General features: G+C 41.8%; 1 protein-coding gene across 3 annotated transcripts; it reads left to right on the top strand.

Annotated features, from left to right (window-relative positions):
- The first annotated feature begins 192,980 nt into the window (after nucleotides 1-192,980).
- On the top strand, nucleotides 192,981-740,205 carry Grm7 (glutamate metabotropic receptor 7). 3 transcript variants are annotated; one of them, XM_048356200.1, is made up of 11 exons: nucleotides 192,981-193,755; nucleotides 387,628-387,844; nucleotides 482,457-482,598; nucleotides 488,417-488,571; nucleotides 546,566-546,706; nucleotides 573,587-573,787; nucleotides 579,478-579,617; nucleotides 643,707-644,642; nucleotides 726,441-726,687; nucleotides 736,919-737,040; nucleotides 740,110-740,205. In XM_048356200.1, exons 1-10 carry the CDS (start codon nucleotides 193,252-193,254, stop codon nucleotides 736,921-736,923), a joined length of 2,688 nt encoding a protein of 895 aa, XP_048212157.1. In that variant the 5' UTR covers nucleotides 192,981-193,251; the 3' UTR covers nucleotides 736,924-737,040; nucleotides 740,110-740,205. The 3 variants fall into 3 exon arrangements, with proteins under 3 accessions (XP_048212157.1, XP_048212156.1, XP_048212158.1); XM_048356199.1 differs by lacking the exons at nucleotides 736,919-737,040; nucleotides 740,110-740,205 and adding an exon at nucleotides 732,252-732,334; XM_048356201.1 differs by lacking the exons at nucleotides 736,919-737,040; nucleotides 740,110-740,205 and adding an exon at nucleotides 730,615-730,655.
- The last annotated feature ends 413,228 nt before the right edge of the window (nucleotides 740,206-1,153,433 follow it).

A 1,153,433-nucleotide genomic window follows, 5' to 3' on the forward strand; every position in this document is an offset into this window, starting at 1 on the left:
TGTAATTTACATAAATTTATATTTTGTGTAATATATGAGTATATTAATATGTTATATATAAGGACATATTATATATCATTGTATAAAAATGAATTTACATTTATAAATTTATATATAAATCTATAATATTGCCTATGTTTATATATATATGCATATATATATATGGCCTATGTTGTATATATTAGATATTTGTCTAAAATACAACATACAAATCTAGTTCAGTCTTAAAGAAATTTTGAATTCTTTTTTCTTTTTCCAGTCCTGGTGCTTAAACTCAGAGCCTGAGCACATTCTCTGGCTTCTTTTTGCTCAGGCTATCACTCTACCACTTGAGCCACAGCTCCACTTCTGGCCTTTTATATATATTATATATATATATATGGTGCTGAGGAATCGAACCGAGGGCTTCATGTATACGAGGCAAGCACTCTACCACTAGGCCATATTCCCAGCCCCATCATAAAGGAATTTTAATTCAACCCCCCAATGTCTGTTACCTTCTAGAAGGTGGAGCTACTAAATAAAAAGAAGTTGGCCCCAACTGGCTTTCCATCATATTCCCTTTACATGGCTTCTTCTTGTTATCCAACACCAAGGTTACTTGAGGGTAAATATCTTGGCCCACTTCTCCTCCATTTTCCCACTTTATGTTCCTGGCCTGGGTGGGCAGGGAGATTGTACCAAGCTGTGGGTGGACAGCCGATCTATGCATTCCTGCTTTGAAATTTGCTGAGATAATATTTTGTGCTGGACAGATTAGTACAATCAAGCCATGGCAATAATGAAAACACTTATAAAACGGGGGATAGGTAAATTTAGCCAGAGACTCAATTATATGTCATTCAGGATATAATTGGCCCTTGTGAAATCAGCCAAAGCTGACCACTTCACTATTTGATTAAATAGTTCTCATTGTGCATAGCTGATGAGTTAAGTCTCAGCTACATTTCAAAACACATTTAGAAAATCAAAGGAGATGCAAAGAATAGAAACCAAACAACTCTTTCCTATCTCTTACTGGCAGTGCTAATTGACCTTTTCTCTTGCTACTTTCAAGGTAACTAGAAAAGAGAATTGTGGCTTAAGAAATTCAGGGCAAGCCTGAGGGAAGATTAGCAGAACAGATGGGGCAAGAGATATATTTTGCCTTGAGAAAGTCTACTTCTATCATTTGTCAATAGGCTTCTATGACACCAGGAGTTGGGATGGGGGTGTAATTGTACAAATGCAGTAGCAATGCCAGAAGTATTTCATAGGTCTTAGAAAGTTCAGATTTCTCATTTTCTGTTGTCCTTTCTCCTAACATTTGGCAAGCAAACCTCCCTGGCTGCCATTTATTTCAGGGAAGTACAGTGATTTTTGACATGGAATATTTCTAAGGGTCAAATCGCACCATCTTCCATTCGGAAGGGGAAGTGATAGATGTGGCCTTTAGGTGCTCACATTTCTCTTGCATATCACAGCTAACTTGATGTTAGAACAGCACAAAGCTCGGCTTCAGAGTCCAGAAGGCTGAGGCATCAAGAAAACTGTGTCAAATCTTCCTTTGTGTCTTATCTTGAAAGAGGCAATCTGGTTTTCCTGGGTAGAAGAATTTTTTTCTCCCTCCGGCCTTCTCACATGGTAAACCATGCTGCAACGCTCTGAACCCATTATAAATGCCAATCAGATATATGACATGAAATATATGTATGTGTATATGCATATATATATATCATGTGTGAAAAATTTATAGATGTGTGTATGTATATATATGATGGAAAGTTTATCTCATATATCAATACTAAAATGTTACAAAGGAATATTTTAAATATAGATAGATAGATAATCACTACTCAGGAAGCTGAAATCTGAGATCATGGTTCAAAGTCAGCGCTCAGGCAAGAAAGTCTGTGAAACTCTTATCTTTCATTAAGCACCAGTGTAACTGTGGTTCACGTGGTAGAGTGCACTAGCCTTAGTAACAAAGCTCAGGGACAGCACCCACAGGCCCTGAGTTCAAGCCCCAGGGCTGGCACCTAAAAAATAAAAGTAATAAAATCAATTAGTAAAATAAAATTGCATTTTAGAAGTCGCTTCCCCCTATGTTTACTTATTATCTAGTATTTGCCAAGCACGGCGGCCTTCTGGGATTATAGAGGAAGGAAGCTATCTCTTACAGAGACACATCCTAGAAACACATACAGTAATATAGATTCCTCTCTCTATCTCTGTCTCCCCGCTCCCCGCCTCTCTCTGCTAAAGTATATTAATTGCACAGAGGGGTTTCATTGGATAGTTCCATATATGCATATAATGTACTTTGGTCAAATTCATCCCCTCTGTTTAGATTTCCATCTGCTTTGACCTTCTCAGGGAGCTCCTGATTTGGCAACGAATGGTCTTTGCACACATTTATTTCCTTTGCCTTCACAGCATCTCATCCCTTCTTTACCCCCATCAATTCTTCTTTGAATAGGTCAGCTCATTTCTCTCTACTGAACTCTTCATGCCCAAGTAGTGTATGGAGAATTGGCAAGAGCAATGAAAAATTTCTTCATACACTTAAAATATTAGCAGGTGCCCAACTAGTAATATTGATGAAATTAAATGTGTTTTAGGGGTAAAATAATTCTATTTCCAGATTTACAACAATGGTACATGGTAATGTTTGAAACAAAAAACTGAAAATTTGCCTTTGTATCTTAGTAACACGAAATGGATCATTTTTATGAGTGGTTTAAGAAACAAAGCCATTTAATAAACCAGTAATTAAAGAACTTTTGGAAATAGCTTGATGTCTTTGCATAATGCACATTTGTGAATGACCCTACATCCATTGTTATAAATGAATCGTTTTCATTACTATGTTTCATTAAAAATTTATTCCCCATCTAACTGAGATATCACCACTCTTAATCCTCACTGATTTCTTTTTTCTTCAAGATTCAAACACACCCAGAATCAGGAACTTCATTAAACGATTCTAGTTGCTGCTGTTCTTCACAATAGGGTTTTTGTATAGTTTTTGTTGTCTTTTCTTTTTGGTACTGAGGATCAAACTCAGGACTTGCACTTGCTGGGCAAGCACTTTCTTTGCCACTGAGCTATATCCCAGCCCTTGTATCACTTTTGACAGTTTTCCTTAGAAAACACTGCAGTGCTTATGTTACTAGTCATAGAATTATAAAGAAAAGTAACAAATGTTCCGTAGGGAAAATGTCCATAATTCATTTTGTAGTCCTGGCCACCACCAGCCCCCTCCAATAATCTAATATCTGTGACAACCTTTGCTAGGCTTGAATTCCACAGAGAACCATTATTTTCTTGAAATAAGACCGGAGGTATCTTTTTAACACTTCTTCAGATTTAGGGAAAGTACCTCTCTTGTTCTATTTGTAACTGCTGCAACAAAACACAGCAGACTGGGTGACTTATATACAACAGAAATTTCTCTCTCATGTTTCACGAGGCTGGGCACTTCAAGCTCAAGGTACCAACAGAGTTGCTGTCTGCTGTGGTCTTGTTTTTTTGTTCATAGATGGTGATTGTTTATCTCTGTCTGCACTAGAAAGAAGAGATGAAGGACTTCTCTCCACCTCCTTTATAAGGGCACTATCCTATTCATGTAGGCCCTGTCCCTATGATCTGCTCCCTTCCACAGGCCTCATCTCTTAATCTATAGACCTAGGATTTCAACCTATGAATACTGAGGAAATACACACATTCAGAATTTAAAGCTCAACCTCTGGTCTCCCCAATTGATGTCATTCTCACCTGCAAAATACATTCATTCTACCCCAGTAGCCTCTTGGGTTCTAACTTTTTATAGTGACAACTAAAAGAGTCCCAAGCGCATAGTCTTATCTAACTGTCATGCAAGTCAGACTGGGGAGAAACTCAAGGATAATTCATTCCAAGACAAATTGTTCTCTAGATATGACCCAGTGGTAGCAAAGAAATTGTGTTCTTCCAAAAATACAGTGGCAAGAATAAGATAGATATTTTCTCTGTTAAAAGAAAAGGTAAGAAATAGGAACTAGGAAAGGAAGAACAGAATCCAGACAAATCCTAATCTCAAAAGGACAAACAAACAATGTTTGCCATAAGAACATCTTCCCGTTGGCTTGGTGCTCTGCCTCCGATGTCTACCAAGGTTACAATGCTGCCTGTGGAAACTGTGCATTATGGACATATTTAGAATGAGGTCCTTATATAGCTTTGTCGGGCAAGGATTAAGCCCTCTGGCTTTGAGTGGCTCTCCAGGCCTATATTGATGCTAGGACGATACCTGGGCCCTATCTGCAAAGTGGTGTTCCCTGGTGACCTTAGCTATCGATGGCTCTGAACCTCCATCCAGCCTCAAAGTTCTCCCTGCCTGGATTCAAACACCAGCATGGGGTGGTACAAATAGCCCCAGCCCCGTGACTCTGTCTTAGGCATTGGCTTCTAGGAGCTATTTCTGGGAACTCTGTACCAACTGATACTCTTGTAGTTGGAGCTTGTGATGAGAAGGGCAAGGGATAGCCTTGATGATGTCTGAATTTGGCTTTAGGGTCCCTGTTCCTTGGACTTAGAAAAAGAAGTCCTAACTAGGCCTCGGTATCTCAGGCCTGTAATCCTAGCTACTTAGGAAGCTGAGATCTGAGGATCTTGCTGCAAAGCCAGCCCAGGCTTAGAAAAAGTCTTGGTGAGACTCTTACCTCCAAGAAATTACTCAACAAAACTGGAATTGGTACTGTGGCTCAAGTAGTAGGGCTCTAGCCTTGAGCACAAAGAGGCTTGGGGAAGGTGCCCAAGTCCTGAGTTCAAGCCCTAGGACCAGCAAAAAAAAAAAAAAAAAAAAAGAGAGGGACGGAAGGAAGGAAGGAGGGAGGAGGGAGGGGGAGGGGGGAAGAGAGAGAAGTGGGGGAGGAAGTCTTGATGTCTGTGAACTAATTTTATGAGGGGACCATTTGCTCACAACCCTTGGGGTTGCTTCTGACCTGACTTTCTAATTATATTTAACATGAGTAGTCTGAGAATGTTTCCATCCTTTACATTCTGCTTCCATTTACATGAGCAATTCCCCTCTCTGTTACTTCTTGTCTCCTCATATTTTCCAATAAAGAGGTCTAGAGAGGTCTGGAGAGGCCAAGCTATAATTTCTACACTTACTTATTCAACCAGCTACCCAATGTCATCTTTAGCCAGTTGTGTCTCCACGAAACACGAGAATAGGGAAATAATTCAGACAAATTCTTCTGTCATTTACTAACAAGGATGGTCTTTGTTAAGGATGCTAACCACTTAAGAATTCATCAAAACGGCCTGGTACTGCTTACCCACATTTCTACCAAATATTTAGCATTACTTAGAAAATGTCTAAAATGATGAAGACTTTCTATACAGCTCTCCTCCTCTTGTTCAGAGCCCTTGCCGGAATGCTCTGCTCTGAGTCTACCATGACCTGTTCATGTGTCCAGGCTTTCCCTATCATGCTCTCTATCACACACCCCTTGCCTGGTTTCAGAGTCATTAACTGATACAGCAGCACCTCTGGTTCTTGCTACTTGTATTCTGTCTTAGCTTTTCCAGGCAGCTTTAAACAAATTCTACAGCCTGGATGACTTATAAGCAACATAAATGGGTTTCTTACATCTCCGGAGGCCATTATGCCCCAGTTCAAGGCAATAGCAGATTCACTGTCTGGTTAGTGGAGAGAGGGCTGCCTTTTCATTGTTTCTGCCTGTAACAGAGTGATAAAGGAACTCTTAGTCTTGTTGTTATTGTTGGTCGTGGGGCTTGAACTCAGGGCCGGGGTGCTCTCCCTGACCTTTTTTTTTTTGCTCAAGACTAGTGCTCTACCACTTGAGTCAGCTCCATTCTTGGTTTCGTAGGTGGTTAATTGGAGATGAGTCTCATGACCTTTCCTACCCAGGCTGACTTTGAACCATGATCCTCTGATCTCAGCCTTCTGAGTAGCTAGGATTACAGGTGTGAGCCACCAGCTATAAAGGCTATAAAGGAACTCTCTTGACTTCTTGGAAGGATAGAGATCTTGTTTATGTGAGTACCTTCTCAAGAATTTATCCCTTTCTCATGGCCCTGTACCCTAGTACCAACACTTGGAGAACTAGAACCTCACTATGAATTTGAGAGGGACACATACACAAAGAGCATAGGAGCACTGTCATCTGTGGTCTGGCTCACTCCAGTCTTCAATGGTCAGAAGAATCCCTTGTTTCTATTTATGTGAATCTTTGGCTGAGAAAATGATCTAAGAGCTCAGGGACACCCTAGTGCCCTTCACTTCCTAGCCTTGAAAAATGATATCTAACGCCCTGGTGTGTGATAATAGCTAACTCGTGATATTGTTGGAAAGATTACATGACCTAACAGCCTCATCATGAACTCCTAATCATCTTTCTTGAAACACCTTATTACCATAGTAAAGAAGTACACGGATGACAAAATGAAATTTAGGGAAAGAAATCGATTTGACACAGGCAGAGATCCAGAATCCCTTTTACGCTTGTGGCTGAGGCTAGCACACGTCTAATAGAAAGAGAAAAATGTGTGTTGTCAATGTGGCCCAATTAATGTAGAACGCAGAGTGAGTCACGCGGCCTCTTTCAGTCATAGCTTCCTGTTGATCAGCTCGCAGCCAGCGCCTGGTGGGGTTACGATGACGAGTCGGGGCCTTCCGTGTGGTGAAGGCTGCACAGCATATGATGGAGTGTCCAGGCATTGTATTCTCTTATGATCACGGAGAACCTGTTTCCAATAGGATTCCTAGAGTCTTCCTCACTTCCACCAGACTGAGGGTCACGGAGGATGCCCAGACAGCTGGCTTTGCACTGAGACATTCAGGGGAGCTTTTAAAGGATGGACAAATTGAAGAAGCAGAATGACTCCAACAAGGAAGACCCCGGATGCATAGCGGATCCACATGTCTTACAAGGAGACAGAAAAGCTTGCGTGAAGAAACGGTCAAGCAATGCACGATTTTAGAAAAAGAGTCAAAGAATGATGAAAACTGAAGCAGAAACCTTAAATACATTGTGCACGGCACATCACCTTAATACACGTAATGTGAATAAATCAAACATGGGGATAGATTTCCCTTGCTGGCACAAGGGAGGAAAATCAGTATAAGAAAATGCATTGGCAAAAAAAAAAAAAAAAGAGAGATGTTTTGGGAAAAATAAAACAAAAACAAAGAAACAACTCCCTTTCATTGCTTTGGGTCATGAAAAACATTTGATAGAAAAAAATGATGGGGTATTCAGTGACCCTTAAATACAGTTAAATCTTAAATATATATATCAAAATTACCTCTAAAAGTGCATATAAAATATCACATCACTGTTCAGCAGTCACCATTGATCAAGTGGGAAGAAATAAGAAGCACACACATATAGAGAGAGTATATAAATACATATGTATGCATATATATACATGTACAGGTATATACATATATATTAATATTTCTAATGCTATGCTAGTTCTTTTCTAGGCACTTCACACAGGGTTAGTGAATAGTATTTTATTTTATTATTTGTGCATTGTAAAAAAATTATTGAGTGGAACCCCCAGAAAATGCAAGAATCAGAGGCCTATGCTAAGGTTTTGCTTAGAGATACAAGTTAAAGGGATGTAATTTCAAGGGATGAGACTTTCAACAGCAAACCTCCTGTAGGAGGGAGACCACAGGTGAGGAGCTTCCTGCACTTGCTCTTCTCCTCCGAGTTCTCTGTGCGTGTGCATCTTGTGGCTCTTATGATGTGCTAGCATCCATGTCTCCTCTGGTGGAAGCACCATGAAGACGAGCATACTGGCCTTATTGTAAGCATCATGTTCAACCAGCACCTTGGCAGTTTCCATGTTCAGGATGTATAGTTCATACAACAGGGGAGAGTGCTTAAAGTTGGCTTGTGTTTCCATAGGGCTACTGTCTTTCCAATCAAGACATACAGACAGACAGACAGATCATAGAGGGCACTAGATAGGAAAAATGTCCACCTCTTTTAACCAGCCATAGGTTGCTGTGTGCTCATTGTTACTAGACATTGCTGTAGGGTTATATGTTATCCATTCTATATTACCCATCATTAGCAGTTTCCTGGAATTCCAATTGTAATATTATCTTTGGAGGATAGCTTTGGAAGACCAATAGGGTTGGGATGGGTTATTATTTGATTATGTTGTAGATTAGATGCATTATGAAATATACTTCATGTTATTAGGGATCATTTTGAAGTAGGTACCACCATGGTATACACTGAGAATCTCCCAGTGGTTTGGAGGACTAATTGTCCTTCTCTCCAAGGGAAAGCTAACCTCATCTGGTTCAAACGGAACCTCCGCTTTCTTAACCACTGTCCCATAAATCTTGTCAGAATCTACCAAGTCAGATTCAAAGCTTGTCGCTTGTTAAAGACGTTGAACACTATGTTGCCATTTTCACTTAACCAAAGTATAGAAAAAGCCTCAGAATAATTTCAATTGAACAAGGAGGAAGAATTCACCAATATGTATTATTTAGAACTATGTCTTCAAATGAACCCCTTATAGGTCTCTCTGCTGCCTTATCCCAAGCCAGGCTTTGACTTTTGGTATACATTCTTTGAGTACTCCACCACCACATCTTTGCAATCCGAAAATGCTTTGTCCGAACTGAGTGCTTAATGATGCTTGTTAAGTTTATTAACTTCAATTTGTCCCCTCATTTAAATGAATATTGGGTTTACAATACATCCCTATTGGCAATTTAATAAATTGACTAATACAGCCCATAATTGTATGATAGTATTACTCATTCAGAAGGAATAAGGATCAGAGTAGAAGAACATGGACCAACACACAGAATCAATAAATAAGACAATCTCACAAATTTATGTCTTAGACAATACAGATTTAAGGGGAATCCATCAATGAACATATGCTTGAATGAGTTGTCTAAAACTGAGTAACGGTTACTTCGCATCAAAATAACCTTCTTAAGTCAAGGTCAAAAAACAGAGTCTACTGCCATACCACCCTGAACGCGCCCGATCTTGTCAAAACACAAACAGAAACCAGGCTTAGCTCAGTGTACATTCTTAAATTTATTATCTGGATTCTTAAATAGTTTTAGATGTTAAAACTAGCTACAAGAACAGCTTGGTAAGCAGTAAACTGGGTTATCCACATGTAGTTAAGAAATGCGGCTTCTTGGAGATGTGTAAAAATAGCATACTTATGAATTGCCTGGGCTAGTGCTAATCTGCCTGGAGGCTGGGAGGTAGGCTGGGTGACCTCAGAAATATTTCCCCACCCAAGGCTCCTTCTGCTTTCCCTGCTCAGCATTTAAAGCAAGTCTGACCTTAGGCTGGGAGCATCCGCTGGCCCAGCCAGCAGAGCCTTCCTAATAATAGTGCTCAATGTGAGATCCTGCCATGCTTGCCTATGAAAGAGGGAGCTACCGTGTTCATGCAGACAGGGGGATCTCACCAATAAGAGAAGGTCCTGTGTGCAGCCAGAGCAGTGCCCTGGTTAGGTGGGAAGAGAGGGGTTATTAAGAGCCTACCTCCAAACTACAGCTTTCATGGTGGTTTCTGACCGACAATAAATACTAAAGGCTTTGATACATGAGAATGAATTGTCTGCAGGAAAAGGTAACTAGGATTGTCTGAGACCAAATACATAAAGTCCTTTCAAGACGTTGAATGATTCATGTTGGTCAACTCTAAACAGAGAGATGTAGATGAAAGCCTCCAGTGTCCCGAGGAACACCAGAAAAGCCATCTTCCTTTACTTCTTACCTCTGAGGTAATGGTCCTGAGCCTTAAAAGTCCCCCCTCTCTCTGGATCTTTCTTGTCCTCCACTCCCCCAGTCTCTTGTGAGAGTGCTCTTGAAGGCACTCCCTAACAAAATTGTCTTAAAGTTTTTGTAAAAGTGTGGGGAGAAGACTTTAACTTTGAGCGGCTCCTGCGTTCTCCTTGGTTACACATCTGTACACTAAACATCTGCCATGTAGCTTAGGAGATGATGGAGAAAGAGAGGAACCAAGACCCTGTCACATGATTAACTTTTCAGGACAGCATGGTAAGTGTCAAGAAAGAAGAAAGAGACAGAAAGTAGGAAAGAACATTTGACTCAGTCTGGTTTAGAAGAGGCAGAAAACATAAACACTAAGCATCTCTTTCCTAGTTGCTTTTTCCCATCTTGCCTACTTTCAACTATATCTGCTTTAGCATCATCTCCTCTTTCTTTTCCATCTGCATCTTTAAAAATATTAACATAGCCAGGCTTACACCTGTAACGATAGCTACTCAGGAGGCTGAGATCTGAGGAATATGGTTTAAAGCCAGCCTGAACAGGAAAGTCCAGTAATAGTCTTATCTGCCATTAACCACCAAAATAAAAAGCTGGCAATGGGGGTGTGGGTCAAGTGGTAGAGCACCAGCCTTGAGCCCTGAGAAGGTAAAGGAACACATTAAGTCCCCAAGATCAAGCCCTAGTTCTGTGTGTGTCACACACAGGCACATACACGCAAACTAATGTCATTTCTAAAACTGCGGTATATCATTCTCCCAAAGACTTATTTGAAGTTGAGCAAAATTCTCTCCTATTATAGAAAATAATCATGTTTTCAGCCAGTCTTTGTCAGCTGCTAGTAGCAGGCCTCCAACATTTTGCATCCAAATGTTGGGGCAGGCCAAGCTAGGCTGCTGAGGCACACAGTCCATCTGTCAGCAACAGAAAGCAGCGGCAGAAGATTTGGTGGTCGCCAGGATTCAGAGTTTGATGAGCTCCATCTGCACCTGGGAAAAGAGCCTGCCACTGTCCAGGTTTAGGCAAAACAAAATGCAGCTGACACCACCGAAGTCTTTGCTAAAGTCCTCCCAGCTGGCTTGGAAACTTGTTATGGGCCATACGATTCCACCCATTGCCTTTGTCAAATGGTCTCTGTGTGATGTGGACCCTCAGGCTATAGAAAGAGAGTGAGGTAAGGAGGGAATGGAGAGGAAATGGAAGGAGTTTTGATCACCATCAGTACATTCCCCATTGCAGTCCAGAAGAAGGGGGGATGGAGGACAAAGTAAGTAAGTAAGTAAGTTCTTATGGCCTCTAATAGAGACTGAGACCCAACCCCCAGAGACAATCCCGATAGGGTCATGGGCATAAAGTGCTTTAAGTCTGAAATAAATCTTGCTTTGAGATGAGGTTAATTTTACCCATACCATTCACGACTACAACAGTCAATATGACAGACCTCTGAAAATCTGATTGTGCCTGGTCACCAGTGAGTCTAGCTGGTGAATCTGAGAAGGATGAATCTGAGAAGGATGGTTCATACCTGTAAGTCTAGCTATTCAGGAGGCAGAGATGGAGACGCTCATGTTTCAAGATCAGCTTAGACCAGAAGTTACTGGAACTGCAGCTCAACAAATAAGCTGGGGTAGTGGCAAGTACCTGACATCCTGACTATGGAGAGGCTGGAATAGGAGGATCTCCATCTAAGGCTGGCTTAGAGCAAAAAACTGAGATCTTAGCTGAAACATAACTAAAGAATAACAGCATGGGCGCGTAGCTCAAGTGATAGAGTGCCTACCTAGAATGCATGAGGCTCTGAGTTCAAATCCCAAAGGAGCAAAAAAACTCATGTAGTGCTAACTTGAAGTCCTCTGATTGAATACAGTCTCTTTTTCATGGGAATAAAAATTCTCATGATAACTGCACTTCACTCATGCCTTTAATCCTCGCTACTCAGGAGCCTGAAATCGAAGAATCATGGTTCAAAGCCAGCCATGGCAAAAAAGGCCAGGAGATTCATTAGTTTGCCAACAAAAAAATCCATAAGCAGAGGTGTGGCTCAAGTGCTAGAGTACCAGCCTTGTCTGAAACAATCAAGCAAGGATCCTGAGGTCAAACCTCATAACCAATGCACACTTACAAAATAATCCCATGGTAGATTTTTTCCCCCCAGTGTTCTGTCAGGCACACGCTGATTTGCCTCTGATTCCTCCCTACAGAATTGACACCTCAGCGGACAAGCGAAGGTTTGTCTATCTGCAGAGAGTCCATTTCGCTTCTATTTACTACTGAAACTCCATGATTCAAGTGGGGATCTGGCAGAATATTGTTTGTTTTTGTTTGTCAGGGAGTGCCTTTCCCGGTCCCTATGAGTTTATAGATGCTTCAATGTGTCTTTCCTTTTCTGTTAAATGCAATCAAGACCAGCTACATTTTTTAAAAAATGGGATCCAGTGTGAGATGAAAATGTGATGCCCTTTGTTCAAATATTATAAATAATTTTGAGATAGCAACATCAGAGCATGAAATTGAGCCCAGAACCCCTTTCAGGTTAGCACTTTGAGACATGGCCCTGAAGGCATGTCCACAAAACTTGCCCTAAATAGAAGCAATGAGATGTTCTTGCTCTTATAGAATTCAGAGGAGAAGATACCGAGAAGAAAATTAAATGAAAAAGAAATAATTCAGCAAGCTTTGCTCAATATCTTTCTTAACACTTGTAGTTGTTACAAGTTCTTTCCATGTTTCGGTGAGTACATTTTTCTTCTTCGGACTATTTTTTTTACCTCCTTCAACTATTTTGTGTTAAAATAAAAATTTAGAACATTACTTCTAAAATTCTGCCCTATTGGCAGATATCCAATAGGATATTTGTTATCTAACCATCCGTCAATAGAAGGGCTAATCAATGTCCAAGTGCTAGAGAGAAAAAAAATTATCCTCATGTGATTGTCTTATATACTCAAGAACCATAGAACTAAATGTTCATAACTTTTTGTTTGCCTTGACTATAACATTTACTGTAATATTTTCTAGTGGTTTATATTGAATTTAACTTTTAAAATAACATGTGATGATATTAAACGTCTCAGTACTTAGATTAGTAGTTCAAGTACTGTTTTATGGACATGAGCTAAAACTCTGGGAGTTACTGAACTACTGCTCACCTTGAAGCAGGTATAAAAGTGATCAGTTCCCAACCACCTCAGAACTCTACAAGTCACAGTGTGGTTAGTTACTGGCAAAGATCTGTGTTTGTCAGGAGATAATTGGTTTTTCCTCTTAATAACTATCACCAGACTTGCTGAAACACACAGTAACTGGGTCTAATTAGCTATTAAATTCAAATAAGCTAGCAATCTAGGCTTGTATTTTCTTTCCCACTGATTCTGATTGGTTTTGGTAATTATTATCCGACTTATAAAATTTTACTTTGTTACGGCTAGTAATTTGATGGCGTGCCTTTGGGATAATTCCCAATAAGACTCCTCTGAACTCAGAGATTTTACTACAGTGCAGAAAATGTGGGGAAAATCTTTAAAGCAAGTATTGGTCATAATGTGCATAGTCTTAATGGTTTGAAGCAATAAGATGACCTTTTTCTGCTTCTGAGGACCTCTGGATTTAAATCAATTTAGTACACTCATGTGGTTGAATTAATAACATTCCTTCATAAAATAAGATATTTTTGTGCATAACATGAATATGTTATCTATAGATAAAGACTAATATCACTATTATGACATTTGTGTTAACATATGAGAAAATTTCTTCATTGATAAAGATCCAAAAATAGACACAAAAATATTGAATACTTTATAAATTGAATAAATTGAATTGAATAAATTGAATAAATTATAACAAGTTGTTTTCTAGAACTCAAATGATATTAAAGATTAAACCAATTTCATTCTAAACACTTAGGGAACATATTTAGAATATTTTTTTAAAATAGTAATTTTAAAGTAGTGTTCAATGGGTTTCAACTCAAGATTTCAGTTTATGAGTACTGGACAACATCCTGTTTTCCACCTTCCTTCTCCATCTCTTCCATCCCCTCAAGTTACCTGCTTTGATGGACTATTTTAAATTTCTAAAAATGTGTGGCACATTAGCGGGGTATCAGTGAGACAAAAGAAATGACAATTGTCTTCTGAAAGTTTAGCAGATTGAATAAAGACTGTAAGAAACTATAAAAGACTGAAGAAAGTAACTTCTGAATAGAATTTTGAAGAAGCAGATAATTTCTAATTTATCAAGCAGAAGAAGAAAAGTAAAAATTTATATTACCTTACTGCATTCAAACTCATCTCTTTCCAGTTCATTTTTATATATATTCTTTCATGTTCATATATTATTCCCTGGATATATAACTAACATATTTTGTTTAATTATGTGCTTACCAGTTTAGCATTTCTTTGCATATTATATCATGATGTCATTCTTCGTGATGTAAACCTTATATGTAGTAAGAAAATTGTTGAATTTCTTTCCTATGAAGTCTATCTTAGATACTGGAGTTTTGGGTACATAACTCTATTCTTTCTTTTTGAAAATGATGATTATGGCATAAGTACTCTCAAAATAGCCTGTCGTTCACAACTAAGCTCCTACAGTCTTCTTTTTTTGTGACTGTTCTGACCTGCATAAAGAAAAGAATCAGAGATTACTCAGGGAATTTTCGAGTTTCCTTAATGTTTTTATTATTGTCTTTATTAATGTCTTCGGAGAACATTTTTGGCTGAAGTGCTGGCCAGGTTGGAGTAGATGGCGCGGAGCTGATTATGGAGCTGGGGGTCTGTAGCTTTGCTGTGTCCTGGGCCTATCAAAAAACCTGTGTGTGGACAATTAACTGCAGCCTGAGGGAGTACTGAGGGGTCCTGAAGAATGCACTCTGGAATTTTCTGCAGCAGGACTGGTTGATTGATTGTAGAGAGGTCAGGAAAATCATCACAAAGGAGCTGATTTCTAAAATGTGTTTGGAAAGAGTGGAATTCTAACCTACCAGAGATGAATGGCATTGCAGTCAGACTGAATCCTCTAAGCACAGGGAGGAAGAACTGAAACCACTATGAAATGGTTTTAAGGTTGAAGCTTTCCTTCACTGGTTATGTTATACCAGAATTCGATCATAAGCTACAGAGAAGCAACATTTTGCGAGGTTGTATCAGGAGTCTTTATTGGAGAGCTAGTGACTACAGGCAGACACATGCCCCTCAAGAACTTGCAGCTTAAATTATACTTAATACTGTTAGGAAACCAAACCACATTGGTAGGAGAGTAAAGAAAGAGCAGAAGAAAATCTCAAGAAACATGATCAAGTTGAATAGAGAGCTGAAAAGGGATGCCACGGTGAGGTGAGGAGAGTCAGGAGAGATGAGGCATGGCAAAAATGGTGGCTGAGCTAGTCAGGGCCTGAATAGGGTAAATAGGGTCATGGTCAGGGGCCAAGAGTTCATGGCACAGGACTGGTAGGTCCAGTAACCTATTGTCCAAGCCCCTTCCCTTGCCTCTAGGAATTCAGGCAGTCCCATCTCTTCTGAGTGGAGCTTCACCTTCTTCCACCAAGAAGACAAGATGGCACCAGCCAGACACAATTCCCTATTACGCACCACATTGCCAAGATAGAGCCAGTTAGACCTAGTATACTTATTTCAATGTGAACTTTTGTTCGTTCCTTTTCTTTTGCTTAGGGGAAAAGAATTTAAGAAAATGGTAAATAGTTGTGTCTTCTTTTCCCTCTACCTCCTTTTCTCCTCCCTTGCTGAAGGTATATGGTTATTTAAAATGAATTCGCAAACTGGACTACCTCTCTAGAGGGATAGAGACACATAACAAATAGGGTTACCTAACTGCTCACTCCCCAAAAGCGGACTTTGGAGCATAACAACATAAAAGAATTGAAAAAACAGGTAAAGTTCTGTGATAGTCCATTTTTTTTTGTCCTGCAGCAAAATACCTGAGATAAAGAACTTAAGAGTGTAACAGTTTACTTCAGCTCCTGCTACAAGAGGCTTTGGTGCAGGGTCACTTGGCTCTTATTGGCCTCTCATGAGGCAGAGAGGGCATAGTAGGGCAGAGCTACTTACCTCATGATGGACAGGAAGTGGAGAGAGAGAGAGAGAGAGAGAGAGAGAGAGAGAGTAAAAGGGCCTATGTCAAGATGAATACTCAAAAGGCACACTCCCCTGTGACCCACTTCCCTCTCACTAAGCCTAAATGTCCATCGTTTCTACCACCTGGCAGTAATCCATTTAATTATGAATCCATCTGCAGATCATTCAGAGACCTTTCAATCATGTCACAAGCCAGGAACCAAGCTTTTAACACATGTGTTTTATTGGTGGATACATTATCCCCAAACTGTAACAAGGCATCAAGCCAATGACCAGAAGGAAGCAGGGTTTACTTTCTAGAAGGCCTGGGAAGCTTGCTTGGCCTTTCCATAATAGTCCCACTTCTACCTTGGCTGGGATTAGCTAGAAAAGATTTCTGTTGTTTGTAATTCAGATATAGTCAGAATTGTCCCCCTCAAACAAGATAAAAAGAAAGTTGTGGATAAGTGGGAGGGAATGAAGAATATGACAATGTTGACTCGGTCATAAATTAGAAAAGGTTATCTATAGCTTTTGGTGCATTTAAACATAACTCTGAAATAATTTCAAACTGAAGTACATACAATAAATTAAAAGTGTAATTTCTGTCCAAATCCTGGCTGTTATTGGCTTTCATTCCGTTTCTACTCTTCTAGGCATACTAAATGAGTCTGGATTTGATTTTCATCATAGTTAATTTGCCTTAAATCAATTTTTGATTGAGTCATTAGTTATTAATGTCACTGCAATTTTCCCTTTCTTTTGAGGTTCCAATTTGGCAATAGAAAAACTATTTTATGTTTGTCTTAAATTGTTTGAGCCTTTGGTTTTTGAATAGATGCATGTATACAAGGCAGATGAACTTTTAAATAAGAGCACATAAAAGCCAAGCAAAGCTAGCTGTTTGGAAAGAACCTGCTAATTTGTATGTATTACATGGTTTAGAAAATAATTTACCTTAGCCTACACAAATGCTGCTCTTTTGTTGAACAAAATTCACTAATAAGGTAGCTGCAGAAAATGAATTCCCAGGGTAAAAGTGGTCTTTGTAAATGTAAATTCGTGATTATTTACTATTATTCCTTCGTTAACTAGTTGTTGTCTTTGTGCTTAGGCTGACCTATCTTGCAAGATAGATTGAAGTAGATTTATTGGGGGTGGAGTTATTGAATGGTAAAATATTTATTGAATTAGTGTTTTGAAATGTCTACCTGGTATAGAATATCTTTGCAGATATAAAGGTGAACAAGGCCCAATCTTTTCCTTGTGGAGTATATCTTATGGTAGGGGAGAAAACTTAACTCAATTTATAATATAGAATGATATCTCCTAAGGCACTTGGAGTACACAGGAATTCCTGTATAGCTGAAGGTCTAAAGTGCCTCTCAGAAATGGCTTCTTGAAATAAATTATATTTGAAATGGTATTTATAGATTTTTTTTAATTCCCCCACAAAGAGAGGACTAAGCAATCCAAGAAAGGAGGGAAATCTTACTTACAGGCTCTCTGGTGTCACTAGAGGGAGAAAGAATTAGGGGCATATAAAGAAAGCATTTCCAGTCATCTAACGTGGCTGCTTCTTGCTCTAGCATGTGCAAGGGGGCTGACATGCTGGTGATTAGCATGCTATCATAACCATTGTCATCATCATCATCTATCCACCACAACTCAAAGTTCATGCACATTCCATTTTGCAAATACCAATGAACAAATTGTTCCTATCCTTGCCACAAACCGATTACTAATAACCTGAAGTCAGAAAACAGTTGAGATTATAAGGGAAAGGGAAAATAAGTCACTAGAGTTGGAGCACACAGAGTATCGCTAAATAAGTAAATAAATAAACACAAGCTGGCTGGAATGATTTTACTTGTTGGACCCTGGCAGACCCTCTAATGCCAAGTGTATCTGAGGTGGCTCTGGAATTTGGGGGACAGATTCATGGGAAGTTTGTGATCCAGGAAGACTCACTTATTACCAAATCGTAGGTTGTATCAGAAAGGAACAATAATGGAGATGGTTAATATTTGATGCGGTTCCATTTAGAGAATTTCAAAATGTTGAGCCCTCAGTCTCAATAACACAGACTTAATTTGGTATTGCATGTTAAGAGTTTGTAAAGGATTTTTTCCATCTACCCATTTATTTCCTCCAGTGTTTTAAGGTAGTAGGTAGGAGAGGTGCGTTACCCCTCCTTTAAAACAACAGCACAAATGCTACTTGAAAATAAGGATTGAAATACAGTCACTCAGATTGTTAACCTGGAGGGCAAGTTAAATGGCACCAATAACTCTGCTCTTATCTCCTTGAATGGCATGCAAAGCTCAGCCTTTCTCATTATAGCCATAATAATTACTGCCTGTCCCCATGACTCCCTTTATTCTAAATAACAATGATTTCTACAGCTACAGAACAGGTAAGATGTGCCCATCACACATTATTTCAGATATGCAGGAACTTGTACAATGAATGAAAGTCTTCCCTTTCCCCTGTCCATTTGCCATAGAGTATGTTCCTCTATCCTGCTTCTGCACAGACAAGTTCGTATACATATGTCCTGTGCATTCCTCTAAGAAATATTCCGTATTTGTAGTCATACTTCTGTGTCTTTAAATATACTTTCATGCACACACACATATCCATAAAATATCTTGCTTCTTTTTAAAAAAAATTTAGCAACCCCTGGAGAAATTGCCATGATATTAAGGTCTTTCAAATGTTGGTATCACTCACCCTTGTCCAAATACATCAGGAGTTATATCACCAGTGCCTCATGATCACACTTGAGTATTTCCAGCTCTGCGCTGCCATCATCAATGATGAAAGAAACATTTATGCATGTCATTTTATACAGAAAACTACTATTGTCTGTAGATAAGAAGTGTTTTATTTTAATACACATTCCCTCAGTACCCTTTAATCAATGCTTGAACTAAGTAAGTGATTCATCTTTAAGGTTTTCTTTTGTTTTTAATAGACAACGAGTATATAGCTAGAAAGAAAGGATTAGCTCTAACTTACTGTCTTAGATTTCTGACCTTATGACACCAATAGCTCCTTGAGTTCAGCTTTCAGGCGAGGCTGATGCCGGCCATCATAGCAGTTATTGGTCAGCCTGGCTTTTTCCTTCCAAGGAATTGGAGGTGTACTATTTCATGCTTTCCAACTTCAATGTAGAGATCATCTGGGGATCTTGTTAAAATTCAGGTTCTCCATTTATAGATCTGGCATGGGGCTTATTTCTGATCCAGGGAGGAACAAGAAATAGCAAAGAGGCTCACGTGTTGGGATGATGAGGGGTAATGGGATATCGAATGTATCCCAAACACACAGAGAAAGAGTTCTGTTTAAATGTCCCTTTCCCATTCATTATTTCAGCTATGAGTTTCCCAATCAGCCACTGGTCTGCTTGTTTATCTGTGAAAGTGGTATCAAAAAAGGCTAGTTTGCCCTACTGACAACAGAGAGAGGAGTTCAAACTTCACTAAGAATACTTAAGCACTTCATTTGTGATGTGAAAGGTGCAGGGCACCAAGGGAATCATGCTTGTTGTCTAGGTTACTCCAGAGGCTGAGATCTGAGGATGGCAGTTTAAAGACAGGCTGGGTAGGAAAGCCTGTGAGACTCTCATTTCTAATTAACCACCAAAAAGGTAGAAGTGGAGCTGTGGTTCAAGGAGTAGAGCACTATCCTTGAGCACAAAAGCTCAGGGACACTATTCAGGCCCCGAGACTAAGCCCCAGGACTAGGGGAAAAAATGGAAAGAAAGTGTGGATGCAATACCTCTGATTTCATAGTTCCTTGTTTCTGGAAGGAAATTATCTAAGCAGCTAAAATCTTCTAAAACTTAACCTGCTTTAAGGTTAAGTGAGAGCCCATGGAAGTATGCACATGGAGAGAGTTCTCTTTATGAGGGCATAGAAGAAAACTGAAAGAAAGCCTCCTGTTAGTAGCTGTTTATGGGAGAACTGAATATTCTTATTTTTACTCTATCATAGTTTTCCAGTTTTATGTTTTTCTATAAAAGAATGTCTATCACTTATCAGGAAAACAAAATGAGGGATATATGGTTATCTTATTGTTATCTTGCATCTTCACTGCAGAAAGAGATGATGATGAGCTAAATAGTATGTAGTGAATAACTACTATATAACAAACATGGTGTTCCCTCCTTTACATATATGAATTCTTTCATGCAGCTCTGACTTACCATTGTAAGGGCATTTCCGTGAATCAGGGAGAATTTTTTGTTTGTTTGTTTTGTATAGGATTCAGATCTTCTCTCTCCCCTGTGTGAGATCCTCTTATAATCTCTGATTTCTTCATAGTCTACAAGTATACTGAATACCTTCCTCCACCTGCCTCCTGCATCCATCCTCCCACTTCCTGTCTTGCTGGCTCTTTGCCAGTGTCACTGGCTTGGTTTTCTCTTCTACAATTCTCCCAGCATCATTCCCAAGTAGGATTCTTTGTTTGAAGCGATTCTGTCTTCCCAGCATGCACCATTTTAATTCATGTCCAACATGGCTCCAAAAGCCTTCAAGGACGGTTGAGTATCCTGCAGTTATTGGTGTCTTTCTTTTTTCTTGTAGGAGTTTGAACTATCTTAAATGAAATCATGTCTTTGTTTCCTTGTTTAAGATCTCTGTTCTCCACTAGAATGTCCCTTCTAGAGGGTGGGGACTAGATCTGTCTTAGCTAAGGATCATTTACAGAGGAGGCGGTGGGCTTGTTGAATGCAGAGCTCATGCTTAACTTTCATTTGTCATGGATTCCAATTAAATTAGAAGTCATGATTATGTGTATGGACACACATGCGTTTGGAGTAGTCTTGGGAGAGCGCAAGTCTGGCAAGCTCCCATTCTGAGACTACCCTATAGGATCAGAGTGGGGGAGATGTACAAGGTGGAGCTTATTTTTATCATCCTCAGTGTTACATCCCATCTCCATTGGTGTGTAGAGAAAAGTAATGAAAAAAGAGTACACAGTGTGATGATGTTCAGTAGGAAACAAACTTAGCTTCACTGTATTCACGTAAGGGTCCTTATGTGGGTACTACAAATTAAGTTAAAATGCTTATGATTGATACTTGAAATAAGTTTAGTCCGAGTTAGTCAATTATTTGTCTGTCTTCAAATGTGGAATATTCTCTCACCGTTCCATATGTTCTAACTACAATAAAACTTACAAATGTATAGCTGCACATCAATTTCTATTTTGGCTTGGTGCGGAGTTGACAGGAACTTTGCTTAAGATAAGCTATGATAATTGTGATTCTTGGGTAAAAAAATAATATATGACTTATTGGCTTTCTGGTGCTTCTGGAATGCTTTGAATGGAAATAAATTCTTCTAAACTTTATAGTGTAAAGAGCCTGGACACTTCTGAAATTTTAATACCAAAAGAGCTTTGCAAATGACTTTTAGATGGTGATTCTATTATTTATAGGTCTTGAAGTGAGTTGACCAGGGGGAAGGAATAAGATATTGAGCAAAGAAACTTCAAGTAAAAAAAAAAAACAACAGTAGAGAAAAATTTATAGGTTCATAGGTTGGAAATAACACTGAAACTCCATTCATCAAACTCAGAACAAAAGGCTTTGAGCAACAGAAATTTCCTTTACATTCCTTTCAGCATCTCTTGCAGTGAGAATAAGTTTAAATTTCATTCAAACATGAGTTTCAATGGGCAATTTTTATCATGCTTATTTAATAGCATAAAAAGTTTAAGTGTGCTAACATATTTATTTAGCAAGGGAGATAGATCTGCTACCCAAAAAAATGCCAGAGTGAAGTCCACATCCCAGGACTGACCGGTAAATAGTTTTGAACTGTCTATCACATTATCAAACTTTTCTTTGGTCTATTAAATTGCATGAACAATCATGGGTTGCTATTATCATGATGCAGTGAGTCTTCCAGACATTTCTTAAAGTCTTTACAATTCATAGGCCACAATAAAAGCCTTATTTGTCTTCCTGAAAATATTCTCATGAATTCAACAAACCTTCCTCTGAGTAATAAGATCATGATGGTTGCAATAGCCATGAAGATAGTTTATATTCACCCATCTGAATTTGCTACAAACGCAGCACAGCCCAGTTTCTACTGAAGAGCATGCAAATTGCAATGCAAGAGAGCTGGCTTTCCATGTATTAGGTAAAATCAAAATCTGCAAACTTTGTTTTTTTTTTTTTGGCCAGTCCTGGGCCTTGGACTCAGGGCCTGAGCACTGTCCCTGGCTTCTTCCTGCTCAAGGCTAGCATTCTGCCACTTGAGCCACAGCGCCGCTTCTGGCCGTTTTCTGTATATGTGGTGCTGGGGAATCGAACCTAGGGCCTCGTGTATTTGAGGCAGGCACTCTTGCCACTAGGCTATATCCCCAGCCCAAAATCTGCAAACTTAATGAGACTTGTAGGTAGACTCAGTAATAGTGGCACCTTCTAAAAGAATTACATATGATCTAAGTGTCAAAAGTACTAATCTTGTCTGCTCCTTTTGTTTTGGTATCATAAATTAAAACAGAATATCGGTTAGGTTGTTCTTCAATGGTACAAAATGCAAAGCCAGCTGAGCTGTGACACTATCAATCACATGAGGCTTTTCTTATTGTGAGAAGGTTAATCACTGTGGGTGTCCAGTGCTGTCCTCCAGATGCTAGTGCTTTTTCTCTTTCCTCTACTTGCCTGGAGATTTTGGGCTTTTGACTTCACCTATGCAAGCAGGTTGCCATATTTCCTAACCTTGTGTCTGAGTTCCAGTCAGAAAGATTGGCAGAGTCAAGGATGGAATCGTAGGTACTGAGTCTCTCCTACGCAGAATCTTCGTTAGGGGATCCGCTCATTGATTTCTACTCACTTCTTCCTTATGAAGATACCCATGAGTTAGTCACTTCTCCCTACTAGAGTGCTTCTCAGGCTCTAACACACAAGCATGAAGGGAAGAAACCAGTCGTGTGGTTTATAGAAATCAGGCTAGCCAGGGATATGTGTCACACATCAGATGTACACATTTCTATAACGTCACTGTGTCATGGCATCCATCAGGGTCTTAATGAAGAACCTATGTTAAGAAATAGGCAATAGTGATTTAAAATCAGACAGTTGCATTATAAGGATATATAAGGTACCTTGAAAACTTATTAGGCCAAGTCATTTCCCCTGCCCCACTTGAAGCTTTTATGGGCTAACAATAAAATGTCACAACTGGCCCACAAGATGGATGGATCATGGAATTGCGATGCCTTCATTGTGTGGGGAGAGGGCGGAGGCCTCAGAAGTTAGGGTGTGGGCTGAGCAAGGGTTCTGTGTGTAAGCAGCTGGCTTCAAGGTCCCTGATATTACCCACTGCATTAAACTGTGACTTTCAACCTCATGGAATTGTGGTGGTACACATAGGAAGAGAGATGCTGCTCTAAAGATATTTATTTATTATTTTTTTAACCAATGGAGAGACTGGGGCCCGGAGAAAGAAAAGGGAGGGCCAAGGTCCCGTTGGTTATTTTTTGTTGTTTTTTGTTGGGTAGTCATGGGCTTGAACTTGGGGTCTGGGTGCTGGGCTCTTTGGCTCAAGACCAGTGTTCTACCTCTTTGAGCCACAGCACCACTTCCGGTTTTTGAGTGGTTAATTGGAAATAAGAATCTCACTTGACTTTCCTATTTGGGATGCCTTCAAATTGTGATCTTCAGATCTCAGCCTCCCGAGTAGCTAGGATTACAGGCGTGAGCCACCCGCACCCAGCTGTCCCTTGGTTTGTGAGTTTAAGAAAGCCTTGAATGGTAAAGTATGCCTTGTCAGATGTAGCACATCTTTTACCTGGCTACTAGTATGACACATTTAATTCAATCTGAGGTATGCTCTGAGTCGAAGTGGCTCCCCCATGATCATTGTTTCAAATGATACCAAGAATCTGCAGAAAGTATTTTTATGAAGTGGCTTTTTTGAGATTATATTGGCCAGTCCCTTCTTAGGACAACCCGTTGCTAGGAGAGGTTTGAATAGATTCAAATAAAACACGTTTGGCAAGAATGGTTTATAGGTCTACATTCTTTGTAGACCTATATCCAGAGGCTATAAAGTCCGTTGTCTGCTTTTGCAAATGGTGTGACTAGATATGGTAGAGCAGTGCTAGCATGTTATTCTACTCTGTGTGTGTGTGTGGGGGGGAGCTGGGGTACTAGGGTTTGAAATCAAGACCTTGAGCTTGCTATGCGGTCCTATAAGGTCCTATAAGGGCCTCAAGCTTGCTTAGGTGACTAGGCTGGTGCTCTACCACTAAATCCATGCCTATAGTCCATCTTTTGTGCTGGTGATTGTGGACATGGACTCTCCTGGACTTTTCTGTTTGGGCTGGCTTTGAACTGTGATAATTCAGACCTCAGGCTCCTAGATAGCTAGGATTGCAGACACTGTCACCTACCAAGAGAATATTCCTCTTAGAGTACATGTCTTCATGATTTGACCATTAAGGACCATCATATTTTCTGAACATGAAGAGCCGTGCTATCTAGCTGAAGTAAATGTGACAAAATGCTAAATGTTGAATTTGCCCCGTATTAGGTGGTAGTTATTTTATTAACTTTTCTGTATACTGCAGTTTACCAAAAGAAAAGACTTTGAGGAAAGGTAAATAGCAGTAGCTGCTGGGGCAAGGTGGAGTGATTTCTGAATCCTACTGTTTGGGGCTGAGCTTCCTGAAGCATTTTGCCTTGGAGAGTTGTTTCACTATTCAGGCTGAGAGAACGGGTCCCCTTTCCCTCATTTATATAGGAAAATACAATTGCAATCTGACTTATATTTGGAGAATAGGCTCATGATTTTGTGTGATGAGCACCTTCTGGTAACCACCACTGAAAATGTACCGATGAAAGAATGTGACTGTGTCGCAATATAGCTTTGTGTGAACAAACTGGAGGGCTTGATCTAGTGCGAACAAAATAACAGAGTCTGTGCTGACCCCTGTCAATCATATGAACAAAATGTTGGTGATGTCCTGGACCCCTCCCATCTCAGGAGCCATGTTTTATTAGCATGGAGATTTCTCAGCTCTCCACTTTGCTACTTGCTTAGGCCTTAGTTTTCATTTCTCCTCTTCTCAGAAAAGGTTTCTGGATTAGGACATTCCTCCAAGCATGACCTTGTCTGTTATAGCAATCATGCATTTAGCTGATTAGGGGTGTGTGTGTGTGTGTGTGTGTTTGTGTGTTTATGTGTGTGTATGTGTGTGTGTGCTGGTCCTAGGACTTGAACTCAGAGCCTGAACACTGTCCATGAGATTTTTTGTTCAAGACTAGTGCCCTACAAGTTGAGCAACAGCTTCACTTCTGGCTTTTTGATAGTTTGTTGGAGATCAGAGTCTCATGGGCTTTCCTGCCTGGGCTGCCTTCAAACCATGATTCTCAGAAATCAATCTTCTGAGTAGATAAGATTACAGCTGTGAGCTTCGTTTTCTTTTAAATGCCACTAAAATCAGAAAATAATGAATATGTCATAGAACTTACTAGTTCTGAATGTTCTTGGGAGTATCTTCTAATTTTTTACCATGCTTGACAAGAGTTTTACATTTTGAGCTATGACACAGAAAGATGTTCCTCAATGACTGATATGATGTGTATCATGGGAGTTTACTTTCTGAGAACTTTGATTTTGTTTTATGTTATGTAAGACAGAGTCTGAATTCTGGAAAGTGCCCCTTATTGCCCCTGATTTGTATTTACAGTGCCTGATTTTAATTATTTACCAATTCATTTCTACTTCATAAAACTTCTGCTCAGTCAAATTGGCTTATTTGGTTTTTGGTTCTTAAGTATGATATACCATGCCCCCCAATTCAGACACTTTCTATATTATGAACTTTTATTGACTTAATAATCTTATACTTTCCAAGTTAATTCTATTACTCATTTTGCTTATAACTATTTCTTACTGAAAAAGTGAAGTCATTCAAAAATATTCTATATTTTTTTACCACCTCTCATGCAATATGCTATAATGACAACATTTTGCTATTAGGATGTGCTGGGAGGGATATTAAATGATGAAAAGAATTTTCAATACTCTCCTCTGCCATTTATATGATTGATATGTCTTACATCCTACAAATATCTCATAATTTAGCCAGAATAAGCCCTTGTCATTCAGCTTACTTTATATAGGAACATAGTGCTGATTTTTTTTATAATTTTAAAATTAAATTTAACTGAGATTTATTGCCTGTAACGGAGGATATAAAACCTCTGTGATGATCACACCACTCAATACTTATCTGCTTGAGATTTGATATTTGTCTGAGGAGGCATGATTAGGATATTTCCTCAGAATAGTGGTGTTTGCCAACTTAGAACCAAGGACACAGGTAAAGAAATATAAAAGGTCAGCCTCATTAAATGAAGCTCAGTCCAAATGAGCTAAATTTAATTTTTCTACTTGCTCTTTTTTTATTAATAGCCAGATTCTTGTTGTATTTTAACCAAGCATGATCAAACAAAGTGAGAAGAGACTGGGAACCGTATATTTAATTAATAGATATTTATTTTATTTTTATTTACATATTTTTATATTGACTTATTTTTATAGTTATCAGTTGAGATATGGGGTGACGCATTTCTGCCTTCTGCCTTTTCTTTATTGTTTGGAGAAGAGAGAGAAGAGAGAGGTCCCTTTTTAAACTTTACTGAAGTCTTCCTTCAGAGGTCTACTTTATTTCTGTGACTTCAATGCAGCATCTCAGGAGAAAGGAAGGCAGTAATTGGAAATGATTTTCTGAATAATTCAAGCCCCTAAACTAGCTAGTGTGTGAACAGGCTCAGGGGAACTGACAACTCACTTATCCTTGTATTTGAAGATAAACTTTATGAGGAGGTCTGAGCATATACATGCATGTATCCACCACCATCAATTTATGTGCTGTTCTTTGTCTTTTATTCTTATTATATTTCTTTAAATTGATAAAAAATGACCTAATGGTGCAGCAGAGATAGACCCAGACTGGTCCAGGGTGGATGACATCATGAGACATGCTGATACAGGGGTGAAGAAATCTAGTTTGTATGGAGTTTTGAACTATTAAAGATGATTGGAGACACCACTAATGTTTTTTTAAAACTATAATCATTATTATAAAGGTGATATGCAGTGGGATTACAGTTATATAAGCCAGGTAATAAGTGCATTTTTTGGATAGTTACTCCTTCCCTTGCTCTCTCCCAGTTTTACCACTAATAATTATTAAAGGACAGTGGCATCATGGAATCTTTCTTTGGTCATGACTAATCTGGGAACTGATAGAAAGGTATTGGGGACACGGTTAGCAGATCTGTCAGAGACAATGCAGAGGAGTCACCATGCTAAGGAAGATTTAGGAAGGCTAGTGAAAAATAAGAATAAAGAACTTTGCAAATGGTTAAAGAGGCATTTTCTTCTTCTTCTTTTTGTTTTTGCTGTTTTATTTGTGCTAGACCTGGGGCTTGAACTCAGAGCCTGCTCGCTGTCCCTTTGCTCCCCTCAAGGCCGGCACTCTAGCAGTCCAGCTACACTTTTACTTCTGGATGTTTGGTGGTTAATTGGAGATAAGAGTCTCATAGACTTCCTGCCCAGGCTGGCTTCAAAGTGTGATTTTTAAATCTAAACCCTTGAGTAGCTAGGTTTATAGACTGGCTAGAACTGATTTTTTTTTTCTTTTTATAGCAGTGGTGACAAACTTCCAAGAAAACAACTACAACTTTTTCAGTCAATCAAAGTCAGAACACACCTCTAAGTCAATATGCTCTGTCTCTCCATCTTAAACTCTTTTCCCAACCATTACATAAGATCATTGCTTTACTCTGCCAATTGAGACAATTCCTCACCCCTACAGTTCAGCTTAGATTTGCAGTGACATCATTGTTTTAGCTTTCAGAATTTGAATGGTGTTTTTTGTTCCCCTTTAGGGATGTTTCCCATTTGATCACTTTTCTCAACCCTCTTCTATTCATCGACACTGTCTTATCTCTTCCCATTTGATTCTCAACTTGTAAAAGAATACTTTGTAGCTGCTGCTTTTGTTTATCAGTTGTCAACCTCCTGTTCTTGAGTGGAGGGAAGTACCTCACTGTTCGCCTTTCATTGTCTTAATTACTTGTACAAAGGGTTTTTATTTGAACAGTTTATACAGTGCATCTCATTCAAGGCCACCTTCAAATCATTTTCCCCAATCTCTCCCAACCCCACCCATCTCCTCAGGTTAACTCGTTCTGTGTTCACACATTGACATAATATTTGCCCATTATTCCTCTCTCCCTCTGCCTCTCCTCTCCTTTCCTTCCCCCTCCTCTACAAGTAACCAGTGTCAGCTTCCTGATGCTCAGATGGCGAAACTGTAGGTTCATTATTCTAAGGATTTACACTATTGGAATCCTCCCTGGTGTCTACCACACTTTAATCAACTTATTCATGTGGATATGCATGTGTATGTTTCCATATGTGTTTATAATTTAGACTTACCTTCTCCATATGATAGAAACTGTGTACCTTTTGTCTCTTGGATCTCGATTTACTTCACTTAACGTAATTTTCCCCTACGTTCGTTTCTCTGCAAATGACATATGGTGGATACAAACTCCTCCTGCTTCTTCCTAGGAGATGTTATCATGCCCACCATGGGATTAAATATAGGATTGGAACATCAAGGGATAAAATCACGCTCCCGAAGGAGGAAAATGTATCGACAGCTATTTTAAAAGCAGAATTTTATTTTCAATAGTGGACGATTTTCTCATCACTGAAGGGTTTGCTTTCTTTACCCTCACAGCATGCCTTGAACAATGATTTATGCTTCTCAGATCCACAAGCTTAACGAATATGGAAACAGGCCAGGATGTGACTGACAACAGAGAAGAAATCATACTTGGTTTCTGGGACAACAACTTAATGTTTTACAGTTTACAGAACAGTTATTTTGAAGAAAAATAAAAGGATGGTCTTACTTTTCTTCTTTTTAAAATGAATGTAGCCCTTCACATTCGTTGTGAATTTAGCAGTTTTCAGGAAGCTAAAGATGGCACCTTTTGTGCTAATGTAGACTTGATAGAAAGCTGAGGGCCAGCAGCCAATGGGAAGTAGGTATGGAGACAAGGATAAAGTACCATGGCTTCCTTTTAGATTTGTCAATTGAAGTGACTTTTAAAAAAAAATTCTCAAAGCCAATTTTTAGATGTCACTAAAATTTAAACTGCTACTGGATATAGATTTTTTAAAGTAAATGGCTTTTGGAAAACCAAAAATAGTACAGGCTAGGCTTAGTTGAACTCAAAATGGATTTTGAAAACATTGGCTGAAACACTGGCTTTCATCCCATGCTATTACGAACATATGTTACAGCATACATTGGGAAAACCATAGCTTATTATAAATTTTCTTGTGAAATGATATTATTACTGGTGTATTTGTCTCAGCCTCCTGAGTAGTTATATTACAGGCACAACCTTTTTCCTCGTTTAAAATAAGCTCTACACTTAAAATAAACTAATTGCCAGTGAATGCGTGTATGAACTCACTTTTTTCTAAATTTCCAAAGTCTTGCTCTTCCTCCTGCCTCATGTTTCTTTTTTTTTTAAATCAATTTTTCCAATTATTTGGGCATTTAACCCAGCTGTGTTAAAATGACTGATGACTTCCTAAAGCCCAACGGAGAGACTCCTATTTATTCACTTTTATTGACTTCATTTTCATATGTGAACCATCATCTCTATCTTCTTTTTTTTTTTTTTTTCCAGTCTTGGGGCTTGAACTCAGAGCCTGGGCACTGTCCCTGAGTTCTTTTGCTGAAGACTACTGCACTACCACTTGAGCCACAGTGCCACCTCTGGTTTTCTGGTGGTTTCTGGTGGTTTCTAATTGGAGATAAAAGTCACAGGGACTTTTCTGTCCAGACTGGCTTTGAACGGTGATCCTCAGATGTCAACCTCCTAAGTAGCTAGGAATTCAGGCATGAGCTACGGGTGCCTGGTTCAGGAGGTGTATTTCTAAATGTTTGTGTCCCAAGCCCTAGCATTTGTAATAATAGGATCAGAAAATATCAACCTTGAAAAAAGAGTAGTATTTCTCTATTCTATTCCCTTTCTCCGAGAAACCTTTTTTTTTTTGCTAGTAGAAAGTCAGAAACATCTTCTTATTCCCTTCTGAAACACTTCAGTTTATAGCCATCTATATTTCAAATCCAGTGTCTCATTCCCCTTCCTCACTTTCACCATACTCCCACACTGGTTCCCATGTATGCCCTGAGTTTCCATATGAGGTCTTTCTACCTTTAAATCTTTCCAATTTCTTTTTAAATCTGCTTCTTGACTCTATAGATATCATGATAATGTACTAAAATCTCACACTTGTGTCAGGTGCTGGTGGCTCATGTCTCTAATCCTAGCTACTGAGATTTGAAAATCACAGTTCAAAGCTAGCTGTGGCACTAAAGTTCATGAGACTTTTATTCCAGTCAACTACCCAAAAATCCAGAAGTGGAGCTGTGGCTCAAGTGATAGAGCAATAACCTTGAGCAAACTAGCTCAGGGATACCACCCAGCATCTGATGTCAATTATGAGGGGACACTCAAACACACAACACACACACACACACACACACACACACACACACACACACAAATACATACATCACACTTCTCCACAGAGTACTTTTTAATAACCAATGCAACAACATGAAATAGGAAAATTTTCTCTGCAAAAAAATTCTACTGTTCTGGAGTATGAATGGTTTATACCTACTATAATCCCAGTCACTTAGGAGGCTGAGAAACAGAAGTGTGTGGGTTCAAAGCTGGACAGGGCAGGAAAATCTGTGAAATTCTGTCTCCAATTAGCCAGCAGAAAGCTGGGCTTCAGCTTTATTCGTGTCAGCCATGAATAAACAAGCTGAGCAAAAAAGAGACTGAGTTTAAGGGGGGAAAGAAAAATCTGTAAGTAGTAAGCACAATTGGAACAAATTTAGCTCAGTGGTGTGTCCCTAATTGTTGCCTTAAAACTCTTAGATGTGTGAGGTTAAAATCAGGCTGCATCCCAGGCCTTAATTAAGCCTGACATACAAGTGAAAGATTTCCTCATCCCTATAATGAAGGATATCAAGACTACTCATGTTGTAGGAGCTAGCGATGCCTACTATTCTCTACCACATTAGGACATAATTCAATATGAAGATAGACGACTGTCCCTCATCCTTTTGCTTCTGTGTCTTCAGCTAACACAAATTTTAAATTTTTTTACTGACCTTTGAATTAATCACAGGACGTAAAGATAGTGAGCAACTTTGCCAAGAGTGAATCTGTTGAAGAATTTGTAATCACCTTGCTGTAATCACTTCTGAATGACATTTTTTAAAAAAAATTTGATCTATTGCCATCAATCAATGGAGGAGTCATCCCATTATAATTGACTATGCACTTCTCTTCCTTGAATCTTAGTATTTGCGATCCTTAGCACCTCTTCTGGTTACTGAGGAACTGGCATTTTAGAATAAGAATCTCCATGTTTCCCTACCCAGTTCATATAAGCCTCAGTGAAAGTCATTTATGTCAACCAGGAGAAAAAGTCAAGAGGTGATCTCTTGGGCCTTTGTTTCTAGATGAAGAAAGGCAAGTTCAAAGATAGTCCCATTGCCTGTCCCTCAAATACTCACAAGAGCCTACAACATCCTAACAATATTGGAACCATTGTTACACGAAAACTAGTTGTTTAGAATCCAAATAACCTAACAGTCTCATTTTCAGGCATTTTGGAAGTTAATTGCCTCAGCAGTTACTGAATATAGCATGGAATATCAACAAGAGAAGCACAAGATCATTGCAGAAATTAGAATATGCTCTAGCAATCACAAGAAAAGAAGAATTGTTCTTCAAAAGACACCGCAGTTGTCTCCCAAGTTTATTATTGCGGTGGATCACATTTATGAAAATAACAGTTATAATGCAAGTTAGACCGTTACTGTATAATGTAAAGAATTCTCTCCATATACCATTTGACAACTTTATTTCTGCTACAAACTGGCGTTATGGGGCACATAAGTTTTCCTGTGACAGAACACCACTGGTGGATTATGTTACCATATATTGTTATAAAAAATCACAATAATTTTGTAGGCTCTTCTTTATTGAAATAGCTCAATACAACCGGAAGACATGTGTTCTTCTAGTAGATCAGATGTCCAGACTCATCTTAACTATTACTCTTCATTATTAGGTTCCTGGGGAAATTATTCTGTAGCCAAGAGGCATTTAAGAACCGTAATTTGAAGAAATAAAACGTGAGGGCAGATGAGTACATTTAAATGCTGGAAACTCAGATCCATTCTCTTTATGTCACATGGTGAATTTTCCCATCCAACACAAACAATCCTTCTGGCCTTTGATGGTTACTTTGTTTCCAATCTTACTGGAAACTTTAGAAGCAACAACTTAAACTTCCTAAGGCAAATGTTACAAATACTACTTCTAGATGCTGCTGAAGAACAATGCTAAATTTTAGAGTTTTTGCTTATATCACATTCCATGTCTTTTTAATTAATTTTCATAACAACCAAACGTCTATTCACAGTCCTAATGAGTAGTATTTGATTCCAGTCTATATAAAGTCAACAATCTTTCATTGAGCCACCTCACTTCCTAGTACTCATTACAAATTATTGTTGGAGCACTTCTTAAGATGATTAGAAGCTGCTACGCATGACATCTCATTACTGCAGCCTCTGCCTCTCAAGAAAGAGTGAGAAAGAACTTAGTTTGATTGCTCACAGATGACAGGAAACAGAGTTCTTTATCAAATATAAATTACCAGTGGTATACCTAGCTACTTACAGTGAGTAGCCATATGCCATCAAGACTTATCCAAATAACAGCATTTCCTAGGAATGTGCCATAAGTGAATGGAGTTATGGAAGCCATATTGCTAAGGAGATATTTGTTGGTGGTAAAAACCAGTTAGATACAGAGATTTTTTTACTTACTGTTGATGTTCAACTGCCTCATCTTTGTAGGCAAGTTTTCTCTGGATGTCTATAAACACTTCCTCCGATCTGGACTGGACCTCCTTCATCTCATCTTCTTCTCCTGCTTCCTATTTTCTGCAGTAGTCCATGCCAGTTGCATAAAATAACATTGTCATATCATCAAAGATCTCTGATGATGTTAAACATCACTGTTCTGTGTATGTGTGACAGAAATCTTCAAAAGGCCCACAAGAAGTGCTTTGAGAAAAATGTACCATTTGTATTTTTAAACTATACATGCCATGTAGACGCTTACTGGTATTTTGGGTGGTTAGGGGGGAAAATAGCATACAGAATTGAGGACATACCAAAATAAAACTGAATCCAAAGAAGAGAAGAAATGCATACCATGTAAGAGAAATTCCAGTCCATTTTGATGAAATGTTTTCAAAGTCCATGGCAGCCTTTTCTTTCTTCTAGCCGGCGATGTTATATTTATATCTTATGCCTCTGAGGTAACCACGGAGATAAAGGAAAAAAGAAGAGAGAACATACAGATAGATATTCTTTTCTCCTTGAAGTCCATTTCTTGATACATAGAAATACTGCACAGTGGCCAAAGGAATCATCATATTGTTTTCAGGACAAGTGAATTGTAGAGGAAAAGATAAATAGCTACTTTCCCAAGATGTATTTTTGTCCCACCAATAGTAAAGTAAGTTTCTAAGAGGTACAATTTTAAAAAGGGGGGAATTATTCAAACATTGTATGCATACTTTCAAGAATGCCTACTTGGTGTTTTTATGCTTTAAAACAAATATGGAATTAGCTAATTAAAAGGACTACATTTCATATGGTAAGATGGTATTCATTTTGGTGCTTGGGGTTCTAAGCAAGTCAGATGGCACTTTAAGTCATGCCCACTTAATGTACCACAGCTTTGCTTGCTCTGTACATTTTAATCACCTCTCTGCTCAACAGCACCTCTTTGGTAAACCTTTCTGGATGTCCTAATGTTCAATTCAGTACTAGATTCATAACAGTGAGTAACAAATACAAACTTAGCAAGTTAAGAGAAAGTTTATGATCATAAGGTGTTTGGTTTGGCTGTGTTATCTTGACTTCATTTAGGTGCATAGCAGTGGTTTGGAAAGTTTAAAGTTTTTTTTTTTTTAATGTTGCTTAAACATCTGCTGCTGTGGAAGTGTTCCCCTCTCCTTCTCCAGATATAATACATATAAAATACCTCATCTGGGCAGAGAGCCAGGGAGGCCCCATGCCTAAGTAATAAGCCCAATTATCTTGCTAATAAACAGCAACTAGAAATTGAACTCCTGTTGGCAGATATACGGGATCCTTAAACATTAAGTAGGATTCATTAGACTCTAAAAGGAGTTACATTACAAACAAATATAATAATAAATCAGTACACATGCATTCAGTATAGCAATTATCCCATATCCGTCTCTTTTTAGCTAATGATGTTTATGGTTTCGAGCCACCCTGAGGAAAGGATTTCAAGAAAACTAGAGTGCTGCCCTCCATGCGTCATCTGAGATAACAAATGTCAGGTTCAGAACTGATTAAAGATGGATGGATGATACATAGTTCACTCCCAATGCCAAGAGAAATGACTGGCCTAGTATGGCGATTAGGCAAAGATTGATACCATACTGGTTCTTTCAGGGTTTGTGGAGCCATCTATAGTGGAGAGTGATCAATAGGATTCAGGTTAAACCCATAAGAAACTACTTGTGGTGGATACGATTTATTTATTCAGGAAAGGCTTATCGATTTTGTACAATTTATTATCTAATTCTTTTAAATGAGTCAACCAAATGGAAACTTGGCTATGAAAAAGTAAGGAATTTCTTATGAGCTATGACTCCTTATCTATTTATTTACTTATGGACCAGTTCTGGGGCTTGAACTCACAGCCTCATACACTCGGCTTTTTCACTCGGGCTGAAGCTGTAATGCTTGAACCACACCTACACTTCCAGGTTTTTGCTGGCTAATGGGGGTAATTGGATAATGGATTTGTCTTTCTGGGCTGGCTTTGAACTAGGATTCACTGATCTCAGCTTCCTGAGTGGCTAGGAGTATATGCATGAACCACCAGTGATTGCCTTAACATTTAACTTTGTTCCAGTATTTTCTAGGATTTTGAATGAGTATGAATTTCTAAGGGCAAGTAGTATACAGAATTCCTTCAATAACATGTAATGAAAGAGGAGAGAGAAAACAGTAAGCTTTCTCTCCCCACGAAAGCAAAACTGTACACAAACAAATAAACAAATCCATACCATAACAGAAACCAGAAAAATTACATATGGCCTTTATCCTACATTTCAGACATGTTAACAAGCAAATTTTAGGGTAATGATGTGCTGTATTTAGTCAAGACATTATATTGTACCTCTGCACTGATGAGCTGATAAAATTGTGAAAATTCTAATAGTTTTAAATCTCAAGATAGGAAAGCATTATTTCCATACTTTTTTTTTTATCGTGTAGAGTTTCATGAATTAGTGATGGCAAAAGAAATCTAAAAGTAGGAATGAAAAGGAAGATCTAAGCATCTTTGAGGCAAGTGAAAGTCATAGCTTTGGCATTGATGCTGGAGGGTAGGGCCAGGGGAATGGACAGAGTTGGCGAGGACAGAGCTACAGTCACTTAAAGAGATATGTCGTCAGAGATTCTGTAGAGAAGTAGAAAAGAGAAGAGAGATCTATTTGATCTACCGTCAAAGAATGCCCGAAGGTTTCAGGTGAGTTCTGAACTGCATTCAATGCTTTGCAGAAGAGTGAGCTGAGAGAGTAGCATTGGTTCATCAAATTATAACTCAGCGAAGATGAGTGCCGGATAAATTACACATGTAGTTAGCAAAAGTAATGTCAAAATATATAAGAACAGGTAGACAATCTGAATCCAAGCTACTCATGTGAAGTATAAGGAAGTAAAACATCACAAACAGCCCACATGACATGGAAGAGAGCTGGGGATGAGAATAGAACAGAAATGTTAGAGATCTGAAATTTTGGCACAGAATAAGATACACCCAAAGGACCCACGTAACATCCCCCCTTGAGGGTTTTTGTATGGTATAGAAAAGTCATGTTTTCAGTATTCCTACAGGAGATGACATATTAATAGCTAATATAGTAACTACTCAATTCCTCTTTTAAGCATCTTATTTTAGCCTTACAATCACCCAGTAAGTTCTGAGCCCATTTTCAGAAGAGATAACTTGAGTCACAAGGAGATTTAGCAGGAGACACAACAAGCATGTAACTAAAGGTGAAATTTTAAGTAAACTAGACCCAGAATCTGTGCTCTTAAATGCTGTGTGATATTGCCTAGTAACACAAAAGTAAACAAAAACTATACTCATGCAAAATGTATATGGCAGATGTCAGGAACCAAGAGACATGAGTATGTCTATGTCCCTATAGAATTTTAGGGCTACATTTCACATTTGAGAGAAAACTCTGTCCTTCTAAACCTGACTTACTCTGCATAACATGACTTGCATCCAGTTACCCTAAAGGGCCTTAATTTCATTCTTCTCCATGGCGGAATAATACACTGTTGTATTTGGACACCATATTTTCTTCACTCATTCATCAGTTAGCAAACAGCAAACTCATTGTAGAAGCCATTTTTCTATTATTTTCCCCTAGCAATACTGTTACATAAAGCTCAGAAAAACACCTATCAATTAAAAACCTTGTCATATCAAAAGGAAAGTAAGACACTTATACTGCAGTCCTTAAAAAACATTGTCACCTTCCTCAGCAAGTATTTTTTCCTTGGTAGTCTATTCATATTTACTCATGAACATTCAGTAGCTTCAACATAGTCTGAATGCTCATTAGTATTCCCTTACCATGCATTCTTCCTGCACTACATATCATACAGGTATGTATTAAAGTCAATACGACTTTCCATTGAAATTAGCTTCCCGCAGGGCTCATCCAGAAAGCTTTGGTTTTATAGATCAGCAATTTAAGAAGAAAAAGGGAAATCTCAGCCTGGATTCGTGAATGTCATGAATTTCCCAGGAAGAACTGGTCAAGTCCCTGTGCCAAGCCCTGCAGCGCCCAGGCCTCTGTGTCTTTATGGAACTCAAAGTACACCTGGAGCTCTGGCTGGGCAGCCTTGTAGCACAAAAGCTCTTTCTGGAGTGCAACAAAAGACACTGCTCAGAGGAAACGTGTTAAAAAATGGAGGAGCTCCAAGATCCCTAACAAACTCATGGAGTATAACAAGATAGTAGTAAAGTTCTCTGGATGGCAGTTTTTGTTGCTGTAGACTTTTTCCCTGTTTTTTTTTTTTTTCTTTTTATTGTGTATTGATCCTGACATCATAGCAAAGCGCCCTCTCTCTGGAAACTATGATCTCAACCCTGAGTCATGTGGCTTGTGTGTGGCTGACACTCCCGACCACGTCTTACTTTGGACTTCCTTTCTTGTTCCCAGCATGGTCAAGCCTGGCTAAACAGAGCCCCTGGAGATTACACAGGGTTCGTCAAAGCAAAACTGTTTAGAAGCTGAGGGGATGGTGATTAGCTTGTGGCTGGTATCGATGAACACGATGGATCTCTTTGTGGAGATACTGGCAGCAAAGGTCACTGAAATACAGGAGGCAGTGGGTACCATGTTCCTGGCTACAAGTATTACTTGGTAAAACGTGAAGGAGGAAAATGGATTCCAGAGACAGACACAGTGCTATGACAGGGCTAGGATCCCTGAAGCTAAAGTACCTGAACTCCACGGAACCCCCATTGCAGCTATTTAATTTGTACCTTTGCGTCTTCATTATAATCTGCCATTCAGTGAAGCTTCATTCAGAAATATTTTACTGCTTCACCTTGCAAGAGAATCACAACTAGAGTAATAGTTTATATTCAGATTAAATTATTTTCTATTTATTTTTAAATGAATTTCAAATATACAAAATGTACAATTGCTTGAAAGCATACCAAAGGCTTCATTAACATTTTAGTATATTTGCTTTAATATCTGACCTCCCTCTCTTGTGTAAAAGTTTGTCACATTTCTGTTTGGCTGTTACTAATATTAACTTTTTTAAAAAGTGGTTCTAGGGTTTGAACTCAGAACCTCAAATTTGTTGTCACTCTTCAAGCCTAATAATTTATTTTTCCCTTTGCTCAAGCTTTAGTGCTTTTACACTGATACTTCTGCCATTGGTTGCTGAAAATAATCTCTGATTAATTCTAACACCTCTATCGCTTTGGTGCCAGCATCTGCCAGGCGCCATTTTGTTTTTAGGTTCAGTTTGAGATACTTGTTTTTCCATGTGTCTGAGTGTTGTTTCTGCTCAGCTTGGATATTTCTGCATTGTTTTATGAGCCTCTGCATCTTATTTATACCTCCATCTTTAAGTAGCTCCCTTGACACTGACACCTAAGTAAAAAGTGCCAGGGTACTGAATCAGTAATCTCTCACTAAATTTTTGACATCAGAGAAAATTACTCCCTTTTATTGTTGGTCTGGAGATTAGCACTGGGTCCCCTCTGTTGTCTTTGTGCAGGAGATACTTCATTTGTTACCTGTAGAAAACTGAACCATCATCCTCCCTCCTTCTACCACTTCTCTGAAAGCTCTGCAGTGTTTAGTTAGCAGGTCCAGGACCACGAACACCATGCTTTCTCTTGCAACATCACGAGCAGAATGCTCTTTTAGTTGAGTGACAGCCTTTCTTGATTTTTGAATCCACTGCTGTAGGTATTGGAGCATTTCAAAAAAATACCTCTGGCGAGGTCCAATTATTATTACTCTGTGGAAAACTTGTTATGAAGCCTTTGGATTTTTTTTAATGTGTAGGAAATGAACTTTCCATCAAAGAGAAAATTGGTAGATGTCAGGAACAGTCTGTTCAAGGTGCAGTGCTATAGATGCTGTGTTCCAAAGAGCAGAGGAATTTTCTCTAGCGTTTTTACAATATTTGAATCTCCTAGCAGAGCTCCTGGCATCTGGTAGGAACTCAAGGGATAACTTGAAAGAGTAGGTTGTCTTGGAAATAACTGGATAGAAAAGTGATAGTTCCTAACTGATCTTTGACCTGGACCTTTGGCTATTATTATGGGCCTGTGCTAGCTCTCACACCACTGAAGGATTGCTAGTTTAAATTTTGTTAAATAGAAATGATGTTTAATGGGTAAATTTCTCAATAAACTTGATCATTCTCATCCCAAACTAGAAGACACAAAGGACTGCTAGGCTCATATCTGTTATCTCAGCTCCTTGTGAGGTTAGGAGGACTATCATTTTGAGTCCAAAAATGTATCAAAACCCCATCTCAACAAGCCCAAATTAGCAGCAGAAATCTTTAACTCCAGCTATGCAAGTGATACATATAAGAAGATGGAGGCTAGCAACAGGTAAGAAATACAAGCCCTAACAGAACAAATAATTAAATGTAAATGTTCTAGGCAGATGGCTCAAGTGATAGAACACATACCCACAGAACACAAGGCCTTCCATGTTCAAATCCTCAACACCACCAGAAACAGAACCAACCCAAAACAAAATCCAACCCCCCACCCCAAACCTATTTCTTTTGTTCGGAGACTATTGTAATAGTTGGTTCCCAAGACATGTAGAGAGATAGATCGTGCGGAATGTTCTACTGGACAGCTTAGCAAGTCATTTCTGGAAGGACCTTCGAGGTGTATCTCCCATCACGCCATTGGTGGTGCCTTCATACAAGCCAGAGCCCAGATGGGAAAGAGTAAATGTTGTGTTGAGATGTGCCCTGATGAATCTAGCTTCTACTCCTCAAGACATGCTTCGTACAGTAAGATTTGATGTAATTGAGGAATCATGAATAGTTTACCATGGGAAGTCCCGCTCAAAGCAGAGAAAAGCACTACCAAATAGCAGGGTGGTTCAAAGAAACACATGTGCCATTAGAAATCCTCCATGAAAAATAAATCCCACTGGTGGGTGGGCCTGGATATTCTATTTCTTATCATTCGACCTATGAACATCTATACTTGGGAGCTCATAAAAAGGATAAATGCGCTTTCTCTCTGTTTTATTAAAGCTATAAGTCATTGGATAAACGCACAAATTCACTTTCTGGGGGGGCGGGTGGCGGTTATATTCTGTTTGTCTGCAAGAGAGGGTGAACATAGTCCCCAAAGGTTTCCCATTTTGGTGGAAGGCATCCAATCTGCTGATCATTTCTAACAAACGCGGGTGGGTGCCGAAAGCTCAAGCAGTCCATTCCGCTCTCTCCTCACCATTTTCTCTCGGAAAAACCAGCATCAAGTCCTTTCTACCGACTTTTTTTTATTAGCCCATCATTCTAATATTCCTCTTCTCAGTGTTACAAAGTGTTTTGAGTGAGGGAGTCGAAGGAAAAGGAGCACTTTGCATTTTTAAATGGCATTTAATAATTTAGAAGCACACACAAGCTCCTTTCTGTTCTTAAACACTGCCATTGAATTCCCCCATCTGTAGATTTGATTACAGGAAGCTTGGAATGAAAGTTGCCTTGTTATATAGAAAAATGCTGAGGAAGACAAGGGAGGGCTGTGTAGTGCAGCTTTGATTTGCACATCCACGGAGGTGGCCAGTTTTTGATCAGGACCTGTGAATTATTGATAACCCTTAGATCGATGAAATGGCCTCTTCTCAGCTCCTCTTCATTTTTTTTTTTTCTGGAAGAATGCAAGTTTTATGGTAGGGGCTCCACAATCTGACCTCTCTGAAACCTAATGGTTCAAACTGGCCTGAAAAGAGTGTTCTATTGCTTTTTCATACTTCTGGTAAAGACAAAGCTAGTGGCTTGAAGGACAGACTTTCTCTCCATTGCAGCAACTATTTCCCAGTTATGTCAGAGTTTTGAAACTCCTGGTTCCTTTAGAGCATGTTTCACGGATAAACATTTGTATGAAAGGAAATTTTACCAATTGTTTTTTTAAAATATATTTCTACTTGCTGTATACAAAACATCCCAGAAACTTAGATTTCAATCAACAAGGGGGTTGGTGAAATGTAAAATGCTACATCAGTAAAGCCTTCTTGCAGGGCAAACAATGGTGGCTCATGCCTGTAATCCTAGCCAGGAGGCTGAGATCTGAGAGTCCAGGTCTGAAGCCAGCCTGGGAAAACAAATATGAGAGACACTTATCTCCAAGTAATTAGAAAAGAGTTGGCATTAGAGGCATGGTTCAAGTGGTTGAGAGCAAAAATTAAGCAAGAGCTTCAGAGGAAATGACAATAACAACAAAACATACAACAAATGAAGTCAGATCTACCTGAATTAAAAAAGAAAGATGAAAAGCTATCCACATCAGGCAAAAATGAACACTCAAGGCTCATCAAACTTTTGCCCCTGTTACCACTGGCCTCATTATCCATCGCTCACTTTGGGTGTGAATCCCACAAGGTGACCTTCAGGGTATACTGAGGCCTCCTTTTTGGTATTATTGTTGTTCTTGGGGGGTGGGGGATTTGAACTCAGGGCCTGGCTACCATCCCTGAGGTTTTTTCACTCAAGGCTAGCACTCTACCACTTTGAACCACAGGGCTACTTCCTGAGGCCCGATTTTTATGTTTTTCAGATATCCAGTGGTTCTGCCTCTCAGCATTGGCTGAGCCCAATTCATTTGCAACCTCTAACCTCTCACGATCTGTGTACATACTTATGCTTTTCCTTAATATTTTAATAGGCATAACTTTGTATAATTGAACCTGACAATGGATCAGATCAGTCTATTTTGGATTTACCAGGGTAGCTACTAGGAAAAATAAATTTAAATATCTTACAAGCTAAAATATTTTGTTTTTTAAAGCCTGAATAGTCTGAAATGATGATGGTAGGTACTCAGGTTGAAATGCTGGGGTTTAGCAAGGTGTGCAGAGTGAAGGTGATAGCATTTTGAAGGAAAGAAGGAACTGTTTGCAGGTAGACTTATACTTCCAGTCTTGGCACACATTCATATAAGCAAACAGCCTTCTGGAGGTCATCAGCCATGGCTAAAGCAAACTATAATAGGCAACCATTTCCATATACATGACACATATCACACATATATATATCTCCTATATATGGGAGTATCTACATATATACATATATATGTATATATAGGATATATATATATATATATATCCTATGAAACCGTTATCATTTCCCAGCAGCCCAATCAATTTCAAGATTGAGATTGGATACACTTTCATTAAATGAAATCATTGAGAATGTCTGCATACTCAATAAAACTCCCTCAGAGAGTTTACCAGTACCTTTGCTTCTTTGAAATGGAGACACGCACCTGTAAACAAGCCAGAGAGTTTAAGGTTTAATCATCTGAGCCCCATCACAACTGGCTGCTTGTTTGAGGAGATGGGAATGGCTTTTTTCCCCCAAACGTCGTTCAAGGATGAATCTTAAAACGTCTGGAAGCATCACCAGTATGAGCTCCACTGAGTATAATGCGGAACAAATCTACCAAGTAGTAAAGTAGAAGTCATCAGAAAGAGGGAATTGTGCTCGTTTGTTGTTGTTTTTTTTTTTAACAAAAATTTCCACACCCAGTGATGGATGGTAGAACAGCAAATGAAACATCTTGCAGCTGCCACCAGCTCCCTAATGGAGCATAAACCTGAGCTTTGTTGCAAGGACAGAAGAGAAAAATATTCTTTCTTAATGGAAGAAGCTGACCAGAGGAATTTAATCACCTGGTCCGAGTACAAAGTCACCAAGGGTAAAATCACCCCATTGCTATGAGTATCACTTGTACCAACTTAAAGTCACCCCAGACAAACAGATTCTTAGTCAATTTCTTTCATTGCCATGTGGGGCTCCCTAGCTCATCTGAGGACACCCAGGCGTCGTTTGCCAGCATCTTGGCCAACATCGACAGAAGAAAATGCAGCTACCATGGGACATGGCAGCGTTTTAACTAGTAACATTACCATTCCCTTACTAACATAGAAGAGGATGTCCATAGGTTCATGTAAATACGGCACCATTTTGTGTAAAAGCCTTGAGCATGAGATTTGGGGCATCCTCGGAAAGGTCTGGAGCCAGCTGATCTGGCATTGCCAGACTCTGAGGCTAGCGTCTGTTCCTGCATTTTTCTAGGACTGTAATATTTTTCTTCTCTACCTATCTAAAAAAGATTATTCAGCTGATTCTTCAGCATGAAGCATTAATGCCTATTTCATAGACTGAAATCATTTCATTAATTAAAGGGAATCACCATGAACAGGATGCGTCGCTCAGAACCTGGCATGGATTGGTAATAAATGTTCACTTTTCTTTTCTCCTAATGATGCATCCGTTGTGTAGGAAGTTTAAGGTAAGCTTAATTTAAAAACACCAAAATTAAATCACTTTTTATGTGCTTTTTAATGATATGATGGCTACATGGATCTCAATATAGAAAAACATAGTGATTGATATAATGGTAGGATCAGGGCAGTGAAAAATATGTAGAGTAAAGCGATTCAGGTTCAGCTTCAAAAATTACTTATCATTTGGCCTTGGGCAAAATTTTCTATGAAGTACTTGCTTCACCTGTGGTATATGGGCTGGCTTCTTTCTTTAAAATTCATAAACCCCTAGTGCAGCTTTATTGACTTCCAATTTTCAGGCATGATTTACAAACACCTGAAATGTTCACTTATTTTCCTGGTACGTTGTTGAAAGGCTATGATGACAAACCATGAATTTTCTTTGGGAAGACTTTGCTAGTACCATGAGAGAAAAGATCTCTAGAGGTAAGGTAGGTATGGTTGTATACTTGGTTTTCTTTATGTGGAGGTAGAAATCAAGTATCTGATTACTTTTGTTTGTTATAGTAGGGTTTACCATGGTGACAACTAATTCTTTTCCTAGGCCTATAAACCCAAGGCTGTTGGTTTCTATGCTACTTGTGTTTTCTACAGGTAGAAGCCCCAATGTGGTATTAAAATTTAGATAATTTTGACAAGGTGATGTGAGAGATTCCAAAGTATGTAAGATAGAATAGCATCTCTCCAAGACACAGGAAGTATATAAAATCTCTGGCAGCCAAAAAAGCAGATTTTTGTAGAAGTATAATAGAAACAGATAATTAGCTGAACTTATTTTTAAAAGTACACATAGCCAAAGAAGGCAAAAAAACATAAACAAAGGAAAATTTGGTATCTCTTGTTTTTATAGTAGTCTAAGGTCCAGGAGAAAGTGAGAAAGAGTATACTGCGCATGTGTGCACACACACACACGCGTGCATACACACGCATATGCACACATGTGTTTAGACATGACTTAAGATCCATGGGATCATCAAATCTGCCTTTTAGCTAATTTAAATTGAGCTTTTTTTTAAAAAAAAATGAGATGGGTTAAATTTGAGTTGACATTCTTGCCGAGTCATTTTTTTCTTTGAACACTAACAATGTAGCCGCGCTTGGGTTGGAATCTCACGCATTTGATTGGCAGGAGGAAGAACAGGTAGGATTATTCTCACACAACACTGGCAGCATGTTTGCTGTTGTTTCAGGCATGATCACTTGGGAAGCAGGAGGCTAGGTGAGGTGATCAGCATTGCTCTGCCTCTCAGAATCTTTCCCTTTCTGCATCGATTATCTAGCTGGTGATCCTCCAGGGAAATGGTCTCCAAAAAGGGAGGAGGCCTTTGCCTGCCCTCCAAATACCAAGTTTCTGATATGATCTCAGAAAAGAATTTGAGAACACAATAAAGGCCAAGAAAGTTTATTGGCAAAGCAAAGGGAAGTTAGAAAGTTACTACAACAACCCAAACAGGAGTGAAGGCACATCTGATAACAGATTCAATGGGCACCATGAGCTGAGGGATTTAGGATAAAAAATAGGCTGGAGTTTGGCACAAATTTATGGTAGGATAAGTGTTCACCTTTGTTCCCACATCTGCTACACCAAATCACTCTTGTGGTTCTACTTTTATTAGTTGGACTCAGGGACTTTCAGATGGACCAGCTCATCAAACTCGGGTTGTTGACATCCCTTCAGAGAAAGGGTGGGTTCTGCCACACGCCCTGCAGATAGGTGACCAACCTCCAAATAGATAACGTTGCACATGCTTTGTGCCAAGAAGAATCACTTTCCCAAGTGTTTGGCTTTTTCCAGGACAAGCGTGTTTCTTTACGCTATCTTTGTTCCATTTTCAGAGCTCACTAATAATTTCTGGACAAGCCAGCAAGGTCCGAGGGAGAAAGCCACTCTTTCAGTACAGCTTATAAGAGAGGGTTAGGCTGACAGCCAAGAAGATAGTGCTTCTGTGTTTCTAACAGAGCTACCTGATAGTAAAGGGGTTGACTCTGAATTCCTGGCTTCTGTTTCCAAAACATGCCTCATTTTCCCTGGTCTGCCCTGTCTGTACCACATCCATGCAGAGAATATACGCATTTTATAGGTTTGGTATATAACAGAGAGAAGCCAGTCCCTCTCCTAGAGATAGAACAAACAAATCACAGAAAAAATTGCACCAAGCCAAGGGATAAGTATTTTTTTTTGAAGCTGAACTTGGATCATTTTCCTCTTTCAGACAGTGAAGGGAGTTTTTGAAGTGGATCCTAGATCATCCTATTGTTCTAGACAAGACATTTCCTTCCTCCTATCTCTTCAGTATTCACCTTCTCCTGCTGTTGTTGTCATCTCCTTTGCGTGATTTTGTGTCCTTCTGCATTACGTGTTTTGTCTAGCTGGTATTTGCTTCTCTTCTACATGGGCAGAATTCCTTGCCTCCATGGTAAAAAAGCATCTTGCCCTTCTCAATCCTTCCCCTTTATTTGCACAATGTGACCAATGGACCTGAGGTGTTGAGTGAGACCAGGGTATTTGAGCCCCTATTGCACTCATGTTCTCGTTTCTTGTTTTCTTTCTCTCTTGGTTCCTTTGTGGTTTGAGTTGAGCATCAGAGAAAGGAAGTTCCGTATATAAATTGGGATTTTAATCAGAGTTTGAGCCACTAAGTTATCCCATTTGATTTTTTGTGTGTATAATCTATTGGTTTAAGTTCCACTGGGAGGTAATTACCAACTGGAGATAATTTCCACTCCAGGCCACAGGAACATTTTTTTAAAAACTTTTAAGCTTGTCAGAGGTGGGAGAGATGCTACTGGAATCCAGTGAATACGGTCAAGGGACATCACTAAACATCGCACAAGGTACGATGTGTGGAACACTAGATTTATGTGTATATTTGGAATTATCATCATTATTATTATTATTTTGCTTACTTTTTCTGAGACCCAGCCTTGCTGTGGAACTCAGGCTAGCTTCATACTTTTCTGGGTCTTCTTTCCTCAGCCTCCTCAGTGCTGACAATGACAAACATGCACCACCATCCCCGGGTTAGAGAATTATATAACCTGAAATGTTAATAGTACCAAAGCTGAAAAACATTGCTGTAAGTGAAAAGTTTGCAATTATTTTTCCTCTTCATTGTAAGGAAACAACGACCATTTCCAGTTGCCGCATCTCTCGTTTGTATCCTTCAAGTTCTCTAGGACATGGCTAATCAGTGAAGTCTCTTTTTGAGCCAATCTCCACAGAACTCCTGTTCTATTGCGAAAAACTCCTCCTTGCTTTTCGCTTTTAGAGAAAAGAATGATGTGATGATATAGATCATAACTAAATACTCAAACCTCCATGTTTTGGGCTGGGTTCCAAATGTAACTGTGCTCAGAGGTGAGAGGTGATTGGGTCACGAGGGCTCCAATGTCATGAACTGATGAATCCATTTGTGGATTCATAATTTAAGGTCTATTGGCAAGTAGTGGACTTGAGACTGTGGAGTCTAGTTGAAGGAACTTGGTCATTGAAGACTATAAGATGAGCATCATTAAAAAATTATTGTAAATGTGATGTAAGAGGGGTTACAGTTATATAAGTCAGGTAAAGAATACATTTCCCTCATTCTCTCCTAGTTTTCACCTTCCTGACTTCCCTACCCCCAAGTTTCATTGCTAGAGATTGCTAGTTCATTGCTAGAGATAAGCATCAATGTTATATTTCGAGCTTCTTACCTCAGTGTACTGCCTCGCCACAAACACAGAAACAACAGAACCAAGTGATCATAACCCTAGACCTGTGTATTCATGAACCAAAAACCATTCTTTCCTCCTCCTTTAAGTTGGTTTTGTCAGGTACTGTGTCACCGTGACAAATACTTGACAAAAAGAAGAGTTGACCAAGTGGTGCTTTTGTGACTGTCTTGTTTCTCAGATGTTTAGCGAGCCCATGCCTCTTACTTCAAGGAACTCTTCCTAGCTCTTTTCTCCAGAAACAAGTCTCAAGAGAGGGTACAGCAGTACAGCAGACATCTTCAATGCTGGTACTCCTTATAAGAGGATCAGGGGAGCTGTTCTCTAGGGAACAAGAAGGAGTTTCTCACACAGACCCTAGAATGATCTTAGCGGAACTAGTGCATGCTTCCCAGAGAACACAGTGATTATAAATGAACCATGAACTGGAATGAAAACCCTCTATCCTGCATTTTTTGTTAAGAAAAACTTGCTTATAGTAAGGAAGAGAACAGCCACATGTTTGAGGACAAGAGGACATAGTGACTTCCCCCAATAGAGCCCATAAAGTGTGTGGAAGGGCCATGGGCCTGGAGTTGGAGGGTATGACACTGAAGTCCTGCACATTCACTTAGACTTATAACTATCCAAACTGGGTGACTCCTCCAAGTATGTGGATAGGCCTGATGGGTTTATATTGAAGACAATACCTGCTTTTCAACATCCTGGTAAGATGTGTGACAGCTCCCTTCAATGCCTACTCATTTTGTGAATGATGCTAGGTAGTATATGGTAATCAAAGATACAACTCAAAAGCCAGAATAGGTCACCCCAGGTACTTCTCTCTGACCTAAGGATGACTTGGAGTGGCTAACTTGAGAAACTGAAGCCACGGAAGCTTCGACCACAAGGTCTGTGTGATCCTCCCTAAGGTGAATTTCTTTCTCTAAAAGCAATGTCTATTTGCAAGGCTGTGTCGTGCCTTGTAGGAGGAGGGGGTGGCTGAGTTCAGGGTACAGCAAACTGTACCCTTGCTTACTGTGCATTTCCTGGACATCTCCCCCAACCCTGGCTTCCCCACTCTGTTCTCTGCTTTAGTGAATACTGGTATTTATGCCAATAATAAAAAACAAGTGTTTGTTTATTCATTTAGTTGTTTGTCATGGAGCTTGAACTCTGGACCTGGGCACTGCTGTCCCTGAGTTCTTTTGCTCAAGGCTAGCTCTCTACCACTTTGAGCCACAGCACCACTTCCCATTTTCTGATTGTTAATTGGAGATGAGTCTCATGGACTCTGCTGCTCTGGCAGGCTTGGAACTGCAATCCTCAGGCCTCAGCTTCCTTTGTAGCTAGGATAACAGGTGTGAGTCACCAGCACTCAGCTACAAATCAAGTTTTTGGTAGTTTCCAATTGCTCTGGGAATTTCCTGCATACACAGATATGAGCAGATACACAGACATGCATGCACACACACGCTGTCCATGTTAGGCAACTTCTCTGTGTTGTTCTCTTGATAATTTGTCTTTTGTTATGTTAAGCTGCTACAACCAAGAATTGTGCGTGTTAAAGGGGGAAAGTATAGATTTTTTCTTTCCCTTCTAAATTCTTTAATGTGTAAATTGAGGAAGACTATCTGCCTCACAAGGGGTCTGCTTTTGTCACTGTTTTATGGTTTTCTGTTGTTGTTTTGCTTTGTTTTGAGAATTGAATTCAAGTTGGCGTAGCACTTACAAAGGTGCTCATCAAAATGTCCACTGTCATTACTGGTGCACGTTGAATGTTTGGCATGGTGCTTACCACTGGCAATCTTCCAGTCCATGACAACATTTTTTTTTTAATACAAAGTTGGGACTTACGACTAGAAACAAATAAAACCATGGAGGGTGGCAGAGGAGAATGTGATAAGTGACAGACGTTCATCATGGTGACAGATACCTAAACAAACATTTGGCTAGTGGTGATGGTTGGGTTGCGTAGGGTGTTGAAATCAGACGAGAAGGACATAAGGATGGGACAATCAAACAAAACCCTTCCCAGTCAACAAGTAAGTGATTTAGTAAATTGCAAGAAGTTTTAGCTAGAGATATAGCGTGACAATAATGAACACCCTCCATATACTCGTATTCATTTGTTACTCATCTCAACATTCCTTTACTCCATAGCAATTTCTGCTGTTTTAAATATTCCTTTGAACCAATTAGAACATCTATCCTTTTTCACACCTCATGTGAAAAAACACATGTTAATTTATAAAAATATAAATTGTATCTTAGAACCTATTGGTGTCTCATTCTTTTCTCTTGGGAAGCTAACTCTCTAGGCTTTTATATAAACAAAATAACCTGCCTTCAAATTCTGTCCCTTAAATCTTGTGCTTGTGCATGCTCACACAGAGGTACGTATGATGTGACTTTGACACCTAAATTTCATGTAATGCTCATTTTCCTGAAAAATTCTGTACTCTTGTATGAAGCTACCAGACTTAATTTTGTCAACACAATTACAAATTCTTAAGTCAACCGACTCAAATTCTACTTCAGTACAAAGAAACTTACATCTCCCTCCCAGATGGAGGGGAGAAATCTCAGCTGTTTTAGTCAACCAGTTTTCAGTTATTTTTCTGAAATTTCAGACACTGGTGTACAACAGACTTAGTTTGCCAATAATAAAAGATATGTATGAGTGTTTTCCAGAAAATTCCCACGTTGCTTCCATTCTCAGAAGTCAACACTTCAGTGACTAAATTTCTAAGAGACCGTAACTCATTATTTTTTAGAGAAAACCTACTTAACGCTGCATTCTAAAAGTATCTTCTCAACATGATTAGCTCCTGACTCAAATTGGAGAGGTTCGTTGTTTAATCTTGTTAAGAAAGAAGAAGACAAGCAATGCTGACAAGAAAAACAAACACCACAGCCTCGACAAATGAGTAATATAAATATTTAGAAAATTATGATCCATGATTTAAAAAAGAACACATAATGACCTAATATCATTTCCAGGCCATGCTCTGAGCATGCACCTTTTCTACTATAAGATTAATTGAGTGTAGAGCGTCATTTTATTGTATAAGTTGTTAAGGGTAATATCATGAATAGTAAATAACAATAATTAGTACTTTGTCAATTTTATTCCAAGCCTGGATACATTTTTTCTTTTGGTGGTACTGGACTTTGAATTTAGGTCCTCAATTTGCCAAGCAGGTGCTCTCTCTACCCTCCAGCCATCCTGCCTGCACCAGCCTGGGATCCTTAAACAGATGTTGTAATACCTTATACATTCAATTTTGAAATTATTGAATTATAGGTAAAAATTTGTATTGCCACCGAAGAGTCTGAGCAAAGAGTCATAGATTAAATAGTAATACAGCAAGAGAACGCCAATATCTGTTACAACATTTTCATAAATAGACATGTGAGATGGATTTATCAATCACGAGCTCATCTATGACACAAAACTTAACCAGGCACAAAACTCTTCTCTGGAGGGCTCAAAGCCCATTGCGTTGAGAAAGGAAGGGGTGTTGTTAGAGCCCCACTGTTTGAAATGCGTAATGTGGAAAGAAACTCTCATTAGGTTTCTTACAAAATAGACTACTTTTTCTTTTTCTTTTTGGTCACAGGGCTTGCATTTAGGACCTGGGACGCTGACCCTGAGTTCTTTTGGCTCAAGGCTAGCACTCTGCCACTTTGACCCACAGTACCGCTTCCAGTTTTGGAGTGGTTAATTGGATAAGAATCTCATGGTTGCCTTTGAACCATGATCCTCAAATCTCATCCTCCTGAGTAGCTAGGATTGCAGGGGTGAGCCATGTGCACCCAGACAAAATGAATATCTTGCTGCTGTGATCAGAAAGGAATTGATGTCTAACCCGTGAAATGGGTTATTTGTTTAAAATGTTCTGAGGCAATTTGGGAGAAAATTCTAAATCTTACCCTGCCTGCTTCCCCTAAAATGGCCATAGGTCACTAACTGCTCATCTAAATTACCATTTTAAAATAACAATCCTATTTTCCTACATATTATTTAGACTAGCACAAATGGTTACTTTGATAATTAGAACCAAAATAGACTTGATGATTTTTAAACCTAAAAATAAAACCTTGATTTTTTTACCATGTAGTCTAAATATAGAAAATACAACTATTTCCAATACTTATTTTAATATTCACAGCAAATAACATATAACAAGGCTAGCAATGAGAATGTTAGATTAAAAAATGTTGTCCCCAAGGAGAACTGCAAAATTTGGTGACCATCAGTTTTGTATGTTTCATTAGTTGGAATTGGTAGAGAGAGAGAGAGAGAGAGAGAGAGAGAGAGAGAGAGAGAGAGAGAGAGAGAAATCAAAGAGTAGCTATCAAAGTCTATGTATCTCATCTTTTCATGATAAATGGCCCTGAGTTAAATTATGTTGGACTTAATTTCCAAAATATGCACATACCGAAGAACTTGGAATACTCTTGTATTTCAGGCATTTTCTTATAGCTAACTCAAGAAAAGTATTGTGACTTGTGCTTTCAAAGTAGGAATCTCCACTTTTGTAACTTCATAGATTAGTCATTTAAAACAAAAACGAGAGTAGAGGACTCTTTGCCAAAAGTCAACTGAATGTCTTCAGTAGCTTCTCTTAAAAGTGATTCATGGAGAGGCCAGGGAAATTTTGAACAAACATGTCTTGAGCCTGTTCCCCCCAGCGCATCAAGCCCTTTATGTCCAACCTCATTTCTCCACAACAACCAGCTTCATTCATGGCATTTAGCTTCAAACAAACAAAAACAGTTTTCTGAGTCTTGAGTTCTTCCTCCCTGCCTGCCTCCCTCCCTCCCTCCCTCCCTCCCTCCCTTCCTCCATCCCGTCCTCCTTTCTTCCTTCTTTCTCTGATTCTTTTTCTCCTTCCTTGTTGCTCTGCTTCCATTCCTTCCTTCCTTCCCTTTCCCTTCCTTCCTTCCTTCCTTCCTTCCTTCCTTCCTTCCTTCCTTCCTTCCTTCCTTCCTTCCTTCCTTCCTTCCTTCCTTCCTTCCTTCCTTCCTTCCTCCCTCCCTTCCTTCCTCCCTCCCTCCCTCCCTCCCTCCCTCCCTCCCTTCCTTCCTTCCTTCCTTCCTTCCTTCCTTCCTTCTTTCCTTCCTTCCTTCCTTCCTTCCTTCCTTCCTTCCTTCCTTCCTTCCTTCCTTCCTTCCTTCCTTCCTTTCCTCTCCCTTCCTTCCTTCCTTCCTTCCTTCCTTCCTTCCTTCCTTCCTTCCTTCCTTCCTCCCGCCCTCCCGCTCTCCCTCCCTTGGTTATTTTGGAAATGGAGTATCTCAGACTTTTCTTCCTGTGTTGAACTTGAACCACAGTCTTCTGAATCTCAGCCTTCTGTGTAACAAAGATAATGGGCTTAAGCCACCAGAACCTTGCTGTTAAATTTCATTTCTAAAAGCTCCCAGGAGGCATCCAACTTTGTGTTATTAATATTAATATGTTATTAATATGTTATAAATGTGTTATTCTGACTTTTGTTACAGTGATGTCAGCCATAACCTGCATGATGGATGAGAAAAAGATAATTATATTTTCACTTGAACATACCAATCATACTCAACTTGTTTGACCAGAATTTGTTACTATAATTTGACAAATGGTTATCAATTATAACCATAACTTTCAACTCAGTTTTGGGGAAATTTATCTTCTTTACATTCAGTTGCTGTGATAGGAGTAATTAATACTTGGATACTCTTGTAACTATGTTGGCCTATTAGTGGGTCCTTAGTATAAGAGTACAATGAAGTTCAGATTGTACACATGAATGCTCAGATTACATCACATTATCATTAATAGGCCATTCACATTTGGTGAATTTGACTAGTAGTCACAAGTATATAAAAATGTTGGGTGCCAGTGGCTCCCATCTATAATTCCAGCTATTCGGGAGGTGGAGATCAGAGTATTTGCAGCTCGAAGCCAGCCCAGGCAGGAAACTGTGAGACTCATCTCCAAGTAACTACTCAAAAAATAAAGAAAAAGAAAAGAAGAAAGGAAAGCCAGAAATGGAAATGTGGATCAAGAGGTAGAGGTCTAGCCTTGAGCAAAAGAAGCTCAGTGACAGCACCCAGGCCCTGAGTTCAAGCCACAGGAACTGCACAAAAAAGAATTTCCAAAATCAAAACCCCCAAATCAAAAAGCCAGCAACAAATAAAACCCTTAATTTGAACAGTTAATGTATGTTAATGATATTAATAATTAATAGTAAGAACAAGAAATAGCATAGTAACTGTAAAGCAATCTCAAAGCAATTTTTGATCAGTAAGATTTCTCATTGTTATGATAGTTTGTGTTGAAATATGAGCATGTGTAAACATAGATAGATGATAACAATTTTCCTTTTAGCTTAATAATACTTTTTACAAATATTTTTAAAATTATTTTGACAGTTTATGGGTTTAAACTCAGACTTTAAACTTGTTAGGCAGGTGCTATACCACAGAAGCTTAGCCTGAGAGCCCTAACGATTTTCTTTTAAAATTATATATTTTAAGATAGTCTGTGCACAAAACAAATACCAGTTTTGTATTTTGTCACTATTTTTTAAAAAGTCTCTTCTGGTTTTCCTTTGTGTTGTCATTTTTCAGGAGGCAGAAACTGTGACAAATTATCTAATTCCGCCACACCAGAGCTAGTCTACCATTCTCTATTCAATCGAAGGCGCAATTCATCTATAAAGTGTTCTCATTGTGTGTTTCTTGTAGAGAGAGAAACTAATATGTCGTAAACACACTGCAGTTCTTTTCCATTTCTTCTTGTTTCTACAGCAATAAAAGGACGGAGAGAGTTAAACATTTATTTACTTGTCAAACTGGACAACATTCTTCAAGAAGAAAAATTATATGCTACCGTAACCACTTTAACAATTTTAGCTATCAGAAAGAGAAAAAAGAGAGATTGATTTCTGTTCACACACACACACACACACACACACACACACACACACATTTCTTTCTGCCCCTCCCCCAAGTGGGTAGCATTTTTATTTATTTAGTATTATTTTAGGTTAGATATTTTCCTCTCTCAAAATTAAGGGGTTATGTTAAGAACCTGGTACTTCTTGAAAAAGCAGTATTCTCTCAGAAATTATCTCTCCTGTGCTTGAAATACATACAGCTAGTGGCTAATTGTGTAGGTATAAAGATAAGATGTAATTCTAATTTAAATGATTCTTAGTGAATTGATGAGCTTCAGCCTTTAAGATGCAATGACAAAAGAATTTGTAAATGGATAATTCACTTCATAGTCTTGGAAGACAGAGACAATAGCTATTGGCATTTTGAATGTATGGTGTTGTATTAATTTTATACTACGTGGAGAATTGTGTGCTGTTTGTGGATAGAACAAGGAGCTTCCCTTTTAAAGAGTCTACTTCTCTGATTTGGATTTAAATATTTAAAAAATAACAGAAATTGGATAAGGAGTACAATGTTTTTTACATAGCCAGCAATAGCAATTAGATTTTTTTTAGTCCACTGAAATTTCTTGAACTCATAGGACAATAGGTTGTCTGCAGACATTTTGCATTTTTAAGGTATTTTTTAACAATCTGTGTGATGAAGCTCTGCATTATCAACTGTAGGCTTAATTATTTTGATCATTTCTTACAGGTTGTCTGAACCATCAACCCATACATCTATAACTGAATAGATTTCAATGAATATTCTCTTCTCTCTCCCTCTCCCTCTCCCCCCTTCTCTCTCCCCACTTTCTCTGTCTCCCTTTTCCCCCTCTTTTTCTCACTCCTGCTTACAAACACAGGGCCATTTTTGTGGGCATATCTGAATTCTGGGTCACTGTTATCCAAAATGGACATTAGTTTGAAACTCTGAACACAATTGACTATTACTTTCTTGCTAAGGTGGAAATATATATATATGTGTATATATATATATATGTGCACCATACACATGAAACCAGTTTTATTCTCAGAAGCGAAAAACAGATCTTTCTAGTTATCACTTTAATTACATTAATCTGCTGCCTCATGGATCATATTGCGATCTGCAAGCCAAACCATGGTATCAGATTAGTTTTCTATGTAACCATCAACCTAAAAATGTCCATATATATATAGACCAAATACACACACACACACACACACACACACACTACACACACATACGCACACACACATGCACACACCTATTCCCCCATCTTTGGTGATGGGCTTGAACTCTGGGCCTGGGCACTGTCCCTGAGCTTTTCAGCTCAAGGCTAGCGCTCTACCACCTTAAGCCACAGCACCACTTTCAGATTTCTGATGGTTAATTTGAGATAAGAGTCTCACAGACTTTTCTGCCCGGGCTGGCTTTGAACCGTGATCCTCAGAGATTAGCCTCTTGAGGAGCTAGGATTATAAGCATGAACCATTGACACCTGGCTGTTCTTTACATTTTTGCAGGATTGTTTAAGTTAAGAAAGAACATTTGAAAAAAAGAAGACTATTAAAGAAACCGTAGGAAGAAAGAATGATAGAAACATTTACTGAAGCATTTATTGTCCCAGTCCTTATGAATCCATTTTCAGATGTCACCTGTACACAAATATATTTATATAGAGAACTACACTGAAGGTTTATTTTTTGCTTTTATGACTCTCTAATTGTGAGCTCTTACATAGAAATGTAAACCTTGGGCCTTCATTGGTTACCCCTCTCCTGCTTTCTAGTTCTCTCTTTTGAGTTCACCAATATCATCTCTTTGTATAGAACAAATTAAGAGAGCTCTGAAGTGGTTTGCATTGTGGGCCCCCTGCAAAGAAGAGCATTTTTTGAATTTATGCATGGAACTAAGTGAAAGCCGCTAAGATGAATATCTCTGCTTTATTTTACGCTTCTTTGTGTTTGCTAATGCAGTTCTCTTTTTTTACTTTTATCAGAAAATATTAATAAGCCATTTATTTATACAGCAACTAAGATAAAGCTCATCTCCTTAGGTGTTTATATTTGGTGGAGAAGATGGAAAATCAAATCTGCTTCTTATGTTTTACCTGGTAAGGAGACTGAATCAAATAGTGCATGCTATGGAATTTCGGAGCCATCACGATTGTAATGGGAAAACTCTTGGAATCACCCAGATTAGGGAAGAACAGAAGAAGTAATTCTGTAAAGTGACAATAAAAAGGAATGGGCCCCTTCTAGAATGAAAGCTTAGAACCTGATTAGACACTGTCCTTCACGAGGAGAAATTGTGGCTTCATGAAGAAATAGAAATTCTGTGATTGTCTACGACACATTTTCCAGAAAGGTTAAGATAACTTTCTTGTGTCTTAAAGACAAAGGACGTGGACAAGATGATGGCCACCCATATATTTTCTTGGCAGCAAATCTTTGGAGGTTTAGAGAGGCTCCCTTAAGCAGAAAGCAATTGTTCTAGTTGAATGTCAGGCTGGCTAGAAGCATCATTTCCAACTTATCAACCCAGTCACTTTTCCTCTCTTAGGGAGAAAAGGTCAGCCTGAGGGACAGCCTGAAGACCCCAGAGACCAAAAAGTGTCTTTTTAATACATTTTTCCCCCAGGAGGTAGAATTTTATTAATGTGAATAGTAAAGCTAAATGTCTGGTTTCAGAGTGCTGACACAAGCAGGATGTGTTATCCAAATTTAGTCAGTACAAGCTACCCGATGACTATTAAATTTAAATGAAGTTAAATAATAATAAGTTCAAAGTTCAATGCCTTTATCACATTGGCCACATTTTAAATGCTGGAAGGCACATGTGGCTGCTGTCTGTCCTGTTGGACAATGCAGACACAGGGAACATCTGCGATCACGGAGAGTTTGATAGGGAAGTGCTGACTGGTTCACTGGTCACAGGAAATCCATATCTACTAAGTTCTCCAAATAGCACTAATTTGTGTTCTACCCAATCCAGACAACTTATTTTTTTTTTACTTCAAAACTAAATTTCAACTCTTTGAACTTGATCCTTTACCTTTCTTTATATAAATTCTTCCAAAGTTTTCCTTTCCAAGTGGGAAAGGCAAAGCAACGATGACCCTATTTTTTCCCCTCATTACCTAGTTTTCTGTGCTTTTTTATACAGTGAATACCAATACAAAAAAGTGTATGTGGCTCAGTCAATCATTTCATGATGCAATCAATCAAGTATCACATCCAAGGTAAATTTTCACTGAGTTAGATTATGAAGTAGGCCCGCCTTCATTATTATGATAACGTTTGTTGTTTTATGAGCGTATCAGTGACGCACATGAATGGAATTCACCGTAGTATCTTCACTCATGCATAATCATACACTGATCATAGCTATCTAGTCTTTATTATTACAAAAGAACTATGTGAGTTTAGTCATTTTAGGGAAAATTAACTCCAACTAATTTCCCTAACGATTACAGTTTTACCCTCTGTCCACAGAGAGTCTTTCTTTGAGGATTAACAGACACTTCGGATGGCTTTGAAATAGTTGCACTTCCTGTGATGGCAGGGGAGAAACTCAGTACACATTATACAGACATGCCCAACGCTCCATCAGCATAGGGGAAGTAAATGAATGAATGAGCTAAGAAAACAAAAACAATTTCATATCTTCTCATCAACTTGAAAGAATTTATTATAATTTCTAACTGTTTTCGGAGGGAAACATAATAAGACCAAATGAATATATAGATTTCATTGCTGCAATCGTGTCTTTCTTCTTCAACTTGCTTGGCAAACTTTTCCTGGTCAGAACATAACATGAATACGGTCCTGCTGGGCTAGTCCTATAGGTACTGGTGCTTGACCTGATTAGGAAAATCATCTCCTTTGTGAGAGACAGAAGGATTCAAATCAGGAGTATGCCCAAGAGGCTACACATCTTGCTCCACTCAGGCTGAACACTTCTCTAGACTATGAGCAAAGCTCTTGGGCAGCATTGACCCACACGTTCATGTCTTTAAACTAGTACGGTGAATCCATACAAAAGTATTCTCAACACTTTGGTATATTTCCTACCTAGCCTCTCCCAATATATTGTTGTTGTTTTTTTCCCCACTGTTTGAATAAATGAGAGAAAGGGTAAGAATAAAGCAATGGAAATTAAAACTACAAAGAATTACAAAGTACCAGACTATACTGTTTGTGTTGTTCTATTTCTACCTTGGAAGCATGCTGTTTTGTGACTACCTTAAATTATTTCAGAGATGTCTTATGCGATTTGACATTTTCTCATTGTGGGTGATGAGGAAGTTTCTCTCTCCACACAACCACGGACTGTGTGGCCTTTAGCACAAAGCACTGAGTATATTTGAAATCCGTTACTAAGTCTTGATTCTCAGGAGTAGAAGTTTCCCAGTTGGTATACCCAGCGCCATGTATCATCTCACAGGCCCACAGCAATACTGTCTATCCTCCAACACTGATGCTCTAATGGTGATTGCACTTTAGAATAACCTTATTTAAAGATACAAGAGACGATGCTACTGTCCAAGTTAGACCTTCTTCCTAAACTCCTGAGAGGTTTTTGTTTTTGTTTTTAATTTGACCATCTATTTATGGATGCAAGAATCCTTGCCTGAAAAAGATACTGACAACTGGGTGGCATTTCAGATACCTGAGAGGGAAGAACTGTATCTGAAATGGCACACTAGTGGCTGAGGAAGATGCATTTTGGAGATGACTCATGTCTGAGAATTTGAACTACGACAGTCGTACACAGTAGACACGTTTAGGTTTGGGTGTAAGCTGATATGCGATTCTCTTTATTTATTTTGACTATATTATACACCTGCTGCTGTCTGCAGGCTATGGAGGGCATGCTAAGGAATTTGTCAATCTTGACATTTCACTAGGTAGAATTCTCTTAAAATAGTGTACTACATCTCACCAGAGTGTGAATTACTTTCTTCTGGGAGAATTTCTCCTGTGAGTAAGCCTTTAACTCTTACAAGGTACTAGAGAACTAATTGGCCACTCAGCTATTCAATGAACTGAAGTTTAAACCCACAAAGGAAGAGCAAAGATCTGTATTTTATCTCCCTGTCTTTCTACAGTACTATCTCCCTAAGCAACGAGTAAGGCCACTGGTTTTGAACAAGGATTCCTGGCTTCAAATACTTGCTCCAGAAGATGTGAAACTCTTCTATTTCTTTCTCTGTGTCTCCATAGATAAACTTTAACTCATGGGATTGAGAACTTGATAGTTTTGGCGATATCTATAAGAACAAACATCTTGTGACTGAATCCATGAGGATTTTTATCTTGTACTTTTAAAGAGCAAATCCTGATTTCAGTTCCTCAGGTAAATGGGACATCAAGTCATGGTCAATTTTTATTTATAGTTGTCCTTGGAGGGGTAATCCATTGATGTACACTGCATATACTCACTGCCAGAGTATTACGCTAGTATAATAAAGTGAGTTAGTAACATCGGGGAATTGGCAGCTATGGCCAGTACTAAAATGGTTGTGCTTGCCCAGCAGTGTTTCAAAAGGGATCATCTACCCAATATTGCCACTGGTATTTGTTTTTAATTTTTATTAATTATCTTTAAGTAGTTGTACAATGGAGTTGCCATTTAACAAAGCAATTGATGAATACAGGTATCTTGATTGATGTCAGCTCTTTCAACTTTCTCACCCATCCTTCCCCAACCCAGCCCTTCCCTCACTCTTCTTAATTTTGTAGGATATATATTGGATTCCTGGCTGCATTCTTAGGCAAAGTAATTCTTAAAAACTTTCAAAACTCAGTTCTTAGTTCAGCCAGCTTCATTCATGTTCATTGTGTGTGCTCTACCATTCAAAAGATTGCACATTGCCTACTGTGACTGTATTTTGACACTGTCCTAGTTTGGATTATGATAACAGACTGCTGAATGGCATAAAGAGAAAAAACTTAATTTCTTATAGTTCTGGAATGGGAAGTTCAAGGCCAAGGTGTCCACATAATGAGGGTTTTTGATAATGGCATATTTCCTGACTTATAGACACCTCTCTTCTCATTGTATCTTCACTTGGCAGAGAGAATAAAAACAAGATCTCCTGCATTTTTTCTAATAAGAGGACCAACGTCCTTATGAGAGTCCCACACTTAAGAACGAATTGCCTTCCAAAACCTCTGTACCTTCAAGCACTAATTGATTGGAGGTGACAGTTTGGTCAAATGAATGGGGCAGGGAGGAAGCTGCAAATGCATTCTGTCCGAAGCATGTGCGCTCTGCTTCTCAAAATGAAGAGAGCACACAGGTCACGAATCCATTCGGGTGAGATGTCACTAAAGCACAATGCCTCTGCTTCCAAGCTTTGAGGGCCCCGTTAGGCCTGTCATTCATTACCTTGAGTCCGGAAAGTGACCGTTGCTCTGGCCCACCAAGGTTGAGATGCCACCCTCATCCTGTGACTCCGGCTTTGTTTCAGATCGTGAGTAAATACAGCTCCCCATGACACTGGTTCCATCCCCCGTGGATGGCACGTGTGACAGCGGTCCTGTGGGATTCCTCTTGCCCGGTGACATCACCACATGGCAGTGTGCTCTGTATTTATGGTAATGCCAGTGTAAGCACACACGACATGGTTCTAACGTTTTGAGAGCACTGCGTGTACAACTAGATACAATCTGCAGTGCTTGATATGATAAGCATTTTTATTTACTACACTCTACTTTTAAAAAAAATTATTATTTTAGAGTATACTGTAAAAATGAAAGTGTGGCCAAGCCCATAGTGGCTCATGTCTGTAACCCTAGCTACTCTGGAAGCTGAGAGCTGAGAATTGAGGTTCAGAGTCACCCCTGGCAGGAAGGTCTGTGAGACTCTTATCTCCAGTTAAGCAGCAGAAAAGCTGGAAGCGGAGCTGAGGCTCAGGTCATAGAGCACTAGCCTTGAGCACAGAAGCTCAGGGACAGTGCCCAGGAGTTGAGTTCAAGCCCCCATGTCTAGCCAAAAATAAATAAATATATACAAAGAAAAGGAAAGATTTCCATAAACATGGTGTGCTATGCTGTCCTGGGAGCAGCTACCCCCATCCGGTAGCTACGTGATAACCAATTTGCATGACTGGCCTGTCTCATCCATGCCTGTTGGTCTATCACTTAGAGTGTTCATTCAATAACAGGGCGGCCCCGCAGTGCACTTCTCAGACCCTGTCCTCACCAGGCATATTGCACCCGTGACCCAAGAACTGTCCTCTGTCTGCCCCTCATTCAAAAGAAACCAGTTTTCAATGATTCAGCGACACAGTGACCACAGCTGCATGTGACTCAGCAATTAGGGTTCAAAGTCAGCAATGAGGGATGACAACCACGCTGAGTAAAACTTGCCCCTAGAAACCCATTGAGCTGGACACTGAGTACACCGTAAATAAACCTGTGCATACAACTCCATCCGTAAGATTCGTACGTGGGCAATTTGTTACCATTGAACTAGGATGACACACGGCACACATCGCCACCTGCTTATGTGGTCAGCTGTTCTCAGATACTGAAGCCCTTAGGTAATTGGTCTACTCTGGTCGGGACTTTGATCTTTATATGTATCTCCTAATCATTGTTGTTTCCCTTCCTCTTTAGTCTCGCCCCCTAAAGTTACAATATTGTCAGAGAAGGTAGTATTCCTCTTCATTCTTCGAGGGAAAGGATGGAGAAATGTGTCAGGACTAGTCTGTGCAAGGAATCACCTTTACAAGACGACAACACTCGTTGAATACCACTTAACAAGATGAATACTTGTGCAGCACTGAAGGTTCGGTGTGCTTAGACGCTTGTGTGTTGAAGGACAAAGCTTGAATGTAATGGTGTTTAAAGAGGAGGACTTTAGGAAGTGCAGGCCATAGCAGTAGAGTCCATAGCATTGAGATCTGTGTCCTCACAGAGCTTTCTGCCTAACTCCAGGAGCTCACACCCAGAAAGGCATGCTGACACGTGGCTTCAGGGAGGGGTAGCCATTTCCAGCCAGGTGTGGGGCCTTTGCCAGATGTTGAATAAGCCAGGTCACTGACCTTGGACTTTACAGCCTCCAAGACCATGAGAAACACATGTCTGATGTTTGTGCCACCCTGTTGTTAGTATTTTGTGACAGCAGCCAGGGCTAAGGCTACATATTATCTGACTTAGCTGCTTGTTGTTAATTCATTTTTATTTTACTTACTTATTTTTAAGTACTCTTATTGTTAAGACTTGTGCAAAGAGGTTACAGTTACAGGTCAGCTTATGAATACAGTGCATGTGGATCCATGTCATCCCTTCTGTCCTTCTCCCCCTTGCTTCCCTACCCGCAGGTTATATAGTTCAGTTTTTATGTCATGTGCATTGGGTTTGAAAAAGAAAAAGCAGGAAAAGAATGTCTAACTTGAGAGCATGTAAATAGAAATGTGATTCAGAATACAGATGAAATTAGAAGTCAGTAAAAAAAAAAGAAATAGAGAGCCATTGGCTCACACCTATAATCCTAGCTACTCAGGAGGCTGAGATCTGAGGATCGAAGTTCAAAGCTAGCCTGGGAAGGAAAGTCTGTGAGATTCTTATCTCATTTAACCACTAGAAAAGTAGAATTGGTGCTGTGGCTCATAGTGTTAGAATGCTATCCTTGAGTGAGAAAGCTCAGGGGCAGTGTCCAGGCACTGAGTTCAAGCCCCAGGACACACACACACACACACACACACACACACACACACACACACACTACACTAGTAAATAATTTGTTACCTGCATAGAATAAAAGTATATTTATGCCTTTAAAACTGCATATAGGATAGAAATGTAAGATTAACATTAAGGTATTGAAATGAGATATAATTTAACTAAATTTAGAATAGAAAAAAATGTTTCTTAAATGAGATATAAAATGTTAACTCTGAAGTAAAAGAGTTGATATACTGGCCTGTATTGAAGTTCAGAATGTGACTTGTTTAAAAAGAACAACAGAACCCAAACAAAAAACTATAAACAAAAATAAGAGCAGATATTTACACCATATGCATCAAGTTAGGATTTAGTATTTCAAATTTGTATAAAAAAGTTGCATCAGTTAACTCACAAAAAGATAATAATAGATAAATAGGCAAAGGATTCAAGCAGGCAATTTCCAGGAGAAACCAAACTAGTACAGCCAATATATAACAATGTATAAATTGACAAAGCAGTCAGCTTCACTACAAATTGCTGACATGTATGTGAAAATAACAAGATAAATATCAGACTGATAAAAGATTTTTAAACCTTAAAATAACCAACATTAGTAAAGATACCTACAAAGAGAAATTCTTAGCTTTTATTGTTGTATGCAGAGCAAGTGTGTGACCAGTCAGCAAAACAGGTAGGTGTTCTGCCTTCTACTAGCTGTGACTTGGGAAGAGCTCTAGTACATAAAGAGGCTTAATTATGAAGCTTTTTGTATTAAGAACAATCAAGTACAGTACATGTTTTTACTAGGCCTTTCATTTACTTATAGTTTGATCTACAAGGCTCACACACTTAATCAACTTATGACTTCTAACATTATCTCCCATGCACAATAATAATAATAATAATAATAATAATAATAATAATAATAATAAACAAGTGAATACTGTGGAAATTCCAGGAAAACAAAATCACTTTACACCAACCCAATATTTGACTACAGAAACCACTAGACATCCAACAAAGGCTGGTTGTAGTAGGACATACTCAATTTGATGGTTAGATACCAAGAAGAACTGAAAAGAAGGAAAGAATATTGCATTCTATCATAGATGAGGGGCTTAAGTGGTTTTGTGACATTTTCATTTGATAGAAACCAATATTATGGCTAAAGTGAATGAGTTGCAATTACATGAATCTACATGAAATCTCAAATGCAATTTTAGGCAGGTGTAAAAATGGAAGACCTGCCTTACATTCCTCTTATTCATTTGTGTATGTATCTGTGTGTCTATGTATATTCCTGTTGTAAGCAAGGCCTGAGCACTGTCCTTGAGGTTTTCCCCAAGGACAGGACTCTACTACTCTCAGATCTGTCTCTTTCTTTGAACATTATGTCTGTCACTCTCCTTTAAAAAAAAAAAGTTCATCCTTCCTCCAGGACTCCCCCACACAGCAGTGCTATTAGGGATCCAGTCTTAGTACTTTGAGCAAAGAGATATGATGAATTCTGATGGAAAAATTTAATTTCATTGTATATTGAATCCTTATTAAGCATAAAATAAAAATACTAATATAAATATAAAATTGAATGATAAGGTAGATAACTCAAGTGATACCCATTAAATCCATGCCTTTCCCTTTTGTCCGTTAATTTTCTGCTAACCTTCTAAATTGATTGTTATTTGGATACAAATTCCTGATTCACCTTGAATCTTGTGTTGGGCTCTGCCTCTCCTGAGATGATTATCGTTTCTCTGGTTTGGGGCTATCTTGGCATAGACATTTTTCTGGATTGCCTTTCCCACTTGCTGCTGCTTTTCTCTGCTCTCCCACAAGTCTCAAACTCTGCACTTGAAAAATCCATTCACTCTGCTTAGTTTAAATTAAGGTAATTGTTTTTCTTTGGTTGTTGAAGCCCACTGTTTGATGAAATCTCCTCTCCTTCCCTGCTAACAGGGGCAGCCACAGTCTCGAATGAGCCAGATCTATAATCCCAGGAGAAAAATCCCAGCATCCTGACCTTAGAAAAAGGATTATGCAGCCAGCTCAAGTCCCACCATCCCTCTTTCAGGTTGGTTCTCAAAGTCCTGTTTTGACTGTGGGACACTAGGAGCATGCTATTTGCGCTGGAATTCTGGGAACAGCCTAAGGTTCATGACTTCTCCCATTCTGGGCAAAATTAGGCCCTTTGGCAACAGGAGATAGAATACAACCAGGGCTGCAATTAGAGAGAGGACGACAAAAGCAGCCAATCAAGGTAAACTCTATGTGCACCATTCCATCAAAGCTTTTAACAACCCATTCCCTGGTGAGACACATGTTTGACTTATGTTTAGTGGTTTAGAATCATTGAGCGTGCATTTACAAGAGCTCCATGCCAAGGCCCTGTGTTGAGATTTTGTTATAATAGCAAACACAAGAACACATTCATTTCCATGATCTATTTATGATATAAAAGGGAGGGAAGACCACCTCTTTAAATTATTAACTGTGGTAAAATATTCTCCAGTGGTTCTCTCTCTTAATTATTTATTGTGAGAGACAGCATGGAAATTTTATGACAGTCACTTCCTATTAGAGAATCAAAACAGCATTGCTAGAAAAAAAAGCAGTGTTATGTATTGTCTCAAGTCTACATGGCTATGATATTTTAGTATTTTTTGACAAAAATAGAGCAATTTTTTAAATCAACAAAATAGGTTCACATGGATAAACATTTTAATGACTTACAACAGTCAATTTTTAAAGATTCTGGAGTCTTACTTGAGTTGGTGAAATGTATGTAATGTTCCTATCAAAGATAATTAAGGATAAAAGATCTGCGTGCTAATTCAACTCCAGCAACAACTCGTTTTGGGTTTCTTGTTTTGATCCCAGTAAAAATTCTCCTTGTCAGTTTCTCCTTTGGAGAAATTCACAGTCCTAGGAGGAAGATTGTCCTTGATTGTGAGGGTAATGAACTAAGCTGGAGCACATCCTAGCTGGTTAGTGAATGCATTCCTTCTCCTCTGCCGCGGCTCCTTGCCGTGGGTTAGTGCTCTCTAGTGCTCACAAAGGTCTCCTGCGCTTCGGGGAGATTGAGTCAAAATCAGAGATGCCAAATAGAGGCAAATGATCTGAGTAGGAACGTCTCCAAAGAAGACCTAAAAATGGCCAATAAATGTATGGAAAACTCAATATTGTGAGCACTTAGAGTAGCACAAATCAAAACTCACTCCAGTTAGGCAAAAAAATATATATTAGAAAACAACAACACATGTGAAGGAAGAATATGGAGACAAAGGAACTTTTATGTATGAGAGAGAGAGAGAGAGAGAGAGAGAGAGAGAGATGTGTATGTGTGTGTGTTTGCACATTCACACGCGCATGCGTGTATGAATTTGTGTCAATAACCCTAGTGGAGAACTGGATCAAACTTCCTCCAAAAGCTAAAAGCAGAACTAGTATGGCCCAGTTTGCCCCGTCCTGGGTTTGTATCCAAAAGAAATGCATTCCAGCACTGTAAAGCTTGCTTGCCTGTGATTACTGGGGCACTGTTCCTATTTTCTAAGATATGGGATCAACCTAGGGGCCAATCAACCAATGTAAGGAGTAAGAATAAACACTGTATGTATTCAAGGGACTAGTTGTTATTAAGCCAAACTTTGAGAAATTTTAACTAAAAGAAAGAATTTAACATGCAAATTGTTTACGTTTGCCAGTACATTTGCAAAATGCCAGTGTAGCCAGAAGGAATTTGTCTCTACATGTCCAACCTAATGGATATGTTCAAGTAATGAATTTGGTTTTTGTGTTAAGCAACTTGGAAATTGTTTATTTTCTAGTTGTAGGATTCCAAGGTTTTGCCCACCTGTTTTAACACATACTTTATTATATCCCATGCAGAGAGAGAAATGAATCTTTTTAGTAGGAATTATTCACGATGCTCACCCAATTCATAATTCAAAATCCATTGAGAACAAAGCCTACAGCCGCAGGTATAATACAACTTTATCTTAAGGTCTTGAACAGAGCACATAATAAAGAGATATACTTGTTGAGATAATCCTTAGAATTCTTTTAAAGTGATAGTTATTGAATAAATTGTATCTTCCAGACATTGTGCTGGGTCTTTTACATAATTTAATCTTCCAATAATCTTCATTTTTGAAGTAAAAATTCTTTCTTAACCAGTTGTCCCAAGGTCAAACATGTGCATAAAAGAGGAGAAATGAAATCTAAATCTCAAGTTCCAAGCTTTCTTTAGCCCTTCTGTCAGTGCTTGCATCAATGGTCCTTGACAGTGAATCACCTTTAAGAGGGCAGTTGAATTATTAAACCATCAAACAAACAAACACCAAAGTAAGTCAAGTGAATAATATTGTGTGGAGCTTAAAATAGTCTCTTTCCTTGTTCTACAGATGCTCATTCATTGATTCATCCTAAGAAATTTATCTCTACATAGCCCTAATGACTGGGGAGCAAAGGTAAGCAAGTCTTGGTCCCCCAGTTCACTTATGTGATTTGTCTGACTTATGAGCCAATAACGAATCATATCATAGCAGTAAAAATAAGGGGATTCTACCACTTTGTTTTCAGTCACCTTTTTATTAACTTGGGGGCTTACTTTGAGGTTTCATTCATGATGAATAACTTTCTCATTCAACGATTACTATCCCTTCTGTCTTCATGTCTTTATTTTCAACAAGTCTAAACTCAGAAATCATTGTGAAATCATCCCATCTTTATTTATTTGATGACCTCTTCCTGTTTCTTTTTCCTCTCTGCATTTCCATTTGTCCATTCATGCATCTATCTGTCAATTAAATTTATAAGTATATTTATTGCATATTTGGATATTAGAAGTGGTGTATGCCAATGACAATACAAGTTTATAGGAGAGATTATATTAGAAGTTGGTAGCATGAATTAAAATGACAAATTAGAAAAATGTACAATATAATGCCCTAAAGATTCATCAGGTTAGTTTGATTTTATTTTGCCAATAATTTTGTAATATCTCTGTGTGAGATACTTTTAAACAAAATTATCTTCAATACAAATGAAATGAAAAGTAAACCAAGCTTAGTAGTTAAAATTATGAATACAGACATATTTTGTATGTATTCTTTTCTTGTGGTGAAAGAAAAACACTCAATGTGACTAATCATTTGCTAAATATTTTTGTAGTTCTGTTGGCAGGAAAGAACAAATAGAGGGAGGTTTGAAAGGTGGGAGGAAAGAAGGAAAGAAAGAAGGGAAAGAAACAAGGAGCAGAGAGAAAAAACAGATCTCTAGTTGGTTAGACAGACACTCATACATCCTTCTAAGCATGGTAATCACAATTACAGAATATTCTTTCAAACATAGGCTTGGTCTCTGTGAAGCTTAGAAGCTGATAGAGGTGAGGTTGCTGGGATTTTTGGTAATTTCTTGGCAGTATCTCAAAGCCACAATTTCTTTTGATATGTTGCAAATGCCCTTGTTCTAATATATGGGATTTTTAAGCTGTGTTATAATTTGGATCACCACCTCACTTTTTCATCTTTAAGACAAAAACACCTCAATAATTTGGGCCAAATGAACACTAACTTTGTTGATCTACATGGTACCGATTTAGACAGAGGTACAGATGTCATATGTAGATAATGTGTTTTCATAGGGACAAAATGCGGATCCCTGGCTCTACCTTCCCTTTGTGTCCTTGGCGATTGTGGCAGCTACTGAAGAGAGCTTGAGAAATGTAGCTGTCACTGTGGCTAGGGCCTGATTTCCTGTACCTTCACTCACAAAGGACGTCTCTGACATAATCTGTACATTCACCCATTCTCCATCTTCACATTCGCATGGAAGATTCCCTGCCTGTATCCCAGTGCCCTCCCACTAGGGCAGAGGACTTTGCCAATCGTGATTCCATTTGGGTACATTCCTTAGGCCATGTTGCATGACTGGTTGGATTTCTTTCCTTTATGAAATATAGTTTTGGCTTAGAAATAAAATACAAATCCTCATCTTCTTTTCCTTAATATCCACCCGTGTGACAGAAGGCCAGAACTTGCTCTTGATATAGAGGAGGGCAAGTTGTCACCAAGGATACAGGTTTTCAAATCTGATTAATGTCAGAGGAATTTTCAGAGAGGTTTTTTTATTCTTAAATGATCTTGGGAAGACTTTCAAATGAGTCAGTCAGCAGAGGAGTAGACGGTTTTACATTGGGGTGCGAGTCACCATTAAGACAGGTGTTTTGATGCTTGAGATAAAGGTAGGAAAAAACTTGGAGTGTCAGGGCTTATAGTTGTAGTCAAGTTGTGAAGCTGAAAGTCTTGAAGTAAGTTAGACAAATGAGTCATTTGCTCACCGGAACAATCTAAGGTCCTGAGAAGAGAACTCCTTGCCCGCAAGAGCAAACTGCTCAGATACATTTAATGTCGAGGAACAAAGCAATTTTGAAAATGTTACTGATGCCAACAGGGAAGGTATCTTTTGTTTCAGAGTTTTATCTTTTGGAGAGAGATTTTCCTAAACCCAGTGGCCAAGTCCTGTTGACAGAGGTGCCCAGTATTCTCAGCCCTGTCAGGACAGCTGTGTGGGTCCAAAGGACTCCGATTGTCACACCTGTAATTTGCTTTGTCGGGAGATGTCTCCTTTATCACAAGCTTCCCCAAACCTTCTCTTTTTGATGATGCTTTGCTACCGAAGTACAATTCTACTTTAGATTATATCTTATCCAATTGTATAGGAATAATGTTTTTTCTGTTTTGGTACCTAAAAAAAACAAAACTAATCAAACATATAAAAGGAACTTCAAGCCAAATGCCAATGGTTTATGGCTATAATCCTAGATAGTCAGGAGAGATTTGAGAATCCATCTTTGAAGCCAGCCTGGTAAGACAAACACAAAATTTTCTTTTGCATATGGACATTTTGCTTATTTTTCTTTCTGTGATTCTCTTTTGTTGTGGTTATCTGAGTATTCCTAATCTGGTCATCTTTTAATACAGCAAATGATTCTTGAACATCTTGTGACAAGAACTGTGTGAAATGAGATATTCTCAATAGTATTCCACTTGGAACAACCTGAGAGCTTTAAAAAATACTACAGAGCTCTACCCATACTGGTATTTAGGGACTGGATGTAAAGCTCTGTGATAGAGAAGGTGGCATGTTCAAGGCTAGCTAAATATCAATCATCAGGTCAGCATCTGGGGTCTCTGATTCAATAGATATAGTGGGAAGCCTGGTATTTCTCCTGTTTCCCAAACTATTCTAATTTTCATTCAAGTGTCAAGGGAAATTCTAAGTGTTGTCATAGCTCATAACACAGTTACCAAACCTTCGTGCTATAAAAGGTAGAAGAAGATGCTCTGGAAGGTGCTTCCTAGATTTGAGAACTAAAGGATGAAAAGAAAGTAAATAAGGATCAAGAAGAAGAGATCAATCATGTGCTGTGGGACTGGGTAGACATCCCCAGTTAAGAGTTGGAGGGAATACAAGTTTGTGTTGAGTTAGTAACTAAGAAGCTGAATGAAGTATACTAATCTTGGGTAAATAATTGAGGGCTAAATCATTCAGGAGTGTTAAGTCACTACATTTCCCCCATCGTGCTTTGCGTAATAAAATAGTGTGGGGGTAAAATCTGAGTCCATGCAAATTCATACCAGCAACTATTATAGAATAGGGAGGAAGCTAGGCCAGGAGGGTCTGGATCCGCCAGAGTCAGGCTGTGACAAGCAGATGGGAAATGATGGATTTGAACAGGTGGTAAGGATTTGCTGTTTCTTTGGAGATATAATGAATGGGACTTGCCAATGTACTGGATAAGGTTACTTGCTCATAATTGGACTCTTTGGGTCAACAGTCCTAATTCTATGAGCCCTCTAATTTTCGTTATAGTTTCTTCAGAAACTCTCGAGCCAGTAGAATAAGGGAAGTACATTAAATCTGGCATATGTTCATTTAAAGCTTCGGAGTGGACCCCAAATGTTTCACTAACTCTACTATTAAGTCAAGAAAAGAAATCTCTAGGAAGTAAAATGGTCAAAAATGATCTCCTAGGAATTGGTTTTTGCCTGTGTTCAAAGTAAGATGGCCAATGTCAATTAATTGCATTTAATTGATAATAAATAACTTTAGGGATTTCTAGAATTAATCATAATATTTTAGTGTATGCAAGTATTGTACAATACTCAAATCAGGTCAATTAAAATATCTGTTACCTTAAGGGTTATTCATTTATTTGTGATGAGCATATTTAATGTTCTTATAGGTAGTTTGAGAAGTGCACTAGTTAGCTTTGAGCATTATATTATGCAAATGTAAACGAGAACTTATTTCATATACCACTGTGATTTGGGGTCTTTATATCATTCTCTCTCTATTTTCCCCTGCTTCTTCTACCCAACCTTTGGCAACTTCCATTCCTTCTTAGAATTTGGAGTGTATTCAGAATAAGCTGACCAGTATGAGCTTGCTAGAATGCTCTGCCTAAGTGATAGAGCATATGTTTAGGTCAATGAAGGTCATTTTGGTACAAATGAACCTCTTTTCTTGAACAATTCCATCTCTTTGAGAAAAGAGCATAATGAAAAGGTCATCTTTTCATTTGTGGTAAATATAATGTTTGGTTTTGTCCCTTTGCTATACTAAATGTTCGTAGGTTTGTAATGAGCAAGATAGTATTTATGAAAACACAAATTAACATTTAGTAATGACAAAATTTAGACTTGTTCTGGACTCCTATGGAAATCATTACTTATATAATTAAATGTATTTACTTAATTTTAGAATATCCTATACATTTCTGGAGGTAATTTGAGTACAATATTTAGAAATCTAGCAGAAGTTGTTAGAGTTACAACGGTTGGCTTGTAGTGGTTGCTTGTACAAGATTTTTATTAATTCCTACTCAAACACTTCATTAGCTTCATGATGGCTCATGATTCTGATAGTGTGCCAATGTACTCTGTCTTCAAAGACAGTTAGATTTCCAATTACTAACTCAAAAACGATATTATAGTTGGGTATTTGTCATATGTTTTTCAAATATGCACCACCAAGAGCAAACTCAAGCTGGGTACCAGTGGCTCATGCCTGTAATCCAAGCTACTCAGGAGGCTGAGATCTGAGAATCAAGGTTTAAAGCCATCCTGCGCAAAAGAATCCACTAGATTGTTATTGTCAATTAACCAGCCAAAACCCAGAAATAAAGACGGGGCTCAAGTGGTAGAGTGGCTACTCGAATGAAAAAGCTGAGTGGAAAGGCAAGGCCCTTAGTTCAAGCCCCAGTTCTGGCACAAATAAAGGTGAGGGCAGTTCAACAATAGTAACCAAGGTACTGCTCAGGCTCAGGGCAGTGATAATGGAGAAGGCTGGGCACACAGGGACTAGGGAGTGTATGCACACAATCACCTCCTGCTTAGTGTTGCTGTTAGTATAATCTCTAAAAATAAAGTCTATTCAATGTAGGCACTTTGACAGTTCTTAGTGGTTTATCGCAAACTTTGTGAAGTGGAAGTCATGACTAGAACTCAAAAGCTAACTCTGGCCATCACCTTTGGGTTTCGAAATTCTAATACAACCATGTAGGAATGGTATCTCTAGCCATTCGACTGTGCTTATTTCTTTTTGTTCCAGCCCTTTTACAGGGTAGATTGCTTAAGAGAAATAATTATGTCCATTTAGGTCATGGGCATTTTGTGTTCCATTCAGCCACTTTTTATGTTGACACCCGGCCTGGCTACTTTCTGCTTTGCTTCTTCAAGATTAGTGAATTGTCTTTTGTCTATGAAATTGTGATCACACCACTTCCTTTCAGGCTTGGGGAAGGCTTCAGTCATAAAATGTCTGGTGTGGAGATTACAGATAGAGTGTCATCTACCGTGTGCCCCTTGTGGGACTTGAGGTGTCTAGCTTTGCCTCTGAAAAGGAGAGACTTACACCAATTTATAGTTTGTTCCCTGTTACCTGTAAAATGTCATAGATTCTTGTCACTGATAACTGGACCTCCAGGCAACTAATCTATTGAGCCATTGTCTCATGACTATCACTTAGGAGACCCCAGAAATAAATGTTCTAGTGGTAGGGAACAGAAAAAAACAGTTTGACAGGTGGGTTTTTATTCCCCCACTCACCCATCCACAAATCTGGCAAATGTTGTAATATAGGGAACCAGGAGATGACAATTTCCATTACATTTCCTGAGTTAACATGAGAGAAAGCTTATCCTACTCTTATCCAGATAATTGCAATCTAAAAACTATACATGGGTGCAGCATGAGGCTCACCAGACGAAACTCATTACATCTAGTTAAATTTAATTCCTTATACCTATTCAGCAAAGGACAAAGAAATTTCATATAAGTATTTTCCAATTATTGCATAGATCGTTTCCTAAAGAAATGTAATTTCCTTATTAATATTCAAATATCACTTGGAATCTTCTATATTTAATTCACTATATGACTGTTATTTTAAACTCGTTCCAGAAATTTAAAAAAATCATTCTTTAACTCAAATATAATTCTGTCCCACTCCGCATATTGTCATTGGTAGTAGCTTCATTGCTAAGATTGTTTTTTCCCCCCTGTTATATCAGAGAACGTTTTTGAATTGTGATTTCTATTGGTGAATGGAATCTGTAGTTGTCTCTCCATTGCTCTCCCTGGAAGCAAACTGTGCTTCTCCAAGGCGTGGCAGTTCATCTAGCTGGCAGACGCAAACAATGACGATGGCCAGGAACCTCAGTTCTCTAGCTTCAGTGAGAGCAAGTTCACTATGTGTACAGAGATTAGCCTCAATTCATCATTATTCCATGCTTAGCATCAAAGAGGTTAATGAGGTCAAAATGATCTTGGTTGGGTCAGGGAATGAAGTGGTGTTTGGATGAGAAGGAAATTGTTAAAAAGTGGCAGAGAACTAATGATAATGAGATGCTTAATGGTGTGATGGAGGCGAGAACTCTTAATGTTCTTAATGGAAGTTCAAATGATTTCTCTCCTGAACTTTTCCTTAACTCCCCTGCTTGTGCATTATGTATGATTTAGCACAACTAAACTACTGATCACAGTGGACAAACCTGGACTTTGAGATATGTCTTTACCCTTTAAGAACCAGCACCAAGGTGCTATGACTCATAAACTCTTGTTTCCTCCTGAAAATAGAGAGGTTGTGCTTATTCAGAAAGCATACAGCGCGATTATGTTAGTAGGAACTGATAAAGCCTAATTTGGGGAAAATTATTGGAGTCATTGGGAAAAAATTCATTCTCATAAGTTATTTTATTAGTGGGAGGAAATAATTGCAAAGCAATGTAATGTTTATTAGGATTTATGGAATTTGTCTTACTGTGTTGCTCTCTGCTCCACAAAATAGTAGAACTCTTCCCTCATCTCCATGTACTTAACATTCACATCTTTTTCCCCCCTGTGGAACTTTAGATTTTATTTATTGTTTAATTTAAATTTTATTATAAAGGTGATATATCGAAGAGTTAGAGTTACATAAGTCAGGTATTGAGTACGTTTCTTTTTGAAGTGTTACCCCTTCCTCATATTCTCCCACTTTCCCTCCTTTCAAACCCCTCTCCCCCAAATTGTAAAGTTCTTTTCTGACATATTGTCTAATGAGTACCACTGTTGAATCTGTTCACCATTTTTCCCACCGTTTCTGTGAGTCCCCTTTCCTTCCCAAATCAGATAAGTCATATACAAGACAAAGAGGACAGAAATTAAAAAAAAAAAAACCAGTGACAAAAGAGAATAAATCAGAGGATAAAAAGACTGCAAACAGTATAATGAAAAACCTCTTGTTTACAGTTTTTGGAGTTCATTTTGATAAGCATCATTTTATATAGGCATATGCACAAAGCTATTGAGCCATTGTGATCCTTTCTTAAGAATATCTTCCTTTGTTTTAACTGTGTGAATGCTTACAGTGCTGTTTAATTAATCATGTCTAAGTGTGATTGTTTGCATATTACTATCCATTAGATTAACTTGTAGATTTACTGACATAGTTATTACAAATGAGGGAAACCATGCAGCCTATGTTTCTTTGGGTCTGGGTTACTTTGCTTTACATAATATTTTCCAAATTGTTCCATTTCCTTATGAATGGGGAAACGTCATTCTTTCTGATGAAAGCATAGGATTAACTTGTGTATATATGACACATTTTCTTGATCCATTCATCCATTTATATCTTGACTTTATGTGTGTGTTTTGGAAACCATTTTGATGTCCAGGGAAGTTGACTCTAATTTCAGCCTTTCCAGAAGGAAATGTGAGCAAACCCAAGGCTCCTAAGCAGTGGCTGGGTTCAGTGTTGACCTAGGCAGTGATGTGCTGGCATCACAGGGTGAGTTCTGAGGCTGGCCATGGAATGACGCAGTCCAGGGGTCCTCTTTCTCCTCCCAATGCTGGGGCAAAGTACATGGAAGGCAGTTACCATCTTCTTCCACCCGTGACCAACATGAGAGTCATGCTGACACACTGAAGTGGCCAACTTGAATGCATGGCTAGACCTCTAATGACTTCTGGATTCAGCCACACACACCTAACACACACACACCACACACACACTTTGCAATCATCTGAGCCACTTCTCCCATTCCCCCTGATTCCCCTCCTCCCCACGTTGTAAATTCATTTCCAACATAGTGTCTAGTGAGTATTGCTGTCCCATTGCTTCACTCTTTGTCCCAACCATTCTGTGATTCTTTTTCCCTTCCCCAAATCACATAAACTTATATAAAAGTCATGAGTCTTATGGTTCATAGACCAAAGGTGACCCAGGGAACCTGTCATTAACTTTTCTATGAGTCCGTAGCAAAGTAAATTTTATATTTTGCTAGTATAGCATTGAAAACCACCCATGATTCAAGCCAGCAGGCTGAGTTCTCCACCAGGCAGTTTGACTGTGAGGATCCCATTTCCCATTGGAAGGTGCAGTAGGGTCTCATCTCAATCCATGGAGAGACTTCTCCCAGCTTTGAGCACCTTAGCTCTTTGTTCTTAATAATTTTTACTACTACAACCCTGGTCAGTGAGTACAGGAAATGATGATTGGCAGCCCAAGAGGCAGCTAATGGCATGCAGTTAGAGCTCCGCACAATGGAGGCATTGAGGGAATCTCCGAGGACTCTTGTGAAAATACACTCTGCTTTATTGTGCTCAGGTACAGCCTATTAATGCCTGCATTTCCTCTTCAGAGAAACCAATTCTGTTCATCCCCAGACCATACTTACTATGCTGGGATCACAGAGGGATTTGGGGCTTGGTATATGTTTCCAGCAGGGAAAACAAAACACAAAAAGAAAACAACTCCATCTAGAGCAGAGAGTGAGGAATAGGAGGGAGAGACGTGGGTCATTCTTGGTTAAAAATCATGTGTACAAATCAAGTAAAAGATGCCAATGTACATTTGGAAAAGTAGGAGAGGGTTATCCTGTCCTAAAGTCCACAGCATAGGATTGTAGTTCAGTGAACGAATGACACAGCAGTAGGTCGTGGCTTATGAGGAGAAGCTGGTTCTCCTTGATGGCAAAGATGCTCTGAGGAGTAGAAGGCAGGTGGTAACAGCTCCTTAGCCATGGCAGATGAAATCATGGGGGTGGGAGATGTCAGAGGACATGTCTTAAGTGACTAGGGTTTTGCTACTAGATGGGTGGGGATTTCCCCTGGGGTGACCCAGGTCTGGGCTGTGTCCCCTGGCTATGGGGATCCTCCTCCGCTCACTCGTTTGCTGCTGGATCCATAGCATGTTCTCCCAGGTGGTTTCTGTGTGTGTGTGTGTGTGTGTGTGTGTGTGTGTGTGTGTGTGTGTGTGTGTAAATAGAATCATGACATTTTGGCAAAGAAAAGCAAATCATTCCCTGTACATAATAACCACTGCCATCCAGAAGCTCTCCGTGGACGACTCCTTCATTTATCTTTCCATGATTTCAGTCTGAGAGAATCTGGACCACGTGAGAGACTCCAGCAGCGACTCCCTTCACCAGCCATCTTTCATTTCCTTTCCTCATTCCCCATTCACAGCTCAGCGAAGTGACAGCCCTGACTCTATGTATTCCTCCTAACATAGATCTCAGTAATAGTAGTAACTGGAGCTGAAGGTAAACACATGCCCTGGCATGAAGGCTCTCCCCTTTATCCTCAAGACTGGAGAAACATCCTCAGGTGCTCCGTTGCATTTTTATTCTGCACACCTCCTGTGTTCTCTGCAGTGCTTTATCGACCCCTGTCAGCTTGAAAAGAAGCAGAAGAGACAGGAAGCCAGCAGGAGCTAGGCAGCATGTGCTGTGTGGATGCTCCCTGGCCCCAGAACAACAGTGGGCCATGAGCCTGCGCCTTTGCCTCCTCTCCGGATAGCTGCGCAAGTAACACTGGGTTATGGACTGACACATACTAAAGTCTCAGCTACTCCTCTCAAATGAGGGAGGGCACAGGGAGATGATGACCACTGGCTGCTCTCAAATATCCCTGTTGCCAATGTTGATGTAGCCCAATTCCAGAGGATTAACCATAGGATAATTAAAACCCATTGTAAGCAGGGGTACGCTGGGGTGTATTTATTTCACTAGTAGGGCACATGCTTAGTGTAAGAAAGGCCTTGGGTTTGATACATTAGGTGGCTTAGGTATGGTCATCTTCCAGTGACAACCCAAACTACCAGCAATGCAGGAATCAGCCGTAGCTGATTTCACAGCATATTTCGTATGCAAGTTTATGAGCTTTTTATCTTTTGTCTGGATTTATTGCCTCCATCTTCAGGGAGGATAAAATGCATACAGAGTTACATAGCAACCGAGTTAAATTGATTGTCATAAAGAATTTCGAGTTTCCTTGTGGACAGCTGTGACATACGATGGAACTGAGTGGGGTGATGTTTACCGGCACCCAATTTACTCATGAAGTATTTTCAGACTGAACAAAGTCTTTTTGCTAAATATTTTATTGATTTTAAGTTAGGACAAGATAATTTAGAACCACCTTGTTCCTGCTTCTCTCCTAAACTTTAAAAAACAAAGTGCATTTCGGACACATCCCCTCCAACAATTGTTATTGTTAGTTTTCTTGATATATGACATTCTTACTGGGGTGAGATGGAATCTCAATGTTGTTTTGATTTGCATTTCTTTTATGGCCAGTGATGTAGAGCACTGTTTCATATGTCTCTGGACCATTCTCATTTCCTCATCAGAGAAGTCTCTTTTTAAGTCTTTAGCCCACTTGATGAGGGGGCTATTTGTTCTTTGCAGTTTTGTTTTGGAAGAAGGTAATTTTTTTAGTTCTGCATATATTTTAGATATGAGGCCTTTGTCCGTTGAATGGCCGGTAAAGATCTTCTCCCAGTCTGTGGGCTTTCTGTTCATCTTGCGAGCTATGTCCTTTGCCGTGCAGAAGCTCTGCAGTTTGATGCAGTCCCATTTGTCCAACCTTTCTTTGATTTGTAGCCTTTCAGGGTCTTTGTTAAGGAAGTTCCGTCCTGAGCCAAGGAGCCCAAGTGTTTCGCCTTCTCCTTCCTTTAGTGTTTTCAGGGTGTCTGTTTTGATTTCGAGGTCTTTAATGCATTTGGAATTGATTTTGGTGAAGGGTGATATATAAGGATCTAGTTTTAGTTTGTTGTATGTGTTGAGCCAGTTTTGCCAGCACCACTTGTTAAAGAGGCTATCTTTCTTCCATACTATTGTTTTACCTGCTTTATCAAAGATTAAGTAGGCATAGTTCTGTGGGTTCATTTCTGGGTCTTCAATTCTGTTCCATTGGTCTTCAGGCCTGTTCCGGTGCCAATACCAAGCTGTTTTTATTACTATAGCTTTATAATACAGCTTGAAGTTGGGTATTGTAATTCCTCCAGCACTTTTCTTTCTGCTTAGGATTGTTTTTGCTATTCTAGGTCTTTTATTGTTCCATATGAATTTCTGGATTGCTTCCTCTATTTCATTAAAAAATGGTGTTGGGATATTAATGGGTATTGCATTGAATTTGTAGATAGCCTTTGGCAATATTGCCATTTTGATTATATTAATCCTCCCAATCCAGGAGCATGGGAGGTTTTTCCATTTCCTTAGTTCTGACATAATTTCATTTTTCAAGCTTTTAAAGTTCTCCTCAAAGAGGTCTTTCACTTCTGTAGTTAAGGTTATTCCTAGGTATTTTATGTTTTGGGGGGCTATTGCAAAAGGAGTTGCTTTCCTTATTTCCGCCTCGGTCTTTGGGTCGTTAGCATAGAGAAAGGCCGTTGATTTTTGAGGGTTTATTTTATATCCTGCAACTTTGCCAAAGTTTTGGATCAGCTCTAGTAGCTTGGGGGTAGAGTCTATGGGATTTTTTAGGTATAGGAACATGTCATGTTGGTGGGAATGTAAACTGGTTCAGCCACTCTGGCAAGCAGTATGGAGATTCCTCAGAAGGCTAAATATAGAACTCCCCTATGACCCAGCAGCCCCACTTTTGGGTATCTATCCAAAAGACCACAAACAAAATCACAGTAATGCCACCAGCACAACAATGTTCATCACAGCACAATTTGTCATAGCGAGAATCTGGAACCAACCCAGATGCCCCTCAGTAGACGAATGGATCAGGAAAATGTGGTACATATACACAATGGAATTTTATGCCTCTATCAGAAATAATGACATTGCCCCATTTGTAAGGAAATGGAAGGACTTGGAAAAAATTATACCAAGTGAAGTGAGCCAGACCCAAAGAAACATGGACTCTATGGTCTCCCTTATTGGGAATAATTAGTACAGGTTTAGGCAAGTCATAGCAGAGCATCACAAGTGTCCAATAGCTATACCCTTATGATCACATAAGATGATGCTAAGTGAAATGAACTCCATGTTATGGAAACGGTTGTTATATCACAGTTGTAACTACTTTCAATGTCCCATCTGTTTCTGTAGCTTCTATTATTGATGATGTTCTTGTATCACCTTCCTGTGGTTGTACCTACACTATCTCTGTAATCTGAGTATATTGGAAACCATGTATACTGGTATTAGAAGTAGGAAATTGAAAGGGAATACCAAAATTGAGAGACACAGGGTAAAAAAAGACAAACAACTACAAAAGCAGTACTTGCAAAACTGTTTGGTGTAAATGAACTGAACACCTCGGGGGGGGGGAAGGGAAAGGGGTATGAGGGACAAGGTAACAAACAGTACAAGAAATGTATCCAATGCCTAACGTATGAAACTGTAACCTCTCTGTACATCAGATTGATAATAAAAATTTGAAAACAACAACAACAAAAAAAAGTGCAGATAAGACTAAGAAATAATCATTCAGCCTTGCCTGACTTCAAATCATGATCCTCCAGATCTTGGCCTATTTTTTTTTCTTTACAGTTTTTATTGTGTTACTTGATTTTTTTTTTGGAAAAAAAATCTTTAAGTAGCTGTACAAAAGAGGTAGTGTTTAACCAAGGAGTTTATGAATACAGTGCACCTTGAACATTCTCACCACCCTTCGACCCACCCCTTTTCTTACTCTTCTTAATTTTTTGGTATATGCATACAATTCCTGACTGCATTGTCCCGCCTCCCCCTTACTATCAAGTACCCATCTCCCCTTGGCCTTATTCTTCCACATTTCTTGCAAGCACCCATTTCTTGATACTTATTTTGTAGGGCTTTGACCTAGTCTTTCTAAAAGATTATATAACTTGAGCTCTCCACAGAGCCTTTCCTACTTCAGTTAATTTATCTGTAACTACTTGTGTATGGCCCACCCAATAGGTTTACTTCTAGATTTATAGCTGCAGTCTATCTACCACAAATGAGGGAAACCACGCAACCTTTGTTTCTCTGGGTCCAGATTACTTCCTTTAATATATTTTTCCAAGTCTTTCCATTTCTTTATGAATTGTGCAATATCATTCTTTCTAATGGATGAGTAAAACTCCACTGTGTATATATTCCACACTTTCCTAATCCATTCATCCATTGAGGAACCCCTGGGCTGATTCCATATCTAGGCTATGATGAATAGTGCAGCAATGAACATGGTTGTGATGATGGCTTTACTGTATCCTGGTTTGTAATCATTGGTGTAAATACTCAGGAGTAGATTTTCTGGGTCATAGGGAAGTTCTATGTTCAGTTTTTTGAGGAACCTCCATACTGTTTGACAAGTTACATGTGCAAGATATCAGCACTTGGTTGGCAACATTTGTTTTTCACAGTTATGGAAGGTAAGAAGTCCAAGGACAAGAGCCTGGCAGATTTTGTGTCTGGTGGATCCCATATCCAGTTGCATTAGACAGCTGCCTCCTGCTGGTGAGCTCACATGTCAGAAGGAGCAGAGAGCTGTCTGATGCCTCTTTTATGATAGCTCTAATTTCATTTGCGAGAAATCTGCCCCCCCCCAAAGACACCACTTGATAATTCCTTCACCTTAAAGATTAGCTGCACCATAGAAATTTTTGGAGGACATATTCGGACTGTAGAAGACAGCTAGAGAGATTTCTGAAAGACAATAATAGAGCTGAGCAGGGTTCCTAAGACTGAGAGGAAAACCCATCTGAAGAATATCTTATGGACTTCATTCAACACACAACCAACCTAAGGCAAAAATAAAGGCAGCTTAGATAGGCCTTTTCCTCCCTTTGGTAGAAACAAAGAGCATCCCAGGAAACATGGACTTGATTCAGCAGGCAAGGAAATGCATCCACAGTCCTGCAAACAAAATAAGCAATGAAAAACATGAAATGAGACATTATTCGTAGCTCTCAGAATGGCTCAAACACAAAACAGTGACAACCCAAAAGTGTGGCAAAAAACACAGAAATTGGCACCTTCCTGAATTGCTGGCATGGACATAAAATGGTGCAGCTATTCTACTGAATGGTTTATCAATTTGTTATAAGCAGAATATATAACTATATAATCTTACATTTGTGTTCTTGGCACTTATCCCAGAGAAATAACACAAAAACTTCCACACAAATATTCACAGCAGCATAACGTACAATAACTCCAAATTGAAAACCTACCAGATGTCCTTCAGCTACTGAGTGGTTAAGAAATCTATGATACCCACATTCCTGCTTATCATTAAGCAGTACTGAATTCTTCCATAGAAATAAAAAAGAAAAACTTGGACAACTCACCAGTCAGTTCTGCTGGGTAATCCCAAAGAATTACAAAGTTTATATACTACATTATTATACTTGTGTAGAATTGTTGGAATGGCAAATCTTTGGAACAAATATCCCAATAACAAATAAACCAAACCTAAGGAAGAAAGGAGAGGTCAGGCATCTTGGAGGGTGATGTGAGGGTAAATAGGATCAAGTTGGCCGTGGAATTGTAAGCCTGGGCTTTGGTGGTAGACCTGCACACATCTCTAAAGGAAGATAGGTTCCCGTATTTGCTTAGGGAGTAGAATGGGCATAGAGATTGGAGCAATGCAATTACTGGAGGCCACAAGACAAAGGATGTGGGCAGTTTCTAGCAGCCAGAAAAGGCAAGGGGACAGATTTCCCCTGCATCTTCCAGAAGGAATGCAATCATGATTTCACCTTGGTTTCAGCTCAGTGAAACTCATTTTGGACTTCTCACCTTCAGTATTTTCAGGTAATAAATTTCTGTTGCTTTAAGCCAAGAAGTATGTGACATTTATTACAGAAGGAGCAGGGAACAAATATAATCACACACACACACACACACACACACACACAATTTCCTGTAGCACCCTACTATATTATTTGCTACAACTTGACACAATTCTACAATGATCTGAGTAAAGTTTTTAGTTAAAATAGCATACTGCTTCTCATCCATGATTTGAGCAGTTCCCCGTGTTGTAAATCATGAAGTCAAGATGGAAAGGGAGCGAAAGATCTGTCAAGAAGAAGGTCTTCTCTTGCTAAGTGAGTCATAGTTGAAAGAATCCTAGAAGTGTTTCACTTCCTGCCTTCTTCCTAGGGTAGGGTGTGGTCGTGGGCTCTAAAGCTTCCATCCAGATTCCAGAATTACTTTGGAGGGCTGAGAAATATTAGACTCCAGGTTTGCACTGAAATTTAGAGAGAAAGGCATCTCCTTCAAGAGTAAACATAAACAATTATTTGTAGGAATGTGGTTCCGATAGGACTTCATATTTTCCTAGGATCTCCACCAGGTTTTGGAGGAGAAAAAAAGTCTTTCTCTTCTCTCTGCAGCAGAAAGGCTTGGGAATGGCCCCACCATTTCCTCTTCCTGATATTTACACCCCACACTAGAGCTCACTAGAGCATTGTAAACACCATGTCAGAAGTGACTGTATTTTACTTCCTGCACTGGATTACAAAATGACAATAAGAATAACTATCCAGTAATTTAGATCTTGGTGTGAGTTCTTACTGGTTCATTTCACCTGAGCGCTCTGTTGAATCAAGTTGTCAGGATCTGAGCCATCTCCAAGAAGGCAGGAACTGAGTGAGAGCAATCTCTCCAGTGGAGAGACAGCATCTTTAGACCTTAACCCACATGTCGGTGAGGAGCTCAGCCTTGTCACAACTCATGTGGCAGAGGTTGGCTGGATATCTTTTCCAATTGGATCTCGGAGACAAGATTGTAACCACATGACTTCAGCCTGAAGGGGAACCTGGGCCAAGTGACCCAGATGGACCGCCACACACTGGGAGATCATGGATGCTGTTCTAAGTCATGACATTGTGCAATATTGGTGCTTTGCTATGAACCAATTGGTAACTAGCAAAATATCTCTATATTATCCAAGAACACATTTAAAACTCAAAGCAAAACAAATCAGGCATTGTCTTTGAAGAATAGAAAGAAGAAAAGTCATCTGAACGGAACTCGTTTCTGCTTCTCTAGAAGTTGGAGTCTAAACAGGCATTTATAGTAAGTGGCATGGATATTTGAGTAAATACCTGATCAATTGATCAATCTCTCTTTGATGGAGCAGCATTCAGAGTAACAAAGCAAATGAAATATTTTAAACAAAGTTGAGATGGGAAGAGACAGAGGGGAGAGGAAGACAGCTATAAAATTAGCAAAGGAAACCTCTTTAAACAAATCATTTTCTCTACACTTGGTTTATCTAGGTTTTATTTTTACTTCTGAAACCACATATTCTTCAATAATATAAATAATTTCTCTTTGTATGGATGGACCTTGAGGCTCTAATCACCAGATTTCAAGGGACTGATATGTGTGTGTGTGTTTATTTGTGTGTTGGTTATTGCACATTGTATACTGGGTATCAGTGAAGGCGATTTCGGATGCAAGACAAAGCTTCCATATGTATAAAATGCATGGGGAAGCTATAAACAGTTGACTTTAACTATGACTTCCATATGAATTTCCTACCTGCAGGTTAAACCAAGTATAGCTTGAAATATTTTATCTGTCTGTGTGTGTGTTGTCTATCTGACTGTGGGGTTTGAACTCAGGGTGTCACACACATTTGTTGTGCTGATTCTGCTGGTACTCTACCACTCGAGCCGTGGTTTTGAGTCTTTCTAGGCTTATCTTTATTCCCAATTTGCTAACTGTTTTGTTCATACCATTTCTATGTATCTCCTTTAAATATACCGAGAAACAATCTGGTTCAGCTTAGACCTTATTTCCTCCACAAAAATCTCGTGATGACTTTCTATGCTTTGGGGTGACACATATGCATCATGTCAAATAGGAGTGATAGGAGAGGTACTTATCTGCACTGAATATACATGAGGAAAGAGGCCTGGCCAGTGTTTTTCTTTACAGGAATACAACACACACACACACACACACACACACACACACACACACACATTCCTTTGTGGGTAAAGATTGCCCATGAACGACTCAGACTAACAGAAATTTAAGTTTCTGAACATGTAACCATATTTTCAGCCCTAAATGGTGAAGGGAATCATACCTGTATCAAACATTAATAGGTATTTCCTAGGCAGATATTGTTAGAGCTAATTGTCTTATATGTGGAAGTGTTTTATTCTTCCCTTGGTGGAGGTGGGGACTTGATGTATACTGATTTTCTCATTGGCTGAACTAGAGCACAGGTGAAGGACAGGCTGGGTCTGGAGAACACAAGCTAGAGATGACCTTTTCTCTAGGTTTGATGGTTGGCTTTCCAGGAGTCTGAAATGTTTATATAATTCTGTCAAGCACTCACTGCCTGCTTGCAAGAATCATGGGAAGAGAAAATAAAGAAAATAGTTGGCAGTAACCAAAATGACATTCACAATGACCTACCAACGTTATACCTTGTCACAGATGAAAGTGATTCTCTCCAACTCTCAAGTCTAGTACCAGAGTTTCCGGGGTTGTCTCATTTGCCTTCAGTGCGTGGCTCCCACCCAGGAAGCTCTGAGGCTTTACTTAAACAGCATTCTGACAAGAGATGCTCCATCACACACACAAATCAAAACAGTCTATTAATGATGAATTGAATTTCCTTGCAACTTAGAGCCTATTAAACATGTGCAGGTATTTTGCCAATACAATTAAGCCAATGAAAATGAAACAACATACATTTTAAGTTAATTGAAAATTATTTTTTTCCAAAACAGCTTTAGTTTCCACTAATTTAGTATTACCATTTTCATCATATTTACCTTAATGCCATCATTATACATAAACTATTTGGAGACTGCAGGGAGCTCTAAGCAATGTTATTTATGAGACAGTAAAAGATATCCTTGCATTCAGACCAACGAACTAGTGAATCATATCCAACTTTATAGTCTCTGCAAAATATTTTATAAATTCACTTTTCTCACTCTATTACAATATTAACACTACAGCACCATATTAGTAAGTGGGAGAAGAAACTTTCTCCCATAATACCAATTTGTATCTTTATGTTTGAACAATCTTTCTCCCCTTCCTGTGTACCAGTGTGCAATGCAGATCCTTTTGAAATAACACCAAGTGAAACACTCATTCCAGATCATCCTGGCAAGAGAAAGAAGAGAAATCGTATCTTAGCTCTTTTCCAAATCTGAACAACAACCACCAAAACCTCACATATGTCTTTGGGCAAAAGAATGATATTAAAGTTTAGCCCAGCATTGGGGGCTCATGACTGTTAGCTTCGCCACTCAGGGAGCTGAGATTGGAGGATTGAAGTTTTTGAAGCCATCCCAGGAAGTAAGTCTATTAAACTCCTGTCTCTAATTAGCCACGAAAATGTTGGAAGTGAAGCTATAGCTCAAGTGATAGAGCTCTAGTTTTGAGTGAAATAGCCAGGGGATAGTTCCTAGTTCAAGTTCTAGTGCTAGTATTTAAAAGAAAAAAAATGTATACTAAAGCATGCCATTCTCAGACATATTTCTGTGTTTATAAAGATAAATATCTTTTCCCAATATATTTTCCTCCCACTCTTATCTGTGAATGTGAGACACCTCTCTTCTACAATTTCAAGTACGTTTAGTCTTCTAAGACTTAGTAGGTGGTGATAACATCTCTGTTTTTTGTTTGCACTTGTTCTTGGTTAAATTTAGTAAAATAATAATAATCATAATGCTGCATATCAATCTCCCCTTCCCCAAATAATGAGATTATTAACATAGTTCATTTTTGCTTGGATTAGCTTTCAACTGTCTAGACAGCACTCTCCTGACTGTAGATGTGCAGATGAGTTTCACTTCATGAGTCTTTTCTTCCCTGCCCTTCTGAGATTAGCGGGTGGCTTCACCTGTGTCACAAAAAGAAAACAGAGCTATAAAAGACACAAAAGTTCCATAAAACACATTCTCAGAACTATCCAGCTGCCGTTTCTGTCCATGTATCTTGATTCAGAGTTGACCACAGGCAAGTGTAAGATGCAGAGCCCAAAGATGCATAGCTTCAGGAAAGAACAAAGCCCCAGATTCAGAAAGACATAGTGGCCAGTGACACCATCTACAGCTTCCTTCTAAGCCATGTGATTTGCACTGCAGTGCTTCATGATAATTACCTGGATGCCTTCTTTTCTCTGCTATACTCATACCTGCTTGTATTGACTCTGTTATTTACAAACTGCCTTCCCTGTGGTAGACCTCACCACTAGAGAAATATGCAAATATACAGACGTTAATCCTTATATACATTGCTATATTGGTCATTATACAGAACAACATGGGGGGCTCCTTCTGTGAAGGCAACAATGAGCAAGCCTGAAGTCTGTATATAAGTTTAGGACCTGGCCCCATCACAAGAACCACAATTCAAAAGAACCGTAATTCTTCTCCCTCACTTCTCTGCAGGAGTGACTGCTCAGCCTCCAGCAGAAGAAGTAAAAAGCTACCACATGGGGCTGGGGATATGGCCTAGTGGTAAAAGTGCTCGCTTTGTATACATGAAGCCCTGGGTTCGATTCCTCAGCATCACATATACAGAAAAAGCTGGAAGTGGCGCTGTGGCTCAAGTGGTAGAGTGCTAGCCTTGAGCAAAAAGAAGCCAGGCACAGTGCTCAGGCCCTGAGTCCAAGCCCCAGGACTGGCAAAAAAAAAAAAGCTACCATATCCCATGTCCTTATTTATTATCTGAAGTAATAGGTTTCCAGCACTGGGTTTCTGACTTTATCTTCCTCCAAAATGTTTTTATTCAATTATGATTAATATCATATATAAGTAAAGATATTTGTACATATAAATGTATTTATATTATCTATAATGCAGACATTTGTATTTATTATATTATACAATATTTTGTTATTTAAGTTCTATATTACTATTATGTAATGTAATATATGACATTATATATTAATATATTTTATTAATTAACCATATAATTAATATAATATGAAATATAATAATTATTAATTATATAAGCATATGCAGTATATATTATATTTATACATTTATATTATCTGTAATACAGATAATATCAAACATATTACATACATATAATATAAATTTAAAGTGTATTTATATATTACAAGTATATATGTATTTGACTCAGTAAACCACATGAATTTGTTTGAGGGAGAGAGGCCAGACAAGGGCTGTCAGGCAACCCATTTGAAAGAAGAGGCTCATGACCAGATTAGATTTTATTCCCTTTGATGCTAAGCAGCCCAACTGTGAAGATGGAAATGGCTGTTCCACTTGCACACGTGTCACTCCTAACACTCTCCTCTCCTTATTTCCTTGTTGGTAATTGCATTTCCATATACTTCCTTGAGTGGATTAGAACAATAGCACCTGGGTGTAACTCACATAAATTTCTGTAGTCCTCCAGGTACACATTCAGCAAATGAGGAAAAATAAATACCTGTAGATAGTAAGTTCAGGTTGTTTTTTTTCTAAATATTTGCCCAAATAAATTTCATGTTGTATTTTACTTTTCTGATATCTTGTCTCTGGCACACTTGTAGATGTTCACAAATTTAGGTAGCTCTGCTAATATATTAGAGAGCTTTAAAATAAACAAGGAAGTATATAGAACATTAAATTTTAATGGGCAAATAGATAATTCCCTCTCTGTGCTAGATGACTTGAGGTAATTGTAGTAATTGTTGAAATTAATAGGATATTAAAATTTAACTTGTGTCAGTACAAAGTGTGTGCTCATTTAATGGGAAAGCAATGAAGATTTTATGTGGCTTCATAAAACATCAGCAGAGACTATCTCTACTTTTGAATTGTGGTGGTTGTTTTTCAACATTAGTGTCACAATGGCCTCACCTTATTGACTTGAGATAGACATCAATATCTGTTGAGACATTTTATGGGTTGCATAGTTGTTTACATGCTTTTCTTTCTCCTCAAACTCTATTTTTAGAATTCTACTGTTTCTCAATTTTCTTGTAAGATAATACCCAATCTTTTAAGTTACTATTCCTTCCTGTTTGTGGAACTGAAATAAACATTTTTTTTTTAAAAATGGGAGGCTACAGTGGCAAGGAACACATAAAAATTTTCCACCGGGTTTTACTTTTATCAAGGTCGAGTATTTCAAGGTCATATACTCTAGATACATTAAGACTTGAAGGATCAACACATAAAAGGTGGGCTTCATGAGAAGACAAGGTTCTCAAACATGCTTTTGTACTATCTTTGAATGACTTTACAACTTTGGAAATGTGTTGTGGTATAATACTGTCTTCATGGTTTTTCTCATTTGCTGGTATTGAAGGTTGAACTCAGAGCCCGGGACTGGCATGCCACCAGCCTTTTGTGCCTTTTTAGCAAGGATTTTTCTTTATGCCAGAGCTAATGTGGACCGTATTCCTCCTATAGGCACTTCTCTGAATAACTAGGATGATAGGTGCATCCACTAGGCCCAGTCATTGGTTGAGATAGCATAAGTTCATGCAGAAACTTCACCCTACCCATGCCACATAGGCTGTCTCTCCTAACTTAAGGAGCAACATGCTGAGGGCTTGAGCTCAGAAGTTTTTATTCATCTTTGGTCATTTTTTCCCCTCTCTTTTCCCATTCTCTAGGTAATGACACATTAAATCTTGATGGTTTGCCTTAACTGTTTTCTTCATCTCTGAAGAAAATGGTGGGTAATATGCAGAAACTGTTGTAGGGTTACAAGTTTCAGAAGGTATTGAACTGTACTCTTACAAACATTAGCTTATTTTGTGCTAATTAACTTTTTCCATATTCAGTATATTCCTTTGTATCACTATTATCATCTGTGGTTTACAAATAGAGAAAATGAAGCACAGACAAGAAAAATAACTTCTCTTTGGCCATATAGCTAGTAATGATAGAAGAACAGACCTCAGGATTAATTTTCCTTAGGCTCTGTCCTCCAGGCTCTTACATTCTATCTTCCCATGTTTTTAACTCTCAGGATTCTTGGTTATATCTCTGAAAACACAAAGGGGACAATTCATAACAAGAAAACAGTATTACTTGATTCAGAGACTATAAACTGGAAGCAAGCTGTCAACTAGCATTCTGTTTTTAAGAGAGACTGACTAAATAGGAGCTTTAAAAGATCCATGTCAAAAATGAAAAAAAGACATAGGCACCAGTGCCTCATGTATGTAATCTGAGCTAGTCAGGAGGCTGAGATCAGAGGATCAAGGTTCAAAACTACCCAAGGAAGAAAATTCCCTAACCATTTAACCAGCAAAAACCTGGAAGTAGAAGTGTAGCTCCAGTGGCAGAGTTCCTTCCAGATGAGTAAAAAAGCAAAGCAATCGCACAGATCTCTATGTTTAAGCTCAGTGCTAGCAAAAAAAAAAAAAAAAAAAAAAAAAAAAAAAAGAGAAGAAAAACTGAAATGAGAAATCACCATCATTAACACATACATTTGTCTGTGATAGTGTTTTGTGAATATTTGTGTTCTTATCAACACATAAACACTATCCCCAGGTACATGGTGCGATTCCATCAAACACGCAGTTTTTTAGGACTGTAGTATTTGAAATGTAAACATCACTGTGAAATTCACTCCTAGGGTGTTTTTAACTTCATTAAAAGCCCAGGGTGATTATAGGAGCTGTTGGAGTATCTTAATGTGATGCTACACTCTAGTTGGAAAATGTAATTTCCTTCCATGGAGAAGGCAGAACGGAATCCCTGTTGACTTTTAGAAAACTTTTGGAAGATCGGGCACTTTGACTTGCTCCATTCATGATAAGAGAGGTGGTAAGCTGACAGAAACTATTTCTTTTTATTTACTGGCCATTCCAGTTGTAAAATACTGCAGACATGAGCCTCACATAAATCAGTGCCCCTCAGATGAATGGGTCTGGAGAGAGGCGTTCTGCCAAGGTTTCCTCACCTCAGCTGTCTCTCTCCCATGTGCTCTTGCCCTGTCTTTGGCAGCCCTTCTGAATTTATTATGTGTTTAATTCTGAATAATCCTAAATCAGAAAACATAAATAGAGAGAGGCCCAGAGCTTTCAAGATGCAAGCCACTTTGGAGGTTATTTGAGTTCGGTCATCAGTATCTGTGTGCTTTCTGATATATGCAGCAGCCGCAACAATAAAATAGCACTAGTGGAACTCACTTTCAAGAGACGAATTAAAAGTCTTTGTAAATGAACAGTCCAAAGTCGACATCAAGCTTCAGGTGCGGCTTGATCTAGTGGTTCAAAAACATCCTTTAAAGAGCAGTATCACTTTCAATTACTGTACATTTCTTTTTTCTTTACGGTGTATCCTTCCTTCATTCTTGGCTTGTTTATGGCTGTCAGCATGAGATGTTACTCATTGATTTTCTTTATCACAGCCCACTCTGGCAGTACAACTGATGCTACCCAACTTCATGGCCTTTTTATAAATGAAAAATCCTAAGGATGAAAGAAAAAGGGAGAAGTCAAGGAAGAAGCCAAAAAGAAAAGGGGGGGGGGGGAAATGCCACAAATTTGTGTTGTCTACCTCATGATGGAACAGACAATAGTGTGTTGGAAGAGAATCAGCAAGATGGAAGAAGAGGATGTATTCCATGCCAAACTTTACATGGCTTTGTTAATTTTCTAAACTTGTGAGGAAAAGGGGGAGTTTGCTTATTTCAGTGTTTCCATCATGGCAGTCCATGAGTAGGTCCCAAACTCATGTTTTACCCAAGCAATCCCAGACCTGGCTCTCAGACAATCTGTGCTCTGACTCTTAAGCACTCGCTGATGTTTAGTTTCTATGGCTGCTTCCCTTCTGACTCTGCAAAATGGAGACACGAGAGAATGTATACAATGCCCAAGGAAGCGATTAGAATGATTAATTCACACACATGGACATTGAGTGACAGCCATATTTCTTCCTGGCTTCCGTACATCATTGCTATCTATCTTGCATGTCTATCTTGATGACTTTTTCGAACGGGCACCAGTACAGTGACGGGCCTTTGAGAGAGTGTGTTCCCATTGGAGGAGGTGATCCCATCTTGTTAGAACTGGTCAGCTCTTTTTGTGTAAGGTGCAGTTCACTGAGGGCCTGGAGTAGGTTAGATGATCCTCTGTGTGCTGATAATCATTGTGAACACAATGGACAGAAATTACTGTCCTTTTTGTGTCTATAATACCACGTAAAGACAATAAGTCACACGTGGTGCATTGTATGGTATGAAGGAAAAGTGGGAGTAAAGACAGAGGAGGAATCTGTTGGATTGGGGTTGTGTCTAAGAGGCTGGAGAAAGCTGGTAGCTGACTCCTTCCCTCCCTTTCTTAATCTGAATATGTAATACATATTTCTGTCGCTGGTGACACTCAAGTGTTCCTACTTTGGCTTTCTTTGGGCTATGGGGCCCAATAATGCTCAAGCACAATGGTAGGCAAACACTGAGAGCTGGAGCCATAGTCCTTATGCTCGGTTCCCTGAGCCAAGGTTTGGTTCTGGATGTATCTTCTAAATATGCAGCTCTGGAACCCAGTTCGCATATCAAACGTACGGGAAGTTCTCCCACTGCGAGTGGAGGGCCCACCTTGGCTTCTTAGGGAGAGAGTCTGGAGTAGAGATGGCGCATGTGTAGTTTTAGCACCTTAGGAAATACCTTTTATTTTGTTTCTCCATTTCATGATTGACTTTTAGCTCTTGAAAGTACTAATGAAGGCTTGTTTAAGGATGATCTCAGTAACCTGTGTTTCACTTTGCCATGCATTTTTTTAATGGAATTCTCATTAGAAACAACAAATCCATTTTAATAAATATAAATAAGTACAGCAAAGGGAACTTTTTCAGGTGAGTCATGGAGTTGAAGAAAGTGAGATGTATTGGGTTTTCTAAACCCTTCAAATAATATTTGACCAAAGATGACCTTCTGATTCCCGGGAGTTAGCTATTGATGCCTTTTCTCTTTTGAGGATTTATTTTTTTTTCTTTCTCAAATTTTTATTATCAAACTGACGTACAGAATGGTTACAGTATCATACGTTGGGCATTGGATACATTTTTGAGGATTTATTTTTCCTATAGATAAAATGAGAAGAATCTATAGGCCCCTTGTCTCAACAGGACATTTCTAACCTGTTACAACTTTTATCTAGGCAAACTACCTGGAAGGAAGTTTCAGCCCCCAATTTTTATCTTTGTTTTATTTCATTTTATTTATGTTTATCTATTTACTTTTTTTCTGCCCTTGCTACCTTCTCTGTGCCCTCCCTCCCTCCCTCCCTCCCTCCCTCCCTCCCTCCCTCCCTCCCTCCCTCCCTCCCTCTCTTCCTCTCCCTTTTCCCTCCCTTACTCCCTCATTCCCTTCCTTTTTCCAACTTCCTTTCTTCCCTCCTTCCTTTCCACCCTCTCTCTTCCTCACTCCCCTCCAGTCTTCCTCTTTTTCTCTCTCCTTTCCTCCCTCTCTCCCTCCCTTCATTCTGTCCTTCCATCCCTTTCTCCCTTCCCTTTCTCTCCCTTCTTCCATTTCTCTCTCCATCTTCTTTACTTTTTCTTTCCTTGTGTTTAACTCTGTTCCCAATTTTTAGATTCTAAGATAGATAATTATTCAGCTGTGGGGGGATGGAAGAGGAGTCATTCTACTCTTAGCTATAAATAGAAGGTAATAAATCATGGAGTTTCCTCTTTACATGGAAGAATGGGAGCAGATGCTAGACCCTGGCATTACGTTCCCAATGAACAAGTGCAAGAGTTTTAAAAGATGCTGGAAGATGAGGGACGTGATGAAGACATTAGGGAGGTTGAGCTATAATGTGATTCTACGGGAGAAATTTCCTGATTAACAGAAGAGTGTGCAAGACAAAAATCCAGCTAACATTTAGAAGGTAACGAAATGTCAGAGAGGCAAAGAAAAAAAAATCTAATCATCATCATTGTGTACAAAGGATTTAACACGGATAAAGAAACTCGATGCTTTGGCACATGGCACATGTGCAAGGAGATGACCCAGCTGGTGTTCCAATAATTCCACAGTGTGCTATGACTGGAGATGTTGGTACAGAGCTGCCATCTGGTTTTTTTGGTTGTTTTGTTTTTCTAACCAACACTTGGGATTCATTGTGACTTTCTAATTTATACCAAAACCATAGAAATTTTTCTCTTCCCAAGGCCCAAGCTAAGCTACGGCTGGGCTCACCACGAAGAGATGATGTATATGCATCCTACACGAGTGATGAAAGGCCTTAGCAATAACCACCCCCCGTCAGGCTGGAACCATAAGAGCATTGTCTGTGGAACATAGTAAAGTGTCTACGACTGAAACTGGAAGCAGGCATGGTCAAGCACCAGTGGTGCTTCGGATGATGTTTTTTAGCTACTGGAGTAAGTTTGCTCCAATAAAGGTAACTGGTTATGCATGGAAATATTTGAACCGACACCTTTGGAAGTGGGTGGGCGGAACATCTAGCAGGGATGCTAAAAACCACACAGATAGGAAAGCCCTCCACAACAAAATCTGGTCCAAAATCACAGTAGTGCCAGGTACCTTTGGCTCATGTCTGTAATCCTAGTTATTCAGGAGGCTGAGGTCTAAAGAATAGATAAAGCTTGAAGCCAGCATGGGCAAGCAAATCCATGAGACTCTTATCTTCAATTAACTACCACAATTAAAGCCAAAAATGGAAATGTGACTCCAGTGGTAGAGCCACCAGTACCGTGTGGAAAAAGCTAGGAGATCACGCACAAGCCCTGAGTTCAAGTCCCAGTACTGGCACCACCAAAAAACAGCATAAAACTAAAACAAAGACAAATAACAAAATGTCAAAAGTGTCCAGATTGTGAACTCTGGTTTAGAGAAATATTTTCATCTAACTTTTTTTCTACCATATGCTTTTTATGCAGGTAGTTTCTCATAGGAATGATGTAATGGTATATCTATAAGTGGCTGCAAAGTACCAAAGTTTGAACAAGAGTATTTGGTCAAACCAGAAAGTGACTCATTCATATATATATATATATATATATATATATATATATATATATATGTATATATATATATATATATAGAGAGAGAGAGAGAGAGAGAGAGAAAGAAACAGAAAGCTAGAAAGCTAGGGCTGGGGATATGGCCTAGTGGCAAGACTGCTTGCCTCGTATACATGAGGCCCTGGGTTCAATTCCCCAGCACCACATATACAGAAAATGGCCAGAAGTGGCGCTGTGGCTCAAGTGGCAGAGTGCTAGCCTTGAGCAAAAAGAAGCCAGGGACAGTGCTCAGGCCCTGAGTCCAAGCCCCGGGACTGGCAAAAAAAAAAAAAAGCTACAAAGCTAGCTAGATAGCTAGATAGAAGCATAGGTGTGAATGGAGTTTTGAACATGGGTTTGATCTGTAGATTTGAACAGGATTTTGAGCAGAAATATCTACTTCATGGTGCCAATGGTATTGAATGGCATGATTGAGAGGGAAAGAGGATTGTATTTGTGTTTTATATAAATATAATCCTTTCATATATTGTAGCACAGATTAGAGCACTTATGCAAAGTGTCTCTCTCTTCACCCCCACCATAATGTTTCTTGTAAGATGAGAATTCAGTTTTAATTTATAGCTCTGGAGGAAGCCATGTTGTCTCTAGCAGGCCAAAATAGATGTTGAGGAGAGGCTATTTCCTAAAAGCAGCTTGTCTATTTTTCAAAAATATCTCTTCATATCTAACATTAAAATAGGTTGTATGAATATAACAGGAAGCTTGCTGAAGAAGGAGGGGGAAAAGGAAAGAAAGAAGGAAGGCAGGGAGGGAGGAAGGAATGGAGGGAGGGAGGGAGGAAGGAATGGAGGGAGGGAGGGAGGAAGGCAGGAAAAGAAAAAAAAAATACATCTCTATATCACTTCCTGAAATAATCAGAAGCAAATGAAATTCTCTGTTAGTAACTATTGAGTCATAAACACATGTCACCAAAAGCAGGGAAAGCCCCAGCTGGAATAGGAAACAAATCATGACAAGAACAAGAGTCAGAAATTTGATCTGGAAGGCCCGAGGGAATCAGGCACTTAAAGTTGTCCTGGCCGCCACGATGATGCTGAGCTAGTTCAGTCGCACACTCCACCAAGAACCGGGTTTGGAAACACCGGGGAAATTACTCATCTTACTCATCGCAGTTTTCTTTAATAGCTGTGACTCATCGGCACATTCCGCCAGGCTGTTCTTTCTGTTCACATTCCGGAGGCTTCCTTGAACTCTTGAGTCAGACAAATGCAGAGAAGTTCAAGCAGAAGAATCCTGTTGCTCTCTTCAGTGGTTCTCAAACTGGGCTGCACATCTGTTGTGGACCCAATGTTTGTGTACCGCCCCCTCTGCACTACAAGTGTTCGAGACTAACCCCCAAGGTGAAAGTATTTGAAGGTATTGTGAGAGATCATCAGCCCATGAGAGAGATGCCTCTGAAATTGGGGTCAGTGGCCTCTTAACAGAAGGAGAAGACAAACTAGGAAAGGGAATATACCCAGATATCAGTTTTGATTGGATCTTAAATTTCTCAGCTTCTAGAGAAGTGAGAAAAAAAAAAGAATGTTACTGAAGCCACCAGTTTGTTATTATATATGACATAGCAGCCTAGATTGACTTAAGCATTATACTGGGGGCTAGTTAGATATGGCGGCTGAAGCTATTTCCTCTGCCTTTCCTCTACAATCATTCCCTTATTTAATGGCTCTATGAACAGCCTGGGGACTCTTAAGTGTTATACAACCCCAAATGTCTCTATGGGGAAGTAGCCTACTTAATGCCTAACCCAGGAATCACCAAAGTTACAAAGCAGAAGCAGGAGAAGTCTTTCTCTGGTTCTCCTTTTCTCACTCTCTCATCTCCCACTTTGTTGTGTTCTCTCTCTGTGAATCACAGGAAGAAGCCCACGGGGCCATGGAACATTGTCACATTTGCTAACACTTACCGATTACCTTCTCCTTTCCAACCCTTTTGTCTTCTCCAATCCATCCATTCACTCCATCCAACCATCAGAATCAAGTGTGTTGATGATTAAGTAATCATGGGGCATTTCCCAATTAACAGCTTCAAAAACTTGGCAAATTCATTCATTCTCTAAGCTCAGAAGAATTAAAATCAAATAAATTAGGACCTGATATTGACAGAAAAAAACCTAGTGACTTCTGATGCTAAAAAAAAAAAAAGTCCCACTAGACTGTCACAGTAATCTTTAAAAAAATTATCCATGCTCTTATTAAAAGAGTGTGATAGTATTTTCCTAGTCATGGTATTTTAGTGATTGTTAACTGATACTACACATTTGTCAAAGCCTACTTAAGGTTGCTGCTCAAATACTAATATTGAATCTTAATATGTGCTCGGAAAATAATCAGTGGATTCTAAAAATGGAGTGCATAATGGGACCCCAGGTTTACGTTCATTACAGATATATTCCTGACCTCAACCCAAGAAGATGGAGGGGAGAAATGCTGACTTAAGCAACACTGAGGGCTTCAAGTAATAGGAAGTGTATGCGAGCACTGACAGTGGTCTCTCCTCTGGGGGCATGGGCTCACAGCTGTGAAATCATTCTACATGTGTACTAGAGCTGAACAGTTACATAGATAGACGGCGGACAATAGATGGTGGGTGGTAGGAGCCAGGTTCTGCTGCTGGAGTGGGAAACCATAAACAAGAAAGAGAAATTCAACTATTCATGGGGTGATGGGATTTTAATATAAATTTGTACACATTCACTGATTGATAACCCATACACATGTAAATACCAGCTCTGTCCACTGAGAAGGCCTAGAAACAAAATATCACCCCAGAAGCAGAAAGCACGTCAAATGACCTGACAGCGATCTTCCTTCTTCCCTCCCTCCCTCCTTCCTTCCCTCTGGTAAGTGGTCTAATCCCCTTCCCCCCAGTCATAATGCTTCAAAAATGAAGCCTTGAAACAAAGAGAATTTACCTTTATTTTTTTCTTATTCAAGACATAGGCACCACAACTTGGTTTGGTTTGTGCAGAAGTTTGGCACTCATTTCACAGCAGATCCATGTAGCAGACGGCAATCAAAGGAACAGAATCATAAACCTTTGAGATTATCCAGTCTGGTGGTTCTTTTCTGTGTCATATATTTCTTGTGAGGCTTCCGTGCTATTAGCAGGAAGGCAGACAGAATAAGTTACCCAAATAGGCTCATGCTTCAATCAGAAGAGTCTCAGCTTGCCCCATGTGTATTCATGTGTGCTTCGGCAAACGATTATATCTAAACAAAGATTTTAAAGATTGAGTGTTCAAGCCATCAAACTAGCCTTTCCTCCTTCATTTTCAATTCAAGTGTCTGAGATCCCCAAACATCAAGATTGAGCTGTCATGGTGCCTAGTTCTGCATTCTGTGTTCTGTACTGTTTGAGTGGTGCTATCTTACATTGGTCTTCCTACAAGATTCAAAGTGGTAGCAAATCACAACCCTTCAAGGTTGTGTGTCCCTGTCTTGCTAGTAAATGAGCAAATTGGAGCCAGAAGAGATGAAAATAAACTCTGATGTGAACACTGGCTTTTGTGATGTTGTACGTCCCTCTCTCTTTCTCCTCCCATATCAGCGCATGAGCCTGGTAGTCCCTTTTCAAAGGCATGGGTTGTAAATGGGTGATTCAACTCACTGTGGAGGCCCTTGAGTGCAGACACACCTGCCTAAGGATCCAGTCCTTCCCCCATGGCTTGGGGACTTTCAGAGGGTTTCATTGAGTATAGATTCTATTCTTGACGAGAGAAAGTCTTTTTACCATTGCTCTTTTTTTATTTTTATTTTTTTAAAGATATCCAGACTGGGCCTAAGCAAATTGGCTTTGTCTTTGAGAGAGCAAAATGGTCAGAGTAGATTACAAGGGCACATTAAAAATAAGAAAGAAAGAGAGAGTGAGTGAGAGAGAGAGAGAGAGAGAGAGAGAGAGAGAGAGAGAGACTCTCTGCAATTCTATAAAGTTTGAAGCCAATCAGCTCCAATGAGATGAGTCAAGTCCTTAAGCTCTAGGGTGTGCTTGGCACACACATCACAACCATACGAACACACAGTGAGGTTCGGCCCGTGAGGTGGAGGGCTTTAGCGCTTCAGAAATCCTCAGCTGGGCAAACATAGCCACATTTCATCATGGCTGGCTGCTGAATGTGGCCGAGGAGAGAAAAACGCCCTTGCATTTTCTTTGAAAAGCCTATAACAAGATAGAACAAGCAGATAGGATGTGGCCCTGAGGTGACTTTAGCACATAACTCTTTAAAAAAAGTTCTCCAGGCGAAATTACCCTTACTCTTTGATTCAGCATTTTACAAGCTAATACCAGAACATCTACTTAGACTTTATTAAAAACCCCTGAGAGGACTGTAATCATGTTTCTGGAAATATTTCTTTCAAAGAATTTGAAGCGCCTGGAAAGAAAAATACCAGGTACTTTAAGTGCATTTTGTTGGAAATCGCATTTAATGTTACTCAACATGAGTGGAGTTTTAACTTAGGTATAGCCGTTAGGAGGAGAGTGGAGAGAAAAAGCAGCATTTCACTGATTAGGGAAATGAGAACACAAGTACATTTTCTAGATAATTGAAGCATGCACTACGCTTTGAACCCAAATAATTTTGTAGAGAGATGGACATAGTTTTCTATACAGATAGTAGTAACCACAATCACTGCTTTGATGTGAACACCAGTTTGTTGCTTGAGACTAGCCTTCCCTATCACAATGTTTGGTTCCATATTCTAGTCATAAGTCTGTAATTTTTAAGTCTTTAATCTTTCTGAGACCTTGAGTCCTTGTATATAGAATAGAAACAATTCCAGAATGTAGCTACCAAGTTACCAAGTTTTCTGGGAGAATGACAGTAAACTATAGTCAGGCAAATCATCTAATTCCTGCCACCTAGCATTAATAAAAAAGTATTAGAAATCATGATTAATGTGATTTTATGGTGATGATTAAACACACAGCCAAATCTTGTGTTTTCCTGGTTGTCAATAGTTTCTTATGGCTTTTCCTGCATTTTGTACCACTCTGCCTCATGGAGCCTCTTCAATTCCTTCTATTCCACACTTCTAATCTGCCATGACCAGAAAACCGGGGCCGGGGGTGGGGGTGGGGTGGGGATATTCATAGTGTCTAACCAAAACTGGAGAACTAGTTGGCTCTCAGAGAGGTGAGACTGTAAATTTTTTTTTAATTTTTATTATCAAACTGATGTACAGAGAGGTTACAGTTTCATACGTTAGGCATTGGATACATTTCTTGTACTGTTTGTTACCTCGTCCCTAATTTCCCCCTCCCCCTCCCTCTTTCCCTTTCCCCCCCATGAGTTGTTCAGTTCATTTACACCAAATAGTTTTGCAAGTACTGCTTTTGTAGTTGTTTGTCTTTGTTTTACCCTGTGTCTCTCGATTTTGGTATTCCCTTTCAATATCCTAGTTCTAATACCAGTATACACGGTTTCCAATATACTCAGATAAGATACAGAGATAGTGTAGGTACAACCACAGGAAGGGGATACAAGAAGATCATCAATAATAGAAGCTACAGTTACACATAGCACGTTGAAACTAGTTACAACAGTAACATAGGAATTTAGAGGCAATCTTTCTTTATTCTCTGAATTAAAAAAAATAACTTGGGGCTTCATTACTTGTGAGAATTTCTGGAAATTTCATTTGTTGTTCAATGTGAAATTAAACATGTTTCACTCAGTCCCACAGTCTTTGTCATGATACACAACCCCTACATTTATTTTGGAAGTTTAAAACCAAGTTCTTCTTCTTTTAATATGTTTTTTAGTATCATTTCAGCACAACAATATAATCATCCTGAGAATGGACAAAAGGAAGGATTGTAACTAATTTTATCATTCTCACACAGGATTTGGTAGTAGTGTGGTGCTTTCCACTGTAATTCTCATACGTAAGTACAAGAACTTATTAGGACATTTTCATTGATGAACACAGGATTTGCAAATGTTAAGAGCAGTATGATCCCCAAAAGCTTTAACATGGACATTCCAATGGGAAGGTAATATTGTCACCCATGAACTCAATACGTAGTCAACAAGAGGATAAGAGATATTGACTTTTTTTCCCAATAGATTTATTAGCCAGTTTCACAAAGAACAAAGGAAACAGAAACAACATGTGCTGCATTAATTTGCAGATGGTCATGATAACTATTTCAAGTATTTCTTAATATACATTTTAATCAGATGTTGACACCTATTATTCAATAACAAGCTGGAACATCATTTTTCCTTACAGGTTAGATGTGCCACATATGGCTTAATCAAACTGTGAAATAAATTGGGATTATGGAATGTGATAATTGTGAGTTAGCACATATACACACATAGATGATTTGGACACTAAAAGTTTAAAACCTGTTAAGGTTTCTTTCTTTTCTTTTAATGTTATCAGTTTTTTCTCATGGCCTGCTAGAGTTTGTTTTGGCCATTTTTACCAGTTTCATTTTAGCAACATTTATTTAAAATAATCGATATTTTTATTGAGTTGGCAAATAAGCTTAACTTGTGTAATTCTCTTCAGTAATATATTAAATACTGGTTGTTTAGACTAAAAAAATCTGGAGCTAAGAATTGGAATACAGCAAGAAGAAAATGATGAATATTAGTGTTAGAGGAATGCACTCCTAATAATAGACATAGAAAACTAATATCTCTTTAACTACTAAAGTTTTTTTTAAATAATTATGTATTTTTAAATGAATAAAATCACAATGAGAAAATGACTTAGGAGAACTCCTAGCAAAACAGTGTGTCATATAATCAGTCATACCTACACATTTTTTAAAAATTCTATCTTTTGTATTTGAGGTTTCCTTTGTTCTTGATTTAAATAATTAGTCAGCTTTTTTGAGTGGCTAATGCAAATTACCATCATGACCTGTAATTTACCATATTGCAAACATCTCTACCACTAAGGTCCAAGACTGACTTGAAGGGTTTGGAACTGAGAAGTGCTAGCTTTGTATCAGGGAATCTGAGAAGTACATATCTAAGGTTTTCTGTCTTTTCTTCCTAATTTCTGCCTCTGCTTCCCTCTTTCTTGATTTCATTCGGACTCCAAACCAGCTGTACCTTCCAGACCATTCTGACTCCTTACTAGGCCTTTACTTTGTAGTTTAATTGTTCTGATCTTGTGCCACTTTATCAGCTGGGGGTGGGGGCACGAGGTAGAGAATGGGGGAAGGTGAACGGAAGAGAGGGAAAGTGGGTAGAGGGGAAGAGAGAGAGAGAGAATCATCTTTCTCTCTAGAAAATTTCTTATTTGGATTGGCTGTGAATCTCTTTCCTTCATTGGATAATAAATGACCGAAAATCCACTTGTATCCCTGAAGCTTATTTCAGTTGATTTTCAAAGTCAAGCTGAAAATGACTCTCTGGTTCACCACGATAAATCCATTAAGCAGGCCTATTTGCGGGCGCAAGTTTCTGATAAAGTGAGTCCATGATGAAAATATAATTAGATGTGAATTGTTCAGACTCCCTGGTCATCCATAAATATGAAACAGCTGCTTTTCATAGCTCCCTGTCCTCTACCTTTCCATATTGTAATTGGCAATGCCTACACAACCTGCAAAGGAAATACTCACTATTTGACAACTTTTATTCTTTTGGGCTTTGAACATAAAATGATTTCGTTAAACCTCATCTTTGGCTTGCCACTCATGCTGGCAATTAGAGTCTTTCTCCCGGGCCACTCAGCATCAAAATTCATCTCCGTCTTTCCATGAGGCTTATCTTGAAGGACTCAAACCAAAACACTCTTCTTCTTCTCCTATTTTATTGGGATGATGGTGGTTGTCTCATGATTTATTTCCTCTTCCAGGGGCTTATTATTTTGTTGTCATTTTATTTAGTCATTGCTTGCATTTTCCGCCTCTTAAGTTCTCTGCCTCACATGTCACTGCTTCATTCATGACAAGACTAATTGACAAACATATATTCGGAGTATGATTTTATAAGTGACAGAGTAAACACTCATCCAATGAGAAGAGGGGCAGCTGAAGACATTAATTAAATTCAGAGAATAGATAAAATCATTGAGAAGGAATCTAAGAAGAAGGTACATAACTGAAATGCAGAGTAGATTTGAGTGAAAAACGTATTAGATGGAAAAAGGACAGCACAGTCTGGAAGAAGAGGCATGAAACAAAGCATGAAGTCTGGGTTTGGAGCATGGAGTTATATTTATGTTTAGCTAGAGTCCTGTGTCTTTTCAGGAGCTGGTCAATTTGGAACATTGTGTCAATATGGGATTTTAGACAGAAATCAAGTAAGTTGTAAGTAGAAGATTGATCACAAAAGCAGCTGCTGTGTTTCTGCTTCCCTGAACCCGTTGTGTCTTAACTGTGATTCCTCAATTCTCAAGTATTTACTCACTCTTCAGATTAGACTCTGTTGAGGCTTATCACTCACGCCGGTGAATAGAACATGGCTAACTGAAAGCAGATCTATTTCAGGCCTAAGCGACAAAGGATTTGAGGTCTTGCATGCTTCCTCCTGTGTCATGGAAGCCAAAGCCAGAAGCCACTCAGCAGGCCAAAGAGTCAGGTAAAGCAGTACCTCCTGAAGCCAGCTCATCAGTCCTCAGCTGCTCTTGCAGCTGAACCCTCTCCTTAGTAAGTCTCACCAAGATGAAAAGAATTGTCGATGGGCAGCATGGTATATGCTTTCATAGATGATACTTCTTTGGGGGCAGTAAATATGGGAAAAATTAATCAAACTTCAATGTGAACGACAATTGAGATGCTATGCTAGAGGGTGAGCCACTGATATCTCAATCTCCTCACCTGCAGCTATGAAAACAAATCATTACTAAGATTGTAGCCCAGGAGTCAACTCCTTTGTTTCCTAGGATATCAGACATCCTCAGAATTTAAGATGAGGTTATCAATTACAGCTCTATAGACTTCAGAATGCAGAACATACATAACTTCTTACGATACGAATCTCTTGAGAAAACCACATCAATTAAACTGTGTTCATATTATTATTAAACACCATGCACTAATGGAGAATGTTGGACCAAAGAAGTCAAATTTTAGAATTCTGTCCTTTTGAGATTCTAAGTATTAATTATTTGACTCAGCAAATAAACTTAAAAATGAAAGATATGAAATTCTGGTGAAGATTTGGAGAAAGTAGGACTTTACACACTGTTGATGTGGGTTCACTCTCCAGACACTAATAGAATTATTTGGAGTTAGCAATCCCAATCCTAGATACATATCAAAGATACTGAGATCAAGATCAAGAAGAGATAGATTCCCTCTTGCATTCACTGCTGCATTATTCACAGTAGCCAAAATATGGAAACAACCTAGCTTTCCATATGTACCAATGTGGTATAAACACACAATGGAATACAACTCTGCCTGATTAAAAAAATAAGGGAATCCTGCTATATGAGACAAAATTGGATAAATCTGGAGGAATGTTAGCCTGTGTGATAAGCCTGTGTGGCATAGAAAGAAAAAAAATAAAAGATTCCTTATATCTGACATATCAAAATAGTAAAACGGATAGAAACAGTGGAATGATATGTTGCTAGGTGTTAGATGGGGAGAGAAATGGAAAATTGCTCTTCAGTAGGTATAAGGTTTCAGCTCTGCGAGATAAGTAGTCTGAGGCACATTGTGCTTGTAGTTACCACTGCCTCATGGTAATTGTGAGATTTGTTAAGTGGTGGATTTCATGTTAGGTATTCTTACCACAATAGAAAAATTACAAAACACACTTAATACAAACACATAAGAGCTTCAGTTGATTTTCCCCTAATGTCACAGGTATGAGATTGAACAACTGGACTACTCAAACATAAAATTTCAGGAAGGGAATATAGAGATTATGAAGTGCAATTAGAGATTATTTGTCATAAATCTTGAAACACAGGTCTTAAACTTTAAAGGCTCTTTATTACTACCTACTAGTTGCACATGGGAGAATTTCATTACAACATTTTCATACATGCATGAAAATATCCCAATCATATACCCCTTCATCACTCTCCTTCATCAGCACCCCTCCTCCTTCTTGTGATAATGCCTTTTCCTTTCTCCCTCCTGGTATAATAATATAATGAGTTCTTTCAAAAGCAAAATTAGTAGTGACTACTTATCTTCAGGCCAAAATAATGTGGGTTTAATTTTGCAAAAATTACGTGCCTTAAGATCTCTTCCCATTTTTCTTCAGGCACTATTATTATTGCTCTTCCAGAAGCGTATTCCAGTTGCTAAGACGTTTTTCCTCTAAAATATTTTTATGAGGCTCTTGATCTATTTTCTGCTAATTGGTAAGAAAGCTACAACTTCAATTAATCATAGAAGAAATGTGGTTGAAATGTCATCACAATTTTTATTTTGCACCTACGAAAGGTTGATTATTAATTGATAGAACAGTTTTTATAACAAATCATGAGAAGAATTTCTACAGTGGCACTGGCTACCTGTTTTTTTCTCAATGTGTGTGCTCAGGCACAGTGTGAACTCATGCAAAGAAGAGTGAGACTTTGTCTATACACTGGCAATGTGTCGGTCAGTTACCTATCGAATTATGACCTAAGAACAAAAGAGCTAAAAGTGTCTGCTGTGTGAGCAACTCTATCAAGGGAAATTGTAAAATTATTCAAACAGTGTAATATGATTTCAGAAAACATGAGCTTACAAATTAGTGTCACTTGTAAAGTTCTTCTAGAAAGATGTGAGATTTGAACTTGAAGGATGTATAGGAATCTGACTAGGAAATGAAATCCAGAGTCCTTTCAAGCAGAAGTAGAGAAGACAAACAAAATTTGGCCTGTCACTGAAGAATTCAATGAAGATCTCACATGGTGACAGCAGAATATGTAGAAATTAGGTCAGAGCAATCATGGAAAAGAGTATGGAATTTTTTTTCCTATGCTATCAAGAAAAATTATATCAGTTCATGATCGAGTTTATCCTGACGAACTGGACTCTGTTGACCAAATTAACGCAATCGTTGCAAACCAATGGTGCTCTCCCACCTCTAACAGAGTTCTGCCTTCCATGTTCAGTGCTCAGTGACAATTCAGCCTTGAACTGTGGTCTCTTACCTTCATCAGCCCTAATTAGTTTGGGTCTAACAGTTTGGATCTGCACTCTCCCTTGAAGACCTTTGGGTTAAAGGTTTAGTACCTTTGGTTGAACACTTAGAAGGACAGGGTGCGAAGTAAGTTCTAACAGGATATTTTAGGTCATTGGGAACTCAGCATTGAAGGCTTTATATGAACCCAACTCAAGATCGGGCATATAGTTAGTATCCAATGAATACTAACCACTGCCATTTCTGTCTTTCATTCCTAAGTAGAAGTCAAGGCAAAGAGCCAGGTTTGAATCCTGCTGTTGCTGCTTTTGTCCTTTACGACCAACAACTTTTGCAAAGATTAAGCCAAAAGCCAGTGCAGAAGTGGTGGCCAGAGGTTGCTGAGTCTGCACAAGAAGGGCACAGGTGACACTAGGTAGCATGTTGCTGGGTGAAGCATTCAGCTGGGTCCCTGGTGTGCATTTGGTGGGTATTTCCATTCAGTGTCCACACAGGACGGATGCTGCTTGTATTCCACAGATTATGAAATCGTTTAAACATAATAGATTCTCAGTATTCAGATACTTTATGTTGCTATTGTTGATCTTGGGTCAGAAACAGAGACAATCAAGACGTAAGATGTTTCCAAGACTGAAAAGTGATTGCGAAGCTCACACACGGGGGACTTCAAACACTGGCCGCTTGAGCAACCTCCATTTCTTTACTTTTTATTTGTTTATTTATTTTAGAAGGCACGTGAATCCTTTATAGGGCCTTTTCATGTCTTCTCAATGCACTTCTGCCTTAGCACTCTTGCTCTGCATCTGTTCATTCTCTCTTTTGCTCTTTTCTAGATCCTTGTTGCTCTCTCCTTGCTATTAATCATCCAATTTTATGTTCCTTGGTTCCAATTCTTCAGATGTTGATCAGATCAGCCAAGTTGAATTTTGATCTATAGAGAGCTGGTCTTTGGCTAACTCTTCACTTCAGCTGTGTATCCAAGACCAGAGAATGACCATGCCACAAGGTAGAAAACATGTCTCCCTCTTCCGACCATGAGGAGGAAGGGCAGAGGGGTTTTTCTTACTTTCTTTCTAGGTCCACCAAGAAGGAAGACAGAAGATAAATGACAACATCCGAGGATTCGTCCAAGAATCATATCCAAGGATGACTCATGTTCTGTTTGTTGGATGTTTCAGTTGTTTACATATCGAATTAGTTCCATTAGAGAGGACTGCTGATTAGTGCTGAGCCTTGGATATTGGGGCCTAGAAAATTAAATTGAATTTGGCACTGAATAAATGGCCCAGTCAAAAGAAACATCTATTTTGGCTAGTTCATTTAGAATGCTGTTATATTTAATTAAAAGAAACCAGTAAAAGTAAACATTGATTTAAGAGTATGCCTTTAGTCACAGTGGTGCAACATCAGTACTGTACATGGGGCATTAAATAGAGTAAGCATTACACTAACTAAAAGATATTAGGATATGTAATCAGGTACCACGCTATTTTTAAAATTATATATATTTTTTCTTTGTCCATTATGAAGCTTGAATTGAGTGCCTGGGCGCTATCCCTGAGCTTCTTATAAGCTTCTTCTGGTAGTTTTCTGGTGCTTAATTAGAGATACGACTTTTATAGCCTTTCCTGCTGGGGCTGTCTTTGAACTACAATCCTCAGATCTTAGCCTCCCAAGTAGCTAGGACACCCAGCCTAAATTATATTTTTATTTTCTTCAAATAGTTGTACCCAGGGGTTTCCATTCAATTAATCAGTTTATGAATATAATATGTCTTCACTGATATCAACCCTTTCATCATTTTCCTCCATCCCTACCAAACAGCCACTCCCAGTTTTGTAATTTTGTAGGATAGGCACTGAACTTTATGACTGTGTTCTCCTTCCCTTCCTCTCTTCATTTGTCTACTCCAAACCCCCTGATCCTTCCCTCCCCTATATGCTATCCCGTCTCCCCCACCCCACGCCTACACACACTTTTCAAGAACCAGTTTCCTGATATTCATTTTGGGGGACAGGTGTTACCATTTTGACCTGCATGTATGTCTCTTTTCTGGTCCTCAATGAACATTTTCAATTGTTCAGAAACATATAGGTATAGTTTTGTAGCACATTTAGAAGATTTTTTTTTGCCATAAAAAAGGGAAGGTTGCTATAGTCCATTGCTAAAGCAGCATGAGGAAAATTAGTACTTTGCAATACTCATAATGGATGCTAACAAAAATTATTATTTAAGCCACAGAAGGGTTGAGAACCAATTATTCCATTTCTGTGTAGTTCCTGGGACAAGATTGACTAAATTGTTCATAATTTACCCCTTATTTTTCTTTGCCTTAAATAAACTCAAGTCACCAAAAGTGAGTTTTTGAGAATCATCACAATACTAAACTTCCATGCTTGACTTCCTGATCCATCAGTATACCCATAGAGCCTCATGCTGGGAAGTTAATAAATGAATAGCTCTGCATTTTTCAAATCTGTGAAGTTATCAACATGCAATTCGCCTACATGTCTGACGAATTGTAAGTAATGTTCACAAAGAAGACAGAAAAAAATGTTTTCCTTAACTGTGTCTGATTCTGTAGGACTTTGCTATTACTGCTCATATATGATGTGATGCTATTTTTATCTTCTTATACAATTTAATTTTCTATAAATCTAATCACATTACTTTGTGGCACTGGTACTTATGTTAAGATTCTTTGATGTCCACAGAGACATGATTCCAAGGAGCATGATTCTAAGGCTCCACAGAGAGTCTTAGAAATCATCACAGAAAACAGAATTGCTGCTCTATCAGGTCACAGGTGACTGTGGGAAGCTTCCATTTGCAGAATCAACCTTGGCTTCCATATATATAATGGGAAGAATTTTCATTCCCAATATTAATTTGGAGGAAGATTCAGACTGAAAAAGTATTTTCAATGAGTATTACTTCTATTATTTCTACATTTTTTTCTTTTTACCTTCCCTAAATAGCTTTCTTTATTGACTAGGTCCATGGCATTTTGTTTTGTTAGATCATCCTTTTTTTTAACCTCTACGGGACATCTGTGTTTGAATTGAACAGCTAGCTTGTGTCACGAGATGCACATGGGATGATGGTGTGGTGTGAGTGTCAGGCACTAGAGTGCATGGGATTATGGGGCTACAAAGGCTAAACGGAAGCATGAAGCACAGACCAGAATCTGTCTTCAGTCTCAATCTATTTGAGGTCTGAAATACAGCGAAGGCCTACATGTGATGAAGAAGTGAGAATGCTAAGCGTCTGGAGAAGATTCCCATCATTGCTTCATGGTTTCCATAGAAAGCCAAAAGATTGAGAAAGTCAGCAGGTATTGCCAAGATTCCAGCTTTGTTGAGTGTGTGTGTGTGTGTGTGTGTGTGTGTGTGTGTGTGTGTGTGTGTGTGTGTTGCAGACATAACACTGAAGGTAAATGCTGACCTATAGAAGTGCTTAGTTGTGCTCCGTCTAAAATCTGGCTCTAGGACAGAGGAGTAGGTCGTCATCTGAGTTTACCCTTCAAGTCAATGGGAGCAGGCACAGTGTGGCCACGGACTCAAAAAGAAATGAGTGACAGTGAGTCTTGGTGAGTCCCACTGTGTGCGCTTCCTTTCCTTACAGTGCGGGCAGAAGCAGTGTTTCACTTGATTTCTAGAATGTGACACGTGCTGTGTGGGATGTCACCACATCAGAATGTAGACATTCAGAACGGGTGGCTGTTTCATATCTGTACAGATGGCTGCTGTACACAGTAGGCCCTCAGGGTGTGCTTGAATTCTCCACTGAATTCTAGCAACTGTCCCAGCCACCGATACCAAACCCTAGGTACCACATGCTTTGTGAAGGGCACATATGTATCTCTGATAGTTTTATTCATAAACTAGACCCAATAATAGATTAACTCTATTACTTAACCAAAATAATTGCAAGTTAACTATCTACAGCTGCTCTTCACTTGGTAGCGTTTCCTTAAAACTATTCCTAACTCCAACTAAGGCTAACTCTTTGCTATATATAGTTTTTTTCCCCTCAATTAAAACTGTGATTACAATTAATAAATTTGCTACCCAGAGAAGTCTTAGATTTTATGGCTTTACAAATGAGCAGCAAACCCTTTTATAAATACTTTTTTCATAAAGAAGGAAAACAATGGAAAGGAAGGAAGAAAAAAAAAACAAAACAAGATGAAATCAGGATTGAAGCAGAAGTTTCTCTGCTCTATTTTTTATCCTCTCCATAAACCACTGCTAAGAGCTTGGAGTAGATCAGTGTAGATTTTATATGCACACATACACAAACACTCATAAATATGCATATATCTAATGCACCATCATACCCTCATTTTTAATGGAACTTCTTTTTACTGCATATATCTTCTTACACTACATTCCTTTAATCTAGGAACACACTACTGACTATTGTCCACTTGAGGTCAGAGATCAGTTTCAATTTTTGTATGTAATAGTGAATGCTGTTTATCATGCTAAACAATGTTATACTTAGTGTCTTTGTGCATCTTTGTGCGTGGATACAGGAATTTTCTCCATATACTGAAATCCTGGATTTAGACCTAACACCTAATGGCAGGTTTTTAGAGAATGTGATTCCTCACCAAGACAATACAAACTTATTCATTCCCCAATATCTCTGCTGCACTTAATATATCATCTTGGTATAATTGGTACGAAGTTGATGATGCATTCTTGATGTACCGTATTGATAGTTCCCGTCAGAAGTGGCCAATACTGATATAATTTATACTAATACGAATAGTTTATACTGCTGAGAATATGGGTATTTATAAGGAATTCTCTTTGATTATTTTATGTTGTTTATGATGTGGGAAGCCATGTAAGAGCTTTTTATCTCTTACTACACAATTGTAGCATTTCCTCCATCACTTTTGGTTTTTATTTTATGCCTGAAGAAGTACACATTCTCCAAATACTGGATCTTTTCACCCAATATTTTAAGTTTTACCTATTACCCCTGACCATGTGATTTTTGGAATTGATGTGTCATTACTACACTATGGTGTGTGAAGGAACATAAGTATGCATGATGGGGAATCGAACCATTTTCCCCACAAAATGATAATATATTGTAGATACCCAACAAAGGTCTACTGACTCCTGATTGTGTGTGCGTGTGTGTGTGTGTGTGTGTGTGTGTGTGTGTGTGTGTGTGTATGCTGGTCTTGGGCTGAACTCAGGGCCTGGGTACTGTTCCTTACAATTTTGGCTCTTATTGCTCTATCATCTGAGCCACAGCTCCACTTCAGGTTTCTTGGTAGTTAAATGGAGTTCAAGAATCTCATAGACTTTCCTGCTGGGGCTGACTTCGAACTATGATTCTCAGATTGCAGCCTCCTGAATAGCTAGGATTATAGGCATGAGCCACCAGAGCCTCGCTCCTAATTAACTCTGATTTGTTTCCTTCCCACATAGAGAATTCATAGATGGAAGGGGTGACATGGATTAAGATGCGCTGCATTCGTGAACTGTTTAGTCAAATGGCAACTTCTTTGTACAGCTACTTAAAAAACACTCACATAATTAAAAAAATATCCATAGATGAATATGGAAAACATATCCCAACCATTCCTGCTTCTTTTCTAAAGACGTGGGGGGTGGGAGGGTGAGGGGAGCGAGGGGCACATATTTCTATGTCCTCTTGTCATTCCACGCTTCCTGCAGTCCTCTTTGCCTATCATTTGTCCGTCTTGGTGGTTTGAGCCCTGTTGATATTCAGGGCTGTGGTCCACATCTGCAGAGTGGGGGAAGCCAGGAGCTGGGTGCTAGGATGTGGCTCCTTCAGTGTCACTTGAGCTCATGTTGCTATCATCCACCCCTGACTTGTCTGTCATTCCCCTGTGCTCTGTGGCCGCAAGAGCTAACTCTTCAAGGCCCGATCTGTCTTCTAGCATCCCAGCCAAATGTTCCATTGTTCTAAATACAAGAAGCCCACCCTCTGCACCCTGCAAGGCAGCTCTCTCCCAGGCGAATAAAGGATGGCAGCAAGGATCCTTCTGCTGGGTGATCAAATCTGCTTCCCACCGGACACTGGTGTGTGGTCCTTTCCTAGGCTCCTTTCCCTTTCCCTTCTTTCACCCCACTCTAGAGGACAGATACAATTATTTGTTTCCTTTTCCTCCTACCTGGTGTTCCTTCAACATTTTTCAGATTGTATTCCATTTGAATGGCTCTCCTGCAGAGGCACCATTGAAGATGGCTTTGATGGTGCCCCCCTGGAGTTGTGCAACTGGGAAACCTTGATCTCAACTGCACAATGGAGCCTTTTCACAAGGATTCTAACTAAGTCATGGCCAGGAAGAGAGAAAACAATTTAACAAATCTCGTGCCGGGACAATAGCTTGGTTTTCAAGGATGTGGGCTTGTGTGAATTTCCAGCATCAGGAGCTGAATGTCTTCCTTTATGATGTGTCTTCTATAGTAAATTCTAGTAGTATAGTAAAATGTGAACAAATACCTACAAAAGACTAAGGAGTCACATGAAGGCCTGTGTTGTAAGTGTTTTAAAGAAAGTAAGCTCTTTTTTTATCCTTCTGCCTCTTTTTTTTTTTTTTTAGCATTTGATATCATAAAATGCATTGTAATCACCAATAAAGACAGTACCTGAAGATCCAATGGTATGTCTGCTTCCACTAAAGGTTAAAAGAAATGGCAGGGAAAAAGGAAATAATGTGGTTCTTTTCTCTCTTTTTTTTTTTTTGACATTTACTGAATAGCTCATACTGTGCATGTAACTTTTCCATATGTGGGCTTGCTTAGTATTTATAACTAAACTCATCTGCGTTTCGGAGGCTCGAAGGAGTCTAGAGATTGCCCCAGTTCCTGAACTGGCAAAGCAGCACAGCCAGAGCTCACAGTCTGGGTAATGAAGTGCAAAGCTATTCCTCCTCTTGAGAAGTTTCGTAGAACCTAAATAAATAAATATACAAATAAACAAATGAATATGCATGGAGTTTGTCAAATGCTGGCTCACCTCTCTAATCCTGGCTACTCAGGATGCTGAGCTCTGAGGATCCTGTTTAGAAGTCAGTCTGGCTGGAAAGTCTGTGAAACACTTTACCTTCAATTAAGACCCTTAACTAACAAAACATGTCTCAAGTGGAGGTATGGCTCAAATGGTAGAGCTCTAACTTTGAGTGTAAACGCTGAGGGACAGAACCCAGGTCCTGTGTTCAAGCCCCAGTATATGCATACACGCGCACACGCGCGCACACACACACACACACGTAGATTTTAAAGGTGCCTCCTTGTTTGTGAAAGAGTGGTGTGAACAATCAGCAGAACATGGAGTATTGGGATGGGGAATAAGAATCATGGGGCTTTAGGGTTCAATGTCAGTAGGTTTCTGGCACTTTCCTTTTCTGTGTGCTTAGTCATACTAATGCCAAGTTTGGGTATAAGAATAAGTCACACGGTGCTTGACAAGAATGCATCTCTGTTGGTTGCTTAGCTACATTTCACTGCTACCCATAGCCAATACTGTATCTTTCCTTTGTTCTTGGTTCATCTATACACTATACTAATTTTGAGGCTTAATTCCTCTGTCACTACCCTGCACTCTGGGTGACTAGTAGTCAGTAGTTTGTTTTGCGTTTTATATGAAGCCTCCTGACCTTCCATGTATCACGCTTCCTGTCTTCATAACATCTTATCATGTCTGATCTTATCATAGGCCCTTCCATTTCTGTCATAGCTAAGATTTAATGTGCCCAATGTCATATTTTAATTTTGTATCATTTAAAAAAATGAACTCCATAATATATTTGTAGCTTAGTCTTACCTCCAATGGAAGTTTGTCATTAGTTTCTTTTTAAAGTGAGCCAGGCTCATTTAAAAAGTAAATAGCTGAGGGAACACTGAAGCAGAATATTGTTATAGATTTTTTTTTCCAGACCTGAGGACTGAACTTGCCAGGCAGGTGCTCTTCCACTGAGCTAAATCCCCAGCCCCTGAAGCAGAATATTTTATTGGTGTCCTAAAGGCAAAACCTTTGTTGACAAACAAATAAGACAGAATTTAGGTGCCAGTGGAGATACTGTGTTGATGTCAGCAGGAGTCGCCTTCCTCAGGGGCAATAAATACTTTTTATTTTAGTTAATTCTTACTAGTGTGTTGGGGATTATCTACTTCTTCCTCTTCAGTTTTCCTCTTCATCTCCTCTTCCATCCATCCATCCATCCATCCATCCATCCATCCATCCTCCTTCATTTCTTTTAGGACAAGGCATTTCTCTAGCCTCAGGATTGACCTGAACTAGAACTGAGGCTGCTCAGAAGCCTGGGAGGAACTGAAGTGGAATCATTTATACACGGAATAGGTGCATTTATGCAGCACATGCATATGAAAATATCCACACCAGGAAGAAGGTTCCTAATTCAAAACAAACGATATTGGAAAAGTTGACAGCATAGTATCACTGTCAGGATCAAAAGAGGGAGGAGAACTAGAAAGGTAAAAGGTAAACAAACTATTTGTCAGAAATCAGTTCCAGGAATGGATGGTTATTTTGATCAAACAATATCATGGATTGAAATAATGAAAAGAAATCCTAAATTTAAAAATATAAGATTTTACTGAAATGTGAGCTTAGATAAGAAATTAGGACAGTTTAAACACAATTAGAGGAAAGTTGTGTTGGCAGAGCTCCTGAAAAGGATGGAATAGAAAAACACCACCAGCACCTAAATAAAGAATACATGAGGAAGAGAAAATCACAGGATAAAAGTTAGAGACTGTTTTAAAAGAGAAATAAAAGCATGCAGATCAACACAGATGACTCGAAAGGCAAAAGACTAATAGTGAATTAAATAGGAGTAGAAAGCTGCGTCCCCGTGGCTCAAGCCTGTGGCAAGATTGTGGGTGCTTGTATATGGATTTAGTCCCCACTTAATGAAATGCATCATTTTCCACAGTACATTACGTCCAGCAGATCTCCTTGTGTTTGGGGTCATGCAGTGTCTTCAATGAATAATGACAGCAAGAACCTCTGATTTCCGATTTCTATGTATTTATACTACTCGCCATCCTTATTTTCCTTCTAGCATGTGTGAGAAGTACTCGAATACTCTCCTCGTTATATTTCCTAACTTGCATTATGTAGTATTGCCTTTAAAAATTTTTATGTACTGGTATTGGCTCTTGTAATTGGGGTTGCGTGCTCTCATTCTGCTTTTGTTTGTTTGTTTTTATATGGCTGGTGTTCTAACACTTGAGCCATGCCCCCAGCTCAGCATTTTGCTAGCTAATTAGAAATGGAATCTGCGGTTTTCTTCCCTGACTGCTTTCAAACCAGGATCCTACGTGTCTCAACTTCTTGAGACCTGATTTAAAATTACAAAAATTGAAAGAATATGCTCATTTTACCAATATTAGGGGCATCTCATCTAATTTTTGTCAGTCATTTCTAACTCCATTTGACATTGACATACATTTTCTTGTCCTCGGTGTTTTTATTTTATAGAATCAATTTGACAATGTCTATTGCATTGGCATGGGAAAATCTGGTTGATTTTCTTTGCAGGCATCGTTGCTGACATACTAAGTTGTCCCTTGCCACCCACTGGCTACCCAGTCATCTTTGTAGTTGTCTTCTCTATTCTTGGTCTTCCAGAGCCTCAGCTCAAGAAATGAGTGAGTGACTCTTGTGGCCGGTACCTCCTTCCGTATACTTTTTAATGTATTCACTGTGCTTTTTCTTTATGAACAAACATGAATCCATCCCTAATGAAGATAAATTTGCTGAATATTTCATGAATATGAATTAATATAAATCAAATCACAGCCTTAAAATATTCACTTGTATTAATTTTTCATCTAATATAAACACGAGATGAAATATTAATCGGAACTCTGTTTGCCCGTATGTATTTGAAGTTTCCAGGCTGCCATCACCATGCAACACAAACGTGGGTGATTTAGCACAAGAGAAATTCATTGTCTTTTTGTTCTTGGAGGGTAGAACAACAACACGAACCCATGGCCTATTCTCTCTGTGGAGACTGTAGGAATCTGCTACCCTTCCTCCCCCTGCTTCCTCCTATTGCTGGGCTTTCCAGCTGGCCTGGGTGGTCCTTAGCTTGTGACATCAACTCTTCAGCCTCTTCTCCTTCTCCACAAATATCTTTTCCAAATTTTTCCTCTCATGAGAACACAGTTTCTGCCCAGACAGGAGGGTTTGTATCTTGAATCGCAGCTTCTTGGGGGGAGGCAGAGATGGAGGGTGGGAGATCAAGGCCAGCCTCAGCAGAACATGACCTCCAGGTCCCATCTCAGTAGGTGAATGGCACTGGTGTGCATGCCTGTAATCATAGCTGTGCAGTAGGGACCATTAGGAGAATTGCTATCTGGATCCAGCCCCAGGCAAATAGTACGAGACCCTGTCTAAAACTAAATAAAAGCAAAATGGACTGGGGGATGGATCGGTGGTGGCATATCTGTGTAGCAAGCACAAGGCTAGTGTTCAGAACAGGAAAAGATGGAGAAGTAAGAGGAGGAAGAGGAAGAACAACAACAACCATAGCAAACATACTAGTCTTAGGTTACAGCCCTCTCCAGCCTACTATGCACTGCCATTTATGTCTGTAGGACCCTATTTCCAAATAAGATTATGTTCACAAGCCCTGTGAGTGTCACCTTGGGACACACAATTCAACCCAGAGCATTTTTGTCACCTCCTGATTTGTCTTTGTCTATGTCAGGAACAGAAACCATAATTTTTAATGTGTAGGCTCAGGATGCTGTCACAATCCTTTTATGTTTAATCTTTTGCTTTAGATTAGCACATAAAGGCAGAAAATTCTTGGCTTTTACTGAAATACTCTTTATTTCCATAACCTTGCAGAAGACTGCAAAGTATAAGTAGGCCTGCATACGAAGGTCTAGTAAATTGCATTCTGATGTAATGGAATTGGCGGTGAAACTTGGAGCTAAATAAATAAATTTAAAGAGTCAAATAAACAAGAAAAAGGCTGCTGAACTCTATACTATAGAATTATATGTATATAGTTTATGTGTGTGTATATCTTGGTATGTGTGTATGTACTATCTTAAAGTTAATATGATGTTTGGATTCAAAACTTTAGTTGCTTTTTCCTGTAACTTGCAATAGTTTCACTTAATCTTTAAAGACCAATATACATATTGAGTTGCTTAGCTCCGCACGAGCTTCCAAAATTCTTAAAGTCAGAAAGTCAACATGTCTTCTACTGTGAGCTAGGTGTGCTGTCAATGTTTAATAAGATACTGGATGAAGATGAGACTTTTCCAATTCCAGTCCTCCTGTAGGTTTACCTATTTGCCTCTGAAGCATAGCTGTGGGACTGTGTGCCTTGCTTAGGTCAATATATAAATACTCCAAATATTTAATTTGTGCCCATAATATATCTGAATTCAGAGGCTCTGCTCTATCTCAATTTCATTTACTAGTGTATTTCTGTATTTTAGAACAGTCTGAATATATTGTGATTTCCCTTGAAATTTCATCATAGACCTTTTTATTCACTCAACAAATATTGACTTAAATTCTGGTGTATGCAAGCCTGGGATATCTGTTTAGAAGGAGTGGAGAAGGGAATTGCCTGCGAATACCATGTTTTATAGTGCTTCATCAGAATCTGATATTTCTTTTGAATGCCAAATTTTTATTTACATTCATAGTCAACTCAGATTTATAGAATGATAGGTGCTGGCCTATAAAAGTAAGTGAGCCATGGTCACCCACAACCTAGTGGAAGAAAGAGAAAGAGAAAGAGAGACAGAGACAGAGACAGAGACAGAGATAGAGACCAGATTAATTATAATGCACTGTGACAAATTTATAGAAAGGCTTACATGATCAAAATGAAGGAACATGGAACCCAATGCAAAGAGTTAGAAAATGGGCTGCCGATGGTGAATTTGTGTCTAAAGAGAAGGATTGATCTGAACTTGGGGAAAATGTAGAGACCATTACACGCTAGAACACTAGTTTGAATCTCTGAATTCTGGAACTTACCAGTTATGTCATCCTGGTCAAGTTACTTAACCACTCTGTTCAAAACAATAACAATGCTGGCCATCTTTGTCAGAGTTGATGGAGGAGTGGATGAAATAATTAGAATGAGTCTTCAAGTTTAGTACAGATACAAGCTGTTACATTTTATTAATTGAGACAGGATGGGAAAGAGCCTTGGAGACAAGCAGGTGAAATGTTAGTAGGATCCAGAGACATGAGAAACAGCCTGTAGAGGAGATAGGAGAAAGGACATAATAAAAAGAGATAAAGCTTGAAAGATTGGCAGAGTCTGGATCCGGATGTCATGGGCACCATCTTTATGGCATTGGTAATGATCTTCACTTGGGATTGTTCTCCACAGTGGAATACAATGAGAAGACTTGGCTTCAGATCTCACATTCTGCCAGTCTCTGGTAGCAAAGACCGGAGTGTGCTGATCTAGACAAAGGCTCAAGGACTGACACTTCAGCCCAAAGGAGGCAGCAAGAAATTTAATAGGCAATATCATCAAGTCAGAGATAGCTGTTGACTGTATATGGTGGAGAGCTAAGGAGAAGTCAAAGGTAAGGTCAAAGGGATTCCTGCTTCGAATGGGAATGTTATATTTATCAGCAAGGGAGAAATATGCCTAAATGGTGCAATTTACAAGCCTTCTCCCAAGCTTCTGAGTGTCAGGCCCTCTCTTTAAATAAGGAAGCCTTTCAACATGCGAAAGTGTCATCTGGGCTGAACATTGCATAGAATAAGGATGCATCAGAATCTCTCTTGACAAATGGTACCTTTTCCCTGTCGGTATTAGTGCTCCATTAAATCACCCTTCAATTTCTTCTCTATTCTTCAGGAACTGCTTGGGAGCTGAAGCAGGCTGTAATAATTTAATTTCTTCATAAATTCATGAAATGGAAGTGACAGGACAAATACCCCTCCCCACCATACTTTCTAAATGTTCACATCTCATTTCTGTATGACTTTGAATCTTTATCCATTAAAGGAACATCAGAGTCTTAAAAATCTGGTCATTTTCTTCTTATTTGATTTGATATGGCATTTTTAAGAGATTTGGAACAGTTTCCATCTCTGCTTTTGACACATTTGTATTCCACAGAGATGCTCTTAGGGTCTTCGTTGCTGAATCTTCATTGTTGAGATGAAATCATGAGCCTTTTGATTTAATGGAAGAGCTTCATTATTCTCTGCTGTGTTGTTGGGTGCCTGCAACTTTCGCTGCCTCAAAAATGCCATCAGGATTGAGGAAAATAAACACAACTGTCTTAAATTGTTTTACTTTCTGCCTGAGAACAATAGGAAAAGCAGCTGGAAGGGTACAAAGAATTCTAGAGAAGCCACATAATCTAAGTGGGAGTAGAATGGGAGTAACGGAAGACATCTTTCCTCCCAAAGAGCTTTGGAATATTATTTTTTGTTGGTTGTGGGGCTTGAACTCGGGATCTGAGCACTATCCCTGCCACTCTTTGTGTTCAAGGCTAGTGCTCTACCACTTGAGCCAGAGCCCACTTCTGGTTCTTGAATGGTTAATTGGAGATAAGAGTCTCACAGGGACTTTTCTGCCCTGGCTGGCTTTGAACCATGTTCCTCAGATCTCAACCTCCTGAGTAGCTAGGATTACAGGAATGACCCACCATCTCCTGGCTCGCTTTGGCAATTCTTAAGCTCAGAAAACAAACCTCTCTCTACCCCTTTTGTGGAAGAAGCCTTGTGGTTCAAGATGTTGCTGTGATTTGCAGTTGGTTTCCTTTGTGATTTGCAAATGTAAAATGAGTGCTTGTTTATGCAATCTTTACATTCTCAGAGAAATTGGGCAATTATTATTTATAGGGTATATGATAGCGGGGTAATCAGGCTCTGAAACAGAACATTTTAGCCACCCTTAAAATATAATCTTAGATTAAAAAAATATATATATATAATTATTTTTAAGTAGTTGTACATTGGATTTCAATCAGCTCATGACTACAATGTATCCTTGATCCTTGACCAATGTCACCCTGTCTGTCACTTTCCCTCATCTCTCTCAACCCCACCATAGTCCTTTAACTACTAAAACTCCTCACTGTAAAAGTATATATAGAGAGAGGTACTTAGGGAGGCATGTCAGTCTATTTTCTGTGACTATAGTGAGCTATCCAGACTGCCTTCTTTATAAGGAGAATAAATTCACTTATGTTATAGTTATAGAGGTCAGAGTTCATGGGTCTGGTGGGACCTTAAGGTGAGTGACAGCCAGAGGAGAGGAAGGGGCTGTCTTGTTCTTCATATAACTATCCTCGTCGCTATTCTCTTCTGACAAGAGTTCTCTTCCGGCAGCGTGCCCCATTGTCCTAGCAACTTGCCATGAGATACTGCCTGGGAAAAGCTCTATCACATCTTCACAGAGCATCACACTGGGGACCACACCTCCAACTCATGAACCTGTGGTAGACAAATGACCACATCCTATCCATAGCAAGAGACCTAAGAGACAGATGCTTACGGAGTGTGTAATGCCGGCTACTGGTGAGAGACTAGTATGACTGAGCAGGATGTAAAGATGGAATTCAATAGTCAGGGAGAGTGGTAGAAGAGGTGAGATCAAGTGTGTCAGTTTAACAATGAAATCTCCTCCCCTATGTAACCAATCCGAACTAAAAAATAAAATATGGAATTCAATTCCATGGAAACAGTAAAAAATAGTTTCCCTTTGTTTATTTCTTGTCACTTCTTGTGGTTACCTAAAGGCCGGTATTTGGAGGCTGCCTCCTAAAGGCTCACAAGCACCAATGTTTGCATTTCCTCCTTCTCATAACTCAGCGCCGTCACCTTGCAGATTGAAATTGGACCCGGTAGGAATATTTGCCCCACAGAAATTGAAAGCTGCTACTTATCCTCCACTTAGGGAGCTGTTGACAAGTGACCTTGTATCACTGCTAAGCAGATTTTAGGAATCATCCAAGAATTAATTCACTAATGAGGTCAGTGCTCCCATGAAATATTTGGCTTGGGAAATACCATCCCAGAGAGACACACAGATGTTCTTTACTCATCTCCAAGGCATTTCTCAATTCCATCCAGTTGACCACGAGGATGAACCATCACATCTTATTTGATCCTTACTGCAAACTGTATTTCTAAGTTAAATAGACCTACGAGTCAAACCCACTTGGAATCTGACTGGGAATCTAGATTTGGCATGACCTGGCATATAATAGTAGCCAATCCTTTGCCCTCCTGTAAGATAAGATGCACGGATAGTTGGAAATGTTGCAAACCTATAGTGTAGAAGCAATAGCGTGGTCTGGGTGAAAGAGCCCACTGGTAGAATCCAGAGGAATTCAGGAAATATGTTCTCCTCCATGGAGAATGCAGAGCCAGGAGATGGGGGATGAGTTTAGCCAGAAGTAATGGAATTCCATCCCCTGCTTAGCTGAAGGTGGTTACTTGTCTCATCCTCCTGTTCTGCTCCTCATTCTTTCTTTTCCTGTTCCTCCATCATCTACAAACCTTCTCCATTCTAATCAGAAAGCTTCCGGTCCTTTAAAGTATGACCCAACTGCCATTTGCACGTGACTTCCAGTTGTTTTTGAATTAGGACTTCACTTAGGAATTAATCACTTTTTTTTCTCTCTCATAACTTCTTTTCCTTCCTATTTTAGGACTTGGTAGATTTGGTAATTTTTGTTTGTTCCACAAACAAAGGAGTTGCCACTCCACCAAGCAGTTTATGAATACAGTGCATCTTGATCAATGTCTCCCCTTTCAGCCTTCTCACCTGGTATTCTTTTCTTTTTCTTTCTTTCTTTTTTTTTTTTGCCAGTCCTGGGCCGTGAACTCAGGGCCTGAGCACTGTCCCTGGTTTCTTTTTGCTCAAGGCTAGCACTCTGCCACTTGAGCCACAGCGCCACTTCTGGCCATTTTCTATATATGTGGTGCTGAGGAATCGAACCCAGGGCCTCATGTATACGAGGCGAGCACTCTTGCCACTAGGCCATATTCCCAGCCCCTGGTATTCTTTTCTTTGAAACAGAAAATTCTTTGTATCTGGGGCTGTGTTGTTTATTATGGGAAACTTAGTCTTGTCTGTGGTCTCTGTGATCTGGCTGCAGTTCCATTTACCTCCCCTGCCCCAACAGTCAAAATGGCTCTCTAGACAATTTCAAAAACCCCCTCAAGCCAAATTTGCTTCCAAGGAAAAGGAATGCTTCTCTCTCTTATCTATCTATCTATCTATCTATCTATCTATCTATCTATCTATCTATCTGCCTACCTATCATCTATCTATGTATTGGTGCTGATGTGTAAATTTAGGGTCTTGTGCGTGAGCCCCAGGCTTAGCTCCTTTGGCTGTAATGCATTTTTCAGATAAGGTCTCATGCTTTTTACCCCGCTCTTCCTCCCTTTAACTGCCCCATATCTGGGATTTCAGGCAAGTGTTACCACATCTGTTCCGCTGCTCGTCTGTTAGCCATTTATCTCTCTGTAATCCCCATTTTCAAGGGGAGTTGTGCCTGATCAGATTGTCCTAGTCTTTACTTTGGAAAAATATATATATATATATTTTTTACTGCACCTCGAGAGTTGCCGAAGCTTCCGTGAGCAATGGGGATGTCCGGGGAACTTATTAAAACCCACACCACCAGCTCTCTCATCAGTCTTTGCCAGCTTTCTGCTTCCGATGGCCTGGGGTGGGACTCAAGTCTTTGCCTTTCTGACACGTTTCCTATCATTTCAAGTCGTGGTGAGGCTGCGGGTCTGGAGACCACAATTATGGACTCACTGTCTGTACCTGGAGAGCGATGCTGTGTCAGCACAGGTGATGGGACCCCTTCACCACAGGGCCACGCGTGGGTGTTGCTCCTGTCCCAGCCCTGTGCCTTGTACATCCTGTGTTCTCATTGAGGAGAGCATATAAATCAATGAGTGCTTTGCAAAGGTTAAAGAGCTCTGCAGAAGGAGAAAAGAAAAGAAAAAGGAAAAAACAAACAAACAACAACCCACCAATGGTAAAGCAGTGGGATTCGCAAGCTTGGGGGGCTAGGTGGAGACAGTTGTGTTGGCAGAAGCATTTCGACAGGAATGTTAAATGAAATGCCTCCCGGAGCCTCTGAATTCACTGGGATTCAAACAAAGGGTTGCTGTGAATTGTTCTGTTGTCAGGGCAGATCCAGGAAGTTGATGGATAAAAGGACGTGCTAATGAGTCTAAGCGACAACATGATGAAATCAAGGGTCTCTAAGCGACTTCTTTTGCTAGGAAAGCATCTGGGCTCATGTCTCATAATGGCTGATTATTGGGATCAGCAGTCACTTTCCAAAAGCTCCTCTTGTGGACCGGATCTATAGGGACGCAGGGAAGAGAATGGCAGGAGACCATTTGGGCCGAGTAAACTATGAAAGGAATTATCATTAGCTGAAAATTGTACTGTGGTTTTCCCTAGTCACATTCATCTTTGCTAAGGCCTTCTGTGCCTATTACCCTTTGCAATTATCATAAAACCTTCGGTGGCAAATAATAGGATGGCTTTGCTCAGGTTTTTCTTAGAAACCAAAAGAAACGAAGGCACAAAAGTTTCAGATAAAGCTACAAGTAAACTTTAAAATACAATGAGGCAATGTTAAAAAAGAGCTTTCATTCTTCACATGGGGATGCCTTCTAAAACAGTGTGTGACAACCAGACATTGGTGGCTCACGCCTGTAAAACCTAGCTACTCAGGAGGCTGAGATCTGAGAATCACAGTCCAAAGCCAGCCTGGGCAAGAAAGTCGATGGGACTTTTATCGCCAATTAGCCACCAAAAAGCTGGACGTAGAGCTGTGGTAGAGTAATGAACCGTTGAAAGAAAAGACAGCACTAATATCCAGCTGCACAAACTTGAAGAACTGTGTGTAAAATCTTTTTCATAACAATCTAGATGACCGGTATCCACTACTACCACCACTCCAAAAATAGCAGAACAATCTTTGAATATTTTGCTTCATTTCTTTAATGTCTCATTGCTGTCATGGGAAAATGTTTGATATCTCTAACTAAAACTAAAGCACCTTGGGGAAAAACAAAACACAGATAAACTTTGTAATGATCACCTAGGTTATAAAATGGAACACCATCTCATGTGAAATGTGTATCTTCCCATTAACCAGAACGTCACTTTTCTAACTTCAATTTTTGTACATCACATACCAGCCTTTGTTTAGGTGTTCCTCAACCCTGTTGGCATCCTAGAACTTGAGTTGCTTAATCTTGTTTATTTTCTCTTCCCATGGCAGCCAATAGCTGCTTGCTCATCGTCGGACCTTTCACAATTACTACCCCCAAAGCATATCGACATGACTGCATGGCCGTACTTTTCTCCCTCTTCTTTTATTCCCCTGCCAGATCTTGTTCTCCTTGCTGTGGGGCGAGGAAAGCCAAGACTCCTCCTTCAGGTGGTCCTCTCCCCTGCAAGAGGAGGCTGTCCATTCAATTGCATCAGTCCTTCCTCATCTTCCTAGTTCAGCTCCCAAGGGCCAGCTCCTCTTGCTCATTAGAAATACTGTTCTTGTTTTCTCTCCAAAAATTTGATCTTAGATTTAATAATTTAATTAATGTTGGTTGTTTATAAGAGACTTCTCCATTTCCACTCCTTGCCCACCCTCCTCTTTTTCTTTTATGACAGTCCTGGGGACTGAAGGCAAGGTCACCTGCTTGCTAGGGTGGCACTCTACCGTAGGAGACACACCTCTAGCTCTGCCCCTTTTATTGGCTAGTTATTTTCAAGATGGGTTCTTGCAAACTTTTGTGCCAGAGCTGGCCTTGAGCCATGAACCTTCTGCTTTCCGCTTCTGCAGTAGCAAAGATTACAGGTATAAGCCACCGCTGCTTAGTTCTTACTTATTATAAAGGTAAAATGTAGCAAGCACAAAAAAAAACAGCAACACCCTATCAACCCATTCCTTGATTATCTCTGAAATGTGAGATTTTAGGGAATCTTCTGTATTGATATGTTTTACTTTTATACCTTTTATTTGTCACAGTGTGCTCATTTTTATTATCAGTTGAAAACAACAGAGACTTGTTTTTCTATTGACCAAAAATGAAATGTCTATTTTATTGAAGGAAAGGAGATAAAGTCTGAGATATGTTATAGGATTGAATGGCTATAAACATTTAGCTGAGATTATATGTAAGGCATAAAAGTGAGAGAATAGAAAATATAATTGAAGATAGAATTCAATTGTTATGATGCTTGCTATTAATCTAGAAATATATTAAAATGATTCAACATGACATAAAACTATTTGTTTGATTTGAAAACATGAGAATCCTTCATACTCTGTGATAGGGATTCTTCTTGGCATAGAGATGTTCTCTGAGTCATAAAATCTGTGCCTATTCTGTTGCTTGCATTCTAAAGAGGAGGCAATCTGCCCATTCCCAGAATTAATAAGCATTTCAGAGGAGCACATGTAGAATGAAGAGAGATGGTCACAGAGCAGCAAAGTTTGAGGGCATAAAGGAGAGACTCCTTTGTGCACGTGATATGTGAATCAAGGGAACAACTATAAGGAACTCTCAGAGAACAGCTGAGGAAAAAGCCCAAGCTAAGTTCCCATGGCAGATCTGTCAGAAGGAGTTAAAGCAACCCCAAAACCAGGTAGCAGGGAGATAGATGAGAATCCAGAAGTGATGTCTGGGGAATGAGGAAAGAGAGAAGGTGGGAGGTGGGCGACAAGGCATGTTTATCCTAGTAGGCCAAGCAAAGGATGCTCGGTTCCATAACTATTCTAAGTCTGAGTAGGAGCCGGGCACTGGTGGGCTGCTCTTGTAATCCTACCTACTTGGGAGACTGAGACCAGAAGGATTATTGCTCAAGGCCACCAGGCCCCTTTTCAACAGAGAACCAGATGTGTTTACACAAGCCTGCTTTCCCCTAGAATGGGTAGGTTGCAACCTAGGCATGCGCTCAAAAATAATCTGTATAGAAAAGAGCTGGTGAGCTGAGCCCTGTTGCCTCACACCTGTAATCCCAGCTACTCAAGAGGCTGAGAGTTGAGGATTGCAGTTTGAAGCCAGCCAGGGCAGGAAAGTGGGTGTCTTATCTACAGTTTAGCACCAGACAAGCAGAAGTGGTAGAGCACTAACCTTGAGCCAAGAGAGCGTGGGGTCAGTGTCCAAGCCCTGAGTTCAAGTCCCATGACCAACAAAAAAGAAACGAAAAGATCTGGGGGTGGGCAGTACATAAAGTACCTGCTTGTCAAATGCAAGGCCCAGAATCCCAACCCCTAGTATTGGCATAAGAAAAATGAAATTTGAGTGAGATTGACAATTATGAATTTTAATGATATTCTAGAACAACTACCGATTGCACTCTATGGGCCAAGTCTACCTCACTGCCTGTTTCGTGATATCTGGGGTGTCTAAGGGTAATTTTTACATTTTTTTTCAACGGGTATGTAAATAGCAATGTCCTAGTACTCATCTTGCTGCTTGGTTGGCATGGCAGAAAGCATTCACCATCAAGCACTTAGGGCGGTACTTGCTCTCCTCTGGCTTAGGTGGCGATGTCAAGCAGTAGGCCAGTGTACATGAATAATGCCTTATTTCTCCATACACACTTTTACCCTGGGAAAGAGCGGGGAATGAAGACCAGTGGCTGAAAGGAAGAACTGGACCTGAGGAAGAGAGAAGGAGGTGGCTTCAGGATCTATTCTTCAAGACCAAGGGACAAGATTCGCTCATGGATCTGGTAGTGGCTGTGTGAGACAGGGTTTTAGTCTAGGGGTGGGAATGAGGAAGCCTTCCCGGAGCTGCTGAGGATGAGGGAGGAGAAGGTTGGGATAGAGAGAATGAAGAGAATGTTCTCCACTCATGCCTTTGGGGGATTCTCTCTACATAGTCACATGGAGGTGTCTCATGAGTGCTAAGAATGTGGTATTCACAGTATGTGATACTGAATTTTAGAAGAGGCCTGTAGGCATGGGGAACTGTGGCATGGTGAGGATAACATATGAATAATACATAGAAGAAGGAAATGGCGATAGTAATTAATAGTAACAATAGCTCCGTGCATATTAAGTGCTATATAACGAGTTCTGTGAGCCAGGACCGTGGGGCCTGCCTTCCTTCACCCTCCGCTGCACACAGAGTAACTATGAAAGGTCCTGGCACAGCCCGCTGCTTTGTGGCACCATTCCCCATGCCCTGTGGGCTCCTCCGTGGGTAGTAGGAGCCCTGTAGTGTTGCTAAGGCAGGTGGGACTCATTGGTAGCTGACACCCATCTGGGGTAGAGCTTCCTTAGAGCTCACAGTAGCTCAGGAATCTTTCCCATGCCCCCTCTTGGTTTCTCTTTCCTTGAAAGTCGGGTCCACTTCATGTTCTAGTGTCTCTAACATCTCATGGCGATCTTAGATGACTTCTCAGCTACTCACACAGGCATTTCCCCCTAATTAAATCTCATCCCATTTCCATGTTCATCTAGAGTACCCTGACCAAACATAGCAGCTCCAATGTCTAATCTCATGCCATCCCGTGGAGGCCATTTAAAGCACTCTCTAAACTAGGATATTATTGCAGTACCAAGAACTCGTGACTGAGGCCTCAGCTCTTATTTGACCAACAGTTAGTAAATGCCCAATGTTATCAAAATCAGTTGATAAGATTAAATACTTAAATTTATAGCTTTCTAACAGAGTACATGTGATAAATAATCCATTACCAGAGGGGATTTCAGCCTGAGGCAACTATCTCATGAAGAAAGTTATGTCCAGAGACAGTACTATTCTAACATCAGAGAGTGCAACTAGAATTTGATGGGTAAAGACCAGAGATTCAGATGACCCTTCTGCAATGGACAGCACAGCCCCAATACCAGTGGATTCGCCAGTATGAAGTACCTGAAATGCACAGGCTGCGGAAATTCCATACCCCGGAAAAGAGATTAACTGGGAATACATGTCTCACCGGCTTTTCTGCCTTTGAACTATGATTCTTAGTTCTCAGCCTGTCCAAGTAGCTAGGATTACAGGCACAGGTCACCAGTAGCCGGTCTAAGTTTGGACTAAGAATTTTAAGTGAATTGGCTTTAGTGGAGCAAATACTTACAGGTTTACTTACATCCTAGGATTTCATTGGTAGAATAGAAGCTAGAGACAGAATCTAGAGTTACAACTAGGGTCAATGATTTTCTTCTCTGGAATTAAAGGACTTGGTTAAGGCTTTCTGCACATTTTAAGAATCAAACAGACATGATCCTATTGCTTATTACTTCAGTTTCCTCTTATATGTACCATTTTGCTCTACTTTTGAAATGTATAGTCTGAAGTAGCTGTTACACCTGAATTTAGTTTTTTAAGGTATACAAACATCAGCAAAATAAACAAACAAAAACCTAGTGCTACTTTCCCTTGTTTTAGCCTGTGTGTATGGCATTATCTCAATCTCATGTGAATAATAACTTGCTATGATTTGAGACATGGTGTTAAAATGTGGGAAGAGTAACATTGTACTGATTCAATTTCCTTTGTTGTGACCTGAAGAAATTTTGTACCAGGAGAAGAATACTGATGAGCAATTATTCTCATTTCTATTTGCCATTTCCACTTGCTTAAGAACAAGTTCACATTTAATCTATTACTTTTATAGAGACACGCATTTTATTGACTAAATGTATGCTTTCGAGTTTCATGAAAACATTACTCCTCTGCAGAAAATTGTCTCCCTAGAGGATTTCAGAACCTATCCTTTAAAGAACAATAAATGATGCCTTTGTCGGTTCTTCTTCAAGTGTTTGCATAGGATTTCAGTGGTAGGGTCCTTCATAGCCAAAGACACAATTTATGCAGTGTGCCTTCACAGAATTCAGGAGCCATTGGATGAAAATCAATAGTAAGACATAAGGGAAGTATTCTCTTCTCCCTGGTGTATTGTCCTTCATTACATTAGGCATTTAATTCCTTTGAATGTTGTACAGTTTAACCCCTGTGCACATTTCTTGGAAAATAGCCTTTTCAAATCCATGTGGTATAATATTTTTTCAGACTATACTTTTCATTTTGGAGAGGGAAAAAAATAGCCAAAGAAAGTGAGCCTGGTAGAGCTTGCTGAGGAGTCAAAAATGGTCTCAAGGAAATTCCTGTGGACTCTTTTACTTATGGAGGTAGAGCTGGGACTTCTGGCACCACCGTGATGGCTAGGATTTGTGGAGTGCCCGTGCTATGCGCTGCATTATTTCTCAGGCCTTGAAGCACTCCTGTAAGAAGCTGGTAGTACAGGTCATGTGTTCACATGCGAGGAAACATAGACACAACACAAATGGATAACATGGTTACTAACCCAGGTGGGTCTAACTCCAGGTCTGAAGACATTAGATCAGAAACAACGGTGAAAGCACTGTAAGTGAAATTCTCTCTTGTCGGCTACATCTCCCTTTGAACCTCATGCAATGACTTGCATATATAACATAGCAAAATGGCACCTGCCATGCTACTTATGAGAATCAAGGCTTTCGCAAATAAAAGCGTCGTCCATTGGACTTGAAACTTTGGGGGACAGAAGGGTTAATCCATCTGAGCCTAAATGCCTTCAACTGTAAAACTGAATGGACTCGTTTATATAATCCCTAACACCCTTTCTTGCTAGCTCAAAATGTCACCATCATTAGCAGCAGCTGCAATAATAAAATATCCAATGGCAAATATGTTTAATGATTCTTCATGCTTCTAGTTTCCAGTACATTCTGGGCACACAGAGCTAGCATCCTTCTTGGAACAGGTGGAAAGTGGACTGTGTGCTTGTGAGAGGGGATCATCTTCTGTATTATCTGTGTAGGAACAGAAAGGTAAAATGAGATGTGTGCTCTAATTCTCTACCTGACAGGGTTAACAGGATGCCCACAGACCCATTAGCTAGGATTTAGTCAGAGTGAGGTGACTTAGAAGTCCTTATTCTAGATTACAATGACATTAGAGCCTTTCCTGTATGATGCAGTAACAGTGAATACATGCCATTATACATTTGTTCAAATGTACTATTGCTGTGAACCTAAAACTGCTCCATATAGTCTTGAAAGTGTGTCCCTGGCTTCATGATTAGCCTTGCTTTATTTGACTTCATCCTAGCTATTTCCCCCTTTTGTAAATCCACAACCAGTGGCCCATTTAACCACAACATTAGCCCACGACCCCACCTAGGTTTTTTCCTAATATGTATAGCATGGTATTTTTCCACCTAACAGTAAAAGTGTCAGTGCTTGTCCATGCAGAAAAAATGTTTGTGAACTCAGCTTAGGTGGGTAGGGAGTTTGTGCAGGGAGATATTAACAGCCGAAACTGAGTGCTTATCACTCTTTTGAGGTTTCTGTGAGTCCCTCATGTAGCTTGAAAACCTTTCTAGTAGAAGCCAATGGCTTCCTGGTGAAATCTGAACTGCAATACAGGTTCCTTTTTAGGCATACTAGTTGAAAGCGTGTACTCAAAAAAATCATGCAAACATGTCTTCAATACGAAAGAAATTCTGTTGGGAAAGTCTTTGCAATCCAGTCTCTCAGGAATTATTCTTTGAAGGATATGTAATGATCAAAACGTAGATGCTGCCAGGGACTAGAGAGCTGAGGATCACAATTGGAAGCCAACGTGGGCAGGAAATGCCATGATACAATTTCCAAGGCCAGAAGTGGAGGGGTGGCTCACAAGGTAGAGTGCCAGCCTTCAATGAAGAAGCCAAGCAGGATTCAATATAAGGACCTCAGTGAAAGCCCCAGTCCTGGCATGAAAAGAAAACCACAAAACAAAAATCATAAATGCTGCAGTAAAAGTACATCAGCCTCTTAAAATAACAAACTAAAAATTAAGCAGAGATTTATCTTACTATTTTTTCATTTTCAACATTACTGACAAAAAAAAACCCCAACTCAATTCAGAGTGTTTAGAAAAAATGCTTTCCATGTGCCTTATCACCAAAACACTTTGAGAAATTTTATTAATCCTTGTGCAAGCATTCTGAAGTTAGAAAAAAAAAAAGACATCCTTCTTATAATGTACTCTTCAAAGAACAGGAGAGCCAACAAAGTCCAAATTATTCAGTTCTGTTTCAAATCCTTCTTGGAACCTTTTCTGCGGCTGTGATTTGCAAGAAATAGCTAGGGAATTTTTATCTCCACCCCCTCAGGGAACACAAATCATCTGGCCCCCTCCTTAGGAATAGATGGGAGAGGGAAACTGTCCTGGTGATGTTTGCAGCGTGGGTGTGAGTGAGATCTGCTATTTCCATTGTTGGTTTTGGGGCTGGTGTCACGATTGCTTCCTACACAACAATATGGGGAACCACGTTGGCAGGAGGAATCCCAGCTGGCAGCATGGCTGACTGTACCTGATAAATACAGTTATTTGGGGAAGGAATCCTCAGGACACCTTGGAGAAGCCCTCTGTGGTTCCTTTAGAAGTAAGAAGTTCTGGAAATGGGGTGCTGTATTTTAACGTTGCTCAGAAGTCAAATGTAAGACCTGGCTTCAAAATCTCAAGAGCTAGCCAAAAACAGAAAAAGAGAAAAGAAAAAAAAATGCCACATCCATAAGTCATTATTTATTATGGCTCTACAGTAGTGTTTCAACACACACAGCAGTGTTTGCGGGAGAGCAAGCGCCTATGGAACAGCCATGGACTTGAATACAAAGAAGTTCCTTGTGTCACACATCTGAGAAGTCACCTAGAAGAAAGTTGGGGTTAGGAAAGGAGAACTTGAAGCTAGCGTTGAAGATGGCTGTCTGAGATGCAAGATGACTATGGCTGTGGTCTTGGCGGGCAGTAATCTTGGCATTCTGGCACCAAAATGTTGTTCTCACCTATGATCAGCCATTTCATGTTATCCACAATACAGGTGTTAGTGTGCATGACAGTAACTGTGATCGTGACTCCAGGGGGCTCTGCTCACCCATGCAATTTCCCCATAAACACCGCGGAGTCTAACTAGAAGCAGCAATTGGAAAAGTTTCTTGGGTGATTCTTCATAAAACTAGACCCTGCTGTGCAGCAAGGTATTGAAGTGAGCATAACTTGGTCCTTGTTCAAAAATGGATCTGTCAGGATCCCAAGTCCCCCCTGTACTTGAGGGTGCTGAATGTTTCTCCTGAGAAATTTGGTTGTACTGACCTAGATGATTTGTCTGTTATACCAATGAACTCCTACTAAATGCAATTTCCAAGTTATTACTTCTTTGTTCCGAGTCCTTCTCGACAGTTCTTTAGGAGGCTTTTCCTTGAGTACTGCCAACATTCCAAATACAGTGCCCTTCAGAGTTGATATTCCTTAATTGAAAGGCATGCTTGTGAAGAGGGCCAGTAAATACAATGAGAAAGAGCCTTTGGTTCCATTGATTCCCTGTTCTCTATCTACCTGTTGGCCCACACTTGTTCCAAAGTAGACCCTCTAAGTCTTTGCCATGCATTGGGTTAAACACAGTACTTAGAATAAACTCTTATTTTCTTGTCTTTAACTGAGTTAAGATTGATTATCAGTATCATTAAAAAGTGTTCCTTTCCCTGCTCTAAAAACAACTTATGATTGTCACTCCTATTTTAAAATTAGCACTATTAGGAGCAGACAAGCCAACTCAGTCTTAAGGGATTCCTTTAGAACTATATTTGAAAGCTTTGGAATTAGCCTGATTTCAAGCTCAGTGGACCTCCAGAAAGCTGAAAAGATCCACAGTCCCATCTGTCTTTCTTCTTGTCATTCATCTCAATGTATATAGCATTCATTTTATTTATGGATAAGCCTCCTTCCTATGGTAGCTTCCAGGAATTCTTTAATATCATTTAAAATATTTTATTTATTTGTTTTTTTGAACTGATACTGGGGCTTGAATGTAGGGGATTTCACTCTTGCCTGGCTTTCTTTGCTCAAGAATGGGGCTGTGCTACTTGAGCCACAACTCTACATCTAGCTTTATGCTGCAAAATCGTAGATAAAACTCTCTTTGGATTTATCTACTGAGCTGGCTTCTAAGATCCTCACATCCTAGCCTGATGAGTAGCTAGGATTACAGGCATGAGAAATTTAGTGCTAGAAGTTTAATGTAATTTTTTCCCAAAGTAATTCCACGTAATTTTGGAATTATGATTCATTTGATCATTTTAAATTAATTTTAGTGTAGTTTAAGTTTATATAGAAATAAAAAGAAAGGGGAGTTTTCAAATGTTATTTTCCTCTCTAGTTCCCCAAATTACTATTTTGCAAAAATGTGACACAGTTATTCCAATTGATGACCACTAGTGATATATATGTATACATACATACACACACACACACACACACACACACACACACACACATTGCTTAAGTCCATAATGTAACTTAGACTTCTCTCTTTGTGTGGAAATGTCGTGTGGGATTAAAGAATTATATAATGTCATATGTTCCTTATTAAATTGGGATCATTTTCATTGTCCTACAAATCTTGTACTTCATTTATCTTTTACTTCTTTCTGCAGTTCCTCTTGTACACATTCATAGTGCCATTGTATTGTATTTTCTAGAATATTATGTGGTTAGAAGCAAAGAGTTACCATGTAGCCTTTATTAATATGCTTCTTTCACCCAACAAAATATAGTTTGGTGGCTCCTCTTTTCTCTCACTATATAACCTGCTGTGTAGTTATACCATGGTCCATTCTCCTGTTTATCTGGTACAGTACACCTTGAGTATTTACAAATGTAGGCAATTATGAATAAAGTTGCAACGAACATCCTTTTGTGAAGGTTTGCATGGATAGAGGATTACAAACATTTCTGTGAGCCCTAATAATAACATAACCAAGCTTTGTCTCAAGGATCTATCATACTGTCTTCAAAACTAGCCTTGACACTTTCATCCCCAAACAAATTCCTGAGTTTCTGTTGCTCTCTTCCCTGGCCAGTGTTTGTTACTGTCCATATTTTGGATATTTGCTATTCTCATTAATATGCAGTGACATTTGATTGTTTTAATGTGCAATGTCAGAATGAGCCTTTCCTGGTTGGAACAGGCATCTATCCGTGGACCCATCTCTGTAGTGAAGGGGATAGAATATTTCAGTTACTGAGAGCCATGTCCTCGGTTTTCTCTCTAGCAGGGACTCCAAGAATAACCGGTTATTTGCCTATGCCAAATACACAAGTGAGAGTCACGCTCAGTTACATAAGAAAATAAATTAGATGCTGTAGTGACAAACACATCAGACATCCACAAAGATGTAAACAAGCCTACTGCTGTATTATAGTGATATGAGCAAGGATGCTCATGCTTCTCTCATTCCTAGGTGAAAAGCACCTGTGTTTCCAGGGTCAAGGAATGAAGTGGTGTACAAGTGTCGCAGCAGCTAGAATAACTAGCTGTGAGAATGTGTGGCTCAGTTTCTATAGTCTGAAGAAATGTAAAATGGGATACATTTCTCTTCAAGGTTCATGCTTTATTATCCATATTGATCCATAGTATTTTTCATTCCTTTCTGTGTGAAACATATCACACAGTGGAAATGAAATAAATAATCCACTAGAGGTCTTTTACAATTTAAATTAAGCTATTATTCAATGTAATTACTAGTCTGAATGTTTTAAAGTTTTCTCTCAATAAGAACTATGGAGGCTGTTTATTCTACAAGACGGTTCATTGCACAATTATGAATAATCAGTAGTGACTCCGTGAGTTGATGATCACAGCCTATGTTTTAGTTGAGGACGTATTTTTGGCAGTGAATGTACAATACCCATTAATTCAATCAAAGGGCTTTTTACATGCGTTGATTCAATAAATGTTCTTTGAAAATGAATACATTGGGCAAGTAATAGATTGCCAGTTAAAATGCAATTGATAGATTTGAATCTTACAGTACAAAAGAGTAAGTAGGGGTCTAATGCTTCTAACCACTGACACAAGCTAGTAGGGTGTCTTGGGGAAGGAAGAAGAAAGCTAACAAACATTTTATAGTATCAAAATGGAAAATGTCCAATGATTGGTTTAATATGATTAATCTTAAGCAAAATTTAAATCAGTGTGGAACAGCCATTATTATAAATGTACTTTATCCACAAGTTAAAGATTCAATGCTTGGTAAATTTCTTGATACAACTTTCCAAAGAGTTTATTCAGTGATAAACACAACATTGGGGATATAATAGAGGGAATGAACTTGTTCAAAGAACACTATAGAAATACATGGAATTATCACAGATAAACTACCTTACACAATTAATGTATACTAATTCAAAAAAACACCACATTGGAATAACTCTATATACACTGTAGAATAAAATATAAGATACATGGAGTATAAGTATGTTTATTTTATCCAAATATTTTTGCTAATATCAGTAGCTGATATTTTCTAGAAATGCACCAGAAAAGAAATATAGAAATTAAGACTGATTTACATAGAGGATATTGATTTTTATACTATGTAAAAAACTGAATATTCAAACAAATTGTATTGAGGTCTGATTTTTTTAATTCACGCAAAATGTCAGTTTTGTGAAGATCTGAGGTCTTCTCAGTAATTTTTAGAATATTTTTATAATCTTTAAGTAGTCATACAAAGGAGTAGCTGCTCACCAAATCAGTTTATAAACACAGTGCATCTTGATTAATAGCATTCAGGGTTCTCCCCCATCCCTCCCAACCCACCTCTTCCCTCATTTTCCTTACATTTTTAGGTTACATATGAAATTCTTGCCACCTATCAAAGCAGTTTGTGTATATAGAACATTTTGATATGTGTCACCCCTTCAACATCTTCCTCCCTCTTTGATCCATCCCTTCCCTTATATTTCTCAATTCTGTGGTATACACAATGAATTCTTGCCTATATTCTCCTCCCTTCCCCCCTTCACTGTTCTACTCCCCCACTGTCCTTCATTCTTCTACCCCTCCCCCTGGCCTTGCCTCCCCTCTTGCAAGTACCCATTTCCTGGTATTTATTTTGTTGGGCTTTGGCTTAATCTTCAAAGAATTATATCATCTGAGTTCTCCATAGAGTCCATTGCAAGTCAGTTAATTCATTTGTAACCACTTGCTTACCACCCATTGTGTTTACTTCTAGATTTATAGGCAAAGTCTAGCTGCCATGAATGAGGGAAACCATGCAACCTGTACTTCTCTGGGTCTGGGTTACTTCCCTTAATATAAAGAAGATCCAAACAGGAAAGGAAGAAGTAACCATCCCATTTTGCAGATGATATGATCTTGTATTTCAAAGACCCATGGACTCCTCCCCCAAGCTATTAGAGGTGATGCTTAATTTCTGCAAAGTGGCAGGGTATAATATCAACCCATAAAGTCCAGTAGCTTTCCTGTTTGCCAACAAGGAGAAGATTGAGACTGAAGTCAGGAAAGCAATCCCATTTACAATAGCCTTAAAAATACCTAAGAATTAACCAAAGATTTGAAGGACCTTTATTGTGAAAACTTTAAAATTTGGAAAAGGAAACTAAAGATTTAAGGAAAAGGAAAGTTCTTCTATACTCCTGGATTGGAAGACTCAACATTGTGAAAAGGGCAATATTGCCCAAAGACTGGACAAATTCAATGTAATACCCATCTAAATTCTCAGTAATTTTTTAAAAATTACATATTCCTCAAACTTGGGATGGAGCTCTGGGCTCAGCCAGTTCACGTTTGTGTCTGAGAGCAGGTGAGCTAATTTTGCTTTTGTAACAGCAAACCCAAGATAAAAGATCATCCATCTGATTATCATCTATCTGATTATTATCTGGTCATTCTCATTGAATTCATGCAGGTCACTTAGGAGATGATTTGAGTATCATTTAGTGATCATTTAACTATAAGCTTTTAATCATGTTATGAGTTATGTGCACTATAATTTTAATTGTTGTAGCTGTGTTGTCAGTGTCATCATGTTTCATATCCATGGTCAACGTAGGCAGGTATCACACTGCCCAAGGGAATCAAAGCAAATGTGGCACCAAATTTTTATCCAAAATCGTCTTGGGTTCTAAATTTAAAGGAAACTTAAAAGTAGAATCTGGAGCCAGGTGCCTGTAGTCTAGCTACTCAGGAGGTTGAGATTGAGGATCATGGTTCAAAGCCAGTCCGGAAAGGAAAGTTCTGTGAGACTCTTTTTTTTTTTTCCGAAATGCAAAAGCAAGGCTTTATTCAAGCGAGCTGCAGCCCAGACTTTGTCCTACACTCCGACGCAGCGGAGGTTAGGAGGAAGGCCACGAGCAGAGTTTTACATGGGTATTTAAAGGAAAAAACCACAAAGTTACAAAAAAAAACCAGAAGTGCAAGCAGTGTTGGGGTGCGAGGACAAATCTGATTGGCTCGGGGCTAGGGGTTCCCTAAAATTGGTCAGAGGACATTCCAGAGCAGTCAACATAACTGGAATGTTCCCAAACCGGTTTGGCCATCTGGGAAATGGCCAGTTGGTTTCGGCACAAACATCCGCACAAACAACTTCATTCCTGGAATCTGTACAATTTCTGGCTAGTTTCACCATAAACAAGCCATTTCCTGGGTTTTATGTATGTGCGGGTTATTCTTAGCTTATCACAAACAACAAGATGGTTGCAGTTTCAAGATGGAGTCGTCCTAGTCTTTCCTTCCCCCCTGGACTTATGGACATGAAGCACAATCCTGTTTTTCAGGCCGCAAACTAAATTCCAATAGCTCTCTATCTGGAAGAGGTATATACGTGCTTCGTTGTTCCAATAAAGTAGATATTAAGGTAGTGAGCCATGGGGAATGATTTCCTCTTCCTTTTCTACAGTGGGACCATGATCTCACGACTCCAGTAAGAGCAATAATAGTGGCCAGGGGAGTTACAGTAGCTGGGGCTGGAGGCTGGGGAAGATATATAAATTCTGGTGCCTACTATTCTATCATCCCCAAGCTGCTGGACCACCCATAGGTAGGGTTTATGGGAGTCTAAGCTCTCTCCCTAGCTACCAAAGCACCAACCATACATAGCAGGCCTAGCAAGGTAAAGTTAGCCAAGTCCATCTTTTGGAACATGGCCTCTGTTGTGGCTAATCCGCCACCGGGGTGGAATGTTCTCTCTCACTGCGAATGGGTCCACCGGCTCCAGTTGTTTTTATGGCGTGGGTAAAAAGAATCTAGGTCGCAGCTCTGTCCACCCTGCGTGCGGTGGGAGTTGTCAGCAGCAGGATGTAAGGTCCCTTCCAACGTGGTTCCAGGTTCCCTTGTCGATGGCGCTTTACTCAGTTGGTGGCGGGTGTGGCTCAGGAGGAGGTCCAGTCTCATAAAGGGCCTTTTAGCTTGGGCCAGATCTCTTGGTGGACCTGCTCTAGGGCTCTAGAACTTATTAAGGGCCAATGTTACATCTTGACAAACTTGTAGGGATCATCTGTCCTCTGTGGGCCTGCTCACTCGAAAGAGCTCGGCAGTTCTGCGATCTCCTATGGATCAGAATATCAGGTCCCTGGATCCGAACGCCAGTTGTTGGACCTGGGTAACTACAGCCATAGTCAGGACATGGGGGATGCAAGGCGAGTGAACCAATGCACACACCTCTGTGAGACTCTTATCTCCAGTGCCCAGAAGTGGCGCTATGGCTCAAAGTGATAGAGAACTAGCCTTGAACAAAAAAAGCACAGCAAGAGTGCCTAGGCCCTGAGTTCAAGCCCCATGATTGACATATATGTTAGAGTCTGGAATAAAAATGGATGCCTTTGAAGATGGAACTTGCCAATGCCTAAAACCACCAGAATAGCTCACTTGGATGACTGTGTTTTACTATAGGTAGATCATTTGGGTAAGGGTAAGAATGTATGGTTTGGTTTCATTTCCTCAAACTCACTTAAATATTCTGGCCTCTCTTTCCTCAGCTACAAAACTAGGTGCTCATAAGAAGAGGCTGAAGTCAATGTAGAGATGTAGCTTGTATCTCCACTGTCTTCCGGCACATCACTATCTTAATGGAATACTATTTTATTTATTCTGAAAATATTCATTTAGGATCCTAAGGGAGTTGTCAAATTTGAACCAAGACTCGACTCCTCCCCCAATCTGTGTGATTAATTGCTCCTGGCTTTTGAGTCTTTGTCCAAAATAAAATCAGAATTCCTCCTGGGGTGCTTTATTTCAGAAGATTCTAGTGGTAGCAAAGACAAAAATAAAAAGACAAAGCAGATCATCATCTCCTTCTGCTAAAAAAACCTGTCATAGTTTTTCTGGTGCAGACCAAGTTGGCATCGCCATTTGCCTCGATTCATTTACTCAGTTTTTCAGTGAGGAGGGAGGTTGTTATTTTTAAGTGCAAATATAGAACTCAATATTTCATTTATTCAGAAGGGGGCACACTTGTGCTTTTAATAGCAGATGTATTCAGATTCGATAGTGTATGAAATTTGTACAAGAACTTTTAGCAGATGACATTCCAAGATTCCTTAAAAATAAGCACATATGCCAACTTAATACTTCCTAAATACAGAGAAAGACAAAACTTAACATGTTAGTATCTTATTTTCGTTGTCATCTATACAACTGTATGGACATCATCTACTTAGATATAATATATATATATATATATATATATATATATATATATATAAAGGCAAAGAGGGATCTCTGATCTATGAAAGGCTTTTGACAAATGATGAATAAATAAAATGCTTTTGCAAATATGGAAACAAATAATAAATTACATGCCGGAAGAATGATTCTTTAGAAATCATCAGGAAGGACACTATGCAGAAGTAAATGATAGTTATTAAGCAGCTTACAATGAGATGTTAGGAAAATTGTCGCCATAAATTCAGTGCGTAGAGAAGGATAGAGGAAGACTTTACTGCAGTGTGCACAATCCATGTGAAAGGAGAACAAGCCCTCGACCTTTGTAAGGAACTGAGAATCGTGTCATCCCTAACTCTTCCTTCCCACAGTACAATGAGGACAGCCAGTCACCTTCCTTTCTCATCGTCTAAGTCTTCTGCCCTCCAAACGTTTGTGCCTCAGAGAATGATGATGTAGCCCTAGATTGGTATGAAAATTCTAGTACCACCTATGATGAGTTTCACATGTAGGCCTTGATAAGCCACTCAACATCTTTCTCAAAGATATAATCAGTCCAATGGAAAACTGTACAAAGCCATTTATCACCCTGGTGATTAGAAAAGGTAACCAAATTACTATGCAAACACACCTCACAAGAGACCCCAGGTTGCAGAGTTGAGCTCTTGAATTCACAGCACAAGGCAAAAGTGCTTTTTCAGGGTTTTTTTTTTTTTTTTTTGGCCAGTCCTGGGACCTGAGCTCAGGGCCTGAGCACTGTCCCTGGCTTCTTTTTTTGCTCAAGGCTAGCACTCTGCCACTTGAGCCACAGCGCCCCTTCTGGCCATTTTCTGTATATGTGGTGCTGGGGAATTGAACCCAGGGCCTCATGTATAGGAGGCAAGCACTCTTGCCACTAGGCCATATCCCCAGCCCACCTTTTTCAGGGTTTTAATCTTAATTTTTTTTTGACTGATCATCCTTTAACAAGATGTCACAAGGAGCTCAAGGAGGGCTCCTGATAGCTAAGAAAGGGAAATGAATGAAATCTTTAATAAGAAAGCTTAGTCGATCAGTAAAAATAGCCAGGAGAAATATAGAAAGGAAGAAGCCCACCGTAAAGTGTGACCCACTGGCTCCAATGGCAAGGCAGTGAACTGCTTGTGATGCTTACTGTGGCGTTCCGGCAGAGTGCATGGCTTCCTCAATGAATGTCCAAAGTTCTCAGTGCAAGGCCTGATTGTTTTCTAACTCAGAAAACTTTTCTACCTTGAAGGTAACAACTTTTATATATTTTGTCCAAAAAAAAAAAAACCCAACACTGCCCAAACTCACCCCCCTCCCCACACCCTTTTGTTCCCTTAATAAATTGGAAACAAGTTCACATGTTACTTGGGAGAATCCTATCCTGTTATTTGATATCACACCATGTTCTTGTCATCCGGAGCCCTTGAGAATAACCAGATCAGTGTATGATACCCGAAGATGTGCGAGCAAATTGACAAATAGCAAATGGTTTTATGGAATTCACATAACCAGCTATGTAAAAGACTCTCAACATCAGAGTAATGTCTTACACCCAAGGAAGGGTTTATTTCTAGATTTTTTTTTTTTTTTTTGCTAGTTCTGGGCCTTGAACTCAGGGCCTGGGCACTGCCCTTGAGCTTCTTTTTGCTCAAGGCTAGCACTCTACCTCTTGAGCCACAGCACCACTTCCAGCCTTTTCTGTTTTGAGGTGCTGAGGAATTGAACCCAGGGATTTATGCATGCTAGGCAACCACTCTACCACTATGCCACATCCCCAGCCCCTTATTTCTAGATTTTATACTTTCTTGTTCAAACACACACACACGTTGAGTTGCATGGTGTTCTAATTGGAAGAATAACTACACGTTTTATGGAATGAACTTCAGGAAAACCTCATGACCACAAATGCTTAAAGTTTTGTTGAGACAATCTTAACACCCCTTGCTGACACGGATCCACCAAATTTCCTATCTTGTTTGTCCCACTACCTTTGCCTACACTGAAACATTCCAACACACCCCAAGATACAAGGTCATCTTCCCAATAGTAGTATGGTTTTGAAAATGAAAAAGAGAAAGGGGTATTTTGCATTTTAGTTTTCCTAGAGTAGAATGCAACTTTAGAGCTATTAGCTCTAAATATATCCTGATTGTTTCCTTAGAAAAGAGAGGAAGTCTGAAATACACAGTCATTTTTCCCAAGGCCATTCATATCTAGAATCCATGTTCCCAGCCCTGTATCTCCTGTATGCTATACTTTTCCCACCGTATCTTACAATCTGAGTTTAGTATAATCTCTAACCATCCAACTCTTCATTACTAAGGCACAGTATGTGTGACCACCCATCTTCTTTCCTCATCTTCTGAGTCTTTTGCCCAGCATGGCCAGTTCACCAATGTAGTAGTACCACAATAAGCTTAGTACATTAATCTTAACATAGATGAAACACTTGCAGTATGAAGCCTGTGTGAAGAGCTTCAGTGATAATCCCACTTTATCCCCATAAGAACAACAAAGAAAAAATGGTGACAGTTACTACCCACCTTTGAAGGACAAAAACATTTGTTTTCATGAATACGTATTACTCAAGTTTCCATAGCCAGTAAATGAGGGTTTGGGGAAAAGGAATTACAACATCCATTCCTTGAAAACTTGAAATCTCTTGTTTGCGATCGTATCCCAACAACTCAGTAAAGAATTTCCTTTGTTTTAGAATTGTAAGTCAAGTCTCTGTATTTTGTGTATTCTCAGAATTTAAATTTTTATTAATTAATTTATTGTTAAAGCGATGTACAGAGAGGTTACAGTTTCATTTGTAAGGTAGTGTGTACATTTCTTTTATTAATTTTTTTTTGCCAGTCTAGGCCTTGAACTCAGGGTCTGAGCACTGTCCCTGGCTTCTTTTTGCTCAAGGCCAGCACTCTGCCACTTGAGGCACAGCGCCACTTCTGGCCGTTTTCTATATATGTGGTGTTGAGGAATCGAACCCAGGGCTTCACGGATATGAGGCAAGCACTCTTGCCACTAGGTCATATTCCCAGCCATTGTGTACATTTCTTATAAAACTTGTTACCTCCTCCCTCATTTTTCTCCCACCTTCCCCTCTCTCCAATCTGCGCCCCCCCCCCCGCCAGCTGTACAGTTGGTCTATAGCATATTGTCTTATAAATATTGCTGTTGCATTGGTTCGCATTTTACCCTTTGAAGTGATCCAGACTCAAAAAATCATAGACTGTATGGTTTTCCTCATTGGTAATAATTAGTACATGCCTCGGATAGTCCTAGCAGAAGATCACAATAGCTCAGTAGCTATGTACATATGAACACATAAGATGATGCTAAGCGAAATGAACTCCGTTATAGAAATAAGTAGTTTATCATTGTTGTTGTTATTTTCAGGGTACCATGTGAAAACACACCTTTTTCTTTTGTCTTTCTTCCCCGTGGTGTTACTCCTGATGTCACTGTAACTGATTTTTGGTACTCTGGGTATTGTATATATATTTATTGGAACTAGGGAAGGGATGCAGAACATCAAAATGGAGAAAATTTAACTTTTTTATGCAAGCACTAGACTCAAAAAGTAGCCTCTGCTCCCTACCTCTCCCATTCTTGGCAATGAAGCTATGCAATTGTTCCTGCGAAAGGGGGGCTTCTGTGGTGAGCTTTGCATCTGCAGTTGTCTTGTGACTTTCTACACCAGGACAAGGCTACAGAAGCAAGGCAGTACAGTTTCTATTGCAGGCTTTGCAGCCATCGCAGGTCCAGGGAGGAGGAGAAGCATGAGGTAGCCCAGTCACGCCCCACCTGACAGGCACTCAGGTCTAGAAGGTAAACCATGTGGCTAGCATGAGTCTGATTCCCCGTATTTAAGGATCCTAATCAAAATCAGGTCCATCTGGCTGGGCTCAGACCAAACTGTTGACCTAGAGAACCATAAGCGAAATAATCAGATGTGTAAGATTTGGGCGACAGTAAATAGAGAACTGATACAACCAATACCATTTTTATTTGAAGAGAGAGAAAATTGAGGCTCCAAGAAATGACTTTACTTGTTTTAATGAAGTCCATACAATTTGGAGGTAGGTGAACTTACCTTTCAGGCTGTTGGTTAAGGTGGTGAAAAATTACTTTGTTACTCTATCAGCAAATGAGTTTATTGGCATATTGTTACAAGGTGTAGCTTTGATTTTCCATGGCATTGCAAGACAACACTTTGCCCTGGGTCTTTCACTGGTTGTTGTGAATCCCACCCCCACCCCCCACTTGGGAAATGTTTCTCCTCTCCTTGCAGGACAGAGCTGAATTTGCTATCAAAATGTTCACTGAAGTAAGAGGGATGAGAGCAGGTAGCACGGCTTTGCATTTTTCACTGTATGCACATCCAGAGCAAGCTTCTAGCTGCAGAGTTGTAATGTAGATTCCAAGGAGAATTTTCTTGCCATACTCTAAATGCAAAAGTTCAAAGAGGCCTAGTTACATTTGGAAAGCTCACAGGAAAAAATGCACAAAGTCCCTTGAAATTGTAAGTGACGAGGTCACTCCATCTACAGAGTAAAAAGCACAGGCTTTAGAAGAGGCAAATGTGCTTTCAGAAAAGGAAGTCTTCATTATAGCATCTTAAATGCCATTTGTTCAACGAAGGTGAAGCAATAGCAATAAAAGACCTTGAACAAAATTCTTTTACTTGCCTACTTAATAAGAATTTTATTCAGTTTTGTAGAATTGCTAAAACAACATAAAATTTACAATGGAACTTCCTGTATCCAACTAAGTGAAAATGATTGCTTACATAATCTATTGTGGCCCATACTGGGTAGCTCTGAAAATGTTAACACTTTCTCTTCTAATCCTTTCCTCTAAAATATGGATACATTTTTACCTAATTAATCCTAAGCAGATAGTATGTTAAAAAATAATATGGGCTGGGGATATGGCCTAGTGGCAAGAGTGCCCTGGGTTCGATTCCCCAGCACCACATATACAGAAAACGGCCAGAAGTGGTGCTGTGGCTCAAGTGGCAGAGTGCTAGCCTTGAGCAAAAAGAAGCCAGGGACAGTGCTCAGGCCCTGAGTTCAAGGCCCAGGACTGGCCAAATAATAATAATAATAATAATAATAATAATAATAATGATAGTTTCATCCTCTTAATTCTAACTGAATGGAATGGAAGCTTCAAATACATATTGCAACAGATTTTGCAGCTTGTAGATTACAAGCAACAATCAGACCTCTTGAATAATTCAAGTATATACATTCATAGATGCGCAGTCCACTTCATGTTTTGTTGTTGTTGTTGTTGTTGTTCTGGACTCTCTTCAGCTTGTAGTCCTGCTAAAGGCAAGTTATGGACTTAGAGTCAGTGCCATCCAACGGTTAGTTAGCTCCACCCAGCCTGTTACAAATATATATTTTATTGATACAGAAGTTTCTGTTGCTCATTGTGGGTAGAGCCCACATGGGCCTTCTACCTCAGCAGGGGACAGAGACCACTGGGGTTGCATCCTTACAGCAGGAAGGCATTATAGCTCAGCAGCAGACAATGCCTGCCTGGGTTGCAGCTGCATTGCTGGTGCTGCTGAGCCTCCCTGTCAAGTCTCCCTGGGTTCTTGTCTCAGGAGTTTGATGAAGTTCCCCACAGTGGAGTAAGTGTATGAAGTACTTTGTCTAGAAGAGAAGAATCTAGCTCGAAGGCCACTGCCGCCACTGCTCTTTCTGCCCATCATACGTTTTCTCCATCAGCTCACTCTTCTCTCTTCTGCAAGTGGCTCTTTCTGTCTCTGTAGATGGGTCTTTCTCTGTCTTGGTGCCTCTGAGTCTGTGGATTCTTGTGCCCTGGGCTCTGCCCTGATTGCTCCTATGATAATTAGGTGTTTTGGAAGGTAACATTTTATTGGTCAAGTTCAACAACATCTGATTTCTTGTTAATTCATAATCAATTCCTTCTGCAAACCCTCTCCCCCAAGGTCATGGGAAGGTTATTGAAACTAGAAGTGGCTAGGGAGGAGCAAAGGACAATGTTCTTAAACAATGTTTCATTTGCATCTGGTTTCTGCCTACTAGGCCAAGATGCTGTCCAGGATCCTTGGGTCCTAACTAGTTTACTCTATCAGTAGGACCTTACGTGGTCTGGGGAGTTGGGACAGTCAGAGAAAGTTTCCAAGGAAAGTGGCAGGAAAAGGCATACCTGAAAGATTTGTAATTGTCAGCTAATCAAAGAGAAGGGGAAGAAAGAGAAAGGATAGAGATAAACAAAACGAAACAGGAGGAATTCCCTGTGATTAAAAGTTAGAATTCTTGGGCTGGGGATATGGCCTAGTGGCAAGAGTGCTTGCCTCTTATACATGAGGCCCTGGGTTCAATCCCCCAGCACCGCATATACAGAAAATGGCCAGAAGGGGCGCTGTGGCTCAAGTGGCAGAGTGCTAGCCTTGAGCAAAAAGAAGCCAGGGACAGTGCTCAGGCCCTGAGTCCAAGGCCCAGGAATGCCCCGCCCCCCCCCCCCAAAAAAAAGTTAGAATTCTTGAAAAGGTGAAACAGATATGTAAAATAGTAAAAAAGACTAGAGTCAGAATGGACATTGTCTCATGAAAGTGAGAGATGGTGAGGAATTCACTAAGTAAGAAGCTGGGTCAATTTTGCATTTTACAAAAAATATTTCAGTGTGAAGAGGGACAATGTATAGACAAGAACAAGCAATAGAGGCCAGGAGTAGGGTGGCTCACGCCTCTAATCCCAGCTCTTTGTGAGGCAGAGGCTCCGAGAACCATGGCAGCCTAAGGTAAAAAGTTAATGACATGTCATCTTTCCTAACATGGTGGGCATGGTGGTGTGTCTGTTATCTAACTTTGTAAGAGGCCACACGTGGGAAAATTGCACTTCAGACCAATTTGCTCGGGCAAAAGTATGAGACCCTGCCTGAAGAAAACAAGAGTAGCCAGGTGCCAGTGGCTTATCCCTGTAATCCTGTCTACTCAGAAAGCTGAAATCTCAGGATCACAGCTTAAAGCCAGCCCAGGCAGGAAAGTCTGCGAGACTCCAATTAACCACTAGAAAACCAGAAGCGGTGCTGTGGCTCAAAGTGCAAGAACTAGCCTTGAATGAATAAGTTCAAGGACAGCACCCAGGCCCTGAGTTCAAGCCTCACCACTGACAATAAAAAAAAGCATAAAAGGGAAGGGAATATGGCTCAAGTGGTAGAGTGTCTGCCTAACAGGTAAGAGGCTCTGACTTTGAGCCTTAATATTTTAAATAGAATTTGAGTGACTCATCTAGAGCTTGCCGGACATAGCTGTTGACCTCAGCTAGAATACTGCTAAGAAAGAATTAACTGAAGTCACATTTTTCACTTGACTAAATTGACTGGGTGGCAGACTTGTTTGGATGTGTTTGAGAGTGAGGCCAATGGGTCAGCAAATGAGATTTCTGACACGAGCAACAATGATGACTGCTCTACAGTCAGAGGTAGAAAACATATCCTGCAAGATCATGAAGAGCACAATACATTGTGTTCCTCTGGAGGACTCCAAGGGAGGTAGCCAGCAAAAGTTTGCGTCTCTAGATTTGGAAGCTCAGGAACAAGAGATGAGCTGGATGTAAATGTAAAAGTGCCCGCAGGTAGATGGGGAATAATTGCACATCTTGTAGATAACCTTGACCCGGAGAAGAAAGACATGGAGAGGAAAAATGCTGACACTTTAGGGACAGATCAATTAACTGGGAGCCTTGGTAAGACTCAGAAATCAAGTCAGGTGTACCAAATCTGTAGTGTCTCACTGAATAGATAGAAGCTATAGTTCACAACTCTTTATTTTTGGCAACAGTGATCTTGATGAAAATATCTTCTGGCTCCATTTTGGAGCAATATAAACAGAGAGAGAGAGAGAGAGAGAGAGAAAGACTCTTATAATATAAGCTGATTAGAACCTGAGCATAAGATACCATCCACAGGAAGTGGACAGATAAAGAGGAGTCCACAAAGAAGACAGTGAAGAAGAAAGAAATCAGAAACGTAACTGGAACGCCAACAGAATAAAATGTTACAGATGTTATGGAGAGGAAGTGGGCTGGAGAGGAGGATTACTCAAGAGTTCCAGTGTTGGGAGGCACAGTGATGAAGGCTGATGAACCACCCTGGATTTAACAAAGAAGGTAATAACAAAGTTGGCCGGAACACCTGAGCAGAGTGGAGGAGTGGGCTGGAGCCAGATTGCTGTAGGCTGAGTTTTGGAGATGAGGACTGAGACTCCAGAAACAGAGACAAAAAGAATACTTGTTTAAAGAAGTTGAATTTAGAATGGCTGCTCCAGCTAAAAGTGGAATGGACTATGAATACATTTTTTTTCGGGGGGGGGAGGGGGGAAAGGGAAACATTTGGATAAAAGTTCTACCTCATACCCAAAAGGCTCCATCCCCAATTTTATTTTGAAGATATTTTTATTTGTTTCCTCCTTTTCCTTTTTCTTATTTATACAGATTCATTGAACTTGTGTATTATAAAATTCAGCCATTAGCACTGAATACACAATTCAATAGATTTTCAGAGAATTATAAAGTTTTATGTAGCAATCACCAGAGTCCAGTATTAGAACATCTCTGTTGTGCCAAAGATATCTGTTATTCAACTTCAGTTGCTCCTAGTTCCACAATCAGTCTGAGCTGTACATACAACACATTTTCTGTGTCTGTAGATTTACCTTTTCCAGGCATTTTGTTTAAATCATGCTGCACGTAGCCTTTTTTATTTGACTTATTTCACTTAGCATGTTGATGAGATTCTTCTTTGTAGCAAGTGTCAATACTTCATTCCTTTATTTATTCCCAAATTGTATTCCATTCTATGGATACATCATACATTATATATTTATTCACCACTCAGTAGACATCTGGATCTTTATAAATTTGAGTAGCATTCATGAATGATGCTACAATGATATGAGCATTTACATGCAGCTCCTGATGTAAATCAATTTTCATTCATCTAAGCTAGTTATCTCAAGGTGGGATGGTTGTGTGATGTGCTAATTTCACACTGAAATTTTTGAGCAATTACCAAACTCCTTTTCCAAAGAGGTTACTACATTTCACATGCACATCCCCACCCCCATCCTAATAGAGAATATTCCATTTGTTTTGGCAATTGCATTTGTTTTACCAGCCTGGAAGGGAAAATAAATGTATATTCTCTTTTCATTGTGGGGCTCAAAGTAGAGTGCTGCCTTGTGGTTTTGTGTAAGGGTGTAGTAAAAAAAAATGATTAAATTAGGAATGAGCCTCACTCCTCATAGACAGCCTAGATCCAAGGAACCAAACTTTGAAGTCAACTTCTTGACTTTTTTTCATATACTGTGTCCCTCTACTTCCCTTCAGTCTTGCAGAAACTTAATGATAACTGCTTTGAGCATGTCTAAAACATCCAGAAGATCTCCAAGGAGGTGGCTAAGAAATGTCTTGTAGAGACTGATAACTACTTCCATATGAGAAATTACTTCCATCCATGGAAAGGATTGAACTTCTGTGAGCTCAGAGTCTGGTACAGTGACACTGATCTTCAGGTGGTAGGGTAAGGAGGAGATAAGCATTTAGATAAAAAGCCCTTAAACCATTTGACCTACAGCTGCCATCAAAAAAGAGTAGCTGTTCATATTTAATAGTGTAAAAGACAGTGGGAGCATAATCAAATATGAAAAGGAACATTTGCTGTTTTACCTGTTCCTTACCTTTGTTGATATCTATTTTAAATGGAAACATCCTTAAGTTTAAAAACAGGTTGTTTTATTTGATATTGAGAGGAATCACAAGGATTATAAAAACTTCCTCTTTAACTTTAGAGTAACAGTGTCCAGAAACTGGTGAAAATAATCTGTAAAGTTTAATGTTGAAAATGGTTACATGAGGTGGGAGAGAATAGTTTGCAGCTCTGCCTTTCTCACTCAACCTCATGTGCTCAATCTCCCCCCCCCCGTGTGTGTGTGTGTGTGTGTGTGTGTGTGTGTGTGTGTGTGTGTGTTGTCTTGACGCTTGAACTCAAGTCTTGGGCACTGTCCTTGAACTCTCTTGTTCAAGACTAGTGCTCTACCACTTGAGTAACAGCATTACTTCCAGCTGGTGGTTAATTGGAGAGAAGATCTCATGGATTTTCCTGCCTTGGCTGGCTTTGAACTGTAATCCTCAGGTCTCAGTCAGCCTCCTGAATGGCTAGGATTACAGGTGTCACCTGGCAAACCAACCTCAAGTTTTTGACTCACCATTGTGTTTTTGGTGCTAATGGAGGTGGCCTCAGTTGTAGCTGGTGGCACTGAGGAACACAGAGACTTCAACAGTGCGAGAAGGAGCTCATTACTCAGGCTTTCCTGAGGTTCTATCAAAGAGTAGCCACAGGATAAAAAATTACTAAATTCAGCTGTTATCAAATAGAATAATTACAATTCTCCCCTAATCACTTCCCTATTGTCACTATAGTAGATTTTTGTGCTGAAATAGGCAAGGATTACTTGAGACTTTCCTCTCTGTAGATTAAATGTGGACTCTGTGCTCTCTGTAGATTAAACTGCACTCTGTCTCTATCATCTCTATCATCTCTACCTCTATGCTTCTCAATGTCTCTATCAACCCCATCTCTATCTGTATCATCTCTATATCTCTGTCTCTATCTCGATCTCTGTCTCTCTCCTTCCTTCTTTTCTCTCTCTTCTCCTCTACCTCTTATACCTTTCTCAATAACGCAGCAAACTATATGCTACTTATTCTTCCATGGCAATTATTAAGTTATATATCTTTACTGGGGCATTTTTTAACTTCAGAAAGAAACTAACCACAGGTGTTGAGAAGAAGCAGCATTTCATAAAACACTTCAGACCATCTAGCATAGTGTTGGGATACAATTCTCACTGAGAAGTAAGAAAGGCTCAGAAGGAGCCCAGAAAAAAGCTCAATGTGATCTGCGCCCTCCACATTTCCATCTTACCTCCTGCAGGAGGCAGGAATTTACTTCAATATCCAATTATTTTACCCAAGGAGATGTGACAATTAAAGTAGCAGCAATCATGTTAATATGTATGTTAAGCCACAAAGTAGTTTGCACCCAGGCAAGAGTGTTGCCAGTTGCATTTTCAACTTGAGTTAAAATATTAGGGAAATATTCCTACATTTTCCTTCAATACTGTCATTTTAAGGCCTTTGCATCCATTAAATTTTTCTTCCATAAATATATCCTAGTCTGGGAAAAGAAAATCTCAGTAGTTTCTCATGCTAGGGGTTGAAACTAGTTTGATATGTCAGCAGAAACAGTCTTTCAGTTCACCTGCATATGAATACTTGATTATAGGTTGCAAACCCACCCATAATTCAACCTATAATTCTTAAACTAACAGAACACGGTGTACAGATGAGTTTTTCTGTTTCATCTGCTTTAAAAAAAATCTGTGAGCAAACATTTAGGTATCAGGAGAGTTCACACTAAAATCTTTATATGGGTTTAGCATGTATGAAGCCCCAAATTCAGTACCTAGTAATAAACACACACACACACACACACACACACACACACACACACACACACACACACCAAACACACCTTCAATCAGGTTATGTTGTGAAAAAACACTAATTTCTATTTAAATTCTTAATCTCATGTACAATGATAGAAAGAAAGATAACACACACTTATTCTCTACTGTTTGCCCACATTCTCTGGGACAATGTTGTTTTAGGGCTAACATCTCTGTGTAATGCAATGAGTTTGTATGTGCATTGTGCATGTGTGTGTGTGCGTGCACATGTGTGTGTTTGCATGCTTACGTGTGCCAATCCTGGAGCTTGAACTCAGGGTGGGAGTGTAGTCCTGGAAGCCTTTTTGCTGAAGTATTAGTTCAGTGGAGATAAGATTCTCATGGGCTCTAGTTACCTGAGCTGGCTTTGAACCACAATCCACAGATCTTAGACTCCTGAGTAATGAACATTAGAGACATGGGCCACCAGTACACAGCTTGTCCTAAAACATTTTAATCCAACTTAGTCTGTACTGTTGAGAATTGAACCTACATTTATAAGGGCCTCCCTGATTCAATTCAAACCCAAAAGTACAATTCACTTTAAGAGGAATTTTAGGAAACAAATGCTTAAAGGTATATAGGCAGTATGACACTGATTGAATTCCCTCCATTACCAAAGAAATGATAATAGCTAATAATTACTAAATATTCGGTGTCAAGAGATGTGACTTATGTAGCACATTATCCATAAAGTAGATACTAACTTGGTTCAAAAATAACACACACAAGGGAGGCGGGGGTGGGGAGGGAGAATGAGGGAGGAGGCAACAAGTAGGATAAGAAATGTACTCACTGCCTTACATATGAAACTGTAACCCCCCCATACTTTACTCTGACAATAAAGAAAAACACACACACACACAAAAAAAAAAATTGAACCTCTGAACCTTACAGAGGGTAAGAGCTTTGTCAAAGACCACAAAACTTGAAGTGAAAAAATCCTTTTTCTAAAATATAGATAACTATAGCATGAGCTATAGTCTTAACAGTACATCCTTTGAAACATGAAGCTTTGTAAAAACATGTGTTTATCTAAAGAAATACCAATAACACCCAGTGAAAGTGCCCTGGCTCCTCTCTGCTTCCTGCTATTTCTTTAGGTTATAAGGTCCTCTTTTTATGAATGACCCATCAAAGAGATCAGGGTTGGGTGGCATTCTACCCAAGTATTTTCCTTATTTTGCTATTGTGAATGAATTATGCATGTGCCCTGAAGTAATTAGCAAAGACGTTGTTGCTCAGCTGAATTTTAAACTAATTAATCTGACCTAATTCCTGTCAGAAATAATTAGGATGAAATATGTCCTCCCCGAGCGACGCTTTCAAGCCAAGATGCTAAAAGCACATTATCATCGGTGTATGCACTATTTTAAAATTGAGAGGTTCATTTGTTGAATAGTTTTAAGGGAAATGCTAAAAATCCTACCTCATGATTTGCCACCTGGGCAGCATCACCGCCTTAGTTTCTAATTCTGAACCAAGACGAGAAGCTGGAATAATAGCAGGGTTCGTGGTGAGTCAGACACCTTAACATCACATGTTAACACCTGAACACCAGTCTCAGTCCATCCTCTTCCAACAGGCTTTCAGATAAGGACCCAAGGCCTCACTTCTCAGTCCATTTTTTCTCTGTGTGTGTGTGTAACAAGGAATGTATGCCGATATTGGCGCTTGAACTCAGGAACTCACACTTTCCCTTAGCCTTTTCTACCCATGCCTCTCCCACGTTGAGCTACAGTGCTACTTCTGGCTTTGTGCTGTGAAGAGATGAGTGTTCTAGGGTTGTCTGCCTGGGCTGGTTTTGAACCAAGGATCCTCAGATCTCAGCCTCCTGGGTAACTAGGACTACAAGTGTAAATCACTGGTGAGTGATCCACTCATTCTTCCTACCGTGGAGCCAGTTAATCACCTGAGTCTCAGACCAACCCTCTACCTGCCTCAGATAGTCTTTCTAGAATATCCTTAGCTAGAATGGACTGGGGAAATGTATGGTGTCATACTCAAATCTTAAATTATTTGTTTCTAGAAAGATAGTTAGAGAGAAGAAAATCAGCAAGCTTTACTCAGGGATGCAGTTTGTCAGGAACGTGTGTGACATCTGGCAATTATTCTTCAGATTTGAATAGGAGGGTGGCAGCCTCCATTGACCTCCATAGCAGTTCACTGCCAGGTCATTCTGCAAACCCTGCTTGTGTGCTCCTTGACCTTGTTCTTTCTGGTATGTTAGGGAGTTCTTGGGATAGGAGAGCAAATGTGTGTGTGTGTGTGTGTATGTGTGTGTATGTGTTCATGTGCATGTTGTGTAATCACATCTGAGCAGTTCAGAGTTAATAGTTCCCTTATTAAACCTATGAACTAACCTTTCATATTTCTGAGTCCTTCCCCCCACCCTTTCCAAGTTAGTTTCTAGGCAACCAATAAGCACTGAATTACATTAAGCTCTTTATTTCAAGGCTGTGGTTTAGGATTTTGCTGCATATTTGTTGGTTCATTTATAGAGACTGCAGCACAAATTTCATTAATTCTGTCTGATCTCCAAGACTTGAGCGATTTGGTTCTAAGCCACATTACCTGTCCCCGTGTTTCATGTTGAAATTACTCTGGTGCGACGATGCTGTTTTACATGTAGATTAGGCCAAAAGGTTCTGTGAATTTGAATTTCTGAAGTCACAGAAACAGAATTTCTACAATTTCCAGCTCTTGGTAGTCATTGAGCACTTTGGGGTAGTGTATTAGATAAATTTTTTTCTGATCTCCTCTCTTGAATGGGTGATTTTGTCTTTTTTATTATGATTATTATTTGTGTAGCAGCCTGGGTCTTGAACTCAGATAGTTTAATGAAGATAATAGTCTCACAGACTTTCCTGCCTAAGCTGGCTTCGAACCATGATTCTCAGATCTCAGTTTCCTGAGTAAATAGGATCACAGGCATGAGCCACCAGCACTTGGCTATGGTTGATTTTTTAAGTGAGAAAATGCAAATACATGTAGTTCAGGAGTGAAGGTGCCATAAGCCTGTATTTTTGTTTCCTTTAGCATTTGAAGATTTTGATAGGCAAGAAAACCTCTTAGGAATATTTCATTGTTGGTGCCTATTGAGGAATCGAGTACGCAAGTTCATATTTTAACCAAGACTGGGAGAAGGGAGAATGAAAACTAAAATTCCTACAGAACTCTTCTCTGATCTGAATGCTTTAAAACAAAAACTCTTAGCAAATATTTCACTCTCTCTCTTTCTCCTTCTCCCCTTACCTGTCTTATGAGTGTGTGTGTGTGTGTGTGAGAGAGAGAGAGAGAGAGAAAAAGAGAAAGAGCGCGAGAGAGAGGTATGGGAGGACAGAAATTTTACTTAAAATTTTACAAAGAACTTTATTAAATCATCTCCAATGTCACACATATGTGGTTCCCCACAGCAGGGCAAAATCCTTACATATTTGTTTATATTCCAAGAAGTAAAACCATAACCTATATGAACCACACTTAAAGAGATGGCTTGGAAGAAGGTAAAAGCTTCCCCAAACTCAACTTTAATGTAATCCCTTTTCCTTCATTCTAGCTAGCTGGGAGGGAAAGGGGCAGAATACCAGGCAGTACGGATAAATAACTAAATTCAGAAGTTTCATGGAAGAGATAACCAGCTGTCTGCTGTTGTAGCATGACTGACAAATCCTCCAGAGGTTCCTCTTGCTAAGAAGGCGCTCCCTACGCCAGCGTCTGCCTCCCACCGCTCCCTGTGCATCTGTGAGCTGAGCTGTGCGCCACTGGATTTCTTTAGTACACTGTGGGCAGAGGTGATGCATGCCAGTCCCAGGCCTCACCTACACAATCTCCCTATGGGATGGCTGTCTCATCGGTGGCTTTGTTCCTCTGACAGTTGTATACAAGTCACCACTTTACCTGTGAACAGGGAAATGTGGTGGCAAAGCCATTACCATTGTTGAAGAGCCTTCTCCAGATTCCTGATAGCGAAGCCTGTCAGTTACTGAGAATATAGGTTCATCTGTTCCAGCCACTAACAGTATCTTAACTTAGCCAATTGCTGTGCAGGAGCTCTTATGATAAGTCCGATCAGCAGAACCTATGAGAACTTCAGTGGGCAGAATCACATTTACTTTTTAGCTTTTTTTCTTCTCTCTTTTTTTTGTGAAGATTCTGGGACTCGAACTCAGGGTCCGGGCACTGGCCCTTTCGCTTTTCTGCTCTACAACTTGAGCTATAGCTCCACTTCTTGATTTTTAGGTGCTAATTGGAGATGAGTCTCAAGAACTTTCCTGCAGCAGCTGGTTTTCAACTATGATCCTCAAATCTCAGCCACCTGAGCTGCTAGGTTTACAGGAAAGAGCCACCAGAGCCTGCTAATTCATTCATCCTTGATTACCTAGTACATGGCATGTCCTATGAATCCCAAGGATTCACTGATAAGAAAAGGAAGGTACTTGGTAAATAGTAGGAAAAGTAGACATAATTAAAGTTTTGAACACTACATTCACTAGATACCTGTAAAGGAATGAAAAATAGAGTTTTAGAAGTTGTGGAATATGTAATATATTATGATGTAAATTACTGTTAGATGCCAAAAGATATCTTACTTGTTAACTATTATTACTAGAAGTATTTGTGAATGTTTGTTTTTTGGTAAAAAAAAATCTGGATTTCCTTTTATTTTATAAACACAGGTAAAAGAAACTGGTATAGACTAACACATACAGGGTTTTAACTATTTCTTAAAATTATTGCCTTTTCCCTGAAACCAGTGGCCCATGCCTATAATCCTAGCTACTCAGGAGGCTGAGATCTGAATATTGTGATTTGAAGCGAGCACAAGCAGGTTAGACTGTGAGACCCTTATGTTCAATTACCATCCAAGTAGCCAGAATGGAAGCTCAAGTGATAGAGTGCTAGCCTTGAACACTAAAGCTCAGGGACACTGTTCAAGAACTGAGTTCAAGCCATAGGACCAACAGGAAACAACAACAAAAAAAAGTCCCCTTTTCCTCTATGAGGGCAGTTAGCAAAAGTCTTTTTTTCCAAACAAGTTGTGCAATCCATCTTCACAAACACAGTGTGTAGTGTGGGCCAGGACCTATGCTTAGGTGTCTTTCACACACTTTTTATTTGTGAAATTTAGCATCCATGTATGTGAATTCACCTTACAAGATATGGAAGTCAGGGACTTATCACACACATGCTCACAAGGAGAATGTTACTCAGGTCAAGAAATGAATGATTGCTTCTTTTTCAGAGTTAGCAAACCAGCTCAGCTAAATGCCCATGCTCTTCCTTCCTAATTTGCAACAACCATACTTCTTAGCATTATGGTTAGCTTGTTTTCCTGGTGGTTTTATGTCTTGGAACATATTCAAAGTTGCTGGATTTTTACGTTCAAATACATTTGAATCATAATGTATCTATCATTTTGTATTGATCACCTTTTATGTAACTCACATTTGTGGTATTAGTCTTGTTTAGAATATCTTGTCCATCTCTCTCATTCTATGACATAACTATAACACAATTTGGTCCATTATGATTATGATAGCCTCCTCACATCCCAAGTCTATATAAATGACATTGGGCATTAATCTATTCTTCATACTGTGGTTCTAAATAGTATGAATTCCATGTTCTGATGAATACACCCAGAAAGTGGGAATGTATTCTACCAGGAGTTGATAATTCTGTTGAATTGCTCAAATATAATTTATTATGAAAAAAATCCAGTAAACGGTATTCTGGCATATCATAATAGACCCCGACAATATAAAGCACTAGCTACCTGCTTTTAATGTGTTTGATTTTTAGTTTGATACTGGACACATTAAGATGATCCCATTCAATTCACTGAAACAGATGCCTAAAGAAAACAGATTATCTGTCCCCTCTTTATGATGCCATTATTTGTTTTTCATTTAACTGTTGACAACATGGGATTGCCAGAAGGCCACCTTCAAGTTGGATTTTCCCATGACTGTGGCAGTATTTCTCCCTTTTATTCAAGTGGAGATTTTTTTCCCATGGCAGGGCTTGTGCTGTTTTCATTGCCTAAAATGTTCTTTAAAGTTTTACCCAGTTGGCTCATTTCTTTTAATAATAAACGCAATGTGGAAGCCTCCCCTCGCCATCCTATCTTCCGTTACCTGACTCGTATAGGTGGCCAGAGAACTTATCACTCTCATTAGTTACCCCATGTTTTATTCTGTTTTTACATTTTTTTTGTCTGAGCCCTTTTTTCCCTGTCTTCCTGAAATGTAAGCAGCAGAAATTGCCCATTTTCTTTTGAGCAAGCTGTCATTAGAATCTGGTTCATAACAGACACTCAGTAAGTCTCTACTGAAAAAAAAAAAAAGAAGCCGGAAAGAAAGGCCCATAAAAAGAAGAAGGGAAGGGGAGTCAAGCCACTGTTTACATGGCAGAAAAGTATAATTGTGCATTGTGATCATAGATGAAAGGTTTGCATACTCAGACATTGTGAGGAGCCGGAAACCAATGCAAAAAAATAAATATACTAGTCCATTAAAGATTAGAAAAAGCAGGAAGTCCAACATTTCTGTGCAGCATGACAGTCTGAAAGCAAGAGGGAAACCAAAAGACCCAGGAGAGTGTGTGACTCTCATTGTAATTTTCTATCTCCGTGCCAAGCTGTCTATACATGGATTCCTAACTGTCTGACTAATGTGCATCTCATAGAAAAGAATCTGAGTCAAAAGCGACCCCAGGGTTATCCACCATGGAAACACAGAAGGGAGAGTGTGGTCATTAGATCCTGTTGTCAAAGAACAGAGGAGGGGCAGAGAGAGACAGGGAGAGAAAGAAAAAGGAGAAACCAAGCACATGACATCTCAGTCTTCTCTCACATTCATTTGGAGGAAGCTGGATGATATCCAAAGTTTAATGTGAGCAAGGCGATTGGGTAGCCCTGGGGGAATGTGTCCTTCTTGGTTAGATCTGCCAAACAGCTTGTGTCAGTTCCTACTGAATAACAAACACCGCGTCAATATGGAGAAGAGTCCACGAGGATACCGAATGAGGGAAACTCGGAATGATCTACCAGAAATCACAGGAAAGCAACAAAGGTCCTAATATGAGTATAAATTCCAGGAGTTGAGACAAGTATTAGCAATGTCGTGAATGTATATTTGACACATAGTAAGGAGACACACAAGAATCTGATCTTCAGGTCGATTCAGTGGGAATGCGCCATCAATGTTGAAATATCTGTAGTATTAAATCCACATGTTCCAGCCCTGTAATTACTAAGTTTCAGCTCATGAAGACGTGTCATCTCCCCTCCCCCACCCCCGCCCCAAAGAAGGTGACTTTGGCTTTATCCTGTTAGCCACAGAGATAAATGACTCACGTTGCAGATAACTCTCAGGAATATAGAGTAAGAGATGGAGGGCATGAGCTGTGTCCTGGAGATGCCATCTTCCTTGTCTGAAATCAGGGCTGAGGAAATAGTATAGCAGAACAAGCCAGGAAGTCCAAGGAAATTATATGGGAGGGTAGTCAGTGGGTTGCAAAGGGGAGAAATATGGGCATTTCTGAGTGCACACACCACACACACACACACACACACACACACACACACACACACACAGGTGCAGACACAGAAATGACTTTGATATGATGGCTATGACACCTAAATGCAGCAGAGAAACTGGGACAGGGCTGTCCCTCATTCTTGAGAGCTCCATGGCAGAGAGATGCACAGGAGTAATTTTGCTTGGCAATGAATGTAATACCTCCTTCCTCTTTTCCACATTTAAAAAAAATTGTAAAAATGAGATTAGGTAGCAGCTCGAGATCCTCTGCCCATAGAGCTGACTCAGCTTCCCACAGCATTTCGACATCACATTTCAACAGCTGGGATTTGGCCGGTGGCGTTTATTTTGCTACCTTGCAGATAGGAGTTGCAGCTTCTCATTTCTCTTCCCTTGGGATTCACGTGATGAGGAGGTCATGCATGGGTTATCTCTAAGGACCAAAGAGACCCAAAAGAGTAGCAATGGCATCCCAACCAGTATTTGTGCCTGTTTGAAATCCTGCCATACTGTGTTCAGAGGAGGCTCCATTTTCCCACTCACCTCAAGGAATACAAGTGTAGCTCAACAGAGTCCTCTGAAGGAGCCAGAGCATGCGATTCAAGTAGCACAGGAAATGCACCGCCCTGAGAAAAAGATGCCTAGTCCCAGCTATTAAAAATAAGGGCTACATTGAATGAAAATTTTCAGTACCTGGTTCACTTAAAGGAAGTTCGCATCTGAGAATCATAGAATTTCCCAGCCAAGGAATTATTGCAAAGCTGAGAGGTGATGACACCTGCCTGAAATCACAGATTCTTGGGAGGCAGACACTGGAGGATCTTAAGTTACAAGGCCAGCTTAGGCAAAAGCATGCGACTATCTCTCAAAAACCAAGTAAAGATTAAAGGGTATAGCTCAAGTCGCAGAGCATTTGCCAAATTCGGTTCTATTGTCAGCACTGTACAAATTTGCACACATACACACATATACACACACATACAGAGTATTCCAGACAATGTCCTATCATAGCCCAAGGGGAAGGGTGACATAGACAATTTATTCCTTCATGTAGTTATGTAGTGATCATCTATTAAATGCCAACTAGACAGGTGCCAGATACTTCCTTGAGCTCCCAGATAAAATAGTGACTATGGCTCAGTTTTTGCACTCAGGAATTAGGCATCCATTGGTCATTCAGGGTGACTAAGCTGAAGTCTGCACCAATGAACACTGGAGAAGCCCTAAAGAAGGCAGTGTGCCCAGTGGTTGCTAGGGCAGCCTGTGGTGAGTTCAAACACAGCACCAGGTCACCTGTTGTGTGTGGGAAGCTGAAGCCATTTTGCAATGCCACACAATTCTTTTCTATTAGCGTATATTTTGTAGGGCTGTCTAATAGTTAATGGAGAAAATACATAGAAATGCTTGTTGAAGTGTTTTGGTGTTCACAGCTAATCAATAGTGGTACTGTAGTAGGAGCATCATGTTGATAATATTACTGATTTTTGAAATCCGGATCTAGAAGTTTCAAGGGAAGATTCATTGCATCGGAATGAATATGGGGGTTCAGGTAATGTGTTTGGATTACTTGCTGTGGCTCTGGTTCCTGTTTCCTAGGCTCTGTGATTGTCTGAGACCTTGTGAAGATTTTACTTGGGTCATGAGTGCACTACATGGAGGTGCCGCATGCTCTTCAACGCCCTAACTTTGTAACCTATGTGTTCCAGTGATCCACCTTACAGTTCACGAGGAAGGAGTAGTTCTTCCAGGAAGGTTCATTCTCACCCCTTATCACAAGCCCAATGAGCTGTACAGAAACTGTGTGCATGTAACAGAAGTATGCCTCTGTTAGAGACCTCTATTCTCAACTACAGTCTAAGTGCTGTGGTGCTTGGGCTACAGACAATGGTTTGGTGGGTAACAAACTGCTCCAAAACTAGTGACTGAGCACTGAATCTACAGTTTTGCTTGCCTCGACTCCCTACAGCCTCAGCTGGGGCAGTCTGCAGAAGTCTCGTTGTCAAGACGACTCTCTACCATTGGTAGCAAGTTGGTCATGGCCATGAATGACACACTCAATCAAAGCTGTGGGGCCTCAGGTCCTGCCACTTGGCATATTGGGCTTCCTTACATCATGTCGGCTTCAGGGCAGTCAGACTCAGCTCAGGATTCCCTAGAGAGTGTCTTAGAACAACCAAGGGCGAACCGATAGCCTGTTATACCTTTAGCATCAGGAGTCAAAGAGCATTCGCTCTTCTAGTCTTGAACCTAGTATGATTCACAGGAAAAGAACAGAGATCACTATCTTTCAATAGGGTTAGTGGGGACAAAGTCACATTATGAGGAAAAACGTGTGGTTATGACCATCTTTGGAAAACACACCTTGCTAAAAACACCCCTTTTATCTTGCACACCTGTCCATCACAGGATATGATTCAATACTGCCACTTAATAAAGACTTGCTCCTTGACAGCCTAAATTCAGTACGTGAAAAAATGCATAAAGCAATATTTTATGGCCCTACTTCCTGCCTTTCCCAAATAGTACTGGCTTTTGGTATCATACGTTAGCTCCTGGCTTGAAATTGTACTCTTTAATCTGGGCATTTACTTTTTGTATGTCTATAGTGAATCCTGGAGTCTTCAACTCCTTTGGGAATGAAGGAAATGATTACAAAGGAAGATTGGTTGTGCCTTTGAGGGTCGTAATTTAAATAGATGAGGTAGAATTTGATTGTGAAAGACTTATCAAGTCATCAAAGGATATTATCAGAGAGGAAAGTAGTTCTGAAAGAGGAAAATAATTGATTATGAACTGGTATAGTTGGGATAAAGGCAGTAATAAGGTGACAAGCAATCCGGCAGCTTCTGGGGGCAATGATATTCCAAAAGAGGGCTCGGCAAAAGGATGTTTAATTAATGAACAGTAGCAGAAGAGGGTGCTCTAGGAAGATTAGAGATAGCAATTGAGGCTGCGCCTCCTGGGAGCTGTTGGATGACTGAAGTGTCACTGTGTGTGATGTGATTAAAATAATCAACGAGAATGCTGAACATTGAATTATGAATTTAAAAGATTTAGTGTCGCTCTGTAATGCTGTGGCATCCATCCAACTCTCAGTTCTGATTCTCCCTAGAGTATGTAGAAGACCCCTGCCCCCCGACCTGCCCCAATGTAATATGTGTTTTCAGAAGCCATAAGGAAAGACTCACCCTTGGCCCATTGCAACCTGATATACCATTGCCCACCAAGAATTTAGCTCTGCGCCCTCAGCACAGAGCAGCCTCAGAGACACAAACATGTAATTTGAACCGGGCTCACTGAGGATCTTGTAAAGATTGTGAATTGTTGCTCTACAGCATCTATCTCTATGTTTATTTTTAAGTGAGACAACAACAACAAAAAATAGTTTGTCCACTCTTGCTAGGAAGTGGGAACTTGTCCCTTGAACTTCGGAATGGAAAGAAAACACACCCCAGGTGGTTATGTCACTTGTGACTCTTGTTGTGGGAGAGTCAGGTGTTCGAGAGTGAGTTCACCACAAGGCTTCAGAGGTCCAGGAGTTCCCATGAGAGCAACATGATTCTCATGTCATCTGACTGAGCTCATCTGCCTCTATTGGAAATGAACAATTATTATCTCATTGGATTTTTTTTTTCTTTAGCTCACTGAACTACAGTAAATAGATGATGTAGATGATTGGATTTGAGGGGACTCTTGCTTAAAATGTGAGATGAAATTTTGCCCTTCTGAGATACATTAAAAAATGCCTACAATAGTTTCTATTTAGTGGTAAGTTCTCAATGCAAGATTTAAAATTAAAGATGCCCTTGTCAGGTGCTAGCTGTAAAGCACTGAAGAGGTTCCTCAGTCATCTTCCAGTGACATGTGATTGTCATCTGGGCAAAGGTCATAATGAAGAATATCATGCAAACCATCTCCTCTTTTGGTTGGCAGCCCGTTTCTCTGGGATACAGAAGAAATGTTTGCTCAAATCATGCTGCCAGACTAAAGAAGGAGAATTGCTCTTCTGTTCACCTTATGGTTCTCTTTAGAGGATTCAGACTAAGAGAAGACTACCTGTACTAATACTTACCTGTGAGATTCTACTTCCTGGGTATGTCCAAGAACATGGCCCAAGTAAAGCCCTCAACAAAGCCTGTTGACTGTGGTCACTCTTGGTTCTGTTTAATTGCTTGGAGGCCCAGGATTGGGAGCTGGAGAAAACTTGGATCCGAGAGTTACCATTTTTCCATTGCTAGCCTTTGTGGTTTAGACATGGTGGGTGTAGGCAATAGCCCTTCTGAGCTGTGTAATCTTTGGCAAGTGGTTGAACTATCTATAACTTAAGCTGGTTCACTTACAACAAAATAACATTGTTTGATTTGCTGCGATGATTGATAGAGTTCTTGGTATATCATTGATGTAAGATGTGCGCATAGGTACAAATCTTGCCAAAAATAATAGATGAAATATCAATTAACAAGTGGAAAATAGAACTTAGCCCTTCCTTAGAATCCCTTAAGCCCTTGCCAACTATCAATAGATGGCTAGGGTTACTATTGTTACTAACTATTGTTTATAAAAGAACAATAACATATTATTTGGAATAGAAGACTTACCAAGGTCCAAATCAGAGTGGAGTATTTCCCATGGAGTAGTCCCACTTAATCTAAACAGCATTGTAAGGAAAGATATTAGTATATTTGGTATGTCTCAGGGAAATATTTTAAGACCATTTTAAAAATATCTGGCTCCGCCCCTCCCCCAATATCCATAACAGGAAAGGTGAGACTGTCACAAGCCTAACAAGGGAAATAGATCAGAAAGGGTTTTTTTTGTTTTGTTTTTTTTGTTTCTAAATAAAGAACTTATTTTCATGGTGCCTGGTCTCTCTGACCTAAATTGCAGTAATTCAGAATGTGTGAAATTACCTTTTCTAGGACAAGAAGATCATAGCCAAAAGAAAAAAAAAGAAGAAAAAAATGGCGAGATAAAGGAAGAAAGAATATACAATATAGACAAGAGTTCAGGCTGCCTGACAAAGAGCTAAGACAAATAACAAACTAAATAGTTATGACAAAGTGAACTCAGAAATGAAAACTACAAATAAGAGGGACTGCTAATTATCCTCACTGGACATCCATGCTTAGGAGGGTCAATAGGTCTTTTAAGACTCAAATAAATGATGCAGAGAGCAAAGAATAGTATCTAATTGAGTTCTCTATTTCTGGGGCTTATGTTATTAAACTTTTTTTTATTACTTTCAAGTTTGTGATGTTGGCCTAGCAGATTTATTTCTGCAATTAAATGGATTGTTATTTACCAGCAGAAATAAAGATGGCATAAAAAGATACATGATCACCGGCATAGTTGAGACTTTATGAATTATTAGTAAGGGCTGATGAATGGGATCATTTTGTCTTTCCAGAACAGTTCAAAATTGTGGCTTGGGCCTGTATATGGACAGAAAAACATTTTGTTTCCAGAAATTTGTGGTTTTCTTTTTCTTTTTGTTTCAGGGTCAGTCATAAAAATATCACCAGGTACACTCTTGCCCGGGTGCTATGGTCAGCACTTGAACAATGTGAATTGCAGTCATAATATCATTGTTAGCAGGGGTCACATTGTGGCTTGGGCTTTGAAAAATGGTTATTTGATGTGCTAGAGCCTCCAGCATGGTGTAGGAGTTCTCTATGTGAGGGGGTACTACATGTGAGGATGGCTAGCTATGTTCTGGAAAAGTCCTGTCTTCAGTCCCTTTGTAGATACATTCAGACAGTTGACAATGTGTAACCATCTTAACTTGAACCTAGAATATATTCAAGCAGACTTGATTCACATTTGTTGCCATTATAACATTAGCGTTTATCTCTCAGCTCCTTCATGCATGCTTAAATGTAACATTCTGCAGGATTCATTACAATTATCTTTTCAGTATGTCTTAGTTTCCAAGTGTATAAACTGCTCATTCCTTTTTTCATTAAAAAAAAAAAACAAACACATTCAGACTCTAAATAAGGAAGCTTAAGTGTTGGGTTGACACACGTGTGCATGCACACACACACACACACACACACACACACACACACACAGAGATTAATGTGCTGTGCAAATGAAACCCCAGGACAATCTCCTTGACATTTCCTGACAGCTAACAAACTCGATTTGAAACTTCTGTTTTCCTCTGGTCAGCCTTGTCACTCTAGGGAGACGATGGTTTAATGTGGTAGGGTATTGAGATTTGTGGCGTCGGAGAGAGGAGGGTTGTTTGTTTGTTTGTTTGTTTGTTTATTTATTTATTTATTTATTTTTATTTCCTAGTTGAACAAAGCGAAACTGGCAAGGAGCCGATAGGAAGGATCCTGTGAGCTTGGATTGCATGGGTTGGCCTAGAGCAAACAACTCTTTGAGCATCTGTCATCCAACTGTGACTAACTTCTCCCTCAGGACCCCCAGAAAAGTAGAGTTCAGGGTTCTCCTGTTGGAGGCAAAGGAATGGTTTTACTAAGTCGTGAAGATCTGCCTACAACATTCGACCTTTGACAGCATGTGGCCAAGTTAGAAACAACATCTCCAGTCTCATTGTTGCCTCTTTGACTTCCAATCTGCACAGTCCCTTTAGGTTTCTTTTTTTCTTTTATAAACTTCACAGTGAGGAAAATTGATTTTAATTTCTTTTACTCACTTATCTCTTTTCTTATGCAAGACACACATGTGCAGTGCAGGGGTGCATGTGTGTACACACACACACACACACACACACACACACACTTCATTCTTATCTCTTGACAATTTCACGGAGGAATCTCATCCTGGCTACATTCAAAAAGATAAAAGCATGTCCTTGGATAGAGCAAGAGAGATTGTTTTTTCACAGACAAGAATTTTCTTTCACTGTCACATAGGAATTACTACATTGTTCTCAATCTTTGTCCCACGCTTGGACTAACATATTCATTAATTTAGTCAATAAATATTTATTGAGTGACTACAATGGGCTAGGGATTTTCCAAGAGATGAACTTAATATTCAATAATGGATTTCAAGCTTATGGTTTTTATTTTTTTACTGCAAACCTTTTATGTTATTTTCAGTAAACATTTACTGCATGGAGAAGGCCCCATGTATTATCACACAGAGTAGAACCATTTTTCTAGTGGACATTTATTGCTGGCCCGACTATCAAACATTATGGATTCAAGGTGGTCTGAACAGCAAAGCAAGGATTCAACTGCAGACAAAAGCCACTGAAGATTCTCATGGTGTGAGTGACACTGAAAAGTGGTATAGATTTGCCAATTTGTTGTTCCAATTTTCACAGTTTAGTAAGCTTGATAGCAAAGGAGGAAGGGGTTCTCTAATCACTTCAGTTTAGACTTTAAAAATAAGGGGTTTTGATGCATCATGTTTCTCTTTTACAGGATCATCTTTTATTTTTTGCTATTTTTAATTGACACTCTAACAGACTCAACAACCATCCTTGTATTCCTGATGGCTAAACCAATTAATTTAAATACCATTTCCTGCTGTGTCTGATTATGTAACCCTGGGTAGATTGGCTAGACTTCCTTTGTTCTGGTTTATTTCTCTATACAATGAAGATATTAGCACAGTTCTCACAGGGATATTGTAAGAATTAGGGAATGCAAGTGTAACTGTATAGCAAATGGCACTCAGGCCACATTACCTAAATACTTTGAGAATGGAAAGCATTAGCTACAACAATATCACTATAAACATAATTATAATCTGAAATACATTCATCTGTATCATAAAATAGTATACAATGTATATCACAAAATATGACATCAATTGAATATACAATATATATAACTAACAGAATTATAATCCAGATATATTCATCTGTACCATAAAGTATATTAAATTTATAATTGCAAATGTTTAATCATATATAACATTAATACAGATATATGACAAAATGGTGTCATATAAACAAATCCTAAATATGCAGTTCTTGACCTAACTATATAATATGAGGCATACATTATATGTTAATTCTATACAATGATTATTATACATAGCATAATTATAAATGTTCTGTTCAAAGTGCATTCATGAAAGAAACCTTCTCCTGTGAAATAAACTGTATAGTAAGCGATCTTCCCCAATTACTACTTCACCACGAGGCGCTACTTTTCTTTTAGAATGCAGCCTGTCATCCATTCACCATCAGAAACACTTGATACTTGCTTGTAAGCCCCTTTTGAGGCCCAACCAGACTTTCTGGGTTTGAATCCCTGGGCATGAGAATTATTAAGAGACTTGCATATTTCCCAAACAGCCCAGTGACTTTTATACATATGTGAGTTTGAAATCAAAAGATCTTTTTTTTGTCCTTGTTCTTGCTCTCTCCATTGCCTTGGGCAATTCATATAAGTTTTCTGTGTTTCAAACTTGACAAAGAAAATCTATAGTGGTAAAGTAAGAGACCTGCTAGCAGAGTATGGGAAGGGCGCATGGGAAAAGGTAGCCTGAACCACGTCATATGTAAAAGGGACATTTTACCACCTGCTCTGCCTCACACACAGGTGTTAGCAAGACACAATTAATTAATCAAAGGGAGGAAAATTTGTAAACACCATGGGCAGTAGAGAAAAGAGCATTTTTCTTTCCTGCAAAGCAGAAGATTAAAAAAAAAAATCACAGGTGTCATGAGGCAGAGGAGATTGTGTAGAAAGTGCTCTAATTTTATTTTGTACGGTTGTTTCCAAAGAGAAAAAAAAAAAAAAAACGGTAGACTCCTTTTAGGCTGTAATATGTTGCATCAGAAAAGGGCAATCATTAAGTCGCTCAGACGTTCCCAAATGAAGATTATCCTTCCAGATCTCTTTAACTCCTAAACAATTAAGTTCATAGCTCCTAAATACAGTGTGGGAACTAGGAAATACATATGTTGGGGTATTCATTTGCTAGGGGCAGCACACATTTTTAATACAGATGAAAATGAGGGGCAACCTAACGCTGTTGTAGTTGGCCCTGGTCTGCGTGCTGATGTCGTGATGAAGCTGGACACACACTATTTAACCCTTTCCTTCTGGAGCCTGACTCCAGCCTGTGGGCTTTTAGGCTCATTTATCAAAATGAAATCCAGCTCAGCAGCTTAATCTAATGTCCCCTAGAATTGAAAAAATTTACCCTTTTTTACTCTTCTGAACCTGGTGAGTTAAACCTTCTCTGAATGTGCCGTTTGTAACCAGGAACTTGACTCTTGATCCCCAAGAAGATTCTGAGGCTCAACGCTAATGTGTCTGCCACAGAATCCCAAAGATGTTTAAGAAAGTCTAGGAGGGCTGGGGATATAGCCTAGTGGCAAGAGTGCCTGCCTCGGATACACGAGGCCCTAGGTTCGATTCCCCAGCACCACATATACAGAAAACGGCCAGAAGCGGCGCTGTGGCTCAAGTGGCAGAGTGCTAGCCTTGAGCGGGAAGAAGCCAGGGACAGTGCTCAGGCCCTGAGTCCAAGGTGCAGGACTGGCCAAAAAAAAAAAAAAAAAGAAAGTCTAGGAGATATATATCGAGATGCTGGCTCCCCCCACTATCCAACAGGCCTGCAAACTCGTAGCTCCTTGGCACTGGTGTGTCATGTCAGGAGGCTGAGTTCTGAGGATTGCAGTGTGAAGTCAGTGTAGGCAGAAAAGTTTGTAAGGTGCTCATCTCCAAATGGCGGTGTGCCTCAAGTGGTTGAGTAACTGGCTTTGAGCAAAAACAAATTTAAGGTACTATGTTTAGGCCCTCTGAGTTCAAGCCCCTTCATCAAAAATATATTTTTTTTAAAATAATTTCTCTCTTAAGTACAAAGCTCAATAGTAACCCTACTGCTTTTTGCTCACATCCCATTCTTCTTCTCCATGTGCTATGTTCTCATCAGTAGCAGAACATTACTTCATGTGTTCTCCATATAAGCATGTATTCCTCTGGGAAAGTGACTTCAATCCATCTTTTGATATGTATCCATACCTACCTTACAAATCCTTTGCAGAAGAAAAGAATAATCAGGGTATTTAGCCAATGAAGGTGTATTAAAATTTGATCATAAAGGTAACTTTAGAAAAAAAAAACTGGCTGGGAATGTGGCTTAGTGGTAGAGTGCTTGCCTTGCATGCACAAAGCCCTGGATTTGATTCCTCAGCACCACATACACAGAAAGATCCAGAAGTGGTGCTGTAGCTCAAGTGGTAGAGCACCAGCCTTGAGCAAAAGAAGCTCAGGGACAATGCCTAGGCCCTGAGTTCAAGCTCCAGGACTGGCAAAAGAAGAAGAAGGAGGAGGAGGAGGAGGAAGAGTTGGAGGAGAAGGAGGAAGAGGAGGAGGAGGAAGAGGAGGAGGAGGAGGAGGAGGAGGAGGAGAAGAAGAATCTTCTAACGCCCTTTGCTTTCAAGAGGAGAAACATTTTTGAAATTATCTGTGTTTGTGAGGCCTGTAACTGAGACATTCATTAATGTGTGTGTTTCTATTCAATGCCATTTGCCTTTGGCTTACACCATGCAGACGTTCCAATGACACCAGCCAAGTTAATTTGTTCTTTAAAACATTTAGGATGGTTGATGATCCCCGGCAAATGCTAAGTTCTCTAGTCCCTAGTAAGAAATAACCCACAGAGATTTGGTTGTTCCCTTTCACAAATGAAAGAGAACACTCTATTTTCTTTGCTCATCCCAAGACAAACAACTTGGGTTCATGGGAACCAAAGATCAGAATTTTGCTTGATTCAGCCACCAAATGTCACTCTCTGCTCAGTGTCACGTAGCTGTGACATCTGGATGTCGGCCAATCCTCACTCCAGCCGGGCGATAATTGCTCAGACTCAAGCCTGGGCCTGCAGTACACATTGGCTTCCTGGGGAAAACTATACTCTGAGAGCAAATTAATCTTTGAGTTCTGATGTGTTTTTTTTTTTTTTAAGTTCTTCACTTGACACTGATGATTCCTCACTCTTTCAGATTTTTGCTATCCAAATCTATGACAAAATTTATGAGAGCTTATCTGTAGAGACACCTATAGATTCTGGGACAGACAAAACATGATGTAAGCAAAGGACAGACACATGGCTGTGGCTCAGTAGGAGGCTTGCTCCATTTGTTTTCAATGTATTGCCACCAGCAATGTAAAATCTGTGCCATTCACTGCATATCTGAAATGAAATGAGCTCGGCTGAACTCACCGTAAGTAAGATTTTGGAAAAGTTTGACTTCTTGTTGGAAAATAGATTCAACCAGAATGCTCAAGAAAAAAAAAAGAGAGAGAGAGAAGTCTAGTGTAGTGACAGATGCTGTTGGGATCTCTGGGACCCCTTTTCCCCCTATCTCCCAGGGAAAATGCCTGAACCCCAAATTATGAAAGAGCACTCGGCTTTGTCTCTCACCCTCAGAAGGCAAAACGTGCTCTAGTGGATCGCGTTTAGCCGAGAAGAGGGTTGCCGAAAACCTTTCTCCCTGTCCCCTCTCACGTGTCAGAGGTCGGCGCAGAAAGAAGGCTTCGGGGAGACAGTCTGAGGATTGAAGGAGTCTCGCCCACCCAGGGGGCGGGCAGAAGAATTTATTGCAGTGACAAAAGCGGAAGGGGAGGGACTTGGGGTGACTAGCTAATTGGCTGAACTGGGCTGCCCATCAGGTGATGTCATGAAACTTCCTCTGTGGGCGGGGACTACAGCCCCCAAGCGCTGGGTCTCTGTAGAAGTCCCGCCATGATGGCACGCACATGTTCGTCCCCCCAGGGGCAGGGACTTCTCTCCCTGTTGAAGCGGGAAGATGGGAGTGGCTAGCTTTTTACACTGCCCCAGGGCTGGGAGAAGGGCAGTGTGAATCCCCAACAGGATGCCTGTAATCTTAGCTTCTTGGCAGAAGGAGGTCAGAAGGATCATAGTTCCCAGCCAGCTTGGGCAAAAGGTTAATACACTGAATCTCAGAAGACAAAACCAAACAATACCAAGAGCTGAGGATGCGGGTATGTACTTGTCATTCCAGCTATACCGGAAGTGAACAATAGGAAGATCATAGTCCAGATAGGCTGGCATAAAGGTGACACCTGTTTGAAAAATGAAGTCAGGAAGTGATGATGTCATGGCGCAATCGGTAGAGCACCTGCCTATCCAGCTTGAGGCCCTGAGTTCAAACGCCAGTATTCCACCCAAACCAAGCCAAGCACAGGTGGCTCACATCTGTCATCCCTGAGACCCTGTATCCAAAATAAGCAGCAAAAAATAGTCTTAGAAGTATGGTGTCATTGGAGCAAGCAAGCGGAGGAAATGCAAGGCTGCAAGTTCAAATCCCCAAACTTCCAAATAACAGTAATAACCAAAGTGAATTCTCACAGAAAAACATACGAAATCTTGGAAATCCTCATTTTTTTTTTATCACTAAAAGTGTGAGTATCTTGCTTCTCATCTCATGTTCCTAATCTGGCCTTTCAAAATGAATTAAATAGCCTTGAGAGAGGTTACTGAGCTCCAGTGGTTATTAAATATAAAGTAAGTCAGTAAAGATAAAAGGCTTTCCAAGCACATTGTATTTTATCTTTGTAATGATCATCAAACAAGGGTGGAAATACTTCCTCAGTGCTTGAGCTTTTGTCACTCGTCAGAATTTTGTAGTGCTTTGAGTGACTGACTGTCCTGTGGCTTTCCTCATAAGTCGATTCAAAGTCTCTTAGTTCATTTCAGTGGATGCTGAATTCCACACAAGTGTCTATTACCTCTCCATGAAGATGGAATAGGGGCCTCTGGGATGAAATCCACTCACAACTCTCAGATTATCCACATGATTGCTTGTGATTATTCTTGGAAATAACCAACTGTGCCTTAGAAATGTGAGATTTGGAAAACTTTTTTTTAAAAAAAGGAACAACTTACGAATAGGCTATAAAATAAGTTACCTAGTTTACTCATGAGATGATAGGAAACTGGATTGAGACTTGAAGCTTATAAAAGAGGAAGAAAACAACAATGAACCAATCATTTACCTGGCAAGAACAAAACACAACCCTTAGGGCCCAGGGCCACTGGCTATTAGGGGATGTGGCGAGGAGAACGGTAGAGAAGCTCTGGGAGTCAGGCCAGGTATGGGTCCTGAATGACTGCTGAGCTGTATGTGGGGAAGATGGCAGTGGCCCATGGTAGCACCTGTTCCAAGGGCATGCTTTGGCATTAGGAAGCTGGTCGAGTATTGACAACAGAGCTCAGCACCCAGGGCAGATCTATGTGTCACAGGAAGGATTCCACAATCTCCGAAGGCCACTGTCATCATGCAGGTCTACAAACATAACAAGGTCATCATTTTTTTTTGCCCTATCAGACCATTGTTTTATGTTTCAAAAATGATCAGGTGTGCTGGGAATGTGGCTTAGTGGTAGAGTGCTTGCCTTGCATGCACGAAGCCCTGGGTTTGATTCCTCAGCACCGCATAAACAGAAAAAGCCCACAGTGGCAGTATGGCTCAAGTGGTAGAGTGCTAGCCTTGAGCAAAAAGAATCCAGGGACAGTGCTTAGACCCTGAATCCAAGCCCCAGGGCTGGAAAAAAAAAAAAGAAAGAAAGAACAAGTCTTAGAGTTTGGCATAATATCCAGGCTAGTGACCATGTTTATGGCGTTCTGCCTGGCTGGATATACTGGGATTGAAGGTCTTATTTTTAGTTTTTCTAGGGTCTAGCCTTTATTTCTACCTCCAGCCTGTATTTTTCCCTCAGTACTTTTCCTTTTCTTTTTTTCTTTTTGACTTTTCCTGTCTCTCTCTGCCTATTACATTTAGTCCTTCCACATTTCTAGCTCTCATTTGTCTTTCACTCAGATAAACCTTCCGTGCATACTTTGTCTAGAATTGGTTTCAATTTCTCAGGCTTGTTTCTATATCTTATTTTTCTCAACCTTGTAAAAATGAGTTCATAATTTTTTTTAAATTTATTATGTGCTTTTCATCTCTCTCCTTCACTAGATTGAAAAAACAGAGTAATTTCCAGTGGCTAATGATTGAGTTACGAATATATAATAGAAATGGAATATATGCTTTCTGGAATAAAAGAAATGATTGGGTTTAACATTATGGGAATTAAGTCTGTGTCAGCTGCTGTGTTTTTGTGCTAGTCCAGCTTCCTTGTGGGAACCATGGCTACCTATGAAATTTGCTACTGGTAAAAAATAAGAGTGAAGCTTTATTACCACAATAGATCAGGGAGTACTATTTCGGGGGGCGGGGGGGGGGTCAACAGTCGCATCAGCTGGTGTATACTGAATGTACTGTTGGCAGTAAAGGTTGTTCAGGATATAAAAGGATGGAAAAAAGATTCTGTTATCAAAGTTCATTTGAGGAAATTTTACTTCCTTTGGATTCTTCTGCACTTGATTTGTAATTCCTATCTCTTTCATATAGAACACAACTTTCAGTTTTGCATAGAATCTAGAAAATACCCAAGCATACATTTAAAATGAAGGCTTTGAAGAAGTGACCATAGCCAAGACAATTTTCAGAAAGAAAGGAAGAAACAAAGGAAGAAGGAAGGAAGGAAGGAAGGAAGGAAGGAAGGAAGGGGAAGAAAGGAAGAAAAAATAAAGAAAAAGAGTAGTGGAATATCTTCATTACTACCTTTCTGTAGCAGTATTATGTGGAAGACTTTTTTTAAGAAAAATAGTCACATGGTTCACCTGCAAGACCTGTTCATTTTCTCAATAACTGAACTCCTGGCTGGGTGTGATAGTTCACACCTACAATCCCAATTACTTAAGAAGAGGAGTAGGGAGGGTGCAGTATGAGACCAGGCTTGACAAAAGTACAGGACCCTATCTGTAAAACAAACTCAGAGCACAAGGGTTGCTGCTTGACTCAAGAGGTCAGGAGGCCAAGAGGTGGGGCTCTAAGTTCATTCCTTAGGACCACCAAAAAATAAGAAAAGACTTCCAGTTAGGTGCTGGTGGCTCAAGCCTGTGATCTTAGCTCCTCAGGAGAGTGATATCTAAGGATTGCAGTTTGAAGACAATCTTGGTAGGGAAGTCTGGTACACTTGTCTCCACTGAGCTACCAAACAACAACAACACAAAGCCTGAGGTAGAGCTGTGCCGCAAATGGTGGAACTCTTGCCTTGAGCAAAAGAAGCTCAGAAACAGCACTCAAGCCCTGAGTTCAAGCCCCAGGACCTACACCACAAACAAAACAAAACAACAACAACCAAACATGTTCAGCGAAAGCCCTCCCTACAGCATGCATCATTTCTCATTAAATGTATTAGTCTGATTCATCAACCATCAGCTTAAAAAATGAGAAAATGAGACCAAGATTAAGCTCATACAAAAAGTAATTCTCTACAGCTCTGGCAGTACCATATGTTTTTAGGCTATTGATATTTACATATACCAGAATAATTAATTCTGAGCCACGAATTCTTCTGTCTTAAAAACACTTTGAGGGTGTATGCTAAAGAGTTTCTATTTTTCAAAACTGCTCATGAATCAATTTACTAAGTAAAATAAAGACATGAAGCACACATTTTCATTTATTGCAATTTCCACAGAATCGATTGAACAAATTTCACTTTCTCTGAGAAGAGCTCAATATGGTTTTCCTCCCCAAAACATTTATTTACTGTTCTTAGGTTTGTGTGTGTATACACTTGAGTGTTTGTGTTTATGTGAGTGTAAAAATGATCTATGCTCTTGACTTAGATGTGGAAGGAAGAAAGTGTAGAATTATTTCTCTATAAGTGGCCTTCAAAAATTGTATATTTTTAAGTAAGAGTAACCCATTGAAGGGTGAATATTCAAAGCATAGCTCTTGTTTACTACCAAAGTTATTGGGTTTATCTTGAAAGGCATTCCTTCAATCCCTTTTCTAATATAGGTCTACTTACATCTACAGAAATACTTACCTGTCCTTATAAATTTGAAGAAAATACTCCTGGACTGAATGCCTTTCTCCTTCAGCCATCAAAAATAATTCTATAAGCCAGGAATCTGTGGCTCACACCTGTAATCCTAGCTACTCAGGAGGTTGACATCTGAGGATCACAGATTAAAGATACCCTGGGCAGAAAAGTCCATGAGACTCGTATCTCCAATAAGTTACTCAGGAAAAGCCAGAAGTAGTGCTGTAGAGCTCAGTGGTAGAGAGCTAGCCTTGAGCACAAAGAGGCTCAGGGAAAGTGCTCAGGCCATGAGTTCAAGCCCCAGGACCAGCAAATTAATAATAATAATAATAATCATCCCACAACTCATATCATCTAAGCCATTATTTTATATCTTGCTCTATTTGCTTCTAAGTCTTGAGGTTCATGGATGCTCAGATTACAGTGGCTCCTTTCCCAAAGCAATTTAACTTTACTGACACAACAGATCTTCCCATCTCAGAAATACTCACCATTCAGGCAATGGCACACACTCCACACTACGACCACTCTTGGCTCCCCATAATTTTACTCTGGTGGAACAGCTTTCCTGTCAGTCCGCAGCTGACACCTGTGGCTCATACCTATAATCCTAGCTACTCAAGAGGCTGAGATCTGAGGATCACATTTGGAGGCCAGATGGGGCAGGAAAGTCTGTGAGACTCCAATAAACTATTAAGAAAAAGCTGGAAGTAGCGCTGTGGCTCAAGTGGTAGAATGCTAGCCTTGAGCTAAAGAAGCTCAGGGACAGTGTCAAGGCCCTGAGGTCAAGCCCCAGGACCAGAAAACAAAATAAATAAAAGTTTTATCCCAGTGTTTGATCCATATTTGGAAAAGTAGTAAAACTCACAGGTGAGGCTTCTAACAATAAGTGGTTTTTAAAAGCATTATATTTCCTTTTTGAAAAAGGAGAGTAGAAAAACTTTAATACAAAGATAATAGTAATAGGGATTGTAGCAATTATCTAAAATTTTCAGATACAATCTACATCTGAAGGAAGTGATTTTTTTTTTTACTAATAGAAAATTAACCCAACTTCAGTATCTTAGACATAATACTAATCTATGTGATTTTTCTCAGCTCGAGGATTTAACTAGCCTGTATTAGGAGTTTGCCATGATGAAAGCATTATACTAAGAATGGTGTATTTAAAGGGAAATAAAATTTTCTACCTTACTGAGCTTTAAGAAAGAAATAACATTTTCTTACCAAGAGTTTATGGACTCTGAAGAAGTTCATGGGACCAGCTGAAATTTGATTCTCAAGCTCAGAGCTGGAGACTGGGCTGGGGCTATTGATTTGAAGGTCCTCAGCAATCATTAGATGTGGGCCTTGTGGTTAATGAGATCACATAAGGAAAGGAATGAAACAAAAGGAAGAAGAGAGTTGATGAGTAGAAGTTGACGGAAACTTGACTTGTGGAGGGCTTCGACTGTGGCAGGAATCTACCTGCCCGGATAGATCTGAAGCACTAAAATGCCCATACATTTATAGAAGAGGAAGAAAAGCCTTTTGCTTCTGTTCTTTGAGGTATCATGCCTTTTAAACACAAATTATCAAGCATATACGTTGATTTCCTACAAATCTTACCTGGCATGGGCATCTTCCTAAAGCAATGGTGACCCTGCAGGGCGCCCAGTGACTCCTGTTTGTGATGCTAGCTACTCAGTAAGCTGAGATCTGAGGGTCGTAGTTCAAAGCCAGCCTGGTCAGGAAACCACCTAAGTTAGGATTTTATAAAAAGTGAGCAACAGAGCAATTAAGGAGGAGAAGTTCCATGGAAGCATGAAAGAAACACATGTTCATTGTTGATACATAATGAGTCCAGAGTGATGGGAAACTGCTTTGTTCTCATAAGACCATATTGTTCTCATGGCTGTGACCAATTATTACCCTCCCACCAGGGGACCTTCTGAGAAATTCTCCAGTCCAGAATATTAATTCCCCCACCCCCATCATTCAGGCAACAGTGCCTCCAAGCAGGCCACACCTAGCCCAGCCCTTCACTTACACAGTAGGTTCCCAGAACCAGGCCATTTGAGACTGTTACCACAAACTTTCAGGCTTGTCCCAAAGTTCCTTGCAACTCTACAGCTACTTTTGACCCTACCCCCACCTATGACCCTACTTAGCCCCACACCCCATGATGCCTTGTGTTTCCTGACTCTCCTCTGGTCTCTGTGACATCCTTCTTCAACTTCCATTAAAGTGGATCTGGTTTGTGGAGGTCAGTATCTTTGTGTGTTTTCATTCTTTGGAATCCATCCTTGTCCCTCACACTGAGAGCCATCAGAAAAGATTCCTAGAGGTTGAACTGGAGATATCCTTAGGTGGTGCAGTGGAAATGGTAGTGACCATGTGGTGACTTCGCTCCTGTGTGCTGGCTTTGAAGGCTGGTGATGGCCCTGTTAGGAGTATTTCTTAGAGCAGAGCACACAAGTGCTTTCTTTGCAAGACTTCTTTAGATCATTTCATGGATCTGACAGGTGTTAGCTCTCAGCGCAGCCAAATCAGAAGGGTTAAAATGCTATTTTAGCAGACTCTGTAGCAAGCAGAAAGAACTAAGCAGACTCCAGTCCAAGCTTATACATGGATAACACAACTTCCAATTCAGTGAATAAAGAGAACAGGATCAAACAATCAACAGAGTATGCTATAGATTATCCCAGGAGCATAATGTTGTGTGTTTTTTTCCCTCTTAGAATCACAAGTTTCTATCAAAGACGAAACATGACTAATCTGTTTGTGAAGAAAGCCTCATCTAATTCTATTTGGTCTGGTTATTTGTGTATGTACAGCAAGAATAATTAAAAGAGAGGGAGGCAGGAGGATCTAGAGTTTAAGGTCAGTGTTGGCAAAGTTATTGAGTCCTTATCTCAACAACAAAACAACAAGTAAACAAACAAATCCAAAAGGACTAGTATGTAGTTTAACTGAGGCTCTGGGTTCAATCCCCAGTCTGGTAATAATAATAATAGTACTACTACTAATACTAGTCAAAAGGCAGTCTTGTCTCACAATGAATACTGCATTAAACATAGAAAAGTAAAAAAGAGCCCAAATTGGTTCTTACTTTAGTTTGCTTTACTGTTTTGCTGGAATGTTTCATACAAACCTCGGGTTTGACTCTTAAACTTTCAGGGCTAGGAAGACTAGCCAGGAATTTTCTGTTAACTGTTTCCTGTAGGCAAACTCTTCTCCTTCAGTTCTGCAATATATCCTAAAATTTGTGGCTTTCTGTTAAGAAGTGATCTTATTTGCCTACAAAAGCTCAGGAATAGGTAAACTAGGTAGCAAAACAACATTTTAAGGGGATTTCATAAGCACTGGGTTAATAAGTCAGTCTCAGTTGCTGTATAGTATCAGGTCATATCTGCTAATAGGCATATTCTCAAATACGATACTTCAATCAAAATCTTGGTGTAACAACCAATGTTCGCAATTATGTCCTGTTACAAGGAAAACAGATTCAATTGAATGGAAGCAAAATAATTATATTGTCAGGAAAATAAGAATACTTAATAGCAGTTTCTGAGACAGGGAGGTAAGATGTAGGGAAAAAAGATCAATGTTTCATTTCTACTTCTAATGGTATAATTTACAAAATACCTGCAAGATGTAAATAGCTTAAGAGAAAAGACCAAAAGGTTCTTCAAACTGGAAAACAAAACACTAAAGAAGTATCAGTATTTTAAATGAAAATGTCCCAATGGGTTTCTAATTAGAGTTCTAGAAATTTTTATAGCTGGTGATAAATAGATTCAGAGAAAAGACTAAGACGAGGCTTTAATTCTGATTCTGGTTAAAGATTTTATAATCGTTTGCAATATTTGGAACAATTGGGTAATGATGGCACATATCTGTAATCCTAGCTACTCAGGAACTGGAGTTATGAGGATAGGGATTCAAAGCCAGCCTGGGCAAGAAAGCTTTGTGAGCCTCTTATCCCCAATAAACAACTGAATGCCAGAATTGGAGCTGTGGCTCAAGTGCTAGAACACTAGCCTTCAGCTACAGAGCTCAAGTACAGGACTCAGAACTGGGATTAAAAAAACAAACAAACCCACAAGCTCGATCCTTGCATGGGTTGTATACCAAATAATTGTTCTTATTATCTTAGTAGTCCTATTTCATGTATAGATTGTAATTGTCAGCTATTAGTAACCTTCTTTGTACAGAAAAAGAATTCAATAATTGTAGGTTGTCACATATCAACCACACTAGAGAATTTTATGAGTAAATCATCTCATTTTTCACCCAGGAAGATGCTTCCATAGTTTAATTTCTCATGTTTATTAACATACTTAAATACATTTAGCTTTTCTGTGCTTTATGAGACATTATATAAACTTATGCTTAGTAATTAACGATTCAGTAGTTTATTTTAGAAATGACCCAAACATCGAATGGCTATTACTAAATTTAATTTAGCATAACCTTAAAAAGGCAAGTTCCTAACCAACAGATTTTGTAAACTATGTTTAGGAAGACATGCTGTAGACAAATAGAAGCTGGTCATCATCTCCAGTTCTTTCCATGTAATTATTTCTAACCCAAATACAATAAACCTCTTGTTTGATCTTATACTTAAGCTTCTTTTAACTCAGGACAGATAGCACTTTTTATGAAATGAGTGCTATTAGAGTGATTGTGCTTAGCAACGATGTACCCAATTCACATGCTTTTGATTCACATTCTGTAGTTCTGAGATTTCTTTTAAGGAATATTTTATTTGATAAGTGGTCATTTGCCTCAATACTGAGTAAAATGAAAATTCTTCAGGAGTTACTTTTTTTGTTGTCCCTGTCTTACGGACCCTTAAGATAGTTAGCAGCATCCCTGGCACTAGATATTGAGAAAGATTTGATCATCACGACAATGCCCACCTATCCATTGGAGAGAAATATCGTCTATCATAGACAACAACTGATTTAGATGAAGTGGAATCAAGATTAGATTTGAGAGGTATAACTCAGTGTATCATACCGTATGTGAGTTCTTGTGTATAGACATTTGTAGCTAGGTTTTAATAAGTAACACAATCACCTATTTTAGAAAGTTTTTAAAGAGAGGTTAAAGGGGTTTATGTTAATGACCTGAACCAGGCTTGTGCCAGAAAGAAGCTGGGATCCTGAGGAAGGGCATACCTAGAGTTTTATACAAGCTGGCTACACACACAAAATAGCTATTAATCAGATATATAAAAGGTCAGGTGGCTGAATCGATGCCTCTACTACCTAAATCCAAATGGATCTGAGAACTAGCTTTCCAAGGTTATATACAATAAAAGACAGGTGCTGGTTGGTTTCTTTAGTTAGGATCAGTTGTCTTCTACTGCGCAATGTGTAGGCACCTGCTGTTTCCCAGATGCGATTGTGCCTCCTTCACTGGCATAGTTCTACACATGATCACTCTCTGAAACAGAGCTTGATTCCATCCAATAATATTACTTTTGTTGTCTTTAAAATAGTCTCTTTTGGCACTGAGATTTTTGTTAAGTTTTATATTTTGCCCTTACAAGACTCCGTAAGCAGCTGCGACACTATTTGTTTATTGTGTTTCCAGTGCAAAGAGCTTGACTCCAACCAGAGGAAAAACCACCCCAGCAAAGCACAGTGTAAAGCACAGTGAGAGCTGGGCTCCCAAACTGAAAGGCTCCCATGACTTCTTTAGGCACCTGAATTCAACCCAAAGCTAAGTTTTGTTTATCTAGCAATGCGACTCAAGAAAAACCATTCCTTAGCTTATCCTGATTGACATTAACTTTCTGTCACGTATGGTTGGGGGGGTCCCACTGCTGATGATAGTGAATGTTCTCCCTGAGCAAGGGTAGATTTTACTTGTTGCAAAGTGACAGTACACTGACGGGTATGAAGATAAAACCAACAGTTCAAACAAGGAGCTTCAGTGCAGACACAATGAGCCATAAACAGAGATGTTGTGAGTCAGCTGGTGAGCTTGGTGTTCAAGGACAATAGCGGCACTGGAGAAAGGTGACCTCATAGCAGACAGAAATAGAGCTGAGAATGGAGGAGGAAAGTATCTCCAATCAAGCCACAGGCTGTCTTTCTCCTCACTTATACTTTGCCAGTTCTAATGATGGAAATCGAAGTGTTTAACCTTACTGTGTAAAAACTATATGATTTCCTTTTCAATCAACATTCTTTTTTTCCCATTTCTTTATTGTTAAAGGGATGTACAGAGGGGTTACAGTTTCATACATAAGGCAGTGTGTACATTTCTTATCCAACTTGTTACCTCCTCCCTCATTTTCCCCCACCTCCCTCTTCCCCATTTCCCTCTCCCCACCCTGAGTTGTACAGTTGGTTTACACCATACAGTTGTTTTTTTAAGGATTGCTGTTGCATTGGTTTGTCTTTTCATCCCTTGTCTCTTCCCTTCCCTAGTTCTAATCAATACACATCTATACAATATCCAGGGTACTAAAGTCAGTTACAGTGATTCTTAGAAATCATCAACCAAGAGTGACTGATTTTAATGTGATAAACACTAAGTGTGTGCACTTAAAATCATCTTCACTGGAGAGAAAAAAAGAAGCAATTTCAAGTCAACCATTTTTCTGTTTATTGTCTATATATGATAACAAACATAGTAATATCGGACTTTCTGTGTCTGACCTAGCATAGTTAACATGATGTCCTATGGTTCTATTCGCTTTGTGGCAATGTTTTCCTGATCTTGGGTTTAATTTTAATGACTTCATAATACCTTATATATATATATATATATATACATACATATACACCCATAAATATATATACACATATACATAATACTTCATATGTACATATTTATGTGTATATGTGTATCATATACATATATGATATATGTACACATATATGACATATATATGTGCATTAGCTATATATGTATATAATATACACATGTATATGATACATATATGCATATGCATGTATGTATATGTATAGATGCATATACATATGTAATATAGATGATTATATACATATCACATGTAAAAATATGTATACAATATATCCATATATACACTTCCTTTATATACATATATGTATATATGTATATGATATATATCACATTATCTGTTGATGTGCATTTAGGAAGAGTGCACATTAGCTGTTGTAAATGCTGCTATGATAAGCCTGGCTACACAGGTATCATTTTTGTATACTGATTTCATTTTAATTGGATATATATACTTAAAGCCAGACAGATGGATTGTATGAAAAATTCTAGTTTTGGTTATTTGAGCAACCTCCATATTGTCCCACATAGTAGCTGAACTAAGTTCTTCTTCTACTGACATTGTAGATGGATTCCTGTTTCTTCAATTCTTTGCCAGCATATACCATTAAAAAAATAATAATTGCCATTCTTACTAGAGTAAGCGGATCCATCACTGTAACTTTAATTTCCCTGGTAGCTAATGATATTGAAGATTTATTACTTCATGTACTATTGTCCACTTCTGTTTCTTCTTTTGAGAACTGTCAATTCAGATCATTTGTTTACTTTTGATTCCATTACTTGTTTTCTGTTTTTGTTTTTATTTAACTTAAAAAATATTTTGTGGGCACCATTCCTCTGTCAGATTTATCGCTCTGCTGTGTAGAAGCTTTTTGAAGTGTCATACAATCTCGTTTGTGCTTTTGTTTAAAATGCATTTGGCCAGAAAGTATTATTGCTTGTCACAATATCTTGAAGTTTTTCCCTTGTGTTTCACTCAGATCTTACATCAAAGCCTAAGATCCATTTTGAAGGTGGCTTACATGGTCATTTTCAGGGTTAATTTTCAGTCTCTTGTATGTTGATTACATTTTCTCCAGCACCATTTCTTCAACAAGATGTTTTCACAGATCTTTTGGGCTCCTTACTTGAGAATCAGTTGGTTGAAGATACATGGGCTGTTTTGTGGTCCTCCTATGTCCTTCCTTTGAGATCTACGCAGTTATTTTTATGCCAACAGCATGCTGTGTTTGTTCCTGCAGCACTGCAATGTGACTAGAGGTTTGATACTGTGATGCCTCCGCTGTGCTTTGGGGGTCAAGCTATCTTTGACTCTTCAAAATGTTTTTGCTTCTTTGTGAATTTTAGGGTTGTTTTTTCTTAGTACTTTAAAGAATGCTATTGGTGTTTTGAGGGAGATTGCATTGAATCTGTGGCTTGTTTGGGGCTATGCACATAGTTGAACAACATTAACTTTTCAGTCCATGAACATGGGAGATCTTTCCATCTTTCAGTGCCTTCAACTTCTTTCATGAATGTTGTGTAATTTTCATTGTAAAACTTTACTGCCCACCCCCCGGCCGCTTTGCCAACAGAACTTATGAAATTCAGCTTTACCCATCCATTGTTAAACCTTGTCATATACAAACAAATATGAAGATGCATACAAGGATAATGTACACTTAATAAAAAGAGCTTTATCCCCCCCTACACACACACCCAAATAAACCAATAAAATCTGACAAGCTGGTAGCTCCCTATTACAGCTGATTGTGTGAGAAGGTGAATAGCAGCCTCACTAGCTCACATGGAAAACTATTTTGGATAAAATCATGTGATATTGATTACCTCTTGAGCAGCCAAGACGAGAAGCAAGGGAATAACATGCTGTTCTTTTTTTATTGAAAGCTATTTGAAATTTCATCTATTTCCTCAGGCCCACTGAAGCAGGTGGAAGGCAGCCGGATTCTCAACCTCTCAGTGAAACAATACCTCCTATTTCAATATGTCAATGGAGAAAGAGAAGTTCCTGTAGCAGTTCTCATCCATGCTTTTTGGAATGTGCCAGAGAGCATATCAATGACTATTAGATTGATGGAGAAACGATGTGTTTTCCAAGAAGCAACACTAATCGAATCATAACATTTCATGTGGAGACATTGCGCAAATTTGTACTCGAAGAATTGTGGCGAGTAATTAGAACTGAAAAAAAAAATTCACAACTCAAGAAGAAATAAGTCACATCACTTCATCGATGAGACAAATGTATAAGTTGAAATTCTTCAGTATGTCAACATGTGCCAAGAGCAAGTGGTTTTGAAAAATTTTCCATCATGCATATTGATGCATAATTATCGGTAAACAAAACAGAACACAGGTTAAGTGAACAGGTTTATAAAACAACAATCACCATAGTTGAGAGAGGTGATAATTCCATCATGCTAGACAAATAGAATATGAATTATCACTTTATCTGCCCACTCCCACCTCCAGACCTCTGTTGATCAGCCATGCTATCACTAGGTATTAATGTAAACTTTTCTAAAATGGTGAATAAAAGTATTAAATAGGAATACTCTTTTTCCTATCTTCTTCAACCTGTTATACTGATTTGTCTGTGCTGTGTGTATTAGTAGTTTTTCCTCAATGAATATTATTCTAATTTTTCAGGATAGCTTGTTCCATTTATACAATGTGAAGTTGTTTGAGTTGTTTCTATTTTATGGGCATTTGAAATATCAATGCCATGAACATATTGGTGGAAATCTCTGTAGATGTTAATCTTTATTTTCCTTTAATAGAAGTGAAAACATTGAATTGCATACAAAATATATGTATAACTGTACAAGTAACTGATAAAAAGTTGTCTGAAGTGTTTATTCCATTTTACAGTATGACTAGTATTGTGACAGTGGACCAAATTTGTTGTTGGCAGTGGAGGTTTTTGTTTTTTGGCAGTGATGGGGATAGAACTCAAGACCTTGCCTTGCTAGGCTGGTGCTCTGCTTTTGAGCCATGACCCCAGCATTTGAGTCACACAACCTGGCACTTTTAGGCCATGCCTCCAGCACCAAAACTATCAGTTCTCACATACTCTCCATCTCTCTGTCAATGCTTGAAATCCTTAGCAGTTCTTACTTTAGCTACTCTTTATGAAGTGGTATCTCCTGGTTTTAGCTTGTCTCTAAACACAGGGATAACTAGTTTTTCATATGCCTTTTTCCATCTGTAGATACATCTTTTTGACATATATACACACACAGACATATACATATATGGATGTGCATGTGATTATTTGTTCTTAATGCATGTATGTATTATAACCTGATTTCTGTACAAGTTCTTTATCAGATTACATTTTATGAAATTTCCTCCATTCCCACTTTCCTCTCTTGTTTTCAGAAAGAGTCTGTGAAAGATTGATGCTTTTTCCTTAAATGTTTGATTAAATTCATCTGAACTTGGAATTTTCCTTTAGGGAATGATATTTTTAAATATATTATTTCATATATCTTATTTTAAACAGCTTTATCGGGATACATTTTACTTATGAAATCCATCCATTTCAAGTGGACAATTTAATAATTTTTTCCCTAACTTTACCAAGTTGTGCAACCATCACCATAAATCAGTTTTAGAACACTTTTGTACCTTTAATAAGATCTCTCATGCCCTCTTATGGCTAATTTCCCTTCTAGCCAACTGCCAGAGGCAATAGTGAGAAGGCTTATAATCCTAGACTAAATTAAAGACACATAAACCTTTGCAGCATTTTTTGTTTCATTTGTAGACAGTTTTGGTAAAATGGGACTCTCAATGAATTTATTTCCTGCCATTGTTCCATCTTTTGACATGAGATTATTCGTACCATTTCCTTATCTTTTTAAAAAAAATGAAACTTGGATCTAGATGGATGTTGTCTTTGTTCAAAGATTATTTTATTGGCAGACATTTGTTGTAAAAAGAGGTCTTATTGTGATGGGTTTAAATATGTGTACTACAGAGCTCGGCAACCTCACCGCCCTCCTGCATCTCTGTCCATTATTCCCTCTTCTGTTCTTAAAACAATTTTAGCATGATTTTATTTCCATACACACAAATACAGTCCTTTGAGCACATTCAACCACTCTATTCACTCTCCATTTCAACTGATACCCTCTCTGCAACAGAGCTGGTTTTAGAAGTGCAGTTCTTTCTGATGCACCTTGGTCATTTCTCTATCCTCTGTTTTCCTTCATCTGTTTAGCTAACTAGGCAGTGTTATTGAACAAGTCAAGATTTGTCTCTTGGTACTACTGATTCATCTCTATTTTTATTTTTGCTCCAATTCATTGTTATTCTGCTTTTGCTTTTCTTCCTATTGACTTGGAGTTCAGTTTGTTTTACAGTTCTGGGTTTTAATACATAGTATATATAGATCATTGATTTTTTTTTTCAAATTAAAGATTTGAGCTCCATCAGTGCCTACCTAAACCCTGAATTTCTTTTTTTCATTTTTTTATTGTCAGAATGATGTACAGAGGGGTTACAGTTTCATACGTAAGGCAGTGAGTATATTTCTTATCCAACTTGTTACCGTCTCCCTCATTTTTCTCCCATATTCCCCCCTCCCTATCCCTTCCCCTCCATGAGTTGTGTAGTTGGATTACAGCGTATAGTTTTGTAAGTATTGCTGTTGCCTTTGTTTAGACCCTGAAATGTTAACAGGCTGCCTTTGTATCACACTTCTGAAAACATCCTTTGTCAGCATCACTTTCATTGGAGTTATGGGTCACGTGAGATTGTGCTGTTTAAATTTTAACTGTGTAGGGATTTTCCATGTGTCAATGAAAATTTAATTCCATTAATACCAGAATGTGTCCACAGTTTAAACTGTATTAAGACTCACTTTAGGGAAACACATTGGGTTCATTGTAGTTGATGATCTGTGCATTCTCATGTTCATTGATTATTTCTTTGCAGTAGCTTCTGTTACTCATGAACATTGTATTTGAGATGTTGTGTTGTTTATGTTATACTTTCCAGTTCTACACATTCCATTTGGTTCCATTAAAGTTTTTACAGTTCTCCTTTTGATGCATTTTTTTTCAAATTATTTTGTATCTCTTACTGTTCGTAACAGTTTTCTATTGCTGTCACAAATTTCCACACTTGTGACAACACAAATCAGTTGTCTCTCAGTTTTATAGATCATAAATATGAGCAGGTTCTACTGGATTATCCACCAGGTTCTTATAAGACTGAAATTAAGGCATATACCCGCCTGTGGTCTTACCTGGAGACTATGTGGAAGACTTAACTTCCAGTCTTCTCCAGGTATTCACGGAAGCAGATGCAAAGGATGTTGCTGAGTGCCCTGCCTTCCTGCTGACCATCTCCCAGTTCCATAGAGCCACTCTCAGGACCTTCCGGAGGGCTTACTTCCTCTCAGCCAAATAGATTGTCCCTTAGGGCACATTTACTTTTCATATCTGGAATCTTTATCGTCATCTTCTGCAAAGAAAAATCTACATCTGTATTTGACGAACTCATTATCTAGTTAGGTTGAGCTAAACTACTAGATAAACTCTGTATTTTTATAGATCATCTGATTAGTTACCTTAATTGCATATGCACAAACCCCTTGCTGTGTAACATGTTAGATTTATGGCGATTTTAATATTCTGCCTACTCTGTCATTGTATTGAATGTATACAGTGGTCCCCAAATCTACCATTCCAAATTCAATTTTTATGGAATGATTTGCCCCAGTTTTATACATGGCCTTAAAATATTGATTGGATTCTGTATCATATAAACTGTAGTGAAGTGTGGGCATTTTATTGTCATTCTTTAACATCATTAAATTTTATCTTGCCAGGCATGAAGTTACTTGTGGATCGACTTAACCTTTCCCAGGCTTGTTTCTCATACTTTTCCTTAGGGTGAATTTCTTGAGCCCTACTACTGGAGTTTTCCCTCCTGGGAATCTGTTCTAAAGCTCTGACTTCTACAATGAAGTTCTTCCTCTCCGGAAGGCCAAATCTTAAATATCTTCAAGATTCTAATGTGGTTTTCCTGGTGTTTCACTCCGTCTTTCTTTCTTTCTTTTACATATTAATGTTCAACTCAAGTTCAAAAGAACCTCCTATTATTTTCTGGCTAAAAGTGTGTGTGTGTGTGTGTGTGTGTGTGTGTGTGTGTGTGTGTGACTTTTTTCTCTCTGCAATGATAGCTTCCTTACCCTTCTTGAACTGATTTCTCTCTCTCTTCCCATTTTTTTAAATTAACTATGCACAGCTTAAATTTGGATAGTGGCACCAGTCAGTACATTCCCCATCAGAGTTCCCCCTCGTTAGGGGTCACAGACTTGAGCTGCTGGTTACCATAGGTCATACAGAATGGTAGCTAGTGGGAGGGGACCTCTGGGGACAGTTCGCCTACCCTGGCTGGAAATAGAAGCCCTCAGGTAGAATGAGTAAGGAAAAAGGGTTCAGCAGAATACTGGGGCCCTCCTACCACAGCAAGGAGCCTATATTCTAGAGCTCATGGGTTACAGTAGGTTTTCTGAGGCCAGGACTGTGGAATGGAATCTATGTCTCTGGATTGTAGATGCTGTAGCAGGATGCGGCACAGAAGAGGGTTTTAACAAGGACAAAGAAGCTGATCTGAGTGTGGGTATGTGGTAGTTATAGTAGAAGTCCATCAAGAAACAGAAACTGCAGGGACTGACAGCAGAAAGAAATAGTCTTATCTTTTTTATTTTCACTTTTGGGATTTGAACTCAGCGCCTTATAGATGGTAGGCAAGCGCTCTACCATCAAGGGCCGTGCTTCTGGCCCTTTGTGCTTTAGTTGATTTTTTTCAGTTAGAGTTCCATATTTTTGGCCATACTGGCATTGTACTACTATTCTCCTAGTTCAACTTCTGGCATAGATGGGATGACAGATGTATGCTATTATGCTCAAACCCATATTCTACCTCGTATGTGGATTGTACCTGCAGCTGTGGGAAGGAGAAGGAGGTAGCATGTATATAACTGGGTGCTTATGATTCATTGGACTTACCTTGAACATGCTCCCCCATGGAGGAATAACCCTGGAAATATCTGCTGTTGTGGATCAGCACCTAGTCTAAGAAATACAGAAATAGAATGTGCTCATTAAAAGGATAGCTGCAGATAGATGTGATCGAGAGCTTACAAGTAACACAGCAGAATAATTGAAACATAGACCTTGGAGATAGGCCCTCTGGGTTCAGATCTGAGATCTGGGGCTGCCTAACTCTATTTTTAAACACCATTTGGGCTTAAATTCTTTATCACAAAATTTGAGAGGATGATCATAATACCTATTTCATATATAGGGGATTAAACAAATCTTTAATTAAATAAGTCTTTAATTTACCATAAAGATTAAATAAATCAACATGAATAAATCATTAGAACAGTACTTGAGTGGAAGTAAGTGCCTGATAAATGTTGGCTGTTAAAATATTCTTTGTGCAAAATTAGGATAATAATATTATCAACATAAAGACTTATTAAGTACTGAGATAAACTAAGTCTCTGCATATTTACTGTCCATTTCAGTATCCAATACATGGTAGATGCTCACTACTCACAATCAGTGTCACAAATTGCTCCTGGATGATTTGATAAGTACAGAAGGTTCTAATCATAGATCTAATTGACTCTTACCTACAAGTTAGCAGGTATCAAGAAGGTAGCATTCATATGGGGTGACTGATTTTCTTTACCTGACATTTTCCCTTCCTTTCTCTCCCCTTCTTCTCCCTTCTCCTCCCTTCCCCTTCCCTCCTTTTCCCTTCCCTCCCCTCCTTTTGGATGAACCTCTCCCTGTGCTGGTATCCTCTTCAGGTAGCTAGTGAAGGCTACAAAAGTCCTGGTGAATAGGGACAGGAGCCCAAGAAATGCTTTCGGAATTTCCCTGTGTGTCCTTGGCTTGCCTCTACAAGAACTGCCAGAAAGAGAGGGCCCAACCTCTAAATGCCCTTCACAGCCTTCACAGGCTCTGAGCTCCAATTATCTGTACAGCACTGGGGTTTCTTAATGGGGGAGCAGAAAATGGGTGAAGAGCTGTCTAAATTAATTGACATAAGATCTCAACACAAATAAATACTACATGAAAGTATCACAAAAAGTGGAATATTCTTTCTTTTAAGAGGAAAATTTGACACCGTCTCCTAGTGCAATGTAAATGTGAGATTCTTTTTTTTCTTTCTTTCTTTCGTTCTCTCCCTACATATACACATATTTATAAACTTTTCTATATATAATTTTCTATAAGTAGTTATACAAGGGAGTTTCCATTCAACAGAGCAGTTTATAAATATAGTGCCTCTTGATCAATGTCACCCCTTTTAACATTCTCACCCACCCCCTCCCACCCCACCCCAGACTTTGTCTTTCAAAGTAATGGCTAGTCCCTGCAAGAAGAATAGGAGAATAGAGTGCATTAACAGAATTAGCAGTCCTGGAGGACTGCATTATACATTACAAATTAGATTTAAATAAATACCAGGGGAAATCGAAACTTATATCCTGCAGAAGATAATGGGCAATGGAATAATAAAGGACATACATGATACTTAGATGACCTAAGAAAGCAAAAATCCTAAGGACCAGAGTAAGGACTGAGACCTTAACTTTTGTTAGACAGGTGTATGAAGCCCTGAGAAAGGATGGATCATAGATGACTCCTTAACTAGAACCAGGCTTGGAAGCATGATTTGCAATGTGTGATATTTGTGCCTGAAATCAGAGTCTCCATTCACACCTAACACCACACTGCCCAAGTAGTCCAATCTTACACAGAGGTTTTCAGTTCATATTTTCGAAAAGAAAAAGGAGAAGGAGGTGGAGGAGGAGGAACACAGTGCCATCTGTGAAGGGACTGGATAAATATATAAAGATGAATGTGATTCCATAAGTCCTGGATGTATGATGATTGTGTAAGCTCGGCATCACTTTCTAGTTACTCTGGTAACCAATTTTACTCTCTAAGTAGTTCATGGGGAGCTAGTTGCTGACTAGAGGAACGAGCCCTTGCCTCTGACATCCACGATGGCAGGGACCACAGTTACTGCCCCAGGAATGAGCTCTGGGCTCCACAAGGACCAACCAAAGCTTTCACAAAAGTTCATCACATATCTTGAGGTTGGACTATTCCAGGCTTGTAACTTTTGGGGAAGCCAAATATTTCAACCCACATTAATGATTCTTTAATTCCAGAAACTAGACCATAGCTAAAAGGCCAGTCATTGATCTGTAGCCTTCCTGCTCTGCATACTTTAGGTTTGGGTCACTATCAAGGAAAGCCAGTGCGGAATGACAGAACCAGCTCTGATTGCCTCCACACATGAGTGCTTCTTGGGTACATCACATCATTGGAAACATTGTCCTGGGTAAAAAGATAAATAATCCCCAGCCCTTGCCCTCAAGGATCTTACAACTTAGCAAGGGAAATGAGACAGGCACACAAATGGCTGCAATACAAGGAAGATAATGGTAGCTGCCAGATGTTAGGGGAGATTGAGCAGAGCAGACAGAACTCAGCAAATGGCAGCATTCAACTGCCAGCCAAGAAGCATGTAGTGAGCAATTGCCAGTATGAAATGAAAATGGAGAAGGAAAACGCAAACAGAGACCGCAACAGGTGAAAAATCATATGGCATTACTGGTTACTTCCCTGATTATTTTTTTGTCATAAATTTCCTAATAACCTGAAGTTTAAATATAAAATAAAAGAAGAATTAAAATAAAGTCTTTATTAAGGATATAGCTTGAGGTACTTGTGCATATCTGTGCAAGTGTGTGAGTGTGTGTGTAGGTGTGTGTGTATTGGTACAAGGACTTGAACTCAGGGCCTCGTGTTTTCTTCCTTGGCTTCCTTTTTTAAATAACTGGTATTCTACTACTTGAAACATACCTTCAGTTCCTACTTCTTAAGGATAATATTTTTTTAAAAATACATATTAGTTAAAACCTCAATAAATGAATACTTAGGTACATAAATGAATGAATGTAGGATATTAGGCTCTTGTCCCGAAGTATGTGTTTCTATTGCCTAGTTTATTTCCTTTTCCCCTTCCAAATTAGCAGAGGCTAGCTCAACAGGATATCTGCTTCTGAACATCTCCCTCTTTTGAGCAAGTATATTAAAATCACCAAGGTAAGAGGAGATGATATTAGATTCAAGCAGTAAAGAGAAAATATCATAGAACTGGAGGAGTCCCAAGTCAGCAGTCCTTCAAGCCGACTTCAATCCAGGAGTTCACATGCTTTAATGAAAGCCCAACCTGTCTGTCTGTCTGTCTGTCTGTCTGTCTGTGAGTCCATGTTTCTCTCCACCTATATTATTTTTCTTTCGATCTCTTACTTTGAGATTCACATATATCCCCATCAATATGGAGTCACAGGGTGATTCGGAGCTGGCAGGAAGGAGGGCCCGAGGTGGCATAAAGTTGTACAAGGTATACGTTTTTCCCTAGTTAGGACATCATAGCTAAGGATGATGGACATCCACAATGGGCTGAGTTGTGCATGGATTACAGCACGGTTCTGTGAAAGAGTACAGAAAATGCCTTGCTCCTGCAAACCCAGAGGAGCATAGCAGAGTTCCCAAAGAGAAACCTAGTCTGTTGAAGAAGGGGCCCCTTTTGTGTGGCTCATGGAGAGCCATGTCCTCATGGCTCTGAGGAAGAGCCTTCCATGGCTCTGCTTGTGTTCTGTTCCCTTGAACTCAGGCTTCTGTCCAAAAGGAGCAGTTGCTGGTACAGGAAGAGGGCTTCAGTGCCCAGACCATCAGCAATGAAATGTGGAAGGGGGTTATCCAAAAGGCAAAGTACTGGACTGTCTCCAGGAGATGGAGGAATGGATGTTAAAAGAAGGGGGTGGGGTGAGTATAAAGCCCTCTGTATCAAGAAGTGTTGGTGATCTTTGGATATCTTGTGGTGGTTGCCTACCTGGACTTAAAACCACCGACCAGAAAGCACACCGTGGAGAAAGGGCTGCGGGCTATTTTAACAGGACTTCAGCGGGAAAAGATGCCTTGGAGAGGATCCAATTCAATTTCATCATAGAGCAGAAATGCCAAGGGCACACAGGTAGTTGCTGGCAGAGACCTTAAACATTGCTGCGCATGGCCTACAACAACAGTTTCCCACCATCCATGGATTGACTTCTTCTTCCTGGCTTTGTCTCCGCCCTCCAAGGCCTGAAACCCTCACCAAGAGTTGCACTGGCTTCCTTGAGAACCATTAAATGTCCCTACATAGGAATTGGGGCCACCTGTTGCTGTAAGGAGCCCAGTCTGGGGCAGGGCTGGCCGAAAGGGGGCCCCCTCCATGAAGAGCATCCTCATAGCCAGGCCCTCCACGTTTGCATCCGGACTAGGCTCCAGAAAGTTCTCAGCAAAGGAAGAGAAAGGCATTTGGAAATCCATGGAGAGATTTCTGGGAGTTTTCCTTTCTTCTCCCTACCATCAACCATCATCTCTTCCCTGTTGCTTCCTCCTGGGTAGAGAGAGAGAGAGAGAGAGAGAGAGAGAGAGAGAGAGAGAGAGAGAGAGAGAGAGAGAGAGAGAGAGAGAGAGAGAGAGAGAGCCTGTCAGAAGCCCAGCAGCTCCTCTGGAAATAGAAGGGAGCCTTACACCTGTCAGTGCCACCGAAGAAAGTGCCAGCTGCAGAGTTCCCATCTTTGGTGACAAAAGAAAGCACCGGGGTGACTGGGAGATCTCTGCTACCGTCTTGGGGATCCCAGGCCAGTTTCGCTGGCTCTGGCTCTAGTTAGCCCTAAAGATCAAGGGTGCATTGCCTGCTCTTAGGCTTGCAGAAGGCTTTCCACAGGCTCCCCGCAAGACGCTGGGCAAAGGATGCTTTTAGAGTCAGGGACCCATTTCCTAATTTTCTTAATTAAAAACAAAACAGAAATGGGCACAGATGGATGTGCCAGGGGGGTCTTACAGTGGCCTCTCCACCTGCATCTACACCTTCCGATTGATTCCCTCCAGCTCCCCAGATCCACACACCCTCCCACCCCCAACCCGCCTGGATCCCCAGAACTGAGAGCCCTCTAAGGTCTGGGAGCAGCCTGCACCAAACACCCTCCCAGGTCTGCTGCTGCTGCTGCTGCTGCTGGTACCCAGAACGTGGGTGTGGGTGGAGGCTGAGCCGAGGCTTCCTCCTTTACTGGGGAGCAAGCGCGCAGCCCTGCTTGGCATCCCGAAATCCCGAGATTCCCTGGGGACCGAGAAACTCCTCCCCCCCCTCCTTTGCCAGGGGGGCCACCTGCCCCCCCTTCCCAGCCGCCCACCGGCCCTCCCTCCCCCCCCCCCACCTCAGCACGCAGCCCCTCCTTGCGTGATGATGCAAACCAGTAGGGAGGGCGGCGCTGGCAAGGGTGGGGAGAGCCAGAGCGGAGCTAGGGAGCTCAGAGGGAGGGAGGGAGGGCGGGAGGGCGGGAGGGAGTGGGAGGAGGAGGAGAGGGAGCCGAACGACCATTTAAAGCGATAGCAATCCCTGCCCTCTCCCTAGTGCTGGGCTGGTTGGAGAGCTCGAGCGAGCAGGCAAGCCAACGGAGCTGAGCGCGCGCGCGCTGTGCGCCGGCCTGGGGAACCGAACCAAGATCGCTCAGGCGCCCCAGGCTGGCAGGAGCGACGGGACCCCCACGCCCTCTGCAGCCGCCCCTCCTCGGGTGCCCTCACCCTGCGTGCACTGCAGAGGTCCCCCGGGCTTCCCCCAAGGAGCTCACCTCCAGGAGCCCGGACCTAAGCGAGCTCCACACGGTCCCCTCCGGAGCCTCCGCGGCGGCCGGGGCAGCATGGTCCAGCGCCGCGTCCTGACTTTGATGAACTTCCCCTGCTGCGTGCTGGAGGTGCTTCTGTGCGCGCTGGCGGCGGCGCGCGGCCAGGAGATGTACGCCCCGCACTCCATCCGGATTGAGGGGGACGTCACCCTCGGCGGGCTGTTCCCCGTGCACGCCAAGGGTCCCAGCGGAGTGCCCTGCGGGGACATCAAGAGGGAGAACGGGATCCACAGGCTGGAAGCGATGCTGTACGCTCTGGATCAGATCAACAGCGATCCCAACCTGCTGCCCAACGTGACGCTGGGCGCGCGGATCCTGGACACTTGTTCCAGGGACACTTATGCGCTCGAACAGTCGCTCACTTTCGTCCAGGCGCTCATCCAAAAGGACACCTCCGATGTGCGCTGCACCAACGGCGAACCTCCGGTTTTCGTCAAGCCAGAGAAAGTAGTTGGAGTGATTGGGGCTTCGGGGAGTTCCGTCTCCATCATGGTAGCCAACATCTTGAGGCTTTTCCAGGTAGGGGGGTCCTCTCCCTCCGGGGCGGAGCAGGCGGTGGCTCCCCAGGTGCGCCCTGGCAGGCTCGGACTCCAGGGGTACCCGAGTTCAGGTCGGCCAGCCTTCCTTTCCGCATTTCCACCCTGGAGATCCTGCTTGATTCCTCCCACCCCACCCAAGGCGCCCTTCTTCCCAGCTTCTAGTTGGTTCCTCTTCCATCTCTCCCCCTTCTGTCCACGCTCCACTCCTTTCGTCCTGACACCCGGGATTTATGGCCCCATTTACAAGAAGCAATCTGCGAAAAACAAGGCGATGATTTAAATAGGTTTGCATTAGAGTGAAATATGGTCTGCAAACAGGCTTATAAAATAAGTGCCTCTAGGCTTCTGGGAGAGCAGGCTGGGTGCATGGACTGTGGAAACAAGATGAAAAGATATTTGGAAACTGGGTATTTCCCAAAGCCCCCAGCTTCCCAGCCCAAAGGCACCTGGGAAACCTCGACTCCTTTGGAAAATTTCCAGAAGACCGTAAGCTCAGTCACTTCTTCCATGGAGGGCTTGCTTTTAACCTACATGTGGACATGAGTTTTGCCTCTTTCCTTCGGGTTGGGTTTCTGACCTGTGGCCAATTTCCATGAGATCCTGGGGCGGAAGAACTGGGGGGGGGGGAACCCTCCTCAGGTGAACAGCGGTGACATGACCCCCGCCTCCCCCCCCCCCCCAGGTGGTGGACGGCTCAAAATTGCCTTTGCAGCCCGGGCCACTGGCAGGAGCTGGGAGAGATCAGCTTTTCCGCCGCCCCAGCCCGCAGCCCAGAGATGAGCTCATGCGAACTGCAAAACCCAATTGCTTGCTCTGCCTCCTCCCTCCGCCGCCCCTAGCCCTGTTTCCCTCGTTCGACCCCTAATCCCAGTCGTGACTCTGGGCGAGAGGGTGATTCTGAGCCAGGGAGAAAGCGCCTGGGGCAGTGGGGGGGGGGGGGGGAGGGTGCACTGAGATGCGGTCTGGGGGTTATCATCATGCTCCTGTTTCTAGGAGGCGATTGCAAAAAATAGGAGGAAGGGGGATCGGGACTGAGGCGTGCCAGCCTTGGGTTCCACTGCAGGCTCTCTCCCGGGGTTTATGAGCCGGGGTGCTGCATTGAATAGAAATGGATGGCTTTGGGGTTCCGAAATTGAGTTTCAGGGTCAGGACGACAGTACTTCCCTTCTCCCAGTTTCTCCTTTTGGCTGCTTCTCTCCCTGTGTCTTTGGCCCTGTGTTTTTCTTTCTTTTCCCTTTGGTTAAACACACACACCCCTGCCCTTTCCCGGGGTTGTATCCGCCGCCGGCTGCTGCCTCCTTTCCTCCTTCTCTTCCCCCAAGTTCTGGATTCCTGGGCTCGGTCTGGAGAAGGCCCTTTAGGAAGGGGAGAGTGCTCCATGGCTGGGGTGGGGGAGGGAGCCCAAACCGTGTCACCCCCTCTGCAGATGTGTAATGTGATCCCAGCACAAGTCTGCTGCCCTCCCCTGGGGACCCCGCTCCCTGACCCTGCTTTCCCTAAAGGTGTGGGTTCAGGCTGTCACCCCATGGCCACCAAGAGTGCAAAGTTTGTGTTCAAGCAGGAGGGGAGCCCATCCAGGCTATAGCCTGGTGCTCCCCCACCGTCCCCCCCACCCCATCTCTACAGCCTTCCTGACTCCTGTTGTGGCAGTGTGCCTGGGGCTAGGTAGATGTTTGCAACCCAGGAACCCAGGAAGTGCTTTGGAGGTAGACTTTTCCCACTGGGTTGCTCTCCTTTCTGGAAAGAACTAAGGATTTTGTAATCCACACTAAGAAGCAATCGTTTCTTTTTTTGAGCTTAAAGCCTGACAACTTGAGGGGGCAATTCTGCAGAGAAGAGCTCAGACTCAGCACCTGAGAACCACTCTGTGTGTGTGTGTGTGTGTGTGTGTGTGTGTGTCACAGAGAGAGAGAGAGAGAGAGAGAGAGGAGAGCTAGAGCAAGAGAGAGAGAGAGAGAGAGAGAGGGAGAGAGAGAGAGCAAGAGCATGCATTCAGACAGGAGCTAGTAGTGTTTCCCTTTGAGCCCTGGGAGGCACATCTTGGGTTTAACACTTAAAAATTATTCAGCTGTCTATTTTTCTCTTCACTCAGAGCCTTGGCACTACTGCAGATAGATAGGCCTGCTTGTCTTAAAAAAAAATGTTGAACTCAAGAAAGCCATTGCAGATTAGGTTAGGAACTGTGCTTGCTGAATGTGATTTCACGGGAGGTAGATTCCTCTTCTCCTGTCTGAACCTCATTCAACTCACAAGGAAACAAATGGCTGATCTTCCACTGGGTTCCCTCCTTCCCTGAGCTGGAGAGGAAAGGAAAGGAAGAACAGAATGCCAACGGGAGTGAGCAGTGTGGATTTGGACGAAAACCATCCTGAGAAAACCACTGTCACTCTCCTCTAAGTTGCAAATTGCAGCTATTCCTGTGGGATTGAGCAGCAGCAGCGGAGGGGGAACTGAGGGCGCCCGGTTTTCTCCTGCATTTGGGGAGAAGAGGTTGGAAGTAGCACAAATGCACCAACTTGTGGCTTGTGCTGCAAGCTGGTTATAAATGATGTGCCATCCTGGTTAACCATTACTCATGTAGTTGTGTGTGTGTGTATGTGTGTGTGCGTGTGTGTGTGTGTGCATGTGTGCACGCTACAGTGGCTTCTTTTGCATGTGATTTTAGGAGCTCCAAGCCCCTAGTTTTCTAGCTTCTGTGAGTCCACAGGAGGGAATAACACTCTACCAACCCATTGTTAATAGGTGCATCCAATGGAATGGAGGGATGAGGGGAGGGAAAGAAGATAGCAGGTAAATCCCCTCTGGGATTCCAAGGTCCAGCTCAATTAAAATGGTCCTATATAAAACAAAGTCTGTCAGATGGTTGGGTTGTAGGCTTTTTGGTGATTTTTGTTTTCCTCTCGGGTTGTGGTTGGTGGCTGTGGGGGCCCATGCCAAACTGATCATGTGAGATATAAACTTATGGTTAAGATGAGCCTCTAGCAAGAAGGAGGGACTCCATGGGGGTTGCTGAGGACTGGAGGGGGCCAGAAGAAGTAATGAGAGAATAATAGATGTGACCATAACTGTGGCTGCGGCCAACAGAGCCCCAGAATGAAGTTCTTTCCTGAAGAGGAGGACTGGGTTAGGATAAGCACTCAGATGTGAATAGTATCTTTGACTTGAAATTCTCTTTTGCTGCACCAGGCCACAGACAGGAGCTGAGTAAGTCCTTCCTCCCTCTCACCTCTACATCCCCACTGAATAGGTTACTAAATGACAAGCCTGACAACAGGAATCCTATCCAGTGGGGTCTTTCAGATCCAGGAATTTGAGGCTAATGAAATTAGTGTGTGGCCAGGGCTCTGCCAACTGCAATTAAATCACTGCAACTGACCTGCAATGCATTTTCAGCCCCAAAGAAGCATCGGGGAGGAATTTCTGGAGATTTATTTCTGAGCCTGTACAAAAATAATACTCTCCTAATGCTAAGAAAGATTAAGCTAAATTAATATTGACTATGAGCAACATATTTTTTAAAAAAATAATTACTGAATGGGGATGGCTTAAAGTGAAGTGGTTATATAATACGGTGATTGAAGGCTAAATCTCCCTTGATCACTATTTTATGGGTATCAGTAAACTATATTAGAAGGGGAAAGGAAAGGGAAATGTTTTTCTTCAGGACTTTTCTGTTACTGAGGTGGGAATCAACACTCTGAGAGTATAAATTACTTTTGCTTCATCCTGATTCTGAATGAGCAATATTTCACAGGTAGTGACATTCTCTAGGCCATAGTTTGGGAACTGAATTGCATCTGTTGGAAGTCTTTCTTTTCTCCCACAAGTAACCAGATGGGAAAAACAAGTAGCCCCGTGGGTGAAACCCGATGCAGATCTAAGCTTGTGGACAAATGGAATACATTTGTAAATGTATCAGCGTCTTCCTCACAATCATGGAAACTATGAATATATAGCCTCAAACTTTTGGAATGGTATTTTATACATGAGTGCCTATATTTCTCTCCCTCCCTCCCTCTCTCTCTCTGTTTCTCTCATAATAGAATAGAACTTGGTTCCTAGGGAAATGTGATATTATTATAGTAGAGACTTTTTCCCCAAAGCAACTCTAACCTACTCTTTTTAAAATGGCATAAATATAGGTACCATCACCCTTTGGAATAATCTGTGTAACAGCCTCTGCCTCCACACTTACTGTGTTTTAGGAAATTTACCTAACAGATGGTGAGTGGGAAATTTTAAGGGGCATTTTTTTTAAAAAAATGAGCAGAGAGGGAAGAAGTGAAGACACACATGTACTATATTTGAAGATGCTCCGCGTGTATGTTATGTATGCACAGTCCACATAATTAGGACACTTTTCTCTTGAAGAACAATAGAAAGGTGGTTGTATTGACTTCAAACGACAGACACTCAAGTGTTCAGCAAAGTACAAGGATTCTCTTCTCTCCCTACAGGTTATAGCTTGCATCCCAAAAACCACTTGTGGGTTCTACAAGGTGCTCCAGGCTTAATCTCACCACTCACTAGTTAAAGTTATCCTAAATAAATAATTTAATTTTTTCTAGGCTTAAGTTTTCTCCTCTGACTTCTAAAAGTGTCCAAGCTTTTAGTAGCTTAACTCACAGAGAAATTGACAAAAATTGATATAGCCCCATGATTTTGCTGTTCCAGTTTCTCCTTTTAAACTTTCAAAGAGTTTGAGAGAGCTTGTCAGGGACAGTCTCACACAGCTATTTTGGTTAAAAGTAGCCTTCAGATTTTTTTCCCCTTATTTAAAAATAAAAACCAATTTACCCTCCATTGGGATAATGGTGGTAGGGACCCTGACCTTCATTCCAGATCAGTTTGCTGGATGGTCACAGAACACAGGGAAGGAGAGGGGAATGGTGCGGTGTAAGTGACTGCTTTCCGTTCTCTGAGGCCCTATTCTGTCTCATGTTATAATGCTGGACCCTTGGGAACGCTGGTAAATGACAGCCTGTTCATCTTGTCCCAGGGATGAGGCACTTGGACCTGCTCCAGCAAAGCAGGTGATTGGTTCGCCAGTGAGCATGTGGCTTTATGTACACCAATCAGAAACCTCCCCAAGATGCCTCTCTCAGAGAAGAATAGGGAAGGCGTTTCTTCTTTCTGGCATTTCTAAGCGGAGACACTCACAGTAGGAGGATGGTGGGAAGTCCCCAGCACAAGGAGATACCATCTGTGGGTCTGTGGTACCCAGCTATGCAGAGGAAAACAAGGCTACATAATGCCGAGACACAGCCAGAGCCTGGTGATCTAAAACTCTCCCATCCACTTAAGTCTATAATGGGATGTGTTCATGAGTTACTAGGACATGTCTTTAAGACATAAAAAAGGTGTTAGCTGGGGATGTGGCTTAGTGGTAGAGGGCTTGCCTCGCATGCATGAAGCCCTGGATTCCATTCCTCAGTACCACATAAGCAGAAAAGGCTGGAGATGGCGCTGTGACTCAACTGGTACAGCACTAGCCTTGAGCAAAAGAGGCTCAGGGGCAGGGCCCAGGTCCTGAGTTCAAGCCCCAGGACTGGAAAAAAAAAAAAAAAAACCACCAAAAAACAGTGATAGTACGTTGAGTTTAATTTTCACCATGTGCAATGCAATACAGCAGATTTCAGCCTTCATAAGTGAAAAGCAATAGATGATTTTTTGTTGTAAAACATGATCCCCTGCTGAGGTTTGGGATGCTTCAAAGTCTGTATTTGTCCTCAGTCTACCCAGCATGGACTGCAGCTACATGAAGCAGTTGGGATTGCATTCTTCCTGTCTTGATGTACTGGAGAGAGAGGGCCAATGATTTTCATGTACACTGAAGCCCACAGGCCTGCTCTCTGGAAGGTTTGGAACTGTAGTCAGTTCCTTTCATTAAAGCAAATCTTTTGTTGATATCCCCAGGGCACAGAAACATTTTCATGGCATAATGGAGTACAAAGTACATTAAACGCCAGGGTCCCCATACAGTAAGCAACAAGCCCGAATCCCCTTCTCATCCCACTTTCCTTTAAATAGGCAATTAGGAGCACTGGCAAAACCATTTTTCCCAGCAACTGAAATGCATATATGATTAGTATTTAAGAGGATATTAATGGAACATATAGTCAGACTAATTAATGGGCCATTGTGAGTTAGTACAGTCAATGTGATGCTATCTGCAGTAAAAAAAAAAAAAAACAAACAAAAAAAAAAAAAAAAAACAAGAAACAAAACATTTTATACAGGAAAATATTTATATGAGAAGGTGTCTGACCATACCTACTCCCCCTTATTTTGCGGTTTGAATTTAGGGAATCATGCTTGCTAGGCAGGTGCTCTACAGATGAGCTATACCTCTAGCACTTTGTGACACATTCATTATTTATTCAAGTTGTAGGGCCTGAATTCAGGGTCTGGGCCTTGTCCCTGAGCTCTTTTGCTCAAGGCTAGTGCTCTATCACTTTGAGCCACATCTCCACTTCCGGTTTTTGAGTGGCTAATTGGAGATAAGAATCTCATAGGGACTTTTCTGTCAGGATTGGCTTTGAGCTGTGGTCCTCAGATCTCAGCCTCCTGAGTTGCTAGGATTAGAGGTGTGAGCCACCGGCACCCAGCTGTGTCTGGTACTGATTATTGTTACAGTAGAGTGCTGCTTCCTGCCTGGTCCTGTGTCTGGATTTCAATCTACTTTAGACATCAAATTTTCCATTTATAGCTCGGGTGTCAGATGCACAGCATCTTTGGTGGAGATGGAACCCACAGACTTTCCCTCCAGACCAGCCAGGAAGTGTAATCCTCCCAGTCACACACTCTTTCAAATCTAGAATGATAGGGCTGTGTGACCATGTCCAGCTATGTTTTGAAAAAAGGGTCTCAAGAACCTTTCTGCCTGGATGTCTACTCCCAATCTTCCAAGTGTTAGGATTATAGGTGTGTGTCACTGGTGCATAGTTTACTACTCAATTTCTCTCTCTCTCTCTCTCTCTCTCTCTCTCTCTCTCTCTCTCTCTGGATAATATATATAATTTTAAGTACTTATACACAAGAGTTACTGTTGAGAAAATCAGTTTATGATTGTAACATCTTGGTTAATGTCACCACTTTCATCATTCTACCCCATCCCTCCCATGCCTACTCCCTCTGCTCAATTTTCTTAATTTTGTAGGCTATGCATTGGATTTTATGATGACATTCTCCTTCCTTTCTTCTTATTACTCATCCAAACCTCCTTGGCCCCATCCCTACATTTTGATGACCTGTTACCTGTTATTCACATATGTAATATAATTGTTAATGACATTCCTATGTCTCCCAGCTACTCCCTGTTCATCTACATTTACTATTGACTATTCCTTGAATCAAATTATTTGATTGTAAAGTCAAAATAGAGCATAGGACTTTACATTGATCTAGGGTACTTGTCACATTTTATCAGAAGTCCTGATTTCTTTGTCATAATAGTAGTAGTAGTAGTAGTAGTAGTAGTAGTAGTAATGATAAGAATTGAGTCTTCTTTGTGAGCCACTGTACCACATACTACTTGAGCACTCAGCCACTCCTTGGTGTCATGTAATTCTTTGATGTATCTCTCCATGCCCATTCCGTAGTTCAGCGTGGTGATTCTCATAGTCCCATTTCATACAGCTATGAGTGGCATTGCGTGGGTTCACCCTTCAGAGTTTTCTGGTAATATTAAAGTTATTGACCATTACACATAACTCAATTGTTGCAGAATGTTTAAAGTACTTACAGATTTTCCTACCCTGAACTCATAGTTATTTAAAGGCTTCAACGTTACCAATTGCTTAACCCTATCTATTTAGAGCCATACCATATTTCCATTGTTAACAAGATTAGTTCCAAAGGCCCCTGGGAAGTTGGACACACAAGCTCTCACTGCCAAATGAAAGATGCCTGTTTTCCATTATTCACGAAGTAGCCTGGCATAGGGGCATAAATATATAGTAGATTTTTCTTTCAAATAAATGAGAAAAGAGGTTTCTTCTTGTTCTGATTCAGTGCCCTTCGTTATGGATTATGATGGCTTTTCTTAAACCTTATTTCATTCACTCCGATCTTTCTACAAAGCTCAAGTGGGGAAATCCATCATTCAGATAGATGTGAAAAGTGAGAGGGCTGTATTAATACAATTGCTGAAAGTCAAGTTGCTTGAGCCCAGGAAGTGCCTGGCAATAAACTAAATGCAACACTAATGTTTGTGTGGGCTGCGGAGGGAAGGGTAGGAAAATTTTCAGTGTAATGGATTATTTTGCCTTTTGCCATGAAAGTACTGCAGCTTAATAGTTTTATAATTGGCCATTTACAGAATCCTCTCCATCTCTGGGTGGCGAGCCCTCTCCATTTCACAGTTGCTGCTTCTTGCTCTGGGTCTTGATGGAAGGTTGCGCGTGTCTGCCAGGAGCATCTTAGCATGTCTGCCATATTGTTTTAGCAGCCATATTTCTATTCGTTGAAGTAATTCTCCAGCTTGTTTATCATGTTTAAAGCTTGACTATCTTGTGTGAGATCAATTCAGACAGATATGACAGTGTGTGTATTGGGGGAGCAGGGTGCTTCTCAGGAGAAAGCACAGTCTATCAAAGGGACTCTAAAAAGACTTGTGTATGTAGGAGTTTACCGTTGAATTTAGGGGATAGATAGATTTAAATCTATACCGCCTTATTACCTGACTAACTTGATCAGTTTCTTTATGTTTGAAATGGCACGAATAAAAATGTACCTGTCCAATAAACTAATTGCTAAGATTGCATGCCATATGCATAGAAATATTTTGGTACTAGTTTAGGATATAGCAAGAGTTGAATAATTTTTAAATCGATTACTTTATTATTGTTGTATTATCATTAAATGGAACTGTTGCTTAAATAATGACTTTTGCTAAATTTGCTGTAAAACAGCTATAGTAATATAATGCACTCATCTTTCTTTTTTTGTGACAATTGTAGGACCTGAACTCAGGGCCTGGGCACTGTCCCTGACCTCTTTACCTTAAGGCTAGTGCTCTACACTTGAGCAACTGCTTCACTTCTGGTTTTCTGGTGGTTAGTTGGAGGAGAGGGTCTTATGAACTTCCCTGCCCAGGCTGTGGGCAGAATCCTCAGATCTCAGCCTCCTGAGTAGCTAAGATTACAGATATGAGGCTCTAACACCCAGCTTCTTTTTGTTTTTGGAATGGTATCTCTATGTGTGTAGGGGGCAGGGTGTGAGCAGACACGCGTGTCTGTCTGTCTGTCTCTTTTACTTGTCTGTCTCCTTCCTCTTCCTCTTCCTTTCCTCAGGTAGAGATACTTAGTTATGCTGTTCAGTGAGATGGAACATCTCATGCATTGGTGGAAATAAATTATGAATTCTGTGGATTGCGGATATTAGAAGTCATCCAGCTTCAAGTTTGAATTCTGCTGCTCTTTTTTATTTCTGAACTTTGGGAAACGTGACTTCTGTTTCCTCATCTGTATTTTTTCTGGAATTTCTTATGAAGTCCCTGCCCCTGTTCTAAGTGCTTGAACACACTTTTGCTCTCTGTCTCTTCCTCCTCTCTCCTCTCTCTCAGCTCCTACTGGCATGTGTGGAAGCAGATGGACGTTATAAATAAACCCCATGTCATGTTAAATGTTGGGCATTCTGGGATAAGGAAAAGGAGAAGAATGGAGGTTGGGAATGTCTCAGGGTAATCAATACGGGCTTGCATTTTCATCAGGATTCTCAGGATAGAATAGACGGGGCAGCGGGGGGGGGGGGGCGGTGGTGGGAGCATGTGAGTAACAACCTAAAGGTGAAGAACTTGCCAGCATGGAGTTAGGGCAGCACAGCTTCTCCAGGAGCAGGAAAGGCCCCTGCTGTCCTCAGGCACAAATGACTCTGGCATGTTAGAGGAATCTCAGAGCACTCATTGTAGGTAAGTTGAGGCAATGGAAAGGAAGAGCCAGAAGGAGGATTGGATATGAGATGGTGGAAGGTCGTAAAGATCATGATATAAATAGTTTGCTTTTTCCCTAAAAGCAGGCAGCTAGTGGCAGGATTGTAACAGAAATGTGTGATGGTCTGTACATAACCCTGTCTGGGATATTGCGAATACCAGCAAAGCTTGCAATGGAAAACAAAATCGTGTGTGTGTGTGTGTGTGTGTGTGTGTGTGTGTGTGTGTAATAGATGGGGGTTTGATTATTTTAGCCTGGACACTAGTTAGTAGCGGATGATCTAAGAAGCAGTTTGTTTGGAAAGTGGGGGGGGGGGTGTACCTTCCCAGGGTTTTGAGTGGAGGATGGGAATGGAAGATGGGCAGACCCAAGATTTGGACTTCAGACACCAAGAAAAGCAAGATTCTTGGTATTTCAGAGGGAGGAGGATGGGGTGGAGTAAGTCGAGGGGGGTTCTAAGATCACATTTGAAGGTAGAACATTTCCAGGTGGTTTCTTGACTTCTAAGTACAGTTGTTAAAAACACAGTTGGAGATGCGAATCTTCAGTTCTGAAGAAAGGTCTAGAGGGGATGCCAAAGCATAAAGTGGCAATTCTGAGAGCTGGGATGTAGCAGACAGGTGGAAAATTCTGGAATCCATCCATAGCACACACACACACACACACACACACACACACACACACACATACACACACACTCTGCATAAAATGTTACTTTAACGATCAAGGAAAATGTACTTAGCAATGTGGGCTCTAAAAACCCTTAGTTACTGTTGGCTAAAAATTATGATCTGAAATTTAAAAAAATGTTTTGGTTTCTTTGTTGTTTGTTTTCTTCATTCAAACTGAACACCGTGTTATTTTATTATTCTAATAGTGTTTTTTGACACAATTATCTTAGTCAAGTGCTCTGAGTCCTTTAAACATTGAAAAGAAATATTTCAAATTCCCAGTGTTCTGATTTCATAGCTCTAACTATATTTTATAATGTTTATGGTTGTTGTAATTGGGCACCTCCATAATTAGATGTAATTCTGAATTCTGTAGTTCAGGCACTGATATAGGTTGTTATTTTGTGCTTCAGGAAACTCAGTTGGAGAATTTGCCATCTGAGCCATACATGCTGAAATGGAGAGCCATTTGGTTTTCAAGAGAATAACAGCATGTTTGGGCTTAAATGATCTGTATTTCTACCTTCTTTAAACCGTTTCAGGAGACCTTTCCCATCTTCTATTAATTATTCAAACTTGAGTTCCGTGGATGACCGGAAGAGAGCTCGGGGTCTTGTGCCTTACAGGTGTGTACTCTACCGCCCAACCCTTCCCTCAGCCCCTCACTCGCTGCTTTTCGCTCACTTTGGATCCTTGCAGGTCCTCATAAAGCCCCCCCCCAACACCCCCTTGGTTCAGCTGAAATTCTGTTCATCGTTCATCCAGCCACCAGGCATTGGTCTGCGCGTGCATTATACTCAAAATGCATGACCATGTTGTCTCCACACATCCATAATTTCATTTTAACACTATCATTATGTAAGCTATATTTTAATTGTAATTATAACACATTTTATATCAACACACATCCATTTCTGGTGTGCAGGGAGAGAGCAGCGTGTAGTAAATTTTATCAAAATATAGCATCTGAAGCACAAAACAGAGGGTAATTGTGTCACTCTGTGTTCTCTATAATTAAGTTTGATGGAGTTGGCATAATAGAATTAAGATAAAAAAAAAAATCCCAACAGCACATGGAGGCACCGTGGTTCCATCACCCACCCTAGTCACATTGGAGAATAAAAACTGAGCATCTTCTGGTAAAGAAACAGGCCAGTGGATGAATGACAGGCAGGACGCCAGCAATGCTCTGGGAAGGAAATGACGCCTTCTGCTCCAGAGGTGGGAAGATCTGCCTGCTTGCTCGCACGCTCAGTGGGACCACAGTTTCCAGTACAGTTTGGCCAAATATCTTGCTCTCCCATTTTTACAAGCAGGAACAGGTCCCCTGGTCTTGATTTCCTACGTCTTGATAAGTAGATCATAATGATGGACATCCCCTTATCTGCCCCACCTCAAGCTTGTTCTCTCTCCCCCTCCTCTCTCTGTCTCTGTCTCTCTTTCTCTCCTTGTCTCTCTCTCCCTCCCTCCTGCACTTATTTATGTTTGGAGTGCCAACAGGATTTTTCTATCCTCACAAAGCAGCCGCAGATGCCTGTAATCCCACTACTCAGGACTCCAAAGCTAAAGGATTGTAAGTTGAAGGCCCGCCTTCCATGAGTCCAACCTTTGAAAGCACTGGGCACAGCAGTTGTCACACCCAAGAGTTACTAGCCACGAGTGTTTCCAGTGCTGATGTGATGACCAGGGAGTTGAACACATTGCACCTTTCCTCCCATTGCATGTTGTTGTTTGGAAAAGCAGCCTACATTGACCAAGTGTCACACAAAAAGCTTCAGGAAAGTAGAAGTTCTTCAAGTGCGTGCCCATGTTAGAGCCAGCTGTGGGAAAGAGCTAGTAAGAATTTTGTTTTCATTTCTCTTACAATCGAGAGGATTCCTGCCCCTTTGCTAATACTGTGGCTGGTCTGCCACTCTAGTACTTGAACCATACTTTCTCTAGAAAATTCACAAACTCCCAATTTTTCTGTCACCTCTCCCCAGAACCTGGAGATAGAGAAGGGGTGGGGATCCCTTTGGCCCTTGGCCTTCCCTCCCGCAGCTAACCTATATTTTATCTCTTTCTCTCTCCTCACACATTCATGTGTGGAGTGCTTAACCTTGACCTTTTAGTATTTTTACATTCCGATCATGACTCAACTGCTCTATTTAAAGTTAATCTAGCTGAGGTCAAGGATGGGGTCTTACTCATCCTGAAGTTCAATTAATGTCTAAAGCTTCTAATTCAATGCTTCTCATTGTGTAGGACTTTTGTAAATATATATCGGAGTTTTCTCGAATTGTGCTCACTGACGGTAGATTGACATTTACACAGAAAATGCTTCCTGGGAGGAGAAAAAATATATGTGTATATTCAATTACGTAGCTTTTAAAATGGAGATGTTCCAGAATTCATGTCTCTGTAGGCATTTTTCCTTATTTTTGTTTAATTTTCAGATCAAGGACATCTTACGCATTCTGGATCTGAAAATCTGAAATCTAAAACGTTCCATAATCTAAAACTTGTTGTCCATTGACATGATCTTCCAAATGGAAACTCCTAGTTAATCTCTCGTGACAACTCACAGTCAATACCCAAACTCACAGACAACACAGTGGAAAGTTGCCTTCGGGTAATATGCACGAGAGGTCCATGGATGTCAATGTACTTCAGGATTAGATTCGGGTTCCATTCCCAAAGGATATCACTATATGGAGGGAAATCTGGGAATAGACTATCTAAAATTCACAACAATGTGTGTTTGGCCAAAGCATTTTAGCTAAAGGATACGCGATCTTAACTTTGTATTCCCTTATTTCACTATATACTGATATTCCTGAGGCCCTTCTGTCAAATCTATTAACATTCTCCTACCTCTAACTTAGCTTGATACATGTCTTCTCTATTTACAATGACATTGATTGCTCATGGCTCAGGTATACTGGGGTGGGGATATATATCTTAGTTTCATAAATTAGTTTTCTATAGGAGTATTGGAAAGAATTAGAGTTCTTTCATGTGACTTCAGGGCTTAATGTTTTGGTGTTTTTTTTACTAGATAATATCACTATCGTTTTCACCCTCCATGAGAAGGTAGTAGACCGAATGGAAGAAAGTCATAGGCCTGAAGCAAGGGCATTTAGGTAGGAGAGCCAGTGCTGGGGGTTGGAAGGGAGTTGGAGGGGGGTTAATTTTTCATTTGTTTCTCCACTATTAATATCAGCTTGCGCCTCTGTGCTTGCTAACTGCAAGCAGTTTGCTGACTTCGGTAACTGGATCATGTCACTTGATCCCCTGACAGCCATGCAGGAAAAACCTGTGCCAGGCTCCTCTCCCAGTGTACTGCCTATGGACAAGAGCCCAGAGGAGGCTCCGCAGCTCCATTTAGCCGAGAGGTACACTTTGACCCCAGGACGATCTGACCAAAACTCAGAGGTGGGTTTGACCGCTGGATTAAAGTGGTGTGGCTCTACAAAGCTGGAGTCATAACTACAATTTCTTCAGTTCTTTTTATAATTACTTCTTTGTCAGATTGCAAACTATAGAAGATGAGAGAAATTCTGACTTTTGGGGGAATATTCTCAGCAGATATGGGCAAAGGCTGGTTTACCCCTCTCCTGTCTTCTACTCTCCTCTCCTCTCCTTCTTCTACCCTCCCTCCCTCCCTTCCATTCTCCCTCCCTCCCTCCCTGTCTCCCTGTCTCCCTCTCTCCTTTCTTTTCTTCCTTCCTTCTCAATTTTCCCTTCCTTCCTTCCTTCCCTTCCTCCCTCCCTCCCTGCCTTCCTTCCTGACATGTTGAATGTCTACTTTGACACCATGGTAGAGCATCACACTGGACCAGACTGTCTTTGTGGGGGATTCATGAAACAGTGGGCTTGTTTGAATGTGGGAAGTTAGTGTATGTTCACTCTTGATGGTCCTGAGTGCCTTGGACACCCTGTATCATCCGCTTGGGCCTACCTGCCATTCCTTCTATTGCTTTCAAGGACCCATTCGGGTACCTCTTGATTTTTGGTGTGGATAAGCATTTGACATTGGTGTGGGATCTAGCATCCCCTGGTAACTGTAGCCCTGCTCAAAGCAATGTATTTTCAAGTACAGTTTCTGAAAAACCAAGGAATACCAGCCAGCTGTTAAGAGTAGAAAGTAGAATTCCTTTACAGTTCCTGGGGGTGGGGGCAGGGTGGATAATAGGCCATTGGTTGATTTTCACAATCAAAGCTTACACACATCCAGCCTGGTGTGGGACTGGAGCCTGTAACCCTAGTTACTTGGGAGGCAGAAATCAGGGGTTTGCAGGTAGATGCCAACCCAGATAATATGGTGAGACTCCATCTAAAGTGGGAGCTGCAGATGGTGGGTTTGTTATCCCCGTTACTGGGGGAAGGCAAGGTCTGAGTATAGTAATATTCACTTGTCATCCAGCGACATGGGAAAGGACAAATAGGATTTTGGTCCAGGCTGATCTAGACATAAAGTTAAAACACCTCTTAGAAATATCCAATGCAGTACAGGCTGGTGGGATTTCTGAAGTTGTTAAGTGCCTGTCTAGCAAATGCTAGATCTTGAGTCCAAACTCCAGTACCACCAAAAAATAAAAAGAGAGACTATGCAGACATATATAAGCAATTTGAAATGAGTTAAATAATAATCACACACGTCTTCTGCTAGCAAGTAGCAAATGAAATAAGTAAAACCACACACACATACACAGGAAAATAGCTGGTTCGGTTTAATTCAGTAGCTTGCTTCTTTTACAGCTCTGTGGTTATAATTTTATGCCTAAAGAAAGCATTTCTTACACTTTCCACACTAAAAATTACATTCAAGACTAATATAGCCTATCTCAAATGTCTTAGTGTAGTTTCAGTCTTATTGTTTCTGAAGGACAGAGTTACATGTTACCCTCCAAAATCATTTGAAAGTTTAATCATTTAAATTTCCCTTATACTAATTAACACTTGTGAATTTTGAAAAGTAAATATTTAATTATACCTCTTTGTCTCTGTATGTCTTTGTCCCACTGATGGAAGATAGCAAACACTGTCTGCAAGACAAACGATTAAAATTAACTATGCATAATTCAGGATGATCAAAATTCAGTAAATGACAAAGAATTCAAATAACTTTCACAGGGTAGTTTATTTTTTATAATTTTCATGTGTAGTATTGTTTTTCTTCTATGAGACACCAGGAACCCCTATTTGAATGAGCAAATACTCTCCTGGACAGGGAAGAAAACAGGATAAACGATCCTGTAGAAATGACAGAATTTCTCAAGAGCCCATGTTGAAGAACCTCGTGGCAAGCATGCTGACCCAGTGGTTTCTTCTCCAATGGAACAGGAGAAAGGCCTAGGAAAATACACTTTGTTGAATATCCGCAGGACTTTTCCAGCCTGCTATCACAGCTCACGACTGTTCTCAAATTTTAGCCCGTGTCAAATCCCCTTCATTGTGGTGTTACAATACACTGAGCTCCACCTCTGGAATTTGGGGGCCAGTGTGTTTGAATTTCTCTCCAGCTCCTTGATATTACTGATGTTTCTGACTCACCGAAAACACTAAACAACCACTGCTTGACAGAAAGCATCTCCAGTCTTTGATTCTGTTTTGGGAGCTAAGGAGGGCTGTATACTAAACTGGTCAAAGGTAACCATACTCAGTTAAATATATTTATCCAAGCAAAGTAATAAGATGGTTTCCTACAGTAAACCACTTAATCATAGGTTTGTAGTCATTCCTTACAGCGCCTACTTCACGACAATTCCAGAGTTCGTTAGCTTTCCCGTTGGATTCAGCCCACAAAAAGCAGATTAAGAACTTTAAGAAGTCTGAATCCAGAGCCCAAATTCGTTTATTTCTCTAATTTTTAAAAAAACATTACTTATTTCTCATGTATTTAAGCCGTCATACAAAGGAGCTACCATTCACAGAGCAGTTTATGACTACAATGATCAGTGCCACCCCTTTCATCAATCTCCCCCATCCCTCCCAACCCCACGCCTTCCCTCAATTTTCTTCCTTTTATCAGATATGCTTTGAATTTTGTAGTCTCAATCTCATTCCAGTAGATGAATCACAATTTGATAGCATTTATAGACATAATGTGTTTCAGTATATGTATGCCATGTGGGATGATTACCTCAAATTAATATATCTATTGATATTTTACTGAGGATACAAGTGAAATTTGCTCTAGTACTTAAAACAGCACAGTTCCTCACACTCTTATACCTTCTTCCTTCTTTATTTTGCTTAGCCATTCATTTAATGTGCATAGCACACAGTAAGGTGCAATCCGTAGGTTTTCCTGAAGCAGTATGCCTATGAGTGTAGTTACAAGGGGAAGTGGAGCAGAAAATATTCGCATGTTAACTGGTTTTCTTTTCTGATGAAATCAGGTTTTACAGAAGAACAATCTACCTTTCGACCTCTCATAGCTACCCTAACAAGTCTGGTTCTGAAGAGTCTAGACTGGGAGTCTAGACTATATATATGTACACACACACACACACACACACACACATATAGTCTATATATGTATATATACACACATACACGTATATACACACATATATACACATATATAAATATATGCATACATATGGGATATTGGGATCCTGGGAAAATATTCTAGAAAACTAATATTAGAAATATGTGTGTGTGTGTGTGTGTGTGTGTGTGTGTGTAATGACTTTGATACACTAAAGGAAATCAAATATGAATGAGATAACGTTTCTCACACATTAAGACGTATGAAGATAGAGATAGTTCCCCTTGTGTTACACCAGCTGCCGGAGGGTGTCAACAGGAGATTAGAGTCCTCTTCCTTCTGTACGCCAACTTTTTGTGTATGTCACTGTGATCCCCATAATTGCAAGATGTGATTGTTGAGTTGCTACCTGCATCTCCCTTATTTCAGGGAGGAGGGGAGAAAAGAAGAAGGCAAATAAGGACCCTGTCTAGATCTTTAACCAACCCTGTCCTCAGACTTCCAACTTCTGCCATGTTGGCTTTGAGAAGGTTGAGGGCCATGTCTTCTCATGCAGTCTTCTGCAACGGATGAGCCACCTTCCTCCCCAGAAAATACCACCTTTACTCTGTTTTATCTGTGCATTTTACTCTGAATAATGGTAAGGAAATATTCCTTATCTGTAACCAGCCTCTTAGGGAAGAGGATCCTATAATTATACAAACCCCTAGGGAGCCTCTTTCTTCTGAAAACTCTTGGAAAATAAATGTTCAAGGTGAAGAACATTTTGATCTTAATTTAGCAACTTGCATTCCATAATCCAGGAACATTATTTTTGCTCTGCAGATGTTGCGCGAGGCCTTAGGAAGTTCTAGAAGAAGTGGACAGAGAACTTTCTGTTTTTATGGCTTACAATATAGACAGTAAGAATCTTCTGGAGGTACAATCCATTTAAGGACCAAAAGGTGCTTTCTGTTTTGTTTTTTCTTCTGTTTTTCTCTTCTCCACATTTGCACACATTGTCTTTTTTTAAATACCCTAGGACAAATCAGTGTGAAACTGCCCCTCCCTTCCTTTGTCTGACTTCTTTAGGAGAAACAATTCTTCAACCTTCCATCTCTCCTCTTGGTCAGAAGCACTTCTCTGGGTTTTTATTCCCTTTTCTCATATCCTATTTGCACTCATGTTTCAAGCTAAAGGGACTGTGCGTGTGGCTTTTGTGTACTGTTGTATACTGGCAAGCCAAATACAATAGAATAAGGAACTAGAATTGATTCCATCCAAACACAGCACTTTTCAGAAAAAGTGACCAAGGTATACAAACAAATACTCCTTAGGTAAGGAACAGTGTGAGCGAAACCTGGCATGTCAGCTGCATGACACATGGAAGCTAACTCCCCACTCACTCAGCAGATCAGTGTGGACCTTGGTGTTTTGGTGGTCAGTTTTCTATGAAGTGGATTTGAAGCCTGGCATCTTCATTATGTGACTTACCAATTTTTTAAATTACTTTGTTTTCTATTAGGGTTTCATGATTTTTTTTTTTTGCCATGTTGGCATTGGACTACCATTGTCCTACCTGTGTTTCTTGAATACCTGGGATTGTAGGCATGCATGACCATGCCTGGCCTGCCAAAATAATTTTTTTAATTTAATGTAATTGTCAAGGTAATATACAGAGGGGTATATTTCTTGTCAAACTTGTTACCTCCTTCCTCATTTTTCTCCCACTTCCCCTCTTTCCCAATCCCTTCCCACCCTGAGTTGTACAGTTAATTTCCAACATAATGTCTTGCATAACGGCTATTGCATTGGCTCACTTTTTATCTTTTGTCTCATCATTGTGATATTCTACTTCCCTTCCCTAATTCAGATAAATGTATATACAAAACCCATTCCTTCACTGGTAATAATTAGTATGTCTGGGATAGTCCTAGCAGAGGATCACAATAGCTCAATGACTACATACATATGACCACATAAGATGATGCTAAGTGAAATGTACAGACTCACTGTACAAACTCCCCAGGTTAAGAATATACACAGAAAGATGTAAGAATAAACAGCAACTCACTTCCATTAAATGACTTTTGCAATTTTGGGGACTTTAAAAAGAATAACCAGGACATTCAGTAACAGAATTCACATATGCATTGCCTTTAATTAGAGGATAAAACAATGAAACACTTTGGTAACTTTCTGTATATTTTAAATATTAGTCCATATTACTTAGTAAGGATCACCTCATAATATTCTAGAAGGGATATTTTTTCTTATTAACATACATTAGCTTTAAAGGGAGAATTTCCTTGAGACATTTTCATCCATCCATGTATTGTATCCTGATCAAACTCACACCTCTGTCTCCCTTACCCTTTTCCCCTTCTACAGCAATTCAATGGATTTATTGCTTTATTCTCAAACATGTAAAGAAGAGCCTTGACCATATTCACTCTCATTTACCCATCTCTTCTTACGACTTTAACTCATTTTGGTACTGATTTTCAACAAATTTATATACACTCATTTATTCATGCTTATATTGCTGCCAATGAAATTTGCTAGCATTCTGTCATATTATCAACAATATAGATTTATGTTTTTCTTGTATAAGGGGTTTAGTACTGTCCAGCCTGTTTGAAAACTCTTTAGTCAACACAGACATGGGGAAAACCATCTGTCATCCTATCATATTTACTAATCAATTTATTTCCCTTCTGAAAACTTGGAAATACTCCTTTATTTTAGATTACAGCTGAAATGATTTTTCCATCTAAAAAGCATTATATACTCGATGGCATAGTCAAAGGAGATTTTATGGTGTGGATATGGTATAATGTTGTTTGAAATGTGCACTGGGAATGTAGCTCAGTGGTACAATGTGTATTTAGTTTGAGTGAAGCTGGGTTTAACTTCTTTTAAAAAATTATTTTTATTGTCAAGGTGATGTACAGAGGGTTTACAGTTTCATAATAAGGTAATGAATGCATTTCTTGTCAAACATTGTTACCCCCTCCCTCATTTTTCTCCCACTTTCCCTCCCCCAGGCTCTTCCCCCGCAAGTTGTAAAGTCCATTTCCAACATATTGTCTTGTGTGTATTGCTGTTGCAATTGTTCACCCTTTGTCCTTTGTTGTTCCCCTTCCCTTCCCCAAATCAGATAAACATATATACAAAACACAGGGGACCAAAATAAAAAAAAAAATAGGGACAATAGGGAATAAAATAAAGAGAGAAAAAAGAAATTACTTCACACAGTACATTAAAAACAACAACAAAGAAAAACCTCTTGTTTCCATATCTTGGAGTTCATTTCAATTAGCATCATCTTTCATGGTCATATGTACACAGCTATTGGACTATTGTGAGCCTCTGCTAAGACTATCCTAGACATATACTAATTATTACAAGTGAGGGAAACCATAGAGCTTATGTTTCTTTGGGTCTGGTTTACTTCAGTTACACTCAAACACACACACACACACATACACACACACACACACACACACACACACACACACACACACACACCTATTTCTCCCCAAGAATATGCTTGCTTTATTTCCAGAGGTAGCATGTTAGGTTATATATTTGCTATCAGCAAGCACCATTAATATTTTCTATGTAGAACAAGTTTAATATTCACAAGAATATCCTAGAATAGGTATACCTTCATGCAGTGAAAGGCAGCAAGAGAGATACTTATGTCCCCTCCAAAATAATTAGGAAAATTAGCATGGAGCTTTTGCTTGAGGATTTTTGAGGAACTCGTATGTTTCCAGGTATGATGAAAAGAGTGATTGAGCTGAGTCCCATGTAAAGCACAGGCAGATGAGTCTATGGACTCTAGACTTCCATGAGCCCTATGACCTTTAAAGTCAGTGTGTGATAAAATGCCACTATCAATTGTCTCAGTGACAATGTCAGTAGTGGCATTTAGTCCTTTAAATGACCCAAGGAGTTTCCACAATGTGCCATCCATTGATAAATGGGCAAAGTCATTCGATAGGTCTATTTGGTTCAACGAATGAATCTGACACTCATATTTTGAACAAGTGAAATTGTATCCATTTGTCAAAGACAGTGGCTACTTGTTCCGTTTTATTACTCCAGGTATAACGAAGATGGCGCTGCAGGCTTCAGGATTTTACTTCATTTGACCTCTGGGCTGGTTCAGGTTTGATAGGGGCTGCCTCATAAGGTAGCTTGCTCCTTATTATCAAGAATATTAAAATAGATTTGCATGGTCCAAAAATTAAAGTGCCCATTTATCATTTCTGCAGTATTGGATGTGCTTAGGCACGTAGGTTCTATGACAAAAATCTTAACAATATATTAGGATTTTTTTTGTGTGCTTATACTGGACTTGAACTCATGGCCCAGGCACTGTCCCATCGCTTTTTCACTCAAGGCTAGCGCTCTACCCCTTGAGCGACAACTGGACTTTTGGCTTTTTGTTAGTTAATTGGACATAAGAGTTTCACAGACTTTTCTGGCTCATCTGGCTTTGAACTATGATTTTCAGATCTCAGCCTCCTGAGTATGAGCCCTCTGTATTTTGCTTGTTAGGATAATATTGAACTTTTTTCATTACCCACCATCTAGCTAAATCACCAATGTCTTGTTAACCATAAAACATGTCCCTATTCTTTGACATAGCCTAGCTAAGTGCTCTTAGCAAATCACTAGCCTGTCTCAGATGAAATTTTTATTTAGATGAAATAAAAACAATATGAATGTAATATGCCTTTAAGGATTGCAGAATGATGAATGCAGACGTTGCTGGGTTCCTCTAGCATTTCATGTGTAGCTAGATAAGAGATGAATCATAAGGGAAGCGAATGTGGACGAGCATCTAACTAAAAATATATTTCACTCCCAAAGAAACAAAGGAGATGTTTGAGTCCAGTGAGAATGTGGGAACTATTTTATTCTTACTTTGAAGTGATGGTATGAAGACCACCCAAACGTGCAAGTTTCTGGGTGGAAAAAAACAAAAACAAAAGAAACCTGCAAACTATGTGCAAGATCATTAAAGTTGTGTAGCCAGAAATGTTGCCTCCTATTCATGCAAGACGCAGTAAAGTACATTAAGGATGATTGAATGCTGGAGCTGAGAGGGATCTTTAAGAGCATCTGTGTTTCGTGGATGAGTCGTGTCCTTGACCACATTCCGGTGAGTAGGTGGAGGGTAAGAAGGATTCTAGAGCACAGAGGGTGAGGAAAAAGGAGGAAACCTTGACACCAGCTCTGCTTGTTGCTTTATCAGCACCTTCTTTCTCAGACCACAGGCTCAGTCCCATGCTCCCCTCCCCTACAACCAATCACCATAGGCAAGGCAAGTTCAGTGCTGGCAGCCCCAATGTCCCTGGAGGTGTTCCAAGGCACCCCAGGGCTGGGAAGACTTCACCCCATGGCCCAGTCACTTGACACTACATCACTGTTTTCATTTGGGGAACAGCTTTGTTTTATTAAAAAAAAAAAAAAGTGACAAGAATATGCTGAACCAGCATAAAAACAGGCACAAGTGAAAGACGAAAAGCCTAATGGCATATTTTCTTTTCTCATTTGACAGTGTGAGGACCTAATATGGAATGTGAATCCTTAAGGAGAAAGGCATTCATGGCCCTTTGAATGATGGCTTTCTAATGTACCAGTGACTGGTTCGGTTCCTGTGTCATGATTGTGAGGAGGAGGAGCGGGATGGTAATGGTGACGATGATAACATCAGTGACATTTGTGGATGCTTCCTAGATAAGAGATCTCATCTTTGTGACATTTGGTCCCGTTGGAAATGTTATAAAATGGGTCTTATTGTTCTAGTGTCCTTAAGTTTCCACAAATGAAGAAGAAATATTCCCTAAATCATAAAGGTGAACAGCCTTGCCTAGACCCACCTAGATTGGCATGAATTCTTTGGTGTGAGGTAGAGACAATGAAACAGTTACCAAATTTTGAAAAATTTGAATCAGAAGCTCTGGGGTTATTGAAAAACAAGTCGAACGTGGTTGTCCCTATAAACATTAGATATTTGAAAGGAATTTGTTTTCAAACGTATTGGCCAATGGCATTGCATCCATGCTCATGTCTAAGATGGAAACTAAAGGTAATGATGATAGCCCTCGGCAGCTTCTTGAAGCTGATCGGAAATCTAACACATCTTCTCATATAACATTTGCCCTGCGGCACTTTGCACCATTCTTTCCCATGGACATAAACTGGATCTCCAAAATATGCCCACTATGTTGTAAATATTCACTGACAGTTGTATGAGGACCGAGAAAGAATGAGAGAGAAAAATGACACACAAATGAAATATCATTATGTTGCCTGCATTTCTATCTTTCATTTTTTTAAAAGCACATTTAGAATTTACTAACACTACCAATGTATGGTTTTCAGGACACAAATTTCATTCACAAAGCATTTTAACATATGATTGTTCATATTATGGTCTTCTAACACCAATCCCAGTTATTAAATACAATTCAAAAATGCAGCAGACCATACTTATTCCTTCAAAACTTAGGTAAGAAATGAATTGGAAAATGGAACCCCAAAAATGTAGCCTTATTTCAGTTTCCTATTAGAGCTACCTTCTTTCCTTGGGACATACGGGTGACTTTCATGAAGGTCAAGGTCAATGGAACTCATACAGGCTGACCTTCAAGAAGAGGATGGAAAGCTTTCAAGCAATGATAAAACCAAATCCCTTTTTGTCTTGGCATTGGAAAAAGAAAGTTCTTAAAAAGTTCAACCCGGAGCTGGTGGGTTGTACCTGTAATCCTTGATACTCAAGATGCTGAGATCTGAAGATCAAGATTCACTGCCCAGCCTGACAGACAAATCCTCAGACACTCCTATCTCCAACTAACCAGCCAAAAGCTGAAAGTGAGGTTGTGACTCAAGTGGGTAGAGCACTAGACATGCGCAAACAAGCCAAGGGACCATGCTGTGGTCCGGAGTTCAAGTCCTAGCACTGGCACAACAGAACAAACAATGTTTTAATCACCATAAATTCCATGGTGAAAAGTCTTTGTCTGTACAGATGAAACTTACCCCTAAATTCGGGGACTGTGTTCAGTGGCGAGTACTGCTGAGTGCACTGGTTTCATTTCTCTCTCCTTTTGTTCCCTTTCTACACTGAGATTAAAATGTACTGTGGCATCACATATGAAGCAGTCTAGGAAGTGGATGTGACATTTGATCTGAATCTTGCAAGTAAATATTAGATGCAATGAAATTCAGGAAAGAAAAAAATCCTTCAATATTCTTATTTCATGACTATCCTGTAATCATGAAAGCAAATCTTATTTCTAGCTAATAAAACATAATTCCTTAGGTGATGTTATATTGTGGCAGCAAAAAAAATTTATATCCTCCTCTCTCTCTCTCTCTCTCTCTCTCTCTCTGTCTCCTAAAAATATTGGAGAGTGAGGACAAGTGCACTAAAATTTATTGCTTGGGGCTGAGGATGTGTAGTTTCTTTCTAGATATCTTTTTCTTTTCTTACTGAATTTCTAGAAGCAATTGTAATGCATCTGTCATTGCCACTAAACATGCCATTGTATATTTATAAGAAAGTGTTTGATATAAATTATTTAAAATGATATTGTATTTATGTATCTATCCATGTTTCCACCATAGTAGATCACTGTTTGGCATAAATAAATAAGAATATGTTATGCACTATGTCCTTTTATGGCTTAAAAACTTCTGGGGCAGGGGGAGCTATATGTTCAAACTCATTTAAATATTCATTAGATGTCCTAGTAAGTACCTGGTACTTTGCTAGGCAGTGAAGATATTGCACAGGAGATGAAAGGGCCAAAGTTGTGCATAAGTGCTACCCTAGCCTTAGAGAAAGGATAAAGTCCTTGCCTTAGTGATCTGGGAAATATGTAGGTGTGTGTGAGTGTGTGTGTGTGTGTGTTTAAGAGAGAGATAGGAGCAGGTGGCATCATATTTGCAGAAGGTCCCACATTTGTTTGATGATGAGCTCTAGTCTTCATAGATTGTCTCCTAGGAGCCACAATGTAGAGTGCACATGTTGAGAGAGGCTAGCATCCTGGTTATTAGATAGGTTTATGATTTCAGCTACTGAGTGGAAATGGCATCTCTTTTGTCTTTGGAGTTGATTATATATTGAATGAAATATATCTTTATTCCCAGACCAATGTAATATGAGGAGTGGGTGACATTAAGATACCATTATTCTATCACAACAGATTAATTTTCTCCCATCCAAGTACTAACCAGGCCTGACCCTGCTTAGCTTCCGAGATCAGACGAGATCAGGCGCGTTCAGGGTGGTATGGCCATAGACCAGATTAATTTTCTATTAAACTTGATATCCAACCTATGACATTATTCTAGAGCTTTAGCATGATGGAACAATGCCTGTGAGTGTTGATTAGAAGGGCACCTGTTTAGTGAGTAGATAATGCCTGTGTATGCAGATATACTTGCATAGATACTTGAATCAATGAAGTGGTTTTCGAAGTGGATGCTCAGAACGAGTTTTTCAGGGAGGCTGCTCTGTAGGCTTTTAGCAAGTATCCTCAGTTCTGACTTTAAGATAAAATGATGCATTTCACCTGGTCAGTCAGTCCAGGTGAACTTGAGGAAACAGCATTCTTTCTGGGGTAAGGGACAGTGCCGTTAATATGCAGTTGGGGGAAGTGTCTAGGTTGTCATATTCTAGCATCTGAAACCTTTAGTACCTTTAGGACGTGGAAAGGTATTTTAAAAGAGAGGTTCAATGTATTAGACAGGGCTTGGTGGTCTTTGCGCATTGCCTTCATTCTACTTGAGCCTACAGCCCCATAACACTATGGTTGTTGTTATCTGTAAGAGTTCTGTCTGTAATCAGAGCAGATCCCAACAGACCAGGCAGGTCTCTAGGGACTGCAGGGAGGGATGGTAAGACACAGCCTGGTGAAAAGTGAGTAGAGGCCCAAACTATGCTATTATCATTTATAACCAGTATGAATTTGGCATATCACACCGCGCACTCATTGGATCCCTTGCCAAGAATTTTCTTTTGCCAATGGATATCACCGTAGTACAGGTAAAGTTGAGTGGAAAGGGGAAGGGGAACACTGCCTTAAAATCCAAAATACTTGACCAAGGAACTCACAATAGATTTTATAAACCATATTTAGTGTTAACCACCATATGTATTGTGAATATTAGAACATCTGCTTTTTTTTTCTTCCCAGTGGTAAACACATGACCAGAATGAATGTTGTTCTTTAGCCTTACAAGCCAAGTTTTATTACTTCCATTTTACAAATTCAGAAAGCCCAGCTCAACAATGGTGAGTCACATAGAGCCAGTAAGAGATAAGACAGAATACCTGTTGTTGGGTTCTCAAAAACCACAATTTCAGTCTGGAGTAAGTTGTGATGGCAGACTGAGCTGGGATATCGGTGCATTAGGTTCCTCAGTGCGGGGAAATGCAGTACTAATTGTATAGTTAATAATACAAACCTGACTTATCCTAGTAATAATGGCTAGCAGATAGGCTCATGATTACAGCTACTGAGTGGAAATGACTTGTCTTTTGTGTTTGGAGTAGAGCATATATTGAATAAAGTATATATTTGTTCCCAGACCAGTATGAGGAGCAGGTAACATTCAGATGCCATCTGATAACTTTTCTATGTAGTTCATCATGTCAGCCCAGCCAATAATAATTTTAACATATTCTGAGCCTATAATATATCAAACCATAGATCATATTTCAAATCCATGTGAATAATATTTTTCTATGCTAAACTTAGAGTGAAATGACAAGATGCAGCATAATATGAAAGGGCCATTTTTTTCTCCAGCACTTTGTTACATGACTTGGTTTCAAAGCCATTCCAAAGGACATGAACTGGATCTGGGTTTTGCAGCTAAAAGGAAAAACAAAAAGAAAAGATAAAGATGTAAAGCAAATGGATGAGAATACTTTTATTCAAAGCAAAACTATTCTCACCCATATTCTTTTTCATTTAGCATCTATAGAAAGAAAAATTTATTCTAGAAAAAAAAACCCAAGACATGCTACCAGTTGGCTATTAATATTGTACACTAAGGAATTCTGTATCTTCTCAGAAAAACCTACCTTGTCATGGAAAAGATCTTTCAATACTTCACAAAATAGATACTGATCCTAAGTTAGGGGTTGGGCTTTAATACACTTATTTTGCTTCTAGGAATGTTTTGTTTGTGACTAAGATTAACTTAATGTATTTTCCATAATAGTATGGATATTAATCAGTATATTGGCTAATGTACATTATCCAAAAAACAAGAACCTAGGGGCATGTGCTAACCTCATCTTCAAGGTAGTTCTAAGGCTAAGCTGAGTGTCTGGCTTGAATATTCAGTGCCATTATATATCCCTGAGATTATTATAGTTAATACCTTCCCACAATTTGTAATTTACTTTTTTCTCTGCTGAGTTCCATTGGCTGGCCATCCAGCCGTCAGCCAGCCAACTACTTGCTTTATTATAACTGTGATAGCATTGCTATAATCTTCCTTAAATTCAATATGATCAAAATGAATTCTTGAGTGTGTCTTCTTTGGGATATACTGTATCTCATAAGAAAGTTACTCCAGTGCTTAATTGGTACTCTTAAGACTCTGACTGAATTGGATCACATTTAATTGACAGTTCGTACATAATACTATCTCTTTTAGTTGTACACCTTCCAACTATCCAGTAAGATGGAAATTAGTCCTCACATGTCAGGTACATAGTGCTAGGCATCAACTAGTCATACTATATAAGTACTGACATAAGTCCTCTCAGGATGGTACTCAGACCAGCCCAACATCATCATCTGGAAATTGATAGAAATTCAAAGTCTTCAGCTTTAGCTAGGTTTGGGGATGCTGAAAGGCCAGTGAAATCATTTGCCACACAGTGAGAAAGACATGTAAGCTTCAGGTGGGCTGCCCCAGAGATGCCTGTATTGGTTATTTAGTGTGATCCATGAATTATATAATAAATATCCAAATGGCCCTTGGCAGTGAAAAAGTTCCCCATGTGTAATAAAACCCAGCACCATGACCAGGCACAACTTGGGTGTTTTAACAAGCCCCTGGGTTATTTTGATACGTACTGAAGTTTAAGAATCCCAGACTTACAAATATTAAAGACTGAGGAAAGGACAAACTGATTCCTAAATTTCCCCCAGCCACTGTGATGACCTTGAGTACATTACATTTGGTCCCATTTTACCATCTCCCTGCTTTACTTAGATAGCAGTGGAAATTGCATTAGGTTAATGCCCTTCTTCCTGTCCTAGACCTGAAGTGATTACATTGATCTAACTTTTACTCATCCTAAAATGTGACTTCACCTCTTGTCCCCCTAACAACCAACTCCAATGATCACAGGCATTCATCCCATTCCCAGGAGGGCAAAACAAAATACATCCTCAACATTATGGTGCTTGTCATTATCACCATTCAGATCTTATTGACTCATCCCAAAGACTGGCTTCTCATAGATGCAATTGTGTGCTTTGTAAAATCAGCAGCTCAGAAGAAACACGTTAAAAATTCATCAAGCAGGGTCTCAGCAGGAAATCTGTGTCACAAAGAAAAGGATGATCTGAGCAGGGTGAAGGCAAACAAAAGTTGATAAAAGTTGGGTAAAAAGTTTGGCCTCTTTTATCACTCTAGGCTGAGAAAGGAAAGGAGAAAGGTGATGTAGCAGGAGAGAGGGAGCTTGTCACAGGAAGCTCTAACCTAGAGGTGAGAAAGAAGTGCAACCAGCCCACCACAAAACAGGAAGGAGGGAGACAGGAATAAACAACCTGATGTTCCTTGTTTTCTGCTTTCCCTCCATCTCCCATTGGTGCTCTCTACTGGTGGATGAGCCACCCTTGAATGTAGGCCATCCAACACACCTAGCTATAGACAAAGCAGAGGTGGGGGTAGAATGTGAAGAGGCAAAAAAGGATATTTTTATCCATCTGGGAAAAACAAATCACTTGCCATGCCATGAGCATGGTTATCATTCTAGAAATACTGAAGGACATGTGATTCATTCTGACTCAGTGGATCTGGGAGGATGTGAGGTAGAGTAGACTCTAAAGGAAGGTATGGATTTTGAATGGATTCTGTGGAGGACAGAGAATCGCACCCGAGAACCAAAGTAAGTGGAACACTCACCCCATTGCACCTGGGGAGAGAGCCATACTAGGAAGATGAGAGAAGGCAGAGCTTTTGGTAGGAACACACAGAAAGCAGGCTGCCTAGCTCAAGCAGAAATGGTGGAGCTACAAGCTGGAAATACAAACAAAATCAGCATTTGAGTAATGCCGGAATCCCTCCTTTCATTTCAATTTCCTGTTCCTTCTCTCTTCACTAAGATGGGGACGTGACAGTGTAAAGAAAGGAATAGCAAACTTACTGGTACCTGGCCATAATCAGGTAAATGATGGGCCTTTTATACCATTGCCAAACAGTTTATTAGTGGGACAAATGCGATCATAAGTCACCAGGTGAGTGTTCTCTCAAAAGTCAGTATTGGCTTGTCAAAAATAGCACAAAGTTACCTCCAGAAAAATGTAGGACAGAATAATTTGGGCAGTAAAAGATATTGAAATATCAGCTAAGCATCAAGAGATGGAGGTAAAGCCTAATGCAGTGATTTGATAAGAGAGTGAATAAATTCACCTAGAAGGCAGTGTGGTTAGAGATGGCAGTTTTCAAACATAGGTGTCCCCAAAATTATGTTTAAATTGCAAGATATTTGAGAGCCTGGAAAAAAAAGTGTATATTGAACAACAGCCGGACAATAAGTGTATGGTTGATGAATGGACGGCTAGCTGGGGGAAAAATAGTATTTCTGAAAAGCTGTATCTGCCTACACTGATGTTTCTGAATATTTGAGCTTGGAGTCATAGTTGTTCTAAAAGCACATGAATTAATTCAAAGTGTTGTTTTTGTATTGCTTTATTTATGCGTGTTCACACCATTCAAAACTAAAAATAAACCAAATCCATCAACCTAACACATACAATAGAAAGAACACCTTTGCCCTCAGTTGGCAAGATAAAGAAAAGTATGCAGCAATTTAGGGAAAGAGCATCTTAGAAAATTTATGCTAGTGATTACAGTTTTGAAATGTGAGGATAAACAGAAAAAAAAACACAAATTATTGATTTTTTTTTTATTTTTTAAAGGTAATGTGTTGGTTGGCTGAAAAAGAGGAGAACTTTGTAAAGTTTCCACGTGTTCTTTCATGGGTATATTTGAATGTCATCTCAAAAAATAAACACATTTCCCATAACAATGCTGTGAGGTTAATGGAATAATGCAAGTGGAAGCTTTTTGGCTCCAAGGATTTCCATCAAACCACAGTATTATTGTTTAACACCCTTCTTTGCAGACCTGCTAGTGCCAGCAGGGAGGCTATTTTTATACCCTGCTGGGCAATATTCAGGCCCCTGGTGATGAAACCTGGCTAGCAGCCTTGTGTTTGTGTCTCCTGATGTCTGCTCTGCTCAACCTAGATAACCCCTCATTACCTACTCTAGAAAAGTATCTTCATTCAGTAAAACTAAAATTCATTCTCCTTAATAAACTTCTCCAATGCTTAGAGCCATAACTGATGAAGTAGAAGACCTTCATGATTGCATTTACTTTGACTTTGACATTAGCTAAGGTTTAGGTAATTAAACATGAGTTCATGATAGGTGCCAAAACAATAAACACTCAACAAATATGTTTTGTTTTAAAGTATGTATTCCTTACCTAAAGACCCATCTGAGAAGCAGAGCTATGAAGCTGTATAAAAGTTTGAAGCAAACTTTTCTTCCTTTTACTTCAGTAATAAACAGATTTAGGAAGGACCGTTTGGAAAGAATAACTTTTTCTCTGTTTTGTTTCAATTTGTCAGATATGCGGACATTTTAATGAGAGTTTTTGGTAAATACATCAATATTCATGCTTTTATAAACTTTGGATTGAATAGTGTTTTTGTTGTTTTTAATTTTCTCTTCCAGCTTTAATCTTTACCGCCTCCATTTGTCTTCTCATTTGGAAATAATTTATTTTTCTCAGGATTGCAATCTCAATAAAGTCCTCTTGAATGCCTATTTGTTGGGCTTTCTCTTATATGACTTAATCCCTTTTGAACATTTTTAATTTTCTACTTGTCTTTCTGTGTCTGGCTTATTTTGCTTAGCGTTATCTCCTCCAGAGCCCCCCATTTTGCTGTACATAGAAACTGCCATTTTTCTTTACGCTGAATATAATAATTTCTATATCTATACTTTCCTTCATTCATCTGTCAATGAATCAGCACTTAGGCTGACCCCACTTCTTAGCTTATCCTCACAAAGACTGCAATGTGTGTGTATGCAGCATCTCTTGTGTTCGCTGATTTTGTTCCCTTTGGCTGTACAACCAGAAGAAGTCATGGGTCAGGTGATATTTCAACTTTTTGTTTTTAAGGAGCCGTCATATTGCTCTCCATACTAGTTTCCCTAACTGACATTCATACCAAAAGGGTTCTCTTTCCATTTCTTTGCCAGCCTCATTCACTCATCCATTCATTCATTCATTCATCCATTTGATGATAGCCATTCTAACCAAATAAGCTGGATTTCATTGTGATTTTTCTTTATATTTTCCTGATGTCTTAGAATATTGATGGTTCTGTTTTCTTTTGCTTGTATTTATTGGCCATTTCTATTTTTTCTTTTGAAAAGTGTCATTCGCATCATTTGCCTCTGCTATTTATATATTTATTTGTTTATTTATTTAGAATTTTGAAATTGGATTACTGTTTTTTTGTTGCTGAGGTTTTTTTTGAGTCATTTATATGTTATGAATATTAATCATCTGTCAGATGAATAGCTGGCAAGTATTTTTTCCTTCTCTGAAGGTTGTCTTTTCATTCTTCTATTTCCTTTGTTGTTCAGAGGAGTTTCAGTTTGACATAGTTGTATTTGTTACTTTTTGCTTTCATTGCCTGTGCTTCTAGAGTTGTATCCAGAAAGCCTTTGTCCTCTGCCAAGATCTTCAAATGTTTGCTGTATATTTTCCTCTAATAGGTTCAGAGTTCGGGGTCTTATAGTTTACTGACAGATTTTTGCATAAGCTACAGATGAGGATCATGTTTTACTCTTTTGTACATGGATATCCAGTTTTACTGTATCATTTTGTTGACAATTGTGTCCTTTCTTCAACGTATACACTTAGCACTATTTTTGGAGATTGGACTGGCTGTAGATAATAAGTGTATTTCTGAGTTCTCTTCTCTGTTATATTAATGTACAGCCTGCCATGCTTTGTCTTCGTATAGACATGGGTTCATTTGTAATGTATACCTCTGTTATCCCCTTCTTAGGAGTGATGTAGGAAGCCTGTGTATAGAGCAAGCCCACATTAATTGCAGATTTTCTACACATAGTTTTGATCAAGAATACTAAGATGGTAGGAATCAAATAATCAAAATAGAATTCAAACTTGAACATAATAAATTAGGTGCCCACATGCAGTTCAGTGAAGGAGGGGATGTTCTTAAGTCTGTCGTCACATCAACATCAATTCTGTCTACATCTTGGTGTGACATGCTGCCGGTTTCTCTGCCCTTCATTTTGTGAAAAGATTTTCCTTTAAAAAGTAAATCTAATCCCCCTTCCCCTTGCCAGAGCAAAAATTAGTATGTTTAGTCCAGTTGAAGGGTTCAGATTCATAGAACGGCAGCACGTCGACAGAGACATGTGGGTGGAGTTTTGGGAAAATAATGATCCAAGCCTGAGCAGGATCAAGACAGCAAGGGATGCCATCTGGGTTTGGGGTGAACTGAGTCAATGCAGGCAGCAGTCATTTTGCGACAGCAATGTGAATCGCCCCGTGTAGTTCTCAGTTGTGGAGGCTCCCACCGGCTGGTCATGCAGTGGAGGTGAATCTGACAAGTTCTACGTCACTGAACTCAATCTGTCCCGAACATGTTCGTGTTTCCCTCAGTGGTTCTGTCCTCACAACCATAGAACCATGGATACAAAGGTCTACTGTACTGAACGCAGGCTAAGCTATGCTTCAAAGTATAACACATATCCTCTTATCAGTGGACAATAACTACTCTGCCTCACAATTGGGACGTTCAGAAGAGTGGCAGGAATGGGATTCATTCTGTCTTTGGATAGACACAGGTGGGTAGCGGATTGCTACCAAGCCAGCAGCTCTTTCTGTAATGCGGGATGGCAGTGGAGACTGTGTTTCTAGAGAGCAAAACTGGGTTACATGGGTTCTTTGACAAGCCTGTCTTCAATTATGGAAATCAATCGTGAAGGTGATTCAGGTTATTATTAGCTCATATCTTCATTTCTTGATTATTTTATCGTCTTCGTGGTTGCTTACAGTTTTTAACTTGAGCATGAGGGAGAGGGAGGAGAGATTGTAGGTGTGTGTGCCCTCATTACACAGATGAGCACACCGAGGTTGAAAGAGGGGAAATGAGTCAGCCAAGGTCATCCTTTAAGATGATGGCAGGCCCAGGAATGGCAAGGCCCATCTGCTTTCCTGCACTCATGTGACTCTGCCCACTGCTCTTCCCCGATGATTAAATGCACTGTCACCATCCTCCCACAGATTCCCCAAATTGTCTTTTTATTCGGATACTAAGACAGTGACATGATTGACTGGGCACAAAGAATGCTGTCTTGTACAATAGGCTGCGTCTTCTATGATTATCTCACCGAACCTCACAGCCACCCTATGCGAGACACACGATACATCCATTAAGATCATGTTCCTATCAGATCTAGTTAGAACTAGATTTTGCAGACATTGAAGCCCTGGCTTGTGCTCAGATAAGTGCCTGGGAGCCAGAGACGCATTGCTGTTCAGGGAAGTAAAAAAAAAAAAAAAAATGCCCTTTGCCAATTATTTCTACCCCTCTTTCTTAGCAATTTAAATTTCAGGATCAACACTATATATTATAATTCAGTGTCATTTATCATCCTCCTTGCACATATTTGCAGGGAAAAAAGTTCATCAAGTCATTAAATCCTCCCAGGATAGAAGACTTACGACCTTTGGTAGTGACCCAGCAGGTACCTGGCTAGGTCTATTAAGTCATACTTACAATGAACATACAAGATGAACTCTGACTCACCAAACTATCTCCTTACAAAATAGAAATGGGACTAAGAGATTAGGGAAACTTTGGGAAATGTTTGACTCTTATCGTCAGTCCTCTACCTATTGACTCATTTCTAGTTGCCAATCCTGCTCCTTGATTAATGATAACTCAAAAAACAATGTGAACCGTAAGTCTGTCCCAAATTACAGAGGTCATTTTTTCCTCTGCTTTGTCTTCCCCAACTGTCTTTTGAACCAAACAACCCATTTTACTCTTTAATTATCTATGACAATTCCTACTTCAGGGTAATTTTGAGTCTTCCTCTGTGAAGTGGTTCATAACAGATCTGACAGCTCATTTTTCCCTTTCTTGTAGCAGATAGTGAATTCTGTTGCCCAGGTTAAGGATTTGGAAGTGTTGGCTAGATAAGCAGATAGATCGTCTGTGTCTTGTAGCACAAAGAAAGCTGATGCTGAAATCTGTACAATGTTTAACACGGAAATGACAGATCAGAGAAATAAATGCCTGGGACATATGTTGCCACTCTTCCTTCCTATGTATACTACAATAATAACTAATCCTTTGTGACATTCTTTCCCTCTGGATGCAGACATGACCGCAGGACTCTCCTGCACAGTATCAAAAGTCCATTACTGTTGATTAGGGTTGAGACAGAAGAAAAGTCCTATTTTTCTCCCATGGTGAGATATTAGGAGCACAAATAATTTTTATACAGAGATTTAGGTTTGTTGTTTTTTCCAATGCTAGTGACAAACCCCAAGTATTTGAGTATGCTATGCAAGTGTTCTACCAGCATTTGTTCTGCAACATTTGAATAATTCTATTTCTTCACATTTCTTGGCTTAGTTAACACTACAATTATATTCTTCTTTCTTTTGGTCAAAGTATACAGTCATATTTTTTTCATCCTCTTTCTTGAAAAGATAATTCATTCGTTTACTTTTTTTGGAAGGTCAGACAAGGTTACACATTCAAATGCCACACAATATACAAAGATAAACAGTGAAAGCTGCCCCTATGATTTCTCTTTCTTTACTCATCCAGTTTGAAGTGTCTTCAGACCTTTTGTGCCCATAGTTGTTATTAATTTCTTATGTGTCCATCAGAAATTTTCTATGGCTATATGCAAATGCACATATGTAGGTTTCAAAGGTTATTATATCAGGAAATTACAGATGGAGGAAACTGGAGCAAGTCATCTAAGCCAATGTTTGTACTTCTTGAGACAAGAGGAAATCACAGGAGAAAAATCAACTAATAGCACATCTTTGCTATTTATTTTCCAAGTCAGATTTAAGAAGGGATTTTTTTCCCCTGATTATTGCGAACCTCTTTTGCTTGAATTCTTGCTTATTTTCACTATTCTATTTTTTGAACTTTTGGTGTGATTCAGAAAAGTTGGTTTTAGTTTTGCTTGTACCAGGGCAAAACTTTCAAAGACAGAAAAAATGTCATCCATACAAGGGGCCATCTTTTAAAGCTTAGAGAAATGGATATGAAGTTAGTGTGGCAATCTTGTGCCACTTGAGATCTTCTTGAAGTGATTGTGTGATACCAACCCCATTAAGTCCATCACATGTCAGCAAAATATCTGAAAATTAACTTATAGATTCATAATATGGACTTATTATAAAAGATTTTCATTACCTTATGTTTTTGAAATTGTTGTTAAACTACATCTACAATACAGGGGAGGTAACATTGTGATAATTCCACAGATGTATATTATAGCACATACCTTGCATAAGTTCACCCCCTCTAGAGCCTTCATCTTTCGCTCCTTTCTACTTTCTCAAGCAAAGTTTGTTGAGTGTTAATTCAGACCCTGCTTCCAGACATGTTACACCAGGGCTACTTTTGTGGACATTTGTTTGCTTGTTTATTTCCTTTATCCCTACACGGTGATAAATATTTGAATATAGATTCCATGTTCCTATGAGCATGAATTGTTGTGAAATAAAAAGGAATAAAGGAAACTGAATCTGTGTACTGTTTGAGATATATATATCTCAAACATATATATGTATATGATTCTTGACTACTGGATTTTCTGGAGTGGAGAAAGAAACATGTCCTCTGAATTTTATTTTTAGTATGGCTTTACTATTCTTTACTGGTGGGATGTTTTCAAGGACCTTTGTTTTTAGTAAGTCAAGTAACACTGAGAAATATCGATCTACCCTCATTTATTGTGTTGACATCTAACCACTTTTATTAGGGCCAAAAGACATGCATGCCTTCACAATTCCCAATACAGCAGTCGATACTCTATCTGTACCGTATGTTCATGTCTGAATCAATGCTTTAATATCAGAATGTTTGATACCTTGCCCAACAGCCCATCAGCTGACTTTAGAGTTGGAATGTTCCTCTGTTTTAATTGTTAACCATATAAATTGCAAAACTTAAAGTTCTTCTGTATAATTGATTTACCTTTTATTTATATTATGTATATATGTATGCACATATATATGTGCATACACACACACACACACACACACACACACACACACACACACACACACACAAAACGTAGCCATGGTAAGAAATTGCCTTAGAACAAGGCAAACCACTTAGGAGAATTTATTCATTAGGCTATGGATAATGAACATTTGAGTGAAAATATATATTAATTAATCCCACTAATTTAATGTGGTCTAGTCTTTTTATTTTCTGGTACATAGTGATTGGGTCCTTGATTTTCCAGTCATGAAATTTAACTGGAAAATTAACTATGTTCAGGCTTCTCAATTTCTAGATTCAGGTTTGATGAACCTTTTGATTTATGAAGTGGTATTTCTAGTCCAACTAGAAATGCCATTCTATTAAACCTATTAAGGCTTATTATTTTAGTAGCTTTAGCTGAATGAGTAGATACACATTGGCCTCATTTATTTTCAGTCTCCCATTTAACCCAACTACTGGTCAACTTCATTCTCTGGAGAGATAGACAACCAGACTGAATAGTAAATGTCACAACTTGGACTAGCAATTGATTTCTCAACTATGCTCTCCTAGGTATCCATTATTTTTCTTTATCTGCTTAGCAGATAAATTCTCAAAAGCTGAACTTGCTATTAAAATACTGCAAACTCTCATTTTCCAAAATTTACTTCTAATCTTATTTTTGTTTCTTTCCTTCATATATTGAACATCCAGTTACCTGTATTGCCTGTGGCTAGCTGGAAAGCAAATGTCTTCCTTTTTTGTGTTCCAGGGTATCCCTGTTTTGTCTGCTGACAATGTCATTTCAATTTATAAGCCTACATTTGTGGGCTCTCTCTCTCGACTTCCCCTCGCTTGGGGGGGGAAGGGGCTTGTCCCCCCCTTCCTGGGTGGCCTTTTATCGCTCTCACTTGGGAGCGATGGCCACAGGTAGCCTCATCTCTCTCGACTTCCCCTCACTTGGGGGGGAAGGGGCTTGTCCGCCCCTTCCTGGGTGGTCCATTATCACTCATGCAGGAGCGATGGCCATGGGTAGCCTCGGTGGTGTGTGGTCGCAGGGTGCCCCAAAGCCGCCTAGAACGACACGGACGCATGGGTCCCTGGAGAAAACCTCTAGGGCTTCTGTTTATTCAAGTGAGGAGCCTACCAGATATACTCCAAAGGCGGGCACAAGAGAGGGGCCCCTGATTGGTCCCAAGGGGCTGTCCCTCAAGTGATGTCAGACTTCCTTCTCTTCCTGTTAAAGACAGGAAGGGGAGGGACAGGATGAGGTCAGCTGTGGCCCCTTAAAGGTGCAGCTGACCCCAACATCTGCTACTCTTTTTTTTTTTTAAATTAGTAGGGGGTGTTGCAAACATACATGTAGGCATAAGGCAAATGCTGACATAAGATATATATATGGGGCCTCTTCCACAGAGGGAAGGGGTAGGTAAGGTGGCCGTCCATCTGGCTTTGTCCAGAGAAGCTGGAATCCTCAGCTGGTTTCTGCCAAGTGCAGGAAGGTGCAGACATCAGCCCTCTTTTGGTGGTGAAGTAGAAGTAGGCTGGAGTTCTGGCATCCCTGGTAGTTCACAGTAGCTGATAATTTAAACATAAGTGATTAGTAAAACATTCTTTTTATATATAAACATTGAAGCGAAGGTGTTAAACCTTTGCGCTTACTTTTTAAAAACATTAAGGTTGGGTGTCAAACCCTCAGCTCCTATTTCCCCGTAATGGGACTCCCTTAAACCAAACAGTAGGGGGAGAGGAGTGGAAGAAACATGGTGCAAAATTTCTTTAATTTTTTGTACAAAACTGCAAGCGACACTGCCACAGCTAAATATTGCGCCTCAAGAAGTGCTTATTCTCTTTAGAAGAGCAGAAGAATTGCAGTATATTCCTTGTTTTCCTGAAGAGAACAAGAAGAGACATTTCTCCAGAGCAAGTGCTCTGGGTTTTTAATTTTCCAATCTGTAAAAGCATTTACAAGGCTCTTTCCCACTGTTTTGGGAAGATTTAAATTTTCTTAAGATATTTTCTTAAGATATATAATATAAGCATAGCTATCCTTACTAATCATGGGGTCTACTCTCCTCTCTCTCCCTCTCATTTTTTTTTCAATTTTTATTTTTATCTATTATTTTTTTCTTATGGCATGGCAGGGCACCAGGGTGGGTCCAGGGAAGAAACAGGGCCGACACTGGGTCCATCGCTGGTACAGGCAGGCTTTCCCATTTCTCCATGAAAAAATCCACTACAGTCTTTGTTATCCTGAAGAGAAAACAAGGGGAGACATTTCTCCAGAGCAAGTGCTCTGGGCTTAGTTTTCCAATCTCTAAAGGCATATACATGGCTCTGGGGATTTAGTTCAGCATGAGCACACGGTCCGGGGTTCGGTCCCCGGCTTGGGGGGGGGGGTGGGGAAACAACAACTATAGGTCAGAGAAGAAAAAAACCAAGGCAGTTTGGGAGCAGACTGTGGAGTCAGCTTCCTGTAGCCACAGACTGCCACAGTCCATGCAGCTAGCACAGGTCGACCTGCATCCTATAAAGCAAACTATTAATCCTGAGTCAGGAAAATTGAGGTTTGCGCAGTTGTTCCTGAAGTAGAGTGGGGGTTTGCTACAATGAAACAGGGTCCCCTCCCAAGGGAGGGGATTCCTGGTTCCCCCAAGAGTCCACCACACAGTCTCCAGCTACAAGGTGACAAAAAGACAGTTTTATTGGGGAAGTAAAAAGTGAACAAAAAGTGAACCGACCGGCCTTGGTCGCAGCCCAGACTCGGGAGCCGAAACTGCCGACCACGAGTGCAGGATCAGGGCGCAGACTTGGGAGCTGGGACCGCCCGCACGTGTGCAGCCCAGACTCGGGAGCTGGGACTGTGCACACCTGTGCAGCCCAGACTTGGGAGCTGGGACCGCATGTCCATGTGGCCTTCCAGCCTGGTTATAAGGCAAACATCACAGACAACCTTGTCACACGCAGGTGACCAATGAAGATACAACACTTACAGTGCATGCTAGGCCGCACGCAGGTGGCCAATAGAGTTACAGTCTGTCTCATAATATTTATTTGAACTAACCTATCATTCTAGTTAGAACTGACACATGGATTTGGCGGGGCTCACATGATGCAGGCGGATATGCCTACTCATAGCTGGTTCCCTTGAAGCTCCCAGGCCTCAGGTGGTTAATCTACATAACTTGTCATAATAAAGAGGAGGACACATGTTCTCTTGAAGCTCCCAGGCCTCAGGTAGTCAATCTACATAGTAAAGGGGAGCTTCTGAATAGGGTGGGGGAGGGCTAAGTGGAGATGGAGTTGGCTTCTGCTCTAATCTGAGCTGGAGTCAACCTGAAGTCCCTCCACAGCTATTGATGGCACTGGGCAGATCTGGCCTCCCTATTACAGTTCCAAAATGACTCTGGTCCCTTGATCTTAAAAGAGTTTATGAGAGCACAGGAGAAGAAGAATAACCTTTTTTTTTTTCTTTTGGCTTGGAGTTTGGTGATAAGAGTCACACCTGCCTCCAGGCTGTTTACTGTGACTCCACCCACAGGCTGCAAAGAACAGTTTAACATTAAGAATTAGAGTTAAATTAGTAGTCAAAAGGCAAGTAACTTTGAAACCATGTTTTACCAACACACACGGACAGACATACTGATACTTGTGCACAAGTTTTGAGGCATGCTTAGAATTTTTTGTTGTTGTTGTTTTAATTGGCCATGTAAGTTTTCTGGAATTCCAGTGGCAAATGGTATTATTTTGCCCATAATAGAACCACGTGGTTGATAAAAACAAAAGGAAACCTCTCCTCACTCAACAGAAACACTCACAGACTCACAGATGCATGTTGTATACTCACAATACCCGCTGCTGCCGCTTTCCGGGTCAGGTTGCCTCTCGCTGCCTTCGCCCCCACCCCCATAGCCCTGGCTCCGCGCCAGCGGTCCGGAGCGGCGCGCTCTATGCATGTCGCCGCTGGCGTGCAGCTCCACGCTGCCCGTGCTCTCCGAGACCCGAACATTGTCGGGCTGTAACCACCTGTGGCTCCCGTCGCCGCCTTGGGTCCCACGTCCCCGGAGGCCAGCGCCCAGTGTGCGTGGCTGCTCCCTAGTCAGGACTTTAAAAGTCCTGGGCGGGGGGCCCTGGGCTAGACTGCCGCTGCCGCCCCGCCTGGCGCCCGGAGGCGCGAAGCTGCGAGCCCATCTCCGCGGGCTGCAGAATTTCCTCGGCCCTTGGTCCGAGTACCAATGATCCGATCCGGCCTCTTGGGACGCGGATTGATCCTGCCCCATCGCCGTAGATGGAGGTACCACATGCTCCGGAGTACTCACTCCCATCCTTCCCGAAGGCTATGGACAGCTCCGATTGCTTTTCCCGTGGGCATCCTGCCCCACACCGGGCCGCTAATTTGTGGGCTCTCTCTCTCGACTTCCCCTCTCTTGGCAGGGGGGAAGGGGCTTGTCTGCCCCTTCCTGGGTGGCCCTTTATCGCTCTCACGGGAGCGATGGCCATGGGTAGCCTCGGTGGCGTGGGGTCGCAGGGTGCCCCAAAGCCGCCAAGAACGACACGGATGCGTGGGCCCCTGGAGAAAACCTCTAGGGCTTCTGTTTATTCAAATGAGGAGCCTCCCAGATATACCCCAAAGGCGGGCACAAGAGAGGGGCCCCTGATTGGTCCCAAGGGGCTGTCCCTCAAGTGATGTCAGACTTCCTTCTCTTCCTGTTAAAGACAGGAAGGGGAGGGACAGGCTGAGGTCAGCTGTGGCCCCTTAAAGGTGCAGCTGACCCCAACATCCATTCTATCTGGTTTTTCAAGATTTCAAAAACTGCTAGACTTTCCAGGACCAACAATTGAATTAAACAATAAACCATTCGTGGTTTCGTAACTTGCTTCCATGAAGTTTTTCCTCCACTCCAAATAAAAATTTAAGTTGTTACCAATGGTGGTTATATTGATTGCATAGTAATGAGTATTAGAAAACTTCTCTGACTTGGTGGTATCTAAACTGATAATAATGTAATCTTTACTATCTTATGTTTGTACATGTTCTGATCTGTGTCACAGTATCAGGTTTCTTGAAGACATACGGGATATCTTGTGTATTGTTTTAGTCTTCTGGAGTCTTGCTTTGTCTTTTTACATGGTAGATGACCAATGTCTCCAACTTTGACATTTTAGAAAACAGAAACTTTACCCAGTTTTTTGTTCAAGACCTGTAGGGAATCCTATATTTTTTTTTTCAAATTTTTATTATCAAACTGATGTACAGAGAGGTTACAGTTTCATACATTAGGCATTGGATACCTTACTTGTACTGTTTGTTACCTCATCCCTCATACCCCCCCCTCTCGAATCCTGTATTTTTAAAAATAAAATATTATTTGATTATAGCAGCTGGAAAGATATATTTGAAAGGAATTGAATAGTATAGAAAAAATTCTACCTGTGTATAGTTGTATACATTTCTCCACCAGCAATGTGAATGTACTCTGAAACATACACAATGAAGAGCTGCATTCTTATGACTTTTGTGGTGAGTCACGTGTAACATAGTCATCAGATAAAAATACTCTTGAAGTGTAGCTCTTTTGAAAGTCTTATTATTTATTCCTCTGAACACAATTATTTCTGCGATTAAGAGCAAGTAAAATATAATGGCTCAGTTTTATTGTAGTTGTTACTTTTGTGTTGTGATTGTTTTTATCTCAGAGTTTGCCCTGGAGATGCCAAAGTTATTTTCTTCTATGGTTATACAGATGTGTAATGCCTTTAGAATCTCATGTACAAATATCAATCTTTCCAATCACCTGGATAGCAAATAGGAACACATGGGATTCAATATAATGTCCCTGATTTCTTGGCTTTTAAAAACAGGAAGAAGTGTCTCTAGTCATCAAGCTTCCTACTTTAACAACGGTCACTTGATTAACTCTAGGCATGGTATGGAATCTGAGTGCTATGTTTTTGAGTTCTTACTAATTTATTCTCTGAAAATTTTGGAACAAGTTTCTTTTTGTGTGTCCATTGTTCGTTCACTGGTCTTTGAGGTGGCAGGTATGCTTTGATGATTTGGTCATAAAGGCATTCAAATCTGAGGAAAGGAATGTGGAGATGGGACAACAGAGCTGTGCCTCACAACGAATGGGCTTGCTATTCCCATTTTATTCCTCATACAAATTTAGCAAATGCAGATATTTTTTTACCCACGATTCAGCTCTGTACACAGTTCAGCATTCTTCATAATGCGTCCTTTCTTTCAACAAGGCCCATCAGCTTTCGTTTATACACATAAGTAGCCAAGTCAGTTACTTGATTGGTTTTTGTTTGTGCCAATGAGTGGAGCAGACAGGAAACTAGGATGCACTGTGAGGGCATTCTGGGAGTAGACTTGGTGCCTATTTTTATCTTGGCCCTGTTGTTTATATCGTAGTGAGATGTACAACATCTCAGATGTTTTTCCTTGAACTATTTACCTCTTGGCTTGCCCTATGCCTGGCACTGAAAACACAAAGATGAACAAAAGTAGATGCAGTACCTGTTTGTCCTAGATCTTTTGGTTTGTTTTCATTTGCTTCTGGTGATACTCGGGATTGAACCCAGAGCCTTGTGCATGTTATACAAATGCTGTGCCACTGGGCTCTTCTGTTCTCTCTGCAGTCATGGACTTTATATTTTGAAAAGTCTAGGGAATCTGAACTCAAGGTGCTAAGGATGTTGTGCCTAATGGAGGCCCCCTTACAGGCCATTCCCCCCCCCCCACCCCCCCACAGATCAACCTGTAAATATGATTGACTTGGGGATTTTAGCATATAAACCAGGAGAAAGTAAACTGTCATAGATCATCACAAGCATGGAGTTCTGTTAATTCATTTCTTTTTAGATTCTGAATGTACTTGTGAGTTGGTGCTCATCTCAATCCTGAAGTACAAAAGAAATGAGAACCTTTTTGTTTTTAAGCCCAGACTGAAGTGGTGGCTGGGTCGGATAAGAGATGTTGCAAGATGAGACCGATTCAAAACAATCCCTTTTAGGCTATTATCTTTAGGATGTTCCTCATTTCCTATGCATATGTTTCCTTTGGATGAGGAGAAGGGAGATACTGAATTAACTTCTAGTGATTGGTTCCAGAACATTCTCAAACACAGTAGTCACTAGTTGTGTGACTTTAGGCAAGCTACTTACCCTCTCTTTGATTCTGATTTTTCCTCTCTCAAGGATAATGATAGTAATAACAATATGTACTCTATAGGCTTTGGTGAGAACTTGCTAAAAGCCCAAGACTATGCCTAGCATTTAGTTTCCACATAAATGTTAAAAGCATTGTATTTACATGCTCTTTTGGCCCATAGGTACCTAAATTAAAAGTAGATTGAGAAAAGTAACTGTAATGAAATCACAGTGACTATTGAAAGCAGATTTATTCAAAGTAAATTGCAAGCAATAAGTAAAATGTGCACAAAGTGAAAATACGAAAAGGGATACCAAAAATGTTGGAAGAGGCAAAAATGATGACATGAACTGATTAAAAGATGACACCAAGGAGAACTGGAAATCAATGAAGTTTTGTTAATTACCACTATTGGAAGGGAAAAGATGGATGCTTGTAATAAACTTAAATGAAAGCTTTTTTTTTTTTTTCAAGAAATGATTCCCTCCTCAGAATACAGAGACACAAACAAATGCTCATAATTTTGTGGCTTGGGTTGAAGTATTTCTCCAATGTCCTTGAAAGTTTCCAAAGATGATTTTTTTCCTCGGGAAAATATTTCTCCTGTGAGTAAATAATGTTCTTGCCTAGAAATGAAATGCAGTAATACATTACATTGCAACTGAACTGATAGCAAGACTGACAGAAAAAAAAATTCTGAAAAAAATAATGTTACATTGCAATCTAGAGCTTGAGTCTCTCTATCTAAATTTCCATAACTTCTTAAAGGATTCTCTCTCTATAAAATCAAAATAATCCCCGCAGTCATTTTCGCTCCTCTCTACCTATCCACTGGAGGGATTTATTTGTAATCATTCTGGCCCCATGAATATCCTGCCTTAAATTTTGTCCAGTTTACCCACACAATTGATAAGTTATGGTTTTCTTTACCATAAAAAGCTCCCTCATACGGAGTCTCATAGCAAAGACATTTAAAATATCGACTCTTTTGTGAAGAGAGTATTGTACTTTCCAAAGAGCTTTATAGATGTGTCTCCTGGAGTCAATGAGGGCATGCTGAGTCAACAGTATTTTCCAGAAGAAGCCATAGAGGCTGTGTGGTCAATTTATTCTGTGGAAGAGACAAGCATTTGACCACAGACATGATTTGGAGTAGAGAAGCCATGATGGAACATTTGAGTCTTCAGTTCATGTTTTCACAAGAACATTTGCCCCCTCATTTTGCAGGCTATAATAGGTCGTTGTCCAATTATTATTAAGCAAGCAACTTTCCAGGAGCAAGATGGAAGGAAGTGGGGGTGGGGAGTGGAGGGGGGCTCCCCAGGTCTCTCCCAACTAGGTGAAGGTAGGGCCATGGCCATCCTAACACCTTCCCTTCCTGTGTTCTAAATGTGCAAAGGGAGAAGCAGCCATTAGTGGTGCCTGTGGGTCTATTACTATATTTCTGGGCATGCATTTAATGTACTCTGTCAAATTCATCCCTTCATTTCTCTCATACCCTTATCTCTGATCATGAAACATCTTCATGATCAGTTTTTCATGATCAGTTTTTTGCTCTATTTTGCTCAATTTTCACCCATGGTTATCAAGTACTTTGACCACATTCACTCCCTTTCAGCTCACTGTACATGAGTACTCACTCTCAAACTGGACTTGTTTCACCTTCTGGTTTCTTAAAGTGTTCAGAGAGGTTTCACTGCAGTATTTAACACATGCATACAATAAACTCTTGTCACTTTAACCCCACTGGATTCTTCCCTCTTTCCCCATTACCCTTACATCTGCTTACTCGACAGCTTTGTCATACCACCTTAACATGTGTTTTGTGCATTTCATCCTAAACATGGAAAAATGGTTAGAAATACACAACCATAGATAAGCTCAGTCTGTGTGAATGCTTTTATTCACTAAAGAGGTCACTCATGTTTTTTCAGTGTGGACTTCGGCCTTTCTAGTGGTCACGAGTAACCAATAATGTGTTTCACTTGATTAAAGTAGCCACGGATCATCTAATATTCTACAGGGCAATATTGTATTTCTTCAGGCCTCATATATGCTTTTAGAATTTAGATTGCAAAATTAGTTTTCTGCTTTTCATAAAAGAAAAGGATGCAATATTTTATTTTGTGCATTTATTGGCTTTTTCCCTTTGCTACAAGCAGTGACTATTGCTGGACATGGAAGATAGCCAACAATAGTTGAAGATGCACATGTTCAATGAATCACAGATTTTAAGAATATTAACATGCATGTATCACAGAGCTCTCTGAAGAGACTAGAATACTAAACTGTGAAAAGATACATTACAAAGAAACATGGAAATACAGCTTAACACATTACAATTCTTCTAGAAAGAAGCTCTGATTATGATCGTCAGTTCTTTAATGTTCTGGGCAAATGCAGTGAATGTAATTTTGTTGGAATATAGTATTTTCACTGTCACTGGAATGTTCTGATTTCAAACTTCACTGGATTAGGTTGTGCTTAACTGCAGAAAGAGTATAGAATAATTAAGTGAAGAAGAAATGGAAGGCTTGCATTGTGTCCTTGTCTCGGGCACGGATAGAGGTGATGTTGTCTTTTAGCTACTCCTTCACACACTTCCTGGACTTAGCTTTCTATCAAACAATAGAAGGACCATGGTTCCTTTTAAACCCTTGATATTCCTTCCTTCTATAAGTCTAGAAGCATCTGGGTCTGCTTTATTCATAAAGAAACAAATGGACTTTCATTTCTAAAATGGCCTTGAGATTTGATTAACATAGGAAATGAAACATTTTCAAGGATTGGTCAAAGCACCACCAATTTAGAATTCATCTCCACTCTTGGTTTTTTATTGTTTGCTTAACTTTTGCTAGATCTATTATAGTTTTATTTTTTTCCCCCTGCACCTGGACTGGCAGCGGAGAGGGTTGTAGAAATAGAGCAACACTTATTTTAGATACTTTTGTTACCAGAGCCAACTCTGTGATCTTTGCTCTGTCTATGAATTATTTATTTCATTTGATGTGTTGTTCCCTGGATTCATAAAATTTCCTTTTGTCAGGATACCCACCCTCCCATTTCTGGGACTATAAATACAGCTGACTGAACCTTGCTAATAGATGAACCCATTTTGTCTTTTGAATGAAGTATTCAGCTTCCTGTTCATAGGTCTACTGCATTTCCATTCATCTGCTTTTCCTTTGTTCCACAGTGACAGAGGCAGTGACATAAATTAAAGAATGTCACCTGGAACTTACATTTAAGATGGAATAAAACTCGAGTCTCCTAAATTTTTTTTAAAATGTCATCTTCAGAGTCATCTATGCTTCCTTCGTGTTCTCTGGATCTCAGTTTCTCTTCTAGAAAGTGGGGGAAACTATATATACTTTCAATCATTACAATAAGTAAAGTACATTTTAATATCTCTGTAGAAAATTTTAACTCAAAGTAGCAACAGAATTTTCATCCATCTACTACTCTGTTGGGGAATAAAGAGTGGAACTGACTTCCATTAAATTTGAAACATTTCATTGGTGTGTAAAAAACAACAACATTAAACACATAGTATGTATGATGTAAGGGTCCTCCATATATACCTCAAAGGTATGGACAGATATCAGCATTGAAGTCTAGGATAAAACGAGAAGCTTTCCAGCTTCTTACCAGAGGGCTAATCTGGTATGCCTGTGGTTGTGACCTTTGCATATACATTGGAATCTAGTGAGAAGCTTTTAAAAAATCTTAAATGGTGGATTGTGATTTATACCAATTAACTATGGTTTTCTGGGGGACGGGGCAGGGGTGGAGGGGACTGCACCAAGGCATTGGTATATTTTAATGCTTGCAAATAATTCCAAGGTATCATGAAGACTGAGACCTACTGTGCATGATAAAGTACTGAGGCTCAAGTGTTCCAAAAGGTAACAAGACATTTTGACCAGGACTCTCTGCTTTGTCCTTGGGAACTCTTTTACAATGGTGGCCAAATCCTATAGACTCAATAAAACAAAAACCCTTAGGAGGTTGTTAGACACTAAGAGGCTTTTGTTGTAGAAGAAATTTAAAATATACAATGTAGATTAAAAAATATAGATAGATACTTTGGAGAAAACAAATGCTACCTTTTCTAAGTTTAAGTGTCTCTACTTTTATTTGTATAAGTTCACATATGTAAAGGGTGAACTAATTCAGCAGTGATACTCATTAGATACCATGTTGGAAATGAATTATATAATTTGGGGGGAGAAGGGTCGGGAAGGAAAAAACTGGGAGAGAATGAGGGAGGGGTGACACTGTTCACAAAGAAATGTACTCATTACCTGACTTATGTAACTGTAACCCCTGTGTACGTCACCTTTACAATAAAAACAAATAAAAGATCACATACATAAATAAGCTTACACCTCATATTTTGTCTATTAAGTTAAAAACATTAAGATGTCCTATTTATATATACTCATATTAGATTGTCAGTCAATATTATCATATACCCATTACCCATGTGGTCTGATGTTCTTCATTTGTGTAATTCATAAGATGCTTCATATTCCACTGTAGGGGACCATTTTTTTATTGTTCATCTCTTATTGTTGGGGGTCTTAATTATTTCCAAGTGTTTTTCTTTTACGAATAATGGCCTGGTTAATATCATCTTAGATTTCTTTGCCTTCTTCTCATTAGGACAGATCTGTAAATGTATGACTACGACTAGTTCACCGCCCCAACATGCATGACCCCCAAGCCATCTGCAAGCCATCTCAATGGAGACCTTCATGTTCACCAGTCTTAACCTTCGATCCCATTTCTGTAGCCCTTTGTCTCACTCTGCGGAGATATGCAGTGACATCTCTCATGGATCTCCATCAATCTTGTAGCTTCCCATCCATTCCTCTTCTAAGAATCCATTACCATTGGGGCATTACTGGGCACCATGTTCTACCTTTGCCCCATGAGGGCTTACTGTCTAGATGGATTCAACGGACCATCACTTAACCAGTAATTTCATTGGTATTCCATACATACACCACAGTGTACATATTTAAAAAATCTGCAAAAGGATTTCAAATGTGAAAATAATTATGCAAACCATAAAGATTATTTGTTATTAAGAATAATTAATGGCTGCCAAGCAGACATTTTCTTGCCAGTCAAAGTGCCATATACCTTTCAAAATGAATGGTTATAATTAATAATGTTTAGATATAGGGAAAATAAATTTTTCTCGACTTTTTTCTTTTTACCATTGCCCAGCTATTGCTAAGCAAACAACTTGATAGAATCAATAGAAGCTTGGTTAAGCAGGTGATAATCTTCTCTTGCCCTCCAATTTGTCACTAAATGGCTTTTCACATGGATTGCAATCATTGAAAGGTTGTAATTGTAGCCTTCTACTGTATTTACTGGTAGAAAAATTTCCTTTTAAATGGGGCGTGCTGAGCTAATAAGTAGTGGGTTTGTGAGCACTTGCTTGTCACATGCAATGACTAGGACTGGCTCTCATATATGAAATGGCTCATAGCATGTTAGTTATGCTCTTTCTATTCACCTTTCTCGTTCAATGCATTGGGTAGGTACTCACTTAATACATTGCCCCCTTCTTGGTCTCTGCTAACAAAGTGACAAAGCTGTCCATGCCACCCTCAGAAAGCTCAGAAAGTAGGGGGGGAAAAAGTTGGAAAAGTCATATTTGTATGACTACGAATCTGTTCTGTAATTCTGGAATTACTGAAACATGTATTGATTCGTCAATTAAAATCAGAGAGAATGCAGAAATTCAGAGAAAAAGGGTGGGGGGAGAGCCCAAAGGGTCATTTCCATGTTTTGAGGGTAGTAACTTTGCTTGAAATGCACATTCACACTCAACCTTGAATAATGTGTGATGTCCTTTCCCCTCATTCTTCCTGTTTTTCAGGTCTTCAGACTTTCGAGCCTGCTCCTCCATCCTATTACCTGCTAGATTCAGGGCTTTTTCCAAAATGGATACGGGGAAAAGCTCTTGAGAGCACAGGCCACATCTCTGCAGAGATGAGTCTGTCTTGTAAAAGCTGAATGACATAAAATGACACTCAGGAAACTGATGCAAGGTAGATGACCTAAAATTCTGTAGTTACACACTAATCAGGAAGTCAGAAAGGCAAATGAATTTATGTCACCCGGTGGGAATATCTTCCCTCTTTTCTTTTCCTCTTTTTTTCCCCTTTGGCTCCCCAGGACAAAGGACAGATTCAACTTTATTTGTGCCCCCAAATTAAGAGAGCCTGTTGTGCATTCCTGGGAGAAAATTAATGGAGGAAGATGCCCATGAAATCTTTGTTAGTAACTGAGGAGGGCCATAGCTTGTCTGACAATGTTTATAGAAACTTCCTAAAATTAGCATCTGTCAGGAAATTTAAAATTGATTCACATCATAAATGACCTGAGTGCGCGCATGCGCATGCGCACGTGTGTATGTGTGTGTGTGTGTGTGTGTGTGTGTGTGTGTGTGTGTGTAATGGAAGGTGTGGGTCACACTCCCTGCTCAGATGTGTTGAAATGCTTTGGGACCTGTCCCACATCTCCTCACTATCCAGTGGGAATAATCCTCCCTTACACTCCATAGAAGATAGCCCCCCCCCCAATGGTAGCTGTAGCAATCATATGATATCCCTACATGTTGCTACAGGATGAAATACAGTTATTAGCATTCTGGAGAACAAAGAAAAAGGATATCGGTTCTAGATAAAGGCAAACTGTGCTACCAACCCCTGTCCTTCCATTGAAAGTTGGAAACTCAACAAGTTCTTCATATTGTCTATAAACTGTTTAGTAGAAACAGGATTAGACCTTGCTGGATTATTGCTAGCATTAGAAATATATGCCAAAGAAACAAAAATCCTCAGCCACAGAAAAAAGACACCCGAAGTGTAGCTGGTGTAACCTGTGCTATGGCGAGGTGGGAGGGGTTGACTGTTCAGGGCAGATCATTCTGTTGTGAAACACTATGTTTTAGAAACACGTAGAGTTATCAAAGTTCAACTGATTGTGTGACTACACCCTGTGGCTAGATCTCAATACATCAGCTTACATCCTGTGAGACCCTCAGTGTGGGGTATAGGCAGCACATTTCCAATCCACGTCATCGTAAGAACTGGAGCTTTGTAGTTCTTTGATTTCTTACTGTTTGACTTTTTTCAGTGTTAATAATGCATTAGAGTACTTTTGAGTTTAGCTCTTGCTAAATAATAAATGTCATCATTTTCTACCTAAGAAGCATGGTTTTCCCCATGCTGGTGGGGAAAAAAATGTTATAGAGATTTTGGATGGATTGACTCATTTACTGGGCTTTTGGTCTCAGTCCATAGAGTCACGGGCAGAGTTAGCAGAGTGGATGAGTTAGATATTTCTAAGCATGCTTATGAGCAGACCACGATGCTAATTTAAGTAGCTCTATACTATATGCCACTTCAGCAGGCCTTATCTTGAATGTAAGGACATGCTCCTTTCTATGTTGAACAGTATATGAACTACTGATGCATTGTATTCAGAACTGTGTCCTAGGGTTTGAGCTCACAACCTCACACTTGCTAGGCAAGGATTCCGTCATGCAGGCATGCCTCTGGCCCTTTACTATGCTGGTTATTTTGAGATGCGGTCTTGCTTTTTGCCCAGGACCATGCTTGAATTGTAGTCCTCCTATTTTACCCTTCTTAATGTAACTGGAAGAGTCACATGTATGTCACCATAAGCAGCCTTTTCTATTGAGATAAGAGTCTCATAGACTTTCTGCCTAGGCTGGCCTCGAACTTTGACATTCTTGCTCTCAAGCCTTCTAAGTAGCTAGGATTACAGGCATTAGCAGCCAATGCCTACCTTAGATGTGATTAGTTTAATGGTTGCTGAGGGGACTATGTACATAGTAGATGTTTAATCCATAGTAGATGTTTCCATCATCCATCCTTTATTATTAGAAGTATACACATTTTTATTTTCCATTATTAAAAATATGTATTATAAAATATATAATATATGCTACATAGTACATATTAAAATATATACTATACTTTAATACATATTAAAATATATACTACACTATACTATATATAATATATACTATTAAAATATACTATGTATAATATTATAGGCAGTACACTGGTAAATATCCTTGGGTATAAACCTTGACTTACATTTGTAATCATTTTCCTACAATGAACTCAGATTCATTTGGACATTTTAGTCAGAGGCAGATGATACACAGACCATATGAAATTTTTTTATAGTTCTAAGGTAATTTTGAATTACGGGTGGTAAATGAAAATGTCAGGGAAACATTTGGGAAGAATGGAAGCCATAATGTTTATTGTCTCCTGTGAAAGGTTCAGAATAATAATCTGAAAATTCCCCCATGTAACACAAGCCAAAGGAGCCTTGAGACTGAGCCATTCAATATCAATGATCATAAAGCACTTCTGGCTGCTTGTTTGATTAAACGTTCTCCTTGTGTTGTACATTTGGGGGCTCCACCTCCTCCAAACCATGGGAAATGGGGAAGGATTAAGTGATTTAACATAATAATAGTTATTCTTACAAGGAAGTACTTTGAGAAGAAAGGCAAATGGTTATACCCAGAATATCTAAAACAGACTGCATGAGGCTGCCTTCCCTATGGTTCCAGAAATGATCTCCTCTAATTCCCTCCCAGGTATTAAACAAGGTTGGATACTGAGCAAAAAAAACACATCTGAATTACCAAAGATCCTTCAGTATGTTTGGAACCAACCAGGGAGACGAATCACTTCCAAACTCTCACTTTTCCAGGCTTCAGAGATGGCCTGTGAAAGTGGTCATCTCCACTGGACATTTATGTGTCCAATTTGCTTACAGATGTTTGCCTGAATGAACCATGGAAATGTCAGCAGTTAGCAAGCCCAGTGTGCCAATGACAGAATAAGGAAAGGAACATGCAGGGTGTCTTGTCACTGCATAATCAGGCCAAGTGGTCGTTGGCACGTGTTACCACTGATGGATCAACACCATTATCAAGATCAGTAACACACTGTCACATGTGGAGTAGCTAGTGTAGAGGGAAGTTGCCTCTTTTGTGTGGACTGGTTGAGTTGATCCTTACAAGTCTCTCAAGAAATAAGTGCTTCTTCCTCAAGATGTAAACATCAGGAGGAGGGAGGGATTAACTTTGGTTTTGATCACAGTTACTTATTCTGTCCATCAGTGCAAACATCTGGCTAAATACTGTACTGCCTCCCATATGGCTAGGAACTAAAATAAATCTAATAATGGAAGTCAAAGAAAATCTTCCTCTACCTTGATTCGACCCTTTTAAGTTGCTTTCATTTACCAGATGTTTTTAGATCTGGCATAGTTTTTGCCAACCTCCTCCCAATCATCACCACATTTGACAAGTGAAGCAAAGTAACACACACAGTGTGTGAAACTTTTGCACATTTTCTTCCAAGCTAGTTGTAACTCCTGTCATGTATCCTCTAATGACTTTGACATCTTCAGTTAATGACACACAGTAAAGTTAAGAGAGAGGTGCTAGTTTGACAAGTATACCTTCTAAATGCTTAATACACAGAGGGAGGGCTGGATACTGAGGCTAATAGGGAATTTAAAAATACCGTAGACTAAAAAGAGACAACTGTGGGCCGAACTGACCATAGTAATTCAATCCTAAATCTTGGGGTGGAGAAAGGAAGATTGGGAAGAACAGGAAGGTGGGTGGCAGGGACTCATTCCCCTCTCTGTTCATGGAATTCTGTACTTCATAGGCCACCGTACCATGAGTATTTTGCTCAGTGTGAAAAAAATATGGCCTGACCAACATATGAAAAATGGAAGACACAGACTGATATAACACAAATCACATCGTAAAGCCATGTCTCCTAATCAGGACAGTGTCACACCTATCTCTTTCTCTTAAAATCTATTGCTATCTTGTCCTAGTATAGATGTTCTATTAGAGTCTTTGACATTCATTCATTAGAAAACAACGTGAGATGAAATCAATATAACTCAGTACATAAAGCAACTGCTCTTCATTCTTTATTTGAATATATAACCAGAATAATGATAACTGTTAGCATTGAAGGTACTCTACTCTAATAGTTTGCTTCTGCCTGTGATACTGATCACAAAACTCCAGGGTGGTTTAGAGGAGCCAGTAATAAGTTGATACAAACCTTTTTCTAGAGATGAGAAACTGCAGCTCATTTAAGAAAATCACTTTATCCATAGGAACCAGGTCAGAAAACTCCCAAGAAGTGGTAGGCGAGAGCACCCACTTGTACTACCCTCAAGTTTTGTTTATCCGTCTCCCCATAGATCAATGCATCTGATTCTTCAAAACTAGAAAACTTCCAAAAGAAGAAGAATGTAGGTGAAACTAAAAAGCAAATTTTCGTCAGATGATAGTTTACCTCTATCTAGCTATCTACTATCTAATCTTTATATCTATAGCTATTTCTTTCATGGTTTCTCACGTCCATGTCTCCATTTGTCTTTCTCTATTTCTATCTAAGTATATACTGCAGTGCCAGGATTTGAACTCCATAATTCATGCTCTACCATTGCAGCTACACTTCCATTCTATTTTTTTTTAAGCACAGATATTCACATTGTTATTTGGGACTCCGAGCAATAATCTGATGACACATTTAAATAAAAAGCCTACCTACTACACCATATTTATACATTATTAGATTCTGCATGAGATTAATTTCTACTCTGTCCAAAAGCACCAAGGTAAGCAATTACAGCATAAAACACCAGGTTTTGCTGCCCTCAGGGCGATGTTGCTAGATGAAATCACAGATCTCCAATCCATCATTATCCTGTTATTTACTTTTGTGTGATGACATCTTAAACTGACCATTTACCTCAGCAGCAGACTGAGCATGTCTCCTGGGTTTTGCACCTTCTAATCTAGAGCTGAGCATCTAGTTGAAAACATTAATTAATATATCACTCTCATACTACTCTGCTACTCCCCATGGTTTTCACTTCACTGCAGATTTGATACATATCTACTACTTATCAATTAAATACAAAATATCTGCCATCTCTTATATGTCATGTTTGGGTGAGCCAGAGACTTAAGTGAAAATTGTATTTATACGAACTTTAAATAACTGAAATAAAAACAAAATTGAAAGTATTTCCAGATACCAAATACCCTTTCATCTGACCTAACTGTCTAGAAGTTGACCAATATTATTTTGCAAAGGATCACTGTTTTTATGATGGATTTTTTTCTACATTGATATTTCATTGTTAAACTGCTATTTTCATGCTGCTTCTTTCATTCACTTTATTTTGTTTATTCTTAGCTGCTTATCTGTAATTTTCTATTCTTTAATCTCTTAGTATACAACCAAAGGTCACTAGGGTTCATTTAATTTTGCATTTTGTGCTACAAATGTTTCCCTCCCACAAATATCCCCTCTCTAAAGTAGTGACTGTAGTGGCAGTCAACAAACACAGAAATATTGCAATTAATTTAAAATAGTATTTGGGGTTTTCTTTGTCAGTTGTGGGGCTTGAATTTGAAGCCTGAGTGCCATCTTTGAGCTCTTTCACTCAAGGCTAGCTTTTACCACTTTGAACCACAGCACCACTTCTGGTTTTCTGGTCATTAATTGGAGATAACAATCTCATGGACTTTCCTGCCTGAGCTGGCTTTGAACCATAATCCTCAGATCTCAGCTTCCTGAGTAGCCAAGATTATATGAGTGAGCCACCAGTGCCTGGCTTAAAATAGTTTTGAGTTTGCCTCATGATTTCTTCTTTTCCTTATGGATGTTTTTGAAGTGTGTGGTTGAGTTTACAAATATCTGGAATCTCTTACTGAGATCTTTTTGTTATTAATATCTACTTAAGTTGTCTATTGTTCAAATATATTGGGTCTTATTGATGGTCTAGGACATGACATTTCTTTATAAATGTCCAACAAAGACACATGCAACAAAGAAACATTCCATATTTCTGGGTAGAGGGTTCTCTCAATATCATTAAGTCATGTTAGTTGGTCCTTTGGTAACTCTAGCCTATGCGTTGTGGTTTTTTCCATCTTCTAATTCTACTAGTTGTTCTATGCATTTTGCAGTACTGTTATATTTACATAGACATTTGGAATCATTAAGTGCCTCTGATAATTTGACCTCTTGTTCATTATAATGTCACCTTCTCCTGGTGAACACTGTATTCTAAATTCTACTTTGGCTGCTTCCAGTGTAAACATAGAGTTTTCTTTCTTGTTTTTTTTCTGGGGCTTTTTGATAATGTCTGTTTTGCTTCTTTTTTAAATATTTATTAGACATTTTCTATTCTACCTGCTTTTTTTTTCTTTCTGATGTCATTTAGTCTTAAGTTTTGTTCTGGGATGCAGTGATGTAACATGGAAGCAGAGCCATTGTTTTCTGCTGTTAAGAGTTGTGAGGGAGGAATGGAGCCACATTGGATCTAAGCATTATCATTCTCCCCAGCTGAGCTGACCCTTCCCTTCTGAGCCCTCTCCCCAATATCTAGTCAACCATGATTTCCAAAGCAGGGATTAAAAGTAGAGTCTCTTCCTGGGCCTGAGAGCATGTACATTTTCTGATACATCTTTTTCTGCTCTCTCTCTGATGGCCTCTTTTCATGGCTGAGCCCATCAGTACTCTGCTACGTGCTGGTGGAACCCTCCGTGTGCGTCCCTATGAAGTCTCACTCTCCTGGCCTCAAGCTGATGCTTCAACTCAAGGAATCTGCCAGTCCGTGCCTCATTACCCCTTTGTTCTCCTGACCTGAAAATTATCTGTGTTAAGTTGGGATCATCATGGTTTTTCACTTTGGTTTCTCATCTCTCAAAAATAGTGACCTTCACTGACTCAGTTTAAAAAATTGGTTTCACACTTTTTCTCCCCCCATTTCTGTTTCAGTGTTTCAGGAGGGTAAATCCAGCCCTCATTATTCCATCTTAGCTAGAGTAGGAACCGTGAGAGCATGCAGAATTAAATTAATGGTACCATATAACTCTCCCTTCCCTTATTACTTTGTTACCAACATCGTCATGGTTAAAATGAAGTTTCACATTTCCCTGTGGAATTCCCTAATGCAGTCATGATGCAGAATTCCAACAACAATGGATAATTGACTGCACAATACAACATCTGTTCTTAATGAAATAAAGAAGATTCACATTGCTGTGTTAGTGAGGTTAACCCAGCTGCTGAGACAATTCTCTACATTTGAGCGGCTTAACATGAGAAAGGTTCATTTCCTGTTCATATAACAGTGAAACACGGTGTGGCTGATTTGCTGAGGGCTTTTTCCTCTTCCTCAGAGACCCAAACTTCTTCCATTTCTTGACTCTGATATTTCCTGGTACATTAGTCTTTTTGCCCCCTTTTTGAATATGTAGCTACAAGATAGAGGAGTATAGAAATCACACTGTTCTTAATCGTCTTTACCTGGAAGGTGTGCTCATGCTCTCAGCTCACATTCCATTACCCAGAAGTAAATACAGGGCTTCTGCAAACTTCAGCCTGGGCAGGTCAACATCTAGCAAACAGCACTACATGAAGAAAGGCAAGATAGCTTCTCCCTGAATTTTTTTCTGTCCTTTGACAAACACAAAGAACTTTTCAATCTTTTGGAGCTTTCCAAAATGCATGCTTTATTTCTCCCTATCCCTCTCTGCATATGGGCAGAACTCAAAATGTGATTTTCATAATTTTTTTTTCACGTGTGCTTTCAAGATAGCACTTTTTTCTTTCCTTTCCTTTCCTTTTCTTTCTTTCTTTCTTTCTTTCTTTCTTTCTTTCTTTCTTTCTTTCTTTCTTTCTTTCTTTCTTTCTTTCTTTCTTATTGTGACTTTTTTTGTACAACAATCACAGGACAGTAGTCTTCTTATTATCACCGGTTCCCCAAATTTGGATCAAAACCATCTTTCTGATAGATTAATAATCTTAAAACTGTAGCCTCCATAAAAAAGAAGAGGTCATTATCTTTCAAGTCACTGATTGGGTAGAAACACTTACCTTCCTTTTAACCACATAGGAAAGAAAGGGTTGGAGATCTCTGAGATTTGTGCATTTCTCTCCAGTAGGCAAGCAGAAATCTTTACTTGGATAAAGTGAGTCCTGAGGAATAAATGAGATAATTTGTGTAAAGTGTCACCCCCAGGTTCCAGGCACATGTAGAAAGTAAGACATGACTGAGGTTTTTGTAACTATTAATGGTAGAATTGTAGGTAGGAACGGGAGTGCTTTTCTTGTGGAAGATAAGAACCTATGGGAAGTTTTGAACTGTGTTTCTCTTGTGTAGCTGTTGTCTGTGTGCCTTCACTGTGTGCTGGCTTTCTGGTTCCCCAAGGGAATGCTTTTTCTTCCTCACTTGTCCCATATGGATGACCCGGATGTGGTCTGAATATTTGTAACCACTTATCCCAAGGGTGTTATCACTCTGCACATGGCAGCAGAGCATCTAATAGAGAGCTGTGTTGCTCAGAGTTCAAATATTAGCTCTATCTCTTAACTCCCAGTATGTACGTGAGCAGTCTGAGCTTGCAAGCTGGGAAATTCAACAAGGGGTAAGTATGGGTTGGGACATTGTGTTGGGAATGCAATGACACATGAAAGCATTTAGTAGAGAAGATGGCGTATAGGGAGTTCTTACCATTAGAAGAAGAGGAGGTATATTGTGGCACACAGAGCATTGTAATTAGACACAGACTCAGTTAACTTTCTGTTCCTAGTTGGTTGCTTTACACTGGGATGAGCCTCAGTCTTTTCCTCCATGCAAGAATTAAGCAAGACCCTGCTCACAGGATTGATGTGGTGATTCTATTATAAGATATGTGAATGTTGATAGATGCCTTAGGTCGAACATTAAAGTGCCAAATGCAGGTTAAAGTTCTTTTCTTAGAGTATATGTGGGCTCTAAACAACTTGAATCTTCCCTTCAAAGGCCGATATCTTCTTTGCCTGCTACATTGAATATTAGAACAAAATGAAACAAAACTTGAAACAAAACTGTAAAGAACAGCCCTAGACATAACATCATGTAACACTAGGATGATAGGCTCTCCTTAAATGGGCTTGACCATTCATTAAAATAATAATAATTATTATTATTACTATTAATTTTTTGGTTGTGGGTCTTGAACTCAGGACTTTAGGTTCTATTCCTGAGCTCTTTTGCTCAAGGCTAGCACTCTACCATTTTGAGCCACAGCTCCACGTCCAATTTTCTACTTGTTAATTGGAGGTAAGAATCTCATGGAGTTTCCTGCCCAGGCCGGCTTTGAATTATGATCTTCAGATCTCAGCCTTCTGGGTAGCTAGGATTACAGGCATGAGCCACCAGTGCCAGGCTTATTCACTGAAATAATGGAGAAATACCATTGCTGAATTGGTATGATAACATTTCTGAAATGGATGTTATGTGGCATGAGTAATTAATCACAAAGAAGGGTAATATTCTATCCATGATAATTTGTGTGTGTGTGTGTGTGTGTGTGTGTGTGTGTGTGTGTGTGTGTGTATGTGTCAAGAATAGAGATTAAATTTAGGACCTTGTAGTCTCACTTGTTTTTTTCACTCACAGATGAAACTCTACCACTTGAGCCACACTTCCACTTCCAACTTTTTTTTAATTGACTGGAGATAAGTGTTTCTTAGATTTGTCCATCTGGAATGACTCTGAACCTCAGTCCTCAGAGCTCCACTTCCTGAATAGCTAGGGTTGTAGGTGAAAACCACTGGTATCCAGTAATGTTTATGATTTTCCAAGCTGTACTCCAACTTAGCTTTAAGAACATGAGTAAAGAAAAATTCCACTTGGAAATTTAGTGCCTACTAGTAGAGGCCTCCATACAAAAGTTTGAAAAATAGATAAAAAGAAATTCAGAAACAGATCAAAACTGGCTTGCCATACAATACCTTATTCTCAGGTAATGAGAAAGAAAATGACGCATTCACGCAGAGATGGCAAATAAATAGATTCTGTGTGATGTGGTAAATCTATGCATTGCACTGTATTAGGAAAGCCCCCAAGGCCAAGTCTGAGGCCAACAGTCCAAAAGGTTTTAATCCATAAATAATGTCTATAGCAAGATTCATGGGAAGAGACAAGGGAGTGTATTTATCCCACATCTAATCTGAAAGGGCCTCTCCCTCAGCCTGGGGACTGGCTCTCTGGACAGGGCCCCTGCTACACTCAGTTATCTACCTGTGGGACCTGGACAAACTCAGGGACCATACATTTGGATTCGATCAATTTGTTTTTGTACAAGGAAGAAACCTAGAGCTTTCTGTAGCATCTCTTTCTTACTCTTCCTTCTGTCTCCTATATAGATAATGTCCTATCTTCTCTCATTTCTCTAATCCTCAGCATCTCTCTTCTCCTCTCCTCTCCTTTCCTCTCCTCTCCTCTCCTCTCCTCTCCTCTCCTCTCCTCTCCTCTCCTCTCCTCTCATTATCTCTCCTCTCCCCTCCCCTCCTCTCCCCTCCCCTCCTCTCCCCTCCCCTCCTCTCCTCTCCTTCCCTTTTGCTCATTCCTTCGCTCCCCTTTCCTAATCTTCCTTTCTTTTCCTCTCCTCTCTTCTCCTATTCTCTCCTCTTCTTTCCTCTCTTCTCTTCTTCCCTTCTCCCTTCTCCTTTCCTCTTCTCTGGTTGCCTCTCCTCTCCTCTTTCCTCTTCTCCTTTCCCTCCCCTCTCTTCTCCTGTTCTGTGCATAGTTACCAACTCAGGCCTGCTCACATGAATCTACTTTCTCTGTTTTCACTGGAGAGAATATTCATCTCTCACTTAAGTATTGGATTGCAGAATGTCTTCTGAGTTTATTTTCATGTGTTTCTATATCTCAGTCCAGTAGCACAGAGCATCACGGATACAATTTGAAGGGAAAGAGTGATCCTTGAATGTAGGCTGTGATTATACCTTAAATATCAATATACAACCCCATCACAATCAACACCTAGTCTAAATAAGTATATTCAGTTCTAGTAACACAGCATGATGATGCTTTACAAAGATGCTTCTGGAAATGACATTGAGTTTAAATCAAACCGAATGCCCCTAAATCCCTAAATAAATGCAATCTTCCATGTCTATATGCAGATAGAGTGTGAGAACTTCACCATTTCAATTTTATTTTCCATGGTAGGTGCCATAAGACTCCTCAGGAGCAGGTTTTTAAGATAACGGTGAGACCCTGGAGTGACACTCAGGATTTCGAGATGTAGACCAAACATTTTCCATAAAAGTTTAGCCTTGCTTTTATTTCCAGAACCCTCTCCTTTTAGTTAAAATTAATCTCTCTCCTACAGCCATTTCTCCCAGTACCCAGAACGTCCCATTCTCTATGAAGGTGTCTAAACGGCCACCTTACTGTGGTCCATGAGTACAAAAGTTGGCTCAGGGGCTGCAGACGTCCCTGTTCGCAGAAGGGGCTGTGTTCCCCCAGGGCTGCACCTCAACTGCCCCGTGTTCCTCTGCATGGTTTCCAACACCGATGCAGAAATGGAGGCTGTGATCTCTAGGCCCTCTCAGGCAGCACATCTGCACACTACATTCTAAAACTGTAGAGCACTTCCATGTAGAGCTCTTCCTCCCTCCTGCCCTCCTTCCCATCCTTCCATTTTTTTCTTTATTCTGGTACTAGGATTTGAATTCAAGGTCTCGTATATGCTAAGCAAGTGCTATACTAATAAGCAACATCCCTAGTCCCTCGTATGTAAGTTCGTTTCTTTTAAGAAAATGCTTTTACATGTGTGCCCAGTTAGAATATCGCCCCAGACTTAGGTCAAGCCCACTCCCACTCACCCTCCCATTAGCATACAGAGGCATACAAAGAAGACACCTTTCTTAGTATCCACCACTGATTCCCCCATCTATCCCACTGTCCTGTCCTCAGAGGACCTGAATTAACAAGAAAGGAGGTTGCTTTCCAAATATTCACCAGCAGCAGTAAGACCTTCAGGTTTTCGTCTATTCATGCAGTGTGTCATGTGTTGAAGAAATAGGAAATAAAAGGAAAAACACCCTGTGCACTCAGACCTGATGGTCTACACTTCAAGGAAGACAAGTGAGCAAACAAGCTTGCCACCAACGACATCAAACACTGTCAAACGTAATTTAGGGAGTAAAGCACAGGCTGTTGTGGTGTGACAGAGAATAGAAGCAGATGATCAGGGACCACAGGATTTCTTATGTGTCTTTATCAAGGTAAACTCTGAATACATTATACACGTACGCTATTTGTTATTTGGGAGTTCTATATACACCTACAAAACAGTCACCAAAATGTGAACACCAAATATGGTATCTACCATGCTTGTTCCTGCTTCTGTATAATTCTACCTACTTACAGTCCCTTTATTTACTAAAAATTTCTAGAATTTTCCAAAATGAGAGTCTCATGCTGGTTTACACAAGAGGAGAAGTATGGGTTGTTTTATTCAGCATAAGAATTTTGAGATCTGTGCACCTGTAGCATGTAGCAGTAGTTTGTTTCTTTTATTTGTTGATTGACTGGTTAGCCATTGATGAATCATATTCCACTCTGAGGTTTATCCACAAGCCATGGATCTGTTCACCTCCTGGTAGCCAGTGGGGTTGTTTTTGATTGTCAATTGTAAACAAAGCCATGGCAAACATTTGCTCACACGTCTTTGTGTGGACATGTTACTTTCATTTCCCATGGGTAAATATTTTGAAGTGGGATAAAATTTCATTGGGGAAGATATTTTCCCATTGAGTAAGTATCAGGGACAGAGATCAGGGATTTCTACAACAGACTCCTGACACATATTTTAGTGGTAAGACCGAGTTCAACTGAATTTATGAAAGCTTTCCCAATAACCAGTATGGATGTCACCAATTTCATACTCTAAAATCCATGACCTTGCTCATACAAAGGTCCTCCAGCTCTCATTGAAAATCTATTTCATACTTAACTTTATGTAGTTCTAGTAAATCCAGGTGTCAAGTTTCTTATGCCAGAGCATATAAGCCACAGAAAATCCAGTGGTTGAAGAGAATCAATGCCAATATTTTAAACTACATACTGTTTTAAGAAAATAAAAGGAGGGCTGGGGATATGGCCTAGTGGCAAGAGTGCTTGCCTCATATACATGAGGCCCTGGGTTCAATTCCCCAGCACCACATATACAGAAAATGGCCAGAAGGGGTGCTGTGGCTCAAGTGGCAGAGTGCTAGCCTTGAGCAAAAAGAAGCCAGGGACAGTGCTCAGGCCCTGAGTCCAAGCCCCAGGACTGGCCAAAAAAAGAAAAAAAAGAAAATGGAAGGAAATAAAATACATGCCATGTTCATCCTATACCTTACCAGTTTGGAAGACATCATTTAATTAAATCCAAGGAAAACTTTGTTATCAATAATAATTATGGTAGTCTGATATGTCTTGTAATAATGGTAGCTACTGATCATCATGTACTATGCACTAGAATAAATAGTAACTCTCTCTTATGCATTGTCTCATTTAATTCACACATTTTTCAAAGGAAGAACAGAAAGGTTACAGTGTTACAATACCTTGGTTTTTCTTAACTAGCATTTGGCCATGACCCTAGCCTACCTAGTCTTAAGTAATCACAAAAATATTAATATATATTTTAATTTGTGTGAAGGAAAACACACAAGTGTGTGTATTTGTGTGTGTGTATGTGTGTGTGTGTGTGTATGTAGAAAGAATTCTATCAAAGCTACTTTTTTCTTCAAATTTTGGATTCTCTAGGAAGAATATATGACTTCAGATCTTCAGGTGTCACATAAAATAAGCTTTTCCCCAAATGTTTTCCAATGGTGATATTACCCTCTGCAATAATGTGAAAGATTATGAAGACCTAGCAAACCAGGGCTCCTACAAAGTGGTAAGAGCAGAATGCTAATAGGAGATAATCTATTACCCCATCCGGGCTCACTAACAGGCCTGGTTATCATTTATAATCACACAGAAAAAAATATATATATATATCCTTGACATAAGTCTTCTAAAATAGTAAGTACAAGTACTGGATGTGTAAATAGAATCTATTAGCTGATCTGTTTAGAATCCATTTGTCTTTCTAACTGTATGTATTATACATCAACGGCCCTGATCACAGACTCCATCTGTGCTCAGCTTTCCCTGTGCTAAGTTGAAAATATGGTGTCTCTGCTGGGAGGTAACTTTTCTTTATACACATGTAAGCTGTAGCCTACTATAATTCTAAACAGATCTTCCTTGAAGTTAATTCCAGTGTTACAGCGAGCAAACATCTACTCCCCAGTCTCTCTGTGAAGGAATACTTCAAGCTCCCAAGTGTACTCCAAACAATAATTCATGTGAGCCTTAGTCCTACCCCTGCTCTCTCAGAGTTCTTTATCTTGGTTGCCTCCCCAGATCCCTTCCTTTTTTGTATCTTTCACTATCCTGGAGTTGAGAATGGTACAACTAATTCTCTGCAGTCCCTGTAAGGATTTCTTCCTTGGCCGTGATATAGCTTATAATTTTAGAAGCCCACAGGGCAAAAGAGACACCCCCTCCAATCTCTCCAGGCATCTCTCTATTTCCCCTTCCCCCATGGATAATCCTTCATCATCCACCAAAAGGCCAAAGGTAGGGGATGTCATGATTATACACAACTTAATGCTAGGTTGAAACAGGAGGATCACAAGTTCCAGGCCAACATAAGAATAGTTTACATAGAAAGCACCTGCTAGAGAGGGGGAGAGAGGAGGGGAGAGAAAGAAGAGAAGGAAGGGAGTGAGAGAGGTAAGGAGGGAGGGAAGGGGAAAGAAGGAAGGGAAGGAGGAAAGGAGGAAGGAAGGAAGGGAGGAACGAATGAAGGAGTGAATGAAGGAAAGAAGGAAGGAAGGAAGAAAAATAAACAAAAGATTATTAGAGATGGGCATTGTGACATTTTGGCTCTTGCCTGTAATCCCAGCTATTTAGGAAGCCAAGGCAGAAGGATCTCAAGATTGAGGTCTGCCTGTATATCTTAGAGAGACCTTGTCAAAAAGTGAAGAAGTGCTGAGATTGGCCCAGAGGTGGAATTCTTGCCTAGCATGCATAGGTCTCTAGGTTCAATCCCCAACACAGAAACCAAAGGAAAAAGAAAACAATTCAAGATGAAATTTGTTGTCTCCCTGATGATCTGGCTTCCTCTTCTGTTTTTCAAAAGGAAGCCGCTTTTTCCACCTCTATCCTACCTATCAGAAGACCTAGAGATTAAAACATTGTTCCAGTTTTCCTCATTGCTATCTCTGAGCCATTGCTAGTTGAAAACCACAACAAAAACAAAACATTGCTTTAAAAAAATGCCAACAGACTGCCAAGCTTGAATACCAGAGTTGTTTATCAATTCTCATGGTTTTTTTTGTTTTGTTTTTTTTTGGTTGTAAGTCCTGGGGCTTGAATTCAGGGCCTGAGCACTATCCCTGGCTCCTTTTTTTTCTTTTTGCTCAAGGCTAGCACTCTGCCACTTGAGCCACAGCTCCACTTCTGGTCTTTTCTATATATGTGGTGCTGAGGAATCGAACCTAGGACTTCATGTATAAGGGCGAAGCGCTCTTGCCACTAGGCCATATTCCCAGCCCCAATTCTCATCTGTTTTGGGGATATTTTTGCTCACAGTCTTCTTTTTCCTCCCAGTCCCTCTCACTGCTGTTGGTGATTTCACGCCCTGCCTCCATTCGTGTGGCGTCCTTGGCTTCGGTGTATTCCCTAAACCCTGACCACACCTGCTCTCCACCAGTCATCTCCCTGTGAGAGCAGCTTTCCCACTCTGCTGTGGTGGCTCCTCCTGCTCGTATGGCCACCCCCTTTGTCTCCACCCCACCCCAATTATCTTCTTCTTACCGTCCTCTTTCCTGACTTCGACCTACCATTCAGCCCTTCCCCTCCTTTCTCCAGGCCCATCTCACCCACTCGCCTACCTGATTCCATCCTAACTGCCCTTAACAGATCTCTGAAGCCAGGTAGCATGGTTGATCTATGTTGAGCCAACTGCCTGTGAGCTGAGTGGTCGCACACTCGGTGTCTATGGGCCCTCAATCCAGACACAAATCCTACTTCGTGCCCTCTGTCAACCTTCCTTCTCTTCTCCACATCGGTCTGCATGCTCCACTTAAGTATTCCCCTTCTTCCTCTCCATGGCTTTACTTCTTCATATGTGAACATATGAACTTGGTAAGCAGCAGGGGTGGGTGGGGTTCAGGGTGGGGGGAGGGAAAGATGGAAGGGGTGAGATTAATCAAGATACATGGTAGTCACAAGCTGACATGTTGAAACTCCTTGGTACAACTATTTAAAAAATAAATAAAAAGGTAAATGTAATGTAAAAAAAAAAAACCCCACTAAAAATAGCCAATGCACATTCAGATAAAACGTGCTGTGTTCCTACTATCAAGTGCACTGTCCCAGATGCCTTCTACCATGGATGACTCCTCCTCCTTCTAACCTTGGGCCAAACCATCTATTGCTGTAATGCAGCACACATTCACTCGCTCAGTCCCACGTCGTCAGCCTGTGCTAATGTCTGCCGCTCTCCGTAACTCTGCGCTCAGCAGAGTCCCGTAGATTCCCGACTGGAAAACAAACAAACAAACAAACCTCCACATTTTCTATTGCCAGGATCTTCTCCTCTACCCTGTATAGTGAGATCCCTTGACAATTTTGTCTAAGTCCCTGTACGCCCCAGTCGCTCCGTGGTGCACTCCACTTAGGTCTTCGATTCCACATCTTCCATCTCACCAGATTCGAGGATTAATTCTCATTCATCACTTTGCACATCTTCTTAATACCTTCTGAATTAAATCTCCCTTGGCGCATATTTTGCTCTATTATAATTATTTGTCTACTCCTACTTAAACCTTCTGCGCATAAAGGCTGCAGTGTAACTGTCGGCATTTGCATAGCCTTGCACAATCCTGGGATATAATAGAAGCTGAGTAAAGCCTTTTTTGCTGGCTAAATTCATAAGAAAACAAGAGGAAGACTCTCTCAGATGATAGGTATCTATAAACCTTTCATCTGTTGGTAAGTGAGTCAAGAACCCGAGGGGTTAGAGAATGTAAAAAAATGATGTGAAGTCAGTGGGGTATTATGTGTTAGAATCCACCAAAAGCATGACAAAAATAGAATCCAAATAAGAAATAAAAGGGAAGACAGCTGGAATTACAAAGATGAAACCTGAGGAAGAGAAAAGCACTAAGATACTCTTCAACTAGTTGATGTGGACAAAGTGATATTAAAATGACTAATAATAATGTCATGATAATTCCCTTCCAGACACCCAATTAGTGCAGGTAACAGGGGAGTTAAATATGAAAAGCTTCGTGTTAGGACAAGTAATCGGACAGGCCACATGGTGGGTGGCATTTAAGTCCAGAACTGAAGAGCTATTTGTTCCTAAACACTGTGTGCTCTGAATTCACATTCCCATACAACAAATGGGAAGAGGACGCATGGTTCCGTGTTTATCAAGAAGACCAACAACCCAAGAAAAGAAAATATTAGTGAGAATTTCTCCCTTAAAAAATGTAAGCCTAGAAGAAGTACGGTCATCAATTTTTACTTCTCAAGTTGAGTAGCTTCCTTGTCTCTAGCTATTATCAATCAGATAGTGATTGTGATGAAGAGTACTTTAAGGTTCAGTGGAGGTGTGCGGAGCTGCTTTATGGTTTATTCCTCTTTAGTGCATCATTGCTGCTTTTATAAATAACATTTAAAAGAGCCCTGGTAGTCTACGGGAGCTCTTAATTTTGGGGAGGATGTTGTTCAGGTGGTTGGGGCTCTGCAAAGTGGGTCGAGCTGCTGCCTCAGCAGAAACAAGACTGTGTAAAGTCTTCTCAGGAAAGAAATACACCATTTCCCCAAATAGTCCAGGTAGAAAACTCAGAAGTTGAAATTTCTTAAGAAATTTCCTATTCTCTGGAGCTCAGCAACTTCACGTATCTACTGTGCCAATAAAAACAACATCTCCATCATGGGAGGGTTTCTGAAGTTGTTTCACGCACTGGGTTGCATAGGAACAGATTATCATGAAGAATATATCTTTGCTAATGATTTAAACCCACACATACTGGAGAAGACATGCTAGGAGCCCAATACGAAATTGTAACCATGCACACTTGTGAGTGAGGGTCATTGTCCGATATCATGAGGAATTGCTAGAGAGAGAGAGACAGAGACAGAGAGACAGAGAGAGACGGAGACAGACAGAGACAGAGACAGAGAGACAGAGACTACCACTGTGGGAAAAATTCAATAGAAACAATACATGCAAATAAGTCATCTAACACCCTTCCTTTGTCAGAGAATTGGACCTGAAGTTGTAAGGATGCATCCCTTCCTCCTGCCTTCATCATCTGCGGTTGCCACTTCCTTCTTAGTATTTCAGATGACAAATGTAATTACAGAAAATATCCTATATATACATGTCTACAGGAGCCCTGGAAGCTCTTCTCTGTTCATCTCAGCTACATGGGGGATTGAGAAGGAGAGGATTACAGTTGGAGGCCACCTCCAGGCAGAAAAGTTCCTGATACCCCTGTCAACCCATAGCTGGAAGAGGTAGTACCTGCTTGTCTTCCTAAACTCAGAGGATGGTGTTGCCTGGATAAGCTGACAAGTCCTTGAACCTTGGTCCCCATGGAGGGAGGCTGGGTGTGGTACAAGCACCTGCCAGTCCAGGAGGAGGAAAAGCAGGTTTCTGGTTGGATAGAGGAGGACATCAAAATGATGCCATCAGAAGTAAATGTGATTAGTATAGAAAATTCACTGTCTCTAGCTACACTGGTGGAGTCTCAGTAAATTCATTTTTTTAAATTTAATTTTGCTGTTAAGGTGATGTACAAAGGAGTTACAATTATATATGTAAGGTGCTGAGTACATTTCTTGTCATACTTGCTACTCTCTCTCTCTCTCTCTAATTCTCTCCCATCTTCTCCCCCTCCATGATCCCCCCACTCCCGATTTATACAATTAATTTCCGGCATACTGTCTTGTCAATATCAATGTTGGGTTGGTTCACTCTTTATCCTTTGTCTCACCATTTTGATGTTCCCCTTTGCTTCCCTAATTCAGACAAACATATATACAATACCCAGGGCACCAATATCAAATACAGTGACAACAGGGGCTAAGCCATAGGAAAGACTAATAAATGAAAAAAGGAATAATTTCATTAAAAACAACAACAAAACCTCTTGTTTCCATATCTTGGAAGTCATTTAGCTTAGCATCATCTTATGTGATCCTATGTAAATAGCTATTGAGCTATTGTGATCTTCTGCTAGGACTATCCTAGACATTAATTATTAGCAATGTGGAAACCATGGAATCTAAATTTCTTTGGGTCTGGCTTACTTCACATAGTATGATGTTTTTCAAGTCTTAGTGACAAAAATCAGAGGTGGAGGAGAACCTGTGGGGTGTTTAATATAGCCAGTGATAGGATTCTTATTTCCTCTAAGACAGGAGATGAAGGCACTGCGACAATCTCCCTTCACTTTAGACTCTTCTCTTTAGAATATTAAAATGGAATAATCTTAAATAGTAAGAGGAAGATAGGAGGATGCAAATGTCTCAGTAACTCTGAGACCTTCTAAGCTGGGGATTTTCTATGACTCCACCTAGTAAAAGATAGAAGTAATTACCATTTGGCTGTTTGCATTTCTTGCAATGAATTTATGTTCTTACACATCAGAGACAGGTTTTTATCCATCGATGGAGTTTCCAAGACTGACCCTTTGTTCCGATAAAAACATGAATGTTTGCACTCACTTTCTTGTCTTCCAATCCTCGCATCACTGATACTTTTAAAAGGGGAAATCTAAGTTCACTATAGATAATAAAGTCTTGAAAAGTTATTTTTGCCACAGTCCTAAGATTTGAACTTAGTGTCTTAGCCATGTACTGAGCTCAGGTTCTAGTTTATTTTATGTTTTCAGCATATTTAAAAAAATGATTATCTTTTAGTAGTTGTACACAGGTGTTGGATACAATACATCTTGATCCATGTTGCCCTTTTCAGCGTTCTCACTCATTCCTCCCCTTTGTCCCTCTTCCCCTACTCTTCTTAATTGTGTAGGATAAGCAGGGTATTCTTGCCTGCCTTCTCCCCCTCTTCTCCTCTTCATTCCTCAACCCCTTTCCCCTAACCACCACCTCACCCTTGTGTTTCCTTTGGCTGAACTTTGATGTTTGCTTTTTCTTACACTACCTGAGTTTTCCCTTCAGTCTGCAATATTTCAGTTAATACATTTCTATATATTTGCACACCTCGTAATGCATATGAAACCAAGTTTCTGGGACTTTTCTGATTAAGTTGGCTTTGAAACGGGATCATCCAGATCTCATCCTGCTAATGGAGATAGGGTTATAGGTGTGAGCCACTGGCTTCTGACTCTTGAAAAGCATTAAATTTTATAACGAGGGACTATGGGTCAAGCAGTGACTTAATGTCTGCTTCTTCAATTCAGCGGTGGAACTCTAGCAATGCTGATCAATAATTTGAGTGGGTTTCTATAATTGACAAGGAATGGAGCCCGGATGTCAAGGTGAGAGGGAGGGTTTTTTTTTTTGTAGTCACCAGAAGTGTACATTTTGGTCCTGTCACTTATGAAATATGTCACCATTAGCCAGGAGCCTTGGTTCTTTCAACTTCAGATATCTTGCCCATAAAATGGAATAACAGCAAGATGTTAGGAAACTGTTATGAATGTCAGAGTTGACTTGGTGATGTCAGGTTTTGTGAGTGTGATAGAATGCAATGACTTTCGTTGTTGTTTTGTCAGATTTTCTCCAATGCGAGTGAGCACTGCAAATACTGCTTGTGTTGCTAAAGTAGAAGTCTTTAATAATCCTTTTTTTAAAATATTGACTAAGTGACTGTAATGCTCCATGCAGCTGTTACTCCTTCACTGGTAAAAGTTGTAAGCATGTTATATAATTGCACCTTAGCAGTGAGCATACTTTTCTATTCTTCACAAAGATGATGTAGTAATTTAAGACTATTTACAGAATCGAAAAGGATGAATGATATATTTTTTTCCGATTCTGAGGCTTGATGTCAGGGCCTGGGTACTGTCCCTGAGCTTCTTTTTGCTCAGGGTGAGTGTTCTACCACTTGAGCCACAGTACCACTTCCAGCTTTTTCTGAATAGTTTATTAGAGACAAGAGTCTCATGGACTTTCCTGCCCGGGCTGGCTTTGAACCATCATCCTCAGTCAGATCTTAGTCTCCCGAGGAGCTAGGATGACAGGCATGAGCCACCAGCACACAGCTAGGATGGACAATTTTTATATATTGATTTAGAACAGATATAAATGGGAAATGCTCTGGCCAGCCAGTGGGAAATGTGAGATGATGGTGTATTATTTCAATGTAGGCCTGGGGGCAAGACAGGCATGAGTTTTAATCCTCTTTCTGTAACTTCCCAGGGTGCTTCTCAAATCTGGCTACACATCAGAAATCCTGTTCTCTAATTCCTTCTATTGTTTGTCACCATTGTTATTTAAAGAAGCAAGTGTTATTGCATGAAAATAATATGACCTTTTCTTCTTAGTTTAAATACATTTCAAGATAACTGGACTTCTGAAACACCTTTCTGTTGGTCTGATATCTACATTAGCAATATATATATATATTTTTTTACAATCTTCTGATTCAACAAAATAGAAAAGGTCTATTTTATCACAGAAAAAAAATAGTCCTGTGCAGGTCTTTTCCTGTGGAGAAAAATGCAATTCACATTTGGGGCGGCTTAGGGATGAGGCGGACAAAAGAAAGACAAAGGGGATCACAGCATTGACATTTGTTATAAAACAAACAAATAGAAACATATTCATTGTAATCAAGTTAATAATTCAATGGTTAAGTGAAATAGAAATATATATAATAAGTTATATATGCGTATGTATGTATATATTTAATCCTGCCCTTCAGTGATTTAGTGTCGTAAGGCTGTGGTAACAACGCAGTACAAAGTGGGCGGCTTGGAATAAAATGTATCTAGAGAATAAGAATAGAAATCAAGGTGCCTTCACCTTCAGTTGCCCCTAGGGAAAATTACCTATCCCTTGTCTCTCCTAGCTCTGATTGGCTCAGAAAGTCCTTCATTTCTGGAAAGGATATTTCATCCCCCTGTGTTTCTTCACACCGTCGTCTCTCTGTGGGGTCGCATTCCCTTTTTATGAAGACACAGTTATACTGAATCGAGTGAGATGTATTTTAAACAACTACTTTATTATGATTCTCTTGAAAAGACCTTATTGCTAAATAAGATCACATTTGAGATAGGAGTTCATACTTTAAATATCTTTTTGCCGCAGCATAAAATCAACCCAGAGCATTTATTTGGTATAGGCATCCAGCACGCAGAATCATCACCGTCCCTTTGGCCTTGTGTGGTGGAAGCAATGAAGTGAGGCCATTGCTTTAGAATGCTTTGTGGCAGTGCTTAGTGAGACATAGCAATTTCAGTATCAACTGTGTCTCAGGGGGTCATTAATTGTGATATATTGTTCTCATTATTATAATTTACTTGACTCTCTCCTGCTTTTTTGTTTTTCCCCTGTCCTCAATGAGAGAAATCCCAAGACTCTTATGTTCAGGTAGCTTAGGGAAGTTTTTATTAAAGTTTCTACTTCTGCAAAAGCTGACTCTAAGCAGGTCCCCTCTGTTTATCTTTGTTTGTTTGTTTGTGTTTTTGGCTTCATGATAATTATCCCAGGGAGGAAGCCTGGTGCTTGCTACACATCTGCCAAGAGACATTTGCACAGAACATGGGTTCTGAATTGTCACATGGTGTTCAGTTGTCTCATTATGCTTTATTTGTATACACGTTTGCTTTTCTGCACCCTTCAGTATTCCCTTTTTTTCCCTCCCTCCCTTTCATCCCCTCCCAGATAGACCCCTGTTTTACACTGCGCTCTCTTTACCATGACAAATATAGTCAGCTTCATTCTGTGTCCTCCACAAATAAACAAGAATATGATTTTTCAGTTGGCTCATCTCACTCAGCATGGTCATCTCTAGCTCTACAAATGATATTTTCCTACAAATGAAATCATTTCCTTTTACTTTATGGCTGAGTACAGATATACAATTGTCTTTACTCATCCATCAGTTCTTGGTCAGCTCTGCTGATTCTACTGTGCAGCTGTTGTAAAAAGAGCTACAAGTGAGCACATGGCTCACACCTATAACCCTAGCTACTCAGGAAGCTGAGATCTGAGTACCATGATTTGAAGCCAGCTGAGGTAGGAAAGTCCATGAGACTCCCATCTCCAATTTACCAGTGAAAATCTAGAAGTGCAGCTGTGGCTCAAGTGATACAACAGTAGACTTGAGAACAAAAGCTCAGGGACACTGACCAGGATTTGAGTTCAAGCCCCTGGACTAGCACATGCACATGCACATACACATACACACAGTCACACATACATACACACACACACACACAATCACACACACTCACAAGCAAAACATAGCCATGTGGATATCTGTCTTGTAGATGGGTTTATTTTCCTTTGGATAGATGGGTGCCAAGGTCATAAAAGTAGGTTAGTTTTTAGTTTTGAGGAGTCTCCATCCTGATTTCATTAGTTTAAATTCCTGCCGTCAATGCGCAAGTACTCCTTAGCCCTTGCCTCATAGCCAGCTTTTCCTGATAATTGCAATCCTTACTGAGTTGAGATCGAAAAGTTTGTATCTGCATTTCCTTGATGACTAAGGGTATCGGCGTATTCTTCATGGGTTCATTAGCCATTTGTGTTTCTTCTTATGGGAATTCTCTGTTTAGTTTGTTGACCCATTTATTCATTAGAATATATGTTCTTTGCTCTTTAATTTCCTGAGCGTCTTACATATGTTTATAGAGTAACTCGTTAAATAGTGGGCAAAAATTCCCTTCCACTCTCCAGATTGCCTCTTGATTGTGGTGGTTGTTTCTTTGATGTGTGAATGTATTGTAGTTTGATGCTGCCCCATTCATCCCCTTTTATTTGCTGAGTACTTGGTGGCTCATCTCCTGTGCCTGTATTTCTGCGGCTTTCCTCTGTGCTTTCCTGTGGTAATTTCAAAGTTTCAGGTCTGTCACTAAGTTATTTGAACCATTTAGAATTGATTTTTGTACAGTATGAGAGAGAGGAGCCTGAAGTGGCCTTTAGCATATAGGCAATTCTTTGCGAATGGCAAAACTGTAGTTGTGTGACTTTTGTTTCTGTTTTTCCCATTTGATTCCACTAGATTTCATATCTGTTTTTGCCAGTAGCAGGCTATTTTTGTTACTATAGCTTTGTAGTCTAATTTGAAGGCTAGCATTGTTCCAACATTACTCGTTTCCATCAGGAGTGTATTTGCTACTCGTGGTCCTTTATTATTCCATGTAAGATTTAGGATTGATCTTTTTTTAAAATTTCTGCAAAGATTGACATTGAGATTTAGATGGGCAATGCATTGGTGACTTGGAGTGGCATGATCATTTTCATGCTATTAATTACAAAAGCTCAATTTGTATGGGGAATCCATTTAAAAATAAGTGTTCAGATAATTCACTCTACTTCCTCTCCAGTTTCAGTGATAACATCATTCTAGAACACTTATACCATGTCATTGTTAGCACAATGTATAAATGTTTTGTTGTTGTTGTTTGGTTTGAGTTTGTTGGTTTTTCTCAGGTAGGACAAAAATTAAAAAATGGCCCTTTTTGGTTTTGCTTTATTTCCAAAAGTTCAAAGGGACAGGGTAGGTAAATCTTAATGGTGTTAGAGACAGTTCATACCTCTGCCTGAAAAAAAAAAAGTAGGTCATTATATATAAATAGGGTCCTTTGTTGTTCAGAGACGTATTTTTACCTTTATTATAAGATTTTTATCTTCAAACAGCAATGGGAGGTAGTTACCATTATCCCCGTTATGTAAATGAAGACATTATTCAGAGAGGTCAGTTAAACAAGTATTAGTGCCTAGTTTGTGAATTAGCGAATGTAGACCATAGATTTGAACTCAAGCCTTTTTTTTTTTAACCCTCTATTCACTAGAGCTGTGGCTCTGGTGGCTTACTTCATACTCAATATGGGCAAAAGAGCTCTGCGTGGTCAGATCTGTTTCCTGACAAGCCAAGGAATGACTGTGTAAAGACTAAGCCAGTTCAGTCCTTGAGCTCTAAAGAGAAATCGTGTTAACAGCTTCATTCCAGCGTGGATTTTCCCTGACGACACCTTGTCTTGAAAGTAGACAATTCCATCCAGGGGCCAAGCTGAGCTCTGTCCTGATCAGTAGGTCATGGTGGTTTGATTCCGGCACAGTGACTATCCAAGCTGAAAGAGACTTGACTTTTGATACTTTCCTAGAGCACCAGGAAGCTACAGCAAGAGCAGAGTACTGGCTGTGCCTGGAATCCTCACCTCCTGTTTTCCCACCACCACCTGCCGAACCTGTAAAGGAGAAATGCAGGTGTCCTTTCATAGGAGGAGAGACAATTTTCTCCTGCCTGAGGTGTGAAGGAGGGTGATAAGTATTTCAACCACATACACCCTTTCCCTGCCCTGGGCATCAAGTGAACTAGCTCAGAAGCTGTACCCTTCTGTTACAATGACATTTCTAGATACATCTTTCAGAAAAGAAATTTACTCAGCTCAACCTGATTGCTAGTCTGAGGTGGTTCAGGAAATCGTCCTATAAAGAAAGCCAGCCTCCCATCTGAGGGCTGCTATAAGACGTGCCCTTTTTGTCCATAGGTTGGCATTGCCGTCTAAACAGCTGGTATATGGTATGTAATTAGGGGCTGCTTACCCATCAAACCAGCCCTGCCTAGTGCTTCCAGTTAAATCACCCTGTGTTCAACCTTACTATTTAATCTTCAAAGCTAATTGCTGTGTTTAAAACAAACAAACATAAAAAATAACAATAGAACACTTTTATAATTGATCCTAATGGGATGAATATTTAAAAACCCGTTTATTTAAAAACCTGTATCCACACAAAGGAAAGTCAATAATTGGGTAGATTTTTCTCTCATTATTGTTTTTATTGTTATTGTTATTATTGTATTACTCTGAAATAATTTTCTATCATTCTGAAACATCACAAGTATCATCCTGAACCATGTAATGGTTGGGTAAGCTTTGAGACACCTGTAATCAATTCACTGATATACAAATAGCATACAATACTTGCATGAACTAATAGATGTTACATCATCTGATGGGACTGCCCCCCGCCCCAACACACACTTCATGGTACCTGCAGTACATTGTTGATCAAGCTGTCATGTGGGCACATGACTAGACTAGACTTTTGGTTTACCCTGAATCCTTTGAGAGTACATTGCTTACCTCATGACTAACACCTCCAACGTCACCCTCTCTTGGGTATTTTAGGGTGAAATTGCTACCTATGAAGACTGTCCAGGTCAGATGATTGACACTGTTAGACAATCATTTGCTCAACTCTCAGGCCCAGTTCAAGTTTCCCTTCACTGTTCCCAAGGGATCTTTTATAGTGAAAAAAAAATCCAGTTTAGGATCTAGTATTGCTAATTGGTGGACTTTGATACAGTATGTCCAGATAAGACCAAGCTGTAATTCATACTTCCCTATGTGTATATTGAGTCCTAACTCTGCTTTCTTTTACTCATACCTTTTAGTGTATCCTTGCTTCAATGAAATATTTTATTGTACCATTATTTTCTGATATAAAGATAATGTGGGTTAAGAGACCACCCCTCTCCCTGTAAGTAATGAAAAGGTAAAACTCACATTGAACAAAATAAATGAAAACATCACAATTGATTTTCCCTAAAGCTCAACCACTGGGATTTGGTTAACACTTAACAGTAAAACATAGAAATCTATGTGATTTCTAAAGACAGTTTGAATTCAGAGTAGCTTTCAGAGCAGAGAAGAGGAATGTTAAGGATGGCAAGTAATCTTCAGCCTTGTACTAAGCTCTTTGCGATGTGCCATCTCATTTAATTCTCACATCACCTAACAGGTAGACATCACCATTTTATACTTGAGAAATCTGAATGCCGATTGGCAATCATTTCCAAACAAATACATTAAAAAGCGGGGCTGGGGGAATCTATAGTGTTAGCACACACTTCTGAGGGAGATGGGCGTTGTATTAAGTGGTGTTTTCTCACTTTACTGATGCAGGGACATGCAATGCTACTACTTTCCACATGAGCCCAGCATCCCAAGGCAGGGAGACATCCAATTTCTATAAAAGGCTCCTGTGGCTTTTCTCTGAATTATATTTCAAGTGCACAGACAAGCCCTTCCCAAACCTCTGCGGCCCTGAGGTGTCTGTATTGAGAGAGTTCTGATTTTCCACACCTCCGACGTCTTCTTGTAGAGGAAGAAGTGGAAGGTGAGGAAATAAATAAATCCCTCTCACCTGGTTGGCCCAAAATATATGCAAAGGCAGAAGTGGGGTGGGCGTGGGGCTCACTTCCCTGGAGTTTTCATCTATTGTAGCCACCCCCCATCCTGGGCTCTCAACTGCTGATGAATTCACATTTTCTGGGAAGTGAAAGCTGAGCTACAAAGGAGTCATGGGAAAACCTTACTGGGAAGAGACCCGGACAAAGGAAAATGAGGTTATAGGATCAGAAAGGGTGCTGTCCGACGGGCTATGCATGACAGTGTTTCTGCCAGGACAATGGGGAGTTCTGAGGAAAAGGTGGCTCCGTGGAATGATCACGTGACATGTACAACCGGGTTCTCTTGTTCGTTCCCTCATTCCCCCAAATAGCTTGATCTCAGCTCCAAATCTGAGGGACCCCCTGCTCTGGCTGACAGCAGAGGCCATTATTTGCCAACCACCCTTGCAGCAGGGCAATGAACGAGTCATTTCCTCTACGGGGGCAATCTCGGTGGTATATTGGTGTTTCTGCTGAAGGGTAATATAGAAAGTTCCAGAAGGAAAGTGGAATTGGGATGAAAGTCAAACTTGAGCCTCACTTTCCTTCTCTGCCACACAGGGAGAATGTCTGACACTTAGGAGGACTGATGGAAATTCAACATAGGAAATTCATACACAGTTGCTGTCCAGAGATGTGCAAAAGCTTCGCTTGTATTGTGGTGGTTGTTGCTATTGCCAGTATTATGCCTAAACTGTGCTCTTCCTTTAGTTTTTCAGCAACTTCAAAAAGCTTTCCTGGAGGTAGAATCTGAATTTAGGGCCTTATACTGGTAGGCAGGAAACTCCTGCTGATACTGAGTTAGGGTCCCAGGCCTTTGTTTTAAATTTTTTTTTCCACTGATTATTTTCAGATCAGGTTTCACATTTTGCTTGCTGGGGCCTCTCTCTGGTCTCCGATCAATCTCGGATTGATATTGTAGCCAGAGAGAAAGTCAGAGAAAGCTGTTCATAATGTCTATTGGAGAGGAACTGTTGTGCAGAGCGAACAGCCATTGTAAGGAAATGGGTGTGTGCCTAGAATGCTCAAGAAGACTGAAGTTGTAAGTGTGTTTGGAGTGAGTGAACAAAAGGAGTGTGAGAAGGGTGAGTCGGAGAGACTGTGTTGGCACAAATCCCACACAGCCTTGGCAATGATGGTGACAGCGTGGGTTCTAAGTGACAAGAGGGGGTGTCACGGTGAGCATCTGAGCTTGTTTGCCTGTGAGCTGAAGGGCTGCTTTGTGAAGAACGGATTGCACATGGAGTGGAGATGAAGAGCACAGGCACACAGCCCTGTGGTCAACCTGGAAGACACCACAAGGGGAGCTCAGACCAGTGTGCCAACGTTCAATTAAATGGGAAACGAAGTGATGGGAGTCTGGACGTGTCTTTTATGTAACTACCATGGTAGTTACCAAAGAAGAGGATGTAAATCATAAAGTGAAGGAACCCAAAAGAGGACAGACTGCAGGATGTTTTCAGCCTGAATGATAAGAAGAAGAATAGTATGCAGAGACGGCATGAGACCTTTGGTAGAGGAGGATGGGGAAAGGTAACTATTTCAATTGGGGAGGGTAAAAGCAGGTATCTCTGTTCACTGCACTGGTGGTGATGTTGAATAAACCACTGAGTGAGAGAGCTCTGGAGAGTCGATGGAGGATGTCATTTTGACAACTGTCTGTCTACAGAAGGCATTTAGGTCTTGGAGAATCCAGATGTTGAGATTATTAAGGAAGTAAGTCTGGATTGAAAAAAAAAAAAAAGAACAATCAGTAAGGGCTGCGTGCAGGACAGAAGCTTTCAGTAATCTGTACCATGAAGTAGTATCAGCCTAGGCTACTGAAAAGGAGCCTCCAGGGAGACAGGAGAGAGAACAATGAAAAGGAATACCTTGGAATCGAGCCACAGACACATTTCAAGGAAAAGGAAGTACTCCTGTGTGTTAAGAGCTGTTCCCCTGCCAGGTAAGATAAGGACTGAGAAGAACCCATCAGTTAGATCACAGGAAGTTATTTTGAAACTACAATAAAGGCTATGTGGGAGAAGTAGGCCATAGAGGTAGGTACCCAATTGAGCTATCTGTCCCATCAAATAAGGAGAAGAAGAATCCATACTTTTATAGGGAATTTACTCGAGGACCTTTATTGGGAAAAGGAAGAAGGAATGAGGTGCAGGTGAAAAGGGAACTTAGGAAAAGCAGGTGGTAATGTGAGGGATATATTGGGGAAACTCTAAAGTGTACTTACTTCTTGCTGTGTTAGACAAGTTGAGAGAGAATGGTATTAATTTCAATAGGGGAGTTATGGGACACGCAAAGGGTAGAGATAAGAATCCACAAAGAAAGTTTGGCATTAGTGGCAGGGTAGACTATCTGCAGAGATGCCTTGCTTAAAGGAACAGCTATACGAGGTAAGGAGGTGTGATGAGGAACGATGCAAAATCTGCTCAGGAGAGGTTTATGGGCAGAGAATTAGGCGTGCAAAGGAGTTTGAGAGGAAAAGAAGGGAAAGAGAGAAGTGATTGGATTGACTGGAGAATTTTCCTGCCTGAACAATAAAAATCACCATGTTGTCTGTTGGACAAGTTTTCATAACTCTTATTAAAAAGACATCTTCAGATAATTCATGTATTACAAAGAGAGGTTTATTTTGGTTCGTGCTTTCCAGGGGTGCAATGTGGTTCTTGCTACTTTTGCACCTGTGGCAAAGCAGCCAGCTATGGCTCGGAGCATATGATTAAAAAAAAGTGTTGCATACTTTGCAATGGCCAGAAGAAATAGAGAGGAAGAAAGAGGGCCCGCCCTTTGGTGACCTAGGGCTTCCCACTAGGCCCCATCTCCCAGTGATTTTAACACCTGAGAAAACCAATCAGGACCAAGCCTTTGGACATGGCCCTTTGAGAGACGCTAGAACCAAACCAAAGCACAAAGCTACTGCTCTGATTTTTCTTTCTTTCCAAATGGAGGTTATGAGGAACATTTTTTTAAACAAGAGAGAAACCTGAATTTGAACTTCAGTTTTAATCCGCCCATTGTCTAGCGCTGTAAAGTTTTAGAAAATTACATCACCTCTCAAGGTGTTTAGTTTCCTAATTTTCGATGCTAGAAACTTGACATGGACTTTCATGTTTATTTGACTATCATTCTTCTTCTTATATTTTACATCACAATCCATTTTATAGATGCTGATATCCATTATATTTGTCAAACTGAAGTGTTCAAAATAGTACTGGCATTATTATAACCATGATGTATTTTGATACTTCCTATTCTGTGCTTTGAGCTAAGTTTGATTCGGTCAAACTTTTGTTGTGTTTGTCTGTTTCATTTATTTTTCTGAAGCTGGGCTGACCTAGTTGTGAAAGAAACATACAACCCACTAATGGGCCGTGATCCAGAGTTTAGAAAGCATTCACAGTGTGATAAGCCTCTCTTAAGAGCCTCTTAGTCTCTAATTATGAGGATCTCAGAACTTTTCTAGAGTACATGAAAGGTACAGTAGTCTAATTGCATCTGGCACAAAAGACCATGTGATCAGAAACTGAAATTGAACCACTGTATGATTTTTGCTTTAAAAAAATCCTTTATCAAGAATTTTAAATGGAATGATTTGGATTTCGATTGGCCATAGAAAAATCAGAGTCGCTCTATCTGGCCTGGTGTCCCTTTCCTTTCCTTGGCCTACCTTTGACCCACTTTGTTCCTTTTGGTCACCCACAGGGTAAATGGTCCTAGCCATAGCTTCAGTACAGCACCAATGGGGACATTCCTGCAAAGACATTTCAAAGGGAAAAAGTTCAGTGAACACTGGAAAAGAGCACCACATTTTACTAGGTGTGACAGAGGAAAGAGGGATTTTAAGTGAATTTTTGAGTTTAAATTTCGGTGAAATTTAAATATAAAGTAATTCAATAGGAGCATAGACTCTTCCTGGAATGAAGACATTAAAACAAGGAGTCTCGGGGCTGGGGATATGGCCCAGTGGCAAGAGTGCTTGACTCCTATACATGAAACCCTAGGTTCAATTCCCCAGCACCACATATAAAGAAAATGGCCAGAAGTGGCGCTGTGGTTCAAGTGGAAGAGTGCTAGCCTTGAGCAAGAAGAAGCCAGGGACAGTACTCAGGCCCTGAGTTCAAGGCCCAGGACTGACAAAAAAACAAAAAACAAGGAGTCTCACACTGAAAATTCAATGTCAGAATGTAATGTCTGAACAAACAACACAGGAATACATTTGACTCCGTGGAGTTCATCTCAGAGTACCTTTGTTTAAAGGACAACTACGAGTAGTAACCTCCCTTTGGGTCTTGCAAGTTTGGACCACACCCATTTTTTCCCATAAGTACAAACTTGTACTTTTTAAGTTGGTTTGTTCTCTCACTCTGGAGTCAGTGGCCACAATGTCCCTCTCTCTGTTGGGCAGTTGGCCAAGGGAAATTCTCCCATCATCACCATTAACTCACCATGTATGACCTAACATACAAAGATGTGGAGACCTCCTTGTCTTGTTTTATCAGCACTCCAGATGTCATAGCTCGCGGGCTCATTTTTTTCCTCTTACAAATGTGATGAAATACACAATCAGTACTCTGTGGCTCTTATTTGAGGGGCCTGATAATAAATATTAACAGCACTAAAATATGTGGACTCACAAAATGCTGTGCTTAATCACAACTTTAAATAAATGGCATGTTTTACACACTTAGAGAAGTGTCTTTTAAAGTAGTACTTCCTGATATTAATTTGAGCAATATAAAGTCATTCCGAGAATATGAGATATATGACTCTAGATATGAACTGAGAAACTAAATTCCAGTTCTTACCGTACATTACCAAACGTTTAGGGTTTGTGAGCAAATCGAGTGGGTTAAGTGATGGGTACTCACAAGAAATGTCTGTGTGCTAACTCTTAAAAGCTATGAAGATGTGGTCTTTAATTAAGGACCTTGGGTTGATGGTTGATCTGAGTAATTCTTGTTCTAATGATGAGTGTGTACAAGAGGGATAGCATGAGTGAGATTTGATATAGACAGAACTGGAGATATATAGAGAAATGAAAGCCAGGTGGAGCCCCCAGCAAGCCAGGAAATCCAGAAGGCACCAGGACCTAGGAGAGGCAAGAGCAATTTCCCTCACCATCTTCAGAGATGAAGCGTTGGCAACCCCTTGACTTAGGGCAGCTATCATACAGAACTGGAGGGTAATAAATTTCTGTTGTCCTAACCCCAAGATTTAAGATATGTTTGAATGGTTACTACAGAAAGCCCATTGGAAATGACTGTTTCAGGACTCCCCTCATGTTTGATAAAAAAAATAAATTGGACATTGATTGGGCACTAATATTTAGTCTCTTCTAGAATGATTTACTTTCAATAGTGTCCAGAATTCCATGTAAATATAAGCATTCTTATTTCTAGAATAAATGTGAAGTCTTTTGAAGTAAAAATAAAAGAGAATAGAAAATGAGAGCCTCAAATTATTACAGGTACCAATTAAAATTACAAATCATCTTCACTTTTGCCTTGGGAAATTTGATTTTTACTAATGGATTATCTTTGTTCTCAGAGTGGAAAAATTGAAGCACTGTCAAAGGAAGATGAGTTGAGAAAGTTAGGCAGAACCACAAATTATTAAAAATGTCCACACAACCAACTAAGATGATTTGGGATGAATACTTGCCAATTTAGTTACTGCGGGGAGTAACAAACCAAAAAGGAAGTAATGATGGTGGGTGGTAAATACTTGCACAGAGAAACAGCGAGGCATGTCATTTTCAGCCTGTGGTTGAACTAGGAGCTATCAAAAGCCCCAGAAGAACTTGAATATCTGTGTTGAAGAACCATTAATGGTGGGGAGAAGGGAGGATCACTCTCCTCAGTAGTTTTAGAAGGTAATTTTGTTAAGTGTCACAAAAGGAAACCTCTTTGACACTATGTGTTAGAAGTTTACTAAAGCTCTAGTTATTTCTCATCATAATTCTTACATGGAAAATGACCTCAAGGTTTATTACAAAACAATATAAACTTTTCTGTTTTTGCTAGAACACTACAATGTTGTAAAATATCTCGGTATGCTCCTATTTTCTGGCTTGGCATTGAACAGTACAGCTTATATATGAAGTAAACATCATTAAAGTTTCCCACTTCTACCAAAATTCTATTTGCAGACCTCAGTGAGTTAAATGGTTTCTATAATTCTATCCTTGGATGGCCTTTGAGTTTTTCTTTTTCTCTTTTTGTCTTCTGAGTAGCCATAAATTTGGTAGATTTCACTTAAGAATTTATCCCATTTACTCCATACAACAAAAACCAAATGCTTGTGCAGTTTGCTTCTTCTTTTGTGGAACTTACAGGTGATCACCTCTTTCACCTCTGAAGTACAAATATTCAAAACCTTTTTTTCTACTAACTGATCTCACTTGATATCTACAGATATTTAGGCATGCTGTGAATAAAGAGAATATCCCTTAGTCATTTCCAAAATGTACCTTAATTCATTGGTCTCACATCTTGGAGGTGATTATGTCTCATCATTAAGAAGCTGAAATATTCAGACCTCAGTGAATGTAGCATATGATTATTATCATCCTGGCTTTAGTAGTCCACATCAACTTCCTCACAAGAATTAGAGCTCAGAGAAAGAAATATTATTTCATCAGTACAGTAAGAGTATCTGTAAGGAATAATCCTGGTCTCTAATTAGCATCATCTCAGATTTTGGAAAGGTGCTGCTTTATGATGACCACACGTAGCAACTGACTAAGGAAGGTGAGTTGACTCTAGAGAGATTTCATTCCATCTGGGATTTGGGAGTAATTGATTGGTTGGACTATACCATGTCAATACCATGCCATACCTTTGCTGTAGAAATAATTTGTTTTTAATTCTGCTTCTTCCCCCTTGAACTTGTTGCCTAGAATGGGGTCATGTGGTGCACTTTGCTCCTTTCTGCTTGCTCATTAGGATGCCATGCTCCCAGCAGGTCTGCCTTGGCTTTCTCTATGACTGAACAGGTACTGCAGCCTTTACCTGTTTCCATTCTACCATCCATCAGCCTTTTGTCATTCACTTTTCTCTCCCTGGATGAGTCAGCTGCTTCCCTGATGTTGCTTTGCTTGTCAACGTCATACCTTCCATTCTCAGCAGAACACCTGGTGCTTAGTAAATACTCAGATGTTCAGTGAATGATACATTTTCCACTTGCGGATCCTAGGGTCTGTTACTCAGTTTTCATATTATTCCACAGTGGTTTTGTCCTAAAGGAGACACCAAGCCTCTTTCCTGCCCGAGCTGTGTCTGAGAGCCAGTCTGTCTTTAAGGGAAGCTACTACATACTTAGTTTTCTCAGTTCAACCATGATCACTCTTTTTAGGACTTAACTGCTGAAACTGTGGGGTCATCATTAAAACTTTCAGCAGCAACTATTAAATGGACTCATTTGTCTACACCCTCCATCGCTGAAGGCATTATCTGTTTTAAAGCTCTGTATTTATTTGGCTCCTGAGTCTCATAGTGACACAGTCTTAATGTTAACCTTATAATGATCAACTCTAAAAGATTAGAGACCCATGATTTCTCAACTGCAGCCTAGGGATGCCATGTGAGGCATGCCTCTGTGTTTATGGTGGAGATGTTCTCCCCTCCTATTAAAATGCCATGGTTCTTTGTGTCACCTTTTCCCATTTCACTTGTTAACAATATAGATTGAGTTCTTGAAATGTAATTTTCTTTTTAAAATTTTATTGTCAACTGATATACAGAGCGGTTACAGTTTCATAGTTAGGCATTGGATACATTTCTTGTACTGTTTGTTACCTTCTCCCTCATTCCCCCCTCCCCCTCCCCCTTCCGCCCCCCATGAGTTGTTCAGTAGATTTACACTAAACAATTTTACAAGTATTGCTTTTGTAATCGTTAGTCTTTTTTACCCTGTGTCTCTCGATTTTGGTATTCCCTTTCAGTTTCCTAGTTCTAATACCTTTATACACAGTTTCCAATGTACTCAGATAAGATACAGAGGTAGTGCAGGTACAACCACAGAAAGGGGATACAAGGGGATCATCAACAATAGAAGCTACAGTTTCACATGGCATGTTGAAAGTAATTACAACAGTGATAAAACAGTCGTTTCCATAACATGGAGTTCATTTCACTTAGCGTCATCTTTTGTGTTCATAAGGGTATAGCTATTGGGCTCCTGTGATCCTCTGCTGTGACTTGCCTAAACCCGTGCTAATTATTCCCTATGAGGGAGACCATAGAGTCCATGTTTCTTTGGGTCTGGCTCACTTCACTTAGTATAATTTTTTCCAAGTCCTTCCATTTCCTTACAAATGTGGCAATGTCATTCTTTCTGATAGAGACATAAAATTCCATTGTGTATATGTACCACATTTTCCTGATCCATTTGTCTACTGAGGGGCATATGGGTTGGTTCCAAATTCTAGCTATGACAGATTGTGCTGCGATGAACATTGTTGTGCTGGTGGCTTTAGTGTGTTCTTGTTTGTGGTCTTTTGGGTAGATAGCCAAAAGTGGGGCTGGTGGGTCATAGGGGAGTTCTATGTTTAGCCTTCTGAGGAATCTCTATACTGCTTTCCAGAGTGGCTGAACCAGTTTACATTCCCACCAACAATGAAGTAGGGTTCCCTTTTGGCAACATCCCCTCCAATATTTGTCATTGTTGGTTTTCTTGATATAGGACGTTCTTACTGGGGTGAGATGGAATCTCAATGTTGTTTTGATTTGCATTGCTTTTATGGCCAGTGATGTAGAGCACTGTTTCATATGTCTCTTGGCCATTCTCATTGCCTCATCAGAGAAGTCTCTTTGTAGGTCTTTAGCCCACTTTTTGAGGGGGCTATTGGTTCTTTGCAGTTTTGTTTTGGAAGAATGTAATTTTTTAGTTCTGCATTTATTTTAGATATGAAATGTAATTTTCTATTCTGAACTTTCCAGAGAACACCAATGGATACTTTGATAAAATTTTTATTCGAAGCGTAAGTTCTAAATCATTTATGTTTGATATCTTTGAATCATAAGCCATCATGAAAGCTATTTTTTCTTCCCATGTACCTGCAAAGTAGAGATACCAAGAACCATGAAAATAAATGTTCCTGATACAATTTGTCCTCCGTGTTCAAGATAATTCTTGAGAAATTAGTCATTACTGATGCAGAAACAAACACCCCTCTGACTTCTTGTTTTACCCATGATCAATTTTCTTTGCAATTGGATATCTAAAATCCTTTTGAATAAGAACATAGTATAGGCCTATTTAAGGAAGAGCAGTAGATAGAACATACCACATTGCTCAAATTTGAAAAGGAAGTCCTTTTCTATGCAGCATTGAGAAGTGGTATTCTGTCAAGAGAATTTTATTAGAAGGCACTTTTGTATTCCCAGAAAAAATCTAGAAAGTCATCTTTCAGTTCAAAAGAAATAATATGCTCTTTTCTTTCATGAACTTCCTGCTCTTCAATATTCCTGCTCATGTGGTAGAGCAAGAATAGAGAAACGCAGAATTGTAGTCTGAACATTTTCTGATAGCTCTGCTAAATTTACAAATAAGCAGATTCACAAACTCAGTTATTAAGTTTAGGTTCATTTTGTAAATGCATACAGCCTGTAAGAGAGACAATACTCTAGTTCTTATTGTCTGTTAACATCTGTGTTCCTGGTTGCAATAGTTGAGGTAAACCTGTTCCAAGCCCACATTTCTTTCTTTCCTTCCCTCACATACCCCTCCTTTTTTATTTATTTTTCTAATTTCTCACTTCTGACCATTCTTCTGTGAGCCACCTTGGCAACACATATATCACACAACTGAACTATTAGCCAAGAGTGTTGTAGAAGAAGTTGATCATATCTTGAAAGCCTTAACTAAATATGGGAAAGGCATTAAAAATTAAAAAAGAAAGCTCCCTCCCAACTTTGGGTTTGAAAAGTTAAAAGTTTCTGTCACCGTCAGTGTTATTGGTTAGAAGGATAAGTGCCTTCCTTAGTCCTTCACTGAACACACATCATCAGAAATTGTCTTTGTATTCATGAGAGAAATACAACATTGCAGAAAAGAAACAAGAGCAGACTTGCTCTCCTATGTGACTGCGAATCTCCTGGAACTTTGCCCCAATGTTCAGAAATGTGGACAGCAGTTCACCCCTCTATCTTTTTGTCTCCCCTTCCCTTTAGTTGATCTGATTTTGAGATTTCCAAGAAAAGAGCACACTAGCTGATTCTCCACATCCTCTCTTAATTACTTCTCCCTCCATTCTTGAAGGGCTCTGTCTAATGAGGCTGCCTCCCTGTGCCAGCTGGGGCTTCTTTGTACTGGATGGTACAGGCAGACAGCATTTCCTCTACCACTGCTATCTTGAAATTCCAAAAACCTGAGAGCAGGTAGTGGCCTTCCTTCTTTCCTTCCCTTCCTTCCTTCCTTCCTTCCTTCCTTCCTTCCTTCCTTCCTTCCTTCCTTCCTTCCTTCCTCCCTTTCTTTCTTCCATTCCTTCTGTTCATTATAGAGCTTGAATTCAGGTCGAGGCACTTTTTCTGAGCTCTTTTTGCTCAAGGCTAGCACTCTACCACATTGAGCCACAGCTCTACTTCCTGTTTTCTGATGGTTACTTGGAGGTAAGAGTTTCATGGTCTTTCCTTCCCAGTCTGGCTTTGAACTGTGATCCTCAGATTTTGGCCTCCAGCTAGTATTACAGGCTTGAGCCACAGGTGCCAGGCTGGTGGTAGAATTTTGAGTCTGATACAATGTCCCTACATCTCTGAAAGATGCTGGTCTTCTAGACACGTGCTTTAGTCCATTCCTCCCTTTATATTCGAACATGCATGGGGAAAACAATGAAGACTGTAAGACCATGAAAGCTAGCATGGGAATACTTCACAGACATGTTGAGGGAAGGTAGAATATGAGTATTTTGTTTTGACTTCCCAAAGCCCTTTAATAATTAGAAACTATATATGAAAAAACAAAAATAAATTTTTGTTCACTTTTTGCCTTATGAAATTTGAGACATCCAGGCATTTAAAGTAATTATAATCATTTCTATTTTAAAAGTCAATTGTAGTGAACATATTAATAAAAACTTGTTTTTTTTAAAATAACTTGTCCACTTCAAGAGAAATTGTAGAGACAATAGGGGAAATAAGGAACAATAAGGAAGTAAGGAAATAGACAATAAGGAAAGAGAGATGAAGATATTTAATGCTGGGAAGAAAGAAGTGGAAAGATGCGAGGGAGAGAATATAGAGGCTTAGGGATGTCCTAGATTAAAAGATGGGTCTTTGTCCAGAAAAAATATTTCTCATTCTTTTTCCTTTTCTCTGTCTGCTGTGCTCTTTGTTTTACCGCATGATTTAGTGCCATTCAGTACACTCAACTCCACAAGTGTTTATTGAGTCTCTACACAAGCCAGCCTGTACTTTGAATCTGGGGAGTCTTCAAAAATAAATATTTAACCTGAGATCACTTATGGTCAAGTAGTGGAGACAGTATGAATACACAGATGACTGAATGATTATGCAGGTTTGACATCAATCACAAATAGCAGGAAGAAATTGCCTCTGGGGGGAAAAGTTACCCATTTTTATCAGAAAACACATTCCAATTCAGATGGCTCCAGAAACCTAATGAAGGAAACGTTTATAGAAAGCAGAGGGTCTTAAGGGGGCATGCAAGGAATGCTGGGATTGCCGACTGTCTATCTGGGGCTGGATTGTGGTATGAGGTAACACATTTTGAGGGGACACAACTTTGTAGAGACAGCGGTGCCTTAGAGTAAATAGGGTTGTCAAGAATAGAAAATAATAATAACGGATTTATTAGTGGTGATTTGGCAAATCACATCTTAGTAATGTGATTATACAAAGGGATCGATACAAGATGTAAAAAAAAGGGGGATATTTTGAGGTAGGAGAAGAAAGGGAGAAAATACTAGGCCATTAAAGGCCAAGGAAAGAGGCATTTTCAAGGTAAAATATTTCTAAAGAACTAGGAGTGAGAAAGGATGTGGGAGTGGGTAATTACGCAAATTGCTCTTTCAGAGATTTTGATAGCAAAGGAGCTATGCAATTTCAGACCATGTACAAAAAGGTGCCGCAGGAAAAAGAGTTTTGTCTTTCTGACAGAAGAGAGCCAGCGTGCGAGGAGGGAAACAGGAGAGCGATCCTCTCATTCTCCTATTCTCAGCCTGGCTTTGTGTACCTGAACCATGGTGTTAGCCAAATTTAATAAAATGTCATGACTGTGTATCAGGAATCCACAGGAGGGAGACACGACTTTCTAAACATGACTTGATTAATTAATGCATCATACTATCTCTATGCTTAAAGCACAAAGCTTAGCTCCTTTCTTTTCGCCTTTTGTTTTCTTTACTGATAAAAATATTTGATGGCATGTTTAAAGAACATTGATGAGCATATCGCCAAGAAATGTTGATTCTCTCTTTAAAATATTACAGTTAAAAACAAACAAACAAACAAAAAACTCCAGAAACTTGGACTTACTGAGTTTGATTTTTACGTTTGTGGACCTTTACCAGACATAGAAGCATAAAATCTGTCCCATTTTCTTCTTTTTAGTAGTTATCTAAATCTTTTAATTTGGCAGGTGTTTTATCCATATTTTTGTGTGATTTTTTTCTTCCCTGAAGGCTTTCATGGAGAAGTTGTATGGGTAGAGAGTTATGTTAAGATAGGCTTTGCATTTTATGCTGAAAGGGGATTTTAGTAAGGATGAGTTGTTATTATTTCCTGTCATTCGCAGCCTATGCTTTCACACCATCCTGCAATTATTCAAAAATCACGTGAATTGTATCCATCATGCAATGGAACAGGGAAAGGTACATTTAAACATTGGTGTACATTTCTCCATACTTTCCTCGGACCCACTGGGAAATCTGTTTTGCTGTAATTCACAGTGTAAGAATCCTTGACTGACCAACCACAAGGAACACAGTCTCTACCAGCCAAACCATGTCATGGCACTTGAGTAATAGATACACATTGTGATAGAAGCACAGGCCACCAGACTTTGTGTAAAGGACACGATAATAAGTGGGGCTTTGCAGGTAGCATGATCTATCTTCCAGCTCGTCATCATTTCTGCCTTTGTGGCTATGTCACTACATACACAATCAGATTAAATAACTAAATGAGTGTGGCTGGAAGCAAAGGTGTGGCTCAAGTTGTAGAGTACCAGCTATGACTAGGAAAAGCCAACCGAGAGTGCAAGATTCTGAGTTCAGGCCCTAGTACCACATGGGTGAATGAATGAATGAATGGGTGAGTGAGTGATAAACAGATATGTGTTCCAATATAACTATGACACTGAAACTTCTCTGTCAGTGTATCCCAGAGCACTGGCCCCTTCTCTTAATTGCTGGGTGGTTGAGGTTGTTACAGCAGCATAGCCCAGATGCTACTGTCTGACAGAACTACTGTGCTTTACAAAGGCCATCGGTATCAGAACTGGAGCAACAGGAGGGCAATTTTGTATTTCTCTGTGAGAAAATTTATAAAAAGAAGAGCCTGTAAGATGGATTGATTTGGCTTCAGATCTTTAATCTGAGTCGTATTGGGAGTCAATAAAACTGGGTTATGAGATTTACTTGTGAGAATTGCTTAAGAAATGTGGATCATTTTGAAATTTATCTCAGTATTGAGCACACGGGGTGGGGGGAGTAAAAGAAATATTTTCTGAAAAGCTGCGTGGAGGCCAGAAAGTTGGTACTTGGGGGAAAATGTGTATGAAATCGAGGGGCCGTGGAAGACGCACCTTAATGATTTCTCTATCATGTAAATCTTAATGCTCATAGGAATTCATTCAAATGATGATTAGAGACCTTTAGAAGGAGGTTCAGGTATGCTTCAGAATGCTAATAATTTCTATTTCTTCAATTGGTACCACCAGGGGCATAGTTTACAAGAATGCTTATTGCTATAGATTGCATGTATAAGGTTCTATTTCAATGGAAATGTTTTTCAAGAAAGATTATCTAAAGAGTGAGAGTGAAGGGAATTATTGATTGAATATTGCACAATGACTATATCTATGCCATAGCATATAAATAATATAGATTATATACAATAATATATATTAGATAATAATAGATTATGTTAGATTATATACTATATGTAATCTATAGATAATATGGTATGCATAATATATAGTATGTGTATAATTATATACAGTATATAATCAAGAATATATTATGCACATGTAATCTATAGATTATATATATTCTGTATGTAATATATAGCATATAACCTATATATTGTCAATATAATCAATATAGCTATAATCTATATAATGTCGATTAATAACATAGTATATATTCTAGTCTATATTAGGTTATATATGATGTATATACAGTGTGTATTGTATATAATAAATATATCATAAATGGATTATATGCAATCTATAATCTCTATATATAATCTCTTTATATATCTCTCTATAATATGTATAAAGTATTCATTGAATATTATATAATTATAAATTGTTCATTGTACATATAATGAATATGTAATCTAGGCTTCATCCCTAGGAAGGGATTGGCTAGTCAGTAAATGTTACCTTTCTGTGACATGATCAATGGCTCTCTGTGCAATATTGTTATTAAGACTGCTCATAAACTCTGGGGTTTTTGTTGTTGTTGTTTTTGCCAGTCCTGGGCTTGGACTCAGGGCCTGAGCACTGTCCTTGGCTTCTTTTTGCTCAAGGCTAGCACTCTGCCCCTTGAGCCACAGCGCCACTTCTGGCCATTTTGTATATATGTGCTGTGCTGGGGAATCGAACCCAGGGCTTTATGTGTATGAGGCAAGCACTCTTGCCACTAGGCCATATTCCCGGCCACAAACTCTGGTATTTTTTAAAACTGTGCTGCACTGTGAGTAAAATATCTCAAAACATGTGGAAATCTCTTTGATGAGGAAAGGCCTTATTTTTTTTTCTCATCAGCAGTAAGTCCCAGTTAAGCAATATTTATTACATCCATCAGACTGTGTCACAAAAGCAAAGGGTATCTTCCTTCTGGGCGGGCTGTATCTCTTAGCTCCCTTCTGTCATTTTCTTTGCTGATTTGTTGCTTTTATGCAAATAAAAACCTAAGCCAAAGATTCCTTTGAGGGAGCTGAGAGGATCTTATTTACCAGTATCAAAATCCCTGGCAAACAAATCTTTGAAATTCTCTGAAAAGCCTAGGAACTGGCAAGCCCAACAGGTAGTTCTGGCAGGAAAATACCTACCCAATTCCCTGATTACCAAAAACACTGAATCCAGAGGATATAAGAATGGAAATTTATGAGGTACTTGATAGGAAGTTATAGTTAGCAAACAAAACAAAGATAGGGTAATCATTTTAGACTCTTGTGTTTAACTGTCATATTTTTCTTACTGGGGGGGGGAGAGTTAAAATTTAATGTGGATCTACTCAATTTGTTTTTCTAGAACTAGTTTGTCCTATTATTTCCTTGTTTTTTTTATTTCCATTTTTAAGCTGATTTTACATTGCTCCATTGTGCATCTTCTTGGTCAACTCTATTTTGTATTTTTTTTTAATTTAATTTTGTTGTGAAGGTGATATACAGAGGGGTTACAGTTACATAAGTCAGGAAATGAGCACAATTCTTGTGGAACATTGTTACTGTCTCCCTCATTTTCTCCTGCTTTCCCTCCCTCCTGACTGCCCTCCCCCCAGTTGTAAAGTTCATTTACAACATCGTGTCTTGTGGATCTGGCTGTTGCATTGGTTCCCAGTTTGTCCCTTTTCTCACCATTTCTAAGATTACCTTTCTAGAGGAATAATTTATTTTACCTCCCTTTAATAGAAATAGTTGCCTAACATTTTAACAGCTTAAGTGGGAATGTTTATTTTTTTAATAAAAGTTACATTAAGTTAAAGTTCAGAAAATGGTATGTACTTTCAGTAGTCAAGCATTTTTGATTTATTCTATAAGCACAGGATAGTAGCTTGCATGCATTTTTAAAAATTTGTTACTTCACCTAATAGTTTTTGTGAGACATATATATATATATATATATATATATATGCCAACAAATGGAACCATACAGTAATGAAATAGTGATTTGAATTTTAAAAGATTCTTCTGATGTTTCAAAGTATTTTAGGAAAAGCATTGGCTACAAGTACGGTCAATTGGAATATAATTTCTACTTGTTTGCTTGGTGACATGGGTAATTTAATTTTTTTTTTTTTCTCAAGGCTAACACTCTGCCACTTGAGCCGCAGCCGCAGCGCCCCTTCTGGCCATTTTCTGTATATGTGGTGCTGTATATGTGGAACCCATGGCCTCATGTATACGAGGCAAGCACTCTTGCCACTAGGCCATATCCCCAGCCCAGGGTAACTTAATTTTTATGAACCTCAGTTTCCTTGTCTGTTTTATCGCTACCTTACATAGCCAGTGTCTATATTAAAAAAGAAACCATAGGCAATCTCATACATGGTAATACATGGTAATCTTTCTTCTCTTTTAAATATATTATTTCATTTAAGTCTTAAGAAAGATGGCTGTCTAGATTAGGTGCTTTAAGAACATTCTAGTCTTAGGATCTTAGTGGCTTGCAATCACCTCCAGCTCTTTTTCTGACAGTTTCAAAGTCAACTCATGGTAATAATTCTATCCTTAGACATCCATCCAATATGATCCAAATGAAGGAAAGAGTGTGACTGTGAATATTTAAAACCATGCCAAGTATTTTTTTTTCTCAAATTTTTATTATCAAACTGACGTACAGAGAGGTTACAGTATCATACGTTGGGCATTGGATACATTTCTTGTACTGTTTGTTGCCTTGTCCCTCATGCCCCCCTCCCTCCCCCCCTTTCCCTCCCCCGCCCAGGTGTTCAGTTCACTTACACCAAACAGTTTTGCAAGTATTGCTTTTGTAGTTATTTCTCTTTTTTTACCCTGTATCTCTCGAATTTGGTATTCCCTTTGAATTTCCTACTTCCAATACCAGTAAACACGGTTTCCAATATACTCAGATAAGATTACAGAGATAGTGTAGGTACAAACATAGGAAGGTGATACAAAACATTATCAATAATAGAAACTACACATACAAATAGGACGTTGAAAGTAGTTACAACTGTGATATATCACTTGTTTCCATAACATGGAGTTCATTTCAATTAGCATCATCTTATGTGTTTCTAAGGGTATAGCTATTGGGCCTTGTGATGCTCTGCTATGGCTTGCCTAAACCTGTACTAATTATTCCCAATAAGGGAGGCCATAGAGTCCATGTTTCTTTGGGTCTGGCTCACTTCACTTAGTATAACTTTTTCCAAGTCCTTCCATTTCCTTACAAATGGAACAATGTCATTCTTTCTGATAGAGGCATAAAATTCCATTGTGTGAATGTACCACATTTTCCTGATCCATTCATCTATGGAGGGGCATCTGGGTTGGTTCCAGATTCTCGCTATGACAAATTGTGCTGTGATGAACATTGTTGTGCTGGTGGCATTACTGTGATTTTGTTTGTGGGCTTTTGGATAGATACCCAACAGTGGGGCTGCTGGGTCATAGGGGAGTTCTATATTGAGCCTTCTGAGGAATCTCCATACTGCTTGCCAGAGTGGCTGAACCAGTTTACATTCCCACCAACAATGAAGTAGGGTTCCCTTTTGGCCACATCCCCTCCAACAATTGTTATTATTAGTTTTCTTGATATATGACATTCTTGCTGGGGTGAGATGGAATCTCAATGTTGTTTTGATTTGCATTTCCTTTATGGCCAGTGATGTAGAGCATTTTTTCATATGACCATTCCGTGCCAAGTATTTTAAAGGCCGTATTTCTGTGCATAAAATGGGAGGAGAAGCACACAATTTAATGTTCATGTAAATTACTTATAGGCGAGCAATTAATTTATTGACTACCTGTAGGCCTGTAAACACCAAATGAAACCTACATTATTAGTAAACTGGCAAAGAGACCATTCCCACATATGAAGAACAACTTGTTTCAGTTGTTTTAAATATAATATGATTAACTTTTAAATTGAGTTGGAAAAAAAGTGAGTATGTTGCACATAAATTGAGTTACCAGAGTGGTTTCACTTTTGAAAAACTGAATTAAAGGCTTTGAAATTAATTTATTTTTGAGCAGAATGTATGCAGTATATGTACTGTTTATTAATTTTTTTGGACTAAGTCTTTTGAGCCAAAGCCAAAGAGCAATTTTAACAGTTTATTTTCCACATTTGCAACCAGCATCCCATTCTTCTCTGCCATAAACATGAATTATGAACCATTGAATAAATTCATCTACACTCACACCATCCATGAAAACAGCATATGTGTGCATGGACTCATATTCCAGTACGTGTTATACCATAAGCCAGTTACTTAGCTGATATATTTAATTCTTCTTTCTTCTTTACTTTCATATTTTTTGATTACGGGTGGAAAATACTCTTATTGCCTCAAATGCCATTTTAATTAGTAGGGAATATTATTCCACAGTTAAGAAGGCTACATATTTATTGTTTTGCTTTTTAAAAAGAATCAGAAGTAGAAAAAATATGACTAATTCTCATTGATGATGGAATCAGTAATACTTTTAAAGAGGGACTAGTATCTTAAAATACAGTGCTTAGGATTTTAAGGTCTGACTCAGAGACCTGCTTCATTTCTAAGCCTACTTCCTCACTTTACACAGATTTTATTAGATTCCAATTCCTCATCCGAGGAAATAAGGGGTTCATAGGGATGCTCTGATTATTAAATTAGGGCTGTGTACTTGCAAATAGTGTTACTCATGAATACATAGCTTTTATATTTTGCTCCATTAAGCAGGTCACATGATATCCAAAAATATGCATTATTGCTTGGTATGGGTGGTTCATGCCTTGAACCTTAGCTACTCAGGATGCTTAGATCTGAGGACCACAGTTCAAAGCCAGCTTGAGCAGGAAAGTCTGTGAGACTCTTATCTCCATTTAACCACCCAAGAGGCAGAAGTAGTGCTGTGGCTTAAGTGGTAGAGAGCTAGCCTTGAACACAAAAGCTCAAGGACAGAGCATTACTGGTAAGGGACCCTTAAGATACATATGTGAGATACTTAAAAGAGATTTCTAATATGTTGAATACTTGCTTTATCCTGAGCACTCTAGTAGACATGGGGGATACAGTGGTATGCAGAGACAGCAGAGAGGGAGGGGCGGGGTATTTCTTACTTCATAGTTGAGGGATTGCAAAGTGGAGTCCTTTCTGAAGGAGCATATAAAATCGGAATCTGCAGTGTCCTAATTTAAAATTGGGGAGTGATCCCCAAGGTTGCATCATACAAGACTCTGAGCTGTTGCTGATCTGCCACTAAGACGTCTTCTCACTTTAAGACTAAAAGGAAGGAAGGAATCACTGAGGGAATGAATGATGAGCTAAGCTCAATGGGAACCACACACTGCAATTCTTTTTCTCTAACTGTAGCTTCGTTCAGGGTGACTGCTACCATATTTATTATCAATGCTGTATGACATCATACGAGTGCATCTACCAATGGGGCGGTCATCCATTCCTAGATAACACGTTCTCCTTAAATATAACAGCCTAAAGCAATAGTAAGTCTTTATTGTTTTACATGGATTCTGTGAATCTGAGATGGAGTACCTTCACAGAGTCAGGGTATCTCGTAAGATTTTGATCAAACTATCAATTAGAGCTGAATTCATTTGAAGGGTCAATGAAATAGAAAATTCGGTTAAAAACCATGACCATTGTTATTTTCTGTTATGTAATTTTCCATGTGCTGGTAATGGAAGGCCTCATACCTTGGGCTTTTTTTTTTTCCTTTCTAGTGTAAGGCTGTAGTTGCATCGTTACTTCCATCTTTTTTTCCCATTCCTTGGACATACAAGTCCCCAAGCTGACTTCAAACTGCAATTCTCCTCAGATTTCAGCCACCTCAGTAGCTAGGATTGCCTGCATGAGCACTACTGTCTCAGCTATGTTATGTGACCTTTTGAAATTATGAAATGTAAGTACTTGGACAGAAATGCAATATTGACTTGAGTAAAAGTTTTAAATAGGGTCTTTTCAGCCTACTGTTAGGGAGTAATTGAAGTTTCCATTGAGAACCAAACTATTATTAAGAATTTGTTTTATGCCTAAAATCGTTATATGAAACTCCTGCAGGACTTTTAATGACTCTCTCTTCAAATTCTTGATAAACATCTTGAATAAAAAGAGACTGTCATTCCCAGAAGTAGATATTAAAATAATCAAAAACCATTTTACACTATTTAAATATTATATCAAATTATGTTTTAAAATTGTAACAGCTCTTGCTTTTCAATTTATTATGAAAATGTAAATGGATTTAAAAATCCAATCTGTTACTTTCTTAGCAAGGGTTTTGGAGTTACTGAATGAAGTGCTGTGTTTTAGTATGAGTGCTACCATGAGCTTAGATTGCTCTAAACTATTATATAAGACAAATGCTTCTATGAACTATGTCAGACAACAGGCTGGCAAAACAGTCTATGAGTAGAGATCACAGTGCTGGTTGTGTTCTACTTGCAAGGCGTCCCTGCCTAGCGCCTCCCTGTGCAGGTCTCTGTGCAGTCTGCACGTGGGCTCTGCCTCATCGTCTGAGTTGCTTCTCAGTGAGCCTTAGCCTCCGCAAGGCCCGTGTTCTGCAGCTGGCTCTTGAGGGAGAGGGCCAGACGGCCCAGATGGCAGATCAGGACGTTGACCATTTCCGTGCCTCAAGGTAGAGCCACAGCTGCTTTCCGTAGTTCTTCAGATTCATAGTCAAGACCATCAGCGCTCCTTTGGCGGAAGCGGGAAGTCTCCCTGCACGTGGAGTGGCCGTCAGGGACTCTGGCCAGCTAGGCTGTGATAGTCTGTTCCTGTGTACACACTGCAGCAAATCCTACTTCTCTTGCAAAACTATGACCTATCACATCCCTTATGATATTTCAAAGATGAACCAGGTATGGAGCCTAGCAGGGCCAAGATCTCATGACAGCACTGAAAACTTCTCATTGCGGAGTGACCTAACCATCGCACAACTCACCATCAGGTGTTTGTGGCAATAATACCACTGAGGCTAATAAATTACTGTTACTCTGTTGTGCATTCACTAGGCTATAATTGTACCCTTATTTTGGAGAGTTTTCCTTAGGTAAAATGTGTGCAAAAATGTTTAACGTAGAAGAATCTTACATCTTTAGTAGCTATGTTTCCCCAGAAGTGTCATATAACTTGTACCATAGGGTGTGATGGAATAAAGAGCTTTTCTGAATGTCTGGCTTCTACCATCTATGCGAATGTGTACGGTGATGAAATCCCCTCATGATACGTGGACCTGTCATGCTATGATGTGTGATTATATCTTACTGTACATCAGATCAAGAAATGACATCCTATGATCCTGGCATCACACCGGAGGCAATTCAGAGTTTTCAGTAATATTTTTTGGTATTTTATAAATGAATTTGTGTTTCATTGTGACTTTTGGAGCATCCGTAACTATAGGAAGACATATTTCCTGCAAGCATTTCATGCAGTAGAAACCTTCACTCGTTTAGAAAGGTTCATCTGGACGGATTTAAGATTTTGAGAGTCAGACATTCTTTTAGAGTTTTTGTTCTTATTTTAAGTGGTTGTATGAAGGGGTTTTAATTCAGCAAATCAGACGATGAGTATGATACGTCTTGACCCATAACACCCCTTCCCCCATCTTTCCCAACCCCACTCATACCTGAATCTACCTGATTCCATTTCCCATATTTCTTGAATATTACTGTACTCCCTCTACGCTTCTCTCCACTGGTTCACCCCCTCTCTCCTTGACCTTCCCTGACTCCTGATAAAACACGTTTCAACTTCCCCTTATTATTTATTGTTAAAATGTTTTGTGGGTTATTCAGTGGAATTACAATACTTGGCAAAGGTAATACACAATTAGAAAGCCACATTAATGTGTAATAGATTTATATACATAATGCTGTAATGACCCTGGAGAATAGTCATATGAATTAATGGGACTAATCTAAATACACACTTTGAATGGCACCTCACATATATGTCAATGTAACTATTACTACTAATAATAATCACAATGTGGGTTATTAATATTACTATTAGTAGTAATGTTATAATATTATAATCTTTAATACCTGAAACTCCAAGTTTAAAAGAGCTCCCACAGAGAAAAGAATCTTTATTTCCACTACTTTAATTGATATATCTGGTAGGCTTAATGTGAAGTTTTCTTTCTAAAGCATTTATTATGTTGATATTCTCATGTCCTGCAAATGCTTCAAGTCAAAAGTGAGAATTTTGTGCCTTTCATGGAATTTGACCACCAAGAGGCACTTTTTTTTGCCCTTTTAGTCTTTGTATGCATTTTTTAAAAACCAGGTTTAACATAAAGAATAGAGCCAAGCTAATTATCTCCCATTCATTTACATAGCTATTACTCAATGCCAGTGGTTTGAGCAGAGAAAAATCTGTTTTTATCTAAAATGGAATTCATTTAATCACACCAAGAACTTATTCCTATAATTGACTAACAATTGAAAGCAAACCTAGAAACAGAAAAAGACAGGTACCTGAGAACCAGGGGTATGGTAATGGATGTTTCTTTTATTTGGTCTTGAAGGATTAAAAAGAGATTTTAGAATGGTAAGTGAATTTGTAATAGAAACAGTGGGAAAGGTAGCATTTCATGTATTTGAGCTTCGACAGAGCTTAGGAGAGGGCAAATCAGCCAATTTGAGTATACTGACTCTGTTTAGTTCTACCCTTTGTCTTGTGCATGGAAGAACCTTCAAGAGATCTTTCCTCTCAAATAAAACTGTGGGATTAACCCCAGAAAAACAAGGCTGAGCCACTGAATCAGATTGTGCTTGTTTCTCACGCCTTCCTTCTGGGCCTCTAGAGTCTCTAAGAGAACTGTGGGTTTCTTGACCTCATTCACAGATCATGAGCATTCATTCAGTGCTCAGGAAAGTAAGGTACAAGCAGGCAGCCGGTGAAGGAAGAACCTGGGAAGTGGTGGGGACCTTGGCCCACTTGGAAAGCAGTTTTCTCATCAGGAAAGTCTCAGCTCTTAGTGAAAGTCCACAAAGTAGGTGCTGGGCAAACATGGCGGCTCAGCCAGGCCACGCTGAAGAGAATCATTTGCCAACTGAGGAAGCATCATCACCTCAGATACTCAGCATCTATGTCAAGGACACTGAATGGTACTCCAGTGGGTCATTAAGGTCCTATTCCCCATTTGGATGTTGATTAGAAAGGCTAGGATGTTCCACCTGCTGTGCACTGCAGTCATATTGGAAGCTTCTCAGTATTCCTTAATATTCAGCATTTCTTAGTAAGTACTAGATAATCCTTACTAAGTACTCTGGTGTTCTTAGTGTGAAGAACTTACTAAGTACTTCTTATCTAGCAAGGAGTACTTAGTACTTGGTCTTGTCCGAGCAGAAGGTGATATTTAACTTCACAGGATCTTCTTGGGAGTCTTATTCACTATGTTTTATTGACATGAGGACGAATGGGAGATATTTGATCTTTCTACAAGTTATATCACTTTACCCCTAACTTGGGTGGTCTAAGTCTGAGGACCAAGCAGAGCCCATCTAGTCCTTTGCACAAGCATCCAAGGAGCCTCCTAGCAGGCAGGGAGAGGGGACAATTTCAAGCTGAGAGCCAGGAGCTGTCTGTGAGCCTTGGTAAGCTGGTAGGAGAGGAGAGGAAGCAGCTGCTGCAACTGGGTTGGGGAGGAGGCTGCGCGAGGCTGAGTAGCACTGTTATACAGCAATGCCGCTTCTAGAGAATTGAATGGCATACTTAAAAGGGCTGTGTGAACTAAAACTTATGAAAAGGGGTTTATTTCCCCTGTTCTTTGATTTGTTTTCATATTGCTAAAGACTATATGTCTTTAGGGCAATCCTAGTTTTACAGTAATTGAGAGATCCCACCTATTTCCTGGTCCCTACTTATATACAATGTTCTCCATTACCCATAGCCTGTCCCAGAATGGTGCATTTATCATAGGAGATACACCCACAATAACCCACCATTATCACGAAAAGCCCATAGTTTACAAGAGGATTCACTCTTGGTGGTGTTCATCCCTTGGGGATGAACAAATATAGATGACAGATGATGCTCATAGGATGCTGGTGGCTCACATATGTAATCCTAGCCACTCAGGAAGGCTGAGATCTAAGGATTATGGTTCAAAGCCAGCCCAGACAGGAAAGTAAGACATGGTTCTCCACAGCAGAATTCTTTCTTGGAGAGTCGGAGTATCTAGAATGCACAGTAAGATGCCTGCTGACAGTGTAAGATGCAAGATAGAATATTGGAATTTCAATTCCAATTGGAGCAGTTGGAGCCAAATCCTATGTGTGAATGTATATAAAATACGTCTTAGAATAGCAACTCCATAGAGTCCATGTTTCTATGGGTCTGGCTCACTTCACTTAGTATAATTTTTTCCAAGTCCTTCCATTTCCTTATGAATAGGGCAATATCATTCTTTCTGATAGAGGCATAAAATTCCATTGTGCATTTGTACCACATTTTCCTGATCCATTTGTCTACTGAGGGGCATCTGGTTTGGTTCCATATTTTAGCTATGACAAGTTGTGCTGCGATGAACACAGTTGTGCTGGTGGCTTTGGTGTGTTCTTGTTTGTGGTCTTTTGGGTAGATGCCCACAAAAGTGGGGCTGGTGGGTCATAGGGGAGCTCTATTTTCTCCCTCATAGGGAAGAATTAGCACATGTTTAGGCTAGTCACAGCAGAGGATCACAAGAGCCCAATAGCTATGCCTTTATGAACGCATAAGATGATACTAAGTGAAATGAACTCCATGTTATGGAAATGACTGTTATATCACTATTGTAATTACTTTCAACATGCCATGTGAAATAGTAGCTCCGTTTGCTGACGATCCCCTTGTATCCCCTTCCTGTGGTTATGCCCGCACTATCACTGTATCTCTTCTGAGTACACTGGATACTGTATATACTGGTATTAGAACTAGGGAAGTGAAAGGGAATATTGAAATTGAGAGACAAAGGATAAAAAGACAAACTACTCCAAAAGCAATACTTGCAAAACCATTTGGTGTAAACCAACTGAACAACTCATGGGGGGGGGAAGGGAAAGGAGGAGGGGAGAATGAGGGAGGAAGTAACAAATGCTGCAGCACAAGCCCTGAGTTCAAGCCCCAGTACTCGCATCACTCCAGGGAGCAGACAAGGAACGTTCATGCAGACCCTCGAGTTTCTTTCAGGAGTATTCTGTCCTTAAGTCCTTTCATTGTATTTACAACAGACTTATTTAGTAAAGAGCCTGGATCTTTAGCAATGAATAAACAGCCCAGTTTTCTCTTATCTAGGTCAGGGAAAGTTTCATGCTTAAACCTTTCGCAGGACACCCCACTCAGGATCAAGAGAAAGGAAATGATATAAACCAAACCAAACCAAACCAACCCAACCTAACCTAACCCCATCTCTGTATTTTCCAAGTAAAGTGAACTGATTCTGTTGCCTGTCCTCATTCATCTGCACAAGGGAGGGGAAGATGAGCGATGGTGTGCACTGGAGGGATGGGTGTTGGATCAGGGTCCTCAGGACCAGAGATTTCCTGGCACAGAGCAGCAAGTACTGGGAAAGAGCATTGCACACAACAACTAAAACATGGATAGAGAAGCAGATGTTCACAAAGCAACAGTCCGCTTAGAGTATGGAACTAATTTGTGGAACAGCAAGACGAGAAGTAAGCAAGAAGCAGCTCTGGTGTCCTTACTATATTGCAAATCATTCCCTAGAATGACCTCTACCCCCAAGAAATTCACAGCATCATTGGACATTATCTATGTTACTACCATCACAAACCCCAATCCTAGTGGCTTAAAATGACATCCGTTTATCAGCTTACATGTCTAGTGGTTAGAAGTGGTAATGTGGGGGCCGTGGGCTAAATCAAGATGTGTGGTCAGGGCTCTGTAGGGAGGGCTGTAATCCTTTCTGGAAGCTTTCAGAGGGAAACAGTTTTCTTGTTGTTTTGGACATTGAGAGTCTGCTTCCACCCCTTGGCTTATGCCCCCCGGTCCTTGTTCATTTCAAGCCAGTCACGGTTGCTCCAGTCCCTCTCACAATCCACCGCTCTGACCTTCTCTCTTCTGCCTTCCTTTTTCACTTGTACAGATCCTCATGATTACATTGAGCCCACCTGAGCCCTCCCGGATAATGTCCACATCTCAAGGTGAGCTCATTGGCAGCATCAATTCTGCCTTTAACTTTAATCCCTCCTCACCAAGCCATAGGTCATACTCGCAAGTTCCAGGAACCCATGGAGAACCATTGTTCTGCTTACCACAAATAGTAAAATAAAGACCTGAGGCCAACAATATCTCTGCCATTAGAAGAAGTTCAGGAACAGTCCATTTCCAGGATTTCATAGGGCAATAATATGGATCCTGTTTGTATTGCGCTGGGATAGATCTGGAGAAAGAACCTACAAACAAGACATTCCATCTTTCCTCACTCATCTCCCCAACAAAGCCTGAGCCCTAAATCCCTGAGTAATACATGGTGATGCGTGCAGATATTTCCAGAATGGAGCCATCAGTGCACTCCCCTGCCATTCTCTTGTCTTCTCTAGTGTTTTATTGATGGTCTTCCTACATGCTTGTTGTGCTCTGCCTATATTTTACGTAACATGGTGGTCGCTTTAGAAACTTCATTACCCAAAGTTAGGGAGATTAGCCGGTGTCTTTGACTGAGAGAAATGGTATTTACTGCATCTCCATTTGAAATCAGTTTCTGCTGTGTTTATGGGTCTATCACTCAGTCACAAGTAGTAGGAGTCCCCCTATCAAAGTAGAATGCGCTGATGTATTTATTAATCTTTTCTGTCTCAAGACACCTGTCTTGCAAGGCCTTACATGGCTCAGAGAATGCAGTTAGGTGACTACCTGTGACTCGTTATCACCCCCTTCCACCCCCTGAGAATGACTAAATGTCAGAATTGATCAGCTACTTTACACCCTAAGTGAAAGGGGAGGGATGGTGTGAGAAGGCGTGGATCCTAGCAGCATCTTGTCAGTCCTATCAAAGAGCATGATGGGACTTGACACAACTCAGCAATTTGGGGTCCATGACTCATGCAGCCCCTCTGTTGATGACACACTGAGTAACACTGTAGGCAGCAACCGAAGGTGTTAATTACCATGCCACCTACAAGTCTCCTGTCACCCTATGGCCACTAAGGCTTAGTGTTCAATGTATCTGTGCTATAGAGAGGAAATTCCATTGTGTGAATAGCCTTTTTCTTTATATTCCAAGGAGTATAACTGAGATCTGAATTAAATGCTTCTTTTCTGGCCCTATCACTTATTTCTGCCTATAAATGCTTCTAGGACAAAAGAATTTATGGTATTTAAGATTCAAGAGCTTTCTGAGTCCTGGGAGACTTTGTAAAGGGGAACAAAATTTGCCTCCAATAAAGTACTTTGGAGTATTTGTCATCATGGCACCTCTATAAAAGTAAAAGAAAAAGGAAAAAGAAAGACACATCGCCCTGGCACTCATGAAAAAAAGGAGAAATTGCACGATTATGAAAATATATCCCTAGAAACTTTGCTCATGTAAGAGCAGTTCTTATCTGAGCGTAGTTGATGATGTTGTTCAGATTTTCTCTGATAATTCGCCTTGTGCCTTTTACTCAGATCGTGTGAATGTTTAGTAGAATGGATGGTAATATATTGTAAATGTCAAACCACAGCTCCATAACTGTATCATACTAGACAATATGGGCTTGACTGTAGTAATTCTGGGTTGAATTTCAAAGCAACTCAAGTGAAAATACCTGGCACCATGCTTACCTTTTCAACAGGATTTACTTTTACTCCATTGTTAAACCCCTGGTTCTGGTGCATCAACTCATCTTCTCCCAACATTTCTTAGGCTTTCGGAACTCATTGCCTTGGCCTACATCACCCTCTAACTTCCCAACCTGGAATATTCTGCTTCGGTGGATCATGTAGCCTTTGGGAATCAGCACAAATCCCACCTCTTCCCTAGAGACATTCCCCATTGCCATCTTCTTGTGAGGAGGTTTTCCTTTGTGAAAATCACAGCTCGGAATACTCAGTCTATCTTTTCCCATGTACCCAGGTCCGGCCTTCATGATTTCCTGCATCCTTAGCTGACTTCAAACAGACTTCAAACTGTTGGCCCTCAGAATTAGTCTATCCCATCAACATGTTGAGATATTTTAGAATTCTAGATCTCTAGATCTTTGGGAGATTGTAAGAAGTAGCAACCTTTTGTCTGTTGGCCAGTGTGGCAACCCTTGATTACATTAGTGAGACTGTGACTATACCTAAAAGTTTGAAGATGAAGGGAACTAACACTAAATTTTTAAATCCGTTCTGGAATCACTGTGCTCAATGTATTAGCAAGTTTCTACTAAACCTCTATAAAGTGTTCATTACTTTGGATTTTTAGCATTTTATTTTTTTAAATGTGCATAACCAAGTGTTCAGGTCACTGAAAAGAAAAAGCACAAATAGTTATTAAGTGACCTTACATACCAATGCTCAGCCAGATGCAAATAGTCCATAAGTTGATTTTATATAAGTTGAGTTTGTAATGGCTTCTCTGTAGTCTGTGGGCTCTGGGAAGATTGTGGTGAATGAACATTCTCATGAGTCCTGATATCATTGGACGAGATCAGGAAAATGGGGTCCCAACATTGACTTAAAAACAGTACATGCTCATTTAGCCTCTAGAAAAAAGCCATTTACCCTCTTGCCTGAAACCAATGTTTCTTAAAAAGACTAAAGATATAAAACAATGACTTTCCTGATACTGGATATCAGGCAGTTCAGGACAGAGAATCTTAAGGAATAGGAAATAATTAAGATAATATCCTTATGATTCTGTCAGTTTATTCATAAGTAAATGCACATAAAGATGCTGATCATAGCACCAAGGAAGTGTTAACCAAAATCACCATGGGAGATTGGCCACACCAAGTTACAAAGCAACAGGTAGTGCTTGTGGAAATAATTATAAATCCCTTTAGAAAACAGTCGGATGATTTATTACGTTAGACTCCGCAAGGAGATTGGAAGCCTTGCAAATTGCTGATGGGGACGCACTGCTGTTTAGTAACTAAGAAAAATGGCAGGATGGCTCCTTTTAAAACATGAATTTCCATGTCATATAGTAAATTCCACATATATTATCCCCAAAGTGGAAAGTAGGGATTCAAACATATTTGTATTCTGTATTAATAGTGGCATCATTCACTATTCATAGAGAAAGGTAGAAACACGTCAGTTATTTATTGATGAGTGATTGAAGACAATGCAGTAATGTTGTCAATGGGGGATGCTGGCCAGTGGGATATTATTCAGCCTTGTATAGGAATGAAATAAAAATATATACCATAACAAGAATGAACCTTGAAGTATTTTGCCAGGCCCTAAAGCACAAATATTTTAATGATTCCACACTGTGGAATATCCAGAGTTGTCCAATTCTGAGTGACAGAAAAGAGGATGGTAGCTGCTGGGTGGGTGCTGTGAATGGGGAAAGAGGAATGGGGTGGGGGGCATTTCAAATAAGTTCAGAGTTTAACTGTGGAAGGGTGAGGGAGTTCAGGGGGTGGAGGTGTTGGTAGATTCACAGCAATGTGTAATTATGTACATCATGCCACCGAACCCCACACTTAGAAGGGTTGCCAAGGGAAATCTCATGTTATGTGTCTGTCGCTTCAGTTTGAAAAGTTAGGCTCATCCACACTAAGATCCAGCCATTTCACTTCTTGGTTTTTATCCAAAAGACAGGGGAAAAGGTAGATCTACCTAAGGCCATGTACATAAAAGCTGATCGCAGTTTTCTTTTTACTAGCCAAATACTGTGTACACCAGCCAAAGGAATGTATTGACAAACCTTGACTAGTCGCACAATAAAGAGCACTCAGAAATGAAGAAGAGTGGACTATGGCAGTGCAATGCAACACTGAGGGCCTCGATGGTCAAGCTGAATGAGAAGGACAGAGGATGACAACACTCTACAATGTACGGCATAGGGAAGATACAGTAACCCACAGTGACCAGAAGCACGTGATCGGTGGCACGCAGATTCATATGTGTGTATCAGGAGATTGGAGGTGTTAGTGACGATGAGGTAGTGTGAAGTACAAGGAAGGAAGGCCCATTAAGAAACTTGTGAATAAGTTTTGAATAAGTTTTATTATCTCAACTCTGCCGATTTTCCCACAGACACAAATTTGCCTCAAAACTTATCTGATTGAGCACTACCTATTATTTGTGCATCTCAATAAAATGCATAATACTGACCCAACAGTGCCTGCATGTGTCAAGTGACTTTGGGACCCAAGGCTATTGTTGTTGGCGAAGAGCTTACTTGGGCCAAGACATGGCTCATATTTCCAGTGATGGGGACAGAGGCCTCCTGGAAATCGCTGGCTTTCAGAGATGAAACGTATCGAGTGTCCACAGATCATGATGAAAATTAATGATCATAATTTGGAATTTAATGGATTCTTTGCAGTCTCGTTGAAGTGTAATCGAAGATGATATAGTGTAATTTCCAATCCATTTAAATTATTCAGATGAATAATTAATATGTCTGTCACAAAGTTGTCTCACATCTATTATTTAGAAGCAAACAGTTCAGAGTCAGATTTACCCTGAGATCTGGCTCTCTGAAAGAAAGCCAATGCTCTTCTCTGATTGTTTTTGGACAATCTTTGGAATGGAAAAAAACAAGCAAACCAGACTTTATACCACCCTTGTTTGTAAGAAGAAATGTTTTATTTTTTCTAACACGTGTGTAAGGTGTATTCACAAACACTATCACATTATTTTCTGAGTGGAAGAAGTGTGAAGTAAATATCTCTGTCCTAGCTTCCATCAAAATGTCCCTTCACATCTAATAATCCTTCTAAATGTTCTCTGTACAGCCTAGGCTGCATTCATCTGGATGGTATGCTTATGTCTCCACAATAACCATTCTATATAAAAATAAGGACTCCAAATATTTCTTCTGTAATGTTCCATTAAATACATTGACAACATTCTCCCTTTATTTCAGCTCTTTATTTGCTAACATTTGGTGGTACTTGTGCTTGCATATATGAACAGTAATGCAGCATTTAAGTGACAGAGAAGTAAAGAAGTATGTGACATTAATTGTCTTAATTTCTCTCCCCATCATCCACCTATGCTCAGATTCTATTTTGTTTACTAATTTATCCATAACAAGGCACCAGGTATGGAACAAGTAGTAAATATAGTATGAAAATAAACACATCCATCAAACTAAGACTATGATGACTAACCCAAAGAACTCAACTTTAGAATAAAGTTAACACAGTCCTCAGATCTCTGCCCCATTCATTAGCTAACCTGACCCCTAGCATTGATCAGGAGTTAAGAGAAATGGCAATCAATGCTTCTGGGTGAAGGATTTATAGATGAATATTACATCTGAAGTGCCTGAACTCCTAAAATATGTAAAAGACATCTCACACAGCTGTCAGCAGTGGTGCGAGTTAATTTGATAAGCTAGCTTGTGGAACAATATGTTCTTACACACTAAATGATGATTTTGCTGTCCAAAAATCATGTAGACCCCCCTGTCAGAGAGGAAAACGCAATGTATACTTCATCCTCAGATGCAGGACCGATGAAGTAGCTGTAGGAAAATGCAGCTGGCTGCCCACACTGTCTTTCTGAGCTCTGGAATGTGCATTGTTTGCTTAGGGTTGAGGAAGATGCATAGGCAACTCTCTCATGTTTCCCTCAACTTCCTAAGGTTGTGTGAGGATTACAGAAGATAATAATAGATTAAAAGCACATAAGAGTTTAACCCAGTAAGTGATTTCAGGATAGCATCATGATCATTATTGCTTTCGTAAGAGCGAAGGGAAAAGTTCCTTTGTCCTCTGATGGAATCTCTGCAATACACTGACAAATATTAAACAGGAGCAAGGCCACACACTTATATCTTCTCTGCAAAAGAAGAAATATCCCAGCATAGGAGAAAAATCAACATGACTGAGAAACATATTCCCCTTTCATTGTAGTGGTGAAGGAGAGTGAGGGAAGAGACACTAGTTAATCGAATTCTAAATGGTTTTCAGAAGGATTTGGTGGGCCTGAAGAACCCACAACATCCACCGGGCCGACAGTACACACAATGGCTTGTGACATTCTCTTTGGAACTCCAGAAACAGAGATGTGTCTGCACAAGTATGTTGACAGACTACAGTCTATTGCACTGTGATAAGGCTTAGTTTATGAGCTCAGAGAAGGGACAGAGTTAATAATTGCATTTTTTTTTTTTTTTACAGTTTTAGACATTAAGCAGATAAGGGAAATTTTAAGAAGTCTCCTCTCCTGGGCCTGAGAAGGGGAGAGACAAGGAAAGCTCATAGGAACCCTGGTACTGAGCCTGCATGTAAGGCCTATTAACTTTATTTTGATCAAATTTCTCCAGTTGCCAAAATTCCGAGTTTGGCAAGCACCATTTTTAAACCCCAATTTTGGTGCTTACGATAAACTGAGCCAGAATTATTCTTAGGACACAACCTGTCTTCTCCATATTAACTTATATTTGAAACCATGTCTTAGATCCAATTCTCCAGTATGTTCTATTTTAGATAGAGATTAAGCTAGGCTCCAGGATCTCACCCCTACAATACTAGCCACTCAGGAGGCAGAGAGAATGAGGACCCAGTTTCCAGGCCAGCCAAAGCAGAGGGTCTCAGAGGAAAGTGACTGTCTGGGATGAAAGAGCTAAAGCTATTCATTTGCTCTTTTTATTATATTTCTAGAATCGCATCCTTCTGGGAGTTACCTTCCTTTACAGGTGCAATAGAACATTGATTGAAATGTTGATGTGCAGTTATTTTCAGCTAATGGTCATCACAAATCTGTTTACCCATGCTTTGTCCTTCTCGAGCTGGGAAACCATATAATGAAGTTGGTCAAGGAGAGGCAAAAGAAACTGGCCCTGCGAGTAAGAATACACCAGGTTCCTTGAATAATTTTCTTCTATCCTTGCTCCTTTGTTTCTAACTCGTTCTCATTATCCGAATCACTCAGGTTTGGTGAGGGAGAAGGATTTTCTGTCCACCCCCATCTCAAAAAGTTTAATAGGTGGGAATCAGAAATGTGTGTTGGTAGAAGGTGTTTCTGGTGATTTGGATAATCAACCAACATTGGGAAGAACAGTTTTAATATCATGAAATTGTTGGCCTACATTCAAGGTGTTCAAAAAGAAGGATGCCTGCCCCCCACACCTAAGCGTTGCTTGGGCATATACCTCCCATCCACAGAAATATTGGTACTCGGATTGTGTGTGTGTGTGTGTGTGTGTGTGAGAGAGAGAGAGAGAGAGAGAGAGAGAGAGAGAGAGAGAAGAGAGAGAGAAACTTAATCTTTTAATACGATGCCTTCTTCCAGATTTTAGTAGTCATGTAGTTTCAGAAATGTACATTATTCTTTCTTCTTTAAGAAGTATGCACTTGGGCTGGGGATATAGCCTAGTGGCAAGAGTGCCTGCCTCGGATACACGAGGCCCTAGGTTCGATTCCCCAGCACCACATATACAGAAAACGGCCAGAAGCGGCGCTGTGGCTCAAGTGGCAGAGTGCTAGCTTTGAGCGGGAAGAAGCCAGGGACAGTGCTCAGGCCCTGAGTCCAAGGCCCAGGACTGGCCAAAAAAAAAAAAAGAAGTATGCACTCAGCAACCTGAAACCAGATGTTTATGATGCAGGGCAATTCAGCGAAGGGGGGCACATCCAGATTCCCAAAGCGATTAAAGGGCCATTGAGTGAGTCCATATCAGGTGCATTCCATTTCAGGTATGCAAACTTCCAGTCTCTGATCCTTTCTGGGTCCCTTAGCTCAGGAGGGCTGGAATTCAGATAGAAATTCAGCACAGCCCTATGGAGGAGTCCTCTGGACCTTCAGAAATGACAAGGTCTTGGAGGAAAGAAAAGGATCCAGCAGATCAAAGCCTGGGAAGAAGGCCCAACCTCATGGGAGTGGAATCCGGTTATGTTCTGGGTGATGGTCTGGATAAAGGGCTGAGTGAGGAAGAGCCGAGGGACACGCATGTCCAGGACGGATCGTCTCTTTGCTTCTGAGAACATCCCCCGCTGAGGGACTCTGGGAGGATATGGAAGAATGGAAGACGCCTTTGAGTGACCAGAGGAAAATGGGTCGTGCCTTTGACTACAGAGGTCAAGTATCTGTGGTTTTTCTAGCATTTCTTGAGCATATATTGTTTCTTAGGCAAAAACTAAGCTTTGTGGCTAAATTTATGGACAAGTGTTATTTTGTTTATGCTCTATGTTGATAATTTTTATTATTTCTGTTTTGCATATGAGGAGACTCAGAGGAATGAGTAAACTTATCTGAGATCATGATGGTAAAAATACTTAAACACTATATTTTTCAGTGATTTTGGTCTTTTTTGAGGTTTTCTTTATGGCTTAACTGAATTCTCAGTGATTGTTGCTCTCACTTAGAGAAAAAGACATACATATCTAAGTTGTAAAAACCATGATAAAACCTCCTTTTGCCTTTAAATGTATGCTTGCTTTGTGTATGTGTGTCAGTGAGGGGGCTTGAACCCAGGTCCTTTTGCTCTTGCTTGGCTTTTTCTCTTAAAGGTAGTACTCTACCACTTGAGCCATACTTCCACATAGTTAATTGGAGATGAGTCTCTCAAACTTTCCTGCCTGGGCTCCAAACTCTGATGGTCAGATCTCAGTCTCCTGAGTAGCTGGGATTATAGGCATGAGCTATGGGCTGGTACCATGCCATTAAAATGTAGTAAAAGGGTCATGCCTCTTAAAATAGAAGAAACTTTTGGAAAGATGAGGATATGAGATAGCAAAGATTTAGTACCTGGCCTAGTCACTTAGGGGTAGTGGTTCTTTGAACAAATTAATCTGCTTGTTTCTCTTCATGTTAAGTAAGAGACAAGAGTAATAATGCTGCATTCATTCTGGGGCCCATTTAAGGATTTAAATGGATTAAATTAAAGGATTTAGAACAGTGCTTGGCACTTTGACATGTTCTGGAAGCATTGACTATTACTTTCTTCACTTTGATTTTCTACAGAGACTTAAAATACTTTTCCACACCTCTCCAAGAGCTGGAGAAAACTTTAGACATGCTATGTCTGATCACAAGAAGGAGCCAACAGGCTGTGATAGATTTCATATTATGCTAAATGCCTGTAGGAACAGGGAAAATATATCGGGTAGAAATATTTTTAATTTTCTCAAGCAATAGAAGCTGTTACTGCAGCAACAGTCCCCTAGCTGACTACATTGTGTTCACAAAATGCAAGGAGAGTAGATGGAGCAACCACAAATGGGAAATTACACTCGGAGCTGGAGCCGATTTCCAAGTCTCTAGTTGTTAAGTAATAAACTGAGACCTCATAAATATGAAAATATATTCTAGGCATAAAGAACTCAAGCTCTACTATAATAATTCAAGTAATGCCTAATTGTTTTCCCTATTAATGAGGTAGCCACTTTTCTTTTTGGTGCTAAGGAATTACAATGAGTAATATCCTTTCAATCTATTAAAAGGCAAAGTAATAAAAACTTTCTGGAGACCTAACCCTAACTAGAGACCAAATGCCTAGGACCTGGGTATTACTTTTAGGTAGATTTTGTTTTTTTAAAGTCTCCTCTATCAAATTTAGGAAAGATTTCTGTGCAGTCAGCTCTCATTCCGTGAGAAGCCAAGAGGCGGGCTCCAAGGTATTCATTAACTCCTAGCCTGCACAACAGGCTTCTGAAGAATTGGATTTCTACTTCTCTTCTCCAAATCCTTGATCTCCTATAAACCATGGACAGAATTTCCCCCAGTTCCCCTCTCTCTCTTTCCCTTGGCACTGATCTCAAACAGACTTTATCATCAGAGGGGAGACAGGGGAGGCAAAACTCATTTACTTAGCTTCTGCTTAAGATAATCCTCAGCTTCATGGATAAACCTACCCAAGAAAGGCCAGGGAGGAGCCAGGAGATTGAGGAGCTAGGAAATGACTTGCTTAATTATAAGACCAGCAAATCTCACTCTCAAAATGGTACCTGTTTATGTGATTCTCTTATTATACTTCCTATGAAAATGTATTCAGTGTTTATATAGTACACACACTTTAGGGGCTGGGAATATGGTCTAGTGGCAAGAGTGCTTGCCTCCTACACATGAAGCTCTTGGTTCGATTCCCCAGCACCACATATATGGAAAATGGCCAGAAGGGGTGCTGTGGCTCAGGCGGCAGAGTGCTAGCCTTGAGCGGGAAGAAGCCAGGGATGGTGCTCAGGCCTTGAGTCCAAGGCCCAGGACTGGCCAAAAAAAAAAAAAAAAATAGTACACACACTTTGCCATGAAATAAACTTATAAGCACACGTTTTAATTCTCCCAATACTATGGGAAGAATAAGAATTATTAGTTGGTTTGATCAAGAAAAAACAGCTCTAGAGAAATCGATTCATGACAATAACTCAGAAGGCAGTAAATGCTGAGTGGTGTTAGTCCATTTTTGAGGTGCTATCATCAAATACCTGAGATTGGTACTATGTAAGGAAACAGGCTGCTTTTGGCTTGTGTGTTTGCAGGCTGAAGCTCTTGACGGGGCGACCTCTGCTGCTTCACATCTGCAGAATAGCCAGGTGGATGGATGGCACGTGAAAGCAGCAAGCTGTTCATGCAGCAAAAACCAAACATTTAGAGTGGCCTAGTTTTTAGACCAACCTACTTTTTGTAAAAACCCAGTCCCCTTGGGAGCGATTCTACTCCTGAGATACAGGCATTCATCCTTCAAAGGTGATGCCCCCGTGGCCTAATTACTTTCTACAAGCTCTAGTGTGTCTCAAAGGCTCAAACACTTAGTACTGACCCTGTCCCCACCCCCTATCAAGCTTCCAGTATAGGAGCCTGAGAAGGACAAATAACATCCAATCTAATGAAAGTTCCAGTCCTTCCTTCTTTTTTTTTTTTATTATCCGTGTGGATTCTAACAGCTCTCTCCTTAATCTTTATACCAGTGGGGTTCTCAGAGGGCCTTCACCAGCAGTTAAGCTGAGTATCTCCTGGGAATTGGAAATGTAACTTCATAGTCCTAGACTGAGGCTGTAGTTCAATAGTGTGATGTTATCAAAGTGAAGTCCAGAGTTTGAATCTCAGCACTGCAAATAATCAAATGAAATGAAATTTTTTTTAAAAAAGTCATCAAGGCTATATCCCAGACCTGCTGACCAATTGAATTGGAAAGGATGGGCCAGAGAAGGTGTCAGTGACAATTTTCCAGATCATTCTGATGTGTGCTAGTGGTACCCTCCCTCATGGCTGACACAAGCCTTCTTCCCATGATCATGAGAACATAAGCATGCTGGGATTCTTATAAGCCTACAGTTGTAACTTTTGTGTAGTTCCTTTGAAGTTAGGAGGGCATCGAAGACTTCCCACATTCCTGCCACCTGTAATCATGAGATGGAAAGAAGATGACATGAAGAAAAGTGGCTTAGTTACCAATGAAAACATAGGCTCCGTTTTCCTCCTCATTGTTTTGTGACAGTTATTGTATAGATTAAGACATTTTCTGGATTTCTCTAATTAAGTGCACCAAAGTAAGAAGGAACCTTCCTTATCCTGAGCACTGGTGACAGCTTATTCCCTTTCAAAGGATTAGAGCAATCCATATGCTAATGACTTAGTAGTGGCTTCCTCATGTGAAGGTTCACCTCTGTGCAGCAGATAGATCCATGTTGCCTGTATAATAGTGGATATGTCACAATAAGAGAGAGCAAAAGACACATAATTCCCACTTAAGAAGTGTCAATCAAGGCTGAGCGGATGTGAACTTCAGAGGAAGTGTCATTGCTTCACCATCTGCATAGTAACTGCCTAAAAGCATCTTTGGAGCATTTCTCCGCAAGCAAGAATCTCTCTCCCCTGTATCTGGCTTTGATCTGTGTTTGCCAGTCTCTTCCTTTGTAGCTGCCTTGTTCTTATGAAGATATCCACAGGTTATTTCCTATTTTCTTGTATGTTGTGGAATGCATGTGGTCCATATACCTCTGGTCCCCTATGGAAAACTTAACACAGGGGGATGGATTTCTTCAGTGATGATTTTTGTTGCCATCAACCTTAGAGTTGCTGTTTCATCAACATCTGTTAATACATGGTGGAAGCTTCTGTCCCTAATTAAGTTATTCCCAGCCCACTGCCCTTTGATCATTCTAACTGGGCCAGCATACCCTTTCTAGGATTTTAAGCCTGCCAGTTTATAAAACATGTTACTTGAAGTTCAGGTTTAAGGAATCATCAGATTTGTTTCATGATTTCTTTCTCCTTTAATCAAATTGCCTAGTTGTATTGCCTAGGGTCCAAACACCAGGCCTGGTGTCCCTTGCTGATTGACCTGAACCAGACCAGCAACAGCGGTCTCACTGGGTAGACTGTTAGAAATGCATGTGCTCGAGACCACACTAAAAGTTTGATTCAGAGTTATTATTTTTTCCCAAAATGCCCTGCCCCTGTGATTGCATATTGAAAATATTTCCAATCCACCTGTTTGACTGCAGATAAAATCAAGTGCATAGATTTAAAGCAAAAATTTTAATATATGTTTATCATGGTACATGGCTTTGTGTATGACGTGCAGATATTTCTTTCCTTAAAGGCTTTTTTTTACCCCCAACTCTAGTGAGGGAGGGACAATTAGCAAATGTGAATTGCACATGTTTAAAGTACGCAGTTGTAAAATTTGATACACTACACATATACAGACTGTAAAATGATCCCAAAGTAATCTAATTACCATGTGAATCACCTCACATAGTGCCAATTTTCGTCTTTCTGTGTGTTGAGGTATGTGCTCAGAACATTTACATTCTAATCCATTGGAAATTTTCTTCTCTTTCTCTTTCCGTCCCTTTCTCCTCTCTCCTCCCTCCCCTTCTCCTTTGCTCTCTCTCCCTTCCTCTTTCCTTGTCTTTCTTTCTTCACTGGGGGCTGAACATAGGGCCTTGAGACAGCTAAACAATTTGATCAATATGTCTAGCAAATTTTAAGTAGACAATAAAATGTGGTTGATTGAAGTTTCCATGTTGTACATTAGTTCTCCCAAACCTGTCACCTTGCAAAATTGGAACTGTGTACCTTGGACCACATCTCCCCATTTCTAACCACTTCCAGCCTCAGACAATTGCCATTCTGATGTTTGCTTCTTTTGAGTTTGACCTTTAGATCTCACATATAAGGAAGATTATGCGGCATTTATTTTCTGGGTGCATCTGTTTTGTTTCACTTAGCTTAATGTTCCCAAGTTCATCCATGTCAAGGTCTTCATTTTTTTTAAGGTTATATAATGTCCCATTGTATAGATGTGCCATAAATTGCTTATTTGTTGGTGAAGCATTTGGATCTTCTTTGTATCTTGCCTATAGTCATATCCTTCTCAAAGTCCAGATTTTATTGTCTACAAATATATGCAGAGAAGTGAGATTTATGGATTACATAATAGTTCTTGAATTTTTAGCTTATTTTTGAGGAATTTCCATGCCATTTTCCACAGAGGCGCCTGCAGTAAGCGAGAGTCTCCATTTCTCCACGGCCCAGCTCACTCTTATCTTTTGTGGATAATAGCTCTTCTAGTGAGTAGAAAACACAAACTTAAGGTTTTGAATGACATACCTTTACATGTACCTGGTAGACATTTGTATGCTTTATTGGGGGGAAAAATGTCTACTTAAGGGTTTTTCCCACCTTAAAAAAAGAATCAGCTTATCTGTGGGCATTTTTGCCGTTTCATCGTGAGTTGCTTCTATTGTTCTATCGTCTGGTAGAGTCACAGTAAATAGTTGGCAGAGTGAAGGAGGATGGTGAGTTGGGAGCTAAACTGGTTCCAGATCCATCGAACCATTGCATTTCTTTAACGTAAGAAAACACATAAAGTTATTAGCCCTCTGCAGCTGGAATTCATTAGGTTGGACAATGGACTTTTTCAATATTTGCTCTTGACTTTTGATTTTGGCAGAATTGGAAAACAGTGTTGTATGTTCTGTTTTCAGAATTAGTTATTTTCTAGCTTTTACAGAAAACATGCTCCCCCCTTTAGGAGACGCAGATGGTTATGTGGTAACTAGTTGTCCTCTGCAAGTAACTAGCTGTCCCCTGTAGGTAACTAGCTGCTCGTGCTAAGGGGGTTATTCTGGAAGTTAAGTAAGTGATGGGGTAGTAGAAATAGTTCAGTGAAGAGAGAAATAATGGATGCCTTTCCCAAGGCCCAGAAACAGAAGTGTGTGTGTGTGTGTGTGTGTGTGTGTGTGCTGGTCCTGGGGCTTGAATTCAGGGCCTGGGCTCTGTCTCTGAGCTTTTTTGATCAAGGCTAGAGCTCTACCACATGAGTCACAGCTCCACTTCCAGATGCACAATCTTTTCTGAGGAATGAAACTTTAGTTCCTGGAAAAGAGAATCAGACATGAAAGTCTTTTGAGTAGTCCTTCTCAGGAAAGAGTACATTTTTTTGCCATGAACTCTGTTCTAAATAAATTCTGGGGAGTGGAGCTTCAGGATCAAAGCAGTGGCTCTTGTTCAGTATGAAGGCAGGCAGCGCATGAATCATGAATGCACAGAGAAGAGGGAAACAGATTCTGAAAGCAGTGAGTTTGTTGTTAAATATATTTGAGCTATTCAAGGAGAACTAGGAATAGACCTGAGTATGTTTCTTACCCAAAATCTTTGATCAGACTTACTATGGAAATACTAAGGACTTGCAAAATCCAGTGTAGAGGGTAAATCTTCGGGCCAACTCTTTTTTTTAAGCTAAAATTTATTGGGAAATGATTTATCTTTGTATTGTTGAGGGCAGATTTTGCTCTCCAGTGGCAGAAGAGGGTGGTTATGAAACTGTGTGGCCTGAAAAAATGATGAAGTTGCTTGTAGTATGGCCATTCAGACAACATGTCAGAAAAACATAGTTACCCAAATTTAATTTGAATGGTTAGAGGTATCATGCCTCTGGTGTATGTGATGAATTTTAAAAAATGAGCTCTACAGTTCATTAGTGTCATCTGGCACTATCCCTATCTCTCCCATCAAAAAATTAAAAACCCCAAATAACAAAAGAGGTAAATTGAGTTGTGCTGGGTCATAATGCAAGTCCCCAGGCTTCTAACCAGAACTATAGAAGTTGATATAGGACTGCGTCTTCTAAATCAACAAGTGATCCTTTTTTGTTGTAACATTTAGCATGAATCCCCCCCAGTATGGGTGTATACTTCATAGTGAAATGCTTATGTGCATATATTGTGGATTCTGTTCCCAAATATTTACTTCCTAGTAATTGCATCAAACCTTTGATATAATATGGCGTCCTTGTTCCATGAAAATCCTGAAGGAGATCTTTCAGTTAGAATTACCATAAAGCTGGAGTGACTGTACAAAGAATACCTTGATTCAGAAAGCTTTTATTCTTTTAAAAAATCTCACCTTTATTTGGAATACCGTGAAAGTTTAACGTGTGAATTCCACCAATGTCATCCAGACCTTCGGTGATAATTTATACTTTTGCTTAGCTGCACTTTCTTTATACCATGCAAAGATTTTTTGATGTTAAGTAAGTCCTGAGCATAATTAATGACCCTTATTCTGAGTTTAACATACCACTGAGATGGAACAGAGTTGAATCTGTGCATCACATTCTTGGAAAATATTAAAGTCCTCCATGAAAGTTTGATTTTCTATAGTTTTAATTATCTATATGGCACATTGTCAAGGATAAGAGGTAAGTAAGGGAACAGATTACATTGCAAGTTTTCCTCTCCTCTTGCTTTAAGTGTCACTAAATCATTGTCTTTTTATACGTGAGTACCATAACTCAGGCTTGAATTAGCATCTTGATATTGGAGAATTGGATGTGTAAGTTTTACCCTCTTGTTTGTTGTGATACTGTCTGTAAGGAGGCATATACACAAAGTCAATGCTTTACCAGTAAAATTCATGTACAAAGTCACATGAAATAATTATTAATTAAATGCACCATTGTGCATGTGTATCTTTTGCTTTGCTGGCCAAAGTAGATTCAATAGCTGTGTGTAAAGAGAAAATAGAAAGAGATCATAGGTATATTAACCTCACTCTACATAAATGAGAGTTACGGGTTTAGAAAGACAAGCTTCATTCTTCTTACTTCTTAAGAAAGTATTTTATTTTAAATTGACACAATTGTATACACTCTCATGTACAATATAATGAATAGAAGTGTACTTTAACAAGTGCTCTTAGGGAGTTCACTATGATAATAGGCTCTGCTCAAAATACATGCTGTACCAAATCACACATTATCATTCTTCCCTGGATTGGAAGGATTCTTGATTCTGATGTTCTGTGAACATTCTAATGTTCTAAGAAAGGATGCCTGAGACAGACTAATGCTTCAGGGTCAGTTCTTACGTTCAGAATATATTTAAGCGGAGAGTTCACAGATTCCTGCTAGTGAGTTAATTAAGAGTTATTGGAGAGGGACAAAGGTGGTATCCTCTACTCCTAGAGAACTAGAGTTAAATCCCAGTAAATTAATAAAGCATAGGAAGTCAAAAGTGGCTCTGTGTGACCCTGTGGTTGCCGGACTTCTGGTTTACTTTAAACCTTGCTTCATAGTGTCATTTTATAGATTACAAAGTACAAAAAGAATCACTTAGTATTTGGACTAAAAAATACATTTATGGAATGATGTTTGCCTTTGAGTTTGAGGGTCTTGATTTCTGATCTAAGTATCTATTCTTCCTGTTAAATGCCATTGCAGATCAGAACCATCTATCATTCCCAGTGTTCTGCTTCCTACTAATAATAAATAAAATTGTGTACAGTTATTTAATTGTTGGCCTCTATGAGAATCATCTAAATCTAAGCATTTAAGAACAATTAACCTTACCGCATTGATATTTTCTTCTGTTATACATTTTGGTTTAGTTAAGTCATAATTTATACATTAGAGTCACAAATGGAAGTGTATAATCCCATCTTCTGGGAAAAAAGTCTAAATCACCACCACAGTCAAGATATAGAGCATTCATATCATCTCTCAAACTTATTGGCATCATCCTCCATTTAATTTACCCTTTCCCTCTCATTAAACAAATAGGGGAAGAAAGATAAAGGGAATGAGGAGGGGGCTGCAAAGAGAGAAAGATCTAGCAACCACCTTTCAACTTTCTATTGGTGTAGTTTTGCTTTCTTGCCTTTGGGAAACTGAAGTCAAGAAATCAATAATCATTGTGTCTGGTATTTGAATTCAGTTGTGGCTTAGATAGGCACCTATGTTACTAAGTATCTCTGCACAGCTTGCTTCTTTGTAGTGCCATATATTTCTGTTTTGATTGAATACATCGCAGTTTGTGTATTCTCTGGTTGATGGACATTTGGGTTCTTTCCAGGTGGGAGATACTAAGAATAAAGCTGCTTACAAACACTTGCAAATAAGTCTTTCATTGGACATATGGCTTAAATACTCTTAGATAAATACCTAGTAGTGTTATTGCTGGGTTATAAGTGTATGTTTAAGAAATTACTACACTGCTTTCCAAACTGGTTATATCATTTGTCTTTCAACCAGCATTATTTAAATGTCCCAATTGGTCTAGCTCCCCAGTCACATATGGCATTTTGTCCTTGGAATTTTAGTGTCTCTATTTGGTGTGTAATGGAATTTCTTCCTAGCTTCTTTTTTTGTGGCTATTCTGGAAGAGAGTTGCTTGTTTTTTATTACTTTTAGTTCTGTGTTCTGGGTCTTCCTTCAGGGGGATCATTATACAAATAGGGTTAAATTCTTATTCTTACAGTTAGATAGTAGGATAGCAAAGTGTATTCCTTCTAAAAATAGCATCATATCTTGTCATATCATCAACTTGAATGTGAATACTGATGTGACACATTAGTATTGCAATTTAGTGCTTAGTTTTGCTGTTGGCCTAATGAAGACCCTTATTAGTGTTATGGCCCGAAAAATGCCATTTTCTAATTTAATTTTCTAAACCACTCTTCAGTATAATTAAACATAGTAATCTTGGCTTTGTAGGTAACATCTATATATGTAGTGAGAATTAATGGTAATACTAAAAGAAATTCAGTGAGGTTCATTTGGAGACCATTTGATATGGACAGTTCAGCGGAGGATGGACATTGAGATTCATCCCTGGGAAACTTGCTAGAATTAGTAGTTTGGAATAATTTTCAGTTAACATCTGGGTTGTTTCTATGCAAATAAGGGTCTCATAAGCACTTAAGGGAATGTTGGAAAAGTTCATTTAATTGCAGTATTTCTGAATATTACCTCTGAAATCAGGTTACCCCTGTACTGATACATATCTTCTGATTTATAGATGAACTTTCTATGTCTACTAATCTAATTTAGTAGAGTATAAAGTACGTCACTGGATATTTCCAGGTATTTGAAATAATGGGCACTGTAATTTTTAAAATGTATGTTATTCCACTGGTTCTGGTGTACTTAATATTCTTCTACCTAATCAGATAACATTCATCCATATTACAGATTAAAAATTACTAACAGATGCCTTGCCTACAACTCAAATGTTTTATTTTTCTTCGAAATCAAGTATAAATATATTTGTTTTGCAAAGAAATAGAATGGCACTACTTCTAGAGAATAGCTGGCCTATATATAGTTCTTCTACTTTAGAATTCCTTAAGGTTTGAGATAGATGAACAAAGTTCTAAAATATCTTCAAATTCAAGTTTCCCGGCTAGAGAACTTGAAGGATTTCAGGATTTGGGAGTGATGGTGTGGTTTAAGGTTTGTCTATGCTGAAATTTACCCTTTCCTTGTATATTGAGATATTCTAATTTTCTATGACATGTTCAATTACTTAAGTCCTTTTGTATCCCCAGAGAGAAGCGGTGCTTTCATTCACGTGTGTCCTTGTAAGCATCTAAAAATCATATTCCTATTCTAAAAGTAGGCATATGACCTACTCTCAGTTTTGTCCCACACGTTTCATTATCATCAATTAGTTGCACGAGAAGATTCATCTAGATATCTGTGAAGTGACACCCCCTGCTTGTGAAAGGAGTAAAGGAGGGAGGAAGAAGGGAGGGGGGGAGATAAAGAGCAGAAAGGGGGGGGAGGAGGAGGAACAGAAGGATGAAGGGAGAGATTGTGTTCAAATCAAGTACAAATCAAATGTTGCCAGAAAGTCAGTCCAGCTGTCTTCCTCTGTCCTTGCATCTGGGAGAGAAGAAGTCAGCCAGATGTAAGCATCACCAAAGCGTTAGGAAAGTATATTAGGAAAGAAAGATAGCAGAGAAGAGAGATTCTGTGCTAACACCGGCAGAATGCACTTCCCATCACCTTCAGACCTGAGGGTTAGGTCAAGTAGAGGAAGAATTAGGGGTGGAGGAACTCAAATGTGCATAGTTTGAGAGTCCCAGATATAGATGAGTCTTGGATGATCTCATCTCTGGTTTTCCTGGGTTCTGGAGATATTGTCACTGTCCTGCTTGAGATGGTAAGTGAGGCTCCCCCAAACCGGTTTCTCCAGCTGTACAGCCTGGTTATCACAAGAAACTATCCTCATTCGAGGGTGATTTGTCCTGTGAGGCTGTTCCTTAGGGTTTAGTTTTGTGGGGGTTTTGTCCTTTGTCATAAAGATGTGATTGAGCAGTTTCCTGGAAGCCAAAGTGATTGCAAAGTGACTGTGGAGGGAACAGCTCAGAAAGAGGAAAAACACAATGGAAGCAGAGCTACCAGGCTTTTCTCCCACCTTCACTTAATTCATGGCAGCCAAAGTGTTTTAAGTCTCTGTGACACATTCTCTTACGATAGGCTGAACATGGAATGTCTCTAGGATGACAACAATAATAGTCTTATTAGACTTTTGGAGCTTGAGTACTTACTGAGATTTAGACATTCCTACTCCAAGGTCCACTCTACAGTGCTGGTGTCAGATCAGACTCTGGAAATCTACATTTCAGTATTTTATCTTAGGTACCTTGGCATCTCCTTCCTCACTGTAGATTCTCTGCAAGCTGCTACCTTACCAAAACTGTATTCACTCCGGTCTGATTTTATGAGACATTTGGATTTTCTCCCAGACTGAGACCTTTTTATTTTTGATTCCATACACTAGCCTATAGAATAGCCATTTATGAACATACTCAAGTATTATGTATAGCACACCATTTTCGGTATATACCTTAATTAATCTATTCATTAGCACCACTTATGTACAAGAGGCCTTGATTTTGACATGTCCCTATGTTTATATAATGTACCTTGACCAGACTCATCCCCCCATCAAGTAGCTGGGATGTATAACATGCACCTCCATTTCTGACCCTTATGAAGATGTCTTCTATGAATCAGGAAATTAACCATCACCAGACACCATCTGCTGGTACCTTCATTTGAACTTCTGAGCCTATTGAATTAGGAATATCAGAAATAGATTTCTAATGTATATAAGATACCAGAAGATCCTGGCATGGTGTTATAGTAGCTTAGATGGATCTCGTCACCATCTCCGGAAGAGGGTAGAGTGTGCATATGCTCAGGACATCAGCAAATGGTGCGCTCCCCTCCTTGTGTAGTGTAATGACTACAGACTAAAGGTGGGAGGGGTTGGTTGTGAGACTATGGATCCATGCCTCCCTGGGATTTTTTTTTTCACCAGGACTTCCCTCTATCACTTTAGTAGTTATAAATAGTTCACAAGGCCCTTGACTTCATTTTGCCATTACCCCTCTTCAGTATATCTAGCTGCTACAAATGTCCGAGCAAGAATCTAGATATACCAAGCCTCGTGCTCATGTTACTGTGATTGAGGTAATAGGATTGCACATGGCTTCCTGGTAAAGGAATAAACATATTCTTTCATGCCATCCTCTCCTTAACTTAGGATAAAACCATATCACCGGTTTTCCCCAGCCTGATAGGAGCAGAATGGCTGAATCTTTCTAGGGCCGAGATGAAGAGAAAGGGAGGAGCCATTCTGTTCTCTTTCCTCCCTTTCTCTGTTGACTGCCATGGAGAGAAATCTATGGCTTTAAAAGTTAGTAGTCTGCATAGAGCAAGGAGTCCCTGAGCCCATGAATCAAAAGCACCCTTAAAAAACTCTTACAAGGAAGATCAATAAAATTCTGTTATGTTAAACCATTCCAGTTTTGGTGCTGATTTGATATACGTACTTCAATCACCTCTTGATTCATCATGTACAATAAAAAGAATATACTTATTCCTGTGACTGCTTAGCTAAGATTCCTTGTATCTCTGAAGAAATAGCCTTACTTAATGTTGAGAAAAGTAAGGACAAAATATAAAAGGGAGAGATAAAGGAGGTAATGCTGAAGCATATGGTGATGTTTATGTAATATATCATCCTTCACCCATATAGCAATTTTACCACCTTACAGGAGATGCATTGGCTCTTTGAAAGCACATTGGGTGACTGATTTATAGACCACACTGCCACTGGATCCACAAACTTCTTCCCAAGCCAGTTGTGTGAATGCAATTTAATGCTCTTTTAGCTTTATTTGGAATTCACTCTAGTGTTAGTACGGGCATCATGTGATGTGCTTTTATAAATACGTTCAGATTTATAAGTGGGCAGACTTCTGAAGTCAGAACACATCTCTCTTGTGAGGACTTTGAACGCATAAGGTAAATCTCAGAAAGGTGGTGTATGAAAATTGCACATAAGGTGAGGCCTTTCTTTTATTTTGGTTTTTACATAGTTATGGAATAAATGTCCATTGTAAACATGGCTAGGCTACTACTACTAGGAATTATTTGTAATTGCAAGTTTTTGTGAGATCTTATTATGCATCAATAATACCCATATAAACTTTATAGATGACAATATTTGTTCCATTCACAAAGAAGTAAATGACAGATGACTATTGTTAATTACTATGGATAGCAAGTTGGTGTTCAAAGCTGGAGTTGATCATTATTACCTAATATAATGTGGTAGCTCAGGACAAACTATCTCCTAGCCTTCCTTAATGGAAATAATGAGGCATACACATCCAAACATATGAACTAGCCCAATCCAAATAAAGAATGAAACAGAAATTTAGGAAGGGAAGTCCTTTGTGATGATTCCACTTACAATTTTCTCACTTTAGGGTGGTACAGGAAAAAAAATACTCATTCCAAAGAACCTGTACTTGAATTCTAAAGTGTGTGTATATGTGTGCACACGTGCCTGTGTGTGCATGCACACACATATGTGTATGTGTGGTGGATTGATTGGAGGAGACTTGGAAATGCTAGACAGTGCTTTACTACTGAGCTCCCCCAAACCCAAGTTTCCATCTTTTCTTTGGGACACCAACATCCTGTAAGACACAACGTGATCTTAGTGATATTCAGCACTGAACTTGGACTCCCTGGCAGTCACACAATCATAAGACTAAGTAACTAGTACTCTATAGTGTCTTGCAATGTGTGCATTGTTAGGGAATATTGACATTTTCGAAATATGGTAGACTATTGAGCATGTAATCATACACAGTGGAGGAAAATCTCTAGTGACGTTGGATCTGAAGAGTTAGGCAGAGACTGACAGAAGGAAAGAGGTGGGAGCTAAAGTAATGGACAGTCTCTATCTACAATTCATTTAACACCTTCGCATAACCACCAGAATGCTTGGGGAATGAGAAAGGAAAGGTGTGGTAGCCAGAAGACAAATAGTTTAATAGAAAGGATAAATATGATATAGAAATATATGTTGGAATATGCCAACAAGTGAACTTGAGACGTTTTCCAGTTCACACACAAGGGAACAAGAGACAATCAGAATTATTTAATTAACCAAGTAAGGCACTTACTGCATATTGCAAAGGCAAGCTAATACTGAACAATAAATAGAAGTAAATAGAAGTATAAGATGTGATCACCACCATGTCTTGCTTTCAATTGTACCAGTCCCATGAGTTCACCAATTTAAAATACAATGTAGCCCCAATAATGGGTCAACTCCAAGCATAACTTGATAGTGATAGTAAGAAATGAAACAGTCCAAATAAAACCTCTCTTTGTCTTCCCACATATAAATTTGAATAAGTTGTTACTTTGTACTAAATGCATACCTATTAGATGATTGAATTTAGCAAACTTAAAAAAAATCCTGGGTAATTGGGTCAAAAAATATGCATTAGCTGGAATTTCACACAGTGTTAAGTCATAGCTGTGCTTCTTCATAACAGAAGCGCTCAATAAGAGTATCCTAGGTGATGCTTCTAGCAAAAGTAGGCTAAATTTCCTAATTTAAGGAAATAACCATAGTTCAGTGGACCATCTGGTTCCATCTGATACTTGGGGGAGCCATCGCAGACAGTAGGCAGTCACACTTAGAAAAAAAGCCCTTATCATAAAAAGTGATTTACTTTATTGTTATTATAGAGGTGATATGCAGAGGGATTACAAATACATGAGTCAGGTAATGAGTCCATTTCCTTTCGTACAGTGTCTTCTGTTCCCTCATTCTCTCCCTTTCCCTCCCTCCTGTCTCCACCCATGAGTTGCATAGTTCTTTTTTCCTTAATGTCATGTGCTTCCCTGCTGCATTTTTCCAAACCCTTTGTCCCTCAAGTTCTGTGCCCTTTCCCCCATACTCCTGAATATATACATGTAAAGGCACCATACATAAAGAAAAAAGAATCGTCAAAAAAATTAAAAAGAGAGATCCCTTGTTTCCATAAGAAAAAGCCCTTGTTAGCATTCACTTCACAACTCCTGCTAGACATCCCATGTTCCTTCCTATTTTTCTTTACCACTGTATTAACTAGAGAGAAGTAATACAATGCTAAATATAAACATACACTTTCCCCCCAAGCAACACCTGCATTTTTAGAAATTAGAGTCCTATAGAATGTCCAATGGAAGCCTCTGTATTAGCTCACGTACTACACACTTCTATATGGGATACATGTGAAAATCTCTGTAGCCTAATACAACATAAACTTATTTCTAATTCGTAGCGTAAAACTCACTAGATGTGCAGAGAGGAAGGCTGCTCCGCACAGCCATGCAGGAACCTAAGCTGTCTGAGGACCTGACATTTGTAAAGCATGGGCTTTGAATTTTGGCAGTCAGCCAAGAAGAGGGAAGCAGAGACTGAAAAGAAGCCTCCATGAGTTCTGTCTGTTAAGGTCCTGAATCACTAGTGTCTAACACCTTCTTGCTAGATCTCCCTTGTCAGGTCAGGTGTGCCTGCTTCTTAGACTAGGAAATGGAGTCTAGTTTTGTGCCTAGTGGAAAACAAAGAGGTTTAGAGAAGAACTAGCCAGATTTTACTGCGGTATTTCTCAGTTTCTTCTACTGGATTACCTTAAAACATGTATCTACCTGTCTGTCTATCTGTCTAATATTGCACATACTTAAAACATGCGTACTTTATCTTCTAATGCAGTGGAAGAGAACAACTCAGCCTGGACTCTAGCAAACATTTCAGAGCACCAATTCTGAACCATTGTTATCCTCAGATGCATTTTTTCAAGAAGCAAGAGATCATTTCCATCCACTCATGGAATAGAAAGGCATTGTATCTATGATGCTAAAGCAGAAGTCTTTATGACAAATCATGCAGGATGGGGATTTTGCCTGAAAATAAAACTAAAAAAAAACCCAAAAAACAGATTCTGACAGGTTTGAAAAGTACTTAGAGATAATCACTAATAAAATAAATGTAGCATGTGCACTTTTCTAATTCCCAGTGGAACAATTGAGCAAAGGAAAAAAAATGACAGCTGTAGAACTACAGGCTATTTTTGTAGAAAGCATGCTTCTGCAGAGAATTAACTCCTGTGTCACTTGTAAATAGGGTAATGATGTCAGCATAATGTGAAAGTCACACTGATTTACACACTTTTTATCTCAGTCCACTAAGGGTCTATATCATCACATAGTCGTTAAACACAAAGTACACTTCACAGCTGATTATAGCAGATTCTTGTTCTACTGCCCACAGGACCCACGCAGACCAATCACCATCTTCTACAATAACCAGATTTCACCAGATTCTCTATCTTTGCCATGTGAAGTGTAATATTATTTACCTTAGATTATTTATATTGAAAAGTGTATCTTCTTTGTTCAACTTAGATAGTACTGTGTTGGTATTAAATTTTGCTATTGAGTGAGCTAGAGTTATATTTGTATAGATTTGGTAGGTATGCCCTCAATCCCCTTTTTTTTCTCATAAATCGTATTATTTTTATTGATATCGCTAAATTGAAAGTTCTCAGCACTGCATATATTTCATTACCAAGAGGCTGTGCATTTTTTTCTCAGTTGCAACTGTCACAAACAGAGTCCACACTACCCCTAAGAATGAAAATACATTAAATCATACACCTTGCATGCGTATGGGATTCATTGACTCTAGGCATAGCTGGAGCCATGATTGAAAAACAACATTTGAGGTAACTATCTTCTTGTTCATCACTTATCTCTGCTTTCCTCCACGGACTTTAGATGAAATGCATGGTTTCTCTCCAACGCACATAAATAGATATGATCAGGCTGAAATTTCTTCTCATGACTGTTACAGTATATACAGTCTGAAACTCCTTGTAGGGAAGAAATGGTGCAAGGTAAGGTGAAAAGAGTCTTTAGTGTTGAAGCGACTTGCCAGTTTTAGGTTGAGAGACAACTAGTGAGGAGGGATAAGAAGGCAGTCTGTGCTACCAAAGAGAAGACTCAGCATTCTCAGCTGAAGTAGTAAGTAGAAGGAATGGTAATCAGGATCATGGAAATGTCCTTTCAATGGTAGGAGAGGACCCATACCCAGGAGCTGTCCCCCTTATGAAAAAAGAAGTGGCCAGGGCCATACTGCTATCCATGGGAGAGAAGTGATCATCCACTCTCTCAGCTACTTTTTGCCCAACATTGTAACCTTCCACGGGCCAAACGTAACTGAATGTAAAGAAGAGCAGTCAGTGCCCTCCGTGGTTCACATTTCAAGAATACAGAACGAGATGGGAACAAAGTATGGAGGGGAACAAGGAGAATATCCAATATGCCCTTTTAACAATTTGAGCAAACAGTTGATATTCTACTTTCCCAATGGAAGCTCTATTTATTTTTATTGTAATTATGAAGACAATGTAAAGGGGTTACAGTTGCATTAGTCAGGTAATGCATACATTTTATTTTGGACGATGTTACCCATCCCTCCCTCTCTCCCAGTTTTTCCCTCCCGTCTTCATAGATGTTTTAAAGCTAGCTCTCATTGGCTGGATAGCCCAAATGGTTGGCAAGAAATCTTGTTTTTTTTTCCCTCCAAGGCAGAGAAGTAAGTATCATCAGAGTGAAAAACTTTGTCAATTAGGTAGGCTGATAGAGGAATTAGCAATCTGATCTAGAGTTTATGGTTTATAGGAGGAAGCTTTAACAAAACATTGATGGAGATGTGTGAAGTTGATCAAGCATGAGGATAGCATGAAGTCCTTTTAGTCCTTTTAGTCTGGTTTTAAGACACAAATTGTATGCCTCACTAGTGACTTAGCCCACCAGTTTCTAAGTACTTTATTCTCAAACCAATCACACAATTCACTTACTTTCTTCACTTTCTTTTTTGGTAATACTCAAGTACTGGGGTGGGGGCTGGTGACTAATCTCCTTATGGTACACACACACACACACACACACACACACACACACACACGATGCTAATAAATTTACTTAATGGGCATTGCTACAGAAAACTCTAGCATTCATTTGCCAGTACTCAAGATGAGTACATAATGCACTGATTTTCACCTAGGATGGGCTTATTTGGTTTGATGGAAATAGTCAATTTTATTTTGGTAAGGTCACTCTGGGGACAAAGTGAATGTCGTCAAAATCTTTTAAAAATGTTTTTATTAGCTTTATTCCATCAAAATTCTTATCCACCCCCACCTCCTTTGTTGTTGTTGTTTACAAGCATTTCTATCTGGAGTCAGTAGTTCTTTTGTTTCTGTCTGTGAGAATGCCAGTTGAAATGGGGGGATTGGGAGAATGGGAATTCCCAGACAGAGAGAATGTAAAATCTGCACATTAATGAAGATCTGAAGCTTAATGGCTTTATATTTACATTCAGCCTGATCAAAGAGTGCTACTCTGTTGGCTCATGAGTGGACATCTTGTACAACTTGACTAAAAAAAATAAAGATTCTTTTACCTTTAATTTTCTTTTTAAGATGTTTCCTGGGTCTTTCAAGAGTGCAGAGGGTTTTCTGTGTGAAATCTCCTGGTGAGACAGAAGTGTTCACTCTCCATGAGAGAAGAGTTACAATGTGTTCCTTGGGAAAGAAAGCTGGCCTGGTCAGCCCCATGGACTACAGCTAGTCAGGGAGGGCCATTTCCTCCTAGTTTGCTCTCTGCAGAAACTGATTGGACCATGTATTGGTTTGTGTGTGTGTGAGGTATGTTGCACTTGTGAATCTGTTTCAGTCCTACAAAGGGTTGGGAAAGCATTGATAAAAATGAAATAAATGGCATGTTCTGTGACTGTTCACTTTTGACCTCTCTTAAAAGGTTATCCAAGCCTGAAGGAACAATGAGTTTTATCTGAATGGAACTTCTGATTCTGTATCAGTTTTCGGGAGGAGAAACACTCCAGTTGTTCCCCATGGTTAGGCCATATGGATAGGTTAGGTCGGTCATATGCCAGAAAGCTGGAATCTAGTGGATCAAGAGTGAGAATAGTGGGACATGTAAAAGGTCAGGCCTACAGGGGACAGGATGAGTTCTGGTCTCCTCCCACCATAAGAAACATCATCCTATTGTAAGAGAGACCCTAGAGGCAGTCATTGGAGGCTAAGCAAATGGGGATGGTAAATACTGGATTTTCAGCCTCTACATTATTTTGCTGAATAAACTAACTTTCTTTGTTTTCTTTTTTAATGCACCCAGTCTCAAGTACTTTGTCATCACAACACCTAACAGACTAAGTCACCTTTCCACAGTGAATGGCACAGTCCCTTCCCTTTCCACACAGTTTCCTCCCATTTGCTTTATGTTTTCTCCTCTGCTGTTGGCCGGCTATGGGGAATGACTGTCTTTGCACGTAAATGAGCTCTATCTATGGAATGGATTAACAACTGCTATCCATCATGCTGGGGATAGAAAGAGGTGTCATAAAAAGAAACATAAAACAAGAAAGAATATTTTAGTGAGACTAAATCCTTTGTGGTAAGTATGTAAAATATTTATGGGTCCAGATTCACTCTCTTGACAATTATTGAATTATGTTTAGTGTCAATGTGTTTGAAAAGATGCTACATATAAACAAGTGTTGTTGTGCTGTGAACACAACTCCTATTTATCCAATTAGACCTAGAGTAGCATCACCACTGATGTATAATCATATTTAATATAGACTTGGTATTTCCTTTGTTGTTGTTCATGAGTCTGATTAATTTTGAGACAGGGTGTGTCTCAGGGTTTGAGAAAGTGTGTAGACCACACTTTCCTGGAATGTCTACAGAGCCTGGGCTATTCTCAAATTCTCCATCCTCTGCTCAAGTGTCGGGACTGCAGGTGTCTGTCACTATGCCCAGCTTGTTCTGTATTTCTTAATCTCTACCAAAAAGAAGAGGCTTGAGTAAAATGTTAAATTCAGTCCCACTGTTGCCATGACAACAGCAAAAGAAGGGAAGATGTCTTTCTTTTCATGGTTGGCTTCACGTTATATCTTAGGATTGCTCTCCCTGCTAGTCCTGGATCGCTTCAGATGATAGGAATTCGCTCAGTTGCATTGGGGAGACTTTGTGAGCAACCTGTAGCATCTCCTGTGGATAGCCATGGGGTAGGTGCAGAATCCCGCTCTTCCCATTCCACAAATAACATACACTATCATATCACAACGCTTGTACAGGTCTGGTTCAGTGAGCCTCTGTGACCTAAGCTTGATTAGTGAATTTTGTCTATTTAAGTAATTTGGCAGGTTATTAGCAGTATGCTTATTTATGTGCTGAAGATGCTTGTCCCCAATCCTTACTTCAAGTTATTCAAGTTGGGAAATGTCTTCGGACTGATGATGTCTGAGAAAGGCTATTGACAGGAAGCATTATTGAGGCTTGCGTTTAGGATTGACCTGTGTGTGCGAGGCTGTGGTTTTCTGGGACCATCCCATCTGGCTAACGTCTGAGTGAATTTAGATCCTGCCTGTGAATGCTCCTTAGAGCTATCCTTCCACTCTTACAGATTATCTGTAAGAGGTGTAAGTTAAAAGTGGAAACTGGTGGTTATTATTTGAAGTTACTCTAAAGGCAGTTAACCTAGGAAGAATGAAATGGCTTTATGGGATTCCAAGCAGTATTATAAATGGTCTCATTTAGTGTCTCATTCTTTTTTTTCTGTAGCAAGTAGTAAAGTAGTATTACTTTTATTTTAAGGGCAGTTATATAAAATGCAAGACCACTGTGGCAAGGATTATTCAGATAGCTACAGTGATAAAATAGTTAAATGTACCCAAGAAGACAGGAAGGAAACATTTTGAATACTTTGCCTCTTACATCTCAAAATAATTCCACTTTGTGTGGCACCTGTTGTCAAAATGGTGATGGTGATTAGCAAATGTGAATACAGTTTGAAAATAATGGCTCATATACTCTTATGAAATCCCTGAAGCCAAGAGAAACACACAGTATCTAATTAATTCCTTTGTTTCACAAAGGCAGCCTTGGGACTTATTATTTCAGACAGGTAGCCAGGTTTTCCTTCCTTCCTTCCTTCCTTCCTTCCTTCCTTCCTTCCTTCCTTCCTTCCTTCCTTCCTTCCTCCCTCCTTCCCTCCCTCCCTCTCTTTTCTTTCCTTTTTTCCTTCCTTCCTTTTTCCTTCCTTCCTTCCTTCCTTCCTTCCTTCCTTCCTTTCTTCTTTCTTTCTTTCTTTCTTTCTTTCTTTCTTTCTTTCTTTCTTTCTTTCTTTCTTTCTTTCTTTCTCTCTTTTTCAAAAGAAACAGTCATATTCTTCCCCTAATTGTCAAGGCAGAAGTGATAAACTAGATTCTCAAATGACTACTGAAGAAGAGTTCATGTGATCAGGAGAAGCAAGTTAATATTCATCTGACATAGACACTCTGGTTGCTGTGGCATTGGTCTGACATTGCAGATGGTGTACTAAGTGCTCTATGCTACAGATTCCAGGGGTGCCTTTTATTGGGAATTTACTTAAGTATTTGTTGAGCTCTGGCAATGCTCTTGGTACTTGTAAAGACATGATATATTCATGGTTTCCTTACTGTAGAAAAAAAGGTAATGTACACTAATTTAAGGTAGAGATATTCTAGATCAAAAGAAGAATAATCACTGGGTAGTATTGATAAGAAACCTACTACTGCAAGTTGATCATCAATATAGATTTACATGTACATATATTCATATTGCATTATATGTGTATAGATGACCATAAAGAGGACAAGAATGAAGATAGACTCATTGTTACACTTACTAACATGAACAACAAAGACCCATGTGTTTCTTGCCTTATTTTTATTGTTGTTGCCAATCTTGGAACTTGGGCTTCTTTTTGCTCAAGGCTACCCTTCTACCAGTTGAGCCACAGTGCCACTTCCGGCTTTTTCTGTTTATGTGGTGCTGAGGAGTCGAACCCAGGGTTTCATGCATGCTAGGCAAGCACTCTGTCATTAATTCACATGCCTGCCCCCCCCCATGTGTTTCTGATTCACCCACATTTGTACTAAGCCTTTCCCATGCATTGTCTCATTTGGTTCTTACAGTGATGCCGTGGAATAAATCCCCTCTGTATCGCAACTTTCTAGTCAAGGAAACTGAGGCTTAGACATGTGAGCATTGGTCTCCCATTGCACTAGTGGTGAGCTGCAAAGCTCATGTGCTGATCCAGCAAATCTCATAAACCTCAGCATATTTAGAGGCTACCAGTAAGAGCCTCCAGTGTGTGCATGGTCCGTGCACTTCCTCCAGTCTGTGAATCCTTTGTGTGACTCTTTTGCAGAAACATGCATGCAAAACTGAGGAGTCTGTAAGCAAAATGTTCATACTAATTTCATAAGAAAGTTTTGCCAGATGAAGCTAAGAACAGCAGAGTATTTTGTGTGATCTTTCTTTTGCTTTTCCTAGGGTTGTATTTTTTTTTATTGTGCTCTGCAGTGATCACGAACAAATAGGAAAATAGATACATTTCAAAAATCTGGTGTTGTCTAACATAATTTGAGAAATATTAATACAAAGACCATCCTGGCTCTGTTAAGTCTCTGTTACCTTTGTGATGAATTTAATATCTTCCCAATAGCCTGGTTTCTAAGTGTAAAAGCAGTAACATATTCACTACCATCTTATCCTGTGTTTAATGCATGGTAGATTTTTAAATCAAAGCTATTTTACTGTGTTACCGTAAGAACAAAAGCAAGAGATTTTCATCCTCTAAACACTTTAGTTGAAGGAAAAAAAAATAAAACCAAACACTAAAATCAAAACTTGAACCGGCTTTCTTCCCACATCCTACTTGAGTCGGGTTGCTTCTGTAATTCCAGTTGGGTTGCTTCTGTAATTCCATTTAATAATAAAGGAGCAAATTAGGTGAAAAAGTCTCACATCTCAGAATCTATGCATTCAAATTTGACAGAGAAGTTTCTGGAGTCTCTATGAACTGAGATCAGTTTCTTTAGCATCTTAAAATGGTAATGATTGCTGTCCTAAGAGGAAGGGAAAGTTCCGGGACTCAGTACCCAGAATACCTTGCCAAAGGCAGCCAGGCAATTCAGACTTAAAAGGCTCAAAGGCAAAACTGGCTGTTGCCTGCAGACATTTTAGCCTTCACGGGAGGTTTTGCAGGACTGATTTGAAGCTTGTATTTTTTCTCTACGACGTCTCTGCCTCCTAGGCCCTTCACTTTTCCTTCAGCTCTACTGCGACAAGTTCTTCTTGATCTCTTTTCACTCTATGAAATTTTGTTTTCCTCTAGAACATTCTAGAAGGTACCTTTTATAGACTATTCTGGTCTGAATGGGAAGCTTTCAGCCATGCTTTGTGTCACAGGTCTGGGTGACAGAATGTTCCCTGTCATACTTCCAAATGACTCTTCATTTTCTTCATTTCTTCATTTCCTCCATCCCACATTCTGAACACATAATAAAATTTTCTCTCCTCTCAGTAGTTACCTAAGAGTAAAGGAGTAAGGAATGAGTACCTGCTATGTGTGGGGTGCACTGCTGGGCCAGGGGCAAATATTAAATATTTACTTATTTGGTGTATGTTGAAGGTCTCTGCCCTGCATAGTAAGAATTGTCCTGGAGCATATACAAACATACCAGTTCAAATGGAATAAAAACTTAAATAGACGATCCATTGTTTTCTTCTTGTATGCCATTGGACTGTCTTAAATCTTCCTTTAGGCAAGAATACACCACCCAAAAGCTACTCTTAAAGGGTATCAGGTAAATGCAACATAAATTAAGGAATCATGTGGCATATAAGTTACAGGTAACATGACAGGAAGCCATGAAGGAGAGCTTATTCTAAGCAGTTGGTTCACAGCACTTTGTAGGTATATCTCTGGGGATTTAAATAATTTAAAAAAATCCTTATCTGGTAATATGGAATTATGATTGAGAGCACCAGCACAACCATGTTCATTGTGGCATAGCCAAGGTATGGAATCGGCCCAGATGACCATCAATTGGTGAACAGATCAAGATAATGTGATGTGATGTGTGTGTACATTATATATATATATATATATATATATACATACATACATATATAATGGAATTTTATTCATCCATTAGAAAGAATGATATTGTGCCACTTGTAAAAAAAAGACAAAGAAAAATAAAACAAAGAAAGACTTGGGAAACATTCTATTCAGTAAAGCAAATGAGGCCCAGAGAAACAAAGGATGCTTTTGCCCTCCTATGTGGAAGCCAGACTTAGCACAAACTTATAAATACATATGTTGAGTGGTATTCCAGTAAGTATGTGTATTATCTGAAATATGGTAGATTTCAAGGGAGGATTCAAACAGTGTAATTCCTTAGGAAGACAAAGTTAAAAATTCAACAAAAGCAAATGCTAGGAAGCAAGTACTTTAAAAAAGTGGGGGAAAGGGGGAAGGGATGGGCGAAGGAAGAAGGGAAGAGGTGGAGAATGCAGTTAAGAACTCAGTGTATCTCCTAGAAAATTAAGAAGAGTGAAAGAAGGGCTTCGTAGGGGAGGGATGGAGGAGAATATGGAAAGAATTGACACTGAGCAAGATGCACTAGTTTGTTAAGTAGCTATCTCTTTGTACAACTACTTCCAGATAATTTAAAAAAATAAAAGCATAGGACATCAAACTATTTTTCTGGAAAGGACCAGATCATTAATATTCTCGGTTTTACCGGCAATATTGGAGGAATAGGCCAGGCTGTGTTTCTGGTGGTGGGATACAGCTTGCCAAACCATTAGAACAACACTGGCTTTGGAGTTCAAAGCCAGTGTTGATGACTTGGTCTGGTGTCAGATTCTGTGCGTGTGCCAGTTATATGAACTTCCCAGCCTTGGTTTCCTTAATGTGAACCCATGTAGGCCAAGGATATGTGGTGGTTTGTCTATATTCATTATATTACACAGAAAACTTGTTAAACATACAGTAATCAGGCCCTAGCCAAAGGTGGTTGACTTCAGAGCCTGCAGTTAAATAATCTTCTCATGGTTGTACACATTACAGCATTGCAGATGGAAATGCTGCAAGCTAGAGTGATGGTGGTAGGCCAGTTGCATGTGGTGGTTGAATTCATGTAGTTAATTGAAATGGTGGCCTTTGTGCACTTACTATAATAGGACTGAAGAAGCCGCCACTGCCTTGTTTCAATTATTGTTGTTGGTTTTTCACATACTATGCTGATGTTAGGATTTCTCATTAAGCTCAGTCACTAATGAAAGCTCAGAAAGCATTGGAAGAAATTGATCTGGAGTGGTGGATAAAAACCTAGTTATGGACAAACGAAATGGGGCATAGAGTCATCATTGCAAATTTTTAATAGTAAGCCATTGTTATATGGTGTTTAAAGTAAGTGGGTTTTAAGAAATCAAATAGAAAGAGAAACAATTGACCTACTTTCTGGTGGAATTTTCTTCATCTTCAATGAGTTGTTTGATTATCGTAAGTAGAATTATGAGGTTATTAGATGTTATTTGAATGAACGTAGACACTATCTTTGAAGCAAAAGAGTTTAGAGATATAATTCATGCTGGAGAAAATTGGTTTTTAAAAGTCTTGTAGCAAAACAAAAAACCTTAATCAAGAATATATACACACACATATGTTCTCTTAGTATTTGTTAGGTAAGATGGAACAGACATAATAAAGTATGCTATCTTTGTTAACTTGACCTGGTTTATTGTGAAAGCAGTGTCTCAAACATTTAGATTTGGAAGCTAACCACAATTTGATCACCACCTTCTTTTTTTCTATAAAGAAGTTTGCAGTGTAAGGTCACTGCTAACAAGGATATAAAGGAACAGAGTCTAGCAGAGACACCTCACCTTCTGTGATGGTTTTGTCAGGTGGTAAATGAGAATAATGCCTGATCTTCAGCACACTCAGAGAGGACAGATGAAAAAGGTCACTATGCTTTTTGAAAGTGCACTTCCATATAAATCCAGCCATCTTAATGCAACCTCTGAAGCAGGTAGCAATGACTACTAAACACACACAGAGAGTTAAACAAATGACTTATGGATTTGAAACCTTTGACTTTTTCTTCCCCTTCAAAAGGGTAATCCAACTTACTTGATGCCTAAGTGTTTTCCCAACATAGCTAGCTGATTGACCACATACCCAGTGTGAAGACAGCGAGGAATGAATTTAACATCCAAGACAAAGCATGAATGAGCCAGGAAGTACTTAATCATTGTAGATGCAGATTCTTCAGCAAGGATGCTATTATCAGCTTTATAGCATTTCTATTTCTTCCCTTCTGCTCATGTCGCGTGCTGTACCCCACCAATCTCTTCCAAAAAAATGTGGTCACCATTTTAGTGTTTTTAAAGTCAGTGGACGCCTTTTTGTTGGTTTATTTGTGCAGTCCTCTTCGTGATATATGCAACACTTCGGATACACCTGTTTTCCTCAGTTTTCTTTGTTCTCTGTGGTTCCCCAGCTCTCTGCCCTCCCTGGCTCTTTCAGCTTCCTTTGCGTGCTAGATTTGGAAGATGTCATACATGGCTATGAAGCTATTGACAGACACTGAGATTTTCATTCTTGGCTTCAGACAAATAGGAAATGTGCCCTCCTTGGAAATATCTCCTTAGATATTTCATAGGCAGTGCATATGTATCTAGTCCACTACATACTAACTTCTTATGTCCTGTATTAGTGAGTGTCTTTTGTTACCTAATATATTCTCCTGGGACTTTCATATTCCTCCCTACTTTTGCTTCATCTGGTCCTGAGGCATATATATCATTCTAATGTAACACTGTTGTACAAAAGGTTCCATGTGTTTTTGTAGAGCAATTGTATTACCTTTCTTCTTTACCAATTTACAACTAGAGATGCCATTTTTATTAATTTTCCTTGTGTGTCCGATACTTAGATGGGACCTGAGTCAAAATTGACACTTAAAATATTTAGGAAAGAACCTTTCTAGTTTATTTCATTTGTTGCATAATTCAGTGAAACAAACTTAGTCTTAAATTATATACTCACCAAGACTTGACTCGGACTCCCAGGCATCAATATATGCCTGTATCATTTAAGATGGTTTTGTAACGTCTCCCAATCCCTTTCTTGTCATCTCAGTACCATGTATAAAACAGCAGTGCAGAATCCCTGTAAGGACACAAATATTATCCTACGTAGGTATCTAGCTTAGTTCTTGATACTAAAGTACAGTGAAGTGCTCAGGTGTTAATTTATCTCTCCTCAAGGACAAGGGCTATGTTTATTTGCTGTCTCCCCAGCTGGTGTCATCACTTTGAGTCAGTAACAGAGGTTGAGATTCTATTGTTCCCTTGCTGAGGATCCAATGGGGAGCCAAGTGGGCCATTTCTCAGTTCTGGTCATTATATTTTCATAGAGGGGGCAGACAGGAAGGAGACAAATACATTTAATATTTCAAATATGTTCTCTGGAAGTGCTAAGAGGCCAATAAAAGCTTTACTCAGGAGATGTCCCTTGAGGGTGTGGAGAGCAGAGGATGGATACATGTGCCAAAATGCAGATGGAGGATGTTGAGGGTAGAACCACTGGAAACCAAGCAGCCCTGAGGGAGCCACAAGGGGGCAGTGGCGATGGAGCCTGCTCCAGTATAGCTGGAGGAAACTTGGGCTTCTCAACAGCTGAGAAGTCAGTGCTCCAGGTCCTTCACAGCATTGTGGAGAAGGAGTGAGAAAGCCTTTTGCTGCCAAGGTTCCCTGTGGATATTTATAGCATCATCCGTGGTCTACTCAAAAGGGAAAACCATTGATAAGTCTACGTGTTTGTCCCTCTAAGGTGGCTTGTTTCTTGTTATTTTATTAAATTTTTTCTCTTAAGAAAAAGACAAGCTTAATTTAAAATGTGGGTGATTTGCCTTTGGGCACAGATGGTGCTTCCTTGGCAATCCCTTGTAATCTCTCTCTCTCTCTCTCTCTCTCTCTCTCTCTCTCTCTCTCTCTCTCTCTCTCTCCTTATGTGTAATGTGTGTTTTACAGCTCCTCTTTAAAAATATGTGTGTGGTCTTTGTGAGAACCAACAGAATACAGTATCCCTGGAAGTAATGTGTGTTCTTTCTAGCATTCATCTGAGCCATGAAGATGTTCATCTTTGCTGGGCAAAGTATTAATGGAATCTTTGATATTTAGCAGAAATAAGGTGGGTATCCTGGAGATGCAATATAATATTTTAGGGGGTGGTCTGAAAATCAATTTTTCACATAAGGAACAATGATATCTTGCATGCCTACTTAAACGTGGTTGGTATTATATGATTATGCAAATGTGAAAGGACTTATGCAAAATACTCTTATCAGTCTGCCAACATTGACTGTGGTGTGTAGGAGAACTTGGTTTACTTGCTAATACGATAAACACAGGATTTTGCAGCTAGTAAAGCCTGGGTCCTCCCCTACTTATAAAAGCAGTTAACATTTCCTATGTATAAAATGAAAATAACTTCCCCTAGGTGCAAGACACATAGGGAAGGTTACGATGCAGTATTTCCCAGTGAACCTGCAGAAGATTCATAGAATTATCTACATCAGCTTTTATTCCAGACTTCAGAGCTCTTATTCCACTGCTAAAATTTGAGGTTAGATGTCCCCTGAGGGGACTCAGGCTGGAAGAATACCTAAGCACTCCCTTTCTTCTGGGTTGCACATGCCAGAGAAACTCATGTAATTGAGGGCCAAGAAGGACAGCCAGTGTATGCCTTGAAGAACAAGTGTAGAGAATATTGAAATTATCCATTAGAAGGAATCCCAAATGCATTAATATCTTAAGCATTGGATACTTAGATAGAATTATTTTTGTCAGTCCTGGGGCGTGGGACTCAGGGCCTGAACACTGTCCCTTCCTTCTTGTTGTGGCTTGAGCCACATTGCCACATATGGCTTTTCTGTGTATGTGTCCAGGTTTCATGCATGCTAGGCAAGCACTCTACCACTAATCCACATTCCTATCCCCTAGATAGAATTTTTTTAATGACCAAAAACATGGAACCTGACTGTAAATTAGTGATTATCTACAAGTACACGCCTGTGTGCCACCTTTACAATCCCCTCACGTTCGTTGAGAGACGCTAACATTTGTTTAAATGTGAGTCTTTATAAAGCTCTTTGTTGTCTTATGGCTCCATGTTAAAAATAAAGGTGGAATGCTGAGGGAAACTTTTGTGCACTTTTCATACTTCTTAGAATCACCCAGAACACCATACCTTCACCTAGACAATCAGTGGAGCCAGGTGTAACTGCAGTGATTCACACCACCACACCACCTACCCCTCCATCCCGGCCTTTGGATCTAATAATTCAAACCCTAAGAACTGCTTCTTAGAGGAACAAGTTGAACCCAGAGTGTAGATTTGTGTGAAGCATTTAGCTGAAATGCTGATAGATGGTTTAGGCAACCTCCCGAGAGAGCAGATTCCCCTGAGACCCACTGACATGAAAGGCTCTTTTAGAAGCAGAGATGGCTCTTCTATTGCTGGTGCATTCTGACTAGAGAAAGCCAGCTTGCCGCAACCCAAAGCAAGTGTCAATTTCAAAACTTGTTTGTGTACTTTCTATTACTTTTCGTTTGCTCCTTGAGTTTCCTAATAGTTTTGGTAAAGTATACCTTTTGGGAAATTCCAATTTCATTTGGCAGAGTTATTTTATTTCAAACAGTACACAAGCAGCACCTTACAGAATTCAATTGTACCACAGGCAGCAGAAAATCTATAGGAGAGAAAATAGGATAAATAAATATGATAAATAAAACATCAAGTCATAAAATCAATGAGAAAGGTATAAAAGTATAGACTTATGATATTATGCAATTTTCCTGCATCGGCTTTAGGGTCTATGTAATAGTGTTTTGTATCTCCAGTTACTTTGAAAGCTGTTTGTGAATCTTATATTATTCTCTAAACATACTGTAAAGAGATATTCTTTCTCATCTCATTGCATTCATTCATGCAAAATGCTGATTATGAGCTTTGGGAAAGCCAGAAAGATTGTATGTATTACCTCCACTCTTCAAGCTGAGAGTTGGGTGGAACAGGAAAATTAAAACTGAAAGCAGTAAGTGACTGAAGACTGATAATTGCTAGAAACTATGAGTGATACAAACACCAAGGAAGGAGAGGATTTTAATGGATTGTCTTGAAAATGATGTCCAAGGGATGGAAAACTGAGCTCTATTTCAGCTGCCAGAGAATAAAGACACGTAAAAAGGATGAGATGGTAGTTGAGTGGAAATAGCTATATTTCAAAGGAAGTTGCAAGATCATGCAAAGCCACTGAGAAAGAATTGTTTGAAAAGATGGCATAGGGCAAACCACTGTGGAGACCGTCTCCACTGATAGGAAGCCGAAAGGGTGGATCTTGGATTGGATGAGGAGCATTGAAAATGGAGCAGATAAAGGAATGATCAAGACTTTTTATTTTATTTTATTTTACTTTGCCAGTCCTGGGGCTTGAGCTCTGAGGCCTCGGCACTGTCCCTGAGCTTCTTTTGCTCAGGGCCAGCGCTCTACCATTTGAGCCACAGCACCACTTCTGGCTTTTCTGAGTAGTTTATTAGAGCTAAGAGTCTCATGGAGTTTCCTGCCTGGGCTGGCTTTAAACTGCAATCCTCAGATCTAACCCTCTTGAGTAGCTAGCGTGAGCAATTGGTGACAGGCATGATTTTCAAGAACATGCTATTCCTTGATTCATTGAGAATATGAGTATTCCTTCCTTTTCTTTCATTACTGCACTATTTACCATAGCCAGACTGTAGAAACACATCAGATTCCCTTCAATTGATGATTGGATCAAGGAAATGTGCTACACACACATACATACACATGTTTATATATGTATATATGTGTGTATGTATACAGACATATGGAATTTTACTCATCCATCAAGAAGAGTATTATGTCCTTTGCAGGGAAATGGATAGACCTGGAAAATAATACGTTAAGTGAAGGAGGTCAGACTCAGAGAGACAGAGGCTACAGTGTCTTAGCTTTATCCTGGAGTTATTCCTTCTTAACTTGAATGGTCTTGAACAGGGGAAAATCATTCACTATTTCAGTATGTTTTTCTATAAAATGTTTTATCATAGCGTTTAAATATGATGGCCAAGGTTCCATGGTCCTAAGCTTAGGGTCAATTATTTATTCATTGCTGAAGTTTCAGTTGCAGTAATCCTCTTTGTCTGTGGGTGTTCAATAGGATCATAAGTCACTAGGATTCTGCAATAGGAAGACAACTCAAAGTCAATGTGCTCAAGTCACAATTGTTTATATTTGTGAGAAATGGGGAAAAACAGATTTGTGAGTCCAATTGGCATATTTGGGCTTGGTTAAAAAAATAGGTCCTCTGTCATTGCCTTCTGATATCGGAATAAAAAAATTCTTGCATCATTTAATCTTCTGTAGAAAGGATGCATAATACATTGTTGCTGATACTCTCATGCAGTCAGAGACCTGGGACAATTCAAACCCTTCAGATTTTCCAGTGGAGCTACTAAGGCTCACGTTAGTTAATTGACTTTGCAAAGTGGTATACACAAACAGTGATGGGAAAGGTAATTATTAATAGTTGGATAGCATGAGTTTGTGACTATGAGTGTATGTGTATGTGAGAGAGAGTTGGAAGAAAGAGGGCATTCTTAACATATTTAGCAAAAGTTATTCTTCTAAAGATAAAGTATCAGAATCAGAATGGCAAAATGTTATGTCAAGCGGCAAGTAACCTCAAAAATCATATTAGGAGCTACTATATATAATATTGTCTATGGTATACACTTAATATACTATGAGAGTTACTAGCTACCAGAATAGCAGAAAATCATGTATTTATAAAATAAAATCAGTATTGATCTCAGTATTCTCTCTCCCCTCTCTCTCTCTCTCTCTCTCTCTCTCTCTCTCTCTCTCTCTCTCTCTCCCTGTATGTGTGTGTGTCTGTTTATGTATCTATATTTTCTGGTTGTACAATAATTAGTTAACTGATTTTTCATTTTGTTATTAAATTCTTTAATAATTCTCTCCTCTTCCTTTCACCCTTCCTCTCTTTTTCTCTGCTCTTTTCTTCCCTCCCCACCTCGCCTTTCCTCTTCTCTTCTCGATTCTTCTCTTGGGCTAGTCCTGGGACTTAAACTAAAGCTCTGAGTGTTGTTTCTGAGTTTTCGTTACTCTAGCCTAGTACACTACCTCTTGAGTCAGAGCTCCACTTCTGGCTTTTTGGTGGTTAATTGGAGATAAGGGTCTCACAGACTTTCCTGCCCCAGTTGGCTTTGAATTGTGGTCCTCAGATCTCAGCCTTCTGAGTAGCTAAGATTACAGGTTTAAGCCACCAGCACTCGGCAAGAATCCTCTTTTAATCATCTGTTCATTCAAGCAGTATAGATTTAGCCTCCAAAGGGAACTTCCTAGGAAATAGGTTGAATATTTATTCATTTCTAGGAAATTGGGTTTTAATTGGGACTTGAGCAGGAAACAGAATAAATAAGTCATTTGCTGTCAGATCTGACACTGCTGTGAACGAGACAACCAGCATCAAGTACAGAACTGCCACCTAGTCTTGACGATCACTTTAGATCTAAGGGAAGTTGACTAAAAGCACATCAGACTTCTTTCACACAAAGAACTATGGTGGAAGAATATTCATTTGCATTCTATCTGCTAGAACTACATAATTAGCTTTAAAAGAATTTTTTATCTGCATGCTGGTGGATCATACTTGTATTTTTAGTTAATCAGGAGGCTGAGATCTGAGGATCATAGCTCAAAGTCAGTTCAGGAAGACAAATCTAAGATACTTTTATCTCCAATTAGCCAGTGAAAAGCCTGAAGTGGAGGTGTGATTTAAGTACAAAAGCACCAGCCTTGAGCAAGAAAGCTAAGCAAGAGCCCAAGGTTCTGAGTTCAAGTTCCAGTAACAGCACACACACACACACAGACATACACACATACATACACACACACACACAACACACACACGCACTCACATGCACACACAGTACAAATTTCCTCATACTGGAATTGTATAGCATTGATACCACAGAACCATTTCACATAGGAACTGAAGTTTGACGTTTATCTATTGAAGATTGACTCCCAGGAAAAGAAGCAAGCTATGGAAGTTTTAAGACAATTCTTCATAGTTTACAGAGAGAAAAATTAAGTTACCCTGATCAAAACCTGAATGGAAGCTGATGGCAGAGCTGGGGTAAAGATGTGACCCCCTTTCTTGATGGTGTGATAACGTTCCGTGTTCTATGTGGATTTGGGCTACAAGTTAGCCTAAAATGCTATTCGCAGAGACAGGTACATTTTGTAGCATCTGTGAACAGTGTAATGGTGACCACTGTCTTTTGAGTTGGGTTTTGTTTTTTTGGATGTCCTACCTCTTAGCTACATAAATTGGGTCAAAATAATTGAACTTGCTGAGCTTCTATTCCCTCATTTGCAAAGTGGAAATGATAAAATATAGCCAATGATTGTAATTTGGGAGGAAATGAATTAATGCATTTAGGTCACTTAGCACATAGCCTTTTATAAAATAAATGCTCAAAACATTATTAGATCTGTATTTAATCAAGAATGCTTCATTAACACATTACACCATTTAGTACATGGGAGACAACTATTAATATGTGAGGAATTAGATAAAAACGTGGTCTTTCCATTAGAGACCAAGAGACTTCTGTTTTTAATCTAAGAAGTCCAATTGCTTTAATTTCTTGTCCATTTACTGTTCGATGCTCTTGAATTGCTGTAGGGGAGTCGCTCGGTGTCTGGTGTTGATTTACAGTAATGTGTAACCTAGTAAAGGTGGGGAACAGACTAGCTGAAAGAGTCTAATTTTAACAGACTTTAGGAAGTTAACCATTCTTCCCTGGACCCCTCAGGACCCCTCTAAGGAAGGTAAATAGCTTTAACTATCTGACAGATGGAGAAAGGGAAGCAAGAGTCCCTAGACTCCACTTATTACCCAGATGACTAAGTGTCTGGACCTCATCTCTAAACTCATTAGTTGGATCGCTCCTGCTTGCTTTTCAAAGCATTTCTCTTTGTGAGGATGTAGTGAGCGGTTCTCATGCCCTTTCTTAGGGAATGATGGTTCCATAACTACTATCTTGCCTTTCCATCCATCCTCTGCTTGCACATTTTGTACAGTGAGGTTTCAGGTTACACATTCTGGGGCCTGTGACCTTGGGAGGTAAGAATAATGTTCCTTTCCATGAGATGCTTAAAAACGATGTGGGTGAACAAATGTAGTCATCCTATTCAATGTACATTATGTAAAACTTGAACTGTGCAACTTGAGGGTGGGAAGGGGAGGAGTAGGAGGGGGCACTGGGGGAGAGAGATGGAAGGCGTGACACCGATTAAGATGCATTGTGCTCATAACTTGACTTCTTGAATCAAAATCCCTTTATACAACTACTCACCGTGTGGGTGTTTGCTCTTTTCATCAGGTCTAGGCATTTTCATGTTTAACAGTTATTATTTGGGGGAGAAAATATTCAATGTTACTATAATAGAATGCAGATAGGAGGTGAATATATAAAAAAAAAAATCCCATATACAAGGTGTCGGTCACCTGGCCTCCTAAGCCATATTTTTTTTTCTTGGCTATTAGGTTTCTTCACTCACTCGAATTTGGTACTCTAAGGTGCTCAATGGTTTGAAAAAATCTAGTTGATTTATTAAAAAGCCAAATGACTGCTACAAAAGCCTTACCCAAAAATATATATACAGATATAGGCTCACAACTAAGGACCTTAAATATACCATATGAACTTTTACAGGTATGAGAATCACTTGTTTTTTATGTGTCACTTTACAATATTTTCTCTCTAAGCTTCTATCATGCCTATGAAAACATTCTTTTTGGTTGGGAATGTGGCTTAGCGGTAGAGTGCTCACCTAGCATGAATGAAGCCCTGGGTTCAATTCCTCAGTACCACCTACACAGAAAAAGCCAGAAGTGGTGCTGAGGCTCAAGAGATAGAGTATTTACTAGCCTTGAGCAAAAAGAAGCCAGGGACAGTGCTCAGGGCCTGATTTCAAGGCCCAGGACTGGCAAAAAAGAAAGAAAAGAAAAGAAACAGAAACATTCTCTACTCTCTTAAAGGCACCTCAGGCCTGCTGGCTCCTTCAGGCCCTAATTTCCACCCCCTGCACTGAGGTGATCCCATCCAGCTGTGTAACAATGCATTTCTGAAGTTTGCCAGCTAGAGTTAGAGCAACCCTCCCCCACCCCCTCCCGCCCCAAGTGAAGGACTAGATCTCCAAGTGACTGCCTTTATGTCACACACCAGCTGTGCTTTGACATTCCCCAGGCCCCCTGCCTTCTGATGTACTAACCATAGTTTTGGAGAGGTTTCTGTAACTTCACCTGGTTTTAATAGTTCTTGGATAATTGTCAGGACTCCAGAAAGTCCTGAAATGTAATGATAGTTTTCAGGTTCCCCTTAAGATCTGAGATTCTAAGTAGTATCTCACAGCTTCCCACGCCCCTTCTCCTGTATTGAGAGTGCAGCACCCTCTCGAGGTATGTCCACAGATTTGGGGAGGGGGGGGGCTCATTCCATAGCATGATGGGTGAAATCCCTGGCCACACTCTCCAGCTCTCTGTCTCCAGGTCCAGATGACTCAGATTCAGAAGCTTTTGGGGATCCTACCATGATAATAAATGTATATCTCTTGTTTAGACTATTCCCAAGGATTTGGGATGCATCATCTACATCTTCCTTATGTGCTACTGAAAAGTGATCCATTTGGCATTGTCCATCACACATAGGTGATTTTAATATTAATTAAAAGGTGAAAGCAAACGATTTTGTAAAGGGACATCTACATATCATCTTGTTGTTGAGAAAGGTATAAAAAAAATGAATGTGGATAATAAAGTTGCAGATCACGGGTTCCTTACTACTTCCTTCTGAAATTTTTACACTAGTGATAAACTTGAGACCCAAATGCAGAACCCAAGAGAAGGTACTTACACAGACATATGACAAACAATTGATTCTCTTAATTCATCTGGTGCCCAGTTTAGATGCATTGTCCTCACCGTCACACTCGCTGCTTAGGTTGAAAGAGAACCATGTGTGAGAAGACGTGACAACAGGAAATGGCGAATGCTGTATTATCAATTCAATCACTATCCACATAGGGGGAAAAATATAGACCAATGGATGTGATTCCTTTGACCAGATTCATTGCTTCAGCAGCAATGAATTGCAGCCTGAAAACTACAATATATTGAGAACCAAAAGCCATCTGAAATAGTTCCTTCCCTTGCAGAAGTGCTCCCGCCTACAAAACCAGGAAGACAACATCACTCATTCGCTAAGAGGTGCCCATTTAATGATACGAGAACAAAACAATCACGATTGCCAAAATGGGTACTGTAATACAGAATCTCCCATTCACTTAACAAACATTATACACGACTAGAACATTCTCCAATGTCTTCTTTCCTCAGATTTCCTCGCTCTTTGGGTTTCTATAGTAGTAAGCTTTTTGTTTATGTGTAATGTATCTGAGAGAAATAACTGAAGGAGGAATGATTGATTTAGGTGCATGGTTTCAGTATCTGGCTGCCTGGTGAAATTGTTCATAGGCCTGTGGTGAAGCAGAATGGCACATCATGGAAGCCAGGAAGCAGAAGGTGAAAGAAAGAGAGGGAAGGCTCTGTACATCACCTTTAAAATAACAATTTAAAAAATGAGAGACGGAGAGAGGGAATGAGGGAGGGAGAGAGGGAGAATCAGAGAGACCCCACAGAGAAAGAGATAGAGACAAAGAGACAGGCACTGACAGACAGGAAAATAGGGCAACAGGAATGAGCCAGGACAAGACAAAGCCCTGAAGGACATACCCTACTGATGTACTATCTTCTCCATAGACCTCACTTTGTGAAGTGTCCAGCAACTCTTCACATAGCCCCACCAGTCAAAGACCAAGCGTGTAGAGGGCATTTCATATTCACAACATTAGAGCTTTCATATTCCTGACATCACTGAAAAGCTGTCTGAGATGTCACTAGACCTTCTCTACATGGCAGTCACACATGATCAGACCCATGCTCTTCTTTTTGTTTTTCTTTCATCATTTATTTTACAGTTATTGACTTCTTTTTTTTAAATTTTTATTATCAAACTGATGTACAGAGAGGTTACAGTTTCATACGTTAGGCATTGGATACATTTCTTGTACTGTTTGTTACCTCATCCCTCATTCCCCCCTCCCCCCTCCCCCTTTCCCTCTCCCTCCCATGAGTTGTTCAGTTGGTTTACACCAAACAGTTTTGCAAGTATTGCTTTTGGAGTCGTTTGTCTTTTTACCCTGTGTCTCTCGATTTTGGTATTCCCTTTCAGTTTCCTAGTTCTAATACCAATATACACGGTTTCCAATGTACTCAGATAAGATACAGAGATATGATCTCCCTCATAGGGAATAATTAGCACAGGTTAAGGCTAGTCACAGCAGAGGATCACAAGAGCCCAATAGCTATACCCTTATGAACACATAAGACCCATGCTCTTCTGCTTCATGTTGGAAGGGTGACTACTCACCTGGCACTGTATTATTTTTCCCTTTCATTGCTTGAATTCAGCATTGTTAAATTGGTTATACATGTAGGAAGCAACAGGGAGCCACCGAGTCCTCTTGATGATATGGATTACTGGCAAGATCCAATTCCCCGTGTAATCTCGACTATTATATCCTGACAACAAACATGAAAATGCAAAGGAACAAAGAAGCAAATTAAAGCCAGAAGTATATGGATTTTTGTGTTTTCAAGCATCTGACAATTTCCAAGATGGAAATGGAGTACCCAGAATGAGTTGTAAATTTTTTTGCAGAATTCTAAAGTAACAGCTGTCTCTGTCTTTTAGTGATTTAACTTTTTATGTCTTGAATGTTGAAATGATATACTAGGGCATGAACTTCAAGCACAAGAAATAACTTTGTAAACAAAATAAAAATGTTAGTTCTTGGAGATAGCTATGGGTTGTACCCTTGCCTGTAAAATTCTTCTACTGGAACTGAACTCTAACATTTCGAAGTCAGGGTAGCTTTCAAAATATGATTAATTTACCTACAATGACTTAACCTACCTTCATGGATCAACTAGTAGTTTCTAAGGTTGTTTTGTCATCAGATAAATGGGGCTGGTGCTGCAAAGAACTGTTCACAAGTTCTGAAATTTTGAATTAGATCTGAGATTGTTATTTTCTTTTCTTTTTCCTCTCAGTGTGGACTCATTTCATATAGTACCTACTTTTGTAATGTACCAAACAGGGAAAATTATATCTAAAGGAGAACTTAGAGGTGAAAATATCGTGCACTTAATTTTTGGTTTTACTCTTCAGTAACACGATAACTTAGAGCTCTAGTAGAATAAGTGGTTAGTATTTTTAGGTGCCATTAACAAAGAAGACATCTAAGACATCTAATATGGCAATAACCATCTGAAGGATGCATCTTGTTTATAGTACAAGGAGAATATTGTAGTCTGTTAGAGCTCCTTAGTGTTCAGTTATGTATATGTCATACTCAAAGTACAGAAGACCTGAGAGTCGGTGTGCCTACATATTAGATAAAGAGAGCTTTATTTCTCTCTTGAAAATTACTATACATTCATTAGCATCCTTAAATAGCTGACATATATTTTCACCAATGCCTGTGGAAATTCTGGAATTCCAGCACAAAGTTTTAATACGTTATCTGCTGTTAGATATTTTGACAGCATCAGAATTTGCCTCTTGTTTGTGCTTGGAACGTGTTCAGCTCTAACGCTATATTATATTAGTAACTCCATGCTGTGTTTTGACTATAAACAGGCTCATGTGTTGCAACTTTGGACCTTAGCTGGTAGTACTGTTTTAAGAGGCACAGTAGAAGGAGAGGCCTGGTTGAAGAAAGTGGGTCCCTAAGAGTGTGCCTTTGAAGGGTGTATTGACATCGCTCCCAGCCTCTCTGCTTCCTGGCCACCATGAACTGAGCAGCTGTGCTCCTTCCACTAGGATGATTCATCTCACCATGGCCCAGAAACAATGGAGCAGAAGCCATGAGCCTAATGATTCTTCTCTCCCTTAAGTCTCTTATCTCAGGCATTTGTCACAGCAATAAAAGATATGACTAACCCTCTCAGTAACTATTACAACACAGCGAATGAACCAGTGCACAAAATATTGAGGAAAAACTGAGACTGGTATAAGTGAAGTCTCATTTCCATCCTTGTTACAGAGGCAATTCTTTACATATAACTCGATCTGTAGATTCTCTCTATATTTGCCATGTGTTCTATAGAGTATTTATATACATATGCATGTATAGAATTATACCTATATATGTTTATAATATATAATCACATACATGTATGAATGTGTGTGTATATTCATACATATGACATGTATTTATGTGTACGTATGCATACATAGATATATGTATACATATACATGCATATACAGATATTTTATATATACATGTGCATGTTTTAACACATATTTGCATATATATGCAAATATGTGCATGTATCTACATATGCATATACTCTATGTATGTTTACACATGAAATGCAAATTATAGCACTGAATTACAAGTATAAAATAGCATCAGGACTGAAAGATACACAGCATTTATATAAATGAATAATATGTATGCGCCCATATATATTTATGTATACATACATATGAATATTTTCTCTGGGAACCACAGATGTTCATAAGCATGTTTTTTATATCATCACTATAGGTCTAAAAGTGTGGTGGAAAAAAATGGGACAAAAACAAGATAAAAACTTCGATAGGCGCTGACTTCATCAAGTTTTGGAATTTTTTGTGCACAGCTTATTTCTTTTGGAGGACTGTTGAAATACTAGCTTAATGGGAGAGTTTGGTGTTCTGAGGACTGCGTTTGGGGTATTAGGGGACCATCTCTCTGGGATCTCTGTGTAGACATTTCCTGAAACTGTGCTAATTGGCACCCTTGCAGGTTTTAAAGGTCTGATGCAGTTCCCAAAGGGGCTCCCTTGCTTACTTCTCTTTTCTCCTCCCTTTCTCTCTTTGAAAATCATATTGTAGGAAAAGAAGATGTTGCTATTAGAAAAGCAAAAATAGGGTAGTTTTTCATAGTCAAGAATACCAAACTAAATTATAATAAAAAAAATTCCTGGCCACACTTTAATGCTAATGAATGCAGCCTGGAATAGTAAAGAAGCATAAGACCTGAAATTCAATGAGCTTTCAAATTCCCACCTCTAGCACTATTTAAATATGTGATTTTTTTTAATTAAAGAAAAACTTACACACTTAAATTTCTCAGGTCTTAGATCCATTAAGAATTTAAGTAAATGAATATCCTCATATCATTACTTTTGTCAGTATGAAGAAGATGCTCACCAACCTCTGGCCTTACCTCTGAGCAATCCTCCCTCATGCCAAGGCAAATCCTGCGCTGATTTTTATCATAGCAGATTGCCTTTCACGATCCTTACAATCTATAGAAAAGAAGCAACCATATGCTAATCCCTGGCGTGTGACTCATAGCAATTTTATTTGAGATTCACCTCTAGTACTGCTGACTTCGCTTCTGCGAAATATGCAACCTATCTTTATTTTTCCAGTTAATAGATCTTCCTGTGGCCTTCCGTTTTTATTTCACATAATAAAGGGATGGTAAATATATTCTGCCCAGATTTTGGGGGCACCTGTGCTTGTTTTTTCCCTTGAAAAATAGGAGCAAAATTTTTGCATCAGGCTTTATGTTTATGTACTTACTTACATGTTGCAGTCTACGAGAATTAAATTGTTTCATAGCTTCTCCAACTTTTGATGCTGTCAATATTTTTAATTTTCTCCTTTTTAGATTTTTCCCCTTTTGTTGAGTTTGTACCTTATATGTGGGTTTGCAGCTCATTTTGGTTTCAACTAGGAAGCTGGAAAACTTGTTTGGCAGATGAATGTACTACTCCCATATTTCTTATGCTTACATTTGCATGCTGCATCTATTTGTATCATCTCAACCTGTCTTCTTATCCTCGGTGCAGAGTATAAAGACAGCATATACTTGCATCTGTTTTACTTTCCTCAGTTCATTTGTGTATTTTTAACACATATATAATATAAATTATGGTTGTGCTCTTTTCTTACTAGTTTATTCTATGTGATTATGTTAAAGTTCTGTGTCCCTCTTAGGTCTTTTATCAGTTCATTAAAGATTTATCTGAGAGATTCCATGTCTTTTGGCTAAATTGTTTTTGGTTGCACATTTTTGTGTAATTCTTAGTAATATTTCTAGAAAGATACATGTGTATGATAATTTATTATGGTTCATTCAGAGAGAATAATGGGCTAGTGTGGGTGGGGGGCTTATGTATGGGTGGGCGGGGGTGGGGATTCAGGTCCTGGGACTTGAACCCAGGCTCTGGGCACTGTCTCTCAGCTTTTTGGCTGAAGGCTAGGGCTCTGGTGCCATAGTTCCATTTCCGGTTTCTTTTGATGGTTAATTGGAAATTAGATTGCCATAGGACTTTCTTGCCTGGGCTGGTTTCAAACTGTGATCCACTGTGATCCTCAGATCTCAAGCCTCCTAAGTAGCTAGAATTACAGGCGTGTCCCAACAAAGTTCAGGTGGAGCATTTTTTTTTAATGTAAGATATTTGTAAAGGTATTGTTTAAAAAATTCTGCCCTAAGTGATACTGTTGTCAACTCTTCTATATCTGCTTCATTGCATCACGTAGTGCCAACGTTTTTGCCTTCAACATTCTGTTATTTTTATTGTTTTATTTTGTGGTTATTGTTTATGTTGCATTGAGCCTAACTGAAAAGTATTTTTCGCATTTTACATGAACCTCTGAAATAAAACAATTGTGTTAGCTTCTATTCAGTAATATTTTATTTCGGTTGTGTATTTTCTTGGTTTGTGAACTCTCTCCCTCTCTTTTGTAAAAGTAGGCATTGTCCTAGTTCCAAGTATTAGTTCCAGATTTCTATGTACTTATTCTCATATAGTCTCCTTTGGTCTGCAGAAGTGTTCTTTCTGTTTTCTCAGTTGAATCTTTTCCCTTTAAGTCTTCAATTCTCACATACCCTAACGATTTTCCTTATTACCTTTAACAACAGAGTAATTTGAGCATTCTCTACAATTTTTTTTCTTAACTGTGGGACCATTTTCATGCTCATTTGCATCTGTTTTCTTTTTTCCTTTTTTTTTCTGATTTTACAGGCACCGTTAAGAATCCTATCGACAAGGTCTCTTGGATCCATTATTATTTGGGGAAAAAATATAGCATGTTGTTAAAAATCCTGCATCATTAACTTGAATATGAGGCTTTTGTATGTGCATTGTTTCCATTTTATCTTTTATTCTGAAAGTAAGCCTTTCACTTTGGTCCTGTTATGTGGTTCTGAAGTGCCTGCTATGCCTTTGTAATTTGAATGTATTCGAATTCTCAATTCTGTACAGATTACAACGAGCTAGAACTGAAGAATTTGCTCAGTTTATTTTTTTAAACTGTCATAGTTGCTTTTGCTGCAGTTGTGAATGGAGTCCCTCCTTCCCCTAGATTTATCTTAGAGATCAGCAAGTGTCTGAGTCTTCAAAATTAGGAGGGTTTGTGGGCAATGATCTCAGTACCCCTAGAAGCTGCTTCTCTATAACTTGATTGTAACACACTAGTAAGTTCCAACATTGATTCTTGTTTTTAAGTAACCTTTCCATAGTTTTTTTTTTAAGTCTGCATCTTAAAGCCAGCATATACTAACATTTAGTTATATGGCATCTTTACTAGATTTCCTTGTATCATCCTTCAGTCTTTCACCTTCTTATTTACTTCTTTATTTTCTGAGAGAATGCTATCATTGTAATTAGATCAGAGGACACATAACCCACCAAATAAGATGATGTGTGTTCATTTCACTTAGCATCATCTTATGTGTTCATAAGGGTATAGCTATTGGGCTCTTGTGATCCTCTGCTGTGACTTGCCTAAACCTGTGCTAACTATTCCCTGTGAGGGAGACCATAGAGTCCATGTTTCTTTGGGTCTGGCTCACTTCACTTAGTATAATTTTTTCCAAGTCCTTCCATTTCCTTACAAATGGGGCAATGTCATTCTTTCTGATGGAGGCATAAAATTCCATTGTGTATATGTACCACATTTTCCTGATCCATTCGTCTACTGAGGGGCATCTGGGTTGGTTCCAGATTCTAGCTATGACAAATTGTGCTGCGATGAACATTGTTGTGCTGGTGGCTTTAGTGTGGTTTTTTTTTTTTTTTTTTTTTTTTTTTTTTTTTGTGGTCTTTTGGATAGATACCCAAAGGTGGGGCTGCTGGGTCATAGGGGAGTTCTATGTTTAGCCTGGTGAGGAATCTCCATGCTGCTTGCCAGAGTGGATGAACCAGTTTACATTCCCACCAACAATGAAGTAGGGTTCCCTTTGGCCACATCCCTTCCAACAATTGTTATTGTTAGTTTTCTTGATATAGGACATTCTTACTGGGGTGAGATGGAATCTCAATGTTGTTTTGATTTGCATTTCTTTTATGGCCAGTGATGTAGAGCACTTTTTCATATGTCTCTTGACTATTCTCATTTCCCATGTTATGGAAACGATTGTCATATCACAGATGTAACTACTTTCAACGTGCCATGTGCAACTGTGGCTTCTATTATTGATGATCTTCTGGTATCACCTTCCTGTGGTTGTACCTACACTATCTCTGTATCTTATCTGAGTATATTGGAAACTGTGTATACTGGTATTAGAACTAGGAAATTGAAAGGGAATACCAAAATCAAGAGACATAGGGTAAAAAAAAGACAAACAACTACAAAAGCAATACTTGCAAAACTCTTTGGTATAAATGAACTGAACAACTCATGGGGGGGAGGGAAAGGGGGAGGGGGGAGGGGGAATGAGGGACGAGGTAACAAACAGTACAAGAAATGTATCCAATGCCTAATGTATGAAACTGTAACCTCTCTGTTTGATAATAAAAACTTAAAATAAAAAATTAAAAAAAGATGATGTGTGTGTTCAAATGGATTTAAGAACATCCTGTAATTACAATATTACAATATTTTTACTATACATTGGTTACTTCCCAGGTGGGATTTGACCATTGCCTAGCTTCTTAAGTTATCCTATCTCAATACCATGTACTATGTTGTGTTCCTCTTTGATGATCTGGATGTCAAAGTCCTATCTTGCAACAAAAAGGTATTTGATAATGGGACCTTTAAGAGACAGTTAGGTTTATATAAGGTCACCAGGGTAAGACCCTAAATAGGTGATTAAGGTGTTTGTAACATGAATCACCAGACTGTCTGTCTTTGTCTCTCTACATTTCTCTCTCTTTCCCCCTTCCTTTCCCCTCTCCTTCATCTCTTCTCTCCTTCCCTCCTTCCATTTCTTCCTTCACTTCCTCTCTTCCTTCCATCTCCAGTATATATGGACACACTGAGAACACAACCCTTTGCAGGCTAGGAAGAACAAGAGCTCTCCCTAGAACCTGACCATGCTGACAAGTGTCATCTTGGGCTTTAGCCTATAAAATATGAGGAAATAAATATCTGATGCAAAAACTATCAATTCTGTGATATTTTGTTATGGCAGGATAAGCTAACTAGTGTACTTTAATTCCAACATTCAGCTCTTTGATCTCTTTTTTTTCTGTTCATCAAATATTCTGTCAATTAGTTTCCATTATCAGCAGAAAAAAAACCAAGTAGAAAAACAATAGAAAAAAACAGTAGAAAAAAAAAAACAAGTCCTCATCATTTCATACCACATCACTCCTGGGAAGTAGGTCTTGTCCATCCAATGGGTGCAAATAAAGTGGAAAGTTTTCTAGAAAGGAAGACTAAAGGAATAAAATTTAATCAGTAGAGCTAAGTTGCAAAGCACTCAGAAAATGATACTGTTTCTTCTGATAATTTACTTTGTCGTGGTTCTTTGTAAATAAAGTACAATATAGTTATGGGATACACATATACACAAAAAATATTGAAACATTGACAGTGTTATTCTCAAACCAATATTACCTGAGTCATCACAGTGACTCATTTAACACTCATTTACACCTATTTGATTACTGTTAACTAAATATTCTGTGTTTTATACAAGTAAGGCAATAGCTAGAATTTGAGTTGTATTTGTCCTGCATACACCAAGCACCTGAATTGCTAACTTCTGAAATCATCACTGCCCGCATTAGTATTTGGCAAGTCTTATTCACAGCATTAATGGCAAAAGCCTTCTAGTAAGGTGGGTTATTGACAAGTGCTATTCTGGGTTATCAGAAATTGAAACCCCAGGCTCACAAAGGTAGTGACTTTGGAACATTAAATAGGTGAAAATGAATGTCTCTAAAATTTTAAACTAAAACCATCTGGTCCAAGGCCCACAAAGGCAAATCATATATTACTTAATTATATTGTATTATATCATTAAACTATATATAGTAAGTACAATGAGTTCAATAAATATAATTAATATGATATAATGTGATATAACACAATATTTAACATTGTTTTATAGACATCATTGTAAATGTTTAACACATTATATTTCCATTTATAAATTATGATATAATAATTTACTCCCTATTCTTGAAAATATCTTATTTTCTAACAGTTATAAGATATCCTCAGGAGAATATATAGTTTAATTCAAACCTAGCTTTCTGAAATATCCAGATTTCTAATTCTAATGTGTTATTTAATTTAGGTATCCCTGGTATTATTGATCATAATTTAATGAGCATTGAAAGAAAACATGCTGGGCACTGGTAGCTCATGTTTGTCATACTAAATACTCAGCAGACTAGTATCTGAGGATCACAGTTCAAAGCCAGCCTGTGCAGGAAAGTTAGTGAGATTCTTATCTCCAACTCACCACCAAAGAAACAACAAGGACAGAGTTCAAACTTTATGACCCAAAACAGCAACAACAAAAACAAACAAACATAAAACCTCACGGTTAGAAACTGTGTACATCTCCTAATTTGACTTCAGTTTAATGAGCGGTTGCTATAGAACCATTTGAAAAATTTGTTCTGAGAAAACTTCCAGCTACCCTATATCTGTCACTCTCTGTGAAGGGATCTAGTGGCAAATTTACAAGGCATTGTGGGGCCTTTACATTTGCTCAAGTCTGACTAGGGGGCCTGAAACCTCTCCCATGCGCACCAGCACTGAGATCAGAAGAAGCAATCGCGTGTGTCCCATGGTGCCTAACTCCCTCATCAGGCAAGTTTTGCTTTGAAGGTGTTACACAGGCCTCCTAAGACTAAGCTAATCAGGCATCAATGGTGATAGGGACCGGTAGCTTCTCTCTTAAATCACACAAAAGATTCATGTTCTATCAACTGTTCTCTAAGATTTAAGGGGGAAAGTTCTTGGAAACTTGAATGATTCTCACGCACATACCCACATCAACTCTCATACATCTACTTTACTTTCCCTGTCATTTTGTCGTAAATTCCTTCAAGTATTTTATAAGGTGGATATCATTCCAAAGGTAGAACGGACTTCGAATCAGGCTTAGGAATGTAGCTCAGCCGTAGAACTCCCACCTTGCAAATGAGAGGCCTCACATAGAAGATAAAATGAATCGAAACTAAACTAAAACCTAAGACAATTTGAATCCAGCCTGGGAATACACCTACATGATTTCCTATGTACATAGGATTTGATATTGCCAAAAGGAAAGAATTGGGCTACTAATGACCTTGTACAGCAATATGCAAAACCAGTATCATAAATATTTCAAAAATTAATATTGTTTTATTTAAATTATATTCATTTTACGTGCTACATAAAATGTTTATGTGGAACCGTATGATATTTTAGTACAAGTATGCATTGTGTACTGCCTATGATATTTGTTTACTAATTTTTATGTAATTTTAAATGGTATAACACATCTAGCTCTTCAAGGACATATTAATTCTTTTGGTGAGAGCTTCAGAAATCTCTTCCTTTAGCTTTTTGAAAATATACAAGTTATTTATATTATCTGTATGTAACCTACCATGCAATGCCATACCAAACCATTTCCTAACTTAAGGGGGCATTGACTATCCTCTCTCTCCTCTCTTGTCCCAATCTCCTTAGTACTTTACTAATCACTATTCCCCTCTGAATCTCTATGAGGTCAGTCTCCCATACATGGAACATTTTGTACATGGACTATTGGTGTGTTGTCTGTCTTCCTGTGTCTGGCTGATTTCACCTAACTTAATGATCTCCAGTTCTATACTTGCTGGCACAGATGACGGGATTTTATTCTTTTATTGTAGCTGAACAGTATTCTCTTGCAGGTACAGCATTTCCCTTAGGCATTCATCAGTTGTTCAATACTTAGGTTGTTTCCATTTCTTGACCACTGTGAGCTACTGTTACAGTCAACGTAAGGGTTTGGGGATCCCAATTTACATCTAAAGTAAAAATAGTAGGTATTTTCCTCGATACTGAAAATTCTGAGAAAATTAAATTAGAATAGGAATTGGAGGGCAGTCACAACTCCAACAGAGCACATTGAATTTTTTCTTCTTTTGCTTTTGATCCTTTGTAGGACTATTTCCCTTCCCAATTGATCCCACTTCATGGTTGAATTCTTATTTCATCCCATGTCTGAATTTTCAATCTTCTTAGATATTGGTATGTTAGGCTGTCACAAAAATAATGTGGATGCAAATTTCCAAGAAAACAAATCTGTGGATGAATGGATGGCCACTGCCTTCCTAAGAATGGGGCTGTAATCATCCCATGGTCAGGGGCAGCAGCTGAACTGGCACAAACCCAGTATGATCGCCCTGACAAAAAGACCACAATTGGATTCATTTGCCACCAGGTCCATTTGAGTTCTGGCATTTGGACTGTGCCTCATTTCTGCTAGTGAACTAGTTCTACCTTCATTTACCACTGATACTTTTCAGACACAACCTGCCAACGGCATGGGCTTGGGATACTTGTATGGACTAAACCAAAGGCATCTTGTGGTTTTCTTTCTTCACAATGGATTCAGGGAGATGGATTGTGTATTGTCTGACAGGTGAGCAAGTCCTACCCAGGTTTTGCATGCCCAGGGAAACTTATAAGAAGAAATTATGCCACTGACTAAGCAAATAAATGTAATCGAGTGCACGTTGAGTGTTGTGTCCTGCAGAATACTAGGGCTGTAATAATGACTGACAGAAATCGTTGGTAAGGTGTTGGGTTCAAGAACAGCTATATTTTTAAACTTACCTTTGGATAAATGGTACCATCAGTGAGACACAAAATACACTGGCTTGAACAGGCAGGAATGGACAGGCTGGGATCACAGATCGTCTCTCTTCTTTCCTTCAACAGACTATTACTAAGCACCCATTAGAATAGTGATGATCTCTCAGTTAATGAGCAAACAGTATGCTGAAGAACAAGCATGCACAGTTTTAATTCACTCTTCAGAGCCCATTTGTGTGGAAGGCCTGAGCAGGCAGTACCCTTAGGAGGAGGATGTCTATGGGAATCATTGAATGAAGGAGAGACTAAGATAGAACAGGAGGGAAAATGTACACTTCCTTCCCAAACCTGATTGTACTATTCTTTAGTCCTGTGTAAAATCTGAGTCATAACTCAGTAGGTATGGAAGTCAGTACTGTGGAAGTTATTAGCAACAGACTCTACAGAGGAAAACAAATACATGCTCCAAACATTCCAGAATGGAACAGAAGCCAAGGATTACTTTTGTTGTTGTTGTTTTCATGTGGTATAGTTGACATCGTTTTAATTTTGCTACAAAGAGCTATTTATATGCCTACTATCTGTTGATATTTATACCTATGGATCTTGCTACTAATATATGTTTATATTGCTTTGCCAGTAATAAATATTGGTATGCAACGATTGTCCCCCATATTTGTTTAAACTGTGTCTCATCGGGTTTTAGCTTGCTAGTTATTTTGTGTTGAGCCATGAAATAGTTATATTGGTCTACAGGACTCATGGGAGTGGTCGTGGTAGGACTGGCTTTACTGAGGAATTCTGTGGTTCAGCATGGAAGAGTGGGGCCATTTTTCTGTTTCATCTGCTTTGCATGTGCTAAATGCAAAAGATGACGTTAGGTGAACCAATCCACTTGCCAGTGAAAGGAGACTCCCACCTATACATTTCTTTTTGTTGTTGTTTCAAAATTGTATGCAGGTAATAGCAATTTAGAGCAAAGCAACCCCAGAGCAAGTAATTATTACAATTTCCTCTTCTTTCCACCGTTGTGAGGAGCGTGTCTGTGATTCCATTATAAATACAATCTTCTCATCGAGAATTGATTTTTCTCTTTTTTATGTTTTTTTATCTTGCACTTTGAAATTAAATCTGCTTAGTTTCCCTTAAATTAGATGAATAAAAATCAAAGCCAGACATTTTTGTCTGAAAAAAGTACTTCTGTGCTTTTCTAACTGTAAATGCCATTAAAAAATGTTATACATGATATAAGGTTTTCTACCCCAGACACTAAATCTTATTATTTATTTTTCAACACTGAAGCAATAAAACTTCAATTTATTGACTGTGAAAAATCATTTAATAGCCAAGTAATTTAACACACCACCTGAATCTCTGGGTTTTGATTCCTGTGAAAACTTTTCAAAGACTGTTATTGCCAGGTGTCCAACCAATTTATATTATATGAGTATTGATTATACATTATTCCTTATAGAAACCTGTAATGTAAAATACAATAGTGATTTATGGAAATTAATAGAAACCATGCCCACAATCTATGTATAAAATAAAGTTAATTACATTAGCTTACTTAGCCTCAGGTTAAACACTGCAAATGTGTGCTTGCTCCATTCCACGGAGCCATTTCAGGTTCATTTCCATTTGTAAACCATTAATAGATCACCTAGTAAGTGCAAGCTACTAGGTTAGATGTACCAGAACCAATGACACATACAAAAATGTTTGATAAATAGTCTTGAAAAGAAGATGTCAATAAGCAGCAAAACAGTATATCAGGATTTGTAGTGGAGGAGTAGACAAGGTGCATGTGGCCAAAGGAGAAGATATGTTTTGGACACAGCATCCCTGGTGAGATTCCTGGAGAGACTCTTCCAGAAGATGATGTCTAAGGCCAAAGGAGAGGTTCAAGGAAAGAAGAGGAAGGAAAGTCTGGAAGTAGCGAAGAAAGATCGGGGTGGGATTGTGAAGAACATCTCTTTCAAGTAAATGGAACACCGTGGACAGAAGCAGATGGAGAGGTGTGTGGCCAGCCACAGAGATCAGTTTACATTTAGGAGCTGGCTGCTATGGGGGCCATCTGCCTGCAGAGAGGGTGCTGGGTACCCAGATTCCAGTGCTGAGCTTGGCCTGAGGATGGGTTCTTTAAGGAATATCTGTGGCAGGATTGTCAGGTGACCTGGTAACACAGGATGACAGCATAGACTGCAAGGGGCCAAGACTGGAGGCCAGAGTTACTCTAAATGATGCTAAATTACTGATGTCCAGATAAGAGTTCTGTAAGGATGTCGTGTCAAGATGCTTTTAGGAAGTAAGATCAAGGATATTTGGTATTTAATCCAAGATAGCAAAGGAGGTAGAGGGGGGGAAAAATAAAATGTATAAGGAACTATTGCTAACACAAGTGGTTAACAAATGGCCTTGGCATAGAAATGGTGGGACAAAGGGTAAACCAATTCAGCAGTGATACTCACTAGACACTGTGTTGGAAATGAACTTTACCACTTGATGGAGAGGGGAGTTGGGAAAAACTGGGATAAAATGAGGGAGGGGATAATGTTGTTCAAAAGGAAATGTCCTCATTACCTGACTTATGTAACTGTAACCCCTCTGAATATCACCTTTACAATAAAATTTAAATTTAAAAATGGCCTTGATAGATTTGGAGGGACAGAGATTCCATTGGTAGAATTACTTTCACTGTAACTATTTATACATGGAAGAATTAGATACATCCATCATTGGACTATTCATTTTTACCTTTGTTTTCCTTCAAAATAATTCAGTACTCGGGCTTGAACTCAGGGCTTCATACTTTCTAGGCAGATGCTCATATCACTCAACAACTCCACTATCTTTAAGTTCTCACTTCCTGCATTGAGTATTTGGTCTGTGATCTACCCTTTTCAGCCTTTCCATCAAAGCTAGGATGAATAACATATGTCACCTGGCCAACTTCTAGGTTAACAGCGGATCTGTCAAACTCATTTTCTGCCCAGGTTGGCCTTGAACCATGACCCTCCAAATCTCAGCTTCTCAAGTAGTTTTGCTTTTATTATATTAATAGAGTTAATCTAATATGTAACTTGCAAAGAAATGGATAGACCTGGAATAATTATGTTAAGTGAATTAAGTCAAGCTCAGAGAGACAAAAGGCATGTATTATCTCTCATATGTGGAAGTTAGATGTAAATTACAAACATATGCAAACATGTACAGGGTTGTATGCATATATACACAAACAGTCTGAAGTATGCATAGGGTTGGTTTACCATGGCATTACCCCTCTGAGCAACTGCCTCCTAGTTTGAGAGAATGAATACCAGGAAGCAGAAACTTGTTTGGGGCAGGGGGGATGAGGTCATAGAGAGTGGGGACAGACAGGTAGTGAGAGGAAGCCTGGTCCATGTGCTCATAATATCCAGCTCCTGAATCTAGGAGTGGGATGTGTGACCAGCTGTTTTTCCCCACCCCCACGCAGCTAAATCCCCATTTCAGTACCTTTTAAAAGTGAAGATTGACTTTCTGTAAAAATTGTATTCCTCAAGCTGCCCGCAATTTTTGGCAAGGGGCAAAAATTGATGAAATTGAAATTTAAGTTGGCAGCGGTACAAAAGGCAAGGAGATTTATCGAAGCTGTTAATACAGCATGTGGCAAAGATCAGAGCTCCAAGAAAGCAAAGGTTATGCGGTGTCAGCCCATGAGTTGATGACCAAAGGAACCTGGCCAACCATTTTTATGGGCGAATGTAGGGTGTTTTCTGTTTGTTTGTTTCATCCTTGACCAATCAAGATTCTTTATTGTATCATTTAAATATTTCCCCCCCATGTTTATGTCAGACATTACAGTGAATCGTGGGATGGATGCTGGATCATAGGACCCCATCAGCCACTAGGTAGCAGCCTTTGTTCCGGTGTTTTTGCTCTCCAGGTGCTGGATGTGACCGTCATCATTTCAGTTATGAATAGGTGCAGTGGTCCGTGTGTTGGTGTCACCTACTAAGTGGTGCCATGCAGGGCAGCAGAGAACCTCATCTCTTAGAGGACATGAAAGCAGTTTCCAAGTCAGGAGCATTTCCTCCGGCAGACCCACAGCACTCGCAGGTTCCAACCCAACCAACAGGAAGACATCTTCCTGCTGACGTTGAAGAGAGACTTTTCACTCCGATATGCTCGTGATAGAGGAGTGAAGATGGAGGAAGACATAAAATAGACTTCATTCGAGTGTAGGGCGTAACTAGCATCCCAACTTGGCAACCCGTGCTTGGATGAAAACTGTGCCAAAAAGAATGAAGCATACATAGCCACGAATGGTTATGAGCCAGAAAAATGATGAAGAAGAATGGGATCCAGCAGGAGATGAAGTGGTAACAAATGTCCAACACATGGACACACATAAGGACTTGCCATGTCATTGAAGTGTGTCTTTCAGTAAATGGAAAAGAATCCTATAAATCAACCCAAGTCAGCCGTAAGATTCCATGGTGACTGGTAATGCCTTTAAAAACTGACGTGATTTATTAGAACTTTTTTTTTAACTTTCCAGTAATATTGGGCAGAAAATACACAAATTTCTCATACATACCTGTACGCCATCACGTAGCCACCTCCTTATTAACATCTCCCACCAGAGTAGTGTATTTGTCACTGTAGATGAGACAGTGTTGACATATTATTATCACCTTCAGTATGGAGTTAACATTAGGGTTCACTGTTGGTGTTGATTTGCAGTGAATTTTATTTGTGCTCTGATTTGTTGTCCTTGGTGGTATATTATAGTAACAGTTCATCTTATGTAAGATGGTCTCAGCTGTGATGGAATAATGCCTTTGGTTCCAACTAATGAGCTGTCATTCAAACTCCAGGCAAGCTTTCAAAGCTATGTTGGTCCATGACCAGGGCTAAAGGTAAATTGCAATTGACAGTTGAATGATTGTAATACATCTGGTATTTTGTAGGGGGAGGGGTATCAGAGCTTGATCTCAGGACCCGAGTATACTGTCCCTTTAGAGTGGCGCTAAACCTCTTTAGCTACAGCTCCACTTCTGGCTTTTTGTTGGTTAACTGGAGATAAGAGTTTCATAGACTTTCCTGCCTGGGCTGGCTTCAACCTGTGATCCTCAGATCTCAGCCTCCTGGGTAGCTAGGATTGCAGATATGAGCCACCTAGACTAGGATATTTTAGGCAGATAAACTTATTTTGTTTAGTTTTAAATACCTATCTGAAGGGGTTTCAATTCAACATATCAATTTATATGTATGATGAGTCTTGCTCAGCGTCATTCCATCCATCACTCTCCCTATCAACCCCAACCCTACCCATTCCACCCTCAAGTTCCTAGTTTGATTTTCACAATGTATACTGAGTATTCTGACTTTGTTCAACAAGTTCTGCATTTAAATGTATGGATTTCAGTAGGCAAATCTTCATTCACGATCTTGTCTGGTTTCTCAGTAGGCTTCAGTGTGCAATTTGCTCTTTAGAATCATCGCCATATATTTATTGATGATTTTATAACCAGCCATAACCAGACTTACTGAGGTTATATGAGGAAGGTGTAAAATGACGCATGCCCTGCAAATGAATCTGCACCTTAAAAACTGAGCTCATGCCCTACTCTGAATTATGTGTCGTTCCATTACGTGTGCCAGTCCTGGGGCTGGAACTCAGGGCCTGAGTGTGTCCTTTAGTTTTTTCACTCAAGGCTGGCTCTCTACCACTTGAATAACCCCTCCACTTCCAGCTTTTCAGTGGTTACTTGTAAATAAGTATCTCATTGACTTTCCTGTCTGGGCTGGTTTCACCTTGCAACCCTCACATCTCATTCTCCTGATGAGGTAGGATTTTTGGAATGGCGCCTGGGGTTCTATGTTTTCCTGAGTAGAAACTTAAAATCAAGATCTTTCTGCCCCTTGTGTCATCAGTGAAGTTACAGATGAATGCTAAAGAATATTTACAAGAGCCTTTTTTTTTTCATGTTAAGGTCTACCAGAGGTTAATGAGGGGCAACCTGTCTGTCTTCCAAGCAAAGAGGAGCTAATGTGTTACAAATGCCACTCTTTCCTGGAGACTGATATTTGAAGTCATACAGGACAATCACTGTCACCCAGATTAGTGAATCAGTGTCACCAATGAAATGTAATTAAATTATATCATGATGATTTATGGCTACTTAAGATCAATAAAATATCTATATGTCTAAAGATTGAAAGGAATCTCATTCTTCTGGATCATTCTATTCTTCACAACATAACTGTCTGAAAGGATCACTTCATTTGAGTACAAAAGATGATGAACTAAGACCTAATTTTGTTTAAACATGTTTTCCTCACTGTGATGCTAAATACGGGCATTCTTCTAGAAGAATTCTATCTAAAGGTTCTGGACAATAAAACTATAGGCCTTATTAGTAAAATGTTACATTATAAGAATTGTTCTCCTGAACTTGATGTCAAGATAGATATTCTTGCTTGCTGTGTATGATGAGGTTTTTCAAGACTCTCCCAATAAACTTGGGCAATAGGAGTCAAAGTGACACTTCCTGTGTAGACTCAGAAGTTGTTTCCTTGGTGATTATAGGAACATTTGGATAATTGGCTGCCCCTCTACATGAGCTGACAGGTTTTCCCTATGTTGATAATGGTGAGCACAAACAAGGTGTGATGTGAGTTACAAGCCAGACATTCAACGTGTCTTTCGTTATGGAACACGCACACTACTGGTCATCTTGCCTTTGTGCAGATGAGGAAACTGAGGCAGAATGTGAATCAGGCAGCTGAAAAGTGACATAGCCACATGATTGCATCCATTTCTAGATTCCTAGTCACTGTTTCATACCACCTATCCCCATTCGTGCCACTATTCTTAAAGTGTGCTGTCGTTGTATTTTAAAAGAAGTGATACAGGGCAACATCCTGGTGGCTCACACTAGCCTTGAGTACAAATCTCAGGGATAGAGGCCAGGCCCTGAGTTGAAACCTAAGGGCTGGCAAAAAAAAAGAAGTGGTACAGTTACATTGCTATTACTTACAAGGAAACAACAGGTTTTGGAGCGAGTGGTAAAGGAATGAATTGGAAAAAAGTTCTCCAAACAATGCTTGTATATTGCAGATGTTTGCCATTGGAACCAAATTCTAAACCTTTGTTTCAGATGATTCTATATTTTATTTATTTCTCTAAAAAGTGCCAAGGTGTTTTTAACTGTGAAATAAGTTCATTGATACCTCATAATGCCCATAGCTTTGGTAGCTTTTGAAAAAGGAATCAGGCACCAAATAAGTTCTTTTCTTGCTTGGTCTTCAAAGTGTTAATAGCTAAAGACACTCAGATGCATTTGACCGCTAAGTGTATAAAATTTGGACTTCGGCACAGTTTGTAGGACAAACCTTGAAGTCAGCCAATTTGGATTTTTGCTTGAAGATGGCACTGTAGGAAGGGCGACAGAGCACTGGGCTTGACCATCGCCTCCATCAACTGCAGGGAGCCTGACCTGTGCCAAGGAAACATAGAGAAATAAGCCCAGTCCTTAAAGAGCTGGAGAGGGAGGAGAACAATCCCAGACAGCCATTCAGGGAAAGAAACACCATTCAGTTTGATGCTGTTTGGGGTTTGGCTGTCAGCTATCTTGTGACTGATGGGTTGAAATAATAAGTCCAAGTCAAGATACTTGCCTGTTTTCTTTTCCCTTTCATTTCTAACAATGTCTACAAGGATGATATAGCAATCAGTACAGGTCTTTAGAAAAATCAAGACTTTACGCTACTGGCTATCCACTCATATCCTTAGAAACACTTGCTTATAGAACTTGCTTCACTTGGAAAGTGCCTTTGGTTCCTTCATTTTAATTTATATATCAACTCTGAGATCCACCCTAGCATTAGAAAAATTACAATTGAGTCAAACCTTCTCAGGAACACCTTGTCAGGTCTCCAATCATCTCCGAGTATAAAAGAGAAGTAAAGAAAAGCATGGAAGTCCAGATTGAAAGAAGAAGGGAAAGGAGGAGCAAGAAGAGGAGGATGGAGAGGAAGAGGAAGAAGAAAAAGGAGTACCATATTCCGCTGGTTGTGTGAAGTCAGAGACCTTAACATGAAAAAAAAAATGGCTCTTGTAAATATTCTTTAGTGTTCATCTGCTATTTTTCCAGGCATGTTAATGGTAATTACTAATGAGCCAACTAAAATCCTTCTATAAAGAGTAAAGCAAGTAGAAAGAAAATACCACCCCATGCATAGATTTAACTGAGTAATATGTATTCTGGGTAACAGGGATATACACCATTATTCTTCACTATTCAGACTGAGATTTGTAAAATCAAGGTTGCAGGCTAGCAAAATGGTAAAGTCAGAGAAACTCCATCTTTATAATAACCAGCAAAAAGTAAGTTTCAACCAATAAAGTGTTATCCTACCAAGTTCAAATTCTAGTATCAACTCCCCCCAAAAAAAATTACTCAGTAATATGTGTTCTTTCTTTTTCTCATTAAAATTAAAGCCACAGTTCTGCCCTCCCCCATGTAAATCATGAATGAAAATTAAAATTAATCTGTAGTGAATTCCTAGGGGGGGGCCCTAGTTTTTATAGTAGTAATTTATGAGTACAGGTACTTTTATAATAAGCGTGGATTATAAAAATAGGAAGAGAAGTTTATTAAAGGGAAAATATTTTTCTTAAACCTATTTATATAAATCCCTAAGGAACTTTGTCACAATATTACATTTTCCTGAGTTTATTGTACCTATTAGCCCTGGATTTCATCAAACAATTGTTGTATTTGATATAGCATAGCATGGTATTACATGTGATTTGGATGTTGTAACAACCAGCTCAATCCTTCTCATTTCTTTAACACACACACACACACACACACACACACACACACACAGAGAGCGAGAGAGAGAGAGACAGAGAGACAGAGACAGAGAAATAGAGACAGAGAAAGAGAATGAATATGAAAATAGAAACAAAAATGTAATTAACTAATTATTTGCTATCATAACTTTGCTTGCTTTAAAACAGTAATCCATACCCCCCCTTTCACTTTTAGTTAGCTAGGAACATTCCAGTTTGTTGGCTTAAAACCTAGCAACAAGTTTTCTATAGAATTCTCCCTTTTTGTAAGCAGAAATGTTTATTGTTATTTACATTCACTTTCAATCTCTGCTCTACACAAATTTAATTCTGATCTGTATGAAAAATATCTTTTGTAGATCTACTGCATACAGTAGAATTCTTACAGTGTTTCTATATCCTTCATTCCTCTTCATCTGTAATTAGAAAATTGTTGTATGTCATTGACTAATCACATCTCTCTATAATCTGTGTTTTCTTTAATAGAACATCCTCCCACTTTTTCTTTAAAATACTCCATTATTAGTTTCTTACGTGATATATTCACATTTTTATAGGATCGATTTCTGTCCATAATTTATTTCTCAACTCTTGAAGATATTCTGAACAGATCCCTTCCAACACATTTTACATGAGGGTCTTTCTGAATATGTTTTATTGAAATAGTGCATCTCGGGTGTATCTTTAAGCTGGTCTTGGCTGGTGACTGCAGTCTACAATTCTTGCTTGCCGTTCCATGTAGAGTGTCTGACCCCTTTATCTCGAAGAATGTGTTAATTTCTTTAAGTAATTGTAAAAAGGGGTTACCATTTGACAATGCAGTTTATGAATAAATGTGTCTTAACTAATGTCATCCTTTTCAGCCTTCTCACCCTCCAGACACCCCTTCCCTCACAGATCCATTTATCTTGAAGTCTTCATTACTTACACACCTAACGTTACAAGTATTCTTACTTTCACTCTTAGAGGAAGAAAAAAATGATTGAACTCAAGTGCAACTCAACAGATCCTGCTATCCGCAGATATTTGAGCTCGACAGTGCATATTTTGAATGGATTATTTGTGATGTGCCCCAAGGTCTGTAATCTGGATGGAGGATTGCCTTGTAATCACTGATGTTGTGCCAAATGCTGAATATTAAGGGATTAGCCTAATTGTTCCTGTGGACTTTTCCTGTGTTCTGCTTAGAATCGGGAATTAGATGTCTGTACACATTGCACTGTTTCATTATTTTGTAGATGAACTCACATTAGGTTTATTCAGAACCGAGCAAAATCAGGTCAGTATCTCTGAAGATGACTCGGGCTCACATTTCAAAATGACAGGCGCTTCTGATTTACATACCTCATTTCCTCCCATTGTGGGATGTGTTTGCTTGGCATTTGTCTCACAATGATTTAACACACTTTTTTCTTGTAAGGTTTCCTAGAGATGATCATTTTTCATTAAAGTAACAGACGAATGACTCTCCTCTCCCCATAACCCTACAGCTAAATCTCAGGAGATGGAGAAATAAAATGAACAAGCACACAAAGTCTTTGATAATATTTTCACAATGGAAGAATTTGAGATATTGGACTTCAGGAGGAAAATTAGAAAAACAGGTGCTTACAAGATGTTGATTTATTTACACAGTGACTGAAATATTCATGTGCAGGAGAATCTAAAGGAAAACCATGAGCCTAGGAAGTAAGTATGCAAAGATTAAAGTTAACATAGGGGACAAATAGGTAAACCAGAACTCGTGTCTAGTTCTGCATAGCTGGAATCTCAAGCTCTTGGATCGTCCATATGCACAATGCCGTCTGCTCTAATTTGCATAAAGCTTCACAGAGTGAGAGGCTACAAAGATGTGAGATACCCACTCAATCATAATCAGAGTTGGTTTTCCTTTTAATCTTGGTGGAATATTGATCAACATCCTCTAAACTTAGAAGTGACTAATATTCTTAGGTAGCAAAGATTTTTGGTCACATTTTTTACAAATTCTACACAATTATCTATAAGTCGTACAAGAATATAATGCATAATATAGTTGTATTATATTACAATTAATATATTAGTATAAATATCATTATTAACATAATATATACAGTAATATATGTGCACAAGATATATAGTCTATATTAAATATGCAATAAGATCCAAGAACTGTTTTCCACATCTCAAAATAAACTGAAATCATATATCTATAACCACTTATCAAAAGTGTATGACTTGTAACACTTGAAGAAACTCGGAGTCAGGCGATGGTCACTAATGTCGGTAATCCTAGTTACTCAGAAGGCTGCTGTCAAAGGTCTAAGCTTCAAATCCAGCCCAGGCAGACACATACAAAAGACTCTTATCTCTATTTAACCATCAGAATGCTATATTTGGAGATACTTGTATGGCACAACAGCCAAGCAAGCATGTGAAGCATTGAGTTTCAGTCATAGTATCCGCACCAAATAATTCTTATGTCTGGTGCTAGTTTTGCACATAGGCCATCATAGGTTATGTTTGTGATGCTCTAGGTCTTATTTGTTAGAACCATCATGCCTATAAAGCTCCAGGGGATGGAGATCTTGAATTGACTCCAGGCTCTTGCACAGTTTAGAAGCTCTCTGCCATGTCTCCATCACCATCCTACCTTTACCCAAATCACAACATATAACACACTTCATTGCTGTTCCATTATTTGTTCTTTTCTTTTCAAACTTAAAGATTTATCCCCTTACCCATTATAATGCCCTCAGTCCTGGCTGCATTCTTAATATGTACATGTCTTAATGAAAACCTAGAGCGGTAAATTATATGTGAAAAATTATTCTGGATGAGGTCTTTCTGTCACTGATAGTAACACTCATTGGTTGGTTCAAGAAGTCAGTGAGTTCTCCTACAACAGAGTACATTTATAGAAAGTGCCCAATTAACCATGAGTGCCATCTGTGTTTATAGAAAACAGGGCTCTTGGGCCCTTGCTGTAGTGTTAGATTCTCTGAATTTTTTGGTCGGTCATGGAGCTAGAACTCTGGGCCTAGGTGCTGTCCCTTAAGCTCAAGGCTAGTGCCCTACCACCACTCCACTTCTGGTTTTCTGGTGGTTAATTGGAGGTAAGAGTCTCACGGATTTTCCTGGCTGGGCTGGCTTTGAGCCATGATCCTCAGACCTTAACCTCCTGAGTAGAGATACAGGTATCAGCCACCGGTGCCTGGCTAGATTCTCTGCATTTTTATCCATCTATTTATCCATCCTGTCATCCATCTACCTTATCAACTATTCAGTCTCCATCTATCCATCCATCCATCCATCCATCCATTTCTCCTAAAGAATTGTGCTGGTGGTAGTTTTCCAGCCACAATGCATTTTGGGTGAATGTGTTAAGTCAAAACCAGCTTCCATTCCAATGTGCTTTACTCCCAAATTTATATTTGGATCAAGCTAGTCTGAGATCTTTACAATCAAGACTTTTAACATGATCACTGCTTCTTCCTAACTTTCTTTTTTTTTCCCCCATCGCTCATGTCTTACCTTGCTGAATGATAACTCATCAAAGTGTGATTAAACATACATTAGAAATCTAAGAGCCTAAAATCTTCCTAGAGTTATAGTAGAGCAAAGATCAATGGGGGAGCAAGGGGGGGATTTGGGGCAAAACTATAAATAATAGCAGAATGTGATAACCAAACTTAAGCTTGATGAGAACTATTATGGACACTTAACCTGGGAAGTTTATTACTATTCTAGCTGACTTCTCTGTAGTTATGATTCCATTCATTATATTTCACATATAACATACTTCTTTGCTATGACCCATGGAGGAGATACCCATAAAGAACATTAGAACATTTTATACTTTTAAAGACTAAAGATTTTAAAATGTGCTGAAATCTATATGTAAGCTATTCATCAATTATCAAAACAGATGTAAAACAAAGTTATCATTTGGAAAGGTCAAAGGACAATGACATAAACTAGCAACACTTTTCTACACACTGACTTATAAAAGGTTTAGCTGATTTGCTGTAAGTGGAAGCAAATCAAAATCCATCAGCAGTTGAATGGCCAAACAAATCACCTTATTATCTGTATAAGTTGCATATATCCATATAGTTACTGCTCAATCGGGTAAAGAAAGAAATAATGCAGAGATATTCAGAAATGTTTTACTGAGTGAAAGACCCAGACAGTATAAATTGTCATATTGCATTTACACTTACAGAAAGCAAATGTAGTCTAGACCATACCAGAAGAGTTTGGTAACATCATGGTGGTTAGGGGCAGGATAGAGAACTGAATGAGGAACATAAAGGAAATTTGTCACATGAAAGAAGTCTCTTGTATATTTACAATGGTAGTACACATAAAGTTCATTACTCAAGAGACATTCAGGTCTTGGTACTGCAGTTGCCTACAGTATATAAGGCTCTGGGTTCAAACACCAGTGCTGCAAAAATAGGTCATTAATCCATATGAATTTAAAAGTTTACATTTTATTGTTATAACTCATGCTTCAATAAAGTTACTTCTGAAATTCGATAAAAATCAGAATATTACCTGCTTTTTAATATAATTACATTTTCAAGCTGTGTAAACTGGTTTTGTAAAATTACATATTTTTCTAGGAGTATTTTTGTTTTATAAAACTATGGTGGTAAAAATGCTCTGAGGAACTTAGATTATTTATCTATACCATAATTATCAAACTTTCATCCTACTTGGAAAATTCTTGTTTGCAAGAGATATTTTGGTGCTGGTATTTTAAATTGTTGCAAACAGCAAGGGAAGATTTTCTGCACACCTAGCACATACTATCAGCAAACATCTGTTGGGGTTGATACCTGACATTAGCTACAAATTACTTCCCAAATATAATAGTTACCTTTTAAGTCCAAGATGAATCAAATGGGGCATGAAACTAATAATCTCCTAGCAAGCACTTTGTTGAAGGGGCAGGGGGCATATGTTTTACCTCGAATGTTAGTATAAAGGCAGCTTGGAAGCTATTTTTTTTAAAACAACTCTGTTTTTTTTAATAGTCTCCTTTTCCTATTAAAAAATGGAAATTATGCACCCTTGTTCACAGTGTAATTGGTAAATTAGAATCACTGTGATTGGAACCCTCTCTTCTTTGAACTTGTCAGTGGTAAATGCATGATGTGCAGGAATGCAAACATGATGGAGACCTCCTCTACTCCCTTTTTCTCTTCTCCCCTCTGGCATTCCTGCACATCATGGCCAGGAATGTATGGGCGAGTTCCCCCTCTTCTTTCTTTAAGCTTCTTGAGGGAAGATAATCAATGCCTTATAAGTGGGTTGGAGAGAAGTGTATCAATTCACTGTCTGATTGATTGGCTTCAAGAAGTAGGATTTCCCTGGAATATACTGAATTAGAGAGAATCTCCATGATGCTTTCCAGAGACAGAGTGACCACACCCTTAAACGCAGGATCACCTTTCCTCTTGCTTTTGTTTCTTTTCTTTCTCCACCTAGACTCATTGGGGAGGAAATGCCGCATCTGCCTCCTCTCTGCTCACTGAACCCAGGGGATCCTATGACCCCTGGGGCTCCATAGTTCCTAAATACGCTGTATATCTGGAAGAACAATATCCATTTTCTCATATTGAGACCTCCTGTGGCTCTGCTGATAGACATTTATTTATTATTGATTGATTGGTTGATTGCCGGTCATGAGACTTGCACTAGGAGCCTGTGTAGTTTCTTGCTAGTTAGTTGGTGAGAAAGTCTCATGGGCTTTTCCACCTAGGCTGACTTTGAACCGTGAGCCTCAGCTTCCCGAGTAGCTAGGGTTACAAACATGGGCCACCCCACTCCTGGCCCTATAACATACACTTAATCCATTCTGAGCAGAATTCTCATTGATGGCTGGGCTGTACACGCTGTGTGTTTGCTTATTTTCTGCCTCTTGAGCACATATATCCATTTGTCTCTGAATATCCTGTTGGGCTTCATTTGAAAAGCTAATCTGACTATTTTTAGTGAGCCTTAGAAGGGATATTCCGTACAAATAGCTGTTATACTTTGCTCCATACCTGCATTAGAGACTTGTTGGCCATGAAAATATTTACCGTGTTCACATTTTCTGCTGTTGTCATTTCTGTCATCTTCTCAGTGGCGCTCCTTCTCAGGGCACTGAACCATCTAATGATAGCATCTCCTCGCTGTTTGTTTCAGAGAGGGAAAGAGGCTTGTTGTTGGTAGAAATGGGGATGGAGCCATGAAAATGGACAAATGAGTTGTCACCTCCCCGCTCAGGTGCTCTCCTAATTATACTTTGTCTTGGGTAGTGTCAGCAAATAGGACACAAAAACAATGAGCTGTCCCTGTGCAATGGGGAACAGAATGAGAACGTTCTTTGAGCCAAGGAAAATCATACTGGGAATAGCTCAAAGGCGACAGTACATGGTAAGGATGTGTGATTTGGGGATGATTACTCAGGTGGCTCAAACTCCTTCTTGCCTTAAATGAACTAGACTAAGGATGGGCTTTGATCCAAAAATAGGCAGGTGCGCTGGTGCTTTGTGAAGCTTTGAAAGCGTCATGCTAAAAGTGTCCTCTACTACTGTGATGATACCTGTGAACATTCAATAGCGGTGATCAGAGCTGGTGCCTTGACTGTCTTGCTCAGAAGAGCAGAGCCTGGGAGGTACAGCAGGCACGCATGAGGAGACACAGCTAGGCCCACGGAAAACTTTAGTGATCGCTCTACTTTCCCAAGAGTTGGTCGGGAGGTTGAAGCCAAGAAACATTCAAGTATCCCTGATTGACAAAAAGTGAAACACTTCAAGGTAAATGGTGGTGTTGTTAGAAGACAACATTGTCTCTCCCTCTCTAGTCTCTCTTCCTTTCTGTGATTTCTTTTTATTTTTTCTTTCTCATCTTGAAATTGCCTCATTTTCTACTGTGTTACATTTCTACTTATCTCTTACCAGTACGATTCTCCTCCTTTTTATTCTTTTTCTTAATGGCTCAGATACTGCTGGGAAATGGATCATCTCTCTGAGCTGTTAGGACCATGATGCTTCTGGTTGCAGGATGTACCTCAGTTATCTAAATATTCTGCTTCAGAAAAGTGATGTAAAAGATAGGTCTTGTCAGACCATGAGACTGGATGACTCCCTGTGCACTTATTCCAAACTGCCCTGATGCTGATCTTAAAGTGAGGTAATCACTCACTACACTAAAGGCAATGGCATGGCCAGTGTCCGTGGTAAAGGTGTAACATCACATCAGTTTGACAGGCGAGATCAGAGTATCACAGATCAAGGCCAGCCCAGGGGGGAAAAAAAAGTTAACACGTCTCCATCTCAAATACTAAGCTATGTCTAGTAGTGCACACCTACTTGCTCAGCTATGTGGAAAACAAAGATGAAGTCTCATTCTAGGCCTGAACAGAGCATGAGACCCTATCTCCCAAATCACTGACGTACTTGAGGCATGGATCAAAGGGTAAAGTGCCTGCCTAGGAAGCCAGGGGTCCTGAGTTCAAACCTCAGTCCTGAGGAAACACTACCAGGTGGTGATGTGACTTGTGAAAGTAGACTTGGGAAAGTGACTTGGGAAAGTAGAAAGAGACACTTGGCGGAATGTTCTTTTTGTGGCTGCAGACGGCAGCCGACATTAACGATGTATTTTCAGAGCGTGTGGAGGGGGAGGTCAGGTTGTTTCTCCACAGTGCAGCTGCCATGAAGGATGCAGGGGACAGACAGCACGCAGGCAAGATCGGTCTGCTTCCTGTGGGTGGACTCAGCACCTGCCCAGTGAAAAGAATTGGCGTCATTGAGTCCTAATGCAAGGCTGGCTGTGTGCACGGGCTGGCCTTCGCACTGCTGGCGGCCTCATCAAACTGGAGATGGTATTGATCATCTCTGTTGAACTCCAGGCTACGGTTGGTGCCAGTGTTAGTATTCTTGGAACCAAATAAAATCTTTCAGGTAGAATACTCTTTAGGAAGTATAAAGGATTTTAGTTTATTTTTCTTTAAAGAAACTGAGAAGCTACGTGTGTGTGTGTATGTGTGTGAGAGAGAGAGAGAAAGAGAGACAGAGAGACAGAGACATAGGGACAGACAAAGATAGACACAGTGAGTACTGGACTTGTGCGCAGAGCCTTGCACTTTTACTTATTTATTTATTTATTTATTGGCTGGCACCCTTCCACTTAACACTTCCACTTTTGGATTTTTGTTGGTTATTGAATATAAGAGTCTTGAGGATTTTCCTTCCCTGGCTGGCTTTGGACCAAGATCCTCAAGATCTCAGCCCCTTGATTAGCTAGGATTATAGGGGCAAACCACCAACAGTCAGAAACAAGGTATCTTCTTTAAATGCCATATGTACCATTAGTGAAATGCACAGTGTAATAATAATTGTTTTTATAATGCAAAAACATACATGAACTATGTGAAAATATTATTACAAGTCTGAAAGACTTTGAGATCTTCTGATGCTTTCTTCACTTCTAATAACTGTTTGCCTAGGCAGAATGAATAATATTCCAATATGAGAACTTTTATGTGAATTCTCCATCAGACTATTAAAAATATGTGTAATCTTCTTACTATGCTCATTGATTTCACCCTGCTGATAAATTAAGATTGGAATGAAAAATGAACCCTTTGCTCAGACTCATACCTGTGCCGCCTTGGGAAGAAAGAATTCTTTCAAGTAGGAAGCACATACCATGTGAGTTAAGGAAGATAAATGCCAAAGATAACTTATAACTTAACTGTATGCATGGGGCACTTTGCTTTAGAAAAAATCTGGTAGTCACAAAATGAGAACTATTGGTGAAAAATTAGAAGCCATTCTTCACTGGCACAGCAGTTCTTCAAATTACTTTTTAAAGATAATGTTCTGATCTCCTAGGATCCATTTAAAATGTAATTGCTTTTCAGAGTGCCTCTATTCATTATTAGAAATGAAATACGCCATTATTATTTTACTTGCTATCTGCACTGAGAAATTTATCTTTCATTCTTTTGATTGTTTTGTTTTGTTTGGAAGTTCTGGGATTTGAACTCAAGTTCTTTCTTTTGCTAGCCTGGCACTGTCCTACTTGAGCCACACTCACAGGCCTATTCTCTTTTGGTTACTTTTCATATAAAATCTCTGGCTTTGTCTAAGGCAACTGTGACCTGTGAACCTTCTACCTGTGACCTCTGGTACAATGGGATTATAGACATCTAATCCCACACCCAACTTATTTGTTGAGATGAGACCTTGCCAACTTTTTGCCTGGATTAGCCTTGAACTGTGATCATCTTAGGCAGGTGCTCCATCACTGGAACCATGCCCCCTGCTCATTTTCCTTTGGTTACTATTGAGATGGTCTTACTTTTAAGGCCTTGCTTTCTGATTTGCATTCCTGGGTAGCTGGCATAGACAGTTATACCCAGATTTGTATTGGTTGAAATAGGGTCTTAATCACATTTTGCCTCGACTGGCCTCCAAAATAATTCTCCAGTTCTGCATATATACATGTATGTGTGTACATGCTTACATGCATGTGTAACTTATGTATGTATACAGCCTCCTGAATGCTGGGATAGCAAGCGTGCCACCAAGGGTGACCCTGTGGATGCATCCTAAACTTGTATATTCAGGAATTGTCTATGTAGGACAAAATTGAACACTCTCGATCAACATTCATGAGTGCTCGTCACAAAGAGCATAGAAATTATGAGGACTCTGCCACTAGAAGCACATCCGTGTCCCACTGGGGAGATTCGTGGAAGTAGGATACTGCTAGGAATGATTGCAAGATGACCCTAAGGGAGGCGTGACCGTCAACCTCATCCATGCCCCATGCAACTAACATCCTCCCAGGGTGTCACTGCCTGCTGACGTTGACATCTGTGCCACCCACACAATTACAAATTTATCTGATGGCCCCTCCATCACCCACTTCATCTCCTTGCAAGTTGCCCATCCTTGAATTGCACCTGCCTGCCTCTTACCCACCCTTCACAATGATGCTCGGGGATAGCCACACTTTTATCACTCCTCCTTCCTAAAGGAAAATCTCCCATTTGATATTGAATCATGGTGTGGGTGGTGAATGATTCGATTTTTCAAGTCTTTTCTTGCACATAGATGTGACCACAAGGCTATTTTCCACAATGGCGTGTGTTGTGTTGAGAGAGGAATGGTTTGCTGGACAGAACATGGTCCTCATGCTGAAAAGACACTCCTGTGTCTTTTCCTTATCCTTCTTCTCACAGCCTGGAGTGGACCCATAACAGCTGGTGCTTCAGGAGAAATCTGTGGCTGTCTGTGATATTGCAGACAGAATTAATTAGAATGTCAGGATGGTGGAGCAGAAATGCCGAGAGCATGCGTTCCTAGAGGCTGCACCACCATAACAGCTGTTTGCCTATTCATTTTATATGAGAAAGAAACATACCTTCAAGCAACTGTCATTTTGAATGTCCTGCTTGTGCAACCAAGCTAGATTGTTTATTTATATTTTTACGTTGGTGCTGGTCTTGGGGCTCGAACCCAGGGCCTTAGAATCTCCCTTTGCTTTTTAGGCAAGTCTGCCACTCGACCAGTTGAACCTCATGCCCACTTCCCACTTAAAGAAAGTTACTTGAAGATGAATTTCTTACATTTGTCTTCCTGGACTGGCTTTACACCTCCATCCTCAGATCACAGCATCCTGAGTGGCTGGGGTTATAGGTATGAGCCACTGGCACGGCCAAAGTACTTTATACGTGATACTGCTTAGTACACAAATGAAATCCTTTCTGAAATGTTGAAGTCTAGTACACTAACTTAGGGGCTCAATCCCTTGATAGAACAGTTTGGGTGTCTGGAAACTAGTACGAATAACATTTGAGAGATTGGATAGGCAGTGAGGCACCAGTGGCTTCCATCTGTAATCCTAGCGAGCTGGACATTGGAGATCGGAAGGTGGGAAGGATCGTGGTTTGAGGCTATCCTGGGAAAACAGTTTCTGAGACCTTCATGTGAACATAAGAACATGGATGTGGTGATGCCCACCTGTCATCTCGCCTAATGCAGAGAGTGTAAGTAGGAGGAGCATCAACGTCCAGGTTTGTTTGGGCCGGAAGTAAGAGCTGGCTCTCAGAAGCAACAAGATCACCCTGTGCTGGTGGCTCACACTTTCAATCCTAGATCCTCGGAGGCTAATCTCTGATGACTGCAGTTCAAAGCCTATCTGGGCAGGAAAGTCTGTAAAACTCTTATCTCCACTAAACTACCAAACAAACAAACAAACAAACAAAAAAGCGCCCGCCATGGAGCTGTGGCTCAAGTGGTAGAGTGCTAGCCTTGAGCACAAAAGGAGGTCAGGGATTTCCTAGGCCCTGAGTTCAAGCCCCCGAAATGGAACTATAAATAGATATATATATATATTAAGATCAAAAAGGGGAGATGTGGCTCAAGTGATCGAGTTCCAGCCTGGTCAGCACCAGGCCCTGAATTCAACAACGGATACTGCTAAAGAGAGATTGGAGAGGGGTAGGAGAGAGAAGGTGGGAGAGAAATGGAAGTTGGGAACTATGTCAATGATGTTTTGGTGACTTGCTTTTTCTCCTTGAGATAATGTCTTTTGCAAAATAGGGATCTCACCCCATCTCTCCCCATCTTCATTGAATTCCAGAAATACTTTGTTCAGATTCCAACACCCCCCCATAATCTCAGGTCCAAGGATAGGAGGAGAAAAAAGACAAAATGCAGAGCCCGGCCAAGACTTGTCTGTAATAACACCCCATGAATGGTGGAGGAGATTAACAGCTCTTTTTCAAAATCTTCCCCAAAGCAAACTTGTTAAAACCCAGCCAGCAATGCTGCCATGGGTGACATTCCCTCACTCCCTCCGTTTCCACGGGGAGCAGTCAACCTGAAATGCAATTACACGTAAAAAAGATGCAATCATGGTAATTGGAAGATGAGATGGTGGCAGGAGACAGGGTAGCTGTCTCTGAAAATGCTGGATTCAGGAAAGGGATATTGCAAATATTTAATTCCAGAACAAACAAACATTTCCAAAGGTACACAATGAAGACAACCCAGCCTACTCCAGCTTGAAGAATATCTTGGAAATTTCACATGCACACACATAGATAAACACACACACACACAGTACACTTGTTATCAGACTCTTAGTGCTGGATGGATGGCCCTGTATTGTTGACCTATGGCTATGTCTCTTTCCTTAATCTTTTATCTATCTATCTATCTATCTATCTATCTATCTATCTATCTATCTATCTATCTATCTATCTATTCTATCTATTATTGGTACTAGGGCTTGTGCTCAGGGTCAGTATACTCTCTCCCTTGGCTGTTTCCCTCACAGCTGGTGCTCTAGAACTTGAGTCAGACCTCCACTTCCAACTTTTTGCTCTTTGTTTGGAGATCCTAGTCTCACAGACTGTCTAACTGGGCTGGCTTTGAACCCCATTCCTTAGATCTCTTGAGTAGCTAGGATTACAGGTATGTGTCACCAGATCCCAGATCCTTGGTTAAGCCTTTTCTTTCCCATTTGTTTTTACGTTCTTTTTTTTGTCCTTTGTTTCTTTTTTATCTTTCCTTTTCTATTCTTACTTGTCCTTGAAGGAGCCAAAAGACTGATACTCAGTTTTGCATCTCCCACCAAGTACTCAAAATTGGCAGGCAGAAAGATCCTTATTACCAAAGTGATTGAGTTCCTTAATCTCTCTACAGCAAGGAATGGCCAACTTTACACATGAACCAGAGCAATGAAAAGCCTTCCTGGGAGAGATCTTGTTGAACAATCAATGGCACTTTCTCTAATTGAACCCTCCTCTAGTGCGGAGCAGCTGATGAAAGCCTTCTTAGGGCATTATTGCCCTGGAGGCATTTGGAATGTGTCTCTTATGTATTCCTTTCTACAGTACCACAGTGAGAGTTAGAAAGATATAGCTGATGTTATGAATCTGGAAGAGTTATGATTTTAGCATGAAAAGGAACAAATCCATGAAGAGAGGTTTCCATTTTGTTTATCACCTTGCTTCTTCTGCTTCTCAAGATGTAAAACAAGTAGAATTATTGACTCCAGTCAGACAGGTTTCTCAAATTTCTTCAAAGGAAACCCCAGTTGGTTCTTCAATTCAGAATGTGTTTGTTTTCTGCATTTTGTATCACTGGGAAGGAACTTCTCTTTGCTCCTTGGCTACCTCCTCTCTCATGATTAGCTTCAATAATATCCCTTAGTTAGATCTAAGTTGTCGAATTTCTAGTCTTTAATAATCTTTTAGTATCTTAGAGCAGTACTTGCTACCAAAGTGTTTTCTGACGGACAGTTATTCTATGAGATTGGAATAAATAGAGGAAGAAAGTTTATGGGTCAAATACCATTTCAATGGCTCCATATCCTATCATCTACTAGAATAAACTAGATACACTTATATAGCCTTTAATAACCCCTGGGTATGACTAAGCACCTATAAGCTGCTCACGTGTATCTGTAGTACATAGAATTTGTCGATTAAATAAAGCTACCTACCCTCCCTCCTCACCAACACACACTGATGCTATTTATCTGGATTAAGTAATAAGGAACTATTACCATAAAGAAACCTTTTATAATACAAAATGATTTTATTGTATGCCGTCCAGAGGTGACATTGTTATCACCTACAAAATACAAGGGAGCCTTTAAAGTTCAGTAAACTTGACTTCTATATGCAAGTGCCAGAAAAAAGAATTGAGGATCTTATCTAATGAAAATGAAAGAAGTTCAATAAAATCTTTACTTCACCTAGGTTCATCATATATGGCTACCTATGGGATTGATATTAAGTTAGAGGCCAGAGGCAGTCTCTGCCATTAGGAAATAACCATGTGGCCATAAACCTCATGTCCCTCCTTTCTTCACTTCTCTCTACTAGTGTAAAATCTGTACTTTAAGTATGAAATCTCCCACCTTCCAACACGTTGAAAAGAAAAGTGGTCTTGGAGCATGAACACAGGTCCTGGGCACTGTACCTATTGTTGTTTGTTGTTAGAGCACAAGGCTAGTGTTCTACTACTCGAGCCACAGCTCCACTTCTGGCTTGTTGGTGGTTAATTGGAGAAAAGAGTCTCATAGACTTTGCTTCCTGGGCTGGCTTTGAATTGTGTTCCTCAGATCTCAACCTCCTGAGTGCTAGGATTATGTGACTATAGGTGTGAGCCACCAGAGCCCAGGTGGCCTTCATTTAAACATGAACACAAATGATTTGTGTCCCTCCCACAAAAACACTTTAGATCTTAAGAAAATGATTCCCTAGCACCAAACAATATTGGAAGCAATCAGTGTTGGGAGATTAAATAAATTAAATAGAATAGGAAATGAAAGGCCATAGTTGACCATAATCACCACCATGAATGAAGTTGTATGAAAATACAGGTGAAAAACTAATTAAAAAGTTTTAGTCAACCTTCAGTACTTGGGAATAAATATGCCCCCAATCAGAATTTCCACCCAACCATCCTAGTCTGCACAGAGATGATATCTATAGAAGACATAATTATACATGGTAGGGATGCTTCAAAGAATAAGCCTAAAAGGGTTATTCAACCATTTTCCCTTTTGGGGGGGATTCATATCAATAAAGCTTAATAAGAACTAAGAGTGAAATTACTGCTAACTGTGAACTTAATAATGCCCTACTGGGAGTTCATTAATATCTCTACAGGTACACCGGAGCATTATCTTAATTGCACATGATACTTCTAAAAATTGCCTTTTACAACTTTTGTAGAAACTGCCCTCTGGAACAAGTGTGCATACATTTTGTACTGCCTTTCCTGGCTATGCAGATTCTCCTGAAAACAATGAGACTTTCACCTTTAACCTTTCCAAAAGTAAGATAATTTCCCAGATGACCGGCCCCACCATCATAGGCACTTGTTACAGCACAAAGAGGAACAGTATCCTATAAGGAGAAGGAAGCCAATGCACACGGAAGCCAATTCACATCTTCCTTCTTTTTTTGCGAGGAGGGGAAGAATAGAACTGTTCTTTCAGTCAGTAACTTAAATAGAATACAAATAGGAAGAACATGATACAAAGAACATTCTATAATGTGTTTTGATTAGAATTAGGTTTGTGTTGGACCCTTGGTACCAATTTTAATGGATTTCCCTATGTAGCTAGGGATATATCTGAACAAGGGTCTTCATCATTTTAACAGATGCTGACAAAGAGATGTTGCCTACAAGGGTTATGTGTTTCAGCCCAGGAAAGCCTTTTGCCTAGTAGCAACTGACTATGTGCTAACTATGGGATATGATTAAATTTGGAAGGGATTAATGTCTCAACACTTAGAACATGGAAACACATCACACACTGATGCAATGTGATTTTGTGTATGTTAGACATGACATAACTATCTCAAGTTTAAACTTTTCCTTCTTTTACTTGTTATATTCTAGTTTTACTTGAGGGTGGCAATGTTCACATAAAGTAATGAAATGAACGGGAATTGATGGCTCAGGACTGAAGCGTCTCTCTCTCTCTCTCTCTCTCTCTCTCTCTCTCTCTCTCTCTCTCTATCTCGCTCTCGACCCATGCCTGACAGCCTTACTAAGGAGATTTTAGGGCAGGACCAACATTACAGAATGACAAATCCCGAAAGAAAATAGCAAGGATGAAGTTGGATGGAATCTGAATTAATGTACATGCTGCTTGTAAGAGAAGAAACAAGGCGAGCAGCTTCCCCAATGGCTTCCTTGGTCCCTTGACTTATATACTTCAGTCCAAATGCCATCATTTCGCATCTGGATTCCAATGAAGGGAAAGAAAACCCAGGAGAAGCCTACCAAGGTGGGGAAGAGGTACAAACATATGCTTACCCGTGTGTACACTGTCCATCCCAGACCTGTACAGGATGCAGGAACTACCATGGGCTCTGGGTCTTGCTATCCACGGGAACATAAAGATGAGGGCCAACAAAGACCTCTTAGGATCTTCCCACTCATGCATTCACAGGTTTTCTCATTGACACAGCAAATGCTGATGCTTTTTCTCCAGTGATTCAATAATTACAAACAAAAGTCCTTGCCCTCCATGAGGTTAAGTCTTCTCCAGGAACACAGAGACTCTAAACTACATAACTATACAGATAATTATATTGTTACAGTTAGGAAGCTTGTGACCAAAGAAAACGTCAGCATTGCAGGAAATCCATCAGTGCTCCACAAACTCATTGAATCCTATGGCAAAGTTGGATACTTTAGGAGAGGGGCCTAGTGATTAAATTGTGCCAATTATTTGGTGTCAGTTGACTTTTCTTCATTCTTGCAGTCTCCCAAAATAATTTGAGCATCCTTGTCAGTTGTATTGATAGTGAGATACAAATTTGACTCCAAAGACTAGATACATAATGGTATATATGATGTGATTTGTTTATATCTCAACATTTCACCTTGAATCCTTTTTGGTACTTGGTTCTGACATACGATTGGTTCCCATGATTTGTTTTGATGGTCATGGGGTTTGAACTCAGGGTCTGGGCACTCTCTCTGAGCTCTTTTGCTCAAGGCTAGCTGACTACCATTTTGAACCACAGCACATCTTCTAGTTTTCTTGTGGTTAAATGGAGGTAAGAGTCTCAGGGACTTTCCTGGCCGGGCTGACTTCAAACCATAATCCTCAGATCTCAGCCTCCTGAATAACTAGGACTACAGGTGTGAATCATGGGTACCCAGCTCACATGTCATTTTGTTTAATTAAATTTTATTGACAAGGTGTTGTGCAAAGGGGGTACAGCTACACAATAAGGCAGCGAATACATTTCTTGTGATATCTTACACACTCAATTTTCTTTCCCTTCCCTAGATCAGGTAGGCATATATACAATATCCAGTGTACCAAAATCATATACAGTAACCACGTAGGGTATGCCACATGACATTTTTAACTGCTTAAATAATATAAAGTGCTACAGAGCATTCATTTGACAATCCAGCAGTAAGAAGGGCAAGTGCCCCAGAAATTAAAATATCTTCTCTCATTTGTTACTGCATTGCACACACACAGAGCACTAGGAAGCATTGTTGCTACAGTGGTATTAGAAAGAGACACAACCTCCAGGACAAAGCAACAAGACACAGCTTTCTCAGGTTGTAAATCACCCTCTCTGAAGAATCGATATAAAAATAACAAATTGATTTAATTAGTCCTTAAATTTATTTAGTGTTGTAGAAACAAATCTCAGCCTGTAATCTTCAAGACAGTACTGATTAAAAGCTATATCCCTAGAGGAAACCTTGATTTTTTTTTTCTGTGGAGGAGGAGAAAAGGAAGTGGAGGCCTGGATGTAGATAAAGATGTCATAGAAATGAAAGCATAAAGCATGCATAGATGTTTGTTCTGAATCTATAGATTTTTGCATATATAATGAACTCCTTGCAATGAATTGACCGTTTTGCTGCTCAAATTGGAATTCTAGACCCAGTGCACTCTCCTTGACATCAGTGAGGTTATAAAGATCCTTTCACAGATCAGACGTTAGCAGTGATTTAGAGATAAGAAGATTCTTGACAGTGGCCTTGGCAATGATGTTTTTGGATGCCACTTCAAACGTTCCAACTACAAAAAACAGAAATATATAAAGGTGGTGAGTGGAAACTTAAAAATGCTTCAGTAGGCAAAGGAGTCACTTTACAACATAAAAATACCAAAAAAAAACAAACCCAACCCTATGGACTAGGAGAAGATATTTACAAGCCACATATGTGATAGAAAGTTAATACTCTGGTAGGTATGAAGAATTCAGATGTCTATAACATCAAATCACATAATGATTAGAAACCAGGTGAGGATCTGCCTAGATATCTCTCCAAAGACATATAGAGACCAGAAGGTATAAAAAGGTGTTCAACATCACCAATTAGCAGAGAATGAAAATAGAAACCTCAACGCCCCCCCCCCAAAAAAAAAGTCTCATCTTACACTTTCTGAAATAGCTATTATCCAAAAGACAAAAGATAGCTAGTGAGGATGAGGTAGTCAGAAGGTCCTTCGTAATTGGTGAAAATAACTCTTAAAGTATTGATCTTTCTCATAAGAGAGGGTGGAAAGTTGTAAGACAAGAAGTGTGTAGGACACAACAAGGAACAAAAGGTGGTGAAGTATTCCAATTAAGGAAAGGAAGAAATGGTTCAGTGGTACATAGTGCAGAGACAAACATAACGAGGGAAAAGCCACTGTCAGCAGGCTGCTTTCTAGCCAACATGATGTTCTTATTAAAAGTTTTAGTCCAGGGATTAGGAATAAGGATTTAGATATAAATGGAAGGCAAATTACGCATCTGCCACCCACTTATAAAATCTGCAGTGTTTTTTTGAGGGGAGCAGGAGGGTTGAAGATTAAACACAGGAACATATACTGTTCATGCTAAGCAGGAACAGATTCTATCACTGAATCCAAGATTTCAACCCTTTACCTCCCCTCCCCTCCTCACCTCCCCTCCTCTCCTCTCCCTCTTTCTCAAGTGGCTGTATAAGGGCATTTCAATTTAGCATGACCATCCATGTGTGCATGGAGTCTTGATGCAAGTTCACTCCTACAAGCACTTGTTCCCACCTACCTATCACTTCCCCAACCTTCAATTATAGAAGACCATTTCTAAATCTAAAGGAATATACTGAGCTTTAGCTGTGAGTCTTTAGTCAACAAAATAAAATGGAAAATGATAAGCTTAGCTGTTTACGTGTTTTTCAAGGTAAGAGATTAAATTGGAGTTGGTTTTTAAAATGTGTAGAAATAAGAAATGGGAAGGGAATTTTCCTATTATAGCTGCAGTTTTTCTTGGAGTTCTAGATCATGTACTTAGTAAAGAAAGTAAAATACATCGTCATCATCTTCAGCATCATCATCATCATTATATGGTTTGGTTACCTGAAAAGCCCAAGAAAGTAAGTTGGCAGCTACTAGAAGTAATAACAGTTTCAACAAGAGTACAAGTGAAAAATAAATGTGCAAAAAAACAAAAATATCCCTACCTCCCAGCAAGATAGATTAACAAAATAATATTTTATTCTCTTGTATAAGAAAAATAATTATTATTTTGAAAGAAAATTAATAAGGAATGTAGAAAACCTACATGGAGACAATTATTAAAGTTTTACTAAGAAAAACATGAAAGAGAAAAGAAATTGAAATAATTATTTTCCCATGAAGAAGATACAGTGTTATGAGTATATCAATTTTACCAAACTGATGTGTAATGCAATCCTCATCAAAATTGTAATGAAACTTGTGAACCTGAAAGAAGTTTTTGTAAAGTTTATATGGACTCTAATTTAGTCTTTAACTACTCTAAGCTTATAATGGCTGAAATAGTCGAATGCTATCCTATGACTTGAAAGCCAGAAAAGTAGGAGAGTAGAAAGTATTCTGAAAGATGTTTAAGAATGTATCACAACACAAGAGATGGCCATGTCTGACAGTATAACATGATTGTTTTTTAATGGGTGGAGCTATGGCAAGTAAGCTAATCACAAAAGAGAAAAGCTACAACAACAACAACAAAAAAAAACAACCTGTTGTTATTTCACCCTACCTAACAACCTGAGGTGATTTCCATGTAGAGAAAGAGGTTATTGAAGACAACAAATATTTTTTGAATTTTGAGATGGGGAGTGATCTGAACAATTCTAAGAAAAGATTCATGGATTTTGAATTTGCTCTGAGGATTTTAACTTCTATGACACTTAAATTTTGAAGGGGACTTACTTATTTAAGAATGATAGGTTTAGTTGAAATGTCTATACTACAGAATATTATTCTCTAAGAGGGTGTGTAGAGGGGAGGGAGTGAAGTTAGGGAGGGGAAGAAGTGATGAGGGAGAAGAGAGGAGATTCAGAAGGAATGGAGCTAAGATTCATGTGTTATTTGTTAATAACATGTACATGAATTTCCAAATACAACCAGCTAGTAAAAAGGTATGAAAGAATGCTCACAGAAATCCTGGCATTAAATCAATATGCTTTCTTGCATTTGTACCTCAATCTTTTTATAAATAATATATATATTGTTAATTTTCTAAGACAAAGCCTGAAGTCATTCCAAAGAACAACGATGTGGATGTTTGAAATCCTTTTTGGCACTCGTCATCAACAAAATCACTCTGCGTGTTAGACAAATTGAAATGTAGTGAAACGAATAATAATAGAGACGATGATGTGGTCTTTGTATGAATAAAGATTGAAAAGTGTCTTGTGTTCTTTGCAGAGACAGAAGTCTTAGATGGAATACCTCTTTTATAGGAGATGAAACAGTTGCTTTTATGAAAAGATTAGTTGCTGACTTCCAATGAAGGTTGGCGTGAGGGGAAGGGTTTCAAACTGCAGACACAAAGTGTAGATGATCGTTAATGATGACGGGTAATCATTTGGGACCCAGGTGGGAGGAAAAGCCAAAGCGGCAACCCCACTGTGAGCCAGGCAACGAGAGAGGAGACTTGCAGCCCTAGCAGCTGGATAGGCACACAGTCCTCAGAAGCCTCAGATCCCATGACTCCTGCAAGGCAGGCCAACGTGGAGAAAGCCACTGTGCTGCCCTCCCCATCTCAAGAGGGCTACATCCAGGTGCCAACTTGAGAAGGGGCCTACTGTTTGTGAGTGAGCTACCACGAAGACCTGACATGCAGAGGGAGAGAGAGAGATGGTCAGAAAAGGACCTGCTGAGATTAGGCGGCAGGGAGCCGTGGCCAAGGAGGCCTGGTGCTTGGAGGTCTGACTCTGGTGAGGAATGAGCTCACTGCCTGTGGACAGAAGAGACTGAGGCGGTCCAGCCTGTGCCCAGTGCACTGTTTGGTTTCCAAAGCTTATTTGCTGCTGCTGTGTGAGTTCCTCATGGTCCCCCCTTCCTTCTCCCCACAAAGAGTATCAAAGGCCTGAGAAGAGCAGGAAGAGCATTGGGTTGCTGGGACCCGTTTCCTGAAGCTCAAACCTCAATGCTCAGGGCTTCTCTGAGCCTCTGTGGCTATCAGAGACAATCCCAAACTAGAGGACTTAAAAAGAATCTTTCCCCATTCCTCGTCCTTCATTTTAGTTGCTGTTTCTTTTGGTGGTTGTTACTTTTTCTGTTGTGTTTTTAAGAACTGCTATCACTTTATTTTAATTTCTTTATATTTTGAGTCTTTTCTTTCCTTATTTTATCTCATTCTGTGTTGATTTTTCCTTTTTTTTTTTTGTAATCAGGTGTTTTTGTCTCTTGCTCTCTGGTCTGCTTCCCCACATTTATTTTTTCATCTTTTATTTAATCTTGTCTTTCTTTTGTCCTTTTCCTGGGCACTCCTGTCTTTCATTCTTTTATTATTTTTTATTACCATTAATTTCTTTTCAAGTTATTCTGCTTAAAAACAATTATTATTAAGTAGTTGTAGAAAGAGGCTACAATTCCATAGGTCAGATCGTGAGTACGATGCGTCTTGACCAATGTCACCCCTTCCATCCTTCTCCCCCATTATATTACCATTAAATTTTAACTTCATAGTTTATTTTTTACCACTTCTAATGATGGCATGGTAAATGTCTTTAATTGGTTTTTATTGTATCTCTACACTTGGTATTCTTTGGCATTCTTGTTTAATTCAATTTTTATTGTCAAGGTGATGTACAAAGGGGTTGCAGTTATATAGGTAAGATAGTGAGTACATTTCTTGTCAAACTTGTTATTCCCTCCCTCATTTTTCTTCCACTTTCCCTCCTCCTCAATCCCCCCTCCAGTTGTACAGTTAGTTTACAACATATTGTCTTGTAAGTATTGCTGTTGCATTGGTTTACCCGTTATCCTTCATCTCACCTTTTTGATGTTCCCTCTTTCCTTCCCTAATTAAGATAAACATATATACACTACCCAGGATACCAAAAATCAAAGCAATACTAAAGATTGAGCTCTCAAGGGAAAACTGCTCACTAAAAATATCCTGACATGAAACTGGGAGAGACACACATCCCAAGAGATAAACAAATTACAATATAGAAACAGAAGAAATTTGGATAAAAAACAAGATAACATAGCTGATAATAATATTGTTGAAGTAGCAGACATAGAATTTGAAGGACCAGTATTAAAAATGACCAATGACCACCAAGGAACTAAAATAAGCATGTGACTAAAGTAAATGAGTCAACTCAAGATTGACTGAGACATTTAGCAAATAGATTCTGCAGGGGGGGAGGGGAGGGAGACCTAAATACAAATCATGAAGATTAAAAATTCAATAAATCAAATTTAAAAACCCAAACAGAAAGTATTTAATAGACTAAAGAAATTAGGAGATCGACAATAAAGAACCAAAGGCAAGTTAGAGGAAATCTTATACTTAGATAGCAGTTTACAAAAAAACAACAACAAAGGAATCATAATCACAATATCTAAGACCTCTTGGAAAGAAGTGATGAAATCTATGAATCTGTGGTATGGGATAAGTAACTAAGATACAGGCTAAAATCATATAACATCTATGTCTGGAAATTATATTGTAAAAGCTTCTACTCTAAGGAAAGATATAGATTGATTTAAGAGATAAGGCCTATACACACAATAGATTTTTTTCAGCCAAAAAAGGAACAAAAATTACCTTATTTTCACAAAACAATAATTGGAAAGAAAAATAATTCATGTTTTCTTTTCTTTTGACTCTAGACTGAACACAATGACATGAAAGTAGAAAGGGGCCTATTCAAGAGGAGATAGGGGAAGGAGACAAAAGATGGTGATTGGGGGTGAAAATGGTCGGCATACATTATAGACTGTATGAAAAATGTCAACTTGTACATACTACTGTACAGTATAAACAAGCACAAGATTGTGCAGTTCATTTATACCAGAAATGAAAATGTCTGTGACTATGTCTATGTAGAGAACAACAAGTAAGTAGGAAGCATTATAGTAAAATAAATATGCAACATCCTATTTCATAGGCTACATCAATTTCCCTAGTCCTTCATCTCCATTACTAGAAACGATATCCATATAAAACCCCTTATTTCCATGCCAGAGATGAAATCTATTTGCTTTTTCATTCTTCACGTTGTCATCATTATTTGTAAAATGGGGAAACAAATCGTACTGGATAGAGAACATACGTAAGTGTGATTGTAAGCCAGTAGATATTTCTTATTTAGCACGGAAGGAGTGGATCCCATGCAATCATTTTCCCTGGGATTGTGGTAAGGAGGAAGGACATCCATTTCACCAGGATATCTATTAGTGAAATTTGGAGCACCGTTAAGGAAACACATTTGTATTGGGACTCTCCACAACTGTGATGTTTTACAGCCACATCGTAAGTGGGAATTGAAGTGGAGGGCTGGTTGCATCTTTATTAAGGCTCTTTGTGAAGTGGAGAAGCATTTGTGCAGAGACAGCATCTGTGTGCCGGCATGAAGCTTTTACATTTCCACAAGTGGAAATTGATGGAAATATATCGACCTGTTTGAGTTCTTTCTGTTTTTATTTCTTGTAAGGAAAAGCCTCTTTGTCCCTCCTTCCCTCCCTCAGTTTTTCTTCCAAGAACCTCCATTCAGTTGATATTTTCTTGACCTCAAACTTATAACCTCCCAACGCTCAACAACACACAGGCAACTCATTCTGGCCATCTGTTTAGGTGAGTTTTGCTGAAGTGTTAAAACTCTGAATAGCAGCATAGGAAGAAGAAGCAAAATAACATCCCATGCTGTGCATCGACATTAGCATGGACTCCAAAACTCTACCTGCCTCTCTGTGCTATGCTTATGACTAGAACACTTTTGTAACCATTTAGCAAGCTGTTACAATTAAGAATGCAATTGCTTGCTCAAGATGCTTTCAGGTATTTTTTTTCTTTTTCCTTTTTAAAAAATTTATTGCAAAAGCGGTGTACTGAGAGGTTACAGGTACATGAGTCAAATCCTGAGTACATTTCTCTCTGAACTGTGTCATCCCTTATTTTCTCCAAGTTGCCCCCCCCCAACTCCTTCCCTCAAGTTGTATAATTCATTTCCAACATAGTATCTACTGAGTTTCACTGCTGAATTCGTTCACCCCTTATCCCACCATTTGGGTATTTTTATTTCACAGCTTCATGACTTGAGGCAAAAATCATATTCCCCTTGTCTAGTTCTTTTTAAACAAGCTAATAAAAAATATTAGCTGGCTGCTTGGACACTGATGAAAGTGGACTATGCAACTTGTAGGTGGATCTGGGATGGAGATGGAAGGGAGGGAATGGGAGAAAAGGAGGGAAGAGATGCCACTATGCTTACTACCTGCTATATGCAAAGCTAACCCCACTGTATATCACCTCTAAAACAACAATGAGGTAAATTGGAAGAAAAATATAGCCTAGTCTACTATAGTCTAATATAGAGTACTTGTTGGTGATTACATGAGGAACTGCATATAAAATGCTTAGAACAGGACTTGATAGTGAAGATTTCAATAAATAGTATACAATGTTTCCAAAGCAATATTATCTGGGATATATAAAACTGTTTTTTTTTATCTTGGACAAGGAGGAGAATATGAAAATAGACTGCAAGGGATTTTTCTTTTGTAGCTCTATCTATAATTGGACTTAGTTAAAATCAGTGGGTTGCAAACTGCTTGGGTAGCTGAATTTTGCACAATCTTGACAATAAGTACCACATAGCATGAAGGAAGCAATTGGACTCTTACCTAGTGTGCCTCTATGGGACCCTTACTTGAACCTCATAGACTCCCCCTAGCTGTGAGGGGTGTGTTTTGGTGGCCTCCATTCACGCGCTGGTAACTTGGCAGAAGGCACAGAAGCCCCTTGGCCTCCCCCTTCGCGTGGAGTTTTGGGTGACTTGCCTTCTTGTGTGTGTCCGAGTCTGCCCCATCCCAATGGGGTGTTCTCACGCGGTGCTTTCCTTGTCTTTGCAGATCCCCCAGATTAGTTATGCATCCACGGCCCCTGAGCTCAGCGATGACCGGCGCTATGACTTCTTCTCCCGTGTGGTCCCACCGGACTCCTTCCAGGCCCAGGCCATGGTAGACATCGTCAAGGCGCTGGGCTGGAACTATGTGTCCACCCTCGCATCCGAAGGAAGCTATGGAGAGAAAGGTGTGGAATCCTTCACGCAGATTTCCAAAGAGGCAGGTAGGACGATATCTGTGCCCCAATATCTGTGCCTTTTAGAGACTGTGAAGAAACACTCGGGGTACCCACCCTGACCCCACTCGTGCCTTCATTCTGAAATGCATGCTCTTGGAGGACAGAGTGTCCAAGGTGTGACCCTAATGTCAGTCACCAGCTCTTAGAAGGATTAAGGGAAAAAAAAGAAAATAATAAGCACTAAAATCAATACCTTACATATGCCTTCTAATTATCGGAGGGGCTTCCAGCATGCACGTGACACCCTGAGACCATTTGCCTGCTGGTGGCCTTGGATGGGTGCCACTCATCCTTGTCGCTCTACGAAATGGGACTGTTTGGCATTCTGTGAGTCAGATCCCCAACCACCATTCTGACTTCCAGAGGGGTTACACTCTTAATGCCTTGGGAGGCGTGGTGGAAACAGAATCCATCACCCAGGCAGTGGGGCACAGGTGGACAGATCGTCTTTCACATGTCAGATGATTTCGAGGACAGAGTTCTACTAGTGGCACTTCTGGAGGATTCTCTTATGTATATTTATTCAGCCTTAGCTGAAAGTTAATCGGTTCAAGTGTTTTTTGTGTGTTTGTTTTTTTTTCCAACTGTCTTCTATTGGGCAGATTTTGAAAAATGAGACAAAATTCTCAAGCTTGGGAAATCTTTAGAATAAACATTAAGGCTTTCCTTATATGTGATGTATGTGTTATATATTATGTTATCAATTTATATATATATATATTACATATAATAGGTAGTTGGAATTTCTTACCCGATTCTTAAAATAAGGCCTCAGTTTTATTGCTAAGGATTTTAGAATTTTACCCATCAATAGTGTTATTGTATTGACTGGTCCAATGGACTGATTGTAAAAACAGGAAAATAATCAGAGGAAGAGAAACCGAGGTGCATTTCATATGGAATGGTGTCATGAACGTTGAAGTGAAGGCTTTGAGCATCTGAGTCTCGAACTACAGTCATATGTGCAGATATTCCATGTGTCTGCAAATGGCTCACAGATCTGCACCTGCTTTCGGAAAGGTGGGCGTGAGGCTTGTTTGAAAACTCATGCTTGTAACTCAATATATTATTAACAGCTATGATTTTAAAAAAGTCAGGGATGAGTGGATCATTCCCATATTCCTCTCACTCTCTCTCTGTCTCTCTCTGTCTCTCTCTGTCTCTGTCTCTCTCTCTCTCTCTGTCTCTCATTGACTGAAGTGCTCTTATTCCTAGCCATATTGACTAGAGGGCTTCTATACATGTATCATTATAATCCCATACAAAATGTCTAGATTCAAACACCCACATTCACACTTCCTTCTTGTGTGGTGTTGGCTTGACTTGTGTTCCTAGAGTCCTCAATGACATCTCCATGTCATTTCTTTCCTATTTTTCTTCGTTCCTCACCCCCAGAACTGTAGGATAAGACCATGCCTATATTTTGTTCACTACAGTGCCTACAAATTCTATGTTCCTAAAGGGAAAGTGCCTAGTGTAATTTAGTTAGAAACTTTCTGATTACAGGAGGAAAAAAATCTTAACTCTGGCTTTGTGGCATGCTTTGATTTATTGGATTCATTAACAATTGACTTTATGAGTCCCCACAGAGATAGCTAATCATTTTGGATGGTGTTTTATTTCTTCCTTTTTTCTCTGAATCCTACTTTGATCAAAATAAGGCTGGAGGCTGACATAGAGAAATATCTAAAATATTAGGATGGAAAGAAGGCAAAAGATCTAGAGGGAAAAAATGAGTACCATACTGAGATAAAGCTCAGAAATAAAGCTCACATAACATCTTGCATTATGTAATTGCTGTAAGGGGATGGGAACATTAATACTGATTTTCCTATTGGATAAAGAAAGAACAGTGACTGTACTGGTACATAATTTCCAGTATCTGTAAGATTGAGACCATGTTGCTCATTCAGAGGGTAGCTTTCCTTTCCTCAGGATTAAGACAAATGTTTGCTATGGGTCTTTATGAAACTATGTTCTATGAACAGGTTAGAAGTGAGGATAATTAGGTTGCTTTTCCCTTCCTATTATTCGGTGGAAATGCAAGAAACAATATCAGAATTTGCCCCATAATGACTTTTCATAGAAGTTCAGACTTTATAAGATGGTTAAAACACCCTGGATCATTCATTCAACCCAATCATATATTTAAATGCCAAGATCAATATTGAAGATTGTGTCATTGACAGTTCGAATAAAATCTTCCAATTTGTGAATGCTTCTCTTTGGAGACAGAATAGATTAAAAGTCAGCTAGTGCTTCTTAAAGTGAGAAAACAGAGGTTTTAGGAAACATCTTGAAAATATTTTTTGACAAATTTTTGAAAACTAATTCTTTTCTAAGTATAATAGTACTCAGGGAATATATGTACAATCAAATATGTTCCAACTGCACCATAAATGTAAATGAATTCACATGTGTCTTTAATAGTGTCTCTTCTCCAATTTAAAAGAATGTGAGGCTTGGCCCCAGTGGCTTATGCCTATAATTCTAGCTACTCAGGAGGCTGAGATCTGAAGATCATAGTTCAAAGCCAGTCCGGGCAGGAAAGGCTGTGAAACTCATACCTCCAATTAACCACCAGAATACTAGAAGTGGAGCTGTGGCACAAAGTAGTAGATGGCAAGTCTTGAGCAAAAGAGCTCAGGGATGGTGCCCAGGCCCCGAATTCAAGGCCTATAACAGGGGAAAAAATGAGAAGGCTGGTAAGGGTGAGGGGCAAGAAAAGGAGAAGAGATTACAACTTAAGTGGTTTGGGGCAAGTCTCCCTGTGGGACTGAGCAAAATCAGGAAAACAAATCAGCTTTCTTTCTCATAACATGAGCCTCTTGCTATTCCAAAGGTGGTTTGAGTATTTAGATATACAGATTCATATCCTAGTGCCTCCAAACTCAATCCTTCTCCTTCCTGTGATGGCAAATCAATCATACAGTAACAGAACTGAGTTCTAGAAACAAGAAGAGAAAGTCTTTCTCTTTGGAGCTTCCAGGAACTGTGCATGGTTAGGGAAACTTCTAGGATCATAGCAAAGATTTACTGTCATTCTTATCTAACTAACACTAGAATCTGACTTTAAGAAGGCCACAAATTCGTGTGTGTGTGTGTGTGTGTGTGTGTGTGTGTGTGTGTGTGTGTGTAAGGTGATATGACAGAGAAATGAGTGAGCCTGCAGTTGTGATGTCAGAAAGACCTGGGTTTGAATAATGAACTCCATTACTTCCATACTGTAAACATCTTGACACATGATTTAACTTTTCATGCCTCAGTTTTCTCATAGAGAATGAGATTCATGAGACCTGTTTCATCATGTTAGTAAAATTAATGAGATGATTCATGGGGAAACAATTAATATTCAACAATACCTGATTGTTAGCACATCACATGGGTTCCCCACAAACAAGGCAAGTTATTGGTGGAGTTTGAAAAGTTCAGGAAACCTGAATGATGAATGATATTGGCCTTTGCTTGTAATTATAAGAAGTGACTTCTTTGTATTTGTCATCAACCTTCCTTAGTACAACTAGGGATGTGTCTCTGAGAATAGAAGAACTGAAGGTTTTGGCATGGAGGTTCAAGTTCCATGGGAAAAGGTATATAGCTCATCCTTAAAAGGTGAGACAGAGTCTCAGCTACAGAGAATTACTGGGTGGTAGAATTTCTTGGTCATTTCTGTAAAGAGAGAAAAGCTCTGTTGCTCATAATTATTATGGAAGTAATTATGCTTTTGTAATATTCTCACTCTTAACCAATAACTATTAGAGGGAGGTTTATTCTTTTCTCCTTACTGAGGCTGAATTCAGTCTTCCAAGTGAATCTTTTCAGTCTTTGCAAAAAAAAAAATAAATCATTGGATGAAGCGGATATGGATGGCTCACACCTATAATCCTAGAGACAGGAGGATGATATTTAAGGATTGAGGTTCTAAGCCAGCCCAGAAAAGTCCCTATGAGACTCTTATCTCTAATTAAGCACTGAAAACTGGAAGTGACATTGTTTGTGGCTCAAGTGGTAGAACACTAGCCTTGACACAAAGAGGCTTAGGGACAGTACCCAGACTCTGGGTTCAAGCCCCAGAACTGGAAAGAAAAAAGTTCACTGGCTGAAATTCCCAGTTCTGAATTTTATCATTGTTTTATAGATTTTTGCAAGCAAACGTTTCAGTGAGGAAAAATGCAGTGAAAGAACATCAATGATAACTTATCTGACTGGGAAGAGGCAAATAGAACAGGCAGTAAGGACTACCAGAATTTGGTGAGCTATACACCTTAGCGTAATAGAATTATTTAAATGTCTACTAATGTCTACTAACATGGAACTCCAGTGGCTCTTCACCTGTGCTCGGATTTCAGGATGTTATCAAGGAAAAGGAATTAGTTGAAACGGCATTAGTTTAATATTTGGGTTGTGAGAAAATGGGTCACTTTGATATTTTTTTAGCCTTTCCAAGGCTTTTCACAGAAGGAGGCATTATTTCCTAATGTAATTTCAGTGCTGTAAATGAAAGCCTGGTGTTTGTAGTGTACAACATCCTACTTTTCAAAAATTGTTTTCTCTCAAAATGTCCCATTGTCCCAGCCCACTGTACTTTATTCAATGTACAAGGATGTTTAAATTGTACCTTCACAGAAAAATCCATTGTTTATCTGTTTGTTTAAAAAAAGGTCACAAAATGGCCACTGGAAAGAGCCACAGCCTAAATATTTCCATCCAAAATTATTACATTAATAATTGGTTACTTGCAAAATATCTTTTTACTGATTTCAGTGCCTTTGTAAATAATTTTTGTATTTTCAAGAACTTGATGCATGCAAGCGGAGCCTCTTTCCGGTTTGCCCAAAGGGATCTGTTTTCCTTGAAGTTGTCAAATGGATCCCTGCTGTTTAATCTTTCAAGAGATGAGCAAGTTCTCCAAAGCTGGCCGCCAACTGCAGATGCACGCAGGAAGACTCAGGTCTGCACACTGTAACCATAGCCCTCCCAAATAGATACTGCATTAACTGACTTTGAAAGACATTGAATGGGTAGAACTTCCATGTTTTCTATTCTCCTTATTTTCATCACTTAAATACCAGTCACTCAATGCCAATAATCACTGAAATATGCAGCTCTGGGGAAGGATGGTGTGAATTCCTCAAGGGCAGGGAAGGGTAGAGCCAAGTACTGAAGTTCATTTCATTAGAAAGGAAAAGCAAAGGAAGCAAAACTCACATCAGGGAGGGGTCCTAAAAGAGTGTGTGTGTGTGTGTGTGTGTGTGTGTGTGTGTGTGTGTGTCTGTGCATTGTGTGTTATTTTGCTTTTGTCTGGGAGTCTTTAATGGAACTTTTGGGCCAATGGTCCTGATCCTGTAACAACTAGGGACTTCCTTTAAAGCCTTCCTCACCAGCCGGTGGACTGGTTAGGCGTTGTCCAGACCCTGACCCTCCTACTGACGGGCTGTGAACTCGTGTCACTGTGTGAACGACGCACTGCATTATGCCAGGGATTTCTACCTTAGTTATCTACTGCCATCTTTTGTCCTGACCCCACTTGATTGTCTTCTCCCATTGAAATAGTATATTTCAGAATTGTCCCTGATTATGGAACAAGCTCCTGTTTCGCGAGGCAGGTGTACGGAAGATACCATTACACAGGCTGCTCTATAGCGTCAGGGTGATACTTTTGAGAAAGTATCATATGGGTTATAGTATAGACATTGACATAGAAGGAGAAATATGAGGCGAAGTCCCCTACATAGTCATAAAGGTCTTCCTTCAGGATAAAACTAAAAGTACGTGTTAGAAAGGCTGAAAAATAAAAAAAGAGGATGGTTATTAAAATATGTTCATATAGTCAAAAGCTTATTTTTTCCATAAGGTGTCAGTGATCTTTCTGGATTTTAACTAAACTTTGAAAATCGGGATGGATGTGTGGCTCAGTGATCAAGCGCACTGCTTAACAGGTAGGAGTAACGGTGTCCCATCTCCAGCATCCACACAACCCCAACCCCAAACACAGCCACGTACCCACACATCAGGCCTCTTTCTTATCACAGATAATGATAAATTCTGTTTGGAAAGGTGCTGTCAGAATTAGGACAACAGAAATGATGATGCGTGGCCACTAATTACATGCAAGTATATGCTTTTCAAATCATTCATGCCGTTGAGTACAGAAATTCTTGATACTTCTGATCATTCAATTTTAAGCAAAAATACAACATTGATGTTTCCTTTCATGTCAGGATAACTAGTGTTAGAGTTAGTATATGCTCCACACCCCACACTTTGTAATGACTGAAGAACCTTATCCTCCATCTGTTTTCCTGGGTGCTTTTAGCCATGACTGTTTACACCAGGAATTAGAACTTGGAAGGGTTAACAGTAAACTCACAGACTGAATATTGCTTTGGAACTTGCCTCCATATATCAGGGTCCCACTGTACTTTTAAAAAATATAATATTAGACAACTTAACTAATCTAGATAACTAAATCTAACTTGGAAGAGAAAGAAATGGAGAAAGAACATTTGGTAATGAAGAAAAAATTAACCAAGTTACTGCTTAAGAGAGTTCGAGTGAATCAGATTCAGTATATTTCACATTTATTCTTTATGTTTTTTAATCATTATAAGGTACAGAATCAATGAATATATTCTATCTCAAATACTTCTTTTCTTTTACATTTTGTGCTGCTGGGGGATTGAACCATGGGCGTGACTCATGCAGACATGTGTTACACCATGGAATTACACCTTCAGCCTACTAATACGTAAAGTTTCTTGTTGAGAAGAGAGAAGATACTGGCGGGAACCCGCCTGAGTTGAAGTATTAAAAAAAATCACTAGAGCAAAATCAGGCCCTTACATTGGCACAAATGAATGCGCTATTAGGTAAAGTGTGATCAGGAAAGGAAAGTGCATAAATGTGCATAAAATGTTGGTAGTAAACTTACCTGCAAGTTTTCTTGTGCTGTGTTCTGAGGTGCTTCCTTAATGAAGACAGACAAAATGGTTTCCACTTCTTCTCATGGTATTGGCCTTATTCTCTCTTAAATAAATTCACTGTCATAGGTTACTGCATTTGGATTAGAGTAATGACTTGGGAATGCAACTAGATGGATAACAGAAGACATTTCCACTGATCTGTCTGATGCCCAGTTTGGCTAGCTCTTGACGATCATTGCTATTTGATACTTGGCTTGAATCCATCATCTTTACATAGAGAACTAATCCCAGTATCTACCGTGTGAAAATAGGAAAAAGTGTGTTGACAGTCCATTGTGTATATAGGAGCTACTTCTACCTCAAAGTCAAGAATACTTAGTTTATAGAATAACCTCATCTTAGGTCCCAGAGGGGAATAATACAGGCCATGTGTCATTAAGATGGCATATCTAGTTGTAAGGAAGTTTTTGGCTCTTTTTGTTACTGTTTTCAACATACATGGATTTGTTGCTTTTATGTGTGCGTGTTCAGTCTATAGAGTACATTAAATCACCTGCCCACAAACCTTTGGAGAATTACCAAACAAAAAACAAAAAAACACCCCAAAAGCCCCAAAACATAAGTACTAGCAACTAACTTTGGGAGTTTAAGCAAAGATCAAAAGGGAATTCTCTTGGAAAGTTTTGAGGCAACTCAATGAATTAGAGGGCAGGCGATAAAGGCTCAAGCTTGGAAGGTAGGAAAGGAAGCCAGTGTGAAGATCCAGACCGCAGAAGAAGAACAGCTGTGTCCTGGGGGCGCTTTGGCCAGGATGAGCCAGTTCCACCTGCAGCTAGCCCTTCCGTTGTCTGCTTCAGATTCTGGTGAGAAAATCCCAAGCCCACTTGGCGTCTGCCACCGATCATGTCATACGAACCCATAGAGATGTGAGACCACGGGTGGACGATTCCACGGGGTGTTTTGTTTTTAGTAATGGTTGTAGACATTCTAAGACAAGTATTTGGTGTGTGTGTGTGTGTGTGTGTGTGTGTGTGTGTGTGTGTGTGCGATGTAGACTGTTGTCTGAAATCAAGGCTGTGAATTGGCTGTTCCCTCTTGAGGCACACCCCCAGCCCTTTTTGCTTATTTTTCTGATAGACTATCTTTGTCTAGCCGTGGCTTTGACTGGTGACAATCATTTCTGTGTCTCTCTTGTAGTTGGAATTATAGGTGCCTGCCGCCAGGCTTGGCTTATTTTTTGAGATGGGATGGGGATCTTGGTTACTTTTTCGCCTTGACTGACTTCAAACTGTGATCTTCCTTATCTTTACTTTTCCAGAAGATGGGATTACAGGTGTGACCCATGGTGGATGGCAAATATTCATTTTAGATATTCAAAGGATAAGTGATCAGGGAGGAAATGATAAATAAGCAGGACAAAATGTGCTCAAAACTCGATTTTCTTCTCTGCCCCTCTAACTGCATGCTTGAAGAGGACAAGGAATGAAGAGCTACTTAATATGTTCTATATTAGGAATTGCTGTTGTATTTTTTAAAATAAAAGTTGCTTACTTCCCTCTTCACCCACCGTATTTTTTCCTGTAACCAGTGCTTGAAAAGAAACCATTGCAACTTAAATACTTAAGATGATTTCTCCAGCCACCAGCTTTCTAAGGAGTTCAGAAATCTAATTTCCCAGCTATACATCTGTGGCAGAGTTCATTAAGAGATTTCAATCATCAGGTGATTGAACTAGCTATACCCTACCCAGGACATGATGAGAGGGATGATTTTTCACCATTACTGGAAAGTTCCACAATGTCTGAATATTTATTCTGATGATAGCAAGTCAAGAATGGTTTTATTTTGTAAGAATGGCTGGGACATTTATGCAGGGGCAGAGAGGAGTGCGAACTCGAGATCTCCTACCTTTGTGGAACATTTGAGCTCTCAAGTGGCACTTTACCACTTGAGCCACACCTCTGCTTTTGCCTTTGGTTCCTTGGGAGTGAGCAGTTTGAAAAAAAGACATGCTATTTCTGTGTGTGTGTGTGTGTGTGTGTGTGTGTGTGTGTGTGTGTGTGTGTGTGTTTATAGTCCAGATGTCCTTGAAGAAACCTCAGTGACTCTGGGCTTTTGCTAATGGGATAAGCAAACTTTTTTATGAAATGTAGAAGTGGAAGAAGACAGGGTTGGTTACTGTGTCCTTTCCCTGCAGGGGCTTGGGTTTAATGAGATGGCTGAGCATTCTGTGTGGAAGCCCAGGAGAAAGGAGACGTGTTGAGAAAGAAAATGACCGAAGTGCCTCACATGCTAGGGTAGGGCTCAGGAGCCCCCGATTTAGTTAGTGATGCAGGCTAACACAATAATTTTTCAAAAGCAGTGTTGGGGATCGTAGCTGGAAAAAAGATGTTCCTAGGAAAACTAGCATTAGAGCACTGGCCAGTCATTGTTCATTGTTCAGTTACGGAAACACTAAGTATAGGAAAGGGAAGAATTTGGCACACAGACTTTTCCAAGATAAGAATGGTTTTTTGGGATTTAGTTACGATTTATTCTCAATATTTTCTTGAGAAAGAAAAATAATAGCCCTATTTTGATATCCATGGGATAGACACAATAGAATCTCTGCCTTTATTTTCATAATTAACGTATTCCTTATTTTCCAGTAGGTAGATAATTACAGTTCTCCCCTTTTTAGATGTTGCAAAACTCTCTTAGAATGTTGGTCAAAGGAAATAGCTAGGCATAAGACAGTTAAATTCCTATGCTGATGTTTCACTCATTGCTAGTTGATAAAGTAGAGAAAATGAAATTATCAGGGTTTGTTCATTAATTCAGGAAATAAACTTTTCCTGATATTGATACAATTAAAAAAAAAAAGAATGTTGGTATGACAGGATGAGGGCGCAGTTAGAAGCTGGGAAAATAGTTCTGTCTTTCTTGATGTGCGCAATTATCTTACCTTCTATACTAGTATGTAAAGTATGGAATTAAAATACAATTCCCTCCGAAAGAGTTAATATTATAAAACAAAGCCCCATAAATAAGCAGACACAAAGAAGACTGAAGCTCCTTATTCAGCTTTACTTTTTGTCTCCCTATTTTAGCTTTGTTTTAGACGTCTAGTCACTTGGGGGGGGGGGTGTTCTGTATTTATTGTGTGCAAGGCCACTGATATGCACCTCCCTGCCTGCCCAAGCTCAGGGGCTTGGAAAACACTTCCCTGAGTGAATTTCTCCCCATGTTTTCTTCTCTCCTGTCCCTCCAGGCAAGGTGCCAGCTATTGATATATATTATAATATATATTGCAATTCATTTAATCTTGTCACCATTACCACACCGAAGATGATGAACTCCTTTGGGGTAGCCACAGATTCTGAAAAATGGAGAAGGTGGACTAAATGTCATTAGGAATTTCTGAGATGCAGTTGCTGGCCAGAGCTTGTAGCCTCGTCCCATGGGAAGGGTAATGACTAAATAAATGTTCCCTCACATTATGTTTATTTATTTAGTGCTGATACTGGCTTGAAGTAGAGGGTTTTTCACTCCCACTTGGCTTCTTCCCCTCCCTCAAGGCTGGCCCTTTACATTTGGGCCACATCTCCATTCTCCCATTTTCGCTGGGGAATTGGAAATAAGTGTGTCAGATAGTTGAATTCGTGCTGCCTTCCAACCATCACCTTCAGAACTCTGCCTCCTGGGTAGCTAGGATGGCAGGTGTGAGCTACCAGTGCCTGGCTAATGTAGTAAAATGTTAGGATCCCCAAATCCGTGAATTTACTTAGCCTTTCCTTCAAATCCTTCTGTAGGTCTCATCTCTCCAGAGAGACTTTAGCCCAGCTTTTGGCATGCTGGGGACTATGGAAGACTATTAGAGAAATGTGCGTCGCTTAATTTCCCAAGATTATTTTAGTTGCAAGTTTATGACAGACAGGAAATTTATACAGTGTTAATACTAGATTAAAGATGGTGACATTAGTGATTTTCCTGTTGTCTGTGCTTGTTAAAGCAAAGCCTAATGTAATTATATTTTAAAATTGGATCTTAAACTAATTCTGTGAAAAGATTCATTTATATGCATTCAATACGCAAAGCAGATTGTCATAGATTTTTTTAAAGATGCATGTACAAGAAAGATGTGCATTAAGATAGACAAGTAATATATGGTTTGAACCAGATAATTAAGGAAAACCTGATTTGATTGAGATGAGAGATCAAAAGTGATTATTTTTCTCCTAATTATAAAGAGGTTTGTTGATATGAGAAACACTAGAGTCCCGAATTCTAGGTGAAATATATTCTCCATATAGAGCAAGAATACTATCAATTTTTCTATATTTAGCTTGTGCCACATTCAAGGACTGCGTGAGTTCATCAGGTAGAGAAATAAGGGGAGCTAGCAGTAATTCTTATTGTTCATTCTAGTTTACAGAGGCAGGCAGAGGTTGCCACAAGAAGATGGGCATGCATTTTTCACCTTTCACTTAGTCATCCCCTCTCTTCTCTCTTTTTCTTCCTTCCATTTGTATCTTCTTCCCAAACATCAGTAGAACTCCTGAATATTACTTTGTCCTAACAGTGAAGAGCACGACTTAAGGTCAAGTATAGCTAGGTACAAGCTCTAGCTCTATCGTGGTTAATAATATGAGTCACTTATCCTCTCAAAGCTTAAATTTCTTTGTTTGATCTGCTGTTTTCAATTTGCAATGTGGAGGTTATCAATGGCTTTGACAGTGTCAAGGTCAGTTGATTGCCAGACCCATTGATTTTCTGACATGGCCAGACTAAACCTATTGATTGTTAAAATCTAAATAATATAGGTCTAGGAAAAATATTGGAAGTGGGAAATTGGGCAAAGTGAGTAGTCCACATAATGAAAAAAATCTGATTATAAATGAGATACATGGAGCTACTAGAGCTCTAGGAAGGCATCTTTGAAATGTCTGATTTTTTGCACCTTTTTCTCTTTATATTAATGTCATGCTTCAAATTCTTCTTATCCTTTGTTTTTTAAATTTTTTTAAAACTTATCTTTAAGTAGTGGTACAAAGGAGATGTTATTTAACAAAGCAGTTTATGACTACAATACATCTTGATCCATATCACTCGCTTTAAACATTCTTGCCCACCTTCAACCCACCCCTATTCTGGTTCCTTTCATCTGTATTATTTTTCTTTCTCCTCACTTTCTTCTTTTTCTAAATTCTTGCTACCCCCAAACCACAGTGGAAATGGATGCAGATATCAAATAATCCAAGTCTGACTCTTAAGGAGCTGGATTGTCTAGAGCCAGACCATGTGGACGGGAAAAAACAACCGATTCTGTCTTAGGACAGGCTCCCAAAAGCTGCAGCAGAGGTAGCAGACATGTCCTCAAAATTGTAGCCAGGGCGTTTATCTCAATTAATTTTGAGAAACACTTGTTCCTAGACTAATTAAGTGGTAATGTAAAAGAATTCTTGCTCAGAAAACACACCAATAGCTCTGTCTTTCTCTAGAAGGGAATGTGCGCTCCGCTTAAAAGAAAAACAAAAAAAGATTTGTATTTATCTATTTACAAAGCATTTAGAGAATGCCAACTGCCTACGTTTCTCTGTTATAGGACTTCAGCAATTCAGTGGTGTATATTTTCTATCCTCATGGTGTTTATATTAATAGGCAAATACCCTAGACATAAATGTAAATGTATACAGCTCATAAACAGATCCAAGTGTATGTGCTATGCCATTTGTTTAAACAAGTTGGTTGGAAAAGCCTCACTAAGGAGAGATTATTTGAATAGAGAGATGAGTGAAATACAGGTTTGGGCCATGCAAACATTTGGGAGAACTATTCTAGGCAGAAGGAACAGCAGTGTTCAAAAAGAGCTTCAAATAAGAATGCTCTGGTCCCAAAACAGAAAGAATTTTAACATGGGATGATTTTGTCAAGGGCTTGCTTATCCTTTAAAGTGAATTTTTTGTTCATCCCCTTTCAAGATGTTTTTAGAAAACACAAGGCTAATTCCTGGTGTTACTCTGACTTTGCTTCTAGCAATAAAAATTGTCTTAAAAGGAATCTTCCCCATCAGAGAATTCCCTGATACATTCTATGGGAAGCATGTAAGTGGCTTCTATCGATCTTCCTGCTTCATTATTTCAGTGTTTGTCAACAATGAAAATCAGGCCTGTCATCTAGATGAGCCTGTGTTTAGCTCTGGACTTCTGAAGTTGTAAAGAAACAGCCAATATCAAAGCTTTTCAAGCTTGCATTTCTCCCCAGTGCTCACCCATCTCCCATGACAACTCTACTCAGTCATCGCTCGTGATCATCCTAAACTTTGGGTTCAATTTCCACTTATCCTTTTTGATGCCAGTCGGTTGTTAGTCCATTTCCTCTCCTCTTCTTTCCATACTTGTTGCCAAAAGAACCAGGCAAGAGGTTTTGCTTGCCAGCAAAGGAAACTAATTAAAAAAAATAAGAAATGTAGCTGGGTGCCCCGTAATCCTAGCTACTTGGGAGGTTGAGATCCAAGGATCATAGTTTGAAGCCAAGGTGGGCAGCAAAGTCCTTGTGACTCTTATCTCCAATTAACCACCCAAAAGCCAGAAGTGAAGCTGTGTAATAACAGCATTTCTATTATTTATTTGGTATTGCTAATTAAAGTTATAGCTTTATTACTTGTCTTGGTAGTATCAAAATACATTTTAATTGTAATATATTTTTAAATTCTCAAGCATTTGGAAATACATTCTTCCTTTAATGTCAGATAGGAAAAGTTGACATGTATCAATACAAATATCATCTTTTCTTTATCCTTTTATTATTTGTAATATGTTATATTGAAAAGTCATTGACTTGGGATTAGAGAAACAGTGACACATTGATTTACATAATTTCATAATTAATAGTCTCTTCTTCCTCAGAGAAAATTATGTGATCTGATATCTATATTATAAACTTTCTTTAAGAGCAGAAACTACTAAAAAAAAAAAAAGAGCTGAGTTATGGAGGATTACGGTTCAAGGTCAGCCTAGGCAGAGAAGTCTGAGACTTAATCTTCAAAAGAGCGGGCCAAAAGCTAGGTTGAAAGCATGGCTCTAGAGAGTCACCCGAGCAAGCATAAGGCCCTCTGTTTAAATCCCAGGAAAGGATGGAGCTATCCTTTTATTTAACTACATTCACATTTTTCAAAATTCATAATAGTGTTCCTATAACACCATCACATTTTTTTAGTATAGAAGAATTATCTGCTAAGTTTAGCCAGCAGCCTAAAGAAGCATATCACATAGTTGTCAATATATCTCCCTTATATCATGGAACTTGCTGCTCCCCCTGAAATTAGCTGATGAGTGACTAATGTAATAGGTAGCAGGTGACACCTTGGTGTGAACTTCGTGGGGTCCCTTTAGCCATTGCTATTACCCAAACTGGGAGATGGTTTTGGTGGGGGTTCTGCTCCAAGGTAGCCCAGAGAGTCATTGACAAGCCTGGGACTCTAGCCCAGAAATGTAGGCTCTCAGTGTGCTGTTCTAACCATCGGACCATGCACACCCCATCCCTGGTTCTTCTAAGCCAATTCCAGGGCCAGCTGCTTATTAATGAACAGATGCCACTCGATGGCACCAACATCCGTCAGAGAAAATGATGCTGCTCCCCTCAGTCCCTGGGCAGTGCAGAAGTCACTAGCATAGGCATTGTCCCAGGATTCCTGCTTATTGCTTTATTAATAATCAACGCTCTTGCTGTGCTGCCATTTATCTGGTGCTAGGATATGAATAAAATAACGTGGCCGTTGTGCTTAAATGAAATGCGTTGTCAATTGTGACAACCTTTGTATCTTATTATTTTTATGAGGTGAGCTCGCCACCCCCCCCCCCCACCCCGCTCCCAGAATGGGATGGAAGCTCATTTTACTTCAGAGGAAGTGATACGACATAGAAGAGAGTTTCAGGAACACTGTGACTCCTTACAGTTCAACATCCACTGCTCTGTTGGTTTTTAGATTGTTGAGAAGGTGAGTCTGTTTTTCTCCTAATCAAATGTTTTCTCATTTGTTATCTAATTACAATAAGGCCCCTCTAGTTTGTTTCTGTTCTAGTCCTGAGGCTTCAACTCTGGGACTGGGCACTCTAGCTTTGTGTTCTACCACCTGACCCACAGTTTCACTTTACAGTTTTGTGCTGGTTAATTGGAAATAAAATTCTCAAGGACTTCCCCGCCTGGGGTGGCTTTGAATCATGATCCTCAGATCTACAGCTGCTTGAGTAACACGGGTTATAAGCCAGAACCCCCAGGGCCTGGCAAGTTTTTACTGTTAGTAGAATAAGAAACACAAATCCTAATAAGTGGGATTTGCATAGACCACACATCCAAAGCATTTAATTTTGCTAGTTGTTTCTTCCTTTCAGCCTGTTGCACTCAGTGCCAGTCAGCCTGTTGGGTCTTGCTTTCCCCAGCCAGCCCTCTTCTGGAGGGTTTTCACACATCCTTAGGAGAGCACTGTTTGATGTTTAGTTAAGAGTCTCTTGGTTGCAAAAGTAAATATATCAATAAATGAACAATAGAAGTCAGTTCTTTCTCCCTTAAGGGACATGTTACATTTATTAAACAGTTCTTACCTTGTGTCGCAGTGTTAGAGGTAGACTATATTAAGCTTGCCTCTCAAAAGGCAAGCTCAAAACAAATGGTGACTTTAGTGGTCATCCGGGAATCTTCTGTCCTTCTACTCCATCCAGACTCCTAGAGTCAGTGTATTGTATTAAACAAAATCAAGTCAAGAAAACAAAAGTCCAAGTTCCAGAAAGGATCAGATCCAATCGCAGTCAGGCACTTGTGGATGGTGATCTTTAAAGGAAAGGGCATTTTTAAAGGGAAGCACGGTTATTTTTCTGGTAGTTGACCAACCAAAGGGCCATCCTCCTAGATTTTCCTCCTTTAGTATCTTTGCATGTACAAACACTGTCTTTTCATACAAAGCATATGGAAGACAGCACAGTGACTGATAGTTCACCAAGATGTTTCCACATACCAACTCTTCTTTGCAAATGGTTGTATGGCTTCCATTGTTGAGGTTGCACGTGTCTCCTCTAACCTAACTCTTGTTCTTCCCAGTTCACATGGAAGCCCTTCCCTGGCATGGTGATGGGAGGAGGGGCCCTTGGAAAATGATGAGGTTCAGAAGAAATTACTAGAGTAGATTGTTGATGTGAAGAATACTGCCCAATCAGGAGAAATTTACCCCCTTCACACACAATTCAACCCCTTGCCAGCAGATGTCATAGCACCCTGATTTCTACTGCAGAATGGATCCCAGCTCCATCCGTGCTGTTCTTTAGGCAACAGTGGGATAGTCTGTCTCCTTGAAAGACTCAGACCTTCCAAAGAAGGCAAGGTCAGCTGCTTAGAGATGCTCTTAGAGAGTGTGTATGAGAGACACAAAAGGTGTGAACCCAGTATTCAGCATGAAGGTGCTTGGGCCTTGCCAGATGGGCCAAGACACACACACAGAGCATGACTGGGTGAGAATTCTGATTTAGAAAGTGGGAATACCATCTCCTCCTCTGAAAACACCCAGCACCACAGACATGCCAAGTGCATGGCATATTGTGGGGCGAGGACTCTGAGCAGTCAGGCAAGCTTCACAGCTTAAAGCATTCTCTCCACAGCTTCCCCTAGGAAAATAATGCACCCACCATGAGATGAAAACAGCACGCTGTTTCCCAGTGCACTCATTCCAGGCTGCGGGAGTAGGTTTAGAAGAGATTCTTACCAGAAATATGTGTGTCTTTCGGCACTTATGTGGGGAAAGGACTTCCATGCCGCTGTTTGAAATTGTCAGCGCATTCCATTTCCACATACATTCTTTCAGCACTGGATTTCCAATATAATACAATGTCAATAAGACCTGAGTTGTTAAACACCCGGAGGATTTGAGTGTGAATGTGAGATACCCTCTGGGTATTCAATGGCAGATCTCTACTTCTTTTAAAAAGAACACATCTGAGAGCTAAATGGAGGGAGGATTAGCAGAAATCTTAAATAAAATAGCAGGATCTACATTTTTTCCTTTGCTGTAAAATGTTAGCTACAATCCTTTGAAAGACAATGGGCACACATATTTGATTTTTTTTCCTCTATGTTGCTATGATATCAAGGTCTTCTTTCAGACCATGGCAATTTCAGTCATCCTTAGCTTGTTTGAAAGAGCAGCACTCTTTCAAACCCTTCTCCATCTTCTGAATCTTACAAAACCCAAAGCATGTGTGACTGCCAGCAAATGGTCCTCTACACGCATGATATACATGACGTTACATATGCATGTAAAATGACATACGTGGGTGTTCCTTCAGTGGCTATAAACTTAATTTCTGATGTACTAGGAGAGAGATCACACTCTGGGTGTGCAGTAGTGGAATAATTGTGCTCAAAAACTAATACTTTCTTTGTAGGCTTATATACAGTGGTGCTATGAAACTCAGGTCTTTTGAACAAAGAAGAATAGATTCTTCACAGACATATTGCATCTCTAAGAGGTGTAGGTACTGTGCTTTTCAGAAGATAACTGTTTGCTAGAATAAGATACTATTATATTAATAGACTATAATGATAAGAATAACAAAACATATGATGTATTATGTATACTTACATATAGTGATATATATATGAGTATGCACACATTTGCACATGCAATTACCTATATGCACATATAATTGTACTTGTTATTAATATGTAGATGTGATATGTAACATATGCATATGTTCCTTATACATATTTACATTTGTGTATATGTAAATACAAATATGTAATATATATGCACCCATTCATACATTTATGTGCATATTATATACAAATATATTAAGCAGCATGATACACTGGCTACATACAAATACACATGTGTACATATAAACACACAAACTGCATACAAATATTGCATAGGTATATAATATATGTGTGTATATTCTATGTGCATAATCTGCACATATTATATACATGCATGGATATATTATATACCCTATATAATTATTCTCACAATAGTCTTATGAGCTTAGAAGTCCTTTTCCTGTTAATATTTCCATCTCCTGCATGAAGACACTGAGTTCAGGACCTTGTCCCAGGTCACTGAGCTAGGAAGTAGTAGAGATCGTATTTGAACACTAGAACTTGGTTTTGCTTTATATCTTCATCCCGTTCTTCCCATTCTTGTGGCTGTTCCCCTGGGGCAAATGAGTGCAGTGTCACCTGATGGAAGAACAGGGTGTCCACTTCTCCTCTTAAGCTCTACACACACCTGTCCTCTCCACATAGCCCTGTTTCCAATGTCCATTTTCTTCCCTAACCTGACCTATGCTTTTCTGTTTCTCAGGAGATGAAGACCAAACTCCACTTTTTTTTTTTTTTGGCCTAAATCACCTGGCCTTGCCTGGCTCAGTACTATTTCCTGATACCTCTCTCCATGGTATGACTTTGGGTCTCACTTATACTGTTCTTTGCTGTTTCTCCAATTTCCCTCCTTGCTCTAGACTTCAGGCTCACACCTACCTAGTATCTAATTGCTTCTGCCTAAGCTTCTCACTCTGGCGTTATCCAGCCCCATGGCTCATCATTTTCTCTAGTTAGTTCATCCCCTTCCTTCCCAGATTGGGTCACATCTCCTCTCCCTCCAAAGAGCCTCAGCCTTCTCCAGGTGAGACATTATTTTCCCCTGCAGTAGATTGTCTAGAACCTATGTTTTTCTGTGTGCTCTTTCACCTAATTGCCATAAAGCTGTTATGTGCTTTGCTTTGATTGTTTCTCTCTTCTAAACTGCAAGCACATTCGAATAGGATTTTCCTCCCCTCTCTGTGTTCCTTGCATCAAAGCTTGCATGGTTGGATTGCTGAGTATCTGTTGAGTAATCAGAGCAAGAGCAGTGCTTTCCCTGAGGCCAGTGGGAAAGCCGCATGGAGAACCTGGCATCGCATGGCTGTTCTACAGGAAGACTGAGGGGCACCAGTGTTGAATGCAGGGATGAAGCCTTTCTAGGAAATAGAAATCACAACGCAGTCTTAGAAATGCTCAATGCTCGTAGCTTGACAGGATGTAGATCGCTTTGAATAGTGTGGAAGAGAGGGAGATTCAGAATATAATTTTGAAACATGAGGATCAGGTAAAATTGGACCTAGAAGATGAGAGTCATACTTTTAGAGTTTACAAAAAGAAAAAAAAAGCTGCTAGAAATATCCGGGATGACTGTGCCACCACAGTGAGTTACCGAGCATCATCTGACAGGAATGTCCTTAAAGTGAACGTGTGTAGAAAAAGACAACGGTAACTTTCAATCCCAGCTCCCATCATGGCTTGCTGCTTGGTCTTGGAAATTTTAGTTAAGCCCTGAATCATGTAGGCCATTTAAACATTTTTTTTTTATAGCAAACCAATGTTGGAGTTTCAATGGCTGAGTAAAAAAAAACAGTTTATTTGTAGCTGCTGAGTAACAAAGGAGTCATTTGACAATAGTCCTTAATCTTCAGTTCTCTCTCTCTCTCTCTCTCTCTCTCTCTCTCTCTCTCTCTCTCTCTCTCTCTCACTCTCTGCGGATACTGGGGCTTTATCGGGACTTTCCTGCCAAGATTGGCTTCCCGTGGTGATCCGTAGTTCTCATCCTCCTGATCAGCTAGGATTATAGATGTCTCTGTCCTGTGACAGTATAGAGTTCTTCTTTTTCGTAATTCTGCAATCAATCTGGGGCCTGAGTCTGCTATGTTTAGTAAGTAGGGAAGGACTAGGGGATCTACCTGCTCAGAGCAACACAGGCCCTTACCTTCCATAGGTTAAACTATCATGGCCTGGCCTGGATTAAATGCGAATGTTGGCTCAGTAGCAGCCTCCTGTGACAGCTCCACCCTGTCAAAGGGGTTTGCATTCCTAGTAGGACCGCGGCTGGGGTTGTTGCATCCTCCCATGCCCCTCTTCAATGTGGGGACAAAGGAAGAGGATGATAACTGCTAACCGACAGACTTACGATGAAGAAGACAGTGAGAAGGAAGCATGCACAGTGTCTCAGTACAGCGGCAAGAACATCAAGTGAGCACGAATCCCTTTCAGTGGAGGACTGAGATCAACGTCCAAATTTCCGTGGGAGACAGTGGAAATGGGGGAAAACTAGGAAAAGCATGGGTTATAATTGGTTTTAACTTGATGGTTTTTTGTTCTTTCTCTCTTCCTTTCTCTCTTTCTTCTTTCTGTCTTTCCTTCTTTCTTTTCTTTCCCTCCCTCCCTCCATCCCTCCTTTTTTTCTCCCTCCCTCCTTCCCTCCCTCCCTCCCTCTCTCCCTCCCTCCCTCCCTTCCTTCCTTCCTTCCTTTCTCCAAGGATTGCATTCAGAGCTTTGCACCTGCCCGCCAGGGGCTTTCCCACTAGAGCCATACCTCCATTCTCTTTTTCATTAGTTATTTTTGAGGCATGGTTTCACATCATACCCAAAGCCAGCGTGGGTTGTGATCATCCCATTTATGCTTCCCCATGATTCTGGAAATGCCAGGTGCGCACACCGTTCGGCCCGGCCAGTGTGCTAAGGTAACAGGTGCTCATCATGCCCAGCCACTGATTGAATTGGAGTTTGGTGAACTTTGAGGTTAGAGTTGGACCAGAATTGTGATTTCCCCAATCTCATTATCCAAAGTAGGTAGGATTACTGCATAAGCTGTACCCTGCGGTGCTTTGAGTTTTGGTTTTGAATGTGTATTTAAACTCTTCAGCTTTAATAGCAATGAAAAGGGTTTCTTGACTTGGTTTGAGTCAACTCTGCAGTGCAGCCCGCAGCAGCCCCAGGCATCTCACTCTGCACATGGAACACAGTGGTCCAGAACCCCACGTCATCTTTGTGCAGTGACACTGTCAAAGACTGCCATGGTTTTATAATCTCATACCATCACACATGCTCAGTGCCTTCGTTGTTTTGTCAGGTTGGCTGACATTGTTGTAGCATGTCCACAGGGAAAACAATGGTAGAGTTTGCTGATAAGGCTAAAGACATGATCACATCACTTCTTATTTGGTGCTTCACAAGCAGTGCCCAGAACAAATAGGAAAAAAATTTAATAATGCAAAAGATCTTGCATCAACTTGAAATGGTACATTTTATCCAATCAGCTATTTTCAATAGTTTGCAAGTTTGTCTCCCTTTGGTATCTTTTGGACATTTGCAAATAAGATAGCTTCAATAGGAAATTTTTGGATAGGGGTTTTTTTTTTTTTCGTGGGGGGGGTTATTGTGTTTAGTTGTGTCTTTTAATACTGTTTGTTCTCCACTATCACAAAGGGGCAAGAAAAGCTTAGGAAAAAATAAAATTGCCAAACAATAAATGTAGTTTATGTTTGTACACTTAGGTATAAGGCTTAAATGTAAGGCTCAGAAATGGTATCACGGGCTGGAAATGTAGCTTGGTGGTAGAGTGCTTGCCTAGCATGTATGAAGCCCTGGATTTGATTCCTCAGCACCACATAACCAGAGAAAGCTGGAAGTGGCACTGTGGCTCAAATGGTACAGTGCTAGCCTTTAGCAAAACAAGCTCAGGGACAGTGCTCAGGCCCTGAGTTCAAGCCCCAGGACTAGAGGAAAGAAAGAAAGAGAAGAAAGAAAGAAAGAAAGAAAGAAAGAAAGAAAGAAAGAAAGAAAGAAAGAAAGAAAGAAAGAAAGAAAGAAAGAAAGAAGGAAGGAAGGAAGGAAGGAAGGAAGGAAGGAAGGAAGGAAGAAGGAAGAAGGAAGGAAGGGAAGGAAGGAACAAGGGAGGGAGGGAAGGAAGGAACGAGGGAGGGAGGGAAGGATGGAGGGAAGGAGGGAGGAAGGAAGGAAGGAAGGAACGAAGAAGGAAGAGAAGAAGGAAGGAAAAGAAAGACGGAAGAGAGAGACAGAGAGGGAGGGAGAGAGAGAGGGAAGGAGGGAAGGAGGAGAAGACAAAGAGGAAGAGAGAGAAAGAGAGAGGAAGGAGTGAAGGAGAAAGAGAGAAGGAAGGAAGGAAAGAGGAGAGAAAGAAAGAAGGAAGGAAGGAAGGAAGGAAGGAAGGAAGGAAGGAAGGAAGGAAGGAAGGAAGGAAGGAAGGAAGGAAGGAAGGAAGGGCAGCAAATCCTTTTAAATTTTTAAGGAGGAAAGATTCAGTCAATTATTACAGGGATTTCATTTGGAATTTCCCTAAACTTACCAATAGTAAAAAGTCAGGTATAGGGTTAAAAAATATCTCACAGGAATGTTTATGTTGATAATTCCTACCATTAGATACCCTCTCCCCAATGGCACCTCTGTGTTTTTAAGTTTCTTACAATAGATACTTTAATCCAATTTATGCATTGATTTTCAAAATGGACCTCTTATTGTGTTTCTAAATAAACACCAATATATTACAATGTTTTTAAATGTGTGCATATATATAAATAGATATGTAAAGCAGGGAAAGATACACATAGGAAGATAAAATATGTTAATTACTCCATTGCTCAATGGTAAATACTGTCAACAATGAGGCATATGGATATATTCAGACACAATTATTTTCTATTCTCTTTCTGCAGACATGCATCTATTGCTTTATTTTGTAAATGTTTTCCTCCTGAATATATCTTTGTGTCTTTCCATGTAAATATCTTAGAACTGCATCATGATTTTAACTGATCATATGGTATTCCACCACATGAACTTCAATATACTTAAGCAATGTGTTTGTAATGAATATTTATTTATTCAAATATTATTTGCTTGCATGGACCCTATTGGGGTTTATCCTTCTTGCATTATTCATTTGACATCCCAGTACTGCCTTGATGATCAATTTCCATCTGACTCTTGTGTTTCTAATCATAGTTGCTCTGTACTTTGCACAATGGACAGTAACAGGAATGTTAATCAGAGTAAGCACTCATGCTATGTAAGTCATATACTAAATAGTCTTACATAGTACAGTATATAAATTCATTCTCTGAAAAGTCATATGAATTGAGTGGCATGAATAGCATGGTACAGATAAAGAAATAGGCTAGGGATGACAAAAATGACATACCCAAGGCATTATATTTAGTAAGTACTGAGATTCAAATCCTGTTCTCCAGGAACATTAGCACCTTGGCCTTAATTACTAAATTTTTCCATAAGAGAACCAAGATAGTTCCTTGTTCTTTTGTACTGTAATCATCACCTCTCCTGAAATAGGCTCAACACCACCCTAAGGGAGCTGGAAAGAACTGGTTGAATGCTTGGGTTACACAACCAATGAGAGATCAGAAATGCAGAGCCTTTGTATTCTTGGGTAAATGTTGTATTTTTGGTGTCCAGAAACTCATCTGAATTAATCAGCTCACAGAAGAATGTAAGATAATCTGTACCCAAACCAAAATAATCACTCCTGTTGAAGCTCCCTCAATTTTCAGATGAATGCTATTATATAATTATGGCCACATTTTTATAAGAGCTCTAGGGCTGTTTTGTAACCAACAAGTGAGCCCATTAAAAAGCAGTATTTAATATGCAGTGTTCCTGTCTCAATCCTGAGGTTGTTCTGGAAAATGCTGTTCCCCAGAGCATTTGTATCTCCTGAGGTCCTGTGAGATATGCAAATTCTGGGTCCCCATATCACACCACTGACTCAGAAGCTCTGGGCAGGGGCCCAGGATCCTGTTTAGAAACTCCTAGGAGATGCTGGTGCCTGGAGCCTGACACAGCCAACTGGGAACCTGCCTTTCAGCCTTGCCAAATCATGGCCAGGCTTCAGTATCTGGAGCCACACAGAGACTAAGAATTTACTTGAAAATTGAGCAAACTGTAAGTGTGAGGCCACTTTTGGCTGTGTGCTTTCCAATCTGTCTTTAAGTGGGGAAGTTCCGCATGCAGCTCTTTAACTTTTCCTCAAAGGACAAAAATGTCAGCTTTGTGATGAGCAAGCCTGGTTGCTCTGTTAAAGATTAAAGTCCCAATCTCAGAGAGAAATCTTGGCATTCTCTACCATAGTACACGGAAAGCTTTCCCATCCAGCATTATGAGCTGCAGCGCATTTTCGATTTCATTCCTCAGATTTCAGGTTGTATTGTGGCTTTTGGTTTTGTTTGGTTTTGCTCTAACCTTGTATCAGAGTAAATCAGCAAATGGATGTGTGTGTGTGACATATGTACCTAGGCCTTTTTGTTTCTTTTAAATTTGTTCTTTAGAACATCCAAGAAGAGGCCACCCATTAAAGTTGTGGGTTTTTTGTAGAGTCGATTAAAAAAATGTTGCACATGAATATTTCATGTTTCCTTCTATAATAATCTAGGCAATACATTCTGTTTAATCTTTAGTGCCAGGAAAATTTTTGTTTGTCTCCATTACCGTGGTGTCAGTAAAGCCAAGATATAGTTATTTATTTAAAAAAATTAGTATCACCTTAGATGATTGAGTTTTGTTGGTTAGCTAATTCCTTTTTCTATTATCAAATAAGTGTATCCTTTCTGTATGTTTTTCAGTCTATAGTATATTTTAATATTAGCAACTACATAATTCAGTGATATTGAATTGTAATCATCTTTGGGCTGTCTGGTATCATACATTCTCTCTTGTACTTTACTGCTCTTCCATTTTTATTTTTATTTTAATGATCTTGGTAGCCATCACTTTCTATCGCTAACTTCTTCTGGAATTAAAGTAACTTTAAGTGAAGTTTATTGTCTTCTAATATGCCCAAGTATCTAAGATACTGCTGTTCTTTTACGGAGGTCAAAACTGGTAACGTTTTATCTAAATTCTGTATTTCTAGCAACTAAATAAATTTCTAATATCTGTATCACAATGAAAAAAGAGGACACATATATACTTTTACCTCTACCCCTACACCTACATTATTTTCTCTACTATCAAGGTGTGCATTTGGAACACAAAAATGTCAAGAGATGAAATATAATGGGGATATTGTACCTCAAATCAAAGATAATATTCAACCCTGCGTAAAGGCAATATCTTTCTATACGTATGTCCTATGAAAAATTCTACCATACAGATCAGGCATAGCAACAGTATGACAATAATTTTAGTATAACCATTTTCTAGGTCAAGGGTTGGCCAGCTAGAGCCTACAGGCCCAACATAGCTCATAGTTTGATTCTTGTTTTTCTCTAAAGCAAATACTTTGAAAATATTTAAAAGGCTCCTTTCAAAAAATGATATGTAATATACAACAGGGGCCTTTTGTGGGTCTCAAAGCCTAAAATATTTCCTATCTGGATACTTACAGGATGTTTCCTGCTCACTGCAGGTGAAAGCAGAAGAAAATGATGAGTAGAGAATGGAATAAAGGGTCCACCTGCATAGAGAAAAAGACAGGAAACCGTGCTGCTGAATAGACCTCAATTTCCATGGCTTATTACACGATTTACTCCTAATGCTCTTGAATACTTTCTCCTACCTGGTAATTTTGGAACTCTGTCTGCTTTAAACATGTGGTCTTTTCCTCCTGAAGTGCCTCCCTGTCATTGAATTCCATCAGTGACAAACCTGCCTCATAACAATATTGGCGGAGTGGCCTCTGCCAACGGCTCTGTGGACTGGCCACTGCCGCTGAGCCAGGCGTTTCTGATGCAGAACCAGGTGTCTGTGGGCAGCTAAGAGAGCTCAGAGCTAAATGCAGCCTATAAGCCAGAAGCCATTATAGCTTTATTTGATATGCATATTATATGTATTTGCATTCTGTATACGTAATCATGGGTAAATCATGAATATGGCTCAACATATCATGTAGATGAATATATATATTCATTATACATATGCCCATATATCTTTGCATACATATGGTGCATGCACACATGAAGCATGCTACCAGTGACTTTCATTGTAAACACACTATTCTTTGCTGTCCTGTTGTTGAGCGACAGGTAGGTCCATTTATCTGTACCATGTGCCCTATGTCAAAGCCGTGGTCATGAAGCTCTTTGCGCTCTAGTGAGAGTAATATGTCCACCAATGTTCCCATGCAGTGTTATTTCTATTTTGTTTCTTTGGTACTGCTAGGGTTTTGGACTTAGAGCCTTGTACTTGCTAGGCATTCTACTACCTCTTGAGTCATGTCCTCAGGCCTTTTTGCCCGTGGTTGTTTTGATAAAGTCTTTCAGAACCATGCTCTCCCTGCTAATACCTTCAATCATTATTGAGATGACAGGAGCACATCAACACATGCAGCTTTTTCTTTTGAGATAGGTCTTGGGATCTTTTTGTCTGGAATCTCAACCTCTAAAACAGCCTTCTCCATGAACCACTGGGACCCACTCTGCTATACTTTCTTAATGGTCTTGTTTGGTATGCTCAGATTTAGAAGTATGTTCAGCAGAGTAACACCAGCATTTGGCATTCATTTCACATTAGTAAGCCTGGTTATTCCTTGACAAGCTTAAGGATATTCATTAGTTATTTTCAGAATGCCATGTTTCTTCTGGCAGCATGCCCAAAAGGATGTTGTCTTAGTCAAAAAATAGACTCAGAAACAGATTTCCAAACAGATGTGGTTGTGTTTAGATACATTGGCTTCCTGAGTCCTTCTCCAGTGTTTAAAGCCAAGGGAGAATCTCACATGTCTCCTGATCCAGTTTAGAAGTTAGATCCAGAAAGTTCTTGGTGTCTTCTCTCTTCATTCCTGAGTTGTTTTACTTTTGTTCTGTTCCATTCGTGGGCAAGTCAACTTCTACTAGCAAGATGATATATGTATTTCTGATTCTGATTTCTGACTAGGAAGAAGACTCACTGTAGAGACCATTATTGTTAAGCTTGGTACATACTTATGGCTGTCCTTCTATTTTATTGCTGGTTTTCAGCCCACTAGGGGACCCCAAACAAGATAGGAACTTGTGCAGCTGGGTCCTCAAAGAAGACATGGTCTTGGGTTATTAGAGCTGGCGAAGAACAAAGAGATGACACTGGTCTCCCACAAAAGCTGAACCAGTGGTAAAAAAAAAAAAACCCTTAGTCCCATATTGGACTTTCTTTTCTTTTTTACTTCAGTAGTATTTAATATATGTCTGAATAAAATTTCTTTTTTTAAAGGACATCTGCAAGCAAAGCTAACAAATAAATTATTCCTTATTGTACTCAGACAGATGGCTCAAGAATGTTGAAAAAGAATATATATGCATTAAAAAATCAATGAATAATGATTTATGGTTATAAGGCTGGTTGTTAAATGAAGCAATGGTACCACAACATAAACCATTCAAATCTACATTATTATCATTCATATCATCTCTGAGTATCATCAGTACCAATTAATACTTGATCTCTGAGGTCACCACTACAAATAATTTTAGAACAGCTTTATTTTTAACTAGCATACATTAATAATATGGGAAGCATTTGTTGTGACCACTCAGGCATACAGATGATTTATTCTGTACTCCTCTCTTCTCTCCTCTCTTCTCCTCTCCTCTCTTTCTTTTTTCCTTAGGGGTAGACTATATTAGAGATTGAACACAGGCCTTGTACTCTTACTTGGCTTTTGTCTATTCTAAGCCAGTTTATTACCACTTGAACCACGTCTCTATGTTCGTTTTTTTTTGCTGGTTGTTTGGAGATAAAAGCCTCTCAAACATTTCTGCCAGGACTAGCTTTGAACCACTATCCTCAGACCTCAGCTTCCTTTTGGGTCAGGATTATAGGCATGTTTATTACGCAATCCAAGTTGATTTGAATCAGGCCTCATTTCCTACTGCACAAACTCTTCCCCTACCACACTTCCACCCTGTGCTGTAACATGAATACATATACATACATACTTCTTTCTCTGTTTCTTCTCCAAACATTTATCAGTTACCTACCATATACTAATCTGTGGATATAATTATGAGCAGAAAGTATTCATTCGCTACATTTCAATTGCACAGGTATTTGGAGTGCGTAGAGATCTATGGCATGCAGGTTCAATGGTTTTCAGGGTTCAGTGGCAACAAAAGCACTGTGTCATATGGAGAAGAATTTCATGATAGTGCACAAGAAAGATTCGCATGGTGAAACTAGTGTGATCGTGGCCCTTTGTCCTAAAACCCACTGAGTGCAGTTGGCATTTCTTCCGTGATCCCCTTCTAATAACCATCCTTGAATCCATCAAAAGAACTGTAAATACATCCTCATTCATTCCTTAGTTTGTTTTGTTCTGGTCCCAGGGCTTGAATTTAGGACCTAGGGACTCTTCCTGAGCTTTCTTGCTCAATGTTAGTGCTCTACCACTTGAGCCCCTACTCTACTTCTGGCTCTTTGTGGGTTAATTGGGGATAAGAATCTCATAGACTTTCCTGCCTCAGTTGGCTTCCAACCTCTATCCTCATATCTCAGCCTCCCATCTAACTAGGATTACGGGTATGAGTCATTGGTGCCTAACTAACCCATATATACTGTTTCCTATTAAAGTTCACTTTGCATCTAATTGAAATTTTCAGTAAGTATCTTATGATTAAGCACTGACATTTTCACTTCACACAGAGTGGATTTTCAGTACTCACTTATTAGTTAAGAAACTATCATTTCTAGATGTCTCGTTCCTGGCTGTTGATACTGAAGAAATAGAGGCTTACTTTCAAGTGAAAATCTGCACACAGATGATCATTATAGCATATTTTTTCCTAACAGTTAAAAACTAGGAGCAGCCAAAATGCCTGTCAATGGGGAAAATGGATAAACAAACTCAGAATACTACTCAAAAACATAGAGAAACAAAAGATTGATAAAAGCAGCAACTTGGAAGCCTCTCAAAGGCATTATGCTGACAGGGCAAGCCAGTCTCCAAAGCTTTATGCTGTCTGATTCTGTTTGTGCTACATTCCTGAAAGGGGGAGATGGAGAGTGAGAGAAAACAGCCCCGGTGTTGCCAGAAAGTAGCAGTCTGTGAGAAAATTGACTAAAACACAAAAGAAGGAGATTTCTGCATGATGGAATGACTATGTCAACTTTCCATTACTGTAACAAATGCCTAAGACACTTAACTTCTTCAGAGGGAAAGTGTGCTCTCGATTGGCCTCGTTGCTGTTTGGCTTAGTGCATCATGTTGGCTAGCAGAAGACAAAGCAACTTGCACAGCTCATAGTTAGGACAGAAAAAAGAGACACAGGAGGAGGCTGAGGTCTTAATGTCCTCTCCATAAGTATGCTCTGAAGGTGCTATAGGCCCTACTTCTCTTTAAAACCATTAAAATTATTTGTATAATATTTAAATAGATGTCCAAAGAGGTTTCACTTCAACAGCCTGGGCTCTGTCCCTGGGCTCCTTTCCCTCAAGGCTAGTACTTTATCACTTGAGTCACAGGGCCACTTCTGGCTTTTTCTATGATTAATTGGAGCTAAGACAGATTTTCCTAATCAGCGTGGCCTTTTTTTCCTACTTTGGAGAGAAAGAACTTCATCCTTTTGGTGTAAGCATATCTCTGAGAGTTGGTGGTGGGTATAGCTTCTGTAGATGCCCAACTGAAAGTCCAGCTAACTCAAGTAAGCAGAGGGAAAAAAAATAACAACAACAATAAATCCCAGGACTTCAGGCAGGAGCTAGTTTCTCTGATTCAAAACTCTAGCAATGCTAAATGAAAACACAGTGGGGATTAAGGAAGGTTAATCTTCATTAATCTTTCCCAAGATTAACCTACTTAGGTTTTTTTCACTGTTGAGTAACCTAAGATTTGAAAAGACAGACAGCAATCAGATCGTGGATTTTTAGCATTTCGATTTTGTTTGGGAGTCCATGAAGAGCCAAGATTGGTGATGAGCTTCAATCAGAGGAGCAATAGAATCCACTTTTAATGATTAGTGGGGGTTCAGAGTAAAGGATAAAGTGGAAGACATAGAAGACAGGCTTACCACTTAAGAGGAATAAAAAGAAAGTCATACTTGATACCCAAGAGCACAGACACATCTTCCAGTTTTGATGTTGAGTCAAAGACAGACATGCAAAGGAATAATAGTCTGTGATTTCATTTATGAAATCAGAAAACAGGAGAAAATTATTTTATGAGGATGTACAGCAGGAGGCTACGCTTGTAAGAGAGGGGAACGATGTGACACATTGATCAACTTTATATCCTGATCCAGGATGTAAAACTCACCTAGTTATGTTTACAGTAAGTGTGTGAACACTCCAAACATTTAATTCCCCCTCCAAAAAGGAAAGATGGAAAAATGTATTTCCATTTAGATCCTTCAAAAAGAAAGCCTCATGGCTTTACATTTAAAGTTCTAGGTGAATTACCTTTGGCATACGCTACGTGGTTACTGTATATGATTTTGGTACACCAGGTATTGTATATATGCCTACCTGATCGAAGGAAGGGAAAGAAAAACAAGGGTGTAAGATATCACAAGAAATGAACTCACTGCCTTATTATGTAACTGTACCCCTTTTGCACAACACCTTGTCAACAACATTTAATTAACAACAACAACAAAAAGAAAGTCTCGTGGGATGCATTCAAGAGAGCATGGTTGTTACCAGGGCACGATGAGCCGTGTATCTAAATGTCTTCTTGCGGTCAGTTGTATCCAAACATGGCTGCCATCAGGCTCTTCTGGGCTGGAAGAGGCCGCGGAGTTTCCTGGGTCCAGGAAAGCTTCAGGCTTCCATTAACCTTGTTGTAAGAAGCTTGGGTTGGCAAATCCTGAGCCCTCCTTTGGACAGGGAGAGTTGTGAATGGCCGTGTGTGAGCTGGTGAGGCCTTCGTGGGCCTTGGAGCTCACTGACCACTGAAAAGAAAACCGATGCATCATTCATTGGCTGATGCCACCAGGTCAGAAGAATCACATAGCCTACTGTCCTCTGAAACTTTGCACAGGAAAAAAAAACATTCGCAGGTGGTGGCTGTGTCTAGCTACTTCATTTTGGTCTCCAGTGTTACACAACAGTCAATAACGACAGCCACTGTCTTTTAGAACCGTGGCTTTCAACAGAGGTTCAGGAGATTTTGCTTCTCAGGGGACCTCAGCTGATATCTGCAGACATGTATACTTATTACAACTGGAGAGATTCCTGTGAACATCTAGTGGAGAGAGGCCCATGAGTTGGAAAACTATCCTACGCTGCACAGAATGGCCCTCCACCACAAAGAGAGAGAGAGAGAGAGAGACAGAGAGAGAGAGAGTTTTTACTCATTTTTCTGCTAGCACTCACCTCTAACTATGCTCTTCCTGTTGTTCGCCACCCAAGTCTTTGGGATAAGTTGTAAGTTACCAATTCAGAATTTTTTTTATAGTAAGGATTTTTTTCCTTGGATTACTCACTCAGACTTTTGTGAATTGGTATATTTGCTGCCAATTTAGAGACTGGACAATACTAGTCAATACTAGTCATGGTCTTGAGATTTTCCAGCGTATGTGGCATCATGTAAATCCTTTGCCCCGTAACTCCATATAATACACAAAACATATCTTTAGGGACAGAGATTGCTAACTACCTCCAGTGCATACATGGGAAAATTAGATATCCTAAATTTAAGGTACTTACCAAGATCTCATAGCTAATTAATACATAGCCTGATTTTTTTTTAACCTGGTTTGATTTGTAAGAGTTGGAATGTGGTCACTTGTATTTAAATAGGCTTTAAAACATATAGTTAAAGAAATAGTTTAAACTAGGCACCAGTGTTTCATGCCTGTAATTCAGGAGGCTGAAATCAAAGGATAGTGGTTCAAAGCCAGCCCAAGCCAGGAAAGTCCATGAGATTCATATCTTTAACCATCAAAATCTATGACATGGAGCTGTGGCTTAAGTGATAGATCCCTAGCCTTGGGCAAAAAAAAGCTCAGGGACAGCATACCAAGGCCCTGAGTTCAAGCCCCAGGACTGGCACAAAGAAAAAGAAAATTAATAGTTTAATTGGAATATCTTCTTAAGTGATGAATAAAGAAAATGTTTTTGTAAGATTTAAGAGGTTGTCTTGACAGGATATGGCTACAACAGACATTTTTGCTCTTTGTCTATTACTATTCAACTATCAGCTGGTTTTTAACCTTGTAGAACTTTGATATATTCATATTCTTTTAGGACTGGAGGTTCTTGGTGTAAGATAGTTTCTAATAGTGTTTTCTGGCTACCTAAGAATGTCTACAGTCATCTTGTCTCCAATCAAAGGTAATTTTCAGGGTTGTCTTGTTCTCTGTGTGATATATAGAAGATAAATGTTTTTCCCATCATGTGTTACCTTCGCTCACAAAACACAGCATCTAGGTACAATTTAAAGCAACATTTTCTTGTTGTCATTATTCAGTTTCCTATTTTGAAGTCAGAGCACATAATGTTTAAAAAGTAGAGCATATAAAGAAAGTTTCTTTTGCTGTTGATATAAAAATATCACTCCTTGTCCTTCACTCTGGATAGAAAATGTTGCTTTAAATTGTACCTAGATGCTGTGTTTCATGAGCGAAGGTAACACAGAGATCTAATTACCTATTGTAAACATGAATATACTTTCAGAGTCAAGATCTTCAGGGAAAAGGTTTAGGACAGTACCTTTCTACACTTTCACAAGCTGGACTTTGAGTGGCAATTGTTTACAAGTCTGCTGGCATCTTTACAACTGATTTGTTCACTGGACACCAGTGGCTCTGGCCTGTAACCCTAGCTACTCAGAAGGCTGAGATCTGAGGATTGCAGTTCAAAGCCAGCCCAGGCAAAAAGCCAAGGATTAGACATTCCCTGTTGTCTTCTCCTAGAGTGTCAAATTGATGATGGATTCTTGACAGAAATGGAAAAATACTGGGCAGAGAACGTATATGCATTGGTGATTTGTAAGGCCCAAAATAACTTTACAAGAGGAAGAAGATGTGAAATTTATGTTCTAGGTCAATGTGTGTGGAACTTTTCGTTTGTAAATAAGTAATTCAGTGAAAGCTCAAAAGGCTCCACTGCAGATAAGTAAATTATTAATAATCATCTTACTTTATAGATGGTTTTTTTAAAGTATTTTCTCTAAAAATAAGTATAGAAGAGGAATGTCATGGCAGAAGGGTGACTGCTATTAGCAACAAAAACGTGAATGCTAGTGTTTCTGAGAAGGGTTCTCTCTGTTCTTTTCTAACATAAAATAGCTGATCCTACATGTATATTAGCAATTACAAGTTAGTATCATTGTTCATATGAAATGGTGAAATTTCTAGGAACTCAGAAACTTGTTCCTCTTCTAAGGACAAATATTTGATGGCATATTGAATTTACTGTCTCATTTTTTTTTATGAACTTCATGACTTTGAATTAATCACTTGAAAAAAATCTTTAGATTGGACCATAAAATCATTTGCTTAAACCCCACAGTTCAGACGAGCAAGTAATACATAATTCTGATAGGCCCATATTTCTATATTAATATTTCTATATTAAATAGAAAGTCTGCCTTCAAGAGTATCCTTCGTTGAAAGGCCAAATAATTCACACAGAACCAGACCCATGCGGTTTCCCTTTAAGATTGCTCTCCAGTATGAAGAGTCATCAGCTTTAAAGTTTCTGGTGATGGCAGATCTTTGAGGAAGCACTCACCATTTAGTTTGTTTGTTTGTTTTTTTGGCCAGTCCTGGGCCTTGGACTCAGGGCCTGAGCACTGTCCCTGGCTTCTTCCCGCTCAAGGCTAGCACTCTGCCACTTGAGCCACAGCGCCCCTTCTGGCCGTTTTCTGTATATGTGGTGCTGGGGAATCGAACCTAGGGCCTCGTGTATCCGAGGCAGGCACTCTTGCCACTAGGCTATATCCCCAGCCCAGCACTCACCATTTAGAAATGTAGCGGGGGGGGGGGGGGTTCTGGTTAGTTATGTCTGGTTCAATATGAATATGGCTGCTCGTAATGGGAAAGAATGGAGTACAAAAACCAAGATATGAGTAAAGGGTCATAAAAGTATGCATGTCAGAGGAGCCAATCAGAAAGATTATTGCAAAACAGCAATGTCTCTTGATAGTCTGAAGACTCACTCCAAGGAATGTAGCCATATGTGTATTCATTGTGCTGACTAAATTAATACAAAGGTGTTGTGCTAATTCAAGTATAATTTTGAAGAACTCTCCAGAAGAAGCCTCTGTCAGGGTCATTCTTAGCCTGGCATGGCTATACACTCTGTTCTGTGTTCCTTCATCCCTTTGCTATTGCTTTCTCCTTCTTTTCTTCCATTCTTCCCCTTCCTGACCTCTTCCATTAAAAGCTAGGTAGTAATGAGACTTCAATTAGAAGTTGAGGTAATATATATATATATATATATATATATATATAATAGTAATAAAACTTAAATCTGTTAATTTTACAACCTGGTATCAGCTCCTTTAAACTTGTTTACAGGGAGCCGGAACAATCTCTATTAGGTGAAATGAAGCTGAGCAATAATCTATGTGATTCATTTATTAGTTACCACTTTATTAGTAATTGCTCATTACACAAACCGATTTGTTACCCACGAAATGATGTCAGATGTACCTTTTCACTTTTCCAGTGATTGAAACAACTTGCTGGAAAGAAAATCAAATATTATATATTTAGTAAACCTCACATTTAAGAAAGCATAGTCTGTAGCCTCATCAGACAACTTCCTTTGTTCTCATGTGACAGTACTAATAATGGCTACACTGAAGTCATCTTGGACCTGGAAAAATACAAACCCTGTTGTTCCCAAGGTGCAAGACGAGAGTGTCTATCTTTATACCTGTGAAACCTTTGCATGAGGAGCAGAAGTCGATGTGGCATCTGAGAAAATACAGAGGTGTTGGGAATCTCAGGGCCCACCTTGTGACAGGGAGCCTATAATTGGTTCAGAATGCAAAGTGATAGAAAGGAAATGAGAACTCCTCTCTGCCTTCTCCTCAGCATCTGCTGTGCGTTAATGGGCGCTTGCTCCTCAACAGCTGGCTTGCTGGAGGAGAACTGAAGAAGGCTTTTTAAAAAAAAAATGTAGTTTGATTGAAAAGAAGAACAGAAACTATGTTAGATATGAAACAAAAAGAGTGTGCACCAACAAGCATTGTCTGAGATCTCTGGATAAAACAAATAACAATGACCGAGACAGTGAGCATGAGAAATGGAAAATGAGATAAAATAAAACGAAAGAGGAAAACCATTGCTAGGGAGGCAAGGATGAAAGGATGTGTCCATATTGGCTGCACTCTCACAGGCTTCTATACTAGGGATGAGGATCTGTGGTGGTCAACCTTGCATGGGTCCTGGAATCCACGCTGGGGAATGTGGAGGGGAGTCTCCCGTGTGTGTGTGTGTGTGTGTGTGTGTGTGTGTGTGTGTATGTGTATGTGTGTGTGTCTCCAGCCGCTAGCTATTCTGCATGCACTAGAACAAGAGCGGATGTCTGTGTGCATTGGAGGAGGGACGCGGGCGATGCTGATGTTTATTCCATACCGCCAAGCTTCCCAAACTACCGTTCTGGAATATGAAGATTGTGTTGGACTTCCCTCCTCTCACCTGCGCCTTTATTTTCAATCAGAAGTCGTATTTGTCGTAGCTCACTTCTCACCCTGTACCTTCACATAGTCCCACCCACAACAGAAACCCGAACAAACGAATGAGCCTCATCACCCAACGTTAAGGGAGGGAAAGAATGATGGTCTCAGATCAAATTCCTCTTACCATACTCTTCAAAAATCAAGACTTGGGAATCAAGTGGAGGATTCTCTGAAATAGGGACGATTTCAGAGTTTCTGTACCTATTCAAAATGTGTTTAAGATGCTAGTAACATAAATTCCAGAGTATTTTGCTGTCTTTCCAAATCATGCTGGCTTTGTCCCCTCTGCCTGAAAACATAATGAAAAGGGCATATATCATCTCTCAGATGCTTCTGCAGTTAAACCATGGAAACAACATTTTTACTCAGACTTGTTTGTTTTTTTAAGAGAAATATCTGAAACACAAAGGGGGAAAGGTTACTAAGTAGGTCATTTCGATACTCTGGGCTTTCTATATTTAGCACAAATGTGACAGGTTGAAATAAGAAGGCACTTAGAGAAAGGGATTAAGGCTCTTGAACACAGCATTGTTACTCATTAATCTGGCTCAGAATCAAGGTAAACACCTCATCTCCCATTTGATGTCTCCCCAGAGATTTATTCATTCATTCACTCATTCATTCATTCATCTATGCAAACTAGTCATTTGACTGGAAGAGACTCAGAAACAGAGCCAACTTATTGCCTAGCCCTGGTGGGGTTTGGCAGTTTTCTTTTAATGGTTGAGAACAGGGAGACCATACCATGTGAGTGTAGTCCTAGATGCTTCAGGTTGGAAGCTATGGAGTTACTCTTCTCAGATTGCTGTCCCTGCTCTTCTGCTCGATTCTGCCTGGCCTCAGCCAAAGTCTTTAGCTTCGTTCAGCCTTGGTTTTGTAATCTATCAGAGGCAGATTTCCTTAATGGCTTATCTGTGGGCCAGGTGGTAGAATGAGATAGGGCGTCCCTTTCCACAGCTTTGCATGCTGTCACCATTTTGTTAATGTGGGACTGTACTGGAATCTGTTGGGGATTCAAAACAGCAAGTGTGTGACTGATAACTCTGATGATGTTAAATGAGTCAGTTGATCTAATAAAGCGGTTTTACTGTACTATATGGTTCTCTATCAGCCTTGAGGAATCTGAGTGCAGGAATGACTGTAGGGGGCATTTTACCTGGTCCTGGCTAGAGTGTCTCAGGGAGGATGTAGGAGATCTAAGGTCAAGTGATTTGAGAATTGGGCAGGAGTGGATGGAGGGTCATTCTTCCACATTCAGGATTCCTGGCCATAATAATTACTGTTCAATTCCCAGCTATGAGGAGAGTCTGGAAAACACCAGACGTGAGGCCGTATTTGAATGCAGGAGAGCACCAACTGAAGGATCTGAGAGGCAGAAATCCAAGACTTGGACAAGCTAGAGGTTAAACATCGCAGAGTGCTGTGTGTGGAAAGCTCATTGCTAGAGGGCCAGGCATTTGATTGGAAACTTTAAAAGAATGGCACAGTTCAGAAAAGCAAAAACCGGCTACAGATTGCACTGCAGCAGGTGTAGCTAATGCGGAAGGTACAGGAAAACTTATGCAACAAAGGAGCTGATAGTTGGCAAGGACCTTCAAAGGCATATAGAAGTCGTACGAAAGTGAGGGTTTAAGATTCAAGAAGAAACTGGGTACAAGTCCCAGATTCATAGGCATCGTAGGCAGGAAGATCGCGTTAGTCTGGGAGTTTGCCCACTCTGTGGGCAACATAGTAAAACCCACATTGCAAAACACCTAAAAAAAAAAAAAACTAAAGTGAGGACTAAGAAAAAAATACAAGGTGTTCAGTGAATATGGACTGACCTAGAAATAAGCTGAGAACTATGCCATCGAAGGCACAGGATATGAGGGTGGGCGAGGAATAATAAGGACTGACAGTTTTAACTTGGATGATGAGGAGGAGGAGGATGAAGAATAGCACGAGCATATAGGAGCAATGGTTTGGCCTCTGTAGGGCCACTCAGGCATAAGGAGATGAAAAAAGGAAGGGAAGGAAGGAAAAGCTTCAAATAGTGAACATGGAGAAGCAATGATAGGCACACAGTGGGTCCAGTCCTACCGCCATTTTTGCAGAGTGGATACTTTAGATAGATTGAGACACACTTGAAAAGATTTCCTTCGGGTCTATCCAAAAGCCTGACCTCCATTGAGTATTTACAGTCTAGTCACATAAAATATTTCTGCATTCCAGTATCGCCATCACCATGCTCTTTAAGGTAATTGGTAGAGACTTGGGTACGGAATCAAAGAATGCCAGTTAAGGAGCTTCACACTGCGCATTTGCTAAGGGAGCCAGGCGAAGTATTATCAGCTTAAACAAATGGGGGATTACTCGGTCCCATCTATTAGCTGTGGTGGCTCCTCAGCCATTAGCAATGCACCCTAAGCAGCTTTCTTACCACTATAATACTGTGGTGTGGCATTCAGCATACCAATGAGGCTCAAGGTATCTCTCTGGAAGATTTGCTATTCTTAACGTAGAGCCTTCATATTATCTTCACGAAAGGATGAACTCGAGAGAGCAGAGAGAGGTGGCAATATAAGGCCAGGTGTTAGGGAAGGACTGTGTTTTAAAGAATCCAGTCAAGAACAGAGCAGCCGGAAGTACCACAGATGGAAGCTTAATGGAAGTTTCCTTCGAGCTGAAGATCCTGCTTATCTCCAAAAAACTAAAGGCGATGCTTGAGAAATGAATCAAAGGGATTTTTTTTTTTACTATCATAGTATCAGAGCTGCACTGAAGGACAGTGGTCATCCTGAAAATTTTCTATGACGTCACCTTGCAGGCACCAGGCGTGCAGAGGGTTCGGTCACAGGGGTGTGTTGACTTTTTGAGGAATCACAGTGTTCTGTGTTTTGTGCTGCAAGGCACAATTCTAATATTATTTCCAATGCACTGAAAGTGATGGAGCGGTGGTAGAAGGCTAGCAGGATGAATAATTCATAACAGGGGTGCCACCCAATATTAGTGGCAGAAGTCTCTTATTAAATGAAGAAGCCTGTGGCATTGCACTATGGAATCTGGTCATATTTACCAGCTTTAGTCACAAGCAAAAAAGACAACTCCATGAAAACAGAAATAACAAGTCAACGAGGTATTTATTGCTGTGTTTATTCCTAGGGTATCTAGATCTTTGGACACTAGAATGTTCAGGATGAATACAAAGTTGAGACTTTTGCTTCTTCACGTTTGACCAGAATTACCTCAGTTTTGACTGGAATATCCATCTGTGATTTAACCGAGTCTCCTAAATGTCAAATGCAAAAGAGATGGAAGCTGCCGAGAACTCCAACCGAGTGTTGCAAAGCATCCGTTTGTGTGCATCTGAATGCTTGAGCTGCTTGTTAAATTTGTAGACCTTCTTATTGGACTTTCAAATTAGATTCCTTGGAGGAATGGCCCCAAAATGTGTACTTTTAATAAGCATATTCTATTCTGCAAGTGGGAAGAGAAGCAGACAATGAGGGGGAAAAATGGGCTTTGTTACTAATGTAACCTTGACCACAGTTGGTAACTCTTTGCTCTGGATATTACCAGACCGAATCAAACAAACCCATTACCTGTTGCGTATCAGCAGATAGGATCTATTTTGGGAATAGAGCATTATGTAAACCTATTTGAAAATAGCCAGAAAATTCCCCAGTATTCAAAAGTAGCTTTCTGGACTCCTAGAATAAGTCAGCCTGAAGGTGAATGTCTTCCTTGTGTCTGTCAACAAGGAACAGATCTAAATGGCAGGTACAAGCAGGATTTCATTTTGGAATGCAACTTCACACTGGATTTAACAGCACAGATTATTAATGAGGACAGTAAGCCAGCCAGGTCTTTTCCCTGACCCTTGTGCTACATTTGACACTGCTAAATAGTGGCTACCTTAATTAAAACCTGCTCACTTTAGACATCCCTGCCTGCCGCCTGCAGTCTTCCTCCATGATCATTTTTTGGCTTGTACCTTTTCTTTCCCAATTAACCAATGCAACCTCATTGGCCTCAGCACTGTTTAAAGGGTAGGATTCACTGTTGCAGGCCTGCATAGTTCAAGCATTATGCTCACAAGCAGAAAAGGGAAGGAAGAAACACCTTTTCTAAATGAGGCATTATTTTCCAGACATCTTAGATTTGGTCATTTGCTTGGATCTCCTTTATTTCCTTTCCTATGATTGAGATTTCCATTCCCTTCTTCTACTTTTCCATTTCTGCTGAATGGTAGGGAAACGGATGTATGTGCCTGCTGTCAGTAGTGTCCTCTTCTCTTCTCCTCTTCTGTTCTTCCCTTCTCCTCTCTCCTCTTCCCTTTCATTCTTCATTTCTCTTCTCTCCTCTCCCCACTCCTCTCCTCTCTCCTACTCTCTGGTCTCCTCTTCCTTTCTCTCTCCTCCTTTCTCTTCGCCTCTCTTCTCTTCTCCTTTCCCCTCCTCTCCTCTTTCATCCTGGCCCCTCTCCTCATCACCTCTCTTCCCTTCTTGCCTCTCCTCCCCTTTCCTCCCTTCCCCTTCTCTTCTCTCTCCCTCTTTCCTCACCCAATTTTTCCTATTTTTCTTTCATTTTGTTCTCTACTCATTTGTTCAGTATCTAGCCAGCCTTTCATGCATCCGTTCATCCATCCAACTATTACTGTCAGCTGTATATCAAGCATTGTACTAATTTCCAGCACTAAGAAGACCAAACAAAACAAAATGGAAAAAGCCACTCCTATATGGAAGTTTAAGGGGAGACATTGGTGAAACGGTCACAAAATACATGCACTTGCAAATTGAAGTGGGCACTGAAAAAGAAGTATTCTGTGGAATTCAATACTGTAAATGCTGATCTTATAGCAGTACAGGAAAGGATGAAGGAAAATTCTTCCAAGAGAGACAGTTTCTAACTGGAAGATAAAGAAAGCTTTAACTGTCCAATGCAAGAAAATAATATTGCAGAATTTCATTTATGTTTTCTTCCACTCATTTATTCATATACTAATCAACCCAAAAGCATTTGAGTAATTATTTCACGTTTGGCACTCCAGTTTGGAAAGATTGAGGGGTAAATAATACCTGCCACAAGTCAACAAATTTGTATCACGCGTCCCGCATCTTCCAGGCACACGAAAGTGCTGCCTACTCAGTCCCCATCGTTTAGGGCTCCTGGGCTCCTTGTGAAGTCACGCTCCTCTTCTTTCAAGAAGATCTCACAGTGGATTCGTTGCATATCCACCACTACATCTCTAAAAGAGACACCTTGGGCTGCCCTCATCATACCGTATTTAATTGCACAATTTAACTGTTTTTCTTGATACAATAACATGATGCGTGAATAGCTGTTGGGGTAGGAAATGTGTTGGGATCATTGTAGTCGCTCCAGTGGCTGCCTGATTGTTGCTGCGGTCTTATAAAACTTGGTCCAAACCTCACAACTGCTTGGAAGACATTCCAAATTTTTTCCATCCTGGTTTTATTCCATTTACATGTGATCCCCCCTCCCCCCCCCCCCCCCCCGTCCATGCTTTCATGGAGCTCCCAATAAAACCCTTACCAGCTAATTCTGCCAATCCCTGCTCTAGGCAATAGAGATTCCTTTGGGTAGAAAGAACCACAAGCAGTCAGGAACAAAATCCCTAGACATTTTTCTCCTCCAAGGTAAAGACAGAATGTGTTGTTATAATCTTGTTAGGAAAATTGGATTTGCATAGTATTATCAAAATATGCTGCTTTAAGATTGGTAATAATTCTGGTTTTCTTTCTTTCATACATGTAAGAAACCATTGGATAGTGAACCCATACCCAATTAGAGGGATGGAAAGCTCACTTGGTCATAGTGGTAGAAAAGTGCAATTTGGAAACACGGTGTCTAAAGTTGGGCTGTCCAGGAAGTGGGCTTTAAGGCTGAGGTACACATGTAGGAGACATTGTTGGGAGACAGTTTATGCAAATAGCTATGAAGGAAATGAGGTCAGAAGGCTGGAGGAAGAGCCTCAGTTTCTGTGTGTTGCAACAAGGACCTCAAATGAACCCCCTGGTGGATTCTGGGTAATACTTGTCCTTCAGAGTGGTGAAATCACTGGCAGTGGGCTGCATGAGTTTGAACAAAGACAACTCTCAGAAAACCACCAGATGTGGGTGCTGCCAGCTTCTGGGTGGATGAGGGGCTATCTTGGGTGCTCACAGTGAACCTGGGAAGCTCTTTTCAGCACCTGCCACGTTGATGGACATAGTTTTCCAGAACATTTCTCATAGTAAAGAGAGGCAAAGACTTTCTCTTTGACCACTTGCTGAGTCTCTTATAAGTGGATTTTGTCTCAATTCTCTTATTTAAAGTAAAGAGGATACGTTTAAGGTGAAAAGAAAATGCTTATATAAAAGACTCTTTCCTGGTTAGTTTTGCATACTCATGGGTTCCTCAGAACTGATCAGGAAAAAAGGATACATGTTGTCAAGTAGGTGTCTTCATTAAAGCACCCTACGCTGTGGCTCTGGAAAGTTACCTATGAAGAAATGTCGTGAATGTAAAGGACACAGATAAAAATAAGAAAGAATTACTTAAGTAATGGTCTGATGATTAGATTTAAAAGTGTGTTGTATAAGTATATAATTCTTCATCTTTATTAAACCCCTTAGTTATTGTTTGGGTGTTGGAGATTTACCAGTCAAGAAAACAAAAGCCTTTGCCCTTGAGAGCTGACCTCTGAGAGGTTGTTTTCTTGCTTATCTCCTGCATCTTTCTCTATACTGTGGATTTTCTGAGGGATGGTACTCCTCTCTATTCCCTCTATTTTTCTTTAAGTTGCTATGTCTCACTTCATGCCTGGCATTTAAATGTTTGTTGGGGGGAAAAAGAGCTGAGGTAACAGACTCTCCTACGTACATAGAAAAGTGCTTGAGCTTTGCTCATCACATCTCCAAATATTGAATCGTTGAAGAAATGTTTCATCTCCAGCCAGATTCCAGAGCTCTCATAAATCCTTCTGAGGGATACCACCAAAGCAAAGGGTACGCTGCCAGGTTTGAAAAAGTGCATACAAAAGGAAAGAATACCCAAGTCACTGGAAGACATAATCCTGGCTTTGATTTTTCTGTTCTCATTTTCTTGGCATAGTTACTTTCACACCTACAGATTTTTGCTAAGAAGGTGGCAGAGTTTGAAACTTTGATTTATTTATATATAGAGAGAGAGAGAAAGAGAGAGAGAGAGAGAGATCCATGATTTTCTTTTGAAAAATGACATGACCTTATTCAAACCTAAGCCTTACAAAACTATCTATCAACTACCACAAACAACAATGTATTTCTTTTTTTCTAATCATTTTATGTTGTTGTACAACTGAGTTCTCAGTTAACAAAACAGTTTATGACTACAGCATATGTCGATGAAGGTCATCCACTCCTTTTATCATCCTGACCCATCTCTCCCCTACACACCCCTTCCTTTATGCTTCTTAATTTTGTAGGATATACATTGGATTCTTGGCTACGTTCTCTTCATTTGTCCATTCTTTTCCACTTGGTTCCACCTTGCCCCCTTTGAGTGCCTGAAAAGAGTTCCTCTGAGAAGGGACTGAAGTATTATAGCATCCAGATTGGAAGGCACCATAGTATCATAAATGGCTGCTGGAAGGGCTGTTGAGACTACTCAGGCAAATTAATGCTTTTCTCCAAGAGGTAAATTTACCTAAGGTAGCCACCACTTGACCTGGTTCCCCCTCTGCTGGCACAGGACCAGAGTGGTTCTTGCCTCCCAATGGCTTCCTGGCTGTCCTTTCCAGTCTCCTAACCTAGAATTGATTTTCCATTCTGGTTCAGCTTCTCTTGACTGGAAATGACTGCATACACATGAAACCCACAGAAAAATAACATCACCAAGACCGGTAGACTTGAGAGCTCCTTCATTAAACATACATTTCAATAATCATAGAGAATATCATCGAAAAAGTAAGTTCCCATAATATTTAGTACATAGTTTAATGTGTTATCCCTTTTTCTCCTTTGTTTTCTTCTTTTTTTTTTTTTTTTTTTTTTTGGCCAGTCGTGGGCCTTGGACTCAGGGCCTGAGCACTGTCCCTGGCTTCTTCCCGCTCAAGGCTAGCACTCTGCCACTTGAGCCACAGTGCCGCTTCTGGCCGTTTTCTGTATATGTGGTGCTGGGGAATCGAACCTAGGGCCTCGTGTATCCGAGGCAGGCACTCTTGCCACTAGGCTATATCCCCAGCCCCCTTTGTTTTCTTCTTTTGAGTTGTACTTGGTTTGAATTCAGGACCTCATTTGGTGAGATAGGCACTCTGCCTCTTGAGCCATGTCTCCCTGAATTTTATGCTTTAGTTTATTCTTTAGAGAGGTTCTCCTGTTTTTCCTTGGTCTAGCCCTCAGATCACTGTCCTATTTCTTCCAGAAGTTGGCTTGATTTTTAAGATGGGGCCTCACTAATTTTCGTGCCCAGGCTGACCTCAAACTTTCCCTTTATACCTCCCAAATAGCTAGAGTTATTGGTGAATCCCTCTATACTCATCTGTGTTTCTTCTTTCCACACAAAGAAATACCTTATTGATAAAATTATTTTGTATATATTATGAAGTCTGTATTATTTTTCCTCTACTATGATAGGTTAAATATGGAAATATCACTGCCATTTTTATTTTCCTTCTTTTGAGTAAAGTTGAACAGCTGTTCAGTTATTTTTAGAATATTTGTATGCTTTTTCTGTTGATATTTTAGTCAGTATTGTTTGCTTATTTTTCCATTGAATTGTTTTCCTTTGATTTGTAACAACCACGAACCATGTGGCTTCCTACTTTCTATGCCTTTGATGTTGCAGTTTCTTTTATCAATCTAATATTTCTTTATGTTTAGTTGACTTAGTCAATATCTTTTGTGGATTCTGCATTTTATGTCATAAGAATTTGTCATTATGAAATCAGCTAAACATGCTATCACATTCTCAATTGATACTTCTATAGTTCCTTTTTCATACTTCTCCGTTGATTCCACTTATACAATCATAGGTTTTCGACTTTGTTTTTCATTCTATATGTTTCCCTTCCTCCTGTTTTCCTCGCCTTAACAACTTTTTCTATACGAGTTTTCTTTTCCTTCTGATCTGAGTGGCTTGGAAGAGATCCATCCTATTTCATTTCATAATAACTGCCCTTAAATGTTTACAAGAAACTTCCTTGGCCGCATACTTATGCCCCATCAATGAAACTGGTAGCATGTGTGACTGTCCCTTTACTGGGTATGATGTACAGCATTTTCAAGATGTCCTTCAAGTTTCCATCCTCAGGCAATTTAATTATCCATCTAGATGGTACTAGGAAGAGATTCTTACAGATGTTAACAGATGATATTAACAAAAATATCCCTGACCAGGTACAGTGACATACATCTGTAGTCAGTGTTACTGAGGAGCCTGAAGGAGGAGACATGTGATCCCAGGAGCCTCAGAGTAGCCGGCACAACATTACTGACAGCATGGCCCTAGAAATAGAATCTAAAATAAAATCATGAGATGAATCAGGATGGACTCCATGTATTTGCTTATATAGGTAAGACTGGACATAGATGACAGAGGAAAGTTGAGAAAAAGAAAGAAAGAAAAAAAAACGAGATGGGAGAGATTGTTAAGAGTAGGAAAGAAGGACCCTATCTGCCTTACCTGACTTCCAATAAGCCAGAGGATGTTCTAGATCTAGAAGGGGAGTGGTTTCCAGGCTGGAGCAAAGAAAGAGAACCTCAGCCCGACATTTGAATTCTACCAGTGTCTTGAACCAGCAGTTTGTCAGCCTGTATAGGGCTGTGGGACCCTGGTGTGTTGGCCTGAGACATTTGAGCAGCGAGCTGCCCAGCCTGCCTGCTGGCCTCTGGAGCCGAGAGCACAAGCTGGTATCACGGAGGCTTCTGAGCTTGCACGAGAATATTGCAGCTGTGGTAATAAGACAAGCACTGCAGGCAATGCAGTCTGCTTGGCCTCAGGTTTATCTACACCTCTCCCTCGGTCTTTTTTTTATTATCTTTAAGTAGTTGTACAGAAGGAGTTGCCATTGAACAAAGCCGTGTATGCATACAGCACATCTCAGTCGATGTCACCCTTTTCAACATTGTCACCCATCCCGCCCCTGCCCACCCCTTCCCCCCCACCTCTCCTTCCCTACATCTCCTGATTGGATCTTCCTCTCAAGATTTGCATTTCCGGGGCAAGCAATTAATATTAAATAATTTTACCTCAAAATTATTTCTTTATTCGCTGCCAGTATCTTCAGTAATGTTACCCAGTTTGTTTTCCGTAGCACTTGAGTATAGAAGACTATTTATCTCTTGCCGTAAATGGCATAAATGACAGCAGAGGTGGGTAATGAGTTCTGAAATCACACAGCCTTGTTCTCATAATTTGATTTGTGTTGCCGGATTGTGCTAGGGAATTACACAGCCGAAGTCAGTTTTTCCTATCCACAGCCTTGTTTTCCTCTTTGGAAAAAAAATTTTTTTGCAACATCTGTGTAGACAAAATTAAATCTAGGTGATTTTTATTTCTATTAACCTGCCAGTGAACTAGTAAGAAGGATGTGCCAGGACTCAACCAGTGACAGTACTCCTCAGCTAGTGCTGAGTGCTCCAGCACTCGGTCAGTAGCAGTACTCCTCAGCCAGTGCTGAGTGCTCCAGCACTCAGAAAGTATTCTTGAAGTCCTCTTTGGTTTTCCGTTCATTCTTGTCTTTGAGGATCTTTAATTATCTCCGTTTTTGTTTTGTCATCTTAGCCATGCTGAAATGTAATATATTTCATTTAATAAACCTTATTGATATTTATCTCCACCTCCCCTTAAGCGCCCAACCTGTCTCATCCCAGTATTGATTCTTCTTCATAGTTTATAGGGCAGCTTCCCGTTCTGCACACTGCACCAGGAGATTCCAACTGTGTTCTAGTTCTTCTCTCACTTCTTGTTTTACTATGATTTATATTTGATTTTGCTGAAATTGCCAGGCATAATCTCCTTGATATTGCTTTCCTACACCATCTTCTTTTACGTTGTTGTTGTTTTTTTTTGGTTTTGGGGTTGTTGCTTTTTGTGTTTTTTTTTTTTTTGCAAAAAGCAAGTTCCTCTTCCTGAGACATGCATTCCCTTCTTTTGTTTTTCTAGAAGCCTTTCATGTTTTATTTGGGCTATTTTCCATTTATTTATCTATGCATGAAAAAGTCTATTCTTGGTCTGAATTTGTCTGCAAACCTAACAGGAAGAGCTCCTGTGCCCACGTCATAGTTCTTAGCATGCTCTTGGAACAGGGCTGTCACACACGAAAACAAGCATAAAAATGAGGAATATGATATAACCTATGGGTCAAATGATACTTCTTCAAATTGGTTTTCCAAACAATCATTCCTTGCAAAATGCCTCAAAATTGGAGAGTAATATTTGTACATACTTTTGTTTTAAATACTTGTGGAGCAAAGATTTTTCTCCTTCCTTGTATCCATGGTGGGTCATGGAAAATTCAATGGGTGGATAGAGAGAGAGAGAGAGAGAGAGAGAGAGAGAGAGAGAGAGAGAGAGAGTGAGAGCGAGAGAGTATATGTATATGTATATTCATATATGCTGTGCTTATCTTTGTGTTCTGCATTTGGAATTTAATATTATATATGAAAACTTAGTAAGGTGTTTCTTTAGGTTTGATCATTACAGTTTTATAACCACTTACTATAGGAATTCAATTTGTTTGTTCTCAATAATCTGTGAAACTCTCTTCTTAGAACCTCACGTTTTGTTTATGCTCTTTGCTGTTCCACAAAATGTTGTAATGAATGCTTTAATCTTAATGCTTCTTTTGATTTCTTTTTTGTTCCTCTCGATTCCTAGAAGAAGTAATAAGGCTGCATGAGTGGGGACTTGTTCTACATTATTCTTCACTTTTCAAGTTGCTTTTCTCAAGATTCATTCCAGTTTGCAACACTTTCAGTAACAATAAGTGCCTATCCAATTCACACCTCAAACTTGGAGGCTCTTTTATATTTTAAGTGCATTAATTAGCAAGAGACACACATACCCACATTGCTGAGGTGCTTATTTTCATAGAGTAAGATGGATTCTTTGGAGGATAAAGCAGATGCAGAATGGCTAACGCATACATTTCTTTAGTCATTGTTAAGGTAGTAAAGTCTTATAAACAATTTAAGACGCTGAATGCTTGAACTCCCAACCCGCCTACACAGTGTTTGGATTATCTACATAACCAGATAATCCACAAGAAATCCCCTTTTGATCTGGCTCTCCAGAATCACCATTTTTATTTATTTAACTTACTTATTTTATTTATTTACGTATTTGATTAGTGCCATTTCTGGGGCTGGAACTCAGAGCCTGCTGTTATCCCTCAGCTTCTTTAACTCAAGGCTAGCACTGAACCACTTGAGGCAGTTGGGGTAGTTTACTGGAGATGAGAGTCTCAAGGACTCTTCTGCCCAGGCTAGCTTCAAACCATGATCCTCACATCTCAGCTTCCTGAGTAGCTAGAATGACAGGCCTAAGATACCAGCACCCAGCTCAGAACCATAACATTTATGGATAAATTTAGCAGGTTTATAGCACATCCTCTGTTTTTTTCTAGTTTATGGAAACCAAGAACACCAGTTTATCCCCTTGGTGTATCAAATTTTAGCTAACGTGAGTGACTCTCAGTTATTCAATTGATAAATATTTCTTGGGTACCTACTAGGTGGCAGGCCTCGAAACTCATGAAATATAGAGAATACAAGTTTCAGAGCAGAAGGCATAGCAGTTTTCTACTGCCATGTCACAAATAATTGCACACTGGTCACAGAAAACACTGTATGTTTATTCTCAAAGTTACCAGAGTATAAAAAACTAGGTAGAACTGTGATTTTTTTCCTTTCAGTCCAAGCTGAGGTCTCATCTGAGTCTCGACAGGAGATGATGCAAGTGTTTGTCCCCACCTTTCTCCTCCATGCTGCCCTCCTTCCAATTTTGGTTTCAAGGCCAGAAAGCAGTTGTCTTTCATTCTGTCTTCTCGAATAAGATCTTGCCTTAAAAATCCATTCTCGTAAACGTGATATCCCATGAATGCTGACATATTCTTCTGGTTAGAAATCACTCGCAAGGCCTGCCTCGAACCCTAAACAGAAGGAATTATATTACAGGGAGATTCACTGTGGCCTTCACACAGCATGTCTAGCATGAGGAAAGTCTACATTTCCTATTAAAAATTGTGCAAACTGGCTTTCTTCCCTATTTGTCTATATTCAGTAGCTTCCCTCATTTACCTTTTGCTTTTTCTTTAAGTGCTCATCCTGTATAATACTGTTCAGTCTGCCTCTGGGGGATTCGTATGATCATAAACTCCATTTTAAGTTTTTTAAATGATGTCATCACAAACATTTGTCTCGAGATCAAACTGTAAAAGCCTAAGAGAGGCATTATTCTAATTTGGTCTCATAAATAAACTTGACTTAAGGCATACTCAAAGGACGTTCTCTAGAGCATTGTGATTTAGCTTCAGACTTGGCGGATGTTGAGGAAATTACCTTAAATTACCTTAGCTATGAGAACAATAGAGTTCATCTGGAATATATGGTTATATAATGATTACAAACAGTTTGGATATTAATTACAGTATCTATTGGCATATTTAACTGTATACCTCTGACTTTGTGTCATATTAGTCATTTTTACCCTAAATGTAATGCCTTTGGGGTTGCACTTAGTCATATATAATTTCATCATTTATACAACTCCACAGAAAATTGTGAGGGCTTTATGGTGTGGGCATTTACAAAAATGAATGCCAATGCAATTATTCTCAAATGATTTGGCATCTCTGTATGGCATTGTTTTGAGAAATCTAGAAGATGATAAGCCATTGATGCCCCTGGTGTAGACCCTTGTGTTTTCATGACCCTTGATCCAAGAATTTCTGAGAATTTGCTCTGAAACTTGTGTCGTTTCAGTGAGAAATGAAATTCTTAGTGAAGAGTGGGTGATAAGCCTTGCTTGAATCATGTCTCCATCTTCTCTACAGGGGTGGGAAAACATGAGTGTCAGGCAGAAGCCCTACAAATATAGACACAAGTGGCTGACCAAAGGGAAAAAAATGAGGTGAAGTGGAAATGGATCGTGAAAGGCGAGAGTCATAGAGCTGTATACTACCATGTTTTCCTGTGATAGAACTTTTGTTGACCAAGAATCTTGAGATTTGAAATCAATTGTTCTGGATTTTATTCATGACTCTATGATTAGGTATGTGATGTTGTACATTATTTGATCCCTCCAATTATTTGCTTCCTCAGCATGGAAAAGATTATTATCCCTCACGTGCCCAGAATGGGAAAGGACAATAATTTTGATTATGTGATGCTGCGATTGACTAGTTGATTGGCTATAGAATTAATGATTTTATGGAATACAGTATGGACATAGGAGTGAATGTGAATTTTTACACAAAAGGAAGATCAAACAGGGTTTTCTTTCATGACTTTATAGCATCATGCAGCAGGAAGGATTATGGAATGAAAAAGTAGCCTTCGATGATTTTTCTTTTTGATGTCAAGTGTCCACTGTGATTGGCCGTATTACCACTTAGTAGAGGCCATTAATCTTCAGTTATGAAGTTGAGAGGTGGGTTGAGGATAATCAATGTGTAAAACTTCACTATTAATAGCCATGATAATCCATTAGAGACAGAGACAACATATTTACACTAATATTTTCATCATTAGATAACATTCGGGGCAGCATTAGGTGACAGACGTTGATTTAAGCACTTTCATGTATTTCCCCAGTTGACCTCCACAATGGCCCTACGAGGTACACCCCTTTTTTATCTCCTTATTATAGCTGAGGAAAGTGAGCCACAGAGTGTTAACACAGAGTATTAAGGAACCAGTCTGGTCCCTTGTCTAGAAGTGACAGAACTCCAATGCATACCCAGACACTGGTTCTTATATTTGACTGCTTTTCTTCATAGCCATGAACATTATCATGTTTGTTAGTCTCCATAGGAGGTTTGGGAATATCGATACCGTTTGACTGTTCTGCAAGCATAATTTCCAAACAGATGGATTTTAGTGAGAAATACTCTTGGGAGCAAAAAAAAAATATTAGTGGGTTAGGAAACAAATGAGCTTCGCTTCTTGTCCTGCCCTACTCACTCAACACTTGTTTTGTGTCTGTAGACAGATGTATAATGCTTCCTTGTATTTCTAGACTTTATGGGTCAGCAGTCTCTCCTATTCTACTTGAACTCTTTTTAAAGGCAAAAAAAAATGCTACCTACTCAAATTTATTAAATTGACTGTGAAGCAAATACACATATGCCCGTAGCATTTTTATCTCATCCACATTTGGAAGGGGCTAAAGAGTAAACTCAGATAGACTTCATGGAGATGCCTACTTATTTTGTCAGAAATATGTATTTCAAGAGCAAGAAAGTTCACGTGGTGCTGGGGTTTTGTGTCATTTGATGCATTAGTCAGCTTTTTGTCACTGTGATAGAATACCTGGGAGAATCACGTCAAAGATGGAAAGGATTATCTTGGCTACCATTCCAGAAATATCAGTTCATAGTTGGCTGACTCTGTTGCTTTTAAGCTGGGAATAAGGCAGAAACATTATTATAGTGGTGGTAAGGCATGGCAGAGGAAACCTGTTCACCTAATGGCAGCAAGGAAATGAGAGGTGGGGAGAGCGGAAACAGACAGACGAATACTCAAACATTTGTTACCTACTTCTCTCCAAGGCTCACCTCCTAATAGTCTATCCAGTAGTCGTGGATTCATCAATGGATTCAACCACTAACTAATCCGTTGATGAAGTGGTCACCTCCATGGTCCATTCACTGCACCGTAGATCATTTATGGGCGGGAAGTTCATTACAGCTAAATCATTAACATCAGTCATGAGGGCGAAAGTTCCTTTGATTCCAGACATCTCATTAAAAATACGCCAAGAACTCTTCCCTCGCTCAGCACTGGGTAAGGGTTCCTCTTGTACTGAGTGAGGCATGACTGTGGTTCTCCTCCTGGGAAAGTGCACGATTTCCTCTCAGGTCAATAAGAACCACATGGAACGTATGGAGAAACTTAGATTAGGAGCTGGATATGAGCCAATGGCTTACAGAAGCTTTCAAAGAGATTGTATTTTTTACAAGAATTTTTTTTCCCCTTCCTGAATCGCATTTGTGAATTGACAATGATCTGGAAAGACTTAAAAATCTGATGTGTTAAGACATTTTTGCAAACAGCATTAAGCATGCCTCGGGGAGGAAATAATGGAGTGAACCAGAGTTGCAAATGTAGGAGTAATTCTGGGAAGCAGCTATTTTAGTATGTTTATGAATCTGGGAGAGAGGAGACACTAGTGATATAGGCCATTACCACCTCAATTGGACCACAGGAAACAGCATTCGCAACCGCCCAGTCATTCCCTTATTCACCGGAACATAGAAAAATTCACCCATACAATCTGCTGAAGTGAGAACTATAATTGTGTGTTTAATGAGGAAATGGTAGGTCCTATGAAGACATCTATAGAAAGAGAAGAGAACTTGGAAAACAAAGAAAAGTTCAGGTACTTCCTGATTTTGACACTTCCTGGAGTGAGTGCTGGCTACTGAGGTAGGCACTTACTAAGTAAGATGGTAATTCTCCAACTCTAGTCAGTTTTGATATTGTCCATACAATTCATCAGAAGGACATGTGCTCTGCAAAGGTTATTTTGTTAAACTCAACATCCAATTAATGTCTTTGATAGTGAAGTGTGAGCATTTGCCTTAGTCTATTTTTCTTTTGCTGTAACGCAAAATCCAGGACTAGGTATTTTATAAAGAAAAGAGTTTCAGGCTTTTAGTGTAAGCCTAAATATCCAGTATTATGGAACTACAGAGAGTAAGGGCCTTGTACTAGAAGGGACAAGCAGGCTGTTCAGAGGAAACAACAACAAAAACAAAGGATCATTTCACTTTATAATAACCTTCATTTTTGGTAACCAATTCCTCAAGATGAGAACTTACTGCCAAAATGATTAACAGAATCCCACTAGAAAGGGATGAAACTATTGCAATAGCTGACATAACTCTTCACAAGCTCCTCCTCCCTTCACCATCATCAACAATGATAATCAAATCCCAACATGTTTGGGGGGAAGAATAAAAAAAAAAAACTCTTCAAACTCTAGTCTTATTCCTGAGAGACATAGGAAAAATTCTTACCATGTGATGAAATAATGTTGAACACATAAAGCTTTGCCATGATGTCAGTATAACTAACATTCTATCTAGATTTGGTTTAATAGATATACGTTTGCTGAAGATGAACTTTTAAATTGCTAAACATAGCCCTTTGAGCATCTTTTTTCGTGTTGGTAAATGTCCTTTATGAATCTTGAGATGATTGTAAAGTATGGAAATGTTGGGGGTACAGACAGCTTGTCTGAGACCAGGTGTCAGTTTATTTGTAGAGCTCTATGGGAAAATTGCATGAAAGTACTTCTTGATGTTGGATAAATTGAAAGCTATTACCAGTTTTGAGGCCTGGATTATTCTATCACAGAGTTGGTTTTTGCTTGGTTGCTTTTGCCCATACCCCACCCCCCCTACAAAAACTGATTATATGTTCTTGAAACAATCCGAAGAATATCCATGTTCTAGTTTAGAACTCTGGGAAACTTTGCAATTGGAATTATAGACTTACATTTAGAACAGAGAAAGCCCAATTTATTTAATCTGTTTAATGCAGCTTTCCGAGATAAGATTTGTCAGAAGGCGAAAAAGTCTCTTGATCAGTGGCAGGTTCTTCTGAATGGGCCTTTGGATTAATTATGATCCTTTTGCTGATTAGCCATTGGAAAATAATCCTCTCATACAGTAGGAAGAAACCATGGATGTAATCATTGAAAAATGCAGGGATAAAGATACAGGGACTTCTTTTAATCATGTAAAGTTAGAATAATTATGATATCAAATCGGACCCACTATGGTGATTGAGTTTTCTTCAAATCCTGTAGTGTATTCCCTCAGAACAGGAGAATAAAAATCTGAAACAGCAATTTCAAAAGACTATATGGTGTTTTGTAATTATATGGAATGTGATTAAAATAGCAAAGGACATTAATTGAATACCAATCTGGCTAAGAAACCAAGTTTGAAGGGAAAAAGGTTTCTAATGTCAAGGAAGGCACTAATATGTTTGTATACACGGTGTGATGTTTGAAGAGATAAAGATCTGCTTTTAAAAATGTAAAATGCGGTGAGAAAACCTAATTGCTGGACTGTATAGAATCTCTAGGCTAGGAGGAAGCCATGAAACCCAACTTCCCCCTCAACTGATTCCTTAAAGTCCTTCAATTGCTAGCATTCCTTCTGAGAGACTACCTTGTCTTTTTTCAAATATCTCCTGCACTGAGTTAACTGTGTCCTAAAACCCCTCGAACCATTTGGAAATTGTTTGGACCAAAGTTTTATTCTTGCAACTTCTTTTCCCTAAGTTATTGCCTTACACTTGAATGTGTTAAGTATACTTTCTATGTATTAACCCTTTATAGTAGGCAAAGAAAAGGCAAGATTTAAGAAGTCAGAATGGGATTTGAGAAAACAGAACGTACGTGTGTTCTGTATTTACCCAGAAACAATCCATGACTAGAAATCCTAATAAAAAAGGTGCCTTGGAGAAGTAAAGATGAATTTTCTATTGTGGGGGTCATCTCAAAGCATCTAGAAGCTATTCAGAATTAATGATCAAATTCTTTCACACAAAGGAACCTGATGTGGGTTGCAGCTACCTGGTTGGCATCTATTTTTGTCCATAGCTCACTAATAACTCCATTTTGATTCATTTTTCACCATGTCTGTTTCCTAACCAAAAGCAGTGGTACCTGCCTCATAGGATTGTAATGAGTTATAATTAAGAAAGTAATTAGCATGTGACTTAACTCACATGCAATCTTCCATAAAAGCTTCTTCCCACAAATATTTCACCATAACTTATATATCCAGAATCTCATCTAAAGAATAATTTCATAGGTCACACTGTGGAAGCAAACTACCTCAGAATAAAAGAAAGTTGCTTTTTAAAACTCATTTTTCTTCCTGGCAAGTCCCTAAGTATAGTTTTCCACATTTGGGGAGCGTGGTCATTAAGTTACAAATATTCTTAATTTGGAAAACTCTATCATTAAAGGACCATTTGTTAATAGAACAGCTAAGAAGATGAAAATATCTATATTTGTTTCCCTAACATATGTTTTATTAGAGATGATATTGTGCTTTTGTACTTAGTATTCTTCAAAAGAATACTAAACCATTGAAGTTTTTCTAACTTGATGAAATGCATTCTGAATTTTCCATATTGACTCGATTGCATCTTAAGTATCTTGGAAAAGATCAGTTTATCCCAATAACTTGGCCACCATATGCATGTATTGTACTGTGGTATTTATAGGTACTCAGTGTTTCCCCAAGTTGCTCAAATATTGACATTTTTTTCTCAAGCCCTCACAGAGCAATAATGATGGAACATGGTACACATCAAGCCATCCATCCAGTTTGACCTAAGGAATCAGGCAAATCTTACACAGATAGTCGATGTAACTCACAGACACAGTACCTACTCATTCGTGAATTTACAACTTACTTCTCAGTTTAACACATTGCAGGAGAGGTGCAAATGTATTCAACTCACAATGGAAGCATCCTATTTTTGAGCTAACTACACAGACAGCATTCATCATTTCCAAACTAGATGCAAAGAATATAACATGTACTTTAGTGGATTTTTACCCAGAACAAAGTCTATCTGGAATTTTTCTGTAAAACAAACAAGGAAAACCTATGAAGAAAATGTTAGATTTTTTTCTTTACTAAAATACCTTAGACTAGGTGATTTAGAAACAATAAAAAAAATGTACTTCTTACACTTTTATGTTTGGTTTTGGTTTTTTTGCCAGTCCTGGGGCTTGAACTCAGGGCCTGAGCACTGTCCCTGGCTTCTTTTTGCTCAAGGCTAGCACTCTCTCATTTGAGCCACAGCACCACTTCCAGCTTTTTCTATATATGTGGTGCTGAGGAATTGAACCCAGGGCTTCATGTATACGAGACGAACACTTTACCACTAGGCCATATTCCCAGCCCCTTCTTATACTTCTTGAAGATGGAAAGTCCAAAACCACTGGGCTACCAGATTCAATTTCTGATAAGGTTTAGTATCTATTTCCAACATGGTGCCTTCTTACTATGTCCTCACCTGGTGGAAGGGAAGAAGAGCAAAGCTGAATAGGTCCTCTCCAGCTCTTACATCCTTTTAAATTTTCTTTTATTTATTTGTGTGGGGGTGGAGGTATTCACTGATGAGTATGTGTGTTGTTGCTGTTGTGTGCTAGTTCACTTCATAGTATTTATCCCAGCCCAGAAGTCATCAGAAGTGAAAAGAATCAAGACACTGCAAGAGCTAGAAATGAAGCCTGGCTCATTTTCTTCCCTCATCTCATTCCAGAGGCCTGGTATAGCACAACGCCAGGTCACGTGCAGTAGTGGGAAGACTCCATCTCTTGGTGGGAGAGTTTGAAATGCGCATTGGATTAGGGGTACAGTTAATCTATTACCTGTTGCTTTTGAAACACGGGGGAAATATGTTTTTTTAAAAAAATTTAGATATGTGGTGACGGTACATCGGACAATACTTAAAGATACAGTAAATGTTAGTAGCTGTGCTTGTTTCAATGTGTCCCCTCAAAATTTCTGTGGAAACTCGGTCTCTAATGCAAGAGCTAAGTGATTGCTTCAAGATGTGATTAGTGTCCTTATAAAAGAGCTTGGAGCCAGTGGCTCATGCTCATTATCCAAGCTACTCAGGAGGCTCAGAATTGAGGATGACATTTTGAAGACAGCTTGGGCAGGGAAGTCCCTGAACCTTCTATCACCACTTAATTACCACACGGTTGGAAGTGGAGCTGTGGCTCAAGTGGTAGAGCACCAACCTTGTGACACATTGGCTTTCCAGTGTTAGCAGCCCTTTTCCTACTACCTAGTATTTGGATACTGTTAATGAAATGAAAAGAATTACTATGTGTGTCTCTTTGCAGTCTTTCATGTACCATTCTGTCCGCAACTGATTTCTTAAGCTCCCAGGAAGTGCTGCCTAATTTGCTTTGACATTACATGATGCTGTCCAAATCTAGGCACATGCTGAGTTCTTTCTTTCTTGCCATCTCTCATGTCCTCCTCCTTTTTCCATACTGAAGCCTGAGAAGCTCTTCTGGGGGATAGTTTTCCTTTTCTATTCCCTTTACCCTGGGGCCAGTCCTAGATGATAGAAAGAACACTAAACCCCGTGTCTTCCCTTCAAAATCAGAGACAAACACAGCGTTGAGGAATCAGTCACCCATCCTGGAGGATCGGATCCAACGAACACCAGGAACCACAGGGCCTGCCAATGATGACCAGCTTTTTTTTTCTTCAGTATCATTTCAAACTTAATTACATTTGCCTCAGACAATATTTATTTGCCTACGATGTCAATATGTAGAAACACATTGAATCTTATGGCTCGCCACAGCGTTCCTTTTATGATTTATCTGTTTTAACAGAAATTAATATACAGTCTGTAGCTGATGGTTATATTGCACATGCATTCCTGAAGTCCTACTTGATTATTTTAATAACTAGTAGGAGACTGATTTTATGATTTTTGAACTTTTTAATTCGATGTGGATTTACTTGTTTTCTTGAACTTGAATTTTGTCCTTATACACATATAATTGTATTGCGGGCATTTTGAAGCACTCTGTGTGTTTCCCTCTCTGTGTGTATGTATTGTGTGCGTGTGTGAGAGAGAGAGAGTGAGTGTGTGTGTGTGTGTGTGTGTGTGTGTCTTTCTGTCTTCGTGGATTGGCTTTTCTGAATATCCATTGTCATTGTGACTCTCTGGCCATGTTCTCATATCCGCTGTCCATCTCCTTGCCTTACTCCTTAAGCTGTGGCCATGCTGACTTTTGTGTTGTTTCTTAGTTTTTGCTTTAGATTCTTCACACTCACTCTTCTCTCCATGGGGAATTTTCTTCCTGCAGACCTTGGGGAATTGGTGCTTTCTGTCGACCAGTCTAAGTCTACCCCACCTTCTCAGAAGACCATTCCAAAGCCACTCCATTTCACAGCATTATATTCCTCATTGAATGAACACCATCTCATTCCATTCTTAGTTTCAATAAACTTCATTTCTCTATAGTTATTTTTTTTGTCTCCTGCAAACATTCACTCCATCATGCCAGAGACCTTTATTTCTTTTTTTCACTCTTTGTTCCAAATCCTCAGGACTCCTATACGCTGAAGTCCATGAACATGTGTGGGAGTGGGGGGAAGGAGCCTGAAGCATTTTAAATTATTCAGTGGCAAGGTGGGGTTTTGGCCTCGTGGTGCTCATACCTGCCTTCTCTCTGAGCTTTCGCAGCGCATGGCACTTCTTTAAAGCAGAAACACAATGTAGGTTGCAAACAAGACCCTGGCCCCAAAGGTCACCAAGAGGCTCTGGGGAAGTTTCTATCCTCGACACTGTCATTTGTTCGTTTATGTAATATGCTATGATGTTTCCTATTACGTAGGGTTATTTGAGTTTGATGGGCATGATGTGATGAGGGTACTATGTTCTTGCATTTAGTTTTGTGTCAATCTGTCTGGCCGTTGTAATCAGGCTAAAATCGTGTCTGGACAGTGTGTGAGGGCCATTGTCGCTGCAAATTGCACAAATTGCATTTGCAGAGAGTGTAACACAGATGCAGAGAAGATCTATATGTAAAAATATGGCTATGCCTTCCCTAATAAAGCTTGATTTACCTAAGGGATGCCAAGGACGCCATGGTTTACTGAATCTCTGCTCTGGGATCTGACTTTCTTCTTCGCCTCTTTCAGCCTGTCTGAATCCTGGCTCCTTTTTCTGCAGTGACTTGCATTTCAAATTTTGTTGATTCCAGACTGTGGCCGAGCCCCCCTCCTAGTGAGTCCCTCCCTTTCTTCATCTTGGGATTCCTACAAAGACCTTCCTTGCAGTCCCTGTGTTATTCCTGCCACTTCTGCACAACATCCCTTCAGGCCTAGGTTCTCTGTTCCTGAAGACTCTCCTGAAGGCTACTCCTTGAGTAGCTTGTTTTCTGCAAGCAGTGGTGTGAAGGGAAGGGACATAGAAGTTAAAGCTGTGTGCTCCTTCTTTCAGCAGGGGTTCTCTTGAAGCTTAAATGCACATGTTAGTTCTGCCCTTCTCCTGAAATCAGAAGATCTTACCCAGTACCAAGAGGTCTGGCTGTAACTTTTGATCATATTTTTCAATTTCTTATGGCTGTAAGCACTCCCCTGGACTTTAACAAGCATTGCAAGAATAAAGGCACTCTTCTTATTTTATAATTTAATTCTCCATGTCACGCTCGAAGTAATGCCCTAGGATAGTCCCTCTCCTGCTTGGCTTCCCATCCCACGCACATGTGTGTGAATGAGTAGCACCGGTCCCGTTGATGTGTATTTTTGGTGGTTTGATTTAATTCTGGTTGGGCAATATGTTGAAGCAAGAAGAAAATCTAGGCCATATGGGATTGAAATAGATCATCTGTTGGTAAGACAGCTTTAAGGAAAGACAATAAGGATAGGAAATTAAGTTCTGGGAGTTATGCAGGTCTGGGCCTATGTAGGGTTATCTTGGAATCTATGGGCTTAGGGTGGAAGTCCACCCAGTGTGGGCCTTGAAGGCCTTGAGGCCTTGAGGAAGGGGAGGGAGCCGAGTGTGTGCACATTCATGGTGGAGAGCACAGTGCAGCCTGTCCGTTTCTAGCCAATTGTGGTCACATAGGAAGGGGAACCAACACTGGAGCATCTTGTAATAACTTAAACCATTTAGACATATAGATGACCACCACCACCTCCCCCTCCTCTTTCCTCTCCTCCTCCTCTTAAATTCCCCCTCCTCCTCCTCCTCCTCCTCCTCCTCCTCCTCCTCCTCCTCCTCCTCCTCCTCCTCCTCCTTGTTTTTAATCTTAAAGCTCCAAATTTAAAAATACACCAAATAACTGTATGTTAGGAACCCATTCAATACACTGATATGTATTTCCTGACCTCCAAAATAGACGTTACGTTTGTAAAATATCCAGAATTGTTTAAGACACGAATGAAGGAATTTTACAACTGCTAAGATAGGGTGAAATATTGGTATACATAAATATCTAAGGTGCACCCCATAATCCCAACACTTAGAAAAAGACAGAAGAGGGTTGTGGGGTGCTTATCAAGACTCTGCCTCAAAATGATTGAAAACAAAACAAAACAAAATAAAATTTTTAAGGAAAAAATTGAACTTGCCAGAGCCATATGTCTCAATCAGCTGTCAAACCTGAAATGCCTATCAGCATGCAGAGCGACGTCTCCCACCGTTGTTGCTGACACGGGAGTGAAAGCCTGTTTCTTCTCCTCACTGCTTTCAAGGAAGATTTTTGCTGCTGTCCTGATTACTTATACCTTAATTCACTCACTCTCCTATGAAGGTAGCATGGCTGTTACACAATGTCGAGCTACAAATAAGGTATGGAATCAGATTGTTAATGATAGTTCTATATGAATTATAAAAATCTGAAGAGTAATAAAAACTGTGGCCATTATCTGTATCATCATCATCATCATCATCATCATCATAGTTAATATTTATCTGTTTCATGAGCTGTTTAATGGCTTTAACTCAAGGCGTCAGCTTTTCAGCTCATTGCTGTCACTCTACCACATGAGCTATGCCTCTACTTCTAACATGGTGCTGGTTAATTAAAGAAAGAATCTTAATAAATTTGTCTTCCTGAACCTCAATCCTCAAATCTCCTTTGTATCTAGGATTCTAGGCATGAGCCACATTTTATTTTATTTTATTTTACTTCATTTTTGGTACTAGAGATTAAAGTCAGGGCCTCAAGCTGGCTAAGCAAGAACTCTGTCATTAAACTATATCCTTTGGAGTGTTTTACACACATGAATTAAATATTTATCATGGATGTTGCTTTTTATCCATAGAGGAATCTATTTTTAGTCAAATTTTTAGCTTCACTTTAGTTTAAATTTTAAACTAAACATAGAATAATACAAATATGAAGTCAGGCTGTATAAAGAGGCACAAGAGCATTTATTTTCTATTAAATAAATTCAGTCAAGGTGTGTTGGCCACTCTGACAAATACTAGGCTACACACCAGATGGGGAAGCCAGTGAATCAAGATAGAGAGAAAACATTATGAACCCCCAAAACTGTTCCAATCTCCTATCCACATGAAAATCGCTGGCCATAGGAGGTGATGAGTAACTTTCAGAATGCTAACAAAGAAACATGGTTTTCCTCATCAGCTTTCTAGGCTATCACTTCAGGTCTGTACTTCTGCATAGGTAGATCTATTGGTAGAACATTTCAGAGATCTACCAGCTTTCATGTTCTAATGTCACAGACCAGGAGCAGGTTCCTTAACAAAACTTCAAGGACTATAATGATACCTGCTTTTCCTCTATTTTCTCCTGAAACAGTTCATTTTTAATTATGGGACTTTTTAATATTTTTAAAGGGAATAGGAAACCACTCAAAACAATTTCACACCATATATTTGAAATTATATATTGTATATTATATAATACTATATATATACACATATATATGTTGGAAATATATACATATGTGTTTACATACGTATCTATATGTATATATATGTTGTGTACATATACATATATATGTTGAGAAAAATATTCACGTGACTATTATCCTGATATTTTCATATAGTAGGAAAAAAAATAAACAAAATGTAAATAGAGAAATAGAGCTTGTTCTTTGTTTTAAAGGCTTAATATTATTATTGTTAATTTGAGTGAATCTTGTTTTAGTTAATTAGTTTGTTAGTTTGTTTGGGCCAGTACTTGCTCAGCTAGGATTCTACCACTTGGACCATGCCTCTAGCCAGGCTTTGTGTTTGATATTTTGGAGATGGACTTTCATGGGTTTTTCTGCCTAGGCTGGTTTCAAACCATAATCCTCAGGGTCTCAACCACACTAGGATTATAGTTATGAGCCAACAGCATCTGCCTTGAGTATATCTGGAACCATTCCTTTCTGTTTTTGCGTGAACAATAGACTTGGTTCTCAAGCAAGCTTGTGGTATCTAACTACAACAGGATTTCAAAATAAATCAAAATTATTCTATTTACATTATTGCTTATTTTAAGCTCTGTTACTATGGAAAAGTAAAAGTAAAAAAAATATCAGCTAAATAGTAATAGTAAGTGCAAGTCAAGATTTGTGTGTATGTGTGTGATTTAATCTGTCTGGCAAGTGCTATAAATGCCTGACAGGAAGCCTCACCTTTGATCTTTCCTTTGTAAGATGACCTCCGTACATTGACATCTATTGTATGGACCAAGAAACTGTGACTATGGAGCTTTTGTAAGAGACATTGATTCCACTGCAGACTAAGCTAATAATTCCTGGGTAGTTATTAAGTGTTGGAGCAGGAAGATCTTGCTGCCAAGTTCTTGTCTGATATAATCCTTCTGACATGGCCCTAGTTACTGTCTATTTGGGCCGTATGTGTCTATATGAGGTATGACTAGACCCAAGAAGGCTCCCTGGCAGATACTGTTATGCCAATTTTTCCCAAACTCATCTGTAGGTTTAATATAATCCTCAAAGTTCAACAGGATTTATGGGAGGGAGAGTAACTATTATAAAGCTGATACTTTGTGTGGAAATGCATATAACCTAGAATTGCCTCTAGACCAAACAGTCTTGGAAAGGAACATTGTCAAAGGATTACAATGCCAAATTTTTGAGAATTATTGTAAAGCTATAGTAATCAAGTGTGCATCGCATTGGCATAAGGATAGAAAAATAGATCAATGCAACAGAACAGAGTCCAGAAATGGATCCACAAATACACATTGATTTTCTGCAAGGCATCAAGGTAATTGAATCGTGTTAGAAGAGTCTTTTCCTACTTATATTGTTTGAACAACTGTATAGCTGGATTTTTTTTAACTTTGACTTGTACAAAGCCACATACATAAAAGGTTATCAGAATTATAAATGTAGGTATAATTGCTAAAATGATTATGCTTTTAGGGAAAATCCATATGAAATGCATATTGAAAACCTTGAGAAAAATGAGGGCACAAATAGAACTCTAGTCATTGCTGCATAATGTTGATGATAACTGCATGTATGAAAATAGCTGTATCAGATTAGTAGGTTGGTTTATATAGTTTTTGAAAGTTACTGTGAGATGGTCACATGATGATGAAATTGCCTACTGATATGTTTCTCTATTATTACAAAGCTTACCACTCTACTAGGATGTACAGTAATGTGGCTGAATCTTCACCACACATCAAAGGACATCAGACACAACAGAATATAGTGTACAGTTTCATCGTTATGACATTTTTCAACAAGCCAGCGCTAATGTGCGATGCTGAAAGCCTAACACTGTTAAGTGGGGTTGGGTTAAGCTAAAAACAAGACCTTGTTTGGTGATGGAAATGCTCCTGCCCTTACACTGGTGATTGCAAACTTGTCAAGGCTTATTGAAGCTTGTTCTTGAGAACCATTTAACTTATGACGTGTAAATTATGCCTTAATTTACATAACTTTGATTTACCTTAAAGAAAGTTATTGGGAAAGAAATTTGCATGCATGGGTTAACTTGATAAATTGTAGCATAGTGGTCATGAGTGTTATGTTAGCTTTAAAGCATGACTCTGACACTTTCCTCCAGGGCCTTTGTCCCATGGTAAAACTCTAATTTAGCTATGCCATGTATAAGTCAACTATAGATGAGAGATTTGTTTTGAAGATTAAATGACACAAAAATCACTTGGTACCTGAGGGCCAGTAGACCATCAATAGAGGGAGCCGCTGCTCTTAGAGCTTTTATTTTTTATCATTATTATTCATGCATACCACTCAGGTAAAGAAGCACCAACATAGTGAAAATCCAGCATGCAATCGATATAAATACATTGTCAGAGTTACAAAGATAGGTATTCATACCAATATCAAGTCTAACAATTATTGTGTTTTAAATCACACATCCCATCCACTATTGCTCCAGGGGAACGCAGGATCTCATAAACCAAACACTTTAATTTTCTGTCATCTTGGGCATCTACCAACTCCTTCATTCCATTCCAGTTCCTCCTCTTTTTTTTTTTTTTCATACCTGATGCTAAAATCCTTTCCTCTTCTATTCCCCCAGTTGTAGGTAAGTTAAATGCTTAGCAGCTCTAAGGAGAAAGATACGGCAATGACAGAGCTTGATAAACCAAGAAAAAAACATCTCATTCCCTTCCCCTACATCGGTCCCATGTCTATGTCATTTATTTTCACTCAGAAATCCATACACGAGCTATTAAAGTGACCTAATTCAAGTGTGTGTGTGCGTGTGTGTGTGTGTGTGTGTATACATATATGTGCACGGTTTGGGTTAAAGCCACCATAACTTTCTTGAGATTAAAAAAGGAGATGTTTGCAATCTACCTCAAAAGATTAGCTATGCATATTCCAAAAGTGTGTGTGTGTGTGTGTGTGTGTGTGTGTGTGTGTGTGTGTTTTGTTTTTTGCAGTCCTGGCTCTTGGACTTAGGGTCTGAGCACTGTCCCTGGCTTCTTTTTGCTCAAGGCTAGCACTGTACCACTTGAGCCACAGCACCTCTTCTGGCCATTTTCTATATATGTGGTGCTGAGGAATCAAACCCAGGGCTTCGTGAATAGGAGGCAAGCACTCTTGCCAGTAGGCCATATTCCCAGCCCCTGAAAATGTTTCACAGGATGAACTTCTATTCCAAGTAGTTAACCAGTTTTTAAAAATAAAATCAATAGAAATCTGTAAGTAAACCGTATGTAGGTCTCTTCACTTTTTTTGTATGTTTTATTTAGCTTTTACATATTATATCCACCATTTTTGTGGAGCAAAGGTGAATGAGAAGGGAAGATTATGTTTTGTTAATATTCTGGGCAGAACACTTAATGTGTGTTGTCTGCCACATACCCCAAAAAATTAGGATAGGTGGGGAGGAAATATTTTGAATGGTTTAATTCCAAACTATAGTGGTATATGATTTTTTTTTAATAAAACAAACCCAAGTAAATGTAAGTGAATAACAGAAACTGACTTCTACAAAGGACATGAAATTGGATGTAGAGGCTTAAAAATAAAAGAACACAAAGAAATGATTTAACCACCAAAGTGAAAACATGTTGACCTAGACAAATGACCACATTAGAAGAGTGTTATTCCTGAATGTATCACAAGGGGGGAAAAAGTCTATGGACACTGACAAAACATTAGCCATCTGTATGTGTAATCAGATAGATGGATGGATAGATAGAGAGATGATAGATAGATAGATAGATAGATAGATAGATAGATAGATAGATAGATAGATAGACTGATGATAGAGTTGCTCACCATCTCACCAATGGGTGAGGGCTCTGTTGCCTCCAGGCTCATTTCCTCTGCTCCGCCATCTTGAATGCATAGCTCTTACCCATACAAATCAAGACGGGGACCACCATGCTTGCCTTCTTACCCAAAGGAGAAATGGGAAGGGAAGAGGATACTTCCACTTTTTAAGGAGGTGGCTAGAGGATTATCGGCATCCTTATACTCACCTCTTCTGGTCAGAAGAAAGTCATGCAGTCCCCCAATGAGTCTGGGGAATGTGGGCTTTATTCTCTTTGATGGAAAGTTCAAATAACCTGTCAAAGAAAGTCATCTAGCATATCGGAAACAGGGCAGCTCAGAGGAGTAAAAACTATAAAGAGAGGAAATGAAAACATAAATGAAATGGAAATACATAGAGATATAGATATTATTTACATATACCAGAAAACACTCAGAGGATTTGGCTGATTTTCAAGGGAGTATAACATTTCTTATAATTGGTAATGACTCTTATTTGGAGCCACAGGTTACAGTATAATTATCCTTTTCCATTTTGACTGGATGTATTTAGATGTAAAGGGTATGAAATATTTAAAAATCTTATTGAACTGTATAAATAAATGACATTAATGAGCATCTGTGTATAAAATTAAACATCTACACATATATGTTGCCAATGACGGGCTACCAAGAATTTTTCTGGAAGAACTGGGGTGAAGAACTTTGAAAACCTTTGCATTGTAAGTAGAAGGGAAATTGAGGCAAAATTTAATTCATTTCTGAGTGCCTTACATGATGTAAAGCACATGGTGTATACATTTTGTATGCAATTAGAAAAACTTAAGAAAAGGAAAGATGGAAAGGTGTTCCACAGGGCTTAAATGTAAGTACAGAGAGACAAAGGAAAGACTGTAAGAATGGATGGTAGAAGACTTGCCTAGGAAATGCAAGTTTGTGAGTTCAAAGCCCAGCACCTCCAGAAAAAAGCAACTTAGAGAAAGAAGAAAAAGAAGGCAGATTATAGCAGTGGAAACCTAGATTTGTGTGAGACGGGGAGGGCCCCTCCATACACCGACAAAGCATCAGAATATTATTCTGTAGGTAATTGGGAAATAGAAAGGGAGCATTGTATTATTAGGCCATCCCTGGGATGTAACTAGGATGGGCATAATTCCAAGAGGGACTATTGAAAGAGTGAATAACCAGCAGGAATGTTAATGATTTCAGTGCAGAAAAAAGGGAGAGTTTCATTTACTGAGAAAAGTGTAATGGGCTGGGAGCCAACATAATAAATTAAGTTATTCTCCCAAATGCCTGACCTTAAATCATTAACTTTGTAGAGTTTCTGTAATGATATTATCTTTTTAAGTAGAGATAGCCCAGGAATATAACGAAAACAAACATAAAGATACAGAGAGAAAGATGCTTAAATGTCCTCCAGATTTCCTCCAGATGACTCATTCCAATCAGGGCTGTGAGGATATTACAATCAAGTCCATGGTAGGCAGTCAAATTGAAGTACTGTGTCCGACTCTGGTGGTTGTTGCATTTTTATGGTGATACTTGTCACGGAGCAGAGACACATTGTAGGCCACATGTCATTTAGCACTTCAGATGGCCACAGAACACAAGGATCCAAAGCCTATTCGGCCACTATTTAGTTTAGTGTCAAGTCACTGGGTCCACTCGAATAATATCTCTGTGACTAACAAATAGATAGCCTGGCTACTAGGATTTAAAGTCTTTTAAGTCTTCTGTATCTATTAAAAACCATTGGCACACACCTGTAAGCCTAGCTACTCAGAAATCTGAGGATCTCTGTCTAAGAGACAGAGTTATTGCCAATTAAGTACTAAAAATCTGAAAATGGCACTGTGGCTCATAATTGTAGAACACTATCCTTGAGCACAAAAGATTAGGGACAGTGTCCAGGCCCTGAGTTCAAGCTCCAGAACTGACACAAAAAAATAAAATAAGATAAAAATCATAAGCATAATCTGCTGTAGAGAACACGTTACCATCTAAAGTCATAATACCCTGAATACACCCAATCTAGGAAGCCCAGCCTGTCTGGAAAGGTTAGTACTGGAATGGAAACACAAGCACGAGCACAACACAAACACAAGCACAAGGTGGTTATTAGTATTTGGTGTTTATGGCTGAAAGTTAAGCTCAGAATGCAGTAGATGCATCAAACCCATCAGCCAGAGATCAAAGTGGGTTTTTCCCCCTTTTTTTAGTCTCCATCCCTACCAACAAAAAATTAAGATCCCCAAGAGACATTCACATGACATTAAAAGTCTTTCCTGAGGGATGTGTGTTTCCAAAAGGGACAAGAGAAGGTCCCAGGAGGAAAGTATGTGAGAACAGGGAGTGTGACAGAGAGGCAAGTTCTTTGCCTCTAAGCGTCCCAGCACTATGGTAGTTGGTGGACAAGCGGATGTTTGCAGGTCCAGTGGCTACCTTGAGAAGGTCCAGCACATTCCCTGCCTGCATTCCTGCTGCCCTTGGGATGTTCCTAATGCAGGGCCAAGGTTGCAAAAGAGAATGTTTTGCTCCTGGCTGGAGGTCGGCGGAAGATCTACCGATACTCTGCCATGGTAATCGGTGGCTCTTTCTTGGACATACACACATTTGAGAGTCTCAGTTGGAAAAAGCTTTCCAATGTTTGACTAGAGGATGACGTATTTCAATGAAGCTCAATTCATTGTCAAGACTGAGAACATGGGGCTGGGAATGTGGCTTAGTGGTAGAGTGCTTACCTAGCATGCATGAAGCTCTGGGTTCGATTCTTCAGTACCACATACACAGAAAAAGCCAGAAGTGGCGCTGTGGCTCAAGTGGTAGAGCGCTAGCCTTGAGCAAACAGAAGCCAGAGACAGTGCACAGACCCTGAGTCCAAGGCCCAGGACTGGCAAAATAAATAAATACAATTTTTAAAAAGACTGAAAACATGGAAGATTTCCTATACAAATGTATATTTATCTCTTTCCCCTGGGGAGTGAAGTCTCAGCAGTGAGGAAGAGGGCTGTGGGCACGGCCACCCCTGGCTCAGAGATACCTGAGTACACACACATTCCAACTCGACATCTTCCTTCTCTGCTTCCTATCGTACAATAAACCATTCCTCCCTGTCTCGGTAGTACTAGGATTTGAACTCAGGACCTTCCATTTGCTAGACAGGTGGTGCTCTCCCACTTGAAACATTCCTCTGGCCCTTTTTCAACATTCCTTATTTTTTTTCCACAACTATTTTTTTTTTAGTCTTTTCAATTTTATTTCTTGTGAACATTTGAATTCCTAAAATGTACATTTTATTCTTTTCTTTTTCGGCTCTTGGAATCATTTGTCTTTTAATCCTTTGTCTCTAGATTTTGTTATTCCCTTTGCCTTTTATTAATGTTTGTAGTGTCTTTAAGTAACTGTACAAAGGAGATGCCATTTTACAAAGCTGTATATGAACGCAATGCATCTTGCTCAATGTTACCCCTTTCGACATTCTCACCCATCCCTCCCAACACACACCTTCCCTTGCTTTTCTTAATTTTGTAGGCTATACACTGAAGTCATTATTATTTTTTATCATTTTGTTCCAGTCCTGGGGCTTGAAGTCAGGGCCTGAACTCTTTTTGCTCAATACTAGCGTTCTACCATGTTGTGACAGAGCTCTACTGCTGTCAGTCACTGTGCTCAGCAACACCATCACAGGCCAGTTAATAAATGATTATTCTTCCTTGACTGTTCCCCACAGGGAATTATGAAAATGATGATGGCCTTCCAACTTATAGGGCATGTAGCATGCCAGTCGTTGCGTGCGAAATCATTTCTCAGTGGTATCCTTGTGAGCTGGGTAGCATTTCTATTCCCAATTTACAGTTGGAGGAACAGACACAGGAAGTGAGATAGCTCAACAAATCCCACATTGCTAGTATGTGAAGATGAAAGAATCCCAAGCCAGGCTTTTTGTTTGCAGAGGTGGATGGAACTTTTTGGATGTGGTACTGGAATTTGAACTCAGGACCTCACCCTTGTGAGGCAGACGAGCCACAGCTCTAGGCAATGATTGGGGTTCATTCACATCTCCATGGTTTTGTCAACTATTTTAGAGTAAATTTATGAGTGACACTCTTCCCAGGGCCTTTTAAAAGTATCTTGGAGCTTAGATCCTAGGCTTCTCAGGAAATGGTTTTGAATTGCTCAGTTGAAGCCCATGATAAAACAGATCCTTATGGAAACTGAAAAATGAGATGTGTTGTTATTCTTTCCTATGCTGATTGTCTAAATCAGAATGTGAACACTGATATTGTCTAGTATTTAATCATCCAACAACTCTACAGAATGGTAATTATTATCAAATAAGATATACAGAGAACTCATATCTCCATATACAAGGATTTCTTTAATCCTTTGCTACATCTGTCTTGAAGAAAGAGCAGGTGTCTGCTTCACATCCCAAGTAAATGGCCTTTGTTGAGCTTTATAGTATATATGTATGTATGTGTATGTATGTATGCAAAGTTTCTGTGGCCAGGAAGTAATGAGGCTTCCTAGAAAAACCTTACTTCAGTGAAATTAGGCCACAGAAAGATTAAAGATCTAGGCTACTCCCTTTAGGAGAGCCTGCTGTTTCTAGACTTAGATTTCTCATCTGTAATCTGAAAGGACCACACTAGACTAAGGCTCAAGGCCCTTCCAGGGCTTGAGAGGCTGAGCAGGGAAAAGGCTGAGCCCCGCAACTTCAGAACTGCATTTGATGTTACATCTTGCCTCCCTAGATATCTAGCTTTGTGACGCTCTGTTGCCTCTCTGGACTACTGCTGAGTCTTTCTAGCTCCTAGAGGAAATGGTCTGAACACCTCCTTCTCTCTTGTCCATTGCTGTGTGGATAAAATTAAGAGCTCCACACGTTGCTTGGACAACACAAATGTTTAGAAATACCCTTAGACTTGATGGGATACTTAGGCAACACGTTTTGTTTGCTTCCAAGTTTCCAGCAAAGAAGGAAACCCCCAAATGGCCTAAAAGCAATCATTCTGGCTATTCCCACCATTTCTCAGTTTAGAGAATGGACAGCAGAGCAAAGTTGTACAGGAGTGAAATTTCTAGCACCAAGTGCATGCGTTCTTCCTTAAAGGCAATATTGATGAGCAATGTGTAATTTTCTCCTAATTAACATGGAAAAGCACACCGCGTCATCACTAAAGGCATCGCCCACCGGATTGCTGCAATGCCTCCTCCTGAGGGGTTGGGTGCATCCATGCTTGAGTATCTTCTGCCAATGACTTGCGCAGAGAGCTGCATGAGCCCTGTGGTTCCATAACATGGCATCTCCTTGTGCTGTTTCCCTGCTAGGAGCAGCAGATGACATGTTCCTACAGGAACATTTGGAGGAAACTGCACTGTTCACCAGACTAGTCCTGGGACGTAAGCCACCGGGCCGTGGAGTCTCATATCTGTGACCTCCCTCTCACCGTGGCCCGTCCTGGCCTGGCTGGCTCCTGTTACTGAAAGAGTGCCCACCCCAGGGCTTTGCACACTGTCACCTTCTTGATCCTCCGTACTGAGCTCCACTGTCACAGAAGACCCATTACTCCAGGGAATCCTCTATCTTCTTCATTATATACTTCCTGTTAGAAGGAATTAAGATGAAACAAGAGCTCATCTTCCCCAGCCCAGTACCCGACACACAGCCTAACGCAAGCTCAGTGTTCACCGACAAACTGTTGGGTGAATAAACAAAGGAAGGATTGAGTGTGACTTTTGTTAGTCGCTGGCAGACAGAAATCAATTCCAACCAGAGGCACTGCTTGCCTGCTCCCCATTTTGACCTTTAAATACCAGAGAAACATCTAGACACTGACCACAGCGTCTGTGTGGCTTTCTATGGTTCGGCCCTGATGAGAAGTTTGGGGAGGTTCTAATCATAAGGAAACAGCTTTGCGGTCATGTGAGAACCTGTTTGTCAAACTATAGCTACTTCAGTCACACCTTCACACACACATAAGTACAAATGTACACGTGACCACACATATACAAACACAATGAAATCCTTACAGAAACTAAAAGGAAGATTTTTGTGTGTATATATGCCTGTATTGGGGCTTGAACTCAGGGCCTCACTCTCTTAGCCTTTTGGCTCAAGACTCTACCACACCACTTCTGGCTTTTTTTGGTAATGATACAAGTCTCAGTCTTTTCTACCTAAGTTGGCTTTGGACCATAATCCTCAGCTCTTGGCCTCTGAGTAGCTAATATTACAGGCAGGAGCAATTGGTACTTGGGTGAAGGAAAGTTTTTTAGGATAGTATTTTTTAAAGAATTTAGTAGCTTTAAATTAGTTATGCTTTGTGGATATTTGCATTGTATATATATTGTTTTCTGATCAAGTTTACCACTTGCATTTACTCTGTTAACCCTTCTCCTGCATCCCCTTTCTCTTAGTAACAGTTTGTGGTGGTTTTTCTAACACTATTTTCATATACATAGCATGTCTGTAATATTCAGCCCAGTTACCCTCTTCCTTTCCCCTGCCCACATGCTAGCTCCCCTTAAACTGTCCCCAATTCTCATGAAATACTATTTTTTAAGCTTTCACATGAAGACGCTGTTGAACTGAGCACCTACCATAAACCCACGAGTTTCCTTGCTCCTGGGAATGCAAAGATGAAAATATCACAGCGACCTTGTCTTTGTACTGAAAGAATACATCATCCAGGAGGGATCTACTACAGGAACCTAACCATCTGATACAAATAATCCACTAATCGTTACGGCCTCATACATTTTTTTATTTTTTTTTCTTATTTATTGTCAAAGTGATGTACAGAGAGGTTACAGTTTCATAAGTCAGGCCTTGGGTACATTTCTTGTACATTTTTTTTCTTTCAATTTTTTATTATCAAACTGATGTACAGAGAGGTTACAGTTTCATACATTAGGCATTGGATACATTTCTTGTAGTGTTTGTTACCTTGTCCCTCATACCCCCCTCCCCCCTCCCCCTTACACTTTCCCCCCCTGAGGTGTTCAGTTCACATACACCAAACAGTTTTGCAAGTATTGCTTTTGTAGTTGTATGCTGGTGAGTAAACTTTCAAGTGACTACGTTCATGGAAGCTATTGGGAATTTGGCAGTAGCTAGGTCTCAGAAGATAGGTAGAATTGGAGAAGCAAAAGAGAAGCCAATTTGGACAGAAGGATCTATTTAAGCAAAGACTCAGAAGCAGCATTGCGTGGGCAGTTTGTTTTTTTTTTTAAAGAAAATTTCCTTTCCACATTTAAACCTTATTTTCTTTTCCAATTTTTCTTGTAACTGTCACTGCACTGTCTCTTAACTTGCTCCTTTTAACTCCATTTGCATGCTTTCTTCTGCAGCAATGGGTCATGTGCCCAGAACGTGCTTGCACAGAGAGTCTAAGTGACCACGTGTGGGTGAGCAACTCAAGAAAGTCAGCTGAATTCAGAAGCCATCCTGCCCTTCAGAGCTGATGGATGGAAGTCTGGGCTGTAAGGGAGTAGACTATTGCAACCCTAAGAATTAAGGATCAAAAGGCCAGGTAGATGGGTTGGGAGGGGGTGGGGGGGAAGGAAAGGTGGACAGAGGCAGAAGGAGCAGAAAGACTTGAGGGTGTGAAATGCAGGGCAGGGAGGGAAAGCCCTCAGTGCATTGTAAAAACTGCTTTGCCTGTGTGAAAAGCAATGGTTGAGCGCCAAAGCTGGTCCTGGTTGGGTGTACTGGCTGGAGTTGGTCCTCTTCTGGGAGAGGCCCATCTGGAGCAGGGACTGTGAGAATCCAAGCCGTAAACCATCTCTTTAGGATCACAGCCTCTTATATACTCATTTGGAATCCCTTTGCGATATAATTTTTTAAACACACACACACACACAGATGCGGGTTTTCTTTTTGATCGAGTATTTGGCCTACAAGCCATATAGTCATTTCTTGGCATTGGAAAGCCTGCGCTGGCTGCTTGATCAATTTTGCAAATTTTCAGGAATGTTATTTAGTTTGTCAGAGAGAGAGAGAGAGGCCTTGAAGACCCTGAAACCACATGGAGGAGCTGTAGGCCTCCTCTGATGGTAAAAAAATGAATTGCTTTCATTCGGTGGGCGGGCAGTAGAGCAGGGGCTCTTCTCACCCTGCCTTGCTCGGAGAGCTCTGGGTAGCCACCTGGATGTCTGCAGGGCAGAGGAGGTTAGCCCCCTCATAATCACACAGAGGACTGGAATCCCCCTAAGCTCGTTTTGGCAGAAGAAGCGCTGAGATGGACAAGGGCAGCTGATCTCGCAGGTAAAGAGAGTAAAAGTTCTGGGTTTCTGGGGTTCTGAATCTGTGGGCCCAACTATTTGCTGGCTAACCATGCCAGAAGCCCTAGCCTGGTGGAGACTGACATTCAAATTCTGGAGTTCCTCCTGAGGTGACCCTTTGGTGATAGAACATCTATCACATGTTGAAACCTTGATTCAATAAAAACACCAAACTAGAACAACAACAACGAAACCCAACAAGTAAAGCAATAGAAATGCTTGCTCTAGAGTTGATAATTGATGGATATATCATGATTTGCTTTTAATTGGTATATTTTTGCTGTTTGTTTCCCTTGCATCCAGATGCACCTTTCTCACTGGAGATCGTGCTTCGTGCTTGGTAGGAAGGCAAGTGTTCACATTTAAATTTCCAATCACTGGTAGAGACCTCTTAGCAAGCACATTTTCCGGGTGAGCGGTCAGCTAGATATTTGTGAATTTCCCCCCAAGGATTAGGGTCACTTTCAGATTCATCTTATGTTAGCAAGGTGTCAGAAAAGATACGCTTCAGCACGCTCCCGGCTCGAGTGGAACACCCTAGCTGTCTGTGGACATATTGTGAATGGAAAGCTTGTCAGCCCAGACTTTTAATCTGACTTGACTTCAGTGTAGAAATCTGCAGATAGTAGCTACCGATGCTGCTTCCTTATTTAAAAAACAAAACCTCTCATGGTTACTATAGTAACTGTTAGCTTTAATAATTACAACTCGTCATAGCCCTCCCAGACAAATTATATACACCGTATAACCATCCTACCAGTTAAATAGTATGATTGTGCACATCTTAACATCAGGTGCAATAAAAGAGCATATATACCTTTTCTTTTCCTGCCCTGGAGAAAAGAGAATCAATCTCATGACCTTCAAAGATAGGTATAAATACGTTTGCGATTTTTTAAAAAATTGTGTTTCTTTTTAACCTTTATTGTTATTATCAAGGTGATATAGAGAGGAGTTAGAGTTGCATATGCCAAGTAATGAGCTAATTTCTTTTTGAGCAGTGTCATGACTCCCCCCCTCCCAGGTTTTCCCTCCTGTCCCCAAACCACAAGTTGTACACTTAATTTCAACACAGTGTCCAGTGAGTATCACCGCTACATTGCTCACCCTTCATCCTTCCGTTTCTATGCTCCCCTTAGCCTCCCAAAGACAGATGAATGAACAGAGACAAAAGAAAAGAACACAAAAGCAACAACCAAGAAAAGAAACCCTCTTGCTTCCATTTCCTGGAGTTCATTGCGATGAATATTATGTCACAGGATCGGAGGCACATATGTGTTGCACTTTTGTGTTCCTGCACTCAGAGGATACTCCGGTGGCCGCACTGTGCGTAGAAGGCTACATCCCTATATCATGTTATCACGTCCCAGTAGATTTTAGATCTATGTTCCTCATATGAGAGAAAACATGATTTTTTCTTGGTCTGTCCATTTTAAGTGTGTGATTTTCGCCATCGAGAGACACCAGGTCCTGAGACAGAGTGATGATGGAGAAGGTGCAAGTTTTGTAATGGCATTATCCCCTTAATCCTCCTAAAGCTCCCCAACACCGCAGCATGGCGCCCTGGCAGGGGAGGAAGGCTGTAGCTGTCCAGTCCTGCTTTGCATGCAGTGAGCATTGAGAGGAGGGGGCATCTTAATCTGAACTCCTGGGGAACTTGGGGATTTGTGAAAGACAAGTGCACTGCCCCAAAAATGAAGTACAAAAGTAGTAAGTGTGTGTGTGTGTGTGTGTGTGTGTGTGTGTGTGTGTGTGTGTGTAGAGAGAGAGAGAGAGAGAGAGGAGAGAGGGACAGAAGCAATTCTTCTGAGTCATCCCCATTCTGAAACAGTTACCTGAAAGTATAATAAAAATAATAATGCTACAGTAAAACAGAGGGGGAAAAATACATTGTTGATGAAAAGGAACCCCCCAAAAAAGATTCAAGCCAGCACTCTTAAAACTCAATTTTTTTTTTCTGGCTAGATTTGGTACAGAAAAGTGTTACTTTTCCAAAAAAGTGTTGTATTTAAATATACCCTGCCTGACAATCACGTAAATTACTGCGCGGAGTTACAAGAGCCGGTCCCCAAAACTGAAAGCATGCCACAGAACCTGGATCTTCTTGGGGAAGGTAGAAGTTGCTGAAAATTGCTTTTGGCAAGGATGCCCAAGTGACATCAGAAAGAATTGTTTGCGCATAGCCAGAAATTACAGACAACAAACAAATCTCCCTAATTTAACAATGCCCCGGCATGGTAACTGTGAACACTTAAAGGCCTCACAGTGGAAAATCAAGCTGTTTACTTATTTTTGTTTAGCAACATGAACACAATGTTTTCTGTTTTATTTCTCGTTTTGCACTCAGCAAATCTATTCCATTCAGGATTTCAAATATATATTTAATATAACACTGAAAACCATCCTTAATTTACTGACAATTCAAAGAGAAATTGGGCATTGTATTACCTCTCAAGTTGCCAAATGTACTTGAACTGAAACTCAGAAAGTCACATTTGCTTTTCAAATTTAGATAATGCATTTCTTTTCAAGCAGGCTTCTGACTTTCTGAGGAGTGCTCTGTAATATCCCTTATTCTGAATGCAAATGTAGCTCTGATCCACTTTACACGTATTGCACTGCCCCTTACACTGGAGGCAGAGATGAAGGAAGAGCCCTTGCGTTTGAAGGGATCTTTTATTCAAATGTGTAATGGCAGCTGGAAGTTTTCCACACACAGCAGAAGTGTTTGCCAGGATTGCTGTCCCCTGCTTTATTGTTTCCAAGAAACTTACTAGAAGTATGTGTATTGGGACTTTGTAGATAACTGTGAGTGTGTGTGTGTGTGTATGTGTGTGTTATGTAACATATCATATGTATGATATATTAGCATACATAATATATCTACATATATATTTAATTTGAGTCAAAACAAAAACAAAACGAGGTGGTGAGTGTTTCTTCGTGGAAAGTTGAAATGCACCAATGGATGCTGATTTACAGGAACTCCAAAGGCCCCAGTTCAACGTCACCCGTGTGTCCACTTTGAAATTCCATGCTGCAGTTTAATCCAAAGGGTGAAGCCAAGAGAGGGGAAATAATCCAATATTAGAGGTAGAGCCTTGTACAGGAGCTTAGATTTCATAAGGTCATGAGAATGGAGCATCTGTGATTGAATCCTTGGCTTTCCAAGAAGAGGGAAAGGGGGTGAGTGATTCTCAGAGGTAGAGTGAGGGCCTAGCATGCAGAAAGCTCTGGGTTGTTTCCTAGTCACTGCCATGCAGAGAAGGGGGGTGGGGAGAAGGGAAGGCAGAAAGCAGGAAACACACATGTATGCTTGGTCCCTCACCCAACGATGCCCTGTATCACCTTGGGACATTGTCACCACAAAGGCCAACATCAATGCTGAGTGCTGGTGGCTCACACCTGTAATCTGAGCTATTCAGGAGACTGAGATCTGAGGATACCGGGAAGGAAAGTCTATGGGACTCTTATCTCCAACTAACCACCACATGGTAGAGCACTAGCCTTGAGCTAAAGAGCTCAGGGACAGTGCCCTAGCCCATAGTTCAAGACTAAATAACTAAGTAACTAACTAACTAACTAAATAATATGTCCCTCTTGACCTTGGACTTCCAGACCTCTGAGTCAAAATGAATTTTACCCCTTGCTTAGCATTGTGTTTTAGTTAGCAAGAGGGGAAAAAATGGGCATTTTAAGTCTACACATATTAATTCTGGCATTAAGTTCCCAGGCCCAACTCAGTTATCTTTGCTTGGCAGGAAGTGTAAATGTTAAAGAAATGTAGATCTCTCATAACAAAACAACAGAACAAAACAACTCCTGAAGGGAAAGTGTTCCCTCTCTGCTAATAAACCAGCCTGATATTGCCACAGGATGTGCTGGGAGCTGGGTATGGCTGTCTGGCAATGGGTTGACTTGGTATTTCAGAACAGGATTTGAGAAATAGGGGCTTAGAATTGTGCTTTCATGATAGCTTGATTTGGAGAACTAGAGAAGGGAATGGAGACAGTTCCCTGGTGCCTTTCAGAAGGCACAATGAAGAGATTGTGAGGCTTCTTTATCAATCAGAGGCTCTTAGTACTAATTTTGAGTCAAGGTTGGGTTGAAATAAAACATTTCAAGAAAGACAAAACCATGACACCGCTACAGATACAAAATTAAGACATTATATTTGTATTTAATTATGAATGAAGGAACTGGAAAGGTGTTACAATCTGTTCAGAGGAAAACCCAAACAGTATGTGTATTTAACAGATGAGGAACATTGAAATGAATGTTCAGCTGGCAGATAATTGGCTGTGGGGAGAGCTGGTAGTGCATGGGCCTGCCATGGGCTAGAATTTATTCACATGCCATTAGACAAGCATGATCTCTCCTCCCAGTCTGTTATCTGCAACTTAGAGTATTGTAAATTATCTCAGAGGTTAGGAAAGGTCAGTAGCTCTGTAGATTGGAAGGGAGTATCCTAAACAAGGTAGAAATTTCCAGCAAAGCACCTAGCAGTAGTAGTGGTAATGGTGGTAGTGGTGGTGGTGGTGGTGGTGTTAGTAGTAGTATGTGTGTGTATGTTCATCCTGGGGCTTGAACTCAGAGTCTAGGTCCTGTCCCTGAGCTTTTGCACTCAAGGCTAGCACTCTACCACTTGAGCCACAGTTCCACGTCCAGCCTTTTGGTGGTTACTTGGAGGTAAGACCACTACTGTTGGAATGTGGGCTCTATTAACTTGCCGTACCCTGGGAAAAAGAATATTTTGCTGAAACTTTCTTTTGTAAACAAATTTATCCAAGACCGTCAACATGGACACTATCAATACCCATTCCCTCTTCAATCATCCTGAGAAAAGTTCACAGAAGCCTGACTTTACAGTCTCTTACTTTAGAAATGAGGCTGTGTCTGAGCAACTCTTGCTACCCAGTTGAATTCTAGGATGCCTGACTCTCACCCTGGAGACTTGGTTTGATTGTTTGGGGTTTTCCTCATGCATTGTCGCTTTTTAGTGCTCCAAGGTGTCTCTGCCATGGCTAGAACTATGTGCTCTGAAGGGCTATGAACTGCTCCTCAACCTGACGGGCAGAGTTAGTTCAGGTTACAAAGCTAAAGGCCTTTGGGGTCAGCCTGGTGATGTAAATGTATGAAGATCCAGTTTCTTTGAGTTATGCAAATTCAAGCTGACTGTTTTGCTGGCTAAGGAGGACAAGTCTGCCAGCAGTTTCATTCTCTAGGTTGTTGTCTGAACGCTTATGGAGGAGTATTTTCTTCTTCAATATCAGTCTCACTCTCTGATTGTCAGGCCTGCAGCTTGGCCTAGAGTTGTGGCTCTTGTTTTCTGAGTGAGAAACACTTTTTAACCTCTCATTCTCTACCTTTCCTCCACAATGTTGCATACATCTTCCTACCTTTGTTGTAGACTCGTATTTCTCAAATTTCAAGCATCAGAATCACAAGGAAACTGGGTGAATATCCTTCTTTCCAGGCCTCAACTCCAGTTGCTGACTTGGTGAAGATAAGGTAAGAGGACAGAGTTGATGTTTCTAAGAGAATATTTCTACTTTATTATTGCTGCTGCCGCTCTGCCTTTAAGGTCGCTGTCCATGGTACCAGACTTTGAGAAGTGCAAATTTAGGTCTCAGCTTCTTATTACTTCTGCCACAGAGGCCTATAAGGATTTTTTCTACCACTAGGGCATTTTGCATTTTTCAGGAGAGACCTGTTTGAGGGCATTTGAGCTTTATGCACATTTTTTTCTGAAAAAGTCCATTTCTGTAAAGTTATTATCTTTTATTTTTGTCAGTTGTGGGGCTTGAACTCTGGGCCTGGACACTGTCCTTGAGCTCTTCAGCACAAGGCTAGTGTTATACTACTTGAGCCACAGCGTCGCTTCCAGTTTTCTGGTGGTTAATTGGAGATAAGAGTCTCATGGATATTCCTGCCTGGCTTTGAACCGCAATCCTCAAATCTCAGCCTCCTGAGTAACTAGAATTACAGGTGTGAGCTACCAGCCACCTGGGTGTAAAGTTATTTTTAACTTTCATCTTTGTCTTATTTCAAAGAATTTAAAGAAGACCACTTCCAGTTATCTCTAGATATGTTTGTCTTATCACATTCCAAGCAGCACTTTTGTCCTTTAGTAGCTGTAGCTTTCTGGCACGTGGAATTGTGATAAGGGCATATCATCTGTGTATAGGAGTGAGTTCCATAACTAAAGTTAGGTTTTTGAACTTAGTTTCAAGTCCTGGATCCCCTATTTATTAGCTATGTAACCACAAGAAACATATTCAATGGGTAGGGATGACAGGGACAAACTAGGAGTGAGTGAAGAAAGGGGAGACTTTGTCCCAGAAGCAAGGTACTCACTACCTGACTTATGAAACTGTAACCCCTTTGTATATCACCTTTATAATAACGATTAATAAATAAATAAGAAATATACACAGCATATGTGATCATGCTCTCCTTCAGATTGCATGTCTGCATCACAGAATTAACAGTACCTACTTCATAGGCCATGAGCAAACCTAAACACCACTAAACATAACAAAGTGCATGATACAAAGTCCAAGAAGTACATGCCTGGCATAGAGTACAAGTTTAATAAAAGTGTACTGTGAGAGTTCATGATTATGAAGTGATTTATAAATAGGGTAGCATTGCATTCACATGATCATGTTTCTTTTTTAATTTAGTTGTATTGTGAAGGTGATGTACAGACAGGTTACATTTACATAGGTCAGGTGATAAGTGCATTCCTGTTTGAACATGTGGCCTCTTCCCACATTTTCTCCCAGACGTTCCCCTCCCAATACCCCTCCACCACAACTTGTACAGTTCACTTTCAACATAGTGTCTAGTGAGCATCACTGCTCCATTTGTTCACCCTAAGCCTCTCCATTTCTGTGCCTCCCTTCCCTCTCACCAGAACAGAGACACTCACATACAAGACAAAAGGTACCGAAGTCAAAAACAGTGACAAAAAGAGAAGAGCAAAACAAAAACAAAAAAAAAACACAAAATGTAAAATCTAAAAACAAAAAACACTCGTTTCCATTTCTTGGAGTTCCATTCCCTAAACATCATTTCACATGATCATATGCACATAGTTATTGAGCCTCTGTTATTTTTTTCCTAAGAATATCCTCCTTTGGTCTTAAGGTATGAATGTTTTGAATCCTATTTGATTTACATGCGATCATGTTTTAAACCAAGGTTTCTTGAGGCACAGAATAATAGGTTTAAGTGAACCCTCAAAATGCCTAAAATTGATGACATCTTCATGATTTGGCCTGTATTTTTTATCTGGTGATATAAAGGCCAGGTAAGTAGGAATGGCTGGGAAGCATGCTTTCCTGGAGGACTGAGCAGGCATCTTATATTTTAAGGCTTTTATCACCATCTCCAGCCTCGCAGGTCAGGAGAAAGCATACATTCCTAGGGAATTTAATGTGGCACCTTTCACTGACACTGAATATACTTTGAAAAGAAAAGAAAAAGAAGCAAAAAGAACAAAAGGAATATATGCTTCTTTTTCTACCAGCAAAGTTATTCAAGAATGATTTGTATGGTTGGTTGCATTTGTTGTAACTAGAATGTGCCTATAACTCTACAAGTAAAAGACAAAAAATTACACTTGGGCATGATAAATTATATGGGATTCAACATTCCACAGTGAGACCCAAGAAGATATGCCTAGGAGAGGATCACAAAGCCTCAGTAGCTATGTGAATTTGATCATATAAAATGATGCTTATCTAAATGAACCCCAAGTAATGGAAACAAGAGGATTTGTGTTGTTTTGCTTTTTTTTCTCGCTATTGCCACTTTTTGGTTTCTGTATCCTTTGTCTTGTATGTAAGTTTGTCTGTTTGGGGGAAGGTAAGGGGAAGCACAGAAATGGTGGGAGAAAAGGTGAACCAATTCAGCAGTGATACTCACTGGATGCTGTGAGGGAAATGAGCTTTAAAACCTGTGAGGTAATGGGGGCCTAGAGAGAAAAACTGGAAGAAAACAAGGGAAGACGTCATACTGTTCAAAAAGAAATGTACATATTGCCTGAATTATGCAACTATAAACCCTCTGCACATCAACTTTACAATGTATTTTTTAAAAAAGAAAGAAGAATAGTTCTCTTTGGCACTTGTAAGCTTTTTAAGTTCTTTCCCCCTTCCTCGGGGAGACTAGAGGGAGGGTAGTTGATGAGACTTCCTGGTTCCAGGAGCCCCAAAGTCTCTAAAGATAGTGTGAAGCATTCAAAATAGTAACTGATCCAAAATACCACTTTAAAAAGAAAATGAGGCAGAAATCTCCAAATTATCGTTTTATATGTAAGCCAAGGTCTTTATGTAGAACTAAAAGAGGTTTGTTGATATTGTTTTTTTTTTAAATGGGACTTTTGATTAAACTGAAAGTATTTGAATGTTTGTCAGAGTACTAAGTGGATAAATATGTTTAAATGAGTAGAACAGAAAAAGGAGGAAAGGAAGGTGAAGGGAAGGGAGGGAAGGAGGGAGAAGAGTGAAAGAAGGAAGGAAGGAAGGAGGAGGGAGGGAGGGAGGAAGGAAGGAAGGAAGGAAGGAAGGAAGGAAGGAAGGAAGGAAGGAAGGAAGGAAGGAAGGAAGGAAAGAAGGAAGGAAAGAAGGGAAGGATAATGTTTCTAATACCTCTATTTTTTGCCTCATATGTCTCCTGTCTAAATAATGATGTGGATTATACCTATAATGTTGGAAATGGGAGCCTCCAAGTAGTTATGATGTTTCCTCTTATCTGCACATTATAAAAATGTCTGTCATAAATACTGATAGATGGGTAGTGCTTACTAATTTCTTTAAAAGGTCATCATGTAAAGCCAGTAATTTTCTTATGGTAAATTTCATAGGACTTTTCTTATACTAAAGCTGTCCTAAGAAAGCAAGGGCACCTTTTTAGGAGAAGAACAGATAGCGGCTTGCCCTAAAAGCATGTTAGAAACGGAGAGAAGAACGTCAGGCTCCTCCACAGATCCTTAGTGCATTAGTCTGCACTTTCCAAACCTCCAACACATTTGATGATGTGCATCACACATTCGGAAGTGCTAACCTATAACATCAGAGCTGTATAGTTTATCAAGTTCTCAAGACTGTGTCCCCTCAAGCCCAGATGAAGTACTGTGTAAGGGTTTCTAAAACTAAATTGAACATTGAGTGTTGCAAAGCAACACTCTTGGTGGCTCTTATAGACTGCCTAAAACTTTCTGTCTTTAAACAAAACATACCTATAATGTTAGCTAAGAGGGAGGCTGAGATCGAAGGCTCATGAGTAAAGCCAGCCTGGGCAGAAAAGTCTTTGAAGCTCTTTACTCCAAATAACCATCAAAAAGTCAGAAGTGGAGCTGTGGCTTAAAGTGGCAGAGGGCCAGCCTTAAGTGATAAAGCTTAGCAAGAGTGCAAGGCCCTAAGATCAAGCCCCCACTACTAGGGGAAAAAAGAGACTTACTGTTGAGTGCAAACCAAGGAAAAGTATTTGAATAACATGTAGTTGGGTAAAGAATTTATTTTAAAGGCTTTGGGGACCTTATTTGGCAGAAATACCTTTACCAAGGGTATTATTTCAAAAGAATATCTATAGGGCTGGGATGTAGCTCAGTGGCAAAGCGCTTGCCTAGCAAGTGCAACATCCTGGGTTCGAGCCCCAGTACCAAAAAAGAAAACACAAAAAAATACAGTTGTAAAAAAAAACCCAATCAAAAGAATATCTATAAAGATATAACCTGAGCCAAATTGCTGGAAGATTCTATAAGTTTCTATGCATGGATTTCTCTGCCAGAGGAAAAGTTCATAGAAGATTTGTTGACTCACATAAATACTTCTGCAGGATATTTTTTTTATTTTGAAGATTTTCTTGAAGGAGTTTCCTGATCTAATACTTTATTTTGAAATTCTAATAAATCTAATTTTACACGAAAGCTGATTTAAATGATATATTAATGCAATTCTGGAAATGAGGTCTTTTAATTAAAAGTGCTGTGTACACCTTTATAAATCCAACTAGAACAGCAGTGCCTATCTTTCTTGAAAGGGGGCACATAATCAACTCTTTGTCTCTGTGGCAGCCTAATAACACAATTAAGTTGCTATAGAAAAATGAATTTTGAAGGAAATTAAGAGAAACAGGCTAATTTCCATAGGTATAATTAGCTAAGTGGAATCACAATGTGCATAATTGCAGATACATGTAGTTATAGACTACTGATTATGAGAGTACCAGGGGATGACGTCTTAGGAACAGAGACTGCGGGAGGCGGGGAGTGTGAGTGGATGTGTTTGTATACCAGAGCTCTATCTTATATCTGAACATTATTGAGTGCCAATATTAATAGTCAGAATGGACTGACTAATTTTAAACTAGTACAACAGCACCTAAATAACAGAAGGCAATGCATCAACTTCTTTGAATGCAGAGGGCTATGTTGGCAGACAGCAGACTAAATGAACTTAGAAATTGTAGTTTCTTCTTTTCTTAAAAAAATTATAAGCTGTGTTCTATCAACTCTCTGTAGGACACTGGACAGGAAACTTAAGTTGAGATTTTCTTCCCTGGCTCTATTTTCCTTCTACAATATGGCTGCTGTCACATTCTGCTTCAATATGAGGAGGAAATTATTATTATTATTTTTTTGCTGTATACCTACCTCTGTTTTGGAAACAGCTTTAATTTACTTACTTATTGTTGTCTTGGGAAAAAGAACATTCTATCTTCCTATGCTCATTTCTAAAATAAAATTCTCATGCAACTCAGGGTTATCCTCTTTTACTCCAAGTAATTTAAAAAATTCCCTAATGTGTGTTATCAAATTATCCTCCATAATAATCATAAAGTTAAATGAGCAATAATGAACAGAAGCATAAGCAGGTGACAACAATCTTAATTCATTTTGTGTCCAAGATATGCAAGCTTATCTCTAAATAACCACCCAAAAGCAAGAAATAGAGATGTGGTCAAATGGTAGAACACTAGCCTCAGGAAAACAAGCTAAGGAATGGTACCTAGACCCTAAGTTCAAGCCCTAATACTGGTATACACACATACACATACACATACACACTCATGCACACACACACACACACACACACACACACACACAAAGGGGCTATCACATAGCTAAGGTAATAAGCCATTAACTCCTACTAGTTTCTTTATATAAAGTAAATGGGGTCAATATAGACATACACAAATAAGATGAAGTATGGGAAACACAGGGGACGAGTTCTGGTGGGTGCAGGGTATAACTTCTATGAATGTGAACTTATAATTTATCAAGATGAGTACCAGGAAGCTGTAATTGTATCACTTGGTGGGGGCAGGGCGGGGTGGATGTGAAGGGGAACAGACCAATGGGGAAAGGAAGCCTGGGCAAATACAGTTATGGCTTTCAATGTATGCATGTGAAAAGTGGAGTGGATGGGGTTGGGAGTGAAGGCGAATGATGGAAGGGCTGACACTGAGAAACATATAAACCAACACAATGGATTGAAACCTTTTTGTATAACTACTTAAAGATAATAACTTTTTAAAAATTCCCAGCTCTATGGTACTCTGTATAACCTAACCAGTCCTACTTACGCTATCACTGAATGTCTCTGAGGAAACATGTTGTGTTCATGTGTAGCCTGATTGAGTAACAGTTGTATGAAAGGATGAGGTAAGGTCTTGTGCAGAGCTCTAAATGCTCAGAGAAGGTGACCCCCAAATTACTAGTGTTGGAGAACAGTGAATTTGGGGTACAACACTGTCACGGTGTGTATCTACTGACGCCTGTGCCTCAAAAAACACCTAAACCACAGTGGCTAGACTATATGCATGCCAGGTAATGCTGAAATTTAGATGTCTCTACTTTCCAAAAAACTCCTTTGAGGTTTTATTTCTTTTCTTGTACAGATTCCTAGTATAGTTCAAATTCTTATACTTAGTTTCTGAGTATATATTGGGTTCTGGGTGAAACTATGTTTCTTCTAATTCTCCTGTTTGTTTATTATTGCCTTTAAATAGTTGTACATAGGATTTCAATTTATCCGTCAACATGTAGAGTGCATGTGTATCTGTACAATATATCTTGAACAATATCATCCCTTTCTGCTTAATTAATAATATTGTCAAGAGTGAAACAATGCAGATATAATCCTGGGTATGGATTCACTGTTACGAAGTAATGTGTTATATTCTTAACATATTATCTTAAAGGTCGAACTTCTGATTGAATTGCCAATGTGTTATTTGATCACATCTCAAAATGCAATTCAGGATAACTGTTAAACCTAAGATTCCTGTGATTTTTTCACTTACTCTCCACTGGGTAGAAGTTGTATAATATCTACAGATATCCCTTCTTTTACATCCTTTTCTTGTGGGTGTTGCTCTGATGCTAACCTGGAACTCTTTATCAGAAGCAATTGATTTGTGGACCCAGATACTTCAAAAGCATTGGATTCATTTATATGCATAAAACATAGCTTTTCTTTCTTTTGCTAAAGTCTCAATAACCCTTTGAATATGCAATGACAAAGGTGAGCATAATGCCTTATTGTCTGCCATTCTTCTAAATTTTTTTTTTTATAATTCCAAACATAAGGCCCTGAAAGCTGCTCATGTTTTATTTTAACTATTCAGGTCTCCTTCTAGGATCTGAGGTTCTCTGCATGACTGTCTCTTCCATTTTCTTTTCAAGACTATTGTAAGCTGACGATCACATACATATTGAGGTCACTAAGGGGGTAATTTCATTTATCTTTTGAATGTACTGTGTTTCATTTCTATTATAAAACATACTGACAATGAATTTGCCACAAATGACAAGTATATTTGCAAATGATTTTAAAGGGGAAAAGAAAAGGCCTTCTTGGTTTAGTATTAGCCATAGTACCTTTATTGAATGGACCTATGTTTTATCAGGTATAACATTAGGAAAGTTTTTTGAGAAATAGTTGAAGCTGAATCTGTTCCTGAGGCCTAGATACAGATTAATTGCCCCCTAGACAGGCAGGATTGATCATATTGGAAAGAGGTAAATAAAGCTGAATTTCTGATTACACTTATCCAGGAAGCCCACATCTGTTTTGAAAATCCAAGTCATAATTGCTTCATAATTTACTGCAAAAAATCTTTGAGTCTCCCATCCAAGTACTAACCAGGCCTGACCCTGCTTAGCTTCCAAGATCAGACAAGATAGGGCGCATTCAGGGTGGTATGGCTGTAGAGAAATCTTTTAGTCTCTAAATGTTGAATTTCTAAGCTTTCTGGATTCTTTCAGTGCGGGCAATTAGTGGGAAATCTCTAAGGAACTCATGGAGAAGGTGAACAGGACTCCTGAAAGGCGGATCATTATGGGAGAGATGGAAGAATCTTGTGTCAAATGTCTCATCCTATCCTATGCACTTAGAAAACTCAATGAACTCTGCACCTCCTACTATCAATCTCTTAGAACTTGGCAAGGCTTTTATGTACAACCAATCACTTTGATCCAGAGAGAGAGGAAGACTATGATGGTAACAAGAATGCCCCTCTGCTGTACTTACAGAACTATACACTGATATAAAGCCTTAAAGATTACACTCCTCAATGAGGAAGGAGATGAATCATTTGTGGGCCTTGTGGAAATGATGAAAAAGACACATTTGTAGTCATTAAAATGTGGATTCATTTGCTTCCTCTTCTTTCGTTTGAGACATATACACTGATAGATAGCAAGGTTTCCTTAAAAATGATAAATGCTCAAACTCCTTAAAGATGGTTTTTATTGATATTTGTAGTCCTTAGCACAGGTGTTAGTTTGCTGCAAGATTGATATGTCTTCACAAAGAAGCTAAGGGGAACAGAGCCGAGAGCTACAGGGGGAAAAACACTGAACAAATAGAATTTTTAAAGCTCAGTTTTTCCTTGGGAATGTAAAGGTCATGAATTCAATACAACTAATCCTATCTTTCTAATTTGGATATACATACAAGCTTTCATCTGGAATCATGATATAATTCCATGAATGTAATGCATTCTTTATGTTTATGTATAAAACTAAATTCTGGGTATTTAAAACAGTTCATCTACCAAACACAACAAGCATGAGTATGTAAGTATACATTATCCCCATTTCTTTCACAAGGATGAGGATCCAACCAGTTCCTTCTCTAAGGGTATCTTTGACTAGAGGTGTCGAGTTAAAATATCTGGCCTTGGTTCATTAAGCAGTAAGACTTCATTATAAAACAGTTAAGAAATATACCTATCATTCAGGGACTTCAAATGCCTAGAATTCACACAGGAGTTAAAAACATTGAATTAATTCTGTTTTATTGATCCGTGGGAGGAAAAGTGGTAGAGAAAGGAGTGAGGGCTAGAAGGTGACAGAAATTACATCACAGCTGGTAAGAACGTGTCTCTGGATGGCGGATCAAGAGTTCACACTTTCTTTTTCCTTAGTCCTGAATTTAAGCTATGTCAAATTGGACAAATGAACTTAACTTCCAGGGTCTAGTCCTCTCATCTAGAAGTGGACCCATACCCGCAGTTCTAACTTTTAGTTCTTGGTTATATTCAAATAAAATTGGAGTAGATACAATGTGGAACTTGTGCTTGGTAGGCTTATAGCCCTAGGTTCAATGACCACTACCAAATAACCACCAAATAACCTTACTATATAATTATAAGAAAATTAGGCAGTGCCATTAAAAAGCCTTTAGAAGCAAGAAAACCAGTTATCATGGAAAAAGGAAAGCGTTACTTCAATGAAATAAAGTACTTGTTAGGTCACTCTTGAATGAGAATGTAAATGTTTAGAAAATGTTTGAAGTATGGTACTGGAATAAATGTGCATGTGGATGATTAGACAAAATACATTCACAAATTCAGAGCTGGTCTTTAGAACCTCATATGTAGCCCCCACACAGACATGATTCTATTATCTCCTAATTTTCAAGATTTAAAAGGAATCCTAGGATACCTTGAACTAGTTCCCCTACACACATCCAAGCAAGAATGGATTGAAAGCAAAACAGTCATGTAGAAACACCAGCCATGTTTCAGATTTGGGGACCAACCTCCTTTTCATTATGTATGGGGACACCTTTCCACAGGAGCTACCTAGTGACAAATGACAATTGCTTTTGACTGGGGGAGGGGGGTGGGGGGAAAGGAGTGGAGCCACAGGAAATACAGTCACTGTGAAAAAATATAGAGATAAAGTAAAATAAAAACCAGCCAATTTCCTAGTTCTTGTTGAGGGAAAGGAACAGCTTGCCTACCAACAGCTTCCTGAGTCAGAGCACATTCTTGATTAACACACTCACAACCTGCTAAGATGCCAGCTGTTGGGAGGAACTTGATAGTCTCGACTGGGGATTTGGTTGTAAGTTAAGCTCAGAGCATGTGCAGAGAGCATCTTGGTCTTGAAAAAGATTTTGAAAGAGGAAAGTTACCCTACTGCGATGCATCCCTGGGCAAGCAAGAGGGATGTATGTCTTGCGTGGGTTTCTATATGCCAGTAATGCCAGAAGCTCTTGAAATATGGCAGCTGCTTAGCAAATATCTATTAAATGAATGAATGAGGAATTTGAGCATGAGCTTGGTGTTACATCATAAAGTAAAAGAATATCAGAGTGACAGTCATCACTGCTTAAAATCAGCCTGAACTCTGATGCACAATTGGTTTATTTCCTTTCTGGGTGGGTTTCTTTCTCTGTAGGATGGGAGGGTTGTGCTAAATATTTTTTTTTTAGTCCTTAGGATATAAGGTGAAATCTGTTAGAACACAGAGACCTTTGTCCAAGATTGCTTGAAGCTTCTATGTGTACTACAGCAGAATGCAAATGACTCTCAGGCCATACTATGGCACTGAAATGGATCAGCATGTTTAATGGAGACTTGCTAGCCAACGTTTCTTGGCTGCGAGATAGAATGAAGAAACTGCTTTTTAACATAGATAAATAGTGTCTCATTTCTGCTCTGAATGAGAGGTGTGACCTTTCAGGCAGTGCACAAGCAAGAAGCATTATTTTTTATTCCAAATTCTGTAGTTTATCTTTCAAAATTCCATGCAGTGTGACCCCAACTCATTTATCCATGCTCTTTAAAATGAATTCTTCCTATAATCTAGCTTCTGATCATTTTACAGGTCTTCCCTCTCTCCCTCCCTCCTTCCCTTCTTTCCTTCATTCCTTTTCTTCTTGAAATCCAAAGAAGATCTGGATATCTCAAAGATCATGAAGAATTGACAAGTAGTAAAGATCAAGGATCATGAACTGCTAACTCTCAGGTTTCCAGTAGGCACGCCTTTATGACCAAAATCTTTGCCTACCCCTCTGTTAACCCCAGATTCTGTTTGCCATTCTGTGTGACTACTTCCACCCTTCCACTTGTTGTCTTCCATCTACCCACAGATGTAGGCAGATACCAGCTGCTTTTCTGCCCTCTGTGTCTCCACTGTGGATAATTCCTCCCATCTCTTGATTTGTAATGTTTTTGACATAACCCCCACATTGAGGGATTTTTCTCTCCTTTGTCTACTACTGTAGGAATTCTTTGAAGGCAAAGTTGATTAAGGATTAAATATAGTTGTGTCTAAAAGAAAACTGGCTATAGGTAGTTTACACAGAAGGATTGTTCTTTGCTCTCAAATCTGGAAGTATCTAACTGGTGACACTGCTATCTCTGCTTGGTAAAGCCTGATTTCAAGGCTCATTCTGTACATATTTGTGACTTTTCAATTTCAGAGTCAGTTTTCACCCTTTTACTCATGGACTAGTGGTACCTAAAGGATGTTAATGGCTCCTGGTATCATACGGTGCACATTAATGGAGGAAAAACCATACCTATTTCTCTCTCTCTCTCCCTTTCCCTTTCTCTTTAAGAAAAGAAATACTAAAAATTTCCAGGACTGTTTACCGCACATTTCTGACCAACTTGCGGACCTCAGGACTATTCTTCCATGTAAAGAGTCTGAAATGCATAGAACTGGCCCCTGGGATGACCAGTAATAAACTGTTACTCCAGCTTACACACCTCCCCAGCTACGCAAAGCCAGGAATCTCACTGGCGGGGATGGGATGATGGCTGGGCAATCTCATTCCCAATGACCTTTCTTGTCCAAGTCCACCTTTCACATCCAAAGGATTCTTCCTTCACGGATGGGCAACATTCCATCTGAGATTGAATTCCTTCCATATAGCCTTGGATTATTCCTCAGAAAAGATGTTAGGTCTATCATGACCCCCCCACCACCACCACCACCACATGTACCCCTCCTATTATTAACTTTTGGAGTATCTGTGGAAAATAGCACTATTTTTGTCACTAAGTATTGGGAATCAAGACCTGAGTATTAATCTTACATTCACCTGGGGTGAATGACCATTTCATCCTGCCTCGTGGAATGGGGTGAATAGTTAAATATATTAGGAGATCAAATGTCTGGAAATGGCATCTGACATGTGGCCTACACTCAGTGCTACTACTTTTCCAACTATGGTAAATATCATTCTTCAGCCAAATGGACCCATGCTTCCTTGTTATCCTAAAGGTTCTACTGCTGACATATATTATTCTTTCAAACAAGCCTGCTGAATCGTGTACATCATAATCACAGTATTTTCTACATTGAATGAACATATCGAAATAACAGACGGCATCATCGGTAGCACAATACAGAGCAGAAGCTTTTACAGGATGGAGCTGCATACTGTAAATTACTTGGCTTTTACCTCTGCTTTCAAGATGGTAAGGAATCCATATTCACTTGAGAGCGAAAGGTATTTTATGAGAAGAAATCTGAGCACTGACTCCTAAGATTCCTTCTTGCTGTTTATGGATTGTCCCCTTTCCACAGGCAGACAGAAAACTGACCAGTTTTCAGTTCCAAATCAAAAGACAGATTGATTTCTTTCCCTTATCTCAGCTGCTTGTATCTCCTTAAACCACTGAAAGGGGGCTTTCTCAGTCAGAGCTGAGGTGCCTGAACGGAGCGGTCTTGTCCATGAGATGGTTCTTTGCTTGTGCCATCTCTGATGAGACCGTCTCCACATGTATGTGAATTAATTGGTGGCTTGCATGGCCAATTGATACAAACTCCAATTATATTATAGAGACAAAGGAAATGCCCCTTAAAAGTTGGGGTCTAGCCAGCATCATTGGCTCGTGCCTAAAATCCTAGCTACTCAAGAGTCTGAAATCTAAAGATTACAGTTCAAAGCTAGCCTAAGCAGCAAAGTCCATGAGGAACTTATCTCCAGTTAATCAGCAAAAGGCAAAAATGGAGTTGTGAACCAAATGGTAGAACACCCGCCTTGAGTCAAAAGGCTAAATTTAGGAGAGCACCTAGATTTTTGAATTCAGGTCCAAGTACCAGTAGACATACATACACACACACACACACACACACACACACACACACACACACACACACACGTTCACTTGTCTTCTGTTTCTCCAAGCTTTCTTTTTCTACCTTTTACCTTTCTGGACATGTTCCTTCCAATTACATGTTAATCATCTCTCTTCTGTTCATTTATTTGGTTTTGTTCACCTGTGGGCCATTTCCCAGAAAGGTCTGGACATCTCCTGGAGTCGTAAAACCCCATGCATCAGTTCCGCTGATCTGGGCCAGGTGAGCGCTCAATCTGTGAGTGTGTCCGCCCCTCTGCTAATCACATCGCCAAATGGAGTTTGCTCTCATTTGCTTAATCACTCAGCTGTAATTGAATCCTGATGGGAAGCTGGCCTGCCATCCAAAGTGATTCCGATTTTCCTGCTGAGAGGTGGTAACGTTGCTGTATTTTATTTTTCTCTCCAGCAGCCCCCAGGACAGTTTGCAGATGGTTTCATTCATCCCTCCCTGCTGCCTGAAGACTTCCAGATTGGGAGGAATTACAGCATCGAGTTAGTAGTAGCCATTGCCACCCTTATTCTGCATCACCATGATCACCATGTAGTTTTTATCACCAAGCCCAAGGATCTGTCCCCTTCCTCACTCACCATACTCATGGCTCCCCCAGAAGTGTGGTCAGACTCTTAGTGCACAAAGCCTGATCCTTCCAAGGTGGCTACAGCAGACATGCTGATGGCACCTAAGAACATTGATCAAAATCAAATCCCTGGCTACTGGCCGCATTCTCTTGTTGCATGGCTTTCAAAGACTGGTCCTCAGAGAAACAATGTGTATAGCATCTCGTGGAAATGTGTGTGTGTGTGTGTGTGTGTGTCTGTGTGTGTGTGTGTGTGTTTCCGTGCATACTAGAGCCTGAATTTAGGGCTTCAAGCTCTTGCTTTGCTTTTTCACTCAAAGCTTCCTCTTCTACCACTTGGGCCACAGCTCCACTGGTGGCTTTTTAGTAGTTCATTGGAAATAACAGTCTTACAGACTTTCCTGCCTGGGCTGGCTTCAAACTACAATCCTCATATGTTAGCTTTCTGAGTAACTAGGATTACAGGTGTTAGCTTTAGCACCTGGCTCACCTGGGAACATGTTTGCACACTCACATTGGGTGTCTGGCTCTAACCCATGATACTTCAACCTCCCCTCAAGAGCAGCTCCCCTCGAGGGCCTTGCAAAGAAAAGGTATCAAAATGGTGGGCATGTATTCAACCCATAGAGTGATGGATATGTATTTTGTGGGGATATACGTTGAGGTAATATAAATGTTCTGCTTCTAATCATTATTGCAATGGTTTAGTGATAGAATATGATTTCCCCTTATCGCCTCCAGACGGTTGTTTTGGAAACATCCTGCAAGGGAATGTCTAATCTCTTTTCTCATGCATTCACTTGTGCATTCTGACACTTTTTTTGCAGTGATAGGAGTTCATAGATTGCTGGATAGACTCTATTCTTTGGATAATAATTCATTGGTATCATTTTATTGTCCATAGTGATTTACTTCTTGTATACTTCTTGTATAACTAGGGTTTTCCTTTATTTTTTTCAGACACTTCTTTCTTCCTGACATTGAATGATGATCCAGGGTAAATCTTGTCTGTGCCTTGCTCTAGTCTCAGAATAAACCATGTTTCAAGGGAGACATTGTTTGTATTGCTGAATGATGGTATGGCAAAGTCAACAACCAGCCTAGCTCTTCTTATCGCCATGTGGTGTCACCAGATCTACTTCTTCTCTGAAGAAAATGATAACCGATAGGGACAAATATATGCAAGCACTTTCCTTCTCTACAAAACATGGAATCTTCTCTCATGGTGCGGATGGTTCTAGAAATGTCAACTGGGTCAAGTTGAGTGATGGAAGTGTTAGACATACATTTTATGGAAGCCTCAGAGAAGACTTCATGTACATTGGTAGTTGAATACCACTGGTGTCAGCAAACACTTGTGGAGACATAAGTGTCACAGAGCTTTCATTGGGAAGGGGACAGAGTTTATATTTTTCAGTTTGTGGAAGCCTAGCAATACCCACCCAGTTGTCTGTGCAGTAGGCATATGATTATTTACTACAGATATGTCCCAAGTGCATTACAGAGACAGAAAAGCATCCCTCTTGTTTCTGCCTCTAACTCAACTCTCCTTTGAATGATCAATACAATTTTTCCTACAAATACATTGTCTATTCTTTTTCCATATCAGCATTCTTTCCTTCCCTTCCTCCCACCTTCCCTCCCTCCCTGCTTCCCTTCTTTCTTTCCTTTTGGGTTTCCCTTCCTTCCCCTCTTCTTGCCTCCCCTACCAACTCTCCTCTTCCTTCCCTGTGTGTGTGTGTGTGTGTGTGTGTGTGTGTGTGTGTGTGTGTGTGTGTGCTGGTTCGTGTACTTCAATTCAGGGCCATGGCACTCTCCTTTAGTATTATTTATTTATTTAATTTTATTGATTTATTATCTCCCTTAGCTTTTATTCAAGGCTGGTACGCTACCACTGTATCCATAATTTGACTTCTAGGTTTTCTCTAGGTTTAATCAAGATAAGAGTCCCATGGACGTTTCTGCCTGGGCTGGCTTCAAACCATAATCCTCGGATCTCAGTCTTTTTGAGTGGCTAGGATTACAGACATGAGCCATATGTGCCTGGCTACATCAGTAGTTCTTAAAGCGTGTTGTGGAGATTCCTACATCCTGGAGCCACTACAAAGGAAAATGTAGACTATGACGAACCAGACCCATTGATTGGTGGAGTGCCACGTATTTCTCCAACTTGAAATTCATGTTACTAAGTACTAGAATGACTCTGAGAGGTGGAAAGTCCAAAGATTCGTTCACTCCTCCCTTTCCCTGACACAGCATGGGCGACAGTGAACAACAGTTGCCATTGTTTTCAAGAGGGTGAAATGAAATAACACGGGTACAACATTTAATGGTTTGGGTATGTACAGTGCGGTCGATAAAGTTTTGTTTTACAAAACAAATGATTTGTAAAAAACAACAACAACAACAAAAAAAAAACATACGTTCCAGCCCCAGCCCCTGAAGCTCACTGCCAACTGTGCAGAATTGGAATCTTCCTTCACTCCCCCAGCTACCTGGCCTGGTCTCTTTGATAACCGATGCAGGCACTTCATTGACTTTCTGCTTTTCTTTTCCTGAACAGGTGGGCTCTGCATTGCCCAGTCCGTGAGAATCCCCCAGGAGCGCAAAGACAGGACCATCGACTTTGACAGGATTATCAAACAGCTCCTGGACACCCCCAACTCCAGGGCCGTCGTGATTTTTGCCAACGATGAGGATATAAAGTAAGGATGACGGGGAACACTCCTTAGTGGGTGCATGTTGTAGCTCGGGGAACGTAGGAAGATCTAGATCCTGGCTGGTCAAGGGGAAGAGAGGACACCTGATCAAAGCTCTCCGTCACAACACAGGCTGATATAATCAACACGGAAGTAGCAGCGTGTTGCTGGTCCTAGACGCTTTTGTATCAGAAAATAGGTTTTGAAATATTGGCAAAATGAAGAACAATGGCTATGACAGGCTCAGGTGGCTCACACCTGTAGTCCTAGCTAATCAAGCAGGTGGGATCCAGATCTTTTAAATGTTAGCTTTATTAAAACCATACCCAACTATAGTATGATGGTATCTAAAGAATGCTTCATAAAAACACAGAAGAAAAAAGTCTTATAATTCTTGCTAATGTCTTAAACTTTTTTGTGCTGAAAACACTGCATCCTCCAGTCTACTCGTCCTTTACCTCTCCTTACTGTGATCTCCCTCAGACCCCAAAATCCACTTGTAATCTTGATTTTCCTTTCTCACTAGTTCTTGCATTGGTAGGCAATCCATATTGCACTAGCATTCAAGCACATTCTTCCTGTTCTCACTACCATCCAGGCTTACAATCTTTCTTCTTTCCTCCTCTTTCCCTTACTCTTTTTCTTTCCTTCTTTTAGGCAGTAAAAACATGTAAGCTCAGGATTTCACCTTTGCTAGGCATGTACTCCGCTACTTGATTCATACCTCCAGTTTTCATATCTTTGAGACAGCATCTCACTTTTGGCCCCAATAAAGCTCTAGATGATGATCCTACTGCCAGTGCTTCCTGCTGTTTCTGGGGTGGATGAGAGACGTGAGTTACCAAGCCCATATTTGTTCTGTTGAGATGGGATCTGGTGGAATCTTAGCCCGGGCTGCCCTGGGACTTTGATCTTCCCAATCACAGCCTTGTGGACAGATCACGGAGCCCACCTATTGTGTGAGACGGCCTCGCGTAGACTTTTTGCCCTGGCTGGACTTGAGTGAGGATCCAGCCAATCTCTCGACCTCCTGCATAGTTAGGATGAGAGGCACAAGCCACCAGTTCTCGGCTCAGGATCGTTCTCGCCTTTGAATTAGAGGTAATGGCGTATGCTTAAAAAGTTATCCGACACACCCGAGTAAGTGTCCAGGCTAAAGTGAATGCCATCCATCCTGTGAATGTCATCCATCTGTCTACTTGCCGATAAGTTTTCCCCTTCAGGTAAAATGCCCATTATCACTTTTCTGTGTGTGATTCCTGCCCCCCACCCCCACCCCCGGGGACATTCTGTATTTGCCTCTGCTTTCCTATCTTCAAGCATAATGAACCTTCTTCCACGTGTCTATTCTGTCCCTGTCTTGTCACCACTCAGTATTTTATCACAGCTGCCCCTGCATGTCAGTACAAGGACAAAGATGTGTGTGTCCTTAAAAATTATGAATGATTTCTCCCAGAGACATATGTCATGTATGCAGTTTGACCTTGACCAGTATGAAAGAGTTGTGGCTTCAGTCTTTGTCTGTCTTGAAGTTCAAAGCCATGTGTCACTGAATTTTAAGGTGAGCATTTTTTTTTCCAATCCTGGGGCTTGAACTCTGGGCCTGGGCACTGTCCCTGAGCTTCTTTTGCTCAAGGCAAACACTCTACCACTTGAGCCACAGTGCCACTTCCAGCTTTTTTTTTTGAGTAGTTTATTGGTGCTAAGAGTCTCACAGAGTTTCCTACCCAGTCTGGCTTCAAACCATGATCTTCAGATCTCAGCTTCCCGAGTAACTAGGATTACAGGCATGAGCTACCAGTGTCTTTCATTGAGTAAAATTGAAAGGCCTGGACCATTGTTCCTTCTTAGTCAGATTTTTCTTCTGTGGTTCTCACCAGCCTTGTACTTGTTTGTCTTTCTGTACTCCATGCATAACACACAACACACCTGAATCCACCCATCATCCCAGTCTGAAGCTCTGACAGCGGGAATGTAATGGGACATTTTGACATATTTAAATGTGACTGTATTTGGGGACTTAAGTCCTTGCACAAGTTCCTTCCAGAAGCTACCAACTCCTTTATGACTCAGTTCCCCTATGGATGAGATGAAAGTTCTTTCCCACTCTCCACAGGGTTATCTGGTCTTGCTCTACATTCCTCCTCTCATCTAATTAGAAAGGACCAGAGTTGGCCTGCTTCAGTATCTACCCTGGCAGCTCTGGTGCCATCTCTTCTGTCTACCTAGAAGGCTTTTCCTTCCTGACGTCCTCATTCCAAAGCCACCTCTACTGTCTAGTTTGCCAAGGAAGCCTTCCCTGATATTGCTCTAGGAAATTCCTCATGCCAATACAATTCCCTAGTTTATGTCAGTGGTATAATTTTTTTATTATTGATATCCTAAAAATCATGATCAGTATTCTACGTTACTCTGTAAAAGCTTTAATACCTATTCTGGTGGTCAGTTTGTTTGTTGATCGTTAATAAATGGCATCAGATGAGTGAATGGAATGCTTGATCCTCCTAACAACCTAAGTGTAAGCTTTGCCAAGTTTCATTAATGATTTAAAGTTCAGCTCTGCTTCACTATTCTATCCATCCATCCATGTATATATGTATGTATGTATGTATGTATGTATGTATGTATGTATATATGTGTGTGTGTGTGTCTGTCTGTCTGTCTGTCTGTCTGTCTGTCTGCCTGTCTGTCTAACTATCTAAGCATTTGGGGTTGGAACAGGGCGTTCTGTTTGCTTGGCAAGCACCTACCACTTCAGCAACACCTCCAGTTTATGTTTGCTTTAATTTATTTGTCAGATAAAGTCTCACTTTTGCCTGGGGCCAACCTTGGAATGTGAGCCTCCTACATCTACCAACTGTAAAGCTGAGATTACAAGTATGCCATCATGTTCAGTTTGTTTTCGTGCATAGAGAACTTGCTAAGATTTTTTTTGCTTGAGCTTGCCTATAACCAGTGTCCTTTAATCTCTACTTCCCATGGAGCTGGGATTACAAGTGTACCCCCACCACACGGCACCTTATATTTAACGTTTTACACATTGCCTCCTTAAATTGTTTGATTGATCTTGTAACATATTCAAATTAAATCTCTTGTGAACTTTTCTCATCATATTGTTTCTCTCCCTATTGAAATTTATCTGTTCTTCAATGTCTTAATTTATTTATTGATTTATTACTGTAAAGGTGATGTACAGAGGGATTACAGTTACATACGTAAGGTAATGAATACATATCTTATCAAACATGCTATCCTGTCTTTAGTTTTTCTCCTACCTTCTTTCTCCCCCAATCCACTTCCCCTGAGTTGTACAGTTAATTTCCAACTTATTGTCTTGCAAGTATCACTATTGCATTGGTTCATACATTATCTTTTACTCATCATTTGACGAAAACTTTTTGTGTATTTATTGTCTAAAAGTGTTTTTAGTCTAACTCCCCACTTTATTAACAGTTGAGGTATTAAGGAATGATCTTACATTTACTTTTAAGTAAATCTTACCTGGCTTAACAATGACTTAGAGCAAATGTTAGTAGTGACTATTTAGTTGGAGAATTTTGTGCCTGGGTGTGCAGGTACTGAGGCTTTGACTTTTCACTCAGCTTTATAACTCACAGATGGCACTCTACCACTTGAGCCATGCCTCAAGTTTTGGCACTTATTGGAGTCTCTAAAATTTGCCTGTCCAGGTTGATTTCAAACCAAGATCCTTAGATCTCAGTCTCCTAAGTAGCTTGGATTGTTGGCATGAACCATCAACCCCAGAAGATTTACAGGACCCTTAAAACTTGTGTGAGGCTCTAACTGGCTATAGAAACAAATGTACAAGACCCACTGGGGACACAGAAGTTCTCTTTGCCTTGTGATACTTTATGGGTTGAACACTAGAATTTTAAGAAATCGTTTTTCTTCACAATTTTGGAGTTACTGCATGTATTATCCTTCATCTATTTTTTTCTTTTTGCTCCTGAGAGATTGATTTTCTACTTCTTGTTTCTCTGCACTATTATTTTCTCTCAGAAAGCTTTTAGAACATCTTTATTACCTCCAAAGATGTCATATTTTGTAATGTGCTTTATATTCTCCCCATTTTTATGCTGGTTAAGTTTTCTAGCTAAATTTTGCCTTTCACCATGGAGATTTTCAATAATTATGGAAGGTTCTGGCAATTCACATTTGTAGAAGGCATGTAAGACCTCTATGCAGATGGACAGGCCTCACCGACAGAGCTCTGGATGAACAGGCCTGACACCAAGCTGGCCATTCTATGTCAGTCTCTATGATCTTTTTGGTAGGAACTTTCCAGAAAAATCACTTTCTTCTGTAATCAACATATTCATGGTTCATAGCATTCCATAAGCTTCAGTGTAGTTTTCCAAGAACGCCTTCCCATTTCAGTACTTAATATATTGGCCTTTACCCATTCCTTCTCTACACTCCATGTTTAACACACTGCCTTGCATCTACCCTTCGTCACTTTGGTGTCCACAATATTAATATCTGTTTTTTACAATTGTCTTAAGAAATTTGCAGGGGCTGGGAATATGGCCTAGTGGCAAGAGTGCTTTCCTTGTACATATGAAGCCCTAGGTTCGATTCCTCAGCACCACATGTATAGTGGCACTGTGGCTCAAGTGGTAGAGTGCTAGCCTTGAGCAAAAAGAAGCCAGGGACAGTGCTCAGGCCCTGAGTCCAAGTCCCAAAGACTGGCAAAAGAAAAAAAGAAAGAAATTTGCATGCTATTTCCTGTCCAGAAGAGGAAGTAAGCTCAGTTTTTGCCTTTTCATATACAACCAATTCTCCCATATTGCACTTTGCATCTCTACCATACCTGTTATGATCAAGTGCCAAAAGGCACTTCCAGTAGTGTTAGCCACCAAAGAAGTTCAGACATAAATTTTGTGTGTGTTCCGAAAATGTAATTAACTTTTATCTGTCTCTTGCTCTTCCAAAATATCATTTCAATAACTTTTCCATTAATAACTAATTTCCCTTTGCGTCTTTCATTAATTTTTATTGTCTTTGCTACTTACAAAATGTGTTTTTCCTCCATAAATAGATTGAATTTTTTCATTCTTAACAGAGAATTCTGTTCATATTTGATAACTGGCTTAAATACTGTGATTTATCTTGATATGTTGCTTTCTAGAAATGATATTTATCAATAACTCTGAGTGACAGTACTCATTTCTCCAGCCCCAAGCCAAAATTCATAAAACAAAACACAAAAACTTGGCTGATAGAAAGGCGACGTGTGTATCTAACTCTAATTTCCATTTGTATCCTTTCCAAAGGATACAAATATCAATATCTTAGTTACTGGCCATCTGTATTTCTTCATTTAATGTTCTATGCCTATTTTGCTCAAGCTGCTTTGGCATAATGCTTATGAGAGTACCAGGACTTGAACTTAGGGTTTAGGAGCTGCCCCTTAGGTTTTTGCTTAGGATGGTACTCTAATACTTGAGCCACAGTTCCACTTCTGGCTTTTGAGTGGTGAATTTGGGATAAGAGTTTCACGCACTTTCTGCCCCAGGTTGACTCTGAACAGCACTCCTCAGATCTCTGTCCCCCGAGTAGTTAGGATTATAATCCTGAGCCACCATTATTTGGTGGTGCTTGGACATTTTTTATTAGTTTACAAGCTCTCTTTATGAGTGAGAGATATGATTCCATGGACATCCTTTTGTTTATTTATTTATTTATTTTTGCAATTGCCTACTTTGGGGGGACGTGAGTTTCCTTTCTTTCTACTTAATTCTGAGAATGCTCCTGCTCATGTCTGCATTCAGCGTGATTTACCTTATTGCGCTCCTTTTCACAGGCAGATCCTCGCAGCAGCAAAAAGAGCGGATCAAGTGGGCCACTTCCTCTGGGTTGGATCCGACAGCTGGGGATCGAAAATAAACCCACTGCACCAGCACGAAGACATCGCAGAGGGGGCCATCACCATCCAGCCCAAGCGAGCAACTGTGGAAGGTACGGGCCTTGTCCCCAGTGGGAAGTCTTCGTAGATTGGTAGCTGCTGGTTGGTGGCCAAAGTGTGTGTCCTTTCTTTGGGGGTTGATGTTTGCACATAATGTATGCAGAATAGTTCCAGCTTTTAGCCAGGAAATTCAAAAAGATGCTGTAAGTCTGCTCTTTTCATTGAAGTTCCTCTTGTGTAGAGATCTTATTTTCTTCACCATCATATCACAATTAGCATCTGTTCTTTCTTGCTAAAAGAGCTTTCCGAGAGAACACTACCCATTAATAATAAGTGAAATATTAACATATCCAAGAGTATGTGTAAGTACTCAGCGTTTTTTTCCCTGGCTTTCATAAATGTTTGCCCCTTTCTTTCATATTTCCTTCTTTGGTAATTAGAATTTGCTCTCTTCTTGCATTTAAAAGATTTATTACTAAAGTAAGACACTGTGCAAGGGGGCAAAGTCAATTTCTTTCCTGACAACAGTGTCTCATCCCTTTGCCGATGAATCACGTCTCAACAGTTTCCCTAAAGCATGCTTTTGCAGGTTAAATGAAGCTCCATCCACTCTCTCAATAGGGATCAAATATTTGCATTTCTTTTTTTCTCTCTCTCCACTCCAGTGTAATTAATGATTCTCCCCAGAAGGTTGAATGATACACGTCAGTTTTTATAAAACAAGTCAGGTTGTGGTTCTGCCTACTGCTGGCCCCTCTCTGTGTTATCTGGAAGAGATAAGGATCCCCTGAGTCACTTACGTTTACATCGCGAGGCTTTGAATTATTTTCATTCCTTAATACAGAAGATCGCCTATCTATCTCCCAGCACAGACTAGTGTATTTGCAGATGGATTGCAAGGGCAAAAGATAGTATTTTAACTATCACTACTCCTTTTCACTCAGAAATATGTATCTATTATATTCCTAGCTTTGTACTAGGTATCAAGGAAACAAAAGGATGGAGATGAACATTTTCTCACCCTCAAAAACATAGAGTGGTAAGAAGGAAAACAGTGGGCATTTCTGTGTGGGGATGAGCGATGATTGAGCGATCACCTAAGGGGAGATAATGTGTGAAATAATGGCTGAATGATAATGAGGAGGAAGACCACAAGGAGATGGTGAGAGAGGAACAAAATGGCAGACACAGGGTGAGCTGCCAATAATTCATTCTGCAACATAGCCCTACACTCCGCCATCTTGAATTTAGTCCACTTCTTCAAACTTTTCCTCTCAATAGTACCATCCGTGGCCATTGGATTCCATCAGAGAGGAATGTAGTAGTCTTTTTTCTTGCTTTCAAGCATCCGCAGATAACGCTCTATGATGGTACCTACATGTAATTTGTCTCTGTGAAAATATGTCTGTATGTGCCATTGTAGCTCTGGCACTTGGTTCTTTGCCTAAGGTTTGCAAATCCTCAAACAACTCTTTAGACGGTTGTATGTCAGAATCAGTGAGGAATTGCCAACTGCGCGAGGGCCTGGTACAAAATATGGCTGAAAAGTAAGCCACAGTTATATTGAGAAGAGTCTTGAAAAATCAAGAGTTTTTGTTTTCTTCTGCAAGTCTTGAGGAGTAACTCAGAATGTTATGTGAAGAAGGCTCAGGGGTGGCAGGCTTAAGACTGTCCATCAGGCCGAATGGTGACAGGTGGGTGTTTGGAGAGGCAAAACAGCACATTACAATGTCTCTATGGTAGTCCTCTCTTCCTAAACTTTAGATGCCATGTAGAAATGATGCCTGTGTTCTATGGTTACTAACCGTGATATCGTAGGGAATCACTCATTATCTCTAGGGCTTTAATAAATACTTGAGAGAAAATGCTACCTTCGGTATATGTAAGGATACACAACTTTACAGAACCATAGTAAGAACTGTCTAAAAAGAATAAAAAGCCAAATAGGTCATGGAAAAGATGAAATTAAGGTGTGTTATAAAAAGCAATGGTAGAATGTAATAGAACAGTAAATATTCATGCAGCATTTTCTACTCTGACTCAGAGAACAGGGAAGAGGTCCTTGTGACTGTGTAGAAAAGGCCATTGCTTTGCTCTAGCCACCGTGCGTGCAACCACTGTGCATGGTTACAGAGAGGAACAAGGTTTTTCCTTTCCCCCACCAGATGGATCAATGTCCTTGCAGCTCTATGCATTTACAGTGCCATGGCCCCAGAAAGTGAAGTGAGAAATGTATTAAGCCAGGCGGAGGCGTGGAATCAAAGCTATGAAATATCTTAGAAAACAAACCAGAAATGGACTATATCTTCTGTCAGGACAAGCAGATTTTCCTGTCTTGCCAAGAGTTGTTGTTTGTTTTATGTTTTCCGGTTTGTGTTGCTTGCTTTTTTTGTTGGTATTGTTTGTAATGTTTGCTGGTTTGTTGTTGTTGTTTGTTGGCTCTGCCTATTTCTTTTTCATGCTGGGTATGTATTCATATTAGGTTATTCTGGACTAGAAGAACTCTGCAGTATTCAGAATACATGCTTATGTCTTTGCCCGAGCTAAACACCCAGATATAAATAGTACAAACCCAATTTGCCATCTACATTTTCACCCTTTAAATGTGCATTTTGTACATGTTTTGCCAACAGCTGGATTCTTGGCTCACCTAACATAACAAATTGTTTAAGGCCAAAGTGCTCACAGGTGCACGGCTTCTGTGAAATGTAGAATTTTAATCTCCTTGTATGGCTTTTTATAACTGCTTTTATTATGAATTTATAGGGAAAAAAAGAGTCCTTGGTATTTCTTAGCTGCATGTGTTGCTCCTTCTCCTCCTTTCAGTAGAATGGTGATAGAATCCCAGGTTTGGGAGAACCAGCTATGGTCTTACTGGCTGCCCAATATTTGGGGGCAGATCTAGGGTAAGTCTCCAGAACTTGGCAACTCTCCCCTATCTCCTGGGCCAAAAAACACTTCTGTAGTTTTTGGTTTCTCTGTTGTCTGACGAGCCAAGGAATCCCTGGCATTTTCCTCACTTCTGTACTGGCCCATCAAATGGTGTGTTGAATAAAATCCTTAGCTACTCCTGAGTCTTCAGTGAAGAACATGTCCAAATTGCTTTCAGCTCTTTGCCTTCAAAATTCCCTATATCTTACAGAGTAGGCTGTCCTGAACATCTTCCTCTTAGTCAACAGGGGTCCTGGACCAGCATGCCCTCATCTTTGCCCTAGTCATTAACAACAGGAAGCTATATGTAATGAAGAGTGAATTTTCAGATCACTCTAATGGCCCTCACGATTGGTGGTGACTTTGCAATGGGTCTCGAGAACAGCTTGCTTCCTGAATTCTGTATCATGTGAAGAAATAGCCAAAAACAAAAACAAAAATCTCTGGACTCAACATAAAAGGATTTTACGGTTTGATTCAAGGTGGAATGAATTCTTTGTTTGCGATAAACCATACATCTCAAAGCTGAAAAGATCTGAGTTACACTTGTTCTGACTCCAAATTAGATTTGACCTTCCTCGCCCTTTTGTTGCCTACCTGAAAGGTTGCACTCATGTAACAGGAGTTTTGCTTGATGATGGAAGAAAACACCAAGAACAAAAATACTGGCTTGAACCACAATGCCGTTTCTATGCAAAGCACAGGCCTTTGAGACCAAACCCTTGATGAATAAGGGAACAGAGAGCACCCACCAGCTTATAGAAGCATGGTGCGGCAAGAGCTTTCCTATGCAAATGGCAGGGGGATCTCATTTCTCTGAGCAATGAAGATGGACCATTTTGTCACCTTCTCAAAGTCCACTTGTTTGACAATAGAGCATATTTTTGGAAGAAAAACTCCTCAAGGAAAACCAAAACCAAAACAAAATAATCCGGACCCAGTAAGGTAGTTTTAGTTGTCAAACAAACAAAAAATAGGTATAGCTTCCTTCTTCCCAGGCCAAAACCCTACAGATTAATACGCGAGTTTATAAGATGTGCACATTCTACATACAAAAATAGATCTGAGTCTGTTCAGGTTCAGCTCAGCTACACTGTGGTGATGAACCAATGATGGTGGCTACAGGGAACCTGACAAAGATACCAATAACTCTTCAATCTGGGTACTTTTGGCCAACGCCTGGTTAAACTAGATTTAATAGAGGATGAAGGGCTCTTGATCATAGTATATGTCATTCCATGGCTCTCTTACCACCTACCCTCAAAGGTCATGAGCTCACCACAGAGTTTTATGAATGAGCGCTGAGGTCTTGTGGATCTCTAGAGTATCTTCCTAGACTTTCCCATTTTCTGAAAGCAACAAAATTGTTTGAAGAAAAAAAGGATGCAGAACAATTGTTATTCTCTCCTCCAAAATTTCAAGCTGATTTTGCCTATGACATCATGCCAAAGCATACTGAGAGAACAAAAGGTTATGAAGAACTTACCATAGTAGATATTTTGCTTTCTTCATATCATAGGATTTTACTTCTAGGATCTTTGTGATCAGTTTGTATTGATTTATACATTGCCATAGAGACAGTATATGTTTTTGTGCATGTATGTGTATGTCAATGTGTGTGTGTGTGTGTGTGTGTGTGTGTGTGTGTGTGTGTGTGTGATCTGACCACTCTTGACTGTATAGCTAAGTACAGAGGCAGGAGACAGAGCTAACTGAATTGGTAGTGTTAACTAACTAGCCAGGATGCTAAATAGGAATGAGAACATATTATTTTTCTGCTACTTTCTTCCTATTGTCTCATATATAGAAAATGAGTGGTTAGGGTTTGTAACTGCTATTTATAGCCCTCGTCTTCTCTGACTCTCTGTTGACCATGAAAATGTATATGTTTATGTGTCCCGTATTGATGAAAAGAACTTCTACCAAGAACAGGTGAAGAAATATGGAAAGAAAGGACCACAAGTGTTCACAAATTTCTGGAGACATGAACAAAACACATGAAAGTAAGGAAGAAGATTTGAGAACTCAAGCAAGAGATGGACGAAAACACAGTGATATTATTATTCAGTAAGAGAGTGCAATAGAAGGCTAGCAAGAAAGGGAAGCCAGGAAGGGGAATTTGAACATGTGAAATGGAATAAATTGATCAAGAGCAGGGAAAGTCACAAACATCTAAAGTGGTAACACTTTAGAGTCCTCTACCACATGTTGCCATAACAAAATGTTCTGTGATCTCTCCACCACCTCCTTTCTTTCTTGTTTAGGACCATGTTTATTTACTCCCTCATCATAAGGATGAAGGAACTGTTCATTTGTCTTTACTATTTAAGAGAGTATTGACTTGGTCCCTTGCCTACCTAGAAGAAGGCAGTTAAACAAAGACTGAAACTAAGGTTTCCTTTTTTTATTCAAGCAATATCCAATCTCAGGGGCCTACAAACTCTCCCAAGGGTAGCAAAGCACTGTACTTGGTGTAGTAAATAGTTTGTATTGACTGTGAATAATAAGGCACAAGTGCTTGAAAACTGTTAAATCCAATACTGAATATGAAAGCAAAGCAGTAGGGAGAATTTAAAGGGCTATTAAGTTAAGCCAAATAATGGCTGGGAAAAAAGCCACCTATAAAAACTGGGGCAGTTGAAGGGGCTTTGTTAATGTGCTTTAACAAAATTCAGAGCATGTTAATCTCTCCTCATTTGGAAAAGGGAGGGGGAAATATCCTTCTTAGGAAGAGATGTTTGCTATAGGTTAATTAAAAATTTTAGGTGGAAATCACCTTCCTGTAACTCTAACTAGAAACTTCTTTCTGTTAACCAATTATATAAGGGGAATTCTGTACCCAAAGTTTCTAAGGACTCTGTCTACTGCACTATTTGTAATTTGACTTAGACAGTTACTTTCCTTACCTCTTAATGAAGCAACTTTAAAAACAAATCTTACTAAAAGATCTGATTACTGTTTTGTGCGTGTTGGTCCTGGGGCTTACTTAAACTCAGAGGCAAGAAGACTATCTTTGATCATTTTTTGCTCAACTCTAGCACGCTATACTTTGAGCCACATTTGTACTTTCTGGCTGTTTTGATAGTTAACTAGAGACAAACATCTCACAGACTTTCCAGCCCCCAGCTTGCTTTAAACCATGATCTTCAGAACTCAGCCTCAGCCACCAGCACCTAGCTGAATATTACTATTATTATTTGTTGAGTCTGCATTTCAAAACAGAACACTAGTTTCTCTTACTGATTTTTAAGTTTGAGCAGAAGACAGAAAAGTGGTTCCAAACTGCCATAGGTGAGTGCCTTCATTCTACATATCTTTGCTAAACAAATTCAGGATGGCCTAGAAATGCCAACTGGTCCTTAGAAGTAAAGAGATAAGATCCTGTCCTATATATAAAGAATCTAAAATCAAACAAACTATGTGATGACATCATAATATTAGAGATGAGTAGATGAATACTTGTAGGTACAGGTTGTTAGCTGATAAAAGGAAACATTGCTGGAATGGAGCTTTGAAGAAGAAATATCAGCTGACTTAGGAAGGAAGGTTAGGAAGAGAAAAATGGGGAGGGGTTTCTTCAGGTGGGGACAGAACTTTCGAAGGACTGTCCCTCTGTCAGCTGGGATGAGTGGCAGAAAGATCAGCAAGGAACACCTCGTATAGATCCCGTGCTGGTACTTCCTGAGAGTCTAAAGTGAAAGCAAACAAGCTGCACCTTTGGTATATTGGTTTGATGGAGATAGCAACCTAGAACTAAGATTTGTTATTCTTACATGTCTAATAGACTCCAGAATTTGTCTTAAAAAATCAGAATATCACACTGACTTGAAATTGGAATGAATCTTAAGTTAGGTCTAGGTTAACCAAAACTACTAGTAAATTTTACACAACAAGCCAACAAGTTCCTTAACTTACCATGACTAAAGCAATATTAATTTTATTCAGTTTTTTTCACTGCTTAGAATTCATATTCTGATTTAAAGGCCATAATTTTTATCTTATTAGCTTTAGTTATTACTAGATTTTTCTGGAAGTATGATTTGCATAGACCAAGATACGCACATTTCAAATACATGACTCAGTGACTTCTTATATATTTGTATGTATGAAGGTAATTACAAAAAATATGTGATCTCTTATTTTTTTACTCAGCTTATCACTGGGCTGAAAATATCAATTTATATTCATGATAATGGGGATGTTTTATATATCTACCTCCTTTCTAATAAACTGTTGGACAGTTTTTGGGCCAGTCTTATAAATGTCTGGCTTATTGTTATTTCATATTCTTACTATTTACTGGAGTGGGGTTTTTAAGGTAGAATTTGGGACTATTCTTTCATTGTGATAAACAGAAACTTACTCTAGTGTCACAGGACATCTTTATAAAGTATATCTATGATAGAAAATGATAGATATATTTTGTTGCACAGCTGGAAAGGGAGGTATTGTAATTTGATTGTGCCATGAAGTTTAAATATGTTGTCATCCTATTTGGTTTTTTTTTTGGCCAGTCCTGGGCCTTGGACTCAGGGCCTGAGCACTGTCCCTGGCTGCTTCCCGCTCAAGGCTAGCACTCTGCCACTTGAGCCACAACGCCGCTTCTGGCCGTTTTTTCTGTATATGTAGTGCTGGGGAATCGAACCTAGGGCCTCGTGTATCTGAGGCAGGCACTCTTGCCACTAGGCTATATCCCCAGCCCATCCTATTTGTTTTTTAAAGGCAAAAATATTTTCATCATTCAAGGCAAGTCCCCTGGTTCTGTTTTCTGTTTCTAGTTCTACCGTGCTCAAAGGGTGAACATTGCCCTCCTTTTTGCTTCATCTGCATAGAATTGACTTTTAATGTCACATCAGGTGAATCTTGGCTTTTCTTGAACTTCATAGAATTATTGTATTATGTGGAAACATGTAATGTCTATGGGTGAGGGTAGCTAAGATTTTCTTCCTTCAACCTCATGTTTTAGAAGTGGATCCTGACTGCTCTAACAGTAGTTACTTCTTTGACTGCTGTGCTCTATTACATTGTGCCAACATTCTACCATGTGTTTATCCATTGCCACATCCTCAACATTTGTTTTGTGAGTACTCTGCTGATATGATGCCTAATACCTCCTGTTTCAAGCAGAAAGATTGCATTAAAGCACAACAAATATCGCTATTATTTTTTCTGCTTTCAAAAGAACATGGCTTCTCACACATTTTTCCACTAATGTACCATTTTGATAAAGTAACCTAATGCTTTTCTCTATCTTCTATGTATCCCACAGTGCTAGAACTCCCTTAATGAGCTTTTGATGCAGTTGTGAAGAAAAGTCACCAAGAAAAATAGTCATCTGTGGATAGAAGGCAGCAGGAATTTCAGATAATGGAGAAAGATACAGCTAAATTATGCAGGCAGTCTTAGAAAATGAAAAGGGTTCTTATGATCTCAGTTATGACATGAATATTAAGAATTCACAAAGTTCAGCTATTAATGATGATACTAATAGATTTTAAATTTAGCTGTGATTTCTATTTGTTATTCTACCTATAAAGTTGATTGCTTCCAGACAGCTATAGATGTACATGAAAGAAAAAGTTCAGTTATCTGATGAATATAGAAACTAACCTCTGACTGATCCCAGAAACAATTCATCATTTAATTTTCTGCTTTAGGAAACAGATAATTTTTAAATTAGTTACAAGACTTCTACTATTTTATTTCTATTTTTACACAACAAGTCACTGGAACATTATTTCTATTTTACCATCTTAGGGCATCTTTTAACACTACTGAGTTAGTTGCAATTGTTATATTTTTAAATTTTTCATGGGATATAAGTTTGACAAAATCTAATCACTTTGACACTGACATTTGGGGTACTAATTTATTCTAACCCCAGAGAATTTACTTCTTTAAGAATAAATTGAGAATTGAAATTCAACAATTTTAATAAGAAGAAATTTTTTATATAATGCCAATAAAAGCATCACATGTTGGACTCTCTTGAATTGATTATTTCTACTGTGAACATTACTCATGCAGGTATTAGTGACTTACAATTTGATTCCGTTATAATCAATATTCATGTGAAAGACCTGTGTTAAAACAATGTGATTCTAAGAAAGACTCAGGACTGTTTAGAGATGGTAGAATAAGAATCTGAATCTCTTAACATTAGCCAAATAAATTTTGTTTGAAAATGGAATATGTGGAGTTGTTACTATTTTCTTTGTGAATAGAGAGTGCAGTTCGAAAATTAGATGGAGCCACTTCCATAATGATGTTGGTGGTGGTACAAACTTTTTTAAGACATGACATATAATTAATTATAGGCTCATGTTTATAATCCTAGTTACTCAGGAGGCTGATATCTGAGGTTCCCGGTTCAAAAACAGCCCAAGCAGAAAAAGCCCATGAGACTCTTATCTCCAATAAACTACTTAGAAAAAGCTAGAAGTGTCTCTGTGGCTCAAAGTGATAGAGCACTAGCCTTGAGCAAAAGAGTTTAGGGACAGTACTCAGGCCCCGACTTCAAGCCCTATGACTGATAAAAAAAAAAAGTAAAGAAAGAAAACAAATAATAACAACAACAAGAAGAACAGAATCCTTTAGCATTAGCCAGGTAAATATTGTTTGAAAATAGAGTTTGTAGAAATGTTAACATTTCCCTCCTTGGTAGAGCAATTGATGGAGCCATTTTCCTAACAATGGAGCAGGTGAGTTTTGGTGCATGAGACATGAACAACCGTACCTGTACCTCTGTTTGCACTTGATCACCAGCACCTGATATGATGCCCGGACCAGCCTTGGCCTATGAGTCAATAAGCCATGGTAGATAGAACAGAAACACCGGTCTCTAGTGATTATGGAAATTTACCATTGTCCCTAGGCTTTATTCTTCCTTAGAGTATTTGCAAGGGAAAAAACAATGTACTCCTATCAACATAAGATCTCATGGGTAATTAGTTGCATTAGTTTCAGCTAAATATATTGCCTTCTGATGCAAATTAAATTAGCCATCACAAGCTGTACTGCAAACTCTGCACAGGCCTGGATTAATATTCATTCATAACACAGAAATTCCTTTTTGTTTGTGTTTTTGTTTCTGTCAGTCTTGGGGCTTGATCTCGGGCCTGGACAACAACACTGAACTCTTTTGTGCAAGGCTAGCGCTCTACCACTTTGAGCTACAGTGCCACTTCTGATTTTCTGGTAGTTAGCTGGAGATAAAGGTGTCACAGACTTTCCTTCCCAGGCTGGCTTCAAACTGTGGTCCTTGGATCTCAGCCTCCTAAGTAGCTAGTAGGCATGAGCCACCAGTGCCCAGCTTAAAACAACTGACCTGCCCTTCCTTCCTTCCTTCCTTCCTTCCTTCCTTCCTTCCTTCCTTCCTTCCTTCCTTCCTTCCTTCCTCCCTCCCTGCCTCCCTCCCTCCCTGCCCCCCTCCCACCCTCCCTTTCTTCCTTCCTTCCTTTCTGTTTTCAATCATGGGGCTTCAACTCAGGGCCTGGGTAGTGTCCCTGAGTGTTTTCACTCAAGGCTAGTGCTTTAGCACTTTGAGCCACAGCACCACTTTTACTTCCCTTACCACAGAAATTCTTAGCATAGAAATACCAAGAAGATCTTGGGGGAAGTATATATGGAGTGGATTTGGTGTCTGTATGTCTGTTGACTTCTCTGTGAGACCAGTTAGGCTCTGTGCAGGTATTCTTTCTTCTGACCATAAATTAAAGGTCTAAGGAAGTGACATTTGATAAAGACCATAAAGTAAAAGCAGATCCCAGGCCCTCTCATATTTATAGCCTGGCCTGTATTAAAGGTGTTAGCTCTGTGATTTCAGAATTAATCATAACCTGCTTTCTGCCATGAAAGGCATCATCAGTGCATTGATACCAAGGCTCTGAGGCCACTAGAGGCACATTCTGATGACAGATTTTCTCCGCAACTTTGTTACTATGCTCCTACTTCCTGTCAGAGAGAGATGCGATTCCCAGGGTGCTTGTTCTACCTAAGACAGCTATGCTGGAAACTGCTCCATCCATCATTCAGCTTCCTGCACCGGGGCCCCAACAAAAGTTGCATTCCTTCCCACCCAGTCACATCAGCTCTTGGAGAAGACACTTTAACCCACAAGGGCAGAGCAGTCAAGAGTCTGAAGCCTGGGGTTTCCTTTTTTTTTTTTTATTTCAAAGTTTCCTTTCTTTTGCTCATAACCACCTTTGGCTATCCTATTCTTTTTTTTTCTTCAAATTTTTATTATCAAACTGATGTACAGAGAGGTTACAGTTTCATACGTTAGGCATTGGATACATTACTTGTACTGTTTGTTACCTTGTCCCTCATACCCTGCTCCCTCCTCCCCTTTTCTCTTCCCCCCCCATGAGGTGTTCCTTTCTGATGACAGTGTGTGTGTGTGTGTGTGTGTGTGTGTGTGTGTGTGTGTGTGTGTGTGTTTGCAGTCACCACAGAGTGGCTGGTCTTCTCCATGTCTTGTGGTCTTGTGTTGATGTGCTAACAGGCGACATTTCCCCAAATAGCAGGTGAGTAGAAAAGACCATCATTTCTAGAAGAGTGACCTGACTGGAGTACCAGCCATAAAGAGATTTCTAGATAAACATCAACCAACATTTTTAACATGTGAAGTCACATTCCTGTGCTTGTTAAACACCATATTTAGAATCTCAGGTTCATTATTTCCTGAATATTCAGTAGTGTTGTATGTGTATATATGTTTGTTTTCGTTTAACATGTTTATTTTTTCTATGTGTATGTATGTGTATACCAGTAAATTACATGTATGTATTGCCCTTTGAGATATACTTATTTTAGTAAACAGTATTTTGTTTTTAGAGAAATATATTAAATATTTAGAGAAATATATTAACTATCTGATTGCATGGATGATGAATAGATATAGGCAAAACTTTGAAAGTAATACCTGTCTGAGTACTGTTGGGAAAAACTAGATAGCACTATTCACTAACTCTCAGAATGACTTGGGATGAAGAAATGTAATTATGTAGTACAAAGATAATGTTAGCATTACTTAAACAGGGGGTTGAGAAATGGAACACCCACTTGAGATAGAAGGATCTTTCTCTTTCCTAAATGACACTTGTAGGTTTCATAAGAAAAAAAAATATGCACGCGTAAAAACTGAAGTAACTATGACAGGAATGAGAGAGAGAAATCAGCATTATGCAAAGCTAGTTGCATTTCTCTTGATCAAGTATGTTTTGAATTTCTAAGGCATTGCCATGTCTGACAGATGGGAGTAGCTATTGTGTGATGATAGAAGCAAGAGCTTCTGATGGAATGTCAGGCGACTTCTTATTCTACCTGCAAGATTTTAGGATGGTAGATAAACAACTGAGGCCGATGAATGTGATCCTCTACCAGTGGAACACTGTATCTGCTATAATTTCATAGAGACTCCCTTCCAGGCTAGAAAAACTCCTACCTGGCATCCCACAGTATCATCTTTTGTACTTCTAGCTCTTTGGGGAAAACATCAGAATTTACAATATAATATTCAAAGGAAAATAGAAATCTTCAAATCACAGAGAATTGCACTAAGCAGTAATCTGATAGCACAAATTGGATTAGCAGAGTTGATGATGGGAATGTAAACTTATTCAAGCACTCTGGAAAGTAGTATGGAGGTCCCACAAAAAACTAAACACAGAACTACCTAGGAATTCTACTCTTGGTTTATTGAAAAGATTACAAAGTAGTATACAATAAAGCCACATGGATACCTGAGCAACTACGTTCATTTCAGCAGTATTTATCATACCAAGGTATGGAATCATCCCAGATGTCTCTCAATGGATGACTGGATCAAGAAAATATGATATATGTATATAAACACACACACACGTATACATATATATGTAATGTGATCTATATGTATTGTGTTATATATGTGTAGATGTGTATGCATATATGTATATATAATGGAATTTTACTCATGCATTATAGTATTGTATCATTTACAAAGAAATGGAAAAAACTTGAAAAAAATCATGTTAAGCAGAGTAAGTCAGGCCCAGAGAGACAAAGGATGTGTGTTTTCTCTCATACATGGAACCAAAATTAATATATAAAAAAATTTTAAGTTTTTTTTTTTTTTTTTTTTTTTTTTTTGCCAGTCCTGGGCCTTGGACTCAGGGCCTGAGCACTGTCCCTGGCTTCTTCCCGCTCAAGGCTAGCACTCTGCCACTTGAGCCACAGCGCCACTTCTGGCCGTTTTCTGTATATGTGGTGCATGGGGAATCGAACCTAGGGCCTCGTGTATCTGAGGCAGGCACTCTTGCCACTAGGCTATATCCCCAGCCCTAAAAAATTTTTAAGTATAAAAATAGAAAACAGGAAAAGAAATGCAATACCCTAAACAAAAAAGATTGATTTCTAAGTAAATACTTCAGAGTGGTATCCAAATGTACACAAATATATTAACTGAAATGTGGTAGATTCAGGAGAGAACTCAAATGAGAGAATTCCTTCGAAAGGCTCAGTTCAGTGAAACAGATGCCAGACAGCAGGTACTCAAAAGGGGAAGAGGGTAAGTGAGTGAACAGAAGGGAGAATGCAGTCATAAAATTCAGTGCATATCATACAAAATTAAGAAAATTGAGGGAAGGGGTGGAATTGGAAGGAATGGGAGAGCTCGGTGACATTCACCAAGATGCAGCATCCATAAATCGCTTTGTTGAATGACAAGGCCTTTGTACAATTACTTCAAAATAATCTTTTCTTTTTTGAAAAATGCTTCTCTTCTTCAGAACAACAACAACAACAAAGTCATATGTATCTTGCAGGCCAGAGTGTGTGTCCCAGGCAGGGTGGCTATGTACTTACAATCTCTCTGAAGAAGACTTCTGGGGGAAAAAAATTATCTTTTATCCTTTATGAATTGCCAAACTCACAGCGGCTGTACACAGTCTGCTTCAGATGACGTGGAGACTTGACAACACATTGGAAGAAAATGAAGAGGAGAAGCACGAAGGCAGTTAGCAGGTGCCAAGTCATCTTCACCACGGCTAGCAAGCCCCCACCCCCTTAGTTCAGCAAGCCTGTGTCCTATGGAAATACAGGTGTGTACTTGGTAGAATAATTGGCCATTGGCATTAATCTTCCACCTGAAATGGGCACCCCATGGTCACTGTTAGCGGTGATCTCCTCGTCTCTGAGAGAGAGCTCAATGCTTGCTGTTGAGTTCAGAGTGTGCACTTTTTCCTAGGCCGTGCTCAGCATTTCATGGAGACCTCTAAGTCCCACCTCCAACAAATGATTAAGAATCACTTGGGGGCTGGGGATATAGCCTAGTGGCAAGAGTGCCTGCCTCGGATACACGAGGCCCTAGGTTCGATTCCCCAGCAACACATATGCAGAAAACGGCCAGAAGCGGCGCTGTGGCTCAAGTGGCAGAGTGCTAGCCTTGAGCGGGAAGAAGCCAGGGACAGTGCTCAGGCCCTGAGTCCAAGGCCCAGGACTGGCCAAAAAAAAAAAAAAAAAAAAGAATCACTTGGGACACAACTGAGCTGCGATACTGAGAAGATCATAGAACCAACATACAGGTTCTATGGGCTAAAGGAATTGACCCAAGGTAAAAAAAAATATAGCATCTTTATGACATGAAATTTATCAATCAATCTCTATAAGGATTGGAGGGTGAATTAAAGCGCTTCAAGAGATGCTCTTCAGGTATATGGAGCAAAGAGCTGTGGGTGGTTTTACTAAGCAACTGGACAGTTGAGTAACATTAACTTACCTCAAGAAACCTCGTACCAGTTATAACATGATTTCAGTAATAGTTGACTGTGTGCATTTGGATGATAGAAGAGGAAACATAGATGTCAGAGGACAATAATTCTTATTGTTCTAATAATGATCCTATCTGGGGACTTGAATCCTTGTGAAGTTGAGAACTTGCTTTCCCATGGATAATTGTAAATATTCAGAGCAATCTGAGTCTTGCCTTCCTAAAAAGCTGGAGAATGTTTGTGGTTTTAGGATAAAATCATTAGGAACTTTTTTGATATGGTTTTTATAAAGTAACAAATTCTGCTAAGCAATATCGAGGTCATCTATGCCTGTATTTCCATGATACTTCAGGTTAGATGGATGGCATCCCAGAAGGGAATGCTTACTATCTTCACTTTGGCTCAATCATTTACTTTGGAGATCTATCTTGGAGGGGAAAATAAATACCGCTGTAATCATGAGAATTAGCCAAGCCCTGCCCAAGAGCTTTAAACAGAATTGAAGTTCTGCCCACCTGGTTTGCCTCTGCGATGGGCTCAGACCACTGAAAGTGGAAGCTGAGAGTGTGGACACGTATGGCAAGTGCACTACGGGTGAGGCCCCATCCTCTTGTCGCTGCTCTTAGCTGCCCCAGCAGAGCCCCCGACCGTACCTCCCATGACATGCTGGTGCTTACAGAAGATACTACTAGGCACTAGCACAAAGACAGAAATGAAGACAGGTCATGCTGACAGCTGCTTCTCTTTGTTCTTTACTTTTGACATAGCCTGTGGCTTGGAGAAGAGAGCATTCAACAGAACCATTTCATTGAAATAAAATATTTCTGTGTGAAAGCCAATGTCTAGAGTCAGCTGGCACTAAGGGAAAGACCACTTCTTGGATCTCAGAGACTCTGTAGATGAAGAGTGGGGTGAAAATCCAAGCATGGAGGTGTACTGAAATCATATGTACAGGGGTGGAGATGATATTAGAAAATAATGGATTCCAGGCTGGGAAATAGCTATGTGAACAATTTTACAAAGGTCGTGAGATGGAAAAGGTTCAAAGAGTGTTGGCTGACATTGTTTATTTCTTCATTGTGGCTGTTGACTCAGCTGAGGGCTCTGACTATGGAAGTGACCCAAAACATCAGCAAATGGAAATTCCAAATAAAGGTATGCAATAATGCATTGGGCATGGGACGCTCATGAGCAGCACAAGGCACGAAGATAAAGATGATAGCCATGTGTAGTTATTTTAGGAGGCATTTTTATTGTTGACATATTTATTCCCATACTATGCCACCCATTGTGGGAGATCTTTGATAAGCAAATAGACACACCATGTTTAGAGAAGAAGCCAGCCTGTCACAGGGAAGAAGGCTGCCACAGCTCACCTGTCTCTCATGCATTTCTTAAGGGTACAGGCAGGTACTTCCTTTCAGAACTGCACAGAATGCCTTGCAGTAAGTGTTCTGCCACCAGCTTCATGCTGGGTTTTACCACCAATGAGGTCTGGAACCTGCCAACTGAGTTGTGCTGCCCTCTTCATCTTCCCTCCATCTGTTCATAGAACTGCATAGACCGCGGTCCCCTGCCCAGCCACGCAGCTGGTGGGGGGTAAGATTCTAGAAGTCTGGTGACTTGACACAAAGGTGACATAGGTAGCAAGGTACCTGAGTCACAACCACTGTGGATGTTGAGGCAGCCACATTTCTTTGGGATTTGGGTGATTCCAGTATATCACAGTGGGACTGCATGTATGCATAAGTGGGGTCACCTCCTCAGTCAGAAAACTGACAGGACTGAGGCATCAGCCTACATTCCCCTCTGAGGGGACACTCTCAGTGCATTAAGACCTCCTATGAGGCCCCGAGTTCTGAGGTTCTAGACTTCCCATGAGGTTCTGAATTCTGAGGTTCTAGATCTCCCAAGAGGCCCCAAGTTCTAAGGTTGTAGATTTCCCATGAGGCTCTGTATTCTGAGGTTCTAGACCTCCCATGAGGCCCCAAGTTATGAGGTTCTAGACTTCCCATGAGGCTCTGAATTCCGAGGTTCTAGACCTCCCATGAGTCCCCGAGTTCTGAGATTCTAGACTTCCCATGAGGCTCTGAATTCCGAGGTTCTAGACCTCCCATGAGGCCCCGAGTTCTGAGATTCTAGACTTCCCATGAGGCCCCCAAGTTCTAAGGTTCTAGGCCTCCCATGAGTCTCTGAGTTCTGAGGTTCTAGACCCCACAGTCCTACCATCAGCCTTGGGGATGAGCTTTACATTTGGATCTTTGGGTCAGACTTTGCATATTTTTTAACAAGGAAAAATATTTTTAATAAAGTAATAAAAATCCAGAATATGTGACGCTGGTGGAAGGAAATGTATATGCCACAGATGCACATTTGATAGTTTGTTATGTGTGTGGTGTTGAAGGACACTGTGGCCCTGTGCATTCTAGACAAGCAGTCCTTTTCTGACCTACATTCCACAGCCCTTTCAACTTCCTATTATCCAGACCCTGGCCTGAACTTGACCTATATTCACCTTCTGTAGGATCACCTATAAAGAAACAATAATGATTCCCACTTGTGACTTAGGTCCTAATGGTTATTCTGACTTTGGGATGATGAACAGCAGAACTTTTTTGCAGCCTATTTTAGGCAGAGTGTCTAACACATAATAAGTACTTGCATAAATGTCACCTACCTGATTACAGTGTATGGCTATCACTGTAGTGTGAAGGTTAACCACCCCCCCCCCCCCAACTCTTTCCCTTACTCACTCTCTGTGTTCCATTCCTGCAGCCCCTGGGACGATACAGGCACATAAACAAAGATATACTGTGCAAAGAGAACCTCAAAAGACTAGCCCTGTTTAATCTAGGAGATGTTTGTAAACCTGAAAATGTTAGGATATTCATATAAGGTATGATCACAGGTTTAAAGCAGAATATAAGGAAATGATAAGCAATATCATTACAGAGTTGTAACTGTTTGTACTATATGTGGAGACATATTTATCTTTCCAATATGGACTGCAGAATATGACAGCTCTACATGAATAGTTGGACCCTGATCAAGCTATTCCTGGGCCTAGCTGACATATGAAAAAAAGACATGTGCACCATGCATTGTATTTTTATTTGACTTAGCTAATGTTGACAATAGTCAAGGATAAATAATATTTATTCTAGGATATCATCATTCGGGCACATGCGTCACCTGGGTACTGAGTTATGCATGCAACACACTCAGATTGTAGCATCTTTATTTGCAAAAGATCTGCATCATTTCTTTTCTTGTGTGAGCAAGACTTCAGCAATTATAATAACTCGTCTCCCTCTTCTGAAGGTTGGAATTTGTGAATTTAAGTCTTCAAGCTTGGCATAATGGTTCACACCTGTAAATACCAGCGACTTGGGTGGCAGAGTAAAGAGGATTCAAGTTTGAGACCAACAAGTTCAAAGAAAAAAAAAATAAAAGAAAGAAAAATTAATGAGACCCTATCTCGAAGAACAAGGAGAGTGTAGGGATGCACACTTAATATCTATTCAAGAAGCATAAATAGGAAGATCGTGATTTGAAGCCAGCCAGGCAAAAAGCTAGAGACCCTATCTGAAAAATTAAGGGCAAAGGGGTTTGTGTGGTTCAAGTAGTGAAATGCATGGATAACAAGCACAAGGCCATGAGTTCAAAAATTTCAGGAACATCAAAAAGCAGGAAAGGAAAAAAATCAGACTGTAAGTGTTTATGATTCTTATGCATACATTATGTGACTTGAATTTCTCTCTTCCTTCACCTCTATCTCTTGAACTCCGAACTGACATCTGAAGGAAATCCAGAGAATTTCATTACAATCATTTGACCTTTCCAATAGATCATTTCCTTGTGAACATGGAATGCTGAGGAAACAATAACACCCAGGGAGGTTCGGATATAATTGCATTGGGGTGAGAGAAAATACAGTGCTCTATTTTCTTTCATTTGTCTTCTGGTAATGAGTAATTACAAGATTCCTATGTCCTTTAGTCTTCCTATTCTTGTGTTATTGTTAAGTAGCAATAAACACAGGCACTGGTAACAGTGTTGCTAATAAACTTGGAGCAAAGAATATATATAATACATATGATATATAAATAAATATATGCTATTTGTCATATATAAATATCTATAAATATGTAATATTTAACTTTATATTACATATATAATATTTAATATTATATTTTAAAATTGTTTTTTCCCATTCTTTGTCCTTCCATCATTTGGATTATATCCATTAATCAAATCCATTCTGATGCTTTCCCAGTAAGCTGAGAGTCTATGTGAACTCCAACATCAGGGGAGACCACAGACCTAGAACATGGGAGCTTGAACCCAGCAAACAGGCCAAACACCTACTTGAAAGATTTTGATGTGCATTCAGATCAAGTAGGACCTTGGGCTATACCTGAACTCCTTATAAAAAAACCAGGCAGACAAAAACCAGTAAGGCAGATTGGTTACAGAGGGACAACACTATTAAAAATAAACAGGACATCCACCAGGGGAAAATGCCCTTGAGGAACTTTTAGTATTTTAAGCTTCCCTGAGTTTTCAATCAATCCAAGTCACTTAGTGAAATCAATAAAATGTCATTGCAGTTCCAAAGAGGACCTTTGAGTGTGTTTAGACTGAAGGATGGTTCTGAAATTTAAATGCAGTGTTGATACAAAACGATCACATGTTTAAAAAGCTTTCAAGACTGCTTCTTAGAACACTGTAGAATTTAATGCGGTAGGTTGAGACAGTAACCCTGCTTTGTTTCCTTGTGTAAACAGGTATTTGAAACTGACTGTACAGCCAAAGCTAAATCCAACACAGAAACAACTTCATTAAGTCTTCTCGGGTCATTAGGGCAGTTATAAATATGCCAATAGATTTTCTTGGGAGTAAGAGGCTCTAGCTAGTAAAATATGCACTGAAAATTAAACTTGGGCAACTAAAGGGTCCTCACAGAGTCCATGCCTATTTTTCAGACCATGAGTTCTTTCCGATGAGTATGTCAACCATAGAATATTTGGTTTGGGATTGGGCATAAATGATTAATGATGTTTAATATCCAAATGTGCTAAGCACCTATACCCACAGCCTACTTTATTTTAGTGCTTGTTCACATGAAAAACAATCAGAAAGGGTCAAAGAACAAAATAACGTCCCCATTGTCTTGCACCGTTCATTTACCTCTGCCATTTTGATCTCCTTTCAACGCTCTTGGCTTTCATCTCGGGTTAGACATAGTGATTTCAGTTCTGTGTGTGTCTTCTCCAATGCAAACATCTCAAAGTGCTTCTTTAATACTGCCTCCCAGACGTACTCTCCTCTGTCTCCTCTGCTTTTGTTTTAAGTGCTCCTGGGAGCTCATCACAAAGGAGGTGCTAAATGTTTTCCATACAAGCTTGTGAGTTTGGATAGCTGTTATTCCTCTGTTATGGAAAAAAAAAATCCGCTCTGCTGGACCAAATGAGTCACTCGGGGGCACCATGGTGGTAATTCCTGTGAGATTCCTAGTGATGACAGTAGTAAACATAATGGTCGTGATGATAATAACATAAATGTCAGGCCTCCATCCCTTTAAGTGGTGACCTCTATCTGCCAGCAACCCCTCTTCAGGAAGTCGCTTTCGGAGTTCAGTTTTCTACCAAGGCTCTCATTCTGCACCTCATAACCATGAATCCTATTACCGGCCCCAGTATTTGCTCATGTAAATCTTTTTGTGTCCAACTGACTTATCTCCGTGTGATTTACCCAGCTGCGTCGGGATCTTTATTTCTGCTCTCATGTCTAATTCACTCTTTCCACCTTCCCCTCAGTAGTGCCGTGACCTCTCCCTCTCCATCACAAGAAACACCTCCCCTTCCTTTCCCCCAGGTCCCAGGTGGGACCTCATACAATCCCAGAGCATTCCTGGTTCGTGTTGCCTCTCTGTTGGTTAGGGTTATGATGGGTGCTGTAGCAAACAGATTCCCACATACATCAAGTTGCAGACGTCGTAGCAGCATGTAGACTCCTCTGTTCAGGTCTCCGGGAGTGGTCCTCTGACTGGCAACGTCAGCATCACCTGGCAACTTGCTAGGGCTGAACAAACAACAAATGTCTTCCTCCCCCCATCAACTCAATGAGAAGGGATGGCAGGGAGGCCAGCAGGCTGGGCTGCAGGTGCTCCAGCTGTTTCTCCTGCGCTCCAAAGCTTGAGGCTCACGCCTCTCCAGCCTCCTTGTCATCTGGCCCGTGGAACGCAAGGGAATCTCCCATCAAGATTCAAGTGTTTCCTGAAAGAACTGTCCCAGCACATCTCAATTGTGGAGTTTGTTCCGTGGTCATCCCTGCGTGTAAGAGGCAGGAGTTGGAACAGATGACTCCGAAACGGTCTCCTCCTCCTGTGCTTTCTGCGTTCTGCTTTCCAGCACCACCTGACAGGCTCTCAGGGTCTGCTTCTGTGCTTCTGTCAGCGCAGTTCTCGCAACGAACATTTGTATTACTTTCTCCTCCCTGCTGTCATTGGATTTGCTTCACTATTTCCCTTGCTTGTAGCTTGACATCCACGTCTTTTCTCTATTCATTAAGAGGCTGGCCATTGCATACTTCCCGTCCCCGGTTTGCTGTCACTTGTCAGCTCATTCCCCTGTGCACGCAGGGGCCCAGCTGATGGGTTTGTCATGCAGAATTCCAGACAGGACGGCTGGCTGTCCCGCCTGCACAGTGAGGACATTTCTCATAGGGAATGTGTCCTCTCCACAGATATTCGTTGATGCTCCATCCTGATGGTGTTCATGGGCAATTTCTTTTTAACTCCTGATGCTGAAAAGCATGAAGCACAGCCATTCTAGTTAATGGGTCAAGATCACTCTCAAGGCTGGGCCCTGGCCTCTGGGAACAGTTGTTAGGGAAGAGCAAGGCAAATGATCATCTAGCCTTTCATGTAAGGCTGTCTTCCATGCTCTTTATAGTTAAGACTCAGGAAATGTGTCCTGGGGAAAACGAACATGTAACACTTAAGTTGAAATGCCTTGAATATCTTTGTAAAAACTTTATTTTTTGAATCTAGATTTAACTTTTTTTTTTTTTTTTGCCAGTCTTGGAGCTTGGGGCTCAGGACCTGAGCACTGTCCCTGGCTTCTTTTTTTTTTTTTTCCTCAAGGCTAGCACTCTACCACTTGAGCCACAGCACCACTTCTGGCTTTTTCTCTGTATGTGGTACTGAGGAATCGAACCCAGGGCTTCATGCATGCTAGGCAAGCACTCTAATACTAAGTCACATTCCCAGCCCCCAGATTTAACTTTTATATGAAATGATTGATGAGAATTCTCCTCCTTCCTTCCTTCCTGCCTTCCTTCCTTCCTTCCTCCACTCCTTGCTTCCTTCGATTTGCTTTCCTTCTTTGTGTGCCTGTGCGTGTGTGTGTGTGCGTGCGTGCGTGCATGCGTGTGTGTGTGTGTGTTTAATGGTCCTGGGGCTTGAACTCAAAGCATTGCCCCTGATCTTTTGTGCTCAAGGTTAGTGCTCTACCACTTGAGCCTCAGTTCCACTCCTGTATTTTTGGTGGTTTAGTGGAGATAAGATACTTACAAACTTTCATGCTTGGGCTGGCTTTGAACAGTAATCCTCAGATCTCAGCCTCCTGAGTAGACTGGATTACAATTGTGAGCTACTGGTTCCTGGCTTCTTTCTGTTTTAAGAAGATCAATATTTTCTGTAAGTATCCTTTAAACATTCCTTTGTCAACTCTGGTACCAATTTTCTAGAGTATATTTTCTGGTATTGTACTTACACTGTTGGGAATACAGGGTATATTCAATCTCTATATGAGACAATTGTTGTAACTATTGACTCTTGTATAAGTTTCCAATTACAAGACACAACAGCAGAGCTGCTTTATTGTCCATAGCTTTATTTCCTTTCTGTGTGGTAGGTGCTTTTTTTCCCCCTAATATAACAATGCCCTGTGTTATTTTTGAAAATGGCTTGGCAAAGGTTATTCTTGAGTTTTCTAAGACTTACAGCATTTGTGTCATGCCCCCAAGAACAAAACATAACTACGTGTTATATATTTTTGTGCCCTTTGTTTCCTTCCTTTTATAGAACTTGGTAACATTCCAAATTATCATTGGTTGAAGTTGTTTTGAGTTAGATTCTTCTTCAGGGCTGCCCTGCTATTCCAAACAAGGTGAACTAGAGTCCAGTTACCCCAACAATTTAATCACAGTCTGGCCTCACTTTGTTTTAAAGCATGAAAGTGTGAGACAGCCTATGACCAAATAATGCAGAGAAATCTGCATCCTATAAGCTGGTCACCTCTCTGAAGATACCTGGCTTTATTTATATTTTTACACAGCCCGTGAGAGGAATCTTTGTGTTTGTCTCTCTCTCTCTCTCTCTCTCTCTCTCTCTCTCTCTCTCTCTCTCTCTCTCTCTCTCTCTCTCTCTCTGTCTCTCTCTCTCTCTCTCTCACACACACACACACACACACACGTGATTTTTCTTGGTATTCCTCTAGTTAGCAAAAGATGAAGCTAAAATGTAATCTCTGTCTGAAATATATTTCTTCTTCTCATGGAAAGGAAGTCTGCGTACAGGCAGGTGTTCTCTTTCTACAACTGCCATTAGCTAGGAAAGTGGGAAAAGATGGTTGTCCCATCTGTTCTCCGTCTCATGTTCCAGAAGACAGAGAAGACAGTTTGAACCCTGTGTTGCTGTCCTCACTCAACCTTCAGCTTCTTTTCTCCCGTATCACATGACTGCCTTGTTCCTATGGGTAAAAATCTGAGTTTAGTGACCCCCCCCCCTTCCACCATGATTGAAAATAACCTTCCTATGAAAGTCCTGCCTCAACACCATAACAAACTTTTTTGTTAAATTTTTTTCTTGATTGTCGAAGTGTGGTACAGAGGGGTTACAGATTCATAAGTAAGGCAGTGATTATATTTCTTGTTCAACTTGTAACCTCCTCCCTCATTCCCCCCTCTACCCCCTTTCCGCCCAAGAGTTGTGCAGTTGGTTTACACCAAATGGTTTTGTAAGTATTGCTTTTGGAATGGTTTGTCCTTTTGTCCTTTGTTATGTGTGTGTGTGTGCTGGTCCTGGGACTTGAACGCATGGCCTGGGAACTGTCCCTGCATTTTTTTTCTTGCTCTGGAGTATCCCTCTACCATTTGAACTGTAGTTTCACTTCCAGATTTATGATGTTTCATTGTTAATAAGAGTTTCACAGAGTTTCCTATCCTGGCTGGCTTTGAACCACACTCCTCAGAACTCAGCCCCCTGAGTAGTTAGAATTACAGAGGTAAGCCACTAGCACCCACTACCCTAGCATTTTTATTTCTCCTCTTTTCTCCTTCTGTGGACACACCTGACCTCCCAAATTCATGGTCGATATAGACATGTTTTCTTTCCTAGGTCATTTCTATATGGTTGAAATATTTAAATTTTTTGAAAATTTCCACAAAAATCTCTAAGGCTAGGATTTTTTTCAAAACAGAAACCGAATGCTTTGTTGCAATGCTTGTCTTCCTGCCCAGTGACAGGAAGATCTGTGGAACACGGATGCCAGCTTTGACCAGGGCACACCCAGCTAGGCTCATCAGTCCCTTACCATGGATCACCACGTATCATTTGTACTCTTATTTTTATTCCTGTAACAAAGCCTTTCTCTGTGCTCATGTCCTCTTCAAAAGCTGGAAATGGAAAGAGGGATCAAGAATGATATTGTCCCATTCATAAGGGAATGGAAAGACCTGGAAAAAAATTATATTAAATGAAGTAAGCCAGACCCAAAGAAAAGTAGGTTGCATAGTTTCCCTCATTTGTAAGAACTCGAATATGCCTATGATATTTTTGACAGGGGATCTCAACAATCCAGTTGCTCAATACGTAGGATCGTATATAATGAAATGTACCACCATGAACTCCAAGATATGGAAACAAGAGGTTCTTATTATGCCCGGCATGTAGTTTTTTTTATTTTATTATTTTCAGTTTTAGTTTTATTTTTCTTTCTTTCATCTCTCCTAATTTTCTGTATGTTGTGTCTTGTATATAAGATTATCCTACCAGGGGAAGGGAAGGGAAATCACAGAAACAGTAGATCAAAGGATGGACTAATTCAACAATGATACTCAACTGGAACTAGGTTGGATACCAACCAGCTTTACAACTTAGGGGGGCATGGAAGTGGGGAGGGGTAGGTGGGAGAAAATGAGAGTGGATAACTTTGTTTAAAAACAAATGTAGTCATTACCTTACTTATCTAACAGAAGCCCCCTTGTGTATCACTTTTTCAATAAAGATAATTTTTTAGAAGACACAGAGATGGATCAGAAGGTTATAAATAATATGATGCAGTTATTAACTATCACTTCTCTTCCAGTAAGCCAGCACTCCATCGGCTTAGATGTCGGGTGCCTGCTTGGCACAGGTAACCATGTGAAATTTTGATTTCAACTATGGATTTCTATGATGCCCTTTATTTCTCTTACCTCTTCTCTCTCTCTCTTTCTTTCTCTCTCTTCTCTCCTTTATTCCTTCCCTTTCTGTCCCCCTCTCTTTTGAGATGTGAATTCCGGGGCGAAGGCTCTGTCTCCTTAGTTTCTTTTACTTGAGGCTAATGCCTGTGACTAGAACCGTAGCTCCATTTCCAGCTTCTTGTTTGTTAATTGGAAGATAGGATTCTCATGGACTTTTCTTCCCAGTCTGGCTTCAAACTGTGATCCTCAGGTCTCAGCCTCCTGGGTATCTAGGATTACAAGCATGGGGCACTGGCACCTGGCTCTTTACCTCCTATCCCCTCTCCTTTGCTTCAGCCCTCCTCTAAGTATTCTAAGATAATATACCATAATGAATTCCTCTTAAGGGCTAGAAGTTGAAAAACCAGATTAGAAATTCAGGGATTCCCTGCAGATCACTGATGGAAGAAGGCAAGTCTATAATGATCCCCATAGTTAATGTGCAGAGTGTTATAACCATAGAATACAGGCTATAGTAAAGGCAGGAAAGAAAGATTAGGTGATTACCAGAGATCTAGCTAATGGGTCCAGAAAACAAAAATCAAACAAAATCCCAGGAGACTAGCGCTCAGTGGTATTTGAATAAAAGTTGAAGGAATTCTGTAATCACGTGGAACAGAATTTCCTGAGAGTATTTCATAGAAAACTAAAGTTGAAATACTCCGTTGCTCAAAGGATCTCATGGTCAACTGAAGCTGGAAAATGTATTTTGCCAAGTTTCAGGAAGATTCACAATATATTTTAATATTAACATCCTTGAAATGTTCTGCAGCATGGAATCAAATTCAACTTGAACGAAGAGATTCCAAAATTTGCTTCACCATAGGATGTTTCATTCAAAATTATAATTTGTTCCCTTTCTGTGGGATTAATGCTTTACCAAAATGCTTTTTGTGATAACCTTCCCCACTGAAAATAGATTATATTTTAATGGTGACTGTCACTTTTTATCGTTAGTTATGGGAACGTGTCTCACTTTATTATGCAAGTAGTTTATAGCTACCCATGTAGGGAAGGTCCATATATTTTGTTTTTAAGTAATTTTGTCTCTTCCTTTTGCCATTGTGTGAGTGTGTTGTCATTTTACACAGAACTTTTCTATTTCATTAGCTACCCCACAGAAAAAGGTATAAACCCTACCCCCAAGAATGTCTCTGTCCAAGGAACACAGTTAATTATTTCTTCTTGTCTTTCTTTTTGATAATAGGGTTTCTATCAGTAGATTTTGTATTATGTAGATAAGTATCATATACACAGGACAGGTTTGACACAAAAAGTTTGTGAAATTCAACTCAACTGACAAAGTATGAATTTGGTGACACTTTCCTCTGTAACTGGTGATTTTCTGAATACTGGTGATTCCTTCCTGCTCAGAATTGCATCTGAAAGGCTGTCCTTGAGGTTTCTTCCCATCTCTTAGAAGCAAATTAGTCAGCCAGGCCAATACAGACTTTTATGAGTTACTGAGATTCTCAATAGATTGAGGTAAAAGCCCAGGTCTGGCTATCGAGTGACAACTGTTCATAATGACATCTTTCATTCTGGTGTCAGAGAAAACATGTTTTTATCCAGAAATCTCAAGTTTATAATGGTGATAAGAATGTGACTGCCATCTGTATTTACACGTGTGTGTTTCTGGATGTATGAATGCAAATATGTGGAGAGAGAATAGATTAATGACTAAATGTAAGTTTTCAGGTAAACCTAAATGTGCTTATTCATATGATAGCTTTTATTGGGAAAGAGAATAATACCAGCAACCATTCTGAAAAGAAAGCATGAAATCTATGTGAAAAAAAATGTAGGATATTTAGTGTAAAATGACTCTTAAAAATAGCAAAAACATCAAGAAGATAGATAACTATCATGTGGAAATTAAATATGACATAAAGCAGACGCGCGCGTGTGTGTGTGTGTGTGTCCTGAAGATGGGACTCGAACTTAGGGCCTGGGTGCTGTCCCTGACCTTTTTTTTTTTATTTAATTTATTTATTAATTGAACACAAATTTTTTTGACAAGGTGTTGTGCAAAAAGGGTACAGTTACACAGTAGGGCAGTGTGTACATTTCTTGTGATATCTTACGCCCTGTTTTTCTTTCCCTTCTCTAGGTCAGGTAGACATATATACAATACACAATGTATCAAGAACATATACAGTTACCCACATGGCCGAGCCCAAGAAAATTTGCCTAAGGCTTTAAGTGTAATGTCGATATTAGACAATATGTCGACAGTAGTCTTATATGGACGTACATACATAGCTTTTGAGCTATTGTATTCCACTGAGAGGTCAATTTTTGACCTTTATATGTTGAGTAGTTGTTTGGTTTTAGTTACATACTGCTGGGTCGCTGCCCCAATCCTGTGGGAAAAAACATTTGACAAGCAGTTTTTGGTTTCACAGACCTGGTCTCTACTGTCTCTCCGTCTCCCTTTCTTAACAGTCATATATCAGGGAGATCATGCCCCTTTGTTTTCTGTGTTCTAGGCTTGTCTCGCTCAACATTATTTGTTCAAGTTCTGACCATTTCCCTACGAATAACAATATTTCAGCATTCCTAATCGCTATGTAGTATTCCATTGTATATAGGTACCATACCTTTTGGATCCATTCATCTGTGGAGGGGCATCTGGGTTGTTTCCATATTTTGGCTATTGTGAATTGTGCTGCGATAAACATGGAAGTACAAATGTCTTTTTGATATCTTGGGGTGTGCTGTTTAGGATAGATGCCTAGGAGTGGTATGGCTGGGTCATAGGGTAGGTCTATATTGAGCTTTTTGAGAAACCTCCATACTGTTCTCCAAAGTGGTTGTACTAATTTGCACTCCCACCAACAATGGAGAAGGGTTCCTCTTTCCCTGTACCCCATCCAGCATTTGTTGTTGCCTGAGTTCAGAGTATAGGCCATTCTAACTGGAGTGAGGTGGTATCTCAGGGTTGTTTTTATTTGCATTTCCTTTACTACCTGGGATGTTGAACATTTCCTCATGTGTTTCTTTGCCATTTTTTTTCTTCTCTTGTGAAGTCTCTCTTTAGCTCCTTTGCCGATTTCCTAATTGGTTTATTGGGCTTGGAGGGGCTTAGTTTTTTGAGTTCTCTGTAGATGACAGATATCAGGCCTTTGTCTGTTGCTGTGCTGGTAAATATCCTTTCCCATATCGTTGGCTGTCTTTCTGTTTTGGTGGCTATGTCTTTAGCTATGCAGAAACTTTTTAATTTGTAGTAGTCCCATTTGTCGAGTCTCTCCCCTATTTGTTGTGCCCCTGGGACTCTATTCAGGAAGTTCCTTCCTGTGCCTATAAGATCTAGCGTCTTTCCTACTCTGTCCTTCAGTAGTTTCAAGGATTCAGGTCTGATATTGAGGTCCTTGATCCATTTTGAGTTGATCTTGGTGCATGGTGATAGGCTTGGGTCTACTTTGAGTTTTCTGCATATGGCTGCCCAGTTCTCAAAGCACCAGTAGTTGAAGAGGCTATGTTTATTCCATTGTATGTCTTTAGCACCTTTGTCGAATATCAGCTAACTGTAAGAGTGCGGTTTTATTTCTGGATCTTCAGTTCTAATCCATTGGTCTTCTGATCTGTTTTTATACCAATACCAGGCTGTTTTTGTTATGATGGCCCTGTAGTAGAGCTTGAAGTTTGGTATTGTGATACCTCCTGAACCGCTTTTTTTGCATAGAATTGCTTTGGCTATTCTAGGTCTTTTGCTGTTCCATATGAATCTATGGATTGCTTTCTCTATTTCATGAAGAATGTGACTGGGATTTTGATAGGGATTGCATTGTATTTGTATAACAATTTGGGCAATATGGCCATTTTCACTATATTGATTCTGCCTACCCATGAGCTTGGGAGGTCTTTCCATCTCCTTGTGTCTTCTTTGATTTCCCTTATTAGATTTTTATAGTTCTCATTAAATAGGTCCGTCACGTCCTTGATTAGGTTGATCCCTAGGTACTTTATTCTTTTTTTGGCTACTGTAAATGGAATTGTTTCCATAATTTCCTTTTCTGTTTGTACATTGCTGGTCTACAGAAAACCTGCTGACTTTTGTGGATTGATTTTGTATCCTGCTACTTTGCCAAAATGGTTTATTAGGTGTGGGAGTTTGGGGACTGAGTTTTTTGGGTCCTTTAGATATAAGATCATGTCATCTGCGAATAGGGATAACTTAATTTCTTCCTTGCCGATGTGGATCCCTTTGATGTCCTCCTCTTGCCTTATTGCTATGGCTAGGGATTCCAGCACTATGTTGAAAAGAAGTGGGGAGAGTAGGCATCCTTGTCTTGTTCCTGAGTTTAGGGGGAATGATTTAAGTTTCTCTCCATTTAATATGATGTTAGCAGTTGGTCTGTTGTATGTGGCTTTTATTGTTTTGAGGAATGTTCCATCTATTCCTCTTCTCTCCAGAGCTTTTAATAAGTATGGATGTTGTATTTTGTCAAAGGCTTTTTGGGCATCGACTGAGATAACAATGTGATTCTTGATTTTAGTTCTGTTTATGTGGTGAATTACGTTGATTGATTTATGGATGGTGAACCATCCTTGTGACTGGGATGAAGCCTACTTGGTCATGATGTATAATTTTCTTGATCAGTTTCTGGATCCTGTTAGCTAATATTTTATTGAGGAGCTTTGCGTCTGTGTTCATTAGTGATATTGGTCTGTAGTTCTTTTTTTGTTGGGTCTTTGCCTGGTTTGGGAATGAGTATGATATTAGCTTCATAGAATGAGTTTGGGATTTCTCCCTCTGTTTCTATTTCACGGAAGAGTTTGAAGAGTATTGGTATTAGCTCCTCACTAAAGGTTTTATAGAATTCATTGGTGAATCCATCTGGGCCTGGGCTTTTCTTTGTTGGGAGGTTCTTGATTACCCCCTGTATCTCACTGTAAGTTATTGGTTTATTTAGTTGATTTATTTCTTCTTGGTTCAGTTTGGGCAGTTTATACTTCTCTAAGAATTGATCCATTTCTGTGAAATTATTGCTTTTTAATGAGTAGAGGTTCTGGAAATAGCTCCTTATGATTGTTTGAATATCGTGTGTACTTGTGGTAATTTTTCCGGTGGAGTCCCTGATTTTATGCATATGAGTCTCTTCTCTTCTTTTTTTTGTAAGTCTTGCAAGGGGTCTGTCAATTTTATTTATTTTCCCAAAGAACCAGCTTTTAGTCTTATTTATTTGTTGAATGGTCTTTCTATTTTCAATCAGATTTATCTCTTCTTTAATCTTTGTGATCTCTCTCCTCCTAGTCATTTTAGATTCAATCATTTCTTGTTTCTCCAGTTGTTTTAGTTTCATCATGAGGTTATTCACCTGCTCTGCTTCCATTCTTTTAATGTGAGTGCTGAGTATGATCCATGGGCTGCTGAGAAGAAGGTGTATTGGGTCTCTGTAGGGTGGAAGATTCTGTATAGATCTGTCTTTCTCTGTGGGACAGTGTCCTGCCGCTGTGCTGTGCTGACCCTAGCGTGCCCCTCGTGGGGGTTTGCTGGTCGCTGATTCAGCATGGCGTGGAGGTTTATCTCTTCTTTGGTTCTTTTTTCCACTCTGTATCTTGGTTAGAGGAGCTCACCTCTCAGGCGGTTCGCCTTCCTGTGTGGACCGCCCCGGGCTGGTGTTGTTGAGGGGCGGCCCACCCACTTGTGCGAAATGCGCCAAGCTGAGTGGGCACGGGCCGATGGAGAGCTCTCCCCTCCTGTGCAGGCGCGCCTACCAGAGAGGGCGCTGTTGCGGGGGCCCCGCCCAGCTGCGCGCTGTGCGCCCACTACAACGGGCGCTGCCACTGTGGCCCCACCCACCTGAGCAGGGTACGCCTACCAGAGCGAGCCCCGGGTTGTTGGGTTGTGCTTGCACCCTCCCGCGAGTCCACTGTGGGGGGCGGTATGTGTGGGGCCCAGTGGGATCGACTGTCCGGGCATGGGTTGGCACCCTCAGACTGCGCCTCCGCTGCGAGGGGGGGCACGTGATCAGGCCCAGGTGTCCCTGCTGTGCTGCCATTGCCCACCAGTGCCTGTGTTTTCAGTTGTAAAAGTCTGCAAGGTCCAGGCGCCTCGGGTGGGACTTGCACTACCAGCCTTCCCCGGGCCACTGTTGGGAAGGGGGTGGGGCCGGTGCGGCCAGTTCAGGCTCCTTGGTGGCCTTGGCACTGCTCCGCCCTTCCCCTGCTAACTCCTGTGCCATCCCAGAGCCTGATGGGAGCTTCCCGCCTGATTTGGGGGTTCTTTGTTCCCTCGGAGTGGGGAGGGGGAGGGAGGGAGATCTAGCTTCTTTGTAGGGTTTGGGTCTGATAGCTGGTCTCCTGTTGGGGGAGGGGGTAATGGGGGACTCACTGGTCCTGGATTGTGTGTGTGTCCCGCCACCGCAGATGCCGTGTGTCTTGGTCTGCGCTCTCCCTGGGGTCCGTGGAGTCCCGCTCTGGACTCTGCGCTCCCAGTGTGAGTTTTCGGCAGTGGGTCTGCCGATCAACAGATCCCCTTACCCCACCTGGCCCTGTTTGGGTCAGGGTCGGCTGGTGGGGGGAGGGTGCCCCGGAGATTCTCCGGCTCCAAGTAGGTTTTCGGCTCTTCTTTTTTGCTCCTTTTTGTTTTCCTGCATTTCTCCACTGCTTCTGGCTGCTGGTTTTGCTGGGTTCTTGATGAGGTGTTGAGTGCTGGAGTTCCCAGCTCGCTATTCAGTTGGGCGAGTTGGGGTGCCTCCCTGCTGTGGCGGCGCCATCTTCCTCCTCCCATCCCTGAGCTTTTGAGCTCAAGGTTAATACTCTACTACTTGAGCAAGAGTCTCACAGACTTTCCTGCCCTGGCTGGCTTCAGACCACAATCCTCAGATTTCAGCCTGCTAAGTAGCTAAGCTTATGAGCCACCAGTGCTAGACAAAGTGGACCTTTTAAATTGTAACAGGGGAAACTTGGTGGATTGTCATGGCTACTAAAATTACGTAAATGTTCTCCAAGGTTCTCAAGATAATATTGGGTCATAAACACTGAATATTTCCTTCTATCTCCCATTGATATCTTTATTTTCAGTCATGTGAGGTTTGCTCAGCTCCTTTTCCACATAAATGAATAACATTGTGATTGGATTTCAGGTAGAATTTTTTTTTTAATCAGCTTGTGAAGTTTTCAGTTAGAAAATGATGTCATGACCACTCCTTTGGCTAGAAGAATGCAGGCTGATTGTGGATAAATAATGATCAAAATGTGATTTTGAAAATTTAACCATTATTGCACTGGTTAAACTAAGCCACTTGTCCCCAAAGACTTAATTTCCCCTCTCTTCCTTCTTCCCTCTTTCCATCTCTTCCTCCTCCTTTTCTGCCTTCTTCCTTCCTTTTCCTCTCTTTCTTTCCTAACTGTCCTTTTCTTCTTCCTTCTCTCCCTACTTCCCTCCCTTTCTTCCTTTCTCGCTCTATTCTTTCCTCTCCCTTCCCTCTTCTCCCTTTCTCTCTCTGTCCTTTTTTTTCCTCCCTCTCTTCCTCACACTTCCTCTCCTTTTCTCCTTTCCTTCTGTTCCTCCCTCCCTATCTCCCTTTCTGCTGTCCGATCTTCCTTTCTCTTTCCCTTCCTCCTGTCCCTTATCTTCTTTTTCACAAGATCCTCTGTTTGTAATGACCAGACATTCTTTTTTTTTATTGTCGAAGTGATGCACAGAGAGGTTACAGTTTCATATGTTAGGCCATGGGTACATTTCTTGCACTCTGTTACCTCCTCCCTCATTCCCCCCTCTCCCTTTCCCTCTCCTCCCAGGAGTTATTCAGTTCATTACACCAAACAGTTTTTGCAAGTATTGCTTTTGTAGTCGTTTGTCTTTTTATCCTGTGTCTCTCAATTTTGGCATTCCTTTCACTTTCCTAGTTCTAATACCAGTATACACAGTTTCCAATGTACTCAGATAAGATACAGTGATAGTGCAGGTACAACCACAGGAAGGGGATACAAGAGGATCATCAACAATAGAAGCTATGGTTTCACATGGCATGTTGAAAATAATTACAACAGTGATATAACAGTCGTTTCCATAACATGGAGTTCATTTCACTTAGCATTATCTTATGTGTTCATAAGGACATAGCTATTGGGCTCTTGTGATCCTCTGATGTGACTACCTTAAACCACCCTACCACTTGAGCCACAGCACCACTTCTGGCTTTTTTCTCTATATGTGGTGCTGAGGAATCGAACCCAGGGCTTTATGTATCCGAGGCAAGCACTCTACATTAGGCCATATTCCCAGCCCACAACGATCAGACATTCTCTGGGCTCATGTTTTTAAGGTCAATAGCATCAGCGACAATTTTTTCTCAGTGCTTCTACGTTCACCTGTGGTTCTCATCACAGCACCAACTCCAAACTTTGTTCCTAAACATCCCTTTTTGATTTCACTGATCAATTAGAACTTTCCAGTGCCAAGATCTCACCAGTGCTACTGACTGCTCATTTGTTTGTATGGATAATTGCTTGCTCAATACATCAGCTCTTTCTGCCTTCTGTTGCACACAGATCTGACATTACATATAACCAGTTCAGACTAAAAAAACAAAACAGTATGTTTTTAAAAATTCAACTCTAAATTTTTTAAAGTAGCCTTGAGCATTTCGTTGCTGGCTGCCTCTACTCTTTTTCTTTATGTTATTATGATTTCTAAGGAACCGCCACTAATAAGGTCAAGGCTATTCTGGATTCGGCGACATCCCGAAACCTCTTTGCCTTATTTCTTAACTACTATCTTTTACAGGCTGATTTCCTTTTGGCCTCAGCTACCTGTTTGGGTTCTTTTTCCCCCTTTTCACAACATCACTGTTTGGTTTCTCAGTATCCTTCTAGCAAAGATGCACATTTTAGGTTTTTGGCTATTTTTTTTTTTTTGCCAGTCCTGGCACTTGAACTCAGGGCCTGAGCACTGTCCCTGCCTTCTTTTTGCTCAAGGCTAGCACTCTGCTAGCTACACTCAAGGCTAGCACCACTTGAGCCACAGCACCACTTCTGGCTTTTTCTATATATGTGGTGCTGAGGAATTGAACCCAGGGCTTCATGTATCTGAGGTAAGCACTCTTGCCACTAGGCCATATCCCCAGCCCAGTTTTTGGCTTTTTTTTTCTTTTTTTACTACCCTGTGGATCCTGTAGGCATTCTTGTTTTCTTTTGTATGTTAGAAAGCCACTTGAACACTACCATATTATTCTAGATGCATTGATTTCAAATACCAGAAACATATGTGCTATTTGAAGAAAGGAGATTTTAGACAATGTATGGGCCATGGAATTAGGAGGAATATTTCCAAATAGACTTAAAGTACAACAGTTTATAAGTTTAGAAACGAATGCATGTTTTCTTCTCATTGTTGGTAAATTCCTGGCCCCAAGTGACTTTGCCAAAACTTCTGTTCCAGAAAGGAGAAAAGATTTGGCTGGGTATTGCTTATTTAGAGTCTCAAAAGTCCCCAGTGAATTCAACATTGAGAAGCATAGAATTAGAGGATTTCTGCTGACTCCAGGAGCAAAGGAATGTTTGCTTGTCAGGCAAGTCTTGGATCAATCTTCAATAACTAAATTAATCAAGTCTTAAATCTGTGCCTGGTCAGTAAGGCCATATTGGTTCTTCATGTTCACCAGGGAAATGAAGTGTTAAAAGTTAGACAAGGAAAGTTACATTCTGCCATCATATTGTAAAATTTTTGAAGTCATTTTTTTGGAGTCATTTGGAGAAGTATAATTACAGGGCATGAGGACATGCATGAGTAAAAGCTGAAACCGTGATTTTCTACAATCTGGTAGGAGAGGAGGAACAAAGCCATGATAATTATTTTGAACACTTGTAAACACAGTCTAGCTGTTTTGACAATTATTATTCTTTAGTCATTATTACAGTACAATTTGAAAGTAATCAGGCCAAAAAAAATTAGCAGATACTTGTCAAATAGGATTTTTTTCCCATGCACAGTTATTTTAAGCAGTAGAATCCCTATCTGAGCTGCCTGTCCTGCTGTGGCAAATGCTCCCTGTGTACTTGATAGGCAATGTTGGCCTCCAGTACTGTAGATCTGTCACACCTGCTCTTTAGCTATCGGCCTCATCAGAAAAGAAGCGAATGAGCATTTCTTTTGCGATTTTTCTCAGGTGTAATACGTGTCATAGCCCTAGGCTTGTGTTCAGTCAATGCTCGGTATGGTAGAATGCGGTGGGAGTTCTCATACTTGAGCTTGATTCTTGACCGATATTAGATCAGCTTTGCCTGAGCTTCACTTTCCTGTATCGAACATAGGGATTGGCATACACTGTAAACTCACAATGTTACTGTGGTCTTTAAATGACAGTCTCTGAGATTCACAAGGCCAGGCCTGCTGTTTACTTTCATTCTGTAATTCATACTCCTCCAGGAGGAGACCGATCATGGCATCACAATTGAGAGAGGAATATACAAGGAAGGTAAAGAAATCCACCTGGTCTACCTCTTGGATCAGCAAGACCAAAGCTGTACCTGCATTGTGTATGGGATAGTAAATCACATCTCATAACTAAAGGCATGGTAAACTCTAGAAAACCTAGCTACCTCGAACTTCATTCTTGTTCATGCACTTAGCCTTCCCCACATACTCTACGTGCTTTAACTACATGTCATAACATAGATTAATAAAGAATATGTTTCTTCCATGTGAAGTTAACAAGCGTTTCAGAAGCACCTCTCCCCCTAAAACACCCATGCCCTCTTTTTTAATACCAACAAAATTTTCCTCTCTCTTATTTTTCTGGAGAACCATTTCCCCACAGTAACCATTATCAATAAATTATAAATGGTCACTCACCTACCCCATTCTCCCTCATCTCCCCTCCTCTCCTTCTTAAAATTATTTCAATTGTTTTCATTGTTCTGTTTTCATACATGCATTAAAAATACTTTAACACTATTTACCCTCTCCAGTCGCTGATACCCACTCCAGACACAGCCTGTTTTATTTTGTGTCTTTTTTTGAGGATTCTCTGCTTTCTACAGAGTTTATTAAACATACAACAAACATCCACTTTAGGTCACTTCCCAGGCTGTACTGTCTAGATCAGTATATCCAAAAACTTGCAGAAAAGGATTGCTTGAAAAAATGAATAATCCATTGCAGACGAAAATAGAACAAAAGTATATCAGCCTAGGGACGTTGCTACGGAGGTTTCTGTATGAAGACTCAAGTTTTGTGAAATTCTCTCACTTTGGACACAAGTTTAGCTCTCAGGCAGACTGAGCTTACCTGACACTGAGGTAGGAGATACAGAGAAAGTAAGGGAGTTTTTCTCACCTCAAGTAGTTTCTATCTTAGAGAAGGATTTAGACACTATGAAGTAAAATGGGAAATAATGACAATAAATTATTTAAAATGGGTATTGGGTATATGTTTATCTGAATTAGGGAAGGGACAGGTAACACCAAAAAGGAGAGACAAAGGGTAAAAGGCAAAGCAATGCAACAGAAATACTTACAAGACAATATGATGTAAACTAGCTGAACAACTCAAGGTTGGGAGGAAGTGAGGAGGAGAGAAGGTAGGAGAAAAAATGAGGGAGGAGGTAATGAGTTTGACAAAAATGTACTAAATATCTTATGTATATAACTGTAACCCTCTGTACATGACCTTGATAATAAAAATTAAAAAATTTTAAAGGCAAAAAGTTATTTAAAATACACACAGTGAAAGAAGAATGAGCTAAAAGAAGGCAGTGAAGTGTAAGTTAGTTATATAAAACAGTAGTCAGAGCTAATACATCTTAATTGCTTATGTTGTGCCAGGGACTCTGGTTACATTTTTGTATCAATAAAATATGTTAATACCCCACAACACACAATGATGGAGATGCTATTGGTAACCCACTGTTACAGAAGTGAGATAAAAGATGGACCAGATCTTGGCAGTGTGGGAAGCAGCTTTGCTAACCTGCCAGGGTGTACCTAGCTCAGGAAGAGTGGCCTGGGACTAAAGGTAATATTCACGTTGGGATCTGTTCAGTTTCCAATGTGAGCAATGCTCTCCAGATGTGTACATAGATTTGATCAAGCCCTTGATGGGGTTAGATATGCTGAGGTTGTGGCACTAGAAACTCCCATCTTTTGTCCTCAAGTTGTACTGAGTCTAATAATACCTAGCAAACACTGGAAAGTTAAGATGTGGACTCAAAAGCAAAGTTTTCTGCATTCTCTTTCTCTTTGTGGGGTGTGTGTGTGTGTGTGTGTGTGTGTGTGTGTGTGTGTGTGTGTGTGTGTGTTGGTCCTGAGGCTTTCGTGCTCAAGCCTAGAACTCTACCATTTGAGCCACAGCTCCACTTCCTCCTGCTTTTTGGTAGTTAATTGGAGATAATAGTCTCATGAACTTTCTTGCCTGGGTTGGCTCCTTGTGGCAATCCTCACTTCTCAGCCTCCTGAGTAGCTAGGATTACAGGTAGAACCATCTGTGCCTAGTGCAACGTCTTATCTTTAAGACAAATTAGTCTTTGGAACCAGAACCATAGAATGTAGCCTAAATGCCTGGAATAATTTCCTAGCTCACCTTAGGGCTGGAAGCATAACGAGCACCTTGTGGCCCTTCATTGTATGTAGTTCACGTTGGAAAGTGTTTAGATGACCATTTTTCAACACCGAGTCATCCTTGTAGTAATGGGAGGAATCAGAACAAAGATCTCCAGGGGTAGCAGGTGTGGTGGAAAGCTGCACTTTGGTGTAAAGCATAATGATACTTGTCATCTTTGACAAGGGAAAAATAGAATCCATTTTGTTCAAGATCATGCTATACCCTACCCCATAATTTTGACCTGCATCAAATTTTATACTGAGTGTAGATGAAATGGATGCCAATGGAAGGGATGGGTAGAAAGAAAACTAAATATCAAAAGGCTGCTTTCTTGTGTATTCACAGGAAACATGTCCTTGGCAAAGACTGCTCATGAGATATTTCCACTTTTGATTTAAAATATTTCTTTTGAATAAAGGTAGAGCCTTATGTAATTTACCACTAAGCTAACATAATTCAAATTACCAGTTAGAAAGAAAGCGTACCTAGAATCTTTCCAAAACATGGACTAAAGATACAGATAAGGAAGAAAAGGCCCTGCAGCTATCTTGTTTTCCTCCAAGGACAGTGGGCATAAAGTTCAATGGTTCAAAGGAAAACTACTACTATTTATTCATACTTTAATTTTTTGCTCTTCATTAGCTCAGTTACTACTGACACCTGGGTTTCCAAGTCCTATTTGCCCAGTTTTTCTTTCAGAAATTGCAAGTTAAATTTATGATTGGTCATTTTTTTCTAAAACACCCAAATTTGGCTAGCATGAGTTTATTCCTGATGTTATCACAAATGATTTCAGTAGTGGCCCATTTTTATTTAATTTGTGTACATGTGGGAATATTCAAAAATTGAAATATGCTGATATTTAAACTAAGGTTTAATCCTTCTAGGAGGCGTGCTAGGTAGAGGTTCTCTCCCCGTCTTTGGTTGCTAATCCCTAGGCTCATTTAAAATACATTTAAACATAGCACCCAGAAGCCAGTCATTCACTCGTGCATTTGTTCAGTCATGTCATGCGAATACTGGGGCTTGACCTCATGGCCTTGTGCTCTTACTTTTTTGTGTGCGTGTTTGTTTTTTTTTTTTGTTTTTGCTCAAGATGCTTGCTTTAATTTTTGAGCCACAGACCCACTTCCCATTTTTTGATGGTTAATTGGTGATAAAGATCTCACAGACTTTCCTACGAAGCATGCCTTTCAATGTTGATCCTCATATCTCAGCCTCCTGAGTAGTTGGAATTATAGGCATAAGCCAACAGGGTCTGTCAATATATATATAAGACCTTCATAGGGAAACTATAACAGATCATAAGGAATAAAAAGACACTAACGTCTTAGCTGATCCTTGTCTCTACCTATGTGTTGTTAGAAAAAAAAAATCTGCTTCAAGGTTTTCCCTAGTCACTAGTTTGGGAATGTGGGAGTTAACCTTTGGGATTCAAAATACTGAAGTGGCCACATCTAGACATTTCTAAGATCTGTGTCCCACGATCAAATGGCAGCTAAAAGGTGGGCTATAGACCCTGAAGGGAACAGCAAAATTCACCTTTTAAATTTTTCTTCGATGGACATAGAAATAGCCCATGCAGTAGATGACTACTACTACTATGAAAAGCATTCATCTTTGTGGCATGCTCTTTGAGAGAAGGAGAACATATGGTGGAAATCCAGTGTATGTCATTATTAATAGTCCAATAGTCCACAATAACCTTTTGTGTGAGACATCTGTAAGAGGCAACACAGCAAAAACCGTCTTCCCGAGACCCTGCATTCACAAACACAACAAAACTAGCACAAATATGTAATTACAGAGCGAGACAGAAGACTCAGATTAAATATGAGCCACGTAATTAAGGTGATGAAATAGTGATACCTGTTTTCTGACCTCATCGCCTCATTTGTAAAATGAGAAACATTGTGATATGAGAGATGACTTCTGTCCTCCTGCCTGTTCAGGGGAATGTCCAAGTTCAGACCATGACCTTCTAAATGTCCTCTTCAATCTGCTTCCTTTTCTCCTCCCACAGAGACTATCCCATCGCTAATAGAGATGATGTAGCCACTTCTGGGGCACCTTCTCTTCTGCTCTTCTCTTTGAGGGTGGATTTTGCACCATGAGCTTTAACATTTGCCCTCTGTATGTTCTCCATCACCCAAAGAACCAAGTCCACAGCTTTCCAAGAGACTCCCCAAGAATGAACTGTCAACTGGTCTCCATGCAAATGTCCATTCTCTCCTTAGGTTGCCTTCTCCAAGTTTAATCTCGGCTCTCCTCAGACTTCTGGCCATTCCTCTTCATCTCCCCCTTCCCTACTGTTTTCATCTCTGTGGTTTTCGCCGTGCCTTTGTTATGGATTCTGCTTTATCCTATACCCACCCCACCTTATTGCTGGACTGACACATTCTTCCTAGAATCACCATCTCATCTCATTCTAGCTCAACTCCATCTTGAATTCTCCGTTCAAACAGGATAACTCAGGAAACTTCCCTCACTGTGCCTTTACCTCGCCTTACCCTCAAAAATCAGCTGTGGCCCCAGCCTCTCCCTGGTCCAACTCTTTCAGTGAACACCACGCTGGTGTTCTGTGTCTTTCTGTCTCTTGTGTTCCCCACTAGACCAAAATCTTGAAAGGACAGCTCAAGTCTCAGAGCTCAGAGAGGCTTACTGATGAGATGAGCTTGTCCCAAGGATCCCATAAAATAACATAGGTGAAAGCATTTTAAAATGGCAATGTGCTCCAAAGGTATAGATGGAAACATTTTAATTAAACCTTCCTGCTGACTTAGAGTCTGCTTCATGCTGACCAAGTTTGTGTCAAGCAAAAAGCTCATGTCCCCTGGTTAGAACTGGCTGAATGTTGCTCACTAGGTGGTCCAGATAATTCCATTTCAGTCAGGGTATTTCCTCTCCCCTCCGGATTGTCATTTGCTGGATTGTGGTCTGTAGATGTAAGGACTCTGCTGACTGTCCACTCCTAAATGCTCTAATCCTCACATCAGGTTCTTCTTTTTGTACACAGTATGCATACATTTATTTCCCTTGTCTTCACAAAATGACTTGGAGATCCTTATGGAAAACACGCTTGATAACTCTTCCCTTGAGAAATGTTGGTTGCTTACCTGCAAACAGAGTCCTCCTGGGAGTACTGTCCCAGAGCCTTCTGCTGCTGTTGTGCGGAGATTAAGCAACACTGATAATACACTGGACTGAGAGCTAGCAGTGCATGACTGGAAAGACAAACAAGGCCCCTGCCCTGTCTAGCTCTGTAAATGTGTGAGGTTTTATTGAAACACAGCCACGTTCATTTGTTTTGGTATTGTCTGTAGATGTGTTCACCCTTCAGCAAGAAGGCTTTTCTGGGTGCACCAGAGTTGAGTAGGCCTGAGGAGCTTACCGTACTTATAATGAGGCTTTTGGCTGACCTTTCTTCTGAAGCCCAGTTGTCTTGCTTCAGAAATAATGCTTTTAGTTCTGGAAGACTTTCTGGCTAGGGGCTCTTTTGTGTGGCATGTAATATTTAGCAGCCTCCACCCAGCCTCTATCCGCTAGATTCCAATTCTGCCACCCTCCCATTTTATGTCCACCAAAAAAATATCCATAGATGTTACCAAATCACTTGTCTCCAGGGAGACAAGATCATTTCATTGACCAAACAGCTCCAGGAAGATATGATCACTACTTAAGACAAAGAAGACTCCAGCATGTTTTAGAAGAAAAAAAAGGGGGAAATAAATTTTTTAAAGACATGGAAGCATTCCCACTACTCTTTGGCAAACTTTCTGTACAAATCTCCCTGACCTACATAAAGTAGGGTTTGCTCTGCCTGGCTGGGAGTGGGAAACACTGAGATTTTTCTGTTCTGAATCTTACTTTTCTCCTTCACGGAGAGGTTCAAGTCAAATAGGATGTGTGGAGTGGGAACACAGTTGTAATGCTGCTGAAACTACCCTGTGGTATCTGGCAGAGCTCTATACCATTGGAAAATTATGTTGTTTCTTTGGACTTGGGTTTTCTCTCCTTGGTACAGTGTTAGAATGAATTGAGGTCATGTTTACATAAAGTACCCAGGACAAAGGTAGACATTAAGTGGATGCTTTTTAGGTAGCAAGGATGAGAAGAATGCTGGTGGGGGTGGAAAGAAGAGGGGAAGGAAGAGAAATGGGAGGAAGAGGAAGAGGAAACAGCAAAAGAATGAGCAAAAAGAGGAGGAGAGACAGAGGAGGAAGAAGAACAGGAAGAGGAGGAGGATAAGGAATAAAGAAGATGATAGAGGACAAAGAAGAAGAGACGGTGGGAGAGGAGGGAATAAACAGGAAGGAGAGGGAAAGAAAGAGAAGATGGAGGAGGAAGAACAGGAAATGGAAGAGGAAGGTGAGGAGAAAGAAAGAGCAGGAGGAAAAGGATCAGAAGAAGAGGAGGAAGAGATGGAGGAAGAAAAGGACAGTGATGAATTGCAGTGGAAAGAAAGTGATATTTGAGAGCTACCTGCAGAGTGATAGAAAGACTAACTTAAGCCACAGTGTGTTAACGTTGAAAGGAACATGAAAGTGGCCTTAGATACCTGAATCCCCGCCATGTTTCCATGGTTGAAGACAAACTGTGTATCCTTCACGAGATGTGCACTGTGTCTTTGATGGAAGATGTGGCTCAGGGCTTTAAATATAAACAGTTACATAACAAGGAATTACATAAGAACGGTTGAAAACACTGCACACCTGTTGTGCTCATGGAACATAAAAAGCCTCCCATTTAAAGCCTCAAAGTCACGAAACGTTGCTAAGTGAACAAACAGAGCTAATACTTACTTTCAAAACAAAACAGCCACATTCACAACAGCAAAAACATCCCTGAAATCTCTGCTTATCTTTAGAGGCTACAGTTGCTACTCTTAGTTATGGACAAGGATGTTGGATTCATTTCCTAGATTGGGGTCACCCACATCTGTCTCCCAGGGAAAGCCTCTTTCTCTTACCCCAAACCCAGCATGTAGTTCTAGTATTGTTGCCTCTCATCTAGATTAAAAGCAGGAGCACAGAACTTCTAGACTAAGCTATGCATGAAGTCTTGTGGTGTCTGAGTTTGGGATCAAGGCACTACCCCAATAGAGTTTTTATTTCTACTGTGAAAATTTATTCAATGTCTAGAGTTATACATTCAACTATCTACATTACCTGCAGTCAAAAATTATGATTTTTACCACATTTAACTGCTCTTTTTCCATTCCTTAATAATCGCAAAGAAAATCCCAGTTATCACAATCACCTTCCAGACAAATATTTCATTGTGTCTAGAAATCAATTGTTATAAACAACTAGAATGCTGTTATCATATCTAACAGAAGAACTTCCTAATCCATTCCTGAAAGGCTAAAATTTTATCTTTCTCATCTAAGTTTTACCTAAGTTACATGTTGGTCATTTCCTGGGATTTTTATGTGTCATCAAAGATCATTCTCTAAAGATCAGAGCTGTCTGCTGGGTCAGTGGCATCTAATCCTCGCTAGGTGGAAGGCAGAGACTAGTGGATCACAGTTAGAGGCCAGCCAAGGCAATGAGTAGTTTAGAGATTCTATCTCAAACAGTGGTTGGTTGTGGTGGTGACACACTTGTCATCCCAACCACAGGAGAATTGCAATGATTGGGTGCAGCGGCAAGTGCCTGTCACCCCCATGACACAAGAAAGCACCAGAAAGAGGGTCTAAGGTAGGGCTGCCATTGGCATCAACCAGTACCATACTTGAAAATAACCAAGGCCCAAAGGAGTTGGCAGTGTGACCCAAGCAGTAGTGTGGCCATCTAACAAGTGAGAGGCCCAGAGTTGTATCCTCTGTACAAAACAGACAGACAGACAGACAGACAGACAGAGAGGAGTAAGAAAGAATGCTTACAGCTTCCTGGTGACTTGATCTTTCCATCCTCTAAACTCTAGATAGCTAACAATAAAATGTCATTTTCTTAAATCTTTATTAATAAAACTTGTTATCATCAGGAAACAGCGGGATCCCTCTGTTTCTTTCAGATATGTGTGCTTTGCCTTTCTTGGTGTGAAATTGACCAAATGTTTCCTTTGTCTGGAAAGAACACAAGGTTGTTCATTCTTCCGGGGCGGGGGGGGGGGGAGGGTGGTGGAGAGGGAGGGGTGAAGGTGAATGTAGCCTGAGTAGAGAGTTATATTCAAAGCAACTGAGTTTAGCAAATATACAGTATTCCCCTATATGTGTCCGTGGGAACATAAGGGAACTCTACATCCTGGTTTGGCACCTACTCGATTGTGTTGCCCATTGAACTTTAACCTCTAGAGACTGGAGCAGGTTTTCTTCTCTACCTGTCTCCTTGGTACATCCTCAAACTTCTGCCTTCCTTCCTGTCATCTCTCTGGGTGTCCAATTCTCCATATCTTCTTCTGTTCTTGTTTCCTGTCCACTCACAGGCCACCCTGTGCAAAGGCAGCTGGGACATACAGGGCTTTTTGGGGGGTGGGGGGAGGTACCTCCCTGAAGCTCTGAATGATACTGTGAAAGTAATCAGAGCTCGTGGGCAAAGAAGCAAAGAAGGCTAACTTAGCTTGAAAGGTGGGTGGTGCAATGTTGCTTTGTGGCAAGGTGAATGCTTCTAGCCTTCTGGGACAAAGAAAGAACTCTTAAGAGAATTCTTGAACGTGTCCCTCACGAAGGCAAGGAATAGGTTGAGTGACCTACTTTGGACTCAGCCTTCAGCAGTGTAACATTCCAAGAGATTCATTTGGAACATGATGAGAAGAATGATTGTGCATGCTGCACGCTGTCTTTAGTTTGAGGAATGCATTAAACTCCATTTTGAAGATATTTGTGTCAGGTAGTCATCTGCTAGCATTGTTATTATGCACATCCTCAGGGTCACTGGGTGAGTGTGTTATTGGGTTCATTCTGTGCCTATTTCTCCTGTCCTCAACCCTTTGGCTCGGAGTTCAGATGCACCACACGTTGAAAGTATGAAGACCTGCTTGTGAATCGGTGAATGCATAACTCTTGCTTTGAGATGAGTGAGGAGGAGGAAGCTAATGCACCCCATTCTTCTCTCCAAGATACGGTCTTTCAAAGCTTGCTCAGGTTTGAACTTGCACACTTACTTAAGGGAATGAATGGTTGAGCACACAAACAGGAGGGAGCTCTCTGGACTTGAGTCGGCTTTATGGAGGTTCCGCACTAGGGGGCAGAATTTCCTCCTGCCAGCCGAATCGCCCAGCAAACTGCATTTCTGTTCCTCTGAGTACATGATTCTTCCAAAAATACAGCCCTGGAGAGGCTCGTGTTTTTCCATTGCCATATCCAAGTCTCTGTGAAAAATTTCTGTTCGGAAAGGCTGTATATTTTGAAGTCCTAAGCCAAGGTGAGCCAAATGAGGGATTATAATAGGAGAGGCATGAGGAAACGAAGAAAGTCAAATGTAAAGGCAGAAGTAATTCATCATTTCCTCTCCCTTAGATTTGGCCAGTGCACAGCTCCGAGCAATTTTCCTTCCCTGCACATAGACTTCCATGCTCCCATCCATCTACCTCCCTGACTTCATTGTTTGATCTCACATATATTCTTTTGATGCTTGACATGATTATTTTTAACATAATGTATTTTTGTTTGTTTTTATCACTTTGTTTAGAAGATGCAGGGCTTGGAAGTGATGTAGATTTTGTCACAGATCTGCATTACATTTTTCTCAAAAGCTATGCAATTTTGTGTAGGTTCAATCATCATTCATTTATTCATGCTTTCATTTATCCATTAATTTATTATGCCAAAAGTCTTTGTGAATGATACATAAGTCCTATGTGTGCAAATAATGGGGTTACAGTGGTGAATGATACTCATAAAATGTCACTGAAGAAGGCCACTTTTAAATATTCATGCCAAGGCATGAATATATATGGCATGAAAATGTATATTTATATATGAACATATTATATATATTCATAGCACAAATTTATATATAAATGTATGCATATATGTGTGTTTTATACACATATATACACATTCACACACACACACATACACAGGATACAAAGGACCTAGACACACTAAATTGTGAGATAAAATGTAACCTCTTGGAGACTTTTTTCTTCATTCATTAATGAAAAATAGCAACTATCATGTTGATTTTTTGTGAGAATTAAAAGTGATACCATAGAACCAGTGCACAGTTGGAAAATGATTGGCTCTTCGAACTATAATATTTACTACTATTGCAATCCAGAGTATGTCCGCTTAACAGTAGCTTTAAGTGATGGTAATAGGTAAATGTTTCCATGTTAGAGTTGGAACACAATGTAAAGTTATCTAGTTGAAAATAATGAGACTTCCTGCATCGTGTTCTGTGTGTTCACTAATTTTGAAGTTGATGATACACCAATTCTATAGAAATTTTCATTATTTTGAGTCTATAATTTAAAGTGAGTTAAGAATCACTGTGAAAATCACAAAGATAAGCAAACTAAGAGCCACTCTTAAACAATGTCTTATGAACTTCTCCACAGTACTCCTCCTTCCAGTTTTATTTACCTTCCTCTCTTTCTCCTTAAAGATCTCTGTTGTTATTATTGCTTGTCTTTCTTCCCAGTCAGCCTAAGGCTTTTTTTTAAATGATGTAATTTGGCTCATTTGATGGAACTTTTAAATTGTTCTTACTAGTGTGAAAGAAAGTGGTTGATTTCTGCACCAACGTATTGATGTTTTTGCCACATAATCAAACGAATTCTTAGTGTTTCTAATTCTAATGAATGTTCTATTTATGCAGACATACTAGGTGAATTATCATCCAGAAACTTAAGTGATTAAACCAGCTCACCCTGTAGGCAAGCTGTTGGTCATTCGCCATTCCCTTCAGTCCTTTCTCTTTATATGAATGCTGCATTTTTCTGGATTGTACTTAGATCTCTTATGACATAAATGCCTACCATTACAGCCTCGTGTCTCCTTTGCCTCCTGAAATCCTAGAACAAGTGTGAGGTACCACTGAAATTTCTGTATGGCTTTACTCTCTCATTTTCTCTAGTGTTGTGGTTAAAAGTTTATCTTTTGGAATCAGTCCTACTATGTTCTTATCCTACTCATCATTTCTTTGTGGAAACTTGGGCAAATCATTACAGTATTTAAGTCAGTTTATTTATAATAGTAACAACTAATATGTATGTAGGTTGAAAGAATTGAAGTAACATTCTTTGTCCAGCATAATCATTTAAAACATTCATCGTAGATATTGATCAGTATCATTTTCACTCTTACTCATGTTTTCTTATCTACCACCCAAAACTGAATATGTCTCCAAGGCAAGAATCATGTATTATTCACTTCTAGAATCTCTCGATTTAGTTAATTGAACTAATTGCTCTACAATAACATTTTCTAATTAGATCAAAGGCATTTTTGAAATATGTACAACAGAGGAGCAATCCCTGATGACCAAATTGTACTGCCTTTCCTTAGGATAAAGTCACTGACCCATATAGCAGGTGTACGCACAGCCCCTGCCAGTATCTGCCATTCATCTGTCATCTGAGCCTCAGCATGCTGAGCTACCTGCTCCTTAAAGAATGAGGAAGTCATCCAGAGGGAGTATAGCCCAAAGAATTGTTGGAAAACTCATATCCAATGCAAGACCATATTTATTATGGAATCGGATGGTTTGAACACTAAGTCTACCATATTTGCTCATGTGGAGATAACCAAGGACACATATCAAGAGCATTTCATATTGAGAGAGAGTATCAGTGTCTAAACCAAGTAAGCTCTTGCAAACAATCCAATTAAACAAAGATTTGGGGAAAAAACTTGACATTATCCAATCTAATTGAAAGTCACTACTTCAAAATGACTTTCGGAGCTTCTTTGCCCAGCGTAACGAAGGTGTAAACTTCTATCATCTCATCGCTGTACCTTGGGACTCTCTCTTTCTCCCTCCCTCCCTCTGTTAAAATTGTCTCTGTCTGTGCTACTCTTTGGTAATCTCTTTGATCTCAGGATTCATACCTGACGTATCCTCATATCAGTATTAATCGCAGCCCTAACAGATCTCCCGTAGGATTTGACTAAGGCCATGAGGAGATGATTGGCTTATTTAAAGAAGGTCTTACAAAGACTGAAATTGTATCATTCGTAAAGGAATGGAAAGACTTGGGGGAGGGGTGGGGGAATATGTGAAGTGAAGTCAGTCAGGTCCAGAGAGACAAAGGATTGATTTAGCTGGATTTAGCTGACATAAGTAAATATGTTGAGTGATATGCAAGTGTACACAAATGTACTCACTGAAATACGGTACGTCTAAGGAAGATCTCAAATAGTGTGATTCTTTAGAAAGCCAAAATAATCAAAGTTCGGCAAAATAAAACATGAGGAAGCAAGTACTCAAAAAGGACAGGGTGGTGTCAAAAGGAGAGAGATAGACTCATGAAGAGGGGGAGAAAATGAAGCAGGACCTCAGAAACCGATTGGAAACAAGTACTGAAGCTTAGAAAATACAAGATCTGTTCTCTCCCTTCCCGTTCACCTCTCTGGGCCTCTAATCAACCCATTCTTCTCTCCTAAAATCAGTGACCCAATGACTCCCTAAGTCTACAAGCCTGCTATCAGCAACTCCTGAGTTTCTACCTCACTGGCGAAGTGTGTAGTTCTAGTTCACATAAACCTCATGACTTCTAATTTCAGGTTACGAGGGACAGAAATTTGATGGGCCCAGATAAGCCAGTTAATGAGCTCTATGAGATCTATAGGGATGTGTGTGTAGAGTTCTAGACAACAGAATGTCTTGACTAAAAATGAAAGCGTTAAGAAGTCAAGACAATTAACCTTTCCTTTAAGAGGACCTACAATGTCACCAACTCAGAAATATGTAAGTAACCTAATGGTAAAGAATTGAATGGCTTGTATTTCTTTTTTGGTAGATATTTATTTACCAGGGACATCAACTCATAGCTTGTTTTTAACATTCCGAAAATGTTTGTTCATCAATATGCTAAAAAGTACCCTGAGAAATACCATACCTCAAAATAGTATGTTTTCAGAGCTGCCAGAAGAAGAGAGATTAAACAGCAAAATTATTTAGTTTGCAGACTTAAAATTAAACTTTTGGAATTTAAGAAAAAACAAGAAAAGCCAAGATGTTATAAATGTCTCAAATGTCAAATCTAACTAAAAAAAAAATAAAAAAACAAAAGGACAGAAGCTCAAACCTGTGTATATCACTCAGCAACATTTTAAGTATCAACGTGGGATTTTTATCAATGATTGCTAACTTTTTTCCTTTTTTGTATATTTCCATGAGCATTCTTATACTAAATGGCCATGCATCTGGGACACTGACATTACTATTTTCTGAGATTTTCTTTTTCTCTTTCTTCAAGTGTTTTTCCCATCTGAAACCTACATATGAAAATTTCTTCTTTCAAAATCTTTTCTTTTTACCCTATCAATTTTTAGGCAATAGTTGAGTCTGTGATTGAGGAGAAAATGAAATATAGTCTTGGTTAAATTCCTTCAGTATTGTTATAGATGTTTGATTATATAAGTTTGGATGTTGAGTTCACAGAAAACTTCTGGCTGCTGAGACATTTTTAGATCAGAGTACAAAATGAAGATGGTAACCAGGCAACATGAGTCTTGTATGGTTATTAAAAATAAAAGGTGAAGCCTTCACAATGCAGAGTAATTCTCTGACATGTTTGTGTGACTTTTGCTCTCATATTGCTGGAAAGAATAGGTGGGACCCATTTGCTCAATTGATGAATATTCCTTTATTTTGTTAGGCAACTATTGTTGGAAAATTATACATAGATGGATTAATCATTACAACTTAGTATGATCCCCAAACCCCTCCCTAACCATTTCTGCATAAAACTATGTATTATAAATATTTATAAAAGCTAATATAAAAAATATAACTTTGATCCTAGATGTATTTGGATAGCTTTGGAGTCTCTAATTAAATTCTGGGTACATTTTCAAATTACCAAGAACAATTAAGATTTGATCAAACTTAACAAGCTTTTTAATCATTGTTGTTTCAGAAATACATTGTAGCATGTACTGTTAACTGTGTCATTGGGCTCTCTAGATAAGTAGATCTGTATTGAAGGAAAAGAAACCTTGCTGCCTATGGTTCTGATAGAACAAGTCCACCAGGGCTCATGTAGAATGGCTCCATGAGGCATCGGGTCACATTGCATGCTGGTCTAGAATGCAGTCTCAGTGACACATCAGAGTCATGTGAAGACACTGAACTATGCAGGCCACCCACAGAAGGTCTGACTTAGTTGCTGTAGTTTAGCGACATTTTCAAATCCCTTTCTTTATTCCATTGTGACCCTATGGGAAAGACACAAGTATTCTGCAAATACCTCGCTGAGGTTAGGGGACTCCAGACAAGTTGGTAATGGGGGTTGTTATAGCACACGCCTTGGAGATGCATTCAGAATTCTCACCCTGGCAAGCATTCCTTGTAATATCAGAAGGCCATCTTTTGTGGAATACAGATCTTATTCAGGAAATTCCCTGGTAAATTCTTTTTGTTTATTGATTGCTTATACTCAACTTCAGCTGGTTAATTGAGCTAATAGCATGTCTAGAAACCTAGTAGTAGGGTGTTTTTTGTTTGTTTCCCCAGGGTGTTGGAAGTGACCAAGGCTAAAATGGGGTCATCAAGTGCAAAAGATAGAGGAGAAAAACTGGTAGATGATTGATTGTTTAAGCCATGATATTATTCTTACAAAAAGGATTTTAAAGCCAGGCACTGGTGGCTCACGCTTGTAATCCTAGCTACTCAGGAAGCTGAGATCTGAGAATCACAGTTCAAAGCCAACCTGGGCAGGAAAGTCCATGAGACTCTTATTGTCAATTACACACACACACACACACACACACACACACACACACACACACACACACATTCCGGAATTAGAGCTGTGGCTCAAGTGGTAGAGTGCTAGCCTTGAGCTCAAGGACATGCTTAAACCCAGAGTTCAAGCCCCAGGATCAGCCAAAAGAATCTTAATAATAACAACAGCAACAACAATAATAATAATAAACTTATCTGTACTCTATTCATTTTAAGGCTACCTTTCAGCCCTTGCTGATAAGGCAGAATGTCCTTCCAAATGTCTTTTCTTGTCAGGTTTAGGGGATATGTGAGGGAATGTTCTAGAAAAGCCCTTTCCAAATTGTATCTGCTTTCCCACAGAGACATGATTTTGGTGACCCAGAAAGAAAGCATAGAAAATCCTAAACTATTATGAGCCCTATGGAAGGAAAATAATATTCAAAATTTAAGCAAGACTATGCCAAAGATAGTAATCAATAAGCAATATTTGTGACACATCTACCACCTATTATGGTTTCTTCATGATGACTTTAACCAAATTAAATTAAGTAAAAGAATCATATGGATTTTCCCTAGCATTTTTAAGATGTGTTATGGGGGACTGAGATTTCTTTCCAATCACAGAGTAATGAGTTTGTATTTAGTACTTAAAACTCTGTGTGGAGCATTTAGAGCAGAGGTCTGAGTACAGTGGCCACCCGTGTAGTACCTACCACATTGTGCTAGCATCACTTTACTTAGGTACTCCTATCTGAGTGGGGTGTGAGGTAGGTGGCACATTTCTGAGAAGAGTTTCTTGACGCTTGTTTCTAGCAGTGATGGTAACACAGCATTCCCTGGATGTCTGATCAGTATTACCTTCCTCAAGCCTGGATGTAATGGGGCTGGGAACCAAGATTGTGAGGATTGGTTTTCCTGTTTTGGTATTGATGTCTGCTATAGTACTGGATGAAGTGTGTGTGTGTGTGTGTGTGTGTGTGTGTTAGTATATCAGTATATTTACTATAGCTACTCTATATAGATAAAGTCATGAATGATAGATTCATAGATTATATATGCACACCTCAGGTTTGTATGTGACAAGGATGAGGTTTGACTACTTACCAGAGACCCGTAATATACTGTATGAAATTAGGAGATTCCATAGTCAAAGGTAAATTTATATATAAGTATGTTTATATTTGTATATTATGTAATTTTGTGTGTGTTATACAATTTAATGTGTACATGTGGATGTTGCCTCACAAAGTCATTCAACATTTATCTTGGATGGAAACACTGAAATCCTTTCTCTTAACTTTGTAAAATATTTGGTGTGCTATTGCTACCTTTGATCGCCCTACTGTGCAGCACAACAAAGGCATCTTACTCCTTTTCCTATCCCTTCGCACACACACATACACACAAATACACACATGATCACACGTACACATATGCACATGTGCATAGTATCCATACACAAAGACATATGTATATGCAAAGAAACATGTACATGTACACAAACCAGACTACAAGCATGTACAGACACAAACGCACACATTCATGTACAGACACATAGCACATGCACATAAAACATGCATATACACACAAAGATGTGCACAAACATACCTGTGCAGATACACATACATATACAAAGGCACATGGACACATGAAAAGATACACACGTGTACAAAGACGACATAAGTGCATTGGGGTTTTGCTAATTGTGGTTTTGTTTTGTCTTGGGCATTCACAGTGAAAGCATCTCTTAGGTCAAATCTCTGGGATTTGTCTGCCTGGCCTGGCTTTCCACTGCAATTCTCAGACTCAGCCTCCCGAGTAGCCAGTATTATAGGTGTGAGTTCTCAATGCCCTTCTTAATTTTTTTTTATCACCCTGTGTGGTCCCTAACAACATGTAGAGCTGCACAGAGTAAAGGAAATGATGAGCAAATCTCAGAGGCCCAGAGTCTATGTAGTGTCTGCAACTGATGTGAACACTGCTGGTGTCAACATATTTAAAGTTCTATGAGATTTAACCTTAATATTTAAGAAAGGGAAGAATCACTATAGTCATTAAATGCATGAGGAGACATGGGCTCCAAATTAATCCTTTCCTGAAATATATGAAAGAATACAAACTAAATAAAAGGGGTAGCTTGACAAAATCATCAGGAAACTATGATTGACTTCACATTCACATGAATGAAATTTTTAAAAGCTGGCATTTGGCCAAGCCAGTATTCAAACTCTGGTCCATCTAACTTCAATGTAAGGGACTTCAAACACTGGGACTCTTTCATGAATTGTCTCTAGTGTTAAAGCTCAAGCTTTCTTGAATTAATATTCATACTCATCCAATCTCTCTCTTTTTATCTCTTTCTCTGTCTCTCCAGTCTCTCTTTCTCCCCCTATCTTTCTCCCTCTCCTCCTCCCTTTCCATCCCTTCTTTCTTTGTCCCTCTACCCTGGCCCTTGAAATTACCTAATATTTGCACTCCTATTTCTCCAGTGTTAGTTTAAATTCTGCAGCATATATTAACTTCTCAGAAACACTGCAGAGAAAATACTACTATCACCTTACTTAGATATGATCTTTTTAAAAATAATTACATGTAGAATATTTGCTCAAGGTCATCTAACAAGCAACTTAACCATGCTAGTGGTTATCCCCTAGACTTTTGGCATCCATGTCTCCTCTCAGCCACTAACTTCAATTCAGTCTTTACTGTCTATATCCATATTTATTCTCATATAAGTGTATTCAGTTTACATAAATACTCTCCTTTTTTTTTCAAAGCCACTTAAAGGAATAAAGAATGGAAGGCATGCTGGCATTATACACTAGCCAACAGCCCTTTAGAGGCATTTTCTGGAATGATATTGCAGACATTATTCTTTCTACCTCATCTAGAAAAGCACTTCCCATGGGATTGTTGGCTCTTTGTGGGAAAAGTTTTACTGCAATAACTCTTCTTTGTCTCCTCGAAAAAATCATGGCTGGTTTCCACCACTCTCACCACTAAATAGAGCCAGGAGAATCTGGGGGTGCATGTGAGAGCTGAGATTGGTCCCACTGGATCTGTCACGGTCTTCTTGCCACACTGATTTGCTATGTCTTCAACTTCAGTTGAAGTTGAACTTTAACGTTTGCAAGGACTCTGCCTGAGAGCACTGGAATGCATGGGGTAGATACACTGGCCTCGGGTCTCAGTCTCCAGAGATTGGCACAAAAATAACTGTCTGCCCTTAGCTCTGTGTGATCACCAGATCATGCCCCATTTAGCAACTGAATGGAGAAGGCAAGGACTCTGGTTTCTAAAGCCAGTTAAAATTCATCTTCCCAACAGAGGAATCTTCACACTCACCTGCTACAGTTAATTCCATGTGAGGATTCCTAATATGTTTTGTAAGATAACAGAATGTTAAAGCTCAGTACCTGTGGCTCATGCCTGTCATCCTAGTTACTCAGAAGGCTATGAGTGAGGATCATATTTGGATACCAGCCCAGACAGGAAAATACATGAGATACTTTTCTCTAAATAACTACTAAATACCAAAAATAAAATAAAACAAAACAAAACAAAAACCCTCTGGAACTAGAGCTGTGGCTCAAGTGGTAGAGCACTAGTACTAGGACCTGAATTCAAGCCCCAGGACTGGTACACACACACACACACACACACACACACACACACACACACACACACAAATATAATGTAATGGTAAGTTTCTGTGACTCAAGTGGCTATCGATGATAATTAAAGAGACCTCCTTCTCCTAGAGATTTAAGTTGCAACCTTTATTCTACCATACATTAAATCCCCATGCCTGTGAATGGAATTGCTCTGACCTTCTCATTTTCACAAATTCCAGGACTACTGTTTTCTAATTGTAAAGAATTTACAACATTTTCTTATAATAAACTCAGTGTTATTAATTGCCTCTTCTTTTCTCTCTTGTACAGTGCATCCTAACCCTCATGTATTCTCTCTCTCTCCTCCTCCTCTCTCTCTCTCTTCCTCTCTGCAATTCTCCCGATTACTGTATATTTTAGGTCATTTTTATTTTATTTATTTATTTTGCATTTTATTGTTATTGTAAAGGTGTTGTTCAGAGGGATTGCAGTTACACAAGACAATTAAAGAGGACATTTCTTTTTGAACAATCTCACCCCTTCCCTCTCTCAGTTTTCCCCTCCTGCCCCCGATACGAATTGTATACTTCATTTTCTGCTTAGTGTCTAGTGAGTACCACTGCTCTATTTGTTCACTCTTTGCCCCTCCATTTCTGTGCCACCACCTACCCTCCCAAAGGCAGAGATAAAGGAACAAACAAGAAAAAAAGGGGAAAAAAAATCACCAAGAACAGAAATAACAATGTGCCTATGAGTCTACAAGCAAACACACTAGGTTGAAAAAAATACTCAGGGGCATAATAAAGTATTGTACAATGCGTGTTTTTTCTATAAATTCTGAAAGCAACTTGTCTAGCTCTAAAGGGTCAAAGTTGTGTAGTATTGGAGATCAAACCTGGGACCTTGTGCTAGCCACCCCTTCACCCCTTCTACCCTTCTCATTTGTCTATTCCCTCTTCAATTTGCTTCGTTCAGCCATTCCATTGGTATTTTTCATCAGTGATGAATGTTGCATTTTCAACCACGAATGCATCTTTCCTGAGCTGGAAGCAGAGCAAGAAGAGCTGAGTCTCCCCCTATACGGGTTCATGAAAGAGAGGTCTCACGGGTTCATGAAAGAGAGGTCTCGGCTGGTCCTCATCGCCTATCGGCAAAGAGTGACAGTTACTGGCAAGGCAGTGACCAGGGCTGCTGACTGAGTTCGGACAGCAAGGAAAGCCCCATTAGTATCTGTCAGCCACCTCCAGCCCTAGCCTGGCAGGCAGCTGTGTATCCGACCTCCTTCTGACATTCTGATAGCTTTCCTTTCATATCACAAACCGGTGTGAGCGGTCGCCTCCCCTCCCAGATGGAAAGGTCACCTCCCAAACACACCACCTGGGATGCATGATGTCTCTATTGATTGGTGCTTTGTTGTCTCAACCACAAATTTCAGGGGGTGTTTGAGGGCAGCACCCCATTTCTGAGAGAAAAGAACGAGAGAAGCCTATTTGTCATGCCAGCGAAAGCCTTGGTCATTTTCCGGCATTGGTCCTGCTTAAACTTACTTCCCAGATTGTAGCAGTACTGTTCAGTGTGTGCCCAATGGGACGTGGCCTTCAGACTAGCCCAGAGATTCATTTCCACACTGAAACCCATTCTGTCCGACAAAGGGAATGATTTCTTACCAAGAATTCCATCTGTTCCATGGAAATGAATCATCTTTCTCCTTAAGCACAACTCCTCTGATTCAATTTCCTTTGAACCAAAATCCGATCTGGGCTCCTTCGAATCCAAACCCTGATCTTAATACCCTGGGTTGCATTTTCCACCCTGTAGAAATTAAATGAATGATATTAACATATTTGCCAAAATCACTTTTTCCTCCTCCTCTTCCTCTTCCCCCCCCCTCTCCTCCTCCTCTCCCTCCCCCTCACCCTCCGCCATCCTCCTCCTCTTCCTTTGCCCTCTCCTTCTTTTTCTCATCTTCTGTTTTTTTGAGACAGAGGCTTACTAGGTAGCTCAAGGTGACCTCATACTCTTGATCATTCTCAAACTTCCAAGGGCCGATGGTATAGGTGTGGGTTACCATTACTTCAGCAGATTCACTTTTCTATTGAGATGGATTACGGGAGGAAAAAAAGTCTTATTTTGCCATCTCACTATGAGATGCATACACACACACACACACACACATACACACACCATTGCTAGAGTTATTCAAATCTCTGCTTCCATTCCTCTGCTTCCAGTCCATTCCTCTGCTCTGGGTTAGGCACTGACATCTTGTGTTGTGTAGCCAACTCCTAAAAGATAGAAGAACCTCAGGCTACAGAAACTCTAAGGACAGGCTGAGTGCAAGGGCTTAGTCTCTTTAGGCAGAGGGAAGGATCCTTATCTCTTAATAAAGGAGGACTATGGAGTGCTTGGCTAGAACTGCCAAACCCACAGCTTATTTTGGGATGAATTGTGTGCTGAAAGCTTGAGGAATCCAGTGTCCAGTCTTGCCCTTTATGAAGGGGAATAAGTACAGGGCACCTATTAGAATCAATATCATCTTTTACCTGAGCTCTGATGAAGAGAGATATCCAGCCTTGTATTCATAAACCGCTTTGTCGAGTGGCAACTCCTTTCTACAACTACTTAAAGAAAATGCAATATTTTTATAAAAGAAAGAGCTAACCAGATTGTTAGCTCCCTAAAAAAAAACCTGACTCAGCTAAGCAAAAGCAGCTCAGCAAGTGTCAGTATGGGATAATATTGACTTGACCTGTGCCTCTTCCTCTTTGAATTGGGTGAGAAGAGCTCTATTGCTTGTAACTGTCCTTGTCCCCAGTGTGTCACCTGTTACAGCACCTGTCCACATCCTTGTTTCACTCTTCCGTATGCCGTCCCCTCGTGGCCTCTTTGTCATCTGGTGATAGGAAGTCTAGGAGGGAAAGAGAGGAAGTGGATGATAGGTGGAGTCCATAGCAGTATTTTGAGCATTTGGTGGCTATTGAAATCTCCCAGGGAACCTAGGGGTCTAGTATGACTCTTGTCTGGACATGAAGTTTGGTCTCCATGTCATTTATCAGTTGTCTAAAATATTGTGATGCCCACTAAAATGTAAGATTTTTTTTATAGCCCCCACGTCTAAAAAAGAGCGTGTCTGGGTTTACTTTCTTCTCTACATCTTCCCTTTTTACTCTGAAGTATGGATGTGATTAGTGACTGGGTCTCTGCTCATTGGGAAATTCTTTGTGAATAACATTGAAGTTTAGGTTGAACTGATTGTATCTATAGACTATTAAAAATATTTTATTTGCATTTGATCTGCAAAAATGAATGCATGGTATTTGAGGACAGTTCTAAACAAACAAGATAATCACAGATCAGTAGCCAGAGCAGTCATGAATATAGATTATGGTCAAATGGTTGATGATGGACCTGTTATTATATTTTTCACCTTATGTTTTCTCATCTGCAAAATGGGGTTAATGGTAGCAACTACTATTGAGTCAGTTGTTGAGGTAACCAGAAGCAGAGATGTGGTCCTCAGTATGTACTGAAATGGTCTGTTATCTCCCTAATGGTAATGATAAGGATAGGTTTAGCTCACTTGAAATGCAAAGCAGCTGAGATCCTTGTGTCTTTCTTTAGGCCTCTCATGCAGATTTCATTGTGACTGTGTGATTTCTTGACCGCACAAGTGTTAGATGTGTAAGGATTGATCTATACGTTACCCTTCCACTAGTTGTTTTATGTCTTCTTTATTTTTTGATTGACCCGAAAGAATGTCTAGTCTACTAAAACAAAGAAAAGCCATTCTTGGCATGTATTTCTGCACAGGCTAGCGGTACCCTGTGTGCACTGACCTTGTATTTAATTTTGTGTAGGATTTGATGCGTACTTTACATCCCGCACCCTCGAGAACAACAGAAGAAATGTGTGGTTTGCGGAATACTGGGAAGAAAACTTCAACTGTAAATTGACAATTAGTGGATCCAAAAAAGAAGACACAGATCGCAAATGCACAGGTAATTTCATTGCCCATGTCCTTCTCTGGTGACATTACGCGGCCAGCATTGAAATGTCCACGCAGCTGACAGAAGGAAGCCTGGCTGGAGACAAATTGAGGAAGTAAATTGAATTTTACTAGATTGTTCAGAAAATGGAACGTAAGTCCTGCAGAGAAGTGCAGACAAGATTGTATTCTGTTCTGCCTGTCCATCGAGCAGTAATTGACATTTCCTTTGGCTCTTTGAATTCGGAAGGGTGCCTTTTAATGGTCTCCTTGATAAACATTAGCTTGCATTTTAGTGGGAAGTCATTCTCAGATAGGCAAAAGTCTCTGAGAAATTCCATAGCAGTATTAGATTTAACCATCACCACACACAACCTATTTGATTAAAGAAACAGAGTGCTTGAGTTTCTAATGATGAGAGTTCTAAATGGGTTCCACAATGTCTAAGTGAAAGAGTCACCTGTTATTTAACTACCAGCCTGGAATAACTTCCTGCTCCTCGTATAAACGCTTGTAGGATTTTTTCTGCTGAATAAAAAAATGTGGGCACACAAGTAGCCAGTAGGAACCATCACACAGTAATTCATTTTTGCATGCATAAATATTTATTAAGCTACCTTCTCTCTGCTGAGCACCATGCTAGCATCGTGGGAAGCAAAACAGGTTAAGGACAGCTTCCACATTGATTGAGCCAAGCCCGCAGGGCAGGAGTTTGACATCATTTCAATGATCTCTGAGATAAATGCATAATTATAAACTGAAAGGCATGCTCAGAATGTATGAGGAAGCATAACTTAAAAAATCGATTCATCCTGAAGATGTAAACTTCCTCCCATGATTTACTTCATGCTGAGGAGGAAGCTCAAAGGCCAAGTGCTTTCCTAGCAGGTGTGAGGATCAGGTTTTATTTTTTAAAGTCTCATTTGATGGAATGACGCGTACGTTAAAACATGAAGATTCTGTCAGACATAGAAATGTGAATTGGGAAGTTTTTGTTGTTATTTTACTTTGTTTTCCATGCTGGTACTGGGGATTCAACTCAGAGCCTTGGGCTCTTGCTTGGCTTCTTCATTCACAGCTAGTGCTTTACCATTTGAATCAGGCCTCTAGTCCAGCTTTTTACTGGTTAATTGGAAATGGGGGCTGGGGGGTGTGTATGTATGTGTATGTGTGCATACGTGTGTGTGTATGTATGTGTGCACCAGCACACACATGTGCACCAGCACGGGGCCTTGAACTCAAGACCTAGGTGCTATCCCTTAGGTTTTTCTGCTCAAAGCTAGCACTGTTCCATTTTGGCTACAACTCCACTTCCAGCTTTCTGTTTGTGGTTAGTTGGACTTTGTTGCTTGGGCTGGCTTCAAACTGCAATCCTCAGCTCTTAGCCTCCTAAGTAGCAAGGATTATAGGCATGAGCCACCAGCCTCCAGCAGAGATGGAGTCTTGAGGACTTTTCCACCCAAGTTGGTTTTGAAATGAAAACCTAGGATTTTCAGCTAGGGTCTTAGTGCCCACCTTAGGTTTGGAGAGTTTCCCATACAATCACATAGCCAAGAATGTAGCAGGAGCAATTGTTGAAACTCTGCAGATGTGATAAACAAAACCATGTGCTTGAGGTATCCAGAGTAAGGGAAGAATGTGATGTGTTGAGACACACCTGGTATTTGACCTTGGTCTTGAGTACTGCATGTCCATGGAAAAATGATTAAAACAATATGACATGTCATATCATCTTATTACCTCTTTTAAATAGCATCTCCATGCTATACTCCAGTCATTGTCAACCACTGATACTGTTGGCCTTAAGACATGAAATCTCTTAAGGTATAAAATCTGTATAAAACCTGCGTTATGATTAAGAAAGGGATACTTGCTGCTGGATGCCAGCAGCTCACACCTATAATCCTAGCTACTAGAGGAGGCTGAAATCCAAAGGACTGTGGCTTGAGGCCAGCCTGGGCGGTAAAGTATGTGACACTCCATTTCCACATTAACCAGCAAAAAGCTGAGCTGGTGGTATGGCACAAGTGGTAGAGCTCCACCCAAGCAAGCTAGATACCTTGAGTTCAGGAAGAAAAGGAAATGGACCCTTGTACTGGACAGAGTCCCTAACTCGGTTTATCTTGGCACTCAATTGGGTGAGATGTGTATACTATGTGCCACTGCTACTATGTGCAAAGAATATGAGGCTGCTTCAGTGTGGTCTTCTTTTGTTTTTCTCAAGGAACTTTCTGTTAAGCAACACATTAAAGAACAAATATGGGACTGCCACCAATAACACAGAATCAACAGGATATGTATGCAAGAGGCGTAAGAGCTAACCAGAAGGCCACATTCTCAAAACCATGTCCTAGAACAGCGAGACCTTTTCAGGAATACATTCCTTCCTATGATTGTGAGAAAGGGAATAAAATTATTTCAGTGTTGACTAGACCTAGGTGACACCGAGCCTTCAAGTGGAAACTTGAAAAATTGGTTTGACATCTGGATAATTTGTCTGTAAGACAGGGGACACTGAAGTGTAGAGAAGAATCCTGATGAGCGATGGCAGTTCCTCCAGATTCCCTCTGACATTGATGGTCTGCAGAGTCCAGAGATGGAGTGGATTTCTTGGGGGGCAGGGGCGGGGGGCGTTAGGGGTGCCCCTGTCCAGGACTAACACCCTCTCAGTTTGCATACGATCATGTGTGGTATTCCATCTACAGCCACATTTCAGTGCTACTGGTCATACAGAACGTGTTTATGAAGATGAACAAGACAATGCTCCTTACCACCCGTTTACAGAAACGGACATGGACATGTTTCTGTCTTGCTATTCTTCTTCTTTCATTTGATCTTTGATGACACCTGCTAAATTACCCCTGGCCCCCATTTACCTATGTGCTTTCCTGACCTCATTAGTCCTCTCCTCCCCACTTCACTGTAGTGAGACACCACCGCAAGGCATGGTTCCTTCTCTATTAGGTCTTCAGGCTGGAGGCTGGCCATGTGTGTGTCTGTCTTCCTTTTCTTCTCTCTGTTCTACATCCAACCAAATGACCCTGGTCCTATCTAAAATATTGCATGGAAAGATCTTGCTCTTTACATTTCCATCTGCACATAGAGCATTGGGAGAGAGCAGTTGAGCTGAGAGTGGCAAAGTGGGAAGGAGAAATAATCGACAGAATTGACTTCCCATTGTGGAGAGGAGTCCTTAAGATGAGGGTGAGGAAACACATCTTAATCTGGGAGATAAATGGATAGGGGAAGGGAGCATTGATGGATTGGGGGGGGGGGCATGTAAGAGTAAGCTGCCATGGTGACCACATAAGGGTACAGGAGGAAAAAGGCCCCAGCTGAAGGGGCCGGCTGACTAGTGTAGCATCCTGGATTGGTGTCAGGGTCACTGGATGCTTGGATCTGAGGGCCACAGAAAACTTTCTTCATGCTATCTGTCTGTAGCTGGGCCTCATTTACTGAAGAATAAGGGGATTTTATGTATTCACTCTGTGGCTATAAACCTAAATTATAATGCAAAATAGTATTGCTTTTAAATTCTGGATTTTCTTTAGCCATAAGAAGCAAGCTGCCATGTTATATGTTAGCTCCAAGGAGACCAACAGAAAGTAATCATTCAACACATTTTTGAATGCAAAGGATGAGATTTCGTACCCTTGGGAAGAGCAGGGGGTTGGGGGGGGTCACAATGAAATGGGAAATTCTATATTCTCATAAAAGGAAAAGGGCATAAGAAGAATCACTGTTGGAAAAACCCTGAAAGTTGATTGAATCAGCTCTACATGCTTTATAATCTTGCGTAGGGCCAGAGGTGCGGGCATTCTTATAAAAGAAATGATCTGAGCAGCCATGTTCTCTTCATTCTCATGAATGATCCATGTTGATGAAATCTATTCTTGAAGCAAAGAATATAACCACTGTATTTAATAATAAGGACATTCCAGGTTTCCCTGATAGCCAGGCTGAGTTTCTCCACCTGGAAAATTAGATCGCTTTCTCCCAACTTCTCTAGCAGTGATCTTATTTCAACTAATGGAGACAGAGCTTGGATGGAGGCTGGTTGTATTTATGCAAGTAGATGTACAACAGAGCAAACATATTCATCTAAGCTTAGCACAACATACAAACTCCACGTGACAGGGACTAGCGGCATTGGGCTCCTCCACAGTAGGGATACCTCTTCTTAGAGAGGTAGTATCAGCTTTGTGTAGGATGAGGTGAACTCTAGGCCTTGCACCATACAGTGTTTCCTTTAAGTAGGGATGTTAGATGCAGTTGGCGTTCAGATAGTACTTTCATCCTAGCCCCTACTCATGGGTCGCCTGTGCAATGTGCTCCCCCTTGAGAATTGCCAGAAAACAGTTGCCACCAGAGACCAGTGTTGAGTCTGATCTCATTGAGAATGAAGGCCGTAGAGATACTAAAGTGAATAAAATTTACACAAATGAGATGAGGCTATCTCTGCTCAGGGAAATCGCCATGGTGACCTCGTCAAGAAGCCATAGGCCGGGGATGAGGGAAGCCAGGGTTTCCTATGTAGATCCCGGAGACTGGATCTATGAAGGTTTGGAAAATGCCATCAACCTTCCCAAAGCCATTTCTTCTTTCTGAAATGAGGAAAGGAAAAGTCCACATCCGTAGTTGGGATAGGTATTAAATTATTAATACTTCAGGTGGCAAATTTGAGCACCAAGTCGTCGCTCAGCGTTGGTCCCGATGGGTGGCTGTTCTGTATTGAATGTCACAGTGGGAGGAATTCTTGAGGCTCCTGTTGAGGTTGCCTGGTTAGAGGAAGAGGAGGTCCATATGAAACTGCAGTGGGCAAACAAAGCGCAATGCATAGACAGGAGATCTCCGCTGGTGCACACCTTGTTCTCTGCTATGTCACAGTGCCAGAAAGCAAGCAGAGGGCCATCCTTTGGTGAGATGCTCTGAGTGGATGGGGAAGTTCAAAGCCCAGAGAGTTATGGCGCTAGGATAGAGCGTGTGTCAAGCATTGCAGGACCCTGCACGTGTGTGACTCCTCAAATCACATATGTCGTCTGTTCCCCGCGGTTGTATCCTCCACATTCTCAGTAACAGCCTCACGGTCTTCACTCCCAAACGCATCGTCTGCTCTGACTGTGCTTGCCTGTGGCAGCCATGCAAATGATGGGGCTGTCATGCCTCGTGGCTTACACAGAACATTTGTCTAAAGAACATCGCGGTCTGTGGGCACCGATTCACCGGCTCGCCACTTGCTTCCTCTCTGGGAAGAAGGAACTCCAGATTGAGAAATCCATCATCCTATAAGGAACAATGTGGCTTTCAGGAATCTGTTTCCCTTTCTCGATGGTGGAGGATAAATAAACTAGTGACATCCATCTACCCCTTGTATGTCATCACATATGTTTTTGAGTCACACTACAAGCAAATTCACATTTAATTTGGGTCCCTAATCAGTGTTCTTTATGGGAAGAGATAAGGTAGAGCATATTCTCTCTCTCTCTCTCTCTCTCACTCTGTGTGTGTGTGTGTGTGTGTGTGTGTGTGTGCGTGTGCATTACTTGGGACTGAATTGAGGGCCTTGAAAATACTAGGTAAGGAGTGTAGTTATTTTTGCTACTAGATCCTGTACTTTTCCTCATCCTTGGTCTTCATACCTCTCACCTCTGTCACCTGTGTAGTTGAGATTATAGGTATGCATTACTGCGTCTGGCCCAAGAGCACACATTTAAAGTCCACATTTTGAAAGGTCGGAATACTTAAGCTGGGTTGTTCTTTGTACCTCACATCTCCAAACAAACAAGTTTAACTAAAGGTGTCATTCTTTAGCAAACTCGCTATTAAGTGTTATTGGTGAAGAATCTCAACTCTGATTCTTACTTCGAACCCAAATACTATCTATTTATATAATCTGTTAAACAGATTTTTAAGACAAAATAGTTAGACTTAAGAAAGTCAAATGCTTTGAAAATATAGATATGCATAAAGATGCACAAAGGATTTATGATGATACTAATTACCTTTTCCTGTTATATTATCATTTTGTTGTGAATTGGCCTTTAGTTGGCATATACATAGTGTATTGTGACAACAAATTTGTATAACAGTATTACAGAATCTGTATCAGAAGGCTGGGCATAAATAGTGTCTAATTTTTTAGTGCTGCAAAACTTTTTTCAAACCATTTCAATGAGAACTGATGTAAGTTATATATCTACACATCTCTGCTTTCTTAAGTAGAGATTTGATGCAGATTAATTACAACTTGATCTCTCTTGAGTATGTAGTACTGGATTGTGTATTAAGACAGTCCTTTGTTAAATTTGTGATTCTCTGACTCATCTCTCAATACCAGAGTCTTGACTGACATTTCTCTCCTGTTATCTGTCTTCAGTGACCTCCTGCCTGCTTCTAAATGGCTACTTTCTATTTTTGTGGGACGTGGAAACATGTCAAATTATCAAGGATTTATGTTAATGACTCCTTGATTAGAATATAAACATTAAAAAGAATTAAATATCTCTGAGTCATCACAGAAATGCCAAGGTCTATAAGCTTGTGAATATGGTGAGGGATTTTCACAGGAGCTATTTAATGTGATCTTAGTAGACAAGGTAGCAATTAGCCTAAGATTCTCAACAGAAAAATGATCGGAATGATGCATCAGAAACCCCCATTGATCATGGAGAACCTCTTTAAATCCTGTTGAAACGTGTGGTACTGGGTAACAATCTGTGTTTCCAAAAGGTGATTATGTTTCTCAACTATAGGTTCCCATAGGTACTAAACAGTAGAAAATAGGCTTTTGTAAACTATATTAACTATCATGCTGATGCCATGATTTTGTTTATTCATTCATGTAGATCTGAAAAGTTGATTTTTCTTGTATGAATATCAGTGATGAGGTTTAGGAATTTTAGAACAACAGGTAACTAGCCTTGTTTTGAGAGAGTCATATTAATGCCCCTCCCCCTGTGTCAATTGCCAATTATTCCACTGGACGGATCTGAGAGAAGATGGCACAGATGAGGAGACAAACACCTGACCTTGATAGCAATGACTCGGTTAAAAATCTCAATCCACCAAATCACCAGTGCAGAAAGCACTGAATTTCCAGACCCTTGCTATAATTCCTCTTTTCCCCCGCTAATCTCCATTCCACAGAAAGCTCATCCATCTTCTCTCACAGTTCTTGGTTCTTCACAGCCCGGTTACCAAGATCTTCTTAAAGTTCAGATGCTCTCTTCTGATTGCTACAATCTGTTCATGATCTCAAACTGCCCACAGATCCATCTCCAGGAACATGTGTCATCTGTTCTTGCCATGGCTAGTGGAGACAGGTTTGCTCTACAGCATGGCTTCTCTACCCTGGCCACAATGGCTCTTCAAGTTGCATTTGGGTTGTGCTGACTTCCAGGCCCCTCCTGTGGCTATATTAGGGGAGGATCTTTCCAGAAGCTCGTGTTTAGCTTTCACACATTGCCCTCGCCATTCCTTGCTCATCTCCCACCAATGAATGTCTTTATAGAGGCTGGGGAAATGGATACATCTGAGTCTATTCATGTCTTTCCTGGTCTTTTGTATGAGATGCTTACAATGTACATCCTGATTCTTTTACCGTGTGTGTGTGTGTGTGTGTGTATGTGTGTGTGTGTGTGAAAATACTTCAGCTTGAACTCAGAGCCTTGCATTCTTGCTTAGATTTTTTATTCTTTAAGACTATTTATGCCACTTGAGCCATACCTCCACTTCTAGCCTTTTGAATTGGAAAGAAGAGTTACTCTGATTTGTCTACTCAAGTTGGCTTGGAAGAGATCCTCAGATCTCAGCCCCCTGAGGAACTAGAATTACAGGCGTGGGCTTCCATCACCCGGCACACCCAGCAACTTTTGAAGCTCAGAGACCAGTACTGACCATAGAGCACTGACTATAAAACCTCAAAGCGCCTTCTTTTTTTAAAAGCAGGATAGGGTTTACTTTATCTTTTTATTTACTTATTTTTATTATAAAGGAGATATACAGAGGGGTTATAGCTACATACGTCAGGTAGTAAATAGGTAATGTGTACATTCCTTTTTGACCAGTGTCATTTCTTCCCTCATTTTCTCCCATTTTTTTTTTTACCTCCTGGCTTCCTTACCTGACAAGTTGTATAGTTCATTTTCTACATCGTGTCTCATGAGTATCACTGCTGCATTTGTTCACCCTTTGTCCCATCATTTCTGTGTTCCCCTTTGTGCTCCCCGAAACCAATATGCCTTCTTTTTACTATTATTCATTTATGTTATTATTATTATAGAGGTGATGTACAGAGGAATTAAAACAACATGAGTCAGGTAATGAGGACATTTGCTTTCCTGCAGTGTCTTCTGCTCCCTTGCTCTCTCCCAGTCCCTCCCTCCCATCTCCACCCATGAGCTGTGAAATTCACTTTCATCAGTGTCCAGTGAGCTCCACTGCTGCACTTGGTCACCCTTTTTCCCTCAAGTTCTGTAACCCCACCTCCCTTCCAAAGATGTACACTTGAGTACACCAGAATCATTAAAATATAAAAAACTAAAAAAAGGGGAAAAAAACAGAGCGGGAAAAAGAGATCAGTCTTTTGTTTCCATATCTTCGAGTTTGTTTCAATGTGTATATTTTATATTATTATGTTATGTTACATATTATTTTATGTACATATGAAGAGGTGCTTAGGCTTTGTGCTTTTGTGTTTCCAGAGTATCCTCTTCTGGTCTCACGATGTGTGAGTATCTAGCATCCTGTATAATTTATCATATCCCAGTGTCCTATATATCTAATTTCTGCACATCATAGAGAACATGGACCATTTGTCTCTGAGCTTGGCTCACCTCACCAAGGTATGGAAACAGCCCACGTGCCCCACAATAGATGAGTGGATCCCCAAAACGGGGAATGTTACACAGCCTTTAGAAAGAATAAGATTATGTCATTTCCAGGGAAATGGAGGGAACTGGAAGAAATCATGTTAAGCAAGGTGAATGCAGCTGTGAACATGAATGTGTAGGCATCTTCATGGTATCCTGGCTCCTGATGTTTGGGGTAGATGCCCTGGGGTTCTAAGGCTTGGTTGTAGGGAAGGTCTATGTTTAGATTTTTGAAGAACCTCCAGAATGTTGTCCGGAGTGGCTGTACTAGTTTACATTCCCATCAATAGTGCATTAGGGTTCCTTTTCCCCCACAACCCCACCAACATTTGTTGTTGTTCAAATTCACAACATTGGCCAGTCTTACTGAGGTGAGATGAAATCTAAGAGTTGTTTTGATTTACATTTCCTTTATGGCAAGGAATGATGAGCATTTCCTTGTGTGTTGTTATCCATAGCTACCCCTGCCCACTTAGTGATTGGTTTATTGGTTTAGGAGGGGTTAGTTTCTTGAGCTTCTTGTACACAGTGGATATTCAGCCTTTGTCTGATATATTGCTGACAAAGATCTTTTCCCAGTTGGCTGGCTCTCTTTCTAGTTTAGTAACTATGTCCTCAGCTGTGCAGAAACTTTTAATTTTGATAGTCTCACTGGTCAAGTCTTTCTCCTATCTGCTGCTCCCCCCACCATTCTCTTGGACTCTTTCCAAGAAGTTTCTATCTATACCTATAAGTTCTAATGTTTCTCCTACTCTCTGTCGCAATAGTTTCAAGTCTGGGGTCTGACACTGAGGTCTTTAATCCATGTGGAATTGATTTTAGTGCATGGTGACAACTGTGGATCCACTACTAGTTTTCTGTATATGGATACCCAGCTTTTCCAACACCAATGGTAGAAGAGGCTATTTTCCCCCTCACTGTATGTCTTTATATGCTTTCTTTTTTAAGGGATCTACTCTTCTCTTGTCTCTTTTTATAGCCACCCTTTCCAAAGGCAATGTAGATGAATTCGTAACTTACAATAGAAGAAAAAGAAAAAGAAAAAAAGAAAGACCCTAGAGACGGAATTGAAAACATGTTCAGGAATATCCTATATTACCATAGGTCACCTCCCAAAGTAGAGTGTTAATAGGAAAATCAGGGCAGGGCAGGCCCTTGTCTTGCAATAAATACTGGAATCAATTCACCAAGTCAGGGGTTGATTTCTGATTTCCCCAGGCCTTGATCATGTACCAGATGAGGGACTGAATCTCTCCTGCCTTACTCAGCCTTAGCTTTTTGGGATGGAGCCTCTAGTGAATGAATCCTCTTTCAGCCACCAACCCTACAAAGAATGAAAGGGTTTCCTTATGCACCTCATTTAAATTCAGGTCATATTTCCACACATTCTTCTTTCTATATGCTACATGAGAGTATCAATAGGAAATGTGTTTAATTCTGGGCAGAATGAAGCCAAGCAGAGGAGTAGCAAGTGAAGAACGCTGAAGTATCCAAGCAAAACAGTTTCTTTAATGGCTACGCGCCATAATTATTTGAGCTGTGCATCATTTCTTTCTCATTAACTCCAGCATGCAATGGCTTTAAAAGTAGGACTTACAGCCTTTCGGTATTGAGAAAGTATGTTGGGTTAGGCAGTTAATGAAAAGGAATTCCTGAGCTGGTGGAGTTAATAGATACGCATCTTCTTCATAACAGTCCTGGTAAACAAAGTGTTCTTCTAAGCAATGTAAGTGTTATAAATGGGATGCTTACAGCCATGTTAATAGTCATAAGAAAGGGCTGTTGAATGACTTACCAAGTGCCATCCGACAAGTTAAAATGGAATATTGCCCTTCTTAGAATGAGCTACGTCTACTAGAGATTTTCAAACCCCTCTTCCCCCTCAAGGAGAAATATGGGCACTGAAAACACTTTATGATATTATAATGTGTATAATGCCATAATCGTTTTTCTACAGAATAAGAATGGGCTCACAAGATAACTATCAACTCCATATAAAAACCCAGATAGAAACTTTCTAGAGACTTCTAACGTTGCCTCCCTGTTTCCAGTCATGGGAGATCCAGGGTTGTGGACCCACAGGGACCTGTACACGTCCACACCCTCACCACACATCTATCACTTGCCTTCCTAGGCACACACAGTTGTGTGCCACCTGAACACACAGCCATTGATGTACAGAGAGCAAGTACCACAGATACAGTCTGGGTCCACCTGTGGGAGTTTACCTGTGAGAGAAGCAAAGACATCACAAGCATGAATACAGACAGGCTGGTGGAGGTTTCTTTCTTCCTTCCTTTCTCTCTCTCTCTTTCTTCCTTCCTTCCTTTTCCTTTCTTCTTTCCTTCCTTTCTTTATTTCTCTCTTCTTTCCTTCCTTTCTTCCTTCCTTCTTTCCATCCCTTCTTCCCTCCTTTTCTTCCTTTCTTCTCTCTCCCTCTCTCTCTCCCTCTCTCTCTCTCTTTCTCTCTCTCTCCCTCTCTCTCTCCTTCCTTTTTGGTGCCAATACTAGGCTTGAACTCAGGGCCCAGGAACTTTTCCACTTAAGGCTAGCACTTTATCATTGGAGCCACGCCTCTACTTCCAACTTTTTGGTGGTTTATTGGAGAGAAGCCTCACAGATTCTCCTTCTTGGGCTGGCTTCAAACTCTGATCCTCAGACCTCAGCCTTCTGAGTACCTCAGATAAGAGGTATAAACTACCAGTGCCTAGCTTGGGGAGTGTTAGTACTCAGTAGTTTTATGTTTCCTCTTGATTGTTGTTTCATTTTTGCAGTACTGAGTGTTGAGCCTATTGCCTTGGGCATGCATGCCAGGCAACTGGTTGACTCCTTAATCCACACCTTAGGTTCATTTGCTTTTGAGATATACTCTCCCTAATTTTGCCCACAGGGGCCTGGAACTCTTGATTCTCCTTCCTCCAATCCCCACATAGCTGGTATGGTGAGCATGCACCACCATGCCTGGTGTTTAGGTGGCACACTGGTAAACATCCTTGATGGTGGTACCTGTGATTAAACAAAAAAAAGGCAAGCATCCCCCCAAAGTTCATCCTGCCACTCCTCCTTCATGCTCACATCCAGTGTTATTCTCTCTTCACCTTGGACATCTTTCACCTGATGTGTCTTGCTATTGCCATATTATCTCTTTGATCCCATATCAAACCTTGTGAGCTAGAGAAGGCAGGCATTATCACCCCCTTTTAAAGGTGAAGACAAAACTCAGCCCTGAAAGGTTCTTCAGGACTTACCCAACAACATGGCCACCAATGAGGAGAGAAAAAATACTAGAATTAAATAATAGCACGTATTCACTTCCCCAGGTGTTCTGTCGCACACTTAACTCTCAGCCAATGGGTGTTTGGAGCAAGGGAGTTAGACAAGTAAACTTAGTTGACAAGAGAAGAAGTCTTCCTAGCTTTCGAGGGTGCTCCAATTCTTATGCAGGCGGCACAGAACACACGCTAAAACAGTTCTATTAAATAATCCCAAGTGGTAATTAGTGAGGTAGGAAAGAGCAGTAAACCACTTTGTTCACTGGAATGCAGAAGCAGCAGAGAGCATGATAAAGAGCTCCGGTGTCTGCATGAGGTCTCTCCTGCTCTGCTGGTGCTGATGAGGTTACCAAGCCCATTCATTGAACGGCCTTACCTTATACATTTTAGTTCTCCCAGGACTCTCTCTCCTCAGCCACCTGGTTGTATTTTCAGACTCAGGGGAGCTGAACATCGAATAGATATTTCTCGTGTGGAGCTAACTTTCCTCTTTGGTCCTTTCTTTATCTTTTAAAGAGAATTGTTATCTTTAAGTAACTGTGCACAGGAGTTGCCATTTCACAGAGCAGTTTGTGAAAACGGTGTATGTTGATCAGCATCACCGTTTTCAACAATCTCACCCATCTCTACCCTCTCCACCCCTTCCCTCACTCTTCTTAATTTTGTAGGATATGCATTGGATCTCTGTCTGCATTCTCCTCCTCTTCCTGTCCATTCATCAGCCCCTCCCCCCTTGACCTCACCCCCCCTTTAGAATATCTGCTTCCTGGTGTTTTAGTTTGCTGAACTTTGATTTTTGCTTTTCTAAGGAATTATGCTGTTTGAGTTGTCCCTTGAATCTGCTGTGTTTCAGTCAATACATTTGTGTACACTTGCATACCACTCAATGTATTTGCATCTAAGTTTATAAGTTAAATCTAGCTTCCACAGAAAAGGGCAAAACATACATCCTTTGCCTCTCTGGTCCTGACTTGCTTCACTTAATAATTGTTTTTCCTAAGAATCCCTTTGCTTCCAAGTACCCAGGCCCAGAAGTTCTTTTACTAAAATATATCTGATGATGATCCTCAGTGGATCTTCTTTTACTCCCTGACTACAGGCAGCTCAGTAGAGAAGCAAGCAAAATGACCCCATTTCCTCTTTCCTGAACCCAAAAGAGGGTGCTACTTCTCCAGGTTGATATTCCAGTCTTCATTTTATATCAATGAAATGCCAGTTAAGAACGTCCTCAAAGGAAAAAAAAAAAAAAAAAAAACATGGGACAGAAACTCCTGCTCTCTTGGTCACATGATCACATGACAGGGAAATGGACTCCTGAACTTGACATTCTCTGAGTCTCTTTCTCTCTGCTCCGCCATCCCAGACATGAACAGAAGCCCTGAGACTTGTGGAAGCGGAGAGTGGAGACAGAAAGAATGGAAAGGCAGAACACGGCAAATGACAACATTGCAGGGAACTCATACAAGCCAGGGAGGAACAGTTATAAACTGAGTTCCCAAAATAGTCAGAGGCTGAAGCCAAAGTGGGCAATTCACCCTGGAAGGAAAATACTGTATTACATGATCAGATCTGATTGCTTTTTCCCTTGAGAAAATACTGCACCAATCCTGGTCAAGTGTCAGACAAGTTTGTGACTAATGCCCACATGTTGGAATTATTTCTTTTTGTCATTTCTTTTTTGGTACTGGGGATTGATCCCAGGTTGTTGCACTTGCTAGGCAAGTGCTTTGCCACTGAGCTACATCCCAGCCCCAAATTAATTTTTTTTAAGGCACAACAATAACAAAAAAAAATGAAGGAAAAGAAAACAGAGTCAATAGCTGAAGTGGAAAGAATTTCCATTCTGTGGGTAGTAAGTACACACACACACACACACACACACACACACACACACACACTGACACACCACTAGAACAAGTAGTTCCTGGAGTTCTAATGTCTGATAGCCTGACTATTAACATGCCTGAATAAATCCAGATCAGACTGTATGTCAATACCTTCTCACCTTTCTTAGACAAGTTTGTGATTGTAGATGTGTTACTAAATTTTAAGTACTCAAGTTTGATGGTATTTTTTAGGGTATAAAATGAAAGTTCTGTTGTTCTCATGTTCTGGGCACTTCAGTAGCCACATGTTTATAGACAGAACTGTAAACTCCTCAGTGGGAACTCGGGCATTTAGGGGCAGGATACTGTGACTCACACCTTTCATTTCTACGAAGGAATTCTTCCTACCACAGGGCCTTTGCCTGTGGTATTTGTTCTGCCTGTCATCTTCCTTCCTCCTCACAACTCAACTGCTGGCCAGTTAACTAGTTAACTCACTGTTAGCATCTCATGGGGCCATTTCTCTAGGGAAGCCTCAATCAAGGGTTGTGAACAAAGGAGCAATGACTGTTCTTGAAAGCTAGGTCTCACCTCTTTGACAAGGGTAAGATAGCACGCGTCCGAAAATCCGGGAGGGTGCCCCATGCCTTCCCTTCCCCAGCAGCCTCGAAGGTGGTTTTCCTTTGTCATTTATTCCTCCTTTGAATGTCATGGTGTGTGTGTGTGTGTGTGTGTGTGTGTGTGTGTGTGTGTGTGTGTGTGTGTGTGTGTGTGTTCTATTAAAACACAACTACAAGAAATTAAATTCTCAGGGCCTTACATTAACAGCTCAGAAATTAAGGTATTTTTTATATCACCCACTTTGTGATACTCCTTTGTCCGCCCCAGAGTGGATGTTTGCACAATTATGCTTCCTCTTAAAAAAAAAAAAAGCTTGTCACACTGTGTCATGGCTTAAACCCAGCCTGCTTATCATCCTATGAGACTCAACTAAGTCATACTAAGAAATTTAAATACCTCACATAGACCGCTGATGACTGACACCGGTAAGCCTAGCTACTCAGTTGCTGAGACCTAGAAGATCGTGTTACAAAGCACAAGTTCATGAGATACCACCTCCAAAACAAATAGCACAAAGCCAGGCTGGAGGCATGGCCCAAGTGGTAGAGGACCAACATAGCAAGTAAGCTGAACAAGTATGGGGCCCTGAGTTCAAACCCTAGGAGAGTCCCACACTGAAAAAGAGTAATCTAGATTTAAAAAATAATAAACTCTTCTCCTTGGATTTTAGAAACCATAAGCTGTCTATTGTTAAGTTTAATTGAATTTTTGGTTTTGTTGCGTAGTGGTACCAGAGCTTGAAATGAGGACTTGAGTACCATCCCAGAGCTTTTTCCCTCAAGACTGAACTCTACCATTTGAGCCACAACTCCATTCTGGCTATTTGGTGATTAATTGGAGATAAATGTCTCATGGACTTGCCTCCCTGGGCCAGTTTCAAACCACGATTTTTAGCTCTCAACCTCTGGAATGGCTAAGGTTACAGGTGTGAGCCACTGTCACCTGGATTAATAGATTTGCTATCTTTTCATTGGCCAAATGTTTACTTTTATACCTTCTAACCTTTGTAGATTTGTATGTCACATTAGGAAAAATCCAAGGACCTTTAGCCTCTGAGGGTTTTGTTGTTGTTGTTTTGCTTTTTGGGTTGCTTCCTTGGGATAAATTTCTAAACATTGTAAAATGGAGTAGTGAGGATAAGGATTTCAAAGTCTATTTGTCTTAACTCAATTTCAAATCCTGCCTTAAACCAATGGTGAGGTCTAAGGTCAGTACTTTGCACCCTGTGTTGATTTTCTAGTTGATAAAAACCCTGGGATTATTGTAATTTTTATCTGATGAAGTTACGTTCTGATGGGTATTTTAAGAAAAGGCAATAAATGAGTTGGTATGTGTCAGGTGTTCAGTGGAATGCCTAACCCATAGGGATGCCTCTGAGAAGTGATCATAAAATGTACATTATCTATTTTTGTCATTATCCATTCAAACAAGATCAATAATATTTTTAGACCATGGGAGTATATCGCCGAGTTAGCTTCCGAAAGCAGGAAACTAATTTATTCCGCCTCTTGCACAACTGGTAAAATATTACCTCTGTTTTGATTTGTATTTCTTGGAAAACTTGCAAGATTGAATATTTTTTCCATATGTTTGGGTACTGATTTATCAGTTTTATGAGATGTGCTTCAGAGCCTCTAAATTGTTTTTAATGTCCCTCGTGTCATTTGGTCGTCCCTACAGCTCAGCCGAGCTGGCAGCACCGATGGTATTTACGGCTTGCCAAAGAGAATGGAAAAGCAAAGTTCTCTGAGTTGTGTTAAGTGGGCCATCCCACATGAGTAACATCTGGCAGAGCCATGACGTGAACCAAAGCCTTGTGCTTTTCTTTTATGAACAATGATTCCAGAAGTAGCATGTTCCTGGCCTGGACATGTTAATACCATATTTTAAAAAATAATAATAAGCTAAATTAAAATAATAATAAGCTAAAAATAATAAGTCTAATTTTCTTTGTAAACATTTACACCTTTAGAAGAGTACAATGTAAAGATCTGTAGACTCCTTTCTTTAGCCCATTTGGGAAACAAGAAAGAAACCTTCAGTCTGGGGGGCACTGGTGGTTCACAACTGTAATCCTAGCTAATCAGGAGGCTGGGATCTAAAGATGGAGGCTTGAAGCCAACCTAGGCAGCAAATCCTAGAGATTCTTATCTCCGATTAACCAGCAACAAAACACTGTTAGAAGTGGAAGTATGGCTGGAGTATTAAGAGGGTCAGCCTTGAGGGGAAAAGCCAAACATGCACGTGAAGCCTTGAGCTGAAGCCCCAGTATCTGCACAGAAATAAACAAAGAAATGGAAATGAACCCTTCCCCTTGCCTCCTTCAGCGATTCATTCAGCAACCAAAAAGCAGGGCAGTCAGGACATAGAGGAAGTTGTGGTCTGGGAAAGAAGAATTGAATGACTGTAGCCAATATAATAATTTAAAGTCTCCTTGGACATTAGGTAGGCACTGAGGTATCATCACGTGGGTTGAGGTGTTTCTCTTAGTAGAAAATGTGCATGAGCTGAAACCGTCACTTCTGAGATCCTGGGCAGCTTCCTTGCTTCCCCACCCAATATAGCTGTCCATTAGGCACATGAAAGAATGCTAGCCATCGGCATTCTACAAGAAGTACAAATTAAGCTAAATGAGCTTCTGTTGCACAGAGGGGAACAGGAAGATAAAGGTCGGTGATATCAAATGTTGGAATGGCCTTCGTCCACTGCTATGAGAATATAAAAATTATGGATTCTGCCAGCAACTTTTAATCAGGCACAACATGGTTGGGCCTGCCGTTCACACCTCCACTCCGAAGCACCTATCCGGCATCATGAAAATGTGTCCACAGGACTCCATATAGAACAGTTCACGACAGCTTCATTTGTCGCAGCCCTCTCTGGGGACAGTCCTCTATGGGCCTGCCTTGTTTTCTACTTATCTCTCAAGCAGTGGTGCAAGCACCAGTGCTGATTATCTTTCCAAGATGTTTGTGTAGCAAATAGCCTTGAAGATGTAGATAGCACATCCCTGTGGGATAGAAGGAAGATTTATTCACGGACAATCCAGTGGCAATGATAATATCTCCCCGTGTAGCTAAGGCCCCATAGCTTTTTACCTGACGTCCAGTGTAAAAGGTTTGGTTTCCTGGAGCTCAGACGCTGAGGACTGTGACACAAGCCCATTATGTCTGCACCACTGGACCACTGTACATCACCACACGGTGGGGTGGGGTACCCCGTGCAGGCATGATCATGCTGCTTGCTCTGCCTGGCTCTACACAAGGGTGCTACATACTCAATCAACATCTTCAGAACTGGAATGCTAACTTGTCATATTCCTTTCAGCTCATGACAACCAACCCCCTCCTCCCAAACTAGAAATAGCCAAGCTGTTTCTCAGAAGGAAAATGAATAATCGAATTCTAATGTATCCACGCATTAGAATACTGCCTATCACCAAATAATGAATTTGTGGTGCATGCAAGATGTTGTATGAATCTCAACAGGGCTTTGTTAAATGAGAGAAGGTAGATCTGGGCTATGTATGACCTCATTTATTTGATTATTTTAAGTTTTTGTGCCAACTATTCCTGAGGTTTTATAATCGAGGTTAGAGCACTACCACTTGAACCACAGTGCCACTTGAAGCATTTTGGTGGTTAATTCAAGAGAAGAGTGTCGTGAACTTTCCTGCCTGGGCTGGCTTTGAGCCATGATCCTCAGATCTCAGCCTCCTGGCTAACTGGGATTACAGGTAGGAGCCTCTGGGGGCTAGCTATTTGAAATTCTAAAATAAAAATTAGTAGTGGCTTGTTCATGAGAGGCACATGAAAAAAAATGAGGGTGACAAAAATATCAGTTCTGATATATATATGTATACATATACATATATAAATATATAATATATAAATATATAATATAATAATATAATATATAATAATATAATATATAAATATATATGCATATATACATATATTTGGAAAAAATATATATATTTGAAAAAATACTGTTCAGAGGTGACCTCTTGTGTTAACATGTGTACAATATGTCTTCATTTCAAATAGTCATACCTCAGCTTGAGAGTGAAGCAGCTGGAATTCGATTTCCCAGCTAGCCCTTTCTCTCTGTGTCACTTAAGATTTGTTATTTCAACTAAACCTCAATTTCTTTTCCTGTAAAATATCACCAACGGCAGTAGCAGCTTTGGATGGAGAGATCCCAAAGACTAGATGAGAAGATGCGTGTGATGTGGACTACAGCAGCTTTAGGAGTCTGGAGAGCATTTTACAAATGCTGGCTCTTGCTTCAAGTCTTCCGAATCCTGTCTTTGATATACCAGGCAACCCAAGGTTGGGAGTTGTATGAGAAAGGACAGATACACTTGGACCGATATAGAAACAAACCCTTCTTTATCAACAGAGAGCAATAAACAGTCAAGAGTGAACTATGAAGGAAACCATGTGTTTGTTTGGAAACAAGATACCTTGGACTTTCTGAATGGGTTGAATTGTTTAGCATTAACCCTGCATTTGGCCATGGAGAAAGTATGTGAACGGGGGTGGGGTGGGGGGGCTTACAACATCTCTCTGTTCCATTTCTTGCCCTGTGTGCATTGTACCTTGGCAATGCCTGCTACCCTGTGTACACACTTGATTATTCCCCGCAGGTGTCTTGATCCGCACTTACCTGGAAATTGAAAATGGAATTGCAGACTAGAACAGCTGGAAGTGAAAATTACATAGCCTTCCAGGAAGCCTCCTGGTTACAAAATGGGCAGAAATAAGGTGTTTTGGCTATACAAATATTCCCCCTTGCTGGAATTTCTTTTATTTCTTTCTTAATTTACAAATGAAATGGTGGCAGTTTTTTAGCCTATGAAAGACTGACTACTCATTGTTTCCCATGCAAAATATTTGTATAATAATGGTTCCATTGCCATCAACCTTTGGCAATCTAAGTTGGAAACCCAGTTTGAAAGCCCTGGGGCCATTTTGCTTTGTTTTCTGGCTTCTCTGCCAGCATTTCTGCCATTGTTCTGGGTGTTCACTTTTCTACCCAAGCAAAGTTAGAGAAGGACACAATAGTGGTTTTCAAAGCCATCCATTTTCTCCTGTAGGACAGATGCATAATGGAACATTCAATGAGGACAAAACATCGTGACTTAGGTAAAGTTGGAGAATGAATTGGGACACTGCACAGAAGCGGAAAAGGGAAAGCATTAAAAGGGGAAACCTGGGCTGGGGATATGGCCTAGTGGCAAGAGTGCTTGCCTCGTATACATGAGGCCCTGGGTTCAATTCCCCAGCACCACATATACAGAAAACGGCCAGAAGTGGGGCTGTGGCTCAAGTGGCAGAGTGCTAGCCTTGAGCAAAAAGAAGCCAGGGACAGTGCTCAGGCCCTGAGTCCAAGCCCCAGGACTGGCCTAAAAAAACAACAAAAGGGGAAACCTGCCAGTCCATTGCTTTCCATGTGTGTGTAGACACCATTTGATCATGGAGTATAATATACAAAGTAGTAACAAAGACACAGGGAACAGGTAGAACATGGAGACATGATGGTTTAACCCAAGATCTTTGCAGGTTGATCAAACCATGAAGCACACACCATGCCAGGCATGGCCCCCAGAAAGTCTGCAATAAACACACAGTGCCCAGGCCCGATGCTGCTGTGACCTGCTGAGAACTCATCATTCATTCTGAACTCTCTCCTCCCATTTCTTCCCATTCCATCCCTACTGTTAATCCTCGCCTGTAAATTAAGGAACAGAGCACTGCAGATTTCCTACATATTCCTGTCCTTCTGACTTTCCCAGTAATGGCAATTTTGTGCAAGGCTATGAAACTCTTAAATGTAAACGTGATCAGTAAGAAAGATGGCACTGAAGTCGAAACTGTAAACACCAGGTCTTGTTTTATCATTAATATTCATCTTCCAAAGGCAAATGCACACCCAAGAGGTCTGAGTCAACAGTTATTTCTTTATTTTAAATAATGGAGGCAATTAGACCTGCATCTTAATAAGCCCTGCTGTGTAAATGTAGCATTTCCCCAAACCTTGCATCATTTCCTAATATTCTAGGATATTCCTTCCCACCCACCTCCGTAGTCCTTGCATCCCTCTTTTTTACCCAAAAATCTAGACAGTGTGTTATGACTAAAATATGCCTTAACTATCCTTATAAATATTCATAACAAGCTGGGCCCTGGTGGCTCACACCTGTAATCCTAGCTACTCAAGAGTCTGAGACCTGAGGATCGTGGTTAGAAGCCAGCCCAGGCAGGGAAGTCTGTGAGACTCTTGTCTACAACTAACAAAAAGCTAAAAGTGTAACTGTGGCTCAAATGGCAGAGCACTAGCTTTGAACAAAAAAGTTAAGGGACAGCACCCAGGTCCTGAATTCAAGTCCTAGTATTGGCATGCACACACGTATGCGTGCACGTGCACACACACACACACACACACACACACACACTATGTATATTCCTTTTAACTGGTCTTTATCATTTGCAACAAATTCCGACATTAATATTTCAATTAATTATATACCTCATTACTGAAGACTTTAAGGTCAAGAGATACTTAAAGCTTTCTTTTCAGTAAAATAAATGCGTGGGACACAAGGTTTAAAAGCAACTTCAGGCATCTTCTCTGCACAGCAGGCCATGCAAACATGAAAGGGCTGCCCGCACTAAACGTGCATCGCTTAGGAGTGTGCGTTCCAAAGCAAGTGCCTCCCACTGCCATTTGGAAGTAGAATAGTGATTACGATGCTTCATTCCCTAAGAAGCATCTGGTAAGCTGTAGACTAGGGGTTCGAGTTTTCTGTACCTTGCTGGCAGCTCTGCTTCAGTGCTTAGGAACAATGGCTGAGCTGGCTTGGCGTGCTGGCCCCACCCATCTCTTTATTTTTATTATCTTCATTCGAGCTCTATCATTTATGACGGGAGTGGAGGTGTGGCTCAAGGGGTAGGCCACAGGCCTTGAGAGAAAAAGCCTAGCAAGAGCACCAAATCCTGAGTTCAAGCCCCAGTACCAGTGTGAACAGACGTTTTTAGTTTCATGTCCGTATCTCTCTTATTTCCTGTGCCCCTTTTTCCTGATTTGCCTGCACATGTCTCCTAATTAACTAAAGAAGATTCTCTGAGAATGCAGCGTATGAATGGACACAGGAAGCAGGTCTTTATACAAACCTTCCCAGCAGATTAAACATTAGGAATTCTGACAGTGAATGCGTGTATGGATTAGGTACTGCAGCTGGCAACCTATTCCACAGAAGGTTAGAAGAGTGTGCACTTTGAAGATAAATATTAGACTCTGGGTAAAAGTGACAGCGAACAGTAAACTGGGAGAGGTGAGAAGGTAAACTGCTTTCTAGGCTGGGGAAGTAAAACGTAATTCTTTTGGGGTTCTCATTTTCTCCTAACCTCAGACTCTCTCATGGAAAAGGAGATGAAGAGGATGAAATCCAGAATAAAATAGCATCTCATAGAACCAGAAAGGTTTTGGAGGGGTGATCTGTCCGCCGAGAATTCATTGAAAAGCCTTCTTTAAATATCTGAATTCCAACTATACTGATGAAAATCCTCCACACTTAACTTGTATGTGTATGTGTGTGGTGCATGTGTTCTGTGTATCTTTTGTGAGTCATAATCGTCTTTTAGAAAGTTGTAAAGTTGAAGTATGTTGATGGCCACCAGCATATGCCCACAGTCACCTTTGTTAGGAGAGCAGCCCCCGACTCTGGAATTGGCAAATACTTGGGTCTGCCACACCAGGACCATGAGCCCTTGCTGCTTCTTGGCCACTGTCATTAAATGAACTTGCCACTTCCAATTTTCTTTATGTAAAGCTATAGTTTCTCAAGTTCTATGAGCTTGAGTATTTGAATCTCATCTTGTCTTAATATGCTAATGTGTCTGGTGACTCTCCAAGAGACGGGCAGAAAGACTGCAGTGTTTCTCAAGTAATAAAATATTTTTTATTATTGGAAACAGCTCAGTTATCTTACAAAGCATTCTTTGTGGGATGAATGTCTTTATTGATACCATTTAGAAACTGCTGTCCTGAATTATTATACTGAATACATTTTGTAGCATAAATTTTATAGTGGTCATAATGCCTCCAATATTGCCTTTCTTTTTTTGTAGTACTATAAAAGAGGAGACTTCTGTAGAATGTCATGTTACAAAATTAATACTAAATATGAGTGGCCTTTTAAAGTAAGTGAAATGGTAATGTTACACTAGTAAATACCAGAGTGTAGTCAAAAGGTAATGTTAAGATCTACTTAGTAGACTTGATGTAAGGTTAGTTTAATCTTGCTTCATGTCTATAATTCCTTTAATAGAAAGCTGTAATGTAATAAAACAAACAGGCCCAACAAAAACATGAATAGCTTTTATGTACACAAAAAAAAATCAGTGGGAAGATACACATAAAAGAAAAAAATATAGAATAGAAAAAGGAAATAAAACAGTATAGCTGAACTATACAATACTTAAATACTTGTATGGAGAAAACTTTAAAAATCTTATTGTCATATGCAAAATCAGACTGTAGGAAATAAAAAATGGATAGAAAACTCATCTACATTAATTTTTTTTATCTTAGGCAAGCCTTAGAAGCACAAAACAGATTTAATAAATGTGCAATTAAATTGTTTGACCTTTTTGTCCTTAACTGGAAACTTACTAATAAAATTCACTTTAGAAAATAAACAAAAATAATTAAGAATTCCTAAAACTAATGAATAATTATGGGAGAATAAGTAGAATCTTTACTAGATACTTAAATAGGCTATCAAGCCTTTATAATTGAGATTTTGGTATTAGCCCATGAAGAAAAAAGCTAAATAAATATATTTTAATAAGCTGGAATTTACATAGATACAACTTCATATGGAATTATTATATGTAATAAAGAGATAGAAATTCAATTCGGAAAAGTATATCATATGTTACAAATTCAATATACTGTGGTTATAATTAGGATGGCTTTAGGGATGTAGGTAATTCTGAATTTTTCTTCAAGCTACACAGTAAATCTCACTGCCAGTGGATGAAATATTGGGGCTAAAAGCTAAAATTGTGCAAGTCTATAAAAAAAATCAAAGAATCTAATACTCTTGGAATGGGGTCATCTGTCATTTGTGTGTGTGTGTGTGCGCGTGTGTGTGTGTGTGTGTGTGTGTGTGTGTGTCAATTCTCAGGGCCTCATGCTCTCACCTTTTTCCACTCAAGGCTGGAGCTTTAACACTTGAGCCATGTCTCTATCTCTGGCTTTTCTACTGGCTAATTGGAGATGAGTCTCATAGCCTTTCCTATCCCGGCTAACTTTGAACTTGATTCCTCAGGTCTCATCCTCCTGAGTAGTTAGGATTACAGGCATGAGCCACTGGTTGCCTAACACAAGGAAGCAGGACATTTTATTTTTCCTAATGATGACTCAGACTCCAGAAGATTTAGGGGACAGTAAATTGTATTAGAGAACAATTTATGTAAGACAATTTCATTTTGAAAAAAAAAATTGCTTGAAGAAAGTGAAGAAAAATGACAAACCAGGGTGAAGTATTTACAATTTTAATCTCAAAGAATTTATTTAATAAATACCTTTTAAAATAGAGAAGATTGACATTTTTATAACAATTGACTCGGTTATGAACACTTTGCCAAAAATGAAGCAATTTACACACACAACTGCATTCAGCCTCCCCATGAGAAAAATGGAAATAACAGTGCAAAGTAGCAACATTTCTCCCAAAGCTGATGAATGCAAATCAAGTTTAACAGTGAACTCTATTCGAGAAATTGTGCAGAAATGAGTACTCTTACCAATTGCAGCTTCCAGGAGTGCAAAATGGTGCACCCCAACCACATTAGAAGGTGGGAATTACTAAGGTAGAAAGAAAGTACAGCTGAATTTACCCTTTAACAAAACAATCTCATTTTCAGAATCTATCTCCAAAAAGTGCAAAAAAGAATCCTGAAAAAGTAACACCCTCCTGATGCATTTTAGATTACTTGTTAGATATGGTTGTTATTCTATGACTACTGTTTGCATGGTATGGAACAAAGCAAACAAACCGTCAGGACACTGTCATAAAGAAGCAGCATTTATACACCGGTAAGCCTGTAAACTCTCAGGAAACTGAGGCAGTAGGATCTCCAATTCAAGACTAGCCAGGGCTATTGGATGGGGAGACCCTCTGTCAATACGAATAAAATAAATAAATAACATAAGACAAAAAAAAATTGGGAGAACAGTATTATCCTTTAAAGACAAAAGTAGGTGAAACTCTGGAGATGAGCCTGCATTTGACTTGAGAGAAGCAATGGGTGCAGCTTGAATCCTTCCAAAGCCTTAGAGCCCTGGCTCTGGTGAGCATGCATTTGATTGATATTTAAATGAGACACACATGGGACATCAAGCCTCTGGCATGCGAGATATTAATGTCTATTCTCAAAAGGAAAAGCACAAGTATCAGTACACGTGGTAAATTCTGGGTTTCTCTGGTGGAGATTACATTGTACGTTGCAAGGTGAAAGGTCTTGAACAGAGTCTCTTGTGTAAAGGATCCTACCAATGGTTTTAGCACAGAAGGTGGAAAAACCCATGTATGCATTTTCAGAGCAAGAGGTTGAGGTGGTGGAATTCCTACGGCTGATTCACTGTTATGAATTTGACCCTCCAAAACAATCGGAGGAAATACCACTGCACGGGTGAAATGCAATGTGTAGGTAATTATTCTTCACAGTGGGGCAAAAGGTCGAAAAGACTCCTACTTAATGAATGCGTAATTGAACTCAAGGGTTGGGTAGTTATTGGGGAAGTGACAAATCTTGTGTCCAGTACTGAAGATGCCAGAGAAAGAAGAGAAGAAAACTGGGAACACACTGAGAGGGCATAAAAAAATCCAGCTCTATCTCATCATTCACATTGTACAGAAGATTTGCAGGGTTTTGTGGAAATCTAAGAGAGAGAGGAACTAAATGTTGAAAGCTTTGGGGTTGCATCACAGAGAAATAATTATGTTGTGACATATCAAAGCAAAGAGGAAGCCTGTTCTAACACAGCCGAGCAAAGAACACGGTCAAAGATAAGTGAACAGAAACAATAGAAAAACAAACAACAACCACAAAAACAAAGTTGATGAACTGAGAGTCCGATGTTTCTGGGGTCTGATATGATACACCTAAGCTTTCTATAAGACTCAGTTTCCCCGTGAGGAAAATGAGAATAAATAATGCGTGAACTCACAAAAACAAAGAAGAAAGTTAAATTAAACATGTATGTAGTGTTTTCAACCCATTGCGGGCACTTAGGGCAAGTTGTTACCATCACGAAGCAGATGGAGCAATGTCTGTCAGTGTCACGGGGAGGGATTTGGGCTGGATTGTGTAAGTAGGGAGCCACTGAGGGAGGACGCTTGAGTGTTAGAGATGGGGCGCTAAGCTTTGTAGCTTGCAAAGATGAGCATAGAAGAATGAATAGTTAGTAGCTCTGGCATCATGTCTAGACAGAAGATGAGGATACCATTTATAGGGCATCTGTGGAGTGTCCCAAACTGTTCAGTGTTTCAGAGAGAGAATTGGTGGGACTTGGCTATTCACTAAAATGTATGTAAGAAAGACAGAAAGAGAGAGAGAGAGAGAGAGAGAGAGAGAATCAAAGTAATAAATAACAGAGATAAAATAGGGAGAAGGACAAAGAAGAGAATGAAACAAATAATCAGAGTAAGAGAAAAAGGAAAGAAAAAGAGAACGAGACAAAGGATAAGAGTTGAAAATCAGAGTAAGAAGACTTAGAAGTGACTCCAGGGATGCCCCTTAAGCAACTGAGTCTCCATGGACGCCCACCATGAAGACGGGGAGACCGGTAAAAGGTCATGAGGTTCGGTCTGGAGTTTCATGTGTTGCCCATAATTTTCCTGTTGGTCTTTCTAACATACACAAGCTTTGAGGATGTGAACGTGGCAGTTCAGGGTCTCAACCCCCTGAATCCCCAGACCCTATAGAAACACAATTTTGGGCATTGGTGCTGACATACTACGAAAGCTGCCATTATGACTCTGGGAAGGACTTTTTCCAACGGGTATCTAGTAAGCCAGACCCGTTCATGTAACATGGTCCAAAGGAACGCACCACAAACAAAGTGCTTCCGCAGGAGAGCCACCCAAGGCCTGGCAGTGTGCTCAGTCCTCCCCGAGGCTCGCTGTTCCTGATGCATGATTGAACATCGGTAGGAATTCAGGCTTTTGATGCAAACACCAATCTGTCTATGTGTGTATGTGTGTGTGTGTGTTTCTGGTTTTCGTGTGCAGGGCAGGAGAGAATTGGCAAAGATTCCAACTATGAGCAGGAGGGGAAAGTTCAGTTCGTGATCGACGCTGTTTATGCCATGGCCCACGCCCTCCACCACATGAACAAGGACCTCTGTGCAGACTACCGGGGCCTGTGCCCAGAGATGGAGCACGCTGGGGGCAAGAAGCTGCTGAAGTACATCCGCAATGTGAACTTCAACGGTGAGTGTCCCAGCCGTCATGTTCTGTGGACAAATTGATTGTATTAAACCAGACTATTAAGTTCAATGACAACCTGTCTTCTTCCCTCTCGTCATTTTCTTCTTGGTCTTAGAGAAGCTCTTGATATATCAAGCCAGTTTTTCTGGAAGCAAACACGCATCAATTTCATTAAGCCAACATTTTCACTGTTACATGTGCTCTGTAGTTCTGGTCTTTGTGTTGTGTCCTTCAAATACGTGTAACCATTCTTACATACTTGGTGTGAGAATTTTCCTCGCAATTCTCTCCTGATTTCTTCTCCCACCCAATGATTATAGACTTCCAGTGGTTCAAGGTTGTCTCACTGGGGGGAGTGTGCAAAGTACCCCTGTAATTCCAGCCGTCAAGAGGCTGAGACCCGGGCAATGGCAAGTTTAAAGCCGGCCGTGTTTACATACTGCATTCAAAGCCACCCCTGATTGTGTAGTGAGATCTCACGTCAAATAGTCTCAGCAGGCTGTATCGTCCACAGACGAGGAGACAGAGGCTCCGAGCTTCAGAGTAGACACAGGGCTGACGCATGTGACGTGATTCTGCCATGGCAAGCCATGCATCTGGTGGCTTATTGAACCTTCACAACATCATGGTTGGTGCCCTGCACATGACTATTTTCTCCCATTTCTAGAGTTAGGGAAACTGAGTCACAGAAAAATTAAAAAAAATAATCACCTTTCCCCGAGCCATACAGCCTGGGTAGAAAGTAAGAAGACAACAAGATCCTTTCCTGTGACTCTCTCTCTCTCTCTCTCTCTCTCTCTATTTTTTTTTTGCATCTGGTAGTTTTTATTTATTTTATTTTTATTTTTTTCAAATTTTTATTATCAAACTGATGTACAGAGAGGTTACAGTTTCATATGTTAGGCATTAGATACATTACTCTCTATATTTTTTATGAGTGACTTTTTTAATTTCTATCACTTTTTATTACCATAAGTTAATTGTACAAAGGGGTTCCTCTGTGATATTTATGTATAAATGCATGCAATGTACTTTGACCAAATCGACTCCATATTCCTTTTTTTAAGACCCTCTCCTTCTCCATCCTTTTCAACAGATTTTACTGGGTTTGGTTACATTGCTTTTCATGCATGTGTCTGTATGGGTTTGTACGTATGCGTATGTAAGTATTTCTGTCATATTCATCCCCCATCCCTGGCCGTTACCCTCTTACCCTCTTCTTTTTGCTGGTTCCTCACCTCAAGCATTACTCTCTAGGTGACAGGGAGGAAAGCTCTTCTTGTCATTCCTGAGGGCCTTGCTTATTTAGATCTGAGCTTCTGTGAGGCACACAGGCCCGGCTAGCCTTTCTCTTTCTCTCTTGGACATCTCGCTTGGTGGTCCACCTCGGCTTGCTCTGAGGACTCTTTTTCTTCAGTGGGGAGACCCTTGGCTCCTGAGATGTTGCAACATTCATTGATGGCAGGGCTCAAAAAGTTTTATAAAACCAAGAATGTCCCCCCTTACCCCGCCGTGTAATCAGAGGATTCCATAGCAGCATAAACATTACAGCACAATAAAAGACATGTGCAGGTCATCCTGTTTCCTGATTTTTACAGAGAGAAGAGAAAAAAAACTGTCCCAGGCCTCACCATTTACAAATGTCAGAGAAAGATGTGTATCTTAGGCCTGCCTCCAGTTCACTGTGAAGAAGTTAGTCCTCCTTATGCATATTTTAGGATGATTTCTGCTTCTTTCTTTCTTCTTTGTCTCAATAAGCTTGATTGTGGTCCTCAGCTACTTTAGTAAGAAATTCTATTTAGCTCTAGGAGCTTTCTCCACATCAGTAGAATACAATTTAATAACTCTGACCTTCACATTGACTTGAAGCATCAATTTAAGGAATGATAATAGAATGTCCTAAAAGCATTGCCACAACGTCACCAAGTATTTAACTTCCTCTTATGAATAGAGTGGGGAAATGGCCCATTTAGTCTCCATCAGTCGCTGGCCACCTTTTCCTGCATCTCAAATGAATGAGGAAAATCTCGAGCCTAAATTGGTTCTACTTATCTCTCTTTTAGCTCATCCGACCAGATGGCAATACTTCCAAATGTAACTTGAACAGATTCGGTGTCTTGGATAAGATCTGAAATAAGTACGATATAATGTGTTCTATATAAAAGTATGCCCCTACCTAGATCTACTGATTTCCAGAAGAGAAATGGAGGTAAGGCGTATGTTGTAAGGATGGAGCAGCACACACTTCCCTCTGCAAGGGGATGTTAGCTTTTGAGATCCAGGTTCCTGTCTTAAGCCTGTGTGAGCCCAGGACTCCTTTGGAAGTGACACTATGTGATTTCTGAAGCAGAGGGTTTTGCAAGGTTATGTTGGGATTTTTTATTGTAAAGACAGTTTAAATGCTGGAAATAATGCAACCAATTGCAAGTACTGAGGTCCCAGGCCCCAGCCAAGAATCTTCCTGATAGCCCCAAGCAACTCTCAGCCATGTGTTCTGCAAGCTGCCTGGGCTCATGTGACAGGACCAGAGCAACTCTCTCCTCCTTGTCCCTGATTAGACTGTGAGCATCCCCTCCTTCTTGTTACTGCACTGAGATAGAGGACGGCTTGTAGGGATGCTGTAGGTCTGTCATGGCACGTCTACAGCAGAAAATCTGTCAGGTGAAGGCTTTCATGCAGAGAACGCTTCCATCATCAGAGCAGTCTACATCCCAGCCCTTCCCTGCTTAGAAGGAAAGAGCTTTCATTCCCATATTCACATCTGGGAGAGATTTCAGACCCACATACTGCCCATCACCCATCCCCTGCTCATGCTACCAACTTGCCCACTATCCCCATCTCTTCTACCTTATTACACATGCATTCTGATGGTCCTAAGAATACCTTTTGTAAATCTCTCAGGGAAATCCTCTCCTGTTTCTATATCTATTGTTGTTACTTTAGACTTGATCTTTTATTTTCTTTTTGGACATAGAGTTTGTTGAACACAAGCCTTCCTTTTTCCTTTTCAAGAATTTCAGGGATACTGCTAAAAAGGGAGTTGTAGCTGCCGGGGGTGGGGGGGGGGGGTGGGGGGCGGGGAGGGAGGCGGCAGAGACCTGGAAATAATAAGCCTGTTGCAATACAGAATCCATTGAGAAGGCCAAAGCCACACAGTAAGCTGTGAGAATTCATCACTTAAATAAAGTATGCAGCTCTACATCCTTAATATTTTTTAACATGAACTTTAATGAGAATGGAAAGGGCATGACAAGAATCATGTCTCTCTCAAAGACCGTAAGAAGGGAGAGAGATTATTTGATGGGTCTATTCTGATGAATATTTAGCTGGTGTATGTGTGAGTTCCTTTGGAGCCCCAGGCTTCTAGAACACTTCTTTCCTTTCCTCTCAAAGACTATGAAAAGTTTGAGTCATTACTTAATGAATAGATGCCATAGAATTAAAAGCAAAGCACCAGGAATTCCAGTACGCAATGTATAGGAGACGAAAAGTAACTGAATATTAATGTCCCCCTGCACACAATCAAGATTCCTGTTTCTTGCTAATGACCTGTGGAGTCCACATTTCCTTTCGTAGACTTGGAAAGTTTGCGAACAGCAGAAAGCCAGTCCTGGAAGCTTTCTGTTGCTATCAGTGTTGCTTTTGTGGCTATTTCTCCATGCACTGAGAAAGTGTGTGTATTGATTCACCCGCACAGAGGGCTGACGAGATCTCTGTGGTGATGGAGTAGGTGCTTTTGTGGCCCATGGGGATGCATTCTCTCATTAACAGGGGAAAAATGACACGGTGCCTTTGGCCACATGCGGGCCTGGCTTTTGACTCAAGTCGATAGAATCAACATAGCATTCCAAGGTGATTACCTCCTACTCCCAACATGAGCTGTAGTCTGTGTTTTGAAAAACACAGGTTTTCTACCAATGGGCAAACCAGCATTCGATACCAGTTAAGAGAATGATTGGTGAGCTGACAGAGACACGAGACCAGATAATGGAAGGCTTGTACTCTGCCTGGACTTGAAAGACCAACAAATAAAACATTGGTGACATTTTTAAAAAGAAAAAAAAAAAAAGCATCCTATCGTATCTCAGCCTTTTTGTTAAGATCAAATGTAAGAGTCATTACAATCTAATTAAGCATTCAAAGCCAGAAGTACAGAACTGTCTATCATATACTCTATTACCTACCATCGAAAGGGATTGACACGTCATAGAAGGAGATTGAGTAACTGGCTTAGATTGCATATATATTAGCAGGGAACCTGGTATTTAGACCCATTCTAGAGGACTCCAACGCCGTGGCTCAGCACTGTTCTCCTTACTATGCTAGAGTGACTGGGACAGGTGGACCTCTGTATGCCTTGTCATCTGCAAAACCAGATGCACCTGTGGCTCTTCCCACCTCCCTCTCCCACCTCCACTGCTATGATGACATTGTGGACTATTCTCTGATTCCTTTGTCACTGTAGCCTTCGTGCAAACTCATGGCTTCTGGTCTTAATGTATGTCTTGGTAATTGTTCTTCCATCCAATCAACATGTATACACATTTGTGTACATATTTCATATATATATATATACACACACACCTATATATTCAGAAACTCCATAAATGGATTTATCTTGAAAGTTGACTTTGATGTTTAATTGTATCAAAATAATTGGTTAAATCTTTAAGATGGACATCAAGAAGGATTGAGAAATCAGACTGTTTATGGGGCATCTTTTAGACACTGGTAAGCATTTTACGCTGATTACCATATAAAGAAATTTAGAAATAATCAGCTCAAAAGACTTCTAAATGCAATCAGCAGAGAAGTGCACATCTACATAAACCTTTTTTAATTTTTTTGTTTACTTTCTTGGTTATTTTTAATTATACACCCTTTAAAAATAATTTCTTAGTTTTAAAATGGTTTTCGTTGCCACCGTTTAAAGTTAGAAACTAAAACAATGAAACCACCATCACCATCATCATTATTGTCATTCTCATCAAGCAGAACTGGGAAAATTTAATGTGGTCTCCAAAATAAAATTATATGTGTAGTTTTTGTTCCCCTGAAGGGGAACTTTCCAGAATAAAATGCTAAGAGATATTGAGAAATAGAACTAAAGGAGAAGACGGGTTATCTTTCTGCTTTGTATCTTTAGCCATGATTGATAGAGATCATTTGGAAGGAATTGTTGAAACAATGAGGCTTTCTGTGATTGGTCAGATTCATCTCGGGTGTCCCCTGATGGGACAGAAATTCACTTAGGAGGTCAGCACAGCACTCTTCCCCTGCCATCTCCGAGGGTGATTTCAGAGAGGAAGGGCAGAACACAGTCCCACAGGCCGGGGTTCCACTCAGAAGAGAAGCGGGGGGTATAGGAAAACCCTTCTAGAGAAGACATTCTATCTCTGCTTCCTAGCCACAGTGGGGTGAATTGTTTCCCTCTGCCACACCCTCCCCTACAATACTCCTCCACCTCACCCCAGGCCTGGAAACACAGAAACCCTACCATGGACTGAAACCTGGGAAACCCTGAAACCAAAATAACTCCTTTCTTTCTTCCTTGGTTCTTGCCGGGGGTGTTTTCACCCAGCAGAAAGATGTCTCCAGCCTGCCCCTTTGCAGCTCTCCCCACTCACCCCTAGCACAGGAGATGGGAGGAATCCAGCTCAATGCTGAGCTCTACCTTTTCTCATCACCCTCAGGAAGTGCTGGCACCCCGGTGATGTTTAACAAGAATGGAGATGCACCTGGGCGCTATGATATCTTCCAGTACCAGACAACCAACACCACCAACCCGGGTTACCGCCTAATTGGGCAGTGGACGGACGAACTTCAGCTCAATGTGAGTCTACCCATTTCTCTTCTTTCCTTGTCCAACTGATATACTGGCTTCCGGACTGCTTCCTGAGCTCGATGACTCCTGCATGTTTGTGAGGACACACGAGCAAGAGCTTGCAACTTGTTATCTCCATCTTCAGTGACGGAAGCACCTGTAATAAGGGAGCAGGGATGGTGGCAATGAATGACAGGAACTGAGCATTGAGTGTGTGCTTTAGAGGTGTCATTCATAGGTGTTGTCTCATTAAATCTGAGCTCTCATTCCATCAATGACAAGTTATCTGCTTGTACTCTTACATGATCCTTTCATAGACTTTTCCTTCTCCTTTCCTTTCCCCTTCCTGCCTCCTTTAACCTTTCCCTTTCTTTCCTTTCATGATATCTTTTTTCTTTTAACATTCTTAGCACATTTGTTTTGTCCTGTTGGATTTTCAATGGATTGCATGAGACTGGTGAACATTAGGAAGTGAGTTTGTTTACTTGATCTGTTGTTTCACGTGTTAATCTCACCCAGAAATGTCTTCACGGGTACAGTGGCTTAATCTCTAGGCACTTTTTGGCCCAGACATATAAGTTACCCATTATAGTCCCTATCTCAGGAAAAGGTGTTTGTTTGTTTGTTTGTTTAATGTTTTTATCAAAGATGAAAATTGTATGATTGGCTTTCATGAGTGTATAATTTAGGAATCACTCTGGGCAGTCATCGAGAGCAAGGTAGCTTGGCAGTGAAAAACAGAATCAACCCATGTCTCAGAGTAAAGGATGGGGGTTTGGTTCCTAGTGTCTACAAAGAGATTATGTACGCCGGAAGTGGTAACATTGCAGCGCCACTCAACTAATTTGCACATTGCCCTGCCTGGCTTTACTTGCTCCGGGTCAGTTCTTCCTCTCCTGAGTTTAGTCATCCAACTGAACCGACACCAAGAGAGAGTGCAAAGGATTGTGACAGGTATCCAAGAATGGATGGAGCCTGACACTAAGTACTATCCGTGGCTAAGATGAATACTAAGGCCCAAAGAGAAAAAAAGCACCTGAACTTATTCCATACACAAGGCATAGTACAACTGTGTGAAAGGAGAGCATAAAAGCTGAATAAACATGAAACTCCAAAGAAAAAATCTTAGATGGAATGATCAAAAGCAGGATGAAGGCATGTGCTGTGTTATAGATGCCAATAATGGCAGTCCTCTGGGGACAGGGGCAGGAGAATTGCACATTTGAACCCAGCCCGGGCTCCAATAGTGAAGACCTGCTTTCAAAAACTAAAACACAGAAAACAGAAAAGGAAGGAGGAATGGGAAAGGAAGCAAAGAAAGGAAGCAAGGAAAGAAAGAAGAGAGGGAGGGACAGAAGAAAGGATGGAAGGAAGGAAGACAGAGATGGAGGGAGGGAGGAGAGGAGAGAGGGAGGGAGGAAGGGAGGGAGGGAGGGAAGAACTTAACTGACTGGCTAACTAGAAAAGGGCACCTTTGTGTTACCCAGATGGGTTGACCAGGTTAAGATCTATGGCATGTCTGAAGTTACAGGTATTATTATAAAATCAAGGAGATGAAATTAAATGGATATATTAATCTCCTGTAGCATAAGACTTGCCACAAGGTGATATTTCAGGTGATGAATGCACACAGGATTTGCACCTCTCACTTGAGAGCCTCTGAAATGATCTGAAAGTCCTTAAACTGATTTGATGATCTGTCTTTAAAACTGACTTTACTTTTCTTTGTATAGTTTAGATTTTATTCCTTTTGAAAATTGAATTTGACTGGCCATTCAAGGGGTTTTTATTGTTAGGTTTGGGTGGGGACTATCTTTACATTTTTATTAGCATATATACAGAGTTATTAGCATAAGAAAGGGTTTCATCTGGATATCTCCATACCTGTACACAATGCACTCTGGTCAAATTCCTTCCTTCCCTCCCTCTCCCTCACCCCTGCTGACATGGTAAACATTTTTACTTCTAAGTAGTAGTTAAGGGTATGACTGCATCAAATTTAGGAATGAAAATTACTTTTATTCTTGTGTGTGTGTGTGTGTGTGTATGCCAGTCCTGGGGCTTGAACTCAGGGCCTTGGTGCTATCCCTCAGCTTCTTTTGCTCAAGGCTAGTGCTCTATCACTTGAGCCACAGTTCAACTTCAGCTTTTTTGGTGGTTCATCGGACATAAGAGTCTTACAGGAGTTTTCTGCCCAGACTAGATTCGAACTGCAATCCTCAGATCTTAGCCACCTGAGTAGCTAAAATTATAGGTATGAGCCACTGGCACTCAGCATGAAATGCTGGAAAGATCAAGAATTGGAAGTGGGTAGGAGTAGGAATAGAAAGACCAATTAAGAATCTACTGTAAGCCGGGCACCAGTGGCTCGCACCGGTAATCCTTGCTGCACTCAGGAGTCTGAGATCTGAGGATCATGGTTCAAAGATAGCCCCGGCAGGAAAGTCCATAAGACTCTTATCTCTAGCTAACTGCTGGCAAACCAGAAGTGGTGCTGTGGCTCAAAGTGACAGAGCACTAGCCTTGAGAGGAAGAGCTCAGGAACAGCGCCCAAGCCCAGAGTTCAAGGAATCTACTGCAGGCCAATCAAAATAGGATAAAATGGTGACATAATTCACCAACTTCAATGTGCCCTTGAGTCATCTGGACGCTTCTAACACCCAGAAAGTGAAGTCCCTAAAGCTGACCTGGTGGTTGGCCTTCCTGAGTCCCCTTTGGGTGGCACTGATGGTTCTCTGTGGACCATGAGGTAATGGCGGAGAGGAAACTGCACCTGTGGTGGAGGTGCTTTCCTTGAGGGGCGTGTACTTGCTGTCAGCCCTGGGTGAGGAAGTGTGCTGGAACTGGGGACATGTCAAGACAATACTTAATTGGGATTTTTATGATTGTGGGGATTTCTTTAAATATACAAGACCCAAAAGGAAATTGATTTAAACCAGAAATGCAGGCAAGAGTTTTGAACTACAATTTAAAAACAAAAGCTCAGTTTTGAACCAGTAAATGAGAAGGAAAACAGAAAGGCAGATAAACTGAGGCCTTGGACACTGTATAGAAAGTGACGCATTTCCATTCCCACTGCTGCCAATGTAACCTACCTACAATCATGGGTTTCATATGCCTAGAGAGTTGGTTTCACCCATGGGCTCTGGGTCTCTGGAAGCTAGAGGAGAAGCATGGACTGGATGTAGTTAAGCGGTTCTGTTCTGTCCTGCTGAGCACTCTGCGACAGGAAGGAAGAGCAGATCATCCACCTGAACCTCAGGGGAAGGCAGAAAGGTATGCTGGGAATTGAATGTAAGACAGAAGGACAGTCATGAATGGAGACATTTTTAAAGGAGTGACCAATTGGGTAAATTCAACTAGAGTGGTAAGTAGTTCTGAGAGATGGTCCCCCTGCGTGCACTCTGTTGAATGCAGGACTTGATGGATGGGAATGGCATAAAACAGAAGGCGTGGTACCCACAGGACACCTGCCTCCCTTCCCCACGCAGATTCAGAGCTATGACCCAAGTCTCCTTCCCAAAGTTGCCGGCCTGTGCAACTGCAGTCAGTCTAGCCATGTTTTGGATATAATTACTGTGATTCTGTTTTTTTTCTCTAAAAAAATATCCGTGAAAGTGGAATTTAGACAAATACCACTTTGTAAGTTGGTTTTTCTTCTCATCAGTGGAACACACAGAAGCATTTCAAGTAACAAATACACTTGCCCACATTTACAAGGACTCAGGGGTACTTTTTCAATTCCCAGTTCTATCTTCTCTAGCAAATGAAATTTGCAGGAGAGCTTTCTCCGGGGTTGGTAATTGCAAATGAGTTTCTGAGCGAGAACGTGCTAGCTTCTCAGAATCTCAGTGTGGTACATCACACCGCTGTTCTGCCTTTCTGATTGCGATGCTCTGGGATATGGGTGCCAAGAAAGGTGCCATTGGCTTCAGCGTCTCTCCTCTACCTTTTCTGCCAGCACTGGTACTTCTGTGGCCTGTGAGGTGATGTATGTGTGTGTGTGTGTGTGTGTCTGTCTGTCTGTCTGTGTGTGTGTACATATATACATATACATATACATATATATATATATAATATTTTTCCTTTCGCAGTTGGGACTCTTGAAGATATAACCCTGTTTTAATTTCTCAGATTCCTATTGTACTGTCCAAGAGTTGTCAGAGCTGTTATTGTGGCTCAAGCCAGTCATCCTAGCTAAGAGATATGTGGAGACCCAGGGATTACAATCTGAGAGACTAGCTCTGGCAACAATGAAGTTCACAAAATTCCATCTCATACTACATAGCAACACCTACTCTCTGATCTTCCAGAAATGTGTGGTGCCTGTTAGCGCTCTCTCTCTCCTTCTCCTCCCTTCTCTGATTTCTGTCCTATAAAAGTTAGACTTTACATCTAGAAATGAAAAGCTTTTTGGAGGCAGAATTCATGTTTTGGTCTTCATTTTGTGTACCAAGAGACACCAAAAGGGCATTTCTTTAGGTGATACTGGGTTTTCTTTAAACTTGTGCTTGCTAGGTGAATTCTATACTGCTGAGCCATGCCTCCAAACCTGTTTTCACTGGCTGTTTTTAGGCTAGGGTCTTGCTTACTATCCACAGAACATGCTTGACTCTGGAGCCTACCTTTAGGCTTCCTGTCATTGCTGAGATGACAGGCACACACTAAGGTGGCCAGCTCTCCTCAACGGAAATGGAGTCTTGTTGACTTCTTCTCCCAGGGCTGTCCTGGAACCTCTGTCCTCTGGGTCCCGGCCTCCCACAGAGCTTGGGATGACAGGCACATGACACTGCACCCAGCTATGTGCTGGGAAGAGGTCTTGAAAGTACCTCTGACCAGTCTAGTCTCAAACCATGATTCTCCTGTTCTTAGCTTTCCAAGTTGCTTGGGTTATAGTTGTGAGCCAATGATGCCAACTCCCCTGCTGTCTCTTTAATGTGAATCATCAGCTGCTCTTCCTCCTTCTGGGAATGGAATATCCTACTTTCCTGTGTAGCTCTGGGCTTTACCCAAAATGCTCTTCAAGTCTCCTCATGGTAACCAATTTAATGTAAGCCAATCAGTGGGGCCATAGTGATTGGGGCGGGCACTCAGACGAGCTTATCCAGTGAGGATAAGCTGTTGGATATCTGCTAGCCAATCCAAGATAACACACTCATAGAAGTGATTAGATTCTTGAAAGCTTAAGGGGAATTGTCTTGAGGTACAGTAGTTGTTACAGGGAACAGAGGTCAGATCTGGGAAAGAAAAACTACTCTACCTGAGATTGCTTGCCACCTAGGAAATCCTTTACTGAAAACCATTTTCAATACTCTCTGGATGGCTCAGTTATCAGTAAATAAAACAACTTCTACAAGATCCTCTCCACTTAAAATCTCATCAACCATAATCATCAAAAATGAAAAAATGAAATAAAATTGGCTCTTATACCCAGGATGGAAAAGAAAGCTAAAACTCCCATTACTAGGCAGATACTTTTTATTTTACATTTCACTAAACTTAGGTGATTAAATATTAATTTCAAAAGTTGTCATTTTGTTAAATATTGAATCTTCCATGATGATTGGAATTTTGACGGTCACAGACATTTAAAGACACAACAATAGTTGATTGCCCAAATCAGCGTTTCATAAAATTACATATCCCCAAATTAACACTTACATGTACTTGCCTATAAAACTACAAATCAGTCTATTGTTTCATAATTGCAACAGGAAAAATGTTTTCAAAGTCTAATCACACCCTAGTTTCCAATAGAGTGGATAAGCTATGGAGAAGAAGCGTTGGTGAAGTAAAGGGAAGATTACTAAAGTGTCAAAATCTTCTTCAGTTTCAGTCTGCAGACTTCCTTTATGAAATCACCTTGTTGCCTATCATAATTCATAGTTTTGCATATAATTTATAGTTTTAGTTTGAATAATTAGGTCTGCAGTCTTTGTAGATGAGCTGATTGAGTGGCTCTGAGTCTCTGTCCTTCCTAGCGGTAAGCCTTGATTACCTGCTTCCTATAGTTACTGTTTAGATGAAATGTATGTACCACACCTGGACCGGTAGCTGATACATATTAAATGTTACCACAACACAAAAGCCACAAAAATAACAATTGCACAACCTTACTTCATCACACAGTCTGAAACCATTCAAAATATCCATTATAGTGCTGCTGAGATTATTTTCCTTTATATCTCAGCACTTCCTATATTTCTTAACCTACAGCAGAAATAGTTGGTTAAAGGTTTGATGGATGAGTACCCCAACAGTTGGATTACACAGATAAGGTAATGGCAGAAAATGTGTTCCCTTTGATGTGGTATTTCAAGGTCTGTTGGATGGATGGATGAGAAGATATATACAGACTTTGGTCCCATTCAGTGTTGTGTGTGACTCAGCTAATCCATTTAAGAACTTGATTTATCACAAAGCTTCCTCTATACCTTAAGTCCTCTGTTAGGTTCATCCAATTGCAAAGATAGGCTGCTAGGGTCTTTGAATGATAAAGCAGGTCAGAAGAAAAGGAGACAAAAAAAGGATAAAATAATTGGATTTAGTTTGGCCCAGATTGCTTTTTGTATTTTTAGAAACATATCAGTGATTATTTGAGACTGTGGAGTAGAATTACTGTTCTTCAAGGATCAAATGGAAGAGCCACTAGGTACTTGGGCTTTGTTGAAGTGAGCTCATAATCAAATGAATAAAGCCAGTTGCATCTGCTACCTTCCTTTCTATACTCTTAATGCTACCTTACAGGAAAAGCCAAAACAAAGGGACTTAAAGTCAGATAGATTTGGTGTCTTATGGTTCTGTGCAGTTACTAACTCTTTGGATGTGAGCAAAGGACTCTCTGGAAGATAGCACCAGAATGACAAAAGTGACTTCCATTTGTCAGCACCTTGGATCTGAACTTTTACAAAGGGTATTTACAATTCACCAGTAACATCTCCTCCTTATTTTTCAGCCAAACTAAGAGGAAACACCCTCATCTGACGATAGTAGAAATGCTTAGTCAATGGCTTGCCATTATTTTCACAAATTGGTAAATTACTTATTTTTTTTACCTCTCTTCAAAAGGTCAGCCCTAACAATACTATTCCATTAATCTCATGCAGCCAGGATTGGTGGTGGTGGTAGTAGCAGTGTGGCAGTAGTAGCAGACAGGTATCTAAATCTCTCTACTTACCACAAAGGCCCACCACTTCCTGCTACCTGATGCCCATTTAAGTCCACTCTCTTCAACATAATATCCCTCACTCCCAATCCATTCCATTTTATCCACTAACCTAAACTAGACTTAAGGTATATGGCAACCTATTTCCACTAATTTGGTCTGAGTTATATACTTAAATTTTTATTCTAGTCTGAGGAAATTGGTTTTCCAAAAATGAACAGTACTAGATCAATAGACTTAATAACCCCAAACATCCGTGAGTAGGTAATAATACTTTTTTTTTTATAGAAAGGGTCAATAAATGCAGCCTGAAAGAGAAAGATGCTTCTGTTTGGAAACAGACATCTGTACACATTCTAAATAATGCTGGGAATGGAAAAATGTTTTGTCAGCATGTGGTCTAGTAATCCATAGCATAGAGCTGTGTTCTTTTACAAACATCTGGAAGATTAATTATATTTACAGTTATCAATATGGTCCCACAAACATGTACATGAAAGATTCCTAAACCCCTATAAATTCTTGTTTGTGTTGTAGCCATCCAAGCAAATCCCTTTGCATTTATTAATATATTCTATGTTCTGTGGGGAAGATGCTGGATTTCATTATTATTTGCATTTTAGGTTCAGGCAAAATATACATGAAAAAAGAAATAAGATGAATGATCTAGAGAGAGCTTGACTCTTCTCGCAGTCATTGCCAATGCAAAATTATAAAACAAAAGAAAATGTATTTATGTACCATCTGCCTAACTTTTTTTGCCCGAGGAAGCCAAAAACTCTAAAATGACCTGATTATGTTATCATTAAAAGATAGTCCTCATGTATGAAGTGTTTTTGTACAACTGGGAGTTGGTTTTATTAACTAGGACCTCATCACAAGGCCCTATAGGAGTGCTGTACTTGCTATGACTTATCTAAGGAAAGCATGTAACATCATCATGTTAAATCATGGAGATTGTCACCATGACTAGCCAAGTTGTTGAGCAAGTCAACTTCAGAGTGAACAGGTTTATGTGAGCCACCATTTGGGAGTTCTTGGCTCCTCATTCACAGGATCCATACCTTTGGGCCTTTAGTGGGGAAGAACATCGTAGCACGGAGTACACAGAGAGAGAGAGAGAGAAGGGAAGAAGAGGCGTGGAAGGCCCCGAATCTCCTTTCAGGGCATGCCTCTAGATAGCTCCAAGCTCCTCTCAGCACTTTTGGTGCCATTTAATAATTTTTATGTTCTAGGAAGTCTTTTTTCATTCCAAATTCTCATTGTGCTTTTGCAGTACTGGACATTGAACCCAGAGCAAGTTCTATACCAATAAGATAGGTCTCCAGTCTCTCCTAGTTCTTAGATCGTCTATAGAGTTGCCTACATAGACTTCAGCCAAGCATTTTTATCAACACTTTTAGTGGTTTACTGAGCTGAGCTATTCGATAGATAGATGTTCTGTTTCCATTCCTGGCAAAACCAAGAAAAGTAGAGAACCCCCGCTCAAGTAGCATCTCAGGGATAAAGAGTTCTAGGATCACAAAGTGATGCCAAAGGCACGGGAAAGTGACGTGGCTCAGGGAGAGAGTTCCACTGAGCTCAGCTTGTTCTCACGCCCCCTGCAAACAGTATATCCCAATTTATATGTAATAAATAGAACTCTAGTGTAAGAGCAAAAGAAAGAGCTTCAAGATCGACTCCCTGGGCAAAATTGGAGAGAGTGACACTTTTCACTTGGTCTCCGTCCAGCCTCACCTTTAGTGCCCACTTGTTATGCCTTGTATCTTGCAGTATTCCCCCAAAGTTCCCATGCAGAAGGCTTGGTCCCCAGTGGAACAGTGTCCAGAGCTGGGATCTGTGGAAGGTGACTGGATGATCAAGGCTCTGGGTTCATAGATGGATTAACCCCATTGCGGAATGCACATCTGAATGGACTATTGGGAGGTGGTGGGAAATGTAGTAGTTCAGGGTATAACTGGAGGAAGTAGGTCATGTAAGGAAGGGCCCTTGAAGGATGTGTTTTGTTCCCAACACCTTCCTATCGCTTTCTCTCTCTCCATCTCTCTGACTCTCTCTAATTCCCTCTCCCTGGAGCCCTCTCGCTCTATCTGAGTCTTAAGTGTGTGCATCTTCCTTTTCCTCATGCTCAGACTGCTATCACACCATAGGTCCAAAAGCACCTGGGCCAGCCAGGAGCTAACACCATGAGCCATAAACCTTTCCTCTTTAAGTTAGCTTGCCCCAGGCATTTTGTCACAACAATGAAAAGCCAAGTACCACTCCATTTCCTGCCTTTCTGTAGTGCAGTATATCTATCTGATCATGCCAACTAATTTCTACCCTCCTTCCACTTTCAGCACCAAATAGTATAACCTCTGAACAAGGTCAACCTTGCCTATACCCATTGCTTAAGCAAGCCAGCTCTATAATTGATACAGCCAAAGCTCTCCACATTCCAAGTGTAGCCTTAGTCTGACGGAGTCCATTTCTGTGGTCACCCTACCTGGAAACCCCAGCCCCATCCTCTCTCATTGAAATGACTTTTCCATGGGATATTTTGCTCTGGTTAGTTACCTTTCTTGCTCACATTTTGTATATCTACAAATCACTTCTGTGGAAAAATCTATAACTAAGAAAAGTAACTATTCTCCACTCCCACCCCTCAAAAAAAAAAAAAGCACATTTAAATGAGCAACAATCCCCTGCCCAGCCATCTCCTACCCCCACCCCCACTGTCCACATTCACAATTTCCTGTTCTGGAAACATGTTCTGGCTGATAGTGCACAGCTGTACAGCTAATTTCCCATTGTTCAAAATTAAAGTGGCTTCTGTGTGTGTGTTTTTTTATGCTAAGTCTTACAAGCTTCCATTAGCCTGACTGTGGAACCCAATGAGAAATCTCTGTCCTGCTGGGAGCTGGGATGAGAGAAACCTGAGGGGGAGAGGAAGGGGTTCCTCAAGCTAGCTCACTTCGCCTGTGGTGCCTTGGCGGCAACTCCATAGCTCTCCCAGCCAGGAGCTGCGTCGTCTGGCAGCGCCTCCAGTAAGTACTCAGCTATTCATGCAGAGGGAGTATTTCCAATTGCTCTACTGAACAATTGCTCTCATCTTTCCAAAGATGACAGTGAGAAAGAAGTAACAAGCTCAGAACAAGAAAGACGGCAAAAAAAAAAAAAAGGATGTGGTGAGAGAATACAAAGAAGTCTAAATTTCTCATAAATAACAAATGTGTTCATGATGGATTGTGTGGCGATACTGTAAGGGGGCCTTCAGGATGACTGAAGGGGACGCACAGGCCTTTATCTTAGCAGGGGAACAGGATGTCTGACATTGGAAATCACACTCTGAGAGCAAGCGTTTACCTGTTGATGGATATACATGAGAAAGGGAAGTGGCTTTCGGGAAATTGCCCTGAAATCATGTATGCTGCAATAAGAAGCGAATGCCAAAGTTTGGTAAGCAATCAGTTACATGATCTGTGGGCATAGCTCCTGAGAGTTAATTTTTCCCCATCTACGGTGTAGATCACCTTGGCTTATAAATGCCAGTTGGCAGGATTCAATCCACAGTGCCAGGCGAGGGTGAGGAGGGCGGAGACAAGGGGTGGGGACCCATCCTGCCTTGGGTGTCTCATCACTGTCATTGTTACACAAATGAGTGTCATTGCCACTTAGACTGACTGCCTGCCTTGAAAGATTCCTGAAAGATTGCTGATGCGCTCTCTAGTCATTACCTGACTACAAAGTGGCAAAACTCCTGAAGATTTCTTGGCTGCCTTGCAGATTTTCACTGTCAAGTCTCTTATTAGGTGTGTTCAGGATTGAGAGCATTTTTATAAGGTCTATTCAAGATTTAGGGACTCCCGTGGAAATGCCTTTCTTTCTGGGTCTCTGCTCTATAGTTAATTCTGTTTTTGAAAGTATCTGGAGATGTAATGAAGGTGGCAGATTATTCTTAAATAGAAAATATGGTGGTGTCAACGTGATTTCTGTGTTCACTGCCATGAAGTCTGCAGTATTCCAGGGAGAGGGTTAGAGTCCATACTGAATGCTTGAGAATGAAATTGTACAGTGGGAAAACGTGGATCTCTTCTCTGGCAATGATTTTCCTCAACATGTTTTGCAACCGCAGTTTGGATAGAAGGATTGTAGTGGAGTTGACCAAAACATGTCTGAGGCTGGTATGGTAACACATTCCTGTAATCTCTCTTACTCTGGAGTCAGAGGCAGGAGGATGTTGACTTTGAGACCAGCCTGGGCAGTTAGTGAGAACCTAACTTGAAATGATAGAAACAAAAGGGATTGGGGGAGTGGGGAGGTCTCAACTGGTAGAACACTTCCCTAGCAAACATGAACCCTGCATTCACACTTCACCACCGCAAAAACAACTCATTTGGTGAGCATCTGGAAGCCGGTGAGACACCGGAAGTGAAGAGCAAGGCTCCACAGTGAAGAGATCATTTCCACCTGTAAGACGCTGGGTTGGACCCTTAGCATCTCCAAAGACATAAAATAATAATAAAAGACAACAGAACATGTCTGTCTTAAAGTTTAAAAAACATGGCAGCTATTGGGAAGGAAAAAAATAGGAGGATCACAGTCTGATGCCTCCTGGACTAAATCATATGACCAGACTGGCAAAACTACTAAAAGCAAAATGACGGATTGCAGCTCAAGTGGTAGAGCTCTTACCTAGCACCTACAAGAACATGAGTTCAAACTCCAGGGTGACCAAAAGCAAAACACGCATGCCACAGAATCAGATGTTCAGCTGCCTCAAAGGCATACCATCCCCTAATCATAGCTCAAGATCACCCCTCAAGCAAAGCAAGACAGAAACAGAAGTCTTCTCCAGACAGAGTCCAAGCTACTGTGAACCATCCATCGCCCACCCTTCCCATTCTGCTATCTGCCTTGATCTTCCCCACCGTCCACTCCCATGCCAGCTGCCTGCCACCATGAATCAGAGATCAGATACGAAGGCCACCATTTTCCAAGGGACCCAGGAGGATCTGACTAGAATAATCAGACTTAATATAATAGCATCAGGCTAAAGCAATATCTTCACAAACAAACCGATATGAAGCGTAAGGCTTAGGGGCTTTAACTCTCCCGTCTCCTCTCATCTGATGGTTTCTTTCAAAATGTATACCTTTTATTTCCTCTCTGTGCCATGATGTTCACAAAGAAGACTCATCCTACATTTCTCCTGAGGATCCACCTTTTGAAACGCAATGTGGCTATTTCTGTCTTCCTCAGAAGCCTGAATCTTCCAATTAAAAAAAAACAAAACAAACAAACAAAACAATCACATACAAATACATTTACCTTAGCTCACATCATTTCTTTTTTAATCTAAAGGATAGTAACTTCTCCAAGGGACTTTGGGGCTAGAGCCCCACCCAAATCTCAGAAAAGAAGACTTCACCTGTGGGGGTAAAAAAATAATACTCTCTACTTTAAAGCCAGAGCTTGGCAGTCCTTGCTTAATCGTTGTGCCTCTGTAGCCCTTTCCGTCATCTTCCTTACTTCGGCTCACCGAACCTCACACTGACACAAGCTTTGCAGCAACCATGAATTTTTCAGGTCTGTCTTTCTCATGCCAACTGGAGAGCGAGCTCAGAGAAGACCTGATTGGTGGCAGGACCATCTGTTTCGGCCGTCTCCGTTGCATGTCCTCCCTGCTAAGCTCAGGGCTCTGCTGTCTTCAGCTCTGGACTGTGAGGAAAGAACCGGCTAGGTAATTGTTCACGGCGTTAAAGATGTGGGTGGGTTTTTGTTTCTTCGGTTGAGAGATGAATGGGGCATTTTGAAAAGGGAAGAGAAGAGAAAGAGTCATGGATCTAATCAGGAAATATCTTCACTCCTGTTCTTCTCCCTTTTTGCCAAGAGGCTTAGATTCCAAACATTTAAGGATCTGTAAGGGTTGGGGACAAATTAATGAGTACAAGCATCACCCACCATCTGCCAGAGATGGGGCAGGAATGCCCCCTACTGAATTAACCCCTAAATTCCTGGATCATGGGAAGATGGGGGATGTAGAGCAGGGTGGGGGGAAGGGGGCAATAAACACTCTGATTATTCACCAACTGGTGTCTAGGCATTTCCATATGTTAGCCACTCACCCTGGCGCTCATGCATATGGCTGATGATTAGTCCTAGCTCTGCCCATCTTCCAGAGGTGTACAATCACCCATCAAAAGACAGCTCTTATTTTACTCAGTCCATAGAATCTTCCTTCATTCCCAGTGGGCCTCTACCATTATCTGCAGACCACCGTGAACGTGACCTTATGGTGTCATTCTAGCTACGTGGGAGAATGGCAGCTGGGGGATTGAGGTTCAACGCCTACACGGGCAGAGAAGTCCACAAGACTCCATCCCTAAACCATCGAGAAAACACCAGGCTGGAGGCATGGCCCACGTGGGAGAGCACCAGCTGAGCGAGCAAGCAAGATTCTGAGAGGAGGATTTGGGGGTGGTGCCAGCCAATGGGGAAGGGTGAGGGGAGACCAGCACAGCACAATGTCTGATTGTGCTCCAAGTATGTCAGCATGCATATAAAAGTTTCCTGCCAGGCAGCCCAAGAAGCCTCCTATGCCTACTCCAAACACCCTTCCAGAAAACCCATGATAATAAAAACCAAAAGAGCAAGATCAAAATCTAACTCATAGGACCTCCTGGAGAGTTACCAAGTAATAAGTAATAAGTAATAACCACTAAGATTATTTAATGGCTTGCTAATTCTTAAGTCACGATGCTGCCTAACTTGCTTAACCTTCATAGTTCACTCAGTAAGATAGGTGCTGCTTTTAGTCTAATTTTATAATCGAGAAGCTCAAGGTCTCCAACAGACCTAGTAATGATGTTTGGTAGAGAATAGGATGACAAATAAGCCCAGATATCTTTTCTCAGAGTCCACATTCGTAACTACCTTGGAGAGCACCTTTCTATGAGGCAAAGAACACAAGCTGGGCTAAGAAGAAATTTACTTCACATTAAAGTTGGCTCTGACACATAGTCTTACTTCGCCTCCCTGACAACTCATGTGAACCTAGAAACAGACCTTCCCAAACAAACAACGTGATCTTTTTCTTAAGTTAAACCATGCGTTGGCAGGGCATAATGGATCCTGTGTTCCTCAGACACACATGCAATCATTAGTCAAGAGCCTTGTCTCAGGAGGGCTAATGTGCGCTGCTTTGTTCTCCAAGCTCTTGGGAGTCTCAGACAAAGTCAGGGAGACAGTCTCATCCGTCACAAACCCTAAGCAGGCTGTACAGATGCTCAGAGTCCTCCACCTCAGGAGGAACGATGAAAATCAAGCACACACAAGGCAGCCCAGGGCCCCTCAAGACCACTGCCAGGTCCTCCAGCCTCCCACACAGTGGCTCTTTCAGATTCCGGCTGCAGGAATGAAGATCAAGAGCCGCAAGAGCTTTAGCCCAGAGCAAGGAAGTATATAACATCTCCACTATGGAAGGGAAAATGGTGGCACATAAGCAAGCTTCAAAGCAATTGGACCAAAATTGAGACTTGGAGTTTTGAGTTATATCAGCAAGCCCTCGAAGGCGCTGAGGTTTAGCACAGGTCTGATGTGGCCACGTCACACACCTCACCCATGGCTAGAAAGGAAATAAGCAAAGTGGAAGTCCATTGAGACTGTTGCTCTTTCCTTGGTTGCACTTGGTACATAACAATTCCTGAGGGTGTTAAATATAGACCTTACAGAGAGATGGGAGTTCAAAGTTCATAGGACATTTCCATCACTACAACTGATGTTGACATGGAAGATACCAAAGCCTGTTACCACCACCAAATACTCTATTCAAACACCATCGCTCAGGGCCAAGAGAGAATTCTCCTATTGAGGAGCTGTGGCCCACCCACAGAGAATCAAGAGCCCGCAATCGGCATTTACTGAAGGATCCAGAGCTGAACAATGTAACACAGTGTGGTCTAATGAGCACATGCCCATGCAAATGCAGATTGCATAATCGTTTCCATGATGATCGGCACGACAGAGGTATAGGGAGGTGATTAATACACCGCTGATAACTCCCAAGGTGAGAACAGTGTGGACTTCCATGGGTAAGGCCGTCGGACTCAATTCTACCAGGCCACTGGACTCAATTCTAAAGAAGAAATCATCTCACAACTGTGTTCTTGTTGAAGCAGGAACAAATACAGATGTTCATTTTATAGACATCAAATTCAGAGAGTAAAGGTGGAGTTGAGCCCTAGGTTTTCTAGCAGGCTTCGTGCCAGCGATCTGGGATAATAAGGCCTCAGTTTCCTCAATTGGAAAAGGGGCTCTGCTTCGGCAGTTAATGATGGTTCTTCTCGCTGCGTGTCTCTGCAGCTCCAGATGCTTTCCGATGACTTGGTGGCGAGAATCCTGGTTATCTGTGCCATGTTTTCATAGAAGATGGGGAGTTTTGCGCAGTGTGTCTGTTCACCTGGCCTTGGCTATGGGCACGGCCCTGATGGGCGCCCCAGAATCTGTGGAGGTGCCCACAGCACTTCAAAGGTCAAAGCATTTGACTGATGAGAAATTAGTATTTCACAGTGCGGAAGGAAGTCGGGCCTGGAAGCCCAGTGAGCCCAGCCGAGTGTGCTCATCCCACTGACCAATCCCTGCGCTAGACATTTCATCCTTTCAAACAGACCCACGTGACCCGAGGAAAGGAGCCACTTTTAGTTTCACTGCAAATGGATGGAAAAATTGAGCAGTAGGTAACTGGCTGTCATTAAGGCTTCAGAGATTTGACTCTGCCCCGGAGGAGACAGGAAAGGAAGAGACAGATGAATATGTGGAGTAGGTCCTGAAGGAAGATGGGGTCAAAGGATCAAGGCAGCCATAGTCGAGGAGTCACCAAGCAACTCCCAGTTTGGGAGAAAGCAACGGGGAATGGAAGGATGCCATTGGCTTTCATGGATTAATTCTGGGGTTCCATTAAGGAATACTGAAAGTTAGGGCCTCAGGATTTCTGGCTGGAAACAAGTTGCCCTAGGCCCAGAAGTTTCTGGAAAGGAATCTTGAGGGATGGGAAGTAGGACATGAGCAGCCTTGCCTGGAGAGAGCTGCGGGTGAGGACACTCTGAGCACCCTTGGAATCCAGTAAGGATGTGGCTGCCCGGGTGCTGGTTGTGGTTCTTTTAAAACCAGGGACACCGAGTGAATCTCACGTTCTATGGGAGGAGAGGGGAGAGAACTGGCCTTTGTTTTTCACTGTGGCACCACCTTCTTGTTTGAGTCTACTGAGGGGCTCCCATTCAGTGCTCCTGACAACCTTGCAGAGTAGCTGCAATTCTCACGTGGCAAATAAGGAAATGAGCAACAATGATGAACAAAAACGGGATGATTCTCTGGCAATGGTGATAACCATTGATTCACCCAACAGACAATGCCTACTGTATGCCAACGTGGGGGCTGCTATGAGCACAAGAGTACAGAAACCAGCATTAAACCCTGAAAGAAATGGAAAGCCCCAGGGGCTCTTGGGAAAATAGATAAGGAGAGGACAGGAGAGGAGTTGGTTTGGCATGAGTGAATGTGAAGAGACCAGGCCTATCGCCGTGAGGATAGAGGGAACTGGCAGGCATGACAGGGGAGCCCTTAAGGAGGAGGACTTGGCATGTCCTAGGACCCAAAGCAGCCAGTGTGATCATAAAGGCCGATAGGAGGGTTAGGAAGCCGGACACTGGTGTCTCATGCCTATAATCATAGCTACTCAGGAAGGCTGCGATCTGAGGTTTGTGGTTCAAAGCCAGCCTGGGCAGGAAAGTCTGTGAGACTCAACTCCAATTCAACACCTAAAAATGGAAAATGGATCTAGCCTTGAGCACAAAGTCTCAGGGATGGCGCCGAAGCCCTGAGGTCACATCTCATGGCCAACAAAAAACAAACACAAGGGGCTGGGGATATAGCCTAGCGGCAAGAGTGCCTGCCTCGGATACACGAGGCCCTAGGTTCGATTCCCCAGCACCACATATACAGAAAACGGCCAGAAGCGGCGCTGTGGCTCAAGTGGCAGAGTGCTAGCCTTGAGCAAAAAAGAAGCCAGGGACAGTGCTCAGGCCCTGAGTCCAAGGCCCAGGACTGGCAAAAAAAAAAAAAAAAAAAAAAAAAAAAAAAAAAAAAACACAAACAAAAAATGTGGAGGAGAGGGTCTGTGTAGCCAAGGAGTCAAGGACCAGTGGTTCTTGCCTTGGGAAGAACTTGGGTTTTCTTCAAAGTACAGTGGAATGCCTCGTAGTATTTTAATTAGGATTTACTATACTCTGTGTGTGCTATGTCTGTAGTTGAGGACTGAGAGATTAAATGTAGGAAGCCAGAGCAGCACACTTTTACTCTAACAGCATGGGACTGGATCTTCCCCACTGAATCATGGGAGCAAGATCCAGCCATTGTTAACGTGTTTTCATTGTTAATTGCAGGTGTGCTGGTGTTTAATTTGCTTTTCTTTTTTTTTTAATTTTTGTTTTGTTTTGGAGACATAGTCTCACTCTATAAGCATCAAACGACTACCTTCCTGCTCCAGCCTCACCGGAACTAGGACTACACAGGTGTGAGCCACTAGGCTTGGCCCCCAGCTGACATCTTGAATGTGGCATATAAGAGACTCATAATTAAATGACATTTTATGTAGCTGTGTCCAGATTTCTATCCCATAGAAACTGAGGAGATAAATGCTTGTTGTTTGAAGTCCTTACATGATGGGGTAATTTGTTACTCGGCAGTAGATAACTAATATATTATGTTTTCCTTAGGCTTAACTCTATTCTCTTTTAATGTATACACACTCAGGAAAGTCAGAACATATGACCAAAATGTTCCTTAATGAGCTTCTCAACCCACCTACTGAGAATGCCCTGGGCTTATAAATTAAATGTATCTAATTTGAGAAGAACTTGATGTGAGCAGAGGACCCCAGCTTTAAGTCCACCAATCTGTAAGGAAGATCCATATATTAAGGACAGCTACATTGTGTCTTTCAGTGTATACATGTCTTGCTTGAATAAGTTAAAAACAGGAATTCCAAGGTATCTGAACAGAGCAGGTTTAAAATTGAACTCAAAGGCAGAATAAACAAAATCATCCCCAAAAGTATCAGAAAGTACTTAAAGAAGTTCAGGAACCGCTGACTTGTTCATGCCCAAGGCAGTTAGCTCCTGTTTCCCCAGGGAACCTTTGTGCTATCTTACATTTTGCTTTTTCAGAGATTATGGGCAATATATCCTTTTCCAGTTGTCATATTTTACTGCATGCTGATGATACAGATTGTGAATGCTCACTTGGAAATTCTGTTCCAATGGAAGAGTGAGGCTGAGCGGAGCGAAGCCCTTTACACCTTTGCTTTCCTCTGACAATGTAAGAAGAGGTGAAACAATTGGAGCTGGAGGCACCTTTCATAGATGAAGATACAAGGGGAAGTGTGCACCTAGGTAAACAGATAAGGGGTTTATTTGTGGTCACGTTCTCCAGAAATGGATTCTACAACACAGAGACATTGAACTGAGGTTCTTAGTTCAAAGTCAGTCTGGGAAGAGAAGTACATAAGATTTCATTTCATAATAAGCATCCAATGGCCAGGCTAGAAGTACAACTTAAATAGAAGAGCACCAGCTGAGCAAATCACACCAAGTCAGCCATGTTGTTCTTAGCCCACTCTGCCAATCTCTGCCTTTTGATTTAGGTATTTGGGATATTTACATTTAGGGTATTACTATCTCAGTCTTGCATTTTATTTGTTTGTTTGTATTTTGGTACTTGCTCTTCTTTTTCTGTCTCACATTTCCTTTGCAGTTATGGTAAAGATTTTAGGGGTCAATCTTTACCCATTTGTGGTATTTTTGTATCTGTCTCTGTGCATTTTTCATATTGGAGTTCTCAGAATTATAATATGTATGAGCAACTTGAAACAGTAGGCTGGAGTCAGCACCTCACTTTGATCTCTTTCCTTTCTCACTTTGAAATATCAGTAATTATCTCAGGAATCCAAGCAGTACTGTAATTTTTGTTAAACATAACGTAGGATGTATGAAAGTTATAAGGAAAATAGTAGACTACACACAACGTCTCCTTTATTCCTGAGGGTTACTTTCACTGAATATAGAATTCACACATGGCAATTTTCTCCTTTCCATACTTCAAAAGAATGTTAAGACTGCCTTAATCATATTTGTATTACATACAGTTTTAACCAAGTTCAATAAAATAAATAAGAAAATAAAAAAATAAAACCAGAAGTTTTAAACACAGAAAGTGTGAAATCCCCACAACTGCATTGTACACCTTATTCCATCCTGTGTTACTGGTCAGCTGTGTTTAGGTCATTATGTATGAGATTGTGGGCACATGATCCCCTTTATCGAAGTAATATAGTGAAAATTCTGTCAGAAGGCAGCATAGCTTTAGTAGACTTGGGTAATGTGATGGGGAGAATGAATCAAACTCCATTCATCTTGAATATCTTCCTCGATGGTAATATCCATGGAACAACACATTTACAGACACCAAGGGCATCTTGTTGCCTTCATTGTTTCAGCAAGAAATCTACATCATGTGAATTGATATTCCCATACACAAAATGCATCATTTGTCTTTTCCAGAAGTTTAACTATAATGTACATTTCTTTGGGTTAATCCTTCGAATGATTAGCTTAGCTTCTTACATTTGTGGGGCTTCCCTGTTCTTCAAAATTTGGGAAGGATCCAACTGTTATTTACTTTATTCCTCTTTAACCTCATTCTCATTCCCTCTTCCTTCTGTTTCTGATAATATACGTATTGGCTCTTTGGTGATTGTTGGAGATATTTGGGGATTTAATCATTTTTTTCCAGAACACTTCCTATATTTTGTTCAAATTAGGCACATTCTGCCAATCCAGCTTCATATCAGTACACTGTATTGATTCTACCCTCTATCACCACCAATCTTCTCTTGAGCACAGCAAGCCAGTGTTTTTATTGTTGTTATTGTAATTTTAAATCCTTTCATTTCCATTTGCTTTTTTTTATGACTTACTATTTTCCTTAATGAGATTTTCTTATTTTTTTTCATTTTTTCAAGAGAACCCATAATTGATTATTGAATCATCTTTATATGACTTCTGCTTTAGAAAACGTTGTCAGATCAGTCCGACATCAGATTCATCTCATTCACAGGATTGTCTTTTCTCATTTTATCTGTGATTGAGTTTCTTGGATGACTTTTATTCGTGTCCTGGAACATTTTTTTATTTACTGAGCTAACAAGGGCCTGATCCCACTTGAATCTTCCATTTCAGCCCAAAGTAAGTACTTTGTGATGGCTTGGCCTATGGCTCTTGGTGTCCTGTTGTGGAATGCCACTTCAGTGGTGCATTTGATTAAGACCTGACAGTGTGATTGGCCTAATTTACCAGTTGCTAATTGATCTGCTCTTCGTCCCAGGTAGAGCTAAACGAGGGAACCCAAGAGCTGTTTCCCCAGAGCTGTGTATCCCACAAACTCCTCTGTGTGTCCTCTGCTTGTGGCTTCATACTCTCAAGTTCCTTCCAGAAAGAACAGATATTGGATTGACGTGATGGGGAGGCCACCATTCCACTCTTTTTGCCTACTGGGGGTTATCTCTATGGACTTTGTGCCATCATGGAAACACGGTGACAGAATACAATAGGTTTCTTTCCCAGAGTCTATTGACAAGGCTCAGTTGTGTGGCTCTCGCCACCTTGATTCTGCCAGCTCCTGTCTGTCAGATTGTCACCGGGGCTTGGAGAGTTTGAAGGCTTCCTTGCCTGGGTCTGGGTTGACAGACTGGGGCCTCCCAGACATCTCTTATTTTCTGTGAGATGCTGGAGTCGTGTCCTTTTGGTACAGTGGCCTCAAAATTGTACATTTCTCACCTGGCATCAAGACTCCTCATGAGACTATTCCATCAGGAGACATTAGAAGCCACAAAGATCTTCTTTTCCAGCCTCTGGCATCATCCACAGACTCCACAGTGCTGTGTTCCTCAGGCTGGTGCAGTCTTGCTTGGTTCCAACGGGAGGTGGTGTAAGGACTGCCTCCTGTTGGTGTGCAGGTGTGTAGAGCTTTCATAGAAACCACCAATCCCTGTTGGAGTAAAATCCATTGATGATGTAGTCATAGCAACAATGAATGGTGCTGATGTCAGTAGAAGTTAGAAGCAAACATTTACAGACATGTCATTGGTGGGAATGATTTTAATTGTTACATATTCTCACACCTTCATGAGGAGGTACTTACACAACAACAACAACACTGAATCATACAAACTGAGGATGCCCCAGGTTAAGACTCAGGACAGGATTAAGAATTAAACTCAAGTGTGGCCCAGTCCTGATATAATGATGTTCTAAGTCTGTTCAACAAGTTTACTTGTAGAGCAGGACCGAGGCTCCATTCCTTCTGACTTCCTGCTCCCTCTCCCACTCTTACGTTATTTTTTCTGATCAGCTTTTGCAAGCTCATTTTGACAAACTAGGTTAAAGCATCCCCTGAAATTCGCTGTGAAGCACCTATGAGTGTTTGTCTCTTTGGTTCACTGTATATAAGATATTCTATTGCATCAAAGGCATAGTGTGCATATACCAGCCATTACTGGATCTAGAAGGAAGTCATTTTTTATTGGCAATCTATTGCATCTGTCAAGGGTCCTTCAGTGGTAATAAGAGTCTGAGTTGGCATCTGTGTCCTTACACTGGGTTCATGAGCCTTTCACCATGTATTTGAAGCTTTGCTGCCAGAGGGTCCCATGTCTTCAACTTAGTCAGCAGAAAAGGATCTCAGAAGCAATTGAACATGCCCTTAGGCCCTTCTTGTCTCCCAAGAGTTTAGGTGTCCAGAGGCCTGAGGGGAATTTGACTTGATACTGACTGAATTAATCTATTCCATTCATGAACCACTGGAATCCTTCTGTTATGTGTTCAGTTATACTTTTTCACATTCTCATGCGCATTTCTCATCCCTTTAAGTAAATATAATGGATCTAGTTGGATTACAGGATTTTTCTCTGGCCAATGGGCTACCCATCTCACATTCCCAATGAGACAGACAGGCCCCGGAGATGATGGAGGATGAGAAACCAATGGGGCAGACAGAGGCCCAACCTGCAGCCTGAGGTCAAGTTCACTTATGGCATTATCATGAAGGAAAAGTGATTCTCTGAGCACAACCTCCTTCAGCCATGCCAGTACACCATGCAGACTTGGGAGAAGGTTAAAGAAATGTTGGTTCTTGCAGGTTTTGGGAGATCTGGGGTTTCTATCTCACAGCATTAGTGAACAAAGAAAACAAAGACAACAACAACATTTTCTTTCGTTTTTATTTTTTATTGTCATTATGAAGGGGATGTTCAGAGGGATTACAGTTACATAAGTCAGGTAGAGTACATTTCCTTTTTTGGGACAATGCACCCCTTCCCTCACTCTCAACAACAACATTTATTGACTGCAAAATATTGACTATTTTAAATTTACAATGATGATTATTAAGAACTGACAAGGTGGTACGCCCATTCCAGGCATTATCTTCTCAATTCTAAAATAAGCCTATATAGGATATAATATAATTATCCTTCCCTTAGAGCCTTAAAGAGGTCTTTGCCTTTGATGAAAAAGTTTAGAATAATTCATCAAGACTTACACTTTTGAACAAGGTATCAGAATTTTGATATCCTTATTCCTATCAGGAAAGTAGGCACTTCTGAGGTTCTTGGGGAACCTGATAGCTTTTTCTCAAGAACTAATTATACCAATGCCAAGCTGGAAATCACAGTCATGGGTAAAGCTGTAAGACCTAAAATTAACCGTTGAACAGCAAGCCTGGTACAACACTAATGGAGCAGGTATGAGACCTTGAGACCAAACCTCACAGTTCTGCCTCTTTTCACCCCACCCCCAGACCCCGCAAAATTCCAAGAATTCATATATCACATTAAATTAAATATATTTCAGTTCTTTTGGCTTCTACATCATTTCCAACATATCATGTACCAACCTCTTGGCACAAAATGATAATTTTTAATCTTTTTAAAAACTCAGTTATTGGGGCTGGGAATATGGCCTAGGAGCAAGAGAGCTTGCCTCATATACATGAAGCCCTGGGTTCAATTCCTCAGCACCACATATATAGAAAAGGCCAGAAGTGGCGCTGTGGCTCAAGGGGCAGAGTGCTAGCCTTGAGCAAAAAGAAGCCAGGGACAGTGCTCAGGGAATAGGACTGGCCAAAACAAAAAACCAAAACCAAAACTCAGTTATGCTGAAAATATTATCTTTGAATCACCCCACTGCAAAGCAGATCCCTTGTTTGGTAGTGCATTGCACATACCCTGCTTATTGGGTGCCAATGTGGTATGTTAAAGACGGTTCTTTCTCTGTGTGGAAGGGATTAGAAATGCTGGCAAGTTCCTCATTGTTTGCTAAGGCCTCCGAAGTCAATTGCTAATTATAAAAGCTTGCAACTTTAGGGACTCCGCTGATGAATTCAATTTGAACTGTCAGCTTTTGCAGACTAGCCTGGATATATAAAGCATCTCGAACCTAATTGCTGTAATTAATGAATGCAAAGATAAGGCAACCTTTGGAGAAAAATGTAGCAATGTTACAGTGTTACTGCGACATGCCAACAAGGAGCTGCTCTCTGGAGTTGGAGTATCAACTGATGCAGGAGAAGACACGTACCATGCCCCTGCCGTGAAGAGACATAAATTCCTCCATGAATCCCCAACTTGGGAAGGGTTTAAATTTCCCTTGGGAAACAAGTCTCAAATGTGTGAAAGAGGCTGACAAGCAGTAGAACACCACATGGTGTTCTAGACAAGAGAGAATTGTAGAGTGGGATGGTGGCATAGAAATTGTATCTCCATGGGTGACTGAAAAAGGCAAATAGGAAGAGGCACAAGGCCCACCAAGGGTCAGAGGTGCCCATCAACTGCTTGGGGTTGCCATGTTCTTCTCTGCATTATTGCTGTTTTATCTTCTTCTCTACCTGGAGGCCAGTCTTGTTCAAGCTCTTCAGACGCATGCCTTATCCTTTCCGTAGAGCCAAGCTCTGAGATGGTAAGCACCTCCCAGAGGCATCCCCTGGTGCCCGTATCCATACAGACCCACCGCCTTCCACACACGGGCCATCCCTTCCCAGAGAGCCCCCTTCATCACTGTAAATGCCTCTGTCGGAATGTGACCTCCTGGCAACAGAACTCTTCTGTTTGCCCATCAGTGAATCGCAGATGCCCGAGTGTCTGTGGACACAGGGCAGATGGGGATAGTGAATTGTGAATGGTGGGAGTCCGCTCCGGGTGATTTCTGCAAGGTAGAGGGAGGGGAATTTCTTCTGAGGAACTGGAGAAATAGGCGGGAGACACTGCAGGCTGGAGGAGGTGGAGTCGAGGGTCCCAACGGTGGGCTCGTAGCATGAAACATATGCTGAACACACAGCTTTTGGGACAAGTAAACACCGAGCATCTCTTTTGTCTTTGAACACTTATAAAATTATTTCCAGCCAGGCACTGGTGGCTCACAACTGTAATCCTAGCTACTTAAGAGGCTGAGATCTGAGGATCGCCATTCAAAGCCAGCCAGGAAAGTCCATAAGACTGTTATCTCCAATAAACTACTCAGAAAAAGCCAAAAGTGAAGCTGTGGCTCAAGTGGTAGAGCACCAGCAGTGAGCACAATGTAGTTCAAGGACAGCATCCATGCCCTGAGTACTAACCCAGGACTGCCAAAAAAAAAAAAAAAAAGAATTATTTCCATATGAGCAGATGGGAAGCCAACTGAGTCGCAAGAAAGATAAAGGCTACAAGGTTCTGTCGTTTTCTTACAAGGAAAACTACTTATGACTAAACACTTGCTCTACTCCAAAGATTTCTCAGATTAAAGACAATCTTCTGGTTCTGATAAGGTGTGCAAGCTAATTGAATCCAATTAACCTGCCAACAGATAAAAGCTGAGGTCAAATCCTTTCTTCGTGCGGATCCCACTGTGAAAACTCATGTACCAGTTCCACAAACTTTAGGGCAGAGTCAATAGACTCAAGAGAGAGTGGACAGATAGGAACTTATTGTTAATTATAAAACAATTATTCAGAAACCTTTGGATTATACTAGGTGTTTTGAAGTTTCAAACGTTGCTTCTTTTCCAATTCTACTGCGTTTTATTTGTCAAAAGCGATTGTCTTACTGTTTACTACTATTGTCTCGATATTGTCTTGTTGCTTACTATTTCTCTTCAGGAGAAGCATCATGGTGATGCTTGCATATATGTCTGAGGGAAGTGTTTTCTGTCAATTGTTTTCCTCTCAGTGGATTGAAAAGTTGTCCTGGTGAGGGGAAAGTTTGTATGGCATTATCCTCAAAGAGAATTACAAAAGGCAAAAACCTAAGAGGTGTAGAGTTTATATCTATCGATCGATCGATTGGTTGGTTGATCTACCATCTATCTTTCTATCTATCTACCTATCTGTCTAACCATCTATCCATGCCTTGCAAGGGGAGCAATAATGCTCTTGGTAGCCACCAGGCATGTTTTCAGCTGTTCTTTGCATAAGCCTTCCTTGAGTTCTTGGTATGAGTTCTGCACCATTGCAGTCTGCTCATTGCTGTCCATTCTACTCAGCTCTCCAGGACTAAAAAGGGAATAACGTGGGCGCTCCCTGTTTTATTTCTATTAGTGAGATCGAGTGTGTCTTAGATAAGCCCCTTCCTAATGCACTTGGACCCTAGCTCCTTGCCAGAAGTACATTCATCCGAGTTAATTAAGTCAGGAAAATGGCAGTCTGCAGACCAGCCGAGTTGTGATCATTCCCGAGTAGCACTTGAGAGCAGTGGCCCAGAGGAAAAGACAGCCGCAGCTCATTTCCTCTGAGCACTGAACAGGTGGGCTCAGGCTTACCTTCTGAGCTGGAGGGATTTTCTGCAGTCCTGAGGAGGATGTCCCAGACGTGAGTACCAGGACTAAATCAAAAAACAAAACAAACAACAAAAAAAAACCAGGTGAAAAAGAATACAGAATCACCAATGAGGACTTGGAAGACGATAGCTCCGGTTCTGCTCATTTAATGACATGTCATCTTGAACAGAAAGCTCGGCCAGGTACTTCTCTGTATGGGCTCCATCTACACTTGGCAGAAGGAACCTGACATCACTGATAGTATTTAAAGTTTCTTTTTTAACCACATAAAAATGTCTTAAACCAAGTACAGCTGGGGCGGGGGCGAGGGAGGTGGGTACATGTGTGTAAGCACACTGCTTCTGAGACTTGAACTCAGGGCCTGGGAACTATCTCTTAGCTTTTCTGATCACTTTTCTACCACAGCTTCCCTTTGGGCGTTTTAGTCCTTAATTGGAGAGGAGACTCTCCTAGACATTCCTGCTCTGGCTGACATAGAACCCTGATCCTCAGCTCTCAGCCTCCTGAGAAGCTAGGATTGTAGGTGTTAGCCACCAGCACCCTCTTTATGTTCATTTTTGATAGCTTGATAGTTTATTCTCTTTTCTTCCCTCTAAATTAGAGCTTTGCAATTTCCTTTCTGTCGCCCTTTCCTTCTTCCCTTTGCCCTTAGGAGTTTCACCTAGTTTGGGAGCTGAATTGCTGCTGATGTTGCCTGTGTGTTGTGTCCATTGCCTTATTACCCCCCTTGGCCTTTCTCACTTTTCCTTGTCTCATATAGAACATGTCTTTTGAATAGCCAAGCTCCCCAGAGAAAAACCCCTGCCCAGTTATGAGTGATCCTTTAAATGCGTTCCTTCTTTCTCTTCCGTATTGCTTGTGCTCACGGCATAGAGAGCTCCCCCAGGAAGGCAGGCCTGTGTTGGCCTAAATTATAGCTATATTCTAAGTGCCTGTTAAAGTCTCTGGAGCATAAAAGGTGCTCCATACAGATTGGATGCATGAGTGAACAAATAAGAAAGTGCACCGTATCAGAGAACCTGGTAGCCAATTTCCTTCAGAGTCAAATGAATTCATTGCACACTAGATTCTGACTTCTTCGGTGGCAGGCAACAGAAACTGATTCGAGTCACATTAGGCAAAATAGAGACAGCTGTTGGCAGGAGAGAGCTGAGGGCCAGGATCTGGCTTAGGGGTGTGTGTTGGGGGGGGGGGAGAGGAGAGAGGTCAAGGCAAATCTTTTCTGTTGCTTGTGGAGATGCTTCGCGACATTTTTTCCCCATTTCCAAACAGTTGGAAAAATAACAAAAAAAATAATAAGTCACTATGTTACATCCATGAAGTTGAGATTCCGCGGACTATGAGGTTTTGTTAGAGCAGAGCCACACACATTGGTTTGCCTATTTTTGTGTGTGTGTGGTTCTGTTTGAACTGCAACAGTACAGAGGGATAATTGGACTGAGGCTGTATAACCAGAAACCCTTCCACTATTTCCCACCTAGTCCTTTACTAAAAAAGTTCAGCAATCCCTAAGTTAGCACAAGAGATACAGCGCTCAAACGGAGCAGGGGGATTTTGTAAAGAGCAGTCATTACCCTGGGAATATAGCAAGGAGAAAGGGAGATCAGCTGACGTTTAGCACGCCAGCATCAGAGAGGATCTTGTCCTCTTCTCTCTTGCATTTGGCTCCATGTGTAAACTCCAGGAATTAAAAAGAAAACCCGAGTGTCTTGGACTCTATTACGCTGCACCTTGAGTGTAGGAACCGGGGTGGGGTGCACCTTGATTAATGTCCCCGTCAAATGGGAACTTGGGAAAAGAAGCAGATGTCCACCGCAGACCTGAACGCAGATGCCAGGGCAAAAGTCAGACCCGAGCCAACTCCCTCTCCCTTCCAACACCAACAGAAGCTGTTTCCCACCTGCTCACATGGAGAGGCTGCTGCGTGGTGGTGGGCCCTCCAGACCTTGTGGCTTCTTGTCACCAAGATTGAGTGGACGCCTCAGTACAGCCGGTGTCTTCATTCATCAGGAATGTCCCCTCTCTCTCCACCTGTATTGAGTTCGCATGGCCATCCCCCTAGAAGCACCGCCCCCTCCACAACACTGGGGAGCCGGGTGCAGCCCAGGGAAGTTCACAACGCTCTGTTAGCATTCACTGGGTCTAGTCTCACAACTGTTCCAAATGACCCGTGAGGGAAGCCAAACTGGGTTTGTCTAAGGAAGTCTGCAAAAGCATCTATGTGGAGCCTGTTTTTACTCTCAGGGGGGCAGTACCTGAAACTGAAGAAGACTTGTTCATCGATCCCAGAAACAGTTTTCAGTGCTAAGCCTGCTTTGCTTTGTTCTTACGGGGGGCTTTCGGTTAACAGAAAAAGGAGATCCAAGGGGTCCAATGTGCCAATGCACACCATGCTCCTAACGACTTAGGAGGCAGATATAGGAAGGCCTTGGTCCAAGACTATCCCAGGAAAAAGCTTGAGAATCTTGTCATAGGAAACAACCTGAATGCGAAAACACTAAGGGTATGGCTCAAATGGTAGAGTCCTTACCTAAGAACCATGGGGCCCATAGTTCATTCTCTAGTCCTGCTGGAAGGAAGACAGAAAGAAGGAAGGGAGCGAGGGAGGGAAGGGAAGGAAGGAAGGGAGGGAGAGAGGGAGGGAGGGAGGAAGGGAGGGAGGGAGGGAGGGAGGGAGGGAGGAAGGAAGGGAGGGAGGAAGGAAGGGAGGAAAAAAGGGAGGGAAGGAAGTTTAGTTAAATACACATAATTTCCAAGCCTGAAAAGACTGAGCCCCAATTATAACTAAAATAGAGTAAATGTGAGATGACCCTCACATGACAGAGGGAGGCCCCAAGTTTCTCTGCCACAAGTACCATTTCTGCAGAGCTCTTACACATTTGGGCACAGAGGATGCGTGGTGTGTGTTTTGTGTGTGTCTGGAGCCCTTTGGATGAATGGTGGGGTATTTATTTTCTACATTTGGGTTACTTTAGGAATCTTCTGGATGGTGAGTGGATATGTGGAGGTCTCCTTGACCTCGTTGTTTGATATTATTGCTTAGAGTGGGCTGTCACTGGGGGAATGTGAGGGACAGAGGATGGAGTCGGATTCTGCGGGTATTCTTCTCCAAATCAAGCACGTGATATAAAGCTAGCTGCTCGTGAAAAGGCCACGGTTGACGCACAGAAGAAAACAAAACAAAACAAAACAAAAAAAACCAAGTTTACTCCTAATGGTGCCTTAAAGGCCTCCAGAAGCTGCTGCTTTGCAAAGGACAAAATAAGACAGGCCTTGTGGGGAGGGGCACTGAGACCCGGGGGGAGGGGCACTGAGGCCAGGAGGGAGGGAGGAGTCACGTGACAGGGCCAGTCTGGACTCTGAGAGATGATGTCCTTCTCCACATTCAACACCATGTTTAAAACGCATCTATCAGCGTGTGAAAGGCAGAAATACTAATTAAGTGAGGGTTTTTTTTTTTAGCGTAATAGAAAATCAATTTTAATTGTCCCAAATGAAACTTCTTTGTATACAGTTACAGATGGCTGCCAGGCAGTACCTGGAGAAAATAAACAAGTCCAGGGAGGAGGGAATTGCTTCCAGTTCCTAAAGGTATTTCAATGCAGGCATTGGAGAATTCAGCCCGAGAAAGTTGGAGTGTAGTTAACAGAGGACCTAGAAAAACCACAAAATGGTGATTTCCTCTAGGACTGTGCTGTGTATGGAGTCGTGAATTATCATCTGGTCAGCCCCAGCCGGTGCTTTGTAAGGAGGGAGGGTCACCAAATAGGTTTTACTTCATAGGTTACAACTGCCATCAAACTGGGCACTGCTAGCTCATACCTACCTGTAATCCCAGCTATTCTGGAGGCTGAAATCTGAAGATAGCATCGTGAATAGAAAAGTCTATGGCTCTTATCATCAGGGGGAAAAAAAAGTAGAAGTAGAGGTGTGGCTCAAGTGATAGAGCACCAGGCTTGATGGGGTAGGGGTTGGGGGAAAGTTAAGGGATAGAACCCAGACCCTAATTTCAAGTCCTACTCCTGGCACAGAATGATTAAATAACACCAAATCCCTTCTTTGGATTTCTGGGACAAGGAACGTCTTCCTTTTGCTGGACTTTGTCCTTCTTTCTATTTATTTGCATATTTGCCTTATCTTTCAATTATTTTAAAGCTGCCTCAAAGGCAGTATTTTGCTTTAAGGGAGATCAGCTCTTCAATGCTAATCACGTGGCTTGAGCAAGTGACTTTAACTCATTTCCAGTTTTAAGATGGCATCATGGCAGTGTCCAGTTGAAAAGATCTGTGTGGGGTATTAATGAGTTCATAGAATTGAATTTTCTAGAAAAATCTCTAGTCAGGAATTGTTCCTCTGACATCGGCTGCTCATACCATATTTTTTGTTCTTTTCCTATATTTTAAATATGTTCTTCACTGTATGTTAATTGTTCTCCAGTAGTGGTAGTAAAACAGAAGATTAAATACAATTTAAAAATTTTTAAGTATTTCTATTATCTTTAAGTAGTTATACAAAGAAGAAACAAATACTTCTTCAAGGGAAAATAAAAGCCCTAGTAAGGAACAAAATTAAGAATTTGGATAGCAAACTCACGCATGGTATTCTCAGTATAGATTACTTTAAGGGATTAATTACAAATACCTTTGCAACATCACTTACTGAAGAGCCTGTCAAAACTTCAGAGTCTGCTGAGCATTGGTTACTTGTACCCGCCATCCTAGATACTCAGGAGACTGAGATCTGAAAATCTTGACTCAAAGCCAACCTGGGCAGGAAAATCCCTGAGACTTATCTCTAATTCATCTCCAAAAAAGCTACAAGTGGAACTATGGCTCAAGTGAGAGAGAGAGAGCAGTATCCTTGAGCAAAAATCAAAAGCTTAGAGACAGTGCCCAGGCCCTGAGTCCAAGCCCCAAGACCAGAATCAAAATCAAAATTAAAAATAAACTAAAAAAATGCAAATTGCTGTTGAGTCAGAATCCCTAGGCAAGGACTCCGAATATCTATGTCATTAATATGTTTGTTTGTTTTTTTCTGGTACAAGTTCAATATTGAAGAGTTTAGACCCAAACAAATGGTCAGCCTTGAGTCTCTGAACTGGCAAAACACCGACTGATTCACCAGGGTACAATGAATGGTTTACTCCTTCATCAAGGAATCAAGCCAGTTGGCTGTAGCCGGCTATCTCACTACTACAGGGCTGAGAATTGTTTTCCTCTGACAAACTTTTGGAGCTCTCAGGCCCTGTTCCCAGCACGCCTTGTATGAACTATACCACTATCTCATTGGCAACAGTGAACCATTAGCATAAATCATGGTACCATTTCATATAAATCCAGGGTGACCTTGATTTGGGTCTAAATCTGTCACCAGTATGGCCTTTGATCACTCCAGTAGGCATCAGTAGATCATAGGATCCTAGCACTTGATTTCACTCTTGAGAGCCTCTTCAATAAAACTTTGTCCAAAGTTTAATATTTGTCCACACAGTAGCACTCAAGTGTTAGCTGGATTTTGTTTCCTGTTTAATCTAAGTTAAGACTCAAGTGGCAGAAGAGACCTTATTCACCCATAGCTATAGGTTTGAACTTGGGTTTTGTGTCACCTTAAGTAAGACATTCAACCTTTCAGACTCTCAGTTTCCCCCGTGTGGTAAACAGAAACACTGCTGCTTTGGGGAATGAGACATTTAAAATGAAAATCATCACCCACTGTTCCAATGAAACCTGCACGTGAAGCGTTGTCTCAGGCTCACTCCACTGACCTGTGGCTGAGGTGGAAGCCACACTTTTACCCCAAATACATAGGTTCAGGAGCTTACGATTTCCTGTCTTAAGCCCCAAGAAACCATAGTTAGGATGTAATCTGCTCCCCATCAAGACGCCCCACTGCCTTCCACTAGAACGAATGGCCATGGCAGGATTTCGAAAGACTCAGGGAACTCTAGATGTGCTCAGCAAAGTTCTGTAAAGTCAGGCCGAGTAGAGCTTGGCTCCATGTTGGTGTCACCTGACCAAATTTTCATGGAAAGTGTATTAGAAAGCAAGCAGCTTATGCACCGGGGCAGGGGTAGGGGGCTCCCGTCACCTTCCTGAACTCGGAAATCACAGCCCTTTCAGCCGAGTCCAGGGGCTCACGCCTCTCACCCTAGAGATTGAGAAGTCTGAGATCTCAAGGATCAAGGTTCAGCTCCCACTCAGGCAGACATCTCCGAAATATCCAGCAAAAAAAAAAAAATAAAAGCTGGGCTGAAAGCGTGGCCCAAGCGGTGGAATACAGCCAGGAAAGAAAGCAAGCTGAGCACGCAAGCTGAGCAAATGCAAGGCTGTGAGTTCCAACCCAAGTTTTGGCAAAGGAAAGAAGACAGGCAGGCAGGCAGGCAGGAAGGGATGGAGGGAGGGAGGGAACATTTTAAACAAGACATGAAAAAGTCTTTCTTTTCTTCCTAGAAAATATTCTTTATCTGTGTTTCCTCTCTCCCCTGATTTTACCTTATTGTGTCACTCAGCCATTTATGCATTGAGATTAATATGCTGAGAAATATAACTCTGGAACTGTCTGGATTTTATAAATATCAAAATTATATTATCGCAGCTGCCAGCTCTGGTTTCCTAGAGCTTGAATTTAGCCTGAAAGTTGATCAAACTCTTGAGAAGCTTAATTTAAAATGATAGCTGCCCAAATAGGTCAATAAATGGGGACAAGGTACGTAATACCTTTAAACATGGGTTAATGAAGCAAACCCTTAATTGTCATTCATGAAAACTAGATTCAGCCATAGGTGTTGAGGGAGATAGCTGTGTTTAACATTATTCCTCATGAAAACAAACAAAAAAAACCACACCCTCTTAAACTCTCATTCATGATTTTCAGACATGTAATAATTTTGAGTACTTTTCTGCCCATTAACCCATATAATTAAATCTTCACAAGAACTGTGCTAAGGAGTCATTATTATTAACCCAATTTTGTCTTCAAGGAAACAGAGATCCCTAGTTATATGACTGGCACAGCTAGAAAATGACAGCAGAAATTACATCCCAAACTTTCCTCTGCTCTACATGCATTGTTTCTTTCATCCAACCAAGCCACTTCTCAGCAGAACTGGAAAGCTTTTGCTTCACTCTACAGTTGCTATTTAGTCATTACACTTCCCTTCCCTTTGACAAATCTGAATCTTCATCTACACTATAGGCTGGGTCTGGAACCTTCCCACTTCTCGACTGAGTTCTGTATTTGATTTAGTTAATGGATTCTTTGCAATTAGCTGAGTTAGATAAAGGGTCAAAAACAGTCAATGACTACAAGTTACCACAGTGAAGGGAAATTAGAATTTTTGCTTCTTCATTATCCAGGAATGGATTCAACAGCCGTTCAGAGAAGTGCGTGAATGTGGGACTCACTCAGAACCCAGCCCGAGCTTGCTCCTACTTCCTTCTTCCTTCTTCTCACAGAGACTGATGCGTTAAGTCGTTGTTGAATGGTCCTTAAGAAGAAAAACTGTCTAAGGGCCTGGGGGTTACAATTCTCTTGTATTAAAAAATGGAGTGTTTCAACCTATAATTCTAGCTACTCAAGAAGGGTGGCTTAAGTGATAGAATGCCACCTAAGCAAACGGGGGGCCCTGAGTTCAAACTCCAGTGCCAGACTCAGAGCAGTATTTTAGGTTCCAAGCCAAGAGAACTAAACAAAATCTTTGGCCAACTGGGTTCTATAAATATTACATTTCAAAGAAGTGCCTTGAAAACTTGTACGAACCAAAGTTTGGAGACCCTCCTTTCTCTGATGTCCCAGTGTCTCATACCTTGACTCGTGATCACCAAAAATAAATATTGTAATCAGTAAACAAACCTCCACTGCACACAACCCTGACAGACAAGCACGAAAAGGTGGAGGTAGGGTTTAAGTGGGAAAGCACCTGTCATGAGTTCAAGCCCCAGGACTGGCAAAAAAAAAAAAAAAAAAAAAACAAGGAATATAGAGTTTGAATGATTGTACTCTAGATTCTAGATAAACCAAAATCCTGTCTCTGATTAAACCTGTAGGGCATCATACATGTTTGTGTTTACAACTTCTTTCTGCGTTTATTGGTTCTTAGGCATTTGATGTCTGATTAGTGAAAATGAGGGAAACTTTACCCAAAGTACCTATAGTGACAAGACTGATTTATTTGGTGGTGTGTGTAATGAAATGTGGGGAGAGAAGGAGAGGTGGGGATTGCTTCTAAAGGAGTAGAATCCGACACTTCACTGCCTTGAAGTTCTTCGCCACAGTTCAACTTTTCTCCTTTCTTTTTTTCCCTTCTCTCTTCTTTCCTTTATTCCCACCCCCCCTCTCTTTTTTTTCTTTCTTTTGCTTGCGTGCTTTATTTGTGCCTGTATTGAGGCTTGAACTCAGGGCCTGGGCACTGTCCCTGAGCTTTCTTGCTCAAGGCTGGTGTTCTACCATGTGAACTACAACTTTACCTCCAGTTTTTTGGTGGTTAGTTGGAGCTAGGAGTTCAAAAGCTTTCCTTCCCTGTGTAGATTCAAAGTGCAATCCCCAGATCTCAACCCCTTGAATAGCTAGGATTGCAGGTATGAGCTAGCAGCGTTGGTCCCTTTTTCTCATTTTCCAGACCAGCTTCTGTGAGGCTGGAGGTGCTGTCACTAGTAACTATGAAATGACATTCTGATAATCTCATGGAAAGGAAGAAAAGGACTACCTCCTACATAGCTCCAGACTGGGGGAAATGGAGCTCTCTGTTTTGGTGTGAGATTCGTGGCTTCTCTCTCTATGACTCCCCACTGTGGTCAGGGAGTGGGCACTCATGGCTGCTTGCCACACAGCACTCAGTCAATCGGGCTAGGCGTCTTTTATTTAGCTGTGCACAGGGTCTGATTGCCGCCACCACCAGGATGGTGACAAACAGCGCCGGGTCTCAGTAGGGTTGAGTTTTTAAAGGCGAAAATCACATTTCCCACACACGGGTGGTCCAGCGACTTAGGCAAAGCAAGCAGGCAGACATGCAGAAGCAGAATTGCTGTTGGTGATTACAATTCCAGTAAACTCCAATGAACAAAGCAATCCAAGCAAAACAATCCTTGGTTCTGGGTGTGACTTGTGTTCACCTATTTAACTTAATTAACCTCAGATCTTTCTCTTTCTGGACCTTCCCCTAAACTAAAACATGCAAACTGAGTGGTGTCCCTCATTCCTTTCTTTTGCCAAGGTCAAGCAGCTCTAGGTCAAGCTGCTTTTGGCTCCTGTTATTCAGCTTAGGTTTGCCCTTCCCCAGGCCCACTACCTTGTCTAAGCCTGCTGTATCTAGCGGCTCAAAAAAGGGGGTTCCCTACACCTTTCACTTCTTTTCCACAGAATGTGAAATGGAACTGTGGCTCAATTGGTAGAACATGAGCCTTGAGCGAAACAACAACAATAAAATAACGTTTAGCAACAGCCCAGTCAGTCCCTGAGTTCAAGCCTTAGTGTCAGCACAGAATCTCAAGAACAGATGGTTAGATCAAGGCCTTTAGCACTGCAAAGGCGCTCTTACTTCATGCCCTGTCCATTTTCCTTACCCCCTGGCTTTTTCACAGTTGCCCCTTGGGTTCCTACAATATGGTGCCCATCCCACGGTGTGCCATCTGAGATCTCGGAAAACATCTGCCTGCTGGTCCAAGTCGACCTGTCAGTCTTAAGACGTGTTGTATCCCCCTCTCCATCTTTAGGATCTAATCAAGCTCTTGATCCTGGCTCTCGCTAGCTTAAGGACAGTATATATATATACATATCTGGCGTAAGAAAAAATGTAGCTATTTTCAAGAGCCCTAGCATAGACAACAGATAGGTTTCTTTTCAATGGAGAAATCAGAGGATGCTGGGACTTTGAGAACCATTACACTGGTGAATTTATCTCTTGTCCCTGGACCTAGGAACAAACCCAGCTCTAAATCAAGTCACACAGCCACAGCGGAGGAAACCCCCATCCCAAAGGAAGAGCAAACTTCCCTGATATTTACTGAGCATCTGCCCAGCCATTGGCTTTCCTCTTCCGCTCTGCCTTGTTGTAATCGATAGGAGACTTAATGAAGTGAAAATGAAATCAATATTTAATTCCCACGGGGAAGAGAAACTGTGGCCAAAGTCTAGCTGCCAGCTTCCCCCACTTCCAAATCGTAATGAGAGCTGCAGCACCCCCCTCAGAGCTAAGACTTACAGTTGCAATGTGGTGATTTACTGCAGTCCTACTGTGCGCTTTCTGCTGCATTCACCCAGTGAATCCCACCGTGAATGATTGATGAGTGAGTATTCAATGTGACAGAGAAGCCAAATGCCAGGGACTCACCTGTAATCCTAGCAACTCAGAAGGCTGAAATCTGAGGATTGTGATTTGAAGCCAGCCTGGGCAAGAAATTCAATGACACTCTTAGCTACAATGAACCACCAGCAAGCCAGAAGTAAAGCTCTGGCTCAAATAATAGAGGGTTGGTCTCGAACAAATAAGTTCAGGCCATGAGTTCAAGCCTCAGAACTAGCACCAAAATAATTATTAATGATAATAATAATTATGACAGAGGAAATGATCAGTACTTTAAATACACTGTCTCATTTATGAAGCTATCATGAGAAAATTACAGAACTATCAGACAGTAACCATGATTAGGCATGCCTATAAGCCCTGCTACCACACAGGTAAGAGAATTGAGGTCTAACACTGGCCCAGGAAAAATATGGGAGCCTATTTGAAAAATAAACTAAAAGAAGGATTTGGGTCACGGTGTACGTGGTAGAGCACTTGCCTTGCAGTCTTGAGCTCTAGCCATAGTAGTACACACACACACACACACGTGTGCACAGACTGTTAAGTGATTTGTTGGGAGCCCTTGCTTCTTCTTCAAGGGGTTCTGGGTGAAAAATCAGTACCTTTCTTCTGGAACTTGTGGAAAACCAGTGTACAAAATCCTTCATTCTATACCAACATAGCGTGATGGGCTCAGAGCAATGGCTCTGCAATCAGAATGTTGGGACTTGTTTCTGGAAGTCCATGAGTTCTTAGCTCTCGGCCTTTGGGTTTCTGAGCCAAGGACCTGAGATCAGCTGGATTACCGGTAGACAACCCGTGGGTAGCATGGAGTGGCAATGCCGATCAATAGTAATTTGCATCTGGGGCTTTGTGCTACCAGGGTTTATCCGATGGGCTTGGGTGGGACACAACTTGGGACAAAAATTAAGATACCTAATCCGATACATAGCATTACATGAGTATGGATTCTAATCATCTGTGCTAGCCAGCCAATAAAATAAACCCCAATTATCCTTGTCTCCCAGTATTTGGTACTTATGCCCTGTGGGAACTGTTTATGGGAAATCACTGGAAACTAGCTTTTAAAAGGCAATGCGACTCCTGATTTGCTTTCTCTCTTACGTGATCACTAGCTCAGCTGTGTCCTGCCGGGAGCCAAATCCAGAGGCTTGTGTGGGTCGTGTTGGCCCCTCTTACCACACACCTACCTGTGAGCCCATGATCTGGAACTTTCCATCCCCATTCTAAACTTCTGTGGGGGCTTGTGAGACCCTCTAAAACCGAGCTTTATTAGTTTTTGTTTTCTTTGACTCTAACACATACCTCAGGCAAATCAACTGACAAGGAGAAAACCTGTAGTTTGGCTCTGCTTGGGAGGTTGATCTGTTGGTCCCTTGTTTGGGAGCTGGTAGTGAGACAGCACATCATGGTGGAGAGCACGTGGGTGAGAAGGAAACCAGTTCCCCCCGTGGTGGGAAAGCAAAAGAGAAAAAGGACCCAGGGGCCCATATATCTCTCAAGAATATGCCCCCCCCACCCTTCAGCCCCCAGACCATAGGACATCCCAGAAGTCTCCACTTCGTCAAGCTTCCTCAGGAGTGCCAGGTTGAGCCCAGGCCTCTGGGGGATATTCCAGTCCAGGATAGAGGACAGCTCAAGCGAGCATCTCTAAGATTTCCACCCTCAGAAGTGACGTCAGATCATAAATAGGTACCGTTTGAGGTTGCCGAGCGTGGCCTAGTCCTTATGCACTAATACTTCCTACCTGAGTCCATTGGGTGCTGATCACTTTCCAAAGTCTCTCTTTAAAATATATATATATATATATAACATGGTTTCGGTGTCATCTGGAAGTGGTTATACCAAGGGACTTCCACTGCACATTTATAAGTGCGTTGCATCTTGGTGGCCACACTGTGGCTTCTGTGTCTGGAGGGAGGCATCAGGCAGGTAGGGGGCACAGGCATGGCAGGAAGAGTGTGTTGTTCCGAAGATGCGCGTGGCATTTGTTGAGACGGGAGAGGGGTACAATCAGACCAGTTCTGCGAATTCGAGTATGAGAGTTCACAACCTCGAGCATGAATTGTCTCCCCTCCTTTTCCCCCACTCGTCCTCTGCACCTCCTGACTTTCCCTCTCCTTTCCTCCCAGTGCCGTTAGGGATTGATGGATGGGCTGCGTTTTGAGGACATTCACCTCTTTGACTTCAAGACTGTGGTTCTCAACTCTGTACTTAGCCTAGGCTAGTCCTAAATGGCCCCTAAAGGAGACAGACAATGAATCTCTTTCTAACAAGAAGCTGTTTGAGGATCTGACTGTGTTTGATTGGATGACCAGAGGCAAACAGCAGGGTCCTCCATTGAAGGTGCAAAGAACTTAGCAGGAGCCCACTGAAAAATAAAGCGATCATATGCATAAGTGAAAAGGCCAATCAGTAGGTTTAATGTCTGTCTGCCCCAGTCTCCTTGCAGAAGGCTATAGGCTCGTTTTTCACAATGTGATTACCAAAAGGATTATTAAGTGACTCCGACATCAGCTCCTAATGCCTTGACAGAATGCTGCAGCAACTTCCTTCATAACTTGGGATGGTTGCTCAGGACATGGTTGGGTTGGTGGATGGAGGGGTAGCCTGCACGCTAATCACTTGAGCAGAAATGTAGATCTACATCCTGAAGATAAAAAAGCGTTTTTAGTGTTTTTCTCTTGGATGGAGTCTTCCTAGGTAACCCCGGGCTTCTAATTCTATGTAGTCCAGGCTGACTCAAATTTGAGATCTCCCTCCCTTCGCTCCCCTAGAATTGAGATTGCAGGCATTTCTCTATAATGCCCAGCTCTTACATTTGTTGCTTTTGGTACATTCCTAGAAGCCTGAGATCATATAATACCCACTGACTTAGTTAATAAGGCAAAAAATGTAGACCAATATGGCAGAAAATAGCTTCCACCGAGTTCTCCCTCCCCCCTCTCCCTACCTGAGGGTGCTGATCAGGTGAAGGTCTCCTTGAGAAGGAGTACACCCCATTGTAGGATCTTAACATATGACTGAGTTACAGATGATCATCTATTGGTGTGTTCGTTGTGATGGACAGCAAACTTTCTGGCATGTTGCAAATGCATTTGGATGGACAGGGCTTTTCTGTTGTCCACGTGGACTGATACTATTCCTAAGCTAGGAATAGCCACACATACAAGGCTGGAAAAATGAAACTAGGAACTACTTTCTCCTCCCAGAAGGCTTAAAAAAATATAATCAAGGCTTAATGTACTCTAGGCTCATAATTGGTAAAAGCATAGAAGCCTGTTGGCAATTATTTTCAAAGCATCAGCAAAATTGCATTGGATTAACTTAATATTGCATAGAAGCCTGCTAGTTGTCAAATTCAGGGTCCATGTGGTCCTGGGCTCTACTAGAGCAACAAGATGAGCGCATGAGCAGCAGCATGTTCAATGAAAGGAAGTCTCATGGGTTTCGCATGATTCAGATGACCGAATGCAATAACTGGGTTTCTATTTCAGGAGCTGTCTTCATCTTGGATCTTCTTGTTTTTGCTTTTTTGTGCTTTCTGTCACAAAGAAACACGAAGGCAATAGATGCCAGGGAGATGTGGATTGCTAAGCAGGTTATTAGAACAGGGACTTGGCAGGTAGGATGTGATTTTATGCTTGGCTGAGACCTGTAAAGGGAAAAGCACATTTTATTGTCCTGACTTCTGTTTCTGGATAGAACTCTGAGCAGCCTGCACCCTCGAATTACCTGTCCCCTCAGCCAAATGATGCCAAAGCCGTGGCTTTGATTCCTGGGGCCTCTAAAATTAACTTTCAGCTGGTTAATTCTGACAGATGACATCTAGAGTTCTAAATACCCAGAGGTCTGTGAGGTGATTTATTGCACCTAGACCTGTGGAAACGTATGGGACACAACAGCCAGGTAAATCACATCACTCTCCATCAAACCTTCATCCTCATATTTATTCGCCAGCCTCTCTCTGATAGGGCTTTCTGAAAGTTTCTGAAGGAATCGTTCTCAGAACTGACAGTGTGCATGATTCTATAACAAGGGAAAATTTACTTTTCCCCTTCGAACTGGGAAGTTCTGCACATGGTCTTGCTGAGCCTTCCTTTGTTTAAAGCTACTACTTCATTACTCACAGACAAGCTAGGAAGCGCAGACCAGTGAAACGCAGAAGGCTTTATATATGAGGACTCTTTCAGCTTTATAAGTTTATTAGAATTGTAAATGACATCGGCCTGGAACTTCAAAGGCAGCTTGTCACATACTGAGACATTAAAATATGCTGGGCATCGCTAAGCACGTGAAGGAAACATTCTCCATGTTCTTTCATGGCTTTTCTTTGGCAGAACAAGTCTATCTACCAATTTAGAAAACACCTTATTTGAATTATCATATTTTCTCCTCTTCACAAGAGGGCTTTTCTTATAATAGCCCATTTAAAAAAAAAAACCCACAAATATCTACACACAAAAGACAAACAAGTATTGAACCAGAACATGAGATGGGGAGAACTGGAGTCCAGAATTTGCCCCTCACACATTGCAGCTGGGAATGGGAATGGGAGCCACTGCTTCTGCAAACACTGGGGCTCAGCGGTATAGCACCTGCCGTGAGTGCTCAAGACCAAAGACTCATCCCAGCAGCACTCTAGGAAGGCAGAGCGAACGAGCAAGAGCCAGAGAGAGAGGGGGAGGGAGGAAAGACAGCACTAAAGGAAGAGCAAGAGAGGACAAGAAAGACAGGCAGATAGACCGAAAAGGCTGGGAGAGAAAGACAGACACAGACGAGAAGCACTAAAGGGGGAATAACAGAGGAAGGGAAACACTGACAGATAAAGAGACTTAAAAGATTAAGAGAGAGAGAGAGTTAAAAGGAGAACAAGAGAGAGGAGAAGAAAAGAGACAAATGACAGACCGAATTAAGAGATTAAAGGCGGGCTACCAGATGCCCCAGTAACTGGGAAGCTGTGTGTGTACCTGGGAGAACCAGAAAAAACACCAAATCCCTACCTCCGTGTTCACAACAGCAGTATTTCTAATGGCTCCAGAGGGAAATGACCCACTCATGAGTATGAGCATATGGATGCAATGAAATACTATTTGACAAACTTGCAAATGTTATGCTCCATGAAAGAAGCAAATAATAATAATAATAATAATAAATAATAATAATGTGAAAATAATCCTGGATGGATTTGCTCCCAAGAGGCAAATCCATACAGACAGAAAGCAGACTAGCTGTTGCAAGGATGAAGGCAAGAGACGAGGAATGATGGCTGTGGTTAAGGTTTGCTTTGCAAGAAAGAAATGTTCAGGGGGAGTGGTTGCTGCACGGCTTCATGAATACAGTAAAGGGCCCTGACCACCTTCCCTCGGCGCAGGAAAATACATCCATTGAAAACACACATGGGGCAAAGGAGGAGATAGAATCATTGAGGACGGGTTTTGTTTATCCAGCAAGCCATGTCCATTGGTAGAATAGTTATGAGAAATCAGAAGCACATTTACAAACCAGAGTATCGTGATACTGCAAAGAAGAAAGAACTCCATGGAGCACCATCTCCACAGATGGTGGAGCACCATCTGTGAGGGAAACCAAAAAGCCGAGAGCGACCTCATATTCAAGCCCCAGTTTCAGGAAGAAAGGAGAAAGAGGAAGAGAAGGAGAGGAGGAAAAGGAGAAGAAGGAGGAAGAGGAATGTTAAGAAAGTACACATAGAATCTTCAATACATTTTACCTCACTTGAACTTAAGCATGAACAGATATGTTTGTGTGTTCCAAAAGAACTGGATAATTTTGAATAAAGACAGTAAGCAGTAACCGCAATAATATGAAGTAGGAGGTTGGAACGTATTCTGATTCTTAAATTGAGGCTTAGTATGCTACAGTTTACCATTTTCTATAAACTCAAAATACAGCTTTTACTATCATGTCTGTTCTTTTGCATGCAGATACTCTATTAAATTAAACAATATAATATTACCATTCTTTTTCTTGGACAGAAATATTCTAATGCTAATGATTCCTTGTTATTGCATTTTTATTGGTGGTGGTTGTGGGGCTTGAACTCAGGGTGCTGTCCCTGAACATCTTTTGCTCAAGTCTAGCACTGTAGCACGTTGAGCCACAGCTCCACTTATGGTTTTGGAATGGTTAATTTCTGCCCTGCCTGGTTTTGAACCACAATCCTCAGATGTCAGCCTCTTGAGTAGCTAGGATTATAGGCATGAGCCATTGGTACCTGGATTTTTTTTAATGAGTAGAAGAGTTCAGCTTTGGACCCAAATATACTAAACTGTATCTAACTCCAGGCATGCTTTGGGAGGACTGGTTGGGTTTCATTCTATTCCTGGCTTCATTAGGGTCTGTGGGAGAGAGGATAAAGTAACAGTAACATTAGCTTGTCTTTTCTTCCCAGAAGTTTCTTACCATTCAGGCACCCTGTATCATCTTCCCAGAAACTCTGTGGTTTATACTTGACAGAGCAAATCCCACTTTTAGTATTGGGGACTTACCCAGAGCAGCCAGGTAATGATCTGTCGCCAATAACTCCTGTGTGCTTTCCCTTGTCTCATGCTGGTAAACCAGCTCCAGTGCCAAAACTCAGCCATCGCTTTCTCTCCCCATCTCCTGTGCCCACTGTAACTCAAGCTTTCTGTTCTCTTGGCTACTACCAGTCCCTATGTGTCCTGGCTATCTGGCTAGGCTGCCTTCACTCACAATGAAATCAGGTTTCTTATCTACTGAAAGAGATTCCCGGGGTGCCCATAATAAATGATCACAAATTAGGGGCATGAAAATAATCCTGGTATATTTTTTCAGGGTTCTGAAGATTCCCAGTCCCCAATCCAATGGCCACTAGATTCCCGCCTTCTCTGACATGTGGGAACTCCCGCTAGAGGGGGCTGGGTGTGTCCTTGAAAACACTGCCTCCAAAGTCACATGGCTTCTCCCTGGGTGCCTCTGTGTTTCTGTCTTCTTATGAGAACACTAGTCATATTGGATTAAAATCACTGTTATCAAGAATGCCCGCCCCTCCCCCCCCCCTGCACCTTGCGCTGTGAATGTGGCTTAGTGGTAGAGCGCTTGCCTAGCCTGCATGAAGCTCTGGGTTCGATTCCTCAGCACCACATACACAGAAAAAGCCGGAAGTGGCGCTGTGGCTCAAGAGCAAAAAGAAGCCAAGGATAGTGCTCAGGCCCTGAGTTCAAGCCCTAGCACTGACAGAAAAAAAAAAAAGAAAAGAATTCCCCTCTTCTAAATCAGTTACATTTGCAATACTGCATCTTGAGGTATGATCACATTTAAATTAAAACATGTGTAGCTGTCCTGAGGCTTGAAGTCAAACCTAGCACTCTCACTTGCTTTTCCTCTCACCTCCATTGTAGCCTTTTGCTGGTTAGTTGCAGACAAGCGTCTTGTGGACTTCCCTGCCTTTACTGACTTCAAACGTCCATCTTCAGATTTCAGCCTCCAGAGGAGTTAAGGTTACAGGCATGAACCACTGCTATCTGGGTTAATGAAATCACATTTGCAGTCCTCAAGGTTAAGACTTCAACATATCTACTCAAGGGGCTCCGCTCAGCCCATTGCCAATGTCTCTGAAATCTTCCTCTCTGTCCAGCACGCGGTGCTTTTCCTTACCCTGTTCAGCACTGCCTTTCTTTGAGCGCAGTAAGATCCTCCTAGCTCGTGGCCCATGGTTTTTGTACTTCTCCAGCTCAACCTGAAGGCCATTCCCTGCTCATCCTACAATTTTCTTTTCCTCCCCCTTATGAGACACAAGGGGTATCTCCTCTAAAATGTATCTCTCGTCCTTCAATCCTGATAAACAGGCTTCTTATTCCGCCTTTTCATTCTCATTTCCCTTTATTCTGTGCATTTTAAGCCTAGACAATTTATAAAGCTACAGGTGAATGATGGACAACAATAAGCTGTCCATCTATAATGGTTTCCTCCCATCCCTTCTCCCTCACCAAACCCCAAGATGTGAATTCTGTGAAGGATGACATTTTCTGTTATAATGGGTGAAGAAAGGAATCAGATGCCTGTGTGGTAGAGGCTTGCCTTTCATCCTGGGAGGTTCTATCAGCTAGTCAGCAAATGGTTCTGATTAGGGTGAAGAATGTGAAGCCTACCCTTCATTTCCCCCAGTTCCTGTGTGACCTTTGACTCATGTCAATCGTGCTGTGGGAAAAGGGGTGCTGACTGCAGTATCCATTCGGCTTAGGAAAAGACGAAGAGGAGCTAGGCCCTGAGTGGTAGCAGAAGCAAGAATAGGAGCAAGAATCTGAGAGTTCATCACAAACCAGAACTGTGAGTTGAGGTGAGCCAGGCAGTGCCTGAAGGACCAGCCTTGTGTGTCCCTCCGCTTTTCCTCTAAAACCCCAGAGTGGTGGTATTCCAAGCCCCATTAAATGTGCTGTCATTTTCTTGACACTCACTCAATGAATTGGACTGGCAGCAAGTGTGCTGCCCGGCTACAGGCCTGGGGACAGTTCATGACAGACAGTAGTACCCGTCCTGGTAGGGAGAACACGGTGCTACCCGGATGGGGAAAGTGCCACATTTCTAATTTCAAAATGGGAAACGGAGCAAGAGGCTGCCAAGGAGGCATTAGCTTGGATGTAAGAGGAGATGAGGATTCCGGAGCCATTCCTTGAGGAAGCAACAAATCAACACAAAAACCTGTAGCCAGGGTCAGAAGACAAGTACAGGCTTGGGAATAGCACTGCACTTGCTTTAAATGAGAGACATTGATTCATCCCCAGACTTACACTGACCCAGTAAGAACTGAGACTGAGCACGGAGTACCTGGGCACAGAAAGTTAGATTTCCGTTACATCAAAATTTTCCATAATGAAAAGCCACTTGTGTTGAATCCCACCATTGTATCAAGAGGTCTAGCTAGCTCCTCCTGAAGTGGAGATAGGAAGATCAGAGTCAAGAGGCCAGCCTAGCCAAAAATGTAATTAAGGCTCCTATCTCATTGAGACTCTCATTGACTCTCTCATTGAGAGTCAGGCCCTGGTGGCTCAGTCCTCTAATCCTAGCTACTCAGAAGGTTGAAATCTGAGAATCTTGGTTGGAAGGTAGCCTGGGCATAAAAGGCCTGGAGACTCTTAACTCCAGTTAACCAGCAAAAAGCCACAAATAGAGTTATGGCCCAACAGGTAGAACAAAAGTCTTGAGCATAAAAGCCCAGCAAAAGTGTGAGGCCCTCAGTTCAAGCCCCAGTACTACCAAAACTAAGCCAAAAACGTAACAACAGCAATGTTGCAAAATGCTGAATAATGAAGTAAGGAAAGAATAGAGAAACAGAGCCCAGTGGCTCACCACTGTAATTCCAGCATAGGTAGGAGAATTATGGTCTATTCTAGCCTGCAGAACAAATAAGACACCCAATCTGAAAAAAAAAATTAAAGCAAAAATGAATAGGGCTCAATCTCTAGCGCTTGATAGAGAGATGAGGGGGAGGGAGGGAGAAAGAGAACGTTTTGGGGTGGGGGAATTATGAATGATGGGAAATTACTAGTGAACAGGAGGCGTGGAGGGTTCTGGAATGGCCATTTCTTCATATCTAGGTACTGGCAGTATGAGACTGTTCACCTCATGATAAAAATCACATCCTTGTAATTTGTGTTTTTTCTGCACATGCATTCCTGTTAGCCTTGAGTTAACTAGGGGAATAATGAGGCCGGAGAGTGAGGTGCAGTCTTCTTAAGGATGGGGTGTGGGGGCAAGTCAACTTGCTTCTCAGAGCCTCAGCTTCCCCTTTTGTAAATTAGCCAAGAATAGCACCTATTTCATCACCATGTGCTAAGGCTTAAAACATTAAAATATATAGGAGGTAAATCACTTCAGAGAGTGTTGGGTAATTTAAATTAGTTCCTATCCATTAATTGTTCTTAACTCGCTCTCTTCATCAATTTAGCCCAAATTTATTGACACCAGGCCAAAGGCATTCATCACTGTCAACTCCTGTGTCATGAGGCTCTAAGGGGAGGCCTTGGGTAAGATGGCAGCTTTTCTCCATCATAAAAATGGATGGAAGAATGGAATGGTGAGCTGCCTCACAATCTGCCTTCTCCACTTTGCCTTCTGCTGAGTTGACTCTCATCTCAAAGATGAGAGTTAAGACACTTTGGGAAGGGACTTGACCCTGACCTTGGATGGGAACAATTAAGGAAACTGAGTCAGGTAAACACGGAGGATAGAACAGGAAAATGACTCTATTGAATTTACCCTGGAAGAGTGGCTTCCTGCTGAATAATTAAAATCTCCATATTCCTATTTCCCAGTGGCCCACAAAACAAAAGAACTGGTGGGAAACGTGGACACTATAGCTTCAAGGTTCCAGTGTCCTACATAGAAGCCAGTGAATTACAAACCCTTCATGCGACCTTGATTGGCCAAGAGCTGGGGCTGATGCATATGTTTCTCAAGAGGGTTTGAGTTTGTGAATTAGCACTGACCTTGAATTAGTCATATTTTCCTCTCAATGGAAACAGAGAAGTATACCGTTATTTTTTTATAGACATGCTGAATTTCTGTAGCCTAATTTTCCTAAAAGAACTATGTGCCCTTTGTGCAACACAAACCTGTATTTTGGCTCCTGCTTTAATAAATTGCAGTTCTGCTTTAATGAACAAAAGCAAATAATTTATAATTGGTCCATTAATTATTTGCATGTAAATACTTCTGTTAACTTAATAAGCCACCGACAAACATTCTCCTTTGCCACGTGAACTACACGACACTGTTCAGTAAACAAGTCTTTCTTAGGAACAGAGAGATAGGAGCTGTTTTGTATTAAAGCAAGGTGGTCGTTACTGAGAAAACAAATCATTCCTCAGTCTAAATCCTCTAAGGGAGGGCCTGACGAAAGTTCACTAAATCAGAATATGCTAGATTCAAGCCTCTGACTTACTGTGAATTCTCCTTCTTCTGCTTCTTTTTCTTTTTTTCTTTTTTTTTTTTTGGTGGCACTGGGTATTGAACTTGGGGCCTCATTCTTACTAAGCAGATGAACTACCACTGGAGCTATACCCCCAAACCTTTTTTTTCTTATGTTTTAAGTCTAAGGCTGACCTTAGCTACAATCCTCTGACTTCTGTTTCCTCACATCTCTGGGGAAGATAGGCCCACACCACCGTGTTGAGAAAACATGGATGTGCTACCTTGCCTAGCCATTGACTGAGTGAGATAGAGTCTGGGAATTTTATGCCCATGCTGGCCTCTACTTCGGAGCCTTCTGATCTCTGCCTCCCAAGTCTCTCACTTCTCAAGTATCTAGGCCTCTCAAGTAGCGATGATTACAGGCTTGAGCTACCATACCCAACTTACCACACATCTTTAACAGCTATCATAATGTTCACTAAAATTTGGTGCAATCAGAATCACCTTGCCATTTCCAAAATGTCCTGGGGCTCAGTTCACACACCTTACAAATAAAATCACAAACAGAAGGGTGAACGCCAGGCATTGGTATTGTTGTATGAGACCTTCCAGATGATTCCAGGATAAAGCAAAATCTGTTGAAAGACTGAAGCCTTGGCTTAGGAAATAATTCTCTCCATCCCATTCCTACTGAACCCAAAAGAACAATAACTGACCACAATAAGAGAATGAAATAAAAGCACGGACTCGCCTCTAGACTCAGAAGAAGGAGCATTCCTTTGGCCTTTTTAAAGTTTAATTTTTTAATTTGCAGCCTACCTATTTCCAGGGCACTATTTATGGGCTGTGTTCCCACACCCTTCAATGGTTAGCCTCTCAGTGGTCCATTCCTCCATATAGCCCTGGGCTGCTTCTGGGTAGAAGGTGAAACAGAGCAGTGCGCAGTGGCCAGTTGGAGGCACTGTAGAGCCAGACACCCCAGGGTTCCCATCCCGCAGTATTTAGCAGTTTAAGTTCCTGAAAATTACTTAATGGTTCTCAAACCTGTTGGTGTGTTTGGAAAATAGGAAGCACTTCTTCGCGGACTTACGTTTCCTCTTAGCTTTTGAACAAAGGAATTCAGCTTTTGTTCTGGACCTCGTCTGGTTGTTTAGGATATTTTTGTGGTACTCTGGGAGAAAGAGGTGAACCCAGTGCAGAGTTTGCCTTCCTGTCTGAGACCAGGGTGTGAATCTGACCACCCCTGTCACCTTGAATGGCAAACTGTCCAGACTGTAATAGTTCTACTGGAAGTGGAAACTGAAATGATCTCTTCTGTTGTACTGTTACTACCTATGTCAGAAGATGTATAGATTCGGCCAGAGTCTGGCCATGAGTCTTAGGATTGTGGTGCCTGGCACCTTGGAGGTGTGCAGGTGGAGAGTCTTCCTTTAAAACCATTTACGTTGTCACTTTGGGAAGCTGGAATAGCAGGAGGGATACAGAGGCACCATGAAGGAAAATAAAGTTCTGTTTGTTCTCAGAACTTATCTCAGGGAGGGAAGAACAAGTACAACACATGGACCTACAGAACCGAAGAATGTGTTCATAATACACATTGGAACTCTTGGTTCTTAAACTCTGTTCAGCGTAGCCACATTTTCTTGGGAAGGAAGTCCTTTGAGACTAAGGTGGACCCTTTGTGACCAGCCCCAGTCCTATCATTCAATAAAACAGTATTATCCTGTATTTGCTATAGTCTGGGTACTTGCTAGGCAACGGTCAGGGTGGTGGACTAACCAGATTCAGTCACTGCCTTTAGTGAGTTTACAGTTGAGCAAAGATGGTAGTGCTAAATGATTAACATATAAATAAAATCCAAATGGGATACATGAACTAAACAGAGGGGTTACTTCAGGAATATCATTGCTACAGTTTGGAGTCCAACATCCCCAGAGGCCTGTGTATTAGAAAGTTGGTCCCCTGGGCAGCACTTTTGGTAGGTGATGGGACCTTCAGGAGGTTAGAACTAGGTGGGAGGTCTTTAGGTCATTGGAAAACATGTCTGTAAAAAGGATTGAGGCATCTTAATTCCTCCTTTTCTGTTCTGTTTTCATCTTCTGATGTGAGATTTGTCCCATCACATGCTTCCTTCCTATCTTTGTGCTCTGGCAACCCCCATCAGAGACCCAAACCATGGATCTGTCCAATCCTTTAAATCTATAGGCCCATTAAATCTATAGGTCCATTAGATCTATAGGTCCAAATAATATTTTCTCCCCATTAGTTAATGATCTCTCCAGCACTTTATTATAGCTGTAGAAATATGATTAGCATAATAGCCCGCCCCCAGATCTCCAAAGCTCATTCTCACGCATGTCCATGCCACTGGACAGTGTGGGCAGGGCAGTGGGTTCTGTAGCTCGTGTGGGGGTGGCAGCACAGGGCTCTGTTTAGTCTTACATGGACCAGCCTCTTTCCACTAGAAAGTACCGTCATTTCTCACGCTCCTCCCTCTTCCTTATTCAATAGGAAGATGGCAAAAAGTAGGACATCCATGCTGGAGATTCTGTGGCCTTGGAAACATAGCTCAGGTGGGTGCCTAGAGGATGGCCCACTTGCCTTGGGCACCAAGGGAGTAGAGGAAGGATCCTGACTTTAGGGAGGTCAGGAATGGACTCAGGATGGGAGAGCAGACCTTAGAGTCAGGCTCTCTTGGTCGGCTCCTCCCTCTGCCACTTGCTAGCTGACAGCCTTGGGTTTAGTTACCCGGTCTTCTGCCCCACATTCTTGTGGGGTAAGGGGGGCACAGAGCAGCTGTGAGCCATCAAATGAAGTAACTGCGGATAGCCAGCAAGGGCATTTAGTACCAGACCCGATCAGTTCGTCCCCAGTACGCCGACACCGTTCAATCTTACCGTGCTGTCATTTTCCCCGTCTTTTATACTGCCTGCCATTCACGGTGATAGACAGGGCTGGGTGTGGAAAGCATCCTCAGGAAGTCATTTTTTTTTTTTGTAGCTGGAATATATTGGAAATTAATAGGGATGTGAAATTGTACTTGACAAAGCGGTGTCTGCACACTTTAAAAAAATACATATCCTGTGGAAGGAAGCAAAAGGAAAAGAAATTGCCATGGGTTCTTCATTTTCTGTGTTTCAAGTACATAAATGTATCTTGGTTCCTGCTCTCTGGTAAGCGTCTAACAAAGGCATTTGGGGTAGAAGTATAAGGAAGTCCTTTTGGGTCAAATTTAAATGAAAGATTTTGGAAGGCATTCATTTGCCTAAGAATACGCAATTGGTAATCAGAAAGAAGAGTGCATATTCAGTCTCCAGGATGCATGAAAGCACAGCTTACTTACTCCAGGCCTTCAACCACAGGCTATGTCCTCCGTGCATCTGTTTCTCAGTCTGGGGACCCACATGGGATGCCCACCCTCGGGGAATCCATAGTCACTTCCTGAGAAGATGTTGCTCGTCCTTCCACACGGAGGATAGAGGAGATGGTTTGGGGTGACCTCTCCACTCACACGATGACACATCCACAGTAGGACCGAGAAGGAAGTCCACTTCAACCAAGGTGAAGGAGCTATGAAGAAGCGCAGGTATAGCTGGGACCTCTCCTTGTTGGAGAAACCCATAACAGAGAGAGAGGGCAGGAAGGAGAGAGGGTGAAGAGAGAGGCAGAGTAACATAGAAACACTGGAGTGTGGAAACCTAAGGTTTACCTATGAACACAAGAACTAGACATTAATTTAACTATACTTGGAGATCATAAGCAACGTAAGCTCATTACCCATCTCCAAATGCTTTATAATTGGTATTGCTAAAAACAGTTCCTCACAGTGGCACGGATATACAAATCTCCTCTTTGTTCCCATAGACCCCCGTCATTTCCAATCCCCACCATTTCCGAATAAGGCTGCTCTTTTAATCTCTGAACATAAGCCCCACAGGGTGATAGGGTTCAAAGATGGTAGAGCAGTGCTAAGACATAAGCTGGATCAGGATTTAATATCTGAAGTTTTGAGGTTCTTGGCGCTCTTTCTCTTTCCCCTTTCCCTTTAGGAGAACAAAGGATGACATTAAAATGAACATAAGCAATGCAGTAATTAGCTAAGATAGCTTCACAAATGCACTAACCCTGGTGGAGGAAGCTGAATAAGAGTGCTGTCTAAGACAGAAGTCATTAGCAGAGGTGGGAAGAAGGTAGATGGTTAGACAGCTTCCTGAAATTTTAGAGGATCCATCACTAAATATGTTTTTTTTTTTAAAGTCCATTGCTTTTGCAGCCTGAAAGACATGTAAATGGATTATGGACTCAGGCACTTTATACTTGAGCTTGGGTTTCACATTCACAAATGTCAGGGAATAAATCTTTCTGAGAATAATTTCAGATGAAGGATAGAGATAGTATGTATTTATAGTATGGTTAGGGATGACTATATTACTGGAAGGTAGAAACCTGTTTTTGGTAAGCTACGCTGGAAGAAAATTTTCTCTCTACATTGTAGATCTAAAGAAATTTTACAAATAAAAACACTGACCCATTATCCATAATGTGAGCTCAGTCACTGGATTTAAATAATTTATTACATAATATAATTAAACCTGTTTTGTTTTGGTTTTTTTTGAGCACTGGGCATCATGGAACAAATCTATAATCCCTGCTACTCAGGAAGTGATAGGAGAAGAATCTCTCAGTCCAAGATTGACCTTGGACGAGAGAGAGAAAGAGAGAGAGAGAGAGAGAGAGGGAGAGAGACCCTCTCTGATAAATGAAATCAAAAGCAAAATGACTAAGCATTTGGCTGAACGATAGAGCATTTTCTTAGCAATCATGAGGCACTGGATTCAATCCTAAATATCACAATAACAACAACAACAACAATACTAATGGCAAGAATAAGAAGAAGAATTCTGAACTAGGCATGAATAAAGGGATTTTGGCACTGGAGTAGTACATATAGAATACAAGAGAATTGTGCAAGTCTAGCTGACTTAATCTGGTGGGAGGAAACCAGATATGATGATGATGGTGGTGGTAGTAGTGATCAACAGGGTTCACCATTATACCTAGAAAGTTTACTTATCTGACAGAGACTCCTCAACCCACATATTGAATAATAGAAGTGGAGAATAAAAATATCTCTCCATGGATTATAGTTGCCTAAATGTCACTGATAGCAGCTACGCATTAAGCAATTCTCATTTTTCAAGCTCTGGATTAAGAAACTAATTACAAGGCCTTAAGAGTTAAATCCTGGATGCCAGACTTATGAATATCATAGAGCTGTCTGTAGGGCTGGAAAATTTTTATACTGTTCACATGGTAACTGTGTTTTATTTATTTATTTACAAAGGCGGAGTGTAAGGTTGCAGTCGGTGTTTGAAGTCGTTCTCATGAATCCCTGTTCGAATGTGGCCCTTGACATCTGGGAGGCTTGTCATTGAAAGCATGTCCAGGAAAGTGGATAATTTTCTTATGAGAAGATAGTAACTAACCCTATTAGAATTATTTTGGTGCTTATTCTTGTTGAACCAAAATAATTGAGCTCTGAGCAAATGACTTATTAGAGAAATGGGCAGGTTGGTGAGGAAGACTAGAAAGCACATTTCGGCCATGGCTGGTTGTTCTTAGTGAATATTTTCATTTGAAGGGCAACTAGGAAGGGTCTCAATGCTACAATGCGGTCCTTTCAGAGCCGAGGGGCTGCTTACCCAAGAGAAAAGCAGGTGTGTTCTAGCGTGGCAGTGTGGGGTAGAGGAAGAGAACTCTGTTTGTCGTCTTGTCCCATCAGGTCAGGGAAAGGTCACAAACCAAGTTTTGACTGACTTAAACGCATTCTTTACTCCAGCTGCTTTCAGCTCTGGAAACTATTCATTCCATGCTGGGCACGGTGGCTCACACCTGTCATTCCAGCCCTCGGAAGAAAGAGGCAGGTGCATCTTGAGTTTGAGGTCAAACTAGGTTGCATCCTGAGATCCTGTCTCCAAAATAAACCCAACCCATGCATCCGTGCTGGCTCTTCCCATGAGCCTTCAGGTGGTCTGAGCCCAAGAAGAGAGAACTGAAAAGGGATGCTAGAATTCTATCACAGCACTGAGTAATGCCACTGCTTCTTGAGAGAATGGGAGACTGCAGGATGTTGAATACAGTGAATTCCAAAGCAACAGATTATAAATCAAGGAGACAGAAGCCCCCCCCCAACAAAATCTTGCAAGGCTTTAAATAAAGTACTATGCACTGAGACCTCCCTGATGTATCTGTATTGAATGAAGTGGGGGGTTGATATTTGTTGTTGTTGTTGTTTTTGTTTTTGTTTTCTCAAAAGATTCTGCCACCGTCTGGGAGGGAGCATGGCGCAAATGGTAGAGCACTTGACTAGCAAGACTAAGGCCCTGAGTTAAAACCCTAGTATTCAAAATAATAAATAAATCAAAAATCAAGATGTGATTTTTGGGGGGAGGCTGGCTATCAGTACCCCCTGCCTGTAATCCCTGCTAGTGAAAGGCTGAGATCTGAAGATTTCAGTCTGCAAGCAGTCAGGGTAGACGAAGCTGAGTGATTCTTAATCTCCAAATAGCCAGACACGTGCTAGAAGTAGAGCTGGGGCTGGAGAGGCAGCCTTAAGAAGAAAAGCCAAGTGAGAGCACAAGGCCCTGAGTTTAAGGCCCAGTACCAGCGCGCACACACACACACACACACACACACACACACACACACACACACACCACCACCATCACCACCACCAACAACAAAGCTTCAGCTTTCGGAATAGAATTCATCACAGTGATTCAAGATGAGTCTCCTGACTAATCTGCACAAAACTATTTCTGTGTTATAGTTCAAAACAGGAAAGCAGAGACTCAGGGGCTTAAAAACAGAGAAAGGGCGGGCTGGGGATATGGCCTAGTGGCAAGAGTGCTCGCCTCGTATACAAGAAGCCCTGGGTTCGGTTCCCCAGCACCACATATATAGAAAATGGCCAGAAGGGGTGCTGTGGCTCAAGTGGCAGAGTGCTAGCCTTAAGCAAAAGGAAGCCAGGGACAGGGCTCAGGCCCTGAGTTCAAGGACCAGGACTGGCCAAAAAAAAAAAAAAAACACATAGAAAGGGGAGTAAAAGAACCGGAAATAAAAATAAAATAAAAAGCCTTTCTTGGCTCGGAGGGAAAAACTGCCTGATCAGCATTCCTTCCTGCACTTAGCTGGCCAAGAGTGGGGCTTGCCCCAGGTGAGCAGGTGAAAAGCAATTTGCAAGTTGTCTTGAATCTGCAAACCCAAGATGGATGGCCAGGCTGCTTAGAGGAGAGTTAGTATCTGTGATGGAAAGCCTTCTATGGTTCTAGCTTGCATAGTTTGTCATATGTCAACCATGCCAGGCTCCAAAAGGTCTCACAGAAGAGGATGGGTGATCAAGGACAGAAATAAGGGAAATTTCTTTTCGCCTGAGAATTTATGCCTCTAGGTATGAATTCTGAAAGTTCATCTCGGTGATAGGATCTACCCAAGACTCTGTATCACAGTTTAGGTTCTCTGGAGGATTAGGTTTAAAAAACAAATTAGATAGTGGTCCCAGTGTTTCAGGTTTAGGTAGAGGAAAAAGGAGAAGAGTAGCAGAGAAAATGGGAAAGGATTTCAAACAATGGAGGCAGCAGCTTCGCTTTGGGAATTTTAAGCTAGTTCCTGAAGATTTGGGAGAGAAGGATCCTGTAGAGTACTATGTAACCAAAGAGAGGCACAGGGAAACTACTCCTTTTCTTCAAAGGGAAATTAAAGCACTTGCCTTTGCCAGAAGGTTCCTAGGGCTAGAGGCTATCCGTGGTCTGTTTTCAAGTAATTTGAGCACTGGATGTGTATTTCAGGCTCTTTCCTGCTCCTTGAGCCCTAGAGAACCAGGTAGGATTGGAACCCAAGGCAGCAGAATTCATATTTTCCTTCCAACAAGTGTCTATGACATCTTCAGACAAGGATCCATTGTAAACTACAATCCTGAGGTATAAGATACACATTACGAAATTGTTCTCTCTGCCCTCCTGAGCCTGCATTGAAGTGGAAAGACATGAAAGGAAAGATCCAGATAGTGAAGTTTAGATAATCCTAGCCATGGAGATAAAACAAGATAAGAAACAAAGGGAAGGACCTAAAATAGGAACCATTTAGACGCAGCCCTGAAGACTTTGGTAGATCAGCACCATTGAGAAATAGAGGAAAGGGGTTTATAGGAGAAAATGGGCAAAAACCCTCCCTTGGTTAGTTTTTGATCATGATTTTATTGACAGAATTTGTCATGTGTCACATGGTACGCTCTGCACCTTCGTTTTTCCTCAATAAGTCTAGGAGGTATTCAACATTGTCTCCAATTCACAAGCCCCTCCCCTGCCCCCAAATTAATAAGGTGCAGGGTGTTTAAATCACTTGCTAAGCTCCCTCTGGGAGCATTTGCACCCATGTCCATCCAATTCCAATGCTCATTCTATCAGCAACTCTGACTGCCCCAAGTGAGGCTGGAGGATACTTGGAAAGATCCAGAAGAAGCTGCATTCTGTTTCAGCTTTGCAGGGTGGGAAATGCTTCTGTGACATTTAATGCTTGTAGTATTGAGCTAGAAGAATCAGAACTCCCGGGGACCGGAGAGGGGAGAGAGGGGAAGGAGAGAGAGAGGGAGAAGAAAATTTGAGAAAATCCACCATAAAGCGAGCCGCATCAGCTAAGCCAAGCATTGGAACAGTGACATATTCTAATAAACACTAATATTTAGATAGCTACTATTTCACAGGCCCCATAATGAGCTTGTTGGGTTTTGTTGTTGTTGTTGTTGTTGTTTTGTTGTTTTGTTGTTTCATACTCTGGGCCTAGGCATGGTCCCTTGGCTCCTCCCTTTCAAGGCTAGTGCTGGACCACGTGAGCCACAGCACCACTTCTGGCCTTTTCTGGGAGTTCATTGGAGCTGAGTCTCACCGACTTTCCTGCCCATACTGGTTTTGAACCATGGTCCTCAGACCTCAGCTTGGTGAGTAGCGAGGTAGGATGACAGGTGTGAGCCACCGGCTCCCAGCTAGGGCTTCTTATACGTGGCTTTCTATGTAGTGTTCAAAACACATTCTAGTCAGAACACTGAACACCGTGCCAACTCCTTTTGTCCTGGTTGTGCTGTCAAGGTAATGAGTCGGTCCTGGAGTCCAGGAGGTGACTTTCCAGCTCATGCTTCCTATTTTGAGGTGGACCTCCAATTACCAAGAGAGAAAGGGTGTTGAGGGACCGGTCAGAGACCCTGTGGTGGTAATTGGGTTGTGTCCTTGGTTGCAAACTGCGCTTGACTTGTTTTTCTGCTCCACAGTGGGATAATTGTTTCTTGTTCCCTCTACCTAGCAATTGAAGGCTCCTTATTTAATCTCTCCCCCCCGCCACCCCCAATCAGGAAAATGTCAAAGACATTTGAACTACAAATGTTCGCTGTGTAGACAGGGATATATTCAATGCCCAGGGTGCGGGTGACTCGCACAGCTGGCTGTCCTTGATACTTAGGAGGCTGAAGTCTTGAGACTCACTGTTGGAGGCCAGGCCAAGGAGAAAAGTTTGTCCAAGCAGAAAGAGGTTTGGAGACACCATCTCCCACAACCATGGCAAGCACCCGTCATCCTAAGTGATATTGGAAGCCAAGCACAGGAGGCCAAGGTTCCATGACAGCTAGGGCAGCAAAGTCTTTGAGTCTCCATCTCCACAGGGGAAGTTGGACATGGTGGTATGCACCTGTAATCCCAGAAGGAGGGGAAGCCGAAAGCAGGTGGACTGTGGTTTAGGAGAGAGAGTGGGGGGGGGGGAGTATGTGTGTATACCAGTAATGCTTTATTTTCAGGGAAGGCCCAAGTTTGTACAGCCCACTGGAAACCATAAATCTAACACTGGACAATTGTGCTACTTTTAATTTGTGCTAATTTTCTTTAGGTGTTCATATGAATTGTTTATTTTCACTACCATAGCTATGTTAATTGTACAGAGTAGAATTGTACATTTTTGTCATGGTATTTCCAAGCCTGTACATTGTGCCTAAATTCACCCTGTCCATCACCCTCACTTCTTCTCATTTGGTTGACACTGAGGAATGAAGTTGGACATTGCACTTGAGCCACACTTCCAGCACCCCCCCTATTATTTTTTCTTATGATTTCCCCCATTTAAAACTATTGAAATGGCTTTCACTAATGAATGACGTTAAATGAAGCAACATTCTTAAAGCCAGCATGTGGACTGTTTTCAGCAACTCCTCCACTGGGGCTGTAGTTTTAGGGAGCGCTAATGCAATCCATAGCAGTGGGACCACAGCGTTTCCCCATCTCCATTTACCATATTTATTAGAAACATCTGTTTTATTCTAGTTCCCATTGCAAATCATGCAGTCTCACAGACTGGGGAAGTTATAAAAGAAAAGTTGGTTTGGCTCATGGCTCTGGTCCAATGTCCAGGGGCCGGGCCTGATCATGTCCTTTTCCTGGTCATGTCCAGTGGTCATACAGGGCATCCTAAGAGGACAGTGAGACTAGAGACCCTTGCAGGCTAGGGTAGAGAGTGGACACTGCTAGCCAGTGACCACATAAACACATTAATCCTCACCTTAAGGCAACCATTACACTTCTTATAGGCCAACCTCCACCCAATGTAATAGATTAAATAAAACACTGAGCACTAATTTGCGTGCATGTGTGTGCGTGTGTGTGTGCGTGTGCGTGTGTGTGTGTATCTGTGACTGTGTGTGTGCCAGTACTGGAGCTTAAACTCAGGACCTTATGCTCTTATGTAACATTTTCACTCAAGGCTTTTTGCTGATAAATTGGAGATAGAAATCTTGGTGGATTTGTCTGTCTGAGCTGGCTTCTAACCAGAATCCTCAGAACTCAGTCTCCTGAGTAAGCTCAGTGTTTTACATGACCCACCCTGACATCCAGTAGAGAAGGTATTCTGTAAAGTCAAGAGCAGAAGCCGGGAGAAGTCCCTATATGGTTGCAAAGCTCACACAAGATTACTAAGATTTCCTTCTGCATCCCAGTTCTTCAGTAGTTGCCCAATGTCTGCATATTACAGCCATGTAGGGAATGTTAAAATACGTAAATGACATTCTTGCTCTAACCCCATGAACCACCGTGGTCTATCACAAGTAAAAAGCATTCCTAATAATATCATGCACATCACTTTCTTCATAGCATCTATTAATGGAAAGAAGGGTTACTGTGATTACTGACATTGACCAGGTGAAATCTGAATTTGAAATCCCCCAAATTCTTGACTCCATTTTATCACTGTGCCTAAGGTTCAAAACTAAGGGCAGAGGTTAAGAGAGACACTGGTGCAGAATGTCTGGTTTCATTGTTACTGGCCTTCCCTCTCAGAATACAAGCCGGCTCTTTCTGAGGACTGAACATGCTACATTCATTCCTGTGCGTTTTTTTTTCCTAAAAAGCTTTTTTGCACACATCAACTAGACAGAGCAAATGTATTTTAATGAATAAATGACATTCTAATAGGAAAGCTTTTTTGTAAATGAACTCGTTCTATTAAGGTTCTAATAAGTAAAAATAATATTGCAGTGAGTTATGCAATTCAAGTAGCAGCCAGCTCCCTCTCCAGAGTAAGCTGTGGAACTATGCAAATCGAATTTCACCAGGAAAAAAAAAAAAGTATCCTTGGAATGACACGATTTTACTTTAGATACAAAATGTCTGTGTGGGAAAAGGAACAGATCTAGATAAAAATGGAGGCATTGCAGAGTGTTTATTTTTAAAAATTCCATTTGATTCGTGTGTTTGGCTGTGTGGCAGCAACTGGTTTTGCTTGGTTTTAATATTCTAAATCACCCTGATCATGCCTCCACATCCCTGTGTAGTACTGCTCTCTGTACTAGACTCCAAACTTGCCCCCAAACCCCTTAGGTGAGAGAATGTTCTCACTTGACAAGCTCATTCTCTCTATTTCTGTTTGAGCCTGAAGCAATGCAGTGAAAGCTGGCTTTCTGAGTTGGTATGTTTCCATCCATTTTCCTGAGCATTGTCAGGGACCCAAGTGTGTCACCTAATGTGTGAGTACGGGACCAGTCACTTATCCACGCTAGAAGGGTCAGTTAGGGTTGACTTATTCACTAACACCAGGGGGTCTGTGTGTCCCTCATGCACGAGTTGGGAAGAATTTATTCACCAGAATTTTTTTTTTTATTGTACTTAGTAAATTGGTAAATCGAAGAGTTGTTTAGCCATTCTTTCGTGTCCAAACTTCCAAAGTGTCTGAACACTGGTGGCTCGGGCTGTATCTCCTGTAGCAACTCAGGAAGCAGAGCCCTAAGGGTCTTGGTTTAAAGGCAGCCTGGGAAATATAACCAGAAAAACAAAGTGGAGGGATGGCTCCAGTGGTAGAGGCCCAGCCTTGAGTGAAAAAGCCAAGCAAGAGCACAAATCCTTGAGCTCAAGATCCAGTACCAGAATAAAAAGAAAGAAAGAAAATCAGAGCAAAGGGGGCCAGCGTTAATTTTGTGATGTAATTAGGCCATCCATGTATCGATGTAAAGTCATCATTATGACATTCTTTTTTACTGTCCTTATGTGTTGCTTTTTATTTTACTGTCATCAGAGCATGAAATTGTATTCTTTAGACTAATGTCTTCATGGTTGCAGAATGGCTGCCACAGCTCCATAGATCATGTTTTTCACACATCAAAGTTCAAAGGCTGAAGAGAGTATGTCCTCCCTTTAAGTCTCTCCTGAAAGGAGAGACTTAAAAAGTCTTAAAAAGACTAAAGCACACTTTCCTTGGATTCCACATGAATCTCATCTGGTGATGGCCGGAGCTGTGCCTTCTGTTCTTGCCTGAACAGTCCATACTTCCTCTATATAATCTGTGTGCTGGGAATTGTGTTCATCCGTGTGACCAGGTGTGGAACTCTGTTCTTCTCCCTCACACCAAGATCCCAACTCCTGACCCACAGTAGCCAGCCCCTGACCAGTCAGTCCTGTATCAAATAACAACGGACTCTGGTTGTCCAGAAAGAAGCTGCTTCTTTCCTTGGGAATGGACCCCTGGATCTTCTACCAAAGACGGCAGCCACTCCAGACTTTGCTTAACCTTAAATGTGGCTTCAGGTCCAACCAAAACAAATGGTTTGGGCAGGGTCTGGGAGAATGGTTGATGGTTGCATCGCCATTGGCCTACTAGTGAGGTAACTTGACATTACAGTTCATTTCCTGTAGGCTTTCTTCAGTAGACTCCTTCACAGCAGGGATGCAAGAAACCTGTCCCATGATCCCTCTGAAGATGCGCGCAATTAATTTGGACCATGAGGAGGCTGATATCTTTGTATCTTCCGTGCTTCGCATTGGCTGCCCACGGGCTTCTGCTCCATTGGTACGTCTGTATGGCTCTGGAAGAAGAATATGATGGCAGATGAGAAGTTCCCCACCTGGGCTAAATGCGCACCCCATGCCCTGGCTCTTCCAGCTTGGACATTTCACCTGGGGAAACAGAGCACCAAACTCAACTGTGTAGCCAAGGACACATTCACGCCTGTCCTGTGCTTCCCACACACGTCTGTTTGCGGGCCGAACAAGCAAATTTGACTTTTGTTCATTTGGAGCAAGAGAGACGGCTTCGCTGGTTTCACGGATACGATTACACTCAGTGGAAATCTGCTTTAAATGAGCATTGAAAACCAAGTGGGTCATCAGTCAGCGTCACGTTGCTCTCTGGTATATATTTGGATCTGTTGTGCTGATTTGGAGAAGATTTTCAGCTTTGCCAGGCATTTGATTTGCCGGGCAAAAGGAGTGGAAAAGCAGTGTGTGGTGGATGTTTGGTGCTGGCTGTGACATAGGACGTGTCGTCATCATGCGTTTGGATATTCCTGCAAGACTTGTGCCTCTTCTCCCAGATCCATGGCTATCACGTGGTACATTGGCATTCCACAAATCTTGGAATCAGGCAGTAGCCTGATTTAGTGAATGAATTTTATCTGGTAGTTTTGTTTATTCGCCTTTTCTTGAATAACAGTGCCTGGGACCTTTTGATGTGACCTTTGAAAACATTTGTATTAATCATTGCAATTAAAAAAATGTTCCTACTTTTCAAAAATGTGACATTTATAGAGCCAATGCATATCTTTTTCTCTCTTATTGCAAGTTATGGCCTTAATTTTATGGCTTTGGAATGGCTGCCAGTGACTTACTGCCTCCTCAACAGTGATATGGAGGAAGAAATGATTATGTTTTATATTTAGCTAGATTTATTACTGCTGACTTGGGCAAAAGAGTTCACAGTGAAGATTCTTGAGACTCTGGTTCAAGTTTGAATTCAACCATTACAAGGTTATAATATTTTATGAAGTTTGATCCCTGAGCTATAGCCTTTCTTTAAAATAATTACTTACTCTTGGATTCACACACTGAATGTAAAAAAGCTTTGTGCCTTTTGTATGATGGTATCTTCCCAAGTGTTCAGATTCCAACGAGTGACAAATCATTGTTTTCTTTCTTGTCATCGCTTAAGAAGTATTCCCTATTAAAAAAAAAAGTGTCTCAGAGTTTGCTGCATCTTTCTAATCTTTTTTTTAAAAAAATTGTATTAAGGTTTCAATAGAGTAGGTGGCAGGGAAACTTGCCCATCTTTATTAATCAGGACCTATTGCATTAAATAATTTGTTATAGGAATTCTGTACTTCCATGGTCACACGCAACAGACATGAAACTCATCGTATTTCAGCACAGATGAACCTGCTGGTTTGCATAACGGTGTAGTCATGGCAATACCTGCCCAAGACAGAGCTACAGCCAGGAGCTCAAGCAGCTTCAACGGCAATCTTTCCCTTGCTATTCTCATTTCCTCTGTGTAGGCTTATTTCTCTGACAAGTTTTCTTTCTTTCTTCTAATCATGAGCACCACCCACCTTATGTCCTGAACACATCGGGTATTTCGGTTTTACAAAAAGTTCTAGAATTAAATTAAATTCTATAACAGAGCCACTGGACTAACCCCTGTCCAAAAAGAACAAATCTCTGTCTCAAAGAAGGGACGAGTATGCGGAGTTGCAGAAGGGAGTGTTTCTTAGGCGATGTCCTTGGGATTTGTTAGGAAAGCACATCCCAGGCCACATCCCAGACCCTCTGAGTCAAGGACGTGGGAGTGAGGCTGCCCAAACGGTGGCCAGCACTCTGCCCAATGCATTCAAGTCGTAGAACCTCCACTGCATACGAACTCTGCAGGCCCAGGCGTTGCCTGCGTCCAGGAGACTCAGTGCAGGGTGAACCCCACAGCAAGTGCACAGGACACTGGGCTGAGGAGCTGATGGCTGGCGAGAGGAAGAGCAGCTGTGCCAGCGAGGAGGAAGCCGCCATGCCAATGCAATTGCAGCCTGATAATAAGGTTTCGCTCGGTGTCTGCTGCCATTATATCTCAGAATTCTGCTTATGGGGCTCCTCCGGAAACCTGATTCCTCTAATTAAGCCAAACATCTTTTCATTGTCCCCTAGGACACAGCAATGTCATCTACATTTCATCTCCAAAGAGGGGGCTGGCCAATCTTGTGAGTTTTCTATATATCATGAGTTTCTTATCAGGTGCAGCCTGAATGCTTGGATAGTCTAATGGAGCCTGAGGTAACAAGTCTGACTGTTCCCCTATGATAGAGTCTCTTCTAAAAGTTCTCAGTGAAATCAGCAAGCATTCTAAGGGTACTTCAGAGAGAGGGAGGGGGAGGGAGGGAGGGAGAGAGAATGCTTGTATCTGTACTTGTATGTGTGTCGTGTTTTGCTGAAACCCGGATTTGATCTTGGGTCTTTGTGCCTGCTCAGCTTGTTTGGCTGGTGCTCTGCCACTTGAGCCACTCCTCCAGCCTTGCCTTTCTGGTGGTTATTCTGGAGATTAACTCTTAAGGCATTTTCTAACCAGGCTCGCCTTGAACCACAGCCCTCTGGATTTCATTCTCCTGCGTAGCTAGGACTACACGTGTGACCCATCAGTGCTCGGCTGGAATGTTAGTCATTTTAAGAAGGTGTCAGCACTGCAATTTTATCAAACGTAATTTTTAAATAATGTCTTAGAAGAAGACATCTAGTCAGTGAGAGGAGCAATTTTCACATCACTCATGGTTTGGTTGTGTTTGGTGAACTTGATTTAGGACACGTTGACACCTTCTATATGGATGGAGACAGTAGAATGCATGCCCCTGCTTCTTCATTTACTCAGATGAATCCTCTGGGCTGGATACCAGCCCTCACACCTGTCATCCTAGCGACTCAGCGGGCCGAGATCTAAGGCTCATGGTTTGAATCCAGCCCTGGCAGAAAAGTCCGCGAGACTCTTACATCCAATTAACCACCAGAAAGCCAGAAGTGGACACACACACAACACACACACACACACACACACACACACACACACACACACACACACACACAGAATCCTCTGAACACTGGTTAAAATTCCACATCCCAAGACACTCTCTCTCTCTTTCTCTCTCTCTCTCTCTCTCTCTCTCTCTCTCTCTATATATATATATATATATATCTCCCTCTCTCTCTCTCTCTCTCTCATGATACTTCCATTTGGGAGATCCCAGAAAGGCACAGAATCTGTCATTTAATTACATTCCTACTACCCAGTGCGTTCGGCACACGTGATCCCCATGAAGGTGGGAGATTCATGAGTCCAGCATCACATCACAGTTGGAGGGTTTACCAGAGAACGGGGGGCCTGAGCCATCTATCTCCCTTCCTCACCCCCCCTCCTGTGGGCCGCTGGTAGACCTCTGTGCCGGGGGTCGGTGCTCTTCTGTCGCACTAAGCTGCCCTGTGTTGCCTTCTTTATGTCTTGTGCTGCAGATCGAAGACCTGCAGTGGGGCAAGGGCGTGCGGGAGATCCCCTCATCCGTGTGCACGCTGCCCTGTAAACCAGGCCAGCGGAAGAAGACGCAGAAAGGCACCCCTTGCTGCTGGACGTGTGAGCCTTGCGACGGGTACCAGTACCAGTTCGATGAGATGACGTGCCAACACTGCCCCTACGACCAGCGGCCCAACGAGAACCGCACGGGCTGCCAGAACATCCCCATCATCAAGCTGGAGTGGCACTCGCCCTGGGCCGTCATCCCGGTCTTCCTGGCCATGCTGGGCATCATCGCCACCATCTTCGTCATGGCCACCTTCATCCGCTACAACGACACCCCCATCGTCCGGGCGTCGGGGCGCGAGCTCAGCTACGTGCTGCTGACGGGCATCTTCCTGTGCTACATCATCACCTTCCTGATGATCGCCAAGCCCGACGTGGCCGTGTGCTCCTTCCGACGCGTCTTCCTGGGCCTGGGCATGTGCATCAGTTACGCGGCCCTGTTGACCAAAACCAATCGGATTTACCGCATCTTCGAGCAAGGTAAGAAATCGGTGACGGCCCCGAGACTCATCAGCCCCACCTCCCAGCTGGCCATCACGTCCAGCTTGATATCCGTCCAGCTGCTCGGGGTTTTCATTTGGTTCGGCGTCGACCCGCCCAACATCATCGTGGACTACGAGGAGCACAAGACCATGAACCCCGAGCAGGCCAGGGGCGTCCTCAAGTGTGACATCACCGACCTGCAGATCATTTGCTCCCTGGGGTACAGCATCCTGCTCATGGTGACATGTACAGTGTACGCCATCAAGACCCGGGGTGTCCCGGAGAACTTCAACGAGGCCAAGCCCATCGGCTTCACCATGTACACCACCTGCATAGTGTGGCTGGCCTTCATTCCCATTTTCTTCGGCACGGCGCAGTCCGCGGAAAAGGTAAGTGCGAAGGAACGCGCAGCCTCTCTTCCTACGTTTTTAGAAAGAGGGTGGCTGGGGGCGGGGGGGGCGGGGCGGTGGCTCACACCTGTAATCCTGAGATGGAGAGCAAAGGATCACTGTTGGAAGCCAGCCCGGGCAAGGAAGTCTGCGACGCTGATGGCCAGTGAACCAGCCAACAGCGTGTGGAGCTGTGCCTCAAGTGGTAGAGGGCCAACTGTGAGTAAAAAGAAAACAAAAAAGTGCTAAGGAACAGTGCCCAGGCTCTGAGTTCAAGCCCCAGCACTGGCCCACACATGGGTTTGTGGGTCTTAAAAAACCATGCAGGTTAGATCAAATAAAAGGTTTTATCTGCAGAATCGTGATCTCCAAGCTTGAAGGCCTGGACTTGCCGGTGAATGGTACTAGAGCTTAAATATGCTATCAATCGCCCACTGAGACCCAACCCAGTGTAATCTTTCAAGCTATTTTACTATGGAATTACTCACGGTTAAGAAGAGATCATCTAGTATGAAGCAATCTAATATACCTAAATTAATCCTTTCTACTCATTCACTCACCAATTTTTGTGCTTTCACGTATATTTCTTTGGGGGAAGAAGGGAATGGGAGTCGGGGGCTGTGTTGCAGGCGAATGAATCTGGGATGGGCCTTATTAGCAAGGTTATGAGCATTCTGTCTCTTCTCAGCCGCTTTTCCAGGCTGTCACAACAGAGTCAATCTAGTCCACAGGCTGTTCAGAGTGTGAGTTACCCACTGTGTCCAGTAGAGCCAGGCAAGTGAAGAGGAGGCCCCGGTGTCTACCCAGGTCTTCCTCCAGCAAGCCATTTGTTCACCTTTCTTGCTGAGACAGACAGAGGATATCAGTGGGCTATGGAACTTAGAGGTGTAGGCGTTACATAGATTGGAGGCATATTATAATCAAAGTTAGTTAACTCTAATACGCTGGTCCAAGATAAAACTAATAGGCCTGCTCCCCCTATTTATACAAAGTAGGCAGCTATGATGGGTTCATTTTTTAATGCAATTAGTATATGTTTACTTGTAGTTCTGCCTGGCATGCTTTCACACGCATCTAACTAGTTCCAGGTTATTTGTTTATCCATTTGTTTTTGAGGCAGGGTCTCCCTATTTAGTCTAGGCTGGCCTTAACCTCAGGATCTCCTGCCTGGACCCCCAAATGCTGAGGTGTGCGCCTCTGTCCCTGACCTGACTGTAGAGGGAGGCTTGTTGTAAGGGTCTGATGAATGAACATTCCAAATCCAGTCCACTTTCAAATTACTTTGGCCCAATCTCCCAAATGTTCAGTCTCCACTGGGAAAAATCAAGATTGAAGTAAGAATGTCTGAAAATGCACAGGAGACTAGACTCTAGGAATTAGTGGAATGTGGTTTTTATTGTTACCTCTGCTCTCAGCATTTTATAGAGATGATCTAGCGCCATCCAGTTGCTTTTCCAATGAAAATGATGGCATTTGCCAAGGCTGTGAGACTCAGAAGCTGCAAGCTTGGGCTCTATTTCCTTCAAGTGAATATTTCATGAAACCACACACGATTCTAAAACTAAGGGAAGTGAATAGTTTCAGATTGTGTCTTTAGTCATCGAGGAAGTTCTTCTAAAATCCATGTTCAATGATCAGAGCAGGCTCCTAAAGGGATTGCTCAAATTCATAATGCATGTTTATTGCCTGTGAAACCAACTTGAATTTCATTTTATTTCTTCTATCTATCCCTGGGCCAAGGGGATAGTAAAATGTATGAGTTCATGGAGACTGTAATGCAATGGAGACAAGAACAAAATGGAACTCCATGGAGAGGATTGTGTTATTAAAGCACACAGCGCCCCCTGCAGTAGGTGAAGGGCATGAACTATCTCCTGTGCATTTATTCTTGGGGATATGGAAGATAGGAATGATAGCCACTAAGGTTTTACAGAGGAGTCTTGTATGTTTGCCTCTCTATTTCCATCTTGTCATTGTTCATGCCCAGCCATTTCTAGTTGACTGTGGTTCTTTCCAGGAAGACTCATGTGTAACTTTCTCAGTTAAAAGTCCTCAAATGATACAAGGCTTCAGAGACCCCATTCTCTGCCTGGAGTTATCCTAGAAGACATTGGACTGGCAGAATTGAACTGCGGGAAAGAATTTAGTTGTCTCTAAGTGGTAGGCATTTGATCCCAGAGTTTTAGAAAATGTATTTTCTTTGTAGACTATTCTTTATTTTCTGTGTGAGTAGAACCTGGGCTTGAACTCGGGGCCTGGATGTTGTCCCTTAGGATTTTTGTGTTGTTTTCCTTTTCCACTAAATGCTGGCTGGCCCTCTAACATTTGAGCCATAGTTCCACTTCTGGCTTTTTAAATTTTTACTGGCTAATTAATGACCAGAGTCCCACAGGCTCCTTCCTGGACTGATATTGAACCATGATCCTCAGGATCTCAGCTAGGATAGCTAGGATTATAGATATGAGCCACCACTAGCTGGCTTCTTTGTAGACTCTTAATGGGTTAGAACGCTTTACATGGTTAGATGTCCTAACTAAAGGTATAGAATCAACAAATCGGATAATATTCTATGAAAATGCGTGTCCCCAAATGATAGGCCTGGTGCCCAGAGAAGTAAGAGCAATTCATTTAAAAATAACCACTTCCTGTATGTACATGTGATGGCAGTTTTTATTTAATTTTATTGTTAACGTGATGTACAGAGGGGTTAGTTACATATGTAAGGTAGTGAGTACATTTCTTGTTATACTTGTTACCTCATCCCTCATTTCTCTCCCACCCTCTCTCCCTCCAACCCCTACCCTGAGTTGTACAGTTAATTTCCAACATATTGTCCTGTGAGTATTGCTATTGCATTGGTTCACCCTTTATCCTTAGTTTCACCATTTTGATGTTCCCTTTCCCTTTTAAAATGCAAAAAAAGAAAGAGACAAAGAATCAGATGCCAAGCCAAACAAGGAGGAGGAGGCAGAAGGTATATTTGCCAAACTGGCTGCATACAGAATCCCAGGCTTCCCATTTTTATTTCTATTTAACAGTGTGACTACCTGAAATGGAAAATCTTCATAGCAACAGAGAGTGTAAAAAAAAAATCTGCAGTAAATTCAGTGATAACCATTTACTGCCTCAAAAATTTTAACCCATTTTGATTCTGCAAGGGATACCTTTGTGAAATTCCTGTTTGAGTTTCTTAGAACACAAAGAGAAGCAAGGTTCTAATTATCTCACAAAATATCAATCTCCACAAAGTTTACTTTTGCTCTTGTTAAGGAGAATGCAAGGGACTATGGGTTACCTTGTTTTGTCATTGCTAACCCTAGACTTTGAGAATAAGGGCCTTGTGACATGACTGGAAAAAGAAATGGAAAGCTCTGGCCAGAAGAGAATGATTCCTGGTTTCGGGAATTTCATAGAGGCAAGGGCAATGGTGTAGAAAATCTCTACAAATACTAAAGTAATGCCATCTTAAAATCCAGCTGGTTTCATGAATCGATATATACTATGCCGCTATTCTATTTTAGCACTACCTGTTCAAGGATTAGATTGCTTCCTCTGAAAAAGCAAAGATATGGCTTGTTGATATATCTATGAAGAGAGTTTTGCACACAAGAAGACATGCTCTCAGCAGTGACCATGTAATGAAAAACTGAGACTCTTGGTAGTGGATCCATTAATATAGCCCTTCTAAGCCATCTCAGGTCTAGAGAACTTTCTAGGTGAGCTGGTACAGTCATGGGAATCCTGAGGACATGTTGGTGACTAATGGATAGGTGTGTGCGCAACCACAGTCCCAGGAGATAATACCTTTTGTGATGGGGTAGCTGTCTTGGTTTGTGTAAGTGCCTTCTATGATGTCTGCATAATGAGGAAATCGCCCCTTGCTGCATTTCGGCATGGGTCCCTGGCATTAAGTGACACAGGACTGTCTGGATATCATTTCTTACAGGTGAACAGGAAGACACACTTCACCCAATGTGACCTTGCATAGGGAAAGTAGAACTTACTACCCCAGGCCTGGGATCTGGGGTCTTGGGTATATTCTTCTGGGTTTGCTGTACAGTTGTTTGGATATAGAAAAGATGAGAAGGAGATAAAGGAAAGGGTTGACACAATCAAGGGTCAGAAAAGTTTGCTGCCAAGGAATAAGAACATCAAGGAAGAAGAGTTTTGCTCACACGGTGCCCTCAGCCCTCTTCTACACATATCAGAATGGAACTAAGTGTTTTGCAAAAAAAAATAAAATAAAATAACAGGCTTTAGGGTTATTTTTTTCCAATCTTATTCCCACTGAAGCACCAGTGCACAAAATGATAGAGTTAGGGCACCTGGTAGCAAATCTCTGTGCATCACAAAACTGGGGCTGTGATAATCTCCTGAGGAGTTAGTTTAGCAGATGAGCGCATGCCTGCCCACCCCACAGAATTATGGGAGAGCCCTCGTGGGCATAGGAGTCCACAATTTCACAGGTGTGTGGGAAGATTACCACTCGTAGCCAGCTATATATTTTTTTCACATAAGCTTACTATATGATTAGTCTTATTATACTTTTTAGCCTGATTACAGTATTACACTTTCAGTCTGATTAACCCCTTCTATTCTTCTTGCCCATCCCCCCTGCCTGTTATATATTTTTAAAAAATAATATTTAAACACTTTTCTTCCTGTACCAAGAGTCTACCTTCTCAATATTTTTTTTCATGTATACTGGTGGACCCCTTTAGAATAAATGAATTCTCATCCCAAATAAAGATTAGAAAGACACTAGCCAGAATCAAAGATAAAGCCAAGGATTTTTTTTAAATATACTGAAACACCTCATTAAGGACTTGAACCCTAGACTTTCAAAACCAGGATCAAGGCTTGGGCCCCAGGACTAGGCATGATAGACAGAAATGTTTCCCAGGAAATAGAAACAGACATCACAACCCTTTGGTCTTCTACATATAAAAGATGGCTCCCCCAAATATGAACCCAAAACCAGCTGAAACAAATATACGAATCAGAAATCTCAGGCAACACCCCCCAGCAAGGCCGACCTTACTAATCAATAGTGGTACACTTCTCTGGAATCCATGTGTGGTCTTGAAATCTTTCTCAATATAGTCTTAGGGAAACCATGATTAAATCAGAGCTGGGGAGAATGTGACATCTATGTGCCATGTCTGATTTAATATTAACTCCGACAAATGACACTTGACATTTCCTTCCAAGCAGCTGTTTGCAATCATAGTGAGAAAATCAAAGACTGAATTAATTATTAAGATGAATCTACTTGGTCAGGGACACTGGCTTATGCCTGTAATCCTAGCTACTCAAGAAGCTGAGATCTGAGGATTGGATTCAAAGCCAGCCCAGGCAGGAAAGTCCAGGAGACTCTTATCTCCAATAAACCACCAGAAAGCTGGAAATGGATCTGTGGCTAAATGGTAGAGCGCTAGCCTTGAACTGAAGAGCTCAGGGACAGCGCCCGGGCCCAGAGTTCAAGCCCCACCACCATAGAGATGTGTGCCTCAAGTAGTAGAGCATTAGCTTTTAGTGAAAAAAGCCAATAAGGAGCTTGGAGCTCTGAATTCAAGTCTCAATACCATCAGGAAAGACGGGCAGGGGGGAAATGACAAGTAACAGGAATTAACAGGCAGTGAATGTGACAGGACAATTAGGATGGACACACACACACATTTTAACTAGAAGTCCTTATTTCCTCTTCTGGCATGGTTAGTGAGAACCTGCGCCTCAATTCTAAGCAGAGCAGAGAGCTATGTTCCAGCGTGCCCTTTAGCTGAGGTCCAGCGCACCCATGCTGGGCTGGGCACCTGTCTGGATGTGGAGGTCTTGCCTCTGCTGTTTGCTTTTGTCTGTTCATATTTATTTCATAAGTGTCTGCAGCCCTCCTCCTGTGTGGGGCCTGCTGTGGCCTTCGTGGGAGGCCAGGTCCTCTCTGAGCAGTCCTCTGAAGCCAGCTGTTTGCAGGTCTGATGTGAGCCGAGGCCCAGGCCTGGAAGTCTCCCCTCTCCCCGTGATGCCTTGCTTCGTTTCAGGACGTAGTCATGTAGGATAATTGCCATCCTCAACAGCAGAGTCCCTCCTGTCGCCACGTAGCTAGTTCAGCAGGTAAGAAGCCGAGAGCCTATGTAAAGCTCAGCAGAGCTGGAACTAATATGGAAATAGCTCAGTGCATTCAGACAAAGGCGCCAGCCATCCGAGGCTTGAACAGAGCTGCTCAGAGAAAGCAAGGCCTGCTGAAAGGAAAGCTCATTTGGGAGATCTCGAGCCCACCCACTGCCCCCTGGGAGTACCCTCTGAACCCAATTTTCCAGTGAGGTGTCTTTCAGCCCGACAAGTCGGTCATGAAGGAACCCAGCCGCTAGGACCCAGGAGCCACCTTCCAGCTAGAATGAGGATAACGAGACAAGTCTCTGTACTTGAGCTTTTCTCGGAGAATCAAGAGATGACCTTGGATTTGGGGACAGCACGTCGCTTGCTGGTGGGTTGTCAGGGGAATCGCCAAATCCAGACTTGGGGGTCCTGACAGTCCCAGGCTCTAGGCCACAGTACTGGCCTATCTGGTTCCTCTCAGATTCCTCACTGCCCACGGGCCTTCTTCTGGATCTAGAAGCTTCCGTCATCCCCTCCCGACCACCATCCGTGGTTGTCAGAACCTAATCGCTCTCCCCTGTGGATGTGTGGTGATCCCTGGACAGGTTGGATGGCCGTAAATGGGTGAGGAAGCACCAAAAAGGAAACAAATCAAGAGTATTTATTCAATCAATGCTAATGAGCCCAAGGGCACTTAAGGCTGGAAGGAAATAGAGTCCCCGGGAAAAGGACAGGGCAAGATGAAGAGCAGAGCGTGACAAACAATACATGACAAGTCAGGGCCTCTGGGGGCTCCCTAGAAGAGCTCGTGTGCCTCTAGCCCAAAAGAGGGTCCACACACTTGGGGGTAAGGTGTTAGAGCAGTGGCGACGGGTAGGTGGACAGCGGAGTGCCCCAAATGGAAACTCCAGGTGCCTGCTTTGACCGTTGTCTCTCTCTCCTCTCTCTCGCTCATCTTTTGCTTTCGACTTGGATGTGAGCTCCCTTAAGTGATTTATCACTTGCCAAGGGCTAATTTTGTTTGCTGAAGAAGCCTGATTTGGAGCTGATCAGTTCTTCACACCTGGGCGATTCTGGCTCGCAGGCGCAAAGCCCTAGATCAGTTTTAGGTCATGATTGGGTTTTCGCAGGGCAGACCAGATCTGCAGGCTGACTCCCTTCTGCCTCTGATCCCGCCAGTGTCCTTGTGCTTCTCTGGTCACCTTCCTGTGCCCACCACCGAGAGGATGTCCTGCTGGGACACCCTGGCCAAATTGCATGGCTGAAGACGCCACGGTGACTGCTAACTGGAACCAAATACCACACGAACAGGGTTGTTGGCTTTACAGCTCTTAGCTCATCAGCTCTCTTGATTTGGTTTGGTTTGAATATTGTTTTTCTATTATCAATGGAGTTGCCATTCACCAAAGCGGTGTATGAATACTGGGTCACCCCTCTCAACATGCCCTCCCCCCCCTCCCACCCCACCCCTTCCTCACTTTTCTTAATTTGTGGGTTATGAATTGAATTTTTGGCCTTTTAACAGCAGTTTATGTATACAATGTATCCTGATCCGTGTCATCCCTTCAACATCTTCACACACACACACACACACACACACACACACACACCTTTGACCTACTCCTTCCCTTACATTTCTTAATTCTGTGATATATAGACAATGAATTCTTGCCTGCATTCTACTCCCTTCCCCCTTTCATTTTCTTCAAGCCCCGCCTCCCCCCCTCCCAGCCTCCCCCCTCCCCCCTTGCAAGTACCCATTTCCTGGCACTTACTTTGTTGGGCTTTGGCTTAGTCTTTTAAAGAATTATACTATTTGCACTCTCCATAGAGTCTGTTCTACTTCAGTTAGTTCATCTGCAATGGTTTACCACCCAATGTGTTTATATCTAGATCATTTCTCTTTGTTTGCTGTTCCAAATCTCCATATGCAGAAGTACCTGGTACATTTTTTGTTTTGAAGTATATTTAACTTCTAGATGAAGAATGAACCTGGATGTTTCTAACTTGAGAGTGAATATTTATGTAATCTTTGACTTATTTTTCTCTAGATCCTTCTCAGGTAGGCAAAGGATAGACTAAGTATGTTTTAAGAGATGGCTATCTTTGTTTTAGTTTCTCAGTCAGATCATTGCATGCTTACAGTGTAGTAGGGAGAGAATTTTCAGCTATTCCCGTGAAGCAAACGCTGATGAACAACAGACAGAGGCGAACTGTTGACACGAGTCTGTGAACTGCAAAGTCGTCCCATGACCATGGATGAAACCGTATTGTATTCCCCGGTTATGAGTTGTGAGCAGGAGATTGTTAAACAAACACATTGAATTTCAGATGCTCATAAAGGGCTTTAGGAAATGGGAAGGCCGTGGCTGTGTTTTGTTTTTGAAAGCCAGCTTCCCAGGGCAGCTGTTACAGAAAGAAACTGTAAGGCAATGAGCCATTGGTGTTGACACCAATAGTCAGTATCTGCTACAGCAGCTCTGATTATCTGATCAAGTCCTCTGGGGTTCAACATGGAGAAGTGCCTCACTCCTGGGTCTGAGCTCTCCCATCACACCTCATTCAAACCATAGCCTCGCTGGTAACCAAGAGTAGGGTAAGACCTGAGGCCTTCTATTCCCCAAGGCTGGTTGGTTGATACCCCCAAAAAAATCAAATAAGAAAGGCATTTCTCTCCCATAATGATACCATGCCTTGTCCTGTAGGGCCTCCTCTTCTAGGAAAGTGTTACCATAGTGAACTTTTAGTCTAGTTTTTTTGGAGAGTTTTAGCATAGTTACCATCTACCCATCTATCTCTTTCAGAAGAGTCGCTGTTAAGAATCGATAAATTTGTGTGTGCAGGTACTGGAGCTTAAAGGCACTGTCTCTTCATTTTTCTGGCTCAGGGCTGGTGCTTTACCACTCGTATCACAGCTCCACCTTCAGTCTTTTTGCTGGCTAATTGGTAATAAGAATCTCCTAGACTTTCCTGTCTGGGCTAGCTTCGAACCCTGATCTTCAGATCTCAGGCCCCTTCGTGGCTAGGATTAGAGCCATGAGCCACCAGCACCTGCCAAGAATCTATTTTAAGTGCCCACCCTGTGCCCTGGGATCTGCGCATCCAGGAATCATCTAATCCCTTTGAACAAGCCCTCTAGCATCTTCCTGCTCTTGCTGCTACTGTCACCTTCCTGCAGCCATGACTTTGGAGCAGTATACAGTCTTCCTTTGGGCCATTGGGGCTTCCATCCAACATCAGGAAGCACAGCCACCAGGCCCCCTCCAAAGGGCTGTTTGCTTTTGCCAATGAATTTTATGGAACACTGCCAGGCGCATGCCTTTTCCTGTGCATTTACCTGTCTCCCTCAACAGTGCCTTGCATTTCCCGTGGCTGCTTCGATATTACAGGAGCCAAGCTGAGTGGCTATGACCCAGATCACAGGGCCTGCAACGCGGAACATATTTATATAAAGTAGGCCTCTGACAAATCCGTTTGCGGGCTCTGCCTTCACTGGCCTGGAGCCTTCCTGCCTTTCAAGCTTTTGTTCCCTGCTCTGTTGGTTTTCAATGACTTCGCTTCCATCTTACCACATTAATCCTGATCTGAATGTACCGCGGCCATTTCTTTTTGCTCAAAGCTAGTGTTCTACTACTTGAGCCACATTGCACTTCCGGCTTTCCCCCCACCCCCACCCCCCACCCCCGGTGCTTAATTAGAGATAGGAGTCTGATGGATTTTCCCATTTGGGTGGCTTCAAACTCTTCAGATCTCAGCCTCCTGAGGAGCTAGGATTATAGGCGTGAGCCACCCGTGCCTGGTTTGGAGTATGAGTAACTTTTGAATGGGTAGCTCCATTTATTTTATTTTTATTTTGTTAGTTTTTGTACAATCCAAAGTGGGTTTGCTGTTGTTTTCTTCTCTTTTCTACAATACCTGTCATCCTGGCCTCTCCTATGGCTTCTGGCAGCTCAAGTTCTTTCTCAAGAAGCATGCATCTCTGGGCAGAGCAGGGTAGCACTTCTGTTGTATCCCCCTCCTTTCCTCTAGGTTTCTTCTTTTCTGGATCATTTTCCTTCCCCAGTTTCAAGAAGCTAACTTGGTGTGACCGTGCTTAACAGGCCCAGTTCTTAAAGTTGTCAGTTTCTATAAGCAATGCCGATGGCACGCTGGGTGATCTGAGGCTTCCTGCCTTGTCGTGGGACCTGCTGGGGCCTGCTCCCTGTGCGGTAGACCCTCGAGAGGACCACTTTTCTCATACCTTCCTACAGATTTGTCCAGAGGACACCCCCACCGCTTCTAAAGCCTGGAGGACATGACTCCAGTCATCACCTGTTATGCCAAGTCGCGAAACGACCACCAAGAAGGCCACCGAGACTCAGACATTCCGAAATGCAAAGCAAGGCTTTATTCAGGGGGGCTGCAACTCGGGCCTCGTCCTACCCACCGACACAGCGGAGGTTAGAACTAAGGCCCTGAGCTGCGATTGCACAGGGCTTATAAAGGCAAAAAACAAAGTTACAGCCATCAGGTGTTCAAGCAAAACAAAAAACAAAGTTAGGGCAATCAGGTGTTCAAGCAAGCAAGATTAGGACATTGGTACAAATCTGAATGGCTCAGGGCTCCAGGTACAGGGCTCAAGGCATTCTGGGGGCGGTTAGAGTTAAGCATTCCCAGCGGTTAGAGTTCTCGACCGGCTAGGCCCTAATAAGCTTGTCCTGAGTCTGCTCACAGGGCCTGCTTATCTCAGGTTCCCGTGGTAAAGTGGGGTTCGCGTGGTAAAGTGGGGCCTGACTTCAAAGTCTGGCTCTTCACACCTACACTGTCTTCTTATGTTCAACATTATGGTGAATTACTAGCAGATGGTAGTTCCCACTAAAAATAAGGGAGTTGTTATATTTCTAGGAATTTCACATAAGAAAGAATTTGGAAACATTCCAAAGGTGGAGAGAGAAGAATATCCATCTCGGGGGCTGGGAATGTGTGGCTTAGTCGTCTAGCATGCATGAAGCCCTGGGTCCAATTCCTCAGTACCACATAAACAGAAAAAAAAAAAAAAGCAGAAGTGGCGCTGTGGCTCAAGTGGTAGAGTGCTAGCCTTGAGAAAAGAAGCTCAGGGACAATGCTCAGGCCCTGAGTTCAAGCCTTGGGACTGAAAGAAAAAAAAAAAAGAATATCCATCTCATTCATTCCCAATATCTAACCAAAGGGAGCTTAGTGAAATGCTTTGTAGGGCCACGTGCAGTGATACATACCTATAATCCCAGCAAGTTGGGAAGCTGAGACAGGAAAACAATGAGTTGGAGGCCTAGTTGAACTATATAGGAAAACTCTCTCTCCGTGTGTGTGTGTGTGTGTGTGTGTGTGTGTGTGACACATATACAAAACCCAAAGTAAGTTTCTTGTATTTCCAATGTACGACATAGAATTAAAAAAAAAATGGCACCAGTTGTGAAGCCTGAAATGTCAATTACCAAATATTCTTTGAGTGTCCATCACTAGGCTGAAGGCTCCCTGTGTAGTATTTCACTGAAAGCCACATAGAACTGCAAATACGGACTCACCTCACCCCTGCTGGAAGAGGAGAAAGAGCCTTGCCCGGGCTCCGTGACGTTCCTCAGAGCAGCCCTACGGAGGCGAAGTGACATTGCTTACAGTGTGGGATTCAGACTCATGCCATCCCCAGGAGACCATGATCTGACCCAGGGAAAGTGCCTGCCCAAATGACCCCTTCGTATACCTTAGTCAAGGTGATTTTCTGCCTCAGTTCTCTTGTTGGTCAATTGAGTCTAGAACAGTATTTGTCTTACCAAGGTGACCTGCTGAGCTAACCAATTGTGTGTGTGCGTGTGTCAGGTACATAGGTGCACATGATTGTACGTATACATGTACTAATACAGCTGTACATCCAGAGGAAGCTAATACAAGCAGATAAATGCCCCAACTCTTCTTCTAGGGGGCAGAAGACACCCAGGCTTGAAATACATAAGTGAGAAATAAAAGAACATCAGACGAACAAATCATGTGGGAGTAAGCCCAGAGAGGAAGTGGCAGAACACGTGTTTACAGATGGCTTGGCTGAGTATGACATGTCACACAGACATAAAGAAGCAAGCCGTGAGGAGGAAGAGGAGAAGAGGCACCAGGAAGGGCAAAGGTCCTGAGGTAGGAACATCTGTGGTGGTTGAGAAATTGCATGGAGGCCAGTGTGAGCAAGGAGGAACACGGGAGGAGAGGAATGCCAGCACTCACAGGGACCTGGGCTCCAGCACACATGGAATGCGATGGGAGAGCCCGAGACTCACCTGAAGGGTTGTGTTTGAAGTCATAAGATGATCCTAGATGTAGAAAGAACCAACTGTACCTAGGGTGATTCTGTGGTAAGCACTCAGGACTGTACCTGCTTCTCAGTAAACGGTCAGCACGTATTAGATATTTTTATTTGCAATAGTGACTCGATCGTCTTCTAGCTTTGAACAGACTTTCCAAAATTGCATCAGGGAAGAATAGGGACTTTAAAAAGAGCACACACACCAAGCTGGAGGCTGTTGGCTCACACCAATAATCCTATCTACTCAGGAGGATGAGATCTGAAGATTGAAGTTCAAAGCCAGTCTGGGCAGACAAACCCAGGAGACTCTTATTTCCAACTAGCCAACATGAAAAAAATGACAGAAATAGAGCTGTGGCTCAAGCAGTAGCGCACCAACCTTGAGGCAAAATACTAGGGGACAGTGCCTAGGCCCTGAGTTCAAGTCCCAATACCAGGACACACACACACAAAAATAAAAAGTAAAATTTAAAAACAGAGCCATAACAGCAAGTGAAGAGAGCACAGGAGTACGGGATGGGTCAGACCAGAGCTCTACTTTTAGACAGAGGTGATCTGGGAGGGCTTTTTTGAGGAGGTGGCCTTTAATGAACAATCTACAATGAAGTAAGATGATAGTGGAAAAAGCAAGATGACCAGTGTATTCAGAGGAACGAGAAAGTAGGAGAAGCAGAAGGGGATGGACGGGGCTCAGGGACAGCTGACAGGGCTAAAGGACAGCTGGGGGCTTTGAAGTCAGTGCTGAACAGGGTAAAGAAAGACTTACCTTTGTAAATAAGCACTGGACTGCTTGTAAGGAGAAGAGCCGAGAGCCACACATGATGGGGCCAGGGAAACCAGACAGATTGCCCCAGGCACCTATCCATTCACTAGGACTGGGGAATTACACCTTTGACACCATCCACAGTAAGTGCACGAGTAAAAGTGAGTTACTCACAAAATAAAGCATCTCAACTCTTATACCTTTAAAGAACTTATAGTACCAAATCAATCACGAAGGAAAGGGCCTTGTGGTTTCCAGAGAGGAGGGGAGTCTTTATGCAAAGGCCCTCAGCGCTCCTGACCCCAATACTTTCCTCCTGTCTTTCCAAAGGTGGTGGCTATTTCAGAAGCCACGCCCCTGCCCAGTGGCTACCTAAGGTCTCTCCAGATAGCTGATGGACCTCCCTCCTGCCCTCCTTCCTTCCCTCCTTCCCCCAGCCCTCCCTCCCTCCTTTTCTCCCTCTCTTCCTTCTGTGAACTGAGATTAAAATGTAAGGCCTTTGGGGCTGTGTCTTGCCTAAACCCAGTGCTGTGCTGTTTCCATAGTTGTACTGACAATGTGACAAGAGTTGTTCAGTGCAACTCCTGTACAAGGGTACAGGAGTACAAGGGTACAAGGATACGCTGTAGACCCACTGCTGTGCTCCACATTCAGAATAAAGAAGACGAAAACATGGTATTTTCAGTTAACCAGGCAGCCAGGCTATAGCAATTACCCTTGCTGTGGTTTTCTAATGAGCTCATTTGTTTATGCATATCCTTTATGAAAATACAAAAACTGGCTGGGCTGACAGGTGGTAGTGGGGGGCAGAGGGGGGCTCCCCACATGGAAAGCCTCCAGACCTGTCTCCTCGACAGGCCTCTGGCAGTCCTTGCCCTGGAAACCCATCAGAAGCCCTTCAAATCAAAGCAGGTAACAGAGGTGAGCTGCAGCCAGGGCTGATGGGAAATTCCAGACGCAGCTCTAAGCACCATCTGGGCTTCTGCAGAAACATCTGCCTGCTCCCCTCCTGGCCCAGGGTGCTCACACCCAGAGCAAGATGAAATCCACGGGGTGAAGGAGGACGGCAGATGGCCGGTCCCCTGATCTCTCACAGGGTTAGAAGTGTCAAGGCGCATTGTGTAGAAGGAGAGTAGAGTCGCCCCTGCTTCTGGCTCTCTCTCTCTCTCTCTCTCTCTGTGTGTGTGTGTGTGTGTGTGTGTGTGTGTGTGTGTGTGTGTGTGTTTCTCTTGAGATCCACGTGTCTTCCTCTTACGTCTTCCGGTACCTTCTTTTGCAAAGACATGGTTGGTCCTCTTGGCCCATGACTGTTCAACATGGATTGGTGTCATCAATGTGCATTTGTGAATATCACTTTGTAATTGTTAGGGCCCTGCCTGACCCCCAAGGGACTTCAGGCTGCTCTGGCAAGGTCAGTGTTGTCATGAAACCCAGGTTGCCAGTGACTGAAATGATGGGGCAGTGACGGACACTCTGGAAAGCACTGAGTGTCAAGATGATGAGTAACTTCCTCTTCCGGTTCCATGCTTGTGGAGGGCTTCCAGGAAGAGGTGAAATGCTACCTGAGCTAGCGATGAGAAGAATCCAGAGGGCAATGTCATTGGTCAGTCTCATTCACACATCTCCCTCTCCTTTTCTGGCCGGTATTTGTTAGCTTAGAACCATGTAGTAATGCTTTCACACACCGGTTCTTGGCTGGTCTGAAGTGATGAGATGAGACACACATGAACTTTCTGGTACATGGCCCCTTTGTGTCTCTATTTGTTTGCTCGATTTCCATATTGAGGATGAGACTTGTAAAGTGTGTTGTTTGCTGGAACCGCGGTTTGGCCTTAAAAGTTAGAAATTGGCCAGGAACTGGTATCCGGTACCTGTAATCCTAGCTACTCATTGTGATGTAAAGCCAACCAGGCTAGGCAGGACATTCCATGAGTCAGATCTCCAATTAACCACCAAAAAGCCACAAGTGGAGGTGTAGCTCAAATGCTAGAATGCCAGCCTGAGAGAGAAGAATGAAGGAAGTCAGGGAAAGGAAGCAGCATGGTGTACATGTAGTAAAGGAGGGGAGGGGGGGTCTGGTGGGAATGGCAGAGACCACTTCTATATCTGAATGAGTCGGTCTGTCCCTTCTCATCCCATCCCCTGGTCTCCTAAACGGATGCAGCGAGGGACAGTTCCACTGCCAAGGTGGCTAAGGGGGCAAACTGTCCTTGACCATGAGTCTGTAGAGTTTCCCAGCATGCAGTGCAATTTCCATGCACATCAGAACCTCCCGAGGCTCTCCGGGGTCTGTCATCCGTCATCCATTGTTATCTATTCCAGATGTAGTCTGTCAAGCTCAGAACCTAGAGGGGGGTCCCAGGGGTCCCACAAAGTCTGGACCACGTTGGTGTCAGACTTTGGGTGAGTCAGGATATAGGTACTGTGCAGAAGCTCATGACTTGCATCTCAGTGGCTGATGACCAAGTTTGGTGATGGCTGGGCAATCCCTTCTGTCCTCTGTCTGTGCTAACTATGGGTGGCAGGAGTAGGTCAGGGGTCAGGGGGGCCTGGGAGAAGCGGCAGCCGGAGATCACTTCCGGTAAGCGGAGTCCCATCTCCAGTACGTGCTGTCACCACCAGTGTGTCTTTTGATCACGCAGACAGGCTCGGCTTCCTTATTCTAGCCAGGTAGCCAACATTCTCGCCAGCCAAGGCACACCTTCCCCAACTCCTACAAAATGCCAAGACATTTTCTCCAAAGCATTTTTAATAGCAGGACAGTGATCTGTTTCCTCATGAGCTTTGATTTTCAAGGGTCTTGAAGTTGTCTTTTAACAAGACATTAAATAAAGTAGGACTTTTTTTCTTAATCCTCGGGACAATTGTACAATTGATTGTCAAAAACATTGTGACTTTTCCTTAAGCTTCTGAAAATCCTCTTCTGCGTTCTGCATTTCAAAGCATGTTTCAAAGTGGCTTCCATCCAGCCACTTCCTGACAGGGCAGAGGGTATCCCACATCATGGGGAGAAAGAAAAACAACATTTTGGTCAGTGGTAAAATGGCTGCTAATAGCTTTGGGTAGATAAAAACTTGACACATAGATCTGTCTTTCCAGAAGGATGGAAAACTGGATTATAATGACATTAGCTAGTGTTGATGAGGTCAAGAATGTGAGGTTTAAATCTTTTCCTTTAATTTCCATCAAGACCTCTTATTCTACTTATTTAAGAATAGAAACTCTTGGAGGGGGAACCTTTGATTGGTTAGGGCTCTAAGTAGATTTTAGATATGAGGCCCTTGTCTGATGCATAGCTAGTAAAAATCTTCTCCCATTTTTCTTTGGGTTTTCTTGCTAGCTATGTCCTTTGCCTCACAGAAACTCCTCTTTACCCAGTTTTTCTTTCCTTGATTTATTTTGTGAATCTTTATTTTTTTGTGTGGATCTTTGTTTTACTTTGTTTCCCCTACTCCTTCCTATAATATTTTCATGGTATCTGGCCTTACATTGAGGTCTTGGATCCATTTCGAATTTATTCTGGTTCAGGGTGATCTATAAGGCTCTAGCTTCAGCTTTGTGCATGTGCACAGCATTTCTTTTCAGAAATTGACGTAGGGTTGAGCCTGCTTCAGTATCGAGAGAGAGAGAGAGAGAGAGAGAGAGAGAGAGAGAGCGAGAGAGCTGTTAGCTCCATGTACAGCACAGTTCCCAAGACTATTTCAAGTACAAGCACTCAGAAAGACAAATGACAAGAACCTACATGGGACCTTAGTCCCTGGAAGCTAGATGAGCTAGTCACAGCCTGAACCTCTAGAGTTCTAAGGACAGCTACCACTTACCTCCTGTGGTTTCAAAAGCATGGATCACATTCTGGCCTTTCAGGATCTGATATGTGTGGTTAGGGGCTCTGCAGCCTGAAAGTAAACTCTGCTGGACCCCTTCGAAAAATGGTGACATGACTCCTTACATATCCACCATCTCAGCAACAATCTACCAAATGCATTGCTTAGCCCCCTACATTCATGCATCTACAGTCCCTTCCAGTTGCAATGCCCCGTGACTGGGCGTTCTCTTCTAAGAGACATACATGAAAAATGTCACACCTACAATACATCTGAGACATTGAAGTGTTCACTAAAGCCACAGCTGCCATCAAGAGGAACTTCCAGATTGAGGAGTAGAATCCATGTCTAAAGGGGCGCTGGTGCCTCGTGGACGCGGGGATCTGAGGATTGTGGTTTGAAACCAGCCCAGGAAGAAAAGACTGTGAGACTCTTACCACCAATTAACCACCCAATACTCAGAAGTAGAGCTGTGGCTCAAGTTGTAGAACATTAGCCTTGAGCACAAAAGCTCAGGGATAGCACTCAGGCCCTGAGTTTAAGCCCTAGTATCCCCCACAAAGGCATTTCTCTAGCTCTATAGCTCAACTGTTAAAAGGCACACAATGGCACCATGATGTTTATGCTTCTTATTGTATGTATGTGGTTTTTTTTTCCAGTGGATACTTAAAAATCAATTTATTTTTATTCTGGCATCTATCAGGGGTGTCGTGTTTGTTAGGATGAAAAAGGCAATTTTAATTTAGCAGGAAATGGATTTTCTTTATCACACAGCAATGTAGACTAAATGAGAGCCATAGCAGATAAAATGCTCATTCCAGATCCCAGGGGTTGAGGTGGAGAGATGGGGTTGGCGGGAGGACAAGTTTAGATTTGGGTAATTCTGTTTGAATTTCTCCTTGGAGATCTTAGTTGTCAATCAAAGCTCTTGGTGAGTGAGGCAAATGACCCCTTTCTGCATGTTCTGTTGAACTGGGTGATCTGAAGCAGCAGATTGGAGAGACATAGAGGTCAAAGACCAGGGCCCCGTCAGGCTCTGCCACTCATTGTCTCCCGTGGTCATCTTCTCCTTCCTCCCTGGGCCTCAGTCTCCTCATCCCTAGAGCGGCTCTCACCCTATGACTTGAGAACTCAGGGTCACTGGGAAATCACCTCAGAAGTCAAAAGACAAATCATGGTAACTGATTTGATGTGCTTCAAACCAGGCATTTCCCAAGGTGCACAGGACGTTTCTTGTGTAGACTTGTTTTATTGTCATGCTGGCGGTATTCTAGGTACTTTGTGTGATTTCCTAACTACCGGAAGTGAGATGATAGAGGGATAGATGGAGGTAGGCTGCTCGTGGCTCCCATTACAATGTCTTTCACATCCCTATTTACCTGCTCTCTCTGGCCCAACCACGGTGGCCGCCCTATTGCTGCTGACACTTGCTACATTGTACTTTGACAGAATCTTTGCACATACTAAAATCCCACAGAAATAGTCACAGCACACTGTACTTGATACAACTCTCTCAAGATAATATCAATTATCCTCATCATTACTGTGACATTATATTGATTACTGAGCCCGTTGCCTTCATCTCCGTGAGACATATATTGAGTATCATGTGCATATAATACCACACTTTGGTGTGCCAGTACCAGGTCTTGAACTCAGGACTTTTGCCCTGTCCCTTAGCTTGTTTGCTCAAGGCTTGTGCTCTACCACTCGAGCCACACCTCCCACTCTTGGGTTTTTGCTGATTAATGAGAGTTTCATAGTCTTTTTCTTCTGGACTGGCTTCAAATTGAGATCCTCCATTATCTTCCTCCTGAGTAGCTAGAGTTACAGGTATAAGCCTCCAGAACCTGGTAATGTACCAAAAGCTTTAAGAGCATTGCGGTAATTGTAGTTCAGCATATCTGACTTTACATGCAATGTTCAGTATTTATTTATGCACCTACTGACGTTTGTTGAGACACAGTCCACTAAGGTCATCAGATTTCCAAAGGAGATTTGACACCAAAACTGTGAAGAACTTCTCCATTAGAACCTAAGTCAGATGGGTTCATCTACCTGAGCTCATTGAGGTTCATAGCTCTAAATAAATGTGGAATGAACAAATGCAAGTGTAGAAGTCGGGAGATAAGCATTTGTTTAGAGATCTCCTTCTCCCACATTACCTACTCGGGCTGTGCAATAGGTGGAAAAGACACAACAAAACTTTGGTCTATCAGACACTTGACTCGAAATGTCCTGACGACCAAGGAGATGTGCGCCCTCACGTACAGAGGACCTCAGAGAAGCCAGGCTTGTCAACAAGGCTGTGTGGCCAGAGTCTACACAAATCATCCAGAGCCAAGGTCTTCCCACATCCCATCCAGCCATCCCCAGGGTCAGAATGCTTCCCATAGCAACCAGGACCATAAGTTACTTTGCTTCTGTGCAGGAGGAAATAAAGGCATCTCCCCCCACCCCACCCCACCAGAAGCCCACTCTTCACTCAAATGACTTGAGCCAATTTAAAACCCAATGAACACCCGTTCCCTGAGCCCACGGAAGTTGCTAGGGTAGTGCCGTGTGTTAATTGGGTCAGACTAATTAATCGACATTCATCTCTGCAGCTGGGAAGGAAGATTAAAAGGCCAACAATAAGGAGAGAGAGAGAGAGAGAGAAAGAGACAGAGACAGAGAGAAGGGCTGGGGGCGGGGGGAATGCTGGATTGACAAAGGGAAGGTTCATGAGAGGATGCATATTAGCACCAAAAAAGTAATTCGGTCTGTCAAAGACTTGCTTTGGAAAAGCAGATAAGCGGGGAATGTAAATACAGGCGTAATGATGATAAGCAGCTCTGCTTTCAATGTCTTTAGTGGGGACTTTCACCCAAGAGTCTACAAGGACAGAAGGAGTCAGCCCCATCACATTGAACGATCATCTCACCCCCACCAAGGTCCAGTGACACAACCAAACCAGGCTTTATACACAGAAATGAAGTGTACAGAATGAGCAGCAAAATCCAACACAGCTCTTCTCCGTTCATTCCTATCTTATCCTCCTGCTTATGGGGTATCCATCTCTCCGATTGTCTTCTACAGGGGAGATGGGAAGGAAAGAACTGGCAGCCAGCATGCTTGTCCCTGTAATTACTTACAATGATTCACAAGTCACCATCAAAAGGAGAGATGCTACCTCACATCTCTCCTTACAGAGGTAACAAGTCCTCTGTCTCTCCAGTACTGCCCCCTGAGTCCCTGCCCAGATTTGGGACTACTCATGCATAATTAGCCTTCCATTGATTTCCAGAAAATTTATCTCTCAGAACAGAAAGCTTTATGAAGATGTGATTGTAGTTAATTTGCCTGCTACTGTTCATAATAAAGCAAGTTATTGCAGCAGAAATTACTTTTTATAAGTTAGAATCCTCTAAGGTAGGCTGGTAGTCAATGTGAAATTCTTTGAAGCTTTCAAATTTTCTGCTTTGATCTTCCACACATAAAATTAGGAGATTTCTACCAGTACCATGTCCTAATAATAATTATTCTTGTCACTGATACATTTTTTTCCCCAGAGGCATGTGGCCTACTGCAGATAAGTTCACAAGTTATGGTCTTAAAAGATATAGGTTATATGATAAACAAAGCATCTCTTTTCCAAAGAAGAAATAGTTTGAGCATTCAATGTATTTGGAGAAATAGGGCCCCAAAGCCTGCCTATCTGGTTTCCTACAACTCTGTGATGTAGAATAGACCTACAAAAGCAATTCTATCCAGAAGGGACCAGCTCTGAATATTGTACTAATATTGTACTAAAGCTTAGATAGATGCCTTTCCATCATAATTGTCTACTTCCTGCGGGGACAACAGAGCTTGGGTTTCATTCCCAAAGAGCTGGGTGCACCTATGAAAAAACGTTTTTAGCAGACAAAAAAAAAAAATGAAACTGGCTGTTGAATCAACACTCAATCCACTTGCCTGTAACCTATCAGAAAGAAGGCTGTCACTGATCTGGCTGCTGTGTACTTATAGGAAGTTGTTACTGTTGTATCTTAGGGTCTCTAGCCCCCAGATTTCTACTCTTCTATGATTCACATAATCGAATGCAAGACCTGTCATAAGCCACATACAGCAAAGGATATTCCATGGGTTATTGCTTTAGGTTTTGCTGCCTCCCGGACAAAACCTATATGTGCATAAAACGTACAGAATGGCAGCTTTTAGAAACAGAGTCTCATATTTGCATATTTCCATAGCACCTCTCTTTCCAGTGTCCTGAATGACTTACATGCTTATGTTATTACGATTCCTCTCCTGCCTATGATGGCAGGAGTTGGTCTGTTCCTCTCCTCCTAATGAATTTTTATAGATTTCTAGATTTGGGTATTATGAAAATGAAGGTAAAACAATTTCACTCTCTACGTTGTATGTGTCCATCACCAGGGTCCTCTTTGTTCTGAAATAAGTGGATTCTTTATTTTATGACACCAGAATTAGCTGTATACAACTACAAAGACGTCTCTAGCAAGCAGTGTTTCATCCTTGCTCTCCCCAGTGTGAGTTGTTGTGTAAGCATGTGAATTCAAAAGGCTCGGTGTTAATTTCCAGTGTGATAAATGCTGACGGTTACCATCTACGACTGAGACCTCTTTTAAGTAAGTTTTAAGGGGACAAGGTACGTAAAGAGCAGAAAGTGGTTAAGCAGAATACACCTAATGCCTAAACAGCACAGATCTAATACTACTTATATCTGCCTTTGAACACAACTACTAATTACTAACACTAACTACTAACACATACACACACACACACACACACACACACACACACACACACGTCATCCTTCGGTTTCTGTAGGGTCAAGTCCACTGCCTGCATGTCAAGTGCAAGGATGCTCAACCCTTCATGGTACATTTTAATGATACATTATTTGCTTATACCATATACATTGCCTCCTCTTCTGTTTATATCATCTCTAGATTACTTACAACTCCTAATAGGATTTGAGCAGCCATATCCTCTTAGGGGCCCATGACAGGAACTCAAGTCTGTACCTGCTCAATATAAATATGATTGTTTTTCTCAACCTTTTTCCATCTGTGAACCTAAAGATGCCAAGGGCTGACATTATCCTGTTTTCATTTCTCTGAAACTCTTGCTCCTGACTTCACTTAATTTAATTGCCACTTTTAACCAAAGTAAATAGCCACCATATCAGAGAGAAAAGGATGCTGAGAGGAAACTTTCTGCCACGTGCCAGCTTTCCCCCCGGGCAGACTCACAGATTGCCTCTCACCTGGCACATCCCTCAACCGCACACGGGTAGTAGCTCACTGCAGTATCTTATTTACAAACGATGTAGACATCCAGAACCAAAGAACAGCGGGGAAATGACATTGCAGAAGAAAAAGTGCGATGGTCACACTGTTCACAGAGCTCCTTTGGGTTGCTGTTGCTCTGGGGTTTGACCGGAGAGCTTTATGCTTGCTAGGCTGGCATAGTACCGACTGATCCCTACCTTCATCCATTTTTGTGATCCCTCCACATTTCCCATGTGGCTGCGATCATAGGTGTGCTACCCCCAGCCCACTTTTTATTCATTGACATGAGGATCTACCAGACTTTTTCCCAGGCTGGCCTGGAATTAAAACCTTCCTGATCTCTACCTTCTGTGTAGCCAGGATTACCAGCCCAGCCCCTGCGGCAGACTTGCACACAGGTGGAGATGGCCTTGCACAGGGAAGGTGGTGATGCATGGCGGCGGTGAACGTTGCCACAGATGTATAATTGAGCCAGGGAGAGCAGGTGGGTGTAAACTATAAGAGGAAAAGTTGGGGGGATTGAGGATAGATGGTGTTCTACTTGCCAGAGGGAAAAGGAGCAGGCATGGGCCCTGCTGGTAACTCAGAAAGTAATGTTCTAGGATACCACTTGCTCCCCAACTTTCTCTTGCTCTGTTTCATAGGGTTTTGCACCCGTGGACATTTTCTGATGTCCAGTGAGGGATGGTTTCTGCTGGAAGGTTTTCCTACATCTATTACAATTCCATGTGTTTCTTACCTGTGTAAATTTCCTCACATGTGTCGAGGTGTGCTTCCCAACCAAAGTCTTTTTCCTTACTCCTACTGTATGAACGGGAATTCCTCTTCTCCCAGGAGGATCCTAGAAATCAGGTCTTCTCTTCCCTGAAGGCACCCGAGAAATCTACAAGTAATACTTAACTCTCTCTTAGCAAGAGTGGGCCTCTAGAAATTCTGCGACTGCTATGCTTTGATTATAGTTCACCACATTCCCCACTCGCCACCCTGAGAGGGAAGAGTACAGCACAGAAAGTGTGCAAGAATCTGGACTGGCTTTATTGTACCCCTGGTCCATTGACATTCATTGGGTTCTTTTTATCCAATCACATTTCTTTCATGCCTGTCCATGAAAGATATCCTACCTAAGGATAAACTGGGATGGTTCACTGAGCATCTCTGAGTCTTCAGTCTGAAGCACCTGTGTCATATAAAATTATGGTCAAGGAAATTCATCATGGCTTTTCTCCCGTTAGTCCTTCTATTGCCCATTTATTTCAGCAAACTCAAATATCAAACCTTCAGAGGACATGTTTGAATTGCCCTAGAGCACAGGTGCTGGGAAAGAAAAGTGGGTTTGGAAACTGATAGAAAAATTTGGTGAAATATAAATCAAATGTATATAAAGGTCAGGGGAGAAAGCATTGGTCTTTGGGGGACAATGTGCGAAACTGCCAGGCAGAAAGTACTTGTGCATAGGGCTAGAAATACAGTATGGCTGTCAGGTGACAGGGAAGCCATTAACAGGGAGTAATGGCGAATTTAAAGTAAAGCCAGGCAATGGGGAAAACCCACACTGAGAATCACTCCCTTAAACAAGAATGTTTAGAAAGATACTAGTTCTGGATTTGGCTACTCCATTTATACCTGAGTATTTTTTTTTCAAATAATTCCCAGTCTTTAACAGTGGCTCTTGGTTTTCCTAGTACATTTAATCAAACAGATTTAACAATTGTCTGCCTCTATTTGATGATTCATGTTTTCTTTCTTTTTATATTAATTTTTTATTTATTGTCAAAGTGAAGTACCATATTTCCTTCCTTCCTTTCTTCCTTCCTTCTTTTCTTTTCACTATATTTTAAGCTCTTTTAAGGCATTCTCATTTCTATTGAAATGCACTGACTATGGCCACAAAATCACCTCTTGGAATTAAGTGGAGGGTGAATTGGTAGTTTTCAGTGGGCAATTGGCCTAGCACAAAGAGATGTACCTGCAGAAAGCTAGCTTTTCCAGTGGTGGCTGGATAGAGCAGACGTGCTATGCATCCAGGAATATCGTGGGATTTTCCTAATTTTCATGATCCAGGTCATTACATCTGGCCTGTTCCATTTTTCCCTATAGTAGAAATCCACATTTTCGTTTTCCCCAGCCTCTGGATAGATAATCCCCGAGGCCACATGTTCTCTCAGAGGCGAAAGATTTTTATTTCCTTTGTAGCCATCACACTGTGCATTGGAGTGGAAGATTACACCCAACAAGATAATGCCAGCTGACGAACTCAAAAATCTATTTAGCGTACAGTCATAATTTTCTGTCCCTAGGCCTAGCTGGTCCAATGGAATACTGATTATCTCAAATATTTAGATTGTAATTGTATGCAAAGCAGATTTAGTAGATGGACAAGGTTTAAGCATAACCTCATTGGCTGTATGCAGTTAGTTTGTACAACAGACATGAGAACTCGAACCCTTGTGTGCAATTCTGACATCTAGTGAGCTTTCCACTCAACAGATGGTCACAGTACTTAGATTCTTGGAGAATCACAAAGGATTGAGGGAAGTAACCAAGCTTACATTCTTGGAACAGCGCTGGGTGAATGGTATGAGCGCCAATCATCATGGAACCCGTATGTCATGTAGTTAACAAGGGTGAGAGGGGAATCAATGAACCCCATATGATCCAACCACATGTGCTGAGTGACAGCCAAGGAATTTAGGAAGGAGATTGTGGAAATGCACAAAACATCTTATGGGTAAGTCAGTCCCTCCATACTTCTTCATGATGTCTCTGTACTCCCCAGCATCACTCCCTTACCCCACCAGAGCTCCATCCTGCCTTGCTATGCTGACCACCTTGGGACTGACCATTTTCTATTCTTATTCCCACCCTAGTTTCCCCACAAACAAAGGAAAGTGATTTTTTAAACAAAGGAAGGACAGTTTTATCCCCTTCAAACTTCCCACTGGTGTTCCTGACACACCCCTTGTGAGGTAGTCATTCACAAGTTAGAGTGACCAAGCGGCTGATCCAGGACTGGGAGGTAGACATTTAGGCCTTTCCAGACACTACCACACCCTTTGCAAGCAGCCCATAGCACGTGAAAAGTCAGCTAAAAAGATAAAAGAATTAGAGGATAATAGAATTATAGGCCAAAAAAAATAATAATAAAGAGAGCCAATCAGGAGTCTTAGAGGAGCTGGAAGGGGCCCAAACCTCCCAGTCATCAGATGTGGAAGTTGCAGCTCAAAAGGCAAGAGGGGCTGTGCCTTGCTCCTTGAAGACTTGCGTAGAGGCAGCATCAGTATCACCTTGGAGTGTGGCAGAAGGGGACTACCCCAGCCCTTACCGAGACCTACATGAATCAGAGCCTGCCACGCAAGCAGAAATCTAAAGATGTGAGACACTGCAATTAATTCACAGCATGATAGTACAGCAAAGTCATAAATCAGAACACAACTCGAATTTTGTAAGCACTCACAATTATGAGAAAGCCAAAGATCCAGAATTCTAATCTTGATCTTTGTTACCTCCAAAGTCCTTTGACCTATCAAATGCACTTCTTGGTTGGTGTGGCTATGCCAAGTAGATTGTCACACCTTTCTGAAAGCATTGGATGACAGATTCGTGGAATATTTGTATTACAGCAAGGTAGGCTAGTGGCGTACTATTCGTTAGATACCTAGGTACCAGAGCTGTGTTTCATAGGTCCCAGTGCTAGATAACAACTTTTGGATGATGCGTCCTTAGACTATATCTCTTTGCCCTCTCTGTGTCCCAAGTTATGGGAGTGTGACAAGAATAATAACCATTTCCTGGAGTTTGCTTTTGGAATTAAACTGGGATGATAGCATAAAGTGTCTATCACTGTGAGAAAACATGCTTTGTAGATTCCAGGCCCATGGCTGGGACACGGAGAAGTCGAAGGTAGACTTTGGTCTTTGATGGGGGACCGGTGCACCAGCACCCCTGGGGAGCTGTTGGAATGGGGAAAGATCTGGATTTAGAATGAGTTGCCAAGTTCAAGAGGATCATGAAAATACTAAGCTCTAACTCGGAGGGAAAATGGGATATGCTTAAGTTAGAGACGATAAGACAGCCGAGGACACATAAGAGCTGTCTTAAAATATACAATCGGCTGTTAGGGGAGAGAGGCCCAGAGCTCTCCACATGGTATCAAAGGGAGGAATTAGGATAAAAGGTAGAGGGATTTTTGGATGGGTAGCTCACAAAGATTTGGGGAATGGCCATTTTTGCATTTGTTAATAGAAAGACTTAGGTTTTGAGGGAGAAAAAAAAAGTAGTCATTTATGTGGGCACTAAGGAAGAATTCTTAAAAGACAACTTCCGCAAAACTCCATAAATTTGAATTCATTTGTAAAAGGGCCAATTAGATCCTGTGAAAATTCCATTGCTTATCTTTATGGGACCAGGATATTTTTTTCTTTCAACTATGAAAAGGAACTTGAGCCAATTACATTTCAGCACCAATTAATGGGCTACTTTAATGAATAAATAATACAAGTATATAATGACTAGCAATATGAATGTATGTTTCTCAGTCTTTGACATATTTGTGTGATATATAAAGACTTTAAAAATAATCTCTCAATTTGTTTACATTTGGGAAGTTAAGTTAAATTATGCCCTATTTTACTTATTCTGAATGAACTTGAATTTGCAATCACTGGTCAACAGGTTTTTACTTAAATAGTAAAGGCATAGATAGTAGAGCTATTGAGTTTATTTTATCAACAAAAGATTTGTTTTCACTATTATCCCCAAACTGCTAGACAGGGTTTGTCCCTGCATTCAAAATTCCAACTATAATGTACATATGTCATGCATATTTCAACAAGATTCAATTATAGCTGACAAAACATTTGTAAAGGCAGCCAGAGTTTAGACCAGATGGTGGCTGGGCTTTTGATGAACACTCTAAATATGTGGCATTATTCATCCCTGACACTCAGAAAATAAACGTAAGGCTTCATTTTTCCTAGGGCAGGGAAAGGTAGAGGAAAATAGAAAAGAAAAATGTCCACATCATCCTGGATACAAACAGTCTTGCTTCTCCTTGGAAGTTGTCGGAGAAGAGTCCTGTTTTACTTTAGCAAAAACAGTAGATAAGCCAGGTGAGGTGGCTCAGACCTATAACTTCAGCTACCCAAGAAGTAGAGATCAGAGAATTGCTGATTGACACCAGTCTGGGCATCAGAAGTTTGTGAGACTCCATCTCAACCAATGATTGGGCATAGGGCCTTGTGTAGGTCATCCTATCTACCGAGGAAACAGAATGGCTGGGCACAGTGGCATACACCAGTTATCCTGTCAAAGGGAAGCCCAAATAGTAGGAACACTGTCCAGGCCAGCTTGCACAGAAAGCAACACTGTACCTCTACCATAACGAATGCAAAAAGAGGCTGACAGAGCAGCTCAAGTTACCACTTGCAAGAGCAGGGCCCTGGGTTCAAACCTAAATGCTACTGAAAGAAATCAGTGGGTATTTTTCAGTATTCCTCTTATCACTATGTCTAGAGAAAAAAAAAATTCAGATGATCTGAGTATAACTTGCTCTCCTGGGCTTTTTCCAGAGAACATCTGCTGATGGAAATTTCTAGACTGTTTCAGAAAACAATAGCATTAAATTTCAATTCCTGACCTCAAGGCCCGTGATTAGCAGACCAGCATAAAGTAGCATCTAAACTTTGATAGCCAGTTCTGGGCATACTTATTTTTCTATTAGAAACCCTGATAATCCTGCTGCTAAACTTGTAAAAAAAATTTTTTTAATTAAAAAATTAACTAGCTGATTAAAGTGCCTGAAACATCTGATCCATTCGGGCACTCGATGAATTTTTCAATAAATGAGAAACAATCTGTCATAAATAATGAGTTCAGGATTCTGTAATGAGCTGAGAGATTCTCGGTGCAATGAGGCACTCTCTGGATGGGAAGGAAATTGCTGGTCCTCCATTAAGGTATAGATTCTATGTCATTCTGATAAGAATGGCTATGGAATTGATTCTGAAGTGTATCTGGAAGAAAATGAATAAATAATGGAGAAAAGTTTGGAAAATCAGTTTTACTGTCATAGATCAAATGACAGGAGCCATCAACATCGGCATTAAATGGCTACGGTTGTGTGTAAGGAGAGACACGTGGCTCACTAGAACAGAAGAGAGGGTAGAGGAACATCCTTGTCTGTGTGGAAAGTTTGGTTTCTCATAGGAGTGTCACCGCAGATCACAAAACATCACATAAGGGACCTGGATCTCTATTGTTAAGGGAGGAAATCATTACATGCATCCCATCTGGAACACAAAGGAAACCATAGGTGGGTACCCAGCTGGAATGAAGGAGGAAAACAGATCACATAAAGGACAACCATCTGTGAAATACTGGGAGAACTTTCTAAGAAAAACAGTAGGCCAGAAGCCACAAAGCAAGGTTGTCAGAAGGGACGAATGTGATGTTAGCAAACCAAACCATCGAGGCCATAGAAGAGAAACCTTGGCTTGCCGGAAGGAAATACATAGAATGGAATACAACTCTGAAACAGACGGGGCAGGGCAATGGAGCCTCATCTTTTCAGAGACAGAGAAGCACAAAGAGGTATTTTGGACAACTCCAAAATGAACTCTAAGAAATGGAAACAAGAGGTTCTTATTATGTTTGGTTTGCAGCTATTTCTATTTTTTTTCTATTTTAGTTTTCTGTACTCTTATTCTTGTATGTCAGTTTATCTGATCGATGGAAGGGAAAGGGAATCACAGAACCAGCTGGACAAAGGATGATTTAATGCAACAATGGTACTCACGAGACACTAGATTGGAAATGAACTTTACAACTTGTGGGAGACGGGAGTGGGGAGGGGTAAACAGGAGAAAATGAGGGAGGGGGAACAGTGTTTAAAAAAGAAATGTACTTATTCCTTTACTTATGTAACTATAACACCACCCCCCCGTTTAATCAATATATTTAAAAAGTAAAAATAAAGCTGATCTTTAAAAACAAAACAAAACGAAACTAAACCAAAAAAAGAAGAAGAAAGACTCAATCCACTGACTTAGGAAAATATCCCTGAAAGGATATCATTATAGTGTGGGGGGGGAGAGGGAGGCCTGGATTGGTCAAGACCCACTTCCTGTGAGTGACACAGAAAAGGCAAAGGAAGGGATGCTTCTCTCGACCTTGGGCAATGACATACTAGCTGAAACTGTCCACTTTTAATCACTTAGCAGGGTGTACATCTACAGTGAATGCTGCTTTATAAACGTCTTCATTCTCAGAGCTCCAGAGATCAAACAAACAGGGGTTATTTTCAGAAAATATGCCTGTCTCCCTACTGGCGAGTGGGTGGGTAGTGTTTCCTCTCACTGCGATACTTATGAGGACAATGACACCCAGGGAAGGGACAGAGCAGAAGGCAGCCCACAGTGTGCAGGAAATAGATGTTCCAGGCTCATTTCAGTCAGCCCACTTTGAGAATATGTGTCACGGAATGCTGTAGTACTTAATGAAGGCAATTAAATGTAATTTGAAGACAAGTTTCTCCTCTCCAGTGGTGACATAGCTCCTGCTAACAATTTAGGTTATCAACATAATGTGAAGATTAAATTGGCCCTGACTGATGAATTGGAGAATTGGAATGAATCAGGTGTCAATGAAATCCGAAATTGGACAGTGGCTCTAGGTCCAACTGATGGACCAGCGTGGGGTAAGAGAGGTGAACAGACTGCAGGAAAGTGTTGTCCTTTTTCAAGGAAAGCTCAGCCTGGTCCTAAGAGTTAGAACCAACCTTAGGACATCCATGTCCTACTTAGCAAACCATGTGACTTCATGGTCTTGGTTCTTTGTCCAACAACATGAACTAGTGAAAGGTGACTCTAAAGTTGCAGAGGCTAGTACCAGTGGCTCACTCCTGTAATCGTAGCTACTCAGGAGGATGGAATATAAGGATCGTGGTTTGATACCAGCTCAGACAAACAAATCGGAGAGACTCTTATCGTCAATGAACTAGCCAAAAGCCAGAAGTGGAGAGTTAATTCAAGTGATAGAGTGCTAGCCTTGAATGAACAAGCTAAGTGAGAGCGAGTAGCCCTGGGTACAAGCTCCTGTACTAGTGCCCCCCCCAACATTAGTTCATTAATTAGCTAATTAATTAAGGACTTTCGTCAGATGCAATGTTTTCCTTCTGAGTGCTGAAGAAGAAGAATAGCTTGGAGTTGTGCCAAGATTTATTTCCAGGGAGGCAAATCCACCTGTGGAATCCAGCAAGCTCTGCCTTCAGCATGGGGGGGGTGGCGGTTACTCAACTGAGATTTCAAAGATTCAGCTTTCCTTTCAGAGACTTACTCAGTGAAAGAAAATGGTCCGATGAACTCATCAACTTTTGCTTATCAAAGTCCTGTCTTTGGTTTTGAGTCTCCAATATGCCTTCCTTGGTGTTTACTAAATCTGAGCATAATTGTTTATGATGATTGAACTATCTATCTACTAGCAAATACTTTATCGGCCAATGCCCGTCTTCTTAAAATTCTGCCTTTACCTTATTCAGAAGTGGCCACTTGGGCTTGAGATGTGGCTTAACTGCTAGACCTGTTCTAGCCTGCAACATGCTAATGTTTCTTAGACTTCATTTGACCACGCCTTATAATAACTGCTGCTTTCTCTTTCCTGGCCTCTGGGACTAGCTGAGTATTTACCTATAGCAACAAGAAGTAGGAAAGTAGAGACACAGCTGGGCACCGGTGGCTCACACATGTAATCCTCAATACTTGGGAGGCTGCAATTGGAAAGAGGGAGGTTGGCGGCAAGGAGGAGAAGGAAAGTTCCCACAATCCCCTTCTCAGGCGATCAATTGGTATCTTACCAACATGGGAGTCCTAACATAGGCAGATCATGCCCAGATGTGCACCCCGACAGGAAGTTCAACTCTTTCTCAAAGATAATCAGCAAAATGAGGGTGGATGCGTGGCTCAGTTGCAAATGCAGCTGCCTGGCAAGCATGAGTTTCAAACCCCAATACAGCCAGACAGATAGACAGACAGACGAGAGACAGACTCATTAACAGTTTCAGGACTGAAAGAGCAATTATTAGTACATCAGTTTTGTTTTACGATTGCGAGATGTAGCAAAATTCATCTAGCATGTACAGATGGATCTTAATTGTAAAGTAAACCATAAATATTTCAATAGATGCATCAAACTTATACATGCAGTTACATACACGTATATCAAAATATATTCATTGTTTTTTTGGAATTTAAGTTTAATAGTGAGGTATCCACTACTTGATCTTTTGTGGTTTGGTTTTTTTTCCCTGATAATACTGGAATTTGAACCTAGAGTTCACTCTCATTCAGCTAGCAATCAATCACTTGAGCCACACCTATAGCCTGGCTCCCTGGGACTTAATTGGAGTTAGAGACTCACAAACTTTTCTGCCTAGATTGGTTTCTAACTTTGATCTCCTATTTTCAGCCTCCTTGTAGTTAGGATTAAGGCGTGAGCCATTGGCAACCAGCCCACTATTTTATCTTTTGCTGAGCTAAATACAACTCATTTGGAGCAAAGAAGGTTATGATGTAGAGTTTTAATCACATTATTACCTGTCTGGGCTGGGGGTGTAGCTCCATGGTGAAGGTCTTGCTTGAAAGATGTGCCTCAGGGCCCCGCTTAGCACTGCACACAAAAGAGGAAAAATAAGAGGAACTTAAGTGAGTGTCTCAGAGTTTTTATGATGTAATAACAGATTTTACTTTCTCAAAAAGAGCTCAGGCAGTGAGGAGAATGGTAATATACTCAATCTAAACACACACACACACACACACACACACACACACTCACACACCCTGCAGGGTACTGGCACTGTGTCTTAGCAACACACATATACCATGCAGGGTACAGCACCACAAAGGGTACTGACACTAGGTCCCAACCCTATGCTCATACCACATAGGATAGTAAGGCTGAGTCCTAGTACCTCACAGATACCATGCAGGGTACTGGCACTGGGTCCCACACCAAACTCTTGCCATGCAGAGTATTGGTACTAGGTCCTAGCATGACACGCATACCACATAGGTACTGGCACTAGGTCCTACCACCATACCCATATCATACCGGCTACTGGCACTTGGTCCTGCCATCATGCACATAACTTGTAGGGTACCAGAAGTGGATTCTATCACCACATTCACTCCACAGGGTCCCAGCACCGATATTATATTTGTTGCTTTATTCCAAAATGACATTTTATAAGCTGGTGGAGAAATGCTCCATGCTACTTTCTCTTCATTTTTATATCCAGTGATAGAGTACAGGAATTGCTTTCAAATGACCCAAATTATAAACCACTCTTGAGCACCACTTTGTTTGGGAGCACTTGCTTCCATCTTCTTGCCTATTAACATCCTAGCAGCCTTTCCCAGAATTTCAATTGCAAACCTACATTCTAGTGGTGAAGTACACCCTGGTCGGAAAATGGTTGATATGAATATTCTTGCCACAGGAAAAGGGGAGAGGATGGCTGAAAAGGGGGAAGATAATTAATTTCAAGGTTGTCACAGTTGTAACCTAACACAGATTATTTATATTCTCCAACAGTGTTTTGTACTATTGGGGGAAAAATACACATGCATTTCCCTACCCCACAGCGAAGTGTTGTTTTTATAGACTGCAATATTTCCCTAATTGGACATAAATAGAAGGGATATGGGAATGATTGGAACTTGGCAAGAATGGGAAAATGGCAGACACCCTCGTAATGACATTCATTTGAAATGAGAAGCTACACATTACAGTCCAAAGTGACCAAATCCCAATTTAGCAATAACCATAAATGTATGCTGTGGAGAGTGGAGATTTTCATGGGCTCAAAAATAAGCCATCCTTGTTTTAGGAATGATGATAGAGCCAATGGTTTCCATGACTACCGTGTGCTCTAATTGTGATACATTAGCAGCAACAAGAATTGCATGGCTCACGTCACTTTGTTAATTAAACACAAGCTTGGACTCTGCCAAAAAAACGAAAAATTAGAGATGAAATTAGCATCCTTAGGAATGTACCTGTAACATGTGAGTCACGTGAACCCGGTCAGTTGGAAGGGAAGATGAGGAGGAATCGTTGGAGGTTGGTTTGTTTTATTTTTGGTGCTGGGGCTGGGGCTTGAACTCCAGGGCCTTTCGCTCTTGCTTTGATTTTTTGTTGTTGTTGTTCAAGATGGTGCTATTAATTAGAGATAAGAGTCTTGAGATCTCTCTGTCGGGGCTGGTTTCAAAGAGTACTCCTCAGATCTCAGCCTCCTGTTTAGTTATGATTACAGGTGTACGCTGGCCTTTGCCCAGCTGAGAAGGAGAGTTCTAAGCTTGCCTTTCCTACCCTCTACCTCCTACGAACCATTGTGAAGTTTAGTTTGATTATTATTATTTTATTATCTTTGAGTAGTTGTACAAAGGATTTGCCATTCGACAAAGCGGTTCACGAATGCAGTGGGCCCATGTCACCCCTTTCAATTTTCTCACTCCTCCCTCCCAACCCACCCCTTCTCTTGATTTTGTTAATTTTGTAGAATGTTCATTGATCTCTGGACTGAGTTCTCCCCCTCCCCCCTCCCTTCTCCTCTTCATTCATCTTCCACACTGACCCCTCCCACCCCTTTCCACTACCTGCTGCTTAGTTTGAAAATGCATTCTCCAATGAAAAACAGTAGCCTTGGTCAATGAAACATGGTCTTATGCTATTGCTCAGGCCAGGGAGAAAAATGTGTGAAATGTCTCAGGGAGGAAGGAGGTAAATCATATGAGGGGAAAAAAACTGAAATCACAGTCTCCATTCTCACATTGAGATCCTGAAAATAAGAGTTTATGATGGAGAGAGCTGACCCAGGCTTCACTGTGGATGCCCAGCTAGATTTTGACATGGTTCAATTCCTGGAGGACTTGTCACTGAGAGAAACAGAAACATGAGCGACTGGATTGAGATCCCCTGGACTGGGGTTATTCAGTTCTTCCCCTCAACCTGGGAACGTGCTAGTACAAGCTGGCATATCAGCCTTCTCAAGTAGATGGCTCTATCTGCTGCCTTGCACTGTTTGCAGGCCTACGTATATATACAAGATGGTGTGGTCTGTGTTTCAAATGAGGTTGCTGAGGCTTTCAGAACTTTCTGGAATCACTAAGGGAGGGCCATTTCTTTCTGGAAGATTGTAGCGCAGAGTTCGATAAATAGCCAGGATATTTTTTTTAGATATGGCAGTTTGTTGAGTCATTCAGCAAACATGTATATAGTTTCTATCCTATGGTTGGCACATGGAACACAGAGGTGAGCAAAAGTCTAGCTCTGAATCTTTTATTCATATTGCTAAACTACACCATGTTTCTGTCCAAACACTGGTGGCCTTGGCTGCAAATACATTGGCTTGGTGCTCAGCCATTCCACAAATGTCTCCCCGGGTGTTTACAGCATGGGGAGGAGGCCATCGTGAGTAGAAATGATATGTCCTTCTTTTCCAGGCGCTGTGGCCAGGTGGGGACATCTGTCTTTCTTTCTATCATCCCATACATCACTGAAAAATTGCAAACTATAGGAAGCCATAAAGGGGGATGGGATATAGAATTGGATCCAGTTGATAGAGTCTGAAGCAGCGATGGAGCTGAAATCTTCAAGAACACTGAGGCTGGGGTCAGAAAGGGAGATGGAGCCACTGGAGGAAGGTTATGTGAGCTGGAAGTTCCTACTGCAACTTGAAGTACACAGGGCAGATAGATAGATGCTTAGAAGAGGACTGTACAGAGCAGGAGAGCAGGGAGCCCACAAGGTTGACTGAAACCTGAGTCAGTGCCATTGTTCCTCTCCCTGATGATGTGATATCAAAGAAGCTAAGGAGGATTCTGGAGAGGGAGGCATAATTGTAGGCTCGAAAGATAATATCACTGTAGGCTTCCATTTCCCATCCAGGTCCCGGGCAGGAGTCTCTCGGGTGTCCCCGTTTAACTGGGAATGCCCACAGAAGCCACATCTTAGAGGTGCAGTTCAGGCTAGCCCGCTCCAGAGTCGGTCCACCAGAAGTAGATGTGATGACCCCAACATAGCCCTAGCCTGGAGGTTAGGCGTGGGACTGAAGGGGACACAGAGATAAATGAGGAAGGGACCGTTTCTTCTCAGAGCTGGCTCTTCTGACAATCCGGGGAAAGATGTGAGGAAATGAAATCTAGTTCTTTCTCTATATGTTCTGTTAAGGCGACCAAAATAGTACAGTCCCTTCCCCTCACTCCCCCAACCCCAATACAGAGATTATCATTACCATCAGAATTCAAAGTAACAATGAGCCAAGCGAAATCAATAGCTTTAGAGGAAGTTACAGTCAAACCAGGATGCCGTAAGTCAACTGATCACGATTGTTGGGGATGAAATTAAAAGTGTGTGGGAATCAGAACAGGGTGTTGCTACTTAAGTGGCCAGAGTCTCACAAAGAAGATGTTATCTGAGCAGGAGGGAGGGTAGATAGGAACTTGGGGTAGGGACTTGCAGTAGTGTTCTGCAGAGGACATGATGGTTATGCTGTAACCTACTCAGAAATTACAGAAACAGTGATCATTTAAACACAGCTTTGGACTAATCCTGTAATCATATCTGGATATAAACAATTGAGTATCTGATCATAAGAGGATTCCCAACATCTGCTTTTTGTTTCGGTTTGGTTTTATGCCAGTCCTAGGGATTGAACTCAGAGCCTCCTAGGTGCACTGTCCCCGAACTTTTTTTTTTGCTCAAGGCTAGCACTCTACCATTTGAGCCACAGCACCACTTCCGGCTTTTGGGTGGTTAATTGGAGATAGTCTCACAGACGTTCCTGCCCAGGCTGGCTTTGAATCATGACCTTCCGATCAAAGCCTGCTGAGTGGCTAGCAGTACAGAGGTGAGCCCTCAACCCCCAGCCCATCATCTTCTTAACATATTCTTACAATGTCTCCAGGATGCACCGCCCTTCTTCAATGCAAAAATATTTTTATTATATAGAAAGATTTAGAACAGTTTGTAGGCTGTAGCAACACAGTTATTCTTCTAATTAGCCTGTCATCTGGTGAATCGGGGTTGCTATGGTGATTTAATTAGATAAGGCAGCTGACACCAGAAAGGAAATGTTTCAGGGGCTCAAAGAACATTATCTTAGGAAGGCTTTTGTAGGTGAGCGGTAATCTTCTAGCCCATCTACTTTGTCTTTCAAAGTTTGAGCTTAATCTGGTTGGCAACTTGGGGACCTTCTCTGCCCATTTTGTCTTAGGAGTCCATTTGATAGCTAAAGGTACTATAACATAGTATCCCCAATTGGGTAGCCAATGATAAATAACAAGGGTTCACTCCCCCATAGTTCTAGAGACTAGAAGACCAAAATCCAGGGGCCAGTAAAGATGGCTCCTGAGGCCTGTTAGGAAGGAATTGTTGCCTGCCGGTCACCCTGCTTACTCCAGCTATCTCTGATTCCTCATGGAAGCCATACAACATATCTCCTCCCCACACCATGCTAAAATGCTTCCTCCATTATGCCCCAAAGTTCCCTTTGCATACGGATGGCAGTCATATGGAATTAAGGACCCACAAAAACGAAACCATTAATTGACAGCATCCTCAGTGACCATATTTAGTCTGTTAGAGCCAAGCTGGGGGTTAGCACAAAATTCAACATGAATTTTAGAGGACACCATTTGACACACAAGAGGATGCCAGTACATTCTCACATAGCTCAAATCTACACATACACTTCCATTCCTTTTCTAGAAACTCTCAAATCCCTTCCTGTAGCCAGGCTTGCCAGCTGGGTAGGGAAGGAAGGATCCCTCTCCAGCTCGTCCTCAGCTATTAAGTCTTGGAACATCAGCTCTTCCTATATGTACCTGAAATTAATCTTTCCATGTCAGAGCACTGTGATTCCCATCCAATCAGATCCAAGGAAGAACTCAAGCAGTGTAATTCCTTAGAAAGGCAAAGTCCACGTTCAACAAAATATACATCAGGAGTTGGGTACCTGAAAAGGGGGGAGTAGAGTCCAGGGGGCAGGGGTAGACAATGAAGAGAAGAGGAGGAGAATGTAGCCCAGAATTCAATGTATATCCTACAAAATGAAGAAGAGCAATGGAAGGGATGCATGGGGAGGAATGGGTAAGGATGCTGAAAGGAGTGACATTGACCAAGGTGCATTGTATTCATAGACTGCTCTGCTAAATGGCGATTCCTTTAGACAAGTACTTAAAGATAATTTTTTAACGTGAAGAGAGATGGGGAGAGCTCACTTTTAGCACTTAGAATTTACACATACAAAACCCTGAAATAATAGTTATTTAAAAAAAAAATTCCTTACCTATTTGGGACCAAACACCTGCCTGAGGTGGCAGATTTGTTTCAGGAGTACAAATTACCTGCAGTACAAATTACCACTCTAGATTTCCCTGGATGCAGCACTGAGATCATGACCTCTGTTTTCAATGCTCTCATTAGCTCATTAAAGTTACACGTCTTAGGAAATAATGGTTCTCTTTAGGAAGAAGAGCGTTTCATATTCATAAAGACAATGAGACGTGTTCCTTTATAGGTGTAGAAAGGTCAGTCTGACAGATCTGCACACATTGTAAAAGAAAACCACATACCTTTCCCTAGCCAGACTTGAAAGCTGCTTCATGCATCTTGCACGTGAACCTGTAGCTTCAAGTATGCAGTTTCCATTGTATTCCTCTGCTATGGCTGTCTTAACAAAGTACTGGAGACTGGGTGGCTTAAGTGACAGAAATTTCTGTTCAACCCATGATATATGCCAGCCTCTGCAAATCCATGTTCTTTTTGATTTCTTGGATACCAATTACAACCGTTTTTCCCTGTGAATCCCAGAGCACAGTTACCAAGAGACAATTTTTCATAGACATATCAAAAGATTGGAATCATTCCTTTCTCTTAAAATAGGAGGGACAGCTCGGCACTGGTGGCCCACACCTGTCATCCTAGCTACTCAAGAGGCTTAGATCTGAGGATGGTGGTTTGAAGCCAACCAGAGCAGGAAAGTCCATTAGACTCTAAACGCCAGGTAACCACCAGAAAACCGGAAGTGGTACCGTGGCTCAAGTGGTAGAGCCTTGAGCTGAAGAGCTCAGGGACAGCGCCCAGGCCCAGAGTTCAAGCCCCATGACCAACCAAAAAAAAAAAAAAAAAAAAAAAGAGAGAGAGGCATACTTCAGTTATGTTTAAAAAAAATCACCTAACTTAATTAGCATGTTTCTTCTGAAGACCTACTGTGTGCTCAGCCTGGAGTGGAAAGCAATGGTGTCTCTAACAGTACTTGTTCTCATCTCTACAATCAACTAACTGACTTCTCCAGGTGATGATTTCAGCAAGAATTATTCATTTCTTTTTCATCCCTGTATTCTCAGTCCTGGGCCCTTAGTTAGTGCTAATTGCAAACTAGCCCCTGGCCTTATTTCAGTTATGTATTGAAAAGTCTTTGGGATGTAAATATTTCCACATAGTAAAAGGGAAAGGAAGTAAGAGATTAGGCGAGCTGTCCCTAGGCTGCAGGACCAACAACCTCCTTCACTGGCTGTAGTTTCTTCAGTTGTGAAACAGTCTGATGTATACTGGAACTATCTAAGAGCTCTTCCCACTAAATAGTTCTGTCAACTTTGGGATGGGGGAAGGTATTTGTGGGTCATCGGTAAGTCCAAGTGAAGGACAGGAAACACAAGCAAGATTTTCCAGGTCCATTTATCCCCAGGATCATTCATACTTCTTGTATAGAGTTGTATATCTCCATTCATCCCCTGAGTCACTGGTTTGGGTTGATAGGTATTCTTCATTTTTATTCACTCTCTACTGCTATCCAGTTTAGAGAAAGCATGAAAATAAAAATCTCCATCATCTTCATCACTACACCATGCACCAATCTAGAGAAGAAAGCATGACCCTAGTAGGCTAAGCAATATTATTTATAAGGACTCTGTTAAGGAAGGAGGTCACTTGAGTATTAAGTTTAAAATGTATGGGGCTTGGAACAGTTGTCATTATTGAATGTTGGATTTTATAGATAGAAGAAATTGTCCCAGAAACTATACTGATGGGAAATTTTACCTGAACGTACAGTATTATGTGATCACAGCCAAGAGTTAGGTATAGTTGTATATTTGTCAGCGCAGGTTGATACAGCATGGCACTACAGACTGGCTGCCTTAAACAACAGGCATTCATTTTCTCATAGTTTAGAAGGTTCGGAGTTGAAGGTCAAGCTGTTTGCAAGCTTGGTTTCTGGTGAGGTCATTTCACTTGGTCTGAGACAGCTGCCTTCTGTGTCCTCAGATGACCTTCTGAGTGTGTGTGTGTGTGTGTGTGTGTGTGTGTGTGTGTGTGTGGAGAGAGAGAGAGAAAGAGAGGATAAAGACACAGAAGAGAGCAAGAGAAAGAAGAGAGGGAGAATTCTAATTGGTATCTCTCTGGCTGTTGTTTCTTATTATATGCACAAAATCCCTAGTAGATCAGGGCCTTATTTTCCCATGACTTGTAATCTGTAGTGTGTGTGTGTGTGTGTGTGTGTGTGTGTGTGTGTGTGTGTGTGTGTGATGCATGCCTGTGCATGTATGTATGTATATTGCTGGTCCTGGGACTTGAACTCAGGGCTGCATACTCTCACTTGACTATTTCACTAGAGGCTGGTGTTCTACCACTTGAGCCATACCCCTACTTCTATATTTTGGGGGGGCTGCTTAACTGGAAGTAAAACTACCATGGATTTTTCTGTCCTGTACTGGCTTTGAAGTGCAATCCTCAGATCTCAGCTCCTGGACTAGCTAAGATTACAGGTGTAAGCCACCAGTGCCTGACTAAATATGTCTTATAATCTTAAATATCTCCTAAAAGACCCACTCGAAGAATGCCTTTACACAGAGGGGCAGAAATTTGGCAAATGTATCCTGGGATGCAGATACCAGTTCAAGTCCATAACAAGTTGATCCAGAAGTAGATGCATCACCTTATGTGAAGCATGTGTGGACCAGGTCTTAAAGTTTGCCAGTGAAGCTTCTAGAATATTCCACCACAGGCTACTGCATGCTGGAATTGCAACCAAGCTTCTTGATGCTGTCTCAAAGAAAGATGAAAAAGTTATTTAACATTCCTCTCTCTCTCTCTTTCTCTGTCTTTCTCTCTCTCTCTCTCTCTCTCGGCTTAGTGTATTTTAAAATAGATTTGAAACCTAGGAAATTAGCACCTTCTATTTATCCCCAGAGCAAATAGCTAATAAGTAGGGAAAATTAAAATTTTTCAGCTGGCTCACTTTCGTGTCTTGTAACACATACCACTTTGGCTTTGGAGTAGTTTTAATTTGAATTAATCATTAGGCTTTGTTCAGTTAGAAATGAGGTGATATTTAAAGCAAGTTACATTGTTAGTTTAACCTGACACTTCAAAATAGCCTGAGGCTCACAACCACAAATGACACTACACACACACACACACACACACACACACACACACACACACACCTTCTTAGATACATAAATTCTAGGTGGGGAAATAAGAACTGTCACCTGCTCTAAGATGTGAGATCAGACACAAAGAAGGATGTCCATAGAATGGAGTTGCCAGGGGTGACCTGTGTCTCTGCTGATATCACACATGCCTGCAAATACACAACTATATGCAACTAACTTACAACTTTACCTAACTCTTCACTTTGATTGTATAATACTATCTGTTCCAGTAAAATTTTACTTCCATATAGCTTCTGGGACAATATCTCCCATCTGTCAGGCAGACTTTGTCTTTGATTAGATTTGAAATAACAAGGAAAAAGGATGGGGCCTCTGGCCCAATGTCTATATGGCCCATTCTCTCAAGCTTTTGGGGATCCTTTAGACCCAGGCAGACAGGATGGCTGAATCCTTACGGTTCATTACAAGGAGCCTCCTCTTATACGGTTTGAGAGAGTTCCACACAAGATCAGCAAAGACATTTTTTCAGTAGTAGTTAAGCAAGTAACACCCTTAACCCGGAGCAGACATACAGGAATTCTGGAGGAAACTATGGACTCCCGGGTTAAGTAGGCTTGCAAGAATACACAGCACTCAGCAGCATGGGATCTGTGCTATGTAGTCAGAGATGGATTCCAGATTCATGTATGATGTCACTTATCCCTAAAAGGCCAAATATAACTGTTGGTGCTACGCTTGGATTTTGTGCAAGGGGAATGATTCAGAAACCATCATTTCAGGCCCCTTTGGTCCTGTGTTTTGTTTCATGGCAGACTGCTTGCCAAATATTGTGATGACCGGAGCAGAGACCATTTGTCTTGTCACCTTTGGGTACACAGACCGCAGAGGTACAAAGATCTCTCCATTGATATACTACAGCCACAAGGCCACAGTAAGGCAGCTAGGGTCTACTGTACTTTGTTCATCAGACCCTGTGCTCTCCCCTTTTGGAGTCTTCTACCATCTATAAATCTTGGCTTTGTGCAGGACAAGGATGCTGACAGAGAGAGCCTGGTGCCTGAGGCTCCTGAAGCCTGGCAATGGAGAGCATCAGAGCATCTCAGTCAAGGACATTTATTGCAGCAAGGCATGCTGGGGTAGGATAATATTGATGGTGCAATCTGAGCATGGTGGAGAGCCTTTCGATGTTAGGAATCAGGACTTACTGTAGCATTTCGGTTTCCTCACTCTTCCTGGCACTTTCTGTCTGCTGTACCCAAGAGCCTATTAGATGATGCTAATGAAAATCTCCAGGATGGTTATTGATTTTCTTCCCTCTGCAAGGCAGTCCCAATACTGAACTTTTTTAGCTGACCCTTTCTCCAATCAATTATTGCTATTATTTATTATTATTATTATTACTTATCTTGTTATAGTTCCTTCTCCTCCACTTAATTACATTCCAAATACTAGGGCTCTTTCTTATCAGTAACATCGCAGTCCCTCACTTAGGGACAGACAGGTTACAGTTGACATTGCCAACAGCTCACAGTGAAAAGTCCCCATTTGTCTGGGCTATGCTTCTTTTGTGTTCACAGAGATGCTCTGATTTAGGGGGTGTTTTGTTTCTATATTAAAAAAATGCATAGGCATGGTAGATCTCATTTCATCCGGACTTGGGTCTCATATTGGAATTTCCACCATCGCTTAATTAGCACACTGCATTGTAAGCAGAGCTCAATTCCCTGCTTCTCTGGTTTCTGTGTCTGGAGTGCACTTGGATGACTTGACTAATAAAATAATAATAATGTATAAGAAACAGCACATTCCTCTCCAAGCCGGGTAGGTCCTCTTATAGTCCTCTATGTGGGTAGTTCCAACATCCTTCTTCTAATACCAAGTGTGTATCAGACAAGCAATTTGTCCTCAAACATCTCATGCTTTTTGAGGTTAATGAGGAGCCTTGTTTCTTACACATCAACAAAACTATTGACAAGTCTTTTCTGTACCACACAGTGAAAGAATCTGCTGACAAATACGTTGTCAAATTTCCACTAAGGTTAGGCATGATTGCAATTGAATTTTGTACATCTTCCCCCACCCTCCCCGCAAGGAAAAGAAAATTTGCAGATCTCTTAAATGTGCCGGTACTTTGGGTAGATGTTGGATATTCTGTTCACAAAAGCATGCAATGGGTAGCTAGCTACAAAAGCTCTTAGCAGCATAGTGTAATGGCCCCTCCCTGAGAAATGAGAGTGGAGAGACGGAGGAAGGAGACCACACGTGGCAATTACAACACAGATTTTTGTTTTGTCTGTCACGGGGCTTGAACTTGAGGCCTGAGCGCTGTCCCTGAGCTCCATTGCTCAAAGGCTAGCGCTCTACCACTTTGAGCCACAGCGCCATTTTTCATGCCACTCTTTATAGTTTCATATAATAAGTGTATGGCACACCCACCCAAACCTGGAATATCCTGAAGTGCGTAAAGTAACTTGGAAATCCTGAAAAGTGGACTCGGAGTACAAGCATGGGTTAAACCTCTCCTCTGCAGAAAGCAAGCGTTGGCTAAAGTCAAGCAGAATCTGAGAGATGTTAAACACAGCATCGGTTTCATCAAGAACTTCCAGGCATGCAGCTGTCACACCCGCCTCACTCTTTAATAAAATGGCATCTTTAATTAACTTTCGGAGATGATATCGTCACTACTGTTTAAGATGAAATTCATTATTTCTCCAGTTGAAAGCTGCACAGGGTCCCGCTGCTTTTCCATGTAGCATCTTCAGCCGATAATTACTTCGATCCTTGCACTGTGCTGAGGCTGAGTTCGGTCGAGCACACCCTCCTGAGCCAAAGCCAAACTCACTGCAGATCTGCACAAGTTAATGTGATCGGCCACAAAAAGTGCATCCAACTAAGTCATCACTTTGCAAGTGTGCTGTATTACCCAAACCAGCAAGGATTTCTTTAAAATAGACTTATGGCAAATTCTAACTACGTGCTTAATTTTCAACTGGATCACATCCCTAGAGCTAACCCCGATTTAAGAATTAACTTGAGGGCTGGGAATATGGCCTAGTGGCAAGAGTGCTTGCCACATATACAGGAAGCCCTGGGTTCAATTCCCCAGCACCACATATATAGAAAATGGCCAGAAGTGGCGCTGTGGCTCAAGTGGCAGAGTGCTAGCCTTGAACAAAAAGAAGCCAGGGATAGTGCTCAGGCCCTGAGTTCAATGCCCAGGATTGGCAAAAAAAAAAAAAAAAAAAAAAAAAAGAATTAACTTGACCCTCAGTTTCGTTGTAGCACCCTCTTAGTCTCTTAATCACAGAGAGATAATGGAGTTGTGCACGTGCCCATTCTTGTCTTCATCCTTCACAGATTCAGCTAAGACAAAGAAAGACTCTGCCCCATTCACTGTACACTGTAAATGTGTGAAGAATAAGTGCATGTTCATCCTAAAACTTAGGAGAACAGCCTGGTTGGGGACATGATAGATGGATTCTAAGGCTCAAGTAATGAAAGGTAGACTGTGTAGGTTTTTCACCACATTCATGGAGTTTTATCTTTAAAAATATATGCAATAGTTCCTTGGCATTGAAACAAACGTCCAGATGCCCTACCTAGCACATCCCCTAATCAGAGAGAGCCTTTTTCATCAAGCAGTTCCGTGGGGGTGCAGGCAGAACCCTGTGCGATTCCTCAGGGTGTGAGAGCGGAGAAACCGGCTCAGCTCATTCTCTGGACTATTGTCAAATCTCTCTCAGGACCCCGTGTCCCATGCTGCCCCGCGGCAAACCCCGTCTCATAGATTGCTCTGTGAGAAGTTGCTAGCAAGTCAGGAAAACGCAAAGCATTTGATCTACTTCTGCCAAGATGCTATCATTTCCTCTGCTTGAAGCAGCGTGCTGATGGCCCCCACTTGTCATCTTAGATACTCAGGAGGCTGAGATCTGAGGATAACAGTTCAAAACCAACCTGGGATGGAAACTCTATGAGACTCTTATCTCCAATTAAGTACCAAAAAAAAATATCACAAGGGAGTAGAACCATGGCTAAAATTACCACTTTGAAGTTCTAGCTTTGAATGAAAAAGTTCAGGGACAGCACCCTGAGTTCAAGCCCTAGAACTGGCACTACATTCATTAATTAACTGATTAAGAAAATATCTTGAGATATTTTCTCCCCTTGGTTATGGAAATAGCTCTTGCCTCGGTGGTCAGTCACCGCATGCCAGAATTCCACACAAAGCTCGGCATGTCAAACTGGTAGCACACTTTTTTTTTCAAATGACATTAAACACACTTAGCAGAAATTCACAAGTCATGAGGCATAGCGTTTGCAGGCATTTACCCTCCAAAGAAGAAGATGTAAACTCTTGGGGGGAAAAAAAATGGGATTAGCTGATAATTTCATGAGTCTGTTTTTATTTTTTGAAAAAAAAATGACCCAATGAAGTCAGCTCTTTAGGGAATACATGGTTTGTCTGCCCAGCAGACTTCCCCGAGAAGAGCCATTTTAGGAGGGGGGGACAGGCCCCACCATCTAGGAAGAAATCCATCACTCACAGAGGCACGGTGAAGTCCCGCAGGAAATGAACGGGAGGGGAGACTTTGGTTTACAGGAATTTCCTCCCCCATAGCTCTTCAAGCGGCTGACACGTGGGCAAAGGGGATGAACGGCTGTGTGAGACATGACTGGAAGTCATTTGGCACACAGGCACCTCACTGGGGACATCCTCTGGGAAGACCACCCGTGACGGTGACAAGGCTGGCCAACCTGAACAACAGTGTCTCCCTGTCACCGCAGCGCACGAACCTGTCCACCAAGTGACAGCCACAGTGGGACCCAAAGGCGCAAGCGACGAGCTGCTTCTGCGCGGTCGCTCCCCTGAGCACTCACATGCTCTTCGGTTCCGGGTAGTCACCGCAGACCCAGATCCGGCAACACCAGCATTGGCTTCACCTCGTCAGATTCAGAAAAGCCACGTGGGCTCGCTGCAGGGACCCAGGGCCCAGAAACCGAGCAGCCTCTGGAGACAACCCTGTTAACTTCTCTCCGGCACGGCCAAGAGAATGAAGATGCTGGCTAAGAAACCAATAGGAAGAAAATCCCCCCCTCCAAGCTTAGCCATTGCCTACAGATTCCTGACTCATCCCTCCATACATGCAGAGAGGGTAAGATCAAATTCCATAATCATACACGACACAGGGATGAACCTGCCTTTGAAATGCCCAGGGAACCCATTCAAGGATGGAAGAATGAAACAGAGGCTCAACAACACATAGGGACTGCACTACCGTTAAGTGAAATAGCAATCACTGCATTGGACTCAGTGTTTTGCAGTTTCAAAGCATCTCGACACCCATGAGTTTAGCTGATAGGCAGAATAGTTCTCTAAAGAGACAACATAGGAACGAACAGGGACTAGCTATCATTTGCTTTCTGGGTTCGTTCTACCCATTGGCTCAGTAGAGGATTAAAAATCTAAAAGTATCCAGGGGAATAGAGAGCTCAATGTTTGGCAGGATTTCCCTCCAAAGCCTCCGATCCAAACTTGACAGCTTTGCCAACTGTTGACAGTGTCCAAAATCTGCTGACTAGTTTGGCCTGTATTTTCGTTAATTTTGCCTATCCAATGCAATCCCTTGAAGGCCTATTTTTTTGCCTGTGTTTCCTAACTTCTGCTTCCTCCTAACAACCACACTTGAAAACTTTTGACATTCTGTCTCACTTACCTCCCACACCAGGCAAGTGAAAGGCAATGTCTATACAGTGTGTATGAAACATGTTCTTTCTCCCCCTTCCTCAGCTCTTATTTAATAGTTCCAGCACCACTCTTGCTTGCTTTGGAATTCTAGCAGCATTCTTAGTAACTTCCACTAGTCTATTTGACTGGTGCATCTATCTGTGAGCTGTAAGTGAGAAAGCAATGGGCTAAACCCATCTTGCTCTCTAAAAGCTTCATTCTTACCTTGCGCGGGTAGCCTCATGGCTCCTACTTTACCTAGAGGCTCCTAGTTTAGTGTTTTAAGTGTAAATTCATCAGCTACCACGTAATTGCTGCCATCACTATATTGCAAGTATCACTGTTACAACAGTGTTAAATACAAGACTCACTGTATGGTTGTCCAAGGAATACTCCCCACAGCTCTTCACATCCAAGTGTTATTACATGTCCTATACCCTTCAAGGATTCCATTCAATACTATTATCTTCTCTCCATCTTTTGAAAATTTAGCCAACTTCTATCTTTCCCTTAAGCTACTATTAACCCTTTTATAATTAGTGTATACACACATGTGTGCATGTGCACATACACACATCCTAAGTGCTCATTTTGATCAATGTATTTTTTGTTGTTTTTGGGACTTGAACTCATAGCCTGGGTGGTCCTAGAACTATTTTACTCAAGACTAGTACTCTACTACTTGAGCCACAGCTCTACTTCCAGCGTATTGGAAATCAGAGTCTCACAGACTTTTCTGCCCAGCCAGGCTTTGCATTGGGATCTTTAGATCTCAACCTCCTGAGTAACTAGGATTACAGTTGTGAGCTACCAGTGCCTGGCCTACAAATGTATATTCTTATGTAACTGTCACTCACATGAACATAGACCTTCTCCTTACTCAGAAAGTTCCTGTATATATACAATATATTAACTATGGAGTGATATATGTAGGGGAGGATTCCAAGGGTATTACACTTCTTCGAACAACTATTTAACAAAATGAATACCAGGAAGTTGAAACGTGTTGTTGGGGGTAGGTCAAAGAGCAAGAGGGAAAGTCAGATGGAAAGAGGAAGGGTGGAAGGGTGGGTGAATACAGTCGTAATATTCAATGCACATGTGGAAAATAGAACCATGAAACTTGAGGGGATATCTGGGGCTGGGTAAATTGGGGAGAGAATGATGGAAGAGGTGACATTGATCAAGGTATATTGATCAGGTTCACATGTTAAGCTGAACTCCGTTGTACAGCTTCTGAAAGAAAATTCCTAAATTAACAATAAACTAAAATGGATGCAATTTTTAAAAGACGGTTCCTGAATTCCATCATCATCAGAACCCACCTCCGGATATATTTTCTCCTTGATCATTATAGTTAGTTGTGCTTGCTACTGAACACCCTATTTCTAAAACCATAGAAAGTTCTTGTTCTGTGACTGGACCTTTTTTTCTGCATATTTTTTCAACTCCATCACATCATAGGGACACACAACTCTAGGCTCTGTTGCGACACCCTGTAAAAATGTGTTGCCTTTCTTCATCTTTCTATGTCCCATTAACAGCAGTTGCCCACATTTGGGCATAGTCCACTGCACATTTATTCTCTGACACCTGCCGTGCCTCATGCTGTGTTTCACACATATATTTGATGCCTAACATGTATTTGTCAAGATTAAAGTGAGTGAGTGATTGATTTTGTACGTAGGGCATCATCTGACTTCAGCTGGAAATACTGATGAAAGCAGGGTGACGTGTTTGTGTGAAACTCCATACCACTGGGGCAGGTGCTGCATTTATAGAGATGAGGCTGCCTCAGGCATGGTGTAAAAAGGAAGATGGGTCAATATCTGTAGCATCTTATTATATTCTGTGGGAATTCATAGGGGATAAGAAGCCTTGTGTAGTGAAATTCTATGTTTTGACATGACTACATGTCTGGGATAGGTTGCCAAGCCCCCAAATTCTATTGATTTTATGACCATAAATTTCAAACTGAAATATCAAAAATTTTGTACTTGTTCTTGAATAATAACAGACTGTGATGAAAGTTAAAGAATTCTAAGTCTGAATGCCAGTCAAACGAGTATCTGGAAAGAAAATATATTCTATTTGCCCTGTAAGTTTTCGAATAAAGAACATCTGAGGGGCTCTAATTACAGCAACAATTATAGCTGTAGGGGTACTATAAGGATTTTAAGTCTTAGGGCTGGAAACCAATATCACACAGCTAGAAAGCTGCAGACATTACCAAGAAAATAATGCTTCAGAGCATTCTGTGGTGGTGTCTTCTGTTGTAATAGGGGAAAGGCATACAGTATTGCTTTGTCTGAAGTTGGGACTGAATAATGCAGTGTCAAGATCTACATTCAACTCCGCCATGACAATGACTACGACCAGATCTATGCCTGCTCCTGATAGCTCCTTTGTCCATGGACAAACTAGTCATAATTACAGATTACCCATGCAAGAGTGAAGTCTTAGACATGGGAGAATGACAAGGAAGACGCTAATGTCAAGATGGTTGTTGAGTGATCTGAATAAGTAACTCAGTTAATCATTAACCAATTTAGTCTGTTTCCATTACTGACTCTCTGCAAAGGAAACAGAAAACCCAATTCTTGCTTTGTTTTTCCTTACAGCCCTTTAAGACCAGAACTTTCTAGAACTTTTTACTTCTGTGCTGATCCATTCTGGTGCTTTACCATAATCAACATGATTATTTTTTCTCCAATTACACTGTGAGACCAGTTTTCTCCAAAGAAAAGCTCAACGAGAACTTAGAGAGATAAAGACAGTCTGAGACGAATTGTATCCTAGATTGTCAAGTTTTTCAAGTATGTTCTAAGCCCAAATTCATACCATATGAAAAACTAAGGAACAACATCTAAAGAAAAAATAAACCATGAGAATCAGGGTGTCATTCTGGTGGCAAAGCACTTTCTCAGCCAGAGGGAAGCTATTAGGTCAAAATTCAGTACAACACAGCAACAGCAATAACAACCACAGAACAACCAACTCTCCTAAAGCATGCAGTGCTTTGGGCTGATCTTGCTACATGGAGGTGCTTTCTAGGGCCATGTTTCTCAACCATAGTTTCCCATGGAGTCACCTTGGGAAATCTTGAACTTCTTCATGCCATGTAGGATGTCAGGACAAAGTTATAAGGAAGGTCTATGCAGAGCAGGGGCAAACCTGAACCGAGGGCCTAGAGTTCTAGAGTTTCCCAGTACCAGGCTGATACTCCTAACAAAACAAATATGTAAGCAAACAAAAAAATAATACCCACACTTGTAACTCTTGTTAAACATAACAAATGAAATTAGGGGAAAAAAAATAAAAGCTTGGTAGCATGTGTGAAAGACAAGGCACTTAATTTATAAGCTATTTTTATAAATCATAAAGTATTCTCCACATTGTCCATTTTAAAATTTCCATATGCCAAAAATCTTATCACATAGACTTTGATATCAAGATGGAGAAGTCATTAAAACCAACATTTTCTAGAGTGTTCAGTATGGGAAATTTCTTGTAATATCTTCCATTTTCTATGGACTAACTTTAAAAAAAAAATCTAAAAGTCCATATTCTATTGGGCGTTGACTTTGCTTTTTTAAAGAACTACACCATTTGCACACTCCCAAGAGTCCATTACACTTCAATCAATTCATTTGTAACTCATTGCTTACCACACGGAGTGTTTACTTGTGGATTTATAGGCCAGGAAATAGGTGCTTGCAAAAGGGGAAGGGAGGGCCTAGGGGAGAGAAGTAGAAGAAGGAAGGGGAAGTAGGGAGAATGAAGGCAAGGATTCATTGTATGTACCACAGAATTAAGAAACAAAAGGGAAGAGGGGGTTGAATCAGGGGTGAAGTTGTTGTAGTGATAATGTAGAACAAGATGCATTGAACACATACACTTCTTTGTTAAATGGCAAAGAAACTACCTCAATGCATAACCTAAAATTAAGATAAGTAAGGGAAGTGGTGGCTAGACAGGTTGGGTGAAAATGTTGGAAGGGGTGACACTGAGCAAGATGATTGTGCTCCTAAACCGCTCTGTTGAATGACAACTCCTTTATACAACAACTTCAAGGTAATGAAGACATTAAAAGATAAGCTAGACCAAAAACAACTAAGAAAGAGAGAAGAAGATACCAGCCATGAGTTCAAATACTGACTGCATAAAAATATTATGTATTGGTAATTAAATATAGATACATTAAATTATTATCAAAATAACCAACTGGATTTATGACAATAAAAGAAGTTCTTTGAAAAAACAAACAAGAAAACCTACGGGTGTTTATAGCATAAATCAAAACAACTAGATCTAGGGAACAGTTTCTAAGAGCCCTTCCCAAGGCTATATTTTCAGACTTGATCATAGATAGGGCTTTTTTATTCCTTAGGTACAACTTATTAAGTGTCCACATTTTTCTATGTGTTCTGCAATAAAAACACTGATAGCTATAACATTTCTGAGAAGTATATTATTCTTTCAACAGATACAACATTAAATTTAAAACTCTTTATGAAGCCATCCTGAAGTTTGTGCCAGCAGCCTGACTTGACATAGAACTTGCTCAAAGTCATATGGAAAAATAGCATAGGTCTTCTGACCGCAAAACTCCCCTGTCATTTAGAGAGTTAAGAAAGTGCCAAATCACCCAAGGGTTTGGGGGGATTAAGATTTTATCCAGCAAGCAATTAAAAAGCCACCAAAGGCTCTAAGAAGGCAAATGGAATGGTTTGCTTTGTGTTTTAATAGGATGCTTTAGCTGTAAGATTAAAAACAATAAGCAGACAGATGTAGTTGGAAGAGCACCAAGTAGATGGTTGTCATAGTGGTTCCTGTGTCATTGGGATATGGAGGACTCCATGAAGAAGGTTATTTGTCAGTAGATATATGTTTAGGTAAACACATCAGAACTTGCTGTTAAGGTGGATTTCACTGGAAGGTGGGAAAGAAAGAGAAAAAGGAAGCAAGGAAAGAGGAATAAAAGGAGAAGGAAGGAAGGAAAGAGGGAAGGAAGGCAGGAGGGAAGGAGAAGGGAAGGGAGGGAGGGAAGGAGGAGAGAAAGGAGGGAGGAGACAGGTAGGAAAGCACTGGCCTGTAATGGGCGAGTGAAGAAGAAACATGTTACTTTGATAGTGACAGAAAGCTAAACTCTAAAGAAGTACTAGTACAACCACATGGTCCTGGGACTGCATTTTGAGAGTCAAGTACTTAATCAACTCTCCATACAGGAGTGGAGACAGTATAACGCTCTGTCAGTGCCCAAATGTTTAATGATTTGATATGGACAGGCAGGGTACTTGGCAAGTCAAGGGCATTTTTCTGATCTTCGGAATTAATTAGAAGAACGCCTTTTGCATTTTATCTCAGACTCTTGGAATCACACCTCCTGTCATCTGGAGCAATGATTTGAAATGTTGGTCTCTGGCATTTGAGGATCCAAACCAGGTCATACTGAGCTTGAGAACCACTAATTCAGTGACAGAAGCAGATGTAGGAGCTTACTTCCGGAGCTCTGGCCTCCCTTCCTTCGATGACATGGGTGCATTTCTTATTCTTAAGTATGTATCTTTCCAGAAAATGAGTTGTAAATTCCAGTTTCTACAAGGGCCAAGCAAGAAGCATAAGAAACTAGGTTATAAGGTCTAGGAGCCCTGGCAATCCTGAAGTCCTCACTCACACCTTGCTTTAAAAAGGTTGTCCCTTTCCTGAGCTTTCCCAAGTATGCAGCCAGGCCTTGAGATATTTTTTAAAGAGAAGTTGGACATTTAGAGTTTTTCCTAAAAACATTAAAGAGATTTTGAAATGTGAGTAAGTCATTCTTAATACATAAAACACTCCAGGCAGGCTATTCTATAGGTTAGAAGTGATCCATTGGCTACTGGGTCGTGAACTCTATCTTAGAGCCTTTCATTTTTTTTTCCCTTCTTCTTTTGCTTCTCTCATTGTCAAATGAGGCTAATCATATGCAGGATTTTGTGTCAAGGGTCAGAAATAATGCTGGAGAAAAGCACTTTGTAAATCATACTGCGTCAAAGTAAGAGGTTATTAATATCATTACCATGATCTTAATCACTGTAGCACAGTGCTAAATGTTTTCCATGGGGAGGAGGAGAAGGGAAAGGATCTTTTTTTGAAGTCTGTGTGCCTTCTGACAGTGGAGAAATGAGAAGATGGCTACCTAAAGAGCCAGGCAACTCCATCATCCTTATTTCTATCCCTGATCATGAAGAGAAAGTTGATAAACACATATATGCATATACAAACATGTAGATGGGTGTATGATGTCCTTCCATATTTCTAGGATAGAGTAGATAGGGTAGTCAAGATACAAAGAATAGAAAAGAAGGGCTGGGGATATAGCCTAGTGGCAAGAGTGCCTGCCTCAGATACACAAGGCCCTAGGTTCGATTCCCCAGCACCACATATACAGAAAACGGCCAGAAGCGGCGCTGTGGCTCAAGTGGCAGAGTGCTAGCCTTGAGCAAAAAGAAGCCAGGGACAGTGCTCAGGCCCTGAGTCCAAGGCCCAGGACTGGCCAAAAAAAAAAAAAAAAAAAAAAAAAAAGAATAGAAAAGAAGAAAGGAGATGAAACTGGAGACCCACAGGGATTCGTTTCTATGATGACAGACCTTCTGATAATATAATTTAGAAAGATAATTTTAATAGCAGAGTCTCAATTCCTCTCTTATTTCCTGGCCATCATTTGATAGATATATCACAGAATGACATGATTCTCTCTTTTTTTTTTTTTGCTTCATTCCTTCTGTCAAGTGATCTAAATAATTCAGTTCCCTTCCAGACAAGTTACTAGAATCTGTTCAAAGATGCAGAAACTGATGAAAGATTCTTTAATTCTAAATCTTTATTCCTTACTGTACTGCTGACTCTGACATAGTTATGAGTTGAAAGGGTAGTCCTGGAAGTGTCAGAAGGGGAAAAGGAAGGCTCAGACAATGAAAACATACCATAGAAAGTTAGAGGCCTCTATTATCTGGTTGTAGGACTTGAACTCAGGGCCTGGCTGCTATCCCTGTGTTCTTTTGCTTACAGCTAGTACTCTACCACTTTGAACCATAGCGCCAGTTCCAGTTTTCTAGTGGTTAATTGGATATAAGAGTCTCATGAACTTTCCAGCTTGGGCTAGCTTTGACCCACAATCCTCACATCTCAGCCTCCAGAGTAGCTAGGATTACAGGTGTGAGCCACCAGTGCCTTGCTCTTTCTGGATTTTCTTTTAGTTTTTTTTTTGTTTTTTTTTTTTTTGTTTTTTTTGGCCAGTCCTGGGCCTTGGACTCAGGGCCTGAGCACTGTCCCTGGCTTCCCGCTCAAGGCTAGCACTCTGCCTCTTGAGCCACAGCGCCGCTTCTGGCCGTTTTCTGTATATGTGGTGCTGGGGAATCGAACCTAGGGCCTCGTGTATCCGAGGCAGGCACTCTTGCCACTAGGCTATATCCCCAGCCCTTTAGTTTTTAATGTTATCTGGAAAATTGCCCTCCCCCTGAGATTTCGTTCATTTATGGGCTCTATAATTTTCTTGGTTTATATGGAAAACTCTGATCTTTTTCCTAAATAATTGGTGCTCGTTTCACTGCCCCATTTCAGACTGGATCTAGAAGGTAGCATCTTCACTCTGGTCCGGGGGCTGAGCTATAAACCAACTTACTTCAAGCCTGGCTATGTACTCAGACCTGATCCCTTCAGAATCCCTCTTCCATTTGGGGATTCTGCCTAGAAGTGGCAGTTTGAGACAGATCTCAGTCCCACATCCCCTAACCCCATCTTGACTCTCACTGTCCATTACCTCCAAATGTGCCTTAAACAGCACAAGACAAAAAGAGCAGCTCAGACTCTGCTACCAAAAAAAAAAAAAAAAAAAAAAAAAAAAAAAGCTAACAATAGTACCCCTGTCCCTTACAACTTCCTAAACCAAGAAAGATGAATTGGTGGCTATGGAAAGTAGACTTCAAAAGAGATGACTTCCCCACTGCCAATTCCTGGGGGGAGGAAAAAATAAAACCAGAATTAAAATGTCTGTACCTCCTATCTTCCTAGATCCATGAAACCCAACTGACTAGCCAATCTCTATAAAGACATGAAATCTTAACTTGGCTCCCAGAACGCAATGTTGGATAAGCTGCTGGAAGGGAGAATTGGAAATGAGCCCTCATGGACCTGTTTATGACTGAGGGACCAGCCCTCACGTTTAGCCTCTGCAGGTGGTAATCTCCTCCAATCTGACCCCAATTTTCCTTTCCATGTCCAGAGCCCCTTGCTATTTAGGAGTTTGTTGAGACGGAAATTATCATACCCAGACCCTGCATAAATAGGCTATTTTAGTTTGCCATTGGCTGAGAACCATCTGGTTGGTGGTTTTAAATCAGAAGGTCCATTTTCTAAGCCCTCAGAAACACATTTAAAGATCTATCTTGCTGTTGCATCTCTTTATGTCTTTCTCTGTCTTGAATCTTAGGAGCCACTGTCCAATGCAAAACCATTTTCTTAATACAAAAAAAGAACAGTCTATGTCAAGTCTGGGGCCATACACCATTTCTTTCAGACTAGTTCTTCTTTTTCTTCTTCAAATGTGCTTGCTTGGGTGAACTACAGTCGATTTTCAAGCCGCCATGGTACAGTTAGTCCTGTCAGATCCAATATCCTACCTCTGGCAGGAAACTATTCGTGTCATACATTCCATCGGAAATGAAGAATGGCAGGTGCTTGCCACTGTAGTTCACAATGCTGAGCTGATCGTGACCAGCAAAACTGGTGGCATGGGCATCCATGCCTGTACTTCAGGGTGCGGTTTACAGGGAAAGGAAGGACTTTGGTACATGGCGCGCATCCATCAGAAGTAGGAAGGAAAAGCAGGAATCTTTGACTATACACACACACACACATCATTTTTGGTCATGAAAGGCCCTTTCCTTGTAGAGAGAAGTTAATCTCAACTGGTCATGAGACAGGGTGGCACTTCCTTGGGGATGCACAGGAAATCTGTAGTCAGGAGGCATGATTTTCAAGGACAGGAAACAAAAGATCCCAGTCTCCAGGGTGCATTTCCAGCCTGGGCCGGAAAGAGGGCTCGTTGGTTCCTTATGCCAGTCTTCCACAGTTCACTCAGAGGAACCTCCAGCTTTAACTCCCGGAACATTCTAGAGGAAACACTGACGCTAACCCCCTGATCACTTGGCATTCTTCTTTGAGTGACACCTGCCAAATCCTTGCCCCACCCCCACATACAAGGAATATGACCATGTAGGATGAAATGCAGTTACCTAAGTACACCATTAGGCAAACATGGTAACTTAAAAATGTTTGATAACGTTTTTCCAGAAAGATGATTTCTGCTTCATATTGGCAGAGGGTAGGCATTTGTTTCTCTTACCAAAACCAGGTACAAGGTGGATACGTGGCTGTTGCAGTCTCATATGTCCTTGTTTGTCTGAGTGAGTTGAAAATATGTATCTTACCACAGTTTTCATTTTTTGGTAGTATTGGGTTCTGGCAGTTAGGCGACTGTAAAGCAAGTTTATTAACCGAATCTAACCATTTACCATCTTCTGCTCCTACCCTATCCCTGTTCATATAATTCTCTACACAAATGTATTCCTAGTACCGGTTTAAAAAAGTGGGGAGCCTTGAGGGGGGGTTCCCTTAGCAAAGTGAGATGTTCCAAGCTAATATGAATTTTATAATAATTGTTAATTTCATCATGGTGATAATAGCGTGTTATTTTTATAATAATTAGAGCACATCATTATCCCGTCTTCGAGTGGAAAATTTGAAGGCTTAATTATAGAGTGAGCTATTTGTTTTTATGTTCTTTTCTACATTATTTGGATTCAAATGCTTACGTCTGGATATCCAGCTGACTCAGTAAAGGGAAGAAACCTTCTTTTCTCCCATATCAGGACCCGTGGTATTTTTTTAAATGATTTAATTATACGGAGAGACCTATGACATTAGTGGTTCTCGAGATATACCTTGCTGTAAGTACACGAGCATTAAGTGAAGCCCTTCCCAGGTATGATTATAGCTCCATGGTTTTCTGACTTTGAACAAGGAGATCACTTCTCTGACCTTGACACGGTAGTGATACCCAGCAATATCTCCCACCATGCAGAGATAGAGTAAGAGGCTGGGCCCAGCACAGAGCACCCAAGCGTTTCTACTGCTCAGTGCATGGAGACGGTAGAAAGCTCTGATGTCCAAACGGGAGCTGGAAGCCAGTCTTCCTGCCAGGCCTGACTGTCTCCTTTTCCTCTGCATAAGCAAATCTGTGAGACTTGCGGATGCTGTGGCCCCAGTTCCATCCCAGATGTGTAAAAGTATTAATTACAGGAGCACGGTCTGTGAAGTGCGTTGGTGTCTGTCCACAGAGAGCCAGCACAGGTCATCCCCTAGGAGCACCCTGGGAAAATTCCAAGTCCATCCTAATAATATCCTCAAAACCAAACAAAACAATGTCAGAGGTTCCTTAATACCTCCCAGCACAGTCTTCATGAAAATTCATGAGGATCTAGGCCCCATTTCCCTCTCACCAGCAGCTAAGCTGTAACTCCTGCCGCTTGAATGAAAATGGTGTGTGTCAAGAGACCTGGTCAGGAGGACAGTAGATCAGCATCTTCTTTATCCAACAAATGAAGCTTAAATAGAAGGCAGGATCACATGGTTCAAGTACCCAGAGGGTTTCTCCCTCCTTTCTAGAGTTTACTGTCAGCATCTGAAAAAGGAGAGATCTAGCAAGCTGGGGACCTGATCCTGGGAACATTATACAAGCCACAGTTTAAAGCAAATGGGGGAAAATGGGATGTTGTCTTCAAGTCTTTCTAAAATAATAATAATAATAATAATAATAATAATAATAATAATGCTACTTGTATTCCCTAATGCACCGTGCAAACTTCCCATGTCAATATTCATTGCAGTTGTCGATGAACTGCCAATTTATTTGTTTGCCACCACGGCCTCTCTGTGATCACAAAGACGGAGGAATAGGATGATTATTTATAGCCTTCCCAATGCTTGTTTTTGCCAGACCAAAGAGTTGGGTTTCCAGAACTCAGGCAAACTGGCAAGGCTTGTGCTCTGTAATTGAGAAGGCTAGTGGCAGGGGGGAGTCGGAAGGGAGAGCTATTTACATCTCATTAGGCCTCCTCCACAAAAAAAAAAAAAAAAAAAAAAAAATTCACAATCCTTTCAGTGCTGTCTCTGACAGAAGTGCTGTGTAGTTCCACAAGGGGGATCCCACCTGAGCAGAGGCTCCAAAGGAGGCCCTACCTTTCTATGTCCGAGACTGAGAATATCCAGACTGGTCTATAGAGCTTTGACATAGAGAGCCTCAGCCCTCATTTTTTTTTTCAGAAGAAACAACTCAGAGACAGGCAGCTGCTTCAACCAAATGTGGTCCGAAGGTTCATCACTTCCCTTTGGAAACATAACACCTGCTTGGGGGAAGGGAAGGGAGGAAGAGGGGGAGGAAGGGAAAATTTCTCCTTCATCTGCCGAATGTATAGGTGAACCTCTCACCAACTTCCGGGATTAGTAAATACCTTGGATTTCATGACTTCCTTCCCCTTGCTATTCTTTTGGAATTGAACAAGTTTTCCACGCGTCATTTTGACCAACCTTTTGGGGGGAAAAAAGAGAAAGTAGAAATGCCTGAAGTATTGCATATAGCTGATGGGAGGGCTTACTAGTTCAGGGTCACAGGCCAGTAAATGATAGCTGGCTTGCTCTGAATATTATGAAAACATTTTATCTTAATGACTATACCATTAGTCCTCCACCATTCGAGAGTCAAATGGAAACCCTGTAATAAATAAGCCATGCCATGGGTATAGACAGGTGCATCTGGTCACCCCTGCTTGTACCCCCTGAACCCAATACCTTGGACAAAGGAGAAAGGGTAGAAAAGTTACACAGGGACTGAAGAAAGGAGATGCCCACTTCCAAGAGGTTTGGGATGGCGCTTAGTAATGTCAGAAATTGCTTCCATACATGGTGGTGCTTCCTAAAAGGGCCCTGAGGAGTGGCTCAGCTCATCCTGCACCCCCAACCCCCGGTATGCTTGTGTGTGGAAGACTACTCAACCCCTTCAAGCCTCAGTTTCCTCATTTCTCAAATGAGGAGAAATAGCACCCCCCCAATACAAAGATGTCGTAAATTTTCACTGCAGACTCAGTCTACATTTTGGACCCTTTGCTTTCTGGAAGGAATCCATTGCAGTTCTTATTGGTCCTATCCATAAGAAGGGTCAAGCCATTCCAATGACTTCATAGACACCATGTTGTCAAGAAGCCAGTCATTAAGAACTAGAGTGTTTCTTGAGATCAGCTGACACCTGACAGCCCCTCATTTTTCCTGGAGAAAAGACCATGGGTGGGGATGGGCATCACTGATGATCCCAATTCATCATCGTAATGGGACAAAGAGCTCCCCACACAGCTCAGGCATCCTCCCAACTGAGGACCTTCCGGGAACTCTCGGCTCTATCTGGAATGCACTCTCTCTAGATATCTACGTGGCTACCAATCCATGCCTATACAGTCACTCAGCTTTCTTTCCAATAAGTTCCTTCCTCGACTGACTAATAAAAGCTACTCCTTTGTATTCTAGCATCTCCTCATTCCGTTGGCCTTTTCTGATTATCCATGGCATTTCTGGCTGTATTTCCTACTGTACAACTTGCTTAGTGAATTTGCAGTGTTTGCTTTCTCTCCCACCTTATTTTACCTAATCATAAATTCCTCTATGATAGGGATTCAGTAAGTGCTTGCAATAATGATTATTCCTGGCACTTTAAAAAATGGAATACTCTGCTTGTGTTCTGAGAAGATGTAACTATAAAGGTCACATTCCCTCTCTCCTTGGGATTTCAGCTGCCTCTAAATCTCACTCCCAGAAAGAACCCTGCCCAGAAACTCATTCCATGACCGAGGTTTGGAAACATTAATATGCTTAAGTTCCATGGATGAGTAATCTCATCACACCAAAGGATTTGAGTCCATGTGATAAAGTTCCCAAAACAGCAGCATGTCCAAGATGAGAGCTGAATATTAAGTGAGTGGTCCATATTCCAAAGATAGACATTCAAATGTAAGGAATGCATTGCTCAAATGAAACACATCTCTAGGAACAGAACTTGTACAAATGTCCCCTCTGTGCCCACCTCCATTCTGTAGATTCTGCAGGGTGGATCTAATCTTAGTCTTCATAGAAATGTAGAAAGAAACAGGAAAAAAGAATCTCCTAAAAAAATAAATGGGGCTAAGTGTCTAAGAACAGCACTGCTTCTGGATCTCACAGACTCTAACCCTGGCCCCCTTCCTGAAATCATCCAGGCATGAAGTTGCTTCTGACTTCTATTCTCTGTCCAGAAACTCAAAAGCATGCCTAATTCTCACAGGAGTCAGCAGTTCTTCCTTATGTTCCTCTTCAAAGACCATTCCACTGACTTTAGATGGCTGTTTTCTAGCCTCTTTCTCTCAGCTCATAGAGTTTTATGATAAGTCCCTGGAAAACATCATTGCAAAAGACCTTTGTGCAAAAAGAGAAGACACATAAATAAGTGGCAAGGTCATAGCTGCTGTGGAAAAAGCCATAGAACTTGGATTTGAGTTTGTCCTTTCAAAAGTTTTGCCTACTCAACATTACAGTGACACATCATGGTGCAATTGCCTCATCTATCACTCCCACATCTGTTGGATGACATCTTTAGCCCCTCTGCTAACCTGTGTAATTAAAGCATCACCAATTCCGTTCTCTGCTCCTACCTTCCTTTGCCTTTTGTTTATGAATGAATGAATAGCTCTGGAAACTTTTCCTCCTTCTTCTTCAATTAATAAGGTATCAACTGGAGAGAGGCCGAACCTGTCTTTCCTTGATTTGTTGCTGGTGCTGTGCTGTTTTGGTAATAACATTTCGATTTTCTTTCTTTCCCTTCATTATCTATTCTTTTATTTTTTATTATCTTTAAATAGTTGTAGAAAGGGGGGAATTGCCATTTTACAAAGTGGTATATGAAGACAATACATCTGGCTCAGTGCCATTCCTTTCAATATTCTCACTCCCCCCAACCCACCCCTCCCCTTATTTTTCTTAATTTTGTAGTATATACAATGAATTCTTGACTGCATTCTCCTTCTCTACTTCTACTTTCTCTTTTGTTGTGTTGTTTTTCAGTTGACTGAGGAGGTTGAGACACAGATATTGAAACTAGGCATTCCAGGGTCTGAGTTTTAGCTTCTTAATGAAAGCATGGAAATCCTTCCTCGAATCACTGGGTTTTATCTGAGGAAAGGGGAGTCCTCAGACAGAGAGATCATGATAGGTGAAATGAGCTATTGCATAAAGTATATTAGTAAGTAATTTCCCTTGACCATGGTGAAGCTTGCCTTGGTTTGAGTCATCCACAGTGAGAAAGCATCGTCCAGAATGTTGCATGGAAAACCCCAGATCTAAGTGGTTTATAAATTTTAAATATGGTACATTCTGGTAGTGGTAGCATTCATCAGACCCACTGTCATTGTATCACAGTGCAGAAATTCAAGGCACTTATTCTGCTTAATAATGGCAACAAAGTATAAAAGTAGTGATACAAAATCTTGTACCAGTGGCTCATGCCTGTAATCCTTACTACTCAGAAAGGTGAAACCAGGAGGATCATGGTTCAAAACCAGCAGAGACAGAAAAGTCTGCAAGACTTTATCTTCAACCAACCAGCAAAAAGCAGGGTTGGAGGTAGGCTCCAGTGATAGAGCACTCACCAAGAAAGCAAGCTGAGTGACAGTAGGAGGCTCTGAGTTCAAGCCCTAGTACCAGCAGCACAGAAAAAAACACAAGTAATGCTATTGGCAATGTAATTGTCATGTATAGTATAATAGCCCTATTATTATCTATTGTTCTTAGTGTATCAAATTTGTAAAATTAACCTTATCGTGTGTACAGATGCACAGGGGGAAAACAATACATATAGCATTCCTGTGTTTTCTGGCTCCCCCTGGGGGAAGGCAGAAGAGTGGATCTCACAATAAATGCTGAAGCACCAGAGCTTTGAATTACTATTCCTATGAAATGCTACTCGTAACTTTACTTCCAGTAAAGTTTTTCATTTAAAAAAGACAATCTCAGAAGCTTGTCTATATTTGTTTCATTTGTGGTCTGCTGTACTGCTTAACAAGATTGGAAATCTGCCCATTTTTCCCCTGACCCTTCCCTCCCCATTCCTCATACCATGTAAAGGGAAATCAGTGGATTTAAGTGAGGCACCTCTGCCTCAGTTGTCCCAAGCACTAGTTCCATGAATTGACCCATTTGACTCAAGGAGATCGGCGAAACATGAGCCCAGTTTAGGCCTGCTTGTACTCCCCAGTCTCAGGGACATCTGGGGCATATCCCTGGAAAGAGCAGGAAAGCAAGTAAAATGATGCTAATTTTCCTTCCCAAAATGTAAAGGTGTTTGTTGGCGAAGACTTAAATGAGATTTAGAGCTAATTTGGAGGTAAAGAAGTGGGATTTTGCTTTTGCCAAATCCCACAGACTTGACAAGGCCTGGCCTTTTCCTTCAGCTTCTGTAACGAATCACTTGGGTGTTTATTGGAAGTTTCTTCCCTAAGCCTCCAGAGTGCTCGCTCAGATCACATCTGGTGGACCAGTGGTTAAGCCTCAGCCAGGTTATGGCTCTCGCCCCTTTTCCAGGCTCACAGTCTGGGCTTTGTGCACGCTAAATTGGCTCATCCCTTTTCTGTTGTTAATCCTTATAGATCTGTGGGAGCAGAAGTATGAGAGCAATCCGAACAGCAAAGGAGAGAGAGATTGCCATTGCTGCTAAGTAATCCAAACAGTAATAATGGCAGCTATTTATGGACCATTTTGCACGTGCCAGGCACTCCTTTCATCTGTGTTATTTTGATTATTTTGCCACCTCGGTCCTGGGTGGTAATAATGTTCACACTCATTGCGCTGTAAGGAAACTGAGGCTCAAATAAATTAACACACTTCATTGTGACCCAGAAAGAGTGATGGAATGGGGAATGGAATGGTGAAACAACATGGTCATAAGCGACAGCCAGAGCCTGCCTATCTTTTCTGAACACTGGGGAGACAAGTTTCTCAGGGATCACTGCCCTGCATCAGGGAAGTGCCCATCAGTGATTTCTATCTTCCCACACTTACTAAATACCTACTATTTGCGAGGTATATTTTCTTTATCAAATTGCAGAGAGATGTATGTAACAAAGCAAAATCATTCCAAGTTCTGAAGAAGTGAGGCAAAGCATAACCAGATAACTTTTTCAAAATGTGATTCAAGCCTGGCACTGCTGGCTCACACCAATCATCCTAGCTACTTAGGGGCCTAAGACTTGGAAGATCATGGCTCAAAGCCAGCCTGAGCAGAAAAGTCTGCAAGACTCTATCTCCAAAATAGCTGGCGAAAAGCTGGCCTGGAGTTGTGGTTCCAGTGGTAGAACACCAGCTGAACAAGTAGAAAGCCCTGAGTTCAAACTAGTACCAACAAAAAATAAATATGCATATGCATTTGTGAGTGTGTGTGTGTGTGTGTTATCTAAGAACCATGGTCAAGAATGTGTAGGCATGCTTACACATGGAAGACTCCAGTCTTAATCAAGCCCATTGAGCTGAAAGTGGCTGGTAGGGAACTTCCATCTTGCTTTTAGTACCAGAGTCCATTCTGGAGAAGCCTATGCTGGACCAAGTCTTCCATGTTACACATAGGGAAATGAAGGACATGCCTACCAGTTCCCTCTATCCACAAGAATCAGAAATTCCCTTCCAGAATAAATTGGCCTAGTGTGACTAGCTTGTTTGGGGGATGATGATGTGGACAAATGCAAATAAGAGGCCCACTGGCATTAGACACAATGGTGGTGCGTCTGTGTTCTTACATGCCATTGGCCATGCCAAAGAGTGATGCCTACCCCAAGGTTCAAGTTTACTACCTCCTAACTCGAGGTGAGATGAAGCACATGGATCTGTTCTGGGATGGAGAGAGGAAGAATCTGTGTAGGATTGGAATTATAAAATCTGTCTCAGAAAAGCTAATTTTAGGGCTGGGAATATGGCCTAGTGGCAAGAGTGCTTGCTCTGTATACATGAAGCCCTGGGTTCAATTCCCCAGCACCACATATATAGAAAACAGCCAGAAGAGGCGCTGTGGCTCAAGTGGCAGAGTGCTAGCCTTGAGCAAAAAGAAGCCAGGAACAGTGCTCAGGCCCTGAGTCCAAGGCCCAGGACTGGCAAAAAAAAAAAAAAAAAAAAAGCTAATTTTAAAAGGCTTGATGGGAGTTGGGGATTTAGCGCACTGGAAGAATGTTCATCAGGCAAGTACAAGGCCCTGAGTTCAGTCTTTAGATCCACTTGACTTCTTAGTTAGAGAGAGCATTCGACGCCTGAGACATACCATTACAAAGTGGAGTGCTCAGTAAGTGGGATCTAATAATGCAACTCTCCTCTTATTCTCTTCTTAATGTAGATTTGTCAATGGCCCATGGCTGATGGGGACTGAGAACTTTATCCCAAGAAAGAGATCACACATACAATTCTCTCCCCTGTACACCATGGGGCTTTCTATGGCAGACAGCCTCCTTAAGTGAACATAAATCTGTTCATTCATCCCCTGTTCAGAAATTTGGGGCATTTTAAAACATTAAAAATAACCACAGCATTTTGTATGCTTTCTTTACAAAGGAGCCATGTGCAGTACAGGTCTGGGTTCTGTCAGTTAACTTTCTGTGTGACCACATGCATGTTATATAAAGATCCTTGGCTTACCAACTGCTGATATAACAATAATAACATTATTTCAGATTTTAAATAAAAATAAATGGAAAGCCCTTAGCAGCACGCAGTGAGACTATGGTAGCAATGTGGTATGACTCTCCCATCCATGAATACAAGCTTATAGTGGAAATATTATTTGATCCTATCCATAGATTGAAACCTTTGTTCAATTATATCCTGAGTCTGAAGTGCATGTGTCCATGCAATTAACTGTGTTTTCTAGAGCATGCAAAACCACAAATACAAAGTGTGATGGCCAACAGAGAAAGAGCAAAGAGTGTTTTTTTTTTTCCTACCCTGTAGTGGAAAGGTTAAACTCCATCTCTGAACACTAGCTTTCATTTATGTCTGGGCCCACCTACTTAATGATTATGTCTAAAAGTATACATTTTTTTTACCTATTTTTAGATTGTCCTTTGGAAAGTGGAGCATTAAAAGAAAAGGTCAACAGTAGGTTCTAGAAAAACAAATGAAATAATTAAGGCTTTCAGACTCTTCCTTAAAATACCAGGAAATCCTTATCAACTCCAATACCAGATCACTAGAAATGGGTAAATAATTTCCTAGCAACTGAGCTGCAGAATAAATTCCTATTGGCTGTTACCATTTGAACAATTCTAGGACTAGAAATTTAGTAAGTCTTTCCTCCAAAAGAAATAGAAAGACATTTTAAAATTGACAGAGGAAAATGAAATGTTTTTATACAAATAAGTGTGGCTCACTATGTTATGAAAATCAAAGAAATGGCATGTTTTGCCTAGGAAAGAAAAGCCTATTTTCCCTTCTTCCACAGAAGTGAGAACCAGAGGAGAGGAGAATCCAAAATTCCCTTGTTGGAGTGCAAGTGACATTGTGGAATTCCCCATTTATAATATCAGTAAGTCTCCCAAATGAACATCCAGAAGAGACAATGGTCCAAATTAAGGGAAAAGTAAGGAAGTAATCAAGAAATGATTATAATTTGGCTCCAATTTTGTAGTGGAAGCACATCTTGGACAGAAACCAAAGGAAATGGTACCCGTTACAAACATATGGACAGTTTCTTTGTGTTTGGTGGATGATGCCCTTTGTCAATTCAATCCATGGCAGAATGGAAATGCTAAAGAAGCTAGACCATGTCCTTACAGAGGACAGACCCGTCTGTGTGGTCTTCATGACAACCAAGGAAGAGTAGAGTTGAAAATTGCAAGATAAACATGGAAAAGATAATCCTTTTCCTTTTGTTTGAGAAAAAATTCTTTTGTTATCCTTCCTTCCATCTTCCCTCCTTCCTTTCTTTTCCTTTTTTTTCTCTCTCATATTCTCTCTCTCTCTCTCTCTCTCTCTCTCATACCCACTCTCTGTCATGGTTCAGCCAAATATTTAGTAAATGTTGAACACCTTTCTAGGAATCTGTGTGAGGAATCTGGCTTTCTGAATGAGTAATGGACACTTTGGAGGACCTTTGAGGGCAGTGGCTTAGTGGCTGGGAGGAAAGGGGAGGGCATAATAATCTCTTTAATTATAACAATAATGACAGAGTCATAAAGACATTTAGCAGGTCCTTGAGAAACAGTTCTGAGTGGGAGTCCTGGTCTCAATCCATGGGGCAGAATGTGTGTGTAGGAAATTTTTCCAGAGATGTCTCTACATAAGCAAGCCTTGGAGAGACTATTTTACTCCAGCCTTGTGTCGCCATTGTTGCTGCTATCCATGGAAAAAGATGGACTTGGGATTGCTAAGAATAAAGAACACATCTGTGGTACAGGCATCTATAATTCCCAACTTTGTATTTGCATCAATGGCATTGCTCATGGGTGGATGGAACAAGAGAAAGCTGTGTGTTTGTGTGTGTGTGTGTGTGTGTGTGTGTGTGTGTTGTGTGTGTATGTGTGTGTGTGTGTGTGTGTGAGAGAGAGAGAGAGAGAGAGAGAGAGAGAGAGAGAGAGAGAGAGAGAGAGAATATCCTGGTGGGTGCATTCTAAAATCTAAGGACGGAAGCACTGAGCCTTGCTGGAGCCCATCAGGAATTTTATAAGCCAAGTCCAATAAATTTCTAATAAATTTAGAAAACACACCAGTAAGACTCACCCAAATAGGACTTCAGGTGGTAGAATACTTGCTTAGCATGTGCACACAGCCTTGGATATAATCCCCATTTTGTAAAGCAAAGACCCTCCCTGTGACTAGAGAACAGGGCTTCCTTGTGTGAAACTTGAAACCTATGGTTTGGGATAAAAGAAGCCTGGATCCACAAATATTACTTGTAGCCTTTAACATAGGTAGAAGTTGATGATAACTTCAGCTTTGCTCTGTCTTACCTTGCCAAGCCATTCAACCAGTGTTGGCTCATATAAATTAGCTTCAGCAAGCTTTTCCAGCAGGCTGCATAAATGGGCTCTAGTGAAACTGAACCACCGAGTCCACTTAGGGAGAGATAGTTGATATAGAGCAAGGAAGTCATGGCCCTGTGTGAGAAAGAATGCTGCATAGACATTTGATAAAGAACATGTTATACCAGAGGTAAGATAAAGGGGAGGATTTTGTAAATAGGAAGAACATGTCTTAGAGGAATTTACATCGGTGTATCGTGTAGACCAAATCATGGCAAACAACCAATGAGTTTGTCCATTAGTTCTTATGAAATACCTCCCTTATAACATATTTGAGTCTTTGAACTCTTCCAACAATTTCTCATCCATGTTTTATTTTAGCTGCATTTCAGCTTTCCACTTTTGCTGTTTGTTTTCACTTTTATAAAACATAGTAAGCATAGACCTTTTGGGAAGGTTAATAGTAATACTTTACAGAAACAAAATGCTCAAGGTATCAAGCACCAAATATTTCATTGTTTCTATTTTCTATTTTTTTGTTGGTCAGTTTTTGGAGACAGAGTATTGCACAGACCAGCCTCAACTTCATGATTCTCCAACCTCTACATTCCTAGTGCTGGGATTACAGATTTATGCTGCCATATCTGGTTTTTCTTTTGCATTTTAGGAAAGATTTTAATTTCTGCAAACAAAAACGCTTAGTGGGGGAAGCAATTCCTGCTCCTCAACTCAGTAGCTGAATAATTGCTTCTATTTCTATCTTCCTTCAACCTGCACTGATTTAAGACAAATGAAATTCATGAGAGCTACAACTTGCTTAACCCTGGATTTTTAAGCATAAAGGAGTACGAGCAGTTCCCTACTGTGTGCAGGTTACTTGTTCATGTAGGTTCCCATGAGTGCAAAGGAACAAGAGAAGAGGGTGCGTGCAACATGGTGTTCTCTAGCTGCAGGGCAGCAGGTATAGTACTTGACAGCAACGTGCTTTACCCCTCTGTGGGGTGAAATATTGAGGAAAGAGGTGCCCAGTGGATTAAAGCTGGATTACAACCCATCCGTTGAAAGGCACATTTTGTGACTCCAGTAATAGCTAGACTATTTCAGAGCAATAACATACAGAATGTCCTTTAACACCACACAGCTGACACATAGTTAAATCCCAATAGATACGAATTCTCCTCCTGGTGTAAAACACATCCTGTCTGGAATAAAAGCGATCACCTATCGGAAGCCCCATCTGTTCCCAGGTATTACATGCCATTATGTAAGTGAAACACCTGCTTTTGTGTAATGTTGATTGAGGGTCTATAAAACAGATTGCTTCATGGCTGATAAGCCTATAAAATTGATCAAGAGCTAGCTGGCTCCATGCACCGTCGATAGTAAAAAGTTGAAGATTCGTTTCCCTGATCTTAATTTCTTGGGGGCTCACCTTAGGTTTCCTCTACACAAAACCAGACTTGAACACTACGGTCATTGCGTGTTAGTTAGGTGGCAAAGTGAGGCAAATAGTTCCTCGAGGCCTCTTTTCCAGAATCCTATGATTCTGGAGGAGTTTAAGGTGCGGGAAATCATTGCACAAAAGGAGTCACTCCAAAAGTTCAAATTCTATTTGCCAAAGAAGAACATAGATACGCACACATAGAACAATGCATTGATGAAATATAGAATATATGTTCAAAAACAAGTATTAAATAAAAACATTAACCTTTCAAAGTTTATGTCGCCTCAATGTGTCACCTCTAGACTACTCCCCAGGGTCAACTACATCTCTGCAGTACCGAGATTCGTCAGTGAGCAGCTTAACCAGGGTGACCCACATCTTTGCAGTGCTGAGTTGTGTCAGTGAGTAACTTAAGCACCTGTTGACAGTGAGTACCAGCCGAGCAGGCAGCTTGGTATCCTGCACCTCCTGACGGGTAGGCTCAGGTGCCCTAGAGTGTTCCTGAGAAATACATGTGGCTTGAATTTAGTTAGGAGGAAACAGACAAATCCAGAAAGTGAGACATTTTATCAAGGTCTAGCATCACTCAAAAAGTCAAATGTCTTAAATTAGACATGTCTATGGAGAAAATAAAAACACAAACGACAGCCAAGAAAAATTAACATAGCCAGTTACACAGGAATAAACTGCGAGGTTCTAAAGTAGAGTTGAGTAACTATAGTCCAAACGTTGCTTATGCATTTTTACATGTATAAAAAGAAACAAAAGCTAAAACAAAGGAACTCAGAAGTTCTCAGCACAAAGAAATGAGACATGTTTAAGGAGAGATTAAAAGTGCCAGGTACCTTTATTTAACCACTCTGCCCCAAATGCCTATTTTGAATTACCACATGGTAGCCAGAAATACGTACAATTAGAAGTCATTTTTAAAATGTCATTTTCAAAATTAGGCCTAAATAAGAAGAGACATGTGCCGTGTCGGTGGCTCGGAAGACTCCATATTCAGATGTCAGTTTTCTGGTTTCATTGAGATTTATTATTTATGGAATTTTTTTTATCATAGAGAAAACAAGTGTGAGCATGAGCGAGGAGAGGCGTGTTTCTTAGACCCAAAGGCAAAATCAGCACAGTGGATGGGCAGGCAATAATAGTTCACTGATGAATGTCCTATTCTAAATCCTCATAAACCAGAACCCTGATTATCTCAAACCCAAGTCCCAGGAACGCACATCTACTCCTTGGATGTCTATGAGCCCTACGTCTCGGTTAAAGCATAGGTATTACCTTTCTGACCACAGATACCTTGAGTGGGCACAAGGCCTCGCTACAGCTTAGCAGTGGGAGAGGTCAGCGTCCAATACCCTGCCGCCCGCCACCCAAACCTAGCTGGACCGGGCAGATGTGTTGTGACCGTCTGTGCCTTAACACTTGAGCCACCTTCTCCTAGCCAAGCTGAGCCTCCTCTTCTCGTGGAAGTGGATGTTCCTCCACCTGCTGATCGTATCCCTCCTGCCCCACGGCAGGTATGGGTTTTCCAGTCTCCCTGTCTGCCGATCTCCTGTTGCCTTTGGAGAATAATCCCTTTTGTCAGATCCCTCTAGCTCAGCTTCCTTGGGGTAACAGGATCTTCAGGCCCATCCTGTGATATGGGTATTTCCAAAACTAGATTTCTTCTGTATGTCTGTACAGCAGCAAACCTTTTCCCTGCAGCCTATCTCTGTATGAATTTTTTTTTTTTTTTGCCAGTCTTGGGGCTTGAACTCAAGGCCTGAGCACTGTCCCTGGCTGCTTTTTGCTCAAGGCTAGCACTCTGCCACTTGAGCCACAGCGCCACTTCTGGCCGTTTCTATATGTGTGGTGCTGAGGAATCGAACCTAGGGCTTCACATATAGGAGGCAAGCACTCTTGCCACCAGGCCATATTCCCAGCCCCTCTGGATGAATGTTTTTTGTCAGTTGTGGGGCTTGAACTCAGGGCCTGGGTGTTATCTCTGAGCCTCTCTGTGTTCAAGGCTAGTGCTGTGCTCTACCATTTGAGCCACAGTGCCACTTCTAGTTTTTGCATGGTTAATTCAAGATAAGAGACTTAAGGGGACTTTTCTCCTGAGCTGGCTTTGAACTGTGATCTCCAGGTCTCAGCTTCCTAAGTAGCAAGGGATTACAGGTGTGAGCGACTGGCACCCAGCTCTGTGGGCAATTTTTATGGGCAGACTCTTGCTTTGGAATTGACAATTGTCCTGCATTTTTATCCCACTTATTGTCTATGCTAAGGAGCTACAACACAGATGGAGGATGCATAGCCCACTCCATAAAGGAAATAACAGAGGTACTAGGACAACTAATGTGTACAAGAAACCCAAGCTTTTGTCCTGAGGTGACATAAATTTCCCTCACTCCTGTCTGCTTACTGACCTTGCTTGACCTTGACATCTACCACATTATGCACTGTCCCTTGCCATAACCACATGTGAACCACCTTAGTCACTGCAACCTGCTCATGCTGATAACTTTACATACATTCCATGTGTGCCCTTTACTTTTCTGTGTGTGTGTGTGTGTGTTTACACATCATATCATTTTATCTTTTGAGGCATCTGCTGAGGTGTGTGTGTCTACCCTATTGTGGAAAGATAGCAACACAGCATGGTCCTGACAAGAAGACAGAGGTGTTAGAAAGCCAGACATAGTTGGAGCTGCAAGCAGAGGGTGCCTGCTTCTCTGTCTCATTGACTAAACTATGAAACATATACAAACATACAACCCAAGGGAAATAGTCTGTCCTGTTCCCTTTGGAAATACTTAGAGATGTTTGTCTTGCTAAGCACTAGCAATTAAAGCCTTACTGCATGAAGAACTAAACAGCTCAGTAGTCTACTCTGTTCTTTGGTGCATATGAATTTCAGGGTAGTAGAATGGGCTACGTGCTCATGGCTTTGTCCTGACTGCCCTGTCCCGGGCTGGGGCAGCTGGCCTCTCCGGTAACTGATGTTTACTATGTTCCCATCACAAACAAAATGTCTATCCTGTATGTACTTATATCTCAGAACAGAAGTCAAGTTTTCCTTACTGAGGTGCTTATGGGATGGCCTTCCCTTGCTTTTATAAAATTCCGTTCTGTTGTTTATCTTATTAATTTTTCAGCACTGAGGAATGAATAGTTCCCCCTAAGTCCGTGTGCCAACATGCGCGTGGCACACCCGAGAGTCCTATATAGCTTAAGCACACGAGACACAAGTTAGGCAAGCAGTGGAAACAGAGCCACATCAAATACCCTCAGACAGCGAGAAGTCTTTGAAAGATGCCACACAGATCGCATGACCCCAAATAAAGTTTCTGCACACATCATCATGGTGGCTGGACTTGCTGGAAGGGATGCAAAGCTTGATGTTGGAAAGCCAATGGGGGTGTAACTAGAGCACCCCAAGGCCAAGGCAACAGTGAAGAGAACAAGGAGGGGAGAAAGAGGAAGAGGAGGCTTAGGGAAACGAGGAAGAGAAGAAGGACAAGGAAATGAAGCAAGAGGATGAGGAAGCAGAGGAAGAAGAATGAGGAACAGGCAGCATAGGAAGAAGAGGAGGAAGAAGGGGAGTAGGAGAAGGAAGAAGATGAGAAGAAAGATGAAAAGGGAAGAAGACAAGGAAAAGGAAGAATGAGGAAAAGGAGGGTTAGGAAGAAAAGGAGGAAGAGGGGGAAGAAGATTAAACAAGTAAAAGTTTTTAAATGTAAAATACCCAATAATGGATGCTCGCTATTATAAATTAGTGGAACAAAAGCAATGATGGAAGAGGAGCCATTGATCAGTATGCTCTGTGCTTATAACCTGACTCATGGAATTATACACTCTTTGAACAACTACTCAATGGTAATTTTTAACTACTAAAAAACTAACCTAACCCAAGCAAACAATATATTCTGTGTCAGTAAAAGAAGATGGGCGTGATTTAGAATTGAGCATCAGAGACGATCCCCTCAAAAGCAAAGCTGAAAGCTAGACAGCAGGTGGCCAGGTAAAGGTGGGTGTGCTGTTCCTATTGCACAAAGGTAGAGAGGCCACTATGTACTTGGGCCTTGAAGATGAACAGAGCACAGCTCAATCCAGAGATCTGGAGGGATGAGAGATAGCAGAAAGGGCTTCCAGAGAGTTCTATGTCCAGATTTAGGATTTTTACCTTCATCCACAGTGTGATGGTCAGTTGAGCTACCACAGCAGGAGAACTGGGTACCATCTCAGTCCTGGAGTTTTATAAATGGGTGCAGCTAGGACCCATCCCTGCCTCTCAGCTCCTGCAGGTGTGCTGGGAAGTTGAAAAGGCAGATTCAGAGGTGGGAACAGGGACCAAACCCCAAGTCCTCAGGACCCAGAATGTTTGAGATCATTTAGTACAACAACCTCAGAACATAAGGGAAAACAAAGCCAAGAACAAAGGCCCTGAATGGCCCAGTCCTGTTCCTTTCCTGCCTAACTCCCTCTCGCTGTATTGTTCTTGGTGGGCTGGGTAACATGGTTCTGCCCACTTCAGAGCCCTCAAAGTTCCATTTAGGGACACGAACTGAGTGATTCTTTGCCTACCGTTTCCTGGGAAGTCTCATGTTAATTATTCCTTTTAGGGAGAAACTATTGCAGAGCTGATAAGCTGGAGCAGGGCTTAGAGCCACATGGTCACTGCTGGACAGGTCGCTGAAAGAGTCTGCTAGTCTAGTCCTTTACCCATCAGCCATGGAGATACTAGTCTGGACATTAGTACAGGGCAGAGGCTGGGAGCCAACTTCCATCCACACAAACTACCCCCCAGCGGTAAAGGAGTAAACATATATATCTTGAGCAGAAGAACTAAACCCAACAGAGCCACCCACCAACAGAGAGACAATATTAGTAGCCATAAAATGAAATGTGTACCTAAGTTCCCAAAGCCATCTCAAAGCCATTGGTGTGAGATGGAAGAGATAGATCTAAAAGCCACAAAAGAGAACCAATAAGGATAATAGCCAGAAGTTGTAAAAGGAGGAAGAAAATCTGCCATACTCTTGATCTTGACCTCACCTGTCAAAGTCCAAGAGAAAGCTTTTGTGGTTGGCTTTGGCAACTGAGATGTGAACACACTCTGGTTGTTGGTTTTTTTGTTTGTTTGTTTTTGTATGACCACAATGTTGTCTCCTTGTTGGTGGTTCTGTTGGGTTTCATTCTGCTGAACCCTTTACAATTCTAATTGAACCTATAGTACATATATATATGTACATATACATACATATATATGTATGTATATGTACATATATATATGTATGAAATGCTAAGGGCATCTTGTTGTTGAACCCTTCTCCTGACATCAGTAGTTTCCATTTGTTGCCTTCTATTTAAATTCTTTAGAATTATAACAGAGACTTTCAAAGTTGGCAAGCTGTGACATCTCACTTACAAAAAAAAAATGGAATCTTTCACCATATATTTAGAAACTGCATACTTGAGGATCAGATTTTATTCATGTAAGCTCATTGGTTGACTTTCAATGCAAGACAAAGCCATCATTATATTTTACCCAAGATCTTCTCCAGTGAGGTAGAAACTCTATTTCCCCATCTTAAGAGAGAATGGAACCCAGTCTCCTGCCAAAAGACCTGTTAGGTTCAGTCTGGATATTCAAGGCAGTAGTGGGAATGGGGCTTAAGCTTGTCTCTCCTGGCTGACTGGGGTGGGGGTGGGGAAGGGGGGAAATGCCTTGCCTTTGTATGTTAAATCACTGCTCTGCAGAGACCTAACAATTGTTGAGCTCTCCAGCCAGCAGGAGTGATAAATAACCTTTCAAATCACCGAACAGAGCAGGGTTGGCTAGATAAAAGAATAAAGCATCTACCTTACAATTGGAAGGGGAACAAATTTTGAGATCAAAATTAAAGGGTCAGAAAGCTGATAGGAAAGAGAAACTGTGTATAGGGGAAGGAGGGGGTGAGAGTGTGCGTGTGTTCAGCGAAGTCAGGAGTTACTTTGCTGGAAGACTGGACCATGAGCCCTGTCTGCGGTTGGCTTGACTGACCCTAGGAGTGCGACACTGGGTTGTCCTGAGGATGTGCCCTGTTGAAATCACTGCAGCTTCTTCCTAACGTTGCTTTGGGAAGAGGCACGGCATCAGGTTTCCAGTCTAGAGAGCAAAGCACTGAGATGCAGGTGATTTCGAGCATGAACAACATCACTCACGGATCTCATGCTCCAGAAACTGATTTGCATTCACCTGGAGCATCTGCCTCGCGTCCATCTACACAGACAAAGCAGTTGCATAGGGACTTAATGTCAGGACTGCCTGGAGATATTAAAGGCAAAGCCAAGGCAGACAAACAAGGTCTTCTCCACTTATCTTCTAGCTCCCTCCATTACTTATAATTCAGTAACAAACCAGATGCCTAGCCCAGCCTATTTAAAGTGTAAAGTGTGCCCCTTTAACTATATCTAGCTATCCATCTGTCTGACTAGCACCTACCTATTGTCTATGTATCACCGCCATCCATCTATCATCTACCCGTATCTATGTATCATATGTCTATCATCTATTATCTCTTATCTCTCTGCCTTATCTTTTTACTATCTATTTATCTATCATCTACTCATAGGTTATGTCTCACTATTATCTATCACCTATCCATCTATTTATATCAATTAATTTCTCTCTCTTACCTATTTGTCATTTATCTATCTATTGCTCAATCACATACCTATTAATTATTTCTCAATCACCTATCATCTATTCTTCCCATCTATCATCTGTCTCATTCATCTTACCTATTTATTGTCTATTTATCTATCTATTGATCTATCATCTACCTGTTATTTATCAATCATCTATCTATCTACCTACCTATCTCGTGTCCATCTAAAGACAGGTCTAAAGAGAACGGCAAGCAAGTAATCTGCAAGCTGTCTCCTAACGCTACTTCACTTTTCTGAACCATGGCCGATATGCCAGGTACTGTGGCATCCATTTTATCTTCAGACCATTGGGAAAGGTCTCCTGAGAGTGGAGGAATGAATGAATGAATCCTATGTCAGTCTGAATGAATGAATCTTATGTCAGTCTGGCAACAAACCACTTGAGTTTGAATCTCGATGCTTTCATCTGACAGAGCTGACGTAATTTGTCCAAAGTCATCCTCCATCACAGCTTTGAGAAAACAATTCCAACAATAATCTGTTCCTTTCTTTTAAACTATCCTGTTGGAAGATGGAAATCTCTGCCCTTCCCTTACAATGCTTACTGCACTCCTGAAGAGCGCCATCTTTTAGCGGATGGAGGAAATCCTAACTGCAAATATTTTGCCATCTCCCTCATCATGCATCATTATTTCTCAAAACTATGGTCACATGAATTAGGCACAGGTGATAAAGGGAGAAAACACTGCCAGGTACTGGTAGCTCACACCTAGAACCCTACCTACTAAGGAGTGTGAGGTATGGGACTTATAGCCTGACGGCAGCTTGGGAAGAAAAGTCCGTAAGACTCTTATATCTAGTTAAACAGCAAAAATCAGAAGCAGACCTGTGTCTCAAGTGGTAGGGTACCAGCCTCAAGTAAAAAATATGAGACTGAGAGGCTCTGAATTCACGCCTTAGTACTCACACACACACACACACACACACACACACACACACACACACACACGGAAGACACTGAGCTGGGTGCCAGCGGCTCATTCCTGTAATCCTAGTTAAGCAGGAGGCTGAGATCAGAGGATTGCAGTTCAGAACCAGCCCTGGCAGGAAAGTCCATGAGACTCTCATCAATAATTAAGTCACGAGAAAACCAGAAGCGGCACTGTGGCTCAAATAGTAGAGCACTAGCCTTGAGCTGAAGAGCTCAGGGACAGCACCCGAGTTCAAGCCCCACAACTGACAAAAAAGTGGGGGAGGGGAAGACATTGATATTTACTGCCAGATGATTTCATTTAAACAACCACATGAATATTTCAAACGTGTCAGAAAATAACATACCCTTCCTTTTTGCACTGACAACATCAAGAATTTATATTTTGTTTTTACTGCATAAACTCAGGGGTATTATGAGCATTACAAAACCTCTTCCGTTCTACCCAAAAATTCCATGAAAGCTCCCTGTCCCTGTTCCCAACTGCCACCTGGGAATACGCAGGATTGGTTTCTTCTTACAGAATAGTCCATGACGGATGAAATAGAGGCATGAGTGTACTTTCAAAACCAAATGGGAGCACACTTGATGAGAATTTTTTTTCGCCCTAACACAGGCTATTATCCAGTGGGTTCTAGAAGACAGTCATCTCCAGATGTATTAAGAATGTGTGGAGAAGACCAGTGTAGGAAACAAGTTATTTTATGTCATAGCCAATAAATCAATGACACTAACATCTTTATTGAGTAGTTGCTGCATGCTGGGCACTGCTGGCAGATTTTACAGAGGCCACCTAATCTCATTTGATCCCAACAACAGCGTTTTGACCTCGATAGTGTTATGTTCACACTAGTAATGAGAAAACACGCATACATTAGGAGACATGTTCCTGCTAATGGACCATGGATGACAGATTTTCTTAAAAGGATGCTAAATGTCACAGATGTTTATCATGCCTAACATCTGCTCCAAGTGTAGAACTTTTTCATTAAACAGAATTTAGTAAGTGCATACTTGGTGGCAAATATCATGTTATTTAGTCATTTCTGCTATACTATTGCATCTGTGTGTGTGTGTGTGTGTGTGTGTGTGTGTGTGTGTGTGTGTGCGTGTGTGCTGATATGGGAACTTGAACTCAGGACTTCATATGTTTGCTTGGGTTTTTCATTCATGGCTAGCACTTTACCACGTTAGCCACAGCTTCACTTCCAGGTTTTGACTGGTTACTTAGAGATAGGAGTCTCACTGATTTGGCTGCCTGGGTTGGCTTTAAAGCCTTGTCTGCAGATCTCAGTTTCCATTCTTTTTGTTGTTGTGGTGGTGGTTGTTGAGCTTGAATTCTGGGCTTGAGCACTGTTCCTGAGCTTTTTTGTTCAAGGCTAGCACTCTTCCACTTGGAGCCACAGCACCACTTGTGGTTTTCTGGTGGTTCACTGGAGCTAAGAATCTCACAGACATTCCTGCCTGGGCTGGCTTTGAACTGCGATTCCCAGATCTCAGCCTCCTGAGTATCTAGTGTAACAGGTGTGAGCCACCAGCACCCAGCCCAGCATTTACATTCTTAAAGAATTGCTGGGTTGTATAAACCACAAGATACAGGGGAATGATTTTTTCCCAGGGATACCAAATGATTTTTGTCAGCATTATCCTCCCCAAAACCAACTAATAGAAAGACTGACATGCTTTTACAAATCCATAAATGCTAAAATTAGTTTCCTACATGGCCATCAATTCATAGGTGGCTAACAAGTTAGCCAGCTGTAAAATGTCAATGAATATAGCACTTAACCTGGAAAAAAAATGGCCTAAGGGTGGCTTGTAGAGTGGCTGCCAGGAGGGTTGTGTCTTGGAACGGTGGAAGTAGGTTGCAAGCAGGGGGTCATATGTGTGGGCACACGTTATCTTTGCTATTCCCTAGCAGCTTGTTGTTGATCTTATCATGGGCGCTGTCCCTTAGCTCTTTTGCTCAAGGCTAGCGCTCTACCAGTTGAGCCACAGCACCACTTCCAGTTTGGGGGTAGTTAATTGGAGATTCAAGTTTCACCCTTACTTTTCTGCCTGGGTTGGCTTTGAACCACAATCCTCCCCAGAACTCAGCCTCCTGAGTAGCTAGGATTACACACATGAGCCACCCAGCTTCTACATGTTATTTTAAATTGTCACAGATTATATTTGTAGGATACAGCTTGCTTTGATCTATGTCTACAGTGTGCACAGGTAACATTGTGCTAATGGACATGACACTGCCTTTCATACTTTCTTTGCGGTAAAGAAAACGCAAAATCTGCTTTCAGTAATTTGTAAGTGTAGAGTTCATTGTTATTAACAGCAGTGACTAAGTTGTAACCAGAGCTCTTCTACTCTCCTCCTGCCAGGAGAAGGAAATTCATGATGACAAGGAACATGCCAGTCATATTCATTCTCCTGTGCCTAGGACCCTACCTATGCAGGCCAGTCCAAGGGGAAAATGTCTGTCACACACAGTAGATCTGGAAAAGACAACTGACAGTGGATAGAACTGGATTTGGTAGACTATGGCCTATATAAACAGCACATATACAAATAGTTTAATATACATAAATGTGGTCACACAAGATATTGACCTTGAACAACCTAACCTAGCAGAAAACACACATCAGAGCCAACAGTTCATGACTACTGATTTCCTGTGTGCTGCTAAGCTCATTCCACCTGAATCTGGGTTTCACCCTATTAGCTAGAAATATTTTATGTTCTTCATTTTTGCAAAGAAAGACGGTGAGAAGAATTATAGCCATGACTTTCACACATGAGAGTCTGTGAAAATTGTTGGAGAAAAATCTGCATAAATCTTTGCTTGTTTAACTCCCAATTTGATACCTAAATGTGGATGTGAGAAAAGCTTGGAACACCCCAGAAAAAGTAAATGGAAATGACTGTGAAACCATAATTTCAATGACAAAATTAAAGTTTCGTTATCAAAACAGTAGAAATTCCAAGGCAATCTGTGTCCCTTCCATAAGCCCGAGCCTCTACTTGGGCCACAATGGAAACACAAAACAAAACTAAAGAAAACATTATTTCTTCCATTGCGACTGGGCTCAATCCAGTACCCACCAGCACTGGATGGAGGTGTTTAATGGCAGTAAAATTATATCCACCCCTACATTTCCGTGAAAGGAATTGATGATGATCACCAACTCGTTAACATTTCTCAACCAAATATAAGAAAGATCAAGTCAAATGGTGCAAAATACCCAAGATTAATAGATTAATACCCAAGATTAATCAGGGTAAGGCATTGTCCAATGACCAACAAGTAAAATAAAATCCACAATGACACTGAATATCACTATGCTGCAATTTTCCTTAAAATATCCAGTCAATGATAGTTGGATGAAAGCTCATGATGTAAAGATGAGCTCCTCCCTCCCCTCCCCCCACATTCACATACAAGGCCAATGGTGAGTAACCTACCCCCTCCTAGGATTTAGAGAGGTAAGGCCCTGCAGACCTATATTTCTGCAATCTCTAACCTGAATCTTCTTATCTTTCTATATGCCCTAATTTTTTGTTTTTGTTTTTGTAGTTCCAAGGTTGGAACCTGGGACCATTTGTGTCCTGGGCAAGTCCTCTATCTCTGAGCTACATGTCTATCCTTCTACATACTTACTAAGAAATACAGCATTTATTACATCCTGGACCCAATCCAAAGCACTATACAAATACTAACATATTCAATCATCAGGGCAAAAGCACCAGGAAAGGGCTAAGACTCTCCTATTTTATAGACAAAGAAGCTATGGTAAAGTAATCTGTTATGTGTCATAAAACTCCTATGTGGTGAATCAGCTTGGAGAGACTCAAAGCTCAAGGCTCTTCTTTCTCACAACCCATTATTGAGTAGTTGCTATGTAAAGAAGATCCCAGGAGTAGAGGTAGAGAAAGGAAATGGTGATTGACATTGACCTTGATTATTGTCTGCATCTGAATTGTTAGCAACTGCTCAAATTGACAAAATATCAATCTTGTTAGTTGTTTTGTAAGAAAATAATTAGTAAGCAATATAGAAACATCACAGGGTTTTAAGATTTTGGTTTCTGAGAAGAAATAGCATAGATACACATACATCATAAGTCATAGAGCCAATACAAACCCTGTGAATGACATCTTTGTGGCAATGTTTCCTTATGAGCAGAGAAATGGAAACAAAGCCTGTGTTCCTTTGTGTGCGTTTACATGCATTACTTTCATGGACTGAATAAACTTAGCCTTGCAAAGCCCTTGTGATTAGAATGACAGCTATGGCCATGAGGCTATATCTGTACAGCCCTACATCCCGGCCAGTCATTCTTGAACAGCATAGACCTGCCAGATCAAATGATGTTGACATCCAGAGAACTCTACTAGGAAGAAATGAGCTTCAAAAAAACAAATCTAATTAAAATCCTAAAGGATCATTAATTCAATCTTGTTCTGTCTTGCTACTTTACGTTCATTATGTATTATAGAATCAGCAGCTGACAGCTACTTTTAACCACTCAGAGACATACAAATTCAAATGGATGCTTGCTAGAAGCCTTCATTCCTTCCAGATGAGATGGATAAATCTCTCTTGATTTCACAAGGGCCACAACATCCAAGTAGTCAATAGGTCTGATGTAAACTCTTGTATGTATAAAGAAAGATTGTTTGACCACTGAAGCAGAGGTAGGAAAAGGCATCAAACAAGATGTCTTTGCCCTATCTCTACCATTTGCCTGCTGTGCAGAGAAAATAGTGTGTTTAGGGGTAGAGTCTATAACGGCAGAATCTAAGGCCTTGGTGACAGATGGAGAGCCAAACAATGTCTAGTTACAAACTGAAATCAATGATATGAAGTGTATATGTGGGTAAAAGCAGGTTGGTAAAAATGTTCTAGGAAGCGAAGGAGAAATATCCCATACAATGGAAAACAAGAATTAAAAAATATGGCATGTTGGAAAGGTTCCATGGTTGAATCAGGCTCATAGATTCAAGACCTGAAAGAGAGTCCACAAGTATGGAGACCTAGGCAGATGAGAAAGCAGACATGAAGAAATTGGGAAGGAGTGGGCGCATTTGTCTGAAGTAGTTGTCTAGCCCAGACCATGTTGATTCCATTAGGAATGGAGATTTTTATCCCCAATTCATAGCTGTCAAATTTGAGTCAAATCCACTATGAAAGAGCTCTAGTTGCTACAGACATAAAAGGCAGTGACACCCACGCATTTAATTGCATCTAGCTTTTCGAAACCATGCCCAAACTATAAAGACATGTCAGTTGCAGCAGCATTCTAGATTGTAGCGGGGTGTGTCATGAACACACATGAATGGGGGTGACCTGCCTGTGACCTTCCTTTCACTGGCTGCACAGTTGACCACACCCTTTCGCTATCATCTTGTCAAAGGTACGATCAAGTCCAGGACCAAACACATTGGGCAGCAAATGAGTAGTTAATTCGTCTGTTGCTTTCTTAAAGACATCAGGGGAAATAAGGGCAGCCATGGGGACCTCCTCCAACAAACAATGCCAAACTGAGGTAATTTTATTCTCTCGGCAACTTACCAGTATCACACAAGATGATGGCCCCCTTACTGTTGTGTTGGGTTACGCAGACTTAAGCAACGAGCCCTAACCTTTCAGAGAAGATACAATCGCTCTTTAGTACAGTGAAGTGCACACAAGAAGAAACATTTATGAACATAAATCTTATTTCAAATAAGGTCCTAGAATCTCTGCAGAGTGCTGCCTTATTTGTATGTGAGAATAAAAAAAAATGAATAACCACACCTTACTCGGATTACAGATTTCTATGATCCCCAAGTCTTCAGTCAGCTTTCATGTCCATGAAAAGGACTTTCGGTGTGACTAAAGGTCAACCCCGAACTCCCATCAAGGAGGCTTCTCCAAGACAAGCATGCATGCACCTGGGTTTGTCCGATGGCGTTCCATCAGTGACCTATGCAAAAGCTCTCAAATGAATGTGTAGTCCCACTCCCTTTTTAATCAGAGCATCCTCGGAGGCTGCTCTCCTGCTTTTATTCCCTCTCTCGTCGCCCTCGTCGATTGCCGACGTCGCTTTAACGTGTTTGGCCTCCCTCTGCGGTCATTTTATTTGTAATAGTGCCTTGTGTGTTGTGTCTCCTAGCTCTACATACAAACTACCACGCTTACAATCTCCATGAACCTAAGTGCGTCCGTGGCTCTGGGAATGCTGTACATGCCGAAAGTGTACATCATCATTTTCCATCCTGAACTCAATGTCCAGAAACGGAAGCGAAGCTTCAAGGCGGTTGTCACGGCAGCCACCATGTCATCGCGGCTGTCACACAAACCCAGTGACAGACCCAACGGGGAGGCAAAGACAGAGCTCTGTGAGAATGTAGACCCCAACAGTAAGTACATCTCCTTTCCTTTCGCTTTTCCATCCCGCAGCAGAAAGTTCTAGAACGTTCAGTGTGCATTGCCTCTAGTTTTTTGGGGCTTATGGACTCCTCGGGTTGCCCTGGCGACTGCTAAGCTTTATTTGCCTAAAATTGACTCATTCCTGCTACTATTTCCTTGTGCCTTATTAGTCAAAAGCTTTTAGATGCTCTGCTTCAGAAATGTAAGGCCTTCCCCTCCTCTTATGTATGGGACCTTCCAGAAGACGTAAACACATCACTTGGAGCCCCTTTCTTACATGCTTTCGGCTAGAGAGATAACTTCCTCTTAGGAAAACATCCATGCCAAATGAACTGTGCCACTAAAAGTGAAATTAGGAGATTTAAGAACTTTGGAAGCATGATGTCTTTACACTGGAACATGAATGTGGACACAATCTTTATTAAGCAAATCTTTTAGAAACAAAAAAGCACATAAAATATGATGGCATTGTTAAACGTTCATCCATGTACATAGCCCCAGATGCCACCAGCCTCCTTCCATCACTACATGAGGAAAATATCTCCCACATCAATGAAGAAGAAGGGATTTGGCCCATGAAAGACAGAGATCTGAAATGTTAGATACTGTAGCCAAAACACCCAGGAGTCTTTCTTCAGGCCTGAAAATGTCCCAACCTAAGATGTGCCTGGGGACGTTATAATTTTGTTAGTAACATAATACCAGCTTAGGAGTCAATTGCATAGAATTCTTCATTGCCAGTTGACTCACAGTCAGTGGTACAAATGATTTTTCACATTAAAAGCCTTAGTTCTAAGATTTGTTTTCCAGAAATAGTTTGGTCAGTGCCATGAAGAATGAGAAGTCCTAGTGCTCCTTGGAGTGTTTCCGATTTCTAAAATAGAAAGGATTTTGAGGCCCCCCCACAGCACACCTGAAGGTCAGCTTCAATTAGGAACTGATCTTCTTTTAAATCCAAAGTCTTGGTGCTAAGCTAGAAGAAGTCCAAGAAGCCAGTAGGAGTAACTTAACAAACACTGTGCAAAGAGCCATGATTGCCATCATCTTCACTTACAAATAGTTGAAGGAATGTCATGCCATAAGTTCAAAATTAAGTAAAGTGGAATGATTGGCTCCATGGTGGGTTTCACTTTGACTTCTTAGAAGAAGAGATTAAGGGACCGGGCCGAGAAAAAGTATACATGGAATGACTGGTGGCCTTGCTATGCCCCTACCACAAACGGCCCATCAAAGTGAAAAGGGAAGTACCATGACATTTGTGGTGTGGTAGGTGGAGACAAAACTGGGTTCAAACCCAATCACTTTGATCAGTGGCTTTCAGAGTGACTGAGGTTTTCTACAATTCAGCATCTTCAAGTATACAACAGAAAGACTATTATCTGAGTCATAAGTGAGTTATGGAATGTTGTAGATCATATCTAAATTAAGTGTCAGTTGCTTACATTACTAAAGATGCCAAAAGCTTTGCTTAGATGCATCGTATTCATAAACTGCTATGTTCGGTGGCTTCTCCTTTACACAGCTACTTAAAGATTATAAAAGATAGGAAATACATTTCAATGAGATTAAATAGATATGACAGTACAGTTAAAAGTAGACTAAACACCATTTAGCAAATGAAATCGAATCACTGAAACCAATCTTGCTATGTTCACATATGGACACAAATTTATAACACTACTTATATGATAAATATTCCTGTCTGTAAATGTCTCTGTAGCTTATAATTTTAGGCCCTTATGTCAATTTTGCATTTCATGAAACCTTATTCCTGCAGCTATTCCAATAGCAGTCCTGTTTTTTTATCTGTACAGATACACACAGATTTAATATGATACCACCTCAAATCAACAGCTACAAACTATACTTGCAGGTCAACATGTATGTATTAAAGATCATCACATCAGAATTTTGAATCTGGACAGTACACTGTATATAACACTGCATAAGAATTCTCTGACTTTTATACAGTATTTGTACTGTTGCCAACTTTCACTGATTCGATCTGATCCTTGAGGGTAAAGGATTTTCTGGAGGAATGACAGTAGTTTCTAGAATGCCAAAAGTAGTTTTAATGCTAAAACAATAGTAGTTTAACACTAGAATTAATACCTTTAAAATAGATATTTCCATAGAAGGCCTTGTATGGGAGATTTCAGTTTTCCCTCACAAAAAGTCTATAGAATAGGCATTATTATTCCTATATTACTGAAGAAGCAGAGGCTTAGTGAGTTTCCGCTGCTTCTACTCAGCAGCGGCAGTTGAATTACTCAGGTCTAACTCCTACCTCCTACCTCTCATTTGTTCCTCTTAGCTCTTCTGCAACATGAGTTTATCAAAATCCCAATATACAAATTGCTTGTGCTCCCTCCCTTGGTAATATGGCTTGTGTACAGACATGTAAGGCTGATGATGCTAGAGGGGGGATTCTTTAGATACAAATGCTGTGAGATGTATTATTGCTTTGCTGCCTTATCTGTAGACAAGGAGTAAACTGAACTAAAGAAGGCTGCCCAGGTAGAGGTCTCACCTTAATAACTGAAATTTTTTTAAAACAATGCTGGTATCTGTTGTACTCACAATTATTCTATTGGGAGCTCTCATTGGGTGTCTTTGCTTGAATAAGCTCCATTTGGTTTGTGACTGTTCTAGTGTCTACATAGATCTAATATGAACATTCCAGAAAACACAGAAATCCAAGAGAGCTTTTGCCTCATAGGGAAGCTGAAAGATGTTGCAACATTCTTTCAAGTTTTCCGGTATTGTGTAGACACTCCCATAAAATGAGATGAAGACTTTGACTACATATTGGCTAGGCCAAAGGAGGAGATTCATGTACCTCCAAACATTGGTGTTTCTGATGATCTGCCTCTGAAAATCCCCCCAAACAATACAAAGACCTTGCCCTCCTCACCGATGACCAACAGCTCTTTCTGCAGTGACACTGGTGTTCTAAGTCTGTACTACCAGTGCCATCAGTACCTGCTCAGGTGGCTCTTGGCCACTTGAAATAGAGCATGTAACTCACATTTAAGACATTTAAGTTTACAGTCTGCTCATGGCTGTGGGCTTAATGTATTGGACAACACAACTGTAGAAATTCATTCTAAAAGGCAAAGACTTCATTCTGGCATACCAGCACAGGAAGTGTGATGTCATAGATGACTGTTGCATTTGGAAACTCAGTCCCCACCAATGCACAAATGGATATATATATATATATATATATATATATGCATATATGTGATATATATATATATGAATACTAGTGAAAAGTTCAATGAGTGAAAAAAACATTTTCATGTCAAATACCAAATTATCTCCAACATCTGCACTTTGGTCACAGAGACAACAAATTTATTTGCTGAATTTAAGCTATCTGGTTAAAACCAACTAGAAACACAGACCATGAAATTAAAGAAAGAATGAATCTCTTTGATGGGGAAAAATTTCTTAGGGGGTAGTGTCAAAAAGAAAGTTAAGCTTATAGCAAGAGCTAGAGTGAATAACTGAACCAAAATATCCATATCCACTGTGGCTCTAAACACTTAGTCTGGATGTATTTCAGTCGTCCGTGTTTTCATCTTTAACAGCTCTGCTCCATCCTTGCAGTTCACCATCTGGTGCATGCATGCTTCTACTTGCCCTCCTCTGCACTGCAAGTCCATGTCCTCCTAAAGATGAACTTGCTTGTTGGCTTAAGATGGGTAGATGTGGAAACTTCCCCAGTATTACCTTAGCTTTTCCTCTAGGATTCAAATTTTCCTTTTAGCTCGCTACTTTGGTTAGAAATCTATTATTTGAAAGGTAAAAAAAAAAACCCTACTTTTTCTATGTGGGACAAACATAAAATCAACCTTGTCCTAATGTGAATGTTAATCTGTGCAACCCCTGATCTATTACATATTCAATCATAGGGTAATTTTTTCGGGCCTCTACATCCAGATTGCGAGCAAGCTCAGAGCACTAACAATGGATGTAGCTCAGCTACTTATATCAGCAGCAGAGCTCTGCCACTAGGAATGCAGAAGACACTGGCTTGTTTGGATACATTTATGTCTAACCAAGGGGCTCCCTCCTCCACCTCCCTTTTTTAAAAGACCTGCTGGTGTCTTCACCTGTCCCATGAATTGGGCATCATTCCCTGAACTTGCTACTGGTGATTTGGAAGATGGGAAGCATGAAGATGTTGGATTAAATAAGAACACGTGGTTGTGCTTGGACCACGGCTTGCTGGTGATGCTGATCATGGCAGCAAGATTTTCCTGAAGCAGGATACCCTAACCTGGACCGCTCACACCAGAGATGCTCTGGGAAGTTGCCCTCTCTTCTCGTGCTTTCCTTGTTAAAGGACTGCAGTATGTGAAGATGAGAGCTCTTAAATGCCTTTGTTCTGAGATGCAATCCATTTTCTAAGCCAGTGACCCCCAGGTAGTTCAGATGAGCACCTCAGCACAAACACCTAATATAGGTACAGAGATTACTACAGAAAGTTAGTACTAGCTGGAGATAATTGGGAGGTGTACAGCTCTTTTGGGGATGTCAGGATGTATGACTTAAAAATGACCTTGGGATGGAGGTTAGGCAGAGTCTACATGAAAGACGATAAACACATTTGTTTATCATTGTTTTTACATGAAATTGGTAAATATATTGTATGTCAAGTATGTCACAGGTACCAGGGCATGGCTAAAGTGGTAAAGCATTTGCCTTTGCCTACCAAGCAGAAACACAGATCTATGAGTTCAAATCCCACCCTTACATCCTAATAGATATATGCTTCTCAGATATAAAATTTTAAACATAAGTATGTAAATATTTTAAATACGGGTATACATTTTAATACTGCTTTGTACTTGTACTATAGCATTCAGTATAAGTAGAATAAGTAAAATCTTGCACTCTTCTCAAAGCAATTACAAAATTCTATAACAGGTCTGTAACAAGGAGATATTTGAGTAAGCACAGAAACAAAGAAAGACCGACTGCTGGCAAATGGATGTGGGCACCAAACCATGCACAACAGATAATGCATAGAAAAATTCTGGAACATCTTCTTGGGCTGTGTGACTTTGTTATATAGTGCCTTGTTTTGTTTCATTTTTGTTTTGCTTTGCTTCTTCATTTGTATGGAGCCTCGACATTCTCGACATTATGCTACTTGTTTCATTCTGGATGAGCCAGGCAGGTGGGTCACCATCACTGAATGAGACTGAGACAAAAATGAGGTTGCAACAAGAAGGAAGTAGTGTCCTACCCAGATAGACATGTTATTTGGAATTGGTTACTCAGCCGCTCCAACTCAAGTAAGGAAAACCCAGCTGCCTTAGCAACAAAAATACACATGAGCACTCCCATGTTCAGAGGTACCTGAATTGCAGTCAACTGGTCTACCACAGCTTATTGCTCTCTCCTCCCCCAGAGTGTGGGCATATACCTAAGGTCTCTATTGCAGCCTTTTCTCCAAAAAAAAAGTAAGCTAGCAATAATATTTTTAAAGAATATTGTGTGCACAGCTATTTTATACATTCCTATATATTTACTTTTCCTATAGACTGTATACCACCAGTAAGAAAGAGTGTACAAAAGTCTGTTACTTGGTATACTCTCCCACCAACAGTATAGCTTTTGACTGCTTTCCAAAGGTAAGAAAAAAAATCTCATTTCTTTTTATTTATGTGGTCTTGTCTACACTAAGAATTGGAAATGTTTCCACAAGAACTGTGCATGATGACCTAAAAGTTTGTCTGTATGAAGAAATGTGTTTGGAAAGATGATGTGTTTGATAACTCAGTGACAGCAGCTGAATAACAGTTACACACACTCAGTTTATTCTCTGAAGAGTAGGTTTATGGATGTAAGCACCATGGTTTTCTCTGAACTAGCCAAAAACTATGAAAATGGGTGGTGGTTTAAAGCTACCAGTGATGGGAAATTATGTTTAAGTGCATGTTTTCTGGCATTTGGGAATGCTTATAGGGAAAGATGGAAGAGGTTTTACAAACCTAGTAATATGTGTGCAGTGGTTTATTTTTACTAAACACATTAAAACCAATCTATCCATGTCTAGAAATGTAGCCATTCAAATAACACAAATGGTTAAACCTATCATGTTAAGCCTAAGACTGTCTTGATTCCGTCTGCTTTTTGTTTTTAAGTTTGTTTTTTTTTTTGCAGTAACAAAAATATTTTTAAAAAATTTCCTGGCTGAGCTTTACAGTGTTCAAAAATGAACTGTGGCTCATATTTCTGCTTTTAAGAAACTATAAAAACTTCAGTCATCTCTCAGAAACAGAGAAGGGGCTCAAAGAAAGACTCCAAGGATCTAAAGATGAGTTTCAACAACAGACAAATATAGCAATTACCAATAAATACCCAGGGTATTCAAACTTAGCACTTCAAGAGAACAATGGATTATATTCTAGAAATGCTGACAAATCAAGTATTAATAGATGAGCCATTTAAGCTTACATATCATTTTGGGATTGCATAAATACATTCTCTGAAAGAATAAACTCGTTGTGTTATCATTCTTGGAATCTCCCCCATTTTAGCCTAAGCAGTATTGTAACACAGAGCAAGATAAGTCTGCCTTTGGCGAGCATCCTTGTCCAGCTGGAGTCAAAACCTTCCAACTCGGGGAAAATAGAGTGAATGGTAAAATAGGTGGCGGCATTGAATTCTACAGATTCCTGCTGATTTCTTCTCAACCTCCTTTGTAATGTTTCTAAACTAGATGTACACCTAGAGAGAATTCTAAGAGAGGGAGGTCACACTATGGGAGGGGAAACATGGATTAATAATATAGATTGGTCTTTCTCTTCCCTCTGAGGGTATCTTAGGCCTTTTATCCAATCACTGCCATGGTTTTGTTTCCCCCATCTTTGTTTCTGCAATGCTATTCTGAATACAAATAATGTCTCAGTCTATTTCCGAAAGCAAAATTCATTTCCCATGGTAAGACAGGACAAGAGTACTTTCATAGAGTAATTACATTTCCTGTTGATTTTAGATGGATGCCAAGCACTCGGTCTTTAATTTCAGATGTATTGTTCACATAGTTATTTCCTTTTTCCAGATCAACATGATCTGTCCTAGTTTTTAAATAGGGCATTCTTTTCTATGGTGACTATGTAACTGTATTCCAGTGAGATTTCAAGGTTCTTATTTTTTTATTTTTTTTTTCAGTACAAGTGCTTGTCAAAACACTACAGCTCATCATTTTAATAGTCCTTCTACATGAGACTGCCTGAGAATAAATGAGAAGGAATTTTCCCTGGGTGGAAAAAAATGGATAGATTTAATCTCAATCTATTAAAAATTCTCTTTAGTTCCAGTCTCGATACCTTTTTGCTTAAAAAAAAAAGAGAAAAAAGTATATTTTAAGTCAGTCTTTCAGTTAAGAATACATTTAGGAATTATGGTGTTTAGAAATAAACTCAATTTTGTTACTACGATTCTCTCACTTCAAGGATTTTGATTACAGAGATGCACAGAGCTTAAGCAGAGAGGTCATGTCCTCCAAGAGGGAAATTATTGCTTAATAATTTTGCACTATTTATTTCTCTTTGCTATATGGATATTATATTGTTTTTATACATTCATTATTCTACTTCTCTCCATATTCGTTGTCATGATGATATTCTGCCTACAAGTAATGTTTTTATGTAAGCTGCTTTTCTGATCAATTTGAACATGGTGGTGCAAATTAGTGCTAAACATCTTACAGAGTTTTAAAAAACGGAGACTGGAAAGTGATTAAAATTATGTTCATTCAAATAATGTGTGGCAATTTTTTTTCAAGTTAACCGTGAAACAGCTCCAGTTGGAGACCAACTGGATTGATTTACTGTTCTGAGTCTGAACCCATGTCTGTCTGCTACCTTTCCCTGGCGATGAAATAGGAAAAATAGAAGCTTGGCTCTGAGAATGAACTTGGTACCTGTATGTTGTTAACTCTTCACTTGAAGATTGAAGGAAGTGTATTCAAATTCAGACAGAACACAATTCTGGCACATTTGGAAAACAAGTTCTGCATAAGGCTTGGTTGGAAGCTCTTATCTGCAACAAAGAATATAAGCCCGATAGGACCAACATTTATACAGCCTGCATCTTTTACATTCATAGATCTTAGAACTCTTCGAAGTGTTATTCTAATATATATTTTGAAATGCACTTTAAAAACAACGTATGTTTGAGCCAACATTAATATGAGATCAGGAAATAGGTTGTTTAGGAGGTAAGATCTCACATGACAGGATGATGGCATCATTTAAAAAACTTAAATCCAGCCTTGAAAATATAGACATACAGTCAACTGAGTCATGTTTTTATAGAGTTTTGTTCTTTTGAACAAGGGTCCAGGTGAATATTATTGGCATCTCACTAATTGAGAAAGAGGAATATAAAAACCAATCATCTCTGTTTCTTGTAACTAATATAGTGGGATTATTTAATGTTATAACATTTTTTAAACTGGGCAATGCAAGTTCGTATATCATGTTGAGGCTCTGTCTTTAGCATTCAGTATAGTAGCTCTGTTCTAGCTGGAGACTACCTCAGTTAAAAACCCAATATGAAACATTATGAGTACAGATAACATTGAAAGAATATGAACTATCTAAACTTTGATATCAAATCACCTTGGAAATAAATGCAGTTATAAATCTTCTTGGCATATTTCTCTTTGCCCAGGAACGTTGTAAAATACCATCATTTCCTCTCAACAGGGTTAATATTTCAGCACATGTTCAAAAGCCAATTAGTATTTGCTATCTATATTCTGCAACTTGAGTTCCACTAGAACACATACTGTTTCTTTCCCTGGTAGTTCTTAGCATAGACAGAAACTGTGCTGATTTTTCTATTTAAGTGCCATCCTAGCCTACCTGGTCAAGATTTATGAATCATAGGAGTACCATTAAGGTGGTCAATCAAACCAACACATATTTCCTGAGCACCTCTGCCCTGAGCCAGCCAGGTAAACATGAAAAGGTCCCCAGGGAGCTCATATCCCATGGGTGATTCAAAAGCAAGCAATTATAATTCAGGATGTTGGGGGCCATTGATAGGGAGACATATGTCTAGGGCCAAAATCATGTGGAGTGAGCATCAGTCATGACATTGTGGACTGGTCCTATAGAATGCAGGATTCCAGGCAGCTTTATGAAAGGAAATGCCCTTAAGAAAGACACAAAGCACCTGAGACACAAAAGGTCGTGGTAGTAGTTCTGGGTCTCTAGTCCAGCCCTCGGACTCTAGCAGTTCTAGGAGGCAACCTCACAAAATGAACCCAAGGAGCCAGTTAGCCTGAGAGGGAAGGCAACACATCTCCTTTGTCTTTGTGCATTTTGTGAAAGGGTCTGGTGGGGCCCTATGTTCTCAGTATGTGTAAAGTAAATGACTATGTATTGATAAGAAACTACTTAGTCTACAACCTCAGGCAGGTGGAAGTGGGTTCTTCTGGACCAAATGTCCAAGGTCACAGAGGTTGACCTAGAAAAGGAATTGCCTCACCCCAAGGTCACAGCTTTCCAAAACATGTCACAGTTTGTATGTCTGACATCTAAAATGGACATTTGTGCTATGCCTGCATTCCTGTAATCAGTACACCAATCTCATGTATGAAACCAACCAAGCTGTAGGCCTATGGGCCTCCTTTTGTAGTAGAGTCTGCATATTTGTATTCCTTCTCTTTCAGAGGTCACACAAACTTGAGAGTTTCCATTGAAGATGGTTTAATTGCTTTAAATGATTTCAGATTTTAATTTGGCAAACTCATAAACAAGTCTCTGTGGTGATTATCTGATTACTCTGTGCTTTTCTTCTTAGAGCCATTCGTTTAGGACAGATTTTTATCTTTTAAGCACCAAATATTATTTGCACTTAAAAAGAAAAATGTGTGTGTCCTAAACCAAGGTCAGTTAATTTCTGAAATCTTTCTTACCCCCCAATTACTGTGAATGAGCTTCTTCCCAATATTTAAATGATGACAACTTGTTTCTGCCTACTGAAGACTTATCTCAACTTCACAGATTTTTTTTTTAAATGTCTTTTTGCCTGTACGTTGGAGCTTGGATACATTTTAAATTAGCTTTCTCTAGGAATCAAAGGTAATCATTATTTCTCTTTATGATCTACATAAATATTCTCATTATTTATTTTTCCTTTCAAGTTGAATGTTCGTTTTGAATTCCTTTTCCTCTGTCTGCCTTCTTTCAGAGTAGCCACAGAGGACCCTTGTTTTCACTGGGACAACTAGAGAGCCATCTTCCAACTGAGTTGATGCTGAGCCAACCCCAACACTGTGGAGAACAAGAGGGGAGTTAGCATCCCCATTCACAGTAAGTGTTAAGTATTGGAGGTGCTTACCACAATGGGGTCAAGAATCAGGAAAACTGGAGTAAGATTCTAACCAATGGCTCCGGTTCTTGGGTTAGCAAAAGCTCCTCTCTCTTCATGGATGTGTGTGATCTTGGATAAGTCATAATGCATGAGATCCTGTTTCTGTTTCTTCTTCCATGGGATGAAAATAGCTCTCTCTCTCTCTCTCTCTCTCTCTCTTTCTCTCCATCTAGGTAGATAGGTAGGTAGGTACATAGCTAGGCAATAGATAGATAGATGATAGAAAGATAGATAGATACATAGATACATAGATAGAAGCTTTCCTTTGTAAGGATGCTTGAATGGGAGGATACACAAGTATATAGGTAGCACTGTTATCCCCTGCTCATGTCCATAGGTTTAATTTTAATTAGTTTTCCACCTCCTGCTTTGTTTTTGTTTTTTTTTTAATTTCATTTCCCTCTTTCCTCCTTTCACTTTTTCTTTGCTAGTGTGGTGACATTTCTTGACTGCCATAAACCCTCAAGAGTTGAAAGAGATGACATCCATCTAGATTGTCAGTGAATCCAGGAGAGCTTTTCTGTGGATATCATAAAGCTCTGCTTTTTGAGATGGGTCACTGTGGTCTTTGGATGAGCCATTAATAGTTTCTTGGCTTGGTAAAAATGACAGGGAGAAAGCTATCAGTCACACAGTAAGTCTGCTGTGAGACACATAGACCCAATCACCTGATATATGATCCTCTCCACGTGATTGACTTCGACAGGCAACTCCAGGCCAGCAGGCAAGCTGAAGAGCGTTTTAAGTACAAATAATAGTGCTGGGGATATGTCTTGAGTGGTAGAATAATGACAGAGTAGAATAGAATCCTTTCATCTTAGCTTGTAAAAACACATTTGGTTTCCTTTTGAGACCAGGGCACAACAAAATCAGGAAACAAAACCTCTCAGACGTCTTCATCGATAATGTGAAATTTGGTATTTACCAAATGCGTATCAAATATGGAGCTAGAGAGCCAGACTCACTTATCTCCACCTTCAAATGCCTAGAATGGTCCTGTGCAGCAATAATATTAATTACAATGCTCATAATAGTTCAACCACATTGTCTCTATTGTTGTAGAACTGGCAAAGAATCCCAACTATTTCCTGAGATAAGTCTTCTTGTCGTCATGTACTACAGAAAGAAGCTGAGGCTTACCACCATAGAGTAGCTTCCCAGAAATACATACTACTGAGAGGTAGCGTAGACATATTGTCCTGTGAATAGAGTACACAATAAACTATTCTGAAATGGAATGGAATGGATCCACATGTTTCAGTCTCACATCACTGATTTACTCAGCATTTCCTGTTCTCATCAGTTGATTCTAAATGCTCTCGATTTCTGAAAAATGAGATAGGCCCTCCAGGATTTCAAGGAAGAAATCACTATCTGGCTTCAGAGCCACTGTAAGATGAGATGTGCCTCTTTTTTCTTTTTTCAAGTGATCATACCACTTGATGTAGGTTCATGTCCTTGAGTAGTTTTTGTGGCCTGAAAAAATGTAAGATTAGTTCCTGTTTCGAAAAACACCATCATCCAGATCTGGAAACGTTGAAGTCTTGCCAATTCACTGAAGTCCACCGAGGAGCGCACAGTGAGGTCAGCTGATTACTCTGAGCAGGGTACAGCCCGCACTGAGTTAAAATCATGTCTTCATCTGCAGACTCCTCTGTCTGACCCAGCTAAGTTTGACACGGAAACCCAAGCAATGGAAATGAAACTCAAGACAATTTTCTAGCATTAAAAAAAAAAAAAATAGCACTGCTACCTAGAACAGTAGTTCAAGCTTGAAATCCAGGCTACATGGGAGGGAAGAGATGAAGGAAGGACTCATAGTTTGATGCCAGCCAGGACAGAAAAGGCAGCTTTTGAGATTTCATCTCCAGCAATGAGTAGGCATGGTGGTATGAACCTGGCACCTCAGCTACTGAAGAAGCCCAATAGGAGGATTACAGCACAAGCTGGCTGTGGAAATAAAGCAAAACTCTACCTCGAAAATAACTCATGCAAAATGAGACTGGAAATGTGGCTCAAGTAGTAGAGCATCTGCCCAGCAAGCATAAGATCCTGAGTTCAATTCCCACGTGTAGTCAAAAGAACAGAAAAAAGGGATTTCCTTGTAATGCAAATGTGAAATGGTCACCTGACTTGTCACCTGACTCACACTGTCTTTACTATGACCCTAGCAAAGTCCAATAAAAACAGCTGGCCACCAGAGTCATTATCATCAATGTTCCTGAGAAGCTGAGTCAGCTAGCCTCTTGGGGCTCATACAGATTAGAATGAGATGCTCTATTTTTACTCTAGGAACCTCATTTCTCTTGTCCTCTTTTTCGTCACATTCGCAAATTTCATTTGCATTTTATTTCACAACCTAGACTAAGACTGGAGCTCTTGTTTCTCTTGAAGTCCAAAGTGCAATTGGCAAAGAGTCAATTTTCCAGAGCAAGTATCTCATTATCTCATGAAAGCTTTGGCACCAAGCTTATCGGTGAATTTAATGAGTGGAAGAGAGCCGGCCTAGCTGGCATGAGATTTGTCCAATAAGATACCCCATGTGCCTACACCATTCCAAAATAATCAGATAAATCACACCACCAGAGTCTTGAGACCCAATGTTGTTTAAGAGCTTTAAACTTGGGAAACAAATATAGAGATTTATCCTCACTCATGATCCAACACTGGAAAGCCAGTCTCTTCCAGAGTCTGGTATTCTCAGTCAATTTTGGCAGAAGTCAGAATAGACCATAGCTTCAATGAGATTTCCTAACTTAGTCTCACAGGGAAAGATTGTAATACAAGAGGTTAGCACAGGAGACTGTTACTTAGGCCAAACAGCTCTTCTCAGAAGATCATCTCTCTGTACCTCAGTTTCCTCACCTGCCAAATACATCATATAGGGTAAGAGGTAAGCAATGTCAGAGCACTTGCAACTACATTGGGCATGGCGTATGGGGATGTTAGCTGTTAGGGTTAGTGCTGTGTTACCTGGAATTAACTGGAATGTTCTGTTTCTGTTATAGGAGAAAATCTGGAGATTCCAATGTAACCTTCTTCTTTCTGGTCTCTTGTATGCCTTTTCTTTCTGTATGCTACTCAATAAAGTATGAGAGAATCAAGCGGTTCATCTGTATCTGATTTTTTGTCTGGGAAAAACTTGTGGGATTTTCAGATTGAAATATCAATACATCTCCTGTCTTGTCTTCAACCTATTTAGTATTGATTCTTTTGCGAGCCATAGTGCCTTAAAGGCAAAATTTCACCGCACTATCAAATAAGCTATGTGGGAAATCACATTTAAGCACACGTAATTTTCATTTAATTTCATAACACAGCACATATTTCCTGACTTTAGGCATAAACTCATTGAATGGGATCACTGTGGTAGGAGACGTTTCTATTAAATTAGCACTCCCCGTGTATAACTCCGACATTTAAGGAAATGCCAGGGATTGATTTGGAAAAATTCTACCCAGATCAGAAAATTCACAAAGGAGATGTGTCCTAAAGCGCTTCCCAGTGTCTATGCTGGTGTCACATAAACCATTTGTTCACCTAACCTGGTACTCATCCAACTTACCTATGTTTGAGAGGCCTTGCCAGTGTTTCTGATGCTTGGCCAGGTCAGAGAAACCTCTTGTACACCCCAAACCTGCCTCATCATGAACACAGGGCAAATGCAATGGTGAGTGCATTCACGGAAGACTGTGTTACAGAATAGCAGAAGGATACATGTTGGGAAAGTATCGGGGTTATTGCAAAGGCAGCATCGATCACGTGCCCAGGAAGCCACCTCTGTAGCTATCTGCTAGCACCATGAGGTCTTCTCTCAAGTGACTCTTCAGCCTGATGCTATAGACTAAATAAGATGGAGCTGGTCGCTGGACTCTGTGACTGGTGGGGGGAATGCAGCCCTATTGTTTAAAGCTGAGTTTCCATGACAACACCAATAAGAAACGACATCAAATGTGTCTCCCCCTCTCCCTAAGCAATCAGTGGGCCACAGAGCTTACAAAGCAAGTTGATGGATCTTTATGTAATCATTTCAAGCTACTCGGCACAGCAACTCTGTATTTGTTCAGCCCTAATGTCCTTAAGATTAGTGTTTTTAAATCTTCATTGATACTTCACGTTGTGCCTAATCAGGCAGTGAAAATGGCCATGGGGTTGTACGTGCACTTTACTGTTGCGATTACTAGATCACCCAGGATCTTGTAGAGATTTGGAATTGTGTTCAGAGAGAGACTGAAAGTGCCAGTCGCCCACTCTCACGTCCTTGCCTTCTATGTGTCAGTTTTCTTCTCTTCAACATGTATATAATGTTAGTAAGGGCTTCGTGGGGTGGTTAATGGGGTTGAATGTTAAATGAGTTAATCTACAGACAATGCTGAGCACAGCACCTAATGTCATCGTAAATCATGTGCTATTCACTCCACTTTGTATGACTGTCACCCACTGAGTGATAGCTGTCAGTTCAAACAATAGCCCTCAACCATCAATGCTTCCTTGTGCCTTATTTAGAATTCAATGAAAGTAAGCATTTTCCTCTTCAGTTGCAGTAGCCACGTTTCAAGTGCTCAGTAAGCTCATGTATTTAGCAATCCCCATGTTGAAGATCAGAGATACAGAACATCTCCTTCATACCCCTAAATTCCATTGGACAGCACCAAACCATAGACTGAAGAAAGTAAAAAGGGTAAGAAATTCTTTGACAACCTTTTCTCAGCCCTTTCTGTTGCTTATGAAAATAGTCTACAGGTTTTTTCTCTAAGAGTGTAAAGATCTATTTCTTTTGTATCATCTAGTGAAATGTGGTTTATATTGTTGAATATGGGTGTGATAGGTACCACGAGATGACAGTGCAAACAAAGAACCAAAAGCTACTACCAAGAAACAGTTCTCTCTGTTTGGAAAATTTCCTTGAAATCCTCTCATCGGGTATTTACTGTGCCTTGAATTTATTGATCTTGTGCTTAAATGTAGTGTTAATACTCAGAAAGGTTGGGAGTTAAATCACCAGCCATATGGCACCAATGTAACTATTTATTTGCCTGGCCCCTATTCAACAACCGAAAAGCCAAGTTAAATATTCAAAGGCATGAACATGGGCCTCCATCCAACATTAAATATTTCCAGATGCTTTACCCTAAGATCAGTCAATCTGAGGATTCAGGTGTTGCCTGAAAAAATGCTTTGTCCATAAAGGGCCAAGTTGGCTTGTCTTACTTATCCTCTGTTAGTCTCTGGAACCATTTTCCAGAAGGTGCCTTGTTACTGTGTGAGAACAAAGAGAAAATGGAGACAGAAGGCAGAAGATGGCTGTCATTTGCAACAAGAAGTACTTAGGGGTAGTGCTACTTGGGCTAGGAGAATCCTGGCTGCCAATTATTTCTGTATATTGGGGAAACTTTTGCTGTAAAACTGGCATGGGGGCTAGGAGTAAGAACAAGGGAAAGATATTTAATCCCAGACCAACCAGTTCCGTCAGACAGGTTGAATATATTGCACTTAGGGAGAAATTCCCCCCGGTACCTCAGATGCTCAGTCTACAAAGGACTCCAGGTGTGAAAAAGGACTAAGTGAGGGAAAGATTAAAACAGAACTTTGTCTTTCCTTAAACTTGCACCAAAGCCATGAAAAAAGATTGATTATATTGATCACTAATTGACTAAATCTTGCCAACGGGATAATATCAATGAATCAGTGTCCTAGGAGAACAGTGAAAGAAGCAAAAGCCACTCCATCGTAAGTTACATCATAGTCAATGAACTGTTTTAATCACTTGTCCTGATAATACATTTTATAGTTTGAATTTCTTGTCTAGTTGCACAGACAGCATCTCATTTTGTCTTCGGGCATCTTGCTACATTAACTGGCAGTTTCCCCATTTACAGAAGTGCAAACAGAGCTCACAGAGGTTAAGAAAATCATTCAAGGAATTAGTGACACGAGTAAATGAAAATACATCCTGACCCCATTATTCCCCCAGCATCTTCCCATTAAAGAATTGCAATATCTTTGAACTGACAAGTTAATTTTCAACCATAGCAAGAACAACAACAAGACATCCTCCATTAGAGAAGATTCACATTTACAGTACAGCCCAGAAACACTGTTTTCTTTTTACCCGCTACATGATCATCAGCAATAAGGAGGAACTCATCACCTTATCTAGGATAAAGTAGATAGCTCGAGCCTGAATGGAGAACAAAAGTAGATGATGATTAACTCTAGGTACCATCTTATGCTGTGCATCTCCCCAAAGCCAGCAGATTGGCATGGCCAAAGTTTTCATGGGAGAGAAGAGCATTTCAGCTCCTGTGTCCACCTTGCTCTTGTCTTTCACCACCAATATCGCTGCAAGGGTTTATACACACACACTGGAAAAGGCCACATTAAAAGCTAAAGGGAACACTTTTGACTTTCAAGCAGGCAGGCTTGGGGTGGTTCACGAAAGACACTATATGTCATGTGTAAAGACACATGGAGAAGAGGTGGTCAGAGATGGCTGATAAGCCAAGGATTTGGAGAACAAACCCAAACCATGTGAGTAGAGAGGCCACACTGTTGTTTTTAACAGAATACCTCCCAGGAGTAGCGGTAACAGGTATGCTTGAGGTAGCTCTATTTCTCAGTCTAGCCAGACACAGCCCCTCAGTGCCGGTGCCACCAATGTTTCCGGCTGGACAGTTCTTCTTTGCAAGAGTCCAGCCTGTGCATCCTGGGAGGTTCGGCAGCACCAGAATCCCCACGCCCCTCGTCACCAGCGGTGCCTCTACCCTGCAGCTGTGAACACAGAGCAAAGCGTCACAAGCATGTCCCAAAGTTGATGCCTGTTTTCTGGACATTTCTCAAGTGTGGTTTGCGATTAAGAACGACTGGGGTAGTGTGTGATGTGAAGCCTCAAGACAGGCAAGGAAGAAAAGGACCAGAAATCAACTGTGACTCCCCTCTACTCCGGAAGACTTCGGGGAAGTATCATGCAGGGAGAAAGGTGCCTATGACGGCTTCGCAAACGAGGAGCAGAGAAGAGCAAGTAGCAGAATCAGGCAGGAGGTTGAGAGAGGAGCAACACAGCCTGGTGTGTTCTCCCCTTAGCACCGGAAGGCAGTCTCAGACTTCCACGCTAACGATGGCCAAAGAAAATACCTAGAAAATAAAGAGGCAGGAACTATTTCATCCCGTGATCCCCTGGGCCATGCCCGAACTTCAAAATCAATTTGATTGCTTGCAAAGAAAGGGACAAGATCTGGAAAGAGGAGATCCACTAGGTTGCAGGAAAAGGCTCCAAAAGGGTTGAGGACCTGGGTCAAAATTGAATAATGAGTTTCTCCAAAGTTAGTTTGAATACTTATGTAAATTGAAAGGAGGCTATTACTACAAAAAGATTCACACTTAGTCAAAGTAGAAAACATGGAAGAATTTACCCCCCAATTCTCCGGTATGAGAAAGTATTTCAAAGCAAGGGTGTAAGGACTCAAAGGAGCTCTCTTATCTACAGGGGAAAAACTTGCATTCCGTGTTTTATTTATTTTTCGGTCAACATGTCATTTTTAAAAACCAAAACATGGCTTGGGATTTTTTTTTTTAATTTTTAGAGCTTAAAGATTCATTTGTGTTGTGTTGTGTTGTGTTGTGTTGTGTTGTGTTGTTTTTGTCAATGATGGGGTTTTGACGTCAGGATCTCGTGTTTCCTCCATTCTGCTTGCTCAGCTGACATGCTACTACCAGAGCCATGCCTCCAGTCTGGCTTTTTGCAGGTGATGTGGGGATGGACTCTAGCAGACTTTCCTGCCCAGGCTAACTTTGTACTATGGCCCTTCAGACCTCAGCCTCCTGTGTAGCCAGGATTATAGGCATGAGCCACCAGCACCTGGATGAATTCCAAGGTTTTATGATTGAAGTTGATCTAATGAAGAACCACCCCTTGGATGGTGGATTGACATCGACCACATCAGACAACTCCATCTCTGTTCACAAACTTCCTTTTCCGCTCCCAAAAATCTCTACTTCCTCATTTTCAATTCCTTTTTTTTTTTAAAGCTATCAATGAACTACATATGACATCACTGAGCGTATTCACAAGACTTTTCGATCCTCTTAGCAAGACTGCTGGGGCCATTTAGAATCTGCATAGTTGCCAGCTTTAAGCCAACTTTATTCTTTTAAAGATGGGTTTCTCTCAAAAAGAACAGCTGGATGCTTCAAAGAAAACCCATCGGATCATCAGAAATCAAACCAGGCAGCTTTGACTGCAAAGGTAGTCAAGGGTTTGGGTCTGGAGTCAGAGATGGGCCCCCTCTTGGATGGACATCTTCCCATCCTCCTCAGGGAGTTGGATACCCAGTCATCAGATTCGTCTCATGTTGGGTGAGACAGCACAAGGCAAAGTCCCAGCATATGATCAGATGCATGACACCCTCTGCAGTTCGTGTCCCTTCCCAGCTAGCATTAAGACACTCTTCAAGACTTTCAGGAAATTAGCCAGGCATCAGTGGCTCATGGCTGTAATCCTAGATATTCAGAAGGCTGAGATCTGAGGATCAAAGTTCAAAGCTGGCCCAAGCAGGAAAGTCTGTGAATAAACTACTCAGAAAGTGCTGGAAGTGGTGCTGTGGCTCAAGTAGTAGAGAACTAGCCTTGAGCACAAAGAGGTTCAGGGACAATGCCCAGACCCTGAGTTCAAACCCCAGGACTGGCAAAAAAATTAAAGACTTGCAGGAAATCAAGTCTACTTTGGAAACTTATAGAGCCTTCTCTTCTGTTCAGATAAGGAAGTTATTTGCCTTCAACAAAGTCCCATCACAACCACTTTATGAACATCTTTGGAAACTATTTCCACAATCTATCTGCCACTTCTCTGACCCCTGGGAGCAAGGCGAAAGCTAGAATCACAAGACTCAAAGTTCTCAAAACCAGAAGTTCTCTGGAGAGTAGTACAGAGCTCATCACTTTGGTTGTACTGGACAAAAAGAAAAAAAAAAAAAAACCTGTAAAGGAGAAAATGGCCTTTGATGGCTTCTGTTTTAAAGCGGTTACTCCAGCAGAGAGCTTTGGTCTCTATAAGGCCTTAGGCTAAGGATTTGAAATTTTAAACAGCTGGAGTTTTTCCAGCTTTACAGTTTGTCTTTAAAGAAGATTGCTAAGCTTTTAGAGTCTTCATAAATAGTAAATAGATTTAGTCATAAATATCCTGTAATATGTGCTTTGTTCCTTTTATTTGGAGGCAAGTTGCAATTTCTGATTAAACATGATAAATCATGACACAACAGCCATTGTTTAGGGGTAGCAGCCACCACCACGAAGTGCAGTTTCTGTGCTGGTGAAAGACATTGAAATAGATCAAATCCTACACATCTGCCACGCATTGTTGGGAGAAAGAGGACACAGAGCAATCTTGCAGCATTTTAAGGACAGCCTCCAGCTGGCGTGGATGTAAATCTTTCTACGATATGAGAGAAATTCAGATGGTGGGATTATGTGATCAGTCCTCATCTCATAGGTGACTGCTTCATTCCCCTAAGAAATGACAAACCCTTGTTCTTCTCCAAGTCAGAGCCTAGCAGGACTCCAATGCAACCTGCTCACGAACTGTCAGGTTGCCTTGAAAGCCCTCTGTGCAATGATTTAAGGATAACAGTAATAATAATAACAACAACCACCACCATTTGTCTTTGCCACACAAGGATTGGGGGGCATCCCACCCCACCTTTCCCAGGAGACGTTTTGCTTCCACAGTACTATTTATTCTCCTTGGCGTTTGGAGGCCTAGCTGTAGAAACTCAGACAGAAGGTTGCCTGTACTTCATGCCACTCCTCCAAGCTGAGTGCAAGCTGGAAATGTGTAACGAAACCACCGGGATGATCTTCACTCTGGGACCTCTTTTTCCCCACCAGAGGGGAAAACTAAAGCTTTGCCAAAAGGTCCAAAGAAAATCCAACTAAATAATTCTGGCTTCTGTAGCTAGGAAAGTCCCAGGCCTCGGCAATTAATGAATAATTTAAGGCAATGCTTCTTAAATTTTAATGTGCATGCTACCACCCAAGGATCTCGTTAAAATGCAGACCTACCTCTGATCTGTTGCTAAAGCTGCATCTCCAACCAGAGGCTGGGAAGTTCCTATGATGCTCATCTCCATACCAGACTCCACATCATGCAGAAGGAAGGTATTTGGAAGGGTAATTTTGACTCTACCCAACCTGGACCATGCATATGGATCTGAAAAACCCAATCCTCATAGAAGGTGAAAGTCACACGCAACCGAGGCTTTCTGTCTAACCTCACGGAGTCATTATATAATCCGTGAATGGGAAATGTTCGGGTAATACAATTGGCTAGTGTTATCTGAAGGTCTTTCTGTCACTCAGCTGAAACTATATCAATGTGACACGTTATGCCCTCACTTAGGCGGTATTTTAAGTTATTCTCACAAGCACAATGGTTTAAAACACCCAAAGTAATAATGGTACAAAATAATAAAATGTTCAAACCCCATTTGCCCTGTCATATATCCTGATCTTAATTACAGACCACAGATTTTTGTCTAATTGCTAACAGCAAGTCAGCTCTTGAATAATTAGGAGGAGGAGGAGATGGAACCTATCATCATCAGAATAGTCTCAGCGTAGCAAAAAAAAACCCACACTTTTGTTTTTCAAATGTCATAATGACATTTTAAAAATATTAAAGGCAATCATAAGAAGGCTAATGGAAAAAAAGCAATGCAACACGGGAGGCAGCAGTTGAGGTATGGAAACACTGCCTTGGTGGTCCTCAGCACTCATGGTTCATTCAAATCACAGAGACCCAGTGACGTAGGTCATGCCTGCCCCTCACTGCTCAGGATGATAAGCCTGAAAGTAGCTAGAGATCCAATGTAGGTAATGACCTCCAGGGATGACAAGCATGTTGGAAACCTGAATCCCAGAACTAGAAGCATCACCAACACATGCACATTCGTTTTCTCTTAAGAAAAAGATGTTCAGATTCTTGGGCTCTACTCAAACCCACAAAGTAGACACCGTACAGTCAAGCTCTCTGGTTGGGTCTAACACAAGTTTGTCTTTTGTTTTCTTTTGATTTGTTCTCCGGAGATGGAATGAGGATTCCTATCCATGTTTCCACCAGAAGGGAGGGGGAGAATCCTTGCTGGGTAAATTTAAAAGTTTGCACATTGAGACTTTTCATTGTCCTACAGCCTGGGCTATGGAGTGAATTCGAGACATGGTTTTCTCACCCCCAGATGGAGAGTTTCAGCCATGGAGGGGATCTTCGTCATGTAAGGGTTTGGTTCTAACAATGCCTTACTACGTGATGTTACCATCATGTGCCTAAATACCTTGTGTGCTGGAGAACTCACTACTATCTATCTCTGTCTTTCCCAGGGAAAGATGTTCACCAGGTTCAGGCTCTATACTGAGTGATTCATTTCTGCTTGGTGTTGACTCCTGAAGTAGATGTTATAATGCACCTTTGGCTTTGGCACAGACTGAGGTTTAGGGAGTTGTGTATTTTTTTTTCAATTTGCCAGGGTCACACAGCTTCTTATAAAATTTATATCAAGTTCTGTATCTTCAGGAAACATAAAGAAGATTTCATTTTCAGAAATGATGACATTGGGCGAATTTATGTAAGGCTCACTAAGATACATCTCACAGTATTTATAGCTATGATTTTCGTGTTTAAAAGTTCTAGAAAAGACAGTGAATAGTTAATTTGTATCTGCTTTCAGGATTTCATCATTTCCAACACTTTTTAATGAAAACTTTGCCCTGCTTCTTTCTATGAACAGAGATTCTCCACCCCGCCCCCCCAATACTGGTTAAAATACTCTAATATAATCCAGATTTTAACTAACCATGAGCAGATAATTCTTATCAAGTTACATGCATGAAAAAAAGTTCAAATGATTCCTGAGCTTGAACTCGGGAACTTGAGTTATCAGTCAGATTTTCCATTCATGACTGACATTCTCCCACTTGCAACCCAACTCATCTTTTTCGCTGGTGAATTGGAGATTGGAGAATAGGCAGTGAAAAGAAGAATTCTGTGGGAGAATTCTGATTCAAGTTTTCCGTAAACTGAGGTCAGGATTTTGACCTTGCCCAAAGAGGTGCTGACAGCAACACAATCGAGAAGAAAAGCAATCATGCTGGGGTAAAAGCAACAGGACATGGCTGTGAACTGGCATTCCAGGACACCTCTTCACCCAGGAGCCATCCCCGGGGCTAACACCACAGAACTTATTTACATATGTAGATTGCCTTCTGCAGCCCCAGACATGCAATAATCAAATAAGTTGGTTTCTCATCCCAGAGCTGCATTTGCCCAAATTCAACTTCTCCATAATCTGGACAGAGATGGCGAGCTCTCTCATGCACACGGTTAATTATTCTGAGATCTTTACATACATGTCCCTATGCATGATATCCGTGACCAAAACTAGTTGAAATGTAGGTAGAGCATGTTCACCAGTGACAAAGTTTACAAGAACTTTTCCAAGAGGACGCAGAGCTCTGACACCAAATTATGATCCGTGAAGTACTTGCCAAGCTGCCTTTGATGCTTACAAATTGCTTAGGAAGACTCCCCCACATCCCAGATAACTTATACTCAATTCAGCCTATTGCAGGGAAAGCACACCGATGAAAATTAGCCGAGAAAAGAAGTAAGGAACACCTACCTCTGTTAGCAATATGTACAGTACAGACCAGGGCACCGCAGGAAAGCCCCCTGAGCCTCTGTGTTCAGAGTGTTTGCTGAGACTCCGTTATTTCTACTCAGTTGACTGGTGACTCTGTCTCCAGGCTGGCTGAATGCATAACACACAGCCCCCACAGTAAGTCCCCTGAGGTCTTCTTTGCAGCCCCTAACCCCAAAGAAGACAAGGCTCCTCTCTGACTTGTGGGAAGCCAGGAAAGCAGACCCCCTCCCAAGACCAAAACCTCTTCTAGATCAACACTAAATTAGGTACGTAAGACAGACCAATGGCTTCAACAATGGTGGTTTCTGTGACTAACTAGCAGTGGAAATGAATCTGAAAATTAACACTGCTTTAAGTTTAGAGTCCGGACTTGCAGAAATAATAAATATTTTACTCTTAGTATCATAGAAATCTTAAATTTACACCCTGCCCCAAACTAGTTTTGTACCTCTTAGAAAACATTTAAGAATATTTCTGCCTCTTTTACTTTGTTAATTTCTAACATAAATAAATACATATATGCATATGTGATATGCATATATATAAGTGTACACATATATACATGTACACATATATATGTGTAATCAAAACCAGCCATCTGAAAATGAAAACCTTATTTACAAATTACCAGCAGATGGTGGGACCTTAAGGTCCTCGGAAATTTCAAAATGACTTAGGCCAAAGGCTGCAAAGCATCCTGGGAACTAATGTCAGGCACACTCCCTCTCCTATAGAAGTGCTAGGTTCCCTTTTTGTTTTTCACTCCTGTAGCAGTGCCCTATTTTTGGACAGAGCCACTGAGAGGGGCTACGTACCGTGGTCCCCTGTGCTTTTGTGCATCTTTGTCCCTGTCTGCCCTTCCCGTTCAGTCCTAGTGAAACCACATTTAAGGGAATGTATCCCCCCAGCCACCAACCAGAAGGAAAAGCTGTGGGCACCATTTTCTTTGTGACGCTATGCGTTGGCTTGAGCCCTGTGTCCACCCACTGGTGGTATTTTGTAAAGAGGGATGTTTGTGAAAGCTACCTGTACAGTACATGTTCTTTCCTGGAAAGGAAAGGAGGGAGCCTCTGCTGTCAATCTCTTGGATGCAGAATTGGAAAGCAAAACTGATCTGAGCTGTGCATTCATTTCAGTTTGCCTGAGTCCCATTTTGGTGCGTATGTGCTGCCAAGGTTATTTCCTGCATAAAGCTGGGGTAGAAAACCAATCACTTTACAGCTCTTTGCCATCCAGGAAGCTGGGAACCAACCTCTTGTTTTGTTAAACAAATTAGACTGGGGAATAAGATATGGACACAGGCTCTCATGACACATTTGTGGATGGTAGGGGAAGGGGGCAGAAAGAAAAGGGAAAAATCCAAGCTCCAAGTGTCAAACCAGACTTGGAGTCCAACCTTGGTCTATTTCACTTACCTCTTTTCAGCTGCCTTGAATAATTTTGTGAAAACGATGGCTCTCTTCAAAACCATCAGTGTCAACAAGGCCAAGGATGCTAAACAGAACTTGACAGTGGTGTAAACTTCTACGAATGTCCCTAACACTTGGCGGGATTCCCTGTTTGATGTGAGGAGCTGCCGGCATCTGTTATCTCTGTAGGATGGGATGGTAGGATGGGAAAGCCCAGGCCTTGCTACAGATGGGCAGAATCAGACCTGCAGTGTAGCAAGTTCCCTGGATCATTTCTGCCACATTCCGTGAAAACAGGTCTTCCACGCACATATATCCTTGTACCAGCTGAGAGCTCTCTGCCACGTGCTTCTCTCTGCTATCTCCTCGAGGCTAAAACTAAAGGCACATATTTCAAAAGCCAGGAACGCAGTGTCACAAGCCGCTGGTCCACTGGTGTCATCACCCTTGCAGTACTTTGCCCCCAACCTGTGACACTCGGCAGGTGAAAAACTAAATCAATCTTGCGCCTGGGCCAACGGCAATGACTATTTGCCCAGCTGTTGGTATCTTTTTCCAATCAAAGAGATAGCAATGCCTAGGGTTCTCCCTGCCAAAACATGGCACTCAAGGATCCCTGGGGACCACAAGTGTGGCCTTCGATGTGAGAGAGAAATGGCCTTTTTTGTTCACTTGCATCTGATGGGGCTGAGAGGGATTCTCGCTGGGTGGCTGGATGGGGGCTTCTACCGCCTATACTTTTACGGTCTAAGCCAAATCGTGAGCTGTTTATTCTCTTTCTGGTTGTTCAAGGGTTAAAGCTTTTCGCACAGGGACCTTCAATGTTTTCTGTTGATCAAGCTGCTACTTTCTGTTACAGAACTTTAAACAAACCCCCTCACAGATCATCTGGAAATGAAAGGAGATATCGCCAACATAGCCCAGCTCTCGTTACACTTTATTGAGAATATTTAGTTCATCAAAGCTCATTTAAGGTGAGCAAAGACACTTGCATATTTCCACTCCCGCCCCCACCCCGACCCCCGCCGCCGGCAAACTGTGTTATTCTGACTTTCCTAAAGATTAGATTAGTAGACCACATCAATTCATTATATAAGTCCTTAGGCTCAGTTATCCGAAGCTTCTCTTTCTCAGTGAAATGAACTCATCTGCCTACTGATTGCTGTCTCTTTAGACACTGAATCTGCATTTCACTTGTTTCTCTTGTTTCACCTGCAGCTACCATTTTGATTTTTCTCACTGGTTTATACACTAGCTTTGAAACGCAAGTCAGCATATTAAAAACGGGTTTATAAGTAGATTGCTCCTTGAAACAAAGATCCTTATAATCTAAAAGAAATCATGTGTTTTGTGATAGTCTCCTAAGTAGGGAAATAGCCAAATATTACACACCTTTTTTGGAAATGTTTTGGGGAATGTGTAACCAGTTCTGAATATTGGTAGATTGCTTCTGCTATGTTACTTAATACCCAACTCTTCCATATAGTACTAAGTACTCCCATTGGTTAAGAATCTCCTACGGGATCATTATAGACGTGTTAAAGTAATTAAGTGACTATATCTTTTCAAAGATCACAACACATTAAATATGGACAATGTTCATTTCCAGGAGGTATGTTAAGATCTACATTCCATGTTCAAGCACTGCATCCCATGTTAACTGTAATGGTATTATGTGGCATTCCATTTAAAGGGCTCCAACAGGAAAATACAATTTTTCTCTGTAGAGATCATATCTTTGTTGATCATAATTATACAAAAGAAAGGTTTCAGATCACTACCAATCTTTTTGAGCAAGGAGAATATTTTCTTAACCTATGAATTAAAAAGAGGTGTTAGTAGGAATGATGAAAGTAAGGCAAGGATCAGCCGGGCATCTCAAAAAGTCCAGAAGGTTCATTATGTGGTCATTTGCCAAAAATAGCAGAGACACGACTGCTTATCTCCAGCTAGAATAGCCAAAGCTAGGCATGGCAACACATGGGAAAGTAATATGTTTCCTCTTAGGCCTGTGGCAGAGTCATCCTAGTTGTAGCTTTGATGCCTATGTAGCCTGGGCCACAACCTCTGCCTCAGTTTGTCTGGGCCACAGGCGGGAAGAGCAAGATAGTTTTGAAGAGAAATCCAAGAGCGAGAACAGCACGGTAGCTCTAGTTCCTTGAGAAGAGCCATCTATCTGCCATTCCCAGAGTACTTGACCTTGTTTTCTAGCAAAGCCTAGAAGGTCCACATACAGTACCTACACTGATCAGTCTTCCTTGGGCAGTGGGAAAATTGAGGTGGGTGGAGAAGAGCCTCGGATCCTCACAGAGGTCGAGTCAAAGAGTAATTGTTTCCTGTTGTGGATGAATGCGTGCCTATGAAACACCAACCACACACGGCTCTTGGAGTGCCAGCATCCTGGAGGACCCTCAAGAAGTGTATTCTTCAGTAATGCAGAACCCAACACCTCATGCCACGCATGAAGGGGTAAGCTGTCAAGTAAAACGCAATGCACACCAAAGGGCACCCGACCAAAACAAACAAGAACTTCTTGTGGTTTGGTCTCTTCATAAGCCAACTGCACCTCTGGAGTCCCTGGAGCCTCTCAAGGTAATCGTGCCGCACAATTCCTAGGATAGGAATAGCCTGTCATATCATCTTTTGCAATTAAAGTAGCTCATATCTGTGTTATAATTCCTATTGTATCTCTAACAACAAAAAAGCCACGAGGGAGAGAGCCAGCAACACATGACAATTTATCTGGGATGAATATAATGATACCAAGTGCTTATTAAGTGTTTACCAAGTGTACGTTTTTACCAAGTTACTTTACACAGGATCATCAATCAGAATCACTCAATAAGTAACGTCCCATTGTCGTGCTTACTTTGCAGGCACATAAACTAAAGGTCAGAGAGGTTGGCCAGCCTGACCAAAGTCACACAGTAAATGGCAGAGCTGGGATTCCTAGCCGGCCACGTGCTTGTTCCTTGTCTCCCTTCTGAGCACTGCACAAAAGCATATTAAAAAAGACATGTAAGTGGCCACTCACAGGTTTTAATCTCAGCCTTCTTTCTTGTGAAAGACATTTCCTTCTTTACTTCCTCTCACATGTTTTTGCCCCTTTTCCTCCTTCGCTGACTAGTATCTCCTCCTATAAATCAGCCGGAGGAATTCAGCAGCCCTTCCTGGAATGGAGAGCCCCTCCCCCATGCCACCCACCTCTCTCCCCCTCAACCTCTCTCCCGCTCCCCCGCCCCATTTAGTTCTTTAGCATCCTTCCCTTCAAAGGAACTCATCATTTGGTCTAGATAAAGGAGTATCTTTAAAAAGTACCCAAGGTCTACGGCAAAGGTTTGAGAGCCTACGCGGTAGAGAGCTTTCTAAGCAAGTGGTAATGGATGCTTCCTCACTTCGGAGATACACGGGATCCGCAGGCCCATGTTCGTTCACATCTTCCTAATGACACCCAAGCTGTCTCTTTCTTACCATCCACTCTAAAATGTTTCTTCCCTTGGCCAGCTGTTCCCCCATGCTCATTCCAGAACTGCCTAAGGCCTGGGATACATTTACTGTGCTCATTTCCACTTCTGTCTAAACCTCCAGAGGAAAACTGTACCTTTCAGAGTATGGATGCAAGCCTGTAACATCGAACAGTGATCAATACATTTCCCACAAGAGAGGAACCTGGGGTCAGTACTTCCCCTTTCAGCCTCTCCATGCTTAGAAGCATCTGTGAAAGAGTGGGAAAGGAGCTGCAAGCTTGTTAGACATGGAAACTATGGTACAGACAAAGCTGGGTTTGCTAAGTATGCCCATGAGGTATCTAAGGATGCGGACAGGGAATGAAAACCAGGTCCTGTCCCACTCCAACAGTGCACTTGCACCTCCTCAAGGCTGAATGCCGCTGCTGATTTTACCTGTATGGGTGGCTCTGCTCCCCAAAGTGACGTTTGGGCTGTATTTACAGGTCATTGAAACACCTGGTGGAAAATTAAGAGGCATTGTGCAAACTGGCCCTAGCAATACTCTGATTCCAAAGTGACGAAGGGGAAATGGGAGCTGACAGTTGAAATGTCTTGCTAGGTTGTGGTTAGGTGTGAACCTGCTTGTTAGTGTCCTTGTGATTGTCACTCTTGTTTTCAAATAATGTATGGCTGCATTCTGTTTACCTGGTGAAATCTGCTGAGCATTGTCTAATCTCTCTTTGCTCAAGCCAGACTTCTGAAAGGGCCTTGGGCTCATTTTCCTGACCACTGGGGCTGGGTGTGCAAAGAAAGGCCCAGCTTGTAGAATGTTCCAACCCCGAGCCTCCCTCTGAGACTGCGCTCATTTCTTGAAAATGTGTTCTTTCCCTTCCCCCATTTTCTTTTCACACCTTGAAATACATGGATTGTGGATAGAATAAATTACTTTTGCAATTTGAAACCATTAAAAAAAAGATAAGCAATAGTTCCAAAAGTTTAACCTTAAATAAATAAAAAGCAGGCAATTTCTTTTGCCAGTACACAGAGCCACAGCTTGACCTACTTGCTGAGGGCCGTGTTGGAAAGGTAAAATGAGGTTGACTGGAAATTTCCACATGTGCTGCTGTACATTTATTTTCCTCCATTAGACACCAAAAAGAGTCTGCCATGCAGCTATAGGTTTACATATTATGGCTGTCTCAACCGTCTCTCTGACTTGATCCTTAGAGAGGCAATGGATACATTGTTCATATGGTCAAAGCACAATAATCTCTGTTAAAGAGTCAGATCCAAATTCAAGTACCAAGTAGCCAAAGATGAATCGCACCCTTTTCCCATTAGCAGTTCACATATGTTTGCTTTGGGGCATCTATTGGCAACTTTAGCTAGCCAGGTACCGTGCCCATCCGCACCAGGTAGGAAGAGTTTCTCTTAGAGGCAGAAGAGAGAGTATTCATGACAGAAAATTCTACCCACGATGCTTACCGTGGGCGGAATTCTGCTTCCTGCTTTTCAAAGCCATGACCTGAGTTCTCTCTCGCTGTGCCACCCGGAGCACGCTAGAGTATGTCAGCCCTAAGCACTTACGCATTCATTCAGTCACCTCTCCGGTTTGCTGATGTTTCCAATTTCTAAGACCGTGAGTTCCTAAGTTCTCAATGGCTTAGGTGCGAGCTCTGGCCTGGTTCTGTGAGTTGAGCGGCTGTGAGAGGCATATTCAACATGTTTCTCATGTGCACAGAAGGCAAATGAAAGCCTCTTTTAGAGGGCCAATGAGCTGATTTGTCTATAATGCTTTGTGCAAAGGCTGGGCCTAAGGAGTTCTCTGTAAATGTTAACTATGACTAATATGAAGCCAGCTCCCTTTTGATTTAGTATTTGAATTAGTCTTCCCTTGGGCATTTCTAGCCAAACTAGGGGATGTCCCATGTTATCCCATTTATCCTATATAGCTTTCCTCTCCAAAGACAAAAGAACCTTCTAACTGATGGATCCTAAGGGATTAAGAAGTAACCAAAGGTGACTCCTACAAGAGAGGGGAACCAGAAGCATAGCATTTATGGAAAATAGCCAGGAGCAAGAGCTGTTAGCAGACTCTCAGTCAAGTGAAGTCTCCATTGCATGGTTGGAAGGAGATTGACAGGTGGGTAATTCGGTCTGCTTGAACGAGCATCTCTAGGGACAGAAGGTCAAGTAGCATTCTCTGTAGAATATCATATGGCCATGTTATTATATAGAATATGATATGGCCAATATTATATGGCTCATATGAGTAATTCAGTAAATTTGTAATGATTGCTGCTTTACTTGTCTCAAGGAGATGTATCATTGTAGTAGTGGACATGTTGTAAACTTCTATCATGGTTTAGAGAATAATCAACTATTTCAGGAAATGGTAACTATTTGGAAGTTTGCAGAGAACTTGTTTAAAAAAAAAAAAAAACGCTATTCTCTTTTGCTATACCACAACCCATTTTTTTTCTGGCAACCTTGATATTAAGGGTTTTTCTTTCTGGTAACTTTGATATTAAGTTTTTTCTATGTTGCTGTCGCTAAAATAATAGACATTTCTCCCAAAGTAAAATAGTTTTGTACCCAAATGCCATATCTAGAGACAGATGGTAGATCTTGTTCTCTGAAGTGGTATGAAAATCTACTATGGGACTAAATGAACAGTGTTCGAAGGTTTTTTGTTGTTGCTTTTTTTTTTTTTTAAGTATAGTCTCCTTTCATGCTACAGCAAAATCACAGGATGCTCTTTCCCAAAGGTCTAAAGAAATTCACCAGAGCTCAAGTTCACATTTTGTACCGTTCAAGGACAAAATAGCAAGACTGGCAATTTCAATTCTCTTAGCAATTTCATGTTGAAATGATAGCCTAAAAAGGAAGCTCGTCTTCAGGCACCAGCTGAATTGTGATGTAGTTTGAAATTCAGGACTCCATTGTCTTATTGAGATGTTTGATGAGGAAAAATGATGGAGGGAGAGTCTGGAAGGTGGTGGTAGTGGAGATGAAGTTGATGACCGTATCTAACTAGGTGCTCAGCAGCGGTGCATTCCTGAAGCCTCTTCCTGGGTCCCCCACCACCACCACCATATTATGGTTCTGATTTTACTGGCCGTTTAAATGCGAGTAAACACAGGCTGGGAGCTTTCTCCAGTGATGAGAGGAATGGTAGAGGAAAGCCGGAACGTCAATCCAGCCATCTTGACACAAGCAGCAGCCTCTTTCCTGCAATTCCATTTCACGGAGTCGTCGCTAACGTCAGGGACCTAGGCAATACCATCTTCTTTGGGAGAATAGAAGCAGCAAGGTGTGGAGAATCTTCAGCTTTTTTTTTTAAGTCATACTTCTTTCTCCATTTCATTTTTTTTTTCCTGCTAGTACACAAGCCTTAAACTTGGGGGGTGGGGGTGTTTCACCCTTATTCAACTTGATTGCTTACAGGTGGCACGCTACCACTTGAACCACACATCCAGTCTAGCTTTTTGCTGGTTATGATTAATTAGACATGGGCTCTTGGAAACATTCCTGCCCAGGGGAGTGGTGATACTACAAGGCTCACTAGTCCTTGTGAGTAGCTGGGATTAAAGGCGTGAGTCATGAACAGGCATCCTTTTGTCTTGCTTAAAGAATGGCCTGTGGCTGCATTATTAATTTTAGGTCTCTCCCACAAGCCCTAACACCTTGTATTTCCTTTCAAATGATCTTTTCTGCCTTTTTTTCCCACTGGGGAGAAAGAGAAAATGCTGAGCGACGGACTGTGGTCTGCAGAGGTTTTTCATCAGGGGTTTCTCTTAGCCCTCTCTTGCTTTTCATGGTCATAGTCTGCGAAGGGTGACGGAAACCAGATTATCTCCCATATAACCTTTTAAAAATAGACATCCAAGTGCCTCCTGATTCCTAGAGTTTTCTGCACAGATAGAACGGATTTGTGGATATAAAGGGCTTCACAGAGTGGGTAGCGCCTTTAAGTCATGAACAAAAGCTCCCTGAGAATTACATGGTACTGTGTGAGGCGGCAGCAGCCAGGAATCGCAAAGGGATTAGTGCTTAGCTTCTGAACTTCCAGGAAACAAGAATGCTCAGGGAACACTTTCTTAGTGTCACACCCTTGCTTGCTTCCGTAAAGATTCATCCCGCACGGCTTGGGGTTAAGTTGTACAAGTTAGGGTACCCTTTGAGTTGCAACAGCCGTTTTTGTTGTATTGGGTTCCTAAGTATCCTGGCTAATCATTGTGAGTGATAACTGCTTAGTCTGATAGGCAGGGTAGACACTTAGAACCCACATTGCACACTCATCCATATGCCGCAGTCATGCGCGAAGATCTTCTAGAGCCCGTCAGCTCTCTGGTCCTCCCGGTCCCCGCCTCCCTTTCCGGAGGCAGACACGTACCAGTCCTTAACTGCCGAGTGGAGAAGTAGGGGAGAGCTCACTTCAGTTCATGTCTGAAATCCCCCTGCACTAAGCAGTCTGTATCCAATTCGCTAAGCAACATGGAAGGAGCCATATATAAATGAAGTGCACATTTACAGCCTCCCAACAATTGATTTTGCCAAGAGGGTTTCCCTCCAACAATGATTTTTTTTTTTTTTCTAATTGATGACAGTGGCCAGATCCATGACTGAAGACTATGGCCTGGATCCTGCATCAGGGTCATGGCAGTCGCTGATTATATGAACAAGACTGTTCTGTACAGTAAAAATCCGTCATTTTTTTTTGCCATAATAGAATCTGTCAAGCTCCTGCCTTCCTCGGATCTGGCTGAACAGCACAACCCCCTAAAGTACAAGATTTCCCTATCATACTTCCACAGCGATGGAGCCTGGCTAATGATGACAGCCCGAGTGGATGAACAAGGAAAAGTCACCAGCAGTGATGTGACAGATCTCTTTGTCAGTGGATGGACGGAAGGCAACGTGTGTGCTGACTGTCTTAAAAACTCAAACACTGTGTTTGATGGCACCCTCCCAATATCCAGAAGCTAATGACTAATTTAGTGTTGTTTACAGGCAGGATGAACAGCCTGAAAAAGATCCTTTTCTACCCAAGGAAAGGCAACTAGAAAAGCACTGTGCATGTGGTGTGTGTGTCTGTGTGTGTGTGTGTGTGTGTGTGTGTGTAAGAGAGCAAGTCAGATCTCCTATAGGTATATCCAGAAAGAGACTTATCCTACCTAAAACAAATTGAGTATAAATTCTGTCCAACCCTGTTCTCTGTGTTCTGTCTACCTATACTAACTCCTTTTGTCCTCTTAACCACCTTAACATTTCCCACCTTAGTGATGATTTATATCTACTTTCAAGTGAGGAAACTGAGGGCAGGAAGAGATACTCGCTTTTTAAAGGTTATATGGCTACCTGGTGTGTCTGTCTTTGTGTTTCTGTCAGTGTATCTTTTTCCCACTCCTCAGATGTTCCCTCTGGTGATTAGTTGATCACTCTTGACGTAGAATCATGGAGCACCCAGCTATAATGTGATCACCATTTACTTCCCTCTCTTCTCTCAGCGACAAAGGAAAGATGTATTTGAGATGATAGCTTCTTGGTGACAGATGCGATAAAGGTAGGCTAAGCCAAGCTACTAGAGCTGATTCAAAACTTTGGTAAGAGAGCAGGGTATAAAGTCGATCCACAAAAATTAGTTCCTTTTCTGTACACCAACAATGAGAAGATTGAAACTGAAGTCAGAAAAGCAACCTCATTTACAATAGTCTCCAAAAACAATGAAATGCCTAGGAGTTAACTTAACCAAGGATGTTAAGAACCTCTACAGTGAAAAAACCAAAAAAACAACTGAAGAAGGAAATCAAAGAACACATAAGGAAGTGGAAAGCCCCTCGATGCTCCTGGATTGGCCAAATTAAAATGGCATTACTTCCCAAAGCAATGTACATAGTTATAATCCCAGGGCCCTGAACCACATTTAACACACAGTAGGTCCTCAATAAATGTGTATTCCACTGCAGAAGTTCCTCCGGGGTAGAGATCTGCTTTTCTTTACTTTCATACCACTAGTTAAAAGCCAAGCTGCTAGCACACTGAGAACTCAGTAAAAGTTGGATAAATGCATAAAAGAAGAAATGCGTGAATGGGCTATGAATCTCCCATCCTCAACCACAAAGGCCTCAAATTTAGCAGAAGTTTGCATCTAGCAACGTTCAGGATGCCTCTGCTGCTCTTTTATGACCATTGCCTTATTTCCAACATTAGCCTCAAGACAGACTTTGGTACACAACCTCAATCTTTGATGCACGATTTCCCCACATCCGTAATATGCTCCAAAATGTTTGCATCTGTAATATATTGAAATTGCCAAATGCACAAGAGCTTTGCAATGCCCAAAGTACATAATAAGAAAAAGTCATGCCTTTGATACAGCAATTCAGTGTGTATCTCTCTATTTTTTTTTCCTGAGGCAACGCATATACAGCCTCAAATTGCCCAGATTTTAACTGAGCCAAGTTAAAGATATTTGAAGAGAGAAAATATCTGTTTACTTCAAGTGCATCTTCTAAGAACTGTGTGACCCTCATCTTGCTTGATGTCCTAAAGTATAAATTAGATTTCTTAAAAAAAAACATAAACAAAACCACTAGAATGTTCATTTATTCTTTCCATGGTGGAATTGATCATTGATTTCTCATTTTTAGGCAGGCTGTTTCCCTTCTGCTTTTGTGCTAAAAGTGTGGAGGTGGAGGGCTGTTGTGGTTTACAGGTTACATGTGAAATTTGCAAAGTAACCTTCACCATTCACTATATCTTCAGTCGCACCAAGGGTAGTACAGGGAAGCGGGTGAGAGGCTAAAGCTCATGACGTGCCCATGGGTTCGATTCTGTTTAGCTCTTCCAAGATCCTCAAAGTGCTGCTGGTGACGTCAGAGAGCAAAGGTCCCTCTGGGGTCACTGGGTCAATAACTAGGGCACACAGGCAGGTGCTGCACACTTGCGAAGCACAAACAGCTCCGTGTTCTAACATGGGTCTGCTTCCGGAAACACGTGTGAGAGATGGGTGGTGGTTCACGCTGCTTAACTAGGAAGAGTAGCACAGTCACGGAGCCCCGCAGGGAAATCTTGAAAGACCCCGAAAGGGCACTTGCAGCAAGTGACTTGAGACTCAACCCCACCAAGAACACATGACCAGTAAAGGAGAAGAGGAGAAGAAGGTTGTGGGGGAGACGGGATGAGCGTGAGGTTCTTTGTGAAAACTATGAATGTCCTGGCATCTGGGAATCACACTGCTGTAACTTGACATATTGGGTTTGTTTTTGTTTCCAAGAAATACTGGAGCTGAACACTGGGGCTTCCAGCTTGCTGGCAGGTGCTCACCCGTGGGATCCTGTCTCTTTTCTCTCGTTCTTTTTGAGACTGGAAGGGTTTTACATTTCACCTAGCATTTATCTGTGGAGATGAGGTCTTGTGAGCTTTCATTTTTGGCTGGCAAGCGTCACGGTCCTTCTGATCTCGACTTCGCAAATGGCTAGGATGGCAGGAATGAGCCACTGGGGCCTGGCCAAGTGAACTTGGGTCAGGAAGTTGAAAAACCGCAGGGATAACGATGTGTTCCTCTTGTTCCTGGTATTTTAAGTGTAGTTGGATGACACCCATATGTATATATAATATACACGTGTGTGTGTGTGTGTGTGTGTGTGTGTGTGTGTGTGTATACTATTCCTTCCTCTCCAGCCTTGAGTTCTGTCACCCTCTAACCTGCTCCAGGTACCTGGGTGGGCACAGAGAACCTTACATCTCGCATCCCTCTTTCTCTTTCTTGCTCTTGTTCATGCTTCAGAGTACAGCTCCAACCACCTCCTCTGCAAAGGCTTCCTCTGCTTAGCGTGACACAACCCCATCCCCATCCATGGCAGTAAGGAGTCCTTGCAAGCATCTCTCAGTAGTTTTCACTCTGCGAAACCATTGTCTGTGCTGTGCCACGAGCTTCATGACAATAGGACTATCTCTGACTCATTTCTGAGATCCTGAGTAAAAGATCTGCCCCACCCCCACCCCCACCCCGCAAGGTTTCCTAGGCTACTGATTCTCTGTTCTCTTGGATTGCATTACGTTGTGATGAGCTTGTCCTGAAAGCTTTACCACCTCATCTGACACTGAGCTGTGTGTGTCCCTCCACTAGCATTGCTGAGAGGAGGCCAGTTTGCTCTGGGGCTTCCTCTCCCGGGAAGGCTGGTTGGTCTCTGACTCACGGCATCATTGTCTTACCATGTTAAACAGGAGGGAAAGAAAGGAAGGATCAACTCATTTCCAATAGCGCGTGGTAAGCTGAATCTGAACGGCCAGCAAATGAGAAATGAACCCGCAGCTTTCATGTCTGCAGTCGGCTGGGTGTGGCCAGCACCTAGGAGAGTGGCTGGCAGTAAGTATTAAATCAGGTTTTGTGGATGGTAGAGTAGATGGACAGACATACGGCTCTTTGGTTTCGTGCAGCCATATTAGAGTTAATGGTGATTTGGATCGCAGAGCTGTTTCGCTGATGGATTATATTTTCACCCAATGAACAAGCTTAAGGACAAATAGTGTAGAAATGTCACAGAGGCTGCTAGGAAGAGTTGGGAGAAGGGAGCGGTGCAAGAGCAGCAGGGATGGGCGGTCTCCATCTCTTACTTCAAGACTGGACTGGCATGACCAGCAATGCCCCCACTTTAGCAATCGTGTTCTTCGTTTTTTGTCAGCGTTGGCTATTTGGGGGTGACGAGTGTGCTTCCCGAAGTAATCAACTGAAAAAAGATTTGGGGAAAACTATTACACAGTGAATTACTTTATTTTCCCGGAGTAGCATACGAGGCTTTCGCTGGCTTTTCTTGAAGTCTGGGATAGGAATTAACGGTTAATTGAAGGTGGCATCTCTTTTTGTGATAGGGGGTGTGCTAAGAAGCCCTGTGGAAGGAATCCCAGATACAGCGATTCAGAAAAGAAAAAGAATCATGAATATTGTGTGTATGGGGTGGGGGGGAGGGTGGTAGGAGGACAGACATTGAATGGATAAAGCCAACTAAGGCTTTTCTTCAAGCCTGTTTTAAATTTTTGCATAAGGGAGTTTATAGCTTAATCTCTGTATAACATCTACTCTTCCAAACTAAAACATGTGTGTGTATAACTGTGTATGTTGTAAAATCTATGAGATTTTTGTCTCGAATATGACCAGCAAAAAGTAAGACCGGAGGTACGGCTCAAGTGATATAGTAGTACCTTGGCTAAACATGAGGTGCTGAGTTCAAACTCCATTGCCGTGCAAAACAAAACACTTTGCAAGAACTGTATATTTTCCCTCACTGTAAACATTAGCGCTATCATGCTTTGAGAGCGACTGGTATAGCTAGCTTCCGAAAAGTCAATAAGAGCAATGCCATTGATACTTGTTATTTCATAAAATCTTTAACTTTCTGGGGGGAGGGGGTCATTCTAGCTATTTTAAAATAAAAAATATATCCTCTTAGCAAGTATTTCATTGGATAACTATTTCGAGCTAAGCAATTTTCCTTCCAGAACGATAAACTACATTGCTATTCAAATAAATGGAATTATCGAACACCATAAGCACTTATTTTATTTACTCAGAAGGCCAGAAATGGTTTAAAAATAAACATTATAATACATTGGCCATTGCTGTGCAAAGGACATAAATTGCCATTTTTGAAACTGCATGGACCTCATTATAATTTTGCTGAAATGTTCCTAAGCAATTTTGCAAAGAAAGCATATGCTGGGGCTAATCATTTGTATAGAAATGTGAGCTTAAAATATATATATTTATACATTATGGGCTCCAATGAGAAGCTGGGATAATTCAAACATGTGTATTATCAACTGTTCACAGGGCATTCATTGCTCTTCCCATTGTGCAAACTTGGTGAACTCTGGAGTCACGGCCCTAGGCTGTGAGCACCTCAAGTGATGAAGCTGAATCTGAACTCAGGGCCGAGGAGGCCAGCTGCAGATCCAGCATGGTCTTTCCACCAGGATGTGACCATGACGAGGAGAATCCAGACTGAAGTGTTGCATAGTCAGGTCTGGCAATGCTGGATCCTCTGAGCCCCAGATTCCTTCCCTCTGAAGTGGGGACCATACAGAGCGCCCATCTCTAGGCTCTCTGAGAACGCTGCTAACAGATGTCAAGCACCCAGAGAATCCCATCCTATGCTGGAAAACAATCTCTAAGAGTGTGTGTGTGTGTGTGTGTGTGTGTGTGTGTGTGTGTGTGTGTGTATGCAGGTCCTGAGGTTTGAACTTAAGGCCTATATGCTATCCCGGACTTTGTGAGACTAAGGCTCTACCACTTGAGCCACACCTCCACTTCTGAATTTTTTGGTGTTTATCAGGAGATAAGAGTCTCACCGTCTTTCCTGCCTGGGCAGGCTTTGAACCACAATCCTCAGATCTCAGCCTTCTGAGTAGCTAAAATTATAGGTATCAACTTCCAGTGCCTGGAAATGTCGAAAAACTTTGTTGTTGTTTTTGCCAGTCTTATGGCCTGGTATTCAAGGCCTGGGTGCTGTACCTGAGCTTCTTTGTGCTCAAGGCTAGCACTCTGCCACTTGAGCCACAGAGCCACTTCCAGCTTTTACTGTTCATGTGGTTCTGAGGAATCGAACCCAGGGCTTCATGCATGCTAGGCAAGCACTCTACCACTAATCCACATTGCCAGCCCAAAATTGCTAATTTTAAATCCTCATTTGATATCATTTCTAATGTAATCTGAACAGGCACTAAGGAAATTTTCTAATCTACTATTTTCTCAGAATAAAAACAACAACAACCCTTACGGATTAGTGTGTTATTTTAACCTAGTTGGAGAAATCTATTTTTTACTAGCTAGTTATGCTTGACGTTGAGATTAGGTTTCATTCATTACTCATACCACCAAGGTGGACTGCTGTATTCAACCTTTTGAATGTTTGCTTTAATTCCCCTTTGGTCCTGAGGATAATGAGTGTGTTGGCATTAGACAATACGTGCGGGGACTGCAGCTTGAATGTGTCCACTGCGGTTTCCTCACTAGGAAAGTGTACATAAGCATTGGGACTGGAAAATGTCTTCAGAAAGCTATCCTCCTGGTATCTAAACCCAAATGGACTGCTACAGATGGCCTAGTCTCCTCCTCCCCGCCCCCCCCCCCCCGCTGTGACACTGGGACAACATCCTGAGAGGATGTGGGGAATCCCTGAGTGGAGCCCAGCTGCTCAATAAGTAAAGGTGTATCGCCACTGGAGACTCGGGAGCAGATTCCACGCACCACCACCATTTCCATGCAGTTCTATTTCTTCCCTTTCATTTTAGCGAAGAAACACAGTAAGATACCATGGTGGATGAGCCTCCCAGTTAGAATGCTTCAGGGGCAGAGTTATACTTTTTAATCTACAAAATGCATGAGGCTTTTGCCTATTCTGTGTAGTATTGTTAAAAAGGTACGTGTGCGCTTACGTCTGTAGAGCATACTAGGTGCATTACGCAAGGTCAGCATGTTAATACAGCTGCTTATTAGTCTCTTTAAATTCGCATGCGAGTCCCTGTTTAAGAGCCCTGGAGGGGCTGACAGAGTGGCGTAAGTGGAAGAGCACCTGCCCAGCAAGTACAAGGCTTTGAGTTTCAAACCCCATTATCGCTAAATAAAAACGAGAATCCTAGAAATCTCTGAGCTGCATAAGTAAATATATTTAGAATATAATAAAGCCTTTAGTTGATTGATGCTGATGCAAAACTACTGAGACTGAATGAAGCATCTCATATCGCAACCATTAAATGCACCTGGTAGCAGGAATCAGATCTAAAGTAGAGTGATGCTGTGAGATGTTGGTAGACAAGGAAATCTGCTCTGGTGCTCAGCTATCCATCTGGGTGCAGCCCTGTGCTAGCTGCAAGGGAGTCACTGGACACAGGCTTCCTGAAAGAGGGAGGGAGCGAGGGAGGGAGATCTTTGCAATCATTTTCTCTGCATTGAAGGAAAAGAAATGTGGGCTGTTCGTGTTGAAAAGATATTAAGTGTGCTTCACACCTTAAGAAAAATTATTATGCCAGTGATGATTTTCAAGTTTGCCATGCTAATGCTGTGAGAGTCTATCTGTAGTCGTGTGTGTGTGTGTGTGTGTGTGTGTGTGTGTGTGTGTGTGTGTGTGTGTGTGTCCTGGATAAGGTGCTCTGGGTGCTCTCATTTCCAGTCACCTTAAATAAATTCCAGTGATCCAGGATAGGCATAGGACTTTGGTTATGGAAAGGTCTGGGAAATAGTCACATGATAAAATAGACTCGAACCTGAACAGAACCTGGGTTAATTAGAAAGCGTGACAACCGTCGATACATCTACTAAACTGACAGACCCTCCAGAGGAAGACTAAGAATGCCTCAGAAAAAAAAATAAAAACCCTAAAAACAAAACCACAGATGAGTTAAGGATCATTGGGAACTGCAGATTTTAGTGAACAAAATTTAGCCATCGAGACACACAATGCGTGATTGTGTGTGTGTGTGTGTGTTGCTCAAAGAACAACTTGACCTTACAACCAGCGCCGTCAGAACTGTACTTCTTCAAGTAAGGTCATTGCCAAAACTGACTCTTTCCCTTTTTCTTTCAGGCCCTGCTGCAAAAAAGAAGTATGTCAGTTATAATAATCTGGTTATCTAGCCTGTTCCATCCCATGGAACGTGAAGACGGAAGACCTTCACTTACTCTGTCACCCAATCTGGCATAGGACTCTTTCAGTCCTGCCCGCTTCCCACCACCCGGAAGAGTTACCCCAGGCCAGGAGACCAACGTTAGAGGATCCAAGTGTTCTAAACAGCTGCTTCATGAAAATATTCTTACTTTATCTTGGCTTAATAAGTCACTGGCATCAGCACTGCCAACTCGGCTGCAATTCTGGACCTACCCTTACCAAAGGGAGAGTTGAGACTCAAGTCCCATCCAGGCTCTTTAGGATAAAGCACTGAGAGCCAGAGGACCGATCTGGGGCTGCCTTGTCTTTCTACGTATGTACTTCCAGGCTGCAAGGTTTTGAAAATTTCTGTACAGTTTGTGAGGACTTTTGCACTTTTGCCATCCGATGTTGTACCTTGGTTTTCTGTTTGTTTTCGAATGCCCTGTTTTCATAGAGCCCCTATTCTCTCAGATGGTGGAATCTTTGGGGGAGTTTTAAAAGAAAGGAACTCACAAAAGTGATCTCGGCAGACACTCAAAAAGAAAAAAAAATCCCTCCACATACATCTGTACATGACTGTATCATTCTGATATAGAACCACTGCAAATCACATTATTTTTTTTAAGACAAAAAAAAGATATTTAAAGACCAAAAACTGTGCTGAGAAAGTAGACTCCACCTATCTCTGCCACACGATAGGTTACACAGGAGGAAAGCATTGGCCAAATGGAATAGAGGTCTTGATCTTCGGAATGCATGCCAGTAATGTATTTTTACAGTACACGTTAATAATTTATGTTGGATATTTGTATTTGTGTTCTCTTTCGTTATTTTCATTAGGGTATATGGATATTTTGCAATAATTTTAATAATTACTAAGCTATTTGGAGGGAAGAATATGGATTTTTCATGTCTTGAGGTTTTGTTCATTCGCCCCTATGACTGATCAATGTGACGGGAACAAAAAAGCATGTATGTTTTTTACTGTTTGTAATAAGTACTTTCGTTAATCTTGCTGCTTATGTGCCAATTTAGTGGAAAAAAAGATTCCCTTGCTGAAAAAGAAAATTCCCTCTTTCCATTCTCTTTCGATTCTGTGGTATTGTCCAAGAATGTATCAATAAAATACTTTGGTTAACTTTTTTATTTTTCTGCAATAAATATTTTAGTCATTTTTCCCCTTTTAGTTAGTTTATTTCCAATCATAAGCTAGGGAACGATATAGAAAATAAAACTCGTAAAAGTAATAGTCTGTAATGACCACAGCCATACCTGAAATGTACATTACAGCCCAGAGAAGCTACCTACTGCCCTTGGAAGAGAATGCTCACAAGAATTATGCTTTTCTTCTCTATCTTTGAAGTTGAGAGCTGAAAACTCTCAGACATTTGCAAAGCAAGCTACCAAAACTAAATGACAGAGAAAGGTGAAAATAAAGTATATCGTACATAAGCGTGAAGGCAACTTAATGATGATATACATACCTTTCTGCAATCTTTAAGAACACAAAAGTAAACTCATATGGGGCACTTGTTTATGTTTTATTATCTTTAGTTCTACAAAGGACGTCACACTTAACAAAGCAGTTTATGAAGACAGTGCATCTTGTTCAGTGTCATTCCCTCCCACATTCTCCACCCCCCCTTCCACCCGCCCTTCTATCTTAATATTGTGATATATACAAAGATTTGTTGACTGCATCTCCCCCTTCCTCCTTCCATTCATCTATTCCTCTCTCCTTGGCCCCAAATTGTGTCTTGCAGGTACCCATTTCCTTGTGCCTATTTTGTTGGGCTTTGACATAGAACTAGAAATTCCATTCCTGGGCATTCATCCACTAGAACACAAACAAGGTTACAGTCAAACCGCCAGCACAACCGCATTCACTGCAGCATTATATACCACAGCCAAGATATGGAATCAGCCCAGATGGCCCTCAGTGGATGAATGGGTCAAGAAAAGGTGTCATGTATCCACAAATGAATTTTATTCATTATCAATTAGAAAGAATGGTAGTGTAGCATTTGGAAGGAAATGTAGACTTGGAAAAAATTATATTAAGTGAAGCAAGTTGGACACACAGAGAAACAAAGGTTGCATGGTTTCCTTCACTTGTGGCAGATAGAATGTGCCTATAAATCTCCAAGTAAACATACAGAATGGAAGCAAGTGGTTACAAAGGAATTAACTAAAGTACAATAGATCCTATAGAGAACTCAAATAGTATAATTTTTTTTTAGAAAGACTAGGTCAAAGCCCAGCAAAAGTTGATGTTAATTTTCAAGCTAAGATGGTAGTTAAGTTGTTGAAGTAAAATTATGACTTGGATACCTAAACCCAACAGTTGAAAATATCCTCGTGGATCCATTGTTCGTAACAGCTTGGAGGCCAACATACTTACACTACTTGAGACATTACCATCGGTGCCTACCACGGCAGCTGGGCCCTCAGTGATCCATGGTGGATCTGTCTATAATCTTCTACCATGGCAAATAAAACCCACTCCTAGTTCACATCTTTGGTATCTACCAAGGTCTTCCTCCTGTCCCTCTATTCCCTGCACCCAACCAATGTGTTTGCAGAGACTAGAAAATTAATTATATGAGATAAGGAAAATAACAAAGGTTGTTGTTTCCCCTATTCCTTAAATATCCATCAACCAGTAGTCCTTGGGAAAATGCAAATCAAAGCAGGAATGAGTTTTAAATTAGCCATAATTTTCACGACATACAAATAAACTGGTATAAAAACCTGGATCCGAATTCCAGCTAACTGTCGTTGGGGGAAACTGTAAACATTCTCAACTCTCCGCTTCCTCAGCCAGAAGAGAATGTGACGTACAAGCTGTTCCATAGGGATATGAAAATTCCTGCAGAGAATCTGGAACACAACTTGGAAAATGGTGAACTTTCTACACTTAACTGGGACAACCATGACCAAGATCATCCTGTCATCCACATCAGGGCAGGTATCTCTTGTCTTCAAAATAGATTTAATGCTGGGCACCTTAGTAGGATAGCCCAGGTTAAAATTTTAACAAAAAGGAATGATACACACCTTATCTCAATAGAAAGAGTAAGTCAAGTTAGAAGTATAGCTTAGTCTAAACCCTGGTCTCCTGTCCATTTTGCTTTCCAATCTCAGCCAGTCTATGCTACTCTAATGCTCTGCAGTTCTTCATCTTTGCTGTGGGAATAGAATAGAGATACAAACCTTTTTATTAACCAGGTGACATGAATGAACATGACCAGATCACCTAAGACAGGGTTAGATGTGGGGACCTGGGTCCAAACATGTTAAAGAACAATGAGTATGACCTTCACCACAGTGGTTGTAGCCTCAGTTACCTAGCAAAGCTTTTGACCACCACTCCCCACAAACAAAAGCAATCAGACTTCCATGGGCTCACACCCCACAACCATTCTGCTCCTCACTGGAACTGTATCGATTTGTCTTTATTGTGCTATCTTTAGCGCCTGTCTAGATCCTGATACTCAAACCTTTTCTCAATGCTTCCAACCTCTGTGCTGGTGGTAAGTCTGCCTGGACAGTCCTCAACATCCTGGAAGATAACAGAATTATAGGTACTGGAGGTTCCCACAGAGACCTGGGACTTTGGTCCATTACAGCCTTCCATGGGTATGGATGTGAACTCTGTGTGTGTGTGTGTGTGTGTGTGTGTGTGTGTGTGTGTGTGTAGGGAGGGGAAGAGGGAGGGAGGAAAGAAAGGAGGGAGGGAGGGAAGAAGGGAGGGAGGGAGGGAGGGAGGGAGGGAGGGAAGGAGGGAGGGAGGAAGTATGCATATGCACCTGGACTGGGACTTGAACTCAGGGTCTCAAGCTCTCACTTGTTTTTTTTATTGTTCAAGTCTAGCATTCTACCTCTCCTGGATATGGCCATTTATTTTCTCTCGTGTACAACAAATACATCAATACAAGGGTCATGTGTCCTACTGGAAACATCAGCTGCTTCCATGACATTTCTCTGAGTCTCCATGACAAAGCTGAGACACTGGAAGTGGAGGTGGAAATCCTAATGAGGCAGCAAGGGTCTCCAGAGCTTGCTTTATGTCTCTCTGTACTGAAAGTGCTTCAGAGGGGCAATGCTCACAACTATTGTCCAGATTATCTCCACTGCATAAATATACATATGTATGCCAAGAAAAACCTTGAAAGAAATACACAAAATGAGTGATGCAATCACCAGTTATTATTCACTCTTCATCTCGCCTCCCTTCTTTCCATTTCCTTTGCAATGGGATTGTGCTATATTTGCTCACAGGAAGGAAAGTCAATTAAAAAAAAATCCTATGGATTTCTGCAAACATGACAAATGGTGCAGGATGCTGACTCCAGAGCATCTCTGGACACACATTTCAGGAATGCACAGCTGTTCTGCACCTGCAGCTATGATAGACTCGCCTGGGGAACTTTAGAAAAATACCCAGGCACAGACTCCACCTCAAACTGTGGCAGAAACATCCCGGGAAAACCTAGACAGTGATATATATTTTAACTTTCCCTAGTACATCGTGTTCTTGAGAGACACTGGGAAGCATGTGCCAATGGGCACAGGCCATTAGGAACAAGAGCCAGCCTCCTACATTGGTTCCATCCCATCTGGGCTCTACATAGCCTGCCAGAGAAGCGACATCCACAACGGACCAGAATGAGATCCTAGAATGAAAGTTCAACAATGGGATTCTGTCATAGGACAGAAATGTAAGAAACCACTTAATCATGTGAAATTAGAATAGTCCTTCATATGAGGCACAAAAGTAACAATTCCAGATGGACTATGGAATATAAGTGTACAACAGAAAACAGGGTTGTTAAAAGAAAGCGTGAAGGTCTCTTTTTGACTTTGTAGATAGGGAATAATTTCTTAAGGGAGATGAAAGGAACAGCAGTAATTCTGATTATATTTAAAAAATAAAGCTACTGTTGGTGAAAACTATATTAAAGGAAATAGAAACCTGCGAGAGGATTTTTGTAATACATATTCCATCAAAGGTTTACCAGGCGAAGTATATATTAGGGATAGTCAGACTCATTGGGCTGAGAATGTGGCTTAATGGTAGAGTCCTTGCCTAGCATGCATGGAGCACTGGGGTCGATTCCTCAGTAACACATGCACAGAAGAAGCTGGAAATGGCGCTGCGGCTCAAGTGGTAGAGTGCTTGCCTTGAGCAAAAGAAGCTCAAGGACAGGACCCAGGTCCTCAGTTCAAGCCCCAGGGCTGGCAAAAAAAGAATACTCACATGCACATGGAACATATACACGTACATATGTACATATATACATATATACACATGTATATCTATATGTGGAGGGGGGTATTTTTTGTGTAGCCAGTGAATGTGTATGCTCTTGACAATTCTGGTTAAAATCTCAGTCTCTGATATCATGTATTTCCTGCTGGGCACTTTGGGAGATGACTGTGTGGTTTTATAAAGGTTAGAAGAGACAGCAAAGTTGCTTGCCAGGCCCAGCCTTCCGCCATGTGAAGGGCATAGAAAGGAGTCAACAATCTGCAGCTAGAAGACCCTTACTAGCACCATGCTGATGCCCTGGTCTTAGATGTCCTACATCCAAAATTGTGACCAATACATTTCTTTGGTTTCTAACCCACTTATTTTCAAGCACTGGAGCAATACTATATTGGAGTGTGAGTGTGTGTGTGTGTGTGTGTGTGTGAGAGAGAGAGAGAGAGAGAGAGAGACAGAGAGAGAGAGAGACAGAGAGAGAGAGAGAGACCTATCTATGTAAATAACATACTAGGAAAAACACCTAATCCCCTACAAACAGGAAGATATAGCCAAACTACTAAATAGAAAAGAAAGAAAAAGAAGTTGTTTCTCAAAGAGGAGGAAATGGCATGAGGTATAAACATAAGAAAAGGAGCTGCACTTCACTAGGAATCAGGGAAACATAAATGAAGACCACCATCAATTCATTTCCTTTGAAAGGCAGGGTTAAGAGGAAATGTCAGTAAAAGGACTCCTCTATCTCTGAACCAAGAGTTCACTGGTTCCTCTTGCATTTCATGGTGCTGAACATTCCCATTCTTTAAGGCCTAGGATTTTCCTTCTGGGTTTGTGCTCAAGGGACAGTTAAGCACACCAGGAGACATGCAAGAGTATCTGTGTAGTACTTGTGTGCTCACACCAGAGAACCCCAGGCACAGTCTAAAGTTCACTAACAGGTAAATGGACTAATGAGCTTTAGTGCAGTCTGACTGTGGAATATAATACAGAAGTAAAAGCAATGAACTCACTAGTATAAATATTAGTAGCATAATACTGGGTGGGAAAAGCACACAAAAATTACAAAGATAAGGATCAGAAAGGGCAGCTAAGGAAGAGAAATGAGGACAGATGTGTTATTGATACTGTTGTAGTCCTTGCTCTCAGCAGAAGTTAAAGTTGGTATGACCTCTCCTATTAACTCATAGATGAAGGGGCTTGCATGAGCACATGAATGTAATAATGGTGGTACTTTGTACTACGATGATGATTGTCTCAAGTGTCTTGAGTCTATGCACAAAATATATTCCAAAGACCAGAGTTAAGATTCCAATCTTATAGATAATGCATCTAGAAATCACTGAGGTGCTTCTCTGATTAGTTGCTGAGTCAGATTTCCTTTGACAGACCTGGGTTTCGAACTCAGAATCTTACACTTGGTAGGCAGGAGCTCTACCACTATGCCCTCCGCCCTTTTGTTTGTTCTTGATAGCCTCAGACCAGGATCCAACAGGCATCTTGTCCTGCATGTTTGCTGAGATGAAAATTGATCACCTTTTGCCCTGATTGTCCTGGAATCACAATGCCTTCCGACTAGATGATAATACTGGCAAGAACCACACAAATTTCCATGCCTCACTTATGAGTTCAGTTAACAAGTGGTCCTATCCATTGTCCACGGTCACTGCTTTGTTTAATTGAGTCTGTTACAAAGGACACCTCCATCTCCATTTGACAGAAGAAGGCCTTGAAGAGCAATGGGGTTAATGAAGCCAACTTCTTTATCATCTTATAGCTAGAGTGCTAGGATATGGGCCCAGCGTGTCAAAACAAAACTCTCTTTTGAAAGCATTCCAGAAGCTCTGTAGGAGGGGCCAGAGGGAGTTCGCTTAGGAAGGAAAAGCAGAGCCCCCAGATCAACCACAAGCAAACCACCAGGATTTGCTTTCCTGCTAGTATTATTTCTACCCTCAAGAGCAAGAAGCCATGGGAGGTGGTGACAGCTTCAACTTGTCTCCTTGGAAAAAAGGAAGTCTGGAGAAAGCTTGGCCGGGCTACAGAGACAAGGTTTCTCAAAATCCTTTACTAACAAGGTGTTCCCCCAGTGATAATGGTGCCCTAAGGGGTGACACACAGACCCCTCAACTCCCAAGTGTGACAGACTGTATCATGTGACAAGGCACTCAGGGTGAAACATAAACAATGGAGTTGAGTTGCTAATGGCTAAGTGGTCACTGTATATGATTTCCATTTTTGTCTAATTTTCAAAAGTACGCTTTTCATAGGAAAAGTTTAGGATAAAAAGTTTTGGTTGTTTTTTTTTTTTAATTTGGGTGGCATTTTTTCTGTCCTATTTGGGATTACACAGAAAAATCTCATTTTAATGAAGTATACTTTTTTTGCTAGTATTTTCACATGAAATAACTTTTAAAGGGCAGGTAATGGCTACATAAGGACATATTGGTTAGTGATGGACTGCATACCTTATAGCATCGCATCAAATGATAATACGCTTGAAAACCTCTTTTGCACAGTGGTATGGCCATTGTAATGTCACCATCTCCCACACAGACTGTTTGTGGAGGTGCTGCTGCAAATATACCGTACCAGCCATCCTATAAAAGGACAGCACAAAAAAATGCTGCGTGTTATATAATCGAGGGTGGTACTAAATGATGATGATTACATAAGCATTTCCCATGCGATATTTGCGTTCAAGCTAGTATAAAAGAAAGATTCCTATAGGAGTCTGTTTCTTTGTACCAGCCGCCTCTTAACCTTGCATGTTCACTGTGTCTCTTGCCTTAGGCAGTCACATCAAGTCAGATTGGCCTTCGCCATCTTGGCGTAAGACCACTCTGATCTTCCACAGGGACACAGTTCCTTAGGCATGCCTCTCTCCCCATGAGTCCTTGTTGCTAAGCAACACGACGCTGTCATACTGGAAAAATGCCATAAGTATATATATATAATTTTTTTTTAAACTCATGACAGTGGCGGAGCCCTGCAGTGGGTTTTTCAGTCACTTTGTGTAGATATAAGACATGGCATGTTGAGAAGGTGAAAGTGGGTTTGGAGGAAGTTTTTGAGGAAGGCATCACATGAGGGAGGAAAAGTCTAAAACCATAATGATAAACAGGAAATACGCAAGCAGAACTTCCTTTGGCTAGTGGTAAAAGTGAACTCTCTGAGTTCTTACAGGTTTGGGAGCAGCAAGCATGTCACCATGCCAGTGAAAAGATGGCTGCTTTTGAATACAGACTGGGAGTGGATTGCTAAGATTATATCTTAGCAAAAATAAATAAATAAATAAAAACCCTCAAACTTTGTCTCAAGAGATATCATCTACCTCTTCCTCATTCCAGCAACTACTTTTACCCAGAGGGTAAAGTAAAGCTACATGTTAGCTCCCATAATCCCTATGCCAGGAAGAAAAACATAGCAGTTTCCACATCATTTAAATTCTAGAAAGCCTGCCGCACACAGTGAAAGTGCTTCACGAGGCCTATGCACTGACTGTGAGAGCAATGTCCTCGCTGGGAACTCTGTGGAGAGTCTGGCAGGCTGTGTTCCGTTCCACAAAGCTATCTTTGGACACTGACTGACATGGATAGCATCCCCAGGGTCGCTTAACTAAAACTCAGGATAGGAAAGTGTCGAGCTGGCGAGGACCACTCCGATCCATCCTGCACAGATTGGTAGGCCGTTTCTGAAGCCTATTTGCTCTGTGGGTAGCAGCCCCTATCACCGTGCTTGCTCCCATTCTGGACTGCATTTGAATCACAAGGATGCATTTAGTTCCAGACCGCATGTGCCAAACTGTTGTGGAATAGATCTGAGCACGGGTCTCATTCTGCTTCTCCCGGCTTCAGTCCAAGCTGGTCTTTACAGCAAAATTACAAGATAAGGTAATCATGTACTGTGGTGCTAAGTGCCCTTTCAAAATGGAGGCAGAGCTAACCAAAATCACAATAACAAAAACATCCCCACCCAGGCGTCCATATGTCCTCATCAGCCTACACACAGATTACAAAGACTTTGCTAATGTGTTTTCTACTCTCATCTATTAATGGCCTTATGGGATTTTCTGACTGTCATACAAAATCCAACAGAGTCGTCATGTAAAAACCATTTCCAAATAGGTCAACAGACGACTGTATCACAAAACCATAAAGGCGCAGGGATGCCTGCAAGTATCTGTTTCCAAGTTCAATACCAAGGCTGAGAGCCTTTCCATACACTCACCTCTCCAGGCTGCAGAGCCCCTGAATACAATGTGGCTCAGGCCAAGCAATGCGGACAGGAAACAAGTTAGAGCTTATCAGCTCACTAGGGGGTTGATACTGCAAATCCCCTCTCAACAACCTTTGTATTCCTTCTCAATAGGAGAAGTGGGAAAGCATAAAGGTAAGTTATCCAGAGTTCTTTGCAGCTGAATTTCTAGATACAAAGTATTTCTATGGATTTAAAAGGCAGAGCACTTGTCTAGCAAGCAAGAGGCCCTGGGATCTAACTCCAGCAACAGCAAATATTAACAAACAAACAAACAACAACAAAAACCCCTCTCCATTCCCAGACTGCCTATTTCCATACTAACTCCTATCAGTTTGAGCCACCGAGGGTATGGTACTTGGAGCTATGGTAGCACTGGAGAATTCACACAATCACCAAGAACTCATGGGCTAAAAGCAAACACAGCTGAGTTTAATCATACTTTTTCCTTCTCTTGCAAATCTGGCATAGCACGGGCAGTCAACCTGGAGTTACACCCTCAAAATGCACATTGTTACAGGTATCAGAAGACAGGTGTGTGTGATGGCTCAAGAAACAAGGGTGGTCTGAGGAACAGAACGAAAGAAGCGACATCTTTTTAAATTTTGTATTGTTTAACTTTTTCTTTTATTATCTCTAAGTAGTTGTGCATAGGAGCTGTCATTTAACACAGCAGTTTATGAATACAATGTTCTTTGATCAACGTCACCCCTTTCAACATTCTCAATTATCTCTCCTCTATCTGTTCTTAACCTCACCTTAGTACTTTTGAAGGATGTACATTGGATTGTTGACTGCATCCTCCCCACTTCCCCTCTTCATTATCTACTCCTCCTCCCTTGATCCCACATCACCTCTCAAGTACCCATTTCCCAGTATTTACTTTGTTGAACTTTGCCTTTGACTTTCCAAGGAATTACACTACTGCATTCTCCCTTGAATCTACCATACTTGAGTTAATAGACTTGTATACACTTGCATACCACCCTACACATTTACTTATATGTTTAAGAATTCAAAAAAAAAAAGAGTTAATTCAAGGTTCCACCAATGAGGGAAAATATGCCCTCTGTCTCTCTGGCCTTGACTTTCTTCACTTAATATAAATTCTCCAGGCCCTTCCTTTTCTTTGTAAATGATACACTATCATTTTCTCCATGAGTAAAATGCCACTGTGCATATATACCACATTTTCTGGATCTATTCTTCCATGAAGGAACATCTAGGGTGATTCCATGCATTGGCTATGGTGAATAATGCTGCAATGAACATGGTTGTGCTGGTGGCTTTACTGTATGCTGGTTTTTAATCTTTTGAATAAAGTCCAGGAATGGAATTGCTAGATCACAGCGTAGCTTCATGTTTAGTTTTTTGAGGAACCTCCATACTGCTTTCCAGAGTGGTTGAACAAGTTTTCATTCCCACTCACAATGCATTAGGGTCGTCTTTTGGGCCAGATTCTTGCCAGCACCTGTTATTATTTGCTTTCTTGATAGTGGTCACTCTCACTGGGGTGAGGCGGAATTTCAGTGTTGTTTTGTTTTGTATTTCCTTTATGGCCAGAGATGTTGAACATTTTTTCCCATATGTTTCTTGGCTAGTTTTACTTTTCCTTCCCATTTTTTAATTGTGTTTTTGATTCTCTGAGGGCTTAAGCACTCTGTATATTCTCCCTATTAAGCAAGCCATATCTGATGTATAGCTGGCAAAAATAATGCTTTTGCCACGCAGAAACTCATGCCATCCCATTTATCAAGCCTTTCTTTTGATTTGCTTAGAAGTAAAAGCTTGACCTTAGGAAGAGAGGGAAAATGGACTTCAAATAGCACACAGACTGATGGGAAGCAGTGGGATAATCAGGAAGGTGAAGACTTCACTTTTGATCTGTCAGTACCAGCAGAACTGTCCCTTGTCGTTCCCCCCCCCCCGCCCCCCACAGCCATCCCAAGTTCATATAAACACCTACTATTTCCTTCAAGGGACCATGTTTCATCTTTTGATGTGACTATGCTCTTCCAAAGCTTCCAACTGCACCAAAGCCTTCCAGTTCCATGGGAAGCCTAGAGGGATGTCTTCTTTCTGAGCCTGTGGCACTGCCTTAGTGGTATGACAGCAGAAGACAGCAGGGCAAGGAGAACCTGTTATCCCAGCCATGCTCTAATGGACCATCCTTGCATTTACATCACTCATAATGCCTGTCCTGGTTTTTTTTTTTTTTTTTTTTTTTTTTGCCAGTCCGGGCTTGAGCACTGTCCCTGGCTTCTTTTTGCCCAAGGCTAGCACTCTACCACTTGAGCCACAGCACCACTTTCTGGCCATTTTCTGTATATGTGGTGCTGGGGAATTGAACCCAGGGCTTTGTGTAAACAAGGCAAGCACTGCCACTAGGCCATATTCCCAGCCCCCCTGTCCTGATTCTTGAGCCAATAATTGCAGGAACTCTGGGGAAGTGTAGATAAGCTGGTTATTATGATTGAGTTTTAGGAACAACATCACATTGATGCTGGAAGTCTTCCATTTATTTTTTAGACACAGGGATAGAAGAAAAGAGTGTTAAAGGCAGGACAAGAAAACATTGCAGCAATAATTATTCAAAATACTTTGTTTGATCCAACACTTACATTTGTGCATTTTTTCTTAGATAGGAAATCATCTAACTGCTATTTGTCTCTAAGCCATGCCCAATACAACACATAGTGACAAAGTAGGCTTAAGTGTATCCAATGCCTAACGTATGAAACTGTAATCTCTGTGTACATCACTTTGACAATAAATAAAAAAAATTTAAAAAAAGAATCCACCTCTTTACCCTGGATACTGTATATACTGGTATTAGAACTACGGAAGTGAAAGGGAATATCAAAATCAATAGACAAAGGATAAAAAGACAAACAACTCCAAAAGCAATACTTGCAAAACCATTTGGTGTAAACCAACTGAACAACTCATGGGGGAAGAGGGGAAGGGGGAGGGGGGAGGAGGGAGTGAGGGAGGAGGTAACAAATAGTATAAGAAATGTACCCATGGCCTTACATATGAAACTGTAGCCCCTCTGTTCATCACTTGGACAATAAATAAGTAATTATTATTTTAAAAAAAGAATCCACCTCTTGCCTCCCACAGTGTAATCTTATTCTCTCACAAAAAATGACAGCAAATTGAGAAAAGAATACACAGCAAAAATATAATAATAATAACTTTTGAGGAGCCTCCTCCTCCCCACAATGCTTTCTAGAGCTGTTGAACATGTTAACATTCCCACCAACAATGTATTAGGGTTCCCTTTTGGCCACATCTTTGCCAGGATCTGTTATCTTTTTTTTTTTTTTTTTTTTGGCCAGTCCTGGGCCTTGGATTCAGGGCCTGAGCACCATCCTTGGCTTCTTTTTGCTCAAGGCTAGCACTCTGCCACTTGAGCCACAGCGCCACTTCTGGCCGTTTTCTGTATATGTGGTGCTGGGGAATCGAACCCAGGGCCTCATGTATACAAGGCAAGCACTCTTGCCACTAGGCCATATCCCCAGCCCCCAGGATCTGTTATCTTTTCTTTTCCTGTTTATTTGAATATTTTTATTTCCTTTAAATAGTTGTACAAAGGAGTTTCCATTCAATAGAGCAGTTTGTGAATGTCAACATCACCCCTTTCCACATCCTCACACACCTCTCTTACCCCACCTTTTCTCTCACTTTTCTTAATTTTTAGGTTATGTATTGGACTTTTGGCCATTTAACAAAGCAAATTATATACACATGTATTTTGATCCATGTCAACCCTTCAACACCTTCACCCTGCTGCAACCCACCCCTTTCCTACACTCAGTTCTGTAGTGTCCACAATGAATTATTGCCCAAATTCTACTCATGTTTCCCTTTTGTTCTTCTTCCCCTCTCCCCTTGGCCCTCCCCTCCCCTCTTGCATGTATCTATTTCCTTGTACTTACCTTGTTAGGATTTGATTTAGCTTTTCTAAAGAATGATACCATTTGCCCTCTTCAGTTAATTCACTCATAAACACTTGGATACCACCCAGTGTGTTTACTTGTAGATCATAGACACATTCTAACTCCCACAAATGAGAGAAATCAGGCAACTTGTGTTTCTCTGGGGCTAGCTTACTTCACTTAATATAATTTTTTCCAAGTGTTTCCATTTCCTTACAGATGGTACAATATCATTCTTTCTAATCAATGAGTAGAATTCTATTTTGTGTGTGTGTATGTGTGTGTGTGTGTGTGTGTGTGCGCGCGCGCGCACGTATGCCACATTTTCTTAATCCATTCATTCATTGAGGAGCATATGGGCTAATTCCATATCTTGGCTATAAGAGATACTCCTCAAAAGAAGTAAATATGGCCAATAGACATATTTATTCAACATCTCTGACCATAAAGGAAATGCAAATCAAAACAACACTGAAATTTCACTTCAATTCTAAAGTTTGTTACTTATATTCACCCAAGAAAAAGAAAAACAGTCTTCTCAAAGTTGGTTCAGAAGAGGAGACTTCGAATGTTAATGAGAATAAATCTTTTATGACAGATCCAAAGCCAAGGTCTCCTTTCTGCCACCATCAGGAGTTTCTGTCTAATACCTTAAGGCAAAATTTGCTCCCACTGTCTATTGCTGTTGTTTTCCTTTTCTCCTCTCTCTCTCTCTATCTGTCTCTGTCTCTGTCTCTCTCTCTGTCTCTCTCTGTCTCTCTCTCTCTGATACACTTTTGTTGTATGCAAAGTGCTCTGGGTCATATTCTGGTGTTCTCTAAGGAAATCTGACTGGTCTCTGCAGTGATTCTACACCTGCCTCTTGCTTCTGGCTAAGTCAGCCCCCTCATCTACAATTCTTCCTGCTTCTCACGGTACCTGATCTGATGCACTGACCTGCAGAGACTATGGTGAAACAGACATGTCTCAAAGTCCCTGCAGGGAAGGAGGTTGAAACTAGGTCAATGAGTCCCAGTCGTGAAGCACATCAGGGATAAGAATGTACAAGGCAGCCTGAACTTTACACTCACCCGACACAGTGACAGAGGTGACAGATACTGCAGTGAAGCGCAGTGGGCATGCTGAAGGCAGAGAAAATAGTGCAAAAAAAGTACAAGTCGAGTCTACGTGGACAGGAGAGAAGGTTGAAGACCCAGAAACCCAGAGTCTAGATCCAGAGAACTCATTCCCCACTTACATAAAACTCAAGCAGCGCCTTACTTCTGCATAACTCAGTTTTTAATCTGAACTCAGGAGTGTCCACACAAAGCTCAAGGAATCAGAGGATTTAAATACTGCAAATGAGGAGACAGGCACTGTTTACTCAAAGGTATCTTGAAGACTCTGGCCCTCTATCATTTGACTTACTAGGTGTTTGGGATTGTGTACAACATGGCTCTAATTGTCAATGATGAAAACCCAATACTCACATTTCTCTTCTCTTGACTGTGGACAAAAGTATTAAGAATCTGAGCTGATAGGAAGGAGGGAGATACAGAGGAGACAAAGTGGGAAGGGTAAGAGGTCACTGAATTGTTCAATCAGATGAACTGAGCATCCACCACATATGCTAGGCTTATAATAAGCAATCAGGAAATGCAAATATATGCGTGTCATTGTCTCCATCCTCAGAAGATCTACATCCTTAGTATGAATCCTTGGTAATAATACAATGTGACAAAAATAAAATGAAGACAAAGTATTAGGGAAACACAGATAGGGACAAGGGATAGGGACAGAAAGAAAGTGACATCACTTGGAATTTCAAGGCTAAGCAGGATAGCATGGGGGGAAAAAGAAGGAATATGTGTATATATATATATTTGAGATATACATCATCATGGATATATATTTATATATATATATATAATTGATATATATCCTTAATATCTTAGTAGCCCAAGTGGTAGAGTGCAAGCAAGTCACAAGAAAGGGCAACAGCACCAAAACAAAGTTGTTTATCAGTGAGTTGCTTCTGTGTTACTATGTGTGAAAGAAATCCTAAATCAGGACGAAGTCTCTTGAATTAGACACTTGCAATCAATGTGATTTACAAATGCCTTCCCTTTCCTTTGTTCAAGGAACTGTTGTCTTATTCTGGGAACTAGATTTTTTTCCATGGCCCTCCCTAAGGAAAATATAACTTGCAGCCCAAAAAGCCTTGTGGGTGACACCATGAATAGAAACCTATTCATCACCAATGACCAGACAGATCCATCCTGGTGTTTTCTCTTCACTAAAATATCCCAAACCCTGAAGGAACATTGTTGGGAGCTATGTTTCCTTTCTACTTAATTGCTTTCCTCCACAAATGACTAGCTGTTGCACAGTCCGAGCCCCCTAATAAACAGTACTTACATAAGAATAAGTAGAAAACTAGGAGGCACGATTGGATGAACACCTACACACACTTGTCTCTGCCACTATGGAGATGGTGATAGAAGAAGCATACTGCCTGCCCCAGAGCAGCTCAGGGTGCAGTGGAAGGGGATGAGGAAAGAGGGAACTTGTCAACATAAACAAAAAGGTCCCAAGAGGGCCCTCTTCCTTAGCCAGCACTTTTGTATGTATACTACATTATGCTTCCTTCTCCCAAGTCGAAAGGTTGGCAATGCGAATCTCACTTCACAGGTGACAATCAGGGGCCTAGAAGGGCATTCAATGGGTGGGAGACAGCAAAGCTGACTGGAGAATGGGGAGTGGAGTGGAGTTTCCATGGTAACAAGACATGAGCCAGGTGTGGGGAGCAAGGACGCACAGAGGGACGAGCACGTGCACAGCCACGGGGTCATGCAAAGGCATGGCGTATGCCAGGGAAAACTTCAGAGCCATCCAAGCGCAAGCAGGCAGATGGGGAAGTAAGCTGAAGTTCAGCTGAGGCAGGGCATAGGTGCATGGCCACAGAAATGAGAGGTTCTGCAGGAAGCGGGGAGGGGGGCTGGTGCTGGAAGGATACTAGGGGATACCAGGCATATGATGAGTGAAAACAAGCCATGAGGACTTGCCTACAGAGGACTTACGTGGCTGAATCATCCAAAACGGGGAGAAATTATCAGTCATGTCTGGCTGAAGGAATGATACCTTCCTGAATATGAAATTACCATGCTGAGCATCTCCGATGCACTGGGCTTTGGTGCATATGTAGAGATGTCTCTTCCTGATGCGACCTTACAACCTCCTAAAGAGGTTTTGACTGCATCCAGACAACAGAGGTTTGGGCTTTTGAAATCCTTCACTATTAGGGAAAGGAGAGCAGGTTGCAGAAAGTGATTGGTGATGTAAGATGAAGGAGCTCAGAGGTTTGGGTTCTTATCTTATCGCTGCAGGAGTGTCATTCATGACACCAGACCCCAGCATCTGAGGCCATGCGATTAGGTGGCTCTGGTTAAAGTAAACTGCACTCATTAAGACCATTTATGGAATTGTCTGTGTAAATTAATAAAATGCCAGGTTGTAAAGACAATGTTATAACCTCAAAATCAGATTCGTCAAAGTGAGTAATTCGGGATTGTGGTATTAGAAGGATGAAGACAAGGTGAGGATGAGCACGAAGAGTATTGTCATTATCTATTGCTTCAAAACAAACAGACCCAAGCCTACTCCCTTCCACTGGAAACTACTGGTTGAGTCGTACCCCTTATCTGAAGTACAGAGGATCAGAAGTGTTTCAGAATCTTTTCTTTTTTTCCTTTCAGATTTTGGAATATGTGCTTTGCTAACCACATATAGCGTGGTAAATATTCTTTCAGCCTTCACAACTATTAGATAAGAACGTAAAATTCTGTTTAGCTTAGAGGCTAAACAAAAGCAGACTGGATTCAGCCCAGGAGCTGTAATTCCCACACTCTATGGGGGATCCACGCTTCAGTATACTGGTGAGACTATACATTCTGTGTGTATGTGTGTGTGTGTGTGTGTGTGCGTGTGTGTGCCAGTACTAGGGCTTTGAGCTCAGGACCCATATATTTTCCTTTTACATGTAAGGCTAATGCTTTACCCCTTAAGCCACAGCTCCATTTCTGGCTTTTTGGTGGTTAATTGGAAATAAGAGTCTCATGGACTTTCCTACCTGCGCTGGCATTGAACTGCAGTCCTTATAGCTCAGCCTCCAGGGTAGCTAAGCTTCAAGGTGTGAACCATTGACACACAGCTCCATTTTTAAGAATTTTGTAGACTACACTGACATGGCAAAGATTGAGAAGTCCTCAGTGATCAGATTTACATCGATTTACATTACTTTACAGATTTTCATGGATAACTGGTTCCCACGCAAAACATACTTCAAACAGACTATTAGAGAATAAGCCTCTCTGTAGTTTAGAAAATTATACTGCGGCCAAGTAGACTTGAGACCTAGTTAAAGGTTGTGTCTAATGAACAGAATTTTAAAAATTGCTTCCTATAAAATGTTAATTGGATATCAGCAATGAGTTCTCTCTAGTATCTAAAAATATTTTGCCCTTCACAAGAGGTTAAGTCGTAGACTTAAAAGAATATTTTCAGCGTGTGTATTTAAAAAAAAAATTCCTATTGTTCCAAATCTCCAAATCGCACAAATTGAAAGATAAATGCAAGTTAAAAAGCCAGCATTGGTACATCATAAAAAGAGGGCTGGATGTGAATTGGGGGCCCGCGAGTTACATGTCCCCTCAGGAACATTTGTGCTGGAGATATGAGTTCTCTTAGCTTCCAAGATGGCTGTGAGGAGGACAGTGAATGGACAGTCTTTAGTGGAAACATTTCTATGTTAAAACATTGTGCTTCCTTTCTGGGTAGACCGAGGTAGGACTGGGTGATATGTTGGACTAAACTATCAGGTGTAAGCTAGACTCACTCTCTATAAGACCTTGTGGAAAGTTATTCACCCATCAAAGACTCCAGGGTTTCATTTGCGAGAATTTTGCCTACCTCTTGTTTTTTGTTTTTTAATCAATGATTATGTAGGTAGGTAGGAATATAAAATACTGTAGCACTCAATCTCTGATAGGATAAGCAATCAAAAAACATAACTGTTATCACCACTAAAATTAATCAGTTATTGTGTGACCTTACTACTACAAGTTAGCTTTAATCTAAGATGGATTTCCCAATAATTTCCAAAATTGTCATCTGTGAATAAGACTGATAATAATCACTAATAATAATAGTATATAGTAGTAATAAAATAAAAACAATAACATAAAAGTTAGGAGCCATATGTTTACCATATTCCCAGTCTTGAAGTGCAGGTGAGTTACATAGACTACAGAATTTCTTCTTATGATCACAGCCTAACTGCTGACAGTGGCCCCACAGAAGCACGGGCATGCTCAGTTACTTTCCTGAATCACAGAGGAACTCTTCTGTCAATTCTGCAAGCCAGCTTCCAAAGTGCAGATTCCTAACCGCTATGCCTTAGCACTTCTGGAATAATATGGGAAGAGAAATTCAAGAAGTCAGGGGCCCCTAAACAGATTCACTGCTGTACCTTTGTGTGGCAGGAAGGAGCTGAGTCAGGCTCCGGTGTTTAGTGTTCTTGCCTAGGACAAGCCTACACCATAGGATTCCATTCTCTATGCACAGGAAGCAATTGGCACTGATGACCTGGAATGGATAGAAATATTCCATCTACAATGACTTAACACCTTTGAAATATCTCTGCAAAATCCCAAGTGTTAGCGGGAACCTATGCAGCAAGAAGGAGCTGTGACTAAAATAAAGTATAATGCATTTGGTACAGGAGACATATACATACGCCTGCTTCGGTTGTCCTGATAGGCTAGACACCTAGGCTAACCTGTTTAATTGCTAAGACTTGAATTTCCTAGCAATCCTCTATACATACTAGATGAAAGAAAACCCCTCTTATCCACTCCCATTGTAGATCTTATGACAGTACATTCAACATAAGCCTTAGGAAAATAGAATTAGGAGCTAAATCTCCAAAGGATATCTCGGTGAAATGTATTCATTGATTCAATAAATATTTACTAACTGTTCGCTATCAGCCAGGCACTGCTGTAGGCACTGGAGATTCACCAGCAAACAAGGCAGCAAGAGGCTCTATCCTCAATTCCATTCACCATGCTACTGAGAAAGTCAGGTAAAAAACCAAACAAACAAACAAAAAAGCAAGTTTATTTCAGGGAAGGAAAAGACTATACACAAAATAGCAGTATAGTGGGGTATGGCTTTCAGGAAAAACAGCTGTATCAGTTAGCTAGTGCTGTGTAACAAAAGTACTACACAATAGAGTTGTTTAAAATAACAAGATGTCATTGTTTTGTTGTATGGATAAATGAGCAAACTAAGTATTTCTGCTGTTTTGGTGCAGGGTTAATCTGAGTTGGTGTCACTGGTTAATTTTCAGTTTATTTGAAAAGCTGACTGGCTGGCATTACAGAGCAGTCTCAATCACATGTCCAGAGGCTGGCTGACTGTCGTTGGGCAGGGTTACTGCTTATATCCCACAGGGCAGCTGGGCTGTTCCTACAGGAGATTTGGGATTTCAAAGAAACAAGAGAAATACCTGGCCTCCTGCAACTTATACTAATTTGGGGTGTTGATGACTGGTCTAAGAAAGTCTATCTGGCCAGTCCAGATTCCAGGGGAAGGGAAACAAAACTCTGCCTCTTGAAAAAGAAGCTATAAAATCATCTTATGACATCCACACAATGAAACCAAAGGAGGCTATTCTTGGGAGAAGGTCACAAAGGCTCAATAGCTATGCGCATATGATTATAAAATGACACTTGTCAAAATAAACTCCATGGAATGGAAACAAGGCATATTTTGCTATTTCCCTTTTTGTTTGTGTTTTTCCCCCTTTATCACTGTCTGTGACTTCTGTACCCTTTGTCTTGTATGTAAGTTTATCTTTTGGGGGGAGGATACGGGGAAGCACGAAAATGGTGAGACAAAGAGCAAACAAATGCAGCAGTGATACTCACTAGACACTATACTGAAAATGAACTATACAACTTGGGGGGGGGGATGGAGGGGAGTGAAAAACCTGGAAGGAACGAGGGAAGAGGTGACTGTTCAGAAGGACATGTACTCATTTTCTGATTTGTAACTGTAACCTCTCCGTACATCACCTTTACAATAAAAAATAAAGTAAAAAAAAATAAAACGGAAAGAAACACAAGTCATTTTATGAAAGGCACAAACACAAGAAGAGGGAAGATAAGGAATATCAACCACAAATACCAAGACAAGCCTTTCTGGGGAAGTGACATTTGAGACTTGAATGTCTGAAAAGAATCAGATTCACAACGAGCTCCTCCTGGGACAAAGGACTAAATACCCTTGTGCTTGATCATAAGAAACACATTGTGTGTGCATGCATTTGTAGATATAACTAATGGGTACTGGCATGCATACAACACAAAACTCAAACGAAGGGAACACTCCACTAGTGAAAGAGTCCTGATTCTGGTCTCTTGCCCTGACCTTCTGTCTTTAATGTGGGAACAATCACGCCTCTGAGTTGGTGTGCTTCATTCTTACAACCTAGTGTGCAGAAGAGCCATCTTCACGGCATGTTAGAAAGATGAACCCTGTAGCCTCCTTTCTAGCAACTCTGATCTGCTTAGATCAAGAGGAGGCCCAAGGGAACTTCAATTCACTGAGCCCTCTTCATCCTATAATAAGAAGCCAGCTCTTCTGAACCTAATAAATTACGAAATATTGTTTTAACTTCTTCTTGGCCTTTGAATTCTTCACACCTTCTCTATCCCTAGAGTATTGTGTTGAATTTACAGTTCCAATCTATGCTATCTGGTCCTTTTTCTTGAGAAAATGCAAGTGAATGTGTATTGGGCTGATAAGGAAAAAAACAGAAACAAATGCACAGTGAGGGGAAAAAAAGAATCCTTGAGATAACGTGCAATTCCCTGGTTTCTTGTTCAAGTAAAAAATTTGCAACTCTGCCTGCTGTCAGGGATGGTGGGCGGGGCATAACCCAGGGGTAACCAACTTCACACATCAAGTCACGGATGAAAACATTCTTCACAGAGTTCCCCAGCACTGGCTAGACACTAAACCATCTATTTTAAAACAGGAAAGAGCCAGGCGCTTGTGATTCACCATGAAGACTGAGCTCCACTGAGTGAAACAATTGCATTAGAGAATTTAAAAGCACAAAGGCTTCTGCACGCCTTGAGTGAAGTATTTTGAGTCATGACCTGCATGTGTCAACATAGAGCTAGCCTCCACAAAGAGCCCAGGCCTCAGGACTGGAATTTCTACTCAGCAATCAAATGCTTTGTGTATGTACTGAGTAATGTTCAGGAGCCATGTAAAAAGCCTAAGATGTTGAAATACCCTGAGTGGGTAATATAATAATTTCCTTAGATGAACAACTGCCATGATTTAAAGTAAATATGCCACTGAGATGTGACTATTCCATAGGGACCAGTTCTCATAATTCCCTTTTAAAATGTCACTTGGTGTAAGGGAGAGAAACATTAACATATTATAATCCGTTACAGGATCATAATAAAATATGATCCAGATGATTACCCTTACTCATCGGGGAAAGTACAAAATGGACAAGAAGCATGCATTACTTCCTGTATGGAAGAGGCTGGGGGAGTTCCGGGGGAATTGCATCTCCATAGTGTGTCTGAGATTCTGGGGCCTGTTTCTCTCTGAGTCTATTTTGTCGGCAGGAAAGTGGGCCAGTTATGTTGACATCACAGACAGATGCTGGGAATCATTTGAAATCAGAGCCAAAGGCTTTTCCACAAAGGACTCAGCAGTGAAAAACATTAGGCTTGGTGAACCAGAGAGTACATCATAGACACTCAATTCTGCCAACACGAAAATAGTCATAGGAAATGCCAAACAATGAACCAATAAACAAGGGAAATAAGTCCCTTATTTGTCAAACTCTGAATAAGAGAATGTGCATTAAGTACATTAGTATTATCTGGACAAAATTAGAACCTAGACAGATGGCGCCCAGCCCTGCTATAAGGCTCAGGCAGAGAATAAGGACCATGGCGCTACTATTATTGTGATTACCACCTCCATCGTCATCAGAATCCGAGTCTGTGAACCGAAGACGTTGGTCTACTTCTGACTCTGACTTATTATAGGTTTTGGCCCAGTTGCCTTTCCTCTCTGGATGCCATTGGAAGGCATTCTGGAAGAGGACCCTGAAGAACCTTCAGCCTTCCAACCTGAGCCATGGGCATCTCTGACAATGGATCCTCCCAACCTCACACTCTTACCTTGTTTTCCTTCTTCCTGTAAGCAGTGGAGAATAATCAGCAGAGCGAAGAAGGTACCTACCAAAAGCAAGAGCAAAGAATGCCTCTTAGGTGTGAAACGAAACTTCTGCCACAATACTTTCGGGACCTCTGAAGTTATTCAGAGTTTGGTGGCAGATGTCAAAACGGATAGACTTCCTGCAGTGAGGTGAGACCTTCCTCTTAGGTTTTCACGTGGACAGGAAACCTGGGTAAAGACAAAGGCCTCTTATCAAGAAGATTAGGTAAGGTTGTACTGTGAGACAATTTAAAAGGCATCCCGCCCACCATCACTCACAAGGTAGAGACAGCTGCAGAGTTATAATAAAGATAATAACTTCCATTTTTCAAGTGTTGATGCTTTTCTTTTCTTCCTAGCGGGCATGGGGAGGAGGTGGTTGCTAAAGTCTAGATACTATTTATGAGACTCTGAGTCCCAAAGCCTGTGTCTGGGACCAGCAGCGTCTACATTATTTCAGGAATTGTCTGTCAGCGCGGAACTTCCAGACCTTACTCAAGCACGGATGTGAAGCCCTGTGTCATCCCCAGATCTCCAGGTAATCCTTACCTGTGAAGTCGGAGAACTGCTGGTGTTAAGTGACAGGAACATGGCAGGCCAGGGGTACGTACAGCTCAACACCTGAAACTCAAAGACACATTCATTCATTCTTGTTTGCTAGTGCCAAAGAGCTTACAGGATCCAAGTTCTCAGGACCTAATCTAACCCTCCATTGTATCAACCACCTAATATTCATCCATAACAAAACCTTTGCTTTTTCTTTATGGAAAACCAAACAACACAAACAACCTCACCAGATGGATTCTTGCTTCTTACAATCACATGATAAGTGACAAAGACCATCTTGAGGGCATAAAAATACCTGGACATCCAAGGGTGTTGCTAAGCTGTTTGACATCACCAAGCTGCAGGGTTATCAGCCCAAGGCTGACCAAAATAAACCCCGGCATGCCACGATGCCAGGGGCCCGAGGCCAGCAGTGAATCTTAGCGGCATGAGGGATAGAGGCCCAAACAGATGGCGGGAGATCCGAGCCCAGGGAAAGCACTGAGAGGTAGCTCCAGGTGGAGACTACTGCAACAGCCCTGCTAGCAGCTGGGACCCACCATCCCCCAACGCAGCGTGTAGAGAATCTGAGGAGCAGCCATGAGGACCCGTCTTGTGGAGTTTACTGTGTTGTCCGTAACTACGGTACCTCCAGTCCACGCTGACTTACATGATGGAGGATTTGTTCACATCAACACGGTCAGCAGGCTGGGCTGGATGCAGGATGGTCTGGGGTGTCTGATGGATGGAGACTCATGACTCACCTTCAATAATATTTTTATCAGCATCTCCTTTCTCAGTGCAAGCTCTCAGGACATCGCAGCTGTCAGAATTCCTGGGGCAAGCCTTTCAACATGCACACAGGACAGCAGGAAAAACACGTTTCTCTAGTCTCACAGAAGATTGAACTTTTATCACCAAGAGCTGACTGTACCTGAGGAATAATGGGAAAGGAGCGGGGCTAACCCCATCCACCGAGGGAAAGGATGGGTTCATGTTGGGGCAGTAGCGACTGGCCCTGCAAACTCAAGCTGAGGGCCCTGGCTGTCACAGTCCCGAAGAAAGATTGTTTCTAGTGAAGAATTTAGTGCGCGATGGAAGGAACAGAAGGAAACAGGGGTGGAAATCTGTGGAAATTGTTAAAAGTGTCGTTGAAGACTCTCCAAATCATGAAGGACTGATGAACTGGAGAGGCCAGCAGACATATTTGGCAAAGGGCCAGATAATCCATGATTTGGTTTGGTCTCTAGTTCATGCACTCAACCACTGCTGAATGAAGCAAGGAAGCCGCACACACTACGTAAATGGCGGGCATGGCTACGTGACACCAACACTCCATTTACCAAAGCATACTGGCTGCAGCTTGCCAAGCCCTGACTTGGCATTGCAAACCTTGCCCGCTTTGCCACCACGAGCAATGGCAGATAAGTGGTCACGCCAGGACCCAGCCTCCCCCCCTTCCAGCTCTTCTCAGATGCTTGGCTTGCCCTTGCATTTCTTAGAGGAAGAGCACCATTGACATGACCAACACAGATCCCGTCCTGCAGAAGCGGGGCGTGTCATTGGCGCTCTTCCTGTTCGTCACCATCTCCCTGAGGAGAACCATTGGTCACTCATGTTTCCGCTCTCCCAGCAGCTGTTCCCAACAGGCCTTTTTTATCTGCACCATTCACCATCAATTCCAACTCAACACCCCCCCAAACTTTTCTCTTGTGTCTTCCTGCAGGTCCACTGTGCTCATGCCATTGGCTTTTGCTCTTCACTTCCTCCATGGCTCCCCACTTTTCAATCAGTCTTCTGGTCCCAGTGATTTTCCTTGGGGGTGTGGCTCACAAAGTAGAATGGCCCTGTCTAGTAAGCATACACATTTAGGTTCACACATTCAGATGTCCTTTCTAGGTTCAAAATGCCCTCTAGAGTAGATACCAAAATAAATGGCATTAACCTTCCAGGCAGGTCTACTATATTTGAGTTTGTGTTCGGGAATCTGTCAGCACTTTTTCTTGCATACCTGCAACCTTTTCTGGCTTGAAGAATTTACAGCCCTTGCTTGTTCATTGCACCTGCCCATTCATTGCTCTTATGGTATATTATAATAGGTGGCTATTATGGCAGATGCCTGTAATACGCTTTCCCCATACGCATTTAAAAATGCCATCTATCTGTATGAATGTGCATGTAGCTGTGCGTTTGTTTAACCCGGAAACAGAAGACACTGTCACTATGGACGCTTCAGTACCACATCACTACCCTTTTGTTTATGTTTATAACTGGAGCTTGTAAAATCTCCTTTCTAAGGTTCATCTTGTTTGTTGCATAAATATTTCCCTGCTCTACCCACAATTCCTCCCCCTGGCTTCCCTTTGTAGTTCAGGACGCTGAAAGGATCCGAAGCTTTAAGCAGATACAGTAGGGGACTGGCTTAATGGGTCTTTTGATGCATTTGTAGCAGAAGTGAGACCTAAGCAACTTAAAGGCCACCACATCGCAACCACTTTCCCCTTGGGTTCCCAGCTGGATTTAAAGGCCGGCTCTGCCTCCTGCAGCCATCCACAGAACATGGACTGGTAGCTGAGAGGAACGTCGACGCTCTGCTTATTGTTTTGTTTGTCCTCCATTGGTCCACTCTACGCTGTGGATGACACGGGAGAAAGAAGGAAACGATAAAATGATGGCAAACACAGTGGTTCTCAAACTTGCACGGACATCCACATCACCTAGCGTTCTGGTTGAAACACAGAATCTGGTTCCCGTTCGCAGCGTCTCTGATTCAGCAGGTGTGAAGATCTGGGAGGTGGGGGGGGGGTGTCGGAGAATTTACAACAAGCCTGGTCTAAACTAACCAGGGAGCCAACTGGTCTCTTTCACTTAATTCCAAATATACTTACTGAACGGTATCTTTCCTGGAGACCCCTGAGGTCTATATATTATGTAATAAACGCTGGAAGTTTATTTCAATCTTTTTTTAAAAAATTCAAATCAATTCAATGAATGGATCTGTCCACACTGAACTTTACTTCCCCATGGCATTCAAGTGGATAAACCCTAGCAGCACACTGTTAGAGCTGTGCTCTTCTGTCTTAGCTTGGCCTTCATGTTATCTGAGCATCTTTGCCCAAAGTACATCTCAGCTCAGCCCCAACAGAAACTCTGGTGATAGGACCTCCTTGGGCTCGAAAGTGGCAGGGGAAATTCTGCACTTCCTAGAGTCACTGCAAGCAACAATGCAATCCTTACAGCAGTAGCTATCGCTTCCACTATCTAGGGAATGCTCTCCATGTAGGCACTACTTAAAGATGTTAGCTGTTTAATGACCCTTGGAAAAGAGGGGAGATTGTATAGTCATGAATATCCAAAGACAGAATTAATAGAGATGATCTATTGCATAAAAAGAAGGGACTATATTACATTTACTTAGTAAAAAAAAAATAAGTAAATTGAATTTATTTTCAGGCTTGACTCTTCCAGTAACTAGCTATGTTCTCAGAGAGGCAAAGATATGAAGTCCATGTGCTCTGAGGCCTCATATATATAAATAAATAGATAATAATCAGACATACTTGCTGGGAGTAGAGGGCTCAATAAGTGTATAATACATATTTGATGTAGCTTTCTAATTTCAGCTCCAACATCTTTACAAACACCCCCATCCTAACAATGGAGGGAAGCTGGATAGATTGCAAACCAGTGTCTTCTTCTCAGATACTTGAGGGGACTGAGATTGCAGAGGAAACCACCATCATGAGTTCGAGAAAGTCCGGTGCACATAGAGAGAGGGTCATAGGGAAGATCTGCCTGGAGCAGATGCGTGCCCACCAAGCCCTAAGGAAGGGGAGACACAGAAATCATAGCAGACCTCGCCTGCTGGTGACTCAGTGATGACCCTGATGTCATTGAAAGACATAGGAAGCCTTCTCCCTCCTCTTTGTTGGTGGCTGTCTAGACCCCAGAGGTTTGTTGCATCTTGTGCTATTGTTGTTTATTTTAATTCCATGCGGGCTGCAGTTTTAGTGAGAGAGGTGTCACTTTCTCGACTTTTCTTTCAGGAACAGTGTGAGAATCTTGAGGTGAAGAGCTGACACTATTTCTATCCCTCTGTTTCTCCCTGATGCAAGGAGGGAAGTCTCTATAATGGAGTCAATCCCAAGGTTTTCTCCACAGCAGAAACAGTGTGGAGGCCTGAACTCCTTCAAGGGCTCTCACCTACCCAAGAGCTCTCCATTCGCCCAGTGTCACTGACAGAGACTGCAACCTCCCGGCAGGATGGGATTGAGGGAAATTCTGGAACAACTCTAGTGCAAAAAGAGACCAAGGGATAGGGCTTGAAAAAAAGCCACAGCCCTGGTGAGCATGTGTGAAGGTCGCAGGGCTAACATTCGAAACATAAGTAGAAGGACAGAGAATGGGCCCCTTTCCCGGCTTCCCAGTTCTACCGTTGATGTTCCCACCACACCAACAGGGCCCCGGCTGAATACCATGCAGCGCAGTAGAAGGACCTGCAGGATGCAGACATTTTCCATGGTGGTGAACTTGGGGAAAACCACGCTTGTAAAGGACAGAGCAGACATTAGAGGCAGTCTCAGACTTACCACAGGTGTTGCAGTTAGGGCCCTGAGCTTTTATCCTCTTATAAATAAATGTTAGATCGTTCCAAGTGTGTGTGTGTGTGTGTGTGTGTGTGTTTTCCATACTATTATGTGAATTTTTGTTTCATTATGTTCTGCTATGCTGAGGAATCCAACTCAAGGCCTCGTGCATGAGAAGGAAAGCATTCCGCCACTGAGATACAACCTCGGCCCTTTCTTTCCTTTCAGTCGGTTTGGGTATTATGTTATTATTGCTATCATAAGATGAGTAGAATGCCGGGCCTGAACGGCTCATACTGCAATCCTAGTTCCTCAGGAAGTTGAGACTTGGAGGATCAAGATTTGAAGCTATCCCGGCAGAACCATCTTCAGGAATTACTTCATCACTAATTAACTAGCAGAAATGCCTGATTGGAGGCATGATTCAAGTGGTAAAGCACGAGCTATGAGCAGACAGTTGGATAAAAGCAAAACGCCCTGAGTTCAAGTCCCAGTACTGGGGAAAAAATTAGAGCAATGTTCTCTCATTCCCTTTTACTCTAGAAATGTTTGTGTAGGACTGTGTTGCCTTAGGATTATTTCTTCCTTTAATGTTTGACCGAATTCTCCAGAGATGCCATCTGGGCCCAGACTTTTATTTGTTAAAACCAAAAAAAAAATAAGTTGTAAATTTCTAATTTGAGTTCCTTTCCTCGATGTGTACATGATTAGATTTTCTATTTTCTCTTGAGAAATTTTCAGTAATTTGTGTCTTTCTAAGAATTTGTCTATTTTGCCTAAACTGTCTAATTTGTCAGTCTCCATTTTTTTCATAACATTTCTTTATCCTATAATTTCTGTAGGTTAGAAATAATGTCTCTGATTTCATTTCTAATTTTATGATTTGTGCCATCTCTTCTCTTCCCTTGAAAGAAAAGTACATGTTAAACGCTGCCATAATTCACATGAGAAAAAAAATGAAATAGTGAAGCCAACCAATGGAGAAGAAATGATTGCAAATACCTATCACACAGACATAACTAATTAACACCAAATTGCCAATCACACTGCTAATCTGCTTTTAGGAAGAAAGATGCTGAACATCTTAGTAGTTAAGCCCAGGTTAGGTGCTGGAAGACAAGCAGACCTTATAACCCACATGGCTACCAGGACCTTGGCCAGCTCCCCACAGCTTTGCTCCATCTCCATTACAGGCACCCAATTTGTGGCATTCCACATAGCCGCTTTGTTGCCTAACATATGATGTATCCAGATGACTACGGAGCACCGTATATGGCACTTGAGACAAACAAAATCATACTCAGCCCAAGGCATATCAACAGAGAGAGCAGCACTGAATTCATCGTATCATGTTTCTATATTCTGATACTTTGACATCTGGGGCCTTCTTGAACCAGAAGGAGCTTTTCCTTCGACAGCAGGCCAATTCTCAGAGGCAGTAAACTCATCTACAGATTCACCTTGTTTATACAAACCAGCCAATCCAGAGCTCATCCTTACACTGCCTCCCTTTATTGAACCCCCAACACTTCAGGGGACTACTGTGCTGTCACACTCCCCCGAGGGCCAGGTACTAGAAAATGAGGGACAAGCACTACACTGCAAAACACATCAGAATTATTCTGAGAAGCTTTGCTACCCCTGAATACCCAGCTGTAGCCATTCCCTTACCATGAAAACCACAATAAGAGCTCCAGCCTCCATCCGCCCTACTCTCTCTGCCTCCTGACAATTTATGGTGTGTTCTAGCATGGCTCTTTGTGGTACCCAATACTTCTCTTCTTGGGATTTCTGAATAGCAATAATATTTTAATTAAACAACAACAAAGCAATGGCACTAGAGCTTCAACTCAGGTCCTTGCATTTACTAGGCAAGTGCTGTGTCTGTTTTTGAGGGAGTCTCATGCTTTTGCCTAGGGCTGGTCATCAGCCCCACTCCATCCCTGCCTCCTGCAGTGCGGGGATTACATATGCACACCATCATGTCTACACCAAATAATAAACTATCTTCATAGGGACGATTAACTCTGAGTCTGCTGGTCTTATCATATTCCCCTATGGACAGTTTCAATCCATCAATGAGCAATCTCCACCACACTGTGGGCATAAGCTGGGTCGGTGAGTGGCTGAGATGGAAATGGACGTGTCTAAATCCAGGCAATTCCATCCTCTATCACGGACACGCATAGCACAGGCCTGCTTCCTGGAGCTGAATACGGTAGCTAAGAGAAAATAACCTTGAGGAAGGACTCAATTATTTCTATCAAACCCCAATGGCTTTCCCGAGATTGATCACAGAGAAGCTACCCTGCTGCCACATGGACTAGACTTGATCTCATCCATCGTGGAAGGGTGAAGGGATTAGGAAGGAACCAGGAAGCTGGAGTGTTCAGCTGCCACCTCATACCTGTTATTTAACAGGGGCACCAAGATTCCCTCACTAGGCACCGTCAGGCGAAGATATGTGTGTGTGTGTGTGTGTGTGTGTGTGTGTGTGTGTGTGTGTGTGTGAGATGGGATCTGGGGAACAAAAGGAGGAGGTGTCTTCAGAATTCCTTCAGTCAACAACCCCTTAATATCCTTAAAACCATGTATCTGCTATACCCAGTGTCAACTACAGCTCTCCTTGCCACTCAGAGAGCTACATTAAGCATACATAGAAAATATGTTTAAAACCTATAGCACATACTTATCACATACAGGGCCCAGGAGCTGTTGCTGAGGCACAGGAGTGTTGATGAAGTATTGCTGCTGACAAAAGTGATGTCTCTGCATCCCAATTCAGAGATTGCATATTACAGACACGAAAACACATTCCAGGGTGACGTCTGCTCTTCTGGATATACACCTTCCACTAGGCTATACAAGTAAACTTAGACCTCGTTCTACTTCACACTCACCATGGGTAAGAGCTGTGGCTACACACTTCCAGAACACAATAGAATGTCCAGGCTCTTTAAGCTTCTTTACTAGCAAGTAAAACAAAAATAGTCAAACATCAGGCATAGCATAATAGAATCAATGGTATCTCAATTAGATCTAGAACAGATTAAGCTTCTAGAATAGATGACATGATTAAAGAGAATTCCAGGCTTGGAAACTTTGGAGAAAAGAGAAGAAATGGCTTGCTAAATAATCTCTCTCTCTCTCTCTCTCTCTCTCTCTCTCTCTCTCTATCTCTATCTCTCTCTGTTCACCATAAGTGAGTACACAGGCCAAAAAATGGATAGAAAAATTCAGCAGCATCTACAAACAATGAGATGAAAAGACATTGTAAGCCTGGAGGATACTTCTGATCACAGTAGAGAATTTCTTGCCCATGTGCCTGAAAAATCACATTCATTTTCTCGGCAGTGAGGCCAAAACTGTGCAAACAGTGTAACTACCCATCAGCAGATAAATGGATAAATAAAAAATACATTGGGGAATAGTTCTGACTATCAAAAAACATGATTGGGGCAAAAAAAAAAGCAAATCATGGAACAGTACACACAATACATGAACTAAAATAAACAAAGTAATATCATATAGGATTAGTCTAGCAATAGGCAATAATCTTATGGGGAATGGCCCTCTCAGAAAGGCGACAATGTATCAGGAATAACCAGAGAAATTAAACAAAATTTATTCTCTGTAAAACTCTTCTCTTAGAATATGCGTCTCATAAAATACAAACAGAACATTTACAAAAGCTGTAAAAGCAAAAAGCAATGCGGCTCACTGGTTTACCACCACCAAAAGATTAATTCCAAATAAAACTATGAATGTCTTATTGTTTGGCACTCCTCTGAATTCTTTCCCATCAATCAAAACCACAGTCTTCCTTAACCAAACACAACAACAACAACAACAAAAAAAAACCAATTCAATTAAAACAAAACAACAAGCTCAACTGAGATCAGAAGGAGAGAACTGCTTGACTGAGACACTGAGGGCAGTCTGAAGAAAGGGGGGTCAAAATGATAAATGGATACTTTGGGTCACCAAAAACTTCACATTCAAGGTTAAGAAGCTGGGACCCCACCCCCCACCCCCCACCACCACCACATTGCCTGCCTTCTCACTGGATGCATTACTTTTTTGTTTTGAGCTGGAGACCATCACAGATCAAAAGGACAAATCAATATCCTTTCTTCACCCCTGCCTCTCAAAGAGCATCTTTATCAGGTCCGGTTGGGCAGAACTCCCAGGAGGTTTTAGAAGGCAGACAGGAACTTGAAAGGCGGGTTTGCTTCTCTCCTCGGGGGATACTGTTTGAGGAGGATTTCGACTCTTAAGAAACACACTAAGCACAGCTCCTTCATCACATCTCTTCATTCACCTTTTCCTCAGGCCATGAAGATTCCTAAAAAGGCTCTTGGAGATGCCTTTGCGTCTCCATTGTTGGTTGTGCATGGGCATCCATCAGCAGACAAAGGGCTAGCATATTTCTTTTACCTCCTACAGCCACCTCAGGTTTGCCTCTCAAAGTGGAAATGACTCGTAAACCCCGTGATGAACAGAACTAAACAATCAGGACTGTAAAAACAAAAACAAATCAGTTACTATCCTTCTTGAAATCTCATGGTTAAGAAACACTGAGTAGTAGAAAGGTATGAGACAGACTCACCTTGGTTCCCAAGATGCGATTTGTGTATGTGATCGACCCCCAAAGTGTGGGCCACAGAGAAACCCAGGCAGGAATGTAATGTCAACAAACCGGAAACAAGGGTTAGCAAAGGAACTTCCCTCCTTCCTTGATGCTTGCCTATGGGTTTTCCAAATGTTTACTCAAAATGATCAAAGAAAGTTCAACAAGAAAAACAGCCCAGGGGGGAAACAGGGTTAAGTAACAGAAAATAAAAAGGGATGAAAGGCAGAGATAAAAAGGAGCTATTCTTTGTGGGGAAGAAGTTACTAACTGCCTGAAATCATAGGTAGGACTTTGACCTTGATGGTTTTTAAGTCTCTCACTGGTTCATTCCCTCATTCCCTCATTCTCAATTGGATTATGCACTGATTGTAAGCACAAGACTGATCAGTACATACTGGCGCAAATCTACTCCCAAGGAGCCTGAATTGTTAATTCCCTCCCACCCCCTACACACACACACACACACACACACACATACACACAGTCCTTCACGGTAGGTAAAAAGTACATGCATGGCCCCATGATACATTCAAGCACATAGCCAAGACCACAACTTGACTAAATTCCTGTAGCTAAGACAAGGCAGAGCGACCTGTGACATGAACCGCGTACGCTGCTGTTCCTCTTGATTCCATGACCCCTCTTAGAATCTGTGCAGTACAGAACGAGCCCTGCCTGTCCAGGTAGACATACATCACAGAGGCTGCTGCTTTCTACTCCTTTGGTGAAGAGCCATCTACCCGGATTTTTTTTTTTTTTAATGCAGTTAGAGCCAGCATGTAGTTTATTTTCCCCAAATCAGTGAAGTACAAAATATTGTCACTAGAGGGCAAGTTGACATATGCATGTTCCTGCTTTTTAAAAAAAAGATAATGCTACATTCTTAGAACCAGGAAGCCAAAAAAAAAAAAAATCTGTCCTTACTGTACAATTCTCATTTTTCTTCCAGTGGAAGGCAGAATTGGGACAGGTACATGCCTTCCTGACACACCTCTTAAAGAGCGTCCCATGAGGTATCAAATTACCCCATGCAGCAGCTTTCCATCAGAACCACGGGCATGGTTGTGCCTCCGGCTTGATTCTTTTATAAGGACCAGCATGTGCTAGGCCTCATGGCAATTTTCGTCATACTTCTTGTTTATCCAAAGTTCCCACTGGTCTTCGAGGACTGAGTTTACCCTTCTCTTCCTAGACTTGCCTGTCTCCCCCTTTCTGGGGGGGCAGGGATGGGGGCCTTGCTCTCAGCCAATACCAAGTGTCCTGTGGACATCTGTCAATCACAGTGCCATCAAGACATCCCTAGCAACTTCAATGTGTCCAGCACCTTCCTTTCCCATGTACTTCTCATGGAGGATGGCTGTCATTTTCACCATTGCCCTTGAAAAGGGAATCGATTAACTTCATCAGAGTCCAGTCAGCAGGCTATCAGCCTGCTTACAGCTTTTACAGACCAGATGCTCCCTGGGGAGGGAGTCATTATCCCCAGGGATTCCCCTTGTCCTGAATAGAAAACATCTTTGTAAACTACATTGATATGAACCAATGCCCTAGGTCAACCCAAGTATCTGCTAAGTGTAGAAGTGGGGAGGAAGAAATGGCAGGTGCCAGCCAGAGAAAGGACACCACCGACTGAATGGTTTCTATTATCATCAATCAGCGCGCTGTTGGTCTTTGTGATGGATGTCTGCTGTTGAGGTCAAATTCAGATTTGTTATGGTACTGTAAGATCATACCTACACCTAAATCCCCAACCTTACCCCAACTTGCCTTAACCCAATTTCCGGGTCACACTTTTTATCTTTTAAGCCTCAGGGCACCTCCTCTGGCTCACCTTCAAAGCCTCTCCCTCTCCCTCTCCCTGTCTTGACTTCTTGCTCATTCACCAGCCTACTCGGGCTTTCTCTGACTCCTCCCGCTAGAAGGTTTTTAAGAGTACATTCCTGTCTGCTAAAACCCACCCCCAGGGGCCCAGTGCCTTGTGTACAGTAGGCACTCTAAACCGTGCTCCTTGGGAAGGATGGTGGGTAATCTACTCATTATCTGGGTGGGTAGATAAAAGAGCAAGACACCTGAACTCAACACTAGAACCTGAGATGTGGAAAGCAAGGCATAGCCTAAGGAAAACCTATGTGGTAAGGATGCTGACCAACAACACACACTGGATTTGGAGCCCAGGTGTGTGTGTGTGTGTGTGTGTGTGTGTGTGTGTGTGTGTGTGTGTGTGTGTGGTGTACACACATGTGAGCGCATATGCACACTGGAGGCTTGAACAATGGGTCTGGGCACTGTTCTGCTCAAGGCTAGGACTCTACCATCTGGTCACAGCTCCTTTTCCAGCGTTTTTGTTGGTTAATTGTAGTGAAAGTCTCATGGACTTTCCTGTCCAAGCTGGGTATGAACTGTAGTTCTCAGATCCCTGCTTCCTGAGTAGCTAGGATTACAGGCAGGACCACCAGCACCTGGCTTAGAACCCACCTTTGAGTCCAGCTATGGTATCATGGGCTATCTCAAGACTCCAATCATTCAAACAACACAGTTTAACAGCCTAGGAAAATGGTAGGCTTTCCTTCTATCAAGACAATGACCTTCCTATGACCTTCATCCCTGTGGCTGGCCGTGGTGGGGACTCAGTCAGAACCCCTGCCTCAGTGGGGACTTCTCCCAGCCTGGGGCCCACTTGCCTGAGGCTCCGTGGTTTCCTCTCCAGGCCTCTGCTCACATGTGGCTTCTGCTCACAGCAGGCCTGTGCGATTCCTGGGGGAATATAGAGACACCCTCCCCCCCCCCCAGTTCCACGCTTAAGTGACTTACCATAAAGCCCTTTCATCAGAGCTTTGGTCCCACTGCCTGTCCAATTACTGGGTTCTTAACATTCAGGGCACAGTATCCCCATGAGAGGAGAAAAGAAGGCTGAGAGTCACACATGAAGGTCAGAGCTGAATTCACACCCAGGCTCTCTCTGCATAGGCTGTTTGGGCTTACACGTTCTCCAGAGATATAGAACCAATAGAGTGTGTACATAAGGAGAGACAGACAAACTCAGAGGGAGAGGGAGAGAGAGAGAGAAAGTTAAGAATGGTTGCCTCCTGATATCCTGAAAATGAGTGGGATACATTTATAACCACCTGGAGCCCCAAGACCTGAGGGCTAAAGATAGCAGAAGATCAATGCCTGGCTCAAGAACTCAGAGAGAGATTGTGCTCTTCTTCTACCTTCAGGGTTTGTTCCTGTACCTTTGGGTTCTCTGTGAATTAGATTATACCTACCACACAGTGGCAAGGGTGAATCTTGCCTATTGAGCCAAATGAGTCAAAGGTTCATCTTTCTCAGATGCACCATCATGGACCTAGAAAAAAAAATGCATTAGCAGATACTGGGGCATCCCTCAGTTCAGTCAAGTTGGCACATAAATCTGGCAATCACAGGCCTTCTTGTATTCTCCTCTGAGTGGCCATAACAACACCCACTTCACAGAATTGCTGTGATGATTAGGTTACTGAGAAAGCAAAAACTGTCTTCCCAATTGTGACCCCAAACTAAGTGTTTTGGAGGTGGGCGTCTTGCTGTTCTTCCTACTGCTACTCAAAAGAGCAACCTCAGAGCTCAGACTCTCACTTTCTTCTCAATTTCCACTTCAGCCTTCAGCAAGCATTGAAGATTGGGTGTCAGCGCCACTCTGATTTGCCTGCCTGCCGTCAAACAAGCACTTCTTGGGTGTGGGGACTGGCAGAGTAGAAGAAGAATAGCTACTCAAGTACCTCTCCTCAGATTTAAGCAGGAGCCTGCCTTACACAAACTACCTGGAAACTTAAAAATAGAAGAAGCAAGGGCAAGTGGGGGAGAACAAATCTATCAAGCCTGAACCTCTTTGGGCAGATGATGTCCTCAGAAGCAGAAGAGCAAGTGCCAGTTTTGGAACTGGCCTTTCAGTACCGAGCAATGGTTACAATAGATAGGACCTACTGAGTCAGACCATCACAGCCGCTAGCTCCTCATACACATTAATTAATTTGCCCCTCGTAACAACTCTACAAGATGGGTGTTATTCTTGTCCCCCGTGTGCAGGTGGTAACGAAAAATTTACAACAGGGGTCTAGGGCCTTCACATTCACTACCACTCAACACTACTAAACTACGAACTATGAGTTTGCAAGCACCTCCTTGGGGTGCTTCCTAGCCCCCCCCCCCACATTCCTGTGGGAACTGATGAAAACATACTGCCAATCTACTCATCTAGGTGGAAGTGATGGGGAGAGCACCTATTTCAAAGTGTCTCCTAAGCCATCCTGTAGAAGGATCAGAAAGAATGTGTGGGTGTCTCCAACGGAATCTGAGGCGGCAGTTAGAGCATACTTCTCTCTCCGTGACCAGCTTTTAGCCTTTTATAGCCCTCCAGTGATGTTACAAGGCTTAGTTACAGTCGAATGAAAATCAAACCTTATCTATAGACTCACAAATTCTGTTCACTGGAGGCAAAGCTGACTCCAGTTCTTTTCCCACAGGAACGGTGGTGGGGTGTCCCTAAGCAAGTTCATTTCCACCCTCCTAATACGTGATATTCTGTGTGTCTTGAATTTCTCCTGGGAACCAGTGTTAACATGTTTCTGGTTCCCTCATTAAGAGTGACTCAAGTCTTTCACACAAGCTCACTGTAAGGTACGCATGATAATCATGATTTCACTCCTGGGTGTATGAAAACTATTGTTGAACATTACTCTTCTGGAAGAATGAAAAGTACTACTATGTGGCGAATTCATTCTGCGTGGATATGGCGTAGCCACAACCTTCATTTTCCTTTGCTTGCAGTTCAGCTACTTTCACTGCGGTGACCGCAAACTGACGGCATGGTGGACTTTCATGCAGGAAACATGCATTGTGGAATATCATGGAGCATCTCGGGTTACAAAAAGAAGTGGGTCAACTTCTGAGAGTCGTGCATTTCTGTGAGAGGGTGGCAACATATTAAGTCTACACGGGATTTTGTTCTACAAGTCTGGACTCAGAGTAACTGTCAGGATACATACCACAGAAACAGTCTTTAGAGCTGGCATCCCAGTGAATCTGTTCTGACTGGCTGGAAGGAAAAATAAAAATCTAAGAGAATCTCTCCACCCAAGATGGCCAGATGAGATATTGAAAAACAAATCCTCTGATAAAACAGCTTGAAAATAGAGAAACGAGGCATGTGAAATAGGTGCATCTATGCTGTTGCGAAACAGCTGATAAACCTCGAGAGAAAAGGACCAAATCCTCAAGAGATGTTTCATACACACACACACACACACACACACACACACACACACACACACACACACAGAAATGAAAACAGTATTGAAAACCACAGCGGTAAATAATAGAATCTTAGGAAGACAACAGCTAGATGGCAGAGGGGAGATGCAGTTGGTTGTAGGGAAAAGAAACAGCTGAAAGGCATGATTACGATAGGATACAGTGCTCTAGTAAGGAGCAGTCAACCCAAAGCTGTTGGAAAGATGCTGAAGCAGGCGTCTGCCATATTCCTTTCATTACTTTCACATGGAAGGCCCCATAAAGGAGGTATGATCAAAGGAGTGTGCCCTGTAGGCCTTCTAGAAGATAGTAATGCGATGCTCAATGTGACTAGGTAAAAGTGAGGAGGGCAGGAAGGAGAGTAGGGGTCTCCAGGCTTAGCTGTGCAACAGATCCGTTGGGGGAGCCCCAAGTTCCCCCACATTATTGATTCCTAGGGCTCACGCTCAGAGACTCCAACTCCGCTGGCCTGGCGTGCTCTCCACATGTCTTCTGAAACATCCCTAGAATTCTATTCTGCAGTCCACATGGACAGTCAAGACTAGAGGAAAGCTGAGTCCTCACACTTCAGCCACGCTAGGATCCCTGTCTTGAACCCGCATGTTCATCAGCATCCTCAGTGCCTGACTGCAGGTTCGCAGGTACTAGGGGAAGAATTTGCATTCCCAGCAAGGTCCCCGCTTCTGTTCAGCAGATCACCCCTGGGGGTACAACAGATTAAAGAAACACCACCTCCAATATACAGCCTTTGGCCACATCCTGATTTTAAAGCAAAGAACAAACGATTTTATAGGCAGTATTGAAGAAAGGGAAGAGAAGTTGAATGTCAAACATGAAGAGATGTTTAATCTTCGTAGGCTTCATAATTGTAGGAGGCTATGGAGGAAGAGGCCTTTGCTAAATGCTGAAATCGACGACTAGAGTTTCTGACATTTTCAAACGTGCGGCTAATATTTTGTGGGGCTGGATTGAATCAGTACTACATTGCAATGTAGCTTAAACCTTGTGTTGTTTAACTTGGGGATATTTACTTTATTGTCTTCTCCTCCCAATAGCATTACACTTCTCCAGATTTACACATGCCTGTTAAGCTCTCCATCTTGGGCTGTTGGTCTCTTCTTTCTTTTGAGATGTGGTTTCTCTGTGTAGTTCAGGTTGGCCTCAAGATTGTGATTCTGCCTCAGGCCTCCAAGTGCAAAGATAACAGGCATTCACCATCATACTCTCTATGTGATCACTTTTTAGTCACAAATACCTCCCATAAATAAAAATATCAATACTTATCACTACTCTTATATACTAAATCCGCTGAGCAAAAGAGGAACTTGGTTATGTAAGAAATGGCATTAAAAATACCCTCCTAACTGTAATAACTGCAATTAATGTACAAACCAAATCTGTTCACATAGTGGTTAAAAAAAATGAAACTTAGCTGAGAGGAGATTTTTTTTCCTCTCTAAACCTTGAAGCCTAATATAAGAAAATTCAATTTTGCATCATTAACGGGGGCATAAAGCTGTCTGGCCTTCATAAATCCAGAAGGATGTCAGTAACCGAAGCTGTCACATCCTGAAAGCAACAGAGCGAGAAAGAATCCTCCCTAATGTGCCCAGGTGAAGGCAGGCTTGATTTGATTGTGTGAGGCTCCCCAAACCACCCAAGATGGACGGCAACTCTGCATATTTTGTCCCTCCCTGCCAAATCCCATCAATTCCTCTTTCACTCTCCATTTCTCATCCCTCCACCCTAGCCTAAGCATTTATGAGATGTTGTGGAGAATCTTTCCTTTTCACATGCCTTCCTGCTGAGGCCTCTTCGCCCTTGCTTTCAGTCCATTTACATACTATTTTCCAAACGATGATTCTAAACCAGAGACCGGCAAACACTGGCCTGCAGGCTCAATCCAGTCTTCTATTTTATTATTAATTTTAATTATACTGAAACACAGTCACATCCTTCCATGGATAGATCGTCTACTTCTGCTTTCATGCTGTAAAGTCAGGGTTGAACAGTAGCGAATCAAATTGCATGATCCTATCAACCTTGAGATGTTGACTATTAGGCCCATGAAGAACTTCTCAGGTGATCCTTATCCTCTGTTTAAAAAAATGTGACCCACGAACCAGAAACATCACCTGAAAATTTGTCAGACCACCATGCAATAATTTTCAGAACCACCAGGTTCCCTCCTAGGGCTGCCAAATTAGATTACAGGTTTTATTAAAATTCCTAGTAGATTTGTAGTAACATGAATGGCACATCTGCTCTTACTACACCCCGGTTCAAAACCCCTTCTGAGGCTTTTTCTCTCAGAGAGCAGCAACAGAATATGATGTGCATGCAAGTGTATTCCCTGTAGCCAGATAACCGAACTGGCTGTCACACTCTAGAGGAAACCATGGAAAAAAACCTTCAACAATCCCTACAGATAATGGCAATGATGGCTTTGGTAAATAGCATCACGATGACAGCATTGAGCTTTAGTTGGTGCAATAAACAGTATAGAAACATGTGACTGGTGGGCAAATTTGAAGCAGGACTTCTAGGATTTATAGGGTCCAATCACATAATGTTTTTTGGCAGTATAATGGGTCATGATGAGCTACATGGTCCCCCATCACTTCCCCTTCACTGAGAACAGATCCCTTTGTCCAACCAGAAGCCAGCCTGCAGCTGCTGGTGTACGGACACATCTGCTTCAAAAGGAACCTCCTTGGCAAGACATCCGACCGAGTGAGCACTTCACTTAGTTCTCAGAAACTAGCCATTTCTTCTTGCTTCCATTTACCAAGCATTCTGTATAATTGGTACATCTTCTCAGGTCCTCCCTGGGACAAATAACAGGCTTTCTAGTTGCAAGGTTGTGGAAGAGAATCCCTGCCACACCACACAAGGATGTATGTACCACAAGCAAATAGCAACCAAGGTCAGCTCGGAACAGGCCTCCTGCGGACCCAAGTTCAGAAACATTAACGATATCAAGCCACCGTGCTTTCCTTACATAATGCAGTCGCAACAAGGCAGAACTCTGCCGCCGCTTTTTAAAAGAGATATAAAATGAAGACACGTTAAAGATTTTTATTTAATCCATTATTAATGAGGAGATTGGCAAGATGTTACCAGTTCAAAGGAGAAGTCAAAGAAACATTCATTTATGTGGATTCAGAGAATGTTGAGAGGAATTTAAAAATAGATGTAGGGGTGTGAAGAGAAGTCAACTGATCTTCACTGGGTAGAATTTATTTGCATGTCGATACACCAGAAATATTTTCCACTACTCTTAGTTGTCTGCAAACCAGTTATCTACAATTTTTTTTTTAAGCCGAGTGAATGAAAGGTTGGAATCCTAAGACCTAGAAAGGCAAGGATGGTTTCCCAGGGGAGTTACTCAGCACTCTTGGTTATTTCAATTTATATTTCATTTTGTTCTTCTCACCAGAGTAATACCAAGAAGCGAGATGGGGTGGCCCATGTCCCCCGGCTATTCAGAGCTCATTTCTCTCCTCATTCTGGCAGCACCTGACTTGGTCATGCATCATTTTGTTTCAAGCATTGCGCCCGGCAACACAAAAGCCCCCAAGGGAGAAAATACTGACATGTCACATATGCTACTGTTTCAGTATAACTTGTTGAAGAAAAAAAAAATGACAGAAAAATTCTGTCAGGAAACCAGGTGCAGTACCTCACGTCTGTAACCCGAGCTACTCAGGAAGCTGAGATCTGAGGATCGCGGATCCAGGCAGCCCAGCAGGAAAGTCCATGAAACTCTAACCTCCAATTAACCACCAGAAAACCACAAGTGGTGCTGTGCCTCAAAGTGGCAGCGTGCTAGCCTTCAGCAAAAAAAAAAAGCAAACCTCAAGAACAGCATACAGGCCCCAAGATCAAGCCCCACAACCAACCAAAAAAGAAAAAGAAAAAAAAGCTGAGCATGGTAGTGAAGGCCAGTTATCCCAGCTATGAGGGACCACAAAGATTGTAGTCCAAAAAGACTTGGGCAAAGCGTAAGATTTTATTTGAAAAATAATGAAAATGAAGAAAGATCCAGTGGCAGAGTTCTTGCCTAGCTCAACCGTGGGGAAATATGTGGGAGATAAGCATGAGGTATTATAGCTTGGTCCTGAAATACACCCCCAAGGTCCCATGGATTAAAGGCACGCTCTCTAGTTCAGCACTACATCCGTGTGATGAAATTTTTAGAGCTGGAGCTGTGTGGAGAAAGTGGGTGGCATGTCCTCCAAGGGGACCTCTCTCTCTCTCTCTCTCTCTCTCTCTCTCTCTCTCTCTCTCTCTCTCTCTCTCTCTCTCTCTGTCTTTTCCTGGGCACCATGAAGTGATCAACTTTTTCCACCGTGTATGTCTCATTGCAGGCTCCAAAGCAATGGGCCAACTGACTACGCTCTGAACCCATGAGGAAAAGAAACCTCCTCTCAAGCCAGGTTACCTAAGGTGCTTGCTTGTTACAGTGACAGAACAACGATAACACGGTGCCATCTTGAGAGCGGAATTACTCTCCCCATTTTACAGAGAAATGCAAGGGCTCCGGCGACCACCTTCAAACCACTCAGCTGACAGAGGCAGAGTGCGGCTGCGGGCTGATGTCCGCGGAGAGACTCGGCTCATTTCTTTTGCTGAAACTTCTTCATAATAGCATTGAAAAGCATATGTAACCAGTTCCAAATGCACTCCTACTTTCTGCAGCTGACTCTCGCTTCCACAGAAATCACGGGGGGAGGGGATTACTTCAGAACAGATATAAGGCCAAAAATTCAGCATCATGCCTGGTTTAATATTACTCAAACAGAAAAAAAATGTTCTAGTTTTCCTCTCTCACTACTTCTGCTAATAAAGTAATGTGTTCATTACTCTGGCCAATTACTGGGGAATCAGACGTCTATAACAATCATTTCTTGACAGAATAATGTTGCTTTTGAGAACAACAACAAGAAATGCATCCAAAAAGCTCAACTGTGAGAGTTTTGTTGAAATATTAATAACTGGTGTTGTTCTCTTCCCTGAATGTGTGTAAGGAGCGTAAACTGTCAATAATTAATTACAAGAGAAAAGGGCCCAGATGCCATTTTTGCAGTCATTTTATAGAGCTGTTTTGCCTCCATTAATGTGGTACTTGCACTAGATGCTGTAGTAAAAGATTTATGTACTTAACCCCCATTATTGTAATTAGTTCTGTTTAACAATGCTACATCTCTGAAAGGTAGTTGAAGTCTTCTTGCTAAGGCTGAAATTCTGGTCAAACACTAAGACGGCATGTTTTAACTGTAAAAATAGAAAGCCTAAACATTCCACCGATGTATTTTATTACATACTACTTTATTAGTTACCACATGCAAAGTTCTGTACCTCACAAAGGCAAGTCATTTATCCAAATATTTGAAGCGTTCCCACCACCTGCTCTGCAGTAACAAGCACCAGGGAAGAAGAGATTCCAAAATAATAAAGCAGTTGGCTGGCCTTTGTCCCAGAAAGATCTTCTTAGGAGAGATCTTCAAGTCTCTGAATTTCCCAAGTAATACAACAAATGTCCTTGTTACTCATGGTGAACCCCTGAGACCATGCCTGACTTTATCGTGACAAAGTGACTTGCGGTAGGTCCCCTGAGAGTTTAAGCTAATGAGATGATGTAAGACCCGGGTGGCTAAAAGATTAGAGCTTCAAGCCACGTGACAGCAACCAGCCTCTGGAGAGATGAAAGGAGGTAGAGATTGACCCCAATTTTACAGCCAGTGACTCAATTCTCCATGCTCACAGGATGAAGCCCCATAAAAAAAATTAAAAAAAAAACTCTGGACATAGAAGCTTGGTTCAGAATATTCTGTTGAGTGTATCATTGTCACAGGAAGGAGATGTGTTCCTGATGATACAGGAAATGGACAATTTAGGACATTCTCAGGACTTCCTTTTCCGACTTCTCTTAACCTATATCCTTTTGCTATAATTTAACAAAGAAACAAAAACTATAACAGAATCATGCTTTCTTGAGTTCTGCCAGTCACTGGAGCAAAGGGTCAAATCTGGGCGCGATTCACCTGTCTCAGGGATATAGGGAAGACTTTCTCGACTTCAGAGTCGAGATTCAAAGAAGGAAGACCAGGGACAGTATAGGAGGCCTGGGCCCTGCCCTGGCTGAATCACCATCAACTGTACAACCCGGAAAGCAGGAGCACAAACATCTTTTTAAAGTGTTGTTCCTTTTTGCATTTTTATTTTTATCTTTTGGTGCTGGTCCTGAGGCTTGGACTCGGGGCCGGGGTGCTGTCTCTGAGCTTCTTTTGCGCCAGGCTAGAGCTCTACCCCCTTGAGCCAGCCACACTGCTCCACTTCCAGCTTTGTATCCAGTGAGTCTCACACTTCACCTGGGGCACAAACATCAACTGAGGGTCTCATCAAATGCAGACTCTGATATTAGGAGTCTAGGCTGTAGATGACCTGAGGCTTTGCATTTCCAACAAGCTGTCTGGGGATACTAAGGCCCCTCACTGGGGGACCCCAGTACGAGGAACGAATCTCTACCACATACGTCCAGTAACAAGAAAACGTAAGCCACAAATTCGAACCAAGTGCCAATTTTTTTCAGATCCATTTTAAGAAAAGTTAAGAAAAAGCTATTCATATTTAATATATCTAAATGAGTATTATCTCGGTATTATTATAAAAGTATCAAAGAGCCAGGTGTGATCATCTATACCTATTAGCCTCACGTCTAGCGTGGTGGTGATTAGTGAGGATCACAGTTCAAGTCCGGCCCAGGGAAAATATTAGAGAGACTTCATCTCAACACACAACTAGAATCCCAGTTAGTCAGAGATTGTCCCCAAGCAAATGCAAGACCCTACCCAAGAGATATCTATCTAAAGCACCAGTAGAGCTGAGGGTGTGGCTTCAGTGGTAGAGCTCTTGCCTAATAAGCCTGAGTTGAAACCCCTGTACTATCAAAACAAAACAAAACAAAAAAACAGAAAAGCCCCACCCATGACATGCACATATGCCAGTAAGGCCTTCTGACCCTCTTATTATGTATAAGTGACCACACCCAGAGAACATTGTACTTTTACAGTCCTTTCAAATGCTCACCAGTTACCTGTGGTAAAAGGCTGCAGGCCAGTCAGAACACCTGTTAGACAATGGTGGTCTTAAAAGGAAAGTACTGCACTTGTGAAATCCCAGCTTGGCACTGTTCTTGCTGGAGGACAATGGTGTGAGTGTCATTTTCTTCCTTACAGGCAAGTTCTTAAGGCACGGGTTACCCAGCATGTTTTTGTAAGCTGACGTATATCATATTTTCACCTCTCTGTCTATGAACAGCAGGTTTTATTCCTGGGAAGACTGGGGTGATAGGGGAATGCTCTCTGCCATTTCCCCGAAGCAGGGTACAGGCTGGTAGAGGAAACGCAGGCTGCATTGCACACGGACAGTTTCCTGCAAGTGAACTTTCCAGGTTGTTGGCCTACATTCACAGAAGTCAGCGGGCCTCCCCTGGCATGCCCTTCCCTCACTGGCAATGCTATTAGCATCTTTTACCCAAGCCCCATTAGCGAAGAGCTAAAGCTCCTCCATGCCCTGTGACACACAGCCCAATTTACACACAACCCAATCCAGAGGCCAGAGGCTGAGTAATGTTTCCTGCCCCTAGGCTCTGCTTGGTGATCAGAAGCCCTGGCTATAGGGGCAGTGGCCAGTTACTTTGATTTCCCAGGGACATGGCATTTTTTTCTACCTCAAATTGATTTTTCGAAGTGACGTAAAGCAATGGTCTAATGAAAACTGATGTGGGAAAAAGAAAATAAAACAACCTGTGATGATCAGTAACGACATTTTTTTTCTAGAAAATCATAGCTAGAAATGAATATCTTTGTAAACTAGGCATTATCAATCACGACCAAAGAGAAAATAAGGTTATGCGCCACGGTAAGTTAGACTTTGACCACCACAAGGTAATTTTACAGATGGAAGGAAAAGCTGACTTAAAAAAAAAAAAAAACAAAGTAAGGAACTTCCAGGGGCAATTGTAACAGGTTAGGAAAAAACCTCCAATAGTACGGACAGATGTCATTTGCCCACAAAGCACGGGAGGGCTAGCACCACTTTCTGCATGGCATTTCACTGGTGGTGATTTTAGTGAGCTTCAGGGCAGCTATTAACCATTAGTGAGCACTTACCTGGCCAGTCACATCAGTGACGACTGTCATCTGTGTACTATCTCAGAGTCCCTAGCAGAACAGGGGAAGGCTCAACCTTCTGTCATATTATGCATGACAGAAAGAAACCAACATTTCCAAGATCACCACAAGGAACCACGAGACAGCATTTGAACTCAGGTCGACACTACACCAGACTTGTCATACCCTTAATGAGTAGCTCACACCGTGCTTTTTTATTTCCAAAACGCCCTAATAGTTTAAAATAAGCACTTTCATAGAGTATACCCCCCTCCAAAAAAAATCTCATGTTGCCTTTTTCCAAGTTTTTGCTCTTAGCTCAGCACTTTGGGTCCAAATAAAATAATTTGAGCATTTCCTAAATGCTGTATTTTTTCCTGTGTCTTCTCTTCCCAGAACTACCAGTTTCTGGGTTCCTTCATCATATGTCAGAATCCTCTTCAAGATTTCAGCTTGTGCAGGGGAAAGGCAGGGCAGCCACTCTGGTGGGTGAGAGGAAGAGTCTGGAACAATGGCAGGATTTATCTAAGATTGCCCTGAATCCACAAACACCATCAAGAAGTAAGGCATTGTGGGAAGTGGCCCATGTACATGGAAAACATCTTCTTCAACTCTTCCCTTAACCCTATTCTCTCTACACAAAAGTTTCTCATGGTAGACACTATGAATGGTAAAAAGGAAAAAATAGTATACCAGCTCAGGCTTTAGTAAGGTTCAAGCAAAAATGCCCACGGAGTCTCTATCCATCCCTGTATTCTTGCTCATTGTAATGTGCATTTCACCTCTCCTGGTCACTTACCTTCCACCTTAATACAGGCTGACAGTGAAACTTCTTATAGTCAAAATCAGGGAAAGGAAAGAACATTTTTTTCCCTGTCCTGACTTCAAAGCTCAAGGAGCTTGCTTGCAGGCTTACATTCAGTCTCTAACAAATCTTCCCAGTTGTCATGGGAATATGCAGACACATCTGCTCAATTATGAGAGATCGGGAGAGCTGGGAAATAACACCCAAAGCGTGGACCTCCCATCTGTGGAGTGCTTTGACCTGAAGGACACAGAAGAGAAGGTGCTCGCAAACAAAGTCTCTCTCTGCCCTTCTCCTGCCCTTCCTTCCTCTGCTCCTCGTTCTCACCCAATGCAGGTCACACAAACTAGAGTTCTTCTTTCTCGCCAGCCATTAAGACCTACAAATATTATTCTTGTCTGCCACTACCTTTTGGAATAAGGTCATAGAGCAATTCTCTAGCTTACCTTGTCTGTCAGATTATGTGACCTTCATTCCTATACCTATGAGGAAAGAGGACTGTACAGAGAAGGCAAGAAGAATCTGAACAAATAAGCCTTGCTGGGCTTGCCCAGCTCAAGCTATCCATTAGCATCCAACCATACCTGTTATTGTATAATCACATGTCTCTAAGCGTGTGTATTAAACCTAAGCACAAAAAATGGATAATGTGCCTAGGTTGTAGAATCTTTCATCTGAAGGTAGCCATGTTACATAAAAACTCAATGCTCGATTCAGTGCTATGCTTGTCTCTTGTCAAGCTTTCTGTTGACACAGGATAAAGAAAAGTGTCACCCATCCCCTCCGGTGCTCCTCCTATAGACACCGCACAGAAGAGAGCTGAATGTCACAGGTCATGGTGGCAGACGCCATTTGAGATGGGCCAGGCCTTAGGCAATCCTACCATTAGGCACCAGGTCTGTAAAGCAAGCCCGCATGAGTGTACAGTAACTACGCACCTAACTAGCCCAAACTGTGAAACCTTGGAGCCATGAACTAAAAATGTAGGTGCTATTATAAAGCTATTACATTTTGTGGTGGTTTGTTACAGTTTTAAAGCTAACCAATACACGTGTCTGCAGCTAACATATGATATCCTACATATGATATCCTTAAGGAACTAGATGCACTACTAATAAATACACCATAAACTATAAAGTTAGCACAACAATTTTATAAAGCAAACATAACTATCTGCTTTTAATAACGCATGTCTGGTATTAACAATTTCAGATGAAGACAACTACAAAAGTTTACATTCATTCTTACTTGTTAACGAATTCTTAACTTGTAATGCGGCAAATCTTTTCCTCAACAAATCATGTCAGATAATTAACACTCTTAGTTGAAACAGAGTTTGTAAGATGACCATTGAATGGTACTTACTGACATGAAACCATCCTGCCCAATCCCACACACTCTATCTGCCCTGTCACTTTAGTCAGTTGCTCAAAGCTAGGAAATTCCTGCCCCTCTCTCTCCTCTCCCCCTCCAAAAAGAGAAGCACCTAAGATCTAAGAACCAAGTGTCTCTTGTCCCTGTGTCCTCATTAACAGATGCTGAATTTTCACATTCATCATAGTTGGAAATTCTCTGGTGGGACTTTATGATTTGAGTCCCAGCCCTTTGGAAGGCTGTTCTGAATCTGCTTTGCATGTAACATCCACGCCTCCACTTTCCTAAACTGTAAAAGGACTGACAAGGTCCCCAGGTTTCATAAATTAACCACTGGCAGAGACAGAACAGTTTCCATCACCTTATGGATACAAAGAATCTTGATGTCCAGCTGTGCCTTCTGAGAGTCAAGATATTTTGCCCTCTTGTCAATCTTCTGGTCATAGTGGCAGTTAGGTAAGGTTGGAAATGAAAGACGAATCAGAAATGCAAACGGTCTGCTAAACTGGAAGTATATGGTCCTAACCTTTGGTAAAATTTCCTTTGTAGATCTTTCATCTCATGTTGGCTGTTGGCACTGTAGCCGAATAGGTGAGAGCAGGAACGTTCTAGTGCACCGGCGCAGGCTGCAATCATAACCTCATCATGCCTTGGCTGTTGGTCCCTTGGTAAGTGCATCTCTATGTTGGACATGCCACATTTCAAAAGAGGGGATAATGGTACTTTTCAAAGGGCCACCAAATCTCTTTGTAAGATGCTGTTTATTCCAACAGTGTGTGGGGGTGATATTTAGTCACATAATGAGCAGGGAGAAGCTTGATGTTTAAACATGAATGAATGAGGCACACAGAATCCACTCTTGCACTTGCTTCATTGGAGAGTTCGGTGAAGACGTGAGGGAGAAGCACCAAGGCCAGGCTGACACCCACTTCCAGGTCTCCAAGGACATTGCTGCCTGATGGCATAGTATCAGAGACTGGTCAAATACTGGCTCCAACATCTGCTAGCCCACCGACATTGGACACCTGCTCAGCCTTCCAAGCCTTCAGTCTGCCACCTATGAAATATCAGCATGTGAGAATACTAGCAAGTGTTGAGTATTAACTACAACAGATTAATGCCAACTAGCTACACGATGAACATGTAATAAATACTAGCGAGTAGTGTTCATCCTAATCTAATAAAGTTGCCAGCATGGTGCCTGGCAACCGCTTCAGAAATGGTAGCTGTTGTACCCAAGCGAACACCACGCTCTAACTATCCCTCTTCCCATCGAAGCACACATTCCTCCTCCTCCTCCTGTCCTTGCCTTAGAATAATGAGCATTCATTTTATAATTACTCTAACACACTTCTAACTTGGGTGCAACCTCATCAGTTCTAAGACCCTCACCAGACTTGTTCTTTTAATTAGCCCTGTGGATACTGATGTTGAACTCAATAAGAATCTGAAAGCAATAGTAATTCAATAGACGTATGGAGCAGAGGGAAGTGACGGCGAGTTAAGCATATTCATCAGAGTAACTATCTGCCAAGACTCAGATCATCACTGGTGTTAGAATACTGCACTCACCCTGCCCAGCACAAACGGAAGCAAACAGCACGTTGCACTTTTCCTTCATCCAGAAGCTAAGCTTCAAGCTGATCTAGGATCACATGTAAAGCTGATATTTGAATGGAGACTGTCTGAGCTAAAGACCCAAGTAACACAAGATAGGGCAGGTGTGACTGTAACCACATAGCATCTTCCCTCGTGTTCTCATTTAACTACTGTGGACATCGGTGTGTTATCTAACATTATGATAATGAAAAGGTCAGGGAAGGAATCTTCTAGCTTAATGTTTGTAAAGCTCTGAATAAACATGGTATGGATAATTATCAAATATTGCATCCAGTACTGCTGCTGCATTAGATCAAACCACCTGCAAAAAAATTTAAAAAAGAAAATGAAGAGAAAATCTTCACAAGCAACTTGTAACCAAGAAAGACTGGGGATATATACTTACAGAAAAATAGTGATTCTTATGTTGGGTCCATTTGGAAAGAGTAAGACTGTTATATCTGGGGTCTATACAATTACAAATAGCTATGGGTTTCTAAATTCCAATGTAGTTACAGTCGACAGCATGTGCTTGCATGATTATAGAGAACAAGATGACCGTGTTGTATCATGAAGCTTAAAATGCATGGTTCTCTCAAGTAGTTGAAAACATGAGAAAATCCCCTAAGAACTAAATGTGCTGTCTGTTCCTAATGATGCTTGGTGCTTTATGTAGATTATTTTGTCAGCTCTCCTACCTGGCCAGGAATACCTGTTAATAGATGGAATACGGTAAATTTGATGTTGGTATTTTAAAGCATTTTGAGTAGGGATTAATTTCAAGAAACTGTCTTGAAGTTTCCTCTAGATTATATTGTATAATGTATAATTCATATAATGTCTAGTTTAATTCTCCACGTTGGCTAATATTTTGTAAATTTTAAGTACCTCCAGAGTTGTTCCTAGAACTATTTCATAACATCAGTGATAGATAGGCTTTGGTTTTGTAGTTTTACAAAGTTGATCACATTTTATAACCTGTTCACTCTGCATCTTTCTCTCACTCCGGCAATTTCTTATTTATTGGGTTTGAGTGAAAGTTATAGGCCAAGATACATCATTGCAGGCTTTAAAAACAAAAGATCGATAAAAGCTCAACTGTCAGCACCCTTGTTAAATCTGTCCCTTATCTATCAGGCTGGGCTATATAGCAGCAGAGTATGTAATTACAATTCTTCATAGCTCCACAAACTTTCTGTGACATCAACATGATGATTTCCCAGGAAGCTATAACTTTAAGCAATTCCCAGACTTCAAAGTACATGAATCAGCACCTTGGAGTCAAGATTTGAAGTGTCAGCAAATCATCTTTTAAAAATGAGTCAGTCCAGAACACTTGGTTTGAAAAAAGAAAGAAACACATGAGGTTCTTCAAAATTTTCCCAGATCTGTATAGCATGTTTTATACATCTTTAAAAACAACAAAAACAACAACAAATGGACCCTTCTTTTGCTTAGGAGTTTTCTAAAATTTTCTAGCACCAAGAAGAAAGGTGTTAGATGATTTAAAAACATAAGAGGGTAACATTCAGAGACCCTATTGAAAAACTGACTAAAGCAAAAGAACGTTTTAGTTCTTGAAAGTCACAAAATGTATTCAAGTGGTATGCCCTTATGTCGACTGCTAGATGTGGAATTAAATTGTATCTCAAGAAAAATAAAACCCAACTGGAAATAACATACAAAACTAAACAGGTATAAAACAGGCACCTCGCAGAAATTCAGATACGAGAACAGAGATTCAGATATAAGAATGGGGGATCTAAAACTTAGAAGCCATAAGAAATGTCACTCCTGGTAATACTTCAAAAAGGAAATACATGTTTGGGTTAGAAATTGGGAGGAAAAATAACATCAACTACCAGCTTTGGTTACTCATAGGTACTCTCTCAAAAAGGATCTGAACATTAAGGTGAGCACAAAAGTACGTGTGATCCCTGCCTTGTACTAGGAAACAAGGTATCTTAATTACTGTCCTCATTACCCATGAACGGAGAATAAAAGAAATGCAATAGCAGTGCCCATCTTGCTAGCCCCAGAGAGACTAGGGGTGCAGAGCAGAGTGCCAGGGGACTCAGAGATTTGATTGTGCTGTAGCCTTTCCTCTCCAGGGCCCCTCCCTTGGACCGCCCTCCTCTTCTAGCACCTTTTTACCCAGCTAAATTTTTACTGAGGGCTCTTTAACACAAAGTTCAGTTCATTCGGTGCATCATATTCCAATGATTATTTGAAAGCCCAAGAGGCATGTTTCCATGACAACGGGTAAGCCTAACAATGAATGCGTCCTGAATACCATTTCTGGACTTCCTCTTCACTTCAAAACTTCCTTCAACTGCTTCACAAGACAGAAGCCTTATTCTGAATACACGTGTGCATGTCATCACCATCAACCTATGGACAACCTCTACAGAGGGATAATATGTGGTTGTGCGTATTTCTTACCCCCCACCCCAGGAGCTGTTCTGTAACTATTCATTGAATTGCTTACAATGGATGAATGAAAATCCATGTTTTACCTGGAAGGCAACAATGCCTATTAATCACCCAGATGCTATCATCTACTATTTTATTCATTTCAGACCAAGATATTTTCTAGTAAGTTCTTCCATGCAGTCAGGCATAGCAAGTTGTGAAACAATGCACAGTGACTATGAAGAAATGAGTAGAAAATGCATATATTCTTGAACCATAGAAGACAAATGTGGCTCAACGAATGTGGCACTAAGACACAGAGATGTCTCATATTAGCTGTCATTAAACCACCCATCCCTTCTCTCCACACCCCCATGATAGAGGTGTGAAGGAAAAAAAAAATCATTCATCTGGGAATATGGAAAGCATCTAATACGTTCAATGTAGAGGAAATAACCTATTTAATACTAATTAGGTAACCAATGACCAATATAAATCTTTATCTCAACTGTCTCTTGAGAATCAGTGAATCATTTGTGTCCTCCAATTTATTTCTCATCCTAAGGAGATGACAGAGAAAGAATCATAGAAAAATACCATTTCTGACATCTTGATGAAGACATTAAAAATCCTTTATCATGGTAACACTTCGCTATGAAGCATGACTTTTCCAGGGAGTTCTGATAAAACTGAGTAGGGTGGCAAAGCATCTTTGTTGTCATGGTGATATTGGGGGCGGTTCTCATCTTTACTACCTACGTCAAGACGACGTGACCAGGAATTTCTCTCACACCACAAAAATTTTATACCCATTAGCTTGTTTAGGCACCTCCACCCAAGCATATTTACTGCTTTAAGACTTGGTTCTACCTTTCAACTTCTTTTCTTCTCAACTAATTTCCTGGAGGTGTAAAGACATCTTAAAGTCAAAATGATCAATAACTGTCAACAACAATCCCAGCAACTAGTGAGTGCTTTCTACCTACTCCTTACTGTGCTAATGGTCCTGAGGCCTCCTTAACTGCTTACAGTCTCCTTATATAAAAGACAGGCGCTCAGAATTCTCATTTGCAATTGAGGAAATGGACTTGGAGACATTAAGGCAATGACCTCAATTCATTCAGCCATCAATGAAAAGTTCAAGGATTAGATTTTGGCTCTGAAATCAAATTGGTCCTCATGCATACAACACAGGAATGCTCTGTGAGTCTTTTTATGGACTCCTTAAGCAGGGCTTTGGGAATTGCTTTCCTAAATTAATAATACAAAGGTCTAATAGTGCTATTGTATGCCAGTTTGCAGAGGAAAGCAATCTTCGATCTTATGAGATTATTTGCTCATCATTTACCTCGGTCCTTTATGAATAATTTTTTAATCTTCTAAGTCCCCCAGAGCCCTGAATAGATATTTGTAAATTAATAATTATTTGGTTAAGTACAGTCTTTCATACCCTCTCCCAGTCTCTCCATACATTTAAATGTATGGTTTTATCCATCTGTTGAAAGAGGTGACATTGATTTAAACATATTGCATTCATAGGCTACTTTGTTGAATGGTAAATTCTTTGTACACTACTTAAATAAAAATATTTTATTGTTTTTTTTGTGGGATTTTTTTTGCCAGTCCTGGGCCTTGGACTCAGGGCCTGAGCACTGTCCCTGGCTTCTTTTTGCTCAAGGCTAGCACTCTGCCACTTGAGCCACAGCGCCACTTCTGGCCGTTTTCTACATATGTGGTGCTGGGGAATTGAACCCAAGGCTTCATGTATACCAGGCAAGTGCTCTTGCCACTAGGCCATATTCCCAGCCCCATAAAAAATATTTTATATATGTGCACATATATACATATATATGTGCATAAGAATTGATGGATATTTAAATGAGTACATTTAATACTTTCATTTGGACGCTGACTTTGCCTTTGAATATTCTTTCAGACTTGAGTCTGCCTCTAGGGGTCATTGACAAAACTTAAAAATTCTGAAATGTGTGGTTGTAGCAAAATCTTACACAAGTGTGATTGTTTTGAGCTAGCAAAAAAAAAATTCAGATGGAGGTGGGTTTATCAGATTGCAGGAAATCAACAGCTCACTTGAGATGACTACCCATTCCTCCAGTGGAAAATCATTTCCACTAGTTATTGATTTTGCAAAAGCAGTAGCAAAAGAAGCTAGAACCCAGGGCTTTGCATATCATTTCTTAACAACAAGAATAGGAATCCATAGGGTTACTGGCTACTTTATGCATTGGGTGCTATGCTAACGCTATCTGCAAGTATCACCTCAGTTCATCCCCCAAATAACTTTCTAAACTAAGAGCTGTGAATGTCTTGCATTTGTTGACTTTATCATTGACTTTTAAAATGCAAAGCTTTAGACTTTTCTTGTAAATTTTCCTAGTTACACATATATCATTAGCTTAGCACATTTTGCATTCTATATCCATGACCATTAAGTCAAAATGGGGAGATGATTTTTATTCTCTGTGATTTTGTTTCTCTGTGTGTGCATGTGTATGCCTTTGTCTCTCTGTACCTTGGTCTGCCTGTCTGTGCCCCCCCCCCAGCACCTTAACAGAATACTATTAGCTTTAGAAACAGATGAAGGACAATCTGCTCTTGCTATTAATATACTGAGCACATTCCTGCCTTAGATGCTACTTTGTATAAAGTCATGCCAGGATAACTTGGAACCCAATGTAAAGGGAAGACAGGAAGCATCTGCAGAACATGAAATGCATCCCATCTACAATTCATCAAGAGGCATGGTCCTCCGTGCATCCTAGAAGCTGGAGAATGCTTTCCCTTTGTGCAGAAGTTCAGCAGCTACTTCTAGTTCCTATTCAGTCTTTACAATTGGTGCCAAAAGACTAACAAAATCTAAAGACTAAATCTAAAACTCACTCGGGGTGGCCTATTAGTCTGCATGGAATACGAAGTTCTCTACCTACTTGTCAAAAGGATGACATTCGGCTAACATTAAAACCTTACTTTCTACAACATGGATTCTTGCTCTTCAAGTCATGAATATTCTTCACAGGGTTTCTAATCCCAAGGCATCAAATCAGAATTCCATGTAAAAGGAAACGCAAACTTGCATGTGGGTAAAGATAATGTCCATCAGTTCTGGTTGATTTTTAATGCAGTCTGTAATGTACAAGAGATACCAAGCCACTGTTTTTTTTTTAAATGAAGATAGTTATAAAATATAGAGTTTTAAAATAATCGAGTTATAAAATATAGGGAACTGGTTAGATTTCTCATCATGCCACTTTTAACTTAATTTTTTTCTCAACCTCACAAAATAGACACCCACAGTCAACATGCTCTTATCATTTAATCCAACATGTGGATTCCTCTGGTTACTTAGTGAAGGGATGATAAAGTGTTTTAAAGGATAAACATGGTCATTCTGTACTGTGACAGAATGTAAACTGAGCAGACTGTGCTGAAATGAGACCATAGGAGCACGGGGGAAAAAATCAAACATTTCCTGAGCCTGAAAGTCACATCCACAATTATCATCTCATTTTGGTCTTTCAAAAGCCAGATAAGATTTCTTTTTAAATTTTATCTTATTGGAAAGGTGATGTGCAGAGGGGTTACAGCTACATCAATAAGGTAATGAGTACATTTCTTTGCAAACAGTATTACCCCCCACCTCATTTCTCCTGCTTTCTCTCCCCTCCTGACTCCCTTCCTCCAAAGTTGTAAAGTTCATTTCCAACGTAGTATCTAGGAAGTATTGCTGTTGCATTGGTTCACCATCTCTACTTTACAAATCAGGAAGCTGGGGCTGCAGTGTTACAATCCTTTCTCTGAGACAAGACTAGCAAGTAGTTGACAATGGCATTCTACTTAATCCGCTTCTGAATACACAGGACCTTTGCTTTCGTGGTTGTAGTTGTTCCCACTATCATCTGGAATCTTTTAGTTGTGTTTCCCTCAGACCAGAATCACCTGTATGGATCACAGTCCTTTTGTGTGCAAATTAACCTCCACTCCTACAGCGTTGCATGACAAACTGAAAGCAACATTTTATTCATTTAATTTTTGTTCTGGTATAGAGGTTTGAATGCATAGGCTTTGAGCTTTATTTATTTATTTATTTATTTAGTAGATCCTTAAGTGGTTGTACAAAGGGGTTCCAATGCAACATGCCAGCCCAACTGGAGCTGTGACTCATGACCTTGGGTCAGAGTGCTCAAGGACAGTGCCTGTGTCCTGGGTTCAAGCCACAGGAGTGGCACTTACAAACATACATACAAAAAAAAAATAAACTTTATTGGATGTAAATAAAAAGAGAAACTCAAGGAATGAGATTCATTTTGAGTCTTAAATAAGCTTTTGGTTCATTTTTTGATAGTTTTTCACAAGCCTAGATGCTATCTTTACTGATTAAATAGCACCATGGGTTCCAACCAAGAGAGAATTCCCTTCCAGTGTCTTGCTGTCTACGAATCTCTTCCCCCTTGTGTGAATTAACTTGAGACTAGACGGTAAATCCTTCAAAGAGTGCATGAAGACCAGCTCTGCCCCTCTGGCCTTTATAGACGGTTTTATGTCAGATGAGCATCTGAAGATGAATGGGCAATCCACAGATGTGTACATCATGAGGCCTGCATTTTATAAGCGTGAAAGAGCCATGTGTTTATGACGAGCTCCTCATCTTCACCATGTTGGATGGCAGCTGGAGAAAGCTGCCCAGCTCTCTGCTGAGTCTCAGTTGCCTGGATTCTACCGTCGGGGTAGTTCCTGAGTTGACATGAAATGGACACAGGATCCTCAGGTAAGAAGCCCCTGGCCCCAAATCACATCTAATTCAAAATTGCTATTCAATACAAGAACAGAATAATCAATAACAAAAATGAGAAAAGAGGGCTGGGAATATGGCCTAGTGGTAGAGTGCTTGCCTTGTATACACAAAGCCCTGGGTTCAATTCCCCAGCACCACATATACAGAAAATGGCCAGAAGTGGCGCTGTGGCTCAAGTGGCAGAGTGCTAGCCTTGAGCAAAAAGAAGCCAGGGACAGTGCTCAGGTCCTGAGTTCAAGGCCCAGGACTGGCAAGAGACAAAAAAAAAAAAAGAGAGAAAAGAATAAACAAATGAAACAGAAATCCATCTTCTTAGAGCATAAAGCTGCCATCATGATAGCTTTTCTTAATTTTTGAAATCATCATGTTTAAAATTCATTTTCTTTCTTTCTTGTAGGGGACTGACTGTTCCTCAAGTCACAGCATGCTGAATCACAACTGGTTTATCAAATTCAACTTGCAAGTTGTAGTTACTAAATCTGTGGATGTTTTTGTAAGTGCTAATTATCACCCTACCCCATACTGGACATTACCTTTGCATAGAGCGATGCCCACTGCAATTATAACCTAGACATCACATCTCTTTTAGAATATCCAGTGCACATAAACCTCAGGACGGTGCCAGAATTCCACTTCCACGGAGCCAGGATTATTCCTTCCACACACAGACAGTCTGAAAATGTTGAAACTACATTAAAAAATATGTTCAAGGATTTGTCTTATTTTAAATATGCGGTGCTGCGAGTCTTTTTATTTTTTTTCACTTTTATTTTGGTTTAAATTAGTTTGAAATGTGTGTCATTCACATCTCCATAAAACACAATCCCACGGTAATGAGGATTTTGATTGAAAGTGACGCTACAAATCTGAGCGAGCCAGGTCTATAAAGAAATGAAGTGCCAAGGCTCAGAGATGCAGCCCGGGTGGGGTCAGCATCTCCTCGGGCTGACTCAGACTAGCGGGAGATGCCAGCCAGTCGCCCCTGTGAGAACATCATTGCTTGTCGCTTGCCTCTCTGTTGATGGACACCTTTCCATGTTTCTCTTCTGAGCCACTATTTTGGGTCATTGTTGATCCCATTGCCTGCCACACACCCCATATTTCCTCAGCCATCTGTTCCTGTGACACCCTTTCTACCTCCCTGGATGTTTTCAATCCAGAAGTCAGCTTCCACACAGACTAATCACACCGATTCACACCGATGTGACCCAACTCCCGCCAGATGGCACAAAGTGACATCCAGTCGGAGCAGTATTTCAGGTTTTCCACACGTGGAATCATTAACCACGTTAACAAACACACCCACGCCCACGTGTATGGTACTGTGCATGGCCCCTTCGCAGGGGCTCTTAAGAGCTGACGCTTACACTCTCGGACATCCAGCGGACCCGTGGTGTCCTCTGGACAGCTTAAAGGCAGCCATGTTGCCAATATCCATGTCACAGTAACTATTAAGGGGTTAAGAATCCTCCTCCTCTAAAAAATAAAGCCCTGCTGGATGATACATATGCGAGAGTTTATATTTATAAATATTAAACTTGAACACGAAGATCCAGCGGCACAGATTTGGATCCCATTTAAGCACTTAGTAATTTCGTAAGTATGTACACATCACTAAAAATCTCTTCAATGTCCTTATTTGCCACAAGGAGGTATTCAAAATCTAGTACTACAGAGTATAAATGAAAACTAAACTTAAACATTTACGTAACGAGGTTGGCAGTGTATTGCCTCATAAATATCAACTATGTATTATTATTATTATTGTGATCATGATTATTACTTCTTTGTTGGGATCCAGTAGAAAAGAGGGATTCTTGAAATTCTAGTCACATCTAACCAAATGTCATTTCATCAGTTTTTGTTTGATACATGGTATTTAAAAGAAAATTCAGTTCAGCAAACATTAATTCAGCCCACCAAGTGGGCTTTGCTTTACCACAACAAGATGGAAACTAAAACTTAAATATAGAGATCAAATGGTTCACTAGCTGTGTGACATGCGCCAAGGTTGCTTAATCTCTGAGCTGAGGATTTCTCAGTGACAAAAAAGAGGATAACAGTACTGAAGACATTATTTGGAGAAATATGTATTTTGTATCGACAGAAATGCTGGCCTGGTATCTACCCTGCATTTCTTAACTTCTTTGTTTTTGTTTTGTTTGTTTGTTTTGTTAGAAGAATCAAGTATGCATACCTACCAGGCATGCTTTGGGAAATTTTCATACAGCTTTGCACCTTATTATTTCTCCCGAGGTCCTGATTGAATCTAGATTTGCTTTTCAGGACCAGGAGGTAAAATCTGAAACAAATAGGATCATTACTACAAATGACTAAGATCTCATCATAGAAGACTGATGCAGCCAATAACAGAAAATTGGAAAGTCTACAGAGTTAGTTGGCTTGGGGCAAATGATGATGAATGTGGTTTCTGCTCATACATAGGAAGTATGAGCAGAGAGACCTCTGACACAGGTAACTGAAGATGCAGAGAAGGAAATTAGACGTGGGATGAGGGTCAAAAGGTGGGATTATGAGAGATTGCCAAATAATGGGTTGCTACCAGGAGGGTAGGAGACATCTGAGGATGAAAAGTCAGAGAAGTGTGAAGGAAGACAAGAGAGGCTGCTGAAGTTACCTACCTTCATCTGTGAAGGGGTGGAGGAAAAGCATCTTAAAGAAAATCAGAGGTATAATTGGAAAATTAAGAGAGCTAAGAGTGTGGGTACTTCTATATAAGAAGGGCTATGTGTCCATAGCCCTTTTAATTTTAAATATCTTTGGATGGATCCCAAGTGCCTAAGCAAGAGCTGGCAACACTTAGAGCTAGGCATGCTGGTACATACCTCTAATCCTAACCACTTAGGAGAAGGAGACAGGAGAAACACGATTTGAGGCCAGTCTAGTCAAAGGCAAGAGATCCTACCTGACAATAAAAACTGGTGGGAGACAGGGAGGTCTAAGGGTTTGGCTCAAGTAATAGAGTCCTTACCAAGCAAGCAATGACCCGAATTCAATCCCCAGTGCCACCGGCAATTGGCCAGCTCTTTGTAAATATTCTGGCAGGTTGCATTTCTTTTTATCAGAATAGCACAATTCTGCTATTGTATTAAAGCAGACATCACAACAGACACCACACACACACACACACACACACACACACACATGCTTTTGCTATGGCACAGTGAAATATAATAACAAAACACAGGCAGTCATCTGGATTTGACTCCGAGGTTCTATTGGCTGGGATTATTTTAAAGGACCAGGAAATCATTGAAATAGATTGTGTGAAGTCAGAGCTGGATTTGCGCTACAAAAATCCCTAGGCTCAGAGTAACTTACCTAGAAGACTTTTTCAGCTGATACTTCAACATGTCAGAGAAATCATTTAGACTATAGTATATCAAAAGCCGAGATGCATCTACATTTTCCGTAGGCCTGAAGAAACCTCAAGGAACATGATGGAAGACACGATGGAGGAACTGAGGAGACACTTCTAAAGAGACAAGGTAAGTTTTTTGGCAACCCTACAAAAACATCCAGTAAGAATTTTCCCACTTCAAGATATCTTGATATCAAGATATCTGTTGGGAATCTGCATTGTTCTCATAACCCAACGTTGCCTTTGTGGCACACGGACTTCTCTCCCCACCCTCACTCCTGGTACTGCCTAGCAGTACACTTTGCCCCAGGCAGGATCTTCTGCTGTAGCTGCCTGATTTCACAACCTACCAACTCCCTCCTTTTACTATACTTGGACCCCACACCCCCTTCCTCTGCACCCTGTGTAGCTCTGAATCTGTTCAGTGGTACTTGGCATCCCTCTCCAGACATGATTAAACCCTGATCTGCTCTGTTGAGGTCTCTGTCCTCTTTTCTTCCCTTTTGTCTGCTTGATCTTTCCTAACAGGGCCCATGACGGATGAACATATTACCAGAGAGGTCATAGTTGCCGTGATGCCTGAGAAATCCAAATCTTGAAGTCAGAATGTCCTTTTGATCTAGAAACCTTCTCCTTACAATGCACTCATACCCCAGAAGTTGGTATTTCTGCCACGAATTAGAAGGACATATACAAAGGTATTAACCACTCAGCCACAGGCAAACTCTTCAGAGAGGGCCAATGAACCAATCAACATGCCTGGTTACATTGTAATAACTTAAAAGGAAGATGGGACAAGACAAGTCATCGGTGGTTGTGGTCCGTGACATGTGCCACACTTCTCGGGTTGATGATAAACACATTGGAATTTAGCGTTACCAGTGCCCAGTAGAACTTCTGACCTTCCTGCCTCTGCCCAGTTCTGGACATTTGGGAAGTCTAATATTTACCAATTACTTTAAGCTCAGAACAATAATGGTCCCTGTATGTACTGGTGTAATTGTGCTCGGACCCCAATTACAGGTTCACAACTATTAAGCTCTCAGCTTCGGAACTTTCTAGGAAGCCATGTCCTTGGCCAAAAAAAGATTGGGACAGGCTGACTGAGAGCTGACATTTCTACTAGAAGGGAGAAGATACACCCCCATCATATTTCTATGTAGTTTTTGCTTTCCTAGGCAAGCTCACAAGCCCAGCTTAGCAGGACGGCTGGCTGAGAAATATGCCCTGTGTCTTGTGGGGTCTCCTTGCTACCTCCCTGCTGAACCCAGTCAGCTGCCAAAGGATTGTCTCCAACTGCTATAGCAAAGCCAACACTGGAATGGAATTTTGTCACCCTTTGGCCCCATGATTTGACACTAAAATGCTTATTGAACACCACTGAAATCAGAGTCTGCTCTAAAATTCTACAGAAACCTTCAGCCCACTCTATGATCCACTGTTGAGCTTGCTTCTAAAGAGCACATGTCTAGTCCATGTGATAGTAAAGTCCCTCCATGTTCTCAGAAAACACAAGTTCCACACAAGCAGCAAGGTTCCCGATATGCAAGTCACGAAAATTTACTAGAATAAGGCTAAACCCCCTGAACTATGTTTTATCTTAGATTCTCTTCTCTATCTGCATCATGAGACAGCTCTACAATTTTGCAGGGTCTCATATAGTATCTACTGAATGAGTGAAGTATGATGGGTGGATGGATGGATGGATGGATGAATGGATGTGTGGATAAATAGGATATGAGATAGAAACAGACAAACAAGATGGCAGCCCATCTCCTTCATTTATCAACTTTTCCTGGTATAATAAAACTGTCCTGGTTAGGTATAACATAGTATTATAGTATTACCCACAGCAGATTCATAGCCTCATGGTCTTGTGAAATGCCAGACACATGCACTTTAAAAAAGTTCCCAATTCTTTGAGAAAATTGACATTCTCTTTTCATTGAAAGACACTGTTGCTACCAAGGTGTTCAGGATTGCAACAGGTTCTACAATGAGGCTCCCTATTAAATAGAATTCTAACCTAGTTTTCCTCCAATTCACTTCTCTTCCATGTAACTTGTGGTGAATTCATTGGAACTAGTGTTCGTAGAGTTTATTTTAGAAAACTGTTCATTTCCAGGTTTTTTTTCAGCTTCCTGGAAACTTCCTTTCAAATGCTCTACTAAAATGTGAGAAGTAGGGGCAGTACATTGGTAAATATGTAGTTTAAAGTGCTTTATTTCCTAAAGAAATAAGTATAGTGCATTATCCGTACGATAGTGTGGTCCAAGAGAGTCAAGCATTGGCCCCCCAGGTGTGGGCCTGGCCCATGGGGAGCTGGCTGAAATCAAGGCCCCATTCAGATATTGTTTCTTGAGAACTGCAAAATCAAAGTCTTAGCCTTGAGTATGTATTTGTCTCGGCGATAGTTTTATCTGGTTCTCGCCTGTGTACCAGTTTTGTCTTCCAAGCAAAATACGGACCAATTGGTTTTTCAGATACAAACCAGTGAGCTGTTTTATTTCCCCCCCCTCCAACAATCCAAACCAAAGAGTGTGAAAATTAAAGACCAATTGTCTCTGTGGGACTGGGAAAAAATCAATCTCAGGCTCTTACCAAAACAAGTTCAGGTCTATATTTCTTGATTAACACCACTGCCTTCTTTTCCACAAATCACCGTTTGTTTCTTCGCAACCACCTCCCAACACAGTCAAGGACTAGAGTCTGACAGAGCTCAAGAAAGTGTTGACCCGCCTAAGGGATGCTGCATCCCCACTGGAAATCATGCTTATTCAAAAGAAAAAGCAAATGCACTAGACCCAGGAGGCTCCTCAGAACACATTGACAAGGTCCAGCTCGATGGAGAGGTCACAGGACCTCACAGACAGTGCCAGACAGGTATTAGCAGAGCCCAAGGATTGGTTGGAAAGGCCAATAGCCCAACTGATATTCCGCAGCAACCTCTGGTAATGATTGCTATCTTGGATAGCAAGTCAAAGAAGTTGCCGTACGGCACTGCAGCTTTCAAGGGAGCTGGCACCCATTCTCCAGTTCTTGGGGTGCTATCATCATGTGTGGGAGAGAGTCATATGGAACAGGTCACCTTTTCCTCACAAATCTTCAATAAGCAGAGGTTGGGGGGAGGAGGGAATGTATTTAGATGATTTCTTATTCTAATAGTGACCGTTCTAAGATCAACTCTTGTCTAAGACATGAGTAAATCCCTTAATGGTCTCTTGCATCCATGGTCTTAAACAAAACATACCTAGTGATTCCATTTCACTCCAGTGAATAGATTTGTGTTTCTATCACATTCGTGTCAGGTTTTGTTTTGTTTTCCTGTTAGTCTCATTTAAAACATAAATTACTTCTATAGCGGTATTTCCAAGAAGATGAGCCAAAAAACAAATGGCTTTACCAGTGCCAAATTAATACAGAACTGTCTCCCACTAGAATGCATACCTGAAATAAAAGACTGAATGTATGCATTTTATGCAAATATGCCCAAATTTATGTATATGCTACTGCTCAGGAAGGAAATGTAGTTCCTATTGATGGATGTCAGGCTGACCTGATAATTCTAATGCTAAGTGAAGCCAAAACAATGCTCTGAGTAGTATTATCTTCAGAATGTCATTATGCTAATAAAAAGGGGGGGTATTATTACTTATTGAAAAGTAAAAGCCAGGCACTGGTAGCTCATGCCTGAATTCCTACCTACTTGGCAAACTGAGATTGGATTATGGTTTGAGGCCAGCCCAGGAAGAAAAATACGTGAGAAGCCTTCTCAACAAGGAGTGGGATTTGGGGGTACATGCCTGTTATCCTAACTACCCAGGAATCTGAACATAGGCATACTGTACCCAGGCACCCTCCAATGCAAGCAGTGAGATTCCCACCTCAAAAACAATCAGCAAAAACAGGGTTCAGATGTGGCTTAGTGGAAAGGAAGAACACGATCCCCCCAAATATTTTTTTTTATAAAACTTTTAAAATAACTTGCAATGACTAGCACATAGTGGAAAACTCTCCTAACATGCTCCCAAGTCCCACAATTCTTCTTTACATTTTTATTTCACGTTGCAAATACATTGCAACACGTTTTCTTCCCTGGAAGAGAGCTTGCCCTGAGAGGAAAGCTCATCTGGATTACACTCGTGTAAGCTCCATTTAAGAGGGACCTGACTGGTCCCTGTCTTGCCTCAAGCACCTGCAACAATGCCTGGTGCACCGAGAATGCTTCATAGATATAATAATAACTTGTGGACAGAATAACAGTCTATAACCATCACACTTGTGTGTGCATGCATGTGTGTCTACAAGTCCATAATGAGGTAGAAGACAATGGTACAAAGATGGCAGGGTATTCAACTCCATGAGTTGCCAATGTCTTGAGAGTACATACGAGTTTATGCATGTTACATGTGACAATTCCAGTCAATTTCAGTCACCAGATAGGAGTACATGCCATGGGTCCTGCTGCCCTCGCTTTTTCCAAAGGCAGGGTGGCACACTGGCAGATCTCATCTGGAACTTTCTACCATGGATAATGAGCGTATCGCATTTCTTAGCATGACTATCTCACACACTCACGGAGGAGATGCAGGTCAAAGGGCACGAAGTCACTGTTACAAAGGACAAATCAACCTGGAGCTTTAGAAGGCAACAGGAGAATATTGCAATTCATGCATTGTGCACTAAGTATTTGCCATTATACAATAGTAGATTTATTCCAGCCCTATCCACAGAGAGGTAACTATGTATGGTGATGAATATATTCATCTGCTTGACTATAATAACCACTTTGTTGAGATATATGCATATGATATATGGCATGTTGAATGCCCTAAACCTATGCAATAAAAATGACTATTGAAAAGGGGAAAATGCAAAATTAAGCCTAGCAAGGGGTGACTCATGCCTTCCATCCTTGGTATTCGGGAAGGGGAGATCAGGAGGATCTCAGTTCAAGGCCAACCTGGGCAAAAATGTAATGAGACTCTATGTCACCCATGGTAGAGCGTGATGGTGAACACTATTCAATCTATCTGTGAAGTATAGAGGCAGATCACAGTCCTGGGGAGACCCAGGCACAAACATGAGATCCTATTGAAAGAAAGAATGAAAGCAAGCGGGGATGGAAGGGAAAACTGAGAAGGGGCGACTGTGTCTACAAAGAAATGTACTCTTAACTCGACTTATGTAACTGCAGCCCCACTGCACATCTCCTATATAATAACAATAAAGACATTAAAAATAAGAAAAGAACAAGAAAAAAAAGACTGAAAGTCATGGCCAAGAGCAATAGACACAAAGCAAACGTTTCAGTCCATATCACTGATCAGAATATGTGTGGAAAATGAGAATAAGGACGGCCATGCTTCATGGAGGACGTGGTAGGCTCTAACTTGGTCACTCGATCCCATATTCTGGACCTTCTACACGGAAAACAACCCAGACCACTCATCAGCAGACATCTTCATGCGCTGTGAAAGCCCAGCAAAGTACTGCTGTGAGAAGAATGTACTGTTCTATACAGAATGAATGTTCCAGAGGCACAGATAATTCCAGAATAAGAATGGTCCGCTGGAGAGAAAGCTATCAATTCATTTGTAGCTAGCACAGGGCTTGTGAGCTGCCCGTGCTCTCCGTAGATGAGAATGTACTTATACACTCACTCGCATTCAGCTGACTCCCAACTGCCCTCGGTTAGCCAGCACCAACAAAGCCAAAGCCGTGTCCCAAAACCAAAGGGCCTCTCAGGTGATAATGGATTTCATTTTAAAGCATGGATTGATACCCTGGTATCAACTGCAGTGGGGTTTTGAGTTCCCAGGACTGGACCATGGTAACAACAGGGGACAACCCCCCCCCCCCAGCTAGGTATTCACGGTGAGAGATCAGAGATGCTGCCTTCTGTGAAACACCAGCATGCCCTCAGACACGGGATCTCAGGGCAAAGCCAAATACTGCAGAAGTGGAGACACTTAGCAGGGTCTACACTTAAGGGGAGGATCTCCTTCGTTCATTCTCTGCTAAGTTATGTAGTCGCCAAATTATGATTATGTAGGATGGAAGACAACTCTGGCTGTGTGTGTGTGTGTGTGTATCATATATATAATACTATATATACATATGTGTATAGGTGTATATCACATATTTATATGTGAGTGTATGTATATACTAATCACATATGTATCCATGGCGAGAGGTAGAAATCTAGAGACTTGACTACCATTCCTGGGATAAAGGAAAAGACAGTGTTAACGAATCTCAGCCTTTGGCTGGAACAGAAATTACCAAGGAGCCTTCTGGGAAAGGACAAGTCTCAAGCACAGCAGCAGGCTATTGATATTCACTTGTCATTATAGGAACATGGCAGCAAGGAGTTAAAGAGAAGAGATAATGTCCTGGCTTCCCCCTTCCTCCAACACCCTGTTCATCCTAGCTTTGGTGGAAACAGTAAGATGGTAGCTGACACAAAGTTCATAAAGGTAGTTTGAAGGGACAGAAACCTTTAAAACAGGGGAATGAGCAAGGACAAGGACTGAGGGAAAATTAGCTAATGACCAGGAGAGGAATCAAATGAGAATGAAGACACAGGAGAATGACAGAGATCAGACTATCAAATATATTACTAAAAAAGCTCCTGGGAGAACATGGTTTTAATCTGTGGATATACATGCTCTCCATTATCGCTCTGAGTTGCCTGTTCTGAGCAGACATGGAATGACCCCCTCTGAGGTGGGCAGCTCATTTCGTTGATGAAGTACATATTAGCCAGAAGGTTATGCTTCATATACTTCCTTTCTAATGCATGGAAATTAATTCACTCTTTCTCAATGTTGCAGGCATCGTGACTTTGAAACCACAAGTATAAAATGACTAGACATTCCATCACAGATTGTGAAGTCTGTGACCCCCAAAGCCAACTGCCACCTAAAGCTTTTCTTTAAAATACAAGACAAGGAGATGTTGACTTGGTGTTTCTTGGAGAGAGATGTTTCGAAATGACTGACATCTGTGGAATTTACTGGAAAGCCACACATAACAGTGAAAGGAAAGGGCCAGAAACTCCTACCAGAAGCCTCTTGTGCAGATAACATCAAGTTACTAGGAAGTGCAATGGCCACAGCAGGGCCTCAGAAAGGACAAGCTGACGGAGGTATGGGCCCACCATCGCAGAGATAAAAGGCATGGTGCTTTGCTACTGAGGGAAGAGCTCAGTGGTATATATGAAATGGCCAGGCCTGAATAGCTGGCAGCTCAAGAGATACTCCATTGTTCAGACTTGACCAGGAGGCATTCGTTTCTAGGGATCCTTGCACGTCCCACTCGTGCTGTTCATTTGTTCTCTTTCACACAGCACGACGATGGGTGCTGCCCTCTTGTCCTCCAGCCTAGGCTCATCAAACATACATTTCTTTCTGTACACCTGGGACATAGCTGTTCCAGGAACCTCCATGTACATTTCAGAAGCAACTCTCCCTCACTCAGATCAGCCCCTATCTAAGTACCTAGCATTTTAAGCCAATTGCTGCCACTCAGGTGTTATCTCCTTCCTGAAATGGCACCTCGTCAAGGTCTTTTCCAATGATCTTCTACCTACTCTTAAAGTTGTTTGTTTTAGTGGCCACTTGTATTAGACATCGTTCTGACACTGCTGGCACTGTCACAAAAGTTCTGAGATGATCAACTTATAAAGAGGAAAGGTTAATTTTGACTCAGGACTTTAGAGCTGACAGTCCACGATCAGGTAGACCAGTTCTTTACAGGCCTCTGGTGGAAGTTTTGAAGGGCAATGGAACTGAGTAAAAGAGAACAAAATGCTCACCTCTAGCTAAGTGCCAGTGCCTCACACTTGAAATCTTAGCTATTCAGGTGGCCACTTCCAGCTTTTTGTTGTTGTTTTTTCTGGAAGTGGCACTGTGGCGCTAGCCTTGAGCACAAACAGGCTCAGGGACAGTGCCTAGGCCTGGAGTTCAAGACTCAGGACCAGCAAAGTGCGCAGTCCTAGGGCTTGAATTTAGGACCTGAGCAGTATCTCTGAGCTTTTTTGCTCATGCGCCCTACCACTTGAGCCACAGATCCACGTCCAGATTTCTGGTGGTTAATTAGAGATAAGAGTCTTACAGGCATTCATGCTGGGCTGGCTCCAAACTGTGATCCTCAGATCTCAGCCTCTTGAGTAGCTAGGATCATGGGTATGAACCACCGGTGCCCAACATGCACCTGTTTTAAGTTTTTAAAATCATTTTGTGTTGAGTTTGCTGGTCTTTCTTCATGGTCTCTGCTTGTTGCATCTTCTTTGCTTGAAGTTTTCCCTGCAGTGTAAACAGGAATGATTTCCAGTATATATGAAGTAGCCCAACTCAAGGCAGAAAGCAATGAGACCTGGGGAAAGTCCGTTGTCATACACTGTCTCATTACTTAGTATTTCTCTTTGAATCCATTTACTTTACTCTAAAGTTTTATTTTCACGAAGTAACTCTATGCCAACTGAAACGTTTTAAAAGTGCTATCATCAGCACTTAAACTGAAAATAACAGAAACGAAGCTATATTATTAAATCTATCGGCATCTACAGAGGCCCACTGGCCCTCTGTACATAAAGATCAGCGAGCAGTCACAGAAGCACACAGTGTGGCACACGACAACTATTTCACTGTTTCCAGCAAAAAAAAAAGAGAATCAAAAAGGAAATGCTTCTGGTAGCAGAAAATTCTATAAATCCAACTTCAGGATAATCAGTAATCGGCACCTAACATTAGGAGAAAGGCAGGTAAGAAAACCAGCTAGCCTCTCCCCTCACCATTAGTAATTTCCAGTTCTACCTGCTTCCTTTCCCTAGAGCTCAGTTTCCCCACGTGTAAAATAAAGTGCCTGACATGAGTATACTGTGTCCTGGGAGGCATAGGTCTTGTTCATCACGCCTCAGTTCTGCAGGGCAGGTAAAATGAGTGGGGAATGCAGTACAACCCAAGGAAAACCTCAGTTCCCATAGGGATTGCATGTGTATGTCAGTCAGGATGGACTCTCCATGTCTCATTCCAATGGCTCCATCACAGCCCTTGTGGGAGTCATTGTGGGACCATCCGACTTTCGAAGAAATAGTCTCTGCTAGATAGGAGGTGGGAGTGAGGATGGCCCCTACTCCAGCATGAGCTTGACCATTCCAGACAAACAGACTTAACTCGCGGGCACTGAGCTCAATTGCAGGCCCGACTGCTCTCAATTTATACTCCATCAACAGTAACTCAATTCAGGTTTAAAATCTCCGCACCAACTCCCAAGGAAATGCATTCCTTTAGACTTTAGACACCAGCGACGCAAAATAATAGATGATATTCACTTAGTCCCACGTCACAAGGGCCCTGATTTTAATTTTAAAATGGTCTTTTCAACCGGCTAACCTTCAATTTCTCCCTAATCGTAACTGTTAGCACAAACCAATGGTCTCAAGTCAATCAGCTAGATTTCACTGAGACACATTGGTTAAAGGGAGGTCACAAAAATAGACACTCCCAAATATACACATTCTTAAGGTTGGCCCAGGTGTCCTGGGCAACTGGGGCTGGGGGCCAAAGCACTGTCGTCTTTATGCAAGCAGAAGGATGAATCCCCAACTCTATTGTCTTTGAGCTTGCATTGTATCATCTACCAACCCTTCTGGGACCGGAACTAGGACAACGGTGAATCTTATTTATAAAAGAAAATGAAACAGTCAGTCTTTGATGTAAATTGAAAAAATGAAGTACAGGATGTCTCTGACCTCTGGAAAGAGAAGTAAGAAATGGTATAGGCCAACCCCAAACAAAACAGTCCTTCTCTTTATATTTCTGGAGATATTTTTTTCATCAACATCTGCCCATTAGCCCTTTCTTTGTGAATAAGGAGAAACTAGAAACTCTAAGAGGCAGACAAAGAAACCTCTGGGGCTTCAAAAAATGAGGAATCCGAAAGTCCGAAGCATGCATTCCATTTTTATCAACCTATGCTTCCTTCCCTCTTGAGAGACATACCATGCAACTCCTCATTCACTCAATATGCCAATAGAACAGGCTTCCAACATTCTACCCACAGTCAATCACAAGCCCTTTCCTCATGGCCATAGCAACGTACTAGTGAATTTCTGAGCTCTCTGATCTTAGTTTTGCTGCCTTCCAAGGACTGTGATTGGTTCAAAGTCTGGACAGCAGGCTTAATAGACTTCCATGAGTTTAACAAAGAAACGCACTTGTTACCTGACTTACATAACTGTGACACCTCTGTACATCACTTTTACAATAAAAATAATAAATGCTTAAAGAAAGTAGTTGTTGGCATGAGGCAAATTAGGCTCAGTGGTACTGCTGTGACACACTTTAATAAAGTGAGGAAGTATAATTCTCTGACCGAAAGGTGCCACAATTCACAGCCAAATTCAACACCAATGACTCTCCTCAGAGTTAGTATTTTGAAGATACAGTATACATGTACTCTACTAAGGTCTGCTGGGGAGAAAACGCTGTACGAATGTATATAGAACTCTCAATGGCGGTCATGCCACTCACCAGGAAAAATAAATAAAACTTATCTATAAAATGTAAATGTATTAGAAAACACAACAAAATACTCCACCCTTCCCCAGCCCTGGGGAAGACATGTGACCAAAGTACAGTGACTTGTATGGCTGACGATAGCAACTGAATCAGATGGGCATGGAAACCAAGTAGGGCTCATCAGCCTGCTTCCAGGGACTGGAAAGCTAGAAGACGAGATTCTCTTTTGTTTGACATAGCTCATCTATCTGAGAAGAAACACTGCCCTTAGAATGACGTTGAGGACAAAGAGACCAAGGCTAGTGAGGAGGGAGGAACACGAGTTAAAAGGGGGGTGGAAAACATCCATGGCCTTGAGCCTTGAGATCTGGAGTTGCAGCTTCAGCCCCCAAAGCTTACTCCTCTACCTCGTCCCCAGAGCTCATTACAGACCCGAGTCAGCCCACAGTTGAGTCCCTCTCGGGTCTCTTCTTTTATGCTAGCTGCGCCAAGGCATTCTAAGTAAAAGTTAACTTTGGAAAAAGTTAAATGGCTGGTAGAGAATGAACTCTATACCCTAACACAGAAGGTTCCATTGGTGTTGAACAGCCCGCCTTTCTAGACTCATCTTCTGACAGCCTGGCCCACATTTCACCCCTGCGTGGAAATGCTGATCTTTACTCCAACATCACTCTGGATGTGCTATGAGGGTAATCAAGCTTGCTCCCCAGGAGAGGGTTCTAGACAGAAGCTGTAATACCAAAGACTTTCTCTGCCTAACAACTACTCAACCTTGACACCTGGGCTTCCCCATATACAAAACCCCCAAGAAGGATCAAGAAGGCTTTATTTTGGGACCCAACAGCAGCACAAATTTTGCATCCTGCACCTGTCGATGGCTCTGGCTTACTTAGCATCTTAACACCACTGACCTAAAATAACTTAATCCATAAATAAGGACTGTGTTAGGGTCTTCCATATTTATCTAATAGAGATGCCTGGAAGAAAATATCAAGTCTTGGTTGAATAAGGTAGATGTCAAATACAACTGGCTAGAAACTGACATACTTTGAACTAATGAGTTCTAAGAAATGAGCACTTTCTTTATTACTTTTTCCTATGATCCATTTACGAATACCTGCAAAGTTCTAGAAGCAACATAAACCTCAACACTACAGAATCTCTCCATTTTCTGTGAATCAGTGTTCTGATTTAAGAGATTTAAGAGACTGAAGATTTAGGACAGTTTGCAAGTATTTGAGCTACTCACCCACAGAGGTGGATTCTTACAACTACTCAGGCATGCTTTCCCACTTAGCAAAGACTAGATAGACAGACCAGAGAACATAATACGGAGTGCAGTGAGCCAGGCATAGAAAGACAAACACCAGATGTGTTTTACACATATGAGGAAGATTAAAAAATTGATTTCAGAGTAGTACAGAACAGAATAGACATTTTCAGGAGCTAGGGAGATTAGGAGAAAAGAGAGAATATAAAAGTAGGTAATTGGAGCTGGGTGCTGGTGACTCACACCTATAATTCTGTCTACTCAGTAGGCTGAGATCTGAGGATCGCGGTTCAAGAAAGCCTAGGCAGGAAAGTCTGTGACTCTTATCTTCAATTTTTCACTTTATAAATCTGGGAATGGAGTGATAACTCAGAGTGGTAGCATGCTAGCCTTGAGCAAAAAAAAAAGCTAAGGGAGAGCGCCCAGACCCTGAATTCAAGCCCTGTGACTCACACACAAAAAATGCAGGTCATTACATACAATATACAGATACTGTAGGAGGAATGAGTTTTTATCTTCCATACCACAGTAGGACAAGAAATATTTAATAATAACTTGCTGAATAACCAGAAGGATCCCAAAGTCAATGATGACATGTCATCCTAGCTACCCAAAGGACTGAAACCACGGGATGTAATCATGAAACATGATTTACATCTATGGAAACATCCCACTGTGTCATAAATATGTATGACTGTGTCGATTAAAAATAAAAAGGTAAGTAATTAAAAAGTGTGCCTAAAAATACAGAAGGTTAAAGAGAAAAGAAAGAAAGATAAAGAAAGAAGGGAAGAAAAAGAAGGGATGGAAAGGAAGGAGGGACTGAAAGGAAAGGACATATTCGTCGGATATATTATATTTTCCTTGTGGAGTGATTTTTCTTTCCTTAATTATGACAGAGGATGCTTCCTGGTATATTTACATTTTGAAGGGATGATTTCAGAATCAACATTAATGAGGAAATAAACAGATGGAGATCTGGGTACTGCACAGGACATAGTAAATTACAGGGAGGGAGTGTGAATGGATGGAGAATGTCAACACTGATTCAGAGCTTAGAAGCACATTCACATCTTTCCCTGCACAAGCAGGCAAATGTATATTTATGTGTTCCCTGAGCATTCTAGATTATTCAAATTTGGCTAATTTGGGGCCTCCTTTTACCTCTGAACACATGCTATTTATTTCCAAACTCTGACAGCAGCCCTTTGTTTAAGACTTAATGCCTAAATAGCAGTCTTTACATAAGTTCAAATAAAAAAGAGGCACTTAGCTACTTAATTGAGTTTTATGCTTCAATGAATTTCAAATACACCTTCTCTTATTTCTTATTCGCAGCAACAAGCTTCAAAAAAAAAAAAACTTAATTGACCCTGTGTTAGATATTCAATCAATACTCATCTGAAGGAGCAGAAGGGGACCAAGGAGAAGAACCCAGCAAGGAGGTGAGGTAACTGAGGAGCTCACGGGAAATCAATGTTTAAGTCCAAGAGAGATAACGATGATGAAGGAGGCGTAGGGCCTGTGTTTCTTTTTCACCTTATTCAAGGGTCTCCTCACTCAGCTGGCCTGTTCTGCTCATTTAGCAGGTGAGGCTTCTTGGAAATCACCTGGAATGACCTATTTTTCGGACACACATAGACCCTTCCTTAGCTGGGAGGCCAGGTACGTGTCACCACACCCAGCCTTTTCTGTTGAGATGAGGTCTTGGAAACCTGTTCTTTTCCCGCCTAAGCTGAACACTGGGCCGTGAGCCCTCTCTCTCAGCCTCTTGTGTAGCTGAGATGACAGCTGTGTGCCCCCATAGTCGGCAACTTTTAGACACAGTGTCCACCAAACGTTTTGCCCAGCGTCGACTCAAATCATAACCCTCCTAGCCTCAAGTACAGGCTTGAAACACGAGCACCAGCTTCCCTTCCTGATTTGCAGTTAACTCGTAAGTCCTCTTGGTGTGTCTGAGTATTAGCCTGAGGTTAATGTGACGACAAAACCCCTCAACCAGCCATGCATACCCGTCCTCGATTCAGGCATTTTCATAGGCACCTTCATTGCCTTCGATAAGCAAATACCAGGTGATTCAGTGACTCTTTCCTTCTGTCACAGTAGATGGCACCAGGTCCACTAACAGAATGCTGAATCACACACACGCAAAATCATTTAAACCCATGCACCCGAGTGTTGTGTGCTTCCCACCTACCCCGCCTTTCATTTAGTCACGTGTGGATTTCTAAGTAGCATCTTCATTGGTTGGTTAATAACATAAACAGCCACAACATGAATATTCGGAGAGAAATTGTAGCATGCAAATGCTTGTATTCGCACTTAATCTGCATTTTTGTTCAGTAGCCAAAGAGAAGTGTTTTTCAAATACACAGATGTGAACCCTGACGTTCAGAGCAGTAGATAACTCAAATGATCAACAAAGAAGACTACAATGTGGACCAGAAGCGGCTGAAAATGCCGTGCACTGAGTATTAATTTGTTGTTCAAGGGAACTGTATTGTGTTGGTTCCGTAGACAGGTAGTCAGGTGAGCAAGAGGAAAATAGAAGTGGATGTCAGTGCTGAGAAGACAGGCATGGACAGGGATTCACCGGTTATTAAAATGCCTCACTGGCCTCGAGCTGGAAGAGAAACGATGCACCACACAAGTGGGAACAGCCAAGAAGATCAGCTGCCAATAAATACGCCTACCATGTTCCTCTAGATCCTGGGTTTTCCAAAGGCTATGGAGTTCTCTCTCCTGAGCGTGCCAAGCACTGAGCCTGCTTGCAGAAAACCATAAAGGAAAGCAAATGACTTCTGGATTGCTTCCCGTGGTCGGCTCCTCCCGCCCCATTTTTCTGTTGCTGATCGCTGGAAAACACACTCTCCTGATGGCCCGCTGCTTGGACGAGAGCAGCGCCACGTGCGAACACACCAGGCAAACACCCTGTGACTGGCACACGCAGCCCGGGACCATCTGCTGAGATGGCTTCCGGCCTGCTGAGCACATAGAGAGCTCCTTCTCTCGAGGCAAAGAAGTCCGAAATGAGCTTGCTGAGTCCTCGTCAACGAAAGCTAATAATCAGTCTTCCCATCTTTCCAAACAAAGTGGCACGAGTCGTACGGTGCTACATCAGGCTGATGATTTTGGAACTCCCTGCAGTCCACTGCGAGAGGTTGAAGTTTGTACACTGAGAAGCCTGCTAGTAGCTCTGTGGAGGAGAGACACCATTTTTCTCTTCACCTGGTGGAAAGGAAACAGGATAGTATCCAGTCCACAGGAGCCATCTTGGAAGCATACATTAGTACGTATAACAGGACCACCAAATGCAGCAGCTCATATCACCTGAGCGGTCAGCCCCTTCCCCTGTTCTGAACTCACTACCTTAACCTCAAAAGAGCACGTGTGAGGACTGACAATAAAGCCAACATCTCCTTTCATCTCTTCCTTTTTCTTACTCTCGAGAATGCGCAAGATTCTCTCTGTATTTTGGTAGAAACAGAAGTGATGGTCTGATAGGCGAAATGACTTATCTATTATAGTTGGAAAATCTCAAAGTCGTTGGAGTTAAGACATAAGAGGATGGGTGGGCCCGGCAGGAAGAAGGCACAAGGATCGATGTCCTGTCTGAAACCTGAGGATTAGGGTGTCCACTGAACAGGACACTGAACGTTAAACATTCAACACAAATACCCATCCACAACAAAGGTTTCTCCAATTCGGTGGCAGCAAGAGGCACAAAGACCTTTTGATGACTCAGCTGTGAACATCTGATGCAGATAAAGACCAGCTTTGGGTAGAAGAGGAACTGTCAGTAGGCAGGCAGAGCCGCATTGTTTCCTAAGATGTAATCCATGCTGTGAGAGGAAACAGGGGACACTCAGCCGGTCAGGCATGAGAAAGTTTCAGCCAGCATGCCTGGTAGCATCAGAAGGTGCCAGCCATGATATTGGGTGATCTCTTCACCTGTAGGTGGAGCTGGACGACTGAGGTACTACTGTGCCGTCCATCTCTGACTTATTGTGTGTTCAAATGATAAATAAGTGAGTGGCTGCTGGGTAATAGGAGCTATACTAGATGGTAAAAAGGAAAATGAAGTCCTAGGCTTTATACACGAAAAACATAGTATATGTTTTTATGGAAACAGGGCCTTCTATGAAAGAAACCTGCACTGTGGATTGATATTGGATGTTCTTATGAAACTTAGTATTAGCAAAATATGCAGCTGAATGTTGAGCATACACAGAATTTGGTATGTTGTAAAGATATGCTACCTAGGTAAGCCATCCCAAAGCAAACTTTGTCTAAACCAGCACCGAAAGAGAGTTTTAATTAGGAATGGTCAAAATAGGAGGGAACAAAATAAACCAAGATCCAGGAAATCAGGGATCATAGGAGGTCACAGAGAAGTGATATTCAGCATGATTAAAGACCTGGCGGTTTAGGGGAGATGATGGGGATAGGAAGAGAAGTAGACAATAACTCACAACTAATCATGTTCGAGAGGACTAGGAACATTCAGTGTAGTACTAAAATGAAGCATCATGAAAGTTTAAAAGAAAGAAAGAAAAAAATTTAAGTATCATCTTTATTTTACAAAAAAATAAGACTCACTTAAGCAACGGCCTTTTGGGGAGTGCAATCCGAGAGGGAATTTCCCTTCACCTTTATAGATGCTTTGATCTCGATTTTCCTTCTAAAGCCGGTAAGATACTAAGCAGCAACTTTAAAGGCTGAAGTTGAAAGTACTGATTTGCACTTGACTGAATTTCCTGGGCTTTGGTGCTTTCTCTCTGGACTGTGTCTTGCACTCCTAAGTGTCACGAGCAAGTCTCAAAGGCAACAGCATGCTCGCTTTTCATTTCTTAAAGGAATTCTCACTCTGGGTTTAAGAAGCTGGCAGCTTGCGTGCCTGGCGCATATTGATCTTGCAAGCGCGCACTCTTCCCTAACAATTCAGAAAGTGGGGACTACTCCAAAGAGCCCTATGACAAACCAACCCAATGGCAGGTGAAAGACCCAACCAGGCAGCAATGCTGTCTTCATGGTGTCGGACAAGTACCTGAGGACTCCTGGTCATAGCCAGCAACCTCGCTAACACCCAGCAAACCACGCACCCTGCCCGCTTCTCTCTGCTCACCATGCCACCCCAGCTTGATTACTCTTGTCTGGGTCAGATTAGCTGACACCCAGGTAGAGACAGAGAAGGCATCACATATTGGGAAGGGTGTTTATATACTTTAGTGGTCTTAAATGATAAAGCATAGTTTGTCTATAAGGACAAACATAACATGTATCTGCTCATAAATAATAATGCACAACTGGGAAGAAAAATCTCCCAAGAACAGGTATCACTCAAACAAAACAATAGCCCAAACATCGATTTGAGTAACATAAGACTTTTAAAGAGTTTCCAGGTTTAGAGAAGTATTTGGGTCCTAATAATTATTTTGTGGGTCAAAACTTATTAATGTCATATTTATCTTGAGGCAGACACTAAGATATGTGATTTTAGAAGGGTTGTCCTAGTTGATCTTGATGAGTTTCTGTGTAAGTCCCGTTATGTGCCCATTTTTGCAGAGGAGGAAACTGAGGGCTAAAGTGGACCAGGAACTTCCTGAGAGTATATCATCTTTGTGGCCCTAGCAAGTGTTAGAATGCTTGGGATAAGTCCTGGTTGACATCTTGATCTGAAGATTCCACCACCATCTTCTACACATGCCTTAGGAATGTTGCACTGTGTGACTGAAGTCACATGTAAAGAAAACAAAAACTTGTACATTATAAAGGATTTAGTCAGATACCAAATTCTCTTTTGCCTAACATCCAGAACAGTTAAGGGACTTCGGAAAGAAGTCTTCATCAAACAAAGCATATTGCTCAAATTTCAAAATTCAAGGTAGAATAGGCATCATTTCTACTCCTTATTTTAATGCTTTACATCTTCTGTTATTATATGTAATTATATGTACGTTTCTCATTTCATTTTCATTATCTATGTGGTTTCCCTATTGTGTTTTCCCCAAAAACTTACATTTTCCTGGACTCTAAAGATAGCATTGAATACCAGTTAGGACTTCTTTCCCCTCCTTTTCCTTATGTTATTTCTGATTCTCTTGATAATTTCAGAGAATGAAAGAAACTTAGATCCTATTTAAAAGTCACATCGAAAACAATCATTTTAAAATGGCAAATCAACGTTCGGATGCAGGATTTCATTCTACGTTTAAAAGCTAACTGAACTTAAAAGTTCACAATTATCCTGATGGAGATCAATCTGGCATATGGCAGAAAATTCTAAAAAGTTATTGTGAGTGCTTCACTAATCAAAATACTGCTTATCTAGCAAAATTAAGGCATTCTTGAAACAGCCAAGAAAGTGGAAACAGAGACATTTCAGCAACAGAACAAAGACCTCTGGAAGGAACAAATCCCCTACAGAAGCTAGGCAACGGTTGCTGTTGCTGTTGAGTGAAGACGGCAGAATGAAAACAGCAATGGTGAGGACCAAGAACGTGGCATTTCCTACGGGCCAAAGCTACTTTACCTTCTGGGGGTTTTATGTGTAGTAATGCAAGAACGAGGTCACAGACTCTCCCATCGGATTCCAGATGTTCCAGGCACCATTCCCTCATGCTTAGGAGACCATGCGTGCTGCTGAAATGGAAGCAGAAGTCTAGGATCGGAGGCCTCGCCCCTAGATCCAAGATCAACCAGCAGAGAGCTCTGAACCCTGCGCTACCTCTTTTCTTTCCCTTAGACACGGGAACTGGGACATAGAGGTGAAACCCCCAAAGTCAGCTATGTCAAAAAAAGACAGTGCTAGACATGGAACTCACATCTCCTTCTACCCTCCTTTCCTCCGCATTGGTATCACAACCCCCCGGGGTTGTGGCAATTGGCAGGAGTTCTTGGTGGCTGTGCCTCCAGCATTACATAGCATGAACAGACTGCACCACCCCCTAGATTATCTTCTACAGAAAGGGAAGCTTACTGGCAAAGCTTGGAGAATAAACAAGGAGTGGCAGGCTCATGACACCCTTCTGTCCAGCAGGCTGCACAAGACCTTCTTATGCACTGTGTCCCTCACAACCTGGGAGGAGAAAGGGTGTTTTGTGACATTGGAGTTTAATGAGTCCTTGCACTGTATACTCCCCTGGTGGTACAACTGCTACCACTTCTGCGTACAAAAGAAACCAAGTTTAGAGTAGTTAAGCCACTTGGCCAAGATGAGAACCAGAGAACAACAACTCAGGTCTCTATGAATAGGCCCAATGCTTGACATAAGTAGGAAAAGGAAAAAAGACAGCTGGAAATCTTAGAATTCAACTATCAAGGGAAACTAAAAAAAAAAGCCCAAACACCCGAAATCAATATGAAGCCTTCGGGTTTTGAAGATGTTTGCTCAGGACTCTATTTATTTTGAAATCTGCATTTACATTACCTCTATGGATCTGCGAATGATCTTCATCTATATGCAGAGAGGAGCAGAGAAAACAAATATGTTGGCATTAAGTATGTTAGGACTTGGAATTATAGCATTAGAGGAGATAGGGAACGTGTCCCTCAGACTCTTGAGCTCACGGGTTGATAAACCAATGCCTCCTGGAAACCAGAACAGCAGCCAAGCAACTCAGCCATCCAACTGCAAATAGTCAAGCTCCAAGCTCAAAGAGTAGCTACCTCACTTGGTGCCCTGCCCAGAAAGAGGAGAAGAGAGTCAGGGTTTCCAGAAAGTGAACTATGCAACTTGAAAGTCTGAATCCAAACACTAGAAGCCACTGGCTATTATTAGTCTGGTGTTCTTTGTGTGTGTGTGTTCATGTTACATTGCAGGATTTATCGATAAAGCTAAGGGATCTGGGTGCAGATCCCTTAGAGTTCAAGTTCTAATGCTAACTTGTGATCCTAAACAAGTTATCTACTCTCAGTTTCCACATTTATGAAGACAATAATACAGTCAGAGTTAGGGTACATATAAATACTGCACATGAAATCTCACCCAGAGATGGGTTCGACAAATGTTCAGTTTATTGTCATGTTTAGAAAAGCACCTTATATACTCTAAAGTGTCACTTTGATGTTATGTGTTAATCTAGCCTAATATTCCTAACATGGTAATGTAGCATCTTATACAAATCTATTCTTCTTCATACATCCTAATAGCATTTAGACAGTTACAAAAGAACCCATGAAGCCATCTTGTTTCTCATCCTTTTTAATATCAGAAATGCAAACTGCACACATAATCACATTTCATATTCCTACATATGGCAGTCCAGACCTCAAGAGTAAATGTCTCTTTGCTGGAAGCTACAAATTAGTCAAGAAGACAAATGGCCTTCTGTGGCAACAACAGTTATTCAAAACAAACTGGAAAGATGCACCATAATAAAAATAGGTATTTAAGCTTTGTCCTGGAGTTGCTGGCACACAGCGCTGAAAACTCTTAGAATTTCTAGAACAGTAAGAGGGTCTTCAATTATATCTTCAGCTCCCCCAAACCCTACTATTGGGGTGACTCATGGCCAAGGCTCTAAATAGCTTCTAGGAGGTAAGGATCAGGGCTTGTGGCTTCCCACTTTGAGTGAGAGGCTGCAAAGAACAATTTTATGGACCTTGAATCTCCTCAAAGAAAAGGAGCTGACATTTTATTCTTTTATATTTCTTTCGTTATATGTTTGAAATGTTAGCTTGTGTTTCAAATAAGAGTAGACACTTTCCCACATATAGCTCACAAAACATCTCAACAGGGCTGGGGATATAGCCTAGTGGCAAAAGTGCCTGCCTCGGATACATGAGGCCCTAGGTTCGATTCCCCAGCACCACATATACAGAAAACGGCCAGAAGCGGCGCTGTGGCTCAAGTGGCAGAGTGCTAGCCTTGAGCGGGAAGAAGCCAGGGACAGTGCTCAGGCCCTGAGTCCAAGGCCCAGGACTGGCCAAAAAAAAAAAAAGAAAACAAAAAAACATCTCAACAAAGATAGACGCTTCAAATACGTATCCATACATACACCACACAGACACACACACACAGACACACACACACAGACACATACACACACACACACACACACACACACACACACACACACACACACACACACACCGTGGGACTTAAAGCAAGGGTCATCTTCTACCCCAGACCCCCTGCATACCTCACCCAAGGCCATGTAGCTGCCCCTATCTTCCTTCACCTCAAGACACAACAGGCCTTGAGCTTTGAGCCCTATGCCCTTCCACCTTCTGATCTTACTTTATTTTCCTTGCTTTATGTTTGTCTCTGTCTTATTTGTTTTGCTTGGAGGCAACACCTCACTATGTAGCCCACGCTGGCCTCGAACTTGCAGTTCTCCTGTTTCTACCTCCTCAGTTCTGAGGTTACAGGCATCGATCATCACCCGCTCTACTTTAAGTAGACAAAGTTCTGCACTTTCTGACTCCCACTGAAGGCAGAAATGCCATCCATTTACATAAGCAAGATGCTTTCTGTGATCGGGATCCTAGGAAAAATGCAATGAAATGTCATCTTCAAAAACACATTACTTTAAAAAAAAACAAAAAACAGTATGGCAACTGAAACTTGCACCTACCAATCAGGCCCCATGATTCATGTTAATTTTTGGATTCATTAAGACAAACTCCAAATGTAATAGAAGCCATCCACCCAGCTGCTTACTAAAGCTAGAATTTTCAAAGCAATTCCACACACAAGGATCATTCCAGAAGGTGTCCAGTTGATGGAGATGCAAGAGCCCATGCTGCCTGAATCAAGGCCATTTTCATTGCAATTCTGTGTGTGTCCTGAATTGAGACCCTCTGTGGAATAGGTTTCAGGAACAAAGTAAGCTATCCTTGACTATTTTTACCTTTCGTCTCCACCTTTTCCTTCCTTGAGACACATCTGACTTTCATTCTCTGTGTTTGACCTCACCGTTCAAATCCACCCATATCCTAGTTGCTGGGGTGACTACCGTTGACCTCAAGACTCACAGGGGTGAGCCACCACAGGAGAGGGACTTCGAAACTGTGAGATTCTGTGTGCTGAACAATTGGAACTGACAGAACATCTGGCTGGAAGAAGGAAGAGGGGGACAAGGCGGAAGGCAGCAGGCTGAGCAGAGACCCTGGGCACAGGCAAGGCTGCGAGAGGCAGATTCAGAGACTCTCATGGAAAAATAACAACTCAGAAGAACTGGAAGAGTTGATGATGTCCTGCCATAATTATAATTCAAAGCTGGGGACTGCTGTGGTATACATGGCTCATTGTGGACCCAAACACTGATAAGCAGCACAGGACTGTAGAATTCTCTAGAAGTACGGTAACTACCCAGTTCAGTGACTGGAGAGTTACAGACTCACTTGGAGATTAATATTCAATATAAACTATATTCCCAGGGATGTGCGGTGGTGCGTGTTTGTCATCCCAGGATTCAGGAAGCAGAGGCAGGAGAATCTCCAACTCAAGGGCAGCCTGGGCCACAGAGCAGGCACGAGGCCAGGCCAACCTGGGCTACCTAGCAACAGTTTCCCAAAAGCAAGAGGATGCGCAAACACTACGTTAGGTAGGGCTTCACGGGTCTGCGGAACAAGAGCCAGTTCTGTATCCAACCCAGGAAACTCAGGCTAACATGTTTTTTTTAATTCCTGAAAATTAAGATTTTTCTCCAATACCTGTGCAACTCACCAGCTCGTGCACTCCTTTTTGAATGAGATACATAAAAGTGGCTCTTGTTTATATTTGTATATGCCATGTTTTTCACTAACTGAACATTAGACTCTGTTCGACTTGATGAGGTCTCATCTTCTCCATCTGCTTTTGAATTAACGCCTCGGATTTCTTCTAAGTATTGTATTCGTTGTGAAACCATTCGTTGGAACAAAAAAACAAAAAACTCTACCCAGAGCCTGGCTTAAAACAAAATTGCAGCTGCTTTGTAAATTCTTCATACTCCCCGCTTAAATTGGCAGCTGCATATGGGAAGGCACATATATTCTGGACCTGAGCTGGACTTCCAGTCCTTGCTTTGTCATGGGAGGCACACAGAGAGACCTGGGGGCCAGGCTCAACTTCAGCCCTTGCTCTCCCTGACATTCCAGGCTGCTGTGAAGTTCTAATTAACATGTAAACCCTCCTGCCTAACTGACAAAAAAAAGTCTGAGTTCTCCTCCAGCTTCCCATCTTTGTTCCATACAGAAGGAACGAAAAGGAGCCCAGTCCCCGGAGCTGAGCTACTCTAGACTGACTGGCAGAGGCAGAACAGAGTCCTGACCAGGGAAGAAATTCACCTGACCAGAGTGGTGAGGTTTTTCAGAGAACTATTACACACACAGAGAAAAGCAAAGCGGCTCTGACTTTGCCATTCGCCAAGTATTTCATATTCCTCTTTGGGTAGAGAAAATAAAGAGAAAATTCTGTTGCTATCACTAATAAATATTTTATTTCAGGGCTGTATCAGCATAAACACATGTGGATCTGTATTCATTTTCCCCTCATTTGAAGTATTTGTGTCTGTTGAATATGTATTATTAAATTAATGCTGATTAGAATAGGAGGCAATTTAGAGTGGAATATATTTCTTTGTGCTGTAGGTAAACCAGAAGGTGGGAAGCAAATTAGTTCCCAAATTGAACGTGCTCTACTCCATTCCTGGAGAATATCTGACTTCCTAATTATCTGCTTCATTTCCTTCCCAAGGCTGCCAGGCTTTTTCCAGAGCTATCATTGTGGAAGAGAAAGCAGCATCAGAGCTGTGTAAGGACCAGGACTCCCGGTTGCAAGATGAACCCAGGAGCATGCATCTTGAATTGCTAATCAGTCAATAAATCATGAATGGAAGAAGTTGGTGCCAACTCCTTTTTCCTATTGAGTTGACATAAAGTCAGAGTTGAATTTTCAATTAAATTACATCAAAAATGTGAAGTTCCTTCAATTAAGAAGGAACATGGATTCTAGGAGAAGGAATTAGTTCATCCAGGGGCATCAGAATTAAAACAGAATTCCCAGGGCTTTTGTAGGAACACACAGATTTTACCCTCTGGGGCAGGCTCCTGTAAACTGTTGGGCTTTTCTCCTCACTGATTCACTGAACTTTCCCATTCTGTACCTTCCCACGTCACAGAAGAACCTGGCCAACCACATATTTCCACTCAAAGTATGCTTCTCTGGCTCCACCTTTTTCAGAACCTCTGAGTATCTTGAAAGCTGCTAACTAAGCACAGGAGCAGGGCAGAATGGAGGGGGGTGGTGAAGTCTCCATAGGACCTAGTATCACTGAGGCCCAAGCCCTTCCTCAAGATTCACAGTGAGGGAAGTGGTTCTGTGGCTCAGAGTGGTAGGGTACTAGCCTTGGGCAAAAGAGCTCAAGGACAGTACCCAGGCCCTGAGTTCAAAGCCCCATGGTTGATACCCCCTAAAAACAAAAACAAAAACAGATTCACAGTGAGAAGAGAACCCCACAGCCATGTCCCCTTCCCGAGAACACAGGCATCTCTCCCCCAAGGAGAATCAGATTTGAAAGACGGCCAGCACAAAGTCCAATTCTTCCTACCGAAATGTGTAGTTTCTGTTTTCATTGGAATTTGTCATACTTGTCCCCATTGGTTCTGTAGTTGACAGGCTGAGTGACACAGAAGTAAGAAACTGAGAAAGGATATCCTATTTGCAGTCCTATCCTATTTGCAGACACACTGAACAAATTAAAATGCAGATGTCACAGTTTTTCAATGGTGGTAGAAATATCTGAAGGGGCAACTCTTGAGCAGAAGTCATCAGCTTTGGAGCTCTAATTTAGAACAGTTTGACCACCTCTATTACATTGACCATATGGCAATGGAAAGAAATAGGATAAATCTCATTTTAATAAAGACTAGTTTTGGCTCCACTAATGAACAGAAATAATAATGCAGGTAGCAATGAAATGAGGTTTTTTTGACTATCTATTCTTCTAAATGTTTTATAGAAATCACCTCCATTTAGTCCTCACGGCTCTATAAGATATTCTGTGTTCACGTTCTCATTTTATAGATGAAGAAACTGAAGGGGGAAAAAGAGGAGAATAAGCCTGGTCAGTGCTATAAAACCGGTGTTCTAATTAACACACGGTGTTACAATCTAGTGACTTAATATATAATATGTTCATTTCTCCTTCCAACAAATTCCAGTTTAATATTCCAAATCAAGCAATCACGATTGGTATTAGTTCTTTTACAAGGTGGAGCCAAAGAAGAATACTCTGAGTGGAAATCTGTGGCTGGACAGGCTCTTCTGTCATGTGGGAAGGTACAGAAAGGAAACCTGATAATTTTGAGACATAGATATTAAGCTGGGTGGTAGTGGCTCATGCCTTTGCCCTAGCTTCTCAAGGGGTCTGGGCACAAAGTTCACAAGACAGTAACTGAGTCAATGGTTGAGTGGAATGATTGGTGCCAGCTGGTCACCCCAGCTATACAAAAGTCTGAGATCAGACAGGTCAATGTTTCACGCTAACCCAGGCAAAAATATTAGAAAGACCCCACTGAAACATAATGAGAGTCTGTGCAATGGAGGCTTGAGTTAAAACTTCAACATTCACCTATTTGCAATTCCTTAATGGAAGATAGTATAGGTAGAACTTGGAATTATGCCCAGCACATAAAGACCTCAATGGCTGTTAACTGTAATTGCTCTAACTCCACCCTCCCCTTCACCCTTTCTTCATAATGAACTCTCATGTCTCATTAAGTTCATTGTTTAACTTCTTTTCTATTCTTGTCCCACCCTCTCTATTCTCACGGTCATGGCTTCATTGAGGTTTTATTACCACATAGCTATGTCATTCCAGCAGAATTCTAACTAGAAGCAAATTCAGCTTCACAATTCAGAGCTGGACTGATTGGTCGCATGGTCACTGATTCCACTAGTGAAAAATAAGGAACACATACTAGTGAATAAAAGACTGCTCTGTTTGGGGTGAGCATCCTCCATGTCTAGATGGCCACAATATAACTGATCTGCCTATGCCCCTAAGGAGCTGTGCCCGTGAAGGTGACACTATCATATTTTCTATTTAGTTCAGTCATTCATTCATAAGGAGGCAACAGAAAAAAGAGGAAATATAAGAACATTCCATGATAGCTTCATCTGTGCCTACCCAGCATGTGACGGGGGAAAAATATCTAAAGATGAAGTACAGAAATAGAAGAGAACATATTCCACTTAGGCTGGGAGAGGAGAAAGGTCAATGTGGTACACATAAAGAAATGTCATTATACTGTCAGGTCTAAAAAAGAAAAAGGGAAGAAATTACCATCAAGAAGAGGTCCTAATAGAATTTTTGAATTGAGGAGAAGAAGCATAAGGGACACTTAGAGGAGGACAACACTCATTAAATGGAAGAAATGTTAGCAAGAAAGCATAACAGAGACTATTAGCTGAAAAAGGAAGGTAGTACTGTGATGGCAAATGTAAAAATAAAAATGAGAATTCAGGTAAGAAAAGTAACCAAATTTAATTGCTAGGAGAACATAGAGACCTGTTGGTAAAGAATTGGAATAAAGAAGAAAAGTTTGTGAAGATGTGCAACATAAAACCAGAGTCAAACAGGAGAGAGGGCAATGTCAAGATTTCAATGCTAGAGAAATAAATAAGTAAATATATCTAGCTAGCTAGTCTTTAGTAGTTATTTAGCTACCTATTCATCTACCAATGTATCTATATAGATAAGTATCTTTATAGGTGAGGGTAGATATAGATTTATAGCTACAGATATAGGTATCATAACGAAACCCACCAAGAACTCCTGAGAAAGAATGAGAAAGCTGAGCACCAGTGGTTCATACCTATAATCCTAGCTACTCGGGAGACTGAGATCTGAAGACCATGGAGCAAAGTCAATCGTGGGCAGAAAAGTCTGTGAGAATCTTATCTCCAATAAACTACTAAAAAAAAGCCAGAAGTGGTGCTGTGGCTCAGGTGGTAGAGTGCTCACCTTGAGCAAAAGAAACTCAGGGAAAAAGCCTGACCTAGAGAGTTCAAGCCCCAGGACTGGCAAAAAAAGAAGAAAGAAACAAAGAAATGGGGCAAAGGATATTGAAGAGTAATATAGATAGGATTAAATATGATCAAAGCACATTATAAGCATGATGTAAATAGTATAATGAAGCTCCTTTGTATATTTAATTTATGCTAATAATTTTTTTTGTCGGTCATGGGGCTTTAACTCTGGGCCTGGGCGCTGTCCCTGAGCTTTTCAGCTCAAAGCTAGCCAAAGAGCTATTTCCATAATTTATGCTACTAAAATTTTTTAAAGAAAGAAAAGTAGCCAGAAGATATAAAACACTATTTAATATTTCTATCTAATAAAAATACAAAACAGAGTGAGAGAGAGAGTGAGTGAGCGAGAGTGAGAGAGTGAGAGATTTCACTGATGGCCAGATATGTGCATATCTATAACCCTAGCATTTGGGAGATGAAGAAGGAAGGAGTGGAAAGTTCAAAGCCAGCCTGGGCTGTACAGTGAGCTCCAGACTCATCTGAGGTACATAGTGAGAACTTGTTTAAAAAACAACAGCCGTTTCCATATTTTAGCGATGACGAACTGTGCTACGATGAACATAGTTGTGCTGGTGGCTTTGGTGTGGTCTTGCTTGTATTCTTTGGGGTAGATGCCTAAAAGTGGGGCTTCTGAGTCATGGGGGAGCTCTATGTTTAGCCTTTTGAGGAACCTCCATACTGCTTTCCAGAGTGGTTGAACAAGTTTACACTCCCACCAACAGTGTGGTCAGGTTCCCTTTTGGCCACATCCCCTCCAGCATCTTTTATTATTAGTTTTCTTGATAATGGACATTTAATAAAGAAAAAAAAACAGCCAGACCACCTGCCAATGTTTCATGCCTTTAATCATCGCTGCTCAGAGGAATGAGATCTATGGATCACAGTTCAACGCCAGCCCAGGCAGAAAAGTTCCTAAGACTCTTATCTCCTATTAAGCAACAAAAAAGTTGGAAGTGTAGATGTGGCTCAAGTGGTTGAGAGCGAGACTTGAGCTCAAAAACCTAGGCACAGAGCCCAGGCCCTGAGTTCAAGCACTAGTAACAGCCTTAAAAAAGTAATAACAAAACCAACTAGGGATGTAGTTCCTCATTATATTATGTGCCTAGCATGACCAAACCCTAGGTTCAATCCCTAATAATGGAAAGGAATTTTTAAAAAAGAGTTTGCAGTGATAAGAAAAACTTAAGAAAATTAGTCACTAATGCAAAGTTACATTCCAAATGACCCAATTTGCTTTCAGAGTTATCCTGGACATTCTTCATTCATTCATTTAATAACTCAAGGCTTTGGCTACAGTCATCACCCCCATTGGTACCCATCAAAAGGCAGTTATCCATGTAATGCAAGTTGAAAGGCTCCTGTTGGTTACAATTGCTTGGATAACGTGATGGAATGTACTTAGTGACTTGGATTTCCCCCTATGTACCCTCAAGATTCCACCTTCTAATAGCAGAGCAAAAGATGTAGGTAGTAAGTGGGAGAACTCCCATCAAAAGAAGGTGAAGGCTCGGGACAGTTTTCTGTTTAAGACTTTAAGCACGAATGAGAACTAAAATTTAGACATACAAAGAGAATAAAAATAACCTCCTCCACTTTTGAGTGTTCCTGTTTATGCAGCGTGCTTGAGACAGGAGACTGCCCTCTTAACAGAGTTCAAATCCAAGTCAGCAAGTCAGGCCCCTCTCCCTGAATGTCCGTCAGACCTTTACCTCACTAGCCCAACGGAGCATGGAACTAGAACCAAACCAGTTCATCAAATCTACCCTATTCCTCCGGGAACAAGAATTTGGCCAGCTTACATTAAATGTAGAAGAGAGCTTGAAATTCCATATGAGAGAGACATTGATTTTTTTTATAAGGAGGTAAAAAGAGTCATTACAGTTTGACAAGACCAAATGTTACACCTAAAAAGCTACCTGACTGCCTTTGTCAGCTCTTGTCTGCCTCTCCCTGGCACCTTCTCTCTGGACAGATGGTCAATATCACTAACACACCCCATCCCACTCCGCCATGCCACCCACTCTGCTTGCTACAGAGATGTGTTCCAGTGTGGGTATCTGCAGACACATGCCACCTCCTTAACAAGATTCTACACAGGCCCATGGAAAGTTGTCATGGCCCTCATGTCCTCTGACCCCTGCCTACTTTGGTCAGAGCATGTGGGTAGGGTAGCTAAAGATCTCTTGTCCTACTTGTTCTCTTCATATATTCATGATGACTGGGGTCTTACCTCCTCTCTTCAGCAGTGCATAGTCATCTCCACCTGGGAGGTGGAGATGAGAGAATCATGGTTTGAAGCCGGTCTGGGCAGACATGATTGGACAATCATGTATGTCAATCAATGCCAGAGTGGAGGGGCGGGTGCCTATTTCCTCATCTACCGTAGAAACACTGGTAGCTATGCAGTGGTAAGGCCGTGTCATTCCAGCAACACAAGGAAGTACAAATAGGAGGATCACAGACCAGGCTGGCCTGGGAAGAAAAGAAAACCCTCCTTTGACAATACTCAATGACAAAAGGGGCTGGATGTACTGCTCGAGCGGTAGAGTGCCTAACAGGCAAGAGGTGAATTTCCGGTCCTGCCCCCCCCACACCCAATATGAAATTTTCTTCTAATAAAAACATAAAATATTAATTTTTACTTTAAATTGGTTCCTTCTCTCTGTGCCCAATAAAAACAAGTGGCCACCGGGGTCATTATTATCAGTGCTGCTGAATTTTTAACTAAGCTGGCCTCCTCCTTGGCCAGCTAAGAATGAAAAACATAATAACACCAATCAAAAAGAAAAACAAAGAGGCAGGCATATTGGCAGAGAGAAGAGGAGGAAGCAGGGAGGAGGGAGGGGGACAAGGGAGGGATAGGGTAAAGGGTGCAGGGCTTGCCTGGAGAAGGACAAAGGAGAGGACAGGAGTTAAATCCACTAACTTTCTTTTGTAATATATTACTACAAACTCTCCATCTTACAACATCAGAGCCTTCTTACAGATCTGCCTCATTTAAATCCAAGCACAGGTCTGACATGATCATAACCAAGATGCCAGCGTGGCTGGACTGGGTTCTTTCTGATGGCTTCAGCCAAGATCTTTTCTTGCTTTTCTCAGCTCCTAGGGCCTGCCTGTTTTCCTTCGGCTCATGACCACTTGGAGCCGCATCCTAGCTTCTCTTTACTCTCCCATCCCGTACTCTAATTCAGACCCTCCTGTCCTCTTATAAGGATCTGTGTGATTGCCTTGGGCCCAACAGCGGAACTCAAGATGCTCTCGGCACTTCAAAGTCCTTAACTTAATCACCTCCAAAAGCCCATTTGCCATTTGAGGTACATCTTCTGCAGATTCAGGGATTAAAATGTGAATGAATGGCTTTGATGGGCTATTATTCTCTCTGCCACAGGGGCAGAGAAAGGAGGGATAAAAAGGAAGAATAATTCTTCTGTCCTGTTCCCTCATCTCCTTCATTCCAGGCCAATACTGCAAATCTGATTGCTCCGAGGAAACTTCTTGCTGCTGCACATCTCGTGCACCTCGCGGTCCCTTCTGTCTTCATCTAAATCTTTCTGGACTCAAAGGGAAGCAACTAAAATGTCAGGAGCAAATCCAGATCTTTTTTTTTTCTTTACTAAATACACTGTCTTTAATTGTTAAGGAATTTATAAACTACTTGATTTGGCATAGTCCATGCCAAAACTGGCAATTATTATCGGTTCAAAATCAAGAGAACAATCAAAATGTTAGGAGTCTCAGGGAAACTGACCAGAATGACAACAAATGGGAAAAGAGCCCTTGTTCTGAAGGAGAGGTGACAGCTACTTATTCTAATGGAGTCTAATAGCCTCGTTCTTGTAGGCTGCTTTTCAGAAGTTATTTTATAATTGCTCCACGAATTCAAAACATTGGATCCAGGAACTATTCAGTGAGTTGTCCTCCAATCTAAAGCCAAATGATTATTCTTATTGCCTCTTACCTCAGCCCCATGAATTTTTCCAGACATTTCCACATAATGTGGAATGGACAAACGCAAAAATGTGTGGCAGATTCCACAAGTATCACTGACTTAAAAATGGCCACCAACGTTTCCTGAAGCAAGATTCTATTAGCGCATCCAGCATAAACACTGAAGAAGTGTTAGCTATTAGGTCAATCATTCTTACGATTCGGTTTGATTCTTTGACCTTTCCACCTCGTACCTAACAGCCACTAATTTGCTCAATCAAAAATGAAGACTTCTTTGAGGGTGAAATTATCTTGATTCATGACCCTCCCTTCCCCTGCCCCATGCTGGCTCCCAGTTAAGATCTCTTCTACATTCAAAATGTTCCACAAGCTCTTCTACCACCTCACCAGCCCCTCCACTCCATAGTTGATGGAGTTTTTCATCATGTCACCTGGGGTTCTTGACAAGAGGTGGGAGGGAAAAGAGGAGGAAGTTGCTTCAGGAAATAATTGAAATGAGAAATGTCACCTCGAGTTTAGTGTCACTGAGCTTCTATGCAGCCTTCACTGGAAAGCAGCCCGTGAAAGGAAAATGGCATTTACTAAACACACAGATCCCATGCATGAACAAATCCATCTTTCATTAATATTTGATTTTTTGTTTCTGTATTGATTACCATGATATGGCTGTCACCTGGCCCCATTTACCATGGCCATCTCATGCAATTTCTTCCCAGAATTACTGTCTTGAAAGGGCCGGATGTCAGAGTAGCCTTGTCACAAGTGCACTTGTCAACAGCATTTGGTAGTGACGGTTCAATAATTAATTTACTAGGCTGGGCTGTCAGTACAATTTGAAAAGTTCCTGTTTGCTGTTCATGGTCCTTGAGACCAATAGCCTAGAGACGAGAACCATGATTGGCCCATATATAGCACCGACAATAGACTATAAATCTGCCCTGAAGGAAAGGAATTTTGAATCAAAGACTAAAAGAAGGTACCATGATCAGTTGATCCTTTGATTAAACGACTCACCGGTCATTGAACAAAATTTGCTGTAGCTACATTTGTGACGTGCAATGAACACATTTCATTGTCTGGGATACTATAGTGACATGTGGCTATTCCTTAATAAAAGGAATCAACATACCAAGAACTGTTACAAAAACGACAAACTTACTGAAAACAGACCTATTTGAGGTTGTTCAGCATCACAGAAAGTCTGCCTAAAACTATGTGTGTAGCTGAATGCAGAGCAGAATGCGTGTTTGCTGTTTCTCCGGTCATAACTGTGTAAATAGCGAGTGTGAATCCTTCACTTTCTTCCCATCACAAGTCAAAGAATCAAGCCAGGTGCCAGTAGCTCATAGCTATAATTCTAGCTACTCAGGAGTCTAAGATCTGATGATTGTGGTTCAAAGCTAGCCCAGGCAGACAAATCTGAGGGACTCTTCTCTCCAATTAACCAGCAAAATGTCAGGACTAGAGATGTGGCTCAAGGGATGGAGTGCCATTTATGAGAAGAAAAAGCCAAGCAACAATGTAAGGTTCTGAGTTCCAGCCCGAGTACCGACACTGGAGGAAAAAAAAAAAAAAAAGTCCAAGACCTCTTTCCTGAGTCTGGAAAAAACTCCTAATGCATTAACGAATGGAGTTTAATGGAGACGACATCATGCAATTTCCAGAGCTGCCTCGCGCAACTTGTACTTTGCTCACTGTGAGCATTTTCCAGAAGCCTGAGCAGAAGTCTAACTACTCTTACGCTACCATGCGGTGATAAAGCCTAAGTCACAGACAAAACTCTGGGACTGTGTTTAAAAATCCCAGCTGAACTCAGCTGGTGAGTCACTCCAGCTCAGGCCTGTGAATGAGAAACCTTCTTGAAGATCATAGAAGCTGCGGAATCTTCCCCATGGAAGACTATTACTATTAACTTTACAAGCACTGAATTTGTATGTCTTCGTTTGTTTACTTTAAGTAGTAGTACAAAGACATTTCAGTCCACCATGGCAATTTATGTATACAATGCATCTTGTTTTCAAGTTCGTAAATCTTAAAAAAAAAAAAAAATTCTATTAGTCCAGGCGCCAGTGGCTCAGGTTTGTAATCCTAGCTACTCAGGAGGCTGATATCTGAAGATCACAGTTCAACACCAGCCATGGCCAAATTTTAAAAAAAAATCACCACACCATGAGACTCTTATCTTCAATTAACCACTCAAAACCAGAAGTAGAAGTGTAGCTCAAATTGGTACAGCACTAGCCTTAAGCAAAAGAGCTCGGGGACAATGCAAAGGCCCTGAGTTCAAGCCCCCAAACCAACCAAAATAAAACAAAAACACAATGTTCTCTTAGTGGCATACGGGGGTGGGGGGAAATAGCATCCTAAAATCATCTAATGAATTATTTTTTCTCTGTTTATTAAATGGTTAGCTGTAATTGTTTCCTTTCTATAATAAGAATTATGGGAATTAGTAAAACATGATCTGAAAAGCGTGAAACAAATGCATTTGATATGGTTTGACAGGTTCAAATAAACAAATAGGCTCCAGGAACAAATTCTATAATCAATCACAGGATAATTCCATTGCTCAAAGTTGCTAATGCTCCTTTGCAAGCTTTCATTCCTCATCCTTGTCTTGTCTTTGATCTGTTATCAGGCTCTAATTGATTAATTTTTTCCCATAAATCCATGGGAATTAAAATTGTTCAGTACATACAGCTATATAACTTTGACCTCAGGTGTGCTATGTACAGCACCCTATACACCATCCATATTTAAAATACGCTTATTGACAAGAAACATGTCATTGTATTAAGGCAACACAGTCAGTTCAGCCATTCACTACATGGTGGTCAGTCCACATTCTCTAATTTGTTTGGGGGGGGGTGTTTTATTCTCATTTGTTTTTCTGTATTAATTGAGTGAGAGAGTTATAGTAAATGCATACATGTATCCTTACTTTCATTAAATACTTTATTTTGACTGGATAAATACCTGGATGTGGGATTATAGTTCTACGGTAGGTTTATGTACCAATTTATGAGAAATGTTCCCTTCTTCCCCCATGTGGTTGTTACAGTGACTTAGCCTCAACAGAAATGAAAGGTCTGGTTATTCTATGTATGGGTCACCTTCTGATGCTGTATTTTTTAAATCAAATTTAGTGATTAATGACATGTCATTTAAATACATTAATCCTCACCTTTTTGGTTCCCATTTAGATTTCAAAAGTGTGAATTCATAAAATCATCATCAAAACAAAGATGTAGACATATCCCAGGAGCATGATAAACTCCTCTTCACTCCTTTTGATCAAATTCCCTGCCATTTCCACTTCCTGGTAACATGTGATCTCCTGTTTACCTGCAGTTATTTTAGTTTCTTTAAAATTCTTTAAAATATCATGTAAACAGAATCATGTGATATGCATCTCGCAAAATGGCTTCTTTAACTTGAACTGATCACTTTGAGGTTACGTGTGTCATTTATTTTTCTCCTATTTTGATCATTATTGTACTGCTATGTAGATATGATAAAGCCCACTTATTTGTTTATGTCAGTAGAAGGATATTTTCTTTGTTCCCAGCCTTCAGCGTACTTAGTATTTGAGTACAATATTTCCTGTGACTCTTAGTTTTTATTTCTTTTGAGCTTAGCAGTATTGATATCTCAAGATTAAATATTTTTTATTTATTTGCATCTTCCGTGTCTACTCTCATAAAACTCCTTTTTCTTCCTATTTTCTCTTACAAAAAAAGAGTGTGCTTTCCAGTTGATATTTTGTTTACTCAGTAATTTCATCATCTGTACTTTTTCCACTGAGTGATTTTTCTGGAATGTTTAAGAGTTATATTTTCTTCTTACTTTGGATGACTGGTAATTTTTTATTGGATATGGAACATTAGATAACTTATCAGCTATTGAACATAGATTCACCTTTCCAAATATTGGACTTTTGGAAATAGTTGGTAAAGTTGCTTTTAAACAGTGTCATCCTCTGCGAAGAATAACAGAGAGAGACATTCTAGTTATTACAAACAAAGGAAACCATGTAACTTGTGTTTCTTTGGGTCTGGATTGCTTCACTTTAGATAATTTTTCCCAAGTCTTTCCATTCCCCTACAAATGGGGCAATGTCATTCTTTCTTGATAAGATAATAGAATTCCATTGTGTTTCTATGCCACATTTTCTTAATCTACTCATCTATTGAGCGTCATCTGGTTAGGTTCCATACCTTAGCTTTGGTAAGTAATGCTGCAATGAACATGATTATGCTGGTACCTTTAGTGTTGTCTTGTTTATGGTCATTTGAGAAATGCCCAGGAGTGGAATTGCTGGGTCATAGGGGAGATCTACGTTTAGTCTTTTGAGAAACCTCCATACTGCTTTCCAAAGCAGTTACACAGGTTTACATTCCCACCAACAGTGTAGTAGGGTTCCCTTTTGGACACATCCCCATCAGTACCTGTTATTAGTTTTCTTGATAATGGCCATTCTAGCTGGAGTGATTTGCATTTCTTTTATGGCCAGAGAGGTTGAACATTTCTTCATGTGCCTATTGGCCATTCTTATTTCTTATTCAGAGAAGTCTCTAGGATGATAAAAGCTCAATAGCTAAGTGCATAGAACCATATAAAAGGAACTTCATCAAAATCAATTCCAAGAAATGGAAATAAGAGGTTTTTGTAACGTACTGTTGGCAGTTACTTCTTTTTTTCTTTCTAAATTTTAAAAATAAACAGTTTCATCTATTTGAGATGTGCCTTTAAGCTTTGTGAGGGTTGGGTCTAGGATGGTTATTAATGTCTCGAGAATTGAATTCATACCTTTCTGAGGACTCATACAAATGCCCATGGCTTAGGAGACCTTTCCAACTGGTTATTAGAAAAATCTCAGTTCCAAAGATGTGCTGAGCATTCTTACTGTTCTAGTTCCTTCTTGGCAATCTCCCTGTTCTTGGGGAGCTTTCTGTCATACACTTTGGCAAAGGTAAGAGAGGATACCATGGCTAGCCAGGTTAAGTACTGCCTATTCTTTGTCTCATTCTGTCATCTCTGGAGCCCTGTGTCCTTCACCACCCGAAATTCCACTTCCTGAGTTTGTAAAGTACTTCCTTCACTTTTCCACCATTCTCTTAGGGATCACATTCCTACTGCTAGTTGAATGACTGGGGGAAAGACATCATTGAATTTCATATGTTCTGTGTTTCTTTGGGGATAGTGCAAAACAAAACCTGATCCTCTTACCCTACCATGTCCCTCAATTACTTTTAATTTGTGTTTTCTGATTGCTTATTGCTAAGTGGCTTCTAGAGATAACTTTAGGAATTACTTTTTGTCACCATCCTTACTGTCTTTCCAAATTTAAAAGTAAAACACTAGAAACAATTCCACAGTAATATCATCTCTGCCCTAATGCTCTAATAATGCTCCTTTCTGTGACATATATAATATATATTATATCAATTATAATAATATCATAATATATATTATGTTAATTCACAGCTTATCCTTACAGCACTAAGAATCATCTAGAATGATATATAAGAACTAGCCTGCAATATGGTTCATCTTGATTTTCAGCTCCAATGGATTGAGAAGCACTAGGAGATTTGTAAAGCACACTTCTGGGTATGTCTGGATGTTTCTGGAAACAATTGGCATATGAGACAGCAAATGAGATGAGAAGAGCCATCCTGAATAGGAGCAACACCATCCAATAGGGTGGGGCCCAGAGGGAACAAAAGCAGCAGTAGAAACGGACCAGGCAGGCACACATTTCTCTGCTTCCTGGCTGCCATCAGACAGCAGCCTCTATTACAGGCTCTTGCTGTCAAAATAGTCCGCCTCATTTTAGGCTTAAAGTTACAGTCAACGTTGGTCAGAAACCTCTGAAACTATAAGCCAAGGCAAGCTTTTCATCCTTTAAGTGCTCCTCTTGGGAGCCAGGAGATGGCAGCTCACGCCTGTCACCCTAGCTATTCAGGAGGCTGAGGTCTGAGGATCATGGTTCAAAGACAGACTGTGAAGAAAAGTCCATAAGACATTTATCTACAATTAATTACCAAAAAGCCAGAAGTGGAGCTGTGGCTCAAGCGGCAGAGCACTAGCCTTCACCACAAAAGCTCAGAGACAGCACCCAGGACCTGAGTTCCAGCTCCAGACCTAGCACCAAAACAAGCAAACAAACAACAAAAACAAGTTCCCCTTAGGTATTTGTCCCGGTGATGGAAAAAGCTAACTGAAATACCATTTCATGTATAAACACAATTATGTACAAATGCCCAGTGCTTCATAGAACATAGCTTATTTTAAAAGGAGAGGGTGGCAGGTAAGGAAAAAAATTCATGGAGTGCGACCAGAGCATAACAAGGAAAAGAAAGAATCATTCCTTTTGGGTTACAGAAACCAACAGAAATCTTACCAGAAAAAAAAAAAATCTCAGGTATGTCAGAAGGAGGAAGCTGTATCTCTTAGTATGACAGGAGGCCACTGGAGGGTTTTAGACAGAGAAATGATGGGTGGGTGTTTCTCTTCGTAAAACTTACCTTATGGCAAAGGAGGCTCAGAGGCATGTGGGAACAAGAACAGATGTGTGGAGCCGATGAAAGGTTAATGTAAAAATTCAGGTGACAGATGTTCATACTGCTGTCAGAGTAAGTGACTGGAGTTGAGACAAAAAGGAGAGAGCTACCAATGGCATCTTTACATCAGGACAAGTTGCTAAGCGAGTTCCGTGTGGATGGGGAAGGAAGGAAGGGAAAGGATGACCTGAATGAAGCTTTGGCTGGAGGAAATAAATGTTTTGAAGTAACTCAACGGAGAAGCAGGCTGGATGGAAGGAGACCGGGGGGACTAAGAATTGTCTTCTGGCCATGCAAAATTTGAGTTAATGGTTGGAATTTCAGGTACACAAATCAAGTGAGGGGGAACACCGGCCCAGGATCTTAGAGAGAGAAGAAAGTAAGTAATTTGAGAGGCAAGAGACAAATACTAGCTCAGATATTCTAGGGAAAGTGTGCATTCACAGGGCAAGAAGAGCAAGACTTAGAACTTAGAAGTACTTATAAGTTACAAGTACTTAGAGCATATAAATAGTCAAAAGTTTGGGAGAGGTAAGAATACAGCATATAAATACTGAAAAAGTGAAGCAAGCAAAGTAAGAGAAAACTATAAAGTGCTATGTCTTAGAAAACAGGAGTACAGTGCATGTCCAGAAGAAAATAAAGTTAACTATGTTGAACTGAGAAGTTCAAAGAGAAGAAAGCAATTCCCATGGAAAAGCAACCATGTAAGAGCAGGTGGTCCAGAAAAAGAAAACTGGCCATTTGGTCCCTTTCTAATTCCAGTAGTGGAAAGTTATATATACTATATTGAAGGGAATTTGAAATATAATCCAAATTCTTCTTCATTTTACGTATTACAAGAAAATTTCTCTTTTATAGTTCTGAATTCAGTAATACCAATTCAGAAGGTTAAAGATAATCCAAAGCAACGAGTCACATGTTTCAAGAATGCTAATTGATGATCAGGGTCACAGGAGAATTTTCACAATGTCAAAAGGAATTTTAATCACTGGCTATGCACCAGACACTGAATGTACTTGCACATCTATTATGGCTCTTAACCCTGTATAACACCACACAAAATTAGATCCAGCTGTCTCCCACTGCATATCAATACCCAAAGTCTCAACAAAGTTAGTCACCTGTTACGTGAATAAAAGCTGACTCATGATCATCAAGTTTCAAACAGATGATAGATAGATAGATAGATAGATAGATAGATAGATAGATAGATAGATAGATAGATGATACATAGATCTTATTGAGCACCATGACTGCCCTATAAAATAAATGAAGACATTATTTTTAAATACATAGTATGTTTTACTTTAGGCTTAGTAGATCCCATTTCCTCTGGACAATGCTTCCATCTGCAAACTTTATCTGTGGCTTTGACCATAGGCCCTGGAATGGCCTATGGTATTGCTCATTGGCCAACAATGTCATCATGATTAGGAAAGCTTAGCGACGCGCCAAAGAAAACACACATTATGTATTCTGAGCAGTGTGCACACTAACATGTATAAAGCATCACAAAAATATCCAAAGAAAAGGTACCTCAGCAAGGCTTTAAAATCATATAAACAATGATTAGATGAAATAGGGACAACTTGATAAACAGAGAGGAAATAAAATAAAAACGGGCACTCTGGAAAATGCGCCATTTCAGTTTGGAGAAAAATTTACCATTTCATATAGAAAGCATAGAAATTATGCATGAGAAACAACTGTGAATGCCTACATGGCACTGAAGTAGAGCTGAAGAAGGTACACTCAAAGCCTGGAAACATCAACTACCTTACTTAACAGGTGAAGGTTTTGAGACCTAGTAAAGCTGCTTGCCCAAGTTCAAATGGCAGGTTAGCCATCCAGGATCGAATCAGAAGACGGGGGCCTCTCATCCTACAACAGAGCTCTTTGTAGGAATTTCTGGTGTTTTAACTGAACATTCTACGCGTGTGTGACCAATGAGATCCATTTCTACCTCAGTTGTGACAGATGCGAATTTAAACATAAAACATCTTGATCTCTGAATTCTACCTTCAGAAACACACTAATTATTATTTCAACTATTATTATACTTTAAAAAATACAGAAAATCCCTGTGTTCAGAAAAGATTTATTTGAAGTGTTTGAGGATTTTACATGGGTGCCCCAAGGAAAGAAGGACTCCAGGGATGTCCCTGGAGCTCCCTCCATGTGGAGAGGCTGAGGTAAAAGAGGATCGGTGTTCTGGAAGAGAGAAAAGGTCAAGTACATATGGGTGGACTTTCTCCTCCATTCCAATGAATACTTCGCTTTTGAAACACCTGATTTTACACTACAAAGGATTTAGAGTTTTCTAAAATCTTTGAAGCTAAAAAGTAGAGTTGCTTGGTACTGGAGGGGCACTTCATGTTAGCAAGTCACTGAAGCAAAAAAGCTGAAGGCTTTTAACTAATCCAGAATAACAGCACTTGTCTACTTAACCTTTCCTTGAAACATCTCTTCAGAGATCAGTACCAGTAGTGGCATACCTATGAACCAACTTGATCTCAGAGCAAATGAGACAAGGTCTGCATAGCACTGAGATCCCCTTCTAGTTCAACACCATGCATATAGAACCGGCACGCATACCTTTAATTAATAGCAGTTATGCAGCTTATCTTTCCACTTCCACATGCCTAATCATCATTTAGAGATTGTATCATAGTGATAATCTACTTATACCTTTATTGCTATACTCGAAATAGTAGGTTTTCCTCAAAAGAATGCACTGTAAGTATAAAGACACAAACAGATTTAAAGTACATGTATAGAAAATAATATAATATAAAACACTGATAATGAGAAAATTGGATAAAATATGATAAGTACCTAACAAAGTTTAAGATATTCTGGATAAAATGATAATGATTTCATAATGATAAATGCCTCCATTTATGGAAAAGAATGTAAATCTCTTAAATATGTATGTACCTTATTATATAATTTCAAAATACATGAGAAAGGACATAATAAAGAGAAAAACTATGTTTTCACATAGAGGAGGAAAGCAAAGATTTTGATTAACTTAAGATTTTATAAAACTATGAACACATGGGAAATGTCATCCATCATATAATTGTCAGATTAGTACAGAAAGAAATGGAATTTGGAAAAAACAACTAAATCCAGACATTGATCAGAATGCATGCTTTCATAAACCGTTTTGTTAAATGGCAACTCCTATGTAAAACTACTTAAATATAGTAATAAAGGAAATGTAATACAATGAAATGAAACAAGAAAACTAAGGATAATAGAAGTAACATTGTAAAATACTACAAATAAACTTGCTCAATTGAATTTCCATTTGAAAGACAACCTATGGATTAAAATTTTTGCTCTATACAGTGAAGGAACATACCAGAACATAAAGAAAAAAAGAAAGCTGAATACAAGAAAGAATTTTGAAGAGCTGTTCTGGAAAAATATGAGCTAAATGTTAGTTGTAGAATTGGTTTTCTATCAGTCAAAGCAGTATCATTATCACAAAACGACAGAGTGTCCAGTGCTAAAAGTACTTTTTTAATTCTAACCTTGACTACAGACAAAACACCAAAAATTGATCATGATAACCTTTATCTTGGGAACATTTCCCCTTGTAATTGAGAGATAATGCTAATAAACACAACACCAAAAAAGAATTAAAAGGGCTTGGTCCTCGGTCTCACATCTTCCTTCCTTCTCCCCAAATCTCCTAGCATATTCACTCAGAATCCAGCTCCTACTAACCATGAGTAAAACTAGAAAACAACTCTGAAAGGATTTTTATTACAGGTAATATAAGAGTTAGTGATTGTCTTTCCTAAATTAATCAGAATCGCTCATTTAAATCCAGTTTGACAATAAAAATAGCCACGACAAATCATCTGATCTCCAACAAAAAATTTAAAACTTTAAACTGTTGCTGGGAGCAAAGCTATAAAAATGAAAAAATAATATTTAAATGATAAAAATTCCATTTTATTTTGAATATCTGAAAACATTTTTTGTCTCCGATCTAATTCATATTCACACTCGCATTCTCTCTTATTCTGCCCGCAGAAATCTGTCTTCCACAAATTTTTGCCTACTGGGGTTGGTTGGGACTTTTAATCTGCCTTTAATAGCTTTATCTAACTGTTCTCTGAAATATGTTTTGCTCACACTAGAAAATAAACCTAAACTCAACAGTCACCAGAAAATCGGACACAGAGGGGAGTTGGCTTATTACAAAACTGATTATTTCCAAATGAACATGATATTTAATTATTTTCCCAATGCCTTGTTTCAAAAAAAAAAAAAAACCACACAAAAAAACCCACAAAACAAAAACAGGCAGTGGTTTGGTTGGCAAATACCAGAAGCTCTGGAAGTCTGAACTCCATCAATCAAGTCTCTCCCAGAGTCAGTTACCTGTTGTAGTACTCACCCTGCCCCAGCCTAACGACAGGCCGCCCCTCACATCCGCTCTCCAGGCACCTTAGGTGTCCAGAAAGGAAGTATGCAGAGAGAAGATAGATGAAACGAACAGGATAAGCAGGGAGATGGAAGGGGATCCCTTAGAACTGGCTTAATGGCATACAGATGCTGAGACACCCACGGGTGGAGGATCAGAAAAGCTAGCAGCATGACTGGTCCGAGCCCAAAGGTTTCGCAATCTAGGAAGCTGCTGGGGTGATGATTCTTGAGCTGATGCACAAGGCAGAAGAGCTGGGGTGGCCATTTGTGTGAGTGCTGAGGGCAAAGGCTTCAGAACCTTGGGTTCTGACACCCAAAAGTGGGAGAAGGGGCTGGGAATGTGGCCTAGTGGCAAGAGTGCTTGCCTCATATACATGAAGCCTTGGGTTCGATTCCCCAGCACCACATATATAGAAAAGGCTGGAAGTGGCGCTGTGGTTCAAGTGGTAGAGTGCTAACCTTGAGCAAAAAGAGGCCAGGGACAGTGCTCAGGCTCTGAGTTCAAGCCCCAGGGCTCTCCCTTCCCCGCATCGTCTATCTGGGCGAGTCTCCTGCACCCAGTTTAACTTCCATATCCATTTCCCCCAGCAGGACCTGCATGGTACAGGTGGAGCTCCCAGTCATTCCAATCAGCGGCCATGCCACCTGCAGACGCCTGTCTCCTTACCCCCAGGATAAGCTCAGTTCCTGTGCATCTCTGAACATAACAGATGCCTTACAAGCCATCGAAGCATCAGTCCATCCAGGCAAGGCAACAGCCCAAATCAACCACCACAGAGACACAACAATGGAAACCAACAACCAAGATCTTCAAGACAGTCCTAGACTCGTGTTCAGAGGTTAAGTATGGCTTCACTCAATCCTTATCTCTAGATGGAAGACCAATGCCCAGGAAACCTTAAGAGGTGTTCCACAAAATGTGCAGGCAGGCAAAAGTTTGGTGGTCTGAAGGCCTGCCCTTGATCCAACAGGCCAAGCCATCATACAGTTTAAACCACAGTAACGAAGCTCTTGGTAGACACCGAGGGCCTCGCAGCCAATTAGCCGATGAAGCCGCACACAACTGAGTAGTTAAGCTGGAACCAATTAAATTGGTTCCTATGCCTCACTGTTTCCAGAAATGCTATCCCAAGACATTGTTGAGTTCTCAGACGCTATCCAAATGCCAGGAACTGTCCAGTTCCTGAAATGTTTTTGTTTGCTTTTCTTTTGCTCAAATGAAAGTCCACTACATTTAATTAGTCTAAGGCATTATGTTTTTTTTTTTTTCTTTTTAACACAGAGAAGTAGCTGGTTCTTTTCAGAGCTGAGCCAGTATGGCCAGCTTCCCCAAGATTCACCATTACCGAGACATCAGCCATTTGGGATGACGATGGTTTCTGGGAGCTTAGCAACAGTAGTTCCTTAACAAGGGACATGGCTTTTCATCTTAGGTCTAGCTAGGGTGCCTGCTTGCAGATGGAGGCTAACGATGCTATCTATCCTCACAGGTGTGCAGGGCGGCTCAGGGTCATGTGGGCTGTAGCTTAGTGGTGGAATGCTTGGCCCTGAGTTTGCTCCCTCGTACCACTAAGTAAGTAAATGGCAGATGATGTGTTGAAGCTCAGGGTGAGGGACAAGGTGAGGGGCTACTGGTAAGGAGGACTCAGAATGAATGGGGAGAAGGGGAAAGAGGACAGATTTGCAATCTATAGCTTAAATTCTCACTGGCACTGGCTCAATTGCTCTGTCTTGCTCTTGTGGAAGAAAGAAAGAGAGCAACCCTGGGGTCATACAGGATAGTGTGTATAGCAGGATAAAAGGGAGCTGCTAAAATTCATTTGCAGCTCCTTTGGTTATCTGCATTTATTGTTCTGGCTGCAAACTAACATACCTTCACATTTTCTAATGACCTGGACTAATAGGATCCTGATTCGAATCTTCACCACGGAGGGTTGGGGATTTGTAAAATGTCTGCCATCGCATGGCTGTTTTTGCCTCCTCCTCTTGGTTTCCTTGCAGCAGCAGCAGCAAAAGTGATAATGGTGACAATGAAAATGGTATGATGGCGATGATAAGAAATTCTGAACTAGAGATGCTGCAATGTTTCCGATTCCTGTATTGATTCAAGCGGGCATTCCTCGAGCTCAGGCCAAGTTCCCTGAACTAAAAGATGGCAATTAAACCCAGGCAGTTGACTTGGGATCCTTTGTCTTCCTCTGCTGAGTGCAACGACTGTGTTCCTGGCCCAGAGGCAAAAAACAGAACGACATGCCGGTTTGTCTTTGGAGTCTAATGACCTAACGAAGACCACAAACTCTGATGTCAAATTGGCCATCCCTCTGACAAACCAACAGTGCTTAGGACCTGCCCGTCAACACTGCTAATGGACCCCTCAAGACTTCCTGGCTGAGTGTGGATTTCTGGCATAGAATTCCAGGACAGCACTAACAACTTGCTTTCAGTCGGCCTGTGAGATGACACTCATTTTCCATCCAGCAGAAAGAAATCTAAAATGATTCGTCCCTATTGTATCTAGACTTAGCCTGTGACAGAAGCAAAGGAGGGTACTGATATTATAGACAGATAACAATATTACCTATTAAAGATATTTTCCAAGCAGACACAAGCCAAAGCAATGAAAATATTGCCAAAATAAAGACGTCAAGACCATTACTCTGATTTGTTCAATTGTCAGGAGGAAAAAAAAGGCCTTCTATCCTACCCTAATCATGCCCAATCCTCCACATTCTTGTAGCTCATGTGAGTTATTGAATTTTATCTCTGCAGGAATGAACAGACCTAGATTGAAAAAAAAATGGGGTTAAAATTAGAATATGATACAACTGCCTTCCATGTCAGAAGGGTTGGGCTGACAACATAGAAATCTCCCTCAGTGAGGCAGCTAATTGAAAATGAGTTAATGCACAGGTGGGCTGAGGGAAAATTAGCATAAAAGAAAAACACTTTTTTTTCTGTTTATATAATTTGCATGTCATTGTAATCAGTGAAATGACATATCAGATAAGAGGCCTACCAACCTCCAAGCAATCTTCAACCCCTGTCATATATTGATCATCCCTCTGTAATATAATAAAGCTGTTTCTGCCATGATGGCATCAAACGTAAATCATTCCAATTACTGGTAATTCTCACCTGTTTTTCAAGGATATGGTCCACAGACTCTGGGAGGACATAGAATCAGGAAAGAAAGTGACTGAGTTGTGCCGCTCAGCTGAAACTTTTCTGGAAGCTTCTGAGGCTGTGTGTTTTCCATTTTTGGATTATTTCTTTTCTTTTTTTTTTTTTTTTTTTTTTTTTGCCAGTCCTGGGGCTTGGACTCAGGGCCTGAGCACTGTCCCTGGCTTCCTTTTGCTCAAGGCTAGCACTCTGCCACTTGAGCCACAGCGCCACTTCTGGACGTTTTCTGTATATGTGGTGCTGGGGAATCGAACCCAGGGCCTCATGGATACGAGGCAAGCACTCTTGCCACTAGGCCATATCCCCAGCCCCCCGTTTTTGGATTATTTCTCAACGCTAAAGAAACACAGCAGCAGATCCACGGGAGAAAGCATCTGTCCATTTATAAGTATCTGGGAGATTTTTAATAGGCTGGAAGTGAAGAAGGGGGTTGTGAGGCTAATTTCCCGCGGGCATGTTTTCAAGTCTCGACCCATTACAGTGTGACGCCTTGGAATTAAAAGGTCATGCTTCAACCAGAAAATCATTGTTGATCTTGTGGCACATGAGGGAGACATAAAAATATTTCCAGCGCTGAAAGTGAGTGACAAGACAGGGAACAAAAGTCCTACCCGCCTCGAACACTGAGCCTTTTCTACTTAAAGGCACCCTCCTCGTTCCATTCCTCCTGGAAGATACCACCATTTGTGATACTTCCTGAGATGCAGTTTCTCTAAGCAGAGCCAAAATTCTGGGATTCCGGGGAAAGGCTATCACCTGAGCGGGACAACTCCTGGAGGGGGGGGTGGGAATGGGGGGGATAGGGGAAGCCACTATCTCACCTGTGGCAGACATTATTAATCAATGCCAGTGCATTCTCACACCGAGCTCCAAGTCGCCTCCTCATCTTTCTTCTCTGGGAAGCCATTAACAATACATTTCATTTGAAGGAGGAAGTACATGTGCTATCACTTCTTCAAAATTCAAATGACTGCCTAGAAATGATGGTATTCGCCTATTTCTCTATTTAGGTGTCGTTTACCCTGGAGAACATATTCAGAAGGAGATCAGAAGGAACGGGAAGCAAATGATGATATTCACTAAACCTTCCATTTCCTTCTCCCGGGTTCCCATCATATCTTGGAGCCCTAATAGGTATATAATGGGTATAAAACAGGTGTGTAAAAAAAAAAAAAACTAGCACGTAGGAGACTTGAAGCAGGAAGATCACAGTGTCCAAGATTAAAGACATTCCATAATATGATGATATAACAATACTCAGAGGAAAGCATCAAATTTGATTTAAAAAAAAAATCATGACAATCTTTGAAAAAAACAGACTGAGGGGCGACATTGACACAAATGGAATGGAAAACACCTATTTCCAGAACAACCCTGTTCATGAGCGTTATGGAAGTTGTAATATGAAAAGTCTCCTCGTATTCAGAGGTTGGCAGGATCAACATAATGAAAATAGTTGTAATACTAGAATGTATCTAGAAGTTCAATGCAATCCCCAGCAAATTTCCAATGGCATTCCTGTGTAAGCATGCATATGTGTACTACAAAGCATTATTTGTCATGACGTCTAGGAGGCATGAACGTAGCATTCATACCGGAGGCTCCCAGATCTAGTCTTTCCCACCCACTGGTCCAACCTGCCTGAGACCACACTAAGGAGGCTCACAGAGAACAATCAGACAGCTTAAAGGAGGAAAGCCGGTATAATAAGCCTGTGAGGACTCGTGCTTTCATTAGCAAACATGGAAGGAAACAAAACAACCACAAATATTTAAATACAAGATGACAGATCCCTCTCCAAAAGACAGCATTTAAAAGCCTTCGATTTTAAGATAATGGCAGTTGTCCTCAGAGTAGCATTTCTACAATGCTCCTCTCCCTCTGAATCTTCCAGACAATCTAGGCACCGGAACCATACTTGCTGAAATGCCTCTGTACTTTTGATTCCCCATTTTCCTTTCCTAATATCCAAGTTTCGTCTGTCATTCAGGGTCTCTGAGAAAGCACAGAGCTTCCCCCATTTAATTGCTGTCTTTTCAACATGTGAGTTGGGAATATTCCCACTAACTTCAAACAGCTAAGAATAAAATAAAAATCAAAATATTTATGGAATACCTAGTAAGCTCCAGGCAGGATGCTTGGCGGTGAAGGCCAGACAGTAACTAAGATGGCTAAGATGGAAACGTTCCATAGGTCAGGTAGGTAACTTTGACCAATTTTGATACATAACTCACGTGCAATGAAAGGGTGATGATGGCCCAGAAAGCAGGAAAGTTGGATGCTGTTCTGTGGCTTCTGGAAGGCTTCCCAAGGGAAGCAGCAACAGGGAGTTACAGGAAATGAAGTAAAGAGAAGCAGAGACCACTAGGAACCACGTGTACCAGACACAAAGGCAAGAGAGCAGGCTCTGCTGCAGACAGAGCTGAGCGAGCCTACGAGCATCATGGAGAATGGTAAGCCTATGCGCTGGAGATGGCTCTGGGGTGGGGGATTCCTGCAGGCCACACGAACTGTTGCCATCATCCCAACACCGTTGGGATGGGGTGGAACGGTTTCGAACAGGGTAGCAACATGTGCAGATTTTGAAAGGGGGAGATGGCACACAGAGGTAGAAGCTTAAAGGACCTTTTCAGACCAGGGCAGACAGGCAGTAGCATGGCAAGTACAGAAAATTTCTTCATAGCTTGACTGAAATATAGTCTCAAATATTTATTGGGGCGAGCACCAGATATTGAGTAGCAATTATTCCTGTTAACATCATCCTAACTTTTTCTTCCTGATAGCAGATAGGCTAAGCTGGCCTATGCCAGTGGATTTCTCCTCTCTAAGGCGTCATGGTCTTTGTGAGTGGAAGTGTGCCAGTTCTGGCAGCTAAGGGTACAACAGAATCATCTGGGAGAAGATTCTGGACAGCCTTTTGCTTTCCTTCAAAGGAGGACAGAGGCTAACAGCCCCTTTCTCTTTCCTTCCCGCCTTGGATACAACCTCCACCCATGGACGAATGTAATTGTACTGTGACACAAATGGGCAAGAATGGGGCAAACGCTGACCTACTGAGGATGGTCGAAGAATGGCAGGTAAGGATGAACACACACAAAAACTCTCTCCATCTCTACAAGTACCAATTGGCTGGTTCCACGGGCCGTATTCACACGAGCAAATCGCTGTTTCTTTAAGCCTCTGTGTGCTGTTCTTGCAGCCAGATGCACTCCCAATTGATATACTGACCCTCAAGTAGAACAAAGAACCTACTACAAGACACCTCACTTTGTCCTGAGGATTTTCCATGCCACCAGGCCAGACTCCTAGAGATCAAACACACCAAACATGGCCTTAGGCAAACACTGGCATTTTCAAATAACTCCACTCTGACATTCCAGCCCCAGATTCGGTTTCTCTGCTTCATGTTTAACAAAGGAGCCGTTTTAAACTGTAAAGACTGAAGAGGACACAAGGGAGTCCTTTTATCTCCTGTGTCTGCACTCACCTGGCCAGCTGGGTGTGGGGAATGGCGATGACATTCTGAGACACTGGGTCCCTTTTGGATGGCAGATGAAAGGTTCCTTAGCACAAAGCATATTTATCATTGTTGGAAAGGTTTTTCCATCTAGTTCCTTCAGGACTAATGTACTTCTTTTTTTTTTTCCTCACGAACCTCTGAGTCCTCTAATACATCCACTTTCAGTTGTCATTATAAGTTATGCAAGGAAAGCTGACGAGAGGGGCATCTTGGACAATGGAAGAGCCACTTGCAATTGGCAGTCGAGCTAAATGGTCTCAGGGAGATGGGGCTCTCTCCCTGCCTCCTATTGTTTGAACTCTGCACTCCCCGTCCAAGCCTCCCAGAGGTGGTGCCAAGTCTACTTCAGAGGTATTGTTCTTTGATAGCTATTTATACTGGCTTTTCCCAGACGCTAGATGCTGAATCTATTTGTTTGATATATTTTTTTAAAGACAGAAGCATGGCCATTTGGAGGAAAGAGACTTTGTGTCTGATAAGTGCAACCAATGTTGTGGCTTTGTGTGATTTATTATAGATGAGTGTGAGAGGGAAATATAAAAACTATTCCATTAATTTCATATCCATTTTAGTGGTTATGTGGGCCTAGCTGCCTTGAAAATGATCTTCTCATTCTCTCAGGAGATAGATTTGCAAAGCTACAGAAGGGCTGCATGTGTCTTGGCATAAGCAATGGATTCCGCCATACAAAGTTCATTCTCCTGGCTCCCTCAGCCCCGATCTCAGATAATGACTTTGGGGCAATGAAAAAAGAAAGGTATTTGAGCCCTCCTCAAATTCTACATCTCCCCGAGCTAATCACAGTGTCATTATTGCTTTCCTGCTAACTACACCTGGGTTATCTCTTCATTCATTCACATTTCAGTCCATCTGTTCCTTGAAGGGTTCAGTAATGCCTACATTTGGAAATTCTGTCATACGGATTATGTTTTCATATCAGGAAAGCACTTTTTCAAATGGATGCACAACCGTTTTTGAACCATTATTTGTAAACTGGACATTTAGCAGGGCTCATCTGAAATTTCTGCTAGTGTTGCCCAATTCCCAAAGACATCTTTATGCCAGAAATCCCTTACCACACCACAAGTTCAAACTCTATTTTTTAGCATAACTAGCAGAGGATCATGACGTCCTAAGCAAACAGGGCATCCTGTTACCTTATATTGATTGATGGGGTTCATAGGCCCAAGAGAATTCCAAGGCCTCTCCTAGCATCATCACCTGTCAGAAGCTACATGGCACCTTGTGGTAGGAATACTTGTTACCACCTCCATTATTTAGATAATAATGACAGCAAAGACTTGAAACTCATTCCTAAAACCAGACATGTGGCAAAACTGCAGTCTGCCTTTGAACAGAGATGTTCATATCCAGAGTCTAGGCTTTTAACTGCAACACTGAACAGCCTCTGGTCACTATTCAATGGATGCTCTGCTTGGAGACATCAATTATTAAACCTGCATTTGCTGAGGCTCCGCTGAAGAGCAGATGGAATTAGTGGTGAGTGAACGTTTTCCGCGCTGACTCATCGCCTGTCCTCTCCTTCCTGTTTTCCAAGTCATTATTTTCTTGAGGATTCACAAGGGTTGTGTAACTCCTTCCATTTTCACCTACAGAAATGCTCTTTGATGAGTCTAAGGAAATGGCCGTATTCCATTCATCCTTGATGGTGATTAGATCTCAGTACCACAGGGCAGAGCCAATCCCCACTGGAAATTCTCCAAGTAGCCCGTGAAGACTAAAGGGAGGAATACACATCCTATCGCTAAGATGGATGATATTCCACTAGGAGAAAACAACATCTTGCCTCGGGTGCTCTGGACCCTGATGTATGGACCCTAAAGACAGCCGAGCCGATAAGGAGGAGGAAGACACCAAGGAGACAGGATGGAAGCAGCCTCATTCCTGAGCTCTGAAACCTGTCTGGTATCTCACTAGGGGGGACAAACTTCCTTTCCACTGATCTCCAGTTGGAGCCATTAATTCATTTATATCCAAATGCAAACTGGAGCCTAAAAGTAGTCACTTACCTGGGACGATTTCAGAGGAAGGGAAGCCACATGTTTCACCCAGCTCTCGCTCCTTCCAGCATCTGAGGGGACGCGGGGTGGGGGGGGGGATGGGGGGGCGCTGTGGTCATTCCTCAGGGACCTTCTGACAGATCACGCGACATCTTATTTGAGAAGGATGCTGAAGGGCACAGTTTCCTATTAACCTGGCTCTGTCAGGATCCCACCCCTCCTTTATCCTCAGCCACATGCAGGTCTTCCAATTTACCATGCTTTCCTCTACCTCAGAACTTCATTGTCTGTATGCCAGCCCTCTCTCACTCTCTCTCTCTCTCTCTCTCTCTCTCATACACACACACACACACACCCAAAAATACAAGCACACACTGCACACGCGTGCACACACACACACACAGAATCGTGCTGGCCTGACAGCCTTCTGAGCTCAGCTTAGTTAACATGTCTTCAGAAAAACCTCCATCTTTCTATGCAAATGATGTCTTCCTGAGAATCACTCCCGGGAGACCGCTGTAGCAGAGACTATGAGAGGTTTCTCTACATCTCCTCCTCTTTCCCTCTTCTCACAAACCTCAGAATTGGTGTGAGCTGGGCACACACTAAGAGGAAAACTATTTCTGCTTCCTTTTCAATAAGGGGCAGCCACTCTTTCACCGGATAATCACTTAATATCATATGTTTTACATGTATGTATTATATATTCTGCATATCATTTAGTACATATATGACATATACATTACATATATAATACAGATTATGTAACTTGTATTAATGTATTTGTTGTAATCATATATATAATATACTAACTATATTATGTAATATGTGTAACCATATAGGTAATATAATAACTCTATAATGTAATAATCATACTAATGCTGTTTATACTTTGTCATTCTCCTCCACAATCTCTATTCAAGGTCCTTCCAATCTGCCGGTCCTTCCAGTACTGCCAGTACTGGGTACTCTCTGCCTGGAGGCCAGGGAAGACCTAAATCCTGGGAGTGAAGGAACCAGGAGAAGCCGGCAGTAGGATGAGAGATTTGTGTGGATGGATACATTACTTCTCAGGTGGGATTACCCACAGGCATTAGGGGAAGAAGGGGTGCTAGGAAGCTTGAGGGTTAGGGACATAGAGTGACCAGCGCTCTAACAACGCCTCCTAGCACCACCAGAATGAAGACGCCTTCAGCTTCCCCAGCCATAATGTTCTACAAATGTCCTTTACGGGCTTCCTTCCCGTCTCACTCTTCCTGTCATCATTTCCTAATCTCTTCTAGCCAATTGACTACACACACTTCGTTTCCTATCTCAGGGGTTTGCCACTAACAAAATCCAGCCTGAGACACAATGCTTTCTCTTCCACGTGGTGAGTCTTTCTGATCTTCTCAAATAAAAACACCTTTCTATTCGGAATATATTTATACTCATGTTGTACCAGTATGGTAGTCATTTTATTGTTTCCATATCAAATTGGCTCATATTTCCAGTAGGAAACTAAATACTTGGCATCCCAAAGCTCTGGTGCTGGGGTCAGAAAAATTTAAGATGCTGGTTCTGTTTGCAAGTAGCTGTGTAATTTCCTACTGTATATCTCTAGGTTTGTTTCTTTATGAGTAAAATAAAAATGAGAACAGAAAGCATATTTTCGGTGTTTGTTGTAAGGAATAAATTAAGCAATGTACATAAAACACTTAGTAAAATGCCTGACAGAACTCAACGAGTATTTCCCACGAGAACATCATTACTAGTATTATTCGTCACATGACTCCTGGCATCGTCCCTGACATGGACAACACTCATTTGGGATGTCGCAGATACCTAATTGATATTTGTTTATTAAATAATACAGTGGTAAAATAGAGCAATGCATTTTGTTTTCATAGCAGACATTAAGACTTGGTTTGACCCACGGGCTTTTATAGCACACATAGCAAAAATACTGCTACAACACTCAGCCCTTAAGACGCTTCACAGATGTAAATATAAACCGAGATGATCTTCCATCTGCTTCCAGAGAAATACAGTTTGTCATTTTCCTCAGAAGTTCAAAGGCACTGAAGTATGAGCCGGACATCTTTCTTCGTCTGCTTTGATGTGCTCAGGACATGTTTGAAAGGATTTTCTAACTACACTTAGACTTTCCACTCAGAGAGTTGATCTCGGACCAATGCAGATATATGATGTGTTTTTCTCCCCGCCATCTTCTGTGTCGTGAAGCGTGAGCCTGAGAAACTAGCCCAATCGAGCCAGTCCCCGGGCAACAATCCCTTGAGAGCTCCCCACACCCGGCTCCATCTACACTGTAACCTTCAAGGTGAGTCACAGTTCGTGCCAGGAAACATTTGGCACAGGGATCACAATATCCCAGTGATGCAAACAAAAGAGAAAGAGTTCTGCCTTTCAGCCAAGCCAAAGCATACTGAGCATCGTGAGGAAGTGCTTTCTTCATTGATTTTTTTCCTCCCAAATTCCTGACCCCAGTTCCTGCGTCTATCAAATCCTCCCTCACTGTGGATGGCAGCAACTCTACCTCTGGCTTCAGGCGCCCAAGGCTGACTCTAAGGGCTTCCTATTGGGCAAGACAAGATCCCTCCAGAGACTCAACATTGTTGTGCCTTAGCTTCCTTAGCCAGAAACAGAATGTTAGAAGCACCTATTTCCTAGAGTAACGTTGAGATAAATTAAAGTATAGGCATAAAGCATGTAGCACAGTAACTGGCACCTAATTGATTTTTTTAAAAATGTAGGCAGGCACCAGTGACACATGTTTGTCATTCCAGCTCCTTGGGAGATGGAGATCAGGAAGATTGCAGGTCAAGACAAGCCTAGGCGGGCTGGGGATATAGCCTAGTGGCAAGAGTGCCTGCCTCGGATACACGAGGCCCTAGGTTCGATTCCCCAGCACCACATATACAGAAAAAATGGCCAGAAGCGGCGCTGTGGCTCGCGTGGCAGAGTGCTAGCCTTGAGCGGGAAGAAGCCAGGGACAGTGCTCAGGCCCTGAGTCCAAGGCCCAGGACTGGCCAAAAAAAAAAAGAAGACAAGCCTAGGCAAAAATTGAGCAAGATCATGTTACCCAGTAGCTGGGAGGGAGTGGTGGTACATGCCTGTCATTCCAACTGCGGGGGGAGGGGGGTTATAAATAAGAAGATCATAGTCCAGGCTGACCTGTACACAAATGCAAGAACCTCCTGTGTGCCCTTGTTTGTGGTCTATTGGATAAATGCTCAGGAGTGGAATTGCTGGGTCATAGGGTAGCTCTATGTTTCGTTTCTTAAGGAACCTCTAAAATGCTTTCCAGCTGGTATGTGAACAAGCTTACTTTCCCACCAACAGTGTAATAAAGTTTCCTTTTGGCCACATCTACCTCGGCATGTTTGATTGTTAGTTTTGTTTTTTGTCAACATTGGCCATTCTAACTGGGGTGAGGTAGAATCTCAGTGTTGTTTCCTCCATGGCCAGAGATGCTGAATAAGCTACATTGTATATATAAGCTTATTTTCTAAATGACAAAAACAATCAATACATAACCTAAAATTAACAAAAGTGAGGGAAAAGGTAGGCTGGGAGGGGTGGGTGAGAATGTTGGAAGGGAGGGTGACATCTGGTCATCATCAACTGCTGAGGTGAAGGGCAGCTCCTTGTACAATTACTTAAAGATAGTAAAAAATATTTTAAAATAAATTTAAAAACACAAATGCAAACCCTATTTAAAATTAATGAAAGCAAAAGGGAGTAGGAAGGTAGCTCAAGTGTTGCGGGTCTACCTGGCTAGCATGAGGCCTTGAGTTCAAATCCCATTAACACCAAAAATTGGTTATGATTTCTTTTGTTATTATTATTGAACATATTTGAAAATGTGGAAAGACTGATTGCCTCTTAAATTAGAACTTTTGCGGATTATCATGCCAAAAGACTCCACCTTCATTAGGAGTAGGGATAGAGAAAAATGGTAAGAATGGAACTTGAAAGAGACAATCCTGGATCATACACTTAATTGTTAACATAAGGGTTCCGTTCCTCATTCCTCTGTGCATCCCACAGATGGTGAGCCTTTTGAAGAAAGGGCCTATATCTGAATGCTACTTCTACCACCAACATTTAATACTATATTTGGAACTAGAGCCATTTGTTCTATTTTAGAGGCATGCTTGAAGCACAGCCACTATCTACCTAGCATTGGTACTAACTAGGAGGGAAAACATCCAGACTGCATCAAGACGCAGAAGAGCAAGGACTTCAAGAACAAACTTGCTTTCAGGACAACTTTGGTACAGCCAGGCCCCCAGGTCACAGAAAAAACATTAGCTTTGCAGAACAGAACTCCAGAGCAGACATGACTGTATTTATTCCTCACCACAAGCCAGATGCCAAGAGTAATTTCTGGCCCTAATTCTCTTCTATGATATATTAATTCATCTCTGTATACTTACCATTTCTTTTTTTTTTACAAAAAAGAGCAGCTTTAAATGTACACATAGGATTACATGAGAACAAACAAAGACATCAAAATTTATATTTTCTACAGTCGGCAAAATAATGAAATAACTGCAGAGTACCTCCTCTATAAAATACCTTTACGAGCAAATGCAAACTAACATTTATTACAGAGCAAGGAATTTTAAGAGGAGAAGCAGAAGAGCTTTTACATCAAATCTGACATCTGTGCTTCTGATTCATCCCCTAACCGGGTGGTGTGATATATTATGGTTAAAGAGCCAAAACAGTGCAGAGCCTCATTCAGAAGCTACTTGGAAACTCTAAACCAGTATGTTAATATGGAGGGCAAGCATAAGGAAGGTCGTGAAGGACCCAGACCTCTTAGTGAATCTATCCTGATTTAGTTGGGAGACTGTAGCTTTATGACCTGGGCCAGCTTTTAGCATCACACTAGATGTAGCCTTTGCTTTTCTATTCTCCTTTCTGTCCTATTTGGAGTCTGGATTCAGAGTGAACAAGAGACCAGTGGTCAACCACTGCAATGTGATATCGCTGTGGTTGTGGGCAAACTGCTTTTCCTCAGTGCACTGGGGATTCTTTGAATGGATAATAGTTGATATAAAGATAGAAAAACATTATATACATAATATGATATATATAATATATTATCTTATTCTATATATTATCTTGTGGCACATTATATATATTATATATAATATGTGTATTCTATAATATATTTTATATATAATATAGTATATTTGATATATTATATACATTATTTATATTTTATAAATGCATACTGAGAGAGTTCTTAGATTGCTCTTATTTATTTTCATAATGTCCACATTGCTATGTCATATTACAGCAAACACTCAGGATCCTACCAATATGCCCTGGAGGAGTTTAGTCATCTGGGGCACAGCATTAGCTGTGTGAGAGGAGGAATTACAGAAGAGCTAAGTGGAGGTCAGGCATATTGGTTATGTTCATATCTCATGCCAGACCCTATAATGTGTTTCTAAAAATCATGCCTCTAACATTCCAAGGGAAATACCATCGTGATGCTTAGATTTCCAAAGAGGATTTCAAGGCTCAGAGCAAGTTGTTTACCTAGAAACATGAAAGAATGGGCTTTGGACTTGCCTGAACTCCAAATCCAGTGACCTCCTGTTTATCCTGTCTGTCTCTTTAAACACACATGATAGGAATGGGTTAAGAATCCAGATCATGACCCAGGTACTCATTTCCAGAGGCAGGTCTCAGCAGCCCCACCTTCATGTTCAGAGGTAGGGAAATGACGGATCATTGCTTCAGTTATGAGTCTCCGCTCAGAAGACCATCTTGCCACAGTCAGAAATCGCAGAGCCACCATTGATTGATAAGCACGGTGTGTGAGCCCACAGCCAAGCTTGCCTCTCGCTGTTCCTGGGCTTCATCCGGCATCCCCAGGTCCCCCACGCTGGCTGCCCCAGCCCTTCTCCAGGCCACAACAAGGGAGACGTCCCGTGAGGCCTGAGAGCAAAGGCAGCTTCCCTTTCCTAGAAGCTCGAGTGCCTCTCTTTGGCTGCAATTGGCTTTCTGGCCAGATCCCTAGGGCCTTGGTAAGGGGTGGGGATGGACTAGGTCCCACGGCTTCTGGCAAATCAACACCCTTCCGGGAGGCTGATGGTGGAAAGAGGCCTTTCTACCAAGAGGTATAAAGCACCTAGACAAGACCTTGGGTCACCAAGAAGAAATTGATTCAGAGTTTAAACAACTCTCTAAGCAAAGTCATCTGATTCTGATGAAATGTTCTCTCACGTCACCCTCATTGCCTGATGAAAAAGAGACAAAGCGGGAAGACAACATGCTTTCCTACGCCAAACAAATGGCTCACATCTTGAGAGCTCTAGAATACAGAGACCAGAAGAAGCGAGCGTTGATGAAAGGCTGGGGGTGTGGTTTGCTCAATGTCCCGCAGTCCTGGACATCAAGACTGAGGGACTCAGGTGACTCAGGAAGCAACGCAGGGGTGAGGTTAGAGAGCATTGAGGCTTCATGTGGATTGCCCCCCTAAACACGAATGTGCAGGAGGCTGGATTCTCAACACACTGTTGCTGATGTGAAACTTTTCAGAAGCCATTAGGTCACGGGCGGTACGACCCTCGTAAGGGGTGAATGTTGTTTGTGCAGAGCAGACCAGCTCTCACAAGAAGAAAATCAAGGCAACCTCTTGTGACTGTGAGTGGCTCCCTCATATTTAGCTATTTCCGAACCTGTGAACTAAATAAAGCACCTTGCTTTAGGAGGTTCTAACCTCACGAATTGTGTTGCAATAACCGAAAAACAGACCAGTAGGGAAAGTAATGGTTGAGGCAGAGGAAGATTCTAGATGGCCATAGCAATGAAAATAGACTTGGTTCAGGAAATCTCAGTAAACTTTGAAACTTCGTTAGGAAAGGGGAAAGACAAAGGCCCTGCTGTGCTTTAGGACTATTCTCAGAGCAGCAGTACGTATAAATGATTGAAAGAAAAAGACATTGAAAGAGATGGATTTGACAGACATCAAAAAAGAGAAATTGGCAGGACTTGCTAACTGATTGATTTTAGTTAGAGAAGGAAAAATGATGGCTTTGTGCTCTAGAAAGAGGGACATTGATGACAGAAGTATAGATTTTATTTATAAAACTCATAGCTCAGGGTTTATTGCAGGTCACTTTTGATATTTAAGAAGTTATTGACTCAGTATAAAGTCAACTTTAAAGGTAGAGAATTAAACACACTTTCTGCAAAAGAAACCTGGAGAGAAATGTGAAGGTGGTTTAACTTAGATACTGCTAAAGTAAAAGAACTTTAACTAAAAGAAGAATAAAAAGAGATTATTACTCATTCTTCAGCATGAGTTTAAAAAACCTCATTCAATGAAGCAAAACTATCCATTTAAACTTATTGTATAGATTTATTTAAGTTGTCTATTTTAATGTCAAATGGAAATGATTTTGTCTTGGTGAACACTACATTGAGGACTGGGTCAGATGCCTATATGTTAAAACATGTACAACCTTTATATTTTTTATAGAGTAGTTGAAGTCCTAAGAACATTAAATTAAGAAAAGATTACAGGTTCTTTCATCTTTTGTAATTCTATCCCATAATTATCATTCGAATATTATTCTTTATCTCGTTGGAATATTGAAGTAATATAGCAAGCGTATTTATCTGTATCTTTTCAGTTACATTTCCTGAAAGTTCTTCCCTCAACAATTTTTTAAAATGATACTCAGGTATAACCTTTCTGTCACAAGCAGATTAGGTTAGATATAGTAAGATGATCCTAGCAGAGCTAAGCAGATGGTCTCCCCTGATATTAAGTATTCTGAGTCAACCAAGATGAAAACAATTTGGCTAGGGATGAAGGTTTGCAAGAGAGAGTGGCTTTGGTATTCACAAGTACCATTTAGGGAATAGTCATGAGGGTCCACATACAAGTGAAACAAAAGGATATGTTATTCTTTAGAAAACAGAGAGACGGAGACTTTTGGTGCCAGAGGAAGATGGAGAATAAAACAGCTCTGCTTTCCGGTAACATCTCTCTACTGTAAGAGAACCCAAGTACATAGACTTCTGTGTTTTAAATCTAGGAGCAATCTATGAATTGTGACTAATATCTACATGGTACCCAGTGGGGATATAACTTAACAAATAAGGTTTTTGAAGTTGTATAATATAATTGCACTGAATTGCTAGGAGTGTGTTTGGGGATGTTTTCGTCTTGACAAGCCTCTTTTTTCTGAATTCTGCAACCATTCCATCAGGCTTTTTTATGTCCTGCTCCTCTGATGTCCAACATTTCCCATGTGTCCAGAAAGCTTATGCCTATGAGTGATAACAGCTTACTATTTACTAGTGAGCTTGAATTTTGCTAAGAATTAGAATGATCTAATGAGCAAGGTACCACATGGAAGGATGCTCTCCTGGGATAGTCGACAAATGTTCTGAGGTATGATCACTATTCACATAGACAAAGTAGCAACTGACAAGGTAAAAACATGACTCATGTTCATGCCTTTGATGCAGTCACATTTATGGCCAACATATCACACTTAAGATATCATTGCACCACCTATAAAAGAGATAATATCTTTTCTCTTCACCTATTTATATATCAACTATATCTCTCAAACAGCATCTTCAGCCATTATGGGACTGTGTTCTATCACCAGATTGGTTGATGATTCTGCGAAGCCCTAGACACCTACCATGTAAAAATGAGGAAACATTGTGAAAAATGTCTTGTTGGGTGTTTCTGTCATTGTACAAACATCTCTGCGTATATTTATGCAAACAGAGATGGCTACACTAACATAAGATGAGCTAATCTTATGAGATCATAGTTGTATAACCAGTCCATCACTTGCTAAATGTCACCATGCCACACATGACCATGCTTCCATTTTTTAAACCAAGCTGTCAAAATTAATCATTATAAGGTTATGAGTACATGCTTTATCCCTGATTGTTGTGATTCCCTTTTAGAATTCTCCAACAAACACCATTATCCTCCTTGACATTAAAACTGAGGGGCAAGTCCTTGAAAGAGATGCTTCCATTATTTCTGGTCCCCTGGTTTTGATAGCCTGGTGCTTATATAATCTTTCTAATATGATGAGATGCATAATGCATCAAGCTCTCCGACTGCCAAAGGAGCACTGGAGACAGATGGGATGTGTAATGAGTCAGGCAGTTGAGACAGAGCCTGCTCAAAACTGGCTGGTGGGCTTGGTGAACATACACCAGCATTAGTAAGCTCTGCAAAGAAGTCCACAAACTGAGAGCTAGAGGATTCTTCCACCCAATCCTTTAGCCTGATGGACTTGTTCATCTGAAACTCTTGGCCAACAGAACTGAGCATGCACTATCAGTTGTCCTCGGAAGGCCAGCGCCCTAGCGGGATTGTCTGATCTTCTTGCCTGTTCTTAAATCGTCACCCGGGTTATTGAAATCAGACATTTAGATCATTTTGTTAGGTCACACTTACCAAATTAAATAGAACTATTTTGTTTTCCCTGTGCTGGACCTCGGGGTTCAGCCAAGCAACCATTCTGGATGTGACAGGAGTCCTGACTACCTGGGAACAAAAGGAATTGCTGTACAAAGAAAGGAAGAGGAGAAGGAACAAGATGGAGGAGCAATGTGGGGCACAGGAAGCAAAGGAGGCACGGAAGGAAAGGTGAGGAGGACGGAAGGACAGGAAGGCCAGCAGGGATGAGGCAAAGGGGAAGCTGGTGAGGGAGGATTTAACATAAGAACCAGGAGTAGGAAAGAAAGGGAACAGAGGTAGAAAATGGAGGAGAAAGAAGCAAAGAAAAAGAAGGGAGGTAGAGATGGCCATATAAAGGAGAGAGAAGATACTTTTAAATGAATAAAGGAGATAGATGTAAAAGGAACAATCCAGAAGGAAGAAATCAGAGAGGAGAGATAAATAACAGAAACTCATCACATGGCTTATGCTACTGTAACCCCTCCGTATATCACTTTTACAATAAAATTTAAATTAAAAAAAAATAAACTAGGGTAGAAGGAATTGATTAGCCTATTAATAAGAGCAGATCCCCTCAAAGCTAACTAGAGATATAGTGGTGAGGAGTTAATTTTTTAATAGATTTTCATAGGGAAAGACCATGATAAGATTCACCATCCTCGTGGTAGCAACTTCTTACCCAGTATTAATCTACTTATGACAGAGTCTCCCTTCAATTCTGTTACTTGATCTACAGCCAACTCCTCCCTGGTCAATTTTCCCCAACTGTGCAATCATCAACTTACTTCTCATTGGTGTATTTTGTGCTGAAACATGCTCAGAGAAGTGTGGGGTCGTTATTGGATTAATTTATTGGCTCTTTCATTTGTGTTAACTTTTTTTTAGTTAGGGAAAGGCTAGTAATCAAGATGAACCGAAATGTGGTGGTATTTAAGACTCGTTCATATGTTCAAGTTCATTATCTTTGCCATTTTATAAAAAAAAAGGTCCTAAGCTAACTGGTTTCATGTCCTTCTCCTCACCCCCTAAGAAAGCTGGGTACAGTGGGTGTCCTGTTCACAGGTCCCATTACTGGGCTGACACACCCTCTGCCAGCTGCTGTTTTGTATCACAGCTGTTTCACCCTTCTGAGGATCATCCTTGACTAAAGTCAAGTCATCTCCTGTCCCCCCCCCCCCCGGGGGAAACTGTCCACCAGTCTCCCCCACCCCCGACCTGCAGTCCCTCGCCGATTCAAGGCGAGGGGGTATAAAGAAGCCTTGGCTTCAAACTGGACCGGCTCTGTGGTGAGATTTACATCCCACAAGTACTGTGGACTCACACCACGGACAGACTCATTGTGAAATGGTGTGTGTCCCCCCCCCCCCCGCCCCTGCCCCAGCTGTCTCTTACATCCCCCATCTCAAGCACAACCTCGCAATAAACCACTTGCAAAAAAGATTTGTCCATTTCAGGCTCTGCTTCTGGAAACCTGAACTGGGACAGCCTGCCTCTAACAGGACTTCCCAAGGAGGGGGAGGCGATCATGTAATCACGGGGGTCACCACGCTAGCAATACCTACAGGACAAAAATCTGCAAAACATGTGATGCTGCTGCTTGCTGATCCTGGGTCTCAAACTCAGGGCCCAGAACTGGGCCCTGTCCCTGAGCTTTTGTGCCTTAAGGCTAACACTGCACCACTGAGCTTTCATTACACTGCTCTACTTCCTGGTGTGTGTGTGTGTGTGTGTGTGTGTGTGTGTGTGTGTGTGTGTGTGTGTTTGTCCAATGGAAGAAAAGAGTCTCATAAACTTTCCTGCCTGGGCTGGTTCTGAACCAAATCTCAGCCTCCCTAGCAAGCTCTAGGAAGTATTCTTTTACCCAATTTCTTACTTACTTGGTTTAGAAAACAGTGCACTCATGTTACAATACAATGAATGTGTAACCTTTGGGTGAGGTAGAAGAGCAAAGTGTCCCAAATAACTTCCTATAACCCCTGTGATAATAACTAAACACTGCTTCTCACATTATAGCATTTGCTGACTGCATTGTATTTCTGCTTCTTTAAGAAGCTGCCAGGCACTCTGAGAATTTCACCAATTCACTTTACTGACTACATTTTGCCATAAATTAATTACTGCAAATGCATAATATTTATTTCTGCCCAAGGCAGTCTAAACTGCAGTGTCTTATTAGCATTCACTGAAGAATATAAAATAAAGAGAATAGTTAGCATGAGAAACTCATTTATGCTTCCTCATCTCTAATGACAGTGCTTGAAAATAATTTTCCACTTTATTTCTTTGTTGCGTTGGTGTTGTCTGCAACCACTTCATGTCTTTAAATTGGTTGTACAAGACAAATATAACTTATTAGCAACTCATACTGCACCCTCCCTCCCCACCACCACTAAATACCCACCAAGTAAAACACTGTGCACACAAGACACTCACGATGGTAATGTCATTGTGGGCAGGAGTTATGCCTGATTTATTATTTTTTAAAGGCTCATCTTAGTGTCCCCAATAAAATCACCTACAGCGATATACAAATAAGGTACCGTTGCTTATTGAAGAGATGATGGACTTGAGTCTGGAAAATATGAAGAAGAATCTTTGTTTGAGCAGCTGCACTACAGATTTAGCTATCAGCACAGGGCATGTTCCGATGGCATTAGCTACTTTTCCTGATTTTAGGTTACAGAAGGTCACGGACGGGGGATTCAGTATCACTAAATATTTAACTTCACTGATAGAACGTTTAGGAAAGTTCAAAAGTGGGGCCCAGTGCCTCTCAGGGGAACAGTTCTATTTCAAAGTCTTATGTAAATCTCCTTCTTCCCCGTGAACACTAAACCCTACAAACTAAATAAAACCTCGAAATGTTTCCCACACAAAACGCTTTCCAGGCATTTGGTTCGTTATTCCCAAGTGTGATTCATACACGGTACAAATGGCATTAGCTGGCGCTTCTTAAAGGCAGAGGGATTGGCAGAGCCCTAGACCTGCCCCTCCCCTCACCTGATCCACCCCTGGGTGCTTTTGTCTGCCTGAGAAAGCAGTGGGTAGTGAGATAACCGCTATAGCAAGGCTGTTGTTGGTGAGGGGGTCTGTGGGCCTACACTCCCTTCATAGAGATTTGTGTTGACACTTGCACCAGCTCGGACCTGTATCTCTTTGTCTTCTTTCCATATCTCTTAAGCCTTCTGTAACTGCCAGAACAGTTTTATCTCTGCATATTGAAAAGGAAAGGACCTGCAAATACGTTCTCCTCCAGGGAATGTCCTTACCCAACGACTGACAGGTGAAAGTACAAATAGCCCACATCGCTAGTCACTGATGACACCATTCTGTTTACACAGCTTCTCAGTGGACTGAATCAAATAAAACTCCATAGAACTTTGCATTTTACCTCAGATGTGCGCATCAAAAAATAAAATCTCAAGAGAAAACACACACCCTTTGTCTTTCTGGGCCTGGCTTACTTTGCTCAGAAGGAGTTTTGTGTTTGTTTGTTTTTTTCCAAATCCACACACTTCCCTACCACTGACATAATCTCATTCTTCCTGGTAGATGAATAAAATTCCTTTGTGTATGTGTAGGAGCGGAGGGGGTGTACATATGCCGTCATTGTATTCTATCATGCAAACTTTTAGACAAATGCTCAGGTGTGGTATCACTGGATTACAGGGTAGGTCTGGGCTTAATTTTTTTTTTAGGAATCTCCATACTGATTTCTGTACTGGTTGCACTAATTTACATTCCTACCAAAAGTGTACTAGGGGTCTTTATTCCTACATCCTCACCAACATTCATTGTTGCTCATATTCTCGCTTTTTTTTTTTCTGCCAGTCCTAGGGCTTGAACTCAGAGCCTGAGCACTGACCCTGGCTTCATTTTACTCAAGACTAGCACTCTACCACTTGAGCCACAGCACCGGCTTTTACCTGACTTGTGATGCTGAGGAATCGAACCCAGGGTTTCACGCATGCTAGGCAAGCACTCTGCCACATTCCCAGTCCTTTTGCGCATATTCTTGATGAGAGCCATTCTCAGTGGAGTGAGGTGGAATTTCCATTTTTGCCTTAATTTGCATTTGTGGGTCTTAGATTCAAAATATAAACTCCCATATAAAAATACACACAGGGGCATATGCATAAATTTATGATCAAGTTGGCAAAAGTCTAGTATATACAGGCCTCAGATTCCATTGGAGAGTAAACCCTTTGAACAATTAACAGACAATTTAACAAAATAAATATCAGGAAACTGAAGTATAATTGAATTGGTGGGGAGGCTGAGTAGAGGAAGGTACGTGAATAGAAGAAAATGGGGGACAAATTGCCATAATACTCCATTCACCCTACAAGCGAAGAAGAATGTCAGAAACGGGATAGGACCGTGAGGAGGAAGGGAGAGGTAGTAGACATGAACGTGATCGATGGAAGGGGAGACTCTGATTGAGAGGCACTGGACAAAAGAGATGAACATGTTAAATCACAATGTCCTTATACAACCACCTGGACATTAAATTAGTGAATAAATAAAGCTTAATACCAGAATTAAACCTTGTCCTTTGCAGCAATAGGGAACTGAAGGGCAGCATGCTAAGTAAAATGAGCTAGATGCAGAATTTGAAGTACGACATATTCGCTGCTACGTGTAGAAGCTCAAAAATAAAATTTGACCTGAATGCCTACCAATCATTAGATGTTGTAAAGTCTGGCTGGGGGCAGAGGGGCTAGGGAAAGCCAGAGTTTACTAAAGAGATGCTGGACTTAATGCATATTGTGTACATGTATTAAAATATCACAATAATCAATATGTGCCCACTACTACATAAAATTCAGACATGTTCACTTTTAAAAATAAAAATAATAATTTGACTTAAGGACCTCTTTCTACAAATCACAGCCTAAAAGTCGACCCTGACAGGTATCATCGATAGTGACCCACTGGGAAATGTGGGCGATTAGTGTGTGTGAAGTTCATCTTTTGTTAATTTTGTTAATTGCCAGGTTGCAAATACTCTCATCATTGCGGACTTCAAGCTATCAATCAACATGAGGTCAGTGAATTAGAAAGAGGAGCCACTCATTGTTTGCCCTCATGAGCCACTGTGAGCTCCTTCTAGCATTCCTGAACATCTCTGTTCTTCACCTTGTTTAAAGCTAACAGTTCGTTGCCAACGTTTCTCTTGTAACTATGGGATAATGGGGTTTTTTTGTCCCACAGATTATTAAACACAAAGCAATCTGTCTAAAGAATTATGCAACACAAAAGATGCTCAGTATTAAGCAACTACTAGATCCGTATCGCAGTTGTAAGAACAGAAATGAAACTGGGAATACGACCTGTGTGGTCCCAGGGGATGAGGGATTTGCACTCTTGTGAGGAAAACCAAGCGAATCAGTAATTTGCAACAGTGACAAGTGGCATAAAGGAAATGAAGGAATGAAATACAGGAGTTCTCAGTCAGTTTGGGAAGTCATTGTGCATAGAACTGCCAAACGGCAGAGGGAGAAGATGGCTATGAAAACACAATGGAAAGAATACTCAGTCCAGAATAATAGCATGGGCAAATGTCTGGAGACGAGAAAGAACTTGGGATAGTCAAGAGAATGGAAAAAGAAGCACCAATGCTGTTGGATGAGATTACTTGGCTAGGAGGGGTTGGTGGGGAGGCAAGACAGGAACACGAGAGACGAGGTGTTTCTTGTTCATAGTAGACCAGCGGTTGCAGCCTGTGATCACTCAGGACTGTGAGCTTCATTCTACAGGCAAAGTGCAGCCACGGGACTGTTCACAGTGGGATTTACGTGGTGTTGAATGTGTCCCAAGTACATTGGCAACAGTAGAATTTGGGGACCAGTTGACAGGAAAGTGGGTGTCAGTTTGGGTCTTCAATGTCCCCCTAAGACTCGTTGTGTTGAAGGCAGCTACGGTTTCGAATGAAGCGCCCCCCAACAGAACGGGGGAAGGGGGGTAGTAATATGTTAAAAGGGTCATATGTTAAGGGATGGTCTGCCAGTTGAAGAGCTTCCTGGCAGAGGTTGCACCACGAGGGGTGTGAGTGCATGAATGTGAGCCCGTGGATGGATTCATTATCTGATGGCATTATTGGGAGGTGGTAGAAACATTTGAGAATGTAGGGGGTTGGGCTGTGCCCTTTAGGGACATACTGTGTCCCGAGCCCCTCCCTGCCTCTCTCTCTTTCCTGGATGCCACCGGATGAGTGCCAGCCCCCCCCCCCCCCGCCCCGTTAGGCTCTCCCTCACCAGCAGGCCAGGTTTGCAGCAACCGGGGCAAGCGAACATGGACTGAAATGTCTGAATCCATGAGACAAAACCAACCTTCCTTTCTTTAAATTGATTTTCCCCAGGCATTGTGTCACAGCGATGGAAAGATGACTAACACAGTGTGTGTACTGGGAAACTGGATGAATGGAGAGTCTAGGATGGAGAGGGGGTGGAGAGGATTTGGTGAGGGATCTGGGATAAGCCTGGAAGAAAAAGGCAAACCTGAAGTGGTACTAGATTTATGTGTGCAAAAACCTGGTGTGTAAAGGAGTTCCTGTCTCCCTCTCTCCTTTCCTCTTTCTTTCCTTTCTTCCCTCCCACTTTCCCTCTTTCTTTAATTATCCCTTCCTTCTTTCCTTCCTTCTGTCCTTTCCTCCCTTCCCTTTTCTTTCCTTCTACTTTTCTTTTCTTCCTTCTTTCTGCCTCCTCCTCTTCCTCTCTACCTCCCTCTGTAATACACACACACACACACACACACACACACACAATCTCAGGAACCAATTTATCTGACAAGTTCCTCTTAAACTTTATATTACATTTTTGTATTTCCACTCTGTTTTCCCTTCCCTATAATGCTTACTATCGCACCAAAGTCCTGAAGATTTGAGCATCACTGACAAAGGAGCCCCATGAGACACCTGGGGCAAGTGATCAGATATCAGCACTGGGCTTTTATTGCTGTCCTTGTCCTCCCTAAAGAAGCCTCCATCACTTCAGTAAGGATACACTGTGCTTCTCAAAAGTTAGCATGTGTTCATACCAATGCAACACTGGACAAAATACAGACTTGGGAGCCACAATCCTAGAGTTTCTGATTTAATAGGTGTAGGACACATTTCAAAGAATTTGTATTTTTCAGCAAGCTCTCAGCTGAGAGTGATTCTAAGAGGCTAGGGATACCATTGCAGAAGCACTGAGGTAACTATCAAGGTTGTACTGAGAAGTACCCAAAGATATACAAAGAGGGAAACAACATTCTTCATGGGTTATATTCATAATGGTTTACATCCTGATATCATTTCTTCCTCTTGGCTCTCGGGCCTCAGTGGCTGGCTTGATTGCCTCCCTGCTATTACCTGTGACGCGAACAGGGCACCCATCAGAGCTGTAGAACCCTCTGGGTGCAGAGGTAACTTCTCATGACAAGAGAGGAAAACAGATGAGTTAATCAGGAAGTCCCTTCCTCTCCTCACAGTCTCATCATTCCCACTTCAGGAGTTCAGACAAGCAGTTAATCTGCTAGAGAGATGGGAAATGAACTGGCTGTAACAATCTATTCATGCCAGAGGGGACCTTCCATTCAAAAGAGGATGCTCGTGCATTATCATTACAGACATCTAGGTTGTTCACTCAGGTATTTATATTTTAATACAGTGTTGATTCAGCCTGCTGGCTTTTCCCTACCTAGGAGAAAAAACCACAATAAAATCACCACAGCGGTACATGGACTTTTTATTCTGGGAGGCCACTAATAAATAGATTATCTTCTTACAATCTGAGTATCATGGTGAGATAGAAATTATATTCCAAGAAAGCAAGGGAAAGGATGACATTGTCCAAAAACGAAATGTACTCATTACCTAACCTCTGTCACTATAATCCCTCTGCATATCACCTTTATAATAAACAATTAAAAATTAACAAAAATAAACCATGTTCCCCATGCGGCACAGAAAAGTTTGCAGGGTTCACCAGTCTGTGAGTACACAGTCAGGAGGGAGCTTCGGGTCTTTTGATTCACCATGGAAAGATGGCGAGTTAATCTCAAGACTCCATGACTCCGTGGCTCTGCGGTTCCATAAATCCATGGCTCCGTTACTGGGTGATTCCGTGAAGTGATAGAGAAAAGTTGCCACTGTCGAAGGGCGATGCCCATACACAACCACGACGCCTGATGATGTCTGCCAGGAACCCCTTGCCTGAAGTCTGTGCTCTGTGCAGACAACGCATGGGAATGTCTGCTCGTCAGCCTTGGTATTCCACATCTAATCATTCTGATCGCTCAGCCCTTTGAGACCCGCAGATTATTTTCTTTGACTACTGGATGCCACTCTCTTGTAATAATAAACTACATTCTAAATAAAGGTGACAATAAAAAGGATCTCTTGGTAGCTGTAGGGGTTGATTTCAGGATAGCCTCTGCTCGCTCCCACTGATGATAAAATCCAATGATGCTCCAGTCCCAAATATAAATGCCTTAGTGTTTGCCAAGAACATATACACATGCTCCTGTGTACACTAAATCATCTGCAGATGACTTTTAATAGTTACTGCAATGTAAATGTTATGTAAATAGGCTTTATGCTGTACTGTCTAGAGAATAATGACGAGAGAGGAAATGGTGCACTTGTTCAGTACAGGCAAAACTTGTTGTTCTGAATATTTTCCATCTGGCATTGGTTCAGTCCTCAAATGCAGAACCCACCACTCAAGAGGGCTAACAGAGGTGAGCTGAAGCAGATGACTCTCCCAACTTGAGATCTATCATGTTATATGAGTCAGTCTCCTAACAGGACAAATGCTCTCATCAGTACTTTCCATGCAGACAGAGGGGCAGTGGAAGGAAAATGACACTGGGTTCAGCATCGCTGGAGTGAAACTCTGCTTGTAACACTTTGCCTAGGCGAGTATTAATTTCTACACTGGTGAGAAGCTAACAATTACTATAATGCCTACCTCACACCATGGTTGAGGTGGGGCTGATTTTGTGAACATCTCATTCAGCTAAGACTTGCGAAATAACTATCCTATTCCAGACACTCTGTCAATTGTTGAAACTACAATGAGGAATAAGACAGTCTCTGATCACAGAGAATACAGTTTAAGGAAAGAGGCAGGTAAACAAGTTACCTGCTGTAAAACACTGTTGGAAATCTACTGTACAACAGAATAGAACTGGGTAGTTTATTCTGTCTGTGATTGGAATAGGGCTGAGAGGGATTCTGAAGCATGGAGCAGGAAAACTGTGTAGTTGATGGGCCTCTGGAATTATATAAAGAGTTTCAGAAACTCTGAAGTCCTGAGGCACAGGTAGGAGGGGAGAAACGGAGAAAAGAAGCAAGCCAGCCTCACTTACTAGTGAACTCAATGGGCTGCCTGTGTCAGGCATCTTCTGTTTACGTGGATAACAATGCCAAGGAACAGGAAACTGTGGTTTCGTTTCCACTGAAAATATTTTCAGAAGACTGAATTTGATTTAGTTACAAGGAAATAAACTTTTGAAATTGACAGATACCTCTGTTTATGCTCAATAATGATCTTCCTTCAACCAAAGTTAATAAATTGACACCACAGGGGTTGCTTGGGCAGTGTGAATGTCAATCATATCTTGCAGTATAGTGGGCATGATATATTCCCTTACTCTGAGACATTATTGCCAGAAATCACAGCATAGAAGAAACTCTTGGGTTATAGCCACAGTACTCTGAGCTGGGAATACCGTTTTTCCAAGGATCTATAGCTATGAGAGTACATCCTTATCCACAGACCACTAAGCTTTGCTTCCTAGCCTCCACCCTGGACCATAACATCCTTGTTCTTCCCTCGGATAGTAGTGTAATAGCTGAGCCAGTTACCAGATGTGAGCAGGGATGACCAGGCAAGGAACCCTATTGCACTGTTGATAGGAATGTAAACTAGTGCCACCACTCTAGAGGGTGGTTTAGAGATGCCTCAAAGAGCCAAACACAGAACTACACTATGATCTAGTGATATCACTCTTGGGCATCTACCCAGAACCTTACAAACCCCAATATGGTAAAGACACTAGCATATACATGTTCACTGCTGCATTATTCATAATAGCCACATTATGAAAACAGCCCAGATGCCCTATGCTAGATGAGTAAATCAAGAAAATGTGGTAGCAATACATAATGGAACTTTGTTCATTCATCAGAGAGGATAATATTATGTCATTTGCAGGGAAATAGAAGGACCTAGAACAAACCATGATAAGTGAGGTAAGCCAAGCTCAGAAAGGCAAACAGTGCGTGTTTTCTCTCATATGTGGAAACTAGAGCTAAAATACAATCACACATGATACAGGGTTCCATGCATGTACACACAAGCTGAAAAAAGGAGGGTATATGTAGGGGAGGAATCCAAAGGCGTAACTCCTCGGAATCTCTAATGTACTATTTATCAAAATAAATTTCAAGAAATGGAAACATGTCTTTTTTTCCTTTGTTTGTCCTTTGTGTGGGAGTAGAGGAAGGAAAGGTGAGCATATGCAATCACTCTATTCAATATACACTATGTGAAACATGAACTATGTACCTTGTGGGTAGGGAAGAGAGAGGGGAAATGAGGAAAATGAAGGAAGGAGGGGAAATGCCCAAGAAGCTTTATGCTCATAATCTGATTTATGAAATTGTAACCCCTTTGTACAACTCCTTAAAAATAACAACAAAAACAGATATGAAACAAATAAAACTAAAGAAATTAAAGGAAATGTCTACCAAAAAAAGACTCTAATGTGATGGGTTCTCTCCTTCTCTTTATCTTCTGCTTTTGTATGGAGTCCCCACTGGCCAGAATGAGAGGATCCTTTGTAATTACCACTAACATTCAGTCATCCTTCATTTAGGAGACAATGATGATGATTTTTTTTTGATAACTATCTCTCTTTCATAAGTATTCCACAGAAGTTGGGTAGGACTAACTCCACACCCTGGGCCAACCCAGTTGCCACATTTCACCCTTTGGTCAGAGAATATCAAATGATACACCATAAGCCACTCAATGCCAAGGCTTTTTCTAGACCTCAGGGGAATAAAATCCCCCTCAATTAGGGTAGATTGGCCACAATCGACAAGACAATCCTGGATGCCTGAGAGAAAATCAAGAAGCAAGATTAGTTCTGATGGCGTAACTGGGCTCCTGAGATTAATCTATGCCTCAAGTCAATGATCTTGTACTCTTCCAATCATGAACCAAAAGTTTTCGATTGCACTCTGTCTTATTTGGGCCTTCAGTGATCTGCCACTAAGGCAGTTCTGACTGGAACATGAAATACTCTACCTTGCAAGATGGAGTGGCCCTAGTTAGCAGATCCAAAATGTAAGACATCTGCCTGAGACTGGAGCCACAGAGAGCAACTGTGTGGCAACTTTTCCTGCAAAGGGCCAGCTGGTGAGTATTGTGGGTACATTGGCCTTACCTCTCGCTATGGAAATTAATCTTTAACCTGTAGACCCAGGACATTCTGCTTCAGTACTGATCGTCTGTTGCTCAAGAGCCTTTGATATCCTGCATTAGCTACCTCTGTAGTGAACTAAGGAAAGAGGCTATGGTCAGGCCCCAGAATAGTTACAGAAGAACCGCACAGTCTGCGTAGATGAAGAGAAATTAAGGAGGAACCAGCCTTAGGAGCCAGATGGTGTGTCAGAGACACATTTTTACTTTTATGTCTACTGTAATATTATCCACAATCGTCAGGATGTAGAATCAACCAGGGTGGCCATGGATTCTTTTTTAATGTGATAGACATAAACAATGAGATAGTATTCTGAGCATAGAATAAGATCCTGCCACTTGTAGTAACACAGATAGAACCAGAAGACATCATGTTAAATGAAGTAATTTTGGCAAAGAAAGACAAACACCATATGTTCTCACCTATGTGTGGGATTCCAAAGCTGATTTCAAAGAATTAGAGTATTATCACTAGATGATAAGAGATACCAAAATACAGCTGGGAAGGAGGAACAAGTTTTAACTTCTACAACACAGTCTATAATAATTTATTTTATGTCTCATTAAGAATTGTTAAGAGTGGAGTTGGAAGCTACTTACACACACTTAAAAGGTAAAGTTTTAAGGCGATGGAAAAGCTAAACACTTGGATTTGATCAATGGATATTGTATGTAGATACCATATTTTCACCTTGTACTCTATAAATATGTACAGTTATTATGCATCAGTTTGAAGAAACTAAAAATATTTTTAAAATAGGAAGACTAAAGTAATGACCCAAAGCTAGACAGTAAGGCAGGCTTAGATGATAGGAGTTTATGGAGGATTTATCCATCATTCTTTAGATATCCAGAGATGCCTGAGCAATAAAATCTTCTAAGAGAAAGCTTTAGTGTTCAGACATGGTGGGATACATGCCTTAATTTTTGTGCTAGACAAAGAGGTGCTTAATTTTACCTTCTCAAACGATGCCAGCGGAGCCTGAAATGCCAAAGATATAACTGTCTATATTAAACTTTGAGAAAGCAAGCAAATAAATGTGTTTGGGCAAGTCAGACTCCTGATTCTTCCCTTTCCTGTCATCTGTAATAATGTGTTTTAAAGTAAGATATTATCTAACAGCTTAAAGGGCTTCAGAACTCATAGGAAACTAAGCCAGGGCACTGGGGAGAAGACAGGAGGACGAGGCTGCTCACCAGGATGGTAACGAGAGCCAAGGGTTAAGATTTTCTACCCCAACTTTACAGAAAATTCAGGAGTGACATAAAATTCATTTTTTAATACCTTAATTGCTTGGATTTTTTGGTTATTAGTTAATGAGCTGGAAATGTGAGGTAAGGCAATATTAACTCATGAGCAATCCGAATAACTCAATTAACATAATTAGTCAAGATGTTGCTTGGAACCCTGTTGTGATAAATTTTTGTAAAAAATGGAGCTCTTCACTAAACATCCTAAGGGAAAATAAATGGCCTCCCGTCCTTCCAAATTGCACTGAAATAACTCAAAGTGTCTACTATTAAATTCTGGGCTTTCGTCTTCTTTCATCTATGAAATAAGAGGATTCAAAGATAAACACATAAAACAGATGCTGCTGTCTTTGATTAACCAGAAACCTTGCCTCTCCTACCAACACATAGAATCCAGTGGGAAAGGTAAGTAAAAAGAGAATTTTAGTGTTTTTCATAAGTATTTAAATCCAGTATCTGAGGTTGCACAGGCCTTACTGAAATGCCTGTTAGAAGATAAAGAAGCTTAGATCTGATGTAAATGCCTGTTAGAAGACAAAAGAGCTCAAACTCTTGCTCTCAGGAAGCTTAAATTCACCTACAGCATATGATTCATATACAGAAAACATTTAAAGATATGCAATAATCAGAGCACACTGAAAGCAACAGTGTGGAGATGACGTCGAGAAGAAATTGATGGTCTGGCTGACATGGGCAGGTAAATGTTGTACAAACAGTTGTGCCCAAGCTGCTCGGAATTTGAACAGAAATATCTAGATAGACCAAGTGGAGTGAATAAGGCCTCTAGACTGAAGAAACTGAGCAAACAAAAGCACAGATATTAACACAACGAAACACAGAGTAAAGCAAGTGTGAGTTATTTTACTAATAGAATATAGAGTATATGATATGGGGGAGGGGGGTCTTGTCAGTTTGCAGGCAATAGAAAGGGTGAACATCTGTAAGCAAACTTCTCTTAGTAGCCACTTCCTCACTGCTCCTCCCCACCCCAATACCTCTGCTGACCACAGAGGGTGAGCAGGAAACCTCAGTGTAAAGTCAGAGGACAAGTCCCTTCAGACAAGTAGTGTCCTCAAGTATGTAACCACTCACAATATTCCCAACTCCCTCAGCCACCACCAAGGTCACCCACAGAAGGGACTTTGTATTTAGGTGCCCAAAAGACCTTGAAGATGTAGAAATGACTAACATGGCTTTGGGAACTGGAGCCAGTTTTACACAGGCCAGAGCCACATTTTCCACGCTGCTATACGCATGGGTTGGGAGGCATTGTTGTTGATGTCTTCTGTGCTGGATCATACTTCTCTGGCATTCTCTAGTTCCACTCAAGCATAGTAAGGAAGGGGAGAGTTCTGCACCCCAAACTCCAATGTCCACGCACCAGAACTCTTTTTCTGAACTGAGGGTAACATCACTGACCAATTATAGGACCGTTTCTACTGTATCCTTTTTGATCTGTCCAGGCTTCTACCAACCAACCATTGGAATTGGCACAAGAAGTAGAGACTCGATGCCTATGCGAACAGTTCTGAAACTACCTGTAGAATGGCTGTTACCCCCCTGGCTTCTGGTGAACAAGAGGACCTGTATCTGCAGTGCTGGGCTCTGCTTTTGATGATGGGATCCTGGAAGGGTCAAGTCAAATGTCAGAAAGTAAAGGTGACCAAAGAATGGGACTCAAGGACCAAAGCCACTTTTCCTGTCCCTCTGTCTGTGGATTTAGTCACACATCCTGTGGCACTGAGAAACCCTAGACTTTCCCATCATGGAGCCTTCCCAACTGTAGCCACCTCATGGGCAGAAAACAGAGAATGATAAGCTGTGACCAACCCACATAGCTTAGCTAAACCAACACTGTGATCAGCACAAAGAACAGGGACAAAGAAACTCTGAAGCTATACTTTGAACAGAAAATTGTTCCTATTTTTCTTCATAGTAGTAGCCATTTCTTTTTGCAAGACTAGACTTAAGCCCCAATTCACCATCATCTCTAGCTGCTTTAGATGGTGGCTAAATAAATACAACCGATGAATTAAAATGCCATAGAACCCACTTGTTACTATGTAAACCTGAATATAGTATACAGCTCCTTGTAACCCAGGGAGCTGTAAAGGAAAAGAACAATGTCTAAACGAGAAATACCTTTGCTTTATTTTTGTGTTGTGTATTAGAGCAGGCAGAGATTGCATTTCGGCTCTGTGTGACAGAAGTCAACTTACTCGGCTCTCCTGTAAGTTTTTTATTTACTAGTCTGCAAATACGTTGTAAGTCTGTTGGTAGAATGACATGGGACTTTGGTTACAGCAGCCACAATAACAGACCCATGGTATACAAGACAAGGAATAAGCCACACACTGATGGCTCACGTCTGTAATCCTAGCCACTCAGGAGGCTGAGATTTGAGGTCCAGTGCCAGCCAGGCAGGAACGTCCATGAAACTCTTATCTCTAATTAAGCACAAAAAAGCCAGAAGTGGAGCTGTGGGTCAAGTGGTAGAGTGCTAGCCTTGAGCAGAAACAAACCTCAATGACAGCTCCCAAGCCCTGAGTTCAATCCCCAGGACTGGCACCAAAAAAAAAAAATGTATAATAATGACTGATACTCACTTAAAATGTATTAACCAGTTAACTCAAGTACATACATTCCTTCAGTCTTTATCACATCCCCGTGAAGAATTCTACTACTACTGCCATTTGCTACTTGATAAGGCTCAAAGAAGTTATTCTCTTGCATATTCATCTCCAGACAGTAGGAGGCAGGGCCAGGATTCTAACTGAACTTGGTTTGATTCCTTAGACCACATAACCTGCTCTGCGTACAACTACAGAATAGAATTACAAGTATAGCTCTGACCTGGTCAGCTTACGAAGCTATTTTGATAAACCTCCCAACTGTGGCTGCCGTTATGGTAAACATCATAGGAAATGTATGCCTCCAGTCTTTTCAGGAGATAGCAGGACGGAGCTGCAAAAGTGGAAGACTTCTGAGAAAGCTCTTCAAAGGGATTCATTCGGGAGGAAATCATAAACCTACCTTGGCTCCTCCTCCCCCTCTTCCTAGAACAGGAAAATGATGGCTGGAACCATAATGGGTCACCTCATGACCATGACGTAACCTGGGTGATGGGATGGAGGACCTGGACAAGACCATCTTCCTATGTGCTTGATAAATGTTGAGCTACAGGCATCTATGGGAGGAGAAAAATAAGCTGCTGTCTCCTTCATGCCACTGCCATTTAAATTCTGTTTTTCTTATATGGCTGAACTGAACACTAATGAATGCAAGCTGCCACGGATATTATCGAAAAGAATAGTGAGAGAATGAAGTAGAATCCATTACTGCATCTGGCTCAGAAATATCACAAGGAGAAAACAAATACGGAAAGGGAAAATAAATATCAATCATTCTGGTCCCAACAGGAAGATTCCCAAAGGTCCCAAAGCCTCCTGAAGCTCTGAAATAAAGTTTCACATTCATCTCCTCATGAATTAGTCCACCAGAAGGCCTAATCTTTTTGTGTCCTTTAAGAGGACAAGAAATAATAGGACTCCACTGAGCCTCAGACAGCCCAAGGATAGGGTTCAAGAAGGTCCTAGAAGACCAACAACAACAGAGACAATAATGTCTACCATGATGACCATGGCACAGAGACTATGTGCAGAGGACTTATTCTGTGAGAGCATGCTAGCTACTTTAGGTCTATTTACTTCCTTGAGTTTCATAACAGCTCTGCAAGAGTTCCTTTTATAAATCAGAGAGAAAACATACAGATTCTTAATCATTCCAAGTAGGAATGATTTCAAAGACATGGTAGAGCAGACAACCTGGAGTCAATAAAATGTATTCAATTGTAGAAATAGACAATACGGCATTTGGACAGGAAGTACTGACAGAGGTTGGGTGGTGTGCAAAAGAAACATCAACCCAGACTTCATCTTACTTCCAGTATTGCCTAGAGTCTGTCCTTGAGTATAACAGATAACATGTATGAGCAACTGCCAAGAGCCATGTGCAGTATTGGTACAATCTCATATAATCTTCATCAACACTTTATGGAGTAATATCTTTACTTTTATAGAGGTTCAGAAAGGTTAAATGATTTGCCCAATGCTATGCAAGAAGCAACAGTACAATTCAAAAAGAGGACCATCTGATTCCAACACTATCTTGACTCCTGGCCAATTAATGGGAGGGGCTATCACTTTCTATCATGTGATCTTCGTTGCTCAAAGGGGTGCTTAGTGTTGGAGATGAAGAAACCAGGGATTAAAAACAATGTTACAGGTTGGCTTAATCTAACAGATTTAGTAAATGAACAACAACAACAACAAAAACTCAACAAGTGAGTTCTGGTCCCACTGTAACCAAAAATATTGATTGCTTCTCTGCTCATTGGATTAGCTACCAAGTATACAATGATAAATAACATATACTACCTGTCTCTGAGTTTGCCACCTAAGAGAAGCCACAGACAAATGCTTAGGAAACTAATTAGATTATAATAGGACAAATGTATTAATGACAAAGGAAATAGAAGACTATGCAGGAAATCTATGACGATCTCACTGAGGAAAGCAGCAATTAACCTGAGTCTTCAGTGGATAATTTTGTAAGGTGTCTGCACAACTCATAATTGGTGGCATCTTCTGTACAAACCACCTTCCCCACCAGCACTGCTCACCAATACAGTTTCAAGAGACAATATGGCTACTTTGTGTCTGTGCTAACATAATTAATCAGGCTGGGTGGCTCACCTAATAAGCCACGATGGGCCAAGGAGACTCTCTCAGAGTTCGTGGACTGAAGTCAGGAGATGGTGCTGGGATCTGATTCACATGAAGGATGCTTTTCTATAGAAAAACCACCCAGCCTCACACTCCTGAAATTCCAGAAGCTGCTCAGAAACTTGCCCTTCTTAAGTTGTAACCTACACAAGAAAGTCCTTTACTTTCTTAGACTCATTTGGCATCAATATTTTCTACTGCAACTAGTGATTTTCCCAATTACTCAATGGGGAAAGATGAAGAAAGGTCTGCCATAGAATGAAAAGTTGGATCCACAGTAGTAGGATTTTAGGCTGGAGGTCGCAGCGAGACAAAGCAAACGTGCTTGATGGGCAAATGGGTAAGGGAGTGATGTCAATGTGAACTAAGAATAAATGATGTCTATGTATGTATATATTGTCCATAAACATATATAATGTTACGTATACATATATATGCAGATTGAAGTTGTGTGAGAAAATGTTGAAATGTTTTCTCCCACACTGTTTTGGACTGAAGTTTTGGGGAGCTTCTGGGGGTCAGGTGGCACATTCCACATGCCGGCCGTGTCCCCTGGATACTCATTTCCTCTCTGTTCTCTACCCTGACGAGCTAGCCCATGTGGCTCATACACTTACAGTTGGACTTGGCCGTGGGAGTCCATCGGCTGGGAACCAGAGGCAGAGTGGTCCCAGGCAGACATGATTCCCTGGGCGCCTCTCTGAAGAGGTTCCTTGGTCTGAATAAAAGGGATGCACACATCAGGCAGTAGTACACACACTTATCATCCTTGTCGTTATTGGCTTTTCCCTACGTTTTGGTCACCATTCCTTCTCATGCCCCCACAGGCCTAAAATGTCTCTTGCTAAAATTCTCCTGAAATGGCACAATTTGAGTGCCACCTGCTTCCTGCCAGAAACTCTGATCAAAATGGAGGCCCTCTACTGCCTCGCGTGTGAAAAGCTGTGCCTAAGAAATGAGCTCCTTCCGCAGCTCTTCACCTCAGGAAACGACCGCACGTTACATGTCATTTTTAAGGATTATGCAGGGGAGTTCTGAGGTTATTACAGTCATAAATAAACACGCTAACAGCCACCAGGAATCAAGAGTTTCACCCAAGAAAACTTTCCTGTGCAAACTAAGATGAAGAATAAGTCACACCAATAAAAAGGGGGAAAACAGAGCACTTGGGCAATATGTAATAAACAAAACTATAAGCCACAGGCAAAGTCCAGCAAGTTATGAGAAGCAGGCGGCCAGGCCTACCTGGGGATAGGAGATCAAGGCCAATTAGATAAGACATTGAACTCATTTCAGGAATCAGCCATAATTGCTTAGGTGGAGTATAGAGCAGAGAACAGAAAACAGGGGAACAATTCAAGCAGAAACTTCAGAACCTAACTTAAGACAAGACTCATTGCAATACCCTTCCCCACAATGGGCATTTCAGGAGTTATCCTATTACGTGTTACAGTCAACAAGGCAACTGCTACTGTAGATAACAGTTTTCCTGAAGCCAGATTGATTTCTTATGTATTCACTTGTGTTGCCATCCATTCAAACATTCAATCCATGTACCCATCCATCCATCCATCCACGAGATCCCAGAGAACCTACGAAATAAGTCATGGGCTTATGCATGGGAGACACAAAGAAAAACAAGAGCAAATCCCAATCAAGAACAGTAGATAAGCAGAAACAAGCAAGTTCATGGTTCTGGGATGCTCTATTGAGTGGAGAGCAGGTGAAAATGCATGGTATGAGGGGGAGCACAGAGAAATGAGACATGGCCCAGAATCTGGAGGGGGCTCCTGAAAGAAAATAAGGGGGTGATTCATGGAAGAGATGACAACTGGGCTGAATTTTAATGCTGAACTTGGTTTAAAAGAGGAAAGACTATTCTAGCCTGCATGGTAGAACACATGCAGCTTCCAATAGAAACATCTGAAAGAGCACAGTTTTCTTCACATCCTTCAGGTAACTCACTGGGTTCTGTGGTACCCAGGGCAGAGAGTACCCTCATTCTCTCTCCAACATGGAGTCTGGCTGCCTGGTATCTACTATAGCCAGTCCCATGCTCATTAACTGGAGAATTTTTCTTCCACTCATATCAGTAAGGTTTGGTTTTACAAAGAAGAGGAAACTGCTTTGTGCTACCATGTCTGATTTAATTGTAAATTTCCTAGCTTCTGTCAATCATAAGTCCACCCCTATTTAAATCCAAAAGAGCCATACCTATCACTGCAAGGAAATGCTGATGTAATTATTGTAATGTAAAACTTTCTCAGAGTACTGAGAGAAGTCCTTGGACCTTTTGGACTCTCTTGAGAAATAGCTGATGAAAATAAGTTTTGACTGTTGTCTTTCATAACTGTCTTAGAGAAACTCCTTTTGTAACTCTGTTCATGCATCTTCATATGGCTCCCACTCTATAACAGTACAGATAAAACAGTATGAAGTGATGAAACAGCCATGTTTTTTCATAAGTTTAGTCTCTGGGAATTTGCTTTTAGGTTAGTTTTGGTGATATTGCTGTGGAACCCGAGGCCTCACATTTAGTAGTAGATTCTCTACTGTTTGACCCACACCTCGAGCACTGTTTTTGCTGGCGACTTTTTAAATAAAGTATCTTTTTATGCCTCAGCATGCCCTTGAATTGACCAAAATCCACCTAATTTTAGGTTCTTCTCATTGCTGCGACAACAGGCATGTGTCACCATGACTACCTTCCCTCCGTTGAGACAAAGTCTGTTGGAATTTCCTTTCTGTGCTGGCCTACAAAGATCCTCTTGATCTCGCCTTCCCTGTCGCTTTAGTTAACAGGGGTGTGCCACCTTACCCAACTATAGGGATAGAAAAGCGGTCTTGAAATGTTTTCTGCCTCAACGAGCCCCAAATCATGACCCTCCCAAGTAGGTAGGATTGGAGCTATAGGCCAAGAATACCCAGCTGTTCCTGGGAAACCATCAATGGTGATACAAATGTCCTGGTGTTAAACAATAGAGGAAAGTTTTCCAGTTCTATGAAACACTCTTAGGCCATCTCATAGAAAGAGGTAGGCTTGTATAGTCTGAATTAGAAGAGAAACATAGGACCTAGAACAAGTCCTACAGTGTGACCTTACTAGTAGGGGGAAGGTATGCGCATCTGTAAATGGATAGCATATAAGAAGTTATGTCACAAACACCATTTATTTGGTCTATTTGGCTAAGGAAAGTAGTAGAACTTCACATTCTGCATTGAATCACTTAAACCAGATCACGATTCCACAATAAGACAATATATATTAAGACACAGCACTGAATACACACCTGCAAATGCATTCACAAAGTGATATGTCGTAAGGAGACCTTTCTCTCCATACATGTGATATCTGTTGTCACATGTCACTCACGTACAAAAGCAAACACTTTTCCAAAGACCCTGGAAAACCTCTATCCAAAAAGGTCCCCCTAAAACTCACCTAAACTAACTGATTTACCTATGTGACTCCCAGCCTGCCTACCTGAGTGTTTTTTTCATTTTTACTTTCAATTGATCAAATATAGACAGCCTATAGCAAAACATAGAACATGAGATGAACATGAGACTTTAATCTATGAGAAGGCATAAATGCAACCAGGGCAACAGCCCACTATATTTTCTTCACCTTTACCTTTTGTCCTTCGTTTAAAATCTCAGTAAAGCTAAGACTAACACCCCCCGTCCACCCCTGCTGTCCCATATATACACTTGTGGGCAGCCATGGCACAATAGGTGGTAAATTGGTATTCTTTCATCTACCCTTGCACTATATATACATAGAGAGAGAGATTACCTCATATATATAATATAGTCTGTTTTGCCTGACTTGAACTTTGCAGCACCATTTCGATCCATGCATTGATATAAGCTATGCAATTATGCCCTCATTATCCTGGGCCATCATGACACACTCAAATAGAGTCTCACAGGAGGTCTGATAGAGACTCACAGACTGACTACAAGAACCACAACGGGGACTCTCACCTGTCTAGGTCAGTGCTCAATTTCTGCAGGGCCAGGTGGTTCTATCTTGAAGATTACCTCATCTCCACAGCAATCAGGCATCTCTGCAGTGGGAGACCAAAAGCAACAATGGTACGCACGAGAATTACATGGTCGTGCTCCAATAAAACTTTATTTACAACAGGCCACAAGCGGTTCTCAGATACTCTGTCTGATCCTAACTTGTCTAGCTATAGTATCAGAAAGCAGACTGACTAGCACGGGGGCTCTTAACAGATAGGGATCACAGGAGGGCAGATCTTATTCTGCTTCTCATCTACAGTACCCTGGTGATGTGATTAGAGTAGCCCGTAACTCTACTTCTTTGCAAAGCATGTTCAGATTTATGGCTCACAGGACCCCGTCTGCAGGAGGGGAGGACGGGGGGGGGGGGGGGAACGTTAACATAACAACCCAGAGTGAGAGTCTCCTAATCACAATTCATCTCATCTTGGCTTTATGTTTCCATAGCGACAATACGGCCCTCCCCCGAGAAGCACCTGAGGCCCAGAGCCCATCTCCCAGCTTTACTGCTTTAAAATGAGAAAGGAATATCTGTTTGGTATTTTCTACACAAGAGAAAGATGAGCAAATGAGAATCAGAATCCTGCCAACTCTGAAGCCACTGCCTCCATGGAAACCTAATTTCTACTTTAATGGTACTAAATGATTAAATTAGACCCTTTGACACCGCTCCTTGAGAACTAATGGTAGCCGGGCGCTTTGTATTACCAGCCTTTTGTTTTATGATGTTCGACCTTAAAAGGATGCCATCAAGGGGGAATTCTCCAAACTCTCTTTTAACCTGGAGGAAAGCCCAAAAAATGTTTACTTATTATACTAACAGTGCTGGTTGGCATACATAGGCAGCATTTATTGATCAACTTCTTTCCCAAATGCTGGTGTCCTGCCTGGCACTGCTAGATGATTGTATTCGATTTGTTCTTAATAATTGCACCCCAGGAACTAATTTAACTTCTCCTTCCTCCCTAAAGTAGTATTTTACCTTACCCTTTACTTCAAGGGAAACGTGGTTAAGTTAGTCACCATAAATGAGATAAAGGGTCATTTGTCAGATTAAATTAAACAGGGAGAACATAACAAGAACGTTTTATGATCATTGATCCTTGAGGAGGTTGGAGGGGCATAAATTTCCATTCCAAACTTGGAATCTTGTTGAGGGAAGGGCCTGGGTTTAGCCTGAAAGGCAGGATTGTGGCTAGAGAAAAATGATAGCATCAAGCTTGATTATTCAGAGAAAACGGTAGAAATGAGGATCGTGAGAGAAGTACGGCGGGACCTGCCTAGGAGCCTGAGAAATGCAGGATACGTTGCCCTATGGGCAGGAGGCTGTCGAGGTACAGGCCTGGGGCTCCCCACATCCACTCAAACAGAATCTGGAAGACATCCCCTTGCTGGGAAGCCCTATGTGATCTGGACGGGCCCTCCAGGTGAGGTCACGCTTCCCGCTGTCTTGCTTCAGGTAGGGCCCACTGCCCCCAGGCTCTTCCTTGACTTTCTCAGGCACGCTCCTGCCTTGGGGCAGTCATATTTGATGATCTCTCTGCCTGGAATAAATACACACTCTTCTATCCTGCCTGGAGATCGGCTGGCTCATTCCTCAGGCCCTCTCATCAAAGACATCTACTTAGAAGAAGTTCCCCAGGCAGGGCATGTTTCAAATAGCAGCCTCCTGCTCCTCTGCCTCCCTTTGCGGACTCCTTTCTGTTAAAGCATTCGTCACTTCTAATCCATCCCACGTGTTACTCATTTATTCCTAATCTTTCTCTGCCACTCCTCCTGAATGTAAGCTTCCTATGAATTTCCATTGATGTCTAATTTGGTCACTGTTGTATCCTGTACCCAAGAATAGCCCCCGGAGCATAATTGAATGAATGCAAGAAAGAAAAAAAAAATATCCAACTCAGGAGGGCAAATAATCAAGAAGAACACTGTGCCAGATGGAAAAGATCAGCTGCAAAGATTAAAAAAAAAATGTCCACCAAGAATACAGAAAGATAAATCATCCCTGTCATTCCTGCGGCCTTGCTTGGCACGGAGGCTTAATACCTGAGTCTCTACCTTTGAAAATGAGCTCGCTCTCGCACCTCCAAGGTTTGCTTAGCCCCTGAAATGGTTGCAAGATCTCTGCCAAGAGAGGAGGGAAGAAGTGATTATTTGGGCCATGACAGCTGCAGCCAGCGTTGTCCTATCTGGCAGGGACTTGACGGTGTCTGGGGAGGCCAACGTGTGCTACAGATGAGGAGGGGCCTCCACCAGGCTGCCACAACACCTGAAAGGAACGGCAGGAATCGGAAGCAGAGACCAGGCTTCCTGTGCCCAACAAACATATCTGAAATTGCCATGTGATTACAGAAAAACAGATAAACAACAGGGAAGGAATATACCCAGGAATCTCCGCCCTCCCACACAATCCCTCTAAGAGGAGAACCGAACCACGCAACGTACAAATCTCCAAGGACAAAGAGCATGAAGGAAGAGACAAGAGTAAGTAAGCAATGTTAGATTCCTTTGGCTAGGGTTGGGGCTATGGACACGTTGCTCGTATTTCATCCATTCCGAAATGCATATCTCCTTCATCACTCTTTATGGAGCGAATAGCTGATCCTACTAACACATTACACCTGAGGGGAAATAAAATATGGAAGCAACACAGAGAAATCCAAATGGTAGACATTTGTAGAGGATGCATCTAGGAGAGGAAGCCAAGCTGCCTGGAAGAAACAGAGGAGTGGTCCAGCGTTTCGAGGCTGTTCCATGAGGCTGGAGTCTCCCAGGTCCTTGGTGCTTCCTACAGATGGTAGAATAAATGGATGGGGTGACATACTTGCACTAAAATAATAAATTTCTTGCCCCTCTGAATTTTCATGTTAACAAGGTAGCCTCTTTCCTATTCTTACCCCCTTTGGCTGTGGTGAAGTTGAATCAGAAATGTTCCAAACTGAGATGCAAGTGCTGTTGAAACTGCGGAAGAGGCACTGAATTGAGCTCAAGGGGTTTGAGTAAAACCCATGTTGAATAAAAACACCCTGCACATGGAAGGTCAAATGTGTTCTCTCACCACATTTACCAACACCCAGAACAGCAAAGTTGAGAATTGTCCCACGGGAGTCGTGCCCGTGTGTGACAGATAAAACAGCAGCTCACTCGGTATTCAACAAAGACCCATCCAGCCAGTTCCCTGTTGTATCCTGGTCACCAAAGTGGGATTTTAACCCACAGTGGGACTCTAACCCATGGCAGCCAGTGAAGGGGGCTCCCCTCCGTCTTTCTCTTCGTTTCCACATTCCCACTCCCTCCCCCCCCCCCACCCCAACCAGATGCATACGGCTTGCATTCATTCAGGTTTTGGCCTTACTCAATGATAGGAGATAACAAAAGACTTCTGGACTTTCCGGGGAGGCAGAGGGGAAAAAAAATCATACAGAAAAAAGAGATAGTACAGAAAGGCATGAGAGAAGCCTGAGAGATAAGAAATATCATGTTTGCATTCATGAAAGAATATCATGCTACCGAGAGATTAAAAACAAGAGAGTGAGAAGAAGGTTCCCTTTCCGATGGAAAGGAAAGCCAAATTTGAATACAAGTCCAAAAGATAGAGATGTTGAAATCTCCCATCAAATTAAAGAATTGGAAATGCAGATAGAAAACCAGAATGAAAAACGCATCTTAGGAAGACCAGAAATTGGGAGGAAGCAAAATCATAAAAGACCGTTATGGTGACCTAAAAGGCAGAAGCTTCTAGATTGTCAGGACTCACCACATGAACAGTACCAAGTACGGAGGCAGAGCTACACCAGGCCCCTGGGCGCCACCTTTCATAACACGGTGGATAGGCAAGGTTCTTAAAGCACTGACGGATGAAGTGAGCATCTGTGGGTCTCGAGCGTCTTCCAAAGGCCCATGTGCTAAAGGCGAGGTCCCCAGGCATCGCGCTATTGAGACTGTTGGGATGTGGTGGAATGCTTAAGAGGGGAGTCTAGTAGGAGAAAGCCAGGTCATTGGGGAGGTACCCTCCACGAGGCCTCTGTCTGTGTGTGTGTGTCTTTCTCTGTGTGTCTCTGTGTGTCTCTGTGTCTCTCTCTGTGTCTCTCTCTCCTCTCCACTTCCTCACATCCATGAGGTCATCAATTTCCTCTACTCCTGCCAAGGCTGTCAAGGTGGGCTGCCTTGCCACGGGCTCCAAAACAAAAGGCCAACAACTGACCACAGACTGAACCCCCTCCAGTCATGAGCCGTTGTCCTAGTTTTAAGCCGATTTATCTTAGGAAGCTTGTTACAATAACGGACGTCTGACGAAGCACCTAGGCTGTGGTGTGGCGACAGGCAGGCACTGTGTCTCAGGGAAGCGAGCCTCCGGGAGAGAGAAAGAGACTGGCCACTGAAGCAGCCTCGGCCTGACCCCCTGGTAGAGTCTTAAGGAGGGATCGCAGAGGCTGCATGGAGAGAGTGGCGCTGAAATCACTTCTGAGCGACTCTCTTCACCACCTTCACTAAGGGAACAATGCACCCCTCTCAACTCTCAAGTCCCCACCCCCACCCCAAGGATGGAGAGCACAGAGGAGGTTTTGGGGTTCATACCTGGTTTGGTACCAATGACAGAGGAAATGAGGACGATTTCACAGCAGTGAAGGATCCATTCCTCTGGATGTTTACAGATAAACACATCTCAATTAGCTACAACTGACTATGAGTAATATGTAAAATAAATTTTAAAAAACCACACCTCCAAATCTAGATTTCTGTCTAACATGCACATCTACAGAGGCCTGACAACAGCAGGCTTCTTATCTTCCCAGAACAATTGTTGGGAGCTCCTTAGGTTCCGCCCTCAGATGCGGTATGCTGTTGTGATTGGTCACACTCCCTGCCCATCTGTCGTTGCAAAATCCTGAGCTCAGCTGTGAGAGGCACAGGGTTCCAAGGAGCCGCCCAGCAAGGAAAAACCAGAGGGTCAGGGTGAAGGGTTCGGTGCCATGCTGGAGACTCTTGAGTTGTTTGTCCAATAATGCCGGCCAACTTCCACTGTGCATGTGCCTTTCAGCAAATCTCAATCTTTCACCTTATCTTTTTAATTAAGCACAATTTAGCTACTTGTTAGGCACCATTTGTTTGTGGGGGCAGATTCTGATTTCTCTCACTCTCCCTCTCTGTTTTATTGTTTGGTTGGCCATGGAGCTTGAACTCAGGACCTGGGCACTGCCACCGAGCTCAAGACTAGTGCTCTACTACTTTGAGCCACGGCTCCATTTCTGGCTTTTTGGTCATTAAGTGGAGATAAGAGTTTCATGGACTTTCCTGCCCAGAGGCTGGCTTTGAACCACTATCTTCAGATCTCAGCCTCCTGAGTATCTAGAATTACAGGCGTGAGCCACTGGCGTGAGCCCTTGTGTCATTATTTAGTTCCAAATTCATGCCAAGGTCTTTATCCTCAGCGCTTGGAATACAGCAATAGTCAAAATATATGTTCCCTCCCCAAAATTACACAAATAGTGAGAAGTTAATAAAGTACTATGAAGAGGATGGAGACAGGCATTTGGGGATATGATTTTTGGTAAGTTTTAGATGGCTAGCACAGAAATATATTTGTTTACAAAAAATATAAACAGCTCTGAAGGAATATGGCCTTATGTCGCCTAATAATTGGGTCACAAGTTAAGGCATGCATTGTTGGCAATTTGGGGTCACTGTAAAACCCTCGTGGAGTCCATGTACACAAACTTAGATAATGGTAAACCATAATGGATGACACTGCTGATGTAACAAAGCACCCTTTTTTACAGTAACCCTTAAAAAGAAATAAAGAAATGGGAGGTCATGCTAAAATGATACAGCACAGCAAATGCACAAACCAATAATATAATCATTTATCATTATGAGGCACTACCTACTTGTGCATAACTTTGTGTGCTACCCCTTTCTATGATGGCAACGCAATAAATTGGTTTCTACTAGCATCACCATAAAAACAAGTCGTGCGTGTGACTATGACATGATGACAGCTGTCATTAGGCAATTGGAATGTGCAGCTCCATTCTGATCTTACAGGACCAGCGTCACATATGCAGTCGATCACTGATTAAGACATTGATAGGTAGCACATAACCATATATGATAAAAAAATAAATTTTAATGTAGACTGGGTGGAGCATTAAAAAAAAAAGACTTATGTGGCCAAGTACCAGTGGGTGATGCCTGTAATCCTAGCTACTCAAGAGGCTGAGATCTGAGGACCATGGTTCAAATTGAACCCTGGGAGGAAAGTTCATGAAACTTTTATCTCCAATTAAGCACCAAAAAAAAAAGCCAGAAGCGGAGCTGTAGTTCAAGTAGTAAAGTGCTAGCCTTGAGCAAGGCAGCTCAAGGACCTGAGTTCAAGCCTAGGCCACCCCGCCCCATACACATATAAAAAGAATTAGTTGGCTGGAGTCACAGGGTCAAGTGGTAGGTATGGGCTTACATCCCATCTGCAAAGTCCCAAGTTTAAACTCTCTCCAAAAAAGGGAAAGTAAAAGAAGCGGAAAGCAAAGACTGCATGTGTAAATGGCAAGCATGTAAGCTGACATACAAAGCAGCAGGAATATGTGAGTTGGACAGGATGAGAGGCTAGGAGAGTTAGAAGGTGCATGTAAGCAGAGGCAACAGCCCAGGTAAATATCGTGGCAAAGAAAAGATTATGGCCTATTGGTGGCCCATAAATAAGACCACAGCAGGAATGAGGACAATATGAAGTAGAGAAGAGATGGTATGGGTTAAACTCTCATGCAGGCCAATATCAGAACCAAGAAAACAAAGGTTCCTAGAGATTACATAGTGGATCTGAAGAAGCTAAATGCAGACAGTCCAGATCACAATGAAATCCAGAAGTATTGAGCAAGAAGGGCCATTTGTTCACATAGCTCCCTCTGCAGTACTCAAGGCCTCTCTCTGGACAAAGACCACTGGGGAAACACACCTGCATGTGTGTGTGTGTGTGTGTGTGTGTGTGTGTGAGTGAGAGAGAGAGTGAGAGAGAGAGAGAGAGAGAGAGAGAGAGAGAGAGAGTATGCATCCATACACCTCCTCCTCCCGAACCGAGACCACGGCTGAAGAGCCATCTGCCTGCATACGCTTTATATGATAAAGCTGACCTGGTGTTGCTGGCCAGATTCCCCCAGGACTGGAGGTGAGGCCAACCGCTGTGCGTCTGAGTGAAGAGATGGACAACGCGAGACCGAATGTGTCCAGAAGCCCTTTCCACTTGAACAGCGAGTCAGATGCTAGGGAGGCATAAAGAGTCATTACGCCTCACTCCTGGCCTGTAAATCAGCTGAGAGCTTTCATCATTTCTGGTGAGTTATTTTAATTGTTCTCATTTGCAACAGCAAATTAGGTGTAGCATTGTTCTTCGGATGCTGTTCGGATTGGTGCCAGGAAGAAACAAAATGAGCAAAACATAAAAAAAAAAAAACCTCTCTCCAAACAAAAGCCCAAACTCTGTGAGGGAAATTGATTTGTAAACGCTGTCAAGGTAGTTGGAGTTCCTAAGGCAAATGTATGCAGGGTATCATAGGGTTTGCAATCAAGGTTGAAATTACTCGTTTATATACATACATACACACATGCACACACATATATGATGTCAGTAAAAGATTTCCTGTCATTGGACGACTCAGAAACTGTGCCCTTACCACACAGCTCAGCTCCACTTGAGAGATGCATTTCTAACAGTGATGCAATTGCAAGTTTGCTCCATTAAGGTTTCTCTAACGTGGGCTAAATAAGCTAGTGACTGGGGAAATCATTTGAGAAATGAAGACAGCCTACATACCTCTCTCTCTGTTTACCTGGTAATTTGTTTCTGTTTTCTTTTCACCAATTTTGTGTGTTCTGATTAATTTTCTGCATAATGACATAACTGCAGGAAGGTGAGGAGACAAAGGAAGAGTTGATTCAATTCAACAGTTTTTTAATGAAATGTTTAGACCAACGGCAGAACGAGGCATTGGAGACACAGCCTCCAGGAGTAGTACAAACAGATGGATGTTTTTGGAGAGCCCAGAGCACAAGGTCAAATGAGGTACACTTGCTCAGAACCCCCAATGGTTTTTCTCAAAGACTCACAGCAAGCCTATGAAGCAGCTCTGGGATTTCCTGCAACAGTTCCAATTTCACATACTTTGTGCTATCGTCCAGGGGCTATCAACGTAATTCCCAAATTCCAATATGGGGAAAATTCAATCTGGGTTCTCATTGACCAGTAGGCACAATTAAAATCACAGTCCCTTCTGTTTCGATTCTTAAACTATTTCTTTTAAATTGCCTCCCACTTGGTCAACTAGGTAGACGTCCTCATTTGAAGCTCTCTTCCTTAGAAAGTCTCTCTATGTGTTCAGCAATGGTATTTCTGACCATGTGGTCCACAGACCTCCAGTTGCATCATCGTTTAGTGAAATGGTTACAATATATATTCTACCTCCCTTCCAGACACCAAAGAGTTCTCAATGAAGAGCCCCTGAAACACACAGTGTATTCCTCAGAATACTGTGGCCTGCCCACAAGGTTGAGAACCCTTTATCTAGAGTTGAGCCGTTACACAATGACTGAGCCTTGGAAATAATACAAGCGGGTGGCATGCACCTGTAATCCAAGCACTCAGGGGGCTGAGGAAAGGGAGTCACTAATATGAGACCAACCTGGGCTAACTGTACAGAAAGAGGTTATCTTAAAAATAAAGAAACATTATTTACCATCTACCGCATCATCATTGTGAAACTTAAATGACTTTTTAAAAAAAGATCAAGTCACCTAGCAAAATTATGAAAAGTAAGATTAAAGCTGAGGTTAAACTCATCAGGGAATAAAGAGTGCCTACTTTGCTGAAATTCCTGACAAAGTCCAGCAGGTTTTGAAAGTCTTGGGAACAATAGTGACCACTAAGACAAATGAGTCTACGAAAGATAAATGGACTATGGAAGGGATGTATTATTGTTCTCATAAATTGACATATTGAATGGGGACCCTTTTATAAAACTAGTTGAAGATATAAAAATAATAATAATTAGGACAAAAAAGAAGATAACATATAATTAAATAAATGTAACAAAAATGCAAAAATAACATATAATTAAATAAATGTAACAAAAATGCAGTCACTCCGTCATCATTTGCAAGAAGGTTGGATTTGTGACTATGAACAACCCAGCTTTCCATGCATGTTCTCTTCACCCTATTCTTTTCCAAAGTCTTTGATTGCCTAAGGTTAAATAACAAACCACTGGCCTCCCTAGATTGATGTATCCAATAGAGTTTACATGCCAGTAGAAATAGGATGGGTCCTTACTATTCACAGATTATGAATTTGCTGTCTCACTAAAATTCCTTTGTACCTCAAACTCCACACCCGCGGCACCTTTCATGGTCATTTGTGGACATGCTTCTAGCAATGGCCATTTTCAGTCATCGGATACAGGATGTCCCAGCTGAAGCTGCAAGGATCTCATCCTGTTTTCTCATTTCAGATTGCAAGCAGGCATTCTTTCTGTCCTGAGCACCACATGGCCCCCATTTTTGCTCTCTGTACTGGGGGAATTTGCTCTACAGTCCCCAGATATGGCACTAAAGTGCTCTCCAGGGTTCCAAGTATGAGAAGGCTGCTCTGTGGTACATGGAGAAGACACGTGAGACAGACACAAGGTACTCAGATGTAAGTTACAATGCTGCTGGCCAGGAGTTTGGTGCTCATTAACCAACAATACTGATTAATTAGGGCATCTAAGCAAAAACACACAGAAAACAAGGCTGCATAGTGATCAACTGAGCAGAGGCTCCTGGGAATCTAATCCTGGATTTCACCTTGAAGGAGTGATTCAGTAGTTACTCACACAGTGCTCATCTTAACAACACAGAACATAGCCAGCATGAATGCTGAGAAGAGACTCTATTCCATTCTGTAAGCATGAACCACCTTTGACTACCAAGCAAGGAAAATGTAGCAAGGGCAGGCCAAGGGCTGTGGCTCACCCCTGTAATCCAAGCTACTTTGGAGATGGAAATCGAGCATACTGCAATTTAAGGCCAGCCAGGGCAAGAAGTGACTAACACTCCATCTAGAACTAGTAGTTATAGTAGACCAAACCTAGGTTAAGCTATGCAAGATTGTCAATCAGTAATCAAAGTAAGTTTCTGAACAGCCCTTAGAACTCACATTAATGAGCAAGCTATTTAAATAGAGCTATATGGTGTCACCATTTTTGCAGGATCACCTGGCCAACGATTGCCAGTGTCGAACAGTTTACATTGATATACTTAGGACAACACTGGACAGAAAATATTCCTCATCTCATTAAAACTAAGAGAGGAGATACGGGTGAAGATTTTCATTTTATTTTTTACAAAACCTTACAGATAAACTTTCTAGTAAATAAACACATTCACCCACATTTTCCAATTTTTTTTTCTTTTCTGGAACTTTTTTTTGGTCCATAGAAAGCTTTAGGGACATTTTGGGAAACGCAGCCTTACAGAATCCAAATGTCAGTGGGACTCGTTAAAGGTGTTCTAATGTCACTCAGGAATGACAGTGTATTTACATACTGAAAAACTGGGGCCTTGAGTCTCCATTGTTTCAACATAACATCTGCAGATATATTTCCCAAGGCAACTAGAGGAGCTATGCTTGCATTGTGAGTTGTCACCATGGGCCCAAACATAAAACCCAGCCCTACCACGACAGACTAAAAGCCATAAATCTCCCCACTTTCCGCAGAAACATCCCTTCGCCCGCACTCCACGTATCCTCAAGTGAACACAGCATTCTGGGTAGCAGTGACAGCTTATTGTCCTCAGGCCGCAGTGTTAATTCTTGACTTACTACCTTAGTGTAGCACTGAGATGATTTGCATAGAATTTGGTTCAGTACCATCTTAGTCAAACAGTGCTCAGCAGGATGGAAACCTTGGAAAAGTAGAAAGGCTTTGCCTGGAAACACTTGGATAAAAGGAAAGAAATCAAGACCTGGTATTATTAAAACAGTAGCTCTACTTTTCTAAAGGGTGTTCTATCACCTAATAATGGAGCATATTGATGAAGTACTGCCGGGGCTTGATTTTCCTCATTTGTGAGACAAGGAATGTTCTAGAAAAACCTAGTCCTACGTGAAAATAAATTCCATGCTGAAACTAAAGAAATAGGTAGAAAAATCCAGGGCTGCATACAATGTAATATATTGGAAACTAATTGACAGAAGTGGTCTTGGGTGGCAGGAAGTAATTTGTACCAGAGATACAAATTTGTATATGAGTTAAGGACAAAAGCGACTATATCGTAGCTGAAATGTACCTGGTTGACCTGAGTCTAGCCATCAAAAAGCCAGGCACATTCCTTGGTTCAGGGTCTGATTTTAAACCTCCACATACCACTGTATATAGCCTTATCGATTTATAACAGGCTGGCAAAGTGGATTATTGCTACATAAAAATGGAAAACTTGCTAATCAAGCATCTTCAGCTACAGGACACCATTGTAAACCCGCTAGAAGCTGTTCTCCGGTAGGACTGGCACTCTACCACTTGAGACATGTCTCCAGACTGGCTTTTGTTGGCTGCTTACAAGAGCCTCACGGACTTTTCTGCTTAGGCTGACTCATAACTACAATCGTCAGATCTCAGCCTCCTCTGTAGCTAGGGTGGCCAGTCACCAGCAACAATGCAAGCATAGTTCCTCCAGTTGCCTTGGGAAATATATCTGCAGATGTTTACATGTGCGGATGTCCCACCCAGTACTGGTCTTGAACTTGAAACTTCCTAACTCCTTTTTTCTCATTTTTGGCCTCAAGGCTGGCACTCTACCCCTTGAGCCATACCTCCACTTCTGGTTTTGCTGGTTAACAGGATATAAAAGTCTCTCAGATTTGTCTCTACCCAGGCTGGCTTTTCATTGGGATCCTCAGATCTCAGCCTCCCAAGTAGCTAGGATTACAAGTGTGAGCCACTGGCTCCCTGCTCCAGCTACAATTTTTAAAGAGACAAGAATCTGTGTAGTCCCAGCCACTTGGGAAGTTGAAGCAATAAAATGAGCTGATCCTAGAAGCTTGAGGCTAGTTTGGGCAATGTTCTGAGATGGTCACTTAAAAGGTAAAAGGAAAAGACGAAGAACTGTCTAGCAGCAGAGGGCCACAAGAGCTGCTCTAGAGAAGAAAGAACCTCAGAGTACGCAGCTGGACTTCAGTGAGCTCCTGGGGTCTCCTCCCTGCTGACCAGGAGACTCACTCAGAAGAGTGACCGGGGAGACAGCGCAGATGCACAGATATCTGTGCATGGACTGCTGCTCTGTTCTGTGGGCTGACTTTAGTCACTGCAAATGCCTACTAGAATCATCACAGGCTAAAGCCTCCGGTGAGAGAGCAGGAGGCCCAGGAGCCATTTGCTCTCCAATTCCAGGCTCTCTTGCTTCAGTCCCTTCTTCTGCTCTACTCCTTCAAAGCCACTTATTATCTGCCATGGATTCATTGATGATTATTTCTCTCCCTCACCCAGCCGAGCAGAACTCGTTAAGAGTAGCCACGATGACCAGTTTTTAATACATGAGTTTCAAAGTCTAGAGTAATTCCAAGAGCCTCGATAAATACTTGTAAGTGAACTAATTTACAGAGAGATGAGACATTATTTAACCAGCACCCCTACCCAATTATGAAATATGTATACACAAACTCCAGACATGCCTAACTCGGTGCCAATAGGTCACGAATAAAACGGAGGGCAAGCATTCCCTCTAGTTTTATCCCAGTATTCATTATAATAGAATAGGCTGGTGCCACAGAATAAGAACTTCCTGTTAATAAAAACATAACCTTATTAAGCTATGGTAATGTGATCTTCTTATGTGAAGACACCGCAAACCTGTCAGGCCCTGGTGACGCCAGTTCTCCATGTTGACCTTCCAACATGCTCCCGCATTCTTCAGAAATAATTGCTAGCATCACCACAAGGGGCTTGTATTATTTTTCCATTAGCATAAAGAAGAGGTACCACTGAAATCCAATAGAGGCAATTAATAGAAACTGGAGAGCCCAGATATTGAACAAAACATGTTCACTCTCAGAACCAACTGAGGCATGGGTTTGTTGGGACCTTTGCTTAACAGTCGAAAGGCACTTCCTTTGTGTACACTGAGGGGCCATCCTCAGACCTTTCTGGACATGTTTGCATGGTCTGGCTGCCTTTCCTTGCCTGTCCAACCACTAAGCGTGCCTGCGCACCCTCTTCTCATCCTTAAGCCTCTCTTCGCCTACCATGATTTCCCACCCACATCATTTATCAACTATGTTTGGACACATGTTATGGAGTTATTCCCAATTCTATTTTCTTCCTTGACATGGATACTGACCTCTATAACACTCTTGATTCCTAGGTCCCTCTGCCATTCTCAGAAGTTCCTAGAGTTCTCCAACACCCAACCTGTCCCAATTCAGCTTCGTATCTTCTCCCTGTTCTTCCTTTACCTTCTCCTTCTCAGAAAATCACAGTAACCTTGGCTCTGCCTCAATATCTCAATCCTGCAATATCTCTTAATTTGTCTTTCAAAAAAATCTCAGCTTTAAAGACTTGACTATTTCCAGTTTATCACCTATCCATCATATGCTTCCACAGAATGCTTTATACACAACATGGAATTATTTACTGATCATGCTCATTCTTGAAAGCCTGCAGTAATGGTGGCACACACTGCTAAACTCAGCACTGAAGAGGCTGGGGCAGGAGGATTGCACATTTGAGACTAGCCTAGGCTACAGTGCAAGACCTTGTCACAAAATAAAACAAAAGAAAAAAATGCTACAAGGACCACTAGGCGTAACTGAGCAAAAATGCCAAGGGATAATGTCCAGGCCCTGAGTTCAAGTCCCAGTAGCAGTACAGGAAATTTTTTTTAAAAAGGATATCTCTCAGCATGACATTTGCTTTGATTTGAATGACTCACCACAACTCCATTGACATTTGACCTCTCTTGAGAAATTCTATGAGGGTACAAATGCAATTGAGCCATAGTATTTGGAGGGGGACTTTGGCTATTGAATGTTAAACCAGACCATAATGCAAGACATGGCAGAAGCCACCACACATAGACCTGCCAGACTCCAGATCTGTTAGAAATAACTTTCTTTTGTTACAAATGACCCGTGGCATTCTGTAGCACTCTGTTACAAGCAACAGAAAAATGGGCTATCCAGTACCATTCTCTTGTGTGACTCAATTTCATCCCCACTATTATGTTTCAAACAAATGAATCCCAGACAGCCTTTACGGCTGTTTCATCCCTCAGGTGTCATGTCAACCTTCTCTGCCTGGAAAGCGAGGAAGCATCCATCGTCCAAGATCAACATCTAAAATCTCATCCAAGTTGACATTTTCTTCTCCCTCCTTCACATGCACCTAACATACTCCCCAGAGGTGGTGGTCTCTCCATAAACTTCTACCACAGAAATGACCCCGTTGGCCAGTCTAGTGACTCATACTTGTAATCCAAGGAGCTCAAGAGGCTGAGATCTGAGGATCATAGTTCAAAGTCAGCACAGCAGGAAAGTCCATGAGACCCTTAACTCCAATTAACCATCAAGAAGGCAGAAGTGAAGTTGTAACTCAAGTTGTAGAGAGACATCTTTCAGAAAAAGAAAAAAAAAAGTAATAGCATGAGGTGCTGAGTTCGAGCCCTAGGTCTGGCACCAATTAAAAACAAAAAGAATCCCATTGCATTCTAACAATGATTACATAAATACCTATCCTTCACCTTTGTCCAATATAGTCCCTTCTCACACATGGGGATCTCACAGACTTTGGGATATTCCTGCACTGCTCTTGGAGCCAATGTCTGCACAGAAGCGTTCTGAGCATGGTTTGGATGGGCAAATGAATGAATGAACAAATGAATAAGCAAACAAACACCCTGAAATAAACAAACAAATGAAACAAAAACATAATTCATTAAAGTAAATGGACTGTGGGTCTCAACGAAAATGGTGGCAACCGCTCAGAAAGCTGCCTCCAATCTGGACTCAGTATTATTCCTCCACCTAAGAACTTCTACTTTTGCTATTCCAAATTCTTTTCTAATTTGCATTTCATTACTCCATCCTGGAGTCATAGAAAAAAATTCTCTCCAGTGTCAGTGCTATATGGCCACAAAAGGTGAAGCCCCTCATCGAGAGGTTCTGAACATGTTATCTTGAATAACACAGGCTGGAGAATTTGAGGGTTACTAACTTCCTCCCTGGCCCTTCCCGCAGCTTCTGATACTCCCTCAGCTCAAATATTAATGTTTAACGCACCTCTTCCCTGGGCTGGGTAATGACCTCAGCACAGCAATCACTCTTTGTTAGGTCCTGGCATTTCTGAATTACCCAACAACAAATAGCTGGCATCTATTCCATGGCTGACATTTGAATCTGTATTCTTTGTAATGATTATCATTTATCAATGATCGGCTATTGATTGCACCCTTCTGGGTTTTAAATGAAGGTAAGATGGGTGTAGCAGTGTTCACAGAGGCTCAGTACACAGGAAGCCAGACTGAGCTGAGTAAATGAGGTGACCAGAAATAGGATGAATAGCACCAATCCAAATTATATTAACTTTTAATGAGCTAAGATTAAAACAGCTCCAGGGACGTAGAGTTCTTGGGGAGGAATAAAGATCCATGCTGATGAAATACCACTTTAGACTAGCTTTTGTAGAGAGTGAGATTCTGTTTTCAACCCAGTTCTGTACATTTTCCGTGCAGCTGAAATACCTATTAAAATACATATTTCACAATGATTATTTACATCTCCACACATCTTTAATGGGGACCGGAGGGAGATGGAATATGAACCGTAGGGGGGAAAGATGCCTCCAGAAAACTCCTGAATAATTAAACCCAGCACCGAGATTTGTTCAAAATGCCACAAGAAATGGCGTTCAGACGTGGGAAGAACTCAGATCTCAGACTTCTGAGTAGCTAGGACTACAGGCGTGAGCCCCCGGCGCCTGGCTAACGGTATCTTTTATTATCATCAGTACTTAGGGCTCTGCCCTCTTGAAGTGTGGGATTCTCTAAGCCTTGACTTTGCTCAGCTTGTTCTGAGAGAGTCCTTTCCCACCTGCGGGACCTTAACAACGGCACAGCGCCACGCCTCCCAACCTGCATCACCAAACCTCCCAGCAGAGATGCGGCCTTCAAATCCTCGCCTTGTGCAGTTCACTGTGTCGCTCAAGCCAACCCTCTATACAATGTTCTGGTCCCATTTGCCTTCATATTGCGCTCCGGATGTCTGCCAGGTCTACGGGCCTCTCCACATTTCCCCAAGCCCTTTTCCAAACCCAGCCCTTCCTGCTCAATATACACTGGACCAACTTGATCCATTAAAGAATTACCGGAATACACCCTTGCCCTTTCACGCTTTCTTGTCTTTATCAATCTTCCCTCCCGGCCCTTCCGTATCCCTACGTCTTCCTGTAGCCACTTATGTTGATCTAGCCCTAAATGCTACTCCCGGGAAAAATAACCAGTAATCGTTGATATGTCTTCAATGCTTAGTGTTTGTCATAGATGATGTTGAATGCTTTAGCTGACCCAGGTCATTTAATTGTTAAAATAATCTGATAGGTAGGTGTGTTTCTATGATGCTATGTCATATCCTAGAACACTATTTAACTCAAAGACATCGACTAACTTCTTTCAAGTCGTAGGGCTAATAAGGAAACTTGGTCGGACTCCAGAGCCTTCATCCTAATTCCTTGGCCTACAGCCCTGCAGGACTCCCACACAGCTCTGTTTTCATTCATACTTCTTCGCCCTCAGCTGATGAATTCACGTCTACCCTCTGCTACCAGACTGAGAACTCTTGGAGCAAAGGTTTTCTTTGCCTGAACTCTCTTCCCACCCTGGCCAATGTTCCTGGCAAATACTGGCGGTTCAACAAATGGGTTCCGCATCCAAATCTGAAATGAACACATTACACATATTAACTAGGGGTGGACAGAAACTTCAAGATGAAAGGTCTCATGAGCCGTCCTGTGGGTGACTGCCAGCTCTCTGAAACAATCCTTTTCCAGTTGAGTTCCGTAAGAGAGTAAACATTCACCGCTCCTGCTCGGCCTCCAAACCCCTGAATTCCTGAAATAGGCTTCTGTGCAGAACTAGCCAAATGATAGTGACTCCTTCCAAAACCTGGCTGTTTATAGAAATCTGGATTTTTCAATTTTCTGCAAGATGAGCACTCAACTGGTGATTTAGCTGCCCTCACTGGCATTAAGACTCACTGAGACTACTGCTAAGATAGAGATACAGTACAGTGCTCCCAGCTTAGAGCCATACTGTGTCTCTGGCTCTCCCTGGAATACCTGCTCCATCATAAGCAGGATGGAGGATCTGTGTTCTGAAGAGGAAATGGTGACAAGGGGCGAGATAGTCAACTGAGCTCAGGGGCATAAAAGTCAGGCGTCACCTTATTCCCATCCATTGTACCCAATTGTCTTTCTCAAAAGCAAAATCTCAGGAGTCTCTATTTCTATGCTATCCCCTGCAAAGGGTGTCTTATCTTTTGCTGCCTTCTAATGCTAAGTACTGGTTTCCAGCCTCTATTAACAAGACTTGACTTTTGAAATTGGTACCTGCCTGGAAAGCAAACAGGTGGGTTCTGTCCATAAAATGTAGCCTATTTTTGTTGGTGATGGTCATGGGGTTTGAACTCAGGGCTGGACACTGTCCCTGAGCTTTTGTTAGCTTTCTGTTGTTGTTGTTGTTGCTAAGGCTAGCACTCTACCACTTGGAGCCATAGATCCACTTCCACTTTTCTGGTGATTAGTTGGAGATAGGAGTCCCATGGACTTTCCTTTCCAGGTCAGCTTCAAATCACAGTCCTGAGATCTCAACCTGCTGAGTAGCTAAGAGTATCACGGAGCTGAAAACCTAGCCTATTTCTGAAAGTACCTGGAGGCATTTCTGAGGAAGAGAAGCAGAGTGGTAATGTGCCAGGCCCACACTGGAGTCCTTCACTTGCCCTTGAGATTCACCTCTGATCCTAGCCACTTCCCCCCACCCCGTGCAGCACCTCGATTTAGTGAAGGAAATAAAAGAAAAGTATCATCTATAGGCACCGAGTGCCAGAGCTGGGAGAATGCAGAAATCTCTAATCCTGCAGATGAGATGGCTGAGAACCAGCAGGACAACTTTCCCTAGACTCCACTGAAGTCTGAGTAAGTGGGCTTGAGCTGGCGAGAGCCGATACTGTTCCTCTCCTCTCTCCTGGCTCTGTGTTCACGGCCATCAGGTGGGAGTGAAGTTGCGATGGTGGGAACGTATACACCACAGAAATGGGCACGGGCCACGCGTCAGGGCACGCCCTCCCCGCACTGAGAGCCGGATTCCCGGCACAGCCTTGTTAGGTGCATGTAAATATGAAATCCGGCCATCTCTCCATATTCCCATGATTCCCATCTTCCTTCGCTCTCTTGTTTGTGCCTGTTTATTTGCAAGCAGGAAATTCACTAAACGAGCAGTTGCTAAACCATTATTTTTCATTCCAGGCATAGCAAATGCAGTAGAGTGCTGAAGGAACCAATAATATCTGCCTTCATGAAACTTAGTACAATGGGCCAAGCTAACATCAAGTAGATAACAATGGTGGCAATAAATAAGAGACCTGAAAATGGGCAGCCAGGCACTGGTGGCTCAGATTTGTAATCCTAGCTACTCAGGAGGCTGAGATCAAAGGATCATAGTTTGAAGTCAGCTGGGACAGGAACTCTTATCTCATATTAACCACCAGAAAACTGGAAGTGGCATTGTGGCTCAAGGTGGTAGAGCACTAGTCTTGGGCAAAAACAGCCCAAGGACAGTGCCCCATCCCTGAGTTCAAGCCCCATGATGAACAACAACAACAACAAAAAAAGACCTACTATGCACATAGTACATCATACAGGCTAAAGGGGTGACATTTAAGTAAGATTTTCCTGATGAAGTTATCAATGATGACCTGTTTGAATTTGGACTGTGATTTGCAGCTGTGCAGAACTATGTTTGAGTCCTCACTTCACATATTCTTCCTGGGCGCCCCTGGACTGCCTATGCTCCGCGTTCTTTTCAATGAAATGGGAAGGGGGCGTCTTGGCATGTGTTCTGTGAGGTTGATGTCAGGCTTGGCCCTGGGTGTGGCACTCGGCTTCTATTGGATAAACTGCTCCCTGCGTTTATCACATGGTTGCTATCTTTTTTTTTTTTTTTCCTGCTACCCATCTAGACTCTTCCTCCTGCCCATGCCTTCACAGGACATCAGCTTTGACTGTGTGCCGTGTCCCTGCGAACACGGGGGACTTGTAGAGGCCATCTGGTGGCAGTGGACAGAGGCCAAATCCCCACTAATTGCCTAAGCACTCTGGCTCGCCTTGTTAATGGGTTTAGCGGGTCTAATTAGTGGGAACCACGTGACATCATGGAGATGCTCTGGGGAACTTGAGCCCAGGCCAGGATCTCCCCGTTTCTTTAGAGGATGGAGAGGGCCCTTCAGAGAATCACATTTAACAGAGAGCTGGCAGGAATGGGTCCTGGCTGCTCCCATTTCCTCCATGTGGGAGCTTGCTGAGATGAGAAAGAAAGCAGGGGCTGTGATTAGAGAGACAGATGGAAACAGGGAACATTCACTTAGACGCTTTTAGAGACCTCTGTGGATCCATCTTTAGGCAGCTCCAAGCCCTTGGCTTGGGTTTTGATTTGTAAAGCAAAGGACAGGGTAGGGTAGGAAACATATGTTAACCCCAGGATTTATCTAGCATTCCGCCTCCCAGCTGCTCTCCGCATTGACTTCAGCGGCCATGCCCCAGTCCCAGTAGAAAACGTGTTTGTTCAGCAGCACGCCTAGCACACAGTGGGGACTCCACAAACGTTAGCCCCATTGATGAGAGCAGGAACGTTCTGGACAGCTGTCTTCTACCAGGGTCTGCTTTCTGATTGTGCCTCCTTCCATCCTCCTCCCTCTTTGCTCAGACCCCTAGACACAACAGAAGGCAAGATGCTCCTCTTGCTTGGGATGTGATCTGAGGACATGCATGATGTCAGGGTGCTGACTGTGTTTGAACACAGACTGCTGTGGTTCCAATGTGGCTAATTAGGCAGACCTGGGTTGTAGACTCTCCTTCTCACTCACTCACTCCATCGAGGCCCAGATCCCTTCTCTGGAAAAGGGGACTCCGTAAAAAGCTTTCCTTCAAAATGACAGAGTTAATAAAAGGAGCAATGGATATCAAGGGCTAAGGAAGTAGGGAGGATGGATAGATCAAGTAAAGGCGACTTGTAGGGCAGAAAAATGACCTGCATGTCAATATAGTAGTGATTTCCACCACTATACATTGGTCAAAATGCATGAAGTGCACAGGGCACAGGATAGAACTTGAAGAAGTGAGGAGGAGAAGGGAAGAGGAGGGGGGAGGGGTGGGGAGAGGGGAATTTTATTCCCTGAGAATTAAAGTTTTGAAAATCTCTTGCATCAGCCTCCGGAGTGTGTGGCAGGTGGTTTCTTCATAGTAAGACTTCCCTGTACCACCCCTGTTGCCTGATCAATGCTGACCAACTCAGCCAGTGAACAGTTGCTACAGTCGGAATCTTAGATGCTCCCAAAGCACTTTCTCTCCCCCCTCCCCCCCCAGAGGCCCAGCTCCCAGCATGATCCTGCTGAGAGGTGGTGGAATCCAGAAATGTGATCCCATGAGGCCTCCTCGGATCACCTGGGTCAGGGTGCTTTGCTCTTCCCTCACTTCTGGTTCCTGGCCAAGGCGTGAGTGGCTTGGCATTGCCGCAAGCTCCCATCATGCTGTGCTGCTCTAATACAGGCCCCAAGCAGCGCAGACAACCGACTGAAACCTCCAAACCTTCTCTCTGTACCATCCAGGGTACTCATTATAGCAACAGCAAACTGGCTAACACACTGGCCTTATGTGATAACAGTTGTGTTTCATTCCTCTTATTAAGGTCTTCAAATTTTTCGTGATTCTGCTCGCGCATTGTTTCCGGGTGAAATGACCTTCTTTTAGCTGAGAAAGGGTGTGTCCAAATGCCTTTCTCCTCATGACAGCCCCGTGTTTTCTGTAGCACAGGTGCCTAATTACCGCTGGCAGAAAACAGATGCCTCATACAATGCTCTCTGTAAGCGCTAGGTGCCCTATAAATGTTCCCACTGTTACATGGCTTGGTTAACCTAAAGTAAAATCAATGAGCAATCTAGGTATATCGGAATGAGGATAAGTCCATCTGAATCAGTCCCTTGGCTCCTGGGTAGATCAGTGTTAAAATCTTGGCGATCTAAATAACAAAGAAGACCAGCACTCCGGAGGCCGAGGTGGGAGGATGGAAAGGTTGAGCTTCTGTCTCTAATAAACACATTAATAAAACTCCAAAAATAGATAACTCTTGCTATTACTTCCGGTGGGCTGAAAGTCTTTTAAGGACAAGACAGAGTGCATGGTATTAGAAATAACTGAGATGTAGGAAATAACGGTGGGCAGTCTGTGAAGAGTTAAAGGGGTACACTCCACTTTCCCACCTGGCTGTCCTGGCCCAGCCCTTCCTTCTCAGCCTAACCCCTGTAGTTCACATCTCATATAACTGTAAAATTATACAGAAATATTTTCCTCCTCTTAGGCCCATGAGGCAGCCAGGGACAGTGTTGTGAGTCCTGTTTTTCAGCCTCTGAGACAAGGGCTTGAGTTCCTTCGGGAAGAAAGGAAACTGTGGCAGGCTAACATGGAAAAAGACGTAGGTAAAGAAAGGTAGAGGAGGAGATGGATCGTGGTCATGAGAAGTTCAGTAACGTGGGCAGCAGAGACTGTGAAGTCTGCCCGGAATGCATAGATCATCCATCTGTCATGGCTGCCCCGTGGAGAGTCACACATCGTGGAGTGTTGTTCCACCAGCTCCCTACATCACCAGTAGAGGGTGGATGCCTAAAGTATCATGCACCCCTCACCCCCTGAACTTCCCCCCTGCTCTCTCTGTAGAACAATCACGTCTCACCAGCACAGAAACACGAAGCAATGACTTCCTTGTTACGGAGGAAATGGACGCCCTACCAGTTGTGAAGGCCTGAGAGGTGGATGAGAAACTCCAGCGCCCGCTGGTGGAGGAATCTGGGTACTGTCCTCTCTCCAGATGCTCCTGCTAAGTCAGGTCATGTATACTACTCAGTCACTGTCTTGCATCCCTCCCCATCAGACTGGATTTTTGGCCATCCTAAGAAATAATTCAAGTGGGAGTACAAAATAAAGCATAAGAATGCTTTTTGAACTGAGAGAGAATGAGGGAAGGGATGGCATTGCCCAAAAAGAAATGCTCTCATTACCTGACTTACAGAACTGTAACCCCATTGTACATCACCTTTATAATAAAAATTTTTGATGGGACTGGATAGGAAAAGCAAGACTTAACTATGCTTCAGATAACAAAGAAACTTAAAAATAGAAAGTAAAAGAATGGAGAACTATATCATTCAAAGAGCAACAAGTTTAAAAATGCTCCGGTGGCTAGTTTCAGACAAAATATACCTTAATTATTTTTTTAGAAAAGGATTCTATAAAAAAGAGATTTAAAAGAAAAAAAGAATGGTTTTGAAGAGCCATTTCGTGAAAACCAGTTCCACTCTTCATCTTGAGCCTAGAGGCACATTTAAATGGTATATAGGGAAGGCACTTAGTCTCTCGGTCTTACACTAAATCATCTATATGGGACAGAGTATCATTCTGAGAAATGTAAACATTTTGGCCAAATTTCTGTCTTCTGGTATCACCAAGAAGCAAGATCTTGGCAGCAGTGCCAAAAATAAACTGAAGAATCAGATAAGTGTGGTAGTAGTTAGTGGAATGAGGCATATGTCCTTCTAACTTCATGCTGTCCATCAGAAATTAAGGCACAAGCCAGGTACTGGTGGCTCACACCTGTAATCCTAGCTACTCAGAGACTGAGATCTGTGGATTGCAGTTCAAAGTCAGCCCAGGCAGAAAAGTCCATAAAACTCTTATCTTCACTTAACTATCAAAACTTCTGGAAGTAGAAGTGTGGCTCAAGTGGTAAAGTGCTAGCCTTGAGCAAAAGCAGCTCAGGAGCAGTGCCCAGGACCAGAAAGAAGAAGGAGAAGGAAGAAAGAAGACAGAGGAGAAGGAGGAGGAGGAAGAGAGGAGGAAGAGAAAGAGAAAAAGAGGAGGAGGAGGGAGGAGAGGAAGAAGAAATTAAGGCACCAGATAAAATTCATGGTAATGAAAGGAAGATCAGAATTGCAGGAGAGATAAAAATATTGAACTGGAAAGTTCCATGTTGTGTCTAGTCCTTAGAATCCATAAAGGATATCTATCTATCTATCTATCTATCTATCTATCTATCTATCTATCTATATCCTGGTCCATAGTCTTGGCTGCCAATGTCGAAAGCCTATTTCTGTTGCAATAAAGAGAAATCATAGTTAAAGAAGCATTACTCAAGCTGACACTTTCCCCTTCATGATACCACTAAAAATGATCAAGTGTATACAAAGCAATGTCAGGTGTCGTTTTAGATGAATGCAAAGTGAACAAAACAGGTGAGTCCCACTTCTTGAGGAGTTTATCCAGCCATCCTGCAGTATCTGGGAATGGCCCCTTGTCTCTGCAGAAGACAAAAATGCAACTACTCAAGTTGCTCACATAAAATTGCACTGAATTTGCATAGTGCCTAGGCACATCCTCCCATAGACTTCAATCATCTCTAGATTATTTATGACACGAATATAATGTAAATGCGGTGTAAACAACTGTCGGACTGTATCGTTTAGGTAGTGATGAGAAGAATACTGTTTAGACATGTTCAGCACTGATGCAAACTTCTAAGAAATACTTTTCACCCACAAGCAGCTGGCTCCATGGATACTGATGGATGGGAGTATAAATTCTGAACATTTCTTAAGGGCCTTTTCGGGGGCAATGTATGCTTCTAACAAAAACTGTGTGTGGTATGGATGCCTGTCTAGATTATGTGAGTCAAAGGAAACTCTTAAGTAACTCTCTCTAGATGTTAGTTGATTGAGAGCAACATCAAAAATCTCTTGTCTATAGAGAATATAAGTTCTCTTCTATCCAAAAGATTCCCTTTACAGTTGTTAAAGCTAGTTTGGCTTCCACTTATTTGAAGTATTTTTTCACAATTTCTCAATCTATAAATGCATGTTTCTTTGGATTCTCTTTTGAGCTAGATAAAATGGCTGTGTAGATACCTCATTGGTTATGAGTTAAATAGTTAACATGTTCATTTGGATATCCATACAAGAATCTTGACTTTAACTACATTTTAAATGATTTTTACTATCTCTTAATATATTTGGGACATTCCAAGATATGACAAACTGGAGATCTATGGGTGTGACACACACTTGTGCTGGTTTCTTCTTCTCTGTTATGCCTCCCCCTCCTCCCCTTCCGCCCTGTGTCCCAGACACTCCTGAGTCCTTAATCACATCTCCAAGTAACTACTTGCATGCAAGCTTTTGTCTTGCTTTTGCTTCTGAGTCTGGATATGGCAAGGGGGATAAGACACTGGAATATGGAAGTCACTCTATAAATATCAGAGGGTTTTCTTAGTAAATTAGACTCACAAAACTAACCACAGAATCCATATATCGAATATGGCAAAGCAATAAGACAGAAAGAACCTTGATCTCCAACAATCACAACCCTTTCTATCAATTCTAGTCTCAGATTATACATACAGCAGACACAAGTGCCTCTCTCTATACCACCGTCATTGTCCCTCTCATCGGAACTACAATCCGACTGAGAACACAACCTGATCCAACATCCTCTAAGTCAGATCTTCATATGGAAAATCTTCTATATCTAAGGGCAAGGGAGGGGGGGTGACATGAGAAATATGTCCATGCCTTACTAAGGAAAGGAAAGTACAGCCCAGGATTAACTAGAAATGAGACAGAGCTCCAGAGGGGGCCAGAATGCTCAAGACATTGTCCTGTTAAGAAGCAACTCAAGTGGATTCAAGAGGATCAGTTAGGATTTACAGGAGGAAAGGGTTATAGCAAGAAATTCAAAGAAGAGAGCTTGGGGAAATTATGAAGATGACCAGGAGTAAAAAGTGAAAAATGGAAGATGAGATGAGATAAGCTATTAAACGTAGTGGTAGAACTTGGGGAAAGTCCCCCACAGTTCTCAGAAACATCCCTCTCTTCTGACGATCATTAAGTACAGCTACAGAGGAATCCTGAGTGTTCTTCATTATACACAATCCATGGCATCCCCATTAGTGTTTCTAAATACTCTCATCTCTTTGTTTCCCTCAACCAGAAATGGAGTTGTTATGTGAATTCAATGAAATTAAATAGGAAAGGCACCTAGCAGGATGCCCTGCAATTCTGCCCTTTTCTCCTTCTCTCTCTGATGACACCCATCTCCATGGAAAGTTTAGTCCTCGGCAATTTGTACTTCAGTTTCAAAAACCTGATTTCTAACAGTGATAATTAAGCCATTTAGCTTGTCCTCAGAAACCAACTGGCATATTAAGTCTTCTTCTCCTGTACCTTTTAAAAAATAATGATCCTTTCATATCAAATGCTCATTACAATAATGGTTTCCAAGCTTGGTGTTAATTGTGTCTCTTGTTATACAATTACAGATCACACTGGCTCTGGACCGCACCATGCAATTATTTTTATTCATTAATAGCCAACACTTAGGAAGAAATGGACCCCACCTAGTCATTATTGAAGGAAGCTCTTTCATTCCTTCAACAAGTTCCCCATCAATCTCAGGCTTAAGGGACGGGCTGGATTTTTTTACACATTATGGAAAGTTTTTACTCTCTAACTTCAAAGAATTTGTATATGTTCTTAAAGAAATCTATTGCAAGGAATTCATGAAAGAAAAGGTATAAAATACCTCTCTTCAAATAATACAAGTCTTTAAAATTCCAGGACAAAATCTAGAGAGAAAATAAAAGATTTAAGTAAATCTAGAAAGTTCCATATAGATGATTTTTTTTTTTAAAAAAAAGAGACATCTGACCTCTGCCATTTTTTGACACAGGAATTGCCCAGGTGTTTCCTGAAAGAGAGAGAAGGGGAGAAGAGATTGTGAAATGCACATTGTCGTGGTGAACCCCAGAGGTTCTGGTTCATTGACTCCCTAGGAGGATCATGGGATGGGCATTTGAATGACTCCACACTTGATCCCTGGGGTTGGCAGGTAGTGGCTCTTGGGCCACCCTGAGAAAAACAGTATTTGAAGATGTCATTATGCTAAGTCAGGAATGGGCTTCTCACCTTTCTTGTAACCTACATGTAGGTGGGTCTAACCAACCATGGTGAGGGAGAGTTAGGCTTCCTTGGTTAGGTAGATAGGGTTAAAAAGTGTTAGACATAACACATGACAGATAAGATGCACCTGTCGTGGTGCTTCCTCTTCCCATAATGCCTTGGGTTCCTACTGAAATGCTTCCTCTTCCCAAAATGCCCTGGGTTCCTACTGAAATGCTTCCTCTTCCCATAATGCCCTGGGTTCCTACTGAAATGCTTCCTCTTCCCATAATGCCCTGGGTTCCTATTCAAATGCTTCCTCTTCCCATAATGCCCTGGGTTCCTACTCAAATGCTTCCTCTTCCCATAATACCCTGGGTTCCTACTCAAGTGCTTCCTCTTCCCATAATGCCCTAGGTTCCTAGTCAAGTGCTGTTCTTCCCATAATGCCCTGGGTTCCTGCCCAATCAATGAAAACAATCAGGGTGGTACACATCCTAAAGTAATTAGCACCAAGCCCAAGGGAGGAGGCATGAGAAGAGCTCCAGACTATGACAGCTGCGGAAAGGACCCCATTGCATTCCCAGCCCCAGGGCGTCTCTCCGCGGAGAATCAATGCGCTGCTTTCACTTCCAAATAAACCTGCTCTGTCTGCTTTAAACACTTGCAATAAAACACTGTTAGTTCTTTAATCCATGGGAAAAGGAACCCGTACCCGTAGATGCCATCACTGGAAAGACAAAGACGAATGTAAGGACATGTTGGTTGGCGAACTTCCGGCCACTGTACCCATTCGTATAGGCTGGATAATTTATGAAGGCAGAATTTTATGTTTACAGTTTGGGGTGCTAGAAAGTCCAACCCAAAGTTTAAGGGCACGCTAGCTCACGCTGCACAAAGCTTCCTCAGAAAGAAGCCTCATCCCATTTTGTCAGGGAGAAGCCACACAGCTAACCCCGTCTAATGCCGTCTCTAGCCACTGTCACACTGGCAACACTTGAACTTTGGAGAGCACAGATGAAGACCATAGCGGCTGCCCTAAGCCCCCACACACGCCATCCTCACAGACAAAATACATTCACTCCGTCCCAATAGCCTCAAGGAGGCTTAGCTCACTCTACCACCAACTTTGTGTAAAGGTGCTGTATAGAGTGGTCACGGTTATATATAAGCTGGGTAATGAGTATATGCTGGGAAAGGAGGAAGGAGTAACAGATCCCAGGCAATCCCCAAACTCAACATGGCAGACAGCATTCAATCTCAAGAATGGAACTAATCATTGACTCTAAGTTTTGTCTTCCAGACCTCCTGGGGGACCATGGGACCCCCAAATCCCTGGGCAGCTGCGCCCCATAGTTATGCGGAAAGCAGCCTATGCTCTTGTAATAGCAGCTGCCGTTTTTCAAGAAGGAAATTCTGCCTTCTTCTCCCTTTGCCTTCCACTTGAAATGGAAGATGGTGGTTGTACTGATGCTTGGCCTCAGGCACAGCCCTGTTCCTGTACTGACTGAGCGTTGCCTGATGGAGACTCTTATGGGAGCACAGGCCTTGTATCAAGCCTGCCTGAAGCCTTAGACTCTCTGAGACATTTTCAGGGAGCACACAACTTACGTGCTCTGCAATGGCAGAATTAATAGCACATGGATACTACAAAAGGTCACTGCAAGGACTGCCCAGAGCAGCAGGTCAAATGGCATGCAGGCATTCTGAGCCAGGGCTTGGTTGGGGGCTGAAGAGTCCTACACTGGAATTAAGGGAATAGAAACCCAAGAAGGTTCTGGCCCAAAGGTGCTATGTTCCTTCCCCTTTCAACCATTCTTTCCCCAAGACCAAAGTTTTCTGATGTGATCAGAGGGGAAGCCTCAAGGACTTGGGCAGGTCTGAAGCATCATTCTTCCACTGTCTTTCTGTGTAGACTCAGTTTCTTTCCATCTACTGCATATTAATCTCCATATCGAATGGTCCCTTCTTATTTCCTCGACATTTTTCTTTTTTATTCCTGACATGGCTGTGCTGAGAATATTTTCAAGTGTCTAACCTTCTGATAGCTATCTGGGCATGCTTATCTCAGTCAAGTAACATGAAGCTAACCATCATACTGAGTTACGAAAACCAACAGGTAGGACATAACTAAAAATTCTACTTTTTCCTCATTATGCTTTGCTTATTCATTCTGTAAAAATAGGGGCTTTTTATTTGTCTCCCTTGTAATCTGTCTTGTCAGATTTCTCTTTTATGAAGGACATAGTAACATGTGTTTATAACAAACAAGGAAACAATACAAACATACATGCATATACAATACAATACAAACATAATGAAGTCATGAATTCTTCTTTCTTCCTTAATATTCATTCTTTACCTCCTAGGTTGATAGAAAATTAGCCTGATGAGGCTCTTTCTTACACTATGTTCTACATAACACATTTGGAGATGAGTTATTAATTTATAATACTTATATAATGGTCTTTGGCACAACAATATGGGTATTAATTGGTTAGTCCTGCCCACATCTCTTTTCCAGCATGTCTGTACTCTGTGGCTCTTGTGTTTTGCTCTTGTGGCTCTTTTGTTATTCTGTTAGAGGGCATACTTTATATCTAAACCATCGCATTCCACCTCAGTGCCTAATAGGTTCACATCATCTCAGTACAAAAGTAGTCCATTTCTTAGCTTCTTTGAAGTCTTAACAGTTCCAGTGTTGTTCAAATACAGCCAAACCAACTTCCCCTGAGTCAGGTTGCCCCCGATGGCTAGAGAATCAAGGATGCTGCTTAGAATCCAAATGTCCTCTTTGATTTTCAACAACAGTTGCTAAAGCAAACCACATTTTAAAATAACATTGAAGAAGCCAGGTGCTGGTGACTCGTGCCTGTAATCCTAGCTACTCAGGAAACTGAGATATGAGGATCACGGTTCAAAGCCACCCCAGGGAAGTAAGTCCATCAGACCCTTATTTCCAATTAACTACCAAAAAAACTGGTAGTGGCACTATGGCCCAAAGTGGTAGAGTACTAGCTTTGGGTAAAAAAGCTCAGAAATATCCCCCAGGTCCTAAGTTCAAGTCCCCCAACTGACAAAGAAATAAAATAATGTTGAAGAGTAAAAACAAGGTTTCTATTCTTACAAAACTTCATTCTAAATCACCCAAGAAGTCTCAAGATAAAAGGCAACTCAGAGTATATCCAAAACTATAAATCAAATCTGGAAGGTAGGGTTTTCAATACAGAATTCCCTCGTGGCCAAACATCCATATTGAGCTTGAGTGCCCTTTTAAGGCTACTTGCGCATCAAAGAAAAGATAGCTTGGAATTGATAGATGCTGGGGAAAAGGTTATTGATCAATTTCTATTTTGCTTCTGCCTTTTCTGTCAGCAAGAGTGATTTGAAGAAAATGATTGGAGAGAATAGATATTGATGGATATTGACCTATCAGACTTAGACCTGTATAGCAACCGCTATTGATTTTGAGAGAAGCAAAGTTGGTGAACATTCCTCAAAACCTACTTTGTGTGGAGTTATCTGACCCATAGCATTTGAGGTACATCAGTGGATATAACTTCCAGGGGAAATGCGGTAATAGGCATAGCTGTACAGTGAGCGCATCTGTGATGTGATGACTCTTTACTTGGCCCACAAGAATTAACTAAAAAAGCACAAAGCTTGCCATCCAAGCCTCCATTTTCCAATCTGCATTATTTATTCCTAGCCATTCACTTCACAGTCACCTTGAAATTCAGAATAATGTGCTCACAAGGAGGGAGGGAACTGCCCCTCCCCCATAAGAGGAACATCAACTGGAATTTCTCCTCCCAACACACCACCTCCTCCCAGGCAACCCTGATTTGTTTATCCTCCAGACCCCCTCCCCAAACAAACACCAAAATAATCAACCAGACCATACTTACACAAAGACTATTTAGCAATTATCCCTACCGCTTCCTTCTCCCTCCAGTTCTTGTCTACTTAAACCATGTCTATGGCTGAAGGTGGGATGAAGTGTTTACCTCACCTCTTCCTCTGGCTGCCTCTGCCTCATAACAAACCTTTCTCTGCCCTTCACCATCTGCATTTCTTTCGTTAGTGTGTGTAGTATATGTAGCTAGTGATCTATGCAAGCCCTGGGATTTTTGTTTAGAGCCTAGAAGTCTGGTTTTAAGGATAGCAGAGCCCAATAGGAAAGACACTGTGCTAGCTGATCTTTACAATGTGGCGCAGAATTCTAACTCTATGTTGATCAAAGATGATGCCATGTAGGGAGAGTAAAGGGAAGATAAGTTCCTTGCTTTTTCCTCTATATCTCAAAGCTGTCCTTTCTAGGTCTTTATCCCTTATTCCTGTCCATTGCCCTCTCAGAAGGTATTTATGTGGTTATAAACTGACCATGGAATGGTACCACTTAAAGTTAGCTTTTATGTGATGCTGCAAACAGAAGACAGAAATCAAAGTGTGCGTCTTCCTTGGCTCCTTGAAGCGGGGGTTGATAAGGTTCTCAGCTGTGGATCAATCCATCAAGATGGAAAAATTAAGTCCTCCTGGAGCACTTCAGCTTGTTTTGTATAGCCCAGCAGGAGGGGGGAAAGTGACAGTCATGTTTACTGCTTGCACGGTACTTTGGCATGCAGCAACCCAGACTGAGCCCACGGGTAATCTCCATACTCATTTACCTGCAATCATGCAAGGAATCTTTCTTCCTTTCTCTCTACTTTTTCTCCCAAGAGAAGAGACCTTTGAATTTCATTTGTCCTAAAACTTATATACAGTGTTTCATGGAGTTTTTCAAGAAATGATTAAACCCAACATGAACCAACCAGAAAAATTTAGAAGAGGGTGCCATTTTCTCCTGATGCCACATTTTCAGAGTCTTGGCCAATTCGGAGTCAAGAAAACCTGTCAAAGGTATTTAATTAAAATGAAAAGAAAGGACATCTCCTTTAACATTCCTAATCAACAGGAGTCTAATGAGTCTTGTTGGTTCCTGGAGTTGAGACACAGTAGAGCATTTCGGGAGCTAATTTGCTGCATTAATATTCAAATGATGCAGATCACCCAGTACTTTCTAGAAAGCTTCTGAGCCAAAAAGATGTCAGAGAGAAGTTTTATTTTGCAAGTGATGCAAAACAGATGTTCTATATCAAACTGACAGCAGAATTTAATATAAAATGTTGTCAGAACAAATATCTCATTTCCGGCCTTCATCCTACTTTAAAAAGGGTCCTGTAACTTTCACATCTAAGGCTGTTCCTCTCTGTAAATTTTGGAGGTGACCCTGATGTTCCTAAGGCCACCATGGATAGCTCTGATCGGCATAAATAATTTGGGTTTAGGAGCTCATCAATTTGGGCTTGAATTCAGGTCTGTTCTCTTCCAGGAGACAGTCATTTGTCAGTTCATTTGTCTGGTTTTGCCGAATATAATGCTAAGCGTTAGAAAAACTGGGGATGCGAAGAATTCTGAACCTTACTTTTCTCCTGTGTACACTGGGGGTGGCAGGCTCTGCTTCCCCAGGCCATGGTACTGACAAAATGAGATGGTATAGAGAAGTCATGGGGCATAGAAGAGCTTTATCCATGGGGGCTCTGTCTCCTCCAGGGCAGGATGTTCTACGTAGCTACGACCACACTCAGGCATCTGACTGCAAAGCTGTGATTTGAAGCATGGAACATCAAAGCTGAATTGAGAATGTAAAAGGCTAACCTGTATAGCACAGTTAAGCTAAAGCAATGCATCTCAGACCTTGTTATTTATAATGTGATCTAACCGTTTGTGAATGGAGTCCTATTGGTCTATGTTAAATCTTTCAGCAACTAGTAGTTAGCAAAGTCTTATGTACAGTATTTAGTAAATATTTCATGAACAGCATGAGTGAACTAAAGAGAAAGAACTGTCTTTACCTAGAGTTGATAACAATACTCAAAGCCCTTTGAAGTTCAGTTATTTAATCCTGTTATGTATACATATAAATATGAATGTACATGTATATACTCTATTGTTTGGGCAGAGCTCTCTATATACTAAAAATGTTCAACGAGAAAGACAAAATGTCTACCCTTATGTGTTGTGGATGCTATTAGTGAAAGAATGGCAATTAGCAAAAAAGAGAAATATACTGCTACCCAATAAATAAGGGAATAAAGCAGAAGCCTTCATTCATCTCTAATATGCTCATATTATTTCATATTCCTCTTGGACATGAGGGGGAGTGATCTATAGATTTGACTCCAGGGGCTCCTGCATGTCTACCCTAAGGCTCTGGTATCGAGCTTCACCCCCAGTCTCCTGCAATGTTCCTATAGAAACTCGTAGAATATGAGGAAAGCTAATGAACACCAGGAATAATACAACAGAACAAAGACAGACAAGCATCCCTTTTTTAATGAGATTGTCCCAGAATATCTCCATGAGAAGGTGCTGTTTGAGCAGATACTTGAATGAATGCAAAGAGATAGCCTAAAATTTAGGGCCCGAATGCTCCAGGAAAAGGAAATAGCAAATTCTGGGATCCTAAAGTAGAAGGAAGATTTGCCTACTCGAGGAAGAGCGAGATGATGAATGTGTATAGAAGAAAGAGGAATAAAAGTGGGTATAGTCAGTGAAAAACAAGGGCCAAATCTAGTAAGCCATGGTCAGGATAGAAAACTTATATGCAAGGAAGAGATAGCCAATCCCCAAAGGTGGCTTCCATGATTCCCCTTCTCCTTGTTCACCTGTTACTCCCTGAATGAAGAGGTGGACATCATTTCCCATCACTTGCATTTTGATTGAATGAATGAGAAGTTGGACCAACAGGACAAGTTGAAGTGACATTCTTGGATTTCAAACCTGGATCTGTACAGGAGTGGGAGTGTTTGCTCTCTTCTCTCAGCACTGGGGAAACCGCTCGATGTCCATCTGCCTGATGATGCTAAAGGAACTCCAAGTTATGGAAATAAGTAGTTGACCATTGTTGTTATTTTCAATGTACCATCTGAAATTATGCCACATTCTTTTTTCTTTTTGCCCTGATGTCACTGTTACGGATTTTGGTACCCTGGGTATTGTATATATTTATCAGAAGTAGAGAAGGGAAGGAGAACATCAAAATAGAGAGAGAAAAGGGTAAAAGGAGAACCAATAATGCAACGGCAATACTTACAAAACTGTATGCCATATTCCAACTGTACAATTCATGGGTGGTGGCTGAGGGAATTGGGTATGAGGGAAGGAAGGAGAAAAATGAGGGAGGAGGTAACAAATTTGATAAGAAATGTACTCACTGCCTTACCTATGAAACTGTAACCCCTGTGTACATCACTTTGAAAAATAATAATAAATAAATAGTATGGTGCTATTTTAATTTGTGTAGTTGTGAGTCATTTGCTTCATGACAATAGATTACAGAAGAGATGAAAAACAATTGTTTTTTCCATATCCCTAAGAGGGAAGCTTCATTATGATCCATATTTTATAGAATCAGAATTTAAATAGGGCTTGCCAAAAATCAGCGTAAGAGGTAGGACTTAACCTTAGATGTGGGCCTTCCGGTAAGTTCTTTCCCCTCAGGTATAGACAAGAATTGACCCAACCAACCAGAGAAGCCTACATTTCTTGGAACTAATAGATAACTCCAGATGTTCCATTAATCAGATTGCTACATACCTGGGCCAGCCCTAGTAAAGCATCTAACAATTAAATTTAAAGCCAGAATTCTCTCAGCATCTGCATTGGACTATTTAATACCCAGGCTAAAACTGCTCTGGGGATGTAAATGTGTGAGATAACTGAAGAATTAATGTCTACCAGAACGCTCAGAGCCTGGAGAGGGGGAGGGGGGCTTGGTGAGTGAATTCATGAATTAACCTCTGCTTCTTTTGAAATTCAAACAACTCAATATTAGTCATGTAGGTTTGGGACTTCTGCCATGATCAGACACATTCTTATTTGAAAATGTGAGTGAAGTTGTTCCCCAGGGAAGATGCAATGCTTCTGAAAAATCAAAAGGTGTGAAAAGTAACTATATTTAGGTTGTTAGCTTAAGAAATCAACATTCAATTTGTTCGTTAAGTGTGTGAGTTGGAAGTAAATGCATGGCTGCATTTTTATTGTTTAGTGCTCTCTCTCCCTCTCTCTGTCTCTCTCTCTCTTTCTCCAAAATAATACTAACAACAACAACAACAATATACAGAAATGTGAATGTACTATATCTACTACGTGAACCATGCTATAGGCCTTTGAATTCATTCCTTCTTCCCCTTAAGGCTAAAAGGGACAGAGGATGCTTATACTATGTGCTAAGTTTCCCATAACACAGTAATTACCACTAAATATTCCTTTGTTAAAATTTTCCATCTTCCAAGATTCAGCTTTTTTTGTTGTTGTTTGTTTTTGGTCAGTTGTGGGGCTTGAACTCAGGGCCAGGTAACTGTCCCTGAACTCTTCCGTTCAAGGCTAGTGCTCTACCATTTTGAGCCACAGTGCCACTTCCAATTTTCTGGTGGTTCACTGGAGATACGCATCTATGGCTTTTCCTTCCCCTGGTGAGGTTTGAACTGCAATCCTCAGATCTCAGCCTCCAGAGTAGCTAAGATTACAGGTGTGAGTCACCAGAGCCCAGCAAGGTTCAGCTTCTTGATCTATACAATGAGGATGTTGCCCAACTTCCTTTCACCTATGGTGAACAACTTCCACCACAACATTTCCCCATACCTCTCAGGCTTCACCCTTTCCAGATCTCCAAATCTCCAAAATGGAGATCTAGTGATCACGTATAATGGGCCCTAGAGATGAAACCATTTATCCTTCCTTCTGTAGACAAGCTACATTACCTTCCAAATACTACCAAATCCACAGACATCTGCAGAATAATCAAAACGCTACTTACCGTATTGCCACTGTAAAAATGGAAAATGGTTTTACCAACAAGAACTGAGCTCTGGACTGAGCTGGATGATTAATTACTTAAGTATTAATTATCACTTTATTCTCCACTGCCGTGTTTACTGCTTCTCCCATCTATTTAGCATGAGGAAAGCACTCAAGCTCCTTTGAATGACAAGAGGAGGGGAAGTACCTCTCCAATAAAATTATCTCTATAATTTATTAGTCATAATAAGTCATATTTTTATCCAGACTCTTGAGTCATCAAACTAGAGCCTTAAGACATCAAAACTGGCGCCAACAGAGATGGGGAAGGAGAACACTAGTAAGTAACCACAGAGAACCACAGAGTATCCTCTAGGTGTAGAGTACTTTTTAAGCTTCCTGCGAATGAAATGAGCTCCTCGTCTCCCTGGAGAGATGCAGTGGAGTTCTAAGGAGAAAGACAAATACCAGGACACGCTGAGCTACATATTCGCTCTGGAGAAGGACATAGCCCATTGAATCAGAGGAGGAGAAAGTCGGTAAAGAGTCAGACAAGATCTTAAAGACTCCTCCTTGGAGGACATAGCACTCTTGCCATAGTGACTATCAAATGTCTAGTATACTTGGTGCTGAAGAATCATTCAGATATAATAAAGTAAGTTTAATTGTATTTTTTTTAAAGAGCAGAGGAATGCTGGCAGCTCATGCCTGTGATCCTAGCTACTCGGGTAGCTTAGAACTGAGGACCAAGGTTCAGCTGATCAAAGTCAGCTCAGGCAGAAAAGTCAGTGAGACTTTTTTCCTCTCCAAGTAACCAGCAAAAAGTTTGAAGTAGCAGTGGATCTCAAATGGTAGAGCACCAAATTTCAGTAAGAAAACTAAGCAAGAGCAGGAAGCCCTGAGTTCAAGCACTAGGACTGCCACAAAAAGAAGAGCAGAGGTCTTGGAGGGAGAAGGCAAGTAGAATGGCAACTGCTGGTGGGTTCTAAGGGCACAGAATACTATCCTGGAATAGTACATTCTAGAGATTTGAAGGTGATTTTCCAAGCAATCTCACCTGTGGCACGGCCAGATCTTGAAGCCAGAGGTATCCCTTAAATCCCACTTCAATAAGAGTACATACATTCCACACACTGATATTAGGGTCTCCCTTGGGATAGCCTACCAGACCATCAAAGTGGACTTGGCTCAAATTCCCAAAGACCCTCTTGATTTCCCTTTTTTGGTTACTTGAGCATTTTTTGCATCAGATTGAGAGCTGGCATATTGGCATTTTCCATGTCCCTTCTGTTCTTAGGCATAGATTCTCTCTGATTCTCTATCAGGGAATGATCCTTCATTCAATAACCACAGTTAACTCTCCATCTTAGTCTCTCATGACACCAGAGATTCAGACCTCCTGGCATCCCTGAAAGTGACTACATTGGTGGGTTGGTTTTTTTAAATCTCCAGCATGGGCCACTGCCATCCTGTCTCTTATGTTAACCTCGCAAGAGCACAGCTGGCCGTCTTTCATGGGCACACTCATCTCTGTGATCATCACCTCCCTCCCTCCCTGACACAAACAGTCAGAAGGATGCCAGTTCTCTTCCTTGGATCATACTTCTGTGACTCCGTAGTTGTCCTGCCTTTTAAATGTGTGAGGTCCCAAGAAACATGTCCACAGTCTCCACCATCTCCTTTCCACACGGCCTTGTATATAAGCAGCAAGAGATGTAGGTAGAAAAAAAGATTTAAACAGTAGTCAGGGAGGCTGGGATGTACACAGGTGGAGGATGCTCCCTGCCAAGCTAAGGGGTCAGGTCTCCACCCTGCAGGTATTTGGGAACCCCTGAAGGCCTGGGATCAATGAAGCAATGCCTGCCAGGCTATGAATGAGGAAGACTAGCCTGGCACCAAGAGGCAGAATGGTCTGGAAGGAGGAACCAGCGAAATACAAAGAGCATTGATTTCCCGAGGAATTGTGATGCTCTCAATAAGTGTCAAACTGGCTAGCAGCATGGAAGTAAAGATGTTGAGGTGAAATTTAGAAAATGTAAGAGTTGGTTTATCATGTATCTTCGTATTTCTGAGGGGGCCCGTGAATATACCATTATATTATGTTATACTGTAGTTGTCTGTGGCAAAGAGGCAAGGAAGACAGTGCTAATATAAAACCCCCTTAAATCTTTTCTCAGAGGAAGAGTAGTAAGACGAAATAAACTACATAAAAAGAAAATAGAAAATAAACTTGTGTTGTGCCTTTCTGTCTGTCTGTTGCTCTCTCTCTCTCTCTCACACACACACACGTATATATATATATATATATATATATATATATATATATATACAACATATATCTGTGGATATAGAAAACATAAATCTGAAAGATAGATGGTCTTGCCTCACCTTCCCTGCTCTGCCCATCTGGCAATGGAAGCATCTAAGAACACCGCCAGTAACTCTAGCCACTCAGCACCCTGTAACAGAGGGGCCAGTAAAAGCTGGAGCGTTCTCTCACTCCATCCCTAGCCCATCTCCATACCTACGGGCAAAGAAGAGGAGGCTTTCTCCACTGAGCCATTCTCTGTCCAGAGAGAGAAGACAGATGGAACAATCCCAGTTCACAGGACAACGACAAGAACGAACTCTTGTTAGAACTATTGCTCCGCGAGCGAGACCCAGGCTCAAGTGTGATCTCTTTCCGATATACTAGCTCTTTCTGCTATACTAGGATTTAAGCCGGTACACTGAAGAAACATTGGAAAGGAAGATTGTTTTAAAGAAAAGGTATTGTATGTGAATGAAAGAACATGAGCCAAAGGCCAGCGCAACAGAGACTGAGCTCCAAATCTGAGCCAAAATACACCTTTTCTCCTTTAAGTTGATTTCTCTTGGGCATTTTTGTCATAGGAGCATAAACTAACACACATTGTGGGGTGTGTGTGCGTGTGTGTGTGTGTGTGTGTGTGTGCACGCCCACACACGCCCCATATTATTTATTTGTCCATTCTTCTATTAATGGATGTTCGGGGCATTTCTACTTTTACGCAGCTGTAAACAAAGCTGCGATGAACACAGATGTACAAATATTGATTGAGTCCTTGCCTTAGATTCTTTTTGATCAGGACCCAGAAGTAGATTTCGGGATTTCCGGGTGATCCTACGTTTATGTTCTTTCAGTAAACACTGCTGTTTTCCACTGCACTACTTTAGATGCGTCTCGGCACAGGATTCTGATTTCTTCACGTCGTTGCTAAAACACATAGTTCTTGGTTTTGCTTTGTTTTCATCTTTTGTTTATAAAATAGCCATCCTAATGGATGCAAAGTAGGATGTCAGTGGGTGTGCTTGTAGCTGTTCATCAGTAACATGGAGCGTGTGATCCTTTTTGGCTATTTGTATACCTTCTTGGGGGAAAAAAAATGTTAGTCAAAGCCGTCTCTTGTCTTTTGACTAAACTATTAGGTTTTGTTGTTAAGATTCAAGCTGCTTTGATACAACAGGGGGAAAAAATTCTAATAAACCAACTTTTAAAACAAGAGTTATCAAACCCTGACAAAAAGTGCTCTGCCTCTTGCTATAAATAAAGTTTTATTGGCACCTAGTCATGCTCATTTTCTGATACCTTCATTGTCTGTGCTTGCTTTTATTTTTCAGAGGCAGGCTTGGGTGACTAGAGAACATATGGCCCACAACGTGTTACTGCCTGTTACTGCGTGTTACTGCCTGTCCCTGACAGGCAACATTGGCCAGCCAAGGTTCTAAAGCCAGCGACCAGCTAAAGAAACACGGGGGGCTAAGAATCGTAACTCGTTGTGTTGCTTTGTAAGATTTCTTGATATGCAAAAGGCAGTCTATGACCAGCCTTGCTGTTAATGGTGATCAGATAGAAGGCAGGAGCATATGTCCATGGAAAACGATCTGATTTGATCTGGACTTCAAGTCTGCCTGGGTGGTGCCTAACTTATTTGTAAAACTTGACTTCCCTATTGTGGTTTCATAAAACCAGGCTCCCTGATGAGCCCCATATTTGGGGATCGGCAGGAAAACTTTGCATATGTTTGGCATCTTCTTATCCTCTTCATATTTACTGGCTCAGATCTGTTTAGTTTTTAAGATTCGGAACTGAACTGAGGCTCATGTCTCCTATCCCAGCTACTGAGAAAGCTAAGATCTGATGATCAAAGCCAGCCCAAAGCAGACAAATCTGTGAGACCCTTATCTCCAATTAACCAACAAAAAGCCAGAAGTGGAACTGTGGCCCAAGCGGTAGAGCATCAGCCTTAAGCAAAAAAGACAAGCAAGACCATGAGGCCTTGAGTTCAAGCCCCATTATCAGCACAGAGGGTGGGCTAGGGAAGGGTGAAGGCTCTCTGTCCTTAAGACACCCAGGGGATTGAAGTCAAGAGAGCTGTGGCATTATTATTCAATCACAGCACCACCCCCAGAGCTCCAAACACTTACCTACCTTTTTGTCATAGATGGCTACTATTATTTTAACACAGCTAGGTTTGCATCATACCAACCCACACTAAGAAAGTTTGAGGAGGTAAATGGGTGGACAGGAAGAGGAGGAGCCTCTCCAGCGCTGGGACTAGGACTGGTTGGCAGGTGCTGGGCACACCCATTCAAGAGTCTGGGCTCAGCCTGCCTATGGGCATCTCTGGGAAGGAAATGTGTTTGCTTCTCTGGTTGTTTTTGTAACTCACCCAACCCCCGGCTCTGCAGAGGGCCTTTCCTGGAAGCAGTGATGTCTCAACTTACTCCCAGTAGCTTCATAACTGCCTCCTCCCTGGAGAATTCACACCCAGGCTTCGCCGGAACAGCCTTTTTATACTTCAGGAACAGCCTACCGAGCCACACTTGAGACTGCCTTTCTGCAATTACTTCACACTTAGATCTTCAGAGCTCTGCTCCAGGATCAACAAAAACACGGTCCTTCACTCATGCAAGGGATGATTCCCAGAGAAATGGGAAACTGTGCCAGGAACAGATTGGGCCCTCTACTCACCCTGGGGGAGCCATGATATCCAGCAGACATTGTAGGAGAGGCCCAATGGGTAGGAACTACGTTCTCAGTGCTACAGGTGTGCCGGACACGCAAGAATCACGGATGCACCCTACACCATCTTACTTCCTGTCTTCCCCCTAGTAAACTCCCGAGCTGTCAATGCGCTCGGCAGCTGGGTTGAGGCATGCAGCCAGGAACGAATACTCCTGAAGGCTTCCTTCTAGAACAATTCCTTCAAGTTCTGGTAAGACAACATTGTTGACACTCAGGAGTAGAGAAGGCATAAGGAGCACTGCCCCAGATCTTAAGCCTGCAAACTAGATAATTGTGCTGGCATCTTGGCAGCAGATCTTGTTTGTATTTATAAATTAAGTTTTTAAGACTCACGTCAGTAAAGGTGACGTTCTGTTTTTGGCATTTGACTTTTGTCTCAGAAGCAAAATGTCATGGTATTTTTTAAAGTGCATAGATTGGAAGCAAATGCAAAACAAGTGCCTGATGGCTGGGGAAATACCCAGAGCACACTCATCTTGAAATGGAATACAATGAAAAACCACAGAAGTCCGTGCAGTTTCTTCTACTACCAGCCCAATCTCAATTTAGCCTATCATTTTGGAATTCCAAATACTTATGACTTGCATATGTGTGTGGATGAACAATGAAAATAAAATTCACTATGCCTAGGAAATTCAGAAAATTTAAAATTACACAGAGGGCAAAGATAGGTCTTCTAGATGCCTCAGAGTAGCGGTTTAGGGTAGCATGGGAGATCCCAGCATGAGGGCAGGATGATATAGAATTTGAGGCCTGTCCGGGCTGTAAGGAAACGAATCTGAAAAGCTGGACACTGAGATGCCGAGGAGATGATGAAGCAGTGAAAGGGGAAACAAACCTACTTCCCTCCAATCAAGCAGAGGTACTGGGCTTTAGCAGAGAAATCCAGCTCCAGAGAGGACAAGATGCTAACTATAAATCATCAGAGGTTGGCACCAAATCAACCAGTTTAAAAGTTAAGTATCTAAAAGAGAAAGATAGACATAGATAGGAAGATAGATAGACAGATTGACGGGCCGACGACAGATAGGTTACAGCATACAGATACTCATTGAAATCCCGACCTTCCATATAGGAATCTAAATGTTTTCAATCTAAGTGTTTTTAATGAATGCTATTTTAAATAAACAGCTACACAATGAAGAAAAATAAAAGATGGGCACTGCCCTTCTGTATCACTTAGCTTTCCAGCCTGTGTCTGGGTCTTTCCCTCATTCCTCTTTGGCGAGGAGAGAGGCCAAATGCCTCTTATCTGTGAAACCCCAACACCCAGTATGCTTTGCACACATGTGGATGACGATATTGACACCTGGCAATCATCTGGGAGATGCTCAGACACTAAGCTCTCCCAAGTTCATTCTTTCCTCACCATAATAGACATGAGGACAGCTTACCACTATGGTAGCAGCCACTGATGGCTACACAGGAACATTGTACTACTCTCTCTCCTTCAGCTCCTCGTTCCTCTTCTCCACCTGCACCTTTGCCGTCTGTCCCTTCATATAACTGAGACAGCATTTGGTTTTCTTACTGTAGCTACAGATTGATCCTAACCTTACAGGTCGATAATGTGTAGATGAGGGTTAATTGTACGTGTCGACGTGACTGGACTAGAGTGATCCTTGATGTTTGGTTAAACATTCAGGGAGCGCCTGGAAGGTATTTTTCAGGAGAAGAATAACACGTGAGGCGGAAGACAAGCATAGCATTTTGCCCTCCTGATTGCGGATGGGTCTCATCCAACCCACAGGAAAGCCAGCACACTCTCTATTCACTCTGGCTCCCCGCCTCTCAGTGTGGGCTCTTCTCCTTGCTCCCCAATGGTGCCCTTCACCATTTTGGCTGAGATGCAGCCAAAGAGGACCACTTGAACGCAGGGAACCAAATGTCTTTGGGCTTTCAACGGTCAAAACTGTGAGCTAAGTCCCTCCGCTCGAGTCTCTCTGGGGTGCTGATGGAAACCAAACCCCAACTCTTTCACTGAACTACATTCTCTGCCCTAAACAGAATTGAGTTTATAGAAGCATATCTGAATCCTCTTTTTTTCCTCTGGAGACTCAGATGGTGACTGAGTAAATACGTGGGCCAGTATCTTGGTTTTTCCCACTTAAAATCCTATCCTAGGAGTGCATACTTTTGTGCCTCCTTCCTTTCAGTTACAGGGAACCAGTTCAATTTAGTGGCCTGGGTACTGACTTGAGACTGGACTGTCAGCCAGTCTCAAGTCCTGTAGCAACTGGCTGAACCTCCCTGAACCTCAGTCATCTGCTCGGCAAAGGGCGGGTCGAGTAAAGATTAAGTGACTTAATTCACTGATTAGAACAGCTGCTTATCTGTAGTAAGTGCCTTGTTTTATGGGAAAGGATGGGGGGAGATCCTGATGGAATGGGATGAGAAACATACTTTAAGAATCTCTGTCCTAAGTAAGTTTCACTTATTCGCTCACTCATTCATTCATTCCTATACTTCATGCATATCACGTATCCGATATTAAGTTCGTGGAAGCAAACAGAAAGAACCCAATCTGGCCTTCACAGGAGTGACGTGGCACTGTACACAACACCCCTCCCCCCCCGCTCAGCCCCGCACCTGCAGAACGTTTTATTCTCTGTTTCTCTGATATGTTCAGCAAAATGCTTGCCAATCGAGGTGGCGGTGAAGCTGCACCCTATACACATCCAATACTTGGTATGTGATGGGGATTCTGAAAAAATCAGTAGTGATTTCTGACACTTGGCTATTCTGGCAAACTTGAGGGTGAGTTTTCCTCTTGGGGTTGTCCCTCTCCTTTCCTTGGCTCCTTTCTTTAGCCATGATTTCCTTTAGAGAGCAAGGAGTAACACTCTATCCTCTCTCTCCAGCAGATCACCACCGCCCCATGCTAAACGGCCACCTACCCTTGTCAGACTGAGATGCCCTCGCTCTTGAGCTCAGCCAAAGCCCCATGGTCTGTGGCTGCTCCTGGGATATGCACCTTTCCAGAAGGCCGAGGCAATTACATTAAATATCAGTATCTAGTTTCGTTTTTTGTTGTTTTTTTTTTTATTTTGTGCTGGTACTGGGGCTTGAACCCAGCCCCTTGAGCACTCACTCACTTGGCCTGCTGAGTCAAGGCGACACTCTACCACTTTGGCCACACTTCCACTTGTGACTCTTTGATGGTTAATTACACAGTCTCATAGATTTGTCTACCTAGCGTGTTTTCCAAACCTCAGCGATCGGATCTCAGCCTCCTGAGTGGCTAGGCTTGTAGAGGTGAGCCACCAACGTTCGGCTGTAATTTTACGTGTTTATTTTAGTTTTAGAAGGCACCAAGGAGGTCACTGCTGAGGAATGGAACTTCTCAAGGGTTTTGACAACACGTGTCTTAATGTGATCAGCCTCCGGAATTCCTCCCCCCCCCCCGGCCCCCCAATAGGGCTGCTGGTCCCCTACAATTAACCCCACCTTGAACATTGTTTCTCAAAGCTTTCTGCAAACTGAGCTCCCTTATCCTTACTTATGGATTAAGAAATTGAGATACATCAGATTTAGACTAACAGATTCAGAGAGGGTCAAAACCAGGATTCTATCTGTGATCTTGAACCTGGAGGCCCAGGTCCCCTCCCAGCCCACGCTGGCCCCCCACTCTAACTGCGGACCTCGCTTGGAAAAGATGCATACAACCGGCTCACGGCCTCTGAAACTCAGTTCCTAACTGGAGGGGATACGTTTCCAATCCCAGCATCCATGAGCAAGGCCCTGGTTGGTGAGGCTCACAATGGAGCCCAAAGAGGGTGGCTGCCATCTCAACCTGAGAAAGAAGCGGGTTGCTGCAAGCCTCCTCCCTCATTCAGTAAGTAGTTCTGGACCAGAAAGACAGCTCCTCCTGTTCCTATAGCTGCATCGCCCTCTAGTGGGAATGACAGGCACCACAACCCCAAATACTGTGTTGAGTGAGGTGGGGGGGGGAGGGGTCTCAGCCAGGAGGAAACATCCCCCACAAGCTAAAATATACCAACACCTGAGCTTTATTAAAGCATTGGGTCACACTGTTCGAATACGGTGGAAGAACCTCTTTCAAGCCTCAAGACAATTAAATCCTGCACAATCTTTCCTCTTATTTTAAATAGTGCACAATTCCTACATTTCAGAGGGTTATCTGTTGGTGAACACACACACACATACTTACAATCACAGAAAATAGCATCTGCCCCTAAAAGGATCTCATCAAGAGACTGCAAACAGCCAAGACTAGAAATGTGGGATTGTTTTGCCCAACGAAACAATTTTGATGCAAGTTCTTTTTAGAAAAGGAGAAAGCAATAGTTCTCGTCTAAAGAAGAACTTAAATGCGTCAAGGTGAAGTCTTGCTTTCCGGGTATTCCTTCCTTCCCATTCCCATTGCCCTCCTCCAAGGCTGACTGCAGCCAACGACTTGATCAGGCAGTTTAAGAAAGGGGCTCTCAGGACAACAGGCCGTTGGGAAGAGTTAGACACAGAGGAGAGCCGGGCCCTACGAAGGAGAGCCGACCATGGGGCTGAATCCTGTCCCCCAATCCACATGCTCCAGTCCCTGCCTCTAGCACCTCAAGATGTGATCACATTTGGGGGCAGGCCTTTGAAGAGTACTACAGTAACATGAGGTCAGCTGGTGGTGTGGGCTCTGATCCAATCTGACCAAGGTGCTTCTAAATGAGAATCCAAAACAGCCGAACACGGGGGGAAAGACCTAGAGGGGACAGGGGGCGAAGATGGCAGAGATCTACAAGCTAAGGACAGAAGCTCCAACCCCAAACATCCCTGCCAACAACAAGTTTGCTCTCGGACTCCTAGCTGCCAGGACGGTGAGGAGGTCAGTCTCTGTGGTTGAACTTTCCTAGAAGGTTACCATGACAGCCCCAAGCAGCCTTCCCCAGAGTGTGTCAGTGGGGGGGGGGGGGGTAAGGCACCTCGGAAGGCTGCTCACACTCAGTCCTGCCTGGGCAGCCAGGGTTGGACATCAGCCACGCCATGGTGAAAGATCTGCTGGGAACAATTACATCCACCTCATGGCTGCTAAAATCATCCCAATGCTCACAAGCTCTCCAACATCAACACCAGTCCTCCAGGTCAAACATGTCCTTCTTCTACTGTCCCAGGTCCTTCCAGAGAGCCCTTCTCCAAGCCCCTCCACCAGTGCTATCCCTCCAGTGTGCTAGCAAGACTCGGCCAACAGAACCCTCACCTGCCCCTCTGCCCATCAGTGGAGCATGGGATAATCATACTCAAGCCTATGCTATTATTATTATGTACCAATACAGGCTTGATCTTAGAGTCTGGGCACCATCCTTTACCTTTTTCACTCAAGCCTAGCACTCTACTACTTGAGCTGCAGCTCCAGCTTTTTTCTGATTGATTGGAAATAAGAGTCTCATGAACGTCCCTGCCCAGGCTGACTTCAAACTGTGATCCTCAGATGTCGGCCTCCTAAGTAGCCAGGATTCCAGGCGTGAGCCACTGGGCGCCCATCTGCATGCTGCTTTTTGATCTGGTGATTTGTGTGCATTCCCACAGCGTGGCTGAACTCTCATGAGAGCCCTGGGCACATGACAGTCATCGCTTTGTTTCTTATTTGTCAATTTGTCACACGCCCCTTTCAACGGTTCCCTTGATGCCTGAACAACGCTAATGAGGATACACCAAGTGCTCAGGTACAGCTTCCTAAGCTATCAAGTGTCCTCAGAAGTGCTGTCTGGGAAGACGCCAGACAGGTGAAATAGAGCGAAGGCAATAGGGTCCCATGCTGTACAGTCTTGGGCAGGAGCAGCCAGACTAGGGATCCTCATCAGAGGCGAGACAGAGCCACGTGAAGCCCCCCGAGGTCCCCGGACTCCAAGCTGGGAGTCTTTCCATTGAGCTCCATCTCCGTAGCCACACAGGAAGGCTCGGAGAAGGGACAGCAGGTCACATCCGGTGTCCAGGGATGATCCCCCTGGGAACCTGACCCCTTGCTCTTAAGTGAGATTGCTTTGCTATGGGGTTAACAATGGTTTTCAGCTGCCACTGCGCAATTAAGTTCCTCGCTGGTAGAGAAGGAAATTACACGAGAGCTTTCTCCGGGGTGTATTGCCATTCTCGTAAAGAATCCGAGGCCTGGGCTGCGTTCAGCTCCGTGGGACAGTGCTGCTCGCACGAGCAAGGCACTAGCTTCCAGCCCCAGCCCCACGAGAGGAAAAGGTGCCACTGGCTTAGGCTCTGTACGTTTGTTTCCTGTCGAAATGATGTCCCCCCCAAGACTGTGTGTGTAACCACGCGCAAAGCAGCCCAGCTCCTTCCTACGTCCCAACCCCACCCCACACGGCAGCCCAAAGCACCTCCCCGTGGCTCTCCGTGGCTTGGAGCAGACTCATCACAAGCATGACCGCCTGGGCCTGGATGGTCTTGCCCTCCACCCCTCCCCTCTTCTCAGACCTCCCAGTCCTCATTCTCTGCGTCTTATTAACAGAGTCTTATTAACTTTTGGCCTAGGTCAGTCTTGAACTGTGACCCCCCCCCCTACATTTCTGCTGATTGAGTAGCTAACCAGACAATCATGAACAATCACATCCAACCCAGTGAAGGTAATTTTTCAGATGAGATGAACATTTAAGTGAGTAGACTTGGAATAAAGCAGACAAGCCTCTTTGATGTGATGGTTCTCATCCTATCCGAGGAATGCTTCAAAGAGACAAAAGACTGACTTCACTCGAGGAAGAGTAAGTTCTTTCTCCAGACCTTTGGCAGCCTTGAGCTGCAAAACCTGCTCTTCCCAGAGTGTTCTGTCTTTCAGTCTGCTTTGCAGAATTGGGACTTGCTGGTCCTCGCAGTTCCCTTGAAGAGTTCCTTAAAACCAATCTCAAGTGCCTCAGAAACTCTCAGTGCCTCTTTCTCCACACTGGTCCTCACTCCCTGCTGCCCTCCCCCCCCCTCCCGGTGCACACACACACACACACACACACACACACACACACACACACACACGCCTACCTGTTGGGCTCATTCCCTGGCAGTCTTGATACATTGGCCTTCTCCACATGACCAGGCTGTGGCTGCCACGTCTAGGATATAACATCCAAGCCTACTCAGTGATATTTCCTATGCCAATCCCCTCCAGTCGGGATGTTCTGGCTTGGATCCCTCAAATGTTGGTTTCCATCTCCTAACCCCTTCTTAGACGCTAGAAAGTGGACTGCAGTATGTAGAAAAGAGTTCAGAGGCAGAGACCGCGCCACTCTCTCGGGGCCACGCCAGCAAATGATCCTGGGTCTCCTCTGACATCCCAACTCTCTAATCTCCGACCGTCACTTGCTCTTTCCACTTCCTTCCTCTCGGTTTGTTAAATTTCCTTATGGGATCCTTTCATCATTTCCTGCCAGTTCCTTCAGATATAGTCATCTTAGAAGAACAGGGTTTTCTTGAACAAACTACAGAGGAGAGCTACGGGGATATGTTGCTGGTAATTAGAAATACTGCTTGGACCCAGGGTTTGGTAGATGAGTTTATTTAGTCTTTATATCGCCCTACTAATGAAAAGAATGCCTAAGAAGATGTTCATCGTGTAAGATCTCTCCCCTCTCCTTCTGCCTCCATGATAAACTGCTGCCTACAAACATGGCAGTTCTGAGAGGTTCTGGCTCCGATTCACTTCTTAATTTCTCAGCTGGAAACTCCATTCAGAATCCATCGGTCACATGTATTCTTCCTTCCTGGGCTTACTCCAAAGGAATTGATGTTTTCCACATTGAGATCTGTTTCCTTCCTTTAAAGAGCCCTATACGTTGGGCCTTTCCTGAGGGTCTCTACATCTTAAGATATCCCCTTTCTCCTACACAGCCTCTCTCTTTGCCCTGCCTTTCCACCTAGCTCAGGCCTTGAGGGTTCAATCATCTCATTGCATTGAGAACAGAGCTTAGACTTGTTTCTTCTTGTGATTTTATGCCATTATATTAGAATCAAACATCTCTTAGGAGCTCATTATCTGGTCCTAGGAGCAGGAAAGCCCAGCTTGTTCCCATGAGGACATCCTCTGTCCCTAGTTTGGCATGTCTGAAAATTAATGGGTGTGGAAGTCCAAAAGGTTGGGTTCTCAGAATGGAACAACCTTTACTCTCAAAATTTCTCTACCTACATCGTATTTCCAAAGTCTGCCTTATACTCTAAAGGCAAAATTTAGCCTCGGTGTTCCTGAGATATGCCACAAACCACAGAATGCATCAAAGGCACCAAAGCCTTAACCAACACAGCAGTGGATTTTAAAAATAATTTAATGAGGGGGAAAAAAACCCCACAAGAGCTAATATGTCAAATTATTATTTAACTATGAAATGTAACAGGTAACATTTAAGATCCAACACGCTAAAGTAGAGTGCAGGCTAATTACCTTTCATTAAGGTGCGGTTTCATTACAGAAAAAAAGAGAAAAAGAAAAAAATGTATAACTAAATAAAGGCAAGGGCAAGCCATTTTTCTAGGAATCTCCTAAACTAATTAATCTCACTCTCTTCTCCACTTGCTTTCTCCAAGGTTGTGTTGGTTTAAAAAGACAGTCTTAAATTTTTTTTATCTCCCTTTTTCAATGATTTGATTGACATTTCAGATTTATCAACACAAGAGACACGGTAAAATTTGCTGTCATTTTGTCAGAGGCAGTATTAGCTGAAAACCATTAATAATATAACTAAAATTATATTTATAGCCAGCTGTTTTTAAGAGCCACATTTCATGTCTCTCCATTTCAGTAAAATTGTATTTCTCAGGCTTATAAACTGTAATATAAGGCTTACTGAGAGTCAAACAAATAATTTATTGGTGGCAATATTAACTACCCCGAATTAATATTTAATGTTTTCAAATGTTATGTACCTTCTCTCTGACACAGAGATGCAGGCAATGGAGCGTGCCTCACTTACTACAATTTATTCTGAAAAATAAATTCTCAGAAGTTGTTTATTTGTTTATGCAGAAACTTCCTCTTACTCCATTTTCTCTGAAATACCACAACCTTTCCTAAAGAACATACTGCAACTGTTTATCTCAAGGCTGGAAAGTTTTGTAATGGCCTGAGCCCAAAACAATAGCATCTGACATTTAGATGGAGTCAAATATCTCAAGTGGCTTGTTTCGGTTTATTTTTGTTTTTGTTTCTGTGTTAGAGGAATCTAGGGTGATCCTGAAGTTTCCAGTTGGTCAGGAGTGACTGACAGAACATCATCAGGGGATTCTGTGTTCAGAGGACCAGGATGCCAAATGACTGAAGATGGGCAGCAGGGAAAAGATTCTAAGGTTATTGAGGCGGAAGAACACAATGCCTGAACCTGAGCCACTACACCTGAGGTCATGAACTCCCCAAAGTTTACCAATGAAACCCAGGTCTATCTTCTCACTGCATCTGAGAAAATGATGTCATTCCCCCCCCCCAAAAAAAAGATAATTTCAAGGAAAGATTATTTTCAATCACTATGCAAACCATGGTATGCACACAAAGTCAGCTGACATTGTGTTGAGGCTCAGAAAAGGAAACCCCAAAGATGTACTCTGATATACAGGGAGCTCAGATCCAGTTCTCTATGACCTTTCTTTGTCACTCCCAACCAACTAACACTCACAGAGAAGCCTTTTGCAAAACTTCCTTACCTATCTGACCAAACCACCGAGAAAGAAATGTATTAGCCTTCAGTCTGCTTACTGGACTTTCATTACACATGAAAACTAAATTCATACCAGAGGAAGAAAGACTAAAGTCTATCAATGCACCTGGATAGAATTGTCACACACCAACCATTGCCTTCTATTTTCATCCCACAGAGAACCATAAACAAAGCATTATTTGCTCTGTAGACACGACCAATTTTTCCCCAGGCCATGGCATGTGCTTGAAATCCAGAAAATTCCCCTAAAATATCATCTACTGTCCCCTCTCTATGGAGAGGGGAAATGTAAGCTTCCAAATTGTATTGTGCTGATTGATAATTACACCTCATGACTGGCTTCACACACACACTCATGGCCTTGTGTATCTTTTTCTCTGATTAACCTGTCCGTTATGGGGTCATTCAGATGAGGGTCCAGGGGACACAGGAAAGGGATTTCTCTTGCCAACATACCCTTGATAAAGCATTGCATCTCTTTGCAAACTTGGCCTGGCATCCCTAGAAGGAGCGTTTGACACTGAGGTAGTTCCAGGGAGATGTTCTCAGACAGAACTTAAGCTCTGAAATGTGAATGAGACATCGGTGCATTATCTTAACTTGAGGCAAAGGGGTGTTTAATCTCTCACAGGGATGTATGTCACTGGTTTGGGGTTGAGATAGGAGTAGCGTAATAATTCTAATGTCTCCCCCAAAATCACATTCCTAGAGCACAAGGTTGGGGATCAGCCATAATCTAGAATAATCCCTTGAAACAGAGACATTGAACTCACTGAAATAAACCTCTGACCATGTTCAGAATTTCAAGTATTCTAAAATGGAAACGCTGATAGAGTTGTAATTATCCAAAAATCCTTTCCAGATATAACAGCTCTTTAAATATTAATCCAAGTAGAAAATGGGATGCCCCTGGGTGGTTGTATGGAAGGATTTCCTGTTGGTTTCTCAGCATCCACTACCCTCCTACAGGAGGAAGCCTCCACTTTCTTTGAGGGACCCACACCTCCCCAATCTTAGCCCCAGAAAACTGGACGGGTAGAATGAATGATGCAGTTACATGTCACAGAAGCTGACAGGCCACATCCTCCGAGCCACGGTAGTGACCTGAGGGTGGTCATGTGACCTGGGCTAGCCCCGCCAAAGTAAAGTTCAGAGTGACTGCTGGGCATTCGAAATACAAATATTCCCTCTCCTACTGGATTTGAACATAGAAAGTTCAAAGTTCCGGGTGCTCTCAGACACTACTTTTAGAAATAAGTAAAGTGTCTTCCCGAAAACAGAGCTATCACTCAGAGGAAATGGAGATGATTTACTGCAATGGTCCCTGTGCAACTTGGCACTTAACGCCAGCCTTTCCTTTGAACTCCCCTCCTGTATCATCCAATAAGTACCTTTTGTGGTAAAAGCCACTTTGGGTTTGGTTTTCTGTCAGTCGTGCAGGAGACTTAAGAGGAGGGATACCGATACCTTGAAAAGAAGGATTGCCAAATGTCTTGAATTCACAATAAAAAAATAAATGAGTTCAGCTCACTACTAATGCTCCTTCACCCCCTTACTGCAGAATGACAGTGAGCCTCTCCTCTCCCAGGTGGAGGTAAGAACCACAGCCTCAGAAGACAATAGTTAGACCTGCTAATGGCTTCCTACCTCAACTGCCCATGTGTCAGACCTTCTCCAGCTACAGGAGTATGGCCGTCCCATGCATGAGACAGAAGAGAAAGTTAGCATCCAAGAACAAACATGAACCGGGGAGGAACAGAAGGTGACCTCCCCTCAGGAGGACAACTCTGAGGTAGCCTTGACCAAGGATGCAGAGTGGCCTTGTCCTGATGGCCCAAGGTTATTACCGACTTTCCTTCTCTCAGCTCTCACCAACTTTCTTCTTTCACTCTTGCCTGGAGTTGCCTCCCAAGTAAACCACTGAAAGCCCAAGGTAAGGAAATGAAAGACAGGAATTTAGAGAGTGACAGGATGAGAACCAAGCGCCTTGTGATTTAAGACAAAGAGAAGAAGCCATTCTCTAAGGAGCAACGCAAGGCATACTTGCTAGAGAATGGAGTTCATCTCTGTCCAAAGCTCACCTTGATCATGGTAACACAACATGAGAACTGAAGTTCTGACATCCGGGATTGACTTTCAGCCTTACTGCTTCCTGTGACGGTCAATCTCCAGCAAGTGATCCCGCAATGTTTACATTTTGCTTTCCTAATTAAGTAATACTGATATCTGTTGTAAATAGTGGTGTCAGAGCAATAAATAAAAGATGGGAAGTGATTTGCAAAACACAAGGCACTTGGCTAAAGCAATTATGTCTGACTCCTGAGTTTAAAAAGACAACATTCCCAGATGAAACTCACATCTGAACATAGAGGAGAAAACCATATTGCAAATGCAAAGCGAAACACTGCACCCCAGCAAACCCCCAAGTAATGAAAAAAGCTATATACACAGTACAAATGCGATGATCAACAGTTCATGCTGACATTGCAAAGAAGCAGGAGAAGGAGAATCGTACAATCCATTCTGCATCATAAAATCTATATTGGGTTTAGAAGAAAGTGATATTCTTTGATCCTATGAGAAAGTTCCCAGGTGAATATTTTATAAAGGGATGGCGAGTGGTAAAAAGAGTTTTATGGCCTTAGAAACATAACTAATTTGGAATCAGGAGTTTACTGCTTCACCAATATTTATGAGATTACAAATGTATCTGAGAATTTGTTTTTTGTCCCACAGGCCCAAGGTTATTAATGGGCCAGCTGCTGGTTATTAATCTTCATTTTCTGAAACAAAACTAGCCCTATGTTTCTTACAAACTGAGCATCACACGTACCACACCCTGAAAGCCAAATAAAGTTTGAGTTAATAACCCAGTGGACCCACATTTAGGGTCAAAGGTTTGGGAAATGCTGGTTGTTGTTGTTTTTTTTTTTAATTTAGTAAGCAACACTTTATACCTTGGTATTGGTTTTTTGTGTTTTTTTATTTTTAGTTTTCTTTTCATTTCACTATTTTTATACAAATATTTCCTCTCATGAAACCTGTGTTTGGGTACCAAAGAAAGAAGGGCTAGGGCACAGACATGCATTAATATGTGAAAAATAAGAAGAAAGTCTTTATAAAGGGAATACTAATCGGAGAACTGTGTTTAACATGCTCTAAGAAATGAGCTAGTATTTTAATTATCATTTCATCTCCATTGCACAGATGTAGAAGCTGAGAGTCAGAAAATTTGTGCCATATGTTCAAAGTCATAGAGACCAGTGCATATCTGATGAGGTCATTGTAGAGCTGTTCTTTCTTTTTTTCTGGAAAATGAATTCATACAAACTTATTTGCACCCTGTTGCTCTAGGAAGATGGACTCAGTTACCATCAGCAAACAGTACACATTAAATTCAACAGGCCCCTGACATAAGCAGTCAAACCAATATGGCAGCAGGTGGAGATGTTCTCCAGGAACAATGAGCACAGCACAATTCTGACTTTCAAGGGACAGATGAGAGCCTGCCAGCATGCACCATGTTTTCTTCCTCTTTCTGATGTACATGGTCTAGAGCTGTTCCTAATAACTATGCTATGTGGATTATCTACAAGAAACAAGAGAATTGACTGATATGGGACAAGACCAAAACAAAATGCACTAGGAAACTTCTCTATTCTTTGCCTTTGCCAGAATAGATAGTACTTTAAAAAGAATTTTCAGCTTTGAACTTGAAACTAACTCAAATGCAGCCTGTGACCTACCAAGAGGTAGTAGGTCTTGCATTATTTGTCACTTGTGGTTGACCAGATGCTCATATTACTTGGGCACAGGCTATGCAAGGTTGGAAGCAGAAAGCAAACTTCATGAATGAGCCAAGTTGTCTTTGGTGAGGAGGATAAGTTGCCCTGTATGTATGTGCTATGGAGGAAAGGATATAAGAAGAAACAAGGACCAAGATGGACCCAGAATAACCTCATTCATGAAGCAACCTTCAGAACCCTCAACATCTTCCCAGTATTTGACTTTTTCAGTGTTTTAGTTTTTGGTTTTTTTTCCAACACAATGCCTTCATTTGTTCCTCATTAGGAGATACAATGTCTCAAACAGTATTTTGTTCATTCAAGATATCTACCAGGGCAGACAATAAGAGATATACACAGCTTAATTCTAGTGCTGACATCATAGCTAGGGCTCTGCACTCCTCTTTTGCACTTCCCTCCGGACCCACATGTGTTTCTCTAAGATTAATTTCCAGGTAAAAAGGGAAATGTCTCCACAAAGTAGGAATGATCACACTGAAGAAATGGACCAAGCTTGGAAATGCACTTACTAGGGCTTGATAAGAAATCTAATACTGGGGCTGGGGATATAGCCTAGTGGCAAGAGTGCCTGCCTCGGATACACGAGGCCCTAGGTTCGATTCCCCAGCACCACATATACAGAAAACGGCCAGAAGCGGCGCTGTGGCTCAAGTGGCAGAGTGCTAGCCTTGAGCGGGAAGAAGCCAGGGACAGTGCTCAGGCCGAGTCCAAGGCCCAGGACTGGCCAAAAAAAAAAGAAATCTAATACTGGCTGGCCATCACTGAGATTCCTTTTCTCTGCAGGTGGTACAAGAGATGCAAGAAAGCTAATTCAGTACCCGAAGCTTGAGAAATGGGTTTTAGATTTCACTGCACCACAGCTCCATTGCAGCATTTACTGCTCAGACTCATTTGATCCATTCAGAGCTGTCAGCGCCAAACGCCAGAGCACGCTTACTTGCTGTCTCATTATTATGTTTACAGTGGATTCTTAACCCTCACTACTGCGCCAAGTGGGTTTGCAACACCAACACCTGCTTATCTCAGGACTGGATGCATTTGCTTCCTTCCTCAGTCCTGGAAACTCTAAATCTCTCTTAAAATGTGGCCAATGTCCTTAGAGAACTCCCTTTCTCGGACAGAAGAATGCTTTGTTCTCATGAAAACCCTGGGGATGGAAAAAGGATACAGAGCTTTCGTTCTTAGATGAAAAGGATACAAAAATATACAACATTTGATTCGCCTATTCGATTCCCTAGCCACATCTATGTGTCCTAAGCTTCATCGGCTTTTCTTGCCTTGGGGTGAGATGGCAGCTCCTACACCTATTCTACGTGTTTTACTGGAAGGGTGGCTTGACAGGTAAGAGCAAATGGGCAGACGTGCTGTGTGCAAGAGCACAAGGCGTATATGGCATGAGCCCAAGTTTCCCATCCAGGCAGACACAGGATGGCAACCACACCCCTCCCCCGAGCCATGCACTGACCAAGAAACGGGCAGTATAAAGAAATACAAGTCGAGATTATTTCCACCATTGTGACTGTGCAATAAGAATGGTTCTGACTACAAATAACTCAGAAAAATAATAACCTATGACGCCATCGCTGTCCTGATCAAACTCAAAACTGCAAACTCAACCTCACCGAACCATTTCGGCTATCAAAAAAGGAGCAAACGCCACTACTGCTAATTACAAGCTAATGTCCCAATCCACATTAAATGGACTAATGAGCTAGTTCTTGTGCATTTTATTTCTGCTCTACCGGATTCCCAGGGTGAAGCCGCTTTTGACTGCATGAGATAGGACAGACTTCTAAACTATTGAATGTATTTAGCCTCCATATAATATTTTGGACTATAAAACATATTAAAGGTGTGTCTTTTCTGGTGCATCAAGCCCCATAAACAGTCAACTACGTTCACAAATAACAATGTGTAAAATCAAACTGACAGACTTTCACATACGTAAAAACACACAGCCATGTAAATGGTAAAACTAGGGGAAAATGTGCAAAATAAAATAGTAGCTGTGTCTAAGCGGTGGGATTGTGTTGAAACTTCTTTTGAAAAAAAGGTTAATATTTCTGTATTTCCATTTATATTTTCTAAACTTAAAGTTTTAATTTTATAAAAATGATATCTGAAAGAAGTTTAGCAACTAAATTATCACCAAATGTTAAAGAATAAACATTCTCAGACCAACCTATCCTACCGCCTCTGATCTTCAGAAAGGATTACTTGCGCATTTTACCACATAGTTTTTTCTTTTCTCTCTAATTTATTTTTCCACACTTTTACAGAATATACTTATCTGTGATTTGTTAATTTGCAGTGGAAAAATGCAGATTAAACTCATACCCCTTAAAACATACATTCATTGTCCTTCTGGGGAGTTGCCACAGTACACTTCTTGGCTAAACCAATATATAAACTAGTGACACAGCTGAGTCAATATTTCTCAGAGGTAATCCTTGCAGAGTTCTGTGTATTACTTGCTTTTCTTGTGTATATTGTTTTGCTTTCTCTGGACTTTATTTCTATTGTTGCTCACCCGTTTTCCACAGGAATCACAAAAATACAACTATTACCACAACTACTTACTAACCAATAGCACCAAAATTTTAATAATCCTAACCTATAAGATAGGCAATATCTCTATTTTATGGATGTACATTAAGTCTCTCACCTATGCCCTTTGTTTTTTGTTTTGTTTGTTTGTTTGGGGTTTTTTTGGCCAGTCCTGGGCGTTTGACTCAGGTCTGAGCACTGTCCCTGGCTTCTTTTTTTGCTCAAGGCTAGCACTCTGCCACTTGAGCCACAGCGCCACTTCTGGCCATTTTCTGTAAATGTGGTGCTGGGGAATTGAACCCAGGGCTTCACATATACGAGGCAAGCACTCTTGCCACTAGGCCATATCCCCAGCCCCTCACCCATGCCCTTTGATTGGTAGGATACGAAGTTAGAATCTGGACTTTGTGTCTGTGTAAATAAATACAAGAAGTACTCATCTCTCACTGGGTCACTATGTATGGAACACTGCTTTGCAACGAGAGATCCTTGGATTTGACCTTTAGGTTTTTGCCCTAAACATGGGTGACAAGGAGCCTGGGCAGTGGTGCTTCAGGATCCTCTGATCCTGATAGTCCTGCCCCTGGGGCAATCCTTTTTCTTTTTATGTGAATGGATCTAGGGACAAACAGAATGTGGCAAATAGGGCCACACACAGGATGAGGTCATGGAAGACAGTCCTCCATCCTGCTTACCTACTCTATGCAGTCCCAAGTTTGGAGAAACCCACCTGTCAGAGCTGGGCCAGGCGACTGGAGACTACCCAACAAGAAACTAAGACTCAGAGTCCAGAGCAAATAAGGAAGGGAACCATCACAAAAATCTCCCAGTGAACTGGTAAACAGATTGGTCCCAGTTGATCCTTAAGAGATTTCAGTCACTGCAAACCTCTTGATTAAGCCCTGTTAGAGATTAAAAAGACCTAACCCATGTCCAGAATTCTGGCCTATCTATGGAAACTGTGAGGGCAGGTTTTAATTACTAGTTTGGAAGGGATAGTTTGTTTAATGGCAAGAAACAACAAAAAATACTGTGATGTCCCTACATGTCTACATTTGTAAGGTACAGGAAACCCATAAGGAAATAACCAATTAAACTGAGGAAGTTACGGTTTTAAGGGAGGCCTTTATACTAAGATAGGAGGAAGCAACCATAATAAGATGTTTGCAAAAGCTCTTTCTCAAAGTATTTATATACTTCCTTGCCCAGAGATGCATTTGCATGAAGTGCCTACCATAAACAAGCTTGGTATCACTCTGCAGGACAAGGCTTTTTTAAGTCATTAGAGGCAGAAGTAGATTTTCACAGTCAGGTATGACTTAGAACTGTCCGAGGTATTCAATCATAAAGCTCTTATCCATAATAAAGCAATTAGCATGAAGTAGTGACATTCTCAATGAAGTTGTGTTTCTAGAATGTGAGAGATTTATTTCTCTCTTCTACCATGTATCTTCGTTCCTAATTTCTTTTCATGGGGAATTTGGCAAAACAACACTTCATAAGCAAAAAATGAGATAGAGGCCAGTGACAGGTAAATGGCTTTGCTAATGCTCTCAAATGTCTGCAAAGATTTTTAGCCTATGTGAAAGAGGAGTCATCATTAAGTCCTAAACAATAGCTTACTTTACACGGCTGGGTTTGAGTCTGACTTAATGAATAGAGAGATATTCACTAAGCAATAACCACTTGCCATCCTCCACAAATCCTAATGTCTATGCCTGATGAGCATTTTATTACTTTGTTTTCCTAACTTGCTTCAATCTCTTAAAAGGACTCCCTAACTTTTATTCAAGGTCTTTCATTTTAAAAACAAAATGGCGGTGAGGAACTCATTTTGAAGCATGAAGGCTGAACCTTCATGCAGGAAGTGGTGGTCAGCTAGAAAGACAAGGTCCTGGATGTGTTAGGATGACCGTATTACTGACAGCAAGAGAAAAAAAAAAGGAGATGAGTTGGGACTGAGTATTTTTTAGCACAATTCCAAGGTATCAATCAAGACCCAGGGGGAGTGTATGCACACTCTCAACTCTAGGAAAACACTGGTGCTAAGTACCAACCTGTCTTAGCTTCTCTGTGATCTAGTTGCTAAGCAGACAGATCCATGTTTCCTATTGGCCCATGACATTGTCATTAGGCATGAAGGGTTGATTTTTCCTCCTATGGGTTGGCAGAAAGCCAGTATCAGAGTCCCAACAGAACATTTCTGCCATGTACCACAGAGGTGAGCCGGCACCATCAAGGGTCTCCATCTGCCCCTCCCACCAGGGAGGCCATGGAAGAGAATTCTGAGTCTCCTCTTTGATGAGGCAACATGCAGAGCTAGAGTTCTAAAACCTGCCATCCAGCTGCTCTTCGTTCAGGTCGTAGTAACAGTTTCTGTGGACTCTCCTGCTGACACTCACCATGGAGCATGGTCATTTATTCCTCGGTCAGCCCAAGCAGGAAGACTCAGCAGGGAAAAGACCGTGGTATCAGGAAGAGCAAAAAAATCCATGGGGCCGAGACCCGAAAGGAAACTGAAAATATAGCAAGAGGACCAAAAGATAAGCAGAAGTTTCTACCACTTCCTAATACCACCAGACTGAGGAATAAACGTTTAGCATAGAAGATTTGTATTTATTTTGTTTGTTGCCAGTCAGGAGGCTTGAACTTGGGGCCTGGGCACTGTCCCTGAAGTTTTTTTTTTTAGCTCAAGGCTATTGCTCTACCACTTAAACAACAGCTCCACTTCCACCTTTTTGGTGATTAATTGGAAACGTGAGTGCCATGGACTTTCCTTGCCAAGCTAGTTTTGAACCATGATCCTCAGATCTCAGCCCTGTGAGTAGCTACAATAATAGCCATGAGCTACCAGTGCCTGACAACACATGAGCTTTTGGAGGACAGATCTATGTCACAGAAGCAATCGTCTGTTTTCCTTACCAAGTCTTAAACACTGTACATAACTGTATTGCTCTACTTTGATGTGACAAGCAGAGAAAGAAGTGTGTTTACATCAACATCACCACAAACCCATTAGTAAGGCCATACCCTCCCATCTCATGATGGCTACTGTGCCCCTCCCTCAGCCATAGGAATTTTTCAGCTCAATTAGCCTGTTAGCCACTATCTCACCAATATCATGGTGCATCGGTGTCTGATGGATAAACGAATGCACGCATAAATGAATGAAGGAAGGAATGGTTGGAGTTGCATGCTGGAGCTAGCTGGGTACCAGTTAACTCAACTATGAAGTATTGAAGAATTTCAAGAGCTGATTAGTAAAGCGGATGGTAGCTGGGAACTAACCTTGGCAAGTTTGGTTCATGCCTGTGTTCTGCTCGGAGCCAATTTACCAGCACACCTAGAGATAGATAGCATAGCCACAAATCTAGACAAGATGCTCTAAAATGTGCACATTCGTTTTTGTCTATTGAAATTGAACAGTCTGTGTTGGGAATGCTATCCTGTGGTACTGTTTTGTGTCTGATTTCTGGTTACCTTTAAAGTGTTTCATATCATGGGACACCACTCCACCCAGAACATTTTACTTATTAACCGAAATAAAATGGAAGGAGCAAAAAGAAGATGTGATAAAATGCTAAATATACATGGTGTGTAATGCGTGAGTTGATTTGTCTCTGTAATTTACTGAATGCTAAAAATGTTTCACAGAGAAATTGGAGGCAAGAGAAAAGCCAAAGGAGCTCCTGAGCTTTGGGTCTGGTTCCCGGGCCTCTGGGGATGGAGAGAGGAAGATTCTGATATGCATGTGCACACGGAGAGACTCCCAGCAAGGACTGCAATTTAGCCCTCACGTGCCCACACAACCCAACACAGCTTCCCCAGTGAGAGACCTCTGGCTAGTCTGTAATCACAGGTAGCGATAATGAACACATATCACCTATACCTTGTGAATGCCTCTGAAGAACATGTTAGAAAAATTCGGAATTACTAGTTGTCGCCTTCCTATACTTCTTTCCCCCATGCCATGGGAGTTAAGTTGAACTGATTAAAAAAAAAAAGAAAAAAGAAAAAAGAAAAAAGAAACTCTTGACACCTTTTGCTTGGTTCCTCTTGTTTCCAGAATGATCTTTAAGCATGATGTTTATGGAAATGGAAAAGAACTGTTCTTTCCTCTAATGGATCCTAAACCCTTGGAGTTTTCAAAATAACAAATTCCTCATTACAAAGAAAGTTTACTGCCAGGTCTCACTGAGTCCCCCCGCCCCCGGCCCCCCACCCCAAGCCTACTTCCCTTTTATTATCTCTGATGATGGGAGGCGCCCAGACTCTACTCAGCATTACCATGATCAGAAACTTACTACTACATGAACTGATACCCCCCCAAAAATAGCTACAAAATTCAAGCCAGAGCAATAGGCTTTATCAAGGGCAGCTCGGGCATGGGCTGTTTTTGAGACACACTCAAGTAGGTTTTGCTATCACCTTGATTTTAGAAATAAAATATGTAGGACCTAGAGAAGGTGGGTGGCCTGCCACAGGTTATACAGCCAGTGAGTTTACGAGTGTGAAGTCTAGTGTTGCTAATAGTTGAGTTATGGATACTTCTTTCTCACTCAGATGTGCCGGGCTGTAATCAGCACCATGGACAGATCAGACTGACGCCGCCTTCCACTCAAGCTTTAAGTGTTCCCTTCTCTTGGCCTTTTTTCCTTTTTCTTTTTCAAAAGGAGGACCAAAAGGAACATAGGTTGTATGGTTTCTGTCATGTGTGGTAACCAGAATGTGCCTATAAATCTGCAAGTACATACACTGGATAGAATATATATGTGGACGTGATAAATTATACGTGTCTCTAGGCATTCACATAGAGTGAGACCAAAGGAGGATATTCTTAGGAGAGGATCACAAAGGCTCAACAGCCATGTGTGGCTGATCATATAAAATAATATTTATTGAAATGAACCCCAGGAAATGAAACCAAGAGGTTGTTTCCTTTGTTGATGTTTTTGTTTTCTTTTTTGTCTTGTTTGTTTGTTTATGTCTTTAGGAGGGTATGGGGGACACAGAAATGGATGGGGCAAAGGGGGAACAAATGCAGCAGTACTCACTAGACACTGTTGAAAATGAATTGTACAACTTGTAGGTGAGAACGGGAGGGAAAAACTGGGAGAGAGTACGGGAAGGAGTGAAAGTGTTCCAAAAGAAAGGTACTCTTTACCTGACTTACATAACTGTAACCACTCTGTATGTCATCTTTATAATTTTACTAATTATGTACAAGTAACTGAAGTTCCCAAATATGTTTTACTGAAACCAAATTAGTATCTCTGTCTGTCCTTACTGAATCTTTTTAAATTCTACCCCTGAGTTTAAAGACCAGGATTTATTGAGGTATGAGACCTGAGTTTCTCTCTTTTCCAGCACCCATCTCACCTTCTTCTGAGAAGTAGCCCATCGGTGATTGGACAGCTCCCTCCCCGCCCCACTCAATTAGACCCAGTGTTGATGGCTCAGCTGTTCAAGGTGGCCACTTGGAGCTTGGACATTGGAGACTCTCTTCCAGGCACGCAATCCTAACAAACAGACGTGGTGAGGCGGAGCTTCAGCATCTGAACAGACAAGCCCCAGGATCACCGCACATGCCTTCCATCTATGAGCTCAGAGACATCTTCCCTAGTCCTGCTCTTAGCCCTCCGATCCTCCCTTCCAGTAACCTCAGTTTACTCAATGGATTGTCCATTCACTTACCCTTTTACCCAAATACCAGGCTGTAAATTTCTAACTGACAGAAACTAAAGATTCCTCTAAGCCTGAAATCATTCTGATATTTGCTGTGATAGCAAGAGAAGCAGATAGATGTGTGTCTCTAGCTATTTATATACATATTTCCTATATAAAATCTAACCCAAATCCTAGTTCTCTGTTATAAAATGGCATTTGAAATAAATAGTGTAACCGCGTGGTTAGTCTGCTGATTTCTAGTTAGGTGTTTGTAGTAGAAGGCACATTGCTATGAGGTATTTATCAGAGAGTAATACATTCTTACTGTACATCACTTTGCATTATGAGAAACATTTATCCAGTCAGCCTACACTTATATACACTTCAGGGGCCATTCTCAATACAATTATATCACATTTTAAATATAACTACATTTCTACCACCTGGGATTAAATTCCTTCTAGCTCCATTATTTTTCTGATGGGTGTAAAATGATTTCTTGCTTGCTGTGCCTCCTTTAATGCAGTCCTTATGTGCCACACATAATAATTTTGTTTAACCAAAAAATGTCTTCTAAAAGCCTAAACAGACTAATGTGGGGCCAGAGATGGGAAACTTAATCCTAACTGTGAGTAGAAATGGGTTCTTTGCTCTGCATCTGCCTTTAATTCCTCTGCCATGTTGGATTGGGATCCGAACCTCTCTGAGTCAGGTCCCTCCATTCCCAAGTGTGTTCTGCAAGTTCGAATCCCTGTGTTTTGTATCTGGAGTCTCCTGGGCCCAAAATACATGATTGGAGAACCAGAAATTTATGTTTGGTGCAAAAGATATTGCTATTGTCTTGTTTTTATAACTCAGGAAAGAAATCAAAGCCCGGAGAGGTTAGAAACTTGCCTAAGGGAAGGCAATCAGTAAATGAGAGCAGGGTACCCCAGTTTGGCCCATTCACCCACAGAGCCAGCTCCTATCCCTACACGAAACTGTCCTGAAACCACAGATCTATTTTTCTTGTAATGAATGAAACAATTACAGATATATGGAGAATTCTTTTGATATTAAGAATATGGTTCCTGAAAATGGTGTTCCTTGCCTCAAAGGGTCTTCCCTGCATCTTAGCAGTTCTTTTGCTCTCTAAGATCCTGAACAGGTTAAGGAGCCCTTGTCTGAAATGTTTAGGATTAGATATGTTCAAGATTTCTGATATTCACATATTTTGGAATATGTGCATATTACCTCATGAGAAATCTTGGGAACGGAACTCAAGCCTAAATAGAAAGCTCATTTCTATGTGAGAAATGCATTATACATCTAACCTGCAAATTATTTCATACAATAGTTTTTCATAATTTTGTGCATGAAACTCAAGTTCCACGACCTAGAATGTTCCAATGCGCAGTGTTATATGAGGACTTAAAAAGTTTTAACTTCAGGGGGCTGGGGATATGGCCTAGTGGCAAGAGTGCTTGCCTCCTATACATGAGGCCCTGGGTTCGATTCCTTAGCACCACATATACAGAAAATGGCCAGAAGTGGTGCTGTGGCTCAAGTGGCAGAGTGCTAGCCTTGAGCAAAAAAGAAGCCAGGGACAGTGCTCAGGCCCTGAGTTCACGGCCTAGGACTGGCCAAAAAAAAAAAAAAGTTTTAACTTCAGGGTATTTCAGATTTTATATTTTCAGATGAGGGATCCAAGATCTTTCCAAATCAAAGTCATCTGGGCAGTTTTTATAATATTCCATTACTACTAGCACTGCTTCTTCCTCTTGCTCCTAGTCTTCCTCTTCCTCCTCCTTTTTTCTTCTCCTCCTTCCCCTTCTTCTTCTCCCTCCCTCTTTTATTTTGTTGTGGCTTTTCTGTTCAAGGTTGGAGTTCTACCACTTAAACACACCCTCACTTCCAGCTTTTTTGCTGTTTAATTAGAAAGTTTTAGACTTTCCATCCTAGGCTAGATTAGAACGGCAGTCCTCCATTCTCAGCCTCCTGAGTAGCTGGAATTACGAGTGTGAACCACCACTGTCACTGGGGTCTATCACTTTTAGTAAGTGTGCAAGAAGCATTTCAGGTACGGGATATTGGATGTTACTGTTGGGAAAACCCAAATTTCAGGTTTTCCCTCCACTTTCACACTACTACCCGCACAGAACAATCCTGTGACTCCAAAATCTATGGAGATTCTGCTTGGCAGGAAGCAAACAACGCACCCACCAGCTCCGAGGGGTTCATCTCACGTGATTTAATCCCTACACGACCCGGACGCACCATCTCAGTCCCCGAGAGTTCCCCCTTCCCTACTTGAAACACCAGTCACAACCCTTAGAACGTTCCTTCTAAATTAGCTTTTTCCTCCCTGCCAGTAAGTTGAGGAGCCCATAATCCCTTCCCCAGTTTAATTAATTCGTTTGAGCAGCCCACACCACCGACGGTAGGGGAAAATGTGTTTACCAATTCATGACGAAGGATATGGCAAAGGACACAGACGAAGAGATGGGTGAGGTGAGGTATGAGGGGACACCGTGAGAATTTCCATGCCCTCCCTGGGCCCTCCACCCTCCAGGAGTCTCCACGAGTTCTATTTTCTGGAATCTCCACATTCTGTCCTTTTGAGGTTTATATGGAGATTACATCACACACTTAGCACACTTAGCAACCCCTGTGTGCTTTAGCTTTCCTGTTCACCTGTCTGTGCAGGGTCTCTTGTTCTGGGGTGCACAGCAGGACCCCCTCGAAGGAGGAGGGTCTTATGTCCTACTACTGGACAAAAGGAAATTAGAATATTTCCTTATTGACAGCTACAAGACAGAAAGGGAGGGAAGAGAAGGGTATCTGTGGTCTGCCACACAGAGGAGAAATTCTAGTTTCTAAGGTCTAAATTGAAGATGAGGTTTTAAACTAAGAACCATGGGCGGAACAAAAAGTTCTTTCTCTATCTCTATGCTATGACATCTCAGCTAACAACCAATGGCAGTGCTGCTTACAGTCCGGGCTTCAGTGTCCAGTGCTTAGGCTAAAATGATGGCCACCAAGCAACCACTCCTTGGACTTGTTGCCCAGGAAATGCAGCTTCTCCTTCACTTCCATCCTATTCCAAACCCTAGGTTGGCCTCCATCAGCTCTTACCTCCTAATGACCCCGATGGCTTCGACCCTGTTCCTCTCGCACCACTGTTAAGACACCCTGAAACCTGCCAGAAGCATTCCACAAATCAAGATGATGTGGCGGACCCCTGCCTACCTCTCCTGACTCCCTCCACGTCTGATGAATGCTGTATTTTTCTGTGTATTCTCTAGCACGTGGTTCTTAGCACAGGATGTTCCTTCTTTTTTCTCCATGTCCCACTTTTGTGGTAAGCACCCGCTACTTCCTCCTTGTTGTTACTCAACTCAGGTGTATTTCATCTGGGAAACTTTCAGAGACACTGTCTTCACAACTGTCACCAAAAGAGCATGGTGTGCCTTTCCTGTTGTCCTTGCCCTTCCACACACAATGTTACTGGTGGCCGATTTGATTCCATACTGTAAGCTCTTTAAGGCAAGGTCTTCTGTCAATTTTGACTGCATGGTTTAAGAACAAATAGAAGTTTTGATCTTTATTGAACCATGGGAGATTGGTTTGCCTTTGATCAGCCAATACTCTTTGATCCACCAAAATGGCAGCCACCAAATGGCAGCTAGAAAACTGCTTGAGCAATAAATGATCCAGACAGGATAAACACAAAATAGATGCACCATCCACATCTAGATGGAGATAAGGTGTACATCGCTCTCTACTTTTAAAAGAGAGACCCTCGTTTCTGGATGAGGCACTCTGCAATCCATTCCTAATTCTGAAAAATAAGGAAAAGGATACAGTTCTTCTACCATTATTCCCAACAACTTTCCATGGAGGTCGTTTTAGCAGCCATAATTTGGCCTCGAGCATGTGTGAATCCTTGTGAAGATGCATAGAATTACTCTACAGCTGTGCTTACTAACTAATGCAGGACTCCTCTTAATTAGTATACCGCAATGAAATGATATAGCTTTCAAAACTATTTTGCAGATAAGAATCGCAAAGACCACAAACAAAATATTGAGTCTCTCTTGTCCTCTATTTCTGTTCACCTCCTCGAATAACTGATGAAGGGTTGCTCACAGATGCAATCTTCCCTTCCCTCTCAGGGACTATTATTGAGATGCTGTACACTGTGACACAATGCAGAATGGAGGGGCCAGATTTAAAGACACAGCAAACGACAGGGGCCCCATTTCAATTCCTCCAGAGGACAGATCCAGGCTCTGAGTCATGGCAGAGCCTGGGTAGCTCTCCTTCCCATCACCTGAATGAGAGGAGGTTGATTCTCCATTCATTTAGTAGCACTGGGGCCCACATTAAACACTGTTCACACAAAAGGTCAACCATTCTTCACACTTGAAAAAGAGAAAAGGAGAATACCCTGCAGCAAGGCAAGGGAATAACACTGTAAACACTGCCAAATGAGAAAGCACAGAGAAGTTCCTGCCTGAGGCAGGCTCATGAAACAATAAGAGCACAGCACAGCACAGAGGGAGATGCTGTATCATCGGCCATGGCGCTAAAGCAGGTCTTCTGCTTAACTAATGTTTGGTTAATTAGAGCCTTATCACCTGTTCAGATATATGGTCTTCTAAGACATACAGTAGCATTCAATATACACAGGGTAATTTATTCTTCCTCCCTAACTCTGACTGCTGGAAGACATGGCAGGAACTCAGAGGAAGCCAATAAGCCAAATTTATCCATTTTCTCTTATCTTCTTCTTTTTCCCTGAGACCAACTTGCAGAAAATTTTCTGAAAACAAAGGTCTGAAGAAGTCAAGTTCACTAGGGGCTCCATGATCCCAGGTTAAAAGTGAGCAGCCTGACAGAGATTTCTCCTGGTTTGAACTAAATATGTACAACACAATCTCTTGTCTAGAAAGTTCTACTGATCAAAGGGAAACTCAGTTATGAATTCTCAACCACAGTTATTTTTTTCTGTGTAGATAATACTAAAGCCTTTTATCACTGCTGAATTTCCTAATGGAGTTTTTAGAAAATGAAATTGGAAAGACAACTTGGTTCTGTTGTTGGATTAATTAATTCAGAGACAGTCATTTGGTGTTTTTTAAGCTTATTGAACCTTCTGAGTACTTTCTCAACTACAGTTCCTTTATACATCTTCGAAGCTGTCTTTAAAATTAATGTCCTAATGGTAAGCATTCCACAACGAGCAAAGATAATCTACCTCCTACTGTCCAGAAGTAGCGTATCTAAGGAATATATAAAGGCTAAGTCGTTGTTATTTTATTCGGGAAGAGTAGATTGTTGGAACCATCAAATGTTGCTTCAACTATAGCAGCACATTTATTATCTAAGAAGCCCAAGCTTTTTCTTCAAGTTTCCATATTAAAGGCACGTTTTTAGGGATTATTCTCATTTAAAAGTTTAGAAGTCATTCTCTTATTATCTTCCATGTCAATAAACATTATTAAGAACCAGTGGATTAAATATTCAAAGCATTTAATGCACTTATTTACAAAGCTCCAGAATGAAATTATTCATGTCGTTCCCTCCGAATTTATGCCTCATCAAGCACTAAAATGCCTCTACCACATGCCTTTCCGAGCTTGACAAGCCTGTCAGCCTGGCTCTGCCTATCTGCATGAATAGGTAAATGTGGGAAGACATAGGTGAACTAAAAAAATAAATCTTGGCTGTTTTCAAGTGACTACACTAATCACTTCAATTACGTTTTTGCTAAGACACTTTCCCCTTGAAGAATTCCAGCATCTCATGCCCACGATGGGTGGGAAATAAAGATATTCTCCTTCCACACTGGGTCTGACCCAGATTATCAATACACTCGCTATTCAGTTCATCTTTCTGAATCCAAAGATGACTTCTTTAAAATGAACCACTACAAAGAGAGCCTAAAAACAAGGCCAACTGTCTTCGGCTACGCAGAGAACAGGTGAGGATATGAGTCACTGGATGTGTCCTGGCTGTGTGGACAGGGTGACGAGGTGGTCTATGTTTGATCTTGTTAAGTGGGCCAGAACCCTGCAATGAAAAAAAAAGAGTTCTTTTTGGCAACTGAGGTATTTTCAAAGGAACATATTTGGGCCAGAAAGGAGAACGTAGAACTCTCACCGTTCTCGATCTGAATTCCTGAGAATCCCCTCAGTAACTTCAGCTACTTGATGGCTGGAGTAAATGTTGTGTTGTTGGGGGTGGTGGGGAAGGGTACACCCTAGAGTATCATAAAATGATCTGCATTCCCCCATTGAAGAAAAGATAAGATGAAGAAGAAGGAAAATCTCAGAAAAGACAAAAATCAAAATGCAAAAACGTTAGCTGCTAGTTTTAATGATCAGCTTCAGAACATATTTAAGGAATTCACTAAGACTTAATCATCACATAAAAACTGAGCATCCAGGCTATAAAAGAAACATGAAAATATTCAAAGACAGAAAGAGCTGGAAATTAATGTGTAAATTCCGGAACATCAATTTTTAAGTATTTTTTTCATAAACTACACAGTGAGAAATGCTAGTCATTACTCTCCACAGCTGATCTTACGAATAGCTAGCTTTGCTGTTCTAATGTTCTTCTTCTGTCATGACACCTATGAGCTGAGTTTCTAGAAAGTTCCATCAGAGATCAAACATATAGGGGACTCATGACACCAGCAGATCTGTCTGGAGGGAAATTAGACCTGTAACTATGGAAACGAGAGTAATCAAGCAGCACATTTTTCTTGGCTGGGCGTATGAAAGATTGAAAATATTGTTAAGGGGAGGGAGATACTTTCTAATGTATAAGGAGCCAAGTGGTGCTGAGGAAGGGCCACTTGTGATGGGTTAACGTTGATCAAGAGTCCAAGCGTGTTGGATGCAGGCTAATATACAGAATTTTAGCACATTATGCAGCCCACAAACACCAACCAACAAGCCACTGGGTTACATTTGTCATGTGCCTTCAAACGAGAGTAAAAGTGGGGAAACCGTAAAAGCCTCAAAGAAATGAAGGGAGACGTAATTCTTGGCAGAACGAACGCACTGCTAAAACCAATGGGAAGGTTAAGTGGTGGCCTGAATGTATGAAGACATTGACCCACACCTATGAGGCACCATCAGTGCTAGGCCCACCCAGCCAAGCAAGATGAAGGCAGGCTACAGAGGGGAATTCCCAGAAGGTAAAGATAGAGATGTCCCATGGGCTCCCCTGGCCCCCTCTCTTCTAGTCTGTAACATTATCTTGTCTTGTTCATCACCAGTTTCTTTAGTAACATGGAACCCTACAAGCACAGAGGTCTATCATGTCCTATAGCCAGGTGCAAATTCAAGCATGCTGGAGAATTACTTGAGGCCTTTCTTCCATCCAAGACTGAGGAGTCTCAACCCTGGTAGTTGTCACTCATCAAAGTTGCAGGAGAATCCAAGAATCCACATTTTTAAAACTGTATTCATAAATAATTGGAGAAAATAGAATTTGAACATCAGTGTAGAAAGCAATGCTAAGAAAGCCATTCCTCCTCGAAATTATGTTCTGTTACTCTTAGGCACAATCAATTTCTTCCAAACTTGGAGTTTAGAGGGAATAAGATGATAACATAAAATGTAAATATTTGTTTTCATTAACAAAAATAATTACTATTTGGAATAAGACTGAAATGTATGTTCTCATATTTAGATCACCTCATGCTGATCCTGGTAAAATCAAACATATTACTGTGGGTAGTCAGATGAAATGATGATGAAGTTAAGCAGGGTGGCTTCTGCCTAACAGTCCCAGCTACTGGTAGAATGTGGCAGGAAACGACTTGAGCTCAGGACGTGTAGGACATCCTAGCAACAGAAGGACTCTATCCATAAAACAATTATAAAATATAACAATTTTTAAGACCATCCTCTTTAGTACAACCATTCCTAGCAGAAGACAGTGTTTGCACATAGAGTGGCCAGATGGATTTTATTTCCCATAAATAGATAGATGATAGATAGATTGATAGATAGACCGATAGCTGATGGATAGATATACTTTAATTTTTAGAAACGAGAATGAATTATAAACTAAGGCATTTTGTTATGGGCATGACATCAGCTGAAACAAAGAGAGTCCCATAATACTGAAGAATGGGAGCAAACTGTAATAAGTATCTTCATTCTATTATCAATCAAGAGGAATTGTCCCAATTTAAATCTAACAATGTAATTAGTTGACTTCTATGATAGTTGTTTTCAGAAGAACTACAGCTATCTGATATGTTTCAAGTGGGGAAAAAATTCAGTGGGTTTGTTCATGGCATTTTCACACCATACAAACAGTGACTGTTTGGCATCCAGCTATTATTATCTTATAAGAATAGTTAGTTTTACTGTTTGGTGTAAGTGAACTGAACACCTGGGGGGGGGAGGGAAAGGGGGGGAGGGAGGGGGGCATGAGGGACAAGGCAACAAACAGTACAAGAAATGTATCCAATGCCCAACGTATGATACTGTAACCTCTCTGTACATCAGTTTGATAATAAAAATTTGAGGAAAAAAAATAAAAAAAAATAAAGTATACCAACATAAACTCCAAGATATGGATGGAAACAAGAAAAAAAAAGAATAGTTAGTTTTAGTTTTAGTTTATGCGTTCATATCTCTATAGAAATACCCAAGAGATAGTTGGAAATAGGTTGCATCTCAACAAACTTCTTTTGTTAAATCTGGCTTTAGCTCTCACTTCTTTAACTCTGACTTCTAAAACGCCAGAGAGAACAGAGATATTAGTGAAGGTACTTCTTTTAAACTTTGAAAGCCTGAAAGCTTTTAAAATACAGGCTATTATCTACCTGTCTCCCCTCTCCTTCCTTCCCTTCTCCTCGTTTCCTTCTTCTCTTTTTGCCTTCTCTCTGTCTCTCTGTCTCTGTCTCTGTCTCTGTCTCTCTCTCTTCCCTTTCTCCTTTTGGTTCACCATGTTTGCCAAGCACTGCAACTCTGAGCTCCTAGAAAACTGAAATTCTGAAAAGTCCAGCAGCATTTTATCTTAAAAGGCTCAGAAGAACTAAGCTCTCATATTCAACAGAGCTCAAACCTAGTTTCATTGCACAGCTCCATGCTGGACAAACAAGTTCACCTCTTCCTCTATTTCAGAAAAAATAAATAAACAGCAACCATCAATTTCAACCATTAATGAAATCGCTCAGTTAGTTTGTGTCAGCTGCTTCCCAAGACTTACCTAAAAGACATAAAAGTCTAACCTCGCTACTACACAACCAATTCACTGTGGAGACCAAATGACAGCTTCCAAAATGCACCAATGCCGCTTTTCCATGCACTGTGAACACCTAACCTAACTCAGCTAGGATGGAGAGGCACACAGTGAACACAGAGAAAACTTAGGCTAAAGGACATAGCACTTGTTACCTAAATCGCTGGTGGACGAACTGAGCCTAAGAACTCAGATCTCTTGACCTCAGCCCTGCCGAAGTCGATGGTCTTCCCACTTGTGTTGTGCTATGCAAACGCTCTGCATCCGCGAGGGGGTTCAGGCAGGTGCTTGAGTATGTGACAATTGAGTATGTGACAGACACCTAGTTCGGCCATGCAGGTCCAGGCCACTTCCTGCTTTCCAGCAAAGACAGGGATGGGTCTAGATTTTCTGTAAAAGTCTTTCCTGGCTTAGGTTCACCTTTTGGTGGTTTCTCAGTACATAATAAGAAGACAGAGGAAGCAGAAAGTTACTCGGTCATTATCAGAAAGGCTCGCCTAATTAACTCTAATTTCTATTTCCAAAGAAGTTGGAAGATGTCAGGCACCCACCCCTCCTGTCTGTACCGCGTTAATCACCTCAGCCTTGCATGAAACCGTGGGATGCCTAATGATCCGTCATAATAAAGGGCTGTAATATTCTTCTGACCATTTGTCATGATGCTGACTTGATATTATTTCTCTTCTTTCTATGTTACTGCCCGGGTTTATACTCGTTCTATTGGACAAATCAGTGTTTTAAATGGGAAAAGGAGCAGATCTGTATTAATTATAATTAGCTTTTGAGGCAATTCCCCACCATGCGTGTAAGGATATACATTCCTATCAACAAGTGAGCAGGTATAATCTAGCCTCTCTCCAACCCTCATCTTCTAAATCATCCAGAAGAAATTGCACTGACATAGTGCAGTTCATTAGTCACAGCCACGTGTACATAATAAGAAAAGTAAAAATATTTTTTCCAACAAATTGCCTAAGAACAAAAGTCTTACTCTTACATTGTGGCAGTATAGAAACTGACTCTAGAAGATCTGATGTAAACTCTAAAAAGTATATAGCACTTATGGTTTCCAGCACTCATTCCTTCTCTAAGTGCTTTCATCGTGTGTCTCTCCAGAGATACCTACCACAGCCCAAGGAAAGGGAAGATTCAGAACTATACAGCCTGAGGTCTTCCACTGGCAAATCAGTCCCTCCTCCGTTACTAGAACAAAATGCTAGAAGCAGGCTTACTTATGAAGGGAAGGAGACATGGCTACTTAATTTAGGAGGCTGAATGTCCAGACAGCATAATGCCAGCTCTGGTGAGACACCATAGCAGATGCACGTGCAAGGGAAGACCCCATCTGGACGAGGGAATAGAGGGACAGAGACAGAAAGAGAAACAGAGTCAGATCAGAGGGAGAAGAAAAAGGCAGGGACCACACAGCCCCTCAAGGCATGCTTTCAATTGATTTAAAGATGCCCCGGGCAAGGGACATCGAGTTTCCAACACAGGAACCTTTGAAGAACCTTATCTGAACTATAGTAGTAAGGGTAATAATCAAGAAATCAGAAGCAGCACCGCTGACTTGGTGTAGAGACTTCGGTCTCCTAAGGCATTGCTGCTTTGCCCAAAGTAGAGTAGTGTTACACAGAGAACTCCAGCAGGAAGAGCTCCTGGCCTCTGCCTCAGTACTCTCCAATGTGAGATCGGGACAACCTTCCTCTCCCCGCACCCTCTGCCTCACCATGAAGCCAGTCACCGGCAAGAGCCCAGGAAGATGTTTAGTGTCTCAAGCAATGTCAGGGTTGTAATCCGTACCTCAACCCCACCGAATAACACCGTGAACACTAACCCAGGAAAGACGCGTGGGAACATTCAATCCAATTCTTAGTCATGCTAATATGGCCACGTGGATACTTTCAAATACTAAAATTCAAAACAACAGCAATACCCTAAAGAGCTCGGTAAGTACCACGAGCATGTACCCGCTGGAATATCCATTAGGTCACTTGGAAGGTAATGGTAGAGAACACACACAAACACTCACACAAACACACATCACCATCATTCCACCATCACCCCTGCCCACAGCAGGGGCCTCTGTCAAACCAGTGCCACCTCAGGCCCGGTTCCTCGCAGCAGTCTGTTGTCAGATTTCAGGGGCAATGGCTCCATGAAGAATGTCTCAGGACGCCACACGCTTCCCCCAGGCGCAGAGCTGTCGGAGCCATTTCTTTCCACCAGAGCCTTTAGAAGCCCAGGGTGCTCTCCTCACTGAGTCAGAGTCCTTTCGCTCATGAATAATCCTGTCACAGCTAGTGACATGCTCCACCAGAGCCACTCCAAGTGAATGCAAGTGTAAGTTGAAGAATCTGAGGAAACCCAAACATAGCTTCCTTGCTTGGATGGTGGTGGTGGTGGGCTCACGAGAAGAGTCGTGGGCCAGATAACTTGATAATAAACACGCGCCCCAAATTGCCAGGGGAAGGGGAAATTTCCCACGGTGTCCATTAACTCCAGAATTGTTCCTTCCATTTGCAAGTGAGTTTTCAAAGGAACAATTTGCATTTCCAACCACTGTGTCTGGAGCCAGAGATGAGATTTAAATTCCATATCAAACTTCACTTTGGCAACGGTATATTATCCTGTCCTCGCTCCTCAATGAGACGTTTGGTTATGAATCGATTTCCCTGGCGGTCATTCATTCTGCACAATGGAGGAGGGAAGGCAAAGGAATGTTCTGGATAAGGCCACTCTCATTTGCATCTCTAAGATGCTCGTGTAAACATGCAAATCGTGTGCTTGTTTACAACAGAAGCCAGCCATAATAGCCCAGCTATGCTTAAATTCAAAGTATAAACTTTAACAGAAATTATTCATGGTTTACTGTGAAAGAAAAGCTGGGGATAAGACCTAGCCACTTGCTTTGTAAATAAGCGAGGTAATGACCAGGCAGCAAATATAAATAATAACTGCTGCATATGATGTTGTTGCTGAAACAATACTTTATTCTAATTATGCTTCACCTGAGACCTATAAAGAGTCATTAACCCTGGTGCTTCCTGCAAAGATTTTATTGGAGAATATCAATGTCAAACACTTGCCCGCCAGTTGGAGCAGAGTTAGTCTCTAATGTCCTCAGAGTTTTTGCCTTACCAAAAAGAATTTTCCCCACAGAACTGCTGTTCACTGTCTCCTTGGAGTTGGGCACAAGTAACTGGATAACTTGTTTTTCTTTTTGCTTTGTAACAGTTTGGGGGCTTGAACTCAGAGCCTGGGTGCTGTCCCTTAGCTTTCTCACTCAAGACTGGAATTCCACCACATGAGTCACAGTTTCACTCTCAGATTTTTTTGGTGCTAAATTGGAGATACGAATTTCTGGAGAGTTTCCTACCTGGGCTGCCTTTAAACTGTGATCCTCAGATCTGAGCCACATGAGTGGCAAGGATTACAGGCGTGAGCCACCACTACCCATCTGGATGACCTGTTTTAATAGAACATGATTCTACTGGGAGGTTATAACTGATCATAACTTCTTTGTCATATGGGCTAGATTCTGTCTAGACTGGTTCCATCTACTTTGAACAAGGCTGCAATAATCCTGGGCGTGGCGTTCTCTCTGAGACTTAGATTCTATCTAGACTGGTTCCATCTTATCTACTTTGAACAAGGCTGCAATAATCCTGGGTGTGGCCTTCTCTCTCTGACATGCTGGTGTCCTCTTGTCTCCCAGCACTGGGCAGAATCTGGTGTAAGTGGTACAGAAGGGAGAGAGGTTTTAATCCTGCCAGATCATGTCCCCTTGCTTGGACCAACTTGGCTCTTCCAACGTGTCACATCAGTTCTTCTCATAGGTATATGCCTCTGCGGACTTGGTCCTTTCTTGAGTGCCCGGATTCAGGGCTTCATCCTCACCCAAGAAGGAAAGAGGCAGCGTCAACCTCACCCTATGGAAGGCAGCGTCCTACTCCATTACCCTCATTCCCTCCTGGAGCCAGTGGTGTTGATCTCATGGGGTCAAAGCTGTAGAGTTCAAATCCCTGAAAACTGCCTTAGAAAACTTGGCACTGAACTCTGCCTGAGCAAAACCCAATCCTGACCCCTGTGCTAATTCACAGAGATGGAGACCTCTTAGGTGCTCACACGCTACAAAATGAGACATTCTTCTTTCTCTGGATCCCCACAAAGCACCATCATTTAGCCAGCGTGACATACGCACTGTCATCTCCGACGCCAGTCCACCCTCCAAAACCTTCTTCGATCATTAGTCTCCCTCTTACTTCGGGCAGCTCTCCGTTGCCCATTGAAATGTTGGCCAGCTCTCCACCATGCTGATGGGGTCAATAAGAAATGAAATGAATCAAAGCTCCTGGCTACGTCCCAGCAAGTCTGCTGTACATACAGGCAGTCTTAATTGATGGGGCTACTTACTGAGTCTCTAAATTAAAATATTCGATTTGACCCACATGACATCCAAGGACCGGCCTGACCTCTCCGCAGAGCTCCGAGGCGGTGGCATCAGAATGGAGCAGGCAGGAGGCAAGTGCACTGGTTCTGTAATTAAGGTCTTTCCTCACCCTCCAGGGAATGGTAGCAAGGCTTTGACTGCAGACCCAGGGCAGATAAAATGTTAATTGCAATCATGTAGGAGGAGGCACAAGATATCCACCGCATCATTCACCTTGCTCAGACTTCAAAAAAAGATGGCATCTGGGGGCTGATGGCTCTATTAGTATTCTGACTGTGCCTTGCAAGCCTGTAGCGTCCGAACTGCTCTCCTCAAATACATACTTAGAAAGGGGAGAAAAGGATGCCCACTAGGTATTATCCATGGGCCTCAAAAATGGAAATAACTTATAGGATTAGGAGTGGGGGGGATTATCCATGCAGAGCTCCGGCTGTGTGTTCTACTTCAAGCCGGAGTAGGTGAAATACTTGCTGCCTGATTCTATCAAGCACTGAGTATCATAAAGAAGAGATTGTCTTAAAATATATTTCCTTCCAAAATGCTCACGTGAAGATGACACACGCTGGGATAATTGGGAACCATTTTGTAAATGTTTACAGTTTACTAGCCATAACTGTACATGTGAATGAGATTCAGTGTGCTATTTCCCTAGGCATGCATACAGCACAGACTGGACAGTCAGATGCAAACATCCTTTTCAAATCCACTCCTCAGCACCCCCCCACTCCACCCAGTAATCACTATTCTATTTTCTGTTTGACTTTTTTTGTTAGTTGCCATATAGGAGAGTATGTGTCTTTCTGCATCCGGATGGTCATCCATTTCAGTGCAAATGACAGGATTTCATCCTGCTTTATGGCTAAATAATATTCCCTTGTGTACACATATTAATCTACTAGTGGGCTAGATTCTACCTAGACTGATTCCATCGTATCCACCTGAGCATGGTGTCCTCTCTCTGATATGCTGATTTCATTTCCTTTGGGCATCTACCCAAGAGGGAGATAGCTAGGTCACCTGGTAGTTTTGTTGTTGAGGAACTCTATCCTGTCCTACATAGTGGCTATTCATTTACATTCCTACCATCCTTTTAAGAGTGGAAAAGTGCCTCTGTTTCTACTTCCAGCCCAATCTTGGATTTTTTTTTTTTTAACAATAGGGTGAGGTAGTATTCACTGATTTGATTTGTTTTTTCCTGGTGGCTTATATTACCATCATTTCTCATGGATAATGGTTGGCCATGCATACTGCTTATTTTTCCCATCTTACAACTGGACTACTCTCTTTAATAATTTTTTTTAGTTCTTTAGATATTCTGTGTACCAGCCCTTGTTGAACAGCTAGGAGACCCTTTTCCCGTCCGTAGGCTCTGCCTTCAGTCTGTGCACGCACTTGCTGTGCAGCCAGCTGTTGGGTGTGTGGCTCCATTCGTCAGGTTTTGCGTGTGGTTCCCGGGTGTTTAGGCTCCTCTCCAGAGCTTCACTGCCTGCAGCGATATTCTGCAGTGGCCACCTATGTTTTCTTACGGAAGTTCCAGACCTTCAGGTCCAACAAGTAGATAGATGTTCTGTCCTTGGGGAATTGGCAGAGGTGACTTTGGAGACATTTCGGGAGCAGCTCTCTAACAAGACTGAAGCTGGGTAGAATTCAACACGGACCTTTCTGTGGTTGTGTCACTTCAGGGACCCCACCCCCACCCCTGCCCCAAGCTGTTAAGGTAAAGTCCATGAACTGCAAGGGGTAAGGTCCAAAGGTGTAAATAGATGCATAGACATCTCAACACCAGCACAGGTGTGTTCAGGAGAATACCTGAAGAGGGGAACCTCCAGCCAAATCTAGAGACTTGCCCCCAGGTACAGGCTAGCAATTTTATAGTGAGTAGTGGGAATGCTAGAGTTGTTCTGGTAAGGACTGCTACAAAAGTAACTAATGGTGGGGCACAGGTAACCAAAGCGGTATGGAAGAAGGGAGGAAACCTGGTGGAGTCCTGTGTGTGTGTTCCCAGCCCTGATCTGTTAAAGTCAATTCTGGTCTGGCACCAGCCACATGGGTTACAATGTTATTCTAGGAGGGAAGGGAAGGTGGCAGTGATGGTCAATCAAGTTCTGGGGCCTCAAAGTAAGGACCTCTGGCTATTCAGACCTAACAACAAGATCCTCCCTTTGTTGTAGTATGTTTTATCACCTCTCAGCCTCATCCGGCAGCTCCACCATACCACGGAGCTCCTCTTCACTGGGCCTTTGCTCCTGGTGGGTCCCTCCTATAATCCCTTCCTCTCTTCCTCCTTCCCACCAATCTCTTTCAACTCTCCTGCTTTGATAGCTCCATAGCCCGGAAAGTCTCCCATAAACGGTTCCAGCTCCTTCTCTGAATGGGTCAACCTGCTTTGCAACCATCCATCTCTCTACTTGCCTTAAGTCCAGATCATCAACAACACAAACCATACCTGTGCCTTCCACGGTTCTCGCGACAGCATCTAGAGCCATGCTTGGTGAGGAATCGTGTAGAAGTGAGCACCAGCAGGCTGACCAAAGGAAGGAGTGAATGAAGTGGGAAAAAGAAACCATCGCTTCCCTCATATGTAATAGCATCTAATCATCAACCTGAAGTAGTGGGAGCCACAAGCAGACCCACCCACACATATGGGAGGGGTCAGGTAACGAGGTGTTCCACACACAGGACGGGGGTTGCTAGGGTCCTCACCTCACAAGGGGCAGATCTATCTGGAGCGTAGCATGATCCGGTTTCTTTCCCAGAGATCCCCTTAAAGTTGCATTAAAAAAAAAAAACTTTTCCAATATAGAAAAAATCTCCAGGGCTCAAACACTAATCACGTTAGACTGATTGTCAGTCCAGTCAACACAAGCAGAGAGGCTGTGCCCACCACAGCCCAAGCTGCACGTCAAACCTGACAACACGGCACTGATAAGAAGAGACAGGAGCCTTTGCTAGTAGGCGCGTGCCTCCCACTCTTGGTTCTGCATGAGATTGAACTAAAAGGCATTTGAAGAGTGGGAGGAAAGGAAAGATATTTGCTGGAATCTGTGCTTGGAAGGCAAAAGGCGGGTGCAGAATTTTCTCTTGACTGCACAGCGATACACACAAAATGGAGCAAACGAACGCATTACTTCTCCTTCCTGTCCTCAAAACGACTGTGTTATAAATGTCCAGTTCATATGATAACCTTGCTTCCCAAAGGACCGGATGATTGCTTACTTACATCACCCAAGAATCCATATAGAAGAAGGAGAAGAATGTCTACTTTAGGGTTACCCAAAACCTTATCAATTCAATTTATTTCCTATAAGGGATAGAGCCAGCCTTTCATTTTCAGAAGTTTCACTTCTGTGGATTCAACCAACCACAGCAAAAATATTGGGGGGAAACTTTCTCTGTGGTTAAAGTATACAGATATTTTTCTTCTCATTTTTCCCTAAATAATACAGCATAAAAATCATTACATGCCATTTATATTATCTTCAGTACTGTAATTAATCCAGAGATGGTTTAAGGAGGTACTGGGGATCATGATGCATACCTGTAATCCCAGCCACTCAAGAGGTACAGAAAAGAGAATCACAGTCTGAGGTCCATCCTTGGCAATATAGCACAAGACCATACCTGAAAAATAACTAGAGCAAAGGGGGATGGAGGTATGGCTCAAGTTGTATAATGCCCATCTAAGAAGTGCAATTCCCTGGGTACAACCTTCAGCACCATCAAATAAACAAATTCTTAAGAAAGGAGTACAAGAAGATGGCATGAGCTGTTTATAAGAGAACCTGCGGATGTCAGTAACAATGGGATCCTAGAACCAGTCCCCTGCAAATACCAAGGCACAAGTAGACTTGCTTCCCTGACACATTGAACACCTACTTGCTGAGTACCCACTCTCTGTGAGACACTGTACTGAACACTGGGGACACTGGGAGGCTAACAGGTAGAAGGTGAGAAAGAGTGAGGAGACCAAACTAATCTGCAATTTGTTTTGTTTTTGTGGAATAGAACCCAGGACCTTCTGCATGACAGGCAAGTGCTCTCCTATGAAGCCACACACCCCAGTCAACGTATAAGATAGAAGCTGATGGGATTCTAAGAGAATGCCTTCCTTGGAAACTTTTCAGTGGCTAGTACTCACTTGAACTTTGTGGTTCCAAGCTAGGGGTTCAACATTTGTAGAGATCTATAACACGTTTCTGTTCTGTCTCCTTTAGAGAGAAAGAGAGAGAGAGAGAGTAGAAATCGCTCTTAAATATAAACAGAGACCTCTCCACAAGATGCAGTGACAATGGGTTCATTCATACGAAAGATACAACATCCAGGGTAAGCCTGATATAGGGCTGGGAAGAAAATTAGGAGAAATCAAAAGGTAATGGATGACCTTCAGAATGTTCACAATGACTAGGGGACTGGAAAGTTCGAGAGTGAAACGGATCCTTAACATGTAATAAAATTAATCATCACTGGTAGCAGAATGACGCTTCATTTTAACACCTGCACGACTTTTGATCTTGGGGAGAGAATTTAAATTGTTTCAGAAGTCATTAATAACTACTTGACTAAGGATTCAGACCAGAATGTCCAAGGAAGGCAAAGGAAGATGGGAGTCATTATTTCCAAGATGGGAGTCATTATTTCCCACTAACGCAGGAGAGATCATGGGAAGGGAAAATGGGAGAGGCAGATATAAAGCATGGCAGCTATAAGAACCACCTGGTAGAACTTTGGCTCCAAACAATTTTAGGGAAGACAAAAAAAACAAACCACTAATAGCTAAAACTAAGTTTGATTAGTAGGCGCAGGTGGTTTACATACCTCTCCCCTGTCCCTCCGCTGCTTTCTCCTAAATCTATAGTTCTCAACGTATTTTATGTCATCGAGTTTTCCTGGAACCCCAGGAATTTCTAGATCCAATTACACAGAGGAGCACAGAAAAACGTGTGTGGAAATAGAATCCCAGGAGGAGAACAAGTCTACCCTCAGGTAAAGTCAGCTGGATCCCGTAAATTACATAGAGTAAGGCATCCATCAGAGCACTCCCACTGGAACTGGGAGTCTTGGGAGGTCCTTTAACAATTCTGCCCACTCAAGTATGTTTCCGAAATTTCAAACTGTGTCCTTTAAGCTGGAAGGGCTGAAGCTATGAGAAAGTACAAGGCGATCTCCAGTTAGCCTCAAGTGCAGTCCCCAGACACACTCAGAACCGCCACACATGTGACCCGGCTGAACAGCTTTCTGTTTTCCATCCCTAATGCTGTCTGTCTGAGGAGGGCAAAGTTTAATGCACAATGGGAGTTTTTTTTTTACTTAGCTCTTGGTTTTTGCTTGCTCTCACATTTTGATCGTAACAGAAAGGCGTGAAGGATTCGTCAGCTGCCGATGGAAGGATAATGCATCAAGACAGGCAGGAGAATACAGACCGTACTTGGTCATGTGCCTCTTGTGTTTCCCCAGGGAAGTCAAAAGGACAGGTCTCTCAAACACAAAGCGATTTGAAGACTTTTCTGTCACATCAATTGCTGATAGACGAAAGTGGGAAGAGGTCAAGCATACTAAAGGATCAAAATGCTTAGGCCTCTCCCTTCCCCACCAGAGTGAACATGAATGCCAATTCCTTACCTTCCTGTAGCCCCTCCTCTCTCGGTATCTCCCCTCCCCTCCCTTTCCCCTACTTTCCCACAGTGACAATCACAGCTAGCTCCCTATCTGGATTTGACAGTGGACACACAATGAGAGAATGGGCAGGAAGGCATAGACTAAAGTGCAGGTAGAGAAAGGAAGTCCAATATTAAGAAGACTAAGTCAGCTAGGAGATAAAGAGGAAAGGGGCTAAGAAACTAAGACACTGCAGGGAAATACAGAACTCAGGAAGATTTCATCTGGGAACATGAAATTGAATGATGTGTGTTATATTTTTGAGAAGTTGAAATTAATGATTATAATTATTAAGGGGAATTAACTACTGTGATTATTTAGATATCCAACCATATGGGTGCTCTGTGGCTCTTGCATGAATTAATTAACACATAAAATACGTTTTAAACAATCTTGTAAAAAATATAGAAAATCTTAGCTCCCTCTAAGTATGGGAATTGGTCGTCCATATTGGTGACTTGTATGTGGATCTGGCCAACCATAGGTTGAAACGTTTGAGAAAAAAGATTATGCTAGGATTTAACATTTAGACTTTTTTTCTTGACATGATTCCCTATACTATAAATGTAGAACATTTGTGTTGTTGTTTGGCATTTTAAGTAATGTAGAGAGGATCTGAAGGACTTAGAATATTGTGCATAGGAGGTTTATGAATACTGTGTCATTGTGTATAAGGTACCGGGGTATCTGTGGGCTTTGCAATCCTGGAGTTCAGAGGAGAGTCTATGTTCTTGAACGGGTGCTCCACATTGAAAAGGAACTGTAATAAGCTTGAGGTAGGGGTGGAGGGAATCTCTACAGGTTGAGTATCAAGTGCCTGGAATATTTCATCACTGCTTGATGAAATGTCTATGGCAGATAGCCTCCAAAATAATTACACTTTTGTGCCCTTCTTATGTGCTGAATTAGGAATGGCTCATGCAACAAACAGAGGAGAGCAGAAGTGACTATGTATGGCTAACAAAGTTAGGTCAGAAAAGATTCTGTGGCCTCTGCCTTAACTACTCCATCAGGAAAAGCCAGCCACTCTGTGAAGAAAGCCTACAGAGAGGCCTGGGATCTCCTCCAAAAGCAGCGTACCCAACTGTCACTCGTGGGAGTGAGCCAACGTTGGAGCTGCATCCTCTAGCCCCAGGCAACAGGCAGGAACTACAATCCAGACTGACAAATGGCTGCAATCTAACAAGGTACCCAGATCCAGAAAAGCACAGCCAGCTCTTCAGATCACCTGACCCAGACACACAGGTAAGAGATAATAAATGATTGCTTTCTTTAGGCACTACAGCTTGCAGTCATTTGTCATCCAGTATTTAACTGGTCAATTCATAGGCCTATGCACAGAGTGGGCACCGAATAATCAATTGCTAACATCAATAGTCAAGTCAACACAAACAAAAGGTAATGTCCATCCTTTCAAAACAAAAGGGTTTCTGCTAATACTGGATGATAACAGCACTAGATTTATAAGCACAGTGAGCAAAGAACCTTCACTCCAGGCTGATAATGATTTTTTTTATTCTGAGGCCATTCATTGGTAGAAATCCCTTAATTGTTGACAGAAAACAAAAGCATTATTCTTTCTAGTTACTGTGAGATATTGCATTGCCAATACTCCCCCTTGATAAGTGACTATCAAAAAGTACTACTGATCCCTTCAGTACCAGATCAAAACTGCTGTCTCTCAACTAAAATTAAGAATAAGTCCCTTGTTTTTACCCTAACAAAGGTAAAGGTTTATGCTAATCCTTAGTCAGATTTAGAAACACAAGAAAGTTATCAGTGATAATTTCTTTAGCTTTAGCAACAGAATAACGAAAATCATCAAGTTGGTATTAACAGTCTTGATGGCACTCGTGTAGGTAATGAATTTAAATATACCCATGGCACACCTTGCATAACTTGATGTGCTCTGCAATCAAAACTAATAAGCAGGAAAAATCTACAATGTATTTATTCGTGAAGATGATAAATATTATGGTCTCATAAGAATTAAATGATTTCAATATTCCCCCCCCACCACAAATCTAAAGCAATTAAAGATGAACAAACCAAGAAGAAATACAAATAATTACAAAACAGAAACCAATGAATAAAAACTTAGAAATAAGTAATGGATGATTTAAACTTGATCATTAAGTCCTAGTAATCTCCAAGGTCTTGCGGAGAACATAAAATATGATTCAGAACGTAAGAGACTTCAGTCGTGTGTAATACTCTACTTACTGATACAAATGGTATCATAATATATGTGTTGTATACACATATATCACATAATATATATAATATATATTAGTGGGAGTCCTGGAGCTTGAACTATGGGCCTAAGTACTGTCCTAGAGCTTTTTTTGCTCAAGGTTAACCCTCTATCACTTGAGTCACATCTCCAATTGTGTTTTGGTAGTTAACTGAAGATAAGAGTCTCACAGACTTTCTGCCCAAGCTGGCTTTGAGAACTCAGATTCCTGTGTAGCTAGGTTTATAGGCATGAACCACCAGTGCTCAGTGGTATCACATAGTATTTTTAAGGAGCAAAATCTCCATCTCTAGAAACACTAACAAACACATATAGTTCTGTAAGTCCAAGAGAAAAACTACAGGAATCTCTAACAAATCTTTTTAAAGTACAATAACAAGGGAGATGAGGTCTATAGTGAGTGGCAGAAAATAAACTAGTGTCATGAGTAACAAGAATAGCAACTCAGGGTGAGACTTACCAAAGTCTCACGTAGTAGATTGGAACACTGGAAAGAGCCCTTCCCAATTACCTGTCCACTGGCATCCTTTGCGATGTGACTGCAACTTTTCCCAGGCCTCTTTTATCTGGCTGAGCTTTCCCTGGACCCACATGGAAAAACCCTAGAGCAAGACACGGTAGAAGAGACAGGTACCAGCACAAAGCGCAGGCCCAAGGCACTTTTCATGTTCCTACTCTTCCTGACACTCTTGTCTAGTCGCACTGGAGAAACGATGTGGTGACTGCTGTCTGAAAGCCCAGGAGACAGACTGAGTTATCTAGGGAACTGACTGCAGATGCACAAGTGAGCGGAGTGCAAGTCAGAACCACCACCCCACAGAACCCCCTCTACACTGCCCACCCACACAGTCACCATCTCAATAAATGGTTGTTTTACTAAATTAGGGGATTTTTCTGATCTGCAATAATAGCTAACTGATACATTTCAGGCACTGCTTTGAATATTTTGTGCTCATTATTTACTGGAGCTATGTTTAAGTGCTATGAGAGATATAATATCATTATGCCCATTTTAGAGATGACACTTGAGGGACAGAGTAAACAGAATACACTGCTCAATAAAACTAGGCCACACAAAAGGGAGAACCTTGCGGGATTCCAGTACAGCTGGTCTGGAACTTCAGGAAGCACTAGCAGGGCTCGGGGTTACTTATTCCTCTCTTTCAGATGCATCTGCCACTATCTGCATCTATTCTGATCTAAGATCTTTCCATGTGGATGCTTGTTGACTGAAGTCCAAGTTCACGCTGGCATTATAGCTCATCATCCAGAGAAAGACCACGAAGGCAGAAAGCTAGAAAGACCCTGATCAGCCAAAGTCAGTGGGGGTCCAGCGATGGACCGTGGTGGGGTGGGAGAGGGGAATATAGTGAATTCTCAGAAAGAAGAGTGTGTGATAGGGAGACTGATTGTCTAGTCTGTAGTCCACATGACTCAAGGATTCCCAAGACAAAAATGCTAGAACGAAATGTCTGGATGCCGTTGAACCATATCTGTAGTCCATCTAGAAGCTATGTACCTTCTATCATACAAAGCCCAGGACTCTATTCCGCTGGGCTCAGGTCTGTCTGCTCTTCTGACATCTCTCCACAGCTGTTCTCTTCCTGAATAACAAGAACACTACCGGCACCTTTTACTTGTACAGATTTACCTGATGTTTGAAGAATAGCACTCTCTCCCTAGCCAAATTGGAGAGTGGATTATTTCCTTTACAAAAGGATTCTTGACTTTACAAAGGATTTACAGAATAGGACTTTAAATAGCAACCTCCCTCTAGTGCATTTAAACTATGATTCCATTTGCAAGCAACTGTTTCTTAATAGTTCAAATGCTGTTTCCCTTCAGGAAGGGGCTGGGCTAGGCAGCTTCCAAGAGCTCTTGCAACTTAAAACTTACAGGAATCTATATCCAAGAAGTGACACCTGGTGGCAGAGGCAGCTAGACTGACTGGATCTAAGAACCTGAGTTCCAGAATGAAATCCTTGCCTGGCCTCCCTGCCCAGTCACCCTCTCTGGCCTTGCTGCCTGGATACCCTGCCCAGTCTCTGTGTCCAGCCTCATTCTCATCTCTGCACACTGCCTGAAACTGTTTTTCCCATCTTCACATGCCCTCACTTCCCCTGTCAACCTTATCCTCACTTCTTTGTGCCCTTTGGGCAATGATGACACTTCCTGCAAGATTTGTCCATGGCCTCTGTCTCCAATTCCAGTCCTCTCACCTTCCGATTAGGCATCTCTATGCACATATGTCATAGGAACCTCATCAGAGCATCTGCGCAAATGAGCCCCTGCTCTGTCTCCTCCCCTGACTGCTCTTCTTGGATACGACCTGCCAGCACCTCATGGCAACTCCAACCTTCTGCTGGCGCAGTCTGGAACTCTGGAGAAATGTCTTCCTGTCCTCACTTGCCATCCAACCCATCAGTCAATGCAACTGCCCCCCCAGCCCCCACCCCCCACAGAGGGCAGATGAAAAATGCCTAACTGTGTCAAGTCAGCTTTTGATTCCTGGAAAAATGCCTGAGATGATCACCTTATGAAAGTTTACAAAAGAATTACTTTGGCCCCCAGTTTTGAAAATTTGATCCCATTCTCGCTTGGCCCCATTTCTCTCAGGCTTTGCGTGCCAAGGGGACAAATGATCATAGAGGTGGCTGGCAAAGGAGTTGCACATCATGGAGTCATGGAGCAAGACGAGAGAGGAAGAGGATAAGGCTGGGTTTCCACAGCCCCCATTATGGCCCTGTCCTCAATGACCTAGGAACCTCTCTCTACACTCCATTTCCCAAAGGTTCTGCCATGTTCAAGTAAGACCACCATGGGGGCCATGCCTCAGACACATGGGCCTTGGGGGACATTCGTTATCTAGACAACAGCAACATCTCCTTAGCTATTCTGCCTCCACCCTGCTCCAAGACGTGCCATCTTTTCTCTGAGCCACAGCCATACCCAGCTGAGGTCTTTGCCTCCACCCTGGCACATTCCCCTCCATTTCTAGTCTGGAATCGAGAGGAGTCTTTTTAAAACGGAAGCAAGATCCTGGGATCATCTCCCTCCCCGGGACTTATTGCGTTTTCTTGTTTATTTGTTTTCATTTGTGGGCCATTGGTATAGAAGCTTAAGGGTCAGTGCAAAGGCTCCACAAGGGTATGGGAAAGGAATGGCAGGCACCTTGTGCTTCATGCTTCTCTTGTATAGCTCCAAAATGTATACTTTCCACCCTTATCCACGCCTTATCTTCTGTGCCTACGCCCGTGACTGACTGCAGGGGGTGGGGTTAATCTCAGTGTCCTCCAGAGACCCGCAACTGAATGAGAGGTATTAAATTAGTGAGAAATAAATGGGACAATTTTAGAGAGCCAAACACAAGGAATCATCCTAATGAAGAAATAAGCCAACCAACAAACCCATTAATAAAGATCGACCTTTAGTATCTGTTCAGAATTGTGCTCAGAAACTATTGTGATGGGGAATTCGGAGAGACACAGAACAAGAATCGCCAGGGCTGGGAATATGCCTTAGTGGTAGAGTGCTTGCCTTGCATGCATGAAGCCCTGGGTCCAATTCCTTAGCACCACATATATAGAAAACGGCCAGAAGGGGCGCTATGGCTCAAGTGGTAGAGTGCTAGCCTTGAGCAAAGAGAAGCCAGGGACAGTGCTCAGGCCCTGAGTCCAAGGCCCAGGACTGGCAAAAAAAAAAAAAAAAAAAGAATGGCCAGAGGCTGAGGGCATAGCTCACGTAGTAAAGTGCCTTTCTAGCAAGTGCAGGGTCCCAAGTTCCAACCTCAGTACTGTCAGAAAAAGGAAAATGGCCAATATTGCAAGTTAAAGAGAGTAAGAGCAAATTTAAAAAACCCACCATACCTCTTGAACAAAAGAAGCAAATGAAAAAGCCAATATTTTAAAACTCAGAAAAAAATAATTTTTAAAAATATGATAGAGGACAAGATGGTAAAGTAATGACGGGGAACAGCCCTAGCTCTCTCTGAGCAAGTAGAGAAAGGGGCCTGAGAACGACACCAAGCAGACCATAAACAGCCTCTAGTTAAGAAGAATCATTCTGCCTGCACCCAAGAGCAGAAAGTGACCAAGAGGCCCAGACAACAAAGGCCCAGACTTGGGAAAGCAGACACAGGATCGCGTTTCTGAGACCGCCAAATGTGGGTGCAGAGGCGTTTCACTGCAGAGCCCTGGTGCAGTGCAGACCCAGCCCTGACAGGGTAAGGAACTAGCCTGGGGCCCCATCCCCTGGAGGCCAGCCCTGGTGAGCCAGATTGCCTGGCCCAGAATCCCCACCGGAATAACCACAGATTTCTCACCCGAAACATTAAAAGCAAGGAGGGACTGGGCATGATGTATGCCAAGTACTGAAAGCAAACAATTATCAACCAAGAATACTGTATCCAGCCACGTGGTCCTTCATAACTGCAGGACAAATAAAAGCATTCCATGATAAACAAAAACTAAAATCATGTATCTCCACCAAACCAGCTTCACGGAAGATACGCAAAGACATCCTACATACAAAAACTCAACAGGAACATGAAATGGAGAGAGGAAAAGCTCCCTATCAAGTGATCAGATAGATATAGTCAGAAAGCAGGGCAACACCTAAGAAGTTGGGTGACATGACAGGAATTATAACGTACTTCTCAGCCCTATTCTCAACATCCAATCAAAAGACCTAGAATGGGGGCTGGGAATATGGCCTAGTGGCAAGAGTGCTTGCCTCATATACATGAAACCCTGGGTTCAATTCCCCAGCACCACATATGTAGAAAATGGCCAGAAGTGGCACTGTGGCTCAAGTGGCAGAGTGCCAGCCTTGAGCAAAAAGAAGCCAGGACAGTTCTCAGGGCCCAAGTCTAAGGCCCACGACTAGCCAAAAAAAAAGAAAAAGAAAAAGAAAAAAAAAGACCTAGAATGTCTGGTTGTAACAAAAGATAAGACCTAGCTTGCAAGAGACATATCTAGCTGACAAAAACAAGTATCTATCTACTCCAGATGAAAGGCTAGAACACAAAATTAAAAATGAATACATCGAAGCATAGTAGACTCTGTGGAGAGCTCAATTAGTATAATTGTTCAGAAAGACAAAATCAGTCCGCCAAGAAATAAGCACCAGGAAATGGGTACTTGCAAAGGACGGGGTGGGGCCAAAGGGCCAAAGGGAGGAGGGTAGACAAATGAAGGAGCAAAAGAGGTTGGTGAATGTGTCAAGAATCCACCGTCTATACAACAAAATTAAGAAAAGGGAAGACGTGGGTGGAAAGGGGGTGAGAAAGTTGAAAGATGTGACACTAATAGCATGCCTTGTATTCACACAGGGCTTTGTGAAATGGTACCTCCTTTGTTTAACTACTTAAAGATCATAAACAGTTTAAAAACAAATAATAAATAAAAAACGGGGTGCCAGAAGTGACTTCCTGTACTGCTACAGAAGGACAGCACAAACCACTTTGGCTAGCTGGTCTCCTCTCCTACTGGTGGCTACCACCAGGTGGGGAGGGGCTGGCTTGTTTCTGACTAACCCATCATGAGCCCAGGCCCAGCCCACCATCCCACTTTGAGGTAGGGTTAAGCTCCCTCAGAAGGGAGGAGAGGAAGGGAGAGACGATAGGAGCAACAGAAAGCAACAGTCCAGGACTATGAGAAAGAACAATTGGTTTCCAGGTCCCACTGCTCAGTCTCCTGAGTGGCCTTTATGTTCTCCTTACTAAACAAACCTCTTTAAAACTGTGCTCCTCGCTCCTGGTATTGGATACCCGCCATACTCATGCATCATGTACCACTACGTACTCAGAAGGCTGATTGAAATCCAGAGGATCCCGGCTCAAAAGCAAGCCTGGACAGAAAGGTATACACAAGACTCCACATCCAAACGAAGCAGCAAGAAGCCAGGCTGCAGGTGTGGCTCAAGTGGTAGAGCATCAACCAGGCAAGCAAGTCGAGTGAGTGAGAGGGCCCAGTTTGTCAAATGCCCATAACCAGCGTATCATTAAGTAACTAAGTAAATAAATAAAAAACTCATTATTCAAGTAACTTTGATACTCTGATAGAAGAAAAGAGAAATGGATTTGGAAATGGAAGTCTGCATTGAAAGGTGGACTGACCCTTTCTCTCCCATACAGCCCCGGGTCACATCAGTTCTCTCCCCACCACTGACTCTGTCCTAGGATGGGATGGGTGACATTGTGTCTCCCCTGTGGGCTCTTCTGGTGAGAAGGTTCACCTCTGCACTCACAACAGGGACTCGTTTCTGCAGCTCCCTCCCTCTCACCGTCCCCTACGCATGATTTCACATTCCATAACCTGTTCTGCAAAGCTCAACAATCTCATGACCCATCACACAATGGGTCACAGGTCCAGGCCATGCCTCCAGGTTGCTCCCATCCGCCATCTTGTCACTGGAGATACAGTCAGAGGACGCACAGAGGACTCGCAGTGCAGGCTACCTTAGGACAATCCCCTCGGAAAGCACACGAGTTGAGGGTTATTGTTTTTTTTTCTTATGCTACCTCCCTTTTGGAAATCTTTTACATTTACAGCCTTACTTTGCCCCCATGCCTGAGAAATGCAATTCAGTTTGTGTGAGAGAAAATGAACCCCTGACTGAGTTCCATTCTATTTACATATTCTCCCCCTTGCTAGGCGTGGACAGGCAGAGTCCCCGCAATGACAGAGATGGATGGGACTCGGTGGGGTGGAGAAGAGACGCTTCCCCATGGGAAAGAGCTTTCTCCCCCTGCCTCTCTGCTCAGCAGGTATGTTATCTCACAGCTGGGAGCAACAGAGATTCAGAGACACAACAAAGTGCTCAGAGAAAGAGGGGACTAAAAGTACAGCGAAAGGAAAGAGTGTTCCACTATACACCGGTCACTGGCCTGACAGTGGCCATGGATAAAGCCAACAGCTCAATAGTACAGTGGGATTCTGTGTGCCTTCCTTATCTCAAGGGCCAACTAAAAGTTGAGAATGGGGTTGGGTCAGGCATAGTGGCACACACCTGTAGTCCCAGTACTTGGAAGCTAGCTGGAGGAGGATCATGGTCCCAGACTAGACTAGAGAAAAAGGTAGCTACACTCTATCTCAAAAGCAACCTGAGTGTGGTGGTAATCACAACTACTGGAGCACTACAGGTAACTCCATCCTGGTCAAGGCTAATCCAGGAAAAACATGAGACCCTATCTGAAAATCAGTAAAAATCTAGGGCTGGCAGCATGGTTTAAGTAGGAGAGAACTTGCCTAGAGAACGTGAAGCCCTTCATTCCATCCCCAGTATTGGAAAGAATAAAAAAAAAAAAGCAAAAGCACATAAGTATTTGAAAAGATATAATTAAACATTCCAAAATACAAAGATATAGCAAAACATCCCATGGTACCCTCATCCATATGCACAATTACACTTTTACGTTCCAGTTAAAAATAAATAATTCCGTGAGAAAAGGTGAAAATGGTATTATGAATATAAAATGTTTTGGCAAACGCTATTGTACGTATTCTACCAAACATGAAAACTCAAGATGCTTTCTAAGACACCGCTATATACTCACAGCAGATGAGCTTTGGCATTCCCTTGTGGAAGGTGTCAGAGGGGACCCACAGGGCTTAAATCCCACCTTAAACTCTGGCTTGTTGTGAAACCCCAGGGAAGTCACACAGACTAAACTGTAACCCTTTGTTCTGTTATCTACAAAACAGCTCTTGGGCGCATTAGTTCCACAGATGGTGGCCTCTAATTCTGCAAGGTTGTTCTAGTCTTGGGTGTTCTGAAGGACTGTTCACTTTATGAAATGCTTTTCCCTTTATGGAAATGATTGTCATATAAAGTTACAGGATGTTAATCACAAATCAGAGGAGCCAAAGTCTCCCCTCCACGTCAGCCCTCACCTCCTTCCTCCTCCCGGACTCCATCCTCTCCTGAGAAAGCTCCAGTTTGTGTGGGATGATAAGGCACCACTTCCTCTACCCTGCCCCACCGAAGAGCAAGCCTTAAGATAGGACATTCCTGCACAGAATATGCATCTGTGGGGCCAAGTAGAAGCCACTAGGAAAGCTGGCTGAAACTTCTAGAAAGGGACTTATCTTCATGGAATGTTTTCTTGGTTACCATGGCTAGAATAGAAATAATCACAGACAGACACGTTGTTTGAGGCTCTTTGGTGTAAACTGTAGAATATACTTCGAGGTAGACCATGTCATTCAATCCTCATAAATTTCCTACATTATAAATATTACCATTTTCATGTTCCAGAGGAGGAACAGGCTCCAGGGTCCGCCCCCTGCCAAAGCCCAGCAGATGCAACTGACGGGAGGGGATTAACCCGTGGCAGGCTGCTGACACACCTTAGAGCCCACACTCGTGAGGTCTTAAAAATTCAATTGGCCAGTCCCATAATATAACTCATCCTAAAACGGCCTGGGCTGTCGACCACTGACCCCATGGAAAACTTACTTCCTAAACTATCAAGACAAGGAATCGATTTCAGGGATCTCTGAGACTAAAAGAGAGCAAGAAATAGTGAATAGAGAAGACACTAGTTATACATACTGGAGAAAAGCTGAGGGAGGGAAGAAAGGAGGGAGAGAGAGAGAGAGAGAGAGGACAGAGACAAAGACTGACAAAAAGAGACCAAGTACAGTTCTCAAAGACTCACTCAAATGCATAGCCACAAAGTAGACCTCAATGGCATCTCTTTCATCTTTTCTTTTAAGAAAAGTGAGGAAGGGGTGGGTTGGGGGTGGGGAATGTGACATTGATCAAGATGCTTTGTAGTCATAGCCTGTTTTGTTAGAAGTCAATTCCTTTGTACAACTAGTTAAAGATAATAAGATTAAGAAAGGACTCAGGGTGTCAACATATGTCTGTCTTCATAGGAATGCCTTTCATTCACTGCCCTCTTTGGTGTTGAGTTCCATGCTAAGTACTTTACATGGATTATCCCCATTTAGTGGTGGTAACTTTCCTAGGCAATAGATAGTATTCATTTTATTTCGCAGTGGGCAAAACCTGAAGCTAATTAAATTAGGGAATGGGACAAAATCAGTTATTGCTACAGAGCAAATGGCCCCCAAATCTCAAATCTCAAAGTCTGGAATTTTTAATCTTCTGAGTATAGGGAACCTTAGAGGTGCCCATTTGCTCCTTGAACTTTAAAATTTTTAGCTATAAAATAAGCTAGCATTAGATAGGCTAAAGGGGGAAGGAGAATACAAGTTATTAATGTACAGAGTAATGAGAGTCAAGCACAATAAATGAGGTTCTGAGCAACGAGCTGTTGGAGATTAAACGGTATTTTTGTGTTGCTTTTAATGAGAATGATGATACCTAAGTGCCTTGCATCCACAATCCAGTAACTGCCCACAGTTTGGTTCTATGCCCTTTGTAGGTACTTATATGTCCACCTACTTCTAGGTCATTACTGCAAAGGTCATTTCTTAAAAAGCATATTTGGAAAACAGTTTTGATCGTTCCGAATCTCTGAAAGGATCTTGGGGCCAACTGGGGGGACTGCTGCTCAGACTTTGCTAACTCTAACCTTAAAAATTCTTTCCTTCTGTCCTTCTTCCTCCCCACCTTTGAATAAAGGTGAAGTGGAGCTAGACTCTGTAGGACAAGTGTGGATCAAATGCTGCCTTTCCGCAGGCCCGTTTCCTCCTGGTAACAAGTATCACTGCCTAGTATCCCTTCCCCTTCCTGCCCCGCCTGCTGCCTGGGTCCACTCTACCCCTCATGCCCAAAGGTTTCTAACCAAATCAGACTATCTCATCGGACCGTTGAATGCACCTGGGCTCACCACTCTATATTTCATCCATTTTCTAGATCTATAATCCATTATCATTGACTAGTGAATTCATAGTCAGGTAGTCACTCTCCTTCTCTTTCTCATTTTATTATGAACATTCTACAACATATTCTGAGCATTTTTACTTGGTTATATAAAAAAAAAAAACTACAATCAGTTGCATGAAGCCCAACCTGGTCATTCCAGACCACCACAGGAAATGTAGCAGCAGCAGATACCTCCGCTGAACAAAAGTGAACTGATCCCAGTGGTTGGATGGACATGCAACTCAAACATTCAATTCTGCCTATGAGCTGACCTGTCACGTGACTTCAAGTGCCTCTCAGTGAAAACCACAAAGGTATTTTTGGATTATATGTGCTCTGTCTAAATAATTGAGTTTACCCATCTGTGAGGTGGAGGAGTCAGATTTCCATGCTGGGGGCCTTCCCTGTGGTGGAAGAGCCTTTCCTGGAACACTGCTAATGCCTCTGTTCTCATGCCCTCCCCTGGGTCCAGTGAGGAACATGAGAGGAGCCGGCCACCGACGATGCTTCCCTCACTTCCTTCTTCTTTTAGCATGGCATGCTCTGGCCCCTTCAAGTACGCGCTGCACAAGGACAGATACCCCTGAGGAGGCAGAGGTGGGCTTTGTTGATGGGCATTACCACTGACAGGGAGGCAACGTCTATAGGACTTGGGTGTTCCAAATAAAGAAGCTCACTGCTGTCACCTGCCTACGACAGATCAAAATCCATCTTTGCATGTGTTAGGAACAAGATTAGGTTTTTTGTGTTTTTGTTTTTCTGTCTGTCTGTTTGTTTGTGGGTCATGGGGCTTGAACTCTGGGCCCCCATGCTGTCAGTGAGGTCTTTGGGCTCAAGGCACTTTGTGCCAAGGCACTATTTCCTGCTTTTGAGTGGTTAAGCAGAGATAAGCATCTCAGTGACTTTTTTGCCCAAGCTGGCTTTGAACAACCAGCCTCAGATCTCAGCTTTCTGAGTAGCTAGGATTACAAGCGAGAGCAACCAGACCAGTGCCAGCCAGGATTAGGGTTTGACCCTTTAAACACCAGCACATATCTGCTCATAGGAGCGGATGCAAGTGGATTCATAGCATAAGAGACCTCACAGTTAGTGAGATTGAAAAAAAGTTTGTTGTACTCTAGACTTTAATTTCTCAGGCAGATGTTGGAAGGAATGGGATGGTCACATCGCCAAAGCAGGGAGAAAATCACTACCACGTAGACCATTTTCTCTCTCCCCCAAATATCCTGTGGATTCCTTAAATGGATGCTGGAGGTGAGCAAGAAGACTCAGGAACAGCAGTGTGTAATTCCAGTGCCATCTCTTCCTGCTATGCCAGCACCCTCAAGTATTCAACCTGTCTGTGCCTCAGTTTCTTCATCTACAAAATGGTGGTAATTATGGAACTTCTGTCATCTCATTGCTACAAGGGTAAAATAATAAATTAGCTGAAGAAGTATTTCAAAAGACATCTGTCACATTTAAAGGGCATAATAAGTGTTACACTTGTTGCTATAATTAGCTGATCTTCATGAATTTATGAAACAGACATGATATACTATTAAGCCCAAGGATCAGAGTAATGAAGACAGAAGAGCTCTCAGACAATTTCTATTCTTGCTTAGAAATCTCAGAAGCAACCGAAATATCTCGACGCTGAGACAGTCTTGAAAAACTCTTCAGAGGTATGAATGAAGGTGCATGTTGGATTGGAGTACTAAAAAGGTCTAAGGAGGGAAGGCTTGGGGCCCAACCAAGTGACATGAAGGCAATTAAATACCATTTGTTTCTTACCTGTAATTGGTAGAATGTGAGTATAAGAACTTATTTACAAAATGCTTTAGCCTCACAATTGTAATTGCACGTTTTTGATATAGGAGACGGCGGGGGAACACACAAGCCTTTAATACAAACATAGGTCACGTTGTCATAATTGAAAAATGAAGTTGCTAAGAAAGTGAGTCATGAGGGTATTAGAATAAAGAAAGAGCAGAAAGCAAACGCAACAGGCCAGATCCACTTTAATGGAGAGTGGAAGAGAGAAGTCATGGTGACCTGAAGAGAGACAGGAGATGGGAGGCACAATGGGGGCAGGGCTGGAGGGACTAAAGAAGGGGGGTGGAGGGGGGAAGGGGGCAGTATCTCAGGCAGCTGGAGGGTAGAAAGAGTTCTGTGAGTTTATGGTGCAGGTCTGGCTCCCACGTGTATGGTTTGAGCAAGTCTCTTGCCCTTTCTTCTCCAGTGTCGGTCACCAGGGAGTGGGCTTTCACATTTAGATTACGATTGTGGGTTGGAGACCGTCCTGGAGGGGAGTCAGTCATTCACCTCCAGGAGAACAGTATTCAGTTATGAGAACAAAGCAGATTCCCATCGTCATTACAGCCAGACGTTGGTGGCTCAAACCTGGAATCCTAGCGATTTGGGAGGCTCAGATCTGAGTATCATGGTTTGAGGCTAGTCTGGACAGACAATTCTGAGAGACCCTTATTTTTAATTCATCAGTATAATCTAGGAGTGGAGGTGTGCCTCAAGCAGTAGCGTACCAGCCTTGAATGAAAAGGCTAAGTCAAATTTTCAGGCCCTGAGCTCATGCTTCAATACCAGCAGTTAGAAAGATAGATAGGTAGGTACATAGGTAGGCAGGCAAAGAGACAGACAGACAGACAGACAGACACATAGGTAGGTGATGGATAGATCAGTTGAAATGGTCCACCATGTTCAATATGGTACAAGTTCTTCTGGCAAATATTCAAATATGTGCCGTTCATTCAAATACATGGCATTGTTCTACATGAATCCTCATGGAGGCTCCCATCCGTAGATGGGATCAGCTGGTAAAGAGCAAGGAATGACAGATAAATGACATGCACTCCAATAAAAAAAAAATCAGCATGTGGCTGTGATTTTTTCCAAAAATCCCCTAGGAATACAAAGGAGTTTACAGGGGCACAGGTACTGAGAAGGAGCCCCCCTGTGGGTAGCGCTGAGGAGGGAAGCTCTGGGCGGAGTAGGGAATGCAGAGTGAGGTAAAATGTGCCACAAGGAGGCTGGGAGACAGGAACCAGGCATGGAAAGGAAAGAAAGGCAGGAGATGGGGTCCAAAAGGTGGGGAGTTAGGTCCTATCAGGCCTTGAAGGCCCAGGACAGGAGTTTGCTCATTCAATTAAGGGAGGGGGACACTGAAGGTTCTACATACAAGAAGATGCTTGAGCAGATTCCTATTTTAAAACACTAATGGAGTCATTGGGAAGGCAGAGAAGAATTTGTCCCTGCTGGGGAGGCAGACAGGGACAGCTGGGGGAGACAGAAGATGTCAGACAGCTCTGTTTCCAGATCATTTACCTTCATGCTCTCCCATCTGGAGGAGAACAGAGAGAACCAAGCCCCGCTCCGTGTCTGGGGGTGGGTCTGCTTATGTCTCTCTGACCTGCTCCACCACGTCTGACTGTTTGTCCTTGGTATAAACGGGCCTCCCTGGGTCCTATGATGCTCATGCTTACCCCAGAGAGGAAAATAAAATTGCCCCTGGCATTTTATGGCTAAGTTTCAGTGATCTGCTTTTATATGCTGCAGTAGTCATTGTTGTCCAAGGCTGTGTATGTCGAATGAGGACACCCCGGCCAGTCTGTCTCTATTTTCTGTCTCAGAACTGCTTTGTAAACAGACAAGATGACAGAGCCCTGAACGGTCCAGAGCCTGATGGGTCCACTTCAAGATTTTTTTAGGGTAATATGACCCTGAGGCTTCCATCCTTAACATCTACAGAGTCATGACTTGTGTAGAAAGGAAGTAGGAGGGAGAAGCTATGATCACATTTGCCTTCATAATTATGCAATTAATAATTTCATTAGTCATCGAGATCAGCAGGCTTAGTTTTCACCTTCTGAGGGTGACAGATACAGAAGGAACCTTCCCTTCCTGGGCTAAGGGGCAAGGGAAGCCGACAGTGGCCTTGAGGTAAGGGAAGAAGGTTTGATACTGGCCCTCTGAAGTCAAGAGGCTGTGTGCCGTGGAACCAAAGGGGAAAGAAAAGATAACAGTTGTCTATGTTTCCTCCCCCAAAGGCTTCAAGATTTCAGACCTGAATCCTGTTGGGAGTCTTGGAGTTTAGATCATCCTGGCCGGTAGACAGCATACACCTAAAACCATTCCCATTTGCAATCTCCCTCTCAGAGTCATTGAGTGTTCTTTCCCAGGCCGTACTATCCTGGGAAATGTCTGCCTGTAAGTTTAGTCGCATAGTACAATTTTTATAAAATTTTGAGCCACAGAGCCAAAGTCTTCAGAAGGACAATATTTGCCAACAATCATTCATTCAGCAAATACTGACTTGGATGGTTACAGTGTGCCATATATTGTGCCTGAGGCTGGGTAAGCAAATAGGAACAACATGCACATAGCCTATGTTTTCTCAAGTGCATGCAGATGGAGACGTGCAGAATGGAGAGCTTCTAGTTAAGACCTTAATTTCTAATGAAGGTTTCATGAAGAGTAATTCGGTCTTTTGCTTCTGAGAAACTGAAGCCAATGAGTGTCTTTCCTAATTACATACAGAGAATGGCAGAAAGCATAAGAAAATATATATATGTATGTATATGTATATATATACATGTATGTTACATATATAAGTGTATATATGCAGATAAATATGTGTACTGTGTATGCATTGTTCTCTACAACAGATATATATATTTTGTATATACCTATATATGACATATCATATATTACATATATATTCAGCCTGCTTTTTATATGTGTATGTCAGTCCATTTCATTAGCACTATTTAGTCTAAGGGCCAGAGGGGCAGTGAGAAAGAGGCTAGGATTTCAGGCAAGGTTTTGGAAAGCCACCTTCCTTACTCATAATTCCAACCAAACTCTCTGAAAACAAAATGTTTCTAACTCATTTCTGCTGAAATTAGCCTGGATCTGAACACATTTTACAGCAATGTCTGACCTGACCCAACCATTCCTACTCATTTGTATGACTTGGTCTGAATCGTTACATATTTCACTTAAAAGAAATGGAACACATTTGATTATAAAATATTATCCAGGCATGCTGTGCAGATGTTGCATAATCTATGAAGTACATACATCATTGAACCCTTTGAAGATGAGAAAAATTCTCCTTTCCGAAACACATCTGGTCTCAGAAATGAGATTAACTCATGTTTTTGTGGATTGACTCTTGGTTTGCCTGTTCATCTTAGTTGCCATGGCCTGGCTTCAGCTCTTGACCTACATCCACTAAGCACTGTTCCCCAACAACTACAGTTCCAAGGTCCTTCGCTTCAGCTAAATTATATTTTCTTTTCCAGTTCTGGGGCTTGGACTCAGGGCCTGAGCACTGTCCCTGAGCTTCTTTTGCTTAAGGCTAACACTCTACCACTTGAGCCACAGCGCCACTTCTGGCTTCATGCATGCAAGGCAAGTACTCTACCAGTAAGCCATATTCCCAGCTCCCCTGAATCATATTTTTAAATTCAAAAGACACTCTTCACTCACAAAATCCTCTCTCAATGGACTGAGTCTGAGAGGAGCTCTCCATGTTTGACCTCTGTGTATCACTTGGGGAAATCACCTTACCACATTAAATCTTTGGTTTCTCTCCTTACCTCCCTAAACGTAGTCTCTCTTTTTCAGAGAAAAGAGCCCAAGGCTTGGGAAACAATTAAGTGTCTACTTTATTAGCCCAGCTTTATTCCAAAATTCAACATTGGCAACCCTAGGGGGGCAAGAACAGAATCTACCCTCTTCTTTTCACAACCAGAAGCATTATTTGGCGTGGCGCAGGAAGCCCCCAAAACAAGAACACACTAAAGCCACCAGCACAACAATGTTCATCGCAGCACAATTTGTCATAGCTAAAATAAGGAACCAACCCAGATGCCCCTCAGTAGAGGAATGGATCAGGAAAATGTGGTACATATACACAATGGAATTCTATGCCTCTATCAGAAAGAATGGCATTGCCCCATTCGTAAGGAAATGGAAGGACCTGGAAAAAATTATACTAAGTGAGCCAGATCCAAAGAAACATAGACTCTATGGTCTCCATCATAGGGAGTAATTAGCGCAGGTTTAGGCTAGTCACAGCAGAGGATCACAAGAGCCTAATAGCTATGCCCCTATGAATGCATAAGATAATGCTAAGTGAAATGAACTCCATGTTAGGGGATTGAGTGATATATCACTGTTGTAATTTCTTTCAATATGCCATGTGAAACCGTAGCTTCTATTTTTGATGATCCTCTTGTATCCCCTCCCTGTGGTTGTACCTGCACTATCACTGTATCTTATCTGAGTACATTGGAAACTGTATATACTGGTACTAAAACTAGGAAAGTGAAAGGGAATACCAAAATCGAGAGACACAGGATAAAAAGACAAACGACTACAAAAGCAATACTTGAAAAACTGTTTGGTGTAAACCAACTGAACAACTCATGGCGGGAGGGGGGAGGGGGAATAAGGGAGGAGGTAACAAACAGTACAAGAAATGTATCCAATGCCCAACGTATGAAACTGTAACCTCTCTGTACATCACTCTGACAATAAATAAGAAAAAAAAAAAAGAAGCATTATTTGCAGAACCCAGAAAAAAAAATAAAGGAAATTCAGAGCATCTGACCCAAAGGTCAATAGCAGAGAATGGATCCAAAGACAAAGACCTATGCCACTGCACCACTGGTACCAATGCCTGCAGCCAGCCTTGTTTCTCTGTTTTCCACCTAAGATAATGTGCCCTGACAAAATACTATTTTAATTGACAGCTTATTGATATCAATCCACAGAAAGTAATGCCAAGCAACAAGACTCAGAGGATCTCGTGGTGTTGGCTTCATGATCTTCTCCCCCGATGTGAGCGCTAGGTCTTCTTATGAACTGCTTTCCTACAGGTTGAACGCACATGGCCAAGAAAGCCACACAGTAAACAGCCTGCATATCTGGTCTCCATGCCCTTTGTTACTCTCAGCTCTTCCTCTTTCTTCTCTACATCCTGTTGTGGCCTGCACAAGGCATCGTGCACCCCAGTCTCAGAACATTTTGCTCAGGTTCACCTCGCCTTGGGCTGTGGATCGCATGCCCACCGGTCATGGTGAGTTTTGGGACAGCTCGTCTCTTGGCATTGAATATTCAACTCATTCATGTACTGCCAACTCGTGGCACAACGAGCAAACTAAGCAGCTGGAAAGACCACACTACATGGTCCTGCCTAATTGGGAGAAAAGGTTAGTCTCATTATAGTGAGCCAGTAATGTTCAATTATTTCTACAAATGAAAGGATGCCAAAGTATTTGAAATCCTAAACAATGCATAATTCAAAACTCTCTTTGGACTCTGAAACGTTTATGTATGCTTGCCTTTTTGTGTTATTGTTATTCCCTAATGTTCTTACCATGATTTGTGTGTACTATATGAAAAGTACCCTTTGTACAAAACGAAAATACAGGTGAAACCAGAGTTTCAGGCCCCCATCCGAAATTCCAGGCCTTCCACAGGTCAGATCTGGCCCCTAATCCCCAACACACCAAATAAAGAAATAAACAATGGTGAAGGGCAGAGAAAGGAGATTACATACACTGGCAGGCACAGAGGCAAAGTGAGCACTTCATCCCATCTTTAGCCATCTTTGGGTTTCAGACAAGAGCTCTGGGTTTATGTAACTGGGCCAGGCACAGATGTATGCGTAATGACTGAACCGCCCTGGTCACCAGTGTGTTCCAGTGGCCGTTACCTCCATTGTTGTTTTGGGAGGGGTGCTGGAGGAGTTATGGTTGCTGTACTAGTCAGGAAGAATAAGTCCTTGTTGCCTGGCAGGTGGTCTGTCCCGAGGAGGCTCTGCTGCTCCTTTCCTTGGGGCTCTTTCGTCCAGCCCTCAGAAAGATGTAACAAGCCCTTTCCTTCTTGGATTTATTCCAGGGTGATTTTAAAGTGAGTGCAGGAGAGAATGCACAGAGCAAAAGAGACAGCTACAAAATGAAGGCAGGGATGCCACACTTTTATCCTGCTTTGAGTTTCTTGTGGGCCCCAAGAAAGGAGTCAATGCTTTCCAGAAAACACACACACACACACACACACACACACACACACACACACACACACACAGTCTAAGCACTGGTTACAGAGGAAACTAGATCATACAAAAGAATACTCAAGCTTTGGGCAAGTCTTGAAGACAAAGAATCCCAGCTTCCTCCTGTAACAAAGAGAGAATATGAAGCCTAGAAGCTCAGAGTGGCTTCTCCCCGTTGTGCTAGTCCAGCTGTGAATAAACCAGACTCTCATCTCCATATAGTCTCTCCCTAAACACACACAGTGGCCTAATGCTTGTCCTACACTCTATGGGTCTAGATCCAATGTCAGAAACAGGGATAAATCAGAGACCAGTGGCTCACGCCTCTAATCCTAGCTACTCAGGAGCCTGCGATCTGAGGTTCACAGTTCAAAGCCAGTGAGATTCTTATCTCTAATTAATCACACTAAAAAGATGGAAGTGGAGCTGTGGTTCCCCAGGCCCCAAGTTTAAGCCCCAGAACTGGCATAAAAAAAGAGATGTGGGGGGAGGTGGGGCAGGAGGCTGAAATGTCAAGGAAATCATTGAAACCAAATCAGGTGTCACCGTATTTTGACTCTTAAGCTATTTGAAAAGTGCCTAAAAGTATTGAATGTGAACAATCATAAGTTCAAGCTACTTCCTGTATCACTAAGCAGTACTTAACATTAACTGAATACTCATTCAGCCCCTCTGCCAGGCACCAAGTCAAAAAGAGCAATAAAGAATGAATGAGCACATGGTCATCTCCATCAGGAAAGGAACCAACAGCCAATTTCTGAGATAAAAGTGAGTTCCCCCTGGACTCGACACTCCTCTGGAATATGTTCCATATGTTTTCTCATCATCCCTCCTCATTCATAGTGATCTGAAAAAAAAAAATCCTCCCTGGTATTGCTTGCTGTTAGAATAAGTGCTAAATCTTAAGTGTTACTTATGAAACATGGCACAGCATAGACCAAGGATCAGAATGTTTTTTTGTAAAGGTCCAGACAGTAAGTGCCTTGGGCTTTGCAGGCCAAACCCATCTCTGTGGCCCCTGCTCTACGCTGGCATGTACAAGCCGCACCATCAATTAGTAAAGATCTCTCCACACAGATACAACCACCAGCAGGAGGAATGGCAGATAAGCACAGCTTGCCGACCCTTGCCGTACATTATGCATCGTGAACTTTGGGCCTAGTAATTCCCTGAGGTCCTGTACAATACATATTTTAACACAACAGGTCTGGGATGGCGTCTGGGATGCTACATTTGTAGGTCCCTGGCTGATTCTGCTCATGCCTATAAAAAGGCTTCTGTCTATGCAGCCTTAATTTCTACTTGTCTCTCTTGACTTTCTGAGATGGTCCACTACCCCTTCCTGTCATGTTTCCTCCTGCCTACAGCCTTGTACATCCTGTACTTGTGGGCTGGATTTTCCTTCTCCTTTGATTTGGTTTACCCACTCGTTATAATGACCCATTCTCTTCTTTAGAAAAAGCATACCTCTTACAAGTGTTTATGCTCCATCCGAGTAATTCTCTTTGCAATTTTATGTTGACCTGTGCCCTTTTCATTAAGTTCTATCTCCTCTACTTTTGGTAATGTCACTTATTTGTCATTTCCTGCCATGAATGTAAAGCAACAATTTGTTCCTGTACAATAAATAATGAAAGTATCAACAAAGCAATCACGCAGTCCTCACTTCTTGAGCCTCATTTTCCAAATGCACAGTAAATTGGCAAGGATTGGAGACAATAACTTTAAGAATTTAGAAGAATTTTTCCATTTGGAAGACCCCTTTACTGCCCTATTTCGTCCTCTCTTTTCCAACTGTCTTTCTCTAAACCAGGGAAGTCCAATAGAACTTCAATTATTATTCTGTGTAATGGGAAGGAACTTGCTGTGCTATCCAATATGGTAGCCACATATGGCTATTTGCCCAGCTGATGTGCGCTAGAGCAACCAGGAAAGTGAAATTGTAACTGGATTCAAGGCATGGTACCCAGAATTCTGTATTCCCAGGAATATGTCTAAGCTTTCTGAAGCACCCTAGGAATATCTATTCCCCGTATTTTCCTTTAAGTTTTTGGGGTAGCCTACTATTTTTCTTAACTGTTACCTTCTGCCCTGGGCAGCTTCAGTGTTAACTAATAGCTACTGACTGTTGATGTCAAATGTCCCTGGAGAAAAGGCTATTTGCGCCGGGTGAGCTCGGAGTACTGTCAAACAAAGTTCATCCCCATGGAAAAACATTACAAAGACTGATGACCCAGATGAGCCCAATAATGACAATTTTCTGGGACAGTTTTGTGGAATCTGCAACACCGTTATGCCTCGATCATTATTTGAAGTTTGGCCTAAAGGTTTCTCTGTACCTATGAACCACAACCTACTCTTATATGTAAACAGACTGTAACTGACTCCTGTAACAAGTCCTACTCAGCCAATGAGAAGCAGGTAAGTGTTCAAACTATGTTGAAATAAGACAGACATGAGCTGTAACCAATCATTTGTCTCTACCTCCCTTCAGTTTTTCTGTGAGTTCTCCTCTCTCTGGCTGTAAGTTTAACCTGACCATATGAGGAAGATTATTTCCCCATCATAGCTGGGCCTGCTGGCTGCCAATTCTAGAATCCCAAACAAACCCAATGAAGACCTACAAAACTAGGCTGTTTTGTCATTTTGTTTTCAATATGGAGGCACAGATTGTCTGAGGCCCTGACACTTTCTGATGGGGCTGTATTTCCCTTGTCCCCAGCTTAGCACATTGTAGGTGTTCAGCCAACATTCCTGGAGCTACTGATACCATCAGGAGACTGAAACCCAGGGTGAGGGCCTACCGCTGTTCTAACAACAACTCCCCTACACAGTTCCACCCCAACACTTGGTCTACCCAGGGCTACTTAGGTTTCAGAATGCTAATGCCTTGGACTTCTTTTTAAAGGCTTTGATTTGTAAGCCTTTTTGACCTGACTCTAGAAGCCTCAGATGGAAATGTAATGAGGACAGTAAGAAATAATTTCCAAAATGTGTCACCAGCCAACAAAGCTACTGATAAAGGTTCCCCCGGGCCCTCTGTTCCTACGGTCGTGGCTCAGCAGAGGATGGGGCTTGTGAGGCCTTCCTTCCTGGCTCACCAGTAGCCTTCTTCTCACTGTGTCTTGTCATCACATGGAGGCAGAAGGGGCCGATCCACACTCGGAAGCCTCATAGACGAGGCCGGTAGCCTCACCTAATCATCTTCCGAAGGCCTCCTGTCCTAACACCTTGGGGGGAGGTATGGGCTCAACATGTGCTGGTAGGGACAATCACATGAACTCTACAGCATTTTCCACTTCTGTTCTCTTTACCTCTTTGATGCCTTTCTTTCAAATGCATGATGTATATAATCGTAGCGGTCCAGGTATTGTTACTAATACAGAATCTTAGTCTATTCCTCTTGTTGCCAAGTTCAAGATCAAGGTACCAGCAGACGTAGCATCTGGAGAAGACTCACACTCTCAAAGATGGTGCCTTTTAGCTCTATCTCGCTTGGTCCAAAGAAGCACAGAGGCTCTCTGGGACTTCTTTTGTCCCATATGAGGACTCCGCCTTCATGAGCAGATCGACTTCTTCAGAGTGTCTTCCTCTTGTCTGGGAATCGTACTCCTAGCTACATGGGAGATCTTCATGTTGAGGCAGAAAAGACTCAAGACTCCATCTCACTGAATGGTAAGGCAGTGGTGATCCCCTCTTGTCCTAGCTACAGGGGAGACATATATACAAGGATCTCAGAACAAGATGGTCAGGGCATAAAGGGAGACCATCAGATGGAAATATAATGAGGACATTAAGAACTTATCTTGAAAATGGGGGCGGGGGGTGTGCAAAAGGCAAAAGAGGGCTGAGGGTGTGGCCCAAATGTAAAGCACGAGGCACTGAGTTCAACCCTCAAGGGGGAAAAAGAAGGGAAAAAATAGAATTTCCACTTCTTAATAACTTTAGGTGGAGATAATAATTTCAACATATACATTTGGGGGGTAGGATGGAAACATTAAGACGATAGCATAGACAGATATTCCTTACCCTCAAAATCAGCGGCACTCTATGGGATCAGGGAGGAGAACGGTTATTTCTCATTACAGGGAATATTTGGCAAAGATACTTCTTATTATCACAATTCAGCATTACTAGACTCTATGTAAGCTACAGATGTTAAACAATTTACATTGCGAAAGACAGGCCTCTAAACACACACACACACACACACACACACACACACCCCAAAACTACAAGTTCTAAAGGTTATTCAACCTGTTCTACAACTATTAGATCAAGTTTTAAATGTGAGATATGAATTCCTGCTTCTTTTTCAAATCAAATGTTTATGTTTCATTCTTTCTTATCACAAAGCCATCACAAAAGTTTGCCACCTGTTAGGTTCTGGCTATGAGGGAAACAGAATAATCCCTTCCTAGTCTCCTTCCCTTTTCCTGCTCATCTCCCTTCTCTCTCTTTCTCTGCTTTTTCTCAAAACTTTGTAAAAAAAAAAAAAATGGCTGCCAGGTGCAAGCAACGATTTCCAAGGACGATCGAGCCACATAATTTACATTTCAAGCTAGCCACAGAAATTTATGTCTTAACAGCTGGCTGGGAGCTGGGAAAGCTGATTTTCTTTGATGACATATGCACTCCATAAGGAAGAAATTGTTGTTGTCAGGCCAACAGAGCTAAAATATCAGGACACTTGCCCAAACCCAGAGAGCCTGTCATATAAATTTCTACTGCGCAGGGAGTGCAGAGATTAGAACCTGCTTTCCAGAGGGGCGATTCCTCAGCCCCGCTGGCAGAGCTCACACAGTAAATAACACTCAAACGGAACGAGCGACATCCTCAGAAATGCTGTGTGTTTATATGTTGCAATGGGCAGTCAGGGAAATACAGGTAAGCAGTGGAGATGCCTTGCATTCACACATTTCCCCCTAACCATCCTCTTGTTATCCCAGTCAGTGGGAGGACCAGAGGTCTGAGACTTGATGAGAAGTAGAGACACGCAGAGGGCCAAGAGACACGCAGGAAATAAACAACAAGCAAAACAAAGCACAAAGCAATGTACACCATGAGATGCTAAGAGAGCTCAGTAATTCAAGCTGGTGGGTAACAGACAGCACTTCTTTGAGTAGACGTGTTTGAGCTATGCTTTAAATTGTGAGTGAAATCTGAGTAAGGACACTTGTTAACTTGAAGTCCATGGAGTCTATATACTTAAGATGGGAAACAACTTACCTTTATTTTCACCCATATCTAGGCGACATTTTTATTTTTTTTTTTGCCAGTCCTGGGCCTTAAACTCAGGGCCTGAGCACTGTCCCTGGCTTCTTTCTGCTCAAGGCTAGCACTCTGCCACTTGAGCCACAGCACCACTTCTGGCCATTTTGTATATATGCGGTGCTGAGGAATCAAACCCAGGGCTTCATGTGTATGAGGCAAGCGCTCTTGCCACTAGGCCATATTCCCAGCCCGCTAGGCGACATTTAGCATGGCCGTATGTTATTGATGGCTCACATCATCCAGCAAGTGCAATCCTCATCAGACCTTAGACAAGTTGTTACATCTTCTTTTCATTTAATGCACCCATTTGAAAAGGCAAGTTGAGTTGTTCTAATTTTGTTAGGCTTTTTGTTTATTTGGGGGGATGGGGGTAATGCTCTGGTACTGGGGCTTAAACTCAGGGCCTGAATGCTGTCCCTAAGCTTTTTTGTTCAAGGATAATGCTTTATCATTTGAGTCACAGCTCCACTTCCAGGTTTGTTTGTCTGTCTTGCTTAACTGGAAATAAGAGTCGTATAACTTTCCTGCCCAAGCTGGAGTTTCCTGCCTGAGCTGGCTTCAAACTGTGATCCTCAGATCTCACTCAGCCTCCTGAGTAGCTAGAATTATAGGCTTGAGCCACCAGCTCCCAGCTCATTAGATATTTTTTTAAGTAGTTGGTTTTCCTTTGTAAGTATATGGATCACGTATCATGGGTTTTTAAGCGTCACTGTGAAAAGAGGTGAATAGGTTGCACTCCTGACACACAGGCCTGTGGTACAAACCAGCTAAGAATTCATGACAGAGAGCAGATGGGGCAGAGTAGACTCTTACACAGACTCTAAGGAGAAAGGTATAACATAGAGCTGGCTTGAGATGAACAGAAACAAGTCCTTCCATTTTATAGTGTTTTGCCATGGGTCAGACATTGCTCTCAAGTTGCTTCTTTGATTTCCCCCAAGGGTTCCGAGCCAACCCTAGCAGAAAAGTCCATGAACTTCTATCCTAGCTACAGCAAGAAGCAAAAACCTAGGAGGATTTCAGGCCAGGAGTGTGTCCAGCCTGGAAATATAGCTCTATCTCAGAAACAACCAGTGTGAAAAAGTAAAGTCTGGAGGCTTTCCTCAGCTACAGAGTTCCTACCAAGCAAGAGGCCCTGAATTCAAACCTCAATACAGCCCAAAACAAAAACAAACAAAAAAAATGGCCTTGAATGTTTCACAGAACCTGCCCTGTATAAAACCAGAAATAACAACTAGCCAAGGAATTTGAACCATAACAATTTAAAAAGAGCCTGAATGTGAATGTGGCCTTGTATAGGCACAGCTGGAGGCCTTTGTGTTAGAGGTCAGAAAACCTAGTGATGTATGATAATAAACAAGACAAGCAAGTGAATCATTTTAAATACCTGGGAAATCTCATTAGCCCAGGAAGGGGGATTGAATCCTGAAGCTAAGAGATTAAAATTTATTACAATACCAAAGAATATTAAAGAAGATTTATATTATAGTCATGAAGCTGATTATTAAATCTGGCAGAGCAACTTGCCTGTGGAAAGGAGAAGATAAAGAGACAATATGATGGACACTGTTATATTGAAATTACCCCCCTCTCCGGTGATTCAGATAAGATTTTAAGAGAGGAAATATAGATAGGGCTAGAACTTAGTCATCAGTGACTGGAATTCACTTTTACAACTAGACTAGAAAAGTATGCTGAGAGAATGAATTGATGTCTCACTTAACTTTCTTCCTCTTCTCTTTTGAAATTTGGTTGTCCTAGGATTTGAACTCAGAAGCTCAAGCTTGCTAGACAAACGCTCCGTCACTTGAGGCACATTTTGTGGCTTCATTACGTTTCAGATAGGGTCTCAAACTTTTGCTGGGGCCAGCCTCAAACAACAGTCTTAGTACCTCAACTTCCTGTAGAGTTGGGATTACGGGCAGATACCATCATAACCAGCTCCCTTAAGCTTCTTGTGCTAATGTTGAAATAGAAGAAAATGCGGAGAGGACGAATAAAGCCCAAATGTGACATGAAATTAATAAAAGTGTAATGAATAGACAGGGACCTTGGACTGCATCATTAATCCAAATAAGAGCAAGCAAGCCACATTACATCCGAGTATCCCCATGCAAACACGTGCCCCTTCAGAAATAGAGCTCTAGCCTGGACTGAAAAACCTTTTGATCTACTGGTAATAGAAAACCTATCCTCTGTGAGGAAATCAGAAACGTCTTGATTTCTAAACCAGGAAGATCCGGGGCTAAGAAGGTACATCAGTTTAGCTGAAGACAAGGACTGGCCCAATGATTTCCACAAACCCGGTTCTCTTTGTCTTTAAATGCCACTCTGCTTTCCACCTCTTAGGATTTCTTTCTCACCCAGGCTCTATCCTCCTGGTCTTAAAGTGGCTGCAACAGCTCCAGACCTCCTCTTAGCTTTCCAAACGATGAGCTAAAGCTCTGCTCTCCCTATTGCTCAAGCTCAGACTTGGGCCATCCACTTAATCCCAAAACAGCCACTGTGATCTAAGAAATGGGAAAGAGCGGGGCTGGGGATATAGCCTAGTGGCAAGAGTGCCTACCTCGGATACACGAGGCCCTAGGTTCGATTCCCCAGCACCACATATACAGAAAACGGCCAGAAGGGGCGCTGTGGCTCAAGTGGCAGAGTGCTAGCCTTGAGCGGGAAGAAGCCAGGGACAGTGCTCAGGCCCTGAGTCCAAGGCCCAGGACTGGCCAAAAAAATAGAAAAAAAAGAAATGGGAAAGAGCGTTGGTTTAAGCCATTCTAGTTTTGACCCTGGCATAGAGGAGACTGGTAGATATTCACTCTTCAAAGAGCTAACAGTACAAAAGTGGTGGCTGTCAAACAACAGGCAGGAGATGGCTTCACACACACACACACACACACACACACACACACACACACACAGGGACAGGCTGCAGTGTCAATAAACACAGACTAAAAAGACATTCTGAATCCCAGAAGTTCTACCTTATGTCTCTCTTAAGCTTCTTGGGCTTCATTTTGTTTTGATTGGTGAAGAGGTCAAGGACATTCTATTTGGTTTAAAAAAAATTATCTTGGACAAATGCAGCAGCGGTACTCGCTAGACACTAGGTTGCAAATGAACTATGCAACTTGTGGGCAGGGACTGTAGGGGAAACTGGGAGAGAGGGAGGGAAGGGGTGGCATTGTCCTAAAAGAAATGTACTCATTACCAGTCTGATGAAACAGTGACCCCCTCTGTTCATCACAGTTATAATCCCATGGTTTGTAAACCTCATTGTCATAATGGACAAAAGTCACCTGATACTTTAATATTCAGATCTGCCTAGTAGGATACAGGAAAGATGAGTTCTTCTTATTTCTTACAAACACTGTAAAGAAGACAATCGCAGAATGCACGTTTGGAAATGAAATAATCTGTCCACAGAGACACTGGGCTACTGCACTGTTGATGAAGAGCAGCTGAGGACTAGAGTGAATCTTGTACATGAGATCTACCTCTCTGCTTACCCCCAAAATGTGTTCACTACTTCCTCTATGTCTCTCCTTGGTCCACTGGTTCCTTGCTCCCGCTTCAGGAAGGAAGGTCTGAACACGTTACTCAGTGTCTTAAACCTTGAGTGATGATCCCGCCCCTCTTCCCCCAGGCTTGCAGGTAATACAGGGAGGAGCAGCGGTTAGGGGTGTTATGCACATTCTGTGCAGCCTAAAACAAGGCAGGAAGCACTCGTGTTCTAAAGCCAGTCTATTGTGATCCTCGGACAGAAGGAAGGAAGAAAATTCAGTTCGATCCAGGATCCTAGGGACAGGATCTGAGCACGTTCACAGGTTCGACTTGGTTTTTGGAATCTGGGAGGAAAAGTAGTACTCGCTCGCTCTCACTGTCTTTTCCCCAGTGTAATCCAGGTGCAGGCGAGGGTGCTTGTGAATGTTCTAAGGTGGCAGCAAGGGTCCAGGGAGAAAGCAAGAACAACAAATGACACTGTGTCTCCATCCAGCCATCCGCCTGGCCGTTCCCTGCAGTGAGTGCACAAAGCAGAAATGCATATGTAGGTCAAGGTCCCTAGGCGTGAAGATCAAATGACACTTGAGTTCTCTCTGCTCTGATCCATCTCACTCTCACCCTCGACTCTCTCTCCATTGCCCCCCACCACCACCCCCCCCAAAAAAAACCCTTCACACAGATAGCTAAGAGAGGGGAAGCATTAGGCAAACACGCTTTTGCATGGCCACCTCCCTCTGACTTCTTAGGAGCTCACTGAAAACACAAGAGGATGGCAAAAAGAGAGAAAGGAGGAAAATGCTCTTTCCGCTTGCCTGCACATTCTGCTGCCAGAGGTTTTTTGGTGTTTGTTTGTTTGTTTTCAAATACAAAAGAAGCTGCAATTCTTCTGTGTCCCCAAATAAAAACCTTCCCAGAGAACGCACTGAAGCAACTCCACATAGCGTGTAATACAAACAGGCAAGTAGGATGTGGCCCGATCATGCGGAAGTCCGTTTTCTGTTTCCACAAGGGAAAGCGACGCCCATACGATTCTGCAAATCTGCTCGGCAGCTCTGGAGTAGCTTGGAGGCTCATCTGCTGCCAAACCACCGAGTCGTTGGCCTGCAAACATCGTCGCCTTCCATCTTCACGTTACCCTCATTGTAGAGGCAGTGAAACTGGGAGATCAGCGAGAGCCTCATACGCCTTCTTTGACAATCCTTGGAATCCTACAGAATTTGCCTGTTGCTTTTGCATCTTAACTATGCACGTATTAAATTTATATCAATGACTAGGAATGAACACCCTGATGTCACGGGACTGAGAAAACACATCTTATCTCGACAAGCAGAGGAGGTCAGGCCCTGAGAATCTCCAGAGCTGGGTGCCAGGGGGGCACGCCTGTCATCCCAGCTATTCAAAGGGCTGAGATCTGAAGATTGCAGTTCAAAGCCAGCCCAGGTAGGAAATGTCCATGAGATTCTTATCTCCAGGTAACCATGAAATGAAAGAAAGAAAAAAAAAAGAAGAAGAAGAACCTAACTAAAAATGTCAGAAGACGAACTGTGATTACCAAATAACTCAGATTCGGTGTTTATGTCCTGAGTTCAAGCCCCAGGACCAACACACACACACACACACACACACACACACACACACACACACACACACACACACAGAAAAGGAGACAAATCCTTATAGGAGGCAACCCCCCTATACCCCCTACACACACACCATCCCTCTCTGGGCTAGACTTTGGTGATTTACTTTTTGACAGAAGAACATAAGTCCTAAGGAACGATTTCAGATCTGGATGAGTACACGCTGAGGAAGGTACTGATCATTTGGTACAGGCCCGTGGTGCAGCTAGGTAGAGTAGGAGGGTTGAGGTTTAAGAACTTCCTGGGCAAAAGTATGAGACCTTATCTGAAAAACAAACTAAAAACAGAAGGACTGGGTAGAGGTGTCCAGAATTGGCGCTCACATGGTAGAACATTTGCTCAGCAAGGGACAGCCCCGAATTCAATCTACAGTACGGCCAAAAGATGTTGTTGGGTTTTTTTTTCTTTCAAAATAAAGGACAGAAGGTAATTTAGAAGATGAGAAAAGAATAGTGCTGTGTATGATGTAAAATCTCCCTAATACATTTGATGAAAAGGTGAAATAGTCCAGCAGAAATGTCTGGCCAAAGTTGGAAATGTTAATGGTCACTTGGCCAGATTGGAAGATGCCAAACAGCTGAGATTCCCAAGGAAATGAGTATAAAGAGAGTATAATAGGGGAGGGGAAGGAGAGACAAAGATGGTGAGACTATCAAACTGACAGCGCTACATTAAGGGGAAAAAAAGTTCTGTAGACAATAAAACATGGCAGGCAATCTTTTCCAATGTGATTGTTTTAGATATGGCCTCACCATCAAAATTACGTAGGAATCTTTAAAAATAGACTGTATTTCTGGTGCCTTGTGGAAGTTCCTCTATGCAGTGAGAACACACTGAGATATGAAATTGCAGAAGTTAAAAAGCTAGAAGAGGGATTCGGCAGCTGGGATGCTAACGAAGTCATGGTCTCTTACAGGCAGAAATAAACAGCAGCGTTTTCACAGGATGGGGCAGCTCGCAGGCAACTTCATCACGGCACCGTGAAAAATCGAAATGGAGAAACTTTTCCAGCCAAAAGGGAGAAACGTGATGGATTCTTTTAATTTTCTTGGGACTCAAATGCTCCCTTGCATATGCTAGTGTCACAGGAGAGACGCAACACTGGCTGAGCCTTGGCACGGGAGGTTTGCTGAGAAACGGAGCCCACTGAAGGTTGCAGACAGTGGCGTTATTTATTAATGATTCGATGATGTCTACATTTATCCACTCCAAGAAAGTCACACTAGGGATGACTCGGGCTTTCTGTAGTCAAAGTGGTCTCTGAGCCTCACACAGTCCCTAGAAAATCTAGGGGTAGCACTGTAACTATTGGACAGCTGAGGAAATGAACCACAAAGCGGATTAAATGACTCATCCCAAAGCTGGAAGTCTTTAACTGCTGTTTGGTGACATTTCTACTATGTTGACAATTAACTACTTATAAGAAGTGCTCCGTCCCGACTGGACCTGGAAAAAATTACGCTACGTGAAGTATGTCAGGCTCGGGGAGGCAATGGGCATATGATTTCTTCCACTTGTGGAAGTTAAACTTCATATATATGTATGTATAGACAAGCCATATGCATGCATACGCACAACAAATGGACTAAAGGACTAAAGCATGGTATCCCCAGGGAGGATTCCAAAGGTGTAACTCCTTTAAATAAAAGTTTAACAAAATGCAAACCCGGAAGCTGAGACATGTTTTGTCAGAAGAGAGCAGTTGAGGGGAAGAGGGAGGGAAGAGAATAGTGGAAGGAGGAAGAATAGGCAAATACAGTCATAATAATAAATTTGCAAGTGTGGGAAATGGAACCAAGTAACTTGAGGGGAGACGCCGGGTTGGGACAGGTAGGGGGAGAAGGATGAAGGGTGACATTGATCAAGATGCACTGTATTCATAAACTGACACGTTGAATCTTAAAACATTTATACAATTACTTAAAGATAACTCCTTCAACGTTTTTTAAGTCCCTCTACCCCTCTCCACCCCTACCCTAACCCTGATTGGAGGATTCCATTGGCTATTTATTGTCTATCAGATGAATACCCACTGTCCTTTGCAGAGCACACAATGTCTGTATCCAGCCTTCACTTGCCATTCTGATTTCAGCCTCTACCGTCACATTCCCACCTGTCTTGCCACACCCTTCCTCCCACCATGTTCCAAAGCTCAAACCTTAGGGAACGCTTTCCCCAGTGATTTGTGTATAGACAAACACCTCTAGCCAATGCTCTAAAACCCACCATGCTCCTAACCCAGTGTCACCCTTGGAAAATTCCACCCCTGACTTCACATGGCAGGCCACAGTCTACATGAAGACCGAAGATGACGTTGGATGTCAATGATCTGCATGACCTTCACTTAGCATGCTGCGATCCTAACTACTCGAGAGCCGGAGATCCAGGGAACCATAGTTCAAAGCCACCATGGAGAAGGAACGCCTATGAGACTCTTATCTCCAATTAACTACCAAAAAGCCAGAAATAGGGGGCTGTGTTCGCTCAAGTGGGAGAGCACTAGCCTTAAGCAAAAAGGCCCCGAGTTCAAACCCTAGTTCCCACACCAGGAAAGATTGAAGATGAAGCCATGGTAAGGAGAAGCCCGTAAGAGCGAGCAGGCATCTGCACCAGGGAGCCCAGTGCTAGGAGAAGGTACACTCTAAGGGCAGAAACGACCTTTAAGGTCAGTCTGAAGGAGGAAATCCCGGTGTCTAGTATAGATACTTTATATTGCAAATGTAACATCTGTATAACATTTATATGTTTATAAATTTACATGTCCCTTACTTCCATCTTGGGAACAAACATGACCAACAGTGGTAGAATGAGACAGGTAACTGGCACACTCCCCATGAATTATTAAAAGGCAGAAATGCCATAAAAATCAAGGCACACATAAAAGCACCCATAACCAGGACAAATTGAATTCTTCTCACAGACATAAAATTGCTGCCTTCCCAGAAATCCAATTGAATGTAAGATAGAATAATATCAAAGAGCTATTATTAAGTATGTGGACTTTAAATACTGTTGTTAAGGCTGTTTATATCCTGGAGCACCATTTGGGGGTTGGCAGAGCCACTGATTTCTTGGGGGAACATATTTCTGAAATTATCTCCATAGGAAAAGAAGGTTCAAGTTATAGAAATCTGATTTACAAATTTTGAGTTTTACAGCTCCTTGGGCGAGGTGCTCTTGCGCGTCCTCTGGTGGCTGACTTGGGCCACTACAAGCCTCGTAAGTGCCCTGCCACCAGCTCCTCTCTCCCCTCTGTACAGGCTATATAACCCATGTGGGAAACCTAGCATCATACTTACATCTGCAGGTCAGTCCGCCATCAGCTGCCTCCAACAGTGAGACCAAGGCCCAGAAACCTGAGTATTCTATCAAAGAGCCATACAGTTAGTCCCAGGCAGAACAGAAACTGAGTTCCAAAATGACTGACAGCCAGAGGCCCAGAACGTTTCCTATACGCTCTCAACTTTCTGTACACACACAAAAATCCCGCTCCTCCTTGTTTTCGTCCTCTATTGTGAATGCAGGCAAAACAGTAAAATTGTAATTGCAAGAATCACACACCCTCATTGAGCTCATTTGGTTTAAATGCAGAGTGCTATGATTTTTGTCCTTTATTTTCCAGAATGAAAACTCCTTCCTGTATTCTGAAAGAAGAAAATGAAGCAGCAGAATGAGGATGCCGAAGTCCATTTAATTATTGTTTACACGTCTTGGCAAAGCGGGGTGCCAAGTTTCCTTTGCTACCCATGCTGTATTCCAGACAGAGAGCCAGGGACTCATCACTGCCAGGGAGTTTGAAGACTTCTGCCAGGTTTTCCACAAGTCAATCCATCAACTTACAAGGAACAGAGTATGCACTGAAAACTAGATATCAGTGCGGAGGAAAGGAAGGTACAACACATTAATGAATGGCAGTGTGTAGGTGTACATATATTTATACACATATATACACATACATATACATACATATCTCAGTTTCTGTGCAATTTGTGAATATAGAAAATTATGTATGTATGACATAGATGAGCATAACATATATATGTATGTGTGTAACAGAATACAATACACTAGTAATCAAGGCATGGTTAAGTCATGGATGAATCTTGATTACATATCTCGTGTGTGCATGATGTACACTCATACTAGGGCTTGAACTCAGGGCCTGAAACTCTTGTTTAGCTGTTTTGCTCAAGACTGGTTCTATACCATAGCTCCACAGCCACAGTTCCATTTTCTGTCCTTTTGTTGGTTAACTGGACATGAGTCTCATAAACTATCCTGCCCAGGCTAGCTTAGAACCAAGACCCTCAGATCTCAGCCTCCTGAGTTGCCAAGATTATAGGCATGAGCCGCTAGTATCCAGCCTAAGTATATATTTCTAAGTGAAATAAGCCATTCTAAAAATACCACATAATCTAGAATTATGCAACATCCCAGAAAATGGAAAACTCTAGAAAAGATTAAAATATCAGTGGTTAATGTGAGTTCAGAAATGGCAAAGAGTGAAGGTGTGGAACATAAGAGATTTCAAATTGGTAACACTTTTCTGTATGATTTTTTTCTGTATGATTCTGTATGATTGTGTAGACAATATTAGAAATCAATACAGAACTATGGAAAGAATTCATCTTAATGTACATATGTATATTAAGATGCTACAGTTCCTATTTAATTAATATATAGTCATCAGATTTACTGTTATAGGATGCATATAGACAGTAAAGTGGCTATCATAGGGAAGCAAAATAATATTTCTCTCATCTATAATTATTATTTTGTTTTTGTGCCATACTGGGGCTTGAATTTAGGGTCTGGACTTTGTCTCAGCTTTTTTGCTCAAGGCTGGCACACTGTCACCTGGTTCACACCTTCACTTCCTGCTTTTTAGTGGTTAATTGGAGATAAAAGTCATACATTCCTTCCCAGATTGGCTTCAAACCACCATCAGATCCAAGGACTGTGGTTTGAAGCCAACCCAGGCAGACAATTCTTGCCTCGATCGTAAACCTCCCAGTGCCTAGAGCTCCCAAAAGTATTTTTTTTTTGGTATTTACAAGCCACATAATCTGTGGTGGTTTTGTTGTAATATGCCCAAAACACAAGGCAATACGGCCTTGCCAGTTCGTTGGGCATTCTCTGGAGCCCTTCCCATTCGGTGTGTGTTTATAATGGTGATGGCTGGGAAACCCTGGGACTTCGTGTCAAGGCACACAGCCTAGAGGCCTCCCAGGGAAAGGGTTGGTTTATTAAATTACAGTGGACTGGCTTTCTAGACTAAGTAGATAAGCAAGTGAAAGAGCTAGTGTCTTATGACTATTTGTTGATCTACCTTAGGCTATAAATGATGCCTATATCAGTAGTCCTTGGGTGGGTGGAGTACTCAAAGAAAAAAAAATTAGGTGAGATTAAATGACTTTGGTGGCCACGCCAGTTGCTAATTTGTAAATGCAAAAGCTTCCTTACAATGCTTTTCCCTCAGAAGCCCTGAGAGGAAGCATCCTCCGTGTTTGATTCCCTTTGTGTTTCTCATTGATCAGCACCAACTGCTACCTAGATCACACGTAGCTGCTCCCACCCCTAACTGAACAGGGGCTGTGGACAGAAGGAGAATGGCAAGACAGCCCTGACCACGGGCAGGTTGGGCCCCATGCCAGCTAGTAATAACTTGTTTTGAGGGTTTCCCCGGACCCTAACCAGGTTAGGACTGTCACAGCTAGCTGAGCATTGGGTAAATTCAAATGAATACAATTAGAATCAGAGATTGAGCCGTTATTCCATATCTTTCCAGAGTCCCTAGTGCAATATTACGTTGCCCAATGAACGCCTGACGAAATAAACTATTCAACCGAAAAATCTGAGCCTCCCAGAGGAACACACTGGAACCTAATAAAATCCATATAAAAATGCTTCAGGCCCCCCTCTCTCCCTCCCCGACCCCAAAAGGGCTTTCGCATTCGATTATCTGACTTCGTGTGAAGGTTTTGCTCTTGTTGTACTTTCTTCTAGAATCTTATTCTGAAGGAGTGACCCCACCCTGTCTTCCCAGTAGATACAGATGTCCGGCAAGGCCCCGGATGTATGCAGAAGGCTTGACCTTAAGCTGAGCTTGGCCGTAAACCTTCCATTGAGGGCCTAACGCACAGGCAACTCTGTGGCCCAGGTGGGAGGCCAGGAAAGGAAAGGGTGAAGAGGTTGCAATGCCAGAGGGCTGAGAACTGGACCCGAAAAAAGTCAGACAACCAAGGCAAGACAGACAGAGAGCTGTTGGAACATCACAAAGCTTGAGACTTTGGAAGTAAGATGGCTCCCCTCAGCTCCCTAACGACAAGGGAGTCGGTTATCACTGTGTATACTCACCCTATTCCCCTGCCCACACCTGTGGTCACCTCCCTTGTACTGAATGAAAGTCACCTCCGTCGCCTTGCTCAGAACCCAGACAATCCCAACTCCAACCCCACCTCCTTGCACAACCTCCATGCCCGCGGGCGGGTTGTTGCCCAATAAATGGTCCCAGCCTGTTGAGCATGGAGTCTGGCCTTTTCCTTTCTCTTCCATTTTTCTAACATATTACAGACTTAGCCATCCCATTTTTGGTTTTTAAAAACTGGGCAATTTTTTAAATTTTCAGGGGAAAATGAGCCAGAGAGAGGCCCGCCAAATAAATTGCACACTAAAACAGAAGAAAAGGACAAACATGGGCATCTAAAATATTAAATGTATTCTTTCCTACGAGTAAGACGTTTCTATTGATTTTCTTAAGTCAAAGCCATCCAGTTAATTAAAGACTTAATGTTGCAATCTAGCCATCTTTAGATAAACTCTCTTCTTTCTTTGACCCTCTTTAAAAAAAAAAAATTATAAGGATACAAACCTCCCTCGGCAAATTTTGGAGCGACTTTGTTATTGATCTGGTAAAACCCCAGACTTGAATTTGGCCGATAGCCCCATGGCAGAATTCACAGTGTATACTGGGAGACATATAAACCCAGGCATGATGGAAGTGCATACATAGGACACCGGAGTGTGAAACGGGAAGGAGGAAAGAGTCCATGGCTCTCTGAAAGCCTCTCCCCATCCAGTGTTCCTTGTCCCTCATTCTCTTTCCCATTAGTAAAGGGCTTGTGCTTTTCTTGGGAATGAACAGAAACGTGCAGGTAGATTGTGTGTTGCTCCCAGAATATAGTTCCTACACTGCAGGGTAGAACCCAGGGCCCCTGGAGAGCAGCTTGTCTACCCAGCTCAAACCAGATCCAAGAAAAGAGAGCATTGTTGTAAAAGGAAGTTGCAAAGAAAGGTTCCAGCGGGAAGCAGGACTTCGTCTCGGTCCCTCCCACCCCTATTCCCTATTTAGCCTTCCTGTGAAGCCGGGGTGGGGGTGGGGTTGCACAAGTGCATTGATTGTGGATTAATAACCAATCAGGATGTTGTAGGACCTTACCAATAAAAATGTCGCTTTCCAAACACCTAATGATAATGAGGGCAACCAGTCAGAGCACAGCCCAGAATGTAAATACCCCTAGACTCAACTACTTAGACAGAAAGAGAGCAGACACACATGGAACAGTAACGGCCTTCCATCGGGATGCTTCTCTGCGGACAAAGCTTTTCACGTTCACACTCAGTCGTCCACAGACTTCATTGATGGAGCTCCTCAGACAAGAACCTGAGAAGGTGGCGGCGGCTGTGTGAAGCTGCAGCACTAGCGGGCCTTGCCTGCGGCAGAGCCGCCTCACTGGCAGCCCCCGTGGGCTCTGGAGGAGGAAGGCTGTGATGTGAACACACTCCGTCTGTAGCAATTGCACTGCACTACTTCCGAAGGGGGTTGCACGTAGTTATGAGTGCTTCTGTTTCTAAACTTCGGCTGTTAATTCCTCAAGGGAGCTGATTGCCAGGGGATGGTAGTCTACCCTGCTAGCCCATTCCGGAGACGGCGAGAAGTTCCTTATATGAAGGATTTGGCCCTTGAAAGGGTCTGGTGGCCATTTACCATCCCAGAAATCGTTGGATGCTGGGCTCGTCTCATGGGATGAAGTGGGGAGACGGTGGAGAGATCTGCCGTGTAATAAATCTTGCTCCAAATAAAAGAAAAGCATGGCGAGGGCGCCTGTGGTTTTTATGAGCATATTAAATAAAAAGCCTTAGGCGTTCATTCATATGTAATAAAACTAGTACTTGTCAGTACATGTTCTATTTATAATATATGTGTATATATATAATATACATATATATATATATGTTCTTGTTATCTGTCTCAATCTCCTATATAGGAAGAATTGCAAAATTGTTGTACAATACTGAATACTGAATATTGGCTTTCCTTCCATAACCCAAGTGATCTTAAAGATTATACAGCAGAGTCCAAGGAGCACAGGGTACCATGAAAGATGAGACTATTAGAAAGGTATCTTGCATGTAGACAAAAGATTCCTCAGCACTGGGACAATGAAGGCTTTACTAAGAAGACGACATTAAACTTTTAAACTGAGAATCCAATGTTGAGGTCTAGATATTCACACACACACACACACACACACACACACACACACACACACACAGAGTCAGATGAAGGGATGATATCCTTAGGGGGAAGAATCCAAAGGCAGAACTCCTCTGCACATTTAAAATACTATTTATCAAAACAAATTCTAGGGGCTGGGGATATAGCCTAGTGGCAAGAGTGCCTGCCTCAGATACACGAGGCCCTAGGTTCGATTCCCCAGCACCACATATACAGAAAACGGCCAGAAGCGGCGCTGTGGCTCAAGTGGCAGAGTGCTAGCCTTGAGCGGGAAGAAGCCAGGGACAGTGCTCAGGCCCTGAGTCCAAGGCCCAGGACTGGCCAAAAAATAAAAATAAAAAACAAATTCTAGGAAATAGAAACATGCGTTTTTGTGGTTGGTGGTGGTGGTGTTTGTTTTTGCTTTTGTTTTGCTTTTCTTTTAAGGGGAGAGAAGGGGAATGTAGAAAGGGAGAGAGGGAGAATGAATAAATGAAACCATGTTATTCTGTATATATTATGTAGAAAATGAACTGTGCAACTTGTGGGCAGGGAAACTTGGGGGAAGTGAAGGAAGCAGTGACCTTGTCAAAAAAAACCGGAACATCTTCATCACCTGACTGATGAGATGAAATGGAGCCGCTCTGCACAAACACCTTAAGACTAACGACAAAATTATATTTTAAGAAATAAAGTACGTACTTTAAGTTGAGAAGAAATCATCCGTGGGAAGGGGGAGGGCAGTGACAATAAATCCCAAACATCTAGTCATCTCTTCTCTTCCCCTTGCTCACCTTACAAACTTCTTCACCGTTTACAATATTCGACTGGGATTCAACAGGACCAACTTTGGGGATCATCCTGTCAAGCTTCTCAGAACCCACATGCTCCCCTCTGCCTTCTTTCCCTCCTGACAGTAAGTTTCTCCTCTCCCTTGCACACCTCCCCAGGGTGCAGATGTTGCTATTCTGCTATGTGCATCCCTGTGGAGACTTGACGTGCCCCCCTGCCCTGTATTACCCGATCCTCTGATCTATCATGACAGATTTCAGATCGATATGTTGACAAGAATTCCCCATGCGTGGTGTTGTATACTTCCACTAAGACACAGATGTGGCTTCGTTGGCTCTCTTTGGTGACATTAACCATCACCAATGATCATGACCTAGATCTGGCTTAATAAAATTTCCCAAATGGTGATGTCAGAAGCTAGTGATTGTACAATTGTGACAGTCCCTGGACCAGAAATCGCACCATCACCTAGAAACTTGATAAAACAATAAAGCTCTAGTCCTTCCCCAGACCTGCCAAACCTGGACCTCCAAGATGGCGCTTCATCTGTTTCCAAACAGCCGTCCCAGGGATTCAGATGCATACGGCATTGAGAACCATTGCTCTAATTTTCCCATCATTTTTCACTGATCATGTAGTCTTTTGTAAAGAGAATTTCCCCTCCTGAGGTCTTCAGTTACTCAAACAAACTCAGTTCATACAGTAACATCCCCTTAAAGGCTTGGCTCTTGCCTTCTATATGCCACCTTTCAAAATAATGGGCTGCTCTACATGAGCCATATACTGATGGTTGCTGCAGAAGGGGCGGAGGAGATTCACTCCATCTACTATGTTCTGTGGGATCCCGTTGGCCCTCCACAATAGCCAGGAAGTTAGGATGATGGAGGGTCTAACGATAAACCCCAACAAAGGAAGCATCAGAGTGTATGAGCAGCCTGGACACCTGAGGTGACCCAGAGTGTCATTTCTCAGTACATCAATGTGCCTTTGCTAAAGGGACATGTTTAAGAAAAAAAAACATGCCAGGCTTTATTAATCCAATTTCCTTGTCCCTGTCCAAAAGAAAGTGAGGCCCAGGGATGATCAATGCGGTTACTCTGATGATAAACAAAGACAGATGAGCCTGTGGGTCCTGACTGGTATTTGTAATTACTGCCTCCGTGGGCATTCAATTACAGCTAACGAAAGGGCCCCAGATCCTTTCCTGACAGAAGAGCGCTCACCCGGGCTCCCTGACACGGCACACAGTGAGCCCACCGCGGGTCTTTCTGTCCTTGCCCCGCACTTGAGCTCGCTCTACCCGAGCAGCTCCTCGATACAGTACATGGAGCCTCAAAGTGCCGTTTCAAGGAAGAAGGCTGTAGTGCTCCTTCCAGTGCTATCCTGTGAGGCCAAGGCTGGCTGGCCCATGGAGCGTCAGCCCGATTCACTCATGATCTGTGTCTTAGAAGGAAAGCAGAGGGGTGAGCTCGGTAAAACCGTCTATGTACAAGCCAGGCCGTGGGAAGACAGCACAGGCAGCTGCACCTGCTGTTCAATCATCCAGATCAGAATACACGGAAGTGTGTGTGTGTGTGTGTGTGTGTGTGTGTGTGTGTGTGACCTTTTAAATTAAAATACATCTCCTTGAGGGGCAATTGGTTTTGTTTGCCTTGCTGAAGTGGAAGCGTAGGTAGGGGCCACCTGTTGGATGTCTGGATAGCGTCCATTTCTGGCCACTGGGGACCAGCCACGGTGGTCCCTGTCCAGATCCCTGACCTACCTGCGCCCTAGCCCTCCCTCATTGCGGGGCATACAGGCGCATAACCATCCTCCGCTGCCCTGTCCACGAAAGCAACGTCCTTAGCCACACAGACCCTCACCCTGCCGCCACCGCCCAACCTCAGCCAATGACCAACCAAGATCTGGGCACCAAAGGGGGCCCCCTGGCCTCCCTTAAAACCATCATCCTCAGGACACTGTTCACTGAAACCACATTTTTTAACCTGGAGTTTTTCCAGCATTTTTTACCTATGTAGCTCTTCTGAATATAGTCCCTCCCTCTCCCCACCCACATCAACCAAATGGAACTCCCCACTCCTGGCTCTGCTCCCCATCTGGCTCAGGAGATCACAGCTCTTCTCCAGTACCCTCCGAGGGTGGACAGCGGCTGATCCCCCCTCTACCTCCAGAGCCCAATCACAGTGCTACTATCCTTCTTAAGGATGTGGTTGGTTCAGAGATGGGCACGGAACCAACGGCAGGCCAATCACAGCACTGCTAGGTACAACTGCATTAAAGAGGCTCCTTTGGGAGCTGCTCTTTTGGGAGGGCTGAAAGTAAGGTGAGACTGAGACTTTTGCTTAGGGGCAAAATCCAAGGAAGATGACCCTAAAATTCTGTCATTAAATAATCACTTAACTCTTATTTTTAGAAATTAAAAAAAATGCAAAAAAAAATTAACAACCGAAGGATCAGATGTTTACATAAAGAATGAAACAAATGCTAATGGTTGTGCTGGTTTTGCTTCTGTCTCAGGCTCCAGTAGGCACAGCCTGACACTGCCCGCCTCTCGAGAAGTGGCTAGAATCCAGTCCAGAGGAAATCAGAGCCAAGCGATGTGGACAGATTTCAGTTGGCACAGAAACTATCACACGGGACAGAGGCAAGTGTTAAATCAGTTAATGCATGGAAAGCCTTTAAATGTAGCCACACTCATAGCCAGCCCAACTGTGACATCATTCTGTCTGGTACTAGAAGCAACCTCTGCTGTTATTGAACAATGTAGCCTTCTCTCTCCACCTCCCTTGCACTCAAGTTCTACTTGTAACAGGGAAGATGTGTTGATAGGTAAGTAGGTTGGCTTCTAAGTACTCAGAGAAGCAGAATTCTTTAAGTGATAGATGGCAGAAAGGTAGGAAGTGATAGCCAAATTGATACTCAACACATGGAAAAATGATCAAAAGATACCTGAATCAATAGATAGTTAAAGGTTAGATCATCTAAGTTCTGTTAGATTCTGAGCCCTTGGTAGAGCCAATTCTTTGTATGTGTACTATTTTTCTGGCTCAGTGGAAATTACATCCAACATGAGTTGTTGTGACTTCCATATACCATGCTCTATTCTTGAAATCATAAAAATCTAGTCACATGGAATTCATCTCTCTTCTCCTGCACCTACTTCTCAAATCCTGCCAGTTACTCAGACACCTCTCAAGTCCCGATATTCCACTGATGGACTCCCATCTACCCAGATCCCAGTCTCCCTGAATTCTTTGCCTTTGCTTTTCATTAACTTGTATCACTGGGTGCGCCATCCGGCAGTAATTCTCCACTTCATCAGCTCAGCTTGCTTACCTGAACAACAGCAACACCGGGTCATTTCTTTAAAGTCTCCGGGACCCTCCCTAGCTCAAAGTACAATTCCCTTTCACCAATCCCTTCACTAATCACACCTGGGGGGAGACAGTTCCCCCATCCAACTTTTGGTACTTGTTGATTTCAATCACTGCTCTGAGCTTATGTGTTACCCTCTGAAGAGGAGTTCTATAGTTCAAAACCCAGTGCTGACTGAAGGAGGGGATAGTACCTTGCACTTAAATCACCTCTTGTCTCCCCAGAGCTCAAAGAATTCTGCAGGCAATTGTCTCATTAATCCTGGTGCACTTTTCAGAATAAAAACTTAAGTGTCAAGAATACAAAGCTTCCCTCAGAGATCATCTGCTCGTCAGAATGAACTCGAAAGAGCAAAACAAAAGATTTCTGATATCGTCTGTCTCCACCACCCAAGACACTGCTACCCTAGGGAAGTCTGACACGATTGAACTCCGTGCCCTGGTCAATTCAGAGAAAGCTGTTCTGAGAGCAATACACCAAAGCATGCAAAGTTTACATTCAATTTATCTTTGAAATACAGCATGTGAAGGTAATAGAATGGGACAAGAATTCAATTCTCTAATCAGAGTGCCTAGGCTCAAAATTCTAAATTTAACATCATATCAGCTGTGAACCTAGACATTATCTTTTCTTCTGTTCTACAAAAAAAAAAAAAGAAGGAAAGAAATACTTGACTTCATTTGTTTGAGATTTAAATGAGGAAGCAGATTCAATTACTTAACCAAGAATTTGTCAGATAGGTCTATCTTTGTATGTTAATATAATTAGCAATTATATATTTGTATTATTAGTAATAACAATTACCATGATGATATCTTGAAGGAATTTTTTTCCTGTACCTGATTTATAAAGGTTAATTTAAGAACATATGTGTGTGTTGTGTGCTGGTACTGTGGCTTGAACTCAGAGCCTAGATGTTCCCCTTTTAGCTTCTTACTCAAGACTAGTGATTGAGCCACAGCTCCACTTTTGGCTTTTTCCAGGTTAATTGGAGGTAAGAGTCTCATGGACTTTCTTCCCCAGGCTGGCTCCAAACCATGTTCATCAAATCTCAGACTCCCGAGTAACTAGGATTTTAGGCTTGAGCCATGAGCACCCAGAACATTTAAGATTTTAAAGAATAGAACAAGAAATAAACTCACTACCTAACGTATGTAACTGTAACCCCTCTGCCCTTTACCTTGACAGTAAAAAATAAATTTTTTAAAAAGAATAGAAATTAAGAGAGCTCCAGATGTAGGTTGGGATAAAGCCAGGGGGGGGGAGGGGGAGGAGTTAGAAGATTCTTTGGAGCAGGGAACAGCAGGGCTCAGCATTTGCTGATTGGGATTCATCCATCCAGTATGTATTGAGTCTTACTCTACAAAGCTATCCCACCCAATATGAAGGTTTCAAGTCTTGTTGTCAATCAATTTGACAGGTCTGGGTAAGTCTGTTCTCCATATCCTGTCTTTGATAAACAAGAACCAGAAAAGCTTCATTTTGTCCATCATCAATGGTATTATCTTCTGTTGAGGCGCAAACATCTCACTATCTCAGTGGTTTCCAACCATAAACGTTTATCTTCTGCTCCTGTTATATAATAGCAATTATCTGTAGCTCTCTTAAGCTCAAATCTGTGTGTGTGTGTGTGTGTGTGTGTGTGTGTGTGTGTGTTTAATGATCTCATACTAGCTCTAAGGCTGAAGGAAAAGCCATATTCTGGAATGTTTTAATCTCATGAATATTCTAATCATGGTGGAGGAGCAGACCAAAGGGTAGAAACCCAAAGTACTTTAGGTATTCTATGTTGATATGTTCCCTCTAAAGAAATCTATAGGGGAGCTGGGAATGTGGCTTAGCAATAGAGTGCTTGCCTAGCATGCATGAAGCCCTGAGTTCGGTTCCTCAGCACCACATAAACAGAAAAAGCCAGAAGTGGTGCTGTGGCTCAAGTGGTAGAGTGCTAGCCTTGAACAAATGATGCTCAGGGACAGTGCTCAGGCTCTGAGTACAAGCCCCAGGACTGGGAAAAAAAAATCCATAAGCCCAGCCCGAATGTCACTATTATAGGGGAATATACTACAGTTTCAAGAAGTCAACCTAGACAGAAAACAAATAATTGTGAATAATACAGTCTACCAAACCTACAATGAGAATGCTGGTGAGCTGTTAAAAGTAAGGAAAGAAAGTAAATGTCACAACTTGAACACAAAAATCTTACCATTTTGGTTAGCTATGAATTGACATGGCTTAAAAAAAAATCATGCCTGTAATCCTAGCTATTCAGGAAGCTGAGATCTAAGGATCGTGGCTTAAAGCCAGCCCAGGCAGAAAAGTTCATGAGCCTCTCTTTAATAAACTACTCAGTAAAAGCTAGAAGTGGTGCTATGGCTCAAGTGGTAGAGTGCTCGTTGTGAGCCAAAAGAGACTCAGGGACCACACCCAGGCCCTGAGTTCAAGCCCCAGGATCAGCATCCACACATCAAAAAAAAAAAAAAACAACTTAACTCTAAACATGTCTGACTAGGCAGTCATTAGCTTAGCTCCAATATTAATTCCCCAAATAACATGATCCAAAACCAGATCTAGTTATTTTTTTAAACTCTGGGCATATTATATATGAAATTAATAAAATAATAATAATTTAGAGGCTGTATTTTCAGTTCAGACATCTTTGTGTTTTTGAATGAAAGCAATCATTAGGCATATTACAGGTTTGTGATGGGTAGCATAAGAAACAAGTCAGATTTTTCCATTTGGGGTCCTGCAAATAAAGTCAACAACCTTTGGCTTGTTTAGAGATGTCATGCCTGGGCTAATTCCATCTACTTTGGAATTCAATAATGCATATTTAAAAATTACCATTCTTGCTCAAGCAGCCGCCTCTTGGTATTTTGTTGCTCAGTATTTTCTGTCACTAAGCTGGAATGTAACGTATGGCTTTGGGTCAGAAAATAAAAGAACGAAATTAGCATTTGTGCAACCGTTTTGAGGAGTTATGCAAGCTAATCATTTGACTTCAAAATAACAAGTACAGATTGAACCATTTACACATTTTTTTTACGACCATAAATCTGGTTTTAAAAAAAAAAAAAAGCAAAACATGTTAAGTTCTTTGAGCAAGGAAGTACCCAAGAACCCTCTTGAGAATGGTTTACGCTCCAATTCCCTCGACCAGCCTGAAAGCCAACCGCAGCAGATCCAGGACCCCTATCTGAAAACTCGACGCAAGACCCAAAGAACATTTGGCACAGATCATGTAAATGTCTGTTCTTCCTCAAAGGCACTTTCCTCCCATCGTTTCTCGCTTCTTTATATGCTTTAAAAAAAATTTTAAATTAACATTTTGGATAGTTTCATGTGTAAACGAACAAGAGAAGAAAACGAAGTAGTAGTAAGGGGGTGGGGGGGGATAAAAAAAAAAAAAAAGAACAGAAAAATCAGCAGTAAGTTAAGCCCACACTCCTGGTCTTTGCTGTCAGGCCTGGGGTCAGAGCACGACTTCCATGCTCAGGAAGGTTGTTGAAACTCTGCCAGAGCTGTCACTTGCTGTTGCTCGGAGCCTCACGACCAGTCAGAGGTGGAGATGTGCGGTCTCCCCAGGTCTTCCCTGAGCAAATACCTGAGCAAGCGCATCTTCCTACCTTCTGCCTACACCCGGGAGCTTGGAAAGGCCCCCTTGCCTCAGCTCCACCCACCAGTGAACGCAAGGGATCCAGCCACGTTGCGCTGTTCTCTCCCAAGGGTTCATTTTTTTTAATCCCAAAAAGCGAAGGCCTCTTCCTGGGTTTTCCCTGATTGTGACAAGCACGTGGTAGCTACACCACACAGAGCCCGTTCCAAAACAGAAGAAACAAAGGAGCATCCCCATACAGAAATCCTTCCAGGAAACTGGCAAGTTCAAGCAAATACAGGGCCGTGGGACAAAATCTACCCTGCTTCCGCTCCAGGGATGTGGATGGCCTTCTTTATACTGCGCCAGGAAGAAAAATAACACAGGAATAAGTTAAAATGCAAAAGATATATATAAAATAGAAGAAAATATAGCCTCCTACCCCGTTGCCATGGCTTTTTTCCTCTCTCGACACTGACTTCATGGAAGTCTTTGAGACTGAGATGTGTTTCTCACAGATCCACTTGTAAGGTTGTTGTTGTTGTTGACAATTTTCGTGATTTCTCTTTTCAGTATTTCTGAAGAGGGTCAAAGTTCATTTCTTGGTCATTTTGAGTGACACTGCTGATTCTTTTCCCATGTGTTAAACTTACTTTAATTTTGTTTTGGTTTGGTTTTGTGCCAGTCCTAGGGCTTGAACTCGGGGCTTGGGCACTGCCTGTGAGCTCTTTTTTGCTCAAGGTTAGCACTCAACCACTTGAGCCACAGCTCCACTTCCACTACTTTGGGGAGTTCATTGGAAATAAATGTTTCATAGGCTTTCCTTCTCTGGCTGGCTTCGAACCATGGCCCTCAGATCTCAGCCTCCTGAGTACCTAGGATTACAGGAGTGAGCCACCAGCACCTGTTATAAAATCTACTTTTTTTTTAACAGCAATTTTAGGGTGACAGTAAAATGGATCAGGAAATAATTCTTCATCTTGGGCCACATGGACTCCCCATCCCTTAATATCTCGCAGTAGCATAGCTCATTTGTTGTAAACAATCAACCAGTGTTGATGTGGGATTATTCATTGAAATCTACCACTTGAGTTGAAGTTTATTTGCACTCTATAGTCTGTAGGTTTTGACAAATGTAGACTGTCATGGATCCACTACTGACATATTATAGAGATGAGTTTCAGCCTCCTAAAAATGTTTCCTATGCACCATCTAATTATGTGGCCCTCTCTGCCCCCCAACTGTGGGCATTTTTTTTTGTACTGGTACTATAGTATATGGACTTTGGAAGCTTCCACTTAGCTCTTTCAATCAAAGGTGGTTGCAAAGTTAAACAATCCTCCAATGCTACTTTTATACCTATTAGAATGGCTGTAGCCCTATCAGTGACAACTGCAAATACTAACGAGCCAGTGGAGCACTGGAAATTCACTTGTTCCCCTTGTAAACTCAAAATGGTATGGACACTTCGGGAAACATTTTGGCAGTTTCTTCTAAACTAGAATTAGAAATATCATAATATTCCAGCAGTCAACATGACTTGATAGTTAGGCAAATTAGTTGAAACCTACATCCACAAAATAAAGCCTACACACAGGCACTTACAGCATCTTTATTAATAATTGTCCCAGACTAGAAGCAGCCAAGATATCCTTCAATAAGTGAGTGGATAAATAAAAGCTCACATACTCAAAGTTGGGCACCAGTGACTCACGCCTGTAATCCCAGCTACTCTGGAGGCTGAGATCTGAGGATCACAATTCAAAGCCAGCTGGGGCAGGAAAATCCATGAGATTCTTATCTCCAATAAACTATCAGAAAAGGCCAGAAGTGGCACTGTGGTACAAGTGGTAGCGTGCTAGCCTTGAGCACAAAGAGGTTCAAGCCCTGCGTTCAAGCCCCAGGACTTGCAAAACAAAACAAGTCACACATCCATACTATGAGATACTTCTCAGTGACAGAAAGTAAGAATATGAACACCCTTAAATGCTCTTTGCCAAGTAGAAGGAGCCGATATAAAAAGCCTACATGTTGTGTGATTCCAAGTCTGTGTCATTTGGGAAAAAAGCAAGACTGTGGAGACATTAAAAAAAAAAAGTTGCCAAAGTTGTATTATAAGAATTCTTTGGATTCTTTCATGAGCCATGCTTTTGGTGTTGGAACTAAAGTTGCTACACAAGCTCAAGGCCACCTAGGTCTTCCTTTGTTTGCTATCTTTGAGTTTCATAGTTCTGAATTTTGCAACTACATCTATGAAGCAATGGAGTTGGAGTTGATATTTGTGAAAGATGTAGGTAAGGTCCTCATCTACAGCGTTTGAGTTTGGAAACCGAGTTAGCCTAATGCCATGTGTCCACTTAGCAAAAAGAAGATAATAAAAGTCACCCAGAGTTTCCTTTTTCCTTTCAGAAGATTATTCTGCACAGTTAAGATGCCTATGTGAACCCTGTGTTTGCCAAAACTCCCACTCATCTGAGAGTTTAAACTTAAAAAAAATTATAATGAATGATGAAAGCAATAAGTTAAAGGTGTAAAATGTTGTCATGGATGGTTTGGGATTGAATATGGAAATCTACTAGGAATTTCCTGGGAGAAAATCACAAAGAGGAGACACAGAACGCTGTGCGGCCTTGGGTCTCCCCAGGCCTTGCTACAGAACACAAAGCAACAGTCAAGTGGAACGGTAATGCTAATCAGTGGAATTCATTCATAAACCCAAGGAAATTCAAGCCATACAGTTCCTAAGGTCTCTATTATCTCATCCAGGAGAGGAGGTATTCAGGAAGAATTAAAAAAAAACAAAACAAAAAACAGCCAGTAAAGCCATGGACTTGACCTAATAGATCTTTGCCACAAAGCCAACACAAATCCACTTTCATAAGAATTCATTCAAACTCATACTAGCATTCCAAAGTCACCCAAAGATAGGAACCCTCTAATACCATACAAAGAGTCAACAAGTCAGGGTTACCTTGACCTCTACAGACGTCCCTGTTTCACGTGTTATTCGTTTTTCACACAGCTGAGGATCTATTCCTAGTCCATTCCTAAGCAGATGTAACCTACTACCATAGAAATACCGCCTCACTGCTAAGTTTGCCTTTTCTTGTCTGTGACAGTAAAGCCAAGAAGATTAAGATGCCTCTATCTCTTAGATCTCTCTAGCACCACTTTGACACTAAGCTACTCACCTAGGGAATATAGTTTCTAAGTAATATGCATGTCTATAGCATTTCATAATTATACACCGTGGGTATGTATTTTCTTGAGGACGACACACAGCCGCCTGTGTTCTCAGCCAATGTGAAGCTAGTGTGTGCTGGTCTTGCCCGTGGGCACCATGTATGCTGTGTTCAGCAGGTTAGCAGAGCACAGTGTATCTTCTACACAACTATCTCTTTTGTGCAAACCACACTGATGTATATAATGGCTGGCAAAAGGTATATAGTCATAGCACTGGACTTCTTAGTAAAAGCTAGTATTTATTAGCTCGATTATGGAAATGCAGGGCAACTCAAAGAGCCTTTCAGGAAATGATTAAGAAACAGCAGGCTACTGGGAGATGGTGGAAGCCCCTGAGCTTTATGACGGTTGATGTGCCCCAACCCTGCCTTACAGAACGGATCCACTACTGCACCTCTAAGGTGGATGAACCGGGGACCCAAGGCATGCCAGAAATCGGAAGACGCCTGCAATGAACGGAAGAATGAATGTGGAAGCGCAGTGCTGGGAAGCAGCTCCACCGTCCTGTGCTACACACTGTCAACCGCGATATGGATTATGACTGTACTTGGGTCTCGGGAGCACATTCTTGCCAAACAGTGCAATTTTGTTCCGTCAAGCACTGCAGGAAGAACCGGTTTTTTGACGTCTATGTTAGGGTAATTAATGAATCCTTTTTGCCATCACGGACAATTCCGTAACCTCAGGAGATCAATGGAATGCGAGCTGATTTCCTGACTATCCAAAGGCTCGTGTGGCACAGGTAATGCCTGGCATGGCTTCCTTCCAAGTGAGGACGATGAAGGGGGTGGAGGTCTTCACATTTGTACGCTGCTGTCCTCATCTAAGCTTCAGAGCCCACTACGGTTAGCCACACTTATGGGACAAGCAAGAGAAATGGGAAGGGTGGCGTGAGTTGTGCAGAACATTTGATGATGATGACCAGGCCCGAAAGTGAACAAAAATACCGTCAGTCACTTTCTCCGGCTCAGAACTACTAGAATAGGCCCACGTAGACCCCAACTGGCTGCGAAATAACGGATTCCTAAGTGCCCAGTAGGAACATGGAACCCTGGAGGTGATCCCTGCCTCAGAGCCAAGGCTAATCCCTCTGACACAAGTCCTTTTTAAGCGAGGTGCCAAGCACTGCTCATGGGTCCATGATGCTCCTACCATAGAAGTCACTACGGGGGTCACGTGATCACAGCAGGTGACTCCAGCTTTCAAGCTCCGCCATCTTGATTGTTAAATGATAGTACCTTCTTCGTATCTTGTTTAGAAAAAAATAGAAGAGGGTGTGGTTTAAGAGGGAGATGCTCAGTAAGATGGGCCCTAGGGACAGCAGTGTCAAGGCTACGGTAGGAAAGAAAGGTGGAAATGAAGCCCACAGCCTAGGTCAACAAAAACGGGGGGGGGGGGACTGATGACGTAACTCGGGGAGAATGTGTGAAGAGGGAGAAGTGATCACAGGATGCCACACCAGGGGAAGGAAGGGCATCCCAGGGGATGCCGAGAGGGACACACAGAGATGTTGTGTCCTTGCGTTCACTCATGGGGTAAGACAGCCATTTGGGAAGCACGAACACGAAGGCCAGTGGGCCTTCGTGAAAAGTGCAAGTGGGAGGAAGCAAACCTCGTGGCTCTGAGTCCCATGAGTTTCCCAAGGACTTTGATACGAAGAGAAGGAACAAGATTAGCTTGCATCCAGAGGCAGACATAAGGATACAAACTAATCTGCTTTATTTTGGTTTGGCTTTTTAAGGTAGAAGAGATAGTCCTAAGTACTTATCAGTGGGTGGGATAAAGCTAATTGAGTGAAAGGAGGTAAATAGTCAAAAGAGAATAAAGAAACCCCTTAAGTTCTTGAAAACTAATGAAAGCAATGCACACCCACGGGAGCACTGAGGAAGTGAAGTTCAAAGTGAACTCTCATCTCCCCCTCCAGGAACCCACCACACTCATTCTCAAGGGTTAGGGCCGCTGCTCGCTGTCTTTTATCCCCTTAAGTGGCTCAGGTATTTACTATTTCTAATTTTCATCTTTCCCGTGTGCAAATTTAAGTTCTGTAGAGGCATACATTGTTTTTTTTGTGTGTGTGTGTGTGTGTGTGTTTTTTTTGGCCAGTCCTGGGCCTTGGACTCAGGGCCTGAGCACTGTCCCTGGCTTCTTCCCGCTCAAGGCTAGCACTCTGCCACTTGAGCCACAGCGCCGCTTCTGGCCGTTTTCTGTATATGTGATGCTGGGGAATCGAACCTAGGGCCTCGTGTATCCGAGGCAGGCGCTCTAGCCACTAGGCTATATCCCCAGCCCCATACATTGTTTTTTTTTTCTGTTGCCAGCCTACCATGTAGTACATTCTCAATAAATACGGGTTCAATAAATGGGTGCTGCATATGTCTGGATTTCATTGTACATAAAAAAAAAACAACAACAACAAGAGTCTCGCCATATGCAGTAGTCCACATTTTTCTTTTCCCGTAAAACCTGGCTAAGTTATCGCATATAACTTATTTTAACTTGTATAAACTGACTACCAAGGTGCATTTAAGCAATGCTTTACTGATAAGCCTTGCAGTTAATTCTACATTTTATTATTACACACAAGACCATACCGTGTTATATTTTTATACTTCCCTGCGGGGTTATTTTCTGTAGGATAGATTCCTGAAAGGAGAATTTCCCAGTCCCACTCGACACACAATAAAATATTGACGATTCATTGTCACATTGACCTTGAAAATGTAGCGAATCAACCTCTGTCTCCCACAGAGTAAAAGAGAGCAGACAAGACCTATGTAGAGAGCAAAGTTCAGAGGAAATGTCAGACTTCTGAGAGGAAGAGGAGATGGAGAAGGCCATAAGGGCAGGTGCTCAAGAGGACCCTCGGGCAAAGATGGTACCTGCAATAAGACCCTCAGAACACCAGGAAGGAGCTGTTCATCCTATATGGGCAGACACAGAGCCACCCTTTAGGGAGAATTCTGCCCCTCCCCTCAGCTGCACCGAGCACTGGCAACAAGAACTGGAGAAGCTGTTTAGCATTCCTTCCCCAGGCCACTCCTCTTTCCACTGCGTTGTGTCAAAAGCAAGCAGGGCTCCCTGTCTCCCTTTGAAAACATCATTCTCCTTCCCAGTGGGGTGAACTGTGCACAGCACTTGCAGATGGGCGCTCCCTGTTAGATCCCATGCTGGTTTCAGCGTGATAGGCAAAACAGTGCTCTAGTTTCCTTCTCCTTTAATTAAAAGAAGCTTTCCACTCTGCTGCCTTCTGACTATTGTCTCCAGGGAGTCAACAAAACGGCACCTGAGTACCTACTCTGTGCCAGACACGGTGCGCGCACACATGCCAGAAACTGTCCTGGAGATTGAACCTATTCATAACTACAGACAAGTGGGTTTTGCATGGGAAATGGAACACGAAATATTTTAAGGATCTTTAAAAGCAGGGGGAGAAAAAATCAAGGCATTGTGCAGAATCCAAATGCTTTTGCATTGGGCCTACCATCTCTATCTAGTAAAACAAGCAGAGGATTTGTCACATCGAATCCAGTTCACTCCACGGCGACTCCTACCCATAATCCTAGCTCCTCAGCCTAGACAGAAGGGCCATGATATTCCATCTCAACCAAACACAAAAGGAGGGCAAGCTATGTAGGAAGTATAAATAGGAGGATCGCGTCTAGGCTGGAAGCAAAAAGGTGCTGGAGGCATGGCTCGAGTGGTACAACACATTTCTAGCCAGCACAAAGCCTTGAGTTCAAATCCTAGGGCTGTTTCAAAATTCTCCAGTGCCTAGTGGTAGCTCCCTACCTGAAATCTGGGGCCCGGGAGTCTCGATTTTCTCTCGGCCCCTGGGATACCCAAGGTATCCCTCCTGAAACCAAGTGCAGAGGAATTTGGAGCCTATCAGTCATTTAGCAAGCTTCTTTTAAGTATCAGCCATCGTTCTAGGCACATTATACACTTAAGAAATCACAAGTCACTCACTCCACAACTTGGCCAGCTAAGGGGTATTGGTCACATTTTACAGCTGAGATAAAGTCAGTAAATAAAACCCAATTGTCAGAGTCATACCATAAACCTATAACAACTAACATGTTCTCCATCCAATCCACCACATGGCCTTCTAGTTTTACACTTAGGCCTTGAAGAGGCCAAGTATTCGTTCATTAAAAATGCATTTCCAGGTCTGGGGATATGGCCTAGTGGCAAGAGTGCCTGCCTCATATACATGAGGCCCTGGGTTCGATTCCCCAGCACCACATATACAGAAAATGGCCAGAAGTGGCGCTGTGGCTCAAGTGGCAGAGTGCTAGCCTTGAGCAAAAAGAAGCCAGGGACAGTGCTCAGGCCCTGAGTCCAAGCCCCAGGACTGGCCAAAAAAAAAAAAAAATGCATTTCCACCACAAGCGACATGCCGCGAGAGACTTCACAAATCAAACGCTGGCTCTCCTCACCAGTTCCTCCTGTGTCCTGCTTGCTCCTCGATCGCTCCCAGTTGTCACCACTGTGTTTCAGTCAACCTCCCTGTGTTAAGTGTGGGCTGTGCTTAGTGTGACTGTCATGGGAAAGTGCCCAGCTGCACAGCAGAAACCACCGCATTTACCCACGCCACCGAGTCAGAGACCTCTAAGTGAAAATGGCCAGCAGGCAGACCAACACTTGCACCAGGAGCTTTGAGAATTTGGAATTATTGGCACATAGCAACATCTGGAATCAATCGATCCAACTCCCGTGTGACTTCCAAAGTCCAGAGCAGCCTTAGGGAAGTATACAAGATAAGAAAACTCACCCTCAAATCATGACTTCCTTTTGGCAAGCAGGTGAAAACTGCTCTGTGGTTCACCTGTGCTCTTCTACTTATTTGTTTGTGTGAGAGACAAACACTTCACGACGCTTCTCAAAGGAAAAGTGTACTCCGGGTTGTAATTGAAAGGAAACAGATCATCCTTGTGACCTTAAAGTCATAAATAAATAAACATGATCATAATGGCACTGAAAGACAGTGCACAGAACCTCCAAAGGAATAAGGGCTGTATTATTAAGAGCCATGTGGCACAAATTTAGCCCTGCGCAGCCAGTGGTAGCATACAAATCAACCGCAAAGTATTCATTCGCCATCCAAATGCAGTTGGTCAAATCCTGAAGGCATTTCCATAATAACAGTTTTCTATATGCCTGCTCTCTAGCAGAAATTATGGGTTCCATAAAAAAGTAATAGCAGTATGATTTTAGTTAAAAACCAATTTACATTCTGCATTTCTGTTCAATAGCCTAGTTGATTGAGGCCCTTTGGGAACAACTCTCATCCTGTGGTATTGAAGCTCATTAAATAAAACCATGAATTGTGCAAAATGGTTACACACTTGGTTGACAAGTTCCTTGAGTATTATTTACTTTTCTCTTTGGCTTAAGATACCAAGGCTAGAACCCACAGATGTATTGTAGGCTGGATTGTGTACAAACTAGAAAGGGACATGTGCTGTAACTTACTGCGCTTGAATTGCAACCTTGGCTCTGGGTAAGGGTATGAAACGGTATCATTACTTTAGAAACTGGAAATTGCACTTTTCCTGGAGTAGCTGCTACATCTGCTCTGGGTGAATCCAGGAACAATGAGATGAAATTCAGTGGAGTGCTACCTAACGAGGCAGAAGGAAGAAACAAGTGGAGTGATTACCTGTCTGTGTTGCTGGAAGCAGATGCAAATGTCTCACTTTTGCTCATCACCATTTCCACAGCTGATTTTATCCAACTTCCTGTCCAGGTCCACTTTATATCGCATAAGAAGAGTCGTTTGCTTTCATGTTCACTAATGGATAGTAGTTGATTCCCTGAAAATACCAAACAATCAAAGAAAGGGAACTAGAATCCATTGAGCAATGGTTATAGTCTAGTTGGCACGCTAACTTTATTCATAGACATTACCTTGAATGTTCTTCACTATAAAAAAAGACAAAAGATTTCTATGATCTCAAGAGGTGCCAGAGAATTCTATTCCATATAAAATATTATTTTCTCATCTTATAATAGAGAAAAGAAAGACTCAAAAAAATATTCCTAAGGTGTCCCAGCCTATAAAAATAGCTTGAGATTGAAAACAGATGGATTTGAACCCATATGTCCAAGAGGGGTCTCTTTTCACTTAAGGGACACAATCTACCGGCCCAGAAAGGGAGATTTAGTAATGCTATCAGACATTTATCAATGGGAATGTGGTTGCTGTGGATTATTGACATGCATTCACAACACAGCCGTATAATAGTAGCTTTGTTATTGAGTGACTTTTCTATGTCACAAATGTGAATTGCCACAGAGTATCACACACACACACACACACACACACACACACACACACATGCGCACACCAAATGAAATTGTCATCTTTAAAACAGGCCAAAAAAAAAAAATCTCCTGTGGATCCTAGAATAAATGGGATGCACTAGAATGAGAATGGCGTACAGGGAGGAGCTCTAATCCGGGTGATTTTATTGCAGGTGGTACAAGAGGAATTGAGAAAAATTCAGCACTGCCAGACACAAATCTCCAGTCTCGGCGGGCCTGGCAAAGCATTTCCCCCCACTTTCCTCTCATCTTCATCAGCCCGCTCATCGAAGCCGTCCATTCTCCCGTCAGCCAGGACACGCAATGGCTCAACAGCAGCAGGGCCCCCCGTTCTCCGGGGGAGAATTTTATTTAGCGAGTGACACGCATTTTGACATTTGAGATTTTTCACTGAGATTTGAAGCACCAAGGCAGACAACTGCTGCTGAAGCACAAGCACGCATCTCAGGTACAATAATAAGATCGCATCAAGAAATACGGACAGCTGGTGTCCTAATGGAAAATTCTGCCTGCATTCTTAATAGTTCTACCCCCCACCCCCCAAAAAAAGTTTTGATGGCTGAAGCTAACATCTTTCCCACACACATATTTCTTGTTAAACTCGGCCAAAGCCCTGCAGGGCTGGATAACTGGGAAAGGATTCATCTTGAACACATTTCCCTGAGTCGAGTGAGTCAGGGCGTCACTGAGAGACAGGCGGACTGGGCCCTGCTCCAGGATGTGCAGCAGCCGGGAGGACTGGGGGGGCGGGGGGAGCGGCTAACATAGAGAGCAGGGCACCAGGCCACATTCCCTCACCTCGCATAGCTGCAGAACTGTGGAAGGAAAAGGGGTAAAATCAACAGTCCTGACACGCCACCCTTCAGGAAGCAACCATGAGCCTCCCGCTCTCCAGTCCAGCCCCTGGCTGTCCCTCCCTTGTCTCTTCTTCCCTTTGTATTCCAGTATCCTCTACTCTGTGGGCTGTTTGGCTTCTCAGCCCAGCCCACTGAGGTCTAGGCTTTGCATGGTGAGAATGCAAATAAGAGAAGTCCTCAGAGCATTCCCTTGGTACCACTGACCCCCTTCATCCAAGTCACTAACCCCTCAGAGCCATTGCCTTTGTGACCCTGTCTCCACTCTGCTCTCCAAAAGCCTAGAAAGAAAGCACACACATTCACATCTTCTCTATAGATGATATACAGATATATTATTATAGATGATCATTACAGCTCTATAATACATAGAGTCTGTTTACATTAACCTCCTCTTCCAGAGCAATCTTTCTGAGAAAGGCTCTACATGGCCACACACACTATTTCATGTTTGTCAACCCAGCCACTAGGGAGAAAGAGACCCAAGAGAACAGAGGTTTGAGGCCAGCCCAGGCAAAAAGTTCCTGAGAGTCCAGCTCGACAAACAAAAATCTGGGCACATTGCCACCTACATATATGTAAAAATCTGTTATACATAATCTAATACCTAATATTTAATATAGTAATAGATTTAAACACACATATAATATAATGATACATTAAAAACAGGAAGGATTACTCGTTGGCAGCCTGAAGTCTTTGCAGAATTGCTCTAGAAATGTGGCTCTCTCGGTCAGAGTGGCAAACACAGACCTGAATTTCCTTTCCAATGTGCATGGCAGGCAGAGTTAACAGCGCCTGACCTCACCCTCCCCGGGCCTCACAGGAACCACTGACACAAGCAACCGAGCAGAACCACCTTAGCCAGTTCACACCCACGGGCTGGGCCTGATCCAGGCAAGTGAGTCAGGATTGCACTGGAGTGCCACAGAAATAAATCCAGCCACCTGTCCGCACCCTGCGGGCAAGTCAATGAACTTGCATGACTTGAACAATGAAGAAGAACGAGAGCCAGATGCAAGGGCCGGGGCGATGGCCTAAAAAAAAAAACAGGAACCATTTTGTGGGTCCATCAGTAAAAGCCCTGACCACCTCCCCGCCCCCAGCATGCTCAATGGGAAAATAAGGCTACTGTGTGTGTGTGTGTGTGCGTGTGCGTGTGCGTGTGCGTGTGTAATTTGAAAGTTCTTCCCTATAAACCATTTCCATTTGAGTGGCATTTGAACAAGAACCCAAGCTTCAGTGTAAGTTCATTTAATTAGCTCAAGAGGTGCTTTATAAGGAGAAGCTAATCAGGATCCTCAATAGACGGGAACTCAGCATCTTTTCTCTAGGGATTGCCTCCTCTCACACTGGAAAAAAAAATGTTAATAAATAAAGGCAGGCAGTGCTGTAAAGCCCCTGACTGGCAGTCTGTGTGCTGTCCAGAAAGGGGGGTGGGGGGGGGAAGCTGAAACCATGCAGAGGGAGGACGGTCCCAGGGGGCAGAGTTTCATGTCCAGCTTAGGGGATGCAAACCTAGGGCAGAAAGCTACGCCATCCACAAGCGCCCTTCTCTTCCACACTATGTGATAGACTCTACCAATGACAAGAGCTTGCTAGATTGACTTCTCAGCAGCTACAGGGTGTCCTTCTCATCACACCCAGCGGGTCCAAGTCGGGGGATGTTTGAGCCCCTTTGGTAAATTTGGGGTTTATGGTATTTGCATAGAACCTCTGCATGTTCTCCCCTTCATTTTATTGAAATCTTATTCTCTCTCTCTCTCTCTCTCTCTCTCTCTCCTCTCTCTCTGTCTCTCTCTGCCTTGGCAGCAAAGTTCCCCTTCCTCCAAGAATCCCTGGGTGACTGCTTCAACCCACATGGGCCTCCCATTCCGCGGGTCAGTCAGTAGGAGGACCAGCGTTCAGAGCCAAGGCACATCGCCCATCGTCAAGATGATGCAAAGATGGGTCACCCCTCGAGAGGAACCGTGGATGAATGAAGCCCTGGCTGTTAGAGACCACCACCAGGCCAGCCTGGGGAAGACATTCACTGGACTCCTTTCAAACGGTAGCAACGTCGGTGGCACACACCTTCCATCCCTGCACTACTGTGATTTGAGCCCAAAATAAAGTTCACAGGATCCCACCTCAACTAATAAAAAAAAAAGTGTGTGTGTGTATGTGAGTGTGTGTGTGTGTGTGTGTGTATTGCCACATTCATATCTCCCCGGCCACACAGGACACATACGCGAAGAGGACAGGCATCCACAACAACCTGTACATAAGTTTGAGGTCCTATTTTCCAAAATCACATAAGCCATAAGGACCAAGCGTGCGGCACAGAGGTAGAGAGGCAACCCAGCAAGTGTAAGACCCTGAGTCTAAACCTCGGTGTCCTCTGAGTCTTTCACAGATTGCAACATGGGGACCCAGAGAATGCTGTCAGAAAAAAATAAAAGAATAGATCTGCTGATGGTTCCTTACACCAAAGATCCAATAACTACTCCCCGCTCCAGCTTTCCTTCTTGGAATGGTAATTCAAACACGCAGACATGTTTCTCCGTGTCTCCTCCTCAATAATGGCTGAGCTCTATTTCACAGAAAACAAAGAGAGGCTTTCCTTTTCCCACTCTCTTCCTCTGCTCCAACCACCATGAAAGACACTCGCTTGCATGAAATCCTTCCCCCTCCACAGCACTGCCTCTACCTACTTGAAAATTCCAGCTGTGGAAACTCATGGCCACTACCCTCTTGGTCTTCACTGACCATGCTCCATGGGTCTGGGAACATGAAGACCAACGCTCTAGGTGGGGCTACAGACACATTCTGCCATCGCTGGAGACATGGAGAACTATTGCTTGCAATCCAAGAAACAAGAGGACAGGGAGGAAAATAGGAAAAAGGTTTCCATCTGCACCAATGCCAAACTGCTCTTTCAAGTCAGAGACCGGCGCTCCAATCCAAGCTCTTCCTTTTCCTGAGGGTACTCAAGTGAATCACCTCAGCTCTCAGGATCGCCCACTGGGAGCTGGTATCTCGAAGGGTTACTATCTGGATAACAGTGAAAACGCCTGGCTGACCACAATCTTATACTCCTCGTCCATTACACAGAAGCCAAAGTGGTGTCTGCGTGTAAGTTCTCTATGAGGGAGATGAAGCTTCCGGCACATCCCCTGATCTAGAAGATCCAGCAAGTGGCTTTACACTTAGTCTGGCTTTTAGTCTTCAGCCCGACTTTAAAGCAGAATACAGCATGGTCTTGCAAACATCTGGGGTGAGCAATCCATCCATCGATTTTCCACACTGCACTCATGAATATGCAAGGATTATCCTACCATATTAAGACATTGAGGATTAAGGATTTGTCGGTGAATCTTAGGTTAAGCCAAAATGAAAATTCCCAGGCTATCTCTTAAAGCACTTAGCAGCACACATGTTCATCAGCTGTCCATCACCCTAATGAAATGTCTGAGATAATAAACTCATAAGGAGAAAAGGGCTGCTTGGGTTTGGACTGGCAATTTTGGAGATTCCAGTCCACGATCACTTGTCTCCTCCTGCGGGAAGGCTGCAGAAGATGGCAGCGGAAGACATTGCTCCATTCTTCAACCCTTTCGTCATCCTGTCTCATCCTGCCCTGTTTTAAATTACTTTTATGGCTTTTCACTCTGGAAAACTCTATTTATGTACTGATTTTTCCCAACTTGCTACCATCTGAGCTTTTGGAGGGCACGGGTCAGTCTGTTATGTGGACCATTACCTCCCAGCTCCCAGCCCAGCCCTGCAGGCCTGCCACACAGCAGGCCCCTGGTGAATATTAGTTGAGAAGTCATGTGAGTGGATCTGAGATTTTCAAATGCGCTGGTGAGGTAAACATAAATATTTAATCTCCATGACTGCTCTAGTTCCTGCACAGAAATTCGGGCATTTGCAGAAGGCATAAATGGCTCAGTATCTGTGTGGTTCATGTACCCCTGGAGTCGACAGTGGGGAGTGAGATTCTGGATCTGCAGGGCTGAAGGGCAGAAGTTAGCGGGAAATGGAAGCGCCAGGGTGAATCGATTCGACGGACCACAGGGTGGCGGCAGAGTAGCCAGCCTGTCTGCGCCGCGCTGCCCAGACAACCCTGGAAGCCGTCTCTTGCAATACCCGCAGCCTCTGTTTCAGAAGCTCATCAGACACCTGGAGCCAAACTGCGTCCTAAGGGCTCTAGGGATGGGGAGTGAGAATGCTCTCCGCCACATCGAGGGGCACAGCCATGTTCCCCTCATTCTATTCTGAACAGGGACATCAGTTACCTTAGGCCTCTCCTATGGAGTCACGGGCGAGGCAGAGCCAAGGCGCTGACATTTACTCCCAGAGCCCTGGGTCAAGTGCTGCGCCACCCACTCTCTTTCTTTCCTGGGGTTCTTCCATATCTTCTGCCAGGGCAGAATTGGTTTGGGCACACTGTACACTCCCACCTCTGTTTTGGCCCGCAGGATGAAAGACCATTACAGCCCTATTTTCAACCTTTTTTTTTTTTTCTGTTGTTCTGAAATAGCCTTCCCCTATTTTTACTAACAAGTGATTTTTTTTAAGCCAGTTATTTCAGGCTGAAGACAAAGAATTACCACACCATGTCCCGGGTGGTTTGACCACCTCTACCCATCTTTGACCAGTGATATTTTCACCTTGATACGCTGCACTTTTATTTTCACATTGCTCTGAGAATGAGCAACGTACCACTGTGTTATATTTTCTTTGTTCTTCCCCTCTCTTACATTTTAATAGACTTTTTTTGTTCTAGTGGATAAATACCCACCGAAAGCCCCAGGACAACACAGGCACATCTAATACCAGTGTATGGGGTTCTTTACAAAGATGTAGTTGACTGAAACCAGGAATTGGAAAGAGTTGATTAACAGAGATGAGAGGACTGCCAATTTTCCTGACAGACAGCACAGCATTTTTTTTGGAAAACCAGAGCATAATATCTATAAGCTACATCCATTTTTGTTGAGCCAGTTTGGGGCCTTGGGCTCAAGACTTCCTGCCCATGCTCAGTTGGCTCACTCAAGATGGACACCCTACAACTTGAGCCATGGCTCTACTTCTAGCTTTTTGCTGGTTAATTGGAAACCAGAATCTTACTGACTTTCCAGCCCAGGCTGGCTTTGAACTCTGATCCTCAGGTATCAGCCTCCTGAGTAGCTAGGATTACAGGTATGAACCACCAGAACCTGGTACTATATCCATTTTAATATAGCCAATTACCATAATCACAAAGCCTTTCAGAATAATCCAAAAACAGCTCTTACCCCTCAGTAGGGTGGTAGGTATATGTGTGTGTATCTATATGTATAATATGCACATACATTATACGTGTATATAAACATATGTATTATATAATATATTATTCTATATTGGATATTAAGTACACATACATATACATATATGTGATATATAAAAATGGAGTTATATATAAATTACATGCATACCATATATGATGCATAAAATCACTTTTTTATGTATATAGGTATGTATATGTATGTGTATTATATTATTCATTCCTCAAGAAAAATTATATGTCATTTACAGAAAAATGGATAGACCTGGAAAAATCAGATCAAGTGAAGTAAGCCAGGCTCAGAGAGATGACGGTTGCATGTTTTCTCTCACACGTGGAAGTTACACATATGAAAACAAACACAAGACCACAGATCAAACTGACAAAAGTATTACATCCTCAGGGGTGAGATTCCATGAGATAACCCCTTGGGACAATTAACAGACAGTTATCAAAATGAATACCTGGAAGTTAAAACATGTCTTCACTGAGGGGGAGTGAGATAAATGAATGGAGGTTTAAAGACAGATATAATCATGATACTCAATGTATATACTTGGAAATGGACTAAGAAACTCAAGGAGAGGATTGGGCTGGGCAGACGAGGAGGAGAGTAATAAAGGGATGATATTGATCAAGAGGCATTATGCACATAAACAGACATGTTAGATTGTTTTGTACAACTGCTTGAAGATAATTTTTAAAAGAACCCATTTTTCTCTCACATGGGGAACTTAGATCTAAATCATAAACATATATGAAAACGTACTTGGGGTCATATGCATATATGCATAAGCCAATTGGCTCAAGGATGGCATACTCAAGGGAGTGTCCCAGTGGTCCAAATCTTCTGAATAAATGATCAACATTTTAACCAAACCATCACCAGGAAGCTGAGGTGTTGTCAAGGGAGGGGCCAAGGGCAGATGAATAGAGAGAGGAAAGGTGGACCAGCACAGTCAGTGCATGTACTCAGTGTGCATATGCAAAAAGGAAAACTTGGGAGTTGGGGGTGGGGTGGGGGGATTGGGGCAGATGAAGAGAACAGTGGAAGGAGTGGCATTGATCAAGGTACCTTTTACGTCAAAACAACTGAAATTCCCTTGGACAAATACTTAAAAATAAAATTTTTAAAGGCCAAAAAAAAGAAGAAAAGTACTGTTTCTCAGGTTCTCATGGATCCTGTGGACACGGGCAACTAAACCACAGCTTCTGTATTAAATCAGTTCTTCCAGTCAACACTGGTTTATGATGCTAACAGAGAACTCTGGTTATACACCACCCAGTGCCTTTATCCTGAGAAAGCAGAAAGGGAAATAAAATCACTCTTTGTTTGAAGTTTCTTAAAAAGTCATTTGCTGAAACAAGTATCATCCACTCCCATAAACATACGAAATTCATTTAACTGATCATCTCTGGCTGTTTTGAGAAATTGGAATCTGAAGGCTTGCAGCAAATTGTCTCCGAAGGATCATGGGATGTGAAATGCCAGTGATACGAGCAGGGCTGCCTTTCTGACAACTCAGTGCAGGAAGCAATTATTGGTGCTTTTAATGCTTTAGGTCAAGGCTCTGCTGTCTGCCACCATGCTGTGGGGTCACCCCAAAGATTGGAGTAGATGCTGGATGTAGGATTCAAGAAGTTTGTGGCGAGGGAACACTGGAAACACTAGACCTCTTCCTACATCTGCTTATTTATCCAGCCTCCCACAAAAGCATCCAATGGTGACTAGCACCTGGCAGCTTTCCCGGAGTAGTGCCATAATAAAGATGACATAGCCCATAATAAAGATGGTGTCATTCCCTGGGTGTCTTTCTCCTTCTTCCCTTCTATTCTGTTGTCTCTCTAGGAGAGATCCCATCTACTCTGTCATTCTAGCTTGACTTCTCTACTTCACAAAATCCAAACCCCAAGAAATTGAACTTGGTTATTGCTCAAGCCTTTAGACTCAACAAGAATCCATATATTTCCCTCAGTTATATTTATTTTCCTGTTTTCCAGATGGTGAGTAAAGGTATCAACCCAAGGCAAGGATCCCAGAAGCATTCTTTGCTCCTTGCTCTTCTCCTTGGAAGCTAATAGGATGGCAAGAGATGACATTTCTATTCTGCTAGCCTACTGCCATCTTTACAACACGCTTTCCATACATTCATTCCTTTGTTCCCCTATTCTTTTTTGATCAGTCATGGAGCTTGAATTCATTGCCTAAGGGCCATTCCCAAACTTTTTCACTCAAGGTTGGTGCTCTACCACTTTGAACCATGCCACCACTTCCGGTTTTCTGGTGATTAATTGGAGATAAGAGATTCACAAACTTTCCTGTCCAGGCTGGCTTTGAACCACAATCCTCAGATCTCAGCCTCCTAAGTAGCTAGGACTACAGGTGTAGCACCCAGCCCTATTCTTTTATCTAATATCCAGTTTTCTTCTATGCCAGACACTTCTGTAAGCAAGCTGAGACACAGCAATAAACTCTATGCTCACAGACCCGCATTTGATTTATGGGAAAAGCGACAGTAAACAACACATTAAATAAGTACAAAAAGTATAGCATGGTGTCCTAAGTGCTACAAAAATTAAAACATATTGAGGAAATGGATGAAGTGCTGGGGAAAGACAAGATGCAGGGTTGAGTGGGGTCTGAGCGAGGATGCTAGGTGGTTCAGGGAGAGATGGGGGCAGTTTGGGATACATGAGAAAAGCCCTGTGAGGCAGAAGTATAAAAGAAAGCTTGGGATGCTTTGGGTACTTACAGAACAGCAAAAATGTCAGCAGGCGAAGAGGGGTATACATGGGGTGGGAGGGGGGCAGGGAGGAGGGAGAGCCAGTAGGACTTTATGGATGGTTAAATAGAAGATACAAAAGAAAACTACCAAAGGTAACTCTGAGTTTCTGTACTGAGCATCTCCATCGAGCAAGAAAGCAGAGGTGGGTGAAGGGAAGGCCGGGCCTTCTGTTTAGGTCCTGCTACATTTGAGGTGTCTAATAGGGACTTAGCAAGAGACAAGTGGTTGGGTAAAGAGGCTGAGACTCAGGAGGAAAGTGGTGCTGTGCAGAGTCCTCTGGCTCGCAGCCAGAGTAACTCCATCGTGTAGCCAGTCACCGGTTAGCTCTTTAATTACTAAAGACCATCACTACTGCTCAATGGACACACACCTCCCCCCACCCCCACTTTCCAGCCAGACAAGGTTTGCCAAGATCAGAAAGACAAAGCACACATACACATGTACTTTTCCATGCGTGTGAGCCTTAGTTCACTTCTGCTGTTTTTTTTATGTTAGACGGTGCTCTACTCCAGATTTCTGCTTTAGAGACTGAGTAGAAAACAGAGGGATTTCGTAGGCAGGGGTTGAAGCTTCTATGCGTTTGGGAAGTGTGGGTAAAAGGTCTTCATGAGTTACATACCAGGCTGCGTCAGTATAGGCAACGCTATAGGTGCTCATGGCTCTATGGGTAAAACTAATTTTACTCACTGTTAAAAGTTTCTTGTACACATTCAAGATGGGCCTGCTCCAGTCACAAGGCAAAAGGCTGGCGGCACCATTCCAGTTTTCCATTTGTAGGTACACAGCTCTTTAGGCCTTGATAGAAAATTCTTCCAGCCAAGGGAAGCCAAGACCAGAGATGTGGTCCTAGGCCAGGCCCCATCACTGTTTGCCTGTAGTATTACAATCTCTCAACTAGGCTGTCTGTCTCTAATTCTGTCTCTATGATGGCCCGTGGTTTTCCCACCACAGAAGTACCTCTCCAGGTAGAATCCGTTCCATGCTTAAAGACCCCCAATTTCCCTTGAAACATAGACTCCAACCCCAGTCACAACCCAGCATTCGAGCCTAGGTTTAGAAACCTGACTCCTTCACCCCAACCCTTATGGAGATGTTCCCCTAGCTTCTGGACGCGTCGGTCTTCCTGAATGTCACTGGCACCGCCACTCCTGGGACGCTCTTGGTCTTACGCCCTGGACCTGCATCAACACTCTTCTTCCCCAGGCTCCCTAGGAAACCCCCTCATCCTTAACGTTCTAATTCACACGTCACCTCCTCGCCAGACCTGGCTTCACGCGGCCCAGAGGAATCAACGGCTCTCGCTTCCTGTCTCGCCATGGCTCTGTACAGCTCCTGCCAGCGGTAGGACAGCTTCCTGTCCTTGCCCGCCGCACTGACTGGACACACTCCATGATTCACCTCTCTGAGTCAGTGTGTGGCACAGTGTGAAACCACCAAAACAAAGCGACGACTAACAATAAAACCAAATAAACAAAATAAATAGAAATCCGGGCTGCCTTGGTAGCAGGCATCCTGCGTGTGCAATCAGGGAGCTTGCGGGAGGAAAGAGAGAGAAAGAGAGAGAGAGAGAGAGAGAGAGAGAGAGAGAGAGAGAGAGAGAGAGACGCACTGCTGTGCTCCTCTTCTTCTCTCGTCCTTTCCCCAGATTCCTAGAGGAGGAAACAGGCCTGAGTTCTAGCAGTAGGGGTTTTGTTTAGGCATAAAGAATGCTCTCATTAGAGCAAGAAATGAGATGGAACTTGCCGGAGAAACATGAAAGGAAATAGAAAAGAGCTCTCTAAATTCATCTGTCGCGGGGGCACAGCGACGGACGCCTGAGCTTCATCACACTTTGCTTCCTTCACATGTTTGCAAAGCAGTCGTGAGGCCAGTGGCTGCAGTTTGTTCACACACACACACACACACACACACACACACACACACACACACACACCACCCCCAGGTTCCCCCGCTCCAACCCCCACCTTTCTCAGCCCAAGCCAATGGTCCCCCAACATCTGATACTACTGGCCTGCAGACCCCCAGTCAGCACTACCCCCGAAGGTCTTCTGAAGACTTAACACCTTTAAAATAAATAAAAACCCAAGCCAATTCTTTCTAGGAGAAGAATACATGAAAGCTGCCTCTCCTTGTAGAGAATTGTAGATGACTTTCTACCTCCTAGGAGAGAGATAATCAAACACAAAGTTAAGTCTGCTGCCTCCCAGGGACCAGAGTCAGAGCTAGATTGTTCTCAACATCAAAGGCTCCTGGGAACCTCTGAATCTCCAATGTCATAAATGAGGCTCTGGGGGGGAGGGGGAACACACACACACAAAACAAGAATGACTGCGGGCGGAGATTTCCTCTTTTGGTATAAACACTTCTAAGGAAATGGTGGTGCTAGGAAGGCTGGAGACTGGCTCATGCTCCAAGCAAGTAAAAACCAAACAGCCCAACAGGGCCGAAGAGAAGCTGCCCAGGAGGACGAGGGTTCCTTGTTGGTCTTTTCACCATTACATCCGCAGCCTCCAGGAAGGATACCAAGAGCCTTGTTTAATAAACAGTGGATCAGAGGAAATGGAAGACAAGACGTCAGCTGTCATGGTGAGAGAAAGAGACCTAGTGTTGTTTTATCCTGGAATTTGACTCTAAAGATGGTCATCTTAAAAGTCTGCACGGGCAGCCGAGTGCTGGTGGCTCACACCTGTAATCCTAGTTACTCATGAGGCTGAGATCCGAGGATGGTGGTTCGAAGCCAGCCACGGCAGAAAAGCCCCCATGAGACTCCTATATCTCCAATTAGCCATTCAAAAACCAGAAGTGGCGCTGTGGCTCAAGCGGTAGAGCGCTAGCCTTGAACACAAAGAGGCTCAGGGACAGCGCCCAAGCCCAGAGTTCAAGCTCCACAACCCACGAAACAAACCACCGAAGTCTGTACACGCAAAATGATGTGGGCACCTAGCGGCTCTGTGTCTCTGTCTCAGGTGTACCCCGCAGAGGAATGAGGACCGTGGGATGATTCAGCCAATGTTCACCAAAGGGAGGAATCCTGGTGCCGTCCTGGTCTTTCTTCTTTTCTGCATCCGCTTGTTGCTCTTGACTTTTCCTCTCCCTCCCTCCTTCCCTCACTCACTCTCTTGCTTGCTCGCCATTCGCAGGCAACCTGGCACTGAGTCTTATGGGACCCAACTTCTGATCCGAGTCATCTTTGTCACAGTTGTCTCGTCTTTTCCTCTGTCATGGTCTCCCAGGGTTCCCAGTGATTTCTGTCTCACACGTCCATCCTGTCTCCACTCTGCTGCCCCAGGGGCCTTTATGCAGAACCTACATGGACACGACTCAACCCTCCTTACAGATTTTAGTGGCCCCCTGTCTTATGGACAAGACTGGACACGACTGAGTAGCCTCCAAGACCATTTCACCCTCTCCCTCAGCTCACTCCCCCTCCTCATGTCCTCTTGGCAAACCCCCATCCCTTCCTCAGGGCTCAAAATTCTTAAGGCCTTAGTCCTAAGGGAAAAGTTTATAAGATTAAGCCTCTGGAGCCTGGCATCATCCAGCTAAGTGACCTGGGTGTCCCTATAACAAGTTCCTGAGCCGAGAAGGCATTCTGGATGTCACTGCTACTTAATCTACTTTGGCATATTATTTGCCTTTCATTGTGTGACTTCTTAATTGTCTCATTTCCTGTAAGGATCAAGCCTCCCCATTATTTGCCATCTTAATGAATTAAAATAATATATTCTCTTTCCTCAACAGTAAGGATTGGAATAATTTAGCATCATATGCTACCGTGTTGATAATAGCAGCTGAGAAATCACTTCACTCAATTTGTTCATTCCTGCAGAATTAAAAGCAGACATTTTCAGAAAGACAATGAACTAAATAATTAGTTCTACGCCTCTTTCCATCTCAGAGGTCCTGCCACAGGAATGGTGGATAGATTTGAAGTTGGTCCATTTATTTGTCAGCTTTATATTACTATAACAAAAGGCCTGAGTTAATTATCTTACAAAGAGAAAAGGATCTTGATTCATGGTGGCTCCAGATTACAACTGACAAATCCGTCCCTTGGGCCTCTTGGTGGGATTTAGATGGCAATGGTGGAGAGGCAGAAGTCCATGGTACAGTACCAACAAGAGCTTCCTTAAAAAAAGTTCTGGATGTGAAGTTTTTATGATCGTGGATGTATGTTCACAAGGGATGGCCCAGAACCTCAAAAGGATTGAGTAAGAGCACAATCGCGTTACCAGTGAGCTTTTACACGGCTTATTTACTACCCCAGACTGTGTCCTACTGGACTCTTCCCTTTATCTGGTGGATATTGCCTGAAAGCCCAGATGAGGCACCGGAGACAGAAAAACAAGTAAGTCCCAGTTGATCCCCTTCCCCAACCCCGGGGGTCTAGCTAGCAGGATTCTGAATATATAAGAGAGGGGGAGGAAAGGTGATCATCTGAAAGAGTATATTCCAATATTGATCAAATACGCTTGTATCTGTGAGACATAAAAATCTTCTCTGTCTCTGTGACACAAGCTACAGAAGTTGTGCCCGAGAGGCTGCACAGGGAGCTGTGATTATCTCGAGTGGGATGACTGGCAAAGTTCTTTTATAAGAACCAGTCAGAGAGAAGGCTTCTCTGAGGATGTGGCATTCACACTGAAGCATAAAGGATGGGGGTAGGGGGGGAGCCAGGTGATTGTGATGAGATACGACTATTGGCTATACAGCCCCTATCGACTAGTCCTCAGGGATGACTAGTGTGGCTATAATCCTTCACCTCCTAATGCTCTCCCACCTTCCAGCAGTGCCCCCCAAAGCCCAACACCGGAGCCTTCGGGAGACACTCGGGATCCAAATCCAAGCAACCGTTGTGCATGCATAGAACGCCTGAAAAAATACACACAGACTTGGACAATCCTAGCTGATCTAGGGAAGAAAACTGGAGAGCTTAGGGTTATCACGAGAGGCAGACTTTTATCTCTAGTCACCTGCAACGTGTTAATGTTGTTTGTTCGCTACCCATGCACATGTATGATTTTCCCAGCCTGCATTTGAATGTAAAAGGGAAAGCCTACCAAATCAGGGTGTCATCTCCAAATGCAAGGCGCATCTGTTATTGTTGTTTAATACAAAGCCTAAGTTTAAGACACGGAGATAGGGTAGGGAAACTTACCAAGGGTTAAAGGAGCCTTCAGTGAGCGATGACTGCTTTTTCTCTCTGGGTGACACATAGTGGATTGCACTACCTGTAAGGGAGAAACGAGAGGATCATGGTTTGAGGCCATCTATGGGAAAAAGTTAGTGAGACCTCTCAAAGCAACAAGCTTAGTGAGGTAGCATATGCCTGTAATCTCAGCCACACAGGGTGTAGACGGAAGAGGATCCCATTTCAAGGCATGCCTCGTGCAAAAACGTAAAGCCCCTACCTGAAAAAAATAACTAAAGCAAAAAAAAAAAAAGACTAGTGTTGTGACTTAAATTCTAGAGTACTCGAAATTACAAGACCTTGAGCTGAAACTTGGGTCAGGCCAAAGTAAAAGGAGAGAGAAAAAAGAAAAAGAAAACCAGCTCAGCCCAGTTCAACACTTACAAAGAAGCACGCTGGTGCTGCTTTAAGATCATAGCCACCTAAAATGCTGTGCTAACCAGCTCTTGCTGGAAGGGCAAAATACTACTGGTTTGGCAACTTTAACAACAGACGCTTATTTTCTCATAGCTTGGGAAACGAGACGTCTAACATCAAGGGCCAGGTGATAGCATAGCTAGTTCCTGAAAAGGGGGCTCTTCACGGCCCAAAGATGACAGCCTTCTCGGGGTATCTTCATCCAGAAGAGACAGGATAGGAGATGATGGAAATGCAGTAAGAGAGAGGGGGAGGGGAGAAGAAAGGGGAGGAGAGGGGAACACAGGAGGGAGGTGAAGAGGGGAGGGGAGAGGAGAGAAGGGGAGGGGAGGGGAGAGGAAAGTAGGAAGAGGAGAGGAGAGGAGAGGAGGGGAGGGGAGAGGAGGAGAGGAGGGGAGAGGAGAGGAGTCTCAAATCTCTTGCAAGAACATCAACCCATCATGATGCCCCCAACAAGAGTGACAGTCAATGAGGTTCTCATGTGCTATCAGTTCAGTCACTCCCAGGGGCCAGAGATTGTCCCAACAGGAAGTCAGCTTTCTCTGATTTTTCTACTGATTAGTAAATTACATATTTTATTACACGTACTATACATATTATATAATATTAATACACACTGTAATATATTATATATACTATATATAATACTTTATAGTATTATATGACATTTATTCCAATAGTTGCATAATAGTAGTAACTGGACAGCCATCTCCATACTGCTATAAGAAAGTAGAAACAGAATTGAGTTGTTAACTACCTGCCAAGAGCTCTGCTATGCCCAGCACTTCAGCTATGCGTACCATGTCACTTGATCTTTAGTGCTATGGTCATCTTTCTAGTTGGGTTTCTGGAATATGAGAACATTCCATGACGTGCCCAGAGCCGCACTGGACACGGGGCTCTGCATCCTGGTCCATCTGAGACCAAATCCTGCTTCTGGACCCTGCCATCCCTGACCACCCAGGCAAGCAGGTCTAAAGGATTCCGGAAGCAAGGACCACCCAGAAAATCGTTCACAGTGAACCCGTCCATGAGGAGCACGTGATAGAAATCGGTCAGCCTGTGCTCAGCTGATGCACAACTTCACACCCTTGGCTACAAAAGTGATGAGAGCATCCAAACTTTGAGACAATGTCTGCGTGGAAAGGATGCCCTCAGTGGATATGATTTTAACACTTAAGCTCTTTACCAGTGTTTAGGCTCATAAACAATCACATCAAAGCCCTGCTTGGCTAGGAAGAACCCAGCTTGGTGGGACATTTGAAACACAAGATCAAGCGTATGGAATCAAGCTTGGGCTCTGAACTGTGGGAAGCGCTCTTCCCCTCCACCCCAACCCAGACCTCCACCTCCGCTTCACGAATGCACTGGAAAGCGCATTTGTCTCCTTGGGTTCCTGGTTCACTCATAGGGTACAGGGACCACCACAGCTCAGGTGTCTCTCTCATCCTCCTCATGTCTCTCCTGAAGCTCTCTCTCTCTCTCTCTCTCTCTCTCAATTAGCCATTATGGATGCTGCCAGAGTGGCCATATCCATCCGCTTCAACAACAACAACAGACACTGATGGGTTCCTGTGACCAGAAGTCTAAGATGAAGGTGGCAGCCAGGTTGTTCTCCAGTGAAACCATTCTTCTTAGCTTCCCTGCCTCACCACGCCTTCACCCAGCCCTTCCCTGTGTGGATGGAGACAGTCAGCCCCTCCCTTTATCAGATTACAACTGCCCTTGACCATAACTCCCTTCTGCTAGGGTGTGAGGACACCCCCAAGCACATGTGGGAAACTTCATTCCTCAGTGCTAGAGGTGGGGGCGGGAAGATTCTGCCATGGGGACCGAGACTCCTGCATGGACAAATACCTTCTTCAAGAGAACAGCTAAGCCATGGGGCCATCAGCCCCTCTTCAGTCTCATACACATGCCTTCCGTACCTTCCAATGACACCAGATGCAGCCTTCTCATCAGATTCCCCAGTCTCCCCAACATAAGCTACCCAGTCTCAGGAATTCCATGATTGGATCAGAAAATGGACCCTCGAACACCTGCCAGAGGGGGCTTCTTAGTTATAGAAAGGAGGGAGCACACCTTAGACCATAGCAGCTACTAGCAGCAGCGGCAGAACCACCTTCATCTCCATTATCGCCATCACCACCCTCATCACCATGACCGTCGTCATCAACAACGAGGATGGGCCCTGTCCACGCTGTACACCCTGTCTTCGTTTCCACATCGTCTCTCTACCGTCTGGACCAGTGTGACTCTGCCATGGAGCAGAAGCTCCAAAACTATTCACTGCACTGAATCCCATTCGCACGCGGCCACTTGTGAGCAGTCAGTGTGACCAGATGTGTGCCACACAGGAGTTTAAAAATAAAACAGCCAAGGAACTATCAACGCCAAGTTTCCTGAGTCTGGAAGGAGGTAATCATGCCCACATTCAAGCGGAAGATATTTATGGACAATACACAACAACATGAAAATGAGATCGCTCCAAAGAGGGTGAGTGAATGGATCAATCAATCACGTTACCCTGGGAGACTCAGAGGCGGGCCAGAGCCACTGGTATTTCCACTGACCCCTCAACCGCAGAAGCCGGAACATTTCCCACTCCTGCTCTTCCCCTGGATCACCAGACATGCCATCCGGGGCTTTACAAACCAGGAAAACTGCCTCTCATTGTTAGAATCACAAAGGCTTTTCACGTAGATGAGGGTGTTTGTAAAATAATTGGGACAATAGACAACAATTATGATTCAACATTGACTGCAGTGCCAATACCATGCACATACATTATAACTAGCCTAAATATCACTTTGCACACACAACTTCTAATACCTCCCGGTTACTGTGAGCAGAAAGATGCATTTCCACTCCTGGAATTAACTGTAGATATCGACTCTTGTCTTTGGTTAGTTCAACTATTACTACCTTGTGGAACAGAATTGTGCAGTCTCCCAAGGCAGGCTCTTTAGGATACAATTGCCCAGATTCAAACCCTACAGTGCCGCTCATGATCTGGCTATCTTTGGCAAAGAAGTTTATCACCTTCGTGATTCAACTGAGCGAGATGGGGGAGCCATGCCACTCAATAGAGGTAACAGCACCTGGGAAAGGGGAGAATTTGTACTTCAGAGCTGCAAAGTGCTATATCACCCCCAAAACCTTCCCTTTCCTGACATCAGCTGCCCAACATCAGGAATACCAGGTCATTAAAGGAAATAAAAATAATCAGAAGCCAGGTACTGGTGGCTCATGCCTGTAATCCTAGCTATTCAGGAGACCTAGGTTAAAAGCCAGCCCAGGCAGGAAAAGCTAGGAGACTCTTATCTCCAATGAACTACAAAAAAAAAAAATCCAGAAGTAGGACTGTGGCTCAAATGCTAGTCTTGACCACAAAAAGCTCAAGGACAGCATCAGGCCCTGAATTCAAGCCCCAGGACTGGCACATGCGTGTGCATGCGTGCACACACATACACACACACACACACGCACACACACCATCAGAAGTACTTTTTGCTTGAACATGCTTTGAAATGAAGTGTGAAATGTGAATGTGTGCTGTGAGTTAGAACACGAAGGAATGATGCGGAGCAGTGGCTCAAGGCACTGAGTTCACTCCGAGGGGACCATTCTTGGCCTCACCCGGAATGGGCGATACTCTCCTGCTATTACACCACTGACAGCCAGGAACAGCCCTAACGAGAGCCGGTAGGACCGTGAGGACGGGGGCACTCAGAGAGGCTGCGTAAATCACTCAAGGCCTCACAGGCATTCAGTGCCGGAGCCAGATGGCGAACTTAGGGTCTGCAAGACTCCAGAGCCTTGGGGATGATGGAGTACGGTGAGACGCTTTCCCGTCAAGTAAGCATTGCCCTGCCCTCAGAGCCTTCGCTTCTTCGGAGAGAAACCTTAACGATAACGTGAGCGAATGTGGCTAGAGCAGAGCAGCAGGCTCCTACACCTGTGTGGAGTGGATGGAACCTAAGCTATTTCACCAGTCGTTACGCTGCTAATTCCTGGGACGCCTCAGAGCACATCTGGACTGGACCGGCCACCGGGCGGCCGCTCCGATTTGAAGGGCATGTACGCAGGGCAGGGTGCACCTGCTCTGCCCATAGTGTGGCCAACATCTGGAGCCAGGGGAGACAAATTAGCTCCTCACCTCGATGTCGCCGTGTCTGTTCATACAGCAATGTTGCACAGATTGGGTAATGCTTAGTTGTCGTTTTTTTAATCTTCCAAGTCTGTTGTACAATAGAAATAAAAACACTGTCTCCGTCCTCATAGAGATTCAACGAGTGAAGGAAAAAAAATCAGGGATTATAAGACAAATACCCGTGATTAATTTGCATTGGATTAGCAGGATTTCGCATTAATACTATCCTGAGAGGTTACATTCATGGAAGACCGAGGGCTCGTCCAGTGAAGCACTGAATACGCAACGTGTACTGGCGTCACGTTTGATTTCTGCATCTGTTCCAACTGGGGATGAGTAACGGGGGAGAAGGGGAGAATGGAACCCATGATTGCCTTTGAGGTCACGTCCCCAAGGACACCCCCACACACACACACAAAGCCCTACCTCCTTGAAATGTTCCACACACACACACCCCCAGCAGTGCCACCCAGGGACTGAGCCTTTAACACATGGACCGCTGGGGGACTGTGGTTACTGCTCTAGGTGTGGCCATGGTACTGTTTCCTGTCACGTGAGAAGGTGTGAGGTGTGAACTCCCACAGTGATAGAAGCACCACATGGTGGTTCTTAAGCCAGTGCCCGCCCTCTGTCAAATGGCCCATTCAGTACCACGGCCACCGCTCCCAACATGGAAATAGTCTGCCCGCTGCCTGGCTTGAACTTTGAGGGCTGCCTGAAATTAGGCTAGAGAACAAAAAAAACTTCCCGATCCAATGGACTCCCCCACCCACCCCCACAGGACGTACCTGTACCCCAACATGTCGGCCTCACGTATTCAACTTGATTTGGTCTTTAATTTCCCTTTTTAACTATCATATAAAACAACCTGCTTCTCTTTCGGGGTGTACACACTCACTGAGGGGCAGCGCTCTTCCTGTCGGCTCCCTGAAGTGGCCAGAGTCTTTATTTTGAGCATCCAATTATTTCACCGACACAGGTCCGGGGTGGAGATACGAGATGGATACTGCACTCTGCACTTGTAAATCTTACTTAAGAGTTCACGGCAAAGGACGCTGGCCATTAACTACAGAGCTTGGCATGATAAAGGGAGGCTCTGAGTCCTGCAGGAGTGAATAACACAGTGGCTGACCTCACTCCAGTAGCGCTAGACAATGCCAACGGTGTCACCTGCAGTGAACATGTGCACTGAACAGGGGAAGAATGAGGACCCAGCTGGGTTGGGGACCGAATGCTTGGGTTTCCCTCTCCAAAAAAAAATCAGTATCTTGAGGCTCTAGTTCATCATGAGATTGTATTTGGAGACAGGGTCTCTAAAGAAATAATCAAGATTTAATAAAACAGCAAGAGTAGAGCCCCGATCAGTGTTCTTATTAAAAGAGTTACCAAAGACCTAGTCTTCCCTCCATCCTCCTGCTCTCTCTCGCTCTCTCTTTCTCTCCCACACATACAAATAAGTGGATAGATAAATAAATATTAGAAAATATGCAAAGTAAGTAGACAAAATTTCTAGAAGAAAACAAGGGGTGGAAGAACACTTCAAGACATCAGTCCGGGGCTGGGAATATGGCCTAGTGGCAAGAGTGCTTGACTCTTATACATGAGGCCCTGGGTTCGATTCCTCAGCACCACATATACAGAAAATGGCCAGAAGTGGCGCTGTGGCTCAAGTGGCAGCCTTGAGCAAAAAAAAAAAAGAAGCCAGGGACAGTGCTCAAGCCCTGAGTTCACAGCCTAGGACTGGCCAAAAAAAAAAAAAAAAAAAAAAAAGACAACAGTCCAGGCAACTGGGGATAAAACATAGGATTTTTTTTATAAGCGCCAGCCCTCAGCATACAGAAATGAAAACAGACAAATTGGCTTAGCTCACACTAAGAAGTCTCTGCACAATGAAAGGAATAATAAACAGAGTAAAGAGACAAGCAATCTACCCAACAGAAAAAAAATAATTACGTACTATTACTCGGACAAAGGATTAATATCCATAATGCATGAGGAATTTAAAAACCTCAACAACAAAGCCATTCCAGTTTAAAATGAGCAATGCGCCTCTGCTCAGCTCTAAAGTTGCCTGCATTTCCTCCTTCCCCATCTCTCAGCATGAAGGAGACTGCGTGCCCTCCAGGAGCTCACGGTCCTCATCCCTTTCCGTCATAACCCTCACCCTGACTGACAGCTACAGGTCAGTGACCTTATGTGTTCAGTGTCTGCCTTTCCCACACTGGCCAAAGACTGCTATGCTACCACATGACCCAGCATCCCTGCATGTAATAGTCACTGAAGGAAGACAAATATCAAAGGAGGGAGGGAGAGAGGAGGCAAGGAGAGAGGGCAGAGTGTGAAGAGGGAGGAAGGGGAGGAGAAAAGGAGGGAGGGAGGGGAAGGGAGGAAGGAAGGGAGGGACTTTGATCAACACATAATAAACAGAATAATTATGGCTAGCTTGTACATTGTTGCAATACCGAGGGAGGGAGGGAGGGAGGGAGGGAGGGAGGGAGGGAGGGAGGGAGGGAGGGAGAGAGGGAGGGAAGGAGGGGCTTTGATCAACACATAATAAACAGAATAATTATGGCTAGCTTGTACATTGTTGCAATACCGAGGAAGGGAGGGAGGGAGGGAGGAAGGGAGGGAGAGAGGGAGGGAGGGAGGGAGGGAGGAAGGAAGGGAGGGAGGGAGGGAGGGAGGGAGGGAGGGAAGGAGGGGCTTTGATCAACACATAATAAACAGAATAATTATGGCTAGCTTGCACATTGTTGCAATACCCTTACAGAAAATGCCTCCTTTACCTCTTTTTGGCCAAGACTGCCCAGACCCGCTTCCCATTAAACCATCCATCATGTAACCAATTGTTATTTGGAAACTGCCACATGCCTAAAGAGCCAGAAATCAATAGAGCTTGTGACCTTTGGAGGAAATGACATTTTGTGGGGTGTACGGACAACATGTCGAGCGCATGGCATTTCTCGGGCAGGGCGCGCACCTCCTCTGTCCCGCTGCCTGCCTGCAGCCATGCTGTGGGTGGACGGACGGTTCCCGGGAGAACAGCGAGGCCATGCCTCCTACCTCCTGCAGACAGAGGTCTTTCGACATGGCACCCCCCCACCATGGGCAAGGAGGCCCTGATGGTGTAGAAAGTGGGAGGCAGAGAAATCAGAGCAGCCAATGATGGAAGTGTCTGGAGAAGAACAGAAATGGCAATGTGGGGGGGGGGTGTAAAAGATGGGGAGGAGGGAGGAGCCCAGCACCCCCAGAGCTGCCCATATGATCTGGTTTCCAAGAGCACGAGTGCCTCCCGGCAGTCCTGTGCCCCGGCCCCCTCCCCCAGATGTTCACACGATCTCTTGCTATGAGCCCACTTAGATCTTGACATTGGGGGTCTTACGTTGGGACCCCGAGTCTTTGTCAGATATGGGGAGAAGCTACAAAGTGTGGCAGAAAGTACTTGGGTTTCAAATGACTCAGAGGTGAACTACACATCCCTGCAGTCTGTTAATTCCCTACAGGGTCCTGGGCATTCATTTCATCCCTCTGGGCCTCAGTTTACCCATCCTTAGAAAGAGGGGCATGGGCTAGACTATGTACCTAATATCTAGGAGGGGGAAAAAATCTCTTTTTGAGGCTCCAAAGTTTTATCTTATCATTAGAAAGAAATAATAGTCAAGGAGCAGGAAGCAAGAAAGCCAAGGAAGGAAGAAATGTTAGTTGTATGCGTGTGCACATGTGCGTGTGTGTGTGTTTGTGTGTGCCTGGGTTGTGTGCATTTGGGTTTTATTTCTTCTCCTTGCCACCAGGGTCTGTGTGGAGTTTTTCCACTCTTGACACCTGTGCTTGACCCATCTCTCCAGCTCATAATAAGCTTTCATTCAAGCCACTGATCAATAGCAGGAGCCAGCAGACCTGCCTGCCCGGCTTGTTTTCTCTATCTTCCATCTGCCAAGACAGATTAGGCTATTGCCAAGGTCACTCAATATTCAGGGAGAGAATGGAAAGATATCTGGTGGGCTGTTCATAGAACAAGACTACAAACAGACAAGATGCAAGCTCGGCGGTGTGTTCCGTGACAGATTCAATTCACATCAAGGTCAGAGAGGGGATGTTTTCCTCCTGAACCTTTCCCCACCTCGGAGATGCTGGCTTGTCCATCAGCCACCTAGGTGGGGTCCTCCCTGATGGAACACTGACTTATAAACACCAGACCAGCTCTGCTGGGTGAGAGGTACCGCGTACTGTCAGGGTGGGAGGGGGGAGGGGTCCCTTGCCTTCCACCTACCCTATCGTTCCATTATGACATGTATGGCTGGGCTTAAGGAAGGGACAAGACCCAGAACCTCTCTTTTTCTGCCAATGTAATATTGATATTTTATCCTAACTGCTGAAGTCTAAACCCTTGACATATCCTAATGCTTACCTAGTTAGTTGCATGTTTTTAAGGGGGGAAAAATACATCATTTCTTAACCTTTACCCCTGAAGACATGCAGAGAAGCTTTCTGGCTTACAAACCCAACACAACCACCACCATGTTATAATGTCTTCCCCAATTACTTGAGAGGAAACTTGCGCAGTAAAACATAGAAGACGGCCAAGTGCAAAAGGTTTTCCGTTTGAAGCCAGTCAGCATGGGTTTAAGCATTGTAAAGGGGAATCCCACGCTGTGTGACGTGAAACATGGAAGCGGACCTGCCTTCAGTTGAACTGTGCTCCCAAAGGAAGTGAAGCAAGCATCCAGTTTCTCAGAATGTGACTGTATTTGGAGTCTGTAAAGAGGTAATTAAATTAAAATGAGGGCATTAGGATGTCTTTTAATCTAATGAGAAGAAGAAATTTGGAGCACATGCACACGCACATGGAAAAGATCACCATTTGCAAGCCGGGGGGGGGGGGGGGGGGGTGGCGGGAGGCAGGGGAAACAGGAACAAAACAACCCTACCAACAGCCCAGAACCCAAAGAAATGATTCCCTGTTGATTAAGCTTGTTAGGACTCCCCTATGAAAAGCAAACAACTCTATTTAAAGACACCAAACATTTGCCAAAATATCGAGTTCACTTAGATATAGGGGGTCCCCCTATAAACACATTTGCAGTGCCTGTAAAAATTTAAAAAAAAAAAGATCAGCATAAGTGGATAGTTTGTAGGAAAATGTAAATGTAATATGCACATATGGGGGAGGAGGGGAGGGGACGGGGAGGGAATGGAGGGGAAAGGAGGGGACATCCTCCTTACTCCTTATATTCCACAATTTAAACATTGTCTCGCTCAGCTCAGGGACTCACGCATTCAGAAGCAGCCCCTAGCTCTTGTTACTGGATCCATTCATTCCTTCTGGAACTATTTATTGACTGCCCTTGTTCCACATGCCCTCCTGATGCTTATATTCCAGTAGCGAAGACCAGTGATGAACAAGCAAGCTCATACGCGGTGCGTTAGGGCGTAACAGTTGCTCTGGGGAACAGCAAGAGGGGAAAGCGTTTGCAGTCCACAGGATGTACAGGGATACTGATGACGGTGGCCCGTTATTTTCCTGTTCTCTTCTGTTCCACTCCTCTAGGCTCACTTCCCAGCCACTCTTGTCTCTGGGACTGGCTAGGTTCTGTCAACTGGCGAGACACTGATAGGAGACAAGAAGACAGCAAGAGGATGTGGCAGCAACATCCTTCCAGCAACTTTAGGGACCAGCATGGAGCGTGGAGCCCCTGGATCCCTTCAGAGACTGACACTGCTGACTGCACTCGATGCCTCCCGCGCCAGGCACCTCGGGAGCAGGTCTGTGGTAGCTGCTGAGACCCGTGGGGCTGGCAGTAGATCCGGCAGCAGCCATCACCATGGCACAGAATAGCAGGGGCTCTGGGCTAAACCATTCTTCCTTCAGCCTTTGGCTGGCACTGTACTAGTGTAACCTGCACGCCTCTCCAGTCTTCTCGTCCTTTATTCAGCCTCCCCCATTAAAGGACCTCGGTGACATCTCTGCAGTGGCTCCTGTGTTTCAGACTAGACACTGAACGCAAGGTCTCACTGAGAATTAGCCAGCTGAAGAAAATAAACTGAGGCTTGTGACTGTCTGGGGGAAGGGCAGGTCTGCTTTGCTCGGGAAGGTGTTGGAGGGAGAGAAGAGTCAGTAGACTAGATCTGAAAGATTCAGCTCCCAATGATCTCCTAGGCCGCCGAGAGGGCGCAACTATTCCTCCGAATCCTCAGTGTCATCTCTTGAATGGGCGGGAAAACCGAAATAACGCCAGGAATTGACAGTCATCAGAACTCTGAAGAAAATGAAGAGTCCGGTGTCTCTCTATTCGTACATTATGATGATTTAAAAAAAAAAAGAGAGAGAGAGACTGTGGTAGCTAAGATTTACAACAGAGGTTGGAAAAATGAGGGCCCAAACCCAGCGCCACTTGTTTCTATAAATAAAGTTTTATTGGCACACAGCCACGCCCATTCACCTGGGCATCGCTTGGGGCAACTCTCGGTCTACAGTGATAAAGAGTTGGGTAGCTGCACCTGAGATCGCGTGGCACAACCAGAAATACCTATCTGGCTTTTTTTTTTTTTCTTTTTTAGCAAAAGGTTGGATGGCGTCGATCTAGGGTCATCTCAGGGATGAAGTGGGGGTGATTTCAGAACCGGAGGTAATCTGACTTGGCTAATTAGAAACGGTTGTATCTTTTAAAGGTACAACCTTCGCGCGAGTGAGCGCGAAGATGATGAGGGAGAGCCTTCCACACCTCCTATCCGCCACTTTCTCACCTCCGAGGCTTCTGGATATTGTTGGACGGGTCCCCCTGAGTGCCCAGCACTGATTGAGGTGAGAGGAGAAGGCATTCCAATTGGCCAGTGGCGTGATCTCTTGAGCAAGCTGACACGTTCTCAGAAGCAATCAGCGCAAGGTGAAAGCTGTCAACACAGGTGTCAGGGATGTAGCGGGAATTCAGGACGTCCAGAGAAGAGGAGGCCTCGCAGCCTCGGGAAAGCCGACTCTCAACCTAAGTCCTGCAGTGTGGGTTAGAGCAGAATGCCTCTTCAGGACCTGCATCATTGTCCCACCAAACGCACATCTCCCCCAGGCCATCTGCACCCCCTCTCTGCCTAACACCATGTGCCACTGGGGGAAAGAGAGAACACTTCATCTTCAAATACGGAACGTCAGCTCCTCGTTTTCTTAAAGCATACAGAACCAGAGACTAACATTTACATTCCACCATCTCCAAAGCGCCACAGGCCCCAACGAGCCAAGAGGCAGTTCGTTCGCAGGAGCATTCCTGGATAAAGTCGGTTTTCTATTGGCAAGTAAGTTTTCTTGATATTAGGGTGAAACATCGGTAATCATTTTAAACGGTCACGGGGAGTGTGATTACAAAATAGCTCATTTTGGAAAGCACATTACCAGCTCATGAGATCCTCGGAGAGGCTCAGCCGGAAGGCGCCGCACACAAAACCGGCCGTCTAGGCCTCCCTCGCTTCCAAACAGCCCGCACCATGCGGGCAGAATGCACATTCCCGTGTTTGGAATGAGGAAGCCATGCAAACTCTGCTTTAGTGAAATGAGAGAGCACTTGCTACAGGCCCACCCAGCCTCTCTCTCTCTCTCTCTCTCTCTCTCATGTCCTTCCTGGCACTCACTGATAAGGTATCTGGGGAGGGATGTGTTTGGAGTCACCTCAGGTAAGACTCGGGTCTGCACTCTCATTCCGAGCAGGCTCCCTGGGGCGGCTGGGTAATAGTAGAGGTTTGCCAGCAAATGCAAACAATTACACTTTGCAGTACTTCGTTCACTTGCTATTTACCCTAGGTTTCCTGACAGCAGAATTCCATCTGGCCCAGGCTCAGTCACGCTGAGCTTGTTTCCATGGCGTGTCTGGCAGAATGGCGGAGTTATTCTGCCTTGAGCTTGCTGGTGAGGCGTCAAGCCAGGGTTATTTGCTCTCACCAGGGTCGGGACATTGGGTATGTTTGTCAACATATGACCGCCTTACTTCTGAGTACAACAGTAACTCACAGGATATGATTGGCAGAAATTGGCCTTTATCCACTGAACAAGCAGTAATTGAACCCCTTTCTATCTAAATAGCCCACTAAGGATTTCCAGAACTTTCTGTATGTGGGGAGATGGCAAGCCATGATTAGCAACCTCGACGGCATACCCTTCGCCATTTAGTGAGATGCCTTATATATTTGTCCTGTCACATCCTTAAGGAAAACCTTGCTTGGTCTTCAGAAGTAAGCACGTTGCTGAGAAGGGTGTTTGCAGTTGATTCATCCTCAAATTTACTAACTAGTTAACTGTTTTCTCCCAGCTCTCTTTTTCTCTGTCTCTTCCCCATATTATAAGCAGCCAACAACTGGACAAGAAAAGTGTAATGACATTGCTTTACACCTGGTGCTGGGGTCAGCTCAAAGCAGTGTTCATCCATCTCATTTGTACCCCAGTTCAGATTACCCAACAACACAGAAATCTATCAAAAATGTGTTTTTAAGCCAATGGGTGACATTAGCCTTGACTCCATTCTATTTCACCGGCCTTGACTTCGTGTATCTATTCTTTTTACTCTTCATTGTAAAGGTGATGTACAGAGGGGTTACAGTAAGGTAAGTAAGGTAATGAGCACATTTCTTTTTGAACAGTGTTACTCCTTCCCTTGTTTTCTCCCACTTCCCCCCCCAACGCCCCTCCCCCTCCAATCGTAAAGTTCATTTTCAACATGGTGTCTGGTTAGTACCACTGTTGCATTGGTTCACCCTTTGTTCCACCATTTCTGTGATTGCTCTTCCTTTCACCAAATCATATAAACGTCTATACACGACAAAAAGTAATGAAATAAAAAACCCTGACCACGGGAATAGGCCAGAGGAAGAAAAACCAAAGGAACAAAGAAATAACTGCACACAGTACACTGGAGGGAACAAAACCTTCTTGTTTCCATATCTTGGAGTTCATTTCAATTGGCATCATTTTATATGGTCACATGCATATAGCTATTGAACTGTTGTGATCCTCTGCTAGGACTAGGTGTGTACTAATTATTACAAATGAGGGAAGCCAGGGAGCCTAGTTTCTTTTGGGCCCTGTATCTATTCTTTTTAAATTGTGTTTTGGTAATTTTTATTGACATCTTATGATTTGAAATAAATCATTCCCATTTGTTAAGATGAGTTGTCACTGAGCACATGGTATAGGAACATCATCTCTAAACACAAAGTAATTGATAGAGAAATGGAAGTAACCTCTGAATTGATCAGTCATATTATATATATATATATGTATGTGCATATATGTATGTGTATGCTTTGAAATATTATGTCTTACTTCTTGCTTACGTCTACATACTTAAATATGTATGATTATTACACCCTAATTAAGAATTCTAAGGAGACTGAAATGCTAACTACCATAACTCAATCACTATGGAATCTGTTCTTACTTTCCTCAGATCCCCAGCTCTTGATCTTCTTCTCTTCCTCTCCGGCATCTCACCATCCATCTCTAACTTTATCCTCCTGGGCCAGACCCCGCCGCTCCACTGGGGGAGGGAGCTATGCTGTGTGTGGAGCTGAAAATTTGAGCTGAAAACCAAAACCACTTAGAGTTTCTCAAGTGTCTAAATATGGCAGTGAGGAGCTCTTTTGCACTGGGTTTCCCAGGTCCCTCTTCCTCCTCCTCCTCCTCCTCCCGGGAGCAGGAGGCTCATCTGAGCATGTCATTCTCACGACAGTGATAAAGATGAGGATGGGAAGAGCTCATGCTCAAGTGCAAACTGAACCTCTGCTTGCTTGGGGTCCTAGCATCCCATTGGCTAACGCCAGTCACATGGGAAACCCAGTGCAGGACAGTCGCTGATGCACCATGAAGCTACAGGTAAAGGGGCGTGAAGGCAGGGAGGGTTCAGATCAGGGAAGTGTTTCGGTGCCCTGGTACCCACCTTAAACACAACCCTCCCATGGCACACACAAAAAGCTATTCATTCCCCCCTCCCTGGGTACTCTCACTCGCCCTTTTGCTGGCTTTACTTTGTCACGGCTCTCCTCTTCAAGAATATCACCAGACAAGACAGTCTGTGATGACCACTTAACTATGAAGATGAGGGAAATCGCCCACATTTTGAACGTTCTGCCTTAAACCCTTGTCCGTGGTGAGTTGCTATTTACCAAAAGAGAAGGATTTATTTTAAAGCAGGCATCGTGCTATTTGAGTCTCATCCGTGCCATTGGCATGCAAGGTGAGGGGGAGGGACCCAAGCGGAGTAGGGTTTAAAGCAAGAACCTCAGAACTGAGCCCAGAGCCACGGAGTGAGAAGCTGAGCCACAAGAAGATGCCAGGGGTGTCGATCCACCCATGAAGCTATCCAAAGGTGACTTTGGAAATGACCATGATTGAAAGTCCCTATGGCCAGTGCCCCCATTCAGCGCAGGCCTAAGAAGGGACAGAAAACAACATTAGTTTATTACCCTCTAAGCTGTGATTTTCCAAATCTCCTGTGGGATGGAGGATGATACATTCCTCAGTGAACAGTCTATTTCCTTTGAAATCGTGCAACCTCAAATAAATTACAGGAAAGGTCAGGCTGCAAATTAAAGCTATGATTTTATTGGGAGACTCTTTTTGGGCAGACAAAGTTGTTTCTCTTCACTGAATCACTCGTACAGAATTTCTAGGTCATTTAAAAGGAAGCAGAAAAAAGAGAGAAAGGAAGAAGAGAAGGAAGGGAGAAGGAAGGAGGAAAGGGAGGAAGGAAGGAAGGAAGGAAGGAAGGAAGGAAGGAAGGAAGGAAGGAAGGAAGGAAGGAAGGAAGGAAGGGAGGAAGGAAGGAAGGAAGGAAGAGAAAAGATATATCCAGAGGAAAGGGCACACACAATATTGCCAAGTAAAGGGAAAAGTATTAGATTCTTATTAATTGTGAACTACTATTGCTTTGTAAAGGATGACAAAAATAACCAGTAATCATGTAGAAATGATAAGCAGCCAGGAAATATATTTTAGGTAGGAATAAAATAGAAAATACAAAAAGTGAAGTACATTTTCAAATTTAACTTACTTACCAGGAGCAAATGTGCTAAGTATAATCAAAACAAAAGCAATATACAGTAAATAATAAGATTTACTTTGTGCCTATTTGTACTTTACCCTTCCCTCTAGAATTGTTCCTAGGGGGAAAAAAAAACAGTGCAATTTCTGCCTGTGTTATTTTGTACTTTATATAAATGAAATCATACAATATACACTTCTTTTCTAGTCTGACCTCTCACTCAGCATAATGACTAAGATTCATTCATTCAATGCAGGAATCAGTAGACCATAAGAAACATGGTCATTTTTTAAATATATGTCTGAGTCATTTCCATCCAGGCTATCAGAAATAAGATTGCAATGAAAATAGAGATATAAGTCTTTATGTAGACATAATGTGTTCAGTTTTCTCAGGTCCCTGACAGTGGAATGAAAGCCTAATTTGTATGTAGACATGGGTAAATGTTTGAGTCGTTTAAAAAAAAATCATTGTCAAGCCAGGCATGGTTGTACATTCCTGTAATCTCAGTACTTGGGAATCTGAGGTAGGAAAACTAAGGCTTGCCTGGGCTGCAAAGTAAGTTCTAGTTCAAGCCGGACTAAAATGTCCAGACACCAGTGACTCACATCTGTAGTCCTAGTTACTCAAGAGGCTGAAATCTGAGGGCTGAAGTTCAAAATCAGCCCAGGCAGGAAAGACCGTGAGACTCTTATCTCCAATTAACCACCAAAAAGCCAGAAGTGGAACTGTGGCTGAAATGGTAGAGGCACTTGCTTTTTTTTTTGGGGGGGGGGGGGCATTCAAGGAGTGTATCCAGGCCCTGACAGACAGGACAGGACACACACACACACACACACACACACACACACACACACACACACACACACGTGGGACTTTACTTTAAAAAAAAAAAAAAAACAGCCAAACACAACAGAAAAACTCATTGTCAAATGCATAGTCAAGTGCCTGCGTGCCTTCTAGTTCCACTAGAGGTTTGTGAGGATTCTGGCACCTTCTGGTCCTCCTCAACACTTGGGGACACGTCCGCATTGAACAGTACGTGGTGCTGCCACACCATGATTTTAATCCGTGTTTCCATAATAAATAAATAATCATCCTAATCATCTTATCATGGCCTCGCTGTTTGCCGACCTTTTCCAAAATTATGCATTCAAATACGGAGGCCATGTTTTTACGGACCCGTTCTTCCTCTGTTTATGAAATTGTATACCATCTTTATATATCCTAGGTGAATGTCTTTTATCTGATATATAGTGCAAGAAAAGTTTTAAGATCATTTCTGGCCCTCACATTTTGATAATCTGTACTTTAGAGACAGATAGATGATAGATAGATAGATAGATAGATAGATAGATAGATAGATAGATAGATATTGCTATGCCCAGATATTTGTACTTACAAAGTGAGCTACATACTAGAATACTTTTTTGAGGGTACTGAGTTTGAACTCAGGGCCTTCTGCTTTCTAGGTAGGCACTCTTCTACTCAACAAGAAATCCAGCCCTTTTGTGCATCACGCGTTTGAGGTAGAGCCTTTCTCCCTGTTTAAGTGTGTGCCTGGCCTGTGATCCCTTCTAGTTTCCCAACAATTAGGATGGCAGGCAGGCCATTACCACACCAAGATTCTTCCATTGAGATTGATTTTCAAGGGCTTTTCTGCTGTTCTCTCCTGGAACCCCAATCTGCCATGGTCAGGTCCTGAACCCCCACTAACACACACACCAACAACTCTCCCCCTTAAACCCTCATGTCTCTACTGCCACCACCACAGACAGAAAATGCCCTCCAAGACAACCCTGCTTCTCCTTCTCATTTCCCACCAAGCTCCCGGGCTTTCATCTCACTAGTGGATCCTGAGTCTCGCGACTACATTCAGTAGCAAGGATTGCAGGGAAAATGAGCCTCTGGCTTCCCTCTTGGGCAAGAAGGATTCACAATATGGGGATTCTCGAAACAAAGATAGGCTTTTCAGAGAATTCCAAGTAGAAATAGCATACATCCATACCAATCATGGGCAACTCTAACTTTGGCCTACAGAGCTCATGTTGAACCAGAGACTTAGAGTGGGGAAGGAATGGGAATATTCATGGCCTGAATATGACAAAAACCCTCCAGTTTTACGAAACCTCATACTTAATTCCATCAAATGTATCTCAGTAACACCCAATGCTGTTTGTCTCATCTGTTCCCAGAGGTGTAGGACAAGTTTTAACTGTGGAATAATGTTGGGGGTGGAGATGGAAGGTGAGCTCTACACTAATGTAGCTGGAGAACAAACCCACAGTTTTCAAAGAGCCTTTGTCTGCTTCACACACAATGATGATTAGCTAACAATTGGTATTGTATTTTGGCAAACCGCACGGAGACAGGGAGAAAAATACTCTATAGCTCTAAGAGAGCAAAGCTAAATGTCTGAAAAAATGATAAATTCACTGGAGGCCACAGAGAGTGGAAAGGTTCCAAAGAATAACAGAGGCTATTTCTCAGATAACAGCAAGCTACAAAGGAGGTCATACACACAGGATAAGGAGATTCATTTAAAAGAGAGGCTAGGACCAACTATTGAAATAAATCTTGATTATTAATATCACAAAGTTGCTGTGTGATTCTCTGGCTTGATTTTACCAGATGGAGATTAATGATTATCAACAAGGAGAGAAAGGAAGTCATTGTTCAGGTTACCTAGCTATCTGCAGAGCCGGGAAGTTCTGATATTACAGTGAAGTGAGATCAAGCTTGGGGTTGATCTGATTAAATCACTGTCTGCTGTATAAAATACCACAGCGAAAGCCCTCTGAACATAGACTGACAGTGACAAGCGATGGGAACATGAAACTGGCCCAATCCTGCAAGTGGATTCTGGTGAGAAGGGACCAGAAACAGAGGGGGAAACAGGGTGGATGTGGTCAAAATATTTCATGTACACATTTGGAAATGGAACAATGAAGCAGATTTGGGAAGGGGGTGAGGGATAAGGGAGAGGGGTGGATGGGATCAATCTGATCAAGGTACATTGTTTGCCGATATGGACATACCAAAACATGATGTTGTACAACTAATCAGTGCTAATAACAAATGTGGGGGAAAATGCTCACATGGGTTTCTGTCTACATGTACCAAAAGCATACATTTGAGGAAGGGTTCACACGCACACATACATACATACATACATACATACATACTACACACACACACACACACACACACACACACACCTCATACGTGTAAGAATGTGAATTGGTTTGTTTGCGGATGACTACACCAATGAGAATATGAGAAAAGAAATTCTGTCCGGCAAAATGTCTAAATAACTGATTCTAGAAAATGAACTTGGAATTCTTTTCTTGAGAGTATGTTGTGATAGCTGGGCATGGTGGCTCATGCCTGTAATCGTAGCTGCTTGGAAGGCTGAGGTTGAGAAAATCACAGTTCAAGGCCAGCCTAGGCAAACGTTTCACCAAGCTTCACCTCAACAGAAAAGGCTGGGATATAGCGGCCAATGCCTGCCATCTCGGCTATTTCAGGAAGCGTAAATAGGAAGATTGTGGTCCAACCCAGCATGGACAAAAAGCAAGTATATTTCCAAATAAGCAAATATAAAACGGGTGCTGGAGGCATGGCTCAAGGGGTGAGTTACCTGCTTAGCCAGCTTCAGGCCCTGAGTTCAAACCCCAGTATGACTGAAAAAGAAAGGAGATTTATCCTGTAATGTAAAATGGCTCAATGTCACTTAACTGTTTTAATGGTCCAAGGTACATGAAAATAGATCGTTAAAATTCACATTTGTCTTATGATTCTGGCTAGGTACACTCCAAAGTCACACTTAATGTGCTTTACAAATGGAAAATATACAGCCTATTTTAGTTAAAATCGTGTCTTTTGTTTTTATAAACAACAATGAGAAAAATAACAGGAATGTGACATGTGAAATGGCAGCTCAAAATCCATTTGATAATTAAAGTTCTTCTGGTTTTAAGTGAGGTGATAGATTAAAAACCCAAATTAGTAACTGATTTCTCTGAAGCAAATTTCCCATGTAAATAAAAATACTTCGATCAAAACAAACATCTTACATATGACAGCTTTAAAAATAGGCCTAGGGTTAGCTTTGGAAAGCTTCGAATAGTTAGGCATTTGGTTCACATAGAGTTTCTTACAGAGCCACTTCATTAACAGACATTTGCCTTCAGAGGAACGTGGAGCTATCAGAATGGATAAATACTCGTGTTCTGCAAGCAGCCTGCCTCCCAAACCCAGCCCTGCTTTGCCAGGCTTGTAAATACCTATATCATAACATGTTTCAAAGGGTCCCCCAAGAGTGGGTGACTCCACATTCCCCAAGCTTGAACTTTTCATGCCCACTTCAGACAGCACATGTCAAATAAGTCTGTGAATGGCCTTTCTCCTACCTCTGTTCACCTGCAGGCACAGCTGGACCCGTGGGGGCCATGCTCATTACCAGAGGATCCCTTCTTGAAAGTCGGTCTGCCATTCTCCCCATCGCCTGCGGAGACAGAGATGAATGGGAAGGGGTGGCAGGAGGGTGGATGCAGGAGAAGCAGGTGATTTCCTCGGTACCAGCACTAATCACACCGGTGACATTCAGCCTGGACAGAGAAGAATTGCACTCCCAGCCAGATGGAGAAGGGTGCCCTTTATCTACATGTTTTTGGACATTACAAAGCTGGACTTGGGCAAAACAGTAAAGTTAGGAAAGGTCATCCCAACTTGGTACATTCCCAACTGCCTAGATTCTCCCGGCTTTCCCTGCAGGGAAACTATCCCTCCCCATCCTTCTGATGCTCTGAGCTTTAGGCCCTAAGCTAAAACATGGGGACAAAAGCACTGCACTGTTGGTGTTTGGGAAAGGGGGTGCAGATCAGCGTCAGATAATCGGGAGATCGCAATCCAGGTTGGTCCTATATTTTGGTTGCTGTTTTCGGGTAAATCTAATAAACTGAGCTATGATAACTCACAACATGCATCATTTCTTCCCACTGGATGTGAGCTTTGCCACAAATGAGTGGAAAGCATGGCTTCCTACCTCTTTATGTGTAGATATTATTCAGTAAAGACTTGTGTGCCAAATGCACTTACTCTTTGCACCAACCTGAGTGGTAAGGTGAGACACAGGCGACTTTTTATGGTACACATGACCCTGGTTGGTGGTGGTGTGTGTTACTTCTTTGAAGCGCTCTCTTAGAAAGTAGGCTTCCTAAAAATGTAATCATTGTCCTTACCCCCCCCAAAAAAAACCGAGTCTATACTCATATATTCATATTCTGAATATATGGTTCTAATTCATGTTCCATGCCCAGCCTGCTCTGGAAGCTTCAAAGGGGATTCCATTTTTCTTATGCAATATTCCCTCAACCGCAAGACAAAAGTTAGATGTTGCCCAGAGTTCTTTAAATTTCTAATGCTGTGTTGCAAAACACAGAGCCAACACAAACTAGCTCAGAAGGAAAGGAGAGAAGATACTTCTCGCTTGACTACCAACCAATATGGCCAGACCACCCCCTTCCTGTGCTTCCCTCTGTTTTCTGTTCTGCCAGCAAGGCAAGGCCAACCTCCATTGCTATGCAACTCAATGGACAGCCACCACTTCCTCCTCTCAAAGTTCTCAATGAGATGGAGGCAAAAAGTTATCCAAATGTGTGCTTACTATGATGACTTGTGCCTATAAAAAGGCGCGATGGATGACAGAGTTAATAGAACATTGAAAAAGAGGCATTTTCTCACCTGAGAACTTAATTGCTACCGCAAATTTAACAAGGAGCTCTTGACACTCTATTTCATGAGAAGTGTTTTTATTCTCAAGTTGTGCCTTTGATTTATAAAGTACAGAAGGCGGACCCGTGGATGGCCAGGGGGGACATTTCTCTTCCTAAATACCAACGTATAATTTATGCATGTCAAGGCTAAATCTAATTTATTGGTTTACCATGTAACTCCAAGAGCCATTCATTTAGGTGATTGTAATTTCGAAAAATTAAACTTTGCAAATAAATTATACCATTGCCCATCTTCACAGACACACACCCTATCCAAGCCAAGAACAGAGGTTATCGCGATGATTGCCAGTTGGAGAACATCCCACTTGACCCCTCTGGAGTGATCTATAAACTAGGAATAATAAACTATTTCCATTTCTTACAAATATTTCAGAATTTATTTTACTTGGGGAGGCAGAGTGAGCATCTCAGTGCTCCATCTTAAAAAGAATTTATCAAAGAATCTAAAGCACAGAGGTTATTAGGTACATGTTGATTTCAAACAGAAAATTTAAAAAAATATTTGAGGAAATGCACTGGATTTCACTGAGTCTGTCCATCAGGATCTCAACAGCAAACAGATGACACACTCAGTATGAATACTGATAAATTCTTTTTAAGATGGAGCACTGAGATGCTCACTCTGCCTCCCCAAGTAAAATAAATTCTGAAATATTTGTAAGAAATGGAAATAGTTTATTATTCCTAGTTTATAGATCACTCCAGAGGGGTAAAGTGGGATGTTCTCCAACTGGCAATCATCGCGATAACCTCTGTTCTTGGCTTGGATAGGGTGTGTGTCTGTGAAGATGGGCAATGGTATAATTTATTTGCAAAGTTTAATTGGAGGTATGGCTCAGGTGGTAGAGCACCAGCCAATGAGCAAAAATATCAGATACTGAGTTGGAGTCCTGGTTTCAGACCAAATAAACAAAAGGTACAGTTTACAAAGGAGTAGGTTGGATAAGCAATGGAGGAAGAAGATGGACATCAGTTCTTTGCTAGCAGCGACCTGAAGGAGATGACTTGTACTTCTTATTCCAAGCCCTCACTGGCCAATCAGCATAGCCCAAGCCTAATCAACCAGCAGCTACCATCCCCACTCTCTCAGGGCTGCTCCCTAAGCCACTACTCAAAACTGAGATTTCCATCTCCCTCTTCCTCCCCTCTTGAAACCAGGCCAGCCCTCATGTGCTCTAACATTGTTTATTCACAGAATTTATCTTAAGGAAAGAATTTCTAAAACAATGCAACGTATATGTTCCTCATAACATAATTAACTACCTAAATACCCAGTCATGGTCGTTTGGTGAAATAAATTATCACACACAGCCATACAATTGTATAACACAAACCAGATAAAAATCCTGAGTATAAAAATATATTAGCTAATATAGTGTGATGCATATACCACTTGAAGCTAAAAATATTGTGCCCTTAGAAATATCTCTACACTAATGAAAGTGAATATACCATTTTATTAACTGATCATTTCTAGGTGGGTGGAAAGATGATTATACTTTCATTTTTTTAATTTGTGTCTGTATTCTTTTTAAAAATGATCAGGTATTTCTTTGTAATAAAAAATAAAGCAATAAAATGAACTTCATTTTGGAAGCACATACACACCATTCTCATTTTGACTGTATTGAACTTTAAGTCTCAAAAACTAAGCACCTATATATTGTTTTCACTTTTCTCAGACACCCATAGCTCCATTAGATCCAAACATGTTAGTGATAATTAGGTTTTTCTGTATGTGATCTCAAGCACAAATTATATGCTCCTATAAAATTTGTGTAGGTGAATAGCCCAAGGCCAATGTGTAACACCTCTATACGCCAGAGACAGTGTCACCAGCCAGCCCTCTTCTACAGTTTGGCTTGAATGGTGCCTCTTTCATCAGGACCATGGTAGCATCTAGATTCTTTTTCTATCTGCAATTTTTCAGTTCTTGACTGTTACATCCATAGTACAGCTAGGAAGGGGAGAAAGGTAAAGGAAAGGCTATGCTTTCCCTTGAAGACACTAGAATGAAATGTGTAGAGCCCTCTTGCTTATGCTCAGACCACTTGGTGGATCTTAGTCATGTGCTCCTACCTAGCTGCAAGGGAGTCTGTCATATGGAGGCTTCATTGTGGGCAGCCACATCTTCAGCTAAAACTGAGAAGTCTGCTTTGTGGGAGAAGGGAAAATGGATAAAGTAGAATAACCCGAAGAGTAGGTTGTCCCCTCATCTTTGGAAAGGAATAATCTAGTTAAACTCTACCCAATAACTATTCTAGATAAACCGCTCAAACTGTGGGGACTTTCTAGACTATTTCCTGGTAACCGTGAGCCTTAAACTTTTCATCACAATTACATCAGTGAGTCACTGTTTTATAGAAGTTTGATTTCAGAAGTGGTTAGGGAAGAAGAAAATGCTTAAGCTTAGAAGGCTTTAGGTAAACCTTTACTTTTCTTTCATGGTCATGATCTACACTCGCATGCTTTTGATAAACTAATTACCAGGTAGTAGTGAAAGCTAATACCTCAGAGAATCTGCTGAATATACCGAGTGGGTCTCATTTAGGACCTACCATCAAAAATGGAGCTGATGACCACCACAGAGGAGATTGTGTTGCCTCCTGTTATTCTCTGGGAGGGTCAGGCAACTCATTGCTATTAAGCTTGTCCTCAAGAATGCTGTTCTTTTCTTAGTCTATTGACTCACCCTTATACCTCCTTGGCTTATCATCAAGATCTCCTCAGCATCATCTATTTAAAATATCAACTGCCACCTCTGCACCCAGCACACTCCATATCCCTCTTTCCACTTGCTCCTCTGAATGAACTCACTCTAACATGGTACATATTTTGAGTTACCTACCTCTGTCCAACCTCCACCTCCAACTAGAAGACAAACATGTCATGAGGGCAAGAACCTTTTCCTGTTTTTGACTATCTTGTTTTGTACCTTGATCTAAAGCAGAGCCTGATATGGACTAGGCACTCAATAAATATTAAATCAATAAATTCATAAACAAATAGGTTTGAGGCCTCAGCATCACTGACATAGACTGCAGACCCAGTGAAAAGTGCTTTACGGAAGAATAAATCAAACAGTGCTAAGAATGTCCCATTAAATCCAAACTTAGTTTTATGAGTACTTACTGAACCTTTGACTCATCAGGTAATAAGGAAATAATTGTGAGCAGAGCCAAGCGGTGCTGAGTCACAGCACTTTCAGGCTGACCAAGTAGAACAGCATGAGTCACAGAGGCCCACAAACAAATGCCGCCCTGAACAGCGTCAATCACTACCAAGAGGAGGGGATCCTGGCTAAGACACTGCTCATGTCACCTTGAATTGTTATAAGACTTTTTCAATGGCCCTCAGATAACTTCCTGTGTGTTTACCACCTCTGTAATGGTCACCCTCCTGACTAAAATGGAGTTCCCATCCTCATGTGAATCTGTTGGTTTCCCCATATTTCTGCCACCTAGGATCCATACTGCTGCATGGGTGAAGGGATAAATGATGCTATACAGGGCAGGAGGAGTACAGAAAGGCCAAGGGAGCATATGAGTACGGTGAAGAATACAGCCTAAGAAAAAGTTAGGAGAGCACAAACTTTGCAATCAACATGGCAAATAGTTACGTTCACGATCTCTATTGCTGGACAGAACAGGGCTCATACCTGTTGGTTTGCACAAACAATCCAGCCAGTCATCTAGCATTCTAAGTAAAATTTAATCCGAATGTGGCCATCCTATATTGTTTATGACTGAATTTACACTCTGATGGCATAGCTGGATAGGAGAAGAGTTGAGTAATCAGGACTTAGAACAAGTAATAGTTTGAGAAGCCAAAAATGTTTACCATCTGACTCTTTACAGACAAACTTTGCTGATCATGAGGAAAAGGCTCAATGTTGGACAAACACGTGCTTGGCAATGCCAATCAAAGTATGGTCAGCACCAGAATCGTCTAAAGTCAAGTCAAGACATGACTGTTAGTCTCGACCTTAGACTACTGAGCCAGAACCTCTGAGTGGGGTGCAGTATTCATACTTCAACAAGCTTTGTAGATATTTTGGATGCACACGATTCGCCATGGTAGAAAATGAGACCAAAAAAAGATATCAAGAAATGAGACCAGAGAAGTGAGCAGAGCTGGACAATGAAAGCAGAAGGCCATGTCCAGATACTTTGTATTTAGTGATGAAAGGAAGCCACTGACTGCTGCTATGCTCGTTAGTAAGATGGATAATGACCCACACGTTGGCAATAAGGATTCAAAAATGAAATGTAGATGACAAACTACAAGCTCTTGCCCAAAAGAGGGACACAGCTCCCAGGGCCTCTCTTCTCATGATTGCTTGGCTTTCTCTGGCCTTGATCTCATTCCTCCATCTTGAACACCAGTCTACAAGTAACAACCTGGAAGTAGTTAGATGTTCCTCTGTCCTCCCACCTCTAGCAAGATTCGCTCTCCACATCAACTGTAAAGTACGATGGACAGCCATGAAGATGTCACCCATCTAGGACCATAGGCTGATGAAGGGCCCGGCCCTACTGCTGTCATCTGCAGGAACCTCTTCATTAAAGAGCATAACTTTTCATCACGGAGCATTCACCCTATTCCAAGGGGGATATTTAATATGGTTTCTAAAACTGCCCGGAAAAAAAATTAATTCAAAAGAAGAAAAACTAGACAAAAGGAAAAGAAAGCAATTAAGGGCTTAAAGTCAGTAAACTCCCCCGAGCATGCCACTAACCCGGTTGAGCTTTCTTGGAGCCAAACATCAGGGAGACCATGGTGGTCTGAGGTCTTGAAGGAGAAAGCCCTTGGCCCAGGGGCTAGAGAAAGATGTCTCCCCTGAGCCGCAGAGCTAAGATCCCAAGTAGCTTCACAGACAACCTCCTTGGCAGCTACCAGAGGAGCCTTGAAGAAGCACTTCTGACTTGGCTGTGTTCTGTAGAGCCAGGACTCAAGCCGGCATCGTCTACAACTTAATCAGTCCCTAGAAGCTGAGGGATGGGCACTGCTATGCCACACTGCTGTCTTTGTCACATGCCAGAGAACAGGCTGGGGATGAAAAGCCAGGAGGTCTTCCAGCCGGGGGCTTGAGGCTGCTTCATCGGCCTTTCGGGTTCTGTGTCAAGGTCCGAAGAGGCAGCAGGACCTTAGAGACATAAATAAGAGACTCCGAGTCTTGCCCTCTGAGTCCCAGACCTGAACTGAGCAACTCTGTTTCCTTGGATTCAGGTTCAAGTTCAGATCCTTGATAGTGGTGGAAGTTTGGGAAGATTGCTTTACCTTTCTCTGCCCCAGTTTCTTTGTCCAACACATGAGGATATTAATAATACCTACACTGAAAGGATGATGCCAAGGTTAATCGGCTTGAGATAGGTTAGGCCCTTAGGCGGAATACCTACACAAACAACATGCTCAACAGAGGACTAGTAGCAGAAGTTTTGGAAGGAAACATAACCTCCCAGATTTGGGCTATGAAAGTCTCCGTCTGCATAAAGGCTAACCAAAAGAGGAGTGAACAAAAGTAACCTGCCCCAATCTACGTTCACAGTGGCAGGGTAGATATTGAGCCCAGGGCTCCTGGCTTCTTTTCCTGGGCCCATCTAAGGGACGGAGCGATGAGCATCTACTTCTCCCCATTTTGCACTGGCTCAGTGTATCCATTGTGTGCTGCCCAGTGTATGGGATAGTAACCTCGTTCTGAACACCTCCTCTCCATGGGAACCTATAGAAGAATATTAGATCACAGTACTGGTAGCATAGTTTGGCAACCGATTAGTAATGTCTGCCACTAGAAAGAGAAAGGGAAGAGTTGCACGTTCAAGGCGGAAGACACTACAGAAGACATTTACGACACTAACTTCCTGAGCATGTGAACAAATGCTAACATAGTCTGAGCCTGTCTTCCCATTTGGAACACATAGTTGGTCATTTGTTAATGTAACCTTTGATAAAACATAGACAAGTAGAACTTGAGACAACGAATCATGAGCATCTGATATTTACTTTCTGAAGGCTCTCCCAGCATGCAGCCATCCTGACTGAAGAATGCGGAGGAAGACCCTGACTGAAGAATGCGGAGGAAGATCCAATGACTGGAAACGTGTCCATCTGAGAGAGCCCACCACCAACTCAGGATGTGTATGTAATGGCTGGCTTCAGCACACATGGCCCCTCACGCTGAAATAGCTTAATTCCAAATAACGTCTACACAGCAGCCATTTCTTGGGTTCCCATTCTACCCAGGAGCCTTGCTGCTCACAGTTAAGTCACAGAAAGATGAGTCAGAGTTTCTGGCTCCCAACTAAGATGTGACTGTGAATCAATACTGACGAACTGAAGGGAGCAGATTGGGACTTACAAAAGAGCAAGCAAGGAGAGTATTAAGGAAGTGTGTGTGTGTGTGTGTGTGTGTGTGTGTGTGTGTGTGTGTGTGTTCATCCTCTCTGTTCTTCAGAACTTCCTCCTGTGGTTCACACAGCATAGCACCTCCTCCGCTTTCCTGTGTCTTTTGCAGGCTTTTTCTCACCTTCCTAAATCTACAATGGAACAATGGCGGGGCCCAGTCTTCTGTCTGTTTTCCTTCATGTGAACATGCTATGCTTAAGGTCAGTCTGCATCTCCAGCCTTGATCTGGCTTCTCGCTCACACTCGAATAACCAGCTACCCAGTGGACATCTCCTTGAATATTTTGACATAGCCTTAATCTGAAACACCCAAGGCCACCCCCACCCCATCCCAAGCCCCTTCTGCCACACCGTCTCCTCATTACTTGTGCAATGCCTTGCATGGAGAAGCATCTCTTCAGCTGCTGCACCAAACCTCTTGACCCCTCCCTTTTGCTCTTCTCCATCCCCTAACAGGTTCCCCCGTCTCCTGGAAGGGCTTCAAAAGCCCTGGGTGCATTGGTCTTGGGCCTATGGTGAGGCAGGGAGCACTTGGTAAGGAAAAGCTGCCTGAGGCACCGAAACCAGAAAACAAGGAGAGAGGGAAGAGCCAGGGTCCCCGATATCCCCCTCCAGGCATTAACTTCCCCTCTTCAAGGTTCCACCTCTACTGATAGCAGCTTCACACATGGGCATTGGGGGTGGGAGGGTTAAGCCAGACCATTATACTTCCTTATTCATTTTACTTAAGTGATTTGCATATTGTCTTATCCTCCCCCCTCCCTAGTATAGTGTGACCTCCCAGGGTACAGGCAAATTGATGTCTGATAGCAGTAGGAGACAATACACAGTAGTGGTTAACATATAGTAGGTGCTCAATTAAGTATTTCCTCACTGAGTGAAGGAAAAGTAATTCAATTCCAGATAGATAAAAAAAGGCATAGAGGGGGATATGGTTATAAGAATCTAATCTATGTTCATTGTATTTCCTAAACTTAGAAGACAAAAGCTAGATGAAGTAAAAGAAAAATTCATAAAGATGAAGCTACGAAATGAACATGATAGGCTTTTTCTGCTATTGGTAATCACTTTTATTCAAGTGTTTTATAAACATTTTTAAAAGCTCAATGAGTTTTCAAGTACTCCCAAATATTTGGAAGTTTATTTTAGAATATTTCAAACAGCATTAAAATCACTTTCAAAAAGATTTCAACTCATCAGCAAGCTTCAGAAATAAACCAGTTGAATATCCAAAATGTTTTGAAATTGTGCCTTAAAATGTTTGGATTTTTAAATGGGCAGGGAAGGGGGAGAGTTGTTTGGAACGAACTGTGAACGCCGAATGTCTTCAAAGGTGACCGCTTTCAAATTGTGTTCTCTTGGGAAGATAAAAGAAGGAATATTCCCTGTACTCCCAAGTCACGTAGAAAGCTGCTTGCCCAAAATGTTTGGGGGAAAAACTGAGACCTCAAGGATCCTTTGACACAGCCTTGTGCCTGACAGTAAAAACTGGGAGAACTGGGAGATAGGTAAGGCACTTGTAATGGGATATAAAAGTGTACTAACACATATCCTGCAAGGGAAGTGGGAGATGGAGCCAGGAAATGTGATTCTCTTCCTCCTGGGAAGGGGCCAGCCTCTGCATACGTTGGAAGAGGGCCCCCCAGGCCTCCCCCAACACACAGATCTAGAGAGGAGCCACCCACCCATTAGCAGGACTTACCCACGGCAGAGTCTGAGGGAGGAGGGACTGAGCTATCAGGGTTTTCTCTTTAAAAAAAAAAATAGAATTAAATGAACTCTGAACGCCATTTCAAATGACCCCTGTATCAGATGGTTTGCAATACTTAGATGAATTAAACCTCTTCCTGGCTTTTGCAGGACTTCAAAGACATTCAAACAGCCCACCATCAATGATAAGGAACATCTGTCTGGGAATAACTCAGACTTGTGCTTGCTGGGCAGGTGCTCTGACACCGAGCCACATCCCAGCCCTTGTAGGCACTCAGCCCTTGTTGAGATAAAGCTGAGGTTGGAGCATGCTCCTCCATCACAATCCTATTCTTTTTCCATCTTATTTGGCATGACGGGTGTGCATGACGTGCTACCTCCTTCTATTGAGATGGAGTCTTGCAGATTTTTCTACCCAAGCTGGCCTGGAAGTACAGTCCTCCCCATCTCAGCCTTTCAAGTAGCTAGGAAGGCAGGCATGAGCTATCACCGGAATCCACCAGGACTCAGTGGACAGCAGCTAATTTATGAAACAGGGGTGCCTCTTACAATCGTTAGCATTCTAAATGTGATGGCATACGACGATGGGCAGAGCCCCACATCCCACCCCTGGAGGCTACCAATCAGAGAAAGTCACCATCTCTGAGCAGAGGTACCCCCCCCCCCCCGCAACCACAGCTCAGCCAATGGACAGCAAGCTGCTGTCAAGGCAGCCAATGGACAGCAAGCTGATGTGAAGGAAGCCAATGGACAGCGAGCTGATGTGAAGGCAGCCAATGGATAGCGAGCTGCTGTCAAGGCAGCCAATGGACAGCGAGCTGATGTGAAGGCAGCCAGTGGACAGCGAGCTGCTGTCAAGGCAGCCAATGGACAGCGAGCTGATGTGAAGGCAGACTCCTCCCCCACAGTGACAGGAGGAAAGGGCACAGTCCTCATGTCACTCCCAGTGCTCAACCTTCCAACCCCCACAGAAGCTCCACTACCCTGCTGAGCTCCAAAGACTAAGAGATAAAAGAGGATCAGACATCACTGGAAATCACAGCCTTCTCAGAGTCAGAAATCATTTCAAGCTACAATATCCTAAAATCGTTTTTTCAGTCTTTTCTCAAACTCTCAACAAGGCAGATTTGTTTTTCAGACTAAGAATGCCAACCTACAACTCAAAGGCAAATATATAAACATCCACATCAAAAAAAAAAAAAGTAGTGGAGGGACATTACTTCAACAGAAGACAAACAGAGCAAAACTTACTATTAACATTGCTCCCTGAAGAAGAATGCGTTGGTGAGCCGCTGGAAAAGGACAGCCATGCATCTTTTTCTACCTTCATAAAGTACTGCCACCCCTAAAATTGATGGGATTACTTATAAAGCCAAAGTTTCTTGATTTTTTTCTTCTTTCAGAGCTGTTGCCACCTTAATGTGCTTTAAATGTATAATAAAAACATAATGAAAAACATACATTTATTCAATGTGGCTGCTACAGCATACCTTATGAAGCCCGAGTCATATAAAGTTGAATTTTATGGCATTTCTTAAAACTCATTCCCTCTACTTATAGCTGCCCTACAATATTGGCCAGAATTGAGTGCTTTCCTCTCCCAGATCCATCTCTCAAGGAAAGCGCTGGGCTGGAGCTTGGCAGCTCCTGCTTCGGGCCTCCTGTTCTCTCCAGCTCAGCTCCCACCCTTGGACCTCGTCTCCCTCTTCGTGTTCCCACGCCTCCCCAGTCAGGTGGAAACTGTCAAAAACATGTAACAGAAACCAGGACGTGGCTCTGCCTGCAAAACCTATCTTTGACCTCTATTTGTTGAGCCAGTAGTGTTAGGCCACAGATTAGCAGATGACAGCTCATAGCCAAATCTGGCTCTCCACTTGTGTGTGTGTGTGTGTATGTGTGTGTGTGTGTGTTTTAAATAAAGTTTTATTGGCACACAGCCATGCTCATTTGTCTAGGTCTTGTCTCTAAATGCTTTCCCGTTATTAAGGCAGAGTCGCATAGTTGCATTGGAGACTGCATAGGGGCTGTGGGGGTCTATGGTAATTTTTCTCTAGCCATTTCCAGAAGGATTCTGCAAACCTTGGGTGTCCCAGCCACCTTTCCAAAGCTTGCATCCACACCCCAGCTTTGGGGCATCAGAGAGGCGATATTCCTTCCTGAGAACGTCCATCCAAGATGTTGACTGACCCCTGAAGTTGCCGTCTGTGTTTGTGCTGTGGAGGTAATCAGCTTTACCTTCCCGCCAGCCTCCATTAAGTCCAATCTGGGACCTCAAACATCAACACTCACAACACTCACAACCACCCAGGCAGAACATGTCCGGGTCTTGATGCCGCTCACCGCCTTCACCATTTCGGTTCTCTCGAGAACTCCAAGCAACGTTTCTTTCTTGAAAACTGTTGCCAGAGTTTTGATCCCCAAGACCAGTGCCTGTGAAAGGAAGGGGCTAAGGGAAGCATGGAATGTGGGAGGAGATAAGACTGGAGGAAAAGGAGCAGGACAGATGAGGGGGAAGGCCACCATTAGAAGGGAGGTCACTTAGCAGGTTTCAAAGGTGGGCGATGAAGCCTTCATTGTGCTGGGTCATCAGAATGCATACGACAATACAGATGTCCAACTCATTCCCACCAAGGATGGACATGAGGCTTCCCCACCGTTTCATCCACCACTGCTACCCCTCACGGGCTGAGATGACCCTAGGGCGGTGCTAGCTCCCTGGCCCTCCCAGCCTGCTACCCAGGCCCAAGGCAGGGATGGGGGAATTGGAAGTCTGGCCAGCGTGCACAGGTACGGTAAACCAGGGCGCGGGGCATTGAACATATCCCAGACAACTGCGCTCAACAAAGGACCCGGATGTAAGGAGTCAATGGCTTGCAAGAGTGGCTCTCTACCTTCAAGATGGTACTGATACCACACTACAGGCTGTAGCTCTATTCGTTCGTCCTACAAGAAAATGTCCTCCTGTCTTGGCACTTAGGACATTCACTGATCTCCCACTCAAGCTACACAACAAACTGATCTGGTAACAAAGTATCAAGTTTTAATATTCGTACATTCTCTTGTGTGCACCCAAGTGTTAGGTTTAGGTTGGCCTTTTTTTTTTTTTTTTTTTTACAATGCAGAAGAGAAAGACAAGATACCTTTAACACAAAGCCATTTCAAATTCACTCATCTTGTTGACATTTGCTCCGGCACAGACTCAATCAACAGCTACTTCCTGATCATTCACTGTGTCATTTCTTAAGGCAGGAAGGAGGAGCTCAAATTTTAATGGGCCGTAACACCTGCCTCTAAGGATGGAGCATTCGTTAGTTGGGGTCTACCCAGTAGCCTTCCTACCCTTTGAGAGGACCATCTCCACCCTTGTGGCCCCATCCCAATCCCAGCAGTAGACATATGACCTACACTAGCCTATCAGCAACCTGATCCTGTAAGACCCAGCGACTGGTTGAGAAATGACCACGTGATGGAGGCTGTCCTATCAGACTGAACTGGAGAACTTACATGGGACCTCCCAGGAAAGCCACAGATGCCTTCTTCTTCTTCTATGGAACTAACACTGAGAGTGATGTAAGCTGACATCCTTCCGCCATCTGGCTCCCATGAAAGAAACAGAGAGCCTTGATACACCCTAAATAGAACCTCCGTGACACTGCTTGCCATCCCAAACCAAACATTCACCTCACCATAGACATTTTGGTGGTAGGATCCAATAATTTTCCTTTTACAACTAGGTCAGTGGGGGAGAGGTTTGTCAAATATAAAGACAGTTGGCCATTCCCTGGGTGAAATATGATGGGATTTCCTGATAAGAAATGATAGGTGTCCATCAACTCTATGAGGCAGCAATGTGATGTAGCTACCAGAAATTAAATGTGGCCTTTGCATGCGGAGTGGAGAATTGCAGAAGTGTGATTCTCCATTGGAGTCTCAGCTAACCAGACAGCAGCTAGAATATTCTTCAATTCTTGGTACTTTCAACACAATGGAAGATATTCAGATGAGAGCACGGAAGATGAGGTGATTTCGAAAAACAATGTGAAAATGATTGGAATTCTCCAGGTATTTATCTGGGAGAGGAGAAAAGCAGGAGCAAGTATAATTTTATTCACAATTTTTATTGTCTAAATGGTTGGGGGCATTTAAAGGACTACCACATCAATAACGCCAGCCTCTTGCATTGTTTCTTATGTGTCTCCAGCCAGCCTTTGGCGTTTGAATTTGGCTGAAGGATTTAACCTCCGACAACTTGCTTTCTTGGACTGTTAAAGTAAGCCAAAAAAGAAGAATTCCTCAATGTTACTTGAAAGCTAATTCTATTACAGGCAGGACAGGAGCAGTGAATGCCATTCATTTATCTAGGGGTGCCTGGTCTCATTTGTCATCCAAAGTAATGGTGCAGAAGGACTTAGGTTGGCACAGTTGGATTCCTTAACAAACTGTTACTTAAGGTAGCTGCTGAATGTAACCACAGCCGCCAATCAATGTAATCCCAGCCAGGCCCACAGCTCTTCCGTCTTGTAGAACAACACAATTCCCTTCAAGCATGTGGGGATTTATTTAACAAATAATTTTGGAGTGTCTAGAGCTTACAGGACACTCTGCAGGTAAACTCATGGTGTGCTGGGTACAGACAGAATTCAGCAGGACCCAAGTCATGCCATTTGAATTAGCGTAAGTGGTGCTAATACCTAAGCCAAAAGTATTTCAGAGGAAGCAGTTCAGCAGCATGAAGGTTTCCATTCCTTCCTCATGCTCTAGACAGAGAGTACAAAGGAGCCCTGTGATCTTGTGGTGGAGCCAACTTCACCCTCAGGTTCCCAGGACATTGGCAGCCATTGTTAATGAAGCAGGCAGGTAGACGTCATTTCAGAATCAAGTTTGAGTTACAGGAAGGAGAGACAGACATCAGGCCAAGCATTTAACCCAACCCTCAAATAGGAACTAGCAATCTCTATACAGAGACTTGAGTAGCACTGTCTCAACAGAAAAGAAATGACATGGTCCAGAGAGTGAGGTGGAAGAGAACCAAGAGTGTAAATTTGGCTGAGGCCAGTGGGTAGGTTCTCAAGCCTCTGATTGGAAGGGTGAGTAAACTCAGCATCAGCAATCTTATGTGAGCAAGATGAGGTGCTTTAGAAGCATCACAACGTGGAATCTCTAGGAAGAAGTGGAAGAGCTCAACACAAATAAAAATATAGAGATGAGAAAATAGAACACACACACACACACACACACACACACACACACACACACCCCATGGGAGAGAGCTCGAAGGCCCAACAATGCAAGCAGAAGGCTGGTCACAGGAAACGCCAACTTCGGAAGATGCAGAAGCAATGGTGGACAGACCTGGGGAGTGTGGGAGGAGGAAGGACCCACAGCAGGTCACGACTGAGGTGGTGAGGTTGTGGGAATGGTTTTCGTCCCAAGATAATACCTCTTGTCTAGGACTATAGATGATTTCAAGTTGTCATCATCATCATCATCCACCAGGATATTTTGGGGAGAAAACTTTCATGGTCCTAGCTCTCCCCAGATCCCAGAGGCCTCAGAATGGAAAAGAACCTCCTAGAACAAAGCTGTCAAATGGCATGAACAGCTTCATACTTGGCTCCAAACCAAACTGGCCCTGCAGGGCCAAGCAGAGAGACGCATTTGCTGATGCACCCCAAAGGTATTTACGGGACCCTCCGTGACTCAGTATAGGCTTGGGGCTACAGGCAACTAAAACACTTGGAAACATTAACCGAAGCTTTATGGACAAGGCAGTCCATTTGTCCAAAGGTCATCAGAAAAAGCTACCCCATATGAAGAGATTCTTCTTTGACCTCCAAGGGCTCTGCACGTGGCCTGGTTGCCTGAACTATGATTGGTGAGTTGATGACTTGATGGATGGATCAGTTCAAGGATGGCACATATTCGGGAGATTAAAAGGTAAATAAAGGGCTGGGGATATAGCCTAGTGGCAAGAGTGCCTGCCTCCGATACACGAGGCTCTAGGATCGATTCCCCAGCACCACATATACAGAAAACGGCCAGAAGCGGCGCTGTGGCTCAAGTGGCAGAGTGCTAGCCTTGAGCGGGAAGAAGCCAGGGACAGTGCTCAGGCCCTGAGTCCAAGGCCCAGGACTGGCCAAAAAAAAAAAAAAAAAAAAAAAAGAACCTAAAAGGTAAATAAAAAGGGAAAACACAGCAAGAGCAAATTCATGTGCATGAAGGAAAGGCAGTGTTAATTAACATTCTCCCCATATACACACACACACACACACACACACACACACACACACACACACACACCTCTATGTAGGTAGGATGGAGCAGGAAGACAGAACATCCAGAATAAAGAAGAGAGATTTTCCTAAGCAAGAAAGACTCAAAATAGCACTGGACACTGGAAAAGCTGGAAAACCCAAGCCTGCTAGCACATGTCCACAGATTCCGCACAAGATCCCAGCTGAGATCAGAATCGGGGCTAGGATTACACTTGCCTTGAATATTCCTGGAGGCAAAAAAAAAAAAAAACCACTCCCTTGAGTGCGCATTCCCACGCTTGTTTGAACACATGGTTGTGTCAGGCTCTAGGGGAGGAGCTCTGAATGAATGTGGCACAAGTCTCCGCCTGTGCTGGTGCAACCACTCGGACTCCAGCTCCCCTCCCTCCCTCATAGCTAGAAATCACAAACGCTACACGTTAAAACACGAGGGAAGAGGCTGCCAGAGTGAGACAACATACCTTTGATGTATTCTATCACTCAAATGCCAGGATTTGTTACTGCGGCCGAGTCTAGCACTGCTCTGACAAACACCTAATAACACACTGATCCTGAGCTAACTAGGTCACAGAACTCATTACAGTTATGGCAGTGATACGAGATAAACTTCGAAAGCCCTCATATTCATTATCCGACGGCTTTGTCTTCCAATTCAATTCCATCAGTCCTTGCTTCTAAAATAGGTAAGCATTCTTACATGTCATATGATCAGATCTCTCGCTGTGAAGGCATGCGTACAACTATACCTTTAATACATTCAAGGCAGAATTAGCATCTGTGTGTGTTCCAACCAGATACTATTTTTTTTCCTACAGGAACAGTATTAGAGGATGATATGTTTTAAATGTGTTTGGTTTTTTTTTTTCCAGAGCAACAAAAACACTTACCAAAGCAATAATAGGAGGCCCAGCTGATATTACATCTACGCATGAATAGGAAACTGGCATAAAGTTTAGTATCCTGTTTTCCAGACAGTCCATTTAATTTCAAAGAACACTTGCAGAGGTGGCTTGGAAGATAGATCATTTTTATTTCAGTAGCTCCAGGGGTAAATTTTAACTACCCTCTCATTTTTTTCTATTAAAAAAAAAAGCATACAGAAAAAAAATGAGAGAATTTAATTTTTTTCAACCCTGTAGCATAAGTATTAAGGATAGTTAGAAACACAAAGAAAGAAAGAGGGGAGGAGGAAAAAGCTTTTGGCTATTATATTGTCACTATTTATCAATACTGCCCCATAAAAATTTTATGTGACATCTCAAGATGTGATAAAAGAGTCATAAGTCTAAAACAAAACTGCCTCTCCAGTTCTCTCCTGATCAGTCTTCCTATAAAACTATGGCAAATATTGTATATGAATTTTGGTGGAAAATATCAGGTAGGTTCAAAGGAAAAATAACAAAGAATAAAGGAAGATCTTATATTTTAAACAACACTATTACTCATTTTATCATTTTCATAGGCTGTACAAGTATATGCAATACTGTAAAAATCAGTTATTTTTCCATCTCCTCCATTGACCCATCCATCTATCAACCCACCATACCATCTATCTATTCATCCACCGTCCATCAATCCCACCTTCCATTCATTCATCTATCTACCCATCCACTCCTTTATTCATCCATATTTCTTTATTTACCCACCATTCATACCGCATACTATTCGCCCATCTACCCACCCATCCATCTACCTTTCCATTCATCCATCCATTCATCCATCCATTCATCCATTCATCCATCCATTCACTCATCCATCCATCTTTCCATTCATCCATCCATTCATCCATCCATTCACCCATCCATCCATCTGTCCATTCATATACCCATCCATCCACCCTTTATTCATCTATATCTCCATTCATTTTCCTCACCATCTATTCATCCACCCACCTATCCATCCCACCCTCAATTCATCCATCTACTCACCCATTCATCCATCTACCCATCCATCTACCCACCTATTCATCTCACCATCGATTCATCTACCTACCCATCTCCTCCTCTATCATACAGGTTTCCCTCCATCTCATTTCCTCACCGTCTACTCATTTACCCACCCACCATCCATTCATCCATCACCTACCCACTAAAGTCATATTACCATCTACCCTCATCCATTCATGGATTAAATGTTCAACCCATCTATAACTGAGCTACTCTCAAAAAAGTCAAGTATCACTGATGGTGGTATAGCATAAGAAAGATGCTGCAAAACCATGACAAAACTAGAGAAGAAGGAGACGATCTCACAGTGGAGACTGAGACGTCTATCACAGAGCCCATATGAGATGATGACCAAGCCCAGTAGACCCGGTTCTGTGCCTCACAGGTAAGCCCACGTGGAAAGCCGTCTTAACAAATAACTCCTCGACCCCAAACAGTATTCTTTTTTTGTTGTTGTTGTTGTTGTTGTTTTTGGCCAGTCCTGGGCCTTGGACTCAGGGCCTGAGCACTGTCCCTGGCTTCTTCCCACTCAAGGCTAGCACTCTGCCACTTGAGCCACAGTGCCGCTTCTGGCCGTTTTCTGTATATGTGGTGCTGGGGAATCGAACCTAGGGCCTCGTATATCCGAGGCAGGCACTCTTGCCACTAGGCTATATCCCCAGCCCCATCAAACAGTATTCTTAAAGCTGCCATCGACAGGACACATACAAACTGCTGCATGAAAACTCTGGAGCTAAAAGCAGCCACAAAAAAAAAAGTCTTGCCATTTTCCTTTTATTACAAAACACAGACCAAGGTGGCAGATTAGCTATTTGCTTTTCTGTCCTGTAACTTTGTTAAGCAACGAGTTCCACAATGCCTTTCCAAAGCGGGCCTGCAATCAAGATGTCATCAGCTTGCCTTCCCCGATTTTTTCCCAATGGCTCAGAAAATTGCTGCTTAAAAAGAAAACTTCAGAACATTTCAACAGCCTTCCGATGCCACCGTCCAAAGAGGCGGCATTCAGCGAATGTCAGCACTCGGGCATTGTGCGTAGCACACGCTGCTGCTGGTATTTTTATTTAAAATGTGGAGTTTTACTTTTCCATTGACAGCTGAGGCTCACCCTCACAGATAATCCCCCAACCAAACTCACCCCTGACCCCCACCTTTGGATGTGGGTCTGAAAGGAGGACTGAGCAAGGATGTCTCTTTGAGAGCTCACTGAGTTCTTCTTCCGCAGACCTGGTCTTGTCTGCTAATTTCCACTTTCTTCTTCTAAAGTCCACGGAGACCCCGCTCTGGGAACCCTCCCGGCTGGAGTGGCGGGCTCCGCTATTATTTTCCCACCAGCTGCATTTCCATTTAATCAAGGGAGCTAATCAACTGTGGAGTTCATTATGGATGTCAGCAGCATTTCCTGTGTGATGATTGATGAGTCTAACTTTGGACTTAATGCCTTTGTTTGAAATTAGATGACAACAGAACAGAGATTAGCACCATATATTTTTTTGAGTTGTATGATAGCAGCTGGTAAGAACAGTTCTCTCAGGAAACTGAACCAACCTGGAGGTACCCGAGGTGATTTGAGGCACTGCCTGAATGGCTTTAATTCTAATAACTACACATATGTTGTTTTTAATTTGGTTTTGTTTTTGCTAGGCTAAGCATCAGACCCAGGCCCTGTGCATGGTAGGTGAGCACTCTGCTACCGAGCTACACTCCAGCCCTCTAATCGCATAAATTTTTAATGTGTATTAGGGTAATCCTCTATTAAAAAGATTTCACATGCCAAGTACTGGTGCTCACGCCTGTAATCCTAGCTATTCTGAGGATCACTGTTCAAAGCCAATCTGGGACAGACCAATCTGTAAGACTCTTATCTCCAATTAACCAGAAAAAAACTCTGGAACTGGAGGCAGACATGGCTCAAGTGGTAGAGCATCCCACCTTGAGCAAAGAAGCCAAGAGAGATCAGGAGGCCCTGAGTTCAAGCCTTGGTACTGGCACAGAACGAACATTTCATACTGTTTTGTTCTGGGTTTTTTTTTTTCTGAGATATCCTAACAAAATGCCCCTCTCTGTAAAAAAAAAAAAAAAAAAAAAAAAAAAAAATTCAATGGAAACAAGTTCTCCATGTGTTTGCATGTGTCTGTATGTTCATGTATGTTTAATAAACATCCACCCACCACCATCATCTCTCTGTTTATTTCTCTTCCTGTCCACTCTCTCCCTTCAAATAAAAGCCAACAAAATGCAAACAACCTCAGGAAATCCCTGGAGCCAACTGTCCCCTTGTTCTGCATGGCTTCCCGGCCTTGAGCAGGTGACAAGCCCTCATGACTGAGTCTTTGATCCATCAGCACAGATTGAATCTGAATACTTGGCCCTGAGTTCCACAGACAGATGCTTCATCTACTTTGATTTCTCTTATTTCCCTTTCTTTGTTGATTAATCAACAAGGCTTCTTAGTAATAATCTCAAATGAACATCTTGATAGATTGCAACCATTAAGGACTTTTCCTCCATAGAGAAAAGCTCATCAGGTTCGGTATAAAGGGGCGGAGGGAGCTGGGGAGAAGTTCTTAACAGTTATAATAGCAAAAAACTAATAAGACTAAAAACATTCATTTCAACTCCACAGGGAGAGTGGTTTTGTAAATTATTAAATTCTTAAGACAACAAAATCTTATTATTGTGCTATAAAATTGAGCAAAAATGCAGACGGATCTTCTGCATAGTAATAACTAACCAGATTATCTTGATTTTTTTTTAAAACAAAAAACTTCCATTTGGCCCCTAGAAACAGTAATTTCCTGAGAACATTGAAATCACAATTATCCTTTTGGATAAACCCCTCCAGCATTTATGTAACTTAAATGATAACCTATTTAGGAAGAAATCTCCATTATGAAGGGTCCTAATTAGGAAAGGACTGGAGTCTAAATGCAAAGGGGATTTATCTTTTCCAGGAATCTCCAACCACCATTGTCTATAGAATTCCCAGAATTCCTGAAACCCGTGGGGCAATGGCCTACTCAATGAACCCTCAGTCTGTGTCACTTGTTGTCCACGTTGGGTTTTCCAAACTGTCAGACCAATCCTTCAACTTCAAGCCTGATTCTGTCAAAGCATTAATTTCATGTTAAATTCCAGGCAAACATCCTTCTATTCTTTCCCCAACTAATGTGTCCATTTTCTATGGCTACAACCAAATACCTGAGGCTGGGTATTTTTAAAATTTTCACTTAGTACATTAAAAATAACAACAACAAGCTAGGCACCAGTGGCTCACACCTGTAATCCTAGCTACTTAGAAGGCTGAGATCTGAGGATCATGGTTGGTTCAAAGCCAGCCTGGGCAGGAAAGTCCGTGAGACTCTTATTTCCAATTAGACACCAGAAAATGAAGTGTTGCTGTAGCTTAAGTGGTAGAGCACTAGCCTTGAGCTGAAGAGCTCAGAGTCAGCACCCAGGCCCAGAGTTCAAGCCCCATGACTGACCCCTCCCCCCCAAAAAAAAATAACAAAAATGAAAAACCTTTTCTTTCCATATCTTGGAGTTCATTTCAATTAGCATCATTTTTTATAATCATATCTATATAGCTATTGAGCTACTGTGATCATCTGCTAGGACTATCCTACACATATACTAATTATTACCAGTGAAGGAAACCATGGAATCTATGTTTCTTTGGGTCTGGCTCACTTCACTGAATATGATTTTTTTTCCAAGTCTTTCCATTCTCTTATGAATGGGGCAATGCCATTCTTTCTGATATACCACTTTTTCTTGATCCATTCATCTACTGAGGGGCATCTGGGTTGGTTCCATATTTTGGCTGTGGTAAATAATGCTTCAATGAACATGGGTGTGTTGGTAGCTTTAGTATATGGCCTTGTTTGTGATCCCTTGGGGAAATGCCCAGCAGTGGGGCTGCTGGGTCATATGTTTAGTCTTTAGAGGAACCACCATACTGCTTTCCAGAGTGGTTGAACAGGTTTACACTCCTGGTTGGGTATTTCTTCTAACAAGGTTTGTTTATCTGATAGCTATGGTGTCTCAGGGGCATGGAGCCAGGATCCTGGTAAGGGTCCCTCAGCTGTATCTTAACAGTGCCATCATGGTGGGGCCTTGTGCTACAAGGAGGAGGGAGAGTCACACAGAAAGGCCAGTAAAACATGCTTTTTAATAGCAGATGTTTCTGTTCTTGTTCTTGTTTGGAACAGGGACTTGCTATGTATCCTAGGATGGCCTAGAACTCACAATGTAGTCCAGGCTAGTCTCAAACTCCCAAATCCTGGGATTACAGATATGTGCTTCCATTCCCAGACACTTCCCACTTAGGAAGCTGCCATCTAAAGACAGCAGTTCAAAGCCAGCCCTGGAAGGAAGGTCTGTGAGACTCTTATTTAAAAGTAAGCAGCAAACAGCTAGGTGTGGTTCTAGTGGTAGAGTACCAGCCTTGAGTAAAATAGCTAAAGGAAAGCAATCACACCTTGAGTTCAAGCCTCAATATTAGCACAAATAATAATAACTTAGAAAATACTGTATTCTGTTAAAAAGAAGAAACAGTGGATTTGCATCCATCCATCAGTAGCTTTTTATAGGAAGGAGGAGATGTATAGTTGTCTGGAATTAAATTTCTGGTTGTGTTATTTATTTTCTCGCCTGATTGAAGGGGTGACGTTGATTACAAGGCAGTGCACTCATAGATTGGCATGTTGAGTTGAGCCTACTTCATACAACTCGTTAAAGATCATTTTTAAAAACTACAGAAATGACTTACAAAACTATACGGTGTGAACCATCTGTACAACTCATGGGGGAGAGAGGGGAACAGGAAGGGGTAGGAGGGGGAAAAATGAGGAAAGAGGTAACAAGTTGGATATGAAATGTACTCACTGCCTTACAAATGAAACTATAACCCCTCTGTACTCCACTTTGACAATAAAGAGAAAAAAAAATTACAGAAATGATGCAGAAACGTTTGGAAGGACTTGCCGTGACGGAATAGAACATGCCGTTTCCCTTCTGAAATGACCCCGCTCGAGTTCTCATTACCCTATCTTCTGGGGAAGCAACACAGATTGAACATTACTCTGGGCTTCTGTGTTCCAGAGAGGGTTGAATACAATTTCCTAATGGGTTCCCAGGTGGCCGCCTGGCTACAGTCCTGGGAGGGGTTGGGTAACTGAGCGTCCTCACCTAATTAGATCTCCACCAACCTGGGATACCAGGTCCTCAGTGGAGCAGAGGAGAGCAGGGACCACGAGCCAAGCCTCTGCCCTCCGCTTCGCAGGTTTTCCCCAGGAACAACTGGGAAACTTCTCCTACCAAAGTCAAGAGCACCAAAGCTTAAGACTCATCCCGTTTCGTATTTGAGGCTCACAGAGACTTTAGGGAAACATAATGGCTGCGTAGATCATTATAAGGCAATAACAATGAACACTGGCTTCCAGAAAATTACACGGTAGACTTTGTTTTTATAACGTGATCCACGGTATGCTGTGATCACACAGTCATTTCCACTGGCACAGTCACAGAGCGAGTATTCAAAATCTAGTGTAAGGAGCCGGGGCTGTGACTCAGCCATAGAGCACTTGCCTAGTACACACCAGGTCCTGAGTTCCATCCTCCACTCTGTGTGTGTGTGTGTGTGTGTGTGTGTGTGTGTGTGTGTTTATTATAACACACTACCTGGAATTGCTCAGGCTTTCTCCAATTACAGAGACATGTTGTAAAAATCTCTTAATTGTGATTTCTATTCAAAAATTGTCCAGGCAGACAGACTGATAGAAAGAGAGAGACAGGAAGAGAGGAAGGAAAAAAGGGAGGGAGGGGGGAGGGAGAAAAGGAGGGAGGGAGGGAGAAAGGGAGGGAGGGAGGGAGGGAGGGAGGGAGGGAGGGAGGGAGGGAGGGAGGGAGGGGTGGGGAGGAACAAACTGTCTTTGTGCAACAGGAATTTTGGATTTTGACAACATAGAGCTCATGCAGCATTAGACCAAGAGTCTGAGAGCCATGAGCGCCCAGAAACATCAGCTCTGACAGTAACAAAATGTATTATTTAGGAGACAAATCAACTCCTATCACCCTCAAATTTCCACCTGTAATGTTGGATGAGAAATGGGGGTTTTCAGATCTTTTAAGACAAGCTGGGAATTCCTTTGCTCAAATCAAATCCTACACAGAACCCCATATTGTAAGTGGACGTAAGATGGCTATTCAGGATGGAGGGAAGAGGCGTGATGGGGCCTGTCCATCACTGGGGAGAGCATCACCGTGTATGGGAACCAGCGCTCTAGCCGGTGACTTCTCTCGACCCTTCCTGACTCACCTCAGTACTGCAAACTAGGTCCCATGGGGTTTGGTGGAGGCAGGAACAGGCTTCTTTGGGATAAGCAATGCCCACTTGATTACGCCATTCCACTACGGTAACAGAACAGAGCTGTGACAAGGGCGAAAATATTGACTTCCTATGCTTCAATAGATAAAAATGTGCCAACTTCCGCTCTACATACTTCAGACTCAATCCTCAGCACTCATTCGACCTTCAGACAATGCTAGAATCTGTTGCATAGCTCATTCCATGCTTTATACAAAGCAATGCCAAACTCCTACTTGGAATCCTTTTCCAATGGGAAGATTATTTGAAAAAGAAAGAAGAGTGCACGGACAAAAGGGACCCACCACATGACAGACTGAGTTTCAAATAATGTGAATTCTCCATTGTTGTGAACACCCAGCCCATGCCTGATGCCATAACGCCACCTCCTTCCTACATAAATATTGTCCCACCCAGGACCTGCAGAGAAAGCCACCACCAGGAGCGTCAGATGACTGAGGTCCCAAAGTTCTGATATCCCAGCTCTTCCACTGGGGCTGCATTCCAGATCTGGAAACCAAAAGAAAAGAAAAGAATGAGGAGTGGGAGAGTCTACAGGAAAACATAGCAGCTTCCCAGAGCTATTTAACCAATAAAAAGCCAACGACACAACCGACCGGGAAACCTGAGAGCAAAACTGAAGAAAAACACTAAGATAGACAGCTCAGTGTTAGTGACAGCTACAGCCCAAGAGCTCGGAGTTCCTCGTGCAGAGCAATGGCTGCATGTCAGTATTGAATGCGTGTGGTTTTGCCGTTGTCTGTGCCACACTTCTGCCCATCAGCCAAGTCGGAAGCGCTGACCACTGGTGAATGATGACACTGTCCTAAACTGTTTAATGCCCACCCATCTATTTGAACACACTGGCTTTGCTAGTGCTCTTACTTTGTCATTGTCACCTCCTGACAAGTGCCTTCCACTGAGAGGGGGAACTGGTCTATGTCTGGACACTTCAGACACCTCGCCACCTAGCCTCAAGGGCAGAATTTTAAAACAGAGGGGCCAGGGATCCCTTTGTTGGTGCTAAGTATTAGCTATGTTTTGGGGGTTGACAGCCTACCCCACACAGAAAGGTTGGGTCAACGGTTCAAATATTCGAAATGATTCAAATTATTATTCAATATTATTGAAAAGATTTGAGTTGTTATGCAAATATTCGAGTTACAAAAAGACAGGTCTGAGCTTCGCTGAAGCTCGCGGGCGGCGGGGGTGGCCTGGCGGAGCGGCCCAGGCCTGAAGCACTGTCGCACAGGTGACTCGGGAGCACGGTCACGTCCCTGAAGCAGGTGCCTGCCTTTCCAGCCCCCTTCACACGCAGGTGAGGTCAGACTCACCGCACGCTAGCCAAGGAGATGACAACGGGGAAACGACGGAGGAGACGTGAGGATGGTGCAGCAGGTGAAACTTCCTGCACCGCCCGCCATGCTCTCTTCCCATCTTTCCCAGCAGACGCCATGGTCTGCGGGAGCCCCATCCCAAAGCATCCTGGGCCAGCCCGGACCCCCGATGGCTCCCTGGAGGAACGAGGGGACGCCACCCACACCGACTAGACCTCTGTGAACGTGGGTTCCACTGAGCCACTGAGACCAGAGAGCTTGTCCGTTACCAGAGTGCTCATTCTGTGCTGCGGACTCAGCACCTTCCAGTTCCTTCATTCATTCGTTCATTCATTCCTTTCATGGATCTGATGTGCTGGCCACAGCCTCCTGTTGGCCGGGCAGAGTTCTGCTCATGAGGGACGCCATGGTGGGAAAGGTGGCCAGAAAACGAACTGCCAGAGGTAATGCGGACATCGTCTGAATTGGAATAACGCGATGGAAGGAAGAGCGGAACAAACATTAAGGTGACAAAGAAGTAAGAAGCCTCTGGGAGATGCCAACTCGACCTATGACCTGAGAATTCGCTAGAACCAATCACACACACACACACACACACACACACACACACACACACACACACACCACTTCTGAAGTACATGAATTCAGCACCACAGGCTGAAGGAACCGCAAGGCCTGGCGTTACGAAATCACTGGGAATATTCCTAGGGCCCAGCAAAGGTAAGCAAAGAACCCACACTATACAGGACAGCAAGCAAAAACTAGTCAGGAGGTGTTCTCAGCTCTCATGACCTTTTCAACCACCATTTCAAGGTCAACCCTCTACGGTCCCAAAGCTTTGGCCCCTTCCCAGGTCTCCATGCGGGTGGCCAGGGCTGTGTCTGGCCAGGTCTGACCTAGCTAGGCAACCGTTAAGTACAATGCTAGAATGTCACTTGAAGTCATCTGTGTCAACCAATGAAAAGACAGTGCATTTCAATTTAACAAACCAACGACAACAACTGGGAAAACTTGCAGTAGCTTGAGGACACCCAAGAATCCTGACCTGAGGGGTTTTAGAAAAGCAACCACACACTCGCTGCCAAGTATATAAAATAAATAAATAACAGATGAAGCAATAATGTTCACCTCGGTACAGAGCGTTCTCTCTAGTAAGGAAAGAGGAAATTGTTCTGGCTTCAGTTGGGGACCCAGGGATCACATTTGATCCGAACTTTCCTGCCCTTACGTGAAATATTGAATTAATTTCTGTTATCCACTAGAATATGTTGCTGTCTTATTCACTGTGAATTACCCTGGCTGAAAATATTTTTTTTCTCCTTCTTCAGATTCTCCCCTGTCGATGGCCTGAGGGATAAACTGTCTGATTTAGTTACACAGAAAAATCTTTGGGTTTTTTATTTGATGCTCATCCCCCCGACCCCCAAGACACACAGATACACAGATACACACACACACACACACACACACACACACACACACACACACACACACCACTCCAAACACAATCAACTCATTTCTAAGAAAACAAGAAGGCACCCATTCCACTAAAATTCAGCAGAAAGTCCAATAAACGAGGTGGCTCTGAGTCCAAACAGGCATCGTACCAGCTGCGACAGGAGAAAGGAGACAGAGAGGCTAAAAAGAAAGACAAGTCCTGGGCTGGGGGGGGGGGGGGGTCCCAAGAGCAACCTCAGCCCTGAGAGCAAAGGGAAACAGCTCTGACCCACCAAGAACGCTCGGGGAAGATGGGCAGAGCAGAGCTGAGAGAAATATTTTGAGTTAATATATCAAGTGAGTGTGGATTTGATGAGATAAACATAATAATGACTGCCAATGGCGTTTCAGACATCCGTTGTTTATGCAGAACAGTTCGGAATAACTAGTAAGAGCTGTTAAAGCATCCTTTCCATTAGACTCAGAACTTGGGTCGACCTATTTACAAATATTTCTACAGTAGAACACCCATCGCAGCCTTATTTAAGATGGTAAAAAAAAAAAAAGAAGAAGAAGAAGAATTGGAAAGTTAAAACCTTGGTTAAATAAACTAGTCCCAATTCACGTGCTTATGCATCCAAATATCCACCACCATGGAGAATCATCCTGTGGAAGACTATGTAGAGGCGCCACAAAATGCTCAAAACATAAAATAAACAGCAAAAAAAAATGTCCAGTTTTAAATTATACATTGTGAAATGCAGTCCTAGAAACATAACCCCCCCCCGCCTCTGAATTAAGTCGAGAATAAAATATATTAAAATATCAGCTCTGACCAAGCCTGTCTGATGGCAAAATGGGCTAGTCTTACCTCCGTTGGTTGAGGAGACAGGAAAAAAAGAGCGGTACACTTCAACCCGCCAGGAAACCGACGTCTTAGATTTCAGCTGGAGGCTTTGTACTAGATGAAAACTTGGCTCCCGGGTTAAATCAGAGAACCCCTAACAAGAAAGGTACTATATTCAAGTATTATCAGCTCATACCCATTTATTTGGGCAGTGCTAGGGAATAAACGCCGGTCTGCACAAGTTCTAGGCAAACCTCCTACCACTGAGCCACATCCCTCCAGCTGTACAGCCATGTCCTTTGCTGGCAGTGTTGTGGTTTAAACTCAAGGCTTCATGCTAATCTAGCTGGCCTCTCCTACTGAGCCACATCTGTAGCCCCTTTTTTGTGGTGATGATTATTTTGTGTGTTTATACCAGTCCTGGGGCTATTTTCTCGAGGTTAATACTCTACTACTTGAGCCACATCTATACTTTTTGTAGCTTTCTTGGAGATCAGAGTCTCCGGCGCTTTCCTGTCTGGGCTGGCTTCAAGTCCGGATCCTCGGATCTCAGCCTCCTAAGTAGCTGGGATTATAGGCGTGAGCCTCTAGCAGCCAGGTTTGCTGGTTATTTGTAACCAGGACCTTGCTTTCCGTCAGGCACATACCTGGATTGCAACTGGCCGACTTTAGGTTTCCAGATGTGGCAAGGCACATACCACCACACCCCGCTGTCAACTGACAAGAGGTCTCGCGAACTTTCCTACCAGGGCTGGCTTCAAACCGTGATCCTCCCAAGAGCTTCCAGTGCCCAGCTCTGTTGGAAAACCAATGACAACCACAGGCGTTTCAATGACCAGCCGTAACCATCTGACCGTCATGCCACATCCTAACAAGTCACGGTCTGTGATACACCCCTAAAATCACAGGTCTCGTGGAAAAGGAAGAAACCAATAGAGCAGACGGATCCAAGTTCCAGTCTGTGTTCTGCAAGACCCCTCGGAGCTACTTCAGGACCACTTCATCCCCTGTTGGCTGCTGACATTAACCCACCGGTGCTCAGGGGCCCGATTACCAGCCAATGCTAGCTGCTGCATTGCGCTCTGTGATCGCGCCCCTCGTCATTCAGCACAAGCAGCTGAACTTTGAAGATCAGTTTCCCCCTTGGCCTTCTCCTGACGGGGAACGAGCCTAGCGAAGCGAGCGCCTGCAACCGAAGGGCTTTGAGAGTGTGATGGTGTGAAGGTCAGGAGAACAAAACGTGCTCCCTTGCTCCCTCTCGCTCTCCTCTCTCCTCTCCCTCACACAATAAAGATTTCTAACACAAATAATGTAAAAAGGCGAAGGCAGGAGGAATGACCCCTCTTCACAAACACTTCTGGGGGAAGCGAGGTCGATGCTTCTTTATAACATTTCAGGCATGGAGATTCTTGCTGTAGCAAGAAAGGACCAAGGAGGAAAAGTCCAGTTCCCCCTCCCTCCACCCCTGTCAGTGCGCACTCTTGTCTTCCCTAGCCAGTATTTCTTCCTTCTATATTCTGGTTCCTTTGTCTTTCTAACACAGCTGCACCTTGAGAACTGGAGGATGCCTGGAGGAAGTAGAAGCAGAAACTCCTAGCTATTTCAGTATTCCAAATCATCTCAAAGTCACCAACAACCAGGCAAACAATACTTTTGAGGCAAACCCCACTAGGTACACCCCTGATTGCCACCCTTACAAGGGAGGCAGACGCAGAAGCATGGCCCATTCGAAGCTCATCCAGGAGGAGTCAGCTAGACACTATCTCAGAAACAAAATGTAAACGAAAGGACTGCGATCTGTGGCTCCAGGGGTAAAGCACTTGTCCAGCAAGTGTGAGATCCTGGTGGGGGGGTCATGGGGTGAGTGGTCAGCCTCTCACTCTACAAGAGAAAGAAAAGAAAAAGAAGAACAAATCCAAGAAGTCATCATATTCTACTTGCTGGGATGCTTCTGAATGTGTTTTCCTAAGTCAAGTGGAGCGGGTGCTCTGCGGAAGATGGGCCCTTCTTCCCCAGGGTGGAAGGAATGGCCTTCAAGGAGTGTTACTGGGTCATGGCCTTGGGAAACAGGTCACGATCAAGTCAGTAACAGACCGCAGCCTGCAGTCTCCTCGTTTCCAAGATGGCGCCCTTGTCAGCGTTGGTGGTATAGTGGTGAGCATCGCTGCCTTCCAAGATGGCGCCCTGAGCCTGGCGTCCTCCACAGAGGAGGACCACGAGTTCCTCCCGTAGCAGAAAGCCATCATTCTCCCACACCCCTTCCATGGAGGAAGGGCCAGTCCTCAGGACCCCAGCACAAACCCGTTAGGCCCTCACCTCCCTCCCGATGTTGGCGCTGGAGGAATTACCCGTCCGGTGCACACGTGGACTCGAGGGAGGACAAACACATGGAAACCGCGGCGAGAACGAGCAGTGTGCCGTCATGACTCTGCTCGTTTATGTTCTCATTCCGCAGTCTCTGGCTGAGTCCTAAACGCCATCAAATGTGTTATCATAAAACAACGGCAAAGGGAGAGGTCACGCGTACACATATGCAGGTACACGGAAACATATACAGGGGAAGCAATGTGACCTCGGAAGCAGGGGTCAGAATAATGCAGGTAACTTGAGTGAAAATGCTCAGGGAGAGCACCCAGGCCCTGAGTTCAAGCCCCAGGACCGACAAAAAATATATATATAGAGAGAGAGAGAGAGAAAAAAAATAATGCAGCTGAAGCTCAGAAATACCAGAACCCACCAAAAGCTGGAAATGACCATAAGGAAATTCTTTCCATCCTCCAGAAGCAGTTCAGCCTCGGATTTCAACCCAGTGACGTGTACATCCAACTTCTATTATCCATAACTATATGCAACTAAAATTCTCTCGTTCTGAGTCACCAAATGTGTTGGTACGTGTTACAGCAGCAGTTGGAAACTAATACAAATTTTGGGGCCTGCCGTGTCAAGTCTCTACACGTGTGGAAATAGCATTGAAACTAAATAATGTTTGGCAGATAGAAGAATCTTGAGCTCATGATAAGAAAATGCTTAGATTCCCATAAATAACTGCCGTCTGTTAATTATTGATGAGGTCTCTGAAGAAAGTGAGACACTTTACCAAAACTGTAAGGAAGGGTGGCCTGCCTTTGTAAAGTATAACCTATAAGTATTGAACTTGGATACCTCGCTGAGCTTTCCAAGAAAAATGTCAAGACGGAATACTTGTTTCCTCTCGTCATTTACAGTAAAATATGAAAGGAAAAAGATAAAAGGATTTCTTTCAGCGCTGAGTCTTTAATGAGGGCTTGATGATTTGGGAACGTCTCGGCCGATCTAGATTATAAAAGGCCCTAGAATGAGATTCGCTGTCAGGTGCTCTGGAGAGAAGACCAAGGGAAATAATCTCTTCTCCGGTGCTAAAGACATGAGATCTGTGAACCACATGTCCCTTCAACTGTCTCAACGGGAGTCATAAAAAAGATGTCATATTGCCCAAGAAATATCTATGGCGCTCTCTCTCACTAGCAGCATGAATACACTAGAAAGCCATAATATTTCTGGCGTTCTTTTAGCAAAGACACAGTTGGAGTGGACCAACAGGGAAAGAGGGGAGGCCGTTCAAAAATCAAAGAGTTATAGCTTCCCCCAAAGTTACAAATAATTGAGACTGAATAGAATTCATCTTAGTCTGTGCCCTGAGTGTGCATACACCCCCCCACGCACATGTGAGCACATACACACACGCACACACAGACACACACACATCCCAGCAGCGGAACTCCAACTCAGGGCCTAAGTGCTGCCCCTTAGCATTTTTTTTGCTCAAGGCCGGCACTCTACCATTTGAGCCACACCTCTACATCAGGCTTTTTGCCGCTTGGTGGGGGGATAAGAGGCTCCTGCCTCTGTCTGCCTAGGCTGGCTTCCGATCACAATCCTCCAATCTCAGCCTCCTGAGGAGCTAGGATTACAGACGTGAGCTCCTGGTGCCTGGCTTCCTGCTGGGTTAGTATCAGCTCACCCCCGATTTAGAGGCTTTGACACGAGGAGATCGGCGCCGTCGAGGTGGGTTTGGGCCATGGCTGGGACTGTATGTAGTGCGTGGACACGCTGGGGAAGGTGGCTGGACATCTTTTGTGTGGACGACGGGTAAGAATCTTCGAGACTTCAAGGGGAGTCAGTGGGGAGCTCAATGACACTCCCCTCCCCTCCCCCCCCCAAAAAAACCCACTCCATTTGAGTCCCTGCAGCCCGCGAAGGTTTCTCACACACCCCAAAGTGGGAAGCCTTTACGAATGTGATAAACCAAGGGCCGAAGGGTGGAAAAATTACCCCCAGATCGTCCTGGGCTCTAACCACAGAGACGCGCAGCCTTTTAAAAATAGGGTCAGAGGAAGGCTGAACTACAAAGGAGGAGAAAATGTGAATATGGAACACAGAGAGAGACTTACAAACGCCACCCACCTGCCCTTGGCAATTGGGAAAAAGAGACGGGAACAGCACACAGCCTTTGTGGGAACCAGGAGGATAATTCCTGACCGGTTTCATTCCCTCCTGTTGTTGGGAACTTGAGTAAAGAAAACGACAGAATCAGAACTGCTTTGTCAATTAAGAAGTTGAACTAAAAGGGAAGTTAGGCGCCAGCAGGTCACACTTGTCATTTCAGCTACTTGGGAGGCTGAGAAGGAGAGGCTCTTGGTTCGAGGCCAGTCTGTGCAGAAAAGCTCAGACGCCCCTTCTTGGCCCGTTACCGGGTGCCTGCTGTCGGCCTGGGCTTCCTGGAGGGCTGGGATGGAGAGGGTGGTGGCGCCAGCCCACCTGGGACAGGAAAGTCGGACACAAAGCGGCGAGCTCGTCACCCTGGAACGGGCGGACCATAGTCCGAGCGCTCCCGCAGACAGGAAGCAAGACCCTCGCAAAAAATCAGGGCTTTAAAGGCATGACTCCGCAGGGGAGCACCTGCCTCGCTAGTGCAAGGTCCTGAGTTCTATGCCAAGGCTGCCAATAAGGCAATGTGTAATATAGAAGGATTAAAATTGTATCTCACCCTTGTCCCTCATAAAAATAGTGATTGTTTTAAGTAGATAAATCCATCCCGAAACATTCCCATGAGTTTAAAGACAAGGATGCAGTCCTCTAAGCAGAGGCCCCTAGACTTTTGAGTTTTAAAATGTAGAATAATAAAATTACAGGCTTCACCTGTGTACCAGAGCCTAGGCACTTACCTAACAGAAACCTTGATGGGGTGGGGGGGTGGGGGGAGCTGATTTCTCTTCTCCACCCAAAGCCAGGCATTCCAGCCAGCTCGGCAAGCCACTCTTTTGTTCCAATATTCAATGTCTCATCTACAAAAGGCCAGGTAACCACGCTTCGTATGTATCCAGCAGGATAAAACACACCTAAAGAAAAGCGATGTCCTTTGAGACATTAAACCCACTCCAACGGCCCTGCCACTGTTCAGAACGGCTGGACACGGGCTCGTGAAGAATCCTTTGGAGCCAACTTCGCCAGCCAAACAAGCAAAACAAAGGAGCAGTCCATTAACCATCCAAACTCCACCAGCAATTTGCCTCCAAGATGGTGGCCCAGGGGGTCTCCTTGGATCCACAGGCCTGAAGATTCCCCGGGGTTACAGCGCCTGGGGCCTTGTTAGCATCTCCCTCTGAGGAGGAGGAAATGGACATCGAGGTGCAGGCAGCAGGCAGGGCCCACGGCTGGAACCTGGCGCCCAATCTGGGTGACTTCCAGGCCCGCCAAGGCTCCCCAGGCTTTGTAAATCATCTCATTCCCCATTGCAACCGCTCAGCTGTGTCTCTGCAGCTCTAAAGCGGCCACAGACGACACAGAGACGAGTAGACGCGGCTGTGCTCCAATGACACCTGCCACACACGGCCAGGCCCCGGGCTGGCCCTGCGCCTTGGCTCTAGAACCCACGCCTTCCGCATTCTAATTCTGCGTGGCCATCCCGGCACCTGACGCCGCTTGCTCCTCTTCCAGGTCTTCCCCCTTCCTTGGTTCCTCAGACTTTCCCAACCAGGAACCCCTGTTCTCTGCCTGGCATGGACCTTCAACCCCCTTCCCTATCCCCATGACCCCTCCCCGGGGGACTCGCCCAGCCTGCAGACTTCAGAGCGGCAGAGAATGCCCAGCAGGTATCTGAGACGCAGTGAACACCAACAGCCATTTCACATGGCGGCAGAATGCTTGATGCAAAAGGATCTCCAAGAGGAGACACTCTAATAAATGTTTTTATTCCAGATTCTTTAGCCTTTTATTTCCAGATAATATCCCAAGTGAATAAAGAGACAGGGTTTGGTGGGGGGGGGGTGCAGTCATAATATTCAATGCATATTCCATAAAGCCAGGAAAATTGCAAGGAGGGGTTGCATTGGAATGGATGAGGGATAATAACGACAAAAGGGGTGACATGGATCAAGACGCACAGTGCTGATACACTAACGTGGAGTGGCAACCCCTTAGTACAACTACTTAAAGATAATAAACATACCTTAAAAAAGAAGAATCCACAGCAATGTTTTAAATTGTTTCCCTTCCCGATTCTCCACACCAAGATCTTGGACATCATTAAAAATATTTACAACAGAAATTAGCACCATTCTACAGCAAAAACATAAATAAATAAATAAATAAATAAATAAATAAATAAATAAATAAATAAATAAATAAATAAATAAAATGTTCGCCTGTTAAACAAACCCCACTTTTCTGGAGACTCAAAATTCAAAAGGTCAAGTTAAGATGCAGGGTGTAAGGGAAATAAAAATCAAAGCTATCACCACAGCGCCACCTGGTGGCCGAGGTGGGATCTGCATGAAGCTTTAGAGAGGAAGAAGGAATAAAGTGAGTTCCACAGAAGGTAGCTTGCCTGACAGGGGTAATGTTACCTTCTTACTTTACTTTGCAGACCTGAGGTCACAAATGCACATTGATATGCAATACAGGGTGCATTCTGCAAGGCCTTGGGAGTCATTTCCCTGGGTTGAAACGATTCTGGGGTTCGGGCTCAAATTTCACCAAGCTTGCCAATCCAGACCTCCTGCTCCGATTGTTTTGTCTTTGTGTCTGTTGGGCCCTGGCTGGGGACAGGACACGCAATGGCTCAAGGGCTCAGACTGCAGAGTGCAGCCTGGGTGCGACCCCCAGAGCCGGGGCCGCTCTGGAGGGCAGAGGAGCAGGAAGATGCCCAGACAGGGAGCCGAAGGCACAAGGGGGCCCCCTTAGGAATGACTCGGTTCCCTTGAACCCCTTCCCCTGGTTTCTGCCTTACCTCAGCAAGCGCCAGGCCCACGGCCACGCAACCCCAAACAGAAGAGTCTAGAGGGAAAAAAGTACATCACTATGGAGCTTAGTGCAGACCTTTTCTTATCATTATCCAACCATTATTTACACTGCAACAAGTAGAGCACAGGGTAGGAGGCGTGTAGGGTGCGCACTGCAGAGCCCAAGGGACCTGGGCCTCCTCAGGCTTCCGTATGCGGACATCAAGGAGAGCAGCATGGAGCAGCATGGAGAGCCCTCGGCCACCCCTTGGGCCTTGCGCTTGCTGAGGTAAGGCACAAGCACCGAGTAGATTTGGGGGTTTAGGACGGTACCTAGAGCATCTCCCTTGGTGCTTCTACGTCTGGCCAATACACTCAGAACTCGGAGTGTAAACGCAGAAATAACTTCCATCCAACTAGCACGAAGAGCCTCCAGCCAGGTGCCAGGGGCTCACACCTGTAACCCTAGCTACTCAGGAGGATCATAGTTCAAAGCCAGCCCGGGGAAGGAAAGTCTCTGAGACTCTTATCTCCAATTAAGCACCAGAAAACCAGAAGCGGTGCTGTGGCTCAAAGTAGTAGAGCACTAACCTTGACGAAAGAGCTCAGGGACAGAACCCAGGCCCTAAGTTCAAGCACCAAGACTTGACTAACTGACGGGAGGAGGAGGAGGAGGAAGAGGAGGAGAAGGAGGAGGAGGAGGAGGAGGAGGAGGAGGAGGAGGAGGAGGAGGAGGAGGAGGAGGAGGAGGAGGCACCTCCAGTCTGTGTAGACTCACACCTTCCCCGTGCCACCAGGCAGGGTGCCTGATTCCAGCATGGAAGGAGGTCCCAGGAGACCAGGTGACTTGTCCACATGAGTGTGTCACCAAGAAAAAGTGTTAACTCGAGCCCAACATAGGCGTTGGGCCGCCCTGGGGTCCCTCGTGACTGCTAACTCCAGTAGCATCAGCAATTAGGCATCTGACACCCAAGGAAAAATAAGTCCCGCATTTCCTCCCAGGACCGGCTTGGCCAAAGCCTTAGACTCGAACCAGACACCAATCTTGTGTTTTCCTGACTAGCCAATCAACACTCAACCGGGGAGCTCAATCAACCACGGGATCAATTCAAACGAGTTTAATTAATTTCTTCCACCAAATCGCTCTACTCTCTAATGGATTTTTATCAAATGGATCGATTATGAGCGTTGGGGAAATATAACAGGATAATTCAATTAGGTTTAAATATAGCGCAAGGTAGGACGGAGGTGGTAAAAATGGCCGTTTGCGATTGACCAGAAAACCAAGTCACAGTTCGGATTCACCCGATCCTATCGAACACACCAGTGCTGCATCTAGTAAGCTCGAGCACCGGGCCCTATGGAAAGCTACAGAAATGGCTCGAGGGAGCGGGCAGGGTAAAGATGAGGTACAAGTTAGTGACTTAGACATGCAAGTTAGTGACCCCCTGTAGGGGGTCTGCTGGCTCCAAACCCACCTTCAGGGCCTGCTCAGAAGCTGCTATGTGGCTCGTTTGCCAGGAGAGGGCGATGAAGAGGCGCTGGCCCACCTGGCAGCTACTGGAGTTAAGTACCAACTGTATCTGAAGACGGAGAGTCAGGAGAGACACGGTGCTAGAGGTTGAGAGGAGCTATCTAGATGAGGCTTAGGTGGGTGGGCCGGTGGGTAGGTAGAAGGGTGGTTAGTTGGTGATTGGTGGGTGGTTGGTGGTTAGTTGGTGGGTAGGTGGGTGGTGGGTGGTTGGTTAGTGGTTTGATGATTGGTGGGTGGTTGGTAGCTGGTGGTTAATTGGTGGTTGGTAGGTTGGTTGATTGGTGGTTGGTAGGTTGGTTGATTGGTTGGTTGGTTGAACCTTCCATGACTCTTCCTTTCTGACAAAGGGGAAACACCTTTGCAATATGCACCCATGGTATCAGCTCTGCTAAAAGCAGATTGAAAGGGTGGGAAGAGACCCCCAAGAGATGGTTCTTCGTGTGTTCATTTACAAAGCGAATTTAACCAGAAGATAATAAATTGAAGAAACAGAACGGAAACTAAACTTACCTGGTACCAAAGCAGGAGGCACTTGGAGAAACCACCTACCAAAGGGCAGAGGAGCAAGGAGGGAAAGTTGAATCCTCAGGAGATATTTCTAGAACATGAGTTTCTGGGGCCCCAGCCATGTCACCCAATAGGGTCCATAGCAACCCCATAGCAAGCTCCCGGTGTCACGGTCCCTCTGCACAGGCAGCCCCTGGCGGGTGGAGGGCCTGAGTCTCACGGCCATGCCACGCTTCTTAGCCAAGGCTCCTGTGCACTGCACAACCTGTGTAACTCTACACGAGACCCCTGGGCTGTGAGATCAAGCCCTCGATGCCTGCGGCGTTCGATTTCACCCTTTTTCTACCTTAGCCCCTGGCCCGTTCACAGATGCATTCACTCGACTATCATTTAGTAATGCCGGGCCCCTGCCACACTTGGTGGAAGTCAGATGGATAAGACATGGCCGCTTGCCCCTAGCGGCCCGGGGATGGGTGATGCTTGTGTTGACGTCATCTCACCTGAGCTGCCGACGGCATGGAGTGGCGAAAACGGAAGGTGGGTGGAAGGCAGCTCATACCTGGCCATTCTCAGGACAGAATCAGAGCCGGGCTCACGAGCCTGGGCAGTCCTTGTCCCTCTGTCCCCCTGTACCTGACCGGCACGGACGCTACCCGATGCCCCTAATTCAGGGCTGTCTGGAATGCTCTCCCTGTTCTCCCAGCCTGGGGCTTTCTTCCTGATGGTGACGCCTGCGACCTGAGCTCCAGTGAGAACCGGTGCCCACCGAGCCCCGTCTGCCTTTGACGAGGAAGACAGGCAAAGCCATGATAGGGGAGGCGGGAGGAGAGCAGAGTCAAAGCCTTGCGTCCACCAGGACAGCCAAGGCCAGCTCTTCCTCTTGCAATCCCTCTCCCCACAGCATCTAATTCCAGCGACCCCTTGTGGCTTTTCCTAGGCAGTGCAGCCTCCAGATCCAGCGAGCCTTGAACCCTGGTGAACCCCAGCTAGCTCTTGATTGAGACTTAGTCCCTGGGACTCTCTCAGTCTCTGCCATTGCCACCACAAGGATTAAGAGGGATAAACATGCAGAGCCATTGCTGGCTCTTCCTAAGAGCCCAATAAATAGCCATCACGCTGTTACGATCATTCGGCAGAGGAAGAGACGTAGAGGAGAGACACTCAGAACCTCGTGTCTACACTCCCCCCTAGAAGATTCTACCTGCAGTGGTCAATTCGTGTGGCCACATCCCCCCAGCCGGGACCTCTGCCCATGCCCAGGTCACAGCAGAACTGCAGCCCTGTCCCCAGCCTGTCCCCAGTCTAGCGTGCCAGCACGCTCAGTCAGCGTCCGTACTTCGAGGCAGAGCCCCCAGTTGCTGAGATGGTAGAGGAAGCAAATAAACAACAAGGGAGAGACGGCCAGGAAGGCAAACAAACAGCTAGCAATCGGTACAATTAATCTTCAGGAAAGCCCAGCACCAAACTCAAGTGGGCCGCTGACCTTTTGAAGCGTGTATCTGAAGGCTGAGGTGCCCAGCGTTTGCAGAGAGAACAAGCTTGCATTTCAAAGGTGCCTTGAGAGCCAGCAATACCCCTGCCTGCAAACGGGGCCTCTGAGCCGATCCGGTTCTTCTATGCCCAGCATCTTTTCCCACCAGAACCATGAGAGCTTTCCCCACCCACATGCTAGAGGCAGTCTCTGCCATGACATCTGAGTTCCTCCAAAAGCCAAGTGGACAAAGAAGAAAGGTGACCAGGTCAGGCACCACCGATGGCCCGTGCTTGTCATCCTAGCTACTCGGGAGATTCAGATCAAGACGATTGCGGTTCAAGGCTAACCCCGAGCAGAAAAGTCTGCGAGATTCCATCTCAACAGGAAAAGCGAGGCACAGTGGCCCAGGTCTGTCATCCCAGCTACGTGGGGAGTGAAGATTCGTAGGCTCACAGTACAGGCAGGAAGTAAGACCCATCTCAAAAAGCCCCTGGCTGGGCTCGGATTGTGAGCCTCCTTGTTCTGCCGCTGTAGCTGTAGCTGGGACTGCAGGGCCTGTGCCACTCCACCCAGCAATTACGAAAAAAAATGAAATGCTCGTTTTGCTGGCTGCAGTGACCCCAGGCTCTGTGTGTGTGTGTGTGTGTGTGTGTGTGTGTGTGTGTGTAGGGTGCTGGACCTCAGTGATGAAGTGACAACCATCTGCGGGGCCTGTATATTACTTACACAGCACCTGTGTCCCAGAGCTTTCTCCCACAGAGACCCTCGGGAGCAGGGCTCAGGGTGGTGTCCCGGCCTGCCACCCCAGCTACGCAGGTGGAGGGGGAGGTTTGGGGAGGAGAGGGCTGCAATCTGAGGCCAGTCAGGGGCCAACAGTTAACAGGAGCCAATATAGCAGTGGGTGAGAGCATGAGAGAAAAATGGTTCACATCAAAAATCTGAAGGTGGAGCTCTCTGGCTCCAGTAGTAGCACATGAACCTAGAACGAAAGAGCTCAGGGACAGTGTCTATGCCCTGAGTTCAAGTCCCAGAATGGGCACAAAAATTAATCCACCATCCAGGCCATCCGCCTATGGCTCTCTCCTGTGAGCCTAAGTATTTAGGGGGCTGAAACTGGAAGGATGGAGGTTCCAGGCCAGCCTAAGCAGAAAAGTCCTCAAGACTCCCTCTCCGTGGAGGGCAGCTGGGCACGGTGGCCCCAGCAATGACAGGAAGCCTGACGGAGGCGAGTCACAGTTCAGGTGCCCGCCAATGTGGGAAGGAAGACTCTGTCTTAAAAGTAACCAGCGGGGATGGAGGCGTGGCTCAGAGGGAGAACACCAGCTCAGCGAGCAGAAGACCCTGAGTCCAAACCCCAGTACTGCCATCCATTTGGGTCCATCCATCACGTTGACTGGTCAATGCAGTTATCCGAGACATGACCTGAAGGGCGGCGGGTCCATCCTAACTCACCACAACGATTACCCACCTCCGTGTCCAGGGAGCTGCCGTTTTCTGCGGTCTAACAGCAAGAAGGTGCGTTCAAACCAGCTATTCGCACCCACACTGTGTGTGGGTCACTGTGTGTCAGTGCAGGAGTGTCACAGGAGAGAACAAATCTGACACGACAACTACCTCGCACGACCACTGGGTGTCGCCAAACACAAGCCCCAAGCGGCGGGGGACAGAACCACGAAGCCAGGGCCTGCGCACGTGAGCAATCTCCCAGCACAGCGGGACTGACACTTGCAACTAACGCCAGAGAAAAAGCCACACGTCAGGTGTCTGAGTGTCCCGGTGTCAGTGTGAGGCCTCAGACCAGGGAGGACACAGGGGCCGCCACGGACCAAGCGGCCTGTAGCCGGCATGGAGGCCCTGGCTTGGCATCCCGGGGGGCCCCCGCGTTGCATCCCAGGTCTTCCTTGCGTTGTGTGCTGGGGCACACACCCCAAGCTGTACCCGGCGGCCACCACAGCAGGAGGAAGATGTGCGGCAGACCCCAGCACTCTGCACTCGCTAGACGGGTGCTCTGCCACTGATGCCACACACACACACCCCCACCCCAACCCTTCTGGCGCTTCCTCAGATTTGTGCTGGGGCCAGGCCAGACCCCAATCCTCCCACCCACAATTCCCACGGAGCCACCACCAGAGGGCCACGCCGCCACGCCCAGATGTGAGGGGTTGAAACAGGGGGTCTCACAAACTCTCTGATCCGGTTATCCTCAAAGCCATCTCCACCTTCCAAGGAGCCGGGACTGCAGCTGTGAGTGACGGCACCCGCTCTAGGGGTGTGTCAGTTCCTGGGCCATTTGCCCCGGAATCTTGCAGCTCTGGGTAGGAAAGGTGAGTTTCTGCCCATCCTCGCATCGGGTGTCATCACCGCTGGCCGGGGGAAGTGACGCGTGGGGGCCCCTCTGCCTGGGGAGTTCCTAGTCCAAAATGTCACCAAGAACCACGGGCCCGAGGAGCAAGAAAGGAGTGGCCCTCGTGCGTGGCACCCGCAAGAACGTCACGGGGAGTTAGCCAAAGCCCTCCGGAAAAATCCCACTCGTGGGAGAATGGAGAGAGTCATAATAAAGAGTTATTACTGCCTGTTATGTAGGATTATATGTTATAGAATCGCATAATATATAGTTATGTAACCTACAGTATGTCATCATAATAATGATGATTATAATCATTTCTATCATCATTCGTGTCACCAGGAGTCTGTACCCGGGGCCTTGCGTTTGCTAGGCTAGCTCATTCGGCGGGTGTTCTGCCACTTGAGCCATACCTCCAGCCTGGTTTGTTTTTTGCTCATTATTTTGGACGTGGAATCTCTTGGGCTTGTTAAGAGGCTCAGAACGCCACCCTACATCCCCAGCGAGGAGAAGATGGCTTCTTGGGAGTCTGGTGGGGAGGGCCGGGGGAGGGCTCCCGCATTCTGCCTCCCGCTCCTCAGCCGGATCACAGACCCTGCTGGGTGTCCCCGCCACTCCACCTCTGTCTGGGGTGGGAGCCGTTCCAGGGGCTCAGATAGCTTTCCAGGAAAACGGGATGGATGGTCTCCAAGTCCAAGAAAAAAGAAAAAAGAAGAAAAACAAAGAAAGAGCGATTCCTTTTTTGGAGAGGAAGAACAACATGTATGTGAAACAAGAAAAAAGATAAATCGCTAACAGCAACAAGAACCAAAAAAAAAATAAAAATAAGAATCCAGATGTGTCTCTTGGTAACGCGATGTCTCCCTAGCACGAGAAGACTCTGCCGCCAGCGTGCAGACAGAAGCTGCCTTCCACGGGGGGGCCAGGCCGCTATCCCAGCACCCCCGCCGTGTCACGAACGCCGTCCCAGGAACCCAGACCCCCGGTGAAGGTGGAGAACGGAGAGAAGAGGCAGACAGAACCCAGGCGCCATCACGCGCAACGCCCTCCGTTCCTCCGCCACCCACTCCAGGCGCCCTTTCAGCTCTCCGCTGAGAGCCAAGTCGTAAGACTGAGCGGACTCGCGCTTGTGACCGTGACGACTGCTTTGTGCCAGACGACACAAAGAAGACTCAGAAGGAATTTATTGGAGGACACTGGGAACCAATTCACAGGATAAGAAGAACACTGCAAGACCATTAGAAACCCTTGCGAGACCAACACCAAGGAAGCGAGCTCTCCAGCCAGTCTTGGGAGGACTCGGCCCTCTGTTATTTCATTTTTCCATCGGTGGTGTGAACTCAGAGTCTTATTCTTGCTAGGCAAACGTGCTACCGCGAGAGCCATGCCCCCGGTTCTTTCTGCATGTTTTTAGACGACTTTTCAAACAGCCTTGCATTTTACCTAAGTCCTCCAGCTGCTCACGTCCCCGGTGTCAGACGGCGGAACATTTGCACAGATGCAACACGGACTCCCCATCTGCCTCAAATCATCTCTGCAGCACCCCAATGCCTGGTGCAGTGTGGATGTCATACACATGGCTGTTACCTTGCGATAGGTAGGGACTAGCAACAAGGAAACAGGTCTGCACGTGCTCGGTACACGTGCCATGATTTCCTGAGCCTTCCCAACCCTGGGCTGGTTGAATCAGGGCTGCAGAGTCCCTCTGCTGCTCCTGAGCGCCCCCACCAGGCTGAAGCGGCTTCTGTCAGGCACACAAAGAGGCTCAGCTTCTCCTCTGCATACCACCCCCCCAATTCTAAGATAGGTGCTGAGCCCCAACAAATCCCACCACGAACACCTCAGAGGCTGATTTCCAGAAAGCCCACTGTCCATCAGTATGGGCAAAGTCAGACCAGTAGGACGAAAGGGCTCTGTTGACATCTGATGACAAAGCATAGCCAACTAAGAGGAACGACGGACAAGGTCACGGTGCTGTCTGCAGGCTGAGCGCCTGTCCGCACACGCCATGCCTGTTAAAATGCACTGGCGTCACTGTCACGGGTGAGGAACCCAAGACTCAGAGAAGGCAGCTCCCCTTTGCAGAGGTCTCAGTCCATCAAGGCAGAGGTAGGCCTGTACTCCGGGCTCCCCGCTTCCCCAGCCTTTGAGATGGCGATCACTCGCATTCAGAGATGGCCTTTTCCCCTATCCTCATGGATAACACCTGACAGGAGAGCTTTACGAATCTCCTACGTACTTCTCAATCCAATCAAACTGACAGTCAAGACGCACCACTGGAACACCATCCCAACCAAAGAGGAATAACACACGCTGATGACACAGAGGCATCAAGGACCCACAGAGCGACCATTAAGAAGCCACACCTAAATCAGAGAGGGTCAGAGAACAAGGTGGGAGGGAAAGAGACGTCTGCACGGGAAAGGAGGGAGACGGGGAGAGGAAGACAGGTGGCTGGCTTCATGATGTCTGCACATATGTAGGCCTCACCTATCTTACAATCTGACACCTGCCCAGTGCCCAGTGTCTGAGGACAGAGAACTGAAGAGACAGAAAGAGGAAGAGAGAGATGGGGGATGATGCCTGGGACTGAGTGACTTCACTGATAAGGACCACACCGACCCCAGCACGAGCCCTTAGCTTCTGCTGACTGACACAACTCCCACAACAGCCCCGTGAGAAGAGCCTGGTGAGCGCTGTCTTGCAGGTGAGAAAAATGAGATACAGAATGGTCACATGGTTTTCCTACAGCCAGTCAGGGCCTCTTGAATTTTTTTCTCCATTTTCCATGATCATGAACTGCCTGGGTAACATAAGACCCAGCAAGTTTAGCTCACTGGGAAAGCAAAGAAGGAGGGGCAGTGAGCGAGGAGAGCTGGCTCTGGTCTCTCGAAAGTTCTTATCCTAGACGTGATTTTTTTTTTTCGTTTCCCCCACTTGCAAAATGAGCTGATCGGATTAACTCAAGAAGTAGAGGAGGAGGAGGGAAGAAGGAAGAAAGAGGAAGGAGGAAGAGAGGAGGAAGAGGGAAGAAGGAAGAGGAGAAGAAATGATTGTAGTGACAGAAGTAATAGTAGAAGCGATGGTATCCAAAGTAATGAAGTACACGGTACAGGCAGGACTGGAAGCGTGGCCCAAGAGGTAGAGCACCAGCCATGAAGAAGAAAGCCAGGTGAGAATGCAAATGAGGAGTGAGTCCAAGCTCCAGTTCCAGCACACACACACACACACACACACACACACACACACAGAGCGCGCAGAACAGACAGCAATGAAAACAGAAGAGGAAGAAGGTCGAAGGCATATATAGAACAAAAAGAGCAGAAGTTATAGGAGTGATAGATAGGAAAGAGATGAGGACGTGAAGGAGGAGGGGGAAAGAATCACCAACATTTATCCAAGATGTCGTACGTGCCAAGCACCGTGTCAGGTACGTTACGGGCACAGGGACTTCCTATCTCCCTTAGTATACCCATTTTTCAGATGGACAGACTGGAATTTTGATTCAGAACTGTTAACTCCGGCCAGGGGGCGGCGAGGCTGGACCCTGGCACGCTGCCTCTCCTGCAAGGAGGTGGCCACATCCTTCCCGCTTTTATAAAGTCCATTCCCAAAGCCTTGGCGCATCTAATGAGTCAACGATCCCCCCCCACCCACCCCCATCCCCCCCACTCACCCCCACCCACCCCCCAACACACACACCATCCTCTGAATCAGAAAGAAACTCAGAATTCACTTCTGTCAGATAAGTCCCTCTGTAAATATTTTCCATGGAATGCCCACGGAGCGTTCCTGGAAGGGTCGGCAAGAGACTGGTTGTCACCCAGCTCTCTGTTGACATTTCCCTTTTTAAAGAACATATCGTACATTCTTGGGCCAGACTCAAACATTCTTACATTAAAAAAAAAAAGCAAGGAAGAAAACTATTTATGGGAAAGGCATAATTATTGGGAATTCTAGGTGGAAGCCCACGGTCTCTCTCCCTCCACCACAAAGGGTATTCCATGTGTGCCACCTACCAGGTCAGGACGGACAACCCCCCCTCCAGCCTCGCCCCCTAAAGGCTGGGGGGGGGGAGCTTCCCAGCAGCTACGGAAGTGGTGAGTACTTCCGGGGCACTGTGCGAGGTACTGAGTCCCGTATGACAGAAGCTGTCGGCGTCAGCTCCATGCCGAGATGGCAAAGAAAAACTCTCGCCGGGGAACACAGTGCTGCGGTTTGAGTGTCACCCCAATATCCGTGCATTGCAAACTTCAGTCTCCAGCTCATACCTGAATTTGGACGCAGGGTCTTTGAGGGGTAAATGGGTCCAGACAGTACTGCCCTCAGTGGTGACTGAGCAAGGGGCAGCTCGCTCTCTCTCTCTCTCTCTGGCTCACCGGCCTGCTCTCACACCATCTGATGTCATCCGCCATGTCCCCATGCACCAAGAAGGTACGCTACCAGATGCCAAGCAGGGTTGCAGGCTCTGTGCTCCTGAACCCCAGCTCGAGAACAGGGAGCCACATAACCTGCTACTCTTCATAAATGCCTCGGCCTCCACGACTTTGTTACAGCAACAGAAGACACACTGCCGACGCCTTCCTAGTAAGCCATCCGAGTGAACCGGAAGGGATGGAACCACCAGAGAAAAATGCACACTCTGCAGCTGATCCGCAAGGACACAACCAACCACAAGGGACCACGGCTGCTCCCCCCATCCCCCGACTCAGAGGGAAGGTGGGGTGGCAATCATTCATTCACTCATCCATTCATTCATTGCTTATTCGACAAGTTTCAAGGGACCGCGGGCAGGACAGGCACTCTAGATTCAATGCCATCCCCCACCCTGTGAGAAACAGACATTGTTTCCCGGGCGCTTCAAGGGAGTGTGGGTTGCAATCACAGGTGCCCAGAACCAGGAAGGCTAGGGCTGGGACTGCTTCAGGTCTGTCCTGCATAACAATAATGTAAACCTATCTGACAGGTGGGGGGGCTCTACGATGACATCATTCGCTGACATCACAGCCATCCTAGTTTGGGTAAGTGTAGTCTAAGGTGTTCGCACGCTGATGACATGACCTCAGGACACGTTTCTCAGGATGTATTTCACGGGGTATATGACTGCGCGAGAGGAAAAGTTCCAGTCAACTGAGTCAACTCCTCCCAATGCTGCTTTTAAGATGACGGTGAACTCTAGCTACACATCTGTGTCTCCCCCATCCAACTGCCACAAGAAAATGAGATTTCCCTTCCTCGATCTTCCTGCCCAAGGCACTAACCTGGGACTCACGGCCCAAGACAGATCACCCTCCCATCTCTCCTGGACAGACTCAGGCTGTGAGGCGGCTGATTGGTCAGCATTGATCACGTGGGCAGGAGAGGGCGGTAGAGAAGGGGAGGAGGCGCAGGAAGAGCAGGCAAGGGCCAGGCGTGCAAGAGGCCCAGTGACTGGTGTCATTGGCTCCTCCACTTCCCATCGTTCCCTCAAAGCTCCTGCCGGATTTTGCTTTGGCAGGGAGGAGAGAACCAGAAGTCTATGCATTTCCCAGGTCTCCTCGCCTCACTGAATAATCAAAGAAAACCTTCCCAGAATTCTTCCAAACCCGAGACAGCAGGGTGGGTGGATGCAGAAAGACGTCATGAATGGGAGCTGACAGTTACGGAATGATCTCAGTAGTCAAAATCTCTGCTAACCTGGGCCTAGACACAGGGAAGAGGTGACTCGTGTTTTCTTTGGCGTGGCCACGGTGAAAACAAAGAAAGCAGCATCACTGGTGTCCTTCGGTTCAAAGGTGGCAACTGAACGGCTGGCAGTTTTGCTCAGATGGGAAGGGAGCGCAAACAGCGGTGGGCACCAGCATGCTGTGACAAAACCCAGTCTAACTAAGCAGGCCAGGCTGCCGACTGCTGGGAGAGGCGGAGGCCGGGCTGGCTTGATATTAAATGCAGCCAAACCCAGGACTTCTGAAAGGCAGGCTGGTGGGAGCAACCACACGCCACGCCCTCTGGGTGGGTCATGTGACCAGCCCAAGACCACAAGGCTTGGTTGGGACCTTGGCTCTTACCATTCTCCACCCCTGACCCTGGTAACAGCTAGCTCAGCCTTGGTTTACAGACCCCCAAGTTCAATGTCACAGTGTCAGAGAGGTTCACTTCAGGCGGGACTCTGATTTCCTAGCCCTACGTGGCTGGTGGACCACCATGTTCCTGGACTCCTCTGCTCCAAAGGACTGGGCTCTCTCTGGTCACCAGTAGGTGGCCATTGCCTCGTCGGTGCCCTCGAATATTTGTTGAAAAGATGAGTCAGTTAGCTTTGGCCCCCTCTCATGGATACTCAGACTTGGGCTACAGCAGAGTCAGCTCCCAACACCAGCTGTGTACACATCGCTCAGGAAGGAACCGTGATAGCCCACGTGACACACGCGCATGCCCACACGGCCCTGTTCTGCCTGGCAAGTCTCGTTCCTTCTTTGGGGCCAACCTCATCTTGTTTCTTGCCTGGGCCCACGCCTCAGCCCGCAACAGCGTAGCCTAGAAAGAACCCAGCCCCCGGGTTCCCCTTCACTGAGGCTGGGCACTCTGTTTGTATTCGGTGTTCATCTCCGCCATTGGTGCCAGTGGGGGGAGACTCCCCACTACTGCTCTTCACATTCCCCCTGACTTTTACTTCCTTCCAACATTCTAGACACTCCATTAAGAAGAACTGAGTGAGATGTCACTCCCCCTCTACCCAGGCACTCAAGCGGCTTCTGTATTTCTCGGTGACCTACTAGTCCCCAGAGAAAGCAAACGCATATGGCTCATGTCTTAAGCAAAACTCTAAGACGATTGCCAGCCGTGAGAAAAGGATCACACCCCGAGTTCCCACACCAAGCCAAACTGTTTTTTAATCAAGTCCTAGCCTGTGCCCTCCGCTCTCCAGCCTGTGTTTATCAGGGTGAGCAATCAAGAGGTCCTCGGGAGCCAAATGGAGAGGATGGGCAGGAAATAACATGGATTGCGCTCTCTCTCTCTCTCTCTCTCTCTCTCTCTCTCTCTCTCTCTCTCTCTCTCTCTCTCTCTCTCTTTCTCTCTCTTCCCCTCCCTCCCTCCCTCTCTGACGTGAGTACTTCTCCAGCTCATCTCCATTTCTCCCACAAGTGGTCCAGAAAACACCAGGCCTAATGTCCTAGCCTTTTGCTGCCTGAAACCATCAGCCCTTCCCTTCTTCAGACTCGATTTTTTCAGGTCATGACCACAGAGCCACAGAGCAGCCAGACGCGCTCCACAAAGTTTTATTTGCTTTCCTGGTTTCTGGTACATTCAACAGGAGCCTTCAGTTTCCAGACTCCCATGATTCCACTGCCTCCTGTCTCAAGGCCAAACACCACCAGTCACTGGGCTCCTAATCACTCTATCGGACACCTACAGTGGCTCCAACAGCCCATTCCAAGTCTTGACTATGTGTCCTTTCTGTAGTCCCCTAACATGATGCCTATGCTTCTTTTTATAAAACATGCTTTCATTGGAAAGATCTATGGCTCCTCGTTACAGTCTTTCGGATCATAAATAGTCAACCGCAGCTCACGCATCACCTACAAGGCCCCCACCTGACAGGAAGGAACGGGACGGTTTGAGGATGGCAGTGGGGGTTGGGGGGTGGGGGTGGGGGGGAAGGGAAGATGCCCCCTGGGTGCCAGGTCACAGAGACACCACGGGGACCGTTCTTCATTCATCAACTCGTGCACTTGGTTCGTCTCCTCCATTCCAGGGATTCTAGGCACGCTTTCTCACTCAATGGGAAAATGGAAGAAATAGGTCATGGAGATCTTTCATTTTTCCCATTCCTAGCATATAAACACGAAGAAACGGCCCTCTCTTAAAATGCTGCTAAGTTAGGGCAGCCCAGGGATATTTCGGGCGGGCGTTCTAGTTATTTCCCTCTGTTTTATGTGGCTTCTTGCTCTCACATTGGCTGGAAATAGCTCTTCCCATGGCAACCGCACACAGAGATATGGCAGGTTTGCTTTTTGAAGGAAAAAAAAAAAGCTATGATGTTTATCTTCAAATGAACCCGATTTTCCCCTTCTGGTAGGTTCCATGGGGGCACGCGGGGACAGGAGTCACCTTTCCTAAGAGACTGGCAGTTCTTTCCAGTCCCCCCTAGAATGTTCATCCTGAGAACCTGAGAAGGGTGTTTCACCTCGGGCCCACAGGTCCAAGCTCAGCGATCGTGGCCTGAAGATGTCTAATATTTTCGTATCCTGTCATGGTTCATGGTTCACATTTTGCTTTGTAGGCCAGCCATGCCGAGCTGGATAATTTTATGACCCAGATGGACCTCGAGTTTCACACGCAGCCTTCTGATGTGTACGGCCAAGTTCAACACAGCGCCTGATCCCAAACACACACACACACACACACACACACACACACACACACACACACACACACACACACACAGGCATACCCAGCCAGTCTCTAGAGCCTTTGGACCACAAAGTAAAATTTTACTGAAAAACCGTTGAAAGAAGACTGAGCAGGGAAATGATATTCGACCAAACCTTCTCCTCTCACTTCCTTTGAGATACTTCCTCACTGTTCCTTCGTGTGTCGTGACTGTTACATCCCTCTCACTCCTTATCCCCACGCTGAACTCAAGTAGAAATTAACTTTCTCCTCGCCCATTCCCCAGCCCGACAAAATGAAAGCCAAGAGCTCAGCTGAGAAGTAGCAGTGCGATCAGATCACCAAACCTGACAGCTCATCAGACACAGACAACATGTAATCCACCCCACTGTCAACCATGCCCCGCCTGGAAATGCACCAGCCCCTCAAGGCTCACATGCTGTGCTTGCTCCAAAGAATGCGTTTCCACATTGCTTGTCTGTACATTATATATGTGCACATATGGATAAGTGCATATATACTAACTCACAAACACACATATAACATATTATATTTGCACACATATATATTATATATAAGGCCACCTAAATATACATGCACATCCGTTCACATGCACATAGTATACATATACACATATAATACACATATACATGAAATATGTTCCTATATAATACACACATATATGATACCTAATCCATACTCGTCGGTACCACTGAGCACATTTCTCTCTGTCTGAACCTCAGGGTATAATGTGTGCATGTTCTAAGTGCTGCACCTATATGAAATCATTTAGCTATCACAAGAATCCTACCATATACAGATTGTCACCCTTTATTTTATAAATGATGCAGTTAAAAGTCCCCCCCCCCCCCGCCAGGGGTTAAGGTTGTAACTCGGTCTCGGCGATAGAGCACATACCTGGCATTCCCAAAGCACAGCCCGAGTGCCATGTCTACCACTGACAGGAAAACAGGAGAGGAAATTCCACTTTAGTAGAATCAGAGTTGTCGAAATATTTGTTTTCGTCCCTAGACGACCTCTTCCCTATGGGAAGAGTCTACACTAGAGCCGGGTGGTGTAACTGGCTTCGTCCTGTGGAAAATAAAAAGGGGTCCGTGAATCATTTCTGGAGCTTTAAGACTCAGCCCGTGCTTGCCCCCGCTGCCCCCAGCCACACCCTGTCCCATGAGCTTTCTCCACTGCACCAGCATGGGCCCCAGACTAAACACGAGGGACAGGAGACATAGAACTGACCCATGTGGCTCTGCAGCACAAGAAGTAAAACTGTGTAAAGCACTGAGATGGAGGGGTCATTTGCTACCTCGGCATATCTTAGCCTAAATCCACTGATGAAGTCCATAAACCTAGTCTTTTATTTTTTTTTTATTAATGTCCCTACGTCAGAGAAAGGGGTTAGGTCCATTCGTACTGACACAAGGGGATGTGCTCATACACGACACCTTTGATAATTCTGTCGCCGGTTCTTTGAAGTCTTTAGTGACTTGCTTTGCTCTAATTTGGTGACAAGGCACTCTGAGAGGTAGACAGACTTCTGCCCACCTCCCCAACCCTTTCTCATTCCATCCCAACACCTGGACTCAATTATCCACCGCTCTGATCTCTTCACTTTCAAATAAGCCACCTGGTATCCAACCTCCAGCCTTTGCCCTGCTTGGACCTGAGGGTTCTCTGCCCCACCCGCCACCCCTCTCCCCAGGGAGCCCTCCAGGGCCCCCAGGGCCCAGGCCCCGGTCTGGTTCCTTTAGTAGGAGCTGTTAACCACATCGTGTAATCCTCCTGGGTGATCTGCACACTTGCCATGGGCCATGTGTTCATACGGTTGTGTAAGACCAAGAGCTTCCTGGTAACAAGCATGATGTGAAATTCAACCTTCACCAACAACTTCTGAAACACGGCAGATAGGTTCACAGCGTCGAATGTGTGAATAAATGAATGAGGGAGGGAAGATCCTTTTCCAGTGGTTTATCCCAGGGATCCTTGCAAGACTTACTGGCTGCCGGTTTTCATTCCGTACGGATGAATGGCAACCTGTTGCATCCAGTTTTCTGGGTCAGAAAACCCAGTGTACTACAGTAGTACACTCTGTCACAGTGTTTACAAAGGTACTTCTGCATGTAATCTCCTTCTCTTACACCCCCGGGCCATGCAGATAGACGGCACATTCAGGCTCCCTCTGAACCAAACACAACGAAGACAAACATGAATGTAGACAAGTCGGGGGCGGCTGGCTGCGGTCTCGGTCATGAGCTAAAAGGAGCTGTTTGTCTTTCGGAATGTGTACACATGGTGACCAGAAAAGGAGCACTGGCTGATAGAATCTCTCAGCAGCCAGCGAGGGCTCCGGGCATCCCAGGGGTACGGTCTTGAGTGCTTTTATATAAACAGCCCCCGAGGCCCACAGTGGAGCCCCGGTGTTTTTCTAGGCCACCAATCAGGACTGGGTCGTGGCTGTTATGGACGGGGGTCAGAGAGAACGGCCCTGGCCAGCGGCCAAGAGATGTTCTGCGATCAGCAAGGCCCGGTCGCTTACTTCAGTGCTCTGAGCTGAGTTCTAGAAAACTGTCTCATCAAGGGCACAAGGCACTGGTGGCAGCAGGGCTCAGCAAAAACCAGTAAATTCTACCTATTCTGTGTGTGTGCACCGCTCACTGGTGCGAGGACTTGAACTCAAGGCCTTGCATTCTCGCCCGGCTTTGTTGCCGGTGCTCTACCACTTGAGCCGCAGCCCCACTTCCAATTCTATCTACTCGGTTTGGGCTCAAATCCAGCAGAGCCGCTTACCGGCGACGTGAACTTGGCAGGACACTGTTTCCCTGAGCCCGATTATCTTCATCTGTCAAACAGGGGGTGAGGATAATTCGTTCTACTTCGTAGCACATTAAATAATAGGAGGCACGTGAGGAACCCACCACATTGGTCCTCAATAAACACCCACATCTTGTCTCCACCCTAAACCATCCAAGCACGCTCAGAGTCAGATCATCCATGCATTTCCAAATAAAGAGCTATTCTCTGGACTTCAGGCTCTCATCTCCCTTTAATGAAAGGAGCCAATTGTTTTTTTTCCTTCAGGAGTATGGTGATTAGTAATGAGCTCTATGAAAACCTAGCAGAACATTCTGGAAACAACTATCAATACATCTCTTGCCTTCTGCTATAATAGAAACAGTAAGATCTGGGTGCCACCCAGGGGCCAAGCACTGAACGGAGTAACTCAGGTCCCACAACGGTGACCTGCAGAAGTCCACCTGCCTTTGCCTGGATTGTAACTTCTTACCTAAGCATGAATAAGGGTAGCAATAACTGCAGCGTCTTGTTTGCCCCAAGATGAGGTGAAATACTCTATTGCTCCTGGATCTGCCCCGTGCCACATGCATATTCACTATTGTATAAGTGGTTGAAACCGTGTTCCATCCTGTGTTTCATAGAGCCGGGTGGCACTGGCAGAGTGACGGTGTGCGTTGCTTCCCAACTCTGCACAGTGACATCATGTGCATAGTGACACAGAATACATGGTGGCATCAGCACACATAGTGACATCGCGTGCATAGTGACATCACATGCATAGCGTGAAATCCACTGTCGTGGCTGCAATGCTACCATGGAAACCACAGAACATTACAGACGAGAGCTCTTCTTTCTCAGAACCCATAACTACTGACAACCACAGCACTCCCAGTACCCTTTCCATTTTGCCCTTGAAGAAAATCCTGCTGCTGGACAAATAAAATGACATTGCCAAGGTCACAGACACGGAATGGCAGATTTGAGGGGGTGAATCCAGTCCATGTGACTTCAAATCCCATGGAGGTTCTTTTTTTTTTCTCTCTCAGCACAATGTGTTCACATTTAATCAAGGAGAAGGAAGTAGCTTGCATTGTTCACACACACACACACACACATAGATTATAAGGATCCTAAAGAGAACCAAAGTTCTCCTAAGGTGCAAATCGTCGGGCTGTGTGCCGGTGGTTTATGGCTATCATCCTAAACTACTCAGGAGGCTGAGATCTAAGGATTGAAGTTCAAAGCCAGATCAGGCAGGAAAGTCCACGAGACTCTTCTAAGTAACCACCCAAGAAAACCTGGAAATGGAGCTGTGACTCACGTGGGAAAGCACTAACTTTGAGCAAAAAAAAAGCACAGTAACAGTGCCCAGGCCCTGAGTTCAAACCCCAGGACCAAAAAAAGGTAAGTCACAAATAATTGCTCTCCTGGGAGGCACTGACTCCCTCCCCCTTATCGACGTGAGGGGAGGGTGTGGATGATCGCCCACGGCAGTGGCCTGTGCAAGGGTCTAGCGTGCAGAACCCTCCGATTACCAAACTGCTCAGCAGAGCAGCCCTTGTGCTGCCCAGGGGAAAGCTGGACTCCCCAAGAAGGAAGCCCAAGGGAGCTGTGTGGGACAAACGGGCCCAGCATATTGCAGTTTGGATCATACGGACATCTTGGACCGCCCCCACCCCCAGTGGGGGGAGTTAGCTCAAGGTCCTGCTTGGGGTCCCAAGGATCTGGGTCTCCCCTCCACCCCAGGCCAGTGAGTTGAGCTGGTCTCACTGGAAGTCCTACTGTGGTTCTGGATGAAGTTCATTCTGGACCAGCTCCCGAGAGTCAGTGGGTTGAAAAATCTCGGCTTGCCAGAGTCCTGGCTAAGTTTAATGACACGCTTGTGATGGTCCCAGGAGAACCATTTTCATTCCTCACAAATACTAAAATCAAAGCCTTGGGATGGCTCTCTCTCAAGGCACCAAACATATTTTTGAAATGAAAGTACAAAGATGTCGCTGAGAAGCAAAAAAAAATAAATAAACAAACAAAACCCAATCCCCAAACCCATCAGGGAATAGAGTCGGGTCCGACCTGGGACTCAGGCTTCTAGGAAACCATCTCCATAGCAACGGGCCCTCTCCATCCTAACCCTGACCTCTCTCTTCCTAAGGGTATAACCTCAGCCACCAGGCATGGGGTCCGGGTACCCACTGGACGAACCCTCGCCATGCTCTGAGTCCCAGCACCTTCTAAGAGCAAGGAAAAGGGGAACAACGGCCTCATCTCTAGGTGGTGGGAAAATAGAGCTGGTTTCGGAATTAAGAGAGCAGTGGGGGAGAATGAGAAGTAAACCATGTGGGAACAGCGCGAGCATGAAGCGGAAGGGAGGAAACAGGACCAGCTCAGGCAACGCCATCATGAATACCCCTCACCCTGGCGCCCGAGTACTTCCTGCATGAACGGTGAACCATCGACGCCTCGTATCAGAACCCACAAAGGACAAATTTGAAAGCAAAAATTCCCAGGCCCAGCCCCAAATCTACTACAGGAGAGGTCACAGAGGCAGGGCCCGGCGATCGATGCGCACAAGCCTTCCGTGTGATTCTGATGCACGCTCAAGTTGAGGGGTGTCGTCCTGGGGTGTCTGCTGTCCTCACGTAGTCTCCAAAGTGCCACCCATCTAGAGGTACCTGGGCTTTGCCATTTCCCCTCAGGAATCGCAAACTCTCATTGGCTGGGCACTGTCATCCCGGCTGGTCCTGGATGACGCCATCTAACCCACACTTGGGTGTTAATGGCATTACTAATCCATGCCGTTCTTCCACAAAAGGCAGACGACAGGACTCTGTCCTGTTGGCTTTGGCCAACCGGGTTTTATCAGGCGTAACTTGTGCATGATCTTGAGATATGTTTGCATACTTGGTCCGGTGACCCTCTCTCACCCCGCCCCCAGGTGGGCTCCTCCAGGTCCGGGTTCATGCTGCCTCCTCAGCCTGGTCCCAGAATAAACCCGTGTTGAACAGAGCCGGCTCAGCCACCCACACGCATGCGCAATCCACAAAGCCAAAGAAACACTCTTTGTTGCATTCCCCAAGGGTCTGGGTTGATTTGTTACCCGGCAATCCCACACCAGTGCACTGAGCATCTGCGGTTTGGGGAGCTGATCCCCTAGTCACCTCTTTCCCCTATGCCATGGGTCTGTGACATCCCCAATTCCTGGGACATGTCCCCGAATGGAGTCAGGACCCTCCCCAAGCCTCTCAAGGCAACCGTGAACAGGGAAGCTCTGAGAGCCTCCGAGCTGAGACAGCCACGGGGGAAAGAGACCCGGGAGGGAGGGGCTGAGCCGGGAAGACACGGCACGCTAGGATGGAAAGACACAGAGGGGCAGCCTGTGTCCTGTCACATCTCCCGGTCACCTGCTGCGGCGGCCCAATCCCACCCCAAAGGGTGGAGGGGTGGCGGTACAAGGGTCTCAGCTCCAGCCCAAACCACCTCCCCGGCTCCGTGCTTGCTCCTGACCGCGGCTACGTGTGATCCTCCTCTCCCTCAGCCGCTGCAGAGGAAGCCACGTCGGGATGCACTGCGGCCTCCTCCCCACGGGAGGGGAAGGGGCTGGGGACCATTCGAAAGGAGGGAATGAATTGCTGCGGGAGGCAGGCCCCTCCCACCCAGCTCCCGCGATGACGCAGGAACTGTCCCCGAACTGCTTCCGTAGATGGGTGAAGGCTGCCATACATCACACGTGCTGCCACCCAGCCACCTGGGGACCCGGACAGAGGGACAGGCCACGCGCTGGCCAGACACAGCGCAAGCCAGGCCGGGTGGCTGTGTCAGGTGGCACATGGCCTGCCACGGGCACCCCAGACATCTGTCCCCCACGTCAAAGGGGAACGCAAAGCCCTTTCTGGATACCAGGAGGAGACATGTGACCATTTGGGATAACTTCTGATTTTTTACTGTGGAGTACTCGAGTTATGTTTGCTTAGCCCACATTATCTCAGCGAGTCGTCTCCATACGGGTGCCACCTTCATTTGGGAAGTGGGTGATTCATATCACGCAGTAGTAAGTAACCGAGCCAGGATTTGAACCCAAGTCTCATTCCTGGCCCCCCCAAGTCCCCAAACACAAGCCCGTTCCCCAGGGTGTTGGAGTCTGTGTGCATGACAGCTTAACTGTTCTAATCCAAATGTGGTAATGTCTTAAAAAAAAATGAAGTACAAGAATGTTCTGGAGAGCATAGTTTTCAGAGCGCCGCAGCAGACACCCCGGGGTCGCTTGGAGATGTGTGGCCGAGCTGTCGCCTGCCTCGGTGGCACCCCGGGAGTTCTGGAAAGAGTCCAGAGGTGAACTCTGCTCTGGACATGGGCTGCCCCGCCTAGCAGCTCACCTGTGGAAACACAGAGAATGAAACCAAAGGCCGGGGAGTGGGGTCTGCATCTAGCAAAGCACAGCACTTCTTGGGTGAGAAACAACATGAAAAATGTATTCTAGCGTCCCATTTCCTCCGCGTGGAAATATCCAAAGTGGAAAACAGAAATCCTAGATCCATCACAGTTTCACCCGAGTTAGTCCACACCCTTCTTTCTTTCTAGTATTCTTATTTTTTTTTAATTTTCATTTTTGGTGGTGCTGTGGTTTGAATTCAGGACTTCATACCGACTGGCAGGTGTTCTACCATGTGAGCCACACACCCAGCCCCCACGCAAATCCCCATCTACACCCACCGAGAGACACATGAGGAATTTCCCCGTGGCTGACCCACAGGCTCCCTACCAGGACTCCTACTGCAATAAATGAAAACCACACTTTCTTTTCAAAAATCCTTCTCTACTTAGCTTGTTTGGTTTTTGCCTGATCGATAAAATAGGAATGAAAACAAACCTGAGTACAATACACCTGGAAGGATGCAAAGACGTGTGAAATAACAAGGCTGATGATGGCTGAATGTCTGCCGTGTGTCCGTCCGCAGTGTTTGAAGCCCTCTGGGTCACACAACCCACTCATCAAACTTACGAGACAGCCACGGTCCCATATAAATGAAGGCTAGGCCTGGTTTACAGGTGAGAACACCGAGGTACAGAGAGTTCATGAGTTACTGGGGTAAAGGACAACATGTCTGGGATTTAGACTCTAGAAAGCAAGCTCCTCTGTCTCTGAACCACCACACTCTCCAACTCATGCTAGGCTCCCTCTGTGCGAAGTAAGTCCCAGGCATGGAAGGGGCTTCGAACACAAGGAGGTAGCAGCTGGGCACAGCGGTTCCTCTGCTCACGGATCTTCCCCGGCCTGCCTGGGACTCTTCACTTCTGGGATGAGTGTGTAGCAGGTTTACAAACTACAGCTGTTCATTCTGCAAACGTCCCAACTCCCAAGGTGAAGGCAGAATTGGAAAAGGATCAAGAAACCCACAGTGAAACCTAGAAAAAAAATTTTTTTGGGGGGGGTCCAGTCCTGGGCCTTGGACTCAGGGCCTAAGCACTGTCCCTGGCTTCTTCCCGCTCAAGGCTAGCACTCTGCCACTTGAGCCACAGAGCCGCTTCTGGCCGTTTTCTGTATATGTGGTGCTGGGGAATCGAACCTAGGGCCTCGGGTATCCGAGGCAGGCATTCTTGCCACTAGGCTATATCCCCAGCCCTAGAAAATTTTAAATATATATATATATATATATATATATGCCAGATATATATATGCCAAATATATATATATATATGCCAGAAGATCACAGGAGCAAGACTTATTGACCAAGACCACACAGGACACACTGGGGGTGAGACGGACAGCACAGGCCAGGGGAAACAGTCCTTCCCTTCAAGTTCATCAGCCACTGTGGTACTTAAAAGGAGTAAGAATCAGAAAGAAAAACACAGACAAGTCCTCAGGGCTGTGCGCGAAGAAAACCTGGAGAGAGTCAAGTCCAAGGGCACAGGACACCGGAGCAATGTTCACCAACCCACTGATAGAGCCGTAGCTGCTAGAAGGAACCCTGGGGTGGGAGGTCCACAGACTGCTTGGGGGAAAGGCAGTGAGGACCTGGTGCTGTAGACACGCATCATGTCACACAGACCAGAGAGCCAATGCCAGCCCTATGCAAGCTTGAGCAAGTGAACCACATCTCCACTGAGAAGATGTCGGTGATCATTATCTTTTTGGGGATTAGTAACAAGAATCCCCTGTTAAAAACTATCAGTAAAGTACAACCAATAGGATAGGAAAAGGTAGGCAAGAGAGCTGAGCAGACCGTTCACCCAAGAGGAATATAGAGCCAGGGCTACATTATTTCCAGCACCACAAGTAGTCAAGGAAATGTATACCAGGCCACCGTGAGACACCAGATGGTTTTATAGGTTGGGAAAAAATTACAGCTGATGATTCAAACCTTGGGTGTCGTTCAAGGGTCTCTCACGAGCTTCCTGTAAGCACACACATTGGTACAATCACTTTGGAAACCCGGAGTGACCTGGGGACAAGAGCAGAAATAGGGCAAAAACCCAGAGTGAAGGAGTCACTACCGGGTGTTCCCACCATAGAATGTCACATTTCCACAGACAGGAGAGCTATATCACTGTATTGTTATTATACATATATGCTATCTCACACACACACACACACACACACACACACACACACACGCTCAGGGGCACTTGGGGCAGGGAGGAGGGACTAGTATCCCACAGATCTATATAGATAAGCTACAGAGTACTGGAGTGATATGGATGGAGATGATCAAGGTATTAAGTGCAAAACTAAGTTCTCAAATTATATAAGGTAGCCTTTTGTTTAAATTATATATGTGTGTATATATATGTGAATACACACACACGCACACACAGATGCTGACGGCTCAATCTGTAATCTTAACTACTCAGGGGGATCATGGTTTGAAAACAGCTAGGGCAGAAAAGTCCACAAGACTTTTATCTCCGATTAACCAGCAAAAATAAGAAGTAGAGCTATGGGTCAAGTGGTAGAAAGCTAGCCTTGAGCAACAAAACTCAAGCAAGAGAGTGAGGCCCTGAGTTCAAGCCCCAGTATCAACACACACACACACACACACACACACACACACACACACACACACACACACACAAGGTTATATACATGTATGCAATAAAATGACATTGAAAGTCAGAAGGGGATGGGAACCCCGGACGAGGGCTGCCTCTGATGGTAGCAAGGAAGAGACGAGGAAGAGAAAAGTATGTTTAAATGCCAGTTGCTCTCATCTGGCCTTTTGCTTTCGCTCCGAGGTCATGCATGTTTATTAAAATATTGAGATATGACATTTGTAGCATGTGTATGAACCAAAGCTCATTATTATCTTAATTTTGCAAAGCCAAGGACAATGGCAACACCATTCCTTCTTGGCCAGGAAACTCCACACACTCTGGAGTTTCAGCATACCTTGCTCCTGCCCAGCTCTGTTGCACATAGTAGGGCCATAATAATAGCCAGCTATAGGATGGTGGTTGTTACATGTGTGTCTTAGAAACAACTTAAAGAAAGTAAAACCTGTTTTACTCTATCCTTGTGGCTCATGAGTTTATGACTCCTCTGGTGGGGCTGTGCTTTTCCAAAATCTCTTGGCCCTGGTCTGCTAGATAGCACGACCCAGTCACTTCCAAAGAAGTCCCGTGTTAACGGTGCACCCTGGACGGGGCGGCGATGGACTGACGCACCCCTTCCCGTCTGTGTGTCCAAGCCCAGTCTCCAGCCCTGTTCTGGAGGCTTTCACCTGGCTTGGCCCCTGGCTTTAACTCAACTCTTGCTAACAGTTTTCTTTTCTCCTCCCACGTGACCCAAGGAACAGAGAAGCCATTTAAGCTTTATAAATACTGGCAGGCTCAAAAAGCAAGTCGCCAGCCTGAAAAACATGTCTCTGTTGCCTTTGGCAAATTGGCAAACCCAGTCATAGTTTCAGATAAGAAGGTAAACAGAGGGTAGAGGGGGATTAAGGCAGCCTGGCTTGCTGGCTTAGCCCGTATCTTCACAGAGAGACAAGAAGAACTGCTCCTCGAGTCTTTCCCTTTCAGGGAAAAGGAGGGTGCAGAGCCCATAACAGTCACCCCCAAAGCCTGGGGTGGGGGTGAGGTTGAAGCAGGCCCTCTCTGTACTTGGGAGAAAAAAAAAACGGGGGTTCTAGAGAACATGTGTGAGATGCAAACACCACATCTCAGCCTTGGGACTGGGAGACAAGGAACAAGGTTGGAAAAGGAATTAATGCTATGCTTCGTCAGAGCTCTAGAGTGCTCGAGAGGTAACAGCACCCCACCCTGGGAGGAAAGGGCAGAAGAGGAAGGGGAGCAGGGATAGGGAAAGGAGAGGGGGTAGGGGCCCATGACTTATAGCAAGTCTTCTTTGGCTTCTTTGGATAATAAGAAACGTTCTCAGGAGGGCCGAATCATATCAGAGACCGAAGGAGGAGTTGGCATAGCTCCTGTGGCATTCTCAAAGAAGCATGAGGCTTCGGGGAAGAACGAGGGAAGGATGATTGAGATGCACTCTACTCATAAGTTGATATGTTGAATTGGAAGCCCTTTTGTACAACTGCTTCGAAGGTAATAGAAAATTAAAGAAGCATGCAGGTCTACAAAAGATGAATAAAACCAATAGTATGTGCAGTAGATCATATTCCTTTCTCTCCCATCCACCAGATCTGGAATTCTGTATGTCTCTGAATTCGGGCTGAAGCAGACCCCTGGTAAGACTTAAAAGATCTCTTCTAACTGGAAGTCAGCTCTAGGAAGTCCGTTCAATGCTACATCACCATTGTCGAGAACAGTGATTGATGTATACAAGGAAAAGCACTGTTGAATAGCTGGATGAGCCCACCCAAAGCCTGTATTTCCTTGGCCAGTATGATCTCACACAAAGGAAGCCACCTCTGACTGTCATCTTTGTAACTGTACCTGCTCTAAGTACTGTCCCTCATAATTCTGTTCATAACTGTACATGGGCTGGGCACCAGTGGCTCACACCTGTAATCCTAGCTACTCAGGAGGCTGAGATTTGACAATCACATTTCAAAGCCAGCCCAGACAGGAAAGTCAGTGAGACTCTGATCTCCCAATCAATCATCAAAAAAGTCAGAAGTGGAGCTGTGACTCAAGTGGTAGAACACCTTGAGCAAAAGAAAGCTTAGGAACGGCATCCAGGCCCTGAGTTCAAGCCCCAGGACTGGCGCAAATAAAACAGTATAACCATACCTGAAAATCAGTGTCTGGTAAATCTAATTGAACAGCCATGAGATGTCCCCACCTCCCTCCACACAGAACAGTCTTCCCAGCGCCGAGGGGAAGGTGGTGACCACAGCTCTGAACCCACGTTTTGCATAAAGGTTTCTGCTGCCCCAGCCTGCCAACCTTTCCAAGTTGCCGAGCACCGACGTAACTGAGCTGCTGCTCATCTCCAAGGCAGACAAAGCCCTGTGGGGAAATGTTTGGACCTGGAGATTCCTGTTTGTTCCCAGGGTGGACTAATGGCCGGAAGAACGAGCATTTCCATCATTTCCTCCCCATAATGGAGGGAAATGGACAGCCCCGAACCACTCCTAATGGGTCTGTTTCCAGAAGCAGTCTCCATTGTTCAATCTGTCCCATCTGCTGTGGAATTCTGCTTCCAGAAAATGCTGAGGCCCATCCCTCTGAAGACCCCCGCCCCAAGACCCAAAGAGGAAGAGAGGTAAGAAGCTTGGCGGTCCCAAGTTGTTCATCCGAGTGCTTATGATGGGCCTGGAACAAAGGTAAGATCCTCAAACACAGGCTTTCACGGCACCCATCCAACAGCCCTGAGGGGAAGGTTTTACTTTCCCTATTATGTGGACAAAAGAAAATACAAGGACCAGAGACCATGTGTGGTCACACAGATGAGGCAGAACTCAGCTGGGGCACGATGCCCACGCCTGCCATCCTAACCGCCAAGATGCCCGCCTCAGCCCGGGGTAGAGCCTGGCTTCTCCGGGGCACGGTGAGTCTGTGGGCCTGCAGAGAAGAGGCAAGGAGCTCCTAAGAGTTCCATCTGAGTGGGTGAAGACAGAAAAGGGTGGGGATGGAACAGAGCTGTGTGCAGCCCATGGCTCAGGCCTGTAATCCTAGCTACTCAGGTGGCTGAGATCTGAGCATCACGGTTCAAAGCCAGCCTGAGCCCCCAAGTCCATGAGACCCTTATCTCCAATTAACTGGAACTGTGTGGCGCAAGAGCACTAGCCTCCACCACAAAAGCTCAGAGACAACCTCCCAGGCCCCGTGTTCAAGCTCCGGGACTGGTGCAAAAAGAACAGAACAGAGCTTTGTGGGTAGGCCACTGATGGAGCTCCTGGGGAAGGTTATGGGGGGGATCAGGGAAGAGTTGGAGTCAGGGAGGCGCCCCAGTGGGGCTGTAAGCTAGACCTGCCATCCTGGGGTCCTGAACAAGACAGGTACTCATGGGCTGAGAAAGCCATCCCGCCCGGGAGAGGCTCCTCGCAAGCGAGGCTGGAAGCCGGCCTCTGTGGGGACTGGCCGCGCTCCATGGTGAGCTGGGCAGCGGGGAATGCCGGGGGACCGTGGTTTCCAGAGCACAGGATCTGCCGCAAGGCGGCCATGTCTGGCCCATCCTAGGGGAGGACCTAGCAATGTGCCCTCCACCCCCCCCCACGGTCACCTTGATTTTCTGACACCTGTGATGTCACAGCCTAACTGGAGTCAGGCCCAACCTTCCTATCCCAGCATGGCTGGTCTGCGTGGAAATGCAGACTCCCAGGTTCCACCAGGACCCAGGGCAGCAGTGTCCGGGTTGGAGTGAGCCGCCCAGGTGGTCACAGTGTGATGCGCTGACCCCAAATCTGCTGAATCTGAATTTTGGATGCTGCATTTCTCAAGGCTACATCATTTCTAAGATCCCCAAAATTAATCAGAAATACTAAAGCTTGGAACACACCTTGGAGAGAGCCTAAGAAAGCCGAGCCTGTAGCATCTGAAGGACATCTTTCATAAGCCTCCAGTGTCCCGCAGCAAAAATCCCCTTTGAAAAGGCAAGGAAAATGCTAGCAGTCGGCTTCCAATCTACGTTTACTTTTCTGGTGCTAGAGTTGGAACTCGGGGCCTTCCTTTTGCTGGGCAGGTGCTGTACAACTGAGCCCCACCTCCAGCGTCCTGTTGCACTGATCATCTCTGAGGTTAAAGTCTGCTCCAGACATGTACCTGAACCACCATCTGCCTATTTTACACTTTCCATCGGTGGGGGGGGGGGGGTGATAATTGCACACCAGTGCACCCTCAGACTGCTCTGGAATCACAACCCCCCTCATCCAGCCTCCTAAGGAGCCAAGATTACTTGGTTGTAATCTACTTCTCACAAAACATGTGTGGGTAGCCAAGCATAATGGTCCATGCCTGTAATCCCGGCTACTCGGGAAGTAGAGATTGAGAGAATCACAATTTGAGGGCAGCCTAGGCAAAAGGTTGGTGAGACTCCACCTCAAGCGGAAAAAAAGCCCGGATGTGCCTGTCAATCTAAAGACACAGACAGCAGAAATAGGAGACTGTGGCCAGGCTGGCCCAGACATGAACATGAGACCTTATTCAAAAGCTTAAGTGAAGTGGGGCTGGGAATGTGGCCTACTGGTAGAGTGCTCGCCTAGCATGCACGAAGCCCTCGGTTCGATTCCTCAGTACCACATAGACAGAAAAGGCCAAGAGTAGGCACTGTGGCTCAAGTGATAGAGTGCTAGCCTTGAGCAAAAAAGAAGCCAGGGACAGTGCTCAGGCCCTGAGTTCAAGCCCCAGGACTGACAACAACAGCAAAAAAGTTTAACTGAAGTAGAAAGAGCTAGGGGTGTGGCTCAAGTAACAAGAGCACTTGCCTACCAAGTGCAAAGAGTTCAACCCATAATAAATAAACAGGTAAATAATTTAAAGAAGCATTTGCTCCTGGGTATTGTATATACATCTATCTGAATTAGGGAAGGGGAACGTCAAAATGGTGAGACAAAGGATAAAAGGTGAGCCAATGCAACAGTAATACTTACAAGACAGTATGTTGGAAATTAACGGTACAACTGGGGGGAGGGGGAGTGGAGAGAAGGGAAGGTGGGAGAGAAATGAGGGGGGAGGCAACAAGTTTGACAAGAGATTTACCCACATATATAACTGTAACCCCTCCGTACATCACCTTGACAATAAAATTAAATTTAAATAAAGAAATAAAAATAAGAATTGTGATTAACTTATAAGCAGAACAGGCGGTTGGCTAAGAGGCAAGGTGTATTCTAGAGAATTCAATTGTCTTACTGCCCATCAATCACCTCTCTCCGCACAAAATAAATAAATAAATAAAAGGGTTTCTTTGGGGGAGGAAGGTGTTTCTATTTTCTGGATTAAAAAGATATAATTTCCCTGTGATTAATCTGTGGGTGTCTTTCCCCAGTCCTTTGCTGCTGTTGGTTGGTTGGTTGGGGGCTGCTTTTGTGGACTCTGAGTGCAGAGACTTGCACTTGCTGGGTCAGGTTCACTCTCCCACGTCCCTGGTTCCTTTGCTTTCCTTGTCTTTCCGATAGGGTGGTCACTATGCGGCCACTTACAGACACAAATCAGATCCGGCACACCCCAGCGGAAAGCTAAGAATGTCCTGTATCCCTCACCTCAGGCAGCTATAACAAATGGATACAAACATGAGGGCTCAAGGCGATAGAGCTTTATGGTTGCTCAGTTCTGGAATCTGGAAGTCTGAAATCAGCCTTTCTTGGGCTGAAGTCACTGTGACCCTCCCACAGACTCCGGTGGAGACCATCCCTCGCCTCTTCTAGCTTTAGAAGCTGCCCACATTTGTTGGCCTGTGGCCATACCACTCATCTGTGCGTTTACGGTCACATGGCCTTCTCATCATCTGCGGTCTGTCTCAACTTTCCCACTAGCTCCCTCTGGTAGAGATATGGGTGATTACATTTAGGACCCACAGGTATGTACCTGTCTCTAGCAATCCCATGTGCAAAGATTTTTGGTTTATCATATGACATTTATATGTTCCAGGGGTCAGGATGGGGGTCTTTGGGGGAGACCATTATCCAGTCTCTCTTACTGATTTTTCCATTGAATTTAATAAAACCAAAAGTCTTTAGAGTAGCCTATCAAATGCTATATAATCTGGCCAATTCTCAGAACTCATGTTGGTCATTTTTTTTCTTCTTCCTCTGGTCTGCTTTCACGTTTTCAAAGGATTATATGACTCTGACAGGGCCTTTATTCTCACAATTTCTCTTTCTTTCTTTTATGTCAGTCATGGTGCTTGAGCTCGGGGTCTGGGAGCTGTCCAAGAGCTTTTTCTTACCAAAGCTCCACTTCCGGTTTTCTAGTGGTTGATTGGAGATGAGTCTCACGGACTTTCCTGGCTTTGAACCACGAGCCTCAGATCTCAGCCTCCTAAGTATCTAGAATTACAAACATGAGCCACCAGTGCCCAGCTCTACAATTTCTTTTGCTTGGAATACTACTACTCTTGGCCTCATTCCCTGAATAAAATAAATGAATGAGTGAATTAATTAATGCCTATTTCCAAGAGCTCAGGAAACAAGGCAGCAGCAAAACCCAAAATTTTTAAAAGAACCTTGTAAGTAGAAACTTCACCTTCTCAGTTTTTCTTAGAGAGTTGAATGACTAAAGATGCTTCCATACAGTCTTTTCTTTTTTCAGTTGCAAAATGTTTTTGTTTTTTTTTAATATCCACAGTTCTTAGCTACCCTGGAAGCTGGTGCCATGTTGCACAACTGTAGCAAAGTTTGAAGTAGGGATTGACAGGAATGTGTCGCATCATAGTCTTATTCTTGAGGAAAAGAAGACAGTTCAACATATGGGAATCTATTTTTGACATCTAGCGACAGTGCTGATGAGAGCTCTTCTAGCGGCTGATGAACGCTCACTGCTGCCGGGTTGGGGGGGGGGGGGGGAGGGCGGAGTTCCACGACAACCACCGCTAGCAGACCTTGTCCTATAGAGAAGAACGTCCTGCCCGTAGCTAAAGCCTCACTCAGAAAGCAGGTCAGTCACTAAATGGAATCTCTAGAAAGCTATGAAGATGGAAACATAAACAGAAGTTCTTTTATCACCTCCAAGAGAAGAATTCGCACTTCTGCCCAGATACACAAATCAGTAGCAGTCACTATATAATAGAACAGTGGGTGGTCTGGAGAGACGAACCCAATTGCTGTTTATCTGGAACTTTCTATGGTAGCATTTGAAATCTTACATCCCAGGGAAAACCCTTTAGTCCCATATAAACTTGGACAGCAGGTTGCCCTTGTAATGAATGACTCACAAGCCTATCCCAACCACTTGAGAGAGCAAGGGCAAAAGGTTATGGGCAGAGACCCACACAAATACAAAAAAAATTATAAAGTAAACTAGTGTGCTGCTGAATAAAAACATGTTCTCTTCTACCGCGACAAGTATCTTCAAAATCATAAGAGCTCAGATGCCTCGCGGGTTTCTGTTTCTTTCTTCCTCCTTGTAGTTCTTTTCCACACCTCTAGGGGGCACACTCGCATACACGGGGATACTCAGACTCTCTTCCCATCCCTACAAGAGCCGGCCTTTGCTAATTCCTTAGGTGGAGGAGTAGTGTGCCAGGAAAAGTCCTGGAGGAAGGTGAGCCCAAAGGGGGCTGGTCTGCCCTCAAAGTGGGATCAGGACTCTCCAAGCAAGGAATTCGGAGGTCTGCGATGCTCACAGTCTGGGCCTAGAAGGGGTGGGCAGAACCAGAGCGCGGTACCCAGGGCTGGAGCCCCTCTCGCCTAGGGCTCCAGAAGGCATTGTGGTCATCATCCCAAGGGACCCTCGCAATAACAAAACCATGGGGGGATTTCCAACTTGATACACCCACCCCTAGGTCCTCCACGGCCTCTGAGGCCAGAATTCTTCCACCTAGAGAAATGGAAGTTTGCTTGGTATCTTACAGAGCTGCCCTTAGACTATTCCTAGAGAAAAAAAAATGTAGGCACGATGGTACTTCAGAGAAATAAGTCTCGTGGTGAAGAACTGCTTAGAGGACTCCTGACTTTGGAGATCCATAGGGATCTGTAAGGATCTAGCCACAGGGAAATTGCCCCCAGGTTTCCTCGGATTTCGCTGGGATTTCTGTTTCCCTTCACGGGTTGTACCCGGGTGGATGGTTTCCACTGTGATCGACAGTAGGGAAGATGACCACGTGCTCAAGACACCTCACTGGCTCTTGCCAGCCTTGGCAGTCTGAATTGTTGGCATTCAGAAGGAAGGCACACGCGGGATTACCAGGTAGCACCGAGGAAGCACTGAGCTCGGGGTTCACCCAGTGAACACAGAGAAGGTGGCTTTAGATCATGGAAGCCACCCCAGGGAGACCTTGGGTGAGTTCCACTGACGATCCAAGAGGGAGAGCGAACAGAATTCCACCCGTGTTTGTGCCGTGCCCGTGGCCAACAGTACCATTTCCAGTAGCGCCAGGAGTGCAACGGTGGCGGTACCCTCTTATACTAGTAGAGCAATCATGCAGGCACAGGAGGAGGCCGCGGATGCAGGCAGTGGACGCCCAGGCTCACGGCTCTCGAGTCTGGCACACTGAAAGTCTCCCTGCCCCAATAAGGACTGAGGTGTTAGATAAAGAAGGTCCTTCAGGGACGGATGTAAGGACTCAGTGAGAGCACTGAATGAAGGCTGACCCACTAGCGACAGCACATGCCGTGGAATCAGGACCCGTCTGCTCTTTCCCTGGAATACACGGCGCGGTGTCAGCCGTGCTCAGGAGTGTTATAAACCTGAGCCAGACCGTATGGGAGACACCAAGGACGGCTACCGGACAGCACGCGGTGGGGGTTCACAGCCGCGCCCCCCCACCCCCCCCCAGCCAACTCCAGCTGAGTCACCCCAGCCCTTCCGTGACTTGGGGATGCTGGTAGGCAGGTGACAGGCAAGCCTGAATCACCCATCACCCTCCGGTCCCCATGACTCTCCCCATCCACCTCGGGCCAAACTGAGGGACCGCTCAATTTGCGGGTGAATCATTTCTAAATGAAGCATGACAATGTCCAAATTAGCTCAAAATGACCTAACATCTTGACAGTACACATCCACTGAGCTGAACGAGGGAGGGGACATAAGGAATTACGGGGGGGGGGGGTGTGGAAATAGAAGCATATGTTCTTAGAGAGAACAATTTATTTTATTTTGAAATACAGGATCTATTTTTATAAAACCGACTGACTCACTTTATTTTCTTGTGTGATCACTGAAGAGGAAAGAGAGTATGTGTACTGGATGGCTTTACCACCAAATAAAGATGTCATGCGGACACAAGGCTTTCTAATTTGGTTTATATTATTCTGGCTACATCCAAAAGGCACACATGAGCATGAGATTGATTTGTTTCTAAGTTGAATTGCCCAAGGTTCCCCCCCCCCCCCCGCCTATGGTTACCAGAAACTTCCCGCAAAGTTTTCTCATGCTTTCTGGCAGACATGATGCCCTGTGAGGGGTCACTCCAAGTGCTTGCTGTTGATTGTCACAGCTTTATAAACCTAACTCAAGGCTCTTGGCTTTTGGGGGGGGGTCAATTTGGGAGGTGTAAAGATCTGCCGTGCTGTGAATTCTCCGTGCCTCTTGTTGGAGGGCCCCTGGTCCTTACCAGGGTCTCTGGGGACAGACAGACCGGGGCTCTGGTCTCCTGATGCCACTTTGCTCTTCATGATCGCAGACAGAGCTGCTTCCCCTCTGAGCCCTAACTCCCTCATCTGGGAAACGGGGACACTCAGAGGCCCTCACTCAAGCTAATATGGGGAGGATTAAGTGTGTCTGTCTTTGTAAAGGGCTTGGCCCGGTGCCTGGACACACAGCAAGCGCTCCACAAACGTCCCTGCTTATTCTTGCTAGTGGAGTAGTGTTTGGAGTTATTTATTTAGACATCCTAGAAGTTAAGCCACTGGAATCTGAAGTTTGGGGTAACAGAAAACTATAAGCCCCAGCCAAATTCAACCCCTTTTGCCTCAGGCCCCTCCTTTTCCTGTCACTACGCTCCCCATTCATTACCTTTCCTTGCAATGCTTGTTTGACACCGGCCCCTGGGAGAGCAGATCGTGTGTGTGTGTGTGTGTGTGTGTGTGTGTGTATTTCACCACTGCCTGCCTATCCCCCCAGTGGAGCACAGAAAGAGACACACAACCTATCTGTCCAACGACTGCAAAGCATTTTCACAGATCCCAGTCATAGGTAAACAGTTGAGTAAGTGCTACCCAGTGGGACAACAGGCTGAGTGACTGGCTCAACCACCAACCCAATAACGGACGGAGTGACTGAGTAGCCCACTGGGTGCTGAATGAATGAATGAATTCACTAAGCAATTAATTGGTCGTTCCATTTAACTGGGATGTACGAAAGCTGGTTGTAACTGAATCCTAGGCCGTGGCGTGGACCCAGTAAGCCCTTTGGGGGAAGAGGTGACTGTTTTTTGATTCTCTGGAAGAGCAGGAGTCCTGGTTCCTTCTCAGCAGTGATGGGGGTGGGCGACAAGGCCCGACAGGAAGGCTTACTCCACACTCACCCTCCCGCCTCCCGTCCCTTCAACAGCTTTCTGTGTCTATTCGTGTCAGATGACATCATGGCCAAGCCATGTGCCCTGGGCTGCGACAACTGGTAGACCTCCACAGGCTGACCCAGAGTGTTCACTACCTAATTTCTGATAACTGAGAATCTTTCCTGAAATCTCCCACCCACCCCTTTCTTCGGGGTGAGCTCATCCGGCCTTTCCAGAAAAGCTGGTCAGAGGTGAAGCATGGCTGGACTTCATCATGGGGATTTGGTGTCTTCATAGCTTGAACATTAGCCACGGACACACTCATCTTTCAGAGGCCCTGGAACCGGGCCCAAGTTCGTCTGGGTATTCCGCCCCTCCCGAGAGGGGGCCTTTATCATGTATATAGTTAGCCAGAGACAATCTGAGTTATGGTTTTAAATTCCAGCTTGCAGAAATTGAAACAGGGTTGTTGTTGTTGTTTTTTAAATCTTTGTTGCTGTTTTTATTGGCTTTTTCCTTTTGCCTTGTTTGTTAGTTTATCTGTCTTTGGGAGGGTAAGCAGGGACATAGAAATGGAGGGACAAAGGGTAAACGAATACAGCAATGGTGCCCACAAGACACTATTTGGAACATGAACTAGACAACTTGTGGGTGATGATGAGAGAGAGAGGGAAGGCGTAACACTGTTCAAAAAGAAATATACTCATTGCCTGAGTTACACAACTGTAACCCCTCTGTACATGCCTTTGCAATAACAATAAAAATATTTTTTTAATTCCAGCTTGCCTTGAACTGACATACTGAAAATGAGCACTGAATAGCAATGCTGACTGTTCTATTTTCCTCCACATAGTTGTAACTGTAATACAGTTCATGGAACTCTTAAATTTAATGTTATTTTCCTGCCATGTGAAAGAAACAATTCCTAAATCCAGCCTGAGAAAAAAAAAACCCTAAAGGTCTCTGGGAAGCTTTCGGAAGAACAGAAGGACATCATGACCACCCATCTGTGAGCAGATAACCACACACAGCTACCAGGCATCAAACACTTCACCTGATGGCATGCTTTACAGACATCTGCACGGTTGAGCTGCATGCCAGTGCTCAGAATTTGGGGATTCTGTTTCCATTTCACAGACAGGCAAAACTGAGGCCTCAAAACAGTTGGCCGATCAGGGCAAAGCAGGTGCTTCCTGCCTTCCTACATAGCCAGCCAAGCTGGATAATAAAGATGATAACCAACAATGTAGAGCGCACTGGTTGGAATATAACTTAGGCAGACTCTCACAGTGCCGAAAACTAGAAGGGGAAGAGGTATGTTGCACACACCTACCATCACAGTTTTCTAATAGATTAGTTATTGCGATGTGACGTGAAACAGAGAAAGTCCTTCAATTAGCTTACAAAAACCACAGATAAATAGCTCCAGGAAGGCAAGGGTCAGCCCAAGGTGCAGGACAACCTTCTGAACAGTGAGAGCCCCCAAATACTTGGCACTATCTGGTGAAACAAAAAGCTCTTTGACATAAAAAGTATTCAAGCAGAGGATGTGGGACTTGTTGGGGTGTCGCAGAGGTGGGGGCTGGGGACACCTTTGAGGTTCAGCCCTACTGTTTGCTTTGGGTAGATGTTCACTAACCACCGGGGAGTTTGCCACCATCAGTTGGTCCTGGGTGGGCATTCAGAAGAAGAGGACAGTCATCTTCCTGAGAGAAAAGACGGCAAAATGGGGCATTGCTATTTGGAATCTATTCAGGACTAACAGGAAGAACTGGGTAGATGAAAGGGTAGGGGGTTTGTGGCTGTTGATGTGTATCAAGCATGCCTGCATCTCAGCTGGACACCTCCTCTGGAAATTGGCCGGTCATCCTGATTTACAGCTCAGAGAAACGAGCCCATGGTCGTGTTGGCTGAGAAGTAGAAGAACCAGGAATCGGGCTCAGATCTGCCTGAGCTGAAAACCCTTTTCTCACCAGTGCGCTCTGACCCCAGCGAGGGGAAGGCTAGACCGAGCATGGTCCAGCTGTGTACTTGCGATGGATTAAGCCGAGGATCCATCGGGGGTAGCAGAGCTAACACGTAGGTCACCAAAGATGAGGCTAAAGTGGGGGAATTCAATCCTGGAGGAAAGGCAAAAACCAGAGGACCCGAATTCAGCTAACCACTGCCTCCCCCTTTGCAGCTGAATCTAATTTTAGCCTCAAGCTGGAGCCCAATCATAGATGACCCCAAATCCTAAGTCCTCACACATTTTTTATCCCAGCAAAGCTCACATAGGTCACTCCCGCCCCCACAGGTAATACAGAGGACTCCTTGCCAGTGATTCGCAGGGAACGAAGTGATTTCCGTATCCTAGGGTGAGGGAGGGAAGATGTTACCAGGTAAGCACAGTCTCGGAAGACTCTGGAAAATTACAACGCCAGTATGGCATACAAGGTGGAAAATATGATAATGGGAAAAGATGCTAAGGAAGGATTTAACCGCGCTGTTTTTTATCTACTCTCCATCTCTTCAGTTGTCTTAGGAGTCAGATGCTACAATATTTCACTCCACCCCCCTTCCACTAATTAGAGCCCCTGGCAAGTTCCATCGGCTAGATTTTCCCCCATTATCTGGACTATAGAACATTACTCTGAAACAGAGATGTTATTCTACACAGTCCCCGTAATTAGGTTGCAGAAGGCCACATACAATTAGCCTACAGGTGTTAAGGAGAGATGAAGTAATTTTTATTTCCATGCCAGGCATTCAGGCCCTGCTGTACAGAGTAGCTCAGCATATGCACGCACGCACGCGCGCGCACACACACACACACACACACACGCACACCTTGAAAATGGCTGCTGGGGTTTCAGTTGTGGCTTTATAGCTTTTAATCTGCTTTGACTTGGGTGTCAGACACACAGGGATTCAAATGGGGGCTCTATAACGAGCTACATGGCCTTGGGGTTGTCATTCAAGATGTCTACAGTTCAGAGAAATGGGGCCAAACCCATCTGCCTCATGAACATACTGAGAAGATTCCACATGAAATCTTGCAACCACACATCCTGGTACAGT

Source organism: Perognathus longimembris, chromosome 10 (assembly GCF_023159225.1).
Source record: "Perognathus longimembris pacificus isolate PPM17 chromosome 10, ASM2315922v1, whole genome shotgun sequence".
In the NCBI taxonomy this organism is placed as follows: domain Eukaryota; kingdom Metazoa; phylum Chordata; class Mammalia; order Rodentia; family Heteromyidae; genus Perognathus; species Perognathus longimembris.

Bases quoted from the DNA above. Each gene is read 5' to 3' on its own strand.
- Grm7 (XM_048356199.1), top strand. From the start codon at position 193,252: ATGGTCCAGCGCCGCGTCCTGACTTTGATGAACTTCCCCTGCTGCGTG. The intron at 482,599-488,416 runs GTAAGGATGACG...TCCTTTTCACAG, and splicing joins GCCAACGATGAGGATATAAA to GCAGATCCTCGCAGCAGCAA. The intron at 488,572-546,565 runs GTACGGGCCTTG...AATTTTGTGTAG, and splicing joins CAAGCGAGCAACTGTGGAAG to GATTTGATGCGTACTTTACA.